The sequence below is a fragment of the Festucalex cinctus genome, chromosome 21 (assembly GCF_051991245.1).
Source record: "Festucalex cinctus isolate MCC-2025b chromosome 21, RoL_Fcin_1.0, whole genome shotgun sequence".
Taxonomy (NCBI): domain Eukaryota; kingdom Metazoa; phylum Chordata; class Actinopteri; order Syngnathiformes; family Syngnathidae; genus Festucalex; species Festucalex cinctus.
Genome location: NC_135431.1, coordinates 7073651 through 8227083, shown reverse-complemented (window position 1 = coordinate 8227083; position 1153433 = coordinate 7073651). Strand labels below are relative to the sequence as shown.

At 38.4% G+C, this 1153433-nt stretch overlaps 18 protein-coding genes and 3 long non-coding RNA genes across 75 annotated transcripts in view; 8 read left to right on the top strand and 13 right to left on the bottom strand.

Moving 5' to 3' along the window:
• The window catches only part of snw1 (SNW domain containing 1), a 23603-nt gene extending 652 nt beyond the window's left edge, over positions 1-22951 (bottom strand). Inside the window, exons 1-14 of one of the 2 annotated variants that reach the window (XM_077511272.1) lie at positions 22748-22951; positions 4665-4775; positions 4190-4343; positions 3886-4047; positions 3635-3730; positions 3336-3442; positions 2969-3073; positions 2818-2887; positions 2637-2702; positions 2428-2544; positions 1676-1817; positions 1457-1565; positions 1258-1375; positions 954-1117 (exon numbers count right to left, since the gene is read on the bottom strand). In XM_077511272.1, coding sequence (XP_077367398.1) covers positions 954-1117; positions 1258-1375; positions 1457-1565; positions 1676-1817; positions 2428-2544; positions 2637-2702; positions 2818-2887; positions 2969-3073; positions 3336-3442; positions 3635-3730; positions 3886-4047; positions 4190-4343; positions 4665-4678 — 1424 coding nt within the window. In that variant the 5' untranslated portion in view covers positions 4679-4775; positions 22748-22951. The remainder of the gene's footprint in view (positions 1-953; positions 1118-1257; positions 1376-1456; positions 1566-1675; positions 1818-2427; positions 2545-2636; positions 2703-2817; positions 2888-2968; positions 3074-3335; positions 3443-3634; positions 3731-3885; positions 4048-4189; positions 4344-4664; positions 4776-22747) is intronic. The other variant, XM_077511273.1, reaches the window with a different exon arrangement.
• Positions 22952-123515: 100564 nt separating this feature from the next.
• On the bottom strand, positions 123516-128156 carry LOC144010459 (serine/threonine-protein kinase Nek2-like). Its single transcript, XM_077510791.1, has 6 exons — positions 127806-128156; positions 127511-127728; positions 126072-126249; positions 125907-125989; positions 125699-125822; positions 123516-124101 (listed from the first exon to the last, which is right to left on the bottom strand). The coding sequence occupies exons 1-6, from the start codon at positions 127977-127979 to the stop codon at positions 123823-123825; spliced, it is 1056 nt and encodes a 351-aa protein (XP_077366917.1). The 5' UTR covers positions 127980-128156; the 3' UTR covers positions 123516-123822.
• Positions 128157-220117: 91961 nt separating this feature from the next.
• Positions 220118-546538, top strand: nrxn3b (neurexin 3b). Of its 31 annotated transcripts, none has more exons than XR_013281102.1 (25): positions 220118-220347; positions 226635-227730; positions 237087-237104; positions 237856-237882; positions 290964-291265; positions 293893-293937; positions 295893-296054; positions 305838-306276; positions 308561-308944; positions 330025-330228; positions 331542-331568; positions 333554-333673; positions 333761-333873; positions 333961-334229; positions 335240-335430; positions 336515-336688; positions 337210-337236; positions 339830-339949; positions 395464-395645; positions 425793-425964; positions 432509-432598; positions 433716-434026; positions 445796-445874; positions 540873-541424; positions 544195-544340. XR_013281102.1 is itself a non-coding variant. In XM_077509915.1 (24 exons), the coding sequence occupies exons 2-24, from the start codon at positions 227034-227036 to the stop codon at positions 545178-545180; spliced, it is 4800 nt and encodes a 1599-aa protein (XP_077366041.1). In that variant the 5' UTR covers positions 220119-220347; positions 226635-227033; the 3' UTR covers positions 545181-546538. The 31 variants fall into 31 exon arrangements, 27 of the variants coding, with proteins under 27 accessions (XP_077366041.1, XP_077366026.1, XP_077366029.1 ...); XR_013281103.1 differs by having other exon boundaries at positions 540873-541444; positions 544195-544327; XM_077509915.1 differs by lacking the exons at positions 540873-541424; positions 544195-544340 and adding an exon at positions 544534-546538 and having other exon boundaries at positions 220119-220347.
• Positions 408652-414451, bottom strand: LOC144009941 (cellular tumor antigen p53-like). Its single transcript, XM_077509924.1, has 11 exons — positions 414291-414451; positions 412874-412957; positions 412746-412794; positions 412481-412660; positions 411198-411375; positions 410022-410134; positions 409739-409848; positions 409524-409648; positions 409353-409444; positions 409219-409289; positions 408652-409000 (listed from the first exon to the last, which is right to left on the bottom strand). Exons 2-11 carry the CDS (start codon positions 412954-412956, stop codon positions 408907-408909), a joined length of 1095 nt encoding a protein of 364 aa, XP_077366050.1. The 5' UTR covers position 412957; positions 414291-414451; the 3' UTR covers positions 408652-408906.
• On the bottom strand, positions 515104-550231 carry LOC144009942 (uncharacterized). Its single transcript, XR_013281106.1, has 5 exons — positions 550158-550231; positions 546745-546881; positions 546424-546514; positions 538271-538422; positions 515104-516024 (listed from the first exon to the last, which is right to left on the bottom strand). It is a non-coding gene; the product is annotated as an uncharacterized LOC144009942 (long non-coding RNA).
• A 5850-nt stretch (positions 550232-556081) lies between these two features.
• LOC144010920 (uncharacterized) lies at positions 556082-569786 on the top strand. Its single transcript, XM_077511442.1, has 10 exons — positions 556082-556107; positions 556301-556336; positions 556407-556446; positions 564109-564209; positions 564264-564455; positions 564601-564875; positions 564917-565103; positions 565280-565313; positions 565422-566557; positions 567258-569786. Exons 1-9 carry the CDS (start codon positions 556082-556084, stop codon positions 566478-566480), a joined length of 1950 nt encoding a protein of 649 aa, XP_077367568.1. The 3' UTR covers positions 566481-566557; positions 567258-569786.
• A 9339-nt stretch (positions 569787-579125) lies between these two features.
• On the bottom strand, positions 579126-606075 carry cep128 (centrosomal protein 128). Of its 6 annotated transcripts, none has more exons than XM_077510158.1 (24): positions 605357-606075; positions 603933-604022; positions 603532-603661; positions 603207-603331; positions 602898-602989; positions 601887-601959; positions 601001-601081; positions 600803-600877; positions 600583-600709; positions 599971-600110; positions 599104-599175; positions 598660-598845; positions 595943-596131; positions 594328-594786; positions 592906-593067; positions 592089-592253; positions 589337-589393; positions 588843-589035; positions 586149-586198; positions 584758-584781; positions 582388-582465; positions 582154-582288; positions 581412-581520; positions 579126-579655 (listed from the first exon to the last, which is right to left on the bottom strand). In XM_077510158.1, the coding sequence occupies exons 1-24, from the start codon at positions 605528-605530 to the stop codon at positions 579579-579581; spliced, it is 3063 nt and encodes a 1020-aa protein (XP_077366284.1). In that variant the 5' UTR covers positions 605531-606075; the 3' UTR covers positions 579126-579578. The 6 variants fall into 6 exon arrangements, 5 of the variants coding, with proteins under 5 accessions (XP_077366284.1, XP_077366286.1, XP_077366285.1 ...); XM_077510160.1 differs by having other exon boundaries at positions 582175-582288; XM_077510159.1 differs by having other exon boundaries at positions 603933-604019.
• On the top strand, positions 602767-622300 carry tshr (thyroid stimulating hormone receptor). Of its 3 annotated transcripts, XM_077510165.1 has the most exons (10): positions 602767-606900; positions 609267-609338; positions 610827-610901; positions 615333-615407; positions 615508-615582; positions 616494-616571; positions 618378-618446; positions 619346-619423; positions 619506-619694; positions 620622-622300. In XM_077510165.1, exons 1-10 carry the CDS (start codon positions 606740-606742, stop codon positions 622036-622038), a joined length of 2289 nt encoding a protein of 762 aa, XP_077366291.1. In that variant the 5' UTR covers positions 602767-606739; the 3' UTR covers positions 622039-622300. The 3 variants fall into 3 exon arrangements, with proteins under 3 accessions (XP_077366291.1, XP_077366289.1, XP_077366290.1); XM_077510163.1 differs by lacking the exon at positions 602767-606900 and having other exon boundaries at positions 608211-609338; XM_077510164.1 differs by lacking the exons at positions 602767-606900; positions 609267-609338; positions 610827-610901; ... (1 more) ...; positions 615508-615582; positions 616494-616571 and adding an exon at positions 617817-617939.
• gtf2a1 (general transcription factor IIA, 1) lies at positions 606231-634049 on the bottom strand. 3 transcript variants are annotated; one of them, XM_077510174.1, is made up of 10 exons: positions 633865-634049; positions 631539-631640; positions 631162-631360; positions 630939-631003; positions 630059-630134; positions 629824-629948; positions 629515-629619; positions 628943-629206; positions 628759-628848; positions 606231-606630 (listed from the first exon to the last, which is right to left on the bottom strand). In XM_077510174.1, exons 1-10 carry the CDS (start codon positions 633892-633894, stop codon positions 606601-606603), a joined length of 1086 nt encoding a protein of 361 aa, XP_077366300.1. In that variant the 5' UTR covers positions 633895-634049; the 3' UTR covers positions 606231-606600. The 3 variants fall into 3 exon arrangements, with proteins under 3 accessions (XP_077366300.1, XP_077366301.1, XP_077366299.1); XM_077510175.1 differs by lacking the exon at positions 606231-606630 and adding an exon at positions 610798-610909; XM_077510173.1 differs by lacking the exon at positions 606231-606630 and adding an exon at positions 625449-627147.
• On the bottom strand, positions 631314-851360 carry LOC144010073 (forkhead box protein N3-like). 9 transcript variants are annotated; one of them, XM_077510170.1, is made up of 9 exons: positions 787575-787657; positions 785507-785636; positions 753741-753781; positions 687196-687337; positions 681568-682167; positions 660251-660402; positions 653418-653476; positions 644007-644115; positions 636281-641370 (listed from the first exon to the last, which is right to left on the bottom strand). In XM_077510170.1, the coding sequence occupies exons 5-9, from the start codon at positions 682147-682149 to the stop codon at positions 640812-640814; spliced, it is 1461 nt and encodes a 486-aa protein (XP_077366296.1). In that variant the 5' UTR covers positions 682150-682167; positions 687196-687337; positions 753741-753781; positions 785507-785636; positions 787575-787657; the 3' UTR covers positions 636281-640811. The 9 variants fall into 9 exon arrangements, 6 of the variants coding, with proteins under 6 accessions (XP_077366296.1, XP_077366294.1, XP_077366297.1 ...); XR_013281138.1 differs by lacking the exons at positions 687196-687337; positions 753741-753781; positions 785507-785636; positions 787575-787657 and adding exons at positions 631314-631360; positions 631539-631640; positions 712027-712439 and having other exon boundaries at positions 637502-641370; XM_077510168.1 differs by lacking the exon at positions 687196-687337.
• Positions 783223-793332, top strand: kcnk13b (potassium channel, subfamily K, member 13b). The gene is made up of 3 exons (XM_077510172.1): positions 783223-783793; positions 789166-789926; positions 792921-793332. Exons 1-3 carry the CDS (start codon positions 783463-783465, stop codon positions 793074-793076), a joined length of 1248 nt encoding a protein of 415 aa, XP_077366298.1. The 5' UTR covers positions 783223-783462; the 3' UTR covers positions 793077-793332.
• On the top strand, positions 794880-798701 carry LOC144010596 (26S proteasome regulatory subunit 4). Its single transcript, XM_077510980.1, has 11 exons — positions 794880-794948; positions 795424-795477; positions 795687-795783; positions 796019-796143; positions 796250-796435; positions 796503-796631; positions 796887-796983; positions 797559-797748; positions 797810-797961; positions 798042-798196; positions 798398-798701. Exons 1-11 carry the CDS (start codon positions 794946-794948, stop codon positions 798530-798532), a joined length of 1323 nt encoding a protein of 440 aa, XP_077367106.1. The 5' UTR covers positions 794880-794945; the 3' UTR covers positions 798533-798701.
• Positions 801327-815805, top strand: LOC144010001 (calmodulin-1). Its single transcript, XM_077510037.1, has 6 exons — positions 801327-801459; positions 807744-807774; positions 809172-809315; positions 813353-813459; positions 813558-813693; positions 814684-815805. Exons 1-6 carry the CDS (start codon positions 801457-801459, stop codon positions 814710-814712), a joined length of 450 nt encoding a protein of 149 aa, XP_077366163.1. The 5' UTR covers positions 801327-801456; the 3' UTR covers positions 814713-815805.
• A 628-nt stretch (positions 851361-851988) lies between the features above and the next one.
• LOC144010357 (breast cancer metastasis-suppressor 1-like protein-A) lies at positions 851989-857483 on the bottom strand. The gene is made up of 10 exons (XM_077510656.1): positions 856628-857483; positions 856379-856469; positions 855795-855922; positions 854989-855068; positions 854760-854856; positions 854591-854680; positions 854443-854507; positions 854333-854372; positions 854116-854236; positions 851989-853034 (listed from the first exon to the last, which is right to left on the bottom strand). Exons 1-10 carry the CDS (start codon positions 856761-856763, stop codon positions 852917-852919), a joined length of 966 nt encoding a protein of 321 aa, XP_077366782.1. The 5' UTR covers positions 856764-857483; the 3' UTR covers positions 851989-852916.
• A 3853-nt stretch (positions 857484-861336) lies between these two features.
• Positions 861337-866106, top strand: LOC144010355 (NF-kappa-B inhibitor alpha-like). Its single transcript, XM_077510655.1, has 7 exons — positions 861337-861426; positions 862981-863351; positions 863794-863899; positions 863973-864180; positions 864266-864354; positions 865360-865620; positions 865705-866106. Exons 1-7 carry the CDS (start codon positions 861352-861354, stop codon positions 865732-865734), a joined length of 1140 nt encoding a protein of 379 aa, XP_077366781.1. The 5' UTR covers positions 861337-861351; the 3' UTR covers positions 865735-866106.
• Positions 866107-869229: 3123 nt separating this feature from the next.
• Positions 869230-883916, bottom strand: LOC144010107 (proteasome subunit alpha type-6). 2 transcript variants are annotated; one of them, XM_077510232.1, is made up of 10 exons: positions 883771-883916; positions 883532-883684; positions 882356-882437; positions 881569-881689; positions 872963-873057; positions 872576-872657; positions 872260-872415; positions 870530-870708; positions 870257-870351; positions 869230-869439 (listed from the first exon to the last, which is right to left on the bottom strand). In XM_077510232.1, the coding sequence occupies exons 6-10, from the start codon at positions 872589-872591 to the stop codon at positions 869382-869384; spliced, it is 504 nt and encodes a 167-aa protein (XP_077366358.1). In that variant the 5' UTR covers positions 872592-872657; positions 872963-873057; positions 881569-881689; positions 882356-882437; positions 883532-883684; positions 883771-883916; the 3' UTR covers positions 869230-869381. The 2 variants fall into 2 exon arrangements, with proteins under 2 accessions (XP_077366358.1, XP_077366357.1); XM_077510231.1 differs by lacking the exons at positions 881569-881689; positions 882356-882437; positions 883532-883684; positions 883771-883916 and adding an exon at positions 873823-874031.
• Positions 883917-887343: 3427 nt separating this feature from the next.
• Positions 887344-1001273, bottom strand: LOC144010106 (uncharacterized). Of its 3 annotated transcripts, none has more exons than XM_077510230.1 (10): positions 1001132-1001273; positions 980754-980841; positions 979392-979567; positions 972184-972267; positions 959247-959316; positions 952582-952736; positions 890077-890286; positions 888910-888976; positions 888253-888350; positions 887344-888208 (listed from the first exon to the last, which is right to left on the bottom strand). In XM_077510230.1, the coding sequence occupies exons 3-10, from the start codon at positions 979464-979466 to the stop codon at positions 888128-888130; spliced, it is 840 nt and encodes a 279-aa protein (XP_077366356.1). In that variant the 5' UTR covers positions 979467-979567; positions 980754-980841; positions 1001132-1001273; the 3' UTR covers positions 887344-888127. The 3 variants fall into 3 exon arrangements, with proteins under 3 accessions (XP_077366356.1, XP_077366355.1, XP_077366354.1); XM_077510229.1 differs by having other exon boundaries at positions 887344-888183; positions 890077-890280; positions 1001132-1001264; XM_077510228.1 differs by having other exon boundaries at positions 887344-888183; positions 1001132-1001263.
• On the top strand, positions 890349-999359 carry LOC144010113 (uncharacterized). Its single transcript, XR_013281144.1, has 2 exons — positions 890349-890591; positions 997469-999359. It is a non-coding gene; the product is annotated as an uncharacterized LOC144010113 (long non-coding RNA).
• LOC144010115 (uncharacterized) lies at positions 900195-914472 on the bottom strand. The gene is made up of 3 exons (XR_013281145.1): positions 914131-914472; positions 901613-901686; positions 900195-900581 (listed from the first exon to the last, which is right to left on the bottom strand). It is a non-coding gene; the product is annotated as an uncharacterized LOC144010115 (long non-coding RNA).
• An 80755-nt stretch (positions 1001274-1082028) lies between the features above and the next one.
• Positions 1082029-1153433, bottom strand: part of LOC144010111 (uncharacterized) — a 292179-nt gene continuing 220774 nt past the window's right edge. For 2 of the 3 annotated variants that reach the window (XM_077510235.1, XM_077510236.1), the window contains 2 exons: positions 1146397-1146571; positions 1082029-1082116 (listed from right to left, as the gene is read on the bottom strand). The gene's annotated coding sequence lies outside the window, so the exon portion shown is untranslated. Of the gene's footprint in view, positions 1082117-1146396; positions 1146572-1153338; positions 1153412-1153433 lie in introns of those variants that run through there. The other variant, XM_077510237.1, reaches the window with a different exon arrangement.
• flrt2 (fibronectin leucine rich transmembrane protein 2) lies at positions 1082806-1141238 on the bottom strand. Of its 2 annotated transcripts, none has more exons than XM_077510226.1 (2): positions 1140929-1141238; positions 1082806-1090355 (listed from the first exon to the last, which is right to left on the bottom strand). In XM_077510226.1, exon 2 carries the CDS (start codon positions 1090031-1090033, stop codon positions 1088051-1088053), a length of 1983 nt encoding a protein of 660 aa, XP_077366352.1. In that variant the 5' UTR covers positions 1090034-1090355; positions 1140929-1141238; the 3' UTR covers positions 1082806-1088050. The 2 variants fall into 2 exon arrangements, with proteins under 2 accessions (XP_077366352.1, XP_077366351.1); XM_077510225.1 differs by lacking the exon at positions 1140929-1141238 and adding an exon at positions 1094457-1094931.

Below are 1153433 nucleotides of genomic sequence, written 5' to 3'. Positions count from 1 at the left end.
GGATGTGTGACTTTTAGGCCGATCACACTTTAATAAAATTCTATTTCTTTATAATGTGCTTTATAATTAGACCTATATTTTAGGGGTGTCAAAATTACTGCATTAAAGTTCATTTAACACCATTATTATTATTATTATTATTATTATTATTTTTTGGGACATTTCCTGTACTGGGAGAATTCCAGTCACAACACAGCCGACACATTTTTATCAAAATTTAGCAGTAATAAATTTTATAATAATGCATATATTTGTTGAGAGTGGTGTCAAGTTGTATTTTATAATTTTAAAAATGTGCGGAATTTCACAAGTTACTTTATGTTAAAGATTAGATAGCTCTTAATATGAAAGGAAAAATGCGCTGAGCTGCCATCTAGTGGCAGAAAAATGAACTCAACACAAATCAACATCACACTCGTTTTTATGGTACAGTACATCTTTTTAATTTTAACGCAATTTTATGAAATTACTGGACCAATGACTAAAAGATGTGGCCATATTTATATTTAACATTTTTTTACACTTATGTTAAGAGGATAAAAACTTGGAAAAAATATTTTATGCATATATTTATTTTTATAATATTTATTTTATATTTTATTTATTTTATTGTACATTTAGAGCAGATGCAAAATGTGTGATTAATCGTGAGTTAACTATTCACGCTAAAAATATTTTATCGCCCGATACCCCTAATACACACACACACACACATATATATATATATATATATATATATATATTTAAAATTGCTATTTCTCGTAGGAAAAAAAAACAAAAACAAAAAAACTTTATTTCTAGTGCTGTAACAGATTAACGACCTTCCAATTCATTTCAAATGGGAATACTGATTTGATAAATAGATTAAGTTACGATATTGGTCATAGAACAAATTAAAGTCATAGTTTGCAATCATTACTGTTGCAAAACTCATTTACATAATTTCCAAATACCTGTTGTTTTGCATGAGTGTGTCAAAGTCATCAGCGTAGGCGTCCTTGTCGCTGGCTTTGCTGGGTCGGTAGATGTTGGAGGCCATGTCTCTGCTGCCGCGGAAAGGCTGGTCGTACACGTTGTACGTCTCGTCCTCACCGCCGGCAAAGCCGCTATCCATTCCCTGGGAGAGACGAGGAAAGATGACTTAAGACGCCTCAGGCTTAAAAAAATAAAAAATAAAAACAGCGTCTTTCAAACTGATTCTAATATGCTGGAAGGCAGAGCAAAAATCAATAATAGGATTTCAGTTTTGACACTCACTTTACTCTGGTTGAAAAGTCGCTGGTCATACTGGGCCTCGCTGGAGGTTCGAGGGTTGGGCACACCCAGAGCGATGAGTTCACTAATGTCTCGGTCCTGGTCCCTCTGCAGTTTGGATCTGGAATAAAAAAAAAAAAAGAATATGAATTTGTGATTGCATGTGAAATCCAAGTTTCTATATCGACGAGTGAAGGTGGACCTTTTATCGGGAGCGGCCCTGGAAATGTTTCTGTCGTGTTGTCTCTCCTTCCTTCTGTCGTGGCGGATCTCGTCACGCTCCCGTGACTCGCCGTCCTCGCCACCTTGACCTCAACATAGAAGAGAAACAGAACATCTTAAAGAAAAAAAAAAAAGGATTTGAACGTTTTAAAAGATCCAGAAATACAACTTGGGTGCTCCTGGTAGGTACACATCCCACCTTTGTCCCCGTGACTTTTAATTCCTGCTCGGCGATCTCGGGCCATTTGGGCCAACTCCCTAAGTTTCTCCTCTTTCTTTTCTTTCTCCTTCTGGGCCATCTTCTTCTCCACCTGGGCTCGCATCTCCACCGCCTCTCGGGCCTATAAACACAACCCAGATTTCATGTAAACATGTCAAAGTCCATATACTGTAATAATATAACATCTGTATCAGTGGAGGTACCGAACCCCAACTAGTTTTCTTTGTCCATGTTTGCCCACCCATTTTTTTTTTTTCACTTTCAAATTCAAGACGTGTAAGGTTTATTTTTCATCAAATCTGGCTATCTTCACCTTGAATTCACTAAGTGTTGTGCTCTTGTATTCCTATGCCGCTTAAGGAAGTGTTGTAGTTTTGCTAGATAGCTCAAGTGTGCTGAACAAAAATTGCTCAAATCTATATTTATAGAGCACTTGAAAACAACCACTGCTGTTTTCTTAAACTGGAACCTAGGAGCAGCAGATACAATGAAAACTAAAAAAATCCCAGAATGGAACTCTGTGGAACACCATATGTTTCGTTTTACATGTGAATTCATGTTGCACATATTAGCCAAACCCCTGAGACTGACAATTTCGAGTAAGATTGTGAACATGAAATATGTGGACATATTCCACGTAAATATTTAAAATAAAAGAAATCTCTGAACCCAAAATACAACCATTACAAGATTGTCAGCGAATGATTTAAAAGGCCCATGCGTAAGATTACTTTTCTATCAGCGATGTAGAGCGCCTCAGCCAGCTTGGCGAAGTTTTCATTGATGTGAACTGTTTGCAGCCCCCTGCCGTCAGCCGCAAGACGCTTGTCTAGAGGGATGGTGTAACCCTGAAACAAAAGACAACAAACAGTGACCAGTCAACAAAGAGGCAGAGGGTGAGACATTTAATAATACAAATATGAATTTGGTGGTACATTACCTTAGCGTTCTTCCAGTTGGAGATGCACGGAGGAATCTTCCACTCCTGCTGTTCCTTCACTGTCATCTAAAAACAAAAAGGAGGAAAGAAACGTTTATTTGACAAACTGAAAACTCAATTCATTTTGTTTCAAATAGAGAGTGACTATGATACCGAGCACTCGCTGAAATTCCAACAGTACCTTTCTGCTTGGCGAATGCATGACAGGTGCTGGCGGCGACGGAGGTCCACGGGGAATCTTCTTGTTGATCCTGTAACACGTTTCTTCTTAATCAAATTTTCCAAGATTAAGAAGATTGTTCAAAAGCAGTTACTGAGATGGCAATGATTACTTAAAACGCGGCGGTTCCATGGGGTCTTTCTGCATTTCCACCATGCGGATGACTCTTTGTTTGGCTCCAGAGTTGAAAGCCACTCCCTGCTGGGACGGGGTGTACCTGATGGACAGACAGAAGTAGGTAACTAATTTAGAGACGAGGAAATGTTCGATTTACATCATTATTATTGCATTCTTGAAACTACATGCTGATGAGCAGTTAAAAATGACATCTATATATTTATGGTGTCTTTTTGTCTTCTGATTGGCCAAACTCTGGACGGGCCTGCCACCTAATTAAGTTTTACAGGAGTGTATATTTTTGATGCATTACACGTTTTACACATTCAAACTTCTTTCCCATATGAGAATCATTTTGATACCTGATGTACTGTGCTGGGGCTTGTTTGTCTGCTGCTCGCACAGGCATGGCAGCGGCGATCTTTTGTGACACCTGCTTGCTGAGGGCAGCACGAGTCTTCTCAGTAAGCTAAAAGAATGACACACAAAATCAAAATGTCAACACGTGTCGTTTCACTACTTTATAAGAATGGACATTATGAATTCATATAATTATGATTTAACTGCTGCATTAGCATTACACTAGCGTGTTCTGATGTACAGTGTCTTCGGTCGGTGTCATAAAAGTAAAAGTATTTTCTTTAACAACTTAATATTTTACCTCTTGAACAGCTTCTTCATCAGGCTTCCTCAATTCTGGGGTCTCGTCATTCATAACCTCTTTTGGAAGTAGATCTGTATATTTACTGAAGATCACCTACAATAACGAAAACGCACAAAAAATGACCATAAATACATTTTGCCATGCATTTTCTTACTGAAAAACAAGTAAGTCAAGCCTAACTCTTTTCATCTCTGGGTTTGTATTTTTTAATTGTGCGTTTGCAAAAAGTTTGCATTTTGTCTAGAGACCTTTTCCTTGCTTTGTCCTTGTCTTGCGATGGCGTCGTATTTGACTTTTCCCTCCGCATCCACCTGCATGGTTAACGCATTGGAGGTTTTCTTTTGCCGACCCATCTCCAGAGGAAACTGAGCCACATGGATCTCTGGAAAAGCTCCCCCATCTCCAAAGTCCTAAAGGGAAAAAAAAAACATTAACACAGAGCAACTGAACTTCCACAAACAGATAATATTGATCTGTGTGGGTCTTTTTAATGGTTTAAATGCACAATTACTTGTTTTTTAATCAACCCATATAGTGAATCTTGATCCTTACCTCAAGAACGCGAGGCACCCATCCATTTCTATGTCCGTAAGGTGGTGGTTCTCTTCGGGAAGCAACCAAGGCAGTTGAGAACGACTTTTGGGCACGAAGTCTGTCCTCTGCTTCAAGCTGGTCTTGTGACAGCTGAGTGGGCGCCGGTAAAAAGCTACACACAAAATAAGATATAATATCGAAGTTACTTGGATCTTGTGCTAAAAAAAAATGTAGCTCATGTAAATGATGAAATATTTACAAATATAACATGCCGCGTCGGTGACTTATATCGTAAACATGACGGCCTGCTATGCTATCGTTAGCCTCGCGATTGAAACAAAACTAACAGCAGTTCGTATGTGGTTACCAATGACGCATCGAATCACTTGAAAATTTCGTACGCGCTGCGTCGATTTGATACAACACACAGAAAATGCATTTTGTTCAAAATGGCATCAACTAAACACACAAAAGGCCTTGCCGCGATGCTTACCTCACCAGAGACATCTTGCTCTCGTCTTCCTGAGCAACCTACTTCCGCTTTCTTCTTCGTTGGTAGTTACTGTGGCAACTAGCATCCATTCAGTTGAAACACTCACACCTGCTGGTGAAAGAGAGCAACTACACTGTTACGCCATTTGGTATTTGGGTTATCACAGTGATATTATGGTGGTATCATACCACCATTCCAAAACTATCCAGTTTTACCTAATTGTTTGAAATTTATTTATTAAAAATATATCTTTGTTTATCTTGCCATATCTGCAACGTATAGTGAGTGACGTATGGTGACAGGAAAAACAATAATATGGTGTCCCATTACATACAGTCGTACATTACAGTACTTTGATTTAATCAGTTTTCACAGGTGGAAAAACAAGTGCAGACGTGCAAAAAAAAAAGAAAAAAGAAAAAAAACACTGGTAAAAGCTCAAAAAGCTCCTTGCACACTTCCCATTTTATTAACGTGCTTTGTGCTTGTATTGATTAGAAGCGCATATTGTAAGAAATAGTGCTAGCTAAGAATGGCAAATGGTGAGATTTAAAAATGGGTCTTCAGTAGGGACTTCAGTGACCTCTTAATAACACCAAAAGAGCCCAGACTGACGCTATGAAAGTGCGGACGAAAGACTGCTGGATATAAATGATTAAAATTTCACCTAAGTTATAAATGGTAGTTCGTGCTTCTGTTAGTGTTTGGAACTTGAAAGCCTTGACTAAACACTACTGCTAGCTTTAGCTTTGCTAACATTGTGAACTGAGTAATAAAACAAACAAACAACAACAACAACAATAAAAGCTAAATTAGCTCTCTTGGATTTGTTTGTTTGTTTGTTTTCCAGATTCGGCAAATGATTTTGGACACCAGAAGCTCATGTTTTGTTTTTTGTTTTTTTTAAAGTTAGCACAACAACAAATTTGCTATATGTGATTATACTGCAGCTCATGAGGACAAGCAGTCTATAAAATAGATGAATCTTATGCACATTATTGATTGAAAATGTGCAGTTCGAACACTTCCACACTTCACTTTCTGCCCACCATGCAGCTAATTTGTCAAATTTTAGAATGACTGTGGCCTTTTCTCTTCAGTAAATATTTAACAGCAAATTTCAATTATTAATGTGGTGGAAACGAAAAGGACATGTCAAGGTATATTATTCATTGTGCTGTGGCAGAGTCTTCACAGGACAATGAATCTAATTGTGGGGAATTACTTCTCATCCATACCCATTTAATAGATGAAACTGTGGTTCTCACCATCATTGTGACCGCTATTGTCTCTGTGCACGTATCGTAGGCGTGCTCGAATCATGAATGAATTAGATCTAGTCTTGGGGATCATCATCACCGGCATCATTTCCATCACCGTCTTCATTAATACATCTCTGCCTAAATGACATTGCCTTCCCCTTGTCTGCACCCACAGTAGCTCCACTTAAGAGGCATTAAGCGGTCTTAATACTATTTAACTTGCATGACTGATGGAGTGTTTTGAGACACCTCGGGAAACGGAGCGCCATTTTCAGACTGGTATGTGTTCTTTGGGATGAATATACATTTTTGAAATGATTATCTTGTTTTTTTTTTAAATGGGAAGTCGTCCCCAAAAAATCCCCAAAGTCTACATATGACATTCTGATTAACATTGTGTTTGTAGAATTTGAATTAAGCAACAAAATGCACCTTTTTTTTTTGTTTTCATTTCATGGGGCGGACATTTTGCCGCTTGCTGTTGACTGAAAAAGACATCACGGACCAATCACAGCTCACCTGTTTTCTAAGTTTGGTCATGTGACAAGCTGAGCCGTGATAGGTCGTCACCTGACCCTTGAGCAAGTGTGATGTTTTCAGCAAGTGGCAAAATGGCTGCCATAACTTTGGTTAATTTGTATGTTTTGTTGGGAAAAATTTATATCCATAAATGTAAATGCCTAAACTTGAAAACTTTATTCTAATGATTTATGATTGAAATTGACAATTATTTTACGTCTCTTAAATTTGTAACGAACTATAAATGTAATTTGATCATTAATGTCTGTGCAGAATTATTATGAATAAATAAATAAATACATAAATAAATAATAAGTAAACATAATTGAGGGTTATTATTTATGTTTTTTTCTGTTTTTAATGTATTTTTTTCCCCTATGGGATTCATGTAAATTGTATTGACTGGTATTTGTATTATTCATCTATGTTTGATAAATGTAAACAATAATAATAAAAAAACAAATAAAATGGCTGCCAGGAGATGGACGAAACAGGTGGATTTTGCTGCTTTATTCATATTCCACAAATGCAATTTTCATCATTATACTGTGTTTTAAATTAACTAATAGATGAGTTTGATGTTCAGTGTAAAATATTCCTTTGTGTCATGAAACATACATACCATAATAGACCGAGTTGATGTATAAGCTAATGTACATTCCAATCTACAAATTTTGGTCTTTCTGCTCATACTCCCAGTAAACACTTGAGTAAACACCCACACGGCTTCATGATAAACTCATCATTTGCGTGAGCTGTGGAAATGAAATGAAACTTCACTTCTTTGCCAATTCGATTGTTTCCAAGATAAGCTCTGTCAAAAATGATTCATGTCAGGATTATTAACAGGTAAGCGCCGAGAAAAGGCGAGAAGAGCGAGCTGGAGCCTTGTAGCCACTCATGGGGATCAAATAGGAAATGAAAACAACTCCAAGTGGGCCAGCAGGCAGTTTCCAGGCTGGTGAAATCACATACACGTTCACATTCATGCATAATAACCATAAACACCTCACATATACGTAGAAACTGAGCTAGTGGAGCGAACGCTTATTACAAGAGGCACGGCATGTTGAAGCAAGTGATGCAATCCCACAGTGACACGTTCCTCATTACGTGTCGCACTGCAGTCTTTCACCTGATGCGATGATCTCATAATGCTTCCTTACCGTACGCGTGCTACGTTTTTCCTTCCTGTCAAACATGGTTATGCGGCGAACGTCAGAAGCTTTGTGCTGCGCAGCTGTTCAGTTTCTACACAAAGACCAAATGGAACGGAAACAAACAGACATGGAGCATTGCAGTAGGCGATATTTGTCTTGTGTTGATATTTTATTGAGAATACATAGATTTGACCCAAAAAACACGAGCACCACCAAACCAAGTCACAAAGTGCGTTTTTTGTCCTTTAAACTCGCCTATAAAAAAGTGGGCAGGGTTTGTACTCTAATCCGGTGCTCCTGGACCAGAGACCCTGCCGGCTTGAATGACTCCCCCTCTGCCAGCACCAGGATGGAGTCCAGAGGAAGCGAGCCAAACAAGGTCACTAAAAGTCAGGGACAATTTTTACGATCAAAATTCTCCGCAAATGGAGCGTTCAATTTATAGGGAGGGTCAAGAACTGTAGGTGCTGAGCAAGATTTGAGTCAAGTAACAACAACAATCTACTTTTCTTGTGTCATCAAACTGCCCTGTCAATCTAAACAGACAGAGGTTTGAGCTAGCAAAACTTTACGACTCTTATCGACATTTAGTGCTGGAAGTCAACTAATCGCGTGTTTTACACGTCTCTGACGAATTTTTTGACACCAGTAAGGCGACACAGGTTTCATACGTCGGCACGGGTCTGAGAGTACTAAAAAATGGGAACAGCAGCTAGCTAGCTCCGCATAGGGAGTTTCAGCTAGACCGATCTCTGCTAGTCTTGAAAGATTTATGACCAGCGGGACTTTGGGAATGGAGGTAAAGAGGAAGGGCAGCGTCGCAATGTGAAGCTCCATTTTCATTGTCAAATGTTATGTGTGGACAACAACTGTGTGCGAACAAAAACATTATGCATAATTGAATTTGTATGATATGACACACACCAACAACATGACACTCGTGTTGCTAAAACTTTACGACATTAACGTCAGTGGACTTAAGGCATGCAAATATGGAAACAGTTTAGAAAAAGTAAGAATAGTATAATAGAAACACAAAAGATTTGCTGAATTTCTTTGAGCCGGTCTATAATGTTGCTCTTAACAACACAAGGTCAGCTCTTACAAGGACAATCTCTATTATTTAGCGCCATCTAGTGGTGAACTTATCGCATGCAACAATTCTGATGTGAGACCAATTATTATTTGAGCGAGCAAGCAAACAGCATGGCGATCAGGAGCTAGTGGGAGCGACAAGAGTAGTTAGCGAGAACTAGCTGGAGTGGCTAATGCTAAGCTAGCAAGAGCAAAGCTGAGGTAAACAAGCATTATTGGAATTAATTGTGGGTTTTTAAAATGAATAAATTATTAGTTCATCATTAGATGGCGCTAAATAATACACACTCTCCCTTTAAAGTGAAATATGCTGAGTTATATTTTGGTTTTTATTCGTTTCTATGATGGTCTGTCAAAATGTCTTTACATGAAAACATGCCGCATCAAGTTTGGGGACTGCTGGACTGCATTGAAAAATAAAAAAAAATAAAAAAAATCAATTATGTTGTCGACTTGACGTTCAGCACAATAGTGTTGACTGAAAAAAAAAATGTTAGTCATTCAACACTAGGCCTATTTGGAGAAGGGCCCAAAGTGCACAGGAGCCTACTTCATTCACAAGACTATGTGCCACAATGACACACCCCCACCACTCCCACATCAACAACTTCACAAAGCAATCAAGTGAGTGCCACTTATCACAAGCTAACCCTGTTTGCTAACGCTAATCTGTTTATTAAAGAAAAAAAAGACTCAATGTAGCTCTGCTCATCAGGGATTTACTGCAATAGCTTCTCAATGATAGTGCCAGAATGTTTGAGACATTGTAATCCGGTGTCCAGACTTTGGCTGTCCTTAACTCATTCACTGTCATTGACGGAAAAAAACGTCAAATGATGCATTTTTTTTTCTTCTGGTCTGGCAATGAATGTGTTAATAAATAACTAAAAAAAATAATCAAAGTGGCCCTTGCAGCTTTCTATTTTTCTGTATGTGGCCCTCAGAGGAAAAAGTTCGGACATCCCTGCTGTACATTATATCAACAATTTATAATTGCTTCATTGATTTTTACCATGTTTAACTCATTCACTGCCATTGACGTAAAAAGACGTCAAATGATGCATTTTTTTGCTGGTCTGGCAATGAATGCGTTAAATGTTGCTCTGGATCTTTGCCCAGCCCAGCTGATCATGTCATGGGCAGAGAAACTATAGGTGGGGGCGGATATGATGTGAATTAATCCGGCTGGAAGTGCAGAAAGACTAACTCAGACAAATTTTCAGAAATAGGCGGACACTCAATGAAAAGTCAATTTGATGTCTCCTTTCATGATGCTCTATAGGTTCTGTTTTGGCCACTAGATGGCAGAAACACATAAATATGGCCTCTCTGATTGACAGGAAATCCCAATCCATTCTGCTTTCACAAGATACCTGCCAGTATTTGCATATACAACACGGAATCTAATTTGCATGAAAAAGACACTGCATCATCTGCATGATGCTGTATCTTTGTATGCATGCGTATGCTTCTTTAGTGTGGGTGCGTTTGAGTGCGAGGCTGTGTGAGAGCAGGAGAAAGCATTAGCAGTCTACGCTTGATAGAGCCAGCGCTGGCCGGTCGGGGCCGCTTTGCATCAGCAAGCGAGCTGTCTGACATATTATTTTCACCTCTGGGTTTTGGACTTTATCCAACCCGAATAGTGCATTCAAGGTGGTTCAACACCATCAACATGAGAGTTCAAATCGCTGGACCAGAAGTGATTAATGAATTAACTTAAAATGGCTTTGTTGTCCTTTGAGAGCTCGATGTGAGGGTAAATACGCAGCCAGGCTTATTCAAAATGCTCATACATGAACTTCACTTTGATGTAATTACTCGGGCCTGCCGCGTGTGCTTACAGTAGATAAAGCCCGTTTCATGCTGTGTTCATGCCTTTCATCGCTACAAACCGCAGCTCTGAATTCTGCTGCGACCTTGAGAGCGGGGAAAAGGACGTCACGGCATCGCCGGAAGGAGAAGCGACGTCGCACACCTCCTAATCTCCGGAGGCCGTTGCTCGATGAGGGATGCTGATAGCGAGCGTCTTCCAGCAGCGCAGATACGAATCGCTCCAAATTTGAGTCCTCGAAGTCAGGCGAAGGATTTGAACACGCGCTACCTCATTTTCTGCCCCGTTTCGCGTTCAATAAACGTAACGTAACTGAGTTGGAGCAGTCGATACGGCACGCGGGGCTCACTCGGTTGAACTACATTTTTGTTGTATCTGTTAATAGATCTGATTGGAAGGGTCGCTCACCTCACATTTGATCTGTGTGAAGAGGACATCTGAAGATAGAAACTGATGGAGTGTTTACTCAAGGCAACTAAGTCAATCACAGGCAAACACAATAGCTATATGCAAAGATTCCTGCCTGTCGCCTTTTGGAAGCTGCCATTCCGACTGCAGCCCCAAGCCACAACACGACTTTGTTTTTTATTTTTTTGGTGGGGTGGGCACAAACCCCTGTGCTTTCATCTCCATGCAAACCTGAGGCGTCCCACCATCAAATCCACACATCTCTATTTAGAGCATGAGAGTCCAAAAAAAATGTTTCTTTTAGGTTTTTGAAAACTTTTGAGGACAACAACATCCGTGTTCACACAAAACCTTGAAAAACAACTGACAATGATGTAATGCCAGGCCTGAAGTTGTCAATGCCACGCTGTAAAGAAACAAAGCTTGCATGCACAACAACTGCGTGTTCTTGGGGTAATTGTGTTATGATGTTGGTGTCTTATGCTTATGAAGTTACTATGTCCCTGATAAGCGATTATAATTATGCAGGTGAGGGGGGTCATTGTGTTATGGATGTATTATGCTTATGCGGTTACTATGTCCCGTATAAGTTATTATGCTTTTGCAGGTCATGGGTCAATTGTGTTATGGATGTATTATGATTATGCAGTTACCATGTCCCTTATAAGCGATTATGATTATGCAGGTCAGGGGGGTCATTGTGTTATGGATGTATTATACTTATGCAGTTGCCAGTTACTATGTCCCTTACAAGTTTCTATGTTTTTGCAGGTCATGGGGTCATTGTGTTATGGATGTATTATACTCATGCAGTTACTATGTCCCGTATAAGTTATTATGCTTTTGCAGGTCATGGGGTCATTGTGTTATGGATGTATTAAACTCATGCAGTTACTATGTCCCGTATAAGTTATTATGCTTTTGCAGGTCATGGGGTCAGTTGTGTTATGGATGTATTATACTCATGCAGTTACTATGTCCCGTATAAGTTATTATGCTTTTTCAGGTCATGGGGTGAATTGTGTTATGGATGTATTATACTTATGCAGTTTCCAGTTACTATGTCCTTTACAAGTTATTATGCTTTTGCAGGTCAGGGGTTCAATTGTGTTATATATGTATTATGCTTATGCAGTTGCTATGTTCCTTTTGATGAGTATGTGATGATGTATTAGCCTCTTGGGTTGCCATGTTTTATGTAGTTACTATGTTCCTAGATAATGTGATAATGTACTCAGTTGCTATGCAGTTGTGGAAATGTAAAGTATAATGATGTGTGGTTCATTGGCAATTATGAATGTTATGGTAATCCATGGTAATGTGAAAATTGAACATTCACAGTGTGAAAACTACAAGAATAAATTCCATTCCACAACGGCAGAGGTAAGTTTCGATGCAAAACAAACATGTTTCTATTTCTACATTTTTTTTTTTTTTTTTGGTTGAGGCAAAGCAACAAGTACACTGTATAGTTCAAAATTTGAATATGAGAAAAAGCGACTGTGGTTGTGTTGTATATTGTTTTGCCAAAATTGTGTACAGCCAGATGGAGAGAGCATACAGCATCTACCATCATAATGTGGGTCCATGTTTTTTAACATCAGACATGTCAGGATTGATTTTTCTTTTGTTTGCTGCCAACTCATTTACAATTCATTCCTAGTCAAACCCCAAATGGAACTGCCGCAACTGTGTCACCCTTGGTTTTTATCTCACTCTCAGTGGGTGAGCAGCACTGTATGAAAGTAAATTGTAATAAGAATATTCCTGCATACAACAACCCAGGCACTACCAATCTGGGTCCAGGTAACAGGGGACTCGGAAAGATCACAGTCCATGCATTCCATCATATGGCTCACCACTGTGAAGTAGTCATGCATGACAGAAAAATACAAGGAATGAAATTAGCTTACTCTTGTGTGATTTGTCTCCATAGACGTCACTGGCTAAATTGTGCAGCATTTCCATTACAAATGAGGTTGCAGATTAGATTTCATATTAGGGGTCAGCGCTGCTGAACTGTGGAAAGTCATATCAAATGTGGTAACACAATCTGAGACTTCATTATTATTATTATTATTATCATACAAATATCTGAATAATGTGAAACACATTTTGAATAAATTAACATAGTGGAGTTGGTAAACTGAACACTTGACTAAATGTAAAATATACGGTTAAAGGTACACTATGTAGACCCAAACAAGTAAATTTTTGAAGACCTGCAAAACAGCATCCAGCTGATTTGAAAATCATTCCACCTCAGAGTTGTTAAGGGCAGGGACCTATAAGATGCAGTTCTTCATTTAGTGCACTTTTGTAGTGAATAATATGCAAGATCCTTTTAGTACTTTTTTTTTATTATTATTTTTTTGAGTAATTTGTTTGTGCGGCATCCATGAATGGCATATTGTACACCAATGTTGGGACACGTGATTATGCCATTTGAATTCTGCTTGGCAACAAAATAGCATGTCAAGTATGGAAATCTGTTTTGCTAATCAATCAAAATCACAAACATGTGATTTCAGTTTTGAAGTTTTAAACCATAACTATTCAAGATGTTGCCATGGAGGCAAAATGTGGACCCAAGCGAAGTGAAGAATGGAGGCATGACAGGGGAGTAGGAGTCAGTTGGAAAAAAAAAAAGAAGAAAAAAAAAAGAGGAAGAAGGAGGGCGGGATTATTTACAAAAAGGGCAACAAAAAAAAAAAGCATGAGGTATACAGTCCAAACTAACAAACATATTTTAAAGTGAATATTTACGTCATTCTTGTTTACATTTTGATGCAGACCAGCGATCAAAACAACAAAAACAACTTCAACTGGCCAGGGCAAGCTGTATAGAAAACTGATGGATTGATGCTTTTTCAAATGCTAATAACTATCAGAACATCCCGAAAAACAAAAAACAAAAAAAACAACCCTCATGTCTTCAGGATCAGGAACCTTTCCAGCATGTTCTCATTGCTTGTGATGTCTGATTCCATTGACTTCCATCAGATGCGAACACAACCACTTTATGTTCCCATGTGACCCATGCTCACCCGTGTCGCGTTCACAAAACTACGTCTGTCTTTTTGGGGGAATAGAAACCACTTGACATTGACTCAACTGAACCCGCTACCCGTGCTGGATTGAAGTGTTTTTGGCAGAGTGAGCGGTGTTTCAAGGTTATGGCCAGAGATGCAGTGGAACGTAAGGCAGCCTGTAATGAGTGTTTTCCTTTGGGATGGACGGTGACTTTGTACATGGCAGGTGATTTTTAGGCCTCGGGCTAGAGAGGAAGGATTATAGACCCTTCTGTCATTTCGGAGTAAAGAATTTAGATTGATGCACCGCACAGCACAAATTTCTCTTATGAATGTCTCCATCCATCTTTCATTCATGTGACAAGTCTTAATCCCCTTTGGGTTGTTCTACTCAGAACTACATCTAGCTTTCTATTTTTTTCTGAGCACAATGCGCAATTAATGCATGTAGTTATTGCTTCTGACTTATAATCATATAACATGCCATGTACACAAAAAAACAACCCCAAAGTTATAAGTCTCAACTTCATTGCCTTCAGCAACACAGATTGTTTGAGGTACAACACTCCTCTAAAAGGTATGCTGCAGATAATGACAGTAAACTAACAGTGTGTACGAGAAGTAATCACACTTTGACGTTCTGGCCTTAATAAGTAATAAAACACTTCATCAGACTCCACATTTGATGCTAAAGCAATAAGTAGCATTGCACGCTCATCCCTGTAATTAACGTCAGACCTGAACGCTGCTAGAGAAAGATAGATCGGAGGAAGAAGAAGAAAGAAGAGGAAATGAGCAGCTACAATGCCTGATTACAAGGTTGGGTGAAGTAGCTTGTTTGGGAGATAGCGAAAATAATACAAGAGTCGGTCTTTCCGGTTGGTTGGGAGGAAATCATTGGTCGCTTCAGTCATCAGTTAATAGTTTACCTGACACGGAAGCAGTAATTCACAAGACTGTAATAACTATATTTGTTGACTAGGGTGACTATACGTCTCGTTTTAACTGAGACAGTCCTGGGTGTTACATATATGGGGTATGGATGTGGTGGATGGACCCAAAAGGCGGAGAAATACGGCAGTGAGACAAACAGGAAGGACAATATAAGGAACTTTATTTGCAGTGACTATATAAAAGACTGGATGGAACGTGAGAAGACTTGCCATGATGACTGGACTGAATGTGGACAGACTTGGCAGGACAGACGACAGGACGTGGACAGACTTGGCAGGACAGACTTGGTAGGACGAAAGAGACACTGGGCTTGGAGGTGAGACAACTTGGCCAGACGTAGAGAAACTTGGCCAGACGTAGAGAAACTTGGCCAGACGTAGAGAAACTTGACCAGACGTAGAGAAACTTGACCAGACGTAGAGAAACTTGACCAGACGTAGAGAAACTTGACCAGACGTAGAGAAACTTGACCAGACGTAGAGAAACTTGACCAGACGTAGAGAAACTTGGCCAGACGTAGAAAAACTTGGCCAGACGTAGAAAAACTTGGCCAGACGTAGAAAAACTTGGCCAGACGTAGAAAAACTTGGCCAGACGTAGAAAAACTTGGCCAGACGTAGAGAAACTTGACCAGACGTAGAGAAACTTGACCAGACGTAGAGAAACTTGACCAGACGTAGAGAAACTTGACCAGACGTAGAGAAACTTGACCAGACGTAGAGAAACTTGACCAGACGTAGAGAAACTTGACCAGACGTAGAGAAACTTGGCCAGACGTAGAAAAACTTGGCCAGACGTAGAAAAACTTGGCCAGACGTAGAAAAACTTGGCCAGACGTAGAAAAACTTGGCCAGACGTAGAAAAACTTGGCCAGACGTAGAAAAACTTGGCCAGACGTAGAAAAACTTGGCCAGACGTAGAAAAACTGGGCCAGACGTAGAAAAACTGGGCCAGACGTAGAAAAACTGGACCAGACGTAGACAAACTGGACCAGACGTAGACAAACTGGACCAGACGTAGACAAACTGGACCAGACGTAGACAAACTTGACCAGACGTAGACAAACTTGACCAGACGTAGACAAACTTGACCAGACGTAGACAAACTGGACCAGACGTAGACAAACTGGACCAGACGTAGAGAAACTGGACCAGACGTAGAGAAACTGGACCAGACGTAGAGAAACTGGACCAGACGTAGTAGCGATCAATCCAGCTTAGCACACCTCAACTGGACAAGACAAGACAAGTCAAGACAATGCTCCCACGACACGTGAACAAACACCACTCATTAAATGCAACACTAACGAGACACTAACAAGACACCTGGGAAACACAGCAGGCAGAGGGCACTAATTATCAACACATACGGGGAGACAGAAACAGAAAAAAACAACAAAAACACCCAAAACTAAACCAAACCCAACCCCCCAAAACCGAAACATGACACTGGCTTTGAGACTTGAGTTACAAATCCCGGTGGATTTCGCCAACCTATTGTTTATGCTCGGTCTTTAGGACCGGGCAAAAAAAAGTTAGAAAATCGTGAGTGTATTAGCTTGTTTAGCACCGTTGAACTGACAACCAAGATAACATTTAGCATTAGCTATAGCAATAACACACACACAAAAAAAAAAAACAGTCAACAGATTGACGACCGATTAAATTTGTTATAAATAGTTCCAGGTGAGAATTTGTTGTATATCTGATTTTTTTTTTTTTCAAATATTTTAAAATTTTCATGTGGTCGTGTTGGTGGCTTAAGATGCGCATTATGGTACATTACAGTTCAGCCCATGGTAAATCATCCGGGCTAAATCCCAGTGTGCAATTTTTCGAAAAAAATAAAATAAAATAAAATAAAAATAAAAATAAATAAATAAATAAATTAATTAATAATAAATAAATAAAAATAACAAATAAACATAAAACATTAACAACAATACAATGACAATAATTCAACATTTTTGTCATTCAACGTAGCCTTAAAAAAAAAAAAAAAAAAAAAAAAAAAGAAAGTGTAAAGTATATTTGATGTTTGTTATTCTGACCACTCTGCGTGATAAGGCCCATGCAGCTGAGATCAATAAGTGGACTAAGGGGGCTGTTTTGATTTTTAACTTTGGACTCTTTCAAATGTTACAAACGCTTCTTCTTTACAAAGGTTGAATCCAGTCAAGTGGACCATTCTCGTTTGTTAAAGATTTTTCACATTTAATCCAAAATGCTTCTTCAGTTCTAAATTATTAAAGTGTGGGGTGTCTCATATGTCCCTGGAGAGTTATTGTTGCCCAGGAATGGCTGGTAAACGACCGTCATGAGGACTGCCAATCCTCAGGAAGCTGTTGACATTGTTATAAGCAGACGATAAGGCGATAACCCAAACCGACTGCCTCTCAAGCTTAACATCGACTTATTTCACACCTCATTGAAAATCAAGCGATCCTCTCCATCCGGAATTTGGACATCTCTGTGGAAGGCCCCTTCATTTTAAGATGCAAATGAGCTGCTGATTCGAAATCCGAAAGAAGCTACTCTGCGATTTTGAGCCATATTGTGCATTAACAGCATTGCTGAATTTATTTGTCAGGATTTTTGTCTGAGGGTGTCTGAGTGGGTTTGAAATTGATTTGTTATGAAAATCCTTCAGAGTTTCTTTAACAAATACGCCACATGATAAGGGCCATTGATGTGGTCTGAGAATTCTTGATAATTGATATTCGTACTCACCAGGCTGAGTGTTTTTTTTTTCCTGTTCCATTATGTTTTGCTCTAATTTCATTTTCTAATGTTTCCCACAGTTACCTGTGGATAAGAGGAAGAGGTTGAGTGGCTTCATTAATTACAGCCCTCTAGGTGATAGGTAGATCGGTGCAGTAAGAAGAGAAGAGACACAGGAAGTGGCTTTTGCTGATGGAGCACATTAGGAAACAAGATCATTTCCTGTATTCACATATTCGCCCTGGAGTTCTAATGATGACTTAAAATTATGACTGTCAAACAAATGAGACTTTCCAGCTACCTTGCTCAACACCAGGAGCAATTCTCCTTTATCTTTTTCTTTAACGTAGCTTGTTCTTACTAGGGTGAGCTGGAGCGGTCGCCAGCCAAAAGCGGGGCCATTGTTGACAACAGTCACATTACCTCATTTTTTTTTACCCCGTATTTAGGCTAAGTCTTGCTAAGGCCCGTTGTGATTGGGTCCCTTACATTTCTTTTTGGTTTCTTTGGGCACATTTGTGACCCCGATAAAGATGAATCAAGCACAGGAAGAACATCTAAAGTCCACAGAGACTAGGGTACGTTCGTCTCTTCCTGTTGTCAATGGATGGCCATATTTTTAGCAAGTGCTATGATGCAAAGCCTCGAGAAAAAAAAAATACATGGACTGAGAAAGACTAGTCTGTCCTGACTAGTGTTAATTTTATCAGTCATTTTTACATTGAACTCATTTGCTCCCAATTACTTATGTTTTTTTTTTTAATGTTTTAAGTGTCCCAAAGACGTATTTAGATGTTTTTTTTTTATGCTAAATAATAATGCATTCAAACTGATCAACAACATTAACTCATGAACAGAATATAAAAAAAACAACAACTTTAACCTGCAAAACAAAAATATAAAATAATTTGTGCTGGTTTTTTTTTTTTTTTTGCTGCGTGCAAAGCGCGCATGCTCAGTGCAAACAAAACCCCTACACCACCGAGCGAATGCTCCCTGTGCACACTCTGCCAATAATGAGAGCTCCACTGCCCCCTAATGTAGTGGAGGCGCAATTGCAATTTATTCTAGGACAGTAAAAAAATAAAAATAAAATAAAATAAATACTAATAAATAAATAAAAAAGCATGTTCCCCGAGGTCAAACGCACCCCCCTTGATGGAGCCTCGCTCCCCCCTGGGGCGCCCCACTATTTGAGAAGCACTGGCATAAAGAAATATACTATCAACAATCCATATTGTTGCATAATGGTAAGAACACAGATACATTTATCAAGTCAGAGCTGGTACTTTTTTTTTTACTTCACTGAACTTAACAAGGAAATGAGATACTTGTCAATGCTTACTGAGGCAATCGCTTAAAAAAATAAAAAATAAAACAAAACAAAACAAAACACCAGTAGCATGGAGCCCCCAAAGCTCAGGTGCATTTCATGTACAAAACAAGTTTTGATCGACGTGATGCCTTTTCTTGCCTCTTCTATTTCTGAAGCTTGAATCTGAAAAATGAACAGGCTTTCCCACACAGTTCTATTACTGCCTGATTTTTTATTTTTTTTTCTGTTTACTGGTACATAAAAATTTCCTTGTTGTTTCTCACGAAGCTCAACACTCTAAAAACTAAAGGGCTGCTGATCAATGGAATCTAAATTCTAGTGAGGATTATAATAGAGACATTAGGGTCTATTGATTAGAGTTGAAAGTGGCTGCTGCAGTACGAACGGAAAGTCGATAGAAAGCTGACAGTCCGCAGACCCCCCAGTACGACACAGAGGGAATTTACTGTAAATGTCAAGAACACACTTCATTACTGGTGAAGTTGAAAATATTATTTGGCTTGACTTCATTTGATTGTAAAGGAATTGCTTTGGATAGCTTGCTCTCTTCTCTGCTTCAAATTCCTCAATGCATCCAGTTCTCCTCCTCTTCATAAGCCCTCAAGCATCGGGACACCCTAGTTCACTGACATCATACATAAATTTAGCACATTCTTACATTACCATTTATTGCGACCTGCTAAAAATGACAAACAGGGGTTTGGATTTCACTGATGCCTTTGGTAGCATTCTTTTTTTTTTTTTACACTTTGTAGCAATGAAGCTCACATATCCGACTAGTAATGGAATTTTCGGCTCTTTTTGGTGAGCCGATTCATTTGGATCGGCTCTCAAACGGCTCTTTTAACTTTTCTTTTAAATATTTACCATACATTTACAAATATACAAATATTTACCATACAACGCACACACGCAAACGCACACAAACACAAAAAAATAAAATATATATATATATATATATATATATATATATATATATATATATATATATATATATATATATATATATATATATATATATATATATATATATATATATATATATCCAATACATTTTGATAAATTACTAGGTGAACTAAATATTGCACTCTACTGACTGCAAAGAGCAACAATTATCAAGCAAAGAAAATGATTTTTTCCCCTCATTTTATTGAACAAATTAATAGGCTCTATACAATAAACAAGAAACAAAATGAAAACCAACAACAATCAAAATAACAAAAAAAAAAAAATAGTGAGTAGTAATTTAACTGCAACAGCAGCAGCCGACCAAAACAAACATTAGGATAAAAGACCTTACTTTATTTTAAATTTGCATTAAAAAAACAAAAAAAACAAAAACAAAAAAACAACAACTTGGATGGGCTGATCTGGCTCCTTCTCTTATCTGACTTTAATCAATTAAAATGTCTCCAAATTTTGGTTCATCTTGTACAAACCGCGTTTGTGTGTCGTCCTTTCCTCTCCTGTTTTCTCCTCCTCCTGTCTCTCTCTGTTTGCGGCTGCGCAGACGAGGCGGAGCATGTGCTCCCGTGCAGTGCCACCTCCCCCACCCCTTCCTCCTCCCCCTCCCTCTCCGAGCACGGCAGACTGAGACACTGTCAAACCTCGCTTCATACGTGAAAAAGAGAGAGCGACATAGGTATTCTTCGTACCAGCTCGTTCGCGACCGACACATCACTATCTCCGACATTATCAGAGTAAAGCTCATGATATTGTAAAATAATGCTAATCTGTGCTAACTCTGCTTGTCTTTTCCCTCTGACATGCTTCAGCAGCCGCTTTAAAGTGCTTATTTCGCTCTGAAACTTTGCTTTTGCTGCCAAGTCATTGGCAGCGAAACTCTATTGTGAAGGTAGTCATTATTTATTATTATTATGTAAATCAGCTCCAGCGCTACATAACAGCGGGGTGGCAATGCAGAAAGGCTTGCTCACAGGCACATTTTCTGAAACACGTAGATAACAAAAAAAATTTTACTTGTGTAATTTCACACTTGATGGGAGGGCAGGCACTGCAGAGACCCGACCTTTGTGTACTAACAACAAAGTTAATTTTCCATAATATGTCCCTCTTTCGGTCCCCACAGTTTAAAGAATTTAATTAATGGGTATTGAAGTTTTTACTACCACTGTATTTGCTTATCTTTCCAGTACACTAATTGAAACTTTTGCAGAAGTGTGTTGTGCAGCATTCAGCCACTCACTCACACAAATGAAACCACTGTCAGTTTATATACTTCAATGTTTCAACAACTATAGCAAATAGCAATTACAGCAAATCTGCATACACAATCTATAATTATTATCTCTTCATTAAGATAACACATCTTTTCAATGTAATGTAGTCTGTCTAATAAGAGATAACAGACAGTAATGCAACAATCAGCAACCGGCAGTCATTAAGCAGACAATGAAGGGAGCAAAAATTGAGCCAACCATCTTTATCGCCGGGCAGCACATTTCTCATCCACATCCTCTGCTGCCAGTCATCCAAACTATAATTAACTGCTCAAAATTGCCCCTCAACAGTTCCCTCAAAGAAAATCTGAGATTTGGTTTCACTTTGGGGGTGGATCATAAAAATAATCTGGATCTACTGTAGGTGTAAGCATCCTAAGGGCAAACAATGAAAGGTAGCCTGAAGACACACAAAAAAACCCTTGACAGGAAAAAGGAATTAAAACTTCACAAATGTTTACATAGTTTGCCGCGGGTTGAAAAGAATGGGCTGGATTCACTGCCGCCTATGAAAGGCAAGCACAAATTGGGATTTTTTTTTTTTTTTACATCTTTACAGTTAAATAGTGTCCAGCGTGGGGATTATGTCAGAATCTGTGGTGCCTAGAACCGGACCAGAAGCCAGTCATACACATTTATCATTTGTGGGCTCATATAACAGCTATCATACATTTTGAGCAACGACAGAATCAATCAAGCTATCACGACAAAACTCTGAATACTGGATGTAGTGTAAGCAGGATAGTGATAGGGCTCTGCAATTAATCGGAATTCTATTACAATTATTACACTCCAGAATTACAAAATATGCATAATCGTAAAAATAATTTATATATTTATATATATACTAATTTTTTAGGTGTTTCAATGTATACATTTAAACCATTTTTTTAATATTAAAATAACAAATTTAATAATTTTTTTCTCATCCAAAAGGAATTTTCATTAGTGTTTCAAAGAATTTTATTTGTCATATATATATATATATATATATATATATATATATATATATATATATATATATATAGTTTTTTTTCTATATGTATATTTTTTTACTTTTAAACATTTTCTTGTTTTGTTACAAAAAATAAATGATCATTCTACTACACAGTGCACTTCAAGTTTTTGCCAACATAAATAAATAATAATAATAATAATAATAATAATAATAATAAATATTATTATAAAAAAAAAAATCTGTTTGGTCCAAAAGGTAAATTCTATTATTTTAATTGGTCTTAATATTTTAAATGTGAAAACATTTTCTTGTTTTGTACCAAAAAAAATAATCTTTTGTATAATCATGATTTCAATTATTGCCAAAATAATCGTGACTATTATTTTTTTCCATAATCGAGCAGCCCTAGATAGTAATACCGCAATCTAGAATCTACAAAATTTATTTACAAATTATTTCCCACTAGAGGGCACGTGAAAGGCTGCTCGTCATTTGTCTTATTGTTCATCATTAGCACAAAGCAATAAATAATGCTTCCTCGCGCATTAGAATAACATCACATACTTACCAGTCTCATGCCTTGGTGAACTGAAGCTCTTGGTTGTGAATATACAGCTGTATTTATGACACCCCCTGCCGTTTATGAACTCTGTCGCGCTTCTTGATGTATGAGTTTACTCCATCGCAGAAGGGACTCAAGTATTTGTAATTTCCTCTTGGGTAGTTTTTGCATAATCCGGCTAACAAGCAAATGCTCACTCTCACATGACTCGTTGAAATGAAAACAAATCTTTCCATTTCGGAATGAGCAAAAATTCTGAATACACAAAAGTATAAACAACATGATACAGTGTAGATAAACACTAGAATAGGTGTAACCAGCACCAACAGGAAACATGGCGTCGAGTAGAACGACGAACCAACAAGGACTGAAAGAAAGCAGAGAAATACACACAAACTGATGAGACAACGAGAAACACCTGGACAAGACACAGGTGGCTGAGGGAGTTGACACAAGAAACCGGTTGACGAGCAAAAGTGGACTCAACCAAACGTAATGAGACAGACAGACAGACAGAAAACGACATAAGTACACGAACATTTCAATTTAGTTAAATTTCGTACACAAACTATGGCAGCGTACTGTATACACCAGGGGTGTCAAACATACGGCCCCGCGGGCCGGATCAGGCCCGTAAAGGGGTTTAATCCGGCCCGCGAGATGATTTTGTAAAGTTAAAACAAAATTGTATATATAATATTTAATATAATATATAAAAATTGTAATTTCACAAGCAGTCCTCAGTTGAGCAATGCAACTTGTATCGTCCTGGATGTCATTATTTTACACGCAAATTAAAGTTACATTTTGTTTAATTATTATTATTATTATTATTATTATTATTATTATTATTATTATTATTATTATTAGGGATGTTCGATACCACTTTTTTTCAGACCGATACCGATACTCAGACTCACCGATACCGATACCAACTGCCGATACCAGTAGTACATTTTGACAAATAAAAAAAAATCACTAAAAGATATTTTTAAACAAATATATTTCCTTTAATTTTAACCAAAAGAAAAAAAAACAGCACAGTCACTATTCAATAGTCTTAACGCTCAAAATAAAACACAAAAATGGTCTTGTAGTTTAAGATTCACAATTTTGAAGTATTTCCAAACCGGTGAAGTTTTGGTGAAAAACTGCTGCAAGCTAGCGCCACTTACAGGCAAGGAGGACTCACTTAACGTCTTCTGCCATCGGTCGCTTGTACTCGTCTGCGTCACGAGTACTCGAGTACTTGAGAAAAGGCTGGTATCGGCCCGATACCGATACCTGGTATCGATACTCGCCCATCCCTAATTATTATTATTATTTTTAATCATAGACCGACATATACGTGTTAAATATGTCACATATTCAATTACTGTCAACAAAAGTAGATATGACAAGTATTAGCGTCCTTATAACGTCATTAACTGCGCCACGCAATGCATTCTGGGAACAATATCAATGCAAAACAGGTCGATTTAACACATCCGGAACGTATAACGGCAAAGTGTTGCAGTGTTCCATTTGCATTTGTGTTATTTTTTTGGAACAACAAGATCTGGTCCACAAATCTGAGTATAAATGACGGTAATTGTTTTTATACGGTTATTTTCCCGATGCGGCAAATACTGTATCTTGTTACTGGAAACTCAAACTGGGAACTAAAAATGCAATGCAGCATCAAAAATTTCCAGGTGACTCCCTACTTAAATTCTCATGGGACTATAGTACAGTCAAACGCTCAGGTTCACTCATTCAATTGATTCCCACAGATGGTTAATGTAAAAGATGCAGACAGAGTAGGTAGGCTGGAGGGAGATGTATATAAAAAGGGAAGAAGAAAAAGGAATTGAGCTTTGGGCATCAGTAGGTGTGTTACATCATGAAACTGTAAAAAAAAAAAAGATTGGGTCAGTAGGGAGTTTATATCCCCCAGGACTGAATTTAAAAGCAGTCTTATAGTCTATAAAAACATCCCACTACATAACTCACAGATTTATTTCATTGCAATCCTCTGATGTTGTCCTCACGTCAAACCCGAAGCGCCGGCTTGCATCGAAAGCACGAGTGGACACTGTCACCGAGTCGTGAGCTTGTGGAACCAACAGCTGAGGACCTCGTGGGAATTTGCTGTGTGAGTTTACGGGTAAGTGGCCGGCCTATAGGGTTTTACATCACGCACACGCATTATGAATGAAAAGGTGCTTTTCAGCATTATGGCATTCATTAGGGCTGGGTATTGCCGCCTACCTCACAATACGATACGTATCGCGATACAGGGGTCACGATACGACACGTATCGCGATACAGGGTCACGATACGATAGGTATCGCGATACAGGGGTCACGATACGATACGTATCGCGATACAGGGGTCAGGATACGATACGTATCAAGATACAGGGGTCACGATACGATTCGTATCGCGATACAGGGGTCAGGATACGATACGTATCGCGATACAGGGTCACGATACGATACGTATCACGATACAGGGGTCACGATACGGTACGTATCGCGATACATATGTATCCCAACAGTTGATTTTCACGTATCCCGATATATTACATTAATTTTCTTGCATTTTATAATAACAGTCATATGTATACCTAAAGGATGTGTTTGTTATGCTGACTGACAAAAATATTTTTGTTAGCAGCTCTTCTGGTTTACCACCAAATCTAAATGTGCACCCATTGCAGAGCAAGAAGCAGCTTTCACAGACACACCGGGAAACTTTTTTGAATAGGCATGGGCCAATTTGAGTAAAAATATCAAAGTATTAAAATTACAGCTCTAAAATTTGCTTATTTGAAATATTTGGGGAAATAAAAACAGCATTTTTTCCCCCCATGTAACACATTGTATTTTGTTTTTAAACTAGAAAAAAAAAATTTCCCGTGGAAATTTTGGATGTGACTGCTGACTCTCGCAAGGCGGAAAGCCGAACGCACTCTGGGTCACTTCCTACATGTTAACTTTGCAGGAGGATTAGCATGCTAAGCTAACATTAGCATTAGCGTGCTAACTTAGCATGATCATTAGCATGCTAAGCTAACATTAGCATTAGCATGCTAACTTAGCATTAGCATGCTAACTTAGCATTAGCATTAACATGCTAACTTAGCATTAGCATGCTAACGTAGCATTAGCATGCTAAACTTAGCATTAGGAAAAAAAAAAAAAAAAATTAAAAAAAAATAAAATAAAAAAAAAAAAAAAAATTTAAAAAAAAAAAAAAAAATTAAAAAAAAAAAATTAAAAAAAAATAAAAAATAAAAAATTAAAAAAAAACTTAGCATTAGCATGCTAACGTAACATTAGCATGCTCAGCTAACATTAGCATGCTAACTTAGCACTAGCATGCTCACTTCCTGGTGAAATCAGGTCACTTCCTGTTGAAGTCGGGTCACTTCCTGTTGATATTAGGTCACTTCCTGTTGAAATCGGGTCACTTCCTGTAGATTTTAGGTCAGTCTGGGTCACTTCCTGTTGAAATTAGGTCACTTCCTGTTCAAATTAAGTCACTTCCTGTTGATATCAGGTCATTTTAGGTCATTTCCTACTGAAATTAAGTCACTTCCTGTTGAATTTAGGTCTGTCTGGGTCACTTCCTGTTGAAATTAGGTCAATCCCTGTCATACCTAATCAATTGGCCAAGATGGCCGCCACTCAGGGGCCGAGAATCCTGGGTGCACCTCAACAATTGGACAAGATGGCCGCCACTCTGTGTGTGTGCAGTGGTGCTGAAGTCCCTGGCCTAGCTAATCAATTGACCAAAATGGGGGCTCTGGGTGGAGGAGTGGAACCGTCACTTACCTTCGGTGCCGGTTGGCGTGGGTTCGCTTCCCCACCTGGGAGACCATGTTTGATTGTGTGCGTGTTTGTGTGAGTGAGTGAAAAAAAAAAAAAAAAAAAAAAAAAAAAAAAAAAAAAAAAAAAAAAAAAAAATGACCAAAATGGCCGCCGCTCCATGTGGGCAGAGGCCGAGAATCCTGGGTGCACCTCAACAATTGGCCAAGATGGCCGCCACTCTGTGTGGGCAGTAGTGTGAGAATCCCTGGCCAAGATGGCCGCCGCTCTGTATGGGCAGTAGTGTGAGAATCCCTGGCCAAGATGGCCGCCGCTCTGTATGGACAGTAGTGTGAGAATCCCTGGCCAAGATGGCCGCCGCTCTGTATTGACAGTAGTGTGAGAATCCCTGTCCAAGATGGCCCCCGCTCTGTATGGGCAGTAGTGTGAGAATCCCTGGCCAAGATGGCCGCCGCTCTGTATGGACAGTAGTGTGAGAATCCCTGGCCAAGATGGCCGCCGCTCTGTATGGACAGTAATGTGAGAATCCCTGGCCAAGATGGCCGCCACTGTGTGTGGGCGGTGGTGGGGAAATTCCAGGCGTGGATGACAACAAGCAGCTCTGATTGGCTGAGGCAGTTGCTGTGCAGAAGTGAGAGAGTGGGCAGAATAGCTCAAAAAGCACCATTTAAATAGCAGTTCATGACATTACATTTCATAAACAAAAATATTATATTGTGCTTTGATTTTTTTTTATTAAGCGAAAATAGGGAATGATCTGAAGAGTTTAAAATTCGAATGGTTTTAATTGATCAAGAAATGTGGAAGTTAAGCCATAATCACTAAACAGAAAATGGGTTACTGTCACTTTAACAAATATGCGCATTCACGCACACACATTTCCTAAGTACCAGGTGGGCGAACATTTTGCTTGCTTCAATTGAGTTCTATGAGAAAGCGCACACCTCGAACAAAAGGCTCTCACGACTCAACGGTTTAAGATACAGATTTCAGAAATGCCCCGTTAGAACGGCAAGGCTTTGGGGAACGCAAGCATGTTCTCGTTTTTTAAATCGGATAAAAAATGACCAAATTAGAGCAGGTTGAAAACGTGTGACTTTTTAAAAAAATGACAAAAAAAGGCGGCGAAAATAACATGGGGCTCAATGGGCGAAAAAGTGCGACTTCCCCTCGCTTCAAGTCAAATAAAAGGTACTAAATGACACCTTAGCCGCACAAAAGTGGGTTTGTCAGAAAGAAGACCCTTGTGACTACAAAATATCCAAATGTGATGTTTACTGAGCAAATATTGTGGCCACGGTCACGAGTTGAAGTGAAATTTTTCGAAAGAATTTTTTTTGTCTCTCCACTCTAGCGCTGATTGCTCCACTCTAGCAAACGCAATACACACTAATGTAAAGAGCCTCTTTTTCTTCATTTCACACCCTGTCTTTGAACCCGCACAGGAGGGAGCGCTTACATTTCTTAAAAAAAATTTCAACACAGAGCTAAAGATGGGAAAAATTGCAACAAAATGAGCTAAAAATCGTCTCGGTCGGTCAATGTATGTGCGCGCAGCGTGGCTTCGAAAAAGGTGTTAAATTTGTGGAGGTTTTTTCCCCTTCTCCATTCATTCCTATGGGACTTTTTGGGGGGTTTTTTGGGGAATTGCGTCGCCATGGTAACTCGAAATTCCGAAAAAAAATGGTACCCCGCCGAGTCAAATCGAGACGCATCTTTTGATACCTCACTTGTGCCGGTACGTTCTACGGTACGACCCGCATTTCGTCTGAAAAAATGTGAAGAATAAGACATAATAATAACTAGAAAAAAAAAATTTCCCGTGGAAATTTTGGATGTGACTGCTGACTCTCGCAAGGCGGAAAGCCGAACGCACTCTGGGGCACTTCCTACACGTTAACTTTGCAGGAGGATTAGCATGCTAAGCTAACATTAGCATTAGCGTGCTAACTTAGCATGATCATTAGCATGCTAAGCTAACATTAGCATTAGCATGCTAACGTAGCATTAGCATTAACATGCTAACTTAGCATTAGCATGCTAACGTAGCATTAGCATGCTAAACTTAGCATTAGGAAAAAAAAATTTAAAAAAAAAAAAATTAAAAAAAAAAAAAATTAAAAAAAGAAAAATTAAAAAAAAAAAATTATAATTAAAAAAAAAATAATAAAAAAAAATAAAAAAATAAAAAATTAAAAAAAAACTTAGCATTAGCATGCTAACGTAACATTAGCATGCTCAGCTAACATTAGCATGCTAACTTAGCACTAGCATGCTCACTTCCTGGTGAAATCAGGTCACTTCCTGTTGAAGTCGGGTCACTTCCTGTTGATATTAGGTCACTTCCTGTAGATTTTAGGTCAGTCTGGGTCACTTCCTGTTGAAATTAGGTCACTTCCTGTTCAAATTAAGTCACTTCCTGTTGATATCAGGTCATTTTAGGTCATTTCCTACTGAAATTAAGTCACTTCCTGTTGAATTTAGGTCTGTCTGGGTCACTTCCTGTTGAAATTAGGTCAATCCCTGTCATACCTAATCAATTGGCCAAGATGGCCGCCACTCAGGGGCCGAGAATCCTGGGTGCACCTCAACAATTGGACAAGATGGCCGCCACTCTGTGTGTGTGCAGTGGTGCTGAAGTCCCTGGCCTAGCTAATCAATTGACCAAAATGGCCGCCGCTCCATGTGGGCAGAGGCCGAGAATCCTGGGTGCACCTCAACAATTGGCCAAGATGGCCGCCACTGTGTGTGGGCGGTGGTGGGGAAATTCCAGGCGTGGATGACAACAAGCAGCTCTGATTGGCTGAGGCAGTTGCTGTGCAGAAGTGAGAGAGTGGGCAGAATAGCTCAAAAAGCACCATTTAAATAGCAGTTCATTACATTACATTTCATAAACAAAAATATTATATTGTGCTTTGATTTTTTTTTATTAAGCGAAAATAGGGAATGATCTGAAGAGTTTAAAATTCGAATGGTTTTAATTGATCAAGAAATGTGGAAGTTAAGCCATAATCACTAAACTGAAAATGGGTTACTGTCACTTTAACAAATATGCGCATTCACGCACACACATTTCCTAAGTACCAGGTGGGCGAACATTTTGCTTGCTTCAATTGAGTTCTATGAGAAAGCGCACACCTCGAACAAAAGGCTCTCACGACTGAACGGTTTAAGATACAGATTTCAGAAATGCCCCGTTAGAACGGCAAGGCTTTGGGGAACGCAAGCATGTTCTCATTTTTTAAATCGGATAAAAAATGACCAAATTAGAGCAGGTTGAAAACGTGTGACTTTTAAAAAAAATGACAAAAAAAGGCGGCGAAAATAACATGGGGCTCAATGGGCGAAAAAGTGCGACTTCCCCTCGCTTCAAGTCAAATAAAAGGTACTAAATGACACCTTAGCCGCACAAAAGTGGGTTTGTCAGAAAGAAGACCCTTGTGACTACAAAATATCCAAATGTGAGGTTTACTGAGCAAATATTGTGGCCACGGTGACGAGTTGAAGTGAAATTTTTCTAAAGAATTTTTTTTGTCTCTCCACTCTAGCGCTGATTGCTCCACTCTAGCAAACGCAATACACACTAATGTAAAGAGCCTCTTTTTCTTCATTTCACACCCTGTCTTTGAACCCGCACAGGAGGGAGCGCTTACAGTTCTTAAAAAGAATTTCAACACAGAGCTAAAGATGGGAAAAATTGCAACAAAATGAGCTAAAAATCGTCTCGGTCGGTCAATGTATGTGCGCGCAGCGTGGCTTCGAAAAAGGTGTTAAATTTCCCCCCTTCTCCATTCATTCCTATGGGACTTTTTGGGGGGGTTTTTGGGGAATTGCGTCGCCATGGTAACTCGAAATTCCGAAAAAAAATGGTACCCCGCCGAGTCAAATCGAGACGCATCTTTTGACACCTCACTTGTGCCGGTAGGTTCTACGGTACGACCCGTATTTCGTCTGAAAAAATGTGAAGAATAAGACGTAATAATAAAAATAATAATAACTAGAAAAAAAAAATTTCCCGTGGAAATTTTGGATGTGACTGCTGACTCTTGCAAGGCGGAAAGCCGAATGCAGTCTGGGTCACTTCCTACACGTTAACTTTGCAGGAGGATTAGCATGCTAAGCTAACATTAGCATTAGCGTGCTAACTTAGCATGAGCATTAGCATGCTAAGCTAACATTAGCATTAGCATGCTAACTTAGCATTAGCATGCTAACTTAGCATTAGCATTAACATGGTAACTTAGCATTAGCATGCTAACGTAGCATTAGCATGCTAAACTTAGCATTAGGAAAAAAAAAAAAAATTAAAAAAAAAATAAAAAAAGAAAAAAATAAATAAATAAAAAAAATAAAATAAAAAAAAAAAAAAAATAAAAAAAAAAAAAAATAAAAAAAAAACTTAGCATTAGCATGCTAACGTAACATTAGCATGCTAACGTAGCATTAGCATTAACATGCTAACTTAGCATTAGCATGCTAATGTAGCATTAGCATGCCAAACTTAGCATTAGGAAAAAAAAAAAAATTAAAAAAAAAAAAAAAAAAAGAAAAAAAAAAAAATTAAAAAAAATAAAAATAAAAAAATAAATAAAAAAAAACTAAATAAAAAAAAAACTTAGCATTAGCATGCTAACGTAACATTAGCATGCTAACGTAGCATTAGCATTAGCATGCTAACGTAACATTAGCATGCTAACGTAGCATTAGCATGCTAACGTAACATTAGCATGCTCAGCTAACATTAGCATGCTAACTTAGCACTAGCATGCTCACTTCCTGGTGAAACAGGTCACTTCCTGTTGAAGTCGGGTCACTTCCTGTTGATATTAGGTCACTTCCTGTTGAAATCGGGTCACTTCCTGTAGATTTTAGGTCAGTCCTGGGTCACTTCCTGTTGAAATTAGGTCACTTCCTGTTCAAATTAAGTCACTTCCTGTTGATATCAGGTCATTTTTAGGTCATTTCCTACTGAAATTAAGTCACTTCCTGTTGAATTTAGGTCTGTCTGGGTCACTTCCTGTTGAAATTAGGTCAATCCCTGTCATACCTACTCAATTGGCCAAGATGGCCGCCACTCAGGGGCCGAGAATCCTGGGTGCACCTCAACAATTGGACAAGATGGCCGCCACTCTGTGTGTGTGCAGTGGTGCTGAAGTCCCTGGCCTAGCTAATCAATTGACCAAAATGGCCGCCGCTCCATGTGGGCAGAGGCCGAGAATCCTGGGTGCACCTCAACAATTGGCCAAGATGGCCGCCACTCTGTGTGGGCAGTAGTGTGAGAATCCCTGTCCAAGATGGCCGCCGCTCTGTATGGGCAGTAGTGTGAGAATCCCTGGCCAAGATGGCCGCCGCTCTGTATGGACAGTAGTGTGAGAATCCCTGGCCAAGATGGCCGCCGCTCTGTATGGACAGTAATGTGAGAATCCCTGGCCAAGATGGCCGCCACTGTGTGTGGGCGGTGGTGGGGAAATTCCAGGCGTGGATGACAACAAGCAGCTCTGATTGGCTGAGGCAGTTGCTGTGCAGAAGTGAGAGAGTGGGCAGAATAGCTCAAAAAGCACCATTTAAATAGCAGTTCATTACATTACATTTCATAAACAAAAATATTATATTGTGCTTTGATTTTTTTTTATTAAGCGAAAATAGGGAATGATCTGAAGAGTTTAAAATTCGAATGGTTTTAATTGATCAAGAAATGTGGAAGTTAAGCCATAATCACTAAACTGAAAATGGGTTACTGTCACTTTAACAAATATGCGCATTCACGCACACACATTTCCTAAGTACCAGGTGGGCGAACATTTTGCTTGCTTCAATTGAGTTCTATGAGAAAGCGCACACCTCGAACAAAAGGCTCTCACGACTGAACGGTTTAAGATACAGATTTCAGAAATGCCCCGTTAGAACGGCAAGGCTTTGGGGAACGCAAGCATGTTCTCATCTTTTAAATCGGATAAAAAATGACCAAATTAGAGCAGGTTGAAAACGTGTGACTTTTAAAAAAAATGACAAAAAAAGGCGGCGAAAATAACATGGGGCTCAATGGGCGAAAAAGTGCGACTTCCCCTCGCTTCAAGTCAAATAAAAGGTACTAAATGACACCTTTGCCGCACAAAAGTGGGTTTGTCAGAAAGAAGACCCTTGTGACTACAAAATATCCAAATTTGATGTTTACTGAGCAAATATTGTGGCCACGGTGACGAGTTGAAGTGAAATTTTTGGAAAGAATTTTTTTTGTCTCTCCACTCTAGCGCTGATTGCTCCACTCTAGCAAACGCAATACACACTAATGGAAAGAGCCTCTTTTTCTTCATTTCACACCCTGTCTTTGAACCCGCACAGGAGGGAGCGCTTACATTTCTTAAAAAAAATTTCAACACAGAGCTAAAGATGGGAAAAATTGCAACAAAATGAGCTAAAAATCGTCTCGGTCGGTCAATGTATGTGCGCGCAGCGTGGCTTCGAAAAAGGTGTTAAATTTGTGGAGGTTTTTTCCCCTTCTCCATTCATTCCTATGGGACTTTTTGGGGGTTTTTTTGGGGAATTGCGTCGCCATGGTAACTCGAAATTCCGAAAAAAAATGGTACCCCGCCGAGTCAAATCGAGACGCATCTTTTGATACCTCACTTGTGCCGGTACGTTCTACGGTACGACCCGCATTTCGTCTGAAAAAATGTGAAGAATAAGACATAATAATAACTAGAAAAAAAAAATTTCCCGTGGAAATTTTGGATGTGACTGCTGACTCTCGCAAGGCGGAAAGCCGAACGCACTCTGGGTCACTTCCTACATGTTAACTTTGCAGGAGGATTAGCATGCTAAGCTAACATTAGCATTAGCGTGCTAACTTAGCATGATCATTAGCATGCTAAGCTAACATTAGCATTAGCATGCTAACTTAGCATTAGCATGCTAACTTAGCATTAGCATTAACATGCTAACTTAGCATTAGCATGCTAACGTAGCATTAGCATGCTAAACTTAGCATTAGGAAAAAAAAAATAAAAAAAAAAAAAAAATTAAAAAAAAATAAAATAAAAAAAAAAAAAAAAAAATTAAAAAAAAAAAAAAAATTAAAAAAAAAAAAATTAAAAAAAAATAAAAAATTAAAAATTAAAAAAAAACTTAGCATTAGCATGCTAACGTAACATTAGCATGCTCAGCTAACATTAGCATGCTAACTTAGCACTAGCATGCTCACTTCCTGGTGAAATCAGGTCACTTCCTGTTGAAGTCGGGTCACTTCCTGTTGATATTAGGTCACTTCCTGTTGAAATCGGGTCACTTCCTGTAGATTTTAGGTCAGTCTGGGTCACTTCCTGTTGAAATTAGGTCACTTCCTGTTCAAATTAAGTCACTTCCTGTTGATATCAGGTCATTTTAGGTCATTTCCTACTGAAATTAAGTCACTTCCTGTTGAATTTAGGTCTGTCTGGGTCACTTCCTGTTGAAATTAGGTCAATCCCTGTCATACCTAATCAATTGGCCAAGATGGCCGCCACTCAGGGGCCGAGAATCCTGGGTGCACCTCAACAATTGGACAAGATGGCCGCCACTCTGTGTGTGTGCAGTGGTGCTGAAGTCCCTGGCCTAGCTAATCAATTGACCAAAATGGCCGCCGCTCCATGTGGGCAGAGGCCGAGAATCCTGGGTGCACCTCAACAATTGGCCAAGATGGCCGCCACTCTGTGTGGGCAGTAGTGTGAGAATCCCTGGCCAAGATGGCCGCCGCTCTGTATGGGCAGTAGTGTGAGAATCCCTGGCCAAGATGGCCGCCGCTCTGTATGGACAGTAGTGTGAGAATCCCTGGCCAAGATGGCCGCCGCTCTGTATTGACAGTAGTGTGAGAATCCCTGTCCAAGATGGCCCCCGCTCTGTATGGGCAGTAGTGTGAGAATCCCTGGCCAAGATGGCCGCCGCTCTGTATGGACAGTAGTGTGAGAATCCCTGGCCAAGATGGCCGCCGCTCTGTATGGACAGTAATGTGAGAATCCCTGGCCAAGATGGCCGCCACTGTGTGTGGGCGGTGGTGGGGAAATTCCAGGCGTGGATGACAACAAGCAGCTCTGATTGGCTGAGGCAGTTGCTGTGCAGAAGTGAGAGAGTGGGCAGAATAGCTCAAAAAGCACCATTTAAATAGCAGTTCATTACATTACATTTCATAAACAAAAATATTATATTGTGCTTTGATTTTTTTTTATTAAGCGAAAATAGGGAATGATCTGAAGAGTTTAAAATTCGAATGGTTTTAATTGATCAAGAAATGTGGAAGTTAAGCCATAATCACTAAACAGAAAATGGGTTACTGTCACTTTAACAAATATGCGCATTCACGCACACACATTTCCTAAGTACCAGGTGGGCGAACATTTTGCTTGCTTCAATTGAGTTCTATGAGAAAGCGCACACCTCGAACAAAAGGCTCTCACGACTCAACGGTTTAAGATACAGATTTCAGAAATGCCCCGTTAGAACGGCAAGGCTTTGGGGAACGCAAGCATGTTCTCATTTTTTAAATCGGATAAAAAATGACCAAATTAGAGCAGGTTGAAAACGTGTGACTTTGAAAAAAAATGACAAAAAAAGGCGGCGAAAATAACATGGGGCTCAATGGGCGAAAAAGTGCGACTTCCCCTCGCTTCAAGTCAAATAAAAGGTACTAAATGACACCTTTGCCGCACAAAAGTGGGTTTGTCAGAAAGAAGACCCTTGTGACTACAAAATATCCAAATTTGATGTTTACTGAGCAAATATTGTGGCCACGGTGACGAGTTGAAGTGAAATTTTTGGAAAGAATTTTTTTTGTCTCTCCACTCTAGCGCTGATTGCTCCACTCTAGCAAACGCAATACACACTAATGGAAAGAGCCTCTTTTTCTTCATTTCACACCCTGTCTTTGAACCCGCACAGGAGGGAGCGCTTACATTTCTTAAAAAAAATTTCAACACAGAGCTAAAGATGGGAAAAATTGCAACAAAATGAGCTAAAAATCGTCTCGGTCGGTCAATGTATGTGCGCGCAGCGTGGCTTCGAAAAAGGTGTTAAATTTGTGGAGGTTTTTTCCCCTTCTCCATTCATTCCTATGGGACTTTTTGGGGGGTTTTTTGGGGAATTGCGTCGCCATGGTAACTCGAAATTCCGAAAAAAAATGGTACCCCGCCGAGTCAAATCGAGACGCATCTTTTGATACCTCACTTGTGCCGGTACGTTCTACGGTACGACCCGCATTTCGTCTGAAAAAATGTGAAGAATAAGACATAATAATAATAATAATAATAATAAACGCTTTTCCTGGATGGATACTAATATGTGACTGCTTCGCAGCAGTCACATAATAATAATAAACGCTTTTCCTGGATGGATACTAATATGTGACTGCTTCGCAGCAGTCACATAATAAACGCTTTTCCTGGATGGATACTAATATGTGACTGCTTTGCAGCAGTCACATAACTAGAAAAAAAAATTTCCCGTGGAAATTTTGGATGTGACTGCTGACTCTTGCAAGGCGGAAAGCCGAACGCACTCTGGGTCACTTCCTACATGTTAACTTTGCAGGAGGATTAGCATGCTAAGCTAACATTAGCATTAGCGTGCTAACTTAGCATGATCATTAGCATGCTAAGCTAACATTAGCATTAGCATGCTAACTTAGCATTAGCATGCTAACTTAGCATTAGCATTAACATGCTAACTTAGCATTAGCATGCTAACGTAGCATTAGCATGCTAAACTTAGCATTAGGAAAAAAAAAAAAAATTAAAAAAAAAAGTAAAATAAAAAAGAAATAAAAAAAAAATAAAAAAAAATAAAAAAATAAAAAAATAAAAAAATAAAAAATAAAAAAAAACCTTAGCATTAGCATGCTAACGTAACATTAGCATGCTAACGTAGCATTAGCATGCTAACTTAGCATTAGCATGCTAACGTAACATTAGCATGCTAACGTAACATTAGCATGCTAACTTAACATTAGCATGCTCAGCTAACATTAGCATGCTAACTTAGCACTAGCATGCTCACTTCCTGGTGAAATCAGGTCACTTCCTGTTGAAGTCGGGTCAATTCCTGTTGATATTAGGTCACTTCCTGTTGAAATCCGGTCACTTCCTGTTGATTTTAGGTCAGTTCTGGGTCACTTCCTGTTGAAATTAGGTCACTTCCTGTTCAAATTAAGTCACTTCCTGTTGATATCAGGTAATTTTTAGGTCATTTCCTACTGAAATTAAGTCACTTCCTGTTGAATTTAGGTCTGTCTGGGTCACTTCCTGTTGAAATTAGGTCAATCCCTGTCATACCTAATCAATTGGCCAAGATGGCCGCCACTCAGGGGCCGAGAATCCTGGGTGCACCTCAACAATTGGACAAGATGGCCGCCACTCTGTGTGGGCAGTAGTGTGAGAATCCCTGGCCAAGATGGCCGCCGCTCTGTATGGGCAGTAGTGTGAGAATCCCTGGCCAAGATGGCCGCCGCTCTGTATTGATAGTAGTGTGAGAATCCCTGTCCAAGATGGCCCCCGCTCTGTATGGGCAGTAGTGTGAGAATCCCTGGCCAAGATGGCCGCCGCTCTGTATGGACAGTAGTGTGAGAATCCCTGGCCAAGATGGCCGCCGCTCTGTATGGACAGTAATGTGAGAATCCCTGGCCAAGATGGCCGCCACTGTGTGTGGGCGGTGGTGGGGAAATTCCAGGCGTGGATGACAACAAGCAGCTCTGATTGGCTGAGGCAGTTGCTGTGCAGAAGTGAGAGAGTGGGCAGAATAGCTCAAAAAGCACCATTTAAATAGCAGTTCATTACATTACATTTCATAAACAAAAATATTATATTGTGCTTTGATTTTTTTTTATTAAGCGAAAATAGGGAATGATCTGAAGAGTTTAAAATTCGAATGGTTTTAATTGATCAAGAAATGTGGAAGTTAAGCCATAATCACTAAACTGAAAATGGGTTACTGTCACTTTAACAAATATGCGCATTCACGCACACACATTTCCTAAGTACCAGGTGGGCGAACATTTAGCTTCAATTGAGTTGTATGAGAAAGCGCACACCTCGAACAAAAGGCTCTCACGACTCAACGGTTTAAGATACAGATTTCAGAAATGCCCCGTTAGAACGGCAAGGCTTTGGGGAACGCAAGCATGTTCTCATTTTTTAAATCGGATAAAAAATGACCAAATTAGAGCAGGTTGAAAACGTGTGACTTTTAAAAAAAATGACAAAAAAAGGCGGCGAAAATAACATGGGGCTCAATGGGCGAAAAAGTGCGACTTCCCCTCGCTTCAAGTCAAATAAAAGGTACTAAATGACACCTTTGCCGCACAAAAGTGGGTTTGTCAGAAAGAAGACCCTTGTGACTACAAAATATCCAAATTTGATGTTTACTGAGCAAATATTGTGGCCACGGTGACGAGTTGAAGTGAAATTTTTGGAAAGAATTTTTTTTGTCTCTCCACTCTAGCGCTGATTGCTCCACTCTAGCAAACGCAATACACACTAATGGAAAGAGCCTCTTTTTCTTCATTTCACACCCTGTCTTTGAACCCGCACAGGAGGGAGCGCTTACATTTCTTAAAAAAAATTTCAACACAGAGCTAAAGATGGGAAAAATTGCAACAAAATGAGCTAAAAATCGTCTCGGTCGGTCAATGTATGTGCGCGCAGCGTGGCTTCGAAAAAGGTGTTAAATTTGTGGAGGTTTTTTCCCCTTCTCCATTCATTCCTATGGGACTTTTTGGGGGGTTTTTTGGGGAATTGCGTCGCCATGGTAACTCGAAATTCCGAAAAAAAATGGTACCCCGCCGAGTCAAATCGAGACGCATCTTTTGATACCTCACTTGTGCCGGTACGTTCTACGGTACGACCCGCATTTCGTCTGAAAAAATGTGAAGAATAAGACATAATAATAATAATAATAATAATAAACGCTTTTCCTGGATGGATACTAATATGTGACTGCTTCGCAGCAGTCACATAACTAGAAAAAAAAATTTCCCGTGGAAATTTTGGATGTGACTGCTGACTCTTGCAAGGCGGAAAGCCGAACGCACTCTGGGTCACTTCCTACATGTTAACTTTGCAGGAGGATTAGCATGCTAAGCTAACATTAGCATTAGCGTGCTAACTTAGCATGATCATTAGCATGCTAAGCTAACATTAGCATTAGCATGCTAACTTAGCATTAGCATGCTAACTTAGCATTAGCATTAACATGCTAACTTAGCATTAGCATTAACATGCTAACTTAGCATTAGCATGCTAACGTAGCATTAGCATGCTAAACTTAGCATTAGAAAAAAAAAAAAAAAAAAAAAATTAAAAAAAAAAAAAAAAATTAAAAAAAAAAAAAATACAAAAAAAATAAAAAAATAAAAAATAAAAAAAAAACTTAGCATTAGCATGCTAACGTAACATTAGCATGCTCAGCTAACATTAGCATGCTAACTTACTACTAGCATGCTCACTTCCTGGTGAAATCAGGTCACTTCCTGTTGAAGTCGGGTCACTTCCTGTTGATATTAGGTCACTTCCTGTTGAAATCGGGTCACTTCCTGTAGATTTTAGGTCAGTTCTGGGTCACTTCCTGTTGAAATTAGGTCACTTCCTGTTCAAATTAAGTCACTTCCTGTTGATATCAGGTCATTTTAGGTCATTTCCTACTGAAATTAAGTCACTTCCTGTTGAATTTAGGTCTGTCTGGGTCACTTCCTGTTGAAATTAGGTCAATCCCTGTCATACCTAATCAATTGGCCAAGATGGCCGCCACTCAGGGGCCGAGAATCCTGGGTGCACCTCAACAATTGGACAAGATGGCCGCCACTCTGTGTGTGTGCAGTGGTGCTGAAGTCCCTGGCCTAGCTAATCAATTGACCAAAATGGCCGCCGCTCCATGTGGGCAGAGGCCGAGAATCCTGGGTGCACCTCAACAATTGGCCAAGATGGCCGCCACTCTGTGTGGGCAGTAGTGTGAGAATCCCTGGCCAAGATGGCCGCCACTCTGTATGGGCAGTAGTGTGAGAATCCCTGGCCAAGATGGCCGCCGCTCTGTATGGACAGTAGTGTGAGAATCCCTGGCCAAGATGGCCGCCGCTCTGTATTGACAGTAGTGTGAGAATCCCTGTCCAAGATGGCCCCCGCTCTGTATGGGCAGTAGTGTGAGAATCCCTGGCCAAGATGGCCGCCGCTCTGTATGGACAGTAGTGTGAGAATCCCTGGCCAAGATGGCCGCCGCTCTGTATGGACAGTAATGTGAGAATCCCTGGCCAAGATGGCCGCCACTGTGTGTGGGCGGTGGTGGGGAAATTCCAGGCGTGGATGACAACAAGCAGCTCTGATTGGCTGAGGCAGTTGCTGTGCAGAAGTGAGAGAGTGGGCAGAATAGCTCAAAAAGCACCATTTAAATAGCAGTTCATTACATTACATTTCATAAACAAAAATATTATATTGTGCTTTGATTTTTTTTTATTAAGCGAAAATAGGGAATGATCTGAAGAGTTTAAAATTCGAATGGTTTTAATTGATCAAGAAATGTGGAAGTTAAGCCATAATCACTAAACTGAAAATGGGTTACTGTCACTTTAACAAATATGCGCATTCACGCACACACATTTCCTAAGTACCAGGTGGGCGAACATTTAGCTTCAATTGAGTTCTATGAGAAAGCGCACACCTCGAACAAAAGGCTCTCACGACTCAACGGTTTAAGATACAGATTTCAGAAATGCCCCGTTAGAACGGCAAGGCTTTGGGGAACGCAAGCATGTTCTCATTTTTTAAATCGGATAAAAAATGACCAAATTAGAGCAGGTTGAAAACGTGTGACTTTTAAAAAAAATGACAAAAAAAGGCGGCGAAAATAACATGGGGCTCAATGGGCGAAAAAGTGCGACTTCCCCTCGCTTCAAGTCAAATAAAAGGTACTAAATGACACCTTTGCCGCACAAAAGTGGGTTTGTCAGAAAGAAGACCCCTGTGACTACAAAATATCCAATTTTGATGTTTACTGAGCAAATATTGTGGCCACGGTGACGAGTTGAAGTGAGATTTTTCGAAAGAATTTTTTTTGTCTCTCCACTCTAGCGCTGATTGCTCCACTCTAGCAAACGCAATACACACTAATGGAAAGAGCCTCTTTTTCTTCATTTCACACCCTGTCTTTGAACCCGCACAGGAGGGAGCGCTTACATTTCTTAAAAAAAATTTCAACACAGAGCTAAAGATGGGAAAAATTGCAACAAAATGAGCTAAAAATCGTCTCGGTCGGTCAATGTATGTGCGCGCAGCGTGGCTTCGAAAAAGGTGTTAAATTTCCCCCCTTCTCCATTCATTCCTATGGGACTTTTTGGGGGGGTTTTTGGGGAATTGCGTCGCCATGGTAACTCGAAATTCCGAAAAAAAATGGTACCCCGCCGAGTGAAATCGAGACGCATCTTTTGACACCTCACTTGTGCCGGTAGGTTCTACGGTACGACCTGTATTTCGTCTGAAAAAATGTGAAGAATAAGACGTAATAATAAAAATAACTAGAAAAAAAAAATTTCCCGTGGAAATTTTGGATGTGACTGCTGACTCTCGCAAGGCGGAAAGCCGAACGCACTCTGGGTCACTTCCTACATGTTAACTTTGCAGGAGGATTAGCATGCTAAGCTAACATTAGCATTAGCGTGCTAACTTAGCATGATCATTAGCATGCTAAGCTAACATTAGCATTAGCATGCTAACTTAGCATTAGCATGCAAACTTAGCATTAGCATTAACATGCTAACTTAGCATTAGCATGCTAACGTAGCATTAGCATGCTAAACTTAGCATTAGGAAAAAAAAAAAAAAAAAAAAAAAAAAAATAAATAAATAAATAAAATAAAAAAAAACAAAAAAAAAACTTAGCATTAGCATGCTAACGTAACATTAGCATGCTAACGTAGCATTAGCATGCTAACGTAGCATTAGCATGCTAACTTAGCAGTAGCATTAGCATGCTAACTTAGCATTAGCATGCGAACTTAGCATTAGCATGCTAACGTAGCATTAGCATGCTAAACCTAGCATTAGGAAAAAAAAAAAAAAAAAAAAAAAAAAAAAAAAAAATTAAAAAAAAAAAAAAATTAAAAAAAAAATAATAATTAAAAAAATAAAAATTAAAAAAAAATAAAAAAATAAAAAATTAAAAAAAAACTTAGCATTAGCATGCTAACGTAACATTAGCATGCTCAGCTAACATTAGCATGCTAACTTAGCACTAGCATGCTCACTTCCTGGTGAAATCAGGTCACTTCCTGTTGAAGTCGGGTCACTTCCTGTTGATATTAGGTCACTTCCTGTTGAAATCGGGTCACTTCCTGTAGATTTTAGGTCAGTCTGGGTCACTTCCTGTTGAAATTAGGTCACTTCCTGTTCAAATTAAGTCACTTCCTGTTGATATCAGGTCATTTTCAGGTCATTTCCTGCTGAAATCAAGTCACTTCCTGTTGAATTTAGGTCTGTCTGGGTCACTTCCTGTTGAAATTAGGTCAATCCCTGGCCAAGCTAATCAATTGGCCAAGATGGCCGCCGCTCTGTATGGACAGTAGTGTGAGAATCCCTGGCCAAGATGGCCGCCGCTCTGTATGGACAGTAATGTGAGAATCCCTGGCCAAGATGGCCGCCACTGTGTGTGGGCGGTGGTGGGGAAATTCCAGGCGTGGATGACAACAAGCAGCTCTGATTGGCTGAGGCAGTTGCTGTGCAGAAGTGAGAGAGTGGGCAGAATAGCTCAAAAAGCACCATTTAAATAGCAGTTCATTACATTACATTTCATAAACAAAAATATTATATTGTGCTTTGATTTTTTTTTATTAAGCGAAAATAGGGAATGATCTGAAGAGTTTAAAATTCGAATGGTTTTAATTGATCAAGAAATCTGGAAGTTAAGCCATAATCACTAAACTGAAAATGGGTTACTGTCACTTTAACAAATATGCGCATTCACGCACACACATTTCCTAAGTACCAGGTGGGCGAACATTTTGCTTGCTTCAATTGAGTTCTATGAGAAAGCGCACACCTCGAACAAAAGGCTCTCACGACTGAACGGTTTAAGATACAGATTTCAGAAATGCCCCGTTAGAACGGCAAGGCTTTGGGGAACGCAAGCATGTTCTCATCTTTTAAATCGGATAAAAAATGACCAAATTAGAGCAGGTTGAAAACGTGTGACTTTGAAAAAAAATGACAAAAAAAGGCGGCGAAAATAACATGGGGCTCAATGGGCGAAAAAGTGCGACTTCCCCTCGCTTCAAGTCAAATAAAAGGTACTAAATGACACCTTTGCCGCACAAAAGTGGGTTTGTCAGAAAGAAGACCCTTGTGACTACAAAATATCCAAATTTGATGTTTACTGAGCAAATATTGTGGCCACGGTGACGAGTTGAAGTGAAATTTTTGGAAAGAATTTTTTTTGTCTCTCCACTCTAGCGCTGATTGCTCCACTCTAGCAAACGCAATACACACTAATGGAAAGAGCCTCTTTTTCTTCATTTCACACCCTGTCTTTGAACCCGCACAGGAGGGAGCGCTTACATTTCTTAAAAAAAATTTCAACACAGAGCTAAAGATGGGAAAAATTGCAACAAAATGAGCTAAAAATCGTCTCGGTCGGTCAATGTATGTGCGCGCAGCGTGGCTTCGAAAAAGGTGTTAAATTTGTGGAGGTTTTTTCCCCTTCTCCATTCATTCCTATGGGACTTTTTGGGGGGTTTTTTGGGGAATTGCGTCGCCATGGTAACTCGAAATTCCGAAAAAAAATGGTACCCCGCCGAGTCAAATCGAGACGCATCTTTTGATACCTCACTTGTGCCGGTACGTTCTACGGTACGACCCGCATTTCGTCTGAAAAAATGTGAAGAATAAGACATAATAATAATAATAATAACTAGAAAAAAAAAATTTCCCGTGGAAATTTTGGATGTGACTGCTGACTCTTGCAAGGCGGAAAGCCGAATGCACTCTGGGTCACTTCCTACACGTTAACTTTGCAGGAGGATTAGCATGCTAAGCTAACATTAGCATTAGCGTGCTAACTTAGCATGAGCATTAGCATGCTAAGCTAACATTAGCATTAGCATGCTAACTTAGCATTAGCATGCTAACTTAGCATTAGCATTAACATGGTAACTTAGCATTAGCATGCTAACGTAGCATTAGCATGCTAAACTTAGCATTAGGAAAAAAAAAAAAAATTAAAAAAAAAAAAAAAAAAAGAAAAAAATAAATAAATAAAAAAAAAAAAATAAAAAAAAAAAAAAATAAAAAAAAAAAAATAAATAAAAAAAAAACTTAGCATTAGCATGCTAACGTAACATTAGCATGCTAACGTAGCATTAGCATTAACATGCTAACTTAGCATTAGCATGCTAATGTAGCATTAGCATGCCAAACTTAGCATTAGGAAAAAAAAAAAAATTAAAAAAAAAAAAAAAAAAGAAAAAAAAAAAAATTAAAAAAAATAAAAATAAAAAAATAAATAAAAAAAAACTAAATAAAAAAAAAACTTAGCATTAGCATGCTAACGTAACATTAGCATGCTAACGTAGCATTAGCATTAGCATGCTAACGTAACATTAGCATGCTAACGTAGCATTAGCATGCTAACGTAACATTAGCATGCTCAGCTAACATTAGCATGCTAACTTAGCACTAGCATGCTCACTTCCTGGTGAAACAGGTCACTTCCTGTTGAAGTCGGGTCACTTCCTGTTGATATTAGGTCACTTCCTGTTGAAATCGGGTCACTTCCTGTAGATTTTAGGTCAGTCCTGGGTCACTTCCTGTTGAAATTAGGTCACTTCCTGTTCAAATTAAGTCACTTCCTGTTGATATCAGGTCATTTTTAGGTCATTTCCTACTGAAATTAAGTCACTTCCTGTTGAATTTAGGTCTGTCTGGGTCACTTCCTGTTGAAATTAGGTCAATCCCTGTCATACCTACTCAATTGGCCAAGATGGCCGCCACTCAGGGGCCGAGAATCCTGGGTGCACCTCAACAATTGGACAAGATGGCCGCCACTCTGTGTGTGTGCAGTGGTGCTGAAGTCCCTGGCCTAGCTAATCAATTGACCAAAATGGCCGCCGCTCCATGTGGGCAGAGGCCGAGAATCCTGGGTGCACCTCAACAATTGGCCAAGATGGCCGCCACTCTGTGTGGGCAGTAGTGTGAGAATCCCTGTCCAAGATGGCCGCCGCTCTGTATGGGCAGTAGTGTGAGAATCCCTGGCCAAGATGGCCGCCGCTCTGTATGGACAGTAGTGTGAGAATCCCTGGCCAAGATGGCCGCCGCTCTGTATGGACAGTAATGTGAGAATCCCTGGCCAAGATGGCCGCCACTGTGTGTGGGCGGTGGTGGGGAAATTCCAGGCGTGGATGACAACAAGCAGCTCTGATTGGCTGAGGCAGTTGCTGTGCAGAAGTGAGAGAGTGGGCAGAATAGCTCAAAAAGCACCATTTAAATAGCAGTTCATTACATTACATTTCATAAACAAAAATATTATATTGTGCTTTGATTTTTTTTTATTAAGCGAAAATAGGGAATGATCTGAAGAGTTTAAAATTCGAATGGTTTTAATTGATCAAGAAATGTGGAAGTTAAGCCATAATCACTAAACTGAAAATGGGTTACTGTCACTTTAACAAATATGCGCATTCACGCACACACATTTCCTAAGTACCAGGTGGGCGAACATTTTGCTTGCTTCAATTGAGTTCTATGAGAAAGCGCACACCTCGAACAAAAGGCTCTCACGACTGAACGGTTTAAGATACAGATTTCAGAAATGCCCCGTTAGAACGGCAAGGCTTTGGGGAACGCAAGCATGTTCTCATTTTTTAAATCGGATAAAAAATGACCAAATTAGAGCAGGTTGAAAACGTGTGACTTTGAAAAAAAATGACAAAAAAAGGCGGCGAAAATAACATGGGGCTCAATGGGCGAAAAAGTGCGACTTCCCCTCGCTTCAAGTCAAATAAAAGGTACTAAATGACACCTTTGCCGCACAAAAGTGGGTTTGTCAGAAAGAAGACCCTTGTGACTACAAAATATCCAAATTTGATGTTTACTGAGCAAATATTGTGGCCACGGTGACGAGTTGAAGTGAAATTTTTGGAAAGAATTTTTTTTGTCTCTCCACTCTAGCGCTGATTGCTCCACTCTAGCAAACGCAATACACACTAATGGAAAGAGCCTCTTTTTCTTCATTTCACACCCTGTCTTTGAACCCGCACAGGAGGGAGCGCTTACATTTCTTAAAAAAAATTTCAACACAGAGCTAAAGATGGGAAAAATTGCAACAAAATGAGCTAAAAATCGTCTCGGTCGGTCAATGTATGTGCGCGCAGCGTGGCTTCGAAAAAGGTGTTAAATTTGTGGAGGTTTTTTCCCCTTCTCCATTCATTCCTATGGGACTTTTTGGGGGGGTTTTTGGGGAATTGCGTCGCCATGGTAACTCGAAATTCCGAAAAAAAATGGTACCCCGCCGAGTCAAATCGAGACGCATCTTTTGATACCTCACTTGTGCCGGTACGTTCTACGGTACGACCCGCATTTCGTCTGAAAAAATGTGAAGAATAAGACATAATAATAATAAACGCTTTTTCTGGATGGATACTAATATGTGACTGCTTTGCAGCAGTCACATAATAATAAACGCTTTTCCTGGATGGATACTAATATGTGACTGCTTCGCAGCAGTCACATAATAATAATAAACGCTTTTCCTGGATGGATACTAATATGTGACTGCTTTGCAGCAGTCACATAACTAGAAAAAAAAAATTTCCCGTGGAAATTTTGGATGTGACTGCTGACTCTTACAAGGCGGAAAGCCGAACGCACTCTGGGTCACTTCCTACATGTTAACTTAGCAGGAGGATTAGCATGCTAAGCTAACATTAGCATTAGCGTGCTAACTTAGCATGATCATTAGCATGCTAAGCTAACATTAGCATTAGCATGCTAACTTAGCATTAGCATGCTAACTTAGCATTAGCATTAACATGCTAACTTAGCATTAGCATTAACATGCTAACTTAGCATTAGCATGCTAACGTAGCATTAGCATGCTAAACTTAGCATTAGAAAAAAAAAATAAAAAATAAAAATAATAAAAAAAAAAAAAAATTAAAAAAAAAAAAAAAAATTAAAAAAAAAAAAAAATTAAAAAAAAAAAAATACAAAAAAAATAAAAAAACAAAAAATAAAAAAAAAACTTAGCATTAGCATGCTAACGTAACATTAGCATGCTCAGCTAACATTAGCATGCTAACTTACTACTAGCATGCTCACTTCCTGGTGAAATCAGGTCACTTCCTGTTGAAGTCGGGTCACTTCCTGTTGATATTAGGTCACTTCCTGTTGAAATCGGGTCACTTCCTGTAGATTTTAGGTCAGTTCTGGGTCACTTCCTGTTGAAATTAGGTCACTTCCTGTTCAAATTAAGTCACTTCCTGTTGATATCAGGTCATTTTAGGTCATTTCCTACTGAAATTAAGTCACTTCCTGTTGAATTTAGGTCTGTCTGGGTCACTTCCTGTTGAAATTAGGTCAATCCCTGTCATACCTAATCAATTGGCCAAGATGGCCGCCACTCAGGGGCCGAGAATCCTGGGTGCACCTCAACAATTGGACAAGATGGCCGCCACTCTGTGTGTGTGCAGTGCTGCTGAAGTCCCTGGCCTAGCTAATCAATTGACCAAAATGGCCGCCGCTCCATGTGGGCAGAGGCCGAGAATCCTGGGTGCACCTCAACAATTGGCCAAGATGGCCGCCACTCTGTGTGGGCAGTAGTGTGAGAATCCCTGGCCAAGATGGCCGCCACTCTGTATGGGCAGTAGTGTGAGAATCCCTGGCCAAGATGGCCGCCGCTCTGTATGGACAGTAGTGTGAGAATCCCTGGCCAAGATGGCCGCCGCTCTGTATTGACAGTAGTGTGAGAATCCCTGTCCAAGATGGCCCCCGCTCTGTATGGGCAGTAGTGTGAGAATCCCTGGCCAAGATGGCCGCCGCTCTGTATGGACAGTAGTGTGAGAATCCCTGGCCAAGATGGCCGCCGCTCTGTATGGACAGTAATGTGAGAATCCCTGGCCAAGATGGCCGCCACTGTGTGTGGGCGGTGGTGGGGAAATTCCAGGCGTGGATGACAACAAGCAGCTCTGATTGGCTGAGGCAGTTGCTGTGCAGAAGTGAGAGAGTGGGCAGAATAGCTCAAAAAGCACCATTTAAATAGCAGTTCATTACATTACATTTCATAAACAAAAATATTATATTGTGCTTTGATTTTTTTTTATTAAGCGAAAATAGGGAATGATCTGAAGAGTTTAAAATTCGAATGGTTTTAATTGATCAAGAAATGTGGAAGTTAAGCCATAATCACTAAACTGAAAATGGGTTACTGTCACTTTAACAAATATGCGCATTCACGCACACACATTTCATAAGTACCAGGTGGGCGAACATTTTGCTTGCTTCAATTGAGTTCTATGAGAAAGCGCACACCTCGAACAAAAGGCTCTCACGACTGAACGGTTTAAGATACAGATTTCAGAAATGCCCCGTTAGAACGGCAAGGCTTTGGGGAACGCAAGCATGTTCTCATTTTTTAAATCGGATAAAAAATGACCAAATTAGAGCAGGTTGAAAACGTGTGACTTTTAAAAAAAAATGACAAAAAAAGGCGGCGAAAATAACATGGGGCTCAATGGGCGAAAAAGTGCGACTTCCCCTCGCTTCAAGTCAAATAAAAGGTACTAAATGACACCTTAGCCGCACAAAAGTGGGTTTGTCAGAAAGAAGACCCTTGTGACTACAAAATATCCAAATGTGATGTTTACTGAGCAAATATTGTGGCCACGGTGACGAGTTGAAGTGAGATTTTTCGAAAGAATTTTTTTTGTCTCTCCACTCTAGCGCTGATTGCTCCACTCTAGCAAACGCAATACACACTAATGGAAAGAGCCTCTTTTTCTTCATTTCACACCCTGTCTTTGAACCCGCACAGGAGGGAGCGCTTACATTTCTTAAAAAAAATTTCAACACAGAGCTAAAGATGGGAAAAATTGCAACAAAATGAGCTAAAAATCGTCTCGGTCGGTCAATGTATGTGCGCGCAGCGTGGCTTCGAAAAAGGTGTTAAATTTGTGGAGGTTTTTTCCCCTTCTCCATTCATTCCTATGGGACTTTTTGGGGGGTTTTTTGGGGAATTGCGTCGCCATGGTAACTCGAAATTCCGAAAAAAAATGGTACCCCGCCGAGTCAAATCGAGACGCATCTTTTGATACCTCACTTGTGCCGGTACGTTCTACGGTACGACCCGCATTTCGTCTGAAAAAATGTGAAGAATAAGACATAATAATAATAATAATAATAATAAACGCTTTTCCTGGATGGATACTAATATGTGACTGCTTCGCAGCAGTCACATAACTAGAAAAAAAAAATTTCCCGTGGAAATTTTGGATGTGACTGCTGACTCTTGCAAGGCGGAAAGCCGAATGCACTCTGGGTCACTTCCTACACGTTAACTTTGCAGGAGGATTAGCATGCTAAGCTAACATTAGCATTAGCGTGCTAACTTAGCATGAGCATTAGCATGCTAAGCTAACATTAGCATTAGCATGCTAACTTAGCATTAGCATGCTAACTTAGCATTAGCATTAACATGGTAACTTAGCATTAGCATGCTAACGTAGCATTAGCATGCTAAACTTAGCATTAGGAAAAAAAAAAAAATTAAAAAAAAAAAAAAAAGAAAAAAATAAATAAATAAAAATAATAAAAAAAAAAAAAATAAAAATAAAAAAAAAAAAATAAATAAAAAAAAAACTTAGCATTAGCATGCTAACGTAACATTAGCATGCTAACGTAGCATTAGCATTAACATGCTAACTTAGCATTAGCATGCTAATGTAGCATTAGCATGCCAAACTTAGCATTAGGAAAAAAAAAAAAATTAAAAAAAAAAAAAAAAAAAGAAAAAAAAAAAAAATAAAAAAAAATAAAAATAAAAAAATAAATAAAAAAAAACTAAATAAAAAAAAAACTTAGCATTAGCATGCTAACGTAACATTAGCATGCTAACGTAGCATTAGCATTAGCATGCTAACGTAACATTAGCATGCTAACGTAGCATTAGCATGCTAACGTAACATTAGCATGCTCAGCTAACATTAGCATGCTAACTTAGCACTAGCATGCTCACTTCCTGGTGAAACAGGTCACTTCCTGTTGAAGTCGGGTCACTTCCTGTTGATATTAGGTCACTTCCTGTTGAAATCGGGTCACTTCCTGTAGATTTTAGGTCAGTCCTGGGTCACTTCCTGTTGAAATTAGGTCACTTCCTGTTCAAATTAAGTCACTTCCTGTTGATATCAGGTCATTTTTAGGTCATTTCCTACTGAAATTAAGTCACTTCCTGTTGAATTTAGGTCTGTCTGGGTCACTTCCTGTTGAAATTAGGTCAATCCCTGTCATACCTACTCAATTGGCCAAGATGGCCGCCACTCAGGGGCCGAGAATCCTGGGTGCACCTCAACAATTGGACAAGATGGCCGCCACTCTGTGTGTGTGCAGTGGTGCTGAAGTCCCTGGCCTAGCTAATCAATTGACCAAAATGGCCGCCGCTCCATGTGGGCAGAGGCCGAGAATCCTGGGTGCACCTCAACAATTGGCCAAGATGGCCGCCACTCTGTGTGGGCAGTAGTGTGAGAATCCCTGTCCAAGATGGCCGCCGCTCTGTATGGGCAGTAGTGTGAGAATCCCTGGCCAAGATGGCCGCCGCTCTGTATGGACAGTAGTGTGAGAATCCCTGGCCAAGATGGCCGCCGCTCTGTATGGACAGTAATGTGAGAATCCCTGGCCAAGATGGCCGCCACTGTGTGTGGGCGGTGGTGGGGAAATTCCAGGCGTGGATGACAACAAGCAGCTCTGATTGGCTGAGGCAGTTGCTGTGCAGAAGTGAGAGAGTGGGCAGAATAGCTCAAAAAGCACCATTTAAATAGCAGTTCATTACATTACATTTCATAAACAAAAATATTATATTGTGCTTTGATTTTTTTTATTAAGCGAAAATAGGGAATGATCTGAAGAGTTTAAAATTCGAATGGTTTTAATTGATCAAGAAATGTGGAAGTTAAGCCATAATCACTAAACTGAAAATGGGTTACTGTCACTTTAACAAATATGCGCATTCACGCACACACATTTCCTAAGTACCAGGTGGGCGAACATTTTGCTTGCTTCAATTGAGTTCTATGAGAAAGCGCACACCTCGAACAAAAGGCTCTCACGACTGAACGGTTTAAGATACAGATTTCAGAAATGCCCCGTTAGAACGGCAAGGCTTTGGGGAACGCAAGCATGTTCTCATCTTTTAAATCGGATAAAAAATGACCAAATTAGAGCAGGTTGAAAACGTGTGACTTTTAAAAAAAATGACAAAAAAAGGCGGCGAAAATAACATGGGGCTCAATGGGCGAAAAAGTGCGACTTCCCCTCGCTTCAAGTCAAATAAAAGGTACTAAATGACACCTTTGCCGCACAAAAGTGGGTTTGTCAGAAAGAAGACCCTTGTGACTACAAAATATCCAAATTTGATGTTTACTGAGCAAATATTGTGGCCACGGTGACGAGTTGAAGTGAAATTTTTGGAAAGAATTTTTTTTGTCTCTCCACTCTAGCGCTGATTGCTCCACTCTAGCAAACGCAATACACACTAATGGAAAGAGCCTCTTTTTCTTCATTTCACACCCTGTCTTTGAACCCGCACAGGAGGGAGCGCTTACATTTCTTAAAAAAAATTTCAACACAGAGCTAAAGATGGGAAAAATTGCAACAAAATGAGCTAAAAATCGTCTCGGTCGGTCAATGTATGTGCGCGCAGCGTGGCTTCGAAAAAGGTGTTAAATTTGTGGAGGTTTTTTCCCCTTCTCCATTCATTCCTATGGGACTTTTTGGGGGTTTTTTTGGGGAATTGCGTCGCCATGGTAACTCGAAATTCCGAAAAAAAATGGTACCCCGCCGAGTCAAATCGAGACGCATCTTTTGATACCTCACTTGTGCCGGTACGTTCTACGGTACGACCCGCATTTCGTCTGAAAAAATGTGAAGAATAAGACATAATAATAATAATAATAAACGCTTTTCCTGGATGGATACTAATATGTGACTGCTTCGCAGCAGTCACATAATAATAATAACTAGAAAAAAAAAATTTCCCGTGGAAATTTTGGATGTGACTGCTGACTCTTGCAAGGCGGAAAGCCGAATGCAGTCTGGGTCACTTCCTACACGTTAACTTTGCAGGAGGATTAGCATGCTAAGCTAACATTAGCATTAGCGTGCTAACTTAGCATGAGCATTAGCATGCTAAGCTAACATTAGCATTAGCATGCTAACTTAGCATTAGCATGCTAACTTAGCATTAGCATTAACATGGTAACTTAGCATTAGCATGCTAACGTAGCATTAGCATGCTAAACTTAGCATTAGGAAAAAAAAAAAAAATTAAAAAAAAAAAGAAAAAAAGAAAAAAATAAATAAATAAAAAAAATAAAATAAAAAAAAAAAAAAAATAAAAAAAAAAAAAAATAAAAAAAAAACTTAGCATTAGCATGCTAACGTAACATTAGCATGCTAACGTAGCATTAGCATTAACATGCTAACTTAGCATTAGCATGCTAATGTAGCATTAGCATGCCAAACTTAGCATTAGGAAAAAAAAAAAAATTAAAAAAAAAAAAAAAAAAAGAAAAAAAAAAAAATTAAAAAAAATAAAAATAAAAAAATAAATAAAAAAAAACTAAATAAAAAAAAAACTTAGCATTAGCATGCTAACGTAACATTAGCATGCTAACGTAGCATTAGCATTAGCATGCTAACGTAACATTAGCATGCTAACGTAGCATTAGCATGCTAACGTAGCATTAGCATGCTAACGTAACATTAGCATGCTCAGCTAACATTAGCATGCTAACTTAGCACTAGCATGCTCACTTCCTGGTGAAACAGGTCACTTCCTGTTGAAGTCGGGTCACTTCCTGTTGATATTAGGTCACTTCCTGTTGAAATCGGGTCACTTCCTGTAGATTTTAGGTCAGTCCTGGGTCACTTCCTGTTGAAATTAGGTCACTTCCTGTTCAAATTAAGTCACTTCCTGTTGATATCAGGTCATTTTTAGGTCATTTCCTACTGAAATTAAGTCACTTCCTGTTGAATTTAGGTCTGTCTGGGTCACTTCCTGTTGAAATTAGGTCAATCCCTGTCATACCTACTCAATTGGCCAAGATGGCCGCCACTCAGGGGCCGAGAATCCTGGGTGCACCTCAACAATTGGACAAGATGGCCGCCACTCTGTGTGTGTGCAGTGGTGCTGAAGTCCCTGGCCTAGCTAATCAATTGACCAAAATGGCCGCCGCTCCATGTGGGCAGAGGCCGAGAATCCTGGGTGCACCTCAACAATTGGCCAAGATGGCCGCCACTCTGTGTGGGCAGTAGTGTGAGAATCCCTGTCCAAGATGGCCGCCGCTCTGTATGGGCAGTAGTGTGAGAATCCCTGGCCAAGATGGCCGCCGCTCTGTATGGACAGTAGTGTGAGAATCCCTGGCCAAGATGGCCGCCGCTCTGTATGGACAGTAATGTGAGAATCCCTGGCCAAGATGGCCGCCACTGTGTGTGGGCGGTGGTGGGGAAATTCCAGGCGTGGATGACAACAAGCAGCTCTGATTGGCTGAGGCAGTTGCTGTGCAGAAGTGAGAGAGTGGGCAGAATAGCTCAAAAAGCACCATTTAAATAGCAGTTCATTACATTACATTTCATAAACAAAAATATTATATTGTGCTTTGATTTTTTTTTATTAAGCGAAAATAGGGAATGATCTGAAGAGTTTAAAATTCGAATGGTTTTAATTGATCAAGAAATGTGGAAGTTAAGCCATAATCACTAAACTGAAAATGGGTTACTGTCACTTTAACAAATATGCGCATTCACGCACACACATTTCCTAAGTACCAGGTGGGCGAACATTTTGCTTGCTTCAATTGAGTTCTATGAGAAAGCGCACACCTCGAACAAAAGGCTCTCACGACTGAACGGTTTAAGATACAGATTTCAGAAATGCCCCGTTAGAACGGCAAGGCTTTGGGGAACGCAAGCATGTTCTCATCTTTTAAATCGGATAAAAAATGACCAAATTAGAGCAGGTTGAAAACGTGTGACTTTGAAAAAAAATGACAAAAAAAGGCGGCGAAAATAACATGGGGCTCAATGGGCGAAAAAGTGCGACTTCCCCTCGCTTCAAGTCAAATAAAAGGTACTAAATGACACCTTTGCCGCACAAAAGTGGGTTTGTCAGAAAGAAGACCCTTGTGACTACAAAATATCCAAATTTGATGTTTACTGAGCAAATATTGTGGCCACGGTGACGAGTTGAAGTGAAATTTTTGGAAAGAATTTTTTTTGTCTCTCCACTCTAGCGCTGATTGCTCCACTCTAGCAAACGCAATACACACTAATGGAAAGAGCCTCTTTTTCTTCATTTCACACCCTGTCTTTGAACCCGCACAGGAGGGAGCGCTTACATTTCTTAAAAAAAATTTCAACACAGAGCTAAAGATGGGAAAAATTGCAACAAAATGAGCTAAAAATCGTCTCGGTCGGTCAATGTATGTGCGCGCAGCGTGGCTTCGAAAAAGGTGTTAAATTTGTGGAGGTTTTTTCCCCTTCTCCATTCATTCCTATGGGACTTTTTGGGGGGGTTTTTGGGGAATTGCGTCGCCATGGTAACTCGAAATTCCGAAAAAAAATGGTACCCCGCCGAGTCAAATCGAGACGCATCTTTTGATACCTCACTTGTGCCGGTACGTTCTACGGTACGACCCGCATTTCGTCTGAAAAAATGTGAAGAATAAGACATAATAATAACTAGAAAAAAAAATTTCCCGTGGAAATTTTGGATGTGACTGCTGACTCTTGCAAGGCGGAAAGCCGAACGCACTCTGGGTCACTTCCTACATGTTAACTTTGCAGGAGGATTAGCATGCTAAGCTAACATTAGCATTAGCGTGCTAACTTAGCATGATCATTAGCATGCTAAGCTAACATTAGCATTAGCATGCTAACTTAGCATTAGCATGCTAACTTAGCATTAGCATTAACATGCTAACTTAGCATTAGCATGCTAACGTAGCATTAGCATGCTAAACTTAGCATTAGGAAAAAAAAAAAAAATTAAAAAAAAAAGTAAAATAAAAAAGAAATAAAAAAAAAATAAAAAAAAATAAAAAAATAAAAAAATAAAAAAATAAAAAATAAAAAAAAACCTTAGCATTAGCATGCTAACGTAACATTAGCATGCTAACGTAGCATTAGCATGCTAACTTAGCATTAGCATGCTAACGTAACATTAGCATGCTAACGTAACATTAGCATGCTAACTTAACATTAGCATGCTCAGCTAACATTAGCATGCTAACTTAGCACTAGCATGCTCACTTCCTGGTGAAATCAGGTCACTTCCTGTTGAAGTCGGGTCAATTCCTGTTGATATTAGGTCACTTCCTGTTGAAATCCGGTCACTTCCTGTTGATTTTAGGTCAGTTCTGGGTCACTTCCTGTTGAAATTAGGTCACTTCCTGTTCAAATTAAGTCACTTCCTGTTGATATCAGGTAATTTTTAGGTCATTTCCTACTGAAATTAAGTCACTTCCTGTTGAATTTAGGTCTGTCTGGGTCACTTCCTGTTGAAATTAGGTCAATCCCTGTCATACCTAATCAATTGGCCAAGATGGCCGCCACTCAGGGGCCGAGAATCCTGGGTGCACCTCAACAATTGGACAAGATGGCCGCCACTCTGTGTGGGCAGTAGTGTGAGAATCCCTGGCCAAGATGGCCGCCGCTCTGTATGGGCAGTAGTGTGAGAATCCCTGGCCAAGATGGCCGCCGCTCTGTATTGATAGTAGTGTGAGAATCCCTGTCCAAGATGGCCCCCGCTCTGTATGGGCAGTAGTGTGAGAATCCCTGGCCAAGATGGCCGCCGCTCTGTATGGACAGTAGTGTGAGAATCCCTGGCCAAGATGGCCGCCGCTCTGTATGGACAGTAATGTGAGAATCCCTGGCCAAGATGGCCGCCACTGTGTGTGGGCGGTGGTGGGGAAATTCCAGGCGTGGATGACAACAAGCAGCTCTGATTGGCTGAGGCAGTTGCTGTGCAGAAGTGAGAGAGTGGGCAGAATAGCTCAAAAAGCACCATTTAAATAGCAGTTCATTACATTACATTTCATAAACAAAAATATTATATTGTGCTTTGATTTTTTTTTATTAAGCGAAAATAGGGAATGATCTGAAGAGTTTAAAATTCGAATGGTTTTAATTGATCAAGAAATGTGGAAGTTAAGCCATAATCACTAAACTGAAAATGGGTTACTGTCACTTTAACAAATATGCGCATTCACGCACACACATTTCCTAAGTACCAGGTGGGCGAACATTTAGCTTCAATTGAGTTGTATGAGAAAGCGCACACCTCGAACAAAAGGCTCTCACGACTCAACGGTTTAAGATACAGATTTCAGAAATGCCCCGTTAGAACGGCAAGGCTTTGGGGAACGCAAGCATGTTCTCATTTTTTAAATCGGATAAAAAATGACCAAATTAGAGCAGGTTGAAAACGTGTGACTTTTAAAAAAAATGACAAAAAAAGGCGGCGAAAATAACATGGGGCTCAATGGGCGAAAAAGTGCGACTTCCCCTCGCTTCAAGTCAAATAAAAGGTACTAAATGACACCTTTGCCGCACAAAAGTGGGTTTGTCAGAAAGAAGACCCTTGTGACTACAAAATATCCAAATTTGATGTTTACTGAGCAAATATTGTGGCCACGGTGACGAGTTGAAGTGAAATTTTTGGAAAGAATTTTTTTTGTCTCTCCACTCTAGCGCTGATTGCTCCACTCTAGCAAACGCAATACACACTAATGGAAAGAGCCTCTTTTTCTTCATTTCACACCCTGTCTTTGAACCCGCACAGGAGGGAGCGCTTACATTTCTTAAAAAAAATTTCAACACAGAGCTAAAGATGGGAAAAATTGCAACAAAATGAGCTAAAAATCGTCTCGGTCGGTCAATGTATGTGCGCGCAGCGTGGCTTCGAAAAAGGTGTTAAATTTGTGGAGGTTTTTTCCCCTTCTCCATTCATTCCTATGGGACTTTTTGGGGGGTTTTTTGGGGAATTGCGTCGCCATGGTAACTCGAAATTCCGAAAAAAAATGGTACCCCGCCGAGTCAAATCGAGACGCATCTTTTGATACCTCACTTGTGCCGGTACGTTCTACGGTACGACCCGCATTTCGTCTGAAAAAATGTGAAGAATAAGACATAATAATAATAATAATAACTAGAAAAAAAAAATTTCCCGTGGAAATTTTGGATGTGACTGCTGACTCTCGCAAGGCGGAAAGCCGAACGCACTCTGGGTCACTTCCTACATGTTAACTTTGCAGGAGGATTAGCATGCTAAGCTAACATTAGCATTAGCGTGCTAACTTAGCATGATCATTAGCATGCTAAGCTAACATTAGCATTAGCATGCTAACTTAGCATTAGCATGCAAACTTAGCATTAGCATTAACATGCTAACTTAGCATTAGCATGCTAACGTAGCATTAGCATGCTAAACTTAGCATTAGGAAAAAAAAAAAAAAAAAAAAAAAAAAAATAAATAAATAAATAAAATAAAAAAAAACAAAAAAAAAACTTAGCATTAGCATGCTAACGTAACATTAGCATGCTAACGTAGCATTAGCATGCTAACGTAGCATTAGCATGCTAACTTAGCAGTAGCATTAGCATGCTAACTTAGCATTAGCATGCGAACTTAGCATTAGCATGCTAACGTAGCATTAGCATGCTAAACCTAGCATTAGGAAAAAAAAAAAAAAAAAAAAAAAAAAAAAAAAAAATTAAAAAAAAAAAAAAATTAAAAAAAAAATAATAATTAAAAAAATAAAAATTAAAAAAAAATAAAAAAATAAAAAATTAAAAAAAAACTTAGCATTAGCATGCTAACGTAACATTAGCATGCTCAGCTAACATTAGCATGCTAACTTAGCACTAGCATGCTCACTTCCTGGTGAAATCAGGTCACTTCCTGTTGAAGTCGGGTCACTTCCTGTTGATATTAGGTCACTTCCTGTTGAAATCGGGTCACTTCCTGTAGATTTTAGGTCAGTCTGGGTCACTTCCTGTTGAAATTAGGTCACTTCCTGTTCAAATTAAGTCACTTCCTGTTGATATCAGGTCATTTTCAGGTCATTTCCTGCTGAAATCAAGTCACTTCCTGTTGAATTTAGGTCTGTCTGGGTCACTTCCTGTTGAAATTAGGTCAATCCCTGGCCAAGCTAATCAATTGGCCAAGATGGCCGCCGCTCTGTATGGACAGTAGTGTGAGAATCCCTGGCCAAGATGGCCGCCGCTCTGTATGGACAGTAATGTGAGAATCCCTGGCCAAGATGGCCGCCACTGTGTGTGGGCGGTGGTGGGGAAATTCCAGGCGTGGATGACAACAAGCAGCTCTGATTGGCTGAGGCAGTTGCTGTGCAGAAGTGAGAGAGTGGGCAGAATAGCTCAAAAAGCACCATTTAAATAGCAGTTCATTACATTACATTTCATAAACAAAAATATTATATTGTGCTTTGATTTTTTTTTATTAAGCGAAAATAGGGAATGATCTGAAGAGTTTAAAATTCGAATGGTTTTAATTGATCAAGAAATCTGGAAGTTAAGCCATAATCACTAAACTGAAAATGGGTTACTGTCACTTTAACAAATATGCGCATTCACGCACACACATTTCCTAAGTACCAGGTGGGCGAACATTTTGCTTGCTTCAATTGAGTTCTATGAGAAAGCGCACACCTCGAACAAAAGGCTCTCACGACTGAACGGTTTAAGATACAGATTTCAGAAATGCCCCGTTAGAACGGCAAGGCTTTGGGGAACGCAAGCATGTTCTCATCTTTTAAATCGGATAAAAAATGACCAAATTAGAGCAGGTTGAAAACGTGTGACTTTGAAAAAAAATGACAAAAAAAGGCGGCGAAAATAACATGGGGCTCAATGGGCGAAAAAGTGCGACTTCCCCTCGCTTCAAGTCAAATAAAAGGTACTAAATGACACCTTTGCCGCACAAAAGTGGGTTTGTCAGAAAGAAGACCCTTGTGACTACAAAATATCCAAATTTGATGTTTACTGAGCAAATATTGTGGCCACGGTGACGAGTTGAAGTGAAATTTTTGGAAAGAATTTTTTTTGTCTCTCCACTCTAGCGCTGATTGCTCCACTCTAGCAAACGCAATACACACTAATGGAAAGAGCCTCTTTTTCTTCATTTCACACCCTGTCTTTGAACCCGCACAGGAGGGAGCGCTTACATTTCTTAAAAAAAATTTCAACACAGAGCTAAAGATGGGAAAAATTGCAACAAAATGAGCTAAAAATCGTCTCGGTCGGTCAATGTATGTGCGCGCAGCGTGGCTTCGAAAAAGGTGTTAAATTTGTGGAGGTTTTTTCCCCTTCTCCATTCATTCCTATGGGACTTTTTGGGGGGTTTTTTGGGGAATTGCGTCGCCATGGTAACTCGAAATTCCGAAAAAAAATGGTACCCCGCCGAGTCAAATCGAGACGCATCTTTTGATACCTCACTTGTGCCGGTACGTTCTACGGTACGACCCGCATTTCGTCTGAAAAAATGTGAAGAATAAGACATAATAATAATAATAATAATAATAAACGCTTTTCCTGGATGGATACTAATATGTGACTGCTTCGCAGCAGTCACATAATAATAAACGCTTTTCCTGGATGGATACTAATATGTGACTGCTTCGCAGCAGTCACATAATAACTAGAAAAAAAAAATTTCCCGTGGAAATTTTGGATGTGACTGCTGACTCTCGCAAGGCGGAAAGCCGAATGCACTCTGGGTCACTTCCTACATGTTAACTTTGCAGGAGGATTAGCATGCTAAGCTAACATTAGCATTAGCGTGCTAACTTAGCATGATCATTAGCATGCTAAGCTAACATTAGCATTAGCATGCTAACTTAGCATTAACATGCTAACTTAGCATTAGCATTAACATGCTAACTTAGCATTAGCATGCTAACGTAGCATTAGCATGCTAAACTTAGCATTAGGAAAAAAAAAAATTTAAAAAAAAAAAAAAAAAAAGAAAAATAAAAAAATAAAAAAATAATAATAAAAATAAAAAATAAAAAAATAAAAATAAAAAAAAAACTTAGCATTAGCATGCTAACGTAACATTAGCATGCTAACTTAGCATTAGCATTAACATGCTAACTTAGCATTAGCATGCTAACGTAGCATTAGCATGCTAAACTTAGCATTAGGAAAAAAAAAAAATTAAAAAAAAAAAAAAAAGAAAAAAAAAATAATTAAAAAAAAAAAAGAAAAAAAAAATAAAAAAATAAAAAAGAAAAAAAAAACTTAGCATTAGCATGCTAACGTAACATTAGCATGCTTGAGGCAGTTGCTGTGCAGAAGTGAGAGAGTGGGCAGAATAGCTCAAAAAGCACCATTTAAATAGCAGTTCATTACATTACATTTCATAAACAAAAATATTATATTGTGCTTTGATTTTTTTTTTATTAAGCGAAAATAGGGAATGATCTGAAGAGTTTAAAATTCGAATGGTTTTAATTGATCAAGAAATGTGGAAGTTAAGCCATAATCACTAAACTGAAAATGGGTTACTGTCACTTTAACAAATATGCGCATTCACGCACACACATTTCCTAAGTACCAGGTGGGCGAACATTTTGCTTGCTTCAATTGAGTTCTATGAGAAAGCGCACACCTCGAACAAAAGGCTCTCACGACTGAACGGTTTAAGATACAGATTTCAGAAATGCCCCGTTAGAACGGCAAGGCTTTGGGGAACGCAAGCATGTTCTCATCTTTTAAATCGGATAAAAAATGACCAAATTAGAGCAGGTTGAAAACGTGTGACTTTGAAAAAAAATGACAAAAAAAGGCGGCGAAAATAACATGGGGCTCAATGGGCGAAAAAGTGCGACTTCCCCTCGCTTCAAGTCAAATAAAAGGTACTAAATGACACCTTTGCCGCACAAAAGTGGGTTTGTCAGAAAGAAGACCCTTGTGACTACAAAATATCCAAATTTGATGTTTACTGAGCAAATATTGTGGCCACGGTGACGAGTTGAAGTGAAATTTTTGGAAAGAATTTTTTTTGTCTCTCCACTCTAGCGCTGATTGCTCCACTCTAGCAAACGCAATACACACTAATGGAAAGAGCCTCTTTTTCTTCATTTCACACCCTGTCTTTGAACCCGCACAGGAGGGAGCGCTTACATTTCTTAAAAAAAATTTCAACACAGAGCTAAAGATGGGAAAAATTGCAACAAAATGAGCTAAAAATCGTCTCGGTCGGTCAATGTATGTGCGCGCAGCGTGGCTTCGAAAAAGGTGTTAAATTTGTGGAGGTTTTTTCCCCTTCTCCATTCATTCCTATGGGACTTTTTGGGGGGTTTTTTGGGGAATTGCGTCGCCATGGTAACTCGAAATTCCGAAAAAAAATGGTACCCCGCCGAGTCAAATCGAGACGCATCTTTTGATACCTCACTTGTGCCGGTACGTTCTACGGTACGACCCGCATTTCGTCTGAAAAAATGTGAAGAATAAGACATAATAATAACTAGAAAAAAAAATTTCCCGTGGAAATTTTGGATGTGACTGCTGACTCTTGCAAGGCGGAAAGCCGAACGCACTCTGGGTCACTTCCTACATGTTAACTTTGCAGGAGGATTAGCATGCTAAGCTAACATTAGCATTAGCGTGCTAACTTAGCATGATCATTAGCATGCTAAGCTAACATTAGCATTAGCATGCTAACTTAGCATTAGCATGCTAACTTAGCATTAGCATTAACATGCTAACTTAGCATTAGCATTAACATGCTAACTTAGCATTAGCATGCTAACGTAGCATTAGCATGCTAAACTTAGCATTAGAAAAAAAAAAAAAAAAAAAAAATTAAAAAAAAAAAAAAAAATTAAAAAAAAAAAAAATACAAAAAAAATAAAAAAATAAAAAATAAAAAAAAAACTTAGCATTAGCATGCTAACGTAACATTAGCATGCTCAGCTAACATTAGCATGCTAACTTACTACTAGCATGCTCACTTCCTGGTGAAATCAGGTCACTTCCTGTTGAAGTCGGGTCACTTCCTGTTGATATTAGGTCACTTCCTGTTGAAATCGGGTCACTTCCTGTAGATTTTAGGTCAGTTCTGGGTCACTTCCTGTTGAAATTAGGTCACTTCCTGTTCAAATTAAGTCACTTCCTGTTGATATCAGGTCATTTTAGGTCATTTCCTACTGAAATTAAGTCACTTCCTGTTGAATTTAGGTCTGTCTGGGTCACTTCCTGTTGAAATTAGGTCAATCCCTGTCATACCTAATCAATTGGCCAAGATGGCCGCCACTCAGGGGCCGAGAATCCTGGGTGCACCTCAACAATTGGACAAGATGGCCGCCACTCTGTGTGTGTGCAGTGGTGCTGAAGTCCCTGGCCTAGCTAATCAATTGACCAAAATGGCCGCCGCTCCATGTGGGCAGAGGCCGAGAATCCTGGGTGCACCTCAACAATTGGCCAAGATGGCCGCCACTCTGTGTGGGCAGTAGTGTGAGAATCCCTGGCCAAGATGGCCGCCACTCTGTATGGGCAGTAGTGTGAGAATCCCTGGCCAAGATGGCCGCCGCTCTGTATGGACAGTAGTGTGAGAATCCCTGGCCAAGATGGCCGCCGCTCTGTATTGACAGTAGTGTGAGAATCCCTGTCCAAGATGGCCCCCGCTCTGTATGGGCAGTAGTGTGAGAATCCCTGGCCAAGATGGCCGCCGCTCTGTATGGACAGTAGTGTGAGAATCCCTGGCCAAGATGGCCGCCGCTCTGTATGGACAGTAATGTGAGAATCCCTGGCCAAGATGGCCGCCACTGTGTGTGGGCGGTGGTGGGGAAATTCCAGGCGTGGATGACAACAAGCAGCTCTGATTGGCTGAGGCAGTTGCTGTGCAGAAGTGAGAGAGTGGGCAGAATAGCTCAAAAAGCACCATTTAAATAGCAGTTCATTACATTACATTTCATAAACAAAAATATTATATTGTGCTTTGATTTTTTTTTATTAAGCGAAAATAGGGAATGATCTGAAGAGTTTAAAATTCGAATGGTTTTAATTGATCAAGAAATGTGGAAGTTAAGCCATAATCACTAAACTGAAAATGGGTTACTGTCACTTTAACAAATATGCGCATTCACGCACACACATTTCCTAAGTACCAGGTGGGCGAACATTTAGCTTCAATTGAGTTCTATGAGAAAGCGCACACCTCGAACAAAAGGCTCTCACGACTCAACGGTTTAAGATACAGATTTCAGAAATGCCCCGTTAGAACGGCAAGGCTTTGGGGAACGCAAGCATGTTCTCATTTTTTAAATCGGATAAAAAATGACCAAATTAGAGCAGGTTGAAAACGTGTGACTTTTAAAAAAAATGACAAAAAAAGGCGGCGAAAATAACATGGGGCTCAATGGGCGAAAAAGTGCGACTTCCCCTCGCTTCAAGTCAAATAAAAGGTACTAAATGACACCTTTGCCGCACAAAAGTGGGTTTGTCAGAAAGAAGACCCCTGTGACTACAAAATATCCAATTTTGATGTTTACTGAGCAAATATTGTGGCCACGGTGACGAGTTGAAGTGAGATTTTTCGAAAGAATTTTTTTTGTCTCTCCACTCTAGCGCTGATTGCTCCACTCTAGCAAACGCAATACACACTAATGGAAAGAGCCTCTTTTTCTTCATTTCACACCCTGTCTTTGAACCCGCACAGGAGGGAGCGCTTACATTTCTTAAAAAAAATTTCAACACAGAGCTAAAGATGGGAAAAATTGCAACAAAATGAGCTAAAAATCGTCTCGGTCGGTCAATGTATGTGCGCGCAGCGTGGCTTCGAAAAAGGTGTTAAATTTCCCCCCTTCTCCATTCATTCCTATGGGACTTTTTGGGGGGGTTTTTGGGGAATTGCGTCGCCATGGTAACTCGAAATTCCGAAAAAAAATGGTACCCCGCCGAGTGAAATCGAGACGCATCTTTTGACACCTCACTTGTGCCGGTAGGTTCTACGGTACGACCTGTATTTCGTCTGAAAAAATGTGAAGAATAAGACGTAATAATAAAAATAATAATAACTAGAAAAAAAAAATTTCCCGTGGAAATTTTGGATGTGACTGCTGACTCTTGCAAGGCGGAAAGCCGAATGCACTCTGGGTCACTTCCTACACGTTAACTTTGCAGGAGGATTAGCATGCTAAGCTAACATTAGCATTAGCGTGCTAACTTAGCATGAGCATTAGCATGCTAAGCTAACATTAGCATTAGCATGCTAACTTAGCATTAGCATGCTAACTTAGCATTAGCATTAACATGGTAACTTAGCATTAGCATGCTAACGTAGCATTAGCATGCTAAACTTAGCATTAGGAAAAAAAAAAAAATTAAAAAAAAAAAAAAAAGAAAAAAATAAATAAATAAAAATAATAAAAAAAAAAAAAATAAAAATAAAAAAAAAAAAATAAATAAAAAAAAAACTTAGCATTAGCATGCTAACGTAACATTAGCATGCTAACGTAGCATTAGCATTAACATGCTAACTTAGCATTAGCATGCTAATGTAGCATTAGCATGCCAAACTTAGCATTAGGAAAAAAAAAAAAATTAAAAAAAAAAAAAAAAAAAAGAAAAAAAAAAAAAATAAAAAAAAATAAAAATAAAAAAATAAATAAAAAAAAACTAAATAAAAAAAAAACTTAGCATTAGCATGCTAACGTAACATTAGCATGCTAACGTAGCATTAGCATTAGCATGCTAACGTAACATTAGCATGCTAACGTAGCATTAGCATGCTAACGTAACATTAGCATGCTCAGCTAACATTAGCATGCTAACTTAGCACTAGCATGCTCACTTCCTGGTGAAACAGGTCACTTCCTGTTGAAGTCGGGTCACTTCCTGTTGATATTAGGTCACTTCCTGTTGAAATCGGGTCACTTCCTGTAGATTTTAGGTCAGTCCTGGGTCACTTCCTGTTGAAATTAGGTCACTTCCTGTTCAAATTAAGTCACTTCCTGTTGATATCAGGTCATTTTTAGGTCATTTCCTACTGAAATTAAGTCACTTCCTGTTGAATTTAGGTCTGTCTGGGTCACTTCCTGTTGAAATTAGGTCAATCCCTGTCATACCTACTCAATTGGCCAAGATGGCCGCCACTCAGGGGCCGAGAATCCTGGGTGCACCTCAACAATTGGACAAGATGGCCGCCACTCTGTGTGTGTGCAGTGGTGCTGAAGTCCCTGGCCTAGCTAATCAATTGACCAAAATGGCCGCCGCTCCATGTGGGCAGAGGCCGAGAATCCTGGGTGCACCTCAACAATTGGCCAAGATGGCCGCCACTCTGTGTGGGCAGTAGTGTGAGAATCCCTGTCCAAGATGGCCGCCGCTCTGTATGGGCAGTAGTGTGAGAATCCCTGGCCAAGATGGCCGCCGCTCTGTATGGACAGTAGTGTGAGAATCCCTGGCCAAGATGGCCGCCGCTCTGTATGGACAGTAATGTGAGAATCCCTGGCCAAGATGGCCGCCACTGTGTGTGGGCGGTGGTGGGGAAATTCCAGGCGTGGATGACAACAAGCAGCTCTGATTGGCTGAGGCAGTTGCTGTGCAGAAGTGAGAGAGTGGGCAGAATAGCTCAAAAAGCACCATTTAAATAGCAGTTCATTACATTACATTTCATAAACAAAAATATTATATTGTGCTTTGATTTTTTTTATTAAGCGAAAATAGGGAATGATCTGAAGAGTTTAAAATTCGAATGGTTTTAATTGATCAAGAAATGTGGAAGTTAAGCCATAATCACTAAACTGAAAATGGGTTACTGTCACTTTAACAAATATGCGCATTCACGCACACACATTTCCTAAGTACCAGGTGGGCGAACATTTTGCTTGCTTCAATTGAGTTCTATGAGAAAGCGCACACCTCGAACAAAAGGCTCTCACGACTGAACGGTTTAAGATACAGATTTCAGAAATGCCCCGTTAGAACGGCAAGGCTTTGGGGAACGCAAGCATGTTCTCATCTTTTAAATCGGATAAAAAATGACCAAATTAGAGCAGGTTGAAAACGTGTGACTTTTAAAAAAAATGACAAAAAAAGGCGGCGAAAATAACATGGGGCTCAATGGGCGAAAAAGTGCGACTTCCCCTCGCTTCAAGTCAAATAAAAGGTACTAAATGACACCTTTGCCGCACAAAAGTGGGTTTGTCAGAAAGAAGACCCTTGTGACTACAAAATATCCAAATTTGATGTTTACTGAGCAAATATTGTGGCCACGGTGACGAGTTGAAGTGAAATTTTTGGAAAGAATTTTTTTTGTCTCTCCACTCTAGCGCTGATTGCTCCACTCTAGCAAACGCAATACACACTAATGGAAAGAGCCTCTTTTTCTTCATTTCACACCCTGTCTTTGAACCCGCACAGGAGGGAGCGCTTACATTTCTTAAAAAAAATTTCAACACAGAGCTAAAGATGGGAAAAATTGCAACAAAATGAGCTAAAAATCGTCTCGGTCGGTCAATGTATGTGCGCGCAGCGTGGCTTCGAAAAAGGTGTTAAATTTGTGGAGGTTTTTTCCCCTTCTCCATTCATTCCTATGGGACTTTTTGGGGGTTTTTTTGGGGAATTGCGTCGCCATGGTAACTCGAAATTCCGAAAAAAAATGGTACCCCGCCGAGTCAAATCGAGACGCATCTTTTGATACCTCACTTGTGCCGGTACGTTCTACGGTACGACCCGCATTTCGTCTGAAAAAATGTGAAGAATAAGACATAATAATAATAATAATAAACGCTTTTCCTGGATGGATACTAATATGTGACTGCTTCGCAGCAGTCACATAATAAACGCTTTTCCTGGATGGATACTAATATGTGACTGCTTTGCAGCAGTCACATAACTAGAAAAAAAAAATTTCCCGTGGAAATTTTGGATGTGACTGCTGACTCTTGCAAGGCGGAAAGCCGAATGCAGTCTGGGTCACTTCCTACACGTTAACTTTGCAGGAGGATTAGCATGCTAAGCTAACATTAGCATTAGCGTGCTAACTTAGCATGAGCATTAGCATGCTAAGCTAACATTAGCATTAGCATGCTAACTTAGCATTAGCATGCTAACTTAGCATTAGCATTAACATGGTAACTTAGCATTAGCATGCTAACGTAGCATTAGCATGCTAAACTTAGCATTAGGAAAAAAAAAAAAAATTAAAAAAAAAAAGAAAAAAAGAAAAAAATAAATAAATAAAAAAAATAAAATAAAAAAAAAAAAAAAATAAAAAAAAAAAAAAATAAAAAAAAAACTTAGCATTAGCATGCTAACGTAACATTAGCATGCTAACGTAGCATTAGCATTAACATGCTAACTTAGCATTAGCATGCTAATGTAGCATTAGCATGCCAAACTTAGCATTAGGAAAAAAAAAAAAATTAAAAAAAAAAAAAAAAAAAGAAAAAAAAAAAAATTAAAAAAAATAAAAATAAAAAAATAAATAAAAAAAAACTAAATAAAAAAAAAACTTAGCATTAGCATGCTAACGTAACATTAGCATGCTAACGTAGCATTAGCATTAGCATGCTAACGTAACATTAGCATGCTAACGTAGCATTAGCATGCTAACGTAGCATTAGCATGCTAACGTAACATTAGCATGCTCAGCTAACATTAGCATGCTAACTTAGCACTAGCATGCTCACTTCCTGGTGAAACAGGTCACTTCCTGTTGAAGTCGGGTCACTTCCTGTTGATATTAGGTCACTTCCTGTTGAAATCGGGTCACTTCCTGTAGATTTTAGGTCAGTCCTGGGTCACTTCCTGTTGAAATTAGGTCACTTCCTGTTCAAATTAAGTCACTTCCTGTTGATATCAGGTCATTTTTAGGTCATTTCCTACTGAAATTAAGTCACTTCCTGTTGAATTTAGGTCTGTCTGGGTCACTTCCTGTTGAAATTAGGTCAATCCCTGTCATACCTACTCAATTGGCCAAGATGGCCGCCACTCAGGGGCCGAGAATCCTGGGTGCACCTCAACAATTGGACAAGATGGCCGCCACTCTGTGTGTGTGCAGTGGTGCTGAAGTCCCTGGCCTAGCTAATCAATTGACCAAAATGGCCGCCGCTCCATGTGGGCAGAGGCCGAGAATCCTGGGTGCACCTCAACAATTGGCCAAGATGGCCGCCACTCTGTGTGGGCAGTAGTGTGAGAATCCCTGTCCAAGATGGCCGCCGCTCTGTATGGGCAGTAGTGTGAGAATCCCTGGCCAAGATGGCCGCCGCTCTGTATGGACAGTAGTGTGAGAATCCCTGGCCAAGATGGCCGCCGCTCTGTATGGACAGTAATGTGAGAATCCCTGGCCAAGATGGCCGCCACTGTGTGTGGGCGGTGGTGGGGAAATTCCAGGCGTGGATGACAACAAGCAGCTCTGATTGGCTGAGGCAGTTGCTGTGCAGAAGTGAGAGAGTGGGCAGAATAGCTCAAAAAGCACCATTTAAATAGCAGTTCATTACATTACATTTCATAAACAAAAATATTATATTGTGCTTTGATTTTTTTTTATTAAGCGAAAATAGGGAATGATCTGAAGAGTTTAAAATTCGAATGGTTTTAATTGATCAAGAAATGTGGAAGTTAAGCCATAATCACTAAACTGAAAATGGGTTACTGTCACTTTAACAAATATGCGCATTCACGCACACACATTTCCTAAGTACCAGGTGGGCGAACATTTTGCTTGCTTCAATTGAGTTCTATGAGAAAGCGCACACCTCGAACAAAAGGCTCTCACGACTGAACGGTTTAAGATACAGATTTCAGAAATGCCCCGTTAGAACGGCAAGGCTTTGGGGAACGCAAGCATGTTCTCATCTTTTAAATCGGATAAAAAATGACCAAATTAGAGCAGGTTGAAAACGTGTGACTTTGAAAAAAAATGACAAAAAAAGGCGGCGAAAATAACATGGGGCTCAATGGGCGAAAAAGTGCGACTTCCCCTCGCTTCAAGTCAAATAAAAGGTACTAAATGACACCTTTGCCGCACAAAAGTGGGTTTGTCAGAAAGAAGACCCTTGTGACTACAAAATATCCAAATTTGATGTTTACTGAGCAAATATTGTGGCCACGGTGACGAGTTGAAGTGAAATTTTTGGAAAGAATTTTTTTTGTCTCTCCACTCTAGCGCTGATTGCTCCACTCTAGCAAACGCAATACACACTAATGGAAAGAGCCTCTTTTTCTTCATTTCACACCCTGTCTTTGAACCCGCACAGGAGGGAGCGCTTACATTTCTTAAAAAAAATTTCAACACAGAGCTAAAGATGGGAAAAATTGCAACAAAATGAGCTAAAAATCGTCTCGGTCGGTCAATGTATGTGCGCGCAGCGTGGCTTCGAAAAAGGTGTTAAATTTGTGGAGGTTTTTTCCCCTTCTCCATTCATTCCTATGGGACTTTTTGGGGGGGTTTTTGGGGAATTGCGTCGCCATGGTAACTCGAAATTCCGAAAAAAAATGGTACCCCGCCGAGTCAAATCGAGACGCATCTTTTGATACCTCACTTGTGCCGGTACGTTCTACGGTACGACCCGCATTTCGTCTGAAAAAATGTGAAGAATAAGACATAATAATAACTAGAAAAAAAAATTTCCCGTGGAAATTTTGGATGTGACTGCTGACTCTTGCAAGGCGGAAAGCCGAACGCACTCTGGGTCACTTCCTACATGTTAACTTTGCAGGAGGATTAGCATGCTAAGCTAACATTAGCATTAGCGTGCTAACTTAGCATGATCATTAGCATGCTAAGCTAACATTAGCATTAGCATGCTAACTTAGCATTAGCATGCTAACTTAGCATTAGCATTAACATGCTAACTTAGCATTAGCATGCTAACGTAGCATTAGCATGCTAAACTTAGCATTAGGAAAAAAAAAAAAAATTAAAAAAAAAAGTAAAATAAAAAAGAAATAAAAAAAAAATAAAAAAAAATAAAAAAATAAAAAAATAAAAAAATAAAAAATAAAAAAAAACCTTAGCATTAGCATGCTAACGTAACATTAGCATGCTAACGTAGCATTAGCATGCTAACTTAGCATTAGCATGCTAACGTAACATTAGCATGCTAACGTAACATTAGCATGCTAACTTAACATTAGCATGCTCAGCTAACATTAGCATGCTAACTTAGCACTAGCATGCTCACTTCCTGGTGAAATCAGGTCACTTCCTGTTGAAGTCGGGTCAATTCCTGTTGATATTAGGTCACTTCCTGTTGAAATCCGGTCACTTCCTGTTGATTTTAGGTCAGTTCTGGGTCACTTCCTGTTGAAATTAGGTCACTTCCTGTTCAAATTAAGTCACTTCCTGTTGATATCAGGTAATTTTTAGGTCATTTCCTACTGAAATTAAGTCACTTCCTGTTGAATTTAGGTCTGTCTGGGTCACTTCCTGTTGAAATTAGGTCAATCCCTGTCATACCTAATCAATTGGCCAAGATGGCCGCCACTCAGGGGCCGAGAATCCTGGGTGCACCTCAACAATTGGACAAGATGGCCGCCACTCTGTGTGGGCAGTAGTGTGAGAATCCCTGGCCAAGATGGCCGCCGCTCTGTATGGGCAGTAGTGTGAGAATCCCTGGCCAAGATGGCCGCCGCTCTGTATTGATAGTAGTGTGAGAATCCCTGTCCAAGATGGCCCCCGCTCTGTATGGGCAGTAGTGTGAGAATCCCTGGCCAAGATGGCCGCCGCTCTGTATGGACAGTAGTGTGAGAATCCCTGGCCAAGATGGCCGCCGCTCTGTATGGACAGTAATGTGAGAATCCCTGGCCAAGATGGCCGCCACTGTGTGTGGGCGGTGGTGGGGAAATTCCAGGCGTGGATGACAACAAGCAGCTCTGATTGGCTGAGGCAGTTGCTGTGCAGAAGTGAGAGAGTGGGCAGAATAGCTCAAAAAGCACCATTTAAATAGCAGTTCATTACATTACATTTCATAAACAAAAATATTATATTGTGCTTTGATTTTTTTTTATTAAGCGAAAATAGGGAATGATCTGAAGAGTTTAAAATTCGAATGGTTTTAATTGATCAAGAAATGTGGAAGTTAAGCCATAATCACTAAACTGAAAATGGGTTACTGTCACTTTAACAAATATGCGCATTCACGCACACACATTTCCTAAGTACCAGGTGGGCGAACATTTAGCTTCAATTGAGTTGTATGAGAAAGCGCACACCTCGAACAAAAGGCTCTCACGACTCAACGGTTTAAGATACAGATTTCAGAAATGCCCCGTTAGAACGGCAAGGCTTTGGGGAACGCAAGCATGTTCTCATTTTTTAAATCGGATAAAAAATGACCAAATTAGAGCAGGTTGAAAACGTGTGACTTTTAAAAAAAATGACAAAAAAAGGCGGCGAAAATAACATGGGGCTCAATGGGCGAAAAAGTGCGACTTCCCCTCGCTTCAAGTCAAATAAAAGGTACTAAATGACACCTTTGCCGCACAAAAGTGGGTTTGTCAGAAAGAAGACCCTTGTGACTACAAAATATCCAAATTTGATGTTTACTGAGCAAATATTGTGGCCACGGTGACGAGTTGAAGTGAAATTTTTGGAAAGAATTTTTTTTGTCTCTCCACTCTAGCGCTGATTGCTCCACTCTAGCAAACGCAATACACACTAATGGAAAGAGCCTCTTTTTCTTCATTTCACACCCTGTCTTTGAACCCGCACAGGAGGGAGCGCTTACATTTCTTAAAAAAAATTTCAACACAGAGCTAAAGATGGGAAAAATTGCAACAAAATGAGCTAAAAATCGTCTCGGTCGGTCAATGTATGTGCGCGCAGCGTGGCTTCGAAAAAGGTGTTAAATTTGTGGAGGTTTTTTCCCCTTCTCCATTCATTCCTATGGGACTTTTTGGGGGGTTTTTTGGGGAATTGCGTCGCCATGGTAACTCGAAATTCCGAAAAAAAATGGTACCCCGCCGAGTCAAATCGAGACGCATCTTTTGATACCTCACTTGTGCCGGTACGTTCTACGGTACGACCCGCATTTCGTCTGAAAAAATGTGAAGAATAAGACATAATAATAATAATAATAATAATAAACGCTTTTCCTGGATGGATACTAATATGTGACTGCTTCGCAGCAGTCACATAATAACTAGAAAAAAAAAATTTCCCGTGGAAATTTTGGATGTGACTGCTGACTCTCGCAAGGCGGAAAGCCGAATGCACTCTGGGTCACTTCCTACATGTTAACTTTGCAGGAGGATTAGCATGCTAAGCTAACATTAGCATTAGCGTGCTAACTTAGCATGATCATTAGCATGCTAAGCTAACATTAGCATTAGCATGCTAACTTAGCATTAACATGCTAACTTAGCATTAGCATTAACATGCTAACTTAGCATTAGCATGCTAACGTAGCATTAGCATGCTAAACTTAGCATTAGGAAAAAAAAAAATTTAAAAAAAAAAAAAAAAAAAGAAAAATAAAAAAATAAAAAAATAATAATAAAAATAAAAAATAAAAAAATAAAAATAAAAAAAAAACTTAGCATTAGCATGCTAACGTAACATTAGCATGCTAACTTAGCATTAGCATTAACATGCTAACTTAGCATTAGCATGCTAACGTAGCATTAGCATGCTAAACTTAGCATTAGGAAAAAAAAAAAATTAAAAAAAAAAAAAAAAGAAAAAAAAAATAATTAAAAAAAAAAAAGAAAAAAAAAATAAAAAAATAAAAAAGAAAAAAAAAACTTAGCATTAGCATGCTAACGTAACATTAGCATGCTTGAGGCAGTTGCTGTGCAGAAGTGAGAGAGTGGGCAGAATAGCTCAAAAAGCACCATTTAAATAGCAGTTCATTACATTACATTTCATAAACAAAAATATTATATTGTGCTTTGATTTTTTTTTTATTAAGCGAAAATAGGGAATGATCTGAAGAGTTTAAAATTCGAATGGTTTTAATTGATCAAGAAATGTGGAAGTTAAGCCATAATCACTAAACTGAAAATGGGTTACTGTCACTTTAACAAATATGCGCATTCACGCACACACATTTCCTAAGTACCAGGTGGGCGAACATTTTGCTTGCTTCAATTGAGTTCTATGAGAAAGCGCACACCTCGAACAAAAGGCTCTCACGACTGAACGGTTTAAGATACAGATTTCAGAAATGCCCCGTTAGAACGGCAAGGCTTTGGGGAACGCAAGCATGTTCTCATCTTTTAAATCGGATAAAAAATGACCAAATTAGAGCAGGTTGAAAACGTGTGACTTTGAAAAAAAATGACAAAAAAAGGCGGCGAAAATAACATGGGGCTCAATGGGCGAAAAAGTGCGACTTCCCCTCGCTTCAAGTCAAATAAAAGGTACTAAATGACACCTTTGCCGCACAAAAGTGGGTTTGTCAGAAAGAAGACCCTTGTGACTACAAAATATCCAAATTTGATGTTTACTGAGCAAATATTGTGGCCACGGTGACGAGTTGAAGTGAAATTTTTGGAAAGAATTTTTTTTGTCTCTCCACTCTAGCGCTGATTGCTCCACTCTAGCAAACGCAATACACACTAATGGAAAGAGCCTCTTTTTCTTCATTTCACACCCTGTCTTTGAACCCGCACAGGAGGGAGCGCTTACATTTCTTAAAAAAAATTTCAACACAGAGCTAAAGATGGGAAAAATTGCAACAAAATGAGCTAAAAATCGTCTCGGTCGGTCAATGTATGTGCGCGCAGCGTGGCTTCGAAAAAGGTGTTAAATTTGTGGAGGTTTTTTCCCCTTCTCCATTCATTCCTATGGGACTTTTTGGGGGGTTTTTTGGGGAATTGCGTCGCCATGGTAACTCGAAATTCCGAAAAAAAATGGTACCCCGCCGAGTCAAATCGAGACGCATCTTTTGATACCTCACTTGTGCCGGTACGTTCTACGGTACGACCCGCATTTCGTCTGAAAAAATGTGAAGAATAAGACATAATAATAACTAGAAAAAAAAATTTCCCGTGGAAATTTTGGATGTGACTGCTGACTCTTGCAAGGCGGAAAGCCGAACGCACTCTGGGTCACTTCCTACATGTTAACTTTGCAGGAGGATTAGCATGCTAAGCTAACATTAGCATTAGCGTGCTAACTTAGCATGATCATTAGCATGCTAAGCTAACATTAGCATTAGCATGCTAACTTAGCATTAGCATGCTAACTTAGCATTAGCATTAACATGCTAACTTAGCATTAGCATTAACATGCTAACTTAGCATTAGCATGCTAACGTAGCATTAGCATGCTAAACTTAGCATTAGAAAAAAAAAAAAAAAAAAAAAATTAAAAAAAAAAAAAAAAATTAAAAAAAAAAAAAATACAAAAAAAATAAAAAAATAAAAAATAAAAAAAAAACTTAGCATTAGCATGCTAACGTAACATTAGCATGCTCAGCTAACATTAGCATGCTAACTTACTACTAGCATGCTCACTTCCTGGTGAAATCAGGTCACTTCCTGTTGAAGTCGGGTCACTTCCTGTTGATATTAGGTCACTTCCTGTTGAAATCGGGTCACTTCCTGTAGATTTTAGGTCAGTTCTGGGTCACTTCCTGTTGAAATTAGGTCACTTCCTGTTCAAATTAAGTCACTTCCTGTTGATATCAGGTCATTTTAGGTCATTTCCTACTGAAATTAAGTCACTTCCTGTTGAATTTAGGTCTGTCTGGGTCACTTCCTGTTGAAATTAGGTCAATCCCTGTCATACCTAATCAATTGGCCAAGATGGCCGCCACTCAGGGGCCGAGAATCCTGGGTGCACCTCAACAATTGGACAAGATGGCCGCCACTCTGTGTGTGTGCAGTGGTGCTGAAGTCCCTGGCCTAGCTAATCAATTGACCAAAATGGCCGCCGCTCCATGTGGGCAGAGGCCGAGAATCCTGGGTGCACCTCAACAATTGGCCAAGATGGCCGCCACTCTGTGTGGGCAGTAGTGTGAGAATCCCTGGCCAAGATGGCCGCCACTCTGTATGGGCAGTAGTGTGAGAATCCCTGGCCAAGATGGCCGCCGCTCTGTATGGACAGTAGTGTGAGAATCCCTGGCCAAGATGGCCGCCGCTCTGTATTGACAGTAGTGTGAGAATCCCTGTCCAAGATGGCCCCCGCTCTGTATGGGCAGTAGTGTGAGAATCCCTGGCCAAGATGGCCGCCGCTCTGTATGGACAGTAGTGTGAGAATCCCTGGCCAAGATGGCCGCCGCTCTGTATGGACAGTAATGTGAGAATCCCTGGCCAAGATGGCCGCCACTGTGTGTGGGCGGTGGTGGGGAAATTCCAGGCGTGGATGACAACAAGCAGCTCTGATTGGCTGAGGCAGTTGCTGTGCAGAAGTGAGAGAGTGGGCAGAATAGCTCAAAAAGCACCATTTAAATAGCAGTTCATTACATTACATTTCATAAACAAAAATATTATATTGTGCTTTGATTTTTTTTTATTAAGCGAAAATAGGGAATGATCTGAAGAGTTTAAAATTCGAATGGTTTTAATTGATCAAGAAATGTGGAAGTTAAGCCATAATCACTAAACTGAAAATGGGTTACTGTCACTTTAACAAATATGCGCATTCACGCACACACATTTCCTAAGTACCAGGTGGGCGAACATTTAGCTTCAATTGAGTTCTATGAGAAAGCGCACACCTCGAACAAAAGGCTCTCACGACTCAACGGTTTAAGATACAGATTTCAGAAATGCCCCGTTAGAACGGCAAGGCTTTGGGGAACGCAAGCATGTTCTCATTTTTTAAATCGGATAAAAAATGACCAAATTAGAGCAGGTTGAAAACGTGTGACTTTTAAAAAAAATGACAAAAAAAGGCGGCGAAAATAACATGGGGCTCAATGGGCGAAAAAGTGCGACTTCCCCTCGCTTCAAGTCAAATAAAAGGTACTAAATGACACCTTTGCCGCACAAAAGTGGGTTTGTCAGAAAGAAGACCCCTGTGACTACAAAATATCCAATTTTGATGTTTACTGAGCAAATATTGTGGCCACGGTGACGAGTTGAAGTGAGATTTTTCGAAAGAATTTTTTTTGTCTCTCCACTCTAGCGCTGATTGCTCCACTCTAGCAAACGCAATACACACTAATGGAAAGAGCCTCTTTTTCTTCATTTCACACCCTGTCTTTGAACCCGCACAGGAGGGAGCGCTTACATTTCTTAAAAAAAATTTCAACACAGAGCTAAAGATGGGAAAAATTGCAACAAAATGAGCTAAAAATCGTCTCGGTCGGTCAATGTATGTGCGCGCAGCGTGGCTTCGAAAAAGGTGTTAAATTTCCCCCCTTCTCCATTCATTCCTATGGGACTTTTTGGGGGGGTTTTTGGGGAATTGCGTCGCCATGGTAACTCGAAATTCCGAAAAAAAATGGTACCCCGCCGAGTGAAATCGAGACGCATCTTTTGACACCTCACTTGTGCCGGTAGGTTCTACGGTACGACCTGTATTTCGTCTGAAAAAATGTGAAGAATAAGACGTAATAATAAAAATAATAATAACTAGAAAAAAAAAATTTCCCGTGGAAATTTTGGATGTGACTGCTGACTCTTGCAAGGCGGAAAGCCGAATGCACTCTGGGTCACTTCCTACACGTTAACTTTGCAGGAGGATTAGCATGCTAAGCTAACATTAGCATTAGCGTGCTAACTTAGCATGAGCATTAGCATGCTAAGCTAACATTAGCATTAGCATGCTAACTTAGCATTAGCATGCTAACTTAGCATTAGCATTAACATGGTAACTTAGCATTAGCATGCTAACGTAGCATTAGCATGCTAAACTTAGCATTAGGAAAAAAAAAAAAATTAAAAAAAAAAAAAAAAGAAAAAAATAAATAAATAAAAATAATAAAAAAAAAAAAAATAAAAATAAAAAAAAAAAAATAAATAAAAAAAAAACTTAGCATTAGCATGCTAACGTAACATTAGCATGCTAACGTAGCATTAGCATTAACATGCTAACTTAGCATTAGCATGCTAATGTAGCATTAGCATGCCAAACTTAGCATTAGGAAAAAAAAAAAAATTAAAAAAAAAAAAAAAAAAAAGAAAAAAAAAAAAAATAAAAAAAAATAAAAATAAAAAAATAAATAAAAAAAAACTAAATAAAAAAAAAACTTAGCATTAGCATGCTAACGTAACATTAGCATGCTAACGTAGCATTAGCATTAGCATGCTAACGTAACATTAGCATGCTAACGTAGCATTAGCATGCTAACGTAACATTAGCATGCTCAGCTAACATTAGCATGCTAACTTAGCACTAGCATGCTCACTTCCTGGTGAAACAGGTCACTTCCTGTTGAAGTCGGGTCACTTCCTGTTGATATTAGGTCACTTCCTGTTGAAATCGGGTCACTTCCTGTAGATTTTAGGTCAGTCCTGGGTCACTTCCTGTTGAAATTAGGTCACTTCCTGTTCAAATTAAGTCACTTCCTGTTGATATCAGGTCATTTTTAGGTCATTTCCTACTGAAATTAAGTCACTTCCTGTTGAATTTAGGTCTGTCTGGGTCACTTCCTGTTGAAATTAGGTCAATCCCTGTCATACCTACTCAATTGGCCAAGATGGCCGCCACTCAGGGGCCGAGAATCCTGGGTGCACCTCAACAATTGGACAAGATGGCCGCCACTCTGTGTGTGTGCAGTGGTGCTGAAGTCCCTGGCCTAGCTAATCAATTGACCAAAATGGCCGCCGCTCCATGTGGGCAGAGGCCGAGAATCCTGGGTGCACCTCAACAATTGGCCAAGATGGCCGCCACTCTGTGTGGGCAGTAGTGTGAGAATCCCTGTCCAAGATGGCCGCCGCTCTGTATGGGCAGTAGTGTGAGAATCCCTGGCCAAGATGGCCGCCGCTCTGTATGGACAGTAGTGTGAGAATCCCTGGCCAAGATGGCCGCCGCTCTGTATGGACAGTAATGTGAGAATCCCTGGCCAAGATGGCCGCCACTGTGTGTGGGCGGTGGTGGGGAAATTCCAGGCGTGGATGACAACAAGCAGCTCTGATTGGCTGAGGCAGTTGCTGTGCAGAAGTGAGAGAGTGGGCAGAATAGCTCAAAAAGCACCATTTAAATAGCAGTTCATTACATTACATTTCATAAACAAAAATATTATATTGTGCTTTGATTTTTTTTATTAAGCGAAAATAGGGAATGATCTGAAGAGTTTAAAATTCGAATGGTTTTAATTGATCAAGAAATGTGGAAGTTAAGCCATAATCACTAAACTGAAAATGGGTTACTGTCACTTTAACAAATATGCGCATTCACGCACACACATTTCCTAAGTACCAGGTGGGCGAACATTTTGCTTGCTTCAATTGAGTTCTATGAGAAAGCGCACACCTCGAACAAAAGGCTCTCACGACTGAACGGTTTAAGATACAGATTTCAGAAATGCCCCGTTAGAACGGCAAGGCTTTGGGGAACGCAAGCATGTTCTCATCTTTTAAATCGGATAAAAAATGACCAAATTAGAGCAGGTTGAAAACGTGTGACTTTTAAAAAAAATGACAAAAAAAGGCGGCGAAAATAACATGGGGCTCAATGGGCGAAAAAGTGCGACTTCCCCTCGCTTCAAGTCAAATAAAAGGTACTAAATGACACCTTTGCCGCACAAAAGTGGGTTTGTCAGAAAGAAGACCCTTGTGACTACAAAATATCCAAATTTGATGTTTACTGAGCAAATATTGTGGCCACGGTGACGAGTTGAAGTGAAATTTTTGGAAAGAATTTTTTTTGTCTCTCCACTCTAGCGCTGATTGCTCCACTCTAGCAAACGCAATACACACTAATGGAAAGAGCCTCTTTTTCTTCATTTCACACCCTGTCTTTGAACCCGCACAGGAGGGAGCGCTTACATTTCTTAAAAAAAATTTCAACACAGAGCTAAAGATGGGAAAAATTGCAACAAAATGAGCTAAAAATCGTCTCGGTCGGTCAATGTATGTGCGCGCAGCGTGGCTTCGAAAAAGGTGTTAAATTTGTGGAGGTTTTTTCCCCTTCTCCATTCATTCCTATGGGACTTTTTGGGGGTTTTTTTGGGGAATTGCGTCGCCATGGTAACTCGAAATTCCGAAAAAAAATGGTACCCCGCCGAGTCAAATCGAGACGCATCTTTTGATACCTCACTTGTGCCGGTACGTTCTACGGTACGACCCGCATTTCGTCTGAAAAAATGTGAAGAATAAGACATAATAATAATAATAATAAACGCTTTTCCTGGATGGATACTAATATGTGACTGCTTCGCAGCAGTCACATAATAAACGCTTTTCCTGGATGGATACTAATATGTGACTGCTTTGCAGCAGTCACATAACTAGAAAAAAAAAATTTCCCGTGGAAATTTTGGATGTGACTGCTGACTCTTGCAAGGCGGAAAGCCGAATGCAGTCTGGGTCACTTCCTACACGTTAACTTTGCAGGAGGATTAGCATGCTAAGCTAACATTAGCATTAGCGTGCTAACTTAGCATGAGCATTAGCATGCTAAGCTAACATTAGCATTAGCATGCTAACTTAGCATTAGCATGCTAACTTAGCATTAGCATTAACATGGTAACTTAGCATTAGCATGCTAACGTAGCATTAGCATGCTAAACTTAGCATTAGGAAAAAAAAAAAAAATTAAAAAAAAAAAGAAAAAAAGAAAAAAATAAATAAATAAAAAAAATAAAATAAAAAAAAAAAAAAAATAAAAAAAAAAAAAAATAAAAAAAAAACTTAGCATTAGCATGCTAACGTAACATTAGCATGCTAACGTAGCATTAGCATTAACATGCTAACTTAGCATTAGCATGCTAATGTAGCATTAGCATGCCAAACTTAGCATTAGGAAAAAAAAAAAAATTAAAAAAAAAAAAAAAAAAAGAAAAAAAAAAAAATTAAAAAAAATAAAAATAAAAAAATAAATAAAAAAAAACTAAATAAAAAAAAAACTTAGCATTAGCATGCTAACGTAACATTAGCATGCTAACGTAGCATTAGCATTAGCATGCTAACGTAACATTAGCATGCTAACGTAGCATTAGCATGCTAACGTAGCATTAGCATGCTAACGTAACATTAGCATGCTCAGCTAACATTAGCATGCTAACTTAGCACTAGCATGCTCACTTCCTGGTGAAACAGGTCACTTCCTGTTGAAGTCGGGTCACTTCCTGTTGATATTAGGTCACTTCCTGTTGAAATCGGGTCACTTCCTGTAGATTTTAGGTCAGTCCTGGGTCACTTCCTGTTGAAATTAGGTCACTTCCTGTTCAAATTAAGTCACTTCCTGTTGATATCAGGTCATTTTTAGGTCATTTCCTACTGAAATTAAGTCACTTCCTGTTGAATTTAGGTCTGTCTGGGTCACTTCCTGTTGAAATTAGGTCAATCCCTGTCATACCTACTCAATTGGCCAAGATGGCCGCCACTCAGGGGCCGAGAATCCTGGGTGCACCTCAACAATTGGACAAGATGGCCGCCACTCTGTGTGTGTGCAGTGGTGCTGAAGTCCCTGGCCTAGCTAATCAATTGACCAAAATGGCCGCCGCTCCATGTGGGCAGAGGCCGAGAATCCTGGGTGCACCTCAACAATTGGCCAAGATGGCCGCCACTCTGTGTGGGCAGTAGTGTGAGAATCCCTGTCCAAGATGGCCGCCGCTCTGTATGGGCAGTAGTGTGAGAATCCCTGGCCAAGATGGCCGCCGCTCTGTATTGACAGTAGTGTGAGAATCCCTGTCCAAGATGGCCCCCGCTCTGTATGGGCAGTAGTGTGAGAATCCCTGGCCAAGATGGCCGCCGCTCTGTATGGACAGTAGTGTGAGAATCCCTGGCCAAGATGGCCGCCGCTCTGTATGGACAGTAATGTGAGAATCCCTGGCCAAGATGGCCGCCACTGTGTGTGGGCGGTGGTGGGGAAATTCCAGGCGTGGATGACAACAAGCAGCTCTGATTGGCTGAGGCAGTTGCTGTGCAGAAGTGAGAGAGTGGGCAGAATAGCTCAAAAAGCACCATTTAAATAGCAGTTCATTACATTACATTTCATAAACAAAAATATTATATTGTGCTTTGATTTTTTTTTTATTAAGCGAAAATAGGGAATGATCTGAAGAGTTTAAAATTCGAATGGTTTTAATTGATCAAGAAATGTGGAAGTTAAGCCATAATCACTAAACTGAAAATGGGTTACTGTCACTTTAACAAATATGCGCATTCACGCACACACATTTCCTAAGTACCAGGTGGGCGAACATTTTGCTTGCTTCAATTGAGTTCTATGAGAAAGCGCACACCTCGAACAAAAGGCTCTCACGACTCAACGGTTTAAGATACAGATTTCAGAAATGCCCCGTTAGAACGGCAAGGCTTTGGGGAACGCAAGCATGTTCTCATTTTTTAAATCGGATAAAAAATGACCAAATTAGAGCAGGTTGAAAACGTGTGACTTTAAAAAAAAATGACAAAAAAAGGCGGCGAAAATAACATGGGGCTCAATGGGCGAAAAAGTGCGACTTCCCCTCGCTTCAAGTCAAATAAAAGGTACTAAATGACACCTTTGCCGCACAAAAGTGGGTTTGTCAGAAAGAAGACCCTTGTGACTACAAAATATCCAAATTTGATGTTTACTGAGCAAATATTGTGGCCACGGTGACGAGTTGAAGTGAAATTTTTGGAAAGAATTTTTTTTGTCTCTCCACTCTAGCGCTGATTGCTCCACTCTAGCAAACGCAATACACACTAATGGAAAGAGCCTCTTTTTCTTCATTTCACACCCTGTCTTTGAACCCGCACAGGAGGGAGCGCTTACATTTCTTAAAAAAAATTTCAACACAGAGCTAAAGATGGGAAAAATTGCAACAAAATGAGCTAAAAATCGTCTCGGTCGGTCAATGTATGTGCGCGCAGCGTGGCTTCGAAAAAGGTGTTAAATTTGTGGAGGTTTTTTCCCCTTCTCCATTCATTCCTATGGGACTTTTTGGGGGGTTTTTTGGGGAATTGCGTCGCCATGGTAACTCGAAATTCCGAAAAAAAATGGTACCCCGCCGAGTCAAATCGAGACGCATCTTTTGATACCTCACTTGTGCCGGTACGTTCTACGGTACGACCCGCATTTCGTCTGAAAAAATGTGAAGAATAAGACATAATAATAATAATAATAATAATAAACGCTTTTCCTGGATGGATACTAATATGTGACTGCTTCGCAGCAGTCACATAACTAGAAAAAAAAAATTTCCCGTGGAAATTTTGGATGTGACTGCTGACTCTCGCAAGGCGGAAAGCCGAATGCACTCTGGGTCACTTCCTACATGTTAACTTTGCAGGAGGATTAGCATGCTAAGCTAACATTAGCATTAGCGTGCTAACTTAGCATGATCATTAGCATGCTAAGCTAACATTAGCATTAGCATGCTAACTTAGCATTAGCATGCTAACTTAGCATTAACATGCTAACTTAGCATTAGCATGCTAACGTAGCATTAGCATGCTAAACTTAGCATTAGGAAAAAAAAAAAATTAAAAAAATAAAAAATAAAAAATAAAAAAAAAATTAAAAAAAAAAAAAATTAAAAAAAAAAAAATAATAAAAAAAAAAAAAAATTAAAAAAAAATAAAAAAATAAAAAATTAAAAAAAAACTTAGCATTAGCATGCTAACGTAACATTAGCATGCTCAGCTAACATTAGCATGCTAACTTAGCACTAGCATGCTCACTTCCTGGTGAAATCAGGTCACTTCCTGTTGAAATTAGGTTAATCCCTGTCATACCTAATCAATTGGCCAAGATGGCCGCCACTCAGGGGCCGAGAATCCTGGGTGCACCTCAACAATTGGACAAGATGGCCGCCACTCTGTGTGTGTGCAGTGGTGCTGAAGTCCCTGGCCTAGCTAATCAATTGACCAAAATGGCCGCCACTCTGTGTGTGTGCAGTGGTGCTGAAGTCCCTGGCCTAGCTAATCAATTGACCAAAATGGCCGCCGCTCCATGTTTTATTTTTTTTAATTTTTTTTTTTGGCCGCCGCTCCATGTGGGCAGAGGCCGAGAATCCTGGGTGCACCTCAACAATTGGCCAAGATGGCCGCCACTCTGTGTGGGCAGTAGTGTGAGAATCCCTGGCCAAGATGGCCGCCGCTCTGTATGGGCAGTAGTGTGAGAATCCCTGGCCAAGATGGCCGCCGCTCTGTATGGACAGTAGTGTGAGAATCCCTGGCCAAGATGGCCGCCGCTCTGTATGGACAGTAGTGTGAGAATCCCTGGCCAAGATGGCCGCCGCTCTGTATTGACAGTAGTGTGAGAATCCCTGTCCAAGATGGCCGCCGCTCTGTATGGGCAGTAGTGTGAGAATCCCTGGCCAAGATGGCCGCCGCTCTGTATGGACAGTAGTGTGAGAATCCCTGGCCAAGATGGCCGCCGCTCTGTATGGACAGTAATGTGAGAATCCCTGGCCAAGATGGCCGCCACTGTGTGTGGGCGGTGGTGGGGAAATTCCAGGCGTGGATGACAACAAGCAGCTCTGATTGGCTGAGGCAGTTGCTGTGCAGAAGTGAGAGAGTGGGCAGAATAGCTCAAAAAGCACCATTTAAATAGCAGTTCATTACATTACATTTCATAAACAAAAATATTATATTGTGCTTTGATTTTTTTTTATTAAGCGAAAATAGGGAATGATCTGAAGAGTTTAAAATTCGAATGGTTTTAATTGATCAAGAAATGTGGAAGTTAAGCCATAATCACTAAACTGAAAATGGGTTACTGTCACTTTAACAAATATGCGCATTCACGCACACACATTTCCTAAGTACCAGGTGGGCGAACATTTTGCTTGCTTCAATTGAGTTCTATGAGAAAGCGCACACCTCGAACAAAAGGCTCTCACGACTCAACGGTTTAAGATACAGATTTCAGAAATGCCCCGTTAGAACGGCAAGGCTTTGGGGAACGCAAGCATGTTCTCATTTTTTAAATCGGATAAAAAATGACCAAATTAGAGCAGGTTGAAAACGTGTGACTTTGAAAAAAAATGACAAAAAAATGCGGCGAAAATAACATGGGGCTCAATGGGCGAAAAAGTGCGACTTCCCCTCGCTTCAAGTCAAATAAAAGGTACTAAATGACACCTTAGCCGCACAAAAGTGGGTTTGTCAGAAAGAAGACCCTTGTGACTACAAAATATCCAAATGTGATGTTTACTGAGCAAATATTGTGGCCACGGTGACGAGTTGAAGTGAAATTTTTGGAAAGAATTTTTTTTGTCTCTCCACTCTAGCGCTGATTGCTCCACTCTAGCAAACGCAATACACACTAATGGAAAGAGCCTCTTTTTCTTCATTTCACACCCTGTCTTTGAACCCGCACAGGAGGGAGCGCTTACATTTCTTAAAAAAAATTTCAACACAGAGCTAAAGATGGGAAAAATTGCAACAAAATGAGCTAAAAATCGTCTCGGTCGGTCAATGTATGTGCGCGCAGCGTGGCTTCGAAAAAGGTGTTAAATTTGTGGAGGTTTTTTCCCCTTCTCCATTCATTCCTATGGGACTTTTTGGGGGGGTTTTTGGGGAATTGCGTCGCCATGGTAACTCGAAATTCCGAAAAAAAATGGTTCCCCGCCGAGTCAGATCGAGACGCATCTTTTGACACCTCACTTGTGCCGGTACGTTCTACGGTACGACCCGCATTTCGTCTGAAAAAATGTGAAGAATAAGACATAATAATAATAATAATAAACGCTTTTCCTGGATGGATACTAATATGTGACTGCTTCGCAGCAGTCACATAACTAGAAAAAAAAAATTTCCCGTGGAAATTTTGGATGTGACTGCTGACTCTCGCAAGGCGGAAAGCCGAACGCACTCTGGGTCACTTCCTACATGTTAACTTTGCAGGAGGATTAGCATGCTAAGCTAACATTAGCATTAGCGTGCTAACTTAGCATGATCATTAGCATGCTAAGCTAACATTAGCATTAGCATGCTAACTTAGCATTAGCATGCAAACTTAGCATTAGCATTAACATGCTAACTTAGCATTAGCATGCTAACGTAGCATTAGCATGCTAAACTTAGCATTAGGAAAAAAAAAAAAAAAAAAAAAAAAAAAATAAATAAATAAATAAAATAAAAAAAAACAAAAAAAAAACTTAGCATTAGCATGCTAACGTAACATTAGCATGCTAACGTAGCATTAGCATGCTAACGTAGCATTAGCATGCTAACTTAGCAGTAGCATTAGCATGCTAACTTAGCATTAGCATGCGAACTTAGCATTAGCATGCTAACGTAGCATTAGCATGCTAAACCTAGCATTAGGAAAAAAAAAAAAAAAAAAAAAAAAAAAAAAAAAAAATTAAAAAAAAAAAAAAATTAAAAAAAAAATAATAATTAAAAAAATAAAAATTAAAAAAAAATAAAAAAATAAAAAATTAAAAAAAAACTTAGCATTAGCATGCTAACGTAACATTAGCATGCTCAGCTAACATTAGCATGCTAACTTAGCACTAGCATGCTCACTTCCTGGTGAAATCAGGTCACTTCCTGTTGAAGTCGGGTCACTTCCTGTTGATATTAGGTCACTTCCTGTTGAAATCGGGTCACTTCCTGTAGATTTTAGGTCAGTCTGGGTCACTTCCTGTTGAAATTAGGTCACTTCCTGTTCAAATTAAGTCACTTCCTGTTGATATCAGGTCATTTTCAGGTCATTTCCTGCTGAAATCAAGTCACTTCCTGTTGAATTTAGGTCTGTCTGGGTCACTTCCTGTTGAAATTAGGTCAATCCCTGGCCAAGCTAATCAATTGGCCAAGATGGCCGCCGCTCTGTATGGACAGTAGTGTGAGAATCCCTGGCCAAGATGGCCGCCGCTCTGTATGGACAGTAATGTGAGAATCCCTGGCCAAGATGGCCGCCACTGTGTGTGGGCGGTGGTGGGGAAATTCCAGGCGTGGATGACAACAAGCAGCTCTGATTGGCTGAGGCAGTTGCTGTGCAGAAGTGAGAGAGTGGGCAGAATAGCTCAAAAAGCACCATTTAAATAGCAGTTCATTACATTACATTTCATAAACAAAAATATTATATTGTGCTTTGATTTTTTTTTATTAAGCGAAAATAGGGAATGATCTGAAGAGTTTAAAATTCGAATGGTTTTAATTGATCAAGAAATCTGGAAGTTAAGCCATAATCACTAAACTGAAAATGGGTTACTGTCACTTTAACAAATATGCGCATTCACGCACACACATTTCCTAAGTACCAGGTGGGCGAACATTTTGCTTGCTTCAATTGAGTTCTATGAGAAAGCGCACACCTCGAACAAAAGGCTCTCACGACTGAACGGTTTAAGATACAGATTTCAGAAATGCCCCGTTAGAACGGCAAGGCTTTGGGGAACGCAAGCATGTTCTCATCTTTTAAATCGGATAAAAAATGACCAAATTAGAGCAGGTTGAAAACGTGTGACTTTGAAAAAAAATGACAAAAAAAGGCGGCGAAAATAACATGGGGCTCAATGGGCGAAAAAGTGCGACTTCCCCTCGCTTCAAGTCAAATAAAAGGTACTAAATGACACCTTTGCCGCACAAAAGTGGGTTTGTCAGAAAGAAGACCCTTGTGACTACAAAATATCCAAATTTGATGTTTACTGAGCAAATATTGTGGCCACGGTGACGAGTTGAAGTGAAATTTTTGGAAAGAATTTTTTTTGTCTCTCCACTCTAGCGCTGATTGCTCCACTCTAGCAAACGCAATACACACTAATGGAAAGAGCCTCTTTTTCTTCATTTCACACCCTGTCTTTGAACCCGCACAGGAGGGAGCGCTTACATTTCTTAAAAAAAATTTCAACACAGAGCTAAAGATGGGAAAAATTGCAACAAAATGAGCTAAAAATCGTCTCGGTCGGTCAATGTATGTGCGCGCAGCGTGGCTTCGAAAAAGGTGTTAAATTTGTGGAGGTTTTTTCCCCTTCTCCATTCATTCCTATGGGACTTTTTGGGGGGTTTTTTGGGGAATTGCGTCGCCATGGTAACTCGAAATTCCGAAAAAAAATGGTACCCCGCCGAGTCAAATCGAGACGCATCTTTTGATACCTCACTTGTGCCGGTACGTTCTACGGTACGACCCGCATTTCGTCTGAAAAAATGTGAAGAATAAGACATAATAATAATAATAATAATAATAAACGCTTTTCCTGGATGGATACTAATATGTGACTGCTTCGCAGCAGTCACATAATAATAAACGCTTTTCCTGGATGGATACTAATATGTGACTGCTTCGCAGCAGTCACATAATAATAATAAACGCTTTTCCTGGATGGATACTAATATGTGACTGCTTCGCAGCAGTCACATAACTAGAAAAAAAAAATTTCCCGTGGAAATTTTGGATGTGACTGCTGACTCTCGCAAGGCGGAAAGCCGAACGCACTCTGGGTCACTTCCTACATGTTAACTTTGCAGGAGGATTAGCATGCTAAGCTAACATTAGCATTAGCGTGCTAACTTAGCATGATCATTAGCATGCTAAGCTAACATTAGCATTAGCATGCTAACTTAGCATTAGCATGCTAACTTAGCATTAGCATTAACATGCTAACTTAGCATTAGCATGCTAACGTAGCATTAGCATGCTAAACTTAGCATTAGGAAAAAAAAAATAAAAAAAAAAAAAAAATTAAAAAAAAATAAAATAAAAAAAAAAAAAAAAAAATTAAAAAAAAAAAAAAAATTAAAAAAAAAAAAATTAAAAAAAAATAAAAAATTAAAAATTAAAAAAAAACTTAGCATTAGCATGCTAACGTAACATTAGCATGCTCAGCTAACATTAGCATGCTAACTTAGCACTAGCATGCTCACTTCCTGGTGAAATCAGGTCACTTCCTGTTGAAGTCGGGTCACTTCCTGTTGATATTAGGTCACTTCCTGTTGAAATCGGGTCACTTCCTGTAGATTTTAGGTCAGTCTGGGTCACTTCCTGTTGAAATTAGGTCACTTCCTGTTCAAATTAAGTCACTTCCTGTTGATATCAGGTCATTTTAGGTCATTTCCTACTGAAATTAAGTCACTTCCTGTTGAATTTAGGTCTGTCTGGGTCACTTCCTGTTGAAATTAGGTCAATCCCTGTCATACCTAATCAATTGGCCAAGATGGCCGCCACTCAGGGGCCGAGAATCCTGGGTGCACCTCAACAATTGGACAAGATGGCCGCCACTCTGTGTGTGTGCAGTGGTGCTGAAGTCCCTGGCCTAGCTAATCAATTGACCAAAATGGCCGCCGCTCCATGTGGGCAGAGGCCGAGAATCCTGGGTGCACCTCAACAATTGGCCAAGATGGCCGCCACTCTGTGTGGGCAGTAGTGTGAGAATCCCTGGCCAAGATGGCCGCCGCTCTGTATGGGCAGTAGTGTGAGAATCCCTGGCCAAGATGGCCGCCGCTCTGTATGGACAGTAGTGTGAGAATCCCTGGCCAAGATGGCCGCCGCTCTGTATTGACAGTAGTGTGAGAATCCCTGTCCAAGATGGCCCCCGCTCTGTATGGGCAGTAGTGTGAGAATCCCTGGCCAAGATGGCCGCCGCTCTGTATGGACAGTAGTGTGAGAATCCCTGGCCAAGATGGCCGCCGCTCTGTATGGACAGTAATGTGAGAATCCCTGGCCAAGATGGCCGCCACTGTGTGTGGGCGGTGGTGGGGAAATTCCAGGCGTGGATGACAACAAGCAGCTCTGATTGGCTGAGGCAGTTGCTGTGCAGAAGTGAGAGAGTGGGCAGAATAGCTCAAAAAGCACCATTTAAATAGCAGTTCATTACATTACATTTCATAAACAAAAATATTATATTGTGCTTTGATTTTTTTTTATTAAGCGAAAATAGGGAATGATCTGAAGAGTTTAAAATTCGAATGGTTTTAATTGATCAAGAAATGTGGAAGTTAAGCCATAATCACTAAACAGAAAATGGGTTACTGTCACTTTAACAAATATGCGCATTCACGCACACACATTTCCTAAGTACCAGGTGGGCGAACATTTTGCTTGCTTCAATTGAGTTCTATGAGAAAGCGCACACCTCGAACAAAAGGCTCTCACGACTCAACGGTTTAAGATACAGATTTCAGAAATGCCCCGTTAGAACGGCAAGGCTTTGGGGAACGCAAGCATGTTCTCGTTTTTTAAATCGGATAAGAAATGACCAAATTAGAGCAGGTTGAAAACGTGTGACTTTTTAAAAAAATGACAAAAAAAGGCGGCGAAAATAACATGGGGCTCAATGGGCGAAAAAGTGCGACTTCCCCTCGCTTCAAGTCAAATAAAAGGTACTAAATGACACCTTAGCCGCACAAAAGTGGGTTTGTCAGAAAGAAGACCCTTGTGACTACAAAATATCCAAATGTGATGTTTACTGAGCAAATATTGTGGCCACGGTGACGAGTTGAAGTGAAATTTTTCGAAAGAATTTTTTTTGTCTCTCCACTCTAGCGCTGATTGCTCCACTCTAGCAAACGCAATACACACTAATGTAAAGAGCCTCTTTTTCTTCATTTCACACCCTGTCTTTGAACCCGCACAGGAGGGAGCGCTTACATTTCTTAAAAAAAATTTCAACACAGAGCTAAAGATGGGAAAAATTGCAACAAAATGAGCTAAAAATCGTCTCGGTCGGTCAATGTATGTGCGCGCAGCGTGGCTTCGAAAAAGGTGTTAAATTTGTGGAGGTTTTTTCCCCTTCTCCATTCATTCCTATGGGACTTTTTGGGGGGTTTTTTGGGGAATTGCGTCGCCATGGTAACTCGAAATTCCGAAAAAAAATGGTACCCCGCCGAGTCAAATCGAGACGCATCTTTTGATACCTCACTTGTGCCGGTACGTTCTACGGTACGACCCGCATTTCGTCTGAAAAAATGTGAAGAATAAGACATAATAATAATAATAATAACTAGAAAAAAAAAATTTCCCGTGGAAATTTTGGATGTGACTGCTGACTCTTGCAAGGCGGAAAGCCGAACGCACTCTGGGTCACTTCCTACATGTTAACTTTGCAGGAGGATTAGCATGCTAAGCTAACATTAGCATTAGCGTGCTAACTTAGCATGATCATTAGCATGCTAAGCTAACATTAGCATTAGCATGCTAACTTAGCATTAGCATGCTAACTTAGCATTAGCATTAACATGCTAACTTAGCATTAGCATGCTAACGTAGCATTAGCATGCTAAACTTAGCATTAGAAAAAAAAAATAAAAAATAAAAATAATAAAAAAAAAAAAAAAATTAAAAAAAAAAAAAAAATTAAAAAAAAAAAAAAAATTAAAAAAAAAAAATAAAAAAAAAATAAAAAAATAAAAAATAAAAAAAAAACTTAGCATTAGCATGCTAACGTAACATTAGCATGCTCAGCTAACATTAGCATGCTAACTTACTACTAGCATGCTCACTTCCTGGTGAAATCAGGTCACTTCCTGTTGAAGTCGGGTCACTTCCTGTTGATATTAGGTCACTTCCTGTTGAAATCGGGTCACTTCCTGTAGATTTTAGGTCAGTTCTGGGTCACTTCCTGTTGAAATTAGGTCACTTCCTGTTCAAATTAAGTCACTTCCTGTTGATATCAGGTCATTTTAGGTCATTTCCTACTGAAATTAAGTCACTTCCTGTTGAATTTAGGTCTGTCTGGGTCACTTCCTGTTGAAATTAGGTCAATCCCTGTCATACCTAATCAATTGGCCAAGATGGCCGCCACTCAGGGGCCGAGAATCCTGGGTGCACCTCAACAATTGGACAAGATGGCCGCCACTCTGTGTGTGTGCAGTGGTGCTGAAGTCCCTGGCCTAGCTAATCAATTGACCAAAATGGCCGCCGCTCCATGTGGGCAGAGGCCGAGAATCCTGGGTGCACCTCAACAATTGGCCAAGATGGCCGCCACTCTGTGTGGGCAGTAGTGTGAGAATCCCTGGCCAAGATGGCCGCCACTCTGTATGGGCAGTAGTGTGAGAATCCCTGGCCAAGATGGCCGCCGCTCTGTATGGACAGTAGTGTGAGAATCCCTGGCCAAGATGGCCGCCGCTCTGTATTGACAGTAGTGTGAGAATCCCTGTCCAAGATGGCCCCCGCTCTGTATGGGCAGTAGTGTGAGAATCCCTGGCCAAGATGGCCGCCGCTCTGTATGGACAGTAGTGTGAGAATCCCTGGCCAAGATGGCCGCCGCTCTGTATGGACAGTAATGTGAGAATCCCTGGCCAAGATGGCCGCCACTGTGTGTGGGCGGTGGTGGGGAAATTCCAGGCGTGGATGACAACAAGCAGCTCTGATTGGCTGAGGCAGTTGCTGTGCAGAAGTGAGAGAGTGGGCAGAATAGCTCAAAAAGCACCATTTAAATAGCAGTTCATTACATTACATTTCATAAACAAAAATATTATATTGTGCTTTGATTTTTTTTTATTAAGCGAAAATAGGGAATGATCTGAAGAGTTTAAAATTCGAATGGTTTTAATTGATCAAGAAATGTGGAAGTTAAGCCATAATCACTAAACTGAAAATGGGTTACTGTCACTTTAACAAATATGCGCATTCACGCACACACATTTCCTAAGTACCAGGTGGGCGAACATTTAGCTTCAATTGAGTTCTATGAGAAAGCGCACACCTCGAACAAAAGGCTCTCACGACTCAACGGTTTAAGATACAGATTTCAGAAATGCCCCGTTAGAACGGCAAGGCTTTGGGGAACGCAAGCATGTTCTCATTTTTTAAATCGGATAAAAAATGACCAAATTAGAGCAGGTTGAAAACGTGTGACTTTTAAAAAAAATGACAAAAAAAGGCGGCGAAAATAACATGGGGCTCAATGGGCGAAAAAGTGCGACTTCCCCTCGCTTCAAGTCAAATAAAAGGTACTAAATGACACCTTTGCCGCACAAAAGTGGGTTTGTCAGAAAGAAGACCCTTGTGACTACAAAATATCCAAATTTGATGTTTACTGAGCAAATATTGTGGCCACGGTGACGAGTTGAAGTGAAATTTTTGGAAAGAATTTTTTTTGTCTCTCCACTCTAGCGCTGATTGCTCCACTCTAGCAAACGCAATACACACTAATGGAAAGAGCCTCTTTTTCTTCATTTCACACCCTGTCTTTGAACCCGCACAGGAGGGAGCGCTTACATTTCTTAAAAAAAATTTCAACACAGAGCTAAAGATGGGAAAAATTGCAACAAAATGAGCTAAAAATCGTCTCGGTCGGTCAATGTATGTGCGCGCAGCGTGGCTTCGAAAAAGGTGTTAAATTTGTGGAGGTTTTTTCCCCTTCTCCATTCATTCCTATGGGACTTTTTGGGGGTTTTTTTGGGGAATTGCGTCGCCATGGTAACTCGAAATTCCGAAAAAAAATGGTACCCCGCCGAGTCAAATCGAGACGCATCTTTTGATACCTCACTTGTGCCGGTACGTTCTACGGTACGACCCGCATTTCGTCTGAAAAAATGTGAAGAATAAGACATAATAATAATAATAATAAACGCTTTTCCTGGATGGATACTAATATGTGACTGCTTCGCAGCAGTCACATAATAATAAACGCTTTTCCTGGATGGATACTAATATGTGACTGCTTCGCAGCAGTCACATAATAAACGCTTTTCCTGGATGGATACTAATATGTGACTGCTTTGCAGCAGTCACATAATAATAATAATAAACGCTTTTCCTGGATGGATACTAATATGTGACTGCTTCGCAGCAGTCACATAACTAGAAAAAAAAAATTTCCCGTGGAAATTTTGGATGTGACTGCTGACTCTTGCAAGGCGGAAAGCCGAATGCAGTCTGGGTCACTTCCTACACGTTAACTTTGCAGGAGGATTAGCATGCTAAGCTAACATTAGCATTAGCGTGCTAACTTAGCATGAGCATTAGCATGCTAAGCTAACATTAGCATTAGCATGCTAACTTAGCATTAGCATGCTAACTTAGCATTAGCATTAACATGGTAACTTAGCATTAGCATGCTAACGTAGCATTAGCATGCTAAACTTAGCATTAGGAAAAAAAAAAAAAATTAAAAAAAAAAAGAAAAAAAGAAAAAAATAAATAAATAAAAAAAATAAAATAAAAAAAAAAAAAAAATAAAAAAAAAAAAAAATAAAAAAAAAACTTAGCATTAGCATGCTAACGTAACATTAGCATGCTAACGTAGCATTAGCATTAACATGCTAACTTAGCATTAGCATGCTAATGTAGCATTAGCATGCCAAACTTAGCATTAGGAAAAAAAAAAAAATTAAAAAAAAAAAAAAAAAAAGAAAAAAAAAAAAATTAAAAAAAATAAAAATAAAAAAATAAATAAAAAAAAACTAAATAAAAAAAAAACTTAGCATTAGCATGCTAACGTAACATTAGCATGCTAACGTAGCATTAGCATTAGCATGCTAACGTAACATTAGCATGCTAACGTAGCATTAGCATGCTAACGTAGCATTAGCATGCTAACGTAACATTAGCATGCTCAGCTAACATTAGCATGCTAACTTAGCACTAGCATGCTCACTTCCTGGTGAAACAGGTCACTTCCTGTTGAAGTCGGGTCACTTCCTGTTGATATTAGGTCACTTCCTGTTGAAATCGGGTCACTTCCTGTAGATTTTAGGTCAGTCCTGGGTCACTTCCTGTTGAAATTAGGTCACTTCCTGTTCAAATTAAGTCACTTCCTGTTGATATCAGGTCATTTTTAGGTCATTTCCTACTGAAATTAAGTCACTTCCTGTTGAATTTAGGTCTGTCTGGGTCACTTCCTGTTGAAATTAGGTCAATCCCTGTCATACCTACTCAATTGGCCAAGATGGCCGCCACTCAGGGGCCGAGAATCCTGGGTGCACCTCAACAATTGGACAAGATGGCCGCCACTCTGTGTGTGTGCAGTGGTGCTGAAGTCCCTGGCCTAGCTAATCAATTGACCAAAATGGCCGCCGCTCCATGTGGGCAGAGGCCGAGAATCCTGGGTGCACCTCAACAATTGGCCAAGATGGCCGCCACTCTGTGTGGGCAGTAGTGTGAGAATCCCTGTCCAAGATGGCCGCCGCTCTGTATGGGCAGTAGTGTGAGAATCCCTGGCCAAGATGGCCGCCGCTCTGTATGGACAGTAGTGTGAGAATCCCTGGCCAAGATGGCCGCCGCTCTGTATGGACAGTAATGTGAGAATCCCTGGCCAAGATGGCCGCCACTGTGTGTGGGCGGTGGTGGGGAAATTCCAGGCGTGGATGACAACAAGCAGCTCTGATTGGCTGAGGCAGTTGCTGTGCAGAAGTGAGAGAGTGGGCAGAATAGCTCAAAAAGCACCATTTAAATAGCAGTTCATTACATTACATTTCATAAACAAAAATATTATATTGTGCTTTGATTTTTTTTTATTAAGCGAAAATAGGGAATGATCTGAAGAGTTTAAAATTCGAATGGTTTTAATTGATCAAGAAATGTGGAAGTTAAGCCATAATCACTAAACTGAAAATGGGTTACTGTCACTTTAACAAATATGCGCATTCACGCACACACATTTCCTAAGTACCAGGTGGGCGAACATTTTGCTTGCTTCAATTGAGTTCTATGAGAAAGCGCACACCTCGAACAAAAGGCTCTCACGACTGAACGGTTTAAGATACAGATTTCAGAAATGCCCCGTTAGAACGGCAAGGCTTTGGGGAACGCAAGCATGTTCTCATCTTTTAAATCGGATAAAAAATGACCAAATTAGAGCAGGTTGAAAACGTGTGACTTTTAAAAAAAATGACAAAAAAAGGCGGCGAAAATAACATGGGGCTCAATGGGCGAAAAAGTGCGACTTCCCCTCGCTTCAAGTCAAATAAAAGGTACTAAATGACACCTTTGCCGCACAAAAGTGGGTTTGTCAGAAAGAAGACCCTTGTGACTACAAAATATCCAAATTTGATGTTTACTGAGCAAATATTGTGGCCACGGTGACGAGTTGAAGTGAAATTTTTGGAAAGAATTTTTTTTGTCTCTCCACTCTAGCGCTGATTGCTCCACTCTAGCAAACGCAATACACACTAATGGAAAGAGCCTCTTTTTCTTCATTTCACACCCTGTCTTTGAACCCGCACAGGAGGGAGCGCTTACATTTCTTAAAAAAAATTTCAACACAGAGCTAAAGATGGGAAAAATTGCAACAAAATGAGCTAAAAATCGTCTCGGTCGGTCAATGTATGTGCGCGCAGCGTGGCTTCGAAAAAGGTGTTAAATTTGTGGAGGTTTTTTCCCCTTCTCCATTCATTCCTATGGGACTTTTTGGGGGGGTTTTTGGGGAATTGCGTCGCCATGGTAACTCGAAATTCCGAAAAAAAATGGTACCCCGCCGAGTCAAATCGAGACGCATCTTTTGATACCTCACTTGTGCCGGTACGTTCTACGGTACGACCCGCATTTCGTCTGAAAAAATGTGAAGAATAAGACATAATAATAATAATAATAATAATAAACGCTTTTCCTGGATGGATACTAATATGTGACTGCTTCGCAGCAGTCACATAACTAGAAAAAAAAATTTCCCGTGGAAATTTTGGATGTGACTGCTGACTCTTGCAAGGCGGAAAGCCGAACGCACTCTGGGTCACTTCCTACATGTTAACTTTGCAGGAGGATTAGCATGCTAAGCTAACATTAGCATTAGCGTGCTAACTTAGCATGATCATTAGCATGCTAAGCTAACATTAGCATTAGCATGCTAACTTAGCATTAGCATGCTAACTTAGCATTAGCATTAACATGCTAACTTAGCATTAGCATGCTAACGTAGCATTAGCATGCTAAACTTAGCATTAGGAAAAAAAAAAAAAATTAAAAAAAAAAGTAAAATAAAAAAGAAATAAAAAAAAAATAAAAAAAAATAAAAAAATAAAAAAATAAAAAAATAAAAAATAAAAAAAAACCTTAGCATTAGCATGCTAACGTAACATTAGCATGCTAACGTAGCATTAGCATGCTAACTTAGCATTAGCATGCTAACGTAACATTAGCATGCTAACGTAACATTAGCATGCTAACTTAACATTAGCATGCTCAGCTAACATTAGCATGCTAACTTAGCACTAGCATGCTCACTTCCTGGTGAAATCAGGTCACTTCCTGTTGAAGTCGGGTCAATTCCTGTTGATATTAGGTCACTTCCTGTTGAAATCCGGTCACTTCCTGTTGATTTTAGGTCAGTTCTGGGTCACTTCCTGTTGAAATTAGGTCACTTCCTGTTCAAATTAAGTCACTTCCTGTTGATATCAGGTAATTTTTAGGTCATTTCCTACTGAAATTAAGTCACTTCCTGTTGAATTTAGGTCTGTCTGGGTCACTTCCTGTTGAAATTAGGTCAATCCCTGTCATACCTAATCAATTGGCCAAGATGGCCGCCACTCAGGGGCCGAGAATCCTGGGTGCACCTCAACAATTGGACAAGATGGCCGCCACTCTGTGTGGGCAGTAGTGTGAGAATCCCTGGCCAAGATGGCCGCCGCTCTGTATGGGCAGTAGTGTGAGAATCCCTGGCCAAGATGGCCGCCGCTCTGTATTGATAGTAGTGTGAGAATCCCTGTCCAAGATGGCCCCCGCTCTGTATGGGCAGTAGTGTGAGAATCCCTGGCCAAGATGGCCGCCGCTCTGTATGGACAGTAGTGTGAGAATCCCTGGCCAAGATGGCCGCCGCTCTGTATGGACAGTAATGTGAGAATCCCTGGCCAAGATGGCCGCCACTGTGTGTGGGCGGTGGTGGGGAAATTCCAGGCGTGGATGACAACAAGCAGCTCTGATTGGCTGAGGCAGTTGCTGTGCAGAAGTGAGAGAGTGGGCAGAATAGCTCAAAAAGCACCATTTAAATAGCAGTTCATTACATTACATTTCATAAACAAAAATATTATATTGTGCTTTGATTTTTTTTTATTAAGCGAAAATAGGGAATGATCTGAAGAGTTTAAAATTCGAATGGTTTTAATTGATCAAGAAATGTGGAAGTTAAGCCATAATCACTAAACTGAAAATGGGTTACTGTCACTTTAACAAATATGCGCATTCACGCACACACATTTCCTAAGTACCAGGTGGGCGAACATTTAGCTTCAATTGAGTTGTATGAGAAAGCGCACACCTCGAACAAAAGGCTCTCACGACTCAACGGTTTAAGATACAGATTTCAGAAATGCCCCGTTAGAACGGCAAGGCTTTGGGGAACGCAAGCATGTTCTCATTTTTTAAATCGGATAAAAAATGACCAAATTAGAGCAGGTTGAAAACGTGTGACTTTTAAAAAAAATGACAAAAAAAGGCGGCGAAAATAACATGGGGCTCAATGGGCGAAAAAGTGCGACTTCCCCTCGCTTCAAGTCAAATAAAAGGTACTAAATGACACCTTTGCCGCACAAAAGTGGGTTTGTCAGAAAGAAGACCCTTGTGACTACAAAATATCCAAATTTGATGTTTACTGAGCAAATATTGTGGCCACGGTGACGAGTTGAAGTGAAATTTTTGGAAAGAATTTTTTTTGTCTCTCCACTCTAGCGCTGATTGCTCCACTCTAGCAAACGCAATACACACTAATGGAAAGAGCCTCTTTTTCTTCATTTCACACCCTGTCTTTGAACCCGCACAGGAGGGAGCGCTTACATTTCTTAAAAAAAATTTCAACACAGAGCTAAAGATGGGAAAAATTGCAACAAAATGAGCTAAAAATCGTCTCGGTCGGTCAATGTATGTGCGCGCAGCGTGGCTTCGAAAAAGGTGTTAAATTTGTGGAGGTTTTTTCCCCTTCTCCATTCATTCCTATGGGACTTTTTGGGGGGTTTTTTGGGGAATTGCGTCGCCATGGTAACTCGAAATTCCGAAAAAAAATGGTACCCCGCCGAGTCAAATCGAGACGCATCTTTTGATACCTCACTTGTGCCGGTACGTTCTACGGTACGACCCGCATTTCGTCTGAAAAAATGTGAAGAATAAGACATAATAATAATAATAATAATAATAAACGCTTTTCCTGGATGGATACTAATATGTGACTGCTTCGCAGCAGTCACATAATAACTAGAAAAAAAAAATTTCCCGTGGAAATTTTGGATGTGACTGCTGACTCTCGCAAGGCGGAAAGCCGAATGCACTCTGGGTCACTTCCTACATGTTAACTTTGCAGGAGGATTAGCATGCTAAGCTAACATTAGCATTAGCGTGCTAACTTAGCATGATCATTAGCATGCTAAGCTAACATTAGCATTAGCATGCTAACTTAGCATTAACATGCTAACTTAGCATTAGCATTAACATGCTAACTTAGCATTAGCATGCTAACGTAGCATTAGCATGCTAAACTTAGCATTAGGAAAAAAAAAAATTTAAAAAAAAAAAAAAAAAAAGAAAAATAAAAAAATAAAAAAATAATAATAAAAATAAAAAATAAAAAAATAAAAATAAAAAAAAAACTTAGCATTAGCATGCTAACGTAACATTAGCATGCTAACTTAGCATTAGCATTAACATGCTAACTTAGCATTAGCATGCTAACGTAGCATTAGCATGCTAAACTTAGCATTAGGAAAAAAAAAAAATTAAAAAAAAAAAAAAAAGAAAAAAAAAATAATTAAAAAAAAAAAAGAAAAAAAAAATAAAAAAATAAAAAAGAAAAAAAAAACTTAGCATTAGCATGCTAACGTAACATTAGCATGCTTGAGGCAGTTGCTGTGCAGAAGTGAGAGAGTGGGCAGAATAGCTCAAAAAGCACCATTTAAATAGCAGTTCATTACATTACATTTCATAAACAAAAATATTATATTGTGCTTTGATTTTTTTTTTATTAAGCGAAAATAGGGAATGATCTGAAGAGTTTAAAATTCGAATGGTTTTAATTGATCAAGAAATGTGGAAGTTAAGCCATAATCACTAAACTGAAAATGGGTTACTGTCACTTTAACAAATATGCGCATTCACGCACACACATTTCCTAAGTACCAGGTGGGCGAACATTTTGCTTGCTTCAATTGAGTTCTATGAGAAAGCGCACACCTCGAACAAAAGGCTCTCACGACTGAACGGTTTAAGATACAGATTTCAGAAATGCCCCGTTAGAACGGCAAGGCTTTGGGGAACGCAAGCATGTTCTCATCTTTTAAATCGGATAAAAAATGACCAAATTAGAGCAGGTTGAAAACGTGTGACTTTGAAAAAAAATGACAAAAAAAGGCGGCGAAAATAACATGGGGCTCAATGGGCGAAAAAGTGCGACTTCCCCTCGCTTCAAGTCAAATAAAAGGTACTAAATGACACCTTTGCCGCACAAAAGTGGGTTTGTCAGAAAGAAGACCCTTGTGACTACAAAATATCCAAATTTGATGTTTACTGAGCAAATATTGTGGCCACGGTGACGAGTTGAAGTGAAATTTTTGGAAAGAATTTTTTTTGTCTCTCCACTCTAGCGCTGATTGCTCCACTCTAGCAAACGCAATACACACTAATGGAAAGAGCCTCTTTTTCTTCATTTCACACCCTGTCTTTGAACCCGCACAGGAGGGAGCGCTTACATTTCTTAAAAAAAATTTCAACACAGAGCTAAAGATGGGAAAAATTGCAACAAAATGAGCTAAAAATCGTCTCGGTCGGTCAATGTATGTGCGCGCAGCGTGGCTTCGAAAAAGGTGTTAAATTTGTGGAGGTTTTTTCCCCTTCTCCATTCATTCCTATGGGACTTTTTGGGGGGTTTTTTGGGGAATTGCGTCGCCATGGTAACTCGAAATTCCGAAAAAAAATGGTACCCCGCCGAGTCAAATCGAGACGCATCTTTTGATACCTCACTTGTGCCGGTACGTTCTACGGTACGACCCGCATTTCGTCTGAAAAAATGTGAAGAATAAGACATAATAATAACTAGAAAAAAAAATTTCCCGTGGAAATTTTGGATGTGACTGCTGACTCTTGCAAGGCGGAAAGCCGAACGCACTCTGGGTCACTTCCTACATGTTAACTTTGCAGGAGGATTAGCATGCTAAGCTAACATTAGCATTAGCGTGCTAACTTAGCATGATCATTAGCATGCTAAGCTAACATTAGCATTAGCATGCTAACTTAGCATTAGCATGCTAACTTAGCATTAGCATTAACATGCTAACTTAGCATTAGCATGCTAACGTAGCATTAGCATGCTAAACTTAGCATTAGGAAAAAAAAAAAAAATTAAAAAAAAAAGTAAAATAAAAAAGAAATAAAAAAAAAATAAAAAAAAATAAAAAAATAAAAAAATAAAAAAATAAAAAATAAAAAAAAACCTTAGCATTAGCATGCTAACGTAACATTAGCATGCTAACGTAGCATTAGCATGCTAACTTAGCATTAGCATGCTAACGTAACATTAGCATGCTAACGTAACATTAGCATGCTAACTTAACATTAGCATGCTCAGCTAACATTAGCATGCTAACTTAGCACTAGCATGCTCACTTCCTGGTGAAATCAGGTCACTTCCTGTTGAAGTCGGGTCAATTCCTGTTGATATTAGGTCACTTCCTGTTGAAATCCGGTCACTTCCTGTTGATTTTAGGTCAGTTCTGGGTCACTTCCTGTTGAAATTAGGTCACTTCCTGTTCAAATTAAGTCACTTCCTGTTGATATCAGGTAATTTTTAGGTCATTTCCTACTGAAATTAAGTCACTTCCTGTTGAATTTAGGTCTGTCTGGGTCACTTCCTGTTGAAATTAGGTCAATCCCTGTCATACCTAATCAATTGGCCAAGATGGCCGCCACTCAGGGGCCGAGAATCCTGGGTGCACCTCAACAATTGGACAAGATGGCCGCCACTCTGTGTGGGCAGTAGTGTGAGAATCCCTGGCCAAGATGGCCGCCGCTCTGTATGGGCAGTAGTGTGAGAATCCCTGGCCAAGATGGCCGCCGCTCTGTATTGATAGTAGTGTGAGAATCCCTGTCCAAGATGGCCCCCGCTCTGTATGGGCAGTAGTGTGAGAATCCCTGGCCAAGATGGCCGCCGCTCTGTATGGACAGTAGTGTGAGAATCCCTGGCCAAGATGGCCGCCGCTCTGTATGGACAGTAATGTGAGAATCCCTGGCCAAGATGGCCGCCACTGTGTGTGGGCGGTGGTGGGGAAATTCCAGGCGTGGATGACAACAAGCAGCTCTGATTGGCTGAGGCAGTTGCTGTGCAGAAGTGAGAGAGTGGGCAGAATAGCTCAAAAAGCACCATTTAAATAGCAGTTCATTACATTACATTTCATAAACAAAAATATTATATTGTGCTTTGATTTTTTTTTATTAAGCGAAAATAGGGAATGATCTGAAGAGTTTAAAATTCGAATGGTTTTAATTGATCAAGAAATGTGGAAGTTAAGCCATAATCACTAAACTGAAAATGGGTTACTGTCACTTTAACAAATATGCGCATTCACGCACACACATTTCCTAAGTACCAGGTGGGCGAACATTTAGCTTCAATTGAGTTGTATGAGAAAGCGCACACCTCGAACAAAAGGCTCTCACGACTCAACGGTTTAAGATACAGATTTCAGAAATGCCCCGTTAGAACGGCAAGGCTTTGGGGAACGCAAGCATGTTCTCATTTTTTAAATCGGATAAAAAATGACCAAATTAGAGCAGGTTGAAAACGTGTGACTTTTAAAAAAAATGACAAAAAAAGGCGGCGAAAATAACATGGGGCTCAATGGGCGAAAAAGTGCGACTTCCCCTCGCTTCAAGTCAAATAAAAGGTACTAAATGACACCTTTGCCGCACAAAAGTGGGTTTGTCAGAAAGAAGACCCTTGTGACTACAAAATATCCAAATTTGATGTTTACTGAGCAAATATTGTGGCCACGGTGACGAGTTGAAGTGAAATTTTTGGAAAGAATTTTTTTTGTCTCTCCACTCTAGCGCTGATTGCTCCACTCTAGCAAACGCAATACACACTAATGGAAAGAGCCTCTTTTTCTTCATTTCACACCCTGTCTTTGAACCCGCACAGGAGGGAGCGCTTACATTTCTTAAAAAAAATTTCAACACAGAGCTAAAGATGGGAAAAATTGCAACAAAATGAGCTAAAAATCGTCTCGGTCGGTCAATGTATGTGCGCGCAGCGTGGCTTCGAAAAAGGTGTTAAATTTGTGGAGGTTTTTTCCCCTTCTCCATTCATTCCTATGGGACTTTTTGGGGGGTTTTTTGGGGAATTGCGTCGCCATGGTAACTCGAAATTCCGAAAAAAAATGGTACCCCGCCGAGTCAAATCGAGACGCATCTTTTGATACCTCACTTGTGCCGGTACGTTCTACGGTACGACCCGCATTTCGTCTGAAAAAATGTGAAGAATAAGACATAATAATAATAATAATAATAATAAACGCTTTTCCTGGATGGATACTAATATGTGACTGCTTCGCAGCAGTCACATAACTAGAAAAAAAAATTTCCCGTGGAAATTTTGGATGTGACTGCTGACTCTTGCAAGGCGGAAAGCCGAACGCACTCTGGGTCACTTCCTACATGTTAACTTTGCAGGAGGATTAGCATGCTAAGCTAACATTAGCATTAGCGTGCTAACTTAGCATGATCATTAGCATGCTAAGCTAACATTAGCATTAGCATGCTAACTTAGCATTAGCATGCTAACTTAGCATTAGCATTAACATGCTAACTTAGCATTAGCATGCTAACGTAGCATTAGCATGCTAAACTTAGCATTAGGAAAAAAAAAAAAAATTAAAAAAAAAAGTAAAATAAAAAAGAAATAAAAAAAAAATAAAAAAAAATAAAAAAATAAAAAAATAAAAAAATAAAAAATAAAAAAAAACCTTAGCATTAGCATGCTAACGTAACATTAGCATGCTAACGTAGCATTAGCATGCTAACTTAGCATTAGCATGCTAACGTAACATTAGCATGCTAACGTAACATTAGCATGCTAACTTAACATTAGCATGCTCAGCTAACATTAGCATGCTAACTTAGCACTAGCATGCTCACTTCCTGGTGAAATCAGGTCACTTCCTGTTGAAGTCGGGTCAATTCCTGTTGATATTAGGTCACTTCCTGTTGAAATCCGGTCACTTCCTGTTGATTTTAGGTCAGTTCTGGGTCACTTCCTGTTGAAATTAGGTCACTTCCTGTTCAAATTAAGTCACTTCCTGTTGATATCAGGTAATTTTTAGGTCATTTCCTACTGAAATTAAGTCACTTCCTGTTGAATTTAGGTCTGTCTGGGTCACTTCCTGTTGAAATTAGGTCAATCCCTGTCATACCTAATCAATTGGCCAAGATGGCCGCCACTCAGGGGCCGAGAATCCTGGGTGCACCTCAACAATTGGACAAGATGGCCGCCACTCTGTGTGGGCAGTAGTGTGAGAATCCCTGGCCAAGATGGCCGCCGCTCTGTATGGGCAGTAGTGTGAGAATCCCTGGCCAAGATGGCCGCCGCTCTGTATTGATAGTAGTGTGAGAATCCCTGTCCAAGATGGCCCCCGCTCTGTATGGGCAGTAGTGTGAGAATCCCTGGCCAAGATGGCCGCCGCTCTGTATGGACAGTAGTGTGAGAATCCCTGGCCAAGATGGCCGCCGCTCTGTATGGACAGTAATGTGAGAATCCCTGGCCAAGATGGCCGCCACTGTGTGTGGGCGGTGGTGGGGAAATTCCAGGCGTGGATGACAACAAGCAGCTCTGATTGGCTGAGGCAGTTGCTGTGCAGAAGTGAGAGAGTGGGCAGAATAGCTCAAAAAGCACCATTTAAATAGCAGTTCATTACATTACATTTCATAAACAAAAATATTATATTGTGCTTTGATTTTTTTTTATTAAGCGAAAATAGGGAATGATCTGAAGAGTTTAAAATTCGAATGGTTTTAATTGATCAAGAAATGTGGAAGTTAAGCCATAATCACTAAACTGAAAATGGGTTACTGTCACTTTAACAAATATGCGCATTCACGCACACACATTTCCTAAGTACCAGGTGGGCGAACATTTAGCTTCAATTGAGTTGTATGAGAAAGCGCACACCTCGAACAAAAGGCTCTCACGACTCAACGGTTTAAGATACAGATTTCAGAAATGCCCCGTTAGAACGGCAAGGCTTTGGGGAACGCAAGCATGTTCTCATTTTTTAAATCGGATAAAAAATGACCAAATTAGAGCAGGTTGAAAACGTGTGACTTTTAAAAAAAATGACAAAAAAAGGCGGCGAAAATAACATGGGGCTCAATGGGCGAAAAAGTGCGACTTCCCCTCGCTTCAAGTCAAATAAAAGGTACTAAATGACACCTTTGCCGCACAAAAGTGGGTTTGTCAGAAAGAAGACCCTTGTGACTACAAAATATCCAAATTTGATGTTTACTGAGCAAATATTGTGGCCACGGTGACGAGTTGAAGTGAAATTTTTGGAAAGAATTTTTTTTGTCTCTCCACTCTAGCGCTGATTGCTCCACTCTAGCAAACGCAATACACACTAATGGAAAGAGCCTCTTTTTCTTCATTTCACACCCTGTCTTTGAACCCGCACAGGAGGGAGCGCTTACATTTCTTAAAAAAAATTTCAACACAGAGCTAAAGATGGGAAAAATTGCAACAAAATGAGCTAAAAATCGTCTCGGTCGGTCAATGTATGTGCGCGCAGCGTGGCTTCGAAAAAGGTGTTAAATTTGTGGAGGTTTTTTCCCCTTCTCCATTCATTCCTATGGGACTTTTTGGGGGGTTTTTTGGGGAATTGCGTCGCCATGGTAACTCGAAATTCCGAAAAAAAATGGTACCCCGCCGAGTCAAATCGAGACGCATCTTTTGATACCTCACTTGTGCCGGTACGTTCTACGGTACGACCCGCATTTCGTCTGAAAAAATGTGAAGAATAAGACATAATAATAACTAGAAAAAAAAAATTTCCCGTGGAAATTTTGGATGTGACTGCTGACTCTTGCAAGGCGGAAAGCCGAATGCAGTCTGGGTCACTTCCTACACGTTAACTTTGCAGGAGGATTAGCATGCTAAGCTAACATTAGCATTAGCGTGCTAACTTAGCATGAGCATTAGCATGCTAAGCTAACATTAGCATTAGCATGCTAACTTAGCATTAGCATGCTAACTTAGCATTAGCATTAACATGGTAACTTAGCATTAGCATGCTAACGTAGCATTAGCATGCTAAACTTAGCATTAGGAAAAAAAAAAAAATTAAAAAAAAAATAAAAAAAGAAAAAAATAAATAAATAAAAAAAATAAAATAAAAAAAAAAAAAAAATAAAAAAAAAAAAAAATAAAAAAAAAACTTAGCATTAGCATGCTAACGTAACATTAGCATGCTAACGTAGCATTAGCATTAACATGCTAACTTAGCATTAGCATGCTAATGTAGCATTAGCATGCCAAACTTAGCATTAGGAAAAAAAAAAAAATTAAAAAAAAAAAAAAAAAAAGAAAAAAAAAAAAATTAAAAAAAATAAAAATAAAAAAATAAATAAAAAAAAACTAAATAAAAAAAAAACTTAGCATTAGCATGCTAACGTAACATTAGCATGCTAACGTAGCATTAGCATTAGCATGCTAACGTAACATTAGCATGCTAACGTAGCATTAGCATGCTAACGTAACATTAGCATGCTCAGCTAACATTAGCATGCTAACTTAGCACTAGCATGCTCACTTCCTGGTGAAACAGGTCACTTCCTGTTGAAGTCGGGTCACTTCCTGTTGATATTAGGTCACTTCCTGTTGAAATCGGGTCACTTCCTGTAGATTTTAGGTCAGTCCTGGGTCACTTCCTGTTGAAATTAGGTCACTTCCTGTTCAAATTAAGTCACTTCCTGTTGATATCAGGTCATTTTTAGGTCATTTCCTACTGAAATTAAGTCACTTCCTGTTGAATTTAGGTCTGTCTGGGTCACTTCCTGTTGAAATTAGGTCAATCCCTGTCATACCTACTCAATTGGCCAAGATGGCCGCCACTCAGGGGCCGAGAATCCTGGGTGCACCTCAACAATTGGACAAGATGGCCGCCACTCTGTGTGTGTGCAGTGGTGCTGAAGTCCCTGGCCTAGCTAATCAATTGACCAAAATGGCCGCCGCTCCATGTGGGCAGAGGCCGAGAATCCTGGGTGCACCTCAACAATTGGCCAAGATGGCCGCCACTCTGTGTGGGCAGTAGTGTGAGAATCCCTGTCCAAGATGGCCGCCGCTCTGTATGGGCAGTAGTGTGAGAATCCCTGGCCAAGATGGCCGCCGCTCTGTATGGACAGTAGTGTGAGAATCCCTGGCCAAGATGGCCGCTGCTCTGTATGGACAGTAATGTGAGAATCCCTGGCCAAGATGGCCGCCACTGTGTGTGGGCGGTGGTGGGGAAATTCCAGGCGTGGATGACAACAAGCAGCTCTGATTGGCTGAGGCAGTTGCTGTGCAGAAGTGAGAGAGTGGGCAGAATAGCTCAAAAAGCACCATTTAAATAGCAGTTCATTACATTACATTTCATAAACAAAAATATTATATTGTGCTTTGATTTTTTTTTATTAAGCGAAAATAGGGAATGATCTGAAGAGTTTAAAATTCGAATGGTTTTAATTGATCAAGAAATGTGGAAGTTAAGCCATAATCACTAAACTGAAAATGGGTTACTGTCACTTTAACAAATATGCGCATTCACGCACACACATTTCCTAAGTACCAGGTGGGCGAACATTTTGCTTGCTTCAATTGAGTTCTATGAGAAAGCGCACACCTCGAACAAAAGGCTCTCACGACTGAACGGTTTAAGATACAGATTTCAGAAATGCCCCGTTAGAACGGCAAGGCTTTGGGGAACGCAAGCATGTTCTCATCTTTTAAATCGGATAAAAAATGACCAAATTAGAGCAGGTTGAAAACGTGTGACTTTGAAAAAAAATGACAAAAAAAGGCGGCGAAAATAACATGGGGCTCAATGGGCGAAAAAGTGCGACTTCCCCTCGCTTCAAGTCAAATAAAAGGTACTAAATGACACCTTTGCCGCACAAAAGTGGGTTTGTCAGAAAGAAGACCCTTGTGACTACAAAATATCCAAATTTGATGTTTACTGAGCAAATATTGTGGCCACGGTGACGAGTTGAAGTGAAATTTTTGGAAAGAATTTTTTTTGTCTCTCCACTCTAGCGCTGATTGCTCCACTCTAGCAAACGCAATACACACTAATGGAAAGAGCCTCTTTTTCTTCATTTCACACCCTGTCTTTGAACCCGCACAGGAGGGAGCGCTTACATTTCTTAAAAAAAATTTCAACACAGAGCTAAAGATGGGAAAAATTGCAACAAAATGAGCTAAAAATCGTCTCGGTCGGTCAATGTATGTGCGCGCAGCGTGGCTTCGAAAAAGGTGTTAAATTTGTGGAGGTTTTTTCCCCTTCTCCATTCATTCCTATGGGACTTTTTGGGGGGTTTTTTGGGGAATTGCGTCGCCATGGTAACTCGAAATTCCGAAAAAAAATGGTACCCCGCCGAGTCAAATCGAGACGCATCTTTTGATACCTCACTTGTGCCGGTACGTTCTACGGTACGACCCGCATTTCGTCTGAAAAAATGTGAAGAATAAGACATAATAATAATAATAATAATAATAAACGCTTTTCCTGGATGGATACTAATATGTGACTGCTTCGCAGCAGTCACATAATAATAATAACTAGAAAAAAAAAATTTCCCGTGGAAATTTTGGATGTGACTGCTGACTCTCGCAAGGCGGAAAGCCGAACGCACTCTGGGTCACTTCCTACATGTTAACTTTGCAGGAGGATTAGCATGCTAAGCTAACATTAGCATTAGCGTGCTAACTTAGCATGATCATTAGCATGCTAAGCTAACATTAGCATTAGCATGCTAACTTAGCATTAGCATGCTAACTTAGCATTAGCATTAACATGCTAACTTAGCATTAGCATGCTAACGTAGCATTAGCATGCTAAACTTAGCATTAGGAAAAAAAAAAAAAAAAATTAAAAAAAAATAAAATAAAAAAAAAAAAAAAATTTAAAAAAAAAAAAAAAAATTAAAAAAAAAAAATTAAAAAAAAATAAAAAATAAAAAATTAAAAAAAAACTTAGCATTAGCATGCTAACGTAACATTAGCATGCTCAGCTAACATTAGCATGCTAACTTAGCACTAGCATGCTCACTTCCTGGTGAAATCAGGTCACTTCCTGTTGAAGTCGGGTCACTTCCTGTTGATATTAGGTCACTTCCTGTTGAAATCGGGTCACTTCCTGTAGATTTTAGGTCAGTCTGGGTCACTTCCTGTTGAAATTAGGTCACTTCCTGTTCAAATTAAGTCACTTCCTGTTGATATCAGGTCATTTTAGGTCATTTCCTACTGAAATTAAGTCACTTCCTGTTGAATTTAGGTCTGTCTGGGTCACTTCCTGTTGAAATTAGGTCAATCCCTGTCATACCTAATCAATTGGCCAAGATGGCCGCCACTCAGGGGCCGAGAATCCTGGGTGCACCTCAACAATTGGACAAGATGGCCGCCACTCTGTGTGTGTGCAGTGGTGCTGAAGTCCCTGGCCTAGCTAATCAATTGACCAAAATGGGGGCTCTGGGTGGAGGAGTGGAACCGTCACTTACCTTCGGTGCCGGTTGGCGTGGGTTCGCTTCCCCACCTGGGAGACCATGTTTGATTGTGTGCGTGTTTGTGTGAGTGAGTGAAAAAAAAAAAAAAAAAAAAAAAAAAAAAAAAAAAAAAAAAAAAAAAAAATGACCAAAATGGCCGCCGCTCCATGTGGGCAGAGGCCGAGAATCCTGGGTGCACCTCAACAATTGGCCAAGATGGCCGCCACTCTGTGTGGGCAGTAGTGTGAGAATCCCTGGCCAAGATGGCCGCCGCTCTGTATGGGCAGTAGTGTGAGAATCCCTGGCCAAGATGGCCGCCGCTCTGTATGGACAGTAGTGTGAGAATCCCTGGCCAAGATGGCCGCCGCTCTGTATTGACAGTAGTGTGAGAATCCCTGTCCAAGATGGCCCCCGCTCTGTATGGGCAGTAGTGTGAGAATCCCTGGCCAAGATGGCCGCCGCTCTGTATGGACAGTAGTGTGAGAATCCCTGGCCAAGATGGCCGCCGCTCTGTATGGACAGTAATGTGAGAATCCCTGGCCAAGATGGCCGCCACTGTGTGTGGGCGGTGGTGGGGAAATTCCAGGCGTGGATGACAACAAGCAGCTCTGATTGGCTGAGGCAGTTGCTGTGCAGAAGTGAGAGAGTGGGCAGAATAGCTCAAAAAGCACCATTTAAATAGCAGTTCATGACATTACATTTCATAAACAAAAATATTATATTGTGCTTTGATTTTTTTTTATTAAGCGAAAATAGGGAATGATCTGAAGAGTTTAAAATTCGAATGGTTTTAATTGATCAAGAAATGTGGAAGTTAAGCCATAATCACTAAACAGAAAATGGGTTACTGTCACTTTAACAAATATGCGCATTCACGCACACACATTTCCTAAGTACCAGGTGGGCGAACATTTTGCTTGCTTCAATTGAGTTCTATGAGAAAGCGCACACCTCGAACAAAAGGCTCTCACGACTCAACGGTTTAAGATACAGATTTCAGAAATGCCCCGTTAGAACGGCAAGGCTTTGGGGAACGCAAGCATGTTCTCGTTTTTTAAATCGGATAAAAAATGACCAAATTAGAGCAGGTTGAAAACGTGTGACTTTTTAAAAAAATGACAAAAAAAGGCGGCGAAAATAACATGGGGCTCAATGGGCGAAAAAGTGCGACTTCCCCTCGCTTCAAGTCAAATAAAAGGTACTAAATGACACCTTAGCCGCACAAAAGTGGGTTTGTCAGAAAGAAGACCCTTGTGACTACAAAATATCCAAATGTGATGTTTACTGAGCAAATATTGTGGCCACGGTCACGAGTTGAAGTGAAATTTTTCGAAAGAATTTTTTTTGTCTCTCCACTCTAGCGCTGATTGCTCCACTCTAGCAAACGCAATACACACTAATGTAAAGAGCCTCTTTTTCTTCATTTCACACCCTGTCTTTGAACCCGCACAGGAGGGAGCGCTTACATTTCTTAAAAAAAATTTCAACACAGAGCTAAAGATGGGAAAAATTGCAACAAAATGAGCTAAAAATCGTCTCGGTCGGTCAATGTATGTGCGCGCAGCGTGGCTTCGAAAAAGGTGTTAAATTTGTGGAGGTTTTTTCCCCTTCTCCATTCATTCCTATGGGACTTTTTGGGGGGTTTTTTGGGGAATTGCGTCGCCATGGTAACTCGAAATTCCGAAAAAAAATGGTACCCCGCCGAGTCAAATCGAGACGCATCTTTTGATACCTCACTTGTGCCGGTACGTTCTACGGTACGACCCGCATTTCGTCTGAAAAAATGTGAAGAATAAGACATAATAATAATAATAATAAACGCTTTTCCTGGATGGATACTAATATGTGACTGCTTCGCAGCAGTCACATAATAATAAACGCTTTTCCTGGATGGATACTAATATGTGACTGCTTCGCAGCAGTCACATAACTAGAAAAAAAAATTTCCCGTGGAAATTTTGGATGTGACTGCTGACTCTTGCAAGGCGGAAAGCCGAACGCACTCTGGGTCACTTCCTACATGTTAACTTTGCAGGAGGATTAGCATGCTAAGCTAACATTAGCATTAGCGTGCTAACTTAGCATGATCATTAGCATGCTAAGCTAACATTAGCATTAGCATGCTAACTTAGCATTAGCATGCTAACTTAGCATTAGCATTAACATGCTAACTTAGCATTAGCATTAACATGCTAACTTAGCATTAGCATGCTAACGTAGCATTAGCATGCTAAACTTAGCATTAGAAAAAAAAAAAAAAAAAAAAAATTAAAAAAAAAAAAAAAAATTAAAAAAAAAAAAAATACAAAAAAAATAAAAAAATAAAAAATAAAAAAAAAACTTAGCATTAGCATGCTAACGTAACATTAGCATGCTCAGCTAACATTAGCATGCTAACTTACTACTAGCATGCTCACTTCCTGGTGAAATCAGGTCACTTCCTGTTGAAGTCGGGTCACTTCCTGTTGATATTAGGTCACTTCCTGTTGAAATCGGGTCACTTCCTGTAGATTTTAGGTCAGTTCTGGGTCACTTCCTGTTGAAATTAGGTCACTTCCTGTTCAAATTAAGTCACTTCCTGTTGATATCAGGTCATTTTAGGTCATTTCCTACTGAAATTAAGTCACTTCCTGTTGAATTTAGGTCTGTCTGGGTCACTTCCTGTTGAAATTAGGTCAATCCCTGTCATACCTAATCAATTGGCCAAGATGGCCGCCACTCAGGGGCCGAGAATCCTGGGTGCACCTCAACAATTGGACAAGATGGCCGCCACTCTGTGTGTGTGCAGTGGTGCTGAAGTCCCTGGCCTAGCTAATCAATTGACCAAAATGGCCGCCGCTCCATGTGGGCAGAGGCCGAGAATCCTGGGTGCACCTCAACAATTGGCCAAGATGGCCGCCACTCTGTGTGGGCAGTAGTGTGAGAATCCCTGGCCAAGATGGCCGCCACTCTGTATGGGCAGTAGTGTGAGAATCCCTGGCCAAGATGGCCGCCGCTCTGTATGGACAGTAGTGTGAGAATCCCTGGCCAAGATGGCCGCCGCTCTGTATTGACAGTAGTGTGAGAATCCCTGTCCAAGATGGCCCCCGCTCTGTATGGGCAGTAGTGTGAGAATCCCTGGCCAAGATGGCCGCCGCTCTGTATGGACAGTAGTGTGAGAATCCCTGGCCAAGATGGCCGCCGCTCTGTATGGACAGTAATGTGAGAATCCCTGGCCAAGATGGCCGCCACTGTGTGTGGGCGGTGGTGGGGAAATTCCAGGCGTGGATGACAACAAGCAGCTCTGATTGGCTGAGGCAGTTGCTGTGCAGAAGTGAGAGAGTGGGCAGAATAGCTCAAAAAGCACCATTTAAATAGCAGTTCATTACATTACATTTCATAAACAAAAATATTATATTGTGCTTTGATTTTTTTTTATTAAGCGAAAATAGGGAATGATCTGAAGAGTTTAAAATTCGAATGGTTTTAATTGATCAAGAAATGTGGAAGTTAAGCCATAATCACTAAACTGAAAATGGGTTACTGTCACTTTAACAAATATGCGCATTCACGCACACACATTTCCTAAGTACCAGGTGGGCGAACATTTAGCTTCAATTGAGTTCTATGAGAAAGCGCACACCTCGAACAAAAGGCTCTCACGACTCAACGGTTTAAGATACAGATTTCAGAAATGCCCCGTTAGAACGGCAAGGCTTTGGGGAACGCAAGCATGTTCTCATTTTTTAAATCGGATAAAAAATGACCAAATTAGAGCAGGTTGAAAACGTGTGACTTTTAAAAAAAATGACAAAAAAAGGCGGCGAAAATAACATGGGGCTCAATGGGCGAAAAAGTGCGACTTCCCCTCGCTTCAAGTCAAATAAAAGGTACTAAATGACACCTTTGCCGCACAAAAGTGGGTTTGTCAGAAAGAAGACCCCTGTGACTACAAAATATCCAATTTTGATGTTTACTGAGCAAATATTGTGGCCACGGTGACGAGTTGAAGTGAGATTTTTCGAAAGAATTTTTTTTGTCTCTCCACTCTAGCGCTGATTGCTCCACTCTAGCAAACGCAATACACACTAATGGAAAGAGCCTCTTTTTCTTCATTTCACACCCTGTCTTTGAACCCGCACAGGAGGGAGCGCTTACATTTCTTAAAAAAAATTTCAACACAGAGCTAAAGATGGGAAAAATTGCAACAAAATGAGCTAAAAATCGTCTCGGTCGGTCAATGTATGTGCGCGCAGCGTGGCTTCGAAAAAGGTGTTAAATTTCCCCCCTTCTCCATTCATTCCTATGGGACTTTTTGGGGGGGTTTTTGGGGAATTGCGTCGCCATGGTAACTCGAAATTCCGAAAAAAAATGGTACCCCGCCGAGTGAAATCGAGACGCATCTTTTGACACCTCACTTGTGCCGGTAGGTTCTACGGTACGACCTGTATTTCGTCTGAAAAAATGTGAAGAATAAGACGTAATAATAAAAACTAGAAAAAAAAAATTTCCCGTGGAAATTTTGGATGTGACTGCTGACTCTTGCAAGGCGGAAAGCCGAATGCAGTCTGGGTCACTTCCTACACGTTAACTTTGCAGGAGGATTAGCATGCTAAGCTAACATTAGCATTAGCGTGCTAACTTAGCATGAGCATTAGCATGCTAAGCTAACATTAGCATTAGCATGCTAACTTAGCATTAGCATGCTAACTTAGCATTAGCATTAACATGGTAACTTAGCATTAGCATGCTAACGTAGCATTAGCATGCTAAACTTAGCATTAGGAAAAAAAAAAAAAATTAAAAAAAAAAAGAAAAAAAGAAAAAAATAAATAAATAAAAAAAATAAAATAAAAAAAAAAAAAAAATAAAAAAAAAAAAAAATAAAAAAAAAACTTAGCATTAGCATGCTAACGTAACATTAGCATGCTAACGTAGCATTAGCATTAACATGCTAACTTAGCATTAGCATGCTAATGTAGCATTAGCATGCCAAACTTAGCATTAGGAAAAAAAAAAAAATTAAAAAAAAAAAAAAAAAAAGAAAAAAAAAAAAATTAAAAAAAATAAAAATAAAAAAATAAATAAAAAAAAACTAAATAAAAAAAAAACTTAGCATTAGCATGCTAACGTAACATTAGCATGCTAACGTAGCATTAGCATTAGCATGCTAACGTAACATTAGCATGCTAACGTAGCATTAGCATGCTAACGTAGCATTAGCATGCTAACGTAACATTAGCATGCTCAGCTAACATTAGCATGCTAACTTAGCACTAGCATGCTCACTTCCTGGTGAAACAGGTCACTTCCTGTTGAAGTCGGGTCACTTCCTGTTGATATTAGGTCACTTCCTGTTGAAATCGGGTCACTTCCTGTAGATTTTAGGTCAGTCCTGGGTCACTTCCTGTTGAAATTAGGTCACTTCCTGTTCAAATTAAGTCACTTCCTGTTGATATCAGGTCATTTTTAGGTCATTTCCTACTGAAATTAAGTCACTTCCTGTTGAATTTAGGTCTGTCTGGGTCACTTCCTGTTGAAATTAGGTCAATCCCTGTCATACCTACTCAATTGGCCAAGATGGCCGCCACTCAGGGGCCGAGAATCCTGGGTGCACCTCAACAATTGGACAAGATGGCCGCCACTCTGTGTGTGTGCAGTGGTGCTGAAGTCCCTGGCCTAGCTAATCAATTGACCAAAATGGCCGCCGCTCCATGTGGGCAGAGGCCCAGAATCCTGGGTGCACCTCAACAATTGGCCAAGATGGCCGCCACTCTGTGTGGGCAGTAGTGTGAGAATCCCTGTCCAAGATGGCCGCCGCTCTGTATGGGCAGTAGTGTGAGAATCCCTGGCCAAGATGGCCGCCGCTCTGTATGGACAGTAGTGTGAGAATCCCTGGCCAAGATGGCCGCCGCTCTGTATGGACAGTAATGTGAGAATCCCTGGCCAAGATGGCCGCCACTGTGTGTGGGCGGTGGTGGGGAAATTCCAGGCGTGGATGACAACAAGCAGCTCTGATTGGCTGAGGCAGTTGCTGTGCAGAAGTGAGAGAGTGGGCAGAATAGCTCAAAAAGCACCATTTAAATAGCAGTTCATTACATTACATTTCATAAACAAAAATATTATATTGTGCTTTGATTTTTTTTTATTAAGCGAAAATAGGGAATGATCTGAAGAGTTTAAAATTCGAATGGTTTTAATTGATCAAGAAATGTGGAAGTTAAGCCATAATCACTAAACTGAAAATGGGTTACTGTCACTTTAACAAATATGCGCATTCACGCACACACATTTCCTAAGTACCAGGTGGGCGAACATTTTGCTTGCTTCAATTGAGTTCTATGAGAAAGCGCACACCTCGAACAAAAGGCTCTCACGACTGAACGGTTTAAGATACAGATTTCAGAAATGCCCCGTTAGAACGGCAAGGCTTTGGGGAACGCAAGCATGTTCTCATCTTTTAAATCGGATAAAAAATGACCAAATTAGAGCAGGTTGAAAACGTGTGACTTTGAAAAAAAATGACAAAAAAAGGCGGCGAAAATAACATGGGGCTCAATGGGCGAAAAAGTGCGACTTCCCCTCGCTTCAAGTCAAATAAAAGGTACTAAATGACACCTTTGCCGCACAAAAGTGGGTTTGTCAGAAAGAAGACCCTTGTGACTACAAAATATCCAAATTTGATGTTTACTGAGCAAATATTGTGGCCACGGTGACGAGTTGAAGTGAAATTTTTGGAAAGAATTTTTTTTGTCTCTCCACTCTAGCGCTGATTGCTCCACTCTAGCAAACGCAATACACACTAATGGAAAGAGCCTCTTTTTCTTCATTTCACACCCTGTCTTTGAACCCGCACAGGAGGGAGCGCTTACATTTCTTAAAAAAAATTTCAACACAGAGCTAAAGATGGGAAAAATTGCAACAAAATGAGCTAAAAATCGTCTCGGTCGGTCAATGTATGTGCGCGCAGCGTGGCTTCGAAAAAGGTGTTAAATTTGTGGAGGTTTTTTCCCCTTCTCCATTCATTCCTATGGGACTTTTTGGGGGGGTTTTTGGGGAATTGCGTCGCCATGGTAACTCGAAATTCCGAAAAAAAATGGTACCCCGCCGAGTCAAATCGAGACGCATCTTTTGATACCTCACTTGTGCCGGTACGTTCTACGGTACGACCCGCATTTCGTCTGAAAAAATGTGAAGAATAAGACATAATAATAATAATAATAATAACTAGAAAAAAAAATTTCCCGTGGAAATTTTGGATGTGACTGCTGACTCTTGCAAGGCGGAAAGCCGAACGCACTCTGGGTCACTTCCTACATGTTAACTTTGCAGGAGGATTAGCATGCTAAGCTAACATTAGCATTAGCGTGCTAACTTAGCATGATCATTAGCATGCTAAGCTAACATTAGCATTAGCATGCTAACTTAGCATTAGCATGCTAACTTAGCATTAGCATTAACATGCTAACTTAGCATTAGCATGCTAACGTAGCATTAGCATGCTAAACTTAGCATTAGGAAAAAAAAAAAAAATTAAAAAAAAAAGTAAAATAAAAAAGAAATAAAAAAAAAATAAAAAAAAATAAAAAAATAAAAAAATAAAAAAATAAAAAATAAAAAAAAACCTTAGCATTAGCATGCTAACGTAACATTAGCATGCTAACGTAGCATTAGCATGCTAACTTAGCATTAGCATGCTAACGTAACATTAGCATGCTAACGTAACATTAGCATGCTAACTTAACATTAGCATGCTCAGCTAACATTAGCATGCTAACTTAGCACTAGCATGCTCACTTCCTGGTGAAATCAGGTCACTTCCTGTTGAAGTCGGGTCAATTCCTGTTGATATTAGGTCACTTCCTGTTGAAATCCGGTCACTTCCTGTTGATTTTAGGTCAGTTCTGGGTCACTTCCTGTTGAAATTAGGTCACTTCCTGTTCAAATTAAGTCACTTCCTGTTGATATCAGGTAATTTTTAGGTCATTTCCTACTGAAATTAAGTCACTTCCTGTTGAATTTAGGTCTGTCTGGGTCACTTCCTGTTGAAATTAGGTCAATCCCTGTCATACCTAATCAATTGGCCAAGATGGCCGCCACTCAGGGGCCGAGAATCCTGGGTGCACCTCAACAATTGGACAAGATGGCCGCCACTCTGTGTGGGCAGTAGTGTGAGAATCCCTGGCCAAGATGGCCGCCGCTCTGTATGGGCAGTAGTGTGAGAATCCCTGGCCAAGATGGCCGCCGCTCTGTATTGATAGTAGTGTGAGAATCCCTGTCCAAGATGGCCCCCGCTCTGTATGGGCAGTAGTGTGAGAATCCCTGGCCAAGATGGCCGCCGCTCTGTATGGACAGTAGTGTGAGAATCCCTGGCCAAGATGGCCGCCGCTCTGTATGGACAGTAATGTGAGAATCCCTGGCCAAGATGGCCGCCACTGTGTGTGGGCGGTGGTGGGGAAATTCCAGGCGTGGATGACAACAAGCAGCTCTGATTGGCTGAGGCAGTTGCTGTGCAGAAGTGAGAGAGTGGGCAGAATAGCTCAAAAAGCACCATTTAAATAGCAGTTCATTACATTACATTTCATAAACAAAAATATTATATTGTGCTTTGATTTTTTTTTATTAAGCGAAAATAGGGAATGATCTGAAGAGTTTAAAATTCGAATGGTTTTAATTGATCAAGAAATGTGGAAGTTAAGCCATAATCACTAAACTGAAAATGGGTTACTGTCACTTTAACAAATATGCGCATTCACGCACACACATTTCCTAAGTACCAGGTGGGCGAACATTTAGCTTCAATTGAGTTGTATGAGAAAGCGCACACCTCGAACAAAAGGCTCTCACGACTCAACGGTTTAAGATACAGATTTCAGAAATGCCCCGTTAGAACGGCAAGGCTTTGGGGAACGCAAGCATGTTCTCATTTTTTAAATCGGATAAAAAATGACCAAATTAGAGCAGGTTGAAAACGTGTGACTTTTAAAAAAAATGACAAAAAAAGGCGGCGAAAATAACATGGGGCTCAATGGGCGAAAAAGTGCGACTTCCCCTCGCTTCAAGTCAAATAAAAGGTACTAAATGACACCTTTGCCGCACAAAAGTGGGTTTGTCAGAAAGAAGACCCTTGTGACTACAAAATATCCAAATTTGATGTTTACTGAGCAAATATTGTGGCCACGGTGACGAGTTGAAGTGAAATTTTTGGAAAGAATTTTTTTTGTCTCTCCACTCTAGCGCTGATTGCTCCACTCTAGCAAACGCAATACACACTAATGGAAAGAGCCTCTTTTTCTTCATTTCACACCCTGTCTTTGAACCCGCACAGGAGGGAGCGCTTACATTTCTTAAAAAAAATTTCAACACAGAGCTAAAGATGGGAAAAATTGCAACAAAATGAGCTAAAAATCGTCTCGGTCGGTCAATGTATGTGCGCGCAGCGTGGCTTCGAAAAAGGTGTTAAATTTGTGGAGGTTTTTTCCCCTTCTCCATTCATTCCTATGGGACTTTTTGGGGGGTTTTTTGGGGAATTGCGTCGCCATGGTAACTCGAAATTCCGAAAAAAAATGGTACCCCGCCGAGTCAAATCGAGACGCATCTTTTGATACCTCACTTGTGCCGGTACGTTCTACGGTACGACCCGCATTTCGTCTGAAAAAATGTGAAGAATAAGACATAATAATAATAATAATAATAATAAACGCTTTTCCTGGATGGATACTAATATGTGACTGCTTCGCAGCAGTCACATAATAAACGCTTTTCCTGGATGGATACTAATATGTGACTGCTTCGCAGCAGTCACATAATAATAATAATAAACGCTTTTCCTGGATGGATACTAATATGTGACTGCTTTGCAGCAGTCACATAATAATAAACGCTTTTCCTGGATGGATACTAATATGTGACTGCTTCGCAGCAGTCACATAATAAACGCTTTTCCTGGATGGATACTAATATGTGACTGCTTCGCAGCAGTCACATAATAATAAACGCTTTTCCTGGATGGATACTAATATGTGACTGCTTCGCAGCAGTCACATAATAAAACGAAAATTGATACATTAAGACACGTGCCATGTTAAGTTTATAAGTAAATAAATGTTGATATTCTTACTCTACATTCTTCCTCTCATTTTCTTAGCAAGACAGTGTCCAATTATTGGTGAGCTATTTTTGCATTAATTGAAAGCAATTAACTTCAAAGACGCTGCTGGTTTTTATTTTTTAGGCACAATGCAAGTTGCAAAGGCAAACCGTTAACTGCCTATTTAAAGTTAATGAGCAATATCGATTCTGACACCTGCGTATCGATACGGGTATTGTAATGAGGCCCGCAACGATATATTGCTGTATCGATTTTTTGAGCACACCCCTAGCATTCATATTGGCGGTCGACGCCGCTCGAGGTCTGGCATTAAAATTTAGCAAATTCTTTATTCATGTTATTGCAGACAAGAAGTTGCTCTCATTCTTTCTCGACTGTATTGTTCGTGTTCAGCACTTTGCTCCCTCTCTCTCTCTTTCCAGCTTCATCCGCTCTTCCTGTCTACGTTTCCTCCTGAGAACTCGTTCTTCCCACTTTATTTCCCGTGAGCCGCCGCTAATTGTGTGATTGCAATCGCTCCGCACTGTTTCCGTGGTGACAGGTCATGCACAGTTTTGCTCTGGATGCAAGTTTTAAAACGTACTGGAGGTCATACACAAAGGAGGGAATTGTCCCCATGTGTTGTTATGTTATGATCACGGTTTGCAGTCACCTGAGAGCTACTATTAATTAATTAATTAATTAATTCTCTTTAACAGTGGCGAATGAGATGCCACGATAAATGGCTGCATGTGTGATCAATAAGAAGTATTAAGTGTACTATTAGGGGTGTTTAAAAAAAAATCGATTTGGCAATATATCGCGATATTACAGTGCGTAATTCTCGAATCGATTCAATAGCCGGCCGAATCAATTTTTGATCTCATCCACTCCCAGCCATTTTCACAGAAGCAGTCCCGTTCGCTCCCGGCTGTTTTACTGGATTTTGACTGATTTTGCAAGGCCCACAGAACATTGTGTTCAATTGCTATAAAAGCATGGAACCTACCAAAAGAAAGATTAAAGTCTCTTCTTTCATCAGGAAAAAAAAAGTATGTTTCTATCTGTTTCCGTTTTGCAGCAATTAGCATTAGAAGAGACCTAAGTTTCATCAGTTTTCACAAATCTATTCAAAATTGTAAGTAATTGAGCTTTTTTTCCTACATGGCCCTGGTTGATCTCCTTTGCTCTGCTGCCACCTGCTGGCCGTTTGTGTAATAACTACCATTTCTGAAACCGTTCTTTGCAGTTGAGAGGCTGCATCAAAGCCTTCTGTATGCTCTCGCATAAAAAACAACAACAACAAAAAAACGTATAAATACGTCTTTGGGACACTTAAAATATTTAAAAAAACATATTTACACGTTATTGGGAGCACATGAGTTAAACATCCATTTTTGATGGAAAAATATTCAACAAAACGTCTTACTTAGGGTTAGCGTTCACACCTTAATCATGGAAGAATGTTATATTAATGGAACGTTAAGCCTTAAATGTTTTATTTTAATGCTGTTCAAACATGAAACAGACTACAACCTGTTTGACTGAAGTTTCGGATAAATACATTTTCATACAAATCTTACAGTGTACAGCAATTCACATGTACTATATTAACTGATTTTTTTTAACTAACTTTTTTTTTTAATTTTTTTTTTACTTTTAACACTAAGCATGAACTTCTGTTGCCTTTTTAATGTGCAACATACAGTAAATAAATTGCCATGGTATGGTATATAACAGGCTTTACCATCGAATTCCTGATATTTTATACGGGCAATTCCTCAATTTCTTGAGGCGCTCTTGTAGGATCTGGAACTTGTTTGAGAAAGTGGTGTTCAATTCTTCCCACCGCTCTGTTTCTTAGCGCCGTTGTGTTGTACCTCTGACAATGATTTGTGTTCCCTGTCCAATTTGGCGTCAGTTTTAATTTGACGAGAACTGGTGGTCTGAAGTAAACATCTGCTCCGTTTCTTACCAACATCTTTAGGAGATTTTCACAATGTGCAAATGGTCTATTTTCACCTAATGTTGTGTCAATGCTGTTTTTTCCGTGGGCGAGAAAGCTTTATTTCTGAAAATTTGATGTTTAAAAAAAGAACATTTGCTGTTACTATTCAAATATGTACAGCTCCCGGAATGAGAATGGCATTGCCCATCTGTTCGTCAACCTCCACGAACCAGGAAGGAGCTTGCTCACCAATGAACAGATGGACAAACAAACAAACAAATGTCACTCCAGCATTTCTTTATTTATTTTCTTGTTCGTAATATGTACTGCATATTAACTTGTCAACACGCGCCATAAAAAGATGGCTATATTTGTCAAATATATATATATATATACACCGTATTTTCCGCATTATAAGGCGCACCTTCAATGAATGACATATTTTAAAATTTTTTCCATATATAAAGCGCACCCCGCATTATAAGGCTTGGTTTTAAAAGTAACTAAATTGCGTTACTGATTACTTGATTTTAAAAGTAACTAAGTTAGATTAAAAGTTACTTTTTTAGTTACCGTATTTTCCGCACTATAAGGCCATATTTTAATTTTTTTTACATATATAAGGTGCTACAGTAGAGGCTGGGGTTACGTTATGCATCCATTAGATGGTGCTGCGCTAAAGGGAATGTCAACAAAACAGTCAGATAGGTCAGTCAAACTTTATTAATAGATTACAAACCAGCTTTCTGACAACTCCATTCACTCCCAAAATGAATAAACAGCTGTTTTATTATTTTCTCTGAGGTAAAGTATTAGTATTAGCTAGCGATCCAAGATGGTGGGATCTTCCGCACATGCGCGTCACCGATCGTGCAGGGTCACCGATAGCGTCTTGACTGCGAGACCTGTTGCGGCTCAATATTGATCCATATATAAGGTGCACTGGATTATAAGGCACATGGTCAGCTTTTGAAAAAATTGAAGGCTCTTAGGTGCGCCTTATAGTGCGGAAAATACGGTACATATATATATATATATATATATATATATATATATATATATATATGTTTTCTGAGACATGAGTGTTGTCTGTCTCTGAGTGTTTTATTGCACCTCTGTGAGTAATAGAAGTTGTCCGTGTTTGTGTTAAATCAGGAAGTCAAAGCAACATGGCGAAATGTTTGTGTTGAATGTCTCTATTTAAAGAAGGTCATTTTGGCAGTATTTTGCATTTTAATCCAATTTAAGCAACTGTTACCTTCTGCTCAATTTTCCCCAAATCAGTTGCGGCAGCTTGAGTGAATTAAGGTGGATGAAAGAAAGAAACACTTGAAAAAAGACAATGTCATGCCGCATAAAAGTAACAGTGGCTAATTACAATTCAGAATGTATTTTCAGACTTTCCCATCAAAAGGTAAATCGAGGTAATGTCACAAACATCTTTACAAAAGTTAGTAGTTGGTGGTGACCCTGCCGTAAACGTCACAACATTCCCACCAACTGAATGAAAAAAGAAAAAGCGAATCGCATCTGCCCTGCTCTCCGTTACAGTCCACAACTTTTAATATTATACACGCGCCATCCTCTGCTTTCCTATTCTTTTCATTTCCTTCCACGTCATTTATCTTTCGCTGCCTGACGAGACTTTGTCACACTTTGTTTGCCTTTTCTCTTTAACAACTTTCCACTTTCATTTCCTCTCAATGGCTCCTTTCTTGTTTGATGTTTATCGCAGAAATATTTACTGTAGCCACATTTGTCCTTCAGTTAAAAGCAAAGGTTAGTTTGCAGAGTTTTATAGTATATGAAGAAGTATTCGTTCACACATTTTATCTTTATTATTGTTCTCAATGAGGCTCCTTGCAGTTTTCTTTTTTTAGCCTGTTATTCAACATTCAAAATAATAATAGCTGACAAGTAGGTTGATTCTGTAAAGATGTAAACTGGTGTGGAGAGTAATCTTGTAATTGCTGTGACCTCACAATACGATTCGTATCACGATACAGGGGTCACAATACGATACGTATCACGATACAGGGGTCACGGTACGATACGTGTCGCGTACAGGGGTCACGATACGATACGTATTGAGATACAGGGGTCACGATACAATATGTATCGCGTTACAGGGGTCACGATACGATACGTATCACGATACAGGGGTCACGATACGATACGTATCGCGATACAGGGGTCACGATACGATACGTATCGCGATACATATGTATCCCAATAGTTGATCTTCACGTATCCCGATATATTACATTAATTTTCTTGCATTTTATAATAACAGTCATATGTATACCTAAAGGATGTGTTTGTTATGCTGACTAACAAAAATATTTTTGTTAGCAGCTCTTCTGGTTTACCACCAAATCTTTCGTTTTTAAATAAAATATATGATAATTGGTACATTAAGACACGTGCCATATTAAGTTTATAAGTAAATAAATGTTGATATTCTTCCTCTAAATTCTTCCTCTCATTTTCTTAGCAAGACACGGTGTCCAATCACTGCTGAGCTATTTTTGCATTAATTGAAGGCAATTAACTTCAAAGAGAAACCGTTAACTGCCTATAATATCGATTCTGACGCCTGCGTATTGTAATGAGGCCCGCAACGATATATTGCTGTATCGATTTTTTGAGCACACCCCTAGATGACATCATGGGTGTATGGCGCACATAAGTGATTTTCACATAGCAGTGACGATATGGCTCTCAAAGTACCAATTTTCCACAAATCTAGGTGAAAGGTACAACTCTGAATGCGCCATTAAAAAAAATCGTAGAGGGCGCTATTGAGCCATTTATTTAAAATTGCAAAAGAAATCTAAAAATTAAAAAAAAAAAGAGAGAGAGAGGGAATTTTCTATGTTGGTTTAGGACACATAACGTAACCCGGGTTGATCGACAATGTGGTCTAATATGAGTTTGACACCCCTGAGCTGTACGGATACCTGAAGGAGAAAAACTTGGCGACCTTGTTGGTAGACAGTACAGTGGAAACAGATCTACGGAATAAAGTAATGAAATCATTCAAGTTTTTTATTTATTTTTTTAATACTGATTTGGATCTTGATGCCTAAAAAAATAATAAGAAGAACAAACCTCAGGTAGTCCATCTGGGCATTGACAACCTCCTTGGACGTTTCATGTTGATAATTGATCCAAATGTGAGGCTTTACTTTGCAACAAAATACAACTTTATAATTGCTGTTATTATTCACGTTCTCCTTTCTAATTGTCCTTATTGCAAGTTGTCCTTGTCTGATTTATTATTTGTTGTCGTGTTGAGACAACATAAGCATGAGAATGGAATTAATTAGAACACGTCATTCTTAGTTTTGAAAGAAAATTGAAACGATCCCTGTTCCATCTATGCAACCTTGACAAAACAATCTAAGTAACTCTATCAAAAGTGAAACTCACACCAACAAACTTTTATATTCAATCAAAAACGGAGGCCACAGACACACCAGTCTTTGTCCACTTGGCTGGCATGCCGGCTGTCTTTCGGGAGTCTCTTTGCGATGCTGTTGAGCATCGCAAGCTGAGGGTGACCAGGCGAGAGGTTTTCCTGATTTGTGCGAGCGCAGCATACCCGCTTTCGCCTCTCAACTTGCTCCAAACGCCTCTGAAGCCACAGCTGACCCTTCCTCGCTTCCTCGTCGACTGCTTCAGTCAACAGGTCGCTCTGGAGGATGGAATCAACCGATGGTCTCAGATGGTCCTGGACAAAGATCAAATGGTTAGCATGAAACTTTTAGAATGTTTTTGTTTTTTTTTCTAAATATTTTTTTATTGACTGCTAAACGTTATCCAAAAAACAACCCCAGCCGATTTCGAGCAATTTCAGTCATCTTTCAAAGCAAACGGAATATTGTGCGGTATGACCACATAAACATGGATTCCATTCTTTCATGAGAAAAAAAAAAAAAGTATGTTTCTACCTTATTCCGTTCTTTAGTAATCACCATTTGAAAATGGGTCATCTGAGTGACATAAGCGATGAGTCATGTTTCATTGTAATTCGATACGCCCATTGAAGAGATACAATGCTGCCAACTGCTGGCCATAGTTAGTGGCTGTTTTTGATTTCACAACCCCAATGACAAAGCAGTGCTGCATAAGACGTTGCACTGCCCATTGAGAACAAAAAAATTTAATAAACGTCAATTCACGTTTATGGCGGCATTCATTAGGGTTTTAGAGTACGTCATTAACTCATTCACTCCCAGCCATTTTCACAGAAGCAATCCCGTTCGCTCTCGACTGTTTTGCTGAATTTTGACTGATTTTGCAAGGCCCACAGAATATTGTGTTCAATAGCTATAAAAGCATGGAACCTATCAAAAGAAAGATTAACTCATCATTAGCTCCCAAAGACGTATAAATATGTTCTATTTTAAATATTACCAGTGTCCCAAAGACGTTTTTATACGTTTTTTAAATGATTTTTTTTTATTTTTTTTATGCTAGAGCATACAGAAGGCTTTGATGCAGCCTCTGAACTGAAGCTAACGGTTGAAGCAATGGTAGTTATTACAAAAACGGCCAGCAGGTGGCAGCAGAGTATAAGAGATCAACCATGGCCATGTTGCAACAAGCCGTTTTCCCCCACAGTTTTAAACAGATTTGTGAATAATGATGAAACCGATCTATATTCTAATGCTAATTGCTGCAAAACGGAAACAAATATAAATATATCCCCCCCGCCACCCCTCACGAATCAAAACAAAATCAGTCAAAATCGAGCTTCAGTGAAAATGACTGGGAGTGAATCAGTTAAATCTTCTTTCATCATGAAAATAAAGTATGTTTCTATCTGTTTCCGTTCTGCAGCAATTAGCATTAGAAGAGAGCTAAGTTTCATCAGTTTTCACAAATCTATTCAAAATTGTAAATAATTGAGCTTTTTTTTCTACATGGCCCTGGTTGATCTCCTTTGCTCTGCTGCCACCTGCTGGCCGTTTGTGTAATAACTACCATTTCTGCAACCGTTCTTTGCAGTTGAGAGGCTGCATCAAAGCCTTCTGTATGCTCTCGCATAAAACACAACAACAAAAAAACGTATAAATACGTCTTTGGGACACTTAAAACATTAAAAATTAAAACGTATTTACACGTTATTGGGAGCAAACGAGTTAAACGTTTTTTTGCGGTCACAGAGATATTAAATACATATACACATGCACACAGGGGAGGCAGTGCCATCCTGTCCGTCCCCTCCCCTATATAGATTGTATGCATTATAACACCAAAATTTGGTATTTCTTTCAATATTACATCTGATATTGTAAAATAATCAAAAAAATAAACTGCCTAACCGTCCAGTTGAGCATGTTGTTGAGCAGCACGCTCAATTCTTCAGAGTACTGTCCAGGTATTCTTATGAAAGTCCTTGCCGGCATCTCTGCAAGCACTTTTTGTTCTGGGGTAGGAAAATAACGTCTGTAAAGGAGAAATCAAGACAACATTAGACAATTTATACTAAACAAAATATCTAGTGGGTAAGCAGAGTTTTGAGAAATTTACCGTAGAGTACAGAGCTCATACAGTAAACAGCCCAGTGACCAGATATCACATTTTTTATTGTAGGAAATCTGGTCCCTCTGTTCCTGAAAAATAAAAGTGATGCAGAAAAACAAGTGAATCTCAAAACAACACGGAGCGACTCACGAAAATGAGAAACGTGCTCACCGTGGGCATGTAAGAGGGCTCGCCAAGCTTTACGTTGCGTTCGTTGTCCAGGAAGACGTTGTCAGGTTTCAAGTTGCGATGAAGGAAGGTGGTGCCTTTACGCTTCCTGCGAAACGTCTTCAGGGCGGATGTGAGCTGGGCAACGACTCGCAGGATGAATCGTTCGTCGAAATGACGTCTGGCATGCATACAAATGTGACAATTATGTTGTACTATACTATATTTTATTTTGGAATCCAATATTCAGCTAATATTTTTTCGAGGCAGTTGCAGGTTATGATATTTGGAAGAAAAAAATTCTGATAACTTAATAATTGGCCAATTATTCTCCAAAATATACAATAAATAAAAACAACTTCTTTTTTAGCCCCTTAACAGAAGAGCAGGCAGAACATTTGATTATTTTATATTACAGTGGTACCTCGGAGTTTGAACATAAATCATTCCTGTGAAGTGTTCGAAGTCCGAATTGTTCAACCACTGAAACATTGTTTCCCATAGGAAATAATGTGAATGCAATTAATCTGTTCCCAAGCTCCAAAAACAGAAAATTTTAATTTCTACATTTACACCACGTACACAACAGTATATTTAAAACAGAGATGATTATTCAAGTACAAAAACATAAAAAAAAAAAAAAAAAAAAAAAAAAACGAACTGATGAATAAAACTTTTAGATTTAGGTCATAAATTTATGCGGTACATAAGCTACATAATGAGGGACGGTACAGTACTAGCAAAACATGATACACAATACCTCTTTTTTTTTAATGTGTATTACTTGTGCATTTATTTTGTTTTATTTTAGTTAGTTTTGCAAACATAAAACGTAGTTTCAGTTAGTTTTCTTTTTTAAAAAAGCTTTGTTTTTATTTTATTTTGTTAACGAATTTGTTTTTTTAATTTGAGCTTTTTTGTTAGTTTTTTAATTAACTAAAATAAACTTTAATAGCACCTGTGTTTTTTGACACCCTCCCTTCTTACTTTGACCATCTCCAAACATTTTTGGTTTTATTTTATGTGAACTAAGTCAAATGCCATTTTTTTAGCATATGTCTCGGGCCACTAAAAAGTGGACGGCGGGCCGCAAATGGCCCCCGGGCCGTAGTTTGGACACCCCTGGATTAGCTTCATCAGAATGTATGATTATATCAGCATTTAATTGGCAAAACTCTGGCCGATTACTATTACCGGTATTTTGACAAGGCCTAATATCAGCCAATATAAATAGCCGGCTGATTAATCAGTTAAGAAATAGTTCCTTATATATAACACTTATATAATAAATCTCAATGTCAAACAGCATTTCGAAGCTCCAAATTTAAACAATCTAACGATAAACACTAAGTGGTAACTTTTTTTTTTACTCAGGATCGTCATAAACCGAAATATTCCCTGTAAATATAGCAAATAGCTCGTCCGAACGAATTGACATTCACCTTTCCCGTGACGTAGAGGCAATGAGGCTGGCCAGGTTGTTAGCCGTGCAGTCTTCCATCACGACGTACAACTTGGAGTTGGCGCTGTCAACGACGCAGTCGTAACATCTCGCAATGTTTGGGTGCTTCAGATTCTTCACCATTTTTACTTTGGACATCAGCGTCTGCGTCTCGCTCTCGGTCAAAGTGTCATAACGTATCTCTTTCCACACCAGAACCTTTATAAAGTACAATTTTATGCTTGCAAAAAGTCACATATTTATTGTTGCTCGAAAACACAAACAAAGTTACTCACTTTTCCATCAGATTTCCGCCGTATCTTCTGGAATTTTCCATGGGAACCCATTCCAGTTGTGTAAAGAACATCGTATCCGCCAAGCGGGGACGTCATATTGATCCTTTTTGCTAATGTCAGTATTTTACTTCCAATGTAGACTATTTCTTTACACTTTTGCAAGCAAATTTTCATTGATGCTTCATTTGTGATGACAATTCAATGCTCCAGTGTAATTCTGAGAACTGCAAGAAAGCGATGTTTTAAATAATGCGCCAAACTCTCGGTTGTGATTGGTGGGATGTTTCCACAACATTGCTCTTGAATGGTCAGAATCAGATGATGGAATTAGAGGGTGGGGTGTCAGTTAAAAAAAAAAAAAAAAAATGATGAAATGGATCGAAATGATCACGTCTTCTTGACCAACATTACATTTTGTGTGTCACCAGATGATGCCATTTTAAAAGAAATCACTGAAACTCACAATACAGCCATGTAAACATTAATACTAATTCGCTTGATCTTATTTGCTACTCGGCTGGTTTTGCTGGTCATCTATTACCAAAACAATGGTATGATTAGATTACACACCATTGAAGTAATTTGAATAAATGGCATGCGCGCCAGCGCGACCTTTTAAAGTTGGGCCCTTTGTTATAAAGTAATTACATTAAGATTTGCTATTATTTCCCAACAATTACTCATCATTTGAGTAGTATTCACAACTTGATTCATAATATATGATACTATTTTGTTAAGCATTATAATTTGAAGTCAAATAGAACCATGCTTGGTCCTAATGAAAGGTTTTGTGCAACATTTGTTTTCGTTCTGTCACTTGGCTACTTCGAGTATTATTTAGAAAAATGAAATCATTAGAAAGTCTTGGAGAATGCTGTTTTGCACCATTCCAAACTGTGAAGAGGTTAAAAGAAAATAATAATAATAAGAATATTAATTGTATACATCTCAAAATGATCGTTACCTTCTGTTAGCCGAAACTATTCAATCTGTTTCGAACTAAAGAGAAAATATTTAGTTGATATTTTGATACTGTGGCGCAGATAATCAGTAAACAAGTGATACTGTTCAATTACACTCATAATCCTTTCATAATAAAACATCCTTTCATCATAACTTTGATACTTGTATTGGGTGTTACAGTTTTTGCCATTTTAACAGGATCGAGGTTGCGTCAGGTTAATACATGCTTTCCAAAAACCGTTATTTGCAAACGCGGTGTCGCTGTTAGCGCTGGCGTTAGTGAATTAGACGCTGCACATCAATGAGTCCCATTTGCATATTTTGCGTCAAATGTATGCAAATGACCTAATTTACATACGCGCAAATAACACCAGCGCACAGTGGAGCATTCTGGTTGGCAGTGCACTTAGTGACAGATTTCCCCATCTGCGCGTGTTTAGTGGATGAGGCGCTCCCGGATTGCTCCATTTTTACGCGGTGCAAAGGCGACGCAAACCTCAGTGTGTTACTGAAATAAAAAATGTATTTTTCTCCATTAAAAAGTGTTTAGTATATATTACTTCTTATACAGTATGTTTCCCCATTTAGACCCTAAAGAATCCCGCGTATCTCCTTTGTGGAGCAAAAAGTGCAAAATCCTCCAAAATAATCCATACAATCCTGGCAAGACAAATGGCTCTTTGTAACATTTAATTACTGGAATTTGCTGAGTAGAAAAGTTTAGTAATAGCAGCCCTTCAGAGAAATACATAAGCATTTATCCCGTAAGGGAAGAAGGCCCGTGGTTGTTTGCTCTGTAATTAAGGACAGCACATCTCCTGCAGCAACGCAGCTCTCTCTCTCCTCTTGTTGGCAGCAGCGCTTGCTCTAATCTGCGGCCTTAATGAACACATGCACATACATGAGTACACGTGCACGCACGCACACACTGCATTTTCTCTGTGAAATCCCTTTAGCTGGAAAGCATGACGTCTTAGTAGCGCAGGCCTTCGCCACGCACTGCGCTGGCTAAATATAGAAGTCATCATAGTTGGCTTTCAGGCCCCCCTCATCTATTTCGTCTTCGTTTTCTTCTCCTTCTTCTATATTAACCGCATCAGTGCTTTTCTTTTCCTAAAGTGCTTTCAACGCCGGACAGCCCGTTGCGCCCTTGAAAAGGTTACGCACACGTTTTTCATTGTTCCCCATTTTGTCTCTCGAGGACGGCGGGGAGAGAAAGTGAACAAGATTGGGTCCCTCCTGATTGAGGATGATTAAAAGCAGCGGGTTGTCACGCCCCGCCGGTGCTGACGGCGCGACGGGATCGCAGCATCAAGACGGGCGGAAGAGGGAGGAAACGGGAGTCCAAAATTGGCTAATCGTTGGCGAGATGGGCCTGAAATCCCCTCGCGTCTTGCAGTCTTGCAGTCGCCTCGTTATGCAGCCAGTGACCTCATTATTTTGACGAGGAACAGGCCTTTCCCTGTATGACCCTCGGCCTGGATATGTAAGCCCCCCCCCCCCCCCCCCCCCCCCCCCCCCCTCAGATCCTATTAAATGATGCTGTGCTTGAAGACTGCTAAGAGACTGACAGTGCACCGCTTGATTCACGGTTGTTAAAGCACCAAATGTTGGAGTGCGCCGACTCCCAGCTGCTTGGAGTGATGTCAAAACTCCTTATGCTGACGGCAACTTTGCCAAAAACGCCTAAAAAAGGCAAGGCAAGGCAAGTTTATTTGTATAGCACATTTCATACACAAGGAAAGACAACACATAAGCATCAAGAAACAGTAGTTAACATTCAGAGGAAGAAAAATAAATGAAACTAGGTTACAAAATTTACTAAAAAGAACATACAATAACAATCTTAACTCATTCACTCCCAACCATTTTCACTGAAGCAAACCCCGCTTCGCTCCCGGCTGTTTTGCTGGATTTTGACTGATTTTGATTTCATTCATCAGGTAAATAAAAGGTATATTTCTATCTATCTGTTTCCGTTTTGCAGCAATTAGCATTAGAATATCGCTCAGTTTCATCATTAATCACAAATCTGTTTAAAACTGTGGGAAAAACGGCTTGTTGCAACATGGCCCTGGTTGATCTCTTATACTCTGCTGCCACCTGCTGGCCGTTTTTGTAATAACTACCATTGCTTCAACCGTTCACTTCAGTTCAGAGGCTGCATCAAAGCCTTCTGTATGCTCTAGCTTAAAAACAAAAAAACAAAAAAACGTACATATACGTCTTTGGGACACTGGTGACATTTAAAATAGAACGTATTTATACGTCATTGGGAGCAAATGAGTTAAAATATTCAACAAACTTTAAAACATTTAACATAAGGAAGTTTAAAATGATAAAAAACAAACAAAAAAAAAAACACTTAATTAAAGCTGTTTAAAAGTCCCTAATCAAAGGTACAAGAAAAAAGCAAAGTTTTTAACCTGGATTTAAAAGCATTTACACTCGGGGCTGACTTCACTTCTGTTGGCAGCCTATTCCATCTGTGTGCAGCAGAATAGCTAAATGCAGCTTCACCGTGTTTACTTCGAACTCTGGGTTCCACTAGTTGGCCCAAGTCTGGAGATCTCAGAGCACCCAAAGTAAATTTGTAGCTCAAACTATCAAAAATTTCTGCCTCAAAACTATCACTAACAATTTTAATACCCTATTTGTGACACCTGGAAACAATGTTTGGCCACTCCTATGTTTCCGTATGGTCACTCTTTAACGGCGACAAACGAAGATGAGTGGGGGTTCGGGTTACTTTGGACTGAAAATGGGCAAAAATATGAGGAACACTGAATATTGTTGTGATTATTGTATTTTAAATGGTTTTACTAGACTCACTAAATATACACGCATGTTTACATAATTGTAAATAAAAACATTAGCTTTAAATAAATAATTTCAGGTGGCTCATCGAAAGTACATGGAAAGGAAGACACAGCTCATTATCCAAAGCAGACCTCATGTGTTAAACATGATGTAGGTGTTATAAAAAAAATATATATATATGGTCATGTTGACAATACGGATATTTGTCTTATTAAAGCCAATGGAAGAAAATGTGACTTTCTGTCAAGGAGATGTCACCTAGTTTAGTTTTAGCCGTTCCATCTGTTGTTTCTTACATATTATTTACTATATTGGACAGAACAGTAAAAAAAAATCAAAAAAAAAATCTACAATTTGCATTTTGGACACACGTGGGCTCACCTCAGGCATGTACAAAGAACCGCCACGGTGACTCTTGCAAATGTGACATCGTACCACAAATAAAAGTCAGCCGCTCAAAGGCTGCATGCTTGGGGTTTGGCGAACACACACACACACGCATGTGTGCGCCCATGGGCCATTTGTTGTTTGAACAGCACGTACACATCAAATCTTACCTTCCTTCCTCCGAGCAGCCTCTGCAAGCGTATATCACAGGGATGACTGACAAAGCAGGGGGATGAGTTGCTCCCTCAACTGTGCAGGTCTGCTCTGATGACTAATGTTGATGTGCCACCGGGTGCCTTAACTTACACACCGCCTCGGAGCGTCTGTTAGCTGAGAAAAAAAAAAGAAAAAGAAAAAGATGAATAGCACAAAAATCAAGTCAGGTATATCAAGTAGGTCAAGTTGATAAATATTATTTTTCCTGTATTAAGCGGAGACTTGCCATTTCCCCACTGTTGGTCAATGAGGGATTTACTTGCATTCTTTTCTGTCATATGAACACCTGATGCCTCGATTGATGACAACGTGGTATTAAACAAGAGATGTTTGTGTTTTCAAACCTTGGCGGACAAGCTAGCTAGCTACATAGTAGGACTATTTGGTGTTTTCTTTTTGTTTTTTTTTTTTTTTTTTTTTTTTTTTTTTTGAAGAGCTCAGAATTGTTCATTCGGTAGTCTTACCGATTCAACGTCTTGTCATCATTGCTCTTTTCCTTTTTTTTTTTTTTTTTTTTTTTTTTTTTTTTTTTTTTTTTTTTTTTTTTTTTTTGTGTGTGTGTATGTGTGCGTGCGTTTGCGTGCGTGCGTTTGCGTGCGTGCGTGCGTTTGCGTGTGTGCGTTTGCGTGCGTTTGCGTGCGTGCGTGTGCGTGCGTGCAAATACGTATAAATTTATACTCATTCATTCACCTAAAACCTTATAAATAACCCATTACCCTTCGCCTTAACCAGGTACTTCAGAATCTTGCCAGAGTCGTGAGATTTAAATGGTCAGGAGACCAGAGAAAAGGTCAGAAAAAAAAGAAATAAAGAGAAAAGAAAGGTAAATCAAAGTGACATCCAGCACCGACCAAACACTTCCTGCCTTCCCCATGATTACAAAATCAAAGTCTTACGCCAACCCCGGAAGCCTCTAAATTCCAGCAAATTTAGCGAGATCTCAAGAGCCCAGAGGAAAAACTAAAGAGAGGAAGGAGGGAAGGATCGATAAGGCAGAGTGAGATCAATAGAAGCCAGTACATCCAATCCATCAAAGTGAAGTCCAGCACCAACAAGACCCCTCCTGCGTGGTTACAAAACCGGAGTCTTATGCCAACCCCAGAAACCTCATACTTCTAATAAATTAAGATCTCAAGTGACCAGAGGAAAAACTAAAGAGAGGAAGGAGGGAAGGATAGATAAAGAAAAGTGAGAACCACAGACACCAGCACCAACTGATTCAAGGGGCTGTGGGAGGGAGAGGGTACTTCTGTTGAGTTTCAGTAGATGCTGGTGCGACGGATCTGGCATGCATAAGGACCACCACCAAAGAGAGAAGCCGTCAACCGCGGTCCAGCAAAGCGAGCACCCCCCCCCCCCCCCCCCCCCCCCCGGAATCCCCAGGCCGCGGCAGCACCAAGGCCACCCCCAAGCCACCCGAGCGGACACCGGTCAGCGAGCCGACCCAGACACCCGGAACACCCCCGCCCCAGCCCCGGCCCACACCCCCGAGCCCAAGGCCGCAGAACGAGGCCCAGCGGGCCCCCACAGCGCCCCACCGGTCCCCAGCCCCCATCCCCCCACGACCCCCCCGCACCCCACCCAAACCCGCCATCCACCACGACCCAGGCCCCACCACCCCCGACCCCCAAACCCCCGAACACACCCCGACCCCCAGCACCCAACCCCCCACCCACCCATACCTCCACCCCCCCCCCAAACAAGCCGCCCCCCCCCCGACGGCCGCCACCCCCCCCCCGCGAACCCGGCCCCCCGCGAGAACCCCCCACCCACCCCCGGAAACCGGCACCGGGCAGCAGCGCAGAGAGGGAAGATGTGCCCACCCCACCTCCAGCCGCGCGAGAGTTGCACCGCGGCGGGAGGGGGGAAGCAGAGGAGGAAGCACCAGGGGAGAAGGCGGGACACCAGAACACCGAGCCCGGTGGGGAGAGGCCCCGGTCGTCACGCCAGAGTACAAGTGACACCTAACCCTGTTACTGAGTCCGCCAGCTCGCCGACTGGCGAGCTCTACCCTTACACCGTGAATGTGGCCCCACCCAGTGTATATACAAGTGTGTGCGTGTGGTGCATTAAAATTGGGAGCAGGTGAGTCGGAGCAGAGGGAAAAAATTTCCCCTACTCCGACACACCCGTATCCCCCCCCAAAAAATGAATATGTATATGTGTGGTGCATTAAAAAAGGGAATGGAGGGACAAAGTGGTGGGGCAGGGACACAAATGGGGGGGACCACAGCGCTGCCAGGCACTGCAGTCCATCCCCTCTGATGGCTCCCCGCCCCAACTCACCCCTCCCCTTGGACGTGAGGTGCATTAAAATTGGAGGGGAGTTGAAGGGTGAAGACGGTGTTTCCACCCTTCCCCACCCCACCAAAAAATGTGTTGTGTGCCCTATGTGTATATTTACAAAGTGTATAGTGCAAGCTAGTGAAGTGAGTAAGAGGAGCGACCAGCGGGGCCTCACCCAACCCGGCGGGTGTAGGTGGCACGCCCGCCCCCCAGCACCCCCACCCCCTGCCGCCCCCCACCTCATCCACCCGGCACCACAATGGGCGGACAGCCAGCGCAGCAGGGCTACCGGACAGCCCACCAGCCACCGGGGCCCGCCCGGGGCACCAGGAGTTATACCGGAGCGGGGCAGGCCCCAAACCCTCGCCCGGCCCCCGGAGCCCGACGCCCGGGCCGTTCCATCTGTTGTTTCTTACATATTATTTACTATATTGGACAGAACAGTAAAAAAAAATCAAAAAAAAAATCTACAATTTGCATTTTGGACACACGTGGGCTCACCTCAGGCATGTACAAAGAACCGCCACGGTGACTCTTGCAAATGTGACATCGTACCACAAATAAAAGTCAGCCGCTCAAAGGCTGCATGCTTGGGGTTTGGCGAACACACACACACACGCATGTGTGCGCCCATGGGCCATTTGTTGTTTGAACAGCACGTACACATCAAATCTTACCTTCCTTCCTCCGAGCAGCCTCTGCAAGCGTATATCACAGGGATGACTGACAAAGCAGGGGGATGAGTTGCTCCCTCAACTGTGCAGGTCTGCTCTGATGACTAATGTTGATGTGCCACCGGGTGCCTTAACTTACACACCGCCTCGGAGCGTCTGTTAGCTGAGAAAAAAAAAAGAAAAAGAAAAAGATGAATAGCACAAAAATCAAGTCAGGTATATCAAGTAGGTCAAGTTGATAAATATTATTTTTCCTGTATTAAGCGGAGACTTGCCATTTCCCCACTGTTGGTCAATGAGGGATTTACTTGCATTCTTTTCTGTCATATGAACACCTGATGCCTCGATTGATGACAACGTGGTATTAAACAAGAGATGTTTGTGTTTTCAAACCTTGGCGGACAAGCTAGCTAGCTACATAGTAGGACTATTTGGTGTTTTCTGTCATTTGTGTAGGTCTGCGTGAATAGGGTTTGTTTTAATATATAGGCTACTGTATAATGTAAAATCCCATGTACAATACACACCCCAAAATTACCCTTAAATATTGATATGAATTAATTGATAATCAATAGGGATGCACGATAATATTGGTGGCCGATAATTATCGGCAATTATCGACCGATTTGATTTCAAACAGATAAACCAGATAATAGAGAAATCCGACGATAATTATCAGTGATTATCGACCAATTTGTCATCATACAGATAAACCAGATAATAAAGAAATTTGCCAAAAATTATCGACCAATTCGATTTCATACAGATAAACCAGATAATAAAGAAATTTGCCGAAAATTACCGGCAATTATCGACCAATTTGACATCATACAGATAAACCAGATAAAGAAATTTACTGATAATTAATCGACAGTCATCGCCCTATTTGATTTCATACAGATAACCAGATAATAGAGAAATCCGCCGATAATTATTGGCAATTATCAACCAATTTGATTTCAATTGTATTCAAATAAATTTTGCAAACAGTTATCGGCTTACTTTTCGGCTAGCGACATCGGCACTTTCTAAAAGATTGCTTTATCGGTATCGGTTGAAAATAGCATTATCGTGCATCCCAAATAATCAACATATTTTTTTAACTTCAGTTTCAACTGTGCTTAACAGCACAGTATTTTCTTCTCTAGAAACATTAATAAATGAGATTTTAGACAAATCTCTCCCCATACATTTTGGTCTGAGACGAAGTGACGTCAGAACTATAGTAGCGATTTTGCCAACTTAGATGGCGCATTTTACTAACACTCGTTTGTTAAAAAGTGATGAGTAAGAACGGCAACTGTGTTGGGCTGTCAGCGTCAAAATGTGTGAATCTATTTATGTCTGTTAAACTGAATTTTAAAAGCTCTCAAACAGCTCTTTGATAACATTTGGTTAGCAATTAGCAGCTAGCTGCTAACGCTGGAGCTGCCATATAAAAATTTCCGTGCAACTCTGTCTTTTTTAGCGTCCTTAACTAGCAATTGAACTTGATTTCAGATTATTTTTCAGAATTCTTGATTGTTAGTTCACAACGGCTTGTTAAACGACACAATAACAGTGACGTAGAAAAACAAAACAAAACAGTCAAGTCAGTACTGTGACACACTACCAGGAACAACTTCAAAATAAAAGCATACCAAATAACTGACAGTGTATTCGCTTTTATTTTGAAGTTGGCCTCATCACATCGGCTGAGTATTCATCAATGATAGCAAGAACAATTGTTTGTTGCTAGCTTGACTAGTTGTGTCCACAGTACACAAGCATTTATTTGATTTTTTTAAATGAGGTACTTTGTATTATATAAATTTGGAACAGACATTAAATATGTTGGAAGGAAAATATGCCAATTTTTTTAGGTACCCATAAAATATTTTTTTATGACCCATGTATAATACAATTTTGGGTCATTTAATATGGAAAAAAAAAAACGTCTTATTGATGGGATTTTACGGTATATATGACGTTTTTTTTTTTTTTTTTTTTTTTTTGCTAGTGGCCAATGTTTATGCGTTGGCATGCATATGTATGCAGAAGATGTTGTTCAGAAGATGGTGTTTTTTCTATGTAAGAGAAGCTGCTATCTATTTTTCCTATTGATGGCTGACAGCCCCAGTTGGATCTGTTTTGCTATTCATAGAATTGAGCCTACTTGCCCCAGTGCCCCTTAGGGGCGTGATTTACATGCACAAACCGTGGCCCTGCTCAGATCTGGTTAATGTGTGGACGTGCGCGCGCATGCCAATGCACCGTGTACTTGACCCTGTGGCTCGGTGTGCAAATAGTTTGGAGCGGTTTCTGCACAAAACCTCAACACTAGTGTCCCTGCTCCCATGAACCTCTAGTCTCTAGCCCAACTGTAGTCACATTCTACCTCAATAGAATGTCTAGGACACAAGCCAAAACATATTTCATGCGAAGATAAAGCATGGAACTAGACAATATAATAATGACAATTGTTAATATTTGGAACCTTTCTAACAAACATCGTTTATTTAATTACCGTATTTTTCGGATTATGACTCGCAGTTCTTTTTCATAGTTTGGCCGGGGGTGCGACTTATGTGTGGAATTAACACATTATTATATCATTTCACGTGTTATTTTCACACTAAACTGCAAGAGGGCGCTCTAGGCCTGTGTTGATAAGTTCAACATTGCCGGTAGAAGAGCATCGTCTATCTCCCGAGTTGGTGGAGTTGTTTAGAAGTGACACCGAGAATGAAAATGTCATTGGATTTAGTGATTTGGAGTGAAACTGATAGTTTGGTGAACTTGTTAGCATGTTCTTTATGCTAGAGTTATATTAATAACTTGTAGTGATGGGAACATAATTCACCCACGGAACGTTGGGACGAAGGGAGAGTTCCGGGTGGAAGGTTTTGTTATGTTGGGAAAGGGGAGTTAGCCTGTTAGCTTCTAGCTGAGTGGGGAGTTGCTGTTAAGACCTCAGAAGCTGATGTTACTATACCGTAAACTTATTCAGCCTGTTGTTCTCTTTTGTATTTTTATTTTAAATTGCCTTTCAAGATGACATGTATGTTTTTGGTGTTGGATTTTACCAAATAAATTTCCCCCAAAAATGCGACTTATACTCCAGTGTGACTTTTATATATTTTTTCCTTCTTAATTATGCATTTTTTGGCTGGTTGGATTTATAATCCGAAGCGACGTATAATCCGAAACATACGGAAAGTGAAAATGTGTGGTTCCCTCCCCTAGTGGTTGAAGTAGCGAATTAGCCACTGAGTGTTAGCCTACATGCTAAGATGAACAAACCACTGTTAGCTAGTGGGGATTCAATGCAAGGCAATGCAACTTTGTTCATATAGTGCATTTAATACACAACATAATTCAATTTGCTTATCATGGTGAAAAGTTCAGCGGAGTGTCTTTTAACTTACCTTCGAATTTTTCCAAAACCGTTTAACTCTGTCATGTTTTGGTTCTGTTTGGGGTGGGTTTTGCTTTGTTTTTGTTGGGGTTCTAGTTTTGAGTTTGTCATGTTTACGTTCTGCTTTCCTTGTCTTCCCTCGTCTTGTTAAGCCTTGTCATGTCCACCTGTGTTTGCCTGCCCTTCCTCATGTGTCAACCAATCAGCACCCCCTACCACTTGTGTCTTGCCCAGATGTGTCTAATCATTCTCAATTAGTGTGTGTGTACTTAGTTATCAGTTTTCGCTTCAGTTCTTGTCGGTTCGTTGTTCTTGTTTCCACACGTCCATGCTGCCATTGTTAAGTCTTGTCTTGTACCGTCGTTTCCCCTTCTGAATTTTGTTATTGTTAGTTACCAAACCCTGTTTGCCACTTTTGTTTTGTTTGATTAAATTTACTCCTTTTTGAGCACCTCAGCCTCCCTTACTTGGGTCCTCCACCACACTTGATAGCCGTGACAAACTCCACATTGGCAGTTCCACATTTCCGTAATATTCCACTTTGCTTAAAAGCTAGATCGAAATTTTATTACAGCGCTAGTTACTTCCTAGCAACTGTCCGCTTCTGACTTAAGCTTTATTGTCACATGTTAAAATAAGTAACTACTACTAATTCAATATTTATTTTTTTTACCCCATATATGTACAAGGAAGCAGTGCATTTCCAGAAACGGAAAAGTCTTTATTAGTTCTTGAAGACATGGAATAGAACTCAATTGCTATCAATCCAATTGAATCAGCATTCTTAACACATTCACTGCCAGCCCAGCAAAAATGCATTTGACGTCTTTTTCCGTCAATGGCAGTCAATGAGTTAAGAATAGATGTAACCAAAATTGATGGATTTTTAAGCAAAATTTGCCTTAAAAGAAGGAAAAAAGGATGCTGCAATATAATCACAAAATATATTGGCACATTTTGTTTAAGACCAACTAATGAAAAGCTGACTTACATGGCACACTGGTGAATACACTCGGTCAATTCAGCCTAGTGACTAACAAGAATCGAGTTCAATTAACTAAATATTGCATTCCTTTCATCACTAACAGGAGAGTAAAAACAAGCACATGCCCTCATTACACCTACTGAGTAATCTTTTTACATTACAATGTGACACAAACGTGCATTTGCTGGTAGCACGTCAGATATCCAATTCTGAAATCAACCACTGAATATGGAATGCTTCCTGTTCAGGGAATGAGACATACATTGTATTGATGTTCAACCCCCGCATGGCCTGACGCGAGACACGATGACAGAGAGGACTGACACACCAGTGGAATTGGATCCGCCACATACCTTTTCCCAAGATTTACCTTGAGTCAGACTCGATAAAGTGTTCATGATACGAAGTTACTCACTTTCCTGAAGTCCCTCGACAAAAACAGGAACGCGTGACGAGAATGTTCCGTCACGGTTCAAAGTGAAAAGTCGTTTTGCGTCCATATGTCTCATCTAGATGCATGTTCGAATTTCTGTGCAGACATGTTAGAGCGGTCTTCTTGTTTAGAGTGTGTAAAAAAAAAAATCACTTTGGAATCATGAAAAAAAAACTAATTCACTGTAGTCCAAAAGGCACAGTCAAAGTAACGAACAAACCATTACACAAATCTCACTTGAACATAAACGAGACAACAAAATAAAAGTAGATCCTGACTAGAAGGAAGCAGGGAACTAATGCTGCATTCGAGAACGTTAGAAAGTCATCATTTTCCGATTTTATACCAGCAAGTGTGCACGGTAATGCCCCTTTGAAATCTGAAATCTGATTTGCAAAGTCAGGAAAAAAAGAAAAAAAAAAAGAAAAATTGTTTAACACATTCACTGCCATAGACGGCTATAGACGTCAAAGATTAATTTTTACTGTGCTGGCAGTGAATGAGTTAAACATGTTTATCTTTTATTTATTCTAACATTAATTTAAGAATTTGAAATAAGCAACTTCACATAACAAAATGTAATTTGGATTGACCAGAACAGTAAACAATTGATCAGAATCAGCCATCTTTTTTGTTTACATTCGCTTGGAATGCTTTGAGGTTGGAACTGAGACAATCCGAGTGGGATAAATCTGATTTACCACCTTACTCGAATGCACCAAAATCCAATTAAAACCAAAATCAACACAGATCATGAACTACTGTTTCTGCTTATCATCTTCAGAAAGTTCAATTAAATTTCTATTTTATTGAGCTTGTCATCATCGTTACTGTTTACAGCCGAAACCTGACAACCATTCCTGGAACATTTGTGACACTGGCAATGATAACTGGACTTCCTATAATCTCAATTTATTAGCATGACATCATATAAAATAAAACAACATTTTAGTAAATAGTGTGCCCACAAGCAATGGCTTTGACTCATGTTTTCATGTTACTTGTCCCCAGTGGAGCACTGTCTTATAAGTGCTCTCAATAAAAGGGCTGCTGTGAAGCCATTTGGGTAGCCTCGAGGCAAAAACCGAAGGGGTAACTTCATATAGCCTACCACAGAGATTAATTTGTCGCCCTGTGTGAATGAAGCTTATACAGAGTGGGCCGCAAATCATCAAATCCTCATTACAATTTAATTTCCATATTAGCTTTGCATAAAATATCTCCCGCTCAAGAGTGCAGTCGGCTTTCAATTACCACCGCAAAGAACTGTTTCAAATGTTCTGACAGCTCGAAGCGGACAACCTGTGATGACAAGAGACCCGCTGTCAATTTTCAAATGCCGTATTCCTTCGGAAGTAGCGCGGCGTTCCGCGACGACGTGCAGCACCCGGGCGTCGCGAGTGAAAGGCTGTTGTTCCTTCCTGTGGAGTGGGTACTTGAAAGCTGTTAGTCAGTACGCCTTGTGAGAACGCGCATCACGGCCTCCTGTCGCAAAACTTCCCGGCGCTGACATTTTCTGGAGCTGTAATCGTTCGCAACATGACGGGGAAATTACCGTCTTTTCACGCCGGAGCAATCAGTCACTTCACCTGTGCTCGCCAAAATTGACAAATACAAAACACCTTTTTGTGCTTTGAGAAGTATTGTAGAAAACTGACGGTGACAATGTAAGACAATGGAGATGTCTTCAATAAGTTGTCTCATTCAGTGTTAATAATATAGCGTCTCTCTGTTTTGTTTTTTCATAGATTTCGGCACACTATGTTGTTAGCATTGTATTTAGCATTATAATTCAAAGTTAACAGTTTTGAGAGCATTGTTATAACAGTAACGATGAGCACGATAGCATTAGCTATTAGCGTTAGCATTGGCTTTTTTTCTTGTAGCATGATTTAAAATTTAAACCCTTCTAAAATTGTACAGTTTATGGAATGTACAACTCATTATTATGGCTTAAAAATAGTCTCCTGTTTGTTATCCTTCACCAGGAAGGGTTAAAACGGGGACAAAATGGCTTCACATATGGATCGGTCCTGACTGCAGGTTCACGTAGAAGTAAGCTAGCTGTAAATGTTAGCCAGGTGGAAAGATGGCATAAAAGACAGAGAATGTCCAAAGTTTGGGATTATTTCACACATAAAAGATGCTAAAATGTCATGTGCCTAATTCAAAATATAATTGTCTTCAGTTACACAAAAGCACATAAACATTGTTAGCATTTAATGTAGGCTATCAGCGCTAGTTTGACCTAGCGCTGATGCATATTAAATGTATTAAATAAATAAATAAATAAATAAATAAATCGGTCCAGGGTGTCCCCCGCCTACTGCCCACAGCCAGCTGAGATAGGCTCCAGCACCCCCCATGACCCTCGTGAGGAATAAGCGGTAAAGAAAATGGATGGATGGATGGAATAATAAATGACATTCTTTTGTTTCAATTCTTAATAATTCACAACAACAACAATAATAATAATAATAATAATAATAATAATAATAATAATAATAATAATAATAATAATAATTCATTTTATCTATAGGCGCTATTCTGGACACTCAAGGTGACCTTGCAACAACAGTTAACAAGTAAAACATACAAATACAATGTGAAGAACAACAATGTGTCCCTATTGTGAGAACAGACCTGTGGGCTACTCATGTTGTTCTTGGGGCTAACTAGTACCTGCTGGCAAAGCAAAAAGACATCTATGTTTGCTGTATCTTGCCTTACCCTCTCCCTCATCCTTGATTTAAAAAAAAAAAAAAAGTTAATTGGAGGAAATTAACTTGGTAGAACGTCTTTGCACACCAATGCACCCCTAGCCAAACAATCATGTTGCATTGTGATGGTCAGACCAAGCAAGCGACCAGGCTCCCCGTTTGCAGCAATATAAGACAGCCTCCTACTGGTCGACTAGTACTATAGGAGTGCATCATGGGCGATTGCGGGTGTAGTTGCCGAGATGGATAGCGATGAAAGTATGGTGGGACGGTGGGAGGAGGGATGTTTTCTGTCATTTCCTTTGTAATGCGACCACAGCCAAGAGACGGCGCGGAGGGCGAGGCGAGACCAGGCGAGCGCTTGTAAAGCGAAAGTGGCATGCTGCTGGGCCCCTGGGATGACCCTGTAAACACTGCTCACTCAAGTGCTTTGATTACAGAGGCAGCCAGCTATACAGAGGGGGAGGAAAGAGGGAGGAGAGGGCTAAATAAAAACAAGACAACATTGAAAGGAATAGAGGGAGGAGGTTGGGGTCATAAGTGAGATAAATCATCACCACAGACGGCAGATTAACTCATTCACTGCCAGTCCAGGACAAAAAAAAATAAAAAAATCTTTGACGTCTAAAACCGTCGATGGCAGTGAATGTGTTAAAGTTGGATGTCCGCATGTTTTGAATATTCTTGGAGACTACACAAAAGTAGATTATTATTTTTTTTTTAACTATGTGTAGTAAACGCTGCAATTTACTGTTGTTGCTTTCATACCAAATTGATGCATAACGAAAAAGCTTTTTTGTACATTGTTTTATTGCGTGTGCAGGAAAAAAAAAGAAAGAATCTTTGACGTCTAAAGCCGTCTATGGCAGTGAATGTGTTAAGGAGTAAATGTGGTGAGAGAACTTAAATAGCGTGAGAGAATCAAAGTGTGGACTGAAATCAAAACACGACAAGCCACGTTTTAGTTTTTGACAGATTTATTTTATTCTCCCCCACACGTTGAAAGTCCTTTACAGAAAATAATCTGTCAAGCTTCACGCAGCAGTCCAGTGGAGGCATGGATTTGTCCTGCAATATGGCATTTCACTTTGTCCCTTTGTATTACTAACTTTTATAACATGATTTTTTTTTTCTTACAGGTAAGTTTTGTTGGACTGGATCATGTTAAAATGTTTTCTTAAAAGAAGCTCCACTATGTATTTGTATGATTATTAGAAATGTCCGATACCAGTACAATACCAATACCACTCGTACATTTGATACATAAAATTTCAGATAATTTGAAAGAAAGCCATATATACTATATAGTTATATATTGAGTGGTTAGCATGTCCGCCTCACAGTACTGAGGACGCTAGATCGAGTCCAGGCTCCGGCCTTCCTGGGTGGAGTTTGCATGTTCTCCCCGTGCCTGCGTGGGTCTTCTCCGGGTACTCCGGTCTCCTCCCACATTCCAAAATTATGATAGGATTTTTTTTTTTTTTTTTGTATATGCAGGTCTTGTATTTCATTACACGAGTAAATTTGTGAGTAAATTGATTGTGACATGTAGGTCCCGCTACATAAAACAACAACAAACAAACCAAAAATAAAAAAATAAAAGTAAATATCATTTGGGTGCCACATTGGCTGCAACAAAATTGATGGATCGAGAATGAAATTTCATTTTTTAGCATCATTCCGAACATGCTCTGTTGGTTATTATACTTTGAAAGCATGTTGATTTGTATGTACAAATGTAAATTACATTTCACAGCAGGGAAGGCGTGGGAGCAAAAACACTCAAATGGTCTTTATTTCTACTTCCAAAAGCGGCATCTGATAGCGTGCCAAGAACACTTAAAGGCATTCTTTGTGCATTTACATTCATCATTGTCATCATATCAACAATGGAATTGAAGTGAATCTCCGGAACAAGCGGCACCAATCTGAAGGCCAAACACATTCACAGCTTGTCAGAATAAAACCAGACAGTGAGATGAATTAATGAGAGTCGTCTTTCTCTCCCTCCATCTTTGCTCTCGTGGGACTCGCTTGTCCTGATAGCCACCTGCGATCACAACTGCAAGCCAGATTACTCTATTATTAAATTACTTTTCAGAATGTCTCACGTCATTCCTCTGGAGTGGCATTGTGCTTGTTTCCTTTATAAAATACAGATCTTGTATGTCTGAACTTTAAACGACCCTCACTTTCTTGTATTGTGCTGAGAAGAATAAGTGTGGATGTCACTATGTTTTTGTATATACAGTGTTGCATATGGAGGTTCAAAACTGCCAAAATTAAAACTAAAAGTAAAAGTGAAAATAAAAACTGATATAAAACATGTCAAAAATTAAATAAAAAAAATATATATAAATGGAAATAAAAACAACAAAAATATGTACAAACATAAATAAATAAATGAATAAAATACAAAAGTAAAAAACGAGATTCAAAAAATAAAATAAATAAATAAAAATAAAAGTGAAAATAAAGTGTGAAGTTGTCGAGCGACTGAAGTCGTAAGTTGTGGTGACAGTGGACACTTTGTTTGCCGACCCGCTCACTCGACCATTGAACGGCAGTTCTCAATGGCGGAATCCAACCCAAGACACGCTTAGGTACGCCCCCTCAATTTAATAACATTTAATGGCGGCTTTCATGCTGACTGCATCTGCAGCATGAATTAAATAAATATTAGCCGAGCCGTTTTATTTATTGATTGACATTTAATTATATTTATATATTTATTTTTCTATTTATTGCCACATTTATTTTTATTTTTTCATTTTTTTTTACTTTTATTTATTTATTTGGTTATTTATGTATATATATTTGTTGTTTTTATATCCATTTATATTTGTTTGTTTAATTTTTGAAGTATATTTTTTATATTATTTATTGATTTATTTTTAATTTTGGCAGTTTTGGTCCTCCGTAGTCGCAGACACTATTCCAAGAGGAAACAACAAACCTTCAAGGATAATACAACATGTAACTTATTAGTGAATGCTTCAGGCAACAGAAGCCCAGTGAAGAGAAGGAGCCAGATGGACAAGCCCCTGCATGGCATGTACCACCGACATAGTGAACAAGTGGCTAACATCGAAAACGCATATTAGTGGACAGAAAGACAGTATAGAGGCAGCACCACAAGATCAACATATAGGCCCGGGTTGACCACATTTGACAGGACAGAAGTTCTTGGTAAATCGGAAGGTTCGAGAGATTGTAGAGCAGATTTTTAGTGAGCCTGGAGGAGATGCATTAGCAAGAAAGTGAGAAATGGCAGTTTCATCAAGTTGTGGTTAGCAGACACTCTGCAATCCTAACACTGTTTGTCACTTCCTGTTTGGACGTAGACAGCAGATATTTTAAATGCATCATACGAAGAAAAAAAAAAAAAAGTCATCATCGTGCTCACTCGGCAACACGCTTCAACCTCAAGCCCACACTGACACGCACACCTTTTCCCATTGCCTTCCTCGGCTCATACACCATGAGCTGATTCTCCCGGACTGACAGTGTGGATGATTGGTCCTGTCAGCTCGCCTTTAAGTGGGCACTGTCACGCTGGAGCTGCTGCTGCTGCCGACGTCCACTCTCCACTGCAGCACTCCTACTGTCAGCACCTGCCCACTTCGCCTTACGCTCTTGCTTTTTAAACTTTCCTCTCCTACTCTCCTCAGCGTCTTCATTAGGCCGTCCTGCAGACTCGCTAATAGCACTGCGGGATTTTGCTTTTCAGATTGTTTTAGTGTTGACAGACACTCAAAACAGTTGCTGTGTCCAAGAAAATACAAAAGACAAGATGCACAGGGGCTAAATGTGCCATGCAATAAGAGACAATAATGGTCAAATCTAAACCAGGAAGTCAGAGAGACAGGGAATGGGACAAACTGGTGCAGCAGGAGACATGTCTCCAATTATAACAGGAAAGACTGCTAGATAGATGCATGCAGGGAAATTGCCCACAGTGAGCACTCTTACTGGAAACGTTTCTAAGTGATTGTGGTTGGCCTTGATCGTCCTTTTAGACGAATAAGTCACATGGCGAGTCATTTTCGTCCATACAAAACGTTCACATTATACCAAGAAAAATTGAGTCTCGTCTGAATCAGTGATTGATTGTTTTATTTTTTTTTTCCCTGGTCAAAAAACTGGCTAGCTGGGGCTTATAAAGCCTTGATAAGCAGGGTGAGCAGAGGAGGGGATCCACAGTTGCTCATCCTGATCATGACCAGTTTTGTCAATTTGTCATTTTATCGATTGGACAGGCCAGGAAAGGCGAATATTGATCCAACTGTCACATTACATAGCAGGTGCTACATAGCTAGGTGGTCCTGGTGCATCTGGCAATTTGGGGACAAAAAGTAGACTAGATTTTAGACTCGTAACAAGCACATCTAAATGGTGGCGCAGGTGGTGTAACTTGGTGCATTTTTTGGATTTGATTGAGGTACAGGCTAACAGATGCGGTGCTCAATTTCGACTTTTAATGTCAATCATGTGTGCGCTTAATAAGAATGAGGGGGGTCGCTTTGATTGACCAGGAGGCGGATGTGTTCCATCCCACAATGGCGCAAAATGGAGCAAACGCCACATTTCTACCTGTGCAAAGTCTTGGAAAGTAACAAAAGAAAGAAAACTCCAGCCATGTGCACTGTTAGCCTGCGCTTTGCGTTCAACTTGCTAGCTAGCTAGCTAGTTGTGCAAATCATGCAGTTAGGACGCTGACTCCCATCAATCAACTCAATTCAATATTTATAGAGCACTTTAAATCAACCACCCCTCTTTTCTTAAGATGGAACCCAGGTGCAGCCAGATACACTGAAAACAGTAGAGGCCGCAGAATTGAACCCTGTGGAACACCATACGTTACATTAAACATGTGAATTCATATTGCACAAATTCATACAATCACGTTCTTGTTTTGAAGGGCTTACAATAATAAAGAAATCACAAGAAAATTAAAAAGTGATCTCCAAATTATTTTTAATGAAAACAAACACAAAAATCAAGATAAATATCTTTTATCGTCAATAAATAATTCCTAATTTTTCTTTCACAGACAAAAATATATTTATCTTTCATGCATAGAGTGCATATTTATTTGGTCTCATCAGCTTATTTAAACTACACGTCTTTATTCATCACAATGGCTTAAAAACATTTCATATTAAGTATATTTAATGAATACATGCTAAATGCTTGTTTTCATTTTGATGTTAGAGTGGTTTATATAATGAATCCAATGACAAAACTCTAGGCAGAGACCTGGAACAAAAAACAGAACATCACCCCCATTTTTTCCCCTTTACAATATAATACTTGTATATATTAATCATTTATACAAGTGTATGTGTTCTGGCGCAAGTGTGTGTGTTTGTGTTGTTGATCGAATTGGTGATACACGGCCCATTCAAATCCTTTTCACGTAACAGTTGTTGACTGCGTGTACTGCACGACTGTGTGTGTGTATTTACAGGCACTCGGCGCAGAGATGACTTACCATGATTAATTATTTAAAGCGGGATTGTTTGCTGCGCGTGATAGACCACCTATCGTTATCATGTCTGAAGCCGCTTCTTCGATTGTTGACGGGGAGGAACACTGTACTCTCAGCGTTTCAGTCATGTTGGCTTCCCTTGGAATGATCTTGTTTGGTGTGTCAACTGTCTCAGCTACTCCGCCAGCTGTCTCCCTTTGTGGCCCCCCACTCTCTACATTTTTCGCTGCTTCTATTGAAGCATCACTTGTAATGTGCGCTGAATAATTCCCCGAGGTTTGGCGTGGTATGACTGAAGATAAAATTCGGGGTTGCACAAAAAGGTATCCATATGCCCGACGGCTGCTGAAAAGTCAACTGTGATATCATTACGTTACCAGAAAGGACTCCAAGGTTTGTTTATAGAATGTAGACACAAATATGTGACATTATGTAAGGAATAATTGTAAATCAGTTATCATACGTTTGCTGCAATGAAGAATTGCTTCTGCTCCACACTCACATTCACATAGCCTAGCTATATGTTATCTTAACAGACGATGACTCAGGAAGCACAAGAACCAGAACATCTAATGCAGCAGAATGGTTAGAGCCAGTCTGCTGAGGCCGCCTGTTTTCTGTTAAGAAATGATTGCAAACTTGACCACAAATGTACTCAGCAATCTTCCACTCACATGCACACACACATAGACAAACAAGTACACTGTGTTCCAACTATGTTTTACATTTGCATTATTAGGGTTGGATCACCTATGTAACTAGGGGCATGGAAACCAAATAAAAATGTCACGCCGCCACCAGAGTGGCGGGTCAAGCTTTTATTTGTCACAGTCAGGTTCCTGTTTTATTTTGAAATTACTAACTCTCATCTCATCCCAGGTCACTTACCCTTCCTGCAGCTCACTGATTACCGGTCCACGCCCATGATCACCACCACCTGTTCCCAATCAACCCGGACATAAAAGCCACCTGCATTCTCCCCTCCGTTGCCGAAGTGTCACATCTCAGTGCATGGAAGCGTCCTCACAGTCCTTGTTTCACAGTCCTTGTTCGATGTCTTGCCTTGCCTTGTCTTGCGCCCTTAGTTTGCCCCTTGTTTTCCTCCCTAGCGGAGCGCCTTTAGTTGTCCCTGTTTTTGAGTGCCCTTGTTTATTCTCCAGTTTGGAGCTCTTTTTGTTCTGCCTTTTTTCCCTCCTTGAGAGGTGTTTTTGGTTCGAATTGATTAAAGCTGCAGCCTTGTTGGCCAACTGTCACTCTGCGTCTGAGTCCTACCTCCTCGCTTCGTGTCAGTACACTTCGGCCAGCATGGACCCAGCGGAGAAGTTGGAGGCTGCACTTCGACGACAGGCCGCCCGCCTGTCGCAGACAGAGGAGCTCCAGCAGGCGATGGTCACCCGGATGGGAGAGCTCGCTGGACAGGTGCAGGAGCTAATGAGCCACCTGCGACACTCCACGCCGGCCATCACGAAACCAGAGACCGCAGAACCACCGAACCCAACTCCAGCCTTGACCGGGGCGGGGTTGAGACTGGCTTCCCCGGAGCGATACTCGGGAGACCAAGGACAATGTCAGGCATTCCTGACCGAATGCGACTTACATTTTGAACTTTCGCCACAGGCTTTCCCCACCGACCGTTCCCGTGTGGCCTTCATGATTTCACATCTGACTGGACGAGCCAGAGACTGGGCCACCACGGAATGGGCACGGCACTCCCCGACTTGCTCAAATGCAGCCGGGTTTAGCAGGGCACTTCGTCTTGTTTTCGATTCCACCAACATGGATCGGGAAAAGACTCGAGAGCTAAGTAATCTCAGACAAGGCCGAGAATCGGTTAATGACTATGCGATCCGATTCCGAACTCTAGCGGCCAAGAGTGGCTGGAATGAGACAGCCCTCTTTGATCATTTTTTGAAGGGGCTCTCCGCCGCTATGCAAGAACTCCTACTACCCGTGGACTTACCTAGCGACTTGGACTCGTTGATCTCGCTGGCCATCCGCATCGATCACCGACGGCGAGATCTCATGCACACCAGCGGTCACCATCGAAGGACCGGCTCCGAATTCTTTCGGCACCCCGCAGCAATGGAGTCACCACAAGGGGCGCCTCTCCAGTCGTCCACCATGGGGAGGTCCAGCGAGATTGGCGAGGAGCCGATGCAGCTGGACCGCGCCCGACTGACTCACCATGAACGCCAGCGACGTCGTCAAGAGGGGCGGTGCTACTATTGTGGAGAAAGAGGACATTTGGTGGTAGCTTGTCCTACCAAGCGAGGCCCTCCGGTGACTTCCGAGACTCCCAAACAGGTCAAGAACCGAAAACTCACGCAAGTCACGATTTCCGGCAATGCCATTTCCACAGACCTACTAGCTCTCATCGACTCTGGAGCGGACGAGAGCCTCATGGATTGGGGTCTGGTGGAAAGATTGCAGGCAGGCACGGAGCCACTTTCCACCCATATGAGGGCCAGGGCGCTCAATGGGAAAGACTTATTTCTCATCACGCATGTCACAGAGCCACTCGAGATTCACATTGGGCAGCACAGAGAACTCCTTCGTTTTCATGTCTTCCGCTCCCCATCACACACACTGGTCCTGGGACACCCCTGGTTGCAGTTGCACAACCCCCGCATCGACTGGCGATCGGGGCAAGTCCTGGACTGGGGAAAGGACTGTGAACACCATGGGTTGGAGCGGCCAGCGGCAGAGGCACCTCCCGCTGCCGTCCGACAGGTGACTCTTGTGAATGACCAGGAATACCCGGACCTGAACACCGTTCCCACCTGCTATCATCCTCTCAGGGAGGTGTTCAGCAAAACCAAGGCCATGTCACTTCCCCCACATCGATCCTATGACTGTGCAATTGAGCTGATTCCTGGGTCTTCCATTCCGAAGGGGAGATTGTACTCGGTTTCGGGCCCCGAACGCAAAGCCTTGAATGAGTACATCGACACGTCTTTGAAAGCAGGACTTATACGGCCATCGTCATCGCCAGCTGGAGCTGGTTTTTTCTTCGTGGGCAAGAAGGATGGTTCGTTACGTCCTTGTATTGACTACAGCCCTTTGAATGAAATCACAGTCAAGAACCGTTATCCTCTGCCTCTGATGTCCTCAGTATTTGACCAGCTCCAGCAAGCCAAGGTGTTCACCAAATTAGATCTTCGAAACGCCTATCATCTCGTCCGTATTCGTGCAGGGGATGAATGGAAGACCGGCTTTAATACTCCCAGAGGCCACTATGAATACTTAGTCATGCCCTTTGGACTCACGAATGCGCCAGCAGTTTTCCAGGCCATGATTAATGACGTGCTCAAGGACTTCATCGACCAGTTCGTATATGTTTATTTGGACGACATTTTGATCTACTCACCGGACTTGAAGACCCACCAGCACCACGTTACCCAAGTCCTGAAACGCCTGCTTGACCATCAACTCTATGTAAAGGCTGAGAAGAGCCTTTTTCACACCGACACCATCTCATTTCTGGGATTCGTGGTATCCCCGGGCAAGGTCGAGATGGAGTCGGAGAAGGTCAGCGCTGTCAGGGACTGGCCCACACCTGAATCCAGGAAGAAGGTGCAACAATTCCTGGGATTCGCCAACTTTTACAGACGCTTTATCCGCAACTTCAGCTCCATCGCAGCTCCACTCCATGCCTTGACCTCTCCACAGCAACGCTTTGCCTGGACCCCGGAAGCCAATACCGCATTCAACCAACTCAAGAAACGTTTCACAGAGACTCCAATACTCAGAGTGCCCGATCCTACCCGCCAGTTCATTGTCGAGGTAGATGCCTCAAATCTGGGCGTCGGAGCCGTCCTATCCCAAAGGAACCAGGAGGATGGAAAAGTGCACCCCTGCGCCTTCTTGTCTCGGAAACTCTCAAAGGCCGAGCGCAACTACAGCGTTGGAGACCGAGAATTGCTGGCTGTAAAGGTCGCCCTAGAAGAGTGGAGGCACTGGCTGGAGGGCGCGGAACACCCTTTCATTATATGGACAGATCACCGCAACCTGGAGTACCTGCGCCAAGCAAAAAGACTAAACCCCCGACAGGCCAGGTGGTCCTTGTTTTTTAACAGATTTTCTTTTTCTCTGACCTACAGACCCGGAAGCAAGAATATCAAAGCCGACGCACTATCACGAATTCATGATCCTGATACCACTGTGACCGAACCTGAACCCATCCTTCCCAAAGACTGCGTAATAGGCACGATGTCCTGGCAAATCGAGGAGGAGGTCAAGGAGGCCCTCAAAGACACGAGCCCTCCCAAGGAGTGTCCACCACGACGGCTCTATGTACCAGAAACCCTGCGAGCTCAGGTGATCCATTGGGCACACACCGCTCGTTTGTCTTGCCACCCAGGAACCCGCAGGACTCTGTTTGCCGTCGCCCGGAGGTTCTGGTGGCCTTCCATGGAGGCCTCGGTGCAGGAGTACGTCAAAGCCTGCCCAGTATGTGCCAGAAACAAAACATCGACACAACCACGGATGGGCCTTCTTCAACCGCTCCCTGTACCTTCAAGACCCTGGGCCGAAATATCATTAGACTTTGTCACTGGACTTCCCGTTTCACACGGTAAAACCACCATTCTCACTGTTGTCGACCGCTTTTCAAAAATGGTCCGTTTCATCCCACTCTCCAAGCTACCCTCAGCCAAACGTACTGCAGAAGTCATGATTGACCAGGTGTTCCGGGTCCATGGATTCCCTCGACACATTGTGTCAGACCGCGGACCTCAATTCGTGTCAAGATTCTGGAGAGAGTTTTGCAAAGCTCTAGGGGCCAAGGCAAACCTGACCTCCGGGTACCACCCGGAGGCCAACGGACAAGCGGAACGCCTCAACCAGCAGCTAGAGACAGGACTCCGGTGCCTGGTTTCCCAAAACCCATCATCATGGAGCGAAAATCTGGTATGGGTCGAACTCGCGCACAATTCTCTCCCCACATCTGCTACAGGTATCACGCCCTTCAAGTGTGTTCACGGCTACGATCCTCCCTACTTCGCGGACCTGGAAGAGGAAGCTTCAGTGCCCTCGGTCCACGCAATGGTCCGCAGGTGTCGCCGAATCTGGTCAGCAGCTCGACTGGCACTACAGCGTCAAGGGGACAGAATGAAAAGAGCTGCTGACCGGAAGAGGAGGCCCGCGCCACAGTACCAGCCAGGTCAAAGAGTCTGGCTGTCCACAAAGAACCTACACCTCAAGGTACCATGTCCAAAGTTGGCCCCTAGATTCGTGGGGCCTTTCCCGATTGCCAAGACCATAGGTCCTGCCGCCGTGCGCCTTCGCCTGCCTCGATCCCTCCGCGCCCACCCCACCTTCCACGTGAGTCAGGTCAAGCCAGTCCAGGACAGTTCCCTGGTCCCGCCCGAGCCTGCGCCGCCCCCTCCGGAGATGGTGGAGGGGGGCCCGGTGTATAAAGTGAGAAAGTTGTTGGACGTCAGAAAGCGGGGCCGGGGACACCAATACCTGGTGGATTGGGAGGGTTACGGGCCAGAAGAGAGGCAGTGGGTGCCCGCCCGGTTCATCGTGGACCCCTCCCTCATCGATGAATTCTATGATGAACACCCCGAGATTCCTGGGCCGTCGAGAGCCGGCCGTTGAGGGGGGGGTACTGTCACGCCGCCACCAGAGTGGCGGGTCAAGCTTTTATTTGTCACAGTCAGGTTCCTGTTTTATTTTGAAATTACTAACTCTCATCTCATCCCAGGTCACTTACCCTTCCTGCAGCTCACTGATTACCGGTCCACGCCCATGATCACCACCACCTGTTCCCAATCAACCCGGACATAAAAGCCACCTGCATTCTCCCCTCCGTTGCCGAAGTGTCACATCTCAGTGCATGGAAGCGTCCTCACAGTCCTTGTTTCACAGTCCTTGTTCGATGTCTTGCCTTGCCTTGTCTTGCGCCCTTAGTTTGCCCCTTGTTTTCCTCCCTAGCGGAGCGCCTTTAGTTGTCCCTGTTTTTGAGTGCCCTTGTTTATTCTCCAGTTTGGAGCTCTTTTTGTTCTGCCTTTTTTCCCTCCTTGAGAGGTGTTTTTGGTTCGAATTGATTAAAGCTGCAGCCTTGTTGGCCAACTGTCACTCTGCGTCTGAGTCCTACCTCCTCGCTTCGTGTCAAAAAAGAGAGGGTGAGAAGGGGATTTTTTTAAAGAGTGGAGTAGTGAATTTTATCAGTCAGTTCCTCTGTGTCGTCTCTCCTTTTTGCTGTGTTTAATAAATGTCAAACAGGTAAACCTGACACATTATAAAGCGGCAAATTTGGGAGAGAAAGAGCTCACAAATTTACGAAAAATAAATTAGCATATTTGTGACAAAGTGGTAAATTTTTGTGGAAAAAAAAATCACAAATTTATAGGAAATAAACTCGCTGATTGTGAGAAAAATACTCAGAAACTTGCGAGAAGTACACGTAGTGTCCAAACTTGCAAGTTTATCAGCTTTTTTTCCTCACAAATCTGCAAGATTATTTCTCGGAAATTCCCGAGTTATTTTCTCGCAAATTTGCCACTGAATAATATCACAAATTTGTGAGCATATTTCTCATAATTTTGTGACTTTTTTTTTCTAACTTGAAAATAGTTTGAAAACAAATCCATTACCTCCCTTGAACAATTTTGTCTGGGAAATGTCATATAACTCTTCCTCATTCCGTGGCAGCCTTGCGGCATTATGTCGCCTCAAGATTGGAAGTCTGTGCCATTTGACTGAACTAATTTTGTAGGAGGAAGCTGGTGTATCTGGAGGAAAGCAATGAAAGCATGTTGAGCTCTGAACCAGGATCCTCTAAAATGGGAGGCCGATAATTATGCAAACCACTGTTCACTGTGCTACTCAAAATAATAAAACTATCATAAAATAAAACTTTCAGCATTACACATTCTGGTTTCTTGGGATTTTTTTCCAAGCGGAAAGAGTTTGTACTCGTCATCAAGTAGTTTTCTGATGTTGTACGACTTCCACAAAATGTCTCCTTGCTCTTTGTGGCCATAAAACAAAATTCCGAAGCCTATTGATGTGCCTTTAGTCCATTTTCAGACTTCATTTTCAATCATCGTCCTACTCCTTTTGTATCCACATCTGCCTTTCACTCTTTAACCTTGGCTAAGTCACTATGGATTTAATGTGATCAACAGCCCACCTATGTGAGAGAAAGTGCGAGACTTATAACAATAACTAGAAATGTGAATGATGTGTGTATTAATGGATACGTATGAATTAAGGACTGTAAAGCTGGATAACAAGTTGCATAGGCTAACAAAACTAGCATTGTAGTTGCCGCAGTTATTACTGACTGAATTATGTTTTAATTTAAGTTACTGTTTGTCTATGTACAATTTTTTAGAGTACTATATTTCTTCTGAAAAACACATTATGAATGGAATGAATTAAACTCACAGGTCATCATTACGTTGAGAATTCTATCTATCTAGTTAGCTAGCTAGCTAGCTAGTTAGCTCGCAATATTTTTATCAGTTACATTTTAATAACACTGTATTCATAACGTTAGGATACACCAAACACCATTTCAGGTCTTCTCATCATATCTCGATACATATTGATGCCACGGTGTGAACCATAAAATCATCTGGAGTGCTGCGTTGTGTGAACTTAGCACGTGGAGTGAGACTATCAGCGCTAAACAAAGAAACAGAAGCGGCAACAATCCAGTGCTGACATTTCGCCGAGGAGTGGTGCCCTTTAAAGAAAGTCGATTTAACATGAAGACACACAGGTCAGTGTGTTTAGGAGAGCTCTCATCACCACCCGTTTGGTTTCGCGCATCTCGCATCGCTGGCTCATATCCGGAGAGGGAAATTCACCAGCAGGAAATGTCAGAATGCCGACATCAGGCAGGCCTATAAAGCAAATAAGTCTGTTTAGCAATTATTTGCTCATAGGTAGAGTACGGCAAGGACCCTCCAGAAATCTACTACATGACACCTGAACCTACTTGTGCCAAGTGCACATTCACAACGAGACAATTTAAAGTCTTCAAGGAAACAAACATGCATGTTTTTAGAATGTGCGAGAAAGTCAGAGTCTTCTGAAGCACCTCCCAAAAGGCCAGAGCTGCAATATGAAGCAGCAACACTTCACAATACTGTAAAACGACACCCAATACAAGAGCTTAATCGTATATGTATTCTAATATGCAGAAAATGTTTGGTTTTAATTGACACAGAGGTATTTGTTTACCAATACATTTATTATTGTGGTTGTCGTTGGCAGTGGTATACTGCATCATAATGAGAGCTGCATATTGTGCAAAATGCTCATACAATATTGTGGCTAGTCTCGTGCAGTGTTTCATAACTTTTATTGGCCCAAGGCAAATATTTTACATTAAAAAAAAATAAATCTCATAGCACACTACCCAACATAAATGTCACAAAAAGTGTCATACCTAAATAATGATGGATGCACAGGTTTCTTCTGCCTGTCACTATAGGTTGTTGACATAGATTGATCAAAGCCACACATTTTTTTTGTAGCAAATACATTGACAATAACAACTCCTTTGCACTTTTTTTACGCTTGAAAAAAAATACGTACTAGGATTTCCAAATACCACCAAGATTGACATAAAAATAAACGGAGTTTAGTAGGCCCTTATAAGTAGTATCCAAAAAAAAAATTGGCAGAGTTTTATTCATAGAAGTCACCGAACTTTAGCAGAAAATAAAAACTGTACGTAATGATTCAATTAAAATGTATTGCACATAAAACAAAAATAAATAAATAAATAAAAAAGACCTACACAAATATAATCTAAAACTGCTAGTTTAGAAACATTAAATGCAAATGTATTGTACTTAAAAAAAATAAATAAATAACCCAACTCAACTCGACTTAACAAATTCACTCTACTGGATAATAATAATAATAATAATAATAATAATAATAATAATAATAATAATAATAATAATAATAATAATAATAATTTTAAGCCACTGTAACATTATGCAGTTTGAACTTTTAATTGCTGTAGTACCACACAAACTCGTTGGTTGATTCGATAAGAAAAGTGAAAAAAGTGAAACCCTCAATTTGCCAAACGTTCTTCCTTATGCAAGCACATTCAAATCAAGACAAAGCTTGTTTTGCATAATGAAATTAATTCTTACCATAGAGATTAGTAGCATTAGCTAGTGAATTAATTCCATGTCTGCAATAGGCTAATGAGCAAACCACTCCTGCCTCAGGTTTACATACTATACATGGAAATAAGTCGTGCCCAATGGAATTCCGAGCCGCACACAAACACTTTGTGTTCTGTGCTCAGTTCTGTCAAAGTGATCAGTCCCCTTTGTATACCTCAAAGGGCTTTTACACTGACTCACTTTACCACCTGTCTTCGCTTCTCTTCTTCTGTTCTGTTTTTTTTTTTTTTGCTCCCCTTCTATTTGTGCTTTTACACCCCCGAGACAGCAGCTTGGCTTTTGACAGTCATTGATAGTGCTTTCAATGCTGCGGCACTTGCAAAGTCATAACGTTAATTTAGGAGTTAAAGAGATCGATGGCATCTTCTGTACAGTAAATGCTTTTATTTCCCCAAACACTGTTCTGTTGATGTATCATTTTTAACATTTTCAATTTCAAATAACATAATCTAACAAAAATAGAGCGGTGTTTCCAAGAGACCCTTTATGAGAGCAACAAAAGTTGAAACGACGTTTCGGTGACACAATGAAACTATTTGTGCAATGGAACCAATAAATAAATAAATAAATAATAATTTAGCCAATCATAGAATGACGTGAATGACGAACATGGAAGCAGCGGTAAATAAAATAAAATATGTCCTACCCGACACCGCTTTTTGTACAAAAGAGGATTCCCCTCATCTTTTTGTGTTGGATATGTCACAGATAAAAATTATTTTCATATTTGGAAAATCTTTGTGTGCACCCAACCAAAGTGGAGAATCATTAGAATAAGGATAATACAACAGAGAAAACTTTTTTTTTTTTTTTGCTTCTTGATGATAAGGGTGATGGATGTGCATTTGACTACCACAAACTAATTATATTTCTTTCATTTTCTTCTTTTCAATAGGATATAAATGGCGCCGTTGTGTGGACGAACTGCCCAAACGGTAAGAAACTTGTGCGGATACATTGAAACGGGCTTTCGTGTGGACGTGGACTAAATCTAAACAAAGTCAACCAAAGCACAGATCAAGACAATTAGTCAATAAATTGCAATATGGTAGCAAACCATAGATTTGTTCATTGGCAGCCTTTGAAGAGACTAGCATAGATGCTACTATAGCATCAGAACAGTACAAGACATCTTTACAAAAGAAATGACCAATAAACACGTCTTTGCTTTCTTGATTAACTCATTCACTCCCAGCCATTTTCACTGAAGAAAAACCCCTTCGGTCCCTGCTGTTTTGCTGTATTTTGACTGATTTTGATTTGATTCATCAGGGGGGGAAAAATGTATATCTCTATCTATCTGTTTCCGTTTTGCAGTAATATTAGCATTAGAATATAGCTAAGTTTCATCATTATTTACAAATCTGTTTAAAATTGTGTGGGCAAAAAAAGCTTGTTGCAGCATGGCCCTAGTTGATCTTTTATACTCTGCTGCCACCTTCTGCCCGTTATTGTAATAACTAAGATTATTTCAACCGTTATCTTCAGTTCAGAGGCTGCATCAAAGCTCTAGCATTAAAAAAACCCAAAACATTAAAAACGTATAAATATGTCTTTGGGACACTGGCAATATTTAAAAGAGAACGTATTTATACGTCTTTGGGAGCTAATGAGTTAATAGGAAGGTTTTATTCTTCTAATGCCTGTTAACAAAAACAAACAAAAAAAACCCTGTAAAACTATATCCCAGGTGAATTTGTAAACAATCGTAGCATATTTTCAACAAACAGCTCACGCCACTGTAGTCTAGCTGATAACAGCTCCATTTTCTATATCCAGTTCATCTTATTTCACTGAGAGGGAAAAAAAATATATACACCGCAAAGTCTTCTGGATCTTTATTAGCTAAGGTCATTTTAAAGCCACTTTCCACTAAGTTGTACCATATCTCTCTGCTTGCGCCTTCATGCAGGATGACAATCTGTCATCTATCTTTCGGAGTAAATGAAAGAAATGCTTGAGCATAATGGGGATTCCGTGCACCTAAATGAGACACGGGCGTGAGTGATGGAGCATTACAATGATAGTCTTTGTCGCGCTGCAGCTCCATATCAATATGCTGCCGAACGCTACATTACTCATCCTTGGAGATCAGTCCCATTTGTGTATGCGAGTCCAGTATGAATGTATGTGCAGACACAGATCAAAATGATTGTCTTCTATGGCTCACAGGTTTTTATTGAGTCATGTTATACTGCAAATGATCTCATCACAACGACCACCTTGGTGATTGATGTTCTCATTATTTCTTTTACCTGTTATGGTGTGTATTCTTAGATAAGGAAAAAAAAGAATAAAAGTGTGATGGCAGGCACTCATTTAGGATTAAAATTGTAACATCAGTGATGACTTGGTTAAAAAAAAAGTTTCATTGGTTTCAGAAAGTATAAAGTTTGCTTTTATTTTTTTATCTTGGCCATAGCAATTTGTAGAACCCCTACTCAGGTTATTACTGATAATTCAGTCACAGCTACAGCACAGTGTGACTCAGTCCGTCAAGATGTCCTTGAAAATGGCAATTAATCCCGAACTGCTTCCGTAAAGTCACTCAGTGGTCACAGTTGGGTTCTAACTGCCACGGTATGCTTTTGCGCTCAAATCCTGCTGTGAGTGGGAATTGTTGAGTTTTTTCATTTTTGTCTAGCGGTTAGGGAATTGGCCTTTGATTAATATAAAAATAAGTGGCAAGGACCAACTGTTCACTCAACAACTGCTCTTGAGTTGACCTTCCCAGCATGGAAACCAGGAAGACCACTGCAATTTGGAAATCCATCATACCATACCATTTTCACTGAAGTAAAAGCTCCCGGCTGTTTTACTGGATTTTGACTAATTTTGCAAGGCCCACAGAATATTGTGTTAAAAATCATGGAACCTACCAAAAGAAAGCAATTTGCAGCAATTCACATTAGAATATAGCTACGTTTCATCATTGTTTACAAACCTGTTTAAAACATTGGGGAAAAAAAAAGAGTTTGCTGTAACATGGCCCTGGCTGATCTCTTATACTCTGCTGCCACCTGCTGGCCGTTTTTGTAATAACTGCCCTTGCCTTAAGCAACCTCTTCAAGTCAGAATCTCCATCAAAGCCTGTATTCTGTATGTTCTAGCATAAAAAAACAAAACAAAAAACAAATAAATTGTTTTTTGGGAGTTTAGGACAAAGTATTAAAACTATATGTATACATTTTTGGGTTTGAATGACTTAATAATGCCATCTCAAAATGTCCCCAACAAATTGTCATTCATTCCACCTGCCTGACAAAGATGTTAAGGTTCGTGGGAGGTTGTGGAACGAAGTGGAGGGAGGGCAAGGCGAGGCGTGGCAGGGGTGCTCTCAAATAAGTTTTAATTTTAACATAAACAAAGTGCAACACAAGTACAAAACAACAGTTGGAGTAAAATTACTAATAGAAAACTAAACAGGCAAGAAAGACAAGCGCAGGAAACGAGTTGTGACCAGAACAACAACAACAAAGACTCGACAAGGACTGAACGAAAGCAGGGAACTAAATACACATACTAACGAGATAAGAGACACCTGGACAGGACACAAGTGGCTTGGGGAGCTGATTGGATAAACACAAGGGAACGGGAAACAAGCACAGGAAGACATGATCAAACTTGACGAAACAGAAAAGGAAACAAGGAAAACATGACCAAAAAAACCAAACCAAAACCCATAACAAAAGAATTGTGACTTCTGTGGAACTATGGGAATTAAATGTGAAAACCACAACACACTTTTCACAACAAAGATGTTTTTTCTCCTTTATTTTTATGTCCATTATCACCAAAAGTTTGAAAATAAACAAACACACATCTCTAGATAGCCCTTAGTCTGACCCCAGAGGTCTTTGCATAAGTTCAGATAAAACTGTTATGGTTGTGGAGGGTAGAGGACCCAGGTGCGGGGAAGCAGGGCATGGAGGCAGAGGTGCAGTCAACAAAAAGATTTAATGAAACAAAAACAGGAATCTGGCTAACAAACAAACAACAACGGGCAGCATGACAGGAGGAAACCACAATGAATCGACGCGGGCAGAAGGGAGACAAGATACTAAATACACACACTAATTAGACACAGCTGGGCAAGACACAAGCGGCAGAGGATGCTGATTGGTTGACACATGAGGAAGGGCAGGCAAACACAGGTGGACATGACGATGCTTGATACGACTATGGAGGCACACAAGGACAACAACGCAAAACACAGATCGTGACCGAACTTAAAGAAACATGAGGACAAAATCTTTCCAGGCTCTCCTGTACTTTCTTGGCAATTCCTGATATCTGACACAATTCTGAAAATGATACTAGTCATAACTTATTTTTGATGTTTTATTCTGAGACATTCTTGGTGGCATAAGAAAAATCGGACTTATTTTCCCCAAGAAGCCAACCCATCAGCTTGAAAGCCTACTTGTCAGGGAAGATGCGACATTTTGACCTTTCGTTTGATTGAAACCTACCATTGTGAGGAACATCATATTTTTTTGATGTCCTCGCCTTAATGGGAACAATCAGCCAAACAATACGTGTCTGCTTTAACGGTTCTCCGAATGCCATTGTCGGCCTCTTATGTCTTTGAAAAGGAAAGTTTACTTCGAGGAAATGAAGCTCTGCCCCACAATCACATCCATCATAATTAGAACCACTCTTACATCTGCCTCTCTTGTAAAGAAGCTTGGAGCTGCCAATGTGGAGTAAACATTTTTTATTTGAAAATACTTTGGAACGTATTTGAAAATAGCGTACCTTTAACCGTATTAAATATTAGTATAAACGTATTTGCAAGTATGTTCAAACGCACTTGCAAATACATTTAAATGCATTTGCAAATATGTTTAAATATACTTTTAGGCTAAATGCTAAAAAAAAAATTTCCCCTCATAATTCATAATTACGTCATCGCGTGGAAGGACAGGGAGCCGTTCAATCAGGAACTCTTCACTAAAAAGAGCCGTTCAAAATACCGGCTCTTTTTTGCTTTTTAGCATTATTTTGAATCATCAATGTTTTACTTAAGAGTTAGTTTAAGACATTAAATATGGCCTTCTAAAAATATTTTATGGTTTAATGATGTGGGTGGAATTCATGTCATAGTAGGTGGTACATTCGGCATGTTGGGAATTGAGCCAAACATTGCTTCATTTTGACATATGAAATAGTCTCGAGCGAGTCGAGTCTGGAACAGCTCTCCAAACGGCTCTCCAAGAGCCGTTTAAAAGACTCGATTCGTACGTGAGCATCACATACTTACGTTCGAACATATTTTAATGCATTTATACATATTTACAAATACGTCGGAATGTATTTGCCAGTCAAAAATGATTATTCCACATCGACAGTTTCATGCATCCGTACGTTCTATGATAAAAATAAATCGTGTACATTCTGTACGGTTGCAACGCAGTTACATTACTTTTGAAATATAAAAAACAAAAACAAGTTGACACCTGATGTAAATTAAACCATTCAAAGGATGATATCGACCATCTGTGCCCCAGTAGACAAAAGATAAGAAGGCAACAGGAAGTGAACAACAGAGAAAGGAAACGTATTCTTCAGTGAACACAGTCAACGACATCAACTGTTTTGCATTTAAAGAGAAACCCATTCAAGTTCCATTTCACATTCATGGAGGTGAATCCTTTTGCAGGGAAGTGAAAATTGTCCAAAAAAAAAAAAAAAAAAAGGAGCATTCAGCATACTGATATTGTCAGTGGAATGGATTTGGTCTTGCAAATTATACATTGTCATTACGGGTGTACTAAAAACTGGTTTGAACCGGAAATCGTTCCATTTTGAAATATGTCCTGATAGATATCGAATCAGTCTTTTATTGGAGAGATATATCTGAGAAGAACGACCAATCATGGCTCACCTGTTTTCTGAAGCCGAGCCGTGATTGGTCGTTACATTAGTCCTGAGCGACCGCGAAATGGTCGCCAACTAAAATGGAGAAAAACAGGTGGATTTTCCTGCTTATCTCATATTCCACCAACACAATATTAATCAGAATGCTGGTTTTAGACTAGTGACAGTTGTTGTTTTTGTTTTTAGCTTTTTATTTATTTATTTATTTATTTATTTATTTATTTATTTATTCTATAGTGTTTAACTGTTTTCTTTTAGTGTTTAAACGTTTTTATTTGGTAGTTATTAAATTTTTAGCTCCAGTGTTTCCTCATGGGTGAGCCCCCACAGTGAGAGGGTTGGCTGGTCTTCATCAATCTCACTGTGGACGAACTCCTCCTGGGTGCCTTTCCTTACAGGGTACTTCTGTGCCCCGCCATGTTTTATTTTTTATTTTTTTTTACACTTTTTATTGTATTATGGATGTCCAGCACTTTGAGTTGCATTTTTTAATGTATGAAAGGTGCTATATAAATACAGTTTGATTGATTGACATTACATCAAAAAAAAAAAAGGTTGACTTCCTTTTCCTCATGTTTTGGTATGTTGTCAACATTTTATTTTTAGAAACACTACAAAAATCACTTTATGTGGCTCATTTGTTTGACAGCAGAATGTTACCACGGACAACTTGCCATCTGGCAATAAGAACAAATATCGTTATTTTCAGTCATCCAAATTTACCAAGAAATACAATTATCAGACTAATGACACAGATGTTGCAAGGAATAATTTAACCAAAGGGAATGACGTCAAGCCTCGTACTGATCCTGTGATCATTCCCCCCCCCTCTAATAGCTGGCACCATTTTGCTCCCTTTAACACCGAGGTGGCAAACATCTGCTTGAAAGCCAAATTGTCACGATGAGCAATGAGAGGTGCCGTGACACTCTTTTTTTTCTCTCACTTTCATTTAGTGACATCTGCGCCTTTGCTGTGCCTCTCAATGGGCTTCATTTGTGCCTTTCCAGGTGAACACGTCGAGAGCGGGTGATTGCAGCAAAACGAGCCAGAAGCGAAAACTCCAGCGAGTGTTCGAACAAGGGAAGGAGATGAAGAGGAGAAATCAGAGGGGTGTGACGTCTTATTTTAACTGTAGTAAAATCGTTCAGCCTCACTAGTCGGTGGTGATAGGCGGGCTCCCCCGTGGAGGAAGGAAGCAGCGCGGCGAGATCAAATGGCTCTTTCCTAACCTCCTGATCACATTACTGCTAATTACTTCCCATCATGTATAATCAAATAAAGAAATAAATAAAAGAAATCAGCGTACATTTTCAGTGAACCGTGATACTGCAGAGTGCGGCGTGGTTGCTTTCCGCCTGCGTTGGACAATCTGTACCATACAAATGAGATTTTTTTTTTTTTAAATTACATTGAAATTCACTTGATGTATTTAATAGGCCCGATCCATACTGCTAATTAACCTCCCCCATGTGAGGCTGAGTATTAAATTGCCCAGATGTTCGCGACATGTTTGCTGAAATAAGTCGTAAGCAAGTCTCTTTTAAAACATTCCTGCCTCTGGGGGCCTTTTCACCATCATGTGATGACTTGCGAAAAAAAAAAAAAAAAAAAAAAAAGCGGATGAAAGCAATCATGAGCTCCAGTTTTGAGTGGAAATTATGCATATGTTGGTGCAGACGTAAGTGGAAATTCAGGAGGCCCAAATTGAAGTGGGCAAATGCATGTCCTTATTATCCTTCTCCGAAAAGTCACTCTTATTTTGCCATTTGCAGCTGCTGCGAAGGCTTTTATGCTATACAGGAGATAGCAAATGCAAAGTTGAGTACTATTAGAAAGCATTTTCGGCACAAAAAAGAAAGTTGTGATAAAATTAATGAGCACATGCAGGCTCTTGTTTTGTTTCAAGGACTTAAAATAAGTCAAAACAAAACAGCTGTATGTGTAACCAAAAACACGAGGTCGGCACTGTTTTTAACTCTTTGACCGCCAAAAACGTTTAATAACGATTAGTAAAAATACAATATATGCCGCCATAAACGGTAAATGACAACTACATTTTTTTTTCTTCTCATCAATGGGCAGTGCAACCTCTACGTGCAGTGCTGCCTGGTCAATGAGTTGTGGAATCAAAAACACTCACTAACTACGGCCAGCAGATGGCAGCATTGTATCTCTTTTCAATGGGCTGCTGGTGTATGAAATTACAATGCAAAATGACGAAATCTGCTGAAATAGAACGTTTTCAAGGATGACGTATGAAAGTTTATTTTTTATTTATTTTTTAATAAAGTGTGGCAGTAAAAGAGGTAATTATTTATTTTTTACATTCAGGGTTATCCAGCCAAGAAAACAAAAACAGTAAATTGTGTGCCTAATGTTGTGGCTTGCTCGTGTATGTCATTTCATAGCCCTTTTCACACTGCACTTAGCAACATGCAGTGCGCCATTGATGAATCTTTCTTTGTGTATGTGCTGCCAAGGCGCTAGCTCAGTATGCCGCAAAATGCTTCAATAGGGCAGTTTGCAATGGGCTCTTTGCACACCTCGACGACTTCCTGAACTGAAGACCACACCTTTGTTTCCTGTCTTTCATGAGTGGACAAACTGATTAATCCAGGTGTGTCTGGCCAATGTCGTTGTACTTACTGAGATCAGGCACACCTGGATTAATCAGCTTGCCCACTCATGAAAGACAGAAAATGAAGGAGTGGTGTTGAGTTCAGGAAGTAGTGGATTTGTGCAAACTACTATTATTAGAACAGCGCGTGGGCGTGGCCAGTTGATTTTCGGACAAGAAACACAGGCAGGTGATTGAGGGAGTGTATTCGTACGAGGCAAAACTTGTTAACTGACTTGCTATTTCACCATAAACATACTTGACAGATGTATTATGGTTACAACACACCTCTGCTGCTTTCGTGTCTCTGTTTGGCAATGACCTGGATCGCATGAAGGGACTTTCCAGAGGACAGTGATTTACGTGAAAAATGTCACCGAAGACATCTTATATGTGCTGTCGACATTTCGTCGGTGGAAATGGGCCAGCAGCTGAAAATCCAGACCCAATATTGAGCGACTGCAGGTATGTTTATCGTCTGCTTTCTTAGCGTTAGCCTTGCTAGCTGCCTGCTACTTGTAAATACACCTAAAATGCCCAGAGTGACAGAAACTCTACAGTTCACTGAACGAACAAAACATTTGCTCTCATTTGCTCAAAATATGTCCTGGACTTTACCTTTTACTGACTCTTTCACTGTGATTCCCACACTGGAACGCTGCTAATGGCAAACAAATGAGTCGTGTTTGTTTTTTTAGACCCAAAATGCCTGAAAGTTTTGTAATCAGTTCTATTTCTGTGACAAAATTATTTTAGTTTTGCAAATAATAGAAACTATATGGCAGTATTGTAACACAATGTGTTCTAATTTGTGTAATTTATTTGATTGCTAGTCACCTCTTAGCTGAGTATAAAGCTAATATGCTACGATCAATTTTTTTAAACCACTGTTGGGTTACACTGTCAAGATGTGAATAAATGCAAAATATAAAAATACATTGCTTTTGGCAATACTATGGTAGTGTGTACTGCTACTATAATGTTTTAAACTTTTTTTTTTAGTAAGCCAAAAAAACTCCTGTATGAAATCTGCTGTGTCAGAGGGAAATAATGCCGAGTAGTAGGAACCGAGGCCAAAAAACATCATTCATTCATTCAGATTCACACAAAATCTATAAATTAAATAGCACAAATACTGTACTTAATTATTAAGTGAATCTGAATTATGAATTGTTCCCCAACTATTACTAATTTAACTTTTTTTCACCTGTGATCTTTTTACTGTTCCAACATGATGTACTGCTGTTCTCTATACTCATGCAGTTCAGTACCAAGTGAAAAAAAACAACAAAATACAAAATAATACACAGTAAGAATTATTCTTCACTTCTAAGGTGATTTTGGTACTTATATTCTGTCAACAAGTTGGCAAACATTATGCATGTATACAGTACAGTAAGTATACTGCGTTTTTTTTTTTTTTTTAGCGCTAATTGTGGAAATGCTGAAGCATGGTTTGTCTAAAAAGTGAGTGACGTAATATTGATCTGTTTGGACCCTAATGGGTGTGACAATCAGAGCATCTTTCCCATAACCTTTCATGTTATCTTGTCTGACCTTTTCTCAACCAGTTTCCGTCAAATCGATTTGTGAAGTAATCCATATGTAAAAGTGCTCCTTTGCAAATTATGTTAATTTTGGTGATAGTATACTTGCAATGTGGTCGAATACACTGCTATATGAGAGCATGGCTTAATTATTTTTTTTTTTTAAATAGCAGTGTCATGTCTGGGGTTACGCCAGGGTTAAGTTTGAGTTTATGACCTGTTAAGATTGGGTTCATGACCGTGAGGTCAAGTGTCTGTTTTGAACTGATGTAACCAGCATCTAGTTTCAACTGATTTTAAGCTATGTGATGTCAAGAATCTTTAATCCTTTACCTGGTCATTTGAACTGAGGTCAAGTGTCTGTTTGGAACTGATGTAACCAGCATCTAGTTTCAACTGGTTTGAAGTTATGTGACCGCTATGTGATGTCAGGATCTTTGTGACGCCAATCTTTAATCCTTTACTTAATCACAACCAATCACATCGATTCACTGTCTGGAGTAGCTGTCTGAGAAGTGTGCGTGTGTTTGTCGGATTATTACCACTGTACCTCTGTGCAACTCTCTTTGTTTCCTGTCTAGTCAAGTTTGTTATTTGCATCAGCGCTTTGGGATCCAACTTCCAGCACATGACAAGCAGTTTTGGAAATCAATTACTTCATTCAAGGAGCAACTTATTAACAATGTGGAGATTTTTTTTTTTTAATTGGGAGGTGGGGGAGGGGGGGGGGTGTAAACCACAAATTAAAAACTTCCGAATAACCCAATGGGAAACTACAGTCCAGAGACCAACTATAATTTACCGAATACTTACATTATTCTTGCGGAGTTCACTGAAGACGGCTACTTGCATTCCGATCATTCGAGCTTCCTCTCCAGCTCCACATGCAGCACCTTCTCAAAAGGATGTGCAATGCCTTGTAATTGTATGGCCTGCAGCCCAATTTTTCACTTGTACATATTTAAAAATCCCTTCGGTTCTCATTTTACTTCAACTGAATATTTCATGACATTTTTCTTCGCTTTAGGATAGAATTCAATCCAATTGAACATTTTATATATATATATATATATATATATATATATATATATATATATATATATATATATATATATATATATATATAGTGTAACTTTAGTTCATAAATTATTTTATTTTCTTCTCAATGCCTTGCAGATCTTAAGTAGATCTTACATAAATATTTTAGTAAGCTTGACTGAAAGATGACATTGTACTCATTTTAAGCACACTTTATGTGCCTCTTTGTCTACTCACGCAAAACCCGTTTGCACAACAAAAGAAACAACTGCATGTGCAACACACTGCATTATGTTTTCAATCCTTGACAAGCAGTCGCTGCCAAGCCAAGGTTGGACGCGAACGGCTCACGCTAGCTTGAGGCAAAGGAAAATGAGGTGACGCGTCACGAGTGATTGATCTGCTGATGTTTGCTTAGCGTGGCCGCTGCAGGGACACGAAGACCGCCATTTGAGTTCATATGTGAGTAAACTGATAAAAATAGAATAGCATAAACAGACAACCAGCGTCGTTTACTTCTAGCTGCACTTTGTTGCCTCCAGCGGTTGTTTTTGCCTCCGGTAACACCGTGACGTCATCGTGACCATAGTGACCGTCGTTTGACCACCAAGAGGGTAAGCGTCGCTAAGCATTCTGGGTAAAGTGACGTCAGCTGGAAGGGTCTACTGGTACTCGTAAACGTATGTGGTCATTTAAGATCAGGAATTAGAAATTAAAAATTTGAAGAATAGAAAATTGCCATCAATTTCATACAATTTGAAGAGAAAAGCTGCTATATTGGGGTGTATAGGTCTTATTATTTATTAGGGGTGTGAATTGCCTAGTACCTGACTATTCGATTCGCATCACGATTAACAGGTCACGATTCGATTCGATACCGATTAATCCCGATACGAATTTATAAGTCGATTGTTGCAATTTTTTTTTTCATTCAAATTTAGAAAATACTAATCAGTAAACTTGTAGAGTGTAAGATTTGTATGAAAATGTATTCCTTATTTATCTGAAATTTCAGTCTTATAGAGGTTGTAATCTGTTTCATGTTTGAACAGCATTAAAATAAAATAATAAGGCTTAATGTTCCGTTCATATCACATTCTTCCATGCTTAAGGTGTGAATCCTAACCCGAAGTAAGATGTTTTGTTGAATATTTTTCCATTAAAAATGGAAGTTTAAAAAACGCCTATTGAATCGATTCGAGAATTGCGCGATGTAGTATCGCGATATATTGCCAAATCGATTTTTTTTTAACACCCCTATTATTTATCATTATTTTTGATGGGAAATTGTATGCATCAAAAGTACTAGTGGTATCAAAGTTGAGGACTCATAGTGATGTCTGTCTGGGGGAAAAAAAAAAGTGGTATCCAATATCCCAAACGAAATTTCTTGAGACTATTTTCACTGAATCATCTTCCATCAGGTGGGAGACCGATTGCGCCATTTAACGAGCATCAGCCGAGACGACGATCTCATCCTGCCGACGACGCTAATGTCGGCATTTCCGCACAAAATGTCGGGGAACAACCTGTTACAGGTGTTCTAATCGGGTGAAAATGTTCTCGTTTGTAGGAGAATTGGGAACGAGCTGAGATGGAGGCTCGGGAATGTATTTGCTCTGAATTTATTGGTGGAAGATTGTGACAGTTTCTTGATGGTGAGTTTTGACAGAAATGTCAAGCTGTCACGAGTGGCAATCAGTGATGAGTGTGCATGTGTTTTTAAAAAAAAAAAAAATATCTCCCTCTTCCACCATACTTCCTTCACAACACTTCCAATTTAAATGTTGAATAATTGGGTGCACTTTGTGGCTTCGTAACTAAATTTGTTTCCGCGAGTTGCGCGCGAGTTCAAGAACTCAATGTTCTACTTGACTGAGGACAATCACGCACTAAATCCAGCGGCATGCAAATAAGTCCAAATAGCTGCAGTAACTCCGTTGAAGGGTCGGCCTCTCAAGCAATCAAGTAAGAAGAGTGTTTCATGGATTTGGATGGAAATGAAATGCGTTGTCGCAAGTGGGAATGAGGACGTCCGATGACAGCAGTTTACTACGATACCAGCTTGTTCTGTCATAGATACTTGGTGTAATCGAGGATAAGGTGGCCAGGGTTATAATAGTTTGGGAATTTTTATTATAGCTGTTTTTTTTGTTTTGTTTTTTTTTAAGTTTGTTTTAATTGCTTTTCAGAGCGGCTTTGTTAGTTTTTGTTTTGTTTTTTAAATTCTTTGTTTTTATGTTTTTTTTTTAAACTTTAGTATTACTTTTTGTTTTTTATAGACTTTTTATTTTTTATTTTTTTTTTAAATAGATTTTTATACACTTTTTCAAACCTATACCACGACTCAACTCTTGAGTAGTTACCGATACCAAGTACTGATACCACTATTACTTTTGATACATAAAATTAGTGTTGTTCTGGTACCGTTTTTTGGCCCCCCGATACCGATACCCAGCTTTGCATTATCGGGCGATGCCGATACCAAACTAATACCTATTTTTTTTTTTTTTTTTAAGTTTGTTTTATTTGCTTTTCAGAGCGGCTTTGTTAGATTGTTTTAGTTTTCTTTTTTTCTTTTTTTTAATTCTTTGTTTTTGTGTAGTTTTTTTTAGCTTTAGTATTATTATTATTTTTTTTTTACAATAGACTGTTTTATAGACTTTTATACACTTTTTTTTTTTTTTCAAACCTATACCGCTGCTCAACTCTTGAGCAGTTATGATACTAAGTACTGATACCACTATTACTTTTGATACATAAAATTAGTGTTGTTCCGATACCGTTTTTTGGCCCCCAATACCGATTCCGATACTTGGCCAATGCCGATACCTTTTTTTTTTTTTTTTTTTTTTTTTTTAATTTCTTTTCTGAGCGGGTTTGTTAGATTTCATTAGTTTTCGTTTTTTAAAATTCTTTATTTTTGTGTAGTTTTTGGTTAGCTTTAGTATTATTTTTTGTTTTTTATAGACTTTTATACACTTTTTTTTTTTTTTCAAACCTATACCACTACTTAACTGAGTAGTTACGATACTAAGTACTGATACCACTATTACTTTTGATACATAAAAGTATAATTCCGACAGCGTTTTTTGGCCCCGATACCGATTCCGATACCCAGCTTTGGAGTATCGGCCGATACCGTACCAACATTGGAACATTAGACTGGCAGCATCTAGATTGTCAAGAATCTGTTTTGCCATCACTTTTGAGTTTCACATATGACAAATATTTATTTAGTCAAGTTTGAGCGTCTTATCAGTCACTTTCCTGTATCAATCTTGATTTCATTAAAACGGTCTCATCTCGATTGATCTCCCCTTGTTTATTTTGTTAATTTCCCCACATTTCGTCATTTTGTCTCTTCTCGCTACAAGCGGCGAGATAAAGAACTTCTTGATGAGCTCATTCTAATTACTTTTCGGCGCGGCGTCCTTTTTTTTTTTTTTTTTTTTTTCTTCTTCCCGTGGCTTATAAAATCCATTGTTCAGATTCCATTTTTGTCCTCTTTCACTGGAGTCTTGAGTAGAGGAGGAATTGGTGTGTCTTATATTCAGACAACATTTTATTGGTAATGCACAGTAATATGAAATATAAATTTGTTGAGTTTTAGGTCAGTAGAAATGTACGTAGTGCACTCTTTTCACATGTTAAACAAGGTCAGGCTTTCTTAAATGTTCTATTTCAATTATGCAATTTACGCTATTCATGAAAAATAGCACACATGATGGTAATGCTTGCAAATGGCTTCAGCGTAAATGGTGAAGGTCAATTCAAGTTGACTGCACATGGCGGATATGTGTGTCAGTAAAAGAGTACACAAATATCTACAGAAAATAAACAAGATTCGAATTAAACATTTTGCTTCATCTTGTGATCAGATTTATTGAAAGGTTTACTAAAATTCACTAATCGGTGATTGATTCAAGGCGGCAAAAATGGGGACAGCAACGACAAGCAGAAAAGTGAACCAGAGAGCATTAGCAAGGATGACGCAACATATTTGGATATTCAGCACTGTATCATTGCCTTTTGTTCACTGTTGGCCACTCAAGATGTTAGCTTAGCGCTAGCTAGCTGGTGCGACATAAAATAGATGGATTAATGGGTCCAATGAAGAAAAAAAAAAAAAAAAAAAATCTGTTCTATTGCTGGAACGAGGGATCCTGAAAACGAAAAAGTCGGGCTGGGCAATTCAGTTAATCGTCATTTTAAAAATCGAATCGGAGAAAATTAGCTAAATCATGAAATTGAGGTGCATCTAAATATGATACATTTATTATAAATTATATATAATTTAAATTATATAATAATAATAATAATAAGTGTTGTTCCGATACTGATATCGGCAGAGGTGCCGATACTGCATTAAAACAGTGTTATCACAATCGGTGAGTACTCACAAGTAGCATGCCGATACCATTAATTCCAACACTAATACAGGATTTTGGATGCAGCATCTTGTGTCTTGCTCGTGCACGACATTCACTGGTATGTGACATGTTCACTGCATTCCTATCTAAGATATCCTATTGGCCCTTGAATGCTCTGAACCAATGGCAGGACAGCTTTTTCATGTTGAGGGAAAAAAGAAACCTTAGGTATCGGTATCGGCCGATACTGGAATGCTGGGTATCGGAATCGGTATCGGGGCCAAAAAAACGGTATCGGAACAATAATAATAATAATAATAATAATAAAAACATATATTATATATATATATATATATATTTTTTAAATTGCACCAGTTATGAATGTTATATTAAAATTTATTTAAAATCGGCATACATTATCGTCTGAACATTTTGCACAGGATTAATTTTTTAACAAATGACACCATTAAATAAATGTTCATCGGGTTATTAGTTCAATTAAAATCTATTAGAATGGTAATTGTCCAGTAGGGCTGTCCAGGTATAATCGAAATGTAATTACAATTTCAATTATTACACTTATTACAAAATAAGCAGAATCGTAAACAAAAATAAAAGATTATTAATACTAATTTTGAGTAGTTTAAATTTATATATTTGCACTTTTTTTATTTTTAAAATGACAAATGTAATAAATCGTGTTTGGTCCAAAAGGAACTTGCATAATTAAAGTGTTTCAAAAAACTTTTTTTTTGTGTTAACATTTTTTTTTTTACATGGTTTAACATTTTCTTGTTTTGTACAAAAAAAAAACAAATGATTGACCTCATCCTGATTTCAATTATTACCAAATTATTTGTGATTAATATTCTCTTCATATTCGAGCAGCCCTACCTGCAGCCTGACTGAAGAAAAAAAAAAACAAGATTTTATTTTATTTTCATTTAGTTTTAAGTTTAATGCTGCTGCATCAACATTGGCTTTGTCAAGCACTTTTGGACACTATACAGTGCAGATAAAGCACATTCCATTTAAAGAACGCATATTTTAGGTAATTCGTATTTATTGCCCTATTCCATACATGTTAGATTTTTACACTACAATTAAGCCATCATATCGAATGTTAGTGTCCACTTTTTGACTGTGCATGTGCATACTTGTGTTTTGTTGGACTTATCAGCATTAATGCAGCTCAACATCCCCCACGCCATCAGCCGCCATGGCAACAGAGCTAAATGCTCCCCCCCCCCCCCCCGTCACGCTATCACAACACACCCTTCCTGTCTGCGCCGCACACGTTCACCTCCTCTCCTCTCTCAGCCAGCAAAAATACCCTAAATTAGCGTTGACCTTCTGCGTTTAAAAAGAGGAAACAGCACAGTGCCTTATTACTACGGCGGGTGCGTAAAATGGCATCTCACCAGCCAGGGGAGGGCTTGCCAGCATTTGTAAGGCCCAGCAGGTGGCCCTTTTTAGATACAACAGACACAAGTGACAATGAAGTTTAGCAGTCTCCTTTCAGATGCTTTTGTGCAGATGCAAATGGAAGAGAAAGAGTGGAACGTGATAAAGCACATATGGGGAGGGGATAAGACTGCAAGACTTCCGTCAACGGCTTCTGTTGTCAAAATGGTTCATTTTTCACCAGCAAACTCTCGTTATGATTTTTGCTCAGGATGATGGAATTGGCATTTATTTTCAATATACCAATCGATTTTGGAACATTCTTAAAATAATATTGGAATGCCCCATTTTCAATATCTTTCCATCTCTTGGTGTAATACATGAGTAATAAATGAGATTCGCAATTATCAAGTATCACAAGTATCAATTCTAATTTCCTCAATCGATTCAATTTCGATTCACAAGAGTTCAGTTTGATTCAATTTCTATTCCCCCCCCGGATTCAGTTCAATTCAATCTGATATTGATTAATTATGGAACATCAATTCTTCTTAAATATCAAGGACATGATAAAAATTCCATAAACATTACATTTCAAATGAAATTTTGCAGAGGCAGTAGCTGGTTAAGTCATTCACTTTAACTCATTCACTGCCAGCCATTTTCATGTTCTATTGCTATAAAAACATGGAACCTACCAATTGAAAGATTAGACTTAGACTTGACTTTATTGATCCCTTTGGGACGGCTCCCTCTGGGAAATTTACATGTCCAGCAGCAATAAGAACAGGTCAGAAACTGCATCAAAGCCTTCTTAATGCTATAGCATACAAAAACCTAAAAAAAAAACAAAAAAACAAAAAAACAAAAAACGTATAAATACGTTTTTGGGAGTGAATGAGTTAATGAAAGTTGTTATAATCACACAAACATTGACATCAGCAAGAATGAGATGAAAATATTTTCATAATTCTAATTCAATAATTAATATAAATTAAAAAGATTATGAATTGTCTTAAAACGCAATAAGTTAGGTATTCAAAAATGTAAGAAAATAATTTTGAAATCATTTTCATCAACAGTAAAATGCCCAAAAAATGGCTTTTAAAATTCTATTTTCTTATGAATTTATGGTGAAAAAAGATTTAAAAAAAATCTTAAAATTAAAACATCATTTGCTATCATTTTTAAAGTGTAAAGACAGAATTTTAATAAATGCTCACATATCATCACCCTCTTAAAATAATTGCCTAAAAGTCTTCTTTTTTTTTTCTTTTGCAAAAAAAAAAAAAACATTTTGCAAAAATCATCTCCTGTTCCGTGTGTTTCCTGAAAAATCTGATTTTTTTTATTTTTTTTTATTTTTTTTATTTTAAGAATTAACTCATCAAAATTATTGGGGAAAAAAAGCCTGTGATGATGACTTGTACAGTACCAATGTAAAGTACACTTTTTTTTTTTTTTTTTTTTCCTAGCATTGATAAATTGAGGTTGTAGGCTCTAAACGAGTCCTTAGGGTAACGCAGCAGGTATAAAGCAGTGATGGGAATCAGATGCAAAGGAAGAGGTGGGGGGGCTGTATAAACACTCGCAGCAGTTAGTTGTGTCAGCATAGATTTCAGGTGAGCAAGAGAGTAGTAAGTTCAGCACACTGCATCTTTCAGCAAAGAGAAGGATTCTTGAAGAGTGCAGCAGCAGATGGAAGTTACTGATTTGCCACGAAGCACCTTTAAAAAGCTGGCTGGTTATTAGGGATGTAACGATAAGCGAGATATCGTGATATTGTGATATTAAAACTGCCACAATATCGTCGTCGTCATGTTCACAATATTTAAATGCAGCACATCTGTTAAAAAAAAAAAGTCAGGTTGATTTCCATGTGTGCAGTTCTAGCACCCTCTGGTGGCTTTTTTTGTGTGTTTTTTTACTGCAATTTAATTTTTATTAGGGATGTTTTGGCCCTTCTATGCCGAAAATTTACACTAATTGTCAGATGAAGGGATAAAGTCAGTATGTGGAGAAACTCAATGTGTGGGTGAATTAACAACATAACATAATAAATAAAAAAATAAAATAATAATAATAATAATAACTGCTGTTATGTACAAAAGTACAATATTTTGCTTTTTTTTTTAGTATGAGCTCACTTTTTTTTACAATATTGTGATCTTTTTTTAAATATCGCTAACCTCCCCACAATATCGTGATAATTTGGATATCCAAATGTCACGATACGATATTATCACGATATGAAAGTCACGATACGATAATTATCACGATATTGTGGGGGGGGGCGATATTTAAAAAGGATCAAAATATTGTTAAAAAAAAAAAGAGCTTATACTTAAAAAAAAGCAAAATATTATGCTTTTTTTAAATAACAGCAATATTGAGGGACTTATTTACTAATGCAAGCACACATTTATCGCTTCACAAGCAAATGAGATTCCCCTTCATCTGACAATTAGTGTATTTTAAACATAGAAGGGCCAAAACATCCCTAATGAAAATTACACTGCACTAAAAAAACTAGCCACCAGAGGGTGCTACAACTGCACAAATGGAAATCAACCTGACTTTTTTTCACAGATGTGTTACTTTTAAATATCGTGAACATGACGACGACGATATTGTGGCGGTTTTAATATCACGATATCGCGATATTGCCGGTATCGTTACATCGCTAGTCTTTAGGGACATTTGCACAAGCGTACTAAAGGTTTCACACATGCTGGTGATTGTATAGTTTGCAGAGAGAAGCAGTGAGGCACCAGTAAGAGCGGAGAAGAATGAGCTACTAAAAATTTATGTAAACAATGCATTATTTAAGGTGATTTAAAAATCTGCCTTGCAAATATTTTATGATCAAGCAAATGCATTCAACATTTTTTATTTTATTTTATTTTTGTTAGACCTCAAGGACATACTCAATATATTTGGGCAAAACAAAACACTTGATTGTTTACTCCATGGGGCAGTTTTAACAGAGACAGAATAATTTAACACGCTAAATGAAACAATCGTGGCTTAAGGCGAACGCTCTTTTCCTGTTTCAAACCGCTTCAGTGGCATCATGTAGTTTATCCGTCTTAGTTATAAAATAGTCTATATTGTAAGCAGACCTGAGATTTATTTATCTGTGTAATTTAATATAATAAATAATAAATTGCCCATAGATGTGAGTTTGAGTGGTTGTTTGTTGTTTATGCAGTATGAGTCTTTCAATTTGATGTTGACCAGTTAAGTCTTAATAAGGGCAAGAGCAATAGATGGATGGATAGATATTAATTTCCATATTTCAAAATTATGGTACATTTTTTAAATTGAAATATTTCACGTTTTAACAATTAATTGAATTTACGAATCAACAAGATATTTTTACAGGTAGTCCTCAACACAATGGATTCCAAGAGTTTGCAAGTTCAGACAAATTAAGTTTTGTTTTAAAATCTAATTTGATTTTTTTTCAATCAAATTATATTACAAAATAAAACATGAAATTAATTAAATAAAATTAATTTCTACAATATATTGTATACTTAAGAGATACAATATACTGTCTGTTCGTAATTTAAATTAAAAAATCAATTGTAATGAATTTTTAATACATACAGTATACCGTAATAAAAAGAAAACATTGCTTATATAACCTGTATACTTTTAGTAGAACATTATTTTTGAAACTTCACTTGTGCTTTGCATTCATTTCTTTCTTATTATTATTATTGGAAAAAAACAGTGAATAAACTACAAAATCGCTGAAATTAAAATGAAAAGTTGCTTTCTATTAATCATTTTTTGTCTTGGTCTATGACTAGCGCACAGTAATTTATCAAACATTTCTGGTGAAACACTTACTGGAAGGCTGGCGGTGACATCCATCTGCCTGTCTGCTTGCTTTAATGTGTTCAGGCAGTGAGCGACAGGCACGGAACGTGACAGCTCTCAGCATGATGCTTCAGCCTCATGCAACAGGAGAGTTTATCAGGCCATTGATTCGGCTCTTTACGTCACTTGTCAGGTTGTTTATGTACAGCACTTTGTATACAGCAATGCCTGTTCTTAAATCGCTTTATAAATAAAGTTGAGTTGAGTTGAAGAAGTAGCTGTAAGGTGAATCTCTTCATTTACCGGCTGATCCACTTCCTCTGCCAGCTCTCTCCCTTAGAGGTAGCGTGAAAAGCTCAGTCATCCAGGAGGAGCTCAAAGTAGAGCCGTTGCACCACTGCATCGAGAGGAACCAGATGAGGTGGCGCTGGCAATGGGCCCAGTTTTCATGGGTTTTCTTTCTTTTGGTATTTTCCAAGACCTAGGGCAGGTAGAAGTGGGTGTCATGACTAGGGTCATGCAAGGGTTATGCTTACTGTCATGACTAGGGTCATGCAAGAGTTATGCTTACTGTCATGACTAGGGTCATGCAAGGGTTATGCTTACTGTCATGACTAGGGTCATGCAAGGGTTATGCTTACTGTCGTGATGAGGGTCATGCAAGGGTTATGCTTACTGTCATGACTAGGGTCATGCAAGGGTTATGCTTACTGTCGTGATGAGGGTCATGCAAGGGTTATGCTTACTGTCATGACTAGGGTCATGCAAGGGTTATGCTGAGGGTCATGCAAGGGTTATGCTTACTGTCGTGACTAGGGTCATGCAAGGGTTATGCTTACTGTCACGACTAGGGTCATGTAAGGGATATGTTTAAACCTAGGTGTCCACCAGGAGGCGTCCTTTGAGGGGGCGGAGGGGGATACTGTCATGACTAGGGTCATGCAAGGGTTATGTTTGGGTCATGACCGTGAGGTCAAGTGTCTGTTTTGAACTGATGTAACCAGCATCTAGTTTCAACTGGTAAGACGCTATGTGATGTCAGAAGCTATGTGATGTCAAGAATCTTTAATCTCTTTATCTGGTCAACAGCCAATCCATGTCAGTCCTGTTACCCACATGTCTAGCCACAACCAATCAGATCGATTCACGGTCTATATAAGCCTGTCTGAGAAGTGTGTGTTTTTGACGCTGTGAGCTTTTAAATGAGCAAGTTCTGTTTACACAAGTGGGCATTTATTGAAAACAGGCACTTTTACAGTACAAAACCATTTTTTTAACATGAGCAGACTGGGATCAGTCTTTATTTCCTTGTCATTCCAGTAGCCAAGATAGTGTACGCCTCATCATTCTTTATTATTATCGGCTTCTTTAGGCTGTTGACATCTGTTGATTTTTGGGTTGTGTGCATTGTGAAGTGCTTTCACAGTGTGTGCCTCCCAGGTCTAATTTACACCTAGAAAGCTCACGCTATTTTGGCACTCAACTGCTTTTTGTGTTCAAAATTGTGACCTGTAAGGTCTGCTGATTTCATCAAGTACAAGAAAATTATGCATAGCAGGCGGGGGAAACAGTAGTAATAGTAAACTTATACTACTAAATGAATCAATCCGTTGTTGTTCACTGCTTTAGTGTTAATTGTATGGAAACAATTGTTTCCTGTACCATCTGTGCTGCATGACACTAAGAAAATAATCAGTTTAATTTCCCCTGTGAGCGCAGGTGCTATTATTTATCTCATCGAGAGAGACTTCTAAAGTAGATAAATTCTCTTCTTAGAATGAGATAAATCTATTTTAAACATATGTGCCACACACTGAGTTGCCTTATGGGACCTGAGAGGAACTTCGCCTGGACACATTTCATATATCAGTATTAGTTGAATATAGCAGTGGGGTGCATTTAGCTGTGGCCATACATACGATGCCTTTGGTATACCTCCCACAATCAAAAGCTTCAGTGTTAATGGGTGCCCACAGCTGCCCACAAATATAGCCAGAGAGGAAAATACATAATTTATACAATCAAGTTATTTTGCCTTTAATGATGCAACTGACAAAGGTTTTACTTTTGAAAAGAGGCAGACAGCATTTTCCAGTGCACTAGTATTTTTGTTATGCAATTCCACGTGGGCTAATTGAAGTTGACGTGTGTTGCAGTAAAATGCATGGTAGTCTCCCCGAGAAGGTGAATAGCGTTGAGCGTTAGCTTCAAGTTCCCACAGTGAGAAGTGCTCTTTATAAAATGGCTGAACTAGACGATTGCTAATGGGTCTCCAAATATATGTGTAGGTCACATCAGTCAAGAGTGTAACTAGTAAAGTCGTCGCTTTGCAATCTCATTTTAAATCGGCCACTGAACCAGGAAGGAGCTATGAGCAAAAAAAAAAACTAAAGGAAATTCACAACTGTTTTAAAACTGGATTATTTCTGGTTTGTTTATCTTTTGTAGTTAATCATACGGTCACAAATGCAAATAGTAGATTCGTGAATGTAGCCTATGTCCTCCTTTATGAACCAGAAACTAGCCTAACCAACACATTGACAAAGCAAAACAAATTCAGTTCATGAATGTCCTGCTTTTGTTAAAGAACCATATGTTGTCCTTTTAATTTAATTAATCCTTTCCCCAACACTCCTTTATACAATACTCCATGCTTGTAGCTGTAATGTAACAACAGCTAGCTCAAGCTTCCAAAGGTTCCACCCAACTGAAGTTGTAGCTTAGCTAGATAGCTGTTAGCGAACAGCTAGCTAGCAAACTAGCTAAGCTACAACTTAACTAGCTAGCAGTAGCTAGCTACATTTCTCTTGTGGGCAGCTTCTCAATGCAAGTTTATTTATAGAGCACTTAAAAAAACAAAAACAAACCATAGATAGGTTAAGCTACATTTGCCTCAATATATCTTGTAGCTTTAGTTCACCACGTTTTCCAATTACACTAGCTTGAGCAACGCTGTCAATGTCATTCCATGTGAATCAAAAAGGCAGCTAGCACAACAAATAAATCGCTTGAACAATATTAAAACTTTTTTTTTTTAATGTATTTATTCATTTCTGTCTTTATTTTGTATTTTTATTTTAAAAAACACAACTATCAGAGCCCCTTTCTCATCGTACAACACCTTTCATTGACTTGGAAGAAGTTAACTAAAACATAGACACACAATTAAAACAAATGAATGCTTCCTTTTTTAAATTTTCACTTTTAAAGTATTCTTCTTCTTTTCATTATTATTATTATTATTATTATTGCTGTTTAAAATGCCAGAATGCAAATAGTAGGCATCTTTTCCATTAAACCAGTAGCATACTGACGAAAAAGTGTACAAACAAATCACACGGGTCTGCGTTCTGCTGAGTGCCATTGAAGTTTCCTGCATGTTTTTTTTTTTTCATTTTTTTTGTAAGCATATTACACACACTCCAACCCCCACCCCATTCCTGTAAATGCACATTCATGAAAACACACGAGTAAATTAACGGTAATTGACATGACCGGAAACAATGTGAAATTAGCACGGGCGCCATGTTTTTTGCTCATCATCCAAGACGGCGGACAGAGGGAGTCCACTGAGAAAATATTAAAATGTGCCACAGCCGCAAAGTGCTCTTGGAGTAATTAAGTTGACAGCAGTTTGGCTCCATCAGCTCCACGTTGAGTGTGTAATGTATTTCAATAATGACAGTGCACGGTGGTAAATTGGCTTGTCATCGCACACACTCTCTCTTGCTCCCTCAGCTAATCGTTTTACTGCTGACCATTCAGATGGGGCAGACGAGAGCTGCTGCCTGACTGTCGCTTTTCCCAGGAAGGAACAAAAACAGGGGAAACTACACAGAAATGTGCTCTGTGTATTCCCATGTGGATGCTCGTGTCCGCCTTGTTGACTGTGACATGATTGTGAGCTAAATGTCGGTTCAGTCTGCACTGAGTATAGTTCCAGCTCCTCCTCGCTGCTTATGGACTTTAGTTTTTTTCAGCATCGACTCGGCTCGGCTCCGGTCACAATGGCTGATCTTGACACAGGCGGAAGGCACTAGTAATCAGCACGCACAGTGCAGGACCGAATGGAAACTTGCCTGCCTGTCTGTGAAGAGTGGCCAGCTGCTCATCTGGATTCTCGCCTTTTTTTTTTTTTTGCCTCAGTGTTTGTTTTGATGGCTTAGTGGACAGAGATGGGCCACTGGTTGTATAATGTCTATAAATTGAGTCCATAAAGGAGTGGAAAAAGACAATAAAACTGTTGATGCTGTGGGATGCTGACCAGTAATAAACGAAGAGGAGATAGGAAGTGCCAGCCTGGTTGTTTTAACAATAGAACTTGAGTCAAAATCTTTGTATTATAAAGTAACGTTAAAAAAAAAAAAAAAACATTATACTTCACTGCTTCCAGCACAAAATATTTATAATAATAATATAAAATCTTGAAGTGGACCATTTGCTGCTAGCTAGCTTTTAAATGTACAGTATAATAATGGTCTTCTCAGTATGGCCACTATTAACTACAATTAACTATATTAAAGCTAATATACTTTTACTATTTTTTTTACTACGTCTGTACTTCTGCTAGCTATACTATTGACTTTTTTTTTTTTTTACTACGTCTGTACTTCTGCTAGATACTATTGACGTGGTGAGTAAGATGGTTGCTAGCTAGCTAGCTAGCTAGCTAGCTGGCTGATATAGCTAGCTAGCTCGCTAGCTGGCTATATCAGCCACATAAATATCAGCAGGCCTCATAAGCCCCTTTGTAAATAACAGTAACCTTGTTAAAATGTCTGTTGGGTTCACAGTCATAACAACTGAAAAATACAATTTACAGGAAAGCTGAGTGGCATTCCAGGCGATGTGTTTTTCCAGGAGCATCTTTCAACACTGGAACACAGCAAATAGTCTTTAATGGGAGGAAATGGGCATTTCCCTGGGGCTTCCTACGTAGAGGCAGACCCAGCACCTCTCTCTTTTATTTGAACTTCCTCTTGGCTCTATTATAGCGCTCACACTCGGCTAGTGAGCATACACCACTTTGCATGTGATAGTTCTTCCTTAATGAGTTGTCCAGGGGCGGATCTATGAAATGGAAAGATAGATAGGCTACTTAGAAGGAGGTGGAAAAACTGGCACTTGCTATTGTATTTTACCAAACACAGATGGAATTGGAGTCCTCCCCCCCGCCTTTCAAAAGACCAAGATGGCCGCATAACTTTAGATGTTTGAAAACAACACAGATATTTTTGCCCTTAGCAAAATACTGTCCCTCTTCATGCAGACAACTGTGAAAAAGCTATTTAGCATAATCCAGTCACATTCAAATGTGGTGGTGAGCTTTAAGGAGATAAATCAGGAGCCTGTTATGTTGCCTCAGGTTGTTGCTTTCACCTGCTGGACCTGCATCGCTACCTTTAAAAACCAAGAGCACATCTTCTGAAGCAAGAGTCTTTCTTGGCTGGAAAATATGAATTAATTAGTTTCACAAAGAATTAGACCTGATGAAGATCAGATTGTACACCTCTTATGTATATTTTTGAGTATTTATTTATAATTAGAAATGGACGTAAACTGACAATGTTCAGTAAACATATTTGACTGCCATATTTAAACGTCCACTTAAATATACGGTCAAACATATATAAATACGTTCGAACGTATTTGCGCGTACGTTTGAACATACGTATTTAAATACATTTGAACGTACTCGCAAATACGTTCAAAAATACTCACAAGTATTTTCAAAGAGACTTGCAAATACGTTTGAACGTAATTGTAGGCTAAAGGCTACAAACATCCCATGCATGCACAAGTCAATACGCTGTTGCATTGTTGGAAAAATGCTGAATTTAAATCATGGAACTATAAACATAAATCATAAAAAAGTTAGGTATACATTTTTTTTTACCTCATTTTCGTATGTATTGGTATAATGTGGGCCAAATGCTTTATAAAAAAAACAAAAATAAACAAACGTGGCATTAGGGATGTAACGATATCTAAACATCACGATATGATAGCACGATATGAAGGTCACAATACGATAATTATCAAGATATTGTGGGGGGTTGGAAATACCTAAAAAAGATCACTATATTGTTAAAAAAAAAAAAAAAAAAAAGAGCTCATATTAAAAAAGCACAATATTGTGCTTTTGTACATAACAGCAATGCATATAAACTAACTATAATCTCTAATAACAATATTGAGGCACTTACTTGGTAATGCAAGCAAACATTGATCACTTCCCAAGCAAATTCGGTTCCCCTTCATCTGACAATTAGCATAGATTTTAAACATAGAAGGCCAAAACATCCCCTAATGAAAATTAAATTGCACTAATAAACTAGCCACTAGAGGGTGCTAGAACTGCACAAATGGAAATCAACCTGACTTTTTTTAACGGATGTGTTCCTTTTAAATATTGTGAACATGACGACGACGATATTGTGGCAGTTTTAATATCACGATATTGCCCTTATCGTTACATCCCGATGTGGCATTATGGGAAAATATGCTGTTTGTAACACTTCGCCTACAAGTATGCTCAAACATACTTGTGAGTACATTCAGAGGTATTTAAATACGTTTGAACGTACTCGCCAGTCAAAAATTTTAACTCCACATTGGCAGTGCTTCCGTAGATATGTTACACGATGTAAAATAATGGTCTGTCTAGTAATGTTTTTAAAATACATAAATGGGTCTCACAACTTGAGGCCACAAAATGGCCGTGATGATCCCTTTGCAATTCCGTCTTATTAGTGTGCTGCTGAAATAATAATGTCGTGAGGTCAGAGGTCATTGATTTCACCGGTCAACTGATTCACTTTGATTTAATTCTATTCATTCTTTCTCATTAGTCATACCTTGAGGAGATGACCTTCCTCGGTAGGTGTCAGCTAACAATAGTTATTGCGAAAAGCAGACAAAATAAAAATAGTCACGCTACATAGATAAAACACACTTGCCCAACAAGCTATTGGTGAAAGTTGGATTGGAGCCTGAGAGCGAAGAACTCCATGATGGGAAATTTCAGTCTGAAAGTGGAGTGTGTAAACATGCAATCACACAAATCCACTCGCAGCAGGAGCTTAGCTAGTCTATTTTTGGTCCCTCGCCTGATTTGGTGATTAATTGCAATTGTTAAAAGGGGACATTTTAATTATTTCAGCACACTCGGACCCTTCGCTCAATAATTTTCTCGGCTCTTGATTGGTAATCGTTACAATTCGGTCACCGCATGCAAGGACGAGGATAACAACTTGGAGGGACCAAAACTGACTGGGACTCGAGAAACTAGTATTTTTAATTTGGGCCATCGACGTGGAAGGGCCAAGTTCGTTTAACTTTTAATTTTTTACACTTCGCGTGAAGAGAACAGCCAACTAGGGGGCAGCACTGACTCACATGCCAACTCGAACCACACGTCCATGGTTCAAGGTTTTCTCCATGGTCTTCAATCTTCAATCATTCAAGCCTTTTCCTACTCTTTATATTGTCATTCCATACCTTCCATCTCACCTCAGGACAAAGTCAATATGCTGTGCTGGGAGATTGTGGGGTGCATGGGGCTTAAGGGGTAGGGTGATGTCTTCCCTTCATCACCCCACTATCATCCATCATTGAAGCAGGATAAGCGCTGCATGGGACATTAGGTCCATTAGCTAATCATTACCAGCTTAACCACAAACTCTCAATTTATATTCTTATCGTGCCAGACAGAAGTAGTGTGAATTTTAATTGTATGCAAGGAACTTTTTTTTTTTTTTTTTTTTTGTTGCTTATCTTTTTAGGAGCGTAAAAATTTTAGGACTCAATTACATGTGGCTTGTATATAACTTTGTCAATGTGCTCTTAGCACTCCTTTTTTCAGCCCAATTTAACAACCCAGATACAATGTAACTCTCTTGGAAATGTGAAGATTACACAATTATATATGAGAGTAACACTATGCACTCATGCTAGGGTCACTATGCCACAGTGCTAATTGGCTGTTAACACAGAGTAGCAGTGAAGTAAATAATGTGTTGCCAAAACAAAAAAAATCGTGAGTAAAATTAAAAATGAATAGGCAGCCAAAGACAAGTACATTATGTATGATATATTATATATTAAATCACAGTTACAAACCTCAATTTAGTCCACTAGTAGTCTCTTCTTGTTAAATCATTTACAGCAGTGAAATATTCCCTTATTAGAGAAGAAGATTAGCTATTGACCTAGCAACGTCACTAATTTAGCTAAACTTCCATCGCCGGACACTGACGAATGGCAGAACCCACTGTGTCATCCATACATCCATTTTCTGAACTGCTAAATCTTTTTGGGCCAATTTTAAATCCGTTTGTGTCTGATAGCTGCTAGCTAGCGCTGAGCTAACATGAGTATGTTAGTCTTTGATGCAATGTTGACTGTGTGGGATTCCAAAACGTCACTAATTTAGCTACACTTCCATCTGACAAATGGCAGAACCCACCGTGTCATCCATAAATCGATTTTCTGAACCGCTAAATCTTTTTGGACCAAATTTAAATCCATCTGCTTGTGTGTGCTAGCTGCTAGCTAGCGCTGAGCTAACATGAGTACGTTACTTTGCTGCATTGTTGACTGTGTGGGATTCCAAAACGTCACTAATTTAGCTACACTTCCATCTGACAAATGGCAGAACCCACCGTGTCATCCATAAATCGATTTTCTGAACCGCTAAATCTTTTTGGACCAAATTTAAATCCATCTGCTTGTGTGTGCTAGCTGCTAGCTAGCGCTGAGCTAACATGAGTACGTTACTTTGCTGCATTGTTGACTGTGTGGGATTCCAAAACGTCACTAATTTAGCTACACTTCCATCTGACGAATGGCAGAACCCACCGTGTCATCCATACATCCATTTTCTGAACCGTTAAATCTATTTGGACCAATTTTAAATCCATCTGCTTGTGTGTGCTAGCTGCTAGCTAGCGCTGAGCTAACATGAGTACGTTAATCTTTGCTGCAGTGTTGACTGTGTGGAATTCCAAAAAGCATCGAAGCGGGTATCCTTGGAAATTAATTTCTTGATCACTGGATCAAACACCTTTTCAGCTCTCTTTTAATTAACAACAAATTGTGCAAAAAAACAAACAAACAAAAAAACTGTTCATTGAATAATTTCGAGAAAGTCAAATTAAGTTCATCTGCCCCCGTGACCCGACCCCAGAGAAGCGCAAGAAAATGGATGGATGTAAAAGTTCTAGTGCATTTTACGTTTATCCTGAATTTTCACACCGAATACCCCGCAATTTTTTGTGAGCGGTGCACGAGTCCCCTGTGTGTCAGTCTGACAGTGTAACTTGGATGTAGTGAGGATTATGTGGTCGTGATCAACAGTGTGAGTGCACGCACAGACAGGACAGAGGGTGGAACTGGTACCCCTCCCCCCTGTAATCTACTCATGCTAAAGAAGCTTACAGAATCATTGTCAACCCCAGGGGGTACCCCAGATGTACAGCACATACCAAATGGAGATCATGCATGGCAAACATAAATAATAGAAATATTATAAATAATCTTTATTTAATTTTCGAACATATTGGTATAAAGTTGTCATGTCCTGAAGGTTGGATCCCAGAGCGCAAACACAAATAAGATTTTTACTATTTATTCACATCGAGAGGCATGAAACAAACTTGGAGACGAGAAACAAAGAGAGTTGCACAGATGAACAGAAGGCAATAATCCGTCAAAAACACACACACACACACACACACACACACACACACACACACACACACACACACACACACACACACACACACACACACTTCTCAGACTACTACTACAGACAGTGAATCGATCTGATTGGTTGTGACTAACTAAAGGATTAAAGATTGACATCACATAGGTCCTGACATCACATAACATCACATAACGTTTTTCCAGTTGAAACCAGATGGATGGTGACATCGGTTCAAAACAGTCACTTGTTATATCAGTACAAAACAGACACTTGACCTCACGGTCATGAACCCAAACTTAACCCAGGCAAACATGAGTCAAGACCTAAACATTACCCCAGCATGACCCAAGTCATGACAAAAGTCGGCCAAATGTTGAGTTTTTAGCATGTAGCCTACTACTAAATTCAAGCTTACTTGCAAATACACTCAAACGTATTTAAATATGTTTACGTTTGAACATATTTGAATATGTTTTAACATTTTAATTAGGGGTGTCAGGCGATAATTAAAAAAAAATGTAATTAATCTCATTACTTCAATAGTTAATCACAAATCTGTTATAAACGTACAATAAAATAACTTGTTAACATAAAAGTGGTCAGAATGTTTAATAGAAATATGGCAGCATCTTTTAGTCACTGATACTGTAATTTCATAATAATTCATAAAATTGAGTTAAATTTAATAAGATGTACTGTAGAAAACGAGTGTGTATTGATTTGTGTTGGTTATTTTTCTGCCACTAGATGGCATAATTACATTGGTGACAACTCAGTGCATTTTTCTTTTCATATTAAGAGCTACCTAATCTTTAACATGAGGTAACTTGTGAAATTCTGCACATTTGTATTAAAATTGTAAAATACAACTTGACCCCAGTCTCCATGAAATAAATGCATTATTATTACTACATTAATTACTGCAAAATTTTGACGTGCGTTGCAACTGGAATTCCCTCAGTACAGACTTTCCAAATAATCACGCTTAAAAAAAAATGAGTGGCATTTAAATAACTTTAAAGTAACTCAAAATTAACACACAAATTTTGAAACCCCTAATTTAAATGTTTTTAAATAAATTTATTTGCAAATAAATCTGGATGCTTCTACGATAGTTTGTTGGCCAGAAAATCAGATAAATAATGAAACGCAAATGACTGAAATATGATGTTTGTACAACATTTTATGTTGGTTTCTCAAGACTTTCGCTGCCTAATTATTTCTTGGCCAGCAACTTTTTTGGGGCCCTGGCGAGTTGTTTTCGTCCAGCTTCCATTTGTGATGAGCTTGCATAGCTAATGATTTCTAGCTCTAAATTATAGTCTCATTCATCTAAATTACAGCTCTTTCAATAAACAAACGTAATGAAAATGTGTAACTTCGCCCTTTTCCGTGCGGTTTTCACATCGTGGAATTTCATGGAGTGGGCTGAGATGTTGCCGTAGCTAGCATATGATAGCATGTGGCGAGAAGAACACGTGGGCGCGTTTTGGCTCGTTTTGTCGAGTCCTCACACTCAGCTCCAGAAAAGAGAAGCAAGGCGGGCAGGGAAGACTCTTACATAAACGAGCGCGACCGCCGCGTGTCGCGTCCAGTCACGCTTGCGGTCGCCACTCGGCGCTCAAGCACCTCTCAATGTGTTTGTGTGAAAGACGGGGAGAGAGAGGGTGGTCTGCTCACTGTGGATTGTTATTGATTGCCTCGCTGCCGCTTTTAATTATGCCTCCATCCAATCAATGCAAAAATACGGCGGGATCTAAAGTGACATTTCTGCACTCGGATCACTCGCGTCTCCTTTGTGGCTCCACTGTCCTTTTCTTTGACTCGGCGCCATGCTGCATCCGTCTGCAGTCATTTGCGCTTGGACCTGTGCCAGCATAAGCGAGCCATTTATTTGGGGTTGTCAAATTGCATAAATGAGAGGGACTCTGAGCCTTTGCAATTATGCTGTGCATGTCGGATGCACGTTTAAAGACTGGAAAGGGACCAAATTTAGTATTGTTAATAATAGGTGACTGTCATGACTGGGTCATGCAAGGGTTATGACCGTGTGGTCGTGTCTGTTTTGAACTGATGTAACAGCATCTAGTTTCAACTTGTAATACGCTATGTGATGTCAGGAATCTTTAATCTCTTTATCTAGTCGACAGCCAATCAGATAATTCCATGTCAGTCCTGTTACCCCACATGTCTAGCCACAACCAATCAGATCGATTCACTGTCAAAATGTGCTGTCTGAGAAGTGTGTTGTTGTCGGATTATTAACTTTGTTCCAGCTGCACCTGCTCCTCGATGCATTCTCGTTGTTTCTCGTCTAGTCAAGTTTGTTCTACGTCTCTCTGTTATGAGAATAAAGTGTTAAACTCGTATTTGTGCCTGCGTTTTTGGGATCCAAACCCAGAACATAACCGTGTCAAAATAAATCAATTGATCGACAAATATTCAATTATCAAATATTCAACGGTTTTTATCACGGTTGGGTATATAAAAATCGAATAATCAATATTGAATCGATTTTCCTCATCAAGTCCAATATTAATTAATTAATAAAACCATGAATCAATTATTTAATTAAATGTCTCATTTTTCCACATAAATTCTCAAGAAAATAGAATTTTATAGGACAAATTTTTTTGTTCTTGAAATTTACTGTTAAAATAAATTTAAAAGGATTTTCTTATATTTATGGAAATCCTGACCCACTGCACTTCAAGGCAATTCAGAATCTTATTGTTTATAAGTATTTATGAAAATATTTTTACCTCATTCTTGCTGCTGTCAATTTGTGTGACACTTAAGTGATTATCACATGTTACTTTCATTAATAAGCTAAATCATTTGATCAGTTGCTGCCTCCACATAATTTCCTCTATTATTAAAATTTCATATTTGTGGATTTTTCATAATGTCCTTGATGTTGATGATCGAATGGAACTGAACTCTTGTGAATCGATTGATACCCAGCCCTAGTTTTTTTTTTATAATTGAGCAATACGATACGGAACCACACCAGTTTCCTATGCACATTCACCTTTATTGAAAAATGAAATATGTTTTTCAAATTCAAGACATAGTTATAGGGAGAGTGGCATTTTCATTTAATCTTTCCCCTTGAATTCAGAAAGCATTTTAGCCATGCCCCGCCCCCAAAATCCAGACAATTGAGAAGGTGACAGAGTTTAACTCATTGACTGCCATTGATGGAAAAAGACGTCAAATAATGCATTTTTGCTGGGCTGGCAGTGAATGTTTTAAACACAATGTGCCAATATATTTTGTGATTATATTGCAGCATCCTTTTTTCCCTTTTTCTTTTTTTAAGGCAAATTTTGCTTAAAAATCCGTCAATTTTGGTTACATCTCATCTTAACTCATTGATTGCCATTGACGGAAAAAGACGTCAAATAATGCATTTTTGCTGGGCTGGCAGTGAATGTGTTAACAATTCAAGCCTAAATTGTTCTAATCTTTAACTTGATATCTTCAAAAGATGACACACACACATTCCCACACACTATGCTGTCGGAACGTTTAATATAAATAGTGATAGTGGGATGAGCGGTCATGTTTACCTGAGCAGGCTGCAACATCACATAATTAAAACGATCTGTGAGTCATCGTCCAAGGTTACTTTTTGTACACTGTTCCTTAATTGCGGTAATTGTCAACAATGAAATGTTTATGGTCACAAGGCAGCTCATGTTTACCGTTTGACAGCAGGTAATGTGGTACTCAGAAGACCCTTCAAACGGTATTTTCTGTTTGTACCGCCTCTTCTGGCACAAATAAAATGATAGACACATTTTTTCTCTTCTTTATAACAGTTTTTAGTGCTTTAGAATATACAGAAAATATTCTGATTAGTCAATTATGGTTTAAAAGAAGTATAAGATATGTGTAGTTTTATCTATTCAATTTGTGTAATGAAAGTTAGTTCGTTTTGGATTCAACTACCATCTAGCAATTTGCTCCTTACATTTTGTTGCTGTTTTTCTTTTTCAATTGCAATATTACATCAGTTTTCCTATTACACTTACACAGCTGTCATAGATTTATTTATTTACAATTTGTACAGAAGCGTATTGCATTCACTTGAAAAAAAAACAAAACAGTTTTTCTGATTATTATTATTTATTTCTTTTTTTGGGGGGGGGACCTTTGTTTTTGTGTTTTTTTCCCCCCCGTTTCTCTGAATATTTTTTTCCTGCCTCACAAAAAAATCTGAAAACAAGAAAAAAAAATATTAAAAATTTTAAAAATATACAGAATATTTTTCTGCCATAAAAAATATTCAAGTTTTTTTTCTTTTATAAAACAAAAATTCTGAAAACCAGAAAAAAAAGTATTCAGAAAAACAGAAAATTTAAAAAATATATATACATACAAAAAAAAACAACAAATGTCAGTAAAACAGTATATTTTTCATTTCTTTTCTATAAAATATGCAATTTAATATTATAACACCCAAAGTCAGCATTGTTATATTCCAAACCCGTCCTGACGCTTAACAGAAGAAAACGGATGAATAAGTGGAAGTCAGTAAGTTGGAAAATGTCACAATCTGAAAATAATTGAATGGATTGTGTTCAAACTCGGAGGTCCCATTGCAGATGATTGTCCTTTGAAGGGCAAAGTAAAATGTTGTCACGCAAGCTAAAACAGATTTAACGAAGCAGAAATCCCCAATGGTGGTTTGCTTTATTATTGTGACTTCAACTTGTATCCTATTAAAAGCGGATGCCACGTTAAATCAAATGTTCCTGCTAATAAACTGCTGGATTAAAAGATGGGAAAACGGACCAGAGCACCACAGTCCAATGAGATGAACGCTATCTTGATCATTCCAGGTTAAGTGAAAATATTGTTTAGTCATCCAAAATCTTCCCCAACCACTTGGAAGTACGTCGCATTTTTGTTTTTACTTTGCTAGCTGAGCTGATAGTTATTAGAGTCACGTCTGTAGAGAGTTTACATGAGGTGTTGTGAAGTAGACCATATCCAGGTAAGACTCTAATCTCAGTCACAACGCAAATTGCTTTGCGGTTCTCATGTAAACAGATGAGGGTCAGTGAGCCGTGCTTGTCTGGGTGGCATCCCAGGAAACAAAAATGGAGAGGCAGCATAACAATGATCCCCAGAGAACTTCAAAGTGCACATGAGGGTGTTGCCATACAATAGAAGGATTGTAGCAGAAATCTTGTGTGCCTTTTCCACACAGATGTGATTTAGCTAATTGCAAATATTCTTTTCTAAATTGGACTTGCCGTAAAATAAAATGAAACTGCTCTGGTTGTCAGCTGCTGCGTTGGGAATTAAAGCGATTCGGTGTTTTTCAAGTCCTGCTGAGGTATTATGGGGCGCACTGACTGAACAGAATGTTGCAATTAATGTTCCTACTTAATCACATGAGTCAATAAGTCGAAGGAAAAACAACAAAGGTTCTCAAGATTTTTAGGTAAGCACAAAAAAAATATACATTTTATACTTTAAATTACTCTGCTGCAAGTTATAAAGAAAATACATACTGTAAAGCCATCTTATTATCGTACACTGCATTTTAATACATTTCTGACAGCCTAATAAGTTTGCAGTTGTACTACAGAACATATAGTAGAACTAATTATTTTTTTTATGTAGAAACAGCCTGTCCTCTTCAGACTTCAAACTTGCTAGATTTTTGTCCAAACAACATAATTGTCGTATTTTTCACACTAGAAGTCGCTCTGTAGAATAATTCGCACCAATCAAAAAATGCATTATAAAGAAGAAAAAAAGCAAAAATCACATTCTTTTGGGAAATCTAATTGACAAAAAAGTGAGACAAAGAACAATAGAGCTCGGACTTTTACCCAAAAATCCCCGTTCGCTAATCATGTTCGGCAGCAAACAAGTCCCTATTGGATTCGAACCTTCACTTTTAACTACGAAGTTTTTGTTTTAGTTTAAAATGGATTATCGTAAGTAGAATCCCACATCACGTATTGTGCATATTGTGCATTTTGCAACCTTGTCGTGGCAGACGCCACATGCTAAACTAGCGAGCTAGTCCGTTAGTTTTCTGCTGCCAAACAAACAAACGACAACACTGACTTTTTCTCGATATATACAAATCACACCAGTCGCAAGACAAACAAAACTGCGAGTGCGACTTGTAGCCCGAAAGATGTGGTAGCATGAAAGCACATTTTCTTTGGTTACTTGTTCATGATTTCAATTTTTGTTCAAATGGAAGTCAACCTTAAACATTTCTTGACCTCACTAGTATAAACATTCTGATTAATATTACATTTGTGGAGTGTGCATTAGGAAGCAAAATCCAGACGTTTTTATCCATCTCAGGGGGCAGCCATTTTGCCACTTGCTTTCGACCAATAACAGTTCACCTGTTTTCTGAAGCTGAGCTGTGATTGGTTATCTGAGACCAAAGCAACTGTGATGTCATTTTCATGCGACAGGAAGTGGCAAAATGGCCGCCTTCTGATGTTGATAAAAACTGCTGGATTTGACTGCTTAACTCATATTCCACTAACACAATATTAACCCGAATACCATATTTAGACTACTGGGGCTGCGCAGAAATTTTTGTCAAGAAATTAAATAATTAGCTTGACACTCTAGTTGAAAATGGCTCGAAGTAATGGAAACATATTTTCAGCAGAGAAAATTCTCAGCTTATCTGCCATGTTGGGGAGTCCTACTAGTTCTTGTGCACAGATCTCACTGTACTTTTTCTTGGAAATACATCATTTTATTTCCATTGCTTATTGATTTCTTATTAAATTTGGATGAGAGCACATTGGCTTATTGTTCGGTACGTCTCAAAACAAGCATGTTGCTTCACTTGAAATCCAAACTAAGAATCAACCCTGTCGTGTTGTGGGTGTTGACGACCCAAATGCAGGAAGTGAGGCATATTTTCACAATGTCAATAGGGGGATTTATTTCTGAATGAAATACCAAAAGGCAAACAAGGAACTAGGAATTTCAAATACCTCATTCACTGCCATTGACGGAAAAAGACGTCAAATGATGCATTTTTTTTTTCCTCTGGTCTGGCATTGAATGTGTTAATAAATAACAAAAAAAAAAAAATCAAAGTGGCCCTGGCAGCTTTCTATTTTTCTGTATGTGTCCCTCAGAGGAAAAAGTTTGGACACCCCTGCTGTACATTATATCAACAATTTATAATTGCTTCATTGATTTTTACCATGTTTAATTCATTCACTGCCATTGACGGAAAAAGACGTCAAATGATGCATTTTTTTTCTGGTCTGGCAATGAATGTGATACCCAACCAACAAAATACAAGGTAACAAACAAAACATACAAGGCTGACTTGGGGAATGACCGGACAACTGAAAAGACTGAGGAACGCAACCAAATGATCCAGCAAAGACTGCAGGGAAGGACTGAACTAAATAGAAGCACACTAACGACACAATTAAAAACACCTGGTCATGAGACAAGTAGTGGACGGCGTTAATAGGAAGACAAAAGGGACCAGCATGATGAGAACAATGACATCGACACATGACAACTAAAACCAAACCAAACAAGATCATGACAAAACTAACCAAATGTAAAATCACAACAAACCCAAGTTGAAATGTGCAGCAATGCTCATGTTCTGAACAGACTTCCTGGTGATCTTTATATTTCCAGGAGATGCCTCATGGCCAATACTAAAACCAACTATTTCTATTTGTGTATTAGTGACCATGAAAAAAGCAATAAAGGCGACCATTTCCAGGTGTTTCAACATGTCTGTGGCATGTTTTCTTCCAAATAACCCGAGGATAAAGAAGTGATTTACTGCTGGGCTAAAGCTGAAACTTTTTTTTTTTTAGTCAAACAACACATAGTGGTTCAATTTGAGTCAATTCAGTGGAAGAACTAGCTTGAAGTTGCCAAAAGTGGAATTATACAAGAGCATGTAGTTTGAGGGTGAATCTTACCAATTTTGGTGTACTTCGGAAAAAAACCCATTTTCAGCTTGAAACATGCTGTGCATCCCTTAATTTTCTATGCCACTTGTTCTCATAAAGCACTTTTCACCCTGTGCTTGCTCTGTGTGAAAAGGTTGCGCGGCGGATTGAAAAGACGACGGCAGCAGCCAGCCAAGCATGCCCATATTTGGACATAGTAACCAGGGGGTAAACACAGACTTTGCCACTGGTTTAGATGCGAAGTTGAGAATGAGTGCATCCTCGTTCGTGAGCTACAGTTCCACCAAGACACATTCGAGGTATATTTCAAAGTAAGGAGCAGTGTCTCCATTGTCCTCATGGAATTACCTGTAAGTCCACCAATATCGCACGACATTATTTTTTTTCTTTTTTTTGCTAATTCGATGTGCGGACTACCTCTCAACGAATACTCTGGGCTTCTCTATGGCGCGTTGAGTGCAGTGTGAAAAGGGTTTCATCCTCACAGGCGAGCTGGAGCCGATATAGACTTTGGGCAAGAGGCAGAGTTTACCCTGAATTGGTTGCCTGCGAAGAGTTTGGAACATCGCACAACAAAATGGGGTATCGACGGAACTGCAACATTCCCATGCAGGATCCAGTCAACAGTCAATCGTCTGAGCTCTCGTGGCACCCTGCCGGGATTTCAGTGGCAAGAGTGCGTCTGTCTCCTGCTTGTTTCATGTTTGGAACCCACTGATGCTTTTTCTTCAGCCCCGACACGCGACAGTGACTTTTGATAGAGCCGCACCGTGTTTATTAGGAGGAAATCTGCTGAGCTTTGTTTCCAGCCATCTTTGGATTGTTCAAGGTCAAAAAACAAGCTTCTTGCTTCTGAAATTAGTGGCGATTAGTCACAGAAGAGGAATTTTCGGTCACAGCCTGGCCATGACTCCTTTTTTTTTTTTTTTTTTTTTCTTGCCTCCGTTTTTCATTTTTCTTGCTCTTTTTGATGTATTTGGGATTCTATAACATACAGATTACTAAGGGCACTTTAATGTTTTAGAATGACTAAAAAGAAAACCATTACACCACTCACTAATATCTAAAAATCATTCTGTATCTATTCACATAGTGTACATGCATTATGTAAACATTCATCTGTCTGTTTGCATGTACACATCAGGGAAACAGTTCTCTTTAAAGGGGCTGTCTGACGGATTCACTCAGGAAAATTCACATTTTAAATACAGGATGTACACACTAACTTTCTCTCAGTCTACACATCTGTGTTTTTGTTAATCTTTTGTGGTGATTTTGTCCTAAACCCCCACCTCCCCAAGCCTGTATTTTGCCATTTTGTGTTTGTTTTGTAAACAGCGGGACGTTTCAGTGGGAAGACAGTATTTACAACCCAGCCAATCGCAGAGCGGGGGGGGGGGGGGGGGGCAGGCGAACGTGTCAGCTGCGTGATGTCACTCTCGCGGCAATTTGAAAGCACGCACGGATTTTTTTTTTTTTTTTTTTACCCACTCACTCACTCACTCACAGAAGCTTACGTGTGTGAGTGAGTGAGTGACTGAAGAAAAAAAAATCAGTGCGTGCTTTCAAATTGCTGCGGGAGTGACGTCACGCAGCTGACACTAGATGATGTTTGCCTTGGACATTTCCGAAGGATTGTTTAAAAAAAAAAAAAAAAAAAAAAACACTTCTGAGAAAGAACATGAACCAGAGGACAAAAAACGATGAGGACAGCAGTTAAAAAGGTAAATGACCATAATTTTTATTCTTTACTCTATTCTTTATTTACATTATGCACAACTCTCATTTATTGTGCAATAATCTAATTGTAACATGTATTTGTTACATGTTTTGATGCATTTTTATGCTTTATAAAACATTTATGTCTGAATTTTGGGAGGCTTGGAACGGATTAGGGCATTTACATGGAAAATGCGTCTCTATTTACAAAATTTTCTACTTAACTCATTCACTCCCACCCATTTTCACTGATGCAAAGTTGCAAACCCCTTTACTGGATTTTGACTGCTTTTGCAAGGCCCACAGAGTATTTGTTTTCTATTGCTATAAAACATGGAATATATCAAAAGAAAGATTAAAGTCTCTTCTTTCATCAGGAAAAAAAAAGTAAATTTCTATTTGTTTCCGTTTTGCAGCAATTGACATTAGAATACAGCTAAGTTTCATCACAATTTTGTTTAAAACAGTGGGGAAAAGTTTTTTGCAACATGGCTCTGTTTGATCTCTTATACTCTGCCACCTGCTGGCTTTTTTTGTAATAACTACCATTGCTTCAAGTGTTTTCTCCAGTTTAGAGGCTGCATCAAAGCCTTCTGTATGCTCTAGCATAAAAAAACATAAAAAAAAACGTATAAATACGTCTTTGGGAGCAAATGAGTTAAGAACTTTCTTCCAGAACCAATTAATTTCGTAAGTAGAGGTACCACTGCATAAGGTAAACATGATCCTAATCCGTCTCTGGCAAAATTATATCCACAATCATATGAACTAATTTCACTACTGAAAGAAATATGCTGTAAAAATACTGTAACGTCTTGAATTCTTGCTCCTTGGTGTATTTTGACAAAAGCCTGAATGAGACATGTTAAGATATCTGAGAACGGTTGTAAATTGATTAATTTATAAGTCCCAGAGCCTTTCTACTGAGGTTACTGTTTTAACCTCGTGCGACTTTCCCATTTTCAAACTGTCACGTCTGTCTGCTTGTGTGGCACTTGGACCTTCTCACTCCCCATCTCCCTTTCATCCAAGCGTTTTCTACTTTTCTCTCCACTGACTCCACGGCTAAGTTTCTCATTAAAAACATTCCCAGACGAGCCGTGTTAGTGTAGAGAAAATACATTAGGGCAGATAATGTGATTTTGGTTGAGCAGATTAGAAATGTCTTTCATGGTCACAGTCTAATATTAGTCTACAGCTAAGCCTCGATAGGCGTTTCTTTTGCATTTAACCTCATAACGTCAAGAGAGCCACGGAGTCACTTCTGCCGTGGATGTTCGTTCTCATTTGTGCAGCGCTGCTCTGCCGAAGTGAGAAGTGAAGAGGTTGTCGGGGTAATGATGTGAAAATGGTCATTCGATGGACCACGACCACCAATCCTACTCTTGTCTTCTCCAGTCGCAAACCGGTCAATAACCTCACCGATGCTCTGTCCAAACGGACTGACAAGAAGAAAATCCTCAAAGTAAACATGAGCAGTGACTGATCCGCATTCATTTCAATGACCTCTATGGCGCCCGCAGTGTTGCACCAAAGGAATTTAAATGCCCCCATCACGCAGCGTTCACTCTCTGCGTCTGTCTCTAAGTCTCAATCTGAGGGGGGGGGGGGGGGGGGGGGGATTAAGCACCCAAATCAATTAGAAGCTGGAGCTAAGAAGGAGACGAAGAAGATCTTGTCCTCCCTCTCAGTCTGTCCTCTCGGAACAAAAGTTGCTTATGCACATAATAGCCACATTTCATGCTTTTCATGTCCTGTAGTTCACTTTTGCCTCTATTTTCACCCAGTTTCCAACTTTGAATCTTTTTTTTTTTTTCCCTCTTCTAAATCTCATTGTGGAGACCCTCACCCTTAACCTCTTTGTACACCGGAGATCTCCGAGTAAAGGAAGCCTATTGAAGTTCAAAGAGAGACATCAGTGTTGCTCGTAAACCCATCTCGCTCCCCAAAGACCAAAAGACTCGCACATCACAACCCTTACAGCCCGGTCTTAGATTGACTTGACTGTATCGGAAGTCTGGAGAATATTCTGATTTACTGACAACCAAGGTTACTTTAACAACTGGAACTGAGCATATTTGCCACTATCACGAGGAATAAGCATTCTATGGGGCTGCGATTGTAATTACATTTCTGGCTCTGACTCACAGCAAGCACGGGAAGCAGTAAAAGAAGTCTGGATGTTAATCATGTACAGTTCACATTAACTCATTCACTCCCAGGACATTTTTTGCTGTTTTACTGGATTTTGACTGATTTTGCAAGGCCCATAGAATATTGTGTCCTATTGTCATAAAAACGTGGAATCTACCAAAAGAAAGATTAGAGCCTCTTCTTTCATCAGGAAAAAAAAAGTATGTTTCTATCTGTTTCCATTTTGCATGAATTATATGGCTAAGTTTCATCATTACACAAATTTGTTTAAAATAGTGGGGAAAAGATAATTTTGATCTCTTATACTCTGATGCCATCTGCTGGCCGTTTTTGTAATAACTACCATTGCTTTAAGCATTCTCTTCAGTTCAGAGGCTGCATCAAAGCCAAAACGTATAAATACGTCTTTGGGATCATGGTTTGGTAATATTTAAAAAAAAAAAAACGTATTTATACGTTTTTGGCAGTAAATGAGTTAACCAAATATAGAATTGTTACGGATATGGGAATGTGGAGGTTGGTATCAATTAGATACAATAAAAGTCGTCATAATGAAATTACACATGCATGTGTATATTTTTCCCTGAAGAGTCCTTCGCGCATGAGTGGGTGATTTTAATCCACAACAAACATCTGCCAGAAAGGCAATGACAATGAGAGTGTGCATCCATTCTTACTCATTCTCCCCACATTATCACGGTTGCTTGTCTCAGATGGTCGCCTACCTGTTTGCATGAGTAATCAATGGCCCAGCCATTAGACAAATGGAAGTGGGAAAACACGCAGTGAAAGTGGGTGGGTGTGGCTTTTCAGCTTCAAATCAGCTGTTGTGAATCACACATAGAGCTGACTCATAGGGCACAGCTTGATTTAGGGCTCGATTGGTGTGATTCAGCAACAAATTGGCTCGGCTAAATTTGACTGCTTGGGCTTTTGACATTTTCATCGTTGCTAAGGGTTGTATTCAGAACTAGCTCTCTCACATTCGGAGAGATAGGCAGATGCTAAGGGTGCTGTGGACTCTAGGGGGCGCCCCAAATCGGCTGAAAATTCCATTCACAATACTAGACTCAGTGCAATTTCTGGAGAAATTGCGTGGGAATGCTGAATGCTAAGATTTGAATGCATGTGGAATGCTTGTGAAGTAAATTGAGAGATAAATTATGAAATTATGACCTGGTTACTGGGCAATGCACTTTGCCAACTGTGCCACCGAGCAGTATCGACACCTGGTAATGATGAAGTTATATGTATGGAAGTGGGCGTGGAAAATGATACTTAGAAAAAGTTCAATGTCTGTCCCATTGAAAATGAATGGGGGGAAAGTTGATATTAAATGTTTAAAATTGTGCAAATATTGGAAGTAAAGTGGAATCAGATGATATATACCCCAGGAGGTGTGAATTTTTGAAGCTAGTTGAAATTTGAACAGTGTAACTTGGAAGTAATTTGTGGGAGTTGTTACGTGACAAAAAAGTGTATGGAATAAAAATCCCAATGATATATGTGGGAATTCTTCAGCATTCCCACAATAACAATTATAATAACTCTTAACTCATTCACTGCCAGTCCAGGACAAAAAAATAAATGAAAATCTTTGACGTCTAAAACCGTCTATGGCAGTGAATGTGTTAAAGTTGGATGTCCGCATGTTTTGAATATTCTTGGAGACTACACAAAAGTAGATTTTTTTTTTTTTTTTAACTATGTGTAGTAAACGCTGCAATTTACTGTTGTTGCTTTCATACCAAATTGATGCATAACGAAAAAGCTTTTTTGCACATTGTTTTATTGCGTGTGCAGGAAAAAAAAAAAAAAAAGAATCTTTGACGTCTAAAGCCGTCTATGGCAGTGAATGTGTTAATTTCAAGTCAAAAGGAAAGCGGAATAAATTTAAATATGAACACATTTGTAAAGAGGAGCAAGGATAATTAATTTGATTTAATAAATCAATCAATAAATAAGGTTATTACACCGGAGATTGAATTAAATAAATGAAAGTACAGTAAAGTATATTATGTTTCCTGAAGTGTCGAATATTATTATGTGAGCCTATCCTTTTGATTATGTCGTCAAATACCTGCGTGGAGTCAGCAAATGCCCACTTGGGTGATGGGGGGGGGGTATCTAAGGGACAAGTGGGGGGTTTGCGTGTGGGTCCTTGTGGATTTCCATGCATCCGTCTCGAGAGCATTGGCGAAGTGTTGCATCCGTAGCAGCTCCGTCTTCAAAGTCAACCGCTTCCATATTTCTGACCTTTTGTATGGATGTCCGATGCCGTTTCAAGCCAAAGACAAACCTTGTGATTAACCCGCTTCCCCGCACATTGAGCCATCCTTCTTCAACCCCGTCACGCTGCAGCTTTACCTCTCCAAGAATGTTACCCTTCTCTCCTATCTGCTTCCCGCGTTTGCAGCCAGGAGTCATCCATCAAGGCAATGAGGAAATAATAGGTACTCCCTCTCACTCGGCTGCTGTTGCTTCCACTGAAACAGACATGAGTGATGGCCTCGGGGATGGAAGGCAGGACATATGAATGGACTCCTCTGGGTGAGGCAGACAGACGGACAGAGGGAGGTTGCAGTGGACTACGCTAAGCAAGCAAGGGGATTTGGTCCTCCCTGATCCGTTAACATTCCAGGGCTTTGGTTCCCTCTTTTTGACTTCAAACAGGATTTATATTTGAAGGACTTTCACCTTCTTCATGAATTGGAGAGGTCCCTTAACTCAATCACTGCCAGCCCAGTAAAAATGGATCTTTGACGTAGGGCTGCTCGATTATGGGAAAATAATAATCAGGATTATTTTGGCAATAGTTGAAATCACGATTAGTCGAACGGTTATTTATGTTTTTGCACAAAACAAGAAAATGTTTAAGCGTTTAAAAATATTGGGACCAAATAAAAAAAAAAATAGGAACACTATAATTAAGTTTTGGACTAAAGAGAATTTATAATAATATATATTTATTTATGTTGGCAAAAAGGTGAAAGTTGGAGTGCAACATATGCACTGTGCAGTAGGGCAATATTTTTTTTTTTATATTTGGTACAAAACAAGAAAATTTTAAACATAAAAAAATATTAAGACAAATCAAATTATTTGAAACACTATTTATGCAAGTTCCTTTTGGATGAAACAAAATTGATCCATTTAGTTATTTTAAAATTAAAAAAAGGTGCAAATGTATAAATTTAAACAACTCACTCATCTTTTTACTTTGCGATTATGCTGATTTTGTAATTGTGGAGTGTAATAATTGAAATTATAATTGAATTTCAATTAATTGCACAGCCCTACTTTGACGTGTATAGCCCTCAATGGCACTGAATGAGTTAAAAACAAACACGGCGTTGGTGGAAAATGCTCACATGATTTATGTGCTTTTGCTGAGCGACGCGGCGTATTGTATTCGCGTGTTGCTTCATAAGCAGACCTTCCCTCTGCAAACAAAAGAAAGGCAGTCACGCTTTTCAAAAGTCTTTTCTCACTTTTTGTTCTGGTGGCAGCTTTTGTTGCACCCACTGAAGAAGTTTCGTAGGGAAGATCTTTCTGCATTCACAATGTGTATGTGCCGGGTTTTTGTCTCTAGTCTGGATTACACGTCACCTTGCTGTCGCCAAAACCTTCAAGGAGGAGGATGGGTGAAACAAGAGTCACAACTGGTGCTGCTAAAGAATTCTGTTTGATATACGCACTGTACAGCTAACACGAACATAAAAGAAAAAAAAAAGCCTTAGGGTGTTGTAAAAGATTAGGCATCAGGTGTACATAAAGCACATGTGTTTTGTTTGCATGTGTTTAAGACTGTTGAGCTGCAATGCATCTGGCCCACATGAATTATTTGTGAGAGGAAACTTTACGCCAAACTCAATGTGGCTCAGACGATTCTGTCGTCTCTCTGTGTGTGTATGTGCGAGGTCGCTCATCACGCAACCGTCTGGCCAGAGTCTCGAAACACTTAACCGTCACACAGTTGGTCCAACCAGGTGGCTAAATATGCGTACGACCAGGTGGCAACCAGGGCTTGCCAAGACCTTTGGCTGTCTGGATCGGCGCCATAAAATTTTACACGGCTAATATTGTCATGTGTATTAAGTGCGGCCTTTTCTTTCTTAAAGATCATCGGAGCTCTCTGGGCTGAGAAAAAAAAAAAGAAGAGGGCCTAGTTCTTGTGATCTATTAATCTGTTTGCATATACGGTGTGGGTTTTGATACATGCTAAGATATTCCTTTATAAGTCCCACTGTGGGGAAATGTGCGTCACAGCAGCAAAAAAGCAAAGAAGGATCACAGAGTTTGCAAGAAAATTCAATTGCTAATAAAGGAGCTTAAAAAAAAAAAAGTCAGGTAGGAAAATTTGAAATGTGTTGTATGTGATTATCTATCATACACATTTTTTTTTTTAGCCCTATAAAGCCTGAACCATAAAATTTATGACAGAAAATTCTGATTCTTTGTCAATAGAGTAATTATTAGTCATTTGAGCAAAAAAAAAAAAAAATCAACTTCCACATACAAGTTTAGATTTGTGTCATATTTGATACATCCGGTCACAAAACTTTAAATTCATACATTTACAACTGTAAATAATAATAATAATAATAATAATAATAAATATATAATGATTAGTATGTATGTAATAAATAATTATTCCTGAGATTAATTCTTTTATTCAAAAAAATTAAAAATTGTAGCACATTGTGGGGTTGGCCAAGTTCTTCCTGTATACCATTCCCACATATGTTCAGGCAGGTAGCTGGCGACCAATCCTCTCGCCCAAAGTAAGCTGGGATCGGCGCCAGCTCACCCGTGACCTAAAGACGAGCAGTATAGAAAATAGCGAGATTCATTTTGAGAAATAGACTATCTTTATTTATTTATTTTAGCCATTCAGAATTTGACATATTTGGATTGTTGTCCTGCTGCAAACCTCAAGTGCGCTTCAGCCTCAGGTCACCACCTGATGGCAGGAATTGGAATGGAAATACTGGTAACGAGCAGAATTCATGTTCTCGTCAATCACAGCACGTTGTCCCGGTCCTGATAGAGCAGAGCAGCCCCAGATTATCAATATTTATTTCCTGACAGTCGGTATTTGTTTGATGTTCTGAAATGCTGTGTTATATTTGTACAAGATACCGAAACACACAACATGCAAAGAGTTTGACTTATGCCTTGCCAGTCTATGGAATATTCTCTGAAAAATTGTGACAATCAAAAGCCTTTATGTTTTTTTGTTGTTGTTGGCAGAGGTGTTTGCCATGTAACAGTCATTTTTTGCCCAGTCTCATTCTTTTTGTTGAGTCATGAACGCTGACCTTAAGTGGGGTGAGGGAGGCCTGCAGCTCTTTGAATGTTGTTCAGAGTTCCTTTTGACCACCTGGATGAGTCATCATTGCGCTCTTGGGATGATTTTTGCAGGTCAGCTGTTTACCACTCTTCCATGTTTTCTCAAGATTTTATTCAAGATTTTTATTTTTTTTTTAATAATGGCAGACAGGTTCCATTAAAGTGATTTCTCGATTGAACTGTTCAGGAGGTACTTTCAAACCTCAAAGTTTCAATTCCCTTAAAATTGCATGGGGATACTGTGGAATGACATTAGAGTTTCAATGCCATCGATCAATTAAGATTGCATTGCTGGTTTATACATCACATCACAGAATATTATTTGTATTCATCCCCAAATACCTTGAAATATTCCACAAGGGGATGTGTGCAGTACAGTATCGAGATAACATCAGAGCGATGCTTATTAAGTACTTTGTGGTAGCCAATCTTTGCTTTTCTGTCCATGACCTGTCCATTGATTTTTTTTTTTTTCTTGGGTGAAAAAAAAATCCATTATTTCATAAACAATCAGTGCTTAGAAAAATTAATATCTCACCTATCCGTAATGAAAGTCACATTTTGAATGAGATGAGATTGGAGCAGCCAAGCAGAAGAATGTTGAGGGAAAAAAAAACTGCACATGAAAGATTAGTGTGAATGCCATGGAAACATAAAATTTAATACTGTGTGTTTTAAATTACTTGTTACAGTCACAATATTTGTTGTGTGCTGAGAGGTTTGGATCCCAAATAAGATTTGTATCTATTTATTCACATCGAGAGGCACAGAAACTCAGAGACGCTGTACACAGGAACAGGTGGACAATAATCCGGCAACCACACAGATTTCTCAGATAGCTTATTAAGACAGTAAATCGATCTCATTGGTTGTGGCTACACGTGGACACCAGTACTGACATGGAATCATCTGATTGGCTGTTGAGTGGTTTCTGACCATATAGAGAGATTATCTAGTTACAAGCCGATTGCATCAGTTCAAATAAAACAAATAGAACCAAACATTAGACATTTGCCTTAAACAAATCCATCAGTTCACATAAAGTCGACTATCAGACATTTGCCGCAAACAAAACACAGTCATGACAGTTTAACCCAGGCGTGACCCCAGACATGAGACAAGACCCAAACATTACTCCTGCATGACTCGAGTCATGACAATATTACTAGTAACAAAAAAAGTACTCACAGAGTACTCAAAAGTAGTGAGTACTAAAAAGTACTCACACTCTAAGTAGAAGTACTGGTAAAAGTACAGATTCAAACCTTTTACTTACTTAACATAATTTGTTTAGGTTTGTTTGATTTGGTCAAAGTAACTCGTAATTGTCATTACAATTCAGATAAAGAGTACTTTTTCCACTCATGCCTACGAGCGCATGCATGTGCGTACTACTGTTTTGTTCAACTTATCAGCATCAGAGCAGCTCCACATCCCCACGCCATCGATTACCACGGCAACAGAGCTAAATACTTACCTCCAGTCATGTTGTCACAACACACCCTTCCTGTCTCCTCGCTCATCTAGCTGGCCTAAATTAGCTTCGACCTTCTCCATTCAAAAAAAAAAAAAGGGAAGCAGCACAGAGCCTTATTCCAGTGGTGAGGTTGTGTGTGTGCAAAATGGCATGCCGTTACTCACCGGCCGGGAGGGCTTGCCAGCATTTGTGAGGCTAGCAGGTGGCCCTTTTTAGATACAACAGACACAAGTGACAGGGAAGTAAACAACCTTTCAGATGCCTTTGTATAGGAACAAAGTCGTTATTTAACGTAAATAGGCTCGTTACGTTTTCCAACCTCTGTTGGATGACAGCAAGACGTAAAAAGGATGTAGGGAGAGGTGAGGTTAACTTTAAGGACTTGTAAGGTGGGAAAACGGAGACGCAAGCCAGGGCATGAACACGTTGACGCAACAGAATCAGAGAAGCACTACAAGTATATTGCCCATCCATGGCCATATTTAAAGGGAAATTAAAAATTCTTGACAATGTGTCCTCACTTGTCTAAACATGACATTCTGATTAATATTACATTTGTGGAATATGAGTTAAGCAGCAAAATCCTGTCGTTTTTATCCATCTCGGAGGGCGGCCATTTTGGAGTGAGTAATTTTGCCACCTTTGATTTTAATGAACAATAGCGAAGAAGAACACACATTCCTGTGCGTTCTTGATGAGAGTCATAAATGTGTCAAATAAGTTCAAACTGACACGAATATTGTCCATTTCATTAACACATTCACTGCCAGACCAGCAAAAAATTGCATCATTTGACGTTTTTTTCCGTCAATGGCTGTGAATGAGTTAAACATGGTAAAAATCAATGAAGCAATTATAAATTGTTGATATAATGTACAGCAGGGGTGTCCAAACTTTTTCCTCTGAGGGCCACATACAGAAAAATAGAAAGCTGCAAGGGCCACTTTGATTTTTTTTTTTTTTTAGTTATTTATTAACACATTCATTGCCAGACCAGAAAAAAATGCATCATTTGACGTCTTTTTCCGTCAATGGCAGTGAATGAGTTAACACATTCACTGCCAGGCCAGCAATAAATTTGACATTGCCGTCTTTTTCCGTCAATGGCAGTGAATGAGTTAAACACTAAAAGTGCACACCTGTCAGCTCCAAGTCATCAAGGGTCGGGTCCGACAGCTTAATACAAGCGTGAATGTATATAATAGCTGTCAGATACAAAATTATTGCGTGTCATTTACACATTATATCGGCTATGTACTCCGGGGACACTTGCAATGTGTCCGATTATACCACAATATCCTGTATTCATCAGTAAATATGCATAATAAAGTGTTTTTCTATAAAAACCCGCGCTAGCGCATATGTTATACGATGTGCTGTTGTGAGACTGATTGCCCCCGTCCAAGAAAAGCAGTTTCTCATGGTGTGTTTAGTGATTGATGCACCGTTATTGCACCAGCCTCCGTGGCAATCGTCTATTCAAGCTCCAAGGTGTACGTGCTTAAAAAAAAAAAAAACATGGTGGTGCCCTGCAGTGCAGTGAGCGTGCGCTCCTTCTCCTTGTCCCGCTCTCAGATGTTTTAGGTGTTAGCGCTACACTCGCTGTGTCAAGATAACCGAACCTGACAGGTGCTTCTCCTCATTATTCAAATAGCCCGTCAGTGCCGTGAGAGGGAGCCGCGGAAGATGTTGCTTTCATCCTATAGCTCATATGCATGCTCTTCGCACCTCGGGCGACATTACCGTGACATTTACGAATGAAATATCACCCTCGTATCATTCGCCATCATATTCCCTCCCGTAAGCTAAATGTATTGATCTATAAATATCACATCCATCCCGCTTAGCAGACTTTACACGCAACAGTTCCCAAACAATGGGAGATAAATGAACGTCCATTAAAGGCTGTTAACTGGCCCGCTTTGAGGAGCCAACCTGGCCAAATTGACTTCTAATAGATACCCTTGATAGTGTAATCACTTTGACCCACACATTTGAGGTAAAATAAGTACAATTAGATTCAATCAGCATCATTATGTGAGAGAGGAGGAGGAAATCAATATAAACCATGTGACCTTCTCTATGTTAACTATGATAGATTATTGATTAAATCATAACAGGTGGTGTCTGCTCACAACAGATTTTTTTTTTTTTTTCCTGCCAAATGTGTTGGTTCACTCATTCAGTGCCATTGACGGCTATACACGTCAAAGTAGGGCTGTGCAATATAATTTCAATTACACTCCACAATTACAAAATCAGCATAATCGCAAAGTAAAAAGATGATTGAGTTGTTTAAATTTATACATTTGCGCCTTTTTTTAATTTTGAAAATAACTAATTTGATCAATTTTGTTTCATCCAAAAGGAACTTGCATTAATATAGTGTTTCAAATAATTTTATTTGTCTTAAAAAAAAATTTTATTAGTTTTTTTATGTTTAAAAATTTTCTTGTTTTGTACCAAAGATAAAAAATATATATTGCCCTACTGCACAGTGCATATGTTGCACTCCAACTTTCACCTTTTTGCCAACATAAATAAATATATATTATTATAAATTCTCTTTGGTCCAAAACTTAATTATAGTGTTTCTATTTTTTTTTTTTATTTGGTCCTAATATTTTTAAACGCTTAAACATTTTCTTGTTTTGTGCAAAAACATAAATAACCATTTGAATAATCGTGATTTCAACTATTGCCAAAATAATCCTGATTATTATTTTTCCCATAATCGAGCAGCCCTACGTCAAAGATCCATTTTTACTGGGCTGGCAGTGAATGAGTTAAGGTTGAGGTTGGATAGCCTCGAGGTTGGAATGTTCTTCAAACACATTATTTAGAGAACACTGCCCAGTTAGCTAGTTTATATTTAGTTTTACTTTCTTCAACTGATAATGTACCGCCATGATTATTAAAAAAAAAAATTGAGAAGAGCCTTGATATTTCCTTTCCTTATTGAGTTATGATTTGGAGATCTGGAGAATTCACAGATGAGTCAGACTTTGACTCCTACATTCTTGGGAAGAGCAAAGACTAAATTGGCACCTGTTTTGCATGTAGACTTACATATGCCAGAAGTAGCATAAAATATTCTCTATGAGAAGGGAGGCACAAAAGATGTTGGGATGAAGCAATTTCGGGAGACTGCTGTACCTTTGACATCAGCTGCACTTGGCCTGAATAAACTCTTTTCCAATCAAAAATGGCTGTGTCAAAGGAAGTTCTTTCATCATCAACCTAGCTTGTACCGCTCGGCGGACCCCCACTTCTCGAAGTTAATCCACAACAGTACTTTTGTTACAATACTGCTTCCTGGTTTTTGGTGGATGATGTAGGGGACGAATCATCTTTAATTCTGGGGCAAGAGAAATGCTTCTGGGATAGCATCCAACATCAAAATGCTAGCTAAGAGAAAACAATAATCACTAATTGCTTAGCTAGCAGACAATGTAGCTCAAATAATGCAAGATGTTAGCAACAGACAAATGGCTTTTTGTTATGGTGTGGAAGGAGATGAGGAAAGTTCCTCTCTTTTTATTTGAATTAAGACAAAATATTTTGGATTCAGCTATCATGAAGCTAGCTGGCTAGCAATAGCTCTCCATCTCACACACTCACACTTTGACTGGGCTAATGTAGCACAGTAACCGACATACAGGTACACTGTCGCTATGTCTTGAGCAGTAATGAAACATCACAATTGTGTGCGACACGCGCCGTATATTCTTTGCATTTGTTGCCTTCTTTTACGATGATGCATTGCACCTTTATGCATATACTCTATGAGCCAAAATGTATACAGATTTTCACAAACTGGCCTGTTAAAAGCAGCCTTCACACACAGGTAATATTAGGCTCAGTGTAAATAACAGTGGGCGCTGGTGGAATTCTCTCTAGGGGGCCTGTGTATATCACAGTGACAAATATTGGAGCATATAAACATCAACCTCCAGACAACCATAAAAGCCATAGGTAGCTGTTGTTGGTGTTTGTATGGCTCTGGAGATGGCAGTAAACCATATCAAGTCTCTCTAACAGCTTCAGAGTAAGCTAGCAGCCAGTGTCAGTTACCAGTTTTAGTATGCACTCTTTTTTTTTTTTCTACTGGATATAAAGCGTATTATTGTCTGTTGCTCCCTAATCTGCCTCAGCAGGACTTCTTTTTATTTATTTATTTTTGAAAAGGGAATGTTTAATGTGAACTTCCAGATGCTCTTTTATTTTGTCTCCCTCAGTCTGATACTATCATCGTTCAAACCAAGGCTATGCTAATCCTTCATACACTGTAATTACTTCATATCTCTTCCATTTTCCAATGTCCTCAATTTCTGAAGTTTGAATTATCTGTCGTGAGCGTTACCATCGGGGAGCCAATCTCAGATCCGCCTGTCGCTGATTGACATTGGCGCTAGTCCTATATTTTGTGTTGAAGAAGAAATACAGTACATTTGAGTAAAGATTTGTGCACCCCAGAACATATGGCACAAAAACAGTAAACATAGATAAATATAACAATTTTACTCATAATTAACTCATTTACTCCCAAAGACGTAATTATACGTTTTTTATGTTTTTTTATGCTAGAGCATACAGAAGGCTTTGATGCAGCCTCTAAACTGAAGAAAACGCTTGAAGCAATTGGTAGTTATTACCAAAAAAAAGCCAGCAGGTGGCAGCAGAGTATAAGAGATCAAACAGAGCCATGTTGCAAAAAACTTTTCCCCACTGTTTTAAACAAAATTGTGATGAAACTTAGCTATATTCTAATGCCAATTGCTGCAAAACTGAAACAGATAGAAATGTACTTTTTTTTTTTCCTGATGAAAGAAGAGATGCAAATTTTTCTTTTGGTAGATTCCATGTTTTATAGCAATAGAAAACAAATACTCTGTGGGCCTTGCAAAAGCAGTCAAAATCCAGTAAAGGGGTTGCTTCAGTGAAAATGGCTGGGAATGAATGAGTTAACCATATGCGATTTATTGATCTAACAACTGACAATTACGGGGATGCGGGCATTTCTGATATTTCCTCAAAGCAACAAAATGCAAATGCTTCCCTTACACGGTAAAAACGGTACATGGTAAAAACAAACGGCATGTTGTATTGCTTTTGCCTGTGACTATACAAACCAGGCAGATTCTTATAGTAGTCAAATGACATTTCATCACATTTTTAAATCAAAAATAATCCTCACAATTAAATTACAAGGATCGAAATCCAATGCTTTTCAATTAGCGGAGCGTATCTTTTCACTGAGTTGACCGCCATTTTGACTTGTGACATAAACTGTTTAGCTGGTAAGATAAAAATGTTGAACTACTCTACATGCAAAAGCAATAATCTCATTCATTCATTCATTCACTGCTTGAACGCGTCTAAAATAGTGTAAATATTGCAGCAAGAAATTTGTTGCCTGATTGCAGAACAAGTAGATGGGTTTTTATTAAAGTAAAGCAGAGCTTGTGTGGAACATAGTTAGAAGCAAAATATCAAAGGGTTATAATTCATTTATCACATCTTTTTGTGAAGAGAAAAGCAGGGCATGCGGAATATTCTACGCCTGGTTGAGATGATTATTGTGTTTGATCTTGGTAATTCATTTGGATGAAAAAAAAAAGTCTTATTTGCCGTTGTGTTTGCATGTATTTTCTGTCAGGGTTGTGAAGGTCGTGCACATGCTGTATGTGCATGTAGTGTGACACTTGTTTTCTCCAGGGATGCTCTTCTTCTTCTATTTTTTTTTTTTTTCATCTGCCTGTCTCACGCTCCCTGCTGCTGATCATTGCTCAGAAAGAGCTGTTGGTCTTTTCATCATTAGCCCCTAAAACATAATTAATATGTCACTGGCTATGCATGAAAATGCCAGCACGCGTTTGGTCAGCATGACAAATTAGAAGCAAACAAAAAAACAACTCAAATTGCTCAACCTATACTGACTAAACCAAACATGATCAACAACATGATTTTTATCTCTTTTGTAAGGCATCTACAGTGAAACCTCTTTACATCAGACATAATCCATTCCGGAACGCTATTGTAAAGGTCTAATGGGCGAAGATTAAACAAAGCTGCTCAAATGTTGATACAGCCACACAGGCCCTTTCAAAGCTGCACCTCATTTTCGTGGCAGATGTTAAAGATAAGCTTGCCTGTGCTATGCGACCATTCCTTTTCTGCTTACAATATTGTGGCTGCATTTTTCCATGTGCGTAAAAGGGAAGAGACTAGTGTTGTTCCGATACGTTTTTTTGGCTCCCGATACCGATACGATACCCAGCTTTGCAGTATCGGCCGATACCGATACCATACCGATACTTAAGATTTTTTTTTCCTCAACATGAAAAAGCTGTCCTGCAATTGATTCAGAGCATTCAAGGGCCAATAGGATATCTTAGATAGATAGATCCAAAATCCTATATTAGCGTTGGAATTAATGGTATCGGCATGTACTTGTGAGTAGTCACCGATACCGATACCACTGTTTCAATGCAGTATCGGCACCTCTGCCGATACCAGTATCGGTATCGAAACAACACTAGAAAAGACACACAATTGGATGTGGTTGTACAGATTCGTCCAGCAACTTAAGCACTTTCCCTCTTACACCTAAAACCACCATTGCCACGAAATTTGTTGTTGTATTTGCTTTAGTATTTTTCTTATTTAGCTTTATTTCCTTTTTTTTTTAAATCACAGTCTCATGCAGTATGCTAATAATGTTGGCATCCACCAATTCATTGACTCGAGGGCGCAGCTCTCCATCCAGGACAATTACACTCATGCATTAGCGGTACTTATTAAAGAAATAAGCCAATTGATTTCAATAATCGAGAGCATGGTCCCCAACCGCCTGCACCGACTGACTGAACCAAAATATTTTATTGTTTTGATGAAAGAGGAGCTGTGAGTGGGTTAAAAACAAACAAACAAACATTTAGACAGGATCAATTTTGGCAGAGGATATCGGCGCTTTTTTATTTTTTGCCTTTATTTTACAATGCTCACCAACAACTGTGAGGAGTAACATCCTTGGTGCTTGCCGCATTAGAAGAAAAGGCTTTGGAGGTTTTTTTGGGGGGAGAAAAAAAGAATTACTTGTGATGTGACTGGTTTGTTGAAGAGAGTCAAGAACTTTGCCACACAAAAATGTGCACACACAAAAACAATATTAAGCCTTCTAAAACAGGTATTTACATTTATTGTTTAAAATGTTACATTTTTTGTCAACCAAGTACTTTATGGTTATAACTAGTTCCTGCATATTGTCATGTGGCGGTTATGTGGATGTGGTGAGATGGACCCAATGGCGGGAATGAGAATAACTATTAACTGAAACCAAGTAGAAAACCGGATAGGACGTGAGCGGACTGAACGTGGACAGACTTGGCTAGACGTGGACGGACTTGAGTTGACGTGGAGAGACTTGAGTTGATGTGGACAGACTTGACTAGACGTGGAGAAACTTGACTAGACGTAGAGAAACGTGACTAGACGTGGAGAAACTTGACTAGATGTGGAGAAACTTGACTAGATGTGGAGAAACTTGACTAGACGTAGAGAAACTTGACTAGACGTAGAGAAACTTGACTAGACGTAGAGAAACTTGACTAGACGTAGAGAAACTTGACTAGACGTAGAGAAACTTGACTAGACGTGGAGAAACTTGACTAGACGTGGAGAAACTTGACTAGACGTAAACACTACCAGCACAGCACACCTCAACAGAACAAGACAAGACAATGCAATGCTACCACGACGCATGAACAAACCCCATGACTGACTAAATACAACACTAACGAGACACTAACAAGACACACCTGGGAAACACAGCAGGCAGAGGGCACTAATTAGGTCACACATACTGGGAAGGGAAGACACACACAGGTGGACAAGGTTAACGATAACGAAAACCGGAGAACTCAGGACAACCACTACAAACACCTAAAACCAAACAAAATCTAACCCCATGGAACCAGAACATGGCACATATCACAAATCCGTGTTTGTGTCTTCATTAACCACCGAATCAATTCCAATGGGTTACTGATGGTGCTTTTACTGAAAAGAAAAAAGAAAAGAAAAATACAGTTTGATCATAACCTCAAATCAACGCGCTAACGTCGCCGCGTCAACTTATGGAAAGGTTTTTCTTTTTAGTTTAAAATAATTTACTTTTTTATTCTGGCATTCCTTGCCATAATCTGGCCAATAGTAGAACCCAAGGTGTTTTTTCACTTTTCGTAGGTTTAAATTCATCCGTGTAATCCATCGATATCATTCCTGTCGTACTAGCTAGCTAGCTAGCACTATGCTTACTAAGGACGGTTCGTTTCTCCATTCCAGTATCCAAGTTTGCAAACTCCCTTCTTGCTATGGCGGCAAACAACGAAGTAATGACAAAGGCAGTGCCCAGGTGGGCTTTATTGACAGATTGCTTAACAGTTGAATATAAAACATTCCCTTACGCACGCCATTTTGTGCCTCAAGCTATTTCTCAAAGCAACTGTGAGAATGTGAACCAGTTCCGACGAAGTGTGTAACTATACATTCCTATTTCATGTACTGTATATACACTTAGTTTCCTTTGTTTTTATTGCTTTATTTCTCTGAATCTTTTGACCTTTTCTCCTGCCCACATGATGTATGTGAAGACACCTCTCATTTCGCTCCAAGTCACAGATCAAGTCAAGACCCTGAGGCAGCCTCAGCGTCTCGGCACACGCATCTTACTGCTGGCTTCCAGCGCTGCGTGAGCTGTTTTTAACGTCTGTCTTCAACTCAGCTGTACAGTTGTCTACTTTAAAGATCAAACTTTCATTGTCTCTTGTCACATTAAACTTTTCATTATTCATTTAAATAGGTTGTTCCTGTTTTTTTTCTTTTCTTTTTGATCTCTCACTTTTCAGCTGACTTGCATAACAACAAGAACAATAATCTGCATCGTCCTCATTATCACGAGCAGCGGGGTGCTGAGGGAGGTGCGGCTTACCTGTGGAAAATGTGCAAAAATATGTTTACACCCCAAAAAGAAAAACTTTTGAGAGAAGACTTGCCATAAAATTAATTTCATCTCTTCACTGGCAGATCTTATCTGTGATGTTCTCTGGATTCATTGCATGATCCGGGGGAGAGGAGAACGGCAGCAAAGCCATATTCTCGAAGAGATGACTCCCACCAAATGCAAAATATCATCAAAGCACTCAGCAGCTCCTTTACTGACAGACTCCTTCATCCAAAATGTGTGAATGAGCAGCACTGGAAGGTTCTTCCTTCCTTCCTGCTACTGTCAATATACTGTTAACTGCTGTTTATTTCATTCACAACTACTTGTTTATCAGGTTACTCGAAAAACAGTTGGGTCAAAAATGGGCTGATCTAACTTTATGAGTTCTTTAACCCAAAAGGTTAAACCCACAAAGCAACCCAATTTTTGTGGGTTGTTTTGCAGACTATTATTGATCCAACTTTTTGAGTTAATGGAATTGGGTCCAATTAAATTAATAGACTATAAAGCAAACCATTTTTGGGGGGTTGTTTGTGTTTGTTTTTTTTACCCACATTTTTTTTAGGTTAATTGCACTACCCAATGGAATTGGGTCAAAATAAATTAATACCCCTCAAAGAAACCCAGTTATTTGGGTTGTTTTGTGGGTTATTCATTTGACCCAAATTATGAGTTATTTGCATTACCCAATTGAATTGGATCCAATTAAATTCATAACCCACAAAGCAATTAATTGAAAAGCACAATTGAATTTGGGAAAAAAAAATACCCGACCCAACTTTTTGAGTTATTACTCTCACCCCTCAATAAAAAAATAAATAAAGAAAGAAAGAAAAATAAAAAAATAAAAACAAAACACCCTTTGAGTTATTTAACCCAAAACTACGGGCCAAAAATAAACGACTAATCCTCAAAGCAACCCAATTTCTGGGATTGTTTTGTGGTTAATTAACACATTCATTGCCAGCTCAGCAAAAAAAAAAAATGCATCATTTGACGTCTTTTTCCGTCAATGGCAGTGAATGAGTTAATTTGACCCAACTTTTTGGGTTGGTTTTTTGATCGAATTTCCAATTTCTTTTGATTTGTTTGTTTGTTTGTTTTTATCCAATTAGATTTCATCCTTTAGTGTATGTGTTGCGTTGTCAAACCTGCCTTGAGCATTCAGAATCAGTAGTGTTGACCTATGTGACAAACTATACAATATTAGCAATGGAGGATTGTTTCTTTTACCAATCACATTTAAAATTTGTCCTACCAAGGCTGACAAGCAGCATTTTTTCCATCCTCTAATTTGTTGGTTTGCTGGTCATAGAATACATAGAATTGCCCCTTGAATGTAACAAAAACATTTTGGAACAGGAAGAACATAAAAGAACCCCACTTTTTTTGTAAAATGTTCCAGTTTATTCTAATAAACAGCCACATGCAAAGAAAAGAACTTCCTGAATTCTCTCCATTGTGTGCCATGTTCCCATATTATTGGTGAGTTTTCTGTCAGCTAGCCCCACAGTGGAATTTAACTGCTTGATGGGAACGCGGTTTAAGGCTCCAGACACAGCATGCAAAATTCATGCTCAGGGAATCTGCCCAGGGTTCAGAACCATGGACAGAACCCTGGGATGTACTGGAGATGGCAGAGAGCTGTCCAAGGTCCCTCACATAGTGTGCATCGCCTTGGATTTCGTAATACTGTACTCCCATTCTCACAGTGTACTTGTACTCTAAACCCAAGGAGCCTGAGGCAACCCCGGGGGCAATTAGCACACTTTCAATGCGCTGACCTTTGCTGGTGGACTACATCGGCACACAAGTCTATAATAAAGAAGATGTATGGACTTTTTGTTCAGGCACACAAGCAATAATGTATTTTTTTTTTTTTAAAGAAATTTGTATTTGGACCACATTTGTGCTATTTATAGGTCCAACAGGTTACCATATTTCTATGTTCTCAAAATATTGATGCTATTTTGGCAAGTCCCAAGATATTGTGTGTGTGTGTGTAGGGGGGGGGAATCAAGCAGGTCAGTTTGAATCATGTTGTGAACTTGGTCCAGGCAAAATAAAAGTCAAATCTTAAAATCTTGCTCAGTCACACGTGTAACACATGCATAAAACTACTACAGAACTGTTTTTTTGTTTCCACAATCTATTAGTGTGTACAAGTGGGTGAATGAGATACATTAATTTAATTGTAGGTTGACACTTGATGAAGTTCAGTGACGTTGACATGCATTAGTTTAGGGGCCATGCTCAGAACCAGAAAAATAGAGAAGTGGAATCTATGTATAAATGTCTATGCTTAAATAAACACATCACTTTTTAAAAAAACTATAGTTTGAATTCACTCTACAGGGTGTTTCACTTTGTCTTCTCGATTAACTCATTAGCTCCCAAAAACGTATAAATACGTCATATTTTAAATGTTTTAAGTGTCCCAAAGACGTATTTATACGTTTTTTGTCGGGGGGGTTTATGCCAGACCATAGAGAAGGCTTTTATGCAGTCTCTCTACTGCAGAAAATGGTTGAGTGAGTGGCAGCAGAGTATAAGAGATCAACCAGGCCATGTTAAAACTCCCACAGTTTTCCCACAGTTCTAAGCAGAATTGTGAAAAACGATGAAACTTAGCCATTTTCTTTTGCTAATTGCTGCACAGTGGAAACGGATAGGAATATACTTTTTTTCCCCCTGATAATATAAGAGACTCTAATCTCTCTTTTGGTATGTTCCATATTTTTATAGCTATAGAACATAATATTTCACAGGCCTTGAAAAATCAGTCAAAATCCAGGAAAACACTTAAGTGAAAATGGTTGGGAGTGAATGAGTTAAATGCATAACAGGTATCAACTTTAGACATGAATTGGCTTTTTGTGAGCTAAACTGTTGAGCTAAGCTAGCTAGCTTAGCGCCACAATTCTTACAGCTAGCTTACATACGTCTGACATGATAGTCACCATTGTTGATGTGTCGCTTATCTTTTAAGTTTCAAACTTTTTTCCAGGTTTCATCAAAACAATCATTCTTGAATCCAAATGTATTCATAATAATGTTCGTTCTAAAACAAAAGGCATACGATATTAAATAGAATTTCAAATGTAAACAGAATGACTTGTCAAGTCATGGAGTCCAAATCAAGTTGAAATCTCATGAATTCCAGGTCAGACAAGTTGAGTCTTTATTTGGTGTTTACCAAGCAAATCGCAACTTAAATCGATTTTCTAAACCGCCTATTGAAGCTGATTTGGGCAAAAGGCAGACTACGCCAATAAATCTCAAAAAACATATAGAGGAAGATAATCGGTCACAATCGCATTCACACAGTTGATGAGTGGGAAACTGAACCCAGCTGCCTGCACCAACGTCAGGGGAGTTTACCATGACAACATTAGTGGCATTACAACAAGACACCATACTGGCGGGGTAGGGGATGGGGTTGGGTGGGGGGTTTTGCATGACATTGTCTCAGACAGTGTAATCCGACCAACTCTTATGTGACTCTGAATCTTGACCCGGTTTTGCTGGTCATGTCATGGGCGGAGAAAATTTGTGTCTGAGCAGTTATGTAAATTAACCCCACTGTTGTTATACAGGGTGGAAGTAGCTAGGCGACCAAATGTTTACAACACACTATTTCTATGCATTTTCTATAAAAATAGATTGTTTTCTCCCCGTTAATACAATAATTCCAAAAAGTTGTATATTTTAAACGGTGATTGAAGGCTAAACTCACATATTAGTCTCACAAGTAATATCCAAGTCAAGTCAAGTCAAGACAAGACAAGTATCCTTGTCTTTAAATTGCAAAAGCGTGCCATAAGAATTATTAATCGATCAAAATTTAGAGAACCAACACATTCACTATTTATTAAACTAAATATAATGAAATGTTATGACTTGGTTGATTTTAAAATAGCACAAATAATGTACAAAGTATATAATAATTTACTCTGCCACAGTATTCAGAAGCTATTTGAAATTAGACACAGTTCCTATGAGATAAGGGGTACAAGTGTCTATAAAAAAAAAAAAAAAAACGAGAACAAATATTAAGCTAAGGTGTGTTTCTGTAAGAGGTGTAAATTTGTGGAACAATTTTGGTAATGAGCTGAAAAGATGCAAGTCACTTGCTGAGTTTAAAAAAAATGTTTAAAAGAAAAGTTCAAGAGCATTATTTAAGTCTGACATAAGCTAGTACAATTGTAATAATGTAATTTATTTATTTATTTATTTCCGATGTACCAGAATGAGTGTAATGAAAATTGTATATGTGAGTATGTGGATGTATTATCGTTTATTTCTATTAATTTTATGTATATACGCTATATGAGCAGGATCGTATATTTTCTTTTATTGAAATATAACCTATTGTATTATAAATGAAATAAGTTAAAAAATATAATGAATAAGGGGTAGGACGAGATAAGTTTTCAACTTCTCCCTTTTGAACATGCAGATTATTATTGACTGATTTGATGTTTCTTTTATGTTAACATTTTCTTTTCTGCTGTCTCTCTGTTTGTGTGTTTATGATGTATGTTCAAAAAAAAAATAATCAATCAATCAATCAATCAATCAAGAGCTGAAATATTTCATTTATTTTAGGATGATGATGTCGGGTTCTGGAGGACCGGTTCTCCTCTTAAGTGCATAAGGCGTGTCAGAGCAGAATGGAAGAGCACGGGAAAGATCCATAGTTCCATCATCCACAAGTAACTGAGTGAGCCGAGCTGGCTGGGAGGAGGCGGAGGAGGAAGAGGAGAGGAGAGGACCGTTGCCTTCATCGCGCTCACTTGGTCGTGATAACCTTCGCACCAACACCCGCATCGGCATCTCTCGAAACAATCCAACATTTCAACCATTTCCGGATGGACTTTTGCCCTGGATTGTTTTAATTTTCCATTTTACGCACGCACCATTTGCACCCGGAGCTGTGAATCATCTCTCTTTAAAAGGTAGGCGCGTTACAACTGCTATTTATTATTTGTGTTATTTTGAAATACGCCGTAATGCAACGTCAACGTCGCCGTGTTGATTCGTTGTGAAGTTTTTCGTTATATCATTTTAATCGTGTGAATTTGATGACCCGAATCCGTGCGAGCGTTTTTTTTTTTTTTTTGCTTCTTTTTGGTCCACGCAATTTGCTAAAACACGCGCGCACGCGCACGAATGTGACTTACTAAAAGTGGCTTTAGGACGAATACATTGTGAGTGTCGAAGTGGAAAGTTTCAGCACGCTGACTGCTCTCATGCTCTTCGTCAACAGCTAGCAGAGGATGACGACATTTACAAATATTTAATAATAATAATCTGCGTGCTTGCCAAATGTCGCTCTTAGATTATCTCCTTTTTTTTAATCGCTGTGCATTCGATGTAAAAACGTCAGTTCAACAATCATGGAATATGTGAAAGTTCAAAGTGAGATCATGCAACTTTAAATGACACCCAATGACTTCCAGTTCCAGTAGATAAAGTCAAGGAGCCATTATGTTTATTTTATGGCAGCATTTTTCATCATACTGAGAGGTCTTGCTAATACTCTGGTGACCTTATTTGGCTGCAATAGAGGGGCACCAATATTGGAAACGTCTCACTATAATGCAGTACTGAGCCCTACCATCAAATTTTAACTCATTCACTGCCATTGACGGAAAAAGACGTCAAATGATGCATATTTTTTTCTGGTCTGGCAGTGAATGTGTTAATGAATTAGGGTTGAATTAAAATTAATAAAAAAAAAAAAATCAAATAAAAATGAAATCATCTTGATTGTGGCAGTGACCTGCCAGGTGCCCACTAAATGTTCTCTCGCGGCCCTTTTGCCGGACCTCATATGTCGAACCAGCAGTAGTAAAAGCAGCCGGTGACTGATGTTGAATTAAATAGGGCCTTCTGGCCAAAGCTTGTGATAGACAGCGGAGGGGAGGGGGCGTTCAGAACTGGATCAAGAGGTCTCCGGTGCATGATTGGGTCTTGGCTGTATTACAGTACACGTCAAAAAATGTGCACCGATGCATCAATGCATCATTTATGGCCGGTTAGTGACAGTATCCCATCTCATATCCTCTAGTTAATAATTCAAACACTATTTATCAGGAAAAACTCACTTACTCTAATTGTATGACTTCAATGTTTACATTTTTTATGCCTTTTATTATATATTACGTACATGGTGTTATCTTTTTATAAAAAACATCCTTTTTATGGTGTGCGTGTGTGTGGTTGCTCAAGCCCAGAATTTGAGCTGATAAGGATGCTGTCAGGCTTATGCTTGGCTGAAGGGCATTTTTTTTTTGAGACCAGGCCTATGGGGACTAAGTGTCAGGGAAATATTCAATGTGAAATTTATGTCACCGTATAAGCCTCATTTAACTTCGCCTGGAGGCCAGTTATACAAAACTGCATTGCATTGGAGAGAAAATGGTCCTTCCGATGTGTCAAATGTCACGTCATTTCGCCAGACCATAACAAGTAGGGCGACCATTTTTTGATTTCCAAAAAAGAGGACACTCTAAATGATGCTCGGGGCTTACTCAAAGTTGCCATACATTATCATTATTTTAACTTATGCCTTCATAGAAAATGACACAAAAAGACGTGACTCTCTTTTGAAGTCTCCGTGCCGGAAGCATGTCTCCGATCTGCAAGCGCAGAGCGCTACTAATGAGCTGCTGACACAGCTTTGCACCTGATTTTCTACACTCAGAAAGGGAGGGACGTAAAAAGTTGATTTGTTCCGCAATAAAACTGGACATTTTCATGAATTTATTACCAATAAATAAATAAACAAACATAAATAAATTAATTTTAAAAAAAACAAACAAAACAAAACAAAAAGGGATCCCGGAAAGGAGGTAGAAAAATGGACATTTCCAGGCAAAAAAGGACATTTTTTTGGGTGACCAAATGTCCACTTTTGGGAGGACAAACCACATTTTTACATCCTCTCTGTTCCGGGGGGGGTTTATAAATTCATGAAATTGTTTGGTTTTCATTGCGCGATTAATAGGAAGTGGAGCGCAGCATGTTAACGCAACACAATCTTTAGGCCAGGCCAAATGTCCTCTTTTTTTGGAAATGAAAATATGTCCGCCCTATGTTTTGTCACCCTATATAACACGGACTATGAGTTAAGCAGCAAAATCCACCGAAAATCGTCCATTTTGTCACTTGTCCCCTGAAAATGACATCACAGTTGCTCAGGGCTGACCTGTTTTCTAAAGCTGAAACATGATTGGTTGTTGCCTGAGCACTGAGCAACTATGATGTCACTTTCAGTCAACAGCATGTGGCAAAATGGCCGCCCCCTGAGATGGATAAAAATTGGTGGATTTTGCTACTTAACTCATCTAGCTCACAAACAGAATATTAACTCATTCACTGCCATTGACGGAAAAAGACGTCAATGAATGTGTTAATCAGAATGCTGTATTTAGACTACAGGGAGTACATATATTATTTTAAAGACATTTTTTGGGGTTGAATTCTCCTTTAAAAGAAGTAACTAAGCAATTTTTAGCACTCAGTTCAACTGCAAGGACAAACTCGCATTGTTAGCCTGCGCTGTCAAATAGGACATCTGGTGGAGCGCAGCGTGTTAACACAACAGGTATCTTGAGGCCGGGCCGAATGTCGTCTTTTTTTAAATGAAAATATGTCCGCCCTATGTTTTGTCACCCTACATAACATGGACTATGAGTTAAGCATCAAAATCCACCGAAATTCTGCCATTTTGTCACTTGTCCCCTGAAAATGACATCACAGTTTCTTAGGCACGATTGGTTGTTGCCTGAGCCCTGAGCAACAATTATGTCATTTTCAGTCAACAGCATGTGGCAAAATGGCCGCCCCCTGAGATGGATAAAAATTGGTGGATTTTGCTACTTAACTCATCTAGCTCACAAACAGAATATTAACTCATTCACTGCCATTGACGGAAAAAGACGTCAATGTCAAATCTTTTTGCTGGCCTGGCAGTGAATGTGTTAATCAGAATCTTGTATTTAGACTACAGTGAGTACATATATTATTTTAAAGACATTTTTTGGGTTGAATTCTCCTTTAAAAGAAGTAACTAAGCAATTTTTAGCACTCAGTTCAACTGCAAGGACAAACTAGCATTGTTAGCCTGCCGCCGTCAAATAGGACATCTGATGCCTCAGCAAGACACACAATAAGTCATGTTAATCGAATCGAGGCCCGAGCCAATTTTCATAGAAGAGCGGCATCTTGGGTTTCATGGGTATATGAATCTTTTCCGATCGAAGGCACACACGGAACATGTTTGCGGTCAGCGGCTTGCATTGACTCAGCTCCGTCCGGGGTTATTGCCACTATACACAAGCTTTTGACTTCCGTGTTGTATCGGCAAACTTCTTTTAAGACAAAGACAAACAAGCTCGCCGTCCGACCTGCTGTTGTCAGGGAGACGCGTGCACGCACAGGGATACACACAGGTGCACAGACAGTGCATTAGCATAGGTGTCAGTTACTCCAATTCAATAGCTTGCAGCAAGATTAACTATTCAGAGCAGGTGGTTAAAGGGTCTATTGTGTTGCACGGTTCTGCGATCACCGCTGGACTCAGCGATTATGTGCCAAACCGACTGCAAAGGCAGAGGGGCTGAAGAAGAAGAACGTATGCATTTTCGGGTTTTGTCATGTAAATCATTTCTAGCTCGACCACTCAAACAGCTGCGAGCGAAGGCAAGGACTGCGTTGATATTCTGCCGCCTTGCAGCGCCATCTGTAATGGAAATAATGAGTGCGTGACAGAGAATTCCACCAAATGTCAATAGTGATGGGATTTGAATGCTGTATATAAATTGCAACGTCCTAAAATCTGCTATGAATGGTTGTTTATGATTGTAATCCTTTAAATGCATGCAAATGAGGGTGGTGGTGGATAATGAAGTCGTATTTATCAGGATTCAAGCAGGCCTTCAGTGTTTGCGGTCGAGGCGAAACTCATGTTCTGTCTTCGCTACAGTTCATGTTAATAATCACGAGCAGAACTGTCAACACGTCTTCTTGTATTTTCAATTCAAGTGCTGTGTTCCCATGTTTACAGTATATTAGGTCTATTCAGTAAAACATCAAATGTCAGTTATTATGTTCCTGGTCCCATTTGTAGCTCCGTTTGCCCAAAACGCTGTTTTTAAAGTTTTTGTGACAGGTTGTCAGGGGGAAGCGGTAGCGTAAACTATGGTTCGGCCCGTGGTTTCCCACAGATGTTCCCGCTTGGCTCGTTATATTTCTCACATTCTGACCTGATTGAATTTAGCAAAACTGCTACAGTACGCTTGCTGTGATAATAGTCGGACAAAACTTGTCCCAAACGTGGGGGAATGTTAAATAAATACATTCTCGTCCCGCTTCCTGCCCCACTACGGACAGACTCCAAGTTTTGTTACACACTACTGCATACTGTCAGGGCTTTTTTTTTTTTTTTTTTTTAACGGTTTAAAAATCTGTGCAGGCGTCCACGGCAATCACAGTCGGTCACGTTTGCCCTATCCCATCCCCTTGCGTTGGTTGCGTCACATACATCCCGCCGCATTTTGTTCATGATTGCCGTGGCCATTGGGGACATTTTGTGTAATGTAATAAATTAATGTCGCTTGTATTCTTTATCATGAGCACAGTACATGATGATGTAATGTTATTTGGGTCCCCACCAACTGTGCAATAGGGTGTTAAACTGACACGGTTTAAGAAACCATTTTGTAGTGGAAACATGGTTGGATTTACAGCCTAAATCAGGGTGTCCAATCTGGCCTGTGAGGACAGATCACAACCTGCAGTTTTTCACTAAAATTAACTGTTTTGTTACTTTTGTCCACTGGAGGGCGCACAATTACCGCATAAATGACATTCTCAAATTTCACAAATACTCAAGGATTTACTGCGATTGTCCCAAAATAGATTGTATTTATTTATTTTATACTGTTTTGCCCTTGTTTGTGCGTGCCGTTATTGGGAGCGTTGTTCATGTTGTACACGATTTGGCCACATAGGGGCAGTGTGGTTCCGCGCGTCAGATGCACTCTTGAGTTGTAGCCACGTTACAGAGTAGAAGAAAATACCAATACAAATTGTTTTGTTTTTTTGTAGCGTTGAAATAGCATATGCCTGTGAGTAATGTTAATATGCTTCTCTGTAAACATTCCTAATGCGTTTTGTTTTTGTATGAATAGCCGGTAATTTGAGCGATAAAAGTGCCGCGAGTAGTGCGCTAATTAGCGTTAGCGAGTCAGTGCAGCTTTCCATTGTGTGTTGCTAGCTTTGAGCTAGCTACGTTCAGGAAACAAGCTAAACAAAGTGTGTTTGTACTGTGTGTAATTTTCTTCGTTCTGTGTGTTTAGATTTACAGTTAACCTCAACTGGAGTGTAATATACGGCTTGATATTGTAACAATACTATTGTTAGTTTGAGTTCAAGTTTCTTGGGGGACTGATTAGAGTGAGCGAACACAATACAGGAAGTAGACCGGATATATATATATATATATATATATATATATATATATATATATATATATATATATATATATATATAGTACTATATATATATATATATATATATATAGTACTATATATATATATATATATATAGTACTATATATATATATATATATATAGTACTATAAAAGGTACAACATTTATAGCTACATAGAGTAGCAGTTATGGTCCACAAACTGTTTTTGTGGAAAAGGGCACTTTCTTTACAACTCCAATGTCAGTAGATCATGACAATTCTTGGCATATCTATAAAATGAAGCAGAAATCATTGTCACGAAAATCATTTTGAGTAGAAAGTCGTTTTCAATCGAAAATCGAATCTGAATTGAATCGAATGGTAAGATGGTCAAAGATTCCCAATCCCAGGAGTTGATGCAAAAATGTTTCGCACATTTTTGTTCAGAAATTTCACATTACTCTTCAATAAGCTAATAATGAATGGCCATATTTTCAGAATGTTTAATTATTTGCACACAAAAAAAACAAACAAACATAACATGAACCATTTTTGACCTGTTATTTATAGCATGGACACTTAAAATCACACTTGGGCTAAACTGGCCCCTAAATTGAAATGAATTTGACACCCAAGACCGAAGTGTTCACAATAATTTTTAGATGAGGAATATCTGCAGTAACATGACTGTATTGATAATTCAGCCTTTGCTGTGCCTTTCACTGACTCAAACTTTGGCCTCACTCCTCTTTTCATTGTGTTTCAGCTTTGTTCAAGGCCTGCCTGTTGCCACAGATCAAACCATGGGGCATGGACCAACAATGAAAGTTATGTGCTTCAATCCAGGAAGCCGCCGCAAGGAAAGCACCCAAGATGCACCTCTGAATCACTGATCCTCAAAGCACTTTCATAGCAAGTTCACTTGATGTGGGCAGACGTTATTTTTGCTTTACAGTTGGCTTGAAGTATAGATCGCATCCATTATCAACATTTGATCTGCATCATAGATCGAAAAAAACAACTGACATTTTATTATTAAGCAATGTGGAATATAAGCTATATCAGATGCATCTCAGAAAGCTGCCCTAATCAAATATTTTTGTCACTTTAAGAGGACCTTTATCAAGTTCAAATCACTTTTCGGTGATTTCTGTTACTCTCTACGATGAATCCAAACAGCCTCCCTGGGAAAGTTCTGCTTCTGCTAAATACTATGCTGGCCCTGAGTGTGGGATTAGAGTTTACTGGCTCCGAAGGTCAGTGGGCTCGATACCTACGCTGGGATGCCAGCTCTCAAAGTGACCTGACCTTCCAGTTCAAGACATCCCAATCCGAAGGCCTCATGCTCTACTTTGACGACGGCGGATATTGCGACTTCTTACTCCTCACGCTGTCCGAAGGCAGGATGCATCTTCGCTTCAGCATCGACTGCGCCGAAACCACCATTACGTCCGACAAGATGGTCAACGACAGCCGCTGGCACTTCGCCGCCATCAACAGGCACAATTTGCGGACCGGCCTGGCCGTGGACGGCCAGACCAAGACGGCGGAGGTGCGGCCCCAGCGGCAGTTCATGAAGATCATAAGCGACCTATTCCTCGGGGGGCTCCCGGGGGACATACGCACGTCTGCCATCACCTTGCCTTCGGTCCGTGAGCTGGCGCCGTTCAAGGGGATCATCACTGACCTGATCTACGGGAGTAAACTGCCCACGCTCATCAACAGTCAGAAAGTACGCTTAGAGATGTTGGGCCTGTGCACAGAGAACCCCTGTGAGAATGGAGGGATCTGCTCACTGGCAGATGGAGAAACCTACTGTGACTGCTCGAGAACTGGATTTGTAGGGCGATACTGCACTGAAGGTAAGAGAACTGCCACCCATCCCTTTTGAGCATGTGACATGTAGCATATTGATTCACATCTTTATTGAAACAGGGGTTAAGAAAAGACACTGACTACGTTTACATGCTGTCAATATTTGGGTTAAGGTCAAATTTCTGGTTGTGTGAATGGACAGAATTACTGCAGTATTCATGGCAATTTGAATAAACAACGAGCACAGACAGCATCATGACACAAGTATACATAATTTCAGCTTCTTACTTTCTACACATTATATTCATTAGGAGTGTGAGTTGCCAAGTACCTCGCAATTCGATCCGTATCACGATTCATGTCACGGTTCGATTAATTCCGATACAAATCCATAAGTCGATTATTGAGATTTTTTTTTTTTTTTTAATAAAATCTAGAAAATACTAATCAATAAACTTGTACACTGTATACAAGGGCTGGGTATAGATTCTAATTTCCTCAAACGATTCGATTTCGATTCACAAGAGTTCTAGTTCGTGTCGATTTCGATTTTTTTTTTTTCGATTAAATTGACTTCACTTCAATCTGATTGATTAAAACTTAAAACATTGATTAAATATATTTTCAGAATTCCAATTTAACAGTTGTAAATGTAAAGTAAAAAGATTCTGAATTGTCTCATCAAAGTACAATAAATCAGGTCTTTTGTGAATGTAAGAAAATACTTTTAAATTTAGATAAAGAGTAAATTTCCAAAAAACAGATTTAAAAAAAAAAAAAAGGCCTTTAAAATTTTTCAAAATTTATGGGAAAAAGAAATATTAAAATAATTCATTCATGGTTTTATGATCAATATCAGGCTCAAAAAGGAAAATCGATTCGATATCAATTACAGTATTTGATTTTTTAAAACCCAGCCCTAATGTAACATTTTTATGAAAATGTGTTTATTTATCTGAAACTTCAGGCTTATAACTGCGAGCCAATGTATTTAACAAATAGGTTGCAATCTGTTTTCATGTTTGAAGAGAATTTAAATAAAAAATTACATCGCCAAAACCCTGGGTTCTTATTTGGAACCACGTTCAGGTTTTTGCGTATGTTACATGGCCTTTCAAGACTCAAATATCGTCAATATTCAGGTTTTGAAAGGGTTTTTGACTGGATGGGTTTTACATAACAAAAATCGTTGCTGTCCAATGAAAAGAATATTTGAAAAAGTAATTCTCTACATTTTTAAGGAAGAAGTCTAAAGTCGGAAATTTTTGGCAGCAAAGCATTAGACCTTGAATGTGCTTTCGCTGACGTGTAATGTTTTAAGTAAGTCTCTAACATTTCTTGTCAATGGCTTAAGGTAACAAAAACATTCACATTCTTTATACATAAGGCTGATTCAACTCCAACGAACAGACTAAATAGTATTAAAGTAAAAAGTAAAAATCAATATTTAATCCCATCCATCCCATCTATACTGTGTATACTTGAACATCTACAGCCAGGTCCATAAATATTGTGAAATCAACACAATTCTGTTGAAATTAAACCAAAACCAGAAGTGTGAGCCATATAAACAAACGGTTGCAATTCCTACACCGAATCGTGTCAATGTCACAGTATTTCTTGACCTGACTGTATAAGCACTAAGCAGGATTACTGGTTGTGTGTAAAGTTAATTTGATGCTCACCCTTGTGTGGTATGTGCTTGGAATTTAATTTTCCACTGTATGTTTTTCATTAGACAGCAACAACTCAATGTACCCAAAATAATTTGACAATGATGTGCTTTCACTTCAGTTATTGATTGCTTCTGCTACAAGTGTTGTGTTTTATTCCAGTTTGTTTGCTCATTATCCGACAAGATCCATGCTAATAATGACAACGTTCGGGCATTCGGTGCTGATCTCAATTTGGATCGATTATCCCTAATGAAGGTCGATGTCACTAAGTCCCATTCTGGTTTTTATATAATGCTTGGTACGACTCAAATTAAAACACTTTCTTATCAAAGTTATCTTTTCTCCGGGAAACTTACTCAGCTCCTGCAAGGACGTGCAGGGACCCGAAGGTACAAAATGTTTGGATGAACTTCATTTCCTCTTTTTCTGTGTCAAGGTAATGTGTTTTTGGGGGAGTGTTAGGAAAGGGAACACACACTTCTTTGATAAAATTTGATATCCACATGTTTATATCCATACTTTTTGGCCTATAAGGTATGCGTGATGTCATACAGAACCCATTTGTTAATGGAGTCTTGTCTCTATTCAGGAAATATATATACTAGGGTTGGGCCGTAATACGGTAATAAGGTATCCCGCGGTGTCTAAAAATAGAAACGGTGTCACACAAACGGTGTCAGACCGCCATTTAAAAAAAATGATATAAATATATTTTTTGAGAGAAAATATAAACGTGCACTTGTTTTCATCTTAATATAACTATGTACTTATAACTATTTAAAAAACTAATAGCAATAATTAATCATGTGACAGTCATGAAGCGGAACACTAAAGACAAGATGGCTAGCAGCTCCTGACGCAACTACATTGGTTGCAAAAAAAAAAAAAAGAGGTGCATAAACTTGACTATACTAGAGGAAGTAAAAGTAACAAGGTTTCTGTAGGTGAACCTGCGGAAGGATCATTACCGGAGAGAGAGGGCAAGTGAGCCCGCCCTGCTGTTTTTTTTTTTTTTTGTCTCCTCATTGTTCGTTCGTTGCCGCGACGGGTTGCTTTCACGCATCCTGTTTCCTGGGCCACACGGCTCAGCCTTTAATAATAATATTGACTGTCACTAATATATATATTTTTGGGGGTTTTGTGTTGTTTGTGTGGTAAAGCTTAGAAAACCTTGGGGTAAATGCCATTGCAACCATGGAGCACCCAAATCACAACAAAATGTAACCCCCAGAAAACTAAAGAGGAAAAATGTGACGATATTACCGTATAGCCCGGTGTAATGAGGAGACGGTGAAACGGTGTCGAAATCTTAATACCGCCCAACCCTAATATATACTGTTCAAGCTGGTTTCAAGAAAACTGTATATTCTGGTATCTTTCACACCACCAGATGCCAAGCTTGATTAATTTGTGTTTTTAAGCTATCTCCTCTGCCATGTCATAAAAAAATGTACACCACTACCACAGGAAATACATCAGTATGATATTTCATGGGGAGCTTTTTTCTTTATGTGTGGGGACTGTAAATTAAAAAAAAAAAAACAGGAACAAAACCATGTTGAATTTCCTCTGCTGACCTGTTCTTGCCAGTCTAAATCAGACTAGCTCAACTCCTGGGGGGATAAAACATCAGGGGAATGCTCACTGAATGCTATTTTGGTGCAATGTCGATACCACTGTGCAAAGGTATTTTTTGCTTAGCAGTAGCACAAATTGGAGGTATTCAAAAAATACGTTCATCATTCTGCTTCTGTTTCCAATATGGCCATCATGTGTCGTCCCAATTGAGCTGTTTGAAGCTTAAATCCCAAGAGCTTGCCTATGGCGTTGTTCAGAATAGCACACGATGTGCTGGTTGCGGAGCAGTCAAGCGGCAGGACCGGACTTATCTTTTTTTGCTTCATCCCATTTCCCCTTTGCTACTGCTAAGCAGTCAGTGCAGGGTCCATTTTAAGTCTAATAAAGCCCCAACGGACCGATGATATCCTTGTTTTAAAATAGCTGTGTTTTTAAGAGGGTAGTTGGCAATCAAGTCAGACAGTTTGGATGAGTAACAGCAACTCACCACATGTTTGTTGCACACCAATTTGTCATATTCTTTGTTTGTTTTTGTCCTCACACATCAGCCCAAGTTCCTCCTACTGAATAGTGTACACAATGACCCCACGACTGCGCCTTCTGCCCGCCATTAACTGATGTGGCTGATTGCTGATTATGCAACGGAGACAGGGAGCCATAATTAGGAGGATAATGACAACAGAGGTGGCAAATTTGTCAGTGGAATGCCTTCACAAACGCCGCCGCCAGACTGTCGACGAATGACAGAATTCCTGTATCAAGTCCCCAAGCGATTGTTTGCGCAACCTCTGAACGAGCAGTTCAAGTCTTCGGACTAACAACTGCTTAGCACACCTGTCTTGCATGGCATACTGTTGATTATCCTGCATCTGTCAAGACTTGTGAATATTTATACTGTATGCCATATTATAAGACTAAAAGGCCCAGACCGTGCGGAAGCATACACACTTGGTGAGCGCCGAGACCCTCGAGCTGTTAGTTAAACCCGGCAGATGGTTGACTGTGTGGAATGGGTCTGGGTCGTGTTTCGTTAGCCATGGCCCTAATTGTAGCCTGCTAGCCCTTAAGGCTTAGAAAGGCAATCCAATGAGTTAGTTTAGCTAAATGAACAAGAAACATGAAGATGAGAATGAAGGGATTCTTAATAGGATGCTTGGCTCTAAAATAGAGATAGACCGATAAGGTTTTTTCGGGCCCGATACCGATACCAATTATTAGTAGTTAAGGATGCCGATAACCGATATTTGGAGTCGATATTCAATTTAAATGTAAAATATTTTAAAGTTTTTTTTTTTTTTTCTTCTTTTTAAATCTTAGTCAATAGACAAGTTCTGGGATCTCCCAGGCGCAGTAGCATGTTTTCAAAAGTTAAATAAAGACAAACAATTATTTTCTACACAAAAAATTTCAAAATATCCAAATTATTAAATTTTTACTTATCTTAGTTTTAATTTCAATTAAAAACAGAAGGTGCAGAGAGTTCCCAGGGTCGACAAAAATGAAAAAACTACCTTTTTTTTTTTTTTTAAATTTACATTTAAATTAGTTCCCTGAAGTTAACACTTGAAAAAAAAAATGGCTCTATTATCGGCCATGTGATTCTTCAAAATGGCCGATGCCGATATTTCTCAAAATGCTGAATATCGGCGCCGATAATCGGCCCAGCCGATAATCGGTCTATCCCTACTCTAAAATATCAAAATAGCTGCTTTTTTAGTTCAAAGCACTAACCTATCCAATCATCCACTTTCATTAATGGTTATCCTGTTCAGGGTGAGTTGGAGTCTGTCTCAGCTGACATTAGACAAAAGGTAGACTACACCCTTCACCAAATGTTACCAAACTCACTCAAACTTACTCAAGTCTTGTGAGTAAACCAATAAATGCAGCATCAGGTCTTTACATACCAAATCACTCAGTGGGTTTAACAAAGCTGATTTTTATTTTAATGAAACTTGGTGTACTTGATGGTAGTGCCCAATAATAAATTTCAAATTTTAGGTCAAATTGGAGCAGGTGTTTCGAGCTACAGCCCGCCAAGTTCTGTCATTTTTGGTAACTTGGAATCTTTGTTGAATTCCCTTTCCAACAATACCTGTTTTGTGAAGATTGACTCAGTTACCCATGAGATAAAATGGTTGAAAAGAAGGCAGTCATGCCCTTTTTTGCCAAAAATGTCCAAATTCAGCTGGCCGTGGCTCTCAAACCTCTTCTCCAATAGATCTAAAATTTGAGATTTAGTGTTGTGCCGTCACCATGAACAAGTACACCAAGTTTCATAAGAATCTAAACTCGCTTGGTTTAAATTTTCATATTTTTTGGGTGATTTGGCATGGAACATCGATGACTTTACCGAAAGATAAAAAGCACGACATTTCAAATTTTCTTCAAAATATAATAATGTTAATGATATTCACACTTGCAGCCAAACATATTCACGACTGGCATCACATCCGGTTGCTGCCATTGGGTTTCTGCGACATACAGGACACCTACCAAAATAAACATTAAACTTTGCAAGCACTTTCGCTTTCAAGTTACAATCGCTCCATCTTTGTGTGTCATGGAGTAAATGAGTCCAGCGCTGTATTAAATCCAATTTGAAGGAGCAGAGTGTCTGGACTAATATGCATTTGTAGAAATCTGATTAGAATCACATTTCAAACCACCTACTCATGTGGTTAATATACATGTTGTTGTATTTCATGTTGTTTTTTTTCAGTTCAGATTCAAAAGATTAAAGATTTTAAGGCATTCAATTTGATTAGTAATCAGTGTTCTATCATAAAATACAGTCCCAGCCATACGAAATGAACTGGTAGGGTAGTTTCCACTTTCCACTGTCCAGAATGATAACAAGGCAAACGTGACGTCTTGTTAACCAAGGGAAGCTTTTTCTTAGAAAGCCATGTTTTTTTTTTTTACCAATGTCTTGGCGAACGATGCGTGACTCCTGCCTCTCACTCATAGTCAGCTGGGAAAGACTCAAGCTCACCCACGATCGGATTGAGGACAAGCGTTATGGAAAATGGATGCATGGATGATTCGTGACTTGAAATGACATAATTAAGGCATATTTAAGCGGTCATTCTTTATGGTTTGGATAATAATTAGCATGTAGGATTGTAGTTCACCCTGTTTTTGTTCATTTTTAGATGGGCTCAGCGCTAGTAAGACACGACATTGGCCTAAGCTGAGGCGTACTTCTCATACAGTCATCAGACAGTCAAGTCAGTCTCTGATGTGCGGTAGGCACTTGCACCACAAACAGTTGGCTATGAAACACATTTAGTGTTTCGTCCCATGTGAATGGGGATATACGAGTGTGACTAACTGTGTCAGGACGATGTGCTGAAATTAGACACCCCTTGCTCTCCACACCCGCCGACTTTCAAATCCACCATCTCCGACATGTGCTCCATTTTGCTGTCATCATTACTCCCAACTACATTACATTCCTGCGATTAGCTTTGGAAATATTCGTACCTTTATGGTAATGATGTGGATATCAGCCCCCATTCTTTTTAATTCAATTAACTAGGGGTGATATGAAGTCTCTTTAAAACCTCGGGTTATTATAATGTGATATTCATAAGGTCAAGGTTATTAAGAGCTACACTCGATTATTTAATGAGTATGTAAAACGATGGCTAATTTAAAAACCCCACATGCTGCATCCGGAATGAAGAGTTTAAGACCCGTTTTGCTTTCAAATATACACTGACGTTTGATAGAAGGCCAGTAATTGATGGAAGGGGCGAACAAACTGTTAAGTAAGTGCTGAAATGGTGCCTTCAGGCTTAGCTTTAGGGATTAATAAACAGACATGGGAAAAAAATGACAGTTACAATAATCTTACTATAAAAAGTAGGTCACGGGGGGGAAAAAAAAGAAAAATGGTGCAGGCACTTGCCTGATTCCAGTGCAGAGGGCATTTGTGCCTAGTGCCCAAGCTGAAAATTATGTTTGGATTTGAGTTGTGAAAATAGAGCAGGGATTACGCTCGGGCCACATGTCCTCAACAGCACATTGGCTTGTTCTGGAGCATGTCGCATCAAGAGAAAGGGCTTTATCTGCATCTGGAACTGGTCGTTTGACACGCAAACACGACCCATGCGTTAACATTTTCACACATACATGCAAAAAAAAAAAAAAAAAAAAGAGAGTGAGAGCGAGAGAGTGATGGTTGTTCGTTCAAGCGTATAACATTCATTTGTGCCGGGCTCGAAAGCCGTAGCGGCGCTACCGTCCTTCAGCTGGCCATCGTCTTCCCTTCCCCCAACGGCCACAATTTGCCCTTCCCTTTCGCTTGCCAATGTCATTCTTCTTACGTGGGAGGAAAAGTAGCAGCCATTTTGAACTCCCTCGCGGAGACAGGAAAACAAATCTCACCTCAGGAGCCGCTTCTATACACGTTTGTCTCGATGTGCTGCCTCTTGAACGGCGACCATTCATTCAGTTCGCCTTTACATGCCTTAATGCTGTCAATTAGAGAGAAATTAATGGATTGAAATATCCAGTCGTTTGGTGGCACAGTGCCTAAGGCAGGGGTGTCAAACTCATTTTTGTCACAGGCCACATTTGTAGTTATGGTTTCGTTAGGAGGGCCATTATGACTGTAAACCCAAATAAATGTATGCTCACTCCATTTTGCAAGTACAAAAACAAATTATTAAATAAAAATTTTTGAAATCAGAGGCAAGTAAAACTCTTCAAATATATTTATTTTAGAGCTGTCAAACGATTACATTTTTTAATCAGATTAATCACATTGTAGAATTTTGATTAATCATGATTAATCACTGACTTAAAAAAAGCTTTTTTCCCCCCAAGATTTTTGCCGCTGCACATGCTCATCCTACTTTTTCTAATCAATTAATTATTTGCATAATTTAAAATGGGAAAAAATGAGCTACGGCATATGTAAACATTTATTAAATGCTTTACTTTAATGCATGTAGTTATGTTTATTGTTCAAACTCCAACAGCTACCTTTAATGTAACCATCCACTGTCGGCTAAAAAGGATCATCTGCGGTCAAAATTAATCGTGTGATTAATCTATGGTAATACAACGATTAATGCGATAATTTTTTGTGATTAATTAATTAGTTAACGCTTTAACTTTGACAGCACTAATTTATTTTAAAATGGAGCTTGGTAACTAACAACAAATGTGGAGATGAATTGAAATTGTGGTATTTAGCAAAAAAACAAAACAAAAAACAAAAATAACAAAAAAAAACATGTCAGTGTACAAAATTTGGTCACTCCCCCCAACTTTTCAGCATTAGGCACTGTGATGTCATTTTCAGTTGACAGCAAGTGGCAAAATGGCCCCTCCCTGAGATGGATAAAAATGAGTAGGCTAGATGTTGCTGCTTAATTCATATTCCACAAACCCCCTGTTATCCGACTCTGTTTTTATATTCCCATATTTATTTTAGGATGTTTTGAAATCCAATATCAACATTTTATGACTGGCATCAGGCACACTCTAATTTCTTTATAAGCACAAGGAAGTCATCCGCAGGTGAGTTCCTACTGAGTAAACTTGCTTGTTGCGACACTTAATAAATTCTCATATGTAGCAAATTTTATGTTCTATGTTGACTTTTGAGCATTCCCCTGAATATCCCACAAGGATGTTGAATTTGTGTCACAAAGAAAATGAAGGGAAAAGGTTCCAATGAGTATTGAGGCTTACTATAATGTTGGAAAAAGGTCTGACGAGAGCATTTTGAGATCCAAAACGGCTTACACCATAAATCCTCATGTGTGGATTTATGTTTTACGTATGTGTGAGGCGCCCTGTGTGACACGGGTGAGGAATATTATGTTATTCTAACAATATTCAATTTTTTTTCTGAGTTCTTTGCCAAATATCTAAAGTCAATCTGGCTCCCTGAGCAGATGGGACAGATTAAACTTTTTCTCTCCGCAGCAGATTTCAACTGAAGTAGTTTTTTTGATCATGCATGTCAAGGGGCAACTCTATGCTCTTTACATGAAAACAAACTCTTGAGTGGTGGGGTCCTTTTTAGCATTTGCATGCTAGGTTCACATGCAAATAAAAAAAAAGCTGAAGTGTGTTGCTAATTCAGAACTTCTTTGCTTTCTCCTTTTTGTCATCTTTTGGAAAATCCACAGCAGTCCATAGAACACCAGGTGAGTCAAAAAACAAACTCCCTTTCATTTCCAAGTCATGAGTCATTAAATGTTAAAGTGTCTGAGACAGCCACAATCACTATTGACCAAATTTTGCAATACTTGTAGGCTACTTCCTAAATCTCAATATTGTGCAAAAGTCCTGGGCTTGTTCTCAAATGAGCATTTTAACAGCAATATTTTGACACAGATAGAAGAGAAATTGGGCAACAAACAATTAGCCTTGCAAACAGCCTTGTCACAAGTAATTAGCTCTCCATGTCGTTTTGGTTTGAGCTATTTTATCAATAGAAACTGACTATTGACTAACTTTTACAATAATTGTAGCCTACTTCCTGCATATTAATGCACAAAAGTCTTCAGCTTTTTAACATTACTTTGACACAGTAGAAAATAAAATAGGTAACAAACAGAGTTCAGTTGAGTTAGCCTAGCAAACAGTTAACTTGTCACTAATTAGCTCTCCATGTAATTTAACATTTCCATATAAACAGACAATAAAATGTTCTTGTAAAGAAGCTGACTGAGATAATTGGTTAAAATGAATATGGCAGCCCAAGGCTTTTGCACATCACTTTTTGCTTGCAAGATGTTTCTCAACTTATAATGAAATAAAAGCTTTCAAATTCACTCTGGGAAGCTTTGACACTCATGGTTTGCCATCCTGCAAAGCATGCATAATGACAATACATATTGTATTGGCGTGCTCTTCTTGATTTTGCCCTGTTTCTGTCTGATGTTTCTATTTAAGGCCTCGCACACCTGAAGGCAGAGCAAGGTACTCTTCTCTTTCTTTGTACATCTCACTTAGTTGTTGTCCTCTCCACCTGACTTGGTTTTGGGGCACAATTTTACGCCATGTGCCTTCACTACCTGTCTGTGTGCATTTGTTGCAATGCTCTGGGTGTGGGGCGGGGGGGCGTTTTTTGCTAGGGGAGGGTGCATGTCAGCATGGTATGAGCTCATCTTACCTTAGTCTTACCCAGTTTTTTTTTTTGTGTTTGTGTGTTACATAACTGTGTGCACTGCTCCGGAGCAAACGAGCAAGTGACTAAAAATGTTCTTAGCTGACCTTTGCTGTGAAACAGCTTCGAAAAAGAGGAAATAAATTTTAGCTGCTTTAAAACTAGGGAAGTTAATTTTACGAGTTGGTTTTCATCGTAACATCATCATCAGTTTTATTTTACCAATGGTGCATTAATCTTTTTTGGAATTTTGCCAGTTGTGCAATTTTTCCAATTCGGAGGTATTTTGTTCCTAGCAGAGCAACGTTTTTTTTTTTTCTTGTATCGGAATGACAAACACCTTAAATTGCAGAATTATTTCATAATTTAGAGCAGGGGTGTCGAAACTACGGCCCGGGGTCCATTTGCGGCCCGCCAATTTTTTAGTGGCCCGCGACATATGCTAAAAATGGCATTTGACTCAGTTCAAATAAAATAAAAACAAAAATGTTTGGAGATGGTCAAAGTAAGAAGAGAAGGTGTTGAAAAACACAGGTGCTATTAAAGTTTATTTTAGTTAACTAAAACTAATGAAAAAACAAAAATTCAAAACATCAATTTTGTTAATGAAATAAAAAAAACGAAGATGCTTTTTTAAAAAACAAAACTAACTGAAACTTCATTTTATATTTACAAAACTAACTAAAATAAAACTAACTATAATTATAGGAAAATGTCCTTCATTTTAGTCTTTGGTAATTAATTTAATATATAAGCCTTTGGGGATAATTTTAAATGCGATCTTTAGTACATTTAATTTGATATAAACCGAAATAATGTTGTGCCAAATGGTGTTTTTTAAATATTGCGCGCAATACACATTAAAACAAACAAACAAAAAAAACAATAACAAAAACAAAGAACTAAAACTAATACTGAAACTAACTAAACTAAAACTAAGCATTTAATTAAAGAACTAAAACTAATAAAAAATAACAGAACCACCCTCAAAACTAACTAACTAACTAAATTTAAAAAAAAACAAACTCAAAACAAAATAAAAACTAAAATGAAAAATTCCAAAACTACAATATCCCTACTGCCATATTAGAAATAAATTGGTTTATATACTGTAGCATTTTTCTAAATATACAAAAGCACAAATAAATTACTTACTTGTACTTACAGTACAATTTTTAGGACTAAACACAATTTCTCTTTATAACATTATGTGGCCCTTGCGTCCTTCTGATTTTCTGTGTGTGGCCCTCAAATGAAAAAGTTTTGGACACCCCTTATTTAGAGTAATATTAAAGTTAGCATCAAAACTAGCACTAACATGAGAGGTTGTGGCTGGCCTACAAATATTCTTGACCACTAAAGTAGGCCACTGGGCTTGCCATGTCAAAGGCAAAGTTGTTGCAGATATTTTTTGGTTGAATTATTGATTACTGTTGTATTGATGTCACTGTTGTGTAAACTATGGTGTATGTGGGGCGTGATTAATTTATTTAATGTTTAGTACAGATATATATATATATATATATATATATATATATATATATATATATATATATATATATATATATATATATATATATATATATGTATATATGTATATATGTATATATGTATATGTATATATGTATATATATATGTATATATATATGTATATATGTATGTATATATGTATATATATATGTATATATATATGTATATATGTATATATATATGTATGTATATATGTATATATATATGTATATATGTATATATATATGTATGTATATATATATATATATATATATATATATATATATATATATATGTATATATATATGTGTATATATATATGTGTATATATATATATATATATATATATATATATATATATATATATATATATATATATATATATATATATATATATATATATATATATATATATATGTATAGTTAGCTTTGTTTTACATTTATTATAAAATGTTTTCAGGCTCCAAAACCCCTCACCACACAGTTTATACACTTTTCTCATTGTGGCATTTATATTTTCTCGCTATTATCTAGTTTAATCATTCTCAATGTACAAACTTTCATAAATTTGATTAAAAAAAATAGGTACATTACTGTAATGAAAATTCATACAAAATTGCACACAAAAAAATCAGCGAAACGAGGATGTGAAAAGTGAACAACGTTATAGCGAGGGAACACTGTACCTCTTTTTCTAAGCAATACCAGTATGAGTATTCACTCTTGATTAAATATGATCAAAGACATTTCTTTCATTCATAGAGAAACTATTTAGTTAGTTTGGGTCGAATGAGTTGGATTACATTCAATGTGATATGGTGCAGCTCAGTTTGAGAGGGTATGATGCAATTACCTTTTTGTTGTAATTTTCCTTCAAATATATTTTAATATTTGATATATTACATATATACATTATAATTTAACATGGTACAATTCAATTCAGTTTAAATAAAAATATGATTATTCACGACAAAATGGTTTTTGTTACACTTCTAGTGGCTGATATAGGCAGCGTTCACAAAGAGAGAATACATATACCGTATTTTCCGCACCGAAGAGCCTTCAATTTTTTCAAAAGCTGACCATGCGCCTTATATATGGATCAATATTGAGCCGCAACAGGTCTCGCTGTCAAGACGCTATCGGTGACCCTGCACGATCGGTGACGCGCATGTGCGGAAGATCCCGCCATCTTGGATCGCTAGCTAATACTAATACTTTACCTCAGAGAAAATAATAAAACAGCTGTTTATTCATTTTGAGAGTGAATGGAGTTGTCAGAAAGCTGGTTTGTAATCTATTAATAAAGTTTGACTGACCTATCTGACTGCATTCCCTATGGCGCAGCACCATCTAATGGATGCATAACGTAACCCCAGCCTCTACTGTAGTGCCTTATATATGGAAAATTTTTAAAATATGTCATTCATTGAAGGTGCGCCATATAATGTGGTGCGCCTTATACTGCGGAAAATACGGTAAATAAGACATTATAATGTGTTTTTTCGCCTCATACCAATACCAGCATCCCTAAACCCATTCAATTTTGCCTGTGGAATGTGCTGCCCATCCATGACCATTTGCATGGCTGTCAACTTTCCTGCATGAAAGTTTAAGATGACGTTGTTGAGGCTTACTCTAAACTAACTACATCTTATTATAACTTTCTTTCTGCCTTGCTGCGGTGTTCTACCCGGGATGACCCCGTGCATTCCTTTCTCTCTCCGGACCCCTTCTCTCTACAATCTATAGGTAGAAGCAAAGGTACAGTAGCTCCTTTTTCTACTGCCTTACTGCGCTTCAAGTGTGCTTGTGTGTTTTCTTTAGTCGGTCCCTTGCCAGTGGTCAATCATTTTTTATGTATGTGTTCATTGAACTTGTTCATATCTTGTCTGTGCCATATGTACGGACCCCGAGACTGTGAAAATCGGAGACCGGATGCTTCCCTACTAATGAGCGAGCGTGTGTGTCTACTGTCGCGTGACAGATGAGTGATTGAGCTGAGACTGGAGTGGCGCTGAAAAGAAATATGATGTCAGCGCCGCATGCTCCAGAGGAAAGACCTTAATTATTGCTGTTTAACAGAAAATGATGAGCGTCAGCTCTAATATGGATCACTCACTGTCCTTGGAAGCATTGAATATTAATGACAGTGAGAAGATGCATTTGTGTGCACCTGAATGATAATCTATGCGAGCACCTAATTGGATGTGACAGCTCTTTTCCAGACGAAAAGAAGTTGATTGGTAAATTAGACCCGACATTTGGCTGCATCTGTGTATTGCAACGATGCAATTCTCATTTGTGATTCACTGCTTGTTTGCGATCATGTGTGTGTCTCCTTGAGCTCCATGTTCGAGAACTGAATCGACCCTTAAACTTCTGCCTCCTTTTCGCTATGCCCGTCAAGCTTTTTCGTGCGTGCCACACCATGTTGTGTGGGTGACATGGTCACGCTAACATAGCACAGTCAGGTGTGCTGCAGCTGGATGTCCAAGCTCGTCACGTTGAATTATCAGGACGAGTTTCTGCTTTTATGGAAAATGACAACCAAGACCGTGTGTAAATGACACGTGTTTTTTTTTGTTTTTTTTCCCCAACCCTACTCTTATGTTCACGGGCCAATATGACCCACTGTATGTTTAACTATCAGAAATAATATCATGCTCATTAAATTACAAAACATTTATGGGAGCAATAGCAAAAAAAAACAAGAGCCAAACAAAACAAGTTGAATTTTAGCTGTTAAATCTTAAAAAGGGTCAATGTGACCCATTGTATCTTTAATCTTAAAAAAATAAAATACAAATTCACTTTTTGTAATTACTTCGAATAAAACTAATAAGCGCAGCCGAACAAGTTGAATCTTTTATTTTTTAATGCGACAATTTGACCCGCAACAGGTTCAATCGATGAACCGTTAAAGGGAAAGGAAAAAAAAAAACAAATACAATTCCATCCTTTCTTTTCCAAAGTCAGGGAATTATTTCAAATCGAAAGTGCACAAACCTATATTAATTATAATTCATTTAGTGGTTTGGTCTGCAATGTGATGAAAATACACAGTAAAATTCTGTTGAGTAAATTTGACTCTATTTAAAAAAAACAAAAAAACGATAATCAATCCACTTTCATGGAAGACTATAGAACTCTGAGATGTCGAGGAGGTGAAATTCTAATTGATTAATTGATTATCAAAAAGTAATTGATGATTAATTTGATAATGAATTAGTTGATCGATTAATCGACTAAACGCTGCATCTCTTAAAATGCATTACATGCTTGATCACTGAAGGAAATAAACCCTTTAGTCAAAATATCCTCATAAGGCTGCTGCACCTCGGTGACCCTTGTGAGGAGTAAACAGTTGAGAAAATTGATTGATGGATGATGTGTAAATGGGTAGAAGCAAAAGTCCAATCTTTCCTCTGCATTACTTTTCTGTAATAGTGAAACAACTAGGGAATGTGCTTGGTGCTGTTGTATAGCAAAATGAGATGGACCCATGTTATCCACTTGGAGTCCACAGAGAGTTCCAGCTCCCCCCTCTTGTCCAAGGACATGCATACCCAGTACATTAGGGATTCTAAATTAATGATGTATCTAAAAGTGCAACTCATGATCACCGTTGCTGTGCAAAACTTGCAGGACTTGATGCATAACTTTCTAGTGCATGCCCAAGAAAAATACTCTGTTGTGACTATTTCAAACTGCGTCATACTATATTATTTTTACTGTATATAAGTGTTTGTCCATAACATAGCACAAGGGACTAAGCAGAGGTACACACTGTGGGGAAAAAAGGACAAATAACAAATAAGAAAAGACCAATTTCTTATCTTCATTTAGAGGCGTGTATTAGAAACTCTGGGGGTTTAAATTTATTGAGTTTTCTTTCTTTTGTTAAGGGGGAACAAGCTACATGAAATTTGCCGCAGAGGAGAATAAAATTCACCACATGGAACTTTATTGCAGTGTGTAATCACCTTAAAACAAGGTAGTATTTGTAGAAATTGAGGATAACACACTAATAAAATATATGTACTGAGTTATTTCATTCTTGTGGCAGACAGAGAGAAAAAAAAACCCAGCTGCCATTGTGACTTTGCCTTGCAATGTAGCCAAGTTGGAGAGTAATGAGAAACTGTTGTTGGGGAGGAAAGCAAGCATCTAATCCCAATGTAACAAAGCTTTGGACGAAGAATGTTCACTACCCGAGCCTAACTGAAAACGAAAGTCACGAAGACCTGCCTTTTTATTTTAGTTGGTTTACATCCTCCTCCTCTTCCTCCTCTTCATTTTGTTCGTTTCTAAGAACTGTGGCGATCACGAGCAGTAGCCATGCTTAACATGAGAGCGTAAAGTGTACTGTTTGATGAGCCTCAGCTAGTGGAGAAATCTTTAAGGAGAAAGAATCCAGCTGCTAAACATGCTCATCTGTATGATCAGAGATGGAGTATAGACCAAGTAGGGTGTTGTGAAAGGGATGTTATTCTGCCAACCCACTTTGCATCCAGCAATCACAGTATCATGTGAGTATTTCTGCACCTAGCAAAACTCAGACGACTACTGAGTGTGAACAGTGTCAGATGTGGAGCCAAACAGGCTGACATAATGCAGTCTCTCAGAGCGACCGTCCACGATCCTGGAGACCAGGCATGAGTCCAAGCTTCTGTTGTTCAGCTCGTTGCTCATCAGGATGGGTTGGATGGTGTTAAAGGTGCTGGAGAAGTAACGACAGCAAAAAAAAAAAAAAAAAAGAGGTCTGAGGATTTGGAAACGTGGTCATTTAAGAGTAAGAGGCCTGGATTCAGTTGGCTGACTGGAACTAGGATAAGACATATCATTACATCATCATTACATCACATGCCACTTATCTGAAATTAACGTTTTGGATCATCGCAAAACAATTAGCTGACGGTCAATCAGTCATGGAAGCTAGCTGCACAACGTTGTACACTATGCAATAATCCAGTCGCATTCTGTCGAGTTGCTTGGTGTGCAACGGGCCTTCGTCTTACGCACACGGTTCTTGACTTGACTTTGTAATGCTAGGTAACGTGCTCTTTATTGTCAATGGTTAGCTTTGTTTTACGGAAGCATGGGACTGCCAATATGGAGTAAATAGTTTGGACTGGGCTATGGTACTGCAAAGTAGTTTGAACGTGTTGATAAAGTTGTTTGAATTTTTTGGTAAAGTTGTTCGAATATCATAGGAAAGTTGTTTGAACAACTGTATAAAATCATTCAAAAGTGTTGGTAAAATCGTTGGAACGTCTTCCTAAAGTCGTTCGAACTTACTGCAAAGTTGCTAGAACGTACTACAAAGTTGTTTGAACGTCTGAGTAAAGTTGTTCAAACGTTTTGGTGAAGCCATTCAAACATCTTGATAAAGTCGTTCAAACGTTTTTGAAAAGTTATTCGAACGTCTTGGTAAAGTTCAAACGTATTGGTAAAATCAGTTTTTTTTCCCCCCATAATGCCACAGGGTAATTCCACAATTGCGCATGCGCAAGTCAATACCCAGTGGCATGATGTAAAAAAAAAAAAAAAAAAAAAGTAACATTTTTAGCAATTAGCTTACATTTTACCAATACATTCAAGCACATTTGCAGTACATTTGAACGACATAGCCCAGTCAGAACTGTTTACTACTCCATATAGGCAGTTCCATGCTTCTGTGTATTGTTTCATAGCCCTGCAGAGAGAATAGGAAAAGAAGTTCCCTGTTTGGAATTACTCATTGTGATTCATCAGCACCAGGTGGCATTTATCGAGTTTGGCATGTGTTGTTTGCACTTTTTGTAAACAGCGATTAATGGCCAGAAGTTAAACCTGAAATTGAGTTCAACTTGTATGTCTCCTCATTACTCGATCAAAAACCAGCCCAGAATTGTTGAGGTGGAATTGGAAGTTGCTGAAATTGAGGCTATTGGTCAAATTGATTTCAGCTAAGGCCAGCTGCTCCTCAAGCGGTCAGCAAATACAAGTACATAAATGAAAAAATTCCCTCTAGACCTGTGGCTTTTCTTCTTGTGTCTAAAAGAATACACATTTAACCTGAGTAAAGCCCTTGACATTGTTACAAGCCACAACCTAAATTGTTCTGGATCTTGCCTGAAAGGCAAAAGTTTACAAGAGTGTAACAGTGTTTTTCTCACATTATGTCTGGTTTCATGCAGCTTTAGTCAGTTCAGCCCTGTAAGATCTAAACCTTTGATAACAAGTGAAGGTTTGCAGCAGCCAGTCATTGGACTTCCCACCTCATTAGCAACTAATGCTAGCAGATAACATTAGCAGTTGACCCCAAGGCCTGGACCATCTCTGCAACCTCACAATTTTCATTAATGACTGTACCATGTAGGACTTTTGGGGATATTCAGTTTTGAAGGTACCACTGTACCTGCTTCTACCTACCTGCTTGCTACTAGCGTCAGTCAAGTTGTGGACATCAGTTGTGTCTAAACTGAGAGCCAAGCACTATTGATTTTCACATATTTGTTCCTGTCAGTGCTTTTTGGCATTCCAGCATTTATTCTCTTTGCTGCCATTCCTTTTAATATCATCTTCATTCACATTCTTGTCCCTTCCTGTGATTCCCCTGAGGCATTAAGTTCAGACAGCCCTGTAAGCTACAATGCACAATTCGTCCCCTCTGTCACAGATTCACCAGTTCCAGTCTGACCATTGGTTGCCCTTGCTCCCCTCCTCCATTCCATCTTTCTATTTTCCTCTCTTCACTCCTCCCCCACAGCTTTCTGCTACTGACCTCCGGGATCAACCGAGCAAGACGGATTCTCACTTTTTCACGGATCATATAGTGCGCCAGCAGTTACGCAATAGCGTGAAAGACCGTGCGAGAAGACAGGAACCACATGAATATGTAACCAACATGTTTTCTCTTTATTTGCAATCATGCTGGCTCTCACCCGAAGAATATTTATGGCACTAAATATAAAATGTGTTTGCCTGAACATTGGTTGTAGTATTAGTACCATTAGTAGCAGTAGTAGTTTCCCATGAGTCAGCAAATTGGCACATGCTGCACTCGTAGTACACAGAAAGAAGACATTTAGTTGAAAACTGGAATGCTGCATATTGTCTGAGAAATGCCTTCGACCTCATGAATAGGAATTATGCAAAGAAGTAGGTTAAGATGTGTCTTGAAGAGCTGCATACGAGTGAGCGAGTGCAGGAAAGGCTTAAGAATACGTGGGGAGCGTATTTGTGTGCAGTGCGTGTTGGGGTGATGTGGAGAATTGATGGCTGCAGCCATGCATAGATGTTCACGCCAGGAAGAAAGTAAACAAACATGGCAGCAGATTCGAGGGACATGCAGTTACCGCTGGTGTAATACTACAGACTCTCATCTCCCTTTTACTCTTTGCTTCGTCCATTGTCTCAATCTACCGTTAGATGGTTTAAAAAAAGCAGCATTCTACTTAAACGTTTGTAATTTAAACATAGGTTGTTTTCCATGGCTTTTCTAGCTCTCTCTCTTTCTGAATAAACCCAAAAATGGACTCCATGGGTCTACAGCAACTGATACCTGTCTATGTCCTTAGCAGGCTAGCATGACATTGAAAGCAGATCCATCAAGTATTCCTTTCACAATGATATTTTTGCCCTGGAAGATATAGTTTTATATTTCATTGTAGTGTTTTGATATTGTGAAGTTGAAATACGTAGGTTTTCCATCCATGAAAAATTAGCCTCGCCTCTTGCTGTTCTTCCCATATTTAGCTATGGTCTAGTAAGGTAAAACATTCTTCCACAAAGCTGATAGGCATCAAACGTCAATTTTAGATCAACATAAATCATCATTTAATGATAGTTAGCCATCTGATTTCAGCAAAAACATACCTCTGTTGTTGTCATTTTTTTCACAATCCAAAGACGTCTACACTTCGTTCACATACAAAGCGTTACATCTGAAAGGAATGTTAGTGTTGTGCTCGAAAGTGGAGGTACGTATTTTGAAGGACAGTTCTGGCGGTGACTTTAGATACTAATTATAGACATGGCATTATAAATTAATTTGTTGTTTTCGTCCTTGCATTAAACAGGACTTGCCTTTTAATACGTTGTTGAATATGTTGTGAATATATATATATATATATATATATATATATATATATATATATATATATATGTATATATTAGGGGTGTGAATTGCCTAGTACCTGACGATTCGATTCGTATCACGATTCACAGGTCACGATTCGATTCGATACCGATTAATCCCGATACGAATTTATAGGTCGATTGTTGCGATTTTTTTTCATTCAAATTTAGAAAATACTAATCAGTAAGCTTGTAGAGTGTAAGATTTATATGAAAATGTATTATTTATTTATCTGAAATTTCAGTCTTATAGAGGTTGTAATCTGTTTCATGTTTGAACAGCATTAAAATAAAATATTAAGGCTTAATGTTCCGTTCATATAACATTCTTCCATGCTCAAGGTGTGAATCCTAAAAAAAAAAAAAAAAAATCGATTCTGCCGATTATTGAATCGATTCGAGAATCGCGCGATGTAGTATCGCGATATATCGCCGAATCGATTTTTTTAACACCCCTAATATATATATATATATATATATATATATATATATATATATATATATATATATATATATATATATATATATATATATATAATGTATAGTAAACTAGATGTGCAATCTCTGGAGAAACTGCTCACATTAGTGGCACCAACCATTAAGACAATTACAATCATTAATTGGACAAATCCTCCTCTTCCCTCATTCATGCAGAAATTGAGAATGTTGCTAACATGAGGACCACTGTTGGCATTGTCACTAGTTGTTGTTGTTAATACAGCATGCGACAAAGGTCAGAAAAGTCTCTAAATTTAACGACAAAGTCGATAAGTTGGCAAGAAGAAGAAGTGTTACTCTTGCCTGCTTGTACCGCCCACACACAAAAATAAAACACTGATTTCAAAATAAAAGCACAGCATTTTTTAATGTTCCGTTTGGACTTCGTACCACGTTGATGGTGGCAACGTTCCCAACAGGGGCAATCCATGTACATTGAAAACACAATTTGCCCGTTTTGTTTATAAGGTCTTATCAGGGCAGTTACTGTACTTGCAATTAGCTCCTTAATTAGTGTCAAAGATGGTTACGCAACCATAGAAACCACAGCATTGTTGCACAGTATTTGTCTGTGCCCTCGGTAAATTGGCTGGTTGAGATGACTCAGGCCCTATTTACTTAGCTTCATTAGACTAAAACTAGAGTGAATCTCCAACCCTAAACCCTTTCTTAAAACAAAACACAAGTCGAAGCCACACACAAGCGGGCGGATGCCCTTGCTTTTACTGAGCCATTATGCAGATGATATGTAAATGAAGTCATCCGATTAGATTCTGCTTAGCGTGCGGTACATTGAGGGTCGATCATCAAGCGTTGATCTGCTCCCCAAGCTGCACTGCGAGCTGTGTGTGTTGGTTTGTATTGTAAATGGCCAAGCGATGTGTGCAGTTTTAGCCCAAATGGATTTGGAAGGAGTGGGTGTTCTTCAGTGAATTGACAATTTTGTGAAAAAATAGAGTTTGATCATTTTAGCTTGTGCTTTAAATTTTGCTCCTGGCTATGTCGTTGCAATATGTATTCAGTTTCCCGAAGGAAAAAAAATAGCCTCTTATTCCCAGTCATAAGACCACATTATCTCAGTTTTTTTTTTTTTTACATTTACTTCCTTTCTCAAGATATATATAATTATTTAATTGAGTTTGCCATTAATGATGGAAAAAGTTTCGAATTTATTTTCCAAGTCTAGAAAAATTGATGCGTTGTTGATGTTCATTGACAACAATTGACAACTAATCAATTATCAAATGAATCGATAACTATTTATTTCCAAATGCTTGTGATTTTATTTCATGTTTTTAGTCGGTTTATCTATTGGCCCCATTAACCCCATTGGCCCATTGCCTGACTCGGTTCCTCTGAGAGGCTTACAAAGCTATTTGATAGCATTTGATCATCTTCCTTTCAGCAGCATGCACAAGTGCATGTGTTTACCTTCCTCTGATGATTGATCTCCACTGCTCTACTGACAAAGTCGGAGGCAAACCTAAGGAAATAATTAGCCTTGTAATCGTCCTATCAGTTGCTCTGGAATCTGCTGAGCCGCCACAATCTGTTGCTTGATAGTGATTCGACCCCATAGTTTTGATCATGACAGGTGTAAGCCTTTAATGTGCACTTCAACTTCATTGATTAAAGCATAGCTGAAGGGAGTGAATTAAAATATCTTCTCAACAAGGTTACAGTACATGTTCGACATGCAGTTGTCGTGTTGAATATTTTTGTAATCCTGATGCTTCACTGCTGAATGTGGTGGTATGTTTCTTAAGGGAATGTATAAATGAAAGTGTGCCTTTACAGATCTTAAATAAGAATATTGTCATCTCAGCAGCCATCAAGTTAAATGAACTGCAACAAGGAACTCATTCCCACTAATGACGTTTGCCCATCTGCATATTCAGCCCAGATTCACAAGATCTGTGAATGTATCTAAGACCAATTTTACTTTAAAATCTATAATCTACACATGTTGGGAGTCAAAGGTCCCCAGCTACTAGTCTAAGGCCACTTTTTTGCTGGGTTACACGGATTTTTTTTTTCTTTTTAATTTGTTCCTTATTTATTGATTTTATTTTTAAGGCAAGCAGTATACAGTACAATGTTAGATAAAGTCAGTCCTCTTTGAAAAGTCCAAATAATGAAAAGAAAAAAAGATTACCGCAACACTAGACCAGCTCGTTAAAGAGAAACAAGTGCAAGCCTCTAATTACAACTACATTCAGTGTAATATATCTTGTATCATTTGTTTTGTTTCCATGGTAGTCCATCAAAATGTCTTTATGTGAAATTAGTCTGTGTTGAAGCAACTCTAAATTAACGCATCTCTTCCATTTTATATTTGTTGGTAATTTATCTGCAATTTGAATAATGGAAACATAAGTCATTAAAAATGCTGCAAAACTAATAGTTGTTAGAACGCAAGAAGAAATTTACTGGGGAACAAATTCTTTGAGATAAATATCAATTTCAGATGCATCAAGGTGCATATATAATCGGTGATCAAACCAAATTCCGTTCTGAAATGCAATGGAGACAAATCAGGATTAGAGATTTCCTGAACCCATTTTTTTTTTCAGGATACCTTCCAGTCCATTTTATTAATGTTAATTTCGGTTGCTCAAATTAGGCAGAAAAACTGTTCAGGTTGGTAAATGTTTGTCATTGTGATATAATGAGAATTTGTGTATTTACCCTCAAAGCTTTTTGATAGGACTTTTAGAACCGGGTCTCTATTCTTAAAGAAGAGAAGCTTAGAATTCTTTAGAATCAGGATGTTTTCTTATAAAATTTACTACATGTGAAGAGTAAATCCTAGTAAAATTAAAGCTATTGCTGAAGAATCCTAGCTCTTAAGAGAATTCTTCAAGTGAGGTCTGATAAGTCTGATGTCGGTGTCATCGGTGTCATTTTTCCTGGCCATGGCAAGAAAGTTTGGCAAAACAAAAGGCTTTGCTTTTACTTTTCTTCTTAAACATCTTTAGAAACAGCTACGGTTTCAAGAGAATGTAATCAAATCTCGAGGAGGATCAACTAATCACAGCTAGACTCATATCTAGAAACGGGTCAACCGCACATACTCACCAAGAGAGGAGTGTCTGTCCATTTTTTGCTTCTGTTCTTAGGAATTTTCTTTTTCGTTTTTAGGAATTTTCTTAGGAATTCTCCGAATTTTTAGGTTAAGTTTGGAGCTGTCTGAGATGATTCTCAGAATCTTTACCAATGCAGGCCGAGAAGTACAGTTGAACCTTCAAACTTGAGTATCCTAGAAGTCGTACAGTTTGGAACTTATTCAAGTTAAACTTGGAATTGATTGGCATCGTTTTACGAGATGTCAGCAAATAATGATAAAACTAGAACAACCAATAAAAACTTCAAGCAGGCACTTGACTCTTGCACATACTGTCTTGTGTTTACAGTATACCGTCGTGATCTTAATGAAGTTGATTGCCTGCTATAATGTGCATTGTATCCTGTCTTGTTAAACTACATGATATCCAGCATACACTTGCATGGTGACTGTTTATGGGTGATAAACTCGAGCCACTAAAAACTCATTCTTGTGCATAATCAATATCTCTTTCGGGCATGACGCCTATTCTTCAGCCAAGCATCAAGTGGGGTAGCGGGGATGGATGATGCGGCCTAAGGCGTATACTTGGTTAAAGAAGAAACAAGTCCCTGTTACACTCCCCGAGCATTACCTGACACGCCCACTGGATGAGAACATTCTTGACCTTCCATTTGCTCTCATGCTGACATCGTGTGCTCAGATGTGTTAATGTCCGAGTTGGATCATCTCTGTCTTTGAACATGAATATGACACTGGTCTGCCCCCTGTGCGAGGGGCCGTAATGAATTATAAAACATATTTGCTTTTTAGTAGATCAGCAGAAGAAGTGATGCCACAGTCAAAGTCACATCCTTCATGCAGAAGTGCTCCGCTTGTCATAGCCAGCGGTCGACCAGATCTGCATCCGATTGCTTCGCCGCTTTCTTCATTTCTCCCCGTGTTCATCGCCCCCTCGAAGACTTGATTCTCAGTGGGCTCATTAGCTCATTCTGCATAGAGGGAATGAGAGAGACAGGGCAAAGCAAGTGCTATAAACATTATACAACACACCAAAAGTGATTTAAAGGTGCATCTCAAATGTTTTTCGTTCAATTTAAGAAGGGAAACGCATGGTATACAGCTTAATTACATATCATGTAACAAAATATCACAATGTTTTTAAATGAATAATTTTCACGATTATAACTTTTAGCTCATGAAAATCTGGCAGAAATGGCATATTTACGGCTCATCTTTTGCTAATTCACCTCCAGTATTTCTGGACTTTTCTGGAAAAAACAAACAAACAAACAAAAAAACTCACCTACTTGTGATTTTCTGTAGCATGACAAAAATGTTTCTTAGAAAAAAAACATCTTTAATTCAGAGAGTGAAAGTTTAATGTTGGGCGTAAACAAACCGAGGCCTGGACTGTCCATCTGGTATACAGGGCAGAAGCCCAGTGGGCCGGCATCCTTTGGGGCCTCATTGGTGCTATTTTATGATTATTTTACTCCATTTTTCCCCAAGAGACCACCCCACAATTTAGAAGGAACAGCCCATTAATTCATTTAAAATATGGACAACTAACTGAACCAATCGACATCAGTGGTAGAGCAATGTGGTAGCCAGGGGTAGCCAGTTCAACCCTGAACAAACCAAACGTACTTAATTGATGACCAATTTTCATAACTCCAGTTTGTTAAAGCTTTGCTATATCATTCAGGTTGGTTCAACCATTGAAATGGAGCCAGAATGTAATATAATATCGATAATTGTTGTTCCCTTCTCACAATGGAAACATTCGTGTTTGGGCTTTATGCACAGATGGTGACGCCAAGGATACAGGCTAATTCAGATTTTTGGGGTATTTGTTCGAGGCTTTGTATTTGTGTTACGGCATGTCCCTATACTGCAAGGCACACATTGAGTGGAGTGAGAGTGTCTCATGGTTAAATGATGGGACCGTTTCGGGCACTCACAGGGCTTTGAAACACTAAGTAATTGGTTTTCCTGGCAGAATGGGGCCATGGTCATAGCTTAAGGCCAGCGGCGCTGTGGCCTGCTTAAAGCCCTTTTGGGGAGACTTGCTAAACCAGACAGAGAACGGACTCCTATTTAGCATACAGCGTTCGACTAGCTCAGAAGGGCACTGAATGCTGTTCCACCCAAGTTGATTGACATTTTCCAGGATTATAAATAGACTACAGAATTGTTTGCCAACAATCATAATTTAAGATCGAGTATCTTTCAAGCTTGCGTGACATCGAACGCAACTTTCCAGTTGGCTGTCACACTTTGTTTCCCTCCGAAGCAATCTTTGCCATCTTTTATTGCACTTTAACAAATATATGCACCAGTATGTATCTTGATCGTTGAGCAGAACAGTGTGTGTGTGTGTGTGTGTGTGTGAGAGAACATAGTATATGTACTTGTGTTTGATGTGTAGCTGCAGTGAGACTGGCTGGCTGCTGCAAAGGCTTGGACAGCCCGAGGCAAAGCAAAAGCTTCCTACTGTATATATAGTGGCCTACATGCCACTGACTCTTCAGGGAGACTATCAGCAGGATATTTCCAAGAATGATGGAGGTTAGAGTTGTGAGGGGAACGCGTCACTGAGAGGGGAATAGCCTCAACATTTTCTCCACTTTTGATACAATCATCTTTATTGTTTTCCTCTCAAAGGCCTCCTCCTCTTCTCTGTGTGCAGTCATTCTTCAGCATAATGAATCCCACATATTTAATTCTCTCATTCCGAACGTGTGAAAATAACTTTTGTTGTAAAGGTTTAAATAGCTCTGCCTTCTACCTCTACTCTAACAAGCCCCTTTAACTGATTTGTTCTGGCTGGCGCCTTGAAAAATATGCTGTCCAATATTTTGTTCAGGAGTGCTTTCAGTTTGCTCGCAGCTGTAGTGCAACACAGGTACACCAAATAAAACGACTTGGTAATTGATGTCATGGACAAGGCACCCTATTAATAGTTTGGTAAGGTAGAACCACGAATGCACTCCATTTTTGGATGCGTTTCATTTGATGGAATTCCAAGAAGATAATTTCAGCTCAATAGCAGACAAGTCATAATATTTCACTTAAAATTAACATTACTTTGAAACAATAAGTAGACAATTATTATGTTATGTGAATGAAGTAGTGGTGACACTATCGAATATTTTTAGAATCAATTAATCTATGGATTATTCGGATTCATTTTAATTTTGCATTAAAGTAAATTACAAAAGCATTTCTCTCCCTGATTACTGTTTAACCAGTGATGGGTGTTTATTTCTTTATTTCGTACTTCGTATTCACGCAAATGATTAAAAAAAATGATGTCTGCAAATGTCTTATTTTGATTAAACATATCAGATAATTTTATGAAGGACTACAAAAATCAACAAACAATTGCGGATATACTGAAATCAGAGGATTGGGACACTCTTAAATTAAAAAACGGCTCCAAATAATTACTCGATTATTAAGATAGTTGTTGATTAATTTGATAATCGATTACGTGTCGATTAATCAAATAATTTTGCCAGCTCTAGAATAAAGTTGATTAACAAGTACATGTTGACAAGAAGGCATGGATGTCTGGCTAAACAAGTCAGTGCACTCACCATTAGCCACCCTTTTTTTGCTCGTTTTTTTGCATTTGAGCTCATCATTTATTTCATATCTATCAAATACTAATTACAGTGCATTATTTTGTCTTAAAAAGCTGACTAAATTTTCAAGAAAAGTCTACATATTAGGCATATTAAGAATCTTGACAAAACAATACGTCCTCGAGGGTGACTTCATGCACCCATGCTATTTTTTTTCTTAAATACACCTCCAGTATCTTTTGACTGTTCATTTCTGTGGTTATAATGTACCTTTTAAAATCTCACTTTCAAGTGCTTGTTCAATAACTAAAGGTTCTTTTCAAATTATCTGACACGTTTTAAGTAACTAAAAGCACTCATTTGATCCAGCACTTTGCAACTGAGACATCAAATGAGTCATTAGTCTGCAGCATTTGCTATAAATACTCGTTACATGCTCTTGTCAAGCTACATTGGTTTGAAGTGGTCATCTAAATTTGCATAAACAATAAGCCGCTGCTTCCGTATATTTATTTGACTGTCAACAGCGAGGCACATTTACATTTCTCACGGGTTGTTTTTTTTCATGGTGTGCAAAGGGATGAGCTTCTAGCTTAGAGCAACCAGTGAGGAAAGTCTAAGCCATGTGCTGCTCGGTTCCAAATGTGGTGCAAATCACTGGCAATGCTAACGGTTGAGCCAACACACCTGTCTGATCTCTGAGGTTGCATATTTAGAGCTTGGACAGGAGGAGGAGGAGCTTATACCCAAAGCATGCTGAGTTCAGTGGCTGTCTTTCTCGCCATGTTGCAAATTGGAATTTCAGGAAGTTTTCTTTGCAATTATTGCAAGTAGCAAATAAGTTCTCTGTTATAAAACGGTTTCCCAGTTTGTACTTAACTACACTAGCACCTATACTTATCTGCAATTGCTATGCCAAACATTTATTTTTTTTTCTGTATTCATCCCAAATGTCAATAAATCCAATTAATACATGCAGTTTGTTAATTGTATTAACTCAAATCTGGAAGAGTCTTGACAGACATACATAAACAATGAAAAACTAAAATTAAACCAACATAAACGATACTTAAAGATAAGAATAAAATGCTGACGAGCTATGAAAAACAAGTAGACTTCATATCCTACTCAGTACATAACAAAAGTATGATTTGTTGAATTTTGTTGCAAATAATTGATCTACATATGCTGTAAACTTCATAGCTCTCATGAATCTTTAATGTCATTCAGTTCATTCCCTTAGTAGCTATTCCACTTCATTTTACTCCAGGTTATGGCGCACACGCAGGTTGTAGATTGAGCTGAATTTATTAAAGTGTTTGCAGTTGAATCCACAATTGAGTCAGTCCAATATTAAGCTTTATACATTTCTCGCAACAGTGCAGCCCCACTTTTATGATGAAATATGAACTCTGTAAAAGGCCTCATCCGTATTTTTTCTTTATCTTTCCTGTGGTCTCTGCGCGAATCCTTTCCGGCCTTGCCCTGTGTGTCTGCTTGTAATTGAGTCATTTTCTCCTCCAGCTCGCAGCTGTTTCAAGGTGACCTCCCGCTATTGTTTGGGCTTGTGTGTTTTTGTCTGGCTGGCTCGCCGGTGTAATCACTGCATTTCACACAATGAAATGGGTCACCTGTGGCAGTGGGACATCATTCCTCACCCAGCATACATTGTTTCACAGTTGGAAATGTCAGCACACAGACAAGAGCGTAATGGATATTCCGCACGAATCATCCCCTTCTTGTGTTTCTCTGTCTTGGACTGATTCTCTGCGTGATTGGGAGCTATTAATACTCGGCCCGAGTATCTCCTCCTCCTTCTCTCCACTTCAACCCGACACAAAAAACCTCAGTTTATTTAAAGCACTAATCTTTATGTCTATTGATTGGAGCATCTGTGCAGTGCACAATTACGGTGCAAAATTAAAATATTAGTAATCATGTACCACTTGACAATAAAAGTTTTGATAAATTTGAAATCAGGTGCTGTGTGAAAGAATCTCATAAGATGAAAGTTGTGAGAAAAAGAACATTTGAAATTACCCTAGATTTGGCCTAATTTTGTCATAAAATATAATTTGATCCTCATTTGGATCACAAGTTCTGATCAACAGGTAAACACAGTCTTCTTTACCACACACACAAAAAAAGTGTTTTCACTTTTTCATCAGACCTGCTCAAAGGTAATGAGGAATTTTGGACCATTGCTCGTTAAAAAAGCTATTTCAGTTCAGCAATATTTGTTGGGTTTCTGGTGTGAAAGTTCATGCCACAGTATCTCCATCAGGATGAGAGCAATAGTTTGACTGTTCTGTTTTAAGAAGAAGTATTTTTTTTTATTTTTTAGCCATTCTGCTGTTGGTTTACTTCAGTGCTTTGGGTTATTGTCCTGCTGCATCTCCCATCTTCTGTTCCAATCCAAGAAATGCTGATTGAGTACAAGCCCAGCAGGGCTCTGAGATCTACAGACTTGGGCCAACTAGTGGAACCCAGAGTTCGAAGCAAACATGGTGAAGCTGCATTTAGCTATTATGCTGCACACAGATGGAATAGGCTACCAACAGAAGTGAAGTCAGCCCCGAGTGTAAATGCTTTCAAATCCAGGTTAAAAACTTTGCTTTTTTCTTATACCTTTGATTAGGGACTTTTAAACAGCTTTAATTAAGTGTTTTTTTAATTATTATTTTTATTTTTATTTTTATTTTTATTTTTATTTTTATTTTTATTTTTATTTTTATTTTTTATTTTTATTTTTATTTTTATCATTATCATTTTAAACTTACCTATGTTAAATTTTTTAAAGTTTGTTGAATAATGTTTTAAGATTGTTAGTTTGTAACCTATTTTCATTTATTTTTCTTCCTCTGAATGTTAACTACTGTTTCTTGATGCTTATGTGTTGTCTTTCCTCGTGTAAAGCACATTGAGTTGCCTTGTGTATGAAATGTGCTATACAAATAAACTTGCCTTGCCTTGCCTTCTGTTAAGCGTCAACTGACAGCAGACAGTCTTGAAAAAATGAAATGTCCTAACTTGAAAATTTATTTTCCCATCGATGATAACTATCCACCCAGAGAGCAAACCCAAACCACGTTTTCCCTTCCAACATACTTCACGGTTGGGATTTTTTACTCATCTAAAAATCTCAACTTTGGTGTCGTCTATGCACACAATAGTTTGCCCGGACTTTTTGAAAACTTTAAACCTGCCGCAATGTGTTACTTTGAAAGCAGTGACTTCCAACGTGGTGTCCTCCAATGGCATCCATATATGTGATATATTATTCATGGTAGATTTGTCAACAGATGTTAGCATGTGTCAGACTTTGAGTCTCTATCTCATTGAAAATTCTGTGCTTTGCTGCTGCAGTCATCTTTTTGGGACAGCTACTCCTAGGGAGAGTAGCGATAGTGCTAAAATGTGTCCATTTGTCAACAATCTTTCTCATGGGCTCACCATCTGTGAGAGGTGCCGTAGGGTTCGGGTGCAGTGTGACATGGACAGCAGCCAAAGACAGGGTAGACCATGTCCATGACCCTAAGGTGGTCGTTGCCTGTCATGGTGGCAATTTCCCAACCAACTGGTGGACTCCAAGGGTAAAAGATGCCATCAAGCTGAAGAAGGAGTCGTACCAGGACTTCTGTGAAAATTGTACTCGAACATCCAAGCATTTAATTCCAGTGTTAAATGTGCTAGCTGTATCAGTCTTAGGTTAGCTTAGCAATTAGCATGACTTGTAGCTCATTCGTGACCACGGAGGTGATGATTACTGACTTAGGAGCAACTCCGCAATTTGTTTAGCTGAACCAGTAGCCAGCCGAAACTCGTTGCTAGCTAGCTTGTGCAGTAGCACCGAGCTTCTCTCGACTGGTTACATAAGTGTGTGTGTGTGTGTGTGTGTGTACGCCCGCGTACTTGTCGATGATGTCATATACCTACACTTCGCTACCTCTCTAGAAATGCATCCCAAGTTTGGGACAGTCTCCACGGTTGATTTCGATGAGACGCAAAATGCAAATTTTGCCTCGTAAACTGTGATGCAAAATCCAGACTATAACATTCAATTTGGGCTATTCCAGCAATTGGAGCTTAACAACACTAATACCTATGCAGCAACGTTTGTGGATATGCAAACAAGTTGTTCTAAAATAGCACACAGCATCACAGAGTTTTGTTTTACTCTCGATACATTCTGTTTGACATCTCCCAGTCAGTCCTTTGTCACTTGAGTCTTTCTTTAATATGATGTATTAAAACTTAAAGATGACATATTATTGAGGAAGTGGAAGTCTTTATCCTGAGAGATCCACATGATAGTGAGTCATACGGGATCTTACAAAGTCTTTAGATCAAGCTGTGAAGACTGACGTGTTTTTAAAAACTAGTTGCAAATCAGACGTGGCTTAACAACCCTTCTGTCATTCATTGCTGTGTTGATCACAGGAATTAGATTTTTGGACATTTTCAATGAAGTAACACTGATTTAATAAAAAGCATATAGATCATGCACATTTTAAAGACCTTTGAACACCATTTTCTTTAGTTAAAAGTTTTCTTCTACAGACAGAGCAGTTACTCAAACTGTGTTTTCTTCCCCAACTGGTCAATAAAATTAAATTACTCGATTGAGATCTTTGTGCTTTCATTCGAAAGCAATGCTAAATGGACTCAAACGCTCCCTAAGTGTTAAATAGTGGGAGAATGCAGCTCTTGTTTAATGCTTTGCTTGTGTGATTAATTGGTCAGTAGGCGTACCAGACGGCACACTGGCTCTGATCAGAAATAAAAAATATTTAGCCACCCAACGCACACTGCTGAAAAACAATGTATTTCACAACAACGCTCAACTCAACCTCCTTTTTAGAGCACTTATAATAAACAAACAAACAAATAAATAAGGAGTTATCAAAATAATACTTCTCTAAAATGAATTACTGCGTATGTGTCTGACAAAAGGGTCACAGTCATTTGGTGCAGACATCATCAGTCGATGTATGATGTATGAATGTAAGACTTTTTAAATGCGCCTTATAGTCTTGAAAATACGGTATGTTAATATAGTTCAATTTGCAGGGTATGTACGACAGGTTGCACCAATGTTGTGAGGTATGACATTACACTATTTCGGCCTATGTACCAAACCCAGTTCCCACCTATAGGTGTAGAGTGTATACGCACTCTACATTCATTTCAAACTCTATGGTCGAGCCAAAGTGTACAGTTGGTTGAAAATGGAGCAAAAGTATAGCAAGCTCACCTCAATTTGGAAAAATACTCCATACAATATGGTGAGAGCAGTCTGAGTCAAAATATATGGTACATTCAATTGGAGCCATGACTAAAAATACAATTTAGAAGCTGCTACACACTCTCGAAATGCAAACCATTACCGAATGTTTATCAACCCACCGTACTGAGGTAGGCTTGGATAGCTTAACTCATTTGCTCCCAATAACGTGTAAATACGTTTTTTAAAAATGTTTTAAGTGTCCCAAAGACGTATTTATACGTTTTTTATTTTTATTTTTTATTTTTTTTTTTTTTTTATGCTAGAGCATACAGAAGGCTTTGATGCAGCCTCTCAACTGCAAAGAGCGGTTGCAGAAATGGTAGTTATTACCAGCAGCAAACTGATGAAACTTAGATCTCTTCTAATGCTAATTTCTGCAAAACGGAAACAGATAGAAACATACTTTCTTTTCCTGATGAAAGAAGAGACTTTAATCTTTCTTTTGATAGGTTCCATGCTTTTATAGCAATAGAACACAATATTCTGTGGGCCTTGCAAAATCAGTCAAAATCCAGTAAAACAGCCGGAAGCGAACGGGATTGCTTCTGTGAAAATGGCTGGGAGTGAATGGGTTAATGACATTTAAAGGCATCTTCATCGCTTGGTCAACATGAGCCAGATGATGAGAAGGTTCCTGATTGTGGCTTCCTCCAGAGAGCAAGAGAGAGGTGTGTGTGAACAGCAGACGGGTGCAAGTGAGCTGCCAGCTGAAAGAGTGTTTGGGACCCTCACGAGCCGAGTGCTGCTGTCAGAGCTGTGTTTTACATGCATTAAGGATGAGAGGCACTTGTCTCGCTCTCACTCGTCCCGCTCACTTCATCGTCCTCCCCTACTCCCTCTTCTTTGGTTTGTGACTGATTTGGCTCATTAAGATCAGGAGAAGGAGAATTAATTACTGTCATTAAGTGAGCCATGCTGCTCGCCTCTCTCAGGCGCTCCAGTGGCAGGGCAGTGGAGTGTGAACAGCTGGGAGGGCGATGAGGATCGAATGTGCGAGACGGAAGGAAGAGATGCAGAAAACGAGTTTGGCGCGAGGAAAGGATAGCTGAGGAAGAGGGAAAAGGGCCCTAAAAGAAACGACCGCGCTATCCCATGTGGATAAAGGAAAGCAAATAAAATGGAGACTGAAGAGAAGAGTCACACAGACAGTAAAATGGAGGCCTGATGCCAAAGGGAGAAACAAGAGGATGAGGGGCAGTCACAGAGAGGAGGGACTTGAGCAGGTTTTTTTTGTTTTGTTTTTTGGCTGGGCTGCATGCTAATGCGCCTGAGCGTATTGTTCAGCTCAGGGAGCTGGAAAAAAAAATTATAATCCAGGTCAGGGGGAGGAGTGAGAGATGAAGGCAGTGTATAAAATAGGAAGAGGTCAGAGACATTAAGAGACAAGAATGCAAGGAGGAGAAAGAAAAAACATTCTAGCTCCGAATAATGACCACCATGGCTTCAGTTTCCACTCCTCTACTTCTCTGTATACATTACAATACATATCAGGTGATAAATGTGTTTGCTGGAAATGTCACCTGCAAAAGAAGGCTGAACCCAACGTCCAGCCTCTTTACGTCCCCATGCTGCCGCTCACACTATTGTGTGTATTGGCGTGCGCGTTTGTGTGTTGTTGTTTTTTTACTCTCGAGGAAGATGCTTGAATCCACAAGGCCCCAGGGCAGAGCCACTTGAGAACATCCCCTGCAATTCAAGTGACCCGCTTTACTGATGCTGGCTCCTTCCATTGCTTCAAGTGGCATTTCGTTTAGCTTCCATCATTTGTCTTTGCTTTTCCAGAAAGGAACTTGTTGTTTGTTATTTTTCCAATTTGTCGTTTGTTGTGCCTCTTTTTCAGCATCATTATCACCATTTTATTTCCCTACCCTTTTCCTGCCGACCATATGTACAAAAAAAATGAGAAATATTGACACACACGGTGTTTGATTGATTACATGTAATGTAAATTGTAATGTAAATTTCTTGTTCCTTAAAGTAACTAAAAATGTAGCCATTAATAATGCAACTCCTGGCAACAAAAACGAGTACACCCCTAAGTGAAACTGTCCAAATTTCTCTCACCAGCGTCATGTGACACGATAGTGTTACAAGTTCTCAGGTGTGAATCTCGAATTCAAGGTGCATTATGGGTAGCGGCGTGGTGCATTGTGGGTTGGTGAAACTACCAAGCGGTCATTGAAAATGAATTGGATCCGATGGAATCGGCTCTGATAGAAACGTTTCAACGGCTGGAAAGTTGCTGTTTTTTATTAACATGCATAGCATGTGGTTTACTGATATCGGGGAAGTTGACTTGCAAGCTTTATAGTGTACAGTTAGGCAAAGATTGTCACCACTCTAATTCAAATTGATAGGGGAGTTGGTAGCCTCGTTTTTTCCCTCGCGCATGCGAAACATAATGCGCACTTCGCTTATAGGGAGCAGCCGTGTTAAATTTGATTTTACAGCTCCCACAGTCTCTCATACTGGTCTCTGAAAGTTCAACATGGCACCTCATGGTAAAGAAATATCGGAAGATCTAAAAAAAAAAAAGGAATTGTTGCTCTACATAAAGATGGCCTAGGCCAGGGATGGGCAAATTTGAAGCTCGTGTGAACTCCATACCCAAAAGAGTTAGGGCAGTGCTGAAAAATATTGATGTCCACACAAAATATTGACTTTGTGGGCATTTTCCCATAGGGGTGTACTCACTTTTTTTTTTTTTACAGGGTTTAGCTATTAATGGCTGCATTTTGAATTATTTTGAGGGAGCAATAAATGTTATGCAAGTTATAGGCTGACTACTTTTCATTGTGTCAAAGTGTCAATTCTTGAGTGTTGTCCCATCAGAATATATACCGGTAATTAAATATTAGCAGAAATGTGAGGTGTAATTTTGTGAGATACTGTTTATGAAGTATATGTGGACCCATGCATTTTGCAGATTCATGTGGGTCACTTGGCAAATATCTGCAGGCCAATAGCCTCGCTGCCCTCCAACTGTTGACGCTTCCAGACCAGCTGATGTTGACAGCCACATGTTCAGACACGGTCTATTTGGGAGAGGCTCTAGATTTGACACAGCTGTGTTTCGTGTTTGTTTTACCACCTGAGCCACACTCAGGTGTTTAACATACCTGAATAGAGAAATAATTAAATGGTGATTGAAATGTATTAGGCAATAATAAATGTTCTCTTACTCTTTGCTGCATTACATTGCATTCATATTCTGCAAAATGTTTGGCTGTGGACTAGTTCGCCTTCACAACTTACCTTTGTTCGGTTCTATTTAGTGGATATAACCTTTGTAGAGGGGCAAGGATGTTTGTACTCTGGTTTGATGGCTGCTATATGGGGTGTTGTTTACATGTCCCTCACCACAAGCTGTACCGAGTGAAACAACTGAAAGGGAACAAAATGTTATAAATATAACTTCTGTTCCCTGAAGGAGAGGAACAAGGTACAACAACTGCCGAGCTGCATTTATGGGGAAGGTGAAAAGCAACAATCGAGCCGAGAGATGACCGTGATGACTGCGGTATATTGTATACTGTGTTTGTGCTGGTGGGGCCTGACATTAGTCTGCATTGATGATCGGCCTAATGATGTGTCTTTAAGTCAGACCTACGAGAGGGTGTATATTCTATACCGTGTGTTGTACCGACTTCTTTCAATCTTTTCATAGGAATCACCCAAGAGATCTCAGAGTACCAAAATAGAAGTTTAAACACAATATTGACAACAGTTGGGAACGTAACAAGAACGTAACAGTATTTTTATTTTTTAATGTATTTTTCGTGCCGGTTTTCCAAGATACGGGGAATGATTGCCTGTACAAATAAAGTACATTTAGCTGTGTTCGAACAGGGAGTAAAAGTAACAAGTCTTCTAAAAAAATGAATACACAAATACAGAAGACAGAAAAATCTACTTAAATTCAGTAATGAAGTATTTGTACTGTTACTTCCCGCTACTGTATCATAGATTCAAGCAATACTACCCTATATCTCATGTTTATTCATCTGAAATAGTTCTGCTGCTCAATCCATTATTCTGCAGTCACTTACCATGAATCATTTAAAATATCAAGCAACACTTTCTTCAAACATTGACTAGGCACTGAATTGCAATGTCAATATTTCTCCCCTTCAACGCCCACGCTTTCCCCTCTGTTCCTTCACGAGTCAGTTTAAAAAAGCTGGCTTAATGTGGCTTTCGCAAACTCATGAGCACACAGTACACACCGCGGATATCACCTCAACCAGATCAGATGTAAAATGAGAAAGAGACAGAAGAGCAAAACTTGAGAAGCAACAAGAGAAAACAAGTGAGAGGAAAGCTCCGCAGAGAAAAGGAAAATGATCCCAGGAAGCTGGAGAGGAGATCTGAGATGCTCATGTTAATGCTCCTACAATACAAAGTGGTGCTCTGAGGTATACAAAGAGGCGAGAGTATTTGAGAAGATGAAACTGGGAAAAACAAAGACGCATCCTGGAGAAAGCGAGGGATCCTGAATGCAAATATTTCCCGTTCTTCTCACTGCTGTCTGAACTCAAAAGATGTTTCAATGTCGTCGTCGTTACTGTCTCTTGTATGAGTCGTGCACGTTATGGATTTGTATGTGTGTTGGTAATACAGTTTAAAACCCGATGTATAATATTTATAGTATATAGTTGGCACGCTTAAACTGACAGGTCTTTATGATTCTCAAAACGGAAGCATGTCAGCATTGTTAAAAAGCAAAGATTAATCATCGAAGAGACCATTACGTCTCTCTGAGATTGTATAAATCATCTTTGACATATATAGATCACATGGATGATGAGCTCAGTGGAGGAGTCAATAGGAAACCAATGGAGCACGTTGACAAATAAAAATGAGAGTGCGATAAGAGGTAGTAGATGAGAGTAGAGGTCTCTGTCATTTATTTCCTTCAGAAAATAAGCATGTTTAGTTGTTTACTACTAGTGTTGCATTTTCCTTCTTTTGTTTCTTGTCATGTCATTTAACAAACAAAAAATACTAACAAAAATACTTGTATTTACCAAAATGTCTTAAAATACGACACTTTATAATGGCAGGAAGATTCTCGGCGCAAACAAAGCCCAGGGACCTTGTTGTTGTTGTGAGGCCAATATTAAATGAATTCTCAGATCGCCATAGTCCTCACATTAACATTATTGATCAATTTTGTACCCAGATATAATTGTCTGGTTTTGCTTCGGGCAATCAATGTTGCGAAATCCAAAATATACTGACAAGCGCAGAGTGTATTGGGACCTCCCATAGCACATAATATAATTTAGTATATATGAGTTTTCAACGCTAAAACCCTGAAAATATCCAATCTTTGCTGATTGAATGTGAGTGTAAATCCTGCAGCCAATGTGATGTTTTCAGCATTCCCTCAAGTTTGTGTAAAAGTTCTGTACGTGTAGCCTGAAAGATAAAATTGCAATGTATTACAACGTTGCTGTTTTGCCCTGATGTCTCTGTTTAGGTATGTCATGCGAGGTGTGAAATTCAGGACCTAAATAGACAAAACGCAGGAGTTGGAAAATAGAGAGTCTTTATATTGAAAAATACTTGACGGAAACTTGCCCACACTGTGCTGAGAAGAACCTCGACGTACTGACAAAGTAATTACAATAATAATTAGGGGTGTGAATTGCCTAGTACCTGACGATTCGATTCATATCACGATTCACAGGTCACGATTGATTTGATACCGATTAATCCCGATACGAATTTATAAGTCGATTGTTGCGATTTTTTTCATTCAAATTTAGAAAATACTAATCAGTAAGCTTGTAGAGTGTAAGATTTATATGAAAATGTATTATTTATTTATCTGAAATTTCAGTCTTATAGAGGTTGTAATCTGTTTCATGTTTGAACAGCATTAAAATAAAATATTAAGGCTTAATGTTCCGTTCATATAACATTCTTCCATGCTCAAGGTGTGAATCCTAACCCGAAGTCAGACGTTTTGTTGAATATTTTTCCATTAAAAATTGAAGTTTAAAAATCGATTCACACACACACAAAAAAAAAAAAAAAAAAAAAAAAGGCAATGATGATAAGACGTTGAATCGGTAAGACTACCGAATGAACAATTCTGAGCTCTTAAAAAAATAGAAATAAAATAATAATAGATTTTTTTTTTTTATCGATTCGAGAATCGCGCGATGTCGTATCGCGATATATCGCCGAATCGATTTTTTTAACACCCCTAATAATAATCAATAACTCTGGCATAACACAAAGACCCTGCATAAGCATAATAACTGCATAAAATAAACAGTACACCAACATCAAAACATAGTGAGCCTATGACCCAACCCAAAACACAACAAGTAACTTCATATAGTAGCCACTGGCTAGCACAACTACCTGGTCCTGATATTGAGATGCTTGAAATATGGAATGCTAAAAGGAAAATTCACATAGATGGACCTTGGGACAAATCAAGTGCATCGCCTGGGTGCTGTGTCAGATCATTATGCTTACATAAAAGTAGATATGAAACCTGAGTTCAAGATTTACATTTCTGTTCCTGACCATTGATTGGGTACGGCCTTGTTTGTGATGGCACGCAGCACACTGAAATCAATCTATGAATGTGTTCACACAGAGTAAATCCCATTAGCACAGTCGCTGTGTCTCTCGTGCCAAGTTCAAGAATGATAGTACTGCTTGCTGGATTTCATTCTCTGATTTTTATTTTAAAGTTGAGCTTCATCATGTGTAATATTGTTTAAAACACCTGAATTTCCTTGTGCCTGACATCTGTATGATAAGAGACCAAGACACCGCCTTCAAGCGCAGATCACTCGCAGTGGTGTTTGTTTTAACAGAGTGAAACCTGCTTTGTTTGATTGAACAGTCAGCCTAAAGCAAATCCTGTCATGATAATCAGCTTCATCATTATCGTTTAATTTGGGGGCCAGCTTTGACCTTGAGGTACAATTATCTCCACCTGCTGTGGTTCTTGTTGGTAATCAAACCCCTGGTAAACTTCACCCAGATGCTATGGGACATCACGGTCACAGTTGCCCTTAATCCCAAACCAATCTTAAACTTCCTCTCCCAAGCTACCTCCTTTCTCCGCTTCACTGTCTCCGCATCTCGTCCCGATTTTCTTTCTAACTTCCATTCCAAGAACTGTCTTTGAAGAATTTTCCCATGAACATCCGTCTCCTCTTGTCAAAGGCGAGACGGGGAGGAGAAGAAATAGCGGAAGCTTTTTTGTGCATCTATCGACAATGTTTACTGTCATGGCTGGTATGAAGGAATGAAAACTGCATCCCCACGTGTATTGTGTTGTATATTTGCAGGGAACGGTAACAAATTAGAGGGAATTTTGTTACGCCTTGTGTCTGTGAAGAACAAAGCCATTTATCTTTTTGCATCTCCCTCATCTCCACCAGCAGCCAAACTCTCAGCGAGCTTCCATTTCCACTCGCCTTGCCTTGTCTCCCCTGCAGCAAAAATAGCTTCGCTCTTAGCTTCTGTGAAGGAGGAGCATCACTGTAAAACCGTTTGTCGACGGTGTTGAAGCACTTAAATACATTCGGCCCTGTTTCATGAGCAGGGGAGGACAAATTCAAACAAATGAGTATGCAGAGCAGACAGACTGTACCCAACTATTAAGTAAAGAAGTTAGTATTAGAAGAATCGTGTAGCACACACGAAGTAAATACTCTTCCTTACCCCCTGTCTATTAATGAACTGCATGAATTATAGAAAGCTAGTGATGGCCAGTTGCTTTCAGTGCATTACCACCTGCTTGTCCTCCATGAGCATCAACCAGCTCTAATCTACTCGGATTTATCAGAAGCAAAGGCTGCATCGTTAAAGCAAACATATTTGCCTCAAGGAATTGTGACTCAGATCTTGCCGAATGAGTCACACTCACGAAAGCCAAAATGGCATTTCCACAGAAAATCGTTGACATATTAATTGCGGCACGCACTGAGGCCCTTCACGTGTCCTTTTTTTCTGCTCTATTGAAGCAATCAGACTTTTCCTGAGGTTTAATGTGTTTGATATGTTTAACGTGTTAAATTTTAATGACCTGATGGAAAGTCTTCAACGTGAATTGACAGAACTTGTTATAGCTTTAACCATTGGTTAAGTAGATTTAACCGACCATTAACTTTAACAGCACTGTTATCTTGTTGTTCAAAACTCTGTTAACTTTAACCGGCTGTTAACTTTCTGTTAAAGTTACCGCACCTAAGGACCGCCGCTAACTTTTCATTTAGATAGTATCCATTGCTTTCGCCCACCCGGAAGTAAACAAAAAGAAGAATTGTGGGATATATCGGTGCTAACCAGTCACGTAAACGACATGGTTAACTTTGACGGTGCCGTTAACAAACGGCGTAACTAACCATGTTTTGAACGACGCATATTTAGCGTCCGGTTAGTTAACGGCGGGTTAAGAATTTAACTGGCGGTTAGGGGTTAAACAGTGGTTGAAATAACCGAGAATTGAATAACCGGGCCCAGAGGTTTTAGCTCACTGGTAGTAATACAGAAACATGGTCTTGGTGTGGGTTCGATCCCCCCACATCACCATCAAAAAGACAAAAATAATAATAATAATAATAAGAAGAATCGGGCTTAGAACATCACGTCATTCGTCATTGAGGCCTTAAAAAAGTTACGCTTTTTTGTTATATTTCCTATCTCGGCAAAACAGTTATAATGTGTGGCATCTTTGTTGGGTTAGAGTTGTATCTCCTTCGTTGTCAGTTGTGTGTGTCATGTAAATCAGTTCTATGTTATTCATGTACATAAATCCTAAATACATTGACCTTAAAACACCTCTACGGATTTAAGTTTGTATGTAGGTTTTTTTGAGAGATCAGTGACTCAGCTCTGGCTTGCACAGATGCTTACTACACAAGAAAAAAAACATCCATCTTTACTTTTCTCCCATGTCGTCAATATGTTTATCTTTCACGGGCAGCTGGTAGGTTGGGCAGTGAGATGGAACAAGTGACTTTGTGATTGTCCAGTTCAGCTCGGGCTGTCTCCTCTTTGGCACGCCTTCAAAGAGATGATTAGACCTTGCCTCCGATACTCACACACAGGCTGCCAAAAAGTCTCAAACGAAAGCACAGGACTGTGTTTTGGCCAAATATATACTGTTACTGTACACATTTTCCCCTCTCTACTCAACTTTTTGTTCTTTTCTTTTTTTAAATAAAGTATCTCAAAAAAGTTTAATGCGCAGTCAGTGTAGATTTACTTCAAATTTATAGTCACTGTTCCTTCACAATAACTCAACATACAGATACAGTATCTCAATTACGGTCAACCAAATGTCAGTATTTTGTGTGGTCACTATTATTTTGGAATGATTAACCCCTTTGGAATTTATGATGTTGGTGTTAGAGAGACTTCCTCCAACTTAACACAGTTTGTATTTTGTACTCTTCACCTGGTTGCTACGGCATACACTTGGCACCATCTGAACCAAATACTGTAGATTTATATTGGTCTCATCAGACCACAGAGCATGTCATAGTCTGCATGTCTTTATAAAACTGTTAATGGGCTTTCTTGTGCATCCTTTTTAAAAGAATCTTCTTGCATCATGTACATAAAAATTGATCTCCGGATTTGCTGTTGTAGCTCAGTTTTAGGGTGTTGGCAATGTTCTTATAGCCTGTGCCATCTTTTAGTAGAGGAAAGCAACAGTTCTCCCCCCGCCCCAGATCCTGAGTGTTTTTTGCAATAAGGTGACATAATGAACTTCCAGTCACAAGTATGAGAAAGTGTGGAAGTGATAACACTAAATTTATTTCACACACCTATTCCCAATTTGCACCTGAGACCTTGTAATAGTGAGGCACATAACACCATGGAGGGGAAAATGGCTAATTGGGCTCAATTTGGATATATATAACCACATACTCAAATGCATCTTTGTGAACCATCTCAAATTTTCCAGAACATTTCAACATAGTGTGTACCTGCATGATAAAATGGAGAAATGTGATCACAACCACATATTGGGAATTGTAAATTACAATACAGCATGTAGCATTGAAGTGGTGGATTTTTATGCAAACCGTTTAGCTATATTTCACCCCACAGACTGTCAGTATGTAGACAAAAATGTCCAAGGACAAGCAAAAAGAGTTGGTTATATACTTATTAGGACACCCCCAAAAGGCTACACAAAGTCTACTTTGGTTTATGAACATATTCCAAGCTAAAGTTAGATTACAATGTTTCTATTCAGAGGCTTAGACTTCCTTTGCTACTCAAATAATGGTAGTAATTTAACAGGCCTACAATATTTTTGAGCGGTGTTGTCTCTGTCCATGGTTCTGAAATCATTTGTAATTAGATCATTATTTTCCGTGTAGTGCTGGACTTCCTTTTTCTGATGTTAAAATTACCCCATGATTGCATAATATTGGAGATGAACACTTAGCACAAGAGTGAATGGTAATTTCTGACTTTTGATTTCTCTATTAACAGGGACTAAACAAATCTATTTGAAATTTTATTGCTTTCATTTGGGTGACTGGTGAGGAATACAGCATCCATCCATCCATCCATCCATCCATCCATCCATCCATCCATCCATCCATCCAATATTTGGCCTCAATTTATTTAAGATGTCATAAATCAAGAATCAATTTTACAGAATTTTCAAACTTACAATTATTATTGCAATCAGTAATACGTGCATTCTTTGCCCTTACAGGTCCCCTTGTAGCTGCTCTTCCCACTCATCCTAAAATTCCAATAAATTGGCATTGGCTGCAGTGCACTTTATTTACACTCTCTCTTCCGTCCATTCCTTCCGAGTAGTAGTTTACTATCTGGACTACGAGGGCCTTAAAATAACCTGTTTCCACAGTGGCTGTGAAGCAGTGTGGGTTGACTGATTTTTTATGAGCGCCATGATGGGTTGACGTGGCGTAATCCTCTTTCGCTGATCTCCCTTCGCCCATCTGTTCCATCGCCATCCCTCCTTTTTCTCCCCTCTTCTTATCGTCGTCAAGCTCCTGACAGTACAGATGCATATGATGAAGTCACAACTTTGAGCGGAAACTATTCTCATTCAAACTGTGTAGCATTTGTCATGGTGGATTGTCGTGGTATTCTGTAGTGCTTTTGCAAAGTGATGAGAGGTCAACAGAGGAGAGTTCTAAGCATTCCTCCATGCTGATGTCTTCACTCCATGGAAGAACATTTGAGAATAGACTTTATCTCTGTGTGGCTGTTTTTGTTGGAAAGATTTTCACTCGTATCTGCACAGGAATTGCACCGCTTTGTCTTCTCTGTATAATCCTGTCTACTTCTGAACACCATCGCAAAGCAGTCTTAGAATAACCACTACAGCGGGAACACGCAATTTCTCTGACAAGCCAAACATGAGCTCGCTTGCCAGGCAGTATATTTTTCACACCTGAAAAGTTCCTTCTTCTAAAAGGATATGAAATGTAACTCGGCATTTACAGAAAATGTCACCTGTGGATTTTAGAGAGAATGTTTTCTTTAAAAGTCAGTTCCTAAAAGTTTGACGACTACTGAGTATCAAGATATACGAACTGTAATTTAATAAACTGGAACATCTGAAATCAAACACCATGCATGCCAGGAAGGTGATTGACTATGTTTTTGGAAATTGAAGCTTTGTATCATCCTCAAACTTTACTAACTGGGCATTCTTACTTGCCAAAAAAAAGCAAAAATAAAGACAATAAAGGGCATATTTGTCGTGTGCTAATCACACACTTGAGCAGGCTTCCCTAGTCCTGGTCCTCGAGGGCCGGCGTTCTGCAGGTTTTAGATGTTTCCGTCCTCTAACACACCTGATTATAAAGATCAGGATTGTTATCAGGCATCTACAGAGATTGCTGATTGTATGAATGCCCTTGAGGACCAGGATTGGTTGAAGCCTGATTGCAGATTGTAGTGATATTTGTGACCAGCTATCTACCATGTGCTGGTTTTAGACATGGTCTGAGCAGGTGTCAGGTTTAGATCGACTTTTACGTGGTTACACTAACGTCTAGTGAATTATGTTGACGTCTGGCATTCTGTGCATGTTTCAAAAAGAAACAAAGAGCCAAGGCGCGTAACGAGTTTATTTTTGTTAGAATGTATTTTTTTTTTATATTTTACATACGGTTGACAGACTTTAATAGGATTTGACATGACGTGCTAGGTATGTGTTGACCAAGGCCTCTGATGGAACGTTTGCATCACAATGTTCGCACACGATATCATCACTGGCTCACCTTTGATGTTTCCTCAGGCAATTTAGTCTCATCTCTGTCTTTCCCCCCCTAATCTTTTCCCGTTCCTCTAGCTTTTATCTTTCCTCTGTCTTCATCTCCCTTTCTCTTAGTCTCCCTTCTAATCATTTTCACGATGCATTCCCCCCCTCCTCTCCTTGCTATAGCAGTGGGTGTACTAAGCAGGGATTAGGCGTGATTGAAGTGCTGACGTGAGGGTTCTTCTGCCGAGGCCTCTTATCCCCTGCAGTCCCCCTGAGAGACTTTTTCAATGCTGGACTTCACCAGCAGTTTTGGGCCCGGTTTCTCCAAGGACTCCCCATGGAAATAGCCTCTCTTCACGCCTCTATGCCTTATCCCCAATAGCTTTTGAGCCTTCGCCTGATAGATGTGTGGCTCGGCCCTGATACAGCTCTCTGCTGGCCAATATGCAGTCCAGCTCTTTAATTTTTTATCCTTTTCTTTAAAGGGACTTTCTTTCCGCTATTTGGTCCCAAAGCCCGAGCCTTCACTGACAGATTCTTTAGTTGCGCTCCCTCCGTTCCCCAGGTGACACTTAACAAAAGGGCGTCACAGGCTATTCCAACTTGGCTTGGTGATTTAGCATGGGCCACATCATTGAAGGCTAATGAGCTAAATTGGCCCACTTAGCTCGCCCTCTAAGGTGTTCGAGTGAAACAGCACAGAGTTTGAAGGGGGGCAGTTCACCGGCGCCGTCACGCTGTGATCTTGCTCGAAAGGTCGCAACGTCTTTCTTTAATGTAGCGTACGCCTACAACACCGTATAGTGGTACAAGCGCATACAAATGAAGAAGCGAGTAGATGTCAAGCGCTCTTGCTTGAGTGGGTTGTGCCAGTCGCTTTGCACGGCCTAATTCTTAATTACATTCGTCTCCCATCCACTGCCGAGCTGATGGGGATTAACACATAAATGAGTGAGAAATGTGCACTGTGGCGTGCACATGGCATATTGTGCGCTTTATTCAAGCCTCCTTCACCTGACTTCTGCAATTGAGTTAGTCTTTGAAGTTAAGTAGAAAAAAAGACAAGAGGGGAGCGGGAAGGGGGAAAAAAAAACTATTATATGCAGAATGTAGCGTTGGCCTCAGGGGCTAAGAGTGAGAATATTCATGACACTGCTTGTTTCAAAGTTTGTTGATTTAGCCACTATTTGATTTTTCCTCTTTGCTTTTCTTTCCCTGCTTGTGTTTTTACACTGCACGTGTTTGCTCAAGAAAAGCTGCGGTTACCTTTTACCCTCAAATAACATATGCGTCTTCTGTACAACCTTTAGAGGAAATTTGCACCATTTCACAATTCTGCTCCCACATTATCTTGAAACACAGAGTACCTAGCAATCCTTGGAAGAAATATCACTTATTGCTCATGAATGACTTTGGCAAGAGATAATGAAGTCTTTTACAAGGGCAATCAAGTTTTGATATGAACCAGGGAAAACTTGAAATAGCTGTTTTCCAAATTATATTCTTTATCCTTCGGAAGACTCAAGCTACATCCTACAGGGTGCTCAACCCAAAATTCTTTATGTTCCTTTCAATAATATGTTCTATGTAGCCCCACTAGTCTAAAAACGCTATTCTGATTAATATTGCATTTTGTGGAATATGAATTAAGTAGCAAAATTCACCTGTTTTATCCATCTCAGGGGATGGGCATTTTGGAAAAAAAAAAAAAAAAGTGTGGATTTTGCTGCTTAACTCATTCACTCCCAGCCATTTTGACAGAAGAAATCCCGTTCGCTCCCGGCTGTTTTACTGAATTTTGACGGATTTTGCAAGGCCCACAGAATATTGTGTTCAATTGCTATAAAAGCATGGAACCTATTCAAAAGAAAGATTAAAGTCTCTTCTTTCATCAGGAAAAAAAAGTATGTTTCTATCTGATTCCGTTTTGCAGCAATTAGCATTAAAAGAGAGCTAAGTTTAATCAGTTTTCACAAATCTATTTACCATTAGTACAAGTAATTTAATTTAAGTAATTACAAGTAATTTTAATTTAATTACAAGTAATTTAGCTTTTTTTTTTCTAGATGGCTCTCGTTGATCTCCTTTGCCCTGCTGCCATCTGCTGGCCGTTTGTGTAATAACTACCATTTCTGCAACCGTTCTTTGCAGTTAAGAGGCTGCATCAAAGCCTTCTGTATGCTCTAGCATAAAAAATACAAAAAAACGTATAAATACGTCTTTTGGACACTTACAACATTAAAAAAAAACGTTATTGGGAGCAAATGAGTTAATTCATATTCCACAAACCCAATAATCAGAATACTGTATTTAGACTAATGCGGCTACATAGAACATATTGTGAATAAAAAATTAGAGGTTGACTTACTCTTTAATACTGAATTTCTATTCAAGATACACCAATTTGGGTTTTTCAGAGCGATATACTGATGCCGATTATTATTAGTTAAGGAAGCCAATAACCAACATTTATTTATATATTATTCTTTATATAAATAATGTAAAGCTTCAAATACGCCTCTGAAGACACATGAAGTTATCCAGATAGCTGATTGACAACATCCGTGAGTCTGTTTTACACACTTCTGGTAGGTGACACCACTTGTGCTCGATATTTGTACTGGATGGAACATGGAGCTTCCTGTGACGGAAACAAGGTCATGAAAGGAATCTATTAGCAACTCTTCTATAAATAAGGAAATCATTTAGCGCCTGCCTCCTGCATGTCACCTTGCACGTCATTTTTACAAAGTGCCTAAACTTTTCCTAACACCTGTTTCAATTGCTTTCAAATGCATTGGCAGAATTTTTATTTATTTTTTTTTTATTTTATTTTTTTTAAACAATCTATCTGGAGTGTCAGGTTAGCATTACAACCGTTTCCTTGCTGTTCATTCTTGGGGCCAACGGGAGCCAAACATTAATGGCCCATAAATTGGAACTGGAAGCCTTGCTCTTACGCACATCGACTTACAAAGGCTATAACACATACACCCACTCAAAGTCAACACGCCCGTTTGCTTATGATGTCGTCCTTTGTGACTCGCCCCTCTTTGCATTTGTGTGTTTCACGGCTTTATCTGTCATGTGAAGCGCAAAACTGGTTGTCAAGCTCTGGAGTTTTACTTAATGGACAACTGCGATCAATGACTTGGTGAGCGATCAATGACTTGGTGAGGTCATCCTCGGTGTGGTTCATGAGAACGTGCATCTGTGGTGATTGTGTGGTTTTGTAAATAATTCTGAAGCGTTAAGTTAGAAGCGCAGACTTCAAAACTCAGTTTGTCCATTATGGACTTTCACTTCAATATACACTTGACAAGTTCATTTGGCCGGCTGATTTTTTAAAGATTATTTATGTACCATGTAGAAATATAAAGTTCAAAAGAAAGCATTGCCAGTCGCTTTGATTATTCTCTCTTTGTTGGCTGCACGTTTCCAGCATTGAGGAAAACTCAAAAGGCAACGAAATTGGAGCGGACATTTTCTGATGTGAGGTTGTACAGCATTTCCATGGCATGCATTCTGAGCTCATGTCGCTATTATTCATAAAAGGCTGCTATTATGTTCAGTAGCTTTGAAGGTGGTCAGATGAATGTTCAAACACACCAGATTAAATAGGTCACAGTGACTACTAACAAATCAGCAATGCATGTTAAATTACATAAAAATATGGTTGACCTGACTACAACACGTCGTTTCATGTTGTAAATATGTTCTAACAAGTATAGTGCTAAACGTATCATTTTCTATTAATTTCATTCTCTTCTTATTCATACATAGGACTATTGTTTGCAAATTTCTTTCCGTTGTTTTTGTGTTTAATTTTGCACAACCCACTTGCTGCTATCCTCCATGTAAATGATCTATTCAGTCTCCATTGTTTTACTGTGTGTAGTTTTTCAATCATCAGTCGCCCACTGCTGTTGCCCTTGTGGCATCCATTAAATAAAGCGGCATAAAATATAGCAAAGGTCATTGGGATCCCATCCTGGAACTGATTTAGGTTAAATTATAAAGCGCCTCTCTCCGTAGAGTGTAACACAATGATTTAAAGTTCGGTCATAATATCATAATATTGTTTTACATTAGCTACTACATCAGAAGACATGAACACTCAGCCAAGTCTGTTAGTGGACCTCACTAGTATATGAAAATGCACGACTACACGGGATGCATTTTCATCATTTTGTGTTGTATACTTGTACACTTACAGTACGCGTGCAAGTATTCGAGTCGACAATTGTTAAGCACTCATCTGTCATATTGGTGTTGCGTTAAATCTCCTAGCAACAGTACAGGTTGTAATTTCAGCACTCTCAGGAAGTTCACACCAAAGCAAATGTTATCACCGCGATTGTTGAAATTAAAGTGGCACTACATTCTATTTTTACGCTCGTCCCACAAGTGCTGAAAGAGCTGCATTCATGTAGTGCCCGTTCCACTTTAGCAGCACTAAAATGTTCTCTGATTCACCCATTCATTCATAGGCAGTGCAGCAAAATGATTGCAGACCATACTAGAGCCGATAAAGTTGTTAAAGTAATATAAATATATACGGTTGAGTGTTAGGGTGGCTGTGGAATGTTGATGCTGTCACAATCGAATATTTTTATAATCGATTAGAATCGATCGGTTTATCTCGGAAATTTGTATTTTGCATTAACGTGTATTCAAAACATTTTCCCCCGGCTTATACTGTTTATTAACCAATAATTCTTGTTTATTTCCTATTATTTGGTGATTAAAAAATGAATAACTACTGAAATCAGTGAATAATAACTGTTGAGAAGCTGAAATCAGCATGTGGACAATTTTAAAATAAACCATGTCTCCGAATGATTATAGTTGTCCATTAAATTGCTAATGATTACTTGTCCTGTTAATCAATTACTTTTGACAAAACTCTACTGTCAGGGTCTCTGTCGCGCGCAACCCTAAGGAAGTCAATTTGGCTGTGCAGCCAGGAGCTGTTAGACATTCCTTGCGAATCACTGAGGCGCATATTAATCATGGACCTAAAGTTATACGCTTAAAAAATTCTGCTGAAAAAGTGGTTCACCCAAGGGAAAAGAGTTGTCATGTAATCGTTGGTTTTGTGCTCTCTTCCCATGTAATCGGTTGTTTTTTGTTTTGTTTTTTGGTTATATACATAGACCACAATTAGTGTAACCACTTTAAAGTGTAGGTTTGGATAAAAGATTCACCAAATGTGCCTTCAGTAATAGTTTATCAATTTGGCATTCAACAACCATTCTAAATTTACCCACAGCTCAATGCAAAGAGGGCACGCTTGTATTCTATCCAGTTCGAAGTTAGCCTCTGGCATGTGTTCTTCTCTCTTGTATTTTGAAGGGACCCATGAGAAAGACTATTCACACAAAGGGGACGTTTTTAGAAGACCAAGCCAACTAAAGCCTGTTTTTTTTGTTTGTTTTTTTTAGCTTCAAATACCAGGAGGAAGCAGAACCGGTTTGGGAGACTTAAACAGGAGACTTATTGCTCCGAGAAGATGCGCATACTAAGAAGTTGTAGTTCCCTGTCAGTACTATTCATCTTATTTGAGGCCCAAGATTATATTGTCTCTTTTCATTTTGTGTGCCTTCTGGTCTCACTCCTCCACACACAATCACCATTTCAGTCTGCTGATGTATCCCTTCATCTCCAGGGTGTCATTGAGGAGACCCATTTGGCTCTCCAGACTAATAACCGTTGCGGAGATTGAGAGGGGATAATGTTATTGACTTCCAAACAAGATGCATACTGTGTGTGCATAATTTCCCATTCACATTGCAACTGCTTCCGTCTACCTGCTAACTTTTCAATTTCAAGTGTTTGGGCACTCAGTGTGTATTTGTTTATCTCACTGAAGGTTCTCCAATTGTTAAGTGTTTTCACCTAGAGGAGGATATTCATTCATTCATTGGCTTTCTTAAAAAGAATTAAGAAGGGCATTGTGACCAGTAAGATTTATCCTGTATACTCCGCTGTAATCAATATCATCCCGTCCACTTGAGACAAACATACCAGCTGCCACTCAGATGTTGTAAACAAGTCGGCTTTATTGACAGAGAACATAAAAAAATTAGAGAGTGCATGATGCTACTTGTGTTGGCTGCAGCAGCAAATGCAGTAGTTTTTAACCCCTGATTACTGTTTATTAACCAGTGATTGGTGTTTATTTCGTACTTCGTATTCATATCGTAATAAAAAAAAGGGGGCGGGGGGGCATTGATGTCGTGTTACCGGTTTGGGCATTGTTTTCCAAACTAAATACAGATGTTTACAAATGTCTTACTTTGATTAAACACAGAAGATAATCAGTCTTGTTTCATGAAGAACTACAGAAATCAGTCAACAATTATTGTTGATATGCTGAAATCAGAGGATTTGGACAACTTGAAATTAAAAACTGGCTCCAAACGATTACTCGATAATTAAAATAGTTATCGAATAATTTAGTAATCGATTACTTGTTGATTAACTGATTAATTTTGACAATTCTACTTTGAATAATAAGAATTGCGATCTCTATCCCCATGCAGCTTGTTGTGCTGGATTGAAATAGCTCAACTTGGAATTGCAAATCATGCAGTTAGGACACTGACTCCCATCACTCAACTCAATTACTGTACAGTACGTTTATAGTATTTATATACGGCAGATACAAGAAAAAAGAAGCACAGGTCCCAGAATTGAACCCTGTGGATCACCATATGTTCCATTATAATGTCAGTTCGCAATACACATATTCGTCCGACCACTTTTTTTGCTCGGCAGTATGAAGGGATTAAAATGATAAAGAAATCACGTATCTTCACAACAGTCACAAGTCAACTTCTGAGCGCACCAAATTCCCTCCAATCAACGATAGCCAAGTGAGTCATGTCATCACGAATCATGTGACTCGGGTGTGGTCCTTGACCTCTGCTGAACCTCTGAGACTGACTCACGAGCCCCTGGGGTTCGATCGAAACCAGGTTAAGAACCCCTGATCCAATGGTTGAATGTAAACAAACAACTGCAATTCCCTAGCAACTGGGAGTTCCCACATTTTTCCTGTAAAGAACAGTTTAAATAAATGCACTCCCTTTTCTTCTTTACTTTGACAAGTCTCTAAAAATGATCGTACTATAAATGGAGGCAACCTTTTTACTGGTGCGGCCGAGTTACCTCTGTGCTCACTACACAATGTTGTGTGCGTCAGTTTCTACGTTAGCAGAGCCTAATATTATTTGCTTTTGATATTTTACTGGTCCACAGGTGAGATGGTATTAGTTTGTGTTTTTCAATAGTGATAGCAATGGTGGCTAAATGTGTTTTCATAAAGAGCAGAGCAAATGGCAATTCGCTGGTTGTTTGGGATTTTCTTCTAATTTTGAGGGAAAGAAATAAATGCTAATGGATAATGACCTTTTTGAAATACTGCACTTTTATATGATGAGTCAACCAACCACACTCACCTTATTTTGTTTATCCCCGCGTGTTTGTGTGGATACTTTCTCTTATCGGTGCTTGTTGAATGTGTTATTAGTCCGTGTTTAAAGACCCGCAGTTTCCTTCTTTGTTTGCAATCAACAGCAGGCAAAGGTTAAAAGGAGAACGCTAAAAAAGAATGAGAATAATCCATCTTTACTCTTATCTCTTGAAGGAGCACATCCATTCAAAGGCCGAGATACACACGCAGTTGCATGAACAGAGCGAAAGATGCATATTGTTTTGGCTACAGGCTACAGCTGGTTCTAACTGGATTTAAAGCTCGAGCGGGATTTTTTTTTTTCTTCTGAATTTCACAAAGAGCTGTGTTAATGTTTCCTTGAGTCATCTACAGTGTTACGCATGACCCCGGTTTCTTGACGTTACATGTGAAGTCATTTTTAAGTATCTTGTAGTGCAATATAATTTGATTTTCATCTGAAAATGGGCAATAATGTGAGCAAATCACTGCTCACCCCCTATTAAATACATCCTCATTGAGACTGGCTACCGAGGCAAGGTCATAGTTCAATGTTGAGGAAGGTGTTCAGTCGTTAACCCCCTTTTGGCACACTGATCTCCCGCACTGTCTGGATTATATTACCGTAAAGGGCTCTTTCACGATGAGTCATGTTTATTTCATTGTCCTTTTTTTTTTTATGGCTCTGCCGTTCCCCTTTTAACCCGTCACTCGCCGAGCAAGCTGCTAAATGTTCTGGCAGTACACAGGAGAGTATAGAGGTAATAAATGTTAGATGGACCCTGCTTTGACCAGCAATGTGTGCTAATCTGTGTCAAGGGCTGGAGAGACTCCCGGAAGCGCTCTCCTCACTTTCACTATCGCCAGCATGATCTCACTGCACTCAATTGGGTGGACAAATTGTTAATGTAAAGTTTAGAATGCTACTTATGAATACTACTTACTCTCACAATACTCTTTCTTGATGCAAGGATATTTTGAACAGTTGAACTCTGTATGTATGTTAATCGTCATTGGGTGCTACAACTGTTTGTTTACTTTCAAACCTAGCTTGTAGCAGACGTGTACACAGTGTTGTCGACTGTTGACTGTTAGCCACCGCTTCCATAATTAAATCTCTGCCAAGTTCCCAATCCAAATATTTCCGGTTGTTTTCGTCTCTTCAGCATTCTGTTAGATTTTTTTCAAACAAAATCCTCTTCAGTCCTACTTTTTGCGCCCACCGAAAGTGCCACATTCTCGCCTGAGTGAGAAGTCAAACCACCGGCGGCCATCTTGCGTTGCCACTCGCTAAGCGCGCCCGACTGGAATACATTGACTTCTCACTGGTGAGTTCACGCTATTTTGTGTCTTCGCGGCGACTACTAGCAGTTATATAGCAGTTTTTATCCATAACATGTTTAAAGTTCATATGACTCGTGACCATTTCCTCACTGTTCTACAGTTCGACTCGAGTTTATTCTGAACAGCAGTCCTAAGTATATCCTATCCTCCAACCTGCGACCCTAATGAGGACAAGTGCTATAGAAAATTGATTGATCTGTAATATTCCATCCATCCATCCATTTTCTTGACCGCTTATTCTTCACAAGGGTCGCGGGGGGTGCTGGCGCCTATCTCAGTTGGCTCTGGGCAGTAGCTGGGGACACCCTGGACTGGTTGCCAGCCAATCGCAGGGCACACAGACACGAACAACCATCCACACTCACAAGCACACCTAGGGACAAGTCGGAGCCCCCAATTAACCTGCCATGCATGTCTTTGGAACGTGGGAGGAGACCGGAGTACCCGGAGAAGACCCACGCGGGCACGGGGAGAACATGCAAACTCCACCTAGGAAGGCCGGAGCCTGGACTCGAACCTGAGTCCTCAGAACTGGGAGACGGACGTGCTAACCAGTGTTCCACCGTGCCGCCCGATCTGTAATATTAATTATTTGAATTAACTCATTTGCTCCCAATAACGTGTAAATCTGTTTTTGTTTGTTTTGAGTGTCCCAAAGACGTATTTATATGTTGTTTTTTTTTTGTTTTTTTGGGGGGGGGTGTTTGTTTGTTTTTTTAAATGCTAGAGCATACAGAAGGCTATGACGCAGCCTCTCAACTGCAAAGGACAGTTGCATAAAATAGATTTATGAAAACTGATGAAACTTAGCTCTATTCTAATGCTAATTGCTGCAAAACGGAAACAGATAGAAGCATACTTTTTTATTCCTGATGAAAGAAGAGACTTTAACCTTTCTTTTGATAGGTTCCATCCTTTTATAGCAATAGAACACAATATTCTGTGGGCCTTGAAAAATCAGTCAAAATCCAGTAAAACAGCTGGGAGCGAAAGGGATTGCTTCTGTGAAAATGGCTGGGAGTGAATGAATTAAATTAAATTCCCAAATTTACTCATTATAGGTGTATTGCAGTTTTTATAAAACACTTCTAAATTCCTGTCAAAACAAATATGCGATGGCCATTTCATAAAAAATCACTTTATGCATGGCTACGATATTTGAAAACACACATATAATACAGTGATATGTATTTTAGATACAAACTTTATTAGTATGCATCATTTGGGACATCAAAATTGGCTTTGGTTTATAAAACACGGTTGCAAGAGCTTCGAAACCGCGAATCTTTGAGTAATGAAAACGCTGGCATGCCGCTTCCTACTCTGTGCCTCCATCCACAGGCAGCATGTGTGCTGACAGAGAAGGATGTGGTGAGGTGGAGGCACAGCCAGGCTTTTGACAGGAGAGATAATAGCCAATAAGGGGCTGCCACTCTGGATGAGTGACGGGCCCCTGGGATGGCCCCACCTGCCAGCAACCCTGTTTCTTTATGAATGCAAACACTATCGCAAACAGGCGTTTGTGTGTTGTGACCGTATGTATACGGGATTACATCAACTAGCCCAATGGCTAACTTTGTATTACTTTTAGAGAGAAAAAAAAAAGGTGAATTCTGAAGTTTATTCGGCATACAAGAGCAGCTTGAAGTTCCTAAGAGATGGTGAAATGCGGATTGGTCGAGAATACAAACACATCACAGCTCGTATGGTCCACTGATGCAATACAGTTTTTGATATCCAGGAGCCCTGCTGTAAAAGATGGTTTGATAGTTGATCAATTTGTCGTCGTTATAAAGTGAAAACTCCTAATTTTATGTGCAAACTAAACTGTGCCTGTGGTATACAATACAATTTGTAAAATGGTTCAGCAGCCTAAAATATGTACTTTCAGTACATATTTATTAGAGGTATGCCTCTCTCCAAAAAATACAATTCGCTACGTTTTTTGATAAATGGGGTGCAAATCGATTCAAGGACAGTACGAGTGGAATTACGATATGATTCGATATGGTATGTTTTTGTTCGAGAGGGTACGGTACCGTAAATGTGTCATTTCCTTTTAACTCATTCACCATTTTAGAAAATGTCAAAAAAATTTAATACCGACACGATATTACCTTCAATAATTATATATAAACCAAATCTACCAAATGACAGAATAGAACAAAATACTTTTTTGCCTCATCCCGTTCTTTTATAATTGACAGTAGAAAAATGTAGTTTTGCCAAAATTCTGCCATTTCTCCCATAGACTCTGAAACTGTGTTTATTTGGTATGAAATGGGGCAATGATGTAATCTTCCGGTGGTTAGGCATCAGTAAAGTTGTTTCCAAGTCCGACATTTACAGTGGAGCATAATCAAATTCTATATTCTAATAAAAAAAAATATAATTGACAAGTATACTTGTCAAAGGCAGTGAATGAGTAATATTAATGCTTCAGCAATGGATGATTCTGTAAAATATCAATATATTTGAAAGAGGAACGATTTGATTCAGTTCAGTTCGATTCATTCTCATTTTGTAAAATCGAAAATGATTGTAAATAGTACTGTAAATACCCTAACTGTTGTAAGATATATCTTTCCAATAAAAGACGATTGATTCAATTACGTACCTCAAAATATTTCAAAGTGTAACGATGTGATTCAGTGTGGTTCAATGCACTCACATCCTCAGGCATTTCTTTGGATCAACACTATTGTTAAAGCCTTACATATGTCATCTTTTTCTTTCTTATATGATGTTTTTCAGTAATAGTTACAGTGAACTAAAATGTGGACCTTATACGATGCTCCAGTTGCTTTAGATGAGATGCTATTTTTGGCTAGCAAATTCTGTAGCTGTAATCAAATCTCATTGATAAAAGAGCATAGAAGCCACCTGTACAGTATTCTCTCCGCACAATTGCCTTAGCTGATGGGATTGAACCTTTTGCACCTGTCCCCGTTTTTCAGACAACCTCCATCCTTCCATGGACGACTTCAGCCATTTACGCCATCCCCCATACTGTCACTCCGAACCTCATCACTCATTCTCATGCGACACCACCATCAGCAGCAAATAAGGACCCTTGGTGACTCGGACACATACACACGGGCATACACACTGTGTTTGCGCGTGCGTGTGTATGTGAAAGAGAAACACGTGACCTTCATATAACAACCCTTGAGCCATAGCTTGGGCCCTGCAAATGCATGAATGCACATTTAAAAAAAAAAGGCCATTCATTTCTTTCAATTAATATTTGTCCTTTTTTCCATGTTTTTTTCTCTCCTTATCATTCCTGCCGAAATCGCCTAAAAACGATGCATCAAAAGTAAATTTGAAGCTGTTCTTCAACCATTTGGACTATCAGCATAGTTTTTGGTCTCTTTTTGAAGATAACACTTAGTATTTTTCTCCCCAAAAGTCAGAATCTGTTTGAGTGCTACTGGTACTGAGTAATGGAAGCTTGAACACACACAAAAAAAAAAGACAAATTTTATGTTCGCCCAATTATTTTTCACAAAATCTGCCTTAAAAATGAATTTCGAATGGGTATAAGGGCTTAGAAACACTACAAGATCATAGCTTGAGGTCTTACCTAACTCTAGTTAAAGTTTGACAATAGTAGAAGAGAAAATGAGCATTTTACACAGGATTTTCCAAAACAGGGGTTTACCCGAACATAAAATATGTCATTTGGGAGACCTTTGAAAGCCCAGGTCAAGTCTGATAAATCATTTTAATTTGTCACTATTTTATTCTAGACATATTTGAGAGACAATATTCACATTTAGACATCATTTTGACATAACATATTTTAGGGAGGACCTCATAGGAAAGACCAGGGAGTGTATGTTAAATTATATACTGTATATTAGGGGTGTGAATTGCCTAGTACCTGACGATTCGATTCGTATCACGATTCACAGGTCACGATTCGATTCGATACCGATTAATCCCGATACGAATGGTCACGATTCGATACCGATTAATCCCGATACGAATTTATAAGTCGATTGTTGCGATTTTTTTCCATTCAAATTTAGAAAATACTATCAGTAAATTTGTACATGTACACTGTAAGATTTGTATGAATATATTTATCTAAAACTTGAGGCTTATAACCGTGAGCCACTGTACACAAACAGTTTGCAATCTGTTTCACATTTGAACAGCATTAAAATAAAAATATTAAGGCTTAATGTGCCGTTCATATAACATTCTTCCATGCTCAAGGTGTGAATCCTAAAAAAAAAAAAAAAAAAAAAAAAAATAAATCGATTCTGCTGATTATTGAATCGATTCGAGAATCGCGCGATGTAGTATCGCGATATATCGCCGAATCGATTTTTTTTAACACCCCTACTGTATATAATCGCCATATTCTCAGTTTGGCCTAATTATCCACATTCACAAATGGCACCTAAAGTCTTGCTGTTCTTGACTCTTGACTTATTCTACCATAAACTACTCAAACAAGTTGCCATGCTTGGGCTTACTCACATCAGGAGTCTATAATAAGAACCACAGGGCACTTCGGACTTGAACTCACAGTGGCAATTATCGATGACTGCACATAACCTGTGGACCATTTTCAATTATACTGTGAGAGTAATGAGTGTTAATCAAGAATTTGAACTTTTGAACGTAAAAGTACTGTATGGCCCAAGACATTCTGTCAGGCATACATTGCAAGGTGAACCAAAGCAAAAAGCAGCAATGGCTCCAGCTCAGCGTCTGTTCACACACTCTAATTTTGTTCCAATCGCTTTTCCAAACTCACACATTTTGTCCCTTTTCCTTGCCGCTTCCATTTCTAGCTTCCTTTTGTCATCTCTTGCTTCCGACACGTCACTTGTGTTTATTTTCATGCGCCTTTGTCTCGCTCGCTCGCTTGTCTCAGTCAGGCGTCAGAGGGGATGTCAGACAGGTCATTTGTCAGGTTTCATGAACGACTTGATCAGAGAAGAAGTGAAAGGGTGACAGTTCACTACCTTTCAGATATGTCTTGTGACATTGTTTTCAAGGTGGGGGTATAGCTTATTCATCATTGAATAGTCCCTAAAGGAAAGTGTGCACGATTTTATTAGGTGATTCCGTGGCTAAATATTACCAATCTTCTTTCAGTATTAGCTTGTCCTAACAGTCCGTCTCGCAGTAGAAGAGAGACATCATCTGCGATGCTCCAAATTCATTTGACATGCCTTGGTTCGTCATCAAGCTTCAAGCTGCCCAGTTGCATGGTTTGCAAGACTCTTGGGTCAGAAAATACACTTTTTGTGTTCACCAGCAACAGGGTAACATGCTAATTACTGTGGAGTGTAGTGATGCTAATTCAATCACTTTTTGTTTGTTTGTTTGTTTTTTGTGCGAACAGAATTGTGACTGATTTCATTGTTTGAGTGTGGGGAAAGTGAACAATTACTTGACTAATTACTTTATTGTCTGAAATGTGATGGGAGAATCTCTTCTAATTTTCTGTTTCCTTGCCAGTTTCTATTTAGAAGATTTTCTCAGCCGGTTGTGTATGTTGATGTAGCTCCATCTCAAAATGGTGACATCATGCTTGGCTCTATTTTGACGTAGTGTGTGTTAGTTAGTTTTATATCAGTTCTGAGGTTGGGGTTCAATTCTTGGCTCAGTTGGGAGAGAATCAATAGGTGGCTTTCCAGCCACCTATTTTTATTCAAATTTTCAAGAATTGCGAAAAATAAACGGAATGAAAACAACCATTGTTGGCCCAAAATTGGCGAAAAAGTTTTTACGCTTGGAAGGGGTGGATTTTGAAGCGTATCAAATAAAAAAAGAAAAAAGAAAAGGAAAATAGACATTTTGGTTATGGAAACAGCTTTTGCGAATAAGGGACTACAAGATCGGATATACGTTGCACGTTTTGACTACGTCACATGCTCATTTGTAGTCACAATAAAGGTATGTTTTGGGAGACAAAGGGACACAATTTTTATAATTAATTAAAAAAAGAAAACATGAATGCATTTTTTAGATCGCTTTATTGACATAAGCTCTCAATGTACATGCGTGAGGGACGCCAACAAGGCAAACTTCCATTCAGTCCGTCAAAACCAACCTTCCCACCTGGAACTCCCTATCATCCCAAAGTTCCGTGGGTGAATTATGCACCCCTCACTGCACTGGGTCGGTTTCATATGTGGTCCTAGATCGGATACGTAACCGATGCAATGCCGTGGTGTGAACGGCCAGGTCGCATATATCTGACCTCTACATCATCAAAAGTCAAATATGCTGACTCCTTCACTGCCAGCCATTTCCAAAGTACAGTTCTCCATATTGGCAGGCATTTTACAGAATTTCGACTAATCTTTCAGGACCCATAGAATAGTTGTGTGCCGTGGGAACATAATCATCGAATTGCAGTGTGAACATAGCCATACAGTACTCTGTCTGTGAGACCATTTTCCAATCTGTACCTATGCGTTGAAACATACTTGACGCATCAGTAAATAAGTCAGTGGCAGTAAACATTCGGATTCCATTTGACAAATATGCAGTTCAAGGCAGTTTTTGGCCGAGTTTGGTTTGCTGTAAGGAGGTTGATGGTTGATTGGAGCTGCGAACCTCCTGCGTTAACCTCACTGTCAGCTGAACGGCAACGGAGAGCCAGTTTGGTCCGGAAGAGAGTGAGAGATGGTAATGAAGGAGCTAATTGCTTCCACTGGATTTTGAAATCGAACCCTAGCCCCAAGTGAATGTGCTATGCCGCTCGCAAATGGAATATTGATGACTGTGGCGAAAATAAGGGAAAATGACCCGCTCTATGATCAATTTAAAAGCCACAGATTTGTGCAGAACGTGTCTCAACAGGCAATACGTTTCCCTTGGTTTGTATGGATCCGTATACACTTACAACTGGTTTAATATTGCTGAGGTACACAAATGTTTTATTATATCCACTTGCCTTGTATTATTCATAGGAAGCATATTATATTAACTCATTCACTGCCATTGACGGAAAAAGACATCAAATGATGCATTTTTTTGCTGGTCTGGCAATGAATGTGTTAATGGCAACTTTGAAATTGTATCATAATGAAGCTGTGGAGAATTAGATATATTATGGATTGAGATTAGTAATGAGCTAAAAGTAGGGGAAATGACAAAAGAATCAAATGACAGCTAATAGTTATACTATGCTGGGTATTTTTTAATGCTACCAAATATTGTGTTTATTCAGTTTATATACTGTATGCAGTTCTGTATAGAACTACTATAAGTGGGTCCCTGTGATTTATTTAATTAGATGGCGGTAATTAGTAAAAATAAAGGTTTTATTCATCCTCTCCAATGCCACTATGATGTGTATCCAACCCTGTGTTTGTAATAATGGGTTTTATTTATTCCCCTGGCAAAGGGGAGAGCGTTTTCATAAGGCCTTTGTTGCCTCTCATATTTCCTCTCTACACTGAAAGGCAGAGAGATGCCAAGGGAATGATTTATAGTAACCGGAATCAACATCTCGTCATCCCAGAACCTTAGTCAACTTTCTTTTGGGCTCTTTCTCTCTCCCCAAATTTTTCACGTCAGATTTTCTCTTCTTCAGTATCACTCTGCCAGCTATACAACAATGTTCCCCCATGTTCACATCTCGTCTGTTCCAAACCAACAAACTGAAGCTTTTCAGCCTGCAGCCCATGTGTTTGCTCCCTCCTTGTCATCTGTCTTTGTGTCTGTTTTTTTTTTTTTTTTTTCCCATTCGCATCATGGCCCTCATGACTTCTCTGTGAGTGTACACAATAAAGAAAAGAACATTCAGGGCACGGAAGAAATGTTGCAACTCAGTGAATTGTTTCCAGGTAATGATGTATATTCTCTATCCTAGTGCTACTTGTTGGCTTTCTGTAAGGATGTAATGAGCAACATGATACTTTTGTAACATCTGTTGGAATCACTAAGGTCCTGATTTACTCAGATCCCAAATAGCAAATGCTAAATTGCATGTTCAGTCACATTAAATGGTAGCAGAACAGCACACGCTGTTGGCAAGAGCTGCATTTAGAATTATTTATGTATTTATTTATTGCAGTTGTGATGGTTTTGGTAAATTTATGAGAGAACCGGAAACACAAAACAAAGTTTGAGGTGATGGAATTGGAAGTGTGAGTGGAGAAGACACGAAACATCACCGAGTTACAGAAAATAAATCCATCCCTCAGATCATAACTTAAGTTATTCAGAAGTTCAAAAATTGTGTATCTGAATAGACTATATTGTGATATGTTCTTAGCTTAAAATAAACATTTACACTAGCTAGAAAGCTCTGATCCCTTGTCATGGATACGGACGACCTTTTAGACAGTAAAATCAGTCATCACAATTCGTGTTAGGTTTGACTAAATTAATCAACAGTATTTGCATATACTCCTCCCAGAAAATGCTAAATGAACGTTAGCGCATTTGACAGGCTCACCCTTGATGTGACCCTTTAGTAGATCAGTAAGTTTGAGTTTGATTATTCAACCTTTAGTAAATGAGTCCCTTTCGGTGTCTCCTTAAATGAGAGCCATCTTTCATCAGGGAAGGTTTCCGCAAGCGTTCTTTTTCTTCCGGACGCCGCATGCGGAATTTCGTGAAGTTGAAGAAATTGCACGAGACAGACAGACAGGAAATCGGGCGTCTCGAATGAAGGTAAATCCAGTAGATTTCAAAATGTCCGGAAAGCATATCGATGTGACAGTTACAACAGGTAAGCGTGGCTATTGTTTACAAATAGGACTCTATATACACGGTTGTTATTGGGTGAACTCAACGGGAGCAGACACGCAACGCACGCGGCGTGAATTGCAGTTCTTGCGGAAGCCGTGCGGAAAACGCAACGCGTCCTTTCCGCAGCCAGTGTGAATTGGGCTTAATTAAACACGTGCATCACCTCAAATAGAAGCCTCCTTATTTCTGTTCAGTTATCCATAGCCACACCTTTTTCACACCCTTTCAATGAAGCCCCCTCCGTAGCTCCATCATTATATCTAATACTCTACCCTCCATGTTCGTCTTTTTTGAACTCACGGCCAGGACACACAGGGTCATTCATGCAGCTGATGTATTCTAGCCAGGTCACGTTCACCATTTCAAACTATATTATGGTGATCTGAACAGAAATATATGAAAATACATTTCATTTAGCCTTCCATCAGCTACTTCACTTCCTATCCTCACTTTATACTCTGTGGTAATCTGAATAAAAAATGGGCTCAGGAAGTCACTTTGAAACATGGAAGCGGTGTAAAACTGTCAAATTAGGCTTGTTTTGAATTCATGTGCGCCATTAGATGGGGATGGTTTTCCATCACGAGTCGTCTCTGTATATGTGAAATCTAAATCCTCCGTTGCGCAAACAGGGCTTTTATGAGCCCAACTGAACAGTGGAATTATCAAAACTGTAATTATGGTGAACACTTGCTGTTTGCTTGATGTGACCTTTTCTACATTGCAAAGCAGTTCTCCTTTTTTTTTTTTTTTTATGAGGCTCTTCAATAATTTATTTGAATGGGAACATGGAAGCTTGTTCTGTTTGTGAGACGATTTGGATTTAGTTGTCATTGTGTTATATGTTCAGTTGTGCATACACATAGGTGTGTATATACATATATCTATATCTTTCCGTACAAAATATGATAATTGCCAATTTTGATGACTTGCATTGCATTTCATCAACATTTACATAGCTTGTCTGGTGGTAAGTGTCATATTTATAGCACACTCTACCTGATAAGACTTAGGTGAAAATCTAACCTTTTCCGTGTTTTGTTTTTGTCATTTTCAGCGAGAGAGGAAAACGTGGCCACCTTCCGGGGCTCCGAGTACTTCTGTTACGACCTGTCGCAGAACCCCATCCAGAGCAGCAGCGATGAGATCACGTTGTCCTTCAAGACGTGGCAGCGCAACGGCCTCTTGCTCCACACGGGCAAATCAGCAGACTATGTCAACCTGGCGCTAAAAGACGGGGCGGTCTCCCTTGTCATCAATCTGGGTTCCGGGGCCTTCGAGGCCATCGTGGAGCCCGTCAATGGGAAATTCAATGACAACGCCTGGCACGATATCAAAGTCACCCGCAACCTGAGACAGGTAATCTGGGGCGGGGGGGAGTGGTGATGGATGGAGTTTGGCAACAGGTGGAATTATTTTGGGTGGGGGTTTTGAGATGAGCTGAGTGAAGTGACAGAGCTGGTTTGGAAAATGTCACCATGTTCTTCTCAGTTGTCATTGCATTGCCACAGTTCAGTGACAAATACCATCAAATTTCTTTACAACATGACCTTTTTCTTTTAATTCATTGTTTGATTTTTGTTCGACTGAGTTGTGTAAAGCAAAGCAGTTCTCTAGCAGAAACCAGATAGCATAGTCCAGGTGTTAATACAGTTATTGTCTCTTGTTATGTCTTCTTAGGATGTAATTATTCACGTCTGCTCAATCTTGCTGTTCCCGTCTCCTTGCTTTCAGTAGCAGTTTGCTTGTGTAGAATACAGACTTTGACTCCAAAGCCTGATGAATCCTTTGAAAAGTCCATTAATGCAGTATTTATAGCACAACTGATCCCGATGCTTTCTCTTCTTGTTTTTTCAAAGAAATCTGCAGTGCATAAGCAGATTTTATTACTCAGTAGTAGTTTAGCGATTCTTGAGGCATTCTCGGGTTTGTTTGCTTTAGATGGAGCAGTAATGTACAGACTTTACAACTTTAACGCCCCAATTTTCATACAAATCTGAAGGCAGAATGTTGGGAAAATTTTAGCAGTTCTGCCAGCAAAAAAAAAAGGACTGAGGTCTAAATTGATTATTCACTAACTAACAGATTGCATGTGCAGTTGGAAACATGTCAAAGTAGTGATGACTGCTGTATTCAAAACAGGGTTTCGCGCTTTAGGTACATTTGATGGCTTTTGCCATGGAAAATTTCGCGCAAAGTGATGGAATTGGAACTTTTTGGAAAAGTCAAACATCACAGTTGTTAAACAAAATCAACAAATCACAGCAGCAACCATATAAAAGCTATGATTTGTTTATTTAATCTCAATGTAATAAACAGATGCGCTTAATTCCTAATAATTTGTTGCAAGTTTTATCTTTAAGAGATATCAATTTTGCTGACTGACTAAAATGGAAGAAGACACTCTTTTTCTTGGAATTTGTATGTGCGCACGTTACTGTCCGTTTTGTCATAGATGGCATGACTCCTTCTTGTGATTGACTCAGTTATCCCATACATAATTCAGAAGCTCCAAAATTGCATTGCTGAACAGATGGCACGTCACAACAGCACCTTTAATTTTAAATCTTAAACGTTGTGTGCAAGTTTGCAGGTGCCTTCCAGACGTGCAACTTAAAAGACACAATTTATCTCATGTTTGACAAATACACATCAAATTAGCACATTTGGGAGCCTGTTTGGAGGTCACCTTCCACATCCACCATTCATGCGCAATCGAGGTTGTTTCCAATTTTGCACATGCAGTCCTTGAGTAAATCGGACCATTAGTGTTTTGCTGAGCCAACATCAACAAAAGATTAATTGCCATACCGTATTCATATTAAATTGAAATTTATTTTTAGACATTTATGACCATTAAAAATGCAAAAATGTTACTTAAAGCTTTCACTGCATTATGGTGAGTTTTACCCTAGATCATTTTTTTACAGTATGTCCTATGTCAGGGGTGCTCAATTCGTCGATTTTGATCAACCAGTCAATCACAAAGGTACTATTGGTAGATTGCATAGTTATTATTATTATTTTTTAAAATCTTAAGCGTTTAAATAAAGTGCTGAGCTGTGTCGGCGGCCCAGAGGTTTTTTTTAATGCTCGATGGTAGCACTCTGCGCTCCCAAACCGGCAGGTGCAGGTTCGATCCCCGTGCTGAAAAAATATTGATTGCGGGAAGTTAGCTGCTTGAGAAGCAGATCTTGGGCAACAATTTATTGGCAAGAATTTTCTATGTGATTTTTCTTTTTCTTTCTCAAAAACAGTAGCCTGCAGAGGATTAATTGTAAAGTTCCACTGTCGTATGAATCAATATTGCTGAAGTGTTGAAATAGTGTTAGCTATGCAACCGGGGTTTGTCAATAGTTGTGTCTGCAAGGCGAGATAGTATAGCAAAGAGTACAAATACAGTAAGTGCTGATTTCCCGACTTGTGCAGTAAACTGTAGCGCCACGGGTTAGTGCGCTATAGCACAGATAAAGTTGTAAATGTTCCCAGTGTAGGGGGTTAGACGCTAAAAGCTGATGGCTGCTTTTTTTTTGCTTCTTGAGGTTCTCTATTCTGCCCTTGCTTTTCACTATCATTTTCTTTCCACTTTGAAAGCCACTGTAAAATCCAGGGTGAAAAAAAACACTACAGGTTCTGTATGGATTTGTGCTATGCTGCACAATTTTTTTATCTTTAAATCCAAGGTTTCCAGCGCTGGTGTCTGTGTTTTCTAGCAGAGAACTGATTATAGGAAATGTGATTAGGACAAGCTGGCCCTTTGCTCCATCAGATAATTTTCTTACAAATCATGTAGTGTTTATTCACCGCAGTACTAACTCATCCATGTTACAAGTCATGTTTTACTAACCAAGATCTAACTAACTAATGTACTAACGAGCATCCTAATTCTTCATCATTGGTTTTATTTTATTTCTGTCCATCCTTATTAACAACATTTTTTGTTCACTATTCTTTTGATTTCCTTTCTTCCCCTTTTTTCTGGAAAGCAATCAGGCATTGGACACGCTATGGTAAACAAACTACATTGTCTGGTAGATATCATTCTTATTGTCTTTTTTTTGGGTTTGCCGTGTGTTCCCTCCCCCTCTCTTCTTTTATTCGTTCTTTTTGAGTTCCATCCTAGACACTCTTATCAAAAAATGAGGAGATGGGTTTGTATTACCAGGCAATTCTTTCTTCACTTCTCAATTTCCTCCCTGACCTGCCAACAACCTTCTTATTTACCTCACAATTCCCCCATCCTGTTTTTTTCACTTTAGCTTTTACTTTTTTGTTGGTTTTTTTTCCCCTTTTTTTTCTCTCACATTTCTGCAGATTTCAAATAAAAACAAAATTGACTACTTTGCCTTTTGCCAGGGCAACTTACTTTTTCCTTTTATTTGTTCACACAAAAAGTCCCCATTTTTTGTGAGGACTGTCGTCCAGAACTGACAGAAGCTTTCCACAATCCCAGCAAAGATGGTGACCTCAACACCGAGCCCTAAAAACAGAAAACTACTTAAAACTGGAAACGCTGAACCTTTATTGCGGGAGCTCTGACAGTTGTTTCCAACTCACTATGGCGCATGGCATGCCCAGACTTCATTCACGTCATAATTCATGCAACCCCAAATAACCACTAACACAATAATTCATTCACACACCCCTCATACATCACTTTCACCCATTTTGCCCTCCCTGTGTGTTTTTGTAGCATGCTGGTGGTGAACATTTGCGTCTTATCTAACCCTTATCGCCTTACCCCTGGGTCCATAGGCACAACATTTTGACGAATATGCATACTGATCCGGGATTATTGGTCTGATCATGTGACAAAGTGGAAGTCAACCTGAAACATTTTTTGACAATAATATGTTGTATATGACCTCACTAGTCTAAACATGACATTCTGATTAATATTATTAATATTGTGGAATATGACTTATGAAGCAAAATCCATTTGTTTTTTTCCATCATAGGGGGCGGCCATTTTGTCACTTGCCGTCGTCGGAAGATGACATCAATGTTGCTCAGGACTCAGGCAACGACCAGTCACAGCTCAACTGTTTTCTGAAGCTGCGCTGTGATTGGATGTTATCTGAGACCTGAGCAACTGCTGTCATCTTCAGTCGACAGCATGTGACAAAATGGCCGCCCCCGAGTTGGATTTTTCTCCTTAACTCATATTCCACTACCACAATATTAAACAGAAAAACATATTTAGACTAGTGGGGCTTCATAGAGCATATTATTGTTAAAAAAATGGGTTGACTTCTCCTTTAAATCATGTCACCTGAGCTAAACCTGATCTGAGATCAGCAGCTGCGATTCTGAGAAAAGATTTGAATATGGGCCTTGGTCTTGAATGTGCATGAGACTCTGCACCTCGTGTGGTCTGCTCAAGCTTCGTATGGCACCATTCAATTACTCCCTTACATGTCCAATTAAATGTGTCTCATTTATTTTCTAACAGTGTTGGCCTGGGTTTGCAAATTGGTGTGGTGTGAAAAAGTCCCCTTTGTTTTGCATGCGTGTGCGTATATATGACAATGTCTGCAAGAGAGAGGAGCGTGCGGGAGAATTTGTGTGTGTGTGTGTTAACTGTATATGTGCGTCTGCAATTACAAGACAAATCCCTAAACCTAAGACAAGTGTCCTCAATTTGTCCTTGGTTTGAACATTGTACTAACCCTCCCCCAACCTAAAGTATCAGAACCAAACCTACGATCCATTTTCTTACCCCCATCAAAGATAAAGAAAATATGCCTGTGCCATATTTTCTTTACCTGTCCTGTGAATCCTATGACTAAAAATCCATTACCCAAATCAAAACGCTGTCTGGTCCAAAACGATCGGGTAACACAAGGATTCTATGAAAAACCAACGTCCAAACGACTCATTTCAAATGCAGACCAAGGAAGGAGATGTGTTTTAAAACTACATTACGCCCTACATCATATCCCAGGTTGTAATGGTTCGGCATTGGCTATGTGTTACCCCTCAACAGGTGACTATATCCGTTGATGGGATCCTCACCACCACTGGCTACACCCAGGAAGACTACACCATGCTGGGCTCTGACGATTTCTTCTATGTGGGTGGTAGCCCCAGCACTGCAGACCTTCCTGGATCTCCAGTTAGCAACAATTTCATGGGCTGCCTCAAAGAGGTAGGAGAACCTTCACCTCGTTTCAAACATTTACAAAATGTCCGTGACTAATTTAGCACTGTGTGGGATGTTGGTTTTGAAACAACAATCGTGCTCAAACATTCAAAGTCCATAAATTGACAATGTAGTATTCCAATCTACGTTCAGAGTCTGACCCTGAGCAGATGTTTTAAATGTGATTTGTTGTTTTCCGACATGAAAGGCACAAAGGGAAGTGAATAAAATTACTTTGTCAATTAAATCTGCTGAGTTCACTCAGGGAGGATCAAACATTCCCCATTTCTGCATTAAAATAATTCGTCACATTTGCTTGCGACAGTATGTATAAATTACTCGTGTCAAATGTAATTTGCAGCATCAGCTTGAGTGTGCTGCAGAAGCATCTCCCAGTGGGCAACAATGTGAAATAAATACAGTCGCTGTTGATGAAAATATCTCAAAAGTGGTTTGGGATATATGCGAGTTATCACGTACTGTATTACAAACACATCAAGAATCATGCACATTAAGGTATTCATCCGGCTGTTTTACTAGATTTTGACTGATTTTTGCAAGGCCCACAGAATATTGTGTTCTATTGCTATAAAAACATGGAACCTACCAAAAGAAAGATTAGAGTCTCTTCTTTCGTCGGGAAAAAAAAAAGTATATTTATATCTATTTCCGTTTCGCAGCAATTAGCATTAGAATATAGCTAAATTTCGTCAATATTCACATTCCTGGTGAAAACACTGGCAAAAAGAGCTTGTTGCAACATGGCTCTGGCTGATCTCCTATACTCTGCTGCCACCTGCTGGCATTTTATTTTATTTTTTAAATAACTACCATTGCTTTAAAACTCCACTTCATGTTAGAAGCTGCATCCAAGTTCTGGTGCAAAAACAAACAAACACGTAAACACGTGTTTGGGAGTGAAGGACAAAGTAGTAAAAAAACAAACAAAAAAAAAGCGAAAAAAAAAAACATTTTTACACGTTTTTGGGTTTGAATGAGTTAATCTTGACAGTAAAGAATGTAACAACGGCGCGGGGGCCATTTGCGGCCCGCCAGCCATTTCTCAGCGGCCTACAGCATATACTAAAAATGGCATTTGACATGGCCTACAAAGTTGGTTATAAAATAAGGGTGGAGGCGGGCAGAGTGAGAAGAAAAAAAATAGGTGCTACTACTACTACTAATTTATATATTGTAAAGTTTTTCTTCATCGGCAAAGACTTAGGTCACTGTTCCTTACAGGGCTGGATCTAGTCTAGTATGATAAAGGGCCGAGGCCACCCCAAAGTCTTGAAAATCCTAAACTATTTGCTTTAAACGAAAGCTGCTATGTATCAGTTCAAAAAAAAAAAAGTTTAATAAATGAAAGCTAAATAATTTAAAAGTGATCCTTGCAGCTTTCAGTTTTTCTGTATGTGGCACACAAATGAAAATGTATATGCTATAGAAACACATTAGCCTAAAGCTGTTCTTTTAACTATACATGAAACTGTATAATCACCATAGCATGTTTGTATTATGTTTGTGCCAGTCAGTCCCACGTTCCCAAGAATTGTCTGGCCTGTATCAAATCACCACTGTGCCTGTCACATTATCATTATTTGTGGTTGCACTGACACAGACGCACACACAGGCATACACACATTGCAGAATTAAGCTGAGAAAGTCACCTTGTCTGCATCGTTTGGTTTTGTGTTTCGACTGAGTGGCTTTGGGTGCTGCTCTTCTCTCAGTCTGTTTGCCTTTCAAACAAATGTGTGAACATTTCCAAATATACCTGCATGTTTAGCGGCTGATTTGAATGTTTTGTCTTTACATAGAAATACAACACTGACAGGAAAAAAAAAAAAGTAATATGCAAAACTATGATGCTTGTTAAAATAAAACCGCAACGCTGTCAATTCAAAATTGAACTTGGGAGCAATATTTGAGGAAATACCTTACTTTGACTAACATTTATCTACCAGCTAATATTGTACATCAAGAGGAAACATTACTATGGTTGTATCCAAAATTAAAAATAATAAAATAAAATCAGTACGACTCTTGCATAGATTTTGGTCTCATTATATTGTGCAGGTGCATGTAATATATCTTGAAGCACGGTGGTTTTTGCTCAAATAATTGCAAGTTTCACTCATTTAAAAAGGAGAACATTTTGAAAAGCTCAGAAGAACAGACTGAACAAGTTTGAAAAATATTCTGTAAAAATGTTATTGAAATGGATCAGTCTTGAAAGTGGAAGAGTGCTTAAATGTTAAAGCCCTTAACTCATTCACTCCCAGCCATTTTCACCGAAGCGACCCCCTTCACTTCCGGCTGTTGTACTGGATTTTGATTGATTTTGCAAGGCCCACAGAATATTGTGTTCTATTGCTATAAAATATGGAACCTACCAAAAGAAAGATTAGAGTCTTTTCTTTCATCAGTGAAAAAGAAAAACGTATATTTCTATGTTTTCATTTTGCAGCAATTAGCATTAGAATATAGCTAAGTTTCTTCGATATTCACATTCCTGGCGAAAACACTGCCAAAAAGAGCTGGCTGATCTCTTATACTATGCTGCCACCTGCTGGACGTTTTTTGTAATAACTGCCATTGCTTTAAGCCACCTCTTTTATGTCAGAAGCTGTATCACAGCCTTCTGTATGCTCTTGCATAAAAAACGTATTTAAACGTTTTTGGGAGTGAAGGACAAAGTATTAAAAAATGTATTTACACGTTTTTGGGTCTGAATTAATTAAGATTTTAGGCTGAATGAAGAAATTGGGTTCAAGGCAGGTTTGGGAAAATTGGTGTATATGAAATGTATAGAAATGATGTTAACACTCCAGCTACAATAATGTAGCATATTTGTGAAAGATGTTGTTCCAGCACTTAACATTTGGATGTGCAGTTATAAATGCAATAAACGGTCTAAGTTTTGGTACAGTATCCTTCATAATTGTCTTGAAAACACATACTTACATACTGTAGTCGTGGTCGGCTAGTATGTAGCATGTAGTGTCAGTATGTACCTTTTTTGATGCTCATTACAAACTTTCGGATCACGTAAACCTGACCAATTAAATATTAAAATTAATTTCAGACCTGTGGTCCATTTTTCCATTTTGTATTTTTTATCTCAGCCAAATAACTTACCTACTGAATACTTAATATTTCATTATAAATTGAAAATGGAAAGAGCGAACGATCCACAGATTCTGAACTTCCAATAAGTGATGCAGTTCTTTAAAGCAAAAACAAGTTGAGAGACCGAATCAACCTGAGCTGGCTGCATCCAGTTAGTGAACTCTATTTTGCCTCGATTGTTTCTTGACACGACTAATCAGACGATTGGCACAATGCTTCATGATTCATTCATAATTAAATGATTAAACTTTGCAGCTTGTGCCAGCATTCCTCATATTTTTTATAAACGATGGCGTAGCTTAAATTGAAGGTAGTATACTGTGGCCTTCACATTTTTGGCTGTTTTTGTGCATAGTTGCATGATGAATACTATGAAACTATTCATACATTTTTCACTCTTCACAGGTATCAAACACTTTTTAGAATGTTGAAGACAGTGAAATCAGATGAGTAAAATTAGGAGATGGTAATATGCTAAAGAAAAATACAAAAACACATATTGGCTTTTACTTTGTTTTATGTAACCAAAAAAAAAAAAGTCCATTGCTTCGCTACTATATATAATTTAAAAGTATTAAATTGATCTACAAAATCAGTATAAAATAGGCACCTGGGTTATGTGCATCATACGGTTACATGTTGTCATTGTCGTTGCTCCGACCATCAATAGGATCATTTGTCTATAAAATGGTTGTAAATACAGGAGAAGGAGCTAATACTCCTTTCACACTGTCTGACAATGAGAGCACCACTGTACAGTAATCGATTATTAAATTAATCAACAACTATTTTCATAATTACGTAATCGCTTGGAGCCATTTTTAAGTTAAAAATTGTCCAAATCCTCTGATTTTAGCATATCAACAGTAATTGTTCACTGATTTATGTAGTCTTCAGGAAAGTAGACTGATTATCTTCTGTGTTTAATAAAAATAAGACATTTACAAACATCTGGTATTTTTATTTATTTTTTGCTTTGGAAAACAATGACCGAACTGGTAACATTGTACAAAATCAATTCCCCGCTTTTTTTAATGATTATACGAGTACTCTACTAAGTGTGAAATAAACATCAATGACTGGTTAATAAACAGTAATCAGGAAAAAAAAAATCTTTTTTTTTAAAACACATTAATGCAAAATTAAAATGAATCAGAATAGTCGATATGAGTCGACTGAATAGATTAATCATTTCTAAAAAATATTTGATAGTGACACCACTACTAAATTAGGCAAGTAATATTAAGTTATTAGAAAAAGAAGAGGATGAGGGCGTGCAGTGGATCAAGAAGTGTTGAAGACGTCATAACATTAAATGTTGAAAGATTTAACACATAATAGGTGCTTTTCAAATTTGGTGGGCAAAAAATGTTGATAGAAAGCCTTTTTAATTAATTGATTAGGCGTGATTAATCACAATTCTAAAATGTGATTAATCTGGTTAAAAGAAAATGTAATCGTTTTACAGCTCTAGTTCATTTTAGATGAATGTTTTTAAGTTTAGAATTTATGGATTAATTTCGATCAGTAGAGGTGGCAACTGGAGCGGTAAGGCATTTAGGAAAGGTGGCAGCTTGCCACCATTTGCCACCCAGTAAAACCGCCTATGACTGACATATTATGCATGAACTTTTACCATCATAGCTCTCAATTCATTTTCATCAGAATTCCATTATTTCTAGTGCAGCAAAAAAAGGCAGATACCCACTTGAAAACCAACCATTTCATGTTGTTGTTGTCGCTGCATGTGCATATGTAGCCGCAACATTTTGAGAGTGAGTGTGACCCAGCGATGCCTTGGCCCTTGAGAGCGTGACACGCTTGGACAGGATCATGGAGGTGATTCACCATTTGGCGTGACAGTGGTAGTACTTTTGTGGCCCTCAACGCTCCCTCATACGTTGCGCCATCGAGCAGGCATGACGCCATCTGCTAACCAGGAGGATGCAAATTATACAGTATAGCGCATACTAGGGGTGTGCCAAAAAAATCGGTTCTCATAAGAATCAGGACTCTCATTTGATTGACATATTTTTATACTGTTGTGTCTTTCTTTGTGTGTGTCTTTATTGGGAGTGCTGTTGTACACAATTTGGCAGTGTAGTTACGCGCGCTCTGATACACTGTTAAGTTGTCGCCACATTAGAGAGTAGAAGGAAAAAGTCCCGATGAAATTTTGCCAATAAAAGTTGCCCGTGAGTAATGGTAAGATGCTTCTCGATAAATCCGTGAAGCGTTTTGTATGAATAGCCGTTCTTTTTGAGGGATAAAAGTGCAGCGAGTTGCGCGTTAATTAGCATTAGCGAGTTAGACTGGAGTAGATCGTGACAATTATTTGCTCATCTATAAATTGAAGCAGAAATCATTGTCATTCAAATTTTGAATCGAAAAGCAGACACAAAAATTGGAATCAAATCATGAAACAAAGAGTCCCACCCCTAATATATACACATTTTTACCACACTACACAGTATTTGTTTTCCATCTTCTCTCTCGCGATTCCATCTCTCCGGATAATGAGGGAACAATTTAGTCCAGTTCCTGCTGTTGAGATCACAGAGGGTCTATTGATCCCTTATCCCCAGCGCAAGAACATAAATTGCATCCCTTTGAAACCTTCCAAAGAAAACATTGATGTTGACATGTTTTGCCGCAGTATGTGGCTACCTTGCTTTGCCAATGTCCGCCAACAAGAGATAATGCGCGGCGCCGTCACAACCCCTCTTGTTCAGAGCCCCTGTAGGCTACCGGGGATGTCATCCATGCACAATACTCACAGAGGCTCCGCCCATCGCTCATGCTCCGCCACGTGAGGCGCAGCCGTGTCACGTGAAAAGCAAGGCCAGTGGGCAGCCGCTCGCCAGTCAGCCTGATGTTTTCCGCGGCGTGCTGTCAGCGCCTTGTGCGAAGCCCTTCCTCCCGCACGCCATCCGGCACATCCTTGGGGTGTCTCGGGGCACCCGTTGATGGTTCCAGAGCTGTGGAGTGGCAACGTGTGTCAGACTACGGGGGTGGCAGAGCATGCGCTGTCATCAGACATCAAGAAGAGGACATGTGAGCGGGAAGGGAATGAATGTGAGGACAGGAGGTATTGAAATTCAAGTGGGGTATAGAATAAAACGTATAGCAGGAGTCTGATGCGGGTGAGTTGTCAGTTTGCAGAAGACAGAGACGAGGACAAGAGCATTTGGTATTTGAAAGGAGCACTGCTTTCATCACGTTTGCGTTAGTCACCACATTTTGCATTTTTTCCCCTCAGATATAAATGCAAATGTAACCCTGTCCTATTTTTTTTTAAGTGTTTTTAATTTCTGGAGGGCCAAACAGAGGGTGATGTGAGTTTCTGACTTCAGCCTAAGTCCTTAGTCCACTTGGCTACAAGTCCGAATTACCTACCGTAACCCATGTTAGGATGTTAACTGTTTGACCGCCAAAAACGTTTAATGACGTCTGCTAAAATCCTAATGAATGCCGCCATAAACGTTAATTGACGTCAACTACGTATTTTTTTTTTTTTTTTTTTTTTTTTTTTTCCATCAATGGGCAGTGCAGCGCTGCCTGGTCAATGAGGTGTGAAACCAAAAACACCCATTAACTATGGCCAACAGATGGCAGCATTGTATCTCTTTTCAATGGGCTCAAGGTGTATGAAATTACAATGAAACATGACAAATCTACCCGCCGGTAGATGACATCATTGCCCCATTTTATACGAAATAAACACAGTTTCATAGTACATGGGAAAGATGGCTGTATTTTGGCAAACCTACATTTTTCTACTGGGGGCAAAAGGTATTCTATTCTGTCATTTGGTAGATTCGGCTTCTATATAATTATTGAACGTAATATCGCGTCGGTATTGAACATTTTGAAATTTTCTAAAATGGCTGATAGTGAAAGAGTTAAATTAATAGGAGTTTAGTCTAGTCTTGTCTAGTTTGCGTCTGATGAAAAATATGTGTTGACAAAAATATTTTTGTTTAATTTTTGTTTGGCGAAATTACCACTGCTTACTGCACTTAATAAATTCTCACTTTGTATTTTAGATCAAAGTGCAATCGTGCTGGGTTAATGCACAGTAAACCCTTGTTATGGAAGTTCCCATGACTACCGACTGTTGTTGGTGTAAGACCCCTGAAAAGTGCATACAATTATTAAGAACAGGCTCATTTTGAAAATGTCCTCTTACATTCCATAGAAGAAGAAGTAAAAGTGGATGGATGTTCATCTGCACTTTCTGATTTTTGTTATGCTTTATTGTTAAAATGGACCCTTTAGCCTGTTCTGTAAGTGCATGTTAGCTAAGAGCCAAAACACAAAGCTAAATAAATTCCCTCTACAAAGTCTTCTGAGCACCTTATTTGTATCTTCACACCACTTAAGTGGAATCCTCCTGTTTCTTCATTAGCATTGGTGCTACATCAGCATCTGACAGCAGCTGTAGTTTGGGGCCTGTGAGGACACGAACACTGAGCTGAAGTAAATTAGGGAGAGACTCTAAACGTGTATATAACAGTGTGCCTGCTTGTGTGTTTGTATGCCCCGCCCTTTCTGCTTTCCCTTGCCGAATCAATATGCCATCCTAGGGCAGAGATGGGGGATCTTGGCTTTATGGAGTCATTACACTCCCCTGCATTATGAATGGGCCCCATAAGATCGCTGATAGGTCAAAGGATGGCGTAGGAAAACTTGGCCGGCCCATAACAAAGGATAAGATGAAGTTCACATGGCTGCAGTACTCACTCCATCTTTTATAATACCAATTCAATCACTTTAATCAAAAGTGCAGCAGAAAAGAAGCATTCAAAATCACTTACACAATCTGGCCGCCTGATTAAAGCTTATTGTTTGAGTTCATTAGTTATTACATTATTACCTACCAAGTTTTTTTTTTCTTTTTAGCTTCTGCAGAATGCAGTGACCATCACAATAGTTTCCGCATTGCAAATGAGCCACATTAAAACTTCTCCACTCCTTTTTTTTTTTTCTTTTCATGCATTATTCAGTTTCTTCTTTTGCCCAAGAGTAGACTTAAAGCTTGCCGAAAGTGGAAGGTTAGGTATTTTGCGTCAGAACTTTAAAAAAAAAAAAAAAAAGTGTTTCAGAGAGAGAGTGTCGTGCAATCTTAATGATGGTTCGATCTGCTCGCATTTTACGCAGTAAGGAAGCTGCTCGCATTTTTAGAGTGTAATTTTATGAAACCACCTTTGAATGGTTGTGTTGTTCAAAGTACTGTTCATTTATGTCATGTCATGGAAATCATGTTTTTTTGTTGTTGTTTTTTTTTGCATGTCAAAATATTTGTACAAAATTAGACAAGAGAATAAATCATGTTTATGTTCTGCCCATATGCAAAATTTGCAATAATCCTGTCATCTTTTCATTAGTATTGTGCGGTAGATTTGGTGCTCCACAAAGTGTGTTGATTACTTGTTGCATGCCATGTTCAGGAGATTAATTGTGTTTCTTAAGTGTACTGACAGCTACATCATTGTTTATGTTGCACAAAAGCATATTTTAAACACAAATGGCATGCAACTGGTTTTAAAGCATTTAATCCTTGAAATCGCACCATTTTATTCTCTCTTTTTTTTTTTTTTTTTGGTCAATCTTTTTCTAAAATTTGATATCTACCGCCTTCATTCTCCGCTTTGCCTGTTTCTCTTCGCTTTGCTTCTCTATCTATTCCTCCTTTGCGTTTGGGTCACCTGTGCCGATTTCATGTCAAATCTTCCAGGATTATCAGTAATCCAGCAGCAGTAAAATCTGTTTGCTGACAGCTGTGACGCTATTGCCGTTTCCGACACACACCCACACACACGCACACTGCCCTATATACCAGGAAAAGCCTGTCTTCCTTCACAAAAAAAGGGGCGAGACAAATTTTCCACCTCAGTGCATTCCAATGATAATCTACTGTGCTGATTTTTTTTTGTGATATTTTGTTGCATTTGAGTGTAATGTAAAGATTCCATACATTTATGGATGAGGGCGTTTGGCAAATTTACTGTGGGCAAATAGTGGTGATATTGAGTGTATCCTCCGCGGGCTCGCTCTTATCAAGTCTTGTTGAGCTGGCCGAGTTTTACTAGCATTACATACAATATTGACAGTTCAATACAATATAATATAGCCAAATGTTTGCGTTCAATCTGCTTTTCATTTAGAGCAGATTGAGCTTCAAATAGTAAATAACTACAATTTCGGTCAAAATGTAAGCAGCTGGTAAAATAGTCAGACTGTGACACTATTAGGGATGTAACGATAAGGGCAATATCGTGATATCGTGATATTAAAACTGCCACAATATCGTCGCCGTCATGTTCACAATATTTAAAGGGAACATATCTGTAAAAAAAAGTCAGGTTGATTTCCATTTGTGCAGTTCGAGCACCCTCTAGTGGCTAGTTTATTAGTGCAATCTAATTTCTATTGGGGATGTTTTGGTCTTCTATGTTAAAAATCTATGCTAATTGTCAGATGAAGGGGAACCTTTTTTTTTTTTATTTTTACAATATTGTGACCTTTTTTAAAATATCGCCACAATATCGTGATAATTATCGTATCGTGACCTTCATATCGTGATATTATTGTATTGATGTTTGGATATCATTTCATCCCTAGACACTATTGCATTTTTTTATTATTTTTTTTTAGGTGGTGTACAAAAACAATGACATCCGCCTGGAACTGTCCCGCCTGGCCCGGATTGTTGACCCAAAGATGAAACTTCAGGGCGATGTGGTTTTCAAATGCGAAAACGTCCCGACCCTCGACCCCATCAACTTCGAGACTCCCGACTCTTACCTGGCCTTGCCGAAATGGAACACCAAACGCGTTGGCTCGATCTCCTTCGACTTCCGAACGTCAGAGCCCAACGGCTTAATACTGTTTACCCACGGCAAACCTCAGGAGAGACGTGACGCCAAGTCGCAGAAGACCAACAAGGTGGACTTCTTTGCTGTCGAGCTTCTGGATGGGGTGCTGTACCTCGTGCTGGACATGGGCTCTGGTACCATTAAGGTGAAAGCGACGCAGGCGAAAGTCAATGAAGGCAGCTGGCATCACGTGGACATCCAAAGAGATGGTCGCTCAGGTAAGGAAGTGTTATAGAAGATACTATACAATACTCATAAAAAGTGATATTCATCTTTCAAGTTCAATTTTAAGATGAACCTAAAATTAAATTTAAACTTAATTTGACCATTTGTAAACATGTTGTGAATGCATTTGTCAAAATCTTCAGTTTCAATACCTTTCGCACAACGTACAGAAACGCCGCATGCCAAAATTGACATATACTGTATATTTATGAGTTACCTGAGCCCTTGTGATGTCATTTTCAGTCGACAGAAAGTTGCTAAATGTGTTTTTAAAGGTACTAATTGTACATGAAAAATAATTAATAATGAATAAATAAATGAAGTATCTCTTTAATGGAAACACAAATCAATAATCAATAACAGGCTTGTATGCACTCGTTACGTCCACCTGTGTCCCGAATACTTTCATCTGCTTGCATCACATCTTCATAACGACAACAAAATCCTCTCAACATTAACTTTGTTGCTGATTTATTGCAATAATAAATCGCACTCCTCTCCAGATAGTTACAGAGGCCATTTCTCCTCACTTGTCTCCATATACAAGTCCTCTGATCTCAGCACATGGTCAAATACACAGAAAATATTCAACAAAGATTGCATTAGAGGAAAGGTGCTACACACTTCTGTTGCCTTAAGCTTCAAAGCCAATGCAATCTCCGCATTAGGCAGGATACTCCGGAGAGCTCGGCCGTGTTAGTCGCCACTGCAGCCTGTGGTATATATCAGGTTAGCGGAGCCAATTTAGCCGTGTGTCAGAGTCAGCTGCTTTGATTAATCACCAGCCGTGCCCCTCGTGAGATAGTGGAGAAGAAAGTGGGATTTTCACTGGGAAATGGAGGAATGAGATGGATCGAGGGATACCAAACTGAGGGATCGGTGAGAACGAGCACATAATCACACTTGTGGCTCGAGCAAAATGTTACTTAGCAGTGAATGAACTTTCGCGGTTGCCGTAGAATTGAAGTATGCGTTTGTTAGAAGGTGTGACCTTGAATCTCCTGTCGATAGTGCACTTTGTGGAGGCATATGCGCGCTGAAAAGACTTTTAAGACATTAATGTGCACTTTGTCTCGGCTTGTAATACATTGCATCAAATTAAAATGATGCATTCGCAATGTTCAGTGCCATTAAAGTCATGTTTACATTCCAAATGAAATTGGCGGAATTTATGTAGTTTAACAACGATTTATATTCCTTAGCGAGGTAAGGCAATTAACAACAGTTTCTCATTTACAATGTCGACCTGTCTTGTATGAGAGAAGTGGAATACCTCATTTTGTGCACATTTTCACAAAAATCAACTCACTTAAAAAGATCTCAATATTATTTAATATTATATTGTGTTCGTCTTGCATGTCATTCGCACACACTTGGGGCAGTAGAGTTCATTCCCAACAGCCATTTGTAAGACTAAGAATTGAATTTATCCATCCATTTTTGGAGGACACAAATATAGTATGCCTCATGCACTTCAAACGAACTATCTACGGCTCTTGTGGCGGAAAAACATGCAGCTGTTTGTGTACTTTGGAGATTGGTGTTGTAGTGGCGACTTAGCTCGTAATCTTTTATGGCTGAAAGCGTTTCGAAAGCAATCTAGGCAGATTTGCGTTGAAATTGGGTGAACGTTTGTTTGATTTTAAAAGCAAATTCATTCCCCCAAACTCCTACTGTGTAGTAGGGATGTAACGATAATATTGTGATATCAAAACTGCCACAATATCGTCGTCGTCATGTTCACAATATTTAAAAGGAACACATCTGTTAAAAAAAGTCAGGTTGATTTCCATTTGTGCAGTTCTAGCACCCTCTAGTGGCAAGTTTATTAGTGTAATCTAATTTCTATTAGGGATGTTTTGGTCTTCTATGTTTAAAATCTATGCTAATTGTCAGATGAAGCGGAACCTAATTTGCTTGTGAAGCGATCAATGTGTGCTTGCATTAGCAAGTAAGTGCCTCAATATTATTAGAGATTGTAGGTGGTTTATGTGCATTGCTGTTATGTACAAAAGCACAATATTGTGCTTTTTTTTTTTTAGTATGAGCTCTTATCTCAATATCAAAATGAATGTGCCTGAATGTCATCAACCCTGAACTGTTTAAGATATTAACTCTCATAGTATCTTTGGGCAAGACACCGAACCCTAAGTTGCTCCCAGGTCGGCATTGAGATTTGCCGATACCTGCAGAAACCTTGACATATGAACTAACTTTGGGACAGTTCATCATTAGACTGTCTGGATAGTCTTTAATGATGGATTTGTCTTCCTCTAGGCATCATCTCTGTAAACAGCCGCCGGACACCTTTCACAGCCAGTGGAGAAAATGAGATCTTAGACCTGGAGGGCGATCTTTACCTTGGTGGTCTTCCTGACAACCGTGCAGGTTTGGTGCTCCCCACTGAGCTCTGGACCGCCATGCTAAACTACGGCTACGTGGGCTGCGTCCGGGACCTTTTCATCGATGGACGTAGCAAAGATATCCGACAGATCGCTGTGGCCCAGAACGCGACTGGTATCAAGTCATCGTGCAGTAAAGTGATGGGCAAACAGTGCGACAGCAATCCTTGCAAGAATAGCGGCGTGTGCAAGGAGGGGTGGAACCGCTTCATATGTGACTGCACAGGAACAGGCTTCTGGGACAGCACTTGTGAAAGAGGTAAGACTCCGTTTTTGAGTTGTATAGCCATTCTCAAAGACATTCCAAAACAGGTATGCCAGATGCTTCTTTGTGCTATAATACATAAAGTATTTGACAAAGCATGTTTTGTGACAACAAAGTTGGAGACCATGCATTATTTCACAGTGACATGTATACAGACAAACCTGGACTTGGGATTCTGTTTTTATGGAAGCTTTGCAGAAAGATTTACTTAGATTTTTTTGACTCTACCAAGTGGCTGTGGAAAGCTTGATTTAGGTTTCGGCCGTGAATTGGTCTGAAGTGAACTTGTTTTCTTGTGAAATGGGCTTTTCTTGTCTCGGTTTTAAGAGCTTAGATGCATTAAGGTTTTATTAGAAAGTGCAGCTTTAGGAGTGTGTTATTTGAGACCGTTGTTGAGAGTTTTTGTCTTTGCTGTTATTTTCCAAAGATTTTAGTGGTTTATGAGTTGTGGTTACAATGTGTATATAACATTTAACATTTTGACCAGTTATGATCCAGAAAATGATCATCGATGGTGTTGTGTTTACGTTCTTAAGAACATAAAATGCATTTTCGAACTTCACTGTCATTGCCAAAAGTAAATTTTGCAGATACGTGATGGCTTCTAACGTTTATGAAGGAATTAAGAAGGATCTTAGAGATTGCAGATGTGTAGTGAAGCTACTAACTTCCATTTGTTACAGTCCGATGATGTTTGGACCTGTCTACACACAAAAGAGGGCAGCAGTCTAGAATTTACACTGCAAAAGCAGGCAGTTCTTCACCTTGTTCTGTAAATATCTATAAATTTCACTGCCATGGAATGAGTAGGAGGGGAGGGGCCAAAGTCATCCTGGTAATTTTCCGCTCCCTGAATGCCACTTTTATCCCAGGAATGCTGCAATGCTGGCATGTAGGTTGCAAAGCCTCATACCTGACCCTAACGCTAACGTTCGTAAACATTCTCTGAAAGTTATCGAAGATGATTTAGTTAAGAGAGTGTGCACGTTTTCCGCAATATTCCACCACTTTGTGCCGTCCTTTGCAAAAAGGCAAAGTCACCTTGATCTTAGGGTGCTCTAAAACAGAAAAAAAAAGTTCTTAAGAACAATAAAAAACCAAGGCAAAGCTTCTCTTTGACCTTCCACCCACAGGAAGAAAACACTGAATCACATGTCCCTCAAGATCACCGTGACAGTTTCCAGTCATCTTAACTGCTTCCCCGCCATCCATTTTCTTCCACCTACACATAGGTTGGTGCACTGAGGTGAACACCCTCGGGTTGTATCACATACTGTAGCGCTGTAGCATCTTGAGCATTTTGATTTTTACTTTGCATTGTTCGATGTACAGTATTATGTTAGATGTACATGACGCTAGTGATCATGCCATAGTTTGCTGAAACTGGGTTAAATCAAGAACCTAAAAAAATATCTCTTAAAATGCCTCTTTTAAGAAATCCAAGTGTGAAACTCCAGGCTAATGATGCTAACGCTGCTTGGTCATGCAAAATGGAGGAGCTGTACATACCATTTTATGCCAGACTAGTATTTCTGCAAAACAGGGGAGTCTGAGTACTCTTATCTTAGGCTATTCATATTGTGATATCCATCACAATATAAATAACCCAAGATCGAGTACATCAAAATGGAAAATGCAGTCAGACAGAACGAGGAACAGATAGAGAGACAAGAAAACAGAGAAAAAAACAGCACAGATAGAACAATAGCAGTATGAACCTGTAGGACAAAGTCATTTCTCATGTTAAATCTTGGATTATTTTTTTTTAATGATATATAATTCAGTCAGCGAGCCTGCATACCACTTGTGGAAACCGTACCCTACCTGACCCTACCTACTGTCATGGTTCATAATGGCATGACTCCTTCTTGTAATTGTTTCCATTTCAGCCTTTTCACCATTCAAAAGCTCCAAAACTGCATTGCTGAATAGATGATATTTCATGATTATATTTTGTTTCTGACATTGCAAGAAACGTTTACATGAGCAGAACGTCCATTTTCACAGCTGCCTCTCGTTTTTCTTCCCCCTTATGGTTATTCATAGCGTTTTTGCACCTGCCTTTCAGACGCGCCATTTGAAGATGCAAATCAGGCATCTCAATTTGTGTCAGGTTTAAGAATGATAATGATACATTGCAGATGCTAAAGTACAATAATGCATATCCTCCTCCCGGAATGGTTAGTAGTTGACCAGTTACTAGATAGGAGATCAGCTTTCATGTCTGTTTGTGTGACAAATCAAGTTTGCATTCATTTTACACCTTTAGTCCTAAGTGTAACTATTTATACACATAACTGATGTTATGAGCTTCTGTTTCTTTTTTTTATTGCACCATTTCTACTTGGTGTTTCAGTACGGTAATTCCTCCAATAGACTTTGGGTCTTCCCGGTAGTTCCTCATTACAAAAGGCATCTCTTTTTATGCTGAATTGTTAAGACTGAGGCCAGTCTCCCTGTGGCATTACCTCACCTCAGCTGCTTGTGTCAGCAACTGTATTTTATCTGTGACTGCCCAAAGTGTGTGAAGAAGTGAAGAAAGAGACTCAACAATAAATTAAGACCTCTGGTTTGCCGCTTCCTCCGATCCACAACAGTTTAGAGTAAGTGGTGTGTCAGTGCCCTGCTGTTATTAAAAATAGAATGAGAAAAAGACATCGCTACATCCTTTCATAGGGGCGGCATGGTTCAGTGGTAGAGTGGTGATCTCACATCTGTGAGGTTGTGAATGTTTGTACAATGTGAGAAATTTTCTTCATTTTAGCGTGTACTTTTGCATCATGCAATACATTGATTTGGGATCATGTTCATTCATTCATTCATTCATTCAAAAATGGTGTTATTCTCAAGAAATTAAGGTAACTAAATCACAGATTAATTTCTAATAATTTACCAATTCAACTTTACAAGAAGTGTCTTCTGTTTAAGAACATTGTTTTTATTGAATGTGCACCATCTTTGAACAGAATGGAATTTTCAAGTTAGACTGTACTGTTTTGCTACCCCTCCATGCTTTTTGAGGCATCCTGAGGTCTCCCCGGGGCCATGCTGAAACAACCACAGAGAGGTCGTCACACATGGTGTAAGAAATTGATCTGTACCATATTATACAGCACCTCTGAGAAATGAACTTGTTATGACAAAACACGGCGAAGGCGGCGTGATAGAAATCAGTGCTCTATCTCAGAAAGCATATCAAACATTTTTCATGACATTTAGCTGTTAACTTCTCTTTGTTTAAAATGGTTTGTTTTGTTCTGATGCTCCCTATTATGTCCAGCCCTATTTTCTTGCATGCTTTTAAGTAACAAGCTTTAGCGAGCTAATTTCTTCTGGACATGAAAAACACACACGAGTTAGTGAATCTTATTAAACGAGAGAACATCTTTATTTTTTAATGATAATTCCTTCCGTTTGGAGGATTTTAAATTGATGACATATTAACTCATTCACTCCCAACCATTTTCACTTAAGTGTTTTCCTGGATTTTGACTGATTTTTCAAGGCCCGCGAAATATTATGTTCTATTGCTCTAAAAATATGGAACATACCAAAAGAGAGGTTAGAGTCTCTTCTTTTATCAAGGAAAAAAAAGTATATTCCTATCTGTTTCCACTGTGCAGCAATTAGCCATAGAACGTAGCTAAGTTTCATCGTTTTTCACAATTCTGCTTAGAACTGTGGGAAAACTGTGGGAGTTTTAACATGGCTGGTTGATCTCTTATACTCTGCTGCCACTCAACCATTTTCTGCAGTAGAGAGACTGCATCAAAGCCTTCTCTATGCTCTGGCATAAAAAAACAGCAACAAAAACGTATAAATGCGTCTTTGGGACACTTAAAACATATGACGTATTTATACGTTTTTGGGAGCTAATAAGTTAATTGTGAAGTGTTGATGAATTTAATTCTCTTCTCTTTTCCATCTCAGTACTACAATACCTGTAGCTCAGGTATATAGGCTGGTTAATCCACATCTTATCCATTCTTGCTAATTTAGTCTGCCTTAAAATACACATAATAAAATCTCTTGGATAAACTGCAGCACTATGCCACCGCCCTAACCAATTCTAAATGGGGCCTTGTAACAATTAGCAGTATACATTTCTTAATGATTCTGTGGGCTTTTAAGACTGCTGCTACACACAATGAACCTCCCTCAAACAGGCATATTTAAACAGCTTCAACTCTGGTATTACCTCAGTTAAAGTAAGATTTAATAGCCTCTTATTGCAATCATTGGTTGCCTTTGCCCTCCGTCACCTAATCAGAGCTCACCTCGAGGTTGAAAACCATTTATATTTACAGCTGGTGATTTTCCCAAAACAAACCGATTCGAAGCCGCTTCAATGCATTCTGCCGCAAGAACATGTTTCACTTTCACATAGCATAAATGGATGGAAATCTCCAGATTGCATTTGACAAAATATGCTGTTCTCTCTAAATTCTTCTTTCATACTGTGAGCTAGAACTCTATCGTTTAAATTGGTATTTTGATTTGTCTTTTCTGTTGCGTAATGTAGCGCCCAAGACAGCATCGTAACAACAGAATTTTCCATTACATCATTCTTATGCCTCTCTCACTAGACATTACTAATCGATTTATCCTTAACACTCATTCACTGCCAGTCATTATAGAAAATTTTTACATTTCCAATACTCACGTGATATTCCATTCAATAATTATATATAATAGGGGTGTCACGATTCGCCAACTCCACGATTCGATTTAAATTTCGATTTTGGGGTCACGATTCGATTTTTTTTTCGATTTTTTTTTTTTTTTTTTTTTTTTTCTCCGCTCCCCCACTTTATAACACAGAGGCATATGCTTCTGTAGGCTAAGGCTAGTCTATGATCATTGGTTCTATTCATTGTACAGTAAATCTTATTTCAAAAGATCGGCTACATATAGGTGATGCAATTTCCATATTATTTTTGTGTAAATTTATGTAATATATGATAATTGACATTAGGCAGGAATGATCAAATTCAAAGAATTTATTTACAATATAAAGTTAACCGTCTTGTTCTTACTGAAGTGTAAAATAAAAAAACAAAAACAAAAAGTCACAGTGGGTGCCTGCCATCTATTGACTGTTTTTGGTTACAACAGTGTGCTGTGCGTTCCTCTTAAAATAATGTGCAATGTGCAACAACAACAAAAAATATATTGTATCCAAAGTCATGGAACAAATACAGCCTGAACAAACTATATCCCAACATTTACAGTTGCTGGGCATACTGTAGCGTGGTTCAAGTACACTAATTAAATGTTTGAATCCAGCGTTTTCCAAGGCTGCAGGTCTGCTGCTATAAATAGACCTATGGATCTGGCGTTTCGCGCGAGCTGAAGTGTGTGGAAGTTTCACTGTAAATGAGGATGAAATAGTTGGTTGGACCGTTGTTTTCCCACTTCTAGTTGAATTTGATAAATCTAAATCTTTGTGATGCCTGCGTAAATGTCCCGTCATGTTTGTCGTGTTTCCCGTTGTTACGGCTGGCGGCTCGGGCCCGCCGCCGGCTCCGCTCCCCTAGTATGTATGTGTGTGTTTGTGTCGGCTGGTGCCCGTATAATGGTACTTCAGTTTGAATGCGCCAGCGCGACACTCTGATTGGAGGACTGTGCCAGCGCGACACTCCGATTGGACGACTGTGCCAGCGCGACACTCCGATTGGACGACTGTGCCAGCGCGACGCTATTGTGTATCCGTGTATTATACCCCTATTGGTCATTGTTGTTTCTCCTCCGTTCTGTCAGTTCTGTCAAATGCGGTTATTATTTGTTCACCTTCCACTTTCACTCCCTTGTCAAACCCCTGCCTGAAATTTCAATTAAAACTACTCAGATGTTAAAGTCGACCCGTGTTTATCTACTCTATATTTTCTGTTATTGTGTTACTTCCCTTCCCCTTGACGAGCCGGGCGTAACACCGTGGCCGAGTACAGTACGCGCACATAGCATATCTTGCAACTGTGGTCTTTTTATCGACAACGTGAACGTTGTCGACATAACTCACCGGGAACGCAAAATGTTTCCAAACTGGTGACGAGAGAAGCGGGAGCGGCTTGAAGCACCATTGCTGTGTCTGTCCGCGCTTGCCATCATGACTGCAGGAGAAGTCAGCTAACAAGTGCCGTTAGCTAGTAGCTGAATGGCTGCGTCTCATTTGCTTTCCTGGGAGGTGGCGGTGGCGGCGGTGGCGGCGGGCGCGGGGTGGGGGGGGCATCGAATCGTGTGTCCTCTCTTCTATTTCGATGCTCGAAATCGTGACGTAATTTCGATCGATTTCGATAAAAAATCGAAATCGTGACACCCTTAATATATAAACCGAATCTACCAAATAACAGAATAGACTCCCTACTTTTTGTCCCGTCCCGTTCTTTTATAATTGACAGCAGAAAAATGTAGGTTTGCCAAAATACAGCCATTTCTCCCATGGACTCTGAAACTGTGTTTATTTCCTATAAAATGGGGCAATGATGTCATCTACCGGTGGTTGGGCATCAGTAAAGTTGTTTCCAAGTTTGATATTTACAGTGGAGCATGCTCAGATTCGCCCCCATTTAGCACCGCTCTAAAAAATACAATTGACAAGTATACTTGTCAAAGGCAGTGAATGAGTTAATGGGGTGCAAGGACGACGTGCTAAGGAGGTGTATGTTATGTTACATCAGTCACTTGTGAACTGATATTTAATACACACACCAAACCAGAACCTTGCTGCCAATCCGGGTCATGGCACCAATTTGATGGTCATCTGGCACGGTCCTGCCACGGGTTCAGACTCAAGTGCGCTAGTAGCAAGCTAAAAGCATGGGCTACTAACCCACAGGCTAGCACTACTCTTTAGGCTTTCAAGGAATCAAAGGTGAACAAAATGTGCCAGATATTTTCAATGTTTTTTTTAAAGGAGATTCTATTTAGCAGACAGCAGATGCTCTTTGCCTCACCTGTCATACTTGCTGCTGACTTTGAATGAATGAATGAATGAATGGTTTATTTTCAGCTCCAGAGCCCTAATTGTTCCCCCCCACACCGGCTTTTTGCATTTGCAAAACTACCGAAATGACGTCACTCTTTCTCTCACTCAGTCACACACAGAGCACACGCACACATCTACCGATGGTTGCCATGTCTTGTTTGCTTGAACCCACCCCATGAGACCAGACAGAAGCAATGATCAGAGGTGTGCTGCGGTGGCACAAGAACAGATGTAGTGTCAGCAGGCGAGCGAGCCATTGCGTTAGCGTAATAGGTATAAACATTGAGTGTGCTGCGGTGATGGGCCTGTTCCTAGAAATTTGTCATCTGAAAAGTGCAAGCAAATAAAGCGTACTATCAGTTTGTGCCTATCCCAATTAACTTTGGGCAAGAGGCAGGGAGCGCAGTGGAGACATATATAGACAAACAACGGTGTACACGCACAATGACACCTATTGACAATTCAGAGTCTTCGCTAAGTCTAACCTGCATGTTTTTTTTTGGCACTTGAGAGGAAGTACCAACACAAGCAAGGGGAGAGCATACAAACGCCGCATAGAAAGGCCAGACTGGAACAACTCCATCTGCTGCCAGTAGTGTCCTTCAACTATGTGCTACCCGCCATCCACTTTGAAGACTTAGAAAATGGTCAAGACAGGAGCCATTCACGGTTACTTTGTCTCTTTTTGTTGGCTAAAAACCACAATGTTTTAAAAAGATCAAAATTGGGTTGTTGAATTCGTCTTCAAATATCCTTTGAGGCTAATTGAGCATGATGGTTATTTCACGGAAGCGTGGAACTGTCAATGTGGAGTACACATTTTTGACTGGCAAATACATTTAAAAGTATTTAAATACTTCAAAATGTATGCAAGTACGTACTTGTAAATGTGTTCAGACCTACTTGTTAATACGTTCATAAATACGTTTGAATGTACTTGTAAATACATTTGAACATAATTGAAAATATGTTTAAACAACAACGTATTTGTAAATGTACTGCTTATAATCAGGTGTGGCTTATGTATGTACAAAATGATTTTTCCTTTAGAAATGTACTGGGTGCGGCTTATAATCAGGTGCGCTCTATAGTCCGGAAATGACGGTACTTGTAAATCATTTGAACGTACTTGCAAACGAGTTTTACATCCTTGCGTACTTGCAAATACATTTAAATGTAATTGAAAACATGTTTATACGTACTTGCAAATGTGTTTGAACATGCAAGTATGCATTTGGCATACCTTATGACAATATGTTCGAAAAAAATAGCTTTTTTTTGTTTTGTTTTTAGCATTTGGCCTACATTATAGCAATGCGTTCAAAAATTAAGTAAAATTATTATTTGTCATGTCTGTGGTGCATGATTGACGTCATATTTTCCGATAATGCCACATGCGCATGTTGAAGTCACCACCCCATTATACGAAGAAAATGCAAAATTTGTATATAAACATATTTGCCAGTCAAAAATGTTCACTCCACACTGGCAGTTACACGCTACTGTACTATCTATCTAATAAGAGGCTTAAGTTGTATTTGTTACTTTTCTGTTTTTAAGAAATGGTCTGAAATCTCTTGCTCCTGAAACTCATACACTACCTTTTTATCATTGGACAACATTGACACAAAGAGATAAGCTTATCCGCGCGTGTTTTTAGCTGCACGACAGTGCCAGTGCCCCATGCAGGTGGGTGATACCAAAGCTGTGGCCCTCACAGACCCTCTCATCTGCGTAGCAACTGAGAGCATCGCCTTGCCAAAACCGCTCGTCCTACGATGTGGATTCAAATCGGGCTGTTTCCTGTCAGCGGCCCCAACAGGCACACATTGAAAACCATAAAAGAAGCTGCTAGCTCAAAATAAAGCAGTATATAACTGCAGCTTCATGGTTTCAGGGCACAATAACACACTTCAATGTGATTGCCTGCAGAACAATGTTGCTCCTGTGGAATTGAAATTGTGTGTGTATTCTTATCACCTTTATGGAAAAAGGGTTAATATTGTAATATCTCCACGGAGTACTCTAATTGGGTTGAATCTGCCCCCTTTTTATCACATTAAAAAGCACTTTTGAAATAGCCAGCAGTGAGAGTCACTTTCGAAAGAGGGGGAAAACAAAGATAATATCCCATGATCATAATGTTTCAAGGTAGTGCTTTGCCCTTTCTCTTGTCTTTGGAAGACTACTGGAGGCTTAACTCATTTTGATTATTACATGAAAAGGTTACCCAAATGTTATTCCCCATCAGGACGTCTTGAGTATAAGAGAATATTCACATTGTGCTTGAGTTTAACTTGCAAGCGGTGACATTAATTCAAAGCTACAGGGAGCTACATTTCATGTCATCCATTGACTTCACCAAGTCAGAGATTGTCATGTCAGACGCTCAGTCTTGATTCAGCAAAGCCAGTCTGTCAGAGTGTGCAAGTTGAGCTTTCTATTTGCAAACTGTGTGAGGGTCCGTTTGAATGCAAGCTTTTGGGACTGTGTTGTGTGGCTGACGGAGTAGCCCAATTAATTAGGTAAACAGGCCTGTAATGAAGTGCGTTTGTCTGTCTGCGTGCCAGCCTCGCACCGAGCTGTCCACCAACCGGCTCCCCTTAAGGTCTTTTTTGCTGCATCTAGCATCTTTGCGCAGTTACACAACCCATACGAAGAAGGCGACGGAACACACGCAGACACACCAAACCGCTGGAGACAGATTGGATCGTGTCTAATGCATATTGCCTTTTTCCCTGACAAGATGCCTCCGCCCACATACAGTAAGTGGCTGTGTTTTCCAACTGTTCATAAGGCTCCGGGCCAGAGCTGATGGCTGGAAGTGGCTTCAATGCAGATCAGCCTTTTTCCTTTTCACCCTTTCACTGCAGGAAATGGACTTTGCGTATACGTTGTAAACACATGGTAATGTTACAGGAAGTTAATTTAGGAGCAGCACTTTAATAGCAGGTTTTAGCCTCACACACACTGGCCTTCAGACGGTGTTTGTTTCTTTTCGCCGGAAATCCAGTGTGAAACCTGCTATTGATGCCTGCCAGCTTACAACGCTTAATCTTGTAACCAGGCAATGACTACACACCTTGAAGGTTGTACTTGAAAGGTGAGAAAAGCAACACTATTCTCAAATAATCTTCCACAGTCTCCACCTCCTAATAGCCTGCGTGTAAACAATCTAATGGCCGAGTCCAGTGGCTGAGGGGTACTGTGAACATCGGAAGAAATGAATGCACCGAGTTATTTGACCAATGTTCCTGTTCAGAGATGTCTGTAGGCTTGTAGATGCAATTTCAAGACATGATGTTGATGTTGGGAATACGTAGGCTAGTTATTTAAAAGTTGGAAGCTTTTGTTGTAGCGTTTTTGTCAGACAAATATATGTATAATTGACAGTATGGTGTGATTGTGCAAGGATATTCTCTTAAGCAACTACTTCACTGTACTCTATTAGCACTGTTCAATGACAGATGCTTGTTACACAATACTACAGAAGTACTACAGAAATAATAATTACTGTTGAGAGGCTGAAGTCAGGGGATTTTAAGTCACACAGTGGCTCTAAACTATTACTCATTTATTAAAATAGTTGTCAATTAATTTGATACCCAATTAGTTGTTGATTAATTTTGATACCTCTAAAACACAGAAACAACCCTGTCGATTCTACTTAACTTGGCAATAAGCAGGTTGATCATTGTGATTCACTAGAGAGAGTTCTCAACAATATCGATCTGGGACTGCGCCACGGTAAATTGCTTGGGAAATTGCTGTACAATACTTCGATCTGATTGGACGATATGGCATCTTGTGCACGTTTGTTTTGACCAATCACGGCAAATGTTGTCTTTGGTCTCGTCTTAGGAAAAAAAAAAAAAGCACGAACATCTTTCATTAGTAGTACTAATACTTAAGATGTAAAGAGTAGATCTTAAGTACTAGAAACATACATGTATCTTATCACAAGCATCTTAGCAAGATAACACAAATATGCACAATCTTGAGTTCTACGTATTTCAAAGTTAAATTAAATTAAGCTGTAAGGTTTTATCGGTACATGTAGGATGAAAATCGCATCGCCCTTTGGCTGCTTTCTCGTGGAGTTGCCATCTTGATATATACACCTGTAACTACAATTAAGGTTATTTTGCATTTGTAATTATAAGCATAAGCAACAATGTTTTTTGACTCCATCTTTCACGCCAGATTTATGGTCACGAGAATAAGATGCAGCCCCTTTCGGTTGCTTGATAATTTATTGGAGATAAAAGAACATCATTTCAAGGTTTATAACCATGCGTCTATCGGAGTATGCCCTTGTACAGCCACTTTCCTTTCATCAGTTTTTCATTTTGTTCAGCTCAGCTGTTGACATTTGAAGGAAGCCATCATCCCTGAGCCAGATAGAGCAAGACGACTGAAAGCGGGTATTTCACAGACTTACGATTAGCCCGATAACCATTCAGCGAGGGGACGGATGTCTTTAGAGGCTGGCGAATAATTAAGCGCTCAGCGCTTATCACTTAAATGGTTTTGTTCGTCTTACAGTATATCGCTTACAAAACAACAAAGAATCCCTGAAAACGATTTTCCGCCACCCCCCCCCCCCCCTCCTTTTTTTTTTTCCTCCTTACACTTCTTTGACCTTTGTTTCCTTGGGTTTCTCCAGCATCTGCAAGTACTTTCTCACCAAAAAAAATAGTGATAAGCAGCTTTGCAGGAACGTTTATCTCAGCAGACAACGAAAATCACGCTTAAAGTCTGCCTTAAACAAAAACCACATACCGTACATATACTTGATTGAACGTAAAGAGATGGATGAGGTCAAGAGAATTGTGGGGTTGCGTGTACAAACAACACTGTGAAGAAAGATGAATGATGACGAATGGACAAAAAAAAAGTAAAGAGCTGAGCAGTCATTCATCTCAATTAACTTCACTTTTTCTCTATTATTAGTGTCACTGTGAATGATGCTAACCCTCGTCATAAATTGGCTTCTCAGGAACAACAATAATCCGGGTCATTTTGAACCACGCTATAATTAATGATGAAAATGCATCCCGATAAACATTATTTTAACAGGTGTCATCATGAAATACTGCTGTTTATAGTTATTTAACTTTAAAATGGGTCAATTTGACCCAGCTATGTTTTATCCCGAAAAACAATAGAAAGCATTTTAATTGAAAATATGTCATTTTAATTGATGAGAAACTTAATAACAAAAACTACTAATGTGGAACTACAACTTTAAAATGGGTCAATTTGACCCGGGCTATATTTAATGTTCCTAAAGCATTCTGTTTAAACATTTGAACTGAAAATATGTGTACTTGAGAAGTTTCATAACCAAAGCTACAATTATTTGTACTTTCTCACCCTTAAAATGGGTCAATTTGACCCGGATCGTTTAATATTGCAAAAAAAATAAAATTATATATATATATATATATATATATATATATATATATATTGTTTATTGCTTTTTAACCCTCTTCATTGCACATATAACAAAATAAACCGTTGAGAGTTCCGTCGATACTTGACCCGGTTATTGACGAATAAACTGATGGATGAAAATCAGTGCGTAGTTCATCTTTTGTTTTTTTTTGTTTTGTTTTTTTAGTTTGTTGTCATAAAGCACTTTGTGACAGTTCAGGCTGTTTGAAAGCGCTATATAAATAAACTTGAGTTGAGTTGAGTTAAAACTAAACAAAAAATACATGTGCTAATTGTTCAGTTAACCATTTTTTCCAACTCTATAATATATGATTCTAGAATCTATTGTCAAAGTCTATATACACACACACAAAGCCTCTGCACAAAAACACCCAAGGTTAGCTGATGGCAAGCTGCTACATTTTTTTTGTGCTTGTCCTGAGGTCTTTGGATGACTCTTTCCTTGAAACGTTCAATTCTGAAGGACTGCATTAAAATGGAAATACAACGCAACACAATTATTTGTAACAGACGCGACTCTCAAAGGTCCTTTTGAAAGTTTCACTTTTTTAAATGACATCCCTTTTGTATTTTTTACTTGCCTTTTTATGTTAGGTTTCGATATTTCAACCTTACTGTAGAGATTAAAATGTCTGTGTTTGGTTGTTTTTCACTTTTGCGGTGCGGTGAAGCATGCTAAACAAACCCTATTTTACTTTAAGCTTGAACATGCCTGAATTGTGTCGGTTACTAGAAAACTCCTGGTCCTGCATTTTTAAGTTTTTCCAATTTCCACCATTGAAATTCTTCTCTGGCCTCCACTCTCTTCTTTCTTCCATTTGTCTTTTAATGCTTATCAGCTTCTCACTGTTGAATAATCGTTGAATTGAGCGGAATAATGACTTTCTTATCTTCCACATTATCGAGCGTGTCGCACATTTTTCGAGGCGCGTTCGGCAATTCACCCAGTAGTACAATGCTACAAGGGGGCTGTGGAAACGCCTTTTTTTCCCCCTTACCTTGAAATCATTTTGTCCTTTTACCATCTCCCCCCATCACCATTTACTGGGATGATGGTTGTAACAGAGAAACGCGTCGATGTGATTGAAGGCTATGTAGATTGAATTCTATCTCTGCGGATGCCAGCTGGAGAAATTTCCCTAAAGAATTTTTAAAGGGGGGAAAAAAAAATCCCTTCTCTTCTCCTTGAAAGGACATTTGAGTTGCCTGCCAATCAAAATGCGCTTCCAGCCTTCAGCACCAGGTGATAGACTGACGGTGAGCCGACATTCTTTTTTTTTGCCATGCTAGCTGCCGACACTTGCTCAGGCAACTCGGCTACGAAAATCTATTGAGTGCATGAAAGCCAAAAGAGACCAAAGTGGGCGCGGATAGATGTTGAAGCAGATGAGGAAGAGCAAATCAACGCCTGAGATGTTGCAAGTAAAACCGAGACACTTGGGCTGAGATTTGTTTGAAAGCTTACCCAGGAGAAAAACGCACTCAACTGCGTTTAAAGATCTGTTCGTTGCCATTTTTTACGCTACTCGCTACATTATGCTTGTTGCTCCCTAATCCCCATTTGTAATTAAATGTGTACTCAGGCGCTAGCTTATGTAAACCCAGACTATCATTGAGGCTCCTAACGCAGCATGTGGAATGAAGGATGAGAATGTGCCACCTCAGTCTTCCCATGCTTTGTGTGCCTTGTCGTCTTTTTTTTTTTTCCACCCCACACACGCTTTTAAACTCTCCCTCCTCCTACTGTGAGGTTTTCCCACTCGCGCTCAGTGTGTGCATACAGTGGAAATAAAAGTGTAATCTGAAAAATTGACAACTCCACAAGTCTCACGGGCATGAGGGTGAGTCTTCACAAGGAATCGAAGCAATTCAAGGAAGATTTTTGTATGCGACGTCATACACCGGAGTTTTTGCTTTTTGGTTACCAGCGGGCCTGCATATCATTTTCACATTTTATTAACTCATTCACTGCCTTTGACGGAAAAAGACGTCAAATGATGCAATGCATTTTGCTGGACTGGCAGTGAATGTATTAACTATATCCCAAATACACAGCTTTTATGTTTTTTGCTATCTCCAAATTGTCCACCCTTCTCATCAGACCAATTTTTCACCTGGCGTTCACAGCAGCCGTCTGTCTTATACTGTGCTGCCCCCTGATGGTGGGCATGGTTCTCTTATTGTGTGGACTTTACAACTTGTCTTATGGCTCCCTGATGATAAACCATCAATGAATATTATCATCATAAAGAGGTTCAGTATGTTATTAAGTGTGGTCATATTCATTCAATGATAATGTAAATGTTGCTTGTCCTCATTAGGGTCTCGGACTATTCACATTAAAATTCACACCTGAGTACAATTTATTTATTTTTCAATACGAGTTTCAATGAACATAACATACACTATTTTAATATTCTTAACCCTAAAATGCACAAGGGGATCAAAAATTACTTGAAAATGTTATTTTCTCACAAAACTTTGTAATAAAAAAAACATGAATTAACATTCAAGATGGTCCTCAACAAACCTGCAGTTTTAATTTTTAAATTTTAAACATTTTAAAACATTTTTGAATTTACCACCCTTCCATAAATGGATCGAAAATGTCTCACATTGATTTCTGATGGATTTCTGATGGAAACTAGAGATGTTCGATACCGATACCAGTACTAGGAGTCGAATATTCAACTCTTGAGTCTTCACCTATACCGAAACCAAGTACCACAAGCATGTTGTACATAAAATTTCCCCCCAAAACAATGTCAGATCATTTTACAGAACTATATTTTAGGGATAGACTGAATTATCGGCGCTCAAATTCAGCATTTTGACGAATATAAGCATCGGCCATTTAAAAAAAAATAATCTGATGGCCTCAGATATTTTCTAATTTTGGAAAACTTTATTCACTGTAGCTATTGTTTAAGTTTACATTAAACATTTTACGACATGCTGATGACCCTGAGAGCTCCCTGAACTTGAAGATGTCTATTGTCTAAGAATTTTAACATTATGCTGAAATACATTTCAACAATAGAAATTGTTTATAGTTGGAGTTTAGTTTTTTTTTGTTTTTTTGTTTTTTGAAGTGAATATTTTCCCTTTTAGTGGAAGCGAATATCAGCTCCAAATATCAGTTATCGGCCTCCTTGACTACTAATAATCTATGTCAGTATATGCCCTGAAGAAAAAAAAAAAAAAAAAAAAAAGCATATCACTCTAATCTCTACTTTATACTACATATACTACAATATAGGACTTTTGCTGAAAACTACATGGTATTAATGGCAATTTTCTGTTCATCTAATTTATGGTTTCTGATTGTAAAACGGCCCCAAAAGGATGACCGATACCTGATATCGGTACTCGCTCTTCTCTAATGGAAACCTTTTATTCTAAGTTTACAAAACAAAACAAAAAAACGTAAGCGTTAACTTACATTTTGACCTCATATTTGTGAAGCAGTTGTTGCTATCAGGTATCAGCAAATTGGTGAATTCCATCCACTAAAATAATGGATGAAGTAAACGCAAAGAAAAAAACTGTGATCAACCACACAAAGGGGGTGCAGACAGCATGGACTTTATGGCTGCCACCTCCACCTGCAAATGGCAGACGCCGAAGTGGCGCATGGTGCTGTGCTTCAACATCCTTGACCTCACCTCCGTGAATTCAAAAGTGGTATCACCATGAGCTCTGAAAGGAGCTCATTACTGCAAATGGCAATCATTTAGGTAATGGGAGCGGTTGGAGTGGAAAAATGCTACAATTTAGCCACAAGAAAGTAGCAGCAGTTGCTCAGAAACCTTTCCACCAAAATTCCCCTCTGGCTAATTGTGGATATGATGATTTACTAAAGTGCAAAGTTTTTCCTCAGCCTTTCTTTGTATGTGACCCCTGTGCACACCAAGCTGAGGTTTTACCAACATTAATCATCACAAAATATCATTAATCATAGAGTCAACACCTTTCAGGTCAAACACGTCCGCTTGGCCTTGAATAATCCATCTGGAGGCGTATTGCGAACCCTTGTGGAATGCCATTGAATGAATTTCTAGCTATTGGGTTAAGAAAATATCATTGTGGGTGTGAGTCAGCCATCTTCTATCTTGTGTCTTGATTCTTGAATTAGAGCAAATGTACATTTATTTACAAAAAAAGAAATAAATAAATGTTAGATTGTGCTTGCGTGTCTTGTTTCCGATGCTGATTATATCTGTCACATGTTGATAAAGCACTGCGGATTTAGCTCATCCCCATGTAAAGCCTATTCAATATGTCTGCTGCACAAAACCGCTTACTGTTTCATATTGACGCCACACCACCACAGCTTGTGAATTTTCAGATTCTCCTCACTCTATCTCCTGCTTATGTGTAACACCGGAAGAATATTTTTAATCCCGCTCATTGTTGACCTTTTACGCAATTGTTTTGGCTTGCAATGTCATCTAAATACAGTTGTTAATAATGACTTCACATTGTTTTGTAATGGAAAGTATTGCATACAATTGTTCTATTGTTATTATTTAAATGCATAATGCTTATTATTGCATACAAAATCTCATCAGAAATGCACAGTTTGACAATGAAACATCCAGTAAAAATCCTCTGAGTGAGCACCAACTGATTTAATCGTTGTGTCAGCAGTCTGACCAGAAGCCATATTAGAACCCTCCGAGATGTTTTGAGTTCATTGTGTGCTTTTTGGTGCATACGGAAATTGGCTCCCACCCTCTCAGGCATACTTGAACAGCAAACTCATTCAGGAAAGTGGAGAAAATGTCATATCAGTGGATTTTGAAATTTCCTCTCACAAGTCGAGCCACTTATGAAGTTGTGTAGATATGTGAGATGTGCATGTGTGTGTGTGTATAACGAAAATAAACACTAAATTGACAGAATTTCTTTCAGGATATGTCATGACAAAAACACTAAAGCAAAATTGAATGTTTGTGAAGGGTTTTATCAGCTGAACTGTTAATTGTGTTAGGTGTAGGGTAACACACGCCATCTTAACTTATTCACTCCCAACCATTTTCACTTGAAGCAACAACCCCTTTACAACCCCGGTTGTTTTACTGGATTTTTTTTGCAAGGCCATATTGTGTCCTATTGCTATAAAAAACATGAAACCTAACAAAAGAAAGAATAGAGCCTCATCTTTCATCAGGAAAAAAAAAAAGTATATTTGTGTCTGTTTCCGTTTTACAGTAATTAGCATTAGAATATAGCTAAGTTTCATCATTATTCAAAATTGGCAAAAAGAGCTTGTTGCAACGTGGCCCTGGCTGATCTCATATACTGTACTCTGTTGCCACCTGCTGGCCGTTTTTGGTAATAACTACCCTTGCTTTAATTAAGCCACCTCTTCATGTCAGAAGCTGCATCAAAACCTTCAGTTTGCTCTTGCAGTTTAAAAAAAATGTAAACAATGAAAAAACATATAAATACGTTTTTGGGAGTGAAGGACAAAGTATTAAAAACAAACAAACGTATTTACACTTTTTTGGGGTTTGAATGAGTTAATTGACATTTAAAATGACATTTCCATTGCTGCTCTCTAGAGAACGTATGTGTTTCGTTGCATAAATATCTTGATGCATACGCTTTAGTTGCACGGAATGCTTGAAACTTACAGAGGCTTCTTATTTGCATTAAAGTGGGTATTATATGACTAAAATAGCTCAAGTTTTGTTTCAGGATTGATTGCCACCCTTTTTTTTTAAGGTAAATCCTGCTCGAGAAACTTTTTATATAAGCACAGGCACTGAAATCAAGCTAATGTTTGAATTGCATCACCGGGAATTTAGAGTATAGGCCATAATGGTTCGCATACAGAAGACACATGTACGGGGCCTCTCCCTTAAGTGTCGTATTGTGCTGAGCAAAATGTTATTCTGAATGTATGTGAGCGCAAATTGTCTCATGAATATTTAACAAAAAATGTACACATTATATTAAATTGTAACCAGACTATTTTCCAGTAGCAGGTACATTATTTCATTTACTTTGCAAGTGTGCTGCACTTGCCGCTATCCCATGAATTTGTATACATTTTAATTAATTTGGAATAATTATGGTACATTAATCTTTTTCCATTTTCATGCTCTGGCGGTGTTGTTTCAGTTCAGGGGTAAAGGCAGGGAAAAATATGTAATATATTAAGACAAGACTTGCATGACACAAGACAAATGATATGCACATGCACAAAACAAGCTACTACTGATATTTTTAGTATGCTCACCAGATTTAATAACTCAATATGTATTTTGTTTCTCCATTTTGAACTCAAAAATCCATCCAATTCCCTTCGAAGCTTCATGATGTGTTTCAACATCTTAGAGATTGTGTTCATGATGTTGGAGTCATTTCTAATTGCTGCTGTTGACAAATCCCCCCAAATATTGCACAATTAGAGCAAAGACCCAAACAGAATGCTGCGGAGGGGTATTGCTGAGGAGGAAGTGGCATGATGATTTAATTTTCTGCACACTGAGCAGCACGTGAGCGCATCACAGCCCCGGGCTGCCAGACATTGGCCTGCCATGTGCCGGATGATGAATACTGCTGCCACCGTGCATGTGGGACATGTATCTGTGTCTCCCAAGGTTACGATGGACTTTGTTTTCCCTTTTATAGTGTGTATGAGTGAATCTTACACTTTCAGAGCAAACAAATTTGTGTGATCGAACACTGCAGTTCCGAGTCTCATCAGTTAACCAATGGGGTTCCACTAGGTTCGATGTTAGGCCCCCTTTTATTATTCAGCCTTTAGTTCAATGATTTGTCTACCATTTGCATGCACGGATGCTCCAACTTTAGAATGTGATCATTTTGTTTTCCCTTTTATAGTTTATGAAGTGCATGTTACGCTTTCATAGCAAACGTGCTTTATTTAATCCGATGCGTCTGCACCAGAAACAAAGCTGCCACAAAAACAAGTGTGATGATAATATCGGCATTCTTGCCTTTGACTGCATCCAAAGGAAACTCTAAGAATGAATATAATCCATTCTGGGACACTAGCCAACCTTGTTGGAATAGGCCCTGTGATTCAAGGTGTACCTTGCCTCTCGCCCACGGTCAGTTGGGAAACATTCCAGCTCAACTGTGACTCTATTGAGGACTAGTGTTGTAAAAAAAAATGGTGATAGGTGTTAGAATAGGAAACAAATAGTATTATAAATAGGCCTAGTGGTTGGCTCACATCTCTGAGGTTCCGAGACTGAATCTGGGCTCTGGCCTTCCACTGTTTAGTTTACATTTTCTCCCCGTGTTTTTGTGGGATGATTTTTGGAAGACAGTCACCCAATTCCCACTTCACAGATTGGTGCACTCACTGGCCAACAAACATCCACCCTTGGTGTTCTGCTTACAGTTCCTTATAAAAATTATGTGTGCACTTCGATCTCCTTCATAGACTCTAGTAAATCAGTCATCAGTATACTCCCCCCATGTAAAGAACTGTGCCTCTTGAGCGCCAATTTTATGTTGAATCAAGTCGCTGTGTTCATGCCCACAATGGCACAAAATCCCATTTCAAACTGTGCCAAGCTGTGTGTGTGTTTGCAAAATACCAAAACAAAGTTAAGCCCACCCCTGCGCATATTTAGATTGTCCCTCGCGGCAGACTAATAAAGCCCTTTGGGTTGACAATCCAGAGGAACTGTGAGTGTGGCAAGAAGGTGCACAGTGGATTTCATAGAGAAAATTTTACTCTGAAAAAGACTATATTCTGTCTCAGAATAAACTTTACACTCGAAAGAGTAAAATATTACATGTTCCCTCAAGGGTTCAGAAACAATCCCACAACCTTCAGCATAGGAGATCTATCACTTGAGCAATGCCACCCATTGATTGACCATCTGAAATTTCTGTGATCCTTCCTCAGCCCTCGAGTTATTCCTTTTTTTTTTTTTTTTTTTTTTTTTTTTTTTTTTTTTTTTTAAATAACATTGTACTCCCCTTCAAGTGTAACGTTTACTCTACTTTAACCTGGGACCGAATATAGTCTTTTTAGAGTAAAAATTTACTCTGTGAAATTTACTGTGTGAAAAAATGGATGCAATCATTTTGGAACTGTTGAAGGAAAGTGTCAGGTGTGTTATATGATAGAAGAGTCTGCTAGGATGAGGGGAAGGTTTATAAGACAGCGGTGAGGCAGGCCATGATGTACAGCTTCGAGACGGTGCCACTGAACAGACAACAAGAAACAGCTGGAGATGCTGGAAATGATGTTTAAAGTTGGATATAATTAGATCAAAGGGTCAGCCAAGGTTAGATGTTTTGGAGAAAAAGTCAATGATGGTGAAGTTGTCAAGTAAGAGAACTAGAGGAAGGCCCAAGAGTAAGTTGGTACATGTATTGAGGGAAGACATGAGGGGATTTGACGTTAGAGAGAGATGCAAATGATATGTTGGTAAAATATGGTGCTGTTGGTGATCCCAAAGGGACAAGCAGAAAGGAATAGAAGGAAAGAAAATATTTGAAATTTGTATGATCAAACACAATCTGTATCAGTTAACAATTGCAGTTCTGACTCTCTTCTGGGGTGCCACAAGGTTCTATGATAGGTCCCCTTTTATTTCTCCTTCATATGATTTCCCTATTTGTGTGTTTTTCTCTCCAGAGGCATCCATCCTGTCCTATGATGGCAGCATGTACATGAAGGTGGTGATCCCAAACGTGGTGCACACAGAAGCGGAGGATGTCTCGCTTCGCTTCATGTCCCAAAGGGCGTTCGGTCTGCTCATGGCAGCCACATCCCGCGAGTCCTCAGACACGCTGCGACTGGAGTTGGACAGCGGAAGGGTCAAACTGACGGTCAACTTAGGTATCGTATACAGCCCCACCTCTAACCCCTGGAGGCTGACCTCGACTGGCTTCAGGGGAAGCCTTTTTGTTTATGCATTTTCTTCCGTTTTGCCTTTTTTTCTTTTTTTTTGTGCAGACGTCAAATCAGACCTAACACATACTAAACCAGTTTTTGTAGTTGCATGTTTTTCTGACTTGCCTGGGCTGTATTTTTTTCTGGCCTTGTTTTTGGAGATTGTCCAATCTAACACTTAACTCTTTTTGTCTGCTGCTGATCATAATACCAAATCAGTTATTTTCTTATTTTTTCATCTAGATTTTGATTTAAAATTTTAGAGAATGATCTCATATTTCGTTGCAACATTTTAGATGATCTATCGCAGGAAACATTTAGTACTGCCACATTTTCTGCATTCTTGATGTGTGGGTCTGTTCCTTTTTTTCTATTTTTTTTCTTTTTTTGAATCCTCATCATAGCAGATTCATCCATGAGTGACTTCTCTTGGTTTAGTTAGCATCTCCCATGCCTTGCTCAAGATGGCACTCACCCCCTTCAAAGGCCCCGAGCCTGCGGCCCGCCTGGCAAACAGCTCGATGCCACGGCACCCAGCGCACCTGCAGACCAGGCATGTCTGACATGTTATATGGATGCGCCACAATTATAGATGATAATCATGTGACACGTCCTAATAACCTCCATTAGCCACTTTTCAAACTCTTAAAGGACAATGTGGTTTTCATCTAAGAGCTCAAAATGTAGACTTTCCATTACAGCAAAAATGTTGTTTGACCGGTGCCCTCTAAATTGGCGTCAACATGCCTTCTGAAAGGTTGTCGGTGCTGCGTGGCTCGAGGGTGTTTGCTGCCACTTTTCTGTTGCGGTTGACGGCACATGACCTGCCTGGTCACATGAATTTCAAACTGGAGGTGCAATACTCTTGACATGTCACATTACACCAGTCAATCAGTTGATTTTCTAATATTACATGGTTGATTATTATGACAATATTTTGCCTCTATTGCTGATTTGTGAGATTGATGTGGCCATGAATTTCCAAGCGGACGTTTTCATATTCAAATTTGACCTATACATTGCCTCAATTAAACTGTATATGGCACAAACAACACTCGGACCTTTCTAGCATAATCAATAAAAGCACAGGACAGAATTGGAGACTATTTTTATATTATGAATATTTTGGCAAATTTAAATGGCCGCTGGCATCATGTGACCGTCCCCAGAAGGTGGCCTTCTCTTGCACTTGGATGTCTGCAGCTGTAACTTTGAAGGATGCAAATTCATCTGTCACTTATTCTCCCCTCCCCATCTAGACTGTGTCAGGATAAACTGTAACACCAGTAAGTCAACATTCTTCTTCTGGAGCCTTCCTTCCTTCGATAAATGTTTGATTAGGAGAGGCTGTGTGCCAGTTGGAAAAGGGCTGAGATGTGTGCATGCGGGGGACTGATAAGAGGATTTCACAGATAAGAGGGGGAGAAGTAATAGCCAGAGATCAAAGTTATGCAAATCTGACTTAATGTTCTCCATATATTTTAAATGGCCCATTTCAGGAATTAATTCAGGGAACTAGTTTTTAATAGTTCCCTGTATGACTGGTATAATAACTATGCATTTGTTTTTGCAATTATATTGTAATAATTACTGTGAATTTTTTGGCACTGTATCTGTTATTCAGTTGCTGTAAATAACATGCTGTTACTCAAGACAAAAACTCTACATTTTTTTAACAATATAAATTTGTTCGGACTTGAGGAATAGGAGTTGAAATCCTGTATGTATATTTTGTAAGGCATATACCCTAAAATCCTGTGAATAGTACACACCCATATACAATGCACCCATCAAAAATCACTCATAAAAGATTTTTTGCTTTAAAATCTCTAACTCTTAACTGCTTTAAATGTTTTACTTTTAAATACAATATGTGAAGCATATAGAATTACGTGTGAGCCATAAATCAGTGATTTTATTTATTGTTTTACAACCTCTATTTCAGGGGTCACCAACCTTTTTTAAGCTGATAGTTGATAATCTTGCCTATTAATTAGTGCAAAGGGCTACCAGTTGGATAAAAAATTCTGAAATAACATTTGCTCAAATTACGGTCAATCGCGTGTTATTATCATCACGTTATTATTTGTGACAGGGGAAAAAAGTCAGCTAAGTCGATCACAAAAATCGGTGACACAAAAATTTCTGTTTTGAAATGGGCAGTTAATAACCCTTTTGAACAAACAAACAAAAAAACAATTTTGAAAATCAACTTCCACATGACTTGATTTGTATCATATTTGATACATCCTGTCACAATGCTTTAAATTCAAGTCAAAAATATAATAATAAACAGACATATCAAACCTATTAGCATTTCCAAAAATCAGAAAGAAAATTTGAGATATTTTTGGACACAATGTAAGTGTCATTGATGTGATTTTACAATACCTGTTCTTAAACTGGTAACATTTTTGGTACCCTTCCATTAAAGAAACAAAACCCCACAGATAATCTGAGACTGACAAGATAACAAAGTTACAAATTAAAAAAGGAAACATACAGAGAAGAACAATAACCTTTCATATCCGCATTTTGGAACAAAATGTGCTTTCCAGTATCAGAAAGCTTGAGCTCAGCTGCTGGTCACGGTTTCACCAACAAGCTATTGACCCAAAAATATCCAAGAATGGGTAAGATGATTGATTGTCCTTAATTAATCATCACTTTTGTCACTTTCACTTTGCATTTATCGGAAGGGTTTCAGCAGACTTGTCTATATTTGTACGTCTCAGGCTAAGTCTAATCCAGCTGTAATTATAATTCTAGTATGCATACCTAAATTCCCACAATGAATAAACTACCTGTGTGTGAAATATTGAGTTCTAAGCACCAGTGAACTCTTGTAGTGATACAAGCGCTCCCTCTAACGTTCAGTGATTCTAATGTCCCTTTTTTGCCTCCCTGACTGCTTTCCTTATTAGCTATTCATGTCATGATAATCTGTCATTTGTAATTTGACTGAAACAAGGATGAGCATTTGGGAATGGAGAGATGCAATTAAACTAGATCAGCGACAGTAATGAGCTAACTGGATGTAAGTGAGGGATAAGGGATCATTTATCTCGATTTTTCTGAGCAGAGTTTTTGTATGAGTAACAGCAAATGGGCCAATGCTTGATGACATTTTTTTTCCCTCTACTGAAAAGTCAAACATTTTGCAAACAAAATAATTCTAATTATGATTAATTGAATTTGCTGTGCAGATGATTTGTTTTTTTATATGTTGCGCTATTGTCTAAGCAACTGACAAACTACCCGTCCTCTTCAGGCAAAGGTCCTGAGGCTCTTTATGCTGGACAAAAGCTCAACGACAATGAATGGCACTCGGTGCGAGTTGTCCGGCGCGGTAAAAACCTCAAACTCATTGTGGATGACGACATGGCTGAAGGTATTTGCATGACACACAGTCCTTGGTAGAGGTACCGTATGCTACATTGTACTTTTCGACTCTTATGCCCTTGCGTTTAAATTTTAGGCCAGATGGCAGGCGATCACACCCGTCTAGAGTTCAACAATGTGGAGACGGGCATCCTGACTGAGAGGCGCTTTGTGTCCTCGGCTCCTTCGTCATTTATAGGACACCTCCAGGTATAAAGTCCAATTCTTTACAACTGTACAAGAAGTCAAATTTCGTCCCGATGAAGCGGAATCACGTATTTTTCGCAACCCCGTCAGAGCCTCAAGTTCAACGGCATGCAATACATCGACATGTGCAAGAACGGGGACATCGACTTCTGCGAGCTCAACGCCCGTTTTGGCATGCGCTTCATCATTGCCGACCCGGTGACTTTCAAGACCAAGGGCAGCTACCTGGGCTTGGCCACTCTGCAGGCTTACACCACGATGCACCTCTTCTTTCAATTCAAAACCACGTCTCCCGATGGCTTCATCCTCTTCAACAGCGGCGACGGGAGTGATTTTATTGCTGTGGAACTAGTCAAAGGGTGAGTAGGATACTGCCCACAGAGAATTATTACATTGATGTAGTTGATTACAAGTAGTTGACCTCTTCAATGTTTAGTTTAGTTTATTCATTTTTTTCCTTTCAGACACATTACAGCTTACATCAATCACATCATATCATTTGCAACATTGACATCCGAAAGAAGGGCTGCCGGGTAGAAGCCGAGGCTTATTCGAGACCCGTCCCCATCGACCCATTACTATAACGCATCAGTCATATACATTATTTAGAATAGTCATTGATTTTTATCGTTATCCATCCAACCCATACTATCCCAGACACTGCTCGCTCAGTTCATCTCGAATGTCCGTGCGTAGACTGTGGCTAGTCCCAGTCATTTTCACCAGTAGCGTTTTCACTGACCTCGGATCAGCTTTCACACATGTTGTGGTTTCCAGAAGAGTACATCGGCTTGCATTCGGCCCATTGCTTTCAAGCAATTTTTGCCTCGATTCTGGTCAGCTCAGCACACCGCTGCTACTTGTAGTTCTTGATGACTCCTGAGCGCTACCCAGCCTAGCTCACCCAGCAGAGCGGCCCACGCAGCCGCATTCCAGGAACCAGACCTCCAACGCCATTTTGCATATTGACAGCATTGTAGCCACAATACAGCTTTATCATGTAGCCTTGACTGTTACAACAAATGTCCAAACGGAATTAGAGCCAGACAATCTTTAGATTCAAACGAGAACAGCAATACATGTTATCAATGCAGGGGTATGAACAAGAGTTAGCATTGGCAATGTCAGCAAATAATCATATACAACTCCAGTTTTGGGTAATTAGTGATGATGTGAGTTACTGTTGTTGTTTCTCAAGCGGCGCCAATTCTTCCGCTCTTTTCACGATTCGTGTTTTTTGTTGACCAGAGTTACTTTATTTTGAATAAAAATTCGGCAGTCTTTTGTCCACGTGCGTACGATAAATCCATTATTCTCATGTGATTTGGTCTGGGAAGGGGTCATTAATCCCGCACTGTTTGCATCACAGGTTCATCCACTATGTGTTTGACCTTGGGAATGGTCCAAGTCTCTTGAAGGGGAACAGTGACAACCTGCTGAATGATAACCAGTGGCACAATGTGGTGATCACACGAGATGCTTCCAACACGCACACACTCAAAGTGGACTCCAAGTCGGTCACCCAGAATGTCAACGGAGCAAAGAACCTTGACTTAAAAGGTAATCTTTACCTGCTATATGACAAGTTTTAAATGGGGTTATTCTGCTTTGTGATTACTTCTATTTGACCTTTTTTCCCCCCTTATTACTTCCTCATGTTTACTTTTTTACGATCTAAGAAACTTGGGACGTTAATTAGTGCACCGCCAGGCTTCCTATTCTGTCTCGCCCTCCCTCTGTTGAGCATTGTTATATTTTATGGTTTTGCTCAGATGGGTTGTGACTGAAGCCAAATTGCAATTTTTTTTTATTGGACCTGGTTTATTAGTGTTGTTGTTACTGTTTATTTAAAAGACTGTTAGAAGATAAACATGTTTATTTAGTCTGTAAGTTATTAGCCACTTACCGGTGATGGGACAATTTGTGATATGGATAATGAATAATGAATGAATGGTACACATTTCTTCTGATCCAAATATTCTATATTTATTTAAGAATAACATAGTTCGTGTTCAATGGGGAAAAAATGTTGTTTTAAGTTTACCCAAATATTTCCAAAAAGGCCATTTAAGAGATTCAATTTTAATACCGTAATACCGCAATATTTCTTTTTCCATCCAAGAAAGTTAGGGCGCTAATTAGCGAACCATCAGGCTTCCATTTCTGTCTCCCTCTGTTGGTCATTATTTATTTTTTTATTGTGTTATTCTGACGGGTTGTGACTGTGAAGACAAATTGCAATTTCTTATTCGACCTGGTTGAACACATCACATGTTTATCAGTGCTGATGTTACTGTTTATTTAAAAGACTGTTAGAACACAAATGTGCTTATTTAGTCTGTAAGTTGTTAGCCGCTTACCAGCAGACGGACTTTTAACACTGTTTTGTAATTACCACGGTGACAAAGACATTTATATTTCACTACATCAGGGGGAGTATTTAACGAAAGGAATAAAAAGGTAAACGAAATGCAGTATAATGTCATTTTAATTATTATTATTGTGCAGAATTGTCATGGGATTGTGAACAATAATAGAGAAGTACTTTTGTTTCCACTCTGGAAAGCCCAGATGACTTGTTTACTGAAACAATGTTCACAGTTAATGATGCTCATTTACCTCCTTCCTCTTTGTCTTGCTTTAGGTGATCTGTTCGTCGGAGGTCTGGGACCCAACATGTATCAGAACCTCCCTAAGCTGGTAGTTTCTCGTGAAGGCTTCCAGGGCTGTTTGGCCTCAGTTGACCTCAACGGCCGCCTGCCGGACCTCATCAGCGATGCCCTTTTCCGCAGTGGGCAGATTGAACGGGGCTGTGAAGGTACAATGAGCTTATTACAAAATGATCTGCCTAATCAGAAGAGATTTCCGTAAGCCTTTAAGCTGTTTCTTTTTAATGCTTCTTACTTTATTTAATTGTCATTCATTGTTGGAGAATATTTCTGCTTCTTTATTTTCACATTTTTTTTCTTGTTTGCTATTAGTAATTATTTACTCAACAAAAAATGTTGCCACAGATGAAAGCAGATATGAGAACAGTAATTCAGTCATACCTTGATAAAATGTAGCTGTTATTCTTGTACTCTACCTTTGTTTGTTGTAGCCAGTAATGTAAACATTTCATGGTCAACTTCTAGCATCCAAATCCACTAGAGGGCGACATACTACCAATGTACAGCCTTAAAACCATAGGGTTGGATATTGAGGCTGGTAAACACTGTATTTTATTCTAGCTTTCTTCAAACTCCTAGTACACTTAGCAATGGTCCTTTACTAACATCTTACCCTTGTTTTTCGCTCTGTTCTTTCTTTTTTAAACAATATTTTCCTGCTCTTACAAAGTTGGTTTCACCAAAGCCGACCTGCAAGGTAGAGGGCCGCTTCTTGGAGGCCTGCTTGCCTGAAAGTCTGCAGTGTGCAATGCATCATGGGTGTCACCATAGCAATCTTGCCCCTCAGTGTTGCAGAGGTGACTTGCTCTCTGAAAAAAAAAAATAAAAAATCAGAAAGGGTCTCTGAGAGAAGTAGTACTGACACCCTGTGTGGTTGCTGAAATATTTAACTAGCCATGCATCTATACATAGTAGTGTATAGGGATGGGATGATTATAGCATTGATTGTTTACTATTGTTTTAAAAAGTGAAGGTTTCAGTAAGCGCTAATATTGGTTGTCACCAGACTTCTAAGCAGGGCCTGATATGATTGCATGCTTGCAGAGTTGCCTATTTCCGAAAAGGTCATTTTTTTTTAGCATAATAGCATAATACCGCTTTATTTTTTTATTTTTTATTTTTATTTTTTTCTCCATCCAAGAAACTTGGGGCACTAATTAGCAAACCACCAGGCTTCACATTCCACTGTTGGCCAATGGGAAAAATATGTTTTAATTACCCTAAAGTTTAAAAACAAATCATTTTAGAGCAGTAATTTTCACAGCGTAATACTGAACCTGAATATTTACCATACCGTCAGAATCTAATAGTAATGGCCCATGTCTAGTGTGCATATCAGATTTGATGTAACTATAGACTGACAGAGGACCTGATTTACGAACCTTAAAAATTGTCAGTGTCGTAAAATGAATAATCAATTAATGTGGATGCAATTAATCTCCTGCCTCTGACATTTGTCTGCAATACTTATGATCAGGCCTCCTCATCAGTGACATCGTTGAGCCTTGACAGAGGGATGTTTCAGAGAGCGAGCAGCCAACTGCTTCATAGTCCAAAATCAATGACTCACATCTTATAAACACTTAGAAGTAAATGCTTGGGGGTGACCTACTATACATTCATTCCACTGTACTGCACTTTCAGATGGCAAACTTGATGTTTTCTACTTTCAATGTGTCTTATATAATGATGACTTGCATTTGTCTTCCATTACTTGGATTTGTTTTATTTCGCTGTCTTTACTGTTTGTCTTACTTTTTTTTGTTTTTTGTTTTTGTTTTTTTGCTTTTGAATGGTTTTTCATCGTGTCTTGTTTTAATTTCGATTAGAGGGGTTTGTTATAGTGTTATTGATCCTGTAGACTCACTCGTGGCTTTCTGCATTCCCACTCTGTAAATGTATTCAAAAGTAAGAGCGACAGTCTGTCTGGTGTTGGAGGATACTAAACACACATTTGGTGTCACTTTGAATACCTGTTCTGGCTAAGGTGCATACTGGTTATGCACTTTGTTCTTTTTTTTTTTATGTTTCTCATGCGTATCATGAAATCTTAAGTCTTTTTTATGTCTAAATGTTTATTGTGTATTCTCAAAGTAAAGATCTTTGAGAAGAGCTAAAGGAGAGGAAAGTCTATTCTCACTGAAATTTAGTCGGATTTTGAAAGAAATATTATTATTATTATTGTTGTTGTTGTTGTTGTTATTATTATTATTAGTATTATTATTGATGATGAATACAATAATTATACATATAAATAGTTGTCTATTAACACCAAGCATTTTGCAATTTTGCATTAAAATAAAGCAATTTTTAACTCTTTGACTGCCAAAAAACGTTTAATAACTAAAATCCCGATGTATGCCACCATAAACGTGAAATTCTTTTTTTCATTTTTTTTTTTTTTTTTTTTAAATCAATGTGAAGTGCTAAGTGCAGCGCTGCCTGGTCAATGGATTGTGGAATCAAAAACACCCACTAACTATGGCCAGCAGATGGCAGCATTGTATCTCTTTTCAATGGGCTCAAGGTGTGTGAAATTACAATGAAACATGACGGAATCTGACGAAATAGAATGTTTTCAAGGATGACATGAATGTCTTTGTTAAATTGTTAAATTTAATCTAATTCACAGAGCGTCACCAAACAAAAAAAAATATTACTGTCAAAAGTCACTGTTGTGGAGAAAATGTATCTTTTCACAAAAAGCTGACGTTTTGTCAAATTACATACAGTATTTCCAAATGGTAATTACTAAAGAACGGAATAAGTTAGAAATTTTCTTTTTTTCCTAATGAAACAATGGAATGCGGTCTTTCATGTGGTACCCACCAATGTTATGTAGTAAAAGTACACAATATTAGTTACAATACTCGAAATCGTCTGGCACTGTCGGGGTTGTTTTTTGGATAACGTGTGGCAGTAAAAGAGTTAATATGTATGCACATGATAGCATTTTTGCTTTTAACAATTTCCCACTAAATCCTTGTGAGAATATGTTGTTGTCTTGGAGTACATTTTACCATTCTATATATCTTTAAAATAGTGAATGTTTCCTTGCTGTTTTGTCTTGCTTGTTCGCCGAGGGAATGCAGCACTTAAAGTTTTACTTGGATAAAACTTTTTTTGAAACACTTCCTTGCATGCATGTCCACTTGCACAGAAACAAGAAACTAGCTGAGATGTTGACAGTGTTCTGCATGGATGCGGATTTGTTACAGTTCAATAGGAGCAATTACAGTTGGCTGAAGATGCTTCCAAGTTCTTTGTCTCTCCGTCTTCCCCATTTGCAGGCCCGAGCACCACCTGCCAGGAGGACTCCTGTGCCAACATGGGTGTGTGCATCCAACAGTGGGAGAACTTCACTTGCGACTGCTCCATGACGTCTTATTCAGGGACTCACTGCAATGACCGTGAGTACTGCTGTCTTGTGCTTTATTTACCTTCACACCGGCAATTTTGCAGCTTTGTGGATTGTATGTGGCAATACGGACGCTTGACGGGCATTTGAGGTTTTTGGCATGCTTGGAAAGAGATGTCTCACACTGCGTGTATGTGGATGTATTATGGGAGTTTGCAAACACAGTATAGTTTGTGATGGTTCGGATGGTTGACACCTCCAAATATTTCCTTAACATTGAGGTGGAAATCCTATAAAAAGTATCGCAAGATACGCTGTTTTAATTTTCAGCATTGTGTCTGCCTTGTTATGGTTGAGTGGTAAGGATTTGGGAATGTTGTGTCTAAAATAGACAAACGGACCTAAATTCTTTGTTTTGTTTCATAGAAATCCTACTCAATGTTATATGTACTTCACATGGCTGTCAGGTATGATTTAGTAGGAGGTTACCCAATGTTTGGACTGGTATGAATACATGTTTGACAGGAACAGCAATAATTTCCCTGGGTCACTTTGACCCAGGGTGTTTTTTGTTATTCAAATGTGTCAGAAATGCGTATAATGCAGAAACTTTATTTGTCTTAATCTGTGCGTTGTTCATTTCTCAGTTACTGAAATAATGTCCCTGGGTCACTTTGACCCGAGGGTGTGTTGAATTATCCAACAATGCAATAAAGTCTTTTTATTTTTTTTGTGTAACCTTGCTCACCAAAAAGCCAATATTTCATTTCAACCTGTGTGTTACATTTGTTTCTCTGGATACTATCTATGGGTCACATTGACCGCGTGTATAAGTATCTTAAAGTATCAGAAACAATCATGTTTTTTTTTAATTTTTAATCCTGCTAACGAACAAAGCCACTAACTTTGCACTCTTTTTTTGTTTTTGTTTTTTTTGTTTGTTTTTTTGTTTTTTTCCTTTATCAAAGCAATCATATCCCTGGGTCTTTTTGACCCAGCAATCGCTTAATTATCCAAAAAGTTTCCAATCAATAGTTCCTCTCACAGTCCATGCTTAATAATAATTAAAAAAAAAAATGCATTTGTAATATGCATACAAATACCATTTATTGAATATGCTAGTTATACATACAGAACAAGTACTTTCATCATTTATTTCATTTTTCAAATGGGTCAGTTTGACCCACAGGAGGGTTAAAAAAAAACTGAGACTGAATTAATCATATGCAGCGCCTTGGAGTATTGGTTAGCACATTTATCTTATTCTTACAAATGCGAGATTATGTTTTGAATCTTACTTTATGGATGTGACTTCCTCCCACTTTAAAAAGGAAACCAAACAAAAATCTCTGGACACAAAGCTCAAAAAGTAAAAGCATGAAATAATTACAATAATCGCCTTGTGTATGCAATATATATTCCATATTCATAAACATATGAGCTCAAGATAGAAGAGGTCCACTTGGAATAATAACCTCATCTGATTCTGTTGACTTTGACGTCACTGGTGATACTTTGAGGGCGTTTGTGCTTTTTGGAGTGTGACCACCAGGGGGCAGTACATTCATATGCACAACCGCACACTGTCCCTCTGCTCTTGGAGAAAATGAGATACAATCCTTGGAGCATGAAATCAGATTTCCTGCTACTTTCCTCCACTGCTTCGCCTCTTGTTCGGGCCTCTTGCTCAAACCGTCCCAAGTGTATCCCCACGGCTCATTCATTCTCCGGGATATATAGCATGGTGATGGTGAAAACCAGATCAAATCAAATTGAATACAACGCCTTTTTTATTTTGAATTTAATTCACTAGCTGCGTAGACATTAAGATGGCGAGAGGCATATTTTGTCTTGCGTGTTTGCTTTCTGGCTTTTTTATTCAGCGAGCACATTGCTTTGAGAGGGTTTCTAATTAGCAGTGTAGGGGTGTAGCTTCACTGTGTTTCTCTCAGCCCCCTCCTCCATAATAGCTGGCAGCAAATGGCAGTAATTGTCTGCTTCCCTGACTCCATCCATCCTATGAACATTTTTGCCAGTAAAGTCTCTTCATAGCAGGCGAGAGCGCTCTAGGTGGTCGAAGAAGTGGAGGGTAAATCTCGGCAGCCAGGAACAAGGAACAACTAAGATCTCCTTTTTTTTTATTTTTGTTTTTTATATTCCTCATGTGTTCCCTCGCTGCCCACTTTTTCTGAATTTAGGGCTTTTTTTTTTTTTTTTCGAGACCATATATGTGACTCTTTACAACCGACAGTCTTTGAGAAACACATTGTGCCCTCAGTTTTCCGAAGGTTGTATAGGGTGGACTGCTTCAGAATTGTATTTAAGCGCATTTAAAAATGTCCCCTGTAGTGGACACATCATAGCTTAAAAATAAAAAGTTTTTTGTTTTTCAAAAATTACTTTTGCAGTATTCCAGTTACTTCTACTTACTGGTAGTCAGGAGGATATAACAATGGGCAGAATCTCAAGGCAGTTCCACATCAGACCGCTATCTCTTGCCGCCTCTACAAGGTGATCTACTTTTGCAGTGTGGCGGATGCATTTCGAAGGCCACCCAAATAGAAGTAATTTGTCAGTGGCGGACAGCATTCCCACTTTGCACTCAATTGCATGAGCAAGCACAAACAATAACCTTCCTTCCTATCTAAAGCACCAATACCATTTTTTTTAAGGGCGTGTGCGCAAAAATGAAGGCGAGTAAGACGTTCCTCACCGTATTTGAGAGACAATATTGGTTATTATTTGAAGCAAAAACGCAAACTTATAGTGGTGATCTGCATAGGCAAGTCAAGTTTATTTGTATAGCACATTTCATACACAAGGCAACTCAATGTGCATTGTCCTCCAACTGAAAGTTGCTACTGTAAAATCCAGTTAATATAACTTTTTTTTTTTTTTTTTTTTTTTTTTTAATGGTCCCAAATCGAGAGGGGTATTACGCAGGGGCCTACAAAAAATTAACTTTTTTAATATTGTCAGACGTTTACCTAGGGAAGTGGCTCTTAAACCTGGCCAGGGGTTCGGTGAGTCGGTCTCAGGGAGAGGACACCCGACTCAAATGATGTCGAGCAAAAAAATAAATAAAAAAATAAAAAAAATAAAAGTGGTCGGATGAATACGTGCAATATGAATTTACGTGTGTAATGGAACGCATGGTGTTCCACAGGGTTCAATTCTGGGGCCTCTGCTGTTTTCATTGTATCTGTTGCCTCTGGGGTCCATCTTAAGAAAACAAAAACAAAAAAAATTGAATCATTGATTTACAGTGCATTTCATACAAAACAAAACTCACGATATTACACATACTGTTATTAAACTCAGAACATTTTAAAGTATTTACAGACTTAAAGCGATTTAAAAGCAAAGTGCAAAAAATAGCTTATTAGCTAAATCCCTGGCAACAAAAGTGAGTACACCCCTAAGTAAAAATGTCCAAATTGAGTACGGTTTGTCCTTGTCCCTCTCTAGTGTCATTTGACTTCCTAAAGTCACATGCAAATACTGAATATCTGTTTTCCCCTCCCATATTCCCTACTGTGAAATATAAGCTATTTCACCTTTCTTTGATTCGATGTAATCTTGTATTTTGAAAACCCTCTATATTTCTTTCAGCAATTGGAAAAAGCAATTTCAAACTTTTGAATGCTAACTAGCCATTATATCATCCTCGCTTTACAACCCTATTTTGTTCCTGGCACTGTTAATGAACCATGCAGCAGGTCTTGGATATTTAATGCCCACAAAGTTCCCACGAGACAACCTGGGTGAGGTGATGTACGAGGGTAACCTCAATTGTACCTTTGCAGCTGAGCACTTCATAAGCAAGCATTTTCTTTTCTTGGCCCAAAACTTTCTCGTTTGGAGCAAATGTACTCTGACAAGACGTTGCATAATTTTCTGTTACTTCTATTGGAGTGTGTTTCCTGTGTTGGGAACTGGAGGGAAAAAAAAATACACAGAAGTGGGGAACAACGCTTGTACGGATTCTGACGTCTGACATAACACTATACGGTGTTAAAGTGACACTGACCAACAGCGTAATCGTCGTCTCCTGCTAAGTATCATCTTCTCACTTCAACCTCTTTCGCTATTTTTCACAGGCCATCTTGTGCGGTTCTCCTACTTTTGCTTCTTTCTAGTTATTCCCAGTGCTTGATGCCTGCGGTCATTGTCAGCAGCAAGATGCTTCATTAAGCAACAACCTACAGATGGTACACATAGAATTGTATTGTACCAAATGGCACCTAAAAGGCAGTTGAGTCGAAGCCTTTGGGCATGTGATGTATTTTGCTGCATCATACAGTATATCATTTATGTGTGACTGTTCGACATTATGCTACAGGGAGAATAAGTCCCAACAAATCCCGTCCTTGAATTGTGTCACCCACTGTCAGTAAGAGTTCTGATGGACAGTAAAGAAGGCATCGTTCAAATCTGGAACACAAAATTAAATGTTGAAGGGAAACTTCACTTATTTAGCCCATTATAGCAATAAAAACTATTTTGTCTATAATAAAAAATAATAAAAAACATGTTGTCTATAATTAATTTGGTACTTTCATTATTTTTCACGTACAAATAGTACCTTTAAAAGCACATTTTGCAGCAAGCTGTCGACTGAAAATGACATCACAAGGGCTCAGGTAACCAATTACAGCTCACCTGTGATTGGTTGCCTGAGCCCTTGTGATGTCATTTTCAGTCGACAAGTTGCAAAATGTTTTTTTATAGGTACTAATTGTACATGAAAAATAATAAAAATATAAAATTTATTATAGGCAAATTTTAATGTTTGACTGCAAAAAATGGCTAAACAAGTAAAGTATCCCTTTAAATTTTCATTGGTTAATTTTCAGTATATACATTTTTTATATTCAATCAGAATCAGATTTTTTTTTTCACTGTTACAACCCATCCGAGACAGACAAAAAATAACAATGACTAACAGAGGCCGACAGAATGGGAAGCCTTATGGTTCGCTAGCCCGCGCCCCTTGTTTCTTAAATGGAAAAAAGGAGATATGAGGAAGGATGGAGGAGAAAAGAAAATCAAGGGCTAATATGGACCTGGGAGGAAGAAAAAAAATCACAGAGCAACATGACATAGATGCAGCAAATTTCGAATGTTCAAATATATCCTTCGTTTACATATGATGATTTACTCTGCACAATTAAATCGTAATCAGCGTACTTTGTACATCGACATTAATCCTACTGGAACCCATTTGGGTTCGGTCACAATTTTGTCCTTTGTCGACAATTTAATTAGCCTTTAACAGGCATGTTATTATTCACCTAACAATACAGGTGAGTAATTTTAGCAGAATTTTAAACAAAGTGAGTCATCCTGAGTCAGAGACAAAATGTGACATCTCTCGAAAGGTCATTGTTTGTATTCATTATGCAAAGGTCTGAATGAATAGTTAATTCTTGATTAGACTCATACACGTTCTCAGGATAGTTTGATCCTTACGTTATTGAATGTTAGGGTGCCATTCACAACAATTGTTGTCATTGTCCCTATATATATTGATAAGTTTTGCTTTCCACATACACTTTTTTTTTTTTTACTTCACTGTTTCTTAGGAACAGTCTTTTTGAGACCTTGGTAATATTTAAAATATAACATATACTTTTGGGAGAAAATTAGTTAACCACTTTCATTGAAATGTTTTCAAGTTAACCACTTTTTTACAAGTTTCATCATGAAATACTACTATTTGTAGTTCTTTAACTTTAAAATGGGTCAATTTGACCCGGCTATGTTTAATGTTCTAAACACATTCCATAACATTAGTAACCATTTCAAATGAAAATATGTCAAAGTAAACCATTATTCAAACCCAAAAACATGTAAACACGTTTTTTAATACTTTGTCCTTCACTCCCAAAAACGGATTTACACGTTTTTCGTTTTTTGTTTTTTTTAATTTTTTAAATGCAAGAGCATACAGAAGGCTTTAATTGAGCTTCTGACACGAAGAGGTGGCTTAAAGCAATTGTACATTAACAACAAACATTAACTGTTTTCATTGCATATATGCCAAAATAAACCATTTCTTACTGTTTGTTGTTGCCAAGTTTCATAGAGTGTTTGTTTTTGTGTAACTTCAAAGTGTGTCATTTTGACTCACAACAAAACAGCATTGACTTACACTATACAATCATCGGCAATAGTTTGAACAAAGCCAAGTCCAGGGTGTCCCTCTCTCTCCCAAACTCAGCTGGGATAGACTCCAGCAGACCCATGACCCAAATATGGATAAGCTAGATTCCGAAAATGGATGGACGGAGGTTGTGAATGTAGGTCAGAACCTCTGATAATATTATCAGAGAAGGCCTTGCATTTAAAATACATGATTTGTCTTTTGTACCTTAACCGACCCCATAAATTGTAACTATTGTTTGATATCAGTTTGATAATATTTTACAAGAGCCCTTTCGTGTTACATCTACTTTTTGGCCCTCGATCCGGACAACCTGCAAAGTAGGACACTGATGCCATTTAGAATAATATCCCATGTGACCAAGGCTGACATGAATTTGCAGGGTGACAAGGGACCCAATTACTGCAGAGGGCCGCTCTTGCACAGACCCTCAGTTTCAAATCGGCCCCCATATGTCAAAGAGGGAATAGTGGAATGTGTAATAGTGAACACGCGTGTGAGTTTTATGTGACTGTAGCAGCTCACGTATGCGGGGGAGGGATGTGATAAACACTCAGGTCAAACGCATCACTGTTACTGTGAAAGTCATTCAAACTGATGGCTGTCGGTCCGGAGATGCCTGATACGTGTCGGACATGACGTCTACACACACGCTCACAAGCATTTGGACTTCAGATAGACCGATATGTTTTTCAGGACCGATGCCGATTATTAGCAGTCAAAGTGTCCGATAACTGATATCTGGAGTCGATACTCACTGTCACTAAAAGGTAGGGAGGTAACGATACCGGCAATATCGTGATATTAAAACTGCCACAATATCGTCGGCGTCATGTTCACAATATTTCAAAGCTACACATCTGTTAAAAAAAAGTCAAGTTGATTTCCATTTGTGCAGTTATAGCACCCTCTGGTGGCTAGTTTTTTAGTGTAGTTTAATTTCCATTAGGTATGTTTTGGCCCTTCTATGTTTAAAATACACTAAATGTCAGATGAACTGGATTGTAAAATGCTTTGAAGCGAGTCAATATGTGGAGGAACTCAATGTGGTCTTGTGTTAGCGCTCAAGTGCCTCGGTCTGACAAAAAGTGATATCAAATATCCCTAGTAGGATCTATCATTACACTTGGCACTAATTAGCCATAAAATTGGGTAAACCAACAAAATCTCATCATATACAAGGATAAAATGTTGATCCAACTCTTATATTTGATGTCATTTGATTTTGCATATGTACCTAATACTTGGCTAGTGCCATATTTAAAATGTCTTGCACACATGATTTGCATATTATCATATGCGTATACTTTGCAGCGTCCAGGTGCGTATGCTCCAAAGGAAACGTGCCGTGCCTGTTTTATCGCAGGCTATTTTCAAAGCTTGTTTACTTCAGCGTGCACTCGCTCTCGTGGCCCACTTCTTGAAATGTCTCCGCAGCAACATGAGCCCCGTGCTCGGCCAGTGCCGTTTGTTTTGCCTGCCTCGACTCTCGCGAATCAAACCTCCTTCTCACTAAAGTGTCCGCCGCGATAAAGGCGTCTTCCGTCGGCGGCGTAATGCTTTTGAAAGGCTTCGCGTGCGTTTTTGAGGCAGGCTCAGGGGGGAGCACACTGGGATGTCATATGTGCCATCGTGGCATGAGAGAAAAATGGCCGAGCGTGCCGAGACATTCTTTTCCATGCAACTTCACCTGAGCTAGTACGAGCAGGGGTTATATATTACTTAAACAATATGTTTTTAAATGGTAGGTATTAAGCGCACTTAGTTTTATTCTGCCCAGTCAGTTGACAGTGACGATGGTTATTTCCATTTCCATTATTCACCATATAGTGTGTGCTGAGTCTGTGTGTCAGTGAGGTTGGCCCCGGGCCCTTTTTGCCAGCCCATTACTCACTCAAGGTTTTGCATGTGTGCGCACAAGCGCTTGTGTGTTGGAGCATGACTGATTTCTTCCTCAGTCATAGTGACCACTCATCCTTTGCCCGCACACTGTCAAAAGCATCTGCTCCCCACCCCTCCGCCTCCTCCTCCTCCTCCTGCTGCCTTGTAACTGCATCCCTAGCGAGAACTCATCATGCATTAGGAAGGATGTCAATTTAGTACGGAGTTGACGCGTGGAAGTCTCGACTTCATCAGATTCAGATATTAGTACAGAGATGGATTTACAAGCAACCAGTAAGCAGCAAAAAAAAAAAAAAAAGCAAGCAGTCCAAGGATGAACGGGGAAGAAGAAGGCATAATGACTGTTAAAATTAGTTCTCCCAGAGAAATACAGCAGTCTGTGTTAATAATAATTTGTTGAGATGTACAAAAATATATATTAATAATACAAAACTGAAAAGGGCACATGAGACTGTGGATCATTACAGACAGGTCAACAATGTTCAATTCAACTCTGTTTTGCTAGTAACAATTCAAAACTTACAAAAGATGTACAACTCTAATATTGCAGATAAGGTGTGACAGGATAGAGAGAGAGAGAGAGAGAGAGAGAGAGAGAGAGAGATGAGAGAGAGAGAGAGAGAGAGAGAGAGAGAGAGAGAGAGAGAGAGAGAGAGAGAGAGAGAGAGAGAGAGAGAGAGAGAGAGAGAGAGAGAGAGAGAGAGAGAGAGAGAGAGAGGGAGGGAGGGAGGGGAGGGAGGGAGGGGAGGGAGAGGGAGACGTGTATATTTTTCTGTCCAATCTCCTGAGACAACTTTCTCCTTTCCCTTTCCATTGTCTCTGTTCAGTGTGGTCCAAAACATGTCACCACATACTAACTAATTATAAATTTGAAGACACCTGTGATGCCAATTAAAGGACACACCTGAGATAAACATGTCCCTCTGGGCAAATTATTTTCAATCTTTTATAGAGGTACTATCATTTTTTTTTTTTTTTGTCCAGGCCTGTTTCATTAGTTTGTTTTTAAAATAATTCTGTTGAACGGCAATTCAAAAGTAATGGCTGATTTGGATAGTTTCTATTGTTACTTTTATATTTTTTGTGAGTTTTTCCTTCATAAACAAAGCAGTACCAACCATTTTGAGTTAAACTCATGTTACATAACACGTTTCCATAAGAGCAGCTGAAGGCTGAAGTCCAATATTATGATGAGCTCTTAAATTGACGACAAGATAATTATTGAATGACCTCAAGGTGAAATCCATCTATTATCATATCATTACCTCCTGTATCTCATAGCACTTTCCCTCATGGTGCTATTTCCCTGTGTAAATTGAAGATGCAAAAATGAAAATGGCTTAGCGCCCCCAAAACATCCTCACGCCCCCACCACAGCCACCCTCACTATTTGCATATTTTAAAACTGTTAAGTTTTTGTCCAAATCCACTGCAGCTGTACAGTCTTAGCCAGACACTTTTGTATCATTTCTTATTAGTATGCATACCTTTGCAGGTACACCTTGACGTTTTTACAGTATGTGTTGATAATTCGTCTAGAGGTCGATGTCGCCCCTCGTCTGCATTCTTATCACTCTGCTAATCGGAACATGATGCATGTTGTTAGCGATGCTGTTTGCCAGGGTAGCATTGATTTGTTTGCGGCGGGATGGAAGTCGGATGAGGAGGATGCTGGCAATTATAACCTCTGACTGTGTTCATTCGATAATATGACAAAAGACAAATGAGTCGTGATGAACTGTTGGGATAATGACATCATTGGTGGCAGCCGCTACATCGGAATTACGTTCATCAAAATATGCATATTAATGCTCTTTTTCTCATCCAATTTGATATATTCCCAGTAGTGTCACAACGTTTAAATTTGTATTGATTTCTGCTTGGTATTGGATTTTTACTAATAGCACTAAGTGGAACACAGACAAAACAGAACAAATTTAAACATGACGAAAAAATAATCACGAATAACAAGTCAAGCCGGCTTTATATCTTGGATTCAGTTGGCGGATGTGGATTATAACATGAAAAGTGGAAATACATTTTGATAATTTATACTCCAATCGATTAATCAGCTGGCCAATTATAGCTCTTCAAACATATAATTAGAGCCCAGCAAAATGGATTGGAGGAAAATTGATTGGAGGAAATTGTTCAGACCGATACCGATACCAACTGCCGATACCAGTAGTACATTTTGACAAATTAAAAAAAATCACTAAAAGATATTTTTAAACAAATATATTTCCTTTGATTTTGACAAAAAAAAAACAGCACAGTCACTCTTCAATTGTCTTAACGCTCAAAATAAAACGGAGGACTCACTTAACGTCTTACATATACATATATTGGATTATTATTTTTTTATTAATCGGCCGATTAATCAGTAATTGGTAGGTCTTTTTCAATTGTACACCAGAATGAAATGGATTTTTGCCTTTCCACAAAATATTTTAATGTTGTGGTTCTATGTACTTTATATTTAATACAGAGCATAATAATATGTATGAATGAACTCCTCATGCTTGAATATAATTAATTGTGCAGCATTCATACGAACAGTAACATTCAGACAAAGGCATCTACCAGTATTTAAAATGTCCACTAAACATAGTTAATCATTTTGATTATTTCTCTGAAACTTTCTCTTTCTGCATTTATCAAGTTGAATGAGCATTGGAACAATTATACAATAGCAATCCATCTACCTGGCAGGTGATTCTATAGAGTTCATTTTGAGTAACCCTGCCACTGAACTGTACTATTTCCTACTAAATTTGTGTGAGACCAAGTTCAAGTTTGCAGTAGTTTCAACTTTTCCAAGAACTAGTTTGTTCGTTTCATGTGAATGCCATCAGCATAACCATCTTGGGTATTTCAGCACTGCAGAATTATAGTAGCCTGACCATAATCATGTAGATTATAATGAAAATGAATACATTGAAAGTATAAATTTCACTGTCAACATGGTGCTGATTGCACTCAAACAGTATGCTGTGTAATGAGGTCTGGTGTACCTGCATGGAGCAGTCAGTCAAGCAATCAGGACAAATCTAAAGTTTTGATATCTTTAGACCTGTAAAGTTTTTTTTTTTTGTGAAGGTCCCTAAGTGGCAGTTTTTAAAGACTACTGTGTTTCCATGAACTGCAAACGGATACAGAACATGTCATTTTGGCCAGCACTTCAATCAGATTCTCAGGCCAGCCACCCCCAGGAGGCATCACTGACTCAAACTTCTTGGAACCACACAACCAATCTGGAGAAGAACAATCAAAATTCCGATATTGTGGCCTTCTTACTCAAATCATTTCTGCAGGAGCAGATAAAATAAGGCCGCACAAAAGTGATATTTCGTGAGCTTGTCGGGTTAATTAAGGGAAAGATGTTCTGCTAATCCACGTTTGTATTGTCCCAAATTCGTGAAGCAGTCACATTTTTCGGGTGCAGCTACTGGGATTGAACCATAGGTCCTAGGGGGAAACTGAACACATCCCCGGAACCGGCTCGACCTTGGCTTTCCAACGGTGTCAGTGCCGGCTCTCCACGACCATCCGTTCCAGAGATATTGGGCCGCGAAATCGGCCACCTGACTCTCGGGAGATGGATTGACCCCCCTCGTACCGGTCGAACCATAAGTCCTATGGGGGAAATGATCACATCCCCGGAACCGGATCGACCTCGGCTTTCCAACGGCGTCGGTGTCGGGCCTCCACGACCCTCCGGGCCGGAGATACGGGGCCGTGAAATCGTGGACCAGCCCATTTGAGAGTGCTGTTTGAGCTAATGTGATACAAACGCCTGTAGGAAAGGGAAACATGGGTTGTTTATTTCACAGCTTTGGTGACTTAGTCAGGCTATGGTAAGACATACAAATGTCAAAAACACCCCCAAAAGTGAACATTTCATATGAGGGGTTTAGGGGTTTGGTTTCATCCAAAAAGAACTTGCTTAGTTATAGTGTTTCAAAGATTTGTATTTGTCTTACTATTTTTTACGTGATTTCAATTATCAAAATAACCGTGATTAATATTTTGTTCATAATCGAGCAGCCGCATCTCCAATTGTTCTTTTTAACCAACTGCATGCCGGAATCCATGACAAAATGTAGACATCTCGACGCACCGTACCCGGTGAGCATGTGTCTGTTAATATGACTTTGGGTGTGTTTTGGTGCATAGCGGTCTCGATATATCCAAGGTTAACTGTTCGCCTTTAGGCCTTGGCACCGGAGTAGAGGCAAGAGCCGTGAAGTGCTCCCAAAAGACAGACTGCGAGCTCAGCTCCAGCTGTCCGACTGGAAGGACGCATACGTACCCCCACGCTCCTGACAACCGGGACATATGTAACCGCTAGTCCGCCCTACTCACCCGACAAAACTGGAGCATGGAGGCAGTTGCCGTGCTTTGTCGCGGCCCATGCGGTGAGAGCGCCCGTTGCACGGCAGTGTGGTTACAGAGATTTAACAGCACCAGAAAGCACGCATACGGACGCCGGGAAACAAAAGGTCATACGCGATCCTCTCTGTCAGCAAAGACGAGCTTGGCAAGGTGAATGCCGCACGCCGGCGTTGGCTTTCAAGTGACAGATGGAGCCCAGGTGCCATTAGGCAGACAAACGACAGCTTCGTTACGACGTGTCGCTGGCGAGTGATGAATTCTGCCCTCTTCAAGCCGTATTTGGGATAAGGCACAAACTGGTAGAGAGGTGGCTGTCCCATGGTATTGTTGTTTTCATTTCAATCCATGCTCCACACATTCACAGGATAGTATGGGTGGTAAGGATCTGTACTCATTGAGGAGAGGCCAAAAGTATCATAAGCTAATGATTGCTAATTTTGCCAAAGTGGAAAGATGTAGTCCGTTTGGGTTTTTGTTTGTTTGAAATGATGCGCGGTTTTCCCACATGGCTCAAAAACACTTGTCCAGGGATCAAGTTCACCACACTTAGATTTTACTCTGAAAAGACTATATTTGGTCCCAGTCAAAACAAAGTAAAATTTTACAATTGGTAGAGAGTAGATTATTCAGAGTAAATGTAAATAAGAAGTGTCAATTTTAGGACTGGGAAAAGTCAAATGTACTCTCCGAATTGACTGTGCACTCAATCAAACAGAGAGAAAAAAAAATTGCATTATATGCAGTCAACAATACATCAATTAAAATTTCTTGAGTAGTCACCAATACAATACCAAGTACCGATACCACTATTACGTTTGATTCAGTTAAAAAAAATAAATAAATAAATAAAATAAAAAAATTACATTAGGGATGGGCGAGTACTGATACCAGGTATCAGTATCAGACAACTACTCTTGCGCGATTTCCTGTTTGGGAGCCTCTCCTAGGGGCGGGAACTTGCCATTCAGCGAATCAGTGCAAAAGCGCGATTAGCTGGTATTATGTCACATGAGAACAGATACCTTCAGGGTTCACAAAAAAAACAAAAAAAAAAAACTTTTAGTTTTGCCGGCAATAATCCGAAATGGGCGAATTATCGTACATTTGCCATTTTTTAGGATTATTGATCGTACAGAGGGTCAAATTATCATACAAATACAATAATTATCATACACCTGGCAACGCTGCTACCAGGCCTTATTTTAAGGTATTGGTACCTGCGATGGTTTACGATTAGGAACTAGAAATAAAAAGACTAAAAGGTTGCTATTAATTTCATGTAATTGTAAGGAAAATGCTATATCGGGATGTCTCGGTCTTTCTGTAAAATTATATATTATTGTTTTTCAGGACATTTTATGTATCAAAAGTACTATTGCTATCGGTGCTTTGTATTAGTATCGGTTACTTCTCATGATTCAGTACTGCAACATTCCTAAATTGCATGAAATTAATGTCAATCTTCTATTCTTTTAATTATTTTTGTTATTATTTTTTCAGTATTAGATAGTAACACAATGTGACAAAAGTCAACAACATCAAGTGACATGACATATAGATGACATTAATCATTTAATTTTATTTAGCAGTCACTCACAATTCTGATTTATTTATTTTTGTCATAAATTTCAACTTAGTTAAGTTAAAATAGTAATGAACTGTATATGTATTTTTTTTTAATGCTATACAAACTCTGGTATTTTTCCCTTTTCAGATTTTTTGATGTATTGGCTATATTCCAAAAATATCCATCTGCTCATCCATTAGCTTCACTTTGAACAAGTAACCGTAAGCCTGCCCACTTTTGCATTCCTATGCAAAGTCCGCGTCGTCACCGTTACACCTCAGCACCTCCGACCTTGCTCATCAAACGCGATGGGACAGGAAACAGAGGCGATGGGGGGGGATTTAAAAGGCGAAAGGCTACCGAAAAGTTAAAGGCGAAGCGAGGACGGAAGGCTTGAGAGAGATCTCCGGAGACAGAAACGTAGGCAGAGACTGAAAGAGCGAGGGAGCGTTGCCACGGGCCACGACGGCTCCCCCCTCCCCAGACACATGCATGTGTCACCTCACCGGCTTGCAAATTAGGCTACGCGTGCTCCATGGAGATGTCAGAACATGTATTTGACAGTTGACTTCAATTTGCATAGGTACACTGTGGTCATTTTTTAACTGTTTTACTGCCACACATTATAACAAAAAACAACAACAAAAAAAAAAAACGACACCCACAGTGGCAGCCGAAAATAAAGAAAGATCACATTCCATTCTATCAATGGAAAAACAAAGTATGTTTCTACCTTATTCCGTTCTTTAGTAATCACCACTTGAAAATAGGTCATTTGAGTGACATTAAGCGAAAATTGAAAAGATGAGAAAAAAGCTTTTTGTAAAAAGATTTTCTCCACAACAGTGAATTTTCTTGTTTAGTGATGCTCTGTGAATTAGCTTTGATGTGACAAAGGATTTGATCGCTCCCGTCATCATTGAAAATGTTCGAGTTCATCAGATTCCATCATGTATCACTGTAATTCCATACACTGGCAGCCCATTGAAAAGAGATACAATGCTGCCATCTGCTGGCCATAGTTAGTGTTTTTGATTCCACAACCCATTGACCAGGCAGCGCTGCACTTAGATGTTGCACTTCCCATTGATTAAAAAAAAAACACAACAAAACAAAACATAGTTGACGTCATTTAACGTTTATGGCAGCATACATCTTGATTTTACTAATCGGTTTTAAACGTTTTTGGCACTCAAAGAGTTAAACATGGCGTCACCTTATAGCCACTGGATTAGGCCTTCAATTGTTTACAAAGATGGATTGGTGGCCAACAGGTGCATATGTAACACACAAACATATATGTAATATGTCAGGCATTAATTAATTTCTTTTGGCTTTTTTCCTCGGAAGCCCCACTGTAATTTGACTTGATTAAATGAAAGGAAGCCACAGAGCTTAGCCTGCCTGGTGATTCACTCCCCTGCTGCTCACATGAAAACCACCAAAGCTTTTGATGTGCTTGAAAGAGGAAGGATTATTTTCACTATTTGTTCTATTGTTGTCTATCTGGTATTAACTCGAGGATGAGCAACAGTCACACTCTGCAAAGAAACCACAATCATGATTGTGCCTTATGCCCGTCTCTTCTGTCACATTCGGAGGTGGATGTTCTGATTTATGGTCAAAAGCGACCTGTATCTGAGTCTGAATGGCTCAATTATTTTATTTTCACATCTGACCTAGGTCACATTCATATGTAGTCATAGATTGGATATGTATCCAAATTTTTGCAATTTGACCTCAGTCCGAGTGGCCAGGTCGCACATATCCGACCTCTACGTCATTAAAAGCCCAATAAGCGCGCCGTGCGAGCGGGACGGACTGAAGTCCCAATTAATATGTAATGTGAACGATTATACTAAAAAATTGTAGTTGACCAAACAATCTGAAATGCAGTTTTTTGGCCATTTCTTGAAAAGTGATGATTTTGGAGGTACAAAGATATCGCTGTGGATGGGCGAGTACCGATACCAGGCATTTTAACGGAACGATACGATTTCAAGGTCTGCCATATTACGATCAAAACTATAAATGATCAGAATGCATAATTGACGTTAATATGACGCTATTTAAGGAAAATGCTATATTGGCATGTGTAGTCATTTCTTGAGAATAATCTGCCATTTTTTGGGGGCAGGGAAATAAAACTATTTGTATTAATACATTGTATCATATCCATGACATTTACTGGTATTGGCGTGAAAATAGTGGAATTGAACTTCTCTGTAGATCTAGTTTAACATTCACCTTTTAGTATTTCTTTGAAACAGACGTGACACAGAAGTTTAATTGATGTGTCTATTCATCATCTAATCCATCGATTCTATTCACGATAGTAGAGCCACAGGGCAACAACTCATAGAGCATATAATCCAGTCCATAATAATTCCATTCCAACCCATTTGGTGGCTACCATAACAACATGCTTCTCTAGCATCCATTTTTTTTTTTCCATCAGTCTAATAGGCCCCTGGAAATAACTGCGACTTCAATATGAGAGCAGTGAAACACATGAATAACAGCAAAGTAGAAGGGGGCTCTATAATATAAAAGGTCTGTTGTATTTTCTATTTTTCTAAATGATTTTTCATCTCGGGCACAATGAGGTGTCAGTTTGTTGCAGTTGGTGAAGCTCATTCTTACAAAGCTATACCTCCATTAAGGTGCCCTAATTTGAACACCTTACAGCCAAAATAAGTTTAAAAGAAGAGTATGAAATGTTAAAAAAAAAAAGGTTCAAGGTTGACTCAGTGTAAGCACTTTATCAGCCAAGTGCAGCGTCTCTCCACCGGGCGGTCTCTGTCTGTTTACATGCACAAGTACGCAGGTCGTATCAGAAGGTTTTAGCTGGAGCTCAGGAGTGCTATGCATTTACACCTTATCAGCACAAAGTTGAAGAGTTCAGCTAGCTAGAAGTTGCGCATCTGATTCTCAAATATGGAGAGTGAGTGTATCATTCCGCTTCATGATTATGTGCTACTTTATCATTGTTAACTCATTCACTCGCCAACCATTTTCACTGAAGTGTTTTCCTGGATTTTGACAGATTTTGCAAGGCCCGCGAAATATTATGTTCTATTGCTATAAAAATATGGAATCTACCAAAAGAGAGATTAGAGTCTCTTCTTTTATCAGGAAAAAAAGTATATTCCTATCTGTTTCTGCTGTGCAGCAATTTGCAATAGAACATAGCTAAGTTTCATCATTATTCACAATTCTGCTTCAAACTGTGGGGAAATCAGCTGGTTTTAACATGGCCTGGTTGATCTCTTATACTCTGCTGCCACTCAACCATTTTCTGCAGTAGAGAGACTGCATGAAAGCCGTCTCTATGCGCTGGCATAAAAAAACAACATAAAAAACGTAGAAATCCGTCTTTGGGACACTTAAAACATTTAAAATATGACGTATTTATACGTTTTTGGGAGCTAATGAGTTAATCATAAAACGTTTCATCCACCCATCCATCCATTTTCTTGACCTCTTATTCCTCACAAGGGTCGCGGGGGGTGCTGGCGCCTTATCTCAGCTGGCTCTGGGCAGTAGGCGAGGAACACCCTGGACTGGTTGCCAGCCAATCGCAGGGCACAAAGAGACAATGATCAATGAAATGGAAGAAAAGAAAAGAAAAGGAAAATTAAGGTCACTGGTAGCTTTGTCTAAGAGCCTCATCTGATCGAGCAGCAAACGCTCTTTTAAAAAAAAAAAAATTCTTGATACTTCTCTAGTCTTAGGGTGATTTCATTAATAACAGAGGACTTGGCCTCATCAATGATTGAACATTGGCTTTGCACAGAAAGACAGGCATGCGAGTCGACAGGCAAGGAGAGGCTGCTTTCCTCCTCAACGCTTCGAATGTGCGGGCAGAGCACACAGGCCATTTTCCGGCTCAAGGAACACGGCTTTTATCGTGACCCGAAAAAGCTGTCTCAAGAATGACGACGGTAAACAGTAAGGGAGCCACGTCTGGCATCTGCTCAAGAATCTCCAACGTATGTGCTCCCGAATAACCGTTGGAACGTTATCTTTATGACCTCATCCCGCTGTATTGGCAGGCCGTTGCGATGAAACATGCCCGCTCTCCAGATTCCGATTGGCCCGGTGTGGCCTTACCATGAGGGATGTATATGTCAATGGCCTAATAACGAGAGACAAGAGAGAATGGATACACTTTTTAGTCTTAATGGATTCTTGCCTTTATTTATGAGACAAGACACAGCGGTTTCCTAAACAAAAACAGGCACCGCTAATGTCTTTACTGTCGCCATTATTCCCTCCCACAATCAGAAGACCATCACTTGTGCTGTCAGGGAGGGGAAGAATGGACTCAAGAAAAATGTAGATCTGTGGTAATGTTCAATGTGGACTGAATGTTAGCCCTTTAAACCCATTTTTCATTTCATGGACAGAAAATCTTTGAATTGTTCACCACATCTTTTCATGGATTGAATGGCGGGCATGTGGGTTGTAAACACAGTGCTCTTAGCACGAAACGTCTTGGGATTTATAACCTCTGGAATTAGCATAAAGGAAAAAGTAGTGTTGGCTATAACCTGAATTGTAAAAATCTCTTGCTCCTTAAAACAGACCAAAGACACTTGTTTTGTCTTGTTTTGTTTACACTCCAGGGCACATGTAAATCGCATTTAACCTCACAAAGGTTTTCACATAAGTCTGGACCGTGTTCCCTCGCTACTTCGCGGTTCAGTTGTTGCGGCTCCACTCTATCACTAGTTTTAATTTGTGACCTTAATATATTGCAGTTGTATTCTTCCATTTGCATTTTAAAAGTTACATTTATAAAGTGTAACAAGCGTGTAGAAGGGTAAAAAATACGTGGGGTCATTAAACGTATCAGCTTCGAAAAGTAAGGGTACACTGTACGTACTTTGAAAAGTGACTCCTTTTGGATTAATTAAGGGTCACAAAAAGCCAAAGAAAATGCAAACAGGTATTGGATAACATCACTTTTGGTGAAACTTCAATCTTTATACTGTTTATAAGCTGTGCAATGATGGGATTGAACTTATTTTTGTAGTCTTCTACGTTGTTTACTCATCTTAGCAGAGCTCTTGTATGCAAACCTATTTAACCTTGTTGATAGTATAAACAATTTGGCATTACCATCCTATTGTTTTGACCACAGTTATTTTTTTAAATGAAGTGCCGCCTTGATCTCAAATCTACTGCTTTAATGGGAGCAAACACTCTTATTTGCAATGCTGCAATTATTTTGGGGTCTCCCATGTCTATCCCTTGAAGTCCTTTGTGATGTGTATATGGGATATTCAACATCCATGGCTATCATGTATAATTCAGGCATGATAACTTCTCTGATGATTGACCTTGAGGCAGACCACCGCTTTTGATTACGCCCCACTTGCCTAATGCTATAGCTGCTGGAAGGTAGGATGTGTTGTTGTTTCTCCGATGTGCATCATGTTATTAGAGAGGCTCTCTTTGTGTTATAAATGACTGCCAGTACATACTACATAAATAAATGCATTCACATGGTGTTTCTCTTTTTGCAATTAAAAGTGATTTGGCAATTTATTAGATGATATGCTGAGTCACGTATCAAAAGTAAAGTTTGTGAGGGGACCGGGATGTAGAGGAAACATTTACAGAACACAGCGGAGCAGGAATTTGGGATGAACTAGATAACTGGTTTTGACAGCACTGTTTTCCCAGTGAGCGTTTCTCAAACCCTGATTTGAAGACATATTAATGCACTAGTCAAGTGTGAGTTGCAAGATGTGTTTGTCTTCTCTTTTGCTCATATTACATTCATAGGACAAATTGACAAAATATGTTGTAAGCATAAGCATCAACCAGAAGTCATTCACTGCCATTGACGGCTATAGACGTCAAATATCAATTTGAACTGTTCTGGCAGTCAATGAGTTAAATCTACTACCACACCAGTGTTATTATGTGCTATCTTCTTTACACTAGCATTCACCCTCCAAACAGTCAACTAGTCATACACTTCCTCGTCCATGTGAGTTTAATAGACACTCGTATCACTCAACAGCAAGCACAGACATCGTCTTTTGTGGTCTGTTTAATGCCATGCGATTAATCCACACGGCAGATTTCAAGTGGTTCGTTACAGCTGCTGCACATGTGCAAACATCTGCACATCATTGCGTAGACTCCATTTATCCTTGCAACATTAAATCCCTTTACTTCTGTGGTGCAATGTGTCTAATTCTGGGGCCAACTAATTAAATGCCATTCTCTCCCTCCATTAGAGCGATAATTAAGTAGCAAACCAGAGCTCATCTCATTGCTCTTGTATGTGGAAATGGATGAGGTAAAATAGATGCTACCTTGAGAATGTTGTTTGACAAGAGAGTCAGCTTCTGGTCAAAACTTTGCATTTTATCATGTTGCCAAAAAGAACTGTAAGCAAATAGGTTCATTATTTTCATTGAATAAGGGCTATTAGAAACAATCTTCTGATTCCATCCAGTGTATACATTTTCATACGCAGTGACAAACATTTGCGACATACATTTGCATAAAAGTAGGTTGCTACTTTGCCCTATAGTGAGTTGTGAAGCAGAATACTATAATACAGCATTCTGTCAAATTATATTTTTTTTTAAAAATGTGGCATGAGATGGCACATATACCATGTGTTAATTTTGACAGCAGTTATTAATTTATCTTTTGAGTTTTTCAGCTTTGTCAAGTTAAATTCTACACAAAAAAATATGTCGACATATCTCATTGTCCCAGGCATATACATATTACACATATAGGAATATAAATTCATTTTTCCTAACTTGTTGAATATATGACACCAAAATAGAAATTATATCCATTATAGCAAATTATAATTTAAAGTTAACATATTGTTTTGCCTTTGTGAAACTTTTTGTTGACAAAATAAATGAAGGAAAAAAATATTCAACAAAATTATCACTGCATACAGTATAGTATGACGGCGTATTAGGGCCACGTATAAATTTATATTTTTTAGAGGGTGGGAGCAATATTCTAAGAAAAAAAAAAAACTTGTTCATTTGCCATATAAAGTCACAAATTAGTGCGAAAAAAAATTCATAAATGTTCAACTTTATAAAGAGGCAAATTTGCGACTATAAAGTTTTTTGCCATGATAATTTGCCACTAAAACACAAAAACAAAACACAAATTGCGACTTTATGTGGCATATTTGCGAGAAAAAAACTCCCCATTAACCACTAACGAATCCTCACATTAGACTTCGCTACGTGGATTTCTCGTAAGTTTGATTTTTTTTTCTCGCAAATCTGCCACTTTATAAAGTCGCAAATTTGCCACTTCATATACCAACAAATTTATGGTGTTTTTTTTTCTTGCACATTTGCCACTTTATAACGTCGCAAATTTGCAACTTATAAAAAAATTGTCACTTTATAACGTCGCAAATTTGCAACTTTTTTTTTTTTCCTCTCGCAATGTTGCCCCCACCCTCTAGCACTACCCCCTAACATTTTTTTATTTATTTATTTTTTACAATTCTTTCCCTGTGGATCTTTTAAATGTGCTGTACAAATAAAGTTGATTGGACATCCAAAAAGCCCAATTATGGTCATCCTACCAAAAACAATCCATGGCAGGACGTGTGACTACTTCCAGTGGGGTGTTTACGGGTGTCGTGTATGCGCTCACTGTTTACATGAAATTGGGCAGCTCTCCTTTCTCCTCTGATGGAGCAAAAGCAGCTAACATGCAAGAATATGAAAGCCCGTGTCTGTTTAAAAGCCTAAAGCTGTCGTCAGCATGCGCAATGTGGAGAGACATTCAAGCAGATGTTCCTGCTCAGGCTTGATTGCCTTCATCAAGGCCCATCAGGGATTGCACTTAGGCTAGCCAGAGCCGGCAAAGAAAAGGAACAACGTCCCGAGTTATTTTAGCCGTGCACGGCGACTCCATTAGCTACAGCTGAAATATTGGCGGAACGGAACTCGCGCTTTCTCACTGCTTTGCGATGGGTATCTTGAATACATAGTCCGAGATAAGATGGATGACATTTCTGTGTAAACCTACACCTCGTCTGATCTACGCCATCATTGGTCATCAGAGTTACTTTTGAGTAACAATTGCTCTCCCCTTTGTGAAGCTTGGACTTCTCTTGTATGTCCTAATTAGGCTGTCGCCTTCACCCCCGTTCTCCTTTCATTTCACCTCCAAATGACTCAAAATCTTTACAGAGCTCTTTCACCCTGTGTGAAATGTCACTTATTTCCCAGCATGCCTGGTGCTGAGCTAAGCCAACTCTAATTGGACCAGCACAGGTAGCCCAAGCAAAGGAGGAGAAAGAAGGCAGCCTGGATCGTGGTCAAAGGAGGCCCGTGGTTGAATTTTATCACCTCTCTGCAGAGCCTCACTGGGGCAGAATGACCAATATTCAGCTACCCTAGGGTAATTAAAAAAAATGTCTTCCGTTTAATTTATACCCATCTGGTGAAGCGTGATATCATTATAGGAGCATGTTACAATTTAAGGTTATTAAAGGTCCGCTGCATTTTAGAACTCTACATTTGTACAATGTGGGGAGCTGATAAAATGCTGAGATGCTACTAATTCTAGCAATCGGCTCTTGCATTACATCATCCTCCGCCGACCCCCTCTGCTGCACATAAATGGTGCACTGAGGGCAAGTGTTGCTTTGGGACACCTGGCGAAGAAGACTGCGTACCTGCTGTAACTGGCATCTGTTTGTTTGTTTTTGTTTGCTAGATGAGGTGTGTCTTGATGCAAAAATGTGCTTATGTGGGTGCGCATCTAGCAGCTGAGCATCGCAGTCCATGCCAGTTTCTCACTCTCGACTAGAAAGTGCAATGGGGGACTGTGGGGTTGTTTCTGTGTGGGCGTTGTTTCGTTGAGTGTTAGAACTCGGCAGCAAGTGAGTATCTGTTGTACTACATATAATGTGGTAGTCAACCTCTCTGTGGCCTTAAAATCGGAAGTGGAAATGTAACTCCCAGTGTTACGTTTAACACTTTCCCTGAGTTTATGAGTTTATAGTTCTCAGCAGTTAAATTTACACTTATAAAAGTGTAAATATTAAACTCTTTGGTAGAGTGAAATTGCAACATCCATAGGGATATATTCACTAAAGGTTTGCGTCGCCTTTGCACGGCGCTAACCGCTAAAAATGGAGCAATCCGGGAGCGCCGAATTCACTAAACACGCACAGATGGAGAAATCAGTCACTAAGTGTGCGGCCAACCAAATTGTGTCACTGTGCACCGGTGTTATTTGCGCCGGTTTATGATTAGAGTTAGTTTAGTAAACACAAAATGTAGTTTCAGTTAGTTTTTTAAAAAGCATTTTTGTTTTTATTTCATTAACGACATTGTTTTTTGAATTTTAGTTTTATTTTTTTTCATAGTTTTAGTTAAATAAAATAACCTTGATTCCCGCACAACTCCAGGTAAATACAAATTGCAGCAAAATGTTCGCCTCGTTTTTAGTTTTACAGAAAAATAATGAACATAAATTACACTACTCATGAAAATCCGGAAACTTTTTCTATTATGTGTCACATGCTTTTTCGACGTTAACTCATCTCAAGTCAACTTTATTTATAAAGCGCTTTAAAAACAGGCATTGCTTTACACAAAGTGCTGTACATGAAACAGAAATCGGTTGTGCGGTAAAGAATAAGGTAACAACCTACAAATAATAAAAAAAAATGCAACCAAAAATTTCTGGTTTATTTTGGTTTGCTCTCATCTAGATGCATCCCATTTTCTGCTTGCAATCCTTGTCTGAGTGCACGTTTGTATTTCTCATGCATATCAAACATGCGAACGTTTTCATATTCCAGCTGTAATGGTTTCTTTTCCCAACACTGTACCATACCATATGCAATCATCTCTTTCTCACCCACTCAGCATCACATGGATCTCACTCACATAAAAAAAACAAAAAAACATGTATAAAAATCAAAATAATGGGTCTCTCTCAATGAGGTATGATCCATATTTCATCAAGTCACTCTGTGGTTGGCATATCGAGTGGGAAGGCTGCTACACGATACAAAAATAGAGTTAAAGTCACATTCTTCGCTTTAGTTAAAAGGTCAAGCTATACGGTAAACATAATACTCCCTTGTGGTGAGTTGACCTTCATTGTGGTTACTGCTCTGACCTCTTATTCATTTGTATTGTTCTCATCTTTTGGTTTTAGCTTCGCTTTCGTCTCCTAATGTTGTCCTCCCTCAGTGTGTTCGGCCGTCTTTTATAATTTACTCATTTTATTTGCGGCATGTTTAATCTTTCAAACAAAATCACCATGTTTCAATTGCAGCATGTCAGTTTTGTTTTCATGATTCATTCATTATTAAGGATGTCAGGGTGCAGTTCACTGCAACGGATTGGATTACGGCACCTTCGTGGCCAGTGGACGAGTCTCGCTTGAATGTGTGCGTGCGTTTGTCGAAGTGAAAGGAGTGGAAAGACATTCGCTTGTTGCAGATGTGGTTCAACACAAAGCAGCAGCCATTAAATTACACCGTTGTAATAAACGATACAATGGATTGAGGGGTTTATACACCGTATTAGCTCCCTCACGTCGTGCTCGGTGTATTTTTCAAGGCACATTTTGAGCGAGAACTGCTGAGTTGCAGATAAAAAAAGCAACACCCCCAATACACTGATGTGTACACACTTACACTGAAGGAAGTCTTAAAAAGCATTATTCCCAGTTTCCAATAGATATTTGATTTTGTTTGTGTTTCTAATATTCTACCCGTCATATATGTAGTATGTAGAGTTCCTCCACATAATGACTTGCTTCACAGGCATATTACGTTCCCCTTTATCTGACAATTAGTGTCGATTTTAAACATAGAAGGGCTAAAACATCCCTAATGAAACTTAAATTGCACTAAAAACAAACTAGCCACGAGAGGGTGCTAGAACTGCACGAATGGAAATCAACCTGCCTTTTTGAACAGATGTGCTGCATTTAAATATCGTGAACATGACGACGACGATATTGTGGCAGTTTTAATATCACAATATCACAATATTGCACTTATCGTTACATCCCTAGTAAATATACACTTAAATTAGTACCTATGTGACTGTTTTAAACAAATTATTTGTGACACACTTTGAATCTTATTATACTGTTTTGGTTTACCTGATGTTTAGGCTGGCATTAGTGTTTTTAGTTTCTCAGATAGAATTTTAGCAAGCAATTTTATCTGAGCAAAGACTATGTCGCAGTTTGTGCATGCAATGCTCTGTAGTTTATTTTTTTCATACTGATGACTCAGAAGTTGTGTATTTAATTGAATTAAGAGTTTTTAATCCATCTTCCACTGTGTGCCCACTCCATGACACTAAGATGTTTTGCACTCGTTCACCACAGTGTGGGACAAGCCAAACAGACTTAAGCTGTCACACAGACACACCACAAAGTGTAAAGCGCTAATTAGCACTGATCCTGACAACGGTCCGTTACCAAGTCAGTGAGAGAATCTCTACACTGTCAAGATTACTTTCCAGTAAAAAAAATAAAATAAAAAAAATAAAAATATTTTTCTGTTTGGTTAAGGATGAAAAAAAATAAAATAAAACAATTGAGTCAATTAATGGATATAAACCTTATGGCGTGGGTAATTGCATTAGTAAATCTGCATCACTTCTGACTATGTGCTTCAGTCAAAAGTTGACAAAATAAAGGCATACAACGCTGTGCAAAAAATATTATAAAAAATATACATACAGTGCAAAATATTTGTGGAGCCTGGTGACTATGTAATTTCAAATGAACACAATGGGGAAGAGTCCACGAGTTGCTTCATGCTCCAATTAATTTGCTTATAATTTGAAAAGAAAAATGGTACTGCTCCTGTCATCGTTCAACATGAAACACTAATGCCACCTAGTGGCAGAAAAATTACCTCAACACAAATCTGACTCAATAACTGTATAGTTCGTATATCTTCTTAACTTCAAATAACTTTATATAAATTACCAGTACTATGAAAGTACTGTATCAATGGACTAAAATATAAACCCATTACAAATTTTAATCAACTCACAGCCATACATATGCATGTTTGTATGTAAATGTGCGTGTGTGTGTGTGTGTGTATATATGCGGTAAGACGTGGAGAGTAATTTTGTTTCAAGTTGCATTAAAAGCGCCAAAAGAGAAACAATTAATTAGATTTACTGATACCTGCAGAAACACCGTTGCCTCATCATGCTAATTTTAGTCGAGTATTTGATGTAAATCCAGTATTCCAGGCAGTTCCGAAATTGATTTATATGGGTTCCACTCAGCATATTAACATAAAATTAGCAATCATAAGCTATAGTGAGTAATACTATGTACAGCTCTTGCTTACCCTTGCAAGTTTAAATTTAAACTGACTTATTATGGATGGATATTTAAAACTACTGGTATCGCATACAGTTATTACGGCAGTAAAATGTAATGCACTGGAACGAAATTTGGTTACTTTTTCTCCTGCTTTTTATTCAAACATCACTGTTTTACAGTTGTAGGCAACACATCATCCTCCATTGCACTGTGGAAAAGTAATACATCACTGGGCAGCAGCTACAGTCACAATGTTTGCAAGTGTGTTGTATGAATTCTCTCAGATGCTGCTGTTCTTTTTTTCTCTCCCTCGCTCTCTTACACGGATCCGTGCATGCCAGAATGTCTTCTTTCCACTGTCGCTCATTTGCCCAGGAAACATTATCCCTGTGTTCTCTGCTCCCAACAAGCACCACAATTACTGTGCCTGTGGGTGTCTCAGATAAGAGTTCTCTCTGAAATAAATACTGGGAAGGAACAGGCTGACAAATGCACAGACACTGTATAGAGCTTGAGATTTGAGGTTTACCTCCTCCAAGCAGACAGTACATTAGTTATGTCTATCATCATATCAGTGGCATGAAAACCACAGTGCATCTTTCTTGTCACTTGTACCCATTTCCCACCGTGCACCAAAGCTACTCGATCATTAGCGTGCGTCAATATCCTGAAGTCCCATTGTATCATTTCAGTCACTTTGAAGTCGAGCTAATACTAAATTTGTAAACCGCAGGGATGAAATACATAACCAAATCATACTCAGCGGAACAGATTCTTTCAGAAAAAGACAAAATAAAAACACGTGCTAACATTGTTGCTGTGCCTTGGCTCTGGCCAAAACACAACCACAGGCTAAAGCTAACCACTAATTGTCATCGAGAATGATAGACATATTTACAGCATATTGGTGACATTGTCTCAAGCAGAAAGAAGACCCTCATCCCGCCCAACTTAACTGCTGGGCCAATGGCGAGCCCACGTTTGGTTAGATAGTCAGTGACCAGTGGGCTGGATGTTGCCAGACGAGTGCACGCACATTGCTGCTGGCGTTTGTTGCCATCTCCTCTTCCACCTCACTCAGCAATAAGTGTCCACAGCGGACAGCTGCTTGCGTCTACTAACAGAAAGCAGACCTCAGAGTGTGAAACAAAAAGCCCAAGATAATGAAAACACTTTTGTAGCGCATGGACGCAACGGCGAATGCAGATTGATAGGATCGTACTCAAATTGGTTCTTCAACTCTGGAACTGTGTCCAGCCTACCAAGTCACGTGTTGAAACTAGGACTACGTTTATATGCCGTAAATATTTGGGTTAAGGTACAAATTTCGGTTTCTTAAATATTTGGGATAACCTGATTCAGAGTTCCTTCTGTATACATGGATATTGGAATATCCCGATTTAAATGGTGACGCACGGACAATGTGCTGACACAAATAGGCCTCATTTCTGCTTCTTTCATTCTGCAATCAATAAAACACATATTCACGTCACCCACCACACTAATAATGCAGTCAGTTTCCTCCTCGCTCCAAAAATGTAGTGCTGTGCTTGATCTGAGTTTTGCTGTGTTTGTCTATCTTTGCTTGCGTATAGCGACATAGCACAAAAAGTGCTTCCTGTACTCCAAAGATTCCTTGTGGATAGAGCATGCGCGGAACACAAACCAATGTTCCGTTCAAAGATGGTAACCCGTTCGTGTTTATATGAGTATTCGGGTCTTATTTGGGACTTTGCAGGTTTACATAGCTTATCAAAACCCCAATATTGGCAATGTTCGGGTTTTGAAAGGATCATTGACTGCATGTAAACGTAGTCCAGGTTCTTGTGAGGGCTGTGGGGGGGTTATAGTTACATCAGTTCTCAGTTAGCACCCGGACCAAAGGCGGACATTTCTTATATCTCAGACTGACTTGGGATGTTTAACAGTAAAATAAAGATCGCTTGTGCCAAATTAATTTCGACAAGTAACATGATTAAACAACAATGTCAGGTTTGGTCTCCACAGAGACGGCGCCTGAAAGTTTAAAGATTGACAGAACAGAGCCTTGAAAACCTTTTTTCTTTTCATGTCACTTTTGTTTAGTGTTCTTTTTTTGGTAGTTTAGTTTCAATCGGACTTTTAGACCCATCGAAATATAGATGATGAAAGGTACTTCGCTTTTCCACCTTGAAAGGCCCTCAAAGCCCTTTACATTCAACTACTCATTCACCTATTGATGACGCAGCATCAGGAGCAACTGGAGGTTCTGTATCTTGCTTTGACGTGGTCGCAATGGCATGGGATTGAACCCACAACCTCTGGGTTGAGAATCGACCACGCTAGCATTGAGCCATGTCGCCCCTAAGGTAGTCACATGCTGTCCTGAGGAGACATCCTGTTCATAGTCCAAGCAGCATTTGAAAGGTGTTTCACGGAACATTATCGGTTCTTTTTATCCCAGCTGTTTTTTCACACTCCACCTCTGAGCTTCTCCTGTGCACCCCCTCCTCTGAGAGTAGCCCACTCTTCTGCAGTGGCTACCCAATGCCTTGATTTGCCTGCATCCTCAAGTAGGATTTGCATAAGTTGGCTCACTTGCCGCCTCCTTCCTTTCTCTGTCCCATCATCTTTGCTTAGTTTCACCTGAGCCCTATCTTATCGTACCCTCACATCTCTCTCTGTCTTCATTGTTTCTCATCTTGGCTTTGCGTTGTCATCTCTTACCAAAAAGTGCGGGTGAAAAAGGAGTCCAGTAATTCAGCAAATATGTAGTCCAAACTTCCCAAGACTGAACTCGGACGAGTTGAACAGCCTTCTGCCGCGGAGACGATATAGATAGAAATCTTGACAGTTTGCCTGTGTCAGAAGAGTGTGGGGCTCCCCATCTCCCTCTCTCTCTCTCTCGCTTTCCTTTCCTCCTTGCATCCCGCCCTCCTCCCAGTCTCGCAGTGTGATATCAGTGGCTTGACAGAGTGGAGCAGCGCAGTGGTGAAGCGAGACTGGCAGAAGGCTCCATCCCCTCCCTTCCTCGTCTGCTCCTCACTTCTGCCTGCAGGTGAAGAAGGGAGCGCAGGGACTCATTCCAGGTACCGCTAGCGGCTCGACTCTCATACAGGCACAGAGGCTGCATGGTGTCTGCCACAGATAGTAAAGATAGATTGGATTTTGATTCAAAGCAGAGTCAAGAAAGCAAAGATACAACATCTTCGGCTTGCCATCAATTGGAGTCTTCATTTTGGGGTGTTTGGAGAGGAGTTTCCACCGTTTCATTTTTCTTTTTTTGAATACCCGTTAAGGGGTGGGGGCGTGAGCCATGCTCCCCAAAGGAAAGGCTGTGGAGGGCCACCTGTTCTGGATGTTGCTTTGGGCAGTGGGATGGACAGTGATCAGCTCAGCTTTTGGGTCTTCATCCTCAGACCTCCATCTCTTGTCCCCTACTCCTGGATCCCCCCAGTCCCCTGCCCTCCCCCAGCCAGAGTACTCACAGGGCCCTCAAGGGTCCAGGTACCATCAGACACCTGTGTCCATGTATCGCTCGCCGGCCTCGCTACGAGTTGGACACGGTGAGTTTTGTCACCATTCGCCTTGCTCACCTTCCATCAACTTGACTGTTTAGCATTTTGAATGATGTCAATGAGCTGAGACCATCCACAAGCACTGTTTCATATTATTTTAATTCGGTCCCCTTTCATTGACTTCCTCTCCCTGTTGCCTCTGAAAGGGTCTGACAAGTAAAACTCTCAGCCAGAGATTTAAGTATCAATGCCAAATGATCCCTCCTGGTTCTCGTTAGTGTCTTCACGCCGCTGTAGCTCAGGATGACCATTTATCAAGTTAGCCTAACATTTAACTACCTTTTACATGCCCGTTATGGATGTGCACATTTCCAAGAGAGGGCTGGTTGCTCATGGACATTGAATTCCATTTCATTATCGACTTTGGTTTTGTTTGTACGTAATGTGAACTGCTTGCAACATAAGCTGCTGCAAGGGCAGTTGGGGGAGTGTTCATTATCCGAGCAATGTATTTGCTTTTCATTGTGTTGAGCAACACCAAGCTATAATTAGGAATCAATGTGTTTTGTTATACCGCTCAATTGATTCAGTGCTATATATATATATATATATATATATATATATATATATATATATATATATATATATATATATATATATATATATATGTATATGTATATATATATATGTATATATATATATATATATATGTATATATATATATATATATGTATATATATATATATATATGTATATATATATATATAATATATGTATGTATATATATATATAATATATATAATAATAATGAGCATTTTTTGGGGCAATATCAACAAAAAATATTGTGATGCACGATTAGTATTTAGTTGTGATCCGATGACCCAGGGCCAGTTTCCCGCTATATCTGGCCACTACCTATATAGGATTTTAGTGCCCCTATGTCTATTATGCAGGTATTCAATGACATTTTACAGACAAATACAAAAATATTAAAGACTAATCTGGCTGAAGCTTTTCAATTGCTATTTGATAATCTGTTCTCACATTTTATATCACACTACATCAATCAATCTTTTATTTGGGTGGTCAGTATGTTGGAACGGTACATTTGAACCGCATATTTCTTGGACTTTTTTTTTTTTTTTTTTTTTTTACACACTTCAAGGGTCTCATTTTCAGACATTTGAACACGATTGGAGCAGATGAGGCTGACAGGCTGAGAAAAGGCTGAGGAGAGGATCTGCATTACTAATGTGCAGTGCCCAATGTCATGATCTTTGATGAAATAGCAGCTTGTCTGAGCAATTTTAACGACTTACTATATCAAGTATAAGGTCTGTTGCTGCTTTTTTGATGAATCACTAGCTAAGATATAAGATTAAGATGGTTTGTGGTTTTAAGTTTGCCTCCATAGAGCACCAAATTAAGGCAGAGAAAATATACGATAGTTTTTTTTATCTACATGTCAGCAGTACTGCTTCGCATCATTATATTGAAACATTCAGAGGCATCTTCTCTTGCACCTCTCACTTTATGCTCATGATTACTTGTTCATCTCTACCTTATATGTGCATTTTCATTGCGGTGGAAGCCAATCCGTGCTGACACAGAGACACACTGTAAAGTCTTCATTAAAGTCAGTGATAAGGAATTATGCACTCTGGTGCTCATATACAGTGTGTGTGAATAATTTCAAGCCGCTTTAGGCAAATGGTAAATATCAAGTAACGGATCATACAAAGTACTCTTCATGTTGACAGCTTCTCATGTTTGTATTTGGGCATGGCTTTGGAATTACGCTTACTTTTGAAAGTTGCAATAATATGATCTCTTTGCCTTTTTAAACAATTATGTGGCTATTGTAATCCATTTCCGACTGAAATATGCTAACTCATACCATCCATGCTCTGTATTTGCCCAGGAGTAGGAAAAGGGCAAGAACAATCATTTATTTTTCCTCACTGTGCAAGTGAAATGACTACAAATTGCAGTACTTTCCCCTCAATGGGCACATGAGTTCATCGAGCTTTCATATTGGGAGTTCACTGCAAGGCTATGTGTTGTCTCAGCAACTATGAACAATGAATTTAAAAGACTTGTAGAATGTATTTGTGTAGGTCCTGTGACCTGCAAATCACATTTCATACTTGTAGGACGTTACATGATTTATTCCACTGAAGCAGGAGTTATGTTTGGCCTTGTGTTGCAATCTACAATAGTAAAGTGCAAGTCCGTCTGTTTATTACACACTTGAGATGGACTCATCTAAAAGCGACACCCGAGGACTTTTTTGATTTTACATGTACAGCATTGCTTTCCTCTGCCTTGTGCACCTCCTGACATGACCTCTTCATGCTCCCTTGACTGCAAAGACAGCAAATCAATAGGAAGAGCTGTTTTGGTGTCTTAATTATGTTGCCGTTTAAGCTTTTTACGTTATTCTCTGACCTCCTTTTACCCTGCTGCCTGAGAGTGTGTGTGTTTTCACGTGTAAATGCAGTACAATTTGTCAAGCTGCCAAAGAGAGTTGGGAGGAGGTGAGTGCATTACCTTAATGCTTAGCTGATTCCCACCCCTATTTTCCTTCCCAGTACAATATATTGAGATACAGTATTTCTCCCTGTAGTAGTATTATCACTGAGCATGCTGCTTCAACAACATTTTATATTCATTAATTTGCACATTACAGCTCACACAGGACAACAGTCTCATTGCAACATAATAGTTTAATCTTATTGACACAAATAAGGAATTATCACGCATCCGAAGCTGTAGTCACACCATTTGAGACAAATAAATTATTGAGACTAGAGAGTATGGAGACAATCAATACTTTCGGAGGTCAAGACTTAGAAAAGAGCTAAACTTTTGGAGTTTGAGACAGAGACAAGACCAAGATTTTTGGAGTTTGAGACAGAGATAAGACCAAGATTTTTGGAGGTCCAGACAGAGACAAGACCAAGATTTTTGGAGTTTGACGCTGAGACAAGACCAAGATTTTTGGAGTTTGAGACAGAGACAAGACCAAGATTTTTGGAGTTTGACGCTGAGACAAGACCAAGATTTTTGGAGTTTGAGACAGAGACAAGACCAAGATTTTTGGAGTTTGACAATGAGACAAGACCAAGATTTTTGGAGTTTGACGCTGAGACAAGACCAAGATTTTTGGAGTTTGACAATGAGACAAGACCAAGATTTTTGGAGTTTGACAATGAGACAAGACCAAGATTTTTGAGGTTGGAGTTGTTAGTGCTGTAGTCAAGACCACACCATTTAAGACCAAGACATTATCGGGACTAGAGAGTATGGAGACAGAGACAGAATCAAGACTTTTTGAGATCAAGACAGACTTTTGGAGTTTGAGACAGAGACAAGACCAAGACTTTTGGAGGTCCAGACAGAGACAAGACCAAGATTTTTGGAGTTTGACACTGAGACAAGACCAAGATTTTTGAGGTTGGAGTTGTTAGTGCTGTAGTCAAGACCACACCATTTAAGACCAAGACATTATCGGGACTAGCGAGTATGGAGACCGAGACAAAATCAAGACTTTTGAAGGTCGAGACAAAGACAAGACCAAGACTTTTGGAGTTTGAGACAGAGACAAGACCAAGATTTTTGGCGTTTGAGAAGGGGACAAGACCAAGACTTTTGGAGGTCCAGACAGAGACAAGACCAAGATTTTTGGAGTTTGACACTGAGACAAGACCAAGATTTTTGAGGTTGGAGTTGTTAGTGCTGTAGTTAAGACCACACCATTTAAGACCAAGACATTATCGGGACTAGAGAGTGTGGAGACAAAGACAAGACCAAGACTTTTGGAGTTTGAGACAGAGACAAGACCAAGATTTTTGGCGTTTGAGAAGGGGACAAGACCAAGACTTTTGGAGGTCCAGATAGAGACAAGACCAAGATTTTTGGAGTTTGACACTGAGACAAGACCAAGATTTTTGAGGTTGGAGTTGTTAGTGCTGTAGTTAAGACCACATCATTTAAGACCAAGACATTATCGGGACTAGAGAGTGTGGAGACAAAGACAAGACCAAGACTTTTGGAGTTTGCGACAGAGACCAGACCAAGATTTTTGGGGGACGTGACTGAGACAAGACTAATACTTTTAAAATAAGGTAAGACCAATATTTTTGGAGGTCGAGACTGAGGCATTCAAAAAATATGATCATTATAATAAAAGAGCTGTAATCCTATAAACTGCTTCTTTGATGAAAATGAATCACCCCAAACTGAGCCAAGAACGGTACGATTCTATTTAAAGTCCTTTCAACATGTATTATTTTATTTTTTAGTCATTTCTGTTTCTTTCATTGTTACGTACACTCTTACTCATCCAACAGAAAATCATTTAAGCGTTGATTCCATGGTCAATTAGTCACAGTTGTTTTTCTTTAGCATTTATAAAGACTGCAACAAAACCGCTTAAGATTAGACAAGAAGGCGTCATGAATCGTGTTTGATGACATCCGCAGTGACATCATGAGTTGGACTAACGGTTGGCCCCTGCGGCCTTCGAGTGACTTCAGTCTGAGCTCATTATTGTCTCCATCACAACAGGTGGCAGGACCTCAGACCTCTCATTTTTGTCATTCAAAGCCATCTGTCGCCATGTGACGGAGTCAATCTGCTTTATTGAAGCCACAGGGACATTATTAGCCACATTTGCTCTGAACAAGCTGACCTTGAGGACGGCAGCTGAATGATTTACAGACAGCAGAGTCCCACCTCCTTCACTCTCCCATCACTTTCCAGAAGCGTGACTGCAGTAATTACCACCTCACTAATTGATTCTTGATTCTGTGTGAAGGGCTATTGACAGCACCTTCATAGACAATAATTTGCCAGTTTTATCTTCCCCAGAGAAAGCCATGAGAGTCATTCCTCAGATGTGAGTGTATCTAAGTAATTTCCCCCATCTTGGCATGCGTGTGACAAATGAAACAATGTGCTCCCTCGGATAGATGTCGAAGGTTTATTGTTATTTCTCCTTTCATTCACAACCAACAGATAATTTATCCCTGAAAAATCTGTTTACAAGCAAGCAAATATTACATTTGCAGTCCCTTCCATCTCTCTCCGCAATAGCCAAATAAATATCTCTGTCATATCTGCCAAGTTTGCGGAATTATGCTGTTATTTATCACAGCAGTGCGAGCGCAATCATGGAAAAGAGTACACGTGTCTTTAAACAAGAAAAAGCTGGATAAATATTTAGAAAGAGATAGCAGAGGGGTAGCAGATAAGGCCAAATAAATATCTGCGAGGTCTAACACTCTCTGCTCCATGCTAAAGGAGCTAATGGGCTTGCCCAGACTCACTGAGTGGATATTGCATTGGGATTTTTGCAAGTCCCTCAGCAAACAGCCAGAACTGGCCGTGAGGCTCCACAGCCAGCTGGAAACGTGATATCGTTTTGCTAGCACCACTATCGCGGACGCGCAAAGGGCACAAGAGACTATCAGGCAATTTTGAATGTGTCTATGAATGGATAACCTTGTGAGGATTCAGAAGAATGGAGCGTTGTAGTCTTGGAAATCCTCATTGCCGCCATTGAATTTATGGTGGTGAGTTGGAAAATGGTCAAACCAATGAGAGAAATAGGTACTTGCTTACGGTGTGGTTTAGGAAATTGCAAGCTTGTAAAGATATTGGTACAAATGGTCAATGTTTCTTAATTAACTCTTTTACTGCCATACATTATTTAAAAACAAAACAAAACAAAAAAAAAACAGTGCCAGACGATTTTGAGCATTTGAACTCGTCTTTCAGGGCAAACAGAACATTGTGTACTTTTACTACAGATACAATGTGGGTACCAAATGAAAGATCGCATTCCATTCTTTCATTAGAAAAAAAACAACGTTTCTACCTTATTCCGTTCGTTAGTAATAACCATTTAAAAAGAGGTCATTTGAGTGACATTGAGCAAAAATTGAAAAGATGAGAAAACAAGCTTTTTGTGAAGATACATTTCCTCCACAACAGTCACTTTGACACAAAATATTTTTGTTTTGTGACGCTCTGCAAATTAGGTTTAATGTGACAAAGGCTTTGATCATTCACGCCATCCTTGAAAACGTTTGATTTCATCCGATTTCATCAGATTCCGCCATGTTTCATTGTAATTCCATACACCGGCAGCCCCTTGAAAAGAGATTCAATGCTGCCATCTACTGGCCATAGTTAGTGTTTTTTATTCCACAATCCATTGACCAGGCAGCGCTCCACTTAGATGTTGCACTTCCCATTGATATATATATATATATATATATATATATATATATATATATATATATATATATATATATATATATATATATATATATATATATATATATATATATATATATATATATATATAAAATGTGGTTGACGTCATTTAACGTTTATGGCGACATACATCGCAATTTTACTTATCGTTATTAAACGTTTTTGGCAGTCAAAGAGTTAAAGATGGAGAGAAGCTTTTTTTTTTCCAGCTAAGCTTAGATGACAAAACCAGATAAAAAAAAAAAAAAAACACATAGAGTTTGTGCTTTAAATAGCAGAGAGAGGTTCCAAAAGCAGTGAGCAAATTATCTTCACTAACAGGATACAAGTGCAACCACCACATCTGCCTAAGATTGATTAGAAGCTCCTTATGTTATGTATATATAACTCATGGGAAGTGTATGTGTGTGTGGTTTGCACGGTGGGTGAGAGTAGGGGTTTCCTTGATTTGATTTAACAAATGCTCAAATCCAGGCCAAAAGATTAATTACAAAACTGATATCTTGCCAAATTATTATCTCCTTTGCTATATCTAAAGATGCTGACTGTGTGTAAGCGTTTTGAACAGAAGGACAGATTAGTGTGGTTTGTATTTCCGGATGATGCGTTTTATGTGTTGTTATCAACACAAGAAGAGGTTTTTTTGTGTATGTGTGTATATTTGTGCCGGTAATCTCCTTGAGAGATTGGTTCTGGAAGAGTGTGACTGAGATGACGCATGTCTTGGTGTCATCGCAGTTGATGCAAACACGCTGTCGGGTGCTTCATCCGTCCCAAAAGCGGCTCACTCCTCGCAACTCGACTGTCCTTCACTCGCATAAAATCACTCAGCGCTAGGTTCAATGCCGTGAACTAGATGATGCCGTCGCATACTCCCTTGCCACGTCCCTCGCAGTCTCCCTCATCCGCCCCCTGAAATTGATTCTCTCTCTCTGTGTCTCTAGCCGCAGCGTTTGTCCTTCTCACATGCGTCTGCATACCCTCATCACTATATGCTTATCACACAAAATAAAAAAAGGCCAACTTTCAATCATAAAATTTTATGTTCAACCCCCCTTATCATTTTAATAGGGCCAACAACCTCACGATATGATACGTATCACGATACGGCGCGTAGGGCTGTTAAAAAAAATATTGTCTATGATATTACCAGTGTATTTTTTTCAGGTGATAGAAATTTGAAATATCGCGAAATTGAGGTGCTGACGTAATGCGTAACATTATACATCTTCGTGGCAATTTGGACGTACACGCGACGTTCGCTGCTGCACAAAAAACAATGGGCTGCAGCCAGTTCTGTTACGTTTTCAGCAAAGTGGGAGTGAGCTTCGTCGTGTGGAGGCTGTTTTGCTACAAGAGGTCAGATATAATGCTTACAAAAAAAACAACAACAACAAAGAAAAATCGTTTTCAAATTGTGCAGGAAAACTGTTGCCGTTGTTAAGAGTATGCGGAGGCTAAAGCCGCTAAAGCAGGTCATGTTGTTGTGGGTGAACAAAAGTTCATGAATTACTGGAGCAACTCTTGATTAGACGCACTCCGAAAAAACAGACTGTGGTTGGTTAATACTGAAGCGGTCGCGTCAATCTGCGGTGTTTATTTTACCGTGACCGGTAATTCGCCATCTAGTTGACGTGAGTTTGTGATGCTAACCAACTGCTAAGCTAACATTCTTCTCAACGACACGGCGTGTGCGTTGCTGTCGCAGTGTTTTTCATACCCGCTAGTAATGTCTACAAGCAATCATTCACGGCAAAATAACGCTCGAGGAGGGTTGCCGCCACTTGCGGCAAAAATAACCACTGCCTAAACAATCGCAGAGGGAAAACATTCACGAGGTTCAACCACACAGGAGAAAATAATGGAGTTTTTTTTTAATAAGTAGGCTACAATGCAAACTAAACACCCAAGGCAAAAGAAGTGCCCCCCCACTCCGCTCATGCTACACGTGGACTAATTGAAGGCAATTAACTTCAAAGAGCTGCTTGTTAAGTACAACGCAAGCTGCAAAGTCTCTTCTGCTCCCCCCCCCGCACCTGCTGCCAAGTGCTGAGGCTGCTGTTCCTGCACAAGCAACCTTGCTTTAGCTGCCTATTTAACATTAATGAGCAATATTGATTCTGACACCTGCGTATCGATACGTGTATTTGTAATGAGGCCCGCAACGATGTATTGCTGTATCGATTTTTTTGAGCAAACCCCTACATTTAACTAAAAAAAAATATGCCAGTGGCTGCTGCTAAGAAATTAAGTAAGGCAAGGCTTCTAAATACAGTAAATGCCATTGACAAATGTTTTACTTAAAGACAAGGCCATGGGGATGTTTTGATGGTTACTTTTTTTCAGGCACGTTGGGGTATTTCAATCAAATTTAAGGCACAAAAGGGAGCCAGTGACGGCAGACTTATGTTTTAATTTAATTTAATCAATTTTGTCATAGTTTACCAAGAAACCAACACTGATTTTGATGGTCTAAACATGAAGGAAAACTCATGAAACTTTGCATACACGTCGGGCCTGGCAAAATCATCCATATTGTCTTAGTTTATTTATAGTTTATTGAGCGATTTAACAAAAAATGACTCAGTAGCACTCCCTACAAATTTTTAACGAAACATCAACTAAAACATACCGTATAAGTAGTCCTCAACAGCAGTTTGAGACAGTGTCAAAAATGAACAATACATTTGGAACGGCTGCTCCAATTGAATAACTAGGAACACTGTGTATTTCCTCTGATTTATCTCGTTTGGAGCCACATGAAAAGAGACTGGCAGAAGAAGGTGAAGATTACAGTTGCGGAAGCCGCATCGGAGATATGGGCTTAGCTCAGATCTATAAGAACGACTACTCGGCCATGTGTCACCTGAATGCAATCAAACAATGATGCCCACGCGTGGTTTGTTACTCTCGTTAATTCCACACCCGCTAAAGCCATTCATCTTTATAAATATCCACCGTTCAGTTGTTTTCGTTCTTTATGCATCTAATGCTCTTGTTTGATCAAACTCTACGGCCAAGCTCCTTTTCCCTTCTGTTTTAGCTTTTTTTTTAAATGGCAAGCTGCATGCTTGAAATGTATCGAGCCCCATTCGTGACAGCACTTGAGGGAATTAGGGCCACCAGGACACAGCAGAGATGATCTCAGCCCCCTGGTCGTGTGTCCGGAGAAGAGCTTATCAGGCTCTTCTCGAGCGACGGACAGAGAAGCAGATATTCACCCCAATGATGTGCCATAGTGTGCATATCAGCGGCGGTCCAGGCGGCACCATCACCCTTTGCAAATGTCACATTTGTGTTTGTTTGTTGGACTGAGTCAAAGCCGCAGTAGCTTAGCTTGATGAAGTAGCCCGAAGGCAAAATGTTTTCTTCAGGTTGCAAAGCAAAGTTCCTGTGTTTTGGAAACATCTCTTTAGGGATGTAACGATAGCCAAACATCACGATACGATATTATCACGATATGAAGGTCATGATACGATAATTATTACGATATTGTGGGGGGGTTGACGATCTTTAAAAAAGATCACAATATTGTAAAAGCATAAATTAGCATAGCATAGATTTTAAACATAGAAGGCCAAAACATCCCTAAGAAAATTAAATTGCACTCATAAACTAGCCACGAGAGGGTGTTAGAACTGCACAAATGGAAATCAACCTGACTTTTTTTTTTTAACAAAGGAACATTGTGAACATGACGACGACGATATTGTGGCAGTTTTAATATCACAATATCACAATGTCGCAATATTATCGTTACATCTCTACATCTCATTTTGTTTGTTTCGATTCTGAAAACAAAAAAATTTGATTAAGTACACATTTTATTACGTTTATTTATTGTATTTTTGTGCATTATTACATTTTCAGGAAATTATTATATTATAGGATGCTACAGCACTTATTCAGTTAAAGAATGCATTTACAGCCAATAATTTTGTATTGATGTTTTTCATAATTCTGATTCTACATTCCCTCTCTCTTAAAAAATAAAAAATAAATAAATCCAATCCGGGCAGTCAGACTTTTAATCTGAAAGTGGCCTTTTAACCACTTTTCTTTTCCATGGACAAGTGGCCACTCAGCGACATGTTTAACCATATGCACCAGAGCAAACCCAGGCTCACATATAGCAGCGTTAATGAACACGATGCAAATCGGTGACATTAGAAGAATCTGCGGGTCCTTCAGTTCGATCGTCATGAGCAGGAGGATGAAGTCGTCACGTGGCCCTTTAATCCTGCAGCTCTCAAATAGAGTAGAGAGACATTCAATTTAAAGTTGAAGGTCTGGTACAGACAGAGCTGTGATATCCATTAGCTTTGTAAAGCATGTGAAGAATTTTGAGGGCTTACAAATATTTAATACATCGAGCATGTCAAAATATTCGAGATGAGATTGATGAGGAGAGGAGTAAAATGGAGAACGTGCATATTGTGTGAATGATCGGAATATTTTAGACCGATCTGCTTGATTTGATACATTTATGCTTTTTAACGACCCTCTGGGTTTTAAATTGGTTTCTGGTTTTAATTATCTGTAATTTGATTGGGTTATGGAGCTCTTCAAAAGCGGCCCATCAGGAAGCACTGGAGCCTGAAACTGCCTGACCACTTCACATTTGCAAATGGACGCCGACACTCACAGCTAAGCAACATTTTCAATGAACACGTGGATTGTGTGGAAAATTAGCGAAAATGGGCATCAACAACAGAATCCCCAAGTAAAACGATTGGAGCATTTTTTTCCCAGTGTTCCTGCTTTACATGATCTGATGTTTAAAACGAAGTCTTTGCATTGTCAATACTGCAATGGATTGTGAGCTAGAAAGTGGTGGCTTGGAGTCTGGTCTGTTGGGAATTGTGTGAAAAAGGTCAGGGACGGGGAAGATGGCTCCTAGCGTAAGGACATAATTGGCAAGGTGGAGTGGTATTGGCCTTTTGGAAAGAACAGGAATTTGTGTCCCTGGAGAGAAAAGTGTGACTTTTGACAAGTATTACTCAGTACTTCATAAGTCACCCTTCTTTCCTCTGCCCCGAGATTCTCTTTGCATTTTTACAGCCTATTCTGTCACTCGTACCTACTATCTATCTTTTTCATTTTCAAATCAAGTTTGGCAGGTCCTCTTTCTGCCATATTTCACTCCCTTCATCAAAACTGCATTCGATGTGGCTCACATTTGTTTGTTTTTCAACCACTTCTTGCATGTGCTGGCCGCGGAAAATAAACAAAAAATTGTTTGTACTGTATGTGTTACAACAGGGGTGTCCAAACTTTTTCCTCTGAGGGCCGCATACAGAAAAATAGAAAGCTGCAAGTGTCACTTTGATTTTTTTTTTTAAGTTATTAACACATTCATTGCCTTACCAGCAAAAAATGCATCATTTGACGTCTTTTTCCGTCAGTGGCAGTGAATGAGTTAAGAAGCAATTATAAATGGTTGATATAATGTACAGTTACTTATTGAAAACTGCTAACAGTCACAAGGCAAATATTGACCCCTGTGTGCCACTATAATAGATACGCCTCTCCACTGAGCAGCAGCTGAATGCCTACTTGACATTCTGAACCACAACAAGAACAATCGGTCGTCAACTGACCACACTTAAGAACCATTAATTTAATGTGATGTTTTCACAAATTGGACCTTGACACTAAGAAACAAGTGGATGAAACTATTTTTATTTCTGGAACTGAATTATTAGCTGCAAATTTGTGTCTTTGCGTAGCTAGAAATGTTTAATCCACCCTCTTTTTTTTTTCTTTTTTTTAAACAGCATTGAAAAATTAATTTTAGTATTTGCCGCGGGCCGCCAAAAAATGTATGGCGGGCCGCAAATGGCCCCCGGGCTGTAGGTTAGACACCGCTGTGTTACAATAATAACGCAGCAAAACCTTAATAAAATCAGTTTATGTCAAGAGTTGCTGTGTTGGCATTGATCACATTTGCAGACGTAAATATGATCTTTTTTTTAACAGCGCTTTTTTAAAAAAGTTGTTTTTGGAGCTATAAAAAGCAAAACGAGTCTCAAGGTGGACCCACTGGCACGAAAGCATAGGACTGAAAGTTAGGTTGTAGTTAATGCAAAGAGGAAAATTTGCTCAGTGGAAATATTTTGAAGAAGGAGCGAGCTTGCCTCAATCACATCATCAACAAGCATCGATCTGTTATTTCTGCAAGGAGAAGACGCAAGGAAATGTTTAACTTTCAGGACCTTGAGGGAGCTCTGTCAAGTTCACACTGCCTAATTTACTTTCAGCACTTTCTGCTGCTTGGGCTGTATCCAAAGGCCTCCTGTTATCGGTCTGAGCAGATTTCTTATTGATGAAAGCAAGACTTTCAGTTTAGGTCAATATTTTTCAGTGAGGTTTTGGACTCATGGTGCTTGTCTGTCGTTTAAGACAACCTTATAATACAATTTGCATAATAATAGTAAACATGGAGGATGTTTGGTGGAATTTCTTGCAGTTGATATTATTGTAAATCATATCAATGGGGCATACATATTAAGTGACAATACAGACAAAGGGAATATCTATACTGCTTATCAAACAAAACAAACAACTATACAGGACTGTCTCCGAAAATTAGAATATTGCGATAAAGTTCATTATTTTCTGTAATGAAAATAAATAAGCAAAAATGCCAGACATTCTGGATTCATTACAAATCAACTGAAATATTGCAAGCCTTTAATTGTTTTAATATTGCTGATTGGTTGTTTTTTTTTTAATTGGTCTGAGGAAATATTCTAATATTTTGAGATAGGATATTTTGAGTTTTCTTAAGGTGTAAACCATAATCAGCAATATTAAAATAATAAAAGGCTTGCAATATTTCAGTTGATTTGTAATAAATCCAGAATGTCTGGCATTTTTGCTTATTTATTTTCATTACAGAAAATAATGGACTTTACCACAATATTGTAATTTTCTGAGACAGTCCTGTATAATACATAAAAAAAGGAGGAACTAAACTACAGTGTTTACAGCTTGAAATGAAGCATTCTGGGATTACACAACGTGACGTCACATAAGTGCCATGTCACGTTTCGACCACATGAACAAATAGCAATGCGGGAAGGAGAGAAAATTTTTCAAAATTAAAATCCATTTATCTATATTGAGTGTGTCCGCTAAATAAAATATTAAGATGCGATCCACACTCTGTGCTGTTGACAAAGTGATATCAAGCTTCAAAGCCAGAAACACAAATCTGTGTGACTATATGAGGTCTCCAAATGTAATAATTATATTTATAAACAATGTACATTACAAATAGTTTAAGTTTTGCCATGACAGTAACAGTTAATTATGTCAGGCCAAAACAGACTTCCTTAACTACACTTTGACTACACTTTGGACCAGTCGTTAGTCAACCACAAAACAAATATAGACAGACTATGAGTCATATTCACATTCATATTATCCCAGAGTGAAATGAACCCTCGATGCCTGCATGGAAATCAGGCTAGTAAAACACGACACCGTCAGCGACTAACACAAAGGGAAGCTTCTGCCTTTATTGTTTTCCCATCACTTTGCTGTCTGCCACCATTCTTACGGCATTCACTTTTTCTTTTTTTTTTAATCCTCAGCCTAATATTTTATTGATTTATTGGTAGTGTGAGAATGATCCATTTATCCCAGTCTCAGGAGAAATATGAGTGTTGTTGTGATGTGTTCTGGCTGAATAATCGTGATTTTGAATGGAAGTCAAGGAGTGTCAAAGCGAGGCTTGTGTGAGGTCTGCAGAAGAAGCCACAACTCTGTCACAAGCGCACGCACAATCTAAAAGCCAACCTGCCATCTTTAATTGGATCAGAATGCTTTGTTAGGATAGTTGGAGGATTAGTGTAATCAACAATAAGGATTAATAGACATTGCTCTGAGGCACCGAGGTTTAAGATCTGATAAATGTTGCATTGTAAGGAGACCAAAATGATTATATGGTCTTCAATTAAAAGAAAAATACTATTTATCTTGTAAAAAAAGGATGTTGTTACTCCCTTTTTTTTTTTTTTTGCGATAATACAAACGGAGCTTCTCAAAGTAGAACACCACACCTTCAATCACACTTGCCATGGGAAATTAGATAGCTTTACACGAGTTACATTACGATTGCAAATGTAACTGATCTAAATGACTAGGATCGTTCTGCCTCATAGTTTTGCGCCATATTTATACCGTACAATGTTTGGCTGTCATTTACCCATAATAGACGCTCATTAGTCTCTTATTTCCCCAAACATAGCATATCATTTGACTCAATGACTGCTTCATTTTGTTGCAATTGAACACTGTAAGGAAGCCAATATCGAAGGAATTAGTGTAGAGAGATGTAAATATCTACCCTAGGGTATGCAATATTTTGGAAAGAGCCACTCTGAATTGAATAAACATTCAAAAGGCTTCCTCTTCTGTAGGTTATAACAAAAAAAATGTGCTATTGTTTTATTTTTGGCAGTAATCTATTCAAGCCTTTCCCTATCTCAACACTTCACAGTAATCAACACTCAATCTGAAGAAAACAGTTACTGGCAAGGTGCTTGTTGTGTACCTGACAGAACAAAATCAAGGTTTCGCTTGATCAAAGTCTCGTCATTTTTGACAGAATCAAATTTCTCTTTTGAAGACATCTTGGATGTTTTCTCTTTATCATTTCTTTGAACTGTTTCTCCGGATGTACACTATCTATTCTGCTTTTGGAAAATAGAAGATGCCCTCCAGTCATTTCTGTCATCGCAGCTCTCTTGCTCATGTAAAATGATCGTTTTTATGTCTTGATTTTCTTGGAAATCATGCTATATGCTCCCATCTGTTGAAAGGAGTGTAACTTGTCCGTTATAATAACTTTATGGGGACCGCAGTTCTTCTCCGAGATTAAATTGAATAATTAACTCGGCCTTCTACTACACTAATGGATGCCTGTGCAAAAACTAAGTCCTCAAATATTTTGTACATATTTTGGAGTACTTTATCATCATTTATGCCAATGTTACTGAAAGTGAAGTGTGACAAAGAAATTGGTTTGATTTTTCTTCTTAACTGCTTGAATTTTTTGTTCTAATATAAGAGTTGTCATTTACCACTCAATCTTGTGCCAAAAGTCAAACAAGGATGTTGGTGTTCCACTAAATTATTTCCACTAACCAATCACAGAAGTAGGATCGCCGGCCAATCAGCAGTGTTGCTGAGCCATTGGCTCTTAGTTGCAAGTTACCCACCACCTAAAGCAGGGGTGTCCAAACTTTTTCCTCTGAGGGCCACATACAGAAAAATAGAGAGTGTAAGGGCCACTTTGATTATTTTTTTTTTTTAAGTTATTTATTAACACATTCATTGCCAGACCAGCAAAAAAATGCATCATTTGACGTCTTTTTCCGTCAATGGCAGTGAATGAGTTCTGAGACATTCTGAACCACAACAAGAACAATCGATAGTAAACTGACCACACTTAAGAACCATTAATTTAATGTGATGTTTTCACAAATTGGACCTTGACACTAAGCAACAAGTGGATGAACCTATTTTTATTTCTGAAACTGAATTATTAGCTGCAAATTTGTGTCTTTGCGTTGCTAGAAATGTTTAATCCACCCTCTTATTTTTTTATTTATTTTTTTTAAACAGCATTGAAAAATTAACCTAAAGCAAGACAACATAAAAAAAATAACCCATAATAGAAGTCCAAACTTATCTTAGAAAGTATGTGTTGATATTTATTGGCCGTATTTGCAGAGTCAAACACATTTTCATCTGTATTCATAATCCAACACTGCAGTAAAATGGGACCCTGTGGTGCTCTGTGTGACTGTGGCACCTGTTGCCCTATTGGCTCTGCCCATGCATTGAAGTCTTCCTTTTGATATAACAAAAACTCCTGTCTAGACTATCAGTGGTTCCCGTGAACTCGCTTTTCTACTGCAGTATATTCAAGGAGTGCAGATCACATAGATTTTTCTCTTCAAACCCTTATGCATCTGCAGTTATGAATTTTGATAAACTAACGTCTGAGGTGCATTGGAAGCTAAATGTCTGTCTGTTCATTAAATTTCGTTCATTTTCATGTGTGTTGTTGTTGAGCTGAAATGTGTGCTATGTGCAGCTGAGGGATTGAAGTAAGCTTCTGCCTAGAGTCCTTGTCCCCGCTGCCCATAGCCCTGCAACAATCCCCCCCCATCTATTTCACTCACACGGAGAGGAAGATTTCTTTTGCCTTTCATGAGCTGTCGAAAGCTGCCATCACTTGCTTTAAATTTCTCGTCAGTGCGGCTAAGTACATCTTCAAAGGGAGCAACCGGAGCTGGCTGGTACGGGTGGAATGGAGATATATATTCAGAAGAAAATTGAGTTAGGAAGAAAGTCCAATAAGGAAAGGTGGAGGAGAAATACGGTATCGATGCACGTGGTCGCTCTGGGTTTACTTATACGCTCCAACTCAAAGATCTAAAACATCTTCCAATATCACCATTTCTCACAAATATTGTTCACAAACCAGTCTAAATCCTTTGCCGACATAATCCATCATACATGGCACAGATTCTGATTCTAATTACTTCTCTAACGTGGACCTGGATACATTTATTGGAGATCTGCTACAGTATTCTCTTTAAACATTTCTCAGGATATGATATGCTAACTCCAACTAGTTTATTCACTTAAAAGTTTCTTTTGGTTGTTTTTTTTTTTTTTTTCCTGAAGCACAATCTAGAATATCGTCGTATAAGCACCGTTTTAACCTCCCCTGAGCATCAGCAAATCTTTCTCGCTTTCACTTGCACACAGTGAGTTTTTGGTTTGGCCCTTAATTAGGCTAAGATATTGAGTGGCCAGCTTGTTCCATCCCAATGCCCTCCCAATTCCACTGAGGCCTCCCAACTTTACCGCAGCAATTTCAGCGAAGCCAGTTCTTGAGATCAACAGAGACATCGCACACCAAACTATGTCAAGCACACCGCATTCAGATGTGCCTTGACTTTATGCATCACTGCCTCATCAGCTATTAGCTCCCACTTTGGGTCCTGTTGAATTTCAAAATGTTTTAATGACCTGTTTGTGATCATGTGAAAAGGTCACCATTTAATACGAGGTTGACTCGTTTTCGATAGAGCCAGAATGAAATTTACTTGGGCACTTTGTGAACCCCATATTCAGGGACCTTTGATCCCAGAGCAAGGTGGGGAAAAAACAAGTGCAGAATCTATGTAGTCTTGATACATACGAGTTCATTGTGCTTTGCTGCTTCCTCATTAGTATCTCCTGTAATTGTCTCCAGTCTCAGTGTCGTGTATGTTTACTCTGGACGTTAACAGCAAGCTGAGTGCCACTCAACTACACAAGCCTGTCCATAAAGTCGCCTGCTGTTTGAGATAATACTACAGGGTTACATTTAAGTTGTCACGGTGGCACACTCCATAAGGAGATGAGAGGTGATTTGTGGTCATTAGTATATGTTTCATCACTTCCATAAAAAGAAACTGGACTCTGTAGACAGCACGTCAATTATTCAAATTCACAGTTTTTAAATAAAGAAGTTTAAGTCTTGTTGCCATCAAGCAGTAGAGTTTAGCTTATTATGTTTTTCATTAAGTTAATTTTATTAGATGGGAGAATTTCGGAGGGTATTCAACAACTTTTTCAGTGCCATTTTAGTATTGAACAAACTACTCAACTCAACTCAACTTTATTTATATATCACTTTAAAACATATGTTGTTGTATACAAAGTGCTGTACATGAAACAGAAATGGGCCATGCAGTAAATACAGCAGACACCACAGAGCACCAAAACAATGCTAAGTCTCATGGTGCGCCAAAAGCCGAAGAATACAGAAGGGTTTTAACACAGGTTTTAAAAGTAGCTAGAGAAGGAGATTGCCTAATATTTTGTGGAAGGTCGTTCCAAAAGGAGGGACCAGCAACTGCGAAGGCTCGATCCCCTCTAAGCCTCCGCTTTGTCCTCAGTACCTCTAAATGGGTTCTGGTCTGCTGACCTGCAAGACCATTTAGATATTTCAAAACAAATAAAAGAATCTTAAAATGGACTCTTAAATTTCACGGGCAGCCAGTGAAGAGAGGCCAGGATAATAAGGGTTATGTGCTCCCTCTTTCGGGCACCAGTTAGTAGGCGAGCAGCAGCATTTTGGACCAGTTGGAGACGACTGTAATGCTACTTGATGAGTTAGCATTGCACTGATGGAGCTCAATTTTCAATAGCTGATACTATGTTCTTCACATTGCAAACTACTTGAGACTGAATTATTTGCAACCCCACCGGTTGCAGTCATGAAGTAGTGCCCTATATTTGACCTCATTTGCTTCAAGATGCAATTTAGCAATACACAGTTACACACAGGTTACAGAACTCTTCAATCAGTTGATTGATTGATTAATTATTATTATTATTTTTATTTTTTATTTTTTATTTTTTTATTTTTTTATTTTTTATTTTTTTTTTTATTTTTTTTTTTATTATTATTTGGGGATGTTGGTGTTTTCCAAGAAGAGATTACAGCTCATTGTTAAAAGATAATGCTAATTATTTCCTTCTCTACTTTCTGATAATAATAATAATAATAATAATAATAATAATAATAATACGTTTGTGTGTAAGAGAATTGAAGTTGAGGTGACAAAGTTCCAGAGGTAATTCATCACTGTTTTGAAATGAACACAAGCTAACTAGCATCCAAAAAATGCCTGCGATGGTTGCTCAGTGTAAATGTGGCAGTCGGTTTGACAAAGAGTCAATCTTTTCTGGCTCATTACATTCTGCACACAGCCAATCTGAGGCAAATGTCAAAATCCATTTGCCACTGCGGTTTGTTGACATGTTCTGAAAAATGACTCCGCAATACTATCTGCCTCAGTAGAAGAGCTCTTTCTTCTTATGTTTTTGATGCATGACCTTCATCTCACAGCAGGATATATTATTGTTTATTCCAGTACGGGGTATAAACTTAATTTAAAGTAAATCAAGTACATATCAAAACATGTGTACAGTCAAATAAAATAATTGATGACATTAGGTCCAACGCCAGGGTTTTGTGATACTTGATTGTCTTTTCTTGCACTAGACATTACTTACTACTACTACTACTTTTTTACAGTGGGCCCAAATACCATCAATCATAAACGAGCAGAACATAATACAGAAACCACATCGGACTGCAAAGATTTAAAACGGTTTGGAATGTAAAGTTTGTTTATATTTCCAAATGAGTAATTATATTGCACTTGAGCTTGGTAGGTCTTCAATTGTTTTCTTGTAATATATTATTAGGTGAGGTCATTTCAGTCAGTGCAAAGACAAACAAGGGAAAGTATAAAGAGGGATTCAAACCGGCCCCAAGATTCGATTTTAAATGATGCTTCCAGTCTGAGCCATCTTTGAATGCCTTATTCTTTTCGGGATCTTCTTGGCCTAATCCTCTGCAGGGTTTTGGGTGATCTGTCTCTCAAGTGATATGCCTCACACACACTTCCTCATGCATTATGAAAGACGGGAATTCAGGGAGAAACTTTTGTCCCAATTTTTGGAAGAAAATCAACAGATTGTATATATTTTGGGGATGGAAAGAATTGTCAGTCAGGTTTAAAGGATTGGTTTGCAGATGGCCAAGCGCTACAAATAGTCTCTTTTAGCCATCTCAAGATGACATTGGCCTGCCTTTGCTGCTTTTCTTTGTCTGTGCTCTTCTTTGACTCGAGCGCGCTCACTCGCTTTTTTTTTATCCCTGTTATCGCTCGCCAAAAATTCTACCGCCGCAGCATTAAAGGCAGCAGACAGGTTTTCTTTGTATCCCAGAATGCTGCGTGGATCTCAGTATCGCCCCTTCTTCCCCTCCCTATGAACACCTTTTTGTCATTCCTTCTACTTTCCAAGCCACTGGAGCTGACTTCATCAGATTGTTAAAACCCTCCGTAACAACTACAACAGTTAAGTTGTCTGCAGTATTGACAAAAGGTTTAATTTCTCATTTTTGACAATTCTGTTTCCAAAGTTGTTGAATGTTCTTCCGAATGTAAAGCACGCTTCAATATCATCATATATTGCTTGCTGTTCCAACCGACTGTCCACGATAAATCAGCGATACAGAAGTTTCTCTGTACTTAGCGCGGCACAAACACTCCTGTCAACAATTTTGAATTGAGTTGGTCACTCGGGATTCTGGTTCTGCTTGGCAACCCAAGCAAGAAGCTGCTTGAGCTTTGCCGCATGTTGCATTTGCTATGAAGAGAGTTATCCTTACAATCCGCTTTGAGCGTGTTCAGCCTGGGAAAAACTAACATAGATTTATTTCTTATAAGTATTTGATCTTTTTACAACGATTGCTTTACTTTGAAATTTCACTCCCTGGAAGGAATCCAAAATACACTTTCTGGACCAACTATGATTGCTAATGATGTTTGTAACAAGCTAATCCGCGTCAAAATTGCTGAAGAATCCAATGAGTTATCTCCTGTGCTCTGCTGCAACCTTCTGGCCCTTTGTGTAATAACTACCATTTCTTATACTGTTCTTTGCAGTTGAGCTTTGCATTAAAGCCTTCTGTATGCTTAGTATAAAAACAAAAAACATAAAACACGTATAAATACGTCTTTGGGACACATAAAACATTTAAAATAGAACGTATTTATACGTTTTTGGGAGCTAAAAATGCAAACATTTTTCCGTTGATTATTTGGTGTATTCCAGGAGGACCTTCGCACTGCCTGGTACTTGGGCCCACTAAGTGATTGCAACGTGACTTCAACCTACAATGGTTGAAATGAAGTTTTGATTGGGTTAGGGGCTAATAATGACCTGAGTGACATAGTTTCTTTAGGAACTATATCTTAAGGATGTAACATTTGCCTTGCACATGTACTGACAACAGAAAAAGATGCATACACAACTCCATACAACATGTCATGTGCCAGTGTGTTTACTGCTGAAATTCTATTAAAGCGTGAAATCATTTGCACACACACACACAGAGCAAAAGCCACTCAGCCATCAACGCCATGCCTCACTCCATCCCTGAGGGGAGAGGCAACAGTTGGAAATATGAATTATGAAATAGGAGGTTGTAAAATGGAGATGATTCCTAGTGATTACACCCCTCACTATCTTGCATTTTGTCTCCTCGGTCAACTGTTCTTCATTGTTTATTGCGAGGACAACAAACATGACAATTGCCCCTGGATGACGTTTGACAGGAGGATCACACTTTTTTACTTTACACTTTTTTTAAAAGCCTAATAAACATGTTCACACGTGTAAGTAAGATGTAATGATTGCGTATGTGAGTGCATTTAAATGGCGTCATCCAGACCAATTACCCCGCCGTTTTCTTGCCTGGTCGGTGAAAAGGGGAAGTGATTTTCTTTATCGATGCGTTTGCATAAACACATTACATGCATACTGTAATATACATCAACACATTCCGCTCTTCTCAGTCCAGACTTTGTCGATGGCTATCAACGCTAGCAGCTGCTTCCAAACAGAAGGCTTTATTACCGTTTGATTGTGAGGGCTGGACTGGAGTAATTAGCCGTTTTTTACAAATATGTACCGTAGCATCTGCTTGCCTCTTTTTGCTGCTGACAGATAAGCATTGCTTCACATATTGGCAGTTTGTTCACATGCGTGTTCATAATTTTAATTCTATCCATTCCAACGGGGATGCATTGAACATAAGACACAGAAATATCTCCTCCAGTTTTGGCTAAAGTGGGATGTTTTTACGCTGTAATTTGAGAAAATGCAGTTTTGCTTTCTATCCACATTGCTTATATAAATATTTGAGAAACTTTAGTTTTTCTATCTTTATAAGAAACTGTTAAGTTTCCATCGTTTATCTCTGTCTACTACTTTATTGTTCCATCTCTCTCTCGATGTAGTTGAATTGTGTCACAAAGGGTCTTAAAGGACAAGACATGGTTCTGTTCCGCAGACAGGTGTCCTGACCTTAAGTCTGGTCTTCCTTGCCTCACGGGTCCACTCGGAAAATAGAGGCCATGACTTTGACTGAAGCTTTCCTCCTATAGTGAGAGTGTCTAAATGGAGGCAAAGCGCAGATGCAATGAATCACGACTCCACACAGACAGGTAGTGGACCAATACCAATTATTTTGGGTGATAGTGGAAAAAAAAAAAAAAAAAACATTCTTGTTGTGTGGTTCAGTTTTCAACACTGTTGCTGAATGTAGCAGAATTTGGTGGCGGTGGGGTTCTCTCTTCCTTATGCGAAAACTAAAATAAATCAAACATCTATATTCAAATAAGCTTCCAATGGGCAAAATTATGAAGATGAAAGTCCCCTCTGACTCGAGCCATCCTCTTATCATTTTTAGGGAACTGGTCATTTTTACATCTCATATACATGTATTTTATTGTGATTGTGATTTTATTGTGATATGTGATTCAAAACATACAAATAAAGTGTAAATGCTTTTAAATTCAAGTCGAAAACCAGAGCTTCCTCAGTCCAGTCCATCAGTATGCCATTCGGTCATCATTATTATAACCTTCATCACCGCTGTTTAGAAACAGCTTGGACCTATTTAGACCCCCCAAAAAATTATAAATTCTTATACAATTTCTGCTGCTCCCACTGCTTCTCCTCCTCATCTTTATTTTTTCAGGTTAGTGACGGTTCAGGTAATGGCCGAAAATTGCTAGCATCACCATCAGCAAAGTTTTGTTTCAAAATTTCCATCAGTTGTCAGTCTGTTAACGGCACAGAAGGCAGACCTTCCGTCGGTACTGACAGACTGCCCACTCCTCTTAAAAACCATGCTCGCATAGCCTTTCCATTTTTTATTTTTTATTTTATTTTTTTTAATCTTGTTCTTGCACCGTACAGCATTTTATAGTAATTTTGGTAAGCTATAATTTTTTAATTTCTATACTGTGCTTTTAAATCATTTGAACTCTGTTTTTAACAGCTCTTAGGTGTTATACTTTTAATTACAGTATGTGAACCATATTGTGTATTAAATGTGAATTTTTTTTTTTTTTTTTTTTTTTTTTTTTTTTTTTTTTTTACTTATTCACTCACAGGCATTTTCACTTTGCTCCCGGCTGTTTTACTGGATTTTGATTGATTTTGCAAGGACCACGGAATATTCTGTTCTATTGCTATAAAAACATGGAACCTACCAAAATAAAGATTAGAGATTAGAGGGGAAAAAAAGCTTTTTTTTTTATGTTTCTCTCTTACAGTAATTAGCCTTACAGTGTAGCTGAGTTTCACCACTATTCACAAATCTTTTTAAAACATAGGGGGAAAGCGATTTTTGCAACATGGCCCTGGTTGATCTCGTATACTCTGCTGCCACCTACTGGTCGTTTTTTGTAATAACTGCAATTACGTCAATCATTTTCTTCAGAGGCTGCATCAAGGCCTTCTGTATGCTCTAGCATAAAAAAAATAAAAAAATAATAATAAAAACGTATAAATAGGTCTTTGGGAGCATGGTAATGATTAAAATAGAATATATACGGATATAACGGATTGATACACATCTGAAAAATAAACAAATTTCTGCAAATTAACTTGGTATACTTTATATATTGCACTGAACAAATTAACCATGCCGCCAATATTAGATATTCTAACCTCGATTTGGGATCTTTTTATTTTCTTGGAAAAAAATGAGTCTTACAGGATTTTACAGTAGTTGCAAATGGCAATAAGAAGACCATTGAATGTGCCACAATAGCAGCTAAGTGTAATGTAGTCAATGGCAGAAAATGATGCAGTTCAGTGGAAGGCAGCTACTGCAGCGTGGGCCCATGCAGCAGAAGGCAAAGTTGCCACATTTCGTAGATCTCGGGCTCGCTGTCTTCTTATTTGCGGACGTAATCAGCCACACTGATTGTATGTGAGAGGGCATCATGTCCTCGCTGGGTGTGCGTGCACACGTGTTTGCACACTTTTCATGCTTGAGCATCACGATGTGCATTTGTGCCGCCATGCGCCGGCCTGCCTCGCCTGCGTGCGTCACTAGTTTGTGTGGCTTCCTGTGTTGCGTTTCAGGCCTTCGTACATTGTCCTCCAGAAACGCTAAGTAAATCTCCTCAATGTGATAATTGGCTCCCTGGGGTGCTTGTATCTTTGCCGCTCGTCATCGTCTTCCCCTCCAGAAAAAAAAAAAAAAAAAAAAGCGCGTGTGCTAGATGTGATTGGGAAGTTTGCCGGCGAAGCGCCTCGCAAGTCTGTGTAAACTCTTTTGGCAAGAAGATTGAGGCGACGAGACAGTGAGGGCCACATCCGTTGCAATGTGCCCGCAGGCTCTTATCTGCTGTCCTTCTGGCGTCCGTCGTGTTTTCGGCACGATGCTTCGCCATTCAGGAAATGTGCTATTTTAAGCAGGTGATACACAAAGTAAACATTTGCTTCAATTTCACAAATGCCAGCGAGTGACTACTACGGTTATATTTACTAAGGAGACGTCTGCTAGCTTTGTGGATTTGTTACTTACACGCAGGCAAACAGATGTTTGAGGCCCGCTGAGGACGTTTTGTTATAACGAAGACGACATGAGCTTGCAATTTGCATTTATGGCTCCCGAGGTTTGCAAAATCCTGACCTGTTTGCGTGTCTGCGGGCAAACAGACACTCATCTGGTGGGTAGAGCCTCACAAGTCCGTCTTACTTGCCCTCCTCCATATGTTTGGGAGGTCTCCGGGGTGTTACGGACCACGGAGCACACTGTCGGCTGCTTCATGCGGGGAAAAGTGAGACAGCTGGGCAGCCATCACAACAAAGCAGATGTTTAGGTGACTTGGAATGGAGTGAAACTGTGAGGGTTACACCGAGGAAGACGAGAAATAAAAGCAGTGATGCAAAGACCTGATTGGTCACTACAACAGTTTTGAATCTCTTTTGTTTGTTTGGGTAAACAGCCGCTTAGTTTTTCAGAGTGGCCAGGGGGTTCTTATTGATCTTTCATATTTTGAGTCTCCTTGCTCAAATGCAAATGTAGACATGGATCAAGTGGCACAAGAAGATTTAGGAAACGATTCCAATCATCAAAGCAAAAATGTGAACGTTTCTCTTTTTATGCAATTATAAAAAGATTGGGGAAAACAAACTAAATATAATGCTTTAGGCCAAGCTTGAACAAACTGAAGGCTTTAGTTTCTTCTCCCCCTACTGGTTCTAATTTGTATTCATTCCCGATCTCATATATGAAACATGAGGATTTGGAGACTTACTTGGTTTTGGCTAAAGTGTCTGCCATTCTCAGGGATGGGGCTATATTCACAATAAGAGCTATATAGGCCATGGATAAATTAAGATAAAGTTGAAATCACCTATGATGGGCTGACTGGAAGAAATTGGATAATATTATGTTTTGTTTTGTTTTTATATATAACTGCATTTCTCCACCACAAAAAGTCCTGATCATGTTTCTTGTGTTTCCACAGCTGGCACCACCTACATCTTCGGCAAAGGTGGGGGTCTGATCACATACACGTGGCCCAATAATGAAAGGCCCAGCACGCGGACAGACCGGCTGGCGGTAGGTTTTAGCACCACCATCAAAGACGGCATCCTCGTTCGCATCGACAGTGCCCCGCGCCTTGGTGACTACATCATGCTCCACATTGTGAGTACCCATTTCAACCTTAACATTGTCTATTTCACGTTTACTTTCACAATGTACGATGTCGCTATCTATCTATCTATCTATCTATCTATCTATCTTGCTGGCTGGCTGGCTGGCTAGCTAGCTAGCTAGCTACCTTCCTACCTGTAGCTACCTACCTATCTAACTAACAAGCTAACACTAGCTAGCTAGCTAGCTAGTAGCTATTAGTTCTGTTGCTGAAAACACCCGCAGTTCGAACTCGTGCATATATTTTTTTTAAATATATTATTACATGTAAAAACAACAGGTGTCGAACAAAGAGCTGTACAAGGAGGGAAAGAATAGTTTCCATAAACGATGAAGAACAAAACCCCTTCCAAAATTAAAATATACAAGGACAGCGTGCATACTGAAATTCAAGGAACAACATTGTGTTTTGATATAACATTTATAAACATTTATAAGTGAAAGGCACCTTGTTTTGACTCGCGTTCTGTCACAATTTCTTCTCTTTAACGTTTGTCGCTAACCAGAGGTGGATATTCCTCAGTAGTGTCAGCAAAACGTAACAGGAAACAGCAAAACGGCATGAAACCGCACAGACGTACCTACTGTGAGTGGTGCAAGCGCATTAAAATGACTGACACCTCGTCAGTCACACCTTCTGTCTCTGATTGGTTGTTTTTTCTCCGGCATGGTGGTTCCTTGAATAGCAAATTAGAGGGCCATCAGTTTATAGGAAATGAGAAAAACATTGTGTTGTGTTGTTTGTTTACAAAAATTGCACGTTTAAGTGGACCAGCTAATCAGATAACTTATTAGACTTTCATAATGTTGAAGCATTACTTAAAACATTACTCGGAGAGTTGCTAAATAAATTATCGTCAACAGTTTGATGTTAGACTGTATTATATTTCCATTGCTTCTATTGTGTTCGCCCTAAGATATTCCACTGTATAGTAATGAAGTATAGTGCTTTAATTTTGATATGTCATACTGAATCCCAATGAGAAAACATTGACTTAAAGGTTATCTAATCTAATGTATAGCAACCCATCACAGCTGAATGGAATCATAGAGCTGATCCATAAAAAGACCGCTAATATAATCAACCCCCTTTCAAAAGTCTCTTCTCTCTCTGCTATTCCATATGATGATATCACACACAGACCGACTCCCATTATGAATAATGAATGTGACTCTCCATAGAAATTGGGGATTAAAACAAAAAAGCCTGTGATATGAGATGGAGTTCTCAGCCATTTGATTGCGTTTTAATAATGTCACGTTATGACCTTGCGTTTGACATGATAATTAGGTGTTACATATGTACATTAGAAGCATCAGAAGCTCCTGAAGACACTGTAAACGTAGCTCTAGTGCAGCACTTGTTAGTTGTGGTCGAGGGCAAAAGTGTTGACAGAAAAAAAAAGAAAAAGATCAGGAGGAGCTGCCGTTTTTACAGCAGATTGAAAGTAATTTTCTCCTTAAAGAACTCCCACTCATCTCTCGAGTGTTGGGCCATGTGGTGCCGGAAAGCAGCCATCTGCTAGTCGGAGATGACAGATAAATATGTGTGCGCGCGTGCATACAGGTAAGAGAGGAAGTGGGACCAGGATGGCAAGAAACTAATTGCAGGAAGCTCCTAATAGAAACATTGGATACTAGTTTCTCTAAATGGGATTATCTCTTATCATTTGGATGCCGTTTAATGCGCAAACTTTGGGCATTTGTAAATCCGAAACTATAGGATCAACAAGAAATGTATTTTTAACTTGTCAACTCATAGGTTCAATGTCAGTTTTTATGTGCGCCAAAAGCTGACGCTGACAAGACTTGTTGGAAATGTCATTCCACGATGGCGTCAGGTCTTGGTTATCAATGTTGTCTTGTAATGACATTGAAGGAAAAGGTTAGGGGCGGGTCCTTTTTTTAATAGAGGTGCTACAAAAGGTCTCATCAGGCCCGGAGTCACTTTGCCATTATCAGGTCAATTGCCAAATCTGTATGATTAAAAACGTATTATCACACTATAAAAAAAAATACGAAGAAAAATGAAATATTACTTCACTTTAATTGAGAAGTACATCTTTTATCATTATTTGTCCCATTTTATGTCTGGAGAATCCAAAATTGAATGCAAGGAAATGAACTTGAAAGGCAAATCACAATCGCCACGCGCGTCCTTGATCTCCTCTTAAAGATTCTTCATAATCTCCTCTTCCTTCGTCACGATATCTTACAGCTTGTTTTGCCGGCGCAAATTAAATGCTTGATTGTAGTGCTAATGTCGGACTTCTAAAAACAGCAGCACACCCATTTGAAGACGTATGAGGTAATTTACAGAGATTAGTGTGACATTTCCATCACTGCTGCGAAATGTTGATTAAAACAAAGCCTAAGAGTTCTTGTTAAGTGTTGTGAAACACACCTGGAATAATTTTAGCAACAATATTAGCACATTTTACCACGTAATAATGTTGACAATACCATTTAGTTTAGAGGTCTCTTAAATTGGCAGAACTTTTCCACACGGAGGAATTACGTGATAATTGTTGCCCTTGACTGCATTTAGTGCAATGACTTCGGGGAAGCAGCTTGTATACATAAAACATATGTAATAACAATGTAATAATACTGTAATAAATAAATTGTTGTTTGTAGTCCTGATACTAATTGCAAACATTAAACAAACAGCAGTATTGAAGTGTTTATGAGCTGCTGTAAGCTTCAGTGGCTTTTAATGTGCTCCGCAGCAGAAGCAGATGAAGCTCGTCTGTTCCAAATACCAGCGCTCCTCACTTGACAGCAGCATATCTCTTTGCCTGTAAGCTCATTATTGATTTATTCCATCACCCCAACTCCCTTTTCCTCGCTCCACAATATTCTCATCTGATCAAACTCTGACATGACAAGTCCCTGACACACAGGATGTTTGGGAAGCTTCTGTTTTTATCGATATTCTTTTTTTTTTTTCCCCGTACGAGAAACGGCACAGCTGGCATTATGTTTCGACATTGTGATTTGCTGACTATTTTTCACCAAAGGCTGAATGGATTCTCAGAATACAGAAAAAGGGACTTCCTTGTGACATGCATTACAATGAATCACCCCTGACAGGAAAACAGGAAAAGCAAAGTAGCAAACGTGCAATCCTGTATTCTTTCCGCTCTGTATAGTGAAGATAACAAAATATTATTCCAGGTCTGAGAAACTGGGTGACCAGAATTGTTCCATATATATAACTGATTAGGATTCAATGTGTGAATCGCTCCAACAAGCAGAACTGATGAAGGCATCTGTATCAATAAAGCCTTAAGTGTCCCGTTCGCCCAAGAGGAATGATTTAATGTTAGTATACAGATAACCAATCGCACGGAATAAGCAAAATCAATAAATAAAGACACACTTCTAAAACTGTATATGATTTCTAATTTGTTGACGGTGACATGGTGATTTCAAACCTGCACTTTTTTAATTGTATTTTTTTTTTAAACTTGCCACTTATTGTTGTTGTTTTCATAATTATTATTATAAATGAAATGTAATGGTAATAATAATAATAATAATAAAATCTCATCGCATAACTGGTTTAGCACTGATGCTAATGCTAACATATAATGTGCAGAAGGTTATCTTAACTCATTTGCTCCCAATAACGTCTAAATACGATTTTTTTTAAATGTTCTAAGTGTCCCAAAGACGTATCTATACGTTTTTTTTGTTTTTGTTTTTATGCTAGAGCAAACAGAAGGCTTTGATGCAGCCTCTCAACTGCAAAGGACGGTTGCAGAAATGGTAGTTATTACACAAACGGCCAGCAGGTGGCAGCAGAGCAAAGGAGATCAACCAGGGCCATGTAGAAAAAAAGCTCAATTACTTACAATTTTGAATAGATTTGTGAAAACTGATGAAACTTAGCTCTCTTCTAATGCTAATTGCTGCAAAACGGAAACAGATAGAAACATACTTTTTTTTTTTTCCTGATGAAAGAAGAGACTTTAATCTTTCTTTTGATAGGTTCCATGCTAGCAATAGAACACAATATTCTGCGGGCCTTGCAAAATCAGTCGAAATCCAGTGAAAGCAAGCAAAATATAACCAGATATTGTGTAACACTATTAAGCATTGAACAAATTTAGCAATTCCTCATGCACTTCAAACGAACTATCAACGGTTGTTGTGACAAAAACAGCCTCTGCCGTTTGCGGACTTTTAAGATCAGCGTTGTAGTGGCTGATGAACATATAATCTGCTTCCTATTCCACCTGAAAGACGGTATTTTCCTGACTTAAATTGGACTGGCTTCTTGCTAGACCAGCTCTCTCTGGTGGAGATGTGCAATCTTTAGGTTGGGGGCGTTCTTAAGTGATGTAATTGGAATTATGACTCGTAATGTTACTGGGTAAAACTGATACTTCATTATGATTGAATTAGTCCGTGTCCTTTGCTAAGGTAAAAGGGCCACCTAGAGTTGAGATGTTCCACGAGTTAAACAAAAGCAGTCCATGAACAACAGATTGTGGTGGTATCAGTTTGATCTTAATTGGATACAATTTCTTGAGAAATGAGGCCCAAAGGCACTAAAATGCTTTTTTTCTCCTGACTGATGTCTGCGTTAGACACTAGAGATTGTGTCAGGCTAATTTTATTTGCTGTCTGTCCTATTTCAAATTACCATCTGTAGTCACATCACTGGTGATAATAGCAAAGTTTTTTCTTCAGTACCTGGTTCTGTTGCCGGCTTTTTTTGTTAAATTTATTAAGTTGTATCATACCTTTTGAAGCTCTTCCAAAAAGACCATCAAAATAAGGCATCTGTGCTTAAAGGCTGATTGAAACGCCACCATATGCCGAGTGCCTCAAGGTGTTGTGTTGTTACTCCGCAAAAATAGATGCTCTTCAGTGCTGCTGTTAGAGCATCGACTGTGATGGAGCTGGAGACTGCTTTGAAATTGCTTTTACTTGTACGTTTCTCACCCACCTCGTTTGCTGCATGCAAAGGAAAAATCGTGAACTTTTGTGAGTTGACAGAATTACGCCCGCGGTCATTAATAATTACAACCCGTGTCAGGTGCTTTTACTTGGACTTGAAGAAAAAGATGCACCAACACACTTAAACGAAAACAGTGAAAACCTTTTTTGCAACTTGTAATTTCTCAACCAGCCCATGCATGGATACACACAAACATATGTCACACGGGCGCCCTTTATTTCTGCCTGTCGGCCTCTCGTACGAACCCACCCATGTGCTGGCTTCCGCAGCCTCCAATAAATTCTCACGCCACGGTACACTGGCACTGACACTCCAAACATGATCCAAAGGCTGTTCAGGGACATCAGCGCTGTCAATCAATGTCAAATACGAGCGCCGAGAGGGGAATCATTTATGTAGCACAAATGTACAAACTAAATCTGCATCACAAACGGACAGTTGATTTGGTCACAATAACAAGTAATAACTTCTCAAGTCGGACAAACCTTCTTAATGCAGTGCGCCCACGCGGTCTTGTAGCCTTAGCCTTTGCCTCGCTCATGTATTTTTCATGGATTCAAATGAATAAAATTCAGTGTGGGGGGAAAAAGGTACACTTCATCGCCTCTTCCTTGCATTGCTCTTTGACAGTCACCCCTCTGAGGGATGCTCATGTTGGTACATAGCTGGACATGAATCCAATTCTCACATGATAAAGAAATAGAACATTTTGATGGAAAAGTGACAGGCAGAGAGAGATTACAGTTACAGAAACGTAGTACACTGTGGGATTTTTTTTTTCTCTCCATATTCAAGTCTTGCCAAATTTACTCTCTGTCTATCACCGTATCTGCCAGCTTTATAACCAGGAACGTACTGTATCGTATGGAAATGGCAATGTGAAGTAAACCGTTTATTCGAACAAACTGCTAAGTCTTTTGAATATATCGCGAAAGTTGTTCAAACTTGTTGTGACTCAATCACGCCCACCCATTTGAAAGTGCGATATAAATAAAGATGACTTGACTTTACTTGATTTTGCAAGGTCCACATAGTATTGTGTTCTATTGCCATAAAAACATGGAACTTACCAAAGATTAAAGTCTCTTCTTTCATCAGGAAAAAAAAAAAAAAAAAGTTTGTATGTTTCCGTTTTGCAGCAATTAGCATTAGAACATAGCTAAGTTTCATCATTATTCACATTCCTGGTTAAACACTGGCCCCTGCTGATCTCTTATACTCTGCTGCCACCTACTGGCCGTCTTTTGTAATAACTACCATTGCTTTAAGCCACCTCTTCATGTCAGAATCTGCATCAAAGTCTTCTGTAGGCTCTTGCATTTAAAAAAAAACAAACAAAAAAAACATTAAAAGAAATGTGTAAATATGTTTTGGGGAGTGGAGGACAAAGTATTAAAAAATACCTTTTTACAAATGTTTTGGGTTTGAATGAGTTAGTGTCTAATGTAGTGGTAAAATTATTTAAACATACTTCAAAGTCATTTGAACGTCCTTCAAAAGTCGATCGAACAAATACTGTTTAAGAAAATTCAACTTTACCAATACGTTCGAACGACTTTACCAATACATCCAAATGACTTTGCAATACGTTTGAATGGCATAGCCCAGTCAAAACTCTCTATCACACGCCAGAATGTGCTATGCGTGCATTGTCTTTGATGGCCTGAATCACGATCGCCATCCGTGATGAGAAACAGCAGAATACTGCATATTTCGACTGGAAAAGATGATTTGAGCGTTTTGAATTACGAGCGTTGTCTGAATTAAAACTCAGATCTCAAAGCACCCCTGGACGTATTCTTACTGTAACAGCTCGGTTAAAAGTGAAACATGGCCTAGGAGATGAACTTGAAAATGCAAGGAGTAAGGGGAGAAGAAAGTAGTTTGGGAGTACAACTCTAGTGTTTTAGAATTCAAAGCAAGATCAGACACAAACGTGGCTCAGCACGCCCAAACACGGACTGTGAATTCCAAATGACGTGTTGCCTTTCTGTCAGTCTCTAACCCCTACATCACCCGCTTTCTCCTTCTAATCTCCAACCCTTTCTTCCACCTCGCTTTCTTCTCGGTGCCACAGTGCCACGACATGATTGTTTTCACACTAAAGAGCCCATTGTGGTTTTCTCAGCAGACCGGCCAATTGGTTTACATTCAGCTGGAGTGTGAGAGAGGATTCATAGAAAAGCTCCTATAGACCAAGATTATATACACACTGTGGTATAGCACTGAACGGTTTGGGAAAAAGTAATCTAATTGTGATTTTTATGTTACTTAATATTACGATTGCGACGTAGTATACCATTATTTTTTTGAAGATCCTAGCAATAAATTAATATGAAAGACAGTTTGCAGTATATATACTTTGATTTGATCGGAGTTTGAAAATGACTAAACACTTTTAAAGGCACGGTCTTCTGTTTTCACTCAGGAAAGTGCACTATGTAAATACAGGATGTATACTCATGAACTCCTTCTCAGTCTACACCTCTGGGCTTTTGTTAATGTGTGGTGGTGATTTTTTTCCTAGACCCCCACCCCCCAGCCTGTATTTTTGCCATTTTGTGGGACGTTTCTGTGGACAAACATTTGTTTACCCCTCCAGTCAATTTCAAAGCGGGGGGCATGTCGCAGACGGGGCCGGTCGAATTTGACGTCACTCCCGCGGCAACTTGACAGGACGCACAGATTTATTTTTTTATTTTATTTTTTTAGTGAGTGAGTTTAAAAAAATAAAAAAATTAAAAAATCCGTGCGTGCTGTCAAGTTGCCGCGGGAGTGATGTCATGCAGCTGACAAATTCGCCCGGCCCCGTCTGCAGCCCCCGCCACCCTCCGCTCTGAGCTTGGCTGGTGGGGGTGGCGGTTTAGGAAAAAATCACCACCACACTTCAACAGAAGCCCAGAGGTGTAGACTGAGAAGGAGTTCATGTGTATACATCCTGTATTTATATAGTGCATTTTCCTGAGTGAAAACGGAAGACCGTACCTTTTAAGTGTGGCGTAAACAATAGGAAGTCTTAAATTAGATTACAACAATAATGCAAACAAATCAGGGTTTATCAAGTCAACTTCAAGTTTTCAGGTTTTTGCGAAACAGTTTGTAAACGTGGACTTTACGTCTTCAACACTGAGCTTATCTTGACATTATATAAATTAGGAGTGTTAAAAAAAATCGTTTCGGCGATATATCGCGATACTACATCGCGCGATTCTCGAATTGATTCAAAAAAAAAAAATCGTTTTTTTTTTGTATTTTTTTTTATTTATTTTTTTAAGAGCTCAGAATTGTTCATTCGGTAGTCTTACCGATTCAACGTCTTATCATCATTGCCTTTTTTTTTTTTTTGTGTGTGTGTGTGAATCGATTTTTAAACTTCCATTTTTAATGGAAAAATATTCAACAAAACGTCTGACTTCGGGTTAGGATTCACACCTTGAGCATGGAAGAATGTTATCTGAACGGAACATTAAGCCTTAATATTTTATTTTAATGCTGTTCAAACATGAAACAGATTACAACCTCTATAAGACTGACATTTCAGATAAATAAATAATACATTTTCATATAAATCTTACACTCTACAAGCTTACTGATTAGTAGTTTCTAAATTTGAATGAAAAAAAATCGCAACAATCGAGTTATAAATTCGTATCGGGATTAATCGGTATCGAATCGAATCGTGACCTGTGAATCGTGCTACGAATCGAATCGTCAGGTACTAGGCAATTCACACCCCTAATATAAATAAATAAAATATACATAAAAAAATAATACAGCCTATTGCCGCCTCTCACAACAACAAAAGGAGGGCCCGCGTGTGCGCAGCTAGCTTGCTAGTTTAGCATGTGACATCCGACACAACAAGGATTTACTATTTACAGCACCAAAATGTGCACTAACTGAAAAGGACTCAACCTTTAGCAACAATGCGACACGAGATTCCAGTTAAGGTAAACTATTTTAAACTAAAAAGAAAGACTTAAGGTAGCTGGAAGCACAAGTTTCTAATACAAATAGAACTCGGAGTAAAAGTTATGAGGAGGATGGTGGGATACACAATTACATAATGTCCTTTTTTAGCCAACCCCAGACGCTTTCCAATATTTGCCTGAGTGATAAACGAGACAGCTGTTGATGAGTACCTCATGAAAGTTAGGTGTGATTGAGCTACTTTACACACAATCAGTCAGTGAATCTCACACAAACCCGCAACAGGGTGCCATCTCATCTCCAAATTGTCTTAAATCCTCTTTCTCAGCATTATAAAACATCTGCAGTCACCTGAGCCTTCACAAGAGAGCAAAAGAGAGAAAAGCAGAGTGCTGGGAGGGGAGAAAAGAGACTCCAATTTTCACAAATTGACTCCCTTTTGGATTCTCAACAACAAGAATGATGAGATGCATTTGGGCCTGCTCAAGTGATGAATGTCAACATTTGGAAATACATCTCGCAGAAAGAGCTGCCTTTCAAACGTCTTACTCCGAAGCACATACACATATGCATTATGCGCATACAGTATGTACACGCTGCAAATGCATTCGCTGAGGATTAAACAGGAAATTCTGGAAGTTGTTTTTCTCTTTCTTGCGGTTAAAAAAAAAAAAGAATACTCTGTGACACTCCATCAGAGATGAAGGCTGAATGTTCAGAGTGCAACTTAGTTGACTTAATCTGCCTATTATTGACTCTCACCGTGACAAAGCTCCATTGTCAAGGAGACAAAATAGGCTTCTACATGGCAGGGATCATCGGAAAAACAATCGATAAAGATAAAAGATACTATATTTCCTACTGGATGTAGATTATAGAGAATTATTAGAAACACAGAGTCACAGATTGTTATAGAATGACTGTCTTGTATTGATCCTCAAACGGTCGGGGAAGATGGCCAAGAACATGACAGCCAAGTCTTCTATCTTACCATCACTTCTCCTGCTACTCTTCTGCCCTTAGCCATTCTCTCTCTCTCTCTCTCTCTGTTAATGTTGAGAATGGAGGGGAAGCAAGTTCCAGTTCTCTTATTTTCAGTTCTCTCACTTCTCTTGCTTATATGCCCGTATATATTTTCTGTCAGGTCAGTGACCATGACGCCACTGCGGTCAAAGCCCTTCAATATAATTCTAACCAAAAAAACCTTGTGACCTTTTCTTTCGAAACATTGTGTATGTCTGCGTGGGTTGTTGGTTATACAATATGTTCGGTGGGCTTCCTTTCATGTTCATATGGTTCAACTGAATTGCTGTGCGCCATCACATGAACAGCAAAAATCGTCTGACGTGGTCATTTTAACATGACAACGAGCGCGTTTGCAACATCTTGAGACGCAGATGATGCAATTAGGCACAATTTCAAGGAAATAAGAAGTTTCTGTTGCTTTAACTTGCGCTGGGCGTTTTCCAGCAGGCTTCTTTCTGCCTGGACAGCAAATAATGCCATTTGGAGCGAAGAAGGACCTCATGACTCATTGCGTTTGCCTTTTGCTCGGAAAAAAAAGCCTGCAAGGGAGCGTTGTTTTGTGCACCAATGCTGCCACTCAAGGGAGAGCAAAATTTTGAACTCCATGATGATAAAATAGTCAATGGATCATGTGTATAATTCCACCTTTAGAACATAGAGAGAAGGGAATGGAACAACACAAAACAATAATTTACAGCATGAAGAAGACATCGTTAATTTGATATTCTTAAACCCGCGCTTTTTGTGAAAACACCTGGCTATAACAAAAAGTGAAGGCTTTAATATGGCAAAATCTTGGCTGTTGGTGATTTGAGGTTAATTTTCATTAAACTGAGTCTGATTGAGGCAATCAGCATGCAATTTGGATGATATGTTAATTAGCAGTTATCCTCTGTTGCTTCAATACAAATTTAGGTTTAAGTAGAATTTAAAAGATTAGCATTGCTACTGTTCAATCTGCCTTAAAGCTGCACTGTGTAACATTTGCTCACACATATCTTTACCATTTGGTTGTGGAATGCAAAACTGATGTTAGTTTTTCTCTATCACATCAAGTTTTTGAATTATAGGTATGGAAGCCGATTTCCCTCAGTAAAAAAAAAAAAAAAAAAGTTGAGTGTGACGTGGTCTTCATAATTGTTTCAAACTTTGCTCACCACTGGAGGGCGCAACGTGCCGCATGGAAGTCTGATAGATCCCCCCCGTTCTCGTTCAAACGTGTAAAAAAAAAATAATATAAAAACATCTACTGGCGGTTACTGATGGTGTAAAAAAAAAAAAAAATACTGGCGGATTCTAGTTCTAACGTAAAAAAAAAAAAAAATAAAAAATAATCCACTGGTGGTTACTGACGGTGTAAAAAAAAAAAAAAAAAAAATCCACTGGCTCTGATGGTGTAAAAAAACAAAAAAAAAAAAAAAATCACTGGCGGATTCTAGTTCGAACGTAAAAAAAAAAAAATAATAATAATCCACTGGCGGTTACTGACGGTGTAAAAAATAAATAAAATAAAATCACTGGCGGATTCTAGTTCTAACGTAAAAAAATAATAATAATAATCCACTGCCGGTTACTGACGGTGTAAAAATAAAAATAAAAAAATCACTGGCGGATTCTAGTTCTAACGTAAAAAAAAATAATAATCCACTGGCGGTTACTGACGGTGTTAGAAAAATAAAATTAAAAAAATCCACTGGCGGTTACCGACGGTGTAAAAAAAAAAAATCTTTTTTTTTTTTTTTTTTTTTTACTGGCAGGAATGGGTTTCCATATATAGGATCCCTGTCTAAAAAAAATGAAATAAAAATGAAATAAATGTGTTTGTATATGTACATTTAAAAAAATATATCTTTTTTTTTTTTTTTTGCAATGTGCTGAGTTTCTCACTTGACAACCAGTATATAACCTGTTCTCAGCTATGGCTCAGTAGAGCACAACTGGGCAGAGAAGGGAGGCAAAGGGAGGACAGTGATGGGTCATATGGAACGTTGTTGGTAGCGAGCGAATGAAAGACGGCGAGAAAATCCGAGATGGGGGCCGAATTGGTGTCGTGTGTCTAATCTCCCTTCAGGGGACGGCGGTTTAAGGATTTCTTCTGACAGATAAACTTGCCTTAGACACACACAATTGTTCCACTGCAGCATCTGGCTGATGGGCATAAGCAGCATCTTGCTTCCTGGCCATTTATTCCAAAATTATATTTGACCCAATATGTTTAAAAAAAAAAAAAAAGCCAAGGACGATGTACAGAATGATCGATACAGCTTCCTTGCATAAACTGATCTTCTGGGATACTTTTGTTCAACGTTGCAAGATCTACCTATTGATTTTCCGGATGACTGAAGTAGCTGCAGCCAGAATTTGAACCCAGCAACATTTTTGTTTGCGTGTGTCTTAGTGAATGCTTCTTTCCCACAATAGTGAGTCTGCTTGAGTAGTAGGAAAGAATACTTGCATGAATCAGTGAGTCACCAACTTAGAATTGATGTTGACTTTTAAACATTTAACCGATACATATCTAAAATGAATGGATTTTCTTCCCGCATGGAGCTCTGATTTGAAGGAGATGCATCACCTTTGCTGGAGTGAGTTAGTGATAGTGCACTATGGGTTGCTGCTGCAGATGGAGTGGCACACAAAACGCCCTCCACCAAGAGTATAAAAGGGGTCAAGACATTAACACCCATCTGTTCCACATGACACTCGAAGATCAAAGAGAGCGTGGCATCCATACAAATTAACTTACCCAGCCATATTCTTTCGCATTACAAAAGAAATTGAACTAAATCACTTTTAACAGTAGCTTATGTGACCATAGACGTGATTTTAACTATAAACACTATTGCAAAAAAAAAAAAAAAAGTTACAGATTGGTTGGGTGCTTACTGTATTTATACTGTAAATATATTTGTACGTATTATACAGTGTTCTAGAAAAAGGGTCACCAACCTTTCTGAAACTAAGCTACTAGTACTTTTTTGCGTACTAATGAAACGTGTTTGATAAAACATTTATCAAAAAGCAAGACACTGATCATGTTCATCATTTTGACAAATTAAATGTCAACAAGCGTTTTTTTCAGTTCAATTCAAGTTTATTTTTTATTTTCATCGTAATAATGGAAAATCCTGAGTACAGTAACAAAGAAAAACAGCTGCTCCAAACGGAGGACTGTGCACTTAATCTGTGTCAAACTACAGTATAAAAAAAAGAAGAAGACAAAATCATTGAAAAAAATGGAATGCTTAACATATAGAAAAATAACAGTACAAACTGAGACTCCCCCAACACAGTTTGCATTTTTTTTTTTTCCAGGGGGCAAACTTTTTATTCTGTGTCATCACTGCGCTCTTCTTTCAACATTCGACGCTTCCCGCTTCCCACGGGCACGTCCTGATCCTGCATCCCGTTGTCCTTTTTTCTGTAGTTAAGATAAAAGGAGAATGAATCAACAAATAATTATTGATAAGACGTGCTTAACTGTGACATTGGTTGCTCTGCCACCATACAGTGCTCGTAAATGTTGCTCTCAAGGTTCACTAAATGCCTCTAGTAGGTTACTCCAAATTTGTGAGCATTCTGACAAAATCGCCAAGTAAAACTAGCCAAAATGAAATTAAAAAAAAAAATTTCACTTACACTTTTTTCTGCTGCCCTTGCAGGGTTTCGTAGAACTGCTTAAACGCATCATAAAGGGCACGTCCTCGAATCTGCAGGAAAAATTGGACGTTTAAAATGATGTAGAAATTTCAGCTTTGCGCATGGTGACTTACTGGCAAATAATAAATGTCGTCATTGTCTGCCTCCACGCTGGAGGTGGGATTGGGCCTCTTGGCGCGAGTGCTGGTCTCTGCTGGGGTGCTCTCTGGACGCAAGGAAAAAAAATTGAACTGATTAGAGCTGCAGGGGGAAAAAAGCCTCAAGAAGCCATTTTGAACACCTACTTCGTTTCTTGGTTTGCTTGGTGCCGTTTTCGTTCTGGCTGTGGTTCTCCTCTTCGGTTTTGCGATCCCGCCCGGGACATGCACAAATGCGCACCTCAAAACATCTTCGGCCCAAAATCACTCCCCTGGGGAAGACAGAGGTTGATATTAATGAGGAGTTGTGAAGGGGGGCAGGGGGGGTTATGGTTCAGCACAATCCAAGCACAAAAACCTACTCAGGGGTCTCCAGAGTTAGAATGGTCTGGATGGCCCGGCGGTTCATACCACCCATGCAGGAGCTGTTGCACATGAAGCTCAGTAGGATGGTTGTCATCTCAGAGCCCAACTAAGAAACGGAACATTTGTGGTGGTTTTTATGCAAATATTATCATGGGATATGGCTGTTTCTTACTATTGGCAGATTTTTCAATGGTGAATTTATTTCCCATACTTGTCGTAAAGTGACTGTTCACTCCGACGAGGGTGACAGTTTAACTTGGGGACTTATTTGTGGCGTACCTGGGGGGTTTCGTAGGGAACAGTCACGCTCTGCCTCTTGGTGTTCAGGTCCTCGAAATACTGCACCCTCTGGCTGCCCTCCATTCGGATCAGGTGGTGGCTGTTCTCTGTAGCTAGATGTCAACATATATACAAAACAATTTCAACTTTTTTTTTTTTTTTTTTTTTTAACACAGTTCAGTGTTGTGTCCCCATGTGGTCTGTTAGTTTTATAAATGATTACATAATTTAAAATAGTTTTACAAAACGATTAAATAATTTAAAATATAGTTTTACAAATAATTAAATACAAAATTTTACAAATAATGAAATTAAAAATTTTTTTTATAAATAAAAGTTTTACAAATGAATATAACAGCTATACAAATGATTAAATATAAAATACATTTACAAATGATTAAATATAAATATTGTTTTACAAATGATTAAATATATTTTACAAATGAATAAATCATAAAATCGTTTTACAAATTAAATCATAAAAATGTTTTAAAAATGATTAAATATAAAATGTTTTACAAACATTAAAATATATAAAATAGTTTTACAAATGATTAAATACTGTTTTACAAATGATTAAATATGAAAGTTTTACAAATTAAATATACCATTAAAAAAAAAAAGATTAAATAATAAAAATATAGTTTTACAAACATTAATAAAATACTAAATGATTAAATAATATAAAATGTAGAACATATTTTGAGAGCAAATCTCTTAACTCAGACACTTCAACTGTCTGAAAAATGTACTGGGGGGAGCCTTGCAGCATTATGTCTCAACAAGATTAATCGTTACAACAAGTAAGAAATCCTGGATAGACGATGGGCCCGTTTTGTTAGAAATTGATATTTTGGTGTAGAATGAATCCTATTAGCCATGTAGGTTAGTTTGCATGCAGATGAATACATTTCCTACAAATAGACAATGGAATAGATTTTTTTTTTTTTTTGTATAGTATTGCATCACCCATGGCTCTTAAACGTTTGAAATGGGTCACAACATGCTCATTTTTAAAACTTGATATATAATTATTTATTAATTTTATTTATTTTTTACAATTTTCACCAAACTAATTTGACAATATGAATGGATAAAAAAAATGTGTTCATTTCGCAAGGATAAAATGTGTCTATTAAATTGCTCCGAGCAGTACGTTGTACCATGTAGACTTACCCACATCCTGGTTCTGGTGATGGGGGCATCGGCGAACCACCTCGGCCACATGCTCCGTTTTCTTGTAGACCGCCATGGCTCTGAGGATGGCCCCCGCCGGCGGCTCTTTGCCGACCAGGACTTCCACCGGGGTTGTCTTGGCCAATTGGCAGTACAGCTTATTCAGAGTCACTGAGAACTGACAGGAAACACAAATTATTATTATTTTTTTGACCTCACCAAAGTCCGTTTTAACCCTTTGCGTGCTGCGTTAAGGCAGTGAGGGAACATGTCCCGTCATGTTCAGCTCTTGCTATCAAGTCACAGGCAGGGAGATGGAAGTGGGAGGTAACTTTGGGGGACAGATCAGCCTAACTTGAAAAAAAGGAACCAACCAGATGGCACTTTGGCTTGCGTCACACGTGATGCCATTGGCTCACATTGGGTGAAAGAGAATGATGTCACTTTATAAGAATGAATGAGAATCAATAGCTCTGTGAGAGAGAAAGAAAAACGCGGTTTGGAATATAAAACGAGGTAAGATTTTTAGTTTTGTAAAGTGTGTTCGGTAATATGTTTCGCATACTTGCCTGTTGAATGTTAGCATTCAAAACTAACTACTGAGAGACGTGTGGATTACGCTCCTCGGCAGCAACCTTTTGTCTCAGGCCGCCGCCACATCGACAGTGGAAACGTCAAAGTTGAATGCCATTCAAATAAAAAGCAGTAAATATATAAAAATATATATATATTTAATACTGTAAACATTTTTAAAAATCTTTTACAAAATTTAGGAGTTTTAAATATAAATTATTTTTGTATTATTTATCGTATAATTTTCCTCAAAGATGATCGAAGCATATGGGGATGGTCAAGTTGAGAATATTCAGAGTCCAAGATAAGGATTTTTTTGTCTCTTTTTAGACTTTTTACTTTTGCTTATTTTACTTCTTTTTTTTTTTTTACTTTTACATTAAAATAAATTTAAAAAATAAATCATTTGTTTTACATATACTTTTTAACTTCTTTTTAGGAAAACTAAATGTAATGAATAGAATTTGTATTAATTCTAGTGATTATATTAGGACAATCAAAACATTTTATAATTATTAATATTTTAGTTTAGTTATTACACAAAGCCGCTAACTTTTCCCGCCCACACATTTAGTCATGGAGCAGATTAAAAACAAAAACAAAAAATCAAAACTGGGCACTCTTGTGTAAAGAAGCAAATACCATGGCTGATAAAATACATATTTATTATACGGTACTTCTAATCTTAGAGTTTTGCGCCTGGAACTTACGGTGGAAATCACGGACTTCGCGGTTCCCGACTTCTGGAAGCGTAGCTTAAAGTCATATTCACCGGGATGGTCTTTGGTGATAGGCACGGTGGGGGCCGGTGGGGGCACGCTTTCGCTGGGGAGCGCCTCCACCGACATGTTGAAGAAATTCACATCAAATTGGGGTGGCGAGCCATTGATCTTTGTGTGAGGGGTTAGAAAGGGAGGGGGGGGAAGAAAGACATGAGTTTTGCAGACAAGGGAAAAGTAGACCGAGCACTGTTACCTGGGTCAAGTCGGGCAGGTCATTATTCTCAGGGACGGATGGAGTCATGCTAGGGGTAGAAAGCAAACTGTAAGTGTTTGTTTTCACATTCTCAAATTGGAGAATTAAAAAAAAAAAAAGGAACTTACAGGGCTTGCCACATTTCACTGAAGGACTCCTGGCTATTGAGGAAGCCCTGGCTCAGAGACAAGTCGTCCAGGCTTGCCTCCATCCTTAATATCAAGAGAATGAGGAAGATGGCAGGGAAACACTAATTTAAAAGATACTGTAAAAGCTCATTTTCAGTATAATTAGACAGGGTATCGATGTTGAGGGGTGAACAGCTAGCGCCAAATTGTATTTGGTGACTGGGGAAGGGAGTGCGCACAGCCAAGATACATGCTGTAATTTAGAACAAGAACAGATTGGCAGGTTAATTGTGTGTAATTACATTAGCAACCACTAGATGGCAGCAGCGTTTGACACTAAAGACAAACATTGAAAAGCCCAGCTTCACCCTTATTTTTGTGGAAGATTACTGAATGACAGTCTGCTTCAATTATGCTTTTTAAACCAAGACAAAGTGATGAACATAGTTTGATTTTATAATTTAAAGCACTGGAGACGGTATAAATGATGTATATTGTGACCAGAGTTGGAGAATCAAGGTTCAGAGGGGAAAAAAAAAATAAAAATAAAAAAATGAGCTCAACCAGCAGGTAAACGCGCTGAGTAGAAGCACCTGTGGCTAAAGTCAAACTATTTCAGTTTATTATGTGTGAGTGGGGTTTACTTTAAACATAGAGGGATGGTGCGCTGTATGGTAAGTGTAATATGTGTTAAATGTGCATTTAAAGACCTTTAAAGTGCTCTAAATGCTATAAAAACCTGTCTATGGTGTTTTTGAATACCCTGTTGATAAATTATAACTATTGTGTATTTTGTGGAAGATGACACAGTTCATGTTTAAAAAAAAATAATAATCTAGCTTTATCACAGTTTTCTTGATATCAGGAGAAATACAGCAAATCCCAGAAGAGAATAATTCCGTTTTCTGTTTTTGTTTGGGTGTGGGGGAGGTTATTTGTTCGTCCAACCAAAACAATACAGCTAAACGATATAGAAATATATCGTATTTGTGTCTGGGGGGAAAAAAAAAAAATGCTCATCGCTTATGTTCGGCTATCAGGTCAGTTCAAGGTGATGTTTATTTGTCTTAACGATAAAATCATTACCATGCTTGCAACGAAAATGGTTAGTGAAGGCCTGGTAGCAGCCAGACATAAATATCCAAATAGTTCGATGGAAAAAAAAACCCTCATTGAATCACTGTATGCGCCGAGCTGCATTGCACCATTTATTCGATCGATTGTTTCAAGCTTTTAAATGAATTTCTATGCATTATATGACCGCATTATCGAGCAGACGAACGAAGGCGGAAAAGCATTAGCATCGCTGGCTAACTAGCACACCCATTCAGGTTATGCTACATGAGCGACACGCTTCCCGCTCCAAACAAGTCGCGGTCGTTCATGTTGAAAGATACATGACGTGTGACACACGTACCTGTTATGGTCAGGCTACCACTGACGAGCTAAATGAGTCACTTTGCCTGTGAGATGCTTCGAATGGAAAAGGAATGCTCAAATGTTTCCAACAGAGCGGACGCCGTCCAAGCAGTTGTTTTGGGGATTCCCACCACAGGCAAGGGGCGGGGCTTACTCCCTCGTGACTTTTATTACGTGACACGATTGGTTGTGAACCATCCATCTTTTCAGGGAATTGTATTTATTTTGATAAATGATTGAATATAAATATTAACATTAAAATTATAATTATCTTATAAGGAAATTTGTAAAAAGACGTTTTAGATACTGTATATAATTGGTTTTATATTTATTATGCATTTACATTTAGTTTTTCCTGATTATCAAATTAAATGTTTTTAAAACAATTTATCCTATACATTTCATTTCAATGTATTCAATCGTTTAATTCACAATTATGATTATATTTATAAAATAAAATCATGAGTTTGTTAGTAAAATTAGCTTCTAATATGTATTGTATATGTCTATGTACTTTATTTATGATTCTTTAAAAAAAAAAAATGCTTATTCATTTACAGCAGGGATCTCCAAGTTCAGTCCTCGAGAGCATGTTTTCCATGTCTCCCTTCTGCAACACAGCTGGATCAAATCATCAGCTCATCAGCAAGCTCTACAGAATCCTGATGACGATCCTCATTATATGATTCAGGTGTGTTGGAGAGAAACGTGGAAAACATGCTGTCGAGGACCAAACTTATATATTTTATTATTGTTTTTTTGTTTTATTTTTTTTTCTATGCATCCATTTTCTATACCGCTTATCCCATCTGATGTCAGGCAAAAAGTAGAATGCACCCATGATTGGTCGGTGTGGGAAACTTGAACCCGAGTGGCCTGCACAAATTTCAGGCAAATGTAGCACTTGACCTCAGGTGTCAAACTCAAGGTCCGGGGGCCAGATCTGGCCCGGCTCATCATTCTATGAGGCCCGCAAAAGCTAATCAACCATGTCAACTTCCATGATGCTTTCTAAAATCTGTACCCAAATTTAAAATTGTCATATGTGATAAATAAAAACACTGAGGTATCGCAAGCGTAGATAGAGAAATGTTAATTTATTATAAACCCAGTAGGGCTCTGAGGTCTGCAGACTCAAGTCAAATAGTGGAGCCCAGAGTTAAAAGCAAAAATGGTGAAGCAGCATTTAGCTGTTAGGCTGCACACAAGTGGAATATGTTGCCAACAGGTGTTGAATTAGCCCCAACTGTAAATTATTTAAAATCTAGATTAAGAACAATGCCCCCCTTCCCATTTTAAACATAAAAAAATTGTACCTGAGATTTAATGTCTGCGTTCTTAAGACATAAATATACATCTCTGCGAATGAATTTGAGCTTTCAAGCGTTTGCGTATAATCATTTATTTGTATAAGTTCTTACTAAATTCTTGTTTGAACATTTTGCACTCCAACCTGCTTGCGCGCCCGCACAATCGCCAACAAACGCGGCGGCGCCACAATCAATCACTTGCAGCGCTTGATTTAGCATTAATAGTATTTGTAATGACATTGGCATCTACTTGCATCGCAATCACATTTCATGCCTCCTCTCTGCAGGCTTCCTTGTTAACTGGGAGCGAGCCAAGCAGCAACGAGCGCTATCTGCTCAGCCTTGTGATACGCACTTATCTTCCCACACTTTCGTTTTATGAACAAGAAAATTGCCTTTAAAAATGCCTGGTGCCTTATTACTTTTGAGCCAATTAATTTCATGACAAGTAATTCCTTTTACGACACGGCGAGGAGAAAAAATAATCTGGAAGAATAACTGACAAGGAAGGACAAGCACACCCCGGAAGAATGTCAAGACTTGAATGCAAGAAAATTATTTCAGAGTGCATAAATAAAAGCTTTTTTTCTCCCTCATAGTTTGAACGGAAATTGAAGTTTAGAGGATAGTTTGATGACAGCCTGCCCTGAAAGTGTCCAACATAATCAAGAAATAGGCCACTTGCATCTATGTTCTTTGAATTAATAGGGACAGAGTGACCTACATTCTCCCCTGTATCTCTTATTAGAGGTGCCGGTTACATACTCAAACACTATTAATGTAAGGATTCTTCTTCTTGTTAGCTGTCAAATTTATAAGCAAGTCTGCTTTTTATATGATGTGTCCTTTCACTTCTGCATTCAAACTTATGCGGAAGTATTTCGAAACAGAAGTGACACATTTAGACAGCTGCTGAGATGTGCCATGCTGTTAAGCAGCGGGGGCTCCGATAGGCCGACCCATCCCACTCTTAAGTGTTACTTTTGTCTTGTCTTCATCCTTAAAAATGCATTAAATCAATCTATTTGAATAGCAGATTGCGTAATATGAAGAGCAAGACACTCTTATTAAACAGTGGCGCTTATTAAAGTCAACAGGCAGTTGACTTGAATGCAGCTCTCGAAGCAAGGGATGCCTTTATGAATATGAGATCATGTAAATAGATGCAAAGCAAAATTTGGCCCTCTGACCAGCGTCATGCTGGCACGGCCGCCAAGCGCACAGCGATGGCGTATGGTGCTCAGCTCGGCGTCTGGGCGCTCGCCACCGGAGATGTGAAAGGCGTTGAACTCTGCTGCTGCTTTACACCCGTTTTGGCCTGCTGCAGTGCAGTGGCAACAAATAATGCATTGATAGTCTTAGCATGGCGTTTGTTTGTCAGAAAATGTAATGTAATTGTACATGCAATTTTAAGTGATATTTTAATATAACCCATACAGGAGTAATGATCTTGCTATAGCAGATTCATCTTTTCACATTTCTCACAGACGATACATTAGTATGAAGTAGTCGACCAGAGAATTGAAAAACTGCAAATTGTGTACTTATTGATTTTGATTACCGATACTAATACCAAGCACCGTTACTAAAATATACAATTCCTCCCCCCAAAATTATATGCATACAAGATAGACCTATAAATCCTAATATAGCATTTTCCTTAAAATTGCTTGTAATTAATGGCAAATTTACTAATCCTCTAACTTCTAGCTCCTGACTGTAAAACGGCCAGTCACAAGTACGATACCGTAAAATAAAATAAGGCTGGTATTGGCATCGATCCCAGACTTTAATTCAAGATATCAATACTCGCGATAGTGGCAAAGAAGCTAGAAATTACAAATTAGGAGAATAGAAAGTCGTCATTAAGCTAATGAAATTTTAAGGGAAAATGCTATGTTGTGATGTGTCTTTCTTTATAATTATCTGCTGCGATTGGCTGGCAACCAGTCCAGGGTGTACCCCGCCTACTGCCCGGAATCGGCTGGGATAGGCTCCAGTGCCCCCGCGACCCTTGTGAGGAATAAGCGGTCAAGGAAATGGATGGATGGATGGATGTTATTACTGTTATTGTTTTGGGGGTAAAAGAGAGAGAGAGGATGAGAGCGAGCAAGTGAGTGTTTGTAAGGGTATGGCCAGACACTTTATTAAAATGGTGCATTTCATACACAAGGTAACTTAATGTACTTTACCGAACTGAAAGTGACTTATAAAAAAAAAAACTAAAAAAAAAAAAAAAACTAAAGACATTTTAAAACAAAGTGCAGACATAAAAGATGGCTCACTAAAATGACTAAAAGAACACACAATGTAATAAAAAATTTGCTTAAAATGATATTTAAAAAATAAATAAATAATAATACCTCCAAGACCGTGCAGCATAACTGCTTAAATGCTGCGTCACCATGTTTGCTTTGAACACTTGGCTCCACTAACTGACCTGACTGCAGACCTCAAAGTCCTACTGGATTTATACTCCATATAAATAAGTTTTATATATAAATATGTGGAAGCTACGACAGCGTATTAGGGCCACGTAGAAATATTTATTTAGTTTTTTACAGGGCGGGGCCATATGACGAGAAAAAAAAAAAAGTGGCACATTTGCCACTTTATAAACTGGCACTTTTTTCTCATCATATTAAAAAAAAGGTTTTTCTCGTTATATTGCCCCGCCCTCGAAAAAAAAAAAATATTTCTACGTGGCCCTAATACGCCGTTGTTCAAGATCATCAAAGTTGGATTTTTTTTTTTCTCACACGTAATTTTTGACATTATTAAGGACTCAAATATGCATGTTTTTTTGTGCATTTTCCATGACTTTATTTCACGTGCTTCACTGACACTCTAGCAGTGGTAATGCATTTCAGCTCTATATGGAATACAATACAATATGCTCCATAGGTGAATTTATTTCTGCGTAAACAATCTGAATGTGAGCAGCGGCAGTGGATGTCTCCATTGCTTCGTGCAAATGGGGAGCCACAAATTGATATTATCACGGTAAACCTTCAAGTAAATGAATTTCAAATCAAAATAAAATGAATCTCATCTTCAGCGGACTATAAAAGACAGATTGAAATGAGGGGGAAAAAATGGTTCAAAGGATTGTAGTGGAGTGTGTAATGCTTCACTTTCTCTGTAGATTTTTACCTCTTGTCACCTCAGAGGACTCCTCCTTCCAATCATAATCTTTCCTAAAGAAACATTACTTTGCCGTTCTTCTTCTCGGTTCTCATTTTTTGCCTTGTACCATCATCTGTGACACGGCAGATGAGATGAAAGATAGTTTCATCGAGACAAGTTACCAGCAAGACTCTGGCACTATTTTACTCCCATTTTACAGCACTATTCAGCATAAATGTAACGTAAACTTATGAAGGCTGATTTTAAGGCGGTCTAGGATGAAACCAACTTGAGGGGAATAAACATGGCTGCAAAGGACAAAAAAAAATTGCTAGATGAAGTAAATTGCACTTGAAATCTTTGGCAGTTACCACAAGCGAAGTTTCTTCAAGGACTTCACTTGCAGCCAAGACACGTACAGTAAAGTAAGTTAATGCGGATTAAGATCGGCGCACGCTCGCTACTGGAACGTTCCAAAAGGCTGAGAGTGATAACGTAGCGCTGGAGAGGACTCTGCGCTAACGCTGATAAATGTTTTCACCAGGCGGTCCGCCATTAGTGTCAGAGCAAGTTACAGCCACAAGAGCAGACAAACAGGAAATGGAGAGAGAATGGCTGTAAATAATTGATAAGGCTGACCCTGTGTGATTCATATTATTCGGTGGCGGAGGATCAAAGTGCGAGCCTGCCACTTTGACATTGAGCCCGGGTGCACGAGTCAAAGCCATTACCTTCGCCGGCAATGCTTCTTCTGTTTGTATTAAAAATGCAGTAATTCTTGCCCCTCAATCTGAGCTAACACTTGCTGGCACTCCGGGGCGCTGACGTTATTGCCGCTAGAAGGTTACCTAACAGTAGCACTAAGTAAAGCCAAGCGGAAGCCATTTTGTTCCCGTCCACTTGATGAAGTTGGAGGCGCTCTCAGGTGTGAAATATAGCTTGTGCCGGATCCCTCGTTTCTTTTTAGGGGCGATCGATATTTTAGAGGCAGCAGAACCTGGGTGCCCGCTGTCCTCGCATCAAATCTCGCAGCTCTGCAGACAATTAGGAGAGTGTGTGAATGAATGCATGGAAACACTCCATTGCTAATGAGAGATGTGCTTACTTTAATACTGCATATGACAGCCTGATGTAAAGCCATGTTTGCTCCCATTAATAACTTTTGCTGGAGCACGTTTGCTTAGTCAGAATGCACCTTAAATCATTATGACACACTGACATTGTTTAAGCTGCCTTTGATACATATGTGGTAAGTCTAGCAAAAAAAAAATAAAAAAAAAAAATAATATATATATATATATATATATATATATATATATTATTTTATTTTTATTTTATATTCACTTTTTTAACCCCATTATTGCAATAAAAAGTTAAAATTTTGTCTATAATTAACTCACTTACTCCCAAAAACGTATAAATACGTTCTATTTTAAATATTACCATGCTCCCAAAGATGTAATTATACGTTTTGGCTTTGATGCAACCTCTGAACTGAATAAAATGCTTGAAGCAATGGTGGTTATTACAAAAACGGACAGCAGATGGCAGCAGTGTATAAGAGATCAAAAAGCTCTTTTCCCCACTATTTTAAACAGATTTGTGAATAATGATGAAACTTAGCCATGTTCTAATGGTAATTGATGCAAAATGGAAACAGCTAGAAATACACTTTTTTTTTTTTCTCCTTGATAAAATAAGAGACTTTAATCTTTCTTTTGGTAGGTTCCATGTTTTTATAGCCATAGGACACAATATGCTATGGGCCTTGCAAAATCAGTCAAAATCCAGTAAAACAGCGAAAATGTCCTGGGAGTGAATGAGTTAATTTGATACTTTGATTATTTTTCACCTACAAATAGTACCTTTTAAAAACACATTTTGCAACTTGCTGTCGACTGAAAATGACATCACAAGGGCTCAGGTAACCAATCACAGCTCACCTGTTTTCTAGGTTTGGTCATGTGACATTCACAAGCTGTGAAGGCACCTCACCTTTTGAGGTGTAAACAGTCAAGAAAATGGATGGATGGATGGATAGATAGTATGTATTTATATTAGGGCTGTAAATCTCTCCACAAAAGTCACTTTGATATGGTTTTCAATATGTAGGGTGCAAAATGATTCAACAACAGTTCAATTTGAAAGTGGAGTGCTTTGTTTCAGAGTGGGATTAAGATTTGATATGATTTAGTTCAGTTCGACAGTGACTTTTGTCATTTTACATATCTCTACAATAAAAAATAATTCGATAACGTATTTCAGTATATTTCAAAGTGGTACGACTCGATTTGGTTCGATTCAATACGCTGGCACCTTTCAGACCAAAACAAAAAATTTTTTCGATTAAAATCAAATTTCGTTTCACCCCTAACATATATAATACCAGTGTATATAGGTAGATGGTAGAGTGCAATTTATGATTGGTAGATGCTAATATTTCCATAACTACCTTGACATTATGACCTTTTTAATGTAAATATTGAATGTTACAGCACAGCAAGTTGTACTAAAGGGTTTTAAAACAATAACAATGATCTGTTCCTGCCAATGTAATGGTTAATTGGTTTTGCATGATTTGCTACCATTCTTTTCAAAAACACCCGATGAAGTCCATTAAGTGGATGCTACAATGAATTGAACATTTGCAACTGAAAATATTTTTATAGCTCAATGCCTCCCCAATGTTTTTATACTAACTTTTTTTTTTTTTGGCTGTGTTTTAAATCTCCTTGAACAAAAACAAACTCTCAGTGTAAATGAGCTTTTCACTTTTGTCACTTTAGTTTTGATAAACTGAAAGGATGTAGTTAATAAATTTGGCAAGCCCACACAGCACACGACCCTTTTGTGCAAATATCTGCCATGCGTGCACATGACCAAATCACTGTACAGTCTCTGAGTTCCCTCTGTCAATTAGTGAAGATGAATAGCTTTCGCACTGTGAAGGCCGGGTCCATCAATCGTCCTGTGCCGCACTTTGTCGGAGCTCGTCCAGTCTATTGATTGCACTTCCACTGCCTGCGTTATCCGGTTATGACGGCCCCTGACCACACAAGCTTACTTGGGAGCTTCTGTCAGATGAAATGTTGGACGTGTAACCCAAACTCCCACCCCGGGGGACGTTTGAATGTTCACATTCTTGATATCCGCTTCTTCCTTCCTGCCAACAGAGACCTCATATAGATCCACTGGAGTCATCCCGCTACAACTCGTACCAGATCAAGCTTTGATTGCAATGCAATACCTTTTTTTTGTGTGGGTGGGAGGAAAAACTCCTGCTTTAATAACAAGCTTTTGACCTTAAAAGTCTATCAATGCATCTTCTCCTTGAGGATATCCGGCTTGTAGTGATCATTCTTCCGTCAGCTTTTCACCTCCACAAAAACAGCTATCAGTTGTGTATCAGCGTGTGCGGCTTTGCAAAAGGACCATTGAGCCAAGCCGGGGATGGAGTCCATTGTGCGCAGCTCATCCCTGTGCAGTGGCTGTCTGCTAAAAGCTGAGATAGCTGTCTGAAGGATCGGCCAGCGCCGCTTTAACTGATCCGCTCGTTCTCACTCCGCCCGCGGCACTCCATGTGTCGGAGGCATTGATCGCCATTGAATTGGATTGCGCCGGGCCTGATTACGGATGACAGTGTGTGTCGGGTCACGTGGGACCACAGAGGCTTCTTGTGCCAACAGGTCAGAGCCAGCTCAAAGCAGTCGGATGGAGGATTTACTCACTGGAATTACATGTGTCAGTGTTTGTTACACGGAATATAACGGGCTCATACAAACACGAGTCGAAATATTAGACACACTTCACATACTGTACAATATAAACAATCAGTCGTTATTATCATTATTCATCAAAGCAAAAAGTTGTAACTTTCGTAACTCGTCTATTTTCTCCTTGCCATACGTTTTGCACGGCTTGAATAGCGGCCATCATTTTTTTTTTTCCACTAAAGGGAAGTAGGGAACAAAAGCCTTTGCTCTGGAGACAATGAAGTGCTGGCCCACCGTGGTAGTGACGGGCCAATAAAAAGCATAATTGGATCTGTCAATCAAACATTGGTGCAGTGTGGGAGGGCAGAAGGTGTGGGAGTGGGCCAGACCACGGAGGAAGAGGGAAGGACAGAAGGAACTCTGCACAACAGCACATATTTCCTTTATGTCCAGAGGGGGAACTTGGCAATGTCTACAATGCTAATTGTACTACACGTCATAGTCCAAAAAAATAATATCATCCTAAGAAATGCAGTGTTGTGTCGCGCTTTATAGACAGCGTATCTTGTCTAAAACGCTTCACCAAGCCTCATATTCACTTTTATTAATCAGTGTGCCAAGACTATATGGTGCCAATGTGCTAACACATACTCGTCAACCTACAGAAAGAGTTTCCTTTTTAGGTAAAAATAACCTACTTTAACCTCCAGGAGATCTGTCTAATGAGAAAACCCTTTTTTTCCCACTTGGGTGAAGTTTTAAAGGAGTTGTCAATTGATGTCACATCTACTGTACTAGCTAGCTAGCGCTAAGCTAACCTGGGTTGGTTTGTCTCTTGTGTTCAGTGTCCAAGTTTGACGGTGTCAGAGGTCAACAACAAGGTCATGACAAAGGCATTGATGTACTGCCTAGTGCCTGGATGTTTTATGTATCTATTTTAAATTTAAAAAAGTGAACTTGTTGGTAACAAAGACGCATCGAGCAGATCTTGTATTAATGGCTTCCCGTTTCAACAATGTTTTGAAGGACAATTTAGACAGGCAATTGAGATACTCGATAAAAACATGGCGTTCATCCACAGAGAGAACAAGGAGAATCCATTATGTTAAGAAGTCAAAATAAAGTGGATAATGTAGTTTGCGTCCACAGCGAAAATGACTACTTTTCACATTGCATTTGCATTTAAGTGTGCAAAAACTGCAATCTCACTTTAAGCACATTGTGCTTCTATTGTGCGCATGTGTCTGTTGCTGTAGTTATAACTGCTGAAATTAAGAACCTATTTGCAATCTCACTGACGGAGACTTTAAGTGCACCCATCACTTTGAGCCTTTCCCTGCCATTTACCATTTGGGTTCTTATTGTTATGTTCTGAGTTGGCTGGCCTGCTCTCAGCTTTTCTCTGTTGCAGTTGCTCTTTTGACCACTGGGGGAGCCGAGGCCAACCACACACACCTGCCTTGTGTTTTGCTGATTAGCCTGCTTATGTTCTGCTTAGAAGACACCAGTTCCACCTGCTTGTCCCCTTTGCCCAACTTGTCTCGACCTCCCGTTTACCTGATCCTCGTCCTTGTATCTCGCCTTGATCTTGTGCCTGTTTGGTTTTTTGTAAGTATTCTAGTTTCGGTAGTTTTGATTCTTGCCTTTTGCAAGCTCTTTTTGTTAGATCCTTTTCCGCGTTCGGTGACGTGCGTTTTCTGTTGATTATTATTCTTGCTATTGTAAGCTCTTTTTGTTTAGTACTTTGGCGAATTGTTAGTGTGCGTTTTTGTTTGTTAGTCCTTGCATTCGCAAGTGTGCTATTGTATTTTTGCAGCTGTGTGTCAGATTAAACTTTGTCAAACTTGATTTTCTTGTCCATGTTTTTGGGATTCTCACACCTGAATATAACACTTATGTCCTTTCTGACATTCTTTTTCCATTATTATCTAATGTAGAGATGGTTGGGGAGGGGAGAAACTCAGTCATCATGCCTTGCATTAGACGTGTGACACCTTCCCCTTCATAGCATTTTTTTAATTATTATTATTATTATTAAAAAAAAAAATTTCTATTTTTTTATTTTTTTAAATCCAAGTCTGCAAGCACTGCAAGTCCGTTGACTACCTTTGCAGTTTGAAGACTTGAAACAAATTGGGGAAAATACAATGATTGCATCCTGTATTTTTTTTTCTAGCTTCTTCATTTAACTGTGTGCTTTAAATAACATCTGTGCCTAAAAATAAACTTTTAAATGGACTCACAGGTCCCTTAAAACACTTTTCAGCCTGTTTGGCCTTCAGGATTTCTGTCTCCAGAAACGGGAGCCTTGTACAAAAATAGACACTTCCAAAACTGTTCTAGTATAGCTGTAAAATTTGAATTTGACTTCATTTATTACTGTGTACAACAGTTCTCTTTTACTAGCAGATGGTTTTACTATCATATTAGACAATGATATAAGAGGAGGTAAAGCCTAATGGACTCTAATGGTTAAATATATTGAAAGTTGGCCTTATTAAATACTCTTGTAATACCATTCAACATTAAATCGGGGTCGGCGGGTTTAAGTGTTCTATCATTTTAAATTGTGACAAGTACCTTTAGTACAGCTTAATATGGTCAGGGTCTGCTTGGCGACTGTTAGCCGCTCTGAAACAGCATCCCCGCGGATCAGTTAAAATTGTGTCTGCCCCTTTTGCAAGCCTTTGTAATGTCTATTTTGTCATGAGAAACGATCCCTCGGCTTCCGACTTCTACAAGGTGGCAATTAAACTAAGATTCCCAGCAGGGGATTAAAACAAATGGCACAGAAAACAGGTTGTTCCCTAGTACATATTTTTCTTGCAACTCCCTCACAAACCTGAATATGCAAGACAGCGCAATAAAAACACACTTGACAGTCCACGGAAAATGAACGAGTTCAAAGTAGTGAGAGGCAGACTGGCAGGTAACGATTTGCTGAAGTATTCAGTTTGTTAGGAACATAGAGCATTACTTATACAGTCATATAATGAAGAAGGTAGTGCTGATTAGTGTCTTTTGTTATTCATCTGATGTATTAGTTTGTACACATATTGTACAAAAAAACACACCAAAGACCAGGTCAGGCGTGATGCACACAAATCTGCGCAGAGGTGTGTTCAACCGGGTATTGGTATTTTCACGTTTAGCCAGTGTAGCAACAGACCACAAATCTTAAATGTGTTGCAGACCTCCACCCCAACTCTCAATCATTATGTCGCTTGATAGTCATAATGATGATGATAATGTGTTGAATGAATTCATTTCTGCAATCATCCAGAGGTTTTTTTTGGCCACTTTTGCCTTATTAATGAATGCTCACTTCCCTTTTTCTGTTTTTTTCTTCAGGAGCAAGGGAAAGTAGGCGTGACCTTCAACATTGGGACGGTGGACATCAGTGTTAAGGAGACGACAACAGCGGTAAACGATGGCAAATACCATTTGGTTCGATTCACCAGGAACGGCGGCAATGCGACCTTACAAGTGGACAACTGGCCGATCAATGAGCACTTTCCTTCAGGTATGCTCTACTTTAATATGTGGTCATTTCTTCATGGCTTTGTGGAGGTTTATCAATTTTAAATTACTGGACACCACCTATTTAAATGGCGGGTATCAATATGCAGATAAAAATGGTTTGTGGCGCAGGACTGCAATTAACAGGTTTTACTCCACAGTATCTTGCTAATAGCCTTGCCAGGGCAACATATAACCCGGTCATTTCAGGAATTGGACTTCAAGATGTGTTTCGATGGAGAGTGAGCAAGAAGATAGCGGTAGATGTTAGAGGTGGCCTTTTGGCCAGATAAAGCTGAAGTCTGCCTCTATTGCAATGGAAGTAGCACGACCACAGAATACAAACAGGGCCATCAAATAGAGCGCACTCAGTCCAAAGGCATTCCTATGATGACGAACTTTGAAGTTCCTCTCAGCCTGCTGGATGAGAGAGAAAGTTGAAATGAGGAAATTTGTATTTGTACAAAACAAATCATCAAATTGAGTTGTGGAAATATTGTTGATGAGCTTGAATCCTTGTTGATTCTGTCCAGTCTTTTTTTTTTTTTGTCTTGACAAACACTTGAGAAATGACAAGGGAGATTGTGTCACAATATTTTGTTCCAAAAAATGGATGCCCGGAAGAAACAAGCAATCAAGTTGTTGTTTTGGTTACTGATTTGCATCCAATTATTAAAGACATGCCCGGACATCTGGGATGATGACACATGCCTCTGATCCAGGCTTTTTGTACTGTATAGTAGATGTGTAATCAAGGATAAAATCATTCTTTCTTCTTTTTACGAGCTATTAGTCATAGCATCCTGCTGGGAAGACACCCAAGCAGCAGTTGAGGCCAGAAGAAGTTGGGATGGAAAAAAGAAATACAATCAGAGACAGACAATGAACATGTAAAACATAAATCCTCTATTTGAACCGGTTTTTTTTTTAACCTTCTCCAAAACATGATCACTACTACTATTACTAACAAACAGTAATCAAAGCACGACCTCCTTTTTTGAGGCCAATATGTACATCTCAAATGAGATGTTGAACAAGCTGCAGCACAATTTAATTAGAGAAAGTGAGTGCTCAGCAATTTAGGTTTACTTTTTTAACTCAGACAAAAAAAATGCTGAAAACATCCCACAGAGAAATGAAAGTTTATCCCTTTGACTTCTCTGGCTGTAATCTCAACATGCCTTCAGCAATTTCCCAGTTGCATGCCATCACCACCAACTGGGCCCCATCCTCCCTTGGCGTGACCTGGCGCACGGATTGTAGTTTGGTTCAGTGCCATGCAGGTGACGTTAATCCCTTCTGTCGCTCGCTTTCTTTTGCCATTGGCTGTCCTTCGTTTTTCTTCCACCATACAAAGATGAAATGGTTTAGTGACTGTTTCTTAGGTACAGTCATGCAGCATGGGATTCCTCTTCCAGGGTGTGTTGCATTCAATAAATAGGGGTTGAAATGATTAGACGACTAGATCACATTTTATTATTATTATTATTATTATTATTATTATTAATTGACTCATCTCTGTTATCCTTGTGCTTCCCCTGTCTCTGGACTAACCTGTTCAGGAGTGGGTCTCACTGGATATGTCATAGATGGCCTCATGGCAAATATTCCCGCTTCTGACACCATTTGTAACAGAACTCAACTCAACTTTAGAGATCACTTCAAAACAAACACTGCTGCATGCAAAGTTACGTACATTGAGCAAAAATTAGTCATACTACAAGATAATTAAAACAATTCATTAGTAACAACAACAGTAAACACCACATTCTAAAAGCAGTTGGGTCAGAAGTAACCCAACTATGGATGAAAAAATGGACCGATCCACGTTATAGGTCAATTTGAACCCAAATTTTAAATGTTTTATATACAATAACCCTTTCTTTCTTTTTTTTTCTTTTTTTTTTTTTAAATCCAAAATTGGGTGGAATTAACCCAATGCCTTGGATCTGACCCAACTTTCTGGGTTGTTTTATGCAAAATTATCCAATATTTGACCCAAAGGTGGGTCATACTGACCCAAGTAGACGATCTGACAAAATGTTGGTTTTTATGTATAATGACCCAAGTTTTGACTCAAAGTTGGGTCAATTTGAACCAAGTAGACGAGGGTCTACCCATTTTTTGACCCAACTGTTTTTAGAGTGCAGATACAATGAAAACAGCAGAGGTCCCAGAATTGAACCCTGTGGAACACCATTCGGCTGGGCGGGACTCAGGGCAACCAAGTTTATCATAAAAACACTCGAGTGTAACATGCTGGGTCCATAGGCTTGACAAACCGGGACATTGGCAGCAAATGTTTTTGTTAGAAACCAGGGTGCCTAAAATAAAACCGTAATAACACCCCCCAGACTCCCAATCCGTTTAGCTGGAGACAGGCCCACGTTCCTCAGTTCTACTTAACAGCCATTAATTTGTCAGTCATTTGACCCCCACCACCTTCTTAATTATCTCAAAGTGCCCTCTGCATCAATGCGCTGTGGTTGTTTTCCAACCCCTTCAATATTTCGTTAAATGCCCACTCAGAGAGGCTGATGAGTGTTTGCCAGTTGGACTTCACAAGGAAAAACACACCGCAATGACTTCTATCGTTTCAGCTTTCAAATCATCCAAGTACTCAAATTGATATTATTCCCGTTTTGTCTCCACCTGAATGCATTGCAATTTATTGTCTTTCTTTGGCACAGGTTCTTACACAGCCAGTGATTGATCCTTTGCTCCCTTTTATCCCGCATCTCAGGAGTAATTACATGTTGTGATGTAGCGTCATTGACTGATTCCTCACACATTCTGTGTTTAAAGCGAAGGCAGCAGGCGCCACAGGGCGGTGGGGCTACTCGATAAACAGTTACCAGATCTGGCCCGCCTGCTCTCCCTGGTTGCGAATAGATGGCAAAATTTGCCAAAATTTGTTTAAAGCGGATTCATCAGAATAGCTTCAAATGCTCAAATAAGACATGCAAAGAAATGAACACATCTGTTGTGACAATGATCGGTGAGAGATGTAAAGAAGTAGGTCAGGTTAAATAATTGACTCGTACACCTTTTGAGATACTAATGCTGTGGAATATATGACGCTTATGAGTGAGGAGTAGTCGTACACGGAGACAGAAAAGGCCCTATTTTCTCATTTTCTTTCACGCTCTACTCTCTCCCTTCATTGGGTTTGAAAGTCTCTGGAGTCAGAGTTTTTGAGGACAATTCCAAAATGACTAAAATAATTGGAGACTGTTGTGTAATACCAAAAAAAAAAAAAAGTTACACTTACCAGGGGCACTAATGGAAATGAGTCATATTTGTTCAGAGTAATTGCGTCGCTGCACAGACATGAGCGGATCAAGTAGATATAGATGGAGTTGATAGTTTTATAAGGAGTTCATGGTATGATATCTCCCATTTAAATAGCATTGGTTTGGATTTGCTACAATCAATTTATTATACTGTATATGAATTCATGCTAAACATTTTAGACATATTTTCGTGACCGGCGCACATCATGCGCGGCATGTGGCCCAACTCTGCTCGGAGGTGGGTTAGACCCAGTGTTGGTACTTTAGCAGTAATGGCGAGAGGTAAACCTGTGCCACTGTGGGAGTGGTCACAGCCGAGTTCATGGCCAATTAAAGCGGTTCTTTTCATTCCATTTAAATGGGGTGCACTCGTCGCGCATTAGATCATATGTTGGGAGCACATCACATCAAAGTGAGCACATGGAGACCGTGCCCCCAACTGATTGTTCTTCTAACCCCACTACCCCACCTCATACTTGTACTGCCCAATGAAATTATATTTTTTAAATGGTTTGATATTTCTGGTGTTAAAATATTTGCATTCCAAGTACAGTTAGGTAAAAAATAAAAAAAAATTGGGATGAAAAAGGTACCTTCTTCATACTTGATTTAATTCCAATTTGTGTACATATTTGGATTACATATATGAATTGCTCCATCTTTCCCTCAGCCCACAAAAGTGTCCACATTATTGCAGGACCTCTTCAGTGAGACAGTTTCAATTCCCTTACATAACACTCGCAATTACTTCACTTGCCTACTTTTAGATCGCATGATCTTTTTGCCTGACTTTTTGGAGAGGGATCTTTGAATCACGGAATTCTTGATAACCCGAAATGAGGCATCTGGGTCATTGTCTCTGATGAGTGACATCCGTTAGTTGCAGTGGCTATAAGAAGCTTATCTTAACAAGGAGGACCATAATAATACACACACACACACACACACACGTGCCTTTTCGAAGCACACTGATCTCCATGCAAACAGCGCGGCACACTGTTTCACGATGCCTTTTGTTTTGGAATAGCAAGTAGCCCATTTTCTAAAATCCATGCTCACATCCACAGGACAAATAAGATTATCCATGTCTGAGACACAATCAGACTCTGATCTCCAAGAATTGTTATCATTTCACAGCTACAGGATAGATGATGTTACTCACTCGCTGGCTTTAGTTTTTTGGAATAAGATGTGTGGCTACAGGGAAATTATAGCACAAGGAGCTGGGTGGCATTGAAAATGCTCTCAAAATTAAAGTAAATGCGCATCGATGTACATCCCGGGGACTGACGTCAATGTGTTAAAACATGGATGATAAAGGAAAAGGGATTGAAGAGTGAATGGAAAGTCGAGAAATTATAGCGCAAAGAAAGTTATTTAGCCGAGATGTGCAAGGGCAGCTGATTGCATTGAAAGCAGAAAGTGAATGGCAGATAAATATGTGATGCACAGCAGGATGGGTGACTGACTGTAGGATTCAGAATTGAATATAAATGTGAAACATTGCCAGAGAAAGTGAAGGTATCGTTAAAATAAGGTATGGTTGGCTGTTGTGATGTGTTTATATAACCAAGGGTGGCAAATATCCAAGTTTGGACAGGACTGCGGTCCATCAAATGTGCTCATCTTCCCAAAATGGACAGAATGCCCGGAGCCTGTCACAGAGGCCATTTTTCACCATTTTGATGCACTCAGTGCTGTGATGGAGCCTCAATGACATTAATGTGGCAAGATAGCAACCAAACACATGGCACTATTCAAGCATCTATGTTGGATAAAATATGTTTACAAAAACATGGCAAACCTTCAATTCAGTTTGTAAAACTTTAAATTGACTAAACTGTTCACATGACATTTAAGGAGAAAAATCTTAAAAACCTGAACATTACAGAAGTTTATTTTATTTTTTTTTATTTAACAATAATGCAGTAATTTTCCTAACTCAAATTTGTTTATAAAGCACTTTATCATTTCTGCATACAAAGTGCTGTACATGGAATAAAAATCAGTCATGCAGTAAAGATGGGTAAAGCAACATAACACAACATAAATGAATAAATATAAGTGGGAAAATAAATAAATTAAAGTAAAGTACACCAAGTGCTGAGTCAAAAAAAACGAAGAATAAAGATGTGTTTTAAGACGAGTTTAAATGACAACAGCAGGAGCCCCAAAATCCAACCCTGTGGAACACCAGATGACAGTGGCAGTCAGTTTTGACCAGCGTCAGTTTCCCCAACAGGCAGTGTTATGGGATGAATCTACTCACATGCCTCACTGTTTTTTTTTTATTTGGGGGACAAGGTCGTCCACTTCTCAAATAACCAAATTGAATATCAAACTGGCAAACGATTATCCTGTGTCATATTCAATCTTAAGTGAAACTGTCGCTTCATTATTCTACCGGAACAATGTGGGGGTGTTATACCTATATTGTTACATTAGAAATGTGGGGTAAGCCTTGACTAATTAGTTCCAATAAGTGTGAAGAGCAACCTGTCGACTTTTAAGTAAAGTATCTTTTTACTGAAAACTAACAATTACCAACAGAGGGAAGCCTGACGGTTTGCTAGTTAGCAAACTGAGTTTCTTCAATGGAGAAAAAAAAAAAAAAAAGGAAATACAGAACAGAGGATCAGGGGAAAACAATTATGTTGCTGTTATCATTGCCAGTAGTAAAGCAATAAATCTTTCTGGTCTGCCTTTCCACTAGGGAAGGAATGATCTCATTTGTATGCGTTGTTCTGCACAAATCTGTGTCACTGCCGGACTTCCTTCCCCTTCGGCCTGAATTACTTCAGACAACTCTCACTACCTCCAAGCCTGCCACGCGCTTCCTTTCCTGCATACAAACCGCTCGAGATTTAAAAGCAGGTGGTGTCCAGTGGGAGTTAGTGCAAGATTACCTCCAATTAGCTTGCGTAGAAGATTAATGGATGTCTACCTATTTAAATAACATCAGTTTGTCTTGTAAAACATTTTTCCTTTAGCTGGTTTTGCAGACTTGTATGTATTTTGTGATTTTCTAAATCATACTTGATTCTTGCAGGTTACCTTTTAGCACTCGTATCAATATGTGATGTGGATTGTTCTAATAAAGAATGTTTAAAAAAAATAATAATCAAAAGATACTTGGTTAAAACAGCATAAATATTTTATAAAAAAATCATAAACAAAGATAAAATTCTTCTAAACCACTGTATAAATGTGTTGTATGTGTTGCCAACTCTTTCAAACTGTTTGTTAAACTTTAAGGCAACAGCGACATTGAGCGCTATCAAATGGCAAATAAGAAAATCCCATTCAAATATACCCGGCCAGTAGAAGATTGGCTTCAGGAGAAAGGTAAACCTCTATCCAATTTCTCCAGTGTACATCTTTGATTTGCTCTCATTCCATCGGCTTGTTCCCTTATGACCTCCGAGAATGGAAAACCATCCCTTAAACCCTTTAAAAACATGTAAAACATTTAATTTCAGTTTTTGCTATTTCCTCCATTTTTCAGTTACCCTTAGCTCTCATTGCGTCTTTTGTCATTGTCATCATTTAAAACTTTGGTTGTATCCTTGGAACCAGTTAAAGGGACTGGGAAGGCAATGGAGAAAAAAAACAAACAAATCAACCCCCCTCACTCGCTCAATCTTTGTTTTAGTTGTATAATCAAGTTCATGACTCAACATAAAAACATTATAAACAACATATAAAGTTAATTGCACAAAACCAATATAACCTGATTATAAAGTCCCTTTAACAAGTGCTAAAACATGTCTAAAAAAAAATACCATTAAGTGCTACTGCCTGCATGATTGCACATGTGCTATTTCATTTTTGCCTTTGTGACACGAGCATCTTGTCCCCCGATCCGACCCCTCCTCCTTTTTGTGTTCCCAATGTATTATGGCGTGCACATAACAAGCTTGCATTATACCAATGAGCTTTCTAATTGCCAGCCCTATCTTGTATGCGTTTTGTGTATTTTCACCTCATAACAAATGCATGATATGTTTTCACAGTATTTGGGCATATCTTAATTACTTTTTGTTTTCTCCATTTGACATGCGGTGAGTGCGTATTGCTTTCTTTATCGTAAACGTGGTTATTTATTCAACTTTGATATGAGTCCACAGTTTTGTGCAGAGAATGTTTATTTTGAGTATGTGTATGTTTTCATGCAATATATTTCATCTTTTATTTTTAGCAATAGGGCTGGTGCACTCACTAGACATTACAATACAAAAAGTATACCTCACTGAGGTATATTTAATGGTGTCCAGTGAGTGTATTTTTAAAATAACAGCTCATGTAGCAGTAGTTTGCTGTTAAAAGGAGATTCATCAGCTTACACAATTAATATTTTTACATTCACATCTAATTATATGAAGTAATTTATATATATTTTTTTCTACTCAATATGTACAACACTTTACACAGTATCTATATAACTCCCCTCCTCCTGTCCCAGGCCGGCAACTCACTATCTTCAACACCCAAGCGACTATTTCCATTGGTGGAAACGACCGCAAGCGGCCCTACCAGGGCCAGCTTTCAGGCCTCTACTACAATGGCCTCAAGGTCCTCAACATGGCCGCCGAAGGCCACATCAATATCAAGGTGAACGGCAGCGTCCGGCTGGTGGGGGACGTGCCGGCCAGTAGGGGCGCAGCGCGCACCACCACCTCAGTACCACCCGAGATGTCCACCACCTTCATCGAGACCACCACCACCCTGTCGACCACCACCACTCGCAAGCAGCGCTCGCCACCCACCATCCAGGTAAGATGTCAAGTCAAGTCTTGGGATGACATTTCATGTTAACGCGATTTGTCCAGTTATTCATTTTAACTCATTGACTGCCATTGATGGAAAAAGATGTCAAATAATGCATTTTTGCTGGGCTGGCAGTGAATGTGTTAAACAAAATGTGCCAATATATTTTGTGATTATATTGCAGCATCCTTTTTTCCTTTTTTCTTTTTTAAGGCAAATTTTGCTTAAAAATCCATCAATTTTGGTTACATCTCATCTTAACTCATTGACTGCCATTGACGGAAAAAGACGTCAAATCATGCATTTTTGCTGGGCTGGCAGTGAATGTGTTAAAGGGGAAGTCATCCCCACTAGCCCCAAGTATGAACGCCATATTTTGGTAAATATTGCGTTAGTGGAATATGAGTTAAGCAGCAAAATGCAGCCGTTTTTATCAATATCAGAAGGCGGCCATTTTATTTTAATTTTTTATTTTTTTTTTACATTTATAGAACATAGATGAATACTACAAATATCAGTCAATCCAATTTACATGTGCAGTATAACATAAAAATATAAAAGAAAAGAAAAATAAAGGCACAGAAGGCGGCCATTTTGCCAGTTTTGTTGAGTGAAAATGACAAATGACATCACAGTTGCTCAGGTCTCAAGTAACAACCAATCACAGCTCAGCTTCAGAACACGGGTCAACTGTGATTGGTTGTTGCCTGGTCAAAATGGCCGCCCCGGAGATTTCTCATCAGGGTTCATTCAAGGTGACAATGTTCGCTGAACGATATCTAAATGTTTGCCAAACTTTTGTCTGTTTTCATATTTTTTGAACAGGTTTATGTTGTTTATGAATATCGACTAAGTCCTAGAATTTGATCGTGTTTAATTTGATAAACGCGAATGGTTTAGTCGTTTTTACATCATTTGAACGGTTTTTCGTATAGCTTAAGATTTCAACAGTATAAAATCTATATAACTTTTAAAAAAAGAGACAGAAAATGTCATTTACAATATGAAAATTTTAGGACCAAGCATAGACCCTTGGGGGACTCCGTGAGTCATTTTAAACTCTTATGATGCTAAATTGTTGAGCTGCACATTACTGATATCTATGGCTCAATATTTTGTTGCGCTTTATATAGCTCTGATTTTGCCCTGACTGTATATATGTACATGGTATATGTTTGAACCAGCTTTATAGTCCGCCATTCATTCCTCTTTAGTGTTTCCACTCAACAGTATGTCTCACCATTGAAACACATCTCTGTGGAAATGACATGGAATGTTCTTATAACAGCCGCCCACACATAGCTAAAATATAAACCTTATTTCTATCCAGGGTTGTATCTTCTATGAGCCTTTTTTGGTGTATTATTGCATGCGCCGTTGCGACAACACAGTCAAAATGAATTTGTCAAGTGTGCAATCTGTCTGTTTGCCTCGGCTCTTTTTTGGTTGCGCGTACGCAGCTGTGAAGGCATCTTTCCGACTGAGTATTGTGGCGTACTACTTGTTTTGCAGTATGACAGTGTCACTGTCAGTAAAGTGTCTTCTTTACTGTTTGTGACTATGGCTGGATTGTAGTTGAGCTGCTCTACTTCTGGGAGTGTAAAATCTTGTTTTAAGGCTAAAACAAACTTGCTCTCGTTTTCTCCATTGCCCTTTTTTTTTTTTCTTCCCCCGTCTCCAGCTGTCTTTTGTCAGTCTGACTCCAAGCCAATGGATGTTGCCGCTGCGCTAAGAAAGTAATCACGCTATGTGGTCATTTGACACCCAGGAGACAAATTGAACAAGCCGTTGCTCATATTAAAGCAATAACTCTCTCAAGGCTGCAGGCAGAGCTGGCAAACGGGTTGGATCCCAGGTAGCACTCACTGCTTGTTAGCCTCTTGACCTCAGCAACAGATGGTTTGTGGTGGTGGCACTTTAGCACGACTAAAGTAGTAAAGCATGCTGTACTTATTCAGTGTAGATGACTCAGTCTAGACAGGTGGTGTCTTTTGTGGGGGGGGGTTCAGTTTATGACTCAGTACCTAAGGCGACGTGACGTATTGGAACTAGGGTGACTAGACGTCGCGGGTTATTCGGGACAGTTCCGCTTTTTGAGCCTTGTCACTTTTGTAACTGTTATTTACGCTATTTACGTTCTTAGTCAGCAAGCCAATTGTTTGGGCCATGTGTACAGAGAGCCATTCATACGACCGTCTGACTACATCTAATCATATTTTCATCATACCAGAGCTAGAACTACATTGCGCTTCCATGTCTAAGAATCATGGGAAATGTAGTCCTCCTAGCCAAATGCTGCAGTCACTGATCAGACCCAAGGAAAGCTGAGATTTTTTTTTGTCTGCAAATTTCCAATGATGCGGGACCGGTGTGAGGTAAATGGCGCAGACAGCTTCCAATAGCTGCCAGGGCCGAGCAAAAAAGGGTGGATAGTTGGGAGTGCGTTGCTTGTTTAGCGCTGTTGAACTGTTTTCCTTTGGCCACATAGATTGCATTTCCGTTTATATCATCACTTTTTCTCTTTTATTTGATGAAATCACGACGATTAAAAAAAAAAAAAAAAAAAGCTGGATAAAATGCAGAAATGAAAGTGCTTTCTCAAGATTTGCAGAAGTCTCGTTTGACACCATCAGTCTTTGAGATGTTTTAGTGCAACGTTGGTGTCATAATTTGACCAGTAGCGCATAGCAGAAAAAAACCCCAATTTGGTTTGTTTGACTTGAACCACATTGTTAAATCCCGCCTATTCTTACTTTCAATAAAGCAAAAAACTTCTATGGTCAATACTACCCAAGATGCGCTATCACTCTTGTTTTTGTAAGTGTGTCTGTGTTTAGCAGACCGAAACATACATTTTGGTCTCCTTGCAAATCTATTTTGAGCCCACTTCACAAACGCTCGCTCGCTCTGTCTCTCAGGTGAGATTTAGCGAATCCCTCAACCCTTTTGGATCGCACAATAAGCACCGGGTGGCAAGAGCCAATCTCACGCTTAATTAATGATCGCTCCGAAGGGACACAGACACAAAAGACGCTTTTTTCTTCCCGTCGCTAGTTCGTGTTGCGCTACGTGGCTTATCTGAGGGTCAGACGTGTTCTCTTGGTCTTCTTGAAATACAAAATCCGGCTTCTTAATCACTTGACATCATATGAGGAAATTTAATTGGGTGGGTGTTTATTAATTTCCGGGGTACAGTCCCATATTTTACATTTACTATTCCCATGTGCGTGATCTTCTTGTGTGATTTTTGCCGCTTAGTGTTAGAGCACCAGCAGCTCCCCGCAGGGTGATTAAACTACAGGGGTGTTCGTAATGGATGTCCCTTACGTCTCTCACAGCTTGTATAGAGCCATAGGATGTGTTTGTGTACATAACCCTGCTGTCTTGTCAGCCGACACTTGCACAACAGGGTGCTTGCTTGGCCAACTAGGGCCAAAACAATCGTACATATGCAGCGCGTTTCCGTGGGTAGCTCAAGCTCTTGTCTAGTGATGGTGTCACCTCATGCTGCGATGACTTCAGAGATTTCTGACTGGTTAAACCTTACACACGTGTCCAATTAAAACGCAAACCTCCAGTGGAAGCAACAAAGTGCCGAGATAAGCCTGAACACATAGACGGTGTTGACTTCCCACTATGCAAATGGATAAAAGCAGCTGAGTGGAACATCACGTCGGTGGCAGAAATTCAAATGTCCCTTAATTATGCTGCATATCTTTTGGAATAATTATGGATTAAGTAACCCCCCACGTGTTATTTGGGGAATTTACATCTCAAATCCAGGTTCTTCTTCTTTAAGAACAGATGACATCGAACCCGCAGCGGGTGCCAGCACACTTACATGGATTAGACAAGTGGAACAGTCACTTATTAAATCCTGTGCTAAGCCTTTTCAAAAAGTTAGGAATTTGCAATGAGAGCCGATATTCTCTTTGGGCTTTAATTGACCTTTTTTTCCACTGTGACATAATCATTTTGCTACTATTCATTTATTTAATTACAGTGGTACTGCATGTGTGGAATTCAAGCTTTTACATCGAAATATGCTGGAAAAAATGAAACAAAACTTGTTTTTGATTCTACTACAACAACAAAAACCGACACAATAAAACTGAAAATTAAAACATAATATGAGCAATCCAGTTCACTCAAATGAATTCTAACACGCCAATTCTGGATTACAGTTGATCATTAGGTTCCCCAACTTTTGTATTCTTCACTTTTATTTGTACTGGTGTGTACTTGGTTGACAGCTGTGTTTATTTTTGTTCCTTCCGATTTGTTATTTTGTTGGTATGAATATATTTCAGTGGTATTCTGCAGATATTTGAATAATACGACATGGTGTATAATTAGCTTGTTAACGCTATGATATGGTCCTCCATGGTTTTGCAATGTTTTTAATCCTATTTCAGCATTTTTTTTTCACCCGCATTTCTCAACCTCAAAAACAGCATGGCAGCTTTTCAGACTAATCTGTTAAGGTTGTGTGTTCATTTTAATGTTTTTCTAATTATGTTTAACACAGCTGATGCGTGGTTTGTAGAGTTTGTTATTAAAGTTGGTACAGTTATTTCTTAGATGAACCTAAATCATCAGTTAATGAGAGAAGAATGTTGGCCCGCTCAGAATCTGAATCATGGCCAAGTATGTAAAAAACACGAGTAACAAGAAACTTAAAAAAATAAAAATAAATAAATAAAGGCCAAAAGAGGGCGACAGAATGGGAAGCCTGGCGGGTCACCAATCAGTGCCCCGAGTTTCTTAGAGGGAAAAAAAAAAGAAACATAAAAAACACATTTTTTGTGTTAAGTATGTACAAATCTCCATATATCTGTTTTTAATATTTTACTTATTCCAGTGAGTGAGTAAAAGGTTATTGTACTTGGTCAATCACTAAGGTCCTGATAAGCTTTTACGCTAATTTCGCTGTTGGTGATTAAATTTCAACTTTCATCTGCTAAAAAGACACTAAATGGAATGCTTAATTTGCTCTGCACTCATTAAGAGCTGAACCCAAATGGGACCCCCGGCTGAGTTGGAGGATGTGAAGCTGCCTACATTGATTTGTTATTAGACCCTTAAAGTCATAATAGCCATGCACTGTGAGAACTTGTGAAAAGGAAGCTCAAAGCTGCTGTTTCATATGTCACACAGTGTGGCAACCAAGCCAAGCGACTCAAGCCAAGTCAATTTTTGTTGTTGTTAGCATTAAAGTAAAGAGCAAATTCAGCTCGGGGTAATTGAAAGGACTTTAGTTGAGTATTGTAAGACTAACATATATTATGGTGCATGGATATAAGGGACAACTAGAGAAAATGAACACACTGTAATGAAAAATTCTCTTGGAATACCATTCCCATTTATTATATATTCCGTGGCAATGGGTTCTCTGGCAGCACCACCTAAAGTATACTTTTTTTGTCGAGCCTCAATACCTCACGTATATGATAAGATTGCATGCTAACATAACATTTCAAACACAACCGAAGTCGTCAGGCTTGTCTGTTTACAGCCGAGTGTGTGAGTAAGTCTGTTTGTGGCAAGGCTTCCCTGATGACCTTGTACACTGCGGCAGGGGGGTGATTAAGCATCAGGGCTGAAGACCATTTCCTTTTCCAGGAGAAGATGAACGACCCTGTTTGAAAGTGGCTGCCTTTGGCCTCGGGGCAATTAGAGTTTTCTGCGTGCCAGCAGCCCTTGCTGTGCTGTGTACGCCGGTTGGTCCTTGAGAAAAAGAGAAATAATCGTCACATAACCAATTTTGCGGAAAACAACACGGTGGAGTTGAACACTCGTTTGTTTGCTTTATTCATTTTCACCCACCCTCTTTTTATTCTCTATAACCCCATAAAATCTCACTGGAAATATCAATATTTGGTTCAGGAGATTGTTAAATGTGAGCGTTTGGCCCTACAAGTTGATCCTGGATCTCATTATGTTTACATTGACCCACTAAATTGAAGAGGAAGTGACTTTGACATCCCACCTTTGTCGCTAATATTCAAATCAAATCATCTTTTCAATAAATAATTATCAAACACGCAAACGATTATAATTTTATGATCCGGATGGTACACTAGTTTGAATTTATTACCAGTATACCTCTCATATTTTATTAGCATCAATGCTAACGGTACTGGGCATTTTTTGTCATTGTTTTTTGCTTCCAACCATATCTTATATGGCTCACAAATGCCAGTTTAACACAAGTTATACTTCATAGTTGTAGGAGGAGCCTGACATTTATTATTTAACCCAGAGGGGAAAGTTTAATCATTTTTTTTCATCTTACATTCTGTGATGCCATTTCAATCATCATTCTTCATCCCATTTTCTTATCTGGCAGCAAATGAAGAACACGGACAGAACAAGTTATGGCAGTGTGACAGATAAGAATAGGGCAGAGTGCCATTGATTCCCCGTGTAATACAAGCGCGCGCCTTGTCGGCCTGCCAAAGCTCAGATTGAACACGATAACAGGCACAACAGACTGTCCTCAACTTCCATAAACCTCCGATAGAAAGTAGAGGGGCACCAAGTAGTGAGATAGTTAGAAAGTAGAGCTTACATATCTGTTTTGCCCAATTGAGCCACTTGGGGGCAGTGTACATCCGAGTGTTGAGATACTATTGTAGCCTGCTAGCCACATTGAGTAGAAGACAAAAGTCACAATCCAGTTATGTATTGTTAAGATGATTTTGTATATACATTCATGCAGCATTTTTGTGTAAATAGCCGTTGTCTTGAGAGATATGAGTGCCGCGAGTAGCGCGCTAATTAGCGTTAGCGAGTTAATGGCGTTTTCATTTCTTTGTTAGCCTTGAGCTAAGCTAAACGAAGTATGTTTTGTATTTGAGTGTGCATTATGTGTAATGTTCTTTCTCAGGGAGGAGTTTTTATATCTTTAGTTGGGCCAGTTTCAATAGGTATTTTATATCAATGTTTTTCTTTCATAGAAGTCTCCCAATGATTTTGGCCATGTCTGTATGAAGCATATAAAAGTTCAAGGTGACGAAGCAGCACCGCGGGGAATATTAAGAAGTTTGCTTTGAATCCTGTCTTTGATTTGCCCTTGCTCTGCGTCGTCACTTTGATCTCTCAACGTGTAACCATATTGCATATCCATGGCAACTGTCTGCTGGGATGAAGTGCTCGAGGAAAATTGATTTGTCTGGGTTCTTCGTTTTTCTCTCATCTGCTCAAAAAAACCCCCGCACACAACAGTTTTTGCCATCAGGCATTCTGCCTTTGTAAATAACCCAAATTGGGTATGATAGAAGAAGTAATGGGGTCCCATAATGTGTTGTTTCTCAAAAGGCTTTGTTTCTCTGTTTCCTTCGCCCTTTAGGGCAGAAAAGCATTTGAAGGTCATTTATTATGACTGTGGTGTGTTCAAGAGCAACTTCTCTGATGATATGACTCAGTGGAATATAGTCTGCTTGTGTTCCTGCTCGCCTCCCCAGACGGCACTATCATACTCATACTTCACGTCATGTTTGGAAGCCTGGAGCCTTTTAGCCTTTATGTTGCTTTTATTGATGAGATTGGGATGAGATTATAGACTATTGGGGCAGCTGAAGCTGTTGCAACTTTTCATGTAATCTTTTTGTAACACCATGACCACTAATATTGCTTCTATTACGACCTAATCCCACACAAACGGGGTCAATTTGATCCATCTCTCGGGTTGGTTCAATGTTTGACCAAAATTGGATAGTTTTTTTTTTTTTTAACCATCTCTTTTATGGGCATCTGGTTTAGATAATCTGATGGCACTTATAAAGCTGCTGAGTCAAAAATAACCCAGTTTATTTTTAAAATATTATCCAATGCCGCAACCACAATTTTTTTTGGTAAAATTTTCAATGCATGAATTAAGGCATTTCCATCCATTTCATACGGGAAATATGACGCTCAAGACAGCACTGTAATATAGAGACGCGTAATACACACGAAAGTTCTGGGTCAAAAATAACCTAATTATTAGGGGTGTGAATTGCCTAGTACCTGACGATTCGATTCGTATCATGATTCACAGGTCACGATTCGATTCGATACCGATTAATCCCGATACGAATTTATAAGTCGATTGTTGCAATTTTTTTTCATTCAAATTTGGAAAATACTAATCAGTAAGCTTGTAGAGTGTAAGATTTATATGAAAATGTATTTATTTATCTGAAATTTCAGTCTTATAGAGGTTGTAATCTGTTTCATGTTTGAACAGCATTAAAATAAAATATTAAGGCTTAATGTTCCGTTCATATAACATTCTTCCATGCTCAAGGTGTGAATCCTAACCCGAAGTCAGACGTTTTGTTGAATATTTTTCCATTAAAAATGGAAGTTTAAAAATCGATTCACACACACACACAAAAAAAAAAGGCAATGATGATAAGACGTTGAATCGGTAAGACTACCGAATGAACAATTCTGAGCTCTTAAAAAAAAATAAAAAAAAATAAAAAAAAATAAAAAAAAAATTCGATTTTTTTATTTTATTGAATCGATCCGAGAATCGCGCGATGTAGTATCGCGATATATCGCCGAATCGATTTTTTTTAACACTCCTACTAATTATGGTAAAAAAAAAAATTAGACCTGCTACTTGGGTCAATTTGACCCAATTTTGTTTTGTTTTTATATCAAAACAATCCTTTTTTTTTTGGGGGGGGGGTCAAATTTGACCCAAATAGTGTGTCAATAAGATTTCAAAAAATATAGAAGATAAGAAATACAAGACACCAATGCTAATGTTAGCATATCCATGCCGTTTTGAATTGTCTGTTAGCATGAAGCTAATGGACGTTATGAAGCCAAATCTGTATGTTGTTAGTTGGTTCATTGTCACTCGAGCTCTCATCAAAAGTTTTTACTTGCAAGTCAAAGAAATCGGCCAAATGACGGCTCGCATCTGGAAAAACCCCTAAGTCATGCACTGTAGTTTAAAAAAAATTGCAATTAAGTGATTTTTCGAAGCAGAGTCTTGAGCCATCGTGTGTGTTGTTGTTGTTGTGGTGTTGCATCTGCTTCTTTCAACTGTGAACATAAAGAGCTTTGGGTTGTGACTGATGTTCCAGAAGGCTGTCTGTCTGTCTATATTGATCCCATGAGAAGTCCTCCTGGTTGATGTGCAGAAGCAGTCAGAAGTAAAAGCTCTTTTAATGAGGACTGGTTATTTATTGATTTTGCTGCTGTGTTTGTTTGTGTTGTTAAGACTCACGACGACGTCGTTGGAATTAATCAGGCGCGATGTTTCAACTGACTGCTCTCTTTCACACACAGGCAGTAGATAGCGGACATATTGTTTTGCTTAACTACGCACCATGTCTTTGGTAATGTGTGTTTTGTTGCCCACTTAAATAATTAAACGCCTCACCTCAAATATCCATCATCAAACAGCAGCAGCAACGTTAGGCTCGCCCAAAATGTTCACATAAATCCCACTACCTGCACTGACATGCCAACCACAGCTTTTGAGGAGAATAATTACACAAAAATAATGCTTTTTTTGTTTGTTTTTTGTTTTTTTGCTACCAGTGTTTCCCACTCTATGTTCTGGAGATTTTGAGAATTGGATTTCCCCAGCTGTGAAATCAGTTTTTGTAGTCCTGTTGGCCAACCACATCATTATGTGCTTCCTTCTCAGCACACGAACAACTCAGTCTACGGCTTTTTGCGCCCCAGCACCTCCTTTTTCCCCTTTTTGTCGGCGGCCTCATGCCGTTGTTATCCCACGGAGCTTTGCGTGTCACTTCATTGGCTCTGTATTAAGCAAACGCACCTTGGGGCCTTCACGAGGAGTGCTTCAATCACAGCCGCGGAGGCAAGGGATGCATCATGCGTTTCATTAAGACGAACGGGGCTCGCGTCTCGCCGGCCTGCAAATGTCAAACGCGGCACTTGAAAGCCATTTTCTCAAAATGCAATCAGCCACTTAGATGACGCTGCGCGGCGATCAGGGGTCATCGACCTTTTTGAAACTGAGGGCTACTTATTGGTTGCTGATTGATGCAAAGGGCCACTAGTGTAGTGCTTCTAAAAATAAATTAGCTTTAATTGTATGTGATTAGTAATAATCATATTCAACTATGTGATGACACTGTGATCTAGTAGGGAGCACATCAATATGAAAAACTTTATTTCTCTGAATCTGTGCAACCAAAAAATACCAAATGCAATTCTACTAGTTCCACATCAGGGTTCCATTTTCAAATCAATTATTCAGTTATTTTTTTTCCTCCACTGGGTAATTTTGTGTAATTGATGCAGCATTCAAATGAGGTTGAATTTATGTTGATTGCCTCCATTATTCACATGCTCCCCAACCTTGTGTGACGTGTTTTTTTTGGCCGTTGGTAAATACTTTTGGTGTATTACTGCCACCTTACAAGGTTTTTTTTTATTTACAGCACCATAAGGGACAATAACCAACCAGGATTTTACCTTTGGCCACAATGCGATGAAAGTTCTAGTTAAGGAAGCCATTTTAAACTAAAAAGAAAAACCTTTGTCGTTAGAAGTGGAAATTGTGTTGCTGTTTTTAGTCTTACTTTATGTAAAATGAATATATGCATCAAATGTGATTCATAGCCCAGTATGTTTTTTTTTATTTTTGTTTTTTTGACTGATGTTACTTACGTTCCGGAGCGAAAAAATATGCTAAATAAATAAATCTCCCTGGTATATAGAATTTAATACGTTGAAATTAAATTAGAATGAAATTAAAATTAAATTTTAATAATTATAGCCTATGTTGTGTAAGTATTTAAGCGTACAGGAAATGCGGCATTGCATCCATCCTGTTGGAAATTACTGCACGCAACTCTGAAGTGGCAATTTCATGTCGATGTGTCCCTGCTGCCCACATCTGTTGTCATCATGATCATAACAAGCAGTAACCCTATTTCAGCAATAACCAACCCATTTAAACCCATAATGTGCCTTCAATAAATAATGTAATGTTTACCAGAGGCCTGTATTTTACATCCATTTTGCTTAAACGCACTTTTTAGCCTACGTACTTAATTAGGTGCAATGTGTACACAAACACATTATTACATGTTAGGAATATTAGATGTTGGCAATGTGAGTAGGGGGGCGGGAAAAAATCCACATCTCTAGTAAAGTGCTTGCTGTGGAGGCGGACCTTTTTAAAGCAGCAGTCTGAGCAGGGTGGGGGAGCCTTTCATTATTCTGTCAAAGCCAATGATATTTACAGCCCGTGCACGCAGCAGCACTGCAAAACTCAATCAGTGTTCTGATTTCATAACCCTGCCCGGTGACAGCACCTGCTTTATTACCCCGCTGATTCATTCTAATAAACAGCGGCTGCTCGGCGCTGCTTGAAATACAACCTACACCCCTAATCTTGTCCTCCTTGGTTTGCCCCAAAAGACAAAGAATGAAAGGGGGGAATGGGGGATCTATCTATCTATCTACCTACCTACCTACGTAGCCTACTAGCTAGCTAGCCTGATAGCTAGTTAGCTAGTAAATTAGCAGGGGGGTAGGAGTGCTACATACCTACCTACATAGCCTCCTAGCTAGCTAGCCTTCTAGCTAGTTAGCTAACAGTTATCTAACTAGCAGAGGGGTTGGGGTAGTAGGTACCTACCTACCTACATAGCCTACATTAGCCTCATTAGCTAACTATCAAATATCTAACTCGTTATTTAATGCCTATATTTCTACGGAAATAAATGTGTACTAAATATTGATGACAAAACTTACTGTGTGTTTATTTTTTATTTGTGTGTCTTTGTTTCTTAGACAACAGATGACATTGTTTCATCGGCCGAGTGCTCCAGTGACGACGAGGATCTGGAAGAATGCGATTCCGGGCACACAGGTGGGATGAGTGTGTCAAGTTGTGCTTGCTCCGAACCCAAGTCAGATTCCCCCCAATTTTTAATTGATTTATTTATTTGCTTCTGAGGAGCCTCTCCTCTTAGCATCATGTCCCGTTAGAGCTTCAAGTGTAACTTTAAAAACACCGTATAAGAAAAAAAAAAACCCAAACAAAACTTTTCACACATGAATTTAGTAGGATTTTGTAAAAATTCAAATACATTATGTAATGCGAAAAAATAACACGCTTGACAGTTACCATTTGATAACTTAAAATTTAACTATACACAACAGTGGATTTCAGATAGTGATCTGTTGTTCCGAGGCAACGTCCGATGCATCTCTATTGCAGTTTTTCTCCGAGGAAATAATGGTAATACAAAATTGTCACTGTCTTTTGAAGTAATATTCATAACATACAAGCATAAAACTGTTAACCCCTAATATGTGATTGTTAATCAAAAACAACCATCTTAGTTCCGTGTCAACATGGTTATTACATTTTTCATCTTTGCCACTTTTTGTGACAGAAAACAAAGCAAAATGTAATCCTTTAATCAGTGATTCTCAACAAACAATTTCTTTTTTAAGACTCTGACAGCTCATATTTTAATATTTTCAAAAGCTGTTTAAAATGAATTTGATGAGCACATCCCTCGCCATGATGTCCGCTAACCAGAGGCTGAGCTGCACTGTATTTGTTTACGGAGTAAATAAGTGGCTAAAGCACAAGGCAGATAGACTTCCTGTTTCGTACGTCTCTGTATCGTAGCAGAAAGATCAAAATAAGAATACATGTCATTTTTGTACTAAGTTAGCGGCTTTTTCATAGAATTTCCTACTAAATTTTTGTGTGTAGTCCTAAATATCCATTTTCAGAACTTTGTGTAGGCAAATTTAGTTTATATATGCATATTGACAATCAAGTAAAGTCAAATTTGTAGATAAACGCTCGCAATTGGGCCTGATTTACTAACATCCCAAATAGTGGGCGCTGAGTATATACCGTTTTTTTTTGTTTTGTTTGTTTTTAGCACAGTACGCCGCAGACCGCTTCCATGTGAAGCCATATTTCGACGGGCCGGTATAGAAGCAGATCAAAACAAATGATTAAAAATACAACTTAATATAAAGCTGACGTAATTATAGACGACAGTCAGATGTAAATTGACAGACTGGAACACGAGGTGCTTGAAACGTGATTAGTGATTGGTTGACACCGAGCTTAATCCCCCTTTGTGGACGTGTTACATGTGATTTACGAAGATTGCAATATTTTTCTAAGATTGGTAGAGAGTAATGGTCCTCAATATTGGATCATTTCGGAGTGCAGCGCAAGCACAAAATGCAGTTTGAAGTGATGGAATTGGAAGGGTGAGTGGAAAACGGAAAAGAATTTTGCTGATAATTTTCAGAAAGCGAACACTGAGTAAAAGTCAGGTTTCGTTTAATTCGTCTCAACTGTGTAACATTGCTCTTGAAACTTGTGACTGCACACCTGGAAAACTAGCATTAATTAGTAACAGTAATGTTCGATCAGCTTCCAAAAGATGTCTATTGCAAGTCTGCGCCCATATGCAAATATTTGGTAAATCAGGCCCTTCAATCAGGACGATTCCAAGGTGAAAGTTACACTTAGCCGTGGGGCCACACTGGTCGCTGACATGACGGCGCGCTGATACTAATTTTGATCTCTCAGCATTGGGTGGAGAGGCAGCTTTACTCGCTAAAGTGCAAAATTAGCATCAAGCCCCCATGCCGCCCGCACTGATGCTTCAAAATGTATCCGTCCTTCTTCCTCCTGAGTTCCTCTTGCTGTGGGTGTGTCTCCTTTTTGACTGAGGATACATTTTGAGTTTGTTTGGAGAACAAAGATGCTTTCAGCATAGACACCGTGGTATGTAGCAGACTAACTGCAACAGAGCCTCTTCCTGCCTTACCTCCTCCTCTCTTGTTTGTACCTCTGTTTCCTTCCGTTGGAGGTCTGCCTTACCTGAAACATTCTAATAGAGAACAGATATCCTCGAATTTCTGTGCGCATTGTCTCTCTTCCCTCTTCCCTGTACACACACACAGGAGAAAAAAAAAGCACATTTATTTATGCAAACACACAAATATGCACATTGTACATGTGATCCGACAAGAGTTGGAAAAAATATGTTAAGTGAAAAGGAGTTCTTATTTTGAGGAAGCTTGGGTTTGACTGCTGGGAGTCACGACACTTGCGAATGTAATTTTTACGTTCTTCGCCTACACAGATATTAACCTTCATTGACACAGTAGTAAAGTCATAATTCTACTAAAGTGCAGTATTTGTATGTTAAGACATAAGGAATGAATTTAAATGTAAAACTTTTGGCTTCAGGGAAATATTTATTTACATTCCTAATTATTATTATTATTTATTTGGTTATTAATTTTGGAAAATTGACTGTAGAAAAATAATAGGGAGTTATTTACTCATTTAAGTTTTCATTTAGAAAAAAAAACATTTTCCATGTGAAGAGTAATTGAATGAACATAGACTGAAAGACATTTTGACAAAGGTAAGAGTTGAATTTTTAACATTTTTGACACCTATATTTTCCGTTTTCGTTAAAGGGAATATTGCTCCAATTTATCTCTAGCTCCTACGAGTAAACTACTTAATTTCATGCCCATCCGAACCTTTTATTAGTCACATAACAAACGAAAACCACCCGTCATTACAATATCACTTTTTTTTTGTTAATAATTTAAAGTGGCTTACTATTTGTTTGGTGTCCTGATAGCTAACTAACATTGAGACAATATTTTCTGGTTTAAAAGTTGCTAAGCGAGCTAGCATTTACAGACAGATTTACTATTTAAAAAATAAATAATAATCTTCCCTAAAGTTCTAATCTTTAACATAAGCGACCCACCATTTTGCGTCAACACTGCGTCACTCACAGTTAGAACCTCAAACCCAAGTTTTGTCAAAAGTGGAGGCTTGTAGTGCTCATATACAGTAGTGGCTGACATACAGTACACACTCCTATGTGTACCCGTAATTGTACATTTCACCATGTTGACACAGAAATTCATATCCTCATTCCTTGACCCACTTCAGTCGTATGCAGTTGCATGACATGATGTTCGTTTTCTGTTCCGTTTTACGTTCGCTTTGGTCTCTTTCCTGTGACGTGAACATCTTTTGTGTTGATTATTGATTATTTTTTGTTTGTTTCATTGTTTTTGCTTTGCTTTGGCGGGGTGGTTTATGTAGCAGCGATGCAAGTGGGGATTTTTTTTTAGTGTGTTTTTTTTTTTTTTTTTTTTTTCCCCCCCGTTGTCTTTCTCATCATCAGTCGTCCATCCTCCAAGCAAGGATAGAGCCACTCCTCCCGTTTTTGCCTCATCTTGTGCCGCATGAACTTTTGGTGGTTGGAAAATTCAAAGTTCTCCTCATCAAGTTTGTGTTGATTTATTATTTTGTGCCATATGGCTTCGAAACAAACATGTCCCCCTCCCCCCATTTTCAATACAACTTAGGGAAATGAAAGGCAACAAAATCTTTTATTGCCATCATGGTTTTGTTTTGCCTCATGCAGGCGACCCCATTCTGTCTGAAGAAAGTTGTGTGTGAAAGAATGACACCCCTCCCACCTCCATCCACACTCAGCCATATTCTTTTGTCCCGCCTCTCTGCATAAACTGTTTGAATGCAGATGGCATAAAAAGACTTTTATTGCTACAAAGTATATCTGTTTTTCTATTCTATCTGTTGCTCCAAGTAGAAGGCATTTGTGGCATGTACCCTGTATTGGACCGTAGTGCAGCTCCAAAATATAACAAGTGACCCCCCCCCGACACCCCCCTGCTTCTGCATGTATGTGATTGGCCTCCATTGTCGGTGCTGCTACTTGTCCGTCACACATGAGCAGAGGGCCAACAGATTTGACACAAACCGCATATCCTTTGTATAAGCAGTGCAGTAATGACAATTGACAGTCTCAAATTCCCTGAGTCAGGTGGGGTTTTTTCTCCTTAAAAAAAAAAAAAAAAAAGTATAGTAAGGTTGATTTTTTTATTTTATTTTATTTTTTGTAAATGGTCATTAAGAGTAGTAAAGCGTTTATTTTATTTTTTTCAATGTATAGTAAGAATATAGAATGTGTTATATATATATATATATATATATATATATATATATAGATAGATATAGATATATATATAGATAGATATAGATATATAGATATAGAGATAGATAGATAGATATAGAGATAGATAGATATATATAGAGATAGATATAGATAGAGATAGATAGATAGAGATGGAGATTGATAGATAGAGATGGATATATATATATATATATATATATATATATATATATATATATATATATATATATATATATATATATATATATATATATATCTCTCTCTATATATATATATATATATATATATATATATATATATATATATATATATATATATATATATAGAGAGAGAGAGAGAGAGATATAGATATGTTTTTTTGAACGACCATGTATAGTAAGGCGGTTTTTTTAAATAAAAAAACGATCATGTGTAGAAAGACATTTATTTTAAATAAAATAAATGAACAAGGCATTTTATTTTAAATAATAAAAAACGACCATGTATAGTAAGGCATTTTTTTAAAATAAAGAAACGACCATGTATAGTAAGCGTTTTTGTTTTTTTTTTTAATAAAAAAACAACCATGTATAGTAAGGCGTTTTTAATGTTTTTTGAACGACCATGTATATATAGTAAGGCATTTTTTTTTTTTAAATAAAAATACGACCATGTATAGTAAGGCATTTTTTATGTTTTTTTTAAATAAAAAAAGGACCATGTATAGTAAGGCGTTTTGGGTTTTTTTTAAATAAAAAAAGAACGACCATGTACAGTAAGGCGTTTTTTATTTGATTAAAAAAAACGACCATGTATAGTCAGGCGTTTTTTATTTTGTTAAAAAAACGACCATGTATAGTAAGGCGTTTTTTTTTTTTTGCCCCTAAAAAAACGACCATGTATAGTAAGGCGTTTTTTATTTGATTAAAAAAATGACCATGTATAGTAAGGCGTTATTTTGTGAAAAAAAATAAGACCATGTATAGTAGGGTGTTTTTTTTTGCCCCTAAAAAAACGCCCATGTATAGTAAGGCGTTTTTTTTACCCCTAAAAAAACGACCATGTATAGTAAGGCGTTTTTTATTTTGTTAAAAAAACGACCATGTATAGTAAGGCGGGTTTTTGCCCCTAAAAAAACGACCATGTATAGTAAGGCGTTTTTTATTTTGTTAAAAAAACGACCATGTATAGTAAGGCGTTTTTTTTTTGCCCCTAAAAAAACGACCATGTATAGTAAGGCATTTTTTATTTTGTTAGAAAAACGACCATGTATAGTAAGGCGTTTTTTATTTTGTTGAAAAAACGACCATGTATAGTAAGCCGTTTTTTTTGCCCCTAAAAAAACGACCATCTATAGTAAGACGTTTTTTATTTTGTTAAAAAAAACGACCATGTATAGTAAGGCGTTTTTTTTGCCCCTAAAAAAACGACCATGTATAGTAAGCCGGTTTTTTTTTTGCCCATAAAAAAACGACCACGTATAGTAAGGCGTTTTTTTGCCCCTAAAAAAAACGACCATGTATAGTAAGGCGTTTTTTATTTTGTTAAAAAAAACGACCATGTATAGTAAGGCGTTTTTTTTGCCTCTAAAAAAACGACCATGTATAGTAAGGCGTTTTTTTGCCCCTAAAAAAAACGACCATGTATAGTAAGGCGTTTTTTATTTTGTTAAAAAAAACGACCATGTATAGTAAGGCGTTTTTTTTGCCTCTAAAAAAACGACCATGTATAGTAAGGCGTTTTTTTTGCCCCTAAAAAAACGACCATGTATAGTAAGGCGTTTTTTATTTTGTTAAAAAAACGACCATGTATAGTAAGGCGGTTTTTTTTGCCCCTAAAAAAACGACCATGTATAGTAAGGCGTTTTTTATTTGATTAAAAAAACGACCATGTATTGTAAGGCGTTTTTTATTTCGTTAAAAAAAACGACCATGTATAGTAAGGCGTTTTTTTTGCCCCTAAAAAAACGACCATGTATAGTAAGGCGGTTTTTTGCCCCTAAAAAAAGACCATGTATAATAAAGCGGTTTTTTTTGCCCCTAAAAAAACTACCATGTATAGTAAGGCGTTTTTTATTTGATTAAAAAAACGACCATGTATAGTAAGGCGTTTTTTATTTTGTTAAAAAAACGACCATGTATAGTAAGGCGTTTTTTTTTTTGCCCCTAAAAAAACGACCATGTATAGTAAGGCATTTTTTATTTTGTTAAAAAAACGACCATGTATAGTAAGGCGTTTTTTATTTTGTTGAAAAAACGACCATGTATAGTAAGCCGTTTTTTTTGCCCCTAAAAAAACGACCATCTATAGTAAGACGTTTTTTATTTTGTTAAAAAAAACGACCATGTATAGTAAGGCGTTTTTTTTGCCCCTAAAAAAACGACCATGTATAGTAAGCCGTTTTTTTTTTTGCCCATAAAAAAACGACCACGTATAGTAAGGCGTTTTTTTTGCCCCTAAAAAAAACGACCATGTATAGTAAGGCGTTTTTTATTTTGTTAAAAAAAACGACCATGTATAGTAAGGCGTTTTTTTTGCCTCTAAAAAAACGACCATGTATAGTAAGGCGTTTTTTTTGCCCCTAAAAAAACGACCATGTATAGTAAGGCGTTTTTTATTTTGTTAAAAAAACGACCATGTATAGTAAGGCGTTTTTTTTTGCCCCTAAAAAAACGACCATGTATAGTAAGGCGTTTTTTATTGTGTTAAAAAAAACAACCATGTATAGTAAGCTGTTTTTTTTTTTTGCCCCTAAAAAAACTACCATGTATAGTAAGGCGTTTTTTATTTGATTAAAAAAACGACCATGTATAGTAAGGCGTTTTTTATTTCGTTAAAAAAAACGACCATGTATAGTAAGGCGTTTTTTTTGCCCCTAAAAAAACGACCATGTATAGTAAGGCGGTTTTTTGCCCCTAAAAAAAGACCATGTATAATAAAGCGGTTTTTTTTGCCCCTAAAAAACGACCATGTATAGTAAGGCGTTTTTTATTTGATTAAAAAAACGACCATGTATAGTAAGCCGTTTTTTATTTTGTTAAAAAAAAACGACCATGTATAGTAAGGCGTTTTTTTTGCCCCTAAAAAAACGACCATGTATAATAGTAAGCCGTTTTTTATTTTGTTAAAAAAACGACCATGTATAGTAAGGCGTTTTTTTTGCCCCTAAAAAAACGACCATGTATAGTAAGCCGTTTTTTTTGCCTCTAAAAAAACGACCATGTATAATAAGGCGTTTTTTATTTTGTTAAAAAAACAACCATGTATAGTAAGGCGTTTTTTATTGTTAAAAAAAACGACCATGTATAGTAAGGTGTTTTTTTTGCCCCTAAAAAAACGACCATGTATAGTAAGGCGTTTTTTTTGCCCCTAAAAAAAGTCCATGTATAGTAAGGCGTTTTTTATTTTGTTAAAAAAAACGGCCATGTATAGTAAGGCGTTTTTTTGCCCCTAAAAAAACAACCATGTATAGTAAGGCGGTTTTTTTGCCCCTAAAAAAACGACCATGTATAGTAAGGCGTTTTTTATTTTGTTAAAAAAACGACCATGTATAGTAAGGCGTTTTTTGTGTTAAAAAAAACAACCATGTATAGTAAGGCGCTTTTTTTTTTTTGTCCCTAAAAAAACGACCATGTATAGTAAGGCGTTTTTTATTTGATTAAAAAAACGACCATGTATAGTAAGGCGTTTTTTATTTTGTTAAAAAAACGACCATGTATAGTAAGGCGGTTTTTTTGCCCCTAAAAAAACGACCATGTATAGTAAGGCGTTTTTTTGCCCCTAAAAAAACGACCCTGTATAGTAAGGCGTTTTTTTTTGCCCCTAACAAAACGACCATGTATAGTAAGGCGTTTTTTATTGTGTTAAAAAAAACAACTATGTATAGTAAGGCGTTTTTTATTGTCTTAAAAAAAACGACCATGTATAGTAAGGCGTTTTTTTTGCCCCTAAAAAAACGACCATGTATAGTAAGCCGTTTTTTTTTGCCCCTGCAAAAAAGACCATGTATAATAGTAAGCCGTTTTTTATTTTGTGAAAAAAACGACCATGTATAGTAAGGCGTTTTTTTTGCCCCTAAAAAAACGACCATGTATAGTAAGCCGTTTTTTTTGCCCCTAAAAAAACGACCATGTATAATAAGGCGTTTTTTATTTGATTAAAAAAACGACCATGTATAGTAAGGCGTTTTTTTATTTTGTTAAAAAAAAACGACCATGTATAGTAAGGCGTTTTTTTTGCCCCTAAAAAAACGACCATGTATAATAAGGCGTTTTTTATTTTGTTAAAAAAACGACCATGTATAGTAAGGCGTTTTTTATTGTTAAAAAAAACGACCATGTATAGTAAGGTGTTTTTTTTGCCCCTAAAAAAACGACCATGTATAGTAAGGCGTTTTTTTTGCCCCTAAAAAAAAGTCCATGTATAGTAAGGCGTTTTTTATTTTGTTAAAAAAAACGGCCATGTATAGTAAGGCGTTTTTTTGCCCCTAAAAAAACAACCATGTATAGTAAGTCGTTTTTTATTTTGTTAAAAAAAACAATGTATAGTAAGGCGTTTTTTTTGCCCCTAAAAAAACGACCATGTATAGTAAGGCGTTTTTTTTTTTTTTGCCCCTAAAAAAACGACCATGTATAGTAAGGCGTTTTTTATTTTGTTAAAAAAACGACCATGTATAGTAAGGCGTTTTTTGTGTTAAAAAAAACAACCATGTATAGTAAGGCGTTTTTTTTTTTTTTTGTCCCTAAAAAAACGACCATGTATAGTAAGGCGTTTTTTATTTGATTAAAAAAACGACCATGTATAGTAAGGCGTTTTTTATTTTGTTAAAAAAACGACCATGTATAGTAAGGCGGTTTTTTTGCCCCTAAAAAAACGACCATGTATAGTAAGGCGTTTTTTTTTTTTTTTGTCCCTAAAAAAACGACCATGTATAGTAAGGCGTTTTTTATTTGATTAAAAAAACGACCATGTATAGTAAGGCGTTTTTTATTTTGTTAAAAAAACGACCATGTATAGTAAGGCGGTTTTTTTGCCCCTAAAAAAACGACCATGTATAGTAAGGCGTTTTTTTGCCCCTAAAAAAACGACCATGTATAGTAAGGCGTTTTTTTTTGCCCCTAAAAAAACGACCATGTATAGTAAGGCGTTTTTTATTGTGTTAAAAAAAACAACCATGTATAGTAAGCCGTTTTTTATTTTGTGAAAAAAACGACCATGTATAGTAAGGCGTTTTTTTTGCCCCTAAAAAAACGACCATGTATAGTAAGCCGTTTTTTTTGCCCCTAAAAAAACGACCATGTATAATAAGGCGTTTTTTATTTGATTAAAAAAACGACCATGTATAGTAAGGCGTTTTTTTATTTTGTTAAAAAAAAACGACCATGTATAGTAAGGCGTTTTTTTTGCCCCTAAAAAAACGACCATGTATAATAAGGCGTTTTTTATTTTGTTAAAAAAACGACCATGTATAGTAAGGCGTTTTTTATTTTGTTAAAAAAAACGACCATGTATAGTAAGGCGTTTTTTTTGCCCCTAAAAAAACGACCATGTATAGTAAGGCGTTTTTTTTGCCCCTAAAAGAACGACCATGTATAGTAAAGCGTTTTTTTTGCCCCTAAAAAAACGACCATGTATAGTAAGGCTTTTTATATTTGATTAAAAAAACGACCATGTATAGTAAGGCGTTTTTTATTTTGTTAAAAAAAAAACGACCATGTATAGTAAGGCGTTTTTTTTGCCCCTAAAAAAACGACCATGTATAATAAGGCGTTTTTTATTTTGTTAAAAAAACGACCATGTATAGTAAGGCGTTTTTTATTTGATTAAAAAAACGACCATGTATAGTAAGGCGTTTTTTATTTTGTTAAAAAAACGACCATGTATAGTAAGGCGGTTTTTTTGCCCCTTTAAAAACGACCATGTATAGTAAGGCGTTTTTTTGCCCCTAAAAAAACGACCATGTATAGTAAGGCGTTTTTTTTTGCCCCTAAAAAAACGACCATGTATAGTAAGGCGTTTTTTATTGTGTTAAAAAAAACAACCATGTATAGTAAGCCGTTTTTTATTTTGTGAAAAAAACGACCATGTATAGTAAGGCGTTTTTTTTGCCCCTAAAAAAACGACCATGTATAGTAAGCCGTTTTTTTTGCCCCTAAAAAAACGACCATGTATAATAAGGCGTTTTTTATTTGATTAAAAAAACGACCATGTATAGTAAGGCGTTTTTTTATTTTGTTAAAAAAAAACGACCATGTATAGTAAGGCGTTTTTTTTGCCCCTAAAAAAACGACCATGTATAATAAGGCGTTTTTTATTTTGTTAAAAAAACGACCATGTATAGTAAGGCGTTTTTTATTTTGTTAAAAAAAACGACCATGTATAGTAAGGCGTTTTTTTTGCCCCTAAAAAAACGACCATGTATAGTAAGGCGTTTTTTTTTGCCCCTAAAAGAACGACCATGTATAGTAAAGCGTTTTTTTTGCCCCTAAAAAAACGACCATGTATAGTAAGGCGTTTTTTATTTGATTAAAAAAACGACCATGTATAGTAAGGCGTTTTTTATTTTGTTAAAAAAAAAACGACCATGTATAGTAAGGCGTTTTTTTTGCCCCTAAAAAAACGACCATGTATAATAAGGCGTTTTTTATTTTGTTAAAAAAACGACCATGTATAGTAAGGCGTTTTTTTTTTGCCCCTAAAAAAACGACCATGTATAGCAAGGCGTTTTTTATTTTGTTAAAAAAACGACCATGTATAGTAAGGCGTTTTTTTTGCCCCTAAAAAAACGACCATGTATAGTAAGGCGGTTTTTTTTGCCCCTAAAAAAACGACCATGTATAGTAAGACGTTTTTTATTGTGTTAAAAAAAAACAACCATGTATAGTAAGCCGTTTTTTTTTTTTTTTGCCCCTAAAAAAACGACCATGTATAGTAAGCCGTTTTTTATTTGATTAAAAAAAACGACCATGTATAGTAAGGCATTTTTTATTTCGTTAAAAAAAACGACCATGTATATAGTAAGGCGTTTTTTTTGCCCCTAAAAAAACGACCATGTATAGTAAGGCGTTTTTTTGCCCCTAAAAAAACGACCATGTATAATAAGGCGTTTTTTATTGTTAAAAAAAACAACCATGTATAGTAAGGCGTTTTTTATTTGATTAAAAAAACGACCATGTATAGTAAGGCGTTTTTTATTTGATTAAAAAAAACGACCATGTATAGTAAGGCGTATTTTTTTTTTGCCCCTAAAAAAACGACCATGTATAGTAAGGCGTTTTTTATTTTGTTAAAAAAAAAAAACGACCATGTATAGTAAGGCGTTTTTTATTTGATTAAAAAAAACGACCATGTATAGTAAGGCGTATTTTTTTTTTGCCCCTAAAAAAACGACCATGTATAGTAAGGCGTTTTTTATTTTGTTAAAAAAAAAAACGACCATGTATAGTAAGGCGTTTTTTTTGCCCCTAAAAAAACGACCATGTATAGTAAGCCGTTTTTTTTGCCCCTAAAAAAACGACCATGTATAGTAAGGCGTTTTTTATTTTGTTAAAAAAAAAAACGACCATGTATAGTAAGGCGGTTTTTTTGCCCCTAAAAAAACAACCATGTATAGTAAGGCGTTTTTTATTTTGTTAAAAAAAAAAACGACCATGTATAGTAAGGCGGTTTTTTTGCCCCTAAAAAAACAACCATGTATAGTAAGGCGTTTATTTTGTTAAAAAAAAAAACGACCATGTATAGTAAGGCGGTTTTTTTCCCCTAAAAAAACAACCATGTATAGTAAGGCGTTTTTTTTTGCCCCTAAAGAAACGACCATGTATAGTAAGGCGTTTTTTTTTTAATTAAAAAAATGACCATGTATAGTAAGGCGTTTTTTTTGCCCCTAAAAAAACGACCATGTATAGTAAGGCGTTTTTTATTGTGTTAAAAAAACAACCATGTAGAGTAAGGCGTTTTTTTTTTTTTTTTGCCCCTAAAAAAACGACAATGTATAGTAAGGCCTTTTTTTTTGCCCCTAAAAAAATGACCATGGATAGTAAGGCGTTTTTTTGCCCCTAAAAAAACGACCATGTATAGTAAGGCGTTTTTTATTTTGTTAAAAAAAACGACCATGTATAGTAAGGCGGTTTTTTTGCCCCTAAAAAAACGACCATGTATAGTAAGCCGTTTTTTTTGCCCCTAAAAAAACGACCATGTATAGTAAGGCGTTTTTTATTTTGTTAAAAAAAAAAACGACCATGTATAGTAAGGCGTTTTTTTTGCCCCTAAAAAAACAACCATGTATAGTAAGGCGGGTTTTTTTTTATTAAAAAAATGACCATGTATAGTAAGGCGTTTTTTTTGCCCCTAAAAAAACGACCATGTATAGTAAGGCGTTTTTTATTGTGTTAAAAAAACAACCATGTAGAGTAAGGCGTTTTTTTTTTTTTTTTGCCCCTAAAAAAATGACCATGGATAGTAAGGCGGTTTTTTTGCCCCTAAAAAAACGACCATGTATAGTAAGGCGTTTTTTTTTTGCCCCTAAAAAAACGACCATGTATCGTAAGGCGTTTTTTTTTTTTTTTTTATTAAAAAAATGACCATGTATAGTAAGGCGTTTTTTTTGCCCCTAAAAAAACGACCATGTATAGTAAGGCGTTTTTTATTGTGTTAAAAAAAACAACCATGTATAGTAAGGCGTTTTTTTTTTTTTTTTGCCCCTAAAAAAACGACCATGTATAGTAAGGCATTTTTTATTTTGTTAAAAAAAAAACGACCATGTATAGTAAGGCGTTTTTTATTGTGTTAAAAAAAAACATGTATAGTAAGGCGTTTTTTTTTTTTTGCCCCTAAAAAAACGACCATGTATAGTAAGGCGTTTTTTTTGCCCCTAAAAAAATGACCATGGATAGTAAGGCGTTTTTTTTGCCCCTAAAAAAATGACCATGGATAGTAAGGCGTTTTTTTTGCCCTTAAAAAAATGACCATGTATAGTAAGGCGTTTTTTATTTTATTAAAAAAAACGACCATGTATAGTAAGCCGTTTTTTTTTGCCCCTAAAAAAACGACCATGTATAGTAAGGCGTTTTTTTTGCCCCTAAAAAAAGTCCATGTATAGTAAGGCGTTTTTTATTTTGTTAAAAAAAACGACCATGTATAGTAAGGCGTTTTTTTGCCCCTAAAAAAACGACCATGTATATTAAGGCGTTTTTTTTGCCCCTAAAAAAACGACCATGTATAATAGTAAGCCGTTTTTTATTTTGTGAAAAAAACGACCATGTATAGTAAGGCGTTTTTTTTTGCCCCTAAAAAAACGACCATGTATAGTAAGCCGTTTTTTATTTTGTTAAAAAAAAAACGACCATGTATAGTAAGCCGTTTTTTTTGCCCCTAAAAAAACGACCATGTATAGTAAGGCGTTTTTTATTTTGTTAAAAAAAAAAACGACCATGTATAGTAAGGCGTTTTTTTTGCCCCTAAAAAAACAACCATGTATAGTAAGGCGGGTTTTTTTTTATTAAAAAAATGACCATGTATAGTAAGGCGTTTTTTTTGCCCCTAAAAAAACGACCATGTATAGTAAGGCGTTTTTTATTGTGTTAAAAAAACAACCATGTAGAGTAAGGCGTTTTTTTTTTTTTTTTGCCCCTAAAAAAATGACCATGGATAGTAAGGCGGTTTTTTTGCCCCTAAAAAAACGACCATGTATAGTAAGGCGTTTTTTTTTTGCCCCTAAAAAAACGACCATGTATCGTAAGGCGTTTTTTTTTTTTTTTTTATTAAAAAAATGACCATGTATAGTAAGGCGTTTTTTTTGCCCCTAAAAAAACGACCATGTATAGTAAGGCGTTTTTTATTGTGTTAAAAAAAACAACCATGTATAGTAAGGCGTTTTTTTTTTTTTTTTGCCCCTAAAAAAACGACCATGTATAGTAAGGCATTTTTTATTTTGTTAAAAAAAAAACGACCATGTATAGTAAGGCGTTTTTTATTGTGTTAAAAAAAAACATGTATAGTAAGGCGTTTTTTTTTTTTTGCCCCTAAAAAAACGACCATGTATAGTAAGGCGTTTTTTTTGCCCCTAAAAAAATGACCATGGATAGTAAGGCGTTTTTTTTGCCCCTAAAAAAATGACCATGGATAGTAAGGCGTTTTTTTTGCCCTTAAAAAAATGACCATGTATAGTAAGGCGTTTTTTATTTTATTAAAAAAAACGACCATGTATAGTAAGCCGTTTTTTTTTGCCCCTAAAAAAACGACCATGTATAGTAAGGCGTTTTTTTTGCCCCTAAAAAAAGTCCATGTATAGTAAGGCGTTTTTTATTTTGTTAAAAAAAACGACCATGTATAGTAAGGCGTTTTTTTGCCCCTAAAAAAACGACCATGTATATTAAGGCGTTTTTTTTGCCCCTAAAAAAACGACCATGTATAATAGTAAGCCGTTTTTTATTTTGTGAAAAAAACGACCATGTATAGTAAGGCGTTTTTTTTTGCCCCTAAAAAAACGACCATGTATAGTAAGCCGTTTTTTTTGCCCCTAAAAAAAACGACCATGTATAATAAGGCGTTTTTTATTTGATTAAAAAAACGACCATGTATAGTAAGGCGTTTTTTATTTCGTTAAAAAAAACGACCATGTATAGTAAGGCGTTTTTTTTGCCCTAAAGAAACGACCATGTATAGTAAGCCGTTTTTTTTGCCCCTAAAAAAACGACCACGTATAGTAAGGCGTTTTTTTTGCCCCTAAAAAAAACGACCATGTATAGTAAGGCCTTTTTTATTTTGTTAAAAAAAACGACCATGTATAGTAAGGCGTTTTTTTTGCCCCTAAAAAAACGACCATGTATAGTAAGGCGTTTTTTTTGCCCCTAAAAGAACGACCATGTATAGTAAAGCGTTTTTTTTACCCCTAAAAAAACGACCATGTATAGTAAGGCGTTTTTTATTTGATTAAAAAAACGACCATGTATAGTAAGGCGTTTTTTTGCCCCTAAAAAAACGACCATGTATAGTAAGGCGTTTTTTTGCCCCTAAAAAAACGACCATGTATAATAGTAAGCCGTTTTTTATTTTGTGAAAAAAACGACCATGTATAGTAAGGCGTTTTTTTTGCCCCTAAAAAAACGACCATGTATAGTAAGGCGTTTTTTATTTTGTTAAAAAAAAAACGACCATGTATAGTAAGCCGTTTTTTATTTTATTTTTTTTCAAAACGACCATGTATATAGTAAGGCGTTTTTTATTTGATTAAAAAAACGACCATGTATAGTAAGGCGTTTTTTATTTGATTAAAAAAAACGACCATGTATAGTAAGGCGTATTTTTTTTTTGCCCCTAAAAAAACGACCATGTATAGTAAGGCGTTTTTTATTTTGTTAAAAAAAAAACGACCATGTATAGTAAGGCGTTTTTTTTGCCCCTAAAAAAACGACCACGTATAGTAAGGCGTTTTTTTTGCCCCTAAAAAAAACGACCATGTATAGTAAGGCGTTTTTTATTTTGTTAAAAAAAACGACCATGTATAGTAAGGCGTTTTTTATTTGATTAAAAAAACGACCATGTATAGTAAGGCGTTTTTTATTTTGTAAAAAAAAAACGACCATGTATAGTAAGGCGTTTTTTTTGCCCCTAAAAAAACGACCATGTATAGTAAGCCGTTTTTTTTGCCCCTAAAAAAACGACCATGTATAATAAGGCGTTTTTTATTTTGTTAAAAAAACGACCATGTATAGTAAGGCGTTTTTTATTGTGTTAAAAAAAATGACCATGTATAGTAAGGCGTTTTTTTTGCCCCTAAAAAAACGACCATGTATAGTAAGGCGTTTTTTTTTTTGCCCCTAAAAAAAAACGACCATGTATAGTAAGGCGTTTTTTATTTTGTTTAAAAAAACGACCATGTATAGTAAGGCGTTTTTTATTTGATTAAAAAAACGACCATGTATAGTAAGGCGTTTTTTATTTTGTTAAAAAAAAAACGACCATGTATAGTAAGGCGTTTTTTTTGCCCCTAAAAAAACGACCATGTATAATAGTAAGCCGTTTTTTATTTTGTGAAAAAAACGGCCATGTATAGTAAGGCGTTTTTTTTGCCCCTAAAAAAACGACCATGTATAGTAAGGCGTTTTTTATTTTATTAAAAAAAACGACCATGTATAGTAAGCCGGGTTTTTTTGCCCCTAAAAAAACGACCATGTATAGTAAGGCGTTTTTTTTCCCCCAAAAAAAACGACCATGTATAATAGTAAGCCGTTTTTTATTTTGTGAAAAAAACGACCATGTATAGTAAGGCGTTTTTTTTGCCCCTAAAAAAACGACCATGTATAGTAAGCCGTTTTTTTTGCCCCTAAAAAAACGACCATGTATAATAAGGCGTTTTTTATTTGATTAAAAAAACGACCATGTATAGTAAGGCGTTTTTTATTTTGTTAAAAAAAACGACCATGTATAGTAAGGCGTTTTTTTTGCCCCTAAAAAAACGACCATGTATAGTAAGGCGTTTTTTATTTTGTTAAAAAAACGACCATGTATAGTAAGGCGTTTTTTGTGTTAAAAAAAACAACCATGTATAGTAAGGCGTTTTTTTTTTTTTGTCCCTAAAAAAACGACCATGTATAGTAAGGCGTTTTTTATTTTTATTAAAAAAACGACCATGTATAGTAAGGTGTCTTTTATTTTGTTAAAAAAACGACCATGTATAGTAAGGCGGTTTTTTTGCCCCTAAAAAAACGACCATGTATAGTAAGGCGTTTTTTTGCCCCTAAAAAAACGACCATGTATAGTAAGGCGTTTTTTTTGCCCCTAAAAAAACGACCATGTATAGTAAGGCGTTTTTTTTTGCCCCTAAAAAAACGACCATGTATAGTAAGGCGTTTTTTATTTTTATTAAAAAAACGACCATGTATAGTAAGGCGTTTTTTATTTTGTTAAAAAAACGACCATGTATAGTAAGGCGGTTTTTTTGCCCCTAAAAAAACGACCATGTATAGTAAGGCGTTTTTTTTGCCCCTAAAAAAACGACCATGTATAGTAAGGCGGTTTTTTGCCCCTAAAAAAACGACCATGTATAGTAAGGCGTTTTTTATTGTTAAAAAAAACAACCATGTATAGTAAGGCGTTTTTTATTTGATTAAAAAAACGACCATGTATAGTAAGGCGTTTTTTATTTGATTAAAAAAAACGACCATGTATAGTAAGGCGTATTTTTTTTTTGCCCCTAAAAAAACGACCATGTATAGTAAGGCGTTTATTTTGTTAAAAAAAAAACGACCATGTATAGTAAGGCGTTTTTTATTTGATTAAAAAAACGACCATGTATAGTAAGGCGTTTTTTTATTTTGTTAAAAAAAAAAACGACCATGTATAGTAAGGCGTTTTTTTTGCCCCTAAAAAAACGACCATGTATAGTAAGGCGTTTTTTATTTTGTTAAAAAAAAAACGACCATGTATAGTAAGGCGTTTTTTTTGCCCCTAAAAAAACGACCATGTATAGTAAGGCGTTTTTTTTTTTTTATTAAAAAAATGACCATGTATAGTAAGGCGTTTTTTTTTGCCCCTAAAAAAACGACCATGTATAGTAAGGCCTTTTTTTTTGCCCCTAAAAAAATGACCATGGATAGTAAGGCGTTTTTTTGCCCCTAAAAAAACGACCATGTATAGTAAGGCATTTTTTATTTTGTTAAAAAAAACGACCATGTATAGTAAGGCGGTTTTTTTGCCCCTAAAAAAACGACCATGTATAGTAAGGCGTTTTTTTTTTTGCCCCTAAAAAAACGACCATGTATCGTAAGGCGTTTTTTTTTTTTTTTATTAAAAAAATGACCATGTATAGTAAGGCGTTTTTTTTGCCCCTAAAAAAACGACCATGTATAGTAAGGCGTTTTTTATTGTGTTAAAAAAAACAACCATGTATAGTAAGGCGTTTTTTTTGCCCCTAAAAAAACGACCATGTATAGTAAGGCGTTTTTTATTGTGTTAAAAAAAACAACCATGTATAGTAAGGCGTTTTTTTTTTTTTTTGCCCCTAAAAAAACGACGATGTATAGTAAGGCATTTTTTATTTTGTTAAAAAAAAAACGACCATGTATAGTAAGGCGTTTTTTATTGTGTTAAAAAAAAACATGTATAGTAAGGCGTTTTTTTTTTTTTGCCCCTAAAAAAACGACCATGTATAGTAAGGCGTTTTTTATTTTGTTAAAAAAAAACGACCATGTATAGTAAGGCGTTTTTTTTGCCCCTAAAAAAACGACCATGTATAGTAAGCCGTTTTTTTTGCCCCTAAAAAAACGACCATGTATAATAAGGCGTTTTTTATTTTGTTAAAAAAACGACCATGTATAGTAAGGCGTTTTTTATTTTGTTAAAAAAACGACCATGTATAGTAAGGCGTTTTTTATTGTGTTAAAAAAAATGACCATGTATAGTAAGGCGTTTTTTTTGCCCCTAAAAAAACGACCATGTATAGTAAGCCGTTTTTTTTTTTGCCCCTAAAAAAACGACCACGTATAGTAAGGCGTTTTTTTTTGCCCCTAAAAAAAAACGACCATGTATAGTAAGGCGTTTTTTATTTTGTTTAAAAAAACGACCATGTATAGTAAGGCGTTTTTTATTTGATTAAAAAAACGACCATGTATAGTACGGCGTTTTTTATTTTGTTAAAAAAAAAACGACCATGTATAGAAAGGCGTTTTTTTTGCCCCTAAAAAAACGACCATGTATAATAGTAAGCCGTTTTTTATTTTGTGAAAAAAACGGCCATGTATAGTAAGGCGTTTTTTTTGCCCCTAAAAAAACGACCATGTATAGTAAGGCGTTTTTTATTTTATTAAAAAAAACGACCATGTATAGTAAGCCGGGTTTTTTTGCCCCTAAAAAAACGACCATGTATAGTAAGGCGTTTTTTTTTGCCCCTAAAAAAAGTCCATGTATAGTAAGGCGTTTTTTATTTTGTTAAAAAAAACGACCATGTATAGTAAGGCGTTTTTTTGCCCCTAAAAAAAACGACCATGTATAGTAAGGCGTTTTTTTTGCCCCTAAAAAAACGACCATGTATAATAGTAAGCCGTTTTTTATTTTGTGAAAAAAACGACCAAGTATAGTAAGGCGTTTTTTTTGCCCCTAAAAAAACGACCATGTATAGTAAGCCGTTTTTTTTGCCCCTAAAAAAACGACCATGTATAATAAGGCGTTTTTTATTTGATTAAAAAAACGACCATGTATAGTAAGGCGTTTTTTATTTTGTTAAAAAAAACGACCATGTATAGTAAGGCGTTTTTTTTGCCCCTAAAAAAACGACCATGTATAGTAAGGCGTTTTTTATTTTGTTAAAAAAACGACCATGTATAGTAAGGCGTTTTTTGTGTTAAAAAAAACAACCATGTATAGTAAGGCGTTTTTTTTTTTTTGTCCCTAAAAAAACGACCATGTATAGTAAGGCGTTTTTTATTTTTATTAAAAAAACGACCATGTATAGTAAGGCGTTTTTTATTTTGTTAAAAAAACGACCATGTATAGTAAGGCGGTTTTTTTGCCCCTAAAAAAACAACCATGTATAGTAAGGCGTTTTTTTTGCCCCTAAAAAAACGACCATGTATAGTAAGGCGTTTTTTTTTGCCCCTAAAAAAACGACCATGTATAGTAAGGCGTTTTTTATTTTTATTAAAAAAACGACCATGTATAGTAAGGCGTTTTTTATTTTGTTAAAAAAACGACCATGTATAGTAAGGCGGTTTTTTTGCCCCTAAAAAAACGACCATGTATAGTAAGGCGTTTTTTTTGCCCCTAAAAAAACGACCATGTATAGTAAGGCGGTTTTTTGCCCCTAAAAAAACGACCATGTATAGTAAGGCGTTTTTTATTGTTAAAAAAAACAACCATGTATAGTAAGGCGTTTTTTATTTGATTAAAAAAACGACCATGTATAGTAAGGCGTTTTTTATTTGATTAAAAAAAACGACCATGTATAGTAAGGCGTTTTTTTTATTTGATTAAAAAAAACGACCATGTATAGTAAGGCGTTTTTTATTTGATTAAAAAAACGACCATGTATAGTAAGGCGTTTTTTATTTGATTAAAAAAAACGACCATGTATAGTAAGGCGTATTTTTTTTTTTGCCCTTAAAAAAACGACCATGTATAGTAAGGCGTTTTTTATTTTGTTAAAAAAAAAACGACCATGTATAGTAAGGCGTTTTTTATTTTGTTAAAAAAAAAACGACCATGTATAGTAAGGCGTTTTTTATTTGATTAAAAAAACGACCATGTATAGTAAGGCGTTTTTTATTTGATTAAAAAAAACGACCATGTATAGTAAGGCGTATTTTTTTTTTGCCCCTAAAAAAACGACCATGTATAGTAAGGTGTTTTTTATTTTGTTAAAAAAACCGACCATGTATAGTAAGGCGTTTTTTTTTGCCCCTAAAAAAACGACCATGTATAGTAAGGCGTTTTTTATTTTGTAAAAAAAACGACCATGTATAGTAAGGCGTTTTTTATTTAATTTAAAAAAACGACCATGTATAGTAAGCCGTTTTTTTTTGCCCCTAAAAAAACGACCATGTATAATAAGGCGTTTTTTATTTGATTAAAAAAACGACCATGTATAGTAAGGCGTTTTTTATTTTGTTAAAAAAAACGACCATGTATAGTAAGCCGTTTTTTTTTGCCCCTAAAAAAACGACCATGTATAGTAAGGCGTTTTTTTTGCCCCTAAAAAAAGTCCATGTATAGTAAGGCGTTTTTTATTTTGTTAAAAAAAACGACCATGTATAGTAAGGCGTTTTTTTGCCCCTAAAAAAACGACCATGTATATTAAGGCGTTTTTTTTGCCCCTAAAAAAACGACCATGTATAATAGTAAGCCGTTTTTTATTTTGTGAAAAAAACGACCATGTATAGTAAGGCGTTTTTTTTTGCCCCTAAAAAAACGACCATGTATAGTAAGCCGTTTTTTTTGCCCCTAAAAAAACGACCATGTATAATAAGGCGTTTTTTATTTGATTAAAAAAACGACCATGTATAGTAAGGCGTTTTTTATTTCGTTAAAAAAAACGACCATGTATAGTAAGGCGTTTTTTTTGCCCTAAAGAAACGACCATGTATAGTAAGCCGTTTTTTTTGCCCCTAAAAAAACGACCACGTATAGTAAGGCGTTTTTTTTGCCCCTAAAAAAAACGACCATGTATAGTAAGGCCTTTTTTATTTTGTTAAAAAAAACGACCATGTATAGTAAGGCGTTTTTTTTGCCCCTAAAAAAACGACCATGTATAGTAAGGCGTTTTTTTTGCCCCTAAAAGAACGACCATGTATAGTAAAGCGTTTTTTTTACCCCTAAAAAAACGACCATGTATAGTAAGGCGTTTTTTATTTGATTAAAAAAACGACCATGTATAGTAAGGCGTTTTTTTGCCCCTAAAAAAACGACCATGTATAGTAAGGCGTTTTTTTGCCCCTAAAAAAACGACCATGTATAATAGTAAGCCGTTTTTTATTTTGTGAAAAAAACGACCATGTATAGTAAGGCGTTTTTTTTGCCCCTAAAAAAACGACCATGTATAGTAAGGCGTTTTTTATTTTGTTAAAAAAAAAACGACCATGTATAGTAAGCCGTTTTTTATTTTATTTTTTTTCAAAACGACCATGTATATAGTAAGGCGTTTTTTATTTGATTAAAAAAACGACCATGTATAGTAAGGCGTTTTTTATTTGATTAAAAAAAACGACCATGTATAGTAAGGCGTATTTTTTTTTTGCCCCTAAAAAAACGACCATGTATAGTAAGGCGTTTTTTATTTTGTTAAAAAAAAAACGACCATGTATAGTAAGGCGTTTTTTTTGCCCCTAAAAAAACGACCACGTATAGTAAGGCGTTTTTTTTGCCCCTAAAAAAAACGACCATGTATAGTAAGGCGTTTTTTATTTTGTTAAAAAAAACGACCATGTATAGTAAGGCGTTTTTTATTTGATTAAAAAAACGACCATGTATAGTAAGGCGTTTTTTATTTTGTAAAAAAAAAACGACCATGTATAGTAAGGCGTTTTTTTTGCCCCTAAAAAAACGACCATGTATAGTAAGCCGTTTTTTTTGCCCCTAAAAAAACGACCATGTATAATAAGGCGTTTTTTATTTTGTTAAAAAAACGACCATGTATAGTAAGGCGTTTTTTATTGTGTTAAAAAAAATGACCATGTATAGTAAGGCGTTTTTTTTGCCCCTAAAAAAACGACCATGTATAGTAAGGCGTTTTTTTTTTTGCCCCTAAAAAAAAACGACCATGTATAGTAAGGCGTTTTTTATTTTGTTTAAAAAAACGACCATGTATAGTAAGGCGTTTTTTATTTGATTAAAAAAACGACCATGTATAGTAAGGCGTTTTTTATTTTGTTAAAAAAAAAACGACCATGTATAGTAAGGCGTTTTTTTTGCCCCTAAAAAAACGACCATGTATAATAGTAAGCCGTTTTTTATTTTGTGAAAAAAACGGCCATGTATAGTAAGGCGTTTTTTTTGCCCCTAAAAAAACGACCATGTATAGTAAGGCGTTTTTTATTTTATTAAAAAAAACGACCATGTATAGTAAGCCGGGTTTTTTTGCCCCTAAAAAAACGACCATGTATAGTAAGGCGTTTTTTTTGCCCCTAAAAAAAGTCCATGTATAGTAAGGCGTTTTTTTATTTTGTTAAAAAAAACGACCATGTATAGTAAGGCGTTTTTTTGCCCCTAAAAAAACGACCATGTATAGTAAGGCGTTTTTTTTGCCCCTAAAAAAACGACCATGTATAATAGTAAGCCGTTTTTTATTTTGTGAAAAAAACGACCATGTATAGTAAGGCGTTTTTTTTGCCCCTAAAAAAACGACCATGTATAGTAAGCCGTTTTTTTTGCCCCTAAAAAAACGACCATGTATAATAAGGCGTTTTTTATTTGATTAAAAAAACGACCATGTATAGTAAGGCGTTTTTTATTTTGTTAAAAAAAACGACCATGTATAGTAAGGCGTTTTTTTTGCCCCTAAAAAAACGACCATGTATAGTAAGGCGTTTTTTATTTTGTTAAAAAAACGACCATGTATAGTAAGGCGTTTTTTGTGTTAAAAAAAACAACCATGTAAAGTAAGGCGTTTTTTTTTTTTTTGTCCCTAAAAAAACGACCATGTATAGTAAGGCGTTTTTTATTTTTATTAAAAAAACGACCATGTATAGTAAGGTGTCTTTTATTTTGTTAAAAAAACGACCATGTATAGTAAGGCGGTTTTTTTGCCCCTAAAAAAACGACCATGTATAGTAAGGCGTTTTTTTGCCCCTAAAAAAACGACCATGTATAGTAAGGCGTTTTTTTTTGCCCCTAAAAAAACGACCATGTATAGTAAGGCGTTTTTTTTTGCCCCTAAAAAAACGACCATGTATAGTAAGGCGTTTTTTATTTTTATTAAAAAAACGACCATGTATAGTAAGGCGTTTTTTATTTTGTTAAAAAAACGACCATGTATAGTAAGGCGGTTTTTTTGCCCCTAAAAAAACGACCATGTATAGTAAGGCGTTTTTTTTGCCCCTAAAAAAACGACCATGTATAGTAAGGCGGTTTTTTGCCCCTAAAAAAACGACCATGTATAGTAAGGCGTTTTTTATTGTTAAAAAAAACAACCATGTATAGTAAGGCGTTTTTTATTTGATTAAAAAAACGACCATGTATAGTAAGGCGTTTTTTATTTGATTAAAAAAAACGACCATGTATAGTAAGGCGTATTTTTTTTTTGCCCCTAAAAAAACGACCATGTATAGTAAGGCGTTTATTTTGTTAAAAAAAAAACGACCATGTATAGTAAGGCGTTTTTTATTTGATTAAAAAAACGACCATGTATAGTAAGGCGTTTTTTATTTTGTTAAAAAAAAAACGACCATGTATAGTAAGGCGTTTTTTTTGCCCCTAAAAAAACGACCATGTATAGTAAGGCGTTTTTTATTTTGTTAAAAAAAAAAACGACCATGTATAGTAAGGCGTTTTTTTTGCCCCTAAAAAAACGACCATGTATAGTAAGGCGTTTTTTTTTTTTTATTAAAAAAATGACCATGTATAGTAAGGCGTTTTTTTTTGCCCCTAAAAAAACGACCATGTATAGTAAGGCCTTTTTTTTTGCCCCTAAAAAAATGACCATGGATAGTAAGGCGTTTTTTTGCCCCTAAAAAAACGACCATGTATAGTAAGGCATTTTTTATTTTGTTAAAAAAAACGACCATGTATAGTAAGGCGGTTTTTTTGCCCCTAAAAAAACGACCATGTATAGTAAGGCGTTTTTTTTTTTTGCCCCTAAAAAAACGACCATGTATCGTAAGGCGTTTTTTTTTTTTTTTATTAAAAAAATGACCATGTATAGTAAGGCGTTTTTTTTGCCCCTAAAAAAACGACCATGTATAGTAAGGCGTTTTTTATTGTGTTAAAAAAAACAACCATGTATAGTAAGGCGTTTTTTTTGCCCCTAAAAAAACGACCATGTATAGTAAGGCGTTTTTTATTGTGTTAAAAAAAACAACCATGTATAGTAAGGCGTTTTTTTTTTTTTTTGCCCCTAAAAAAACGACGATGTATAGTAAGGCGTTTTTTATTTTGTTAAAAAAAAACGACCATGTATAGTAAGGCGTTTTTTTTGCCCCTAAAAAAACGACCATGTATAGTAAGCCGTTTTTTTTGCCCCTAAAAAAACGACCATGTATAATAAGGCGTTTTTTATTTTGTTAAAAAAACGACCATGTATAGTAAGGCGTTTTTTATTTTGTTAAAAAAACGACCATGTATAGTAAGGCGTTTTTTATTGTGTTAAAAAAAATGACCATGTATAGTAAGGCGTTTTTTTTGCCCCTAAAAAAACGACCATGTATAGTAAGCCGTTTTTTTTTTTGCCCCTAAAAAAACGACCACGTATAGTAAGGCGTTTTTTTTTGCCCCTAAAAAAAAACGACCATGTATAGTAAGGCGTTTTTTATTTTGTTTAAAAAAACGACCATGTATAGTAAGGCGTTTTTTATTTGATTAAAAAAACGACCATGTATAGTACGGCGTTTTTTATTTTGTTAAAAAAAAAACGACCATGTATAGTAAGGCGTTTTTTTTGCCCCTAAAAAAACGACCATGTATAATAGTAAGCCGTTTTTTATTTTGTGAAAAAAACGGCCATGTATAGTAAGGCGTTTTTTTTGCCCCTAAAAAAACGACCATGTATAGTAAGGCGTTTTTTATTTTATTAAAAAAAACGACCATGTATAGTAAGCCGGGTTTTTTTGCCCCTAAAAAAACGACCATGTATAGTAAGGCGTTTTTTTTTTGCCCCTAAAAAAAGTCCATGTATAGTAAGGCGTTTTTTATTTTGTTAAAAAAAACGACCATGTATAGTAAGGCGTTTTTTTGCCCCTAAAAAAAACGACCATGTATAGTAAGGCGTTTTTTTTGCCCCTAAAAAAACGACCATGTATAATAGTAAGCCGTTTTTTATTTTGTGAAAAAAACGACCAAGTATAGTAAGGCGTTTTTTTTGCCCCTAAAAAAACGACCATGTATAGTAAGCCGGTTTTTTTGCCCCTAAAAAAACGACCATGTATAATAAGGCGTTTTTTATTTGATTAAAAAAACGACCATGTATAGTAAGGCGTTTTTTATTTTGTTAAAAAAAACGACCATGTATAGTAAGGCGTTTTTTTTGCCCCTAAAAAAACGACCATGTATAGTAAGGCGTTTTTTATTTTGTTAAAAAAACGACCATGTATAGTAAGGCGTTTTTTGTGTTAAAAAAAACAACCATGTATAGTAAGGCGTTTTTTTTTTTTTGTCCCTAAAAAAACGACCATGTATAGTAAGGCGTTTTTTATTTTTATTAAAAAAACGACCATGTATAGTAAGGCGTTTTTTATTTTGTTAAAAAAACGACCATGTATAGTAAGGCGGTTTTTTTGCCCCTAAAAAAACAACCATGTATAGTAAGGCGTTTTTTTTGCCCCTAAAAAAACGACCATGTATAGTAAGGCGTTTTTTTTTGCCCCTAAAAAAACGACCATGTATAGTAAGGCGTTTTTTATTTTTATTAAAAAAACGACCATGTATAGTAAGGCGTTTTTTATTTTGTTAAAAAAACGACCATGTATAGTAAGGCGGTTTTTTTGCCCCTAAAAAAACGACCATGTATAGTAAGGCGTTTTTTTTGCCCCTAAAAAAACGACCATGTATAGTAAGGCGGTTTTTTGCCCCTAAAAAAACGACCATGTATAGTAAGGCGTTTTTTATTGTTAAAAAAAACAACCATGTATAGTAAGGCGTTTTTTATTTGATTAAAAAAACGACCATGTATAGTAAGGCGTTTTTTATTTGATTAAAAAAAACGACCATGTATAGTAAGGCGTTTTTTTATTTGATTAAAAAAAACGACCATGTATAGTAAGGCGTTTTTTATTTGATTAAAAAAACGACCATGTATAGTAAGGCGTTTTTTATTTGATTAAAAAAAACGACCATGTATAGTAAGGCGTATTTTTTTTTTTGCCCTTAAAAAAACGACCATGTATAGTAAGGCGTTTTTTATTTTGTTAAAAAAAAAACGACCATGTATAGTAAGGCGTTTTTTATTTTGTTAAAAAAAAAACGACCATGTATAGTAAGGCGTTTTTTATTTGATTAAAAAAACGACCATGTATAGTAAGGCGTTTTTTATTTGATTAAAAAAAACGACCATGTATAGTAAGGCGTATTTTTTTTTTGCCCCTAAAAAAACGACCATGTATAGTAAGGTGTTTTTTATTTTGTTAAAAAAACCGACCATGTATAGTAAGGCGTTTTTTTTTGCCCCTAAAAAAACGACCATGTATAGTAAGGCGTTTTTTATTTTGTAAAAAAAACGACCATGTATAGTAAGGCGTTTTTTATTTAATTTAAAAAAACGACCATGTATAGTAAGCCGTTTTTTTTTGCCCCTAAAAAAACGACCATGTATAATAAGGCGTTTTTTATTTGATTAAAAAAACGACCATGTATAGTAAGGCGTTTTTTATTTTGTTAAAAAAAACGACCATGTATAGTAAGGCGTTTTTTTTTTTTTGTCCCTAAAAAAACGACCATGTATAGTAAGGCGTTTTTTATTTTTATTAAAAAAACGACCATGTATAGTAAGGCGTTTTTTATTTTGTTAAAAAAACGACCATGTATAGTAAGGCGGTTTTTTTGCCCCTAAAAAAACGACCATGTATAGTAAGGCGTTTTTTTTGCCCCTAAAAAAACGACCATGTATAGTAAGGCGTTTTTTATTTTGTTAAAAAAAACGACCATGTATAGTAAGGCGTTTTTTTTGCCCCTAAAAAAACGACCATGTATAGTAAGGCGTTTTTTATTTTGTTAAAAAAAACGACCATGTATAGTAAGGCGTTTTTTTTGCCCCTAAAAAAACGACCATGTATAGTAAGGCGTTTTTTATTTTGTTAAAAAAACGACCATGTATAGTAAGGCGTTTTTTGTGTTAAAAAAAACAACCATGTATAGTAAGGCGTTTTTTTTTTTTTGTCCCTAAAAAAACGACCATGTATAGTAAGGCGTTTTTTATTTTTATTAAAAAAACGACCATGTATAGTAAGGCGTTTTTTATTTTGTTAAAAAAACGACCATGTATAGTAAGGCGGTTTTTTTGCCCCTAAAAAAACAACCATGTATAGTAAGGCGTTTTTTTTGCCCCTAAAAAAACGACCATGTATAGTAAGGCGTTTTTTTTTGCCCCTAAAAAAACGACCATGTATAGTAAGGCGTTTTTTATTTTTATTAAAAAAACGACCATGTATAGTAAGGCGTTTTTTATTTTGTTAAAAAAACGACCATGTATAGTAAGGCGGTTTTTTTGCCCCTAAAAAAACGACCATGTATAGTAAGGCGTTTTTTTTGCCCCTAAAAAAACGACCATGTATAGTAAGGCGGTTTTTTGCCCCTAAAAAAACGACCATGTATAGTAAGGCGTTTTTTATTGTTAAAAAAAACAACCATGTATAGTAAGGCGTTTTTTATTTGATTAAAAAAACGACCATGTATAGTAAGGCGTTTTTTATTTGATTAAAAAAAACGACCAGTAAGGCGTTTTTTTATTTGATTAAAAAAAACGACCATGTATAGTAAGGCGTTTTTTATTTGATTAAAAAAACGACCATGTATAGTAAGGCGTTTTTTATTTGATTAAAAAAAACGACCATGTATAGTAAGGCGTATTTTTTTTTTGCCCTTAAAAAAAACGACCATGTATAGTAAGGCGTTTTTTATTTTGTTAAAAAAAAAACGACCATGTATAGTAAGGCGTTTTTTATTTTGTTAAAAAAAAAACGACCATGTATAGTAAGGCGTTTTTTATTTGATTAAAAAAACGACCATGTATAGTAAGGCGTTTTTTATTTGATTAAAAAAAACGACCATGTATAGTAAGGCGTATTTTTTTTTTGCCCCTAAAAAAACGACCATGTATAGTAAGGCGTTTTTTATTTTGTTAAAAAAAAAACGACCATGTATAGTAAGCCGTTTTTTTTGCCCCTAAAAAAACGACCATGTATAATAAGGCGTTTTTTATTTGATTAAAAAAACGACCATGTATAGTAAGGCGTTTTTTATTTTGTTAAAAAAAACGACCATGTATAGTAAGGCGTTTTTTTTTTTTTGTCCCTAAAAAAACGACCATGTATAGTAAGGCGTTTTTTATTTTTATTAAAAAAACGACCATGTATAGTAAGGCGTTTTTTATTTTGTTAAAAAAACGACCATGTATAGTAAGGCGGTTTTTTTGCCCCTAAAAAAACGACCATGTATAGTAAGGCGTTTTTTTGCCCCTAAAAAAACGACCATGTATAGTAAGGCGTTTTTTTTGCCCCTAAAAAAACGACCATGTATAGTAAGGCGGTTTTTTTTGCCCCTAAAAAAACGACCATGTATAGTAAGGCGTTTTTTATTTTTATTAAAAAAACGACCATGTATAGTAAGGCGTTTTTTATTTTGTTAAAAAAACGACCATGTATAGTAAGGCGTTTTTTTTGCCCCTAAAAAAACGACCATGTATAGTAAGGCGTTTTTTTTGCCCCTAAAAAAACGACCATGTATAGTAAGGCGTTTTTTTGCCCCTAAAAAAACGACCATGTATAGTAAGGCGTTTTTTATTGTTAAAAAAAACAACCATGTATAGTAAGGCGTTTTTTATTTGATTAAAAAAACGACCATGTATAGTAAGGCGTTTTTTATTTGATTAAAAAAAACGACCATGTATAGTAAGGCGTTTTTTATTTGATTAAAAAAACGACCATGTATAGTAAGGCGTTTTTTATTTGATTAAAAAAAACGACCATGTATAGTAAGGCGTTTTTTATTTGATTAAAAAAAACGACCATGTATAGTAAGGCGTATTTTTTTTTTGCCCCTAAAAAAACGACCATGTATAGTAAGGCGTTTTTTATTTTGTTAAAAAAAAAACGACCATGTATAGTAAGGCGTTTTTTATTTGATTAAAAAAAACGACCATGTATAGTAAGGCGTATTTTTTTTTGCCCCTAAAAAAACGACCATGTATAGTAAGGCGTTTTTTATTTTGTTAAAAAAAAAACGACCATGTATAGTAAGCCGTTTTTTTTGCCCCTAAAAAAACGACCATGTATAGTAAGCCGTTTTTTTTGCCCCTAAAAAAACGACCATGTATAGTAAGGCGTTTTTTATTTTGTTAAAAAAAAAACGACCATGTATAGTAAGCCGTTTTTTTTGCCCCTAAAAAAACGACCATGTATAGTAAGGCGTTTTTTATTTTGTTAAAAAAAAAAAACGACCATGTATAGTAAGGCGTTTTTTTTGCCCCTAAAAAAACAACCATGTATAGTAAGGCGGGTTTTTTTGCCCCTAAAAAAACGACCATGTATAGTAAGGCGTTTTTTTTTTTTATTAAAAAAATGACCATGTATAGTAAGGCGTTTTTTTTGCCCCTAAAAAAACGACCATGTATAGTAAGGCGTTTTTTATTGTGTTAAAAAAACAACCATGTAGAGTAAGGCGTTTTTTTTTTTTTTTTTGCCCCTAAAAAAACGACCATTTATAGTAAGGCCTTTTTTTTTTTTTTTTTTTGCCCCTAAAAAACGACCATGTATAGTAAGGCATTTTTTATTTTGTTAAAAAAAAAACAACCATGTATAGTAAGGCGCTTTTTTTTGCCCCTAAAAAAACGACCATGTATAGTAAGGCGTTTTTTTTTTTTATTAAAAAAATGACCATGTAAAGTAAGGCGTTTTTTTTGCCCCTAAAAAAACGACCATGTATAGTAAGGCGTTTTTTATTGTGTTAAAAAAACAACCATGTAGAGTAAGGCGGTTTTTTTGCCCCTAAAAAAACGACCATGTATAGTAAGGCGTTTTTTTTTTTGCCCCTAAAAAAACGACCATGTATCGTAAGGCGTTTTTTTTTTTTTTATTAAAAAAATGACCATGTATAGTAAGGCGTTTTTTTTGCCCCTAAAAAAACGACCATGTATAGTAAGGCGTTTTTTATTGTGTTAAAAAAAACAACCATGTATAGTAAGGCGTTTTTTTTTTTTTTTTTTGCCCCTAAAAAAACGACCATGTATAGTAAGGCATTTTTTATTTTGTTAAAAAAAAAACGACCATGTATAGTAAGGCGTTTTTTATTGTGTTAAAAAAAAAACATGTATAGTAAGGCGTTTTTTTTTTTTTGCCCCTAAAAAAACGACCATGTATAGTAAGGCGTTTTTTTTGCCCCTAAAAAAATGACCATGGATAATAAGGCGTTTTTTTTGCCCTTAAAAAAATGACCATGTATAGTAAGGCGTTTTTTATTTTGTTAAAAAAAACGACCATGTATAGTAAGCCGGTTTTTTTTGCCCCTAAAAAAACGACCATGTATAGTAAGGCGTTTTTTTTGCCCCTAAAAAAAGTCTATGTATAGTAAGGCGTTTTTTATTTTGTTAAAAAAAAACGACCATGTATAGTAAGGCGTTTTTTTGCCCCTAAAAAAAACGACCATGTATATTAAGGCATTTTTTTTGCCCCTAAAAAAACGACCATGTATAATAGTAAGCCGTTTTTTATTTTGTGAAAAAAACGACCATGTATAGTAAGGCGTTTTTTTTTGCCCCTAAAAAAACGACCATGTATAGTAAGCCGTTTTTTTTGCCCCTAAAAAAACGACCATGTATAATAAGGCGTTTTTTATTTGATTAAAAAAACGACCATGTATAGTAAGGCGTTTTTTATTTGATTAAAAAAAACGACCATGTATAGTAAGGCGTTTTTTATTTTGTTAAAAAAACGACCATGTATAGTAAGGCGTTTTTTTTGCCCCTAAAAAAACGACCATGTATAGTAAGGCGTTTTTTTTGCCCCTAAAAAAACGACCATGTATAGTAAGGCGTTTTTTATTGTGTTAAAAAAAAACAACCATGTATAGTAAGCCGTTTTTTTTTTTTGCCCCTAAAAAAATGACCATGTATAGTAAGCCGTTTTTTATTTGATTAAAAAAACGACCATGTATAGTAAGGCGTTTTTTATTTCGTTAAAAAAAACGACCATGTATAGTAAGGCGTTTTTTTTGCCCCTAAAAAAACGACCATGTATAGTAAGGCGGTTTTTTGCCCCTAAAAAAACGACCATGTATAGTAAGGCGTTTTTTATTGTGTTAAAAAAAACAACCATGTATAGTAAGGCGTTTTTTATTTGATTAAAAAAACGACCATGTATAGTAAGGCGTTTTTTATTTTGTTAAAAAAACGACCATGTATAGTAAGGCGTTTTTTTTGCCCCTAAAAAAACGACCATGTATAGTAAGGCGTTTTTTATTGTGTTAAAAAAAACAACCATGTATAGTAAGCCGTTTTTTTTTTTGCCCCTAAAAAAACGACCATGTATAGTAAGCCGTTTTTTATTTGATTAAAAAAACGACCATGTATAGTAAGGCGTTTTTTATTTCGTTAAAAAAAACGACCATGTATAGTAAGGCGTTTTTTTGCCCCTAAAAAAACGACCATGTATAGTAAGGCGGTTTTTTGCCCCTAAAAAAACGACCATGCATAGTAAGGCGTTTTTTATTGTGTTAAAAAAAACAACCATGTATAGTAAGGCGTTTTTTATTTGATTAAAAAAACGACCATGTATAATAAGGCGTTTTTTATTTGATTAAAAAAACGACCATGTATAGTAAGGCGTTTTTTATTTCGTTAAAAAAAACGACCATGTATAGTAAGGCGTTTTTTTTGCCCCTAAAAAAACGACCATGTATAGTAAGCCGTTTTTTTTGCCCCTAAAAAAACGACCACGTATAGTAAGGCGTTTTTTTTGCCCCTAAAAAAAACGACCATGTATATTAAGGCGTTTTTTATTTTGTTAAAAAAAAACGACCATGTATAGTAAGGCGTTTTTTTTGCCCCTAAAAAAACGACCATGTATAGTAAGGCGTTTTTTTTGCCCCTAAAAGAACGACCATGTATAGTAAAGCGTTTTTTTTGCCCCTAAAAAAACGACCATGTATAGTAAGGCGTTTTTTATTTGATTAAAAAAACGACCATGTATAGTAAGGCGTTTTTTATTTTGTGAAAAAAAAACGACCATGTATAGTAAGGCGTTTTTTTTGCCCCTAAAAAAACGACCATGTATAGTAAGGCGTTTTTTTTGCCCCTAAAAGAACGACCATGTATAGTAAAGCGGTTTTTTTTGCCCCTAAAAGAACGACAATGTATAGTAAGGCGTTTTTTTTGCCCCTAAAAAAACGACCATGTATAGTAAGGCGTTTTTTATTTTGTTAAAAAAAACGACCATGTATAGTAAGGCGTTTTTTATTTTGTTAAAAAAAACGACCATGTATAGTAAGGCGTTTTTTTGCCCCTAAAAAAACGACCATGTATAGTAAGGCGTTTTTTTTTGCCCCTAAAAAAACGACCATGTATAGTAAGCCGTTTTTTTTGCCCCTAAAAAAACGACCATGTATAATAAGGCGTTTTTTATTTGATTAAAAAAACGACCATGTATAGTAAGGCGTTTTTTATTTCGTTAAAAAAAACGACCATGTATAGTAAGGCGTTTTTTTTGCCCCTAAAAAAACGACCATGTATAGTAAGCCGGTTTTTTTTTTGCCCCTAAAAAAACAACCACGTATAGTAAGGCGTTTTTTTTGCCCCTAAAAAAAACGACCATGTATAGTAAGGCGTTTTTTTATTTTGTTAAAAAAAACGACCATGTATAGTAAGGCGTTTTTTTTGCCCCTAAAAAAACGACCATGTATAGTAAGGCATTTTTTTTGCCCCTAAAAGAACGACCATGTATAGTAAAGCGTTTTTTTTGCCCCTAAAAAAACGACCATGTATAGTAAGGCGTTTTTTATTTGATTAAAAAAACGACCATGTATAGTAAGGCGTGTTTTATTTTGTTAAAAAAAAAACGACCATGTATAGAAAGGCGTTTTTTTTGCCCCTAAAAAAACGACCATGTATAGTAAGCCGTTTTTTTTGCCCGTAAAAAAACGACCATGTATTATAAGGCGTTTTTTATTTTGTTAAAAAAACGACCGTATAAGTAAGGCGTTTTTTATTTTGTTAAAAAAACGACCATGTATAGTAAGGCGTTTTTTATTGTGTTAAAAAAAAATGACCATGTATAGTAAGGCGTTTTTTTTGCCCCTAAAAAAACGACCATGTATAGTAAGGCGTTTTTTTTGCCCCTAAAAGAACGACCATGTATAGTAAAGCGTTTTTTTTTGCCCCTAAAACAACGACAATGTATAGTAAGGCGGTTTTTTTGCCCCTAAAAAAACGACCATGTATAGTAAGGCGTTTTTTATTTTGTTAAAAAAAACGACCATGTATAGTAAGGCGTTTTTTATTTTGTTAAAAAAAACGACCATGTATAGTAAGGCGTTTTTTATTTTGTTAAAAAAAACGACCATGTATAGTAAGGCGTTTTTTTTGCCCCTAAAAGAACGACCATGTATAGTAAAGCGTTTTTTTTGCCCCTAAAAAAACGACCATGTATAGTAAGGCGTTTTTTATTTGATTAAAAAAACGACCATGTATAGTAAGGCGTTTTTTATTTTGTTAAAAAAAACGACCATGTATAGTAAGGCGTTTTTTTTGCCCCTAAAAAAACGACCATGTATAGTAAGGCGTTTTTTTTGCCCCTAAAAGAACGACCATGTATAGTAAAGCGTTTTTTTTGCCCCTAAAAAAACGACCATGTATAGTAAGGCGTTTTTTATTTGATTAAAAAAACGACCATGTATAGTAAGGCGTGTTTTATTTTGTTAAAAAAAAACGACCATGTATAGTAAGGGGTTTTTTTGCCCCTAAAAAAACGACCATGTATAGTAAGCCGTTTTTTTTGCCCGTAAAAAAACGACCGTGTATAATAAGGCGTTTTTTATTTTGTTAAAAAAACGACCGTATAGTAAGGCGTTTTTTATTTTGTTAAAAAAACGACCATGTATAGTAAGGCGTTTTTTATTGTGTTAAAAAAAATGACCATGTATAGTAAGGCGTTTTTTTTGCCCCTAAAAAAACGACCATGTATAGTAAGCCGTTTTTTTTTTTGCCCCTAAAAAAACGACCACGTATAGTAAGGCGCTTTTTTTGCCCCTAAAAAAAACGACCATGTATAGTAAGGCGTTTTTTATTTTGTTAAAAAAAACGACCATGTATAGTAAGGCGTTTTTTTGCCCCTAAAAAAACGACCATGTATAGTAAGGCGTTTTTTTTGCCCCAAAAAAAACGACCATGTATAATAGTAAGCCGTTTTTTATTTTGTGAAAAAAAACGACCATGTATAGTAAGGCGTTTTTTTTGCCCCTAAAAAAACGACCATGTATAGTAAGGCGTTTTTTTTGCCCCTAAAAGAACGACCATGTATAGTAAAGCGTTTTTTTTGCCCCTAAAAAAACGACCATGTATAGTAAGCCGTTTTTTATTTTGTTAAAAAAAACGACCATGTATAGTAAGGCGTTTTTTATTTTGTTAAAAAAAACGACCATGTATAGTAAGGCGTTTTTTTTGCCCCTAAAAGAACGACCATGTATAGTAAAGCGTTTTTTTTGCCCCTAAAAAAACGACCATGTATAGTAAGGCGTTTTTTATTTGATTAAAAAAACGACCATGTATAGTAAGGCGTTTTTTATTTTGTTAAAAAAAACGACCATGTATAGTAAGGCGTTTTTTATTTCGTTAAAAAAAACGACCATGTATAGTAAGGCGGTTTTTTTGCCCCTAAAAAAACGACCATGTATAGTAAGCCGGGTTTTTTTTGCCCCTAAAAAAACGACCACGTATAGTAAGGCGTTTTTTTTGCCCCTAAAAAAAACGACTATGTATAGTAAGGCGTTTTTTTTGCCCCTAAAAGAACGACCATGTATAGAAAAGCGTTTTTTTTGCCCCTAAAAAAACGACCATGTATAGTAAGGCGTTTTTTATTTAATTTAAAAAAACGACCATGTATAGTAAGGATTTTTTTTTGCCCCTAAAAAAACATCCATGTATAGTAAGGCGTTTTTTATTTAATTTAAAAAAACGACCATGTATAGTAAGGCGTTTTTTATTTGATTAAAAAAACGACCATGTATAGTAAGGCGTTTTTTATTTTGTTAAAAAAAACGACCATGTATAGTAAGGCGTTTTTTTTGCCCCTAAAAAAAACGACCATGTATAGTAAGGCGTTTTTTATTTGATTAAAAAAACGACCATGTATAGTAAGGCGGTTTTTTTTTTTGCCCCTAAAAAAACGACCATGTATAGTAAGGCGTTTTTTATTTGATTAAAAAAAACTACCATGTATAGTAAGGCGTTTTTTTTGCCCCTAAAAAAACGACCATGTATTGTAAGGCGTTTTTTATTTTGTTAAAAAAACGACCATGGTATAGTAAGGCGTTTTTTTTGCCCCTAAAAAAACGACCATGTATAGTAAGGCGTTTTTTATTTAATTTAAAAAAACGACCATGTATAGTAAGGATTTTTTTTTGCCCCTAAAAAAACATCCATGTATAGTAAGGCGTTTTTTATTTAATTTAAAAAAACGACCATGTATAGTAAGGCGTTTTTTTTGCCCCTAAAAAAACGACCATGTATAGTAAGGCGTTTTTTATTGTGTTAAAAAAAACAACCATGTATAGTAAGGCGTTTTTTTTTTTTTGCCCCTAAAAAAACGACCATGTATAGTAAGGCGTTTTTTTTGCCCCTAAAAAAACGACCATGTATAGTAAGGCGTTTTTTATTGTGTTAAAAAAAACAACCATGTATAGTAAGGCGTTTTTTTTTTTTTGCCCCTAAAAAAACGACCATGTATAGTAAGGCGTTTTTTTTTGCCCCTAAAAAAACGACCATGTCTTGTAAGGCGTTTTTTATTTTTATTAAAAAAACGACCATGTATAGTAAGGCGTTTTTTATTTTGTTAAAAAAACGACCATGTATAGTAAGGCGGTTTTTTTGCCCCTAAAAAAACGACCACGTATAGTAAGGCGCTTTTTTTGCCCCTAAAAAAAACGACCATGTATAGTAAGGCGTTTTTTATTTTGTTAAAAAAAACGACCATGTATAGTAAGGCGTTTTTTTTGCCCCTAAAAAAACGACCATGTATAGTAAGGCGTTTTTTTTGCCCCTAAAAGAACGACCATGTATAGTAAAGCGTTTTTTTTTGCCCCTAAAAAAACGACCATGTATAGTAAGGCGTTTTTTATTTTGTTAAAAAAAACGACCATGTATAGTAAGGCGTTTTTTATTTTGTTAAAAAAAACGACCATGTATAGTAAGGCGTTTTTTTTGCCCCTAAAAGAACGACCATGTATAGTAAAGCGTTTTTTTTGCCCCTAAAAAAACGACCATGTATAGTAAGGCGTTTTTTATTTGATTAAAAAAACGACCATGTATAGTAAGGCGTTTTTTATTTTGTTAAAAAAAACGACCATGTATAGTAAGGCGTTTTTTATTTCGTTAAAAAAAACGACCATGTATAGTAAGGCGTTTTTTTTGCCCCTAAAAAAACGACCATGTATAGTAAGCCGGTTTTTTTTTGCCCCTAAAAAAACGACCACGTATAGTAAGGCGTTTTTTTTGCCCCTAAAAAAAACGACTATGTATAGTAAGGCGTTTTTTTTGCCCCTAAAAGAACGACCATGTATAGAAAAGCGTTTTTTTTGCCCCTAAAAAAACGACCATGTATAGTAAGGCGTTTTTTATTTGATTAAAAAAACGACCATGTATAGTAAGGCGTTTTTTATTTTGTTAAAAAAAACGACCATGTATAGTAAAGCGTTTTTTTTGCCCCTAAAAAAACGACCATGTATAGTAAGGCGTTTTTTATTTGATTAAAAAAACGACCATGTATAGTAAGGCGTTTTTTATTTTGTTAAAAAAAACGACCATGTATAGTAAGGCGTTTTTTATTTCGTTAAAAAAAACGACCATGTATAGTAAGGCGTTTTTTTTGCCCCTAAAAAAACGACCATGTATAGTAAGCCGGTTTTTTTTTGCCCCTAAAAAAACGACCACGTATAGTAAGGCGGTTTTTTTGCCCCTAAAAAAAACGACTATGTATAGTAAGGCGTTTTTTTTGCCCCTAAAAGAACGACCATGTATAGAAAAGCGTTTTTTTTGCCCCTAAAAAAACGACCATGTATAGTAAGGCGTTTTTTATTTGATTAAAAAAACGACCATGTATAGTAAAGCGTTTTTTATTTTGTTAAAAAAAACGACCATGTATAGTAAGGCGTTTTTTTTGCCCCTAAAAAAACGACCATGTATAGTAAGGCGTTTTTTTTGCCCCTAAAAGAACGACCATGTATAGTAAGGCGTTTTTTATTTGATTAAAAAAACGACCATGTATAGTAAGGCGTGTTTTATTTTGTTAAAAAAAAACGACCATGTATAGTAAGGCGTTTTTTTTGCCCCTAAAAAAAACGACCATGTATAGTAAGGCGTTTTTTATTTGATTAAAAAAACGACCATGTATAGTAAGGCGTTTTTTTTTTTTGCCCCTAAAAAAACGACCATGTATAGTAAGGCGTTTTTTATTTGATTAAAAAAAACTACCATGTATAGTAAGGCGTTTTTTTTTGCCCCTAAAAAAACGACCATGTATTGTAAGGCGTTTTTTATTTTGTTAAAAAAACGACCATGTATAGTAAGGCGTTTTTTTTGCCCCTAAAAAAACGACCATGTATAGTAAGGCGTTTTTTATTTAATTTAAAAAAACGACCATGTATAGTAAGGATTTTTTTTTGCCCCTAAAAAAACATCCATGTATAGTAAGGCGTTTTTTATTTAATTTAAAAAAACGACCATGTATAGTAAGGCGTTTTTTTTGCCCCTAAAAAAACGACCATGTATAGTAAGGCGTTTTTTATTGTGTTAAAAAAAACAACCATGTATAGTAAGGCGTTTTTTTTTTTTTGCCCCTAAAAAAACGACCATGTATAGTAAGGCGTTTTTTTTTGCCCCTAAAAAAACGACCATGTATAGTAAGGCGTTTTTTTTTGCCCCTAAAAAAACGACCATGTCTTGTAAGGCGTTTTTTATTTTTATTAAAAAAACGACCATGTATAGTAAGGCGTTTTTTATTTTGTTAAAAAAACGACCATGTATAGTAAGGCGTTTTTTTTGCCCCTAAAAAAACGACCACGTATAGTAAGGCGCTTTTTTTGCCCCTAAAAAAAACGACCATGTATATATAGTAAGGCGTTTTTTATTTTGTTAAAAAAAACGACCATGTATAGTAAGGCGTTTTTTATTTTGTTAAAAAAAACGACCATGTATAGTAAGGCGTTTTTTTTGCCCCTAAAAGAACGACCATGTATAGTAAAGCGTTTTTTTTGCCCCTAAAAAAACGACCATGTATAGTAAGGCGTTTTTTATTTGATTAAAAAAACGACCATGTATAGTAAGGCGTTTTTTATTTTGTTAAAAAAAAACGACCATGTATAGTAAGGCGTTTTTTATTTCGTTAAAAAAAACGACCATGTATAGTAAGGCGTTTTTTTTGCCCCTAAAAAAACGACCATGTATAGTAAGCCGGGTTTTTTTTGCCCCTAAAAAAACGACCACGTATAGTAAGGCGTTTTTTTTGCCCCTAAAAAAAACGACTATGTATAGTAAGGCGTTTTTTTTGCCCCTAAAAGAACGACCATGTATAGAAAAGCGTTTTTTTTGCCCCTAAAAAAACGACCATGTATAGTAAGGCGTTTTTTATTTGATTAAAAAAACGACCATGTATAGTAAGGCGTTTTTTATTTTGTTAAAAAAAACGACCATGTATAGTAAGGCGTTTTTTTTGCCCCTAAAAAAACGACCATGTATAGTAAGGCGTTTTTTTTGCCCCTAAAAGAACGACCATGTATAGTAAGGCGTTTTTTATTTGATTAAAAAAACGACCATGTATAGTAAGGCGTGTTTTATTTTGTTAAAAAAAAACGACCATGTATAGTAAGGCGTTTTTTATTTGATTAAAAAAACGACCATGTATAGTAAGGCGTTTTTTTTTTTTTGCCCCTAAAAAAACGACCATGTATAGTAAGCCGTTTTTTATTTGATTAAAAAAAACTACCATGTATAGTAAGGCGGTTTTTTTTGCCCCTAAAAAAACGACCATGTATTGTAAGGCGTTTTTTATTTTGTTAAAAAAACGACCATGTATAGTAAGGCGTTTTTTTTGCCCCTAAAAAAACGACCATGTATAGTAAGGCGTTTTTTATTTAATTTAAAAAAACGACCATGTATAGTAAGGATTTTTTTTTGCCCCTAAAAAAACATCCATGTATAGTAAGGCGTTTTTTATTTAATTTAAAAAAACGACCATGTATAGTAAGGCGTTTTTTTTGCCCCTAAAAAAACGACCATGTATAGTAAGGCGTTTTTTATTGTGTTAAAAAAAACAACCATGTATAGTAAGGCGTTTTTTTTTTTTTTGCCCCTAAAAAAACGACCATGTATAGTAAGGCGTTTTTTTTTGCCCCTAAAAAAACGACCATGTCTTGTAAGGCGTTTTTTATTTTTATTAAAAAAACGACCATGTATAGTAAGGCGTTTTTTATTTTGTTAAAAAAACGACCATGTATAGTAAGGCGGTTTTTTTGCCCCTAAAAAAACGACCACGTATAGTAAGGCGCTTTTTTTGCCCCTAAAAAAAACGACCATGTATAGTAAGGCGTTTTTTATTTTGTTAAAAAAAACGACCATGTATAGTAAGGCGTTTTTTTTGCCCCAAAAAAAACGACCATGTATAATAGTAAGCCGTTTTTTATTTTGTGAAAAAAAACGACCATGTATAGTAAGGCGTTTTTTTTGCCCCTAAAAAAACGACCATGTATAGTAAGGCGTTTTTTTTGCCCCTAAAAGAACGACCATGTATAGTAAAGCGTTTTTTTTTGCCCCTAAAAAAACGACCATGTATAGTAAGGCGTTTTTTATTTTGTTAAAAAAAACGACCATGTATAGTAAGGCGTTTTTTATTTTGTTAAAAAAAACGACCATGTATAGTAAGGCGTTTTTTTTGCCCCTAAAAGAACGACCATGTATAGTAAAGCGTTTTTTTTGCCCCTAAAAAAACGACCATGTATAGTAAGGCGTTTTTTATTTGATTAAAAAAACGACCATGTATAGTAAGGCGTTTTTTATTTCGTTAAAAAAAACGACCATGTATAGTAAGGCGTTTTTTTTGCCCCTAAAAAAACGACCATGTATAGTAAGGCGTTTTTTTTTGCCCCTAAAAAAACGACCATGTCTTGTAAGGCGTTTTTTATTTTTATTAAAAAAACGACCATGTATAGTAAGGCGTTTTTTTTTTTGCCCCTAAAAAAATGACCATGTATAGTAAGGCGGTTTTTATTTGATTAAAAACACGACCATGTATAGTAAGGCGTTTTTTTTGCCCCTAAAAAAAACGACCATGTATAGTAAGGCGTTTTTTATTTGATTAAAAAAACAACCATGTATAGTAAGGCGTTTTTTTTGCCCCTAAAAAAACGACCATGTATAGTAAGGCGTTTTTTATTTGATTAAAAAAAGACCATGTATAGTAAGGCGTTTTTTATTTGATTAAAAAAATGACCATGTATAGTAAGGCGTTTTTTATTTTGTTAATAAAACGACCATGTATAGTAAGGCGTTTTTTTTTTGCCCCTAAAAAAACGACCATGTATAGTAAGGAGTTTTTTATTTGATTAAAAAAAAACAACCATGTATAGTAAGGCGTTTTTTTGCCCCTAAAAAAACGACCATGTATAGTAAGGCGTTTTTTATTGTGTTAAAAAAAACAACCATGTATAGTAAGGCGTTTTTTATTTTGTTAAAAAAAAAACGACCATGTATAGTAAGGCCTTTTTTTTGCCCCTAAAAAAACGACCATGTATCGTAAGGCGTTTTTTTTTTTTTTTTTATTAAAAAAATGACAATGTATAGTAAGGCGTTTTTTTTGCCCCTAAAAAAACGACCATGTATAGTAAGGCGTTTTTTTTTTTTTTTGCCCCTAAAAAAACGACCATGTATAGTAAGGCGGTTTTTTTTTGCCCCTAAAAAAATTACCATGTATAGTAAGGCGGTTTTTATTTGAGTAAAAACACGACCATGTATAGTAAGGCGTTTTTTTTGCCCCTAAAAAAAACGACCATGTATAGTAAGGCGTTTTTTATTTGATTAAAAAAAACAACCATGTATAGTAAGGCGTTTTTTTGCCCCTAAAAAAACGACCATGTATAGTAAGGCGTTTTTTATTTTGTTAAAAAAACGACCATGTATAGGAAGGCGTTTTTTTTTTTGCCCCTAAAAAAACGACCATGTATAGTAAGGCGTTTTTTATTTAATTTAAAAAAACGACCATGTATAGTAAGGCGTTTTTTATTTGATTAAAAAAACGACCACGTATAGTAAGGCGTTTTTTATTTTGTTAAAAAAAACGACCATGTATAGTAAGGCGTTTTTTATTTGATTAAAAAAATGACCATGTATAGTAAGCCATCTTTTTGCCCCTAAAAAAACGACCATGTATAGTAAGGCGTTTTTTATTTGATTAAAAAAACGACCATGTATAGTAAGGCGTATTTTATTTTGTTAAAAAAACGACCATGTATCGTAAGGCGTTTTTTTTTTTTATTAAAAAAATGACAATGTATAGTAAGGCGTTTTTTTTGCCCCTAAAAAAACGACCATGTATAGTAAGGCGTTTTCTATTGTGTTAAAAAAAACAACCATGTATAGTAAGGCGTTTTTTTTTTTTTTTTGCCCCTAAAAAAACGACCATGTATAGTAAGGCGTTTTTTTTTTGCCCCTAAAAAAATGACCATGTATAGTAAGGCGGTTTTTATTTGATTAAAAACACGACCATGTATAGTAAGGCGTTTTTTTTGCCCCTAAAAAAAACGACCATGTATAGTAAGGCGTTTTTTATTTGATTAAAAAAAACAACCATGTATAGTAAGGCGTTTTTTTGCCCCTAAAAAAACGACCATGTATAGTAAGGCGTTTTTTATTTTGTTAAAAAAACGACCATGTATTGTAAGGCGTTTTTTATTTTGTTAAAAAAACGACCATGTATAGTAAGGCGTTTTTTTTGCCCCTAAAAAAACGACCATGTATAGTAAGGCGTTTTTTATTTGATTAAAAAAAGACCATGTATAGTAAGGCGTTTTTTATTTGATTAAAAAAATGACCATGTATAGTAAGGCGTTTTTTATTTGATTAAAAAAATGACCATGTATAGTAAGGCGTTTTTTATTTTGTTAATAAAACGACCATGTATAGTAAGGCGTTTTTTTTTTGCCCCTAAAAAAACGACCATGTATAGTAAGGCGTTTTTTATTTGATTAAAAAAACGACCATGTATAGTAAGGCGTTTTTTTTTTGCCCCTAAAAAAACGACCATGTATAGTAAGGCGTTTTTTATTTAATTTAAAAAAACGACCATGTATAGTAAGGCGTTTTTTATTTTGTTAAAAAAAACGACCATGTATAGTAAGGCGTTTTTTATTTGATTAAAAAAATGACCATGTATAGTAAGGCGTTTTTTATTTGATTAAAAAAAACAACCATGTATAGTAAGGCGTTTTTTTGCCCCTAAAAAAACGACCGTGTATAGTAAGGCGTTTTTTATTTTGTTAAAAAAACGACCATGTATTGTAAGGCGTTTTTTATTTTGTTAAAAAAACGACCATGTCGCCCCTAAAAAAACGACCATGTATAGTAAGGCGTTTTTTATTTGATTAAAAAAAGACCATGTATAGTAAGGCGTTTTTTATTTGATTAAAAAAAGACCATGTATAGTAAGGCGTTTTTTATTTGATTAAAAAAATTACCATGTATAGTAAGGCGTTTTTTATTTGATTAAAAAAATGACCATGTATAGTAAGGCGTTTTTTATTTTGTTAATAAAACGACCATGTATAGTAAGGCGTTTTTTTTTTGCCCCTAAAAAAACGACCATGTATAGTAAGGCGTTTTTTATTTGATTAAAAAAACGACCATGTATAGTAAGGCGTATTTTATTTTGTTAAAAAAACGACCATGTATAGTAAGGTGTTTTTTTTGCCCCTAAAAAAACGACCATGTATAGTAAGGCGTTTTTTATTTGATTAAAAAAACGACCATGTATAGTAAGGCGTTTTTTTTTGCCCCTAAAAAAACGACCATGTATAGTAAGGCGTTTTTTATTTAATTTAAAAAAACGACCATGTATAGTAAGGCGTTTTTTATTTTGTTAAAAAAAACGACCATGTATAGTAAGGCGTTTTTTATTTGATTAAAAAAATGACCATGTATAGTAAGGCGTTTTTTATTTGATTAAAAAAAACAACCATGTATAGTAAGGCGTTTTTTATTTGATTAAAAAAACGACCATGTATAGTAAGGCGTTTTTTTTTGCCCCTAAAAAAACGACCATGTATAGTAAGGCGTTTTTTATTTAATTTAAAAAAACGACCATGTATAGTAAGGCGTTTTTTATTTTGTTAAAAAAAACGACCATGTATAGTAAGGCGTTTTTTATTTGATTAAAAAAATGACCATGTATAGTAAGGCGTTTTTTATTTGATTAAAAAAAACAACCATGTATAGTAAGGCGTTTTTTTGCCCCTAAAAAAACGACCATGTATAGTAAGGCGTTTTTTATTTTGTTAAAAAAACGACCATGTATTGTAAGGCGTTTTTTATTTTGTTAAAAAAACGACCATGTCGCCCCTAAAAAAACGACCATGTATAGTAAGGCGTTTTTTATTTGATTAAAAAAAGACCATGTATAGTAAGGCGTTTTTTATTTGATTAAAAAAAGACCATGTATAGTAAGGCGTTTTTTATTTGATTAAAAAAATGACCATGTATAGTAAGGCGTTTTTTATTTGATTAAAAAAATGACCATGTATAGTAAGGCGTTTTTTATTTTGTTAATAAAACGACCATGTATAGTAAGGCGTTTTTTTTTTGCCCCTAAAAAAACGACCATGTATAGTAAGGCGTTTTTTATTTGATTAAAAAAACGACCATGTATAGTAAGGCGTATTTTATTTTGTTAAAAAAAAGACCATGTATAGTAAGGCGTTTTTTATTTGATTAAAAAAATGACCATGTATAGTAAGGCGTTTTTTATTTGATTAAAAAAATGACCATGTATAGTAAGGCGTTTTTTATTTTGTTAATAAAACGACCATGTATAGTAAGGCGTTTTTTTTTTGCCCCTAAAAAAACGACCATGTATAGTAAGGCGTTTTTTATTTGATTAAAAAAACGACCATGTATAGTAAGGCGTATTTTATTTTGTTAAAAAAACGACCATGTATAGTAAGGTGTTTTTTTTGCCCCTAAAAAAACGACCATGTATAGTAAGGCGTTTTTTATTTGATTAAAAAATGACCATGTATAGTAAGCCATCTTTTTGCCCCTAAAAAAACGACCATGTATAGTAAGGCGTTTTTTATTTGATTAAAAAAACGACCATGTATAGTAAGGCGTATTTTATTTGATTAAAAAAATGACCATGTATAGTAAGGTGGTTTTTTTTGCCCCTAAAAAAAACGGCCATGTGGAGTAAGGCGTTTTTTATTTTGTTAAAAAAACGACCATGTATAGTAAGGCGTTTTTTTTTTTGCCCCTAAAAAAACGACCATGTATAGTAAGGCGTATTTTATTTTGTTAAAAAAAATGACCATGTATAGTAAGGCGTTTTTTATTGTGTTAAAAAAAACAACCATGTATAGTAAGGAGTTTTTTTTGCCCCTAAAAAAACGACCATGTATAGTAAGGCGTTTTTTATTTGATTAAAAAAAGACCATGTATAGTAAGGCGTTTTTTATTTGATTAAAAAAATGACCATGTATAGTAAGGCGTTTTTTATTTGATTAAAAAAATGACCATGTATAGTAAGGCGTTTTTTATTTTGTTAATAAAACGACCATGTATAGTAAGGCGTTTTTTTTTTGCCCCTAAAAAAACGACCATGTATAGTAAGGCGTTTTTTATTTGATTAAAAAAACGACCATGTATAGTAAGGCGTTTTTTATTTTGTTAAAAAAACGAGCATGTATAGTAAGGCGTTTTTTTTTGCCCCTAAAAAAACGACCATGTATAGTAAGGCGTTTTTTATTTAATTTAAAAAAACGACCATGTATAGTAAGACGTTTTTTATTTTGTTAAAAAAAACGACCATGTATAGTAAGGCGTTTTTTATTTTAAGAAAACGACCATGTATAGTAAGGCGTTTTTTATTTTGTTAAAAAAAACGACCATGTATAGTAAGGCGTTTTTTATTTGATTAAAAAAACGACCATGTATAGTAAGGCGTATTTTATTTTGTTAAAAAAACGACCATGTATAGTAAGGCGGTTTTTTTGCCCCTAAAAAAACGACCATGTAGAGTAAGGCGTTTTTTATTTGATGAAAAAAATGACCATGTATAGTAAGCCATCTTTTTGCCCCTAAAAAAACGACCATGTATAGTAAGGCGTTTTTTATTTGATTAAAAAAACGACCATGTATAGTAAGGTGTATTTTATTTTGTTAAGAAAACGACCATGTATAGTAAGGCGTTTTTTTTGCACCTAAAAAAATGACCATGTATAGTAAGGTGTTTTTTATTTAGTTAAAAAAAACGACCATGTATAGTAAGGTGTTTTTTATTTTGTTAAAAAAAAACGACCATGTATAGTAAGCCGTTTTTTTTGCCCCTAAAAAAACGACCATGTATTGTAAGGCGTTTTTTATTTTGTTAAAAAAACGACCATGTATAGTAAGGCGTTTTTTTTGCCCCTAAAAAAACGACCATGTATAGTAAGGCGTTTTTTATTTAATTTAAAAAAACGACCATGTATAGTAAGGCGTTTTTTTTGCCCCTAAAAAAACGTCCATGTATAGTAAGGCGTTTTTTATTTAATTTAAAAAAACGACCATGTATAGCAAGGCGTTTTTTTTGCCCCTAAAAAAACGACCATGTATAGTAAGGCGTTTTTTATTGTGTTAAAAAAAACAACCATGTATAGTAAGGCGTTTTTTTTTTTTTTGCCCCTAAAAAAACGACCATGTATAGTAAGGCGTTTTTTATTTTGTTTAAAAAAAAACGACCATGTATAGTAAGGCGTTTTTTCTGCCCCTAAAAAAACAACCATGTATCGTAAGGCGTTTTTTTTTTTTTATTAAAAAAATGACCATGTATAGTAAGGCGTTTTTTTTGCCCCTAAAAAAACGACCATGTATAGTAAGGCGTTTTTTATTGTGTTAAAAAAAACAACCATGTATAGTAAGGCGTTTTTGTTTTTTTTTTGCCCCTAAAAAAACGACCATGTATAGTAAGGCATTTTTTATTTTGTTAAAAAAAAAACGACCATGTATAGTAAGGCGTTTTTTTTGCCCCTAAAAAAACGACCATGTATAGTAAGGCGTTTTTTATTTGATGAAAAAAACGACCATGTATAGTAAGGCATATTTTATTTTGTTAAGAAAACGACCATGTATAGTAAGGCGTTTTTTTTTGCACCTAAAAAAACGACCATGTATAGTAAAGTGTTTTTTATTTAGTTAAAAAAAAACGACCATGTATAGTAAGGTGTTTTTTATTTTGTTAAAAAAAACGACCATGTATAGTAAGGCGTTTTTTTTTTGCCCCTAAAAAAATGACCATGTATAGTAAGCCGTTTTTTTTGCCCCTAAAAAAACGACCATGTATAGTAAGGCGTTTTTTTTTGCCCCTAAAAAAATGACCATGTATAGTAAGGCGTTTTTTATTTGATTAAAAACACGACTATGTATAGTAAGGCGTTTTTTTTGCCCCTAAAAAAACGACCATGTATAGTAAGGCGTTTTTTATTTGATTAAAAAAACGACCATGTATTGTAAGGCGTTTTTTATTTTGTTAAAAAAACGACCATGTATAGTAAGGCGTTTTTTTTGCCCCTAAAAAAACGACCATGTATATAGTAAGGCGTTTTTTATTTGATTAAAAAAAGACCATGTATAGTAAGGCGTTTTTTATTTGATTAAAAAAATGACCATGTATAGTAAGGCGTTTTTTATTTGATTAAAAAAATGACCATGTATAGTAAGGCGTTTTTTATTTTGTTAATAAAACGACCATGTATAGTAAGGCGTTTTTTTTTGCCCCTAAAAAAACGACCATGTATAGTAAGGCGTTTTTTATTTGATTAAAAAAACGACCATGTATAGTAAGGCATTTTTTATTTTGTTAAAAAAACGACCATGTATAGTAAGGCGTTTTTTTTTGCCCCTAAAAAAACGACCATGTATAGTAAGGCGTTTTTTATTTAATTTAAAAAAAAACGACCATGTATAGTAAGGCGTTTTTTATTTTGTTAAAAAAAACGACAATGTATAGTAAGGCGTTTTTTATTTGATTAAAAAGACGACCATGTATAGTAAGGCGTATTTTATTTTGTTAAAAAAACGACCATGTATAGTAAGGTGTTTTTTTTTGCCCCTAAAAAAACGACCATGTATAGTAAGGCGTTTTTTTTTGCCCCTAAAAAAACGACCATGTATAGTAAGGCGTTTTTTATTTAATTTAAAAAAAACGACCATGTATAGTAAGGCGTTTTTTATTTTGTTAAAAAAAACGACAATGTATAGTAAGGCGTTTTTTATTTGATTAAAAAAACGACAATGTATAGTAAGGCGTATTTTATTTTGTTAAAAAAACGACCATGTATAGTAAGGTGTTTTTTTTTGCCCCTAAAAAAACGACCATGTATAGTAAGGCGTTTTTTATTTGATTAAAAAATGACCATGTATAGTAAGCCATCTTTGCCCCTAAAAAAACGACCATGTATAGTAAGGCGTTTTTTATTTGATTAAAAAAACGACCATGTATAGTAAGGCGTATTTTATTTTGTTAAGAAAACGACCATGTATAGTAATGCGGTTTTTTTGCACCTAAAAAAACGACCATGTATAGTAAGGTGTTTTTTATTTAGTTTAAAAAAACAACCATGTATAGTAAGGCGTTTTTTATTTTGTTAAAAAAAAAACGACCATGTATAGTAAGGCGTTTTTTCTGCCCCTAAAAAAACAACCATGTATAGTAAGGCGTTTTTTTTTGCCCCTAAAAAAACAACCATGTATCGTAAGGCTTTTTTTTTTTTTTATTAAAAAAATGACCATGTATAGTAAGGCGTTTTTTTTGCCCCTAAAAAAACGACCATGTATAGTAAGGCGTTTTTTATTGTGTTAAAAAAAACAACCATGTATAGTAAGGCGTTTTTTGTTTTTTTTTGCCCCTAAAAAAACGACCATGTATAGTAAGGCGTTTTTTATTTGATTAAAAAAACGACCATGTATAGTAAGGCATATTTTATTTTGTTAAGAAAACGACCATGTATAGTAAGGCGTTTTTTTTGCACCTAAAAAAACGACCATGTATAGTAAGGCGTTTTTTTTGCACCTAAAAAAACGACCATGTATAGTAAAGTGTTTTTTATTTAGTTAAAAAAAAACGACCATGTATAGTAAGGTGTTTTTTATTTTGTTAAAAAAAACGACCATGTATAGTAAGGCGTTTTTTATTGTGTTAAAAAAAACAACCATGTATAGTAAGGCGGGTTTTTTTTGCCCCTAAAAAAATGACCATGTATAGTAAGCCGTTTTTTTTGCCCCTAAAAAAACGACCATGTATAGTAAGGCGTTTTTTTTTGCCCCTAAAAAAATGACCATGTATAGTAAGGCGTTTTTTATTTGATTAAAAACACGACTATGTATAGTAAGGCGTTTTTTATTTTGTTAAAAAAACGACCATGTATAGTAAGGCGTTTTTTTTGCCCCTAAAAAAACGACCATGTATATAGTAAGGCGTTTTTTATTTGATTAAAAAAAGACCATGTATAGTAAGGCGTTTTTTATTTGATTAAAAAAATGACCATGTATAGTAAGGCGTTTTTTATTTGATTAAAAAAATGACCATGTATAGTAAGGCGTTTTTTATTTTGTTAATAAAACGACCATGTATAGTAAGGCGTTTTTTTTTGCCCCTAAAAAAACGACCATGTATAGTAAGGCGTTTTTTATTTGATTAAAAAAACGACCATGTATAGTAAGGCGTATTTTATTTTGTTAAAAAAACGACCATGTATAGTAAGGTGTTTTTTTTGCCCCTAAAAAAACGACCATGTATAGTAAGGCGTTTTTTATTTAATTTAAAAAAAACGACCATGTATAGTAAGGCGTTTTTTATTTTGTTAAAAAAAACGACAATGTATAGTAAGGCGTTTTTTATTTGATTAAAAAAACGACCATGTATAAGAAGGCGTATTTTATTTTGTTAAAAAAACGACCATGTATAGTAAGGTGTTTTTTTTGCCCCTAAAAAAACGACCATGTATAGTAAGGCGTTTTTTATTTGATTAAAAAATGACCATGTATAGTAAGCCATCTTTGCCCCTAAAAAAACGACCATGTATAGTAAGGCGTTTTTTATTTGATTAAAAAAACGACCATGTATAGTAAGGCGTATTTTATTTTGTTAAGAAAACGACCATGTATAGTAAGGCGGTTTTTTTGCACCTAAAAAAACGACCATGTATAGTAAGGTGTTTTTTATTTTGTTAAAAAAAACGACCATGTATAGTAAGGCGTTTTTTATTGTTAAAAAAAACAACCATGTATAGTAAGGCGTTTTCTTTTTTTTGCCCCTAAAAAAATGACATGTATAGTAAGCCGTTTTTTTTGCCCCTAAAAAAACGACCATGTATAGTAAGGCGTTTTTTTTTTGCCCCTAAAAAAATGACCATGTATAGTAAGGCGTTTTTTATTTGATTAAAAACACGACCATGTATAGTAAGGCGTTTTTTTTGCCCCTAAAAAAACGACCATGTATAGTAAGGCGTTTTTTATTTGATTAAAAAAAGACCATGTATAGTAAGGCGTTTTTTTGCCCCTAAAAAAACGACCATGTATAGTAAGGCGTTTTTTATTTGATTAAAAAAAGACCATGTATAGTAAGGCGTTTTTTATTTGATTAAAAAAATGACCATGTATAGTAAGGCGTTTTTTATTTGATTAAAAAAATGACCATGTATAGTAAGGCGTTTTTTATTTTGTTAATAAAACGACCATGTATAGTAAGGCGTTTATTTAATTTAAAAAAACGACCATGTATAGTAAGGTGTTTTTTATTTTGTTAAAAAAACGACCATGTATAGTAAGGCGTTTTTTATTTTGTTAAAAAAACGACCATGTATAGTAAGGCGTTTTTTTTGCCCCTAAAAAAACGACCATGTATAGTAAGGCGTTTTTTATTTGATTAAAAAAATGACCATGTATAGTAAGGCGTTTTTTATTTGATTAAAAAAATGACCATGTATAGTAAGGCGTTTTTTATTTTGTTAATAAAACGACCATGTATAGTAAGGCGTTTTTTATTTTATTAAAAAAACGACCATGTATAGTAAGGCGGTTTTTTTTGCCCCTAAAAAAACGACCATGTATAGTAAGGCGTTTTTTATTTAATTTAAAAAAACGACCATGTATAGTAAGGCGTTTTTTATTTTGTTAAAAAAAACGACCATGTATAGTAAGGCGTTTTTTATTTGATTAAAAAAACGACCATGTATAGTAAGGCATATTTTATTTTGTTAAGAAAACGACCATGTATAGTAAGGCGTTTTTTTTGCACCTAAAAAAACGACCATGTATAGTAAGGCGTTTTTTTTGCACCTAAAAAAACGACCATGTATAGTAAAGTGTTTTTTATTTAGTTAAAAAAAAACGACCATGTATAGTAAGGTGTTTTTTATTTTGTTAAAAAAAACGACCATGTATAGTAAGGCGTTTTTTATTGTGTTAAAAAAAACAACCATGTATAGTAAGGCGGGTTTTTTTTGCCCCTAAAAAAATGACCATGTATAGTAAGCCGTTTTTTTTGCCCCTAAAAAAACGACCATGTATAGTAAGGCGTTTTTTTTTGCCCCTAAAAAAATGACCATGTATAGTAAGGCGTTTTTTATTTGATTAAAAACACGACTATGTATAGTAAGGCGTTTTTTATTTTGTTAAAAAAACGACCATGTATAGTAAGGCGTTTTTTTTGCCCCTAAAAAAACGACCATGTATATAGTAAGGCGTTTTTTATTTGATTAAAAAAAGACCATGTATAGTAAGGCGTTTTTTATTTGATTAAAAAAATGACCATGTATAGTAAGGCGTTTTTTATTTGATTAAAAAAATGACCATGTATAGTAAGGCGTTTTTTATTTTGTTAATAAAACGACCATGTATAGTAAGGCGTTTTTTTTTGCCCCTAAAAAAACGACCATGTATAGTAAGGCGTTTTTTATTTGATTAAAAAAACGACCATGTATAGTAAGGCGTATTTTATTTTGTTAAAAAAACGACCATGTATAGTAAGGTGTTTTTTTTGCCCCTAAAAAAACGACCATGTATAGTAAGGCGTTTTTTATTTAATTTAAAAAAAACGACCATGTATAGTAAGGCGTTTTTTATTTTGTTAAAAAAAACGACAATGTATAGTAAGGCGTTTTTTATTTGATTAAAAAAACGACCATGTATAAGAAGGCGTATTTTATTTTGTTAAAAAAACGACCATGTATAGTAAGGTGTTTTTTTTGCCCCTAAAAAAACGACCATGTATAGTAAGGCGTTTTTTATTTGATTAAAAAATGACCATGTATAGTAAGCCATCTTTGCCCCTAAAAAAACGACCATGTATAGTAAGGCGTTTTTTATTTGATTAAAAAAACGACCATGTATAGTAAGGCGTATTTTATTTTGTTAAGAAAACGACCATGTATAGTAAGGCGGTTTTTTTGCACCTAAAAAAACGACCATGTATAGTAAGGTGTTTTTTATTTTGTTAAAAAAAACGACCATGTATAGTAAGGCGTTTTTTATTGTTAAAAAAAACAACCATGTATAGTAAGGCGTTTTCTTTTTTTTGCCCCTAAAAAAATGACATGTATAGTAAGCCGTTTTTTTTGCCCCTAAAAAAACGACCATGTATAGTAAGGCGTTTTTTTTTTGCCCCTAAAAAAATGACCATGTATAGTAAGGCGTTTTTTATTTGATTAAAAACACGACCATGTATAGTAAGGCGTTTTTTTTGCCCCTAAAAAAACGACCATGTATAGTAAGGCGTTTTTTATTTGATTAAAAAAAGACCATGTATAGTAAGGCGTTTTTTTGCCCCTAAAAAAACGACCATGTATAGTAAGGCGTTTTTTATTTGATTAAAAAAAGACCATGTATAGTAAGGCGTTTTTTATTTGATTAAAAAAATGACCATGTATAGTAAGGCGTTTTTTATTTGATTAAAAAAATGACCATGTATAGTAAGGCGTTTTTTATTTTGTTAATAAAACGACCATGTATAGTAAGGCGTTTATTTAATTTAAAAAAACGACCATGTATAGTAAGGTGTTTTTTATTTTGTTAAAAAAACGACCATGTATAGTAAGGCGTTTTTTATTTTGTTAAAAAAACGACCATGTATAGTAAGGCGGTTTTTTTTGCCCCTAAAAAAACGACCATGTATAGTAAGGCGTTTTTTATTTAATTTAAAAAAACGACCATGTATAGTAAGGCGTTTTTTATTTTGTTAAAAAAAACGACCATGTATAGTAAGGCGTTTTTTTTGCCCCTAAAAAAACGACCATGTATAGTAAGGCGTTTTTTATTTGATTAAAAAAATGACCATGTATAGTAAGCTATCTTTTTGCCCCTAAAAAAACGACCATGTATAGTAAGGCGTTTTTTATTTGATTAAAAAAACGACCATGTATAGTAAGGTGTTTTTTATTTAATTTAAAAAAACGACCATGTATAGTAAGGCGTTTTTTATTTTGTTAAAAAAACGACCATGTATAGTAAGGCGTTTTTTTTGCCCCTAAAAAAACGACCATGTATAGTAAGGCGTTTTTTATTTGATTAAAAAAATGACCATGTATAGTAAGGCGTTTTTTATTTTGTTAATATAACGACCATGTATAGTAAGGCGTTTTTTATTTTGTTAAAAAAACGACCATGTATAGTAAGGCGGTTTTTTTGCCCCTAAAAAAACGACCATGTATAGTAAGGTGTTTTTTATTTAATTTAAAAAAACGACCATGTATAGTAAGGTGTTTTTTATTTTGTTAAAAAAAACGACCATGTATAGTAAGGCGTTTTTTATTGTGTTAAAAAAAACAACCATGTATAGTAAGGCGTTTTTTATTTTGTTAAAAAAAAACGACCATGTATAGTAAGGCCTTTTTTTTGCCCCTAAAAAAACGACCATGTATCGTAAGGTGTTTTTTTTTTTTTATTAAAAAAATGACAATGTATAGTAAGGCGTTTTTTTTGCCCCTAAAAAAACGACCATGTATAGTAAGGCGTTTTTTATTGTGTTAAAAAAAACAACCATGTATAGTAAGGCGTTTTTGTTTTTTTTTGCCCCTAAAAAAACGACCATGTATAGTCAGGCGTTTTTTATTTGATTAAAAAAACGACCATGTATTGTAAGGCGTTTTTTATTTTGTTAAAAAAACGACCATGTATAGTAAGGCGTTTTTTTTGCCCCTAAAAAAACGACCATGTATAGTAAGGCGTTTTTTATTTGATTAAAAAAAGACCATGTATAGTAAGGCGTTTTTTTTTGCCCCTAAAAAAACGACCATGTATAGTAAGGCGTTTTTTATTTGATTAAAAAAAGACCATTATAGTAAGGCGTTTTTTATTTGATTAAAAAAATGACCATGTATAGTAAGGCGTTTTTTATTTGATTAAAAAAATGACCATGTATAGTAAGGCGTTTTTTATTTTGTTAATAAAACGACCATGTATAGTAAGGCGTTTATTTAATTTAAAAAAACGACCATGTATATAGTAAGGCGTTTTTTATTTTGTTAAAAACACGACCATGTATAGTAAGGCGTTTTTTTTGCCCCTAAAAAAAACGACCATGTATAGTAAGGCGTTTTTTATTTGATTAAAAAAAACAACCATGTATAGTAAGGCGTTTTTTTGCCCCTAAAAAAACGACCATGTATAGTAAGGCGTTTTTTATTTTGTTAAAAAAACGACCATGTATAGTAAGGCGTTTTTTATTTGATTAAAAAAACGACCATGTATAGTAAGGCGTTTTTAATTTTGTTAAAAAAAACGACCATGTATAGTAAGGCGTTTTTTATTTGATTAAAAAAATTACCATGTATAGTAAGCCATCTTTTTGCCCCTAAAAAAACGACCATGTATAGTAAGGCGTTTTTTATTTAATTAAAAAAACGACCATGTATAGTAAGGCGTATTTTATTTTGTTAAAAAAACGACCATGTATCGTAAGGCGTTTTTTTTTTTTTTTATTAAAAAAATGACAATGTATAGTAAGGCGTTTTTTTTGCCCCTAAAAAAACGACCATGTATAGTAAGGCGTTTTTTATTGTGTTAAAAAAAACAACCATGTATAGTAAGGCGTTTTTGTTTTTTTTTTGCCCCTAAAAAAACGACCATGTATAGTAAGGCGTTTTTTTTTTGCCCCTAAAAAAATGACCATGTATAGTAAGGCGGTTTTTATTTGATTAAAAACACGACCATGTATAGTAAGGCGTTTTTTTTTTGCCCCTAAAAAAAACGACCATGTATAGTAAGGCGTTTTTTATTTGATTAAAAAAAACAACCATGTATAGTAAGGCGTTTTTTTTGCCCCTAAAAAAACGACCATGTATAGTAAGGCGTTTTTTATTTTGTTAAAAAAACGACCATGTATTGTAAGGCGTTTTTTATTTTGTTAAAAAAACGACCATGTATAGTAAGGCGTTTTTTATTGTTAAAAAAAACAACCATGTATAGTAAGGCGTTTTTTTTTTTTGCCCCTAAAAAAATGACCATGTATAGTAAGCCGTTTTTTTTGCCCCTAAAAAAACGACCATGTATAGTAAGGCGTTTTTTTTTTGCCCCTAAAAAAATGACCATGTATAGTAAGGCGTTTTTTATTTGATTAAAAAAATGACCATGTATAGTAAGGCGTTTTTTATTTGATTAAAAAAATGACCATGTATAGTAAGGCGTTTTTTATTTTGTTAATAAAACGACCATGTATAGTAAGGCGTTTTTTTTTTGCCCCTAAAAAAACGACCATGTATAGTAAGGCGTTTTTTATTGTGTTAAAAAAAACAACCATGTATAGTAAGGCGTTTTTTATTTTGTTAAAAAAAAAACGACCATGTATAGTAAGGCCTTTTTTTTGCCCCTAAAAAAACGACCATGTATCGTAAGGCGTTTTTTTTTTTTTTATTAAAAAAATGACAATGTATAGTAAGGCGTTTTTTTTTTTTTTTGCCCCTAAAAAAACGACCATGTATAGTAAGGCGTTTTTTTTTTTTGCCCCTAAAAAAATGACCATGTATAGTAAGGCGGTTTTTATTTGATTAAAAACACGACCATGTATAGTAAGGCGTTTTTTTTGCCCCTAAAAAAAACGACCATGTATAGTAAGGCGTTTTTTATTTGATTAAAAAAAACAACCATGTATAGTAAGGCGTTTTTTTGCCCCTAAAAAAACGACCATGTATAGTAAGGCGTTTTTTATTTTGTTAAAAAAACGACCATGTATAGTAAGGCGTTTTTTTTTGCCCCTAAAAAAACGACCATGTATAGTAAGGCGTTTTTTATTTAATTTAAAAAAACGACCATGTATAGTAAGGCGTTTTTTATTTGATTAAAAAAACGACCATGTATAGTAAGGCGTTTTTTATTTTGTTAAAAAAAACGACCATGTATAGTAAGGCGTTTTTTATTTGATTAAAAAAATGACCATGTATAGTAAGGCGTATTTTATTTTGTTAAAAAAACGACCATGTATTGTAAGGCGTTTTTTATTTTGTTAAAAAAACGACCATGTATAGTAAGGCGTTTTTTTTTTTTGCCCCTAAAAAAATGACCATGTATAGTAAGGCGGTTTTTATTTGATTAAAAACACGACCATGTATAGTAAGGCGTTTTTTTTGCCCCTAAAAAAAACGACCATGTATAGTAAGGCGTTTTTTATTTGATTAAAAAAAACAACCATGTATAGTAAGGCGTTTTTTTGCCCCTAAAAAAACGACCATGTATAGTAAGGCGTTTTTTATTTTGTTAAAAAAACGACCATGTATAGTAAGGCGTTTTTTTTTGCCCCTAAAAAAACGACCATGTATAGTAAGGCGTTTTTTATTTAATTTAAAAAAACGACCATGTATAGTAAGGCGTTTTTTATTTGATTAAAAAAACGACCATGTATAGTAAGGCGTTTTTTATTTTGTTAAAAAAAACGACCATGTATAGTAAGGCGTTTTTTATTTGATTAAAAAAATGACCATGTATAGTAAGGCGTATTTTATTTTGTTAAAAAAACGACCATGTATTGTAAGGCGTTTTTTATTTTGTTAAAAAAACGACCATGTATAGTAAGGCGTTTTTTTTGCCCCTAAAAAAACGACCATGTATAGTAAGACGTTTTTTATTTGATTAAAAAAAGACCATGTATCGTAAGGCGTTTTTTATTTGATTAAAAAAATGACCATGTATAGTAAGGCGTTTTTTATTTGATTAAAAAAATGACCATGTATAGTAAGGCGTTTTTTATTTTGTTAATAAAACGACCATGTATAGTAAGGCGTTTTTTTTTTGCCCCTAAAAAAACGACCATGTATAGTAAGGCGTTTTTTATTTGATTAAAAAAACGACCATGTATAGTAAGGCGGGTTTTTTTGCCCCTAAAAAAACGACCATGTATAGTAAGGCGTTTTTTATTTAATTTAAAAAAACGACCATGTATAGTAAGGCGTTTTTTATTTTGTTAAAAAAAACGACCATGTATAGTAAGGCGTTTTTTATTTGATTAAAAAAATGACCATGTATAGTAAGCCATCTTTTTGCCCCTAAAAAAACGACCATGTATAGTAAGGCGTTTTTTATTTGATTAAAAAAATGACCATGTATAGTAAGGCGTTTTTTATTTGATTAAAAAAATGACCATGTATAGTAAGGCGTTTTTTATTTTGTTAATAAAACGACCATGTATAGTAAGGCGTTTTTTTTTTGCCCCTAAAAAAACGACCATGTATAGTAAGGCGTTTTTTATTTGATTAAAAAAACGACCATGTATAGTAAGGCGGGTTTTTTTGCCCCTAAAAAAACGACCATGTATAGTAAGGCGTTTTTTATTTAATTTTAAAAAACGACCATGTATAGTAAGGCGTTTTTTATTTTGTTAAAAAAAACGACCATGTATAGTAAGGCGTTTTTTATTTGATTAAAAAAATGACCATGTATAGTAAGCCATCTTTTTGCCCCTAAAAAAACGACCATGTATAGTAAGGCGTTTTTTATTTGATTAAAAAAATGACCATGTATAGTAAGGCGTTTTTTATTTGATTAAAAAAATGACCATGTATAGTAAGGCGTTTTTTATTTTGTTAATAAAACGACCATGTATAGTAAGGCGTTTTTTTTTTGCCCCTAAAAAAACGACCATGTATAGTAAGGCGTTTTTTATTTGATTAAAAAAACGACCATGTATAGTAAGGCGTATTTTATTTTGTTAAAAAAACGACCATGTATAGTAAGGCGTTTTTTTTGCCCCTAAAAAAACGACCATGTATAGTAAGGCGTTTTTTATTTGATGAAAAAAATGACCATGTATAGTAAGCCATCTTTTTGCCCCTAAAAAAACGACCATGTATAGTAAGGTGTATTTTATTTTAAGAAAACGACCATGTATAGTAAGGCGTTTTTTTTGCACCTAAAAAAACGACCATGTATAGTAAAGTGTTTTTTATTTAGTTAAAAAAAACGACCATGTATAGTAAGGTGTTTTTTATTTTGTTAAAAAAAACGACCATGTATAGTAAGGCGTTTTTTTTTTGCCCCTAAAAAAATGACCATGTATAGTAAGCCGTTTTTTTTGCCCCTAAAAAAACGACCATGTATAGTAAGGCGTTTTTTTTTGCCCCTAAAAAAATGACCATGTATAATAAGGCGTTTTTTATTTGATTAAAAACACGACCATGTATAGTAAGGCGTTTTTTTTGCCCCTAAAAAAACGACCATGTATAGTAAGGCGTTTTTTATTTGATTAAAAAAACGACCATGTATTGTAAGGCGTTTTTTATTTTGTTAAAAAAACGACCATGTATAGTAAGGCGTTTTTTTTTGCCCCTAAAAAAATGACCATGTATAGTAAGGCGTTTTTTATTTGATTAAAAACACGACCATGTATAGTAAGGCGGTTTTTTTGCCCCTAAAAAAACGACCATGTATAGTAAGGCGTTTTTTATTTGATTAAAAAAACGACCATGTATTGTAAGGCGTTTTTTATTTTGTTAAAAAAACGACCATGTATAGTAAGGCGTTTTTTATTTGATTAAAAAAAAACAACCATGTATAGTAAGGCGTTTTTTTGCCCCTAAAAAAACGACAATGTATAGTAAGGCGTTTTTTATTGTGTTAAAAAAAACAACCATGTATAGTAAGGCGTTTTTTATTTTGTTAAAAAAAAAAAACGACCATGTATAGTAAGGCCTTTTTTTTTGCCCCTAAAAAAACGACCATGTATCGTAAGGCGTTTTTTTTTTTTTTATTAAAAAAATGACAATGTATAGTAAGGCGTTTTTTTTGCCCCTAAAAAAACGACCATGTATAGTAAGGCGTTTTTTATTGTTAAAAAAAACAACCATGTATAGTAAGGCGTTTTTTTTTTTTTTTGCCCCTAAAAAAACGACCATGTATAGTAAGGCGTTTTTTTTTTGCCCCTAAAAAAATGACCATGTATAGTAAGGCGGTTTTTATTTGATTAAAAACACGACCATGTATCGTAAGGCGTTTTTTTTGCCCCTAAGAAAAACGACCATGTATAGTAAGGCGTTTTTTATTTGATTAAAAAAAACAACCATGTATAGTAAGGCGTTTTTTTTGCCCCTAAAAAAACGACCATGTATAGTAAGGCGTTTTTTATTTGATTAAAAAAAGACCATGTATAGTAAGGCGTTTTTTATTTGATTAAAAAAATGACCATGTATAGTAAGGCGTTTTTTATTTGATTAAAAAAATGACCATGTATAGTAAGGCGTTTTTTTTTTTGCCCCTAAAAAAACGACCATGTATAGTAAGGCGTTTTTTTTTTGCCCCTAAAAAAACGACCATGTATAGTAAGGCGTTTTTTATTTGATTAAAAAAAAACAACCATGTATAGTAAGGCGTTTTTTTGCCCCTAAAAAAACGACCATGTATAGTAAGGCGTTTTTTATTGTGTTAAAAAAAACAACCATGTATAGTAAGGCGTTTTTTATTTTGTTAAAAAAAAACGACCATGTATAGTAAGGCCTTTTTTTTGCCCCTAAAAAAACGACCATGTATCGTAAGGCGTTTTTTTTTTTTTTTTATTAAAAAAATGACAATGTATAGTAAGGCGTTTTTTTTGCCCCTAAAAAAACGACCATGTATAGTAAGGCGTTTTTTATTGTTAAAAAAAACAACCATGTATAGTAAGGCGTTTTTTTTTTTTTTTTGCCCCTAAAAAAACGACCATGTATAGTAAGGCGGTTTTTATTTGATTAAAAACACGACCATGTATAGTAAGGCGTTTTTTATTTGATTAAAAAAAACAACCATGTATAGTAAGGCGTTTTTTTTGCCCCTAAAAAAACGACCATGTATAGTAAGGCGTTTTTTATTTGATTAAAAAAAGACCATGTATAGTAAGGCGTTTTTTATTTGATTAAAAAAATGACCATGTATAGTAAGGCGTTTTTTATTTGATTAAAAAAATGACCATGTATAGTAAGGCGTTTTTTTTTTGCCCCTAAAAAAACGACCATGTATAGTAAGGCGTTTTTTTTTTGCCCCTAAAAAAACGACCATGTATAGTAAGGCGTTTTTTATTTGATTAAAAAAAAACAACCATGTATAGTAAGGCGTTTTTTTGCCCCTAAAAAAACGACCATGTATAGTAAGGCGTTTTTTATTTTGTTAAAAAAAAACGACCATGTATAGTAAGGCCTTTTTTTTGCCCCTAAAAAAACGACCATGTATCGTAAGGCGTTTTTTTTTTTTTTTATTAAAAAAATGACAATGTATAGTAAGGCGTTTTTTTTGCCCCTAAAAAAACGACCATGTATAGTAAGGCGTTTTTTATTGTTAAAAAAAACAACCATGTATAGTAAGGCGTTTTTTTTTTTTTTTTGCCCCTAAAAAAACGACCATGTATAGTAAGGCGTTTTTTTTTTGCCCCTAAAAAAATGACCATGTATAGTAAGGCGGTTTTTATTTGATTAAAAACACGACCATGTATAGTAAGGCGTTTTTTATTTGATTAAAAAAAACAACCATGTATAGTAAGGCGTTTTTTTTGCCCCTAAAAAAACGACCATGTATAGTAAGGCGTTTTTTATTTGATTAAAAAAAGACCATGTATAGTAAGGCGTTTTTTATTTGATTAAAAAAACGACCATGTATAGTAAGGCGTTTTTTATTTGATTAAAAAAAGACCATGTATAGTAAGGCGTTTTTTATTTGATTAAAAAAACGACCATGTATAGTAAGGCGTTTTTTATTTGATTAAAAAAATGACCATGTATAGTAAGCCATCTTTTTGCCCCTAAAAAAACGACCATGTATAGTAAGGCGTTTTTTATTTGATTAAAAAAACGACCATGTATAGTAAGGCGTATTTTATTTTGTTAAAAAAACGACCATGTATCGTAAGGCGTTTTTTTTTTTTTATTAAAAAAATGACAATGTATAGTAAGGCGTTTTTTTTGCCCCTAAAAAAACGACCATGTATAGTAAGGCGTTTTCTATTGTGTTAAAAAAAACAACCATGTATAGTAAGGCGTTTTTTGTTTTTTTTTGCCCCTAAAAAAACGACCATGTATAGTAAGGCGTTTTTTTTTTGCCCCTAAAAAAATGACCATGTATAGTAAGGCGGTTTTTATTTGATTAAAAACACGACCATGTATAGTAAGGCGTTTTTTTTGCCCCTAAAAAAAACGACCATGTATAGTAAGGCGTTTTTTATTTGATTAAAAAAAACAACCATGTATAGTAAGGCGTTTTTTTGCCCCTAAAAAAACGACCATGTATAGTAAGGCGTTTTTTATTTTGTTAAAAAAACGACCATGTATTGTAAGGCGTTTTTTATTTTGTTAAAAAAACGACCATGTATAGTAAGGCGTTTTTTTTGCCCCTAAAAAAACGACCATGTATAGTAAGGCGTTTTTTATTTGATTAAAAAAAGACCATGTATAGTAAGGCGTTTTTTATTTGATTAAAAAAATGACCATGTATAGTAAGGCGTTTTTTATTTTGTTAATAAAACGACCATGTATAGTAAGGCGTTTTTTTTTTGCCCCTAAAAAAACGACCATGTATAGTAAGGCGTTTTTTATTTGATTTAAAAAAACGACCATGTATAGTAAGGCGTTTTTTATTTTGTTAAAAAAAACGACCATGTATAGTAAGGCGTTTTTTATTTGATTAAAAAAATGACCATGTATAGTAAGGCGTTTTTTATTTGATTAAAAAAACAACCATGTATAGTAAGGCGTTTTTTTGCCCCTAAAAAAACGACCATGTATAGTAAGGCGTTTTTTATTTTGTTAAAAAAACGACCATGTATTGTAAGGCGTTTTTTATTTTGTTAAAAAAACGACCATGTCGCCCCTAAAAAAACGACCATGTATAGTAAGGCGTTTTTTATTTGATTAAAAAAAGACCATGTATAGTAAGGCGTTTTTTATTTGATTAAAAAAAGACCATGTATAGTAAGGCGTTTTTTATTTTGTTAATAAAACGACCAAGTATAGTAAGGCGTTTTTTTTTTGCCCCTAAAAAAACGACCATGTATAGTAAGGCGTTTTTTATTTGATTAAAAAAACGACCATGTATAGTAAGGCGTATTTTATTTTGTTAAAAAAACGACCATGTATAGTAAGGTGTTTTTTTTGCCCCTAAAAAAACGACCATGTATAGTAAGGCGTTTTTTATTTGATTAAAAAAACGACCATGTATAGTAAGGCGTATTTTATTTTGTTAAGAAAAAGACCATGTATAGTAAGGTGTTTTTTATTTTGTTAAAAAAAACGACCATGTATAGTAAGGCGTTTTTTATTGTGTTAAAAAAAACAACCATGTATAGTAAGGCATTTTTTATTTTGTTAAAAAAACGACCATGTATAGTAAGGCGTTTTTTTTTGCCCCTAAAAAAATGACCATGTATAGTAAGGCGTTTTTTATTTGATTAAAAACACGACCATGTATAGTAAGGCGTTTTTTTTGCCCCTAAAAAAACGACCATGTATAGTAAGGCGTTTTTTATTTGATTAAAAAAACGACCATGTATTGTAAGGCGTTTTTTATTTTGTTAAAAAAACGACCATGCATAGTAAGGCGTTTTTTATTTGATTAAAAAAAAACAACCATGTAAAGTAAGGCGTTTTTTTGCCCCTAAAAAAACGACCATGTATAGTAAGGCGTTTTTTATTTTGTTAAAAAAAAAAAACGACCATGTATAGTAAGGCCTTTTTTTTGCCCCTAAAAAAACGACCATGTATCGTAAGGCGTTTTTTATTTTGTTAAAAAAAAGCGACCATGTATAGTAAGGCGTTTTTTTTTGCCCCTAAAAAAACGACCATGTATAGTAAGGCGTTTTTTATTTGATTAAAAAAATGACCATGTATAGTAAGCCATCTTTTTGCCCCTAAAAAAACGACCATGTATAGTAAGGCGTTTTTTATTTTGTTAAAAAAACGACCATGTATAGTAAGACGTTTTTTTTGCCCCTAAAAAAACCACCATGTATAGTAAGGTGTTTTTTATTTAATTAAAAAAAACGACCATGTATAGTAAGGCGTTTTTTTTTTTTGCCCCTAAAAAAACGACCATGTATAGTAAGCTGTTTTTTTTGCCCCTAAAAAAACGACCATGTATAGTAAGGCGTTTTTTATTTGATTAAAAAAACGACCATGTATAGTAAGGCGTTTTTTATTTTGTTAAGTAAACGACCATGTATAGTAAGGCGTTTTTTTTGCCCCTAAAAAAACGACCATGTATAGTAAGGCGTTTATTTAATTTAAAAAAACGACCATGTATAGTAAGGCGTTTTTTATTTTGTTAAAAAAAAAACGACCATGTATAGTAAGGCGTTTTTTTTTTGATTAAAAAAACGACCATGTATAGTAAGGCGTTTTTTATTTTGTTAAAAAAAGCGACCATGTATAGTAAGGCGTTTTTTATTTGATTAAAAAAACGACCATGTATAGTAAGGCGTTTTTTATTTGATTAAAAAAACCACTATGTATTGTAAGGCGTTTTTTTTGCCCCTAAAAAAACGACCATGTATAGTAAGGCGTTTTTTATTGTGTTAAAAAAAACGACCATGTATAGTAAGGCGTTTTTTATTGTGTTAAAAAAAACAACCATGTATAGTAAGGCGTTTTTTATTTGATTAAAAAAATGACCATGTATAGTAAGCCATCTTTTTGCCCCTAAAAAAACGACCATGTATAGTAAGGCGTTTTTTATTTGATTTAAAAAAACGACCATGTATAGTAAGGCGTTTTTTATTTTGTTAAAAAAAACGACCATGTATAGTAAGGCGTTTTTTATTTGATTAAAAAAATGACCATGTATAGTAAGGCGTTTTTTATTTGATTAAAAAAAACAACCATGTATAGTAAGGCGTTTTTTTGCCCCTAAAAAAACGACCATGTATAGTAAGGCGTTTTTTATTTTGTTAAAAAAACGACCATGTATTGTAAGGCGTTTTTTATTTTGTTAAAAAAACGACCATGTCGCCCCTAAAAAAACGACCATGTATAGTAAGGCGTTTTTTATTTGATTAAAAAAAGACCATGTATAGTAAGGCGTTTTTTATTTGATTAAAAAAAGACCATGTATAGTAAGGCGTTTTTTATTTGATTAAAAAAATGACCATGTATAGTAAGGCGTTTTTTATTTTGTTAATAAAACGACCAAGTATAGTAAGGCGTTTTTTTTTTGACCCTAAAAAAACGACCATGTATAGTAAGGCGTTTTTTATTTGATTAAAAAAACGACCATGTATAGTAAGGCGTATTTTATTTTGTTAAAAAAACGACCATGTATAGTAAGGTGTTTTTTTTGCCCCTAAAAAAACGACCATGTATAGTAAGGCGTTTTTTATTTGATTAAAAAAACGACCATGTATAGTAAGGCGTATTTTATTTTGTTAAGAAAACGACCATGTATAGTAAGGTGTTTTTTATTTTGTTAAAAAAAACGACCATGTATAGTAAGGCGTTTTTTATTGTGTTAAAAAAAACAACCATGTATAGTAAGGCATTTTTTATTTTGTTAAAAAAACGACCATGTATAGTAAGGCGTTTTTTTTTGCCCCTAAAAAAATGACCATGTATAGTAAGGCGTTTTTTATTTGATTAAAAACACGACCATGTATAGTAAGGCGTTTTTTTTGCCCCTAAAAAAACGACCATGTATAGTAAGGCGTTTTTTATTTGATTAAAAAAACGACCATGTATTGTAAGGCGTTTTTTATTTTGTTAAAAAAACGACCATGCATAGTAAGGCGTTTTTTATTTGATTAAAAAAAAACAACCATGTATAGTAAGGCGTTTTTTTGCCCCTAAAAAAACGACCATGTATAGTAAGGCGTTTTTTATTTTGTTAAAAAAAAAAAACGACCATGTATAGTAAGGCCTTTTTTTTGCCCCTAAAAAAACGACCATGTATCGTAAGGCGTTTTTTATTTTGTTAAAAAAAAGCGACCATGTATAGTAAGGCGTTTTTTTTTGCCCCTAAAAAAACGACCATGTATAGTAAGGCGTTTTTTATTTGATTAAAAAAATGACCATGTATAGTAAGCCATCTTTTTGCCCCTAAAAAAACGACCATGTATAGTAAGGCGTTTTTTATTTGATTTAAAAAAACGACCATGTATAGTAAGGCGTTTTTTATTTTGTTAAAAAAAACGACCATGTATAGTAAGGCGTTTTTTATTTGATTAAAAAAATGACCATGTATAGTAAGGCGTTTTTTATTTGATTAAAAAAAACAACCATGTATAGTAAGGCGTTTTTTTGCCCCTAAAAAAACGACCATGTATAGTAAGGCGTTTTTTATTTTGTTAAAAAAACGACCATGTATTGTAAGGCGTTTTTTATTTTGTTAAAAAAACGACCATGTCGCCCCTAAAAAAACGACCATGTATAGTAAGGCGTTTTTTATTTGATTAAAAAAAGACCATGTATAGTAAGGCGTTTTTTATTTGATTAAAAAAAGACCATGTATAGTAAGGCGTTTTTTATTTGATTAAAAAAATGACCATGTATAGTAAGGCGTTTTTTATTTTGTTAATAAAACGACCAAGTATAGTAAGGCGTTTTTTTTTTGACCCTAAAAAAACGACCATGTATAGTAAGGCGTTTTTTATTTGATTAAAAAAACGACCATGTATAGTAAGGCGTATTTTATTTTGTTAAAAAAACGACCATGTATAGTAAGGTGTTTTTTTTGCCCCTAAAAAAACGACCATGTATAGTAAGGCGTTTTTTATTTGATTAAAAAAACGACCATGTATAGTAAGGCGTATTTTATTTTGTTAAGAAAACGACCATGTATAGTAAGGTGTTTTTTATTTTGTTAAAAAAAACGACCATGTATAGTAAGGCGTTTTTTATTGTGTTAAAAAAAACAACCATGTATAGTAAGGCATTTTTTATTTTGTTAAAAAAACGACCATGTATAGTAAGGCGTTTTTTTTTGCCCCTAAAAAAATGACCATGTATAGTAAGGCGTTTTTTATTTGATTAAAAACACGACCATGTATAGTAAGGCGTTTTTTTTGCCCCTAAAAAAACGACCATGTATAGTAAGGCGTTTTTTATTTGATTAAAAAAACGACCATGTATTGTAAGGCGTTTTTTATTTTGTTAAAAAAACGACCATGCATAGTAAGGCGTTTTTTATTTGATTAAAAAAAAACAACCATGTATAGTAAGGCGTTTTTTTGCCCCTAAAAAAACGACCATGTATAGTAAGGCGTTTTTTATTTTGTTAAAAAAAAAAAACGACCATGTATAGTAAGGCCTTTTTTTTGCCCCTAAAAAAACGACCATGTATCGTAAGGCGTTTTTTATTTTGTTAAAAAAAAGCGACCATGTATAGTAAGGCGTTTTTTTTTGCCCCTAAAAAAACGACCATGTATAGTAAGGCGTTTTTTATTTGATTAAAAAAATGACCATGTATAGTAAGCCATCTTTTTGCCCCTAAAAAAACGACCATGTATAGTAAGGCGTTTTTTATTTTGTTAAAAAAACGACCATGTATAGTAAGACCTTTTTTTGCCCCTAAAAAAACCACCATGTATAGTAAGGTGTTTTTTATTTAATTAAAAAAAACGACCATGTATAGTAAGGCGTTTTTTTTTTTTGCCCCTAAAAAAACGACCATGTATAGTAAGCTGTTTTTTTTGCCCCTAAAAAAACGACCATGTATAGTAAGGCGTTTTTTATTTGATTAAAAAAACGACCATGTATAGTAAGGCGTTTTTTATTTTGTTAAAAAAACGACCATGTATAGTAAGGCGTTTTTTTTGCCCCTAAAAAAACCATGTATAGTAAGGCGTTTTTTTTTGCCCCTAAAAAACGACCATGTATAGTAAGGCGTTTTTTATTGTGTTAAAAAAAACAACCATGTATAGTAAGGCGGGGTTTTTTTTGCCCCTAAAAAAACGACCATGTATAGTAAGGCGTTTATTTAATTTAAAAAAAACGACCATGTATAGTAAGGCGTTTTTTATTTTGTTAAAAAAAAAACGACCATGTATAGTAAGGCGTTTTTTATTTGATTAAAAAAACGACCATGTATAGTAAGGCGTTTTTTATTTTGTTAAAAAAAGCGACCATGTATAGTAAGGCGTTTTTTATTTGATTAAAAAAACGACCATGTATAGTAAGGCGTTTTTTATTTGATTAAAAAAACCACTATGTATTGTAAGGCGTTTTTTTTGCCCCTAAAAAAACGACCATGTATAGTAAGGCGTTTTTTATTGTGTTAAAAAAAACGACCATGTATAGTAAGGCGTTTTTTATTGTGTTAAAAAAAACAACCATGTATAGTAAGGCGTTTTTTATTTGATTAAAAAAATGACCATGTATAGTAAGCCATCTTTTTGCCCCTAAAAAAACGACCATGTATAGTAAGGCGTTTTTTTTATTGTGTTAAAAAAAAAACAACCATGTATAGTAAGGCGTTTTTTTTATTGTGTTAAAAAAAATGACCATGTATAGTGAGCCGTTTTTTATTGTGTTAAAAAAACGACCATGTATAGTAAGGCGGTTTTTTTGCCCCTAAAAAAACCACCATGTATAGTAAGGTGTTTTTTATTTAATTTAAAAAAACGACCATGTATAGTAAGGCGTTTTTTTTTTTGCCCCTAAAAAAACGACCATGTATAGTAAGCTGTTTTTTTTGCCCCTAAAAAAACGACCATGTATAGTTAGGCGTTTTTTGATTAAAAAAACAACCATGTATAGTAAGGCGTTTTTTATTTTGTTAAAAAAACGACCATGTATAGTAAGGCGTTTTTTTTTGCCCCTAAAAAACGACCATGTATAGTAAGGCGTTTTTTATTTGATTAAAAAAACGACCATGTATAGTAAGGCGTTTTTTTTTGCCCCTAAAAAAATGACCATGTATAGTAAGGCGTTTTTTATTTGATTAAAAACACGACCATGTATAGTAAGGCGTTTTTTATTTTGTTAAAAAAACGACCATGTATAGTAAGGTGTTTTTTATTTAGTTTAAAAAAACGACCATGTATAGTAAGGTGTTTTTTATTTTGTTAAAAAAAACGACCATGTATAGTAAGGCGTTTTTTATTGTGTTAAAAAAAACAACCATGTATAGTAAGGCATTTTTTATTTTGTTAAAAAAACGACCATGTATAGTAAGGCGGTTTTTTTTGCCCCTAAAAAAATGACCATGTATAGTAAGGCGTTTTTTATTTGATTAAAAACACGACCATGTATAGTAAGGCGTTTTTTATTGTGTTAAAAAAAACAACCATGTATAGTAAGGCGGGGTTTTTTTTGCCCCTAAAAAAACGACCATGTATAGTAAGGCGTTTATTTAATTTAAAAAAACGACCATGTATAGTAAGGCGTTTTTTTTGCCTCTAAAAAAACGACCATGTATAGTAAGGCGTTTTTTATTTGATTAAAAAAACAACCATGTATAGTAAGGCGTTTTTTATTTTGTTAAAAAAACGACCATGTATAGTAAGGCGTTTTTTTTGCCCCTAAAAAAACGACCATGTATAGTAAGGCGTTTTTTATTGTGTTAAAAAAAAACAACCATGTATAGTAAGGCGTTTTTTATTTGATTAAAAAAATGACCATGTATAGTAAGCCATCTTTTTGCCCCTAAAAAAACGACCATGTATAGTAAGGCGTTTTTTTTATTGTGTTAAAAAAAAACAACCATGTATAGTAAGGCGTTTTTTTTATTGTGTTAAAAAAAAAAAACGACCATGTATAGTGAGCCGTTTTTTATTTTGTTACAAAAAACGACCATGTATAGTTAGGCATTTTTAATGTTTTTTGAACAATAAGGCTGTCAGGTGTGGCATGGTTGTGGAACTAAGTGCAGGAAGCAAAACAGCAAGACAGGGATGCAGTCCAAAAAAAGGTTATTTAATTAAGCAAAAAGGCAAACTTGGTTTCCATCCATGTTTTGAACCACTTGCTCCTCACAAGGGTCGCGGGGGGCGCTGGGGGGGGGTACACCCTGAACTGGTTGCCAGCCCATCGCAAGGCACATAGACAAACAACCATCCACACTCACAAGCACACCAATTCGGACAATTCGGGGGGCCCAGTTAACCTGCTATGCATGTTTTTGGAATGTGGGAGGATACCGGAGAACCCGGAGAAGACCCACGCAGGCACGGGGAGAACATGCAAACTCCACCCAGGAAGGCTCAAACTTGAACCCAAGTCCTCAGTACTGTGAGGCGGATGTGCTAACCACTCATCAACTGTGCCGCCCCAAATTGGTATCCAAAAACAAAATCAACAATGTCCCAAAACATAATTTAAAGCAGCAACTAAATCAAGAACACAATGAGGCAAGAACATGGACAGGACATGGAAAGGGTGTGACGACAATGACCCGACAAGGGCTGAAAGAAAGCAGGGAACTAAATACACATACTAACAAGACGAGACACCTAGACCAGACACATGTGGCTGAGATTGCTGGTTGGAGGACATGAGGGACCAGGATGACAAGCACAGGGGAACACATTAACCTGACAACAGACACAAAGGAAAACTTGACAAAACCCAAACCCCTGGACATGACAAAAACATGAGCCCAGATGTCCCAAAACAGAAGGCCAAAACAGGCCCAGAGGCGAGAAAACTCCTTTCAGGGCTAATCTGGTGGGCATCCTGGATGGCAGAGGCAGACGAGAGGTGCTTGACCGGGGCCGGTCAGGAAGGCATCCAGACTGGACCAGAAGGCGCCCGCAACAGGTGTAGGCCAGGACCAGAAGAAGGGCAGCAGGTCGTGCGTGAGGGCGACACATTAACCTGACAAGAGACACAGGACAAAAGGAAAACATGATAAAACACAAACCAAAAACATGACAAAGGTGTTTTGTTTTGTTTATTTTTTTTTTTTAAACGACCACGTCGAAAAAACATGTATAGTGAGGCATTTTATTTTAAACAACCATAAGTAGGGCGTTTTTTTAAAACGACCATGTATAGTAAGGCATTTTTTATGTTTTTGTTTTTTAAAATATATATTTAAAAAAAAAACGACCATGTATAGTAAGGCGTTTTTTTTGCCCCTAAAAAGACGACCATGTATAGTAAGGCGTTTTTTATTTGATTTAAAAAAACGACCATGTATAGTAAGGCGTTTTTTTTGCCCCTAAAAAAACGACCACGTATAGTAAGGTGTTTTTTATTTTGTTAAAAAAACGACCATGTATAGTAAGGCGTTTTTTATTGTGTTAAAAAAAAAAAACCATGTATAGTAAGGCGTTTTTTATTTGATTAAAAAAAACGACCATGTATAGTAAGGCGTTTTTTATTTGATTAAAAAAACGACCATGTATAGTAAGGCGTTTTTTTTGCCCCTAAAAAAACGACCACGTATAGTAAGGCGTTTTTTATTTGATTAAAAAAACGACCATGTATAGTAAGGTGTTTTTTATTTTGTTAAAAAAAACGACCATGTATAGTAAGGCGTTTTTTATTGTGTTAAAAAAAAAAAACCATGTATAGTAAGGCGTTTTTGTTTTTTTTTGCCCCTAAAAAAACGACCATGTATAGTAAGGCGGTTTTTTTGCCCCTAAAAAAACGACCATGTATAGTAAGGCGTTTTTTATTTGATTAAAAAAATGACCATGTATAGTAAGGTGGGTTTTTTTGCCCCTAAAAAAAACGGCCATGTGGAGTAAGGCGTTTTTTATTTTGTTAAAAAAACGACCATGTATAGTAAGGCGTTTTTTTTTTTGCCCCTAAAAAAACGACCATGTATAGTAAGGCGTTTTTTATTGTGTTAAAAAAAACAACCATGTATAGTAAGGTGTTTTTTATTTGATTAAAAAAACGACCATGTATAGTAAGGCGTTTTTTTGCCCCTAAAAAAACGACCATGTATAGTAAGGTGTTTTTTATTTTGTTAAAAAAACGACCATGTATAGTAAGGCGTTTTTTATTGTGTTAAAAAAAAAAAAACCATGTATAGTAAGGCGTTTTTGTTTTTTTTTGCCCCTAAAAAAACGACCATGTATAGTAAGGCGGTTTTTTTGCCCCTAAAAAAACGACCATGTATAGTAAGGCGTTTTTTATTTGATTAAAAAAATGACCATGTATAGTAAGGTGGTTTTTTTTGCCCCTAAAAAAAACGGCCATGTGGAGTAAGGCGTTTTTTATTTTGTTAAAAAAACGACCATGTATAGTAAGGCGGTTTTTTTTTTGCCCCTAAAAAAACGACCATGTATAGTAAGGCGTTTTTTATTGTGTTAAAAAAAACAACCATGTATAGTAAGGTGTTTTTTATTTGATTAAAAAAACGGCCATGTATAGTAAGGCGTTTTTTTTGCCCCTAAAAAAACGACCATGTATAGTAAGGTGTTTTTTATTTTGTTAAAAAAACGACCATGTATAGTAAGGCGTTTTTTATTGTGTTAAAAAAAAAAAACCATGTATAGTAAGGCGTTTTTGTTTTTTTTTGCCCCTAAAAAAACGACCATGTATAGTAAGGCGTTTTTTTTGCCCCTAAAAAAACGACCATGTATAGTCAGGCGTTTTTTATTTGATTAAAAAAATGACCATGTATAGTAAGGTGTTTTTTTTTGCCCCTAAAAAAAACGGCCATGTGGAGTAAGGCGTTTTTTATTTTGTTAAAAAAACGACCATGTATAGTAAGGCGTTTTTTTTTTTGCCCCTAAAAAAACGACCATGTATAGTAAGGCGTTTTTTATTGTGTTAAAAAAAACAACCATGTATAGTAAGGTGTTTTTTATTTGATTAAAAAAACGACCATGTATAGTAAGGCGTTTTTTATTTGATTAAAAAAACGACCATGTATAGTAAGGCGTTTTTTTTTTTTTGCCCCTAAAAAAACGACCATGTATAGTAAGGCGTTTTTTATTTTGTTAAAAAAAAAACGACCATGTATAGTAAGGCGTTTTTTATTTTGTTAAAAAAAACGACCATGTATAGTAAGGCGTTTTTTTTGCCCCTAAAAAACAACCATGTATAGTAAGGCGTTTTTTTTTTTTTTATTAAAAAAATGACCATGTATAGTAAGGCGTTTTTTATTTGATTAAAAAAATGACCATGTATAGTAAGGCGTTTTTTATTTTGTTAATAAAACGACCATGTATAGTAAGGCGGGTTTTTTTGCCCCTAAAAAAACGACCATGTATAGTAAGGCGTTTTTTATTTGATTAAAAAAAACGACCATGTATAGTAAGGCGTTTTTTATTTTGTAAAAAAAACGACCATGTATAGTAAGGCGTTTTTTATTTAATTTAAAAAAACGACCATGTATAGTAAGGCGTTTTTTATTTTGTTAAAAAAAAACGACCGTGTATAGTAAGGCGTTTTTTTTGCCCCTAAAAAAACGACCATGTATAGTAAGGCGTTTTTTATTGGATTAAAAAAACGACCATGTATAGTAAGGCGTTTTTTATTTTGTTAAAAAAACGACCATGTATAGTAAGGCGTTTTTTATTGTGTTTAAAAAAAACAACCATGTATAGTAAGGCGTTTTTGTTTTTTTTTGCCCCTAAAAAAACGACCATGTATAGTAAGGCGTTTTTTTTTGCCCCTAAAAAAACGACCATGTATAGTAAGGCGTTTTTTATTTGATTAAAAACACGACCATGTATAGTAAGCCGTTTTTTTTTGCCCCTAAAAAAACGACCATGTATAGTAAGGCGTTTTTTATTTGATTAAAAAAACGACCATGTATAGTAAGGCGTTTTTTTTTTTTGCCCCTAAAAAAACGACCATGTATAATAAGGCGTTTTTTATTGTGTTAAAAAAAACAACCATGTATAGTAAGGCGTTTTTTATTTGATTAAAAAAACGACCATGTATAGTAAGGCGTTTTTTATTTTATTAAAAAAACGACCATGTATAGTAAGGCGTTTTTTTTTGCCCCTAAAAAACCGACCATGTACAGTAAGGTGTTTTTTATTTTGTTAAAAAAACCGACCATGTATAGTAAGGCGGTTTTTTTTGCCCCTAAAAAAACGACCATGTATAGTAAGGCGTTTTTTATTTGATTAAAAAAATGACCATGTATAGTAAGGTGTTTTTTTTTGCCCCTAAAAAAAACGGCCATGTGGAGTAAGGCGTTTTTTATTTTGTTAAAAAAACGACCATGTATAGTAAGGCGTTTTTTTTTTGCCCCTAAAAAAACGACCATGTATAGTAAGGCGTTTTTTATTGTGTTAAAAAAAACAACCATGTATAGTAAGGCGTTTTTTATTTGATTAAAAACACGACCATGTATAGTAAGGCGTTTTTTTTGCCCCTAAAAAAACGACCATGTATAGTAAGGCGTTTTTTATTTGATTAAAAAAACGACCATGTATAGTAAGGCGTTTTTTATTTGATTAAAAAAACGACCATGTATAGTAAGGCGTTTTTTTTTTTTGCCCCTAAAAAAACGACCATGTAAGGCGTTTTTTATTTTGTTAAAAAAAAAACGACCATGTATAGTAAGGCGTTTTTTTTGCCCCTAAAAAAACGACCATGTATAGTAAGGCGTTTTTTATTTAATTTAAAAAAACGACCATGTATAGTAAGGCGTTTTTTATTGTGTTAAAAAAAACAACCATGTATAGTAAGGCGTTTTTTGTGTTAAAAAAAATGACCATGTATATAGTAAGGCGTTTTTTTTGCCCCTAAAAAACAACCATGTATAGTAAGGCGTTTTTTTTTTTTTATTAAAAAGATGACCATGTATAGTAAGGTGTTTTTTATTTGATTAAAAAAAATGACCATGTATAGTAAGGCGTTTTTTATTTTGTTAATAAAACGACCATGTATAGTAAGGCGTTTTTTTTGCCCCTAAAAAAACGACCATGTATAGTAAGGCGTTTTTTATTTGATTAAAAAAAACGACCATGTATAGTAAGGCGTTTTTTATTTTGTAAAAAAAACGACCATGTATAGTAAGGCGTTTTTTATTTAATTTAAAAAAACGACCATGTATAGTAAGGCGTTTTTTATTTTGTTAAAAAAAAACGACCATGTATAGTAAGGCGTTTTTTTTGCCCCTAAAAAAACGACCATGTATAGTAAGGCGTTTTTTATTTGATTAAAAAAACGACCATGTATAGTAAGGCGTTTTTTTTTGCCCCTAAAAAAACGACCATGTATAGTAAGGTGTTTTTTATTTTGTTAAAAAAACGACCATGTATAGTAAGGCGTTTTTTATTGTGTTAAAAAAAACAACCATGTATAGTAAGGCGTTTTTGTTTTTTTTTGCCCCTAAAAAAACGACCATGTATAGTAAGGCGTTTTTTATTTGATTAAAAACACGACCATGTATAGTAAGGCGTTTTTTTTGCCCCTAAAAAAACGACCATGTATAGTAAGGCGTTTTTTATTTGATTAAAAAAACGACCATGTATAGTAAGGCGTTTTTTTTTTTTGCCCCTAAAAAAACGACCATGTATAATAAGGCGTTTTTTATTGTGTTAAAAAAAACAACCATGTATAGTAAGGTGTTTTTTATTTGATTAAAAAAACGACCATGTATAGTAAGGCGTTTTTTATTTTATTAAAAAAACGACCATGTATAGTAAGGCGTTTTTTTTGCCCCTAAAAAACCGACCATGTATAGTAAGGTGTTTTTTATTTTGTTAAAAAAAACGACCATGTATAGTAAGGCGGTTTTTTTTGCCCCTAAAAAAACGACCATGTATAGTAAGGCGTTTTTTATTTGATTAAAAAAAACGACCATGTATAGTAAGGCGTTTTTTATTTGATTAAAAAAACGACCATGTATAGTAAGGCGTTTTTTTTTGCCCCTAAAAAAACGACCATGTATAGTAAGGTGTTTTTTATTTTGTTAAAAAAACGACCATGTATAGTAAGGCGTTTTTTATTGTGTTAAAAAAAACAACCATGTATAGTAAGGCGTTTTTTATTTGATTAAAAACACGACCATGTATAGTAAGGCGTTTTTTTTGCCCCTAAAAAAACGACCATGTATAGTAAGGCGTTTTTTATTTGATTAAAAAAACGACCATGTATAGTAAGGCGTTTTTTTTTTTTGCCCCTAAAAAAACGACCATGTATAATAAGGCGTTTTTTATTGTGTTAAAAAAAACAACCATGTATAGTAAGGTGTTTTTTATTTGATTAAAAAAACGACCATGTATAGTAAGGCGTTTTTTATTTTATTAAAAAAACGACCATGTATAGTAAGGCGTTTTTTTTGCCCCTAAAAAAACGACCATGTATAGTAAGGTGTTTTTTATTTTGTTAAAAAAAACGACCATGTATAGTAAGGCGTTTTTTTTTGCCCCTAAAAAAACGACCATGTATAGTAAGGCGTTTTTTATTTGATTAAAAAAAACGACCATGTATAGTAAGGCGTTTTTTATTTTGTAAAAAAAACGACCATGTATAGTAAGGCGTTTTTTATTTAATTTAAAAAAACGACCATGTATAGTAAGGCGTTTTTTAATTTGTTAAAAAAAAACGACCATGTATAGTAAGGCGTTTTTTTTGCCCCTAAAAAAACGACCATGTATAGTAAGGCGTTTTTTATTTGATTAAAAAAACGACCATGTATAGTAAGGCGTTTTTTATTGTGTTAAAAAAAACGACCATGTATAGTAAGGTGTTTTTTATTTTGTAAAAAAAAACGACCATGTATAGTAAGGCGTTTTTTATTTGATTAAAAAAAACGACCATGTATAGTAAGGCGTTTTTTATTGTGTTAAAAAAAACGACCATGTATAGTAAGGTGTTTTTTATTTTGTTAAAAAAACGACCATGTATAGTAAGGCGTTTTTTATTGTGTTAAAAAAAACGACCATGTATAGTAAGGTGTTTTTTATTTTGTTAAAAAAACGACCATGTATAGTAAGGCGTTTTTTATTTTGTAAAAAAAAAACGACCATGTATAGTAAGGCGTTTTTTTTGCCCCTAAAAAAACGACCATGTATAGTAAGGCGTTTTTTATTTGATTAAAAAAACGACCATGTAGAGTAAGGCGGGTTTTTTTGCCCCTAAAAAAACGACCATGTATAGTAAGGTGTTTTTTATTTTGTTAAAAAAACGACCATGTATAGTAAGGCGTTTTTTATTGTGTTAAAAAAAACGACCATGTATAGTAAGGCGTTTTTTATTTGATTAAAAACACGACCATGTATAGTAAGGCGTTTTTTTTGCCCCTAAAAAAACGACCATGTATAATAAGGCGTTTTTTATTGTGTTAAAAAAAACAACCATGTATAGTAAGGTGTTTTTTATTTGATTAAAAAAACGACCATGTATAGTAAGGCGTTTTTTTTGCCCCTAAAAAAACGACCATGTATAGTAAGGCGTTTTTTATTTGATTAAAAAAACGACCATGTATAGTAAGGCGTTTTTTTTTGCCCCTAAAAAAACGACCATGTATAGTAAGGTGTTTTTTATTTTGTTAAAAAAACGACCATGTATAGTAAGGCGTTTTTTATTGTGTTAAAAAAAACGACCATGTATAGTAAGGTGTTTTTTATTTTGTTAAAAAAACGACCATGTATAGTAAGGCGTTTTTTATTTTGTAAAAAAAAACGACCATGTATAGTAAGGCGTTTTTTTTGCCCCTAAAAAAACGACCATGTATAGTAAGGCGTTTTTTATTTGATTAAAAAAAACGACCATGTATAGTTAGGCGTTTTTTATTTTGTAAAAAAAACGACCATGTATAGTAAGGCGTTTTTTATTTTGTAAAAAAAACGACCATGTATAGTAAGGCGTTTTTTTTGCCCCTAAAAAAACGACCATGTATAGTAAGGCGTTTTTTATTTAATTAAAAAAAACGACCATGTATAGTTAGGCGTTTTTTATTTTGTAAAAAAAACGACCATGTATAGTAAGGCGTTTTTTATTTAATTTAAAAAAACGACCATGTATAGTAAGGCGTTTTTTATTTTGTTAAAAAAAAACGACCATGTATAGTAAGGCGTTTTTTTTGCCCCTAAAAAAACGACCATGTATAGTAAGGCGTTTTTTATTTGATTAAAAAAACGACCATGTATAGTAAGGCGGTTTTTTTTGCCCCTAAAAAAACGACCATGTATAGTAAGGTGTTTTTTATTTTGTTAAAAAAACGACCATGTATAGTAAGGCGTTTTTTATTGTGTTAAAAAAAACGACCATGTATAGTAAGGCGTTTTTTATTTGATTAAAAACACGACCATGTATAGTAAGGCGTTTTTTTTGCCCCTAAAAAAACGACCATGTATAGTAAGGCGTTTTTTATTTGATTAAAAAAAACGACCATGTATAGTAAGGCGGTTTTTTTTTTGCCCCTAAAAAAACGACCATGTATAATAAGGCGTTTTTTATTGTGTTAAAAAAAACAACCATGTATAGTAAGGTGTTTTTTATTTGATTAAAAAAACGACCATGTATAGTAAGGCGTTTTTTATTTTATTAAAAAAACGACCATGTATAGTAAGGCGTTTTTTTTGCCCCTAAAAAACCGACCATGTATAGTAAGGTGTTTTTTATTTTGTTAAAAAAACCGACCATGTATAGTAAGGCGTTTTTTTTTGCCCCTAAAAAAACGACCATGTATAGTAAGGCGTTTTTTATTTTGTAAAAAAAACGACCATGTATAGTAAGGCGTTTTTTATTTAATTTAAAAAAACGACCATGTATAGTAAGGTGTTTTTTATTTTGTTAAAAAAACGACCATGTATAGTAAGGCGTTTTTTATTGTGTTAAAAAAAACAACCATGTATAGTAAGGCGTTTTTGTTTTTTTTTGCCCCTAAAAAAACGACCATGTATAGTAAGGCGTTTTTTATTTGATTAAAAACACGACCATGTATAGTAAGGCGTTTTTTTTGCCCCTAAAAAAACGACCATGTATAGTAAGGCGTTTTTTATTTGATTAAAAAAACGACCATGTATAGTAAGGCGTTTTTTATTTTATTAAAAAAACGACCATGTATAGTAAGGCGTTTTTTATTTGATTAAAAAAAACAACCATGTATAGTAAGGCGTTTTTTTGCCCCTAAAAAAACGACCATGTATAGTAAGGCGTTTTTTTTGCCCCTAAAAAAACGACCATATATAGTAAGGCGTTTATTTTATTTAAAAAAACGACCATGTATAGTAAGGCGTTTTTTATTTTGTTAAAAAAACGACCATGTATAATAAGGCGTTTTTTATTGTGTTAAAAAAAACAACCATGTATAGTAAGGTGTTTTTTATTTGATTAAAAAAACGACCATGTATAGTAAGGCGTTTTTTATTTTATTAAAAAAACGACCATGTATAGTAAGGCGTTTTTTTTGCCCCTAAAAAACCGACCATGTATAGTAAGGTGTTTTTTATTTTGTTAAAAAAACCGACCATGTATAGTAAGGCGTTTTTTTTTGCCCCTAAAAAAACGACCATGTATAGTAAGGCGTTTTTTATTTTGTAAAAAAAACGACCATGTATAGTAAGGCGTTTTTTATTTAATTTAAAAAAACGACCATGTATAGTAAGGTGTTTTTTATTTTGTTAAAAAAACGACCATGTATAGTAAGGCGTTTTTTATTGTGTTAAAAAAAACAACCATGTATAGTAAGGCGTTTTTGTTTTTTTTTGCCCCTAAAAAAACGACCATGTATAGTAAGGCGTTTTTTATTTGATTAAAAACACGACCATGTATAGTAAGGCGTTTTTTTTGCCCCTAAAAAAACGACCATGTATAGTAAGGCGTTTTTTATTTGATTAAAAAAACGACCATGTATAGTAAGGCGTTTTTTATTTTATTAAAAAAACGACCATGTATAGTAAGGCGTTTTTTATTTGATTAAAAAAAACAACCATGTATAGTAAGGCGTTTTTTTGCCCCTAAAAAAACGACCATGTATAGTAAGGCGTTTTTTTTGCCCCTAAAAAAACGACCATATATAGTAAGGCGTTTATTTTATTTAAAAAAACGACCATGTATAGTAAGGCGTTTTTTTTGCCCCTAAAAAAACGACCATGTATAATAAGGCGTTTTTTATTTGATTAAAAAAAGACCATGTATAGTAAGGCGTTTTTTATTTGATTAAAAAAATGACCATGTATAGTAAGGCGTTTTTTATTTGATTAAAAAAATGACCATGTATAGTAAGGCGTTTTTTATTTTGTTAATAAAACGACCATGTATAGTAAGGCGTTTTTTATTTTGTTAATAAAACGACCATGTATAGTAAGGCGTTTTTTATATGATTAAAAAAACGACCATGTATAGTAAGGCGTTTTTTATTTTGTTAATAAAACGACCATGTATAGTAAGGCGTTTTTTATTTTGTTAAAAAAACGGCCATGTGGAGTAAGGCGTTTTTTATTTTGTTAAAAAAACGACCATAGTAAGGCGTTTTTTTTTTTGCCCCTAAAAAAAACGACCATGTATAGTAAGGCGTTTTTTATTGTGTTAAAAAAAACAACCATGTATAGTAAGGTGTTTTTTATTTGATTAAAAAAACGACCATGTATAGTAAGGCGTTTTTTATTTGATTAAAAAAACGACCATGTATAGTAAGGCGTTTTTTATTTTGTTAAAAAAAAAACGACCATGTATAGTAAGGCGTTTTTTTTGCCCCTAAAAAAACGACCATGTATAGTAAGGGTTTTTTTATTTAATTTAAAAAAACGACCATGTATAGTAAGGCGTTTTTTATTGTGTTAAAAAAAACAACCATGTATAGTAAGGCGGGGGTTTTTTTGCCCCTAAAAAAACGACCATGTATAGTAAGGCGTTTTTTATTTTGTTAAAAAAAAAAAGACCATGTATAGTAAGGCGTTTTTTTTGCCCCTAAAAAAACGACCATGTATAGTAAGGCGGGTTTTTTTGCCCCTAAAAAAACGACCATGTATAGTAAGGCGTTTTTTATTTAATTTAAAAAAACGACCATGTATAGTAAGGCGTTTTTTATTTTGTTAAAAAAAACGACCATGTATAGTAAGGCGTTTTTTTTGCCCCTAAAAAACAACCATGTATAGTAAGGCGTTTTTTTTTTTTATTAAAAAAATGACCATGTATAGTAAGGTGTTTTTTATTTGATTAAAAAAATGACCATGTATAGTAAGGCGTTTTTTATTTTGTTAATAAAACGACCATGTATAGTAAGGCGTTTTTTATTTGATTAAAAAAACGACCATGTATAGTAAGGCGTTTTTTATTTGATTAAAAAAAACGACCATGTATAGTAAGGCGTTTTTTATTTTGTAAAAAAAACGACCATGTATAGTAAGGCGTTTTTTATTTTGTTAAAAAAAAACGACCATGTATAGTAAGGCGTTTTTTATTTGATTAAAAAAACGACCATGTATAGTAAGGCGTTTTTTATTGTGTTAAAAAAAACAACCATGTATAGTAAGGCATTTTTGTTTTTTTTTGCCCCTAAAAAAACGACCATGTATAGTAAGGCGTTTTTTATTTGATTAAAAACACGACCATGTATAGTAAGGCGTTTTTTTTGCCCCTAAAAAAACGACCATGTATAGTAAGGCGTTTTTTATTTGATTAAAAAAAACGACCATGTATAGTAAGGCGGGTTTTTTTTTGCCCCTAAAAAACGACCATGTATAATAAGGCGTTTTTTATTGTGTTAAAAAAAACAACCATGTATAGTAAGGTGTTTTTTATTTGATTAAAAAAACGACCATGTATAGTAAGGCGTTTTTTATTTTATTAAAAAAACGACCATGTATAGTAAGGCGTTTTTTTTTGCCCCTAAAAAACCGACCATGTATAGTAAGGTGTTTTTTATTTTGTTAAAAAAAACGACCATGTATAGTAAAGCGTTTTTTTTTGCCCCTAAAAAAACGACCATGTATAGTAAGGCGTTTTTTATTTGATTAAAAAAAACGACCATGTATAGTAAGGCGTTTTTTATTTTGTAAAAAAAAACGACCATGTATAGTAAGGCGTTTTTTATTTAATTTAAAAAAACGACCATGTATAGTAAGGCGTTTTTTATTTTGTTAAAAAAAAACGACCATGTATAGTAAGGCGTTTTTTTTGCCCCTAAAAAAACGACCATGTATAGTAAGGCGTTTTTTATTTTATTAAAAAAACGACCATGTATAGTAAGGCGTTTTTTTTTGCCCCTAAAAAACCGACCATGTATAGTAAGGCGTATTTGTTTTTTTTTGCCCCTAAAAAAACGACCATGTATAGTAAGGCGTTTTTTATTTGATTAAAAAAAAACGACCATGTATAGTAAGGCGTTTTTTATTTTGTAAAAAAAACGACCATGTATAGTAAGGCGTTTTTTATTTTGTTAAAAAAAAACGACCATGTATAGTAAGGTGTTTTTTATTTGATTAAAAAAACGACCATGTATAGTAAGGCGTTTTTTTTTGCCCCTAAAAAAACGACCATGTATAGTAAGGTGTTTTTTATTTTGTTAAAAAAACGACCATGTATAGTAAGGCGTTTTTTATTGTGTTAAAAAAAACAACCATGTATAGTAAGGCATTTTTGTTTTTTTTTGCCCCTAAAAAAACGACCATGTATAGTAAGGCGTTTTTTATTTGATTAAAAACACGACCATGTATAGTAAGGCGTTTTTTTTGCCCCTAAAAAAACGACCATGTATAGTAAGGCGTTTTTTATTTGATTAAAAAAAACGACCATGTATAGTAAGGCGGGTTTTTTTTTGCCCCTAAAAAACAACCATGTATAGTAAGGCGTTTTTTTTTTTTATTAAAAAAATGACCATGTATAGTAAGGTGTTTTTTATTTGATTAAAAAAATGACCATGTATAGTAAGGCGTTTTTTATTTTGTTAATAAAACGACCATGTATAGTAAGGCGTTTTTTTTGCCCCTAAAAAAACGACCATGTATAGTAAGGCGTTTTTTATTTGATTAAAAAAAACGACCATGTATAGTAAGGCGTTTTTTATTTTGTAAAAAAAACGACCATGTATAGTAAGGCGTTTTTTATTTTGTTAAAAAAAAACGACCATGTATAGTAAGGTGTTTTTTATTTGATTAAAAAAACGACCATGTATAGTAAGGCGTTTTTTTTTGCCCCTAAAAAAACGACCATGTATAGTAAGGTGTTTTTTATTTTGTTAAAAAAACGACCATGTATAGTAAGGCGTTTTTTATTGTGTTAAAAAAAACAACCATGTATAGTAAGGCATTTTTGTTTTTTTTTGCCCCTAAAAAAACGACCATGTATAGTAAGGCGTTTTTTATTTGATTAAAAACACGACCATGTATAGTAAGGCGTTTTTTTTGCCCCTAAAAAAACGACCATGTATAGTAAGGCGTTTTTTATTTGATTAAAAAAAACGACCATGTATAGTAAGGCGGGTTTTTTTTTGCCCCTAAAAAAACGACCATGTATAATAAGGCGTTTTTTATTGTGTTAAAAAAAACAACCATGTATAGTAAGGTGTTTTTTATTTGATTAAAAAAACGACCATGTATAGTAAGGCGTTTTTTATTTTATTAAAAAAACAACCATGTATAGTAAGGCGTTTTTTTTTGCCCCTAAAAAACCGACCATGTATAGTAAGGTGTTTTTTATTTTGTTAAAAAAAACGACCATGTATAGTAAGGCGTTTTTTTTTGCCCCTAAAAAAACGACCATGTATAGTAAGGCGTTTTTTATTTGATTAAAAAAAACGACCATGTATAGTAAGGCGTTTTTTATTTTGTAAAAAAAACGACCATGTATAGTAAGGCGTTTTTTATTTAATTTAAAAAAACGACCATGTATAGTAAGGCGTTTTTTATTTTGTTAAAAAAAAACGACCATGTATAGTAAGGCGTTTTTTTTGCCCCTAAAAAAACGACCATGTATAGTAAGGCGTTTTTTATTTGATTAAAAAAACGACCATGTATAGTAAGGCGGTTTTTTTTGCCCCTAAAAAAACGACCATGTATAGTAAGGTGTTTTTTATTTTGTTAAAAAAACGACCATGTATAGTAAGGCGTTTTTTATTGTGTTAAAAAAAACAACCATGTATAGTAAGGCGTTTTTGTTTTTTTTTGCCCCTAAAAAAACGACCATGTATAGTAAGGCGTTTTTTATTTGATTAAAAACACGACCATGTATAGTAAGGCGTTTTTTTTGCCCCTAAAAAAACGACCATGTATAGTAAGGCGTTTTTTATTTGATTAAAAAAACGACCATGTATAGTAAGGCGTTTTTTATTTTATTAAAAAAACGACCATGTATAGTAAGGCGTTTTTTATTTGATTAAAAAAAACAACCATGTATAGTAAGGCGTTTTTTTGCCCCTAAAAAAACGACCATGTATAGTAAGGCGTTTTTTTTGCCCCTAAAAAAACGACCATGTATAGTAAGGCGTTTATTTTATTTAAAAAAACGACCATGTATAGTAAGGCGTTTTTTATTTTGTTAAAAAAACGACCATGTATAGTAAGGCGTTTTTTTTGCCCCTAAAAAAACGACCATGTATAATAAGGCGTTTTTTATTTGATTAAAAAAAGACCATGTATAGTAAGGCGTTTTTTATTTGATTAAAAAAATGACCATGTATAGTAAGGCGTTTTTTATTTTGTTAATAAAACGACCATGTATAGTAAGGCGGTTTTTTTTTGCCCCTAAAAAAACGACCATGTATAGTAAGGCGTTTTTTATTTGATTAAAAAAACGACCATGTATAGTAAGGCGTTTTTTTTTGCCCCTAAAAAAACGACCATGTATAGTAAGGCGTTTTTTTATTTAATTTAAAAAAACGACCATGTATAGTAAGGCGTTTTTTATTTTGTTAAAAAAAACGACCATGTATAGTAAGGCGTTTTTTTTGCCCCTAAAAAAAAGACCATGTATAGTAAGGCGTTTTTTATTTGATTAAAAAAACGACCATGTATAGTAAGGCGTTTTTTATTTTGTTAAAAAAACGACCATGTATAGTAAGGCGTTTTTTATTTGATTAAAAAAATGACCATGTATAGTAAGGCGTTTTTTATTTTGTTAATAAAACGACCATGTATAGTAAGGCGTTTTTTTTTGCCCCTAAAAAAACGACCATGTATAGTAAGGCGTTTTTTATTTGATTAAAAAAACGACCATGTATAGTAAGGCATTTTTGATTTTGTTAATAAAACGACCATGTATAGTAAGGCGTTTTTTTTTGCCCCTAAAAAAACGACCATGTATAGTAAGGCGTTTTTTATTTTGTTAAAAAAAAACGACAATGTATAGTAAGGCGGTTTTTTTGCCCCTAAAAAAACGACCATGTATAGTAAGGCGTTTTTTATTTAATTTAAAAAAACGACCATGTATAGTAAGGCGTTTTTTATTTTGTTAAAAAAAAACGACCATGTATAGTAAGGCGTTTTTTTTGCCCCTAAAAAAACGACCATGTATAGTAAGGCGTTTTTTATTTGATTAAAAAAACGACCATGTATAGTAAGCCGGTTTTTTTTGCCCCTAAAAAAACGACCATGTATAGTAAGGTGTTTTTTATTTTGTTAAAAAAACGACCATGTATAGTAAGGCGTTTTTTATTGTGTTAAAAAAAACAACCATGTATAGTAAGGCATTTTTGTTTTTTTTTGCCCCTAAAAAAACGACCATGTATAGTAAGGCGTTTTTTATTTGATTAAAAACACGACCATGTATAGTAAGGCGTTTTTTTTGCCCCTAAAAAAACGACCATGTATAGTAAGGCGTTTTTTATTTGATTAAAAAAAACGACCATGTATAGTAAGGCGGGTTTTTTTTTGCCCCTAAAAAAACGACCATGTATAATAAGGCGTTTTTTATTGTGTTAAAAAAAACAACCATGTATAGTAAGGTGTTTTTTATTTGATTAAAAAAACGACCATGTATAGTAAGGCGTTTTTTATTTTATTAAAAAAACGACCATGTATAGTAAGGCGTTTTTTTTTTGCCCCTAAAAAACCGACCATGTATAGTAAGGTGTTTTTTATTTTGTTAAAAAAAACGACCATGTATAGTAAGGCGTTTTTTTTTGCCCCTAAAAAAACGACCATGTATAGTAAGGCGTTTTTTATTTGATTAAAAAAAACGACCATGTATAGTAAGGCGTTTTTTATTTTGTAAAAAAAACGACCATGTATAGTAAGGCGTTTTTTATTTAATTTAAAAAAACGACCATGTATAGTAAGGCGTTTTTTATTTTGTTAAAAAAAAACGACCATGTATAGTAAGGCGTTTTTTTTGCCCCTAAAAAAACGACCATGTATAGTAAGGCGTTTTTTATTTGATTAAAAAAACGACCATGTATAGTAAGGCGGGTTTTTTTGCCCCTAAAAAAACGACCATGTATAGTAAGGTGTTTTTTATTTTGTTAAAAAAACGACCATGTATAGTAAGGCGTTTTTTATTGTGTTAAAAAAAACAACCATGTATAGTAAGGCGTTTTTGTTTTTTTTTGCCCCTAAAAAAACGACCATGTATAGTAAGGCGTTTTTTATTTGATTAAAAACACGACCATGTATAGTAAGGCGTTTTTTTTGCCCCTAAAAAAACGACCATGTATAGTAAGGCGTTTTTTATTTGATTAAAAAAACGACCATGTATAGTAAGGCGTTTTTTATTTTATTAAAAAAACGACCATGTATAGTAAGGCGTTTTTTATTTGATTAAAAAAAACAACCATGTATAGTAAGGCGTTTTTTTGCCCCTAAAAAAACGACCATGTATAGTAAGGCGTTTTTTTTGCCCCTAAAAAAACGACCATGTATAGTAAGGCGTTTATTTTATTTAAAAAAACGACCATGTATAGTAAGGCGTTTTTTATTTTGTTAAAAAAACGACCATGTATAGTAAGGCGTTTTTTTTGCCCCTAAAAAAACGACCATGTATAATAAGGCGTTTTTTATTTGATTAAAAAAAGACCATGTATAGTAAGGCGTTTTTTATTTGATTAAAAAAATGACCATGTATAGTAAGGCGTTTTTTATTTTGTTAATAAAACGACCATGTATAGTAAGGTGTTTTTTATTTTGTTAAAAAAAACGACCATGTATAGTAAGGCGTTTTTTTTTGCCCCTAAAAAAACGACCATGTATAGTAAGGCGTTTTTTATTGTGTTAAAAAAAACAACCATGTATAGTAAGGCGTTTTTGTTTTTTTTTGCCCCTAAAAAAACGACCATGTATAATAAGGCGTTTTTTATTTGATTAAAAAAAGACCATGTATAGTAAGGCGTTTTTTATTTGATTAAAAAAATGACCATGTATAGTAAGGCGTTTTTTATTTTGTTAATAAAACGACCATGTATAGTAAGGTGTTTTTTATTTTGTTAAAAAAAACGACCATGTATAGTAAGGCGTTTTTTTTTGCCCCTAAAAAAACGACCATGTATAGTAAGGCGTTTTTTATTTTGTAAAAAAAACGACCATGTATAGTAAGGCGTTTTTTATTTAATTTAAAAAAACGACCATGTATAGTAAGGCGTTTTTTATTTTGTTAAAAAAAAACGACCATGTATAGTAAGGCGTTTTTTTTGCCCCTAAAAAAACGACCATGTATAGTAAGGCGTTTTTTATTTGATTAAAAAAACGACCATGTATAGTAAGGCGGGTTTTTTTGCCCCTAAAAAAACGACCATGTATAGTAAGGTGTTTTTTATTTTGTTAAAAAAACGACCATGTATAGTAAGGCGTTTTTTATTGTGTTAAAAAAAACAACCATGTATAGTAAGGCGTTTTTGTTTTTTTTTGCCCCTAAAAAAACGACCATGTATAGTAAGGCGTTTTTTATTTGATTAAAAACACGACCATGTATAGTAAGGCGTTTTTTTTGCCCCTAAAAAAACGACCATGTATAGTAAGGCGTTTTTTATTTGATTAAAAAAACGACCATGTATAGTAAGGCGTTTTTTATTTTATTAAAAAAACGACCATGTATAGTAAGGCGTTTTTTATTTGATTAAAAAAAACAACCATGTATAGTAAGGCGTTTTTTTGCCCCTAAAAAAACGACCATGTATAGTAAGGCGTTTTTTTTGCCCCTAAAAAAACGACCATGTATAGTAAGGCGTTTATTTTATTTAAAAAAACGACCATGTATAGTAAGGCGTTTTTTATTTTGTTAAAAAAACGACCATGTATAGTAAGGCGTTTTTTTTGCCCCTAAAAAAACGACCATGTATAATAAGGCGTTTTTTATTTGATTAAAAAAAGACCATGTATAGTAAGGCGTTTTTTATTTGATTAAAAAAATGACCATGTATAGTAAGGCGTTTTTTATTTTGTTAATAAAACGACCATGTATAGTAAGGCGGTTTTTTTTTGCCCCTAAAAAAACGACCATGTATAGTAAGGCGTTTTTTATTTGATTAAAAAAACGACCATGTATAGTAAGGCGTTTTTTATTTTGTTAAAAAAACGACCATGTATAGTAAGGCGTTTTTTTTTGCCCCTAAAAAAACGACCATGTATAGTAAGGCGTTTTTTTATTTAATTTAAAAAAACGACCATGTATAGTAAGGCGTTTTTTATTTTGTTAAAAAAAACGACCATGTATAGTAAGGCGTTTTTTTTGCCCCTAAAAAAAAGACCATGTATAGTAAGGCGTTTTTTATTTGATTAAAAAAACGACCATGTATAGTAAGGCGTTTTTTATTTTGTTAAAAAAACGACCATGTATAGTAAGGCGTTTTTTATTTGATTAAAAAAATGACCATGTATAGTAAGGCGTTTTTTATTTTGTTAATAAAACGACCATGTATAGTAAGGCGTTTTTTTTTGCCCCTAAAAAAACGACCATGTATAGTAAGGCGTTTTTTATTTAATTTAAAAAAACGACCATGTATAGTAAGGCGTTTTTTATTTGATTAAAAAAATGACCATGTATAGTAAGGCGTTTTTTATTTTGTTAATAAAACGACCATGTATAGTAAGGCGTTTTTTTTTGCCCCTAAAAAAACGACCATGTATAGTAAGGCGTTTTTTATTTGATTAAAAAAACGACCATGTATAGTAAGGCATTTTTGATTTTGTTAATAAAACGACCATGTATAGTAAGGCGTTTTTTTTTGCCCCTAAAAAAACGACCATGTATAGTAAGGCGTTTTTTATTTTGTTAAAAAAAAACGACAATGTATAGTAAGGCGTTTTTTTTGCCCCTAAAAAAACGACCATGTATAGTAAGGCGTTTTTTATTTAATTTAAAAAAACGACCATGTATAGTAAGGCGTTTTTTATTTTGTTAAAAAAAAACGACCATGTATAGTAAGGCGTTTTTTTTGCCCCTAAAAAAACGACCATGTATAGTAAGGCGTTTTTTATTTGATTAAAAAAACGACCATGTATAGTAAGCCGGTTTTTTTTGCCCCTAAAAAAACGACCATGTATAGTAAGGTGTTTTTTATTTTGTTAAAAAAACGACCATGTATAGTAAGGCGTTTTTTATTGTGTTAAAAAAAAAAAACAACCATGTATAGTAAGGCGTTTTTTATTTGATTAAAAAAACGACCATGTATAGTAAGGCGTTTTTTATTTGATTAAAAAAACGACCATGTATAGTAAGGCGTTTTTTTTGCCCCTAAAAAACCGACCATGTATAGTAAGGTGTTTTTTATTTTGTTAAAAAAAACGACCATGTATAGTAAGCCGTTTTTTTTGCCCCTAAAAAAACGACCATGTATAGTAAGGCGTTTTTTATTTTGTTAAAAAAAAAAACGACCATGTATAGTCAGGCGTTTTTTTTGCCCCTAAAAAAACGACCATGTATAGTAAGCCGTTTTTTTTGCCCCTAAAAAAACGACCATGTATAGTAAGGCGTTTTTTATTTTGTTAAAAAAAAACGACAATGTATAGTAAGGCGTTTTTTTTGCCCCTAAAAAAACGACCATGTATAGTAAGGCGTTTTTTATTTAATTTAAAAAAACGACCATGTATAGTAAGGCGTTTTTTATTTTGTTAAAAAAAAACGACCATGTATAGTAAGGCGTTTTTTTTGCCCCTAAAAAAACGACCATGTATAGTAAGGCGTTTTTTATTTTGTTAAAAAAAAACGACAATGTATAGTAAGGCGTTTTTTTTGCCCCTAAAAAAACGACCATGTATAGTAAGGCATTTTTGATTTTGTTAATAAAACGACCATGTATAGTAAGGCGTTTTTTTTTGCCCCTAAAAAAACGACCATGTATAGTAAGGCGTTTTTTATTTTGTTAAAAAAAAACGACAATGTATAGTAAGGCGTTTTTTTTGCCCCTAAAAAAACGACCATGTATAGTAAGGCGTTTTTTATTTAATTTAAAAAAACGACCATGTATAGTAAGGCGTTTTTTATTTTGTTAAAAAAAAACGACCATGTATAGTAAGGCGTTTTTTTTGCCCCTAAAAAAACGACCATGTATAGTAAGGCGTTTTTTATTTGATTAAAAAAACGACCATGTATAGTAAGCCGGTTTTTTTTGCCCCTAAAAAAACGACCATGTATAGTAAGGTGTTTTTTATTTTGTTAAAAAAACGACCATGTATAGTAAGGCGTTTTTTATTGTGTTAAAAAAAAAAAACAACCATGTATAGTAAGGCGTTTTTTATTTGATTAAAAAAACGACCATGTATAGTAAGGCGTTTTTTATTTTATTAAAAAAACGACCATGTATAGTAAGGCGTTTTTTTTGCCCCTAAAAAACCGACCATGTATAGTAAGGTGTTTTTTATTTTGTTAAAAAAAACGACCATGTATAGTAAGCCGTTTTTTTTGCCCCTAAAAAAACGACCATGTATAGTAAGGCGTTTTTTATTTTGTTAAAAAAAAAAACGACCATGTATAGTCAGGCGTTTTTTTTGCCCCTAAAAAAACGACCATGTATAGTAAGCCGTTTTTTTTGCCCCTAAAAAAACGACCATGTATAGTAAGGCGTTTTTTATTTTGTTAAAAAAAAAAAAACACCATGTATAGTCAGGCGTTTTTTTTGCCCCTAAAAAAACGACTATGTATAGTAAGGCGTTTTTTTTTTTTGATTAAAAAAATGACCATGTATAGTAAGGCGTTTTATTTTTTGCCCCTAAAAAAACGACCATGTATAGTAAGGCGTTTTTTTTGCCCCTAAAAAACAACCATGTATAGTAAGGCGTTTTTTTTTATTTGATTAAAAAAATGACCATGTATAGTAAGGCGTTTTTTATTTGATTAAAAAAATGACCATGTATAGTAAGGCGTTTTTTATTTGATTAAAAAAATGACCATGTATAGTAAGGCGTTTTTTATTTTATTAAAAAAACGACCATGTATAGTAAGGCGTTTTTTTTGCCCCTAAAAAACCGACCATGTATAGTAAGGCGTTTTTTATTTTGTTAATAAAACGACCATGTATAGTAAGGCGTTTTTTTTTGCCCCTAAAAAAACGACCATGTATAGTAAGCCGTTTTTTATTTTGTTAAAAAAAAAGCGACCATGTATAGTAAGCCGTTTTTTATTTTGTTAAAAAAAAACGACCATGTATAGTAAGGCGTTTTTTTTTGCCCCTAAAAAAACGACCATGTATAGTAAGGCGTTTTTTATTTGATTAAAAAAACGACCATGTATAGTAAGGCGTTTTTTTTGCCCCTAAAAAAACGACCATGTATAGTAAGGCGTTTTTTATTTGATTAAAAAAATGACCATGTATAGTAAGGCGTTTTTTTTTGCCCCTAAAAAAACGACCATGTATAGTAAGGCGTTTTTTTTGCCCCTAAAAAACCGACCATGTATAGTAAGGTGTTTTTTATTTTGTTAAAAAAAACGACCATGTATAGTTAGCCGTTTTTTTTTTTGCCACTAAAAAAACGACCATGTATATATAGTAAGGCGTTTATTTATTTTTATTTTTTTAAACAGCCATGTATAGTAAGGTGTTTTTTTTTTTTCTTTCTGTTCTTATTTGCTATTTGTTTCTGTTTATATGTTATGTTTCGTTATGTGTTCAATAAACTTCAAACTATAGTAAGGCATTTTTTACAAATAAAAAAACGGGTCAGGTCGTAGTAAGTCAGGAAGTTGTTGTTCTTTAAGACCATAAGGCATTGTTTTTTTAGTTTTTTTTTAACAACCATTTGTAGTAAGACTTTTTTTTAAAAAAAATTAAGTAAATTATAATGTATAAAAAATGACCGTGTATAGTAAAATGTAATATATATATATATATATATGTATGTATATGTATAGAGTAAGTTAAAAGCTTTTATTTAAAATCTTAAAAGGTGTTTATTTTTTTTACTAAAAAAACAAAAACAAAAATAAACAACCATGCGATTAGTAATTTTATGTTCCTGTTTTCTAGCTCACTTAATGGTGATTTATTGAAGAAAGAGATGTGCAATTTTAAAATGACACACTATGTATACTGTGACTGGCCAGTGGGGCACCCAACCCCTTCTTGCTTGGGGCCCCTGGGGAATGTTGCTACGCCACTGCTCATGAGTGTCCGCTAACCCCTTCAAGCAAGCAGGCTTGAGCAGCATGTCTGCGTGTGTTTTCAGGGGGACACGTCTTGCGTTGATGCTTGAACTCGTCTCTGTCCGAGTGATGTCTGTCTGTCCTGTCTTATGCTTGTGTTGTCTTTTATAAAAAAAAACAAAAAAAACTGTTCAACCCTGACCCTTTATCCCATGTGGGTTCCACAAGAGAGCAAACAATATTTGTGCCATTTTTGCATATGAGGGGAGGGAAGTATAACAGCAGTTCTAATTTACAAAGAGACTAACGTTCTTAAGAAGTTGGCGAGTCCACAAGAGCGTACTTTGTGAGAAACGGCTGAAGATAGGTTTAAGCTAGCTGACGAGAACATTATTCATTATTCGGTTCGTTTTATTCGTACTTTAAAAGGGAACAGTATTTGGGGCATGACTGATGACGTTTCATGAGATCACAAGGACGAAAGAAGGGACAAAAACATAAATTGAAAAACGGCTAATTCCTCTTAGCAAAGCTTTTCAAGCATCATATGTAAAAATCTCAGCCAATCGTCAGCAGTCTATCACTTTTTCAAGGTGATTTGAAGGCACCGATATAATCATCAGCCTGTCCCTTTTATGGACATCTGGTAATCAGCCTGCTACATATGGGAGGTGAATGAATGTGCTTCAGCAGGTCTCTGGGCACAATGCACACATCCACAATAGGATTTCAAGTGCTCAAAATGACTCACAATTTTCAGGGTTGAAATCACATGGACTTGGTTAGTGCTGGCGCTTCAGCTTTCATGGCGTGCACACGTGGTAAAATCCCTTACTCGCGATCAGGATTCATCTCCATTTGGCCGCCTCAGCAAATGCAGGATAGACACGGGCAATGGGGTCTCTGGAAGAAAGTGAAGAGAAGTGCCATTCAACACATTTCGGCATCTGCGACCTTTAAACTGCTGAGGCTGTCAGTCAATCAAGATTACAGACTTATTTACTTAATATCTCTTCAGTCGCCTGTAGGTAGTCATATATATATATATCATTTATATATATATATATATATATATATATATTTTTTTTTTTAGATGAGAAAATGCCTGTAACAGTCAGTCGGCGAAATGCTCTCGCTCTGAAAAAATGATCAGTTCTGCTACTCTCAAGGATTATTCTTTTCTGACTGATAAAAGCGGCTAGTGCTGAGATTGTATCCCGATGTGTCTCTCTTTTTTTAAAAAGCAGCTGTGTGTCGAGTGAACTGGAGAATTACAGTATTTCCGTCGAGGCAGAGCTTTCATCCGCCCAATCGCATCCATCTGGACAAGTGCGGAACACAAACAAAATTTGGGTAGGCTAGCAAAGCGCCGTGTTTACCAGGAAGATGCGAAATGCTTGTGGAAGAGCTTAGCCGGGATTAAAGTGTTTACCAAAACATCAAGGTCCTCTGCACCTATTTGAAGCCCTTTTGACTGCAGCAGCTTTCTTTGCAAGCAAACGTTTTGTGGCTAAAAGACAAAGCAAACAACCGAGTGCGAAAACTGCCAAGTAAACAAGAGCTGAAGAGAGAGAGAGATTTTGCCGTGAACAGTCGGTCACTTTTGCTACTTATGCATTGCGCAATACTGGCTCTACTAGTCAACATTTTTTTTTTTTTTTTTTTTATAAAAGCCTAACATTAGCATGCGTGTTCATTATTTTCTAGCCGTGCATCCTCTAAGATTACAAGGGAGTAATTATATATTGGCTCGCTTGGGAACCCCAACTGACCCGCTACCATTAAATACTATTGTCAGGTCGAGCTTAGTATGTTACGTGGTCAGTATTTTTCTTGTCACCCATTTTCAAAGTCAAGATCTACAGCAACAGCAAGCTCAAGCAGCGACAGCAAGCTAATGCACAGAAACACTCAAACTGACTCGGAGTGGTTTGTTTCACTAGCATGATAATGTTGCTGAAGCTAAGCGACAGCAAGCACGAGCCTACTACACATAAACAGTCAAAAAAATAAACTTGTTTGTTTCAGTAGTGTGATTATGTTGCTAAAGTTAACTGTCAGAAAATTTACTTACAGAAACACTCAAATTGACTCGTAGTTGTTTCACTCGCGTAATAATGCTAAAGCTAAGCGACATTCAAATTGAATTGTCACTACACAGCGTGATATTTTTAACTTTGAAAAATATAGCCTTATATAGTTTAGCCTAAAAAAATGTTTTTATACAAGGCATCTTGCAGTGGCTGTAGCCAAAGCTCAACATAAATCTCAAACTGTCCATGTGGTCTGCTCTTGTGGAACTCATCACCTCAACTGTCTATCTGTCAAACGAAGGCTGTCGGTTGCTCATGAATGAATAATTATCCGTCTACTTGTGCCCTTGACTGAGTTATAGGACAAAATGTTGGTTATACATCACATGTGGTGCGCCTTCATCCCTTGTTGAATTGCTTACCAATGCTTCCTTTTTGCCTGAGAAAACATCCTGCAGCCCTTGGTGACAGGCCTCCCCCTCCCCTACGTCACCCCAGCTTGGTGTAGTGTTACTATGTTCTTACTCTCCCTAAATGCAACTTACTTAAGCATGCATTAACCCAACGTCCAATAGTGGAATTTGAAAAATAAATTTCCTTTCTGACGTACATCCAGATTGCACGCCCTGTCCTGTGTTGAAAAATACTAACGAGAAATGAATTTCACCAACTAATAATAATCTGGTTATTATTAGTTAAAGGAAGGTGGATTGTTCCTCCTCTAATTGTCTGCCTCAGTGTGTGCTTTCTGGTTGTTCATCTCTTGTATAGTGTGACGTTAATGCCTTTCTTGCTTGCTAATCTGTTTATTTTTGTTTTTAGGACACATATATGTTGCCAAGCATATATGTGCACATCTGTGTTTCGTTCTGAAAATGTAAAGATTTGAAATATCTGATAATTTGCTAAGAATGACTACTGACAATGTTATTTATTTTTTTTATGATTGTTTACCCAATTAGAATTAAACTTCCTCTTTTCTCTGTGAATCCGCACGAAAAGCTGCAAGTTTAAAATTGTGGGGGGAAAAAAAAAGAAGAATTGGAAACGGACGCACAGAGAAAAAAGCAAAGGCGCCTCCAAAGTTGGAGCCACTATCTGTGCAAAGTGTTTAAATGCTGATCTCGATTATTTTCCTGTCACTTGATGCCTATCTGAGATTGAAATTGGAATGTAATGACTTGGTGGCTTTGGTGCATGGCAAAGAAGTTGCAGCTTAGGGTTTGTAAAACTGTCAGTGTTGAGAGTGCTGTTCTCTTTTGTAGATGGGCATGTACAGTATATGCTCATTGTTTGTATATCCCCATCCCTTCCTTACAGCCAAAAGCTCTAATGCCGCCCGACCGCTTCGTGCCGCCTTTACATGGACATGGCAACTGATGTACACGTTCACCCCCATCTATATCATTTCCTTCCTAGTATGTTCATAGGTCCCACCCCCGTCTCACCCCCCCCCCCACTCATAAATCCTTTAATGTAGAGATTCTAAGATATGTACAGTCATCCTTTTGTTCATAGTGAATGAACAAGGTAGCAAGAGTTATAAAAAAAAAAGACATCTAATCTAATGAGGCTGTACATATTCATGAAAATTAAGTTAAGGAAAGAATTCTAGATCAATGATTTTTTCTACTAAAGATCTTTAAAAATATATCCTGAAGTGAATGTTGACAATTCTTTTTCATGTCATGATGTGTGGATGTGTTGTTGCCTCCCTGTACCATCCTGTCTACAAAGACAATTATATAGAAAATCATCAGAAAGTGTTCAAAAGTAATCTACATATAACTTGTCCAAAGGCATTCTTACACAACTTTCTTTTGTAAACTTTTTTTTTTCTTCCTGCCAAAATCATGCGGGCAATTTGTTGATGTAAGTTGACAAAACTGATGGTATGCTTTCTTCCTTTCAAAACTGTCTTTTGTAGGCTTTTATGATTTCTGATTTTCTTTTTGTCGTTTCTCTTTGCGAGCTGACTTTTGTTTTCTCTACTTAATTCCTACTGATCCCTCTCTGGATAGCTCTATCTGTGGCTTTTACTTTGTGAATGTCTGAATGATGTTTGCTCTAACTCAATTTTTTTTTTTTTTTTTTTTTTTGCAATGCCTCCATTCTTTTATTTTAGTCGTTTTGTTTTTCCTTCATTTCTGTTGCCTTCTCTTTTATTCCACGTTACTGTTTCATAAGGTTTGCATCTCTTTCTAGTGCCCTGTTTGTGAGCCTTTGCAATGTACAAACAAGCCACTTTGGCAAGAGGATGAGTAGCTTCAACGCACATCTGAATGTTTTAGGATTTAACCAAGTCGAATACATTCCGTTATGGCTATGGAAAGCAATTATTGCTCTTGGAAATAATTGAAATAGTAACTATCACTATCATAAATCTTTTAGCTATATCTGGAAATGTTTACGTAACATTTCATCATGCTACTTAAACATGCGTCGTAAGTGTAGTTCAGGTTTGGGACGTCAGCATGACGAAGAAGAAAACATTCAGTTGCCGTTGAACTGCCATATGACTTTGTGCCATTGTGCTAACTGCAGGAGTCAAAAGGCAAGAGAGGCCAGGGCAAGTAGGGGAGCCCAGTCTGAGTTTGTTTATACAGTACGTGCGTTTCTGGTTTTTGAGAGGCTTGTATCATTTGTGTGCAGCCAAACATCCAAGCAACGTTTTATTTGATTATTGTTTTGACAATATTTATATGGAAGCAAGGTTAACTTTTGTTGTTGTTGTTCATACATGCTCTTTTGCAACGTTTATATTTGGGGGAATGAAACAAGCCTCTTAAAAGCTCCTTCAGAAGGATGCCACTATTTTTAGGATGCTTTTTTTTTTAAGATCCATGGCAAACTGTACCAGTCCTCCCACTTGTCAATTTATTGGAAATGTAATTGTGGTAGCTAGCAATGCAAAACCAGATATTTACATTGTTGAGGGACGACAGCAAAAACTACCAACTTCAATACCATGGGAACGGCGCAAACTAAGAGGTAAACGGTGTACAAACCCATCAACACTAAGACCAGAGAACGTAAACTATAGGCGTGACAGTAATTAAAAACTAGACACCTCCGTCTTGTTTCAGGTCTCGTTTGGGCAAACGTGAGGCTATCCCTGTTTTTCTGTCACTGACTCCAGTTCAGCAACAAATCGAAAAGCTTTATGGCTGTCCCACTGTTCCAACACGTAGTATACATTACATCTACAACCAGATTTCTTCTTGACAAGTCAGGAAGCAGAAAATGAAACCACAACCTCCTAGAGCAGGCATTTGCACAAAGCAGGAAAGTCTATGAACTCCAAGTCGGCATCCACAAAAGCTCGTATCACAAGTGCTTTGGAGAGTGATGCAGCTTTAGCCGTATCGACTTCAGGTTGAAGCCTTTGGACATCCTGAAGTTAGTACGATAAAGCGTTGTAACTCTGAAGCAGCAGCCACTGAATCAAGCGTCTGTTGACGCTAGTTTCCAGTGCAGTCCTTCAAATATCCCCAAGTTTTTTGTCAATGTCTGCGCTCAACGTTAGCAACAAACCTGTTTGTCAAGAACTGATTCTGTTTTGAGAAACTTGCCACTGACAGCGTAAATTATATTACGGGTTGGAGCAGTGTGACGGGCATACGGCTTGTCAAATTGGTGCTGAAGGGGACAAAGGAGTTTTTCGCCAGGCTGCAATTTTCTAATGCCATTCCAATTGTCAACTGACAAGCCACGGGCAACGGAAGGAAATGCTTACAAATACTGCAAAGCCTGTCAAATGGTGCTGCCCGAAGGATACCTGACACAAAATAGAAAAGCTTTTGGGACACCCTATCAGCATCTCATTCTCACTGAGTGGCAAAGACTTGCAAGGTAACAGATGATGTTGTCTTGCCAGGTTTCGTTCAAGGCCGCAAAACGTCGCAAGACGTTTAGCAGACATTCGCCCATAATTTTAATGCTTTTTTTTTTTTTTTTTTTTTTTTTGCCAAGAGAATGGCAACAAGACAAACGGTTTGTTCGGATAGGTCTTTGTGACGGTTTGTGGCTGAATGAACCCTGACAAAAAACAAACCCATCCGCTACTCGCGGGCATTGGCCACTCAGTGGGATACGGGCTGCACATTGAACTAAGACCTTCTATTAGAACCTGAAAACATCATTCAAATTGCACCCAGTAAGATTTCAAATTGTCCGAGAGAGACTGTTTCTGCTCCTTGATAGGTATTTCAGTAATCAAAAAGTCTACTAATGAAGGAAAGACATAATTAGTTTGATTGACTAATTGACAAGTGAGTGGAAAAGCTGACAGTGAGGAAAACGGAAGTCCAGTTGCGATGATACTTGGGGCAAGTTCGTGTTTCTTTCTCAGTCTGTTGGGGCTCACCCTTGTGCACCCTTCAAGCCTTTTGATGCAAAACAAACCTTACTAATGGCTGTTCCTTTAACTCTGGCTCTTGTTTGGTTCCAACTTTTCTTCTGTTTGCACTGCAACTGTCTTTTCTGTTTAATTTCTCCATTTTTGGTTCTCAGTTCCTTTCTTCCTTATGTTGAGCTTTGCATTTTGCTTTCTGGTCATCTGTTCTTCTGTTGCTTCTTTGGTTCCGGCCGGAATTCTGTCTGCCACCTCACGGGTGTCTCTTTCTTCTCTGTCACTTTCCAGGAGGGGAGCTAGTCATCCCCATCTTAGTGGAGGATCCCATAGACATCCCTTCTGTATCCACCCGTTCTTCTTTCATCTCCCTTCCCCCAACCCTCCACCCCCTCCTCACCATTATCGAGACCACCAAAGAATCCTTGGCCATGGCCACTGAGGCGGGGGTACCTTGCTTGTCGGACCGAGGCGGCGATGATTGTGATGATGGTGGTGATGATGATGGTGATGATGGTGATGATGATGATGGCATGGTGATTTCGGGGTTTGGCTCTGGCGAAGCGTTCGACTCTAGCCTGCCCCCGACTGACGATGAAGATTTTGACAACACCTTCTCCCTGGTAACAGATAAGATCTTGACCACATCAACCTATGAAGGCGGCTACAAAGCCCTCGCACCCAAGTGGGAGGCCAAGGACTTGAGGCCTAGCAAAGCCTCTGAGGCAGGTAGAACTACACCCACCTTGCCTCTCCCCAACCCCCGGGGCACGCCAGCCGCGGCGGCCCCCTCGGCCGCGCTTCCCAAGCTGCCCGCTGGGAAAATGAACAACCGCGAGGTCAAACCCCCGCAGCCGGACATAGTCCTGCTCCCCCTCCCCACCTCCTTCGACCTGGACGGCACCAAGCCGCGGGGTCCTTACATCACCTCGCCCATGCTGCGCACGGTGCCCGCCGCTTTACCCACGGTGCCCGGAGTGGTGCGGCGAGTCCCGCCGGGGGCCTCGGAGGTAATCCGGGAATCGAGTAGCACCACGGGCATGGTGGTGGGCATCGTCTCAGCCGCCGCCCTCTGCATCCTTATCCTCCTCTACGCCATGTACAAGTACAGAAACAGGGACGAGGGGTCCTACCAGGTGGACGAGACGCGCAACTACATCAGCAACTCGGCGCAAACCAACGGCGCCGTGGTGAAGGATAAAACGCCGAGCGGCGGCGCTAAACCCGGCGCTGCAAACAAGAGACCCAAAGACAAGGACAAGGAATATTATGTATAGAAATCAACTCATTCCCCAACACAAACTTTTTAACAGTACCACATTGGCAACTGTGATCTCTTTTGAACTCGGCACTTTGAGTCGCTTTCCACAAAAAAAAAAAAAAAAAAGCAACAAAAAAAACTTGATGTGAAAGCACACTTGACTTCTGGAGAGACAGTGCGCAACTTCACTGAGGCTCCACATGGATCTTTTGCAGGAGTTCCAGCTTGAGACTATCGGAAGCGCGAAAAAAACATCACAACCCCGAGCAACTGTCCGAGGTTTGCGTACGACGACCCCCGACCTTGTCTGTTGTAACCTTGTAAAATACGATCACTGTCATTCGGGCCATTCGGAGCTTGCATGTGAGCTGTACGTGATTGGTGCTGGCATCTGTGCGGGGGAGGGTACTCAAGGAACTGTTGTCGAGCACTTGAGGTTTGAGGATACGTAGCTTTCATGGACGTGGTTGAAGTACAGGAATGATATCTTTTTATTTTGTTTTGTATTAACGTAGGCGTTTGTTTATTATCGAAAGATGGCAACACAACACTGTGACCACCCAGTAGGATGTGACATCATCTTTCGCTCCTTCCTGTCTCTTTGTTCGCTGACTGGAAACTAAGGAAGGAACCCATTCTGTTATTCCTCATATTTTGAAAGGATTTTGTCATAATGAGCAGAAATTATGTTAATTATATTGTTGATAAATTTGTCAAAAAGGCGATTTTATATTTTATTACTGATGGGGTTTTTTTCCTGGTGAATTTATTTTTTTCATATGTTTTAAATTCCCTACTGTAGCAACAGAGTGAAAATTTTTTGCCAGCACTTGCCTGGAGACAAAATGCTCAACAATTTTTTTTTAGGACAAATATTGGATAAGACAACTTGTCTCACTTTGTTTTTCTCTTAGTAGATTTTTGACTGTGCTGAAACTGTCACTCTGTGGTCTAACTGTTTTGATGATTTTCATGTCATGTATGTCATGTATTTGTCGATTAATTTTTTGCACAAATTGAAAAAGGATAACAAAAAAGAGGAATAAAATAGGGATGATGGTGATTTTATTCAGATGGGTTTGCAGAAGCGTTGCCAGCACCTTACTTGACTTTGTTTTGTTCCTTCCTCAGTTCTTAACTGTGACATCATTCTTTTTGTATTTGATTTCTTTTGTCGTAGCTTAATTTCATGTATTGTTTCTATGATGTTAAGATTTTTTTATTTATTATATAATTCTGTTAATTATTGCTGAACTTACCTGTTCTCGTTCATTTTCAAATCAGTCAACGTTCACTTTGATTTTTTTGTGTTGGTACTTGACTCGTCTTCTGCTTCCTTGACTCCGAACCCTGAAATAAAAGAAAAAAAAAAAAGTTGTTCCTAAACTTTTTGAATTGTGTGTGCGTCTGTGACTGTGTCATTCTAGTGGGGAGATGGAGATGTGCTGATACTGCGCGCGACGATTCGCCAAAACACAATTTCTCATCCACTTTCCAACACTTGAATGATTTCCTTTTAGACCAAACGGCAGTTGCATTTCCATATAAATGAAATGTGTAGCTGAGTAGCTATCATTTACCTATAGATCATCTTCTTCTTTCAGCTTTTCCCTTCAGCGAATCAGTTGCCTCCATCTAACTCTGTCCTCTGCATCCTCTGCTCTCAATATCATTTACCTATAGATGATTATGTATATGTATACACTGTTCATCTATGCTGAAAGAGAGAAAAGAGACGGGTGAGAAAACATTTAGCGGAGGGTCCGCACCAGCAGCATGCAGACGGCCTTTGTGGGCGCATGGCCGTCTTATGAGCTACTGCTTTGCCCGCTGTTTTTTCACAGGATTCATATTTTTATTTTTTTTATTTTTTTATTTTTTGTCCAAATGGGCCTTTGTGGACCTTGGCGTTAACTTGCAATAAGCCCATTGTTGGATATCAGAGCGGCACGTGTGGCTGAAACCAGCTCGCGCTATGACTTCAAATTAGCTCATTCATCCTTCCCCAGGCCATGCGAACACACAGGCCGGCATGGATTTCCTTTGGATCACTCATTCACTTTTCATGAATGAAACAATCACATTTTGGATTTACACGCTGGTCGGCCAGTTCACTGTTTTGGAAATGGTGACTGGAAAGATAAAAGGGAAATTTGATTCATGTTACCACAATAAAAGGTTTACAATAGAATACAGTAGAAGCAATTTTTTAGCTACTTTCATAATCTACAGTTTACAGTTTTGTTTTTTGTTTTTAAAGTAAATTGAAGATTTTTTTATTTACTTTTTTAAGCCTAGCTTTTCCCCCAACATTTTTGGTTTTACTACTATTTATTTATATGTGTTCATTAATTTAACTGCTCTAGCATATTTATTTAAATTAACCTCATATGTGTCCTCTTGTTTTATAAATATATTATCTTTCGCTTTCATTGTCTGAATTTTGAGATGTTTTTATCAAACTTTGCATTTTTTTAAATTCTATTATGGCCTGACTTCAAAGTGCTGATGTAAGATAATGCTTCCTTATTTCACTTCCTTATTTTTCTTAATGTCACTTGAATTTTATTGCTCTGCTTGCTAACGTCCCAAACGCAGAAAGCAGGTGAGCCGTGATATGAGACCTGAGCAACTGTGACGTCATTTCAGTAAACAGCAAGTGGCAAAATGGACACCCCCTGGGATGGATAAAAACAGGTAGATTTTGAGGATTAATTCATATTCCACAAATGCAAATATTAATCAGAATGCTGTGATCAATTAAGAGTTGAGTTATAGTGCAGTTCCTACTACAGCCTGTCTTGGTATTGCACCGAATCTTGAGAAACTCCAGTTAGCACTGCTAAGATTAACACATGCATATGCTCAAGTGGCATGGGGCAAGCCCACGACAGTTGTTCAGAAAGTCAGCGTTTGATTTAACTAATGGTAACAGTGATGGTTCCAGAAAGTACCGTAATACCGTATGGCAGATGAATTTGCCAGCGTTTAAACGCTGACACCAAATAGCTTCAAATAGCGAGTCGCGGCTCGTGCGTTTACTCAAGTACGACCGTGGATCCTGTAGATCCATCAATCGTGTTCATGTTGATTAGATAATTTATAATTAAGCCAATTGCTGGATAAACACTTTGTAACATAATCACTTTTCTAAACAGATGTTTGGGCTTTAGTGCAACCTAAAACACATTTTGGAGGTCCCTTTATGCATTAAAAACCTCCAGCTAATGAACTGCTTTAATCCAGTCCGTCACCTTACATAATTATTAATTTCAGAGGAGTATGTGAAGGTCAATTATTTTATTGCTGGCCTTCAGACTCATCACATCAATCTAGACTTTCGCAACCTGTCTTGTTCGAGAGCAAGTTGGGGGTCATGGAGCAATTGCCCTTGCCTATAATAATTCAGACTGACTCTTTACGCATGTAGCCTACTTCGGTTCAAAAGTAAAAATCAGTCTTTTCCTGACAATCAATCTCTTCTTGTTAACATAGCACAGCAAAAACACGCCATTTATTAACTTAGTGCTCATATTGACAACTTATGTTAGAGTACATGTCGCATGTTATGAAGTGCTGGCTAGCATTAGCACAGCTTTTATGCTATTAGACCAACGTGTTTGCATAGCTTTGCTAATGGAGAGTACCGTAATGAAAATTTAGTTAATGATATCTGGGAAAAAAAATACCTGATGTAATGTAGGAAGTGGAGTAAAAAGTTGTCAGAAAATAAAATAATTAAGTACAGCTATGTGAAAAATATACTGAAATCTTACAAGAGTATTTGTACTATCACCCGATACCCTCCTTAAAAAATGTAGAGTGTTGTCATGACTTTTTCCCAAGGGCGTCGGCCCTGCTTGACAGTGTGAGCCGACTGCAGGACGGGAAGCTAAGTGAGCCACTGGGCTGGTGGAAGGTGAGTGCGGCAAAAGTGGGTGTAAAACTAAAAATACAATACGTGGAATATATATATATATTAAATATAACATTTATTAGAGAAGCAACTAATTGATTTTCTAATAACGCTTATCAGGGTTACAGGTTTTTTTGGAGAAATTCTGCTCTAAGGCCGTTTAACACTGCACTTTTTTTTTCTTTTTTCTTTTTTTGTGGCGTTCACTACGGAGTAGGATGCAGGGCAGCACAGGGACGACAGTAGTGTGGTGCACGCATGCCCATATTTGCTCCTGGTTGCTAAGCTTCTGACCAGGTAGTACCATTGGTAGTTACAACAGAAGCCCTGGCTTTCTTTGCTCATACTGAGGAGGAGGTGGAAATGTGGTTTAAGTAAAGCATTTGTGGCTACGCTCTAGTCTTTTCTTTTTCTTTTTTTTTTTTTTTTTTTTTTTTTTAAGCTAACATTTACAGCTGGGCAATCTGTGAAATTAAATTACAATTTAAATTGTTACACTCCACAATTACAAAATCATAATTGTTAAAAAAAAAGAAAAAAAAAGTTACAAATTAGAAATATTTAATTTATACATTTGTACCATCTTTTAATCTAAAAATAACTAATAAATGTTAATTATAGCGTTTCAAACTTTTTTTTTTTTTTTTTTTACGGTTAAATATTTTCTTGTTTTGCACCAAAAAAAAATGTGCACATGCTGCACTCAAACTTCGCTTTTGACAACATAAATAAATAAAATAACGTTATTACTATAAATTCTGTTTGGTCTAGACATTACATGGTGGCTCCATAGGTGTGCCACAGCATATACACAATGAATGTCCTAAGTGCAGTGTGATTAGGTCTTTAAACAAAAAGGTCAAGCCCGGATTTAAACTGCAGTTCCAAGTGCCGAAATTGCAAATGAATGCCAACATCTGATCATGTCTATGACTCAAATTATGATTTGTCATATTTTCGCATGGTACAACAATCAAACAAGCCACCTATTCTTTTATGAAACAACAACTATCACAAACAAGGAATCATAGTAATTCTAGGGGCCGTGTGTAATTCTAAATAAACCAGGAAACAAACCTCCTCCTGCAGAGCCTCATTCGCAGTACTGGAAGAAGAGAGACTCTCATCCACCACTGGGCTTTGTGTTACCTATAAAAAAAAAAAATAAAAAAAAATACAAAAGCTTGTATAATTTATTCAATAAAAGCAAAATACAACGCTACATTTTTCATAGTTTCACAATCATTTACTCAATGCTAGACTCTGTTCTCTCCCATGCACTTCAATTTAACTGTACAACAATCAAACAAGCCACCTATTCTTGAGGCCAACTCAGGTGGGACTCCCTAAAGGTCCCTCTGCAAAGTGTTAATCCTCATGCACACTTAACGGTCTGGTTGCTATGGAGCAGGTATTTTAAAAAAAGATGACCATGGGGGTCACCAAGTCCTCTTTATTTCTTTTTAAAATGACTAATTTTTGTGAGGGTGGTTTTGGTCATCCATAAGTTTGGATTCACTTTCAGTTTGTCGTGCCACCACCGGGTGGCGCTTGAGTGCAAAGTGCCGTACAACAGGCAGCAGAAGAAGAAGGTTGGCTTTTCAATGTGATTGCTTTCAGGAGCTCGTTTGGAATTGGAAGCAGGTGCACGGAGGATTCGTCGAGCGCAGTGCAGGAAGCTGGAGGACCGTGTGGCGTTTTCTTTTCTAGGTGAGCGCCTGACCTCGTCTTTTTCCACCCAAAAACGTTTTGTTTCTTGCAAGATTTTCACGCCAGGAAGCGTTTGAGCACAAGGTAATAAATGATTGTATGTATGTATAAATGATTGTTTTGTTTCTTTCTAATGCTCACTTGCACTTTTGTGTTTTTCTTTTATTTTGTGTAATTGACGCGCCTGGTAGATTAGTCATTCGACTTTTTGTCTGTCAGAGGTCAAGATGGGTTAGTTGAGGGTACACTAATGAAGTTCCAGGGGGGGGGTATGCTAGAAACTGGTTCGAACCTGAAAATTGTTTATCTGAAAGATGTGTATGCATGGAAATTAAAGTGAGTAATTCCACTTTGAAATGTACTTTCTTTTCTTTTCTTTTTAAATTGGACAAATAACCCTCTAACCCGTTTTATTTTTTTCTCCATGTTTCAGTCACTCCAGCACACCTGAAGCAAATCAGGATTGTTGTCATCGGGATTCTGTAGCAGCTGGCTGCTGAGCTGATCATTTGATTCAGGTGTGTTGGTGGAGAAGAAAAAAAAAAAAAAAAGACCGTAATTTCGGCATACCTATAAAGGACCAAAACTGTCAAAAGTAAAACTAAATGCAAGTGGAAATTAAATACAGGTGTAAAAAAAAAAATAATACAGATGGGAATAAAAAAAGAGATCTCTCCCTAAATAAATACCCCCCCCCCCCCCAAAAAAAAACACCTTATACATGGTCGCTTTGTAAAAAAAAAACAAAAAAACAAAAAACTAAATAAGATAAAATAAATGTCTTACTATACATGGTGGCAAAAAAAAAACGCCTGACTATTTTTTTTTCAAATGCCCTACATGAATGTTTTTTTGTTTGTAAATAAAATAAATGCCTTACTATACATGGCAGTTAAAAAAAAGCCTTGCTATACCTTTTTTTTTTCTCAAATGCCTTACATGAACGTTTTTTTTAATGTTTTTACTATACATCATCATATTAGCAAAATAAAATGCATAAATAAAAAGCCTTACTATATATATATTTTTTTATTTAATAAATGCATGATCGTATTTAAAATAAAATAAATGCCTTATTGCACATGGTTGTTTTTTTTTTTTCAAACAACTTACTATACTTGGCAAATACAATATAATAAATATATATATATATATATATATATATAATAAAAAATATCTATTTCTCCCTAAATAAATACAAGCGTAAGTAGAATTAAATATCAATTAATAAAAATTCTCAGCTTTCACATTTATTTTCTGCTGCAGATGCTCTTTTGGGTACAAGTTTATTTTAGATAACTAATATTAAAATTCAAAAAACAATTTTGCTAATTGAATAAAACAAATGGAAATGCTTTAAAAACAAAGAGAACTAATAAATAAATGATTATAGCAAAAATATGGCCTTTGTTCTAGTCTTTGGTAATTAATTGAATGCATGAGGCCTTGACCATTGCCAATCTAAATGATTTTTAAGCACGCTAGATTTCTTTTTGATATGAACCGGAATAAGGACGTTTGAAAGTGTCACACAGAGGTGACGCCCTCAAAATATATACTGGCCATTTTTGTGTCTTTTGAAATTTCGCGCATGCGTTTTCCATGACTTTTGCTTGCGGGTTGTCGAAAGTGCGTTTGTGGATGGTCGCTCGCGCATGCACGTTTCATTTGGAGACTAACATCACAAGTGCTCACATATTTAAATGTGTTCCTCCAACGTCCACGGGGAGGCAGTGTTGCCGTCTCCATTGAAGGGGAACGAGCCGCTTCTCGTTTCAAATTGAATGTAGAAAGTCTTGATCTGACCTTCCATTTTTTTACACAAGTTGGGAAACAAAATGTGGCCTGAGTTTGTTTCCCTTAAGCTTGTTTTGCCTTCACTTGAAAGTTTCCTCCTAAACATCACTAAGAGAGATATATATAATATCGAAATGAATTTTAGGCAAGCTGTAAAATGTCGGAAGTACTGTTTGTGCTTAAAACATGATAAATGATGCTATAAATCAAATGTTCTCCAATTCTGATATTGTAAATGTATCGGGTCGTACGCTGAGCAGTCTTGCTCTATTGGCTATCCAGTAACATATACAGATCAGAGCTGCTGCTGCCGCTCTAGTGGTGTAGAAGAAGAAAATTTTAACAGCAGAAGAAGAGTGTCGTTGGAGTGAAGGCCAAAACCAGCTCAAGGGAAACAAACTAAGGCTCAATTTTGTCCCCCTGACTTGTGCAAAAATAAACACATCATGAAAGACTCGATTTCTGTTGTTCAGTGTCCGATTTGAAATGTATCGTTCCCATTCAACGGAGACAGCAACACTGCCTCCCCGTGGACGGAGGAGGAGGAATGGACTTTAGGAGTGGGACAACATATCTATATTGTGATGCTTTGTCTCCCGATAGATTATCGATACGTCTACGCAAGTATCGCGATATTTGTATTTAAGATACAGCTACTATAACGAACGGCTCCATTGTTAATGACTTATTGAGCAATTATTTGGCAGGCCATTAGGGGGAGTGCTTCAAAAGAGTGGCGGGGAAATGGGCGCAAGTCTTCAGTTGAAGATGTATGAGCTTACTTTATTTATTATTTCATGATGAGTTTTATCGTAGATGATTGTGGATTTATTACCTGAGCAATGTATCGTATCGTGAGGTAGCCACAGGTTAGCACCTCTGAGACATGCGTGAAAATTTAGAAACGGCGTGATGTTTGCCTAAAAAAAAATTCAAGTCTGCACAAACGCATTTCCGACAAATCGCAAGCAAAAAGTAATGGAAAATGTACACACAAAATTTAAAAAGACATGTTGAAAATCATGGTTGCATTTGTGTATCTCCAGAAACACATTTGCAGATTTGACATGAATGGCCATATTTAGGTAAAAGCAAAAATAACCATGACTTAAACTCTTAACTCATTTTCTCCCAAAGACGTATTTATACGTGTTTTTGTTTTTATGCTAGAGCATACATAATAGTCTTTGATGCAGCCTCTCAACCAAAGGTTGCAGAAATGGTATTTATTACACAAATGGCCAGCAAGTGGCAGCAGAGTATGAGATCAACCAGGGCCATTTTGAAAAAAAAAAACAAAAAAACCTAATTCGGAAAATTGATGAAACTTTAATGGCTGCAAAACGGAAACTGATATATATATTTTTTGGGTAGCTTCCATGTTTTGATAGCAATAGAAGACAATTTTCTGCGGGCCTTGCAATATCAGTCCGAATCCAGTCAAACAGCCGGGAGCGAACGGGATTACGAAATGTGAAAATGGCGGCGAGCGAATGAGTTAAATGAAGTGGCAATGTACATTTTGTTGTTGTAATTTCCTGTTGCCGATTTGCAGGTTGTGGTGTGCCGGAGGTCGATCTGGACAGTCGGAAAGGCAAAGATCTGCGGCGGACCGCTTCCTCAGAGGATTCAGCGTCGACCGACCGCCCAGGTCCAGAACAGTTTCCCCACAAAGGCATGTACCTGCAGCATTTCAACTGCTATTTGAGTCTCGTGCTGTTTTGAACCGATCTTTGAGGGCCGCCATTTTTACTGATTGGCATGTGGTCAAATACTTTTGGGGAAAGGGGAAAAAAAAAATCCAGATTTTATTTTTTTTCATTTTTAGATTGTCTTTCACAGTGGACATGCACCAAAATTAAAAACAAAAACAAAAAAAACCTCTATAGTTTGTAAGTGGATGAACTAGCAAAATGGCCAGGTGATCAAACACATAAGCTGCATTAGAGGATGGTCGGAATTTAGGGCCGTGCAATTAATTGTATTCAATTTCAATTATCACAAATCAGTATAATAGTTAAAAAGAAACCATAACACAAATTTTAAATTTTAATTAAATCCCCATGTGTTGTTTAAATTTATACGTTTGCACCTTTTAGAATAACTAATTTATAGAATATTTTTTTACATATAAAAAAATGTAGAGTGGACAAGCTGCAGTCCAAGTTTTTGCCAACATGAATAAAATATCAATTCTGCTTGGTCCAAAAGGAAATTGCATAATCATAGTGTTTCTATTTTTAATTGCTGGAATATTTTTCTTGTTTGCACCAAGAAAAATAATCATGATTTCAGTTCTTGGCAAAATAATAAATTATTCTTACCCATAATGGAGCAGCCCTAGTGGTGAAAGTTAAACAAACCCAAATGGCGGACAGTGATCAATTTGTTTTCACCTCGAGTAAACTTGGTTACTTGATTCACCCAGTCATTTTCAGCAGAAAAAAGTGAACATTTTGCCCATAATGAATACCTTGAATGATGAGACTTGCTGTCGATTGAAGATGACGTCACCTGTGCGAGCGGCGATGGGTCCTTAACTACTTCCTCAGCACAGGTGCCGTCATCTTCAATGGACAGCAAATGTAATCATTAGTTTTGAAAAGGTATCAATTCTGAGGGAAAAATTATGAACTTGTTCCTGCTGGAAATGGATCAATAAGTCAAGTATCCCTTCCAAGATTCTGTTGTGGAGTGATGTCAGATTGAAGGGAGGGTCCCCCGTCAAAGTTTGTAGAAAGTCCAAATTTCCTCGAATGCAACATGAGATTAGTCGATGTGGCTAAATTTTGTTGACCAAGTTTGTCAAGTGTTTTGGGAGCGGGCTCAAGTCACACCTCCATTCATTCAGAATTTTTGACCACTTAAACGTTTACAATTTTTTCTGGAATTAATGTGGTAATTTTATTAGCATTTTTCATGGACAATTAATATCTGAATAAAATAAAATAAAACCTGCTGTAAATTGTATAGGCAAAGTTTTCAGTAGAATTTTTTTGTAAATTGGCCACAAATGTTGGCTAAATTTGAAAGTATTTTCAGATTTTTTTCTTTTGTGAAACGGCAGCAAGTTGTATATGCAAAGGTTTTCAATAAAAATGCTGACATTTTAAAGAAGTTTTTTTTTGCATTATTTAAAAAATTTCAAAGGAATTTGTTTTGCATGTAAATTTTATTGGCACAGTTTTTTGCGCTTTTTAATAAAACTTTTAAAGAAATGCAAATTTGAACTCAGTTCTTCAGTAAAAATTTATGATTTTGGTTGAATTATTTGTAAATTGGCTGTAAATGTTATTGGCAAAGTTTTTGTGCTAAGCTTTTCAATAAAACTTTTGAAGAAATGTAAATTTGTGCTAAGTTCTTCAGTAGAAATTTGAAAGGAATTTTATATGCACAGTTTTTAAGTTAACTTTTTTTTTGTGCGTGTTTTTGGTGACATCTGTAGAACTAAATGGTGTAATCACCTGTGCTTAGGAGGTAGGTAATATCCAATCATGGCTACTTTTATGACCAAACCCAGGTGAGCCATGATTGGCCTACTCCTCTAAGCACAGGTGATGTCATCAGTTGATATCAAGTAGAAAAAGTGATTTTAAGTTTTAAATTGTACATGGAAAATAATCCCTGCTGAAAAAATGATTGAATGAGTTAAGTGCAAATTATGTCAAAAAATATCAAAAGTGTAAGTTGTGCATTTGTGCTTGCTTTTGCAGTGTGGTGGAGGCGGAGCCCAAGGAAAGGAAAAGCAGGTACCAAAACACATGACACTCAGTTCAAATAAAGAACATCAATGCTAATCATTTTCTTTTTTGTTTGCAGAAGACAGGTGGAGGGATTCCACAACAAGAAGAACCACCAAGTGGCCCAAAAGATAATGATCCATCCACTTGAGAACAGCCCCCCAACTCCCCTTTCCATTGGTGGTGTTCTTGGGCTAACAAACCTAGACTGAAAGTAAAAAAAAAAAAGGGGCCTGAATGTTCAGTATTGCCAGCTGTTATGAGTTTCCAATTACATACACAAGTCAGTAGGAAGTCAAGCTGTTGATTATAGAACATGTAAAAAAAAAAAAAGACACACTCTTATGGGGGGCAAGTGGTGTTTATGTGAAACTTCACTGTTTGGATGGATAATATTTTGATTTTCAAACTGTAGCAAGATGACACAATAAAAATGTTTTCTGTCAAGCTGATCCATGCAGGATCAGCTTGACATTGGTTGTTTTGTTTTTTTGAGGGGGCAGATGGGTACAATCCATGATTCAGGAAAAAGAAATACACCAAAAACTTTTTACTATAACAGCTGCAGACAATTTAACCAAAAATTATTTAAAAATTTTATTATGGAATGTGGCACAATAAAAAAAAAAAAAAAAATCCTTAACAATTTTACAATGAAACATAGTGAAAAAACTTCGCCAATAAAAATTATGGCCAATTTATATATATATAAAAAAAAAAAAAGAAAATCCATTAAAATTTTCTCAAAATACTTAGCACAACTCGAAAATTGCTATAAAAATCCATTCAAAAAACATTGCCAATGCAACTTACGGCCTAGCTGGTTTTTTTCCCCTTTCCCCAATACGGATTTAGCAAAATGCTTAGCACAACTCGAAAATTGCTTTACAAATTTATTGAAATACTTAGCACAGCTCGAAAATTGCTATAAAAATCCATTCAAAAAACATTGCCAATACAACTTACAGCCTAGTTACTTTTTTCCCCTTTCCCCAATACGGATTTAGCAAAATACTTAGCGCAACTTGAAAATTGCTATAAAAATCCATTCAAAAAACATTGCCAATGCAACTTACGGCCTAGTAAATTTTTTCCCCAATACGGATTTACCAAAATACTCAGCACAGCTTGAAAATTGCTTTACAAATTTATTGCGCTACTTAGCACAACTCGAAAATTGCTATAGAAATCCATTCAAAAAACATTGCCAATACAACTTACGGCCTAGTTAATTTCTTTCCCCAATACGGATTTAACAAAATACTTAACACAAGTTGAAAATTGCTTTACAAATTTATTGAAATACTTAACACAAGTTGAAAATTGCTTTACAAATTTATTGAAATACTTAGCACAGCTCGAAAATTGCTATAAAAATCCATTCAAAAAACATTGCCAATAAAACTTACGGCCTAGTTAATTTTTTCCCCCTTTCCCCAATGCGGATTTAGCAAAATACTTAGCACAGCTTGAAAGTTGCTTTACAAATTTATTTGAATACTTAGCGCAACTCGAAAATTGCTATAAAAATCCATTCAAAAAACATTGCCAATACAACTTACGGCCTAGTTAATTTTTTAAACCCCACATTCAAATTTGCCAAAATGCTTAGCACACCTTGAGATTCCTTTACAAATTTATTGCGCTACTTAGCACAACTCGAAAACTGCTTTGCAAATTTATTGAAGTACTTACCGCAACTCGAAAATTGCTATAAAAATCCATTCAAAAAACATTGCCAATACAACTTACGGCCTAGTTGCTTTTTTTCCCTTTCCCCAATGCGGATTTAGCAAAATACTTAGCACATATTGAAAATTTATTGAAATACTTAGCGCAGCTCAAAAATTGCTATAAAAATCCATTCAAAAAACATTGCCAATACAACTTACGGCCTAGTTGGTTTTTCCCCCAATACGGATTTAACAAAATACTTAGCACACCTTGAGATTCCTTTACAAATTTATTTGAATACTTAGCGCAACTCGAAAATTGCTGTAAAAATCCATTCAAAAAACATTGCCAATACAACTTGCGGCCTAGTTACTTTTTTTCCCCCCTTTCCCCAATGCGGATTTAGCAAAATACTTAGCACAGCTTGAAAGTTGCTTGCAAATTTATTGCGCTACTTAGCGCAACTCGAAAATTGCTATAAAAATCCATTGCCAATACAACTTACGGCCTAGTTAATTTTTCCCCCCTTTCCTCAATGCGGATTTAGCAAAATACTTAGCACAGCTTGAAAGTTGCTTGCAAATTTATTGAAGTACTTAGGACAACTTGAAAATTGCTTTGCAAATTTATTGCGCTACTTAGCACAACTCGAAAACTGCTTTGCAAATTTATTGAAGTACTTACCGCAACTCGAAAATTGCTATAAAAATCCATTCAAAAAACATTGCCAATACAACTTACGGCCTAGTTGGTTTTTCCCCCAATACGGATTTAACAAAATACTTAGCACAGCTTGAAAATGGCTTTACAAATTTATTTGAATACTTAGCGCAACTCAAAAATTGCTATGAAAATCCATTCAAAAAACATTGCCAATACAACTTACGGCCTAGTTACTTTTTTTCCCCAATGCGGATTTAGCAAAATACTTACCACATATTGAAAATTGCTTTACAAATTTATTGCGCTACTTAGCGCAACTCGAAAATTGCTATAAAAATCCATTGCCAATACAACTTACGGCCTAGTTAATTTTTCCCCCCTTTCCTCAATGCGGATTTAGCAAAATACTTAGCACAACTTGAAAATTGCTTTACAAATTTATTGCGCTACTTAGCGCAACTCGAAAATTGCTATAAAAATCCATTCAAAAAACATTGCCAATACACCTTACGGCCTAGCTAATTTTTTCCCCCTTTCCCCAATGCGGATTTAGCAAAATACTTAGCACAACTCGAAAATTGCTTTACAAATTTATTGAAATACTTAGCACAACTCAAAAATTGCTATAAAAATCCATTCAAAAAACATTGCCAATACAACTTACGGCCTAGTTAATTTTTCCCCAATGCGGATTTAGCAAAATACTTAGCACAGCTTAAAAATTGCTTTACAAATTTATTGAAATACTTAGCACAACTTGAAAATTGCTTTACAAATTTATTGCGCTACTTAGCACAACTCGAAAACTGCTTTGCAAATTTATTGAAGTACTTACCGCAACTCGAAAATTGCTATAAAAATCCATTCAAAAAACATTGCGAATACAACTTACGTCCTAGCTAATTTTTTTTTCTTTCCCCAATGCGGATTTAGCAAAACACTTAGCACAGATTGAAAATTTATTGAAATACTTAGCGCAACTCAAAAATTGCTATAAAAATCCATTGCCAATACAACTTACGGCCTAGTTAATTTTTTTCCCCCCTTTCCCCAATGCGGATTTAGCAAAATACTTAGCACATATTGAAAATTGCTTTACAAATTTATTGCGCTACTTAGCACAACTCGAAAATTGCTATAAAAATCCATTGCCAATACAACTTACGGCCTAGTTAATTTTTTCCCCCCCTTTCCCCAATGCGGATTTAGCAAAATACTTAGCACATATTGAAAATTGCTTTACAAATTTATTGCGCTACTTAGCACAACTCGAAAATTGCTATAAAAATCCATTGCCAATACAACTTACGGCCTAGTTAATTTTTCCCCCCTTTCCCCAATGCGGATTTAGCAAAATACTTAGCACATATTGAAAATTGCTTTACAAATTTATTGCGCTACTTAGCACAACTCGAAAATTGCTATAAAAATCCATTGCCAATACAACTTACGGCCTAGTTAATTTTTCCCCCCTTTCCCCAATGCGGATTTAGCAAAATACTTAGCACAACTTGAAAATTACTTTACAAATTTATTGCACTACTTAGCGCAACTCAAAAATTGCTATAAAAATCCATTCAAAAAACATTGCCAATACACCTTACGGCCTAGCTAATTTTTTCCCCCTTTCCCCAATGCGGATTTAGCAAAATACTTAGCACAGCTTAAAAATTGCTTACAAAGTTATTGAAATACTTAGCACAACTCGAAAATTGCTTTACAAATTTATTGAAATACTTAGCGCAACTCAAAAATTGCTTTACAAATTTACCAAAATACTTAGCGCAGCTCGAAAATTGCTTTACAAATTTATTGCGCTACTTAGCACAACTCAAAAATTGCTTTACAAATTTATTGAAATACTTAGCACAACTTGAAAATTACTTTACAAATTTATTGCGCTACTTAGCGCAACTCAAAAATTGCTATAAAAATCCATTCAAAAAACATTGCCAATGCACCTTACGGCCTAGCTAATTTTTTCCCCCTTTCCCCAATGCGGATTTAGCAAAATACTTAGCACAGCTTAAAAATTGCTTACAAAGTTATTGAAATACTTAGCACAACTCGAAAATTGCTTTACAAATTTATTGAAATACTTAGCGCAACTCAAAAATTGCTTTACAAATTTACCAAAATACTTAGCGCAGCTCGAAAATTGCTTTACAAATTTATTGCGCTACTTAGCACAACTCAAAAATTGCTTTACAAATTTATTGAAATACTTAGCACAACTTGAAAATTGCTTTACAAATTTATTGAAATACTTAGCACAACTTGAAAATTGCTTTACAAATTTATTGAAATACTTAGCGCAACTCGAAAATTGCTATAAAAGTCCATTCAAAAAACATTGCCAATACAACTTACGGCCTAGTTAATTTTTTCCCCCTTTCCCCAATACGGATTTAGCAAAATACTTAGCGCAACTTGAAAATTGCTTTGCAAATTTATTGAAATGCTTAGCGCAACTCGAAAATTGCTATAAAAATCCATTCAAAAAACATTGCCAATACAACTTGCAGCCTAGTTAATTTTTTAAACCCCCCACATTCAAATTTGCCAAAATACTTAGCACACCTTGAGATTCCTTTAAAAATAATTCCAAAAAACATTGCGAATACAACTTACGTCCTAGTTAATTTTTTAAACCCCACATTCAAATTTGCCAAAATGCTTAGCACACCTTGAGATTCCTTTACAAATTTATTGAAATACTTAGCGCAACTCGAAAATTGCTATAAAAATCCATTCAAAAAACATTGCCAATACAACTTACGGCCTAGTTAATTTTTCCCCAATGCGGATTTAGCAAAATACTTAGCACAGCTTGAAAGTTGCTTACAAATTTGTTGAAATACTTAGCACAACTTGAAAATTGCTTTACAAATTTATTGAAATACTTAGCGCAACTCAAAAATTGCTATAAAAATCCATTCAAAAAACATTGCCAATACAACTTACGGCCTAGTTGGTTTTTTTCCCCTTTCCCCAATACGGATTTAGCAAAATACTTAACGCAACTTGAAAATTGCTATAAAAATCCATTGCCAATGCAACTTACGGCCTAGTTAATTTTTTCCCCAATACAGATTTACCAAAATACTTAGCACAGCTTGAAAATTGCTTTACAAATTTATTGAAATACTTAGCGCAACTCGAAAATTGCTATAAAAATCCATTCAAAAAACATTGCCAATACAACTTACGGCCTAGTTAATTTTTTCCCCCTTTCCCCAATGCGGATTTAGCAAAATACTTAGCACAGCTTGAAAGTTGCTTATAAATTTATTGAAATGCTTAGCACAACTTGAAAATTGCTTTACAAATTTATTGCGCAACTCGAAAATTGCTATTAAAATCCATTCAAAAAACATTGCCAATACACCTTACGGCCTAGTTAATTTTTTTTTTGCTTTCCCCAATACGTATTTATCAAAATACTTAGCACAGCTCGAAAATTGCTATAAAAATCCATTCAAAAAACATTGCCAATACAACTTACGGCCTAGTTAATTTTTTTCCCCTTTCCCCAATGCGGATTTAGCAAAATACTTAGCACAGCTTGAAAATTGCTTACAAATTTATTGCGCTACTTAGCACAACTCGAAAATTGCTATAAAAATCCATTGCCAATACAACTTACGGCCTAGTTAATTTTTCCCCAATGCGGATTTAGCAAAATACTTAGCACAGCTTAAAAATTGCTTTACAAATTTATTGAAATACTTAGCACAACTTGAAAATTGCTTTACAAATTTATTGCGCTACTTAGCACAACTCGAAAACTGCTTTGCAAATTTATTGAAGTACTTACCGCAACTCGAAAATTGCTATAAAAATCCATTCAAAAAACATTGCGAATACAACTTACGTCCTAGCTAATTTTTTTTTCTTTCCCCAATGCGGATTTAGCAAAACACTTAGCACAGATTGAAAATTTATTGAAATACTTAGCGCAACTCAAAAATTGCTATAAAAATCCATTGCCAATACAACTTACGGCCTAGTTAATTTTTTTCCCCCCTTTCCCCAATGCGGATTTAGCAAAATACTTAGCACATATTGAAAATTGCTTTACAAATTTATTGCGCTACTTAGCACAACTCGAAAATTGCTATAAAAATCCATTGCCAATACAACTTACGGCCTAGTTAATTTTTTTCCCCCCTTTCCCCAATGCGGATTTAGCAAAATACTTAGCACATATTGAAAATTGCTTTACAAATTTATTGCGCTACTTAGCACAACTCGAAAATTGCTATAAAAATCCATTGCCAATACAACTTACGGCCTAGTTAATTTTTCCCCCCTTTCCCCAATGCGGATTTAGCAAAATACTTAGCACATATTGAAAATTGCTTTACAAATTTATTGCGCTACTTAGCACAACTCGAAAATTGCTATAAAAATCCATTGCCAATACAACTTACGGCCTAGTTAATTTTTTTTTTGCTTTCCCCAATACGTATTTATCAAAATACTTAGCACAGCTCGAAAATTGCTATAAAAATCCATTCAAAAAACATTGCCAATACAACTTACGGCCTAGTTAATTTTTTTCCCCTTTCCCCAATGCGGATTTAGCAAAATACTTAGCACAGCTTGAAAATTGCTTACAAATTTATTGAAATACTTAGCACAACTTGAAAATTGCTTTACAAATTTATTGAAATACTTAGCACAGCTCGAAAATTGCTATAAAAATCCATTCAAAAAACATTGCCAATACAACTTACGGCCTAGTTATTTTTTTCCCCCCCAATACAGATTTAGCACAACTGGAAAATTGCTTTACAAATTTATTGAAATACTTAGCACAGCTCAGAAATTACTATAAGAATCCATTCTAAAAACATTGCCAATACAACTTACAGCCTAGTTATTTTTTCCCCCTTTTCCCAATACAGATTTAACAAACTACTTAGCGCAACTCAAAAATTGCTTTGCAATACTTACCACAGCTCAAAATTTGCTATAAAAGTCTTTCAAAAAAACTGTACCATTGCAATTTATAGCCTAATTATTAAAAAAAAACGCCGTAGACCAAAAATTGCTGTGCAAATTTCAATTATTAATGCACATCAAATTTATTAGAATACTGAAAGCAAAAACTGTGCTAAGAAAAATCACAAACAATTTGTTAAAAGAAAAACCATTACAACTTCTAAAACCTTAAAGATTTTCCAATACAACTCAATGCAAAAACTTGTACAGTAAAATTTACACATAAATCAAAACTGACTTCCTATTTAACAGACAAAAACAATTCCCAGCTACATTCAGAGGTCTTTGCCTATTACATTTGTGGCCACCTTACCAAAAAATTCCGTTTTGACCAATAACTTTGTACAAAAAAAAAAGCCCAATAGTAACATTTACTATAAAATTTATAACGCTAAGAAATTGATTCAAACACTTGCCACTATTGCTGATTTCCACAGCATGTCCAGGTCACTCACACAGTACTGCACCCAGCTGGCTTCCAGGTCACTACTACAAGAGCTAGCACCCACTACTACATCCAGCTGTCTTCCAATAGCTGGTACCCACAACCTCCAGATCACTAGTACAGCTGGCTTCCAAGTCGCTGCTACAGCAAGCACCTGATTGGCTTCCACATCACTGCTACAGTAGCTAGCACCCACAACTCCAGCTGGTTTCCAGGTCCTGCTACAGTAGCTTGCGCCCAAAACCTCCAGACCACTAGTACAGCCAGCACCCACGACCACCAGGTCACTGCTACAGGAGCTAGCGCCCACAACCACTACTACATCCAGCTGGCTTCCAGGTCACTGCTACAGTAGCTAGCACCCAAAACCTCCAGACCACTAGTACAGCCAGCGCCCACGACCACTGCTACAGCCAGCTCCTGGCTGGCTTCCACATCACTGCTACAGGAGCTAGCGCCCACGACTACAGCCATCCCCCACCAGGTCACTGCTCCATAAGCTAGCGCCCACAACCACCACTACTACAGCGGGCTTCCAGGTCACTGCTACAGTAGCTAGTGCCCACAACTACAGCCAGCACCTGGTTGGCTTCCACGTCACTGCTACAGTAGCTAGCACCCACCAGACCACTACTACATCCAGCTGGCTTCCAGGTCCTGCTACATTAGCTAGCGCCCACGACCACTGCTACAGCCAGCACCTGGCTGGCTTCCACGTCACTGCTACAGTAGCTAGCGCCCACAACCACCAGGCCACTGGTACAACCAGCACCTGACTGGCTTTCAGATCACTGCTACAGTGGCTAGCGCCCACGACTACAGCCAGCAGGCCACTGCTCCAGAAGCTAGCACCCAAAACCTCCAGCCCACGACCACCAGGTCACTGCTACAATGGCTAGCACCCACGACCACTAGTGCCGCCAACTCCCACAACCACCATACCACTCCTACAGCCGGCACCTGGCTGGCTTCCACGTCACTGCTCCAGTAGCTAGCGCCCACAACCACCAGGTCGCTGCTACAGTAGCTAGCGCCCACAACTACAGCCAGCACCACCAGGCCACTGCTCCAGAAGCTAGCGCCCACCAGGTCACTGCTACAGTGGCTAGCACCCACGACCACTAGTGCCGCCAACTCCCACGACCACCATACCACTCCTACAGCCGGCACCTGGCTGGCTTCCACGTCACTGCTCCAGTAGCTAGCGCCCACAACCACCAGGTCGCTGCTACAGTAGCTAGCGCCCACAACTACAGCCAGCACCACCAGGCCACTGCTCCAGAAGCTAGCACCCACGACCACTAGTGCCGCCAACTCCCACGACCACCATACCACTCCTACAGCCGGCACCTGGCTGGCTTCCACGTCACTGCTCCAGTAGCTAGCACCCACAACCACCAGGTCGCTGCTACAGTAGCTAGCGCCCACAACTACAGCCAGCACCACCAGGCCACTGCTCCAGAAGCTAGCACCCACAACCTCCAGATCACTAGTACAGCCAGCGCCCACCAGGTCACTGCTACAGCCAGCTCCTGGCTGGCTTCCACATCACTGCTACAGGAGCTAGCACCCACGACTACAGCCACCAGGTCACTGCTCCAGAAGCTAGCGCCCACAACCACCAGACCACTACTGCATCCAGCTGGCTTCCAGGTCACTGCTACAGTAGCTAGTGCCCACGACTACAGCCGGCACCTGGCTGGCTTCCACGTCACTGCTCCAGTAGCTAGCACCCACAACCACCAGGTCGCTGCTACAGTAGCTAGCGCCCACAACTACAGCCAGCACCACCAGGCCACTGCTCCAGAAGCTAGCACCCACAACCTCCAGATCACTAGTACAGCCAGCGCCCACCAGGTCACTGCTACAGCCAGCTCCTGGCTGGCTTCCACATCACTGCTACAGGAGCTAGCACCCACGACTACAGCCACCAGGTCACTGCTCCAGAAGCTAGCGCCCACAACCACCAGACCACTACTGCATCCAGCTGGCTTCCAGGTCACTGCTACAGTAGCTAGTGCCCACGACTACAGCCGGCACCTGGTTGGCTTCCACGTCACTGCTACAGTAGCTAGCACCCACAACCACCAGACCACTACTACATCCAGCTGGCTTCCAGGTCCTGCTCCAGAAGCTAGCGCCCAAAACCTCCAGCCCACTAGTACAGCCAGCGCCCACGACCACTGCTACAGCCGGCACCTGGCTGGCTTCCACGTCACTGCTCCAGTAGCTAGCGCCCACAACCACCAGGCCACTAGTGCCGCCAACTCCCACGACCACCAGGTCACTGCTACAGGAGCTAGCGCCCACCATACCACTCCTACAGCCGGCACCTGGCTGGCTTCCACGTCACTGCTCCAGTAGCTAGCGCCCACAACCACCAGGCCACTACTACAGCCAGCACCTGGTTGGCTTTCAGGTCACTGCTACAGTAGCTAGCGCCCACAACCACCAGGCCACTGGTACAACCAGCACCTGGCTGGCTTTCAGGTCACTGCTACAGGAGCTAGCGCCCACGACTACAGCCAGCACCTACCAGTTCACTGCTCCAGGAGCTCGAGCCCACGACCACTGCTACAACCAGCTCCTGGCTGGCTTCCACATCACTGCTACAGTAGCTAGCGCCCACAACCACCATACCACTACTACAGCCAGCACCTGGCTGGCTTCCACGTCACTGCTCCAGTAGCTAGCGCCCACAACCACCAGGCCACTACTACAGCCAGCACCTGGCTGGCTTTCAGGTCGCTGCTACAGTAGCTAGCGCCCACAACCACCAGGCCACTGGTACAGCCAGCACCTGGCTGGCTTTCAGGTCACTGCTACAGTGGCTAGCGCCCACGACTACAGGCCACTGCTCCAGAAGCTAGCGCCCAAAACCTCCAGCCCACTAGTACAGCCAGCTCCCACGACCACCATACCACTGCTACAGCCGGCACCTGGTTGGCTTCCACGTCACTGCTACAGTAGCTAGCACCCACAACCACCAGACCACTACTACATCCAGCTGGCTTCCAGGTCCTGCTCCAGAAGCTAGCGCCCAAAACCTCCAGCCCACTAGTACAGCCAGCACCCACGACCACTGCTACAGCCGGCACCTGGCTGGCTTCCACGTCACTGCTCCAGTAGCTAGCGCCCACAACCACCAGGCCACTAGTGCCGCCAACTCCCACGACCACCAGGTCACTGCTACAGGAGCTAGCGCCCACCATACCACTCCTACAGCCGGCACCTGGCTGGCTTCCACGTCACTGCTCCAGTAGCTAGCGCCCACAACCACCAGGCCACTACTACAGCCAGCACCTGGTTGGCTTTCAGGTCACTGCTACAGTAGCTAGCGCCCACAACCACCAGGCCACTGGTACAACCAGCACCTGGCTGGCTTTCAGGTCACTGCTACAGTAGCTAGCGCCCACGACTACAGCCAGCACCGACCAGTTCACTGCTCCAGGAGCTCGAGCCCACGACCACTGCTACAACCAGCTCCTGGCTGGCTTCCACATCACTGCTACAGTAGCTAGCGCCCACAACCACCATGCTACAGCCGGCACCTGGCTGGCTTCCACGTCACTGCTCCAGTAGCTAGCGCCCACAACCACCAGGCCACTACTACAGCCAGCACCTGGCTGGCTTTCAGGTCGCTGCTACAGTAGCTAGCGCCCACAACCACCAGGCCACTGGTACAGCCAGCACCTGGCTGGCTTTCAGGTCACTGCTACAGTGGCGACCACCAGGTCGCTGCTACAGGAGCTAGCGCCCACGACTACAGCCAGCAGGCCACTGCTCCAGAAGCTAGCGCCCAAAACCTCCAGCCCACTAGTACAGCCAACTCCCACAACCACCAGGTCACTGCTACAGGAGCTAGCGCCCACGACCACCATACCACTGCTACAGCCGGCACCTGGCTGGCTTTCAGGTCACTGCTCCAGTAGCTAGCGCCCGCAACCACCAGGCCACTACTACAGCCAGCACCTGGCTGGCTTTCAGGTCACTGCTACAGTAGCTAGCGCCCACAACCACCAGGCCACTGGTACAGCCAGCACCTGGCTGGCTTTCAGGTCACTGCTACAGGAGCTAGCGCCCACGACTACAGCCAGCACCCACCATGTCACTGCTGCAGGAGCTAGCACCCACCACCACCAGGTCACTGCTACAACCAGCTCCTGGCTGGCTTCCACATCACTGCTACAGTAGCTAGCGCCCACAACCACCAGGCCACTACTGCTCCAGTACCAAGTTGCCACAACACTGAAACTGGGCCAAAGAATGAGAGTACACTTACAAAAAAAAGATGAAGCTGAGGAAATGAACCCTTGTGTTCATTCTTCAACTTTAATAAATCTGGTGGACCCGCAGTCGGTTTGGCATATCCAAACAATTCTTTTTAGATATTCAAAAGGTGTTGACTTTCATATGAACAGCACACATTGGTTTTATCCACTGACCTGTTCGATGCATCCATTTTCTACGACTTACGCGGGGGCAAGCAGCTTTAGCATACAAACCCAGACTTCCCTCTCCCCAGCAGGAACCCAAGATGTTTGTTTCTAGGCAAGCCGAAAGTCTATCCAGCGTGTCCGGGACCTCCTGCCAGTAAGACGTGCCCCAAACACCTCTCCAGGGAGGCGCCCTAACCAGATGCCCAAGCTATCTCGGCTGAATTCCTCACCTCATCCAAGGGAGAACCCAGACACCCTACAAAGGATTTTTTTTTTTTTACCACATATCTGGAAACTTCTTTCACTCGCGATCCACGGGTGACGATCCGGATGTAAACAGTGTCAACCTTTCAGCTCCACAGACCCATGAAAGATTTGTTGGAGCTTATTTGTGGAACTCATTTTTATTAAAAACATGCAAAACAAGACAATCAGTACAAATGAAGCAAAAATGTTTTGCAGCTCATTTTTATTCATTTGATTTCTGACATTTCTCTTCCAGGTCAAGTTTACGCAAATTGCCAACATACAGTTCAATTGTTTTCATCAACCTGTATGAAGAACAAGTGTCGGGAGTTTTACTGTGCTCTCTTTTCCTTAAGCTTGTTGTAAATATTTCCTTGTCCAACTTGACTCCACAGACTTTGCAGTGCTTATTACTGCTGGTCACAGCCTAGAAGAAAATAAAAAGTCATGTTACTGACATTTCATTGAAGACAAATTGTCAGACATTTTTGCTACATCGCACTTACTTGGGTCTTGTTGGGTGGGTGAGACGTCAGCATTCGGTTCCAGAGTTGAAACGGAGCCGCAAAGTAGACATGTAAAACCCGTTGCCTTCCTCCAAAGATGAGTGCAATCAGGGCTGACAGCTATAGAGATTCTTAGTAGTACTCCTTTTTTTTTTTTTTTTTTTTTTTTATAAAGTACATGTACTGACAATGTGTTCGATTCGATGTCCACATTTCCCGACATGCAAAGTTCACAAACGGCAACTGATGTCAACACAAAAAATGTGTAGCTTTCTTGGTGTTTTCAATTTGCCTTCAGGATTTTAATCGTTTTAATTGTGGGGGCGTGGCACGTATTTCCAAAGCGTTTATGGTGGGGAAAATAACTTAAAAAAGGATAATTGCCCCATTTTCAGCAGTAAATAGTCACTATTTTGCCCAGAATTATTTTCGATTACTCCATTATTCATGTACAATTAAGACCCCTTGCACCGTTTGCTGTCAGCTGAAGATGACATCACCTGTGCTGGGGAAGTAGGTAACACGGCTCACCTGTTTTCTGGGTTTGGTCAGCAAATTGAGCCATGATTGCCTACTTACACCTCGGCACAGGTGATGTCTTCGGTTGACAGCAAGTGGAAAAAAAAAAAAGTATTCATTGTACAATGAAAAATCAAGTGATCAAATGAATTCTGGGGGCAAAATTTTAGCTTTTTCCCTACTGAAAATGACTATGGGTCAAGTGTCCCTTTAAAAACAGACTGCGGCAGGCAACATTTCATTCAATGTGGTGACTTCATTTCAGCTCAAACAGCATTTGATGGATTGAAGCACCACAGTGGTATTAGTTTTATTGGCTAGTTTTCAATTTTGCCTCGGTTTCAGTCCGCTTTCGATCGCGCTTGTTAGTCTTTAGCATAGTCAAACATTCTGTTTTTATTTACCACATTTATAGTTGCCTATATGTCCAAGAAGATGTTTCCACCTGGTTACAGACAGGGCGAACATTTGTTTTGTCAACTGATCATGTCGGGCATTTTCAGATCTAAAGCTATTTCACATAAAATTATCTTTTGGATGAAAAGCACCTCCACACACAATTAGGGTGGCCATGCTATAAGCTAATAAGTTACCAGTCATATTAGCATTGTTGGGTTTTAGCTATTATTTTCTTCCCCTCCATGTTGCACTCACTAGCTATAGATTTGAAACGGGGCGTGTCAACTGTGTATCACATGACAGTGGTAGATTAGCTTGAGCCGATGTTTTGTCCATATGTTTTAGCCCATTTTTTTTTTTTAAATGAAGTGTCCCATCATTAGTCAACGAAAATGCATAATTTAGCCAGCTATTGTTCATTGGCGAGGATTTTAGTAGGGCTGCACGATATTGGAAAATCATGCGATATATTTGCTGAATATAGCGATACCGATATTGACATTTAACATGTACCTAAAGAAATTTAATTTTTAGTTCATGAAGGATACATTTTCCATGCAGCAAAATAAGCCAACAATATATTATTTAATTACCTCTCGATATTGTTCAGCTATTGGATGGCGGTGAACATTTTAGTTGGCTGACTGGACAAATTCAAATAAAAGCATAAAATTCCATTTGAGGCTTATTGCATGTCTGCGATATGCATGGACCAACATCAATATTTTTCCCGATATATTGTGCAGCCCTAGATTCTAGCCTCATGAAAATTGTGTGTTGACGAAATTAACACAGGTTGACTTTCAGAGTGGTGCTTGTACCTCAGGTGTGGCCGCTGGCAAACAAAGGCAGAAAACTTGAGCCGTGGCCAACCTCGGATCCCTCCATTCTGTCCTCACTTGCTTATTTGATTGAAGCGTCCAGTCTATCTTGACTGGTTCCCCGGCCTGCAAAGCAAAATATTTTACAATTGCTTGTGGTCAGAAAGTGACAATTGAAGGAAAAGCTCATTTATTTCAACAAGTGAAACTTGCAGTTGGCAGCAACAAAGACTCTTTGGGAACGCTGCGTATGAATATGTCATTCAGTAATTGCCTCCGGAGTAACGTTCTGTTCTTCAGCCTGAAACGAAGAAAATTTTTTTCAATATGATGGAATCCTCCGTTTGCTTTCTTTACCTGGCTTTTTTTTTTTTACTTACACATCTCACTCGTCCTCCAATGTGTACAGCTGGGGAAAAAACCCCAAAATATTAGAAATCGGTTGTGAGCAGGTCACTTGGGCTTGTGCTCATTACCTTGACCCAGGTCCTCTTGTGCGGCCTGATTGCTGAGACAGCCCTAAAACAGACAAAAAAAAATAGTGTTTAGGCAAAAAAAAATTTTTTTAATATACTTCTCCCGCGAACCCTTCCTACACTGTGCAATGCAACTTTCAGCTTGCCATCCAACAGCCAGCAAAAAATCAAATAAATCTGCTCTTGACCCACACCTTGCTAACTCTTGGCTGCAACAGCCATCGCTTCCATTTCCACAACTGTGCTCATTGCAACAACAAAACACACAACCGCCATCAAAAAAAGCTTTATTCAACTAAGGCATGCCACAGAGCTCCATATTCTGCCCCCTCCTGGGCACAATTCAGATGATCCCTTCAGTCCCAAAACCAATAAATGTCATGTCAAGTCAAGTCATCTTTGCTGTCGCTTGGTTCCTAAATATGATGAAGAAAGCAAACAGAAATCAGCATTAATTAAACTTCATGTTGTGTTTGTGCATATTACCCTCGTGAGTCTCGTCGCTGCCTCTGCAACACAACAGCAAAACAATAAAACAAGTAAATCTTGTCCAATATTAACGCCCACTCACTGTGGTCTGTGCTGATGGCAACGTCTCAAGGGAGACCGTCCGGCGGACGCTTCTTAGTTGCACGCTTCTTGGAGCGGGGGATGACAACTTCTACCACTTTGCAAATGCTCATCTGGAAAAAGTGGAATATTTTCTGCTTTGGTTTTTTTGATGATCGGTTGAAAGAAATGCCATCTTTTGGGCCACATTGTGTCCTTTATTTTGCAATGACAAATCAAAGAACGTTATGGTAAACGGCACAATTTCAAAAAATTTAAAAAAATAAAAAAAATTCAAGATTTACCAAGCATTGTGCCACTGACACTTTAAGATGACAGAATCCCAAAATACACAGTCAACGCGGTTGAGAAATGTTTCACGGATGTAAATATTTGTGCTTTGCAGTGGCCCAGGCTAGTCCAGACTTGAATTCGGTTGAGGGAACCTAAAGGTCAGGGGTGATGACTCGGGATGGGCCAAATATCGGCATGGGCCTTTGTTACGACTCTGAAGGCCATGAATCTGCTTCCTGTCTGTCCCGTTTGTGTTTGGAGACAAGATACTACAAAGACAATTTTGACTCGCTTTTGTTCATGAACTTAAAATGTCCAGAAGATTTTTGCCCAGTTTTTGTGAAGCAAAGGGCGCTTTGGTCTCGCTTTCATTTTTCGGCAATAAATGCATGCTGATCTAGTCTAGGAGTGTGGCAATAAATCGTGATACTTTGTCTCTCGATAGATTATCGATACGTCTACGCAAGTATCACGATGTTTGTAGTTGATATACAGCCGCTATAATGGCTCCATTGCTGCTGAATTATTGAACAATTACTTGGCGGCCGACAAAGGGGAGAGCCTTATAAGAGTGGCGGGGAAATGGACGCAAGTCTCCAGGTGAAGAAGACTCAGCTTAATTTTTATTATTATATATTTATTTTTATTTTTTATATATATTTATATATTATGTATTTATATTGTTTTTTTATTATAGTTTTTTTTATTTCTTATTTTTATGATATATTATGTATTTATATTTTATTATATGCTTTTTGTTTACCGTTATGCTATATTATTTATTTTTACTTAGTATTTTTATATATGCGTATTTATATATTATAGGTGCTTTTTTATATTATATTTTTATTATATGAATTGTTTATTTTTTTTAATTATTTATTGATATGTATTTCATTATTATTTTATATCTTTTGTCATTTTTATTTTTATGTGTATTTTATATTTATTATAGGTATATGTTTTTATTTTTTATTTTCTTACTGTTTGATACTTATCCCATTATATTTTTGGGAATTATTTATTTGTATTATTTCAGTATTAGTTTCATCAGAGATTATCGTGGATTTCTTACCCGAGCAATATATCGATAATGGCGGTATCGTCATATCGTGAGATGATCGTGATCGCAAGCCTTTTATATGCCATATGGTGAGGTGGCCACAGGTTCCCACCCCTAATTTAGTGCCAGTTATTGCTTATTAATGAGGGTTTTTAGTCCAGTAGAAAATGTGTTGACGGAATTATTTGTTTTTTGTTGGCAAAATTTGCCGCTGCCAATTCTGATTGCCTTTATCGTAGATTGGGTGGAATCAAAAAGTTGAAAGGTGCGGTACGTGGTAGCGGACACCCCCTAATAGTAATTCTGCCTCACTTTATTACAGACGTTTCACTGCCGGAGTGTACACGGGCTGCTCTAACATCCAATACAGGTTTAAAGGGATGCTTGACTCACTTTCAACATTTTCAACAATGACAAGAAAATATTTTGCCTGTGATGAATGTAGTCACTTCATTCCCTCCCCCCATTAACAATTAATGCCTTTAAAAATTATCCCCCCCCCACTTTCTGCCGGCTGAAGATATCACCTGTGCTGGGGGGAAGCAGGTAACGACTAATCATGGCTCAGACCAAACCCAGAAAAAAGCTGAGTCGTGATTGGCTGTTACCTACTGTCACCCCCCCCCACACACACACACTTTCTGCCGACTGATGACATCACCGGTGCCGACAACGCAGGTAAGGACCAACCACGGCTCAGACCAAACCCAGAAAACAGCTGAGCCGTGATTGGCTGTTGCCCACTTCCTCAGCATGAGTGATGGTCATTTGCAGTCAACAGCAAGTGAGGAAAAAAAAAAAGTGTTTTTGAATGTGTTCCATTGTTCATGAAAAATCAAGTTACCACATCAGTTGCAAGCAAAATATCAACTTTTTACTGCTGAAGGTGGCTCAGTGAGTCAAGTGTCCCTTGAAGCCTTTTCGGGTGGGGGGCGGGGGGCTGCGCAATCACACTTTTTCCCCTGCGGACAGTTCTCAAAATGGACGCAGCGGATATGAGTGGCTATTTTTTTTTTTTTTTTTTAAAGACATTTAAGACATAAAATTTAAGTTTCTGAATTTTAAACTTTTTTTTAGGCACCATGTGAAAACAGAATGATCCGATTGTCTTGTCTGGTGTTAAAACTTTTGGGCGTGGCTGACTATAAAAGTTTCTGTTTTAGTTTAAAATTAAGTGAATTTTTTTTTTTAAATCTGTACTGTTGCTATTTTATAGGGGTGGAAACCTGTGGCTACGTCACAATACGATATACGAGGTTCACGATAACGATTATCTCACGATATGACAATAGCGCAATTATCGATACATTGCTCAGGTCATAAATCCCCGATAATCTACGATAAAACTCATCATAAAATAAATAAACAAATATAATATGAATACATAATATATCAATATATAAAAATATAAAGTTCAAAAGATAAAAATAAACATAAAAAACTAAGCTGAGTCTTCTTCACCTCAGGGCTTGCATCCATTTCCCCACCACACTTATGAAGCGCTCCCCCTGGTGGCCCACCAAGTAATAGCTCAACAAGCCTTGCCCAATGGAGCCATTACAGTGACTGGGTATTTAGCTACAAATTATGCGATACTTGTGTAGACGTGTCAATAATCTATCGGGAAACAAAGTATGACAATTTATCACGGTATTGGTATATCGCCGCGCTCCTATTTTATGTGGGCAAAATTGTATTTGCAATCTCTGTTTTATAATATCTGTGCCCATATGGCTTTCGAGATGCAACTTCGAATGGAGGTCCAAAGTTAACAGCTCGCGCGCTGATAGCTGTCCAAACATCCCCAAAGTTTTGCACTGATTAAGGGGCTGAACATACTTCACGTCGCCGATGAAAAAAGGTTGAGAACCACTGTATCAGAATGCCAGAGAATTATTTATTTTTTGGCCCAGACAACAGGCCCTCCAAAATGACAAAAAAAATGACATAAGGGAGAAAAAAAATACCTATACGCCACAAACCTTTCCCTGAACGCTGTTCCTCTGGTGGTAGCATCACCTGCACCAAACACAAACCCACTGTGAAAAATTTTGCCAACCAAACATTCAAATCAAACAAGTGTGTTTGCTTAACTGAGAAAGACGCGGTCGAGTCTGTCGCCACCTTGCTGTGAGCCACGTGACCACTGCGTGACACCTGTGACGCCACTCACATTGGGCACACACCTGTCTTCAATTATCTCGACGCCCGAAAGCCGAAACGTTCGTAAAACGGAGTCCGGACATCCACATTTATTCACAAGTTGCGCACATTAAGTCTCAAAAATAAGCGTGACTCTCACACTCTCTCTGAAATAAAAATTCGTATTAAATGTAATTCGGTCAGCGGGCGGTTGTGCCCCGTCGACAATTAACTTCGAAGCGGCGCCGCAGTCGAACACAAAATTCCATTTTCAATTGTACACTTAAATGATAAACGGTTTATCGGCCGCCTGGACTCTCTGGAAGTTCGGCGTGACGCACGTGCACAGCAAACGCTCACCTGCCTCCTGCGGTGTCGTCGAACATATGCCGCTGGGCCAAACAGAAGCGGTTCCTCATTCCGGTTTAAATAGCGCTTTTTGGCGCGCTTCCGGTGTCACGTGACCATGGACTATACCACTCGAGGAGGTTGGTTTATTATTGGTGAACTGAGTCTTTTCTGCTGTTGCGCTGATGTCTTTGTACTTGAGACTTGTTTATTGATTCTGTTGTGATGTTTGTTGCCAAATTTCACATTCCCCAACAGTTCTATACTTTGGACAGTCCACACGTGGGTCTCATTTTTATGAATTATTGACCAAGCTAAAGTGTTGAAAATGGATTGCTCCAATCCGTGATTCTTTCAGAATCAATGGGGGGGGATACTACCCTGGCTCGCCTAGCCGCTTGGTTACTTTCCTGTTATTATTATTATTGCTTTGTTTTATTTCATTAATAGATCGATCCCAACAATTTACATGTGGTTTGCGGTTGTGGAATTTAGGTTGTGGATGTATCATTATCGAAAACGTTTGCTTTGGATACCCGGATGTTGTGTCCCATACCGACCTACGAGTTTGTTTGTGTGTTTGTTTTATCTTTATTTACTCAATTAATATACTTAATATGGGGGAAAATTTAATACAATCATTGTATACAATATAAGCAATTAGAACATAGAACACGCCAGGGAAGTTAAAACATTTAAAAGCTAAACAAAATAGAATCAATAGTATAATTGGAAGAAAAGAGAATAGGATAATACAAAATCATATAAACAGATGATAAAGTTGGCTATAGTTATGCCTGGAGACGACAGTAAACATTGTCAAGACGCGAACGGTGACCCCTGCACGATCGGTGACCGGCATGCGCAGAAGGTCGGCCATCTTGGATCGCCAACTATGGCAACTACACTAGAACAAATACCTTTGTATGCGTACGCGATAGTGCGCGTTTGTAAAAACATGATACATGGGGGTTAAAAAACAAAAACAAAAAAACGCTTATTTGTGCATTTTAAAGCAACTTTTAATCCCATAAGAAGAACATTTCACTTTTGACCTCATTACATTGTAGTGAGTCTGCATTGTTATAGCCCGTGTTCGGTGATGTGGCCAAAAACAATTTCATTCCAATAAATCACATGAAAAGAAGGAAAACACAAAGTAATATGGCTCCAACATAGTATATATCAAAATGTCTCCCTTCGTACAAAATCATGCTTGGGCACAAAACGGATTTTATTAAAAGATGTATAGAAAAAAAAACAAAAAAAAACATGCGAATGTCCTGTACCATTCGCAGTGTCTGTTTAATTTTGCGTGTGTGAACACGTTTGGACCTCTGCAGTTGCCGTAGTTGGCGATCCAAAATGGCCGATTTTCTGCGCATTTTTCATCCAACACATAGTTTAGTTCACGAATGAAGTAAAATGATTGATATAATACATTGGAGAATGAGCATGTGTTTATTATGCGTTGGCTACGTAACCTAAATGTGGCCCTTGAGCACAAAATATCTGCCCTCACACGACCGTTTTAAGATTCTTTCGGATAAGATTCTTAGTCTCGTTTATGTATGTTGGTTTAAAAAAAACAAAAAAAAAACAAATAAATTAAAGGAACGTCATGCTTGATATGGTTATTTTTTTTGTTTGCTCTTTTGAAATAGAAAGTTTACAGTTCATGGTCATTCACAAAACAGAAAATAAGTAGCCTTACGTGTACGTGGTTGTATTTTTAGTGAACAAAAAAACACACACAAAGAAAAAGGCTTTAGAAAGTTTATTTGAAACGCTATTAATATCATTTATAAAAACATTCAGTAGGAAAAGAATGCCAATGACGTTTTCCATCCTAAATTAACCTTAAGCGGCTGCCGGCGCGTGACAGCTTATGCCAATCTGCCAGTCATCTGGCGAACGATGACGCGACTCCACCTTCCTTTGCTCCAGACACGCCATATCTCGAACCAATCCCCGACTGGAGAAGCTGGGCGAGGCTTCACGAGTCCACAGAAGCTTCCTGGTGCAGCAGGAAGCAGATCAGGCTCGCGGGAAGCGCCGCCGTCCCGCCAGCTGCACGACCCGGATGCGGCGCAGCTGCAGCAGGCACCGCGGCAAAGCTGGCCAAAAAATAATAATTCCTTCACAATATGCCAGTTTTCCCCTCAGAATATATTTATTTTGTGTAGAAAACAATTGTTTTCTTTAACTTTTGAAAACATGCTACTGGGAGATCTCAGAACTGCATATCCAATAAAGCAAAGAATTATGAACAGTTAAAAGTGCCAGTCAGCACAAAACCCTGAGTCGAGAAAGCCAAACAAATGTCATTGAAAGCCAACCAGAACACCTGAACTTATTACTCAGAGGCACTTCAGAATAGATAGTGGCAGGCATGTGCTCGCTCCCATTTAGCATGACTTTAAATGTGATTGGCTACATTAAAGGAACAAAAAAGGTTTGATATGGTTTCTTGGTCTCATCACAAAAACATGGCATATGAAAAGGGGTGTTCATATGCCATACATTCTGATGTTCATATTTTCATTTGTTTGAATAAAGAAATATGTTAATAGTTGGGCACTCCATCCGTATACCTCAATACACAGATATCTGGATTGCACTATTGCATTATAGTTACGGGATTCAAACCACAAGTTGCCTATTTATTTATTTCATTCCTTTAAACTGAAATGGGTCAAGTTGAAGCTTTGCTTAGTGCAAGATGCTAAAATTGAGCTAGTATACTTACAGGTAATGTCGCAGCAGGCAGTGTAAGAGAAAGAATGGTAGATAGCTTCTTGATGAAGGCCGACTGTAAAAGCCTACAAAGTACGAGAAAGGATCCTGACAATACCTAAAATGTCAATACTGAAAACAGATTACATGTACGCTTGCTTCAACACCCATAAGCTCAAATACTGGTTCAGTAGTGACAGAGATATATTGGCTGAGTTAACTCACCTTTGACAATGGACAGGAAAATCCTACAGTCTAAAAGAACAAGCAGCTGCAAAGAGATTCTATAGAGGAATGTTTACACAGCAGCATCCACAAGAAGGTAGTTCTCTCTTGTTTGATTTAGTCAATGAAAGATTTTAAGAAAGCATTAATAAATATCTCTGGGTGGGAAAAGCTGCAGTCTCTTGCTGCAAAGCAAACAAACACTGGAATGAATCAGCACCAGGGGTTCCTTAAAAAAAAGAAGCATTAGGCACCGCCAGGATTTATTTGAAGTGCGTATACTTCCTCACAGTTCCTTAAAAATAGACTTCAGTGGTTCTTTTACAAATATGAGACCAACAAAATACTATCATGATGACACATTGTTGCAAGAAATGCAAAAGGCACTGGTGAGCTCTTCAGTCGTGTTTGCTGTGTTAAACTGAAGCACAAACACATTGGCATATATATATACTCGATGGCACAAATAACTTAGTATATAAATTTACATTCAGATGTGTAAACTGAATCAGCATTCCCTCTCTGTTCCAGGCTCAAAGCACATATTTGGGGGATGGCACCGTCGGTGGTCGTGTGTTTGAGGTAGTCAGGAGGATTCGAGCTGAGACTTCCAGGTGCAGTCAAGTTGCGGTGGAGCACCGGTTCAGTGTGTGCAGAAAGATACCCCAAGAAAACAAAAGTTTACTTGTAGTTGAGCTGTCAAGGATCTGTGAGAAAGTTGCCCATGTTGGTTGCGGAGTCGTCCAAGTCGAACATGGCCAGGCGTTTGTGTGGAGCTGGGAGAAAACAGCAAAAATGCTGGTTAGTCATTCGGAAATGGGGTCCTCGCTTTACGTAAGAATAAGAAACGCCCAATTTACTGTTTTCTCTATAGATTTCTGGCCTGAAAGTGTTCCCGTTCAAATACTGACTCTGATTGAAATTTCACTACTGCAGTATGAGGTTTGTGGTAGATTGACAGCCCATTCTCACTTACATACAAACTCAAGCTACGTCGCTAGTGTTCACTCTACAATAAAGTATTTACACATCCCAGTTGTACTTGTTTATTTTGGGAAAAAAACATTTCTACATCAAGCATGTGTCAGAAACATTTTTACTGGAAGTGTGAGGTTACATGTATTTGTGCTTCCTGTATACTTGTTCTCAACAAGGTGTTGACTGTGACTCTGACAGTTGTGCAAAAACTACTGAAAAATTGAATAAGTGTCTTGAAAGGTTTACAGAAGATCAAACCAAGTTCACTTCTAAAGGTTAGAGGACATTTTATGTTCATCCTGAAATTTCATCTGACAGCTGAATATCTCTAACTTGTAGTGAGATGCATTTAGATATTAAATTTAAAAAAATATATATATATAAATCAAGCCTCATCCCAAATGGGATTTACGTGTAGCAAAAATTCTACACGCGACACCCCATTAATGACGTGATTTTTCTTTTTCTTTTTGATAATTTAGAAATAAAAAACAAAGACATAGTAGTGTTCCTAAGCTTGTACTTATGAGCCCAACAATATTGTTTAAAGAAATGGATTCAAACACTTTCACTATGAGATCTGAGCACTTCACCCTTGAAAATGTTCAACCCCATTTAATAAAAGAGGAAAAACACAAGCTGAGCACAGGAACAGTAATTGTCAGGTTTTATTTCTTTTTTTTTGGCACTACTACTAACAATTGTGCTCATAAGTGTGCATACCCTAGGTGCATGTAAACTTATGGGCTGCAGATTCCAATACTGGTCACAAGAATAGCTGCACATTTTTCAATTTTAGAGCTTTAGAGAATTCTCATTATCGCTTATTTTGATGATCAATTGATCCAGTCATTATTTTATTAACATGATTCAGGAGTTTAATTCATTCCCTGCCAGCCATTTTCACTGAATCTACTTACTTCGCTCCCAGCTGTTTTCCTGGATTTTGACTGATTTTGCAAAGCCCGCAGAATATTGTGTTCTATAGCTATAAAAACATGGAACCTATCAAAAGAAAGAATAGAGTCTCTGGGGAAAAAAAAATATTTCTATCCGTTTCTATTTTGCAGCAATTAGCATTAGAATATGGACGGTTGGATATAGCTAAGTTTCATCATTATTCACAAATCTGCTTAGAACTGCTCCTTTTAACATGGCCCTGGTTGATCTCTTATACTCTGCTGCCACCTGCTGGCCATTTGTGTCATAACTACCATTGCTTCAGCTGTTCTCTGCAGTAGAGAGGCTGCATCAAAGCCTTCTGTATGCTCGAGCATACCAGATAAAAACATTAAAACTTTGTGACACTTAAAACATTCAAAATAGAATTTATTTATAGGTTTTTGGGAGCAAGTGAGTTAAAGAGGAGGGGAGGCTGTACTGCACAAGTGTTGATTTGATCTTTGGCCTTGGCTAGTGAATAAATCTATATTGTTACGCCTTTGATATGCTCTATGAACTTGAATGTTATAATACATTTCCTTCAGTTTCTAAAGTCAATTTATATTTAATTAATACACATTTTTGTTTGTTAATAATCAAAATAATACTCACATAGCGAATCAGATCTCCCAGAGCTGCCGAAGAATGCGTTGGGGCTCTTAATGGAGGAAGCCAGTACAGCTAGCCTCCTACTCCTGGAAGTGGCATCTAACTTCTCCTCCTGGAAGATACGACGACCTCATAAGAGATGAGACTTGAAAAGGAAACACCATCTTGTTCATTATCATCATCAAAGTTATCTGATTTCCATTCTTGGGCTTCCCCTAAACAAACAAAAATATGCCTGACATATCGTACCAATGCAAAAGCATCAAAAGACTCCCATTTGGGATACGATCCGTCAGAATAGCAGAGGCGGTTTTTAAATGTCATCAACACTCAAAAGCCAACAATCATTTGTTCACGGCTCTCCTGGCAATCTTGAATCTTGAAAGCCGATTAAAGTGCCTGATAACATTCACGTTATGTTAAGCGTACAACTGTGCCACATACAAACCTCGAGATAGCATGTGGAATTATAACTATTAATGCAAGCTTTAAATGGCACAATGGCACTCCAGGGCCAAGCTAAACTCAAAAGTGACTTTCAAAGTCAACTTGTTTTGGTCAGATGACTGCTGCTAAAGTGGGATTCACACTTTTTAGCACAGTGATTTTTAATGTAGCCTCCTTCGCTAAAACAAAAAGTCTGGTGCAGTACCAACATTGACCTGTGAGAGTCAGCATTTCGATTATCAGTGACGTATTGCTTAAAACGTTTCTTGCTGTGAGCAGTCTCTGGTAAGACACATACATTCAAGTGTGTGTGCGGTACCCTGCACTCATGAATTTTGCGTTTTGACTCATCAAGCTGGTGCTGCAGGTCCCAGACGATTTCTTTGTGTTTGCTGTAGCACTGCTCGACCACTTCCTTCTGCCGTTGGGACTCCTGATGGCATTAGGTGGAAGCCATTAATAGCCGAATATGATATTAAGCATCGTCTCGCAATAAGTATGCACAAAGCAAATCTAGCTTAACCTACTGTACCTCTAAGTCTTTGAAATTGTCCGTCATATACCGCTTCTCTGGAATTAACTTCATGTAGTCCATTGCTGCTCTTGAGTTCTAATAACAAAAGAAAAATAAACAGCCATTCATCTAACAATAAACAATATAAATTTAAACCGTGTGAGCACAAAAAAGAAAACAAGTAGGAGACATGATTAGAATCAAAGTGACTATATAACGAGCTTCCCTCCCCTAATTGTGCCTCAAATTTCCTTAAATATTGTTTACTGACTTGCTTAGAATAAAGACAAACAGAGGGAAAGTGAAATGAGGCATCGTTTCCAGTCCAAGGCTCATCTGAAGCGATGATTACATGCGACGGCTGCACGCCTGCGTCAGATCTCTGTGGATAATAACAGCTCTGGATCATGTGACGGCGTCTTTGGATTTGTGCAGATGATGGAAGAAGCTGTCCAGTGACAATGGCACACGGTTGCCCGCCATTATTGTTCCTTTCATGGCAAACCAGAATGGGCTCTTTTCCCTGTACATTATTATCTCCTGCAGCCACACGCTCGCTCACTGCAGTGACTTTGGGCTCGCGGTTGAATCTATGCAGATTCTAATGATGCTGGCACTATTCAAATGGAACCTTTTGTATTCAGCTGTTGTAAATGGTTAAGAAAACAGCAAGCTTGAGCGCCAACAGGCATAATGTTATTCCGTGGGCCAATAGAAAAGCTAATTGTAGACGTTTGTCAGCTTGCTGTCGGCGCGTTTTTTTTTTGATGAAGGGACCTCTTAAACAGCGGCACATTGGATTTCTCTTGCCACTGCGTCTTTTAATAGCCTCCTGACCCGAGTCGGATGGAGGCATTTGGCTGAAGAGATGCAGTTGTTACATTGTGCCACGCTGATTGCTACACACTGGACGACACCCGACCAGAGAGGAAAAAGTGGGTCGATGCGTGCTACTGTTGCAGAAATGATTTAACTTGATGGTGGTTCGCAGTCGCTGGCTAACTAACGGGAGACTGGAGGAGGCAAGCCAGCTGCGTAACTCCCGAGTGCTGGACAGCTTCTTTTAAAAAAAACAAGCATAAATGTTCAGTTCATTCTCAGTCAGTTCAGGGCTAAAACTTACAGATGATTAGATGACCTCTTAGATTTAAGATAGTTGTTCTTAACCTGGGTTTGATCGGACCCTAGAGAGTGAGTTTAGTGAGTTAGTTTCAGGGATTTTACCAAGGTCAAAAGTCACAAACGACTCATATGATTAGTGATGATAAACCCCGCTTGGTCATCATTGGCTGCAGGTGATCACATTGTATTGCTCGGCCTATTGGTACTGCACGCAATTTGGTGTGCTCAGTAGTCGACTGTTGTGATGGTACATCGTGTGATTTCTTCATTATGATAATCTCTACATTCTACGTTGAGCAAAAACAAAGTGGTTGGACGAATCTGTGCAATATGAAGTAACATGCATAACGGATCGTATGCTGTTCCACAGGGTTCAATTCTAGAGCCTCTGATGTTTCATTGTATCTGCTGCCCCTGGGTTAAGAAAACAGCAGTGGTGGTGTTCAGTGATGTAAAAAAAAATAATTAAAGGACCGTCAGTAAATTTCACATCCGCCAGTCCATCAATCTGTCAATCCATCGACATTATTATACCACGCTTCTTTCATCGCTAAATTACATTTTGTCACCACTATCACCGCCAGCGAGAGAGAGGAAGGAAAAAAAAAATTTGTCTGCAACGATTAAGACTATTCCCCTTACTAACAGCACACAAAATGTTTCATTACCCATTTCATGCTTGGATATTTTTTTGGGAAAAACAGTTTTATAAATTGCAGAGCTTTGAAAAAAATAAAATACATAAATATATGCAGTTTTTCCTGTTTTTATTCTATATTAAATGTTTGGTTATCAGCAACGGGTGTATGTACAACTTGGGGGGTATACTTTATTATATATCATATATATTTATATGCTTGGATATTATTTTCGGGGATTTTGATATTAGTCAGTGAAGCCATAGCCCTATTTAGCACACACAAAAAATGTTTTAGATTTCATTCTTTCTATATATTAGTCACACCTACATATTTACAGCAGAACTACTCATTTATACATCGCTTAAAAAGACGTTTTCTACCTCTTTCCAAAGTATTTTTCTTTTGAAACTCAAAATCTCCCCACATTAAAAAACCAGAGGCTACCAAGCAATTGCCATACTCCTACACGGTCGGAAAATGCTGTGCAAGCGAACAGTAATCTAAAACAAACATGTAGATTTTTCTACTCTGAAAGGGAAAAATATTGTTTTCTTGAAATAGCAGCATCTTACCAGCTGAGCTACTATTTTGATATTTAGCTTACTTGTATCCACTAAGATCTTACCATCTCTAGATCCAAAACACGATCCTGCAAAGACAAAAGATGGCAGAAGATCACAAAACTGCCACGGGCAAATCAACATGAAGGGACAGAAATCACAGCTGTGTAGCGATACATTAAGGCCAGGTAATTTCCTCCAACAGTAAAAGTGGATTATGTGTGTGGTGACAGGAGAAAAGAGTAGACAATAAATGGGAAACAAGGGATAGAAATGTAAGGGATTTCCAAATTTCCCTGACTGCTCATCAAGCTCCTGACTAATGTCCCCTTGCTAACAAAGCATGTAAGTGATACTATGATTCTTAACTGCCATTCTAACACACACCTGCGTCTCCCCCATCTGTTTGACATGCATTGGCAGTTTCTAACAAGGGTTCCTTTACTTTTTTCCCCCCCACTTGTCTTTCCAATTTGCTTTGCGCATCTCTCCCTTCTCATCCTTCATAATTAATGGCTCGGCTGGGTACGAGACAGCTGAATAATTGCACACGAGTTTTGCCAGGTGCCGTCGAGTAGTAACAGATGGATCCCAGGTATCCAGCTCTTGGCAAGTGAATGTCTGCGTCTGGTGGTGGTGCGCAAAAGGCCAATGAAGGTGCTGGGGGGTCGATCAACCACCCCAGTGAAGGTGATGGTGGATGTTGCGGCACAGTGGGATAGAGACAAGGCCACCGGTGGCTTTCAAACAGCAAGACCTCATGTCTGCTGCAATTAACTACTTGTCCAGGCATGGCTACAAGATGTGTCACGCTCTGGGCTGTGCACTCAAGTGTGCAACAAACGCATCACAAATAACCAACGGTCCCTGCTGTTTTACTTCAGTGGATAAGAATGGTTGTGTTTAATGCAATGTTCAAGAAAAAATACACATACACATGCACATGAAAATCAAATAAAATGTAGTTCTGGTGATGTTAGTTAAAATGGGTAACTTACAGGCGCGAGTACCATTGGCCAATTTATTAAGTACTTGTAATTTTTTGCTAAGATAATCAATAAAAATCACTAAGAAATATTTCCAGGTTCATACTGTCCTCCCCCCTTATTTTTCCCCACCCATTTATGGGTTTTTTTTATTCATTTTTCCCCTTCATCAAAGAAACCTGCCTTACCGTTCTATCTCCCTCTATTGGCTATTGTTGTTTTCGTAATTCTTGTTGATCAATAAAGTCATCTGAATATGAATCAATAAGGTATATGATCAGCAGTATGGAATGAAAATAGTTCAGTTCTAATGGTAAATAAGCCCAGTTTAATGTCAAGAAAGTCATCTTAATATGGCCAGAGATTAATTTCTTTTTACACTATTAGACATTGAAAAGTATGATTCAAAACACAGTCCACATGAATACACAGAAAATATAAGCAAAGTGAAAATAACAATGCATGCCAACCTGAAGGCTTCTCATTTCTTCGTCCTTCTTGCGATTGCCCTCCAGCAGTTCTAAACAAAAAAGCGGAAGAGTTTGGACGTCTGTTAGTGTTACATCGTTTTTTTAATTAATGTCATGGAAGTGGCAAGCTTAATCAGTAAATATGATGTATGCAGCATGTTAGTTAAAAAGTCTAGAATGCATAACAAACAGCACTTTAATTAAAAAAAAAAAAAAAAAAAAAAAAAAAATCTTGTTTTTATCCAAACAAGTCTTGTTTTGTTTCTGCTTGCTGGTAATTGCGGCACCAAATTGTTTTCAGTCGCAATTAGGGATTGTTTGCCTAATTAGGTATTTATTTGCTAACTGATTGTATTTCACACTACCACAATATTTACACATTTTGCTTTGCATGATTATTTGCTAAATTAACCTTGCAAGCTGTGTCAATTAACTGCCAGCAACACAAAGCGTGAATCAAAATGAGAAGAAATGTTCAAATATTTTAAATCAATGTTGTGAAAATGATCTGAAAATTGTTCCAGTGATTACACTTGCTGTGCTATGTTGCTTGATGTTAGTTGTAGAGTTGAATAAAAGCTTGCAGAATTGGAAATGTTTCAAACGCATCTTCACTGAGCCTTAAGTGCCTCCTAATGCGAGAAGTGCTCCCCTGACAAATAAACAGAAAACACTTGATGTCTCCAGCTGCTTTTCTCCAACCATTTGCCCATGGAAATGCTCCGCAAACATTTGCTTGTAGTTGTTAACCGTACAACATGTTTATTTGCTCACCTCAAATTCAAAGTGAAATATGTTGCAACCTGGGGAAGACTACACCTCGATCTCATCAAGCATGGAAACAAATATTTGATAATACCAAATTTTAGATCATGAATAACGCAGCTCTACAACTGATCTTTATTTAGCTCACATTTTAGTTCAGGGGAAAAAAAATGAATAGCTTAGAGATAACCCATGTCAAACAATGTTCCATGGTTGAGAAGATTCAAACCAAATTGAGATAAATAATTAATACATGCAGGGAATAGTTCTGCTGACTGGTGCCATTAACAGCCAGTCACCCGAGGTGAGCAATTAAGTGGCTTTAATAGAAACATCGATCACGTTACAATTTGATGGACAAGTCGACAGCCGTACTCTAGCAAAGGTTATTAGGGTTCAGCTGTGGTAATTGGGACGTCACCTTGCTGACTAGCAGACTACATGTGCAAAATTAATTCACATGTATGGCGTTCCACAGGGTTAAATTCTGGGGCCACTGCTATTTTCATTCTATCTGCTCCCCTTGGGTTCCATCTTTAAAAAACAGTGATGTTGGTTTTGAAGTTGAGTTGAGTGATGAGTTAGCATCCTAACTAGGGGTGTCAAAATCAGTGTGTTAAATTTGAGTTAATTTAAAGTTCATTTAACACTTTTTTTTTTTTTTTTTTTGCATGATTAATGACCGTCCCTTACTTGGAAAGTATTGGTGAAATTCCAGTCGCAACCCAGCAGACACGTCCACGTTAAAATTGAACAGTAATAAATTTAATACTACTATACATATATTTGTGGAGACTGGGGTCAAGTTATATTTTTACAATTTTAAAAATGTACAGAATTTCACAAGTTACTACATGTTAAAGACGAGATATTTCTTAATATGAAACGAAAAAGGCACTGAGCTGTCACCAACGTCTTAAAAATGCAATTATTCCATCTAGTGGCTGAAAAATGACCTCAACACTAATCAATATCACACTTGTTTTTTACAGTACACCATTTTAATTTTAACTCAATTTTATGAGTTATTATTAAATAACTATCAATGACGAAAAGATGCAGCCATATTTCTATTAGTTAAACTTTTTTTCCCCGACTTTTAAGTTAACAAGAGTATAAAAAAAAATTATTGCACATTTAGAAAAGATATAAAATGTGTGATTAATTGTGAGGTAACTATTGAAGTCATGTGATTATGATTAAAAAAAATTAATCACCTGACACCCCTAATTCTAACTGCATGATTTGCAATGCCAAGTTGACCAATTCTAGTCATGGAACCTGGTAAGGTTCATTACCTCCAACAAGGCTAAGAAAGAACCACTTTATGTATATAACATGAGTAATTCCATTTCCTATCAAAGAGATGGAAGCAACTTTTGTATAAAAGGCTGATTGGTTCCAGCCATACTGATGCTGTCAGCCCTGGGCATCTGAGACTATAAAACGAGCTGACCCGCTGATGAAATGAATCTTTAGTCTTGACGATCTAGACATCACATCATTACTGGATGAGAGGTGAGGGAAGAGTATGAAGAGATGAAGTGTGTGATATGCTGAGGAGAACTTCTGCTGAGGAAACGAACAGATAAGATCGGACACGAAGGGAACACAGTCTGAGGCGCTGACGCAATTTAAAAGGATCAGAGTCAAGCAGAAGCTATTAAAAGGGGTCAAATTACAGGGGACAATTTTTATTACGCTGATGCTATTTTAGATTAAATACTGTATTTTTAAATCTGCTAATGTTTATCAGTAATGGATGAAATTTCTTAAATTTGCACTTTGTATATAATATAATACCATAATCTGAATTAATGAAGTCATCTACTAGCTAACTAACAAACAAATACAATACAACTAAAATGCTCCATGACAGTGAATCAGTGACACTTGCACTACATCAATAGCAGTGACGTGATTGTGTACCTTTTTTTTCAGTGCTGATGGAGAGTAGCAGCTTTTCTTGTTCGTCTAGGCGCTGCAAGAGAGCATCTCGGTCAGATCCCCGAGTCTGCCTGAGCGCTTTTAGCTCATCCCTGGTGTGCTTGTGCTGCATCCTTAGGCGCTGTTCTCTTGTGTCATGCTCGTGCACCTCCTCACGCAGCCAGCGGATCTTGGCCTGGTTAATTAGAAGAGAAAAATAAATTTTCATGAAATATCATTTAAGCCATTCAGGCCTCTCTCTAAGACTGACATTGGCATTCTAACAATGACTGCCAATAATAATAAGTCATTGTTCTAGAAAGGTTTAATTTCAGGATGTTTGTGTTAGACGAGCAAACAAATGTTTCATTCATTCATTTCTCTGCTAGAGAGGCACCCCAACAACGATGCACTCTTTATCTTATATTGTATAATTAAATTTGCTAGAAAAATCCCTGGGTTGGTTGACACAATAACATTGCATGCGATAATCGTACCTTTGTCTCTGCCAGCCAAAGGGAGGTGTCTTTTACTGAGCCAGCTTTCGTAGCTGCCTGCTTAAACAAACAAAAGCAATTGTGACCTTTCCTGCATGCAAGCAACACAAAAATGGAAAATAATGCAACCACGTCATGTACCAGTTATGCGTCAGAATTAACAGGAAACTAATGTCTTCCATGATTCATTTATAGCATGACTCATATTAACAGGTAAATGTTTGTATGCTGTCAGCTCAAATGAAACTGAATTCTATTAATTCTAGCATATTTAAGTATTAAGTATCTACTGTATTTGGTTACATTTAGCATTTGTAGATTTTGCTAAATATTAGGGGTGTGAATTGCCTAGTACCTGACGATTCGATTCGTATCACGATTCACAGGTCACGATTCGATTCGATACCGATTAATCCCGATACGAATTTATAAGTCGATTGTTGCGATTTTTTTTCATTCAAATTTAGAAAATACTAATCAGTACGCTTGTAGAGTGTAAGATTTATATGAAAATGTATTATTTATTTATCTGAAATTTCAGTCTTATAGAGGTTGTAATCTGTTTCATGTTTGAACAGCATTAAAATAAAATATTAAGGCTTAATGTTCCGTTCATATAACATTCTTCCATGCTCAAGGTGTGAATCCTAACCCGAAGTCAGACGTTTTGTTGAATATTTTTCCATTAAAAATGGAAGTTTAAAAATCGATTCACACACACAAAAAAAAAAAAAAAAAAGGCAATGATAAGACGTTGAATCGGTAAAACTACCAAATGAACAATTCTGAGCTCATAAAAAAAAAAAAAAAAAAAAAAAAATAAAAAAAAAAAAAATAAAAAAAATAAAATCGATTTTTTTTTAATTGAATCGATTCGAGAATCGCGCGATGTAGTATCGCGATATATCGCCGAATCGATTTTTTTTAACACCCCTACTAAATATTGAGACTAGGGGTGTCAGCCTGTCGGCGAGTAAAATTTTTAATCGGAATTAATCGCATGACTTCAATAGTTAACTCACGAGTAATGGCAACTTTTATATCTGTTCTAAATGTACAATAAAATGTTTACAAACACTTATTCACATAAAAGTGGAAAAGTGTTTAATAGAAATATGGCTGCATCTTTTAGTCATTGATACAGTAATTTCATAATAATTCATAAAATAGAGTTAAAAAGATGTCCTGTACTGTAAAAACAAGTGATATTGATTTATGTTGGTCATTTTTCTGCCACTAGATGGCACAATCACATTTGTGAGACGGTGACAGCTCAGTGCGTTTTTCTTTTCATATTAAGAGCTATCTCATCTTTAAAATGAAGTAACTTGTGAATTCAGCACATTTTTTAAATTACAATACAACTTGACCCCAGGCTTTCCAAGTAAGGGGTGGTTCATTAATTCGTGCATTTAAAAAATGTCGTGTTAAAGGAACTTTAAATTAACTCAGAAGTAACACTAATTTTGACATCCATTTGAAACATTCTAAAATCTGTGCTTGCATGCGACTAGTAGCGTTTTGAGCAGACAAACAGTGCTTTAAGTCTGTGTCCAAACTTTAAACCATTCTCTCCTCTCAATTCCCCATCATATGAACTCATGATAGGGTTTTGCTTAGATATATTTACATTCTGAAATGATTAAGACGAATCCAAATAGTCATTAACTACAGTTAATAATCTTGCACTGTCGGTTGAGGAATTAACCAAAGACCAACAAATTTGATTTCATGCAGTCAGTTGTGAAATAGAATTTTGTGCTTCACAATAGGACTGACCTCTTTTACTCTGATAGTATGTTGGTAAAATAAAAGCACAAAACACATACACAGACAATTTTGCACACCAATACACAATGAACACAATATTAGGTTACGGGTATACTAGGTATAATGAACAAATGAGGCAAGAACACATTCCGTTCGAGACCTTGGCACACATCAACATCTCCGCATGGGCATCAGGAAACTTTTCGAAGCTGTTACTTCAAACCAGCTCGAAGCCAAACAGATATCCCAGGCAAGCGACTGCCACAAAAGTTCAAAGTGCATCTGTGCAGTGTAGCGGTGCAAAGGTCCCCTTCTGAGGGGGTCCATATAAGCACTTGGCACAGAGAGTGCCTGTGAGTGAGGATACAAATATTTTTTTGTGATCAAAGGAAGCTCTGCTGCAGGAGAAAAATATTTTTAAAAAATTGAAGATAAGTCGACTGGGAGTTGAAAGTGTTGTTGGCGGGAATGATGTGCACTTTCCTTATCTAAACGTTTGTTTGTGGTTCACATGTGCCAATACTGTACCTCTGAACATGTACCGTTTTTAACGGCCAATTCACATCTCAAGTCGAGTCACCACTGAATCATGCTCAGCCCTAGTAAGTACTCTTACTCGGTCTTGCACCTTGCGTAGACTCACAAAGTAACGGAAATTTGACAGAGTCCGTAACGGTTAATGACTCATCTCATTCGGCAAATCCCTTTGAGAGTTTGACTCCTTTCAAGATGGCAGATCAGAGATGAGATAGGGCGTTGACTTGCATGTCTGGTTCCATCAGTGCTGGTTCAGAATGAGAACTCTATAAGAGCATCTACAGGATGCCTGCGCTCATTAGCATAGTAGTGGTAGCAGGAAATAAGCCTACTTGGGGGAATAACTGTCTATGGTTTCAGATGGACAATAGAGACATTTTCTGACGCATCTCGAAACACGCTATCAGTCAGCCATTGACGAAGAAGGTAAAACAGCAGAACGTACCTGGAAGTTGTCTTCACCATTCCTTGGCAGGCCTTGGAGCGCTCCATCGAGTTCATCACTGATGGCAGAAAGGATGGCGCCATTTTCTGCTTCCATCTGTGCCATCTTCTCTTCCACTTTAACAAGCTCTGATACTGTTGCATGCCTCCCTTCATCTGACCTGACCTAAGGAGGATTTGAGAATAATGAAAGTTCTTACATATTTTATGGAAGTTGGGAGACAACTGCAAGGATGTAACTTTTTGTAACAAAAAAAAAAAAACATACATTGAAAAACACAGACAACCTTAGGTAATCAAGTGTCATTTGCTTTCCTCCTACACAAACAGACCTGGTTAACCATCTTCCTCCAGTCTGCTCTGTCAATAGTTTCAGGGTCTGTTCCAGGGCATAGTCAATCAATATGTCAGGGACACAGGAACTAACTGAACCGTGTTGCCGGAGGGATGGTGGGTCATCATTCTGTCTCTTCATGATAAATTCCCCACGTTACATGAATAACAATCTCTTTTTTTTTCCCTCTCTATTCAGCCGATTTAGAGTCAATACATGGATGCCCTGAAGAGATTCTCCTACTTATGGAGCCTGTCAGAAAGGAGAGTGAAGACTCCATCTGTTGTTGTAAAACACCGACGATTTTATGGAGCGCCCCTTTGAAATAGTGCTGATATGGCACAAATGCAACCTTTCAAACCTTCTCGGGGATTGCATGATCACATGGCGCTGAATACATGGCTGTGTTACAACTTCCTTCCTTCTTGTCTTCATTACTGTTGGGTTTTTTTTATTATTCAACTTTTAAAGAGACTGCACTTACTTCATCCAGTTCCAGTTTAAGTAGCTGGTACTTTTTGTAGAGGAGTACATGTGCATCCTCTTTTGAGCTCAGCTGTGCAGCCAGCTTATCACACTCATCCTTCATCCTGTCCAACTTGACGCGCAGCGCCTCGCACAACTTCTTCTCCGACACGGCGCCTGCCTAATGGAGCGAGGTGAGTTTATGATCATCATATTGTAGAGATAAAAGAAAGGATTGGACATAATCAAATTTACAAGTGAACCCTGAACCATCATTTAAAAATATTTCCCTGAGTGAGATTTTGTTCCGAGCAAGTTTTGTAGGGGTAGACCTGCTAGTCCATTAGGGGGGGGGAGAGACAGTTTTAGCTGGTAGCTACAAAGTGGCTTAAGTTTGCAACCAAAGATCCTATATGTGCACACATCTAGATCACCTTGTGCTACAGATTTCTATATAAAAAGGACTGCATCATGAAATGCATCGAGTACTAATTAAAGTGGAATTAAGCAACATTGAGAACTTGGGATGAACTGAGTGACACAGTGAGGAAAAACATTTAAAAAAAAAAAAAAAAAGCAGATGAAGGAAACGGAGAAGGAAAATGCAAAATTAAAGCTGGGGGGAGTGACAACTAAGGGAAGGGATTATGAGGGAAAGAGATGATATAGTGGAGGGGAAACCAAGAGAGGACAAGGACAAGGAAAAACAGCTATTTTAAGCTTCTTTTTTTCACCTCGCTAACCCCCCCTCAAAGTTGGCTGCAGCTAAACGGGAATGCTTCTAGCTATGCTCTTTGAATATTGGGTGGGCTTCTTAGGGACATGCAGCACCCATAGGGTAGATCTTAATACATTCTAGAACATTTCTCCTTGTCCTCATTGAACTGAAATAACATCAATGAGGACAGCTAATGTGCGACATTCACCCATATCAGGGAGGACCATGCACCTTAAAAACAATGGATGAATCATCACTGCATATCCTCAAAACATGGGTCAAAAGTTCAGCGCTGAATGCTTCAAGCAAGAGGAATTCCCCATCTACACGGCACTACTTTAACGAGGCTCCAAGGGTCAGGTGACGAGCGTTTCTATGTATACTCATGCCTGGAGCCTTGAAATGATCGTGATGATTTCACACACACCATTCAGGGGCCAGTGTCTAAGCCAATAAGGATTTTTTTATGTGGTACAAGAATCTGAATTATCAGCCATTGATAATTATTGCGGATGGCACTCAATGTTACGTGCATTGGTGAGTGGAAAATATTGTATATCTATGGTTGTACTATGTGCTTCATAATTAGAAATTAGAAACTCGAGTACCACTAGTACTACATTAAAAAAACAAAAAACAAAACATGATTTAATTTAAAAGAAAAACCTATATATATACCAACATAGAATTTTTCCTGAAAAATCGCATGAAAAAAAAACATACCTTAACATCATTCAGATGTGTCTGTATTTCATCACGCTGCTGACAGCAGAGCCGGAGCATGTCATGCATTTCCTTATTCTTTGTCCTGCCTTCTTCAATCGTGGCCTTCAGGTTGTCCAGCTCCTTCTGATGAACGTCTCTTTCGAGCTGCAGCTGTTTCCTCAACGTCTCCGGCTCTTCCTGAACCGCAGCCAGCTTGGCCTGCAAGTCCACCGTGACCTTCTGGAGCTCCTTCTTGGAAGCGTCCGCCTCAGTCAAGCGGTGTGCTAGCTGGGCATGGGCTGAGGTCATTTGATTCACTGTGACCTGGAGCTCAGCCTGCTTATTCTGGTGTCTCTGACTGAGACGGATTTGCGCGTCAGATTGTTCGACAAGCCTCTGATTCTCTTCTCTCAGTCTTGCCAGGTTGTCGGACTGACGCCGAACTTCCATCTGAAGGGCAGCAGAGGACTCTTTCGCCTATGATTAGAAGTCCTCTTTAGATTCAGGGACAAGTTTTATAAATGACTAAACTGAAACTTAGCTCAATTTTAAACACATTGTTGTACGATTCGAACAGGCTGTTCATCCATCCATCCATCCATTTCCTTAATCGCTTTTCTTAGAATATAATGCCAGTGCTGGCTGGCTGCTTTCAAAACTAACAAAAGACAGATAAAAGGTAAGCTTCATCATGGATGCAGAATAACTTGATACCACTTGAGGATTGACTGCTGTCCTGTCGGTAAAAGTGATGGAGATAAACATGCTTGAGTTGACTGTTGGAATATTTTCAGACCTCACATTTTATGAATCATACAAAAAAAAAAAAAAAAAAAAAAAAAAACAGAAGACAGTGTAAAGTCCCTCCAAAGAAATCATAAAAAATTCGAACAAAAGGGCACCTAATAAATAGGGGTGTCAAAATTAGTGCATTAGTTTTGAGTTGATTTACAGTTATTTTAACGCCGCAATTTTTTAAAAATGTGCGATTAATGACCGACCCTTACTTGGAAAGCCTGTACTGCAAGAATTCCAGTTGCAACGCAGCAGACACGTCCACGTCAAAATTTAGCAGTCATAAATGTAATAACGCATATATTTGTGGAGACTGGGGTCAAGTTGTATTTTACAATTTTAAAAATGTGCAGAATTTCACAAGTTACTTCCTGTTAAAGATTAGATAGCTCTTAATATGAAAAGACAAATGCACTTGAGCTGTCACCAACATCTTACAAATACAATTATGCCATCTAGTGGCAGAAAAATTACCTCAACACAAATCAATATCATACTTTTTTTTTTTTTTAAGTATTTTTTTTTTTTTTTACTTTTTCATTTGAATTATTAAATGACTATATCAATGACTAAAAGACACAGCCATATTTCTATTCGTTCAACATTTTTCCCACTATAGTATGAAAACTTAAAAAACATTTTATTGTACATTTAGAACAGATATAAAAGTTGCAATGAATCGCGAGTTAACTATTGAAGTCATGCGATTAATTACAATTAAAAATTTTAATCGCCTGACACCCCTACTAATAATGAATTATAATTGGTGATCATGAAATCCTAAACATATTTGGCTGTTTTGACACAGCATTGAGGGATGTTCAACCCTGCCCCTCACCTCCCGGATTTCCTGCTCTAGAACTAACTGGCGCTGGCAGCTCTCAGAGAGCGCCACGTCCTTGCGGTGCACCTCCTCTTCACGCAGGGCCAAACGTTGTAGGTTTTCAGCCAGCTCTCTGCGGGCAGCCTCAGCCTGCTGGCTCAGCGCCTTCAGCTGGGTGTGGGAGCCTTCCTTTTCTTTAGCTACCTGGAGAGAAGAACAGAAAGAGTGGCGGTAAGATGGGTGAAAGAAGAGGGGGAGGAAAAAAAAAAGAATTACATAAGACGATGGGGAGGGAAATGGAGAACAAAGCAGAGCTCTGACAACATTTGACGAGGGCAGGAGGAAGAGTGACGGGGAAACAGCGGAGGGAAACATATGCGGCAGCAGTTCTTGTGTTGACAGAAGAGCGCTCGCACACGGCAATGCGATAAGGGACAGCTGTCAGGTCTGCGGCAAGGCAGATTGCGTCTAATACTCTGGGGGCTTTGAATGGACTTTTTAAGGACTTTGCTGTAGCTCAGAAACTAATCATTTAATTGAGCACTTGATTATACATCCTTATTCAATAAGGGGTGGAAATGAAATCATAATTAATTCACATCACATCAAGTCCAGGTGGGAGTCTCGCCGTTTTCACACTACTTGACTAGTAAATTGCTGCATTATCTGTGTTATGACTGTGTTTTGGGTTGGCTCATATGCGATTGTGTTTTTGATTGGGTTTGGGGTCATTTTGTTATGGTCCTTTTGTTGTCCCTTATGATTATGTTGATGTCAGTTGCTATGCCCTTTTTATGATAAAGTTGTCAGTTGCTATGCAGTCACTCTGTCCCTTGTGATGAAGGTGTCCGTAGCTATGCAGTTGTCACTTTTGATGATGTTGCCCGTTACTATGCCCCATGTGATGAAGTTGTCTTTTGCTGTGCAGCTGATGTCCCTTGTGATTATGAAGTTTCCAGTTGCTATGCAGTTGTTATGCCTCTTGTGATGAGCTTTGCAGTTGCTATGCCTCTTGTATTAAGTTATCAATTGCTATGCAATTGCTGTCACTTTTGATGCAAAAGTTGTCCGTTACTATGCCCCTTGTGATGATGAAGTTGTCAGTAGCTCATGCTATGCAGTTGCTATGTTCCTGTAATTACCACTCTTGGGTCCTTTGTTTTGGTTTCTGTATTTGTGACATCTGAATGGTGCATTGTTCTAATGAGTTACTGAATGAAACTTTTGGTAGTAGTACGTCAGTTTCTCTCAGCACGTCAAGGATTCCTATTCTACTCTTCCATGCAAGTTGTTCTTCCATGTGATCGAGGTTGCTTCCATGCATCCAGCCTTGCTCTCTCAATTGAGGTTTCAGTTTCAAACACAAATTGTGAAAATTCCCATGCAATTCAGATTCTCTTGCAAATGCCCAAGTTCTAAACACTCTTTTGTTTCATTTGACGAGCAATTTTAATACAAAGCAACACACCATTTTTCATCATCTATTATTGATGATAGTGTATCTGAATAGCTTACAGTGATTCCCCTCTTGTGCTCGTTTCACAGGGAATTTCTAACTGTGAAGAAATTGGACAAAATAAAGCATAAATAATTCAGCTACTATACTTTTATGCAAATGTTGCATAAAAGTGTTGGTTTGAGTGTTGACTTTATTGTTTAAATGAGTGTTTGTTTATTTATGTGCTCTGAAATAGACATTGCTTGTTTTGAGCGTCGAACCACAGAACCAGCTAGGCCAGGTTAAATGTGCTTCCTTTCTAAACTCTTGGAAAGTTGTTCATGAGTGCATGTTCATGAAGTTTGGGAGAGTTCTCATTTTTTTAAATCTTATCTTTTTTTTAACTGAATATGTTGTGCAATTGTATATCGACACTAGGGGTGTAACGGTTTCAGATTCTGGTGTATGATTTATAGTCTGAGGGGAAAAAAAGGGGGGGGGGGGGAAAGGGGTTTTACGGTATAGACAAAAAAAAATAAAAAATCATCACCATTCTCTGAAAATGTATATTTTTAACAACAATAAATAACTAAAAATATACAAGTATATACATTTTCTTTTAAAGTTGCTGCCTTTTAAAACAAATGCAGCAGATTAGACAGACATGGGCACTATGTATAACAAGTGGACGTATGTACCCTCTTTCATTCACCTTAAAAAGAGAAGAGCTGTTGTGAACGGAAATAACCGGTGTTGAACGGCTGCGGTTCAATAATCTTGATGTTTAAAAACCACGGTTAATTGTAAAAATCGGTTAATTATAATTAACTTTTTAACACAAGTGTCGATTCAACACCTCTGTTCAAAATTACGTTTCTCAATTTAATTCACTTGTGCTTAAATGTGATGAGGTTATCAATTCAATTACGCATTCAACAGACAGGTCAAACGCACATTTAACTTGAATGTTCCTTTGTGCAATACCACTTAGGAATCGTTAGGTTGGTTTTTGATCTACCCAACTTCCTTTGACGTGGCAAGTAAGTACTTTGTTGTTGTATAGCAACACTATATCATAGCATCAAAACAGACCGCGTGAATCTGTCTTGACTTTGCATACAGATTCACACACGTTGTTTGGATGTGTGACAAACTTATAATGAATGTAAGTTACTCGAGTCTGGGAACAGCAACCTCAATTTTCACACTGAATCGCACACAGACCCTACAGAATCTATATTGCAGTAAGTACAGTACTTTTCCTGTCATTTAACAAATGCCTGCCTTGCCTGACCTGAGCTGCCTTGTCAGTGTGCAGCTGAACGTGGGCCCGGGCCTCCTCCAGCTCCTTCTGCAGTCGACTGCACTTTGCCCTCCATTGACGCATGGCCTTTTGGGCCTTGGCCCTCAGTTCTTCTCTGCTCCTTGTGCTCTCCTGGAGTAACGCCTCAGTCTCAGTCCTCTCTGCCTGCCCTCGGCTCTGAAAGAAAATGGAAAATGAAAATTGAAAAATATTTCTATTCAGTATGTTCATCCTTGAAGTAAATCAGTGATTTCACCAAGTTAATATTGGCCACTTACGGCTAGAATGGAATATTTAAAGATTGAATCAGTGAACTTCAAAATGGGACGCTCACTGAAAATAATAAGCAGCATTAAAGCACTTTATGATGCTAACCAAACAAACGGACACTAATCAATCTTATTTGCAACATGAACTGATGAAACTGAGAAACACCTGTATATCCCTCAGTTGTTCAAGCATCCGCACTTGTTGTTGCTCCCGCCGTGCCAGGTCTGCAGACAAGCCCTAGTATACAGAAACCAAGGATAAGGGAGAGAGGGGGGGGGGGATAATAAATAAAATAAAATTAAAAAAAAGCAAACACAGGTCAGAGAAAGCTCAGCAGAAGCGACTTAAAATTGGATTACCGTCTAAACGAGTCTGGGAAAATAGCGTACAACTAATTCGCATTGGATTATTTTATATCTCTAAAAACAACCTGGAGTCACTTTGAAGTTCTCATTTTGATGTCTAAATTCTCAAGTTGGAATATTTCTATCAAGTGGTGTCGGCAGACATGCTGATTAGTCACAGAACAAGTTCATTGGGAATTAATCCAGTCACAGCGTTTCCATTCAACTTCAATTTTGCTTTTTTAATTTGACTACAAATATAAAGCATAGTTTGATCTATGTTAAGTGAAACCCGGGATGATACATCCCTCTCACATTTGAACACCTTGCTCACAATTCAGGAAGCATGACGGCTTTTTTTTGTCTTTTGAAACAAAGGTTCATCAAAGCAACGTCAGAGGGGGGAAAAAAAAAGCTAAAATATTAAAAGTTCGGCTTCCTATTAATGTTTTTTTGATAAGACGCCTTTAAACACCTGCCATGTATTTAAAAGGGATTTATGCAGAATTATTTTTCCACTTTTCATGAAATAATTTGTACAAAAATAGATTTTTCTTCAATGTAGCACAGTGTGCATGCAACACTGGAAACTTTTGGATTAATCAAAAACACCATGTGAACATTGCGCTAATCACCAGATACACGATTGTTTTTTTGGTTTTTTTTTAAACAAACACAATGAACACACCTCCAACTGGAGACTCAGCTGGATCCGCTCTCTCTCCTTATGATCCACAGCATTCTTAAGCTCCCCAACCTCATTGTTGGCTGACACCTTGCGCAGTTGGGCTCGTAGTTCCGCTAACTCTTTTTCCATGTCTGAACCATCTACACACATTCAATACAGAAAAAACACACACAGGAAATCATTGTGGTATAATAATATTTATCTAACAACAATGTCAGTTGTCAACAGTACAATTTTTTTTTTTTTTTTTTTGTGGAAACATCTACGGTACTTTATTTTGCCTAGGACATTTCTTTTTCTCTCAAGAAAGATTTTTGTTTTTGTTGACTATTCCGTATATGTTTTCCCCATAACAAAACAAAATAAAATTCACAGAGGTCTAGGTTTACAACTAATGTTCCCACTTTAGTGTACTAAAAGTGAGATTTTCTCTCTTTTACTCAAACTAATCTCCATCATTTTTAACTTCCCTCATGGGATGGATTAAGTATCTACCTACCTGCCTTTCCACTTTTCATTAAAGACGCATGAATTAAATAGTTTTGCAAGAAAATAAGGCAAACTGCCTAATCACACTCCTAACACCTTGATCATTACATCATTATCACCTACCTCGTAGTCTTCCCTCCTCTCTGTCTGTGTAGTTGCCAGGAACGGGCTGACTAGTCTGCATCCAGACCCTCTGAAGCTCTGTCTTCTCCTTCCTGGTTCTCTGCAGCTCACCCAGCAAATTCTCCACCTGTGAATCGTCACCCGCGCATGGCAGAAACGCCGGGATGTTAAACTTTCCTGTGTACATTCAAACTCATTCAATCAAATTAAATATAGAGACCTGTTGAACCAGCGACTCTCTGCTGTCCTCTGACTGGTCTAATCGTCTTTGAACTTTCTCCAGCTCCTGCTCCATCTGAGGAGAGCATGATGATGTTATTAGATGTAAAAAAATAAAAAAAAATAAAAATAACACCTACCAAATCTGATGTGGTTTGAGCAGGAGAAATAAATTAAAATGTGTACTACATTACCATACCTTGGATTTCTCTTTTTCTGCGTTCAATATTCTGGACGTCATCGCGTCCTCTCGCTCACTGACTTTGTGTCTCTCGAGAGTCTACAAAGCAAACACGCAGGTCCGAAATGTGTTCTTACACGAGCACTGCAGCAATAACAATGCAAGATGACAGGTGCTTTAGTATGACATCATCCACACTCCCCGTCTCTTTGGAATGAGCCACTGGCATAATGGGGGATTTGTACGGGGCTTCACATCCCACTCAATCCCGCCCATTAGAAGTGGGCTATGGTGATGAATTGTCGGCTGCGAGCAATAACATCTACCCAAGTGACTCATCATCTATTTGATTCACATCACAGCGGGCCCATCGGTGGGGAATAAATGTGCCCTGTGCTTCCCCCCTCCTCAACTTTTTGTGAGAAAATACATTAGTTTCCTCGTCATTTCCATATATGTTTATTTAGTCTTAGTTTTTTCTTTTTTGTACATTATTTCTCTTCACCCTTGGGCGTGTCACTTTCCCATTAGGACACCATGGTGGCGAGGGACAAATAAATTGAAATGGTAGCTGCTGTGTACGTGGAAATGTGAGCTCATCCCCAGGTGAGCAGGATTATGAAATAACATAATAAAGTGACACAGTGCCCCCTTGTGGTCTGATACAAAACTACATTATGAAAATTGCAGACAACTTGGGTCTTCTAGCAAGTTGGCATAGCACTGCATTAGCACTGCATTACTAATGTGATGAGCTAATTTTGCTGAAGCTGTGTCCTGTGTGTAATTAAGTTGCTGATATTCTAAAGTTGAAGTTGAGAATGCGCGTAAATAATTCATTTGGCAACTGTGTTTGATTCAGGATGCGTTGCGAAAAGTGAAGCCGAAACACACAATTACTTACAGAGTCCTGCCGCTGTGTCGGCGTCACGTAATCAGAGAGGCTCTCTATTGCAAGCCTGGTATCAACATCAACCCTGTCAAGGAAAGACAAATACATATTCGCAAAGTCAAGAAAGGACCACCAAAAACAGTTCTGCAGCTTTCTACTCACAAAATACATTCTCACTTTGACCCAGTCAACAGCATCAGGAGTGAAGTGTGTTTAATAGATTTGTCAAACTTTGTAATTATGTTGAGACAAATTGGCGTTTTGACTTTTTAGTGTGGCTTTCCTATTTTTGCAGTCTTTGGTACCTCATCTCGTTAAATCTGGAAAATTATTGATAAGGTTTCAAAAGCTTTTTCAGAGCAGGTGTAAACTTTCATACTAAAAACATTTCAGAAGGTACACCTGCACAATGCAATATATCCAATGTTCTGGTGTTGATTGATTGGAAAAAAAAAAACCGCAATTAGGTGTGAGTGGATCATTATTTTTGTGCATTTGTGTGACACTCATCATGTGTGACCACTGAAAAAATTCACACTACTAGCAACTAGCGATAGCTAGATGTTGATTCTACAGAACAGTAAAGATTTCCAACAGGATTTATTAGGAAAAATGTATTTCTTGTGAGCTCAGATGCACACTAGAGACACCTGCTGGTCAGAAAGAAATAACCAGTGACAGTCAAAAGTGTCTGTGCTGTGATCTGACCAACATATGTGTGCAAGCTCACAATGTTATTCTTGAGAAAGCATTCTCCCTCTGCTCATTATCATTATGGCATCATCTTTGTGATATCAAACAAAGCAAATGATTTTGGTACACAATATGATTTGATTTACTTTCGCAAAATAAGATGAATCTAGGAAAAGTCAAAGTGACAGATTTACTTATTTAGATTGTTTTCATCAGTAATGTGCTTGATTTTTGAATACTCTATGTATTACTTGACACACATAATCACAACTAAATGGTTGTCCTCCTCAATTAAAAACTTCACATATGATATAGTACGTAAAATATTACCTATTTCTCCTGACGATTTCTCGCTCCAGGTCCACTGACAGTCTCTCTTGGTCACAGCGCAGATCCCTCATTGACTGGTGCAAAGCGTGGATCTGTAATGATCAGAATAAATACTGTACTGTATTATCCGTAAACCGTGAAGACAATTGGCAGCCTTAGTGTTCCAATCATATTTAGATGATGAAAACAAAATAAATGAAAATCCAAGAACTGTAAAATACCAATACAAATCTGTTGCCGATGTAGTTTGCTCACTTTGGGACTGTGAAAGAACATGTATGTAACAAACAGCACTTTTGTGGTCCTTACGTCCTCTCCTGACAAGCTGCTATTCTTGAAGCGAACACTTGCAGAGTGAGATCTCCTCCTCCTCCTGCTCTCTGGCGTTCTTGAGTAGTCTTTTAGTGGGGACGTTGGTTTGAAATGGTTGCCATCTGTAATTCCACATGATTGTATGCTGTAAAACACTAATACAGAGGCTGCACAGGAATTAATCAATGACGAAAGACAAGCGATAAGCCCAGTGGAAAACTCAGCCAAACACAAAGTCATTCTGCTTTATCACTCGGTCTGTTTAATCTCTTTCAAGCAAATTAATATCCACAACAAAATTATAGATGTGGATGATCTGTACCTGATCCAGGGCAACCATCCAGGTCACTGGAATGCAGGCTGGAGGCGGAAGCACTGCTGTGAGCACCGTTGGCCCTGCTCAGTCTCTGTGCCTGCAGCTGACTGATGGACTCCTCCAGGTTATCCCGAAGCTACAAAACAGAAAGCAGATGGTTGAGGCAACAAATGAGATGGTTTGAGAGCACTGAGTCAAGGCTTGCAAGATAATACTTAAAGGGATGACTTCAACCTAATTTTGCATTTGAGTACTCATTTAAGTTCAGGAAGCGCAATATTAGATTTCAACTGAGAGTGCACTAAAATAAAAATGAGATGACCCTGGCCTTGCACAATTTAAAAGCCATCTGTGTAATGTGCAATATAATTTGATTACACTGGGAATGGATTGAACAGGTGTCTCACCAAAGCCATGGCCTCTGCCTGGTCATTGGTATGCTCTCTGTACTGACCCAGCATCTGGTCCACCTTGGTCAAGTTCCGATTGGTATCCTGCTAAAGAGACAAAACAAATCAGTGCGTGACCGCTTAAAGTCAAGCATTCACACATCATGGATGCTACTGTGCATAAATTATTATTATTATTTTTTAAATCCATATTAAAAGGTATTTTGCATCAAAAATGTTATTGTGAACTGCCTGCCTAGAATTATTTGACTACGTAATTTTCAAGTGGTCTAATAACATGGCAGTATCAAAATAATTTGAAGTCAATCAAAGGACAAAATGCAGTCAAATGCTGTTCACTCTTTAGTACCAAAAACATTTTCTAAGGCGAGATCATGCACAAGACGATCAATTCATGTTATGACATCATTAATCACACAGATTCTAGCTCACTGGTTCTTATTAACCTTGTTGGAGGTACGGAACCCCGCCAGTTTCCTAAGCACATTCACCGAAGTTACCGAACCCTTCTTTATTGATTCCCCCCCTTCAAATTGAAGACATAGCCAGAGCTGCCAACCTGCTGAAATTCACATCCAGAACAATTTGTCTTAATTTAAATATATATATATATATATATATATATATATATTTTTTTTTTTTTAACCTTTTGACTCAAGAACATCGTGGGAATAATATGAGTCTGTGTGTCTTGACCTCCACCAAACCCCTGAGACTGACTTGATAAACCCAGGTTAAGAACTGCCATTTTCACACTTCTTAGCTGTCATGTCAGCACAACATATCCTAGATATGGATCAATCTTATGTCAGTTGTATTTGCAGTGCTTCTACAGATCACAATATGATATTTTAAGCCAAAGAAATACTTTCACGCTAATGTAAGTATCTTTTTATTATTATTATTATTATTTTAACCATTGCACCATCCATTTAATAACATGACATAGCAGTATTTGTCAGCAAACTGAAGTGCAATCAGAGCAAAATTACATAATACAAATAGCGGTATAGAAAGTATAGAAAAATATGCATCAAAATGAATCCAATTTCTCATCACCTCACCTTTTATCCCTACATATTAGGCAAGTCCCCCCCCCCAATTCCAAAGTCAATATTGATTTTTCTCATTACACTCCAGCGAATTTCACACAGGTGACGTGTCTGCTTTCCAACCATGTGTAAATACGGCACACCAAACAATTACTGTAATTTAATTACCGACATCTTTCAGAGTTAAGTGTTTCGAGTTATTTTTATGGTAAAGTTGGTCTGATGATCTGAAACAAAGCATGATAAAATAAATACATACAAATACATTGGCAAATTTAACTGAGAAATACAGTAAAAACTGAAGTAGTAGTACAATAATTGAGCGTCACAAAAACAAAAAAACCCAAAGAAAAGTATGAAAACTCGTACCTGCAAAGTGCTGCACAGTGTGCTGATTTTCTCGGAGATGTCAGCTGCTCGGCCGTCACCTGCTCGCCCGCTGGCTCGGCCTCTTTCCCGTGCAGGTTTGCGGTGGGCTTCACGCCCCTGCGGCCTGTGTCCACACAACCTGTCGCACGAATCTGACCCACTGGATGTGTCCATATTTTGTAACTATGCGTCGACGACGCCTGACTGTGCAAATATTTGCATTAGCAACTTGAGTTTAGAAAACGCTCAATAACAAAATAATTGTGCAGCTCATTCGCAACGAAATTGGGAACCTTCTAGTTTGCTACGAAATTACTTACACCCCCTCTAAGACATTATAAGACCAGTAAAATTCAAAATACATTGTTTCCCCTTCCCATTGAACAATCTCATGCCGTCGTTGTAGGAAGATGCTCTGCTTGATTAGCAACAGGTGGCAAACACTAAATGCTAGCTAGCTAACATAAAGCTTGCCAAACTGTTGCTAATATAAAACCATAACGACATTAATACCTGACATGAGTTCGACGACAACATAAAAAAATATATATATTCCACTATCGTGTCGTTTACGTCACACGCGAGTTACGAGTTAAATAAAAACAACTGAGATTCTGCATCCCCGTACTATGGCAACTTGAACTAGCCGCGTCTAAGCAGGAAAAACAACGGATTACAACCGCAGAGAAACGGAACGCCGGGAATTGTAGTCTTTTTTTCCATTGTGAACTGAGGGAATGCGCTATTTCTGAACTACAACATCCACAAGTAGGCTGCTTTTGCGCCTGTGCTGCCGCGCCTAAATAAAAACAAGTCAAATACAGTACAAGCTGTGATATAAAAAAAAAACAACAAAAAACAGTACAGTACTATAGACAGTGTTTTGTATCTATTTTTGTTATTGTCTCCTATTTATAATTTCTGTTGTTGGGAACAATGATTGTAATAATATTAATAGTAGAATTTTTAAAGCTACTATGTGGGGTCAATTTAATGCAGGTTTTTCATTTGCATGTTTATATTATAGGCTACTTATTCCACGTAATCATCTGCATTACACAAGGCTGTCTCTTTTGCCAAAGTAGAAAGTAACATAATAGCCTACTCCAAATAATGAGCAAGGGGTTGGGAGTTATTCTCCAATCTGACACAAGAGTGCCTCCTAAGTCCACCCTCAAGATGAAGACCACCTCCAAAAGCCACAAAAGAGATCCAGCTGCACGTCCTCCAGCATCCCTATACTTTCACAGCCTCACACAGACCCTCCTGAGACCCTGGAGAGAAAAGTGAGCGCTCTTTGCAAGGATTTGGGCAACAATTCATATGCTCTCCTGCACATATTTGTACTAAGATCATCAAGAGGACAAAGACGAGAACTCCAACATGCAATTTATAGTAAGCCTCCTGGTTGTCCTCCACATGAGCACCGCGTCCATGCTTGACTCTTGCCCTGATGCCTGTAAGTGCACAGAGTGGAAGAGTCGCACTATCACATGTATTGGCAGTGATATGATCCCCAATTTCCCAGCGAGCACGGAGAAGCTGTAAGTACATTTTCATCTTTGCAATTTTTTTTTTTTTTTAAATGGCTGTTGAATGTAAAAATGGTCTCTCTACCATGATTTCCCCAGCACACGTTGCTGGGAAAATCATATAATGCATTATTCCCTCAAAAGTGCTCCCACATGGCACTAGAAAAATCTATCAAGTTGTCACATTATCTGCCTATTTGGCTAATAGTGTTGAAAGTCAGTGATGTATATTCTCCATTCAACATTCTACTACATAAATACTTGTTTAAATACACCATGTGATGTACTGTATCAAATTAGAACTGAAAAGGAAAACAAGAAGACCTGATATTCAAACAGCACTAGAACAATGCAAACTACAACCACAATAATAAACATGTTCATCAATGATGTTCTAACAGTGTCAGTCAAAATTTAGCTTTACTGTTTTTTGGAGAAAGCTGCATTCTTGGCACAATTGTTTTGGATTTCATAAAATTGTGCAGGTGTGGCACATGAAGGGGATAGTATAAGCGATGAAACAATCTTGTATTTTATTTCTTGATTTATTTATTTTTTGCATTGTTGTGCATTATGACAGCAAGAGATGCTGCACAAATAAATGTATGTGAAAGGTAGACAGTGTGTACACTTAGCTCTTCGGGTTCTTCGAGTGTAAGAAAAGGTCCCTGCACGTCTCAGTGAGGTGGAAAGGACAGACGTGCTTAAAAAGCCTGCAGAGCATGATGACCCTTGACTTGTCTCAAGGCAATGCGTTCAAATGCAGTCTACTTTTGTCAGCACATATCTCAAATGCAGATAGTTCCTTCTGAGAATTATTTTTAACAAATTTGTGTTACAAGCTAAAATTATAGTAGCAGTGAGGTACATTGTAAAGTAATTTCCAGTTTTCTTTTCACCAAGGATATGCAACGTAATGCTTAAAATGTCTACATCGAATGACTCTTGACTTGCGTTCCAATGCTTCAACGTATAGAATTATGTTTGAGCTGATTGTGAGTGGGGGAAAAAAAAAAAAAAAAAAAAGTCTTCAAGGACAAAATGAGTTCCAAAAGATGATTTTCAAATAAGTCCTTTGACCTACGGTTCCTTCTGCGAAATTCATGAGAGAACATACAGTGGTTTGTGTTCTTAAAGTTTTTTTTTATCCATGTCAAGGGGCGGCCATTTCGCCACTTGCTGTCGACTCAAAATGACATCACGGTTGCTTAGGGCTCAGGTAATGACCAATCATGGCTCACATTATGAACACCACGTGACCAAGCTCAGAAAACAGGTGAGCCGTGATTGGTTGTTACCTGAGCAACTGTGATGACGATTTCAGTCAACAGCAAATGGCAAAATGGCCGCCGCCTCAGATGGATAAAAACAGTGGATTTTGTTGCCTTTATTCCACACACGTAATTATTCATCAGAATGTCATGTTTAGACTAGTAGGGGCACATAGAACATACAAACTATTATTGCAAAGCATTTTGGGGACTCCCACACTGCACCTCATGAATTAATGGAGCAATCAAATCTAAAAATGATTACTCATCCATCAGAGACAAAATCCTCCTTATTACAGGCCAACATGCCATCAAAATTATTTAGGAGCTGTTCATTCAGGGTAAAAGCATTACGTTTTATTACTTTAATTAAACCAGTAACTGCACAAACAGGAGGCCATTTTTTTCCTATACAAGGGAGTTTTTAATGAATCTCAGTGGAAAATATGCAGGTTGAAATATGCCACAGTGTGCATTTTAACCCCTGCTTCCAGTCAGCATAGTCCATTTGACGCATCAAAATGAGACAGTCCATGGTAAACGCAACTATGATGTCAATTCAATGCTGCAAATTGTCTGCCTTCACCTCCACTTTAAAAATCCCAAACCTGTTTGTTTTTTTGGGTTTTGATCCAAAAAGACTAATTGAGGCTGCAATTTTCTACGCACGTCTGTGAGATGGGCTCATCGGTCTTCATCCTGCTTATTTGGTTTCGTGCCAGGTGGCGCTGTGGAGCTTCTGACGGGTGCGGAGAAAGGTGTTAGGTGCCAAGGTCTGCTCTGTGTCCCTGCGTTTGTTTGACTTTGTCAAAGCATTGTGCATTATGTGTCCGCTCAATGATCTCCCTTCAGCCACATGACGAGTCTCTCAATTAGGCCATTGTTTCTCACCGTATACAACAAATGACATCAGTAGAGTTTTTATATTTGAGGGTTTGGATTTCAAAGGAAGTTAAAATGGGTAAACACTCATTTCTGTCAACGAAGTCAGGTTATACAGTTGAAATTTGCAGAAAATCATGCACACTTCTGCAGGGTTCAAAATGTAGCTTTCTTGCCTCCCTCCAGCTTTGTGACTACTAAAACGTCATCTTTCTTTTCAAGCAGATGGTTTTTTGAGACTCGTCTGTCATCTGTGCCATCAGACGCTTTCGCCCACATGGTAAACATCTCGAGAATGTGAGTAGCAACCTTGTTTTGTGTGATTAAGTCTCTTAAAATAAATAAACTTCAACACAGGCCCTTGAGGGGTGCTTTCCTCCACCTGTTCCCTTTTTAACTACTCCTCCTTGCTCTTGACACTTCATTCCTCTCTGTCTCGCACTTAAGGGATTGGCTTGCTCTCTGCTTAGTATCACCTCTGGCTGCACAGCTGGAAGTGTTAATGCATTCCTCGAACACCTATAGCGCTCCTTTGACCCCAGAAAGGTTTTGAATGCTGCTCGTCAAGTCAGTCAAGCTTTAGACTGCGGAGTAAAGTGTGATTGGTGTCTTATGTAAATGTTTTTTTTGTTGTTTTTTTAATTACTTGCCACATTAGGCCTGACATAATCAATATTTTAGAGATTTCTTGTGTGATATTCAATTAATAGCTCAACAGCATCCCCCTGCAAATTTTTAACAAAGCATTGCTTATTCGTGTCCCAAAACATTATTATTATTTTTTTTGCCATATCTTTAACCAAACAAGAAAACCACCATTTTGATTTTACTTTGCAATCTGATTCCCTTTTAGAGAGGACATATTTTAACAAACTCTTCAAGATGTTTAAGATGAAAAGTTATTGAAAGCATTTTATTTCATTGCACACTGTTGCCGTGGCGATGCGCTGTTTGCAAAGAAGAAATATGCTGATTTTGAGGTTACACAGCTAGGCGAATACATATGAAACTTTGTACACACATAAGAATTGGGAAAAACATTTATTTTATTTTTTTTATGGGTTATTGTCCTATGTGCCAGTACCCAAACTTGTACCCCAACGTAGCCAGGGTGGCTAAGACCCTTTAGAGCTACAGCTCTAGTTATTGTTTTCTGTGAAGTTTAATTTCAATGTGATGACTAATTTGCTGTTGACCGGATGGTAGCAATGAAAAATGTGAAACATGCAAACATGCCTCAATTAGCATAGATTCCAGAAAGGGCGCTAAAAACATACAAAATAGCAATGATTTACGTGTCATGATCAGTTGGGGCATTTTTCTAGAGTCAACCGAAAAAAATACTGATTTCTCAATAAGTAAATTTAGGCATGAAAAGTGGCATAAAATCTTTAATCCTTAACCGAAAAAAATAGGTCTTATTTTTGTTTCAAATCTGAATCAATTTTGTAACTTATCTGTTTCTAACAGGATAGCCTACCAAATCAACCGCAGTGGTACACATTTCAGCCCATTGATTAGTGGACAAAGAATTTGTGAAGTGTACATGTCGTAACACTGAGCAATTGCCTGGTTGGACGTTTATTTCAAGAGTACTTGTTTCCAATTACAGACTGGAGCTGCGTGAGTGATGACCTGGCAGTGTGTACATGCGGCACATGCCTGCAAAATTACCAGTGAATTTGGAGACTTAGAAATGCAGTCGGCTAAATTGCTCAGGAAACAGCTGCAGATTTGAACACTAGTGGAAATTCAATCACATATACAACTGTTTATTTCTTTTAGATACATATCAGTGGACGTGACCCTGCATAGGCTTGAGAGGAACTCATTTCACGGCCTGAGGAAAATCACCCACATGTGAGTATCTGAAATGAAGAGCACATGCTTTATTGATCCTTGTTGAGTAAACTGTTCTACTCGATTAGATCTCTGGCGAGATAATTCTCAGTACAGCCTTGAAAATGCCTGCTGAGATAAAAAAAAAAAAAAAAAAAAAAATTTTGCTGAAAAATCAAATATACAATAAGCTCTCACCAGAAATTATTCATAACAAATTTCTTGCAAATCTAGTACCCCTTGGTTGTGTTATTACTTTAGCTAATGCTAAATGCTATCTTGGTTCAACAGCTCTATACAAGACAATGCACTCGCCATTATCCACCCCTTATTTGTGCTGTAATTGGTTTATCGTATTAACGTGGCCTAAACAATTGGCTTACTGACTGGACTGGGAAAAAAAAAAAAAAAAGTAATATAGGACGCTGGAATGAGACCTGTGTAAAAGTGGGACAAAACTGGGGCTGGCGAAATCCATTGGGAATGGGATTGTCAATTAAAACGGGACGTTAGGTCACCCTAAACATATATTCGGTTCATTGGCGTGATAAATTACAAATTCAGCATGGACAAAAACAAATTCCATAGATAAATATACACACGAAAGGGTGTAGGCAGAGGCGAAAGCTTTTCATTTCCTTGCCTACCTCTCTATCACTAAAAAAATACAATAAATAAACAATCCAGTAATTGTACATTTTATAAAGAACCAAATCAAAACAAGAGTTGCCACAAGGCGCTCCACGGCAAGGTCTAACCTTGCACAAACAGTACCCATACAGTATATTTAAAAACAACTCTTAAGTCAAGGCACTCACATCTCAAGGCACTTTTTAATGACTGTCATCATCAGTAAAACAAATAGTGGGGATTATTCAAGAAGGCAGGACTGCGTTGTTATCACATTGGAGGCTGTTAGAGAAAAACATGCATAATAAAGCCGTCTGGGCGGAGAAGATGAACAGCCGTCACTATTCAGCTTCTCTTTCCTTCATGCTCCAGCTCCTACAGAAGCGACTCAGGGGGAAAAGTTGAGCAAGGTGCGCTCTTGTCTCAATTAAGATTTGTGTGTGCAGCCTCCAGGTGGACCACACACCATTCTACATCACACCCAAACTCTCTCTGCACTGCTCCAAGGCCGCCAACACTGAGTCAACACATTCCAACATCACTTTGCGTGTGATTTATTTCCACTCTCCAATTAGTGTATTAAATGTGGCCGTGTCACAGTTTGCAAAATGAAGTGATGACTGTAAGTGCTCCTAAATTGCCGCCCGAGTTCGTGTCGTGACGAACTGGCAGACTAATTCCAGATAACAAAAATACAGACAGAAGCAATCATTCCAACCAGCTGAGGTTGGTATCTGGTATTTTTATACCTCTAGGGCCTATTTGCCTCTGATTGGTGCGGTACAAGAGATAATAGCGTTTCACTCAGGTTTCCTTCAGGGTCAGACACAAATTAATGCCCCTGCTTCCTTTTGGCTGCTTGAGGGGGCCGAGAGCAGCTGTAGATCTGAGGCTGTACTTATAAACAGATGATTGCGGAGGTGGGGGGGCTCTTGTCTCGATAGAAACCACATAGTTTGACTTCTTACTGGGAATTACACTAAAGGATGAAAGTACGAAATTCCTCAATATAGAGTCTTATTACATACAAAAACAGAAATTGGTCATGGCCATCAGTACAAGGTGGTATTTGGGATTTAAGAAGGACAGTTGTGTATTTTTACTTCAAGACTCTGTCAGGCAGAACAAAATGGCAAAGGAGCTGAAATCAACTGAATTTAAACTAATGTCGAGAGGCAGATTACAGCTGCTTTGGAATGCATGTCAAAATAATTCCTTTTTTTTTTGTTCAACATTATTAGTGCCTGGACTTGTACACCTAATCCGCGTTTGCATATTTGTTTGCCATTTAACCTCTGAATTTCAAATCTAATCGAATGGGTTGCTAATTGTACTTTTGCCAAAGAACGTGTCATAGTTTAAAAAAAAAACAAACAAACTCCAATTTGATCATAAATGGAATGCACGTATGTAGTGGACTGCTTTATCTACACCATGTGTTGTCTAAAAAGCGTTTTACCAAGCCTGTTAATCATTTTGTTTTTTTAAACAAGAGTGTACATATGAGGCCGATGCGCAAACGCAGCCACTTCAATTTACGGAAAGGTTTTCCTTCTTAGTTTAAAATAACTTACTTAACCTCCAGGATCCCTCTTGCTGTACACTGGCTTGTGGCAGAGTTTTTTTTTTTTTTAAGCCACCCAAGTTAACCATCCATGTTGTGTTTGTCATACCAGCTAGCTAGTGCTAACTGCTAAGCTAACCTAGAGTTCGTATCTCCAGTACAGCGTCCAAGTATGCTAACTCCCTTCCCATTAGGACAGCATCAGAGGCCATAAGTGAAGTAACAAAAATATATTGATACATTTCTAAAAAGCAACCATTTAATATAATCCTCATTAGCCGGCTAAACATTCCCATACATACGGCAACATTTGCGAAGGTGCGTCACACAACGCTGTGCACGCCCCACATAGGCTAGCGTACATACGTTACAGGCGTTGTCATTCTAACATTCCTGTCACACCAGTACACACGCCATTATGCTATGATTCATTGTCACTCGTATCCAAAAATTTTGACCGGGCATTCGTTTTTAACAGCAATTGACAAAGTTGGAAGTTGATTAAACACAGACACATCGCTCAAAGCAACAGGTTTAGTCCACGCAGAAAGCTAGCACCTTGTACTAAAAACTAGACCTGTAGCGCAGTGACTAGCAAAATGTACAGGCTTAGCATCAAAAAGACACCCGCTAACGCTAGCTAACAAGCAGCTTAAAAAAAACAAAAACAACACAACCAGCAAGTGTTTCACTCCTGCCTTTATCATGCACACACACTGAATGCTCCTATTCCTCATTCCAGTTGCCCTTACCCTCAAACTTAATATAACACCTTCACCTAAACTACATCGCAGTTTAAATTTATACACTAACAACTAGGGGTGTTAAAAAAAAAAAAAAAAATCGATTCGGCGATATATCGCGATACTACATCGCGCGATTCTCGAATCGATTAAAAAAAAATCGATTTTTTTTTTTTAATTATTTTTTTTAAAGAGCTCAAAATTGTTCATTCGGTAGTCTTACCGATTCAACGTCTTATCATCATTGCCTTTTTTTTTTTTTGTGTGTGAATCGATTTTTAAACTTCCATTTTTAATGGAAAAATATTCAACAAAACGTCTGACTTCGGGTTAGGATTCACACCTTGAGCATGGAAGAATGTTATATGAACGGAACATTAAGCCTTAATATTTTATTTTAATGCTGTTCAAACATGAAACAGATTACAACCTCTATAAGACTGAAATTTCAGATAAATAAATAATACATTTTCATACAAATCTTACACTCTACAAGCTTACTGATTAGTATTTTCTAAATTTGAATGAAAAAAAATCGCAACAATCGACTTATAAATTCGTATCGGGATTAATCGGTATCGAATCGAATCGTGACCTGTGAATCGTGATACGAATCGAATCGTCAGGTACGAGGCAATTCACACCCCTACTAACAACAGTCCACATAACACGGTCAGTAGCGGGATCACTAAAGTGCATTATAGGAAAGCTTTCCCACGGCCTGAGTTGGAAATTTACAGTGAGTTGACTTGGAAATAATTTCCACATAGATGTGATTTTGAGTGAATGGTTGTTGACTATACAGTATGTGCCCTGCAAATGTCTGGCTACAGTCCAAGGTTTCCCCCACTTCTTCCCCAAAGTCAGCTAAAATCGTCTCCAGCTCGCCCGCAACCCTAATAAGGACAAGCAGTATAGAAAATAAATGATGTCTGGAAGCCTGCCATATATTGTTGAAGTGTGACTAAGTAAGGCAAGGCAATAAAAGTGCTGAAATCAATGAAATGCATTTCATTTAAGTAATATTTTGAGGAAAATAAATGTAAGCCACTGGTTGAGCACAGAGAAAGATCTTAAGCCAAAATCATTTAACTTGGCCAAATGAGTACATGGTCTGGCAAAGGTTCTTAATTTATCAGCCTATAAAACAGTCTACCCGAATACAGTACATCGCCCTGCTTTTAGCATCAGGAAGTAAGTGAGTCTGCCTGCCTGGAGCCAGGCCCTTAGCCAGGATGAGAATATGGCCAAGACACATTTGGCCTTAGACATAACACAACTGTTCTGTCCAGACGGGGTGAACCAGAATAAACACATTAATGAAACACTTTTTTTCATTCCAACTTCTGGTTTGAGCTGCCGGCACCAAATTTCCCTTTCCTTGCCCACTGACCTGCACCTTGTTCAGTTCTTCCAGCAGGTTTAAGGACATGTTGGAATCCATATATGATCTGCTTTCACTTGGAAACTTTAAGTTTTCCTTGATAACACAATATTGTCTCTTTGTTCAATCAGAGAAATACGGAATGCAAAAAATTTAACCTACATTGACCCGGAAGCCTTTAAGAATCTCCCAAAGCTGAAATACCTGTGAGTACTTGTCATTGAATTTTTATTTTTATCTTGCTGACATATGAAGATATATGGAATTGTATTCAGCTTGTCTAACAGTTTCTTCTTGTCCATTAAGGGGGATTTTTAATACAGGCCTTAACACCTTTCCTGACTTGAGCAGCATCCACTCAAATGACAACAATTTCATTCTGTAAGTTTTTGAACCAATATGAACTTCGGATTTACGTTCAATTTCAGTTCTATGGTCTGTGCTTTAGTTATCAATGAGTTCAATCATTAAAATAGCTCACAGGCGCACACAACAAATGCTGACATTCTCCCTCAAAATATCACATATGATGAAAAACACATACTAAATGTAAAAAATAGAGGTGGAAAGTACACTACATATAGAGAAGAAAATTTACGGAGCTGTTGTCACAGGCGGATGCAACAAGTGGCAATATTCTCTGCCAAAAAATAGCACAACTAAAACACTAAACTGTGCAAATGGTTTAGCATGACACAAAATGAGTACCAAAGAAAAGTACAAATAAAAAATTACTACACTACTACAACAGCAACATTTCTTTGCCATGTTTTTGAATTTTGTGGAGGTCTCATATAGAAAACATGTTGAAGCTGGCAGCATGGCACGGTTCAGAGACCCATCATGGTGGCTCACTTCTTTTCCATCTGACATACTCTCAATGTGACAAGACCATTTGGAACAGACCGGCTGACAAATTAGTGACTTCCTGCTTCCAGCGACTGCTTTGGTCCATTTCCAACCAAAATTCGACCGTGGTCAGACCGCTCAAATGGCATTAATTGAAGTGTACAGAGAAAAACACGACACAAGCACTTATTATGTGGCCGTTTGCACTTGTTATGAGGACGTGTTCTTGAGCTGTTGTGAGTCATCAAGTGTGTGTGGTTTTCTGCCATTGAGTCATCCTTCAACTTCTCTACCCACTTTCATTTTCCAGCTATACTGTAAAAAAGTGAGAAGGCATCAATCTTCCACCCTGGCTGCGCCTTTGCTACTTTCCAGTGAAGAGTATACAGTATATGTTTACAATTTCACTTAATGCGCTCTCTGTTTGGTTGCTCTCGTTGCAGGGAAATTGTAGATCATCCCCACATTACTGTCATCCCGCCCAATTCCTTCCGTGGCATCACCAGTGATTTGCTGACAGTGTGAGCTATTGTCATGACGAATGCACACAAACAATGTAGACTATTTTACTATAAATATGTTTTAATGGGATCTGTCATATGCCTAGAATGGCCTTCTAACGTACTTCAACGAAACTGAAAATTAGATACATTAGTTATGAAAAATAGCCATGCTCTGTCACTATGGTGCCACTTTGTATTGCCATTCATTGGTCTATATTAGAGAAGGCTATTGTAGCAAAAACTATTTCAAATGTGTATTTCATTATACAATTTGTAAAAAGAATTTGTATCCATAATCAAAGTCACAAATGTGTGACAAAAATCTGTGTGACAAATGTGTACACTGATTTATATGAGTAAACACATGGTTGAATGCGTGTATATATATGACCCATAAATATACAAATACGTACCCATTGTTTATCTGTAATTTTATGATTATGTATCCAGTTCTGATTTTTTTTTCCCCCCATGCCGCCACCGGGTATGTACATGTGCACGTCAATACCCCATGGAAAAAAAAAAAAGCTAAGTTATGCATTTAGCTACAAGTACTTTCAAACTAGGGATGTAACGATAACCGCAATATCAAAAGGCATAAGGGGGATATTGCAATGTTAAAACTGCCACAATATATCGTCGTCGTCATGTGTTGATTTCCATTTGTGCAGTTCTAGCACCCTGTGGTGGCTAGTTTTTTTTTGTTTTTGTTTTTTTTACTGTAGTTTAATTTTCACAAGGCAAGTTTTGGCCCTTCTATGTTTAAAATCCACACTAATGGTCAGATGTAATACAGGTATGCTTCTGAATATGTGGAGGAACACAATGTGTGCTTGCATTAGCAAGTAAGTGCCTCAATATTTTTATATATATTATATTTATACATTTTATATGCAATACTTATATTTTTATATTTTTCATTGTAATGTACAAAAGCACAATATTGTGTGTTTTTTTTTTAGTCTGTTTTTTGTTTTTTGTTTTTTTACACAATATTGCGACCTTTTTTTGTATCGCCAACCTCCCCACAATATCATGATATTATCGTATCGTGACCTTCATATCGTGCTGATATATCGGGATGTTTGGATATCGTTACATCCCTAGTTCAAACATTTACAAATATATTCAAATATATTTCCAAGTATATTTGAACATTTTTGCAAGTACATTCAAACATATTTGCAGTTACGTTTGAACGCATTTATTACGTTTGCTTTGAATGTATTTGCCAGTAAAAAAAATGTTTGCTCCACATTGGCAGTTCCATGCTACCACAAGGTTCTACGCATCTTGAATGACTGGAAGCTTGGTCTGCCATTGATCCATTGTTCCAGCTTATCCAGGAAGCATGGGAACCTCAAATCCTAACGTATTCAAAAGGAGGTAGCTAACCAAAAGATTATTAGCTACTACACTAAGAAAAAAGCAAATCCACAAACGATTGCTCCATAAATCATAGGAATCTAATTAAGTCCATATTAAAACCTCGAGCACATTGCCTTTTAATAAGAAAAAAATACTAACCCTCGACTAGCTAGAAGAGTTGCAGACAGGTCAGAATGAGCTCACTTGAATAACATGTTCTGACGGTGATCACTGACACAACAAGCACTCATGGACATGCGGTCAGGAGAAGAGGGGATTGTAAATTGAATACATGTCGCTGCATTTATCGGAAATGTAGGCCTTCAAACCACAAAATTGCGCAGACAGACAAGACGTCACTGTGAAATGTACAATGGGGATGCAGTGTAAGAACAAGAGATAGTGATTCAAACAATGCAACATTGTTCATCGTTTTCGATAAACATTGTTTTTCAGGATGCTGTATGGGAATGGCTTCAGGGAAATCCAACATCATGCATTCAACGGGACCAAGCTGGATCAAGTGTATGTCAAAACTTGTTGAATTAGAGTAAAGAAAGTAAGTGTTTAAAACGATGGAAAACGAGACGTGCGCTCAACTTCTCACCTCCGAGCGACGAAGTACATTTCTTCCAGTTTTTTTCTGACAACTTTGCTCAGCACTTTCAGACCTCACAACACGTAGGATTAAACTATTGCTGACATGTGTGTCATGCGTATTTTTGTGCTGCAAACGGATCCTCTCTTATGCACTCCAAACGGGATTTGGCCAAGCTTTTGATTAGCAAGCTCAAGTTCTCATGGGAAAATTTGCCTCCAAATTGGGATAGCAGGAAGTCTGTATTAAGACTTCTTGCTTTTAGTCAGGGACACTGAATCTTTTGTGGCCGTCTCTAAGATCAATTAACAACATAATCATGGTTGTATCATGCATTGTGAAGCTAACCGTGCACTTTTAGGATATTTCTCCTCTGCTCAGTTCGAATTCCTACAGACACTTGACAAGAGCTTAATGAAGCCATTGGTGAGCAACCAGAGTTTGAACGTGTGATATTTGTGTTGGCATACAATCCGCAGTCAAGTGTTAAAATGATGCCAGCGTAGCCCGACCAAGACAAACACAGTATCCTGATTAGAACGGAGTGATTTGTGGTTGAGGGTACAGTGTGTTTAAGTACTGATCTACTGTGACATTGGTCTAATTTTACAGTGTGAATGAGAAACGTAACGGTTAGTATGGTGTTCTACAGTGTTCAATTCTGGGGCCCTTGCTGTTTTCATTGTATCTTTTGCCCCTGGGTTCCATCTTAAGAAAACAGCAGTCAATTTGGAAATAAAAATCATATTTACTGAGGTCCATGGAATTATCCTCTGGCACTGTCACTTAAATACAAAGGATGACTACGTTGTGTTTCCCTGTGCAGAGATCTTCACAGGAATAAGTATTTGACCAAGATGGACGAAACAGCTTTTGACGGCGCCATCAGTGGGCCAATGCTTCTGTAAGATCCTCACACTTGACATTTATTGAAACAAACTATTTCATATTTTCTCCTCCACTGTTGTCCTCTGTCTGTCCCTCAGAGACATATCCCAGACAGGGATCACCTCCCTGCCCACCAGCGCTATGGAATCCCTCAGAGAGCTAAAGGCCCGCAATGCGTGGGCGCTCAAGAAATTGCCAGCTATCAAAAACTTCAAGCACCTCACCACGGCCAATCTCACCTACCCCAGCCACTGCTGCGGCTTCAAAAATGTCAAAAAGAAACGAGGGTGAGATTCATGATACTCATGATTGTATTTTTAAATGTAACCTGCATGATGTACCGAAGTGTCCACCTGTCACTAAAGCCAAACTGTGGCGGTGGTGGACCTGAAAGCCAGAATCTCTCGACCTTGAGGCACTATGCTTGCTCCAAAATCATCGAGGCCAATTTATTTTTGCTTCAGACTAAAAAACGTGTTGACATCAATTAATGAATATGAGACAAGAGCTCAACAATTCAGCTTGGTCAATTTTCTCACAAATTTTCCACTTTGTAACAAATATGAAAGTCTATTTTGTGAGTTTTTTATTCTTGCAAATTTGCCACTGTCACAAACCTAGCAGTTTAGTTCTTGTAAATTTGTGAGGTTTTTTTTCTCACAAATTTGCCACCTTATGTCGCAAACCTGCTAGTTTATTTCTCGTAAATTTGTGATTTTTTTTTCTCACAAATATGCCACTTTATATCACAAAGTTGCGAGTTTATTTGTAATTTTCTCACAAATTTGCCAATTTACAATCTCTTTCACAAACCTGTGAGATTCTCTCGTAATTTTGAGGTTTTTTTTCTGGTGAATTTACCACTTTTATGTCACAAATATACACGGCTTTTCTTGTTTAAAAAAAATTCTATATATATATATATATATAAACAAACATTTATACATGGCCCTAATACGCCATTGTAGATTTCAAACCCTATAGTGTATTTTTTTTTTTTTTTTTTTTAAGACTGTGATTTAAATGGAAGTCAGTGTTGGAGTTATTTGACAGAGTTAATGGTAAACCAACTCTTCAGAAGGTTAAAGTAATCTTGATTAGAACCGCTCTGCCACAAAGACTTCTGGGAGTGTTAAGTGCTATGGTTAAATGTACCTGTTTTTTTTGTAAAAAAAAAAAAAAATAATAATAATGATAATAATTGTGTTTTTCAGAATTTGGGAATACATAATTTGCAATCTGACGGCGTTCCATGACCAGCATCATAAGCGTTCTGCGGCGCCCATCCACACGGCCTCCCTCCAAGGTGCGGCGGAAGAAATCCCAGAGGAACCAAACGACGGCGGTCAACGCGGCGGCTTCTACGGCAGCTTGCACTACCACGCCTACTTTGGTGGACATCCAGATGAGGATGTGGGCTTTGGAGAGACCCTCATGAACACTCAGGAAGACACCAGCGGAGACTTTGATTATCGCTACGATTACGTGGTGTGCGACGAGGGGGAGGAGGTGATGTGTGCGCCGGTGCCAGATGAGTTCAACCCGTGCGAGGACATCATGGGCTTCACTTTCCTACGGGTGTCCGTGTGGTTCGTGAGCCTGCTGGCTGTTCTGGGGAATGTGGTGGTGCTGCTGGTGCTGCTCACCAGCCACTACAAGCTCTCCGTATCACGCTTCCTCATGTGCCACCTGGCCTTCGCCGACCTCTGCATGGGAATTTACTTGCTGCTCATCGCCTCGGTGGACCTCCACACGCGAACGGAGTACTTCAACCACGCCATCGACTGGCAGACGGGCCCCGGCTGCGCTCTGGCTGGGTTCTTCACCGTGTTCGCCAGCGAGCTGTCCGTCTACACGTTGACCGTGATCACGCTGGAGAGGTGGCACGCCATCACGTTTGCGATGCGGCTGGATCGGAAGCTGCGTCTCCACCACGCGGCTGCGGTGATGCTGGGCGGGTGGATCTTCTGCTTCCTGTTGGCGCTGCTCCCGCTCATCGGGGTTAGCAGCTACCAGAAGGTCAGCATCTGTCTACCGATGGACATCCAAACAACCGAAGCTCTGGTCTATGTCATCTCGGTGCTTGTCCTCAACGTCGCGGCCTTCCTTGTGATCTGCGCTTGCTACGTCAAGATTTACTGCACTGTGCATAATCCTCAATACCGATCCGGATCTAAGGATACCAACATAGCGAAGCGCATGGCGGTACTCATCTTTACGGACTTTCTCTGCATGGCACCCATTTCCTTCTACGCCATGTCGGCAGTGTTGGATCAGCCTCTCATCACAGTCTCCAATTCCAAGATATTGTTGGTGCTTTTCTACCCTCTCAACTCATGTGCCAACCCGTTTCTTTACGCCATCTTCACTAAAGCCTTCCGGGGGGATGTGTTCATCCTTCTCAGTAAAATCGGTCTGTGCCAGCGCCAAGCTCAGCTCTTCAGAGGTCAGACAGTTTCCTCGAAAGGAAGCAGCGGGTCATCCCAAACCCGAAAGGACAAGTTCAGAAAAGGGAAAAGTCCAGGCCAGAAAAACGCAACTATTCACCTAAAGAAGTGCTCGGCGTGTTCATACCATCCGGTGGTCGGCCTGCAGGCAACCCTTGAAGAGAACCAGAACCTGGAGACGTGAGCTAAACGCCAGCCGGAGCTTTCAGAGGAAGAGATGTCGAGACCTTGAAGTGTTTGCCGGCAGATCTGTTTGAATATTTAACAGAACGCTCCAGCAAACTTCCATTCCAACTTCAGCTGTTTTCACAATTTCAGCTGTGAGGATTTTACGGTTGCAGTTGGTGGAGAGTATCAAGTGTCACTGAAATATTGACTTTGACCTCATCGCTTCAACTGTGAGGCCTTATTGTTGAGGTACAATGTGGCTGGCATTCAGCACAAAGAGCAATTTTAACAATGCTTGCATGTTGTACCATATATGCAGTACGTGTGTATGTGTATGGATTAAAGCTATTTTCTCTATTTTAAAAAAGTGAAGATAAAGTATGACTTTTATATTCAAATCTTCTGGGCATTTTTTGTATTTTTTAACAACTATTTTCATAGAAGCGATATGTTTTGCATTGTTTTACAACGTGCTTTGTTCTCATAATATGACTTCATTGTTACAAAATTATGACTTCATCTTGTAAAATACTTTAAAGATTTATTATATATACACTTTACAGTATTTTCCAACATTACAGTCAAATATTTTTTTTTAAAAACTCCTGTAATTATATTAATTTATTTTTCATTATTTATTCTAAGTATCACCTTAATACACCTTCTCGATTCAAGATACCGTATGATTTTAGTCCAATATTGAGCATAGTTTACATCACCATCAGTGATTCAAATTTAAAATAAAAACAAAAATGCATTAAAAACAAAAAACACCATTAGCTACAGTACAACTTACATTAATAAAACTATAGTTTTAGGAAAAAAAAAAAAAGTCCTTTATTTTCATCTTTGTCAATATCATACATAAGCATTTGGGGTTCAATTTAATACATTCATTTCAGTTTTGCTACACATTCGCAAAGCAATTTGCAGAGTCAGGCCTTCATCTCCCAAGAGAATGTGATCCAATTACAAAACTAAACACAAGGCGTATTTTGATTATTAGCCATTTACAAGTAATTGCACACAGGTATGATCATCATAAATATCTTCTGTCCGTGCCTCTCCTTTGGAATGTAATGCTTGTTTTTCCAGTGAGTGCAACGGTGATAATTTTTCCATCCACTTACGGAAACAAGTGTGATAGCGAGTTACTACAGCTATGCCAGACAGTAGCCGCTTCACATCTGGTTCCCATTTCATTTGCAAGGTGACATTTTTTCAGCTTTCCTGGAAAGGTAGACCAATCCAGATATTTATGGAATTTCAGTGATTCACAAAGCTATTTGACCAATGATTCTCATAGTATTAGCAACATTTGCTGGATTAGCAGGCACTTAGTTCACCTTGAAACTACCCTGACACAAGTAGAACGCAAAACTCTGCAAAGACTGAACATCTATCCATCCATTTTCTATAGCTTGTCCTCATTAGGGGTCAGGTGTGAATTGTTCATGACATGCTATATCCCTGTCCTGTCGGTGGCAGTAATACACACTGCAGCAACATCTGCTGGATCCGCACCAAAATGTAATGGCACCATCACCATTATCCACATTTGTACCGCAGTAAAATTCACTAGGTTCTTTTCTGTAATCATGCCAACAAACTAACAAACCACACTGGAATAATAACTGGATTAATTTCCATTTTGACTTCCTCTCGTCTGCCTGTCTGATTTTCAAAGTAAACCCGAGCCTTCCCTTTCAAATGATTGGGTCAGAACTGGACTATGCTGCCCCTCTGACACCAGATTATGTTGCTGCAGAGAAGTTGGAGTGCTTTCAAACTAATCAGCATTGGGGAGATTTACTCCAGCCTTGATGGCTCCAGAAGCGGTTGTGATTTTTAACTAGCCATTCCAAGGGAACATAAAATCCCTGCATTTATGACGTCCTTCCCCGCACTACTCCACGGGCCAGCAGGCATGGACGAGCACTCTTACGAGGTCAAGTTGCCACCTCTTGCATAGAAACCTCTAGAAAGTGGAGGAGCTGCTTGAGTAAACCACAAAGTGGGTATCAGTAAAAGCCTTTGTTGGAACACGGGGAGAAACGCATCGGCTGTTTTACCTGGCATCTTAAAAGTTTATACATCTGGTTCATCAAGAGAGGCCCACCCAGACTAGCCAGGTGAGATCGTGGTGGACCAGGTAAGCAGAAAAAAAAAAACATGAGACCTCATTCTAAGCAGTTCAGACGTACGCAGCCACAAATCATCACAAACATTCTCCAGACGTGAATAAAAAGCCTTTGTGATCCAATTCCGTGATACAGCGGAGAAGTGACAGCCAACCTCAAGCCCTATTCATAAGCAAGGACTGCAGTTCCTGTAATCCCAGACAGCACCACACCTCCAGGCAATGATTACCCACAAGGGATTTTATCAGGGGGTTTGGGTTGGGAATTAGGAGGGAAGGGGAGACCCCCCCATTATGGCATGCAGACAGACAAGCCTCCAGACTTTGGATTAGATGGCCAGAAATGTGGATTTGGACGCAAGTTGGAGGAGAGCTCATCTACGTAGCATACTGATTCCTTGTATTTATAGTTCAGGAGTGATGAGAAATAAATACTGTATATCGTACATAGTGGACAAGGCCGCTGTAGAATGCCAAGTTTTGCGATTTGGAAACAAAAGTCTACAAAATGTTTACAGTGTTCAGGCCTGGTTCATGAGTTTTGATTCTGTTAAACTGCAATTGGAAAGCAATATCTGATTTTCATTGGTTGATTTGCAGTACGTTTTGACTTATTTTTATTTTTTATTTTTTTAATCACTAAGAGATGGCTACCACCAATTTTGTTCACTTGTTGCATGGTCAGAAAGTTACTCAAAACATTAAGTAGGACCATATAGTGTGGTCATGACAGTGTTGACAAATGACAAGGTATGCTTTTTTTTGTAGTAGTAGTAGTAGTAGCATGAATGTATGAAAATGTTGAAATGAAGTAAATTTCCAAGGACTTGATTAGCTTTAGCTAATGTTTTAATAAGGTTTGGTCAAATTGTTGCGTAATGTGTAGGTGTGTTTGGCACTCATAACCTAATCTACTTCCACACTGTTGCTTCTACTTTTGCGACAAACAAGTAGCTGAAGAGAGAGCAAAACATAAGACATATAGACGTATTTGATCGGAGTATTTTGATGAAAGCATGCCACAAACATGTTAATAAGGCAATTGGTGTCTGTTTAGTGTTGCAGAAAAAAAAAAAAAATAACAATCTAAGAAATTTCAATTGAGTTGTGTGTCAACCTACATTTGAACCTTTGGAATATAAATGGATATAGCCCAACAGAAATTTTTCACAAGTACGCCATACTCTACTAAAAAATGGTGACAAAAATATAGACTTAAGATTTGTCTACGTGTGCACCCCAAAACGTTCAAATTTAAAGTACACGTTTCTGTATTTGGTTCCAAATGTAATTTATAAAATGTTTTATTGAACAATAATTTCAACAGCTATTAGAAGTCACGACATCGCAAATATTTCTCAGACAGCCTTCTTTTTGAGAAGTACAAGAAAAGCAGGAGTACAAATCAAAAAGGCACACTCAACATTGAAGTACAGTATGTGGGAACAACCACGACTCTCCTCCATGAGCCACAATTCACACAGCTATTGAATAAAATCAATTACTTTGCAAAAAAAAAAAAAAAAAAAAAAAAAAAGATCAAAGTTGCTCACATGAACACAAAAATAATATTCCTTCTGAAGGTTGATGTGTATTCACAATATAAATGAATTGAGCCCCCTAACCAGTCGACTCAGAATCCCCCCCCCCCCACAAAAAAACACTTAATATCAAATTGCCGCAAAAACTGACTAAAAACATTCTAAAAGAAATCACCCCCTCTTTCTCACCCAATTTCAAATCCTCTCAATAGAAAACATGCCCGCTAAAAAGTCAAGACGAAAACACAAAAGGACATCCAAGATGATTGGGAACAACGTCACACAAGCTTTGATCAGCCAACAGGAAAAACAAAACAAAACAAAAAGAACACTTATTCGATTGTAAGAGCACAATTTGGTGCAGATCAGAAAAAATAAAATAACTTCTACTTTCATGAATAAATAGAAAATAGCGTCACTGTTAAGCTAAAGGTGGCAACAAACTTTTTTTTTTTTTTTTGTGAGGTTTCAGGGGTGCTCAGTGATGCAATTGACAAACGCACACGCAAAGAGGATGAACTCAACTGCTTGAAGCATACACACGCTTATCAATCAACTGAAGGCGGTAGAAAACTCAATTTAACAAACAGGACAGATACAATTACTTCAGCCATGGCTCTGCTTCTATTTTGCTTCGTGGAATGACGCTACCAAAAAATAATAATGATAATCTGACGAGGGGAAAGAAGAAAATATTTGGAATCATTACTCATAAGATTTAAAATAATGCCTTTATAAATTATTTAGTTACTTTACCTTCTGTTATAACCCTTCAATTTAAAACAAACTTTAAAACAATGACAGGTTAAGCTCGAAACTCCGAGCACCTTTTTTCCCCCCAAACAGGACTTGAGACTGAAATTCCGGGAACCAACAAATATGATAAGTGAAGCCAAAATGTTAATTCTGGCAGATGTGAAGGCAACAATCTTACGTTTAGACTTCAGTTGCTGAAGCTGTCTACCAACTAGCAGTGCACTGACACACTTTCAATGTCAGCACACACTGGTCCTCTGACACGTGCATCACGTGAAATGATGTGTGGGAATTCACTCGGGGGAAGTCGAAAAGGCCGAGAAACAAAGAGGAGGGCGAGCGTTCCCTTTCGGTGTCAGTTTCTCAACCCGCAAGGCGCTCGCCCAACAAGTGCGACCGGTGACATCGGGCTTGGAGGAAAGGACCTTGCGGTCCTTTTTTTGGAGTTCATAAAGACTCGACACGCTTCCGGTAATCAAATCCAGTAACAGGATATGGAAGGATATTGATATTGTCCATAAATTGGATCGGAGGAGTAACAGAGTTCCTGCTCCTGTCGCTCGGCTTCGTCTTCCGGCCTTCACCATTCGGCGTCCCCTATGGCTTTGGAGAAGACGTAGTCTCTCCCATTCAGATTCATGATCCCGTCCTTCAGGTTAAATTTCCATTTGTTCTTACTTCTGTGAATCTGCAGAGTAAGCCGGGAGAGGATGATGAGCGGCGACACTGCGAGGGGGGCGGCAGGGTTGACGGGTGGGACTTGAATGGGGGATCGGAGCCGCGTTCCACACACCGCATTTGTAAACTGACAGTCAATTCATAAAAACTATTTGATGCTGTTACAGGGTTTCTACAGGTATCATCAGATCTATTTTAATGGTTTATTATGCTGTTTTTAACCAGAGACTGGTGTATATTTCGTAATTTGTGATCGTATAGTGATTTAAAAAAAATAAAAAAATATATTTTGATATTGAACTATGTTACCAGTTCAGCCATTGTTTTCCAAAGTAAAAGCAGATGTTTGCAAATGTCTTAGTTTGATTAGATGCAGAAGATAATCATTCTTCTTTCATGAAGGACGACAGAAATCAGTCAACAATTATTGTTGATATGCAAAAATCAGGATTTGGACATTTTTTAATTAAAAAAAGGCTCCAAATGATTACTCGATTAAAATAGTTGATTAATTTGCTAATCGGTTACTCTTGAAAGCTCCATGCTACAGCTAGTTCACTTGTTGTCAACCGTAAATTAATCGTAAGTATTTGTTCTAAATGTACAACATTTTTCAAGTGTTCCATACTTTTGGCAATTACCATAAAAGTGAACAAATATGGTTACCAAATACAAATGTGGTTGCATCTTAATTCATTGATACAGTAATTTTATAGTAATTCATACAGTTACAGCTCAAACTTGCGGACTCCAGGCCATTTCGTTCACTGTTAAAGTGAAAGTCAACCTTAATTATTTCTTAACAATATGTGCGATCTCACTAATCGAAGCCTGACATTCTGATTTGTATTACATTTGTGGAATCTGATTTCTGAAGCAAAATTCAGCTGTTTTTTATCCATCTCAGGGGGTGGCCAATTTGCCACTTGCTATTGATTGATGATCACATGACAGTTGCTCAGAGCTCAGGCAACGACCAATCACACCTCACCTGTTTTCTGAAGATGAGCTGTGATTGGATGTCCCTGAGATCTGCACAACTGTGATGTCATTTTCACTCGACAGCAAGTGGCAAAATAGCCTTCTGATATTGATAAAAACTGTTGGATATTACTGCATAACTCATATTCCACTGACGAATATTAACCAGAATCCCGTACTTAAGACTAGTGGGGCTTCCTAGAACATAGTGTGAAGAAATTTTTGGGGGGTTGATTTCCCCTTTAAATGCAACCAGTCCCCACAAATACATTTGTTATTTTTTTTAACGTTTTTATCACATTTATTGTTGCTAATTTGTGTTATTGTGAACCCTTACACAACATTGTATTCAAAATATAGCATGAACAATTATTTTTTAACGCCTCCCAACATCATATTTAATGCTTGTTATTGCCATTTAAGTCTTTAGTTTTATTAAAATCCATGTCATGACTTTAAATGATTGTTAATGATCAGCGGCAACCCTGTATTATTGAGTGTGATTCACTTAAAATAATCAGTTACCAAGATCATATTTGACAGTATTGTGGCAGGCGGTGCAAATTATTGACATTTGCACAATTAAAACAGCCAAACGTTGGCATATGTCGGCTAACATGACCCCCCGATAATGACTCACCTTGTCGTACTGGCATACAACTACATTCTCCGTGTCAAACAGCTCGTGGTCGTCCTCGTCACTAACGTCATCGCCGCTGTTCAGTGGCGCCTAAAAGGTAGAAGAAAAAAAAAAAGACAACATGGTGAATAACGACCAATGGCACAACACAAGCGAGTTAAAAGGCAAGGGGTACTCCGCGCACCTCATCCACTTGCCCATCCTCTCCCCCGTCCTTGTCTTTCTCCTCTTCCATGTCCTCGTCGTACTCCTCTTCATCATCCTCGTCTTCATCCGACGAAGTGTCTCCGGCGCCGTCCACCTGCAGCATTATGGGAGGCTGAGGTTGACCCGGTGCCGCCTGCTGAGCCTGGGTCTGCACCTGGACCTGTGGCACTGCTGCACCCTGGGCCTGCTGCACTTGTGCCGCTTGACCCGGCTGAGTCGCCATTGCGGCAGCCTGCGTCACCTAACAGGATCGGAACACAGGATGAGAAGGATAGCCCGAGAGAGCTCTAGGAACAAGTCATAAATTGCTTTTTTCTTTTTTTTTTTTTAAGATTGAACCCATGGGAAGCTAATACAATGAAAACTGCTAGGGCCCCACAATTGAACCCTGTGGAACACCATACACAACAGCGTACAGTGGAACTCCAGAACCACCGAGGCCAACATAAAAAGGTCTGACTGCTCTTCTAGTTGACTTATGTAAAAATACAAATGCGGTAGACCGAGTTTCAGTCGGGAGGAAAAATGTATACTTTTTAGCATGCTGACCTGTGTGTTGCCTTGCACTTTATTTCCAGGGGCTAAGACGATCTGTGGCTGCTGGATGATGACTCCTGTTTGCTGAGGAAGGCCTCCTTGCAGAGGAGCCAAGACCTGGTTATAGCGCAATGCAACAAGTCAGATCAAACAAAGTCAAATAAAATCAATCAAAGAATTTAGTTGCATACACAGATAAATAGCGTAAGAATTGCGGCACGAAGTCGTCTTGCCGATGATCAAGGTGAAAAAGCCAAGTAGTCAATATTGGTTCATCAAGTGAGGATGAACTGGTCCTCCAATGCCTGCCAAGATATGTACCTGCTGTATGACTGGCGCCTGCACTGAGCCAGGTTGCATCTGCTGCTGCAGGAGGATGGACTGCGGTGGCTGCTGGATGATGTACTGAGCCCCGTTGGGTGCACGCAAAACTTGTACAAACTGACCTAAAAAAACAACAACAACAACAACAAAACCGTTGCATAACTTATGATATTGTCCATATAGGACAGTTGATTTTTATTTAGTTCATGGAAACGTGATGTGTGAGACTCACCTGAACTGGTGATGAGCTGTGGGTACGGTGTGACACCAGTCGGCAAAGCAAGAGCTGCTTGTGTAGCTGCTGCACTCTATAGGATGAATTCATCAAGCAGATAAAGTTAGATGCAAAACACAAATAATATTTTGTTAAATTTCGATGGCACCAACAAGGCGAACCGGATCGATTTTTATTTCCAACTTGCAGGAAGAATACATAACAAAACACAAAATATTGTGCTGTTCTTAATTGTGTGCTTGTGCCAAAAACTGAAAAACAAGTGCATACATGCAAACCATTCTTAATAATGAGTAGACTAACAAGTTTAGCTGTCTCTTTATTTTGCAGAGGCACAGCAAGGAAAAGAGGGCACAGAGTACATTGTAATGTAGGGCCCGACCTATATGCATTTTTTTTTAGACCGATGACGATTTTTAGCAGGAAAAAACAAAACAAAACAATTATTTAATAAAAATATATAATGCATAAAATTACCCTCCAAAGACAAGTCTCTAGTATGACCTTAACTAATTTCATGAAGTATACAAGGCTATTGTATAGATTTATGCGTCAATAATTAAACCATTCTTACTTGTTTACAACTGCTGCAAAGCTTTAACCTTTTCTTTTAAATATTTTTTATCTTGTGTTATTTTCTCAAGTCTTTGGACTTGATGGGCTAACCTGGGACCTTGGGGATTGTATTTCATGCCAAGTCATGTGAAAATGTGTGTTAAGACTTTTTTTTTTTGTTTTTTTTTTTATCCTTGGACATTTGCACATTATGAGAAAATGAAGTCTTTGAATATCTGAAATATCAACTTTAAATATAACTTGAAAACAAAATAAAACTGTACTGTCATCGGTTTTGTTCACTTGCGTGTTTACTACTTGCCATCCCCGTTGTTGTCATATGCTGCAGAATCTTGGAATCTGGTACAATAACTTGCTGCTGGGGAGCTGCAGACAGAATTGTGTACAAAACACATCATCATCCGATCCAACGCGGAATATTTTCACAAGAGTATTTCAAAAAGTTGAAAAGAAGTACAAATAACTTTAGTCTTTTTTTGCCTTGTCATTTAATGAAACAGTCGTGGTAATTGTACTGAACCAACCTTGCTGCTGTTGGGGAGGCAGGATGACTTGCTGGGCCTGTGCTGGCTGTGTCACCTGCTGGCCTTGCTGAACTTGCTGCTGTGATGGCTGCTGCTGCTGCTGCTGCTGCTGTTGCTGCTGCACGGCCTGAAGGGCTGCCTGTTCCTCAGTATGGAAGCCATCCACTGCCTTGGATTGCAACAGTTTGCTCTCCCATAGCTGGAACGTTAAAAAAAATAAAATAAAAATCATTCAGTGAAGACACACAATGTGACTTTTTTTTGTTGCTTCCTGTTGCCAACATTTGTTTTGTTTTGTTTTTCTTCAAACTATTGAATACACTTTTTGGTATTCAACTGTTGTTTGGTAAAAAAAAATGATGCAATAATACTGCTACCGTTTTCAGCTCCAGAAGCACTTGTTCATCCACACCCTCATCCAGGAACAACTCCCGCACCTCATTGATCACATCCTCAATCACAGTCTTGTACAGTTTAGGCTAGAAGGAAGCAAAACAAAAATTACACACTCCATGACAGCCATGAGAAGAATTGTATTTAGTATTCTAAGCAGTAAGCACCCTGACTTTTTAACTGCAACCAGTTTGCACTTATCAGGTTGTATCTTTCCTTCAGCGTGAGGTGTTCGAGATGAACATTCCAAATTTTCTTGGATGTTTGGAGTGGTGGAATGGTGAAGGGTGACGTCATGCTCGTCCCGCTAACATGTAGTGTTGGCAAGTATGCATGATGATTTTCTCACAGTATTCTAATTTTTTTTTAATCCTGTTTTTGTGCGTTTTATGAGCTGGAAGCCTAAATAATGTAAAAATCAACAAATACTTGAAATCACTTAAATTGTGGGCCCTAAATCTATAATCTATTAAAGTTTGACTTCTTGTATGGAATTATGGTATTTATTCAACTTTGAGGATATTCTAATTTTCTGTTGGGCATGTGTATATGAAATAATGAGGCTACTGTTTTACTCAAATTTTGAAGTGTTTCTTTTCCCCACCAGAATTTCTATATCACAAAAACATTCCCCCAACAAGTCCAACTTCCCCCTCACAACAACTCGATTTTCCTGGAATCCATCATCGGATTTTTTATTTTTATTTTTATTCTTGGTGCATTGTACTCAGATTCAAGTGGCCACATATTCCAACCAGACTATGCAATTCATTTTATTTATTTATTTTTTAAATTCTGGTCACATTGTTGACAGCAGTAACTGACTTTTCCGTCACAAATGCTCAGTGTGTCGCCATGCATCGAGTCCATTCCAATGAAACCAAGAAATTATAGGTGGTGAAAAATGGACCAAACACCTTGTGTTAATTTTGCCTTGACCTCCTTGTTTAACAATTTGTGCATAAATTACTGAAACCTTGAATAGTTGAACAATTAAGAGTTAAGAAAACGACTAATAATCCTCAAATATCACGTGAAAGTGCCAAAACGATTCCACATTGTATTAAGTCGGGTTCGACCCCCAGCTGCATCAAATCGCTAGTCATCTGCAAATAACTTTATTCGCTCAACGTATTAACGGCGTCTTCGTTAAATGTTCATTTAACGCATTACACAGTGGGACAAAAGCCTGTAAAACGGTCGCATTCAGCATGCAAAACAGAACATGGCTCAACCCGAGAGGCACACCAAAACAAAGACAACGTCGCGTAGCGTAGTCGCGACGTCTACAGCCCGGACAGTGGAACTCTTCTTTCCCTTCCCCCTCTGCCCGGCCTGCTCCTCCACTATTTAAAGCAGTCTGCTGTTTATAAGCTTAGTCGGTGACGTAACGTCGAGTAGCGCCTTCCCATCCCGGCCAGTCTATATAGAGAGCCAATATGGCGGTATAAAACCAGGCAGCAGAGAGGGAGGAGGGACAGAAGCAGAGACAGAGAAGGGAGACGAGGAAGCCATTTTACGGAGCAGCTCGACAGCCTCGCAAATTTCACGTTTAACAGTGTGCGTTGTCGCTCGATTGTCGTCTAAGTGGGTATTTTTGGACGAGACATGGTAGAATTGTCGATGGAAATAGGAATATTTGAGTTTAAAATGGAGTGGAAGTGTTTTTCGGGGCAGATTTGTTGCCTGCAACTTTGGAATGGTGGACAATAATGATGCAGCACAGGGAACGTTGTTGTCGCGACAGTCGCCTACTTTATTTCATCACAAAGATGCAAAATTGGTTCGCGGTGTTAATACAAGGTGCTTTGCGTACATTTACGGTATTTTAAAATCGAAAAACGTGAACTCGGCCCTTTCCTTTTGGTCCCCGTTTACCCCGTGTTGACGTAAAAAATATCACTCGACTACACTCAACGCCACAAACGAACACAATGTGGGTGGGTTTTTTTCCTATTTAAACCGGTCACCAAGAACATATTAAAAATGCCAACGGATGAGGTTCAACCTGGCAACAGAACAAGAGCCGAACAAGTCACAACTATTCAAATTTTACTCCAGTATTGAATATTTTATTATTTTTTTGTGAACACACATTTTCTAACCTAAGTAAAACCATTTACAAGATTAGGAATAAGACTAGATTCAAACGTCCAATTGATTGAAGCTAGTTTAATTTTCTCGACATGATGCTGGAGTGTGTGTAAATGATAAAATAATGTGGTTAATTTTTTTTAAGTGTCCAACAGTTTGTTTCAGTTAACTTTACCCCCATTTCCCCCGTTGACAATCCTTGAGATTGATCCTTACCACTGGGTTCGAGTTAGCCGAGCTCGCCATTACACGCGCAGTGTAAAAACCACACGGAAATGGGCGAGAAATAAAGAGCCAAAAATGACCAAAAAAAACTGTTAAAACAACTGGGAACGGTATTCTAAAACAGCCGGCATCACTTTTGTAAATAAAACAGTTTTGGCGGTCTTATTTACAATCCCGGGCTGCGAATCCCCAGCCGTCCGCCGTCCGTCGTTGTTCTGCTTTATATACTGAGCGAAGGAGCTGCGAGTGCGCGAGACATAGGGCTGGGTCACGCCGCCAATATCGCGAGATTTCAAGCGGAAACGACAAACCAGTTAAAGGGCATGTTGGGAAAGGTAGTTTAATTAAGCAATCACGCTGCAATCGTGCCAAGGCACCTTATATTTTAATAAACACTAATTTGATGCATTGTTTGAACGTAAGTAATTGTACAATTACATGAAATGGTGTCTCAGACCCAAAAAAAAAAAAGGGAATTAATTTGGAATAATCTACACATTGTATTTATTATTTATTTATTTTCCTCAGGACCTGTGACGGTTGATGCAGAATCCTTATTTAGCCCCCCTTTCGAGCAGGAGAGGACGTGGGAGGAGTGAGAAGCAGCAGTAGAACAGGCCAAAATCCAAAAATAACTTTTAAAAAAAAAAGTTAATGGAATAAAATAAAAACCGGACACTGCATTTTCTGTTTACAAAACAATAAGCGTACTTTTAAATCTGTGGATTGTTATACATTGCCTGTATTTGATTTGTGATTTTTTTTTTTATGTTTTTAAAATAATATATTTTTGGAGTTTTTAATGACATACTTGTGATTTTTATTAATTGTGCTGAAAGAAAAATAAATAAAACCAATTGCTAAAACTAATACAACCTTAAAACTTAAAGCATTTTCAAGAAAAATAAAACTGTTGTAAACTGAGGAGCGGTGTTAGTATTTTGTGTGGTGATACCAGGCTACCACAAGAGGTCGCTCTCACTCCACGTCACCTATTTCCGTGTCAGCACGCGCTCTTTATGAGCGCTCAAAACAATCCCCAATCCAATCACTTTAGTATGCAACTATTTTCCCCACACACGACCAGGGAGGTGTGAGCCCGTGTCCTCCGCATTTAATCAAATATGCACTTGTCCTGATCACCGATGGGATCTCTCTCCCATAACGATAAAGCTTTGCAATAAATGAGAAGTGACGAGAATGCAGCTCTCTGCTTCCGTCTCCATGGAAACTTGCCTCGCTGGTCATTGTGGTGGCTATGGATGATATATGCCACAGACATACAACTGCACCCTCACAATCGAATACACAACTCGTTCATATGACAAATTATATCAAGTTATGCATGTTTAAATAATGTTCAAACGAACCACTGGTGCACTTGAGCATCCACACTAGAATGTGTGTAACTTTCCAAGTTGCACGTTTGAAAATTCCCTCGTGACATACAGTATTTCACTCAAAACCGAAAAGACGATATCGGAATCTCATGCCTGGCCCTTAAAGTGAGATGTGATTAAATAGAACGCCGTTTAATGCAAGCCAATTGAGTCAGTCCCACTCTTAGTAACTGATGATGCCCTCTAAAGATCTTGTGAATGCATCCCCCTCCGTCTTGCTTTAGTTGCATAGCAACAGAGAAACTGCAAGCTCCAGTTGTGTTGATGGTGGGAGCGCGCCGCACACACAGAGGGGCTGGATGGAAATTAAACCCATCTCGGCTTCAATTATGAATGGACTTCCAAACGCCACATGGCTCGGGAATGGCGCCCCCCAGATTGATAAGGCGTTGACCAACACTTTGGTAGCCTTTTATTTCTTTGCCTAAAGGGAGAGCTAACTTTGATCTTTAATCATACGTATTGAACAAACATGATTGGAGGACGCAAATGAATAATTAACTGTCAGCTGATAAGACCCTTGTTGATGGGAATGTTTGAGGTTAATGATTTCAGGTCAGCCTTGAATAAAGAATTAGACACTTTTTTTTTTAATGCGTGATTAATAATACTATACTATACTAGGGGATTTCCAGTCGCATCACACCAGACACGCCAACATCAAAATTTAGCAGGAATGATTTTAATAATAATGCATTATATTTATGGAGACTGGGGTCAAGTCGTAATTTACAATTTTTTAAATGTGCAGAATTTCACAAGTTTTGTGAATAATGATGAAACTTGGCTATGTTCTAATGCTAATTGCTGCAAAACCAAAATCAATACAAAGTTTTTTTCCTGATGAAAGAAGACTCTAATCGTTCCCTGTTTTTATAGCAATGGAACAGAATATTCTTTGGACCATGCGAAATCAGTCAACATCCAGTAAAACGGCTGGGAGCAAAAGGGATTGCTTCAGTGACACTTTGCAGGGGGTGAATGAGTTAAAGAACAGGGCAAACTAATCCTCTGCAACTTGGATTTTTTTTTTATTATTGCAACCAACTGGAAGACAATACATCACATAAACATCATTGCAGTTTCTCAGAAAATGGAAAACAAAATAAAACAACATTTATATATATATTTTTTTTGCCACAGTATTGGACAACGTTGATATTTACATGTAGTGATGAAACAGGTCTGAAACTCATTCTTTGGCAATATGATTGCACAATAAGGAGGAGGAAGAGGAGGGAGTTGAACGTTTACTGAAGAACCAACACACCTGGGTGTACTCTGCGTCACGTCTCGCCGATCAATAACAGTTTTGCATTTTTGACATCACTAACCTATGGCTTTCCAATACTCAGCTTTGACAGTCACCAAATGGCAGTACTGCAGAATATCTTGCTCGCGAGAGCAGAACGACAGAAAAAGAAATCGTCAACTTTAAAAAATAAAATCTATATTTTTTTTAAGCATTTTTCAGTTTGCTTGGCAGCTTTGAAAGAAATACTTTTCAGGCAGTGAAGTATACTACTCGGTCAGGATTTCCTGAATGCAAATGAGCTAGATAGAGGAAGTTTTTTTTTTTTTAAGCCACATAACTTGACATGCCTCTTACCAAACCAACATGACATTTGGCAGCACGTGAGTGGGTTGTTTCTGTAAATACAGCAGAGGGCCTGACCTCACACAGATATCGCACAAGAGACAGGTGGCACAAAACAAGACACCGACTGTTTGTCTCCTTTTTAGCCTTTTTTATATCAGCATGGAAACCATACAAAACGGGGGGGGGGGAACAACAGCCAGTGATGCATGCTACAGTTGGCAAGGGGGTTTCACCAGCGTGGATGGGACATGCATACGTTCAGATACTTGGCTCACTGCTCGAGTTGCGCGTTTGTACTGTAGCTTCCAAGCAAAAAAAAATAAAAATAAAAAAATTAAAAAATATATAAAAAAAAAAAAGCTGGTCGAAGCCAAAGCACAAACGGTGGCACAATATCAAAATCGCCTAAGAATTAAAGAACGTCAGCGCGCACTCCTGCTTTGTGAGTTCCTAATTAAGTGTCGTTTCATGCGCAGCTGGTAGAGATAACCTAAACAACCTTGAAAGTGAGCGGAATTAGCTTACCTTTAGCAACTTGTACAGTAGATTAAAAAAAAATGAGCTGCTTAATAATTAACATTTCAATTAAGGATGGGCATAATCAATTCACTACCAATTCAACACTTACTAGTAGGCGCTATGTCCACTACTCGATGCCTGTGTCCAAATTCACAAGGCTGGGTCCTCCGGAGGACGAATTTGTCGGCTTCTTGACGTCACTTCCGGCGCGACTCGCCAACACGCACAGACTTAATAAAAATGGATCGTCAATGTTGCTTGTCGGTAATGCATGACTGACACTCCATTCATAAGTCTGTGCGTGTTGTCGAGTCATGCCGGAAGTGACGTCATGCAGCCGACAAATTCGGCGTTCAGAGGACCCATAATGGCACAACTGCTACTAGCAACATTATTCAGGCTACTCCAATGGTTCTCAGTGTAGCACTCAGGCTCCCTCCAGTGGTAACCAAAAGAATCACTTGCTTAAATGTTCAAACTCAACAAGACAGCGACTTCCAACTTTTTTTTTTTTACGCAAACATTTCAATAAAATTTGTTTGTAATTTGTGTATTTAAGTAAAAAAGTTATTTGTCAATTTTATGCAGTATTTATTTTCAGTTACTTACAATGTTGCACTTTTAAGGACGTCGACTACCACATTTTAAATGAACACTGACCTAATATGCTACTACATTTTTACTTTGGTCATGTTTGTATTTGGAGATATAAAGTCTGAGGAACACTGGTCGTGTAATATTTATATATTTAAAAAAAACAAAAAACAAAAAACAAAAAACAGCTAATGTCACACTTTGGTTTATTTTACTTTTTATTTATTTTGTAAAATGCCCATCCCTAATTTTAGGAGTATGTACAGTTAAGCCTAAAATAATTAATACTTTAGTAAAATTTTGCAAATTTGTATTGGTTGGGTATATTTTTGTCTTGAATTGACAGGAAAAATTGTATGTTTTTTTTTTTATATCCTTGAATTTATTGGATAATTATTTATTTTATTTTTTTTATTTTATTTGTTTTAATTTTCTCAAGGACCCTGGTGTGAACAATTATAACACCAAAAAAATATATACGGTATTAAGATAAACATTGGGTGTGAATACTTTTGAGCTTAACTGTACATCTTTGTGTGCCATTAAATGCTTTCCTATTCATATCTCTCCAAAAAAAGCCTTAGTATGTGGACATATGAGGTTCGTTTTCGGACACAAATGTCCATCAGTTTGGTACATTTACACTGAGCAACGCTGATGGAAACAATACTCACACTCACACAGGAGGTTAAATAAAAATAACAAAACAATACTGTCATGTTAAACAAAGAAACGTTTGTCAACACATGTCCGAGACATGACAACAGAGGTACAGAGGGCAAGCAGGCACAATGTTTAACAATGTGCGCGCGCACACGCACCACAGATGTGTTGTGGAATAACACGAGGGTAAACACTGATCAGCTAAAGTCCTAAACCACTGCATGAGCCGAAGACGAGAAGCCAACGTTGCAGAGTTACGTCCCCACGTTGCTCCCTGAAGGTGTGTCTTTGAAAGCCCGCTCAAGAACCCAAAAAGGATTCGAATAAACGCAGGAGGAAGAAAAGAAAAAAAAATCCAATAAATTCACGGGTATAAGAATTGGCGCAAAACAATTTTTTTTTCTTTCCTCTAGGATCAAGGTTTATATGAAAATAAGTCATGCTTCATGCTAAATACATTGTTTATCTTACATGTTCTTTGAATAAAAAAAGATTTGCTTTTTATCTTATTTACAAGCACCCATGCAATATAACTGAGAAAGTCCTGCAGGTCAAATTGCTTCAATTAAGAAAGGAAAAAAAAATAAAATATTTTCTAACTTTTTACAGAGTCGCCTGCGCGGGACAAATTGCTTATATCTTGATGAGGGGAGAGTGAGGAGGAAACAGACACAAACGTAACCCTTAACACATTTTGTGTATATAGTTCTTGTTACAGGGAAAGTCAACCCCAAAAAATAAAAAATCTTTATATGTTGAATGTGCTTCACTAGTCGAAACCGACATTCTGATTAATATTGCGTTGGTGGAATATGAGTTAAGCAGCAAAATCTACTTTTTTAATTATTATAATTTTTTTTTTTAATTCACTCACAAAACACGCACACAAACAAACGTGGTCTCCCAGGTGGGGAAGGGAATTCACACCAACCGGCACCAAAGGCAAGTGACGGTTCCACTCCACCCAGAGGAAGCAAAATCTACTTGTTTTTACCCATCTCAGGGGGCGGCCATTTTCACAGTTGCTCAGGGCTCAGATAACCGTGACTGGTTGGTAACGACCAATCACGGTTCACCTGATTCTGAAGCCGTGATTGGTTGTTACCTGAGCAACTATGAAGTCATTTTTAGCTGACAGCAAATGTCAAAATGGCCGCATCGAAATGGATAAAAACTGGTGAATATCGTTGCTTAACTCATATTCCACAAATGTAATATGAATCATAATATCGTGCTTAGACTAATGTGGCTGCAAAGAACATACTCTAAAAAAATTTTTGGAGTTGATTTCCCATAGCCACGGGAAGCTACAATGTCTTTTCCAGGTGTCTCGAGACAGGAAGTACTGGGTAAACCTTTACATGATGCAACAACAACAACAAAATGAAGGAGATATTGCCTCACACCCGGCGCACTATCCATGTCTATGGTGAGAAACATGATTTCTTTTTTTTCCAATATTTTAATATATCTATTCTTAAATACTATGAATGCTCTTGAAGAAATAATAAACCATGTTGCTTTTCTATAAGTGGCATAAAATAATATCAAGTGCATGAGTATATATCACATTGGGTTTTACAATTATTTTGACACTTCTCGTCAAGCTTAACTACCGTCGCTTCGGGTGTTTGTTTGTTTTTTTAATCTTTTTTTTTTTTTTGTGTCAGCTACATGAAGCAACCTGGTCACTTCTCTTTGGCACAGTCTCACATTTGTGCTCGTGGATGTCAGGAGAGTGATGCTAGTGAGGGGCTACCCCTCCCCTCGCCCGAGTCTGATAGGCTCCGCCTCCTTTTGCTGGCATCACTGCAAGATTGCTACAGGTTACAAACAAACACGTATGCAAGACAAACAGCCATCTTCCGTCCGCGATTCGCTTTTGCCCACTTGTCCAAATGAACGCTTTACTATGGCTTTCATCCCCTTTGAAACAAGAAAAAGAAAACAACAAAAGACACATGAGAAGTACCCATTAGTGTTGCTGAACATGTAGGAAAACATAGATTTTTGATATTGCCACAAATAAGTAGGATTCACCTAATGCCCTGCAGATAGATAGAGGGAGATGAGACGTGTCCGTAGAGACTAAAACGTGTTACCTGTTGATCTATTTGTGTCTTGTACAGTGTCGGCGTGCTAACGTGGTCACGTGATGACGTTTAGTTTCTCAGGGCCTCTTTCTGCTCCTTCTGGCCCTTGGCGGTGCGGTTTGTGATGTTGTTGAGGCAGGCTCGGACCCCGGCCAGGTGGAGCAGCGAGCCGGCCGCCTCCTTCATCTCCTCGTCGTCGCTCTCGGGCGGCTTCTCCACCGCGCGCCGCTTTTTCAGCGGCAGCGTGTCGCTAATGCCCCTGGCTCGGTTTTTGGTCCACGTGAAGCTGCTTCCCGCCAGAGTCCCGGGCCCCGCCCCCAAGCTCCGTCTCTGTCCGCGCAGGGGCGGCTGGGAAAGGTAGGCGGCGGCGGCGGCGGCGGCCGTCGTGACGTGGGAATCCAGCGGGATCTCCCGGGGCTCGGGTTTGACGTCGGACTGGATTTCCACGGCGATGATGTCGTCGTCGTTTGTCGGGGACGAGGGGGCGGTGGCCTGGGGGGAGCCCACCCTGCTTGGGGATTTGGCCGTGCTGTAGTTGTGGTCTTCCTGAAGGTCCTCGCCGCAGGGGGGAGGAGAGTAACAGGAAGGGCTGTCCTGGCCTCGTTTCAGGTACTCTCCTATGGATGATCTGTGGGGGGACCAAATATTGTTAGGTCATACCGTGAACACCCGAGTATGACTGGTAATCGCTAGCGATGTAACGATACCGTCAATATCGTGATATCGTGATATTAAAACTGCCACAATATCGTCGTCGTCATGTTCACGATGTCTAAATGCCACACATCTGTTAAAAAAAAAGTCAGGTTAATTTTCATTTGTGCAGGTTGTAGCGCCCTCTGGTGGCTAGTTTTTTAGTGCAGTTTAATTTTCATTCGGGATGTTTTGAGCATTCTATGTGTAAAATACACTAATTTTCAGATGAAGGGTAACGTAATATGCTTGTGAAGTGAGTCAATATGTGGAGGAACTCAATGTGTGCTTGCATTAGTGAGTAAGTCCCTCAATATAAAGTGTTATTAAAGATTGGAGGTAGTTTATATGTATTGCTGTTAGGGGTGTTAAAAAAAATCGATTCGGCAATATATCGCGATACTACATCGCGCGATTCTCGAATCGATTCAATAGGCGGCTGAATCGATTTTTTTTTTTTTTTTTTTTTTTTTTTTTTTTTTTTTTTTAAGAGCTCAGAATTGTTCATTCGGTAGTCTTACCGATTCAACGTCTTATCATCATTGCCTTTTTTTTTTTTTTTTTTGTGTGTGTGTGAATCGATTTTTAAACTTCCATTTTTAATGGAAAAATATTCAACAAAACGTCTGACTTCGGGTTAGGATTCACACCTTGAGCATGGAAGAATGTTATATGAACGGAACATTAAGCCTCAATATTTTATTTTAATGCTGTTCAAACATGAAACAGATTACAACCTCTATAAGACTGAAATTTCAGATAAATAAATAATACATTTTCATATAAATCTTACACTCTACAAGCTTACTGATTAGTATTTTCTAAATTTGAATGAAAAAAAATCGTAACAATCGACTTATAAATTCGTATCGGGATTAATCGGTATCGAATCGAATCGTGATACGAATCGAATCGTCAGGTACGAGGCAATTCACACCCCTAATTGCTGTTATGTACAAAAGCACAATATTGTGCTTTTTTTTCGATTACCTCATTTTATTTTATTTTTGTACAATATTGTGACCTTTTTTAAATATCGCCAACATCCCCACAATATCGTGCTAATTATCGTATCGTGAGCTTCATCGCATGATAATATCGTATCATGATATTTGGATATGGTTACATCCCTAGTAATCGCGAAATCATCAATCAGGGTCCTTAGTTGTTAATGTCGAATCGTACCTGTTGTTTTTGTGCTCAGGCCAAAAAAACAAGTCATATCACGCAATTTATTTTCTATCCTGTATTGTGCATGTCCTTCTTTGGGTTGCAGGAAAGAGTTAGAATATTTATATATTACAGTATATGACAAACATGCACTCCTTCAATGATCAAATCTTCACTGCATACCTTTAGTGTATGTTTAATTCATTATACAGTGCAAGCCATCATCCTCTTTTGCTCTTATGATGGATATTCATGTCCAGGCATGCTCTGAATGTTTTTGACTCCCAACTTTTTTTTTTCCCTCCCTCTCCCACTAATAAATGTGTGTGAATGTGGGGCATTTATATAATCACTTGGGTAGAATGTTGGCAAGTGTTTTGACCACGGTCAGGATGAGTAAACTATTTGTGACGCATGTTGAGTTTGTGTCAGGAGCTCTCCATTCTGCAACCACAACATGAGGTGGAATACTCGATCCACTTTTTTTTTTTTAAATAGAGAACCTCAGGTGAAACCTCTAATGTTGAACACAATTTGTTTTGTAACACAGGCCGACTTTTATTCAACATATTTTCCCATTTAAAAAAAAAACAAAAAAGTGAGATTCTAGGTTTGAATCTTAGCTTTAAACTTAAACCAAAGGCGTTTTCAGAGTGATAGTCACCTGGTGGCATTTTGCTGTTGTGAATAATTGTCTGCCTGTCGGGACTGGTGGCAGCATAAGATCACATTAGCAGTTTTACGCTTTTCCCTTATGGCAATAGTTGTACTGTAAATTCACTGTGGGTTTTGTGATAAATACATATTTTGGCTTTCACACGCTTTTGGAGTCATATTACACAAATAGACAAAGAAAAATCTTGTGGCGTTAATCCTTAATTTCACAAGATTTTCTGACCCGTCACGTGAGATATTTTTTATTCCTCTCACTTTTTTCCACAAGCTTCGATAATAACGGTATCATCATATCGTGAGATCATCGTTATCGTAAGCCTTGTAGCGCATATCGTATCCAGTCCAATTTCAACATATTTATCTCATTATGTCGTTCGGTATCATTTGAAATTATTCCACATGCTTAAATGATCTTTTCTTTAATCCAGCCTTTCAGCCTTCACGTGCAATTTCTCATGAAATTGCAAATGTCTAGTTTTGTGTACAGTATAATTGAAACCCATTTTTCCCAGAAAATTCTGGTTGAACTTCATTCGACTTCGGGGTTCCCCTGATATCTCCACTGCGTTATCTATGTAAAAGTAACATTTTTGATGCAGTGCTTTTATTGGATATGTTCTAACTAAGTGCCAAATTTCCAAGTCAAAATGGAAGCACATTTGCACAAGAAGACCCTGACTGGCACTAAATATATGGTTGACAGCGGCACGAGAAAAACGGACTCACCTTATGGCCGAGGTTCTGCTCCCGACTGGGCTTACAGGAACAGGTCTTATCACAGGGAAGAGTGCCTGGCTCCTGACACGGGCGCCATTTTGAATCACACCACGAGGAACTGGAAGACAAGAGAAGAAGACGCATTCTGAAGACTCTGAATTGTCCTTAATTGAGAATGTTTGTGGTTGTTGTGGAAGGATGGAAAATGGATAGCAGCGGAAAAAGACAGCGGTACGTTCTCAGAAACACGATTAGATGGCGATAAGAGCTCGCAGCAGCTCAATGAGACTCGGCCGACCATCTGAGGAGGCCAACAGGGCCTCTATTGATGAGCAAGGCAAGGTTAAATTGAGCGGGAAAGCGTCATAAATGAGTTAAGGGCGCTGTGAATCATTCAATTACCAACGACCGCTGGGCTGTGCTAAATCGAGCCTGGACCACGCGTACAGGATGTTGGAACTCAAGATGAGCAATTTTTAATTCAGTTAAGTGATGTGTTTATTCTGCTTATGTCGCTTCTGTTATTTGGGTGAAAAAAAAGTGAAGTTTAACAGTAAAAGTTTCTGATGGAAACATTTCTCCACATAGCTTTTTGTTGTGTGCTGAAGGTTGGATACCAGAATGCAGACACAAATAAGATTTTATTTTTTTCTCATCGAGAGGCAGAAACCCAGAGACGAAATTTGATGCCCCTCCCCGTCAGACTTACTCAAAAGCACAGAAGGCTGTTAAAGTCCATAATTACTTTTGGGGTGTATATTTTTTGGGGGGGAAAAATATGAATACGATTTATCATGGTCTGATTTGCAAATACTACTTGTTTATGTCTGGTAATTAGTGAAGGATGGTGCACACTGAAGTGACTGTTAAATGAATATACCGGGAATTAATTCCATTTAGTTTTGATATGTAGAACAAAGTGAGGCTTGTGAAAAGTTCCCACTTAAATGAAAGCCGCTCTGCAAATAGTAATTCAGCTAAGTAATGTTTTCATCAAATAAACGCCAAAGGCATATGACAAAGCCCACCTGGAAAGTTTCATCTGATCAAAGAGTGGGAGAATAGATCACTTGTCAACAAACTACTGTATTGGGACCATCATGGCAGCCAAATATAGAAAGGTTGTGAAAGTGGAAACTTGCTGCAAAAGGGACAAACGTTCAGCTGGCGGCAGCCCGACACCGCGGACCACCTTACAGCCGGGATGATGGAATGGCTTTGGAACAAATCCCCGACTGTCCTCGGGTGACCCACAAATGCTTGGACTCCCAAACCTTTTGGAAATCTGTGTTGAAAGCTCAAGATCCTGCTTGACTGTCACTGCTGATCCAATGTGATGTGTTCTACACAAGATTTATAGCCCTCACCCACTTAACATGGCATAGCACTGTATAAAAGAAAGCGGCACGGCCACAATGTGGACTCGTTTCAAGGTCACCACTTGAGGTCATGTGAAAAGCCAACACATACAACTTGTACGGTCATGCACGGTGTGAATATAACACAAAATAGATTGTTGGAAACACCAAACTGGCGACCGCAACTTGCCCGAAGTCAGCTGGGATAGCCTAAAGCTTACCTGAGATTCTTTTCAGGATACATGATATCAACAATGGATGATTTCTTTGAGCTTTTGTGGCGAGGTAACACGGATGCCAGGGGCGGAGCTACGTGGTGGCCACCCCCACTTCTAAGTGTAAAAGATTTTGATTTCGATTGCATTTTTTTGTTGCTATTTTTCTTACTTCTAAGTCGGACCAGTCAAAAAAAAAATTTAAGTTTCACTTCCTGGTTACAGTCCAGTTGCATTGGGAGCAAGTGAGGGAGTGAGCAGCCATATCCAGCAGGTGGAGCTAAACCAACATGGATCGAGTACAGCAACAGCCTTGTACTCACAATTTTGCAGTTAGTGAATGAATCATTAATAATAAATTATTCCAAACTATGCTTTTTGTCAAGGTTACCGCATGCTCCTAATTCGAAAAGCAAACATGAAGTCAAAACAACGAGAATGTCAAATCAACCTGGATGACTGAGAATTGATTAACAGTCGCATCTCACTTTCCTGAGATTGCTGGTTGTAAATCAATGATGTCCCAGTTGAGATGATCCTGCCAATTTCCAACCTACTGTCGAGAGCCACTTCCGCAAACACACGCATATGTGAAATACTGTCCATGCACATATTTGGTGGAAAAGGAGAAAATCCGAGCCTTCCAGGACTCAAAGCTGGTGGCTCGCCACAACACTTTTCCTTACACAGCTGTCATCTTCTTCTCACTCCGTTCCCATTTCAAAAAAACGACCTGCTGTTTGCGCTGTCTGCTGCCCAGGCTTGTTGAAAGCTGCTACAAACACACTAAGCCACCACATCAATACAGCTTTGTTACCTCCACCAAGGGGGTTAACGGCATGTTTTCATGGGTTTGTTTGTTGGTTTGTGTGCAACTTCCAGTGCACAGTTTTTGATCTATTAGCCTTCTAACAAAAAAAACAAAAAAATGATAGTGGTGTATTATTCTAGCAACATGGTGAGGAAGTGTTAAAAGCATGTATCATGCTAATCACCGTCAAATCTTATCAAATCATGTTGTGAGTTCTTGAGAATGTGTTGGACATGCAGTGGAATATCATATTTTACACACTAGTTCGCTCATGATTTACTTTGGTCACTGAAATTTTGTACCAAATGGTCTGTACTACGGGTACACCGATCGATCGGCCGTAGTGCTGTCACTATTGAATATTTTTAGAATTGATTAATGTATTGATTATTCAATCAATTAATCGACTAATCAGATTCATTTTATTACGCAAACATTTTTAACCCGATTACTGTTTAGTAACCAGTGATTGGTGTTTATTTTGTGCTTCGTATTCGTATAGTGATTAAAAAAAAAAAAAAAAAAAGGGTGTACAATGTTCAGTCATTGTTTTCCAAATTAAAAACAAATGTTTGCAAATGTCTTATTTTGATTAAACACAGAATATAATCAGCCTTCTTTCATGAAGGACCACCAAAATCAGTGAGCAATTACTGTTGATATGCTAGATATGAAATCATAGGATTTGGACCATTTAAAAAATAATAATAAAATGGCTCCAAATAATTACACAATTATTAAAATAGTTGCTGATTAATTTGATAATGTATTACTTGTCGATGAATCAATTAATTTTGACAGCTCTAATCAGCCGAGATTTCCTTAATTTTGGGAGATCTATGATTAGCCGATCCATTCAAATAAAACCAATTTTTTTTCTATAATCTTGTTTAATCAGTGGTTTGAAACAACCTGTTGCTATTGTTTCACAGGTATTTTTCAGTGTTTTACAAGAAAACAAAATGGGCACAGTGAAAGTATGGATTGTTTTCTTGAATTCATCAAAAGCCTTTCGATGTTCTATTGTGCTTATTTATTGACTGTGACAGTTCAATACACCACCATGGGGCCAAAGAAAGTTCCAAGAATGATAAAGAAAACGAGAAAATCCATAACAATTGAGAAAATTCATAGCATAATTTGAAAATGGCGGATTCCTCCTTCTAATGTCTCCTCCACCTTCTCAAATCTACGTCAACTTCATACGCCATCAGGAGTCTTCAGTAAAGGTAAAAGTGATCTTTAATGTGTACTTTGTCCATTTTATTAGTCATTTATATTGATTTCACAATGTTTTCTATATGTAAAATTATTTATTATATTATGTGTGTCTACTTCCCATGGGAAATTGACTTTTTGAACTTATTAATCATGAAAACCACTCTACCTTGATTGAAAAAAATTTGTAATTGAATGAATTAATATTGCCCAGATGAATTTCCTTAAACGAGGACTGCATGAATGCAGTTAAATTTCCTACAGATGATGTCACGTAGACTTCTTTAGACAGCATACCAAAGCAGGATGAAGTCAAGTAGTGCCCTCCATTGAATCAATTCATCAATTCGCATACACATTCTAAGAAACTATATTCATTTTACCTTCTTCAAACTATATCACAGCCATTCACGGATTGATTTTAAGAGAAAAAAATATATATCTACGCTTCATGAGTGCTCCCTTCCCTCTTTTTCAGCCTCATACTGCTCATGATCAGTTTTATGGGGAGAAATTTCATTCAGTCCAGGAACCATGGTCTCATTAAAACACACTCAGCATCCCAAAGTGCCCACCAACAAAATGTCCCCACGACATTTATTTGGGTCCGAATCATATTGCAAATATGACATAAATGCGGAATACGTTTGAGGTATGTCACTGTTAGCTGTTCACTTTCCGTCTTTGCCTGCAGTAATCTTATTGAGTCCAGTTAGTGTGGCTCTGCCCCTGATATCTCCGCTCTGCTCTCCATAACCTTATAAGTAAGTCCCTGCACAGTCTCTTTTTTTAATCTTGATCACTCACTGCATGCTTGTGTATGTGGTCAGTGCATTAGGTCTCCCTGGGTTGACATGAGCCCCCCCCCGACTCCTCTCGCCTCCCGAAGCTCCCCACCTCGAGCTCCAGCCAGGCTTTAGGTCACCATAGCAACGGCTCCCCTTCCACATGCCACAGAGTGGTAGATCATGCATCAGCAGAGAAAGTGACAGAAGAGAAGGAGAACGCCGGCGATGAGAGGGGAAAAAGGGGCTGGATAGGAAATACCAGGCTGTGTTTGACCTGGACTCTCCGAGCTCAGCGGACCACCGCTGTTTGTCCTTGACACGCACACAGACACACGAGCTCGGAGCTCGAGTCCAAGTTGTGTGGAAAATTTTCCGTGTGCGTAACGTTATCTGCAGCTCCTTGCTTTGTCTCTTCATTCCTCTTCATCGATCCGTCTTTCTATGTATGGCGATGACTCATATCTCCAACTGAGCATGTATGCCGGCTCTGCAGCAATCGATCGAGAACGGGATGTATGCTGAGGAGCCATGGTGACAAACTATGCACAAACAAGTATGTAGGTGTCCGTTATGGGAATTACAAGCTAGCGCAAGGGTTGAGGTGAGGTCTTATCGAGAACCGGCTATTGAATATTAACGATTCCACCGTGTCTGCTCCGTAGCATTTTTGGTCACATGGGCCAATCTTATTTCTCGTGACATCATGTGGTTAGCGCAGCCAATTGGGTGCGGATATAACGCGAAAGTGGTTTAGGACAGGTCGGTGGATGATGCCGTCAACATCTGAGCAGTACCAGGATGCTACAGTAGGATCCTGTTTGTGGATTTGAGCTCTCCGTTCTGTCCTCTGAGCTCCTCCAGATCAGCATTTCTGCTGCTGAGTGCCAGTGGACTAACCCAGTGGTTCTTAACCTGGGTTCGATCAAACCCCAGGGTTCAGTGAGTCAGTCTCAGGGGTTTGGCCAACTCAAATGATTTTGTGATGATACGCCATCACTGACTGCAGGTACGTCGTGTGATTTTCTTATCATTGTAATCCCTTCATATGAACTACGTTGAGCAAAAACTAGAAAGCGGTCGGACGAATATGTGCAGAACGTCTGGTGTTCCACACGGCTCAATTCTGGGGCATTTTTATTTTTCAATACAGGTTTTGGTGCATGCGAATAGGAAACTGGTACTTCCGATAAGGTTAAGAACATGGTCAACAACAAATTTCCCTTCTTCGCTGCTCTCATTACTCCATCTAGCAATCCTGATGTAAGAAAAAAAAAAAGTATGCTCATAGTGTTTTCAGTGAAATAAATATTTAAAGTAAGTGTTTACCCATACAACTTGCTACACCCAGTAGTCTGCCAGTATTAGGGGAAATAACAGGAAGTTGTAATTATTAGAAGCAACAAAAGATGGCTGCCCTCACATACATCCGCGGCCCAACATCAAATCCATTCTCAAAAAGGCCCAGCAGAGGGTGTACTTCCTGTGGCTACTGAGGAAGCACGACCTGCCACAGGAGCACACATTTTCAACTTTACATCAAAATTTTATGGGGTTTTCCTAGGACAATGCCTGACCCCTCTACAAAATTATGGTGGAGGTAAAATGTTTTTGTTTTGTTTTCTGTACAGAAAATACTCTACTGTCTTCCTACATCAGGTCAGCTCCTCTGCCTTTCTGTCTGCACATCTTTGCACGTCTCCCGTCTCCCAGTCTGTTTTCCAGGGAAAGTGAAGCCCTGAAACCAGCCGCCCCCTCCTTTGCTTTCATGTGCCGTGTACACACGCAGACTCCTCCAGCCTCCTGTTAAATGAGTTCCACATGGCCCCGCAGGCAGCCGTCTCCACGCAGCCGGCAGAGGAGTGCAGCAGACAGGCAAAAGTACACACAAACACGCGCTCGCCGCGCTCAGTCGCACAGTCAAACGGGTTCAAAGGTCACTCCCGACAGACCTTGACAACACAACTGTTTAAAAGTGGCCCCTCTTCCCTGTCTAGCTGCTGGTTTGGCTGGTGTGTGTGTGTGTTTAAGTGTGTGCAGCATGTGCAGGTCTGAGGGGAGGCTGCATACTTATGTCTGCCTAACTGACTGAATAGCTGGTGGGCTCAAAATGCTGGCAGTTAAACTAAACAGCTAACTGGCTTGTCTACTTGAAAATCCAGCTGAGTGTCTAAGTGGTTGGCTGACTGGCATGTGCTGTGGCTTAGAGGGGGCAAGACAAAGTAAAAGCAACATTCAATCACTGCGACCCAGTAAGTCTCTTGAACACGCCCACATACACGGCTCATATTAAGCTGAAATGCTAATCAACAGAATTGCCTCATGTGGCTGGATAAATCTGCCGACTCAGCATGCCGTGTACCGTTCTAATGTGGTTGGACAGGAGTAATTTAATTTGTAGATTAGTTCCAGGTTTTATCTGGGTTTTACCCTAAAAATGTCAAAAAATTGCACTTAAGGAGGGCACACAAGGGCAGCATGGTGGAGGAGTAGTGCCTATATGTGCCCCGCGTTAGGCTAGCATACAGTCTATCCCTAGATGGATGTCTGCTTTTCAGTTTGTCGTCTCCAATTCAAATTCCTTTCTATTATGTTCCTGTTCTCATTCTCATCTGCATCGAATCCCTGTTTTCATCATACGGGAACGAGAACTACTTCCTGCTTCAGTGTCGAAGAATCATGGGAAATGTAGTCATACGAGCCTAATGCTGAGGTTGCCCGTTAGTCCCAAGGCCAGCTGAATTATTCTGGCGGCATATTTATTAGGGGTGTTAAAAAAAATCGATTCGGCGATATATCGCGATACTACATCGCGCGATTCTCGAATCGATTCAATAATCGGCAGAATCGATTTTTTTTTTTTTTTTTTTAGGATTCACACCTTGAGCATGGAAGAATGTTATATGAACGGAACATTAAGCCATAATATTTTATTTTAATGCTGTTCAAACATGAAACAGATTACAACCTCTATAAGACTGAAATTTCAGATAAATAAATAATACATTTTCATATAAATCTTACACTCTACAAGCTTACTGATTAGTATTTTCTAAATTTGAATGAAAAAAATCGCAACAATCGACTTATAAATTCGTATCGGGATTAATCGGTATCGAATCGAATCGTGACCTGTGAATCGTGATACGAATCGAATCGTCAGGTACTAGGCAATTCACACCCCTAATATTTATGATGTTATAATATGGGACTGGACCTGCGCGAGGTGAACTGAACAACACAGCTAGCTTCCATTTGCTGCCCGGACCGAGCAAAAAGTCTGGATCATGTTGAGCGCATTGCATTGTTTACAGCTGTTAAACTGTAAATCAAGATAGAATTAAGCATTAGCCACTAGTAAGAACTTCTGCACGAAACAAACTCTGTGTTGTTGAATTGAGCAAAAGCATGCAAGACACACAAAGCTAACCGATATAAGCTAGCATAATAGCGCTAAAGCAATCAAATAAACATGCAGTACAATTACAATAAACTATTTAACATACCACGCTTCACAAAAATAATGTACCTCATAACCCGGAACATGTTATGTATTAAAATATTTTAAAATAGATCCGTTGCTTGATATTGCACCTAATAAAAGGGTGAGACCAATGGGCTAAAAAATACAGTACAGTATACCTGGAGGAGAAATCTCAGAGTCAGTAGGATGCACGATAAGGCAGCACCCAAAAACTGTTGCCAGGAAGTCGAATAAGCTGGTAATGAGATATTAGACTTGTAAAACCAGGTCTAACTAGTGGCACAGGTGGTGCAACGTGATTTTGGTTAATTTAATTGACACATAGGCAGACAGATTTGGCGCTCCACGTACGTGTAGTGGATGTCACCATATTTTAGTCAAAAACATGACAAGCGAAAATCTGTGAGTCACTGAATAAATTAATTCATTAAACAAACAATATCATTTTAAAAATATTTCAATAGCAAGGGAGGAACCCAACGAATCAATTTGCTTCCACAATGTCCAGCATGTGTGAGCTTCCACCACTCTGATTTGAAAAGGATTGATGGGATCGCCGCCTTGATTGGCCAAAACAAATGCCGCCTTATCCCACCTCGAACTGTGCAAAATTAAGACTGTACTTTACAGAACAAAAATAGGGCCCTGGTACTTAAACCTGAAGTCCTTACTAAATGAGATACTGTATTGCCACCATTTCAATAAAATGTGATTATTAGTTAACGTTCTAGTGTCTAGATGTGACTAATGATGGACATGAGAGATTAAAATCATAAAGAATCAACATTCATTACAAGGTTAAACGTGTTATAGACCTCAAGCTCCACCTTGTCACATGCAGCCTTCACAATCGTCACCCCTGCCTGAGTCCAGGCTGCTCCGAGACATCCCTCTCAGACCATGCGTCCAGAGGGAGTCCAGGTTTTCAGACGCTCTCCAACCTTGGCTCCTTGACCATTACTACTCCATTATCAGCGGCGAAGGAGGGCACGCCGCAGACGCCGAATGTATCCATTTCCCTCTCCATTTAGGACTCGGCGGCCCGGCGAGCTCCTGGAGTGCTCCCTGATTGGGATTGAATGTCCATTTAAACTGCCTAGCAGACACCAGGGATGGGTGGGAAGGGAGGGAAGACGGGAATAATGGGAAATACAGGGAAAAGGAGGTTCATAACGACAAAAGCGTGGGACGGGGAGAATGTGTGCTGAATGAGGAAAAGGAGACGAGGGGATTGCTCCCTTACCTCTGATAAGATTCTCACTCCACCCCCTCTCAATTGATGTGTCTCTACTGCTTAGTTATTTTATTTTTTTTAAACTTTCAAACAAATACGCCACTGTAGGGAAGCATTCCTTCGCTGGCATTCAGCCAAGTGTCAGAACTCAGTACTTGGTATTCTCAAGGCACACTTTAAAAAAAAAAGAAAAAAAAAAAGATGGCTTTGGAATTGAGATGATTGCACAGTCGGCACCCTTCGGGTACAAGTCGGGTCGTGACGGACGGAAGGCAAGAAAGGAGGATAACAAAAAGACACATGAGATCATCATACCTTGTAGGAGGACTCCGCCGTTCTTCCTGAAGAGGGGACTCCCTGACCACAATGGAGGACTGCGTCCACGGGGAGGGAGGGAGAGAAAAAAAAAAAAAAGTGGTCAACCGTTTGATCACATCAAGCAGCCTAACAGGCTTCATTGTGAGCAAGATAGCAAGGCAGGAATTTGAACCCATAAGCCCGCGCTTCTGATTATAGTGATTAGATTCCCGGGTGTCCCACTGTTGCCATTATTCCCTGTGATTACCTCAGAGAATTACAGCCTCGCCGCCATAAGTCCATGGGAGTAATTTCTCATGACAACCCCCCGCCGCCTGCCACGGGTCCGCACACATCCGACAGAAAAAAAAAAAAAAAAAAGTCATCAACGAATTCGCAGTTAACACGTGCTTGTGTCACAAAGGCATGTTTAAGATAAATATGCCGACGTAATGACACATTTAAACGCGCCTTGGTGATGCACACGCATACACAGGAGGAGCGCACAAAGCCGGAGACTCGGTTTAGGTGATCATTGCACCACTAATGAGGGAGGTAATGATGGCATTTCTCACATAGATGGAGACGTCTTCCCTAACACACGCACACATGCAAGAACACAATACTGGCTGTCCTGTAGGTGGATTGGAAGTGGAGGAAAGGTGGAGGGGATGAAGAAGGAGAGCAAGAAGGTTGAGCATCGGCATGGGCGAATACCGACACATATATCGTATCGGACCGATATCCGGCCTTATTGCAAGGTATCGGTACTCACGACGGCAGCTGTTTCACGATCAGTAAATAGAAACTAGAACTGGATCACCAATGTGTAACCCATGCGTCACCTCTCTATTGGGGCGTTGTGATTTTCTAGGAGTGTTAAAATGCAAACAATGGAAGCGGTTTATAGGAATAAAGTGTTGCATATTGGTATTTATTTTTTTCTTAATTATTGTGAGAAACCATGAAACAGAATTACTGTTTTCACATAAGTTTATTAGTAATAGTAGAGTTGTTACTAACAAATGTTTTTAGAATTGATTACCCTGTCGATTAGACCATCAATTACTCCCCAGGGCAGACATTTTTATGTGGACAAATTTTTTTTTTAGTTGACTTAGCCGAGTTAACGGTTTTCCCCCTTCAGCCATAATAATAACATATAAAAATAACAATAATAATAACAACAATAATTATAACAATAATAATAATAATAATAATAAGGCAATTTAAGCTATTTTTTTAGATTCCAGAAGTTTGTATCAAACTGGTTAACCCTTTGCGCTAATCAATAGCCAAGAAATAGATCTCAGCTTCAAAAAAGTTGGTGACGGATGAATTAGAAATTAGAACAATAGAATAATTGCCATTCATTTCATGCAACTTTAAGCAAACTGCTACAGTGGAATAAACAGGTTTTTCTTTAAAATTATGCCATTTATTTATTTATTTATTTATTTATTTTTTACATATTAAAAAGTACAAATGATATCGGTACTTGGAGTTGAGTGCTCATACTGGTATCGTTCTAAAAAAAAAGTAGAGTTGAACATCCCTAGAGTGGTCTCCGCTCTTTCTTCTCCTCCACTTTTACGCTCTCCGCACATTCAACGCGCCTGATAACATGGACCTTTCTCCGTAAACAAACAAACAAACAAACAAACAAGGCAAACAAACAGGCGGGCTTAGACAAAGAACACCTGGAGATGCTGCGAACTCAGAAAAAGCAGCCCACTCGTTTCCACTCATCACGAGAGTCTCCTTTGTAATGTGAGGCCTGTTTTATGTTGCGCTAAGCTGCTGAATGAGAGGATTTGGACGTCTGCACTTGTGATGTGGCTCTCACCTCGCCAGATGCAGAGGAAAGATGGACCGGAGGCTGGCGCGAGCACGTGTACGCACACACTGCACAAAACGCAAAAGCTGCACATTTCAGCCCTGAGCCACCTGCTGTTGCCATGGAGAGTTGCCACATTGCGTTGCCACGGCGATAACATATTTTTCCTGCGCTAACAGCCTGTCTGTTTTCCCTAGCACCCCACCCCCCGCCAATCTCACCCCTTCTCTCTCTCTCTCCTCTTTTTTTCTATCTCTCTTCCCATCCCTACGTTGTCTCTCACTTGCTCAACAAATGGCCTTGCAGTGCGACAGCACCTGCCTCACATGTGTTGCCATGGTGGCGTTCCCGTTGCCGAGGCGACGCGCTGTGCATTTAATGTAGCGGGCGAGGGGCTAAACTTGTGGCAGACGCTCATTCCTCAACACCCCGCACCCCCGTTTGTTTCCTCCAAGGGAAGGGAGGAGAGAAAGAAAGGAAGGGAGACGGAAAGAGAGCAAGCTCCTCTACATCCCCCTTGAGACATCCATCCTCCGCTCCTCCTCCTCCTCTTCCTCTCATCCAGATGCTGATGGGGTGTGAAGGAATGCACCACGGAGCTGACCTCCTACCCAGCAGACTGCGCCCCCCCCCCCCCCCCCCCGCTCCGTTTTGCAAGCACACAAACACACCCATTTAGTCATGAATACATTCATGCACAAAGAAATTGGTGGACTTATTAGGGCCGGTGAGGTGCGAGCGACGTTAAGACTAGAGAACAAAGCGTCGTCATCCCCACGTCGCAGTCAAACGCTTTTTCCTCATCCTTCTCTTCTGCTCCGAGTTGCGTTGAACTGCTTGAGACAGTCCTTGACCTTACCACAATGGAGCCGCCGTGAAAGCATTCACGATCATTACACTTCATAACATAATGGTCTTGAGAATGAGAGCTCTTGAGAGGGAGATATTGTGTTGTGGTGAGCGGGCCTACTGAGCTCCGTGTGTAAGGAAACCGATTTGAACCGTTTCATTAGCAGTGATGATTTTATTCATTAAACAAAACAACAAACAACAGAGTGTCAAAATTGCTGAAATCGAAATCCTGGAAAAACTCACTAGCGGCTCCTCGCTATCTCAGGATACGAATTAACTCCAGGTACTTTATTGTTTCATGCCGCCAAATGATGTGTTCTGATTGCTATGATTAATATTAATTGCCTTTTCCAGTCAACCCTATTTTCTCCTTGAAGTCACTTGGTGGCTATAATGATAAAACAGATCATATTCCCTTTACGCTATTCATACCGAGTGAAGTGACTAAAAGTATTAAAAGCCCAGGAAGCATTTTAAAGAGTATCAAGAACCTGTGATAAAACTGTTTTATGGATACTTCTTTTTTTTTTTTATCCAATGTGGAATGTGGACTATTTAATGCTCAATATTATGTCTAATGTCTCATGAACTAATTTTTGCTGTCTTTGGAATCTTTGAGGGAACAGGGGCAGAGTTATTGCACATTAACTGTCTAGCAGCACAATTTCAAAACGTAAAATACTCTATTAATTTATTCTGTTTTAATAATGCAACAAAGTGTATATATCATCATATGGGAAATCGCGATCTGAGTTGTTGTTGTTGTTGACTTGTTTAGCGCTGGTGAACTGTCAACCCAGATAGCATTTAGCATTAGCTAAAGGAATATCGCAACTACCAGTTACCAGACTGACTAGTGTTAAATTTGTCATAAATAGTTCCCAGTTTTTAATTTTGAAAATGTGGTAACCCTAAGTGAGGTTAGAAATTCTTCTCAATCAATCAATTGATTTTTATGCCCCTTTCTTTTGATTAATACCTCCCTACTAAGGGTGTGAATTGCCTCGTACCTGACGATTCGATTCGTATCACGATTCACAGGTCACGATTCGATTCGATACCGATTAATCCCGATACGAATTTATAAGTCGATTGTTGCGATTTTTTTTCATTCAAATTTAGAAAATACTAATCAGTAAGCTTGTAGAGTGTAAGATTTATATGAAAATGTATTATTTATTGATCTGAAATTTCAGTCTTATAGAGGTTGTAATCTGTTTCATGTTTGAACAGCATTAAAATAAAATATTAAGGCTTAATGTTCCGTTCATATAACATTCTTCCATGCTCAAGGTGTGAATCCTATAAAAAAAAAAAAAAAAAAAAAAAAAAAAAAAAAAAAAAAAAAAAACGATTTTCCCTGTTATTGAATCGATTCGAGAATCGTGCGATGTAGTATCGCGATATATCGCCGAATCGATTTTTTTTTTAACACCCCTACTCCCTACCAAACCATTCATCATTCATTTTCCTCAGTGTCTACATAATCAATCTGAACAGATCTGCTAAAAATGTTTACTTATTTAAAGGCATCACCAAAAAGCCAACAAGTTTGGGTAAAGCTATTTCAAAATGTTTGTGGGGGGGTTTTTGTACACTGTTGAAGAATATTCTGGTAGTGAGTCAAAAAGTGTTGCTTTTTCCCCGAGCCAGAAACACATAATGAGCAGCAATGGAAGTTAGCAAAAGGCTAACGTAAAGTGGGTCAGCATTGGCATTAAAAGTTTTGTTTAGCTCTTAGGTGTTTGATGGTGGTACTTAAAGGCAACTAATCACTGCTGCACTCTGCCAGCATGTTATCATGTAACTTTGAAGAAGAAAAAAATAATAACAACAACAACCCTACATATCAAAATTGACAGATGTCTGGTTCACAGAAGTCCTTTTTCCTTTCTTGGCATTCACTTTGAGAATGAATGAATGAAAACAAAATATGTATCAATTAACTTATCAAATCAATCATCACGCTTTACACTCAGTAATTTTATAATCAATTATTCATACATCCATTAAATTAGCAATTTGTGCCAATTAACAGTTAAATTAAAATCCAAAGTCATCTGTAACGATTTGTCGCAGCTGTACAACAGAATTTTTTGTAGAAACGCTTTAAATTGCTTGCGCATCAATAATTAAATGAGACTTGAAGCTAATGAAAACATGGTATTGTAACTTAAACCAATATGAGTCCAAAAATTAATCAAGTTGAATCTAATCCAATTTCAAAATCAGAATCTGTCAAAGTGATTTAATTTAAGAGTTGTTGACATTAGATCTTTTGAACTGAAAGTGAAAATACAACAAGGCTTGCTCTTTGTAGTTAAACGCCGAAAAACGCCGCTTCATTCACAGTACTACAGACAAAAATACACAAACACGTGACGTCAGCTTAGCCGCTGCAGTTTCTCTCTAACCTCAAAATGAACTGTCCTCACTTTACCGTCTCACTTCCCACCGTGGGTCACCATGCAAATGACTGCGGCCCCCGAACCCCCAACTCCCCCAACTCCAACATCTCCTTGCTCCCTCAGCTCTCCCCCATGTTCCCAACCTGGCCTCCAATTTGTTCCACTTCCCCATACCTCATTGTTCAAAATGACACTTTTACATTTTATGGCGAACCAATTATTCTGTCTTACACAGTCCGCTAGCTCTGCAAGCCAACCTGCCCGGATCAACTCGGCAGCGGGGTGGCACAGCGGCGGGATTTTATTCCGAGAGGGAAAGTGGACAAAGGGGAAAAAGGCGACTAATAGTGCCGCTCGCTGACATATCCACAGGGATGCGAAGAAGAGCCAGGGACTGAGAAGTTGAAGTGGCTGGAGGGAGGTTGAAGCGGTTGAGGAAATTAAAGTGCTTGAACTAAAACAGGTGGATGTGTGTTCTATGAGAGGAATAGAGCGAAAATGAATGAAGACAAAGGAGAAATTAATTGAATGATAAAGTGAAGGAGGAACGGAGAGAAATAAAAGGACAGCCTGAGTGTATATAATGTATGCCTGGGGAAAAAAGGAAGGGTATGTCGGATATTAAAAGAAGCAGGAAAAGTGTGTTTGGTGGCAAAAGAGGAATGGACAGAGCATGAGGATGAATTAAGAGATCAGGGGGAAAAAAAAAAGTGTTGGAAAGCTTGCTGAAAGGAGAGGGAGGGAAACACGATTGAGCCTAAAGGGAAGGAGATAGTGGGGAGACAGCGAGGGTGGTGGGGGGGGAGGCGGTTGAATCCGCGAATGTGGAAAAAAGGCAAGCGCTGCTTTTACCTGTGATGTGCCTGAGGATGTGGGAGATAGGATGGAGGGGCGGGAGTGTTGTTGCATGAAAACAGCGTGCAAACAGATTTAAGAAGGATGGGGCAGGATTGCTATTCAATGCCTGAGGAAGTACTAGATGAAGAATGAAAAGGACTGAGATGAAGAAAAGGGGATGGCTAATATTCAAGATAAGCAAAGTTGATCGATGGCTGATCTAACAATTTCACTCTATAAATTATATTAATGAGTTTCGTTAATTGATTAGTTAACCATTTAAACGCCGAAGAACTGAGCTGTGGAACTCCAGCGTGAGCAACATAATTTTTAAAAATAAATAGTTATCCTTCAGAAACCCTTGCATTGTGCATGAAGTTATATAAAGAAAATATATGCGATGGATAAAGGCGAGCCAATTTCATCTGCTATTTAAGTCTTAAGCATGTCTTGAAAAGGTGAATGAAAACTTAAACAAGAAATATCATGGCTGCCTACCGTTTTCTACAGTAAATAAATTTTCCCAAAATGTCAAAATTACTCAAATGTTAATCTTTCATATATCTTTGTTTTAATTTCAAAGAAAAACAAAAGGAACAGAGAGATTCCAGGGTCACCAGCATCTCCTATAAAGATAACTGGAAAAATAAATAAATAAAATAAAATAAATAGTTCCTTGAAGTCGTCAGATTTTTAAAAAGCGCTGATACCAAACATTTTTAACCTTAATAACCTTACATTTCTAACTCCAACCCTTCATTCCTTTAGATGCTCACTGAGCCTGAGACTGATGAGAAATTAAGTCTTGTGCGAATTTTTGAGAATTATTTTTAAAATCAAATCTTTGCTTGAATGCCGAGTCACATTTTTGAGCTCCCCCAGCATTTTCAACACGTCACTCTGATCGTTGCCTTTACCTGTGGTGAAATGTCGGAGAGAGAGTAGGCGGCGAAGTGGAAGGGGTGGCCAGGCCTGTTGAGTAGGGATGGTACGGTGTTTTCTTCAGTGCTTGGATCAGGTTGTGTCTATATTCCGGGTCTATTGACCATAGGGATCCTTTTCCTATGCTCTGGAAGAAAAAAAAAAAGAGGGGATAAAGAGAGACATATAAGTGGAAGTAATATCTAGGCACAGAACAAACACAGAAAACTGGCCTGAGCCAACATCTCCAAAGTCCTAAAATGAATTCAATCATCATTACTGACCGAACAAATGAGTTTAGTCAGACATCCATGTCATGACATAATGTTGCGCTGTTGACAGTACAACCTCGCTCAATATTTTCCTACCTACATCTCCTTTTTGAAGTGTTTTCTGATTAAAACATTTTTCCGCTTCAAAGACGGCAACAGCGTGTATTTTTAGATCAAAAGCGCCCTGCCTCTGTCCTAATGAATCTGTCGCTCCCAATCGGAGTGAAACCAGCCTATAGATTATAGGGAGTGGGGATCTCAAACAGGTCGCATGAAAATACTTGGGCTGTCTCGAGCTCTCTCAGCTCCCACCGCGCTTTCATCTGCCTTGTCATCCGAATGTGGCAAAATCTCAGGTTTGTATACGGCAGAGACCGATGATGGCAGCGAGAAGGGGAAGAGAGTGCGGGCGAATAAATTTGAAATGAAAGGCGCCTTGCCTTATGTTCAGCTCACTTTGTAGTGCTCTGTGATATGATATAGATACAGGCTATGGGGTGGGGAGATGTCATTGAATCAGACTTCAATTTATTTATTTATTTTTTTACAACTACTAGAAGGAATCTATTAAGAGGAAAATGTCAGGCATGCTGAGAGCTGTGAGTGCAAACTAATTGGAAAAACATATTCCAAAACGGTGGTGAAGTTTGAACAAAAGTTACTTATTCAGCCCCTTTTAATTCTCTTCTCTAGTGCTATGCAGGCATGTTGATAGTTTCAGCTACATTTCTATAGAGATCTTTTTCCATCCTCTACATTTTACCGAGGGTTAATCTCACAAATGTTTTGATTTCTATTGATTATTCCATCAATTATGTAACGATTATCGGCCGGTTGTAACTTTTTGCAACCTCAGTTCCAAAGGAATTGAGCTCCTGTGGCCTGAACATGCCACTGTGGGGGGTGGGGAGCACAAGAACATCCCCCACAAACAGACAAATGCTCTGATTGACACGCGCACGCGCACACACACACAAATCAGGACAGTAAAAGCCTTCTTAGAAACTTGACTTTCTTATTTTGCAACAGAACAATGAATTATGAAATGTTATGTTTGCCATTTGTGAAATGTTGACTCCATGAAATGTCATGAAAATGTTCCATTGCAGTGGCAGATTCTCCACTAAACTTTCATGTGTATGCACGTTTTAACAGTGTAAGCTAGGTAACATTTCATTTGAGGTATTCAATTGTATGTGTTGCATTGGTTGAATTCTGACCTTAGAATCTTAACACACATGGGATCCAGATTCAATCTGATTAGTCAACCAAAACCTTCTCTAAGCTGGTAACTTTCCACTGTGGTCTCACCGGCCCCCCTGGTGTGGAGGCCGCCGCCTTCCCAATTTAAAAGCACGCTCCCTGCGTGCTGCTCGCTCTCTTCCGCCTCTTCTCCGCTGCTCTTTGGCTCCCGCTTCTTCGCTGCTCCTTGGCTCCTTCCTGGTCTCCATCGGCGCGGCTGCCAGACAAAGGGCTAGCCCAGCTAGCTTAACCTCCAGCACACGGCAACGCACAGAAGCCATCGCGTGTAGCGACAGGCGCAGCGAAACACGCTGCTTTTGGTCCCTGCACAAGGCTCAAACGGATGGTGCCTTTCCAGGCACACTAGGCCTCAAACCAAAAAGGGCCCGTCCCAGCCAGCAGGTTGACCCCGTGACGCTCAGTTGGCCAGCCGGACGACCTGTCTCTCCCTCTCCTGAACTGAACCTTCTTCATCCCTTCTTCAAACGAGCTTGGCGAGTCTCCATCCAGGGTCCTGCTTCTCAGACCAACCCCATCTGTAAGTGCAACTTTGCAGGCCTTTGCCCTAGTACAAATTGGTGCAAACTAGGTTGATTGTGGGTCCCATGTTGGTTTGATTTAAGAAGTCTATCACCTTGGTTAAGACCGTTTCTCTTTTCTTCTTTTCTTCTCCTTTGATTATTTTTTTTATTATTTTAGTTCTCGTTTCATTTCCTATCATAGTAGTTAGTTTTGCTTCTTGAAATTCTAAGTAGATTATCCCACCTAGGTTAGAGAATAAACGTGCACAAAACTCAACCCCTGGTTTACTGTGTGTGTGTTTCATCAATTTATAGTGACCTCTAAGCTGAACAAAGAACTCACAAAATTGTAGTAAGGGCACAACCTTCATTTTAATGACTGATTCAACGAGGTTCTCATCTGTTATCCTGATAAAATTATCAAAAAGAGATGTGGTGCTCCGCAGGCAAGCTCAACTTAATTTAAATATTAAGTTTGAGTCTCCTTCAATTAATGAGCCAATTGATTATTAATTTAATAATTAACAATTATTGATTTAATAATTAATTGGACCGATTTCCCTTACATAATGGTGCCCCTTTGGTGAGGCCAATTTATGTTACATATTTTGTGAAACACACACTTGTAACAATCCAAAAACAGCTTAGTGCAGCGTGTTCTTCTGGGAAAATTTCAGCTCGTTTCTATAGCAACCTAACTAAAACTTTATGCCAGAGCCAATCCGCTGTATAAAAGCAGTGTATTTGAAGCGCTAAATAACAGTCTAACGACTAGTTATTGAGAAGAGAATGAATTTGTCGACTATGTGAATGTTACACACACAAAAGTGGAAGAGTAACGATCACATTTTTTCTATTGCATGCAAAACTTTTTAGGCCTGGGAATGTTTTTTCTAACTCGTCACGAATTCTGATTGGGTTAAAAATATATTCCAAACCTCACGTGGCGCAATCAGCTTAGCTACCTGATTACGTTACAAGCCTTTAGGCTGAGGAAATAGTCTAGTGCACGAAATTCTGCATTCAGACCACCATTTGAGTCACAGCACATTTCTCAAGGTGTTAAGTTGACTCCCTTTTGTCGGGTTTAGCGTAAGGCACATGGTGCTAAAACTGCTAGCCTTTTGTGTAAAACACACGTGTTAAGATCCGCCATCTTTGGAGGCGTATCCTTAACTTAACTGGGATTCAGGTAACCACCCCTTGAAACCAGTCGACCAATAAACTAATTTGAGGGGCGGGCCCAACGGCCAGACTTCCAAGTCGCTCCTCATTTGGCTGTGGCCTCAGGATCACGTCTCACCACGTGACCCCCCACTGAGAGCCCAGTCTCTGCCAAATTGTAGCACTGAACAACTAGTTATACAGTTCGCTTAAATTGTTGAAATTAGATTTCCATCTGATTAACACTAAAGTGTACTGTTTGCTTAATACTCATATTGCTACACGGCCAGCTGCCAAACTACAGCTAGTATAGTTGATTCCTGCTTTCTAGCAACTAACGTGTGAAGAGGGACACATCGCAGCCCCCTCCCCCCCCCCGTGAGCCTACTGTCTGCCTTCTTCAACATCGCATTCAAAGCACTTTATAATTTAAATAATCAAGTTACCGTGATTTGAAACTAATCGAGGGATTTAAATTACTACTGTACCGTCCTAACCTATGATTCTTACTGGATTTAAGACAATTTAACATCACGTGTCTTCACCACTCTTAAACGTTACATTATAATATTTTTCCTACTCCTGTTTCACCAAGTGTTAACATTGAGTTTAGGGTTAATATTTTTGTACGTTTTGCACTTTTTAATCTTCATTAATTCCGTCGTGTTTAATGAATTAACACCGTCTTACAGGAAGTAGTAGTTTTCTCTTTCCCCTCGACGCGAGTCCTTAGTATCGCGATATAAACCCGTGGGAATTAAAACGTTTCCGTGGTTTCCGCTCCTTGATTTATTTAAATTATAATTATTAGTGTCTTCTTGATAATTCGGCGTCAGTGCCGCGCATAATAACACGCGCGATTATCCGTAAGGAGTGAATTTAACGTGTTTGACAGATTGACAGCTGGCGACATACGCACGCGCAACTTCCGGTGACGTGCCATTCATTGACAAAGTTTACGTTAGCTGCGTCTTGCTAACAACTTTGCTTGCCAAGTGCTACGATTTTAAAACTTGTGCAAGGTATTTAAACACTCGTTTTAAGACACATTCTGTGTCACTTACGAGCGACGGAGTTGTTTTGTCTATGCGGTAAAGTCATAAAACTTTATTGATCGAACAAAAGTACGACTCTATACTACACACAGGAGCCTCGTTGCGTTTTAAACGCCGACGGCGTCCTCCTGTGGCTATTCACGGTACCGCAGTCGAGGAACTTTTGCTAACAAAATTAAAACGCTTGATAACTTTAATTATTGACTTACCAAAGAGTTTGCTTAAATAATTAACCACCATTTTCAAGTACTTAATTTTGTTTTAATTAAAAGCAACACTCAACCAGTAGTGTATAGCTTTTCTCGTTGTAGTAAAAGTGTTTACCCAATTTTTAGGCACTTTTGGAAACCTCTATTGAATTAAATGTAATTTTAATTTAATGTGACTGTCCTTAGTAGACTTTTGTTTCCTAAAACCTGTAACCTCAAATGTATGCTGTGGTTAATAGTAATTTAGCAGACTAAATTGCTTAACACAATACTTTGTTGAGGGTCCTCAATTATTTAATGCATTGCCATTTAAAATAATTGGTAACATATTTGGATACCATCCTTTAATCTGTGCCTTAATAATTTTGGTAAAACATTTTGAATCAACTAATTGAGCCTAAAAAGCTAATCTTTAAGCATTTTCAGCATTGTCTAATTGGCTAACAATTAGTCCTTCCAAATTGAGTAAAGTGAGCTTACGCATACCTTTGATATCATAACGCTACTTTTAACAATGGATGCTTTGGAAAATGCCCTTGCGACCGTGACTAACAATCTCATTCCAGGCTATGCCGACGCGACAGCCAGCGCTAGCGCAGAGATTCTTGACACCAACATTGTGCAACTCGTTTGCGACGCTCAACAAGGGTCGTTAACCCACGAAGATATGGCACAAATCCTCAGCCGACTAATGGTGAATTTAGTGGCTAGGTGGAAATTGAGTGACCATGAACTCGAACAAGTGAAAAGCGTTCTGACAGCAGAACAGCAAATTCATGCCCAAGTTAGCAGCAAGCTAACCGAGTTGGAAGCATGGTTGCATGAATCTGACCGCGTGGACTTGGGAAACCAAGTTACAAAATTGACACAGGAACTCAAAGTGAGTACACAAACTGCCCGCACGCATGAACAAAATTGGCATAATGCCACATCTGAAATTCGTGAGCTAAAAGAATGCATTGCAGAACTATCAAATCAGCACACTGAAGCCCATTGGATTGATCTCCAAACTGATCGTGAATTTGATAAGTACTTGCTAGCTCTCGCGAATGATGAAATTGCGGAATTAACTCAAAAGATTAGACTTTTGAAAAATGAACGCACTGAAGGAAAAAGGCAGACGTTTCGCTTGAAATCTCAGTTGATGGCAATGGAAGAAAAACTCCGGCGATTGCAGCATCCATCCTTCAACACTGGCCGGGATGACGAGTCATCCCAGGCTGAATCGAAATTGCAGCAAGTCCCACAAGGTAACACCAGGTGTCCATTGACACCGTCCCAAACCACTGCTTTGGAGGTCCCCGTTCAGGACCTGTCTCAGGTGAACTCTCCTTTGCATTTTGATCCACTTGTGGTGCACGCACCTGTTCCTTTTTCAGACGCTCCATGGCAAGCACGGCTCCAAGGGCTGCTCAACACACACAGGGGCCCCCTCCCTCTGCAGTGTCACTGAGAGGAGCAAGCCCACCTGTCTCTGTGCTTCTACCAAGAAGCACACTTCTTGTTTCGGCACCCCCGCTAGGCGCCACGCCTTCTTGTGTGTCTCCAGTTGCTGCCAACCTTCCTTCTCCTGCTCAACAAGCAGATGCTTCTTCACCTCATCATGTGGCGCAACCAGGCATGTCTACAAAAGAGTTAGACACGATTGCCAAGCACATTCAGAAATTTCAGCCAAAACAAGATTGCTCTGATAACACTTCTGTGTACCTCAAAGACCTTGATTTTCATTTGAGGAGATTCCCACAGGCAACAACGGAAGACAAGATTTACCTCATGAAATTGACGTCCACTCGAGAAGTAAGTGATTGGATCGACCGCCAGCCGATCCACATCTTGAATGATTATCGAGCACTGTGTCACGCATTGTCTCGTGAATTTGATGGCCCAGTATCAGCAATGAGCTTTCTTGCTGCCTGGTCAGTAAAACAAGGCCGAAAGGAATCACCCAGCCTGTATTATAGTCGCCTACGCAAGGCATACTTTGGGCATCGTAACGAACCCAACATGGAAGAACAGGTAGAATTCAAAACACTATTTTTGAACAACCTCCACCCAAACACAAGCCGCCTCTTGGGCGTGACAACTTGTCCTCGCACGCTAAGTAGCCTAGAGCTACGTGAACTTGCATCCAAGGCCTTTGTGTTTTTACGCGAAAACGCTGCTAAATCAGTGGAATCCTCTGTTTACCATATTGCAGGTGGTTCAGACGAGGTCGAACGACAGTCCGAATCACAGCAAAGCGACGATGACATCGCCGCTTCCCCATCAAATCCTGCACAACGGCCTCAAAATGGTTCTCATCAGAAGCACCAGTACGGCCGCAGTGCACCTGCGCGGTTGAGTCATAGCTCCAGCCGTGGTTGTGAACGGGAGAAACCCTTTGCGAAAACAAAACCTCGCAAAAAGAAACCTCCCCGCACAAATAGTCCTCAGGAGCCCCCATCCACGTCAGGTGACTCCTCAATTGACAGCAACATCTGGACAAAAGTTCTTGATGGGCTGCGCAAATTGTCCAACGACAGTCAACCGACAGCCATCAATGAGCCAGAGGTGTCGGACAACACCGTTCTTTCAGTCCAACTGGATCCAGCACCTTCTTTGCCTTCTGCCAGTGCACCTGTTACCGAGTCGAATCAACCATTCAAACAGCTCTTAGGTAACCTCAAGATTAAAGGTGCATCGCGTAAGTTCTATTTGAGGACGACACTTGAACAAACATTAGACTATGACGCTTTGGTTGATCCTGGCGCTGACATTACAGTAATGTCCAACACGCTCTTCAACCAACTTCAAGCCATGCTGAAGAACAGTGGCCGGATGCTCCGCCTCAACCACTGCTCATTGGAGATCGGTGCGTTTGCACTGACTAACACCCATCTGGACTCCATGGCAACGTTACACTGGACGATTGGACCACACAAATTGGTCCACCCTGTGTACGTGTCTGCTGTGGAATCAGTCCCGCTCCTCATTGGTCAAGATCTGCTGGGCCGCTTCAAGCCCCTGATAGATTACGACCGACGCAAAATCTGGTCACAGGTGCGGCAGCCTCTGCCAGCAGCACCGCTGACCAAAACTGCCAATTGTTATGCGGTAAGCCTAACAGAGCCTTCTTGTGAACCTGTTCTGAGTGTACAAAACTCACACCAGGACTCTCACCCAGCTCAAGGGGGGACCATGCCTGTTGTCTCCGAGATGCCCTCAAGAGGTCACCTTCGCAACACCAGCTCTCCCCTCGGCCAAGTTGAACATCCCACTCAGGGTGTACAACTCTGCCACCTTACGGAATGCGACTTGGATTGCACCTCCGAGCTACGCATGACACAAATTGAGGCCGTTGTCCTCACTTTTGAAGCAAACCATTCAGCTTCACCGCGGACTTTGAACTTGAAATCGCACTTGAAATTGTCATCGAACAACCCAAACAACACAGTGGTTGTTCTTTGCAATCTGCTTCTGAGCAATTTGTTACCCACCCTGCCCACCCTTGCAATGCAGATGGTGCGCACCACTGCCCTGCCATTCACTGCCCCCGCTTTCGCGCCTGCAGTACTTCTTTTGGGCCACACGTTGTCAGCCTTTGTGCTCAACAACACTTATCTGATTTCAATGAACTTGCAGTCCATTGTTCTTCTCTTGCTTTTGCTCATTGTGTGGCTCACCGCCGCCGCGTGCCTTCCTCGTTCGCCTGTCGACGGCTCACCTGTTCATGCCAAGACATTCGCTTTTGGGGGTCACCTTTTGCTTCCTGTCATGGGCTTTCTTCTTGCTCCTCCGTGGACCGCACATCTCTGCCGTTCGTGGCTCCACGTAGCCGAAGGGGGGGTCATGACATCATACGCCCATGACATGACACATAGCTGTCAAAGGGAGGTCATCACAACAGGACTGGACCAGCCAATCAGGTCCAACCTCCATGACCTCACTTCCTTGGTTACAATTGAGGGACGAACCTCGCCCACCTTTGTTGACCACCATCAGCAGGTACAAGATACACCTGTGATTCTTCCTGTGGTTCATCCAAGATGACTTGGAGCTTTTAGCTCCCACCCATCAGGCACCTATGGGTGCATTTGCCTTTCCAACTGATGCAGGACCCAAACGGTCCCTTCCCAAACAGTGGTTTCAGACACCCTGGCGCCTAATGGCTAACACATTTTTGCTGCTGTTGTGTATGAATGCGCTAACGACATATTTAAAGTGGCTAGGGCCAAACCTAACCGCCATAACGCCATTGAATAGCCAATTAAATTTGTGCTTCACCCATTCGCACACCTGCACTCATACGTATGACACCATGTGCATAAACAAACTTCCTAGAAAGTGTACAGTGACTCAAATGATCTTCAGCAGACTCCCCAAACGACTAAAGCGATTGGTAAGAAATGTGCTTTTAGCTACTGCTTTTATTAGCTTCTTATTTAAAATAAGAACCTTAACTGTTAACGCTGTTAGTCCAAACACCGTTAACTTTAAAATGGCAAAACACGCGAGTCACGACCGAGATTCCTTTTGCCTAACAACGCGTAGCAAACAAATTACCAATCTACCGTCTCCCGACAAAACAACCAAAAGGACTACGCTGGTCCTCAATCTGCCTAGCATCACGCTAAGCTGAACCAAACTAACCACGAGACAGTTTGTTTCTTCTCGGTGTCCCAACCAGAGCACGCTCACACGCAAGGTGTGACCGCGCTGAGACTTGACATGCTGCACTAATCTGTTTGATACATCAACAGCTCAGTTGTGAGAACGTCTTCTCGGCCTGCATGCTCCCTTAATACAGCTTTCTTTTGCCCTAGGAAGATCCAAAGTCATAGTAAGAACCGAAAGTGCCCCCTTTCAGTCACATTGACATGACATTCCTACACAGGCCTTTAGACAACTATTGGACTTCTATTTTTCACTCTCGTGTTCTTCTCCTGTTGCGTCTGTTACTTTCCCCTTCCACTCTATACACGACACGTTGTGTAGACCTAGAGGGAAAGATAACATCATAGCCAACTGCCGAGTCTAGCTTTAGCAAAGGGAGGGGAGGGGTGGGTTTGCACCAACTTTGTACTCTGGTAACTGCATTGTTGTGCTTCACCTGTCCACCTGCCGATGCCACGTCTAGAAGTGCCGACCGAAACGTTCTGTCGAAGAACGTTTCCATCGCCAAAGGGAGGATCTGTAACGATTATCGGCCGGTTGTAACTTTTTGCAACCTCAGTTCCAAAGGAATTGAGCTCCTGTGGCCTGAACATGCCACTGTGGGGGGTGGGGAGCACAAGAACATCCCCCACAAACAGACAAATGCTCTGATTGACACGCGCACGCGCACACACACACACAAATCAGGACAGTAAAAGCCTTCTTAGAAACTTGACTTTCTTATTTTGCAACAGAACAATGAATTATGAAATGTTATGTTTGCCATTTGTGAAATGTTGACTCCATGAAATGTCATGAAAATGTTCCATTGCAGTGGCAGATTCTCCACTAAACTTTCATGTGTATGCACGTTTTAACAGTGTAAGCTAGGTAACATTTCATTTGAGGTATTCAATTGTATGTGTTGCATTGGTTGAATTCTGACCTTAGAATCTTAACACACATGGGATCCAGATTCAATCTGATTAGTCAACCAAAACCTTCTCTAAGCTGGTAACTTTCCACTGTGGTCTCACCGGCCCCCCTGGTGTGGAGGCCGCCGCCTTCCCAATTTAAAAGCACGCTCCCTGCGTGCTGCTCGCTCTCTTCCGCCTCTTCTCCGCTGCTCTTTGGCTCCCGCTTCTTCGCTGCTCCTTGGCTCCTTCCTGGTCTCCATCGGCGCGGCTGCCAGACAAAGGGCTAGCCCAGCTAGCTTAACCTCCAGCACACGGCAACGCACAGAAGCCATCGCGTGTAGCGACAGGCGCAGCGAAACACGCTGCTTTTGGTCCCTGCACAAGGCTCAAACGGATGGTGCCTTTCCAGGCACACTAGGCCTCAAACCAAAAAGGGCCCGTCCCAGCCAGCAGGTTGACCCCGTGACGCTCAGTTGGCCAGCCGGACGACCTGTCTCTCCCTCTCCTGAACTGAACCTTCTTCATCCCTTCTTCAAACGAGCTTGGCGAGTCTCCATCCAGGGTCCTGCTTCTCAGACCAACCCCATCTGTAAGTGCAACTTTGCAGGCCTTTGCCCTAGTACAAATTGGTGCAAACTAGGTTGATTGTGGGTCCCATGTTGGTTTGATTTAAGAAGTCTATCACCTTGGTTAAGACCGTTTCTCTTTTCTTCTTTTCTTCTCCTTTGATTATTTTTTTTATTATTTTAGTTCTCGTTTCATTTCCTATCATAGTAGTTAGTTTTGCTTCTTGAAATTCTAAGTAGATTATCCCACCTAGGTTAGAGAATAAACGTGCACAAAACTCAACCCCTGGTTTACTGTGTGTGTGTTTCATCAATTTATAGTGACCTCTAAGCTGAACAAAGAACTCACAAAATTGTAGTAAGGGCACAACCTTCATTTTAATGACTGATTCAACGAGGTTCTCATCTGTTATCCTGATAAAATTATCAAAAAGAGATGTGGTGCTCCGCAGGCAAGCTCAACTTAATTTAAATATTAAGTTTGAGTCTCCTTCAATTAATGAGCCAATTGATTATTAATTTAATAATTAACAATTATTGATTTAATAATTAATTGGACCGATTTCCCTTACAATTACTTGACTACCCTTTTCAGTCTATGTCATGACTAGGGTCATGCAAGGGTTATGCTTAAGTGTTATGACTAGGGTCATTGAAGGGTTATGTTTACTGTCACCCAAGGGTTATGTTTGGGTCATGACCGTGAGGTCAAGTGTCTGATTTGAACTGATGTAATCGGCATCTGGTTTCAACTGGTGGTGCGCTATGTTATGTCAGAAGCTATGTGATGTCAGGAATCCTGTTACCCACATGTCTAGCCACAACCAATCAGATAGATTCACTGTCTATATAAGCCGTCTGAGAAGCGTGTGTTTTTGTCGGATGATTACCTCTGTTCCTCTGTGCACCTCCACAGCCCAAGTTAGCTTAGCGTCTCGTGATTCTCGATACATTCTCGTTGTTTCTCGTCTAGTCAAGTTTGTTCTACGCCTCTCGATGTTATGCGAATAAAGAGTTAGAATCTTAAAATTTAAAAAGTTAAAATTTGTGTCTGCGCTTTTGGGGATCCAACCTCAGAACATAACAGTCTAAAGCAACCTTAAACATCTCCATCTCCATTTGTCGCGAGAAATGAGCGTCGTCTGCAGCAGCAAATGTCTATGCAAAAAGACAGAAGTGGCCAAACATTGGTTCTGGGTCCCTCAAATATGGTTTTAAAATGATTAATTATAGTTTCGAGGCAGTAGTTTTTGTGGTTGACTTAACTGAGTTAACAGACTTTTTTTCCCCAGCGCGAGTTAAACCATTGTTAAACCCCATCCACTTTTAATGCATTTTATACAGTTTGTTGACCATGGCCATTTGGTATACAAAATTGCCAAGGGGACCATAGAAATAGGGTAGGTGTTTATAATTGGAGAAATCTATTTATTTATTTATTTATTTATTTCAAAGTCTGCTTTGTTGCTAACAAACATTTACAAGTAGAGTAAATATTAACTCTTCAAGTCGACTTACAATTCGCGCCCCTGAATGTTCGACTTGCACCCATAATATTTCAGGTTGGTAGGCACTGTGCTCCTACTAAATAAAAGTTAGTCTGGAGCCCTGTAGCTATTATACAGTACAGTAAATGCAAAGAAAGAGCGATGCAAGAGCTTAGGCAGGGTCTGAGGTAATTACAATTACTACAATTGAATTGTATGAATCTTTAAAAAAAAAAAAAATTGCAGAAATAGAGGTGAATAACAGAATATACAAATTTGCGAATTTTAGAAAAAATGTGAACGTTAAGACAATTACTGTGAAAAATTGTAATTTTTTTAAGTGTGTGGATTTTTGGAATGTTGGGAATTGAATGGGATGAATGTTTTGAACTTCAAATGCAAACAATGTAAATGTGTAATGTTGAATGTGCCATTGGAAACGAATGGGGAATTTTTGGGTGAAAAATTTTGAATCTTGGGAAAACCACTAATATTTGGAATGAGAAAAATGGAAGCACATCTGGCATACATTTTTGGAATGTGTTGAAATTGGAATGGGGAGCACCGGTCGAAATATGTGGGAAGAGTAACCCTTCAAAAAAAATGTTATGAAAGAACAGCAGAATGATAAAGATGAAGACATAAAATAAGTCCCAGCTATTCATTCATTCATTTTGCAGGTGACAAACTAGCTAGCTGGATTTGAAGTTTCTGGCAGACTAGCACCTGACCTTGTTAGAATGCACAAAGACTGATCATCTGAGTCACTTTACTGTGAATTTCTGCATTGTTAGTCCCCGAATCTCTGCATTATTAGTCGGCATGTCAGTGTTGTGGTACACAGGCCATATGTCCCATGCGTGTTTGTGCGAGTGTGTGCGGCGAGCTCCCTAGGGAGTGTGATATTACCCAGCATGGTCTGCTCTTGGGAGTGCTTCTATTACTGCCAGCAACACCTCTCCTGGAGAGCATGATATTACACACACATACGCTCACTCCCACAGAGGTGACCTCCCGCTGGGCCAAATTTCCCTGTGCACCTCCAGACCGCCAGCCGTTTGTATATATAGAAATATGTGTGCGAGTGCCTACTATCTGCCCGTCTGGCAGCCCATTAAATCAATATTCACTACAGAAGCGCCGTCTGCCTCTGCCAAGCAGCCAACCAATCAAAGCGCCCGATCTCTGGACCCCCATCGGTCGATAGGCCAATCATAGGGCGCGACTCACAGAAAGGGTGTGACACCTAGGTTATTGTGGTCACCTTGGCAACAGGCATCATCTGGAGGCAAGAGAAGGTGAAATGGGATTTTTGTAAAATGAATTCATGAAGTTGAGAGAAAGGCATCATATTTCATAATCAATAATCCTGCGCTTCAGATGAAAGATGATCTGAAACATTTTCTGTGATGTTCAAGTTTGATACACCGAGACAACGGCATGGCAGATTTTAAAAATAGGACCTGACCTCAGAAAGTGTTTGACTTTTCCTCTTGCTTCATTCCTTTGAAGGCATCTTTTTTGGAAAATGTTATGCTGTTTATTTGTGTTTCATCTGTGTCATGGAAAAATCACATCACTTTTATAGTGTTTGCAGCTCAAGACCATGGATTACACAACAAATAATCCGGAACCCAAAATGATAACCCCCTCTCTATCGGCAAAAGAACCAAACCACATTTGATTTTTATTACACTCTGCAAAACAATCTCTCAGTTCCAAAATTTAATTTTACATACATGCGTTATAAAAGAGGTAAGGGAAATCAGATGTGTTAAAAATGTTCTCCCCTCTAATTTGACAAAAATATTAAACTGTTGTCGTGGTTAAGAAAACAAACATAACAAAAGTTGCCTGGATCACTTTATTGTGTGCGAAAGACAAAAAAAAAGGCAAAGAAAGTAGATTCAAGGGCGGGTAGAGGGAGAGATGCTTGTATGTTGCCAACATCTGTTTCCTGTGTTATATAAGCTCTGGGGGCTGGTCCCCCTTGGAAATGGGAGATATTAAAAAGTCCTGCTGCCACTAACCTGGACGGTTACATTTTACTTCCGCTATACTATTATATTTTTCATACATATACTTGTGTAACAGGAATAGTAATCCATTCGTATTCTTCCTGTGCTATCCCACTGTAAGATTTAGAAACTTTAACTGGAGGATAAAATAAAAAAATAAATGAACGTTCACGAGTATTTGCGAAGAAAGTTAATATTGCCATCTTGTCAAGGTTTCGTCAATGTCGCAAACATCCGTTAGTCGTGAACCAAATATTCGCCAGATTTGAGCCAAACATTCGCCAAACATTAGCCAGATGTTAGCCAGACGTTCACCAAAAGGTGGTTTTTAGTTTATCGTGGTTTGTCGCAAAAATGTCGGCAACCATTAAAACTGTTGGCAAAAATCTGGTAAATGTCTTTGCAACCTTGAATAAACCTTGATGAAAAATCAGTATTTGCAACTCTTGTAAACACGTGAAACTGTTCACTGTTCAGTGGGATACGGACATAAGAGGGCCAAACATGCAAAATAAATATGCATATGAAAAACATCGAGGAATTGCTATGGCTGTGTTTATGTCATTAAAACTCATTTACAAGTTTTAAATGTTAATGTTACAAGTTTTAAACTCAATGTTATGCAACTCATGTCATTCTCTTTTCTTTAAACTATAAAAATACTTCCAATTCCATCACATCAAACTTAAAAAAAAAAAAGGTCTCCGCAACTTTTTTTTTTACCTGTGCGAATGAATGGACATGCAACTTAGCACCAGCTATTTGGGATCAAACTAAATCACCCCCCAAACAAGAGTACATTCAAATTCTATAGAGTGCCAAAACTCACAAAAAGGCCTATAAGCAAAAGAGCACTATGATACTAGTCAAAAAGTGGTGTAGCATAGCGAAAACACAATTCAGTTACGAAACAGGTTATCTTTGACTTTTATATCAAATTATGTACGATAGTGCTGGTATCTTGCTTGACATCTATAAAGTGTCTGACATCTATAAAATCCCAGCACCATCCATCCTTAAAACACCCTTCTGCAACCCATAATAATCTCGAGCTGCTCTCCCTCTTGGCAGGCCTTCGTTCAGCTATGTTGTCCAGTACATCTCACGAGCAAAAAAAAAAAGACCAATTCGTTCAACATCCGCAGCATAAAAGGAAAAATGATGGTTGGTTTTAAGCCTGATTAACCCACTGCAATGCGGGGATCTATCGTTACTTACTGTATACATCCTATACAGATAAACAGTGGATTATCCATGTTACATACTTTTGAACTCCGTGTACTGAATACATGTCGATAAATCCATTAACATATTGAGTATATAAAAGCTAGCTTTAAGGACTGTACACAAATATGGTGCACACTGTAAAGTATTATTTGCATGCTTGGAAGAGGTGGACTTTTGAACGGTACAGTTGTTCCTCAAGCAATGACCAATCACAGCTCACCTGTTTTCTGAAGCTGAGCTGTGATTGGTTGTTACCTGAGCAACATTGATGTCATCTTCAGTCGACAGCAAGTGGCAAAACGGCCGCCGCCTGAGATAGATAAAAAGGGCTGGATTTTGCTGCTTAACTCATATTCCACTAATGCAACATTAATCGGAATACCATAATTAGATGAGTAGGGCTGCATAGAACACATTGTTGTCAAAAACACATTTGGGGGTTGACTTCCACTTTAACAGTGCATTTTCAACACTTTCTATTTGGCAATAATTTGTATGCACAATACACTCATGTGTATATATTTTTTTTTTCTTTTTGACTGGTATATCTTTTCTCTGTCTCTTCCACTAAACTTCCAATTCCATTAATTCCTTTTGTGCTTGCAGAGATCTCCCAAAATTTCTATGGTGAAAACCATCAATGACCAACTAATAATAGAAATCCATTACAAAAGGTAAAGCTTTAACTTATATCACAGGAAGCAATATGAATATCTCTGTTAGAGGTGAGTGTTTGTCAAAACCTTTCCCAAAAGAAGTCCTATAAAAATCAACCAGCAATTAATTTGACTGAGTCATTTGGGGTTTAACTCTTCCTTGGCTTGTCTCGTTGACATCTTTTTTTACACACGCGAATGCCCTTAAGCGTGTTACAACTGTTAAAACATGCTTTCCCCCAGTTGCAGTGAGTGGGATGTTGACAAGTTCTCACGCACATGCACACGTTTGAAATGATAAAAAACAACAACATTCTTCTTCAGTTAAGCAGCATTGACTGGTTTTATTGGTTATTGTGTTATACAAATCATAGCATTTGCATACCCCAGATACCCCATAGAGACCATTTTTTTAAGCAGAATATAACATTACCGTTGATTGATTCTAGACATATGTTAGTGATGTTATATTCCTGAGGCTCTACTGTGTTGATCATCACATTTTTTCTTGCAGCTGCTGGCTGGCGAGTAGCAAAAAAAAGCAAAACAATAACACCTATATCATGCAGATGGAACAGGCTAAATGCTTGATGCTACAATTTGAAAACAACAGAAATGGTTGCTGGTACTCCACTGTGGGCCTGTCTCGTATAAAGTTATTAGTTAGTGCACCTAAAAACAGTGCACTCTATTTACCCTAAACCTTAAGTGTTGCCTCAGGGTGTCTTCAGATAGAAAACGGTATTTATTTCAGTTAGCAGAGGAGCCCAAGGAGGGCATAACATGGATGATTTAGCCCACCGTAACAAGCTAACGCATTTATTACATCCACAAAGGAGCTTATGTTTTGGAATTTGGATGTAGGCTTCAGCAAGTGCCAGAGACAATTTCATTTTGGTGTAGATCTGCTGAAGAAGAGATAATTTTGTGTTGGGCAGATTAATGTTCACAGACCTCTACATTGATTGCCATTTATGTGCAGTTTGGACACGTATCCCTACTGAGCTGCCATTTCTAAATGGAAAAATGCCTGGACTGTTCTGGGAAATGTAGAAATCAGTAACAGACTTTTAAGCAAACGAGAATAGCTTATGTCACAAAGGTTCAATTCAGAATGATACAAATGTACAAATTGTACAAATTAAGTACCTTTAAATTGTTTTTGAAAGTGCCTGTACTTTCCCAAACAGCTTCTTTCTGTACTTTCCAAGCTCCATTTGGGAATTAGTGAAACAAGCCATTTCAGGTTAACTAAATAAACATACAGTACACCAGAACCTCAAACGTCAAATAAACCTTCCTGAGATTGCACAACTCAGAATTACTTTAGAACAACATCATGCATAAAGTCACACGCAACTAGCCATAATTTGTGGTCTGACCAACCCCATTGTTTTGTCTAAAAAATGTTAAGCAGGTTCTGTCCCAACGTCCCAGTTTTTTTTTGTTTTTTTTTTAAAGTCCAGTTAGCAAAGAATTGTTTCGGCCATGTGTAAGTCAATCACACAGTTGTCATAGTGATTAATACGATAAACTAATCAAAAAGGAATTGAAATGTTAAATTCCTCCCTATTTACTTTCTCATTCATGTTTGTGTTCTCATTCTCATCTGCATCTAATTACTAACAGACGTGTTTTGGTCATACCGGAACTAGAACGACTTTCTGCTTCTGTGTCTAAGAACCAGTCTGGTCACCGGTCAGACCCAATGCAAGCTGACCTTTTTTGGCAGCATATTTCCAATGTTACAGTGCGGGACCGGCACGAGGTAAATGGCACAGCCAGCTTCCAATAGCAAAGCAAAAAAATGTTGGATAACGGGGAGTGCATTGCATTGTTTAGCATGGTAGAACTTGAATTTGCCAATTGTTATTATTATTATTATTATTATTATTATTATTAATAAATAAAATACAAGATTAAAAATCCAATTTATGTGATCTAAAACATTTCTTTTAAAAAGTAGTGAAAATAGTTACTTTGCCTAGTAACAAGTTACTTTTATTATGAAGTAATTCAATTACTAACTCGGTTACTTTTATAAGCAAGTAACGAGTAACTATAACTAATTACTTTTTTCAAGTAACGTTCCCAACACTGCTCTTGTATGATAAAAATGTCCACTCTTTCATTCAAGTCATGAACTGTACGTAATACTGATGCAGTGATCCAGAAGTCTGAGGACAGCGTTTGTCATTAGGGCATGTTATTGTGCAAAGTGAGGAATCCTGTTGATAAACAAAGCCATGGCAACCTTGGGCCTCTCTTCTAGTTCTCACACAAGCTTGCCCTTCCACACACAATGCTGACACGCAGTCACACACAAAATCGGGCACGTGGAGCAGCAGGCTTATTCTAAGCGAGTCTCCATCTTGTCATCTGCCTGGATATGACCCAGAAATACAGTCACCGGAACAAATAGGCCACTGTCATATTAATCTCCACCTCTACAAATTGATGGAAATATGATTTGGTGTGTCCGCGGTAAGCCATCTTCCTGCTGCTCTTAAAAACTTTCCCCCAAATCAAATTCCATTATTTCTCCTCTACAACAAGCGCTAATCATGACATAATGCAGCATTAAGGGAAATATTTGAACCCCCGCAGTCATATTTGAAAAGGCATAAACAGGTAATTGGAAAAGAATACAAGGGAGGAAATGGTGATATTCTCAGTGAAAAGCTTTGAGTGGCAGAGTCAGACGGAAATTACAGAGATTCTGTAATTGCAGCTTCAAATAAAGCACAGTACTTGGCAGGTAGAGTAGGAGTCTGCAGAGATGTGCCCTCATTTCTACACAGACACGGCGCTCAAGCACGTGCGGGAGTCCTTTTATGCATGCATGCTTGCTCCTGAGTTTGCATTTTGCCTGCGCGCCTGCTTATTTGTGTGTCTGACATGCTATGTGTGCGTGATGTAAAAGGGCGTGCGTGGAGAGCGGAATAGGTTTGAAGGGTTAATTAGTGTGCTGTCTTGAACAGTGTGCAGTGACAAGAAGACAAGGCAGGGTGTCCTTGCCAAAATCTCCTCTACACATGGCGCGCCACATGCGCACTTACAGTATCCGCGCACACATGCAAAGAATATATAACAGCGGATGAGGACATCCACTCAACACCTCTGTGCCCAATTGTAGCCCCCCCACACACACCCCTTCACATATTTTCACACGCAAGCCAAATCGGTTTTCCCGTTGCTACAGCAAAAGTATACTTTTATGTCAACTGCAGCCTTGTTACCATGGATTTATGTATACAAGAGCAACTCTGTGCCCCTGTAGTCAAGGGCCAGATGACTGCGTAGCGTGAGCGGGACCCACGTGCGCACCATCTTCTTCATCCTTCATTCAATTTGCGCTTTAATACACGCGCAGCTTTCTCAAAATAGGACACCAGGTTCATTCAGTGGTCAAGGAAGGAAAGATGCCAGTGTATTATCTCAAACAGATAAACATGTAAAACCAGCATTGATCTTGGCTGTTTGTCCGCCACCCCCAACACCCTCAGGCCTGATGAAATCTTAAGACTGCCGGCGTCCGCGTTATTAAATCCTCCATTAATTTGGCGCTAATTGAGTAAGGGATTCATTCCCCGTTTACCCCGAGTCTTTAATGGAGTAAAATCGGAATGGGAGCGCCAGTATAAAAAGACTATATCGAGACTTAAATCAAACGCGAAACGCTGTTCCCACTGGGGAAACGTTAGAGTGAAAGAGAACGAAGAAAGCGAGATAGAGATCATCAACTATTGATAAGGTCGGATCTGGTACAGCTGTAGACAAAATACGGAATATGTTGAATTTCAAGTTGGATATCCCTGCAAACCACTGATAACTGTCTCTTTGTGATATAAGTTATTATCACATGTGATGGAGTGAATAATGCGCCCAATAGCATATTAAACATGTACATCGCAAGTATTCTGACTATGTCTATCAGACGAGACCACACTAGTTTGTAAATACATGCACATACAGTATAAAATAGCCTAACATTGCGTCGTGAGCCTTTGAGGTTTGAAATTTCGACAACTTTTTCAGGAAAAAATACCTTAATAAAAGTTGATCAAAAGCTGCCGTCATTTGTAACATCAGGTAATAAGCCAGAATGATGTCAGCAGACCTCAATTAAGCCATCAAAGAATTTACGACGCATATTTTTGATGTATTTTTCTTTTTGATGACACTCATTCCAAAAGGACTAACAACTGATACAAAATGTTCTGCAACTACACTCACTTTTGCATGACGCTTATGTTATTAATTTTAAGACTCAGACCTCTGTTTTTGTGTTTTTGCTATTCCACATATTTATTAGGGTTGCAGATCATATTTCAATATTTAAATAACCTTTTCTTACTGAATGCATATAGAGATTAAAGGCTATGCCACATATTTACTGTAAAATTCTGTGAATAACACACACTTTAATTAAATATAATACACCCTGCAACCAAAAAAAATACATTTATCGTAAAATTCTGTGTAACACGCACCTTAGTATAAAACACCTCCACCACCCCTCCCGCCGAAAAACACCCTTAAAGCTACTATAGCGAGGATTTCCCCAAAACATATCTTAACAATAGCCTTTTTATTTGACCATTTATGACTAAAACATTATTCTAATTAGTAGATCAACGTCTGAGCTGTTCACAATAGGTACTCCTACAAGCCTCTGGCCAATATTTTTCAGGAAACATTCGGTCGTTTGAATTTCCCGCCCTCTGTCTGGGGATGTGACGTCAAGCGCGTTCTCCTTCATCGTTTCCTGGAGTCGTGAAGTCGGAGCGAGTAAAGTATTTCGCTGCAATGGAGTCTACTCAGAAGAGACCACCATCTGCATGTAGCGTGCCCCAGACACCGGCAGTTACTCCGCGGAAGGGTAAAAAAATGAAAACAATGTCAAGTGAGTGAATCGCTTTGAGTGGTCTAATCTTGTAAAAAAAAAAGGGTAGGTGGAAAATAAGCGTGAGCTTCAGCCTATGCTTTTTCGATCAATAGGTTTCTTTTTTACGACGGACCTGTTTTTGCTTTTATGACTGCCTGAAATAAATTATATTCATTCATTCATTCATGCGTACCTGGAACTGAATACTTTGAATCTTGGGTGAGCAGACTTTTCTTTCAAAACTAATTTTATAGTAGAGGTGCAGGACTGTTACTTAAAAGTGGTGGGGAACGAGTCGATAGTCAGGATATACTTTATCCTATATGGCAAAAAAAATAACATCCTTTTGGCATTTCATAGTCAAATAACATGGGTAATTAAGAATGGGTAAAAATGTATTCAATTCAATTCATACACCATAAAAAAATGCATAGAAAAAAAAACAGCTGCCGTGGTTACCTGACTGCGGTCTTTATCCACCTTCTTGAAGCATTTGTTTAGTGACAGATTGTGGCGCACCGAGTTCTTCCATCCTGTGGGGGCGCTTGCAAAGTAGGGAAAATGCTCCAAGATCCAGCCGTAGATATCTTTGACCGGCAGTCGCTTGTTTGGCGCATCCTCGATCGCCATAAAGATCAAGCAGCTGAAGGAGTACGGCGGTTTCCTGTTGGCCCCCGCTGCCAAGTCGTACGCCGAGTGTGCATCGCCCAACAGGGGGTCGTCCGGGCATGGCGACGTGGAAGAAGGCGAGCGGGGGTGCTGGCCGTCGGGGTCCAGCAGCGGGGAAACGCTACGCAAGCCCGAGTGGCTGAAGCTGTTGAGGAGGTCGGTGCTCTCGTGGAGCCAGGAAAGACTGGTGAGCTCCTCGTCCTCAGCTTTGGAGAAGGAGGCTGACAAGGACAGGGAGAGGTCTGCCGCCTCCGCCTCGGATGCTGCCGTTGCGGCGTCCCCTTGTCGGTACGGCGGGCTCATGCCCTGTGAAGCGCTGGCTCCACTGCTGGGGCTCTGGGCCTTCTTACTGGGGGGCATGGTGGGTCCCATCCAGCCCAGGGCTCACTCCTACAAAAGGACGAAACAGATAGTTAATGATGGGAGAATAAGAACAGGTTTTAGTAAGGACTGAATTGAGAGATGGGGCAAAAAAATAATAATCAAGGTCATCTTGTGTTATTCATTTGTCTTCTTCATTTTCTAAAAGGCCAAAGGGTAGAGAGACAAACCACACACTTTTTTTAAACCACATTTCCAATTAGAGTGAAAAAGACATGAAGAAGGAAGTGTACATCATCATTTTTCTCAGAGGCTTTTTATCCATTTCTCACTGGGATGGCAAATTTAGTGCTTCACTGGTTGGGGAACTCCGACATGTTCAACTGCCAGCCAATTACGAGTGCACCATGCAAGTATTGACATTACACAAGGTTGCTGTCACAATATAAGTACTCTGTTAAAAGGTCTCACAATTGCTGGATTACACATGCCATGACAAGTCTGTAATATTTGAGAACATGTCATGATGTAGCAAATCTTTGGAATGTACTGTTACTGGATTCTACCTGTTAATGATTTAACTAGAGCTACATAATACTCACACATTCAAACACCAACCTCAGGACTGGAAAGTCAAGGAACTTATTATCACTCAGCCACTCCATCATATCACATTTATGAGGCTTTACGCAATCAGGATTTTTCAACCAAGTTTGATGATAACTCTACAGGTGTTAACCTTTTCAGAAGATCATTTCTGAAACATTTCCTAGGAAATCACAATGCGGAAAATTAACAAGCCTGCGGGCTGCTCATGCGGTCCTTGGAGGCTAATTGGTGCCCGTGGACACCATGTTGGTGACCCCTGGTATCTAGCAGTCAAATCAAGTCCATGGATGGGCATTTTGTTGCGGCAAAACAGCGAGCACCAAATAGGTGAAGATCGTTCCCTACTATAGAAAATGACACACATTGCAAATAGCAGGCGTTTACTGTACAGTAGAACATCTAAAAAGCACCAACAAGATGAAGAAAAAGATGAAGAAGAACCACTTCTTGTAAAGTATTTACAATGCGTTTTCTCCTATGCAAAATTGAAACTGTGACCCCCCTTTGGAGAAAATGTCAACCCATTTCTTTTAGGAAAATTTGTTTTGAAACCTGAACACACGATAATGAATTGTGTTTGCCCCGAGAGGAGGTTCCACTATATTGGATGAAGAGATTATTAGTAACGAGTGGAACTGTCCCTGCTGACTACTAGCTAATATTACAATTAAGACTGAATGCATTTCCATGTATTACAGGTAATGTTACCTCTGCATTTGCCTCTGGAAAGTGCACATCGCTAGCACACACCATTAATGACACATTAAAGGGGTGGGCAGCTTTCCAGAGATTGGGGCTCGGTGCCTTGCTCAAGGGCACCTCTGTTGTGAATTTGTGAGGGGCCAATTTAAGTTTGACAAACTGCACAACCCAAATTTCACGATTTGAATATGTCAGCTCTGACAAAAACATAAAATCTTGAGCACAAAAATCTCAATTCACATCTAGCCACCAGGCAAACACACAATACAAGACGCTCATAAAACCAGTAATGGATACAAATACTGCATGTCGCATGCAAACGCGGACACGCATGCATCTGAAAGGCGCACACACACACACACATACATCAGAGAGCAGCACCATTAGGACACGGGGATTAAGTCCAGATATGTTCTGGCTGGCCCCTGTGTGGTGCGATCACTCTCTAATCCAAGGTGATCATCTGCCGATCTGTCCCCACACTCTGCGTGATTGACGGGCAGCTGTCACCCATGGCAACCGACTGCGCCATGACAACTGTCAGCCCGCTGCAGCTCCATCCGCCACGTCGCCATAGCAACAAAAGGGAAACAACGCAGCCCCGCTCCCGTCTGCGCTTCCTACCTATCTCCGCGTCTCTCGCTTTCAATTTCCTACCCACGCTGACAACTCTGCTTCGCGGTGTCGATAGGCTGTAGTGGAAGGACTACGCTAAATATAGAATTGTCATGTATAGCGCTGTATAGTCACGCCGCCGCTCCGGCTGGCTCTCCCAACCGCGTCGGGGAAACGCCACAGCGAGCCTTTGATCGCACTCTTCCTGACAGCAACACGCTCATTCAACAAGCTGTCTGAGGAGGCGCGTCGTTGCACCGATATTGACATTGAGCGTAATGGATTCAAATGATCTATAAACGTGAAAGCGGAAAACGGTGAGCTTCCAAAGGATGGGCAAGGTGGTGCTTGGTGTCTCTGTTTGACAGGCCTGTCACAGTGTTGTCCAAGCTCCTCCTGGAGAAGAGGCAAGGGCATCTCGGTGACATTGATCATGCTAACAGTCCGCCGGAATGCAAAGACGGATCTGATGCTCTCGTTCTCGCCATCTCCTCTCCTCCTTCCTCCTCCTTGTTATGTTGCCATAGCGGCAAGGGGGCCATGAAACATTACGGCTGACAGTAAAGTCATCTCATTTTACTGTTGCTATGACAACAAACTCCTCGCTCTTGGTTGGGGCCAGCGTGAGCTGCCGCCCAAGCCTCGATCGCGCTCGAGTGTGTACAAGTGGATGCACGCGTGCATATGTGTGCGCTACGGTGTCTCCCGTGGGTTCTAATAAAGCTTAACACACTTGCTCAGCTCTAAACAAACTTTCATGCAACTCCAACAGCGGCCCCCTCAAGACCGACTGCGAAAGGACAAAGGCAGACATCGCTCAGGCTCGCGTGTGTCGGTGTGTGCGCAAAAGCGTCCTCGCATTTGTTTGACAGATGGGACTGTGCCATTCTCTCTGTTTTCTTCGTTCTCCGGATCGCTTTTGTGTTTGCATGCCTTGTTTTGATTTGTGTTTGGCATGTCCACATTTGGCTTTGTGTGTGCGCAAGAGACCCAAAGTACACTCTGATTATCTCTCTAAGTATCGCTCTCCGTTAAGTCCTGTGCATACCAATGTGGTATCGAAGGTATAATCTGTTAGGTCTGTGAGCCCGGCACCACCCCGACTCTGTTTGCACTTTCTAACCTGATAACACGTACCTCTAAAGAGACAATTCAATTAGAATAAATGGCTTTCTCTGTTTGAGACACCATTGCGGAACAGTTGGTGGCTCCGATTATTCCTACGCTGCCATGAATACAGATTCCAAAAGACAGATTACAGACATCATTGATGGAACTAGAATAGCACCCAGTCAGGTGCCTCCCCCAAGGCTTAAAATGGAGAAGGAGAAAAGAGGAAGCTCTGTGTTTCTTTCTTTCTTTCTTTCTCCATCCTGTTTTCCCAGTTAGCAGACTAGGTAAAACATTACCAACGGATGGCTGATGCCATTTTCATTTTGGCATGGCCGATACCACTGACTCACACCATAGTGACTGTGATCCAACTTCACGTAGTTTCACCAAATTTCTTTCTTCCAGAGTACAAAGTTTCATGGAAAGTCAATTTGTTTTTACACCGTCATGCTTACTGTGATCAAAACCCTTTTTGAACACAATTTGCATGTGGCATAGGGAGAAAAAAAAAAGCACCAGCACTAATTCGTGTTTAGCAGAGTTTGTTTTAAAGGCCTCCAATGCCTCCCCACAAAACCACAGCATTGACATACTAAACAAAACAATTAACCATAAAACCATATAATGTTAAGTGTAAAAACAAAGTAGCCAAACAAAGTTAGTTAATTCACATTTCCAATAGCAATGTGTATTTGTTTTGGAAAATCGATTTTTGATTTCAAAGATGTGACCATTCCACTTTGAAATATATGGAGAATGAGATAGAGATATGTTTCTCTTTTATTAAAGAGATACTTCTTACAAGGATATGGCACTTTTAAAGTATTCACAAGTTCACTCAATTGAACGTAATCTTTCTATTGGGGTGACATGACCTCCATCAATGTTTGCTTAGTTTTGACTGAGAATGATATGATTAAGCAAGAATTCACAACTTTTAGGTATGACTAAATAAAACTAACCAAACTTTTCAATGATGATAACAGTTTAGAAGTAAAATAAAAGATTGTGAAAAAAACAAAACAAAAGCACACTGCTAGAATATGTGCAGTACCTTTCAAAAGGTCTTGGAGAATCTACAATGAAATGTTAAAGTTCCCCAGTCGATCAAGGACATTTTGTCAAATGCGCATCAACCATGACCAACATTCTTTTTAAACGCATGGAAAGCAAACTATAACCAAATATACAGTACAGTTATATTAAATATTTAACAAAATATCCATAGACATAACCCAGCTCTTCACAGCTTTCTTTAATTGCCAACTGAGCAGACATTGGCATGACTTTAGATTTTTTTTTTTCATCAGCAGCATTTACAGATGACCAAACAAGTAAACATTAAACATGTTCATTTAGAAGAATAATCTGGGCATTCATGCACCCTGCTGACCTTTCCTGACGGTCCCCATGAAGCCTCTGTGACTGTCAGAGTGTGCAAAAGGCGAGAAGGTTAAAAAAAAATCCTCTGTGGCTAACGACTAATTCCCATTCTCTAATTGACAGTGTAATCATCTTACAATGCCTTCACGCTCTCGCCGATACCAGTCTAAATCACATGTCACATTTACGTAATCCTCGGAAGATCTTCATTCCCTGTTGGCTGCTGCTTCCGACTTTTGGATGTTTTGTATTCCAAAGCCAGACGAAACATTTCAATAATATCCTTCACATCACGAGCTGGAGTCTGCTCCCTGCCGGCTGCTATATTCGCAGAACCGACTTCGAGTGAAATCCCCCGGTTATCAAGTTACGAGCCCCCCCAAAACCACATCAGTGGAGGAATATTAAAATAAAACCAATATAGGCTTATGACATGCTGTCAGCGTTTGCGTTTATTCTCGACACTGGGCCCTTAGTGGACTGAAACGACTATTACAACTTTGTCAGTTTGATCCCCGCTCATGACATATGTTGCATGTCACATCCTCCCGCTCCTCACTTTCCTGTCAGTCTTCACGACACAGTCAAATAAAGACTGTGTTAAAATAACCCCCCCTGGCCCCGCTCTACAATGATGTAGTAATGCTAGTGTAGAAGACTGGTCGGAGTTATTACCTTGCAGAGAGGTTAGCTGAACCTTGTGGCTCACTCTGGTCCCAGTGATAAAGCAGACAGTCAGATGCACCGAGGCAAAACTAATCTGCACTTTTTGATGACAAAAGACGACCTTTATCACTGCTGCACATAGTCAGGTTGGCTGGAATGGGAGAGGGAGACCGATCAGAGGCAGAAAATGGGAGGGGAAAAAAAATCGGAGTATAGAATATAATAACTTCTGCTGCATATGTCAACAAGGAAGGAAGTCTAGTGATGGTCTCCATTTTCAGCCCCTGGACCATCACCCCGCCAATGCATTTCCTGTTTCCACTGGGCTTTAGGCAAGATGAGCAAGACCAATCACATCCTGTAATGTCTTCCTCCATGTCATCCATGGTAGCAAAGAATTATGGAATAGAGGTGAGGTGGCCAGGGTGTCACGGGGGACTGCTGCTGACCCTCCTGTCCCAGCCACTGCTCAGCTGCACGGCAACCACCGCAGCCCGAAATGTTCACACAAACAGAGACACAAAATAAATATATATACATGGTGTAGGCTTGACTTTTTAAAGGGGGGTCTCGTCAAAAGACAAAAGACATTGTCCAAAGCACTTTTTTACCAAGCCTCATAATCACATTTTTTAAAACAGAGTGTAAATATGTGGCCGACACGCTAACGCAGCTGCATTAACCCACGGAATGATTTTCCTTTTTAATTTAAAATAACTTACTTTAAACTCCAGGTTCCCTCGCCGTACACTGGCCAAGGAAAGAACCCTGGGTGGTTTTTTTTGTTTGTTTTTTCTTTTGGTAAAGTTTTAAATCCATCTATGATGCATCGGTCATGGAAGCTAGCTAGCGCTAAGCTAACAAGCGGAAGTTTGTCTCTCCAGTTCAGCATCCAAGTTTGCAAACTCCCTCCATGCTAGCACGGCATCAGAGGAAAACAGACAAGCAACGACAAAGCTTTATTGACTAAAACATTTTCCTCACAGGGTTCTTCTGTGCCCCGCCATGTTGTGGTTTGCGTGTGCGTCTGTGGGTACGATCATGGGGATATGGGGGGATGGATGTTTTAATTGTTCAGCATTGCATTTGAATGTATGAAAGGTGCTATATAAATAAAGTTTGATTGATTGATTGTATGATTTAATAAAATGATCATTAGCCAACAGCAGCCTCTCAAAGACCCCCAGTCTTTTCTTTCTTCTCACCTGTTTCCACTATTTGTACTGTATTCTCCACAGACAGAGAAATATAGCTACGCTGGGTAAGGCAATCCACTTTTTCCTTCACAATCGTATGTTGTTTGTGGCTCAATAAAATAATATAGCTTCAAATCGTTCGCCAGAGGGCTGCATTTTTTTGTTGCAGCAACTTGGTAGGTGTGTGAGGGTCGGTCACCGACAGTAACATTTTTTCGTGTTTCTCCAATTTTTTTCCCCCATCACTCAGTGTGCAGCTGGCTTTAATCAAATGTCCAACAGTGCTCAAAAAAGATTGAAAATGATGTTGACCTACTGCACAGTGCTTAACTGATTTTATGCAAATTGTTGCCAAGCTGGCGCTGGAAAAGTTATTTCAGGAACTGTTCCATTTTTTTTTCTTTTTTTTGTTGTTACTAATTACATTGTTTTGGCTGTTTGACAGCTGTGTTCTAAAAAGTTCATTTTAAAACACTTGAGTTTCCCAGTCACCTAAATTTTACTCTAGTCTCAATTTTAAGGCAACAAAGTCGGGCCTCATGCAATGAAATATGTTTTCTGGTGTATTGGGATTTTTTTTTTTTTAATCTCTGAATATTTTGAACACCTTGAGCAATGACAATATTGTATTGAAGTAGTCGAGACTAAATCGATAAACTTCTGTAATAAATCGTCAATTGTATTTGCATGGCGACAAATCCCATTGTTCAAAATTGAACATTTTGCTTTTTTTTTTAGCTTCTGAAATAAGGTGATTTGCAGCATTTTAGAGATAAGCTTTTTTTTTTTTTTTTTTCCCAGGGCCGATGTCTATTATTAATAGTTAATGAGGCCGATAACCGATATTGTAAGCAGATATGCACTTTCACTAAAAGGGAAAATATTGGCGTAAAAAAAACAAAAAACAAAGAAAAACCCTCAAACTCCAAACTTTGTTGAAATGTTTTTAGGCATATAATTATTGAGCAACTGTTCATATTTGCAAAATGTAGATTTTTTTACAATTATTTTAAAATGTAGATTTTTTTTATTATGTTCTTTGTCTAGACATCTTTGTTTAGTCTTAAAAAAAAAAAAAGTTCAGGGAGATCCCAGGGTCATTGTTATGTCTTAAAAAGTTGAAATCTTAAACACGTAAATAGCTCCCTATTGTTTTCTACAGTAAATAAAAGTTTTCCAGGATCTTAGTTTTAATTTCAAATAAAAACAGAAGGTGCAGAGAGTTCCCGAGGTAAGCTACATCTCTTATAAAAGTTAAATGAAAATGTCATTAAATATATCACTGCAGTGAATGCAGTTTTAAATTGATATATTATCAGATGTCAGATTTCCCCCCCCCCCCCCCCAAAGGCTGATGTCGATATTCATGAAAACACTGAATATCATTGGCAATGGTAATCGGGCTGGCTGATAATCAGTCTATCCCTACAACATTTGCTCTTGTTAGCTGGTTTGGGACGTTAGCTTTAGTCCTCACATACCGACACTATACAGTCAGCTGTGAGGCAGGAATGTGAACCACTACTCGACCATGTTCTCATTTAGAAGAAATGTTATGTATATTTCACTTTTTTTTTTTTAGATTAGTTGGAATTAGTTCAGCCATAATTAAGACGTTTAAAGATGATGAAACTAATCATACACAGCAGCTTCAGCACAAGTGATAGCTACAGCAGCAGAAAATAACCTCACTCGCTGTAAAAAATCTTTAAGCATATTTAATAGGGGTGTGAATTGCCTAGTACCTGACGATTCGATTCGTATCACGATTCACAGGTCACGATTCGATTCGATACCGATTAATCCCGATACGAATTTATAAGTCGATTGTTGCGATTTTTTTTCATTCAAATTTAGAAAATACTAATCAGTAAGCTTGTAGAGTGTAAGATTTATATGAAAATGTATTATTTATTTATCTGAAATTTCAGTCTTATAGAGGTTGTAATCTGTTTCATGTTTGAACAGCATTAAAATAAAATATTAAGGCTTAATGTTCCGTTCATATAACATTCTTCCATGCTCAAGGTGTGAATCCTAACCCGAAGTCAGACGTTTTGTTGAATATTTTTCCATTAAAAATGGAAGTTTAAAAATCGATTCACACACAAAAAAAAAAAAAAAGGCAATGATGATAAGACGTTGAATCGGTAAGACTACCGAATGAACAATTCTGAGCTCTTAAAAAAAAAAAAAAAAAAAAAACGATTTTTAAAAATTGAATCGATTCGAGAATCGCGCGATGTAGTATCGCGATATATCGCCGAATCGATTTTTTTTTAACACCCCTAATATTTAACATCAATCCTCTTTATATACTGCCAAAACAAGTACGCAGCTAATAAGGACATAATATACAGTACAGTATATGCACAGTAATGGAGTCTTAGAACATAACTGAAAAATTCTGACTCAAAACATATCAATTGGGCCACTTAATATGCCACGAGAACACTAACACTCATAATGCTTCCTGGGAAAAAAAAAAAAAAAAAAAAAAAGTGTTTGACTACCTTAGAGGCAAATATCTCAGACACGACATATGTGATGTACAATGGAACCAAATCAAATACTGCCGGTGAATAATTCAAGACGGCACACGCACGCACGCACGCAGAGCCTCTGTGTTCCAAAGTAGGCTAACCAACAAAGCAAACACACATTTGCGTCAGGCAAACAAAGTAAGCTTGCTGTGATTCATCGGCATCCAGCAGTCGTGAAGTCACGCTCACCCTCGCTGCCTTAGGATGGAGGCCAATCAGAGTCAGGCGCACACAAAACTGTGTGTTTTCAATGTGGACACTTGAAGGTGACACTGTGACTGTTCTGGGGTTGTGTTTGTGTGAAGGACACAGCACTTGAGTCAAGCTTAAAAAAGCCCAGGCCAGTCCAGCGCTTGACAGTAGCAATTACACAGCACGTCCCTGTTATAAACACCCGCGCGCTCACGCAGCCTCTAACGTCTGTTTCTCCACCACTTCGCTCTCTTGGTGGCACATTAGAAAAAAAGTATCATGATACTGCTGTATCAACAGTGTCATGTTTTCATCATATCGAATATTTTCTAATGGCAGGTTTTCATATAAATCTTGCACCACAGTAACATTTGTTTTTTCTTACCAAATTTACCTTGGTGTTATAAGCCAAATAAAACAATGGTCTTGAATCTGGTTAATGAGCTGTCAACAACAAAGCACCCTTATTGACTGTACACAGATTTACGCCCATGCTTATTCACTCTGAGCTAATAAATGCCGGGAAAACGACACCAAATGTGTGAAGATGTGTGGCAATGTCATCTGTGTTTTGATCGAGCTGCTCCAAGGTAGTCACATTTACGTTAACACAGGCAATGTTCCTTTGCCATTGAAACCTCTGTCCGTTACACCTTTCTAGTGAGGCTGTGGACAATTCTCTCCCCATATTTTGGTCTATCACACGAAGTGACATCAGAACCACAGTAGCGATTTGAGTAAGTAACAACAAGTATTTGTTAAAAAGTTATCAGTAGGAATGGCAACTATGTCAGTCTGTCATCATCAAAGTGTGCCAAGTCATTTTCATCTATTAAACTCCCTTTGAAAAGTATTCTGATGGCTCTCGCCTCCCTATACGGAGCACCTACCTACCTAGCCGCTGGCGATGCTAGCCGCTAATGCTGGCCACAGGCGCTGTACAATACAATTTCAGCATAGTTTTTTTTTTAGTGCCCATATTTGGCAATTAAACATCATTTCAAGACGACGTGTTGTTGACGTCCGTAGCAACAGTTTAATCTGGGAAAACGAGTCAAGACAGCTGTTATGCCGCAACACACTGCCAGAAACAAATTGAAAATAAAAGCACACTAAGGCATTTATGTCTCTTTATTATTTGGTAAGGTAAGGTTTATTTTGAAATTGGCCAATCTTGCATATTATTTTATGGCGGCAGCGTGTGTGCTAGTGTTTGGCACTTCTGCATCACAGTCAGTAGATCCAGGTTTGAATCTCCATTGGAACATTTCTGCGTGAAAAAAAACTCAATCCGGTGATGTGGCAGTGGAATCACTGCCTATTAACCAACCAGTAGAAGCAGGTAGCTCATAAAAAATAAGGTGTGTGACAGAAAGGCAAGTCAGGACTGCACTTAACCTGCCATGCCAGATGTTTTGTTTCGCAAGAGCTTGTTTTACCAATCTGGGAAGGAGCCTACAGAAACTATTTTGAGAAGGGCGGACAATTACAACACACTGACAAGTCAGGCTGAAGGATTTGAAAGATTGTACTATTTTTTTTTATTAAAGAATTAAAGTAATGTTCTGGTAAAACTGCCCCCTCTGTCTTCTCAACGGCTCCTGATTGGTTCGGCCATTTTTGGATTGGCCACTCTCGTCTCAGTTTGAAGCTTGAAAAGACGGATTATGTTTGTCTGTTCTCATGAATCCTCCTGCCTCACAAGATTAGACTCCAATGAATTGAAATTTGACAACATAATAAATAGATATCTCGACTTCACAATGAAAACGCACACCTGCTGTCACGGACACCTCTTCAAACCCCTCCCTCCTGTGTTCAGCCCTTCCCTCACTCCCTCAAAGGCATTCTCTGCCTGACAGTGAGCAGGTCCCTGTCGGCAGTCTGTGCTCTTTTACAATATTGAGGGAAAGGCGAACAAGACGGAGTGAGACACTAAGAAAGAGTGCTCGAAACACTATAGGATATCAAAGCGTGCAGTCACAGCCAAAAGAGCTTTGATAGCAGCCAAGGAAGGGTGCCGGTCAAAAAAAGTGCCAGGAGAAAGGCTTGGTGGACCGTATAAAGAAAGGACCGAGATCTATCAGGTGCCCCGCACTGAGGATAGCGTTGAGACGAAGCTGTGAGGAAGTAAGCTTTTTTTTTTTCCATCTGGATGTCCTGCAGTCCTCATACCACCACCACAACACCCCCCCAAAAAATCACTATTTTCAAATGAATAAACAGGACTCTGTGTCTGTCTGTGGCCCTCTTTTCTTTTCCCCCTCTGGCTTCTTGACTTATCTTTAACAAACAGCAGCACAGGCTCTCAGCCACTGGTCGACAGTTTGTCACACACCAAAAAAAAAAAAAAAAAAATCATGGCAACAACAACTGGAAGAGACCATCCAGTTCCACAAACCTGCCCTCTATTGATGAATTGTCTTTGATTTTTGTTTTTCCCTTTTGCAGATTTGCAGAGACTGTCGATTGGAATCATCAAAGATATTGTGCATTGTATCTGAGACAATAGATCTGACATTCAGATGGTATCTGGTGGAGAAAATGTGACATATAGAGGTCATGGGAAATGACAAAAGAGTGAAATAGGCCTTGATAGTCCAACATAACCCGCCTTGACTTTAATTACTTTTGCTCATATAACTGTTTATGACCTCCAACTGCTGGACACAATATGCCATGGTGATATTCAGTCTAATTCATAAAAAATAAAAATAAAAAAAAATAACTGTGTGTGTGTGTGTGTGTGTGTGTGTGTGTGTGTGTAAGAGTTGGCCATTAATAACTTTCTGTCCAGGGTAGTAGATGCTGTCATCATTAATCATTGTGTGAATAGTTGAATCAGGTAACATTTAAAATAGTAATAATAATAATAATAATAATAATAATAAATAAAGTTCCTTTAAGGTTGCAATGGAAACATTTTTCATACAGTTAGCCCACTTTCTTCCAAGAAGTAATATCTTAAGAACTTGTAGGGCTGCCCTTATGATTTGGTGCGGATATCAGTCGTGCCAAGATGATTAAGCCTAACGACTTTGAACTAAAGTGGTGTTAAGATAGGTTTGACGTCCCTTTTCTTTCTGTGAAACATCTCTGGCACAGAAGATGAGAATTCTTTTGATAATGTCAATGTACTGGAACCATGTTGAAGAAGTGGTCTTGGTCTTCGCAAAATTGATTGTTGGACAAGCCTCGAAATAAGTGATTGTGCATCGCATTTTTGGGTCAAAATTTGCATTTAGCGATGCAATTTACCGCCCTGAATGGCAAAACTGAAAATCAAACACAGAAGCAACCGTAAAAAGCAAGTAGAAGAACACGGAGGTGAAACCAGAATGGGCCAATCTATCGAGGGTAGTCGGAGGTCGCGGGAAGCTCTGTGCTAGTTCCACAGAAGCAGATCACTAGCAACAGCTTTGGCTGGCTACAAGTGCCTAAATATGTTGTCAATGCTGAGTCACTCCTAAATCAGTAATCATCACCTGTGTGGCAGCGAATAAGCTACATTTATGACTAGTGTCATACTCACGAAAGGGATGAAGAGCAAAGATGGAGTAGCCATGCTAAAGGCTAAGCTAACCTACTAAGATTGACATGGCTAGCGGATTTAACACCGCAATTCAAGTGAATGATTACACTTTTCACCGTCTGACTAGAAGCGTGATAAAGCAGAGAACATCCGACTTTGAACAGTAAAAATTAAATTAAAAGTAAGCGTATAGACTCTGGATCAAACTGAACCGCAACCAGAAATGAATTCACTTCTAACGGTGTACGTCAGCCCATCCTTCCATCCTTTGGAACCAAAGTTTATATGTCAATAAAATGCATAGGATGCATTTGTGGGGAATACAAAAAGAAATGGCACCACTGAAGTTGGTGTCATTATGTTCTGTCATTCTGTGAATATGACCTTATGACATTGTTGATTGACTGAGGAAGGACAAAGCAATGTTGACATAAACAAACCAAACCAAAGCAAAAGAAAATACCAATTTCTGATTTTAATAGTTGCTTTTATTGTAAGGAAACCTATAAAGTGAGCTCCTTTAAAGCGTAGCTTAGTATTTATTTCAAAGAACAGGTCATGTTTTCCTTTAGCTAAGATAGAATGGCTGCTGCCATTTTAATGCTTATTCTTTATTGAGTTTATGTTTATTATTCCCATGGCGCCACTTTTTATCCGAGCCACTGCATCGCTGAACTGTATTACTGTCTCTAAGTTTGTGTTTGTGTCAGTATCACCTTCTTTGTGTCCAACATTAACACACTTTTTTTTCTTACCACTCTAGAAAAAGGAAGTAGAAGGTAAATTACTGTTTACAGTCTTAGAAGTTGTTTTTATTATCTACCCGTAAGATCAGAGCTGAAATAGGCAAGTGCCTTGATGTGCTCGTCTCCATCTTATGGAGCTGGCAGTAAAATTATTTAAAGCTGAAAGCTCTCTTGGTAAGTTTACACGGTTAATGAAGGTGCTTGTGGCAGACTCAATAAGGAGCTGTCTTTCTTTTGTTTAGTCAAGATTTAAATAAGTTTGGCAACAAGCCTGCTGGTTTGAAGCTTAAGTGTTGCCTATTGGAGTGGTTAATGAGCAGTCTATCTTGGATATAGTGTTTTTGTTTGACACATCCATGTTTGTGACAGAACACAAAATATATTTACTGTATAAATTCAGATGCTATTACTGCTCCTCCTGCTTCTGGTCTCCAAGCTGCCCCTTGTCTTTGGTTCTCAGGTTCATGAAGGTTCGGGGGACGGCGGAAAATCGCTTCCGTCTGCGCTTATTTCGTCATTGTTTCAAAGTTACCGTCAGTCATCAAATTCGCCAGCAAAAACAGGAGTCTGTCAGTAACAGACCCACGGACATTCCTTCGGTACTGACAGACTGGTGACAACATGGTGTAAATGCCCTTCTCTGTAAATAAATAGCCATTTTCCTATTCCCAATTACATTTTATTCACAGAGAAATACAAAGTTCTCTATCTTTAACACCACCCTTTTTCTGGACTCTTCTAATCACAAGATACAGCAGAAGAGTGGGAATGACTAAAGCCTGATTTATACTTCTGCGTTTGCCCTTCCGTTAATTACCGGCGTTCATCGTGAAGTATAAACCAGGCTTAAGAAAGGACATGATTACAAGTGCAAATGACATGTCAGGACACGAAAGAAGAAAATAGTGAGTGGGTGTAAAGGAGAGAGGGTCGTTATATCCTAGGGTCATTAGCAACATTTCAAAGTCACCCCGTCTTTCAGCGTATGCTGGCTGACAAGCCCTGCCAACAGAATTAGCGATGAGGGTTGACGATGCCGTGATTAGGCGCCTAACTCAGGGCTAAGACATGGCCTGGCAATGGCTATGGTTCTTGACATGCAGAGGTGCCATCAAAGATTTGGGGCCCCATGATCAAAATCTCACTCTGGCCACTTCAGGCTAATGAAAATACTCTTATAGGGCCCCTGTCAGTCATAGGCCCTTCATCACGTTTTCCTTCAGTATGCCTCTGCTTATACGGACGCTTGTGTTCAAGACCACACCAACCGAGACCAAGACATTATTGAATTTGGGACAGAGAAAAAGCCAAGAGTTTTGGAGGTTGAGTGAGATTGAGACAAGACTAGGTCTGTATACATCAAAGAAAAATAGCACAAAAAAATCCAAACAAAATTATCAGTATCTTTTGCATTTTTTCCAATGAAACCTATTTCAAGTCTAAGCAAATTTGTTCTTTCACTTCTGAATACAGTCATACTAGCCTGGTCTCCACCGGCCTTGATAAAAAATTCCGAGCCCGCCATGTCTCAGACCGAGACAAGGGCAAGTAAAAATGCCTACGAGACAGAGACCCTTAAAAAGTGGCCTTGAGACCAGTCTCGAGACCAAGACCGACCTCAAGAACTACAACACTAATGGACGCCATGGTAAGGAATAGATCATGAAGGGACATGGCTGAGATGTGATAAACCAAGACTAGGAGGTCAGCATTGATGAGACGACTCCTTAACCACTCAGTTGGTTCTCCACCTGATAAATACCACAAGCTCTCCCGGCTCCCCATATAAGTGAACTGAACTCCCAAATTACCAGGCTTTAGATAACATACCTGGATAAATTGGTACTCTTTATAAGTCTTGAATCTCTTTGTAGATATTCATCAAAGGCTATTCACTCCTGATGCAAAGAACACAGGAGATGTGGAACAGGAGAACAACACACAATGTGGTTCATATTAAAGCCTCTGATCTGCTATCTTGAGCCGCTTTTTCTTCTACATTCCTTTAGCCAAGGGTGATATGTCAGAGGGTGAGGGGGGCTGGTATCCCCTCTGCGCCTACTATACGTATGGTGAAACATCCTTTTTAAGTGGAAAACTGGAGGGGGAGAAGCTTTCGCGCTGTAATACAGCACAACATAAGTTTGAGCTAAAAGGTAAGTGCAAAAAAAAAGTTAGTCCTTTTGAACTCTTGCAGTTCCCCCACAGCCTTATCTCCTGTTTTTGCTCGACATGCCAGCACTCAGAAGCAAAGTCCGACATATCCATCTGCCCAGTGCCAAGTGTACGGCGGTGACAGTAGTGTTTGTTGGATAAACTGAGAAAGGTCCATCTGTTGGCACACACACTCCCACTCGAATGTTTACCCTAAATACAGACACAGTGGTACAGTGCCTGTGTTGAGATCCCTGTGGGTGCCCCGACTCCTTCCCAAACACCGAAAACAAACTAGTTGGCTTAAATCTACACTAATTTGCCTGTAGGTTTAAAAAAAAAAAAAAAAAATTGAGAGCCTTTTACAATATTAGTGCATCACTGACTTATCCTGTCCAAAGTGTAGCTGATGTACATAAAATTTATAAAACAAAATATGTTAGTTGTTGTTGCGACTTCCGGCCATATGTAACACCCCATTTATTTCACTGATTAATATTTTTGTTTGTTTTTTACTGATCCAGAAATATTTTATCACCTTTGTGATGGTGCAAGATAGGGCATTTCCATTCCCTGTGATTATTGCAGGAATCGGACAATTCATGAAAACTATATTTTGCCAATCCAAATTAAGATAGTTCAGCCTTGGATGACTGTGATCTACTAAATGCCATTCTAGTTTATAGCATTGCAGAGGGTTATGCTAATGGAAGTTCTGTGGAATCTGCAGTCTTTTGCTCTCAAATGACCAAGCTACATTTGAGTTCTATTGTTACAGTTTGTTGCCCTGCACATTTTGGATGTCCAATCAGTGACTACAGCTGAGGAAGTTTAAGAAAATAGATCAATTTTAATATACCCCTATTTTTCCCATACTACTTATCCTCCGGGGAACAGCAGGGTATGAGAGCCAAGCGCTGTTTACCTCAGGCTGGTCACTAGTCAATCCCAAGGTAATTAATAATTGGTGATTTATCCTAAAGGAGCTGTGAAGTCAGCTATGTGAGGCAATACAAAGACAGTTTTAATGAACAAATTGAGCAGAATTGAAGGAGAGAAACTTGGGAATTTAGAAGTACGAATTTGTAGCCAATATTTAAGCCGTGAGTACAAAGTTTTAGTTAAGAGCAACTTAGATGTCTTGAATAAGATGCCTCCTGTATATACGATATGTCACAAAACCTCCATAGTTCCAGATTTGTGATCTCCCGGTCCAACATCATCCACCTGTGCAGGTCTGCTTGCAGTTCCTTGTAAATTTGTTTTGCGCGCTTTGATCTCCCGCCAGACCCGATTAAATCAGCTCCTTCCACCATGTCAAGGACCACCAGTGCACCTCACGCACGCTGCATTTAAAGGGAATGAGAGGAGGCACGTCGACTGGCGATGAATCAACTCAGCTGTGTTCACGCCCACATCGCCGCTGTTACATTTTTACTACACAATATTTACTATGATGTTTTTTTAAATCTTGCACACAAGAATTTAAAAACAAAAAACTAATACAAAGACTAAAAACTATACAAAAACGAAGAATGTTTTTTAAAAAAAACAACCTAAAACTAATAAGATATCAACAAATCTTAGAACCTGCATTCTGTTTATTTATTGCGACAAATACATCATGATGACAATGCTCAAACAATGTATCACGCAGCTCTAGTTATCACACTCTCTTAACCCAGGGGATGTAGCAACATGGGTTCAAACCAGGACTGCCCCCGATGATCACCATAACACATGCGCACCAAGATAGAGTAGCTTCACGAGTTTTTGTGTGACAAGCTGTCCTATGCTTTAGATGCTACACTCCCATACCTATTTGTGACACCGTCCTGGAACCTTTATGACAGACCAATATTTCTGTTTTAAAATGTTCTTTTTTTTTCAAAGAGCTAAATATGTAGGCGAAAACATGTGTAATAATGTTTCCAGGTGGAATCAGCTTCTATTCATGGTAGAAGATAGAAGCTCTGAAGCAGGGCAAACACAAGTGTTCACAGTCACTGCATTGCATTCTTGCATGAAAACGTATTAAGGTCAACTGGATCTTCCATATTTGTTTGCATTCACAGACACATGTTCCCCTTCTCCTTTGCTCTTTTACTGTGGTTTCCTGTGCTCACCGCCTGCCTCGTGCTACATTCAGTGCATGAACAGTCAGACTCAGCAAGTCTGGACAGAGCTGTTGAATATTCAGCCCCGTGCTCCCCTCTCTTCCTTTCTTCTTCTTCTTTTTCTCACCCACTTTGTCTCCCACCTTAAATTCTTCTCAATACCTCTCTTTTCTCCTTTTTCTCCCTACTCTATAGCTCTCCACAGCTTCACCACTGCCTGTGCTCTCTGAGCTCCACTTTCATTAAGGGGCTCTCCTCTGATAGCCCTTCATATAGCACTTAATCATCATAACAGCAAGAGCGCTCTCTCTGCGACGAATCACCTCGAGGGGCCGGTCCTAAAGACTCTGCGTTAACTGATGTCATTATACGTCGGATTCGTCATTGGTCTGAACGCCGTGTGAGCGCCCGCCCCAGGTGTTTGACGGAAGGCTCACTGGGAGCGTCAGACAGGCCAAGGACGTTCCGCTTATGGAAACGAGTGGTTGAGATGTATAAAAGAGTCTTGCCTATAAGAAACTGAACACGTGGTGTGTTTGGTTTGCAGTCAAGAAAGAGATGAATAAGACAACTGAATAAATGGGAGGGAGGAGGGAGGTTTGAATCACATTTTTTTTCATGAATGGATCGTGAGGGAAACGACTGTTCACTATAGTCGTCTGTTATTGATGCATGCCCTTTCTAAGAGGTGTTACTTTTTTTTTTTTTTTTTTTGGACTGGTTCTGTGCCTCCATCATGCTGTAGATAAGAGTTGCTGGGTTTACCCATAGATGAACTGTGACAACCTTTCATATGGACACAAACACATAAAACCACCATGAAATCACAGCTGCTCAGTTGCTATGCGGCAGTCTCGCCATCGTCCCAGATAGCATTAAGCACATATGGCTGTGGAGACCGGGACAGTAACACCACACTCGCCTGAGGTCGAAAGGTCACAAGGGTATTGTGACAGTGTTGCTTAGCAACTGACACGCCAGAAAGATCATTTCCACTGCAATCAACCTGTGTGCCCCTGACCAGATCAAAATCCAGCAATGATTAATAGCCTATAATATTGGAATTTGCTCCAAATTACAACTGTTCTCTGCATGTTTGAGCTACTGTACATGCTTAATGCACTTTAGACCACAAATCAGGCAAAACTGATAGTTCATGTAAAACAACAACAACAAAATATTATGACTCAGCGTGTTCTTATGAGTCTGAAGCAAATCTCGAGTTGACTCACTTTTACACATTTCAACGGCCGTACAGTGACGAGCCAATTTTGGGCACAGCTTTTATGGAACAGTTAAGCGTTAGACACCCCCAACTATCAAAACGTTAGCATGTGCAGGATCAAAGGGGTTTTAGCCTATCATAAACTTATGGTCAATTTCTTCAGTTCTATCTGACCAATAGCAATAAAAAGATTGACATTAATGAAGACGACTGTAAGAGCTTCACTAACGCAACAAAATCAAATAGGTGAACATGTAACTAATCGCATGAGAAAGAGGTCAAAGGTAACAGATAAGGTTACTTTCCCACAAAAGCCCCCCCCCATCCCTACCATGCATGTTCAACAATGCCTTGTGTTATTTAAATGAGCTGACTCAGGATTAAGCTTGTGGCAAAAACTAGATTGAAATTAGCTTCTACGAATTCTTTCAAGAGTTTATAAAAGGAAAGGCAACTTGTAAATTGGTGTGTAGTTTTCTAATTGGGATGGGTTTCTTGAGGTGCGGCTGAACAGTTCAAATAATCAGGTACTGTCCCAGAGGGAGGAAATCCATTATATTAAAGAGCAAGCAAGGAACTAATTCCAGAAAGCCATATAAGGAGGATGCATGTGGCCAACAGAATTAAAAGTGAACGGGAAGGAAATGGGAGAAAATTGACCAAGTGATGTGGAAAGTGATGAATAATAATAAATGACTACCTGTAAAATACTGCATCATTTCATTACAGTTAATTACCGGTGGGACAAGTATACAAATAAATACGCTTGTCACATCATTGAACCAAATCATCTTTATGGTCAACAATTCTTTATGAAATATCGGATGACATTTGTTTGTGCTGTCCTACAGAATACTGTAAGGAAAAGGTTTGAAGACAGCCACTACTCACAATGTTTACAACTTCATTGAAACATAGTTTGGTTAATCAATATGATCAATATTTATTTACATTTGATATTTTATCAATTACATAAAAACTAGTTATTATACAACTAATTAAAATTAAAATGACAAACGCTAACAGACTGAAATGTAAAGCAATGGCCAATTAATACGGCTAGAAATGATAACTCCATAGCCAAATGAGATACAGTAATAAAATGAAGCATGACTTGTACTGTGTCAGTAATTTAGCCCAGTGCACAATTAAGCTGATAAGTTGCTTCGGAACGATTAGCCTCAGCACGATATGCGAATCAGTAAATAACCACTTTTATATTGCGGTAGCTTGGTGGCATGGAGAGGGTCTTAACTGTTGTAGATTCTACGTCTGTGTCATTCTGTGTCTTCATTGGCCTAATCTACACTTCGATTATTTGTTGTACTATATTTGTAGGTTAGGTTTTCTGCTTTTAACAGTGAATCAAAACCCTATTCCCATTTTCCCTCTATAGAGTTTCAGTTTGAATAGTCTAACACGTTATTTTAAACTTTACATCAATGTTAAAGTACACATTATCATTATTATTATTATTATTATTATTACTACTCAAAAATTGGTTGGCACGTCATGAGTAAAACGTGATAGCTATTTTTTCTTTTGTACGCGTATGCAAACCATCGATGGAGGGGCGCCATATAAAATCTCGCCTAGGGGGCCACATTGAGCTCTGCTGAGGGTGTGAATCAAACTTAGAAAGTGCACTGTACTGTGGATTCATTAGAAAGAAAAAAAAAGCTGCAGTGGAGAGCATCGTAAACTCCATCTCCAAGAATGACCATCACACGCTTCCACAAGCTTACAATTATGCACGCACACACACACGCACGGGCATTTGGGTGCTTACATCATATGGGAAGGTATTTTTCCCCCCTTACATTGCCAGGGAACAGGCCCACGCATGGACACACAGACGCTGACTAAGGCTCTAGGACTCCTGTTGGTGGGGGTGCAGCGCGCGTGTGGGTGGGTGTATATATTTACTTTAGTCGTGTGTGTCGGCTTGGCGTACTTTTGCATAACAAATACATCATTTGGTTCATCATTTCTATCTACTGTCATTAGGGTTGTTTGATACCACTTTTTTTTTTCCCCAGACTGAGACCAATACGAGTACTCAACATTTGAGTAGTCACCGATAAGTATCGATACCACTCGTCCTTCTGATACATAACATTTAAAAAAAAAAAAAAAACAACTGACAGATAGGCCTGTATATATCAAAACAGACGATTTTTCATTAAACTTAAGATTAAATTAATGACAAATTTTGATTCTTCTAATTTCTAATTTGCAGTTTTCTGATTGTAAAAACGCTCAAAAGTGGGAGTACTGATACCTTGAAATTAGGCTGGGTATCAGCCCGATGCCTGGTATCGCTCAACCATCTCTAACTGTAATTATTTCCAATAGAATATTGGATTTTGAACACACTTGTACTGGTATCAACCTTGGATTGTCCTGTATGGATACATGAAATTAATTTACATTTGCGAACTGGTAATAAATTGCTCTGTTCAATGTGTATGGTTTGGTGGTTTGTGGAAATCATTTGTGGTTTAGCCTTTGCGGAAGCATCATAACCGTCATTAATTTGATGGGAGATTCTACTTATAGTTTGTAAAGTGTGTGTAGTGCTTCAGTTTAGTGAGTGTTGTTGTGATGCAAGTGCTCACTTCATAAACTGTTAAACTGTGGAATTTTGCTTTTGGTTTGTGGTTTGAGGTTAGAGCAAGTTAGTGGGACAGGATGATGGAAAGACAAACCATGTTTGTTGTGTGTGCGTGTACATCTGTTAAACGCTCCCATTTAGCCATCCACTTGATGGGTTATGTGCAGAGCTTGGACATTAATGCCCAAAGAACAAACCAATCCATTAAAGACACGACACAAACCGATCCACATTTCCTTTCTACAACACAACTCCAACTGTGAGCTCAAAGAGTTATTTTGGTCGATTGCCATAAAAGGCTAACCGACATATCCCCACTCTCTTTCTCTGTGACGTAGTGTGATGCTTTGCTAAAATAAGAACCGGACGGTAGCATATCTGTCAAGTCAACACCGCATCTTCTCCATCTCCCCTCCGCATTGTTACTTTCACTGAATGAGCATCTAGAAAAGGTCAAACGGCCACAGATGAAGGTCAATAAGGGGATGGAGTTACCAGCTGAGAGACAACAGGGGTATCAATTTCAAACAAGAGCCACTCAAAAGGGGCTGAATGAGTCTGAAACCTGCGTGTGTGCACATGTGTAACAAGGACATCAGTCAACATGCTGCTGGGAACTTTGGACCAAAAAGAAAAACAAGCCACTTTAAACGGAGCCGAAGCAGGGGAGGAACAAACAGATTAAACAAATCAGAAGGTTTCTGAGGTCATTTTCGTCCTCACACGTGATTATTCAAACCAGCACGCAGACACCATCTGTGTATGGCTGCATCCATTTGTGACATCACTGTAGCTAGCCAGAAAGACGAGGCAACTATGAGAGCGCCGTTCTGACGTCACCCCATTCACTCAATGTCAATTACGTAATCTCGGGGTCCAACGCCTGCAGGACACACGCGCCATGTGTCTGTGTATATATGTGTGTGTGCGTGTGTTTTTGTGATTGCTTGCGGGGCAAGAACACATAATTGCAATCTCATGTGTAAGAGGAAACATAAAAACCAGGCATGCTGATGACATCATTAGCACAGAGGCGGGCTGGCGTGAGCGCAGTGGCTGTGTCACGGTGCGAGCGTTTGGGGTTGAAGAGGAGGAGTTCACATCCGACCCGGCCAGAGGAGTTATGCAACACATATCCAAATTCTACAGACTAGAAAGGGCTTTTTTTTTTCAGCCATTTTTCTGCACCACGTCTTTCTAACTTTCTTTTAGTGTCGTGGTTCTTAACCTTGTTGGAGGTAGTGAACAACACCAGTTTCCTATGCGCATTCATTGAATAAATATCGTATTCGGCTAATATAATATATGTATTTTCAAATTTAAAACAAGTGGGTTTGTGGGTTTTTCATTTGACCTTGGGCTGGTTTGTGGGTTGTTCATTTAACCCAACATTTTGGGTTAATTGAACAACCCAACTGCAATTGGCTGGCAACCAGTTCAGGGTGTCCCCTGCCTACTGCCCAAATCCAGCTGAGATGGGCTCCAGCAATCCCGCGATCTTTGTGAGGAGCAAGCGGTTCAGAAAATGGATGGATGGATGAACAACCCAAAACGTTGAGCTGGTTCCTTATTGAATTGAATTTGGGTTAATTTTGATCCAATTGTTTGGGGCCCAGGAGCAGCAGATACAATGAAAACACCAGAGGCTCCGGAACTGAACCCTGTGGAACACCATACGTTCTATTATATATGTGAATTCAGTCATTCATTGTTTTTTTTCCTCTCTCTCTCTTTTTACAGACAATGAGCTTTGTATTTACTTTTACGAATTTCGGTCTCCACTTCCTCAGAAGGCTAGTAAAGGTAAATACAAACCTTATTGTCTTTAAGAAGAAAAAAAAAAGAATGACTTTGTAACTAGAAGAGAACATGGAAGTTTTTAACCATAAATGTGAATTCGTATTGCACATTTTTGTCCAACCACTTTCTTTTTTGCTCAAAATAGTTGATATGAAGGGATTTCAAATTTGCAAAAACAAAGAAATCACACAACGTACCATCACAATAGCCACAAATGGACGACTGAGCGCACCAAATACACCCGCAGCCAATGATAGCCAAGCGGTACATATCATCACGGAACACGCGTGTGTTTGCCAAACCCCTGAGACTGGCTCACCGAACCCTTGGGGTTTGATCGAACTCAGGTTAAGAACCACTAATTTAGTGCTTACACTTGAGGCAAAGAATTCAAACGCAAGCACTCAAGCATAACACTGAAATGCAGACTCAATTTTTCACACGCACGCATGCACACAAACTCTCATAAACAAAGCTTCCTAAGGACAGGAAATCCTTCCGCCCACGTCTCCGCGTTGCTTGGCAACCGCAGCAGCGTCATTCTGTGCATTCCTCTGCCACGGAAAACAATACGCACAAACAACATTTCCGTGAACTCTGCAGCTCCTTTAGAAGCACCTAAAAGTAGGCCAAGGCTGAGGAGGCTGATACCGATGCCCTCCAATTTGTCTGTTATGGATTTATACTAGGGGTGTTAAAAAAAATCGATTCGGCGATATATCGCGATACTACATCGCGCGATTCTCGAATCGATTCAATAATCGGCAGAATCGATTTTTTTTTTTTTTTTTTTTTTTTTTTTTTTAGGATTCACACCTTGAGCATGGAAGAATGTTATATGAACGGCACATTAAGCCTTAATATTTTTATTTTAATGCTGTTCAAATGTGAAACAGATTGCAAACTGTTTGTGTACAGTAGCTCACGGTTATAAGCCTCAAGTTTTAGATGAATATATTCATACAAATCTTACAGTGTACATGTACAAATTTACTGATAGTATTTTCTAAATTTGAATGGAAAAAAATCGCAACAATCGACTTATAAATTCGTATCGGGATTAATCGGTATCGAATCGTGACCATTCGTATCGGGATTAATCGGTATCGAATCGAATCGTGACCTGTGAATCGTGATACGAATCGAATCGTCAGGTACTAGGCAATTCACACCCCTAATTTATACCAAACATGACATCACCTCCTGTAAACATAAAACCCCTTCTCTCTGTTTGTGAGCTCTATTTTTACACTAGCTGACGTCTTTTAATGCTTGTGTGTGTGTGGGTACAGTGTTCATGCATGTGTGTATTTGTGTATCACTATGCGAGGCTGCGGCGTCTAAGTGGAGAGGTGATTTTTCGGCCTGTCACTGTCTGTTTCATATCAACAGAGGGCCTATTGAAGACTATTAGAACCTCGGGGATACAAAGGACCATTATTCTTTAAAACTATCTCGATCACTTGGCCACACTGTTTTTCCACTGCAGCGCTAAAACATTGATTTAACTCAAGGCTTTTTTTTAAAAACAAAACAAAAAAACAAACAAAGATAGAAATTAGACTAGGTAGCATTATTGGGAACAAATCTAAAGAGCTGGACAGCCCCTTTGTTTTGTACCACTATTACGTAGGTCTCGTCCCAGCGTGCCAGTCACCAAGCCTGTTGTTTGGGCAATGTGCACAGTTGTCATATACAATAAGCCAATTCAAAAGGAATTTAACTGTTAAATCGCTCGTAGGCATGTTTTCATAATATCAGAAATATACCAAAACTACTTCCTGCTTCCGTTTCGAAGAATCATGGGAAATGCAGTCCTACTAGCCTAGTCAGACCCAATGCAAGCTAAACTTTTCTGGCAGCATATTTCCAATGTTACAATGTAGGACCAGTGCAAGGTAAACATCTCAGCCAGCTTACAATAGCTACCGGTAGCAAAAATAAATAAATAGTTTGGATGATGGTGAATGCAGCTGTTGAACTGTCACCCAAGATTAATTTGTGAGAAATAGTTCCTGGCGAGAACTTATTGTATATTTGATTTAACAATTTTTTAATTTTGAAAATATGATCACCTTAGATTACTATCATACCATCAGAATCTCATCCGAACTCACACCTTGCTAACAGAAGTACAAGATAACACTGTGCAAGCTAGTTTATCATTTGCCGTTCATCACCTCGTACGTCGGTGCTGTTGTAAACCGAACTATCCTGAAAAAGAGGATGGTTTGGGACAATTATTTTTGGAATTCTTTGGCAATGGAAATTCAACAAAATGCATCCGCCAGCAGATGGCGAATGTTTACTGAGGCGCTAACCACTGCAAGTACAATAGCATGCAAAATTACATTTTACGCTCATCCATGATTTAAGTCAATGACACAATCTAGTCCACTTTATGAGAAAGAAGATTTAAACTTTTCTGAGATATGTGTTATCTATCGGCTCTTCTATTGGAAATACCACAAAGCAATAAAACAGCGTGAATCTTATTATATATGACTAGACAGCACTAAGAAGTCATTGGTGTCTCGTTGGCAGGCTATGCAATTCACTGTAGAGTTTTGTCTGGCACTGAAGATCTCATTACAGACGACCACAAGACGGGACATGTCAGAAAAACCCATTCTGGGCCAATATGGTAATAATATATTACATGGGAAGTTCAAAATTGCTGGAAAACTTGGCTTAGATAACACCCTAGTCAGTTGCTGAATGAATGGATAGATGTTACAGCAGACGGTTGTGGGTTTGTGTGTTTTTTGCTTTCTATGTGGACCCACTGCTCTGCTAGATGATGTTTGAGACTCCACTATCACTCTCTTCTTAGGTTTCCAATCTGTAACATTGCTCCAAGCTCTCCAACCAGCAGTTAACTGTACTCTAGGCTTGCTGTGTAGGAACTAATAGAGTTAAGCTGACCCACTCAGTTGGCAGTTGTCATAGCGACCAAGGTCATGGCATAGACGCAAGGATTTCCACTTGTAAAATATAAGATGAGTGGAACCTCTGGTGAAAAGCACATCTTCATTTTACTGGTGGTGGACAGGTCATCGGTACAGTTTGATATATAAAACATCACCGATGGATGCTGTGGTCTAAGGGGAATATCCTTCATTTGCAAAGCGGTAAATGCGATGTGAGGTATGTTTAGGTGACCTTGGGTAGCACTACACTGTGATAACTTCTATTGCTCTCTTCAAACATCTGAGCCTCAATAATTGCCTCTACTGATGACATCTGGGAATTATGAAAATTATTCCATCAAGAGCAACGCAGCTCATGAGATTTCCATCAAAACGCACAATGCAATGATTTTATTTTATTTTTTTCCTGATGGGTGTGAACCATGTCTTTAATTAGTTTTACTATATTTGGTGCGCTTGAATCCATAGGGAATCAAACCCTTGACAATAGCGCAGGCTGAGTCCTGATCAAGAATTCTGGAGGAAAAGTGCCTTATGTTCCTTTGGATGAACTGTGTCTGTTTTCTTTGCTTTCGCTGTGGAACACTATAGCAGCTGTCAGCATAGCAAATGCAGACTTGACTTGAGTGTGACTCACTTGAGAATTTTCAAATCAAATTTCAAAAACATGGGGGAGCCACAGACAAAACAGCGGAATTTTATTTGTAGCCACAAGATCACATTCATCATACACACAAACACCCACTCTGTGTTTTTACTCTACGTTTTCAGTGGTGATTCCAGGGAAGCTGAAATTCACTAAAACTTGTGATCAAACGTGAGCCGAGGAAAAAAAAAAAAAAAAGAACATGGAGGCGGACTGTCTTTGCCATCTGCTTGGAATAGTTGTCGATGAAGAAAAAAAAAAAAAGTGGGGAAAGTATTCTTCAAGCACGACGGAAACTCCTTCACCCGAGAATGCACATTTGGAGAAATGTCCTGCTTGAGCGTCATCAAATGTATCAAATATTTATTGTTATTGTTTCAGTTTTGGAAATCCTCAAATGAGCAGGTTCCTCCACAATCAAATCTTTCTTGCAAGAAGGGCTTATTTTTTAGAGATGTTTTGTTCAAGTTTGACACCAATTACTACTGAATGCGAGGTTAATCGCCAAAAGAACAGCTGTTAGAAAATGGCACTGGTTTGTTTACATTGAACCATCAACATGAGTGACATCATGCACACTGTGATCGCAATATTACACTTTCAATATCCTGCTGCCCTCATAATGGTTACTGGAGGACAGGAAAACAAAAAGTAAAAATGTGATTAAATAGTGTTTTTAAATGGTAAATAATATTTGAGGATTTTTTTGTTTAATTTGCAAGTAGGCAATCCATGTGTAGTGCATACGGGGGTGCACTAAATGGTTTCCGTCATACCGGGCTGCTGAAAAGCAACGATTAAAATATGGCTCACAGCAAAAATGAGCTTGACCTCCATTCACTTGAGAAACGATCGTGTACTAATATTTTGTCTATAATTAATGTGGTAACTTAATTATTTTTCATGTACAATTAACACCTTTAAAAAGTAAGTTTTCTACTTGCTGTCGACTGATGATGACATCACCTGTGCTGAGGAAGTAGGTAACGACCAATCATGGCTCAGTTTACTGACCAAACCCAGAAAACAGGTGAGCCATGATTGGTCGTTATCTACTTCCTCAGCACAGGTGATGTCATCATCAGTTGACAGCAAGTAGAAAAAATACTTTTTAAAGATATTAATTGTACATGAAAAGTAATGGTTATCAAATTCATTCTGGAGAAAATAACTTTTCACTGCTGAAAATTGTTCAATGAGTCAAGTATCCCTTTAAGTATTGGTGGCTGGTATTGGCAGCCTTCACGAATACCCGATTCCTGACAATAAGGCTGATATCAACTCCGATAGCAATAACTGGTTGGTATGTACAGGTTTTTTTTTTTTGTTTTTTTTTTGTTTTTAAAGATTTCTTGTGTTCAGAGAAAATGTGTTTTGGAGGGGAGTAAAATTGTTATGCATTTATTTTTAGCCTCTTTGTGTACTGTACATCAAGAGTATGTAACCATTAAGAAAAGAACTATATACATTTGATTTATCATAGTTTTATTATTATAATTACGTGCGTGTAAACATGCTGAATACGCTTAAATAATGTATTGGAATGAAATTCATATATATTTTGTATTATTTCACTGCATTTCAGACAAGGGTTCAACGGTTCACAGATCAACAGCAGACCAGACCACAGTAGTGGGGCGTAAACAGTGCAGTTCCAGTCACAAATGATACAATCACCAACATCAAAACAGCCTTTTTTGAGTATTTACTCTGAATAAATCATGCCCTGGCATCCAAGAAGCCGCCTGATGCTTTTTCCAAACACAGACTATTCAATTCATTCACACATGAATTATAGATCCATAATAGGCTGCTTTAGCTGTGTTAGGGGATTCCGACAAACAACACTTGTAGTGAGAGCACTAACCCTCCGAGCCATCCATACCAATTATCTGTGTCTAGGGTGGAGTCTGAATTCAATATTCAATTTACACAACTTAATCTCACATCAAGAGATTCCGGCTGAAAAAGTGCTGCCGTCTAAAGAATCATAAAAACACACTCTGAGATGCAGAGAAAAGAGGCGATGCGGGCTCGGCGCGAGCTGAACGCCGCGCCACAGGGGTGTCCATTGAGAGACACCAAGAGGTGGAGGGGTTGAGAGCTCCATTGAGCGCAGCCATGGGGGGGGTCAATATGTGAATGAACGCTTGCCATGGAGGTGAATTATGAATGAGCGGCACTCTGAGCACTCCTGGAGGGAGCGCGTCAGGCCCCGTCTCCTTCACTCCATCTCCTCCTCCTGTCCTAAAATCTCAAACCCTCCCTTCTTGTTTTCGTCTCTCGCCAGGGGGATTACTCCTCACATCTGCCTTGTTCTTTGGTCATCTGATCGCTTTTTTCTCTCTTTCTTTTCTCCACACCGGGAGACGGCATGTCTGAAGAAACGAGAACATTCTTTCCTTACGCACATCTCACATGGACACACAGAAGCAAATGATAATACAAAAGCAAACAGCCCTGCACGTGCAGAGGCAGGGGGGGGGGGGCATGCATACATGCACACACTCACATTTCTCCCAGCTGTTCTGCTGGCCACAGAGCTTGAGAAAATGTGCGTGTGCGTGTATTCGCGTGTGTGTAATCCAATGTTGCTGCTGCTGCTCAGCCTGTGCCACGCTTGCTCCTCTGTTGCTGTGCGTTTGATCGGATCTGCCTCCCTCAACCTGTTTGCTGTCTGATACACACACACGTAAAAAGAGAGATGGATGCGCCTTCAAGTTCGGAAGCTGCGTTCACTGTCACCCAAGTTTCCGGAGAAAAGAGCATTCTTTCAAGGGTCGTTTAAGCGACATTATAACAGAAACTCAAAACACATGAGTGAGCGTAAGTGTTAGCGGAGTGGTTAAATTAGCTACTTGAGCTTACTTGAGTTCCCAGAAGAGAAGTATGTGTTTAGTTGTGGTAGTACTAGTAAGTATCCGCTCCTTTGGACCCCTTCACTCCAGTTTACAGTGGTCAGCTCTCTTTACACTTTAGCCCCCTCTTTTTTAGTGTGTATAGAAAAACAACCCAAAGACTATACTTCGCACACACTTTAAAGTGACCCCCCCCCCACTCACACACCTCCACAGTTTCCTTTACAGCAGCGCGTGTCAACGCCACACGTTCCCTCACACACAAACCAAAAGAGCCATAAAGTCACCTTAGAATCCTGCTGCGTTCCAGGCGAGCCGCTTTCCACTCTCTTCCTATCCTCCGTCAGACTTTTTCTCGCCACCCTCCGTCCTTCCGTCCTTCCTCCCGTATATCCGTCCGTGCTTCCTCGCTCGTTCCGTCCCCCCCCCCTCTTCGCCTCGGCGCTCGGTCACTTCCCAGCGTTCTTCCCGAGTCCCTCCATGTCCGCCCCGCCAGTCGTCTCTACCGCCGAACGAGCGCGTACGCACCTACACGCGCACGCGCACACACACGCGCACGCAACACGCACGCGCACACGAGCCGCTACGTTCCGATGCTCTCTCTCTCTTTCCCCCCCTCTCTCTCTCTCTCGCTCTCTCTCTCCTGCGCTCTTCCACACTGCCGAGCTCAGTGAGTGTTTGCGCGCGCGTGTATGTGCGCGCGTGGCTGTGTGCGTGTTGGTTTCTCTGCTCTGCCTTGCCCCGCCAACAGCAGCGGACTTCCCACGAAAGTCGGCCCCGGGTCCTAAAGCCAGTGGCGTTTGTGAAAGAATGCGATTGTGAACTCTGAAGCAGGGACGTTTCGAGCTCAAATTTGGGGGGTGCTGAAGTACCCCTAAATTTAATCCCAACACCCCTAAAATTTAAAAGATTATTACTGTATTTTTTTCTGTATGTCCTTTTTTAAACAAGCTATAGAAGTGTGTTAAAAACAGTACTTTGTTGAAACAAAATTACAATGCGTCCCCAAACTCAAGCTTTAGATGCTTGTAAATAATAATAATAATAATAAACAAATGGGGAATACGAAGCAATACATATATTTATGAAAAACAGAAACAGCTAGGTATATTTTTCAGTTATCATTAGGTAATTTGTATATACAAAATGTTAAAATGTGTGTCCAGAAATGTTTTTTTTTTTCTCAGGGTAAGCACTATGCAAGGTAGTAAATGAGCGAAACCTTTTTGTGTGCAGGGAAGTTTTGTCAGTTTTCCAAGTTAACAAAATTTATAAATTTATGACAGTGGAAATCCATTTTTACTTTAGACATACTATACTTTTTTTGTAGCTGTGCCTCCAGCATTCTTTTTGCTTTTGTAAAATATATTTATAAATTATTTTTCTGTCCCACCCTGCTTCCCCCAACCCCGAATATTGAGACTGTGACATTTAATTTTTTAGAAACACATTAGGCATTAGCTTATTTAATATTTGATAGTAGAGTGAGTCATCTTCCCAACTGAGTCAATCTTTGGTGCAGCAAACCTCTTCCTCATTTCTCCTCCCCGCCCTTCTCCTCTCCCTCCCTTCTCCCACAGAGCGTCATCAAGTTGCCATAGTAACGGCCTGCCTATGGGAGACAGAACAGATCATTATGGAGCATGGGACCCAGAAATTGAAGGACATGATTTTTTTTTTTTTTCTCTTTGAGAACACAGGAAGTGGGAAAGCTTGACCACTTTCTGTGTTAAACAGCCAGAGCAGCTCAAGTGAAGGGAAACAGAATTTAGAGAGTAAATAAGAGTCCTTGTGCTCCATTTAAGCCCTTGAAAAATATTATGCATATCCGCTATCCAAGCATGCTGCTAAAAATACACCTGATTTGATTACCGGATCTAAAACAATTGCCTCGGAAACTGTTCTCCCAAACTTAAATTCAATTCATTTGTCGAACTGCAGTGAAGCACTCAAATGTGTTGTGACTGTATTAACGGATGGGAAAGTCCAAAGAGGGGGGAAAAAAAATGCACTGCAGAAAATTAGAGAAAAGAGAAGGAAGCACAAAACACAACATGGGAAGCTGTAATGCTGGGTGAGGATCAAAGAGAATTTGTGCAGGGGGAGAAAAACATTGCTTGAGTTGTCAAACACACTTTCACCTTCCCTTAATATTAGTGGGAGGTCGAGTGCTTTTCATGTGTGTAATGTGAGGTTATATTCTATGTGCAATGGATAAAAATTTCATATTTAAAAAATTTTCTTCGATAGTTGTTTTGGGTTCAAACGGTCTGTCCATGTTGTGGTACGGTTTTTGTACGTTTGACATTTGGGACCCTACGTTTTTGCATGCTTTAGTTAGGAAATGGCACCAAAAAATAAATAAATAAAATAAAATAAAAATAATTACATTGCCTTTGGAAAACAATGACTATTCTAAGGTCACCCGTAATTATATTATTCTACCTTATTGATCCTAGAGAGGCTTGATCATGAATATATCCATTCAGAGACTGGGGACAAGATTCATAACAGCAGTAGCTCCAGGCAAGGTCTAACAAATGAGAATCTGTTCTGTGTGCCTGTGGTACAGTACGTCATTTATCACTTTTTTATTTTTTATTTTTTTTTTTTAGCCCAGCCCAATATTGTGAAGTTGAACCATGGCGGAGCTCAAAAGTCCCTTTTCTGTCAAGCAGTAAAGTTTGCGTCATACAAAGTGATTAACTTTTACCTTGTCAAGTGTAAATTATCACTTGTAATGGCACATTTTTTTTGAAGGGTACCAGCTACAGAACAGTTGCCTAAAATACAAGCTAAACACACAGAGTGAACTGTCACTTCCATTCACCAATACTAAAAATGAAAAAGAAACCATGATTAATAACACAAACTTCAATTTAGTGATCCAAACTCCTTGTGGTGACTTAATCTGAAGGGTACTGTACTTCTTAGAAATTTGGCTAAAAGTAGTGACACTGAATTTTTTGTATGCACATGCACTTAAGAAAACTCAACTTTGTACTCCTGTTTTTTTTGTTTTGTTTTTCTCACCAGACTTAAGTTAATGTAAAGACCTTCATCTAACTACTTTGGATGTAGCCTGATTATTTAATAAGAATCATTTTTCAACATTTTAAAGCATACCGTGTGGATGAATGGAAAATTTGTTTGAAACTGTGACATTATGACATGTATCTATCGGTCTAATAATCTTAACACCGAAACTGCATTTGTTTCAAATTAACTTTTTTTTTGGGGGGGGGGGGGGGGGGGGGTAGGCATTGCACGATCTCTCAGCCAATCATGACCAAGTTTGAAAAAAATTATAACTGATCACTAAGTCGATCAGAAGATGAGGAATATATCTATAAAAAAAAAAATTATTATTATTATTTTTTTAAATTTATTTACTCAATGTATTTACTCTATAATTGATGCGAATTAAAATGCATGGGCTGCGATTGGCTGGCGACCAGTTCAGGGTGTACCCCGCCGACTGCCCGAAGCCAGCTGGGATAGGCTCCAGCACCCCCGTGACCCTTGTCAATGACATTATTGATCGATCGGGAAAATTAAGACATTACAGCCAATTACCAATTTTGCATAAAATGCAAAATATCATCCGATCCCAGTCCAGTTGATCAAATCAGTATGAAATTTACTGGTAATAGTAAGTTTCTATTTTGTTAATCCATGACAATTGAAAAACCGCACTTGTAAGCAAATATCAATCGCACCTCTGTTACTCTAAAATACTAAAATAAAATATGAAATATGAATTTACAGGGAAGAGTAATGGGATTTTTATTTGGTTTTAGGTGAACTAATGAGTACAAATTTACACACACACGCACACACAAAAATAAATTTTTATATTTGAAGCCTGAAAATGAGCAAATTGCAGTCTGTCCGAGCAGATTTAGAGCACAACACAGTTTACACCCTCAACTTTTCACCAGTCAAGCACAGCTCCCATATTGAGACAAAAAACAAAACAAAACAAAAAACATTTACACACACTCATTCATAGCGTCAGTGAGTAGGAACTGAACCCACGCTGCCCGCACAGAGGTCAGGCAAGTGAACCATTACGCCGGTGACTTTCTTAATTGGGAGACAAAATGTTTTTGTAACCCTCTGAGCTGTAACCATCATGTTCGTCAATGAAGATTAATGAGAGCGTCTCAGAAGAAGCCAAGCGATGCCAAGCCACGACCTTAACGCCACTGAGTTTCACAGATGGAAGAGAATTTCCATAACTTTGTTAAAAAGTTAGTTCCTTGTCGTAGCGGTCGAGGAAACTTTCTCAGATAATCTTTCAGGCTTAATCGCAGAAATTTTTTGGGGGGGTAAGTTCCACTTCGGCAAATTCCAGCTTGGCTATCCTATTCTTCGAGTTTAATGAGTGCTTTACATCTTCTGGTGTAACATCTGTGATTTTGCCCATGACGTCCTCTTCAAACAGCAGATTGTGATACCTTCCCTTTTGGCCTCTGGATGTTTTTGCTGTAGTCATTAGCAGATATTTTTTGGGCCTTCTTTACCGGTTTACACCTTACCTGCTGCTATTTTCCTTGTTTTTTCATTTCATATTTCATTTCCATTCAAGTCATCTACTATTACATAGTACACCAGTTATTTTTATTTTCTTCAGTACATTTGTAATGATTGTATTAGCTACGGATAATCTCTGTGAAATATCTGTCACTGATTTTTCATTAGTTTGACAATTGCTTGATTTTTCACTCGCAGTACAGTACTCTGATTTACACCCGTCATTCACGGATCCGATATATTTTCTGACCTAAAAAAAAATGGTTGGGTTCAAACTAAAAGATGCCAAATTTCGCCATTTGCGCAACAACAAAGGCATTGAAAGACATGAATGTGTAAGTGTATATGTTATTCTGGATATGTATGGACTCAGTGTCCTTCACAGCTGCGCCAGGCATATCGTCTCATTGCCATGGAGATCGCCTCGATCCGCTGGCTGTAGGGGAAACACGGAGGAGGGTTGATATAACGTTTTAGAGTCCAGATGTAGTTTTTCATACAGGGGAAAAGTCCAGATAGAAGTTTTGGGAGCAGGTCTGACCTTGAGCCACTTAGCTGACATTCATTATTATGCGCCTGTGCTCAACAAAAACACATTCAGCCTCCTGTTTTTCTTGAACGTGGCTGTTCTTGTCGTCAACCTTTCTCTTCATGGCAAGTTTTGAAAAAGACATGACTGGGACTGGGTGACAGGATATCGTTTCCTTACACTTGGTATCACTTAAGAATTACAATTTATCAAATACTGTTATGAGCCAATTGTGAACAACATTTTGATGTCAAGTAGGGAACTGCAACATATCGTCCTGAGATCTGCAAATGTATCCGATTCGGTTGGTCTCTTTCTTGTGGCCACGGTGGCTCCTTTTCCAATCTCAGCACTTTAGATTATTTCATCAGTATTGGTTTAAGGATTTTGCAGATTGTTTGATACCGGTATTTCTCATAAAAAAGAAAGGGAAGAAAAACTAAATCCATTATAGTTTATGGAGCTCGGTGTAGGCTAAACACCACTCTAGAAAAAAAAAATATAAATAAATAAAAAAGTGCTGTCTGTGCTTGCGGGCCCCGACTCTTGACATTTAAGCACAACTCCAAAAATGACAAACATTAGTGTGTTTCAGCAATGCCAGCTGCACTTTACGTGCTAAAACCAAATAAACTACAGTGTTCATTCTGCAAGGATTAAGATTTAGAGATTAAGGCTAATGGTAACTGGTCAAAATGGACTCAAACGCTGAGTGTGCCACTCGCTTATGCACTTAGTGTAAAAACAACACAAGCACACACACAAAAAAACAAACATCCAGGTCACAAATAAGTTAGAGACCTGGGAGGAGAGTGTGCCTGCCGTCGCTGCCCGTCTACGCAGAATTTTCCACTCTATAATCACGATCTGTCCGTGACAGGAACCAGGCAGGCGTATGGGCTGCCAATCGGGTGGGCGCTTTATTTGATCTTGTTTGTGTGTTTCTCCACTTTTTGCTGTCACTTTGTTTTATTCATATCTTCGAGGCTTCAGGTTTGACAAGGAAAAGATTTTCACTTCAGGGAGGGAAAATAAAGAACTGTAAGAGCCTCGTTTCTCATACATGCGCTATGAATGATTCGTCCCTTTAAATTACATGAACTGTACGTCCGAAACGTTACTTACACTTTTTAAGTAGACATGAAAGCTTTAAGAATACTCTGAAAAGAAGATTGTTTTCCAAATGCAGCTGAGCACCACATGGATCGATAGTAATCCTCAGTGGGAGCCGTTTATTTTGGAATGTGTGCGCGAGCTAGTGAGTGACATTTCCACTCACACATGCATGCAACATTATACATTTTGATGCAGCTGGAGTCGCTCGCACACAACCGCAACTGACTGCACGCACTGGTGCAGACCAACTGACACACAAACTTAAACAAACGGACAAGAACACACTTGAACAACACGCTCAGGGCCTGACAAGCAAAGTCTCCTGTTGGCCCGAGCTCCCTTCTCTCCTTCGCTGAGCACAACTCACAGGGCTCCGGGCTGGAGGGGTGGGGGGGGGGGGGCCGGCCCAGTGTGATTCAACACTGTCCCCTGCCAAGGTCTCTGTTTCTGGGGATGGCAGCTCTCAGCAGCTGCATAGGCTGGAGTCCGCTGTGTGCTGACTTGAAGCTATCAGCTGTCTAGTCTGGCCAATAACAATAATTTTTGTTTCTGCAATTGGATGTTAATTTACATGAATTATTTTTTTGCCTATCTGTTCCCCATATATTTGTGTCTGTATATATTTGGGAAATAGAATATAGCACCAAAAATAATATATGTAATTTTTGATCTGATGATTATAAACCTTTACTCCTTAAATATTTATAACCACATAAGATAAGTACGAAAAACTATATGTACAGTATTTTTTCAAATATTTGCAGGTGTGTTTACAGCTAACAGTGTATTTAACAGTTACAGTACATATTTAAATGTTAATAGAAGCAACCCATTATTATATTAGAAGGTGCATATCATCGTTGCTATGTACTTTTAAAAAAATTTTTTTTTAACATTTTTATATTTTTGGGATGTCTATATTCAGTTTCATCCAAAAACATAAAAATGCTATAAAAAAAAAAAAAGAAAAAAAAGAAGAGGTATTGTGTATTTTAGAAAAATGATTTATACATCTCAGCCCATTGACTTACATTAGTTTGCAAAACAGAAGTGACACATTCAATATGGCTGACACACTTATATATCCCATCAAAGGGCCAACCCGCTCAAGGAGAGGTCAATGTACTGTATATTTGATGTGTACTGTTTAATGTACTTAACAGCATTCTTGCAGTTGACAGATAGAAGGAAGCTAGTGTGACTCGACCTACTGTTGGAATAATTGTAAATAAGTTATCATACATTTGCTGCAATGAAGAATGTTTTGCTCTGTTGCCACTCACATTCACATAGCCTGGCTATTTGAAGATGACTCAAAAGCTGAAGAACCACAACATCTAATGTAACAGAATGGTTAGAGCCAGTCTGCTGAGGCCGCCTTTTTTGTGTTAAGAAATGATTGCAAATTTGACCACTTGTACTCAGCAATCTTCCACTCACATGCACAACACATAGACAAACAAGTACACTGTGTTGCAACTATGCCTTGCATTTTTAGGGTTGGAACACCCATGTAACTAGGGGCGTGGAAAGGGTGTGGAAAACCAAATAAATAGAGAGGGTGAGGAGAGGAATCTTCGGAGAGTGAATTGTGTCAGTCAGTTCCTCTCTTCTCTCCTCGCGAGCCCTGAAATGAGTGTCTTCTCTCCTTTTTGTGTCGTGTTTAATACATGTCAAACAGGTAACCCTGACACCTACAAAAATGTTGGCCAAGTTTATTTTCCATTCTCCAAAGGCACTTCACTAATTAGCATTCATTTGAAAACTCTATGGATTTCAAATGTTCTGATATTATGGGAAGCAATTATCACACCTAAATTGCAAAGTATGGAATGGCACGCTACATAACTGACTGAGGTGGTTGATCTCTCAATGATTCAGACTAACCTTGTCAGCTATGTGGCCTTTATATTAAGCTCTAAGAAACCTGAATACTCATACGGTGCTGGATGGGGTGGATAAAATGGTGCAGTATCGGCATATCCTGCATGTATAGACACATGGGATCTGACCACTTAACTATCTTGGCTCTTTGCAGTCGTCAGCAATTCCAGATAAGCAATGCACCTCAGCAATACCCCCTTATCCTTGGCAACGGAGCCAGTGGTGTCATATAGCAGAATCATCTTTTAACAGCATCCATTTGTTCTATCTGCTTCCTGAAACAAGCTCATATGGGTTTGCAAACTGTGATAGAAAGTGGCAGTCATTTAATGCCGAGGAAGTTTCGAACGGCCCTGATAGCATCAAACGAGCGGCAAAGATGTGCGTCGTTGGGGAAAAGTGTTGTAAATCATACAAGCAATCGGATTAAGTCATTGGAATAAAAGGTCAGTGGGAAAAAAAAAAAAGACTTCTTCTACTTCACTGTCGTGCATCCTCGTTTAGTCTCATCTATCGCACTGCGCTGTCTTCCGCCTCTCTCCCCCTCTCTCGCTGTCCCTGGGTGGGATGAGTCATCCAACAGAAGAACAGAAAGGAGTGGTGTGCGTGTTGTATACATGTCTGTTTGCGCGCACGTGTTGTGTCATTCCTCCTGAGGTGCTGTGCCCTTCACACTCAGCATCTCAGTCAAACCGCAATGCAAACTAATGTGCTCCAAAGGTATGCAGATGTTGCAGCAAAATCAAACACCTCCCCAACAGATCTCTATTTATAGGCACAAAACTGTTATGAACTCTGACCAATGCTGTTTACTCCTCAATATTCTTTTAACAGACCTCTGAGAAGGTCACCAAGCAGGTGCATTTATACTAAGGCAGGTGGACTGTATTTATCATCATCTGTCAATTAAGTCAACACTGGCTCATTCAGAAACCATCAGGGAACTGCTGGAGGCAGTTGGCTGCACTGAGAGAAAAGGGGGTGAATAATATGGATGCCCTAATTTTCACTCCAGCCTTAGCTGTCACAAAGCGCTTCACAGAAACAGAAACACAACAAAACAAACATACCATAAAACATTAACAGCAATACAATACGCCAAAAGTCAGCTGGGATCAGCTGAAGCTCACCTGTGACTCTAGTGAGAATGGATGGATGGATGGATGGATGGATGAAAAGTGGATGTTGGATGGATGGATGGATGAAAAGTGGATGTTGGATGGATGGATGGATGGATGGATGGATGGATGAAAAGTGGATGTTGGATGGATGGATGGATGGATGGATGAAAAGTGGATGTTGGATGGATGGATGGATGGATGGATGGATGGATGGATGAAAAGTGGATGTTGGATGGATGGATGGATGAAAAGTGGATGTTGGATGGATGGATGGATGGATGGATGGATGAAAAGTGGATGTTGGATGGATGGATGGATGGGTGGATGGATGGATGAAAAGTGGATGTTGGATGGATGGATGGATGGATGGATGGATGGATGGGAGACAGGGAGAGAGGGATGGAAGAAGGTGGATGGATGGATGCATGCATGGATGGATAGATGCATTGCATGCATGGATGGATAGATGCATTGCATGCATGGATGGATGGATGGATGAATGGATGGATGGATGGATGAAAAGTGGATGTTGGATGGATGGATGGATGGATGGATGAAAAGTGGATGTTGGATGGATGGATGGATGAAAAGTGGATGTTGGATGGATGGATGGATGGATGGATGAAAAGTGGATGTTGGATGGATGGATGGATGGGAGACAGGGAGAGAGGGATGGAAGAAGGTGGATGGATGGATGCATGCATGGATGGATGGATGGATGGATGGATGAATGGATGCATGCATGCATGGATGCATTGCATGGACGGATGGATGGATGGATGGATGCATAAATGCATGCATGGATGCATTGCATGCATGCATGGACGGATGGATGGATGCATAAATGCATGCATGGATGCATTTCCTGCATGGATGGATGGATGGATGGCGAGAGAATTAAGTTGTTACTGAGAAGACCATGAATCAATAAATTTTGGCTGTTACTATCATCTTGTGTCGGATAGACAAATTCTTAAGTTTTCTCAATTATGAAACTAACATCCATCCATCCATCCATCCATTTTCTTGACCGCTTATTCCTCACAAGGGTCGCGGGGGCTGCTGGCGCCTATCTCAGCTGGCTCTGGGCAGTAGGCGGGGGACACCCTGGACTGGTTGCCAACCAATCGCAGGGCACACAGAGACGAACAACCATCCACACTCACACGCACACCAAGGGACAATTCGGAGCGCCCAATTAACCTGCCATGCATGTCTTTGGAACGTGGGAGGAGACCGGAGTACCCGGAGAAGACCCACGCGGGCGCGGGGAGAACATGCAAACTCCACCCAGGAAGGTCCGAGCCTGGACTCGAACCGGAGACCTCAGAACTGGGAAGCGGACGTGCTAACCACTCGACTACCGTGCCGCCCCCTGAAACTAACATGATTTAGACAATTATCTATAGAAACATGTTTCTTATATGAGCACAGAAGAACTTGAATGAGCATATCAAAGCTGGCTCTCAACAGCAAAACAGTGATTTAGCATTTATAAAGGTATTTAGTTTTGAGAAATATTTTTTATTTCCTAAGTCGCATTTTACATGACTCATAGCCAGTGAATCACATTAACTATCACATCGTACTACTACTACTAGAGTAATATTAAAAATGTTGTGTACAGACACATTTCGCATCGTGTGCAAGTATGAATATAATGTATGATGGCATACATAATAGATTTTAAAGAAATAGATTCTCATGTTGTTCATTGGCTCCAATAAACAACAAATACATTTTGACATCTCAAAATTGAACCCCTCCTAAGCAACTAATCAATAGAACGACATAATCTGCTGTAAATTAAAATAATAAAATAACAATAAGCACAATATTAGGCACAAAATACAATTTTTAAAATGTAGCGCTTGAGGGATAATCCATGCCAGAAATACTCTGAAAGTCAACAGTCCTTTGCTTAACTATATAAACAGTCAATCAATACCTGTCAGATGAGTAAAGTCCATGAAAGTGGCACTGAACCAACAAATGGTGGCGATCCAATTCGACGTGAACACGTTCATTCATTTAACACGTCGCACTTTGTCACCATAAACTGGCGTGACAGTATAATATTTGGCTTTCATCCTATGCAGCTAATCTCTGGTCTTTAGTGCCATTCATCATCCCTGAATAATTAAAAAAAAAAATCTTTTAGACATCACATCACACATGGACATAAATTCATAGAGCGCATGTTTGATCATGTATTCATGGCAGTTGGCCTTGGCATCACGCACAGCAATAATATGCATTCAGACATGTCACACAACGAACCAGTCGTCCTCCTGAGTGCATTACTGTCAATTCCGTAAATACTCTTAAAAGGTGCAGCCAAAACCCGTGGCGGGGTGCGATTGCCTCTCGGCTAAGAGACGCACAAAAAAAAAAGCTTTTCTTCCAAGAGACTGTAGGAGCGGATGACCCACTTAATCGAACAATTTGGAGCGCCAGTATACGTGCGTGCGTGTTCGTGCGCGTGCATAAAGGCCTCCCAGTGCCTGGAGACAGACAATAAACAAAACCAACAAGCTTATGGTATTGCAGAGATGTGCCATGATGCCTGTCGTGCAAGATTTAGAAGTGTGTGTTTTGCATGTTCTCCCACTTTATGAGCCATTATTTTTATTTTATTCTCCATCAACTTGACAGGGAAAAGCAAGTATAAGAGGGGGGAAAAAAAAGCACAATGGTATTTTTGTGATTCTTGTTGCGGTTTTATAGTGTTAGCGTTTCATTCATCTGCAATAAAACCATTTCGCTGGCAAAGTGGTTTCAGGTTCGATACAGTGAGTTTGTGGTGTGCGCTATTTCGACCAATGGAAATGCACTAGGGCTTTATTCGGGACAGTCCCGCTTTGAGCCTTGTGTCTCGAGTCGTGGTCCATTTCGCCAGCAACATTTTGTCATTTTACTTTTTTCTTCTCACGTGTTGTTTGTTTGTTTTTTTTAGTCAACAAGCTAATTGTTTGTGCCATGTGTATGTCAATCGCACAGTTCTCATAGCGATTCATATAATAAACCAATTAAAAAGAAATGTAATCGTGAAATTCTTACTTCACGTTCAACCGTCTACCAAATTAGCATTTAGCAATAGCTAAAGAAATAACAGATTAACTAGCGATTTTGCTGGTGAGAATTTATTATACATTTGATTTTCAGCTAAATTGCATCACTGCAATTTCTTATTTTGAAAATCTGATCACACTGGTTGTGCACGAATTGGTGGCGACACGAATTGACAGCCGGAAGCGCTTGCGCGTGTATGGAGAATGATTAGCAGGCTAATGAGCGTTATATTTAAAGTGTTATGCTATCAGTCAACGTAGCGGATCAAGGAAGTGTATCAATACCTTAACTTTTGTTGTTACTTCGCTCTCGGCCTCTGACGCTGGACTGGAGAGCCAAAACAGCCCAGGTTAGCTTAACGCAAGCTAGCTATAGTGCGAGAGACATGACAAGATGGATTTAAAACTTAAAACAAAAAAAGTGAACATGGATTCTGCTTTTAGCCAGTGTACGGTGAGGGAAAATTGCACCAGTTGATGCGACAATCTCTGTACACTCCATAATGTTTTCAAAAAAAGTGGATATTAGGCCTGGTAAAGCGCTTTGGACAATATGATGTAATTATGATCAAATTAGATTTTTTATTTTTTTGGCAAAAGTACAGTTAGTAACCCATTGAATCCCAAATTGATTTGAGATTCAGTATTTCAATGCTAAATGGGTGTGAGGCAAGCCTTAAAATGCACACTTCAAATTTAAAACCGACTATGGCTATTCAAAATATTTCTCGTCTTTTCAAAAACAAAGTCTTCTCTACTTTCTGCAACATTTGCCACGCAAACGTACGTGACTAAGCTATCGTAATCATCCTGTGATAGAGTTACTTACAATAGCTGCAGAAAGTAACCGTTCATCTCATAACAAATTAATAAAAAGTTGAAGATTCTTTCTCCTTCAGTCTTATTTTCTGTCTCTCTGTGTCCCCATCACTGGCACACTCGCTCTCTCCCCACTGCCATTGAGAAGCACTTTCATCTCCCTTTATAAAGCCATGAAACATCAAGCGGTGTCATAAATCCTGCAATGGATCGCTGTAATGACCATGAGCTGACTGACGGATGGACGGCAACAGAAGCTGGACAAATGTGGGCACTGGCACAACAAATGCAGGGTCAAGGCTGCCGCCGTGTTTGGTATGCGGTGCATACAAAGCTGCGTGAAAATACAGTAGCGGTGCAATTGAGCTCATCTCACCTGAAAGGCTGACATTCGCAGTGTGCAAGGCATATTTCAGATGGTACACAAGCCAAAGACAGGCTGAAACCAGCACTAATGGGGTTCAATTTTCTAAGTCCTGCAAAGCTCTGATAAGTCACACAGCTAGACATAAATATCACTTGCGCGGCAACACACCACAAAGAGGAAGTGCTGTGGATGAAATATAGAAGCACAGACTCTTATGCCTGGATTCTGCACATGGTGGAGGACATTGAGGTTGTTTTTTGTTTTTTTTTGGCTCTCTTCTCGAAATAGGGCTGTTTGTCACACATACACACAAAAAAAATCTTTATTTTAGGAAAAGGGATTCCTATTCCAATCCTACTATTGTATAGAAGTGCAATTTTCAATATTCTACTTTACAATTGGGCGGATGAGTGGTTAGCACGTCCGCCTCAATAAACAGACAGGCTTAGATGACAAAATAAGAGTGACTAGACAAAATAAGAATGGCTAGTACAACATCATCATCATCATCATAACGGACATAGCAACTGCATAGCAACTACAAATATAATCACAAATGACATAGCAACTGCAGAGCACCATCCTAACACAATGACCCAAAACACACCCAATGAGGTTTTTGTCCCGTATTTTTGAATACGGCTACGTCTTATATAAGGATTTAAAGTGAAAATTAAACCTTTTTAGCAGCTGACTTCAAAAAAAAAAAATCCAACTTTATTAAATAAGAGTTTAATGATAAAGTATACAAATATTTTACAATCTTTTTCAGCATTGTTGTCTTGCTAAAGCGCATCACTGCATTAAAGCTAAATGTCATACTTGGACCCCCTATAAAGGTAAGTTCAAGCATGACACGGCATAAGAAGGAAATGGCGTTTAATATCTTCGATACTGGCTTGCGGGTATCAAACTTCCATCTTAGAGTTCTCGTGAATATTATAGTTGGTTGTAGAGTTGCAAATTCGAGATTCAGTGGTTGTTAATCATTTGGTTGATGTTGTGGAACCGTTTGTTGATTAAATATGAAATAAGAAATTGAGGAAATATAGAGTGCAGTTCTTGAATGCAGCCAACAGAGGCGCTGTATAGTTTTGCCATTATGAGCATATTAAAAGTAAGGATTAATCCATTAATGGATTATTAATTTCTTCCATGGTCCATCACGGAAATGTAGTTTCATGTAACTCAGTGAGACAGATGTTTGTAATAGGCAGGCATAAAAATTTGAGCTAATTTACCACATTTTAAAATGTTAATTAATGATCACTTGGTGCGTACAACACACTGTCATCTAGCACAGTTTTTTTTTTTTTTTTTTTTTTTTGAGGCAATGACCTTTTCATTTGAGCAAAGACAAAAATCTCCTTGCCAGAGAGCATTCGTAATAGCAATTTATAAATCAACTGCAGACAGCATTACTGTTATAGGCCTCTAAAAAACTCATCTGCGCATAAAATATTTCAATTACACTGCTTTTTTTTAATGTTTACAACTATTTTTATGAGTTTACCAACTCAAATGAAAGTGACAATTAAAAGTGACACTTTCAGCTGCTTGTTCTAAATCACCATGCGGAAACTGTTGACTGTGTATGTTTAAATTGGTTCTGAGGAAAAAAGAAGCAGAAAAGTACACAAGCACATTTTCTCCAAAATGCTTTTGGGTGCATTCGCGTCAAGTATGGCCCCCATTGAGAAAAGCCGGACCCTATCGGCAGCGCCGCGGGCTGTACATCACTGTGACCTTTCTGAGCACCACTGCAATCCCACGCCTTTTGTTCGGCTAACGGGCTCCACAACAAAGACACTTTTGACCAAGAACAGAAGAAGGAGGACACAAGATGCAGAGATAACGGCAAAGTGGTGGGGAATGAATGGATTAAGGACAGAAGGTCCGCTCTAATGGCCCCTGTGTGTTTTGTAATTAGGAGCAGTGTCAAGAGATGCGGGGATGGAGATCGGGGGGGGTGGTCAGACAGCTGAGAACGAGGCCATGAGAGAAAGGAAGTCGGAGCGAGGACAGATATCCAGACAGATGGAATAAAGACAAAGCAAGAAGGGGCGAAAGGGAATACAGAAAAGGATAGATTACGGGCAGATTAAGAGAGGGTTGACTTGTAAAGAAATCCAAATGATGCGACTCCCTTCCTCTGATCAGTAGTTTATCTTTTGTCAATGAGACTTTTGTTTGACAATGTTAAGTGTGGCTGTGTTGCTGTCTAAGAATGAGTTACAACAGGGGTGTCCAAACTTTTTCATTTGAGGGCCACATACGGAAAATCAGAAGGACTCAAGGGCCACATAATGTTAAGAAGAAAAATTGTGTTTAGTCCTAAAAATTGTAATTTAAAAAGTAATTTACTTGTGCTTTTGCATATTTAGAAAAATGCTACAGTATATAAACCAATTTATTCCAATTTATTTGTAATATGGCAGTAGAGTTATTAAAGTTTTGGAAATTTTCATTTTAGTTTTTATTTTGTTTTTTTTAATTTAGTTAGTTTGAATTAGTTTTCAAGGTGGGTCTGTTAGTTTTTTTGATTAGTTTTAGTTCTTTAATAAATGCTTAGTTTTAGTTTAGTTAGTTTCAGTATTAGTTTTAGATTTTTTTTTAATGTGTATTACTTGTGCGCAATATTTAAAAAAAACACCATGGGTGCAACGTCATTATTCCAGTTTATATCAAAATAAATCTACTAAAAATCACATTTAAAATCATCTCCAAAGGCTCATGCATTAAATTTATTTTTGACATTTTTGCTATAATTATAGTTCTATTATAATTATAGTTTTATTTTAGTTTTGTAAACTTAAAATGTACTTTCAGTTAGTTTTCTTTTTTTTAAAAAAAGCTTCTTCATTTTTATTTTATTTCGTTAACGAAATTGTTTTGAATTTTAGTTTTAGTTAACTAAAATAAACTTTAATAGCACCTGTGTTTTTTGACACCTTCCCTTCTTTGACTATCTCCAAACATTTTTGTTTTTATTTTATTTGAACTGAGTCAAATGCCATTTTTAGCATATGTCACGGGCCACAAAAAAAATGGACGGCGGGCCGCAAATGGCCCCCGGGCCGTAGTTTGCACACCCCTGAGTTACAAAGACATCCAGCCCCAAATCCAATTTTCATATCCAGATTGAGTTTAAAAAGTTGTTTTGATTTGAGAACTGATTCTTAAAAAAAAGAACTACCCACACTGTATATGTAATGTTTTGAAATGTGACTTACAGTAGTGAAGTTATTGCTTGAAAAACAGAAATCAACCAAAGAACTGAGTAGAGTGGTAACTGGGCGTGCCTTCTCGTGCGAAAACTAGTTCATCGTGCTCGTTTGTAACCTCAAAATGTCGTATGGCAGTATTGTTGTGCATATGATGACCCCTCTATTCAATTTCAAGGCGATGGTCATTCAAAATCAGAGCAAGTCGCCATCACTTAATGCTTGACAAGTTAAAGTACAGTAAATGCCGTATCTCCATTTATTCACTGCTCATATTTGCATCTTGGTATTCCATGTTTAGCCCTTTTCACACTGCACTTAGCAGGGTGCAGTGCACCGTTGTGCTAAACCTATTTGGTGACTGATTGATTGACTGATTGATTTTTAATTGGTGATAACAAACAACACATACTTCCAATCACTCAGTCAGGTATCAACGAGGAAAAAAAATAAAAATAAAGCCAGAAGGCTTATTTCCACTGTGGTCCTAGACACATAGTATGACAAAAAATAAAAAAAAGAAAGAAACATAAAAGGACATCATTATTTCATCAACAAAGACTAATGAGATAAAATTTCAAAAGTCAAACATTCATATACAAAAATAAAATAAAAATAAAAAAATTAAATAAAATAAAAATACAAAAAAAAAAAAATGAAAATAAAAAATACAAATAAAAAATAAAGTGGGGTAGAGACCACAAACACCTACACTATCTTTACAAATTAAATTCTAATGCTACAAGAAATGTGTACTAATTTATTTTCAACATTTTATGCTGTGCCTGTCATGCATCTTAAAAACTTTAACCACTTAATTTAAAACTAGTAATGACGTCAGCATTTTTCCATCCTGATTGGTCAGTCAGAGCAAGCCACGTTCGACTAGCAAAGCACGTCTGCAGCGATCTGATCTGTGAATGAGTATGCATTATTCTACCTATCGTATTCATGGTTTCCATAATTTTGACATGATGTGGTTGCTGCTGTGTTGATGGCACATCACCAACTCACATATCTAATGTATGTAAGGCAACAAAAGCAGAACTTCCAAGTGATGATGTCATGACATTGCACTATGGAAGAGGTTAAACACAAGAATTGATATATCATTTTTGTTACGACAAATACAGTAGGCTACGTACACTCCTTTACCACTGCACAGTACCGACTCAGCTTGACACATTTCCTCTCTCTGACTTTGTGGCAAACTGTTTCCTGCTTCCCGAATTGAATGCAGAAAACAACAAAAATGAAGGAGAAGGAGGGTCATGTGCATTTCCCTCTCAGCCACAGCAAGGAGACACATTTATTCGACGGGAGACTTTTGTGCAGTGAGAACAGAAACCGCTGCAAGAAAGTGGAGACTGCGGAGTGTAATACACGTAGCATTCAGAGCTAAGGCAGTTTTTGTCATTTCAAGCTGTGCGTCTTCAAATGTTGTGACCAGCAACAACCTCAGCTGATGGGGGAATAGAAATAATATTGTGGCAGTACAAACGAAAGCGTGCAACCGCCAATGTGGAATCAACATTTTTGACTGGCAAATCCGTTCAGACATATTCAAGACAATTCATATTCATAAAGAGAATCATTTAATTTTTATCTTAAGATTGCTGTTAATGGATCATATACGAGCTCTGTAATTGGAAGTTCCCTGCCAAAGCAGACTTCAGCATCTCCAGCTTTTGGCAAACAAAAAAAATAAAAAATAAAAATAAAAAAAAAATTAAAAAAAGTAAAATCAAAATCAGTGCTCAGAGGCAGATGTGCTGTCTACAAAAATAGAGCATTATTTTTTTAGTTATTCAAAATTTTTATTTTTAGAGTTGTATTTTTGCCATTAATCACAATTTATAATAACTATAGACGAGTGTTACATTACTTTTTTTCTTTTCTTTTTTTTTAACTTCCAATGTCTGTTTTTCTAGAGGAGCCCAGAGTTCAAAGCAAACATGGTGAAGCAGCATTTAGTTGTTATGCTGCGCGCAAATGGTATCAGCTGCCAACAGAAGTGAAAACAGTCACGAGTGTAAAACTTTTTTTTTCCATCTATCCTTTCAGAATACAAAAGTAGTCTGTGAAAGAGTTTTCTATCCTACAAGTAACTATAAACGAGAACACAAAAAATAACGATAATTTGGCAGACAGGGATTGATTATCAAACTGGTCACATGACAAAACTTTTGACTCGAAGTAAAAATGCCGTTTAAGTGAAACTTTTGCTTTTTCAAGTCACAATTTTCAGTTAAACTAATAATAAAAAAAAAAAAGAACATTTCCCTTTTCCAGTGTGCACGCGTGTGGGTACATCCAAGGGGGGGGGGGTTTGGACATGACCAGGGCAACGCTACAAGTGAGTGAGGCAGATCAGTCAGAGACTTTAAGCTCGTCTTCCCAACGGAGGCAGCGGTCAGGCTTTGATGTTGATGTGAACAAATAGAAGGGAGCCAAAATGAGTAGAATGGATGATTATCTGCCGTGGAGAGGCCCTCTCATGGAACTGTGCCCGCCTGTCTGCTTTGCTTCCAATTGGGGAGGGTGACGAGGGATTGAGGAAGATGGAGGCAGAGGAGTGTGGGACCCTCACAAAAAGACTTGAGTTGAAGGAGAGGATGAAGCCTAGTGATTTACCTCTTGTGCTCCATCCAGATACTTCCATCCACGAGTGGGATATTAATTTGTGTTGAGGTCATTTTTCTGCCACTAGATGGCATAAGTGCATTTTTCTTTTTATATTAAGAGCTATCTAATATTTTACATGAAGTAACTTGTGAAATTCTGCAATTTTTAAAATTGGAAAATACAACTTGACCCCAGTCTCCACAAATAAATGGATTATTGTTAAATTTATTACTGCTAAATTTCGACGCGGAGGTATCTGCTGCGTTGCGACTGGAATTCCCCCAGTACAGGCTTTCCAAGTATGGGGAGGTCATTAATCAATAATCCGTGTTTCCCAAAGCTGAAAGTGTCACCAAAAATGTCTAATGTCAAATCAAATCAAAAGTCAAATCAAAGTTAAAGCTTTAATTCTGCAGTTAACTCTGGAGTTAAACTTTAAAGGGATACTTGACTTATTTAGCCATTTTTGGCAGTCAAACGTTAATATTTTTGTCTAACAAACTAAACTAAAACCAAGCATTTTTTAAAGAACTAAACTAATAAAAACTAACAGAACCACGCTGAAAACTAATAAAAACTAACTAAAATGAAAAATCGCAAAACCATAATAACCCTACTGTCATATTACAAATAAATTGGTTTATATACTGTTTCATTTTTGCATAAGCAAAAATAAATTACTTGTACAATTTTTAGGACTAAACACAATTCCTCTTCATAACATTATGTGGCCCTTGCGGCCTTCTGATTTTCTGTATGTGGCCCTCAAATGAAAAAGTTTGGACACCCCTGTATGATATCTGGATTGGCATAGAAACAGAACATGCTAATGCTAGCATCCCGTTTAAAGTATAAGGATGCTATTGGCTGAGTGCTACGTATCAAGCCAACAATTGGGAGGAAAAAATAAATAAATACAGGAAGTGCAATTCACCAAAATAAAAGCAGTAGCATAAACAACTAACATTGAAACAGTATTTTCTGAAAACAATCATCTCCCACTAGTTTGTCAATGAAATTTTCTGGACAGTCTTTTCATCGAACTTTCGATGACTATTTTTGTCTTCCCACTTTGACATAACAACCGATCAAACTTTGAGGACTCCCTACTAGCATGTCAGATATATTAATTCAGAAACAGTTATTAGATTTCCAAGAAATTACTGCTCTTTACAAAGAGATTAGCCAAGAGATACTCAATAATACAATAATATGAAGGAACTTAGGTTGTGTACTGCTAATCTTTCCAGGTGACTTGCCTGTTGCTAAACTTCCACACAATAGAGTCGCCCATGCAGAATAATCCCATCTGAAAATTCTTCTTCTCTCGACGCTAGCGTAGCAGCTAATGAGCGTTGGGGGGTGTTGGCTGCTAAAAGTTGTAATTAGTTTGCAATGCCACATCTGCTGAAGGGCAGTCATCATTAATGAACATCAGCAGCCCTAATGGAGCATAAAATGACACTCGGAATTACAAGATGTCGTGACCAACAAGGGATGGGCACATCAGTCAGCTTGCAACTTTCTTCTGATTTACTTTGGAAAGACAATGCTGAACATCATATCATTACGGAGTGTGACATACTTTTAGCTTTCAAATATCCAAACGGTCTACTTTGGAAGTGAGTGGTTGTGATCAATAATGAAGGCCAGTTATTGTATACTCCTTTTTCCTCTCTTGGCAATTTTTATTTATTTCACTTTTAATGCTTTCCTCAGGCTTTTCAGTTGTTAGTTAACTCAGTCGGTGGAACACCGAGGCTGGTCCAGGCTTTGATTTATTCATAAGGTTCAATGAGGAAGGCCTTTGATGTCCATGAATAATTTAAAGGTAACAGTTTTTGAATAAGCCGTCTCTTTGTGGAATTTTTTTCCCTCCGTGGCTTTACGGGCTGTCTATCAACATTGGAGGCTCGTGATGATGACGGTGATGATGATGATATGCAGGAAAGAAGACACAAGTCAATCAAGTTTTTCATTTTTTTTTTTTTTACAGTTATTTTTAAGGATAGGTTCTCAATAGGGTTGAGGTCAGGGGATGATAAGTTTTTTTCATTTGAGGGCCACATACAGAAAATCAGAAGGACGCAAGGGCCACATAATGTTATGAAGAGAAATTGTGTTTAGTCCTAAAAATTGTACAAATTTATTTTTGCTCATGCTAAAATGCTACAGTATATAAACCAATTTGTTTGTAATATGGCAGTAGGGTTATTATAGTTTGGGAATTTTTCATTTTAGTTATTAGTTTTCAGGGTGGTTCTGTTAGTTTTTATTAGTTTACTTCTTTTAAAAAAATGCTTAGTTTTAGTTTAGTTTCTTAGTCTCAGTATTAGTTTTTTTTTTTTTTTTTAATGTGTAAATGCGCAATATTTAAAAAACACCACGGGCGCAATATCATCTGAAGGTGCTTTTCTATTGGCTGCTGTTAGATGACGTCACTTCTGTGTGACACTTTCAAACGTCATTATTCTGGTTTATATCAAAATAAAATCTACTAAAAATCACATTTATAATAATCCCCAAAGGCTCATGCATTATTTACCAAAGACTAAAACGTAGGACATGTTTGCTATAATTATAGTTAGTTTTGTAAACATAAAATGTAGTTTGTTAGTTTTAGTTTTTTTTTTTTTTTTTTAAAGCATTTTCGTTTTTATTTTATTTTGGTAACAATATTGTTTTTTGAATTTTAGTTTTTTCCTTCATTTTAGTTAACTGAAATAACCTTTCATGGCACCACTTTTTCGATACCCTCTCTTCTTACTTTGACCATCTCCAAACATTTTTGTTTTGCTTATTTTATTTGAACTGAGACAAATGACTTTGTAGCATATGTCGCGAGCCACTGAAAAATGGACGCCGGGCTGTAATTTGGACACCTCTGCTCGAAAGCCATAGAGGCTAAAATGCTTCAGTGGTATTTTTTGCAGTGTCAGATAGTGCATTGCTTTTCATTAGAATTGTTGTATTTTACTGTTATTTTTTTACCATGGCAAGAAATGATCATCTCAGAACTTTGAATTTTTGCTGAGGTCATTTCCAGACAAAATGTCCACTTACCGCTGTGCAGGGATAATATTTCAGACTCAATAATTTGAAGCTCTAAAAACAAAGATGATGTAACACTGATGACATCACACAGATTATATTGTAAAATCTGGTGCCACAGTAAATTAAATAGCCGCTTTGGCAGGCAGTGGTACTCCACATGCCGAGTAAATCGAGTTGATAAAAGGGTAATCGTGTGAATGTTGACAATCGTGCAAATAATACTGTTGTGCATCCAAAAATGTTTTTTTTTTCTTCTCATCCTCTCGGCAAGCGAAATGACGCTGTGCTAAATAAAATAGCATGACAATTGCTCAGTCGCTTATCATTCAATTAAAGAAAAATATGTGTGGTTTGGACAGGAATTTTCTGCCAAATGCTTGACAGGTGAGATTGTGACCAAAACTGCATTATTATACAGTAAAATGAGATGAGGTGGGCCAGTGGTATAGCACATCTGATTCACCTGTCTGAGGTTCAGTGTTCGAATCTGGGCTCCAAGCCTCACTGTGTGGCGTTCTTTTTTGTGCTCATGTTAGTTTTCGCCAGCTACTCTTTTTCCACCCACATTACAAAAACATGGACAGGTATAGCTTAATTTTAATTGAAGACTCTAAATGGTTCCGCCATGACCAGCTAGCAACCATTTAAAATAAATAAATAAATAAATAAATAAATCAGCATTTAGTGGAACATTTCGTTTTCACCAATCCAAAGGGACCACACATAAAAGTAGAGTTAATCGTTCAACAAAGTATCATTACCGTCTACAGCTTGCATATTTAATGTAAAGAGGCTTAACCCGGACCAAAGTTAAGCTACATGATAGTGTTGCTTCCATTTTATGTTAAAACAATTATCCTTCCAACCATTTCCAAAACTGCTTGTCCGCATTAGGGTCACGGTTAAGTGGAGATTATCCCGGCTGACTTTGGTTGAGAGGCAGAGTGTGTGTGTGTGTATATATATATATATATATATATATATATATATATATATAAAATGTAAAGTTCCTTTAACGCCACTTTTTTTCTTTTTTGACGTGCGATTAATGACCGACCCTTAACTTAGAAAGCCTGTACTGGGGCAATTCCAGTCACAACGCAGCGGACAATGTCAAAATTTATCAGTAATACATTTAATAATATGCATATATTTGTGGAGACTGGTGTCAAGTTGTATTTTATAATTTTAAAAATGTGCAGAATTTCACAACTTCATGTTAAAGGCTCGATAGGTCTTAATATGAAAAGAAAAATGCACTTATGCCATCTAGTGGAAGAAAAATGACCTCAAACAAATCAATATTACACTCGTTTTTACAGTATGACGTATCAATGACTAAAAGATGCAGCCCTTTTTCTTCTTTCCCCAGCCATATTTCTATTAGTTTAACATTTTCCCCTTTTATTTTAAGAAGAGGATGAAAACTATTTAAAATAAAAAAATAAAAATATTTTATTGTACATTTTATTCTATGTTAATATGAAAACAAAAATCCACTGAGCTGTCACTCTTACAAATGTAATTATGCCGTCTAGTGGCAGAAAAATGACCAACATATATCAATACACTTTTTTTGACAGTACATTTTTAATTTTAACAAAAATGTATTAATTATGAAATGACTATCAATGACTAAAAGATGCAGCCATATTTCTATTAGTTTAAAAAATTTTTGCTTTGACATTTTATTGTACATTTAGAACAGATCTAAAATTTGCGATTAATCATGAGTTAACTAGTGAAGTCAAGAGATTAATTTCGGTTAAAAATCTTAATTGACAAGCAATTTCTCTAAAAGAAAGAAAAAGAAGAAAAGATGGAATTACTTGATAAAATGTGATTTTTTTTTCTAGTTAAATGAAATATTACATGTTGAATGGAAGTGATTAACGGCATCTAGCAGCCCCTACTGGCACTCGTGTCCGGTATGTTCAGATATTGGCACCATCTCTGTGCAGTGTGGCAGCATTTCGTCTCTTCCTCGCTGCGTCTCGTATTTCATTCCCGTACAAGCGCCAATTCCCTCTTTCTGCCTTTACCCCCGTCTTCGATATCATACGGGAGCATCGCATAATGTGACACGAGGGCAGCAGGGGGGGGGGGGGGGGGGGGGGGGGGGGGGGAGCAGTGACAAGACTGCTCGCTTGGCCACGCTCTTCTGTTTTACCCCATGCGGCGGCGGCGGCACACGACGCAGGCAGGAGTGATATAATTAGAATGGAAATTACAGAAAGTTACAGGCGAGCTCAATCCCCCTTCCCTACCCGCACTCTCCTTTCCACAGAACCCACCCCCCGCCCCTTGCATCGCGTGGCTAAAAATGTCCCGGGCAACGCCAGTGGATGTATCACCATAGCAACAGCCTTCTTCTGCACTCTATTTTCAGACTGAAAAGGGAGAACCATCCAGAGAGAGAGAGAGAGAGAGAGCAGGGGAAAAAAAAGAGAGGGAGGCAGAGAAATGCAAACATTGCCATTTCTGTAGAAATTGATACATTATTCAAGTAAAGGAAAACATCTCAGTGGGAGCCCAGGCAGACAGGAGGTGGGTTTTTTGCAGCGGGCGCCTGCTTGTCAGGGCCAAACCCAACAACTTGTCTTGAGGGCACCAGTTTGACGGTCGCAACAAGGACAATGGGGTGCCGCGGGGCCGACTTCCACGTTTCAGCAGAGGTCAATGCCGAAACGTTCACCGGCCGCCAGAGATGTTAACATCAATGCATCAAACGTGATGACTGTTGCGAGCCATCACAGCGCCGGCTTCTATTTTAATCAATCGCACATGGAATGGTTTGACGATGAAGCGCCTTGAAAAGTGAGTCATCTTATGGAGGAAAGAAAGTAATTTGGACATTAGGATGGGTGTGGGAGGGGCTTCAATGAATCTGGATTGTGTCAAGGGCAAAGTGTGCTTTCATGAGTCAAACCTGCCCGTTTAAAAGTCACCAAAATGCGCTGCAGGAGGTATTCATGACTAAATCGACAGAAAAGCTGCATGACAATATTTTAAAGGTTAAAAACATAAAAATGGAAAAACTAAAAAATCGTCAGCATATTCCTTTCATTCCATATTTGAAATATATATATATATTTTTTAATGTAAATTTGCATTTGAGATCGATTTGAACCGGAAGTCCCTCCTCCACAGGAAACAATATTTAAAGTGAATAACTACCGATCATATTCACATATAAATCGAGAACAGCTGTTAGCCAGGAGAAGTGACCCGGAATTGGGACTGGTTATGATCTTTATTGGCCTAAACCAGGGGTCTGCAACCTGCAGCTCTGGAGCCACATGTGGCTCTTTAGTCCCACTCCTGTGGCCCCCTGTGAATCTATTAAAAAAAAAAAAAAAAAAAATTGTAAAAATGATCCCCCCCCCCCCCCCCCATATTTATTATTTATTTAGATAAATTATTTATTTTAATGAATGAACTAGATGAAAAGGAATAATATATTCAAAAAATGTTTGTCCAAATTTAAGTTGTCAGAAAAATATCCTAAAAATGTCCAGAGTGACCATAAAGTAAAAGTAGAGAATTACCAAAAATGCCAAAAATATCAGAAAATTTTATTTTAAAAAAAAGGCAGAAAAGATAATGTTCAAAAAGTACCATAAAAAAACAAGAAAGGCAGAAAAAAAACAATACAAAAAAAATGTTAAAAAGGAACTAAAACAATAGAATACTGAAAATCATAAAATGTACAGAAAATGGCCCAAAAAAACCCTGAAAATGTATTAAAAAAAAAAAAAAAAAGTTTAAAAATAACTATAAAATGTCTAAAAACGAAAGAAAGGCAGAAAAAATACCATATGATGTCTTTGGAATTGCCAAAAAAAAAAAAGACAGAAAATTTATACAAAAAGGAACATGTTCAAAAAGTAACAAAAACAAAAGAAATAATATCAAAAGTTACCATAAAATGTCCACAAAATTACCAAAAAGTCAGAAAATTTATTAACAAAAGAAAGGCAGAAAAGAAAGTGTTTAAAAAGTAACTATAAAATGTCCAAAATAAAAAAAGGGAGAAAAATTACCATACAATGTCTTTGGAAATGTCCCCAAAAACATTGAAACAAAAAAGAACATGTTCAAAAACTAAAACAAAATAATCGCAAAAGTTACCATAAAATGGCCACAATTAAAAAAAAAAAAAAAAAAAAAAAAAAAAAAAAAAAAAAAAGTCAGAAAATGTATTTTGGAAAAAAAAAAAAAAAAAAAAAAAACAGAAAAGAAAACGGTTAAAAAGTAACTATAAAATGAACAAAAACAAAAAGAAGAAATCAAAATTGCCGAAAAAGTTAGAAAATTGATAGCAGCCATAATATAAAAAAAAAAAAACGAACAAGTAGAAAATTACCATAATATATCCATAAAATTGCCAAAAATGTCAGAAGTTTGACAAAAAAGGCAGAAAAGTCTAAAAATGTATGTAGCTCTAATTAGGAAACAGGAAAAGTTTCTGACCCCTGGCCTAATCTATGCCAAGTGACCTAACTGACACAGACAAGCTAAGCTTTAGCATAGAAGAAAAAGTAATACTGAAAGTGACGTTTTTGGTATTCTTTGAAGCGCACTAATATGGAGTGTAATGAAAAGTCATTACCAGTCATTTCTATTACCTGTTGCATATAAACGAGTATAAATTTACTATTGTGCCAGTTACATTTTTTTTGGCCTGACAGCTGAGAATAAAATGCCAAGTATGTAGACAAAAGCGCCGCATGTTCCTTTTTGGGTCTACAAACTCTCGCTTTCTCTCTCTCACATACGCACAGCCGTGTCCATCTCCTAATGTTCCTTTCAGCCCCCCGGGATTGCGATTGAGCCGGCTGGGAGGCATGGATCTTTCCTTATTGATCTGCCTCCTGAATCACTTATCCTTTTTCCGATGGCCTTCATCACCGCGCTGAGGTTTCAGCACTCGCGGCATGCGCTTATTTTCTCGACTTGTGCCGCCAAAAAGGGCTGCGGTTCGAACAAAGCTGATTCACAAATGAATAAAGTCGAACAATTTGACAGCAAAGGATTTAAGTGTAACACTCCGATTTTGATGGACAGGAAATTACATGAGATCAGAGGAGGAAAAAATGACGAGGATTTAGATGGACCTAATTTACTCTTGCAATCAATACTACTATAAGTAATCAATGGGATTGCAAATGGTAATTAGGTCGTTGGTGTCTATAGTAGAAACAAGTAAAGCTATGATCTGGGCTAATGTACACAAGAGTATTGTTACAATTACCTTAGATGCTGTACATGTAAAGATGAGGTATAACATTCAATACAAACACGGGAGCCCTTCAATTTGTTTGTATTTCAAACCAATTTTACAAATTAACTCATTCAAACCCAAAAACGGATAAATACGTTTTTTAATAATTTGTCCTTCATTACCCAAAACATATTTATACGTTTTTTTGTTTGTTTTTTTGTTTTTTGTTTTTGTTCTGACCTGACCTGAAGAGGTCACTTAAAGCAATGGTAGTTATTACCAAAAAAAAAAAAAAAACGGCCAGCAGGTGGCAGCAGAGTGTAAGAGATCAGCCAGGACCATGTTTTAACAAGCTCTTTATGACAGTGTTCTTAACAGGTTTGTGAATATTGATTAAACTTAGCTATATTCTAATACTATTTACTACAAAACGGAAAGAGATACAAATATACTTCTTTTTTTTTTACTGATGAAAAAAAAGAGACTCTAGTCTTTCTTTTGGTAGGTGCCATGTTTTTATAGCAATAGAACAGAATATTCTATGGGCCTTGCAAAATCAGTCAAAATCCATTTGCTTCAGTGAAAATAGCTGGGAGTGAATGAGTTAATAACATACCCCAATTCCAAATGCTTTACATACAATTGAAAAAGGAAAGTCTCAAAGAAACGAAAGAAAAGTCATATGGTTAGCATGTGGAATCTTTTTTTTTTTTTTTTCTCCCCAATCAGGTTTTCATTTTGCTGGAATGTTTGGCGACACTGGCTTCCAAAAATGGATTCGAAAGATCAACTGGAAGCGATGTAAGATTATAAATAGAGCTCACAACAATTGCAAAATGCCAAAAATCTTTTAATCAAGGGATTAAATAGCAGACCACCGAGTTTAGACGAAATAAACGCTTTTGGCATTAATGCTCGTGAAACCAGAATCCCATCAACTGTATTCACCAGGCTGTGAAATAAGCAGACTTATATTTATGTAGGTTAGCGCAGATCAGCTGATTGCCGCAGTGCCCTATACAAAACCTGTTATTATCATCATCCATCAAGTTGTCTCGCATCATGTTTCTCCTCTGCTGACCGGCCGGCTGAGGAAACAAACGAGGCATCAAAAAAAAGAAAAAAGAAAAAAAAGAATAGAATCGAAAAAGTGTAAACTAATTGTTTTATAAGGATGCTGTGCTAGTTCGCTTAACATATGGTCCTCATGGGTCAAAAAATGAAAATTTAGATATTCATAATTCCTCTTTAAAATAGCAGTGTCAAAAATAGGGCCCGCGGGCCAAAACTGGCCCATCAGGTGGTTCAATCTGGCCCGTAAGAACAACACAAACTGTAGTTTTTCACTAAAATGAACTGTTGTTGCTAATTTTGTCCACTGGAGAGTATACTGACAACCACTTAAATAACATTCTGAAATCTGGCTGTTACTCAGCATTTGATCCCATTTTGGCCATTTTGCCACTTGCTGTCGACTGAAGATGACATCAATGTTGCTCGCAGGTAACAGCCAATCACAGCTCAGCTTCAGAAAACGGGTGAGCTGTGATTGGTCGTTGCCTGAGCCCTGAGCAACTGTGATGTCATCTTCAGTCGACAGCAAGTGGCAGCCCACTGAGGTGGATAAAAATGGCTGGATTTTGCTTCATAACTCATATTCCACAAATGTAATCTTAATCAGAGTGCCGTTTTTAAACTAGTGACGTTACTCAACTCAACTTTATTGATAGAGCGCTTTAAGAACAGGCGTTGCTATGTACAAGTTAGCTAAAAACATGTTGGCTAATGATGCATATTATCCCCGTGTCACTTATTTTCATACACTTCAAATGCAATTTGAACTTTGGGTTGCTGGTAAATGAAAACAGAGACCTTTAAGGAGGGTATCAAAACCCTTTATCAATTTTTATATATTACGCAAAGTTACGGACCTTTTTACCAAAGTGGGTCTCATATAAAAGAAATGGTCAAGCCTTGTGTGTAAGCTAAATTTAACATCTAAATGCTGGTTTATATCGTTGCAAACAAACTTGTGTGGTTTGGGAAAGTTGTGATTGGATTACAGTTAACCAGCTGGCACAGCAGGTCCTACGTTATTTTTTGTTTTCTTGTATTTCTGAAACTGTGCACAAACACATGTTCCTACCCTTGAAAACAAGCGGGATAAGAGGCAGATGCCACAAAGACCAGGTCCCTTGCGGCCATGACGCCTTTTTTGCAAAGTCATCTCGACGCCTGCGGGCTGATACAGATGTTTTTATTCTCCAAGTGGAATCGACTCAATAATGCTGCCAACCTACGTCCAGGGCCAAAAACGCGTCCCAGCATGCGGCCGCACAATGGCTGCCTGACTGTCTGTGTCTTCTCCTCTCTCTCCAGATCGCTTTATCCTGCCGCTTCTCACGGTTTTTGTCCCTCCCTTTTTAACTCTCACTGTCTCTTCCGTGTCCTTTAATCTCATCATTCTTTCTGACACTTGGCTGTCGAGTTATTATCACTCTCACAAAGAAGAGAAAGACATTGGCAAAAAAAAAAAAAGTATTTGGAAAGGAGTTGAAAGTCAGCTAAAAGTCAGAGCTGGACAAAGACTGAGAACAGAGCATTTCGATTATGAGTGATTATTTGACAATACAGTTGGGCCTACTGATTGCATGGAAATGGGAAATTGCAATCACTCGAGGAAAATGTATAATCGTTTTTTCTTTAGGTGGTGGGAGGATTGCGTTTGCCCATGGTGATGAAATGACATTTTTCTATTAATTTTACACACCAGAAATACATAAAGAAACGTCTCTTTTTCAATCTTTTCAATGTTTTTAATATAAAACAAAAAGTGAAAAAGCCGGTGTGAAGTCATTCCACTCAGTTTCCTTCAATTAGGTTTTGTTTGGATTTAGTTTTGTAGTAGAGGGAAAAAAAAAATCACCACCACACATTAACAGAAGCTCAGAGGTGTAGATTGAGAAGGAGTTCATGGGTATAGATCTTGTATTGATAGAGTGCATTTTCCTGAGTGAAAACTCCGGACATGCTGCATTCGAGGAAGGTGGGAAGTCGGACTTTTCCGACTTCATACCAGGAAGTATGCACGGGAACGCCCCTTGGAACTCAGAAATTCAAGTTGCGAAATCGGGGAAAAAAGTGAATGGCAAAACATAATTTACACAAAGCATATTTTTCTATTTATTTAATATGACATTAATTTAGTTATTCAGGAAGAAAAAATAACTTCATTTAACCCAATGTGATTTTTGACTGTATTACCCAGAACAACAAACAATTCAACGGAATCAGCCATCTTTGTTGTTTGAATTCGCTTTGAGTGCTTTGAGGTTGTAAATGGGAGATTACAAGTGGGATATGTACGACTTCCCACCTTCCTCGAATGCAGCATTAGTTCCCTGGTATCTTTCTGTTGTCGTCAAATGTTTGTGCTTCCCTTAGTGGCGAGTGGCTGACGCTTGATCATGATGCTAATCAAGATAAGCAGTATAGAAAACGGACGGATGATTATTATGCACTTGCAATTTGCATGCAAATATAGGAGCAACGGCAAACGTAAATCATGTCGAACAACACGTAACAAGTGACAAACTGCATACTTATCTAATCTTAGCATGTATGGATCGACCTGGTGTCACAGCTGTCAGTCAATTACAGATGTGGGTCAAACGGGCAGATGGTTGGGCTATTCAGAGAAGTCAGCGGACTGTTCTGCTATCTCGAGCTTTTAACAGACAATATGAAGAGATTTGCTGAGGGAAAGTGATATGAAAGATATGAATGAAAGAAATCAAATAAAAACAAGTGGGAACTCGACCTCATGTCGATAGAGCGATTCTGATCAAGATCAAGTGTAGGCTCAGATTTTATTTTTTTAACGTAGTAAAGCCAATCCCAAATTGACTTCAATCTGACAATGGATGGATATCGATACACAATTATGTGATTTTGACACTTTAGTTATGTTTTTTTTTTTTTTTCCACTTGGCTGCTCCTCCTCATGTTTTGATGAAGAGCCACAAGAATGTCAAAACAATACCCAATCGATGTTTGGTTTTAATAAACCCAAATGCTGACAATGTTATTAACTGAATGCTGTGAGCAAGGGAATATTTATGCAATGCTTTAATAACTTAATGGCTTTTATGGAACTTTTCTGAACTGACATCGCGGGATAACGAGTATTGATGACGCAAGTTTCTAGCTTGCAGACTTTACCGCTAAAATATTAGCTTAATAAAAAAAACAAAAAAACTAATTAGCCTTTTAAAAAAAAAAAAAAAAAAAAAAAAAACGTATGATTTTGTCAGTTCCGTCCTCTAAGTTGTACCATACCACAGGGTAGAGTGAGATTCACAGAATCAGTTGACTCGACAGCAAAGAAGGACAGAACAAAAGTTGGTGTCTTTCTACCGAGCGTTCAGCATACTGGCAGGATACACCGTCGCGTTGCTATGTCGTCACACGATTTACATAACTTTCACCATCAAGCCGCAGTCAGCAAGTGGAACCACAAGCCACATCAAGGATGACTGTTACAAAGCATGGTCAAGCTGAACTGAGCTGCACGGTTTGGCAGAAGGCCGGCCTCTGGTCTCCCTCTTCTTGAGGACGTTTAAGTATACGTTTTTGTGTCGCTGAAGGGACTTTTTAAAATATTCACAGTGAGTTCCCAGAACTGGACTGAAACCAGCGTCGAGAGGGGGAAAATAGACGAGGAACGGGTAAAAGCACAAGTTGTTTTTGCCAAGCCGCCACTGGCCTTAGATGAACTTGTTGTTGTTTGCGACATGTTTAGCCAAGGCTACATTGAAACAATAGTTTGTTAGCACTTCTAAACGATTAAATGACAAAATGCTGTAGTCCAATTCTTGTGTCTACTATATCTCTTTTAATGAGAAAATTAATGTTTTTGTGCATGTTCAGACTAGGGATGCAACGATAACGGCAATATCGTGATATTAAAACTGCCACAATATATTGTCATCGCCATGTCACGATATTAAAAGCAGCACATCTGTTAAAAAGTCAGATTGATTTCCATTTGCGCAATCCTACCACCCTCTGGTGGCTAGTTTTTTTTTTGTGTGCAGTTTAATTTTCACAAGGCATGTTTTGGCCCTTGTATGTTTAAAATCCACATTGTCAGATGAAGGGGTATGTAATTGGCTTGTGATATGTGGAGGAACTCAATGTGTGCGTGCATTAGCAAGGAAGTGCCTCAATATTAATAATAATAATGTACTTTATTAAGTGTTATTAGCGACTGTAGCTTTTTTTTTTTTTATATGCATTGCTGTTATGTACAAAAGCACAATATGTTTTTAGTGTGAGCTCTCTTTTTTTTTTTTTTTTACAATATTGTGACCTTTGTATTGCCAACCTCCCCACAATATCATATGATAATTATTGTATTGTGACCTTCATTATCGTGATAACAAATCCGTATCGTGATATTTGGATATGGTTGCATCCCTAGTTCAGACAAGCCTGTTGTATATAACCATGAAAATGCTACATTTTGCTATAATTTTGAAGCAGTTTAATTTTCTAAATAAATATGGACGTTTCATTTCCTAAATACATTTCTACTAAATAGAAAAAAATCACTATGTTTGAAATTCTGTTCTCATTGGAATTGTCTCTAAAGTGACAATAGTTGCTTTAATTAAATGAAAATTGCCCTCCTTGTCAACAAAAAGTGTCATGGAAAACATGTTATAAACACAGCACAGCACCTGATTAAGTTCCGCTCCCTCTTTCGCACACCTGTTGACTCATCATCAGCCTCTCATTAATACACACACGGCGCTAATGTGTAACTTTGTGATTAAGCGAGAGCAGAGCGAGAGCGCCGGCTTCAAGCTAAAGGGGAGGGCGGATGTTGCGGAGGCAGCAGGCGGGAGAGACAAACGAATAAGTCGTCACTTGGAGTGACTGCATATTGACAGTAGAGGTCATGTTGACAGATTGAACACACCTGCAGCTGGGCGAGTTCAGCGACACCAGAGGACCAGTCGACAGACACGACGAGTCCTTCTGCTACAATATCAGCAGCTCTTAATTATGTGACTGCTGCGGAAAACGGCGTTTATTTTTCTTATATTTACTTTATTCTTCCGAATTTTTCAGACTAAATACGGCCCGTACCGTTGAACGTACCGGCACAAAAAAGAAGCGGCTCTGATTCGGCAGGGAACCATTTTGTTTTTGTTTTTTTGTTTTTTTTGGGAATTCCGAGTTACCACGGCGACGTAATTCCCCAAAAACCCAGCCAAAAATGCCCCATACGAATGAATGGAGAAGGGGGGGAAAAGATCCACAAATTTAACACCTTTTGCCAAGTCACGCTGCGCGCACATACATTGACCGACCAAGATGATTTTTAGCTCATTTGGTTTAAATTTTTTTTTACCTTACAAGAGTCGGCAGTCACATCCAAAATTTCCGCGGAAATTTTTCTAGTTAAATATGACATTATGAGCAAACAGTAGCGACCTAGCAAGAACATACAGTACAGTACAGCGCAGAAAGAAAAAAAATAGACACATTATGTGCAGTAATACAAAACAAATTACCGTATTTTCCGCACTATAAGGCGCACCTAAGAGCCTTCAATTTTTTCAAAAGCTGACCATTCGCCTTATATATGGATCAATATTGAGTCGCAACAGGTCTTGCAGTCAAGACGCTAATCGGTGAGCCTGCACGATCGCTAGCTAATGCTAATATTTTACCTCAGAGAAAATAATAAAACAGCTGTTTATTCATTTTGAGAGTGAATGGAGTTGTCAGAAAGCTGGTTTGTAATCTTATTAATAAAGTTTGACTGACCTGACTGTTTTGTTGACGTTCCCTTTAGCGCAGCACCATCTAATGGATGCATAACGTAACCCCAGCCTCTACTGTAGCGCCTTATATATGAAAAAAAAGTTTTAGAATATGTCATTCATTGAAGGTGCGCCTTATAATGCGATGCGCCTTATAGTGCGGAAAATACGTTAAGTGAAATTTAATACAATTTTGGATAATTTGGTAAAAATTGGGGAATTATTGTTCTTATATGCAAATGAGCTCAGATAACTGAGAGACACAACTCTCATACATATCGGCGTGCCGCTATTCATTACGACTTGTGAAGAAAACCAAACACGCCCACAGTGGCAGACATGCACCCACAATTTGCCTGCAGCAGAAGATTTGTGATATGTAAATGTAGCTCCATCCGAGCCCGGGGTAATAAGGACAACAAAGGCATGATAAAGGTGCCATTTTAGTCCATTTAGCTGCAGGATATGATTAGTAACAACCCACAGCAGGTGAGACGTTCACTGCTCGGCTACACCGGTGACGGGAATGGATGGGGCGGGCGCTTAATGGCAGAAGAGTGGGACGAAAGATGTTGAGCAAGAGGGAAATTAGGCAGAGATGATTAAGATGCGATCACACATAGCTTCAACATTAAATCAGCAAATCAAAAGGAGTCTCTCTATACTAAGCACATGATGAAAAGGGGACCAAGAGAGAAAGGAACGCTCTCTGTCAGGCACAGCAGGTTAATTTGCTCTTGTAAGAACGAGGGCTTTCCTTCTACATGTCCTTATCTTTGTTGTCCTCCTGGATGTCGGTGTCAAACCGAGAAACGGCGTGTGAATTCTTCCCCTGCGCTGTCACCTCGCCGGTTGTAGCCCGGGACTGGCTTTGTGCGGTAATCCTCTAATTATGTCAATTAAAGGGCTGAGGAAAGGAGGAGAGTGCAAAGACATTTTGTATGGGCCGGAAAAAAAAAAAAAAAAAAGTTTGTATAATGACATACACGAGTGCTACAGGTTTACAAGAAAGCTTAAAAACTGCATTCTTGGCTGTTTGTGTACATGACAATAAGATTTTAGAGGCTGATAACAGCTGAGGAAATTTAACGGAAATGAGAAGCGCCTCTTTGATTGGTCATGATTGAAGTCTGTATGAGCAGTTTCATGGCGGCGCAGGTTTACCCCTCTCAGATCCACTGGCCTATAAGCTTGTCTGTCAAATTACCAACACCAGGTCTAACCCGCCTCCAGTGTAGTGCACATAACAGGATTTTTGTTCATTCACAAAAATAGAGTACTTGGTGTTCTCAAGAGGGTGTTACTGGTTCATTTATTTATTTGTTTATTATTATGTTACGTGTCTTTATTAATTTACAATAATCAGTTATTAGAACGAAGCAGAACGACTACCAGAAAGATGTAGAAGGTGTGGAGTTTCTTAAGTCATGGACTTCTTCCTACACATTAACGAACATGGAAAACGAGTGTTAAGTAATGCATTTGGCCGTTATCGATTGTTTTGTTTTCATGATCAGAATAAATGATTTAAAAAATGATGATCAATACTATATTTTACAGAAACTGACAATCACGTAGTTCAGCCCGACTTCATTATAGCAGCACTATTACATTTATTTATTTATTTATTTATTTATTTATTTATTTATAATGTATTTATATATTTAGTTATTTTTTATTTATATTTAATTAATAATACATAGAATTATTAAATTGATAGATTTTTAATTTTCGTGCAAGTAATGTAACACATTTAAATAAAACTTATAATAATTTCAAATAAAATCAAACTTTATTTTCGTATTGATGTATATATAAATCCCATATGAAATTACCAATACAGTGTTCCCTCATTTCCCGCTGGGGTTAGGATCCAAAAAATACCCGGAATAAATTAAATCGGCGAAGTAGTTAGATTTATGTTTTTACATTCATTACAAATATTTTAAGGCTCTAAAACACCTCACCACACAGTTTATACAATTTTCTCATTCAAACATTCTCAATGTTCAAACCTACATACATTTGTATAAAATAGGTACATTACTGTTAACAAAAAAAATGCATGCAAAATTGCACTAAAAAAAATATAGATAGAGCGAAAAGTGAACCCGTGTTATAGCAAGCGAACACTGTACTTCATGTATTGTATTTTGGAAGTACTCGAACTTGCCCAATGATGTCTGTCACTTGGTAAAAACTGCGCAGAGACACATTTTGGGTTACAAGTCAACATTTGGGAGACTGTTGTAACCCGTGATTGGCGCCTAGTCCAGGGTGTACTCCGACTTGTTCAAAGTCTGCTCAAATACCCGTTCAGGACCCTGATCAGGACAAGTGGTACACAAAATGGATACAGTAGCTGTATTATTGTCATGATGTCTTTAGTGGAAAAAAGTGCCAGTGGCAATGCATGAAGGTGACAGCACAAAAGGAAGAGAACCGCATAACTGCAAATTCAGGATGAGTGTCAGGCAGGGAGATTTAGGAAGCCTTAAAGTGTTGTACATTACCTCAAATAGGATTTGCAGTAGCTATAACTGTGAGAGATTACACAATAACATACAGTACACAGTCACGTCGTAATCATGTTTTTTTTTTCAAAGCCCTGCAGAGGACGAGACATTTGATCCGTGTTATATGGGACTTACCACACAATTTTCACTTTAATCGCACACGTAATCATCAACTTGAATACAAATCGAATCAAGCCAGCCACTGTGTATATTTGTTCATCTGCCATTGAGGTTAGCGGATTTCACGTAGCACTTCATTTTTCTTACCACTCAAGATACCTGTGAAGTCTGAAGTGAAAAGAATGTGAAATGCGAGGGAAGGCAACGTGTTAAGTGACTCACAAAGCACATTCATGTGCAGGCAAGTCGCATTGTTAGATTCTAATGAAGTGTTCAGCAAATAAATATCAGAACTAAATGAAAATAATGAGAAATGATGAACAGGGGATGTGTGAAACTAAACAGCTAGTTACTAACTAGACAAAATCTGCAGAACACATTTGTTTTGTAAGAAATGCTGGAAATGGCCTCATTTCAAAATGGCTTTTTCACACCAAAATGTGTTTTTTCTAGGCATTGTTTTTTTGAGACTACTTTGGGGATGTTCTCATGGTAAACAGGAATTCCAAATATAATGTTAAGTGTAACTGGCTTGATCTTTAATTTTATTACACTTTATTTTTTGTCAGCTTCAAGTTATTTTAGTGATCATTATTGTTTTTTGCTTATTAACACACAACTTCCAGAAAAATGTTCAATGTGTCTATAAAATTTCATCAAATGAATGCAACCTAGATTAATTTTAGTTCATAGTGGCTAATGTACACTAGCAGAGACGTTTAGAGTAATTATAAACCTTCAAAACACATGGAGCATCAACACGTACTATTCAAACAGTAGACGCAATTAGACTTCAGTGCAATTTCTGCAGAAATTGCGTGGGAATGCTGAAAGCTAAAGGCTAACATTTGAATGTAAGTGCCACAATATTGTTATTAGAGATTGTAGGTGGTTTATATGCATTGCTCTATTGTAGAAAAGGACAATATTGTGATTTTTTTAGTATGATTTTTTTTTTTTTTTACAATATATTTTTGAAACATCCCCCCCCACAATATCGTGATGATTATCATATCGTGACGTTCACATTGTGATATCGTATCGTGATGTTTGGATATCGTTACATCCCTACTCGCTACATATAAAGTAAGCTAATGATAGACAAGATTTGTCACAGTGCCCTCTGGTGTCCCAACGGTGACCATATCCATAAGGGTGATGCAAAAATCATTTATATCTCCCCGGACCGGTCACCTCACTGATTCTGATCCATGTTAGCTATCAGCAACAATCCCCCAGGACGCGTCCCTCGTTGATGACATCGTCTCTCAGCGAGGCCGCCTGATTGATCCCTCGCCATTTTGGCGCTCGCGCTTTTGATGAAGTGGTATGCGGGTAACGAGGGGAGGACGACTGCCAAAAAACACCCGTAGCGCTTTGTCAATGTCAGGAGGACGCGCTCAGGGTCCCCGTGCGGTGCAGACAGAGATTAAGAGCAGGAGGGATTGTGGCAATCGTGTGTGATTTCGGTGTGCGTTTGCATCTCTACACGTGTGCGCGTGTTGCCGCGACGATGCATCATCAGCTCTATTGGGTTATCTTGTAACACTATCATCTATTATATAGTGAAATATCTCCACATGACTAACTACTCAGGGAGCAGACTCACACCTTTAGTTTCATTTCCCGCAAACTTTCCCCGAAGGTAAAAGGTCACAAGAAGTCAAATGAAGTGGTACAAGTGTTGTGCCAAAGTAGTTACACCCAAAAAAAAAAAAAATGGTATCCTGCTGCCGTGGGATTTTATAACTTTTACCACATAAAAATGGCGATTTTTGGAACATATGTTTTTGTTCCTGCCACTAACCATAACCTTAAACGTGTGGAAGAAAACCGAAAAACAACATTCAGTCGTTTGAGCTTTTTCTATGTATGCTGAGATTTCCTACTGCGTTCGTAGTCATTGAAAGCACCTAGAGTCCATTGCAGAATGCGAGCGTGTTCTTGCTTTTCTTTTGTTTCTTTCTATTGGCGTCGTTTGACCTATTTTACGGGGCTCAAGACTACCTAAAACGTTCTAAAGCCCTCCCTGAATGAATTAGTTGTGTATTTTTTTTTTTATAAATATATATACATACAGGACTGTCTCAGAAAATTAGAATATTGTGATAAAGACCTTTATTTTCTGTAATGCAATTAAATAAGCAAAAATGCCATTCATTCTGGATTCATTACAAATCAACTGAAACATTGCTAACCTTTTAATATTGTCGATTATGGCATTTAAAAAAAAAAATTTTTTTTACTTGGTCTGAGGAAATATTCTAATATTTTCAGGTAGGATACTTGAGTTTTCTTAAGCTTTAAGCCATAATCAGCAATATTAAAATAATATAAAAGGCTTGCAATAGTTCAAGCATTAGCAGGGGTGGCGAGATCCGGTCCTCAAGGGCCACAGTCCTGCAGGTTTTGGATAGTTCCCTCTTCAACAAAGCTGATTCATGATCAGCTCATCAGCGAGCTCTGCAGAAGCCTGATAACGAGCCTGTTAATTGGAATCAGCTGCACTTCGAGTAGGGAAATCTATATAGCCTGCAGGACTCCGGCCCTCGAGGACAGCAGTTTGCCACCCCTGCATTACAGAAAATAAAGGACTTTATCACAATATTCTAATTTTCTGTGACAGTCCTGTAAATATATTTTTTACTAAAACGTTCAAAAACCTTAAATATATAGTATACAGAAAGTGAAATTAACTAAATATTCAGGCACATAACTTCATTATTCATGTACATATAATCGTATAAACGTCTTCTTCATGTGTTTCTTGAAAAACATGCCTACCGCGGCAGGTGATACAAATTTTTACTAATTGCCACAACACCGGGAAGTGAGTGCGATAGCGTGCGGCCATATATGGACACGTGAACGCAATATCATACACATCGTATGCGCGTTGTATTTCCGTCAAGGGCGAAGCAAAGCTGTCAGAAAGCGTCACGCCGTGCTGCCGTGGCAACGACATTAGCGCCGGCGAAGGTCACGAGATGCCCCTCCTGCCGCGCGGCTGTCATGAATGACACACGGCTAAAAGCCACAGCAACACACACAAATTCAATCCACCGCCTGAGTGGTGTTCATTACCGACTATTTTTTTCTTTTTTTTCTTTTTTACGGTTGCTGGGAAGCAGGCAGGATCTTGCGTTGCCACGGGAGACGGCTGATGCTGCGGCTCAGACAGAGTTGATTTCATTTGGCATTATATTTAGGGAATAAGAAGCGCTGGCGGCCGGGGATTTAAGCCATAAGAGATGTATCGCGCCAAAAGTGTTCTATTTTTATTGAGTCCGGGAATTTAAAAGCACACGACTGCGTGCTTGTAGGCACACAAACAGATGTGCGCACACGCACTTCTCAGCAGGTTCACAGGCTCATTAGATTTTTCCCATCTGCCTGGAAAGGATCTGTGGGACGTCGCCATCACTTACCTCAACTACACAGGGACCTAACGCCATCTCATCACACACACAAACGCACACGCATGTGGTGAACTTGGTGTTGGGAAGAGATGAATGCTCAGCTCAGCCGTGTGTCCTCGTTTTTGTTAACTCTTTGACCGCCAAAAACGTTTACTAAAGTTAGTAAAATCCTGACGTATGCCGCCATAAACGTTAAAGGACGTCAACTACGTTTTTTTTTTTTTTTAAATCAATGGGAAATGCAACATCTCAGTGCAGCGCTGCCTGGTTAATGGGTTGTGGAATCAAAAACACCCACTAACTATGGCCAGCAGATGTCAGAATTGTATCTCTTTTCAATGGGCTGCCGGTTTATGGAATTACATCCATCCATCTATTTTCTGAACCGCTTGCTCCTCACAAGGGTCGCGGGGGGTGCTGGAGCCTATCCCAGCTGGCTATGGGCAGTAGGCGGGGTACACCCTGAACCGGTTGCTAGCCAATCACAGGGCACACAGAGACGGTCAACCAACCATCTACACAAGCACACCGAGGGACAATTGGGAGCGCCCAATTAACCTGCCATGCATGTCTTTGGAATGTCGGAGGAGACCGGAGTACCCGGAAAAGACCCACGCGGTCATGGGGAGAACCTGCAAAATTCACCCAGGAAGGCCGGAGCCTGGACTCGAACCCGAGTCCTCAGCACTGGGAGGCGGATGTGCTAACCACTCATCCACCCGATGAACTTACAATGCTGCTTATATGTTTATTTCATATTCTTGCTGTCACACGATTACATTTTTTAAACTAATTACTCGTACAACACTTCTATAATTAACCGCAATTAATCAAATTTTTCTACTTTTGCTTCTTTTTTCTTCAAAGCTTGTAACGGATATTTCAATTAAATAAAAAAAAAAATGTTATTTAACTCTTTACTTGAATAAAATCTTGGAACTAGAATAAAGGACAGGACATCGTTGAAACAAAACGATCGCAAAGGACTCAAGCAAACAATTCTCAGAACTCCAGCAGCATTGGTTTGCGAGGCCCCGTGGAGGTAACTTGAGCACGGAATTTTGCTCTGAGATGATACGCCAAAGACTTACGACTAACATGCAATGTGAATTTGGCTCAGCAAAGTGTGCAAATTATTTAGAGTTCTTCAACAAGCATCAAGCTAGTAAATCAGAAAATAAAACGAGCTCTAGTTCATGTTTGTTCATCTTCCTGCCAGTGACCCTACCAAGATTGGCTGCACACAGTTATTTTTTTTTTAAGCTTTCAAATTTTTTAATTAATCTCCGGAGTTAAACCATATTTCATATATCCTACACATGTAAATTTTACATTACACTGCATGTCATCATTTTTCCCCCACCATTGTGCAGTATTCATTTAAATGTAAAAAGACATAAAAAAAAAAAAAATCACCAAAAATCACAGATTTCTGCGACAGACAGACAAAAATATTATGATTTAGCTTAGCTACTGTAGCAACGGAACACTGTACATATTCTCAATGAAGATTTCATAACTTCAACTTGAAAAACTAGCTTACCTTAAATTTTGGCACATCATAGAAGAATGTTGCAAAGAAACCTGCCAAATGAGAATGAAAACAAAAATCACCATGTACAGTATGTAAAATGAGGCTTCAAAATCATGAAGTTCTCTCAGCTCTTATACGTGTGGTCGCTGAATGCATCGAGAACATACCACGCTTAAGTTTCAATTGTAAATCAAATACGTTAGGACGTCAAGCGTCTTCTGCTGATATGTTTGAACAGCAAGAATATATCGAGTGTAAAGCCTTCAATGCCTGGCGTTTTCCATGAGATGCGCTAGCCCCCATCTAGCTAGTAGGCTAACACGCTACTTGTCCAATATGTCACTGCCTAACGTACTGTTGTTTAGTTGAACAATATATCATCACAATTGAGTACTACACAGTATAATAATCAGTGTCAAACTTTTGAATTTACACCGTCTTAATTAAATATTTCTGCTCAGAATTATGTACACAAGATGGGCGCTAGTAGTGTACGAATGGTGTACAATAAGCTAGCATGAATTGAATGAGTCACGTAGCGCACAAACATACACTCCGCTACCGCTTTACTTGCTGGTTTTCATTTTATTGTTTTCTATTTATTATTTCCAAGTCTTGTTCATCCATATATTTATCACTATAGTACTGTAGGGCAAGATTTATGATGGCACATGCAGTATTTACTGTATGTTATGCAGAGAAACATGAGAAAGATGAGACTCCTGTTTTTGTGCAGGAAAGCAGTTGCAGACTACACACTGCAGGAAGTTGTCTTACTGGCCTTAGTGACAGTCCCAACAGAGTGCCCTTCTAGTTGATGTGGTGTCTGCACTTGATCCCCGAGTGTCGCTTTATGGGCCAGGTGTTTATGCATCAAGGTAACAGAGTCCTCATCGAGGTGAGGGGGAGGATAAGCACCAATACCTCACTTCAGTCCTCCTTGACCTGTCAAGTCACTCTCACTGACTTTTCCTCTACACCTCGTCTCCACCAGGTGGAAGGAAGCGTATCGGAATAGTCGGCCCTTATCATAAACTCCATTAGCGAGAGACACCCAACTTGTTCATTAATAACAGAGTAGAGGAATATTATTCACAGCTGCACAATATGTCGAAAAAATAGCGATATTAGCCTATGCAATATGCATATCGCAAAGACATGCACTAAGTTGATATGAAATTTTATGCTTTTATCTGAATTTGACCAGTCAGACTGTGAGGTCTTACCTGTTTGACATTTAATAATTATGGCAAAAAAGGAGAGAAGACACTCAGTTAAAAGCTCGAGAGGCGAGGAACTGACTGATACAATTCACGACTGCGCACTCTGAAAGAATCCCCTCCTCACCCTCTCTTTTTATTTGGTTTCCATGCCCCTAGTTCCATGGGTGTTCCAACCCTAACACAGTGTACTTAACGAAAATGTGCACTGCCATCCAATAGTTGAACATTATCAAGAGGTAGTCACAGTTAAGCATACATTGAGTTTGATTATTTTGCCGCATGAAAAAAAAAAATGTAATTCTTTCATTAGATAATAAAATGTCATTTAGGTACATATTAAATATCGCAATAATATCCATATCGTTATATTCACCAACTATATCACATATCGCATGTTTTTCCAATAACGTGCAGCCCTTGAGAGGGTAGAAAATATGTATTATTTGATCAACCATTTGATAACATATACTGTAAGTTTTCATTTATTAATAATGCAGTTAGTAGTAGAGATGTAACTATATCCAAACATGATACGATATTGTTACGATATGAAGGTCACGATACGATAAATATCACGATATTGTGGGGGCGTTAACGATATTTAAAAAAGATCACAATATTGAAAAAAAAAAAAAAGACCTCATACTAAAAAAAAAAAAAAAAAAAAAGCACAATATTGTGCTTTTTACAGAAATGCATTTCAACCACCTACAATCTCTAATAACAATATTGAGGCACTTAGTGAAGCACACAATCGCTTCACAAGCAAATTAGATTCCCCTTCATCTGACAATTAGCATAGATTTTAAACATAGAAGGCCAAAACATCCCTAATGAAAATTAAATTGCACTCATAAAATAGCCACTAGAGAGTGCTACAACTGCACAAATGGAAATAAACCTGACTTTTTTTTTTTTTAACAGATGTGTTCCTTTTAAATATCGTGAACATGACGATGACGATATTGTGGCAGTTTTAATATCACGATATCGCCCTTATCGTGACATCCCTACTTTGAAGTCAACATGTTAAAAATCCAATATCTGAGTCCAATTTGTCGGAAATGGAACCAAAGTAGGAGATACGGGGGTCACCATGGCAACGACAGCGAGACTATTATCCCCATTAGAAGCCAATGTGCCATCTTAATGATCTAGATGATGTTATTTTGGGGCAAGTTAAAAAAAAATATTATGGGAAATAACTACCAGTATGATCGTTTCTGCTACTGAATAGTGCTCTGCTTCATCCTCATTAATCAAGTCTAACTTTGATCGAATGTTTGTCATAACAATGAACCAACGTTCTACTATGTAACACTTTTTGTTCATTTATAGCTCCTACTGTACACCATTTTTTATTAAGCTTTATTTTCCGAAACACTTATCATCACAGCGAGTCACTTTTGACAGTCGATTGTATCGTAGCGGAAATACAATCGAACGACAAAGGCAAATAGGATGTGTCAACAATTGCATTCGGAGACTTTCTATTAGCGCGCCACTGCCAGTGTTGTCAGCACGCTGCATCTACTCTGCAACGGAATAGTCAGTTATGATCTTTTATCAGCGTGGGTTGCCAGGCGGTGTGTGTGCGTGTGACACACTTTCATCGGGTGTCATTTAAGTGTATTCCCCCTGCATGCAGCAAACAAACTCGCTCCGCCTCAGGGGGTTATAATGTCATAAACGCAAACAACACAGGCTCCCTCTGATCGGCTGCAGATTTCCCACAGTGCCACTTTGCTTTATTCTAAATAGAATTATATTGAATTTAAAAGGTATTCTATGTGAATATGAAATGCATCCAAGTAGGAATTCAATTCGGCATGACGTGCGAATATAGGCCACGCTGGGCGAACACACCCACTGTTCTATTCACTATTCAACTATTCCATTCTAATATGTTGTTTAAGTTCAGCTGCAGGCGGCACGATGTGGCTGCTCACGCTGAATAAATGTTTACATCTACAGGTCCAATAGTCATTATGTTAAATGAAGTGTCAAATATCAGAGCAATGAATACAATATGCAGTCATTGAATAATAGCAGCAAAGTGGGAAATTAGCTTAACCCTTGTTAAGAGGACTGATTCAATGAAATAAATCTTCTAAAGGACAACATGTTTCGTTTTAGTACATTTCAGTGAGATGGCAGCTTTTTTTTTTTTTTTTTTAAATGAAAGTTGGAAATTGTAGTAGTAGGCTATAGTTCGCATTTTAATAATTGATTTTTTCAGGGGTACTTGAACCTGAACTGGGGGAATTCCAGCCGCAATGAAGCAGACACGCCCACGTCAAAATTTAGCAGTCATAAATTTAACAATAATACATATATATTTGTGGAGACTGGGGTCAATTTTTATTTTACAATTTTAAAATGTGCAGAATCATGTTAAAGATTATATTAGATCTCTTCATACGAAAAGAAAAATGCACTGAGCTGTCACCAATGTCTTAGAAATGCAATTATGCCATCTAGTGGCAGAAAATGAGCTCAACCCAAATCAATATCACACTCATTTTTTACAGTTCAGTACATCTTTTTAATTTTAACTCAATTTTATGATGATGAAATTACTGTATCAGTGACTAAAATATGTAGCAATATTTCTATTAGTTTAACATGTTTTCCCCACTTTTACTTTAACAAGAGTATGAAAGCTTGGAAAAATTTTATTGTACATTTAGAACAGATGTAAAATTTGTGATTAATCGTAAGTTAACTATAGAAGTAGGGATGCCACGATCCCGATCACGTCATTTTCAGTTGATCCGTATCGGGAGAAAATGATCAGGGTTTTCATTTTTAGCAATTTTGTTGTTATAATTATTATTATTATTATTATTATTATTATTATTATTTTAGAGGCTACAAAGCAACAAAAACAACCAGCGGTAAACATATTGCCAAACAAAATGTTTTATTTTTAGTTATTATTTTGTGCACTTCTGATGGCACCCCCCAAAATTACTGGGATGGTTTTGTTCAAATTAAAAAATAAATAAATACATTTGGGAGTAACTCTCCCCCCCCCCCCCCCCCCCCAACCCCACCTTTCTTAATAATTTACTGAGGAATCGGATCGGGACTCGGTGTCGGCAGATCCTCAAAATCAGGTAACTCGGGCTTGGACCCGGGTGCAAAAAATAAATAAAAATGTCATCGGGACATCCCTATACAGAATTCAATGCGATTAATTACAATAAAAAATTTTATTTTCATGCTAAAAAAAACAACAACAACAACAAAAAAAACATACTGCATATGCTTACTTTAACTCTTTGATCACCAAAAACGTTTAATAACAATTAGTAAAATCACGACGTATGCCGCCATAAACGTTAAATGACGTCAACTAAGTTTTTTATCTTTTTTTTTTTCCTCAGTCCAACATCTCAGTGCAGCGCTGCCTGGTCAATGGGTTGTGGAATCGAAACCACTATGGCCAGCAGATGGAAGCATTGTATGTCTTTTCGTGAACGATCAAATGTTGTTGTTTTTTTATGTGTGGCAGTAAAAAGAGTTAAGAGCCTTGAATCCAGAGTTATTAAATCACACAGAGAGTGTTAGATTTATGGCAGCATTTGCTTTGTATCATTAATCACAATGGCACTGACGTAAAGCTCATCCAACAAATTTGCACACTGCAAACAGTCGTGCCCAACCCCCCCCCCATCATGGACCTCGTTCTGTTATTTATGTCATATCAGGAGAGGAGCCCGCGCTTTAGGCCGTGGCAGCTGCTGCCACTCCAGCGACGTCAATGTAAATTTGACACTGCTCTGAAGTGATCGCTAGGCAAAACATGACAACACGCCACCGAGGTGATCATTTAGCACCAACAAGTTGCCAAAATAAGAAAAATCACGTCACGCTCGCGCTCGAGACCCCGTTAGGCCAAAGCATGTGACGCGTGCAGCCAGCTGCTGGCTCGAAGAGCCCCCAGGATCAAAGTCTCACAAGCCCCTTCAACTGACAGGAAACTGAGCAAGATTTAAAACAACACTCTTCTTTGTTTTAGGATGAAAACAAACACATGAAGACACAACAAATGCAACGTAAGGTTGCATCATCACCCTTCGTAACCTCAAAGCATCTCTGATTTATTTACATTTCATTTAAACAACTTCAGAAAGAAATATAGTTGTAAGACCGGGAGATGATGAAGACGGGATGTGGAAGTGACACAGGGCGCTTGTGGGGAGAAATGTTAAATCATGTCATTTTTGATGAGATGTTATTTGATTGGTGATTGATATAGGAGCCTCTTTAATTGCTCTGTAAAAGCGGATCACTCCGAGGCACAAGGCTGTCACCACGTCAGACGTATGATGGATGACGTGTACATGCATTTTCATGACCTGCTGGAAGATGATGGCCTGCTCGACAAAATGATGTCATGATGGGATACGGATGTTAAATGACTTCCCACTTAACATAATTTATTTTCCGTAAGAAATGTGCTGTTATTCAAAAAAAGTGTATAGTTGAATGGAATATTTTAATTTAATTTGCACTATAATTTTGAGTTAATTTAATGACACTAATTTTTTTTAATGAGCGATTAATGATCGTGCCATATTTGGAAAACCTGTACTGGGGGAATTCCAGTTGTGATGCAGCGGACCCAGCCACGTCAAAATTTAGCAGTAATAAATTTAATAATAATGCATATATTTGTGGAGACTGGGGTCAAGTTGTATTTTACAATTTTAAAAATGTGCAGAATTTCACAAGTTACTCCATGTTAAAGATTAGATAGCTCTTAATATGAAAAGAAAAATGCACTGAGCTGTCACTAACGTCTTACAAATGCAATTATGCCATCTAGTGGCAGAAAATGACCTCAACTCAAATCAATATCACACATCTTTATCATTTTAACCCAATTTTATGAACTATTGTGAAATTACTGTATCATTGGCAAAAACATGCATCCATATTTCTATTAGTTTAAAAAAAAATCCACTCTGTTAACAAGAGTATGAAAACTGAGTATGAAAAAAACATTTTGTTGTACATTTAAAAAAGATATACAATTGTGATTAAACGATTTAACTATTGAATGATTTTTTTTTATTTTTTTTTATTGCCTGACACCACTAATATATGGAGGACCAAAACTGCCAAAATTCAAAATAAATAAATACATTTAAAAAATGACTAAAAGTGAAAATAAAAATTTATATAAAATTATAATCGAATTACATATATCTTTTAATATAAATAAATAAATAGTCAATTTTCCGAACCACTTACTCCTCACAAGGGGGGTGCTGGAGCCTATCCCAGCTGGCTATGGGCAGTAGGCGAGGTACACCCTGAACCGGTTGCCAGGCAATCGCAGATAAATAAATAAATAAATAAATACATACATACATAAATAACAGTGAAAATAAAAATGATATAAAAAAATGAAAGTGAAAATAAAAATGGATGTAAAAAAAAATATTTTTTTATATCCATTTTTATTTTCACTTTCATTTATTCATTTTGAATTTTGGCAGTTTTGGTCCTCCATACACTATTTATTTCAGCCTAATATATAATGAAATGCTGTATCATCATTTTCAAATCACTGCCACAGATTTTGTATACAGTATCTCAAAAAGTAAATTTATCGGACAAGTGACAAAGAAGGAGCCAAACATCCTTAACGTTAGTTGCGGTGTTGTTTTGTACATTTCTACAACCGCATCGATTGTTGTTGAGTCCAAATCTAATCCCATTCAACATAAATGTCAAGTTCAGTCGCAGGTGAAATGTCAACGCTGCCGCTACGTCGTCCAAGAGTCTCGACAGATGCATCCAGCTTAGCCGCCAAATTTATTGGATTTTCCTCCAGACCAATTACCGCCACGTCAGAAATCTCACTCACAAGTTGCGCGCGGCGGAGTGATTCTCTGACTTTAATCACATATCAATGCTCGACCCTTGGAGCAATCTCTACTGTTTATCCCCGGCTCCAACCCTTTGCCCACTGTGTATTGATTGCTACACAGCTTCAGCACTGTTCTGCGATCTGTCGCAATCTCTGTCCTTTTGCCAGGAAGGCAGAAAAAAAAAAAAAAAAAAAGCCAGCTCGGTCATAGGAAATGGAAAACGGGGAGCGGGAGTGATGATTTCCTTATGAAACTGCTATTGATTTTGTGACATGCTGATGCAATCTCTTTCTGCATCAGGAGCCAGTGAGCGAATTATCGGGTCTTGAGAGAGTCACATTGGGAAGGATTCTGATAAAGTGAGCTCAGGTGCCTGTGTTGAAATCCCAGCCATCTTGCTTAAACGTGGTCATTTACTCACCATCATATTTTTCAGCGAGGGTGTTTATTGGTCGCTTTCTGATGATGTCACTTCCGCTTTGCTATTGGCTGTCCTATAAGCCACTACAAGTCACGAGAAGTCGCTAAATGATTTCAGTGCCTAATTTGCATTAGTGTCAATTTGCATCGAATATAATGGCTGCTGTAGGAAAGAGGAAAAACGTTGTAGGAAAAGCCAAAAAAAAGTGACTACAAAGAACACCAGAAAAGTCACTAGATTTGTCACAAGTCGTCGTACACCAAAAAAAAGAAAAAGTTGCCAAGAGGCTTTGGAAAGTCGCCAAACTTAGCAGAAATGTTGCCAAGTTGTCAATACTGTGTACCATTGGGTGTTATAACAATGCCAAGAGAGAAAAAGATGAACATCTCCAGTATCTAGAGCAGTAACGTTGTGAGCAGTAAGTTTGTTTAGCTTTAAAATATTACCAATTAGCGATATAATAAATCATTTTATAAGGACAACCATAAAAAATGTGGCTAGTAAACAAAACACTGCAAGCCACTTAAGTTTTTGATTCATGAGTGGTACATGCTAGCTAGTGAGCGAGTACAACATTAGCTGAATGCTAACACCACCTGATCGCTGCTATTTATATAAGTGGCGAGAAATAATGGCAATGACACTGTTACCGGAATATTCAGTAGTATATAATCTACAGTTGGTGTGATGTATACACAAGTGGCAGTAACAAACACAAAAAAAAAAAAAAAGTGTGTAAGTGTGCGGCAGGTGCGCTAGCCAACAATAATCGAACGCTTTAGCCCACTGCCACTATTTTTTTACTTTTATACAAATGTCATGTTATTTTGAAAATGTATAACTCAAAATCCAAAGAGTTCACCGTTTTAAATTGTGAGGGGAGGTGAAAAACAAAATATATGTATCCTCTAAGAAAGTGAAAAGCACACTTCCCCTCGATCGCATCCCACTCAACAGCTACATTTTGTCACTGCATTGTTCCCCATAAAAGCAACCATATGCATCCCCCGCCACACCAACCGGATTTTAAAAGCTAAATCCACTTAACTAACTTTTGAATTCCGCTTACTCAAAACTGCATCAACATAAATTAACACGGAATTAGGTCAGCTCCCTGCATTAACTACTTTTACTTTTAAATAAGAAGTCTGTTTTCACTTTAATGTTGGAACGTACTGTATATCACTTGCTCACCCTGGTTGCTATTACCTTCATGTTTGTATGCTGCTGCGCATCCCTGGATTATAGGCTCTTCAAAATCTTTAAAAAAAAAAAAAAAAAAAAAAAGCAGAAGAAATACTGCACCATTGACATTAGCGAGAGCAGCAGACATCTTATGCTCAGCAGTTAAAGGTGTGATTTGTACCTCAGAGAGCAAGCTAGCTCAGATCCTGCTGAAACTACTAATTTGTACCCCGAGAAATAAAAAGTCAGTCTAGCATGAAGAGCAGCAGCTCGGAATTTGCCAGCCTTTCAACCTATTGGAGAAACCTTATGGGAGAAATGCATTAGTGCTTTATTGTTCTTGCGATTCAAATGACGGATTTTTGAGCCCCTTGCAGGGTCTCATTTTGCTGAGTATTATATTTGAGGTAAGGTTCACTAACCAACATTTATAACCTAAATTCTAATATTTCGATCATGTTTATACAGTATGTATGCTAGATTTTCATGTCCAATCAGATTTCACGCAAAATGTGTTGGAAATTTAATTTGCCCAGGGCCTTCAGAATATATAGTGCTGGCTGAAACGATGTGCGCCCTATATTCCTTAACAGGTTATCGGCATAAAAACTCAACATCTTCATTTTCGTGCCATGTTCGGGAATTCGGCAGACCACATTCCGCGAATCAAGCGCATTCTTTATTACATGCTTCCGTCACAACTGACAATTTGGTGACAGAACTCAGATTTGAAATTAGACCAGCAAAAAGGTCTAAGTTGTGGCGCAGGTGGTGAAACGCAATTTTGATGAGTTTGATACTTAGCGAAGGCAGATTCTGAAGATTTCCAGGTTTGTATTTTTTGTATTGTATTTTATTCTAGGACAACAGCCCGGGACAATTCCTCAAATATTATAACATATTAGATTGTATTTTTGTATAGTATTGATGGTTCGTCATGACATGATGTTGATGGAAGAGGTGGATTAAGTTGAGTAAAACCACACTAAAGGTCCAAATTCCAAATGCATAGCATAAAATGCATACAACTTCTCATTTACAGTACAATATATTTTGTGTGCAATATCATACAAAGTGTGCATATAGTTTGATTCTTGCTCTGCCATTACTAAAATGTAGCATGGTCCCACTTGGTGTCCCACCGTTATGCCTGACAATTCAGTGACAGATAGACTAGAATGTAGAAGCAGGTCTAAGTTGTGGTGCAGGCGGTGTAACGTGATTTTGGTGGATTTCATCTAGGCACAGTTACTAAATGGGATAAATTTATTCAGGCTTTTATTATTTAAAAAAAAAAATCATCAGACAACATGGTGAGTCGACTACTTTGAATACAGGTACCTCGTCATTGATATATCTCTGTGTGTGGGTTCTGTGTATTGTTTTTGAAGTGTGTGTGTGCGCGTTTAATTTGGATGAGTCACTGTAGTTCTGGCAAGGTCGATGTGGGCTGGTTTGAGATGGATGGAGTTTGGATGAGGTGGAGGAGTTGACATCGGAACCTTGTCTCCTGTTCTCCCATCTGCTCACCATGGAGGTGTGTGTGTGTGTGTGTGTGTGTGTGTGGGTGTGTGCGTGTGTGTGCGTGCAATTGAGCCACAAAATTACAGGCGAATGAGATATAAGGGAAGGGTAGAGGGCTTGTGCACACACACGCATTCATGCCTGTGAGCCACAGATGGCAGCGAGAAGGGGATGTGGCTTCCCGAGATCAGGTGCTTGAGCATCCTGCAGCAACATCTCTTTCGCCAAATTTCATTGTCCTCCCACCTGACATGACACTAATTCATCACTCAGAGGCAGCGTGTCTCCTTTGCAGCCATTTAAATGCAGATGGTGCATCAGTCTCACCTTGTATGAAGGTTCCCCTCCTGAATGGAGGTTACAGTGCAGCTCTTTTATCAACCTCGCTAACCTCAAATGCTTTTCACCTGTTGCTACTATTGAAAGAATATAGTTGAACCCTTAAAATGTAAAACAGAATCGGGTTGGCGTTATTTATTTTTCTTTCCAAAAAAACAACACAGACAGCTTCCAATAGTTGTTGTGACCAAGCAAAAATATTGGAAATTGGTGAGTGCCTTGTGTTGTTTACAGTTGTTAAACTGTCAACGAAGATAGCATTTAGCAATAGCCAAAGTAACGAGACTAAGAGCAATTTCTGGAGAAATTGTGCGGGAATGCTGAAAGCTGAATGCTAAGATTTGACTGCATGTGGAATGCTTATGAAGTAAATTGAGAGATAAATTGTGAAATTATGACCTCTTGGTTACTGGACAATGCACTTTACCAACTATGCCACCAAGCAGTATCAGACACCTAGTAATGATGATAAGTTATATGGATGGAAGTGGGCGTGGAAAGTGATACTTAAAAAAGTTCACTGTCTGTTCCATTGGAAATGAATGGAGAAAAGTTGATATTTAACATTAAATTGTGCAAATACAGTAAGTAATGTGGAATCAGACGATATATACCCCGGGAGGCGTGAATTTTTGAAGCAAGTTGAAATTTGAACAGTGTAAATCGCTTCAGCATTCCCACAAGAACAACCAATTTTCAAATCCCTTCCTCCGCTAGTAGCAATCTTCCCCGTGTAGTAGTTACACATCGTACAAAAGCAAGCGAGACATGCGATGCTACTCGATATTTCGTGTCATGGTCGGACCTAGCATGATAGCGCTAACGCTATCAAATAAGCATACGTAGCGATTAGAATAAACATACAATGCCTATCGCCCGAAGTCCACACAGTCCAGCTCAAGTTATGACCTTTATGAGGACAAATATGACTGAAAATGGATGGACGGGTTCCTTACACTATGAAGCGTGACGTTAATATATCTCAATTAATGTCTTTGAGTGTACACCGTCTACAGTGGTAGATACAGCATCCAAGATAAACACAATTCTCTCATAATCCCACATCCCCTGAGCGTTTCCTAACAGGTGACATCCTGCGCAGTTCCCTCGTTAGAAATAATCTCACATAACAGATGGGTCATTTTCCTCAAGCCTGCCAGCAAGACCAGCACCGCTCCACGGGTATTTCGTGGCAGAGGAAATACAAGCCACGCCAAGTTATTGGTCCAATTCTCATGGCTGTGGCCGCCATGAGTTCGGCCATCTTTACCAGCATCAGGACAATAACATTTACAAGACGGCCAAGCAACCTATTGGGCAGATCACCACTTCACTCTCAAGATGACAGAAACAGGACTTGTGACAACCAAGTTACAAACCACTCGAGAAATAAAAAGCCACATTTGTAGCTAGCATGTTTAGAAGGTTATATCAGTCAAGCATCGAGACACTCACAAGATCATTCGTCTTCTTTTGAAAATAATGTACTGCACTTTATGTGTAATTTCATAGAGAAATTTAAAACTCATCCTTTGAAATCTTCTACACAGTATTCGTCTTCAAATGAAGGGAACGGATAGCGTCATGTGAAACACGCGCTTTCAGACCCAATACCTGAAAATGTTTGCGCCTGCATGTGAATGTTCCGCCTGCTGATTAGCATGATATTAAATTGCTAGGTACTCAATCAATAAAGCCCATCTAAGGTAGGGTATCAACACCTTTAGCATTACTTCACTGTTGGCCTCTGACTCTGAACGAGTACGAAAGAAGTTTGCAAACTTGGACGCTGGACCACAGAGATGAACCTCTTAGGTTAGCTTGTTACTAGCTAGCTAGCTGTTACAACGGAACACAAATGGATATAAAACTTAACCAAAAAACATAACACCCTGAATTGTGCTGTTGGTGAGAATATGGCGAGCGAATATGGAGGTTAAAGTAAGTTATTTTAAAAGAAAAAAAAAAAGAAAAAAAGAAAAACAGTTCCATAGGTTTGACATGGCGCAAAGTGCACAAAGTCTCGCTATACTCCAATATGTTTTTAAAAAAAAGTGAATTTGAGGCTTGGTATAGCGCTTTGGACAACATACAACCACATATTGCACAGTGGACAGAAACGCCAATCAAAATCCAATCACGCATCTAGTTTGTGTCCAACACAATAGCGGGCTGCATGTTTCGAAGCCCAGTCGAGCATGACACTGAAGAGCAGTAGCCTTGTTAAGAGCTCAAGCAACTCTGTGCCTCCCGCTAATGGATGGATAAATTTAGAAATAGAGTTGAAAGAGAAGAGCCGGGGAAGAAAACCGCTTCAGCCTGCAGAGTCATCTTTTACAGCAAAGCATTGTAAAGAGCTTTCCTTGATACGCTAGAAGGGGTTTTAAAAAGAACAACCTGCTCAAAGTGGTTAAATCTCAAACAAAAAGAATAGACTTTTCTCCAATACTACCGTCTCATGTGTTGTCATAGGAACAATACCTGCTCTGGATTGAAAGACCAACAACCCATCGCAAAATAGAGTGGAAATGTGATCGGATGAAAACGACTAACGATGAAAAGGACCTGTGGGGAATGACATCACTGAAATGGTCCTCATCCTAATGCACCATCTGGTGTAATGGCTTTTGGATGGGGCCATGACCAAGCCTCTGGCCTGGCCTTAATGATTTATTCACTTATTGACAGTAGCTCCCTTTATGGATTTATGGCTAAATAAAAGTTTACTGTTACACCATTCAGAGGTAATTATTTCATGCATGCTAGTTAGCTGACGGGAGTTCATTTGGAGAAGAAACGAAAATTGGATGTTCTGATCCAAGACAGTCAGGATCCTGGATGGTCACTACTATAAAAATTTTACTCAGCTTGGTGAAAAGGCAAATTATACTTCCCATTCTAAAATTTATACCTCATACAGGAAATTGCCTTTGTGTGAATGGTGTTCCACTCAGCTGCTTGCCAGGCCCTCAGAACTTTACCATATATTTACCGTTAATACGATTGCATAAAGTTTGAAGTTTAGTTTATTGTACATGTAAAGTAAAATAAAATAAAATAAAATAAAATAAAATAAAAGACAAGAGTGTAATGGGTTTAATGAGTAGTGGGGATCATTTTTGCACTTGTATACACAGAAGTCGAAGGTCTGTACAAGAAATTTGTGCATCTTACACAATTTTTTTTTTGATCAAGCTGGTTCTGTCTTCCCTCTTATGCACCATTATGCACGTCAATGGGCCACCACCATTTAATTTGTCAAGTATACCTTTACTATGAATGCCTAAAATGGTAAATAATAAATACGTTTTTGAAAATAGGACTAAGTGTGCCTGTTTATATAGCAATTGTTTTTTTTTTTTCTTTACCATTATTGGGCAAATAATATTAAAATGACGAGATATTATTTTGTTATTAAGCTTGCTTATGAGGTATTCTGTAATTCTTTTTCCTTAAGGTAGCACATAGTCAGAAGGGATTTTTTTTTTTTTTTTTTTTTTTTTTTTTTTTAAATATGCCTTCCTTTAAAATCCTGAAGGGATTTTCTTTTTCCTGCACAAACTGAGGACATGCCTGGATAGATAGTTTAACCCCCCAAAACGCTCTATTTCAATTCAAAGCAATTAAAGTTGGGAGTATTAGTTTTTATAATATTCATTAAATTAAAGCCATTTTTAAAACATGACCTTTTCAAGTAACTTAATGACTTAACATATTACTTGTACAAAATCCTACTGACGTCATATATGGAATAGGCATAGAGATGAAACTGGGTGCTGAGTCATCCGAGACAATTTCATGCCTTTTTTGTTACTTCTGCACATTTTCAATCTCTGTAAAAAGTTAAGCTAAATCGCTAGCGGCTACATACAAAACCTGTTTAACGCACCGTCAGTCATCTGCACCGTCTCCCCACAAACGTTAACGACTGTATTCCTTTAAACATCTCAGAGAAGATTTTCTACAATCCTAACTTTGGAGATAAAGTAGATTGTTTGTAGGTTTGGGGAAAAAAAAATTCCTTCCCGGCTTCAACATTCTTGAACATCTGCCTCATACTGCAGAGGAGCTGCAACGCGTCTACGGATGCTTTTGCAGCTCCCGGGTGAGTTTTGTTCTGGAGCTGAATGAGGACAAGCGAGACATTGCAGGGCAAACAGCAGGTGTGTTTTGTTAACCAACCCAGGCTAAGTGCAAATTTGGTACCTCGCAATATTTTCCCCTGAAAAAACAATCCCACCCCTGGTGAGCATCATCCAAATGCCAGAATGTTACAAATGTTAAAAAAATAAAATAAAAATAAAATAAACAAGGCATGATTCAATTCAAACGCAGTGAAGTGTTCCAGCATTATTGTTCTGGTTTCAGCGACAGCCTGGTGTCTGCCATAAGACACTCCGGCACAAAGAGAGCCCGAGCCATGCAAACACGATTTTTACACCCCGAGACAAAATGAGATTATTTTTCTTTATTTATTTCGATTTGCCATTGAGAAGATTCCAGGAAGGCGTTCATGTTGTGTCTCAGCTCTGCTAAAGCTCATATCGCACTTTGGTGTAGCCGTGGAAAAAAAAAAAATTCACAAATAGAAAGATTATATTCGAAGAAGGCAATTGCTTGGTGTCACCTGCAGGGAATACGCGAGCTCGGTTCGGCCTGGCCTCACTCATTATTCACATCATTTATTCTCTCCTCTTTTGTGGTGCATCTCTGTGTGAAATGAATAATCCGCCACACTAAAAATAAACAAACTTCTCGGCCATTTCTAAATGGGAGAAGGCGAATCCTCTTGTACCGTCTCAACAAACTTTTCACTTAACTCTTTGACTGCCAAAAACGTTTAATAACGATCAGTAAAATCACCACGTATATTGCCATAAACGTTAAATAACGTCAACATTTTTTCATTATTTTTTTTTATTTTTTCTCAGTGCAACGTCTAAGTGCAGCGCTGCCTGGTCAATGGGTTGTGGAATCTAAAACACTCTAAACTATGGCCAGGAGATGGAAGCATTGTATCTCTTTTTCATCAATGATCAAAGCCTCTCTTATATCAAAGTTTTTCTTTGATAACGTGTGGCAGTAAAAGAGTTAAAGTGGAAGTCAACCTTAAACGTATCGACAATAATATGTTAGATGTGACCTCACTAGTCTAAACATGACATTCTGATCAACATTACATTTGTGGAATATGACTTATGCAGCAAAATCCAGCCGTTTTAATCAGTCGCACGGGGCGGCCATTTTGCTAATAATTGCTGTCGACTGAAGATGACATCACAGTTGCTCAGGGCTCAGACAACAACCAATCACAGCTCACCTGTTTTCTGAAGCTGAGCTAACGCAACATTAGCTAACGCGATATCGTTTTCACTTCACACCATGTTAGATACTTCAATAAAACACCTTCACTTTACAGTCTATATTAATGACATATTCACAAATGAACTAGATATCATCCAACTGCTACGGAAAATTCCGAGCTAATGTCACAATTGTCCGGTTCCACTCTTTCATTGCTTTTACAGATTTCCTCCGACGTTCAGGGTCAATGGGGAAAAACATGGAATGATAATTAAGTTTCCATCAAGTTATGGTTGGAATATCCAACCGCATAAAAAAATTTTAGACATGATTTTCTGGCAAAAGCAATACAATATGCCGTTTGTTTCACCGTGTAAGGGTTGTGGAAATATCAGAAATGCCCGGAGGTAGACAAGTAAACAACGGGGTCTCTCTCTCAGCGTGGAAATTGTAATCACTCAAAAAAAAAAAAAAATCCTCATTTTTAAATAAATGTACCAATAAACCGATTGTGTTTTTTTCTGTACTGTTGCCACGAGCGACACAAAATGCTACATGAACAATGAAAACAAAATAAATTCAGTGTATCTGTTACGATGGTATGTTCACTTTTGTTTAAATCGCAGAGCTTCCAGTATGAGACCCAGAGTAAGCTACCTAGGACATCACGTTACCCAGCTAACATTATTAATAATGATCAAGCTAAACTTAGCGAGTTATTTATGACGTTTGGGAGCGTGATTTGCTAAAAGTCAATTGATTTGCTAATGGTCAATTGTCCATAGCTAAACGACAGCATGATGCTATTGCAATTAGCAAGTGCTAGCTTAAACCTTACTGTTTATATAAACACCACCAAATAAACATTTTGTTGTACCAACCAAAGTCAAAATGTACATGGATTGTGCTGGATACATTTGATTACTATTACCTTTTTCTTGTTGGCCATCTTGTTACCTTCCTGCTTTCGCTGTTGCAATTTCGATTTGCGTTGACGAATTTTCTGGATTACATCAATTCCTGTTGCGAACTTATCGCGGTTTTACAATGAAATCCATAAAGTTACATTGTATACTAATATTCTTAACTATTTATGGAAATGCTGACGTTATTTTACTGTAATATTTCAACGTTAGACTTGACTTTCGCGAACACCTTTCACTTTTGCCTGCGGCGTAGGAACGTCCATACGGTGATGGCGAATGAGCAGCTGCAGACAGCATCCCATAATGAACTCATTCACTTAATGACCCTCAAGGTGAATATACAGTAACTTTGCTCAGGCCTGATGTAAAACACCAACACTGTAACTACCTTTTTAGTGGTGACTCATGGAGCATATCAATCTCTATTACTTTTAAGTTGTCAGAGTTGCTCTTTGTTGAGTCCTGATCAAAAGCTGAACATGTCACGGCTTTGCTTTAGCGTAGTGCACCCACTGTAGTCGTTAATTTCCCATACTACTCCTGTGAGGCTTCAAATTGCAGCAATTGGATTTTAATCTGTGTACCACTGATTAGTCATTTGGCTCCCCAGCCACAGTGTAATTTGTTCCACAACAGAGAAGCGAAACAGTCACGTGTGCAACACACACACACAAGTGTGCACAGTTCACAGACACACGATTACACACATGCACACACGCCAGTGAGCACGCATGCTGGGAGGGGAAGCAAGCGAAAGGCCGTAGGCAAAGAAAGGCACGTGTACAACAGAGGGAGAAAACAACATATTGAAGTATCTCAGCACCATCTCATGGCAACAAATGGCACGCCATGCACTTGAAATGTCAATTGATTGTGTAAAGAGTAAGAGTCAAGGTCATGAGTCTGCTTTGGACTGACCTTAAAAGTGTGTGAGTGAGGTCCCGTCAGTCATGGGTCAAGAGTGCAGCAAATAAATGCAAAAAAGTCACTTCACCTGACAAGTTAATAAAGTACATACTTGAGTCATACTGACTTGCGAACACAGCTCTTCACAATGGAACATTTTTGCTTACTTACATCAAAACGGACACGGCCACTGCGTTTGTGCATTTTTTGTTTGTTTGTTTTTTGTTATTGCTTGGTTTCACGTGTTCAATGTTCAAGGTTTGTCTGCTATTTTGGTTGTCATCTCCAGCTGCCCATTAGTCCTGTTCGTTGTGTCAACCAATCAGCTCCCGTCAGCCAATTGTGTCTTGTCCAAGGTGTGTCTTGTTTAACTTTTTTTTTTTCCCCCTTTGTCAATTTATTAGATTTCCCCGATGAAATCTTAGTCGCCCCCCCCCCCCCCCCGTTTGTTTCTGCCAACTCCTACTTAACATAAACCTATGTTTAGATTCAGTCGAAATTATAATCATAAAATATGTTTTATCAAGTACCGTATGGTTTCTCGAGCTTGTTATAAAAAGGACATACTGTACATCTCAAACTTTAGGGATGCTTGGCTTTAATTTAACTTCAGCACCTTCCCAAATGGGCTAGACACGCCTATGGTAAATAACTTTGCCAATGGCAATTGGCAAAGTTACTGTAAACTTCTTCTCTAGTGGAGATGAATTGATGATCAAGTTACCAAGAAATGTCTGTCATCTAGTGGTGAACAGTGTTATTATTACAACTTAAAAATAATCAGGTGTGGTAGTCACCATTCCGAGTACTTGGTACTGGGCCACAAAGAGTGACAGGAAAAAATAAAAAAATAAAATAAAAAAAAATGTCCCAAGCAATTATTTTAATATTTTTATAGTGCTCTGGTTTTGAATCTAGGTTTTAGCTCAGCTGTGTGGCGTTTGCGTGACTTCCTCGTCTAAAGTCAGCTAGGATATGTTGAGTCGGGTATGTGTACTGTGTCATTTTAACCACTAGATGGCCACAAAATCTTGTGCACAATATGATGTTCAGTAACTGTTGTCATAGTAACTCTTCCACAACTTGAATAGCATTATATACATTACAAATGTAAAAAGAAGCTATTTTATATCTTTATTTTTCTATTCTGCATTATTATTATTAGCATCATTATTATTATTATTGTTGTACAATTATTATAATAATTATAATCATTTTGCAAATTTTATGTGTTACCATGCACAAAAATATTCACAGAGTGAAAGTAAGAAGCACAAATTCTAGTTTTCACAAAGCACTGAAGAAAAAAAAAAAAAAGTGTTTTGAGGTTCTGGTTTGTAGTTATAGGTGAACACATTTTTGTTTGTTTAGCATTCAATTATATTTAATTTTTATTTAAGGTATTTTTAAACTTCCTGGTGAACATATGTATGATAGTAGCTCTTAAAATTTTCTATTTTTCACTTTTCATTAATTCATTCACTGCCAGCGCAGTTAAAATGGATTTTTGACGTCTATAGCAGTCAATGGCACTGAATGAGTTAATAATAATAATAATAATAATAACAGCTCTGTTTTGTAAATGTGCCCTGTCTGGGCTGTTTGTCGCTCTTTGGTAAACCAGGGGAGACGTTCATACTAGACTTTAAAACCTAAAACCTCTCATTACACAACAAAAACTGGGTAATTACGAGCAATATGTCTGCTGTTTGTATTGTCAGAAAAGACGCCATCATAACAGGCAGCTGTCACAGGGAGAATGAAGGAGCAAATGATTGCTGAGAGTGTCGATCTTTTCACTGACCCCCGCAACAATTGTGAATTGTTCTTATCGCAAAAACAGAAAAGCAACGTGTCTGGTATCATTTCAGGTACTCTTGCAGGAGAAGCTTTATTGCTGGTAGACATAAAAAAACCAAAAAAAAAACAAACAAAAAAACATTAATTAAGCCCCTGCTTCTACGTTTGAGTCAAGGCCATGCTCAAATTTGGACAGTGGGATGCAAGGTATCATATTTGACTTTACAATTGTGACCTTTCTTTGTACAAACATCATAGAGTTAGTTCAAACACTCACACGCACCTTTCAGAGATAGAAAATGTGACCTTTTTTGCTATGGCTAAGTGACATTTAAATACTACAGCGCATCATGACGAAACCAAACACAAACTGGGCAGATATTGTTTCAAATATGCAAAAAGAAGAATAGCAAATTTATCTTTTTTATTTTTTTTAAGCATATTTTCATTCAAAGGTGACACAGGGCAATATTTTGCAGCCTGCTAAGTCTTGTACTCAGTAACCTCTTTGCTTCAAGTTGTTTTAGAGTTGTGCAACTAAAATTAAAACGTCGTCATCACAGTATGAGCACCAGGCTTCAAAAACCCTGGGAACCAGAAAGAACCAGCATGCATCAAAACTGCTTTCAAGAGCAACAAAAGAGCCTCATTGTGACCTGCGAAGACCTTGTCAGACTCTTGTCAGGCTGCAGACAAGCCTGTATGATCACATCATAAAATCTCTCCTGTCTTCCTATTTGGTAGACATTTTAAACCCTATAATATATATATAATATATCGCGATACTACATCGCGCGATTCTCGAATCGATTCAATAGGCGGCTGAATCGATTTTTTTTGTGTTTGTGTGTGTGTGTGTGTGTGTGTGTGTGTGTGTGTGTGTGTGTGTGTGTGTGTGTGTAAATCGATTTTTAAACTTCCATTTTTAATGGAAAAATATTCAACAAAACGTCTGACTTCGGGTTAGGATTCACACCTTGAGCATGGAAGAATGTTATATGAACGGAACATTAAGCCTTAATATTTTATTTTAATGCTGTTCAAACATGAAACAGATTACAACCTCTATAAGACTGAAATTTCAGATAAATAAATAATACATTTTCATATAAATCTTACACTCTACAAGCTTACTGATTAGTATTTTCTAAATTTGAATGAAAAAAAAATCGCAACAATCGACTTATAAATTCGTATCGGGATTAATCGGTATCCAATCGAATCGTGACCTGTGAATCGTGATACAAATCGAATCGTCAGGTTCTAGGCAATTCACACCCCTACTATAAAGCCTAAACCATGAAATATGAGTGGAAAAAAAGATTCTTTGTAAATAGAGTATTTATTGGTCTTTTTGAACAAACAAAAAAATGTGAAAATCAACTTCCACATATGAATTGATTTGTATCAAATTTGATACATTGGGTCACAGTGCTTTAAATTTGTATATTTATAACTGTCAAAAATATAATAAGAAACAGAAATATCAAACATTAATATTTCCAAAAAAATCAGAAAGAACATTTCCTACTATTAATAAGTATAAATGTTTCTCCTTTCTCAATTGGGCCGATCTTGCAAGGTCGCTGGAAAAAGCAATCAGTTGGGCGATACTGCCCTCTAATGGATTATCAGTGCAATGCATGTGTCAGATCATATACGTCAGGGTTTTAATGGGGGGGGGGGGGGGAATATTATACTCGTGAAACAGAGAGCTTAAAATGTTTTGTATTTAATATGATACGGTTAGCTTCAATGGGAAGCCAAGTCAAAAATTTTCTCTACAATTATGTTGTATCAATCAATTAAACAAACTATTTATATAGCACCTTTCATACATTCAAATGCAACTCAAAGTGCTGAACATCCATAATACAATAAAAATAAAAAGCCACCCCTCCCCCCCACATCCCCATGATCGTACCCACAGACACACCCAAAACACAACAGACACACGCAAACCAAAACATGGCAGGGCACAGAAGAACCCTGTAAGGAAAGTCACCCAGGATGAGTTCTAAGGGTTGAGGTAACGGCCAATCACAGCTCAACCGTTTTCTGGGTTTGGTCATCTGACGTTCACAAGCTGAGTCCTTAGGCACTGTGATGTCATTTTCAGTTGACGAGTGACAAAATGGCCGCCCCCTGAGATGTATAAAAAGTGTGCTGCTATTCTATCTGTCCGGGGAAATTTCAGACAGATCTACTTATGTGCAGTGTTGCTCGGCAACATGCATGGTACTTAACTGCTTTTTTTGCTTGCTTTCAATATTGTAAGCATTTCACTCTACATACAATCATTTACCCACAGCCTCTCACTGAAGGAGGAACAAGCCACTCCACAAGCTGTCTTTTCATTCACAAAAGCAAGATGCTCATTTGGCCCGCAATCAGAATGGACCCACTTAAAAATGAGCATTGTGAGTTATATTTGGAATTGTCTGCCATTGAGGCTTTAAGAATACCAAAAATAAACTGCCTTTAAACTGCAATCACGCGCACGCATTTCCATCAGTAATAAGTGCTATTTTACGTCCTTGAGCAGCCTCGCACAGCCGACTCAATTCTCCAGCCCGAGAGTCATTTATGTCTGGGGCTAAAGCTCGTTCCCATCATAATCACTTGTCATCTTGTTTAATCCACTTTTTATTCTTCGTCTCATCTTTTTCATTGCTTTTCAGCTCCCCCGCTCTATTTTATCCTTCATTGTTCTCTACTTGCCATTGCCAAGGTAAGATTACGTGTTAATTAAAGACAATCCACACAATGATTTAGGTGTATAGTTCTCAAAAGCATACAGTTTGTGGGTATGGTCTACTTGTGACCTCGACCTTATCATAAAACCGCTAACGGCTGTATGACAAGATGATTACCATGACAACCTTGAAAAAGCCCAGGGTTTGAATTGAAATGCTTCGACTTGGTCCCATCCCTTTACATGTTGCCCTGGGTTGCCAAGGGAACAGGTCTTCCTTCATAAAGTCATGTGGGGGTGGATGGTCGTCTTGAGATGGAGGCTGTCAGCTTTGTACTGTACATTCGGTTTAGTTTGATATATACTGATAATTAGCAAATTACAGCCAATTTACTGCTATTAAATCAAAAAATGGAAAGTTATGATGTAATGGCACAGCAGTGTTGCAATTAAGTTCCTAGTAAACCCAAGTTTTCCCTCTGTAATATTAATCCAATATAGATCTCAGTGAAGCAATATTACAGTGTGATGATGAGCAGCTGATGATGATGATGGGCCGGAGGCAGCAGAGTCCCACATTTTACAGCTGTTGCAGCGACAACACAGTTATTAGCTTTAGCTAACACAGCTGGCCATTGAAAAACACGTTAATGATGTCGTCAAGCAATATAAAATTTCATCTTCGGTATTCTTTCTGTCATTGTTGCTGTCCCATCTCATGCAAATTAGCCAACACGCTAAGGTGAGTCCGGCTATATGTGACCACCATGTAAACGTGAACCAGAGAAAGAGTGAGATCAAGAGGGGACTCCCTTACAAGTTTACAAGAGTTACAGATACAAGAAGTTACTGAATTTTACAGTTCTGGTTTGTTTACACTCCTTTGTCTGTTTAGTGGTAACATTCCTATGTTTTGTTTTGTTTTTCTGGCTGTGTTTGGTGACCATATTTTGAGATATGTGAATGATACTCAGTTTATTCAAAGATGCCATACATTATAACAATTTTTTAATTTCCATATTGTTTTTTTTTTTTATTTTATTTTATTTTTTTTAAATCTATCCCTCTCACTTTTACATATCTTGCCAACAGTAAAGTTTGGTCTGTTAGTAGCACGGGCGAAAGTAGGACCCAAATGCACCTGCGCCACAAGTTAGACCTGCTTTTTGCGAGTTTAAAAGGCAGAAAGATCAAGGGCCAATGGGATTGCCAACAGATCAATCCACGGAAAAGCGCCGGAGTGTCTTGCATCGGCGAGTATCGAATCATTCTGCCGATGAGTGAGTCATCGACAGAACTTTAAGTGGGTGGGCGTTCCTGACTGGCAGAGATACTGTCTGACTGACTCGGTGTGAGACTCACAGTTAGAGTTCGTGAATTTAGATCTTAGCACAAGATCACAATCTTAGTGAACATGCCCGCGAACAGCGTATGCAATCTCGTTGCCTGAACATATTAATGAGAACTGAAATGGTAATAGATCAGGCACATGGTGCCCATTAAAAAGTTGCAAAAGTAGTGATTTATAAATCAGGTTTGTGCAGATTCTAGAAGCAAAATCCAGAAATCTTTGTAAAGAAGAGATACAATGATGTCAACACGTTGACAATGGATTTGACAGTAGTCCTGAACAAATCGTTATAACTCATACTGTATACAGCTCATTAACGTGTCCCACTTGAGCACGTCAATGCCAAGTGCTTCAAATTCAGATCAGTATTAGGCTGTAAGAAGAGACGCATGGGACAGAAAATACATAAAACTGCACACAAACAACGTCACAAAGCCAGTGATGACGCACAACCAGTACTGGGAAGTCACCTCAATAACAATTAAGTGCCCCTTACGGAGTTAACCTGAGTGTCAATAGAGTGAATGTTGCAGAATTAATGGACACGGGGTGGGGCCGGTTTGTTCCTGGACTAGAGTATTGGATTTTAAATGGCTTTTACATTGGGGTGGGCTGACAGAAAGCAGAAGGGGATTGATATTTTCACACACAGGAAATTATTAAATTATTTATGTAGTGTACTGTACTGACTTCCTGTTTAAAATAAATAAAAAATCACATAACCAAAAAAGGAAAACAATGTGCGTGAATCTGTGGTTTTGTCATTACCGTATTTGTATGAATGCTGAAAGCATATTCCACACACATTTTTGAGGTACTCCCACATAATACATCCGATTTACACCATTTAAATTTTGACATGCTTAAAAACAAATCACGCCTCCCGTGGTTGTATCTTTCTCCTTCCACTTGTATACAGTTTGCCCACAATTTAACGTTAAATATCAAACTTTCCCCCATTCATTTTCAATGGGACAGATATTCAACTTTTTCCACGTCCACTTCCCTACATGCAACTGATCATCATTCCCAGCTGTTTGATACTGCAGTTGGTAAAGTGCATTGTCCCGTAACCAGGAGGTCGTGGGTTCGAATCCCACCTCCGACTGTACGCTGTACTTAACGCTCACCATGGAGAATCTGGTTCTGGAATCTGGCAATTTTGAGTAATAACCTTTGCCAAATTATTTAACTTCCATTATATTTAATGACATTTCTCATTATTTTTCTGTATTATTAACGTTCTATAAAACATTCAAATTCAACACAAGCTTTCAGTATTATATTATTATTATTATTAATGAATACAATTACATACAATGTCACAGATTGATTCATACCCATTATATTCAATGACAATTGTCATTATTGTTATAATAAAGCATTCCACATGCATTCAAATATTAGAAATTCAGCTTTCAGCATTCACACGCAATTCCTACAGAAATTGCACATTGTCTAGTTTTTTTTAGTACTATTGTAATAATATGGATAACTGTGATTATTTTGGTCTATAATAATGACAAATTTTAATGCTCTTTTTCTCCTCTCATAAAATTTAATCAATTCCTTAAAAAGAAAAAAAAAATTGCTGTTTTGTAAGCACTCGCCATTGAATATTGACTGTCCATCACACCACACTCTGGAAGCCTTATTGATGTTTGTAAACAATACTTTCTAACCTAGTTCACGGTTACTATGGTTACCCGGGGCTCAGCAGATTGTCTCACTATGAGAGGGAATGAAGCACCTCAAACGCGTCAAAATGCAAATTAGTTTCGCAATTGTACATACAAGTTGCAATCAATGCACCGCAAGTTGAATTTAATAATCATTGAACTGATGTTTTGAGCGCCGAAAAGAATTGAATATGTTTGCAAGCAGTGTAAGAGGTGTGACAGAAACAAGACGGTGTTCATGACTCAGTAACATTTGGCTGACCGCTTATGTCACAAAATCGTTCCATTGATTTTCGGTTATCTCACTCTGTGCACCAATTTCGGGCATTTATGTAGCACACTGCAGTCTGTGCTCACCTGGAGGTGGCACAAGTATAAAACACAGAATCAAGGACCCAACTGAGGGTCTCGATTTTCTCCAAAGGGGTGAAGAAGATGTAATGTCGCCCCTGGAAGTGGCGCAAACACTTTTGTGCCACTTCCTGTTGCAGGACAAACCGTGACAGCAGTGTAATACACAAAAACTGGAGCAAATTTTTGTCTCTACTTTATGAAGAACAAATCAGCTGCTTGGCAGTAATAATAATATTAAAAGCTTGAAATTTCAAATGAACTATGGATAAAAACAAATACCGCGTGCTCATTCACATGATGCGGAACATCTCATTTTTGCAAAATGCATTGCCATGGAAACAGAACGGTATTGTTATCCATACTGTGTGGTTTTTTTTTTTTTTTTTGCATGCTTTATATAATTCATGACAGGCAGCATGGTGGACGGCGGTTTGCTCTGATTTAAAACTGAGCTAAAGTTTTGGTTCTTCTGCAAAGTATATGTTAACATTTTCAGAAAAAGACTTATGTACCGTTTGTGCCACATAGCTAAATGAGGACGTGCATATAAAACTGTGGACAATGAGCGTGCACTGGAGACACTCTAGGGAGCCCATTTACGCAGACAGGCACCAAGTATTTAAATGGCTTTGGTGCTATGGAGCTCCAGCTGAGACTGTGAGTAATTAGTGCGCTTCAAGGCAGAAGGATCAATAGATAATTATTGAACATTGCTCACTGTGAGGAAAACAACTGCATAAAGTTGATAAATGTAAGGAAGTTTCAACATGGTCATGTCAAATAAGACACCTGAACTGTTTTAATTGTGAAAAAAACTCATTTGAAGAAAGATACAACCAGGGGAAAGATATGAAATGATTTTAGACTGCCAAAGTCTTTCTTCAGACTTAAACCCTATGGAGCATGCATTTTCCATTTTCCAAAAGCAACAACAACCGAAAGGTGCAATTCTTGTGAGTGTATAACTTAGTAAGAAAAAAAATACCCCCAAAATTCTGTTAATTTACACATCAATTGATTGTGAATTTGTCAAACAGCAAAGAATCTTGTCTGTGTTATTTATATCCAATATCCTCCTGACTACCAGCAATTCAAATTTGTCCTCTGTAGTGGACCTTTTTAAACCTGAATATCTCCCACCCAGTGCATACGATTGAATTAACTCCTTTTGTGCTCTATAGAGGATTCAGAGCTTTCCAATGATACCATATGTGTAGGGGGGATGCTTTGCTGCCTTTGATTGCATCATAAAAGAAAATGGCTTCCCTCAGAGCAAGCACTTTTTAGGGAAGAGGAAAAGTAAGTGTATAACACTTTTTATTGAACAAATTTTGGCTTTAAATGTTGTTAGCATGTTTTCTATAAGACTCTTAAGAACACAAAGTATTGTTTAAATTATTTTAAACTTTATTTGAGCTTTGCATTTGAGTTTTGAAAAATGTCCTCTGTAGTGGACACATCATAACTTAAAAATACTTTTTTCTTTTTTTTTTAATTTCTTTTGCAGTATCGCAGTTACTTCACAAAGATTGGGGAATATTAAGATAAACATGATTGGACAATCTATTTTTTTTTTCCTGGTAGTCAGGATATGTATATCTGGTATTTAACAAGCCCATCAGACAGAGCAAATAATGTACTATACGTGGTATGTAGTTTGTTTTTCTTTTTTTGTTCATAACAATATCAGCGTTACACAGATTTTTTTTATTTATTTTTTTATTAGTTTGTAAAGTGGCTCACTTGAATTTAAATGAATGATACTCATGCACCCTCTGCTGTAGGCAGTCACATTGTCGGGCTAAATTATGAGCAAATAACAGCAGAAACATTGTGATAAGACCATGCAATCAGCTTCAGAATTGATATCAACATTATGTCCTTCGTCCATATTTATGCAGATCAACATTAGCCTCAATTGAAGTCTCATCGCAAAGGGTGAAGAGGAGGGTTGTATTTGAGTTACAATCATACAGTAGGTGCCTAATGATGTTCGACAAATTAGAGAAAAAATACTTTCATTGACATCAAATATGATAGAACAAAAGGATGTCAAAAGCATTATTTTTTGGTTTATTTACTGTCATGAAACAGCAAAACAAGTCTGCTCATCTGCACATGGATCTTAAACATCTTCAGCGACATAGTCATCCCTGCTTTTGAACAGAAATAATTTATTATGATCCGTCTTTGGTTTTTTGACATTTGCTCACATCATCCCCTGGTAAAAAAAAAAAAAAAAAAAAAAAGGGCAAGAGCGCAAATCTCCCATCAGAGCTTGAAAATGTCATGATGTCATTTAGCAAATATTTGCTGCATTATTGGTATCCTCAAATTTTGCACCAGAGCTAATATTTACTGTAGAACCTGAGTTGAAACTTGAAACAAAATTCTGTAACATTCCCTATTTTGTGGCCATTAATATTGCGATAAGTCGCCAATATTTAAATGTTACATTTTTTGAAGCGTTATAGGTGGATAATGTGATAAGATGCCATATATATATTTTCAATGTTATTACTTGATACACACTGACTAATTGAATACTAAAAAAATGAATTTTCAGTGGTGTATTGCTTGAAGTTTTTGGCCTTGCAGCACTGCATTGAAAAAGTTTCTTCCAGTTTCTTTTTTTTTGGCCAATTACAATTGTTATTGTATTCCTCGATAGCGAACAGAAGAATAATAAAGAAGGGTGATGCACGAAATAATCTGTCTCATTTCATATTTTGCCCAAAGTGACGTCCTTGGATAAGTATTGCACTTTGAAGACCGGGGAAAAAAAGTGCTAAAGAGAATTGAAAATGATAAGTTTAAAAGCTTAAAGAGATACGTGACTCATTGAGCCATTTTCAGCAGTTAAAAGTTCATATTTTGTCGGTAACGTGTTAACGTCATTATTTTTCAAGTACAATTAATACCTTTAAAAAGTATTTTTTCTACTTGCTGTTGACATCACCTGTGTTGAGGAAGTAGGTAATGACCAATCATGGCTCAGTTTACTGACCAAGCCCAGAAAACAGGTGAGCCATGATTGGCCGTTACCTACTTCCTCAGCACAGGTGATGTCATCATCAGTCAACAGCAAGTAGAAAAAAAAAAATACTTTTTAAAGGTATTTTTGTACATGAAAAATAATGAAGTTATCAAATTCATTATGGACAAAATATTAACTTTTCACTGCTGAAAATTGTACAATGAATCAATTGTCCCTTATATAGCTCACGAAAAATATTTTACTACAATATGTCTATACGCCCCCACTATAGTCTAAATACAGCATTTTGATTAATACTGCATTCCTAGAATGTGAATTAAACAGCAAAATCCACTTTTTTTTTTTTTTTAAGCGTCATTTTTTTAAGCGCCATTTTGTCACTTGCTGTCCACTGAAAATGACATCACAGTTCCTCAGAGCTCATGTAACTACCAATCACACCTCAGCTTGTGTACGTCACGTGACCAAACTCAGAGAACAGGCGAGCCGTGATTGGTCGTTACCGGAGCCCTGAGTAATTCTGATGTCATTTTTAGTCAACAGTAAGTGGCAAAATGGCCGCCCCCACAGGTTGATAAAAACGGTGTAGATTTTTTAAAAAAAAATTTTTTATTTTTTTTAACTTGGCTTCCCCTTTAAAAAAAAAAAAAAAGCTTTTTAAGAGGCATTGTTATCTCACAAGTTACATTATCTCATTCACTGCCATTGACGGAAAAAGACGTCAAATGATGCATTTTTTTTCTGGTCTGGCAATGAATGTGTTAAATTATTAAATCACTGTTCTGCATTTACAATCAAATATATTGGTGTTGTCAGTCACTGCCAGGTCGCCGTGCGTAAAGCGTGCGCTCTGGGAAGGTGGGGATTGGGGGGGGGGGGGGGGGGGGGGGGGGCATTTGTGGAGAGGCAGTCAGGACTCGACAGCACCATGCACATCCACAGGTTATTGCGCGCTTCTCGTCGCCTCTTCTGAGCAACAACAAGCACCAGATGTGGACAGTTCCGCCACCTTTAGAGAACGCATTGATTTATTCCTGTATTTATTTGTTGGCGCACGACTTTTCCTCGCGCGCGTCTTTTTGGAGAGCATCATGACAGAAGCCTCTCAGCCCCGCGGCGGCACGAGGACGACCGCAACATAATGGCATCTAGGTGCGGTTGCTGCTGCGGTCCAATAAACGAAGATAATGCGAGATTCCTGCTGCTGGCTTTGTTCATCGTCATCTATCTGCTGTGCGGAGCGGCCGTCTTCTCCGCGCTGGAGCAGCCCAAAGAGCGGGAGGCCAAAGAGCGATGGGCGCAGAGGTTCGAGCTCTTCAGGCTGACTTATAACCTGAGTAGGAAAGAGCTCAACAGTTTCCTCAGGAACTACGAGGAAGCCAATGTGGCGGGGATTCGAGTGGACAACATCAGACCGAGGTGGGACTTTGCCGGGGCTTTCTACTTCGTGGGAACTGTGATTTCCACCATTGGTGAGTGAGTATCAAATAAGAAAAAAAAAAAAAAAGAAACAAAGGAAAAATTGACATCACAAAGAGTTTTCAAATCACAAAGACTGAATTTGGGGGGGGGGGGGGGGGGAATAAAAGCAAAAGAAAGAAAAGAAACAATTCTCTGGTGCTCTTTGGCTTTTATGTATATTTTATTTAATTATCTATTTATTTAGTTAGTGTCTAGGTTCAGTGCATAAGTCCATAAAATTTACATTACACTTCATGAAACACGAAAAGTTGATAAACCACAGATTTGTTTACATTATTCTTGCAATCTGATTTAGGACTTACTGACTTATTAAGAGTAAGACACTTGTTTGGTATAGATTTTTTTCTAATTTATTGAAAATAAATTGACAACTCTAATTTAGTTAAATAATGTATTTCATATTAATTCATGGTTCTTTTGCCTTTATTCTAACCTATAAGACCAAATTATAATAAACATGATTGTTTTTTGTAATGAAGAATAGTGCATTGCTTGTGTTGCTATAAAAAAATAAAAAATAAATAAATAAAAAAAGATGGGAAGAGGACCTTGAAAAATAATTGTGTTAATAATAATAATAATAATAATACATTATATTTAAAGGCGCCTTTCTTGACACTCAAGGACACTGTACAGTGTATTAGGAGAGGACTTAAATAAATATTGAAAGTTTTTTAAAAATTAAAAAATATATATATATTTTTTAATATTATTGTTGTTTCTTCAAATGTGTTAAGGCAGTTCTTCAAATACTATCCCAGCAGAATAAAGACATTTTAAATAATATGCATGTTCAAAATTTTGTGTTTCAAACAGGAGTCAAAATAATTTTCTATTGCGTTTTGAACAAGTTATGAATTTTAATTAACAATTTAATTAAATTAATTAATTTAATGTAACAATTTAAGTTGGCTTTTAATTAATTGGATTTAATTAATCTGTTTCAGAGTCAAATGGATTAAAAAATAAAAAATAAACACTAACAGGGCTGGACTGTCCATCTGGCATGCAGGGCAGATGCCCGGTGGGCCGGTGTACTTTGGGGCCGATGTGGTGCTATTCAATGCTAATTTTCCTCCATTTGACCAGCCCACAATTTAAAAGGGCAGCTCATTCATCCATGTGCAATATCACATCAAACTGAACCAATAGTAGCCAAGGGCGGCTAGGAATCGGGCTGGGCTAGCGGGCCTAAAAGTAAAAATGCCTGTCCAGTCCTGAACACTAACTGCTCAGGTAATATTTTAAACATTTTAACCATCCTCATTGTGTAAACAGAAGTTAACCAAAATATGTTTCAAGATTACATCTTGACACTAACGCTGATTCCTTCTATTCTTATTGTCACTTGAGCCAAGTTCTACCATGCAGCAATAAGGTCCAATTCTACGGTTGCCATCACACATAATTGCTTTGAAACAATAACGTTTGAGTGAGATGATTCACTGCTGACCCTCCTCATTGACTGTCTCGCAACAACATACTGTGTTATAGTAACACACATTTCACGCCAAACGATGAATCTATTCCCCGCGGAAGAGACTGAAATTGGCATTTGATGTTTTGGCTAGCATAATATTTACAATTTGCTGTCACTGCCCCAGTACAATAGTCCACTTTTTTCACCGCGCATCGCCAGTGCTCAATATAAATGATGTTTGTCCCAAGACATTTTCACGTCGATTGCACGTTTTCATAAATACCATTTTTCCTGTTGTCCAGCATATCGATTTGACGTCCAATATTTCCTCTGTAACGAACAAGTTGGATTCCACTCCAGAGACGGAACGTGTGCAGCCAGCTGTGCAATGTCAGGCGTGTCATTCCTCTCATCTACAACAAGGGAGTCAACAACACACACACACAAAAAAAAAAAAAGTGTTTTTCAATCAATATTTTCAAATCGGCGGCCATCTCACGCAATTTCGGCCACTTGCTTTTTTTTTGTCAAGATGTTTGTTCAACTAAAAGGAAGCAAAAAACAGCACACCCACGCAAGCACACGGAGGACTGGCTGGTCAACTCCACGCAGGGAGCTGCTGCAGCACGAACAGTAAAATGTGTCTTTCTTGTATGTGATGGTAAATGCTGTTTCAACATTGATTATAGCGTTTTGTAATGAATTAAACTTGGCAGGTTGGGTGATTAACTGTCTGGCAGGACAATTTTAATGATGACATTGATGGATAATGAGGGCCATTTCAATTGAAAGGCACATTTTTAATGTACCGCATTTCAATTTTTTTTTTTTTTAAATCATTGATTATTGCCAATGACGGCATCAGTCACACTGAGTGCCGTTGGGCCTCAGAAAAATGGAACGGAATGTTTAATTCTTTGATAGTAGTGCTTTCAAAAGAGCATGTAAAAAGAAAAGTTTAAACTAACATTCGTTCCCAGCCATTTTCACACAAAAAAAACAAAAAAAAAAAAAAACATTCGCTCCTGGCTCTTTTACTGGATTTTGACTGATTTTCCAAGGCCCACAGAATATTGTGTCCTATTGCTATAAAAACATGGAACCTATCAAAAGCAAGATTAAAGTCTCTTCGTTCATCAGGGGGAAAAAAAAAAAAAAAACAGTATGTTTTTATCTGTTTCCGTTTGGCAGCAATTACCATTAGAATATACAGTATATAAATTTAATCAATTTTCACAAATCTGTTTAGAATTGTAATTTAGCTTTTCTTCAACATGGCCCTGGTTGCTCTCCTTTGCTCTGCTGCCACGTGCTGGCCGTTTGTGTAATAACTACCATTTCTGCAACCGTTCTTTGCAGTTGAGAGGCTGCATCAAAGCCTTCTGTATGCTCTAGCATAAAAAATAAACAAATAACGTATAAATATGTCTTTGGGATACTTGTAACATTAAAAATAACATTTGTACATTTTTGGGAGCATAATAACTACAATTTCTGCAACCGTTCTTTGTAGTTGAGAGGCTGCATCAAAGCCTTCTGTATGCGCTAGCATTATTTTTTTATTTTTAAACGTATAAATACGTCTTTGGGACATGTAAAACATTTTTTTTTTTTTTAAGTATTTAAATATTTTTGGGAGCATAATGACAATTTCTGCAACCGTTCTTTGCAGTTGAGAGGCTGCATCAAAGCCTTCTGTATGCTCTAGCATAAAACATAACTAAAACAATTTATGTATACGTCTTTGGGACACTTAAAACCTTTAAAAAATGTATTTATACATTTTTGGGAGCAAATTAGTTAATTAATCATTGTGTTAAGTTCACCATTCATTCACAGCTCTCATAATTTGGAAAACTCTGGATAAATCTTCCAACAAAGGCATAATACACTTAATCAATAATGGAATAATATGTGTTATATGAAGTATGGGTGACAAACATAATCAAGATCTTAATCACTTTTAGGAGGCTTCCAGGTCCAGAGAAAACAAACCCTGAAACAGTTCGACTTTAGCCACAGGTGCTCTTACTCAACAGGCGCTTCTGTGAGCTCGTTTACCTGCCAGTTAAGTAGAAGCACCTGTGGCTCAAACCAACCTGTGGCAATATTTTTGCTTTCTGTACCTGGATTCACCAACCCTGCCTTGTACTTGAAGTGACAAATGTTCTCCAACGTTTCTCAACCAGTCCTACTTTTACAAAAAAAAAAAACAAGTGTTCGATTCATTTAAAGCTTGCTGCTAGTTGTGACTAAGATTCACTAACAATGGGATTAAATTTAATAAAGAAACATGACGTGACAATGAACCGAAAAATACTGAATGAAAGCAGATAACTAAACACACGTACCAACGGCAGACACCTGTACAAGACGCACGTGACTGAGGGAGCTGATTGGATGACAAACGCAAACACAGGTTGACAGCACAGGTGAACATAATCAAACTTGACGAGGCAGTGACAGGCACATTTTGAACACTCGAAGCGTTCCATTCAGCACTTCATGTGCACACAAACCACCCCTGGTGGCCGAAATTAAAACTGTCATTTGGACTACTTTGCCTTTTTTTCTTGCAACAGCCTTGGTTTGTTTTGTGTATTATTAATTTGGGCATTGTTTTCGTTAGTTGTTTTTTTTAACATGATGAATTTGCTGAACTGTACGTTTGTTTAAAAAGAGTAACATATTGGACTTACACACTCATGCCGTTAATCAGTTCTATATTTGAGCAATGTCATGTTATGAAAATTGTGTGACACTCTTTTTCAAACGTCCTGATTCCGGATTTAAAATCATCCCCAAAGGCTCGTGTATTAAATGAATTACCAAAGTCTAAAACGAAGGCCATTTTTGCTGTAATTAAATTTAGTTTTAGTTTAGTTTTGTAAAATGTAATTTGTTTGTTTTCGTTTTTTAAAAAAAGCATTTTCGTTTTTATTTTATTTTGTTAAATTTCCATCCATCCATTTTCTTGACCGCTCACAAGGGTCGCGGGGGGTGCTGGCGCCTATCTCTTGTTTTGTTTTTTTAAATGTGTACAACTTGTGCGCAATATTTAAAACACACCATGGGCGCAACGTCATTATTCTGGTTTATATCAAAATAAATCTACTAAAAATCACATTTAAAATCATCCCCAAAGGCTCATGTATTAAATTAATTACCAAAGAATAAAACGAAGGACATTTTTGCTATAATTATAGTTTTATTTTAGTTAGTTTTGTAAACATAAAATGTAGTTTCAGTTACTTTTCTTTTTTTAAAAAGCATCTTCGTTTTTATTTTATTTTGTTAACAAAATTATTTGAATTTTACTTTTTCGTTAGTTTTAGTTAACTAAAATAACCCTTAATAGCACCTGTGTTTTTCAACACTCTCCCTTCTTACTTTGACGATCTCCAAACATTCTTGTTTTTATTTTATTTGAACTGAGTCAAATGCCATTTTTAGCACATGTCGCAGGCCACTGAAAAATGGACGGCGGGCCGCAAATGGCCCCCGGGCTGTAGTTTGGACACCACTGCGATAGTGGTGACTGTGCTCACTCTTTTAGCAGCAAGTCCCTGGTTCGAAACCAGCTCATGTTTGTTTTTTTTCCCTCTCCTCCTCCACAATTTCTTGCGGCAAGGAGTCGTTTTGTTTCAAGTGTTTATTGAAGAATTAATGGTTCAAACGCAGAGCAGATTGCAGTCGGCTCGCCGGGGGGGCGCGGCAATCACACGGGGAGAGGCGGGGTTTTTACTGAACCGGGCGTTTTTACTTCCGCGTTACAAAAATAACCAGCAAAATATTTCATGAAGAAATTACATCACCATGGTGTCAAAGGTAAGATTTAATCATTATTTGTAACTTTTGGAAGGGCTTAAAATACCGTGGAGTCTCTCTCAAGAGTCTCTCTCTCTCTCTCTGGATTTTGAAGATGTGTTTTGTGTATCCAAGGGTTTGGGATGACCACGCCTGCCACAATCGGCGGGAAGGTCTTCCTGATGTTCTACGGCCTCCTCGGCTGCGCGGCCACCATCCTCTTCTTCAACCTCTTCCTCGAGCGGGTCATCACCGTCATCGCCGTCGTCCTCAAGTCCTGCCACGAGCACCGGCACAAGGGGGAGGTCGGTCCCCAGAACTGTGGCAGGGTCTGCGCGAGGTCAAGCGGCAAGGGGGAGGATCTCGCCGGCTGGAAGCCGTCCGTCTACTGTGTCATGTTCATCCTGGGAGCGGCGGCCATTTTGGTGTCTTGCTTCGCCTCGCTCATGTACTCGGCCGCCGAGGGCTGGGGCTACCTGGACTCGCTCTACTTCTGCTTCGTGGCCTTCAGCACCATCGGCTTCGGCGACATGGTGAGCAGTCAGCGGCTGGTCTACGAGGGCAACGCCACGGCAGCGTACCAGCTGGGGAACTTCCTGTTCATCCTGACGGGCGTCTGCTGCATCTACTCCCTCTTCAACGTCATCTCCATCGTCATCAAGCAGGTCCTCAACTGGCTGCTGAGGAGACTCGAAGGGCCCTGCCGATGCTGTTACTCCAGAACGGCTCACGTGCCGCCCCGGCGCCCCCGTCGGAACGTGGTGGCCCCGGGCCACTTGCGGGCCCGCAGCGAACCGTCCATAGAGACGGACGCCGTCAATGAGAGCGAGACCGACGCCGGACGCAGGATGTCCGGAGAGATGATCTCTATGAGAGACTTTCTCGCGGCAAATAAGGTCTGAGCATCTAATATAATCATTTTTTTTCTAGACAAGTAATCGTTTCACTCCCATCTCAGTCATTTCATTTGACTTAAGCCAAATAAATAACCAAACATATGACTGAAGCCGCAAAATATTTAAAGGTTGTGATGAAGGAAGTCTAACGTACTGAGGGCCCGAGAGCTAATTCGAACTGCACCATAACACAAAAATGTGACAGCAGCAGACAATACATAAACATTCATTTTCTGCTACTTTTCGTCTTGCAGTTTTTGGATTTTTGTTGTTGGAATTTTTGTTTTTTGACATTTCTGACCCTTCTGTCAATGTTTTTGGCAATTTTAATATGGTAATTTTCTGCCTTTCTTCCTTTTTTGGACATTTGATGGCTATTTTTGGATGTTTTTTTTTCTACCTTTTTTGCTTTCAACTTTCCGACTTTTTTTTTTTTTTTTTTTAAGCAAGTTTGTGGGCATTTGTCATTTTTGGGATTTCTTGAAAATGTTTTTTCCTGCCTTTCATTAAATAAATTAGTTACAATTTGAATGTTTTCTTTTCTGTCTATTTTAAAATAAATTTACTGACGTTTTTGGCAATTTTGTGGACATTTTATGATGTAAATTTTAGATTTCTTGTTTTGTTTTTAGATATTTTATAGTTACTTTTTAAACATTTTTCTTTTCTATTTTAAATTACATTTTCTGCCTTTTTGGGCAATTTTTTTGACAATTTATTATCTAAATTTCAGATTTCTTCTTTTATATTAGTCATTTTATAGTTACTTTTAAACATTTTTCTTTTTTTATTTTAGAATAAATGTTCTGACTTTTTGCCAATTTTGTGGACATTTTATGATGTAAATTTTAGATTTCTTGTTTTGTTTTTAGACATTTTATAGTTACTTTTTGGACATTTTCTTTTCTGCCTTTTTTTCAACGAATTATTCTGACTTTTTTTTTTTTTTTTTTTTTGGCAATTCCAAAAACAGTTCATTGTAATTGTCTGCTTTTCGTCTTCCTCTTTGAACCTTTTATGGTCACTTTTTGGACATTTTTAGTTAATTTTTAAAAACTTTTTCATCTACCTTTCATCACTCTTTTTCTGACAACTTAAAAAAAAAATGTCAATTTTTTTAATATATTTAATTAATCTTTTTTTTTTTTAATCTAAATCATTAATTAATTTAAATAATATTTTATCTAAGAAATAAAAATAAATATGTAAACAAATATTAATTCTACCATTTTTTTTTTACAGATCCACAGGCAGCCAAACTCAGTGAGGCCATAGCCATATTTAATATAGTTTTCCAACCTATTTACATAATGTTATGATTTGAACGATGTGACATTTCTCTGAATAACGGTGGCCCCTCCCCTTTGTGATGACCTCTTGAGCCATCTTCCAGGCACTCAGCGGTGCCATCTGCCTTTAAATTTCCATAAGTGAGACTACTTCTCAGACAAGAGGCTCATGTTGTGCACACTGCTGGCTGTCTAATCAGTCTCCTGATTATACTTTCATCATTCATTCCCAATGGCACATGCAACATTGACTTCATTCCAATTTGAAATTCAAAACTTTCAGATCACCTTAAGAAGAATTTTCAACATTCCAAAAATTCACACATACCAACAATTTTGCATTTTTCCACTGTAATATTTCTAAATTTTGACCCAATTTGAACATTTTCTTTTCTGCCTTTTTTAAGATAAGTTTTCTGAATTTATTTGGCAATTTTGTGGACATTTTATGGTATTTTTCAGGATTTCATCTTTTGTTTTTGGACATTTCTGACCTCTGTGTCAATATTTGACATTGACATTTTTGGCAATTTTATGGCTATACTAATGGTAATTTTCTGCCTTTCTTCCTTTTTTGTACATTTGAAATGCTATTTTGGGGATTTTTTTTTCTGCCTTTTTTTTTTGCGATAAATTTTCTGCCCGTTTTTATTTTTTTTACCAAGTTTGTGGACATTTTATGGTAATTTTCAGGATTTCATATTTTGTTTTTGGACATTTTATTAACCATAAAATTGTTATTTCCTGCCTTTTCTTAAAATGTCTCAATTTTCTGACTTTTTGGCCATTTTCTTGACATTTAATTGTACTTTTCAGGATTTTTTCGTTTGTTTTTGGATATTTTCTCGTTACAATTTGAACATTTTCTTTTGCCTTTTTTAAGATAAGTTTTCTGAAATTCTTTAGGCAATTTTGTGGACATTTTATGGTAATTTTTTTTAGATTTCTTATTTTGTTTTTAGACATTTTACAGTTACTTTTTACTTTTTAAACAGTTTTCTTTTCTTTTGTTTAAAGCTTTCGTTTGTTCAAGACGATGTTTGGTGCAAAGATACCATTCTGTTTATATAGCTGGTAGCGTTCCGCCATAACACGGTTCAAAGGTCTGCAAAAAGTGCATTTATTATTTTTGCATTCCGCTTTAGTTTTGCGATTGGAATTAGCTTCTCCATCTTGTCATGTTCCCTCTTCCTACGTGTGTTGTATTTTTAGGATACTCCATCAGCTTTTAGTGATAGCAGCTGGGAGGATGGGTGAATCTTTTCTGACATAAATTGTATACAGTATGTATCGTCCAGTCAGCAATGAGCACAATTCGACATGACAGACAAGATTTTTACCTCACCGAAAGTAAGCTACCAAGATTTAATGCACAGAGTAAAGGCGAGTGCTTTTTGGTAACCTAGCAACAATATGGCCCAATTAGTCCTCTGCGAATGAGGATGTGGGGGCTGCCAGCGCCGTTGGGCTCAAACTATGTGCCAAGCAAACACTCCTGTGATGTCCAAAAAAGAAGAAGAGTTGGTGTGTTTGAGTGGGAGGGAAGCGGAGCGTTGCTTTTTCAACCCGTCCGTCACACTTGCGCTGTGATCTCTGTTCACTTCGATGGAAAAACAGACACGAAAGTGGATTCAGAGAAAAGAACGCATTCCATTAGTGGCTCGTTCTCACTCATCCGATTTCTTTTTTTCGTTGTCTGCTGCAGGTCAACTTGGCAATCATGCAGAAGCAGCTTTCCGAGATGGCGGTAGGACACCCGCGGCAGGCCGGCGCCGCTTCACATCACAACGGCTTCTCGGGAGGGGTGGGCGCCCTCGGCATCATGAACAACCGGCTGGCCGAGACCAGCACGGACAGATAGATAAAGAGAAATCGATGGACGTGGAGAACCGAATACTGTGTATTTCCTATTCAAATGTGTCAACAATAGAAACGATGCATGATTGTGGGATGTTCCTCCAATGGGGAATTCAGTTTCCATGGTGACATACAAGCCCGCTTTGTTCCCTTGTATCGAAGCTTTCAAAAGCTTATTGGCCATAGGTGGCTGCACAGCTGACTTCCACTGCGCTTAAGTACTTTACAGTACATGCATTGCTGTATACACTATGTCAGAAAAACTCAATTTAATAAAGTGGCTTTTTTTTTTTGCTGGGTTCCGTTTTGTTTTTTTGTTTTTTTTTAAACAAATAATTGGGCTCATGATACATCATCATTATCTCGATAGAGAACAGAATGCACCCAGTACGGAAAATAACTAGACTGATGTAGCACCCTCAAGGACATTTTCTCACCGTTATTGAATACTTTGGCCCTTTCTGGTTTACTATTTGACATGTTTTCATCAGTTTTTGAGTAGCCAAAAAAAAATAAAAAATAAAAATAGCTCACCAGTGATGGGACATTGTGATTTTCTAGGAGTTTTAACTTCTTGAAGTGATCAATATAAACACTGGCAGAAATAATAGAAAAAAATAATAAAAAGAAATAAGAGAAAAAATAAAACAATAAAAAAAAACATTTCCGTTGACTAAATGAAATGAAAACAATAACTAACTGAAGCTATATTTTACATTTAGAAAATAAAAAAAGTTGTTCATTCGACAGTCTTACTGATTCAACATATAATTGCTCTCTTTTTTTAAGTCTTGTTTTTGTCTTTGTCACTTCATTTTACACTTTTTCGGATATAAAAATATTAATTCTAAAACTAATTTAAAAAAAAACTAATTTAGAAAAACAACTAAAACGAAGCATTATCAAAAACACAAGTAAAAAATAAATACATCTAAAACTAAATGAATTTAAAAAAAAAAAAAGAAAAGAAAAAAAAAAGAAGAAGAAAAAAAAAGGAAGTCCTTTGGCCAGGAATATTCTCCAAAAGCGCCACAAATTGCCAGGACTAGTTATGCTTGGAAATTCTGAAACATACAGAAGCCTTGAGATACGAGTTTAAGGTGTTTTATGACCGTGCTCGTTACTCAAAACATTCTCAAATCATCCTGCCCCGCAGAAATTAATAGAAATGTCATTAATCCATTACATGTTTATTCCGAAAATAGGAATGACTAATAGTCATTCATTGTGCTGCTCTATTTGGTGTTCCCGCTTTGGCCACCAGAGGGCAGTATAATACAGTCATAAAGACAAATTAAAAGCTTGAAAGTAAACTTCAATTGTGAGTGGCATCTTGAAACTTTTTTGTTTGTTTGTTTGTTTGTTTGTTTTTTTAAATAAAATGGCATAATTATAGATATACTTCCATAACAAAAACTACAAGTCTGATAGGACGCTATATCACACGTTTCATATTTGATCTGCTCGCAGAAGAAAATTCAATATATTTGAAACATGGTAGCATGCCATGATTAGCTTTCATGGACATGTGATCAGCTGAACAAACAGTCGAAATTCGGCATGTTAAGCCCATTACGGTAATGTAATAATTTTCATAATGTTTTTTCTTTCATTTGTTGCTATTATTAACGTACTTATTTTATGAATTTTTTTCTGTTTTTTTTTGTGAATAGTTCAATGTACTATTATACTGCATACATAAGTACAATATAGGTACATTACATAATACTGTACCTGCAAGTAGAACAATAACCACAGCCAAACACAGGGTGGCAGTAGTGCGCCGATACGTGATAGGATGGCCGACTTAAAGCAACGAGTGAAACAGCGGCTCGCTAAATTCCGTGACGTCATTTCAAAGCGACGCGAAACAATGGTAAGTGAGCAAGCAATTTTCATTACGTCTCGAAAGGTTTATCATACAGTAACATTTTAATACTTTATGTCGGACAAACAACACTTTATACATATGTGTTCGGCATATTGTTTTCATTGAATGGCTGTGTGCTGGTTATTTTTTTACAAAAAGCACCACGTTTAATGACAATGGCAGCCTTTAGCCGATGGCTAATAGCGTTAGCTTATACTTTGCTGTCATCGTTGTCAACGATGTCGGTTCTCGAAATGTCATTTAAAGACACCCCGTGTAAAGTATGACTTTTAATCTTTATGCGGGAGTGGACTTCCATGTAAGATTGTTTTCCCGTTTGGTGCGTGTTCAACTAACGGGGCTAATGTGGGTAGTGCGAGTTACTAAACAAGCGAGCTCTGTCATTTAAAATTATTGTAACATATATAACCTTTATAGAATTATGACTGACATATTATTAAACAATATGTGACTTTTTAAGGGTCAAAGCCAGAGCGGCGGTCACGGTCCAGGAGGAGGCAAGAAGGATGACAAGGTCAGATTGGCATTGCACGTTTTTTGCTAATGCTAGCCGGTTTGTTTTTTGTATTTTGACCCAACATGTTAATTTCTTTATTGCATGTTTTGCATTCACAGGTAACAACCTGTCAGAATTTATTTAAAACAAATTGTTGGCCCTATTTACATTTATATGTGCCTCATGGTTATGGCGCTAGATTAAAAATAACGTTTCACTATTTTCAGGATAAGAAAAAGAAGTACGAGCCCCCAATTCCTACCAGAGTTGGCAAGAAAAAGAAGAAGACAAAAGGACCAGACGCTGCCAGTAAACTGCCATTGGGTAAGTCCATAAAACTAGCACACAGTGAAGAACTTTTCAGTCTCAGTAATTTGTGATCAGATTATATGCGGTGCTAAACATAAGTTCTTATTTATCTTATTTCTTAGTGATTTGTATGTGTATGACATTTAGACATTAAATTGAGAGTAAACCACTATCTTGTAGAAGTCAAGCAACAACTATTGCGCATGTATAAAACTGATGAGATTGAAATTATTTGAATTGATGTTTTCAGTCACCCCTCACACTCAATGCCGCCTGAAGCTACTAAAGCAGGAGCGGATTAAGGACTACCTCCTCATGGAGGAGGAGTTCATCAGAAACCAGGAGCAGATGAAACCCCTGGAAGAAAAACAAGAGGCCAGTCTTTCATAAGACCGTATTGGTCAAATTCATGAATGAGAGCAGCTCTGCTTCTGTGATGAAATTTAGTTTGTAGCGTGAAATAGTTGTTTTGACATCACAGGAGGAGAGGTCCAAGGTGGACGACCTGCGAGGGACCCCCATGTCTGTGGGCACCCTGGAAGAGATCATAGATGACAACCATGCTATTGTGTCCACCTCAGTTGGGTCAGAGCATTACGTCAGCATCTTGTCTTTTGTGGATAAAGATCTGCTGGAGCCGGGTTGCTCAGTCCTGCTCAACCATAAGGTAATCATCGTTTGTTGCCGTTACGCATTTTGAAAAAGGTTGGTATTCATTTTTGTTTGTCCTTCAGGTTCATGCTGTGATTGGGGTGTTGATGGATGATACTGATCCTTTGGTGACTGTCATGAAAGTGGAGAAGGCCCCACAGGAAACGTATGCTGACATTGGGGGACTGGACAATCAGATCCAGGAGATCAAGGTAAGTTTAAAAAAATAAATTTAAAAAAAAAAAACAGTTTGAGTTAGAAATTATAACTAGTGGAGCATTTGTACTGGGGAGCCTCGATTCACTAACATCAGTTTAACAAAATATTTGAATAAATGTTTCTATGGTTCACAATGTGGATGTCATTAGTTGGCTTACAGGTTGCTATTAGATGATGAATATGAAAACATATTTACCGATTTCCCCACTATTGAGGCTGATTGTGTGGCTGCGTTGTGATTTTTACAGGAGTCAGTGGAGCTGCCTCTCACACATCCAGAGTATTATGAAGAAATGGGCATAAAGCCCCCCAAAGGCGTCATCCTCTACGGACCACCTGGCACTGGTGAGCATAAATAATATATGCAGTTTTTAGTAGGGATGTAACAATATCCAAACATCACGATCTTGGCAATGCAAGCACACATTGATCGCTTCACAAGCAAATTAGGTTCCCCTTCATCTGACAATTAGCATCGATTTTAAACATAGAAGGCCAAAACATCCCTCATGAAAATTAAATTGCAGTAATAAACTAGCCACGAGAGGGTGCTAGAACTGCACAAATGGAAATCAACCTGACTTTTTTTTAACAAATGTTCCTTTAAAATATTGTGAACATGACGATGACGATATTGTGGTAGTTTTAATATTGTGATATCACGATTTTGCCCTTATCTCGTTACATCCTAGTCAAGACTACACCAACCGAAATCAAGACATCCAGTCTAGAGTGTATCAAGATCGACACTGAGGTTGAGACCGAGACGAGATCAAAACTTATGCTCTGAGGCATCCTAAAAAGCCACTAGATGGTGCCAAACTGTCTAAAATAGATTAATTTAGTGAGAACGCATTCTGGTCAACTTTGACCTATTATTGCTAGTTTAGCGACTATTTCTAATGCTTAATCTCGACTAGGTAAGACACTACTGGCCAAGGCCGTAGCCAATCAGACGTCGGCCACCTTCCTGCGCGTGGTGGGCTCCGAGCTCATCCAGAAGTACCTGGGAGACGGGCCCAAGCTGGTCCGCGAGCTCTTCAGGGTGGCGGAAGAACACGCGCCCTCCATCGTTTTCATCGATGAGATCGACGCTATCGGGACAAAGAGGTGCAAAGCAGCGCACTCGAGGCAGGAAGGCGGCCATCTTGACGAGTTTGTGTCAACACAGGTATGACTCCAACTCTGGTGGCGAGAGGGAGATCCAGAGGACCATGCTGGAGCTACTCAACCAGCTGGACGGCTTCGACTCGCGGGGCGACGTCAAAGTCATCATGGCCACCAATCGGATCGAAACGCTGGATCCGGCCCTCATCAGACCTGGTCAGTATGACTGATTGTCAAGAAATGACTTGTTTTCGCGATTTTAATCGATTTTGTTTGTTTTTTTGTTTCTGCCTCAGGGAGAATCGACCGAAAGATTGAGTTCCCCCTACCTGACGAGAAGACCAAAAGGAGGATCTTCCAGATTCACACAAGTCGCATGACAGTGGCTGACGACGTCACCCTCGATGACCTCATTTTGGCAAAGGACGATCTATCGGGAGCAGACATTAAGGTTAAGACTGAAATCAGAAAACAATTTTCACCAAAACATCTTAGTTTATTTAATAGCTCACACATTCTCAGTCAAAACAAATAACTGGCTTCCAATAACTTTGTCTGCTGCCCTCGTGTGGCATGCTAAGAAATGACATCCGAAGTGTTTGTTTCCACTACTTTTAGTTCGATTTGAACGAAATGCTTTTGTGTACTGCAGGCCATCTGCACAGAGGCAGGCCTGATGGCGCTGCGGGAACGTCGCATGAAAGTCACCAACGAAGACTTCAAGAAGTCCAAGGAAAACGTCTTGTACAAGAAGCAGGAAGGCACGCCGGAGGGGCTGTACCTCTAACCGCCAAACCCGTTCCCTTTCTTCCCACCCCACCTTTATACATCATCACCCTGTGAAAGAGTTGTTGATCTCCTCAGAGAGAATTTTGATATATTTTGTGCATGTCATGTCTGGCTTCTCCCGCTGTCTTTAGGGTCCATGTTTCAGATGAATTAAAAAAAAAAAAAAAAAAAAAAAGAGTATCTAAACCTGTGTGGCGTTATTTTAGCTACTACTCAAAACATCACAGAAGAAAAAAAAAAAGTGATTTTTGTTATTGCTGTCAGCAAATATCCACTACAACTGCAGATTTGAATCAGCTGTCGTATGTTAAACAGCAGTTAAATGATTACAGCACGGATAAGTAAATCCAGCTAAGCTGACGTCCGACGTACAGCGCAACTGATTTAATTCCTCTTGATGTGGAGCCGCACGCATCACTACGCTCAGCAGAAAGAGGTCCCATGCAGCAAGCATCCGAGAAGCAGCCCTCCTTCAAAACACTTATCCTTATTAAATCAATCCGGCGTTTCTACTGCAGCTCACACGTCGCGACACATAAAAACTGGAATAGTAAAAGAACGCGGCTTAGTTGGATGTGGCATGATCCATGTTGAATTTGTTATCGTTATAGTTTGTCAGCTCCCTCAGCCACTTGTGTTGTGTCCAAGTGATCCTCGTTGTCTAGTTAGTTTTCTAGTATTTACTTCCCTGTTTCTGTTCAATACTTTTTGGATTACTCGCGTCTGTTACCAGGTCCTCAGTTGTCATGTCTCGAGAGGTTTAGTGTGTTTGTTTCTATGAATATTTTTTTTTTATTTTTGCCTTTCTTCCATTTCGTTTCTCAGTGATTTCAAAGTGTCTTGTTCTCCTATTGTGGACACTTGCACTTGGGTCCTCAACCCCACGCATAACATAACAGGATATGTGTAACTTTTAATGAGTAGCTACCTGGTCAACTCGGGGAAACTGAGCCGGATTCTGCCACAGTGTCTTGTTTTTTTAATATTAAAATACAGAGGGGATTGTAAGAAAGTAGGCAAGGCTGGCCGTGGTGTTGGCACCATCTGAGATGTCATGCACATTATTGTTACTTGTATTGTGCTACTTTGCTAGTTTTTTTTTTGTGCTTACTAAACAACACAACACTATTGACAATTCCACACATCCGAGTATTGCTGACATTTCCGTAATGCAAAGCAATGCAAATGCTTCCTTTCCACGGTGAAAACAAACGGTGGAGTCATGTGTTGCCGTTGCCTGTGACTAGCATACAAATCAGGCAGATTATTATTAGTAGTCAAATATCATCACATTTTGAAATGACAAAATCCTCACAAATTACAACAATTAATGCTTTTCAATGGACGGAGAGGGTCATTGCACAGAGTGGCCACCATTTTGACTTGTGACGTAAATTCGGAATTATCAATTGTCTTGTACACATTTTCTCCGTTCCAGGTCCATTGGAAAAACATGGAAAAACCACGTTATATGGTTGTAACATCCAACCACACTACAACTTCAAGCATGTTTTTCTGAGAGCTTTGTATGCTCTCCCCCTAAACTTTAATTAAACGGAAAATTTAGTCCACATATACCTAAGCTCTTATAAAAAGGTATAGCACTATAAACTGTATTTCACTTGTTTGTATTGTAGACGTCGTTGTGACTCATTCTGCTTTTTAGCCACTACGTGACGCTTGAGAGTCAAATCCCACTCTCTGACAGACATGACTTCCAACTAGTGTGTTAGGACGTTAGGAACAATATGTCAACACTGTCTTACTACACAAGTGTCACACCACAGGAACTGAGAGGTAAAGTTGTTTAGTCATCTCGCCTGATACGTAGCAACGTAAGTCGAAACCCCGCAATGCCGAAACGAAAGCTGTCAATTTCACTCGGGCCTGACACACTTGTGGCAGCCAATAGTAAATCTGCACTCGGCCCATATCATTTTCCGCGCACCAATGAAAAATAGCTACGTTTTATATCCGCCGTCATAATGTCAAGGGATTAGAAAATAAAGCGTTTGCAGACCGGCGCTGAACGGTACATTACTTTTCAACTTTTCTAAATTTATGTTTATTATATTCCCATCAAACGCCGCTGCCTGGTGCAATGCAGGTCCCGTGTGGCCAATGAGAGGAGCCGACACATGGAGTATAATATTGCGGGTCTGAAGTAGCCAATCAGAAGCGACTTCACAATGCCGGGTACCGCAAATTCTCCAGCATCAACCGTAGCACTTCCTATGCGAGCGGGATCCTTACGCGGAAGAAAACTAGTGCTTTTGCTATGGAACTATAGTTAGTCTTTAATAATTCAAAATACCCCTAAGATAACATATTGTTGACTTTTAAATGTTTAACGATACATTTTTATTACAAATTGTGAGTTTACGCAATTATAGTTAATTTACATGTGCTTCCTTCCACTGTGCATTATTTAGAGTTGTAGGTATGTTTTGTGTACACTAGTATTAGTTCCTTTTAAACAGAAATTATTGACAATATCTTTTGATTTAATTTCTGTGATATTTTATAAAATGATTATTTACAAAATGCATTACAAAACAAGCATACAGATGTTGATGTTGGGACATGAGCCAAGTTTTGTACTGTATTTTAAAAGACGTCCAATTAAAAAAAATATATATATAATAAGACATAAAAATAGCAAATATATACACAACATGATAAAAAGATAATTGTTATTATTGTAGGTGATTTGCATACAGTGGCATTGATTTGGAATCAGGAAGTGAGTGAGTGGTCAGTGCGCGTGTTGGCGGAGGGATACGTAGAGCAACCCCCCCCCCCCCTCCCCCCTTTTTGGCGGCGGCAATATACGCGCCTTCCCCTGCCAGTGGAGCTCCATCTAAGGGACGAGCACATTCCTAGTTTGCCTCCACACACCGACAAGCACACAATCCATCCGACATGGTACGTATCCTCATTCATTCTTTTCATTCGGTTGGGGGAAACCGCATCGGAAGCTTCTGGTGGTCAAATTTTGCTGTAGTTGAAGTGTGGGTGGGTCAAAAACCCGAATGTATTTATTTGAGCGCCATCCGTTACTCGTGAGATGTTCTGTATGCGGGAGGCGGAAAACGCCCGCAAAACGCTTTTTTTTTTTTGTACGCCTCTTTCAAACTCAACGTCTTAAGACGCCTCGTAAAACCCGCATAAGAATGTTTTCTAATGAAGTACAGGTGCACGGATATACATGAATGTATCGAGCGGATGGAATTTGAACCGCATTTCCTCATAACTGCGCCATTCTAATAAGCATAGGTGGAGGCAAGCTTGCTGTTGTTCCCCACCATGTCGGGTCCTCTCAGCAAATTGAAATGCTGTTCAAAATGGACTATCTGAATAACGGCACCGGGTTATTACGTTCATATTCCGCAGCCGTCAAGCACATCGAGTCCCGTTCTCCAATCCCGCCCGAGGAGCGCAGGCGTGTAGGGACGCCTACCTTATACCGCTATTCGAGGCGCACATTATTCTCTTTTAGGACATGCAGGAAGTGTGGGAGATGGCCTTCTTTTTGATTCCGTGGAACGTTGCCCACGGAGTCTTTTACTCCGGGTTCTATTTTTTCCCCCCTCCTCGAGGCCTAGCCGTGCCAGGCCATGATTTTGATATGGCACTCATGTAATTAATGGATGCAATAATATGCATGACAGCGGTGTAACTGCACTGCAGCCTGTTGGGAGTGTTTTATGGGTCTATATTTTTGCGTTCGTGACGCAATGGTACTCTTCTTCTTCTTTTCTTTTTTTTTTGGTGACTTTTTGGCATGGAAAAAAACACCACAAAGAAATGAAAAAGTTGACAGACACAACTAAAGGGAAAGCACCCTTACATGGTAATGACAAAGTGTTCAGCATTAGCCCTTTTAAGGCAAGGCACCGTGTTTGTCAAACTAAAATCAAAATGGACGCTCTACATCATATGTAGGAGGGTTCTCCCAACATATTAGCAAGGACGGATAAAAGTGTATTAGAATGGTGTATTGTTAAAAGTTTTCGAATGTTCCTTAAGATATGCTCCTACATCTGCTGTTGGCTGACGTGTGGATTGTTCAAAAGTTGAAGCCTCTTGTCCGCATCAGTACATCCATTGGAGTGTAAACACCCCCCCCAACACACACTCCCCTCCCACTGCGGTGCAAGTATTGACCACGCTATCTCATTTCTTGCTCCGCTCTCGTTTCCCGATGCTTGTTTTGTAACTTGAAGGACATCCGATCCGCCTGGATGCATAATTTACACGCTTGGCGGCCGACACCTCGCCGGTGTCCCGTGTTGCTTGGCGTGAGTGGCGCGTAGGAGTACCCGGCCACCACGGGCCATATGGTGGGAACAGCCTTGTCCGCGGGGGTGTATGGAAGCCGGTGTTGTTTACACCCTTCCTCGACCGGGCCCCATAAGGCCTCACTGTCTTTTTTTCTTTTTTTTGTCGAGCATGCCGTGGCTTCCTCACAAAGGAGCGCGTGTGTGGGTCACGCTGGCTGTCAGAATGAATGGAGCGTGTGTATGCGTGTCACGCCCATTCTGCCAGCGTGACAGCTGCTTTTGCACCTTTCACTTGGCGGATAACGCATCGACGTCAGTGAGCGTTTGTTAAAAGGTTCCTACAATTTGACCTCACTGCATGAGAGCGCGACCTGAGAGAGTGGCTCCCCTTGGCTCGGCCCAAGTCAACTACCTCGAGCCCTGCTGCAGTCAGTCCTCTTTGGACTGCAATGCTGTGGGGCTGGCTGTGGGTGTGGCTGACCCACTCACTCCAGTCAGCAAAGCAACCCCCCGACCCCCACCCATCCTTCCCAGCCACCACCAAGCGCACACACTGCAATCTGTCGGCGGATTGTGAATCACAGGGAGTTTCCTCCAAGCAGGAAAAGAAAAAACGAGGCGGAAATAACCAAAAGAGAGGGAGGTCATGCTGTGAAAAATGAGGAGAAAAAAAAAAAAAAAAAGGAGGGGATGGGCCGGCGACGGGCCCGGTGGCTGCAGCACTTTTGTAGACCCGACAGCTTGGACCCGATCCAAGGGAGGAGATCATAGCAGTGACTCACCAAAAGCGCACACACCCTGTCCACTCGGCAGCAAAAGCAACGCGGTGCATCATGACAACGGACGTACTTTGGAAAACGCGGTCAGACTTTCGTCGTACGACGTGTCGTGAGACCGAAGTCCACCGCAAAATCGTCAGGGAAATCTTCATCATGACGTGATACTCAACCCATAAGTTGGTATTAAGTCAGCTGTCAAATATTTTGACTAGTGTTGTTCCAATACCGACACCAGTATCAGCAGAGGCGCCGATACTGCATTAAAACAGTGTTATCGGTATCGGTGAGTACTCATAAGTAACAACCATTAATTCCAATGCCAATATCGGATTTTGGATGCAGCATCTTGTGTCTTGCTCGTGCACGACATTCACTGATATGTGACATGTTCACTGCATGCCGATCGAAGATATCCTATTGGCCCTTGAATGCTCTGAACCAATAGCAGGCCAGCTTTTTCATGTTGAAGAAGAAAAAAAACAACAACATAGGTATCGGTATGGTATCAGCCGATACTTCAAACCTGGGTATCAGGATCGGTATCGGGGGCCAAAAAAAACAATATCGGAACAACACTCATTTTTACAATTGATTATTCCATCAAATAATCAAATAAATTTAGATTTTGCAAAACCTCCGCCCCACCGATTACTGTTTAATAACTAGAGGTACGCCGATTAATCAACAACTAATCGACCGATAATCGGCGCCGATATTTGGCGTTTTGACAAATATCGACCTCGGCCTTTTTACAAATCTGAAGGCCGATTCAAGCTGGAATCTCATCGAGCAATGAATGCTTGCGAACGTAGCAAATTTTGTATTTTCATCAGGATAAACAAGATGCTCACAGACACTTTTTTTACTTGTTGCAAAGACATTTCAAACATATTCAGACCATTTTTCACTGCCTGCGAAGATCTTTTGAACCCTGACGAAAACCCCAAATTAGATACATTTCCTTTTGCATACATTTGTCACTGCTGACAGTGGGAAGTCCCAGCACTTTTTAAATTTATTAAAAAAATTATTATAATTTTTTTTTTTTTTTTTAGAAATTATGTTGACATTTTGGAAAAATTTATTTACAGTAGAAAATGTTAGACAACATATTTATTTATTTATTTATTTATGTATTCACTGCAAACACTGGGAGGTCCCAGTCTTTTAATTTATAAAAAAAAATAATAATAATAATTTTGAAATTATGGTGAAATTTTGGAAAACTTTATTTACAATAGAAAACTTTGGCCAACTATTTACTTATTTATTTATTCACTGCAAACACTGGGAAGTCCCAACACCTTTAATTTATAAAATAAAATAAAAATAAATTAAAAAATTTAGAAATTATGTTGAAATTTTGTAAAACGTTATTTACAGTAGAAAACTATAAAAAAAAAAATATTTATTTACTTGCTTAGTTTTGAATTTAGCTTCGCACATGCTGATGACTAGAGGTGCGCCATACAATTTGTTAAAATTTTTAATTAAACAAAGCTGTCTATTCTTTATATGTTCAAAATTAAAAAAAAGGTAATTCTTTTTTATTTTCTCTTTTACTGCAAATGAATATTGGCTTGAAATATTGGTTATCGGCCTACTTGACGGCTAATAATCGGTATCGGCATCAGCCCTGACAAAAACATCTCGATCACTAAACTAATCGATCATCAAATTCCTCCAATTATTTTGTAATCGCTGAATTGTTTAGGTATCTTTTCGATTTAAATTTGCGCGGAATTCCTGCATATTCTCCGATTTCTGTAGTCCTCCATGAAAACGGACCGATTATCTTTGTTTTGAACTAAATACAAACAATTGCTTTAATGTTGGAAAACAATGATCAACATTTCTACATAATTCATTTATGTTTATGCACTGTTTCAAATAATGTCTTTTGGAAAAAATGGAATTTTTTTAAATACCCCAATTAATCCAAAAACTTAATAATCATTCATTGCAGCCCTATTTTGAACCAATTTTTTATTGTGTTTTTTGTATTGTTTCACACAAGAGGGATTGATGTTGTGGTCAGGTCTCCAACAAGTTTTAAAACCGATTCCGTTACCGTTTTGGTCGTTTGTTTTCCCAAAGTCATTGCAGATGTTTCCCGATGTCACATTTTGGTGAAACATAAAAAAATAAGTGCTTTCATGACTTTTATATCATACTAAAATAGTTGATTAAGTTGATCATCAGTAATCTTTCCTCTGCATGTTTCCCACCATGTCATACATAATTCACTGACTTAATTTTTTAGATAAAAAAAAGAAAAAAGTAAACATACTTTTACAGTTGCACGACAGTGAATACATTTTAAAATGAAACTACACTTACAAAGGTTTTATGATGTGAAAGTTTCGCTCTGATGACTTGGAAAAACGAGTTGGGCAATACAAGCAAATTGTACACGGACCCGTGTTTGTGTTCTGCTCCACTGTGATATTAAGTACGCTTTATTAATAATGCAGTGAGAAATTACCACAAGAGGGTGATAAAAGCAAAGACGTGGCAGAAATGTGAAAATGTTAGTCAAGCTGGCTGACATCAGCCAGTGTGTTTTGCCTCTTGACATTTCCTTTTTGTAACACAGAATAGAAGCAGGAAGTTGAGAGGGAAGCAGCGGGTTTTTGTTTTGTTTTGTTTTTCCCCTGCCAGAGAGGTTATTGAATCACGTCCGCTAATCTTATGAGTGCTGCCGAGGTTATTCACAATCCCTGACTGGCTCCATCGATTCATCCGCTGTTTGCTACTCAAATCATAAGGGCAGGCATTTTGTTTTTCGCATAGCCGAGTTAAAAGGTCAACTTGTGGTGTGTCATTCAGAGCGTGTCCAATTTCAACTGAATATCGCCGTTGTGCGATTGCTGGGAGAAATTTTTTTTTAATTTTTTTCCCGCTGTTATGTCACCGCTTGTTTTTTGACATATTTTGACATTGTCATGACTATGGATTCAAACATTGGTTAGCTATTAAGAGTCTCAGGTCAAACACCTCAAACGTTTGAAAATATCGTGTTTATTCTGCTAGAAGGTAAAACATGACATCATGGACAGGAAACGAATAAGAGCATAGATGTCACTATTGTTGGAAGGTTAAGGAACATATAAAATCGACAACCCAATTACATAAATGGCATCTTGAACATACTAGTAGTGATAATTAGGACCCAACCGGTATGGACTTACTTATTTTAGCCCGATGCCAATTTTTGGCAGAAATACGATTACTAACAGGTTGATTGGCTGATTACTTTACAATATAACTACTACCAACTAAATATATTGTTAAAAAAACAAAACAAAACAAACTTGCTTCTCGGTTCCCAGAATGCATTGCGTGGTGCAAATTTCATTATATATATATTTTAAGCATACATGATAATGTTTAGAGACTAATGCGTAACAAATAATCAGACCAGTACTACTTGATTGACTGCTGACAATATCGTCTCGTGATGTTTGGATATCGTTACATCCGGAGCCAATTTGCAGGTACGCACATTAAAGTGCACCAAACCGCAGTGGGAATTGGCTTGGAGGCACAACTGGCAACTGTGACTAATTTGCTGGAGCCACGGGAATGGAAAGTTTTGGTGTCAAGGAAGACTGCGTGCGCGCGCGCGCTCTCGACGGCAGCACGGAATCTGGCCAAATTGCCTCGTTTGCGGTCCTCGTCTCCCCGTCTTTGCAAACCCGAGAACCCGCTCACAGATACTCGACGTCGTGGCTTTCTGCAGCCGCAAATCGCGCCATTGCAATCAAAAATGCGACCAGGAAATGAGACGAGCTCATAAAAAGTCATTTAAGCGCGATAAGGATCAAATCGATTCAGCGCAGCCAGATCACGCGTTGAGGGGGAAGAAAGTCATTTGGACGGGAACAAAATGCAAAAGAACATAAGTTACAGCACCAACGTGTTGATTTGGAGTCTTGTAAATGTTGGCATCCCCCATGAGGGCAAGCTATTGGGGGCCCTGAACACAGTCCCCAGTGTCGAAGCGTGTGGCGGTGGGTGGGGACGGATGATGTGGAATGTGATGACCGCTACATGTGGGATTTTGGAAAATGTGCGTGCTGAGTAACTTGTTTGTTTGCCACCCCCGCTCGCCCCCTCCCCCCTCTTCTCTTCCTCCCGTCCGCAGGCCGACCAACTAACAGAGGAGCAGATTGCAGGTATGAACGACGACGCCAGAGCAATTTAGTCAATGAAGCTTTTCTCTCGCAGCCGTTGCGTAACGGGGGTTCTGTTATCACGGCATACAATAAAAAAATAAAATAAAAAAAAGGAATAATGAAGGACTTTGCACTCCCATGGAAAAAGGGTTAGCTTTGCAGAAATGAATGGGATTTGGGAGAGGAAGTATTAAGGGGAGTGAGAGCCATGAAGCCACAACTATCTTCGATACCGTTTATCTTCACTGGAGTCATGGATCAAATGGAAGGGACTAACATTCACAATTAGTGCTGTCACTTTCGATTGTTTTTAGAATTTCATCAATTGATTAATCAGATTCATTTTAATTGTGCATTAAAGTGTAAGACAAAGGTATTTTTTTTCCCCCCCGTTTACGGTTTAGTAACCAGTGATTGATGTTAATTTCGTACTTCATATTCTTATAGTGATTTAAAAAAAATAAAAAAATAAAATAAGGACTTGATGTTGTACTATGTTCCGGTTTGGTCATTGTTTAAATTAAACACAAGATAATCAGTCTTCTTTTATCAAGGACTACAAAAATCAGTGAGCAATTACTGTCGGCATCCTGAAATCAGAGGATTTGGACAATTTTAAATTAAAAGTGGCTCCAAACGTTTACTCAATTATTTAAAATAGTAGGGATAGACCAATTATCAGCTGGGCCAATTATCGGCGCCGATATTCAGCATTTTGTCAGCCGTTTTGAAGAATCGCATGCCCGATAATAGATCCATTTAAAAATAAAAATAAAACAAAAATGTAATTTTAATTTTTTTCAACTCTGGTCTGCACCTTCTGTTTTTGTTTGACATTAAAACTAAGATAAGTAAAAATTTAATACTTTGACTATTTTGAAATTCTAGAATACTTTATTTCGTGTCGAAAACAATTGTTTTTATTTGACTTTTGAAAACATGCTACTGCCACTGGGAGATCCCGACACTTGTTAAATAAAAAAAAAAAAAAAAAAAAAAGGCTGGGGTTTGTATTTTTCCCAAATTTTGATGCTAATATTTTCCCTTTTTAGTGAAAATGAATATCAGCTCCAAATATCGGTTAACAAATGATGTAGGCTTGAATTCTAAATACCGATGCTGCATCTTTTTTTTTCTTTTTTTCTTTTCCTCCTTCAATCCCACTCTGTAGCTAATTAGCTTTCGCTAAAGCTCCAAGGTTAATCCTCAATACTCTGTGGTTCATAATCACCGAATCGCCAACGATTTAAGAAGACTGTCATTTTAACCTTCATACACTTAAATCTTTTGATTAAAAATAGGCTATTTATGTGCAAAGGTCTCTGATAGTTATTTCTCCCCAAATCCATATAATATTCTTGTGTCTAATGCTATTGTACCCGTCCGTCCTTTGCCAGAGTTCAAGGAGGCCTTCTCCTTATTCGACAAGGACGGCGACGGCACCATCACCACCAAAGAACTTGGCACCGTCATGAGGTCGCTGGGACAGAACCCCACAGAGGCCGAGCTGCAGGACATGATCAATGAGGTGGACGCTGACGGTCAGTACGCCCTTCTGATGCGTTTCATCAAATGATCGACATACGAAAGTGATGAGTCATCACGAGGGTCGTCAAAGCGGTTCGGCGCTGGAAATATGCTCAAGTGGCAGGGATTGGCATTTTCCTGCGGGGGTGTGACGAGCACCCACTTCAGCCTTGAAGAATCATCGTCGTTAGTTTCACTCACAATTAGCAAGTATCATGAACCTCCGATTCATCCGCTTATTCAGCAAGTACAAAACTTCGATGTCACGTCCGTCTGGCTGCAATTTTGTCCCATTGTGCATCATTTGCTGACTGTCAAAAGTCGTTAAGTGGAGCGCATAAAGCACATTTGAAAAAAAAAAAAAAAAGTGACCAAAGTGCACGTTGCAAGAATCATAAACGACAATGACAAAGGGCAGGGTCGAAAGGTTCCTCCTCCGCTGACTTTTCATCCTCCTTTGTTACAAATTGAAAGGTAAGCGAAGACGAGGCCGTCCTTGGCCAATACGCTTGGAAGATGGAAGTTGTCAGTGTTGTGCAGTTCTCAGGAGATTTCACGAATCAATGGACTGCACTTAAAACTCTCAACTGGGCCTGGACGATATGGCCAAAAAATTTAATCGAGATTTTTTATTTTATTTTTTTTTCCCCCAGTCATGCAGGGCTATTACGATTTTAATCTGATAAACCCAACAAACGTTTACTTTATTTAAAAGGTGTCATTTATTCAAAAATAATACCTGTGCAAAATGTTCAGACAACAATAATGTATACTGATTCTAAATCAGTTGTAACAAACTTAACATTCATAATTAGCAAAATGACAACTCACAATAACATCTGGATGTAACAGAACACAGGAACAGCATCTTAATAATAATCCAGAAGACAAAAGTCAATTTCACGATTTAGCAAATTTTCAAAATGACGATTAATCAAATTAATTCAATTCATTGACCAGCACTACTCTCATCTCATTTTTATTTTCATTTAAAAGTCATCCCTCCATTTTTAATGATACGCTCCTGGCAACAGCTGCTGGCAAGAATATGTTTTATTTTGTTGATATGACTGCATCATTTGATACATTGGACCCCGCATTATTCTGTTGGCTCGTTTACAGCACCAGGTGGGCATTCGCGGTCGCGATCTGGAGTGGTTTAGATTCTATTTGGCTGAAAGTACTTTTTGTGTCAGCCTTGGTTCTACAGAAGGCGTTCCACAGGGGTCTATTTTGGGGCCCCTGCTGTTTTCATTGTATGTGCTGCCCCTGGGTTTCTTTCTTTCTTTCTTTCAACAGAAGGTAGCACCGTTTATTACTCACTTAGCTCAAGTTGCTGGAAAACAGAGTAGCGTACGTGCTAACAGTGCTGTACTTTTCGCACCAGTTTCTGACCGATACCTCGTGAGAACACATTGACCCCAGGCGCGCTCAGCCAGCTTATAGGATTTCCTAAACGGGACCACATCGACGAGGGGGGAGGCAAATCAATCGCGCCCCGCAGGTCGGCCGCCCCCAGCTACCACAGCGTCCTCGGCGCCCACCCCCACTCGTTCGCTCGCACCCAAGAGCAGCAAGCAAGCAAGCATTTCCGCGCACACGCGTCCGCACATCATCAGCAACATCCCCTCGTTCTGCCTCTGCCTCCCTTGGCTGATGCAATCTAGGTCAGACAGCAATGAAGCTAGTAATGGAAAATAAAAGTGGTTACATAAGGCCTCTCTTGGCTTTTGCACATCCAGTACCCACGTTGAAAATCACCTTTCTATTTAGCAAACAAGCAGCAGTCAGACGTAACAAACGTTCAAGAGCTGACTTTGAAGAATATTGTCGTTTGATGCAAGAACTCCTCATGACACGTCCTCATAGGACGCGGCGAAAGATTGGCGACGCAGAAGCCAAAACAACGAGCGCACACTGGAGCTCAGCCTGCTCTCGTTTGCGTCAGCGCGCCTCTTATGTGCAATCACACCATCTCCCACTCGCTTCACTCTCCTCGCCGCATCTCCCTCATCCCCCAACGCCCACTCCCTGCCTCCCTCAACGCTCATCTCTCCTTTGCTTTCCCTCCCACCATCATCCGTCGCTCTTCACGTCCGTCCTTCCTCCGATTGTTACCCCGGGCAACGAGATCTGCCCGGTCGCGTTCCCGCCTCCCTTTTCTCGTCCCCCCCCCTCTCCACACACGCGTCTAAATTTCCATCCGTGGCTGTCATTACCTCAAGGCGTTCTCGGTCGTCGTCTAATCTGTACAATCCCCTCGCCCGTCTGTCCCACCCGAGGGCTAATCCCTCCGAGTGCTTTGCCCTGAGTGTCCGCGACCTTTAACTGTAATTCCACCAGACCTTTTTTAATTGACTTTTTAATCATACGAGACCCCTGCATTTAGTTCAAACATGTTTAGGAAAAAAAAAAAAAAAAAAAAAAGCTGTTCAACAGAATTTAACGATCCGACCCCCCCCATAGCTCCTTTTCCCTGTCAAGTTTCTGATCCCCTGCTAAGCTCGTCTCCACTGTAACATCGCGAGTATTGATTGTGCACCACCAGCACAGCACAACACTTTGGTTGGAATAGTTTTGGATTTTTCATCATTGTTAGTTTTTGCTTTGTTTCGACTTTTTTTTTTTTTTTTTTTTTCAATTAATTTATTTATTTAGTTAGTTTTAATCCATGTTTAGAACAAGTTTGCTAGTTTTTATTTTTATTTTTTTAATAAGGCTTCATTTTAGTTTTTTAATAGGGAGTAAATGAGTGCAAGTTAAGCACACAAAAAAAGATCACTAAGTACTATACATTTACACCGTTTTTTTGTTTGTTTGTTTTTTAAATTATTATAATAAGCTATGTTGGGAATTTTGTTTGGTCCAAAAAGACCTACACTAGAATTGTTTTTATTTTTATTTATTTTTTCACATTTAAACATTTTTTGTTTCTTTGTTTTATTGTATTTTTAATACCAGAAAAAATAAATGATTGTTCAAATTAATAATAATAATATTAATAACAATAATGATGATGATGATGATGATGATAATATAGAACAGCCATGCCTGTCAGTTAGTTATTTATCAAGGCTTCACTGGTTAAATAATTTTTTATTTTTTTTTAAAGTAGGTAAGGAGCACACTAACACTTTGTCCCAGCTGATCTTACTCAATAGCCTTCCCTTGGAAGGCCATCATGACAATGAAACAATATAAATGTTTAGTCACCTAACTATTCCATATCGCAGGCTTCAGGCCGAAATCTCCTGTCACAATTGGACACATTTCATATATTTTATTTTACAATTGGTCAGTCCACAGGTGTTGGTGTCATTTTTTATTTTCTTGTTTTAAAAATGGCTTCTGCTCTTTTGTCAATGCAGTTTATTGTTGAACATACTGAAAAGTGATGATTTTGGAGGTTCAAATATTCCGCCTTATGCCAGTGATGGACAGTACACAACAAATTAATGAATTTGAAATAAGAGCTGAAGCATAATAGTTTGTTCAAAGTTACTATTGTTACATAAGACAATTTGAAATATTGGTACAGATTTTTCATGGAAGTTGACGAGCTAGATTTGCTTTTGCGAGCCACATAAAGGGGTGACGTGGGCCAGATCTGGCCCCCGGCCCTTAAGTTTGACACCTGTAAATTTGAGGCCTTGTGTATTTCAACTGTGGTCTTTTTCGTCAGCAGGTTATTTGAAGGCGTTTTTTCACATTAAATGGTGCCCATGCGTTTATTGATATTTGTTTAGCTTGACAATCCATTCATATACTATACTTATGTACTTTTAAATTGATCATGTGACTTTATAAATGATCTTCTTGACCCATTAGTGGGTGGACCTCAGACTGCCGTCATGATATTTGTCATAGGAACAAAAGGTGTGCATGACAATCATTTTGAGGCTTCCTTACCACCACACACGATCGTTCCAAATTAATGCTTTCATTTCGGTGCTTTTCATCAGCTTAATGTTGGGTCATGACATCGACTTAGCGAAGTTTGCTCTTATGTAATTGCCATTTGGATTAAACGGCGAACGATTGATCATTGCAGGTAATGGAACCATTGACTTCCCCGAGTTTTTGACCATGATGGCAAGGAAAATGAAGGACACGGACAGCGAGGAGGAGATCCGCGAGGCTTTCCGGGTATTTGATAAGGTAAATACTGTCCGCGTACGCTCAATGGATGAATAATCGAGAGGACCTGCTCCATAGTTGTGTCGCAAGTCAAACGAGAAATCCAATTCCATTCTCAGGACGGAAACGGCTACATCAGCGCCGCAGAGCTTCGTCACGTCATGACGAACTTGGGCGAGAAGCTAACGGACGAGGAGGTGGACGAGATGATCAGAGAAGCAGACATCGACGGAGACGGGCAGGTCAACTACGAAGGTAAAGCCACATACGAGTCACAATCACGAACCGAAGCCAGTTACTACCGACCGATTGTGGATGTCGTTTTTAGGCTGATTCTGAGACAGAATAAAGTTGTCAAATAAAAATAGATTAGGTCTGGGTATCAATTTTAATTTGCCCTAGAATATATAATGACTAAAATAAATTATTTTTTGGTCCATTTTACTGTGTTGTGTTCTTATCACAAAAAATGGACAAAAAGACCTCAAATCTACAAATCACATGAGAAACAGCCGTTGGTAATCACTAGGGATGTAACGATATCCAAACATCAGGTCACGATACGATAATTATCCCGATATTGTGATATATAACCGCCTACAATCGCTCATAATATTGAGGCGCTTACTTGCTAATGCAAGCACACATTGATCGCTTCACAAGCAAATTAGGTTCCCCTTCATCTGACAATTAGCATAGCTTTTAAACATAGAAGGCCAAAACATCCATAATGAAAATTACATTTCACTAATAAACTAGCCACCAGAGGGTGCTAGAACTGCACAAATGTAAATCAACCTGACTTTTTTTAACAAATGTTCCTTTTAAATATTGTGAACATGACGACGACGATATTGTGTCAGTTTTAATATCCCGATATTGCCCTTATTGTTATATCTAGTAATCACGGAATATAACGCGAGACCTGCACATAATTGAGATTGTCAATGTGGTCCGTTTTTCGAATATGTGGGAGGGCAACGCAAGCTTGGCGCACTTGACAAATATGTCACTCATGATTATTAGATGGGAGGCATAAAAGGAGCTCTCTCTCCCCCTCCACTGTCACTCACGAGACACTGCGCTCATCGTGTTGTTGATTCCATCCATTAAGTGAATTGCCACAATCTCAATGTTGCCTGCTAGCATGTAATATAGATGAGCAGGGACGCTGAACTCGAATGTGTTTTAAACCTAACTTACTTCTTGAAAAGCTGATCTATTTTTTTTTTCTTCTTTCTACAGAGTTTGTACAGATGATGACCGCAAAGTGAAGAAGGTTGCCCAACCCCATTCTGTCCCCTCTTAGAAGAAAAAAAAAGAAAATGGGAAGAAAAAAAAAATCCAAATGTTTTACTTACTCTTGGAGAGAAAAAAAAAGTTCATTTATTCATACTGTTTCTGTATAGAAAATAATTGAATGTTGAAATACAATATCCTTCTGTCCACACAGGGAAAAAAAAATAGACAAAAATATCTGCATGAAAAAGATGGTTAGTGATCCCCCCCCCCCCCCCTCCTCCTCCTCCCCCTGGAAATCAATTTAGCATCAGTACTGAACAAGTAACATCCACCCTGTAACAACTACTTTCAGACTAAAGCAAAGAAGTTGGTGTCCAGTTCCATTTGCTCGTGGTAAATGTCCGGGCTGGTCATTTCCTCTATCTCTCTCTCTCTTTTTTTTTTTTTTTCCTGTTCTTTGTGCATGCAAGCTTGAGACCGGAGCACATACAAACACCGCCCCAATTCCTCCCCACCCCATCCTAACCCTCCTCCGGGCTACCAGAGCGTGCTGATTCCACGATACACTGTCCTCTTGATGGTTTGGTACAGTTTTTTTGTATTTGGAGAGGAACCCTGTAATGTTAAGACGAGAGAATATTCTGACTCATTAAGCATCAAAGTGGAATGGGACTTAATTGTATGCTAGTTTAAATTGAAAAAAAAAAAAAAGTGTAAAAAAAATTACAAAAACATTTTTGGCATGTTTTTTTTGTTTGTTTTTTTTTGTTATATGGATGACCATCTTAGTAGTTATGTGTCCTGCCCTTTTCAAGGAGGAGGGGGGGACTTAAAGAGTCTTACGGTGAGCTTACTTTATTTTATTTTTTCATTCTTTCGCTGAGATGGAGTGTATGTCCTGTTTCTTGCAAGAGAGAATCACTGGCCTTCACTTTTTTTTTTTTTTTTTTTTTTTCTTCTTCTGTTTCTCGACTCGGACGAGCGAGCGGCGCGCTCCTCGACGGCCTGCACGCTGCCGCTCTCATCTGAGTTCAGTTTACATTCATTCCAAGTTGTACATGCTATAGTTTTTGTTTTGTTTTGTTTTTGTTGTTGTTTTTTTTCAAATAAAAACCATAAACTTTATTGTGTCTTTTGTCATTCTTTTTTTCAATCTTTTATTTCTATGCTTGGTTGCAAAAATAAATAATCTGTATTTTTGTCCGCTAATGAGACTGATGTGTCAAATAATAAACGATTGTAAGCATCTGCACGTGCACTGTCGTTGGGGCGGGGCCACTTGCAAGGCAAGCAACACGCGCGCGCACAAACGATTCCTGCAAGAACTGGATGGTTGCTAGGCAACAGCAGCATGCTGTAACTGGGATGCCGGACCGGTGGGAGTTGGAATAAAGCCTTTGTTATACTGACTCCATGTTGGCTCTGCCCGGTAAGACGAAGCTGGCCAACGTCGCGCGGCGAAGGCAGGAGGACGTTTGCTTTGCAACCCCTTAACAACCTTCCGACTTCAATATCGGAGAAATCAGCACTTGCGCTGCTATATTTGAACGCACTTCACCATGTTTGGGAGGCGGCTCTCTTCCCACACACACCAGCCTCATAACCATAATCACTATTTATAGCACAACTTGCTAACCTTGCCAGTGTAGTCCAGTTTCATTTTCACTTCATCTGCGGTTGTGGAGCTAACAGAATTGTGTTATTAGACTTTAAAGTGGAAGTTAAAAAATATATATCTGACCTTATAGTGATTTCATAAAGTTGCATGAAAGGGCAAAGGTCAACAGGGAAACTCCAACAAGTGACGTTTACATCGTCAAACCTCAAGCAAGGGGAGCAGCTAACCAATCCCGCTGGAGGAGGGGGTGTGGCTTAACGGCGGAGAGGAAGAGACACCTGAGCACCCTGGCGGTTAAATTAAGAACATAAATATTTCAAGTGTAAATGAAGCGGCGCACTGCGGAGGCCGTAACGTGAGAAAGGACTCGGCCCAGTCCAGATATCAGGTGTCACGCCCGACCACACCCACCTTTGGAAAGGACCGACACGCCACAAAAATGGATATCGTCATTCCCATCTGTATTCCCTGCGCAGAGACACGGACGGATCGTAATTAGGTTGCATGGATTCCGACATCATGTTATTGCAGCCTCACTGCCCATTATGGGCCGTCGAGGGTCGTTTCCCACCATCTTGTGTTAATGCAACACCCTCAATCACAATGCACCACAGCGCCCATCGTCATCCAAACAAACTTAAGAGAAGATCTAAATCAGCCTTTGGTGTCTTTTTCACATCAATCCTTCTTACTTTGTGGCTGATTCTGTCTTTAGTTTTGCTTCATTGGTAGCCATCTTCATTTTTCATTTTGAGTTTTTCTTTCTTAACTGCCCATTATTGTCACAGTCTTCTACGTCACCAAGAGCAATAGACTCATCCATCTTTGATTGTAAAATATTACAAAAGGTGTCACGACAACTGAGCCTCCCCAAACCTCATGCAATATTCACAGGCGATGATATAAGATTACTGCTAATGAAAAAACAAAAAACAAAACAGCATGCTATACAAGGAACTCTTTTAATAACAACTTGCGCCCTGTTCGGCTTCAGAGGAGCAGTCAGCTGGCGGTAACGAGAGGCCACACAGAGAGCGCGCACATCAACACCGCACCCATGGAGTTACCCGTGCAACAGCCACTGCGGGCAGCAGTCACACTCAGTGGACACTTCAATAGGCACAAAAACACATTAACTCATTCACTGCCATTGACGGAAAAAAAAAAAGACATCAAATTTTTTGCTGGTCTGGTAATGAATGTGTTAACCATAATAGCCTTGTTTACTACCTACCATCGCTCCTTACGTTTTCAAAACAGTTTTGTTCCGGAATCATCACAATACTCGCGCAGCCGAGGACACATTTAAAAAATAAATAAATAAATAAATCAAGCTAATGCTAGCTAGAGCCTAATAAAACAGAATGGCACATGTAATGTGATTTTTGTATGCATTATGTTGCTGTCTTAAATGCACACCCTTCAAAAACTTTTCAAAAGTAATTTTTCATTTCTCAGAGTGCACTTCACTCATTCACTGCCATTGACGGAAAAAGACGTCAAATGATGCATTTTTTTGCTGGTCTGGCAATGAATGTGTTAATAAATAACTTTAAAAAAAAATCAAAGTGGCCCTACTTGAGTACATTTTTTAATGACTACTTTTGACTTTTACTCGAGTAATATTTTGAAGTAACGCTACTCTCACTTGAGTACATTTTTTGGCTACTCTACCCGCCTCTGACGCTGATGATTCGAGTCAAACGACAACTAATAATACATAAGCGCAGCAACACCAGCAAAAATTTAACAGGTGGAATCGTCTTTTGGCCTGCGGGTAGCCACATGTTCTTAATCGAAATGTCTCGTGTAGGTTTTTTTTTTTTTTTTTTTTGTCCCCCTCTCCTGCTGACAGTTGGACCTCCTGTCAGTCACCACAGCTGTGGATTAGCGGGCGCTGACGTTTGGGTCCTTCCTGTCAGTACCTTTCACATTGAATATTATATAATTTCACAGTCTCACCATTGTCTTCCAAGCACCCCTTTTGACAGCAGGTTTCCCCCCCTTTTTATTTTTTTAACCCCCTGCAGCACAAAATGTGGCTTGCCACAGCAGGACACAAAAAGTCCGAGTCGGCTTGTTGCCTCAGCCTTTCTTGACATTCAAAAAATGCAGCGTGAATGCAGGAAGAGTGACATGATATTTTTCCTTTAAACATCAATAAAATTAGTAATTATCTATCAAAACAATTAGTCAACCTTTTTACTGACAAATATTTTTAACCTTCGGCTATTATTTAACAACAACAACCCAAAATGTTTTGTTTTTTTTTGTTTTTGAACTACCTCTACTTCACGGAAATTAAAAACCAAAATGCTTTTAAAGAAAAAAACAAAAAAACAAAAACTGAATAGGTTATGAAAAAAAATACATAAATAATGACAATTCCAATACTATTGTAACCCTGTTATAGGCGACATGGTGGCCAATTGATTACATTTTTATGAAATGCACCAGATTTAAATGTTTAACATGTGCACTATTTCACTCGTAGGCCGCAATAAATAAGAAATAGCGACGCGCAAACCAGACTGCCAAGACGATCTTTGTTTAACTGCGTTTTTCCTGGCAGGCCCGAAGAAGTACAAACACTACTTTTAAGTTTGGCGTTATTCAATTATTAAATGTGGAAAAAGGACACATTAACATTAACGGATGAAACAAGACTACTTTTGTGAGCAAACAAGATGGAAGTCTGTTCGTAAGAATCATTTTGATTCAAACTCATTTTTCGTCTTGAGCATCCCAACGGCCTTGCTGCTGCCCTCCCCGTTTTTGCCGCACGTTTTCAATCACATGACGCATCATGGCTGACGTGCAATTGCTGGCTTACTGTATGTCCATTAAGGTTAGCGGCGCATTGCAAAGCTCATCCGTCATGCTCGGGGAGGAAGTGGGGGGGGGGGGGGGGGGGGGGGGGCTTGCAGAAGCAGCCTTTTGCCTTGTCACATCTGCAATGCCTCAGTCGGCTACCACTGCATTATGTTGCATTTGCATCTGCCTCTGCAAGAGTGCCCCCACCCCCTGTTCCCCCCCTCAGCACCTACCTACCTTTGCCTCTCATACATTTCCTTTTTTCGACAGCCTCGAGTGTCACCTTCAGGACCACTCTGCACACTTTGAGGCCAATCTCGATGTAGACAATTGGTCATTTTTTCAAAGATTGTTTGAAAAAAAAAAATGCAGAGGAAACGCATCACAGAGAGGAAATTCCTTGCTGACAAGTTTTTTCAGCCTTCCTTCTCTTCCCCACCTTTTTATGCACACTAACTTTTTTCCTGTCCCTTTGCATCACCCCCTCCCATTTTTTTTTTTTTATTTTTTTTTTTAAACTTGTGACGGGGGTTACCCCGTTCCAGAAATGCTGATGCAAATCATTGCCACCAAGTCAACCCTCACAATATTTGGTGCGAAAGATATTGGCTGTTGACCAGGTAAAGGGATTTAAGATTCTTGACATCGCACAGCCTAAAACCAGTTGAAACTAGATGCTAGTTACATCAGTACATAACAGACACTTGACCTCAGGGTCATGAACCCCAACTTAACAGGTCATGAACTCAAACTTAACCCTGGCGTGGCCCCAGACATGACAGTAAAGTCATTTCGTCGACGCATATTTTACCAGACTAAAACTGGACTAGACAAGACTAAAACCCTCATTAATAATGTAACGATTATCGGCCGGTTGTAACTTTTTGCAACCTCAGTTCCAAAGGAATTGAGCTCCTGTGGCCTGAACATGCCACTGTGGGGGGTGGGGAGCACAAGAACATCCCCCACAAACAGACAAATGCTCTGATTGACACGCGCACGCGCACACACACACAAATCAGGACTGTAAAAGCCTTCTTAGAAACTTGACTTTCTTATTTTGCAACAGAACAATGAATTATGAAATGTTATGTTTGCCATTTGTGAAATGTTGACTCCATGAAATGTCATGAAAATGTTCCATTGCAGTGGCAGATTCTCCACTAAACTTTCATGTGTATGCACGTTTTAACAGTGTAAGCTAGGTAACATTTCATTTGAGGTATTCAATTGTACGTGTTGCATTGATTGAATTCTGACCTTAGAATTTCAACAAACATGGGATCCAGATTCAATCTGATTAGTCTCTACCAAAACCTTCTCTAAGCTGGTAACTTTCCACTGTGGTCTCACCGGCCCCCCTGGTGTGGAGGCCGCCGCCTTCCCAATTTAAAAGCACACTCCCTGCGTGCTGCTCTCTCTCTTCCGCCTCTTCTCCGCTGCTCTTTGGCTCCCGCTTCTTCGCTGCTCCTTGGCTCCTTCCTGGTCTCCATCGGCGCGGCTGCCAGACAAAGGGCTAGCCCAGCTAGCTTAACCTCCAGCACACGGCAACGCACAGAAGCCATCGCGTGTAGCGACAGGCGCAGCGAAACACGCTGCTTTTGGTCCCTGCACAAGGCTCAAACGGATGGTGCCTTTCCAGGCACACTAGGCCTCAAACCAAAAAGGGCCCGTCCCAGCCAGCAGGTTGACCCCGTGACGCTCAGTTGGCCAGCCGGACGACCTGTCTCTCCCTCTCCTGAACTGAACCTTCTTCATCCCTTCTTCAAACGAGCTTGTCGAGTCTCCATCCAGGGTCCTGCTTCTCAGACCAACCCCATCTGTAAGTGCAACTTTGCAGGCCTTTGCCCTAGTACAAATTGGTGCAAACTAGGTTGATTGTGGGTCCCATGTTGGTTTGATTTAAGAAGTCTATCACCTTGGTTAAGACCGTTTCTCTTTTCTTCTTTTCTTCTCCTTTGATTATTTTTTTTATTATTTTAGTTCTCGTTTCATTTCCTATCATAGTAGTTAGTTTTGCTTCTTGAAATTCTAAGTAGATTATCCCACCTAGGTTAGAGAATAAACGTGCACAAAACTCAACCCCTGGTTTACTGTGTGTGTGTTTCATCAATTTATAGTGACCTCTAAGCTGAACAAAGAACTCACAAAATTGTAGTAAGGGCACAACCTTCATTTTAATGACTGATTCAACGAGGTTCTCATCTGTTATCCTGATAAAATTATCAAAAAGAGATGTGGTGCTCCGCAGGCAAGCTCAACTTAATTTAAATATTAAGTTTGAGTCTCCTTCAATTAATGAGCCAATTGATTATTAATTTAATAATTAACAATTATTGATTTAATAATTAATTGGACCGATTTCCCTTACATAATGGTGCCCCTTTGGTGAGGCCAATTTATGTTACATATTTTGTGAAACACACACATGTAACAATCCAAAAACAGCTTAGTGCAGCGTGTTCTTCTGGGAAAATTTCAGCTCGTTTCTATAGCAACCTAACTAAAACTTTATGCCAGAGCCAATCCGCTGTATAAAAGCAGTGTATTTGAAGCGCTAAATAACAGTCTAACGACTAGTTATTGAGAAGAGAATGAATTTGTCGACTATGTGAATGTTACACACACAAAAGTGGAAGAGTAACGATCACATTTTTTCTATTGCATGAAAAAAACTTTTTAGGCCTGGGAATGTTTTTCTAACTCGTCACGAATTCTGATTGGGTTAAAAATATATTCCAAACCTCACGTGGCGCAGTCAGCTTAGCTACCTGATTACGTTACAAGCCTTTAGGCTGAGGAAATAGTCTAGTGCACGAAATTCTGCATTCAGACCACCATTTGAGTCACAGCACATTTCTCAAGGTGTTAAGTTGACTCCCTTTTGTTGGTTAGCGTAAGGCACATGGTGCTAAAACTGCTAGCCTTTTGTGTAAAACACACGTGTTAAGATCCGCCATCTTTGGAGGCGTATCCTTAACTTAACTGGGATTCAGGTAACCACCCCTTGAAACCAGTCGACCAATAAACTAATTTGAGGGGCGGGCCCAACGGCCAGACTTCCAAGTCGCTCCTCATTTGGCTGTGGCCTCCAAGAGAGGATCACGTCTCACCACGTGACCCCCCACTGAGAGCCCAGTCTCTGCCAAATTGTAGCACTGAATAACTAGTTATACAGTTCGCTTAAATTGTTGAAATTAGATTTCCATCTGATTAACACTAAAGTGTACTGTTTGCTTAATACTCATATTGCTACACGGCCAGCTGCCAAACTACAGCTAGTATAGTTGACTCCTGCTTTCTAGCAACCCACGTGTGAAGAGGGACACATCGCAGCCCCCCTCCCCCCCCCCCGTGAGCCTACTGTCTGCCTTCTTCAACATCGCATTCAAAGCACTTTATAATTTAAATAATCAAGTTACCGTGATTTGAAACTAATCGAGGGATTTAAATTACTACTGTACCGTCCTAACCTATGATTCTTACTGGATTTAAGACAATTTAACATCACGTGTCTTCACCACTCTTAAACGTTACATTATAATATTTTTCTTACTCCTGTTTCACCAAGTGTTAACATTGAGTTTAGGGTTAATATTTTTGTACGTTTTGCACTTTTTAATCTTCATTAATTCCGTCGTGTTTAATGAATTAACACCGTTTTACAGTAAGTAGTAGTTTTTCCCTTTCCCCTCGACGCGAGTCCTTAGAGGATACTAGCATCGCGATATAAACCTATGGGAATTAAAACGTTTCCGTGGTTTCCGCTCCTTGATTTATTTAAATTATAATTATTAGTGTCTTCTTGATAATTCGGCGTCAGTGCCGCGCATAACAACACGCGCGATTATCCGTAAGGAGTGAATTTAACGTGTTTGACAGATTGACAGCTGGTGACATACGCACGCGCAACTTCCGGTGACGTGCCATTCATTGACAAAGTTTACGTTAGCGGCGTCTTGCTAACAACTTTGCTTGCCAAGTGCTACGATTTTAAAACTTGTGCAAGGTATTTAAACACTCGTTTTAAGACACATTCTGTGTCACTTACGAGCGACGGAGTGGTTTTGTCTATGCGGTAAAGTCATAAAACTTTATTGATCGAACAAAAGTACGACTCTATACTACACACAGGAGCCTCGTTGCGTTTTAAACGCCGACGGCGTCCTCCTGTGGCTATTCACGGTACCGCAGCCGAGGAACTTTTGCCAACAAAATTAAAACGCTTGATAACTTTAATTATTGACTAACCAAAGAGTTTGTTTAAATAATTAACCACCGTTTTCAAGTACTTAATTTTGTTTTAATTAAAAGCAACACTCAACCAGTAGTGTATAGCTTTTCTCGTTGTAGTAAAAGTGTTTACCCAATTTTTAGGCACTTTTGGAAACCTCTATTGAATTAAATGTAATTTTAATTTAATGTGACTGTCCTTAGTAGACTTTTGTTTCCTAAAACCTGTAACCTCAAATGTATGCTGTGGTTAATAGTAATTTAGCAGACTAAATTGCTTAACACAATACTTTGTTGAGGGTTCTCAATTGTTTAATGCATTGCCATTTAAAATAATTGGTAACATATTTGGATACCATCCTTTAATCTGTGCCTTAAGAATTTTGGTAAAACAGTTTGAATCAACTAATTGAGCCCAAAAAGCCAATCTTTAAGCATTAAGCATTTCCAGCATTGTCTAATTGGCTAACAATTAGTCCTTCCAAATTGAGTAAAGTGAGCTTACGCATATCTTGGATATCATAACGCTACTTTTAACAATGGATGCTTTGGAAAATGCCCTTGCGACCGTGACTAACAATCTCATTCCAGGCTATGCCGACGCGACAGCCAGCGCTAGCGCAGAGATTCTTGACACTAACATTGCGCAATTCGTTTGCGACGCTCAACAAGGGTCGTTAACCCACGAAGATATGGCACAAATCCTCAGCCGACTAATGGTGAATTTAGTGGCTAGGTGGAAATTGAGTGACCATGAGCTTGAACAAGTGAAAAGCGTTCTGACAGCAGAACAGCAAATTCACGCCCAAGTTAGCAGCAAGCTAACCGAGTTGGAAGCATGGTTGCATGAATCTGACCGCGTGGACTTGGGAAACCAAGTTACAAAATTGACACAGGAACTTAAAGTGAGTACACAAACTGCCCGCACGCATGAACAAAATTGGCATAATGCCACATCTGAAATTCGTGAGCTAAAAGAATGCATTGCAGAACTATCAAATCAGCACACTGAAGCCCATTGGATTGATCTCCAAACTGATCGTGAATTTGATAAGTACTTGCTAGCTCTCGCGAATGATGAAATTGCGGAATTAACTCAAAAGATTAGACTTTTGAAAAATGAACGCACTGAAGGAAAAAGGCAGACGTTTCGCTTGAAATCTCAGTTGATGGCAATGGAAGAAAAACTCCGGCGATTGCAGCATCCATCCTTCAACACTGGCCGGGATGACGAGTCATCCCAGGCTGAATCAAAATTGCAGCAAGTCCCACAAGGTAACACCAGGTGTCCATTGACACCGTCCCAAACCACTGCTTTGGAGGTCCCCGTTCAGGACCTGTCTCAGGTGAACTCTCCTTTGCATTTTGATCCACTTGTGGTGCACGCACCTGTTCCTTTTTCAGACGCTGCCACGTTGTCTGATGTGCTGCAGACTTCCTCTGCAAATCTTGGACCTGCTTCTCAGCCACCTGTGCCACTTCCGGTTCCCACTCGCTCCATGGCAAGCACTTCTCCAATTGCCGCTCAACACACACGGGGGCCCCCTCCCTCTGCAGTGTCACTGAGAGGAGCAAGCTCACCTGTCTCCGTGCTTCCACCAAGAAGCACACTTCTTGTTTCGGCACCCCCGCTAGGCGCCACGCCTTCTTGTGCGTCTCCAGTTGCTGCCAACCTTCCTTCTCCTGCTCAACAAGCAGATGCTTCTTCACCTCATCATGTGGCGCAACCAGGCATGTCTACAAAAGAGTTAGACACGATTGCCAAGCACATTCAGAAATTTCAGCCAAAACAAGATTGCTCTGATAATACTTCTGTGTACCTCAAAGACCTTGATTTTCATTTGAGGAGATTCCCACAGGCAACAACGGAAGACAAGATTTACCTCATGAAATTGACGTCCACTCGAGAAGTAAGTGATTGGATCGACCGCCAGCCGATCCACATCTTGAATGATTATCGAGCACTGTGTCACGCATTGTCTCGTGAATTTGATGGCCCAGTATCAGCAATGAGCTTTCTTGCTGCCTGGTCAGTAAAACAAGGCCGAAAGGAATCACCCAGCCTGTATTATAGTCGCCTGCGCAAGGCATACTTTGGGCATCGTAACGAACCCAACATGGAAGAACAGGTAGAATTCAAAACACTATTTTTGAACAACCTCCACCCAAACACAAGCCGCCTCTTGGGCGTGACAACTTGTCCTCGCACGCTAAGTAGCCTAGAGCTACGTGAACTTGCATCCAAGGCCTTTGTGTTTTTACGCGAAAACGCTGCTAAATCAGTGGAATCCTCTGTTTACCATGTTGCAGGTGGTTCAGACGAGGTCGAACGACAGTCCGAATCACAGCAAAGCGACGATGACATCGCCGCTTCCCCATCAAATCCTGCACAACGGCCTCAAAATGGTTCTCATCAGAAGCACCAGTACGGCCGCAGTGCACCTGCGCGGTTGAGTCATAGCTCCAGCCGTGGTTGTGAACGGGAGAAACCCTTTGCGAAAACAAAACCTCGCAAAAAGAAACCTCCCCGCACAAATAGTCCTCAGGAGCCCCCATCCACGTCAGGTGACTCCTCAATTGACAGCAACATCTGGACAAAAGTTCTTGATGGGCTGCGCAAATTGTCCAACGACAGTCAACCGACAGCCATCAATGAGCCAGAGGTGTCGGACAACACCGTTCTTTCAGTCCAACTGGATCCAGCACCTTCTTTGCCTTCTGCCAGTGCACCTGTTACCGAGTCGAATCAACCATTCAAACAGCTCTTAGGTAACCTCAAGATTAAAGGTGCATCGCGTAAGTTCTATTTGAGGACGACACTTGAACAAACATTAGACTATGACGCTTTGGTTGATCCTGGCGCTGACATTACAGTAATGTCCAACACGCTCTTCAACCAACTTCAAGCCATGCTGAAGAACAGTGGCCGGATGCTCCGCCTCAACCACTGCTCATTGGAGATCGGTGCGTTTGCACTGACTAACACCCATCTGGACTCCATGGCAACGTTACACTGGACGATTGGACCACACAAATTGGTCCACCCTGTGTACGTGTCTGCTGTGGAATCAGTCCCGCTCCTCATTGGTCAAGATCTGCTGGGCCGCTTCAAGCCCCTGATAGATTACGACCGACGCAAAATCTGGTCACAGGTGCGGCAGCCTCTGCCAGCAGCACCGCTGACCAAAACTGCCAATTGTTATGCGGTAAGCCTAACAGAGCCTTCTTGTGAACCTGTTCTGAGTGTACAAAACTCACACCAGGACTCTCACCCAGCTCAAGGGGGGACCATGCCTGTTGTCTCCGAGATGCCCTCAAGAGGTCACCTTCGCAACACCAGCTCTCCCCTCGGCCAAGTTGAACATCCCACTCAGGGTGTACAACTCTGCCACCTTACGGAATGCGACTTGGATTGCACCTCCGAGCTACGCATGACACAAATTGAGGCCGTTGTCCTCACTTTTGAAGCAAACCATTCAGCTTCACCGCGGACTTTGAACTTGAAATCGCACTTGAAATTGTCATCGAACAACCCAAACAACACAGTGGTTGTTCTTTGCAATCTGCTTCTGAGCAATTTGTTACCCACCCTGCCCACCCTTGCAATGCAGATGGTGCGCACCACTGCCCTGCCATTTACTGCCCCCGCTTTCGCGCCTGCAGTACTTCTTTTGGGCCACACGTTGTCAGCCTTTGTGCTCAACAACACTTATCTGATTTCAATGAACTTGCAGTCCATTGTTCTTCTCTTGCTTTTGCTCATTGTGTGGCTCACCGCCGCCGCGTGCCTTCCTCGTTCGCCTGTCGACGGCTCACCTGTTCATGCCAAGACATTCGCTTTTGGGGGTCACCTTTTGCTTCCTGTCATGGGCTTTCTTCTTGCTCCTCCGCGGACCGCACATCTCTGCCGTTCGTGGCTCCACATAGCCGAAGGGGGGGTCATGACATCATACGCCCATGACATGACACATAGCTGTCAAAGGGAGGTCATCACAACAGGACTGGACCAGCCAATCAGGTCCAACCTCCATGACCTCACTTCCTTGGTTACAATTGAGGGACGAACCTCGCCCACCTTTGTTGACCACCATCAGCAGGTACAAGATACACCTGTGATTCTTCCTGTGGTTCATCCAAGATGACTTGGAGCTTTTAGCTCCCACCCATCAGGCACCTATGGGTGCATTTGCCTTTCCAACTGATGCAGGACCCAAACGGTCCCTTCCCAAACAGTGGTTTCAGACACCCTGGCGCCTAATGGCTAACACATTTTTGCTGCTGTTGTGTATGAATGCGCTAACGACATATTTAAAGTGGCTAGGGCCAAACCTAACCGCCATAACGCCATTGAATAGCCAATTAAATTTGTGCTTCACCCATTCGCACACCTGCACTCATACGTATGACACCATGTGCATAAACAAACTTCCTAGAAAGTGTACAGTGACTCAAATGATCTTCAGCAGACTCCCCAAACGACTAAAGCGATTGGTAAGAAATGTGCTTTTAGCTACTGCTTTTATTAGCTTCTTATTTAAAATAAGAACCTTAACTGTTAACGCTGTTAGTCCAAACACCGTTAACTTTAAAATGGCAAAACACGCGAGTCACGACCGAGATTCCTTTTGCCTAACAACGCGTAGCAAACAAATTACCAATCTACCGTCTCCCGACAAAACAACCAAAAGGACTACGCTGGTCCTCAATCTGCCTAGCATCACGCTAAGCTGAACCAAACTAACCACGAGACAGTTTGTTTCTTCTCGGTGTCCCAACCAGAGCACGCTCACACGCAAGGTGTGACCGCGCTGAGACTTGACATGCTGCACTAATCTGTTTGATACATCAACAGCTCAGTTGTGAGAACGTCTTCTCGGCCTGCATGCTCCCTTAATACAGCTTTCTTTTGCCCTAGGAAGATCCAAAGTCATAGTAAGAACCGAAAGTGCCCCCTTTCAGTCACATTGACATGACATTCCTACACAGGCCTTTAGACAACTATTGGACTTCTATTTTTCACTCTCGTGTTCTTCTCCTGTTGCGTCTGTTACTTTCCCCTTCCACTCTATACACGACACGTTGTGTAGACCTAGAGGGAAAGATAACATCATAGCCAACTGCCGAGTCTAGCTTTAGCAAAGGGAGGGGAGGGGTGGGTTTGCACCAACTTTGTACTCTGGTAACTGCATTGTTGCGCTTCACCTGTCCACCTGCCGATGCCACGTCTAGAAGTGCCGACCGAAACGTTCTGTCGAAGAACGTTTCCATCGCCAAAGGGAGGATCTGTAACGATTATCGGCCGGTTGTAACTTTTTGCAACCTCAGTTCCAAAGGAATTGAGCTCCTGTGGCCTGAACATGCCACTGTGGGGGGTGGGGAGCACAAGAACATCCCCCACAAACAGACAAATGCTCTGATTGACACGCGCACGCGCACACACACACAAATCAGGACTGTAAAAGCCTTCTTAGAAACTTGACTTTCTTATTTTGCAACAGAACAATGAATTATGAAATGTTATGTTTGCCATTTGTGAAATGTTGACTCCATGAAATGTCATGAAAATGTTCCATTGCAGTGGCAGATTCTCCACTAAACTTTCATGTGTATGCACGTTTTAACAGTGTAAGCTAGGTAACATTTCATTTGAGGTATTCAATTGTACGTGTTGCATTGATTGAATTCTGACCTTAGAATTTCAACAAACATGGGATCCAGATTCAATCTGATTAGTCTCTACCAAAACCTTCTCTAAGCTGGTAACTTTCCACTGTGGTCTCACCGGCCCCCCTGGTGTGGAGGCCGCCGCCTTCCCAATTTAAAAGCACACTCCCTGCGTGCTGCTCTCTCTCTTCCGCCTCTTCTCCGCTGCTCTTTGGCTCCCGCTTCTTCGCTGCTCCTTGGCTCCTTCCTGGTCTCCATCGGCGCGGCTGCCAGACAAAGGGCTAGCCCAGCTAGCTTAACCTCCAGCACACGGCAACGCACAGAAGCCATCGCGTGTAGCGACAGGCGCAGCGAAACACGCTGCTTTTGGTCCCTGCACAAGGCTCAAACGGATGGTGCCTTTCCAGGCACACTAGGCCTCAAACCAAAAAGGGCCCGTCCCAGCCAGCAGGTTGACCCCGTGACGCTCAGTTGGCCAGCCGGACGACCTGTCTCTCCCTCTCCTGAACTGAACCTTCTTCATCCCTTCTTCAAACGAGCTTGTCGAGTCTCCATCCAGGGTCCTGCTTCTCAGACCAACCCCATCTGTAAGTGCAACTTTGCAGGCCTTTGCCCTAGTACAAATTGGTGCAAACTAGGTTGATTGTGGGTCCCATGTTGGTTTGATTTAAGAAGTCTATCACCTTGGTTAAGACCGTTTCTCTTTTCTTCTTTTCTTCTCCTTTGATTATTTTTTTTATTATTTTAGTTCTCGTTTCATTTCCTATCATAGTAGTTAGTTTTGCTTCTTGAAATTCTAAGTAGATTATCCCACCTAGGTTAGAGAATAAACGTGCACAAAACTCAACCCCTGGTTTACTGTGTGTGTGTTTCATCAATTTATAGTGACCTCTAAGCTGAACAAAGAACTCACGAAATTGTAGTAAGGGCACAACCTTCATTTTAATGACTGATTCAACGAGGTTCTCATCTGTTATCCTGATAAAATTATCAAAAAGAGATGTGGTGCTCCGCAGGCAAGCTCAACTTAATTTAAATATTAAGTTTGAGTCTCCTTCAATTAATGAGCCAATTGATTATTAATTTAATAATTAACAATTATTGATTTAATAATTAATTGGACCGATTTCCCTTACAATAAACAATAACTGGGACTAAATCAGTACGTATTTTCATTGACTAATGAAGACGAGATGAAAATGTACTTCATGAACAAAACAAAAAAATATACATTTTAAAATCTTGTCTCTGCTAATCAAGTCAGTCAAACGTCTCGATAAAATCCTTCGAACATACTGCAAAGTCATCCAGACATCTGAATAAAGTCGCTCAAACGTACAGTATATTGATAAAGTTGCTCAAACATATTGGTAATGTTGTCCGAACGCGTTTATAAAGTCGTTTGATCATATTGGTAACGCGTAAGCTAAATGCTAAAAGCATATTTCGACAGGTGGATTCACCCACATTGAAAGCAACGCTGACATCCGTTTTATCCTTTAAAACTACGAGTCATTCCAATTGACATTTGTAGCTGCTGTGCATACATTGCAGATAAGCTTTTCCTCCGTGCCCCTTTTGAATGCGCACACGAGTTCACACAGGTCTGAGTGGGGCGGACGAACTGCAATTTGCATTCACTTGCTTCGGCTGACCTGCTGGCTTTCTTCCTCAGACCGTTAGATTTTGCAAACACAGACTTGTAGTGGATTTCTTGTAGGCTGAAATGGCGACATTTTAGGCAGACAGACTGCCTGGCTGGCTCTGTTTGATTGGTCAAATGGAGTCAAAGCCGGTCAATAGTCATTATGTTGGATTGGTGAAACCGGGACATGTGACCAAGTCTCTGAGGAAGCCAAATAGACAGCGAGTCATGAAGATACAAATACAAGTAACAGAGTTTCTTCTCCACAAAAACGCACAAAGTACAAATTATCCAAAAAGTTACTTAAATAACTGTAATGGAGGAAATTAGCTAGTTACTATCAGGGTTATTATAATACTTGTGATTTTTCCATCATAGTTCGTTTTTTTTTTATTTTTTTTTTATTTTATTTTTATAGAATTTAGCTTTAGTATGACTAAATAACTAGTTTTATGAACTGTCAATTGTCTTTAGCTTTCATAAAATATCACTTGCTATTTTCTGTTTTTTGAAAGCTCTTGTTATTGTTGTTATTATTATTATTATTATTATTATAAATTTCTATTACTGTACCTACTGTTGCTGCTTACATTTTTAAAACAGGTTTGTTATTTTCATCCTCTGTGGATGACAGCAGGACAGTCACAATGTTAGTGAAGCTATTGAACCGTGCAGTGATAGCATAAAAGTCAAGTTAATGTTAGCTAGCGCCTTATTATTATTATTATGAAAATTTGCTATTACTGTACCTACTATTGCTTCTTACATTTTAAAAACAGGTTTGTTACTATTTTGTGGATGACAACAGGACCGTCACATACGTTAGCGAAGCTATTGAAACGTGCAGTGATCGCATAAAAGTGGAGCTAATGCTAGCTAGCGCTTAAAAACAGCATGCCGCAGGTAATGCGATTTTTGAACTCAATAAATGTTACTTGTGTACTTATGTACACAACTCGATTGACACAAAATGTCTACCCTTAAAAGTAGTGTTATAGTTCACCTTTCAGAATCACTCGTTTTGTAACGGTAGTTATTTTGTTAGTTTTCCTTAAACATGGTAAAAATCAACAAAGCAATTATAAATGGTTGATATAATGTACAGTTACTTATTGAAAACTGCCAACAGTCACAAGGCAAATAGTGACCCCCGTGTGCCACTAACTTGAACCACAAGAACAATCGGTCGTCAACTGACCACACTTAACCATTAATGTGATGTTTTCACTTTTTTTTTATCATTAATAATTAACCATTAATTAATGTGACGTTTTCACAAATTGGACGTTGACACTAAGAAACAAGTGGATGAAACTATTTCTATTTCTATTTCTGGAACTGAATTATTAGCTGCAAATTTGTGTCTTTGCATAGCTAGAAATGTTTAATCCACCAAATAAATGCGAAATGATCTCCTGAGCATGAATCAACTAATGATGCAGCTCGACTCATCCGGCATACATTTAGACGCATTCAAGCTACGGTCGACAGGTCGAATATATTTCATCTCCCCGAGGTCACCAACTCTGAGGAAAAATGTGCACAAATTGCTTGCGGATGAGACGTGGTTGTCCCGGGCTTGTGTCATTTAAGAATGACAGAGGTCACCGTGCCCATGGGAGGAATTTTTTTTTTTTTGCAGCTATGCCACAGTGGATTGACCTCTTAACTCGTTGTTGTTCTTATTTTTTTTCTGTGTTTTTTTTTACTGTGAGAAAGAAAATAGATGGATGGCCTTATTTCGATATGTGCCTCTCTAAAATCGTGTCCGGCCAACTGAACACACGCAGACTTCAATCAAGGTGGACAAACAACTGGAGGATAATCAAAAGAAATGGAAAATGGTCCGAACAATTATGTCCTGCTGTGATAGGATACATTTTTCTTTTCCTTTATGGAGCAAGAAACCATATTTGGTGATTTAACCTTAGCCAATCAGAAGCTAACAATTGGAAAAGAGAAAAGTCCAAACATAAAGTAATACATACGTTTCTGTATGTTGCACATACATAATGTAAAAACGCTGAGGGAAATCATTGTATTCAAGTCAGGTGCAGTTAGCGAATGGCAACACAAGATGGCCGCACTCGGCAATATAGCTAATAAAACAAAACTTGACGGCAAGTGAAGTAACTCTAAATTCAGATTTTGCTGTAAATTGAATGAAGCCATAAAATAAATAAATAAACAAATAAAATTGTTCATTTAAAAAAAAAAATCCTCAATAGGGCAAGGCTGTGAACAAGGGTTATTATTATAGAAAACTAATGAAATAAAAATAAAGAAAAATTTGAAAAAAATTTGTTAAAATAAAATTTGAAAAAATGCTTAAAAAAAAAATATGTGAAACTATAGCTTATGTTAGTACAAGTAAATATAATTCTAACGAAAATGTTAATTAATATCAAACATTTGCTTTCAGAATTCATTTAAAGGTACTTATTTTGGTATTACTATACGCCCGTACAGAAGAACGAAGTTCAGTTATAAGAGAATTGCAGTTTACTTTATTATACAACACTTAGTGACTTTTCTTTTATTAATTGCAGTCGACAACTACTCCATATTTAAAAAACTGGTAAAAGTACCGGGAATTAAATAATAAAAAAATAAAATAAAATAAAAAAAAAAGTCATGGGAGAAAAACAAAAACAAACCTATAAACCTGCTGCAAATTGAATTGAAAAACAAAGTCAAAATAAAATAAAAACTACCGGTAACTAAGATAAAAAAAAATAAAAAATAAAATAGATAAAAAAACTATTACAACCCTGTTGTGAACAATGAACCGCAATATTGCGAGAAAGTATTGTGATAAAATACAGCAAATTGATATATTAACTCATTCAATCCCAAAAATGTGTAAAAATATTTGTTATAATACTTTGTCCTTCTCTCCCAAAACATTTTTACATAAGTTTGTGTTTGTTTTTTTTGTTTTTTTTTGTTTTTTTTTTTAATGCAAGAGCATATAGAAGATATGATAGAAAATGGCTGGGAGTGAATGAGTTAATGTAAATATATGTAGGCCTACTCTATTATCCAAAAAAAAAAAAAAAAAAAAATATCGGTTACCAGCTATTTTTGTCAATTCAAGGGAAAGAGTGCAACTGGACGATCTGTTCATTTGATCCATTAACAGTGTAATTGCTATTTTTACCAGCCTTTTTCAATAACCAAAACTGTGATTGTACCTACACTTTGCTAACAATTTGAAAACAAAAGATTCCCATCATTCCCCATCAACCCAGTTTTATGCGAATAAGAACGCGAATGCCTTTGTAACAGGTACAACGAGCATGAGACGAGGCTGGAAAACGGCACCCAGACTCTCCGCCGCACACGCCCACACACGGGACGAGTCACCAGGTGGGCGGCTGGCGGCGCGCACTCATTGGCCGGTTGAGGCCGCCTGTCTACTGGAAAGCGGCGACAGGATGTGCTTTCTCCCGATCGAGAAAAAAAAAAAAAAAAAAAAAAAAGAGCACCATGACTTCCATCTTCGCATCCTCTGCCCTCAAACCGAGCTTTGCTTCCGTTATGAGCAGAGGCTGAATCACACCGGAGCATCACTTGAACAGAAATAGTCCGCATCGGCGTTCACAACTTTACTGGGCTTTGAAAGGGCCAGGTGGGATTTTGGAGAAAACTTTGCCTGACCTGAGGTCACTCTTACGTCATTTAACTCATTAGCTCCCAAAAACGTATAAATACGTCATATTTTAAATGTCTTAAGTGTCCCAAAGACGTATTTATAAGTTTTTTTTGTTTTTGTTTTTTTTTATGCCAGAGCATAGAGAAGGCTTTTATGCAGTCTCTCTACTGCAGAAAATGGTTGAGTGGCAGCAGAGTATAAGAGATCAACCAGGCCATGTTAAAACTCCCACAGTTTTCCCACAGTTCTAAGCAGAATTGTGAAAAACGATGAAACTTAGCCATGTTCTATTGCTAATTGCTGCACAGTGGAAACAGATAGGAATATACTTTTACCCCTGATAATAGAAGAGACTCTAATCTCTCTATTGGTATGTTCCATATTTTTATAGCTATAGAACATAATATTTCACGGGCCTTGAAAAATCAGTCAAAATCCAGGAAAACACTTAAGTGAAAATGGTTGGGAGTGAATGAGTTAAAAAAGCACGAAAACACACGAAGTGATCATAAAGTGAAGCCAGTGGGGTCAAAGTAATCACACAAGACAGTGTTTGTATTGTTGTTTATATGGCCGGAGAAGCGACTGATTCACCGGACGCTTCCTAACAAGGGACGCTTTTGTACGCGCTTACACAACAGTCACATTCAAAAGAAAAAGACCGACTGGACACAAGCCTTCATATCCAACTTCCATTTCAAAAAGTAGCTAGCAAGCGCTACATAACCAACTTCCTTTGTGAAGGGATGGCAGTAGGGTGGGGTGTTTTGTTTGTTAGCATTGTTAGCATTGCAGCGCCAATCTGTTTTCTTGTTTTGTTTGGACAGTCGGCAACACGTTTAAATGCGCACTAATGTACCAACAACCACAGTACAGGCCACAAATGCGCCGCGTGGGCAGCCAAGTAGGTCTGTGTGGCGCGAGCACTTCAATTAGAAAGCTTTGACTTTCTGTCACAAGTATACGACGACAGTGTGACGACTTGGCGTCCATCTTAAACCGGTTTCATGGTCATGTGGAAAACAACAACAAACTAAAGAGAGGGCTCTATTTTCGTTGTCGTTTCTATTTAGTTCATTTTATTTCCCATGAATGTACGCTCCAGACGTCTCTCGAATTACCACCCAGAAAATGTAATGATGAGCTATTCATTAAACACACAAAAAAAAAAGCTTTGTGGTCCGATTAGCAGACGCAGTGCTACTGTTTTTGGCAGCCATCCATAGCGTTTAATAAAGGCTTTGGATTTATACAAATCACTGGCGTTGGGCCGAAACCTCATGGGTCCCAATTTGGTAAATTTATTTAAAAAAGAAAACAAAAAAATCCACATGTGGATGCTATTTTTTTTTATACAAATTATTGACCAAACAAAAGTGTTGAAAATGATTCACTCTTTGATGATGCAATATTAATGGTTGAACTACGGAAGACGATAAGGGGCCAGTGAAGAGGGGGGAAAAAAAAAAAAAAAGGTTGCCAGGAATCTGACTTTCAAAGTGAGAATTCTGACTTTATTTTCAGAATTCTGACTCCCCCCCCACAATTCATACCTCCACGTCATCAAGTCAGAATTCTGACTTTAAAGTCTGACTGTCAAATTTTTATCTTGTTTAAATTCTTGTGATTTTGTCCAAAAAATAGCTTTTTCTTTGAATTGTGATAACGAAGTCGTTTATGAATATTTTTTTCAATTTCAACCACTCAAAATGTTCAGTGGCACCAGACCTATCTATACATATATAGTTTTTATTTATTTATTCATTTATTTTTAATGCTCCTATGGACAAATAAGAGCAGTATTATTTTTAATAGCAAGACTAACTATGCTGTACATATATAGAAAATAAAATTAATTTGAATATTTCATATGACATAGAGGCTTGAATAAGATTAGAAGTCATGAAAGCAGAATATTTTTTTGCATGCATAGTTTTTACACAATGGCAGTTTTCTGAATAGAACTAAATTCTTGCGATTTCATCCAAAATATGACTTTTCCTTTGAAGTCATAACTAAGTCATTTATGAATATTTATATTAATATATATATATCGCACAAAGAGTCTGCATTTGCTAGAATGTCTTCTTCAGCTATTCTTCAAACTCACAGATGCATAAAAAGCAACAGACAAAAAGGCCTGCAAACATACGAGAGTGCTTAAAGGCATTCTGTGTGGTAAATGGAGCTGCAGCATCTACAGTTACGCCGGTCCAGTCTTAACAGAGGCTCGGCCGATAAGCACTCACAAATGGGCACAGTTTGTTCATCTAAAAATAACCTTTTATGCCCGATTCCTCTGGGATATGGAGAGTTAAATTGTAAGGACACAGCGTACGCGTCTCTCCGGGCCGTCCTGATCCCTCGACTGTTCGCTTGATGACGCCTAGCTGAGCACCTCGCAAGCGCGTCCGTTTGGTATTCGCGCGTGCGCTTCCTCCGCGGTTGCCACGGCGACCTCCAGGGGAACTTGGAGGATAAAAAAAAACAAAAAACAGAGACGACGCCAGCGGCCCACTGAAATTTGCCACCGCCGCGGCCTCTTCGGTTTCCTCCGACGCAGCTGAACTTAGCAAATCGCAATCGCGGCGGGTAATTGGCAGCCAGCGGATGATCGATCGGGGCCAGATCACGGCGGCAGGTGGCGACCCGCTCAAGCCACAAAAACAATATTTGAGGATGCTGAATGGGCTGCTAATGAGACATTGGATCCTAAATGATAACACGGTGTTTATGAGAGGTCACCTGAGCCGGCTGATGAATAATAGACAGGCTACGGCCTGGTGAGGTTGGTGGTTCGCGCTCAGCTCGGGGCCGCTAGCGCTGACATTTAGAGGCTAACGCTAAGCCACGAGAGGGGCAACAGGTGAGAGGCGAACAAAGGCCATCGGGTTTATTTGGCCAAGCAGCGCTGCCATGTTAGATTAACTTGCTAAATGTTTAATTAGCCCCTGTTCTCGATAATTAGATTGTCACAACACGCCATGTTTGAAACTTAAAGCGAATACTGTGGAACATCTAAAGTCTTACGTGAAAACAAACGTGGTTGTATCTTTCAGTTGATGAATTTCAGAGTAATTTGTTCAATTTTGGACATTGGCGACAGCAACACGTCCTGTTTTCTGAGTTTGGTCACGTGACATTCGCAAGCCGAGTCGTGATTGGTTGTTCCAAGTCCTGCGCAACTGTGATGTCATTTTTAGTCGACAGCATGTGGCAATCCGCTGAGGTGGATTTTCTGCTTTATTTATATTGCACAAAAGCGATGTTAAATCGGAATATTGTGTTTTGACCAAAAGAGGCTGCATGGAACATATTGTAAAGAACATTTTTGGATTAACTTCCTCATTAAAGTTTTAAAACACTACAATAAAGATGTGACTTAGCGTTAGCATTAAGCTAGCGGACTGAAAAGTTTTGTTTTCAATACACAAGATTTAATTTTCTAGATTTCATGTTTAGTTTGACAGTAAACTTCAACTGGGAGTGGTAATAAATACCTTGAAGCCTCTTTTTGAAGACTTTTCTGCCCACTGTGTAGACATGACTTGAGTCGAATTCACTGCCACCTTCCAGTGCTCGTTTCTCAAACCTGCACAAAACAAAAATACGACTTTGTATAGTTGGGCTAAAGATAAATAATGTACCCATTGAAATTCAGAGAAGGCTGCGGAGAGTAAAATGTGACTGTTAGAACACCGGCAAAGTTTGATTGAGACAAAATGTGACCGGTGAAACGAGTAACCTCTTGTCCCCTCTCGACGCGCGGGCCCAATCCTACATTCTGTCATCCCATCACTTTGTGCAGATTAGAATAATCTGGGGCCGTCACCTCACTGCACATCCACACTCACACCTATTCGCGTCCGATTCAGTGAATCCGCCGCTCGTCTATTCGCCGTGCAAAGAAACCGGACACCGGAAAGGAAAAACATGCAAATTGTATGCAAGCAAGCGCCATGCAGCGAGCCTTGAAGTAAGGCCAGCCTGTGCTGATTTGCAGGTATTTACCAACTACGACGTTCTAGTGGCACTTATCCATGAAACATTAATGAGAGCTGATGTACTCTTAATAACCCCGATGGAAAATCCAGCACTCAACCTTTAACGGAAGTGTGCACTCCTATTATTATCAAGCCGTAACAAGGCGGCGTTACATCAGACTGTACGCTTGTAATCGCCTCACAAGCGCAGTGAATTTGTTGCCATAAAAAGCCTTTTGGAATTATTTGGACTTGAAAATGATTGGATGATGCTACATTCCATTAGGACCACCTTTTTCCCCCCCCTCACTCCCTCCGCACATATTCATGCTTTTCCTCCCTCGGTTTCTCACTCTGACCCATTAAAGGATGCATCCATTTCGCAATAAAAAGCGACTCCCCCACTCCGCCGCCGCCGCCGCCACCCCGCATTAGTTCACTGACAGATAAAGGGAACAGAACGTTGCCTGATAAAAAGGAGGTGCAGGCGCATCAAGCCTATTCATTTGCGCTTCAAACATGCATGTGGATGGATATGGAGGACCAAAACTGCCAAAATTAAACTAAATAAATAAATAAAAGTGAAAATAAAAACAGTTAAAAATATTAAATACAAAAAATAAATGGAAATAAAATTCTATCCTAAATAAATAAATAAAAGTGAAAATAAAAACAGTTAAAAATATTAAATACAAAAAATAAATGGAAATAGAATTATATCCTAAATAAATAAATAAAAGTAAAAATAAATACAAAAAAAAAAATGAGATTCAAAAAACAAAAATAAGTTGACATAAATAAATATATAAATAAAATTAAGTATCAATAAAAAATAAAAAATATATATATATAAATAAAGGCAGAAATACATATATAAATAGAATTCAGCATCAATCAATAAATAAAAACACTGCTTTCACATTTATTTATTTCATGCTGGAGACGCTCTGTCAGGTCGAAATGTTATTCAAATGAGGGGGTGGTCCTAAGCGTGTCTTGGGTCATTTATTTTTTTTATTGATTGATATTTAATTCTATTTATATATTTTGACATTTATTTTTTTAAATTTTTTATTTTTTTTATTTATTGATATATACGTAGTTTTTATTTCCTTTTATATTTTTTATTTTTTTTAATGCATATGTATATATCTTCTTTTTTTTTTTTTTTTATTGTTAATGTCATTTTTATTTATTTTTTTATTTTTTAATTTTGTCGGTTTTGTTCCTCCATAGATGGATGGGGGGGGGTCAGGCAGCGTTGGAAGGAGGCGGCTGTGGTTTTTGCTGTGAGGGTTCACTCTTGTCTTTATGTATGTTCCACTGCGCAGTTTGCAGGGCTTAACACGCACCCCTGGGCACGAGTGAGGCTCAATGAAGCCAGCACATAAAGACAGCCTGCTCCTCTGCTTGCCCTCCTTCTTACAGTTACATAAGAGCGAGCGGGAGGGGAGATGCGGGCGTACAGGGCGCTGTGGAAGCCCGAGGTGAAAGCCGGCCTATTAAAGCCATCGGGGTAATAGGTGTGTGTATGTGTAAATATGGAGATGTGTGTGTTATGTTATGAAGGAATAAAAAAATAAAAAATAAAAAAATAGATGGCCCCAAGTGGAAGGCAGGGCGGAGGCAAATGGCGCGTCTGCTGGACAGGAAGTTCGAATTACTTATTCATAAACAGAGAACGCTCCAGGCCTTATTATGCACGTGCCGGCACATTTTCAATGTAAAGCCGAGATAATGACACGTGCGCGCCCCATTTTGGATTCATAAACAATAGGGACACATTAAAGCGCCGTTGCTGTGACACTCGGATGACGAAAGGTGCAATGAAACATTGATTTCCCCCCCCCCCCCCCCACAACCGCCACGAAATAACACGAGGCTTTTACCAAAGACAAGAAGACCTCGTGAATATTCATGTCACCACCCCTGCAAGAGACGAATTCGCTGAGATCAGCGCCGAGAAATCCCCATTGTGCGAAAACACACAAGTACACTTGCGGTACCGCTTTTCACTCGTGCCGGTGCTCTCTCCACCATTTTCTCTCTTCTTCCTCTGACATCCCATCCGCCCACGCATGCCCAAATGTTGAAACACACACACAGATCTCCAAAACACCTACACACTTTCTCACGTTTTCACGCGGTCTGTCCGGCGAATATTTGTGATCTATCTCTTCCCTTCAACAATCTGGTCTTCAGAAATCGGATTGGTCCACATCTGGGCAGGTGGATTTTTTTCACATCAACCCTGTGATTTTAACTACGGCGGCGTATTAGGGCCACATATAAATATATATATTTTTTTAGAGGGTGTGGACAAAACTCTGAGGGGGGAAAAAAAAAACAAAAAAAACTCACAAATTTGCCATTTCATAAAGTGGCAAATTTGCGAGAAAAAAAAAAAAAAATCTAATTTACCAGTTTATAAAGTGGCAAATTTGCAAGTTCATAAAGTGACAAATTTGCTACTTTATAAAGTAAAATTTGCCATAAAGTGGCAAATTTGCAAGTTCATAAAGTGGCAAACTTGTCACTTTATGATCTTGCAAATGTGCCACTTCATCAAGTAAAATTTGCAATAAAGTGGCAAATTTGCGAGTTCATAAAGTGACAAATTTGCCACTTTATAAAGTAAAATTTACCATAAAGTGGCAAATTTGAAAGTTCATAAAGTGGCAAACTTGTCACTTTATGATCTTGCAAATGTGCCACTTCATCAAGTAAAATTTGCAATAAAGTGGCAAATTTGCAAGTTCATAAAGTGACAAATTTGCCACTTTATAAAGTAAAATTTACCATAAAGTGGCAAATTTGAAAGTTCATAAAGTGGCAAACTTGTCACTTTATGATCTTGCAAATGTGCCACTTCATCAAGTAAAATTTGCAATAAAGTGGCAAATTTGCAAGTTCATAAAGTGGCAAATTTGCAAGTTCATAAAGTGACAAATTTGCCACTTTATAAAGTAAAATTTACCATAAAGTGGCAAATTTGAAAGTTCATAAAGTGGCAAACTTGTCACTTTATGATCTTGCAAATGTGCCACTTCATCAAGTAAAATTTGCAATAAAGTGGCAAATTTGCAAGTTCATAAAGTGACAAATTTGCCACTTTATAAAGTAAAATTTACCATAAAGTGGCAAATTTGCAAGCTCATAAAGTGGCAAATTTGCAAGGAAAAAAAAAAAAATACCAAATTCGCCACTTTATAAAGTTTTTATAGTGGCACATTTGCGAGTTCCTAAAGTGACAAATTTGCCACTTTATAAAGTAAAATTTACCATAAAGTGGCAAATTTGCAAGCTCATAAAGTGGCAAACTTGCAAGGAAACAAAAAAAAAAAAAAAAAATTCGCCACTTTATAAAGTTTTTATAGTGGCAAATTTGCAAGATCATAAAGTGACAAATTTGCCACTTCATCAAGTAAAATTTGCAATAAAGTGGCAAATTTGCAAGTTCATAAAGTGACAAATTTGCCACTTTATAAAGTAAAATTTACCATAAAGTGGCAAATTTGCAAGGAAAAAAAAAAAAAAATTGCCACCTTATAAAGTTCATAAAGTGCCATTTTATGAAACAGCAAATTTGCGAGGTTTTTTCTCTCAGAAAATTACCCCCATACCTCTGAACAAATATATATGTGGCCCTAATACGCAGTTGACCTCTGAACAACCCCATTTAAAAAAAAAATAAAAATCACGCGTAAAGGCTCGGCAGCATTTTATCATGTTCACAGCGTTCCCTCTCGTGTGCATGAGTCAGTGCTTCTCACCACGTCCTCGGCTGGCTCGCAACCACGTGCTCAGCACCTGCACTTTCAGCTCTCTGCGCCCGGGTTGCCACAGTAACTTTGAGTCTACCGAGACGGGCTCTTGATCGTAAGCGGGAATGACAAGTCGATCCGATGCTAGCTTGAGAGCGCGTCGACGAGGGCCGAGACGCCGACGATCATCTCCCCCCCCCTCGACTGTGCGATCCCCTGGCGGTGTTGCTCAGCTGGCAGCTGGGCCCTTTGACGCCACACAAAAACGGGCACAGATGTAGAAATCGATGAAGCAAAGGAGAAATTGACGTTTGTAAGGGAATCATTGAATGCCGTTTTAGTCCGTCGCGATCAAAATTTGATTGATGGCCTCATTCGCTTTGATGTCCTTTGATGACGTAGGATGAAAGGAACGATAAAAATGATCGATCGGGGGTCAAGAGGTCACGATCAAAGACTTTTTGGATGACGTATGAAAGGAAAACGATAAAAATAAGGGTTAGGATTTCAAAAAGAGATGTAAGAAGCGACGTGGTAGGCCGATATGATTAATCCCAAGAGGGGGGAATTGGGGTGTCGAGGTCAAAAAAGTGAGAAGTCCATGCGTGCCCTTTTGAAAGGTGCTAAGGAGTACACGATATTTTAAAAGGAGATATGGCTTTCCTCTTTTTGACCGTGTCTTTTTCTCATATTGACAGGAAGACGAGGTGCGATTTAAAAGCGATAGAAAAACAAAAAATAGGTGGGGGGTGACGATTGTTTTATGACTTTAGAACAAGAATGTGTGGGCGAAGCGGATGACTTTTTTTTTTTTTTTTTTCCTTCCAGATGTTAAAAAAAAAAAAAAAAAACATACGCGCGCACACACACACATACACAGACCCATATACAGACTTATATTGGAATAAGATGTATGAATAAAAGAATGAAAAGAATGACGAAGGGTCGACTCTTTCTTTTTTTTTTAAAAAAAGAAAAAAAATGTAGGAGGAGCTTTTCGATACAGACATTTTTGTAAGAGTGAAAAAGTCCCTCACATTCATACCTTGAGGTCTTGGGGGAGAGACGCGAGAACATGATTATGGAAACTTTTGTGACATTACAAGTGAGACATTCTTTAAAACCAAGAATTGGACCGCAGCAGCTCTTCTTACGGAGATTTCAACGCCCTACAAATGGAAGTACAAATGATTATTAAACCCGCTGGAGTGAAAGTTGGAGAAAATGGGCCCGAGTGAGGGGTGGGGTGAACTTAGGGTGGGGGGCGTGAATGGGGGGTTTCAAAATGGTAGGAGGAGAGAGGAGGGAACGTGAGATGGTGATGATATAGGAGCGTTAATCGATTTCTATTTCTTTAAATAGGTAGAAAGTAACTTGTTTAAAAAAATAAAAAGTATATTTTTTTCTTGACGATTCGATTTTTTTTGCCGATTCGATTCGAAAATCGAAAAGGCACTTAAGCGCCACTAAATATAGGTCCTCCCTGTGAGCCTTCAACACCTTTTTGTCTCCTCAGCAAAAAAAAAATCCTTAAAGGAAAATCAGACATCTGCTCTGAACTCACCAAATAAGATGATAGACCAGCAGTTTTTTTTTTTTTTTTTTTTTTTTTTTAAATGCAAAGGGATCTCTCGCGTAAAAGTTACCATTCAAGAATGGCACAAAACTGCTGAACAAGAAACCAACATAAAGTGTAATAACTCATTTTGATTTTTTTTTTCCCCTGCAAAACTCCAACATTTTAATATTACTGAAGTACTTATTTTTGTCGTGCATGTCATTCTAAATTTGCAATAAATTAAGCTTACTCATGTTGTAATATAGGCCAGTAAAAAGAGTGAAAGTGCAACGAAGACTTGTCTGCCATCTAGTGTTGATTGTTGATATTACAACTTCAAACCACAGTTGATTTGCAAATTTTTTCAGATTTTGTATTGTTCCATTTTTCCCCTAATTCCCCCTACAAATCCCCCATTTGTCAGGGAAAAAGTATTTATATATTTTTTTTCGCTGTCAGACGGCATTAAATATTGTGGCTGTCATTTATAACTGATTAGATCGTAGTCCGTGATAGTCGAGAAAAATGGCCGCTTTTACCCAATCCTAAAGTGTGAATGGTGAACATCTTTTTGACAGATTTACATGGTATGACGTAACTTCACATCGTGTCTCGAAAGTAAGCAAAAAGTCACTTGAAGGCAAGTACGGCTGTTTTTGCTTATTTGTGAATGAATCGGGATGTGAGAGAAGTGCATCAAGTTATATCGTTTGTGACCCATCCAAGTGTGGTGTCAAGGAAAAGCCACCCTGGGGGAGGATTCTTCTTCTCCATCTTTAGATATGCCTCATTTCCAATATTGCATGCATCCCTTCCCCCACCTCTTACTTGCTCTCCAGACGCCTCTGGCGTCCAGTAAAAGCACAGTGTGCAAGTGGGAGTCAAAACACAGCAGAATTTCCACTCACATTTTACTTCAGCATTTAAAACACATTACCAAAGATGACCGATCCTGCCACTGCCAAATTTCATGCTAGGCACAACAGGTTAAAGGCCCGGTCTGACGTTTTCAATCAGGAAAAGGCGCTTTTTAAATACAGGATTGAAACAAACAAACAAACTACTTCTCAATTTACAGCGACGGGCTTCTCTTAATGTCTGGTGGTGATTTTTTCCGATACCCCAGCAGCCTGTATTTTGCCATTTTGTGTTTGTTTACAATCGCAGAGCGGGGGAGTGGCGTGTCACAAACGGGGCCGGGCGAATTTGTCGGCTGCGTGACGTCACTACCGTGGCAATTTGACAGCACGCACGGATTTTTTTTTTTTTTTTCACTCACTCACAGAAGCTTACATGTGTGAATGAGTGAAAAAAATAATAATCTGTGCGTGCTGTCAACAACAACAACAACAACTACCGTAGCTAAAAAAAAAAATGTTTTTTTTAAATCCTGTTTGCTTCAAGTCAAGTCAAGTCATCTTTATTTATAGCAAAAGCATCACATTTGATTATCTCTAACACTGTCACTGCTTTATGGAATTTTACCATTTCTATTGTATCCATTTGTTTATCATTTTTCATTTTTTAGCCAACTGTTTTAGATTTTTATTCTTATAAAAGTTATTCTTGATATGGGCATTAGCTAACCTTAGACATAAGAAGTGGAAATTCCTCTGAGGATAAATATATAGTTTTGTTTTTGTTTTGTTTTTTTAAAAGGACAAAACCAAGAGCTTTAGAAAACCTGCGCATGTGTGATGTGCTCTGTCAGCATCCTGTCAAAACGAGCCAGCTAATTAGGACTGTAGCCAAATGGCTGGGTGAGCTTTTCGGCCACACTCCACTGACTGTCTGCAGTAAACAAGGCAGACCAAAAAAAAACAAAAAAAAATCCAAGCGCACATACATTCAAGTGAAATCAAATCTATTTCCCAATCCAGTCACATTTGGACATTTGACTACGTTTCCATGTTGATGTTACAAGGGGCTAAAACTGTAAGATATGGTGACAGGTTTGTGTGACCAGTCACATTACAAAATTGCTGCACGCCCAAAACAGAGGTGGGTATTTTATGAGATGAAATATGACTTAAGCCGAAGTAAAAAGCAGTCATTCAGAATGCTTACGTGAACAGGGTTTCCCCCAGTGTTGAATATGCCTGGCGGCTCGCCCTAAATAATCATAAAACTCCTGTTTGAAACAGTTAGGTTCAAATAGTGTGCCGAGAGGCCGACGTCAACAGGGAGGGATTTACAAGGGCCACTGGGACCAAACACCAGCACTTTTGGTTTTCTTCTCATTTCAGAAATTCAAGGCCATCCAAGTTTTAAAGTCTTCAAGGCATAATAAAAGTGACTGTAAGAAGAGAAGGCATCTTTATTCTTAAGTGGCACATACTGTAAATCTGACTATCATCATGAGAGCATCCATCCATCCTCTTCCACTTGACTTAACTCTTCCCAGCCACTTCTTCCAGGAAAAAAAGGAGGGTTAAAAAGAAGGCCCAAAACATCATTTGCGGAGCACGTTCCATGATATTGTGTATTACAAAAACATGGAAAAACTAGAAGAAACTCTTCCGTGGGTGACTCAGGAAACTGTCAAGTACAAATTGCTACGGAAAAAAAAAAAAAAAAAACAAGCATATGATCTTTACAATTATGCAAACTGGTCAGATGAGTCATTGCTCGCTATGCTTACAAGTGGGTGAGTGCATGTGCAACATCAAGAGAAAAAGGCACAAGATGAGTTGTGCTACTTTCAAGTAGCTGTATGCTGGCATGACTTGGTTCACGCTTTGGAGCAAAGTCGAGGAAGACGCGTGCTCTCATCTTTATCATCAGACTTTAAGTTCACTTGTGTAAAAAATAAATAAATGAATAAAACATACGTGTACTCGTGACCTGATTGGACACAAGACTACTTGATTCATGTAAAATTATCCTAATGTAAGATTCAGACAGGAGTAAGATTTAACTTAATTTGTTAAAATATCGATTTACTAATACATTTATGTTTCTAGAATTATTATTTACACATTTTGGTATTTTTTTTAAATCCAAGTAGTTAAATTGACGCGGTGAATCTGTTAGTTTCATTTACTTGCATTTACTTAAGTGAGCTAGCTCCTGATTGGTTAGAGTTGGTCAGCTGACGAGTGTTCAGGAAGTGTGGTGTCCCGTCGTGACATGTGTGACAAGTAAACAGCGTTGTTACAGAAGAAATCCGTCTCCATCCTGCTTTCTCATTTTCTAAAGAGTCGTCCAATTAACCACCAACGAACCCTCACGTTACACTATTATAAACAGTTTTCTGTAGGATGGCAACGCAATGCAAAATGCGTAATCAGTCATTGGAGGCTTTATAGACTTGTTAAGTCACACTATACAGGAAGAACATAACTATCATTTTGGATCCCTGGGACCTATTGTAGTTATGTTGTGTATGTCTCAAGAAAGGTATTGCAAATAGTGAAATATTACTGTCAATATTCTCATAAACCATACTTTGAAAGCAAGGTGAAGAGTGCACTGTTGTGCCACTCTTGTAACTGTATTAAAAGCTTTATATAATCTATGACAAGCGTCTTTATTTTGACTAATGAACACAATTCTTCAGACAGGATAAATGTCATTCGTCTGAGTGGACGATTATTGCACCACTGTAGGGGAAAATAAAAAATAAAAAAATCCTTTAACGGGCATGAGTCACTTTATTGGACTAAGGTTCACCCAACTCAGTTTGAGTTCCTCACAGTATGAATCACTTAAAGTGGTAGTTTGGGTAAAAATAAAACATGCCAATGTTTTCGGAGAATAGCAACAAAGAGTTACGTCACAAACAACAATCCTCAATAGTGAGTTGCCATTTTAATAAGAATGAACCAAAAGCACAATTATTTATATCGTTTTCTTCAGATGGAACCCAACGGCAGCAGATACAACGAAAACAGCAGAGGCCCCAGAATTGAACCCTGCGGAACACCAAATGTGAATTTATATTGCACATGTTCGTCAAACCGCTTACTTTTTTTTGCTCGAGTATAAAAGGGAACAACTGCTTTATGATTACTCAATCTGCCATCAAATAGGAAGTCCAAAAAAAAATCTTGACAATAATATGTTCTATGCAGCCCCACTACCTTAAATATGGTATTCTGGTTAATATTGTGTTTGTGGAATACGAGTTAATCAGCAAAATCCAGCACTTTCTATGAATATCACAAGGCGGCCATTTTGCTACTTGTTGTCGACTGAAAATGACATCACAGTTGCGCGGGTCTCAGTTAACAACCAATCACAGCTCAGCTTCAGAAAACAGGTGCACTTTGATTGGTCATTGCCTGAGCCCTGAACAGCCGTGATGTCATCTTCAGCCCACAGCAAATGGCAAAATGGCCGCCCTGAGATAGATAAAAACGGCTGGATTTTGCTTCATAACTCATATTCCACAAATGTAATATTCATCCGAGTGTCATGTTTAGATGTCTGAGGTCACATATAACATATTATAAATAAATGATTTTGATGCCATTAGTTTAAGTTTATAGTACTATATATTGTTTAATAATAAACACATTAAACCTGTTTAGACAAAAAAAAAAAAAAAAGGTGCCAATGAGGGAACCTTTATTGAGACAAGGAACCCATTTTACATGAAAAAAAATCTCCCGCCACCTCACCGAACAAAAATAACGATCTTGTCTAAATAAACTCACAAACTGACTCACTCGGTGTGAAAGCGGCGCTTGTTTAATTGAAGCTACACTCGCATGACTCATTCCGCTAAGTCTGAACAGCAACAGGTGGACGCGCAAGTTCATTTGTACTTTCTGCCATCTAAAGAGAGAACATTTCATTGTTATTTATCTTTCTGTCACTATTCATAGATCAGATTTATTGGCCAAGTATATAAAAATAAAAAAATAAAATTACCAATAGATGGAGATAGAACGGGATGCCTGGCGGTCCGCTACTTGGCGTCCTCGAGTTTCTTAGATGGTGACCTCTTACAGCACACTGCGTTAACTGGCAACCTGATTTGGAATCACTCGTCTAGAGCTACGAGCTCGCATATGAATATCAATTTTTGTCTTTCATCCTGATGTTAACTTAAGGATGCATGCATTTACCGTCCTCTTACGCAATCAGCATCAACGGCGCACACCCACGCATGCACAAGGCCCGCAGCGCGGCACATTTCATGCATGCACAAAGAGAACCGTACGGAAACTCCCTTGAAAACACGACAACGCGACCATCCATCGCGCTCACAAGGGGCGAGACGAGTAATTCAGCAGCGTGACACTTTCACGGTCAAATTAGCCCCACTGTTGCCGGAACCACGTCCCGACGACCCTCCAGTTCTGGGTACTCATTAACTCATTCACTGCCATTGACGGAAAAAGACGTCAAATGATGCATTTTTTTTTCTGGTCTGGCAATGAATGCGTTAATAAATAACTAAAAAAAAAAAAAATCAAAGTGGCCCTTGCAGCTTTCTATTTTTCTGTATGTGGCCCTCAGAGGAAAAAGTTTGGACATCAACAATTTATAATTGCTTCATTGATTTTTACCACGTTTAACTCATTCACTGCCATTGACGGAAAAAAGACGTCAAATGATGCATTTTTTTTCTGGTCTGGCAATGAATGCGTTAATAAATAACTAAAAAAAAAAAAAAAATCAAAGTGGCCCTTGCAGCTTTCTATTTTTCTGTATGTGGCCCTCAGAGGAAAAAGTTTGGACATCAACAATTTATAATTGCTTCATTGATTTTTACCACGTTTAACTCATTCACCGCCATTGACGGAAAAAAGACGTCAAATGATGCATTTTTTTTGCTGGTCTGGCAATGAATGTGTCAAGAATGGATGGCGCCCATGGACGGGCCTGCCGCAGCCGTCAGGAACTGATTCGTCACGGGACCAAGTCCCCCAGAATCATCAGGAATGTTCCAAACAAATCCAACAAGGAAAGCATTTCTCAATCTGTCCGCCACTGCGGGTGTTTGTTTTCGGGAGGTTTCCTTGTCAGGACCTCACGTTGACAACAAGCAGACTGAAGGAATGCTCGAGAGAGATGCTGCATAGCATGTAAGAGACAGACAGCTCTGTTGCATGCTGCCTTTGATGGCTTGATGGGGATTTTCCTTTCTCTCTCTCTCACTCGCTCGCTCTTTTTCTTGCAGCAGCAGATGCAGACAAGGCTAGCAAGCTGTGATCAAGCTGTGCCTGCGTCCCCTCCCCTCTCCTCTCTCTCATCAGCTGGAAGGCTTCAACAGCAGGGTGCCCCAGATTCAAAAAGCACCTCCCTCCTCCCGTCTTTCGCAAAACACCTGCAGCCTCTCCTATGTGGAGCCTCGCTGACCTCTGGTGGACAGAAATTGCAGTGCAACTGGAGTGCGAGTTGGATTTGGGACGCAAATATTGAGAATTGAGAGCTCTTGAACTCTGAGCTGAAAAAAAAAAACGGGTGTATTTTTATTGTTAATTGGAATATTACATATTTAATTATTTAATACCACTGTGTATGTATAAAATTAATGCGGAAATATTCAGGACTGACGTCATTGTAGCCTGCTCTGTGGTGAGTGAAATGACAATCACATCCTGTGAAATCATTTTTCATTAAATTTGGTTATGATATGGATCTGAACTGCTCCTTCTGTGACTCCCAATCAGAGACTCTTGTGCACCTATTCTGGAAATGTACTTATGCTCGCAAGCTTTGGCAAGACATTTGTAAATTTATTTTGGACAATATCTATGTTTTTTTTTTGGGGGGGGGGTTTCAACTATGACAGTTCGTTTGAAAAAGAACATTATTTGATTAATCTGTTATTTTATCTTGCTAAGTTTTATATTCATAAATGTAAATGTGCAAAATCGAAACCTATTTTTTTTTCTGTTTATGAAAGAGATTGATGCATATTTTCAGTCCATTTCTACTTCCAAAAATAAGAAGGCTGTCAAGACTTTGATTTTATGTTCTCATTTTGGTATTTTTAATATTTCTTTGTTTAAGGCCCCTGGAAAATCTTTTATTTTGTTATCCCCCCCCCCCCCCCCCTCCTTTCTCTTTACTGTTTGTGTGATTATTTTTTTGTGTTGTTTTTGACATGTTTGGCTTTTGATTACAATTTTGTCAATAAAAAAAATAATAAAATTACGACAGTAGCGAGATGCCGTAAAGCGCTGCTAACTGGGTTACTACAGCAACTTCCGCACGCATGCTTAGTGACCTTATTGACGTTACCGCTGTACTGTTTCTGGGCGACAATTAAGCGTTTCCTGTCAACTACAAACATTTGTGGGGACATTACTAGACCACTTTACAAAAGCAGCGGAGCCACAATTTCAACCAACAATCAACAGTTTGCTTACCTGTGGACAGCAAGCGAGCCATTTATGTTTCTCGTACGTCCTGGCTTGAAAGTGACGGATGAAATTCTTCCCTGTTTTCGTTATGACGACTTCAGGAGTAGGACGACCACTTGAAATTATATTCTTTTCCTCAAAACTTCTCCGGGAAAACTGCACTCACTGGGACTCGGCGATGAACTTGAACTGAACACAATTTACGCCACAAGCTAACTATGCGCATGTGCGTTGTCAGATACTAATGATGTGACGCTCACGAACAAATTGGGTCTTTTGGACGGCTTTTTCAACGTTAACGATGGGAACAGTCTTAAAAGAGAGCCGTTCATCTCTCTACCCCCCCAAAAAATCAGTCTGTATATCAAGCTTCCCAGTCCTGGTCCTCGAAGGCCGCACAGTCCTTCAGGTGTTCCATTTTCCTGCCTACCATCACACCTGATTCATACGAGTTCATCAGTGTGCCTGATAATAATCCTTACCTTTAGTATCAGGTGCGTTGGTAGGAGTAAAAATGGAAAATCTGCATGACTCCGGGCGTCGAGGACCGGAATTGGGGAACCCTGCTGTAGAAAAACTGACATATATTCCGAAAGACTTCCTGCTGTTAATTTCAGCAAAAAGTAATTTTGAAAATGATTAACTCAGATGGGTAAACACGTTCTACTTTTTTATTTTTATTTTTTAAATATAATAAATTTCATTCCACTTCATGATTTTGTCCTACTTGTTTCTTCTTAAAAAACAAACTTGTATCTCAACTTGTTTGTAAAGATGTGTCAAGATGTGGCGCTATACTGCACACAGCCACTTGGGGGCATGCTTGTATCCTATCTCGAGATTTTCAAATATTTGTTGCAACGTCTTTGTTCTACATGTTCCAATCGGTTAGGAAATAATTGACTGGCTGATAGTGATTTTCTATGAAACGTGGTGACATATTCATCAGAAGTATGATCCTCTCTTAATTTATCTACTTTGTTATTTTGTGTGTGACGTTACTTTCCACAAATATTTCTCCGTAAAGGATTCAACTGCACACAGATGAGTCAATCTTCAGATGGTAGCAACAAAATATTTAATGAGCTGTACACGCAGTGCTCTATGGCATGTTTTTCTTTTGATGCAGAACAAAGAAAATATGTACAGAAAATGTAGAAACTAAAAAAATAATAAATGATTGTAATATTGACACTTCTACACATCAGTTGTCAGTTGAACTCATTTGTGTGCTCTTGTTGTGAGCAGTCCAATAAGTACAAAACGTGATTTAAAAAAAAAAAAAAAAAAAAATCAACTTGGTGGATTTGTTTTTTTTTTTTTTTTTTTTTTTTTTGGGGGGGGGGGAACTGTTTCAGTTAGTTTAAAAAAGAACCCTGGTCACCATCAGGCACATGAACGGGAGCATCACAGTGACGTAAACACAAAACACAAAGTCTTCTATGTACAACGAACTGCTTGAAACTTGACTTTTTTTTTACCACTTGCTATGCTCAGTGCCATAAATCAGTGCTGCAAAGACACAAAAATAAGGTCAGAACTTTGAGACATTTCCAACAGCGGCTCCCCGAAAACAAAACATCCTGTTGCGTGTTGAAGTTCCTCGCACTGCTTCCAACTTGTGCAATTTCTGTGCACTCGCGCAAACATGCGCAGGACCTCAAACAGACCCGTTTTGACCCTCTTACAGTCCTTTATGAGTGTTGCCACACAGTTAAACACTGCTCAGCTTTACCTACTTTAATAAGCGCTTTGCATTGATCCCTTTTTGTTTTGTTTTTGTGGAAAAGGTGTAGACTTTGTCCTGCATATCAACACAGGCACACATTTACAGAGACCAATTGATTGGCTGAGAGTTGTCTCTCTTTGAGGACAAACAAACGGAGGGAGCGACGGGAGGTGTGAACGTTATTTTAAGGACGTGTGCAGCAGCATAAACGGACGCATGTGGAAATCCTTGGATGATTTTCTGTTGTTGTGTTTTCACGAGTGTTTGATAGTGTATTTGCCTTTCTGCAGCTGGGAGATGTACAGCTTGGACTTGGTGCCGTCCAGTCGTTTGAACCAGACTTCATCGTTGTTGATAGTGGTGATGATGGCACTGTGCGGAAAAGGAAACGACATTAGAGAAAATACCACTTGGCTGGACATGTTTCCAGAGTTTTTTTTTTTTTAACGATTAATGACCGCCCCTTACTTTCAAAGCCTGTACTGGGGGAATTCCAGTCGCAACGCAGCAGACACGTCCAAGCCGAAATTTAGCAGTAATAAATTTAATAATAATGCATATATTTGTGGAGACTGGGGTCAAGTTGTATTTTACAATTTTAAAAATGTGCAGAATTTCACAAGTTACTTCATGTTAAAGATTAGACAGCTCTTAAAGTGATACTTTACTTAATTAGCCATTTTTATCAGTCAAACATTAATATTTCGCCTATAATAAATTTGATGTTTTAGTTATTTTTCATGTACATTTAGTACCTTTAAAAACACATTGTGCAACTTGCTGTCGACTGAAAATGACATCACGTGGGCTCAGGTAACCAAACACAGCTCAGCTTGTGAATGTCACATGACCAAACCTAGAAAACAGGTGAGCTGTGATTTGTTATTTGAGCCCTTGTGATGACCAAAATACATACATACATATATATATATACACATATATATATATATATATATATATATACACACATATATATATATATATATATATATATATATATATATATATATATATATATATATATATATATATATATATATATATTGATCTCATGCTCTACTGCCACCTGCTGGCCGTTTTTGTAATAACTACAATTGCTTCAACCGTTCTCTGCCGTTCAAACTACCACTGCCATTCTCTTCAGTTCAGAGGCTGCATCAAAGCCTTCTATATGCTCTAGCATAAAAAAAAACATTAAAAAACACTATTAAAAAAACGTATAAATATGTCTTTGGGAAACTTAAACCATTTAAAATAGAAAGTATATGTTTTTTTGGGAGCAAATTAGTTAATAGATTTTATTACTCACAATTTTGTTTTTATTCCAGTTTTCCATTATTTTTACCCCCATTTCCCCCTGTTCTTAGTGTAAACCATACATTGAATGTTGTTCAGCATTTTTTTTTAGGGGTGTTTATAAAATAAAATTAGTGAGAAGTGTGGTTGCACAAACCTGGTGGGAAACTCATCTTTCCTGTAGATACAGATGGCCTGCCCCCTGCAGTACCACTGGCTATCATAGAAAAGTCTTCCATCTTCGGACCGTGCAACATGGTGGTGTCGTTCCGTTTTGGCTGGGCGAATTTGAAGGGCGGAAAAGATGAGAGAAAACATGAATCACGTAAGGACTAAATAAAACAGGACAGTAAATGTTCTTGTGCAATCCTAACCATCGGCCTTCCCTCTATGCGGCCCGAGAGACGCCATCGCCTGAGAAGAGACAACACATCACGTTTCGTCAGGCACTTCGAACGCTGTTCGTCACTTTTCAAAATACTACCTTTCTTATTGCAGTCCAGTCTTCCAGAATATCCAGATCCTGCAGCATGTAAACAATATAAGGCCGTGCGATAGCAGTTAAAGAAATGTGAGGCTACGTTGCAACAAAGAAGTGGGGCAGCGAATAGCGAGATGATAGAAAAGGATATCGGAAACAACAACAGGCTTCTTCTTCTTGATGGGGCAGAAAGGGTCTTTCTTTTTATTTTTCCGGGAATGCAATCCATCATTCCACAACTCTGTAAAAACAAAAAACAAAAAAAAACAATAGGATGCATTACTGCAAGTTACCCATGTCAACTTCTTCAGTTTTCGTACCTGAGGTGATGTCAATACTGTGTCTATCTTCCTCCAATCGTCTTATCTTTTCCTCCAGCTCGCTCTGCACGGTGTCGAACAGCAGCAACTTTTCACTCTGGGAAAATACATGAGTTACAACAGAAAAGGAAGTTCTCATTTATTGCCACAGACAATGTGAGAAAAAAATATCTTGCACTACAAAATTACATAAATTGCTTCATTTTATCAGTTCTTTTTTTTTTTTTACCTCCCAATGCTGGCAGGCTGCCTGGATCTCACAATCGTACTTGTTCTTCACCGATTCCAAACAGAGTTCTTTATAGATGCCTGCAAGCATTAAGGTGCAAACAAATACAGTATTTTCAGATCTGTCCAGCTGAGAAAAAGATACACATCCTCAATTTTAAGGACAGGAGGCAATAATTTATAGCATACACAAAAGTGACACAACAACAAGTAAATCCCCCATGCAACTGAACTTTACTTTCTCAGTGATAAAAATCTTGTACAGCAGAAGAAGTTTTATGCATCTGTTTGCTTGTAACATTTTACAAGGTGCTCCTCAAGTCTGTGGGCTTTATAGACTATAGGCCTGTCGACAGTCTCTGATCGTTATAAAGTCAAACTAAAATGTAAAATAAACATGGTGCCCTTCTTTGGATAGCGATGCTTTCATTTTGCAACTGTGTTACCTCATACAAGTACTGTAATGACAAGGTTGTTTGTGTCTAAGTGTATGAGTACACCCATGTTGGCGTTAAAAAAGGCATGAGCAAAGGTAGTGGGTCCAAATATGGCAATTTAGGCCCTCAACATTCATATGTGAAGAATTTGCCTTGATAATGATTTGGGTTCAGTGAATTTTAAATATTACCACTTAAAATTACACAAAAACAATAATGGCAGTTTTCTATTCTTGTTTTTGTAACTTCTAATTTCAAGTTTCTGATCATAAAACGGTCACAAGAAGACGGCAACACTGGTCGCCAGGCGGTATCGGTACTTGCCCATCCCAATAAAAAATTTAATACCCACTCCTGCTCTAAAGACTACCTGCCACTTTGGTTCTGATCTGCATGTTGTCCTGCAGGTTGGCTAAAGGTTCCAGATATTCCTGGGCACATCCTGCCATCACTTCCTGCAGCTTGACATCCACCTGGCTCAGACGTTCCTTGTACAATCTATTTATTTGAAAGAAAAGCAGCAGAACATGGTATGCAACAGATCCAGTTAAACCACAAATGACAGCATTTAAACCAGAAGCTGTGGTCACATTTTTTGAGGGGAAAAAAAAGTGGATATTTTGCAGTGACCAGCGACCCTCTTGCTTGTGCTATATTGCTCTACTTTTTTGTTTAAAGTTAAATTTATTGACAACAGCCTATATGTTCTGAGGGTTATCATCGGACTTGTAATGCTGTTAAGAGACAATATTAGATTACAAAAAAAAAAAAAGAAAAGAAAAGAAAACCTGTTAACCAGTGTGACTCGGTGGGCATTGACCAATCGAAGCTGTTCACTGCAAAATATCCACTGGAATAAAAAAAAAAAAAAAAAAAAAAAAAGTATACTAATATGGCATTAAAGCACATTTGGCAGTGCCTTGCTCTCGTTCCTGGCACTGAGAGGAAACTTACTGCTCTTTTAAGTCTGTGAACTGTTTCTCTAGAGTGGTCATCTCGTCCAGGCACTCCATCCTCCTCCTCTCACAGTCTTCATCATCCATCTCTATTCACATATGAACACATGACAAGTTGGGTGTTTTGTCATTAGCAACTTCTCACAGTGTAGAAGTAGATTTTGAAGTCACTGTATACATGCCACAACTGAGTCTATGAATGACTGACAATTATGTTGTACATTTGATTTTAGGCCTGCTCTCCTACCCGAGCTGTCTCCATCTTCGGACACAGACGTGCTAACCGTGTCCTCCTCGTCAGTGCTGCTACCGTCTTGCTCCGGATAATCCACCTCCATTTCCTCGTGGTTACTTTCTTTCTTCTCCCGGGAGTGAACCGGCATTACGGCTTAAAATTGAAGCAGTGTAACGTCGTGGCAAATCTTCACGTTAGCCGCAACACCGGCGAGAGGCGATGTTGTAGCTCAGCGAGCTAACCGGTTAGCGACACCGCATCGAGACAGCTGGGGAATGCAAACATGGCCCCTGTGGACCAATGACGAGAGGTTTTACTCACATTGTCCAATCAAATGCTGGTATGCGAAACCATTGGCAACGGCGCGTGTACTGGGATTTGTAGTTTTATGTACTGATTCAAGGAAGCGAGAAGTCACCTATGTTTAATGAGTAAAGGGAGCTCCACCAAAAATAAATTTTCTAATTTATTGTCAATATAAGTATTTGCTTGTGTTAAAGTAACACATACGCACGTTCAAGTCTATGAACTGTTTCTCATAAGTAACAATTATGCGTGTTTGCTGGTGTTTCAATTTTCACATTTGAATTCTTGGATCAACTGTATTTCATCTATTCGCAGTTTAAAATCAGTAAACTACTGACGCAAATAAAAACTAAACTGTGCCAACAATGATGACGGAAGGCATGATGACGTGATGTCAGCAGCTAGTAGCCACTGTTGTGCAACCATCTACGCGAACAAACATGGCCTTTGAGCCTGATGACATAAAAAAATAATAATAATAAAAGGGTAGTTTTGATACAACAAAATAATTAAGTCATCCGGTTGTGGTTTGTCATGCAACCACACTATTTACGTGTTGTGTCTGCCAATGTGATCCATTTTCAACTGCAAGTGGGTCAGGAAACTTTGCTGTCTAATATGTGTAGCGATGCAGTGCGCAAGCAGAAATTCTGAGCTTTCACAACCTTGAATTTGTCTCGAACAGGTTACGTTATGAGGACATGCATACCGTAGACATATATGTAGATGCAGACAAAGGAATGAAGAATGTATAAATGAGAAACAGATTAAATTGTGACATTAAATTGACCAAATGTGGGCATATATTCAGATGTTATGGCCCAACGATATGTTATAAGTAAGGGTGTCACGATTTCGATTTTTTATCGAAATCGATCGAAATTACGTCACGATTTCGAGCATCGAAATAGAAGAGAGGACACACGATTCGATGCCCCCGAATATGGAAATTGCATCACCTATATGTAGCCGATCTTTTGAAATAAGATTTACTGTACAATGAATAGAACCAATGATCATAGACTAGCCTTAGCCTACAGAAGCATATGCCTCTGTGTTATAAAGTGGGGGAGCGGAAAAAAAAAAAATAAAAAATAAAAAATCGAAAAAAAAATCGAATCGTGACCCCAAAATCGAAATTTAAATCGAATCGTGGAGTTGGCGAATCGTGACACCCCTAGTTATAAGGTTCCATTTTTGTAGCTCTGGGTGAAATGTGTGCAATGCCACTTAGCCTACTTCACAAAATATTGATTATGCAGGGAAATATTACCTCCACCAAGCAAGTTAGTTAGTTAGTTAGTTAGCTAGCTAGCTAGCTAGCTAGAAGCAGAGACAGTTTGTTAGCTAGGTAGCATGCTAGCTAGCAAGTACTGACTTACATTTACAACCTTTATTCTTGTATCTGTTCTATAAAAAGCTATTAATTTATTCTCAACAATCCACAGTATTTGCATCATTTTGTAGTTTTTCTCTTGTGGATTTATTTGTGTTTTTGAATCATCTTAGATGTTGACCTCTATCAATGTTTTGCTAAAGTATGTCATTCTAATCTACCCTTGGCCTTCAGAATTTTGGAGTGCTGGCTCACATAAATTACCAGCCAGATTTCAAATTCCGTCTCACAGGACCAGAGAGCAATCACGGCCAACCTCTAAGTCAACTGTGCCACAGTCTATAACGCGGAAGTCACAATTGAATTGGACCAGTGACGACCGTGAGAGATGCCGAGTAGCAGTAGGTCAAAAAGATCATATTGCAGACAATAGCTGTGTGCCTAATATGAGTGTGTGTGTAAGTATCACACAGCGTGAATGCCCGAGGAGGGAAATAAAGGTATTACCTCTTCCGTGAAAAACACCCACGCGTCTCCTGCATATTCATCACAAAAGTGGGTCATCAGAGGGGCTGTTGGCAAACCTTTGAAACTTCTCTCTGACACTCTCAGTCATTAATTTCATCAGAATTTGATATTTTAAATGAAAAATGGGCCGCATATTCCAATTTTGCACTTGAATAACACAAAAACTGTTAACTACACTACATGAGTAGATTAGTTGCATCATATAGTATGTCACAGATGTAGTGTGAATATTTTTGGGCAATGTTAGATTACTTGGAATAGATGACTCTTTTTAACTTACACATACTGAAAGGGAGATATGAGTGGTTTTGGAACTGCTGTGTCAGTAAACAAGGGCCTCCTGTACATGAGGGTTGCCGAAATAACTGAGTGACGTCCCAACCGAAAGCTGGAGGGAAATGCGTAATAGTTGATATTTACAGATCTGGGGAGTTGATTCCATTTTCAGTGAGATATGAAGTGGAGATGGTTGCTGTGACCTGTTGACATTAATGACAGATTACAATTCAGTTGACATTCGGTCATTTTCTCACTCCCCATATAGTTGGGAAACACAATTATAAAAGATGACAAGATACAAACTGCACTTGTTGTAAGGAATGAAAGCTACACAATGCTAAATAATGATCGGAATCATATTGCGGATGTGTGCGTCACAATATCAAACTGGCTTTTGACGACTGGGATTTTCTAGTTTTGCTTTTGTATTTCATTGTGTGTGTGTGTCAAATGACAGTAAAATAAAAATTAAAACAGTTTATAACCATGAGGATTTTTTTTTTTTTTTTAAAGACCAAACCAAACATTTGTATACTGGCGATTTGGGAAACTTTTTTGCGAGGCAAGGGCAAACAATACAAGCTTGCTCAATGTTAGCATTGTTTGCTCGGTGACTAACCAGGAAGTAGCCTGGAGCCTTTTCCCGCTCATTTGGATGCAAAGTAGGCCACAGGTTGTGAATATATATTCGTAAATGTTAAACTGAAAACCAGCTCAAGCCTGGTACAAGTGGCTATGTCATTTTGAGATAACATTTTTGTTGTTAGAAAAAGCAAAAAAATAAATAATAAAAATCACATTTCTACCACTTGTACCAACTATTCTATCCTATCTCTATTGCAAGTCTTCACTTGCACACCACGCTTTAAAACTTTTAAACAGTAAGAAAATTTCTATTACAATCAAATTGACCATACCATATTTGGAAGAAACTGCCTCCTATTAATGCATTAATTAAAATAGCCTGAAGAACAACATTAACAGTAACACAACAGTCTGGCTGGGAAACGGGTTTAGCACTCGTAAATGTGAACAATGACAGGGGAAGTGGAGTAGAAAAGAGATGGGGAAAAAGAGAGAACAGTAAGTACTTGACTGCAGGGTTTGGCTGGCCTCTTCCAGTACTGATGATGAGTGCCCGTAAAAGCAAACAAACAAAAGTTGAGCATCATGTGATGCCGCCTACTTTAATTACTCGAGAGAAAAGACTCGTTTATGATGATAAATGACAGTTTGTTCACTGAGCAGCTGTGAGGGATGATTATTTAACAGTTTTTGTTATGTGATACGGTAAAATGCTGTTGTAATCCACCATTAATTTACAACTATTTGTTATAAAGTTCTGTTTAATGTTGTTAAATTAGAATTAAATGTTTATTGTAAACAGCAATTTATTTCAGTGTACTTGTTACATAACTATGCATTAAGGGCCTCCCCATCTGATGGCACTATTTCTCTTTTTTCAGAGCTCAATCAAGACTGAGAGCAAAACGGTCGCACGTGCGACCTAAGAAGTTCATCTGGTCGCATCGGGGTGAGTGCATACTTTATGATGCTCCCACCAACACAGACACTGTGCTAGACATTGTGACTAAAAGTCACCCGGTCTTCTACAGTTTCCGCATTGTGGTTGTATCGACCACTTTGGACTCGCATGCAAACCACAGATGTGCATGTTGTTCCGTTCATAAAACATTTCCGGACATTGGTATTTGTTCTATTCACATGGTTTATGAGTCCCTGTTAATAAACACGCTGCATGCATGTGCATGGTATTGCTGTGCTACCTACCCTACCACAAAAACAAAATAAAATAAAATAAAGGATGCGACCAAATCAAGTGCTGGTGCAACCCAAAAAAATAAAAAATAAAAAATAAAAAAATCGTTTTTTTTAATACAGAGCAGTGCAATTCAGAAAAATACTTGTTCACGAGTGGATGCGAGTAGACTGGTCGCATTTTTCAGTGTGGCCTAGCTAACACCATTTTCCCCACCAAATATAACACTGGATTCAAAGTCTCCCCCTTAATTAAAAATATGCGTAAGATTAGTATGACTTTGTAAGCAAAAGTTTCACGATGTCATCATTAGTTGATGTCATGGGTGAATAGAACTGCGATGCCCGGACATGTAAGGTGTTGCTGACGCACAGAGCATCGCCTAATGTTTTTCACTTGATACTCAGTAGCCATAGCGACCATGTGTAAACACGCAGCAAAATTTTACTTGCTTGCATTGTCTTTGCAACAGCTTTCCAAATATGTGAGTGGAAGTCCCGGCATTTCATGTACAGTGAGAATATCAGACCGCACAATTCTGGCATTACCTTATCCGTGGGGTTAAAAGGAACTCATTTCAAGGTAGTGAACGAAACAGGGACATGATGTCCTTGGCTTCTTTGTTATAACACTTGGCAAAGATTGAAGATCGCTTGGAATGACATGCCAAAGGAGGAGATTGCGTGCATGTTTGTGTGAGTGGCATTTCCCTGTTGTGAGTCAGACACAAAACACCCCACTGGGTGTGTTTGGTTTGTTGTGTAGATCTCCCTCTAAGTACTATATACTGCTGCTATGTTAGCATAAGTAAATCCCCTGGAATGACAAAGCGGTGAGCTGCAGACAGGTAGAGCGACTTCCATATTGTGCAACATATGTATCCATCATATTTCAATTTTAAGAACTGCTTGGTAAATAATTCAAAGAAAAATCCCAGAACAAGTTGTGTAAAACGTGCGAGTTGCACAGAATTCAATGCAAAAAAAAAAAAAAAAAGCTGCAGTGTGTTAACATGTACAAAGTAAGGCAAGTCCCAAACATCCTCTTGTGGTACATGAAATGAATTTCACAAGAGTTGCACTGTACAAAGTTGAGATTTTCCCCCTCCTCTGCAGACAATGTGCAGACACTGGGAGTTTTGAAAGGCTTTTTTTTTTTTTTTAATGGCACAATACTATTGGAAACTAAAAGGCACATTTTTAATTTCATGCCCTCTCTGGTGGAGTACCCCAAGGGTCGATTCTTGTCCCGTTATGTTTTCCATTATTACAGCTCGGGTTCATCTTACAATGTCACTTTGAAACAATCAAACACGCTACTGGAGTGCTTGGAAGATGGGTGGCTTTTATTTATTTATTTGACAAATTATCATCATTATTATTATTGCTATGTGGACAACACTTTGGTAGACTCTTCTTTTTTAAGTGCTTTAAAAAATAAGTTGGAGTTTTAATCCATGCCTAAATTAATTAAATAGTTCATCAATAGTACAACAGGCTCCAAGATTCAAACTTCATCTTCTGCATACCTCATGCAATATCAAAATATTACAGCCATTTCTCTGTATGATGCAATGCAGCTTTTATACCATCACTGCAACCACACTATTGAATATGTTCATTACATTCGTGTGTGCGTGTATTGTGCCAAAAAAAGCACATTTTACAACAAAACGTCTAGTAAATTAAAATACATTTCTAAAATTCAGTGGGCTGACAAACTAAATAGTATAATAGTATAATACAACTGTTGATATTATATAGCACACAGACCATGCTCACAAACTGGTATGTTTTTATGAATTGGATTTTTCCCCCCCCATCTTATAACATTTAAAATATCCACAAATATTCACCCAAATCACTAAAAGGAAAAAATAAAGTACAGTAAAAAAAAAAAAAAAAAAAGCAAAAAAATAAAAGCCCCAATTTCCCCAGGCAAAGGGAATTCTAAAAGAGGTTGTCCCCATCTCATTCATGGCCACCCATTCACAATCAAACATCCCCTTCGATAGATCCTGTAGGTGTCTAATAGGAAACTACAAGTTTTCATTTTGACTTTATGGTTGGAGGTTGAGGAGGGGGGAATTTTTTCTCACAAAAGCACAGCCCTGCCTGTGTGATTTCCCTGTCTTAGATAAGTCAATTGGAAATCCCCACAGAGGCTCCACCCAGCCAGGCTGACAAAAACCCAGTGCGCCAGCCCTCTTCTGAGCCACTCTTGCTTCTGACCCCTTGGACTTGTACGTGTGTACTCGCCTTTGCGACAACCACCATCATGGACGTCCACGGAGTATCTCACAGCGATCGCATGGATTATAACGACCTCGAGCGCATGGAGCCCAAACACGGGAAAATGTTGCCCTGCCAGGACGACCGCTTCGACAGCGGCCTGGAATCGTTGAAGGAGGACGAGCTGGTGAACGACTTGGAGCAGATGCGCGTGAGCGAGGAGCTGGTTCACGAGTACGAGCCTTGGAGGGGTGTCGTGACCGAGGACGGGGACACGTAAGTGGACGTTTTTCTGCACAGTATTGTATTTCCAAGGAGGGGTTTTGCAAACGGGAGTCTCAAAATGACGCACCCGTGCAAAAATATTAGTAATAGTAACTGCATTGTCAGTTGTTGTACAAACACAACAATATGCACGCAAACTTAAAATTGCACGAAAAACGTTAAGAGTAAAATGTTTGCTTGTATGCGTTGACTTTTGGCTGCGTGCGCAGTCTGGGCGGTGCTTAAACTGAGCTCTGTGTGCTCAGGAAAGTCCCTGGCCCGTTGCCAGTAACTGATAAAGCATCAATGTGTCAAGCCACAACTGGTGGAAACAACCCGACAAAAACTCCACTCTTGCGAAACGTTCCTGTTGCACATGCGTTGTTCCTTATAATTTCACTGGAGCTACTTCCTCCGAATAGTCGTTTTACTCAGCTCTCCTTTCTTCTGACAGGCTTCTCCACTTGGCCATCATTCACGAAGCCGCCGATCGGGCGCAACAGATGATCAAACTGTCCCATAATCACCCCTTCCTGAATGCACAGAACTACCAACGACAGGTACAAACCACATCTTCAACCACACAACACTTTTTCATGAAGTCAGTGGAATAACGCACAAATATTCTTCCAGACGGCCTTGCACCTCGCCGTGATCACAGAGCAGCCCCAGCTGGTGGACCAGCTCCTAAAAGCGGGCTGCGACCCACGGCTGGCCGACGACTGCGGCAACACGGCGCTGCACATAGCCTGCAAAAAAGGCTCGCTCGCCTGCTTCGGCGTCATCACGCAGACAAGCCAGCGCCACCTCAACTCCATCATCTCCTTCCCCAACTACAGCGGTATGTTCGGAATTCCGACAGGAAAAATATGCAAGGGTGTTTTTGTGATAAGACGTTTGTTAATTGATCTGTTTTTGCCTCGCAGGACAAAACTGCCTTCACCTAGCGTCGATTCACGGCTACATTTCATTAGTGGAGAATCTAGTTGGGCTGGGCGCGGACATAAACGCACAGGTGGGTGTCACTAAATCATTCACTGCCATTGACGGAGAAACACGTTAAAAATCCAGTTTGTACGGACGAGGATAAGGGCTAGTAAAGAGAGGGGAAAAAATGGCAGGATTCTTACTTTATTCTCAGAATTCCGAGTTTAAAGTAAGAATTCTCACTTTAATCTCAGAATACCTGACTTTATTAGTGCTATTATTCTCACTTTAAAGTGAGAATTCTGAGAATAAAGCCAGAATTCTTACTTTAAAATCGCAATTCTGAGATTAAAGTGAGAATTCTCACATTAAAGTTAGAATTTAAAGTCAAAATTCTGAGAATAAAGTCGGAATTTCGAGAATAAAGTCCGAATTCTGAGATTAAAGTGAGAATTCTCGCATTAAAGTCAAAATTCTGAGAATAACGTCAGAATTCTCACTTTAAAATCAGAATTCTGAGATTAAAGTGAGAATTTTCACATTAAAGTCAGAATTTAAAGTCAGAATTTTGAGAATAAAGTCCGAATTCTGAGATTAAAGTGAGAATTCTCGCATTAAAGTCAAAATTCTGAGAATAAAGTCGGAATTTCGAGAATAAAGTCCGAATTCTGAGATTAAAGTGAGAATTCTCGCATTAAAGTCAAAATTTCAAGTCAGAATTCTCACTTTAAAGTCAGAATTCTCACTTTTAAATCAGAATTCTGAGATTAAAGTGAGAATTTTCACATTAAAGTCAGAATTTAAAGTCAGAATTCTGAGAATAAAGTCAGAATTTTGAGAATAAAGTCAGAATTCTGAGATTAAAGTGAAAATTCTCACGTAGTCCGAATTTAAAGTCAGAATTCTCACTTTTAAAGTCAGAATTCTGAGATTAAAGTGAGAATTCTTACATAAAGTCAGGATTTAAAGTCAAAATTCTGAGTAAAAAGTGAGAATCCTGCCAAACTTTTTTTCTTCTCTCTTCACTGATCCTAATCCGCTTCCATAAATTTGGAGCAACTTTGTAAAGTTAACATTTCATTTTGTTTTCTAGGAGCAATGCAGCGGTAGGACGGCTCTCCATCTAGCTGTGGACGTCCAAAACCCGGCGCTGGTCCGTCGCCTCCTTGACCTCGGCGCCGACGTCAATTGCCTCAACTATGGCGGCTTCACGCCGTACCACCTCACATACGGGAGGCAAAATGACGACATACGCAACCAGCTCTATGAGAAGACGGCACAAGACCTGAGGGCCTTGCCCGACAGCGAATCCGACGAGAGCGATATGGACGATCTGGACTTGACTGAGGATGAGGTCAGTTTCGATCAAATCACAGCTTGCTCACATGACAAAAAGTGAGTCAACGTTGTAAAACAATCTTTTTCTTTTTTTTTGCAGTTGTACGATGACATCAAGTTCGGAAAGTAAACGCCAACATTATCCCACCAACGGTGGTGTCTAAAGAGCTGCTACCGGGTCACCGAACCCCGGCCCAACGAAATGGACAAACACCTGCCCGGGACGTCCACAAAGAGCTAGCCCGGAGATCACAAGAAGGAAGACGGCATCGGCTCTGGTCTAAGTTCGAGCCGGAAAACCGAACACACAGCGAGACCAGAAACGTCCACGTGTTCTCCCTGCAATACTGTATAAGGATAGAATGATGTGAATATGCCAGACTGTAGTCAATTGTAAATACAGAGATGCTATTTTTATACGTGTAAATATGTTGTGGAATGAAACACTATCAATGAAATAGTATGTAAAATAAAAAAAACAAAACAAGCTTATGAAGAATGATCCCTTCTGTGTGAGGCATTTTTACTGGAACACGACCACAGTTAGTCACGACACATGAAGTGACAGGGCTGAGAGTTATGAGCCACGCTTTGAAAGACACATGGACCAAAACGATCCGATTCAACCCCGTGAAGCGGTCCGGGATTTCCTCGTATGGGGCGAGGTCACAGTGTTGTGAGTCACACTGTAAAAAGTCCCATGGCGGCACACTTAGAACGTAATGTTCTGAATATTCCGCCCTACCTGATTTTTTTTTTTTTTTAAACAAAGATAACTTGTTGCTTAGTCACAGCAAGAAGTACACTTTTGTGGAAAGTACAGTACGACCAAACCCTCATCATCTGATATAATTTTATTTTTTTTTTTCAAGAATGACCTCGATTAACCGGTACAACTACGAAGCCCGCCTTTAACTGGCACCTTCCTTTCATAAGATCCCACAACGATTAGGTTTAATAGCAGGCTACACATTACCTAGCCTATAATTGTCAGCCGGGCTGTAAACATATAAACGTACGCGGGACTTCACGGGTTTTTCCCAGCAATTCATCTGCTTCCTTTTAAAAATCACATCTAATTCCTCATGACAGGGGAGCTAAAAAAAAAAAAAAAAAAAAAAAAGATTCCTTGATTTAGGAAAACATGACAGCTGACCCCGGGTTTTCACTGGATGCGGTTGCGGTGCGGTTGCAGTGCGGTCCGGCGACGCAAGCAATTAGATTCCATTCATTCGAATGGTGCAGTCTACACCGCTTGCGGGTGCGTTGCGTGTTGACTGCGGAAGGCTTGCGGCGTGCCGCAAGCCTTCCGCAAGGATAGCCTATTTTCTATTTTTGCCGGACGCCGCAGCGGTAGGCCTCCGGCAAATGGCAAGCTAGCACAAAACACATCGAGCGCGACAGGAAGACCGAGGCAGTTTAAAAATAAATTTCCGGTTACCTTTCAGAATAAAATACTCGCCAGCTCCTATTTCGCAAGTTTTTCAGCAAAACGTGACGTGGGCGTCGCCGGGCCATGTGCTCATTCACGGTTTAGACACCAGCGAACATGGACGAGGAGAGGTTTATATTGGAGGTGGAAAACCACAAAATAATATATGACACGGCACATCCTTTTTATAAGGACTGTAATGTATTGTGAATTTGATGTTCGCGATTGCTTGTTGTGCCCGTCTCGCTTGCCGTACTGAGCGGCAGCCGGACCCGGAAGACAGAAATAAAGAGTGGACCCGCACTGACCCGACTCTCGTTATTAATATACTTTACAAGGACAACCAAAAAAAGGATGCTGCATGGAATCTCATATCTTTCTGCTTCTCTGTTGAGCAGACTTTCTGTATGTTTGTCGTTGTGAAATGCCACATGATCGCGCGCGCGCGGTCCCGCGAGACACGTTGGGAAGTGGGCGGCGACGGAGCTGCCGGACCGCAGCTGTGCGGAGCCGGTGTGGATTGACAAAAAAATTGACCCGTCCGGAGCACGCAGTCAAGACGCACCGCACCGCAACCGCACCGCAACCGCATCCAGTGAAAACCCGGGGTGAGAGGGGATTTATACTTTTGATTTGTGATTCAGAGATAGGTGGGGCAAATGACATATTTGATGAGGAGAGGAAACCGGGACTGACTGACTGATGATGTCATTTCTGATCAGGAGTGAACGAGGACAGATTTGGTCACTGGAAGAAATGCAAAGGTGTCGTTTCCCAAAAATAACACTATTGCCACAATGTATGAGCAAATTACCATAAATTCATCGAACCTACTCGTAGAAGCAAATCTCACAATTATGCAATACAATACAGTAATGAACCGTTTTTAAACCATCTTGGATCTTAGGGATGTGCAATTAATCGAATTTCAATTACAAAATCAGCATAATCGTAAAAAAAAAAAAAAAAAGTAATTTTAGTTGTTTAAATTTATATATTTTCACCTTTTTCAAATTTAAATAATCAATTGTGTTTTATTCTAAAGGAACTTGCATATAGTTTGTATACTTCACTTATTTAGCCCATTATAGCAATAAAAAGTTAATATTTTGTCTATAATTAATTTGATACTTTCATTATTTTTCACGTACAATTAGTACCTTTAAAAACACATTTTGCAACTTGCTGTCGACTGAAAATGACATAAGGGCTCAGGTAACCAATCACAGCTCACCTGTTTTCTAGGTTTGGTCATGTGACATTTCACATGCTGAGCTGTGATTGGTTCCCTGAGGCCGTGTGATGTCATTTTCAGTCGACAGCAAGTTGAAAAATGTGATTTTAAAGGTACTAATTGTACGTGAAACATAATGAAAATATCAAATTTATTATAGGCATAATATTGTTAGATTGCCAAAAATGGCTAAATAAGTAAAGTATCCCTTTAATAATTTTTACGTTTAAACATTTTCTTGGTTTGTACCAAAAATAAATAATTGTCCAAAAAAATAATCGTGATTAAATATTTTCTTCATAATCGGATCTCTTACGAAACCTCACAAAAGTGAGCACACCCCTCACATTTCTGCAGATATTTAATCATATATTTTCATGGGACGACACTGAAGAATTGACAAGCAACTGTGTACATTTATTTGTTCAAAATAGGCCAATTTGATGCAGCGAAGTTGAGTGAGAGAATATGACTTAGGGTTTTTTTTCACTTAGGGGTGTACTCACCTTTGTTGCCAATGATTTAGTTAGCTGCATTTGAAGTTATTTTAAAGGAACAATGCATTTACTTATATTCGCTGTACAGTGGCTACTTTTCATTGACATTTATTCAGTATTGTCCAATGAAAATATATAATTAAACATATGCAGAAACGTGACAAGCGTACTCGCTTGTGCACATGTACAGTGCGCTTCCAAAATAAGGTCAAATCTGCTCATGTGGTAAAAAGAAAGAAAACCATTCTAGAGCGCTTGAGTGAGTCATGTGATTCCGAGGCTTTCAAGTTCTACAAAAGGAAGTGGCGTCGCGAGCTGCTCGCGTTCCCATACGCAGCACTCCGCCGCTTCTAAATTTGGCACATGAAAGCAGGTCTGATAAAACAGGATGTAGTCGCTTTAGAAAACACGCCATTCAAATGGATTTAACTCAACGCAAACAAATTGTGACTACAACAACAGTTATTTTACTCCAAAACGTCTTTTTTTAATTGTTGAATGTGTCAGTGGGGGCAAATGTACAACAAACCAAGTTAACGCCACTCTCCATGCGAGAACTGCATATCCCATCATGCTCTAACTAAATTCAAACAGGGGACACGTTTTCTTCTCGCTCAGTCCCGCTCTGCCAGGGACATCAGGTGAGTATCCACTTCGGCCTCTGTCAGAATCCTGGAAAGAGGAAATAGACTGACGATTGCACCGCCTTTCACACAGTTGCCATTTTTGTTCTGCAGAAATGACAGTTTCTGATAAGCTTATGTAAGCTGAAATCTCCGTAGCTCCTTTTGGATATAAGAAAAACACTCGGGGTGGTATAGCTCAGGTGGTAGAGTGGCAGTCTCCCAAGGTGAAGGTCATGAGTTCATTCCTCAACCCTTGTGTAACCTTTTCTTTCTTTGTTTTTTAAACTTGTAAAATTTAGTCAAAATCTCTCCTTGCAAAATGTACTTAGAAGTTCTGAGTGAAAAATCTTGAACTCATTCAATCCCAAAAATGTGTAAAAACGTTTTTAAATACTTTGTCTTTGCCTCCCAAAAACGTGTTTACACATTTTTTTTAAATTTTGTTTTATTTTTTTCTGCAAGCGCATACAGAAAGCTTGGATGCAGCTTCTGACATGAAGAGCTGGCTAAAAGCAATGTTAATTATAAAACTATATATAAAAAAAAACAACAGCAGGTGGTAGCAGAGTACAAGAGAGTAGCCAGGGCCATGTTCCAACAAAGCTCTTTTTCTCTGTGTTCTTGGAAAATCAGAAAAACAGCCGGAAGCGATGGCTGGGAGTGAATGAGTTAATAGGTTTTTTCATGGGATAGGCAAGTTTACACAAACATACTCAAGTGCAGGTTTTGCCTTAAAGAAGTCATTCTCTTCTCGTTTGTGTTTTCAGACTTTACACACATGCTGACAATTTATCATCAAAATCCTCCCATAACCCCGTTAATGACTTTACTTTTATTTTCGAAACATACTGAGACATAATTACCTGAATTTGTGGTCCTGCGTTGTAACCACGCCCACCTCAAGCTCAGAAGGCTTGAAGTCAATGGAGAGGACGGTTGACAGACAAGAGATAGCCGTCTAAAACAGAGTACGGGGTGGAAAAAGAAAAAAAAAAAGCACGAAGGGGATTTCTTTATTTAATTTACGATAATTTAGACGATAACCCAAGTGGTGGTAAAAAAAAAAAAGATTAGTAGATCGGAATCCCCCAAAAAAGTTGCTTGCCTTTTGTCTGTGTCACTTTTGCATCACATACCTCGACGGTTTGCTCGAAGGTCCAGTCCAACTTCTTTTTCACCTTCTTCTCCAGGAAGCTGGTGGCTTCCGTCTGCTTCACCCCGGCGGCGGTGGCTTTGAAGCCGCAGTAGTAGCCTGCTGGGTCACATTTGTAGACCTGCGGGCCGCATTCCTCGTCTACGCCGATCACTATCATACCTGCGGGTGCAACATGACAACGGCGCTGATGCTCTGGCTTTGGAGGAAAGTATTTAGCGACGATCTCCAGGAAGAAGCCCAAGGGCTTCTGATACAATAAACTGGATCGATTACATGTCCACTCTTTGTCGCACTGCGGCCGGGTTTTGTGCACATCGTCTGCTGACGTCTTTTATTACAATGGATATTAAGTAACATTTTAACATTACATCAACATTAGAAAAAAATAACTTCAACTAGGGCTGCTCTGAGTGATTGAGTTTTATTCGCATATAGACAAAAAGACAACATCAAAACAAGTATGACATTAAAGTGTGCAGGAGAGATCAATTCAACCCATATAGGGTTTATAAATAAGATCTCACCTCATACATCATCTTTATATTCAATAACAGAAGCAAATATAAAACAGTATGTAAAAATACACTTAATAGACCAAGAACATAAACAAAAAAAAGGACTATAAAAATTCCTATAAGAAAATTAACTACAATATATCTATTACCACAACTCTATTAGGCCATCATCCAATTTCCATAATCAAGCTCGATTATGGGACAAATAATAATCATGGTTGTTTTGGCAATAATTAAAATCACAATTATTCAAACTTTTTTTTTTTTTTTTGGTGTAAAACAAGAAAATGTTTAAGCATTTAAATATTAAGACCAATTGAAAAAAAAATAGAAACATAATTATGTAAGTTCCTTTTGGAACAAACAATTTATCATAATATTTATTTATTTATGTTGGCAAAAACGATGTTGGAGTGCATCTTGTGCAGAAGGACAATCATGTACTTTTTGGTACAAAACAAGAAAATGTTAACGCATTTTAAAAATATTAAGACCAATTTAAAAAAAATAAAATAGAAACACTATAATTATGTAGGTTTTGGACCAAAATGTATTTATGTTGGCAAAAACCTGAAGTGGAGTTGGAGTGCAGCATGTATTTTTTGGTACCAAACAAGAAAATGTTTAAACTTAAAATAAATAAATAAATAAATAAAAATAAATAAATATTCAGACATAAAATTCTTTGAAACACTCATTATGCAAGTTAAACAAAATTTATTAAATTTAGTTATTTTAACATTTAAAAAAGGTGCAAATGTATAGATTTAAACAACTCAAAAATAAATAAAAAAATCTTCTTTTTTTGCGATTATGCTGATTTTGTAATTGTGGAGTGTAATAATTGAAATTGCCCAGCCCTAACTTAACCTATTACTTAATTATAGTAATTTGACTTATTTAATTACATCATTTCGCTCTAGCTTTGTGTGCTAATTGAGGAAGTTGCACCGTGGGCGCACGCCCTTAGTTGAGATTTATCTGTGACGAAAAGACACTTGTGTTTACAGATAATGCTCAGTTTTTCTCCTTTGTTTAACTCACTGGCTAATTGCCCTACTTCAGGGTGTAGTCTACCAAAACAACTGCAACGCTTGGTGCTACCTGGTGGTTAAGCGGACGACGCACCCAGCGATAATTAAAGACACCGCGTCTATTAGAGAGGAGGTTCTGTCTGATTCTCATCTATACTTACAGCAGCCCAGTGGTCGCATCTCGGCATTCTGCGTGTAGACTTGAGAGATGTCTGCAATTCTCTTGCACAGCATGTCCACTGGGATCTCATAGCCGTACTTGTACTGCCAGTTGGCGGCCTCATAGCGAGCGCGCTGAACTTGGGACCGGCTGTCAGCTGTCAGTCATTTGGGGGAAAAGTAATTAGTCAAAAAGCATTGATTCTTTTCATATATATTTAGTATTGTGTTTTTTTTTGGGGGGTGCAGTTGCATCAAGGTAAAAAAAATATGCGGCATATGACAGGTGAAAATGTTAAGTGTCTTCTCTTTGTTTACCTGTCATTCCAGACATTACACATCCAATGTTGTCTGTTATTCTGAAAAGGTGGGTCACTGTGGCAGAATCCAGAAGCTTGTCCTGTTAATGAAAACATGGTTGTTATTGATGCTCAAAACACCTTAGTTAACTTAGCACGCAATTGATAACTGACAATGATGGCGGGAGGCTAAAGAAGCCAAACCAAATAAGTAGGGCACGTACAAGCAGAGCTCTGTAGTATCAATGCGAAGTACACAAGTAGTGCAAATGAGGCAACTAGGCTCGTCCACCAATACTGACAATGCCCAATATAATAATGGCTTATGATTTTAACAGCACTATTTTATTATTAAGATTGCAAATAGAAAGGCATAGGACGGCATAATACACCAATATCCGCTCACCGGTACTTTTTTCTGTGTGACGACAACGGCACAATCCTTCCCACGAACGGCGACTGACGTGAGTCCACCTTGATTTATAGCCTTGAAAGCATATTCTGTAAACGGGAAGACAGGATGATGGTAATATTTAGATTTATAGACAGCTGTTTTGTATGAGTATGTCATGTGCATTTGCACAACTTATAACAGCAGGGTAAACAAATCAAGTGTGACCAAAAAAAAAATCTATTTTAATTAGCAACAGGGAGTACAGTACTGTATTCATTTTTTGGATGCCTGAATATACTATGTATATACTATGTAACACACTTCAGCATTAATGAAAAAAATAATTACCCTTAATTTAGCAGCATATGTATTTCTACTTAATATCAATATACTCAATATCATTGCATAATTAAAATCAAACGTATTTATTACTTTCTTTATTCTTACAACGGTAATACTTTCACTTTCAATTTTCTTCAGACTAGTATCGCTTTCTCCATTAACCTCAAAGCTAAACCGAGCAATAATAATGTCGTTAGTTTAATAATGATCGCAACAATGTTTCCTTGTAGCCCTCTGTTATGCCAAAGATACAACAACAATGAATTAGTTAATTACCTGAACGGCAAACTGTTAGCTCGTTGCTAAATTAGTCGTCCACGCTGTTTTGACTTCATTCGGAATATCGAAGTTGTCAAAAACATAAGCTTGTCAAAACAAATGAACTTCATATGTACTAAGATAATAGAATTATTGGTCTGTACTAATGATGTCTTACTGCGAGCTTTTAGGGCAGCTAACCGAACCATGACAGCGCATTTAGCCGGCTAGCTAACATGCCGGCTTTTGTCTAAAATAATACACATACTGACCGACTTGATAGAGCCTTCCTTCAGGAGAGAAGATGGTAATGTGTCGATCAAACCCCGCACTTGAGCCTCGAGACATTTTCTAAGATAAACTTAGCCGAGGAGTTGGTCCGAAAGAATGTGCAAGAGGCTACTACACTATTTCAACCCGGAAGCTAAGCGGCGGAGGCAAAACTACATCCGGTGTGAAAGGTTCCCTGCCTCCATGGTAACGGTGACCGCTTTGAGAAGTACAGATAAGATATTATTATAAAAAGTAAAACTACTAGACCAAAAATAACTTAAAAAAAAAAATAACGTCGTCAAGACAAAAATAATGCTGACTTTTAAAAATAACATAACTTTGTGTTTGTTTGTAAAGATGATATAAACCTGAATTCTGGGGTTCTTGAGATAATAAAAAGCAGTCCAGTAGTACATCCCAAAATCTTTTCATACTATTCCAATTTTCCCACAATTTGTTACGTTACATCATTAGCTGCATAACAAAAGGTGCTAAAAAATTGAAGCACTGTAAATACTTTATGGATTCACTGCATGTAGGCTACATCTAAGAATGATAGCACATGAATTTCTCTTACTACCCGAACTTATTCCAACACCCCCATTATTAATTATTATTATTATTATTATTATTATTATTATTATTATTATTATTATATAAAACTGGTAATTGATAAACAGTATATTTGTTTCAAAGAAAACTGTGAATAAATTGTATTGGGATTGAGTTATTCAATCATGCATATCTGTCAGGTTCAGATTTTCAAGACTGCATTTCATTTTTTTACTCATGAATGGAATTTCATGACCTAAACGGTGAACACCCTCCACCCATGCTTACTGCCTCTATGTTGACTCTTCACTTTCCACACATACAGAAATCTTTTCGGTATCTCTTTGAGTCCGCTCTACTTCTGACCTTACTTCCACGAAAGCATCTCTCATTCATATTTATGCAGTGTTTCCACTTTGTGTGTGAAAGACCCCCCACCCCCGGGGTCGGCTTGAACATGCGTGGGACTCTGTTCCGTTGTTGCAAGTGCCGTCCAGGCACAAAAGTTTCACTGTTACAACATAGTTTGTTCCATTTACTGTATTTCTATGCTATATTTCAGTTAAATGTTATAACTTTGGACGTCCAAAGTAAGAAAAAAAAGTTAGAGAAGTAGCTAGCACATATGCTGACAACAATGCTCTGCTTGCTTCCTTTAACTTTGACACAAATACAGAGTACAACATGCTTTTTTTTTTTTTTAACTGAGCTCGTGGTTTGTCATGTTGCAAGCACACATATGTCTGTAATAATGTCACTTTATGGTGTGTTGCAATGAGTAGTGCGCCATTTGTTTGCCTCCTTACATAAAGAGTGGGCTAGCTTAAAACTGTGCAGGTCACTTTTAGATAAAATAAATACATAAATGAAGGGAAAATGGCGTGACAACAAATTTGCATAACAATGTTAAGCTAACCGGAATGGCACCCTACTTCATGTCAGTGATCATTCCGATATGTTGGCTATTTTTTTACACTACTATTTTTGCAGTGCTTACTGTTTTTCATGTGATTTTACAGAACGTTCCGACATATACATTTGGATTTCAACCTCACTTAGACATAAAAAAAATAATAATAATCAAATCAGCCAATCACATGTGAGCAAATCAATACAATTAGGCATGTAGATATTAGGGATGTAACGATACCGGCAATATCGTGATATTAAAACTGCCACATTATCGTTGTCGTCATATTCACGATATTTAAATGCCACACATCTGTTAAAAAAAAGAAAAGAAAAAAAGTCAGGTTGATTTCCATCTGTGCAGTTGTAGCACCCTCTGGTGGCTAGTTTTTTTTTAGTGCAGTTTAATTTTCATTAGGGATGTTTTGGCCCTTCTATGTTTAAAATACACTAATTGTCAGATGAAGGGGAACGTAATATGCTTGTGAAGTGAGTCAATATGTGGAGGAACTCAATGTGTGCTTGTATTCGAGAGTAAGTCCCTCAATATTAAATGTTATTAGAGATTGGAGGTAGTTTATATGTATTGCTGTTACGCCCCCTTTAATTGCTACAGTGTAGAATGTCTCAATGCAGTATTTCATAACATTTGTGCAAAAATATGACGTGTGTAAAACTCACTCTAAACTATATGACCAAAATACAGAAATTGTATTCTTGAACATCAGTTTCAAAGGGTAACAAATTAAAACCCTCCGCGTTAATCTCAAATTAATAGATCAATCTAATTCATCGGGGAGAAATAATGCATACTGACTCATGGACTTTGGAAACACTTGTGTTATAATCCACGTGACTTTCATTTCAGAAGAGTAGATAGATGCATTGTGCAAAACTTTATACCACATTTCATTCAAATGAATCCCCTTAGTAAAATGGAGCATTTAAAGTTTGGCAGTGTGATTTAAACCGGAAGCCAACGCATGTGCTAGCTAGATACACAAAACATGTCACTAGCAGCAGTCATGATGACGATGAAGTTTGACAGAATGCCACACATGCCTTTAGAACTGTGAGTTGTTAGCTAATTGGAATGTGAAACTGACCTTAGTCGTCTGGTTATTTTGTTACGCAAGAATCAGAAAATGTCTAATGCTACATTATGCTAGCAAAGACTGAGATACTATGTCAACTATACAACTGATAGTAACCAGGGTGATAAAACAACTATTTAAAATGTTTTAACCTAAAGTAACCTGCATAAAATTCCCAAGACAAGGAACACAAAACGTAATTCACAGCTGGTTAATTAAAACACTTGATGCACTTCCTGTCTACGCATGCAAAGCCTTTACAGTTCCTCATTCCTGCGCCTGACCACATGTTTACATTCAAGCTTTCCCATATATCTTATTAATGGTGTGCATTGTCACCCTCAGTCAAGAAGTGGGCATGGAGTTGAATAAATCACCATCCTAAAACTGAGCGTTTTGTAATATAAGCCTTGTATCGGCTATTGTTTCCAATCCACAAACTGCATATTATTAGGCCTAGTCACGTCAAGGCCAAGTCGGTATAAGACCTGGTGCAAGCGCAACCAAGCCATGTCTGCCATCTAATGGTAAATGGTGATATTACACCTTAAAGTGACCAGGCCAGCCTGTGAATAACGAAAATCAGCGTGTAATTGACGGCCATAGAAATGCAATGTGAAAAAAAATAAAATAAAAATTGTAAACCCAAAATATTCCACAAAAACCACTGCTAAACCTCAAATGTATATTTCCCCCCCAAAAACAGGGGTTACTTGCCCCCAAATATTCAAAACAAAGAAATAAAAAAGTATTGAAAATAAATCAGTTAATGATGAAAAGCTACGAGTATTTGATGCTCCACTGTCATAGAGGATACAAAATAAATAAATAAATAAATAAATAAATAAAATCAAACTTCCACTCAGTGTTGTTGCGAACCGCATGCTGCTCACGGACCGCCAGTTGCCCATCACTCTTTCATTTGCTCCCAAAAACATATAAATACATTCTATTTTTAAATACTATTCTCCCAAAGACGTATTTATACGTTTTTATGTTTTGTTTTGATGGTAGAGCATATAGTGGGCTTTTGATGCAGCCTCTGAACGGAAGAGAATACTTGAAGCAATGGTAGTTATTACAAAAACAGCGAGCAAGTGGCAGCAGAGTATAAGAGATCAACCAGGGCCATGTTGAAAAAAGTTGTTTGCTCACTGTTTTAAACAGATTTGTGAATAATAATGAAACTTAGCTATATTGTAATGCTATTTGCTGTGAAACAAACAGAAATATACTCCCCCTAATCTTTCTTTTGATAGGTTCCATGTTTTAATAGCAATAGAACACAATATTCTGTGGGCCTTGCAAAATCCGTCAAAATCCCGTAAAACAACCGGGGTTGCTTCAGCGCAAATGGCTGGGAGTGAATGAGTTAAGATGATCTCCGAAGTCTGTATGTAGCAATACTATGTATCCGTCTCTTGTCTTCTCAAACTTCAAACGTATTGCACTCAGATTTAACTATAGGGTTTAACTGGTGAGCTTAGTAAGCATGACCTCATTCCCTCTTCCCTTCTTTTGCTATCTCATTGTGGTAGACGAGATGACCTAAACACGTGGTAGACTAATGCTGGTCTTTTAATAGCCGTCTGCAAATCACACATGGTCAGCACTGACAGAGTGCAATTTTATTTTGGTGATGCCTTATCATTAAATGGACTTCCTTGCTGTTTAAAATAACATTGTATGGATATCATGGGGGTTTAAACCAGGGGCTTCGAGGTGATCTGTCATCTTGTAAAAGCCCCTTGAGGCTCTATTGTGATTAACAGCTATAAATAAAGTTGACATGATTTAAGTATCTGTCCACAGTTCTCCTATCCAAGGTCTGACCAGCAGCCACTACAGTTCCCCGAAAGGCAACTAGAGGTTTAAAAACTGTATCCAAAATCATAATTAAGGGAGTATGTATTTCCTGGTGAAACCAAATACAAAAATCCGCAATCTGATGGTTTTGGAAGAGAGGCAACATTTTAGCTAGGCCAGGGGTGTCAAACTCATGTTAGCTCAGGGGCCACATAGAAGAAAATATATTACCAAGTGGGCCGCATCGGGAAAATTACGATATATAACTTAAAAACTATGTACGTTACGGATTTGTACGTTACGGATTTGTTAAATCTACCTGCTTTGCATATATATATATATATATATATATATATATATATTGTTCCCAGAATGCACTGCGTGGTGCAGTTAATGACATTATAAGGACGTTAATCCTTGTCATATCTATTTGTGTAATTTGTGTCGTATTTATTTTGTCAAAATTAAAGGAAATATATTTGTTTAAAAATATCTTTGTGATTTTTTTTTTTATTTGTCAAAATGTACTACTGGTATCGGCAGTTGGTATCGGTATCGGTGAGTACTGACGGTCTGAGTATCGGTATCGGTCTGAAAAAAAGTGGTATCAAACATCCATAATAATAATAATAATAATAATCATAATCATAATAATAATAATAAATAATAATGCATTGGTCATCTGAGGACTGCTTGTGAACGTACAAATTTATTATGTTTTGATTGTGTATGGCTGACTTTACAATTTTATTGTATTTTTTTTACTTTACGAAATCATCTCGCGGGCCGGATTAAACCCCTTTGCTGGCCTGATCCGGCCCGCGGGCCGTATGTTTGATACCACTGAGCTAGGCCAATGTGATAGATCAAATGTGTAATAAAATGAAAGTGATGCATCAAACCCGCATGATACATCCCAAAAAGAACAATGATTCCACTGTGTGACTAAATACAAGGCAAGCGTGGATGGTGGCGGCAGCGAGACACGCTTGCGGTGCACGATGGCGACTGAGCGATCCGCTAAACAGCGTGACTCATGTTCGACACGCTGCCGTACGCCTGTAAAAATCCCCCATCTCAAACACTTTTTGCGCTCATTAATTGCACGTTCGGGCTGTCGCTGGACGAAAAAAAAATAAAAAATGTTCTCATGGATCATGTTTGTGATGTTAATGTCAAAAAGATAATAAATAAAGAAGGACATCGAAGCGGTGATGTCATTGCAGGGAATGTTGGGGGAATTTGGAGTGACAAAACTTCCCGAGAATTCAACAGCTGATACACTTTTGGATTTGAAACATTTCTTTTGTGTTTCCTGGCAAGATTACAATTTGATTTAAGGATTTAAAAGCTGTTAATGGGCGGGATTTTACTTGATGTTAACACCTAAATTCCCTCTTGTTATTTCTGCCTGTTCCTTCATGCTTCCCATATTTCTAAAGCGCTGTCAGGAAACTTAATCTGACTTCCAATATCCCCAAGCGGGGGAGATTTATTGCTAGCTTGAGGGTACTCGGGACTTTGAAAAAGTCTCCATAGCAGTATATGTGACTTTCATTTCAGCAGCGGGACGTTCTGAAAAACACAGGAATGTCCTCACGCTGCTCTGGCGGAATTTTTGTTGGGAATTTCCCGCTATTGTGTGTGTGTGCGCACATTTTGTGCGCCTTTGGCCCGTGTGCAGCGCCCGGACGACTGCAAACAAGTCTGACTGACTCGCATTGGGTGTCTTATTTTGGAAAGGTGAGCAACGCAGGTGACAACACCCATGGCAACCTCGTTTTCCCCTAATTACAACATCTGGTGTTTTTTTTTTTTTTTTAAGTTAGAATCTGAATCAGATTTATCGTTTATAATGAATGGAAACACAAAGAATGGGGAAATTCGGACTTGAATGTAAATTCAAACAAATCAATAACATAGTTTTTGTGCATTAATGTATACTTATCTATATACGATAGACTTAGACTTTATTGATCTCTTTGGGATGGCTCCCTCTGGGAAATTTACATGTCCAGCAGCAATAAGAACAGATAATAAAATTAAAAAAAAACAAAACAAAAAAAAACTGTGGTATTGGTGAGTACTAAGAACTAGCATGCCGATACCATTATTTCCGACACTAATATAGGACTTTGGATGCAGCATCATGTTGTGTCTTGCTCGTGCACGACATCCACTGATGTGAAACATGTTTAAAGCAGGCCGATCTAAGAAATCCGTTTTTTTTTTTTTTTTGCTGCCATGGCAGTCATGGCAAATCAGCCTCCACGCATTACACTGTTTACACAAAAGATAAGCAGTTTTGTATTTGGCATTTACCGTATTTTCCGCATTATAAGGCGCACCTAAAAGCTTTCAATTTTTTGCAAAAGCTGACCGTGCGCCTTATAATCCAGTGTGCCTTATATATGGATCAATATTGAGCTGCAACAGGTCTCGCTGTCAAGACGCTATCGGTGACCCTGCACGATCGGTGACGCGCATGCGCGGAAGATCCCGCCATCTTGGATCGCTAGCTAATACTAATACTTTAACAGCTGTTTATTCATTTTGGGAGTGAATGGAGTTGTCAGAAAGCTGGTTTGTAATCTATTAATAAAGTTTGACTGACCTATCTGACTGTTTTGTTGACATTCCCTTTAGCGCAGCACCATCTAATGGATTCATAACGTAACCCCAGCCTCTACTGTAGCGCCTTATATATGGAAAAAAGTTTCAAAATATGTCATTCATTGTAGGTGCGCCTTATAATGCGGTGCGCCTTATTTAAGGAATTTTTTTTTTAATATGTCATACACTGAAGGTGCGCCTTATAGTGCGGAAAATACGGTAATTTTCTTACTGTACCAAAGGTAAGCCGAACCATGGCGAGACATCAAACCATGATTTATTTATTTTTTTTACACCCCTAATGACTATAATAGTACATAAGGTAGGAGGAGGGAATACAACTCACAGAATCTTCAAACCCTGCCGTCAATTTTGCAAAAGTGGTGGACTACCGCTGACCTCCAGTAGCACAGCTACTTGGAAGTTGAGAGTAAAAAAATCCCCCAAACTTTCCCTCAGCACAAATCTCTCCCCCCGCTGCCAAGATAATGGGCTTTTCAGGCTTCCTATGATTCGCACTCCGCTGCGGATCCACTGGAGCTGACTGACTGACGGGCCGCCGCCTGACTGGCCCGTGCGCAGTGGTCGCCATGTGTGATCCGAAATTGCTTTTCCAGGGTAGAACAGAGGGCAGTGTTACATAGACAAGGCATAGCGGAGAGACGGCGATGGAAAGTGGGGGAATAGCTGAGGGGGGTTCCTCGGGATGCTTTCGCCAGATGTGTACAGTAGCGGTTGGCCAGGCGCACATCTGCAAACGTTTGAACTTACTTAGGGGAATTCCTCTCTCACTGTTTCTCTTTGTTCGGCTGGATCCTCAACGCGGGACAATGAGCTGCTTGACTGCCTCCCTCCGCTCGTCCTTTCGAATTTTCCCCTTTTGTGTCACGAGCTGTTTCCCCACACAGACAAACAGGACGATCTAGTTAGCAAATTGAGCGGCGTCAGATTTTTTTGGTTTGAAGAAAATCAAAGGGGAGATAAAAATGTCATCTTGTTCTTAATCATTACTCGGAACTAGATAGACACATAACAAGCACTCAATGATAAATTATTTCTCCAGACGTCGCTCTCCTGTTCTGAATGTCCCACTCTAAAAACTTTAACCACAAGAATGGTGGTGGACAAAATGCTTTGAAAAACAGAAACTCGGTTTAAAAGGCGCTAAATGGGTTAAATTTAGCAAAACGACTAAAAATATCGATTGTTTTGCTTCTCCTTGGAGTGGGCAAAGACGAACAAAAGCGGGGGGTTTCCTCTCTTACAGGATGTTTTGGGAGAGTTCCTCATTGCAGAATTCCAAGATTTGGGACAATGGGCCTCATTTACCGATCTGAGTTTGGGAACGTTTTCTCAAATTTGTCTTCTTTAACTCATTCACTGCCATTGACGGAAATATACGGCAAATGATGCATTTTTGCTGGGCTGGCAGTGAATGTGTTAAATCCTTTAAGTCCAAGTTGGAATTCTTAAATCTTTCCTCAGTGATTGTAAACATCTCGGTAGTAATTAATAGTTATCTTAGTAATTAATAAAAATATATTAATTTGATACATACTTCCATTGTTGGAGCGTGAGAAAGATGAAGTCCCAAAATTCTGAGGGTGTGAGATGGATTACACCGCCACCTACGGAAGACCCTAAAAAACAGTAACAATATTTGGTCAAGAATGGACCGACCCAACTTTTTTTTTTTTTAGTTATTTTTTAAGTTATTTAGCCCCAAAAGTTGGGTCAAGTTAAATAACCAAAAAAATCAAACCAATTTTTGTTTTGTGAGTTATTCATTTGACCCAACTTTCATTGAATAACCCAAAAACAATGAACCAACACAACTATTTGAGGTAGTTAGCCCCACATGTTGGGTAAAATGAAATTAATAACCCACAAATAGAACCAAATTATTCTTTGTTTTGTGGATTATTCATATGATACAACCCAATGTTTTGGGTTAATGCAGGGGTGTCCAAACTACGGCCGGGGGGCCATTTACGGCCCGCCGTCCATTTTTTTTAGTGGCCCGCGACATATGCTAAAAATGTGCATTTGTCTCAGTTCAAATAAAAAAAAAAATGTTTGGAGATGGTCAAAGTAAGAAGGAGGGTATTGAAAAACACAGGTGCTATTAAAGGTTATTTTGGTTAATTAAAACTAACGAAAATACTAAAACTAAAATTCAAATAAATTTTTGTTAACGAAATAAAATAAAAACAAAGATACTTTAAAAAAAAAAAGAAAACTAACTGAAACTACATTTTATGTTTACAAAACTAACTGACATAAAACTATAATTATAGCAAAAATGTCCGTTTTAGTCTTTGGTAATTATTTTAATGCATGAGCCTTTGGAGATGAATTTAAATGTGATTTTTAGTAGATTTATTTTGATATAAACCGGAATAATGACGTCGCACCCATGGTATTTTTTAAATATTGCGCACAAGTAATACACGTTATAATCGAGTGCAATTTTCACAGAAATCTGGCTCTAACTGTGTTAAAGTCAATAGCATACAACAACATTAATAGCAAGCAATTTAGTGTCCACTACGCTTTGATAAGAATAGGAATTGTGATATTTTTGTGACCAACAGACAATACGATTTTTTTTTCCACCCAAGGGTGGGATATGACATATTTCCTGTTTCCTTGTTCGCACCCTGTTGCTTTTCATGTCATTTATTTCTGGAGGAAAGTACCCAAAGTGTCTGGACCTCAATGTGCGTTAGCATACCTGCCCCGCACGCAGGCACATGATTGTTGAAGGGGATGTTTCTCCACCGTTCTCCTGTGACCAGACCGGCAGTTACATAAGTCAGTCTGAAAAAGGAAGCAGGCCTCCACCCTGCGAGTCACAAAATGAGCTGACCAGCCACGCTTGGCAAAACTGAGAATTAGAAAAACAAAACATTTGTCACCTGCAGAATCAGTCGGATTGTATCATTTTTGTTATGAGCACCACAATGGGCTTACATTTGTGGAAGCCTTTCTGCATGTTCTCTCCGGCCTTGCGTGGCGTTTCTGCATGTTAGGTTCATTAAAGGCAGTTGTTCACAGGTGTGAATGTTTATGTGCCCTGTGATTGGCTGGAAAACAGTCAAGGGTGTCCCGCGCTGCTTGCCAAAAGCCAGCTGGAATAGCTTCTAGCTCACCCACGTCCTTAACTCATTCACTGCCATTGACGGAAAAAGAGGTCAAATGATGCATTTTTTTGCTGGTCTGGCAATGAATGTGTTAAAGAGAGAATACTTTACTTATTTAGCCATTTTTGGCAGTCAAACATGAATATTTTGCCTATAATAAATGATTTAAAAAAAAAATTATTTTTCACGTACAATTAGTACCTTTAAAAACACATTTTGCAACTTGCTGTCGACTGCAAATGACATCACAAGGCCACAGGTAACCAATCACAGCTCAGCTTGTGAATGTCACATGACTAAACCTAGAAAACAGGTGAGCTGTGATTGGTTACTTGAGCCCTTGTGATGTCATTTTTAGTCAACAGCAAGCTGCAAAATGTGTTTTTTTAAAGGTACTAATTGTACGTGAAAAATAATTAAAGTATCAAATCAATTATAGACAAAATATTAACTTTTTATTGCTTTAATGGGCTAAATAAGTAAAGTATCCCTTTAAGGGGAATAAATGATACAGACAATTGATATTTGCTCCAGTCGGATGCCCAAAAACTAGCTAGACACACTTATTATAATCCGTTTTTAAATGTAGGTTCCCATTGTCGACATTTTCACCAGCCACCTGCAACATGCAAACTGGCAGCTGAAAGCAATAACTGCTTGGGAAATTCCACAACACAATGCAGGTTGTTGGTTTTTTTTTTGTCTTCACCTTCCAAAAGTGGCGTTTGTGAACTATTTTTATTCTCAAATGAGAAGTAGAACTAGTAGTAGCCCATTTCTAATCATAGTAGAAGCTAAATAAAGCACAACGTGAACATTCCTGAATTTAATTTGCGTGACAGGGTAGTCCTGAGGGATGCAGTTAAAAAAAAACAAAAAAACAAAAATTTTTTTTTTTTTTTTCAAAACACTGCACACTTCTTGTTTATTGCAGAGTGATCTGAAATTGCTTATTTTTTAACCACCAAATTTCAGAATGACATTTAACACATTCATTGCCAGACCAGCAAAAAAAAATGCATCATTTGACGTATTTTTCCGTCAATGGCAGTGAATGAGTTAAGTGCTCGTCAGTCGGCTCCCCAGTGGACAAAATTGACAAGTTTATAGAAAAACGTCAGTTTGGGCTCTCACAGGCTGGATTGGACCCCGGATGAGCCGGTTCTGGCCCGCGGTCTGTATGTTTGACACCACTGTTTTAAACTGCAGCACCCACAAAAGCTGCAAAGACTTAGTGGGGGTGATACAGGAGACCAGGCAGTGTTGGAAATCCCCTTCCCTCAGCAGGTCTGCCACATGTTGGGCCCTGTGGAGGCTCACATCAAAAGGAGCTGCTGCTGTCCGTATATTCCCTTCTAGAGACTTTCTTTATGGCTCACTTTCCTTTTGTCTACCACCCCCCACCCAACCCCTCTTGCTATTTTTATAAAAGTATGTGCCTCATATGCCACAATGGAGGTGTGGTGGATATTTGATTTGTGTTGTGAGCCAGTTTCAAGCTTCAGAAACGCAGCCGCTCGAGTGAATAAAAAGATTATTATTTTTTTTTTTATATACAGATGGTGGTTGGCTCGTGAATTCTGCCTAGCAACTTGGGGCACCCAAAAAAGGTTGACTTGACCAAGAAAAGGGAAGCAAAACATTTTTGTTAATCTACGCGGTTATGAAAAAGGAAGAACAAAAAAAACAAATTCATAAACGGTGTTGTTGCACCGTCCAGATGTTTAAGGAATAACTGCATAGATGTGTTAATATAATTTGAAAGTAAGCAAAAAAAAAAAAAAAAAAAAAAAAAAAAAAAAAGATACAGTCGGCTACTATGTGCACAGACACCTATCTAGCTCGCTAGCTAGCGAGCTAGATAGGGGAGGTCTGATGTATTTTATCTGACATCTCAGTAAATATTTAGATATTCCTGTGGAAGTTCCAAAGGTTAGAACATTTATAAAATATGTAGCATTGAAAAACTACACTAACGATTTATTGTATGCAAATGAGCACTGTATCTAACTATTCTGCAAGGAATTATGTTGTACAAATAGTGAGTGCTGTAATACAGGTCGGCTAATAATAAGCAATGTAAATTCTGCTAAGTTGGATGTCGGGTTGTCAGCATGCACTGTATGACAGCCCTCCCTCTTTGCTACTGGAATGCCACAAAAATTTGAGGTATGCTCTGAAGACTCGAGGACGCGATATGCAAATACTGTAGCCGACATTCCTGGCATTGTTAGTAATGAGGCACGCAGGTAACAATGGAGGTGTTCACTATGAGGATATCGATAATATATGGGTCATTTTTATATACTGTAATTAGATCAATAAGACATACCTCACGGAATTTTGCTTTTGAAAATCAATACTTTTGTGAGTACGTGAATTATTCGAGTTTTTACTCAAAAGGTAACGACTGTTTCTAAGAAAACAAATATAAAGTAGTATTTTCAAACTTTTAATGGCAAAATGTCTATTGTTTGCTACACATCCATCCATATTTCACTACTTTCGAGACCAACTTTGTCTTTTGGACAATTGTGTCCTCTAGCGGACATATTGAGAACTGCAAGTAACAGTGTACTGTACATGACATTAACTGAACAAAAAAATGATGTATATTATTTTACTTAAAATAATTAATATTTACATGGCAGTTAGCGATACTCGCCACATAATTGAGCTTGAGTGCTGTGGTTTGGTTACCAATCTGTCCTCTAATACAAGTTTGAGCAATGGTAGCATGATGACTTATCATCAATGCTGCATGACTTTGTATGCCCAGACTGTCAGTGGGTGGTACCGTCTGATGGCATTCTAGAGATGCCTGCCAAATGCGACCTTGCTGCATTATGGCTCGATTTAACACTCAGACTACAGTGCGGATGAGCTGTCACTTCATGGCACCACCAAAATGACCCGGCGGCAAAAGAAAATTGCTTTCACACAGATGATATTGCAATTACTGAATTATCCATCCATCCACTTTCTTTACAGCTTATCCTGTTCAGGATTGCAGGCAGCTGGAGCCGATCCCAGTTGACATTGGACATCAAGGTATGATGCAATCTGAATCCATAATGCTGCCTAACAAATGGCTGGCAAACATACTGTTGGAGAGGTCGCTGTGGACATATACAAATTGGTGACCTCAGAATGGCGACTGTTTACAATGGGACTTGGAAGAGCATGACACAGGCTCTTTTGTTTTAAGTCACACCCTCATAACCGTTATACAAACACCCATCAGCCATCTGTCACATGTTCCAATACTTTTGCTCACTTGAAAAACGGTGGTCAACCCACCATTTTTGCCACACAAGGTGTTCTGTCCCGAGTTGTTTAACACATCTAGATGTAAATACCATGAAAATGATGAAAATTGGAATTCTCAATAGTAGTGGTCATCTTTTGTTCTAAAAACAAATTTATTTTGTTTTCAAAAAAAGAAAAAAAAAGTCTGGTCCATTAGAGGCACAAGGAAGGAACAGTCAGTCTCAGGGGTTCAGCAGAGGTCAAGACACACACCTGACTCAAACGATTTGTGATGATAACGCCCCATCATTGTCTGCAGGTGGTCACGCTACATCGCTTAGCAGCCCATCTGTGAAGCAGGCACTCAGTAGTCGACTTGTGATGGTACGTCGTGTGATTTTGCTATTATTGTAATCCCTTCATACTAACTATGTTGAGCAAAAAAATAAATAAAAAATGGTTGGAAGAATATGTGCAATATGAATTAACATGTATAACGAACGTATGGTGTTCCACATGGTTCAATTCTAGGGCTTCTGCTGTTTTCATTGTTAATCGTAAAAGCATGTTCGGCTGAAGACTGACATCTCCAGAAAAGGCACAAGAACAATTACAAGTTGAGAAAAGTGAAAAATGTTAGTCCTTTAAGTCACTAAAACTTTACAAACACACATATCAATTAAAAAAATGGGAGAAAACAGCTCACCTTCAGTTATTTAAAAAAAAAGAAAAAAAAAAAAAGACTTGTGTTCCTTTGACCTACATGTTTAGTAATGAAAGTGTCAATAACTGCGCATGATGGTTATGTTGGTGTGACAAGAGCAGGGACTACCACGGCGTCTGAAGGTGGCTGATTTTCATTTTGGATCTTCTGGGTCACATCAGCAGAAATTTCTATCCTGGTGACCGGATCGCCTCCTTCCGGAAAATGCGCCTGTTCAAAGGAACGTTCGGCCTCTTCCGCCAGTCGGTTTTCCTCCTTCTCCTCCTCCTTCTGAGGAGGCGAGAGAACATGAAAGCTATTAAAGTGATTGGACCAAAAGAATTCCCTCGCCCAACTGACCTCTTTCTTCATTTTGTTGTATTCATCAATGGCGTACTGGTATTTGGCTGATGTTATCCCAAAGAGGGAGGCCATCCTCTCCCCCAGGTAATCGCACGCTGGAAGAGAACAGTGATTTAATTTCTACGCTCAATTTTCATTTCCGTATTCGTCAGCTATCCTGATTCTCAAATAAAACCGGCTGCTTATTCCCTATCACAGAATACATACGATAACAGCAGTATTGTGTCTGCGCCTTTTTACAATACAGACAAACACAGATGGCATTACAAAATTTGACAAAATGTTAAATATTACGGAAATTAAATATATTTGTATCTGTTTCCGTTTTGCAGCAATTAGCATTAGGATATAGCAAAGTTTTATCATTATTCACAAATCTGTTTAAAACGGAAGTGCGGAAAAGAGCTTTTTGTGACATTGCCCTGTGTGATCTCTTATACTCTGCTGCCACCTGCTGGCCGTTTTTGTAATTACCATTGCTTCAAGCATTCTCTTCAGTTCAGAGGCTGCATCAAAGCCTTCTGTATGAAACCCACAAAAACGTATAAATATGTCTTTGGAACCATGGTAATAGTTAAAATAGAACATATCAATACGTTTTTGGGAGCAAATGGGTTAAACAACAAAGTCGAACAAGGATCATATCAAACAAACCTGATATGGTTGATGATGCAGCTCTCCACATGTGAAACCAAAAATATGGACCCCAAGTCATCTTTGACTGCAATGCAAATGACATACATTATATAAATGTAAATATAAAAATTCCTTCACAACGTTATGGTCCGCAAATTGGTTCCAAAACATCACAGGGAACTCATTCTTAAAAGGAAATTGACTAAGTGCAATTATTGGAGAAATTGTGTGGGAATGCTAAAAACAAATTGAGAGATAAATTATGAAATTATAACCTCCTGTTTACTGGACAATGTGCTTTACCGACTGTGCCACCGAGCAATATCAGACACCTGGTAATGATGATAAACTATATGTATGGAAGTGGGCATGGAAAGTGATACTTAGAAAAAGTTCAATGACTGTCCCATTGAAAATGAATGGGGAAAAGTTGATATTAAATGTTAAATTGTGCAATTACTGTAAGTAATGTGGAATCAGACGATATATACGAGGTGTGAATTTTTGAAGCTATTTGAAATTTGAATAATGTAAATTGGAAGTATTATGTGGGAGTTGTAAGGCGGCAAAAAAGTGTGGAGAATAAAAATCACAATTACATATGTGGGAATGCTACAGCATTCCCACAATTAGCCAGAAGAAGTTACAAAAAAAATTCCATTAATATTTTTACCAGCAAAATCAATGTCACTGAAAAGATGATCATCGTCGTCATCATTTAGTGGGAAAAATATGGCTTAGTGGATATCATGAAAAAAAAAAAAAAGGCCAACATTTCTCACATTTTTCATACAAAATGTCTCCATGTCTGTTTCTGAGTTTGGTCATGTGACGCTCGCAAGCTGAGCTGTGACTGGTCGTTATCTGAGCAACTGTGATGAATTTTGCTGCTTAATTCACATTCCACAGGCACAATATTAATCACAATACCGTGTTTAGACTAGTGGGGGCGCATTGAACAAACGCTTAAGAACATATTTAACTAGACTTTCTCGTTAAAGTTCATATTAAAGTGGAAAATGTTATGAAATGATCCACCTTTGTCTCAGTTATTTGCATTGGAAAAACATGGAATTTTTAGAAATATTAATTTAAATACGAAGGTACTACTACTACTACTACTACTACTACTACTACTAATAATAATAATGTTATTTTACGTAAAAAGTACTGTACTGTCCTCACCGCATCAACCGAGGGTGACAGCAGGTCTTTCCTCTCGGGCTCCTTTTCTTCATCCTCCTCCTCCTCTTCCTCATCTGTACTGTACTCCTCCATCGTCTCCCCACTGGAGAAATGGATGATCCTTCGAGGGGTCTTCTCCCTGCTGTTCTCTCGCTCTGTGTCGGGCAGCTCCACGTGTTCAAAATCCTTGTTCGACTTTGGGCTCTGTTTCTGAGAAGACAACGTAAACACTTTATGACGCGCACACGCACACACACACAAAAAAAGAAAACGGCGTCACGTGATTGCGAGCGCAGCACGGCAATAACGCGAGAATATTGACAACCACGGAAAATATGGAAGGAAGGACATGTTGACAGACCCGTTCCACGTCCACACTCTGACCCACGGACACGTTGACGTTCATTAAAAACAACGGTACATCGCCCATTTTGGCGGTGTTCTTGGGTGAGGATGCTTGCGACATCTCTCCTACGCTCCGCCGACTGGACCGGAAGTGCCGCACACGACGTAAAGTACGTAACATCCACTTGCACTTGTCTTATGCCTGAATGGGGTACTTGACAATGGGGTTGCACCTGGAGTCCAATCAGCACGTAGTATACAGTATGTACTGGTACACAATAAGATGACTTACAATACTATAATACAACACAACAGCGTCAATATGAATACTTTTTGAAAAGGCTCTCAATTGAAGTATGACGTCACACAACGAATGAAATGAAGTCTATGTCGCTATGATCTTGTGCTCTTAGTTGATTGGCTGCCAGACTTGTCCATCAAACTGCCTCTTCAGAAAAGTGTTTCGTTTAGTTCGGCAAAATATATTTTTTCTGAGTTTAGTGTACACAGAACACACACATTGTAATATTATACTAAATAAATATAAGTAAATATAAGAAAATCAATCAAATAAGAAATTCAAGTTTGACATAAATTAAAGTGTTTCGTATAATTATAATAATAATAACAAATGTCCAAACAACCCTACAAATTATTTGGATTTTTAGTACCGACACCAATAGGTCCCTATTGGTACTCTCTTCTTGAGATCATTTTATGATCAAGAACTAGCAATTAGAATAATAGAAAATTGCTTAATTAATTTTGTGTAAATTTTAAGGAAAATGCAATATTGGGATATATAGGTCTTTTTTTTTTATTCTTAAATTTATTATAGATCAAACACTCATTTTGATATTTCGATTTAATTCATATTTGTTCCATCAAAATTTTCTAATAAAACCTTGCAATCAAAATAAGACAATTTAAAATAATAATAAAAAAACAACAGTAAAGATACAGTATTTGCATCATACAATATGTACCCCAATAGCCTGTAGCAATATAAATATGTTTATTTGGTTGACAGTCATAGAAAGCTATATTACACTTTTTTTTAAATACATAAAACACTTTATTATTATTATTATTATTATTTTATCAATAAAATATTCATAATGCCACCAAAGGTTCAACCATAATTTACATGAAAATCCCTGTTGTGTACATTTTACCACCACAAGATGTCAGTACAGTTCCATCCAATGCTGAATGCACCCCTTCTCATTGTCTGCATGGGCACAAGTGAGTGATCAGGATCTCCATTGTGATGTAAATAAACTGTTCAACAACACAAGTGGAAAGGAAAGCCATACGCATAAGACAGTTTAAAAAACAATCAACCAATTCAATCTGGAGGGGAAAAATACTATCAGGCATGCAGCCTCATTATATAGAATTCATGCATAAAAAGTGTAAGTCAGCTTGGAGCTCTGCCCGAGGTGTACTTTTGATGTTTTTGTCGCATGTTTTTGTGGGAAAATAAATCAAGTGCATGTTGTGCAAGCTTCCAAACGCTCTCCATTGGAGTAGTTGTTAATTGTACTCGTGCAGAATTTATAGCCTCATTTATTCCCCTAGTTTGGCCGAATTTAGTTGAATCCGAAAATGGGTTCTCGTTTGTCAATTGTCCCAAAGTTGTTTTCCATTAACAACTGACAACGGCATTTAAGGAGGCCATTAAGCAAAGCAGTCATAATTGCTTTTGTCAGGTGGTTATTTGACAAAGCTGCAATGATCTTGAATTGTCAAAAATAACATCATTTAAAAATCGAAATGTTTCACGGCTTCTGAATCAGTTGGTAGCAATAAATGTTTTCAGTTTTGTAGCTTGTATTAAATGCCTGTCCACAGACACTATTTGTAAACACAAAGCACTTGTCCCTAAAGAGCACTTTGGAAGAGCAAGGAAATAGAAGTTGTTAGAATTTGGCAGTTATTGATCACTTGCCCGCCCTATAAAAAATATGGTCCCAGAGGTACACGGAGAGGTTTAAGAGAATTACAGCTGCCAAAAGAATGAGTAAGTCAAGTTTATTACAAGCTTTGTAGGTGATCGTATTTTTTATTGGATTCTAACATTAAAATCTGCTTACCAGGTTTTACTTGAATTACTGAGAGAATTACTTCCATCAGGTCAACTTGGGGGAGCTATCAACAACGTTTCAATAATACTACCTAGCTAACTAAAAACAAAAATATTTGTGAAATCAGTTTTTATAATGACTAAAAGGATGAGAGTATTCATGTGTCAACTACAAGAGCGCCAAATTGCAGAAATGACGTGTACATGGGCGATTACATGTTTCCATTATCCTTGCTTCATGCCTTTAAGATCATGTTCCAGGATTTCAATAATGCAGCCACTCTTTGGTATATGTCCCCCTTCCAGCATTCTCCCCCTTTTTCTCCCTGCAGTCAATGTGAATCATTCCTTTTACTGGCCCATTGCTTCCAGATTGTTATAGCTCCACTCATACCTTTCGCTGAGGCGATAGGAGAGTTGTTCACTGCTCTGCAAAACACAAGAACAGAAAAGGGAGGGTGTCTGACGGGCTGAGTCAACAAAAACATCTTAAATACTTGGGCCAATGACATTTATTTACTCAACTTCAGAGTGTACCAGTTGTATTTTCGGGGTAAGATATTTATTAACAGAGAGGCTTTTATTTGTACAAATATGTGGGATATTGCTGTTGGCAACAAACATTCCAGTATTTTCCACAGTAAAAGTTCCAAGTAAACTAAATGACGATAGAAAAAAAAAGTGCATGTATCATGTTTGTGTCATACCAGTTCTGCGGTATATCAAATAAGCACTGGTGTCAGATTTCTGCGCAGTTATCCATAAAGGAGACAGAATACATATAAATGTCACAATTTTTGTTTTGTATTTTATGTGTAAAAGAAGGGGTATATGAATGTAACACATGCATACAACATATATACAATGGTTCCTTGAGATACAACTTGAATTTGTTCCATTACCATGTAACTTTACGTTAGGTTTATACATAAAAACATATTGAAGACACAGAAACAAGGATAAGACAAGACTTGGTTTTTACTCGCAGCGAGGAGAGCAAACTGGCAAAGATGCGCTCACAATTCTCTTGCTTCCTCTCTTTTTATTTGGGATTGTTCCCTATCTGGTTACAAAAAATGGCATTACACTACTAAGGGGTGGGGAAAGTGCAATAGTGCAACGCTGCATTTTCTTAGATTAACATATCTGCTTGGATGCAAGTGTGTTGCAAGTAAGCATGCGATTATCCATTAGCAATTAAAGTTCTCGTTTTTGCTTCTGCCCCAGACGGTGTGACTCATTTAAAACACAGCCATACTGTCTGGTACAGTTCATTTAAAGAAATGGGTGTAAAACAGTTCACTTAAAGTTCATATGAGTGTGAAGCATTTGATCAAATATATAATAACTTAGATACACTTTAAACGTAACACTTTAATAACTTGCACATGAAGTCATCTTACCCCATTGAAATGAATGGAAATCCCATCAATCTGTAAACACAAAGTATTTATAAAAACAGAGTAATGACAAGAATGTATTTTTTTTGGGTCACACTTTGCATCAGTTGAATAATAATCAAATGCCCATTATTATTATTATTATTAATTACTTATTGTGAAGGTCACTGTCATTATAAAGAGTTCATATTTGAAATTTGCTCTCGCAAGGCAAAGCAAAAAAAATAAAATAAAAAAATGGCCGAATGACAGCACGTGTCTTGGAAAACTCACAAGTCAGGCCACTTGTATCTCAAGTCACCACTGTACTGTTCTCAGGTTTTGTTTTTTTTTGTTTTTTAAATTCTCTTCTGTGCTTAGACACAAGACTATTTGTTTTACATCTTTTTGTTAAACCTTCTGACATAATCTGAATGCCTGAGAAAATGCTCAGCGGTTTTTGTCCTCTCCCCTTTCTTTAGTTCAAAGCGTGTTACACTCAATGAGTTTGTGAGTGCTGATCTTACTTGTCAGGGTTTAACTCCTCTTAACCGCTGGAACATTATTCATGACAATTCAAACTCATCAGAGACTGCAATGAGGGTCGCCTTTGAATATTGAAAATGAACGTTGCAGTGACTGTGTCCAGAAATGGAAATTTCGCATTAACTGTGGCAAAGCTGCCATTTGAGATACATATTTTTTTTTCCACTAACACGAAATGTGTTCTCATTTCTTTTGCTTTTTGTGGTCTGCAGAAGGAGCTTTAATTGGCAGATTGCACAAGTTAAAGGTTATCTAGTCATCTAATTATTTTGAAGTTAGCTCAATATGTTGGTCACAAATACTTCCCCGGGGTCACTTTTACATTTTCCGGCTAATTAATTAGAAAAGTGCAAAGTAATCAAAAGCTGCATGTTGTTAAAGATTAAAAGGCTGCACATAAAATTTGCATAGATCACCAAATTGTAGTGTATATAGTCTTTTTGGCATCACACATGAAAAGAATGCAAAACAGCTGCATGCTTTTGTGTGGAATGCCCACGCTATTGCTAACTGCGTCTCAAATGCAGATTATAGAAATAGAGACATGTGACCTTGTGTCATGGATGAATTCAAATTTGCAATACTGTATAGAAATTTCCATGAGTAAAACATGAAATTGTTATACTGTATGAAGAAAAATGGAAAAATGATCAAATTCAGTTTGCTTTATCTCATAATCTAAAAGCAAAAATGCTTCAATGTCAAAGGCCAGCATTAAAGAAGGATGACGGGTAAAATTGGCTCCGAGCCACTGCTGCCACTCCTGCAGGGGGTCACCTCGTTGCCGCTACATATATTCTTGCACACCGACACGTCTCGCACAAGATGCAAACAACCTTCTTCGCGCTCTCATGCCACATGTCCTATTTCTCACCCTGTCATGCCGCTGTCAAGACGTGGATGTATAACATGCTATTTTGGAGCTCGATAACTCTACTCTGGCAGTAATGCTCATTAACAACGGCTGCCGTGCATCTCATAAAAGTTTCCTGGCCGACAGATTTCCTTCCAACATGCCAGCAATAAAGATGTAGTGATGTAAATCTAGCGGGAAACCTTGCAGTAATAAGATTAAATTTGAGTGCACAAGGTTGCGGTGACGGTGAGTGGGTGTCATTGGAGGAGTTAAATCAGGCAATTTGTTTGTCTTTATGTTTTTTAGAGATAGACCAATATGGTTTTCAGGGCCAATACTAATGCCAAATATGAATAGTCAAGGAGGGCGACAACGATATTCGAAGCCGATTTATGTTTTTAAATAAATACTTGATACAGGCTGCTCAATCCCTGTAAAACTGGTGCCAGAGTTTTGGTCCGGATTGCTATCAGTAAGTCCGATTGGTTTCCAATGAGGGCTGCCCTTTGTCACCAGAAATGGGAAAACCAGGTCCAGAAAGTCAAAACCCCACCAGAGTTTGGCTTCAGCCACAGGTGCTTTTTGTAAAGACCTCGGTTACCTGCCGGCTGAGTACAAGCACCTAAAGCTAAAGCCACACTGTGGCAGGGTTTTTAACTTTCTGGACCTGGATTTCCCATCTCTGTTTGTCACCGATTTTAAGCATAACTGTCAAGGGTTGCATCACTCTATTGCGTTTCAGTCATTTTCAGAACTTTCATAGAGAAGGAATCTGGTTTGAGTTAGTAGTACCATAAGATGATTAGTGCTTGTCATCAAGTCACTGGTGGTCAAACCTTGAAACACGGTGGAAGAATGCTCTGGCAGTTGCTGAATCTAAGTGTGGTGGATGCAGAGGACAGCCTTGGACTATAGAAAAGCAGCTGTGCCCAATTTTTAAACCTTTCAGGAGAAAAAAAAAAATCTTTTCACAAAGTAGAATAGAACAGCAGGATAAGAACAATTTAGCTTAAATTGTTGCAATGTAGCACAGAGGGAATAAAGTGGCATCATCTTAGCAGGGGAAAAACAATTTCAAACATGAATTCACAAGATATTTAGGCATCAGCTTTGACAGCTTACTTGGCCTTCCGGGTGATTTTGAAAGAATGCAGTCATGGCAGAATGGGAAACGGAAAATGTCATTGAATTACATACGTAGTCATATATGAAGTACCTATAAGCTATACTTGAGTAAAAATATGTAAACAGAACATTTTACTCTTGGTACATTATGAAGTGAATCTCACAAATGTGAGTAAACCACTCACATTTTTTAAATGCCCAAATTTCAGGAGCCCAAATGTCACCCAAATGTGATCTCAAGTGGGCCGAACCAGTTTGTCCATAAATAATGACAGGTCAAAAAAATCTTTTTTTTGTGTGTGTGTGTGTGTGTGTGTGTGTGTGTGTGTGTGTGTGTGCATATAAATACAAGCACATTTTGGAAAGATTCACATTATTTGATTATTATATTGCCAGTCCAGGAAAAAATGAATCTTTGACGTATAAAGCCGTCTATGGCAGTGAATGTGTTAACAAAAAAACAAAAAAAAAAGTGCAAAATTCTTGCAGCCAATCCTGACTAACAGCCAAATTTCAGAATATCATTTCAGTGGGTGTAAGTGCCCCCTCCAGTGGACAAAACTAGCAACAACAGTTAATTATATGGGGGGAAAAATAGGCCAGATTGGACCCCCATGATGGCCCCCCATGCTGTATGTTTGACATTGCTGCTCTAACACTCTCATTCTGGTCACTGGAAGTTCAATAATGGCAAAAAAAACCTAAGAGAATCTGATCATCCACCTATGACTTTTTGGAAATTTAGAACAGCATTGACTGTTTTCAGCAACGTCTATAAGGTTGTTATATGTTACATTTTGAGTCTATGTAATGAAACGTGCTCCAAAGGTTTGATCTCGCATAAATGTACCACACTGATGAGTTCAAAATACACATATGTGACCCTTCTGTGGCGAATGGCATTAAAGTACATGTTCCAGTCACCTAGATAATGTTACAGTCAACTTGCACAGAACAACACATCTTCTCAAATGAACATACAAAGCTATGTAAATTTCAATTAAACACTTATCCTTGCCCGTTTTTAAACAACAACAACAACAACTTTATGTTGAAAATACTCACCTGCAGCTATGGAAGTGGATAACCAAGTGGATGAAATCAAGAAGCGTCTGCCAACTGTCCGATTAACCTTAAGTCATACTTTGAAATTCTGACGGGTTGTTCTGAATAGTTCCTTTCCTGTAACACTTGTTGGGAAAAAAACAAAGTAATCAAAGAGCAAACATCAGTTACACAGATTTTGGATATACTCAGACAGAATACAAGAGTGGCACACTGATTTCGCACAAAGTAAAGGGAATAAGTCAGTGTAATTAAAGCAAAATGAGACATTTGTAATCAAACTGATGTGAGAGCCAAACATCTGTGGAATGCAGAGCCTGACAAACAAACACATCACTTCAGCAGGGCCTTTTTATGCTGGTTGTGATTGGTGATGTGTCTGACAAATGGAGTGCTGTCAACAGATATATTGAGGTGTTAAAGCTTTTTTTATGATGATTTTTCATGATGAGATTTCACGATGATAGTAGCACAAACATTCCGGAGCTCAAAGTGAGCTTGACATTTACCAAATAAATGCCACAGACATGATCAAGGCAGCAAACATCTGAAGCGAAATCAACACTTGTTTAAAATGCTTTTTTTTTTTTTCATTTCTTTTCTTTGTTTTTATTCTGCATTAGGTTTTTGTGTTGTTCCATTTCTGTCAGTCATAATATTCATCCTGTAATGTTGGAGCAATGGAATAACTCAAAACATTTATAACTTCCATATCTGCTTAAATAAGGGCTCTCCATGACAAAGTGATACTGATGTGTTGTTAACATTTAAAACTAGCTGGATTAGACTCACTCAACTTGGCATTGCAAATCAATCATGCAGTTAGGATGCCGACTCCCATCACTCATCAACTCTATATTTATAGCGCACTTTAAAACAACAACCGCTGTTTTCTAATGATGAAACTCAGGGGCAACAGATACAATGAAAACAGCAGAGGCCCCAGAATTGCACCCTGTGGAACACCATAGTATGAAAGGATTATAATAATAAAGAAATCACACGATGTACCATCACAACAGCATCTGAATTTTACGAATCATTATTAAACGTCTTGAACAGTCAAAGAGTTAATGTGAACATACTATAAATTGAACTAATTAATTCAGCTAGTTTGGAAACAAATATTCAGTTTCCCATTTTAGAGGGAGTCCAATAAGATGTCAGGTTTACGCCCGTATCCCACTGAGGGGTCGAACATTTGTCACGCTATCGAATGTTAATTTCATATCAGAGTTCGTTCAAGGTTGCAGCATTTCCTAAACGTTCTCTTAACTGGTTCTCTAAGCAGTCTGGTTTTTCTTGTCACAAGAAAATGTTGAACATGTGACAAGAGAAAAAAAAACAGACTTTGTTCAAAGTTGAAACATTTCCTAAATGTTCCTAAACATTCTCTAAACATCCTTAATGGTTCTTAAAACAGTTTTAATGTGTTTTTTTCTCTTGTCACATGATCAACATTTCCTTGTGACAAGAAAAAACAATAAGACTGTTTAAAGAACCATTAAGGATGTTTAGAGAATGTTTAGGAACATTTAGGAAATGTTGCAATGTTTTTTTTCTTGTCACAAGGAAATGTTGATCATGTGACAAAAGAAAAAAATAAGACTGTTTAAAGAACCATGAAGGATGTTTAGGAACATTGAGGAAACGTTGCAACCTTGAACGAACCCTGATGTGAAATCAACATTTGCTAGTGTTGCAAACGTTCGCCCCTCAGTGGGATAAGGGCTTTACGTAGACTAAAGCCCGTATCTCAATGAGCCACAACTATTTGCGTATGTAGCGAATGTTTTTTTTCCCCGCGTTCCTAGACAGTTGCAGTTTTTCTTGTTGCAGTTTTCTTATCGTAAATAAATTTTGGATGTGTTGAGAATTTCTTTGTAATAATAAAAGCTGTGTGCCACAAATACAAACTCTGGGAACATCTTTGCAACATTTTGCAACCATCTGCAACCTTTAACGAGCTCTATGAAAAACAGACATTCGCTACATGCGCAAACACTGCTCAGTGAGATATGGCATTTTCTGGAATAACAGAAAATATGTCAAACTAAACTTTCGTTCCCGTTTTAATAGCATGTTATGTAAAGTAAACCCATGGTAGCAGTTGTTCTGTTTTCGTTTCATAACCAATTAGCGGGCAATGTGATTGGAAATTATTTTTACAGTCTTTGTATTGACCGCTAAGGTCTCTAATGTCTCCAACTCCAGCTTTGAAACATCAACATTAGGGGACAAACGTATTAGATAAAGACATACGGTTCACGTCACATATATTTAACAGTACAACATGCATGCAATCAATACACAGACACGCCCTGAAGAGGATAAACGGTTGAAAATATTTAGACGTTAGAACATATTTTGCTGAATATTAATAATAATAAACAAAAAATCGTGACATATACAGAACCTTTCAAGTGACATTTTGGATGCCAATTGGGCTATAGGTATGACTGTTGTATTCATTGATTTAGCAATTTACAGCATATCTTATTAACCTTTCTATGGTAAAGTGAAAAAGCTAAAAGCACAGCTGTACAAAAAACAAAAGAGCAAATGGTGAACTCTGGTACCTTCTAATTCTAAAACAACATCCTCTGGAGCTCTAGTAGACGTTGACATCTCGACTGGACTTAAAACCAAACAACACGGGGTTATGGTCTGGACTCAGGATACAAACAAAGACCACAGAGTTCAGGGGCCACAAATAGAGGTCAAAGAACAATTTCTGCTACTGGCAAACCACAGCCGTGCTGTTGTCATTTTTTTTTATTTTTTTTTATATCCTGTTCCTGTGATTGATGGATAGTGGATATTTATGTTTGTACAGACCTGCTCTCCACATTTACACTAACGCCCGTGTCAGCCTGTGGTTGTCTCTGCGAAGCGAACGTGTTCCAAAACGAATGTGTGGGCACGCTGTGTTACTCTGGAGGCAGGACGCTGTTCCCACATCCTTCTCTGCCTATAATTAGCCATCCTGATAAAACAGCAGTTTGCTGGCGCTGGCAGAATCAAACAGTGATGAGCAGGCAGCTCTCGGCAGACGCCAGGTGGCTGTCCTTGAGATGAGAGCCGGGCTATAAGCAGCACACATCTGGAGGGCATTTAATGAGAAAGGTGATTGCGATACTCTGTGATGCTAATTGTGCTATCAAAAATCACAAGAAGTACACCACCTAATGGTTAGATGTACTGACTTTTTGATGTTCAAGGGGATTTAGATGAGTTATTTTGCTTTTTAAGCATCACACCAGTTGAAGGTACTTTTGCTACGACTTGGTTTTTAATTATGGAGAAAAGAGCTGGCTAATTTATCACACTTTTGGTGTACCTGCCCGATTCGACTGTACTTGCTTTGGTTTGACATGCTCTACAATACCACCTCAGCAGTTGCGGGAAACAGCTCTGACAGAACGAGCCACACTGTATGCTCCTTGTCATGCTAACAAAGAACAATGGTGCTCTCAACCTGGGGATGTTGGTCATGTAAGTAGATAAAAGTGACTTGAGAGGAGACTGGAGCAGCAAAGTCTAGACTGTGGAGTTTAATACTGCAATATACAAGCCGTAATAACTGGGTAAGCTAACGTTAGCATCTACGCGGAAATGACAATTGTTTGACATCAGTTTTGGACAGCCTGATAGTGTCTTCGATTGCTTGTAATACTGTAGAAATTCAGTACAATGTAGCAGTAAGTGAAAACAGACACTGTGATGAAATCACATCTTAGCCTTTTTTTTTGGTATATTTACTTGTTTTTAAGTTCTTACAAAAAAAATACAAACTAATTCTACATTTGAATATGTGCTAAAACCACACCATCATAAAATGTTATGTACTAGAGACATACAGTGTCTACAGGTTTTATTTTACCGTTCTACAAAACGGAATAACAGAATTTATGTTATGTCGGGGACGCACATGGTTTCACAGGGTTTTTTGTTCAAAGATAAGTCTCTTTTCTTTTTTATAGTTGTAAAAAGCATTGATCTAAAGAACCAGTTTTGTGTTCATTACCTTACTGCTCTTATTCCTCTTTTATTCTGTCCGCCCCAATAATTCTGCAGTCCCTCGATGACAGCGTATGACTTCACTATTCGAACTTTCCAGCCTTTAGTTCTCACCTTTCTGCCTGCCACCTACTTCAGAGACTCCGAGGTGAGGACCATTTCGGTAAAAGTGGGTCACCTGTAAGAACCTGCACAGATTGTATCCCTTGATTACATTTTGTACGTGTATATAAATGTCAAGTTACCCATGAGCAAAGCTCCATGACGGGTCACCATGTTCTGGGATATTTTTGCCGACATAGTGATAGTGGAAAATGTAACCTAGAAATATGAAACAAGGGACTTAAAGGAGACACGTACCTTTAAAAATCAAAGTGTTCCCAAGTCTTTTAATAACAATAATGCCAGTGACATGCCTTTATTAAAATATCCTAAGGATCAAGAATTGATGACACATGATGTTTCTTGTCTTGTTGAAATAAGCCTGTTTACGAGGTCCTTCTCAAAACAATAAAAGATCCCAATGTGAATTAATTGTGACGCTGTAATGTTACCAATAAACCGATCTTAAATTCAAAGCTTCAGGAAAAAAAAAAAAAAAAAAGTTCTGTTCATGATTTGCCACAGAGATTTTAAATGAGTTCCGAAATATTTAAACCATCAAAAAAAAAAAAAAATGTATGACTGCAGTGATAACTGCACTCTTACTGCGTACAGAAGCCTTGAGCTGTAATTTGATGTGTTAAATTGACATTTCTGGCTTTGTGCAACGGAAGCTTTTGTGGAAGCGCTCGCTATAAACTGTCATTAAAGAGGCTGAACTTCACTTGGACTTGGAAATCCTGTCAATTTTTTTCAACACGCAGTGGAAAAGAAGTCATAATTGGCCGTCACGCGATTGTAATGGCCATCATGTCAGCTCTTCACATTTCACAATAGGCTGATTCTCTTCCTCTTGTGTTCCGTTGAAGAACCCTCACAAATATATTGTGTGTCTTAACAAAACAACTAATACACAAAAAATACATGAGTGAGAAGCTGAAATGTTGACAGATGAAGAAGGATGAATCAAATAAAAAGTGGAGCCTTCCACCAAATTGTGTAGTTTTGGTCTACGTCAGTACAGTACAGTTTGTACAAATAAACTAATAAAATGAAAGTGAAATGGGGGCGTGGGGGGTGTCATTGCACGTTAAAAAAAACAAACAAACAAAAAAAAAAAACTATATAATTTTTTTTGTAATGGCATTTTGACACTCCTAGTGTATTTTTGTTTTTATTTCCACTTCCATTATGTTTTTGGATTTAATTTTTGGAATTATATTTTTATATCCATTTTTATTTTCACTTTATTTATTTGGGTATTTTTGATCCTCCATAGTATTCACGTTCGACAATGTTGAAAATCACATGAATATGTTCTGTCAGCTAATCAGTGTACCTAACTTAGCAAGCTATTTGTCTGGGAAAGAGCAAAAGACTGCATTGAAGTTCATTAAAAGCTTGATTAGCACCCTCACAAGCCAAAAATCTTTCCTTGACTCATCTCATTACTTGATTCATCAACCTTAATAAGGGGCTAATTTGCAAATTGTTTCAGCTCAGAGTGACAGAAAATCACGAATCACCCAACAGGAGATATTGACAGTCTCGTTTCCTCTGTAATTCTCAAAATGTCCGTGTATCAATGTAAACCTCTTCCCGCTTATATTTTTTATATTTGCCAACCAGGTGTCAAATGAATGTTCCCTTCCATATCACCTTATTCCATCTTTGGAGAATCCAAGCTACCTTAAAAAAAAATTACCACTCTTTAACCTAATTTAGTTTACTTTGATATCATTGACGAGTCTAATCGCTAGGGGTGTCACGATTCGCCAACTCCACGATTCGATTTAAATTTCGATTTTGGGGTCACGATTCGATTTTTTTTTCGATTTTTTTTCCCCGCTCCCCCACTTTATAACACAGAGGCATATGCTTCTGTAGGCTAAGGCTAGTCTATGATCATTGGTTCTATTCATTGTACAGTAAATCTTATTTCAAAAGATCGGCTACATATAGGTGATGCAATTTCCATATTATTTTTGTGTAAATTTATGTAATATATGATAATTGACATTAGGCAGGAATGATCAAATTCAAAGAATTTATTTACAATATAAAGTTAACCGTCTTGTTCTTACTGAAGTGTAAAATAAAAAATAAAAAAACAAAAAGTCACAGTGGGTGCCTGCCATCTATTGACTGTTTTTGGTTACAACAGTGTGCTGTGCGTTCCTCTTAAAATAATGTGCAATGTGCAACAACAACAAAAAATATATTGTATCCAAAGTCATGGAACAAATACAGCCTGAACAAACTATATCCCAACATTTACAGTTGCTGGGCATACTGTAGCGTGGTTCAAGTACACTAATTAAATGTTTGAATCCAGCGTTTTCCAAGGCTGCAGGTCTGCTGCTATAAATAGACCTATGGATCTGGCGTTTCGCGCGAGCTGAAGTGTGTGGAAGTTTCACTGTAAATGAGGATGAAATAGTTGGTTGGACCGTTGTTTTCCCACTTCTAGTTGAATTTGATAAATCTAAATCTTTGTGATGCCTGCGTAAATGTCCCGTCATGTTTGTCGTGTTTCCCGTTGTTACGGCTGGCGGCTCGGGCCCGCCGCCGGCTCCGCTCCCCTAGTATGTATGTGTGTGTTTGTGTCGGCTGGTGCCCGTATAATGGTACTTCAGTTTGAATGCGCCAGCGCGACACTCTGATTGGAGGACTGTGCCAGCGCGACACTCCGATTGGACGACTGTGCCAGCGCGACACTCCGATTGGACGACTGTGCCAGCGCGACGCTATTGTGTATCCGTGTATTATACCCCTATTGGTTATTGTTGTTTCTCCTCCGTTCTGTCAGTTCTGTCAAATGCGGTTATTATTTGTTCACCTTCCACTTTCACTCCCTTGTCAAACCCCTGCCTGAAATTTCAATTAAAACTACTCAGATGTTAAAGTCGACCCGTGTTTATCTACTCTATATTTTCTGTTATTGTGTTACTTCCCTTCCCCTTGACGAGCCGGGCGTAACACCGTGGCCGAGTACAGTACGCGCACATAGCATATCTTGCAACTGTGGTCTTTTTATCGACAACGTGAACGTTGTCGACATAACTCACCGGGAACGCAAAATGTTTCCAAACTGGTGACGAGAGAAGCGGGAGCGGCTTGAAGCACCATTGCTGTGTCTGTCCGCGCTTGCCATCATGACTGCAGGAGAAGTCAGCTAACAAGTGCCGTTAGCTAGTAGCTGAATGGCTGCGTCTCATTTGCTTTCCTGGGAGGTGGCGGTGGCGGCGGTGGCGGGCGCGGGGGGGGGGCATCGAATCGTGTGTCCTCTCTTCTATTTCGATGCTCGAAATCGTGACGTAATTTCGATCGATTTCGATAAAAAATCGAAATCGTGACACCCTTACTAATCGCTAATATTCTTGTTTGAATTGTGTGCAGTTCTTTTCAAAAAACTTGAAAACAACTTCTCACAGAGACTGAATTTGTTTACTTTCTGACCAGGAAAATTTAAATACAATAGTTGGGTGGATGGGTGAAATGGCCACCATTTTGTGCATTCAGGGCCCCCTTAACAACTTAAGAACTTGCAAAAACCTACGGCGCCATTCGGCACATTATTTTTTCTTCTTCTATGTTTTATTATCATGAGGTGCCAAAATCTAAATCATAATTACATTTGATTAATTGCCCAGTGCTACCCTGCAGTTCATTGAATGTGTCTAGATGACGTGACTGGACTTATTTAATTAAAGGTCAGATTCCAATTACAGTATATTACTTTTTTTTTTTTTAAATGAAATTATGACTCTGACCTTCCAGTCAGTTACGCTCTTTATCTGTCAAGTAAAGTCGAGCAATTATCATCTCAGTGGCTTACCATCCATGCAAGATGCTGTCATGCCCCTCGAATGTGTGTTCCATGATGATTTATTACATGGCAAGCTAATAAAATCCCCTTAAATCCTTTGGAGGCTCATTTAGCACCCACCACTTATTTCTGTGAGATGACAATGTGTGCCCAATCACAAATGTGCCGTGATAAAATGTCCCATAATTGGCACATTCATTTTAACCCCTGAATAACACTGTAAGAAGTCACTAGATTTGTGGTTCGTCATTTGCAAAACAATATTTAGAATTAGAAGGGTGAAAAAGCTTAAAGTCTCATTGCTTCTGTGAAAATGCCTGGGAGTGAATGAGTTAAAAGTAATCCCGTTCGCTCCCGGCTGTTTTACTGTATTTTGACTGATTTTGCAAGGCCCACAGAATATTGTGTTCTATTGCTATAGATTAAAGTCTCTTCTTCCATCAGTAAAAAAAAAAAAAAAAAAAGGTATATTTTTATCTGTTTCCGTTTTGCAACAATTAGCATTAGAATATAGCTAAGTTTCATTTTTTGTTTTTTTCCACAAATCTGTCATACACTGTCAAAAACAGCTTGTTGCAACATGGCCCTGGCTGATCTCTTATACTCTGCTGCCACCTGCTGGCCTTTTTTGTAATAACTACCACTGCTTTAAGCGACCTCTTCAGGTCAGAAGCTGCATCAAGACCTTCTGTGTGCTCCAACATTTAAAGAAAGAAAGAAAGAAACAAACAAAATCAGACAATCATTTCACTTCTGTAGTATGTCCTGAATCACAGTTTATTTCCTATTGTTGTCTGTCCATCTCAGTCGGTGATTCATTTATTCTCTCTGTAAACATCTCGTTTGGTGCAAAAAACATGCTGAAATAAAATGGCAGTAAAAACTTACTGTATCATATCCATTTGCTGTGGAATAAAAACCTTATTTCCTCACAGTGTGTGCTTAATTTTAAAGGTCTAAAAATCCATCACATGTGTCAACGTCTCATTCAGTGTTCATGAAAACTGTGATTGAAGTTTCATTAGCCTAGCGAATGAGTCACACTTCTTACCTGTCGATGTAGCGCCACAATTACATGAATAAATTCCATTTCGTTGACAGGCTATTTAGAACAACTCAACATGAAACATTTGCATTGGCAAGAGAACAAATATGTCAGCGAATTACTTTAGGGTAATTTAATAATTAGTTTGACTTCGGCTGAGTGACCATCAAATCTATTTTTAGACATTATGCATCAGTGGGAAGTACAGAATGAAAAATACAGTATTTTCTTATTTATTTATTTATTTTTTAAAGATATTCATCATTTTTGACTAAAATGTTAGCCAACTCAAGATAGCAGCTCGTATGACATAAGTGGATGGATTTCAAATTGACCCTAGCATTAAAGTAAGATATTTTAATTAAACCTGGGGTGTCAAAATTAGTGCGTTAATTTTGAGTTAATTTAATGCCACAAATTTTATTAACGTGTGATACTTGGAAAGCCTGTACGAAAAATGCACTGAGCTGTCGTCAATGTCTTAGACATGCAATTATGCCATCTTGTGGCAGAAAATGGCCTCAACACAAATCAATATCACACTTTTTTTTTTTTTTACAGTACATCTTTTTAATTTAATTTTCTGAATTATGAAATTACTGTATCACTAAGTGACTTTTTTTTTTCTTTTTTTTTTTAAACAGAGCGCGGGTGTCTTTTATGTGAGGTTCCCTAGGGGTGTGACAAACTTGTTGCCCTCTGACCTTCAGTTAGAATGAGGACTTTCCATCTCAGGACAACTTGCCCTTGGAAGCGCTCTACTGTCACTTAAACAGCTAATGACTTCCATTCCCTCGGCGCAGGGAAATTACGGGGCCTAATACAGCAAAGTGGCCCGGCTTTTGGTGTTTTAGGGATAACAGATTGTTTCCAAAGTAGTGCAAGGCTTATTGCGAGGATGCCTCATCAATCATCATTTAATGGCCCGTAAATGGGTGCGCGCCTCCCTCAGGGGGTTGAGATTCAACTGCCAAACATATAAAGGGCAAGACTACTGTATGTTTCTCGCTAGTAGCAGTTTTTTTTAAGCAAGTCTGGGATTGTATTTAAAATCAACCACAGCCATTTCGATGGTGTTGATGATGTGCACACGCTTCAAGAATCTCTTTCATAATCTCTACAGAACACAGTCAGGAATAACAAACGTCCGTACTAGTGCTGTCACTATCGAATATGTTTAGAATCGATTCATCTGTTGATTATTCAATCGATTAACTCATTCACTCCCAGCCATTTTCACTGAAGCAATCCCCTTCGCTCCCGGCTGTTTTACTGGATTTTGACTAATTTTGCAAGGCCCACGGAATATTGTGTTCTATTGCTATAAAAACATGAAACCTACCGAAAGAAAGATTAAAGTCTCTTCCTTCATCAGGAAAAACAAAAACTATATTTTCTACCTGTTTCCGTTTTTCAGCAATTAGCATTAGAAAACAGCTAAGGTTCATCATTATTCACAAATCTACTTAGAATTGTGGGGAAACCGCTTGTTTTCATCATAGCCCTGGATGATCTTTTATACTCTACTGCCACCTGCTGGCCGTGTTTGTAATTAGTACAATTTTTTTCACCCATTCTCTGCAGTTGAGAGGCTGCATCAAAGCCTTCTGCATGCTCTCGCGGTAAACAAAAAAAAACAAAAAAACGTAGAAGTACGTCTTCGGGATACTTAATACATTTAAAATAGAGTATACGTTTTGGGAGCAAATGAGTTAATCGACTAATCGGACTCCTTTTAATTTTGCATTAAAGTGTATTACAAAAACATTTTTCCCTGACTACTGTTTATTTACCAGTGATTGGTGTTTATTTCATACTTCATATTTGTTTAGTTGCCCTGCAATTGGCTGGCAACCAGTTCAGGGTGTACCCCGCCTCCTGCCCGTAGTCAGCTGAGATAGGCTCCAGCACCCCTGCGACCTTTGTGAGGAATAAGCGGTTCAGAAAATGGATGGATGGTTGGATATTTGTATCGTGATTAAAAAAGAAAAAAAAAAAAAAAGGATTGAAGTTGTATTGATTGCAAATGTCTTATTTTGATTAATCACAGAAGATAATCATTCTGCCATGAAGTATGACAGAAATCAGTGAACAACACCGTTTGTTATACTGAAATCAGTGGATTTGGACAATTTTAAATAATAATAATAATAATAATAAAAAATACTTGATTATTAATAAAATAGTCCTGAATATGAAATGACCCTTATTTAATTCTATGAAAGTGGTTAACATTGTTGGAGGTACTGAAAAAACAACAACAAGGCCTCATCTGTGCTACTTTAAAAAGGGGGGCACAGTATGGACCTGGAAAAACAGTGACAACCTGACAAACTATTTCGAATATTAATTAATAGGGCTCTAACTAGCACTATGTCGTTTACACCACTTGACTGGCTCATAATAAATGTGACAGACGGCAAAGTTTGACTTATTATTTTCCAACGCTTGCCCTTTTCCAAACAATTTCTGTCAGCAATTCCCCAGACAGATTTTGAAACAATCCATTTTGTGATACAAACCCTCTGGTGTGTCAGGTTTGCTAAATGCTCCACAGCATTACCAACCTGCGTCTGGCATTGATGACCATGTGAGAGTGAGCCAAAACATTGCGAGATGAAGAAAAATAAAAAATGTTGAAAATTTATATTCATATGTAATGGTTACTGAGTCGCAGCATTTGAAAACACTTCATATCAGGTTATATATGTGTAAAAAAAAAAAAGAAAAAAAAAGAGCTTTTTATTGGACAAAAATCATAATTCTCAATTTGAATGAAAATTATGTTGACCTTGCAATCATTTGGATTCAACCATTGAATGCGAAAAGGCTACTTCAGTAATGACCAATTTGTGTAATGATGACTCTGTAATTACAGTTCCATTTTCTCTTTCACCTTCCAAAAGAGCAATTTTCCGCCATTTATTGTATGTTTGTTTTGTATTTTACACTTCCACAGTTAAATGCTTCGAGCCCATTACCCACTTATCCTCATTTGAAAAGCAAGTTTGGTTATATTCAACCTTTTCGATACAAAGCTGGAACGGGAATAATTTCCAGCAAAAGATTTATTTTTTAAGTGACAGCTTGATGTGTGCCTCTGAATACACAAGGAGCGATTAAAGAAGAAGAAAAAAAAAAGTGCACATTTTTCTCTCACTATTGTCATTCATGTGCTGCGTTTCATCATCCTCCGAAAGGCACCTTCTCCAACTTGTCAACTGAACTTTTTTTTTTTTTTTAAGAAAAAAAAAAAAATCTTTCTCCCCCTCCCCACTTCAATTTGTACTGCCACTGGCAATTTTATAGAGGAATGAGTTCTTTTATGAACCTAAAAAGCAATCATCTTTTCATTTGTTTTGAAATTCTCAGCAACCTCCAAAAGCTGTTCACGTGGGGTTTATTATCATAACGGGCTGTGCTCATGCAGGTATTGTGAGACGTGTGCTGGCACTTTTGGATTGAATTTTTGTTTTGTCAAATGGATAAATGATCTGGCATCAAGCACACAATGTTTATTTCCCGCACGTAATGATGAATGGCACCTTTGACCGTCTCTCAGGTTGGTGCGTTAGGTCATGTTGGCATTGTACACAAAAACAAAATCATGTCAATATGATGTAGTCTTTTGTAAATGATAAAAATTAACAGATTGGCATTGAGCTGGAATTTAATATAAAAAGTCCTTTTATTTATTTTTTTTGATTAAAAAAGTCATAATCCAATTACAGTTTATGTGGATATTCTCTGCAACAGTGTTTTGTCCTTAAATGAAAGCATTTATCCAATTAAACCTCGGAACTATAATATAGTGTCATTACAGGCTATGATTATGTGGTCAATAGTTTTTATGACCTTGTGAGTCGAGTGTGTTGTCATGGTGACATGGTCTCGAGACTAACTACGATTGGTCCTCCCACAATACTGCTTCATATATATATTAGGGGTGTCAAACGATTATTATTTTTTTTAAATTGAAATTAATTGCATGACTTCAATAATTAACTCACGATCAAATTGCTAATCTTATCTGTTCTAAATGTACAATAAAATATTTTCATACTCTTAACATAAGTCGAAAAAAATGTTTAATAGAAATATGGCTACATCTAGTCATTGATGCAGTAATTTCACAATAATTCCTAAAATTCAGTTCAAATTAAAAAGATGAGTGTGATATTGATTTGTGTTTAGGTCGTTTTTTCTGCCACTAGATGGCATAATTGCATTGGTAAGACATTGGTGACAGCTCAGTGCAAATTTCTTTTCATATTAAGAGCCATCTAATCTTTAACATGAAGTAACTTGTGAAATTCTGCACATTTTTAACATTGTAAAATACAACTTCACCCCAGTCTCCAGGCATATATGCATCATTATTAAATTTAACATTTATTACTGCTAAATTTTGTACTGGAATTTCTTCAGTACAGGCTTTCCAAGTCATTAATCGCACATAAAAAACATTTAAATGTATGTATATATAATTATTATTTTTTCATCGCATGACTTCAATATTTAACTCCCGATTAATCGCAAATTTTATATCTGTTCTGAGTGAACAATAAAATTAATAAAATGTACAATCATTTTTTAAGTTTTCATGCTGTTGGAAAAAAATGTTAAACTAATAGAAATATAGCTGCATCCTTTAGCCATTGATACAGTAATTTCCTAATAATTCATAAAATTGAGTTAAAATTGCTGTAAAAAAACGAGTGATATTGATTTGTGTTGGTCATTTTCTGCCACTAGATGGCATAAATGCATATGACAGCTCGGTGCATTTTTCTTCTCATATTATGAACTACCTAATCTTTAATATGAAATAACTTGTGAAATTCTGCACATTTTTAAAATTGTAAAATCCAACTTGACCCTATTCATCACAAATATATGCATTATTATTAAATGTATTACTGCTAAATTTTGACATGGACATGTCTGCTGCGTTGCAACTGGAATTACTCAAGGCTGCATTGGCACCAAAAATCTGTATTTTAACCCGACTCCTAACCATCCCTGGCTACATTATAGCTCTGCCACTGACATTGGTTCAGTTTGTTGTCTATATTTTAAATGGATTAATGGGCTGTTCCTTCTAAATTGTGGGGTGGTCTCTTGTGGAAAAATGGAGGACAATTATAATAAATTAGCATCACTGAGCCCCAAAAGGTGTCGGCCCACCGGGCATTTGCCCTCCATGCCAGATGCCCAGTCCAGGCCTGCCCCCAGTACAGGTTTTAAACAGTCTATCTTGACTGAAAGCTTTTATTTAGTCAAATATTCCCAATTTCTTTATGGGAGATCGAAGGAGGGCAAATGCAGTGATGGATCCTCGTTACGCATCTTAGGAGCCCCTTCAGGTGCCTGTTTAGAGCCCACAAGCTGCAAGTTGCCCATGGAAAACTAAACTACTAGTTTGGGTAATTTAACTGACCACGTTCACGTGTATAGTTTTGTTATAACGTAAACACTTGGGAGTCAGAATTATAGGCTGATCTTTATGCAATGAATTATTTATTTTCCTTCAGCCACCATATGCGTCAGGCTCTGTGCCGTTCCTATTTTGTAATTGAGATCAAAATGGGATGAGAAGCTAATGTGTCGAAGTCATTTGAACCGTCTGAGTTGGTCTCATTGCTGGCAGAAAATTGTCCTCTAATCTCTCCATTGCTTTGACTCCTAAACACTTCTGTTCCTTTATTTTTAACAGCACGAGGAAGGAAAATCGTCGAATGTAAACTGACTAGCTCTCTTATTTTCTTTTCCCTCCGCCTTGACAAATAATAGAATGCGCTGGCAATCTGAGAGACCGACAAGGAGAGGAAAGTGGGCCACTGCCAACCCAAGGCTATGCAAATCCACCCGTAGCCAACTGAGTTTAGGAATCTAATAATCACACCGAGCGCTTTTCCATCCAATCTTTGACTCTCCCTTCCGCTCTTCATTTCTCATCCCGCACTTCCATTTTTCCTCCTAGTGCTGTTACTGGCACCGCCATCTGGTACCGATACCCCAGAGATGGACTCGGCTCCGCTTTGCAATCAGGCGAGGGCTTAGAGTGGAAGCCTGGCACCGTGGCAGCTGATTCCACGATAATATATGCCGCGCTGTTGCGGCTCATTTTGCTTCTGATGGGCACCGTGACCACTCAAGCATGTGCTGGCAATTAAGTGCTGTGTTAAGTAAAAACTGCAATTTGCAAGGCAAGCATGAAGGTGCACTTTAGTAGAACAAAGCAAACCGAGGCGGAGGAGTGATGAAGGCGGAGTCTCGTGGAGAAATCGTTCGGTGACAAAGATTTGAGTCAGTCATTTATTGTGGAACGCGCTTGGGACCGTTCTGAAATTGCAAATGTTCTCATGTCAAGGCAAATTTTGAAAGGGGTTATACCAGGGGTGTCCAAACTTTTTCATTTGAGGGCCACATGCAGAAAATCAGAAGGACTCAAGGGCCACATAATGTGATGAAGAGAAATTGTGTTTAGTCCGAAAAATTGTACATATAATTTATTTGTGCTTTTGCATATTTCGAAAAATGCTACAGTATATAAACCAATTTATTTGTAATATGGCAGTAAGGTTATTATAGTTTTGGAATTTTTCATTTTAGTTAGTTTCTATTAGTTTTCAGCGTGTTTCTGTTAGTTTTCATTAGTTCTTTTGTTAGTTTCAGTATTAGTATTAGTTTAAAAAAAAATGTGTATTGTGCAAAATATTTAAAAAACATCTTGGGAGCAACGTCATCTGAAGGTGCTTTTCTATTGGCTGCTGCTCGATGACGTTACTTCTGCGTGACATACTTTCAAACTAGTGATAGACCGATATGTTTTTTTTCAAGGCCGATACCGATACAGATTATTTGTAGACAATTCGGCCGATAACCGATATTTCAAGCCGATATTCATTCGCAGTAAAATGGGGGGGAATTCTTTCAAACTATATATAATTTCTCACTGAGTAACAAATTCATGTGAATGTAGCTCATTTGGGGTTTTTGTTAGGGTTCGTAAAAACGTTTCAAAAAGATTTTCGCGGTGAAAAATTGTGTGAATATGTTCCAAATGTGTATTCGACAAATAAAAACTGACTGCGAACATCTTACAAATCCTGATGAAAACCCCAAATTCGCTACGTTCGCAAGTATTCCCTGCTCAGTGACCTTTATCGGCCTTCAGATTAAAAAAATGGCCGATGGCGATATTTGTCAAAATGCCAAATATCGGCGCCGATAATCGGCCCGGCCGATTATCGGTCTATCCCTATTTCAAACGTCATTATTCCGGTTTATATTCAAATAAATTACTAAAAATCACATTTAAAAACATCCACAAAGGCTCATGCATTAAATTAATTGCCAAAAACTAAAACGAAGGACATGTTTGCTATAATTATAGTTAGTTTTAGTTAGTTTTTGTTTTTTAAAAAGCATTTTCGTTTTTATTTTATTTTGGTAACACAATTGTTCTTTGAATTGTAGTTTTTTTCATTAGTTTTAGTTAACTAAATTAACCTTCAAATAAATGAACCTACGGCTGGTTCATTTGATTGGCAACATGTAACGTGTTTTGTTTAAAAATTCGTCCCAGCATTTTTTTCCCATAACAATATATAAACTGTAGTAAAAATAACTTTTAAAATGTTATCGTCTTACCTTTACTTATAAATGAAATCTATGCGTCGCTCCTTTTGAATAAAAGCATCGATAACTTGCTTGTAAAAGTCCTCCTTATCTTTCTTCGGCTTTAAAAGTCACTCTCTGTCTCAACGGAGATCCCTGCCAGTGAAGAACGTCGTCCCTGACCAAGTCCTGTTCCAACTGTATGTTTTCAGTCTTTTCAGTGCGGAGAATGGCCGCTAAACCGATGCTGTAGTCGCTGGCACAGTGAGCACGCGCTGGACTAACTTTCAATTTCGAGATGTAATCCTCCATTTTGAAATAAAGGCCAAGCAACGAGAAAAAAAAATACTGGATGGCTACACTTGACGTGCTGTTAGCTTGCTAATACTACTTCTTCTATTGTTTGGCGCCAAAGAGTGCGCCAAAACAGAATCACTGGTCTCACTATCGCCCCCTGACATGAGGCAGGAGAACTGATCATTTGTCTGTCTAACATTTATGTTTAATACAATTGGCAAACTTAAACAAATTAGAAGGACCTCACAGTTTGGTGCCCATACGAAGTGCATATGGAGTGCAAAGAATAACAAATTGCTCGTGATGACTCACGCTGGTGATAAAATCAGGCTTCCAAATGTGAGTGGTGTGGCTTCAAGATCCAAGATTCCAAAGCAAGCGCCTTAGAAAAATATAAAGCATGAGCCAATGTATGCATAAGCATACTGTATATTTAGAGCACTGTAATATTAGTGGTTATGAGACTTGGCAGACAAATGTGTTATCTGTACCCTCGCTCCGCATTGCAGCGCTGCATGATGAAAAGTTCATTACTGGTAAATGTAACTTTGTAAGATAAGTGAAAAATGGTTTGACGTTGATGACTCCTCATCAGCGTCAGTCCTGTGTTGAATGGCGACCTCTGCGACGACCCCGCTTCCAAACAGTGTTTTCATAAGCAATCACTGTCTATCTCGACTAACGCTTGAAAAGGGTGCCTCCACAAGGGGGTGCTAATTCCCCGTGTAAACGCCACTGTTCATTTGGTCATGACTCTGTGCCAGCAGTCTGCAACCTGCAGCTCTGGAGCCACATGTGGCTCTTTTGTCCCTCTCCTGTGGCTCCCTGTGAATCTCTAAAATAAATACATATATAAATAAATAAAGGAATTTATATATTCTTTGCATATTTATTTTGATTTAGATCAAATATTCTTTAAATAAATTCACATTAAATAAAAATGAATAATTAAATATATATATAAAAAAAAATAGAGGCCAAATTTTTAAGTTGTCGGGAAAAAAAAGAAAGAGACAAAATGTAAATGAAAATATTTTTTAAAATTTCCTAAACATATGCAAAAAGTAACGATAAAATGTAAAAGTCCTAAAATTGATTTAAACAAAGGCAGAAAAGAAAATGTTCAAGTAATTAAAGTGTCCAAAAACAACAAGAAATCCCAAATAAGATCATAAAATGCCCACAAAATTACTCAAAATGTCAGAAAATTGGTAGCAAAAAGAAAGCAACATTTTTTTCAAATTGCCATAAAATGTCTGAAAGAGGAAGAAGTGAGGCATAAAATACTGTGTCTATAAAATTGCCAAAAAAAATGTCATAAATTTGACAGAGAGGCAGTCATGTCTAAAAATGTATATATAAAAAAATTACGCATGAAAATTTAAAATAAATAAATAAATAATCCAAAAACAGAAGAAGGAAGGTCGAAGAAAATGATTTGGATGCTGCATATTTTTCTGTTAAGGTTCAAGGTTAGCTCTTGGACCCTCAGTCCATTAGACTAACAGAAACACACTACTTCGTTCATCACAATGTTCAAATGTTTTGCGGCTCCGGCGAGATTTATTTATTTATTTTTTTTTAAAAGTTATTTATTTGGCCTAAAACGGGCCTCTTGACAGTAGCGGTTGCTGACCCCTACTCTATGCCATACAAAACCATTTCAAGTCGCATATTTCCTTTGCAATGTGGCCCTGTGGGGCCGCACACGACACCCACGCCAGAAACTATCATCGCTCATGATGCACAATATTTATGTAATGATAAAGTGGTAGAGTTTTCAAAACCGGCCATTATAAGAATAAACATTTGCAAGTTGGAAAATGATCATTTAATTTACGTTTTTTTATTTTTTATTTCATCATATTAAAGCTACAATCTAACTTTGGATGTGGCATTTATTTTCCTTCCTTCTGTCCCATCTGATGCAATAAAGCTACAGAGTGTGAGAAACTGTGCAGACTGGCTACGGGGCTCATTTTCAGTGGTTCTTTTTACAACGCAGACACAAATGTGTGGACTTTGCGCTTGAAAAGTTTGCAACTTTAGAAGTTTGCTAATGTAATGTTTAATCTTAAGCACCAGCGAGGCACTTTTTGTAGTGTTGCTTTGTTTTCCTTCAGCATGAAGTCTGACATTTGATATCCAACAGACCGTGGCTACAATATGAATAATTAATGAACGTGACACTCAGCGTCAGTATGAAAACTGGTGCCTTCCGGAGGTATAATTTACATTTACCTGAAAATAATTTGGCTTATAATTTAGAATTAAGTCATTTATTATGTAGAATGTAAAGTACATGACACTAACTTGAGAAAATAGTGTTGAGTGAAAAGTGAAATGGCGTTTAAATTAAAGTAAGTAAATCAAATAAAAGAAAAATCACAAGAAGGTGTCATGCATGCTATGTTACCTATGACAAAACTCAGTTCAACTCTAAATCTCAAACACAAACATTTTTGCAACATACTGTCTAGTCAGGAATCAATTTTGGAGCTCCAGAATGATCCAAATGCTGACTCGGAGGAAATCACAAGAAGGTGTCATGCATGCTATGTTACCTATGACAAAACTCAGTTCAACTCTAAATGTCAAACAAACATTTTTGCAACATACTGTTTCTCAGCAATCAATTATGGAGCTCCAGAATGATCCAAAGGCTGACTCAGAAGCAGTCCCAAGAAGGTGTCATGCATGCTATGTTACCTATGACAAATCTCAGTTCAACTCTAAATGTCAAAGACAAACATTTTTGCAACATACCGTCTAGTCAGGAATCAATTTTGGAGCTCCGGAAAGATCCAAAGGCTGATTCGGAGGCAGTCACAAGAAGGTGTCATGCATGCTATGTTACCGATGACAAAACTCAGTACGTGATAAATGGACAGTTTCTGGGAATGCTGTCCTAAGTTTATGTCTGGTATACTATCACTAATTACTACAAGACTGTATATTCTCATTTAGGACCGTTTTAATTATGCTGATGCCGAAGAAGGTCTAATCTATCCAAAATGATTCCCTATTCATATGCTGTCTTAGTCACGTCCACACTGGTTTTAACCGAAATAAGGGTGCAAATAGATAGGAAAAGAAAGTGAAAGGTCACAGCGATAAAACAATTTAGCTCAAGTTCCACGACCTAATTATATGGCCAAAATCTAACAGTGGTCTTTCCACCTGTTGACAAAAAAATCTGTTACAGTGCACACAATTTAGCAGATGCTATTGGGGATCGTAATTAAAGATCACAATCTAGTAAATCAAGCGCAACACATTTTGTTGTTAGCTTCTTTGTACACACAAGCTTCATTTTTATTTTTGGGAAAAAAAAAAATCTTTACTTACAAGGCCTTTTAACGACGAAATATGTCTTGTGGCTCAAGCGCAAATTACATTTCTATTAATACAGCCTTTATCTTGAGAGCGTATGCAAAATGAGTTTGACATCTGCCTCCCCCATATGGATTTAAAAATAAAAAGACAAAATCATTCAATAGACTCGCCACTGACGTCCAATTAGACGTCCGTGTGTGGCACTGAATGATTTCGTGTTTACATTCACAGCCTCTATGTCTTACATGTGGAGCCAATTTTGTGATGTATTCGTCGCATCCAAATAAGGACAAAATGGCCCTCCTCTCTTTACAGACTTTGATGTAGCTAAAATTGCAAGAAGATGGGAGCCAAACAACCTTGACGAGTCCGCCGTTGCTTTTAGTCCCATTACTGGCAATGTGATAAAATGGATTTCCCCAAATAGTCGACATATTTGCGAAAGATGAGGCAAAGTTGAACAATACCCGTGGTTATAGAAATTGGCATGCATACACGCTTTTATACAAGGCAGGACATTCAATGGAAGGATAATTTGATCATAAGTGATTAAATCTTTAACCTTATGCTCCACCATGGATATGTAATTGGATTTTGGGGCTATTTTCTGAGTTGAGCCAGTCAATGAAATGCACAGCGAACGGGCTTTATAATGATGCCAATATCTGATCGCAACCCGCAAGCCAAATCCATATTGTTTGATATGTGACATCCAACGCCAATATTTTGATAATTATTATTTCATCTCCGGGTTCCCCTTAGATGTGCAGGATGGCAGGTTGATTTTGGAGTCTCTGGGGAGAAGAGAGAATGGGAGAGCGTGTCCATGCTGGTAGGACTTTCGTGTGCATGTATCTAAGTTACGAGGACGTAAATTTTCAAAAATGAAAACTGCGACGCTACAATTTCGCTGAAAATCAAATGTACAATAAATTATCTCCGGGAACTTTTTACAACAAATTTAATTGCTAGTCAATCTGGTGAACGTTTTTTTTTATTTTTTTATTTTTTTTTTATGACTTAGGCTAAAGCTAAGTGCTATCTTGGTTGACAGTTAAACACTACACTCGCCACTAGAGTTGTCAAAATTAATCGATTAAAATCGACAAGTAATCGATTATCAGATGAATCGACAACTATTTAATCGAATAATCGTTTGGAGCCATTTTTAAATTATAATTGTCCAAATCATCGAATTTCAGCAAATCAACAGTAATTGTTCAATGATTTCTGTAGTCCTTCATGAAAGATGTAAGACATTTATTATTGTATTTATTTATTTATTTACTTACTAATTATCTATTTTTACTTTGGAAAACAATGACCGAACCGATAACATAGTACATCCCTTTTTATTTTTTTATTTTTTATTTTTTTTAAACACAATATACAAATACGAAGTACAAAATAAACACTAATCACTTGTTAACTTTTTTGCTCTCAATAACTAATATATATATTTTTTATGTTTTAAGTGCCAAAGACGTATTTATACGTTTGTTTTGTTTTTAAGCAAGAGCAAACAGAAGGCTTTGATGCAGCCTCTCAATTGCAAAGAACGGTTGCAGAAATGGTAGTTATTACACAAACGGCCATCAGGTGGCAGCAGAGCAAAGGAGGTCAGGGCCAGGGCCATGTTGAAAAAAAGATCAATTACAAAACAATGCGGCTGGCGAAATTGGCACAAGTCAAGTCAAGAACACAAGTCAAGTCAAGTCATCTTTATTTATATAGTGCTTTCTTAGCCGTCCAGATGTACAGTAGCCTCCCGACCGGTGGCTTGAGGACAACATCACTTGGCATAAAGTTTTCTGCCAGATTTATTTTTATTTTTTTTTCCAAAAGTGGTTCAAATCCCAGAGGCACTAACACTATTGAACATATCCTGTATATATAAGTACAGCTTGTTATCAGGCAGTTTGAAAAATGCATGATGCATTTAATGCCCTCTATTTCCTGGAAGGAACAGTAATAAAGTTTATTCCCTACACTCCGACGTAAAAATAAATGCAACACAAAACTCTGCAGACGTTGTCCTCATCTCCTCCAGTAATGGCGGCAGAAAAGCTAATACAGAATGCTCGAGGGTCTTCCTTTACAGCTCCGCTCTCGTAATGTAAGCAGGACCCGACAACATTGTCACTTCTGCAAGCGGCAAAAGAAACATGCTAAATATGACATCAGTTATTATCTACTGCAGGGGTGACCAAACTTTTTCATTTGAGGGCCACATACAGAAAATCAGAAGGCCGCAAGGGCCACATAATGTTATGAAGAGAAATTGTGTTTAGTCCGAAAAATTTTACAAATAATTTATTTGTGCTTTTGCATATTTAGAAAAATGCTACAGTATATAAACCGATTTATTTGTAATATGGCAGTAGGGTTATTATAGTTTTGGAATTTTTCATTTGTTAGTTTTTGTTAGTCTTGTCGTTTAAAAAATGCTTAGTTTTAGTTTAGTTTGTTAGTTTCAGTATTTGTATTAGTTTTTTGTGACGTCATGCAGCTGACAAACAAATTCAACCGGCCACGTCTGCGACATGACCCCCACCCCCCCGCGCTGCAATTGGCTGGAGGGGTATAAACACTGTCTTTCCCCAGAAACGTCCCGCTGTTTACAAAACAAACACAAAATGGCAAAATACAGGCTGGGGGGTGGGGATTTAGGAAAAAATAAATCACCACCACACATTAACAGAAGCCCAGAGGTTTAGATTAAGAAGGAGTTCATGGGTAAATATCCTGTATTTAGATGAGTGAAAATGGAACACGGTGCCTTTAAAAAAGCATTTTTATTTTATTTCGGTAAAAAATATTGTTTTTTGAATTTTAGTTTTAGTTTTTTCATTAGTTAACTAAAATAACCTTCAATGGCACCTGTTTTTTTCGATACCCTCCCTTCCTACTTTGACCATCTCCAAACATTTTTGTTTTGCTTATTTTATTTGAACTACAGTATGCCAAATGCCATTTTTAGCATATGTTGCGGGCCACTGAAAAATGGATGGCGGGGCCGCAAATGGCCCCCTGGCCATAGTTTGGACACCACTGATCTAGTCTTCAGTTTGTCAGGCCGGTGGTGAGCGCACCACAGACGTTAAAATATAACAATCTTTACAGTCTTCATCTTACCACAGGCTTGATTATCATAAATAAAATATTTTTTCTTGTAATATGGCTTTATTTTTATGAACTCAGGTTGTTTTTTTTTCGTAAAACATGCACCAGCCTCATAAACATGAGAATTGTTTTCTTGCAATTTTACAGTTTTATACTAGCTTTAAAATGTTTACATTACATTTCAGTTGCAAGACTCTCAGATATGACGTGCGGACTGAAAAATAATGAATAGCTTTTATATTCCAACTGTCAAAATATTCCCTTTATGGCCTACTCTATACAGCTTGATGCTATGTTTTATTATTCATGTTGTCTGGTTATCCGACGCGCCATCTCACAATCTTCCATGCGTCATTCTGAATTGGATGCGTTTTCCGTGGATTTATTTGTGAAAAATCAGTAGGGGTGTCACGATTCGCCAACTCCACGATTCGATTTAAATTTCGATTTTGGGGTCACGATTCGATTTTTTTTTCGATTTTTTTTTTTTTTTTTTTTTCGCTCCCCCACTTTATAACACAGAGGCATATGCTTCTGTAGGCTAAGGCTAGTCTATGATCATTGGTTCTATTCATTGTACAGTAAATCTTATTTCAAAAGATCGGCTACATATAGGTGATGCAATTTCCATATTATTTTTGTGTAAATTTATGTAATATATGATAATTGACATTAGGCAGGAATGATCAAATTCAAAGAATTTATTTACAATATAAAGTTAACCGTCTTGTTCTTACTGAAGTGTAAAATAAAAAATAAAAAAACAAAAACAAAAAGTCACAGTGGGTGCCTGCCATCTATTGACTGTTTTTGGTTACAACAGTGTGCTGTGCGTTCCTCTTAAAATAATGTGCAATGTGCAACAACAACAAAAAATATATTGTATCCAAAGTCATGGAACAAATACAGCCTGAACAAACTATATCCCAACATTTACAGTTGCTGGGCATACTGTAGCGTGGTTCAAGTACACTAATTAAATGTTTGAATCCAGCGTTTTCCAAGGCTGCAGGTCTGCTGCTATAAATAGACCTATGGATCTGGCGTTTCGCGCGAGCTGAAGTGTGTGGAAGTTTCACTGTAAATGAGGATGAAATAGTTGGTTGGACCGTTGTTTTCCCACTTCTAGTTGAATTTGATAAATCTAAATCTTTGTGATGCCTGCGTAAATGTCCCGCCGCCGGCTCCGCTCCCCTAGTATGTATGTGTGTGTTTGTGTCGGCTGGTGCCCGTATAATGGTACTTCAGTTTGAATGCGCCAGAGCGACACTCTGATTGGAGGACTGTGCCAGCGCGACACTCCGATTGGACGACTGTGCCAGCGCGACACTCCGATTGGACGACTGTGCCAGCGCGACGCTATTGTGTATCCGTGTATTATACCCCTATTGTTGTTTCTCCTCCGTTCTGTCAGTTCTGTCAAATGCGGTTATTATTTGTTCACCTTCCACTTTCACTCCCTTGTCAAACCCCTAACTGAAATTTCAATTAAAACTACTCAGATGTTAAAGTCGACCCGTGTTTATCTACTCTATATTTTCTGTTATTGTGTTACTTCCCTTCCCCTTGACGAGCCGGGCGTAACACCGTGGCCGAGTACAGTACGCGCACATAGCATATCTTGCAACTGTGGTCTTTTTATCGATAACGTGAACGTTGTCGACATAACTCACCGGGAACGCAAAATGTTTCCAAACTGGTGACGAGAGAAGCGGGAGCGGCTTGAAGCACCATTGCTGTGTCTGTCCGCGCTTGCCATCATGACTGCAGGAGAAGTCAGCTAACAAGTGCCGTTAGCTAGTAGCTGAATGGCTGCGTCTCATTTGCTTTCCTGGGAGGTGGCGGTGGCGGCGGGCGCGGGGGGGGGGGGGGGGGGGGGGGCATCGAATCGTGTGTCCTCTCTTCTATTTCGATGCTCGAAATCGTGACGTAATTTCGATCGATTTCGATAAAAAATCGAAATCGTGACACCCTTAAAAATCAGTATTGCACGGGGGATTTATGGAAGGACGTGTATAGGTGAACCCGTGACGAACAGACGTTTGAGAGGTGAGAAAGATGAAACTTGTTGATCACAATTTCATTTACGTTCGGTTTATGGAGCTGCAAGTTCATTTATATGATAGAGGCACAAAAATGGTATGCTGATGAAAGCACAGGTGAGGGCTTAGTAAACTTTTTATGATCTGCCGTTAAAGTAGAAGAACGCAAATAATTTAGTACATGGTGTCGAGGTAGGTCCTTTGCTCAAAATCATTTGGTATTTATATAGTGGCAAGTAACACTGCTGAGCTCCCACAAACTTTCAGTTATTATGCTTGCACAAAGTCGCTAAAGGTTAGCAAATGCAACGCAAGGCAATTAGCACGTTTGATGATGTTTGTCAACTGTGTCTTATAAGCATTCAGTCTTGTGTAAAATGTCAGGTGTCAGCCCTGCACACCTGGCTGCCTCAATTCTCTGTTCACTCGGGAGTTGATTTGAATACATTACTGTTGTAATCACAGATCCCGTCACCGAAGATGGTTTGTTTCACAAAAGACTTTTCACAAATTGCATAAAGAGAAGTTGGTAGAAGTCGGTATGTATCAATGACTAAAAAATAAAACCATATAAAAATGTACATTTTATTGAAAATGTAGATATAAATTGAGGTATAAGATGCGCGATTAATGTGCGATTAATTATTGAAGTCATGCGATTAATTCCGATTAAAAATTTTAATCGACTGACACCTATAGTTCTAAATAGCCAATAAAATGTACAATAAAAAGTTTTCATACTCTTGTTAACCTAAATACTGAAAAAAAAAACTAATAGAAATATGGCTGCATCTTTTAGTCATACAGTAATTTCATAGTTCATAAAAATGAGTTAAAATTAAAAAGATGTACTGTACTGTAAAAAAAACGACATTGATTTGCGTTGGTAATTTTTCTGCCACTTGGTGGCATAATTGCATTTGTAAGACCTTGGTGACAGCTCAGTGCATTTTTCTTGTCATTAACTCATTTGCTCCCGAAAACATATGTTTTTTCTTACGTTTTAAGTGTCCCAAAGACATATTTATACGTTTGTTTTTAATCAGTCACACTTTTTTTTTTTTACCGTACAGTACATATTTTAAATGTTATTTTTTAAATTAAATTGTTATGTATCAATGACTAAAAAATAAAACCATATTTAAATTAGGGGAAAAAATATGTACATTTTATTAAAAATGTAGATATAAATTGAGGTATAAGATACGATTAATGTGCGATTAATCGTCAGTTAATTATTGAAGTCATGCGATTAATTCCGATTAAAAATTTTAATCGACTGACACCTATAGTTCTAAATATCCAATAAAGTGTACAATAAAAGGTTTTTATACTCTTGTTAACCTAAAACTGGAAAATATGCTAAACTAATAGAAATATGGCTGCATCTTTTAGTCATACAGTAATTTCATAGTTCATAAAAATGAGTTAAAATTAAAAAGATGTACTGTACTGGAAAAAAACGAGTGTGACATTGATTTGCGTTGGTCATTTTTCTGCCACTAGATGGAATAATTGCATTTGTAAGACCTTGGTGACAGCACAGTGCATTTTTCTTGTCATTAACTCATTTACTCCCCAAAAATATATAAATACGTTTTTTTTTTTAAAACATTTTAAGTGTACCAAAGACGTATTTATCCGTTTGTTTGTTTAAATCATTACACTTCTTTTTTACCGTACAGTGCATATCTTAAAAGTTGTAATTTTTTTTATTAAATTGTTATGTATCAATGATTTAAAAAATAAAACCATATTTAAATTAGGGGAAAAAATGCACGTTATTGAAAATGTAGATATAAATTGCGGTATAAGATGTGTGATTAATGTGCGATTAATCATCAGTTCATTATTGAAGTCAAGCGACTCAAACTCAAACTCATTTACTCCCAAAACATAAAAATACGTTTGTTTGTTTTTTAGCGTGCCTCTGAACTCTCTTTCACAATATTGTGTATCATATTGACTCTCTGTAAAGCTCTTGATTTGGATCTCATTGTTCAGTGCTCAGAGAGTTATGCATTCATTTTTTTGCTGTCTTTATTGTTACATTTCTGTCTATTGAATGGAAACTATTTTTAATTGAGCTGATTTTGGAAAAAGTTTGCGCTGGAGTAAATTGCCATCCATTGGCTTTTAAACGGATGGATCCGGGTGGTATGCCTTTCAGTAATGGAGGCAGGGAAGACGTTTATACATAACCATTTACCGCGTATATGTGCATAATCAGGAGCAGCGCTTTCTGAAAGAGTATGTCGAAATGACAAACGAAGCTTTTCCAGAACAAGAAAAAAGCTTGCTCTGTCACCATGTGCGGATTCTAAAGAGCTGGGTGTTCCTTGGGAAGGGGGGGGGGGGGGCAGCCTGCACATCAGAGAGACGCTCATCACTGTCCCATCTCTCCTTGCACCCTTCTGCTCAACACAGTCGAGCTCGCCCATTCTGTGCGGCCATCCGTCTGCACCACTGATCAGACGCTTTCAAACCGCGGCTTTGATAAGCAGGTGTGGTTTCTTTAAAAGGATTTTTTTTTGGTGCGTAATGTGCGAGATGGGGACATGGGGGGGGGTTGAAGGCAGAACATGACGCGTTTGTGTGTGTGCACATCAGGGAATATGGAGGCTACCTTTGACTTTCCCTCGAGTGCTTTGGGTGCAGTCTGTCTACCGGAGCTCAAGCGTGCTAGTAGTCGACCAGCTGTATCTCAGTAAGGTCACGTTTTGAGACTGACTAGAAATGACAGATATTCGGCTTCTCTGAATTGACAATGAGTCTTAAGAGATACTTCAATGAGAATGAGATATAAACGTCTTGAAGCATTTTTACGAATGGGGTGATGAATTCACATCAAGTTGGTGGGCTCAAAGAAAAGGGAACGGTCTATTACGTCCTCTTGTTGCATATTTTTATGGGGATTTCTTCCCTCCTGACACATTCACGTGCATATTTGTATAGAGACATAGACAGAGAGTTTTACAGTTGTCGGGTAACAAGAATACAGTCAAACTAGGGTGGGCGATATGGTAAAAATGTCATATCGCGATTGTTTAAAAATAAATTCACGATCTCTGATTTTATCACGATTTTTTTTAAAACATATTTTTATACTAATCTTCACATTTCTGAACATGATTCTGATCAGGTTTCAAATGAAATAGTGCAATTATAGCAGCTCTGGTCGATATTCTCCCAGACTACAGGAGGCAGTAAAGAGTGCCAACGGTGTATGAACAGCGCTAGTTCACAACACAATAGAAGTTGAACATGTTTTTTCCTCAATAATCTATCGACCAACAAGTGAGGCTTGAACCCACAACCTCACGGATGAGGTGACCACGCTACACCTCACCAGAGCGCAACTTATATTTTAATGTTTTCTGCTTTAGTTACCAGTTTAAGTTCAAGTTTAAGTTAAGTTAAAGAAGTGTCTAAAGAAGTGTCTAGAGTTTTATAAGCTATGGTTAAAAAAATAAAAATAAAAGAATTGACATTAAGAAAAATGAAAGGGAAAATGAGCCACAGCCTAGCCCGTGTAGTGTAAAAAAAAAAAAAAAAAAAAAAAAAAAAAAAAAGCCAATAAATGGTTATTGAAGCTGAAAAACTGAAATTGATAGATCGCTAGAAACATCTCCTGATGTTCTTCAACCAATAACTCCCCTGCTCCTTGCTTCTTACGCCCAGTAAGCAATCTTTTGTCACAGAAATGGTAAAGGCTTGATTTACTGTTGTTAATGACTTTAGTCTTTTTTTTTTTTTTTTTTTTTTTTTTTTTAAAACATCAGTTTTCCCCTGCAGTATAATGGTTCATCATTCATGCCATCACTATCAAAGAAACATAATATTTAGTTACAAGACGAACACTGGATGTTCTCAATTATAAACAACTCTCACTGACATAGGCAATAATTATACACTAGAATATAAATAGTGCTTTCATTCACAAAAAAGATTAGGAAGCCCAGGTTGTAACCTAAAGTATAAACATAAACATAAACATAAACAAACAAAAAGAACCAAGTTTCGTATTGAGTGGGGTTTGGTGATGTGTCAGAAAAGTTCCAGGACTGGTGGCACAAATATTCCGCACCGTTTATTGCGCCACCAGTCCTGGAAGTTTTTTGACACACTTGTTGGGTGGGACGCACTTGTAGGTCTAAAATAAAGAATGTCATAAAAAACTAGTGCATGACTGGAGATTTTTATGGGTATGCAAGCTGTACAATTGCAAATGAAGGATTTTGACAGTAGGATTTTAAATGAAGGCTGTATGTACGAAGCTAAATGAGGCAGCATGAAGTCCGAACATCTTCCCAAATTAACTTTCACCAATGCTTCGTTAATTCTTAAACAGGCAAATGATTAACTTTATTCGTAATCAAGTGACAGAGCACGTTTGAGTCCTTCATCTTTTTAAATGCATTTCCAGAACGCATATAACGCCATGATAGGCGTCTCTTCTCGTCACACTTGCTACCTGATTGAGGGCGGATTCGCAGATGGTCGGAGCTGGTGCCAGCGTCGGCCTGGGTACGAGGTGGCGTACAAGTTGAGAGACAAACCCCACAACAGCTAATCTGGCACATCGTCCAGCCTCTTGGCAACACTCCGAGGGCAACAATTACTGAAGCACGGCGCTCTTGAGAACACAGCACCTCCCCGAGCACACTTAATTCAAACGAGTTTCCGCCGGTCACTGTTGTAACTAATCACGCTCAAATGAGGATAGGTCTGATATTATCTTTCAAACATGAGCTGATTGTCTCTGTTGCTGTGTTTTTCAGAAATTGAATATTGGCAGACCAATCAAGGGTTATAAAAAAATAAAAATCTTGCCAGCTAACAAATGAGGTTCTCTCTGGTCTGTTTTCGCCGGTCGTGTCAAGAATGGAAACAGGAAAAAGGAGTGAATGACGATCAGGTGAATTATTTGGGAGGAGTTATTAAACTATGACCTCTATAAAAGGGCAAAAATGGCGGCAAATGCCAAATTAAATTCAAAATGGTGGACTTCCTGATAGGTTGGGGTTTGACTAGAAAAGACGTTTGTTTGGGTTGTGGCCAGTTACTCACAATTTTCGTTGATAATTAATACATTTAACTCTTTCACCGCCAAAAACGTTCAATGACGTATTCTAAAATCCAAATGAATGCCGCCATAAACGTTATTTGGCGTCAATTATGTTTTTTGGCAGTCAAAGAGTTAATAAGTGTATAGACAAATCAACATAGTAGCAAAAAAAAAAAGAAAGAAAAAAAAAAAAGGCCATGAGCACTTAACTCATTTAGTCCCAATAACGTGTAAATACGTTTTTTGCTTTAAGTGTCCCAAAGACGTATTTATACGTTTTTTTATGCTAAAGCATACAGAAGGCTCTTCTAATGCTAATTGCTGCAAAACGGTAACAGATAAACATACTTTTTTTTTTCCTGATGAAAGAAGAGACTTTAATCTTTCTTTTGATAGGTTCCATGCTTTTATAGCAATAGAACACAATATTCTGTGGGCCTTGCAAAATACAGTAAAACAGCCGGGAGCGAACGGGATTGCTTCTGTGAAAATGGCTGGGAGTGAATGAGTTAAAAGAAGATGCTAGGTGACATGCTGCATACACAGGAACTGAAGATGTTCCCTAAGTTTACAGTCTTTTAAAAGTTGCTTGGGTTTAAACTTGATTCCTTGGATCAGTTCCAGGTCTGACTTCTTTCTCAGCACAAGTATCTTCGTCTGCGTTTGGATCGTCTGATTTAGTTACAGTCCGATTAGCGTTCACACCTGACAAAACAACACTCACCACTGGGGAAAAAAGAAAGTTGTTTGATCCAAACAGACTGAAGGGTGAATACAGAAAGTGCTCTCTTCCAAAGTCTCCCTCAAACCATCATCTGTACTTTTAAGATGAAGAGCTGTCGAAAAGACAGAAGCGTCCGTTGAAAAGCACCAGCTAAAAACGTCCATTTGTCGGACAGGCGAGGCTGACCGTAATGAGGCACAGAGGGGCTCTGTCAGAGCCCAGACAAAAGACCCCACCGGAGTCCTTCAACACTCGCCTGGGGAGAAGTGCCAGTTTCTGTCCTTCCCCCTCCAGGTTGGAAAAGTCTGAGTGGCTCTGTTCTACTCTTAGCTACTGATCAATATGTCCTGTTCTGGTCAGCTTGTCACTGTGCCCCCGAGGGGGGGTACTGTGAAGAAGTGGCAGTGTTCCATAAAGCAGCTGCGGCCCCCGCCGTCAGCTGCCGCCACCAAACGTCTGTGTTTTGGGAGATGTTATTGCCCGTGAGGAGCTGTGACTCAGGACTTACAAATCAATGAGGGAATGGAACACAGAACAGAGTCTGCCTCTGTACTGACAAGAAATCAGTGTCTTCGGAAGGATCCGGCAGGTCGTTCTTAACACTACTGTCCATTACGTCACTGCAGTTTGACAGCAGTGAACATAAAGACAATTACGTAAAAAAAAAAAAAAATGTCAATGAAATTTGATCGCTACGTTGTATACAGTGAAATGCCGCAACTCGACCACAATCTCTTCAGCACTGCTATTATTTAATGCAATTTCCCCCCAAAATAAATACTGTATTTTCCGCACTATAAGGCGCACCTAAAAGCCTTCAATTTTTTCAAAAGCTGACCATGCGCCTTATAATCCAGTGCGCCTTATATATATGGATCAATATTGAGCCACAACAGGTCTCGCTGTCAAGACGCTATCGGTGACCCTGCACGATCGGTGACGCGCATGCGCAGAAGATCCCGCCAGATCGGATCGCTAGCTAATACTAATACTTTACCTCAGAGAAAATAATAAAACAGCTGTTTATTCATTTTGGGAGTGAATTGAGTTGTCAGAAAGCTGGTTTGTCATCTATTAATAAAGTTTGACTGACCTATCTGACTGTTTTGTTGACATTCCCTTTAGCGCAGCACCATCTAATGGATGCATACCGTAACCCCAGCCTCTACTGTAGCGCCTTATACTGTATATGGAAAAAGTTTGAAAATATGTCATACATTGAAGGTGCGCCTTATAGTGCAGAAAATACGGTAATTACGTTTGAAATCATCAAAGATTAATTGAACTGAACTATTTGTAAAAAGAAAGATATAAACCAACTTAAAACAAAGAATAATTTTAAATAAATAAATACATAAATAAATGGGAGCGGCACTGTGCAATTACATTATATTCTTGGATGGAAAAACAAAACAAAACATGTTCACCAGGTCACATGCCCTCCCCGTGGCATCACACCCTGTCCCCCACCCCCAGTGGGGGTCCATAATGTTCCACAGACAGTCAGCAGTTAGACTACTGTCCTTGCATCTTTTTATGTGCATATTGCAAACATTGCATTCCATATGATAAAAGCAAATCTTCTATCAGACCTTTGGGATGCATTTTAATGCAAGGTGTGAAGAGAAAATAATCAAACACCATCTGCATACACAACACCTGTGAAGCAAAACCAGCAAGGCAAAAACGATTGCATTTTTGGTTTGAACATTCTCGGTCAGCTCTTTGCAATGTATCATCACATAAATCTATTCCAGCTACCTGCTGTAATTACTTTACAGTAAGTACAACACAAAGGTGTGATATTTCATTTTCACCTGTTTATCAGACAGTGTGACTTTGACACTGGGGCTCAAAAACAGATGTCAGCATTATACTTCAAATATACTGAGTCTGTTGTGTTGAATGCTAATTAAAGCGGCAAATTACTTATGTGCCATTTATTTCTGCTTTGATATTGGGTCTTCTAAGGGATACTTGACTCACTGAGCCATTTTCAGCTGTAAAAAGTTAATATTTTGTCTATAATTAATGTGGTAGCTTCATTATTTTTCATGTAAAACCTTTAAAAAGTTTTTTTTACATTTTTTTTGTCACTCACTCACACAAACAAACATGGTCTCCCAGGAAGGGAGCGAACCCACGCCAGCTGGCACCGAAGGCAAGTGATGGTGCCACTCCTCCACCCAGAGCTCCTAATACCTTCAAAAAGTATTTTTTCTATTTGCTGTCGACTAAAAATGACATCACCTGTCCTGCGGAAGTAGGTAACGACCAATCATGGCTCAGTTTGCTGACCAACCTCAGGAAACAGGTGAGCCATGATTGGTCGTTATCTACTTCCTCAACACAGGTGATGTCATCATCAGTCGAAAGCAAGAGGAAAAAAATAGTTTAATTGTACAAGAAAAATAATGAAGTTATCAAATTAATTCTGGACAAAATATGAACTTTTCACTGCTGAAAATGGTTCCCTTTAATATTCGTTTACAAGAAAACACATTTTTGAAGGTATCCCTCATTTGCTCCCAAAAATGTAAATACATTTTTTTATGTTTTAAGTGTCCCAAAGACGTATTTATACATTTTTTATTTTTTAAGAATATATACACGTGAATGGAGGCATGAATTTTTTAAAGTTTTGTTGAAATTTGAACAATGTAAATTGGAAGTATTATGTGGGAGCTGTTACGCGGCAAAAAAGTGTAAATTAAAAAAATAAAAATAAAATAAAAAAAATCACAACATATATGTTATTGTGATTCAAGAGAAATTTGTGGGTCAAGACAAAGACTTATAATCTGTCTTTTTCGTTACTACTTTAAACGAATGAAACATTTAATGACATCTATTTTGTATACATCACATCATGGCTTCTTTCGAAAGCACTTCTTTTTCCTTCCAGGAAGATAAATATAATTCTTTGTGCAAAAAAACCCTCAGGGTTATACGCGCCAAGTGTGACACTATAAATTTAACATAGAACAAGCTGTATCCTGTTAAGTTTATTTTTGCAACTTCATTTTCAAATCTGACAGGCAGTTTTGCTGCATTTAAAGCGCTAAACTGTAAACTGAGGTACAAGTCGAGGGAACATAAAAAGGGAATTTGGTAGGATGCGGCGTTATAAATAATCCCGTGCCCTCCCACAGCTGCATTCAGATGGTGAGAAGAACTGCGGGAAGAAGACGGAAGACCTGAAATAGCCTCCTGAAATAGCCCCGAGCATCCTGGGAGAGCAGCCTGCCTCAGCCTGTAGTTAATTCCCACCCCTTGTCCTTAAACGTGTGTGGTCATGTGCGTGAAAAATAGATGTTTGTGTGTTTGTGGGTGTTTACTCTCACTTTCCCCTCCCTTCTCATTTGATTTAAATAAAAGCCACCCAAGTTAAATTGACATGTCAAAGGGAAAATCAGAGTGAAGCAGGAATTTATGAGTAAACATTTCATTTATGCGCCCACTCATGTTTATTCATTTATGACAAGGCTATAGTAATGTAAAGTAATGCTTCCGTATGGTTCGCTTGCACTATTCATTAGCTTGTGTATTGCCTGAGGTGTAGCTGCTTATAATGGTTGAAGAGCTGTTTTGGCAGCAATGTTATTGAAAGAAGCATGGATTTTTATTCCATATTCATGACGGTAACAAGAGAGAAAAAGATCCACGACGCCACGTCTTTGTGTGGCTTTTCGATGAGAGGAATTCTGGGAGAAAAAAAAAAAAAGAGGGAAAGGAGTTTAATGTGTGCGCGCGCATCTCAATTCATTCCCATTTATTTCCGAGGGAAATTGTTTCAGCGACGGCGCCGTTTCCGGATGCGGCCATCGCTCAGGATGGCCAAGGTCTCAGGTGTGAGATGTTGCCATACATCAAGGCATCACTGATCAATATTGATTGATCTGTGCAACCTCGCAGCCATCCCTTCCGCTCATGTGATTCTATTTATGTAATTAATATGGAAGACGTGCTGTCAGCTCCAACTACTTAACCTTGCAGAGAACCCTAATAAATTACAAACAGGGAAGTGGAGATAAATGGAGTTGGTGGTTCATGCAGTTATTCTCCGAGCAAGAGTTTCTTCTCGCGGTAGTTTGTCTCGCACATGTCCAATGTGTGATGTAATATGACACCAGATGGCTGAAGAAGCACCCTGGTATCAATCTGTGGAATTTGATGTGTGAAGGAACGTAATGAAATACCTTTTTGGCTTTTTCTTGAAATCACTTAAGTTTGACTACAAGCTGATCATTAATACTCGCAATACGAAACACAAAGTGTAAATACAAATGACGACTTTTGTGGTATGCAAGGAGGTTAAAAAAAAAAAAAAAAAAAAAAAAAAAAAAAAAAGTATAGTTTGTATGTTTTCATTTGGCCACAATTAGCATTAGAATATAAATTTCATCATTATTCTGATTTCTGGTGAAAACACCGTCAAAAAGAGCTTGTTGCAACTGCCCTGTCTGATCTCTTATACTCTGCTGCCACCTGGTGGCCATTTTTTGAAATTACTTCCATTGCTTTAAGCCACCTCTTCGTGTCAGAAGCTGCAACATAAACAAAAAATCTGCAAACACGTTTTTGGAGGTGAAGGACAAAGTATTAGAAAAACATTTTCACACGTTTTTGGGTTTTAATGAGTTAAGTTTGACTACAAGCTGATCATTAATACTCGCAACAACATGAAACACAAAGTGTAAATACAAATGACGACGTTTGTGGTATACAAGGAGGTATTGAAAACACAGTAAAATACAGAAAAATATATGATTAATGTGTAGCCAAGTGGGTTTTGTTGTAGGCTGTCCTGTTTTTGCTCCTCTTTGATTCTCGCGCCCACACTATCAACATTTGAAAAATGGCGTGTAGGTGTACCACAACTAGAGCTCATGGGGAAAATATGATTTAATGATAGTTGAATCCCTTTCTCTTAAACATAATTATTTGAATTAAGTGTAGATTAAACCTAAACGCAGATGCCGACCAGGTCAACCAGGCAAGCCAAAAACAATATATTTTGTAATTGAGAGATGGATTGACTGGGCTGACAGGTTGTTGTGATTGAAAATACTGGCAGGTGACAGGAATATGAAGTGGTAGACATTCAAAGTAATCAATTCTAGATTTCCCTTGTGCCTCTTATCAAACCGTGCAGTATTAGTGATGGATGACCATGATTGTGCAGATATTTGCTTCTTTATTATATGATGCAAATCCGATTGTTTGTAGCTGGGCAACGCCATCTTAAGACAGATCATTTTGATCAAACACGAAATCACATATGAATGTGGAGGTTATTTTTATTTTTTTATTTTTATGTGGTGTATTACCTAAAAACCAATGCTAATGGATAATTAGAATGTTCCAAGACTACTCAAGAGTTGAGTATACTTGCAAACATTTGGAAAACGTGGTAACGAACACCCCCTAAACAATACTGTTTTTTGTTTTGTTTTGTTTGTTTTGTACAAAACGTAGTTACTTAAGTTTCAGAACAGGGTGAGTGTGATATCATAATTGTTTGAAAATGTTTTTATTTTGCTTCCAATGAGTAGCCAATCTGCGGTATGGCTGCCAAGAGCTGGATGGGCTTCATCAATTCAATTAAAATCTCTGGCTCCATTTCTGCGATCTCTGTCCTGATTGCAGCCAGCTGTCAACGTTGCTAGGTGACAACATGTGGCGCTTAGAGTGGAAACAACAGTTGGAACAATTGATAGTTTTCCTTATCTATGTTTTCAGAGAGTAGGACTTTTTATTTGTTCATACTTTTGTTTTTTTTAACTATGAAATTAACTTTTACTGCCACGTTATCAAAAAAAAAACCTTTAATATGACAAAGGCTTTGATCATTTACGTCATCCTTGAAAACATTCTATTTCATCAGATTTTGTCAAGTTTCATTGCAATTTCATACACATTGAGCCCATTGAAAAGAGATACAATGCTGCCATCTGCTGGCCATAGATAGCGTTTTTGATTCCACAACTCATTGACCAGGCAGTGCGCTCTGCACTTAGACGGTGAACTACCCAATGGTATATTAAAAAAAAAAAAAAAAAAAAAAAAAAAACTTAGTTGACGTCATTTACCGTGTATGGCGGCATACATCGGGATTTTACCATTCGTTATTAAACGTTTTTGGCGGCGAAATAGTTAAATATCAATTATTCTGAATGACAAGCAAACAGTTGTTCGTCCGTGAGATAAAAATAGCTCCGAACATTTTTTTGACAAATCTTTATAAGATGGTGAATTGTGTGTAGTGGCGTGGAGATTCATGCAAAAGCCTTTATTTGATGTAATTCCCCTCTTCTACACATCGATAGATAACATAAGCCAATTATTCTCTTCATGAATGCTAATGTCTCTGTGGAGGGCAACGGATGCATGCATTCTTTTTGTCCCTATGAATCATTTAGAGCAGTGGACCGAACTTGGCTTTGTTGCACTATAAATGTATGCAGTATGCTAGTGCTACATTTAGACCAAATTTTATATATATATATATATATATATATATATATATATATATATATATATATATATATATATATATATATATATATATATAAATGACAGAAAAACATTTGGAAAGCATTTTCCCTCATCACTATTTGTTCTGAATGGATCTGAGCTTTTTACCGGTTACTATATTTATTTGGCAGAGAAGACCGGTCATGGAATTATTTTGTAATGCATACTGATGTAATGGATGCTGGAAATCAGCTGAACAGGTGTTGCTGAAATGAAGTCAGGCAGATTTATATTTAGCGCCATTCCGCCACGGATGCGTCAGACAGCCGATTCTCGTCCTGCCTGCAGGAAAGCAACGACGTTACAACCGTTATCATTATAAAGGATTACAGTTCTAATCAAGACTCTTGTGAGATGATTCATCACAAATAAATGAACTTGACACTGCTGGATGTGTATCATGTAAAGCGATTAATAACTGGTATTATGGAAATTGGTGTAGTGCAACATATGGTTGAGAAATACCTCGTTGGAAATGTGCGCTAATGGTTCCACAGATGCTGACTAATAGACTGAGTTGTTGTTTTGGCAGCTTGTGGTCAACTTCCATCAGTACCATTAATGAAGTAATTGTGGAAATATGTGCTCGCGATGTGGCCATCATCTGTGAAGTTAGCATGTTGTTTATTTAATATTTATTTATTTTTCATGATAGTTACCGGTAGTTTTTCCTTCGTTTAGAGGTTGTTTTATTTTTGTTAGTTTTAATTAGTTTTCAGTGCGGGTTTGTTAGTTTTGGTTAGTTTTAGTTTTTCAGAAAATGCTTTAGTTTTGATTATTTTCAGTAATATTTTTCGTTTCATAAAGTGCAATATTAGCCATTCAGCCTTTTGTTATTCATAGCTGCCACCAAATAACGTCACTTCTAGGTGATACACAGTAAACAACTGTTCAACCGTCCCTCTTCCGGCTAATGTTTTTGCTGTAATACCAAAGCAAACACATTTAAAATCAAGCCCAGAGCCTCATGTATTGAATTAACTGCCAAAAATGAAAATGAAAGATGTTTAGTGTACTTAACTCCTTAAAACCCAAAAACATGTGTACATTTTTTTTTTTTAGTGTTGCAGCTTCTGACATGAAGAGGTGGCTTAAAGCAATGGTAGTAATTTCAAAAAACGGTCACCAGGGGGCAGCAGAGTATAAGATCAGCCAGGGCCATGTTGCAACAAGCTCTTTTTGACGGTGTTTTCACCAGGAATCTGAATATAGATGAAACTTATATTGTAATGCTAATTGTGGCAAAATGAAAACAGATACAACTATACTTTTTTTTTTTTTTACCTCCTTGTATTCCACAAACGTCGTCATTTGCATTTACACTTTGTGTTTCGTGTTGTATAAATGATCAGCTTGTAGTCAAACTTAACTCTTTAAAACCCAAAAATGTGTTTACATGTTTTTTTGTTTTTTATGTTGCAGCTTCTGACATGAAGCGGTGGCTTAAAGCAATGGTAGTAATTTTAAAAAATGATCACCAGGTGGCAGCAGAGTATAAGAGATCAGACAGGGCCATGTTGCAACAAGCTCTTTTTCACTGTTTTCATCAGGAATCTGAATATAGATGAAACTTATATTGTTATGCTAATTTGTGGCAAAATGTAAACAGATACAACTATACTTTTTTTTTTCCTGATGAAAGAAGAGACTAATCCTTCTTTTGGTAGAGTCCTTGTTTTTATATGAAAAGAACAGTCAAAATGGGAGTGAATGAGTTAAGTGAAATGACAAGTCTCAAAAGCAGAATGCTTCAGACGTCTCAATTTTTGTAATATTTCTGAAAAAAAAAATGCCTGCACTCAAACGAAAGGTACCTCATTGCAGGACATTCCAACCAAAGCCAGCGCGGTAATCAGAAATCATCTGGCTTGAAAGGAGGGACGAGCAGGGGCGCAAATGACAGTTGAGGAAGTACCAGAAATTATTCGCCTATCATTTTCGGGCACGCCTCACCGAAGCCGCATTCATACGGGCCGTTGCGACTTTGACAATCACATAATTGGATGCGTGGCCCCGTCGGCGCCGGAGCCCTTGACGGTGACGGCGGCGTTTGTAACACAAAAGGGGCGTGGACGATGCGCCGCAAATTTTAAACATCGCATTATAACTGCAGGAGTGCGCCTCTGATGCGATGCTGGCAAATTTGGGATTCAGGTTCAGCCCCCCCCGTCTCGCAGCAGTACATTACTCACAGGAAATCAACTGGAATCAATGGAAGAAACATGAACAAAACCTGACTCCACAATTCTCTCTGAACTTTTAAGTTAACAGAAACAAACAAACCAGAACTAAGAGATGATATTATAGCAGTCCTAAAGGCTTTACACTGGCTTCCTATAGAAACAATTATAAAAGCACCAAAGCCTTCTGTATGCTCTTACATAAAACAAATAAACGTATAAATACGTTTTTGGGAGTGAATGAGTTAACTTGTAGGTTCAATATATTTGCACGTACAATTTTTATAAAAATAGATTATAAACCCAGAGGAGCCCAGAGTTCAACGCAAACATGGTGAAGCAGCATCTGGCTGTTATGCTGCACACAAATGAAATGAGCTACCAAAAGAAGTGTTGCCAGCCCCAAATATTAATGTTTAAATCCAATACTTATTGTGGGAGCAACAGCGATAAGTAAAATTTGTATTTTTTTTGGTAATTTTTAAAGTTTAAGCTGTAACTCTCTTATTGTGGGCCAAAATAAAAACTGAAATGTCAAAGTCGTACAGCATTAGAATATCGATTTCCGTCCTCCTTCTTGCTGTATGTTAATTCCCGCTTGTTGTGCAGAATAATGGTGGGATTTGCATTAGTAAGAAGACGTGACAATCAAAAAAAAGCCCTAGAATAAGCAAATCAACATCAAGGCATTTGCCACGAATCAATGCAAGCGCCCACTCGGCTCTTCATGAACTGATGAGCTCGTCGAGGTACAATATGAAGTTCCCCGTGTCCTGCAGCCACCGCGGCGCATCCAAAACAACATTTGCATTTATGGATTTTCTCCGAGCGCCGCGTTTTGTGTGTCATGCTCTTGCTTGCGGGGATTGGGATCCCTATTCATAGTCTTTATCCATTTTATCTGCCACAATGCGAGCCTTTGGAATAACAGTGAGAGGCAGGGAGCATGGGGCATCAGTCACCTTAGGGCACTTTTTTTTTTTTTTTACTTTATAAAGAGCAGCTACAGGGGTATGCTTCTCATGTACATTTATGCAGTATAGACAACGTAATTAACATTATCAATCCATAGCTGTAATCGTCATCACTAGTGGTACACGGATACAATCTGACAGGAAGAATAAATAAAATAAAAAATAAAAAAAAAGTGTGTATATATATATATATATATATGGGAAAAAAAACAATTAGATTTGTGTCTGTTTCCGTTTTGTAGCAATTAGCATGAGAATACAGATAGGTTTCCTTGATATTCACATTCCAGGTAAAAACACTGTCAAAAAGAGCCTGTTGCAACATAGACCTGGCTGATCTCACTCTGCCGCCACCCGCTGGCCATTTTTTTGTAGTAACTACCATTGTTGCATAAGCCACCTCTTCATGTCAGAAGCTGCACCAAAGCCTTCTGTATGCTGTTACATTTAAAAAATAATAATTAAAAAAAAAAAAAAAAGACATTAAAAACGTATAAATACGTTTTTGGGAGTATATGACTTAACTTGTAAGTTCAATATATTTGCACGTACAATTTTTATTTAACATTTATGTGCAATAGCTACATTTTAATTTCTCATTTTTGAGAATAGCTTTTTTTTTTTTTTATTTTCACATAATGCAAATGTTCAAACCGCATTATGTCGCAGTTATGTAAAATTAAAATAAATATACTTTGTAGGTATAAAACCGCACTCTCGTTATGATGAACACTGAAGGCCTCTATACTGTGAAAAAATACTCGTCCATACCATCGGTGGTGGTAGTCACTATTCCTCATTGTTATAAAAAGGCACAGATTTTCGCTATTTGCAGGCCAGCCCTAAATAGCGGAGCTCAACTGTAAATAGTGTTCCAAAAAAAATAACACAAAATGCAAATGGAACGCAGCAACACTTTGCTTGTATGAGTTATTATTCATTAGCCTTTAAATTATGATGATTCAAAAAATAAATAAATAATGCATAGACAGAAACCAACAAACTCTTGCAGTAGCTAGTAGTAGTCCATGTAATGCCACCCCGGTTCTTCTGAGGATTTTACTTCGGTATCCTCCCCATCTTCACAATGCAGCGCCACAAAGCAGCCATCCTGGTTGCCCTCTACTGCGCCTCATCATTCACTGCTGGCACTGCTTCCTTTCTCCTCGTCAGTCCTGCCCTCAGGCCGTCCACCTGAGATCCTTCGCTTCACCACCCTCAAAGCCACAGGTATCCCGCTTGGGATATTCCACCTGGCTGTCCCCTCCAACCCCCAGGCTGTCCGCCTGAGGTCTCCTTGCTTTGTCCAGCTCCTGGGAAGCCCATTACGGCTCCCTGATGCCATCCTGATCCCCAGCTATTTGTCCCTATGTGAACCTTTCGCTTTTATTAACATCCAAACAATTGACCTTGACATTAGTAACACGAGCTAATGCATAATATAAATTACAATGTAATTAGGAAATACAACTGAAAGTCAGGGACAGAGCTGGGCCACAAATGGCAAGTCATTTAAAAATGTATCCCAATACGGTTACTAGCCAAGTACCATAATAATGAAGTAATGTAACTTGATTACTTGTAATTACTTTTGGATTTCTCTAATACCAGATTTTTTTTTTTTTATCAAGCAAACAAAAATGCCTATAGATACCACAAGATGGCAGCAAAGCACTACTAAAAGCTCTTCTACACTTGCCACAGGGGTTTAAAAAAAAACAAAAAAAAAAAACTACTTATTATTAGGGATGAAAGTACTCGAGTACTCGTGACGCAGACGAGTACAAGCGACCGATGGCAGAGGAGGAAGACGATAAGTGAGTCCTCCTTGCCTGTAACTGGCGCTAGCTTGCAGCAGTTTTTCACCAAAACTTCACCGGTTTGGAAATACTTCAAAATTGTGAATCTTAAACTAAAAGAGCAATTTTGTGTTTTATTTTGAGCATTAAGACTATTGAAGAGTGATTGTGCTGTTTTTTTTGTCAAAATTAAAGGAAATATATTTGTTTAAAAATATCTTTTAGTGATTTTTTTTTTTTATTTGTCAAAATGTACTACTGGTTACTACTGGCAGTTGGTATCGGTATCGGTCTGAAAAAAAAAGTGGTATCGAACATCCCTAGTTATTATTATAAGTCGGAACTATATCCGTTTTTAAAAATATATATAAAAAAAAAAAAAAAAAAAAAAAGACATGGTGGGGCACAGAGAAACCATGTGATGAAAAGGATCCAAGTTGCGTAATACTCATTGTAATCTCATTCTGGTGCATATAGTTTGTACTGCACACCAGACAGAAACAGATCGCCCCCATGTAGGCATGCAAAAACAGATGTCAATATGAAAGGGCACCTTGACAGTAGCCAGGAACACTTAACATTTCTCACAGCAGGACTCGAACCGTCTCCAAAGCCCAACTACTAAAAAAATGAGCTACTACCGTCACAATTGTACATTCCAGCTGAGTCTCAGAAGGATAAGAAGAGCAAAGCATTCTTTTTCAAATTGATGTCAGGTGCTGATTTCACTTTCTGCTTAGTTTGAAGTTGCAGGTGCGGTGAACGTTATAAATGGTTTAGCAGTCTCGGCACAGTCACAGATCACTGCTACAGGTGCGGTATTATTTCGCTTTGGAGCCAAACGCCGCTCGCATGATTATCACAAAATGTGAGCGTTTGTGCTAAATAGAGGCGACAAGTTGCATCTCAATGCAAATCATTCTCCGCCCGCCATTCAGCCGCAGATGAGGTGATGCTCGGGCATATTGGCAAGTGAGACGGGCGGGTCGATAAGGATTTTAACTGCATTTTAAAACGGGTCATGGTGGCCTTTATGTGTGTCATTGTCACTTACCCAAAAGTCACGGCTCTTAAGCGTCGCCATCCATCACCTGCCTGCCTGCCACATGCCTCCATTTGCCAAACTGAATCGCTTATGTTTGTTTGTTTGTTTGCTCTCAAAGTCACTTTCATTTATGATTGTGCTGGACATTACTTAATTTACCAGCAGTTTTCTTACATTTTTATTAGAAATTTGTTTCTTCATGACAAATTTGTGCTGGGTCATGAGCCCTTGATACAAGAACAGCCCGTATGGGTGTTTATGGCTACGCCAAACTGATTCACTTACATTTGTTTGGTTTGTTCTTAAAGTCACTTTCATTTATGATTGTGCTGGACATTACTTAATTTACAAGCAGCTTTCTTACATATTTCATAGAAATTTGTTTCTTCAAAACAAATTTGTGCTGAGTCATTAGCCCTTGATACAAAAAACAACAACTGTATGGGCGTTTATGGCTATGCCAAAACTGATTCACTCACATTTGTTTGTTTGCTCTTAAAGTCAATTTCATTTATGATTGAGATGGACATTACTTAATTTACAAGCAGTTTTCTTATATTTTTCTTTGAAATATGTTTCTTCAAAACAAATTTGTGCTGAGTCATTAGCCCTTGATACAAAAATAACCCGTATGGGCGTTTATGGCTACGCCAAAACACTTCCCTTGATAAACTATGACACTAAAACTTTAATTAAAAAAAGAAAACCCACGAGAGATAATGTAAAATTTATGAGTGAATCACTGCCCTCTGTTTTGCTTCGGGCAGTTTTCACCATAAGGTTTTAATGATCAGAACGGTAAGTGTGATGGAAGTGTGCTGTTGGGCTTCAATAATTGAAAGAGCGCTGCATTAAGGTCTTCCAATCACAATCACACATGGCCCCCAACACACACACACATAGCTTTTAACTTAACCATGGATCAGGTCCTTATTTATGTAAATAGAATCTCTCACAGAAACATCTCAGTCATTATAATTACCCAAAAGAAAGATAATCAATAATTCATCCATACTACTTTGCAAATAAGGATTGGATGGTAATATGATAAGCAATGACTCAAATGCTAATTAATAGATTAGCATTACAATAGGATACACTAAAAGACTAATTAATAATTAACCATTCGATACATGTCATTTTTTTTTTTTTTTCCTGTCTCCATGGTGTACCCTTTCTTGAGCGGGCCATCCATTTTCTTTTTTTATTCAGGATCACTGTGTCTTACCCATCTGACTTGTCATGTTAATCAAGCCGTCACTAATTCTAGCCGATCCAAACTGTAATCATCAAGCCGTCATCGTTATTCCTTCTGCAATCGATAAATTACAGGACTGTATTTTATATTTTATGACCGTCAGTGAATTTCGTGATGAACTGGTGCGTGATGAAATAGTTTTTTGGTCAAATATATTTTTCAATAAACTAGCGGCCAGTGTGGAGTAAACATAGTCGCAGACGAACATAGTCGCAGACGCGGTCGAACATAGTCGCAGACGCGGTCGAACACAGTCGCAGACGCGGTCGAACATAGTCGCAGACGCGGTCGAACATAGTCGCAGACGCGGTCGAACATAGTCGCAGACGCGGTCGAACATAGTCGCAGACGCGGTCGAACATAGTCGCAAACGCGGTCGAACATAGTCGCAGACGCGGTCGAACATAGTCGCAGACGCGGTCGAACATAGTCGCAGACGCGGTCGAACATAGTCGCAAACGCGGTCGAACATAGTCGCAAATGCGCTCGAACATACATGTAGGCTACATGCTACAAAGTTAGCATACCTTCCTATAATGCCACGAGGTAGTTGCGTATGCGCGAGTGAAAACAAAACCCAATTTTTTTAGGCATGTGGGCCAAATTACCAATTAGAGAATTAAGTAGACAAAACAATTTATTATTTCTGCCGTGCATGATTTGGATTGTTTTTTAATTTTCACTCGCGCATGCGGAAATAATACCCCATGGGATTATGGGAAGGTATGCTACGTTTAAACATATTTGCGAGCATGTTCAAACATATTTTCGACTATGTTCGAACGTATTTGCGAGTCTGTTCGAACATACTCACCAGCCAAAAATGTTTACGCCACATTGGCAGCTCTACCTTTCCGTACACTTCTGCATAAGCCGATAACAAATTGAATATCAATGCTGTCCTCTTGTTAAACTTTCCTTCTTTCTTACGTGTGTTCAAATATAACATGTTGCAGGTGGGCTTCTTTAATTTATGTTCCTTGCTTATATATTTTGAGTATTTGATACCTCTTATTTATTGACTCAAGATGTGAAAAAGTTTCACAGTCTTCTTTCCTTTGTGTGACTGGAGTTTCTGGTAGGTTCCCAAAGACCTGATGCAAGCTGGCACAAACGTTTTACAAAGGCAACGTCTGAAACAGAATTCCATTGTACGCCTGCAGTGTCTGAATATTTTTTTCCAGGGCCAATTATTTTGTTATAAGGAGACATTTTTTTTTTTAATGAGTCTCTGGCAGGCTGGAAGAGACTACCACACATGCTGAGCAGCTGTGCAGCATTACAATCACCCGATGGTTCTGCTAAAAACTATTTTAGCATGTGAATGCTTCATTAAAGTTTACTTCTGAGTGTATCAGTGGGAAAGGAATGAAGCTATTTGATCTTTGTGTCAGCTTTGTGGTGGAGGTGTTTAGTCGCCCCAAGCGATTGTGAGCTGTCGTCCGGAATATCTAACATACCACAATCAGGAAAAAAGTACTTGCTCAGCATAAGTATACAGTCAGGATTTGTTATATTTATACAATTGCTTTTGCCGACCCGGAAGTAAACAAAAAGAGGAATTGTGGGATATATCGGCGCTAACCAGACAATACGGTTAACTTTGACGGTGCCGTTAACAAACGGCATGACTAACCATGGTTTGAAGAACGCATATTTAGCGGCCGGTTAGTTGACGGCGGGTTAAGAATTTAACCGGCGGTTAACAGTGGTTAAAATAACCGAGAATTGAACAACCGGGCTCAGGTCTTTGTCTCTCAGTATCAAACAAGCAAAACCAGAGTGGTATTGGATGTTCACAACTTGATAATTGGGGGCTGAAAAAAAAACAAACAAAAAACATATAGGCACTAAATAAATACTGTATTTTTCGGATTATACGTCGCTCCGGATTATAAGTCGAACCAGCCAAAAAATGCATAATTATGAAGGAAAAAAACATAAATCGCACTGGAGTACAAGTCACATTTTTGGGGGAAATTTATTTGGTAAAATCCAACACCAAAAACATACATGTCATCTTGAAAGGCAATTTAAAATAAAAATAAAAGAGAACAACAGGCTGATTAAGTGTACGGTATACTAACGTTACATGACTGACATGCCTGGTAATGTCAGTAACGACGTAACCTATTAAGAGTTTGTAGCGAGCAGTGACGGGAGTCGGAGGCGGAGTGTTGAAGCACGGAGCCAAAGGCTGGCGTTTTATTGACATCAGCTTCTGAGGTCTTAACAGCAACTCCCCACTCAGCTAGAAGCTAACAGGCTAACTCCCCTAACGTTCCGTGGGTGAATTATGTTCCCATCACTACAAGTTATTAATATAACTCTAGCATAAAGAACATGCTAACAAGTTTACCAAACTTTCAGTTTCACTATAAATCACTAAATCCAATGAAATCTTCATCCTCGGTGTCACTTTTAAACAACTCCCCCAACTCGGGAGGTAGACGTCTTCTTCTACCGGCAATGTTGAACTTATCAACACAGGCCTGGAGCGCCCTCTTGCGGTTTAGTGTGAAAATTACATGTGAAATGATATAATAATGTGTTAATTTCACACATAAGTCGCACCGCCGGCCAAACTATGAAAAAAAACTGCGACTTATAATCCGAAAAATACGGTACTGGGCATTAAGATGCTGGAGCGTAAACGCACCCGTTAATTTATCTCTGGGAAAATAAAGCTCTCTCACTCTCAGCCACCAAGAAACAAGGTCAATGTTCTTCACTTTATTCCAAGTATTGGATTTTTTTTTTTTTGTACTGAGACTCAAAAAGGCTGCTTTAAACAAGCACAGACAAAGAAAAAGCTTTGCACTTCCAAATGACCCATTGCTGGATATTAGCAACGAGGCAAAGAGTGTTTACGCAACTGTTTGGAAAGTCTTTGTTCAGTGGAGATAAAGAACGAGAAAAACAAAAGGCATCACATTTGAATGGCATAGCAACTTTCATCCATCATACTGGAGGAATGGATTGAAAATTGAGTTCTTTGTTGTGATCCGCGCAACACAGCAACGCTCACTTGGACATTGCGTGATTTCGGGCGTGTTATGCCTGCGCGTGAATAACAACTCAAAGAAAGAGGATATCTACAAGCATTTGTGCTGTATACTTATTCCGAGGCGCTCTCATTTCCATATAAAGCACCGAGCCCACAGGTAGTAAGTGGACTTTAACAGTGAGCGCCGCCATTTATTGCTTTTCATGCCGCGGTGGATACTTGAGAGCTGCAACTGCTCAAACGTGGCGGTGAAATCCATATACAAATGACCAACAGCCATCAGTGTTCTTCAAGTAAGAGCACATTCATACTGAGAGAGAGGAAAAAAAAAATGTGAATAATTATCACGGATGCACAACACTTTTCTGTGATGTGCCAAAGTTTGTCCTCTGTTTCTCAAAGTGAAGAGAAAACTTCTACATTCTATTTCGAAAATATTCCACCAAACTATTTAAAGAGCAGCCCCCGCCCTCCTAACAAGTCATGTCAAATTGTTACCCAGTCTACAAATGAAGACAGTTTTGCATTTTCATAGAATGATGATATAATCCGTCAGTGTCAACTTAATATGAATTGCAAATTATTTACAAACCCAGAACGAACCGTTTTTGTCCCACACAGCCGGGAGATTTATAGCGATGTCATTATTCTAAACATAATCTTAGTTCTGCCCGTGTTATTTATCGTCATCCCATTTACTCGTAAAACCATGGTCGGAACTGTCACAAAAGGACAAAGAGCAGTATGCTAACATTCAGGGGACAACTGATATGACACAGGGGTGTCCAAACTACGGCCCGGGGGCCATTTGCGGCCCGCCGTCCATTTTTTAGCGGCCCACGGCATATGCTAAAAATGAAAAATGGCATTTGACTCAGTTCAAATAAAATAAAACAAAAATGTTGGGAGTTGGTCAAAGTAAGAAGGGAGGATGTCGAAAAACACAGGTGCTATCAAAGGTTATTTTAGTTAAAAAATGAAATATCTAAAATTCAAAAAACAATATTGTTAACGAAATAAAATAAAAACAAAAATGCTTTTTAAAGGCACTGGTCTTCCGTTTTCACTCAGCACTATATAAATACAGGATGTATACCTATGAACTCCTTAATATACACCTCTGGGCTTCTGTTAATGTGTGGTGGTGATTTATTTTATTTTTTACAAATAAACTGGTTTATATACTGTAGCATTTTTCTAAATATGCAAAAAGCACAAATAAATTATTTGTACAATTTTTAGGACGAAACACAATTTCTCTTCATAACATGATGTGGCCCTTGTGTCGTTCTGATTTTCTCTATCTGGCCCTCAAATGAAAAAGTTTGGACACCACTGATATAGCAGAAGAAGGTTTGATGTCATTTGAATGTGCAGCTGCAGTTTTGTCAACACTCAGCATAGAAAGATACTGATTGCATGGAAACATTTACATCATTGCAGCAAACCATGAAGAAGCCATTAGCTTAATCACTTCTCGTGACATTTTTTCAAACGTCAATTATTAAGCTATACCACTACTATTGTCATTATTATGATAATCATGACCATGAGGGACTACAGTGGAGTTTCACTGATTGGCATCGTGCTTTGTTTTCCAACTCTTAGAACTGAGTAAGAGGCCCTTAACTCATTCACTCCCAACCATTTTCACTGAAGCAAACCCCGTTTGCTCCCTGCTGTTTTGCTCGATTTTGACTGTTTTTGTTTCTTCCAGTTTCCCTATTGCAGCAATTAGCATTAGAATATAGCTCAGTTTCATCATTATTCACAATTCTGTTTAAAACTGTGTGGGGGAAACAGCTTGTTGCAACATGGCCCTGGTTGATCTCGTATACTCTGCTGCCACCTGCTGGCCCTTTTTGTAATAACTACAATGGCTTCAACCATTATCTTCAGTTCAGAGGCTGCATCAAAGCATGTAAACAAACAATAATAAATACATCTTTGGGACACTGGTAATGGTTAAAACAGAACGTATTTATACGTCTTTGGGAGCAAATGAGTTAAAGGGATACTTGACTTATTGAGCCATTTTCAGCAGTAAAAAGTTCACATTTTGTCCGGAATTAATTTGATAATTTCATTAATTTTCCATGTACAATTAATCCCTTTGAAAACAATGTTTTCCACATGCTAAAAAACTGAAGATGACCTCAAGACCTGAAGATACTAATAGTGTGAAATGTTCATGATTTTTTTGAAATACTAATGTTTGATATGTATTATATTTTTGACAGTTGTAAATGTATGAATTTAAAGAATTATCACCCAATGTATCAAATATGAAAAAAAAATGAAAAAAAAAGTTAGATGTGGAAGTTGATTTTCAAAAACAAAAACAAATGTTCAAAAGGACCAATAAATACTCTATTTACAAAGAAGCAGAATTTTCTCTCCTATATTTGATGGTTCAGGCTAGCGGACATTCCATCTTCATCCTGCGCTGCTGTTGCCACGCTCACATTAAATTCCGAGCACATCCTATAATCAGCAGCTCTGTATTTACTCTTCATTTTGCATACAGTATATATCTTCCTGTTACCTTGATGTTTTCTTCACAGGCTTAAAAACACACCTGACCTTCTGCAAACAATCAAAACTTCTACAAGGCGAGCGCTGGAAACTTTTAAAGGCACTGTAAGCAACCACCCAGACACGTAAACATTTCAAGTTAAAAAATAGAACCAGCAGCTTTTCCAACATCCGAAGACATTGTTGGAACTGTACAACTGCAGATGTGTCACAGTCAGGACTTCTAATCAAAACAGCACAGAAACTGTATTTGCTTAAGACTTGAATGACATGCACGTAAATACAGACTGCAGCAATTTACACTTTCCATCCTAGAATTATCGGATCTAATTGCTGCATTAGACACAAAATACTATGATCCAACTAAATGGGGATTTCTGGTGCCATTAAGAGATTTATTTTTCGACTTGAAGGGCAAAGACTGCTTGATGTCAGCTCCTTAAAAAAAAAAAAAAATCGAACGGTTCCTTTTTTTTTTTTTTACAGTAGCATGTTGACAAATTCTTTTCGTTAGCGCTGCTGCGATTCCAGCCCAAAACACACTTGTGATCTGATTTTGATTATGAAAATTCCACAGATCATCTGGGGCAGGTTAGCTTTCTGTTTAAAAAAAAAAAAAAAAAAAAAAAAAAAAAGGCGTCAAAATGAAACTTCACCTTTTAGTTTTTATGCTCCACATATCTAGAAATAACTACTTGCAAAATTGAGGTTTGCTGCAATGATTTCTTTACTTGTTCCCCTTCCAAGCGCCTTTCACCGAAACAGGTTTGTGACAAATAATTCATATTTATCACTGCACCCTAAACTACACTCTCCTTTAAATGAATTCCATCTTATTTTCTCATTTCTATTTTATGCACCGCTATGAAATGTCTTCTGTTGCTGCCTTTCAAGTTTTTATGTAAAGCGCTTTGCAAATGACGTTGTTGTTGGACGGTGTATAACAGGAAAATGTTGTTTCCTCAGTGGGTGTTTGGTTGCTCATTCATCATGCGTAACCATGTTTGTGAGAAGAATTTAGTAGGTCAATGAATACGTTTTGTTATTCAGTTGGTGATCTTCTGATATGTTTGTTTGGTGTGAGTGGCACGAGCATAACATAAAATATTTGATGCATTTTAAATTGCAACGAGCAAATGAACAGATCATTAAGAACATTAGATCAATCCAAATCATATAACAATTTATTGAATAATATAATATATATGTCGTGACTGAGGTCTAGTTGTAATTTACGAGGAATAAAATGGGAAGGAGTCGAGTTACTTCATGTTGTAATTAATTTGAAACTGTAAAATGTGCTGCTCCTATTACAAACATGAAACCCTAATGCCAACTAGTGGCAGACAAATTACTGTACCTCAACAGAAATTGACCCAATGTATTACACTCATTTCAATATGTCTTTTTACCTTCAAATATCTTTATGAATTACTATAAAATTACTGTACCAGTGAAGTAAAAGATACAACCACCATATCTGTATTTTATTGAACATTTACTCCCAAAATATATATATTTTTTTACGTTTTAAGTGTCCCAAAGACATATTTATGTTTTTTTTTTATGCTAGAGCATACAGAAGGCTTTGATGCAGCCTCTCAATGGCAAAGAACGGTTGCAGAAATGGTAGTTATTACACAAACAGCCAGCAGGTGGCAGCAGAGCAAAGGAGACCAATTAGGGCCATGTTGAAAAAAAAAAAAAAAAAAAAAAGCTCAATTACTCACAATTCTAAATAGATTTGTGACAATTGATTAAACTTAGCTATATTCTAATGCTAATTGCTGCAAAATGGAAACAGATATATTTACTTCTTTTTTTTCCCTGATGAAAGAAGAGACTTTAATCTTTCTTTTGGTAGGTTCCATGTTTTTATAGCAATAGAACACAATATTCTGTGGGCCTTGCAAAATCAGTCGAAATCCAGTAAAACAGCCGGGATTGCTTCTGTGAAAATGACCGGGATCGAACGAGGTAAGAACGGATATGAAAAGTGCGATTAATTTGCAATTAATCCCGAGTTAACTCTGGAACGATTACAATTAATTCCTATTAAAAAAAATCTTAATTGACTAACAGCCCTAATACATATACATATTACCCTTTACGGAGATTGTAATGGTTACAGAAACGTTATTTTATTACAAAAGCAAATTACTGCAGTGAAGTTAGCCTCAGTGTGTTTGTCCACAGCTCTTGGAATGTGTACGATAACATCTATCATCTGTAAAGTCAAAATAATTCATCAGCCGTTATCTTTATAATAGCATCAGTTAAATGAAAATGACCTTGGATCTTGCGGCCATATTGAATCCAGTCTTGAGAGAGGCTGTGCTTTTATTAAAGCTGAGCTTCGGGGAATCATGGTCGCCATTGACGCAGATTACCCTTTAGCCTTGGAAGAACACAGCCCAAACCTTTGACTAGTTATTGCTTCCTGCCGCACACGTCATACGTCTATTCTATTGATTGGCCTTGCCTGTTCCAGAGCCAACCTCAAATTTCACCAGCAGTAATAGGTTACACACAAGAATAAAGATGCATTCACTTGATATCGATCAAAAGGAATCCACACCTCCAGCAAAATTAACAAGACAATGCATATGGATCAATACTGCTTTACTCACACTCCTCCTTTCCGTGCCGCTTGTTTGGAATTCAAATTGATAAGTGAAGGTTTGTATTTACAAAATCTATAAAAAGGTTGTCAAATGCAAAACGGACGCCATTTTTATTTTGGGATATCTGCTGGTCTAGCAGAGGAGAAGAAAAACTGGTTTCATTTGGATCATTTAGTACAGTACTTGTTCAAAACCAAATCATTTTCAAAACTAATTTTCCAAGGATTATTGTTTTGGGATCATAGTTTGTGGTACAAATACAAATGTAGGCAACAAAAGCAGTTGTTGGGGAACGCCAAATTCTCGTAGTATTTTGCTGTCCGCGGTGGACTTACTGTCCTGTCAAAACAATACTCTGAATACTGAATTAGCAATTTGGCATTAACTAACAAATTCAAGGTTATTAGGCTAATTAAAGTACGATATCTCAGATGTTTAATTATGCTAGTTGTAACATTAACTCATTCACTCCCAGCCATTTTCACAGAAGCAATCCCGGTCGATCCCTGTTTTACTGGATTTTGACTGATTTTGCAAGGCCCACAGAATATTGTGTTCAATTGCTATAAAAACATGGAACCTACCAAAAGAAAGATTAAAGTCTCTTCTTTCATCAGGAAAAAAAAAAAAAAAGTATGTTTCTATCTGTTTCCGTTTTGCAGCAATTAGCATTAGAAGACAGCTAAGTTTCATCAGTTTTCACAAATCTATTTAAAATTCAAAGTAATTTAGCTTTTTTTTTTCTAGCTGGCCCTGGTTGATCTCCTTTGCTCTGCTGCCACCTGCTGGCCGTTTGTGTAATAACTACCATTTTTGCAACAGTTCTTTGCAGTTGAGAGGCTGCATCAAAGCCTTCTGTATGCTCTAGCATTAAAAAAAAACAAACAAACAAAAAAAGTATAAATACGTCTTTGGGACACTTACATTAAAAAACAAAAAAGAAACGTATTTACACATTATTGGGAGCAAATGAGTTAACTAACAAATTCAAGGTTATTAGGCTAATTAAAGTACGATATCTCAGATGTCTAATTATGCTAGTTGTAACATTAACAGCATGCCAGCTTTAAATGACCAGTACAAAAAGTAAACAAACAGTAATAACGAGTAAACGAAACAGGCCACATGGATTTTGCAGTCGGCTTCGTCGCGATGATACAAATGTTGTTAGTATCAGTGCTGGATTCCTGTAGCTAACACATCTGAGTCACGGATTAAAACAATACGAATGTGATTGAGTCTAAGGGGATTATTATAAAGTAGATTCTTCGAAGCCACGGGGCAGAAAAGCACTCAAACACTTAATTAGTCACACTCGATGCATTGCCCTCCCATGGCGAGACCCAGTGCAGAGGTTTTGGGGTGTCAAGCATCCCGCTGCCCGTTTTTTTTTTTTTTTTTTCCCTCAGTGAGCTTAGTAACAGAACGGAACCGTTTCATCATTAGCTCCTCTGATGTATCATGCACACCAACCGTCCACACATATAGTCGCCGACCATGTTACTCGCCAGCGCAACCATTTTCATCACCCCCAAGAGTGCCGGGTTCTCTTAATTGAAAGGTTGGGGAAGGTGAACTTTCACAGTTGGTAATTAAGGTTGTTAAGAGTGTAAAATGTTACCCATAAAATGCACTCCTCACTGTGTCAATTTGCTAGTGCACCTGAAGGGAGCACTCTGAATTAAACACAACTGATCAGTTTGATCATTTAGATATCCACGCTAGCACTTTAGCACTTTTACAGATCCATCGTACCGGGGGAAAAAATGTTATGTTACAGTGATGTACCCTTTGTATTAGGGTGTGCTAAAATGATAATCAGTGAAAAACATTTGAAAAACAGCAGATCATGACACCACAATGTTGACCATTGCATTCAAGTCAACTACACCGTAAAATTAATCCATCCATCCATCCATCCATCCAGTACTCAACCAGGGTTGCGTGGGGCTTTCCCAGTGGAACAGGGATATGTAGTCTCTGCCTGGGTCCTCCACACCAGGAAGCCATCCAGAAGCCATCCTGACCAGAAGTTGCCTCTTGGATGACTGAGCTTCTCACCCCCATCTTTAAAGCAGATCCAGCACACCCTGCGGAGAAAACTCATGTCAGCTGCTTGTATCCATAACCATGTTCCTTCAGTCACGACCTGTGATCAAAGGTGATGGTGTGAAAGTCAATTGACCGGTAAATTAAGAACTTCGTCGTTCAGCTTAGCTCCTTGTTCACCATGATAGACCAAAAGGCCAGCCTTGGCGCAAACTACCCCTTGAAACAACTCCGACTTACTGCTGGCAATATGGACCAAATTCTGACACCGGTTGTTCAGGGACCAAAAACCTTGTATCCATTGTTCCGAGGCCAGTACAAACACCACACTACTCATGCTGAAGATTTGACTTCACGAAAGAAACTCCTTTCTAAAATCCCTAAATAGGACTGTTAGACTACCTTAATAATAGATAGCTGACTTGAACTAGGCTGTTGTGTCGCTGTTAGCTGTTGTCCAGGCTTGGCATCTTCCTATCTGGTACACATATTTAGTTGGAACCATTTAAGACTGTCGAGTCACAAATTGTCACATGGCCCTCCTGCGTGGTTGTGACCCAGGGAGTATAAAGAGTAGGAACCATTTTGGATGGATTAAGACTTTTTTTTTTTTTCCTCATCTTGCAGAAGAAGGGCTCCACGGCCATGTCATGATTTTCCTGACATTCATTAAATAGTTCAACTGAGAATGCTTCTCGTAGTTACTATTAGCATAGCAATTATTAAGGAAAAACAAAGAACTGGTTAAAAGGTTCCCTCAAAACATTTCAATTGGTGCCGTGACCCGGGCAAAAGTTCCCTCAAATATTTGCGAGACTGAGGAGGGTGATCTCTACATAGTTGGAACACATCCTTTGGTCACCCATCTTAAGAAGCGGAACCAACATCCTTTTAATCCAGTTGCACAAGTGCACAGTTCCTGATTTCCATGTGAAATAGGAAAGACCACCTCACAGTCCACAGACTCTGCTTGGAAGGTGTATTGGTGGATTTGAGGCCCTTTGAATATTCTCCCACTGACTCACAACATACCAAGTTGAGGTCAGCAGAGCTTCAGCCCCATTAGACGTGTTGATGGTGCACCCTTTTAGACCATCAAACTTTTGAACAGTATTGTATGTAGTCCATAGTTTTTCCAAATATCGTTCTTAATGGAATAGGGAAATCTCTGAATGTTCTGAGAACCATTTTCACCGCCAATGTTGTATTGAGTAGATTAGTTCCAGCAGCGTCTGAGCAGTGTGTTTCTTGGCTCCATGTTTCATCTCTTCTAGTATTTTACTGCCCCCCCGGGCACTTAATGGAAAGATGAAAAATGGTCACCAACAAGGTGGCTTTATAGATGGCGCTGACATTTGCGGTTACACCTATCAGGCACTTGCGAATATCAGTTTTCTATCCACTGTACTCTTCGCCCTCTTCCTCCCTGTCATCATCTCTAACCTTTGGCTTGATTTACTCCATCTTTATTCTTTTGTCTACCATGCTGACTGACAAGAGTAATTCTAAATTCCCCTTCTGGTTGCCATTATTTACTTCTCGCTATGCATGCATTACAAGGTCTATCTGCACAGAGAAGGGCCAGCTCTATTAATTAGGTGCACGGTACTGTTAAAAGGATCCATGGGGAGGAGTGGTGGTACCGTTTCTCTCAACCTGCCTACCGTGTCCTCCCACAGTGCTGGTGATTAACGACGTCGGCCATATCAGGGGGCCCTTATCAGGACACGGACGCTCTCACCAAACAAAGCCCGGGTTAGAAACTCGCTGTTTAACTGATGAAGTGGGACCGATGGCGAGAAGAAGCCGAGAGCAACCGTGCATCCTAATGAGCTCGGGTGTCGATTGTTAAGAGAGCACACGGGAACGTTAACTGTTCATCGCCATAGTTTGAGGCATTTGGGTCCTCATCATCGTCTTGTAAACGATGGCTCAGCAGTTTGATGCCAGGCATGTCTGAACCGATAAGGAATACTCAATCATTACCTCAACAATAGTGTCGTGTAGTTTATACATACAGTACATTCACCGCCAAACCTATCAAATTGTAAGGAGAAAAGAATTTCCTCTATATAAGGTTATTTTTTTAAATTGTTTTTCTGTGGTAACTGCCTGCTTGATGCCAAGCTTCTTTGTGCTTCATGGAGCATGACCTAAAACTCTGCAATTAGACACAAGGAACTCACTGTAGGGTGGGGAGAACATTTATGTTGTGACTCAGTGAAAAGGTAAAAATACATTCTTCTGTCTGCATTTTGAGCACAAATATAAGTGGTCTTGAATCACCCTTCCCTAAACTTTTGGAGAGTTAGTCAAATCAGCAAATAATGATAACAGCATTTCTTAATTAGTGATGGGCATTGCAGTTCTTTTAGGTGAACTGAGTCACTAGAATCAGTTCATTTAAAAGAACCGTTCACCGAATCGTTCAACCCAAATCGTGAATCACTCGTGGCAAGACTACAATCACTCACTCACTGAACTGGTATGGTATGGCAGTACGTTCACTCAATGAATCGTACGCGAACGGGAAATGGAGCTAGCACGTTCACTCACTGACTCGGTCGCGAACCTGAAATGGCAACGGCCGCAACACTCATTCACTGAATCGTTCGTTCCTGAACCGGAAATGGCAACACGTTCACCCACTGACTCGTTCACTTATTGAACCGGAATTGGCAACACAGTCACTCACTGAATCGTTCCTGAACCGGAAATGGCAACACGTTCACCCACTGACTCGTTCACTCACTGATCCGTTCACGTCTTCGCGAACGGGAAGCTTCCTCAGTGACTCGTTCCTGAACACCAAAAGTGAGGCTGTATGTGGAGTAAAACCCCGCCCACGTCTGACGCTAGCTTCTGATTGGTCGTTCGAGAAGACTGCTCTCAAATGAACCGAGAAGAGAACGAATCACTTCAAGAAGTGACCCGTTCACTGAAAAGATTCGTTCTAAAGAACGAATCGGTCGTGACCGACACAACACTACTCTTAATACTAGAAGCAGGTTGGAACACCTGAAAACAATTTCCTCTTAAAACAAGTTATACACCGAGCACCGACTGAAGCAGGTTTTCGTCCGTCGATTCGATCTGAGTCAGTGCAGTCAGTCCGTGTATTTGTGTATTTTTTCGAGGCTTCGCGTGATAAAGCACTCGCCGAAAATTTGGGCTCTCACCGAAAATGTGGGCAGCAGAGACAGAAGTGCCCACCTCTGCTGAATACATTACAATTTGTCACTGCAAAGAGTTTAACTAGCCAGAATAGAATTCTTCTGTTCAAAAAAAAAAAAAAAAAGTGTAAAATGAGAAAAGAAATTGAATCCCAATTACAACTACAACAGCTTAATGGGCCGTGAGTAATATGCTGAGTTTGCCTTTTTTGCCTTCTGCGTCAAGGTTACGTCCCGTAATGGGGCCCTTTAGAATTAGTGGTCTTATCAGATGTGACGGAAGCGCTGAGATCAATAAAACAATCTCTGCGTCTAATCTGCTTGAATCCTCGTCATGAGCTATGCCAGTTATCCCGCTGGTTATGAGATATCGCCGCTGATCCGCTCACTTTCAACTCGGGGCAGCTATGCGCGCCGCATATTCTTGCAAGTGAAGTTGGTGAAGCCTTCCGCGTGCGATACATCAGTTCTATCTGTCCCCAGCTGAGAGAAATGGAGAGCGGAGGAGAAAGATTGGATTTCGCCTCACTGACGATGTGCCACTACAAAGGCGATATCTCTCCTCCGTGCTTAGATTGCTATCTCTTATGGGACAGAGGCGGAATACTGTATGAGACACCTTGTGAAGACGGTCGGCTTTATCATTATTCTGGCTCAAAGTGGGAACTCGGTAATACACATTTGCCAATTAAGAATTTAATTGATTTGAATCCGATTACCACAATCTTGACAGCAGCTTTTATCGTTTTTTTTGATTGGAGGAACAATTGACTGTACTTGTGAGAAGTCAGCTTTAGCATGATTGTAGTTAATAGTTGCCTGACCCACTCCGTGACGTTCCAGAATAATCACCAGACAAGTTGAGATTGTTTCATACTTGTATTACAGCGTTACAAGTGTAAAACAGGTAGCTCGGTAGCTAGCTATCTAGAAAGGTAGCAAGATAGCTACCGAGGTAGGTAAGTATGTACGTAGCTAGCTAGCTAGCTAGCACGGAGGTAGGCAGACAGATCTATCGATCTATTTTAGCTAGCTAGATAGCTATAAAGCTAGCTAGCTAGCTAGCTGGGTAGATAGCTAGATAAAGTAGATAGATATTTATAATCAGCATCTTGCATAATCTGAAGCTGATGCTGATTTATTTATTTGCTACATTTGTAGATAATTGCCTTCTAACTTAATTATAATCTGCAGTTCTGTTTAAGGGGATGGAGGGATGTGATGAAATCCGCAATTCCCATTTTATCATCGCAGCAATGTTGGTTAGCATATTGACGAACAAGAATGCAGAAGTGGCAGTGGTCCCCTGAATTACATGTGCCCCAATTTATGAGTATTTTCAAGTTACAAGTCATTGCCTGGTCAATTTTTAGTTTGTTATTATGAGCATCCTTGATCTATGTTGTTGCTTATTAAAGCAGAACAACAAGGACAAGCTCATCGGCGCATTTTCAGACGTTTATTGAACGGGATAGACAGTGAAGCGCACAAATACAAAATAAAAACACTCGCAAGAATATTTGAAGAGATCCTCACATTGGCCAACCCATCTGACTCAAGGCTCCTGACATCATCTATTAGGCCACACCCTTTGAAGTCGTTTATTGGTTAACATTCTTTTGCTCCCTTTACCTTAATCTTTTATTTTATATTTTACAATTTTGTAACAAAAAAAAATGTTTGTACTGATGAACAGCAAATCAATTCACCTCCAGCCATCCATTTTCTGAACCGCTTAACTCTTTGACTGCCAAAAACGTTTAATAACGATTAGTAAAATCACGATGTATGCTGCCATAAACGTGAAATGACGTCATCTATGTTTTTTTTTCTCCTTTTCTGAAATGGACGGAGCAACGTCTAAGTGCAGCGCTGCCTGGTCAATGGGTTGCGGAATCAAAAACACCTAACTATGGCCAGCAGATGGCAGCATTGTGTCTCTTTTCAATGGGCTGTTGGTGGATGGAATTAAAATGAAATGTGACGGAATCTGATGAATGCTCGTAATCAGCAAAATGGCAAAATGTTTTTTGTTTTGTTTTTTTCCCCTAACGTGTGGTAGTAAAAGAGTTAATCCTCACAACGGTCGCAGGGGGTGCTGGAGCCTATCTCAGCTGGAATTCTTTTGAATGAATGTTGTTGAGAATTGGAATGCAAGCTACAGTAATTATTTTTCACTTATCCATTGACAGACCACATTTAGCAGGTTTAGAGGCTAGAGTGGAAAAGTAAAGCCTTTGCCCATCATTCAGACCTTTCACCATCATAGTAGCCACGCTAGCCTCAAAGGATGCTTTGCTACATTCCAGGTTGCTGCGAAATAGGAAAAATGTCCGACCTTGGCACTTAAACGGCCAACCTCGAAGCTTTCCAGTTGAAAGTAAAGAAAGAAAACGTCACTGAAGACCTTGATACTGTGTTGTCTGAGTTGGTATAGACCGACTTTGGGTGAAGTTAAAATGATTTTCTTTTCTTAGTTTTCTAAACAAACTTTTATATCCTCTCCAATGATGTTGATAAATTCAGTTAGTTTTGGACCTACCAAAAAGTGTGTCCGTTTTTGCTTGGCGAAACACATTACAGTTGTATCCGTGAGATTAATCCAGAGGACGACGCCTGCTTTCCATTTTGATCCCGTGTTGACTTCAAAGTGTGTTTACCAGTCTTGTAGTTGCCAATAGAGAATTCCGTTTGGCAAATCAATGCGCAGCCGATAAAGAACAACAGAGATAAATGAAAGTCCATTATTGCCATAGCATCCATGTCTACAACCTCTGACCACGACTGCGTCAAAACAAGCTCTGATAGTCTTGGCAGCGTATGCAAGCTTCAATTCAACCTGTGTTGGAGTGGTCGGCGAGACTCATTAGCACCCGCCTCTGTGGTTCATACTGCGTTTCCCCCCAAAGGCATTTCCAGCACCATTAACTCAGGCAGCGGTGAGGTTTCAAAATGCCGAGGCAGACTGATGCCTTCCAAACCAAAGTGTGCTCCTTTCTTTAATTAGCATTTTCAAACATATTTCCCTCTGGCCTCACAGGACCAAAAACTCTGCCGAATTAATTATTAACGTCCTTGCTGTCTTCCACTTTCATTTACTCCCTCTTTTGAAAGCTATGATAGTTTCCAAGTTTCTACCTCATTGGATTTGAATGCAGGTAGGATATTTAGTGACAGTTCTTGCCTCAGGTGGGCTTTAAGAGCAAACGTTTTGTGTGCACAATGATTAATTTGGACCCAAATCAAGTAGGCGAGTTGCATTTATGTTCATAAATGCTCGAAAATAGGAGGATTTGAACCCCGAGGACTACTTTAGAAATATTTTTATGTTCTTTTCTTTGTATTCACAGAAAATCTTGTGGTCAAAAGTATAATTACCTGCTGAAAACTGGATGAATTCTTCCCAGAAATCCCCTCGGGTGGGCAGCAGCGTCATATCTCTTTGTATCTGTCATAAAAAAGAAGCTAAAGTGAGGCCACCAACTTGAAAGCGAGTGGATTCGAGGCACAATATGGTTGAAGAGATAAAGTTGAAAGGGGGCGAAATGAACCTTTTCCCTCCTTTGGCCTTGGCTAGCCCCCAGTGACAGAAGTGAGGGAATAACAAAGACTCACTATGACCACCGCTTTCACATCAGTTCGTGTCAAACACTGCACCTCTTGAATCCATTACCATGTACAGTACATGGGTGCAATGTGGTCATCTGTTGCATAGTGCTCTCAAATTTACTGTATTCTGATTTGCGTGAAGTAGTTTAACAAACTTTGCTGCACACAAAAATGATGGCACGGCTATTTGAAGATATATTGGTAAAACAAAAATTGGCCGTTTGAGGTGCAGGTTACGATTATGAATGATTAACGATTACAGCACAGCTTTTAACCCTTTTATTGCCACACGTTATCAAAAAAACAAAAAACTGATATGACAAAGGCTTTGATCATTCACGAAAAGAGATACAATGCTTCCATCTGCTGGCCATAGTTAAGAGTGTTTTTGATTCCACAACCCATTGACCAGGCAGTGCTGCACATAAGACGTTGCACCCCCTTCATTACACTTTAAAAAAAAAAAAAAAAAAAAAAAAAAAAAAAAAAAAAAAAAAAAAAAAAAGCAAAGTTGACGTCATTTAACGTTTATGGCGGTATACGTCGTGATTTTACTGATCGTTATTAAACGCTTTTGGCGGTCAAAGAGCCTACACCAAATACCAAAAATATTTCGACCATAAAAAAAAAAAAAAGAAAAAAAAAAAGCATTTTCTAAGTCATCCTACATGACATGAGAAAATATGAAACAACATTGTATCCACTCCTGGCAAACAAGGTAAATAAGAGCCCGAATGAAATAAGTTTGTTGTTAATGATACCTTTATAAACTGCCAGAAGCAAAAATGCTTTTCATGCAGGCGTAAATATCATCTACAACGCAAACAGCCCTCGAGTTGATAAAATACGAATGGTCTGAGTGCAGGCAACATACAAGGAAATTTAATTTGGTATACTCAAACCACCATGTAGAGATCTAAAATGATGCATCTACAAAAAAAAGTTATTCAAAAAAGGCCTGTTTTGGAGAGTTTGACTTTTCTGCTTTAACTACAGTAGATAGATCAAATCATCCAGCCCTGTCATGTTCATAGACAAAAATGAGAGCTTGGCTGGATGCAGATGGCCTTGAAAAAAGATCTTGATAAATAAAACCACATACCAGTAATAAAAAGTCTCATTCAGCAACTCCAGGTAGGATCCTGCTCAATTCTATATGACAAAATAAAGGCATATATGACAATATCAGAGTGACAAACACAGGACCATAGCAACTACAGAGCAACTGAAAAAAACACAGCCATGTTGTCAGTTGCTATGGTTCTGTATTTGTCACTCTTATTTTGTCATATAGGCCTTTATTCTGCTATATTGATCATAGCCCTAGCTTGAATTGCTGAGTGATACATTTGTCAGTACGTCCTGGTCACGATTACTTCGTCAAGTTCTTCAAGGCAATCTGCATCCAGCCCTGCTCTCTGTTGTTACTTTGTATTTTTGTATTAAAAAAAAACAAAAAAAAAAAACTTCCATCTACTGTCTGCTTGGGTCCAAATTCCACACCTTCCTTGACAATCCTATCATTCAAAAATCGACCAACGCTGTCTGCTTCGACCAATAAAACACTTTCAATTAGATACGTCCATGCTATTGGACAAACCATGTAAACATTCACAGTGCAGGGTGGAAAAAATAAAAAATAAATTGTCAACTCCCAGGCTGTTGACTTCTCCAAAAGCTAATTGGAGTCAGCCAACCTCGAATCCAATTAATCTAACGAGATTGCAGGTGTTGGTTAAAGCCTGACCTAGCTGAAAAAGGGTCACAAAATTATCTGGAAATGTTCATAACCAGTCCACAATACACGTATGACGAATGGACTATAAGTGGAGAGAGCCCTCTCTCTGTTTTCAATGAATCCATAAAAAACATACTGTATATTTGTTTGTGCGGAATTAATTTTGAGGGAAAATTGCTTTTCTATGAAATTTATTTTCAAGGATTCAGTTTGATTCAGTGGCATTATGAATTTGGGTCACTATGGTACATATGACAATTAATCTGTTGAATTAGCTTGACTGTAGGCTACTGTAAATGTGGCATTTTCTTCATAATTTTCTAATAAAAGACGATTAGATACGTAACGACATTTTTTTAATTTTTTTTTTTAAAGTGGAACGATTCACCTGAATCAAAAACAAATATATATATATATATATATATATATATATATATATATATTTTTTTTTTAGTTAACTCATTCACTGCCATTGACGGAAAAAGACGTCAAATTTTTTTTTTTTTTCTGGGCTGGCAGTGAATGTGTTAAAGCTCCAATCTGTCTTCTTCCCCATAAGTTTAAATCGCCGTCTTGTCTCTGATCTCTTTTCATATATTTCAGCTATGTTGTTGTACACAAAGAAAACAGAAGTAATGATTTATTTACTGGACAGACACACTAATAAGCAGCGCCTTAAAAAGGCAAATTATGCAAACTGACCCAACTGCAAGCGAGAAACAAACAATCACACAGAGGGAAATAAAAGGCAGTGTTGAATCATCAAAGATTTTTTATTTTTTTTTAAATCAAATATTTGATTGTCCTTTTCTCATTCTTGGAACATTACCATCAAGTCAGTCAACCTGACACCAATCTAATTTTACGCGTCTGTTAAACCTAACAACATAATTACGCCCGACGCACATGCCGAATTGCTTTAAGTGATCACGTTTAAAACTCTTTGATATGCTAATAATGTTTCTCATTAAAACTCACTTCTGATGTCCTCTGCGCATCCGAAATGGGCGATTTTACATTTGTGTTTAAAGCATCCCCCGTTCCAGATGATCTTTCGGGTGATAATGTTTGAAAGCAATTATTTGTGATATAATACATTATGAGCAGCAAGTTTCACATTTAATTTAAATGTAACAGTTTTGCTATTTCGATAAAATATGACGATAAGCTTCAAATTATATAGTGCTAAAAAGTAAGATGTATTCATTGTGTTAAATTAGATATGAATATTATTTTTAAATCAGCAGACTTATGGTGAGGTATTTGCATATGTATTTCATTTGCAGAGGCCTGAAGTCATTCCAGCGGGGAGTGGACTCTTATTTCTTTTAGCCTTAAAGCTCAGTAAAGCTTCGTCATTCAAATCATCCCCTTGGAGGAAAACTGTTAAATCACAAGAAAGTGGCAGATTAAATGCTCTCCAATTTTGGACTTACCCAAAGTCGACCTTAACCTGAATATTATTTTACAATGCTTGTGTGAATAATGCTCTTCTCAGCTTAAAAAAAAAAAAAAAAAAAAAAAAAAGTTGACGCTTTTGTCTTGCACATATAATCCATGGTTTGGTCTTTTTCCACGGGTGTTCCGGCTGCTATGCGAGCACTTTTGACATTTGCCTTGGATTGTCAAGCCATCTGTGAATTTGATTAGATTATCTCTTGGAATTCACATGCAGCATTCAGGCTAGGGAGATTGTTTACCATCGCGCCTTAGTTGCTTTCTACCCACATTTTTTTTTGTTTTTTTGCTAACTCACTTGCTAGCTTGCCGTCTGTCTATCTAATAGCTAGCAAGCAAGCTAACTCACTTGCTAGCTTGCCGTCTAATAGCTAGCAAGCAAGCTAACTCACTTGCTAGCTTGCCGCCTAATAGCTAGCAAGCAAGCTAACTCACTTGCTAGCTTGCCGCCTAATAGCTAGCAAGCAAGCAAGCAAGCTAACTCACTTGCTAGCTTGCCGCCTAATAGCTAGCAAGCAAGCAAGCTAACTCACTTGCTAGCTTGCCACCTAATAGCTAGCAAGCAAGCAAGCAAGCAAGCAAACTCACTTGCTAGCTTGCCGTCTAATAGCTAGCAAGCAAGCAAGCAAGCAAGCAAACTCACTTGCTAGCTTGCCGTCTAATAGCTACCAAGCAAGCAAGCAAGCTAACTCACTTGCTAGCTTGCCGTCTAATAGCTAGCAAGCAAGCAAGCAAGCAAGCAAGCTAACTCACTTGCTAGCTTGCCGCCTATCTATCCATCTATCTAATTTCATATACAAGTTAACTGACTGCGCTTTACATGATTCAACATTTAAAAGCAGTTTAAAAAGAAAGCGCTAAAGACACTTAAGAACAAAGTACAGAAACGAAAGACATCTTACTACAGTTAGAAGGTAATTAATTAGTTGAGAAGACGAGCTGGACCTCAACACATCTCATTGTACCATTTCAAATGTTTCATAAATAAGACTTGTATTTGATGGTTTGATACAAACGCTCGTAGACAGTAACAAATCTGTTCAAGATAGTCAGACCAGCTTTGACCTTTCCAAAAAACTCAAAATTCAACAGAGACTCTCTCCAACACATGCTGGCCTTTTATTCTGAGTCAAGTTGAGCCAAGAAACTTCATAAAGTAACAATGGACATGCTCCAACATTTACTGGCGATATGATTGATCAAATTGGCATACTGTACTCGTACATTCTGCCCAACACTAAGATGGATAATAGTTCATATTTTGTGGTGCTTTAAAAAAAAAATATATCATTATTTGTTCTCAGTCTTTGGGTCTTATGGTAAAAATAATTTAGAATAAAAAATAAAATAAAAAATTGTGAAAGCACGAAGAACAAATTGTGTTTGTGTTCCAAGGGTTGACAATATAGAATATTTACCATCGCTCACTTTGTTCTGGTGTGCTCACCTCATATTTGCAATCACTTACAATAAAGAAACCTGCCTCAAACAAGCTACAATTTCAACAGTCTTTGCCCTCTATACAACCTTCATTTTTCTGTACAAAAACAACTCCAATGTATTTCGAGACCCAACCCAAAGCACAAAAACAGCATCGACAAAACTCTGGACTGGATTAAATAATCAACAAAGTGTCACCGGCTAAATTGAGTTCACCAATAAACTCAAATATTCGTATCACTAAGTGGTGTTCCACAGGGTTCCGCCCCATGGCCTCTTTTGTTTATCCTCACTTTCTTTGCCTTGGCCATATTGTAAATCAATTCAAAACCAAATTTTATAGCTACCTAGATGATGTCCATCCTATCCGTCCATGAAACCAAATATCACCCTCAACCTGAAACAGTCAAGCAGTTCTTCCGTACCTATTAATAGCTTCTACATTCCCCCAGGTAAAACATCCGGGTGTCTTTTATTATGTTTGTGTTCCTGAGAGCTGGAGGATTGATGTAAAGACGACGGAAAACCAAACTATAACTTCACAAGAAAAAAATACTGTAATTGCAGTGGTCATTAGAAATGTATTTTGTCATTTGTTTATTTTATGTTCGACTGTTTTTGATATGAACACAGGAGGTCCAAGTAAGGTTTTATTTTATTTTTTTATTTAATTTTTTTTAAGAAAAGCAGCATTAGAAAGCTGGCTAGATAGAATTTATGAATCTTAGGCAAAAAAAAAAAAAAAAAAAAAGTCTGAGCGATCCTTTCTATTAGCACCATCATCCATGACATCATCATAAAACTGCTCGGTGTTTCATGTGAGGCGCAATATGCACTCTACTTAATTAAATGAATTGCAAGGCTGACCACTTGGATGCCTGCTTTTCAGCCTTTTTATGACAAGCTTCAGTAAATTAATTGGGTGAATCCCTCATTCCCCTCAGTTGGCTTCAGTGACAGTCAGAGAGATAAAACATAAAAATAAAAAAAAATAAAAAATCGTAGGATCGTATTAAAAAAATCCATGTCTGATGCAGATAGCAAGCTTTTATCAAACATTTTGTTCTTTTAGTTGTTTCATGAAAATAACTAAACTTTTTGTTCTAACAGTCAAACAATTGGGTTTTGTGTTTAAAGGTCAAATCAACCCCTCCAATTTTTTTTTTGTGACAATATGTTCTATGCAGCTGCACTCGTCTAAATATGGTATTCTGGTTAATATTGTATTAGAGGAATATGAGTTAAGCAGCAAAATCCAGCCATTTTGCCACTTGCTGTCGACTGAAGATGACATCACAGTTGCTCAGGTAACAACCAATCACAGTTCAGCTTCAGAAAACAGGTGAGCTGTGATTGGTTGTTGCCTGAGCAAAATACAGCCATTTTTATCCATCTCAGGGGGCGGCCATTTTGCCACTTGCTGTCGACTTAAGATGACATCACAGTTGCTGAGGTCACAACCAATCACAGTTCAGCTTCAGAAAACAGGTGAGCTATGATTGGTCGTTGCCTGAGCAAAATCCAGCCATTTTTATCCATCTCAGGGGGCTGCCATTTTGCTACTTACTGTCGACTGAAGATGACATCACAGTTGCTCAGGTAACAACCAATCACAGTTTAGCTTCATAAACAGGTGAGCTGTGATTGGTCGTTGGTGATTGGTCGAGCAACTGTGATGCCATCTTCAGTCGACAAGTGGCAAAACGGCCGCCCCCTGACATGGATATATATGTTTAGACTAATGAGGTCACAGATAACATATTGTCAAAAAATGTTCAAGGTTAACGTCCGCTTTAAGACACTTTTTTTTTACATCAATTCAGGTCTTTGTGGACTTTCTACAAGACAAAAAGTATGGCAGGAAGTACTTTTGAATCTTTTATTCATGTTAACCCTTTTGGTTTCTGGCAGTCAAAACTATCAAACAAGGGCACCTTGAGAGTGGGGGGTAGAAGTGGGAAAAATAGAAAGCAGCCATCTTCCTGTTTGAGTAATACTTGGTTTGCTTCATAAACAAACGGCAGAGTTCGAGGTGACTTGGCTGGTCGCTGCCCCTCGAAAACGTATTGTACAATCAGTGAAGCTTGGTGTTCAGAGATCAACCTGCAATATTTCAGGCCGGCTTTTCGGGCAGGGACACCATATCAAGCCTCAGATCAGAGGGTTCAATAATAGCTTCACCTCAGCCTCTCCGAGAGAAATGGCAGAGATGGAAAGAAAATCTCGGCCTTTAAACTTGGAGGACACACGTGGCCTTGAAGATTTCTTATTGAAAGAGCGCGGAAATAGCGGGTACGAACTGTCGCTGGCCTGATGCCATTTTGTATCGTTCCTTATTGTCGAATTCACATTTCACTTATTTTGACATTTTAAGATCGGAACATCAAAACACAAGTCTGCTGCATTTGTAACGTCCTTCCTTTTAAATCTCTCCCTAGGCTTGCTTCAAAAGACAAAAAGTGGAAAAGCTGACAAGTAGCGGCGAGATATATATTAATAATGACAAGATACTCCTACTACTACTCTAATCCTCGTACCTCCAGTGTTCTTATCAAACAGCGTAGGTCACCAGAAAATATTTCAAATACGTCTTTTCAAGGATACGTTTAGGCATGACATAACTGTCTGCCTGTATCTCTTGAATTGAATATGATCTATATTTAACGCAGTTTAACGATAGTGCTCAGGCATACATTTGACACCTGAAGTAGCACCAGCAAGTTAACTTCCGACAGACGGTCGTCCTCGGTCCGTGTATTTTTTTTCTCGAGGCTTTGTGGCGTAAAGCACAAGGCAGTTACGGACTGTTGGACAGTAATCTCATCTACTGTACCTATGACTTAACAACCCTGTATTTTGTGAATCACCTTAGTTTGCATAAAGTTTTGACCATATTTCTAGTACTTTTCACAAGCTGTTTTAATACATATCGTATTGCACGTGCTTTTATACTTTAAACTGCAGGCTCAGCCATGTAAATGATTACTACATGTAGTGAATGATTAACTCATTTGCTCCCAAAGACGTATTTATACGTTATTTTTAAAAAAAATGTTTTTTGTTTTGTTTTTTATGCTAGAGCATACAGAAGGCTTTGATGTAGCCTCTGAACTGAAGGAAACGCTTGAAGCAATGATAGTTATTACAAAAACAGCCAACAGGTGGCAGCAGAGAATATAAGAAATTAAACAGGGCAATGTTGCAAAAAACTATTTTCCCCACTGTTTTAAAACATTTGTAATGAAACTTAGCTACATTCTAATGCTAATTACTGCAAAATGGAATCAGATAGAAATATACTTTTTTCTTTCCTGATACTATTTTTTCTTTTGGTAGATTCCATGTTTTAAAGCAATAGAACACAAAGTGGGCCTTGCAAAATTAGTCAAAATCCAGTAAATGGATTGCTTCAGTGAAAATGGATGGGACTGAATAAGTTAATGGTACCCATATAGTCCAGTGTTGAAAGCCGAACTATTTGAACAAATGGACAATATGGTCTGTACTGTACATGGAAACATTTAGCGCCCCACAAAATCAACCACAGCAAAATGTAAGATTCTGTACTAATATGTCAGGTATGTATTACTAACAGGAGTCATAATTAGGACAAAAAGAGCAACCAGAGCTTATGGAAAGATCTTCAGACCTCTCAGCGTTCTGTTGGAATAGATCAAGGACTGGACTGGCTACCACGTAGCTCTACTATTGATGTTTATTGGTTAACTCATTCACTCCCACCCATTTTCACTGAAGCAACCCCTTTACTGGATTTTGACTGCTTTTTCAAGGCCCACAGAGTATTGTGTTCTATTGCTATAAAACATGTAATCTACCAAAAGAAAAATTTGCATCTCTTCTTTCATCAGGGAAAAAAAATTATTTCTGTTTCCGTTTTGCAGCAATTGGCATTAGAATATAGCCAAGTTTCATCACAAATCTGTTTAAAACAGTGCGGAAAAGTTTTTTGCAACATGGCTCTGTTTGATCTCTTATACTCTTCTGCCACCTGCTGTCTGTTTTTGTAATAACGAACATTGTTTCAAGCGTTTTCTTCAGTTCAGAGGCTGCATCAAAGCCTTCTGTATGCTCTAGCATAAAAAACATTTTAAAAAACTCAAACAAAAAAAACGTATAAATACGTCTTTGGGAGCAAACGAGTTAAGTTTGCTCTCAATATTGTAAATGGTTTAATGGGCTGCTCCTTCTAAATTGTGGGCTTGTCTCGTGGGGTAAAATGGAGGAACATAATCATTGAATAGCACCACATTGGCCCCAAAAGACACCGAGCGTCTGCCCTGTATGCCAGATGGCCAGTCCAGCCTTGGACTATATAACAACAACAATAATAATAATAACAATATTTTTATGCAATGGATGCTTGAACCCACTTTAAACTTGTACATGTCAGACATTGAGTAGTTTCAACTCAATTTACCTTTGATTGATTAATGTATTTACACTTATGACTTTTTCAAGTTGAGTAAAAAAATGTCACAAGCCTTAAGAGAAATTCCATCGTTTCATACACATTGCCGAGGAAAGGCGAGCAACAGGCAGCATGTGAGAGATGGAATGTGTTTGATGGTGCAAACAGTTGAAATTCAAGTTATCTGTCTAGACTTATCCAGGCTAGTGGAAAAGAGCCAGGTGACTCAACGTGAGAGATCAAAGTTCTCGTCACGCATGCGCCGAGTGGAACCCTGAGCGGCTCGTTACCGAGACTCAGGATTTGTGTCCATCAACATAAGCCTTCAGCTGCCTTTGTACTTCGCGGTCCGTTTCTGTAAACAGACATTTGCTTGTCCATTAGGTTATGATACACGATTTATTGCTGGATCTATGATGGCAGCCCTGGCCATTAGAGCTAAGAGGGTTGAACTTAAGGACAGCTTGTTTTGTGCAAATATCACTCAAGACAATTCTGCTCAAACTCCAAACTGCAGTTTTGGTCAAACTCCCAATTTGTTCAGCCGGTTCGATGACAATACAATAGTACTTGGCTTTATTTCAGTCCAACCCACTTTGGGTTATTATAGATACAGTACGGTAACGGCTTTAAATGGAAACAGTTTGAAGCTCCTGACTAACTGCCAGCATCACAGCTAGGTTTAACTTTCCCGCTGCCACAACCCCTCATTACGTCTCCCATTGGCTTTTACATACATCTGATTCGAAAGTGTGTGGTCCTACGTGGCCCCGAGAAGCACTGATGAACAATTGCGGAACCCTCCAGTATTTAAGAAAAACTGTTTTAAAAAAAATAAAAAATAAAAAAAATGGTGGATTGTAAACATGCATTCTTGAGCAATCTCAAAATGCATGTAATTGACACCCCACCAAAAAAAAAAAAAAAAAAAAAAAAAAATGGTGGATTGTAAACATGCATTCTTGAGCAATCTCAAAATGCATGTAATTGACACCCCACCAAAAAAAAAAAAAAAAAAGTATACACATGAATTCAACTAAGCTCAGGGAATTTGAGCCCTCTGTGTGAGAAGGAGGAATAGGCTTGAAAGAAAAACGAAGAAAAAAAAAAAGAAAAAAAAAAACTCCCTATAGCCTGCCTGACTAAATGATGGTGTTGGGATTATTGGGGACCACCAGTTCAGTGAAGCAGAAAATGGGAATATGCTTGTGAGGGCACACCCGTTTACTTGAGCAGGCTCCCTGAGAGACAGATGAGGCAACCTCAGCAAAACATTCCTGCTGAATAAAAAAAAAACTACGCCTGAGCTGCAAAGGCACGCAACTGGAGCTAATTACAATTCATCACCGCCATTTATGCATTGCAACACCTTACTGAATCCTGATTTATTACCTTTTTTTTTTTCTCAATATGTTAAAAAGGAATGAATTGACAAGAATGAAAACTAATCACATGTATTATAAGGCAGTAATTATTTTCTTCACTCCGTCTTGGATTTGTGCCTGCTCCCGTCTCTGTTCTCTAACACAACACCAATAATTGTCTTTGGTTGGTACAATAGAAACTATAATTAGCTTCCCTTTAAACCGCCAAACATCTCACAAAGGAAGAATATAATAATTCACTAATTGTATTATTCTATTTTCTCCCCTCGGTTACCGCTCATTTTCTTGAAAGTTTCATTTCAGGTTGGTTTAAAATGATTAGGATGTATTACAGGAACACTAATTTGGTCCTGGTTAGCTAAAATGACAGACTGAAAAAAATAAGCTGTTGTTTGCTTTCATGCACATGGAAGCTGCCCATGTGGAGTAAATATTTTTGATTTGTAAATACATTCAAACATATTGGCAAATATGTTTGAAAGTATTTGCAAAGTACATCCGAATGTAACCCCCATAATACTATGGGGGAAAATACGTATTATTTTTTTTTAGCTTTATTTTACAAGTATGTTCAAGTACATGTACTTCCATATACATTCGGACATACTTGCAAACACGTTTGAACATATTTACATATGTTTCAACGCATCTTAAAATATATTCAATCATATTCAAGTACGTTTGAACGTATTTCCAAATACGTTCAAACGTATATGCCAGTCAAAAATGTCAAAAAAAATAAAATAAAAAAAAAAAAAAAAAAAATAAATAGCATTTGACCTACATTAAACCAATATGTTCAATAATTATGTAAGTAAACATTGTTTATTCATACTTTGTATGATTTTTTTTTTATTTTTTATTTTTATAAATGATGCACTTTTTCTGTTACGCATTTTTTTCCTCATAATGCCAACGGTTATGCACAATTCCCCTGTAGCATTATGGGGAAAAATTTTTCGCTTTATTCGACAAGTACGTTCAAATGTACATGCAAATATATTTGCACATATTTATTTTAGGTGTGTCAGGTGATTCAAACTTAATTTTAACTAATAGCATGACTTCAATTAACTCGCGATTAATCACATTTTATGTCTGTTCTAAATGTACAATAAAATATTTTTTTCATACTCTTAACATAAACGCGGGAAAAAAAAATGTTAAACGGATAGAAATACGGCTACCTCTTTTAGTCATTGATACAGTAATTTCATTCATAAAATTTAATTGAAATTACAAATATGTACTGTACTGGAAAAAACAAATTGATATTGATGTGTGTTAAGGTCATTTTGTGCCACTAGATGGCATAATTGTATTTGTAAGACGGTGACAGAGAGCTATCTAATCGTTAACACAAACCTGTGAAATTATGCACATTTTTTAAAAAACTGTAAAATAAAACTCGACCCCGGTCTCCATAAATATATGCATTCATTTATTACTGCTAAATTTTGACGTTGACGTGTCTGCTGTGTTGCGACTGGAATTATCCCGGTACAAGCTTTCCAAGTATTAGCAAAAATTAGTGCTTTATATGTTTTATGCTTTTCAACATATTTTAACTCATTTGCTCCCAATAACGTGTAAATACGTTTTTATGTTGTAAGTGTCCCAAAGACGTATTTATACGTTTTTTTGGTTTTTTTATGCTAGAGCATACAGAAGGCTTTGACGCAGCCTCTCAACTGCAAAGAACGGTTGCAGAAATGGTAGTTATTACACAAATGGCCAGCAGGTGGCAGCAGAGCAAAGGAGATCAACCAGGGCCATCTAGAAAAAAAAAGCTCAATTACTTAGAATTTTAAATAGATTTGTGGAAACTGATGAAGCCTAGCTCTCTTCTAATGCTAATTGCTGCAAAATGGAAACAGATAGAAACATACTTTCTATTCCTGATGAAAGAAGATTTAATCTTTCTTTTGGTAGATTCCATGCTTTTATAGCAATTGAACACAATATTCTGTGGGCCTTGCAAAATCAGTCAAAATCCAGTAAAACAGCCGGGAGCGACCGGGATTGCTTCTGTGAAAATGGCTGCGAGTGAATGAGTTAAATATGTTCGAACATACTTACAAATACATTCACATGTATTTAAATATGTTAGAACACACTTGCAAATGCATTCAAACACATTAAATACATTCAAACGTATTTGCCAATCAAAAATGTTTACTCATTGGCAGTTCCATGCTTCCGTACATACACAATAATGTGTTGGTTAAAAAACAAATTCTGTCGGCTTATACATACCCAAGCTGGGTAGTTGTCACACAGGTGTCTGTCATTGCTGGCAGAGGAAAATTCCCTCAGGACAAAGCGCACGGGTTCAGATGCCTGCAGCAACAAAACAAAACAAAACCTAAAGCGATTTGTGTTGCATTGTGGGGGTGTCGCAGAGGCCGGCCACGCTTCCCCCAGCTTCATTAGTTTACTGTTCTAATGATAAAAGGTGTTAAGTCCTCATCATCCTCCCTGCTGATGCCTCCGGGCAGTCTGGGCATGACTATTTTATTTCCATCAGCTTCAAAATCCTGCCCGCCTCAACCTTTAAGCTCCCATCTGGGGTATGAAACCTCAAAGAGCAATCTGCAATTATTGATTCTCACATGTTTACATTCATCACTGATTCAGAGCACATGTAGCCTACATCATCTTTTCACTCTAAATGAGTGAGAGTGGCCTCGGGGGAAGGAACATTTTGCAAAAATGTGACAACAAAGCATCAGATATTTTAGCAGCGTTAAGATGAGAGAATATTGCCAGTAATGACAATTGGCAGATTTGTTCTGGCTGTAAAAGAGAATAAAAAAAAAAAAAGAAAAAAAAAAGATGAGTGCACCTTTGAGACGTTCACAGCAACTTAGCACATTTTAGTTCCTATTGTGGAGCAGAAAGACGTCGATTATCACAATTAGTCCTCTCGTTTAAATTGCCATGTAGGTAATTTGTTCCTTAACTCCTGATATAACTCATTAGGGTTTCCCTTAATTTAACACTTAAACTAATGGTAAGAGAAACTAGTGTGTTGTCGAACTCTGTTACGAATCAGTGTAATTTTACTTTCACCTTGCAACATTTGCACCGCATATACACTCAAAATTATTCGATCTCGATAGATAAATAGAGCTCACTCTCTCTTTAGCTAGCAGCTAGCTAGGTAGCAAGGTAGCTAGCAAGATAGATAGATCACCATCTTTCTAGCTAGCTAGCTAAATAGCTTCAGGTAGCAAGATAGCTAGATAGAGATAGTGAGCTCTCTCTCTTTCTAGCTAGCAGCTAGCAAGATAGAGACCTTGCAAGATAGAGGACGAGAGATAGCGAGATAGAGCTCTCTCTCTCTAGCAAGCAGCTAGCTAGCTAGGTAGCAAGGTCGCTAGCAAGATAGCTAGCTAGCTAGATATCTTATATTAGCACGTTTTAGCCAGGTCAACTTATACTATACTACCCCACCAGGAACGTGTTAAACCTGAGCTGTAATTCCTCTATGCACATTCATAGCCTCTGACCCCAGATCAGTTCCACTATGAGGCACTCAATGTGATTCCAAGTGAAAAGTCACAGTCAAGCAGATCCTGGATCAGCGCTTGCGGCAGAATGCCAGCAATGAGCCGCAGAGAGAGGCGAGCAATGACGAATAGTCGGTGCCAATCACCAAGTGCTGCCAGAGGCACTGTCATGCTTGTCTATTGCTTGTGGCAGTGACCTAGAAATCCTTTGTTACTGTTATTATCACATCTATATCTGTGTATGTTCCAATGAGACTCTTTCAATATTGTCTCAAAAGGCATTTCTTTGTATTACGCGCTTAGCAAGAACCTGCTTTTTTTTTTTTTTTTTTTGGCTGCAGTCATTTCCAATTGAAAAAGCCTGAAAACGCTGTCTATAGTATAAATGTGTTTTGGTGTTATTTTCATGCCATTGAATTTTTTTTATCTACTGCATTTCTCCATGCGCAAACAATGACTTCAGTCAGAGCAATTTCAAAAACGTGCATTAGATTCCCCCTAAACACACTTTAAAATAAAAAAAAAATAAAATCTAAAGACCATATCGTTCAACATCCACCTCTTAAAGTTAATGCACAATATTGACTTTAATGGAGTCGGTATTCTTCTGTGGTGCTCATCAGTGCTTGAATGCCAACGATGTGCATTCATTGACTTCAAACAGTCTGGAAGATAAAACCTATAAAAGCTTAAACGTGTCTGTGTGTCCTGAGAAGGAATCCTTGCTCCACATTTCCCTGACCTAATTTTACTCAATAGCTAAAATGACGCACCTGCATCAAACTTTGCACAATATTTTAGTAGAAGATCACTGGAAATGACATATGAAAGTGTTCAACAAGCTAAAGTGAATTTATGCAATGATGACTACATTTCAACAGTCACAACTAGTTAATGTTTGGCCTGCTAAACTTAGTTTAAAATGTGTCAACTGAACTTTAAACTAGTTTGTGTGGAAAATGAACTTTCCCAAGACAAATATCAGTTGAAAAACACAACGCAGCTCTGAAGGTGGCATTTTTTTTAGAAAGTGCAAAATGCCTACGCAAGGGTGTTAAAAATGTTGCTCACTGTGCTTGCGCCATACAGACCAAAAATGGCACATATCAAAACATCACACAGTGGAAAATCTTCCAACAATTCTTCATTTAAGAAAATACCGACTGCCAAAGCGTACAGATTTTATTTATTTTTTTGATGTGGCTGTTTACATGGAAACAAATCTTGCAACGCAAACATTTGAAAATGTCCCACGATGTCATTGGTGTGAGGATGGAGCAAGTTTAAAATTCAACACACTTACCATTCCAGTGGTGACATGCACAGACAAATCAGATCAGATGCGCTTGTTTTGAAACTAGACATACTTCTTTATGCTCATGTTTTTACACCATGTCCTACTCTCTGGCATGTTTGGTGCATGTCTTGTCCCCCCATTCACCAGATTTTGTCATGGTTCTCACGGCTAGTTAGTTTCATCAGTTTTCACAAATCTATTTAAAATTTTAAGTAATTGAGCTTTTTTTCGAGATGGCCCTGGTTGATCTCCTTTGCTCTGCTGCCACCTGCTGGCCGTTTGTGTAATAACTACCATTTCTGCAACCGTTCTTTGCAGTTGAGAGGCTGCATCAAAGCCTTCTGTATGCTCTAGCATAAAAAAAACAAACAAACGTATAAATACGTCTTTGAGACAGAACATTAAAAACACGTATTTATATGTTATTGGGAGCAAATGAGTTAACGAGACACGAGGAGAACACAGGACAAAACAAAATAACACCTAAAAGTAAACAAAACCCAAAACACCAGGAACCTGATAGTTTGTTTTTAGAAAAGCTTTCGTTTTTATTTTGTTAACGGAAATGTTTTAAATTATTATTATTATTATTATTATAACACGACGTTAGATGGCTCTATTTTAAAAAACAAGCACAAAAAAATGGGTGCAATTTTCATGCTATAAAATAGTCACAAAAATAGATGAGATTTTAAGACTCGGTAAAACCAGGTCTAACTAGTCGTGCAGGTGGTGTAACGTGATTTTTGGTGGATTTGATTCAGGCAGGCGTGGTGGATTTCATTCATAAATATGACAAGAGCATGGGACAATCAGTGTAGAAATCAATTAATTGAACCAATTATGATCATCTCCCCATGTGATGACATTGACTATGTGTATAAAGCCAGACCCAGCTGTGGAGCATCATTGGAGGTCTGTACTTAAATTTGTGTTGGACATCTTGATCTTCCCTTTGGGTTGCACAATAAACACCGGAAAACTGCCCAATCAGGACTCAATAAGTACAAACATGGGGATTCACAAGACGTTCACATCTCCGCTCTCCGCCCCCCCCCCCCCCCCTCCTCCTCCTCCTCCTCCTCCTCCGCGTTTGTCTCCAGCTGCACATTTTCCATCCCGGACTATTCGCAAGCATCGTCTAGAGTGGAAAAGGGCCCATGACGTCAAACGGAAGTGATGCATTTAGGATTTAGAGCTACCTGGGGAAACGTTGAAAAATATTACGCTACTGAGGCCAACGCCAGCTTCCTCATGTTTATGCACAAGATGAATTATATCACACTCAAAATAAAATTCACATTTGTCGGAAGATATTTGAAAAAGATTTGGTCGCCTTTCCCAATCCAAACAGCCATAAATTAGTATGATTTTCTTTCTATACACTTTTTTTTACTGTACACTATTTTGTTACGGTTTTTAGTTTAGATGAGATTAATACAAAATCGTATGGAAACGGTTATACAGGAAAAGCAGTAAACTAGAGGTGGGCGGATCGATCCAAATCATATCGATATCGGATCGATACTGGCACTAAAATAATCGATCTAGTAGTTTAGTTTCAGTTTGGCTCTTTTATGCAATGTGTTTGGTTAACTCATTCACTCGCAGCCATTTTCACAGAAGCAGTCCCGTTCGCTCCCGGCTGTTTCACTGGATTTTGACTGATTTTGCAAGGCCCACAGAATATTGTGTTCTATTGCTATAAAAACATGGAACCTATCAAATGAAAGATTAAAGTCTCTTCTTTCACCAGGAAAAAAAAAAAAGAAAGAAAAGAAGTTTCTGTTTCCATTTTGCAGCAATTAGCATTAGAAGAGAGCCAAGTTTCATCAGTTTTCACAAATCTATTTAAAATTGTAAGTAATTGAGCTTTTTTTTTCTTTTCTAGATGGCCCTGGTTGATCTCCTTTGCTCTGCTGCCACCTGCTGGGCGTTTATGTAATAACTACCATTTCTGCAAGCGTTCTTTGCAGTTGAGAGGCTGCATCAAAGCCTTCTGTATGCTCTAGCATAAAAAAAAAAAGAACAAAAACACGTATAAATACGTCTTTGGGACACAAAACATAAAAAAAACGTATTTACACGTTATTGGGAGCAAATGAGTTAAACAGATAACGAGCATGTCACAGTAGTGCATTTTGATCGTGTGCCATCACGTGACTTCGTATCGCATCTTTGTAGTCGATTGCATGAACACACACACAGTATTGAACTTGAAAATTTGTGTTTTTTGGTACGTCGTTTTCTGGTTTATATTTGTTGTGACATGATAATCTTTAACATCTTGTTTATTTAGGTTGAAAAAGTAGTGTTTGAATTTTTGTATTTGTAATTTCTAAAGTATTTGTTTAAGATGTTAAAAATATTTTGTCATGGTTGGAATGTTTCTGGGGGAAACATTGATAGAGATTGACATTGAAGTATTTTGTATTTATCAATTAACTTTGTTTAAATTTGCCCATAAAAAAACAAAAAAAAAAACAAAAAAAAAAAACAAAAAAAAAAAAAACACTTAGAGGTTGAGAATAATCAATTCAAATGATACAACTCCCTTTTTTAATTATATACACTATCATTTTCAAAAAGTATCAATATCGGTATCAACGATACTGGCCCTGTATTTACTTGGTATCGGCGTTATAAAGTACCTGTACATTAAACGTACTACACAAAGACAGTCATGCCCTTGTTCCCTCCCTGACTTTGTCACGAGGTCACGCATTATTTCTGTAATTCTTAAATTCTTGTCTGGCCTCTTCCCGGTGCTGGAACGTCCTGTTCAAACACAGCGCTATAAACATAAATCAAATCCACTGTTACTTTTTCGTGATTTCTTTTAGTGACAGATACAGTAAATCTTGGAGGGGAAAAAAAAAAAAAAAAAACATATGAGATCATTGTTCTATCCAGAACGGCTGCGCCGCACTGGAACCTATACATCATAGTAAATAATTCACGCAAGTAAAAGCTAGCTTCCCCGGGCAAGCGCACGCTTGGGACAATATGTGCTTCATCATCCTCAGCGTGAAGGTCCCCGAAGGTATAACATTGACCTATGGTGGCCATCTTGGGCACACCTCGCAACACGGTGGCCATTACTCCACATGTAGTGTTCTATTGGGTGACAAAAGTGTCAGCAAAAATCAGATTATGTACTTTAGCCATCGCTCTGTTGTAAATTTGTCGGGCGATTGAAAGGTCTACCCAGTGAAACTGCATCATCGACCATTACATTGCACCAGTTCGACTAATTACGATTTGGTTCAATGCAGTAAGATTCATTTTGAGAGGGTAAGATGCAATACTTTTTGTGTTGTCATTTTACATAGATGTAGAAAACCCTCTGGAGAAGTTTAGACCAAACATTGTATTTATTCAACCCTTTTCACACTGCACTCACACCCACAAGCTTTATTGTAATTGCTGGACTATTCAGGCGCACCCGATTATAAGCCGCACCCAGTACATTTCTAAAGGAAAAGGCATTTTGTTCATACATAAGCCGCTTGTGCCCACATTGAAACATGAGATATTTACAAAGAAAGAGTTTTCAAAGGTTTAATAATATACCTTAGCTTTTCTTTCCAAACAGTGCCTGTGATGCGGCAGTAACACAGCAGCAATACGTTAGTAACTAGTATTATTCCAGTACCGATACTGGTATCGGCATAGGAGCCGATACGGCATTAAAACAGTGGTATCAGTGACTACTCACAAGTAACATGCCGATACCATTAATTCCAAAGCTAATGTAGGATTTTGGATGCAGCATCTTGTGTCTTGCTCGTGCACGATATTCACTGATATGTGACATGCTCACTGCATGCCGATCTAAGATATCCGATTTTCCCTTCAATGCTCTGAACCAATGGCAGGACAGCTTTTTCATGTTGAGTGAAAATAACCTGAGGTATCGGCCGATACTGCAAAGCTGGGTATCGGAATCGGGGGGTAAAAAAAAAAAATAATTTTTTTTTTTTTTAAAAATGCTAATTTTATTCATGCACAAAAGCGCCAAGTTACATTAAACTTGCGTCTTCCTCGAAACATATATTCCACCTGTCTCACTCTTACCTTTTCTGCTAGAGCGCCCCTGGTGGCCGTCAGAAAAATTACATATATTAGCCGCATTATTGTCTAAGCCGCAGGGTTGAAAGCGCATGAAAAAAAGGCACGGTTTATAGTCTGGCAATTATGGTATTTATTTACTTTTACGGTATATAGATTTTAGAAATCTGCCCCCACCCTGAGAAAAAAAAAATATAAAAATCCCCCCCCACCGAAATAAATATATAATAAATAAATATACTTTTCCCAGAGACAATTGGAAAAAATATATTCTGGATGCACTGGGACAAATCCAAAATGTGAAAAAATATTGAAAAAAAGAAAAATAAATCCACAAATGAGCAGGTGCTGAATTGTGAGTATGCAGGGGTCGACTACAGGTTTAAGTTGTAATATTACCAATTACCACTAGAAGCCAGATATGTTTTAGATACACTTGCTGTTATGGTTTGGAGATAGAGTGAGATATGTGGGCCCAAAGTGAGAAAACTGAACAGACAGGAAATGAGCACCGTAGTGCGATTGATTAGCAAGTGGGCAGGGAAACCAAAACTTCGACGAGACGTGACGGAGCTGTAGCTTACCTTGACTTTGACTTGACTTGACTTGACTTGACTTGACTTGACTTGACTTTTTGCGACACCCAGCATGACCCACATTACACCAGCAATGCACCCCACCTCGACGAGAGAAACACCACAGACTCAATCCACCAACACTAATGACCTAAAGGGACACACCTGGGGGAAAACACAGGTGGCTGAGGGCGGTGATTGGTCACACAGTGGGGAGGGAAGACACACTCAGGTGGGCGTGGTTAGACATAACGAGACAAGGGAAAGAAATGAAGAATAATTTAGAAAACCACAAACCACAGACAGACACACCCAAAAATAATAATAATAATAATAAAACGAAAACAAAATCCCAACACTACAGAAACAAAACATGACACGATGATTATTTATACCAAAACGTGAATACCTCAAAAATATTAAGTAAGTTCATTAAAAAGAAAAATAAATAAATTCATGCACTAGTTTCTTTTGGGCTGTCCTTGAGTTTTATATGTTTTATTCGAGAGCCCTTTGCACTGGAAAAAAAAATATAAATACAGTTTGTGGTTATTTTGTCATAAATTTGGAAGGGTGTGGTCCTATAATGAAAAAGTTCAAGCTGCCTATCGCTGGTTTAAATAATGACATTACCACTGGCAAAAGGTGAAAAAACACTTTTTTTTTTACCATTTGCTTTCAAACATCAAGACATCTACAGAAAATATATTTTTTGGGATAAAGCAAGAACCCTATAAATTTTTAACATGTATAATTTAACTCATTTGCTCCCAATAATGTGTAAATGCGTTTTTTTTTAAATGTTTTAAGTGTCCCAAAGACGTATTTATATGTTTTTTGTTTTGTTTTTTTTATGCTAGAGCATATAGAAGGCTTTGATGCAGCCTCTCAACTGCAAAGAACGGTTGCAGGAATGGTAGTTATTACACAAACGGCCAGCAGGTGTCAGCAGAGCAAAGTAGATCAACCAGGGCTATGTAGAAAAAAAGCTAAACTACTTACAATTTTAAATAGATTTGTGAAAACTGATGAAACTCTCTTCTAATGCTAATTGCTGCAACACGGAAACAGATAGAAACATACTTTTTTTTTTTCCTGATGAAAGAAGATACTTTAATCTTTCTTTTGGTAGGTTCCATGCTTTTATAACAATAGAACACAATATTCTGAGGGCCTTGCAAAATCAGTCAAAATCCAGTAAAACGGCCGGGAGCGTACGGGATTGCTTCTGTGAAAATGGCTGGGAGTCAATGAGTTAAGATGGCGGTCCAGAAGCTTGAAAGGTTGAAACATCACATTTTTGATTTGAGTGTTCAACCACAAGTTAGACCGTAACAACTTTCATGAATCATTTTTCGCCAGTACACATACCGTATATTCGGCACAGCTTTTACGGGGGGACTCCACATTTTCATTTGGACCCTTCTTCATGTCGTTGTTATTATTATACTGCCAATGCCTAAAGGAACACACACAAAGCTAGAGAAAGTCTGAGGGCCAAAGTTGATTTCATTCGCGTACTCATGAGGAATGATCTCGTCTCAATCGCATTACCGGGAGGAAGCGGACACTGCGAGGGGCTGTCACGGGGGCAGTTTCAATAGTGAAGCATCATTTTTAATTCAGGTACCCTGACTTATTTTATCAGCTCTCGGGCGTGCTGCTGAGTAAACATTTTTAAAATTGAAGTTGAGAAACCCCCTCTGGTTTTTTGGACATAAAAAATGCATCAGCTGTGAGAATGGAACGCCGTATATCATTCCTTTAAAACCCTTTTTAACACTCTGCCCGGCCGAGCAGGTGTAAAGCGGATTCAATCTGTACGTCAAATTTATGATTCACAGCTTTCCTACATAAATAACCGTATTTCTTTTTGTGTTATTTACCTCACCATTTGCAAGGTGAAATAACTTTAGCCCCTTCGATCCTTTTCACAGACATAAACTGCTTGACTTCTATCGATTTCTCCAATAGCAACCTGCGCCGCGGCCTCGCACCAAAAGCCCGCACGCCGCTTGAGCGATGACACCCTCGATACATCAGCACGCCCGAGTCGCCAACCCCCGACGTCAAACGTGGCGGGCCCGCTCAGCCGTAAAATGTCATCTTTTTGTGTTTTAAGTCTAAACATTGCAGGCCGCACGCGCGCGGGTTGACAAAAGGGTGATGCGCTGCGAGCCACTTGTCTCCATTTCATCCAGTTTGGTTGAAGTCAGGACGAGTCAATGTGTTTGGACAGATCGACCCGTCACTATTTGCCCGTTCCGGATCCTGCTCACGTTTCACTGCAAAATAAACCAGAATGTCGTTGTTGCCATCAGATCATGACAAATCATTTATTAGTATTAACACATTCATTGCCAGACCAGCAAAAAAAAATTCATCATTTGACGTCTTTTTCCGTCAATGGCAGTGAATGAGTTAAACATGGTAAAAATCAATGAAGCAATTATAAATTGTTGATATAATGGACAGCAGGGGTGTCCAAACTTTTTCCTCTGAGGGCCACATACAGAAAAATAGAAAGCTGCAAGGGCCACTTTGATTTTTTTTTTAAAGTTATTTATTAACACATTCATTGCCAGACCAGAAAAAAAAATGCATCATTTGACGTCTTTTTCCGTCAATGGCAGTGAATGAGTTAAGTAATTTTAGTAGTTTTGCCATTTGAATTTGATTATTTTCCCAAATCACATTCGACAAAAAAATGAAGAAAAAAATAAAAATAACATTAAGACGTTTACCAGTACCAAGGAGATGTAAAAAAAAAAAAAAATCGAATCATTGATTAATTGCACTTTTCATACACAAAATAACTCAATATCCTTCACATACTGCAATAAAAAACATTTGAAAGTAGTCACAAATTGAGTTGACATTTGCTCCCAATAACGTGAAAATACGTTTTTTTTAATGTTCTAAGTGTCCCAAAGACGTATTTATATGTTATTTTGTTTTTTTATGCTAGAGCATACAGAAGGCTTTGATGCAGCCTCTCAGCTGCAAAGAACGGTTGCAGAAAGGGTAGTTATTACACAAACGGCCAGCAGGTGGCAGCAGAGCAAAGGAGCCAGCTTCTTCTCGCCGGGCTACTCGCTCGCTCACTCCATATTATTCATAAACCAGAATTAGGCCATAGTTTTGTAGAAAACTGATTTAATATATCTTTTTTTTTTTCTTCTCTGAATTTTACAAATACAAACCAACATGGACATTATAGCGCACAGGCACAAGGCAGTGTAATCTCGGCCCACCCAAAAGTGATATTCGAACTTTACAACAGTCATAAAGGTTAAGCTACACTCAGTTTTGCGAGAACATCCACCAAAGCCAAGGACACGCTCTCCTTTTGGAGCTTAGCTTTGAGCCGACTTTCAGCTGACACCAGCGTGCCAGTGATCCATGGCAGTGATAACTTGTGGCTGTTTTGACAGGAGGGGACCAAGATTGTTCCTGCGTGTGAGGGTGTGAGGGCCAGTCGGTCATTGGAGCTGGAAGGATTTATCACTGCACGCTGGCTATTGATTTACAGCCAAGTGCAGGTCTGTCCCCCCCCCCCCCCCCCCCCCCCTCACTCCACTGTGCCTCCTCCCACGAGCTTGTGGCCTCTGTGTGTTTGATTCCTCTGAGTGGTATTGGGATCCATAGGAGCTTCTAATCCCCAAAGCTCATATACTGTAACCCTCCCTTTGTTGTCTTTTATTTGCTTTTCTTTTTGAAGAATAAACAAACACGCAGTTGGTTGGTAGTAAGTCCAGCACAACGTGCAGTCTTAATTGTACATAACTTTTATTTCTTTTATTATTCTTCTAAACTAGCGCAAGAACAAGTTACATTGTGCACCGTTGTGGGAGGGAATGCAGTCGACTCTCGGCCAATCGATACAGCTCCCTTCATTTCATTTAACTCATTCACTCCCAGCCATTTTCACAGAAGCAGTCCCGTTCGCTCCCGGCTGTTTTACTGGATTTTGACAGATTTTTGCAAGGCCCACAGAATATTGTGTTCTATTGCTATAAAAACATGGAACCTATCAAAAGAAAGATTAAAGTCTCTTCTTTCATCAGGAAAAAAAAGGATGTTTCTATCTGTTTCCGTTTTGCAGCAATTAGCATTAGAAAAGAGCTAAGTTTCATCAGTTTTCACAACTCTATTTAAAATTCAAAGTAATTGAGCTTTTTTTTTCCTAGATGGCCCTGGTTGATCTCCTTTGCTCTGCTGCCACCTGCTGACCGTTTGTGTAATAACTACCATTTCTGCAACCGTTCTTTGCAGTTGAAAGGCTGCATCAAAGCCTGCTGTATGCTCTAGCATAAAAAAAAATAAAAAAACGTATAAATACGTCTTTGGGAACATTAAAAAAACTTATTTATACGTTATTGGGAGTAAATGACTTAATGTACGTTTAAAAGGAACCGCAACAAGATCTATTTGCGGATGATGTAAAAAGCTTGCCGCTGTGGATGAGCACTTGGAGACCCGTAAACTTTGATGTGGCCAATCGAAGAGGCAACTTGACTGGAGAAGAAGGTACCGGCCATAAAAAAATAAAATAAAAAATAAAGACACCCGATGTTTATTTGTGGAAAGCGAGTCTTGTTTTGATGACATCAGCATTTTACAACAACTTTCGTAAACAGTCAGGAAATGACGCAATTTATATGGAAATGATTCTTCTTCTTTGATTTACTGATACCACGTGATCACAAGAAGTTTCCGCCTCAGAGTTTCTAGATCGGTGGTGGAGCAATCTTGTTGAAGTTATTGGAGAAACCACTCACAATACAAAACAACTGTTCAATGCCTGTTTCTTTTGTTTTTTGTCGTCACGTTTTTGTTCCCGACATACTTCCTCTTTTTCATTTGACTGTTTTATATACCGGTATATGTAACTGCTTTTCAGACAAAACTTCACTGTCATAATGAATTCACTATTTAGCATTAGCATTAGCATTAGCATTAGCATAAGTTAGTGGTGCACGATGGAGTGTTACTTTCTTGAGGGGAAATAATGGGCATGGAGCTGTACATGATTAATAGTACACAGGTGAGGCCTCTTATACTTCACTGACCTAAATTTGTCAGTTTTTGCCACCAGCAGTTTGGAAGGAGAGCTTGAGGGGGCGGGGAGAAACGAAAAATCCATCCATTACTTTTCATGGCACTTCAATATGGTGCGGCGCTATGAGCAGTGCTCATGGGCCATTTGGCTGTCACTTAATTGGAGACACCTGTCGCTTGATTACTTCCACCTGTTGCGGGCCTAATGAGATGCCAGTATGGATTATTGTTAGTCGGATTATCTTGGGGCGATTTTTTCCCATTCTGCCGCATCATCGTCATATAGTGAATCTTTGCGTTGCTGCCGCTGTGACCCCTGGAGTTGAACTTATCAATATTTATATTTAATCATATATTAGTGGCTGAATGGGTTGATGGCGTCTCATTTGTCCAGCTGCATCGATTTTTCACACCAAGCAGAGACTACATTTAGGACAAAGTCCTTTTTGAAAGATTTTCAAAGAAAACGTCTGATTTCTAAAAAGCAAATAGGTAGGTTTGCGTTTGACGACAGCAGCGTTTCAAGAAATAATACGCTAACATTTTCACTCTGCAATTTCCCGTTCTCATTATCCTGCCAAAACAAATAGCGAGTAGCGATGAAGGGGCTGAACCGCACCCTCCTTTTTTTTCATGGCAAAACCTCAAAAATGAAATGCACAACTTCGCCTCTCAGTCTAGGACAGGAAATTATCCAATTTCACTCATTTACGTTACATAAAAAATTGTTTTCTTCAAATAATGCAGAACAATTAAGAGTTAATTTCAATTCAGTTAGGATATTGAATTAACCCAAAATGTTTGGTCAAATGAATAACCCACAAAATAACCCAAAAATCAGCTTCATTTGTGGGTTATTAATTTAATTTTACCCAACTTTCTGGGTTAAATGATTCAAAAAGTTGTGTCGGTTCATTTTTCACCCAATTCAATTAAATGAGTTATTCAATTGACTCAAAAAGTTTGGGTCAAATAAATAACCCACAAAAAAAAAAAAAAAAAAAAAAAGGTTGCTGTTGCCAAAATGTTGCCAAAAAAATTGTTTGGTCAAATGATTAACCCACAAAAAAAAAAAAAAAAAAAAAAAAAAAAAAAAAAAGTGGAATAATGTGGAATAATTTTTTACATTATTTTACTTGAATAATTATATTCATTGCATTTCTTTAATTGGTTCGGTCCATTTTTTTTTTTTTTGTTTTGTTACCCAATTTGGGTTATTTTTGTCCCAACTGTTTTTAGTGTCTGAGACAGACTTCTGGTTGGGGCTCGTTTGGGTAAATTAAAAAGTCAAGTCAAGTCATCTTTATTTATATAGCACTTTCAAACAAATAGTTCCTGTTCAACTTTGTTAATGGGGCCATGAGCTGTTTTTGTGCACTCACTTATAAGCATTGGTGAAATTGGGATTATTATTATTATCATCATTTGGGCCACATATTTTCACCTGGATACACATGATTGCAAAAATTGGTGAGTTTTCAGGCATGCTGAGACCCCCCGAGTGAGAACAACAACAAACACAACAGTTCCAAGAGGGCCTTCCACACCACCTGGTATGAAGGCCCTAAATATTGATAGGACATGTAACTCGATTCCGAAAACATGGTTGCATGGCCCAACGTCCACTCAGACTTTGGTCTGTTGCCTGTTCCAGACCAAAGCTTTTTGTTCAGTCACCTGTCAGATGAAATTACAGCGACTATCAGTTGCCCAGCGAGGTGACTGCGGGGGACCTGGGCCGCGTAGGCGCCAAGGCCCCATCACACGTAGCCACGACGTCTTGCGGGAACGTCGGGGGGCCAAAGAAACCCGCTGTTAGGTCTTGTCCAGACACTTATACAGGTCCCACGATCACACTCTTATTATGGCCATAATCCAGAATGGCACTTTAAAACGAAGGCATTGGCTCCGTTTGTGGCCTAACAACGTGGTCCTATGGCTTGCTGATGATGATGAGCCCTCATAGGCTTGGCAGTGAGGAAAAGAACTTTAATTAATCAGCGTCTCACAGGTATCACAGTTGCCAGGGATACGCCACTAAAGAAAGCGCACAAAAGGGCTAATGGTGTCCTGTTGCGCTAGTTGGCCTCGTCAATTCATTTTACTTCCAATATTTTGATTTTTGGAGTTGAAAGGGAATTTTAAAAAATGAATTAATAAATACATGCTCTGGAAGGGATACTGTCACATTGAATACAATTATTTTTGCATTTGTTTTGTCATGTGGCTCAATTGGTACACTTGTAAACATAGTAGTTGGAAACTTTTAAACTTTTTTCAAACTAATAAAAACAAATGATAAGCATATTTCAGTTTGGTTGTGTTTGTTTTAAATGTAGAGTAGTTTTTGTAATGGTTTTCAGACTTCACAAAGCAATTTTTCTTATTCTTGCACTATATTTTTAGGCCTAACCATAAAAAGCATTAAAATTGCTTAATTTTCAAATGTATTATTTTAACAATATTCCCAAAATATATTCAGAACATTTCTTAAATTAGCTGTGTAATTGTCAAATATGTGTTTTATGAATAAAAGTTGGAAAATGAAGAATTTGATGCAAAGAATCTCGTCTGTCTGGTTAATTTTTTTTAAGTAACAAAATAGATGCTGTTATGTTGTATTATTATTATTATTATTATTATTATTATTATTATTATTAGATAATACATTTAATTGTCGCCGCCGGATCAATAATATTACATAAATACATATTATTATTATTATTATTATTATTATTATTATTGTCATTGCCGTGTCAATGATAATAATAATAATAATAATAATAATAATAATAATCCATGTCTGATCTTTTTAATTGTAATTTAAAAACATTAATTTTCAGTAAATTCCATGGAAAACAACTTGCAATGTACTTGTTATTATTATTATTATTATTGTTGTTGTTGTTATTATTATTGTCATTGCCGTGTCAATAATAGTAATAACAATAATAATAATAATAATAATAATAATAACAATAATAATTATTATTATTATCCATGTCTGACCTTTTTAATTGTAATTTAAAAGCATTAATTTTCAGTACATTCCATGGAAAACAGGTTTTCAAAAAAACTTGCAATGTACTTGGCATTATTATTATTATTATTATTATTATTATTGTCATTGCCGTGTTAATAATAATAATAATAATCACAATAATAATAATAACAATAACAATAATAATAATAATAATAATTATCCATGTCTGACCTTTTTAATTGTAATTTTAAGCATTAATTTTCAGTAAATCCAATGGAAAACAGGTTTTCAAAAAAACCTTACAATGTACTTGGAATTATTATTATTATTATTATTATTATTAATATTATTATTGTTATTATTATTAATAATAATAATAATATTAATATTGTGTACATCCAGGATGAGTACAAAAAGTAGTCACTTCTCATATTTACAACCTGAATCCTAAATTGCATATATTTCACATATTTTATTATTTTAATAATTTTTATATTTCAAGCACAAGGCTGTGGACGCTCTCACATTTCATTTGGGTGAGAATAACAACTTCACATACTTGCACTGACAAGGCAATAGAGGAATCTTAAACCTCTCTTAAACCCAATTCCACCTTTAAGTGACATTCAAAAAAGCTCACCCAACACTCGATTATTCCTTTATTCAAAGTAACATTTAAATATATTTTTTTTCTTCATGTGGTTGTAATAGATTCCATTTAATCAGCCGATAAAAGCTTGCCGAACCTCAGGTTCTTATCTGAAGATTCGACAAGATAGAATGATCTTTTATTGGATGTTGATGATGTTAGCTGTCCGGGACAGGCCAACGAAGGGTCGACTGCGGGAGGGGAAGTAATGCGGAGTGAAAATGAGAAAGATTTAAATGAGAAAGGGTGAAATGAAGAGCAGCAGAGTATTAAATCAGGAGTCTGTGCGGACAGTCATGTGAAATAGCCTACAGACACAGAGGTGCTTTGTGCTCCGCTGGGGCTCGGGACTCTCAAACGCTCGAGGTCGTCGCTGTTTGGCATGACTCAGCATTTCTTATTGCTGATGACTGTCTTAACTGAGGGGCTTTTACAATTAGGAGGCCAGCTCACTGCCCAGAGTAGCCTGGACAGCAACCATAAGGGCTTTTTTATCCAAAAAACTGCAAACATTTTAGTACAAATCTTTTTCTTTGTATAAAATATTAAAATGCAAAGAAGTGTAAAAAAATAAAAATAAATAAATAAAAATAAAAAATAAAAAATCCGAAAAAAAGTAAGCTGTTAATAATGATCTCATTTACTCCCAATACCATATAAATACGTTTTTTTAATGTTCTAAGTGTCCCAAAGACGTATTTATGCGTTTTTTTTTAAAGTTTTTTTTTTTTATGCTAGAGCATACAGAAGGCTTTGATGCAGCCTCTCAACTGCAAAGAACGGTTGCAGAAATGGTAGTTATTACACAAACGGCCAGCAGGTGGCAGCAGAGCAAAGGAGATCAACCAGGGCCATGTTGAAAAAAAGCTCAATTACTTACAATTTTAAATAGATTTGTGAAAACTGATGAAACTTAGCTCTCTTCTAATGCTAATTGCTGCAAAACGGAAACAGATAGAAACATACTTATCCCTTGAGTTAACTCATTTGCTCCCAATAACGTGTAAATACGTTTTTTTAATGTAAGTGTCCCAAAGACGTATTTCTACGTTTTTTTTTTTTTTAAAATGCTAAAGCATACAGAAGGCTTTGATGCAGCCTCTCAACTGCAAAGAACGGTTGCAGAAATGGTAGTCATTACACAAACGGCCAGCAGGTGGCAGCAGAGCAAAGGAGATCAACCAGGGCCATGTTGAAAAAAAGCTCAATTACTTACAATTTTAAATAGATTTGTGAAAACTGATGAAACTTAGCTCTCTTCTAATGCTAATTGCTGCAAAACGGAAACAGATACATACTTTTTTTTTCCTGATGAAAGAAGAGACTTTAATCTTTCTTTTGGTAGGTTCCATGTTTTTATAGCAATTGAACACAATATTCTGTGGGCCTTGCAAAATCAGTCAAAATCCAGTAAAACAGCCGAGAGCGAACGGGATTGCTTCTGTGAAAATGGCGGCGAGTGAATGAGTTAAGAAAACCGAGTAAAAAGCAAATGTAATCAGAATGATGCATTCAGCAACACGACAGGCCTCTAATTAAGCGTAATAATCATTGAGGCCAGTAAAAACACTAAAATTTGTAAGAGACCACCCAAGACAGCAGAATCTTGTCTGACCATGTTGACAGAATGTGTGCCATCTACACGCTGTGCAGCTTCAAATAAAAAGCAAAGTGCATACAAAGCTGACGTTATGCAAGTCTATGAATGAAGCGGGCAATAATCCATCCATTCAGCCATTTTCTGAAACCGCTTGTCCTCATTATGCGGTAGGCTGGCGTAGTGTTCATTTCGTCAACAAAAACTAAACCCAAATAATTTTGTCAACACACTTTTTTCACCGGACTAGACTAAATCCGTTTGCCTTTTCATGCTAGAACATACAGTAGGCTTTGATTCAGCCTTTCCACTGTACTTGAAGAAATGGTCGTTATTACAAAAATGACGAGCAGGTGGCAGCAGAGTATAAGAGATCAACCAGTGCCATGTTGCAAAAAAAGCTAAATTACTCACAGTTCTAAGTAAATTTGTGAATAATGATGAAACTTAGCTTTATTCTAATGCTAATTGCTGCAAAACAGAAACAAATACAAACATACTTTTTTTTTCTGATGAAAGAAGAGACTTTAGTCTTTCTTTTGGTAGGTTCCATTTTTGACAGCAAATGAACACAATAATCTGTGAGCCTTGCAAAATTAGTCCAAATCCAGTAAAACAGCCGGGAGTGAACGGGATTTTCTGTGAACATGGCTGGGAGTGAATGAGTTAATTAAATGGTACCAATATAATGTATGAAGACAGAGTTCAAGTTTTCTGATTGTGGGGTGCGGAGTGGATTTGAAATGACTGTGCAGCCACAGTTGTGATGAAAAGATGGAGGACATCTCCTGAGTTTCACAATGTCCAATTGGCAGCTGAATGGCAGCGAGCATTTTCAGATGGGACCGGTTGAGTGATTGGTCAAGTGTGTCAGCTTGTGATTGAAGGAAGCAAAATGGGAAGTGGAAAGCGCCGTCAAGAGAAAATTCCATACGATATCCTATGAAACATTTTCTAGTTTCTTTAGACTGTATTTAACTTTATTGTGGGAACGCTGAAAGCATCCCACATATGTTATTCGGATTTTTATTCTGCTCACTTATTTGCCGAGAAACAACTCCCACATAATACTTCAATAATAATACAACTTCAATTAAAACGTGATTTTCACACAATTTATCTTTCAATTTACTTCACTAGCATTCATCTTTCAGCATTCCCACGCAATTTCTCCAGAAATTGCACTTAGTCTAGTTCATTAATGGCATTTAACATTTTTTTTCTACTTTTGTCAAGAGTATGAAAAGAAAATATTTTTTATTGTATATTTTATTGTACATTTACAAACAGTGGTGATTAATCGTAAGTTTACTATTGAAGTCATGTGATTAATTACGATTTAAAAAAAATTGATCGCCTGATTATAAACCGACATCACAATTCTAAATGGCTCATCTTGAAAACCTCATGTGACCAATCCTAGAAAACAGCTCCGTGATGTCATTTTCAGTCGACAGCAAGTGGCAGCACAACACAAAATGGCAGCCATCTTGAGTACTTTTGCCATCTTTGCTTGTTTGCCCAATAACAATCCTTATTGTTTCTGAATTTGGTATCTTCTCTTAATTGCACGTGCATTAACATTTTCTCCACAGCGCATATGCTTAACTCTTCGTCAAACACGCAATCTGGATTTCCAAATACCCTCGGAAATCGCAACAAATGAGATTAATTGCAGCATGAGCTGTGGGACTGGAGTTATTTGGCCAACACGCTTCGGGTTTAAAACGTCAATGTCCAAGCTGTATCTTGAGAGGTGCCAAGTCCACTCCTTTGACCTCATTTGAGAAGCTTAACTCTGTTTGGCGTCGTCGGCGCAGCGGACAGCAGGAGGCCCGCTGCTGGCACAGGAGACCACATGACCAGATGGGCCGCGAGATAATTATAGTTCTGTTCAATGGGACAACTGACAACTTGGAGTTTATTTGAACTCATTGTTCTGAGTTTATTTTAAAGTGTGCGCAGCCATTTCCCACTCCAGTCGAAGAGATATTGAAACAGAAACGGGAAGAAAAAGTCTTTTGTTTGTATTCTATTTAGAAAGAGTTGTATTGATTTCATGACAGCTTACTGTACGCCTGAAACATCCAAACGAGTGTTTCTTGCTTGTCAAAAATCCTAATGATGATTTTCTCATCATTTATTTAGCTATAGCTTGTTGATTTTTTTTTATTTTTTTTTATTTTTTCTGTGGATGACATTTGCAGCAGATGAGTAGTTTGTGTCTCGTGACCTAATTCCATTCAATAATGATGGCTTTTCCTGATCAAATTATAACATAATCAAATTTCAATGAGGACCATTAAGCATAATGAAAGGAGTCTAAAGACATTAAAAAAAAAAAAAAAAGAAGAACCCTTGGCAACATGCACCAAGTCCAATTTAATCTTTGTCTTATGTTGACTAATGGCGCCGGTGTGCTGCTGGCTTCTGTGTGCGCGTATATTTGCAGTTTTGTGCGTATTTGTGCCTCACTTTCCTCCTGACACCAAAAAAAAAGTACATCCTCAACTCCCTCACACAAGAACACATAACAATCTATCTGCAAAGCTCTTTATCTATTTTGTTCCTATCAAATAAATATATTTAACCAGACAGGGTGCATCCACTGTTAAATTGTTTTTCTGATGTTTCCACATCGATAAAAATATTCAAATTTAAATATAACCTTTAAATGTAACAGAATGGAAAAACATAAAAAAAAAAAAATATGCAAGGGTGGAAAGGCGTAATGCTACAACGCCATACTATCATATTAACTACACGACATTTTGCGCATTCTATTTCTTGAGTATTTTTTTTTTTTCATTTGTCAGGGTTACGTGTTTGACATGTATTAAACACAACACAAAACGGAGAGAAGAAACTCAGTTCAGGGCTCGCGAGGAGAGAGGAGAGGAACTGACTGATATGATTCACTCCTGCACTCTCTGAAGATTCCTCTCCTCACCCTCTTTATTTATTTGGTTTTCCACGCCCTTTGTTACACGAGTGTTCCATCCCTAAAAATGCAAATGCAAGGCATAGTTGGAACACAGTGTACTTGTTTGTCTATGTGTTGTGCATGTGAGTGGAAGATTGCAATAATTTCTGAACAGAAAACAGGCGGCCTCACCAGACTGGCTCTAACCATTCTGCTGCGTTAGATATTCTGGTTCTTTAGCTTCTTGAGTCATCTTCTGCTCGGCTATATGAATGTGAGTGCAGAGCAAAGCATTCTTCATTGTAAGCAGAAGTATGATAACTTATTTACTAACTTATTATTGCACAAATAATCCATTAGAGGGCAGTAATCACCCAGAAATGTATAGTACACCTTTGCATGAACAAGAACAGAAACTGTTTTGAGGCTTTCCACAATTCAAAATAAAAATTTGACCCAAAAGTCAGTTAAAAAAAAAAAAAACCTTCACAATACAGCGACACTGTATTTCTTAACTCATTGACTGCCATTGACGGAAAAATACGTCAAATAATGCATTTTTGCTGGGCTGGCAGTGAATGTGTTAAACACAATGTGCCAATATATTTTGTGATTATATTGCAGCCTCCTTTTTTCATTTTTTTTTTTTTAAGGCAAATGTTGCTTAAAAATCCATCAATTTTGGTTACATCTCATCTTAAGTCATTGACTGCCATTGACGGAAAAAGACGTCAAATAATGCATTTTTTTGCTGGGCTGGCAGTGAATGTGTTAAAGATTGAGTTAAAATTAAAACAATGTACTATACTGTAAAAACAAGTGATATTGATTTGGGTTGGTCATTTTTCTGCCACTAGATGGCATAATTGCATTTGTAAGACAGTGACAGCTCTGTGCATTTGTCTTTTCATATTAAGAGCTATCTAATCTTTAACGAAGTAACTTGTGAAATTAACTTAAAATTAACACATTAGTTTTTACACCCCTATTTATAATTACTGTGACATTCAAGGCTGGACTGGCCGTTGGGAATCATGGGCAGATGCCCGGTGGGCTGCATCTTCAGGGGGTAAATTGATTAATTAACTCATTCACTCCCAGCCATTTTCACAGAAGCAATCCCGTTCGCTGCCGGCTGTTTTACTGAATTTTGACTGATTTTGCAAGGCCAACAGAAAATTGTGTTCAATTGCTATAAAAGCATGGAAACTACCAAAAGAAAGATTAGTCTCCTTTTTTATCAGGAGAAAACAAAAGTAAGCTTCTATCTGTTTCCGTTTTGCAGCAATTAGCATTAGAAGAGAGCAAAGTTTCATCAGTTTTCACAAATGTATTAAAAATTGTAAGTAATTTTTTCTAGATGGCCCTGGTTGATCTCCTTTGCTCTGCTGCCACCTGCTGGCCGTTTGTGTAATAACTACCATTTCTGCAACCGTTCTTTGCAGTTGAGAGGCTGCATCAAAGCCTTCTGTATAAAAAAAAAGCATAAAAAAACAAACAAACAAAAAACGTATAAATACGTCTTTGGGACACTTAAAACATTAAAAAAAACATTTACATGTTATTGGGAGCCATTGAGTTAATTAATTCATTAATCAATGAAATTTATCAATCAAAAAAGTAATTAACTCAATTAAGTGATCACTAAATCAAATTTATAAATGTATTAATTAAAATTACATTAAAATTAAAAATACAAAAAACATCTGTTTTGAAGTTGGATACATATACTTGCAGTGTTGGTCATACTAGTGACATCTACATTACTAGTCACTCAACATTGCTTCCATGCTGCATTCCATTTCTATGCAGGTACTCGGACTTCAAGTGTGTGACACAACCCTAAGCGTGTGCACAGTGTTATTGCTGTGTATCCTTCCGACCAATTATTTTGCACACATCAATTTCCACCAGAATAGAACATAGGACACGCATACAGAAACTGCTGAGCCTCACTTTGGGAGTCCTTCCTCACTCTGCATGAAAAGTCAGTGTTGTTTCCCAGTCAGTCATTCACTCCGTGACACTGTTTCAACAAGCAAGCTCTCTGTACAAACATGTTAATCCAGCTACTTCATCCTTATTCCAACCAACAGTCTCTTGCCACAGTTTGCTGCTGCCGCCGCACTGCTTGTTTGTCTCATGAGCACGTGCGGAGCATCAGCTACGATGCACAAGCCGCTTTACGCCGCCTTTTTTTTTTCCCATATTCAAGTGAAGTGAGAATCAGATAGCACTGCTGGGACCTTCCTGGGTGTTTTGGAAAATTTGAAGTTGTTTATAACAGTGGGCATAAAAAGATAATGTAGGATTTTGTCTTTATTCCATGTTTTCTCTTGATAATGATGAGTGAACGTGCAGCGACAAGTATTTCAAGTGGCAGGTGGTGAAGATAAATTCCCCAAGGCCTTTTAGGCTTTTCATTCTATTTCATGTGAGCGATCAATCAGTCCCATGCACACAGTGATATTGATCATAGGGGTAATATGTTATATATGCTGTAAGTTTCAAAGTCTCACTTTTTAGAGATGAATATGGCTGACTTGAAAATACATCAACCATTGACATGAATATGATGGGGAGTCACTGATGACATCATTGATAGTTTTGTTTCAAAAACTTTTGATTTCTGTTTCCTTTTTATTGTTCCCAAATAAAAGTTTTGTTCTACTAGATTGTACTAAGATAAGTTCATATTAAATGTGTTCTTTTCAACCAGTTTCATTTCACATCCAAATTATGTGCCCAGAACACACAAAAAAAGTGTCATTGGCCAAAAGAATGTCATTCAGAGGTTTAGACATTTATTCGGAGACAAAATAAAATAATATTGGCTCAATGATCGACATTTGTGGCACCTATATATATATGCATATATTTTATTTATTTATTTCTTTATTTATTAGGGGTGTTACGATTAAAAATTTTTAATCGCATGACTTCTATAGTTAACTCACGATTAATCGCAAATTTTATATCTGCCCTAAATGTCCAATAAAATATTATTTTTCCAAGTTTTCATACTCTCATTAACATAGGGGTGTGTGTGTGTGAGAGGGGGGGGGGGATGTGAAACTATTAGAAATATGGCTGCATCTTTTAATCATTGATGCAGTAATTTCATAATTCATAAAATTGAGTTAAAATTAAAAAGATGTAGGGTACTGTAAAAACGAGTTTAATATTGATTTGTGTTAGTCATTTTTTTTCTGCCACTAGATGGCATAATTGCATTTGTAAAACATTGGTGACAGCTGACTGCATTTTAGTTTTCATATTAAGAGCTACCTAATCTTTAAAATTTTGACACCACTAATATATATATATATAAAGAATGGGGATATATATATATATATATATATCTATATATATATATATATATATATATATATATATTATATATATATATATATATATATATATATATATTAGAATCAATTATTTTGTTTAATGAAAAATATTTCAAGTAGGTCCACTTGCAAAAAACTCTCTCTTCCCTCAACATATAGTGTTTTGAAAAATATGCCTCAGGCAGGTGTCTCTAACGAGATGACCTGGTGCTTACATATGGAAAATGTGTTTATAAAATTACAACTTTGACGTCAACACCTCATGCATAACATGCGGCTTTGGAGCCAACATTTATATTGTTAGATAATACATATTAAAAATCTGCTTTCCTTCTTTTGGGAACATTTCCTGCTAATGAAAAAGAAAAATCACCCCCCGTATCCATAAACGTACCGAACACCATTCATAAATCATCACATGATTGCTTTTCCATGCCAACTGTTTTTGTCACGTCTTTGGACTGATGCCTCAGGATTGCGCCATTTCTCATGATGTGCACGCATCATTGCATACACATACATGGAGTGTCGTACCGGGAAGAATTTCATAGCAGACGGCACGATGTGTGCTTGTGTTGTGGGTGGTGACGCTTTGATGCTAGATTTCCCACCATTGTGTAGGAGGGGCACAGGCCAGGGCGAAGAGGGAGATACCAGCAGTGTGTGATAGAAATTACAGTGTAACTGTGTGGGTTTCTCTCAGTGTAAAAAACAACAACAACAAAAACAGACCACCTTCGGTCAGACATCGATTGCACCCGCACACCTCCTATAAAAAACGGGGGAAAAAAACAGAAATTGATAACGTGAGGGAAGAGGAAATAGTCAAGGAGTGAAGGCAAGTTTGTCAATAAAGAATAGCGAGGCTCCCGACTGTGTGACCTTGTGGGTATATAATGATTTTTTTTTGCTGTGGTTTGAGTTTCCGCAGCGGCTGCCACCGAAGAGAATCATTAAAATTACACAGTCACAGACGGCTGGCAGCTCCCTCTGACACATTATATACAGGTACATCAAGAACAGCTGCATTATTAACAAAAAAAAAGAAAAAAGGTGACGGCTCCCTTTGCAAAGTCCTCCATTGATACTCTCAGGTGCAATTAAAAAGTAACTGCTAGGGCTGCTTTTCTGACATATTCCAAATGACAACCGCATTTGCGACCGGTGGAATTATGTGGCGTTTCGAAAGGTAGTTGTGTTCTTTAATTATCTGTCAGTGGAGGGTGTTATAATTTATTGTTAGAGGTAGCGGATATTTTGTATCAAGCCGCCCTTGAGGAACATGATTACATTTGCTTATGTGAGCCGCATACAATTAACCTTTCAGCATTGAACATGGCAATGTGCCGCCTGCCTCTTACGCCGTCATCTTTTTCTCATCAGACATGCTGATGTCACGCTGCCACCTTGCCTTGCCTCATTTGCATGTGAATTATTCGAGCTTACAATGATATCTTGAACTATATGCAGTATTTACAAATACACGTGAGGTGTGGGCCTGATCAAATACTCTTTTGTTACAGGAAGTGACCTGATTTCAACAGGAAGTGGCCTACAATCAACAGGAAGTGACCTGATTTTAACAGGAAGTGGCCTACAATCAACAGGAAGTGACCTGATTTTAACAGGAAGTGGCCTACAATCAACAGGAAGTAACATGATTTCAACAGGAAGTGACCTGAAGTGACCTTGAATCAACAGGAAGTGACCAGATTTCAACACGAAGTGGCCAACAATCAACAGGAAGTGACATGTTTCAACAGGAAGTGACCTGGAAGTGGCCTAAAATCAACAGGAAGTGACCTGATTTCAAAAGGAAGTGGCCTACAATCAACAGGAAGTAACATGATTTCAACAGGAAGTGACCTTAAGTGACCTAAAAGCAACAGGAAGTGACCAGATTTCAACACGAAGTGGCCTACAATCAACAGGAAGTGACCTGATTTCAACAGGAAGTGACCTGGAAGTGGCCTACAATCAACAGGAAGTGACATGATTTCAACAGGAAGTGACCTTAAGTGACCTAAAATCAACAGGAAGTGACCAGATTTCAACACGAAGGGGCCTACAATCAACAGGAAGTGACCTGATTTCAACAGGAAGTGGCCTGGAAGTGGCCTACAATCAACAGGAAGTAGCATGATTTCAACAGGAAGTGACCTTAAGTGACCTAAAATCAACAGGAAGTGACCTGATTTCAACAGGAAGTGACCCAGAAGTGGCCTACAATCAACAGGAAGTGACCAGATTTCAACAGGAAGTGACCCGGAAGTGACCTAAAATCAACAGGAAGTGACCAGATTTCAACAGGAAGTGACCCGGAAGTGACCTAAAATCAACAGGAAGTGACCCGATTTCAACAGGAAGTAACCTGATTTCAACAGAGCAACCCTTACTCCATTGCTTACTCGATTCTTCAATCTTTACTCCATTGCTTATTCAATTTGTCACTCCTTACACCATTGCTACTCGATTCTACGCTCCTTACTTCATTATTCACTTGATTCTTCGCACTTTACTCCATTGCTTACTCGATTACTTGCTTCTTCCTGAATTTGTTTACTTGATTTATTTCTTGTTTTCTTGTTTCTTTGTTTCTGATAATGTATTTTTATTTTTGTGCTATTTTCCTTCCTTCAACTGCTTCTATATTTCTGTAAAAATTCAAACCGTTCCACAATTACCATGTTCAGCTCATTCCAGGTCATTGTATAGCATTCCAAGTCATTCAGTATCATTCGACATCAGTCAAGATTATTCCTTATTATTTTTATTTTTATTTTTTTTTACATCTTAAAATGTCATTTAATTATAAATTACCTGGCTCAATAATAATACGTCAGTGGAACAGATGACTAGCAAAACAAAAACAAGGATTCTAAATTGGAACACGTTGGAGGTTAACCATCCTGCAACAGAATTAATTCTGTTAATAAAGAACTACTTGTTTTTTTATTTAATTTTTTAACATTAGAAATAAATCAGATGTGTTTCTGTTTGGAAATGGAGCCATTCATTTGCAGTTAATCACCTGGCAATGTCCTATGCCAAGAATTTCTTTAATCACCTTATTATCAAATCATTACTGTTCATGTACAGCAGCCAGCTAGTGTTGTTTTTCAAATAGCATTACCGCTCTGTGAACCTGGTAAATATGCTGGTTTAACGAGTTTAACGGTTTAATGAGAATATCATGATTGCAGGCAACCTGCCCGAAATGTAAAAGCAGCTCCTCGCAATGTAAGTTTTGAAATAATCTTTGGAACTTTTTTTCTTTACAAGCCTTACAGCATTGTGGATGGCAGATATGGCTTCCCTACAAGAAGAAATGTTGCTTTGCTTTGAAAACAATAACTGATTATACATCTGAATGTACTGAAGTTTCTGAATAAAGTTTGCAGTTCTTTCTTTGTTCATTTTTTTGTTTAATCTTCTGCAAGAAATCCCTCATTCTTTATGTTCCACTGAAGTATGAAAACAACCCAGTTAGTGGTGCGCACTAGTGTGATCAGAACCGGCTCCAATTATCAATGTGTGTGGATTTATGCAACATTTATTACGTTTTTCATCATCAACAACAAATAATTCTATTTTGGAATGTTATAAAAACAAACAAACAAAAAAAACATATCCTAAATGTAACCCCTTGCATCTGTCTGCAATTCCGAGCTTGATTCAGTCGGAAATCTTAGGATGAGTTAAGGTCGACAGCAAATGTTAATAGATGCTGTAGGTGAGTGGGAGGCAGGCAAGTGGTGAGGAGGAGCACCTTTGAATCGTCTTTACGCAGGCATTACAATCAGGAACAAAGCACTTATGAATATTATTTATATTACGGCTCTAAAATGACCTTTTTTGGAAATATTTGGGTGAAGAACAGGCATTCAGTTGAACAGAATAAGTAGTAAATAGTCTAGATACCCACTTTAGCCTGCCTACTGCTAAATGCTAACGTTAGCTAGCATGACATGAAGGAACACCAAGCCTGTCGATCTTTAGCTTGAGGTTCAATAACGAATCCAGGTGTCATCTATTTTTACATCTCCAGACTTTTGAAGGTAAATTAAAAGGTCATAGTAGTAACTGTTCTCGTACTGTAGCAGTGGAATTTTTGTTATGGATGATGGCAAGATGACAAGTTTAAACTTCGTAATATAGAAAAGTCCTCTAAACCATAAGGTATGCTTTACTTATTGCGAGAATAGTTGTGGGAATGCTGAAGTGGCACACTTGGTTAAGTGTGTTGCCCAGTAACCAGGAGGTCCCGGGTTCAAATCCCACCTCTGACTGAACATTGCAAATATATCCATGGCAATTATGCTTCGTGATATAAATGTATATCAACTGACTATCATATCAGGAAATGCATTACAATTTCACTGAAATGGTTAATTGCATGTTGGCTTGCTGTTTCAGATGATCAAAAAATAAATACGCCATGAATCTGAACAAGGCAAGTTATGTCAAGTTAGGGAGGAATTGCCTCCCCGACAGAAGACCTGGATCAAAACCTGCCTGGACCACATTTTAGTACATTCGGTGGTTCGAAACCAACTGACTATTGTTTCAGGAAATGGATTTTATTCTTTACTGCATGACCGATTCCTGTTTCATGTACAGCATTTATACGTAAACAGCAATGCTTGTTTTAAAGTACTTTATAAATAAAGTTGAGTTGAGAGTTGATATTACTAAAACCCACCTTAGACAGATTGCAGTTCAAGTTTTATTTTTATTCATTTTCTTTCAACCTCAATTAAAACTGTCATTTTCACATATTAGCATTCAGCTTTTAGCATTCCCATACAATTTCTTCAGAAATCGCACTTAAGTCTATTTTACAAAGTTCTTCACAATCAAGATTTTATTTCATCCTTCAGGTGGCTACACAACCGTCAAACCTGATCGAAAGTGAATTGTTATCAGACCCATTACTGCATTTTATTTTTCAGATATTACTCCTTTTGCGCCCCTTTTACACGTCAACGCCAGGTATCGGCGCGGCAACCGACCCCAATTCCTGACACAATTACCCCTGCGGACCCCGTCTCGTCTCCGATACTGGCTGTCCTGAATTTTATGAGCCCTTCGGGCCAAACTGCATCAAGTGTCTGACGTGCCTTCGAGAAGCCCATTCCCAGGCAGCAGCGGCAAGATAAAAGACAAATGAAGAATAATTGACTCACAGCTCTCGGCCAAAGGGATTAGTATGACGGAACTCTTGGGATCTCTTCCACTCTCTCTCTCTCAATCTTTTGTCTCCGTCTCCCCATCTGTCTCCCTACAGTATCTCGCTCCCTGTTGGGGCTCTCGGCGCACTGCGAGCATCACACTGTTCATTAAAAGCCAGCAGAATGAAGAACGTTATTAAAGACATCAATAAACGTCATTAGAATCAGAAGGGAAGGCGCTGACCTCATTTGAAAAGGCAACTCGGAGTCGACGGCGGGACTGAGCTGTTCTTCTGTCGCCTTCTTTTTTGTTCTCCTTCTCTTTTTCAACACTGCAGGCGCCTTGCATGCTTCAACGACAGATGCACACAAAGGAAGAATGCAAGTGCAAGAAAAAGGCACATCTGACACAAACAAATACAATTCTAGCTCGTCAACATAGTTACAGGGATAACAGTGAAGACTCTGCTGTCATTCTCGAGATCAGTCTTGGTGTCGAGACCGCTTTTTAAGGGTCTCGACTCGAATTTTCAATCAAGACCAGGCCAGTACTAATGTAACCAGTGAGAGATGCAGAATGCAAATTTTCTGGGTAAAACAACACACATTAAAAAAATAAAATACAAATAAAACTAATACTGAAACGAACTCAACTAAAACTAAGCATTTATTAAAGAACTAAAACTAATAAAAATAAAAAAAAACCTAACAGAACCACCGTGAAAACTAATTAAAACTAACTAAATTTAAAAAAACTAAACTCAAAACTAAAATGAAAAAATCCAAACTATAATAACCCTACTGCCATATTACAAATAAATTGGTTTATATACTGTAGCATTTTTTCTAAATATGCAAAAGCACAAATAAATTATTTGTACCATTTTTAGGACTAAACACAATTTCTCTTCATAACATTATGTGGCCCTTGCGTCCTTCGGATTTTCTGGATGTGGCCCTCAAACGAAAAGGTTTAAGTGCTTAGCATTTATACAATATACTATTTGTTCCGTTTCCAACTCATCTTCTTAAACGTTCAAGTATTTTTGTTTCAGAGGAACATTTACTTTGGAATTATAGCAATCCCAATCGTCTTTAAATGAAAATATTTTCCCGGTGTTCGCAAATTCGAACATTATTGGTTTATCAGTGAAGATGCAATTTTCCTCGCCGCTAATCGGTAATTGTTCCGCAGAGTCGTTTTCCAGCAAAACAGAATGAGGTGATGCGGAGCTAACCAAAACAGCAGACACGCTTCCACACAGTTGACATGAGCAAGTTGACTGAAGGATGGCAGCCTTTCGTGTCTCTGTTCCATGCTGTCAAACCTGCCGATCATTCAGGAAGACGGAGCTTAGGAGAGTCTTTATGAGAAAGAGACTCCTGGGGAGAGAGGGGGGGGGGGGGGGGGGGTGGACACACACAACTTCCATCAATCAACAGTTTTTATTTGTTTGTGAGAGTGTAAAAATAGGCTTTGTTTATTTGCACAACGGAACGTTAGCTTCGATATAATTCAACAAACTGCATGGCACGTTCCTCAAGAATATGGATTCAATTTGGATGCCATGTTCAAACAAAAATCGAAGGTCAACATTCAATCCATGCAAACGCATCAAAAGAAATCTTACCAAGCATACAACTGTCAAAACGTGCACACAAGTGGAGAATCTGCTGCTGACGTCACATAGCCTAAAACTAGTTGAAACTAGTTGGTGGTTATATGATGGTTACATCAGTTCAAAACAGACACTTGACCTCACGGACGTGAACCCAACTTAAGGCAAGGCAAGGCGAGTTTATTTGTATAGCACATTTCATACACAAGGCAACTCGATGAGGTAGATCTCAGAGCCCTGCTGGGTTTGTGCTCAATCAGCATTTCTTGGATATATTCAGGACCCGAACCATTTAGCAATTTATAGACGAGTAGCAGAACTTTAAAATCGATTCTACAGCTGCACCTACAGAGTGAATTGTTCTGATTGGTTGTAGCAAGTAAAGGACTAAAGAACATCACATGCGTCCAGACATCACCTAAAGGATTAAAGATTGCCATCACATAGCCTAAAACTAGTTGAAACTAGATGATGGTTATATGATGGTTACATCAGTTCAAAACAGACACTTGTTGTATTAGTACAAAACAGATACTTGACCTCACGGTCGTGAACCCAACTTAACAGGTCGTGACCTCAGACATGACACAATCAGTCAATACTAGCAATATCTGCTAACAAAGCTAGCATAGTTGACGTTAAGAAGATAGTGCCGTTTTTGTTGTTGTTTTTGTTTTCTCTTAACTCCGATTTTTTTTTCTCTTTCTCCGATGTTTTGTTTTTTTCCCCATGGATTCATAACTCCCAAAGACGTATTTATACGTTTTTTAGGTTTTTGTTTGCTAGAGCTTTTGTATGAAGGCTTTGATGCAGTTTCTTTTTTTTTTTTTTTTTTTTTTTTTTTTTTTTTTTTTTTTTTTTTTTTGAAGAGCTCAGAATTGTTCATTCGGTAGTCTTACCGATTCAACGTCTTGTCATCATTGCTCTTTTCCTTTTTTTTTTTTTTTTTTTTTTTTTTTTTTTTTTTTTTTTTGTGTGTGTGTGTATGTGTGCGTGCGTTTGCGTGCGTGCGTTTGCGTGCGTGCGTGCGTTTGCGTGCGTTTGCGTGCGTGCGTGTGCGTGCGTGCAAATACGTATAAATTTATACTCATTCATTCACCTAAAACCTTATAAATATCCCATTACCCTTCGCCTTAACCAGGTACTTCAGAATCTTGCCAGAGTCGTGAGATTTAAATGGTCAGGAGACCAGAGAAAAGGTCAGAAAAAAAAGAAATAAAGAGAAAAGAAAGGTAAATCAAAGTGACATCCAGCACCGACCAAACACTTCCTGCCTTCCCCATGATTACAAAATCAAAGTCTTACGCCAACCCCGGAAGCCTCTAAATTCCAGCAAATTTAGCGAGATCTCAAGAGCCCAGAGGAAAAACTAAAGAGAGGAAGGAGGGAAGGATCGATAAGGCAGAGTGAGATCAATAGAAGCCAGTACATCCAATCCATCAAAGTGAAGTCCAGCACCAACAAGACCCCTCCTGCGTGGTTACAAAACCGGAGTCTTATGCCAACCCCAGAAACCTCATACTTCTAATAAATTAAGATCTCAAGTGACCAGAGGAAAAACTAAAGAGAGGAAGGAGGGAAGGATAGATAAAGAAAAGTGAGAACCACAGACACCAGCACCAACTGATTCAAGGGGCTGTGGGAGGGAGAGGGTACTTCTGTTGAGTTTCAGTAGATGCTGGTGCGACGGATCTGGCATGCATAAGGACCACCACCAAAGAGAGAAGCCGTCAACCGCGGTCCAGCAAAGCGAGCACCCCCCCCCGGAATCCCCAGGCCGCGGCAGCACCAAGGCCACCCCCAAGCCACCCGAGCGGACACCGGTCAGCGAGCCGACCCAGACACCCGGAACACCCCCGCCCCAGCCCCGGCCCACACCCCCGAGCCCAAGGCCGCAGAACGAGGCCCAGCGGGCCCCCACAGCGCCCCACCGGTCCCCAGCCCCCATCCCCCCACGACCCCCCCGCACCCCACCCAAACCCGCCATCCACCACGACCCAGGCCCCACCACCCCCGACCCCCAAACCCCCGAACACACCCCGACCCCCAGCACCCAACCCCCCACCCACCCATACCTCCACCCCCCCCCCAAACAAGCCGCCCCCCCCCCGACGGCCGCCACCCCCCCCCCGCGAACCCGGCCCCCCGCGAGAACCCCCCACCCCCCCCCCGGAAACCGGCACCGGGCAGCAGCGCAGAGAGGGAAGATGTGCCCACCCCACCTCCAGCCGCGCGAGATTTGCACCGCGGCGGGAGGGGGGAAGCAGAGGAGGAAGCACCAGGGGAGAAGGCGGGACACCAGAACACCGAGCCCGGTGGGGAGAGGCCCCGGTCGTCACGCCAGAGTACAAGTGACACCTAACCCTGTTACTGAGTCCGCCAGCTCGCCGACTGGCGAGCTCTACCCTTACACCGTGAATGTGGCCCCACCCAGTGTATATACAAGTGTGTGCGTGTGGTGCATTAAAATTGGGAGCAGGTGAGTCGGAGCAGAGGGAAAAAATTTCCCCTACTCCGACACACCCGTATCCCCCCCCAAAAAATGAATATGTATATGTGTGGTGCATTAAAAAAGGGAATGGAGGGACAAAGTGGTGGGGCAGGGACACAAATGGGGGGGACCACAGCGCTGCCAGGCACTGCAGTCCATCCCCTCTGATGGCTCCCCGCCCCAACTCACCCCTCCCCTTGGACGTGAGGTGCATTAAAATTGGAGGGGAGTTGAAGGGTGAAGACGGTGTTTCCACCCTTCCCCACCCCACCAAGAAATGTGTTGTGTGCCCTATGTGTATATTTACAAAGTGTATAGTGCAAGCTAGTGAAGTGAGTAAGAGGAGCGACCAGCGGGGCCTCACCCAACCCGGCGGGTGTAGGTGGCACGCCCGCCCCCCAGCACCCCCACCCCCTGCCGCCCCCCACCTCATCCACCCGGCACCACAATGGGCGGGCAGCCAGCGCAGCAGGGCTACCGGACAGCCCACCAGCCACCGGGGCCCGCCCGGGGCACCAGGAGTTATACCGGAGCGGGGCAGGCCCCAAACCCTCGCCCGGCCCCCGGAGCCCGACGCCCGGGCCGGGGAGGGAGCCCCAGGCCCAGGGAGAGGGAGGGGGAGGGGCCGCAGGGCAGACAGGGAAGGGGGGGGGGGGCGGGGGAAGCGGGGAGAAGACGACAAGAAGGCGAAAGGGCGGCTGCAGGGCAGGAGGCGGGGGGGGAGAGGAGGAGGGAGGGCGACAAGGGAAAAGGGACCGGGAGGCAGAGGAGGATGGGCGGGAGGAGGCGAGGAGGGAGAGGCGACGGGGGGGAGGAAGGGGGAGGGGAGAGGGAACCACGGGGCACACCGGAGGCCCACCCACCCCGAACCGCGCCGCCGGGCACGGAGCAGCGGACCGCGCCGGGACGGCACCGCCCCGGGCACCAGGGGAAGCACCCCAACACCGCACCCCACAGGGGGCCCAGGGAGCGGCCAAGACGCAACCGCCACCGAGCAGACAACGGGGGGGGGGGGCAGAACCACCCCCGCCCGACCACAGGGGACGGCGTCAAGAAAATTGACTAATTAGCATGCAGTAACACCAAGTGTTGATGCTTAGTGCCCACTAGAAATAGATCTTAAGGAGTTATTGAGTATAGTGTCGTATAGTGTGGTATGCTCGAGCCCACTAGCAGCAACTAGGTTCCTGACTGTATAAAAATAAAAACAATCAGATACAAAATACCAAATACAGGAGCAGCGAAAACAGAAGTTGTAACGATGTGGTGGCTCTCGTTAACAGGCAGAATCTTGGCAGGATTAAGTTGCCAAATTGAGATTAAAATATTCTATGTACATAGACCATATTTGTTTAAATCTTGATACTTGATTTTTATTTAAGGCAGAGATTTTTTCCATTGAGATATAATTTATTAGTAAGTTTAACCAGTGGTCGATATTTAGAGATTGTTTATTTTTCCAATTGACAAGGATTATTTTTTTAGCAATAGTAAGGGCTATAAATATAGATTGAGATTGTTTACATGGTCGCTCAGTTATTGTTAAGTCACCTAGTAAACACAGTCTTGGAGATAAAGGAAGCCTACAGTTTAATATATCAGCGAGCTTTTCCAAGATTTTAGTCCAGAAATGCAGCACTGGAGTACATGACCATAAAGCATGAAGATAAGTATCGGCAGTGTTTTGTGAGCACTGGAGACAAATGTCGGAGTCAGAGAGTCCCATTTTTTTCATCATATATTGTGTAATATATGTTCTATGAAGTATCTTATATTGGATAAGTTGCAAATTTGTCTGTTTGGTCATTTTAAATACATTTTCACAGATTTGGGTCCAAAAGTCTGGTTCCGGAACTATAGACAAGTCTTTTTCCCATTTTAAAGTCGGTAAATACGTTTTATTTGTGTATAAAAATAACTTATATATTTTTGATATTTTCTTTATTGTTGTTGGAGAAAGCTTTATAATATCTTTAGCTAAGACAGGCAGTTGGAGCGTATCTTGAAGTGTTGGGATTTGTTTCTTAACCATATTTTTAACTTGCAGATAATGTAAGAAATTTCCCTTTTTTATTTCATATTTCTGGACCAAGTTTGTATACGATATAAACTTATTATCTGAGAAAAGATGATGAAGGTGTGTAATTCCTTTCTGCTCCCATAGGCTTAAATGGAACGACTGATTATTAAGTTGAAAGTCGGGGTTATGCCAAATGGGAGAGAGCCCACAGGGCGCCAATTGGGAGTTTGTAATTTCTAATGCCTTCCACCAGGCAGTCAGGGTGGCGGCTATCATTGGGTTTTTAAAACAATTATGTCGTCTTATTGATTTTGTAATAAAGAGTAAATCTGACAGTCTAAGATTATTACAATCCTTCTGCTCCAATTCCAACCAACAGTTAGTATCTCTGTTGGGTTGTGTCCATAGCACAAGATATTGTAGTTGATTAGCTAGATAATAGTACATAAAGTTTGGTGCCTCTAAACCTCCTTTAGATTTACTTTCCTGAAGAGTAGATAGACTAATTTTGGCTTTTTTTTTATTCCAATAGAATTTTATGATAGCAGAGTCCAGCGATTGGAACCAGTTAGACGTAGGTTTAAATGGAATCATTGAAAATAAATAATTAATCTTTGGTAAAACTTTCATTTTTATAGTAGCTATCCGTCCTATTAAAGAGATCGGAAGATTATTCCAGCGTTCCAGGTCACTACGGATACTATCCAATAATGGTGAAAAATTTAAAGAAGTTAATTCAGTTAACTTAGGTGAAATTTTAACACCTAAGTATTTTAAATTACCTGTAGGAAAGGAGTAGTGTGGATCCTGACTTGTAGGATTCCATGAATTTTCTGTAATAGGTAATAATGTTGATTTTGTCCAGTTAATAGAGTAATCTGATAAGTGAGAGAATTTAGTTATTAATTTAAATGCTTCCCCTAGCGAGATAGCAGGTTCTTCTAAATAGAGTAATATATCATCGGCATATAGATTAATTTTATGTTCTATTGTCCCGGAGTGGATTCCTTGGATCCGTCTATCCTGACGTATAGCTAATGCAAGCGGCTCAATAAATATAGCAAATAATAAAGGAGAAATTGGGCACCCTTGTCTTGTTCCCCTTTGTAAAGTAAAACTCTGTGATGTAATCCCATTAGTAGTAACTGTAGCTTTAGGAGAATCATATAATATTGAGACCCATTGAATGAATGACTCCCCGAAGCCGAATTTATTTAAGACAGCAAAGAGGAAGGACCAGTTAACTTTATCGAATGCTTTTTCTGCATCCAGCGAAATAACAACTGCCTTTTTATCATACCGCTGTGACATACTAATCAAGTTAAAGAGTCTCCTAATATTATTAGTAGAATGACGACCTTTAATAAAACCTGTTTGATCACTATGAATAATTGTCGAGATTACCGTCTCTAATCGAGATGCCAAGGCCTTAGCGATAATTTTAATATCGGTATTAATTAGTGATATCGGTCGGTAACTTGACGGGAGGGTAGGGTCTTTTTCTGGCTTTAATAAAAGTTTAATTGCTGCTATATTCATATCTTGACGTATATCACCTTTACTTTTAATTTCAGTTACTACTCTTAGAAATAATGGAGCAAACATTAACCAGAAATGTTTAAAAAATATAGCCGGAAAGCCGTCTGGACCAGGTGCTCTGCCATTAGGCATACTGTCTAAAGCACGATACAACTCATCTATAGTAAGCGGGGTATCGAGAATATCTTTATGTTCAATAGATAACTGAGGTATATTTAAGCTGTTTAGGAATTCCTCAATATATTCAGGGTTAGGTCTATTAATTTCTGTGTATAGATTTCGATAATAGTTATAAAAAATATGGTTAATTTCTTCTGGTGATTGTGTGCATTCACCATTTATATCTTTAATAGCCGTTATAAGAGATTTTTCCCGATTCCGTTGAAGTTGATTTGCCAGGAATTTACCTGATTTATTATTATGTTCAAAATTATTATATCTCAACTGTTGTATTATAAACTCTGTCTTTTTAGATAACATGTTATCTAACTGTATTTTTATATTCTGTAGTTCTATCCATATTTGATTATTTGGGTTTAATACATATTCATCCGTTAGTTGTTTAATTTTATCTTCCAGGTATTTTTCTAATTTTTGATCCTGTTTCTTTTTATAAGTTGAATATGATATAATTTTCCCTCTAATTACCGCTTTCCCTGCTTCCCAGAGAAGAGATGGAGATATATTTGGAGAGTCATTTATTTCCAAAAAATCTGCCCACTCCCTTCTAATAATTTTATCAAACTCTACGTCTTTCAGTAATGAGATGTTAAAACGCCATATCGGGGGAGGTTTAAAGGTAGAGTCAATTTGTAGAGTGAGGGAGACTGGTGCATGATCACTTATAATTATAGAATGTATTTTTATAGCAGTTTTATCAACAATAGAATTATTTGTAAGGAAAAAATCAATTCTTGAGAATGATCGGTGCACAGCAGAGAAGAAAGTAAATTCCTTCTTAGTTGGGTTTTGAAGTCTCCAGCCATCGCTGAGGCCAAAATCCTCCATATATTCATCTATTACTTTAGCGGATCGTAATCGCCTTGTATATATCGTATTATTAGAACGATCTATTAACGGGTTCAAGACCGTGTTAAAATCACCTCCAATAATAATAGTAGAATTTGTTGCTAAATCGAGTAACCGAGAGAAAAATTCATGGAAAAAATCAGGGTCATCATTATTTGGGGCATATAAATTACCAATTGTATATACTTTATTAAATATAGTTACCTGGATAATAATATATCGGCCCTCTAAATCTGTTACTATATTATTTAGAGTAAAGAATAAATTCTTATGTATAAGTATAGAGACACCTCTTTGTCTACTATTATAGGAGGCAGAGTAAACTTGACTAAAATTTTTATCTATAAATAATTTTTCTTCTGATTTTTGTAAGTGGGTTTCTTGTAGGAGACAAATATCTGCCTTAAATTTTGAGAGATGGTCTAAAATTTTTATTCTTTTTGCCTGGGAGCGAGCGCCACACACATTCCAGGAGACCAGAACTAATTTCTGCATACAAGCAATATAGACTCAGTCTTATGTATACATCTATATAAGCTGCTTATTAATATTAACATATTGTAGGATAGCAAAAGAGTAATTAGGCAATTTATATAATTTATATAAAGAGAGAGATAGCAAGTAGATAAGTATAATAGTGAAGAAACGTGGGGGGAAGTGAGTGTGAAGGAAATCTGTGGGGGATTCAACATAACAATACACCAGTAAATGGTGACCTAAGCGAGATTATTATTATTATTATTAATTTATTTTTTTAAGAATATATTTCTATATTATTATTATTATTATTATTATTACTATATAGCCTATGCATAATATAAATTCATATTCTATTTCGTAACCCATTATCCATACATATACATACATATACATATACATATATATACATATATACACATATACATACACATACATATACATATACCTACGTCACATAATCACACAATGCTCGGCTCTACCAATTGTCAGTTAGAACAGCCAAGGGGTCGAGGTTGGGTTTCGGAATAGCTGGCCGTCGATATATAATTTATCAACGACCATCGAAGTCCGTTTACCCTCCTGTCTATTTTGTTTCATGATAGGAAACAGTACTTTTCGCCGCTCGTTTATCTCTCTTGGGAATTGATCATTCATCCCGAAAGATGTCCCTTTGAGCTCCCGTCCTTTACTTTTTACCAATTCTTTATGTTTAAAATGTTCGAACTTAGCAATAATAGGACGGGGCTTATTGCCCTTACGAGCTCCGAGCCGGTGTACACGGTGAAAAGAGATATTATTTACCGTCTCCTGTGGGATCTTTAGCGATGATGTCATGAATTTTTTTATCTCACCCTCTGGATTATCTGGAGAATTTTCGGATATACCTGAGAATATTAGATTTTCCCGCATACTACGGGATTGAACATCTAAGACCGTTTCCTTTAGCATTTTATTTTCCTTTTTAATCGTCTCCAACTCGGCTGTGACAGCGACGAGAGAGGAGCGTAGCTCGGAGTTATCGCATTGGAGATCGCTTACCTGTTGGCTAACGAATTCCAAACTTGCCTTTAATTCTTTGACGTCCTCGCGGATAAGACAGAGGACGTCAAGTTTTTTATTTATGGAATCCAGCATACTCACCGATACGTCGGCGGTTGCTAAATCGTCCGTGTCTGTTGACGAGTCATTTTTCCTTTTTTTTTTCGAAGGATTATCCCGACTGGCCGCCGGCTCATCCATCGCGCAGCTATAAAAATGATCGTCAATAAAACGTTCGAGGTCGTCCACACTGGATAATATTTCCGATCTTTCTTAGAAAAGAAAAAAATCGAATTTATCTAATCATTAAATTCGGGTTTAATTAGAAATATAAAGCTAATTCTATTTTAGCAGCAGAGCGCCGCCATGTTAGATTTTCCCAGTCTCGCTACCGGTCACGCGATAGTCACAGCATCTCGCGATGGGAAATGTAGTCATGTAGTCAGGCTTTGATGCAGTTTCTGACCTGAAGTGGAAGCTTAAAGTGATGGTAGTTGTTAGAAAAAAAATAAAAATGAATGAAACAGATGAAGCACACTTTTTTTTATTTTTTTTTTAATAACTACTATCACTTTAAGTGACCACTTCAGGTCAGAAACTGCATCAAAGCCATCATACAAAAACTCTAGCAAACAAAAACCTAAAAAACGTATAAATACGTCTTTGGGAGTGAAGGAGTTAAACATTTATTTCATTTTTTCAAAGAATGGGGATCTTATAGCTCAGAAACTTGGATTCGGCACCCGAAAATTAGCTTAAAGCAACTGTCAGACCTAATTCAACCAAAACTGTGTTGTATTATCTTGTAACCTTTCTTGCAAAGTGTTACAAGTGGCCTTTCGTTTCCCCCCCTTTCCTCCCTACACTCCCAGCACGAAAGTCCTGGTGCACCCCGTCTTCCTCCTCAGGGGCGAAGACCATCTGCGCGCCAGGCAAAATGGAAAATCAGTGTTGAGAACCTTGCCTGCATGCATGATGTCCAACTTGAAGGGGATCAATGCAAGGGTTGTGGATGAGTGACTAAAATGAGCATTGATTACCAGGAGGCGGCACACCGCCAAAAAGGGGGGGGGTGAAGGATCCACGGCACCCACTGGGCTCCTCTGATCGCCCGCTAGCTGCCCGAGCTGCGAATATGTGCGCGAGATAAACACTTCCATTTGGCTGTTTTTGCTGTTCAATCTGCGTAACGGAAACAAATCCATTGAAATCCAGCGTGCAAAAATGACGATTCAACAAGGGCCGTTAAACATGTCGCACGGGTTCTAACAAGCTCCCGATGTTTTGTTTTTTTCCCCCATGGATTCATAAGAAGCTTGCGATACATTCTATACCCCCCGTGTGCTATTCTAGAGTGGCGAATCTCATTATTTCTCCCCCATGCTGATTTTCAGGACATCACTCGCGCTTAAAAGAGATTTAAGCCCCGGTTAGCACGGGGGTTTACTTGCAAACTGGGAGCAAACGTGACCCAGAGCAGCTATTTGTACAACTGTAGCACCTAATTAGGCTTGAATATAAAATCACGCCGATGATGAATAGATTATTCTATTTGACCTATTACTACCTTCTGTTATTGGGACAATGCAACTAGAAATTCTATACAGTATAAAAAGAAGGAAAAAAAAAACATTTGCTCCCCTTCACTGTACTTATTTATTTTCAGGGCCACTATAAGCGCACCCGCAGTCTGTGCTCACTGGAATGCAATTTGTGTTATGAAAGGATTTTCAGTGACGATTAAGGTTAAGGTAAAAACTTGCTGCATTAACCACAGTGTGCTTGGGCTGTCGTCCTGTACGGAGAGATGGTCGGTTTAACGCCCGGTGTCGCCATCTGCGGCAAGCCGTGACTGTTGATGCATCAGGGGGACAGCGGTGATACTTACACTGAAGGCTCCGGCAGTTTTGAGGAAACTGTAGGCACATAGTTACAGTGCATTTTTGTCTTCATGGCGTATAAAGACAATAAAGTGTGATTGAATGGTTCTTCGCTGCATGGGGGATGCACTAAAGGTGCAATTGATTCTAAAGAAAGCGCGGATGGAATAAAAACAGTCTGATTTTCAAACAAGATACGTTTGAGTGGTTGGGAGGATTATTGTGCATTTTCAAGGTCAAGTTTAAGATACTTTAAAGGTTATTTTTTTTAGGTTTTTACAGCTTTAAGTAAAAAACAATTAACACATTCACTGCCAGCCCAGCAAAAATGCATCATTTGACGTCTTTTTCCGTCAATGGCAGTGAATGAGTTAATACACCCTCCTCAAAAATGACTTTCTTATTACATAAAATTAATGCAATATGCCATAGAGATGTTCTTCAGGCTTACGCAGGTTTTATTTCTCGTCTATTAACTCATTCACTCGCAGCCATTTTCACAGAAGCAATCCCGTTCACTCCCGGCTGTTTTACTGGATTTTGACTGATTTTCCAAGGCCCACAGAATATTGTGTTCTATTGCTATAAAAGCATGGAACCTATCAACCTTTCATCAGGAAAAAAAAAAAAAAAAAAGTATGTTTCTATCTGTTTCCGTTTTGCAGCAATTAGCATTAGAAGAGAGCTAAGTTTCATCAGTTTTCACAAATCTATTCAAAATTGTAAGTAATGGAGCTTTTTTTCTACATGGCCCTGGTTGATCTCCTTTGCTCTGCTGCCACCTGCTGGCCATTTGTGTAATAACTACCATTTCTGCAACCGTTCTTTGCAGTTGAGAGACTGCATCAAAGCCTTCTGTATGCTCTAGTATAAAAAAAAAACAACTAAAAAATAAAAAACGTATAAATACTTCTTTGGGACACTTCGAACATTAAAAAAACGTATTTACACGTTATTGGGAGAAAATGAGTTAAGGGAATTATTCAGTCATTAACATTAAATCAAAATTTAATGTAGTTTACCCTTTTAACTGCTTTAATACCTCTGATGAAAATATTCCCCACTGTCAAAAAAACAAAAACAAAAGAGCATCTCATCCTACTCACAAATATACTTTATGCATGGTAACACATCAACCATTATGGGTCGCAAGGTCAGATGGCGAATCCGTTTTTGGATTGCCATCTGACCTACAGTATGTGTCAAGTTTGGGGTGTGGCTGTGGACTCAAATGCAGAAAAGCAGGGCGGAATAGGCAGAGGTGAAGTTAAAAGGGAAATTTAATTCAACAAAACCGAAGCGAACTCCAAAAGGTAAGCAATGCGAGACGTAAAAAAAAACGGTAGCATGACAGAGGGAAAACAACAATGAATCGACACAGAAAGAGGGGAGACAAGAGACTAAATACACACACACTAATTGACACAACCAAACCAAACCAAAACCATGACAGCATGGGTGGAACACGATAATTTGTAATACAAACAATTTATATGTGAAATATCAAACTTCTGTACCTTTAACTTGTTCTACCCATTTGCTGTTCTAAAAAGGATGGTCAACAAACTACCGTATTAACGACTGATCTGTGTCAAGTGTGAGTTCATATATTACTGAAGTATTAGTTTTTAACTATTGATATATACTGAATGTGAAAAAATGTTTCTGAATCTTGGTGGTCAAAAGGATTCTGTTTCACAGTGCGAACATCAGTCAACAATGTGTGTTGGCTGCTTGGTACCTGGCACCTCCTTACGTCTCTCCCCTCATGCAGTCCTACAGTACGTTCCATCATGTACTCTGCTTTCTTCTTCCTCCACACTGTACCATCAGCCTGCCTATCATCTTTTTGGATCCATCGCTTTCAGCTATGCAGCGCCTACCCTACGGAATTCACTTCCACAATCGCTCCAAGATAAAAACTCTATTTTAAGCCCTCCGAAAAATTCATTTGCATATTCTAACTTAAAAAATATATACATTCCATTTTTTGTGTGTGTGTGTGTTGGATTTCCAGTTGTGTTCACCGAAAGCCACATACATGATAAAACATGAATGTATTATCATTGACTATGATCAATCATCATCAAACAGTTTTAAGAATAAGAAGCTCTGTTACTGTTGCAGTTGTCATTAAACGTCACCTTGTCAAATTTAAAGTCACAGCCACACAAAAACTGTTGCAAGTTCATTCTACTGTGAACAGATTATTAACTCTTTGACTGCCCAACGTTATCCAAAAAAACAACCCCAACGGTACCAGGCGATTTCGAGCATTTTCACTCATCTTTCAAAGCAAACAGAATATTGTGCAGTATGACTTCATAAACATGGTGGATACCATATGAAAAATTGGGATTCCATTCTTTCATGAGAAAAAAAAAAGTTTGTTTCTACCTTATTCCGTTCTTTAGTAATCGCCATTTGAAATTAGGTCATTTGAGTGACATAAGCGAAAATACAAAAATATCAAGAGAAAACAAGCTTTTTGTGAAAAGATTTTTTTTTTTTGCACAACAGTGATTTTGACACTGTTTTTTGTTTAGTGACAAGGCAGCGCTGCACAAGACGTTGCGCTGCCAATTGAGAGAAACCCCCCCCCCCCCCCCCCCGTAATAAACATAAATTAACGTTGATGGCGGCATTCATGAGAATTTTAGAATACGTCATTAAACGTTTTTGGCGGTCAAAGAGTTAAAAACTGCGGGAATCAAGAACAAGTTCCCTTCATGTATTCCCATTTTAGTAACTAAATGATACATAAATAAATAAAAATATTCAAATGGCTTTCAAGTCTATGTAGTCTTGTAAAACAGCTCAAAATGTAAGATGTTTGAGTTTTTTTCTCTCACTTTATGTTGACAGCATTTAAATGTAAATTTAGGTTATTTTGTTTCACAAAGTGATGGAGGCAATTTTTATTTTTTTATTTTTTAAGGTACCCAAGTAGGAGCTCAGACTCACCGCAAAATTCACATATGCCATGTGTTTAAACAGAAAATCCTAAATCAATTCAAATGGATTATTATTTGTACTTTTGCTGAAAAAATGTGTCATATTCCCAAAAAAATGAAAAATCCCTTTTTTTTTTTTTTTTTTTCCTTTTATTATTTTTTGAACATATAAACAGATGAATAGCAGAGATAAAACAAAAAACAACAACAATCAAAATAGAAGAAAATCCCAATAACATAATCATTCAATTAATCATAACTTACATGTTCAAAAGGGAGTAGGAAGAAGTTAAAAACTTATCTAGTCCTACCCCTTTTACTAAATATATTTAAACTTATTTCATTATTAATACAATTTTAATTTACTAATTATTAAAAAATAATAATAAAATAATAAATGATATATATAACCCAAGTTATATATATATATATATACACACACAAGTGCACTTAACATATTCACATTTACCAAAAACATATATACATAAATTTACTAAACATATACCATAATACCTATCCAGATCACTTACACATACTCACATGTACATTTTTCATATAACATGTACAATTTGATCAAAAGAGCTTTATCTACACCATATTTACCAAGCCTCATATTCACTTTTTTTTGGAAAACATACAATCTGATATGTTTTCCAAAAAACTGAGGTGCTAAAGCAGCAGCGTAAACCTATGGACAGGTTTTCATTTTTATTTTAAAGTAACTTACTGAACAATGGCAAAACCTAGAAAGCTTTTTCGTGTTTGGTACATGTATAAATTCAGTTAAATGCATCCATATTTGTATTCGTGGTCGTACATGCTAGGTAGCGCTAAGCTAACCTGGGAGGGTTCATCTCTCCTGTCCAACATCCAAGTGTGTAAACTCCCATAAAATCAGAGGTGGCAAATCCAAGTCCAGAAAGTAAAAACCCTGCCAAAGTTTGGCTTGAGCCCCAGTTGCTAGCTAGCTAGCGAGCTAGCTCCCTAGCTCGTGCTTGTTTACCTGCTACGGAGCTAGCTCGCTAGCTAGCGAGCTAGCTCCCTAACTCGTGCTTGTTTACCTGCTCGGGAGCTAGCTAGCTAGCTAACACTAAAGCCAAACTGTGGCAGGGTTTTTACTTTCTGGACCTGGATTTGCTGGCCCTTGTGGAAGGACGTTGTCAGAGGCCAACAGTGAATTAACGACAAAGCCATTGATCACTGTCTACATGGGCTTTATTGACTGATTCCTGAACAGTTTAATACAATGCTAAATTGTGCTTCCAGACTGAATCAGTATTATCTTCCATTCATCTTAATTTTGGCTTTTATTCCTTCACTCTCACTGTGCGGCAGCGCTGCTGTCGTGAAACGGTCCGAGCACATCAAGCATGCGGCATGAATACTTTATAAAGGCAATAAAACATGTATTTATGGCGGCTGCAATTACGGCAAGTCATTCCCCTATGAAATTCCTCGGTTAAAATGCTGAATATTATCACCATGTCGACTAATTTGTATTTTATTATAAATGAACAGTGACGATCAGCTGTGGTGCTTTTATTGATTTTTTATTTTTTTTTAATACTCTCAAGTGTAATGTCATGTTGGGGAGGTGTCGGTTTTCGGTGTGATTTTTATGGGGAGCGCGCGGATAGTGAAGAATGCAGGAAATCTGCTGCAGCTGTCAGCATCTTTACATGCTCCACAAAAGCTTTTAGCGATGTATGATGACATGTGAGGTTGTTAAACAGAATATAAAGTTTGCTCTGGAATCTTCTAATCTAATTCTATCTCGCAATATATATTTTTTAAGACACTTTTACTGCGGCCTTACAGCTAAATTTGTGTCAACTTTGATAGTTATGTTGATTATCGGCTATAAAAATCTCCAGCCAATCACATTATAATAGCAGAAGTGGGCAATTTGCAAAACTTTGCTGGCCCGTCATTCCGTCATCATCAGTCCATCATGTATTTTTATTTTTTGGATAGATGGATCCATCACTGTAGCCAACAATTTTAGGTTTGAATGTCTAAATCTTCTGGACTGTGAAGAATTCTTGCAGACGGAAGAATGTGAGTGGTTTAAGATATCTTTTTGCAACGTTGCAACAATCAGAGGGGAGAATGAGGTCATGAATGCTGCCAGCGCATAAAGATGCATCTTATGAGGAAATACATATTTAGACAAAAGAGAGTGTCTTTGCGATGATTAAATTCAATTACCGCAAAACTGCACACATCACAATTACATTCTAGTCTCTTTCATCGACTTTTTACTGGACTGTTGATCGGAACAGGCATTGTATATGCTATACAATAGTGAGATTGTGTCAGAACAGCATCTATAATGTTCAATACGAAATTTGAAAGTCGTTTTAAATCCTTTCCTTAATGAATTACTCCCACATGCGTTCAGTGCCATTGACGGCTATAGACGTCAAAACTCCATTTGAACTGGGCTGGCAGTGAATGAGTTAAAGGTACCTTGCCATTGTTTCATTGTCTCTAATTTGTAGTTTGAACATAGCTGAAACATAGCTTATGCAGGTTTTATTTCTCGTCTATTAACTCATTCACTCCCAGCCATTTTCACAGAAGCGATCCCGTTCGCTCCCGGCTGTTTTACTGGATTTGGACTGATTTTGCAAGGCCCACAGAATATTGTGTTCTATTGCTATAAAAGCATGGAACCTACCAAAAGAAAGATTAAAGTTTCTTCTTTCATCGGGGAAAAAAGTATGTTTCTATCTGTTTCCGTTTTGCAGCAATTAGCATTAGAAGAGAGCTATGTTTCATCAGTTTTCACAAATCTAATCAAAATTGTAAGTAATGGAGCTTTTTTTCGACATGGCCCTGGTTGATCTCCTTTGCTCTGCTGCCACCTGCTGGCCGTTTTTGTAATAACTACAATTTCTACAACCGTTCTTTGCAGTTGAGAGGCTGCATCAAAGCCTTCTGTATGCTCTAGCATAAAATAAAAAACAAAACAAAAAAACATATAAATACGTCTTTGGGACACTTAGAGCATTAAAAAACGTATTTATACGTTATTGGGAGTAAATTAGTTAAAAATATGGTTATATAAGAGTAGCTGCTTGTTGGTGCAATTTACATCATCCGGCTAGTCGACGAATCACAAAAACAATCAGTGACGAGTCAATTATCAAAATAAAGTTTTGTGACAGTCATGCATAGAACATTCTTTCAAGCCAAAATATTCCAAGTGAAGACCTTGCATATTGCATTCCCGCGTTCATTACAAACAGGACTGAACAGTCCTGTTGTGTGAGCAAACATTTCCCGATCTCCATTTAACGACGCAAGCAAACTCATTTCCAACCGACTGTGACTGTAAACATAAGCACGTTGTAAGGTCAACTGTTTATTTAATCCCTCGCATGACTCGCCACCATTACAATCCGTAATGGCGCACAATTCAGAAGACAGAAAGATGAATGAAAAAGCACATTTTTTTTTTTTCAGTGAGCAGCATTAAGTATGGAAGAACAGTATTAAAAGTTGGATCTCCAAATGTTTAAATTCTTCATTTCTGTTACTTTTCCAGCCATTCACCATAACCATTATCAGTTATTTATTTATTTATTTATTTCTGATATACTCAGCAATACTTCTCCGTAATGCATACTAATGAGGGCACATTTCTAAGCCTGTCTTGGTGATAGGATGCTTGGAATGAGCGGAGCTTGTTCTCTACTTCAAAGACTGTTTTATATGTACTTGTATACAAAACTTTATCTTGGGGGGCAAAACAAGCCATTCAGAAGGATTCATTAGCCTGGCTGCGTTGTTGCTGCTCTCAGGTTAATGACAAAACATGACTGAGAGAGTGTTGTTATGGACAAATGAACACACCATTACAAATGAATTCATTTAAGGTGAATAATCGCTATGTAGTCCCTTTTCCTGTTGTGTCCTTGTATTATTCCAAATTTGAATGAACAAGACATACACAGTCATGGGAATTGAAAGCGCTGGATATTCAAAAAGTGATGTGAGAGGTACATCAGCAAAGAAAATGGAGACAGGAAGCACCTTCGAAGAAAACGTGTTCAAAGCGTCTGAATGGAAATAACGACTACATGGGTGAGCGGTAAAAGGAAAAGCAGCTGAGAAAAAATATGCAAATGGATTCACCGTCATAGAAAGTGGCCTTGTGCAAACCAAACGCCGCCTAAAAATGGCCGCCATTGGGAGTGATTTGCTGACAATTCTGCTCTACAAAGAACGTGACCTTGCAACTCCACAAGCACGATGACACCGACAAAGAAAAGATAAGTCATAGCAACACATTCGTGAAACACTCTAGTGTAATTAATAGGGATGTAACGATAAGCGCGATATCGTGATATTAAAACGGCCACAATATCGTCGTCGTCCTGTTCACGATATTTAAAAGCAACGCATCTGTTAAAAAAAAAAAAAAAAAAAAAAAAAAAAAAAGTCAGGTTGATTTCCATTTGTGCAGATTTAGCACCCTCTGGTGCTAGAAGAGTAATCAATTACTCAATCAGTTACTTTTTGATCAAGTAGTGAGTAACTATAACTAATTACTTTTATAAAGTAATTTATTTCCCAACACTGCTCTTGGGGCATATGAATAATGGATCTTGAGCTGAGAAACCAACTTTGGGTATTAAGCATGATTTTATGCAAATATTTTTGAAATATTTTCAGATTCATTAAAGTTATGGGAGCGCAAGAACATTGAAAAATGAACCTGTTTTTTTTAATTCATCTAATTAAATTGCGGCAATGAGAGTTTTGTCCTTTAGGAAACCTGTCCTTCAGTTTGGGGATAATTAGCGAGAGACAACAATTGAGGCACATCAATGTCAAAAAAGTAATAAAACCTCCCTAGTAAAAAGAAATAAAAGATTTAATTATGCAGACACATCATTTGCCGAGGTATATTCCCAGTGCCGCACTTTTCCGTGTGGGAGGATTATGAGTGCGATGTACAGCCCATTGCTTTCTAATAACATCCTCTAATCTTTTTTTTCCAGGGGACGTTGAGGCTGTCCACTCAACAAACGGCAACTTTTCACCTTCAATAAAGCACGTCCCCCCCCCCCCCCCCCCCCCCCCGCTCCTGTTTCACCTTCTAACTGGGAGCGGAAGGAGCGCGAACCGCTCGCCATTGGAGAAATTGGACGGGGTCGACCCTATGCTCACTTTGAGATGAGGAAGCCATTTTTATCCATTACGCCGTCAGCTTGAATTAACTGTAAAGCCGCAACCTCCGTATCAAACCTCTGTTCCTGGCTGCCTCACTTGTCAGCATCCAGCTCTAAATTCTCTCAGCCCCTGATCTCTATTCACTAGCATGCGCGCGCTACTTTTTTTTTTTTAGCTCGAATAGCCTTTGAGCGCGTGATAGTGAAATGTCAGAATCGTTTCTCCTTTTGTGTCATGCGTTAGGCCTCCCTTTCATCCCGCTAATGGCTAAAAACTCAACCTATCCCACCCAGCGACATAACATCCACACCCCTTGCGTTTTCAGATCCTGCTTCTCAGGGGTTTTACTTTGTGATTTTCATTCTCGATACTTTCATCCTGTTACACAGAAGTTTCTCTTAAACTCTGCCGTCATTTGTATTCATCACTTCTTTCCATTTCTCCCACACTCTCGCCATGATGCCGCATAATGGCCTGTGAGCTTAGATGTGGTAAGGTTTCTTTTCCAATTAGTATGGAATCATTTCTCCAGCGTTAATCTGAAGCAGCCCCCCCCCTCCGTCATTGATTTAATGCTTGGCGTTCGTCCGGGGGAGTTGAAGGTGCAGCCATATTGGAGAAGGCTGGCACTCCGCAATGTGTTCACCTCCTGATTGCACATTCTCCCAGGTTTAGTGCCGGTTTATGGAGCGTGATATGAAATAAACCCCTTCCTGGTCCCCCAACAAGGATTGGTGGCAAAATGAGCACTCAACTACGGGAGCTCCACATTCATGGATGACAGGTTCGAGAGATGTGTTTAAAGGAAAATGGGCCGGCAGGTAAGTGGGGCCCATGCTATTATATAAAAGCATACATGTTAACTCATTTGCTCCCAATGTGTAAATACGTTTTTTTTGTTTTAAGTGTCCCAAAGACGTATTTATACGTTTTTTATTTTTATTATTTTTTTTTATGCTATAGCATACAGAAGGCTTTGACGCAGCCTCTCAACTGCAAAGAACGGTTGCAGAAATGGTAATTACACAAACGGCCAGCAGGTGGCAGCAGAGCAAAGGAGATCAACCAGAGCCATGTAGAAAAAAAGCTAAATTACTTACAATTTTCAATAGATTTATAGATAACTACCATTTCTGCAACCGTTCTTTGCAGTTGAGAGGCTGCGTCAAAGCCTTCTGTATGTTCTAGCATAAAACAAAAAAACGTATAAATACGTCTTTGGGGCACTTAAAACATTAAAAAAAAACTTATTTACACGTTATTGGGAGCAAATGAGTTAATAAGCTGTTTGGAAAATGAATGAATGACTGAATGAATAGACAAGGGGTATAAAATCTTTTAGTTTCTTTCCAAATAAAGGCTCTCATAGGCAAGATTTCAAAGTGAACCTTGATCATATCAGCTGCCATTACTATCTGCATCCCCACTTTCAACCCCTGTTTTAATGTCAATCTCTTAATTTATAGTTAATAATAAAACCCACTGAGACGAAAAGCATTCAAAATGCAAATTGTTAACTGACCCACCAGCCACCTCCATCTCTCACACACACGCATACCTATACAAATACACACACAGTCGATTTATCAGGGCTGCTGCATTCCTGCATTCCTAGCCTTGATTAGATCGGGATCCAGTAGTGGAAAATCAATTTGGGGTGATTCAAACCACGAAAGCCAAAAGTCAAAATGCTTATCAAACCATTATTTATTAACAACACGTTACAGCAGATATTTGCCATTAAATTCACAGTATACAAAACAATATAATTATACTAATACTGGTGGAGAAGGAAAATTAATAACACATTTCAATGTATTCAAACAAATAGCAAAATTTACACATATATGTATCTACACACACTCATATGTATGCTGTAGTATATATACACATATGTGCATGCACTAATGCTAGTAATGTATAACACCAAAAATATCCGCTAGTTACATTAACTCATTCAAAAAAACGAAACAACAAAAAAACAACGTATAAATACGTCTTTGGGACACCTAGAACATTAAAAAAAAAAAACGGATTTATACGTTATTGGGAGTAAATGAGATAATAGCTAATCTAACGCGTTACTTCTCTCAGTGGAGTAATCTGACGACAGTTACTGTGCAAAGTTACATTTCCTGACAGCTGAGCATTTAATAACATTGTCAAGCAACCCAGACAACTCTCATTGCCAATTATAATTCACAATCAAGTGATAATGCGATTGATATTAAAAAAAAAAAAAATGTACAAAGCACTGAGGCTGAAAGCGAAAGAGCCACACACGTGTGACTGAGGTCCCCAAATGTAATCATTTATAAACAATGTACATTATTAACTCATTTACTCCCAATAACGTATAAATACGTTTTTTTTGTTCTAAGTGTCCCAAACACATATTTATACGTTTTTATTTTATTTATTTTTTTATGCTAGAGCATACAGAAGGCTTTGATGCAGCGGCCAGCAGGTGGCAGCAGAGCAAAGGAGATCAACCAGGGCCATGTAGAAAAAAAGCTAAATTACTTACAATTTTAAATAGATTTGCAAAAACTGATGAAACTTTGGTTTCTTCTCATGCTAATTGCTGCAAAACGGAAACAGATAGAAACATACCTTTTTTTCCCTGATGAAAGAAGAGACTTTAATCTTTCTTTTGGTAGGTTCCATGCTTTTATAGCAATAGAACACAATATTCTGTGGGGCTTGCAAAATCAGTCAAAATCCAGTAAAACAGCCGGGAGCGAACGGGATTGCTTCTGTGAAAATGGCTGGGAGTGAATGAGTTAATATTTTTCAATACTAGATACAATGTGAATGTGTAAAAATATCAGATATCATAGCCCATGCTCAACCACTGAATTATGCTGTACTGCATACACAGGTAACAGGTCTGCATGTTTTTTTTTTTTTTGCATTATAATCCATACTTTGGTGATACAGTCCACTCATAAAACTGTCACCATCCTTTTAGAAAATGGTGTCAAATCAGTGTCAACTTGTATTTTCTGCCTTTGTGATGAGGAGCAGTCACTTAGCAACCTATCATGACCTTGCCGCCCACGTGTTAGCATGCACGAGCAATCGACATCTCCGACTCTCTGATGCGCCTCCATCCCTTGCCGTCATCCATGCTCGAGCAACTTAAAGATTTCCTGCTCGGGTCAATCATACTGAATTGGAAACTGATCGAGTGTGACAAGCGGCTCTTTCGCCGACCGGATTCAAAAACGCCGAGAGAATGTTTGGCCTTAGCCAGGTGCCGTCACCTTGGCCATGAGCAATGAGCTCGGAGGTTAGCCGAGTAATTCCTTCCGCCGCTCCTAAGGAAGTACGTTGAAGTGATCTGCATGTAGATTAAAGCCAGAGGCTTGCATATAGAGCTCTATCCTCAGCCTGTTAGCATTCACAGCCACGACGGCGCTCAGACAGAATTTGGGAGACAGAGACAAAACATAAAACCTTACAGGGCTTCTTCAATACTTAATAAATTGAAGTTTGAGTTAAGAATAACTAATTTTATTTCATTTATTGTTGATGTGCTTTAGTAGCCAATGCTTTGAAACAAGCTATATGTGTTAATAAATAACCTGAGTGATATTGTTCCTCTCAAGCAGTGACACTCCAGATGTGATGAAACCATACAAGACCAAAACCTGCTGACTACGTGAGAGTACATCCGAGGTTATAAATATGATTAAAGTTTGTAAACCTCTCATTGTCATTCTTAAGAGTTGTTAACTCTTTGACCGCCAAAAACGTTTAATGACGTATGCTAAAATCCTAATGAATGCCGCCATAAACGGTAATTGACGTTTACTAAGGTTTATTATTTTATTTTATTTTTTTTCCCCCCATCAATGGGCAGTGCAATGTCTTGTGCAGCACTGCCTGCTCAATGGGTTGTGGAATCAAAAACACTAACTATGGCCAGTAGATGGCAGCATTGTATCTCTTTTAAATGGGCTCACGGTAAATGAAATTACAATGAAACACGACTGATATGATGAAATTGAACGTTTTTAAGGATGACGTGAATGATCAAAGCCTTTGTCACATTAATTCACAGAGTGTCAAACAAAAAAAAAAGTGTCTAAGTCACTGTTGTGCAAAAAATGTATCTTTTCAATATCACTCAAATTACCTATTTTCGAATGGTGATTACTAAAGAACAGAATAAGGTAGAAACATACTTTTTTTTTATGTTTATGTAGTCGGAGCGCACAATATTTTGTTTGCCTTGAAAGATGAGTGAAAATGCTTGAAATCGGCTGGCACTGTTGGGGTTGTTTTTTGGATAATATTTGGCAGTCAGAGTTAACAACATCACCACTCAACCTCCAATAGTGAGTGAGCGGCTGCAACCAACTTATCAACGGGTTTATTTTTAGTGAAATTGTACTGTTTAATTGTTTAATTTTGAAACTCTTGTCACCCAAGTGTTGTTAGCAGCGAGACAAGCTTCTTCTTCTTCGTTCTAGTCCGAATGCCCTGTGGGCTAGATTTTTCAGCGTAAGGACAACAGCTCTACATTACAGTCTTCTATTAGGTCATTGTTGAATTATTAATAAAGTTGCAGTAATTATCCCGTTCACCGTTCATCGCGTATGTGCGGTCAGCAGCGGAAGGCCAGATGTGCTGACAGTTGGACGGACGATCGCACATATCACCGCCGTACTCCAAATCAGCTCTAATCTGCTGCGTCATTGACATTCTGGAGCGCCGCGGGATGAGAAATATAACACTTTTGCAAGGGAATGTAAAATGTCAATACACATTGAAGCCCGATTACAGCCTCTTAGTTACCGTTGCTAGGGTTGTAAAGCGTTCTGTTCTCTCACGATACGTTTGTCCTACTGTGTGAGATAATATCAAACATAAGCACATGGATCACGATATCAACCGTTTTTATTTTCAAACACGCAACACCAGACGTATGACAGAAGCATAGAAAACGACCATCGGTGAGCATGGCCATGTTCTCATTTAAAATATGCAGATGAACTCCATATTAAAACACATTGCCAGATGTTCGCATCCAATCCAAGAGTCTATTAACTTGTAAATGAGCCGCATTATCGCTATTGTCACGGGGAATGCTTGTTGAGTCACGGCAAGGTGTTTCTCCATCCCGAGTTCGTACTGCTTTTGTTTGTGCGTGCGTGTGAGAGCATCAGTGTTGATATGTCAGGTGATATTGCAGACACCAATAGTCTGATTCTTATTGAGTGTGCGGAGCTGATGGACCTTTACGCCAATATTTGAAAATTAGAAGGATATTCCACATGGGGACACCAAGGAAAGGTCAGAAACTTCACAACTTCAAAGGCCACCTGTCTAGTTTTGATGTACCTCAGATGGATGATCCGTCTTATTACTGCAAACATGGGTGCACTTTTCTTTCATAACACATTGGTGAGCAGAACTTGAATGCTGCACAGCTGGTATTTAATCGAGCAATGTCACATTATACAACACAAATAAAAATAATTGTATATAATAAGTTATCATATATTTGCTGCAATGAAGAACTGCTTCTGCTTGCAACGAAGAATGCTTTGCTCTGTCCCCACTCACATTCACATTCATTTGAAGATGACTCAAAAAGCTGAAGAACCACAACATCGAACGCAGCAGAATGGTTAGAGCCAGTCTGCTGAGGCCGCCTGTTTTCTGTTAAGAAATGATTGCAAACTTGACCACACGTGGACTCAGCAATCTTCCACTCACATGCACAACACAGACAAACAAGTACACTGTGTTCCAACTAGGGGTGTGAATTGCCTAGTACCTGACGATTCGTATCACGATTCATAGGTCACGATTCGATTCGATACCGATTAATCCCGATACGAATTTCTAAGTCGATTGTTGCGATGTTTTTTTTTATTTATTTAAATTTAGAAAATCCTAATCAGTACATTTGTAGTGTAAGATTTGTATGAAAATGTATCATTTATTGATCTGAAACTTCAATCTTATAAAGGTTGTAATCTGTTTCATGTTTGAACAGCATTAAAATAAAATATTAAGGCATAATGTTCCATTAATATAACATTCTTCCATGTTTAAGGTGTGAACCCTAAGACGTTTTGGTGAATATTTTCCCATCAAAAATGGATATTTAAAAATCGATTCGGCCGCCTATTGAATCGATTCGAGAATTGTGCGATGTAACATCGCGATATATTGCCGAATCGATTTAAAAAAAAAAAAAAACCTAGTTCCAACTGTACCTTGCATTTGCATTTTTAGGGTTGGAACACCTATGTAACTACGGGCGTGGAAAACCAAATAAATAGAGAGGGTGAGGAGAGGAATCTTCAGCGAGTGCAGGAGTGAATTGTATCAGTCAGTTCCTCTCTTCTCTCCTCGCGAGCCCTCAACTGAGTGTCTTCTCTCCTTTTTGTGTCGTGTTTAATGGATGTCAAACAGATAACCCTGACACAAACTGTCGGTGCGCACAAGCCCAAGAAAAGCAGACTAACGGCATGGATTACTGTCATCATGTCCTGTGGTCTGATGAGACCAAGATGAACTTATTTGGTTGTCTTTTTTTTGTTGCAAAAATAATCTTTGTGCTACAAAATATTCTAAATTGACTTAAAGACATACTCCAAGAACATATTAGTGCTCTTTTAGAGATGACCTAATTGTGATGGAGGGATTTGTGTATCACAATGATCCTGTACTTTTAAATGTTTATTTATCAGTAGCCTATACTAAATTGCCGTTACAATTAACTCATTCACTCCCAGCCATTTTCACAGAAGCAGTTCCGTTCGCTCCCGGCTGTTTGACTGGATTTTGACTGATTTCGCAAGGCCCACAGAATATTGTATTCAATTACTATAAAAGCATGGAACCTACCAAAAGAAAGATTAAAGTCTCTTCTTTCATCAGAAAAAAAGTATGTTTCTATCTGTTTCCGTTTTGCAGCAATTAGCATTAGAAGAGAGCTAAGTTTCATCAGTTTTCGCAAATTATTTAAAATTGTAAGTAATTGAGCTTTTTTTCTACATGGCCCTTGTTGATCTCTTATACTCTGCTGCCACCTGCTGGCCGTTTGTGTAATAACTACCATTTCTGCAACCGCTCTTTGCAGCTGAGAGGCTGCATCAAAGCCTTCTGTATGCTCTAGCATAAAAAAACAAAACAAAGAAACGTATAAATACGTCTTTGGGACACAACATTAAAAAACGTATTTACACGTTATTGGGAGCAAATGAGTTAAACTCAATATACAAGTACACAAAATATGCAAGGTGATTTTCCACCAAAAGCAAGGGAGAGTCATATTTTAGAATTTCCTTAACTGTGATTGGTCATTAAATAAAAAACGATTTCTTCTATAGACAAATGTGCAGCAAACATGAATGCAGAAAAAGTAAAACGGGACCAATTAAATGTATTTCTCATCTGCGGTTGCTCACAACACAAAGCTATCACAGTCTGAGTCGCTTGCTGAGCAAACATAACACTCCATGTTTTATTCATAATATCAGCTGAACTCTGGCCTGGTTAAAGCCGGCTTGGGGTGAAGACGGAACATGTTAGCCATTTATCGTATCATTAGAACAAGACATGGACCATCACACCCAAAGCCCACAACAACACATCGCAACCCTCGCCTTCTGGTGCAAAACCAGCTGACGGGGTCGAAATCCGACACATCCGCCCCATCTCTTTGTCGATAAGGATCCAGATCTTGTTTCATCAACACTAAGCCACACCGGTGTGGCTCTGAAGCTGGCTTGTTTGGAAAATTCTGGCTGGCAACAGAGAGGGGACATTTTTTTTTTTTTTTTTAAATGACCAAGCAGCGGCTTGTAAATGGAAAAACTCAGTTTATTTGATATATAAAAAAAATAAATAAATCTCCTTTTCAGGTAAAAACTCTTCTTACAAAAGGTCAAAACACAAAACTACTAACTCGAAATGTAAGGCTGGAGACTGACTGGACTCCTGCACTGTGGGTTAATATTGAAAGTACCAACGACAACATCATAACCACAACAAGAAGCTCTAAAAGGTCTAAAAGGTGCTAAAAGTTGAGAAAAATTCAATCTCGGGAAAAAAAAAAAAAAAGCGCAGAGTATTTTATTTAGATAATGGCTGACCTTTGACACTCCTTTTACACATTCCTCTGTTCTATAATGTTGAGGCTTTGAGGAGGTGGGTGCCACCTAATGGGAAAATATTACAAGGCTCTCACGTGAGCTTTGTTGCTAAATTCTTAAGGTTTTGTTTGGTAATCAAACAAAATGACAGGGTACCTTTGCCAAATTAAAACTGTCAAACGTAACGTTCCATGTCTTGGCCTCATTACCATCCTCCAGTGATCGCAAGATTGCAGATCTTTGCCAAGCATAAACCGTTAACAATAGTGACCCTAATTCCAGGATCTGCATCTTTGTTTGAGTTAGCACCAACATTGATTGTTCCTTCCCCCCAATCATTACCCCATCTGCAGAGTTTTGTACAAATCGATGAGGGTATTATGTGTAACAAACAACATTTCAGCGTCAATGTCTTTCCTTGCTTTCTCACATTTGTGCCTTAATTTTGTTTTCTTTAATTTGCTATGGTACAACATGTGACTTTATTATTGTAATCCCTTCATACTATGCCAAGCGAAAATTTAACATTCCGAGGAATATGTGCAATATGAATTCTACGACTGTGTATTAGGGCCACGTACAAATATGTATATTTTTTAAAGGGGGCGGGGGCAATATGACGATAAAAAAAGTGGAAAATTTGCCACTTTATAAACTGGCAAATTTGCCACTTTTTAACTCATTTGCTCCCAATAACGTATAAATACGTTTTTTTTATGTTCTAAGTGTCCCAAAAGACGTATTTATACGTTTTTTTTGTTTTTTTAAATGCTAGAGCATACAGAAGGCTTTGATGCAACCTCTCAACTGCAGTTAAAGAAATGGTAGTTATTACACAAACGGCCAGCAGGTGGCAGCAGAGTATAAGAGATCGAAAAAAAAGCTAAATTACTTACAATTTTGAATAGATTTGTGAAAACTGATGAAACTTAGCTCTCTTCTAATGCTAATTGCTGCAAAACGGAAACAGATAGAAACATACTTTTTTTTTTCCTGATGAAAGAAGAGACTTTAATCTTTCTTTTGGTAGGTTCCATGCTTTTATAGCAATAGAACACAATATTCTGTGGGTCTTGCAAAATCAGTCAAAATCCAGTAAAACAGCCGGGAGCGAACGGGATTGCTTCTGTGAAAATGGCTGGGAGTGAATGAGTTAATAAACAATCTGTGCCCCCACCGCCCACACTAAATATTACATTGGCTGAAGTATTGCTTATATAGTCACAAGTCAGAGAGCACGATCTTTCGGCCAGCTTGTTTTAAAATAATGCTAGAATCAATAGGAATTATTAATGGTGTTTTGGTTACATCATCTACAAGCACTGTGAGGTTAATTATTTGTAATTGAGATTTTTGTTGAAGGCATAAATAGAAACAATCATGAATTCAGCCCACTACTTCCCAGTCCCTGGCTTAATAAGCTTGCTTTTAGCTATGTTAGGATACAGCCCGAGGAAATTGAGACAGCAGTCAGTTTTACTTCAGCTTTATGACCAAATTAAAGCTTTATTGAGGACTCAGACTTGATCAAGATGAAACATCAAAACTAATTTTTGAGAATGATTTGTTTTGATATTTGTTTTCAGAAGACAGTTCTGAATTCAAGATTACTTACCCCCCCAAAAATATTCTAAGCCCTAAATTCGACAGGCATGGACAGCTAAATTAATTTCGTGCTTAGACTTGTTGTAGCTAATCAGCACAAAATGGAGCAAGCTAGCGGTATGAATGTGGGTGACGTCCTTGTAAATTTGAAGGGCTTTCTGAATAAAAACAAAGTATAATTAATGACACTATTTTTTGCACTGGAACCGGTCAGAGGCACTTCAGCATGTGTTGAAGAAACGCCTCTTCAGTTGAGCGAGCGATGTAGCTAACAGCTAACGCACAAAAGGTCGCAAACAGAACACGAACCTTGCTCAAAGTGTAAACAATTAAAACACAACAAATAATCATGTGGTAAAACTACAACTACATTAACATAAAGATGTAATTCCTGTCAAATATTTACAAAATGCCGCCTCTAGCTTCAACTCACTACAGGCTATATCGGGGGTGTCCAAACTACGGCCCGGGGGCCATTTGCGGCCCGCCGTCCATTTTTTAGTGGCCCGCGACGTACGTTAAAAATGGCATTTGACTCGGTTCAAATAAAATAAAAACAAAAATGCTTGGAGATGGTCAAAGTAAGAAAGGAAGGTGTCGAAAAACAGGTGCCATTAAAGGTTATTTTAGTTCACTAAAACTAACGAAGAAATAAAAATTTAAAAAACAATTTCGTTAACGAAATAAAATAAAAACTGCTTTTTAAAAAAGAAAACCAACTGAAACTACATTTTATGTTTACAAAAGTAACGAAACTAAAACTAACTATAATTATAGCAAAAATGTCCTTCATTTTAGTCTTTGGTAATTAATTTAATGCACGAGTCTTTGGGGATGATTTTAAATGTGATTTTGAGTAGATTTATTTTTATATAACCTGGAATAATGACGCCTCGCCCATCGTGTTTTTTAAATATTGCAAACAAGTAATACACATTAAAAAAAAACAAAAAACAACTAAAACTAACACTGAAACTAACCCAAAACTAAGCATTTATTAAAGAACTAAAACTAATAAAAAAAACAAACAAACTCAGAACCACCCCGAAAACTAATTAAAACTAACTAAATTTAAAAAAACAAAACTCAAAACTAACTAAAAAAAAAAAAAAAATCAAAACTATAATAACCCTACTGCCATATTACAAATAAATTGGTTTATATACTGTAGCATTGTTCTAAATATGCAAAAGCACAAATAAATTATCTGTACAATTTTTAGGACGAAACACAATTTCTCTTCATAACATTATGTGGCCCTTGCGTCCTTCTGATTTTCTGTACGTGGCCCTCAAATGAAAAATTTTTGACACCCGTGGGCTATATGATATGCATTCCAGCTAATTATGCTTAAAAACTTGACGACAATATATTTTAATTTTAATACATTTAACTGTAGTTCAACGTTGATTAAGCCCACAAAATTATAGCATTTGGTATCAGTCTCTTATTGTCTCTCATTTGGAGATATTTTTCATTTTAGCATCAGTGCACCTTCAGGTTAGCATATTTGCCTTACAGTTCTACAGTTCATTGTCAACAACTCAGCTCTTAGCTTAATGTGGGTTTTCTTTAGGCGACTGTGGCTTCCTCTCATTTCCCCTGAAAAAAAAAAAATAGCAAACAAACATGTACTGTATTTTAGGTGAAATGAAGAGTCTGAATTGCCCATTGGTTTGTTTTGAGATGTGTACCATGTGATTGGCTGGCAACCGGTCCAAGTTGTACCCCGCCTCTCTCAGTTGGAGTAGGTAGAAAATGGCTCCACGGATTCTCTCATTCTGTCAAAAAAAATATCGAAGAATTAAAATGTGATCAAAAGAACAACATGCTGCATAAAACCGGGCATACATGTGCAAATTAATCTCATTTCAAGTCTGATTCCAAGTTGGCTGACTCAAATTTTGAACTGGGGCCAGTTTCAAGTCTCATCGGGCATCATTAGTCATACAGTGTACGGGAGGGGGGTGGGGGGGGGGGGGGAGCAATTGGCAGCAAGGAAAACGGATGGTTTTGACAAATTTGGTCAACCACGACAACCATCTTGCACAGTTGAAGCACTTACGATGAGATTACTATTATTAAAACAGCTGTTTATTCATTTTGGGAGTGAATGGAGTTGTCAGAAAGCTGGTTTGTAATCTATTAATAAAGTTTGACTGACCTATCTGACTGTTTTGTTGACGTTCCCTTTAGCGCAGCACCATCTAATGGATGCATAACGTAACCCCTGCCTCTACTGTAGCGCCTTATATATGGGAAAAATTTGAAAATATGTCATTCATTGAAGGTGCGCCTTATAATGCGGTGCGGAAAATACGGTACAAATACCCTGAGCCCCTTTCCCTTCATTGACCTGTGCGTACAGGGCAGAAGACCATGTACTGTAACTGTATAGAGTATTTGATGAAGGATGAGGATGTGGTTTCTTGTCAACATGCTCCTGCGTCTTTTTCTGAGTTTTCGGCACTTGCTGTAAGCATAAAATGATTAGAGAAGCATCTTGGCTTTGACAGTCTGTAATAGCGTAGTAGTCTGTACTTCTTGGGTGATTTACTTGTGCAATTTGAATTTTAAGACGGCACTAAAAAATGCACTGGTGGGCCATTGTTCTCAGATGCATTATCCGAGAATTTCCGAAGCAGGTCAGAGAAAATGGAAGATTGCAGCCAAGCAAACTGGGTGGAGTAGATCAAATCTTGTAAAGTTGTTTTCCTATTAAAACTGGAACATGCACAGACCTACTCTCGATTCAGAAATGGTATACCGGGAACTTGGTCCTCCACAGTCTGAAAATGTCTGGCCCAACTTTTTTGGTGAATTTGGATAATGGTATCCTTTGTGGATGAGAAGGTTTAATTTAGTGCTGTCAAAGTTAAAGCGTTAACTAATTAACACATTCATTGCCAGACCAGAAAAAAAAAAATGCATCATTTGACGGATTTTTCCGTCAATGGCAGTGAATGAGTTAAACATGGTAAAAATCAAAGAAGCAATTATAAATTGTTGATATAATGTACAGCAGGGGTGTCCAAACTTTTTCCTCTGAGGGCCACATACAGAAAAATAGAAAGCTGCAAGGGCCACTTTGATATATTTTTTTTTAGTTATTTATTAACACATTCGTTGCCAGACCAGCAAATATTGCATTTGACGTCTTTTTCCGTCAATGGCAGTGAATGAGTTAAACATGGTAAAAATCAATGAAGCAATTATAAATTGTTGATATAATGTACAGCAGGGGTGTCCAAACTTTTTCCTCTGAGGGCCACATACAGAAAAATAGAAAGCTGCAAGGGCCACTTTGATTTTTTTTTTTAGTTATTTATTAACACATTTATTGCCAGACCAGAAAAAAATGCATCATTTGACGTCTTTTTCCGTCAATGGCAGTGAATGAGTTAATTAATCACCAAAAACGCGTGAAGTTGGTGGCAATACCCAGCCCTATATACCATACAGTATAAAGTGTGCTGAAAAGTGGATAACTAGCGCCGCTAAATCTGTAGAAAACAGATCCGAACTATACAGTTTGACGGAAACTCCATTACAATTAGTTATTGCTACATATTCATCCACTGTCTTTTCAACCACAGATTCTGGAAAGTAAAGCTTGTTGGCTATTTCTCCTGAGGGAAAGAAAAACATTCCTTGTCAACGAGCTCTGACAAATGTTCCACAACTGTCTTTTCTGCTGGGAGACATGGTGAGAGCAATTTACTCTCGTCTGCGGTCACTTTAATCTTCAAAGAATTGCTGTTATTGCTCTGCTCGCATCACACCGCTGTCAATCCACACGTGGCGACGCTCCTCCGTCACCCGTCCTCTCAGGTAAGGAGTTAGATTATACCCGCCACTCAAGCCAGATTGGTGCTTCCTATTGTTTGCAGTCCTATACTGCAGTTAGCCGTATACTATACTGTGATTTCTACTCAATATCTGTTGAACTTGAAGCCAAACTGATCCAAATGGAGTCACAGCTGCATCCCTGCGGCTTGATAAGGCGATGGATGCGTCTGTAGCCTTACACGGCACGTTCCGTTTCAGCTTTTAAAACTTCAAAGTCAAACTCCAGCCGAGCCAAGTGGTTGGAGCTGCGGCGCATCAAGCTCCCCCCGCTCCCTCCTGTCTAATTGTGAGGCGGTTAACTCATTCACTGCCATTGACGGAAAAAGACGTCAAATGATGCATTTTTTTTCTGGTCTGGCAACGAATGTGTTAATAAATAACTAAAAAAAATATATCAAAGTGGCCCTTGCAGCTTTCTATTTTTCTGTATGTGGCCCTCAGAGGAAAAAGTTTGGACACCCCTGCTGTACATTATATCAACAATTTATAATTGCTTCATTGATTTTTACCATGTTTAACTCATTCACTGCCATTGACGGAAAAAGACGTCAAATGATGCATTTTTTTTTTTCTGGTCTGGCAATGAATGTGTTAAAAGGGGAGTGAAGCTGCCCAGATTAGATTGTGCGGCAGGGAGGAGAAGCGGGAAAGGGAGTCGCCGCAACGCGAGGGAAGGAAAGACAAAGAGAGACTCAAGTGGGATGACAAGATGGGAGGTTGGTAGTGAAAGCTCAACAGAGGGGAGGATACGCTGCGCCAAACCTGCTCCCGACTGCAGCCAGCATTTCATCCTATTGTCTTTTTTTTCTTTTCAATGAGCTTTGCCAGTCACAGTCCATTGCCCAGATGAAGCTTTGGGCCACGAGTTTGGAGATGATAGAACACTATTTCAAAATAGCCAACTGCCAGGTTTGTGATACTGGCTTTGCCAAAATTGTCTGGGTATTTTGTTGTTGTTGTTGTCATGTTTGAGCAAACAAGGGTGATGATTTCCGCTACGTTGATATTAGGGCAAGCAGAGCGTCGACTATAACAACACTGGATCAGCTGACAGAATAAATGAAGCGTATATTTTGGAATTCAGAGTGAGTGATTTTTGCGCTGAACATCTTTCAAAATGGTGGTGGTTTGCTCTAATTGTGGCCAAGTAATATGGACTATTAATGTATAAGTCAACCAAAAAAAAAAAAAAAAAAAAAATAATAATAATAAAAAAAAAAAGTTGTCAAATCCAAACCATATGGCATCATGTTGCATTGTGTTAGATTTTTTGGAGAGTACGGCGAGGTATGTGCAAAAATGTATAGGTCACAACAAAATCAATAAAGATGTGAAAGAAAAGTGCAACTTGTGGTATGAATCAATGACACACGTTAACAGCAAATACCCAAAGTGGCTTGACAGATGTTGCTAGGAAACGAGATGAAAAGTCATGTTCATAAAAGCCATCACACAATTTGCTCGGTGTCTTCTGTCAGTCATCAGCGAAATTCAATAGAGCTAAACGTTCAGCTGCCGGAATGTGGCAACAAGGTCAAAAACTATGGAAATCAACTCTTCCCCCTCGCTAATAGTATATGGCGTGTTTATTCTCTACATAATAAAGAGGTTTTTATAGTCTTAATATCACCTATGTGCGTTTGAAATGTCCCTCAAGGGTCCACAGAATACAAGTTTAATAGAACCAAGACACGTAAAATAAGTGAGAAACAAAATAGGTGATAAGTGAATGGAAATATATTTCGTCCACATACCATCGTTATAAGGCAACGTGATAAAGGAACGTAATGGAATAATGTGCCTAATTTTTAAATCATAGTACCGACTTGCCTCAGTTTTGGGGGGTTGGTTTTTTACTTCTAAATATTTACCATCTTAATTTCACCCCTCAAAAACAATTTTGTGCACCCTTTCCAAAACAGCCCCCACATATCTTAATTTTTTTCTTGGTAGTATTTAACTCATTTGCTCCCAATAACGTGTAAATACGTTTTTTTTAATGTTCTAAGTGTCCCAAAGACGTATTTAAACGTTTTTTTTGTTTTTTGTTTTATACTAGAGCATACATAAGGCTTTGATGCAGCCTCTCAACTGCAAAGAACGGTTCTAGAAATGGTAGTTATTACACAAACGGCCAGCAGGTGGCAGCAGAGCAAAGGAGATCAACCAGGGCCATCTAGAAAAAATTGCTCAATTACTTGCAATTTTAAATAGATTTGTGAAAACTGATGAAACTTAGCTCTCTTCTAATGCTAATTGCTGCAAAACGGAAACAGATAGAAACATACTTTTTTTCCTGATGAAAGTAGAGACTTTAATCTTTCTTTTGATTTTATAACAAAAGAACACAATATTCTGTGGGCCTTGCAAAATCAGTCAAAATTCAGTAAAACAGCCGGGAGCGAACGGGTGTTGCTTATGTGAAAATGGCTGGGAGTGAATGAGTTAACTCAGGGGTGGCGAGATCCGGTCCTCGAGGGCCGCCGTCCTGCAGGTTTTGGATATTTCACTTCTTCAACACAGCTGATTCATGATCAGCTCATCAGCAAGCTCTGCAGAAGCCTGATAACGCCTGTTAATTGGAATCAGCTGCACTACGAGTAGGGAAATCTATAAAACCTGCAGGACTCCGGCCCTCGAGGACCGCAGTTTGCCACCCCTGAGTTAACTCTTTGACCGCCAAAAACGTTTAATAACGTTTAGTAAAATCACGATGCATGCCGCCATGAACGTTAAGTGACGTCAACTACTTTTTTTTTGTTTTTTGTTTTAAATGTATCAGTGGTCAGTGCAACGTCCAAGTGCAGCGCAGCCGGCTCAATGAGTTGTGAAATCAAAAACACCCACTAACTATGGCCAGCATGTCGCAGCATTGTATCTCTTTTCAAAGGGCTGCTGGTGTATGGAATTACTCAACTCAACTCGAGTTTATTAAAAACCACTTAAAATTTGGATGGTCTCTGGCGGGCAAACATTCTTAAAAAAAATATATAAACTATGGCGATACATAAATGGTTCAGGAACAGCTTCAAACTTACTTTGAATGCAACTTTTTTTTTTTTTTAAAGCATTTTCGGCAAAATTACTCGTATGAAAAGGTTAAACATCGCAGCGGTCGTTGCTCGGGCCCTAACTAGAGCTGCGAATTACATTGAAACATGGCACAATCTGAAATAGAACGTTTTCAAGGCTGACGTGAATCATCAAAGCCTTTGTAACATTAAACCTAATTTGACGGAGTGTCACTAAACAAAAAATATTAGTATCAAAGTCATTGTGGAGAAAATATCTTTTCTTTTCAATTTTCGATCAATGTCACTCAACTTACCTATTATCAAATGGTGATTACTAAAGAACGGAATAAAGTAGAAACATACTTTTTTTTTCTAATGAAAAAGGGAATGCGATCTTTCATTTGGTACCCATGTTGTATATGTAGCAAAAGAACACAATATTCTGTTTGCTTCGAAAAATGAGATACAATGCTCGAAATCCGCTGGCATTGAGGGTTGTTTTTGATAAAGTGTGGCAGTAAAAGAGTTAATAGACTCTCATTAGCAAATACGCCAAGTGAGTCTGTAAATTCAAATGTATTACGAGGCAACCATCAGCTAAATGACCACACAAGAAAATGACACTGCTTTACATTACATACTAAAATGAGTCTCATCAAGCTCAAATCCACAACTGCTATTTCCAGAACTGGCCGTTATGATCTCATAAAATACAATCTTGAGAACCAAGCATGAAGAGCACCTAATGGGGGACATACAATGATTACCATATGGAAAATATTACACTGACCCAGGATGCCATTCAAGCGTCACCGGCTATTCTCTTGTCTGTCATCCTTGTGCTAATGGAATCCCGACTGCAGTATTTTGTCCAAGTGGTGAGTCTTTGATAATCAATATGGTACGTTGTTGCACTGCATCTCAATCATACATGAAAAGGGAAACTCAAGTGGGTTGAAATTTAAACAGGGAACAGACATAATTCATGTCTGATGTCCACATAGCAGTCTTTCTTACATTTGTTATTTATTTAGCCCACGGGTGTCTGCACTTTTTCCTTTGAGGATCACTTGTAGAAAAATATCAACATTGTCGGACTTTATCAATTTAGCAAAGTCATTATATTTATTATTGTTATTAAAACCTGGTAAAGGTGATAAGGCAAACTATTTAAGATTTATTTATTTTTTTTCAATTTTTTTATTTTGGGGGGGGGGGGGTGTCACAGCCCTATATTACACTGCAATAGATCCACACCTGCCCTGAGCAGATCTCCACATTCTGAGACAATTTTTAATTTTTTGATACAGACAGCAGAAAGTGGGAGTAAACTTTTGCTTATGAAAATTAAATATCTTATTTTATGAGGCATTATAAAGTAGCGATGTTCAATACCACTTTTTTTTGTTTTTTTTAAGACCAATACCCGCACAAATACCCAACGCTTGAGTAGTCACCTATACCAAGTACCAATACCGATACTACAAGTATTTTTGATACATAAAATTTCCATAAACAAAAACACTGGTAATATCAAAGAAAGATCTGTATATATCCAAATATCGTGGTATTTTTTTCCTTAACTTTGCATGAAATTAATGGCAGTTTTCTAGTCTTCTATATTCTAGTTCCAGATCCTAAAACCGCCACAAGGGAGCAGCTGATACTGGTATCGGCTGTCAGATATCGACCCAATATCAATACGTGGTCCATTGTAGAGATAGACCGATAAGGTTTTTTCGGGCCCGATACCGATACCAATTATTAGTAGTGAAGGATGCCGATAACCGATATTTGGAGCCGATATTCAATTTCACTAAAAAGGGACATAAAAATTTGGAAAAAATACAAACTCCAGCTTTTTTTTATTTATTTTTTATTTTTTTATTTTTATTTTAAAGCATATGTTTATTGAGCAACTTTTAGGGTTAGTAAAATATTTTTCAGTTTTTTTTTTTACTTTTTACAAAATCTTAGTCAATAGACAAGTTATTGGATCTACCAGGTGCAGTAGCATGTTTTCAAAAGTTAAATAAAAACAAACAATTATTTTCTACACAAAATAAAAGTCTTCCAAAATTTCAAAATATCCAAAGTATTAAATTTTTACTTATCTTAGTTTTAATTTCAATCAAAAACAGAAGGTGCAGAGAGTTCCCAGGGTCGACAAAAATGAAAATAAAAACTTTTTTTTTTTTTTTTAATTTACATTTAAATTAGTTCCCTGAAGTTAACGCTTAAAAAAATGCATCTATTATCGGCCATATGATTCTTCTAAATGGCCGATACCGATATTTCTCAAAATGCTGAATATCGGCGCCGATAATCGGTCTATCCCTAGTCCATTGTACAACACCCCCCCCCCCCCCCCCAAAAAAAAAAAAAAACACGTTGTACATATCTTGGAGGTGCACCATAGTGGTTTTACCTAAAGCAACATAAACATTTTAAGCACACACGAAAACCTGAACCATGAACCACATTTTCATTTCCTTCACAAAACCATGTTCTCCCAATTGCATCAGTTCGACATGGAAAAGCAAGATCACGCCTCTCGTTAAAACGGCAGCAAACTCCTTCTTCAAAAGTTGACCATTGGGATATTAACTGCGTGACCCCAGCCAAGTGAAGGACAGAACTCAGAAAGGCCAGCCAGCATTTTCCCAAATGTCACCTCCATGCTGCTGTAAATTTACTGCCACTGACGGGAACAGAATAAGGACCTATTAGCATATACATATCAGCCGTCGTGTCGGCCATGATTTAATTAGCGCAAAGTCCTCAAACCGCACATGCGGAGCCTCTCAGTTCCTCTTTTTCCACATCATCACCACAGACTCATTTATTCATGAAAAATCTATTCTAGACAGAATGATTCATGTCAGTGAGAACATTTGTTGATGAATAGTTTTTTCAGGTGCTGGTCTTGGACATATACCCAATTTGCTTCATTTCACGCAAATATTTATAAATAAACTACCATATTTTCATGACTATAAGGCGCACCTAAGAGCCTTCAATTTTTTCAAAAGATGACCATGTGCCTTATAATCCAGTGCGCCTTATATATGGATCGATATTGAGCCGCAACAGGTCTCGCTGTCAAGAATCGGTCACGCGCATGCGGATAAGATCCCGCCATCTTGGATCGCTAGCTAATACTAATATGTTACCTCAGAGAAAATAATAAAACAGCTGTTTTTTTCATTTTGAGAGTGAATGGAGTTGTCAGAAAGCTGGTTTGTAATCTTATAAATAAACTTTGACTGACCTATCTGACTGTTTTGTTGACATTCACTTTAGCGCAGCACCATCTAATGGATGCATAACGTAACCCCAGCCTCTACTGTAGCACCTTATATATGGAATTTTTTTTAAAATATGTAATTCATAGAAGGTGCGCCTTATAATGCGGTGCGCCTTATAGTACGGAAAATACGGTATATTAACCTTCTTATACAACCTAATGCATTGGCTGGTGATTTAGCAGTACACTTAGCTAAATACAACATATGCATATTTGTTTATATATATTTTTTCTTGTTTTGGAGTTCAGTACACAAGATTTTTTTTTTTTATTATTATTATTATTTATTATTATTATTTTATTTTTATAAGATTTTTTTTGCGAACGGCAATTAGCATTAGAATATAGGTAAGTTGAATCATTATTCACAAATCTGGTTGATTTCTTTTTTTTTGGCCTACACACTCTAAAGATGATGATCATACCAAATGGGGTAGAATTCTCCTCGGAACTAGAAAGGAAGAACTGCCACATATATTATTTCTACTCTTATTAGAGAAAAAGTTGATCATCCGGGTCCGTGTTTGGTGGGAATTACAATTCACAGCCAGCCTTTGACTTTCCCTACATGTCTGTGAATACTGAGTCTGGTGCCTACTTGGCCGGGAGCCACATATGATATGTCCTTGAATGAGCTTTGTAATGTCAGTCATTTTCTCTACCCCCACCACCAAAAAAAAAAAAAAAAAAAAAAAACCTAAATGCATTTATGCCTCCTAGGAAATAAGTTAAGGTGTAACTTGCACATAAAAGACTGCTAATACCAGCTTGGCTTGAAGCCAGGCGGTGCCTTTCATACAAACAAGCCCGCGTGGAGGTAACAGGTGTGCATTAAGCTTATTTGTATGTATGTAGCAGATAAACAGTTTTTGCATTAGGTTGTCTCTGTAATCTTGACAGCATAATGTATGAAGGAAAGAAGCTGAACAAGATGCATATTTTGAAACGACACAACAGTCGTCATCTGTGGGGCCGTGTGTTAGGCAAATGCTTATCAGGTGAAAATTCACCCTCAATATAATTACATTCAAGCATAATCCTTTACAAGGAAGAAAAAAGGGAGGGAAAATTGAGAAAGAGAAGTCAAGTTGTTACTCCTTTTTGGCTTGCCCAATTAGACATTAACTCATTCACTCCCAGCCATTTTCACTGAATCAACAACCCCCTTCGCTCCCGGCTGTTTTACTGGATTTTGACTGATTTTGCAAGGCCCACAGAATATTATGTTATATTGCAATAAAAAAAACATGGGGAAAAAAAGTATATTTCTATCCATTTCCGTTTTGCTGCAATTAGCATTAGAATATAGCTAAGCTTAATCATTATTCACAAATCTGGTTGATCTCTTATACTCTGCTGCCACTTGCTGGCCGTTTTTGTAATTACTACAACTTTTTCACCAGTTCTCAGCAGTTGAGTGGCTGCATCAAAGCCTTCTGTATGCTCTAGCATAAAAAACAAAATAAAAACGTATTAATACGTCTTTGGGACACTTTATACATTTATAATAGAACGTATTTATACGTTTTTGGGAGCAAATGAATTAATAGCAAGTCACTAACATGATTTGTTTGAAAATAACGATACACAGACTGGGGCTTGATATCAGACTTTTTACATCTTTATGTAAATCTTGGAATCAATATGAGCAAAATGTGTATCAGATGAAGGACCAAACTCTGACGTGTTGCCCCACCATCGGGTAAGTTGTCTCGCTGTATGGGGTAAGACGTCACACTAGACTTTGCAACTCCTAAAACAAGAACAAAATTGTTGTTCTCCTAACCTTGCTCTCGCAAGATGAATTCTGGCGGAGAAGATGATTCTAATGTGACAACATACCCGTGTGACAACAAGCCCAGGGCTCGACCTAGATGTGAATACTGTATGTCAGTAAGCAAATGGATACTTGGAGTAAAACCCCAACTTTTAAAGAAAAAAAAATTTGCCCGAACACGGCAATATCAAAGTAGTGAGCTTATATCTATTATAGTTTCCTCCATTGCAAGCTTTTTGCGTTGAAATAAAATGTTTTAATATCTCCCAGTGCTTATCAACATCAGTTGTTTCTATTCAAACGACGTTAGAAGAAGTGCAAAACTCTCCCCAATGACATATAAAGAACTGAACAACGGTATCCTGTAATTACCACTTGTGCCAACAGAGACATGCGCCGCTTAGCAAAATCGTCATTATGCAACTTTAAAAGCCAACAGTGGACCACACATGCATATACTTGATATTATTCCTTGTTTTCTTGCAACCTTCAATGTCAAATTTTTCTTTGCTTCTATTGACTATTTTTCACATTCTGTGCCTCATATTGACAAGCAAAACTGAGAATCACTTGTTTTTTTTTATTATTATTTTTTATAAGTTTATCAAAGAACTGAACCACACAGATGATCTAAAAAACAAAAAGAACTGTTAACTGTTAACATGCTGTAATGCACTTCCGTCACTTACACGCAGAGCTACTTTCGCCACATTAGCTAGCTAGCTAGCTAGCTAGCTAGCAAGGAGCTTCGACTGACTAATAGTGCGGCTAAACATGTGCAGAGTCACTCCAAAGTCAGTAATTATCACCTCCAACTTCTTACAAGTATCGTTCTCATCAGGGGACGACGAATAGTAACTAACGGAAGTTTGAGAAGCCATGCTAATTTCTATGATAACACGAGATTTGTGAAACAGCTTGGGGCAAGTCGCATTGTAAATACAAGTTGATATTTGATACTCTCTGGGTCGAAGCCTTCATGTTTAAATGAAAACATTCCGATGAAAGGGGGAAAACACATGCTGAGCTCAGTGAATATGGCCCATTTTGAGCGGGTGACCTTTCCTTCGATGGATGTTTTAGTTATCAGACTCCGTCAAATAGCCTATTGAGGCAGAGAAGTGAGAGAAAAGAATATCTTTTATTTATGTATTTTTTTTTGGCAGAAGTTGTATTAAATGAAAATGTTATTAAAAACTGTTTTGAATTCTTTTTCCGTTGTTGTGAACATCAGTGTGACTATATGACGACGATAAATGTAGAAGAATGCAGAAAGAATAACATTGTTCAAGTCCGAATCTGGATCCTGATCAGGATCACTATCAGACTTCTGCAAAGCTTGCTGATGAGCTGATCATTGGATTCAGCTGTGTTGGAGAAGGGAGACATGGAAAACAGGCTGGATAAGGGGCTCTCTAGGACCAGACTTGGGCACCTCTGGCGTCATGTATTCATTCTCCGATTGCTCTTCCACGTGTATAATTAACATTTTATGCATACTTGCCTTTGTTTGTTCCACAATAAAATGGTATTTAAAAAAAAATGTCTAGTAGTAAAACATTATTGTGGTACTCGTGTAAAAACTATTCCTTTAATCACATTTAAAATTACTTTAGTTTCGTTCATTCATTTTGCACGACTAATCCTCTCTTAGAGCCTAGCAGAGAACATATTGTATAGAAAACCAATCATTCCGAATCATAATCACACCTGTGAGTAACTTAACATACATTTTTGGATTTATCATATTTTCACGACCATATTGCATAAGGCACGGATTAAAAGGCGCAGTCTCAGTTACGGGTGCTACAGTATTTCCGTATTTAAAACACACATAAGGCAAGATGGATGTCCACATTTTCGGTCAGGGCCTTATAAAATGCTGCGAGGGCCCTTCATGGATGCTCGCAGCTCTAGTTAGGGCCCGAGCAGCAACCGCTGTGAATAACTGTTAATAACTGGATCGATGGACCAAAACCTGCTTCAGTCAGTGCTTATTTTGTGGATTTTTTCAAAGCTTCACGTCGGCACTCACCGAAAATGTGGCCGTCCATCATTGACGGCGCCAACGTAGAGATGGAAGTGACCACCTCTGCTAAAAAGTTTCATATCAGTGTCATTGAGCACAGCGATTTTTGTCCAATATAATTGTTAGTAATAGACAAAGGTAGCATGATTAACTCATTTGCTCCCAATAACATGTGAATACGTTTTTTTTATGTTTAAGTGTCCCAAAGACGTATTTATATGTTTTTTTTTTATTTTTTTTTATGATAAAGTATACAGAAAGCTTTGATGCAGCCTCGCAACTTGAAAGAACGGTTGCAGAAATGGTAGTTATTACACAAACGGCCAGCAGGTGGCAGCAGAGCAAAGGAGATCAACCAGGGCCATGTTGAAAAAAAGCTAAATTACTTACAATTTTAAATAGATTTGTGAAAACTGATGAAACTTAGCTCTCTTCTAATGATAATTGCTGCAAAACGGTAACAGATAGAAACATACTTTTTTTCCCTGATGAAAGAAGAGACTTTAATCTTTCTTTTGATAGGTTCCATGCTTTTATAGCAATTCTGTGGGCCTTGCAAAATCAGTCAAACAGCCGGGAGCGAACGGGATTGCTTCTGTGAAAATGGCTGGGATTGAATGAGTTAAAAGATATTTAAAAGTCAGGGTAACAAAAAAATATATATATATTTCTTTGGAATGTAGTAGTTCTGTGTATAACCCTATGTAAAAATTTTGCTGTTTTATTTTAAATGAGCAACATCTATTTCCGGTCAAAAGCATCAATTGTGGGAATGCTTCAGCATTCCCACATATGTTATTGTGATTTTTATTCTCCACAATTTTTTTTGCCGCGTAACAACTCCCACATAATTCTTCCGATTTACACTATTCAAATTTCAACTTGCTTCAAAAATTCACACCTCCCGGTGTATATATTGTCTGATTCCACATTACTTACATTATTCGCACAATTTAACGTTATATATCAGGTTTTTTTTCCCTGCTCGTTGGCACAGTTGGTAAAGTACATTGTCCAGTAGCCAGGAGGCCATCATTTCATAATTTATCTCTCAATTTACTTCATAAGCATTCCACGTGCATCCAAATCTTAGTATTCAGCTTTCAGCATTCCCACGCAATTTCTCCAGAAATTGCACTTAGTCTAGTGAAAAAAAGGAATGACCCAACAAAGAAAAAAAAAGAATCGTCTGGTTAGGGATCCCTGTAAACGCTAATCTCAAATTAAATGAATTACGTCTTGCCATCGGATTGTGTTTATTTAATATGAAAATTATTTCAGGAGTATTAAAGGACACCACGACCAAACGGATTATCACAAAACAGCATTGTACTCCAGCAATGTGCGACCTCTTCTGTTTTAATCCTATCAATACATAAATTTCATTAATAATCCACTCCAAAAAAACTGTTTAATCCATTACCAAATGTCTTCTATACTTAAAGGATAAATGTGTATATCCCTCATAATACCCATCCTTAATTATAGCACAATTCCATATCTGTCAGTGATTAAGAGAGGGGAAAAACCTGGTTGTAAACATTCGAATCAGCATGACACCTCAAGTGTTCCATTTCCCCCCTTCAAACAAAGCGCTTCTTTGGCAACGGCGCTAATGAACACTTCCTAGCCACAATTTTATTTTTAACCTTGGCTTTTTTTGTCACGTGTTGTGTATTGCACGGAATACTTATTCGGCGCGTGCAAATACACATCCGAAAGGTACGCGGCTGAAACAGGATACTCAAAAGTACTGTATGTTCTAAGATCTTCATGATTAAAACAGGCAAATCTCACAGATGACAACAAAGAAAAACAACCTCTCGCTCAACATCAAGTTTCGCAACTAGGCCGCAATAATAGCAGGAATTATTTTTTTTTTTCCCCATTCTAATGCGTGTCTTTTCACCTTCAGGCTGTCAGCCTTTACCGTTTCTCTGACCTCCAGTTTATTATTCTTGAGTCCCAGAGTGGCTGGAAAAACTCCAGGAGGGAGACACTGAAGGAGACAGCCTTGATGTGCCATATGAGCAAGACAGTATCCCCGAATGAATGTTCAGAAAAAACTTCAACTTGGCAGCTCACGGTTGCTTTCATGCGTTGCAGGCTTACGTTCGTCTTTAAACACACTCGTTTGTTATCTTCATACGCTTTGTCAGGATGACACCGAGTTAACTCATTTGCTCCCAATAACGTGTAAATACGTTTTTTAATGTTGTAAGTGTCCCAAAGACGTATTTATACGTTTTTTTTTTTTTTTAAATGCTAAAGCATACAGAAGGCTTTGATGCAGCCTCTCAACTGCAAAGAACGGTTGCAGAAATGGTAGTTATTACACAAACGGCCAGCAGGTGGCAGCAGAGCAAAGGAGATCAACCAGGGCCATGCAGAAAAAAAGCTCAATTACTTACAATTTTAAATAGATTTGTGAAAACTGATGAAACTCTTCTAATGCTAATTGCTGCAAAACGGAAACAGATAGAAACATACTTTTTTTTCCTGATGAAAGAAGAGACTTTAATCTTTCTTTTGATAGCTTCCATGCTTTTATAGCAATAGAACACAATATTCTGTGGGCCTTGCAAAATCTGTCAAAATCCAGAAAAACAGCCGGGAGCGAACGGGATTTCTTCTGTGAAAATGGCTGGGAGCGAATGAGTTAAATGGAATCTTTAACAGCCGACGAGGGTCATCTGCGACGACGCGCGATAGCATCAACTGCTGCAGCCATGACACCACTGGGACGACTGGGCCGGTTGTCGGGTCTGACTGGGCTAATCTGCCTGCGCGAGCGACGCTATCGGCGAGCACATCTTTGCTGAGAATGAGATCTCTCGATTTCTCTCGACCTTCGCCAGATCGTTATCGCACTTGCACAAAGTACTAAGTGTTGTCAAGAGAGCGAGCCGTGCGCATGTCAGTAAACGGAGGGTGAACAGTGCAGAGTGTAAAGCTTTTATGTGAAGTACTGCAAGAAATACTTTAAATGATAATATATAGGGTAGCCATCGGGTCCTTGTAGTTTACATGTGCTGGAAACAGGCGAATTAAGTGGATTAAATCAACAAATAGGGTGGATTCACTATTATGTTGATAGGCAACTGGTGGCCTGTGGGCTGCATGTGGCCCGCCACCACACTCAGAGTGGACCCTTGATTTATTAAAACAAAACAAAACAAAAAACACGAAAAAAAAAAAATACAACTTCCACATATGACTTTCGACTTGTGTCATATTTGATACATCCGGTCAGAGTGCTTTAAAGTCGTACTGTCAAAAATATAATAAAAAAACAGACATATCAAACAAATTTCCAAAATCAGAAAGAACATTTCCCTCTATTAATAAATATAGGTGTCTTTTTTTCTCAATTGGGGCGATCTTGCAAGGTCGCTCGAAAAGCCATCAGCTGGGTGATGCTGCCCTCTAATGGATTATCCGTGCAATGCATGTGTCAGATCATAAAAAATATTATCCTCATGAAATAGAGGGCTCAAAATGTCTTGTATTTAATATGATACGTTTGGTTTTATGGGGTTAAATTGAGTCTTACACTGCCCTAGGACAAGTTAGTACTGATGAAAAATTGTGCCCCCGCCCCCAAGCATTTAACTTCCACATCCATGTACTACAAATTTATGCATGAAAAAATAGCCATAAAACAGACTTGCGTCTGTAAACTGCGCTATATTACCACGCAATTCATTTTGCCGGAGAAGTCGCTGCATATATAGCACAATATAATTGATCAAACCTGATGCTCTTGCTGTGCTCTCAACTCTCAACTACATGATACGAGCTGCGGCGACGTTTCATGCGCAAGACCGTCGCCACGGCAACGACAAGCCGACGAGGAAGACTTGCTGTCAAGTGGGCTTACAGATCCAAACGGCGCGGCCATTCCAGGAGAACTCGCTGCTTTTGTCTGAAGTGCGATATATACTTGAACTCACCACGAAAAGAGGGGGAAAAAAAAAAAAGGAGAATGATGTGCTGATGTAGTTTGCTGAGAATATTTCTCGTACTAACTCTTGTCACCACATCTACTGTTCAGTTATGCAGTAGTTTTTACACCTGGTGACAACACAAAACGGCCACATTTTGTGATATTAGTTTTTCGGATTTCAGGGACAAAACTAAAATACACTATAAAACTCTATAGAGGAACTTAATTAGTTTTTTTCTTAACTTTGAATATATTATTCAACTGTTCAATGTTTCTCTTTCTTTTTTTTTTTTTTTTTGCCGGTCTCGAAATAGGAGTTGAATGACAAACTGCTCAACTGGTATTTGGTCAATTAAATCGACCGATTCATTTCCAAGGATGCCGTTTCTCTGCCTTTCTGTGACTCTTCCAGTCTTTCTGTATCTGTGTTGCAACCTGATGATGATATTCCTATAAGAAAAATTTTACAACCAAAACAGGAGCTATCTGTCGTAAGCTGACCATTTTTTTTTATTATTATTTTTTTTTTGAAGCAGTTCCTTGCACTCATTTGACATTTTCGCCGTTTGGACCCTCGCCCAGAGTAGAAAGTGCTTGTAAAAAATATCTTTTAGTGTTAGGAAGAAAAATGTCGTTACATGTTTAATTGTAAATAGTTAAATAGCGTATTTAAAAACAATTGTTTTTCGTATATGCCGCGGGCCACTTAAAAATGCATATTGGGCCACAAAAGGCCCGCGGACCACATTTTGGATACCACCGCTCTCAGGCCACTTCACTCTGAGCAAACCCTGTTTATAGCTTCGAAATCACATCTTGGTCTCATGATGTCAAAATGTGACCAGCGTGGCGATGAGTGTTTGAATAACAATCATAATTGAATCGCGACATTTATTGTTGGACTCACCGCAGCACGCCGCAGTTAGCACGCGACATTCAACGATAGGGTCCAGAGACAAATTCAACAGAAAGAGGAAATAAGCTGACGACACTCTGACCCCAAGATCAACATCAAGATAAAAGTAATGAGTCTCTGAATTCGACATTGTGCAGGAGATTTAGCCATTCAACTCGATTGTATTGAAAAGTTAAATACTGTATGTATGTACAATTGGCAAGGAAATTCGTTTTCTGTGCTTAACCCATTCAAGAGGAGTGGGCAGACACCGTGTAGTGGCCAAGGGACAGCCCGATATCTTGAGTCAATGCCTCCATCAATGAAACCATTTTGCATAAAAAAAAAAAAAAATGGGGGAAGCTTTAACACTGTATTCTGAAGAAGGGTAAACAATAACCCAATACAGCAATAAACCAAATGTAATTATTAGAGAACAATAAGATCACAGAGCCAGCTGACAAAAAAAAACAAAAACGAATCCACTCAGTCATACGGGAAGAATTATTGCACATGCAATAACAATATTTAACAGCCAGCCCACCGTTTCATGTCATCTGTGAAAACAACAAAATACATTTTGGTTACGTCCATCAATCAGAGGCAACAGATGCAACGCAATTGTCTGGTGCCACACAAATCATCCATGCAGGATAGGATGGTGGTGATAGTATGATGATTGCTTTTTAGCAATGGAATGAACATCGTTCTAGTTTATGGAAATAAGAATCAGACTTGTGTAAAGGCATAGATAAATAGATAGATAGCAAGATAACAAGATAGCAAGATAGCAAGATAGATAGATAGATAGAAAGTTAGCTTGATTTTGAGCTCAATATCTCTCTTGCTAGCAAGATAGATAGATAGATAGATAGATAGATAGATAGATAGATAGATAGATAGACAGATAGATAGATATAGATAGATATAGATAGAGAGTTAGCTTGCTTTTGAGCTCAATATCTCTCTTGCTAGCAAGATAGATAGATAGATATATAGATAGATAGATAGAAAGCTAGCTTGCTTTTGAGCTCAATATCTCTCTAGCTAGCAAGATAGACAGATAGACAGATAGACAGATAGACAGATAGATAGATTGATAGCTTGCTTTTGAGCTCAATATCTCTCTAGCTCGCAAGATAGATAGATACAGATAGATACAGATAGATAGACAGATAGACAGACAGACAGACAGACAGACAGACAGACAGACAGACAGACAGACAGACAGACAGATAGATAGATAGATAGATAGATAGATAGATAGATAGATAGATAGATAGCTTGCTTTTGAGCTCAATATCTCTCTAGCTCGCAAGATAGATACAGATAGATACAGATAGACAGACAGACAGACAGATAGATAGATAGATAGATAGATAGAGAGTTAGCTTGCTTTTGAGCTCAATATCTCTCTTGCTAGCAAGATAGACAGATAGACAGATAGATAGATAGATAGATAGATAGATAGATAGATAGATAGCTTGCTTTTGAGCTCAATATCTCTCTAGCTAGCAAGATAGATAGATACAGATAGATACAGATAGATAGACAGACAGACAGACAGACAGACAGATAGATAGATAGAAAGTTAGCTTGCTTTAGAGCTCAATATCTCTCTAGCTAGCAAGATAGATAGATACAGAGATAGACAGACAGACAGAAAGACAGACAGACAGATAGATAGATAGCATAATTGCTGTCATCTCACAAAGCACAGTCCTCAGTTTTGCACCTGTAGTCACTGATGAATTGTGCATTGGCATGTCCAAAACAAGCCCGTAGACATAAAACAAATAAATAAAAATACAAATTAACACAGGAAAGGTAGATTTAATTCATGACCGTGACACAAACTAGAAGTGTGTTTGCTACACCATTATAATTTCATTGTACAAATGATTTGCCAATTTTGTTTTGTACGAGCCAAAACTTGTCCTGTTTTCCTGGCAAAAATCAATTTCACAAGTCACCTCCTCTATCAAATGAAAAATTAATGGAAGGAACTTCGGAGCAAAACACGCAAAATGAATTGTGGGGGGGGGGGGATATGTATCAATACCTCACTATGTTCTTGTATTACTGGCTTTTTGTATTAAAATTCATTATCAAAGGGAGAAAAGAGACAGAAGTACTTTTGGTTCCTTGAGCTGATCTATGAGGCTGACTGAACACAAAGGCCAGCATGACCCAGCAATGTGGCCTTTATCACAGTAAGCCGTTACAGAATCCATTATCAACCCCCTTGAAAATCCATTGACGGCAGAATGAGAACCCACAGTAGAACTATCTTGATGGAAAGACTCATTTTCTGTCATATCAGCTTACTGGGACTGCATCTCCCAGGCATTCAACTTCAATAAGACCTGAAGCACAAGGCTGCCTTTTTTCACCCCCCCCCCCCCCCCCCCCCCCCCTCAAACCAAACAAAGCTACTTCCGGTCCTGAACACTGCACGGGGTGCTGTAAAGGATTCCTTCCAACCAAGAGATATTGTGGCGATAATGAAACTAAAAGTCTGTGGCAATCAGCATATCAGATCATTCACAGTGTGTGTCTGGCGTACTGCCTCCTTGCTATCAGATCAAAGGCTTAGCCTGATATTTAACAGCATACCCACTGGAAGCCACAAGGCAGGATGGGAGACAACATATCATCTGAAGAATCTGAATCAGACAAGTGACAAAGAGGTCAGAAACCCATTTGAGGTCAACGATATGAAAGTTTAAAGTGATACAACGCTTATTAATCATTTTCCAGTATTGGATTAGGCATGATCAATTCTGTTAAGAGTAAAGTCCTCAACACGTCCGGTTTCATGTCATTCCATGTGGGGGTGGCCGCTCCTAATGTGGGCTAAAGCATGCTTAGCACACGACATGTAGCTTTTATGATAATTTTGGAGATTTATTCTTTTGTTTTTGGAAATTCAATGGTTACTTTTTTGAGCATTTTTTGTTTCCAACCTTTTCTTTAATCAATTTCCGACATTTTCCGCAATTTTGTGGGCATTTTATGGTAATCTTTACGATTTCTTGTTTTGGTTTTGGACATTTATAGTTATTTTTTTTCCAATGCTTTTCTATCTGCTTGTTTCAAAATACATTTTCTGACTTTTCTTTGGCAATTTTGTGTGCATTTTATGGTAATTTTCAGGAGTTATTTTGTTGTTGGACATTTTATATCTACTTTTTAAAGTTTGCTTAAATTTTTTTTTTTTTTTTTTTTTTACCTTTTTCATTCAATTCTCTGACATTTTTGGTAATTTCATGGACATTTTATGTTCACTTTCTGCTTTTCCTCTTCTTTTTTGACATTTTTAGTTTTTTTTTCATCTAGCCTTTATCTGGCAACTTAAAAATGTGGACTCTGGTAATTTTTAAATATTTAATTTTTTAAAATCTAAATCATTACTTCATTTAAATATTTTATCTAAAAAAAATGAAAATAAATATCTGAATTTTTTTTTAATTTCTACTATTTTTTTTTATTTATTTATTTTTATTTATTTATTTATTTATTTATTAGAGACCCGTAGGGAGTCAGTCAGGTTGCAGACCTGCAGATCTAGTAAATTTACATTAGCAAAATATTGCTTTTTGCTTAGACTTGATCCTGCTTGTATGATGAATTTGTTGAGCAACATTCTGGATATATGGAAATGTCAAAAGCAAAATGTCAGGTAGTCGTGGTAGTCGCTAAATATATACTTGGTCTGTTTGTTACTGTAGCAACTTCACGACGATCTCTTCTTCAATAGCAAGTTGATGTACAAATTCTATTTCTGAGTTGCGATATTGAAAATAGCACACTTTTCAAACATGCCATCGGTTATGTCACTGCAAATAGCCGGAGAACACGCAGACGCATGTAATCAGGCCGTGTAACACACGCGCAGTGACAGACAGCGCTATCACGCCCACAGCGAGAGGTGTGCGTCGTTATCACTTTCGGGAGGATAAACAATGTTAGCGAGAATGCTAATCTGGGTGCACCAGCTCAGAGCATCTCCTCCATTTCCGAGGTATAAATAGCATAATTAGCCACGGGAGGGAATAACACAAATGCCACTTATCGCTCTATCCGCTGCACAGGGTTCCGCATTCCTTGCGTGCATTTCTTTGCCCTCATCCTCTTTTTTTTTTTATGACACACTCAATATCTGAGACCGGAGGAAAATTTAAAGATAGGGAATCGGGAAGGCAAACAGAATATTGCATAAAATAAAACGCCAATTTACACCGAGTTAATATTTTGTTTTATCTGCAGGTTTGGGAGGCCTGAAGGGAGAGGGCGAGCGTGCGTGAGGTCTTTTACGATTCAGCGTGCATAACAAGAAGCACCCATATATGGGATTAGTTGCTATTTTGTGCATCTCTGACTCACACACATACAGAGTGAGTCCTGTTGCAGAGGTCAACAAAGCAGATGTTGTTCACTGATGTCGAGAAGAGGCAGCGGGACAGCTGGCCAGCAACACTCAGCCAGAGGGCATTTTGGGAGCGAGCCGTGATATTTGAAGACAAATATTGTCCCAATTGCATGCAATCAGGGTTCAGAAATAGGACACTTTTTTTGTTTTTTTTAGCCGCGCAAAATATATTGTGACATGTTTTTGCACATTAATCATTTCTGGGTAGTAAATGCTTCGACGTATTACAGTCACGCGTCTATACAGTACATGTGAGTTCTTATTTCACATACTCGTCGAACCACTTTCTTTTTTTTTTTGCTCGACATAAAACGTATGAAGGGATTGCAATAATAATGAAATACGATGTACCATCACAACAGCCACAAGTCGACTACTGAGTGCACCAAATTCCCTGCAGCACACAGCCTGATCACAAACCCAGGTTAACCCATTTGCTTCCAAAAACGTATAAATACGTCCTATTTTAAATATTACCATGCTCCCAAAGACGTACGTATATGTTTTTTTTGTTTTTTTTTTAAGCTAGAGCATAAAGAAGGCTTTGATGCAGCCTCTGAACTGAAGAGAATGCTTGAAGCAAGGGTAGTGATTACAAAAACGGCCAGTAGGTGGCAATCATTCTGATTTTTTTAGGCATTTTATATGAATTTTCTTCATTTTCCCACAAGTATGACAAAACAACCTCTTCACATTAAATTTAAATACACAAAACAAAACTCTTGTATGAATTAACTGTGGCTAATCACATTTTTGGGAAAGTTTTTTCTCTCTCTCTTTTTTTTTTTTTTTTTTTTTTTTTTTTTTTAGAGCTCAGAATTGTTCATTCGGCAGTCTTACCGATTCAACAAATCATCGTTGCTCTTTTTTTTTTTTTTTTTTTTAAATGTGCATATGTGCGCACTTGCGTGTGTGCGTGTGAATTTGTATTCATTAGTTCACCTAAAACCTAATAAAAATTCCATTACCCTTCACCTTAACCGGATACTTTAGAGTCTCGCCGTAGTCGAGAGGTTCAGAAGGTCAGGAGACCAGAGGAAAGATCAAAGGAAAGAAAGATGAAACAAGTGAAATCCAGCACCAACTAACCACCCACATGGTTACAAAGTTGAGTTCATTTTCTTTCACCACATCCAAGCCCGATTACCACTCAATCAAGCAATTACTTAATATATTTTTCGGTATCGGTAGTCGCCCATCCCTAGTTCAATTTAAACACTTCTTCCACAAGTAAATTTCTGCAAGTCGTTAACAACTTAATGAGATGTTTGTGCCATTGTGCCGAGTTGTGGCCCGAGTCTTGCGCAATAAGGATGGCCTCTCTTTCATTTGCCTTTCTCCAAATACGTCCATAAAAACAAGGTAGCGGCTTCGACAGCCACATTTAAATGCTAAATTTCAGTCACTATTCCTTCTGCAGAGCTCAGTTTACGATGATAAATCAGATGACTGTGCGCCGCTGTACAGAAACACCTTGAAATACATTATGCATGAGACCAAACACTCAATGTTTAGTAGTGCTGCTTTTCAAACTGCCACTAAAACCTCAAGTGGCTCTCACAGATGCCATCCAATGAAAATGACGATTTAACCTTGTCAACATGTCAATAGCTAGATACTAGGAATCAACTGACACACAACACCTGGGTAAAATCATGCATATTTGTCCGTTATTTCTGTGGAGGGTTAAGGTCCGTGTCGGTTTTGGTGATTGGATATTACGTTTGGAAGCAGATATTAAAAATAGAAAAATAGAAAACTTAAAATAGAAACACGGCTCGATTTTCTCGTGTGGCTGTCTGGGACGAGTAAGGAAAACTCCAATAACAGTTTGATTTTTAATTTTTTTTCACAAACGAAAATAGGATATTATGGAAGCGTATTGCATTCACTTGGGGGAAAAAAAAAAAAAATCCTGTTTTTCTGACTAATTTTTTTGGGGAGTTTTTTTTTTTTTTTTAGAATTTTTTTCTGTTTTACTGAATATTTTTTGTGTCATAAAAAAAATAATAAAAAAAAAACACGGAAAAAATTAATCAGAAAAACAGGAGAAAAAAATATTCAACAAAAAAAAAAAAAAGGATGATAATGAAGCTTGGCCCTTTTTTTGAATTGTTACTACACAAGTAAATTGCAGTTTTCATAACGCTTTAATTTTATTCGTCAGCTTCTGATTGTACCATTCCCAGTCTTTGAATGTTCACATGGTATTAACTATTAACTCATTTACTCCCAAAAACGTCTAAATACGTTCTATTTTAAATATTACCATGCTCCCAAAGATGTAATTATACGTTTTGGCTTTGATGCAACCTCTGAACTGAAGAGAATGCTTGAAGCAATTGTAGTTATTACAAAAACGGCCAACAGATGGCAGCAGAGTATAAGAGATCAAAAAGCTCTTTTCCCCACTATTTTAAACAGATTTGTGAAGAATGATGAAACCTAGCCATGTTCTAATGCTAATTGATGCAAAATGGAAACTTTTTTTTCCCTGATGAAAGAAGAGACTTTAATCTTTCTTTTGGTAGGTTCCATGTTTTTATAGCAATAGGACACAATATGCTATGGGCCTTGCAAAATCAGTCAAAATCCAGTAAAACAGTGAAAATGTCCTGGGAGTGAATGAGTTAAGTGCAGATGACTGAATGTGATCTTTGGGACCAGCAGCTAAACTACGCATTATATATTAAAACACAGCAGCAGTCACTCGTCCCAAGGTTGCCAGAAGGATTCATGGCTTGCTATTAAAGTTGAGATCAAACCTGATCATCTCCAGCCTTTTTCATAATGAATTACCGTCAATTATCGCTCCATTCCATCTCCCACGTTTCATCTGCATGATGCACGAAAACAAAACGCCGTGGAAAGGCCCGCTACTGAGATTAATTGGGGACCCAAGAACAACGCGAGTGAGCTTGTGCGTGCGCGTTCGCGCTCACGCGAATACCAATGCGTGTGACCCGACACCGCCTGCATGTAAAAAGATGGATTTCTATGGAGATGGATTGCAAGCCAGCAGGGAAAGCGAGTAATTATGATGTGGTTGGGAAGCAAAAGTGAGAGCCGTCTTTAAGGAGTAGCCCTCTGGCCATTAGATACTCAAAGTATGCGTTATTGCATCACATGGCCAATTACATTGTGTGTCATTGAGTGATTTATTGCCAGATCTTTCTTTACAGGCCGTCGGAAATGAGTGGGCGGCTGCGCGTAGATGAGGTTGTTCCTATTTGGCATGCACATGGTGTGTTTTGAAGGGGCAAACATATAATCAGATTACAAGCACAAATATGCACATCATATGATGGGCACTGTCGTCAACCGATATATTTCACCTGATGCTCTTGCTTGTTGGGGTGAATGCTGACGAAATGATTGTCAGGAATGCTCATACACATTTTAAACTAGCATACACGCCGATCAGCCACAACTTTATGATCGCTTCCACAATATAATGATATTCAGTCGTCCCCTATATACTGCAGTTCACCCGCCGCAACCTCGTTACACGGCGGATTTGTGGAATCAAATCTCCTTGTCTGTTACAGAAATCTGCCATTTATAGCCATCATTTTACTGTATTCATTACCTGATAACCCATATGTGGGAAAGAGACACAATTGCCAAATGCGCTTTGCTGAAGGCAAGAGGTAAACATATTTGGACAGTGGCACAAGTTTTGTTATCTTAGCTGTTGATAAAAACGTATCCAGGATACAATCATATAATCCAGCAGGGGTGTCCAAACTATGGCACGGGGGCCATTTGCGGCCCGCCGTCCATTTTTCAGTGGCCCGCGACATATGCTAAAAATGGCATTTGACTCAGGTCAAATAAAATAAACAAAACAAAAACGTTTGGAGATGGTCAAAGTGAAAAGGGAGGGTGCTGCACAGTTCAGGGGAGGGAGGAGTTTAAAGTAAAAGGCTAAGAAAAGTTATTTATGTAGTCATTTTATTTTATGTGGTGAACAATGTTTGGACACCCCTGGTTTAACGTAGTTGTTTTTTTTTAGGTGAATTTTGTGCGGTTTGATTTGTGTGCAGTACTTTTTGCTCCAAAAAATTGGAGCAGATAAATATTAGTATTCATAAATTTGCCTCGTCTTGTATGGCACGGCCTGTGCAAAAATGTACTAACCATATGCTTTCAAACGGCATGCCAATATGTCTGATGAATATTACAAAAAAAATAATAATATTGACGGTGTGCAACCTCGCATAGTACTCCTCATGGGATGGAACGAGCGGAACGTTAATAAATTTTGGATGCAGCTCCGAGAGATGACAGAGTATTTCTGCAGCTTTGTCAAAACTAATTTAACAGGATTCATATTGCAAGACGAGAACAAAGTAATTATTGTTGTTTTGTTTACATGCTTTAAGTGAAAACAGCTTTCTTACATTAACAGGTCAGATTTGGATGCCGATATTTACTGACCAACCTGCTTAATGACTCCCAGCCATTTTCACATTTCGCAATCCCGTTCGCTCCCGGCTGTTTTACTGGAATTTGACTGATTTTGCAAGGCCCACAGAATATTGTGTTCTATTGCTAGCATGGAACCTACCAAAAGAAAGATTAAAGTCTCATCTTTCATCAGGAAAAAAAAAAGTGTTTCCGTTTTGCAGCAATTAGCATTAGAAGAGCGCTAAATTTCATCAGTTTTCACAAATCTATTCAAAATTGTAAGTAATTGAGCTTTTTTTCTACATGGCCCTGGTTGAGCTCCTTTGCTCTGCTTCCACCTGCTGTCCGTTTGTGTAATAACTACCATTTCTGCAACCGTTCTTTGCAGTTGAGAGGCTGCATCAAAGCCTTCTGTATGCTCTAGCATAAAAAAAAACAAAAAACAAAAAAAAACGTATAAATATGTCTTTGGGACACTTAGAATATTAAAAAAAACGTATTTATACGTTATTGGGAGCAAATGAGTTAATAAACCTACATTATCGTGTTTAAATATTTCAGACTTTAGTTCATCTATTAAACAAACGTTCTAATTGTTTTTGTGCCAAAATTAATGAAATAATTTGCTAGTCTTGCAGTTGAATTGAAGAAGTTTGGAACAAAGCCATTCGCCGCAGTCACGAAGTTATCACACAACTTTGGCTCTTTTGTGCTTCCTCCTCTGGGGCTTACTTAGTTGATATTGCGCTCTTGCCAGGGAGACGATAAAACGCACGCAGGCTGGGGTTTACTAAGTCAAGATGAAAAAGGGTGTTGACAGCAGATATTTACCGAGACAGCCATCAGGTGGGCCGCACTGCTGCATGCCGTGGGAAAGATGAAACTACGGCGGCGCGTCAAAAGCTGAACGGCTTGTCGTGCGTCAAACGGTTATCACGTATGACACGTATCACATCTCACTGGACATCATTTCAACCAGTGTCAGAAAAAAAATCAACTGTGGTGTACTGGAGACAAAAAGGGTTTTGAAGTACTGTTGTCCAGCGTTAAAGCGGCTGTCTGCCGGTTTCAATCAGGAAAATGCACTTTTTAAATACAGGATTTAAACAAACTATTTTTCAATTTATAGATATGGGCTTTTCATAACGTGTGGGGGTGATTTTCTTCTAAACCCCCACACTTCCAACCTGTATTTTGCCATTTTGTGTTCGCTCTGCGATTGGCTGGTTGGCTGGTCCACTGGTTGTTGAATCAGTGGAGGTTGGTGTTTGTGGATCAGATTCTGCTTCATCTATCTTTCCTTCCTTTAGTCCTTCCTCTGGTCTCTTGATGTCTCCCTAATGTGTTAGGTGTATCTGAGGTTGGTAAAAGATTCCCGGTTTTGTAACTCTGTGGGTGAAAGGTAGTATTTGGTTGGTGTTGGATTTTACTTTGTTTCCTCTTTCTTTCCTTTGATCTTTCCTCTGGTCTCCCGAGGTCTCCCTGATCTGTTGGAATTTAGATGTATCTGGGGTTGGTGAAAGATTCTGGTTTTGTAACACTGTGGGTGGAAGGTGGTGTCTGGTTGGTGTTGGATTTCACTTTGTTTCCTCTTTCTTTCCTTTGATCCTTCCTTTGGTCTCCTGATAACTTCACAACTCTGGCAGGACTCTGAAGTATTCGGTTAATTTGAAGGGTCTGGGTTTTATTTATTTTGGGTTTCAGGTGAATTAAAGAGCACAAACTCGCACACGTACATACTCAAAAAAATCATGCATCCTAATCATTCATTTCTTAACATGTTGAGCCTCGTCTGTCGGTCTGTGCTTGAATGTGTGTGAATCTGTGACTGCATGTGATGTCTTGATGTTTGACGCCGGGGGTTAAGGTCACCTCAGAAGTGAAGTGTCCGTTGTCTGTGTGCAGTGGACTCAGGAGTCACAATCGTCCTCAGGGCTGACATTGTCTCTACAGTTATTGCTCATCCTTAAAACGAAACCAGAAGAATAAAAACCCTCATCCTCAAACCTTCAATTTATCTGTCAGATAAATTTGTTGGGAGTTGAATGATGATTAAAAGTCAAAGCGACCTTACTTTACTTTCTTGTAGGACAACTATTTGTGATTTATATTCTGAGTCAAGCCACAAGCAAAATCAAGGTCAGCGTTAAGATAACCTTTTTGCTTGTCCTGAATACAATCGCATGTTTTATCTTCAACATACTACCTTATTACGATTTGTTGAGTTATGGTGACTGAGGGTTTAAAGTCAAGGTTAGCCGGAATGTACATGCCGAACACATGTGGAGCAAAAAAATATTAACCAACAGGAGGGTGCTGCATGATGGGCAAGAATCCCGAGAGCATGTTAAGGCAGACCTGGGCGCGAGTGTTTTCTTAATCTACCGCACGACAGGGACTTCAGTTTGACAGAAGCTACGTGCAGATGTTGTCTCTGAGGTCATATTCACATCTGGTTTTAGCTTGTTGAAATATGTATTTGGTGGCTCTTTTAAATAAGCTGAAAACAACATAATTAACTCATTTACTTCCAAAAACGTATAAATACGTTCTATTTTAAATATCACCATGCTCCCAAAGATGTATTTATACGTTTTGGCTTTGATGCAGCCTCTGAACTGAAGAGAATGCTTGAAGTAATGGTAGTTATTCCAAAAACTGCCAGCAGATGGCATCAAAGTATAAGAGATCAAAAAGCTATTTTCCCCACTATTCAGCCACTGTCCTCCCTGTTTTCGATGTCTCCCTCCACCAACACACCTGAGTTAACAAACACGATCATTATTACCCCGGGAATACACCTTATGCGTGTGCGTTGCAGGTCCGGTGCCAATTCGTTTCCATTCTATCAGCTTGTTCAAATTACACCGGCTGCGTATGCGCTGCGGATCGACTGCGGACCAGCTCCGTCGCCCGACGAACAGAACTATTTTCCATTTTTGCCGGACGACGCATCCGTCGGCATCCGTCAAATGGCAAAGTAGCACAGAAAGAAAGATCGACGCAGTTAAAAAATACAAAATTCCAGTTACTTTTCGGAATAAGAATTTGCAATCATGTCCATTTTTTTTTTTAATGAATCCGATTAATCGATTGAATCATTGGATTAATTGATTCAAAAAATATTTGATAGTGAAGCACTATTGTTCAGTCACGTCAACTGATTCTTCTTGATATAAATAAGCAGTAACTCTTTAGCTTTTGAATACGGTTCTCGAGATTTCCCTTATCCCCAAGCAGATTAACATGAACAGTTTAAAAGTTATTCAACGATTGGTAGTGTGACGGTCCACAGAGCTGACTCGCCTGCTGCAACGGCATCAATTTCCAGTGACTAAGTCCGCTGCGATAGGCAAAAGTTAAGTGTACTTTAAAAGCGCATCCCCTGATGTTCATTTTCAAAGTTGCACCGGTGTGACAGAAAGATTTCCTAATGAGCTTCTTATTGATTAAGAGCCGCCATCAGCATTCTGAGCTCCCTCTAAAATCACCGCCACGCCGATTCATGTCTTTCTCTCGCAGGTTTATCTTTGCCTTAATGCCTCTTTGTTCACTACTGTATTGGTGTTTCTGTCACTTCCTGAAAATCTATGGAGCAATATCACTTGCTTGGAACGGGCTCATCCAAGTGTCGGGCCTTGTGGATCTATGGCCCAATATGGCAGAGAATTGAAAGGAGAAAAGGGAGCGGTAAACTCATAAAGCTAACACTTCCATTCTGATTGATGACGCTTAGCATCCCCCGTAAAAAGACAAGCAGCAGCACACATTGTGTTAAAAATAGTCCTTAAAAGCTGTTTGCCAGCTGTGATATTTTGACTTGACCTTAAACATTTCCTCTGACACCTGCGATAATCCATATAGTTTAAGATTGGTTGTGAAAATACCCGCTCAAGGGCTGGATGTGAACGGTGCCTGCAGCGGGTTTTAACTCCCCAAATTATTTCAGCTCCGGCATTCAAAAAGGCACCAGCTGCTAAACCCTGAAAATGTTTTCCGTCAACCTTTAGAGATATCTCCTCGTACTGATTGCAACACGTTTTGTGTGATTATGGCAATCATCTCTCGCTATGTGCTTACACTTCCTCCAGCTGGCCAGCTTGGGCCACGTCCATGTTGCCGCACTGGCGACTAACAAGGTGTCATTATGCCTCCAAATGACCATTTTGCTTTGGTGAATTATCAGAGAAGACTGAGATCCATTAGTGAGCTGTAGTTGCACAACACTAGAATATGTCCGTTTTATTTTTCATTATGTGGAATCAAAGTTTTCTTTTATCATCAAATTGCATATGCATCAAATTTCTGAAACCGAATTTTAAAGTGGTGTGGGATATAGGTTTTAAAAACTACAACTAGGTGCTCTGAATGTATTTGTTGTATTTATTAATTCAAAAATAGTGGAGAAACTGCAGCTGACTCAAATAAGCTATTTCCATTGACATACGCTTGAATGTATCCATACAAATAACACCAGCTTTCACAGCTGGTGGGTTTTCATAATCTTCCAGTGTCAACCGAGCATCCACAGATCCCTTTTTTTCTTCTCCGCAACAGCTCAAATTGCCCCATGGAATGCTTATTTTCAGACCTAAGAGTACAGGCCAGACAATGTGTGTCCTTTTCAAAGGGTATCAGGGATTGGCAGGGCCATGATCTCTTCTTCTCGAAGGTCTTTTGTGATTCCCTGGAGGGGACGAGGCCAGGCAAACTCCCTGGCGCCGTTCTGCTCTTTCACCCAGTCAACCTTCATTAGCCTCCGCGCTAACGTTCCCTTTGCTGTAGAGCCCAACTTTTTTTTGGGGAGAGCAGACGTAGCACACAAACACCAATTTAGTGTAATGTGTATAAAATAATTCAGCAGCTACATATAATTGTACATTTTATATTGGTACAACTCAACTTTATTTATAAAGCACTTTAAAAACGTTATGTGCTGAGGTTGGATCCCAATGCGCAGACACAAATAAGATTTGAACTCTTTCGTCACATCGAGAGGCGTGGAATGAACTCGACTAGATTGGAAACAATGAGAGTTGCACAGAGGAACAGAGGTAATAATCCGACAAAAACACACACTTCTCAGACAGGCTTATATAGACAGCGAATCGATCTGATTGGCTGTGGCTAGACATGTGGGTAACAGGACTGACATGGTATTATCTGATTGGCTGTTGACCAGATAAATAGATTAAAGTTCTTGACATCACATAGCTTCTGACATCACATAGCGTCTTACCAGTTGAAACTAGATGCTGGTTACATCAGTTCAAAACAGACGCTTGACCTCACGGTCATGACCCAAACATAACCCTTGAATGACCCTAGTCATGACAGTAATCATAACCCTTACATTACAGTAAACATAACCCTTACATGACCCTAATCATGACAGTAAACATAACCCTTGCATGACCCTAGTCATCACAGTAAACATAATCCTTGCATGACCCTAGTCATGACAGTAAACATAACCTTGCATGACCCTAGTCATGACAGTAAACATAACCTTACATGACCCTAGTCTTGACAGTAAACATAACCCTTGCATGACCCTAGTCATGACAGTAAACATAACCCTTGCATGACCCTATTCATGACAGTAAACATAACCTTGCATGACCCTAGTCATGACAGTAAACATAACCTTACATGACCCTAGTCTTGACAGTAAGCATAACCCTTGCATGACCCTAGTCATGACAGTAAACATAACCTTGCATGACCCTAGTCATGACAGTAAACATAACCTTACATGACCCTAGTCATGACAGTAAACATAACCCTTGCATGACCCTAGTCATGACAGTAAACATAACCCTTACATGACCCTAGTCATGACAGTAAACATAACCCTTACATGAACCTAGTCATGACAGTAAACATAACCTTTCATGACCCTAGTCATGACAGTAAACATAACCTTTCATGACCCTAGTCATGACAGTAAACATAATCCTTACATGACCCTAGAGATCTATTAGTTATATACGGCACTCATTTCATTCTACTAAATTTGATTCTAATGATTCACCGCCTCTAACAGACCTATTTTTCATTTTAGAAAAAAAAAGCCTTAATAGATTTTTTTTTTTTTTTTTTTTTTGCTTCACATTTGTTTTTATCTTGCATTTACAGTACTGCATCTCTGAAAAGTAGAACAGCAATGATCGGTCTCATTGAGCGTGCAAGCTTCTACAAGGCATTGTATGCCTGAAGTGCAATGTTTTGATCAATATTAGTCAATGCCATGCATCAATAGTTGGTGCTAATTCAGCACGGAAGCAAGCGATCAGTCATACTGATAGATGAGGACCTCGGAACCTTAACATCAACTTGTGGTGCAGTGTGATGTCGGAAGTTGATCCTGGCCATTGCAATGCACAGTCTGAACAACCACCGGGAACAAAAGCGAATAAAATAAATGTGTTAATTTTGAGTTCATAACGCCAGTAATTTTAATGACCGCCCCTTACTTGGAAAATTTTATACTGGGAGAATTCCAGTCGCAAAGCAGCAGACACGTCCACGTCAAAATTTGGCAGCAATACATTTCGTAATCATGCATATATTTGTGGAGACTGGGGCCAAGTTGTATTTCACAATTTTAAAAATGTGCAGACTTTCACAAGTTATTTCACGTTATAGAATAAGATAGCTCTTAACATGAAAACAAAAAATGTGCTGAGTTGTCACCGTATTACAAATGCAATTATGCCATCTAGTGGCAGATATATCACCTCAAAACAAATCAACATCACATTCGTTTTTTTTTTTCCAGTACACTACATTGTTTTAATTTTAAGTCAATTTTATGAATTATTATGAAATTATTGTATCAATGACTAAAATATGGAGCTATCTATTACTTTAAAGGTGCATTGTGCCGTTTAACTCATTCAGTGCCATTGACACACACGTCAAGATCCATTTTTACTGGGCTGGCAGTGAATGAGTTAATGGTTATAAAAAATAATCACTTGACAGCTCTAATTTTTGTAAAAAAAAAATCTAAGTATAAGTACTCTTGCACCCCCTTGTGGCCGTTTTACAGTAAATATAAATTAGAAGCAGAAAATTGCTATTAATTTCATGCAATTTTAAGGTAAAATACTATATTGGGATATATGTCTTCATTTAAAATGATATGTTATTGTTTTATGGAGGAGATTTATTTAAAAAAAATCACATTTTTAAAGTAATTAACTGATTAAAATAAGAGGAGGATGAGCGAGTGTGCAGTGGATCAAAAAAATGTTCAAGATGTGCTTTCTGCAATAAATGTAGAAAGAATTAACACACAACAGGTGTTCGTCAAAAAAAAAATGTTGAAAAAGCCTTTTTGATTAGGTGATTAATCGAAATTCTAAGACGTGATTAAAAACTCATTCAGTGCCATTGACGGCTATACACGTCAAAGATCCATTTTTACTGGGCTGGCAGTGAATGAGTTAAAAAGGTCATGTTAAAGCTTTTTCTACATCATACATGCCCCACCAATGTCCAGATGAGTACAAAGAGCCCTGACTGTTTTACTCTCACTGCATCTATCAGCTTTTATCATCCCTTTATAGTAGAGTGTGCGGACCACCGCACACTCCACAGTTTCTTTGGTAAGGGCAGGGGCGGAGTTTTTCTTACCTCATTTGAAGTCCTGTCTTCATTTGTCAACTCTGGCTGTCATTTTAAGATCGTGCTCGTACTCGCACGAGCCCAATGAATGAGCCTGAATGAACACAGATACTGCAATTACACTTGGGGCCAGAGGTGGCAGTCGTGAGTAAAAAAGTGACAAACATTACAATGATCTTTCAAGATTTTTTCCATTTTTATGTTAACAAGAGTATGTGAAAACTTGGGGGGGAAAAATATTGTACATTTAGAACAGATAAAATTTGCGATTAATCCTGAGTTAACTCTTAAAGTCATGCGATTAATCGTGATTAAAAATTTTAATCGCCTGGCACCCCAAGTTTATTCATGTGCAGAATGATGGTCAGTCAAAACTTGAATGCATAAATGATGATGGTTCAAAAGGTGGAATCTGTCAGCGCTTGGCTATAAGTAAAGGTCAACCTTTGTAAGATGTCATGTAAAATTTAACCAGCCTGAAGTCATACATGCTGACTGGCAAAACCAAAAAAAGTGGAGAAAGTCACATTATCCGCATACTGTATGTTGTTTTAAAGAAAGCTCTGACAAACACTTTTTTTTTTGTTTTTTTTATAAGACAAAACAAAAAAAAACGTGTTTTTTTTTGCAACTTATGAAGTGTAACATGTAACGGTTGTCGAGATTAATTCCTCGTCGGTTATCTTATCTGGCCGTTGCATTTCTACGTGTGAAAGTGCTAAGCTTCGATTTTTATTCGGCTAGTTTGTATTCACAACACATTTGGCTAACGTGCAAGAGGCATGAGCTTCCTGGATCTAAGTAAAAGAACGGCGATCGGAGACACAAAAAGCTGCAAATGCAAGTTGGCCAGTAAGTACTTCTACAAAATAAACATAAACGAACATATGAGCACGTCCCTGAAAGCCGCGGGGGACGTGCAGCTTCCCAACGGTAGTTCTGATGCCAATGAACATTTTGGGTGGTTGAAAGAAAAAAAATATTAAATATTGACTTAGTTATCACACCTCAAAGTAGAATTACTTATTTGGCTAAAATATTCGCGAGGAGATTTTTATGAGTTAAATTGCCATTGTCAAAAAATTTGACATGCATTGAAAAAATTGTTGTTATAACTTATTGCCTTATTCAAAGCTCTAATTATGTCATATGAAGTATTAAATTTTTATTTATTTTTTATACATGTATACAGCACAGTTAGTTTTCTTCATAGTCCATTCTTTGGGCTTGTATTGTCCTAAGAGGGGGGAATACATAAAAAAAAACAAAAAACTTCATATGTATGGATAGTTCTGATGCCAATAAACATTTTGAGTGGTTGAAATATAAAAAAATATTAAATATTGACTTAGTTATCACACCTCAAAGTAGAATTACTTATTTGGCTAAAATAATCGCGAGGCGATTTTTCTGAGTTAAATTGCCATTGTCAAATAATTTGGCATGCATTGACAAAATTGTTGTTGTAACTTATTGCCTTATTCGAAGCTCTAATTATGTCATATGAAGTATTAATTTTTTATTTATTTTTTATACATGTATACAGCACAGTTCGTTTTCTTCATAGTCCATTCTTTGGGCTTGTATTGTCCTAAGAGGGGGGAATACATAAAAAAAATAATAAAACTTCATATGTATGGATAGTTTTGATGCCAATGAACATTTTGAGTGGTTGAAATAAAAAAAAATGTTAAAAATTGACTTAGTTATCACACCTCAAAGTAGAATTACTTATTTGGCTAAAATATACACTTCGAGGGTAACACTGGTTTCAAGGCACGAGGGTTAAGAAAGAATCCATTTCCATATCAGCCCTTTTAGTATACAGTCAGTGATTTTAAAAAAATATGCTTTGTACACTGCAAACCTCTTTCAATAAAATAAAATGATTTTATTTTTTAATAAAGAAGTGTTCAGTGAACGCGCGTAGGAAAACTGGTAAGCCTCTCGCTTCCACATTCATTTTTTTGGCTAGTATTTTCTAGGTCTGAATGAATGCGAGCTCAAATGAGCCAAAATAGACACGAAGCCACTTCTTCACACAAACGGTTCGACTTCACCACGGAAAAAAAAAAAAAAAAAAAGACAAAACGCACCCAATACGAATCAAATGATTCAGTTTAAGTGCATTTTGTTCCTCCCATTCGTCAGCCGGCGCGGTCGAAACGTCTGATACGGCTGCGCCGTGCGCATTAAAGCAGAGGCTAGCATTGACCCAGAGTGGGCGTCATTTCACGCCTGCCCAGTTCGGGGGCTAATGGGCGCAGTTAGCATCTCACAAGTGGGCTAGCTTGATGATCGAACGCCATTAATTCCACCGCGAATCATTTTGTATCCAAATCACTGATCACAGTCAAATTGAGCGTGTTTTAACGACTTGATGGGGGGAAAAGTGCATTTTGATTCAGTGTGCGTTTCTAATTTGTTTGAGTAGGCTTTCTAAAATCACAAAACTGCTCTGCTTGAATATTATTTACTGCAGCTCCCCTGTTAAACTTATCACAATATATTCAGAAACCTATTTAAAATTTCTAGCTCAGTGTTTCTCACCCTGGTTTTTGGGGCATCCACACTCTCCAGCCTGTTTTCCATCGTCTCCCGATTCCAACGCGGATGAGGATCGTTATCAGGCTTTTCCGCAGCTTGCTGACGAGCAGGTCACTGGAATCGCCTGCGTTGGGAATTGGGAGACATGGAAAACAGGCTGAGGACCAGGGTTAAGAAACAACAAAAGTTGCAAAAGTGTGCACACCCCTTTAAAACTGAGGATGCGGCTAGTTTCAGATTCAGGAAGTCAGCCCACATCTGCTGCCAGTTAAAATGCCTCTAATTAAGCCCAAATAAAGTTCAGATGATTTAGGAGGCTTTTTGTGCCAATGCTGACCGGATTGAAAATCTGCTCAATAACCCTCCACTTTGACTAAGGCCCCAGTTACAGCTTTACAGTATGTATGGTGTTGTATTGGTGATAAGCAATCTTGGATTTGCCCCAAAAATACCTTTTGGACTTACGGTCCAAAATATCACAGACACAAGAAGAAGATGAGAGATTGTTGTCACCTACTAAACAGCCAATATTTGCCAGAAATTCCTGGATGGAGAAGATACAGTGAATGAGAATTATTACCTAGGATGGCGACACAAACGCTCCTCGAAGACGTCCAATCTTACGTACTTGGTGTGCGTATACAAAAATCGGATTGCACGAACTCCCGCTCATAGAAGTGGATGATGATATTTACGTGGTCCGTGGACCACCTCGCACCCTGCGGACATGTGGAGGCGGAAAGGTCACATTAATGGCGGAAAAGGTTTGGAAATGATTCATCTAGGTCTCATTTTTATGTCACAAAAAAACTGGCATTTGAACAGTGGTGAGTAGATTTTTATATGCACTGTATACATTACCTCGAAAAAGCACAAACACACGAGTCAAGAGGTTATGTTTTTACGCCGCTGCTCTGATGGTTACCTTATTAGTTTGGATGGTGCGAAACCCACAAGGCAAAACTATTTTTTTTTATTTGGTTTTGAAATACCATTACCCTCTTCCAACACACCTGATTCGAATGATCAGGATCTTGATCAGAGCTGATAGGTCTGGATCATTATTATCATTTTCATACAAATACAGTGTACACGTACAGGTTGACTGATTACTATTTTCTAAATTTGAGTAAAAAAAATCACAACAATTGACTTATAAATTCGTATCGGGATTAATCGGTATCAAATATGGATGGATGTATTATTATTATGTTGTTAATGTACGCACACATTGAGTTCCTCCACATATTGACTCGCTTCACAAGCATATTACGTTCCCCTTCATCTGACAATTAGTGTAGATTGTAAACATAGAAGGGCCAAAACATCCCTAATGAAAATTAAATTGCACTAAAAGACTAGCCAGCAGAGGGTGCTACAACTGCACAAATGGAAATCGACCTGACTTTTTTTTACTTAACAGATGTGTTGCATTTAACTCATTTGCTCCCAATAATGTATAAATACGTTTTTTTTATTGTTCAAATGTCCCAAACACGTATGTATACGTTTTTTTTATTTATTTTTTTTTAATGCTAAAGCATACAGAAGGCTTTGATGCAGCCTCTCAACCGCAAAGAACGGTTGCAAAAATGGTAGTTATTACACAAACGGCCAGCAGGTGGCAGCAGAGCAAAGGAGATCAACCAGGGCCATGTAGGAAAAAAGCTCAATTACTTACAATTTTACTGGTTCTGCTTCTGTGAAAATGGCTGGGAGTGAATGAGTTAAATATTGTGAACGACGATATTGTGGCAGTCTTAACATCACAATATCACGATATTGCGTTTACCTTTACATCCCTAGTATTTGCTCACCTGTACTTCTGCGTAAGAACATATTTTTTGCTCTAAAAAAAAATATCTGTCTATTTATTTCGATATATTTGGACGATGAACGCCGAGTACATCCGAGAAGAACATTTGCGATACTGTATAGTAGGGGTGTGAATTGCCTCGTACCTGACGATTCGTATCACGATTCACAGGTCACGATTCGATACCGATTAATCCCGATACGAATTTATAAGTCGATTGTTGCGATTTTTTTTCATTCAAATTTTGAAAATACTAATCAGTACGCTTGTAGAGTGTAAGATTTATATGAAAATGTATTATTTATTTATCTGAAATTTCAGTCTTATAGAGGTTGTAATCTGTTTCATGTTTGAACAGCATTAAAATAAAATATTAAGGCTTAATGTTCTGTTCATATAAAATTCTTCCATGCTCACGGTGTGAATCCTAACCCGAAGTCAGACGTTTTGTTGAATATTTTTCCATTAAAAATGGAAGTTTAAAAATCGATTCACACACACAAAAAAAAAAAAGGCAATGATGATAAGACGTTGAATCGGTAAGACTACCGAATGAACAATTCTGAGCTCTTTAAAAAAAAAAAAAAAAAAAAAAAAAAAAAAAAAAAAAAATCGATTTGTTTTTTTATCGAATCGATTCGAGAATCGCGCGATGTAGTATCGCGATATATCGCCGAATCGATTTTTTTTTTTTTACACCCCTACTGTATAGGTAATGCTGTCGGCGATCACGCTGTCTCTCTCTCTCTGCTTTGCTCGACGCAGCAAAGACAAAAAACAGGGTCAGTCTAAACTGGAACAAGATCCGAAGAGACTGTGCCGAGGAGAGGAGAGGGGCCCGTGGTGAAAAGGTGGTGACAGTTCATCGGGCAAAACCGGAGGAAGGCAACCCCTTGGACACAAAGCAGAAGCTCTTTTGTCTCACAGCTGGGAAAACTGTGGCCCAAAGCTGTTTAAATGTTATGCAGGAAAGACGATTTCTTACGGGGCCCATGTCCTGAGTGCACATTACATGTTAATGACTTGGAACACAGACAGCCCAGCGGAGTCTCAAACTGCCAATTAAGCATATGCTGCGTACAGCGGCGATGTTCAGACGCAAAGCGTATGATCGTGCTCCGGCTTTGGGGTACTCCAACGGTGAGTCCATCCCAGAGGAACACAAGCAGATGTTGATTTTTTTTGTTTTTTTTGCCCATCTCTGTCATCTGCTTTAGCTTCACGAGATCCCTCATTGGATTTGAGTTTTCATCATTTTGTCAGGAAAATCTTTTTTCACCAATTGTCTTCAGCATTTCTGCATTCGAAATGTTTTTCCAGGACTGCAGCCTCTTTCAGTTCTTGTTTGTTTTGGGGGGTTCGTAAAATGCATGCTCTATTGTGTCAAGGTCTGGTGACTGACTTGGCCACACCTTTGGGTGAAATCTTTTGGGTGATTGTTTTGTTGCATGATGAAGCTTGGATGCATTTTCCCGTAAATTGACAAAATGGTTTTGTAGACTTCACAGTACATGCAGCAAAATGTGTTTCTATTTGTTAAATTGAGGAATTACGTCTTACGAACTAGGGCTGGGCATCGATTCAAATTAGCTCAATCGATCTGATTTTGCAAGAGCTCAGTTTGATTCTATTTTTTCCCCATTCAACTCGATTCACTTCAGTTCAATCCGATATTGATTAATTATGGAACATAAATTCTTCTTAAATAAACTCTACAAACAATAAATTCCAAATTAAGTTTTGCAGAGGCAGTAACTGATTAAATTATGTATTTATTAACTAGACTAAGTGCAATTTCTGGAGAAATTGCGTGGGAATACTGAAAGCACATTGAGAGATAAATTATGAAATTATGACCTCGTGATTACCAGACAATGCGCTTTACCAACTGTGCCACTGAGCAGTATCGGACACCTGGAAAAAAATCACAACAACATATGTGGGAATGCTTCAGCATTTAACATTTAATATCAACTTTTCCCCATTCATTTTCAATGGGACAATCATTGAACTTTTTCTAAGTATTAGTTTCCACGCCCACTTCAATATATATAACTTATTATCATAACTAGGCGTCTGATACTGCTCGGTGGCACAGTTGGTAAAGCGCATTGTCCAGTAAACAGGAGGTTATAATTTCATAATTTATCTCTCAACATGCTTTCAGCATTCCCACGCAATTTCTCCAGAAATTGTACTTCGTCTAGTTGTAAATGTAAATTAAAAAGATTTTGAATTGTCATAATGTGCAATAAGTCAGGACCTTCATACATGTAAGAAAATATTTTTAAATTCACATTTCACGAAAACAGTAGGATACAAAAAAAATTGGCGTTTATAAAAATCTATTTTTTTGTTAACTAATTTATAGGAAAAAAAAAAGATTCAAATAATTGATTCATGGTTTTAAGTATAGGTCTCACGCTTAACACATTCATTGCCAGGCCAGCAAAAAAAATGCATCATTTGACGTCTTTTTCCGTCAATGGCAGTGAATGAGTTAAAAAGGAAAATTGATTCAATATTGATTTTTCTTTTTTTTCTTTTTGTGGGAGGCTATAAACTGATCATCCGTGTCAAGCTTGACAACATTAATTTGCAAGATTGCATACATGCTTTTTAACTAATCCCATGGTACTGAAGCAAAATCAAAACAGCAATACTGGATAATCCCAAAGCTGCCGTTTGGTCATGAATTTGTCAAACTTTTCCATCATTTCTGACTTGAACCAAAGTCTCGAAGCCAGCTGCACAATTTCAAGATTTATGTTAACCTCGGCGGTGCACACTCGTGCGTCTGCATTTTGCTGAACGGATCCAACTCCCTTTTTTTTTCCCCAGAATCTCCCCAGGCCTGCCCGCTCCATGGAATCATCCCAACAACAGCACAGCACGATGTTTCCAGGATGTTTTGTTTTTTCTGGCTCACACCATCCATACCAGTGTTTGATATACTCCGGCAACAATTTCCATCTGGACTCATCAGACCCTAAATTAGTGTCTCCATGTACTCACAATATAACCTTGTTAGTTTTGGCTTTTACGAGTGAGACTTCAAGCAGAATCGGTTTTATGCACTGGGTTCCTATTTAATCAAATATGTCATGTACATTTGCCACGTTCTTCTTAGCATTCCCCTTTTTAAAAAAAAAAATTGTAATTTGAGACGACACAAAAATTCAACTGCTGAAGTAGCACGACATTAAATAACATTCCTTACTTGAACGCTGATTAATCTTTTAGCAGAAACAGATATGTTGAAAAGGGAAAAGAAGTGGTGACAAACAAATCAAGATGTTTGCAGAATGGACATTTTGACCTGTCGTTATTTATCACTAATTTTCTCCCCAAAACGGATGAATACGTTCTATTTGAAATATAACCAGTGTCCCGAAGACGTATTTATACGTTTTTTTGTTTTGTTTTGTTTTTCACACAGAGCACACAGAAGGCTTTGATGCAGCCTCTGAACTGAAGAGAACGGTTGAAGCAATGGTAGTTATTACAAAAATGGCCAGCAGGTAGCAGCAGAGTATAAGAGATCAACCAGGGCCATGTTGCAAGAAGTTGTTTTCCCCACAGTTTGAAACAAGATTTGGTGAAACTTAGCTATATTCTAATGCTAATTGCTGCAAAACAGAAATAGATACAAATATACTTTTTTTTCCCTGATGGAAGAAGAGACTCTAATCTTTCTTTTGTTAAGTTCTATATTTTCATAGCAATAGAGCACAATATTCAATTGGCCTTGCTAAATCGGTCAAAATCCAGTAAAACAGCCGGGGATTGACGGGGGTTGCTTCAGTAAAAAAAAAAAAACGGAGTGAATGAGTTAAGTCATCTTTATGTATATATTTTCCACCAAAACTTCACCGGTTTGGAAATACTTCAAAATTGTGAATCCTAAACTAAAAGAGCATTTTTGTGTTTTATTTTGAACGTTAAGACTATTGAAGAGTGACTGTGCTGTTTTTTTTTTTTTTGACAAAATTAAAGGAAATATATTTGTTTAAAAATATATTTTAGTGATTTTTATTTTTTTATTTGTCAAAATGTACTACTGGTATCGGCAGTTGGTATCGGTATCGGTCTGGAAAAAAAAAGTGGTATCGAACATCCCTAACCGTAACAATTTGCGCGGCGAGATCGTTGCTAAAAGAGAAACGAAAAATAAACAGAGCAATCCCGAGCCATTTGCGGAAAGTTAATTTTCTCGCCGACACGCAAGCGACAAAATTAACAGTGACAATTCAATTTTGCGTGTTCCTCGACCACTCAGCTGCCGCTGAGCCCAAACCGCACGCATCTGCTGATAAACGTGTCGACACGCCGAGGAAAGTTGGTGCCAAAAGCAGTTTGCGCGGCATCTCTTTGACCTTGGCATGATTGCCTGCAAGGCACTTTAATTTAATCAGCTTCCCCCAAGCTTGAAACTGCGTTCATTGTTAAGGAGGGGAGCGCGCCACGCACGCACGCACGCACGCACGCACGGAAGGTGCGCGTGGGCGCGCGACGCTCCGCATGCTAAAGCAAGGTTAGCGACACAGCAAACCTCCAGGGGCCTGAGCCTCGCATCCGCACGGGGGCCCGGCAGACAGAAGAGTTTGCCAGGCTTCTCCATCAAACGGGCCATTTCTAATGATGTCATCAATCAGACGCCAGATGATGGGCAGGTGCTCAATTAGCGGCCATTGGAATGCAGCGCGGGGTGAGACAAGACGGGGCACGGCGCCATCGCGGTCATCGTGGAGGACGTGCGGACACGTCAGTGTGCTCAAGCCCAGGCAAACACATGCTGCCATTGTAGGACAACCAGAAATGTGAAGGCTGGGCAAAAGTTGAATTCATCGAGGAATTTGGAAGTGTGGTTTTTTTTTTTCAAGGTTGTTGCCCCACCAGGAGGGAAGTCTGCTTGCATGCTGGGTATCGGTTTTGACACGAAGATGAGAATCAGCTTGCTTGCTCAGTGGTGTTTGCACAGCATGATGATTTTTCAGAAAAATCGGAAGCAGGGATGGCAACTCTCGTCCTCGAGGGGCACTGGCCTGCATTTTTAAAAATATTTCCCTTCTCCAACACACCCAATTTAATTGATTAGCTCTGATCACGATCCTGATCATTTGGATCAGGTGTTACTTGTAGTGGCATGTTTCAGATGTTTCCCTCCCCCAACACACCTGGTTCAAATGATCAGGATCGTTCTCAGAGATTATCATTTGAATCAGATGTATTGGAGGAGGGAAACATCTGCTACATGCAACTAACACCTAATTCAAATGAGTTAGTTGCATGTTTTCAATGTTTCCCTCCTCCAACACACCTGGTTCAAATGATCAGGATCGTTCTCAGAGGTTATCATTTGAGTCAGATGTATTGGAGGAGGGAAACATCTGCTACATGCAACTAACACCTAATTCAAATGATGAGTTAGTTGCATGTTTTCAATGTTTCCCTCCTCCAACACACCTGGTTCAAATGATCAGGATCGTTCTCAGAGATTATCATTTGAATCAGATGTATTGGAGGAGGGAAACATCTGCTACATGCAACTAACACCTAATTCAAATGAGTTAGTTGCATGTTTTCAATGTTTCCCTCCTCCAACACACCTGGTTCAAATGATCAGGATCGTTCTCAGAGGTTATCATTTGAGTCAGATGTATTGGAGAAGGGAAACATCTGCTACATGCAACTAACACCTAATTCAAATGATGAGTTAGTTGCATGTTTTCAATGTTTCCCTCCTCCAACACACCTGGTTCAAATGATCAGGATCGTTCTCAGAGGTTATCATTTGAGTCAGATGTATTGGAGGAGGGAAACATCTGCTACATGCAACTCACACCTGATTCAAATGATGTCTTAGTTGCATGTTTCCCTGCTCTAACACACATGATTTAAATGGCCCGCTCTGATAACAATCCTGAATCAGGTGTGTTGGAGAAGGGCAACATCTAAGACGTACGATAGTGGCCCTTGTGTGTTTTATACATTCCCTCCTCCAACACACCTGATTCAAATGATGAAGTGGATGACAATCCTGATCATTTGAATCATGAGTGCTGGAGGAGAGAAACATCTACTACGTGCAACTAACACCTGATTCACCTGATTTAAATGATGAGTTACTTGCATGTTTCGATATTTCCCTCCTCCAACACACCTGGTTCAAATGATCAGGATCATTCTCAGAGATTATCATTTGAATCAGATGTATTGGAGGGAAACATCTGATACATGCAACTAACACCTGATTCAAATGATTAGTTAGTTGCATGTTTTCAATGATTCCCTCCTCCAACACGCCTGATTCAAATGATAATCTCTGATAACAATCCTGCTCATTTGAATCAGGTGTGTTGGGGAAGGTAAAAATCTACTACATGCAACTAACACCTGATTCACCTGATGAGTTAGTTGTGTGTTTTCAATGATTCCCTCCTCCAACACACCTGGTTCAAATGATAAACTGGATAATCCTGCTCATTTGAATCAGATAGGCAATTGCTGCTGTAATTTTGTTGCCTTTCGAAGGCAACAGGTGTGCACCAAATCGGACTTTTATAAATGTTCTCTTAGGCACATAAGAAGCCATTTTCAGGTTGTTCCTGGTCACCTGCTTCACCTTCACCATTCATCAGCATCTTCATTCATTAAAGGTCGTACCCAGGCGCCGAATCGTGCTCAAGGTCACAGCTGCTCGGTCCCAACAGGAATTGCGACTCCCTCTGACCCAGCGGCTCAACATATGGCGGCGTGACCAGGCTCTCCGAAGTCCACGGACAGGAAGTTCAACTTTAATCTGGCCAGTTTTCAAGGGGAATTTGCTCCAAGTTTTCCTGACAGGAGGCACGTTAATTAGTGGGAAAATAAGCAGCTCATATTTTGTTTCAATGTAAAAATGCTTCCACACTCTTTTCAAGAATACCTCGCAGCGGCAGCTTTGGATTTATTTCAAAGTTATTTTTGAGCTGCCTTTATCTCCGTGCGCATGCATAAACATTGACCAGATATTTCATCCAACTTGCCTTTCTGCAAGATTAATATTTTAGCATTATGGAAATTCACAAAACTGTTTGTTGAAGCACAAATAATTGGATGCGAGAACACCAAGGCGTGGTGTTTAAGTCCTGAATGATGTCTTTCAATCAAGTAAATTCATGCAGATAAATATAGATAAGATGGGTAAATTATTTTGATGATCATTTTTGTTGCATATTGTTTTGATATCGCATTATAGGCTACTTAATTCATTCACTCCCAGCCATTTTCACAGAAGCAATCCCGGCTGTTTTACTGGATTTTGACTGATTTTGCAAGGCCCGCAGAATATTGTGTTCTATTGCTATAAAAACATGGAACCTATCAAAAGAAAGATTAAAGTCTCTTCTTTCATCAGGAAAAAAAAAAGGATGTTTCTATCCGTTTCCGTTTTGCAGCAATTAACATTAGAAGAGAGTTAAGTTTCATCAGTATTCACAAATCTGTTTAAAATTGTAAGTAATTGAGCTTTTTTTTTCTACATGGCCCTGGTTGATCTCCTTTGCTCTGCTGCCACCTGCTGGCCGTTTGTGTAATAACTACCATTACTGCAACCGTTCTTTGCAGTTGAGAGGCTGCATCAAAGCCTTCTGTATGCTCTAGCATACAAAAACAAAAAAACGTATAAATACGTCTTTGGGACACTTAGAACATTAAAAAAAAGACGTATTTACACGTTATTGGGAGCAAATGAGTTAATATGTGTGTGACCTAAGCAAAAACAAATGTTATCCTTGATCCCGTTTTGTAACAATCAAGCAGTGAGTCCATGTCCAAACAAACGCATCATTTGCTTTTTATTACGTGTACACACCTGTAAATAAATGCCTTGTAGGTCTGAAACACAACAGCTTTCAGTGTAAAACTCTTTTGTCACCAATTAAAACTAAGTACAGCTGGCGAGTCGCATTTTACACATTGTAAAAGGGAAAACAGTGGTTTGGTTTGGAGGCGTGTCGGGCAGGACTCGAAATACAGTACACGTGTTCACGTTGAAGAATATATCAGCGTTTCAAAGATTTGAACTTTGAAGCCTTACTGATTAGAAATAAAATCACACATGTATTTTTATTTGCAAACGTAACTGCTGTCTCAAACCACAAGATTTAGTGAGGTAATCCCTGGGAGAGTTTCAAAAACATGAATGTCAAATCAAGAAAAATAATAATAATAATAATAAATTGGAGTTTGCAAACATTTCACTCAATTGTGGAAAAAGTGAGTGGTAGTCTCTTATAACATAATTATTATAACAATTAATTGAAGCATTCCCACAATTAATTATTATAACAATTAATTGTGGGAATGCTGAAGCATTCCCACAATTAATTATGATTAATACAATATTTTTTTCCTGATGAAAGGAGAGACTAACAGCTAGCTTCTCCCGTGCCAATTCAAATAGAAGACGGTGGTGCTCTTTGACCACCTGAAACATTTTCTAGCTAGAAAAAAAAAGAAAAAGAAAAACTTCAGATAACTCATACCTAACAACATAAAAAGTAAGCTAAAATTAAATTAACTCATTTGCTCCCAATAACGTGTAAATACGTTTTTTTAGTAAGTGTCCCAAAGACGTATTTATACGTTTTTTTTATTTTTTTTATGCTAGACCATACAGAAGGCTTTCATGCAGCCTCTCAACTGCAAAGAACGGTTGCAGAAATGGTAGTTATTACACAAACGGCCAACAGGTGGCAGAAGAGCAAAGGAAATCAACCAGGGCCATGTTGAAAAAAAGCTCCATTACTTACAAACTGATGAAACTTAGCTCTCTTCTTAATGCTAATTGCTGCGAAACGGAAACAGATAGAAACACTTTTTTTTTTCCTGATGAAAGAAGAGACTTTAATCTTTCTTTTGGTAGGTTCCATGTTTTTATAAGAATAGAACACAATATTCTATGGGCCTTGCAAAATCAGTCAAAATCCAGTAAAATACAATGAAAATCAAATGTAATGATAACATATATATACTGTATTTTAAATGTTCAGAAAGAACTCTCCCACTGAACAGAATTTCCCTGCGTGCCAAAGAGAAATTCATTTTTATGTAAATTGAGAGCAAGGTGATACTGACTTGATTGACTTAATGTTCGTGGCATTCGCCGTTGGCGGCAAATGGACAGAGAAATGCGGTGACCCCATCCTGACATCCATTAGCACTGCCGGTGAAAATAGCGGCCGGGGCCTCACCTGCGCTCCCGCTGTAATTAAAGGTTTCTCGGCACATTAAAAGATGTGGAGAACAACCGAGCTAATCTTCAAATGTTTAGTCTGCCAGATGTCCGCGTTTGAGAACGTTGCTCGAAATGGCGCCGTTTGATGACTTTCCCCTCCATATTAAAGATGGAGATAAAAAGATAATCCTGTTCGTGGAGCATTTTCAAAAGCAGAAAATTCACTTTTCATTACTTGCCGCGACGTGGAATATGGCGAACATTGCTTCTCTCGCGTAGATGAAATAGAACAATTCGTTAAGCTGAAGATGCAAAAGTGCGCAGCAGATGTGCAGCTCACGATCAATTCACTCATTTGTGCAGCAAATAACTACACCCAGAAAGATTTAAAACGCAAAATTAAAGCAGAACACGCCCCTTTGAGAGATTACACTTGAAATTTGGGGAGACATGGTTGACAGTTAGATGTAAACAAAATATTTTTGGTTTACGATGGTCTCAACGATCTATGATTGTTGTTTATGGACAGCATATTGTACATTTTTACACAGATTATTTTCCACATTTAAAGAAGAGAAGCCTTTTTGGTAACAGGCATTCAATCAGATAGTTTCACAGTAGCTAACAGCTAGCTTCTCCCGTGCCAATTCAAATAGAAGACAGTGGTGCTCTTTGACCACCTGAAACATTTTCTAGCTAGAACAAAAAATATAAAGAAAAACTTCAGATAACTCATACCGAACAACATAAACAGTAAGCTAAAATTAAATTAACTCATTTGCTCCCAATAACGTGTAAATACGTTTTTTTAATGTTCTAAGTGTCCCAAAGACGTATTTATACGTTTTTTGTTTTTGTTTTTTTATGCTAGAGCATACAGAAGGTTTTGATGCAGCCTCTCAACTGCAAAGTACGGCTGCAGAAATGGTAGTTATTACACAAACGGCCAGCAGGTGACAGCAGAGCAAAGGAGATCAACCAGGGCCATGTAGAAAAAAAGGCTAAATTACTTACAAACTGATGAAACTTAGCTCTCTTCTAATGCTAATTGCTGCTTGCTTACTTTTTTTTTCCTGATGAAAGAAGAGACTTGAATCTTTCTTTTGGTAGGTTCCATGCTTTTATAGCAATAGAACACAATATTCTGTTGTCCTTACAAAAACAGTCAAAATCCAGTAAAACAGCCGGGAGCGAACGGGATTGCTTCTGTGAAAATGGCTGGGAGTGAATGAGTTAAGCAACAATGAGAACTAGTAATGATAATAGTGTTGGTAAGAAAAATTTAACAGTGCCCTCTGGTGGCCCACCAGGAACTGAAAACTGTTTTCCATGTCTCCGTCCTTCAGCACAGCTGAATCTAATGATCAGCTAATCGGCAAGCTTTGCAGAAGCCTGAAAACGATCCCAATCATGAATCAGGTGTGTTAGTGGAGAGAAACATGGAAAACAGGCTGGATAGGGGCTCTCGAGGACCGAACTTGGAGACCCCTGCTCTAAATTATGGGTCTCTTGGGGTAAAATGTAGGCAAATAATAATAATAATAATAATAATAATAATAATAATAATAATAATAATAATAAATAAATAAAAATAAAATACTGCATCAGCCCAAAAGACACCGACCCACCGGGCATCTGCCCTCAATGCCAGATGGCCAGTCCAGCTCTGCATTAAACCCTCATCTTCCGACTTTACTAATTTTAACACATAGTGAGCTTTATTGCAACCATACTAATTGTACTGTATTTATTCTACTGCTATATTACATTTCAAGAAGAATTTTATTTATTTATTTATTTATTTTGACTTCATAACCAAAGTGAGATTGAAAGGTGGAAGTCACAAATGTGAAACTGGCCAGTCATACATGTTAAATGTACAGTGGAACCTCTGAAGTTGAATGTTCCGAACTAAAATATACCTCAAGCTTAGAAATTCCATTGTACAGTAGAATTGTCTTTGCCCCCCCCCCCCCCCCCCACAAATTTACACTATTTATAATGGTCAAAAAATAGCTTAAAAACTTTACCAATATAGTGTTTAACTCTTTTCCTGCCAAGAATGGTAATTACCGCTAACGGAAATCCCAACGACTTCTGCCAATAACGTTAATTGACGTCAACTGTGTTTTTGTTTTGTTTTTTCTCCCAACGTCTTCTGCGCCTCTGGTTTCTGGAATGAGTTGAAAAAGAAGAAAAGGAAAAAAAAAACAATCAAATTACATGAAAACATGGTGGATCTTAAGAAATATGTTTTCAAAGAATGATCAAAACGTTTGTCACATTAAATCTAATCCACAGAGCATCACTAAATAAATATTAGTGTCAAAGTCACTGTTGTGCATAAAAATAAAATAAATAAATAAATATAAAATATTTATATAAATTAAATAAAAAATAAATAAAATAAAATAATTGCCAAACCAACAGTGCTTGCTTCCAACAACAACAACAACAATAACAAAATCATGTGGATATTTTTTGTTTTGGAGATCATACCAATGTCCGATTTGTAAATACACTCTTTGATTTAAGTGTGGTTCAGTGGTTTCTTCTTTTTTTTGTAGTTTATGAAGAATAGAAGCGGCTCACTGTCGGATTTAGTTGCGCCGTAAGAGTACAATGTTGGAGTGGCCTGGATTTCCCCCAGCTTTGTGCTAAGCTGCGGTGGCTACACTAATGTGTCTTGAGCATCCCTTTACCAAAGAATAACACTTGAAACGATGTGCTCCAGCAACATTTCTTTGACCCGAATTATGGCGCTTTGACCCAAAAAATAAGCAGACTTACAACAGCGAAAAAAAACCCCCCCAAAATATTATGTCAACTATGTTGTAGATATCTTGGAAAAAGACGGGTGTATTCAAATCCAATGGCTCTTTTATTTAAAAAAAAAAAAAAAAAAACTTCACTTAAGTATGTACAGTTTGTGCAAAAACATTTAAAGGTTTCAAGGACTTTACATTGTAAGTTCAACCTCAAGGCACATACATGGAACAACATCAACATTTCATTATGAGAACACAAATTCTTAACTTTGGTTCAGAAGAAACATCTCGGTGGGTCTTCTAACATGATCAATGTCGCCATTTTACATGCAGTGTCAATTTTGCAGCTATTTTTATTTTTTTTTAATATATCTTCGATGCTGTGTATCACAATCACTGTGTAGATGATTGCTGTAAAATAAACTTTAAAATTAACTTGAACAAAACGAAAGGTCATGAAGGTACTACATGCAAAGATCAATAAATGCGTTACTTTGCTGATTTATTTGGAAAAATTTGCCAACAGGAAGTGTGGCTTCAAAACTTGTTTACTCAATCTGAGAAAAAAAAAACGAAAAACCGACACTGGCAGTCGGTTTGCATTCCATTTTGTTTAATTCCGTTCGTCTCAGCATTATGTTAAACGCTTTAAAACCGTGTATTAAATGAGGAGTAATGCGTACTGCAAAACAACCACTAAAACGCTTCCCCAGCCCGGTTGAGTCATTAACCACACCGTGTCGGGTCTGGCAGTCGGGATGAAAAGTCTCATTAGCTCGCGCATGTGTCGTGCTTAGCAGTGTTGTTCCGATTGGCACTGTTTTATTGTCGCCGCCAAGGCCAAAGTAAATGTGCTTTCATTCAGGCGCTCTCGTCTCCTTATGCCTCGTGCTGCTCTACGTGCGTCCTCTTCATCATTCAATCCTGCGTAAAAACGTAAGGCAGATAACGCGAAATTGTCGACCCGATTTCGAAACAAAAAAGAAAAACCCAAGGTGGAAATGTTGCGGTTGCTTTCGCGCGGGATGTTGCGGATCAGCGGGTGCAGCATGTAGAGCAAGCCGCACAATGAGCTGTCGGTTCGGTGCTTAGTCAGCTATGCTTTACGATTGTTAAAAGAGGGCAAGGTCAGGAACGCTTCGTCTGGGTGCGCTGATGTGTTGATAGTCGTAGAAAACAAATTCAACATAAAAGTGGAGATGCTCTGACAACCACAGAAGAAACAAACAGAAAATTCAACAGCGGGCAAGTAATTGAAGAAATGTGCTATTTTTTTGTTTTACGCATTTGCTCCCGAAGACGTATAAATACGTTTTATTTTATATGTTTGTGTCAAAAGACGTATTTATACGCTTTTTGGTTTATTTATTTTTTTTATTGTAGAGCATACAGGAGGCTTTGATGCAGCCTCTCAACTGCAAAGAACGGTTACAAAAATGGTAGTTATTTCACAAACGACCAGCAGGTGGCAGCAGAGTATAAGAGATCAACAAGGGCCATGTTGCAAAAAAAGCGCAATTACAGTTCTAAATAGATTTGTGAAAATTGATGAAACTTAGCTATATTCTGATGTTAATTGCTGCAAAACTGAAACAGATGGAAATATACTTTTTTTTTCCTGATGAAAGAAGAGACTTTAATCTTTCTTTTGATAGGTTCCATGTTTTTATAGCAATAGAACACAATATTCTGTGGGGCTTCGCAAAATCAATCCAAACCCAGTAAAACAGCGAACGGGGATTGCTTTTGTAAAAATGGCTGGGAGCGAATGAGTTAAATAGTTACATATCAACTTGAAATAAGTGCAGCTCAAATCACTGTCAATAAATGGGCGGCCATAATGGGAGACACATCTTGATTCAATCTCAAATGATTAGCCATAATTCAAACGATTTCCCTTGATTAAATTCAATCTGATTGAGCACACGGCAAACACAACGAGACATTGCTTTGGTTTGATGAGGAAAAACTCAGCTTTGATTAAAAACAAAAAACAAAAACAAAAAACTAATACTTTGACTTTGTAAGCACAAAAGCATGGAACTGCAAATGTGGAGTAAACATTTTTTGACTGGCAAATACGTTCAAACCTACTTGGAAAGACATAAACGTACATGCAAATAAGTTTAAACCTGCTGTGAGGCTAAATGCTAAAAACATAGCATTAATTCTACAATGTATTGTCTTGCACATGCACAAAAAAAATAATAAAAATAAAGCATTAGGTCTACGTTATATCAATACGTTCATAGATTAAGTACATGACAATTTCTTATTTGTAATTTTTATTAGGTCTGCAGTGCATTTTTTTTCCCCATAATGCCATGTTAGCAATTAGCCTAGAAGAATATTGGAACGTACTTGCAAGCACACTCTAAAAAGAGAATTACAAAGTGAATTGTTGACCATTAAAAAAATAAATAAAAATGCTTCAATTGGTAACACACGATTAAATTAAGTTAAATTATTTCCAAGTAAATCTATAAAATTTGATTTATTATGACACCTGAATTAATCCATCCAACAAATTAATTTAATTATAAATTAATTATTAAAAATTAAACTTAATATATTCACTTTATATAACTTAATTCCAGTGTTTTACCAACTGAAGCAATTGTTTTAAATTGGTCAACAATTCAATTTGTAATCTTAATCCCTTCAGACCTGCATTTTTTTCTGAGGGGCATTTTTTTTTTTTTTTTTTACCAATTTTGAGTCTTTTTCCCACGTAAGAAAAATATGGGGAGGAGGAAAATGGGGGTTATGTTTTTATTTCTTATAGTGGATGCCAGGATAGTTCGGCTGTAACATTTTTTTGTGATTGGTTAGCTAGGATCAAATCATGAACCAGAAGTGTTGACATCTTCCAAATTATATATATTTTTTCATTGTATTTATTTATACACTCAAATATCTCATGTCCACTTCAATCAGTTATGGATTTTAAGGGGTTTTAAGTTGATTCAACAATCCTCTTTTTGCAGTGTACATTTAAACAAATTTTCAAGCATGTTTAAATGCATTTTCAAGTATGTTCAAATGTATTGTACATACATTTGAATGTAAGCTAAATGCTAAAACTTAGCATTTAAAACAAACGTAAACGTGTTAATATGTTGCAACCTATTTGTCACTCAAAAATGTTTAGTCAGTTCCATATTTCTGAACATGAGAGCACTAAATTCTATTTTAAACATGAATAGTGTGTCTGAGAAAATCTTGCTACTCTTTATTCTGTAGACTCTGAGCCCTTTTCCTTCCATGAGTGGGTGAAGGTTTGCGCCTCACAAAGAGTTAACACACTCTTGCTCAGCAGCGCGAGTTGGGTGCAGCCGAGTGAAAGTAAAGTGGACATTTTTTTTTGGGTGGAGGATTATGAGGAGACTGGGCAGGGAGGGGGGAGCGGAGTGTTCAAGGGTGGGAACTCTTTAAGCTTGGCCCCCTCAAAATAAAACGTCAAATCAAATGGAGTCTTCTTAAGAAGTGCATAATGAAGACGTCTCGCTGGCACATGGCATGCAAAAAAAGCGCTTGCCGCCGCAGTCCGCGAGCTGAGGGCCACGGAAACGGCTTTAATTGAGCACATGCTGGGATCGGAGATGCTGGGACGGGAGGGGGCAAGGGAGGCAGAAATTAGAAGTGGAAGATGTGGGAAGAAGTCGTGAGATACGCAGGTGGAAAGCAAACAAACACAAAACGGTGATGGATGAAGCATAATGAGCGCTTTTGCCTTGTGTGATCAAGTTGCACAATTTCAATAAAAATGAGTTGAATGATTGGTTGTCGTCTTTGGAGAAGCTCAGCCGAACGCGGCACAATGGTGAAAATCCGTAAACCTTCGCCACAAAGCACAGAAAACACAATTAGCTTGAAATGATTCCGCATCATTAACTCATTCACTCCCAGACATTTTCATGTTCTATTGCTATAAAAACATGGAACCTACCAAAAGAAAAATGTGTCTCTTCTTTCATCAGGAAAAAAAAACAAAGGACGGTCTATTTTTTTTTTTTTATCTGTTTTTATGTTTTGTAGCAATTAGCATTAGAATTAGCTAAGTTTCTTCATTATTCACAAACCTGTTGAAAATACTGGTAAAAAAAAAGAGCTTGTTGCAACATGGACCTGGTTGATCTCTTATACTTTGCTGCCACCTGCTAGCCATTTTTTATTTTTTTTGTAATAACTACATCGCTTTAAGCAACCACTTCAGGTCAGAAACTGCATAAAAGCCTTCATACAAAAACTCTAGCAAACTAAAACCTAAAAAAAACGTATAAATCCGTTTTTGGGAATGAATGAGTTAAAGACACCCGATGAGCAATAATATAACAATCCTGTTTGAGCAGAGTAATGTCATCTGGGTTATGGAGTTTTGAGGCCCCCTCCGTTCCACACTACGCTGAGACAAACTGCCCCCTTGTGGCCTCACCCGCTCAAACAGGCTGAAGAAAACGAAGCGGGCGCGTACGACGGGCCGCTCTCTCGAGTTCTCAGCACATTCACGCACCGCATCAAGAGCAAACGTTCTTTGTTGCTTTTCATGTTCGTGATAATCAAATTGCTCAAGATGACAAAGCCTGTTTCAGAGTTTTCCAAAAAGTGTCTCTTAACCCGGGGTCTCGTCTCGGCTCGGCTATAAACGAATACAGCACAGACGATTTTAAGAGTTAAAGGCACTTTTGGGATTTCTCTGCGAGGAAATAATCCAATCACACCTCTTTCACAATGCCTCATACGCAACCACGATTGTTTCCATGAATAGGAAAGAGTGCTTCAGCTTTTTTTTTTTTTTTAACAACGTGCTACTCGTACCATTTCCACGTGTACGGCAATTTTGATATATACTCGGGAGCGTCTCAAAAAGGCAATTTGTTTTTGTTTTTTTGCTTCTGTGGTTAGCAAAGGATCCCAGCCCTCAAGGTGCCCAACATTTTTTTCCAAGACTGACAGCATTTGCCAGAAGCTACACCCAGGGTGCCATGATTGTACAAATCTGTATTCGTGTACAGTATTGACCATGAAAACAACGTTCAAAACCCTGCTGTTTATAAAAAAAACAAAACACTTGGATCTCCTTTTTCTACGAATAAAAAAGATAGCAGAGAATCCCACGTTATTATCCACAGTATAAATTACATCATAGACAGAACTTGGAAATATATATATGTATATATATATATATATATATATTGTACAGTTATATGTCACTAGAATTTTTTTCATATTTGCCTGTTATCGTCTACACAAACGGTGTGTGTGTGTGTGTGTATTGTACGTATCGTCAATCGTTTTTTGGAGTTTGTGGGCGTTCCGCGGCGAAATTTGCCACGGCATCACGTGTGGCAAAACTCCGTACTCGGTACGTTGCTGCTCTTGCAGTAGGCTATGCTATTGTTACTGAGGTGACAGTCTCGAAATCCGATCCCCCCGTTGGGCGTGTAGATGGGCTGAATGCGGAAATCTCCTTTGAGCAGCTGCTCGTTGTTCAGCGCCACTATCTGGAAACTGGTCTCAGTCATTTCAAGAATGGAGTTATCCTTCTTGGTTCCCGCCTCGCAGTAGTCGTCTTTTCTGCGCCCTCGGTTGTATTTCCACTTGGTCGAAGATGACCGGCTCTTCCGGTGCATGTGCCAGCAAAACAGGCCGAGTAGCGTTACTAAGACGATAAGCACGGCTCCGCCTATGATGCCGGCCATTAGCAACGTGGAATTAATGCTCTCCTTCGGCGTTTGCCCCGAACCCGGAGACTTAGTCGGCAAGGCTGACTTGGTCCTGGCCTCGGAGCATATTGTATCCTCTCCGGGCCGGTAGGAGTTGTGGGTGTCCAAAACGTGCACGCAGATCCGGTACACAGACCGGGGTTCCAGGTTGGTGAGGCTGATACGCCGTTGGCCCCCGCTCACTGTCCGTTCCCGCATCCCTTCGTTTATTTGGCTTTGGCCCCGTTTGACCCACGTGACTTTATAAGCCGTGACGGTGAAATAGGAAGCCCAGCTCACCTCGATACTCGAGGAGTTGACCACATGGAAGGAAATCTGAAGGGGGTCCTCGTAAGGAGGCATGGGCCCGGGGGGATTGTGATAGACTGGGGGTAAGGGTGGAGAAGGCGAGTCGAAGTAGTCGGGAATGGGTGTGGTTATAAGAGTGGAGATCATGGTGGTGAGAGGGGCGGTCGTGGGCGGAGGAGGGGGCGTCGAGCGGAGCGTGGGCCACGGCGGTTGGTCGGCATCGACTGGACATTCGATAATATCCAACGTGAGCTCGCGGATTGCCATGCCGCGCACCCTGTCGGGACTCTGACACACGAACCCTCGGGCGTTTACGGACGAAGGCAACGACTTGAGCCACACCACCACCCATTTGACTGCGCAGTCGCAGCGCCACGGGTTATTTCGCACAATGAGATGCCGTAAGCTCGACAGGCTGTCAAAGACACCCTGCGTGAGAGTCTGGAGTTGGTTGCTGGAAATATCCAACTTCTCCAGTCGATTTAAGTCCACAAACGCAGCTATTGGGATCTGGTCGATCTGGTTCTCCTGCAGGCTGAGTTTGACCAGCGACTGGCTCGGTAAAAGCGGAGGCGGGAAGGTGAGCGAGTTGCGGGCTAGAGCCAGTTCTCGGAGGCTGGCCAGTTCCTGGAAAGTCCCCGGCGCGATGCCCTCATCCGTCAGCAGGTTCCCGTCCAGCAGGAGGCGCTGCAGACGCGTCACGTTCTGGAAGGCCTCCTCTGCAATGTTAGCGATTCGATTCTCATCCAATCGTAGCTCTTTCAAGTCCTCTGGGAGGCCGATGGGAACACTGCTTAAGTGGTTCTTGGTGAGGAAGAGGAGTTTGAGGCTGAGTGCCTCCCTAAAGGCCCCTTCTTCCACCCCCACGGTGGAGATGGAGTTGTCATCAAGGTGTAACTCCTCTAATCGAGTCAACTGCGCGAGAGCTGGCCTGGAGATTGTTTGGATATTGTTCTCCTGCAGATGCAGTACTCTGGTGTTTTTGGGCAGATTGATGGGAAACTCGTCGAGCTGGTTGCCATAGAGATACACAGTCTCCACAGAGGCCAGATTGTGAAGTTCCAGAGGAAAGCCAGCATTGTTGATCTGGTTGTTATGCAGGTAAAGGACCTTGTAGCCCTCCTTTATCCCCAGAGGCACGGATGTCAGGCTGCGTTCGTTGCAGTACACAAATAATTGGTCACAACGACACTCTTCTGGGCAAGAGGCACCTGGGCTGAATTGCATTTGAAGGCTTAGGATTACAGTCAAGCAAAATTGTAAGAATGAAGTCCAATCCTTATTCCAGGGTCCAGCCAGAAACTCCATCGTTCAAATTAAAAAAAGGAAACTAAAAAAACAAGCAGACGGGAGGAACACAAAGAAAAACTACATATAAATAATGGAATAAGTAATCCTGTAAATGTCCTCGACTGACGAGCAATGGTCTCATTAGTGGCGGCCGGTCCTTTGACTGACTCCATCCATGCCGAGACTCTTCACTGGTTGCGCCACGCCGAGCTCATCCGGGGCCCGTTTGAAGCCACGCGGCAGAGAGCCACCGCAGGCTCCATTCGCCTGTCCGTCACACACTGCCGCTGTTCCCCGACCGGGGCAGAATCCAACGAGGGTGACATTTGGAACCAGAGACCTGTGGGAAAACAAAGAAACTCTAGTATTTTCAGGGTGGCCTGGTCAATCCCCTACCCCGCCACCCACGCACATCCCCATCTTCCTCTCAGTGACGCACACAAGAACACGGACTGTATCCTTCAAACTCACTTTGTTATGTCGACAGAACGACACAAGTGGCAAACACATTCTTCAATTTATGCACCGACTGATTGGAGGAGAAAGTTAAACCGTCTGATAAATATTCAGAACAGCTCTTGCATATCCGGTATCACAGACATAAAGGAGGGTTTTGTCCCTTCGCACTCTGTCAAGAGAGGGAACCGAGATCAACAACACACACATACACACACACACTTGGATTTGCGGCGGTTGGAAGAGAGATTAGTGCTGCTTGGTTTTAAAACACGACGTTGAAGAAGAGTGACTAGACTGTATAACCTATGCATAGACCAAAACATATATACCGTAAAATACCGTTTATAAAACGCAAACGTATATATTACGCCGCCCCCAAAAAAAAATCACGCTTAATGAGCTGTTTTTTCTCTGTACCGGTGTATAATACTGGTTTGCTGGCATCCTTCATTATACTGCCCAGCATTTTTTTTTTTTTCGACTGCCAAGGATATTTTAATGATCCTGGATGCCGAGTATGTCCATCCATTTCTTTGAATTGCCTCTAGTGTTAGAGAGATTGATATTTGTGACAGTTGATTGATAATTGCTTTTAGAGCTGTCAAAATGAAGAGATTAATCGACAAGTAATCGATTATCAAGTACTTTAATAATCGAGTAACCGTTTGGAGCCATTTTTAATTTAAAATTGTCCATATATTTCTAATTTCAGCATATCAACAGTAATTGTTCACTGATTTGTGTAGTCCTTCATCAAAGAGTGATTATCTTCTGTGTCTAATCCAATTTTAAGACATTTGCAAACATCTATTTTTACTTTGGAAAACAACGACCAAACTGCTAACAAAAAAAAAAAAAACGAGACAAATATGACGTACGAAAATAAACACCAACCAGGGGAGAAAATGCTTTTTAATACACTAAGGCAAAATTTAAATGAATCCGATTAGTCGATTAATCGATTGAATGATCAATAGATTAATTGATTCTAAAAAATATTCAATAGTGACAACACTAATTGGTTTGGGCATAGGAAAAAGGCTCGTTTATGCTTTCTGGTAATGGGTAATTTTTAGAATTCTGTTTTTTGTTTTGTTTTTTCCTGAGATTTTAGATAAATCGGCGTGAACAACACATTTAAAAAGTGATCAGTAGGAATGGCGACTGTGCCAGGCTTTCAACATCAATGTGGGCAGTCATTTTCGCAGAGGTGAATTTTGAGCGTGCATCATTTGGCAATCGTCAGCAGTCAGCCGAACCGTCAGTCCGCCATTCATCGGTTTTGCTCAGCAAAATGAGCGTCAATGCTTCCCTTATTTGAAGTGAGCCAATCATCATTCATCAATCCGAAAACAAATTGGACGTCCATCATTGACGGCTTGATTCATTTATTGACGGACGAAAATCATCTTACGCCAATGCTTAGTTCGTCAATTGTTCGAAGTTTTCCGTCAATCGTCAACAAAATGGACGTCCGCCATTGACGGATTGACGGAATGCCCACCTCTGCATTTAAACTGCCTTTGAAAAATAATCCGCTGGTTCTCGCCATCTTGCATGCTCCAGTCTAGCTAGCAACTAGCCGCTAACACTGGAGCTGACGCTGAATACTGGCAACTGTCGCCATATAATACAATCTTCGCTCCCTGGTTCTGATAGAGTAGGACGCAACTTATCGCTCTGCGACTACACTCCTGTGGCGCAGTTGTAATAACAACTCTGACTTTTAACTAGTAGTTTACTTGATTTTTTTTTTTTTTTGCGTCCTCGTATAGTATGGGGGCGGGACTTTATAAGCTTCATGATCCTTCCCGCCAGCCCTTTTTCTTTTCGGTTATTAGGGCCCGAGCAGCAACCACTGAGAGGTCCCTATTGTTTTTCGTTCGTATTATTATTTATTCTCCGCAAACGATCGCATTTTTGAGGACCTAAACATTTATGAAAACTCACCAAACTCTGCACACTCTTCGGGCCCGGCGAAAAATTTTATATTTTAAAGTTGTCAGAACAATGCGACTCTATAGCGCCCCCTAGCGTACTCAAATAAAAACCACAACGTGCAAGTACCCCAACGTGGCCCGGGCTGCGAGGGCCCTTTAGAGCTGCTTGCAGATCTAGTTATTACATGTAATTGTATGATGAAATGTTTGATTGTCACAATACTGTCCCAAAGGAAAAATGAACAAATAAACCAAACCAATCTCAGTGTAATAAAGTAGCTTTTTTTTTTAGCATCTTTAATTAGCGATTAAACTTGATTTCAGGACGATATTTTGTTGTCGTCGGTGTCAAAAGTTTGCAAGACAGCGTAACTAAAGTGACTCAACAAACTGCTCACGGTCACACCGTGGTACGTTGCTGGGAAGGATTTCAAAATAAAAGCATATTACTGCAATTGGAAAGATTTTCTTCTGAAGTTGGCTGCGTGGTCCGGCGTGGATAACATGAACAATTGTTGCTGCTCTTAGCTTGAAGTGAGTTTTTCCGACAGTCTATACACACAACTTTTTTTTTTAAACGAGGTACTTACGTACATAAATTTGTAACATTAGATATTAATTATCAAGTTGGAACGTAAGTGCGCCTGTTCCATAACATCTAGGTATTGGTAAGCATATATTATATATATTTTCTTGATTTATGAATCAGTATACAGTACGATGGGACAATTTTGGATCATTTCATGCATCTTATTCACGGGATTTTATAGTAAACAGTGGGAATGTTTTGCCAGCGGCCTAAGCACATTCTTCTTCTTATTATGCGTAGCCTATAGTACACCTTCATCAAACGAGGATAGCAGGTGAAGAGCAGCACACGCACACATACATGAATCCCACTTCTCCCTCCGTTGACATACACAAGTTGTCAAATGGAATGAGATTACAAAATAATTTAGTCTTTCCACCTGCGATGAATGATCAATACAGGCTATTCTTCACAACCGAGAGGTTTCAAGTCAAGCACAAGGCCACCACATTACCGAGGACCACGGATCCATTATTCTAAGTTTTATGACCCATCAAACGTTCTCTCCCCTCGCCGTGCATGATTGAAAGATTCTGGTTGTCGTCGTTTGCTTTCAGCCTTACGAAAGCTCCACCCTGAGCCGGTGATGGAAAACACGCAATTAAGGCAAATATAGGGTGAATGTTCCATTTATTTACATTTTATTATTATTATTTTTACAATAACAGTTTGCTGAAGGCTGTTTTGCGGGACGGACGTGTAAACAATCCTAAGACATGCATCTGTGATCGACTTTTCTAAATTGAAAGAGCTGCTACGTTTAATCAAATAAGCAGTGGGGAAGAGTAAGCAACCATGGAAGGCGATAAAAATGTGCTACCACAGCAGCACATGCAGCAGCACAAGGCAACTGCAACCATTCAAAAAAAAAAAAAAATAGTCCAAAACATACCAACTATTCTTATATGTAATACTTTGGCTTTCGGTTGACGACAGGAAAAAAAAAAAAAAAAAAAAAAAAAATCAGTGGTCTGTGCCCCCCCCCCCTCTTATTAAATTTCCAGGCTAGTGAGCACATATTCCCACCTCCAGATGAACGCTTCGATACGCGGCCAGGACAATCGGATTAGAAGTGGATTTGCTGGGAGAAAACGCAATTAAAAGTTGAAAACGGTGGAAGGTATTTAAGAGGCGATAAGAAAAGGCGGATCAGGCATACTTCAAAAAGGTTGCCCGGCGAGCGCTGTTCATTCGGATGGAATTTTTTTTTTTTTTCCGGAAAAAAAAAAAAAAAAAAAAAAAGCGGTTGAAAAGGCGTGAGGTGCATGCATAGAGAGTTGAATCTCCGGAGTAAATAAATAAAAGTAAAAAAAAAATATACAATAATATATTTTTTTGAAATGTTTTTTTGTTGTTTTGTTTTTTTGCAGCGATACTAATGTGACCTTATTGCACATTTATAAAAGTCATGCATTGTCAATTATTTCCATTGCAATGACGATGACAACGGTACCTTTGCCCAAGCTCGTTCAACTTTTCTCCCTCCTCACAGTCTCCTTCATGCAGTCCTGCTGGATGATCATGCGTAAAGGTCCGGCTGGTACCGCTTGAGCCAGTAGGTTCCAACCGATCGTCGTCGCAGCATATTTCACGCCTTAGTTTTTTGTTTTGTTTTTGGTTCTGTTTTACCAGCCGCTTTAACTCAACACCACGCAGCGAGGGCGACTGAATGCCAGGACGGCGACGACGATCTCAGCTCCCGGTCCGCTCAAGCAGAGGAGCCGCTCGTGGAAGTGTCCGTCGCCCGCTTTGTCACGGGCCATGACGGCTTGGCTGCGTCCGCCCGATGCTGCCCTTTCAGCGGGGGATCAACTTCCACTTTGGGTGTCTCTCGCGCAAGACTTCCCCGGAGTTGTTTTCGTAGATGGATCCGGTTGATAGTGCGACGTGTGCGCTCCTTGCGCCTTTCTCTCTCTCTCTCTCTCTCTCTCTCCGCCCTCTCTCTCTCTCTCCAGTCCGTCCCTCCCCTCCTCAGAATAAAGAATTCATAACCCCCAGCAGCCCCGTAATAGCTGTGAGCCACCTCCCTTGTTGCCCTCACGCTGCAGAAAATAGTTTGTCTCTCGTCTTATGCCATTTACCCCAGACGATACCTCAACCATCACGTGAGCGCTAACCGATACCGATACTCAGACCCTCAGTACTCGCCGATACCAACTGCCGATACCAGTAGTACATTTTGACAAATGAAAAAAAAATCACGAAAAGATATTTTTAAACAAATATATTTCCTTTAATTTTGACAAAAAAAAACAAAAAACCACCCAGCACAGTCACTCTTCAATAGTCTTAATGCTCAAAATAAAACACAAAAAATGCTCTTTTAGTTTAAGATTCACAATTTTGAAGCAATTCCAAACCGGTGGAAGTTTTGGTGAAAAACTGCTGCGAGCGCTAACTAGGGATGTTCGATACCGATACCGATACTCAGACCCTCAGTACTCACCGATACCGATACCAACTGCCGATACCAGTAGTACATTTTGACAAATAAAAAAAAAAAAAATCACAAAAAAATATTTTTAAACAAATATATTTTCTTTAATTTTTGAAAAAAAAAACAAAAAAAAAACAGCACAGTCACTCTTCAATAGTCTTAATGCTCAAAATAAAACACAAAAAATGCTCTTTTAGTTTAAGATTCACAATTTTGAAGTATTTCCAAACCGGTGGAAGTTTTGGTGAAAAACTGCTGCAAGCGCTAACTAGGGATGTTCGATTTCGATACCGATACCGATACTCAGACCCTCAGTACTCACCGATACCGATACCAACTGCCGATACCAGTAGTACATTTTGACAAATAAAAAAAAAAAAAATCACAAAAAAATATTTTTAAACAAATATATTTTCTTTAATTTTGGCAAAAACAAAACAAAACAGCACAGTCACTCTTCAATAGTCTTAATGCTCAAAATAAAACACAAAAAATGCTCTTTTAGTTTAAGATTCACAATTTTGAAGTATTTCCAAACCGGTGGAAGTTTTGGTGAAAAACTGCTGCAAGCGCTAACTAGGGATGTTCGATTTCGATACCGATACCGATACTCAGACCCTCAGTACTCACCGATACCGATACCAACTGCCGATACCAGTAGTACATTTTGACAAATAAAAAAAAAAAAAATCACAAAAAAATATTTTTAAACAAATATATTTTCTTTAATTTTGGCAAAAACAAAACAAAACAAAACAAAACAGCACAGTCACTCTTCAATAGTCTTAATGCTCAAAATAAAACACAAAAAATGCTCTTTTAGTTTAAGATTCACAATTTTGAAGTATTTCCAAACCGGTGGAAGTTTTGGTGAAAAACTGCTGCAAGCTAGCGGCAGTTACAGGCAAGGAGGACTCACTTAACGTCTTCCTCCTCTGCCATCGGTCGCTTGTACTCGTCTGCGTCACGAGTACTTGAAAAAAAGGCTGGTATCGGCCCGATACAGATACCTGGTGTTGGTTCTCGCCCATCTCTATTCCTAACACAAAACTCCACTACAGGGAATTATTTTTCCCTAATTTTTTATACTCATCAAAGTGAAAAAAAATATGGCTGCATCTTTTAGTCATAAATGCAATATTTTTTTTCATAATAATTCATAAAATTAAGTTAAAGGGATACTTCACTTATTTAGCCCATTATAGCAATAAAAATTCATTCATTATTTTTCACGTACAAATAGTACCTTTAAAAACACATTTTGCCATCTAGTGGCAGAAAATGACCAAAACACAAATAAATATCACATTCATTTTTTACAGTAGATCTTTGTAATTTTAAAGGGATACTTTACTTATTTAGCCATTTCTTACAGTCCAACATGAATATTTTGCCTATAATAAATGTGATATTTTCATTATTTTTCAAGTACAATTAGTACCTTTAACAAAAACACATTTTGCAACTTGCTGTTGACTGAAAATGACATCACAAGGGCTCAGGTAACCAATCACAGATCACCTGTTTTCTAGGTTTGGTCATGTGACATTCACAAGCTGAGCTGTGATTGCTTACCTGAGCCCTTGTGATGTCATTTTCAGTCGACAGCAAGTTGCAAAATGTGATTTTAAAGGTACTAATTGTACATGAAAAACAATGAAAATATCACATTTATTATAGGCAAAAGGTGCGCAATTTCTCATGTGGACGTTTGGCATGAAAATGTTGAACTACAGTAACAATTTCAACTGTATTCTTTCCTCAGTATGTCTATCACCTTACTACATAAAAACATTGCGAAAACATTGATGTTTTTCAAGCAGAATACAAACTAACATGTAACATGTAATCTTTCAGCCAAAAGCGGTAAAGTCAACTCGCGGGCATGTGTGGCTTGCGCCATTCAGCCATTCATCATCTTTGCGCAATATAAAAGAAAGTTCAGGGTAAGTTCAAAACTTCTTTTACGTTACTCTATCACGTCTGTGACGTCAACGATGGTAAACTTTTGTGGTGCCCGTGTTATTACAGCTGGTAAAGATTCAGTGATAGCGACGTTGCTGGTGAACTCTTTATAGTGTTTGCGATGTGACAGATGTTGAAGTTTTTGCAGTCAGTGGTGCTCAACATCTGTAATATGCCACGTGGATTTTATGCGTTTAAGTGTTGAACAGTCCCACACAGTTATCCCAACCAACTGCAAGGTGTTCCAAAATGGTTGACCCCATTTCGTAGGCCGATCATTTGGACAATTTTGGTTGGAATGACCTCAAATTTTCACAGCTTGTGTAGAAACGTTTCAAGTTTTTGCGCGTAACGTTTGGCATTTCTATCTTCCCGGGTTATGAAATGCCGTTCACTTCAATAGAAAAGACGTTTTGCACGTTAGAGTATGTTAATGTAAATTAGGACTTGGCACCAAAAATTTGAAGAAAAGGGCCCTTTTTGGCACGAGCTTGAATACCGACTCGACGTGTGCAGAGTCACATCCGGCGCTCATATTGAACATTTCTGAAAATTTGTCGGGAACTAACAAATATTTGTACTTTTCTTTGTGAATTTAACCAATAAAACGTATGACCTTCAACATAGTGTATTTATTTTCATTAACTCTTTGACTGCCAAAAACGTTTAATAACGATTAGTAAAATCATGACGTATGCTGCCATAAACGTGAAATGACGTCATCTACGTTTTTTTTTGTTTTTTTTCTTAAATGGACGGAGCAACGTCTAAGTGCAGCGCTGCCTGGTCAATGGGTTGTGGAATCAAAAACACCACCTAACTATGGCCAGCAGATGGCAGCATTATCTCTTTTCAATGGGCTGTTGGTGTATGGAAAAAGAGTTAAGATCGATGGAAAGGTTGCCGACCCGTTTCAGATGGTTTTCCTTGTAATCACTTCAGAATTGACAAAAGTACTTATTACTTGCATCGTATCAAAAAACAGAATGTTGATATGGTGACAATTTTGGTCAGTGTCGGTGTTTGCCTATCACGTTTAATTTCAGCTCTCAGTCTAAATCTAATTCCTTCATAAAAAGGAGCATCTGCTCACCGCATGAATTATTGATAGAGTCAATTCAGAGGAAACAGTCTATTTTTATTTTTGTCTTGATGGATGTGTTTGCAGTGGGTCGCTATGATATTTATGGGCGCGTCTTTCTTTGGCATGTGAATAAAACGGACCTTGAACGTCATTCATTCGCGCAAAAGCTATTACAGATTTGTGTGTCGCTAACACGGCCATGTTAATTTATATCGGTGGTGTCCAAACTACGGCCCGGGGGCCATTTGCGGCCCGCCGTCCATTTTTCAGTGGCCCGCGACATATGCTAAAAATGGCATTTGACTCAGTTCAAATAAAATGAAAAACAAAAATGTTTGGAGATTGTCAAAGTAAGAAGGGAAGGTGTCAAAAAACACAGGTGCTATTAAAGGTTATTTTAGTTCATTAAAACTAACGGAAAAACTAAAATACAAAAAACTATTTCGTTAACAAAATAAAATAAAAACAAAGATGCTTTTTAAAAAAGAAAACTAACTGAAACTACATTTTATGTTTACAAAACTAACTAAAATAAAACTAATTATTGCAAAAATGTACTTCGTTTTAGTCTTTGGGAATTAATTTAATGCATGAGCCTTTGGGGATGATTTTAAATGTGATTTTTAGTAGATTTATTTGGATATAAACCGGAATAATGACGTCACACCCACGGTGTTTTTTTAAATATTGCGCACAAGTAATACACATAAAAAACTAAAACTAATACTGAAACTAACTAAACTAAAACTAAGCATTTATTAAAGAACTAAAACTAATACAAAAACTATCAGAACCACCCTGAAAACTAATTAAAACTAACTAAATTTAAAAAACCACTCAAAACTAAATAAAAACTAAAATGAAAAATACCCTACTGCCATATTAGAAATAAATTGGTTTATACACTGTAGCATTTTTCTAAATATGCAAAAGCACAAATAAATTATTTGTACAATTTTTAGGTCTAAACACAATTTCTCTTCATAACATTATGTGGCCCTTGCGTCCGTCTGATTTTCTGGATGTGGCCCTCAAATGAAAAAGTTTGGACACCCCTTATTTATATGCTCCTGACGATGGTTGTATTTAAATCCACAAAATATGTTTTAAGTGTGAGACCCATATGTCACAAACGGTCAATATCCTCTATGTAATTTCAGTGGAAATTCCCTTTCTTTCCTGCGCCTGGAGAGCTTTGGCGTGGCGTATTTACTCTGCACGCTTCTGCACCTCGATAAAACTGCAGATACGCAAAAACCCCTGCGCACTGATGTCCGTCTGCAGTGTTAACGGAGGCCAGAGAAAGAGGGGGGGGAGTCATCTTAGATATGCAGATATGTTTATCCCTTGGTGAAATTCATTACCTTCCCGAGAGACATCATTAGCTTATCACATTCCTCTCCGCATTCATTTACATCTGGACATTGCGGAGCACTTCAAAAGGTGCCAGCCAAATTAGTGTTACAAGGAAAAGTAGAACCCCCTGCAAGAATTGCGCATATCTTTTACTGAGCAAACTGTGGGAAATCATGGCCACGATTGCACACTGCTGAAGATACGGGTATATATAATCGAGGCATTTGTAGAGAATGGATGGAAGTTTAGACTGCCAGTCAATGTGTTTATTAATTTCGAAGGCGATGTAATTATGTTTACCCCTATCGATGATCAATATTCATGCATCTAATGTCACAGCATGTTTCCCCAGAAGACGCCACCGCTTTTTACTCACGGAAGATGCCCAGACTCAGTTTATTGCAACCGCAAAACCAAGACCTCGTATTTTTACACCATTTTTGTAATCGTGGTCATATTTTCTGCAAAAAAAATATGTAAATATATTGCAATCCTTGAATTATATGTTTGTCCCTTCGACTGAACAAATAAAACTCCATATTGGCATTGTGATAGGATGATCGACACCACGTTTTTTCAGTGTAGTCACGATACCATGTTCTAATACCACTAGTACTTTGATACATAAAATTTTCCAGATAATTAAAAAAAAAAAAAAAAAGGACATGTATGTCAATACAATATGTCGTGTACAGTATGTACAATATGTCCTTAAAATGTCATGAAATTAATGGCAATTTTCTATTCTTCTAATTTTTAGTTCCAGATGGTGAAACGGCCGCAAACGGTCACGAGTAAGGTAGCGGTACTCGACCAAACCTTACAAAAATAAAATAAAATAAATAAATAAACAAATTAATTAATTAATTAATTATTAATAATAATAGCTATCACCAGCACCCCCGCGACCCTTGTGAGGAATAAGCGGTTAAGAAAATGGATGGATGGAATAATAGCAATAATAACTAGAGCTGCAAGTAGCTAAAAAAGGGACCTGGCCATATTGGGGTACTTGGCATGCTAAAATATATATATATATATATATATATATATATATATATATATATATATATATATATATATATATATATATATTTATTTATTTATTTATTTTTTAAATCTAGGCCTCATCTAGGTTTAGACCCTCAAAAATCCCATCATTTATCTTTCCAAACAGTGCATCGCCACGGCAACAGCGTGTGACAAAATCAAAAGCTTTCAATAACTGTTCATCTTCAACTTTAGTTTCTGAACGGCCACAAGCCAACACGAGTGCCGATACCTTGAAATAAGGCCGGTTATTGGCCTGATACCGATACCTCATATCGGTACTCGCCTATCCCGACAACGTAGCATCAATAGCTTTATCTGTTTCTTACACAAATTTTGAAGTTTTATGCGCAAACCTTGTCTTCAGTTTACATATGCACACTGATTGAGTTTTTCCTTCAGGTGTCACCACCGCAAGTCACTCGGATGATTTGTCTGGCATCGTTTTTACGCTAGATGCTCTTCTTGATCCTCCCATTTATCCGGGCTTAGGGCCGAGTGGCTGGATATTGGGGCGCTGGCCAGAAATCATAACTGCACCATCTGCATGTAAGGCAACCGCATGCGTCACTACACTACCAGTGCACACTGGACACTGATGCTCATGTTCCAAATATTTTTTAAAAAAAATAGCTTATATAGCTTATGTATACACAAAACTATATTCAACCATTTTATGGGCTTTGTCTGAAGGCTGTATCGGGGTCAAGGCAGCCTGTGAGTTATAATGCTAGATAAAGTCCTGACAGAATTCTGCCTTATGCCGAAGCCAGACTGTAAAAACACTCGACAACAAGCAAGCCCCTGTAGTTCAGTAGCAGGAGGGGAAATGGATGGGAAACACGCAGGGGGAGGTGTTGGTGTGGTAGTTTAGAAGGGAAAAGGCAATGGAGCTGAAATGGCTTAAAAAGAGGACAGGAAGAGCGGATTGTGGATTACTGGCATTTTTTACACGAGGCGCTGAAGTTATCCTTGTCTTCCTAAGATTTAATACCTAAGCTGGCTGCTTAGCAACACATACCGTAATTGTCAGGCAACGTGGATACGTCGGCCATTTGGTGCCGAGTTTTACATCTCCACAAACAAAATAAGCAACATCGCATTGAGTCTCCCTGACTGTATTACACTTGGTGCCTCAGGTGTTACAGCCAGCATATGACTTTGACCTAGTAATGAGTGTTGCGCAACTAATAAGATCGAACACAATCTATTCCAGACGTTGGTTGACCTATGTTCGGATTTTGAACCAATTTCTCAATAGCCATTGATTTTAAGTCCAAATATTGTGTTCTTTTGCTATAAAAATATGGAAAGATGAACTCTTTGACTGCCAAACGTTATCCAAAAAAAAACCCCAACGGTGCCAGCCGATTTGGAGCATTTTCACTCATCTTTCAAAGCAAACAGAATATTGCGCGGTATGATGACATAAATATGGTGGATACCATATGAAAGATTGGATTCCATTCTTTCATGAGAAAAAAAAGTATGTTTCTACCTTATTCCGTTCTTTAGTAATCACCATTTGAAATTAGGTCATTGGCGTGACAAAAGTGAAAATACAAAAATATTTAGAGAAAAACAAGCTTTTTGTTAAAAAAATACATTTTTTTTTGCACAACAGTGATTTTGACACTAATATTTTTTTAGTGACAAGGCAGCGCAGCACAAGACGTTGCGCTGCCCATTCAGAGAAAAAAAAATGTAATAAATGTAAATTAACGTTTTTGGCAGCATTTTTTTTAGGATTTTAGAATACGTCATTAAACGTTTTTGGCGGTCAAAGAGTTAAAGTCTTTCATCAGGAAAAAAAAAAAGTATATTTCCATCTGTTTCCGTTTTGCAGCAATTAGCATTAGAATATAGCTAAGTTTCATCATTAATCACAAATCTGCTTAGAATTTTGAGTAATTGAGCTTATTTAAAAACAAAAAAAAGGTCTTGGTTGATCTTTTATACTCTGCTGCCACCTGTTGGCCGTTTGTGTAATAACTACCATTTGTTCAATTGTTCTTTGCAGTCGAGAGGCTGCATCAAAGCCATCTATATGCTCTAGTCTAGTATAAAAAAAACAACCCCCCCCCCCCCAAAAAAAAAACAAAAAACGTATAAATACGTCTTTGGACATTAAAACATTTAAAACAGAAAATCTTTTTTACAGTTTGGAGAGCAAATAAGTTAAAGGCAGATCGTTCATCAAATTTTTAACAACGTCAAGGGGCAATATATTTCGCTACAGTAATTTTCTGCACTTTATCTTCAAGGGGGGGAAAAAAAATAAGTGCATGAATTGATAACCGTTTTTGAGGTGGTTGGCATTATGGGTGGATCAAATGTCTGGAGTTGCTGTTTGATTCTTGTTCCCAGCCAAGAGCCGGGAAAACTTTTGACAGCCTTCACAGTAGGGGTTCTGTTTACTCGTGCAAGGTTTCTTTTCAGGTTCTTTTCCAGCATCATTTAAGGACAGTGATTCAAACAACCCCCAGGGGCGGGCCTCGACCCACCCCTTGGTCACTTTCTGGCCACCTCCACATTTTGGGGAAGATTTTTCCCACGTAATACTTCCGATTTACACCGTTCAAATGTCAACTTGCTTCAAAAATTCACGCCTTGCGGGGTATATATATCATCTGATTCCACATTACTTTCAGTACTCGCACAATTTAACGTTAAATATCAATTTTCCCCCATTCATTTTCAATGGGACTGACAACCACTTCCATACATACAACTGATCATCATTAAGTGCATTGTCCAGTGACCAAGAGGTCCCGGGTTCGAATCCCAACTCTGACTGTACATTGCAAATATATCCATGGAAATTATGCTTAGGGATATAACTGTATATCAACTAACTATCATATCAGGAAATGTATTACAATTCCACTGAAATGATTGATGAAGTTGGCTTTCATCAGATGGCTATTTTTAAAATATAAATACGCCATTAGCCATGAATTTGAACAAGGCAAGTTAGTTCAGTCGAGCAATTTCTTCCCCATGGAGAACCCCGATTGGACCACATTTTAGTACATTCTTTGGTTTGATACCAACTGACTATCGTTTCAGGAAATTGATTATAATTTCTCTGAAATGATTAAATTCCACCTGAGACAGACTGCAGCTCAAGTTTTCTTCTTATTTATTTATATTTCAACTTCAATTAAAACTTTGTCATTTTCACATAATTTATCTTTCAACTTACTTCATAAGCATTCGGCTATTAGCATTTGGCTTTCAGCATTCCCACACAATTTCAACAGAAATTGCACTTAGTCTAGTTACATTTGGTGTTATTCCCAGAAACATTCAATGTTTTTTTTTGCAGCTCACTGTAACTGAATAATACAGTTCCAGAAAAAAACAAACATTTTATGTTCATAGCAGTTTTTTTTTTTTTTTGTCCATTTAAAATGTGCATAATTCATTTTGAATCACTGCAATCAGTGAGAACTACCACATCACTGAGACTGCGGTGCAGTTGCGTCCATCATTTTAAGCAAGAGAGGGTTGCAATTTTCCTCGTGAAAAAAAAACAAAAAAAACGGGAAGCTCACAATCTGGACACTCAAGATGCAAATATGGAAACGCTCATAATAAAAGTCTGTTTTGACTACCTGGATGAAAAAGTGCTCCATTTCCGTTGCTAAAAAAAGATTTATGGGCCTATTCTGGGTCTGAGTGAAGACACTGTCAGAACAACTGGCGTAAAACATAAGCGGAATTTTCAAACATTGGGCAACACCTGGAAACAAAAAGTCCCTAAAAAGTTGTGTTGTGAAGACTAACATGCAATTTAACTCATTCACTCCCAGCCATTTGCACAGAAGCAATCCCGTTCGCTCCAGGCTGTTTCACTGAATTTTGACTGATTTTGCAAGGCCCACAGAATATTGTGTTCTATTGCTATAAAAACACGGAACCTATCAAAAGAAAGATTAAAGTCTCTTCTTTCATCGGGAAAAAAAAGTTTCATCAGTTTTCACAAATCTATTTAACATTCTAAGTAATGTAGATTTTTTTCTAGATGGCCCTGGTTGATCTCCTTTGCTCTGCTGCCACCTGCTGGCCGTTTGTGTAATAACTACAATTTCTGCAACCGTTCTTTGCAGTTGAGAGGCTGCATCAAAGCCTTCTGTATGCTTTAGCATTAAAAAAAAAAAACATATAAATACGTCTTTGGGACACGAAAAAACATATTGACACGTTATTGGGAGCAAATGAGTTAAGAGTGGAAAAACCTATTTTTCATTCTGTTTCAGATTATACTTAATGGCTCGACATTTTTCAAATGTCCAGTCTTAGCACTAATATGGAATGTTGTCATTTAGCCTATATTTAGCATCTGATCCATACGAAAAGGGTCTTTGTAAGTTGTTCCTTATTTGGTGAAAGTACAGATGATACGCAATGTTACTGAAGAGCAAAGGAAGCACCCGGTAGGCTGTAACTCACAATAGACAATCTAGAAGAGGAGGAGCTAAATAGACAGATGCCAGGAAGGAGCAGGTCTCTGGGTCACGAGAAAGATGGGCCTGATCCCACCTCCTATCCCTGTAGCTTTTCTTTTGTTTGAAGTCACATCTGGGCTCAATTTCCTCTCCTGACTCGAGCAAAGAGGAAGTCTTCTGGGTGGGTGGAAGGGCGACTGCTGCCTTCCAGGCTTTACTGTACAAAAAAAACTGTAATCCGTGAGTCATTTCACTCAGAAGCTGAATAAACGCAACATCCAGATTTTCGACTCGCTCGCATTTATCAAACTGGATTCATGACGCCGTTGAAGAGGGCTCAGATGTTCATGTGGGCAAAGTGAGGATGTGACCGAAAATAAAAGTATGATTCTTTTTATTTGTGTGACAATTAAAAAAAAAAAATAGATGTGTGAGTGGTGCTTACCCATTAGATAAAAAAAAATAAAAATGCATGTGCAGTCATTTATCAGAAATTAGTGTTATGATCATGCAGGGAAAAAAAAAAAGATCAAGTTATGTAAATGTTAGCATTGCTAAAACAATATTGTATGATGTATTGCAAATAAAAATATGAAGAACGCAACCGACTGTGTTTGTAACTAATTCCAGCCTGGAACAAACAGCAACATCTTCAGTCGAAACAAATGTGACCGACAGCAGATTAAGACGTGACACGTGAGAAACGGATGTGAAAACAAACGAGTGGACCGCACATCTGAATTAGATCAAAACGCCCCACTTCCATCACCAAACAACTGTTGGAAGTCTGGCCGGGCGACACAATGCAAGACCACTGTCTGATTTCATCGCGCTTTAAATCTGCAGACAGCTGTTGGAAGGCCCTTGCCTGTTCTATGTTTATCATCAGCTCTCCCCTCCAACTAATTAACTGAGGCCTGAAAGGCATACACTACAACCCCTTGAACCTTTTCTCTTCTGACACCTTCTCCTCCACTGTTGATTTATGATTGCATGTTTTCAAATTAGTTCTGAGTGGAGAACCGCTCACAGCAATTTACACTCACATGACTCGAGAGGCTTATTAATTGCTGTATTTTAATTCGTAAAAAGTGATTAGGTGGGTGCAAATAATGTGATTTCAAACTGGTTGCTTACTTTTAATTCACGAGCCTTGCATATATAAAGTGAGATGTTCGTGCTTGTCGGTTGTGGTTGGATTATCCACTACTGATTGAGTTTCTCTTTATTATATTCAACCTGTCATGTGATGTGTGGAATCACATCAAATCACCCAAACGAAGGTAAGACAGTGGAGCTAGTAAATCTTTATATACAAAAATTAGCAGACAGCAGGGCTGCGTGCATGGAAGCAAGATAGCAATTGACAACCATCATTACCAGGGACATGCAAACTGCATCATCTACCAACATCATCAAAAGTGACATAACAACTGACAACTTCATCATCACAAGGGACGTCAGAGTGACAAATACAGAACCTAAATACAGGAACTGAGAGTGACTATTACCAGAACATAGCAACTGCCATCACAAGGGACATAACTGCATAAAAACTGACAACTTCATCATCACAAGTGGCATACAAGTGCGTAGAAACTGACATCACAATCACATAATTGCATAGCAACTGACAACTTAATCATCACAAAGGACATAGCAACTGAACAGAAACTGCCATCACAAGAGGCATAGCAACTGCATAGAAACTGACAGCACAAGTAACATAGCAACTGCAAAGACTGACAACTTCATCACAAGGGACATAGCAAGTGCATAGAAACCGACATCACAAGGGACATAATTGCATAGCAACAAACAACTTAATCATCACAAGGGACATAGCAACTGCATAGCAACTAACTACGTTATGATCACAAACGGCATAGCAACTCAATAGAAACTGACATCACAAGGGGCATAACTGCATAGCAGCTGACAACTTCATGATCACAAGGGGCATAGCAACTACATAGAAATTGACATCACTGCATAGCAACTGACAACTTCACGATCACAAGGGGGCATAGCAACTGCATAGAAATTGACATCACAAGGGACATAACTGCATAGCAACTGACAACTTCATGATCACAAGGGGCATAGCAACTGCATAGAAATTGACATCACTGCATAGCAACTGACAACTTCACGACCACAAGGGGCATAGCAACTGCATAGAAACTGACAACTTAATCATCACAAGGTACATAACTGCATAGCAACTGACAACATCATAACAACACAATGGCCCCTTGATCCAACTCAAAAAGAGGCACACATGACCCAATGGCCCCAAACACAGTCATAACACAACTTTAGAGTTTCTCAGCAGCATCGTCTTGCGCTGTGCGTACTAGTACGTTGTAGTGCTGTGTTACCTCTTAAGTCCCCACGTTGACGCTCAGATTGAAAAATCCCCTGTTGCAAGATGAGACAGGAAGTCGGATAAATCCAGATTACATCAGCAACCAGGTAAAAGCGCTTCCCAACAGACAGCGACGAATACAATTATTCTTTCAGACACGGCTAAGCTATCGTGTTTAATCCTTTTCTGCGCTGATGGCACTACTTGTCTTTTCTTTTGGGGTGTCATAATTCAAACGTCTGATCTCGGGCTTTGGTTTCTTTCCTGTCGTTTAATTCATCATCATCATCATCATCATCATCATGATTTCTTTTGTTATTTCTTTGAGTCACAATCAGCTCCACGGCATTAACCCTGGCAAGTTTTGCTGTAACTGAATGCTTTGCGGTATTAAAACTTGGCGCGTGTACGTTAGCTCGTTTCGGAATTTGTGCTCACACGTGGAAATTTAACTCCTCGTGAAACGGAATGCCCTGCAGACACACAGATGCGGATGAAGCTGCTGGAATTTCTTCCTTTTCTTTTAACTTCATCTTTTGTATACAGGACCCTGAATAAAAAAAATAAAATAAAATAAAATAAAATAGATTTTTCTAAATGGCACTTTTGACCCATATGGTTTTGCTGAGGCAGTTAGCCTCTTTGCAACAATCTGCGGTTCCATCTGGTCACTGGGGTTACTTTGGGCCCCCCCTCCCACTTTTGTTTTCACTGACGACCACAGCACGTCGCCCCAGTTTGGTAATAGTCTGACAAAACATCCTAAGGGTGTCTCTTTGGTGGACGCCTGCGTGAGAATTAGCGCTCCTCTCAGGGTGCCTCTGATGAATCGAGAGCGCCTTGCTTAGTCTCGACTCGCCTTGTCTCAAACAAAAGAGCGTGGGAGGAAGAGGAGGGGGAGTCAAGGGGACGACTTCGGTGTGAGTGACAATGTAAAAGCAAAATCGATTGAAAAGGCATCTCTTTTCCATGCCCGCCTCCCGGAGGAGCGGAAGACCGCTCTTTCTGTCACGATCGGGTGGCACGAGGCCCAAAAGCAGACGTCTGCAGCCGTGCGCGGTATCATTGAAAGGCACTTTTGTAAACCAATCACATATGGCTATTATCTTCCCCCCGGACTCCAGTGATGACTCTGCATTAGTTGGATTGGACCTGCAGATGGCATTGCTTTTCTTTCTTAGCATAGGTATTTTATATTTAACTCATTCACTCCCAGCCATTTTCACATTTCGCAATCCCGTTCGCTCCCGGCTGTTTTACTGGATTTTGACTGATTTTGCAAGGCCCACAGAATATTGTGTTCTATTGCTATAAAAGCATGGAACCTATCAAAAGAAAGATTAAAGTCTCTTCTTTCATCAGGAAAAAAAAGTATGTTTCTATCTGTTTCCGTTTTGCAGCAATTAGCATTAGAAGATAGCTAAGTTTCATCAGTTTTCACAAATCTATTCAAAATTGTAAGTAATTGAGCTTTTTTTCTACATGGCCCTGGTTGATCTCCTTTGCTCTGCTGCCACCTGCTGGCCGTTTGTGTAATAACTACCATTTCTGCAACCGTTCTTTGCAGCTGAGAGGCTGCATCAAAGCATTCTGTATGCTCTACCATTAAAAAAAAAACAAAAAAAAAACGTATAAATATGTCTTTGGGACACAACATTAAAAAAAACCAAAACATATTTACACGTTATTGGGAGCAAATGAGTTAAAGACTTTATTCTCAAGCACCAATCCGCCACTGCGTGTTTGTCAATGCCTTCCAAAATGGTGAGTAAGCTCCTCATTGTTTATTAAAAAAAAACTATATTAGCAGTTTTCCTTATTTTAAGTAAAGAAGAAGAAAAGAAAACCGCTTAATGCTTGCGAGGATTTGGAAGTCCGGTGCGGTAAAAGGAAAAGGAGGAAACAAGCTTTTTGTGAAAAGATACATTTTCTCCACAACAGCAACTTTGACTTTGATATTTATTGTTTAGTGATGCTCTGTGAATTGGATTTCATGTGACAAAAGGCTTTGATCATTCACCTCATCCTTGAAAACGTTCTACTCAAATCAGATTGGTCATTTTTCATTGTAATTTCGTACACCGGCTGGCATCAGCTGGCCATAATTAGTTGGTGTTTTTGATTCCACAACCCATTGACAAGGCAGCGCTGCACTTAGACGTTGCCTATTGATAACAAAAAAACAAAACAAAAAAAAAACACAAAAACGTAGTTGATGTCATTTAACGTTTATGGCAGCATACGTCGTGATTTTACTAATCGCTATTAAACGTTTTTGGCGGTCAAAGAGTCAATCACCTGATTGAGTGCTTTGCCCCTCAAGTGGTACACGCATTGAGTTTTGCTATAGCAACGCGGTTGCCTGCGGGGACGGATTGATTTGTCAGACCCCGCCTGTTCTTTCTTTGAACTCTCTTTTTTGGATTTGTCACTTTGCATTTCCTCAAGAGGTAAAGTAAAGCTTTTAAAAAGTGGCAATATTGAACTCGGACTTTTGTGGTGGCTGCTTTGATCAACATCAGAGTCATATTGAAATACAAGAAGTCATCATTCTCTTACATGCTCTTTAACTCTTTTACTGCCACACGTTATAAAAAAAAAAAAAAAAAACTTTAATATGACAAAGGCTTTGATCATTTACATTATCCTTGAAAACGTTCTGTTTCATCAAATTTCATACACATTGAGACCATTGAAAAGAGATACAATGTTGCCATCTGCGGGCTATAGATGGTGAGGGTTTTTGATTCCACAATTCGTTGACCAGGCAGCACGTGCTGCACTTAGACGGTGCACTGCCCATTGATTTAAAAAAAAACAAAAAACAAAAACGGTCGACATCATTTAACGTTTATGGTGACATACATCGTGATTTTACTAATCGTTGCCTATTGATAACAAAAAACAAAAACAAAAAAAACACACAAAAACATAGTTGACGTCATTTAACGTTTATGGCAGCATACGTCGTGATTTTACTAATCGTTATTAAACGTTTTTGGCAGTAAAAGAGTTAAATGCTGCTTCTTGAATTACCATATAATGTCTGACGCTAAGGGGGCGGGTTAGTAAATCAGTTGAGTTGGATGTTCCTTTATACCGAGTGATACTTCCCGTCCTGCCGCAACTAACTCAAACCTTGTCAAATATTGCGGTTTTGTTATCCTGAATACCCGTTCCCTGAAAACAGATGTTACATATCCATACATTACCAACCTATTTAAGACGCGGCCGTCCCTGTTTTTTATTAAATGCGATCATGATGTATGTAATTTTCGACGCTAAACTCCATTTGTCACTTGCTCGACGCAACCTTGGGAAAGCGTCAAAGGACGAGAGCAGGGGCCAGTTTCGCCGCCTTAAACTGACATCCTCGCTGACGTGTGACGGTTAAACAAATAGACTGGAGGCAGAACGTTGCGCGCACTGTAACAGACGGGTTTGTATCTCGCCCTCAGAGTAGTAGTTTTTTTTTTTTTTCTCTCCACACACACAGAGAACCTCTTTGTTCTCCCGCCGACCTTCATCCAGACACTTTTATTTGACAGCGAGGTGTGCCCTGCAACAGCCCATTGGAGCTGATGTCCCCACGCAGCCGCCAGGGATGGTGATTACGACCGTCATAAAGAAGCCCCGACTCCATCTCCTTGGTGCATAACAGTCGGAAAACAATCGCGGGCACGAGTGCAAAAAATACGCAACCGGAATGGCGAAATTTCTCCCCAGTCCTGTTTTTCAACTGTTATGGCAACTAAGAGCTATTGAGTATTTCCCATGACTATAAACTGTCCCCTGGGTATTTGATATCTTTGAGGGGCGTCTCGAAATGCCTCGGAGAGGCAGTCGGAATGCACATGGAAGCATTTTAGACGCCTGCAATGGGTCGGCCGCCAGAGAGATGCGAGATGAAACGTTGCTCAACGTCCTCTTCAATGTATCTCTTGGAAGTAGAGTGTTAACACATGTTCCGTTCCCAGACTATCTCGCCATGTGCGTTTTTGGAGACGCAGTATATAGTAAGTGCCATGTCATAGCGATGGGGCTGTGTAGAAATACGCTCCCGAGACTTCAGTTCTGGCGCACGTCCAGCTTTGCTGATACGTTAACAAGGAGAACGTGTTCTTATCAATGGGCAGCTTTAGTTCTGCTGTGTACGCACGATCGCACGCGCGCTTAAAAGTGAAGCATCAACGCGCACAAAGCAGGAACGGTCACACAGATATTCGGGGCAAGTACAAACGAGCATAAGTAGGAAATACATGGAGCCCTCGAGTTATAACGTACACAAACTACGACGTTTCGACTTCCAGCACCTTTTTTTTTTTTTTTTTTTTTTTAACATTTCTCGGGGTGTGAATTGCCTCGTACCTGACGATTCGATCCGTATCACGATTCATAGGTCACGATTCGATTCGATACCGATTAATCCCGATATGAATTTACAAGTCGATTTTTTTTTTTTACTCAATTTTAGAAAATACCATTCAGTAAACTTGTACATGTACACTGTAAGATTCGTATGAAAATGTATTATTTATTGATCTGAAACTTCCATTTTATAACTGTGAGTCAGGTTGTAACCTTTTTTCATGTTAAAACAGCATTGAAATAAAATGTTAAGGCTTAATGTTCCATTAACGTAACATTCTTCCATGCTTAAGGTGTGAAAGTTAGACGTTTTGTGGAATATTTTCTCATCAAAAATGGATTTTAAAAAATCGATTCGGCTGCCTATTGAATCGATTCGAGTATTGCGTGCTTTAGTATCGCGATATATTGCCGAATCGATTTTTTAACACCCCTAATATATATATATATATATATAGTTTTGTTTCAGTCACACTACCCCAACCACCACCAATGCATTTCAATGTGTGTCAATTATACTTGGATTTTCACTGTATTGCTAATATAAAATATGTATGTGCCTTGGCTCAATGATTGCTGGGAGACCTTGGTTTACATTTCCATTTTTTTTTTTTTCCACAGTGTTTGTTTGTTTTGTTTGGGGCTATTTTGATGGAAACTGGCTGAAATTGATGTGTAGATCCTGCTGTCTGCAGTCACGTTGGCAGATATCGGATACATGTTGGACTTTTTCCATATTTGGGCGAGCGATGATTCTGCCCAGAAGATTTCATTCTTTTTTTCTTTTTTTTTTCTCTTTATGCTGTCATCATATCCGCATACATAAACTGTGCCACTTTGGAGGGAAGAAACCTTGAGCATGTGTTTTTGTGCCATGACGTGGCACCTGCTGAGCCTGATGGTACAAAACTCCCCAACTATGATGCGCAGCAATTGACAAAATTCCCATGTTTTCATCTATATCGTCTCTCACAATGAAAAAGTGATCCCTTGGCAACAGCAACATTCAGATATGCACTACATAGATAACACTGTCATGGAAACAACATTTTGCGAATGCCTCAACCTGAATCAAGTCTCATTGAATGTAAGCAAGACTATGATTAAGAGGTTGGTGGTTTCGGATGTTAGTCACGTCATTGTTTTGGACTCATAACAATGTGGCTACCAAAACACAACACGACTAGACTGAAGAGGAAGAACGATGGAAGGAATGTATTACGTCAGGACTTAACACATTCTCTGCCAGCCCAGAAAAAAACTACATCATTTGACGTCTTTTGCCGTCAATGGCAGTGAATGAGTTAAAAGTGGGAGTCACTCCAATCTCAAGATTATGTTCTATAACATGGAACGATGATGAGCTGCTGAAGCTGTTTTGGATTTTTGTAAATTGTAAAACAGTGTTTTCGGTAACGCGTTACTCAAAAAAAATGTGCTTTCCAAAGTAACTAGTAGTCTCACGCGTTACTTTATTCTACAAAGTACAGTGGAACCTCTACTTACGAACGTCTCTTCATACGAAATTTTCGAGTTACGAAACGCCTCAACGGGAAAATATTGCTTCTTGTTAAGAAAGATATTTCTAGATACGAAAGGTAAAAATACATTACCGAACGCTACATACTTTCAGCTATGGCTATTTCCTACCATAGATATCTATGAGCGTATACTAGATTGGCGTTTATACAGCGTCCTCATCATTCATCCCGCGGCCCATGAGGTGTTCCGATAGTTTTTCGTAAATGTATTAACTAACGGCCAGCGAATTTGTGCAAAAATTCAAACAATTGGTGATTGATGAAGGCACAGTAAGTTTTTAATTGTGACGACTTTTTAAAAAAAAAAAAGATGCCTCGCCATACCGGAAGTTTCCATGAAGTTTCAGAATTTGTTTAAAAGAATCTCCCAGAAAAAAAAGTGTTCACCAGTCGGGCGTTTGCTCACTAAGATGATGTTTGCCTTGGACGTTTCCGGAAAAAAAAAAAAAGCAAAAAAGAAAAAAAAAAAAAAAGCAAACACTTCAAACATCAAAGAGGGCAAAAAACAATGACAGCAGTTAAAAAGGTAAATGACCATCATTTTTATTCTTTACTCTATTCTTTGTTTTTTTACATTATGCACAACTCTCATTTATTGTGCAATAATCTAATTGTAACATGTATTTGTTTTTACAAAACATTTATGTCTGAATTTTGGGAGGCTTGGAACGGATTAGGGCATTTACATGGAAAATGCGTCTCTACTTACAAAATTTTCTACTTAAGAACTTTATTCCAGAACCAATTAATTTCCTAAGTAGAGGTACCACTGTAGTCTGATTAAAGTTACTGCGATAACGTATTTGGAACTCCGTTTCGACCGCATTATTTTTATGTTGAGATGGTGTTATCGGCAGCTGCTGAAAGTAACTAAAAAAGTAACTTTTAATCTAACTTAGTTACTTTTAAAATCAAATTATCAGTAAAGTAACTAAGTTACTTTTTTCAAGGTAACTGTGGCAACACTGTTCATAAAATAGCTGCAATATTTTTTTAGGGAGGCTTTTGTGATCCTCCATGATCCTGGTTTTGTGCAAGATCATTGCAGATGATCTTAACCACAAAAGTTATCTTCCCATCAGCACGTTTCTCCCTCCGGCTCTTAAATGTCACCAGTTTACTTTTGTGCTTTTCTGTGTTTGTTTACAATTTGCATGCTTGGGATTACAGAGCCGTTTTTCTTTTTGTTTTTTTTCATCTATTTCCCACACAAGTGATGGGTGGTGTTGGTGACAGCAAATAAAAGGTGCCATTCAATGGGCTGTAAACATTCGGTACAACAGCTCTGCCATGAATTTGACTTTTATGAACCTTATAATTTCCCTTTCTTTTGGTCATTGTTGGCACTCTCAGCAAGGCAATAACTTTATTTATGGTTATCACAAAGCTTGTAGTGGGTACTTTGTTTTATTGGAGTACATTATATGACAAATTCCTTATATATTTTACAGCCGTTGTGTACCTGAAAAGGGAAACGGCCACAAAAACAAAACAGTTTTTTTTTTTTTTTTTTTTTTTTTTTTTTTTTTTTTTTTTTTTGAAGAGCTCAGAATTGTTCATTCGGTAGTCTTACCGATTCAACGTCTTGTCATCATTGCTCTTTTCTTTTTTTTTTTTTTTTTTTTTTTTTTTTTTTTTTTTTGTGTGTGTGTATGTGTGCGTGCGTTTGCGTGCGTGCGTTTGCGTGCGTGCGTGCGTGCGTTTGCGTGTGTGCGTTTGCGTGCGTTTGCGTGCGTGCGTGCAAATACTTATAAATTTATACTCATTCATTCACCTAAAACCTTATAAATATCCCATTACCCTTCGCCTTAACCAGGTACTTCAGAATCTTGCCAGAGTCGTGAGATTTAAATGGTCAGGAGACCAGAGAAATGGTCAGAAAAAAAAAAGAAATAAAGAGAAAAGAAAGGTAAATCAAAGTGACATCCAGCACCGACCAAACACTTCCTGCCTTCCCCATGATTACAAAATCAAAGTCTTACGCCAACCCCGGAAGCCTCTAAATTCCAGCAAATTTAGCGAGATCTCAAGAGCCCAGAGGAAAAACTAAAGAGAGGAAGGAGGGAAGGATCGATAAGGCAGAGTGAGATCAATAGAAGCCAGTACATCCAATCCATCAAAGTGAAGTCCAGCACCAACAAGACCCCTCCTGCGTGGTTACAAAACCGGAGTCTTATGCCAACCCCAGAAACCTCATACTTCTAATAAATTAAGATCTCAAGTGACCAGAGGAAAAACTAAAGAGAGGAAGGAGGGAAGGATAGATAAAGCAAAGTGAGAACCACAGACACCAGCACCAACTGATTCAAGGGGCTGTGGGAGGGAGAGGGTACTTCTGTTGAGTTTCAGTAGATGCTGGTGCGACGGATCTGGCATGCATAAGGACCACCACCAAAGAAAGAAGCCGTCAACCGCGGTCCAGCAAAGCGAGCACCCCCCCCCCCCCCCCCCGGAACCCCCAGGCCGCGGCAGCACCAAGGCCACCCCCAAGCCACCCGAGCGGACACCGGTCGGCGAGCCGACCCAGACACCCGGAACACCCCCGCCCCAGCCCCGGCCCACACCCCCGAGCCCAAGGCCGCAGAACGAGGCCCAGCGGGCCCCCACAGCGCCCCACCGGTCCCCAGCCCCCATCCCCCCACGACCCCCCCGCACCCCACCCAAACCCGCCATCCACCACGACCCAGGCCCCACCACCCCCGACCCCCAAACCCCCGAACACACCCCGACCCCCAGCACCCAACCCCCCACCCACCCATACCTCCACCCCCCCCCAAACAAGCCGCCCCCCCCCGACGGCCGCCACCCCCCCCCCCGCGAACCCGGCCCCCCGCGAGAACCCCCCACCCCCCCCCGGAAACCGGCACCGGGCAGCAGCGCAGAGAGGGAAGATGTGCCCACCCCACCTCCAGCCGCGCGAGAAAAACAAAACAGTTTGATGCAGCCAGTTTATACGTAAAATAGAGAATTTTTTTTTAAAGCTTTTTCATGTTTCTGTAATGCCTGCAAGGTTGTTTGTACTTGGTTGACCTGATTTGAACCACAATACAAAAAAAAAAAAACGACACCAAATCGGGTCAGTGAACGTAACATAAAATATCACGTGCTAAAGCGGGATTGACACAAAATGTCAAAAAGTGTCAAAAGGGAGGAAGTTGGAAAGCTGTTTTGAAAAACTAAATCAAAGAAAAATACGTGTGTATAGTTTGATGAAAAAAAAAAAAAAAAAGACATTCAAATGTCATTACAGCTCGAAATGTGCAGAAGGCGGAAAGGTTGAAAGGATGAAATTAATGTTCTGTGCCTTTGCAGGTATTACAATCAGTTTTTTTTAAGACACTTTTCATCATAATTCAAAAATATATTCTGTATTTTTCCGATGTGTTATTTAGCTGTTCTTTATTTGTGCTTTGAAAGGGTAAGAAAAGGGTTTATGTGCAGCATGCTCATGTAGCAGTTAGCGTGTACGCCTCACAGTCAAGAGGTTCTGGGTTCGAAACTTGGTTCCGGCCCGCTTGTGTTATTAAACTGTCCATGAGCTGCGATTGACTGGTGATCAAGCAATGCAAGCGCTATCGTATCCACCTCTCGCCCAAATTCAGCTGGGCCACAAATATAATGAGGGAAAAGCATAACGGATAGAGAAACAAATGTATAATTCAATATTTTCGGTGCTCAACTGGCCGCCATGTTTAACTCATTTGCTCCCAATAACGTGTAAATACGTTTTTTTTATGTTCTAAGTGTCCCAAAGACGTATTTATATGTTTTTTGTTGTTTTTTTTTAATGCTAGAGCATACAGAAGGCTTTGATGCAGCCTCTCAACTGCAAAGAACGGTTGCAGAAATGGTAGTTATTACACAAACGGCCAGCAGGCGGCAGCAGAGCAAAGGAGATCAACCAGGGCCATCTAGAAAAAAAAGCTAAATTACTTTGAATTTTAAATAGATTTGTGAAAACTGATGAAACTTAGATCTCTTCTAATGCTAATTGCTGCAAAACGGAAACAGATAGAAACATACTTTTTTTTTCCTGATGAAAGAAGAGACTTTAATCTTTCTTTTGATCGGTTCCATGCTTTTATAGCAATAGAACACAATATTCTGTGGGCCTTGCAAAATCAGTCAAAATCCAATAAAACAGCCGGGAGCGAACGGGACTGCTTCTGTGAAAATGGCTGGGAGTGAATGAGTTAACCAAACAGGTAGTTGGGTTCATAGATGTGAGGTCAACAACCAAATCAGCAATGCTTTTTTTTTTTTTTCCAGGTCCATACTGTGCTCCCCTTTTATTTTGTTGCCCTCCCTTCTTCCTCATGTTATCACTTTTTTTCCCATCTAAGAAACTTGGGGCGCTCATTCGCGAACAGCCAGGCTTCCCGTTCTGTTGGTCATTGTTATTTTTCGTGTTTCTCAGGTAGTTTATGACTGAAGACAAATTCCTTGTGCGTTTGTACATACATGACCATTCACTCTTGTTTCCAATTTTCAAGCGACATCGGCACATCATCACAAATAAACGACTACAACTAAGATATTCAATGCATTATTTAATTTAATCCACCTATTGATTGGTGGATCTTTAAGACTACTCGTCTCAGCGTTGCATTAATATGGAGAAGAGGCGCTTACGAAATGTCATCTCAGAATAAAAGCTTCTCATCTGGAGCAAATGCAACATTTTCTGGATGGATGAGAGATTAATTGGGTATGTATATGGGGGTGAATAATAAGAGGGGGGGTGAAACAGAGGCACGGAGTTAAATAATGATCACAATAGATTATATTAGTCACAGCGATGAATAGCGAAGCAATCCTCTTACCCAAGTAAACATTCTGTGTACAGTTTGTAGGAAAACGCAGCTTCACTCTTTAGTAATACAGAGGCCAAATGCTGCATTGGCTCATGGTGTGTGTCATAATTACACAAAGAGTCGGGTCCCTGCGGAGGCAAGGTGTTAATGTTTTTCTTCAAACAGATCATTATTCTTGGAAAAGAGTAAAAGCTTGTAGCATGACTTCGGAAGACTCGGGAGATTTTTGCTGTGTGCTCAGACGCTGCTCTTTGCCTTCAGTTCGAGATGATTTTATATCTGGTCGCAGTTTACACAAAGCGCCAGCATCATGATCATTTTCTCACAAGTCTACTATTCCATTTTTTTCCCAATATATTATGAGAATTGCAACTTTTATGATGAAAGATATCTGATCATTATGCTAAATTTGCCAATTTTGTTGGAATAAAAAGTCCTGTTAAAGAGACGATTGACATGCACCAAAATTTGGCCAACTACAAAACATCTTTTCAGTCCGAGAAAATAGTTATGCAACTAATTTAAATGCTTAGTCACCCAATTGCGCACCATTTTGAAAATTTTAATTAATTCAAAGAACACAAACTTTTAATATAAAAAATATTTGTAGAATCTATTTTGTTTTTTTCTATTATTGCTATTCTGATCTGTTTCTGTGTCAGCTTGGCTGTAACACAATACACAAATGTTGCAGTAATTCAGGAATAAATAATGTGGCGAGCTAAATTGCATTTTTATTAATTTTTTTATTTTTTATGACGAACTACCTGTAAGCTTTTATTTGCCATACTGTGGCCGGTACAGTATGCAAAGCATTTTTATGTTTATAGAGGAACAAATACTCAAATGTTTGATGAAAAACACCAATTCCATCTTTCTTTTACAGTAACATGCTATTCGTGTCGTTTGCGGCTGTGGATGCAGAGACCACACAAATCTATTATTTATACAGCAAAAAAAATTAAAATGTAATTAATAGTTTAACCGTCTCAAAATAATGTTTAAAGCCCATCATGACAGTTTACCAATTAATATACAAATTACATAAAAAAAAAAAAAAAAAAAGTATATAATTGTAAAACAAAATCATCCCAGTCTATCTGTATCTTTAAAAACCTGACAAAAGCTCAATTACTAGAAAATACATATAGCACAAGGACATGCTGTCATGACTGGGTCATGCCAGGGTTAAGTTTGGGTCATGCAAGGGGTATGTTTGGGTCATGACCCTGAGGTCAAGTGTCTGTTTTGAACTGACTCATCATCTTGTTTCAACTGGAAAAACGCTATGTGATGTCAGGAGCTATGTAATGTCAAGAATGAAAACATTTTGACCGCTCGCTGTCATTTACTTTGTGTTGATTATTTGTTGTTGTTGTTGATTAGGGGCAGATAACATAAGTTTGACTTCTTTCTGTAGCCTTTTTCTATTTTTTAAGGAATGAAATAAATTGAATTTAATTGAAAAAAAAACTTAAGCAACTCAGCCCTAAGCTGCAGCTCTTTTTTATATATATATATATATTTTTTTTAATGAGAAGTTGAAGACGTTTGAAAATTGCTGCATAAATGAGTATGGCGTTGAGCAGTGCCATCAACGTCATCATTAGTGTACGACGTCTAACGTCCGTGCTCACGGATTAATGTCCTATAATTGGGCTAAGAGGCTTTAAGACTACTGATATCGCGAAGGTAGAAATATCTTTAGGATCAGTGATGTGACGTCCTTCCATTTAGTTATGAGTGGGATTTCAATGTAATCCTCCACATTTGGTTGGATTGCTCCAAAGTGGACATGGCTTATTGAATACGGCACGATACCGAGCGGAGGAGAGATTATGTAGGAGAGTAATGGAGCTGTTGAGGACTCTTTGCCTCAGCCCACACCCCCCCTCACCTGCATAGTTAAACCAGGAGGAGGGCAAGGGAAGGGTAGGGTAGGACTACATAAAAGCACACTTTTTGGAAAGTGGTAGTACAAATACATACATATATATATATATATATATATATATATATATTAGGGGTGTAAAAAAAAATCGATTCGGCGATATATCGCGATACTACATCGCGCGATTCTCGAATCGATTAAAAAATCGATTTTTTTTATTTTTTTTTATTTTTTATTTTTTTTTAAGAGCTCAGAATTGTTCATTCGGTAGTCTTACCGATTCAACGTCTTATCATCATTGCCTTTTTTTTTTTTGTGTGTGTGTGTGAATCGATTTTTAAACTTCCATTTTTAATGGAAAAATATTCAACAAAACGTCTGACTTCGGGTTAGGATTCACACCTTGAGCATGGAAGAATGTTATATGAACGGAACATTAAGCCTTAATATTTTATTTTAATGCTGTTCAAACATGAAACAGATTACAACCTCTATAAGACTGAAATTTCACATAAATAAATAATACATTTTCATATAAATCTTACACTCTACAAGCGTACTGATTAGTATTTTCTAAATTTGAATGAAAAAAAATCGCAACAATCGACTTATAAATTCGTATCGGGATTAATCGGTATCGAATCGAATCGTGACCTGTGAATCGTGATACGAATCGAATCGTCAGGTACTAGGCAATTCACACCCCTAATATATATATATATATATATATATATATATATATATATATATATATATATATATATATATATATATATATATATATATATATATATATATATATATATATATATATATATATATATATATACACACACACACACAACTAGGCAGACGTGTCTGAAAATGACGAGATTTGATCACAAAATAAATAATAAAGACATATAATTAAAAAAAAAATGCAATGCAGGGCTAATCTCATCACAAACACAATGTGTGCATTCAAATACTTTCATATTGTTCAGTTTACAAGTCGAGCTCTGTCACAATCCAAGATAGAGAATTGCACTAACATCCAAACAACAATAGATTGTGACCGTCGATGGTCATTTAATTATCGGCCCACAGCAGGAATAACAAAAAGAGCAGAGAACCAACATCTGCTTTCGTGTCCAACTTTATAAACGAAACACAATATAGAGCTGGGATGAAGAAAAACGCCACATGGTTCACCTACAGTCACCTAAGTACAAAGAGAAGGTCAATCCAATTCCAAACAACTCAAACCAGTGGGCTGGACATGCCCACGTGCCAACGTTGAGCACGTGCGCACGTGTACCATAGCACAAGGGCACATCAAAACAAATACAAGAATCTCATACAAGAATATTTCAATACACACCGTAAGCAAATAGTCAATGTTTGCTTCTACTTCACTCAAAACGCAAAAATGCGAGCTCATGTGATCTAAATCCAAAATCTAATTTACTACTATGAAAAAAAAAAACAAAAAAAAAAAAAAAACACCCTGGCGGCTTGAATCTAAATTATACTCCATTAACTGCAGGATAAAATCGGGAGTAAAAAATAAATCAATTATCCTTGGTTCTGGTTTTTAAGACATGTTCAGGGACATCGTGCGCGAGGATAACTTATTGCTAAGTGAGGGAAACCAAAAGAGGGAAATAATGACCGTAATGAGGGGTTAAGCACATTTGCAATAGAAATCTTCTCTCCATAGTGTGTTCAAGCTTTTATGAAGGCAAATTGTCACCCCTTTAATGTGTGCGGCGCTTCTGGGAAAAAAAAAAAAAAAAAGTCCTCCAACTCCATTCCCCTCTCTTGAAACAGTTTAAGTGATCTTGTGCGGGCAAGTCAATAAATAGGAGCGCATAACCCCCCCCACCCTTCAACTTCGCTTTGGCAGCGCCCCTCCTCTGTGCACGCTCCAATTTGAGCGCGACAGACACGATCTTTCCTCTGGCTTCCTTTAGATGGAGACCGCTGGGCCGTTTACACTGCAGAGTGCGAATGAGGGATTTCTAATGACTTTGCTCTCTGATCGCCTTCCAGTCGCGGCCGAGGCCTCTCGCCAAGGACCTTCCAAATCGACGCAGCTACTCATCAAGCGGGACCATAATTCCGGGGGGGGGGGGGGGGGGGGGGGGGGGAGAGAGACTCGGAAACCAGGAAGCGCAGATATGCGAAGTGTTAGCAGATGGAGTTTGTGCTGCTTTTTTTTTATTTTATTTTTATTATTATTAAAAACAATTTTTTTTATTATTATAGCATTCATTCCTTTTTCAAACGCACCATCTAGATTGCTGTGTGGAGATGAATATTTATGAATAAATAAAATAAAAAAAAAATATTTGGAGATGGTCAAAGTAAGAAGGGAGGGTGTCAAAAAATACAGGTGCTATTAACACATTCACTGCCAGCCCAGAAAAAACTACATCATTTGACGTCTTTTGCCGTCAATGGCACACTGCCAGCCCAGAAAAAACTACATCATTTGACGTCTTTTGCCGTCAATGGCACACTGCCAGCCCAGAAAAAACTACATCATTTGACGTCTTTTGCCGTCAATGGCAGTGAATGAGTTAAAGGTTATTTTAGTTAACTAAAACTTACTAAAAAACTAAAATTCAAAAAAACAATTTCGTTAACGAAATAAAAACAACGAAGATGCTTTTAAAAAAAAGAAAACTAACTGAAACTACATTTTATGTTTATAAAACTAACTAAAATAAAACTAACTATAATTTTAGCAAAAATGTCCTTTATTTTCGTGTTTGCTAATTAATTTAATGCACGGGATGATTTTAAATGGGATTTTTAGTAGATTTATTTTGATATAAACCGGAATAATGACGTCGTGCCCATGGTGTGTTTTAAATATTGTGCACAAGTAATACAAAAAAAACAAAAAACAAAAAAACAAAATCTAAAACTAATATTGAAACTAACTAAACTAAAACTAAGCATTATTAAAGAACTAAAACTAATAAAAACTCACAGAACCACCCTTAAAACTAATTAAAACTAAATTTAAAAAAACAAAACTCAAAACAAAATAAAAACTAAAATGAAAACTTCCAAAACTATAATAACTCTCCTGCTATATTACAAATAAATTGGTTTATATACTGTAGCAATTTTAAATATACAAAACCACAAATAAATTTGTTCAATTTTTAAGACTAAACACAATTTCTCTTCATAACATTATGTGGCCCTTGCGTCCCTCTGATTTTCTGTATGTGGCCCTCAAATGAAAAAGTTTGGACACCCCTGACGTCGTATATATTAGATTTATTCTGTTTACACAGCAATCAAATTGGCCAACATCAGATTCACATCTGATTTGTATCCACATTTGACTGCCTGATTCAAATGTCCGGACATCTTTTTCCGTTTCGCCTTCTTGTCCCGTTTGCACAGAATTCATATTTATTCAAAAGAAACTGCTGCTACTTTTTGGTCACAGTTCCAAGTGACTGTTCCCATTAAGATAAACGCTCCGCAAGAGTAACAAAAAATTTGTTGTGCACTCACACACGCCACTGTTGTCATACCACGTTTGTTTCATCGGACCTTAGAATAGTACACTTTAAAGCCAAGTTTCTTAAGTAATTATTTGAACGTTAATATAAAGCTACATGCCTCGGAGCGTGCAGTAATGCCAATTGGGGCTACATGTCGGATAGCGGAGCCGAGGCAACGGAGAAATGAGCAAAATTAAAAGAAAGGTCATGGCAGATTTTAATGTCTGAGAAGTAAATTGGGATTTTTACCTCAGTGGGTAGTGGAGCCACAAACCTGCAAAAAAAACAAAACAAAAAAACATTCCTTGTCACAATCTTAAAGCTGTGCTCGGCTCCCCTTCCTTTAACACAGTGGTGTCCAAACTACGGCCCGGGGGCCATTTGCGGCGCCATGTCCATTTTTTTAGTGGCCCGCGACATATGCTAAAAATGGCATTTGACTCGGTTCAAATAAAATAAAAACAAAAAATGTTTGGACATGGTTAAAGTAAGAAGGTAGGGTGTTGAAAAACACAGGTGCTATTAACTCATTCACTCCCAGCCATTTTCACAGAAGCGATCCCGTTCGCTCCCGGCTGTTTTACTGGATTTTGACTGATTTTGCAAGTCCCACAGAATATTGTGTTCAATTGCTATAAAAGCATGGAACCTACCAAAAGAAAGATTAAAGTGTCTTCTTTCATCAGGAAAAAAAAAGTATGTTTCTATCTGTTTCCGTTTTGCAGCAATTAGCATTAGTGGAGAGCTAAGTTTCATCAGTTTTCACAAATCTATTCAAGATTGTAAGTAATTGAGCTTTTTTTTCTAGATAGCCCTAGTCGATCTCCTTTGCTCTGCTGCCACCTGCTGGCCGTTTGTGTAATAACTACCATTTCTGCAACCGTTCTTTGCAGTTGAGAGGCTGTATCAAAGCCTTCTGTATGTTCTAGTATAAAAAACAAACAAACAAAAAAAAACGTATAAATACGTCTTTGGGACACTTAGAACATTTAAAAAAAACGTATTTACACGTTATTGGGAGCAAATGAGTTAAAGTTTATTTTAGTTAACTAAAACTAACATAACTACAACTAAAATTCAAAAAACAATTTTGTTAAAATAAAATAAAATATAATGCTGTAAAAAACTGAAATTACACTTATATTTACAAAACTAACTAAAACTATAATTATAGCAAAAATGTACTTCGTTTTCGTCTTTGGTGTGATTTTTACTAGATTTTGATATCAACCGGAATGACGTTTGAAAGGTTGTCACATAGAAGTGACGTCATCTAGCAACAGCCAATAGAAAAGTACCTTCAGATTACGTCGCTCCCATGGTGTTTTTTAAATATTTAAAAAATTGTTTTTTTATTTTTTATTTTAGTTTTATTGTTAGTTTTAGTGAACTAAAATAACCTTTAATAGCACCTGTGCTTTTCGACACCCTCCCTTCTTACTTTGACCATCTCCAAACATTTTTGTTGGAGTCAAATGCCATTTTTATGTCGCGGGCCACAAAAAAATGGACAGTGGGCCACAAATGGGCCCCGGGCCGTAGTTTGGACACCTCTGCTTTAAGCTATCAGTTTTACTTGATCCCGTGCTTTGTTCCATATTCATGGTTTGTTTGGTCGTTATTTATTTTATTTTATTTTTTTGATTTTTTTTTTGGTCGTTATACTTTCAAAGAACGTGCTTTGGGGGGGCTGCCCAATAAGTACCTGTGCAATCCTCTTTACTTTGGAACGAGACCGAATACTAACATTTTCAAGCCAGCTCTCAGGCCTGTGCAAAGAGACCCACATTACAACAAACCTACCCCACAGAGCCAAAACAAAACCAACCCGCACCTTGGAATCTTCCAATTGGCTGCTAATAAATGGCGGTCGGAAGCAAACGCGTCGCTGATGTGCCCAGAGGGGTGAAATGGAAACCTGTGCCGGAATAGTGGCACACACTCAAAAGAGAGACATTGTTGTAGCCTTGCATTTGATTAGGTAAAGCAATGGAAACAATGTTTTTATTTCTGTATCTCTCCCTCTCACACGTCCTCGGGGCCCTCAGTGAGGACTTGTCAGGCGGCGCACGCACAACCAGATATGGCTCTACTTCAGTGTGTCAAGTTGCTTTCTCATCTCGCATATTTTCTCACGGCTAGCGAAAAATAAATAAAAAAACAAAAACAAGTGTCAACATCCTGCGTACATGCAGATATGGAAGTCCAAGTGGAGTCCTTGCATTGTCTGACTCACACAGTGATCATCAGAGGCCCTCAAACTCAAATTTGGGCTACAATATGTATCCCAAAAGTCACGGAAAAGCTCTTACATGACCACATGTACCTCAGCTCAGCGAGTTTTTCTTTATATTTTTGCGACTCTTTTACAACTCCAAAGGCTAGAAATGCAGCACGTTGTGCTTGATGTTACCCCAGACGTTAACATATTGCGCAACGCCCCAGCAAATCTCCGTTGGCAAGCATCAAAGGATTAACTCTGCTTGAGAGTTTAGCTTTTTGACTTTTTTTTTTTTCTCCTTAGGAGCAACACGAGAATCTAAAATAAAAATTCCATACACTTAGCTTGACTCATTATAGACATCTGCATGACCATGCACTTCTATTGTTGTTTTGAGAACATCTATGCAGACCTCAAAAATTTAAATAAAGTCAGGACTGTATTGTGAAAACAAACATATAGGTTTGGGTCCAGTCACATTCGCTATTGTGTACAATCTTCTCTCCAGATACTCATAAAATTGTCGGTTATTTTGCCTGTTGAAAGCGGGATATGCTAAGCTTGAACACGGTTCCAGGCAGACTTCTGTAAAAATCACCCAAGCACTTAAATTCAGGTGTTTCAGATTTTCACGTCAATTTTAGCTTAGCAATGCGCTGTTGGATGTTAGAAGTGCAGTTTATTTTTTATTCATGGAGGCGATGATTAACTCATTCACTCCCAGCCATTTTCACAGAAGCAGTCCCGTTCGCTCCCGGCTGTTTTACTGGATTTTGACTGGTTTTGCAAGGCCCACAGAATATTGTGTTCTAATGCTATAAAGGCATGGAACCTATCAAAAGAAAGATTTAAGTCTCTTCTTTCATCAGGAAAAAAAAAAAAGTATGTTTCTATCCATTTCCTTTGCTCTGCTGCCACCTGCTGGCCGTTTGTGTAATAACTACCATTACTGCAACCGTTCTTTGCATTGAGAGGCTGCATCAAAGCCTTCTGTATGCTCTAGCTTAAAAAAACAAAAAAACAAAACAAAAAAAAACGTATAAATACGACTTTGGGACACTTAGAAAATTAAAGAAAAACATATTTAGACGTTATTGGGAGCAAATGAGTTAATGACTTAGGAGTGACTCCGTTGCGTAGTTAGCAGCACTGGCGAGCTAGCCTGACTTAATATTATTATTATTATTATTATTATTTTTTTTTAACCATCTTGTTGTATGTTGTATTTTCGCTCCGTGTACAGCACTTTGTATGTAGCGATGGTTGTTTTAAAGTGCTTTATAAATATAGTTGAGTTGAGCCAAAGCATGTCGCGTACATATGTATATATGTTAATGAAAAATTTAAATATTGCTTAACTCTTTTACTGCCACACACGTTATCAAAACGTTATCATTCACGTCATCCTTGAAAACGTTCTATTTCATCAGATTTCATCATCTTTCATTGTAATTTGATACACGGGCAGCCCATTGAAGAGATACAATGCTGCCATCTGGTGGCCATAGTTAGTGAGTGTTTTTGATTCCAAAACCGATTGACCAGGCAGCGCTGCACTTAGATGTTGCACTGCCTATTGATTAAAAAACAAAAACAAAAAAAACATAGTTGACGTCATTTAACGTTTATGGCGGCATACATTGTGATTTTATTAATCGTGATTAAACGTTTTTGGCAGTCAAAGAGTTAAAATATGCCTATACAGTTAAAATAATGGTTTTATGATGCTGGCATTTTCACTCCACAAGAGATTAAATACATTTCCATTACTTCCTCTGGTAAAATTGTTCAAAATCTGAACAAATTGGAGGCCCAGCATCGCTATCACATTATCAATCAGCTTTTTTTTTTTTTGCTTTAGTACCCAGCTGAGTGCGAACAAGCCTTGTTTGTCCAAACTGCAGGTGGCATCAGGGACATTGGTTCCCCTCGGCGCCACAACAGAAGAGCAAATGCGAGCTCTGCGACCAGACATAACTGGATAAAGGCTGCCTAGGTGGGTGGGGATTTTGGGGTGGGGGTGGGGGGGGGTTGCTCAACCGGGCCACAAGTGGAAACACGGGCAGGATCTAATAAGACAACCCACAGCAATGTCGACTGCAACAAAACCAGGCCCGAGCATATAATCACTTTTGCAGGTAATTCGGTCTCCGCTGGGCCAACATTGTTATTACGTTACATTCCCTCACATTCTTAATCCTGCAATTGTCTTGCTTTAGTTCATTACTTTACAAGAAGACATTTACTAACTTTGAAAATGCTCTCACTCTAAGTTGTGGAAGCTCATTTAAAATAATACGCAGACTCCAATCTAGCCTCGTAAGGAAGAAAAAACAAAACAAAACAGACAGAAAAGTAGATCTGAAAGATTTTGTTTTTTCGGGAGTTTTTGGCTATCACATAACAGCGTGCATGTTTTATTGGGTGACGGACAAATAAAGAATAGCAGAGCAACGTGTGGGAAGGCAGACAGTGGTCTAAAAGCCTGCGTCCATCCCTGAGTCATGTTTCACCAAGCGGCGTCAGGTCTTCCCTTAATGTGCACCAGATGAGAAAGAAAAAAAAGAAAAAAAAATCCCTGCCTGCACGTCGAGTGAACAAAAGAACACCAAGACCCGACAAAATAATTGATTTCGGAGTTGTGTACGTATTTTGTTCTGTTTGCCCGTCTTTTATTTCAACGTGGAGCTTTTGATCAAAAACCTGCACAACTCATCAGCTCTCTGCGCGCGCCCGCCTTTTCCCACGGGGTGCGACGACGTACAAGGGGAGATGTATGCATAGACCCCGGCTGACACGTCGTTTCGTCTTCCCATTGTTGCTGGCGATATTAAATTTCCACGTGTCTGTTCCTGACTTCTCAACGCAAACGCGTACCGCCGTGTGACATCCTCGTCTATTTCCCCTTCGCGAAGCAAGTTGTTGTCTGATTTGAGTTCACTCGTCCTACCCAGTTTCTTAACGATGTTTTCATTGAACCCTCGTCAAGAAACTCACCAAAAACATACAGTGAAATATCTAAAAATGTAATTCTCCAACCATGAGTCGAGATAAATAAGGCTTCTGATGTGGAAATTTGGGCATCACGGCAGAACATGTGGCTAGCATGAAAAAAAAAAAAAAAAAAAAAAAAAAAAAAAAAAAAAAAAAGAACCATGGCTGGGCTCTCTGTGTCGAGTTTGCAGTTTTAATCGAGCTCGGGGCAGTTTTCTCCAAAAACATGCATGATTGTAGCATTGGTGAATGCGAGTGCCAATGTGAGCGTCTATCTTGTAGAATAGATTTTCAAATTCTGCTCCAGGTCTATAAATAACTGAATGGTTTGGGTCTTGAATACAATAATCAAGTCGAGTCAAGTCAAGTCAAGTCAAGTCATCTTTTTTCATATAAGGAAACACTGAAATCTTGAGTCAATTAGTGGAGCCCGGGTTTCCAAAGCAAACATGGTGAAGCGGCTTCTAGCTGTTATGCTGCCAAGAGAATTGAAGTCCAGAATTGAAGTCCACTCCTTCCTCTCTTTAGTTTTTCCTCTGCTCTCTTGAGATCTCTTTAATTTGTTGGAATTTAGAGGCTTCTGGGGTTGGCGTAAGACTTTGATTTTGTAACCACGGGGAAGGCAGGAAGTGTTTGGTTGGTGCTGGATTTTACTTTGATTTATCTTTCCTTTCTTTTTATCTGACCTTTTCTCTGGTCTCCTAACCGTTTGAACCTCACGACTCTGGCAAGACTCTGAAGTGTCTGGTTAAGGTGAAGGGCAATGGGATTTTTATTAGGTTTTAGGTGAATTAATGAGTATAAATTTACACGTATTTGCACGCACGCGCACACACCCCCACACTAACCCACACATACACGTAAAAAAAAAAGAAAAAAAGAATTGAAGTCCAGGTTAAAAACAATGCTTTTTCCCATAGACCTTTTAAGCATTAAAAAAATAAAATAAATACATTTCACTTTACGATCTGCTAGTTTAGTCCTTTCCTTAGCTTTTAAATGTCTTTATATCTTTTGTTTTTAGATGTGTTTAAATGTGGTTGATGTGTATTCTTTTATTAATTTTAACAAGTTTTTGTTCTGTTTGCTTTGCCATTCTTTTTGTAAATGCTTTTAGGTGTTGAGTTGGGTGCACATTGAGTTGCCTTGTGTTTGAAATGCACTATAGAAATAAATTTGCCTTTCAAATATTTGCCTAGTGATTGCTTGGATGTACCACTTTTTTTTTCTTTTTTTTTTCAGACCAATAGCAGTACAAGTACTCAACTTTTGAGTAGTTACTGATTCTGATACAAAATACTGGGACCATTAGTGATTTTTTTCATACATGCAATTTTCACCTCAAAAAACAGTGACACGTAATTTAAAGAAAGCAATTTCTATTCTTAAATCTAATTTCTAGATCAGTATTGGATCAGAAATGGGCATTAAAATGAATTGGAATAAACCTAAACCTCAAAACACTCCTAAACATACATATGATTATTTTGAAGAATAATGCTTATTTGGACAGTGTGTCTCATATCTCATATTTGGCATCATTTAACTAATTGGAATTTAACTGACATGCTCCATGTGCAATCAATTAATGTAAAAGGAAAGGGCACAGTGACAAGTTTTACCGCACCCTTGTCAACAATGTACAAGAAACTTTCCCCATTACATATTCCATTTCCCAACGTTGCAACGAGAATATAATTATTACTTAGTGTCAACATAATGGATACAAACGTAATAAATGTGCATGTATTAGTCCAGCTTTAAGTGATTAATTGGTATTTGCCAGAGTTTGGGCATGACCTGATTAATTCCTGTCATTAACCCCGACCAAACACAAGACATGCTCACGCACGAACCATATTCATCTTATGAGAGAAAGCACATTGCCTGACGCTATGATAAATTTCAAAGTCCCGCGTTGACTGGATACCATTCAGTTCTTGAAAATACACCCGTAAATGTACATACCGTATTTTTCAGATTATAAATCGTTTTTTTTCATAGTTTGGCCGGGGTGTGACTTATACGTGAAATTAACACATTATTATATAATTTCACATGTTATTTTCACACTAAACCGCAAGAGGGCGCTCTAGGCCTGTGTTGATAAGTTCAATATTGCCGGTAGAAGAGGACGTCTACCTCCCGAGTTGGGGGAGTTGTTTAAAAGTAACCCCGAGGATGAAGATTTCATTGGATTTAGCGATTTGGAGTGAAACCGATAGTTTGGTAAACTTGTTAGCATGTTCTTTATGCTAGAGTTATATGAATAACTTGTAGTGATGGGAACATAATTCACCCACGGAACGTTAGGGGAGTTAGCCTGTTCGCTTCTCACTGAGTGGGAAGTTGCTGTTAAGACCTCAGAAGCTGATGTCAATAAAACGCCAGCCTTTGGCTCCGTGCTTCAACACTCCGCCTCCGACTCCCGTCACTGCTTGCTACAAACTCTTAACTCATTCACTCCCAGCCATTTTCACAGAAGCAATCCCATTCGCTCCCGGCTGTTTTACTAGATTTGGACTGATTTTGCTTTTTTTCTGCAAGGCCCTGGTTGATCTCCTTTGCTCTGCTGCCACCTGCTGGCTGTTTGTGTAATAACCACCATTTCTGCAACCGTTCTTTGCAGTTGAGAGGCTGCATCAAAGCCTTATGTATGCTGTAGCATAATAAAAAACAAAACAACGTATAAATACGTCTTTGGGACACTTAAAACATAAAAAAAAACATATTTACACGTTATTGGTAGCAAATGAGTTCATATGTTACGCCGTTACTGACATTACCAGGCATGTCAGTCATGTAACGTTAGTATACCGTACACTTATTCAGCCGGTTGTTCTCTCTTTTGTTTTTATTTTAAATTGCCTTTCAAGGAGACGTATCTTTTTTTTGTTTTGTTTTGGGGTTTTTTACCAAAAATGCGACTTATACTCCAGTGCGACTTATATATGTTTTTTCCTTCTTAATTATGCATTTTTTGGCCGGTTCGATTTATAATCCGGATCGACGTATATAATCCGAAAAATACGGTACAATGAAATTGACAAGCCAATACCTTTCCTGGTAGGATAGAGTTGAGCTTGTAAACGGCGAGGAGAAGAAGAAGAAGAAGAAGAAGAAGAAGAAGAAGAAGAAGAAGAAGAAGAAGAAGAGGAAAACAATAGGTCTTAAATTATCTAGGCCAGTCAAATGGGGGAAGTAGGTGTGGCCAAAAAAATGAACGGCGCAGCTCTCGCTCCGGGCCAGGTCTGCTCGAAGGTCATGTGAAAGTGGAATGTGGTTCAGCTGGATACTTGCCTGTGGCTATGTTCAGTCAAGAAAGCTTATTTTTCCTAAAACAAAGAGAAAACTGTATACCACCTGGGAGAGATTATTCGTCTCTGCATAAATATAGCCGTGATTATTTTTGAATAATTTAGTCTTGAAACATGTGTCGATGTCTTGCCACCGGGCAGAATATTTTTTTTCATTTGAACTTGTATTGTTTCAGCCAAGTTCAGTAGGTACAAAAAGAGAGTGGGTGGGCGGAGAGGGCGGACAAGCAATTACTGTATAATTACCGTGAATCTTTCGAGACAGAAGGAATGCATCATTCAGCGTGCACCTGATAGCAAGCAAATAAGCGAGTGACATGTAATAAAATAAGGGTGTACTGTAACATGCCGGAGTCCACACACACAATTGTAAGAAAAAAAAAAAGCGGCAGTATGACGGACAGTTTTATCAGATATAAATAAACTTTATACTAAAGTGTTACATAATAAATAAAATGAAGTTTCACCCCATATGAGAACTATTTCATTTTTTGATATCATCCTACGGGTAAGGTTTATTAAAGAGAGCAAAAACAGGAAGTCCGGGGAGTTGCATAATGCCTTTGTGGTGTTTAGTGCAGAAGAGAAGTTGCTCTGTCGCTTTGTTTGGATATTGCAACAATAACTAAAAAAAAAAAGATGATGTCACACTGTCTGGTTGAGGGGAAAATCGTGTCAAATAAAGGCTAAACACAGCCAGACAGAGTGGATTAGCAGGCAAAAAAACGACTAATATGCCTTATGTTTACATTGACAAAATGGATTTTGGCTGATCAAGATTGGAATCGGAGCCTTTTTTTTTAATCAAGTGCGATGGCAAGAAATAACTGCCAGTTATGCTGGAGGTGGTGTGAAATCTGATTCAAATCAAATTTCCGAGTTGGCCTACATATCTAAATCTGATTTCTAAAACTGTCCTTTGCGTCACTCGCAGGATATAACCCGGAACACATGACGGTGAAATCATAGCTAGCTGCTGAACAATGAAGAAAAGCTCTCCAGATCAGATGGTAAAAATATTTTGGGGTCTTGGTGCGCAATGTAACAGAAACTAAGAAGTTTATATATTTACTGAAATGTCAACAGTGTTCGTGGTGTCTGTTAGGTCTTTGTCTACCTTTCAGAACTATTCATACCTCAAACATTCCGAGTCATATGACACTGGGGAATTTTGGGAGCTTCCCGAACGGCCAGTCCATTTTCGAGCCGGTCGACCCCCACCATCCGGTCACTAAATATTAAACGGTGCATGTTGCCGGTTGCTACGCGCACTCCCTTGCCCCAGCGACGAACGACCAATTAATCGACATAGGACAATCTTATAAGTAGGGATGGGCGAGTACCGATACCAGGTATTGGTATCGGTACTGCAGCCTCGCAAGAACGGTTGCAGAAATGGTAGTTATTACACAAATGGCCAGCAGGTGGCAGCAGAGCAAAGGAGATCAACCAGGGCCATCTAGAAAAAAAGCTAAATTACTTTTGTGATTTGTGAAAACTGATGAAACTTAGTGGTCTTCTAATGCTAATTGCTGCAAAACGGAAACAGAGGGAAACATACGTTTTCTTCCTGATGGAAGAAGAGACTTTAATCTTTCTTTTGGTAGGTTCCATGTTTTTATAGCAATAGAACACAATATTCTGTGGGCCTTGCAAAATCAGTCAAAACCCAGTAAAACAGCCGGGAGCGAATGGGATTGCTTCTGTGAAAATGGCTGGGAGTGAATGAGTTAAGAGTTTGTAGCGAGCAGTGACGGGAGTCGGAGGCGGAGTGTTGAAGCACGGAGCCAAAGGCTGGCGTTTTATTGACATCAGCTTCTGAGGTCTTAACAGCAACTCCCCACTCAGCTAGAAGCGAACAGGATAACTCCCCTAACGTTCCATGGGTGAATTATGTTCCCATCACTACAAGTTATTCATATAACTCCAGCATAAAGAACATGCTAACACGTGTACCAAACTATCACTTTCACTCCAAATCACGAAATCTTCATCCTCGGTGTTACTTTTAAACAACTCCCCCAACTCGGGAGGTAGACGATGCGCTCTTCTACCGGCAATGTTGAACTTATAAACACAGGCCTGTGAAAATGGCTGGGAGTGAATGAGTTAATTCGGATCATCCGGTGTTGGTGTACGTCTGAGCTTTATTTAGTTTCCGTTTTAGTCGAGTCCGTGATGGGATTATAAAGAGAGGAGAAACAAACGTGCACAGTTTGAATCCGACGTATAAAATGAGACTGCTTAAGTTTACCTGACTTCTCTCTCGGCTAACTGTCTACTGCCAGCAAAATCTTGACAAGTAAAACTGTGAAGAACTTGAACGTAAACAGTTTGCGCTGCTCCTGCCACATGAAACATGTCTGTACATATTAATCCTCCTCGTCTCTGAGGCGTCTTCCGCTTTGATGTGAGCGTGTGAGAGGATGCATCTTCCAATCTTCTTCTAATCCAATCAATGTCTTCCGTTAGTTCTGCTCTGGAAACATGTAACACGAGTCACCGAACGCATTCGCGCCGCAGGAGTAACGCCGATCGGCTTCGTACTTTGCTTGTAAATGACAATATGAAAAAAAGGCCTTACTGCGAAAGATTAGATTCGAGAGACAAATTGTGTTTTTATGAGGTGTGAAGGAGAGCGGCAAGATGAGGACGGAATCGAAAATGCGTCGGCTAAAAGTTCAGTGCGGTTGCAAGCAGAAAAATCAAGGCTCCGAGTGAGTGCGCTGCACTCCTGCTGGCAGCTGGTCTGGATAGAGTTCAGGAGGGCTTTTTGGGGCCTCTTTCAGAAAAAAGCTCCAAAGCAAACACGAACGGCCCATAAAATGTGCATGTCAAACCGACGTCGGCAGACGAAGCGCAGCACTTCACAAAATAGTTTAGAGGTTGCCTAAAAATGTACTGCAATCATTTTTCAGTGATTTGTGGAATAACAACTTACGCCTCTATTCAATTTGTCTCACGTGATAGTCTAGTTTATTGTGATATACTCCCATATCACAATTCCAATTTTTTTTTTTTTTTAAACGAACACCTGCTAACTCATTCTTAACTATACGCTTACGGTCTGATAAATAACTTATCTGAATCTAAGCTTACTCGTCATCCGTCTCCGGCCAGTCTTAAGAGCTTGCACGGTATGCAGGGCGTGGCTTGCCAAGAATAGCAGCGGGATCCATAATAAGACCTCTTTCATAGTCCAGATGTGATGGCAAATGACCAGACTGTTCAAAACTCAGAGCCGACCGCTAGTCCTTGCCGTTCATACAATACCCCATAATTTCCACTGCGCTGTCGGGCCTCACCGACATGGATACACGAGGGATAACTGACTTGAGTGCTCACCTATGGGTTAATCATGTCAGGGAAGTCTCTTGCATCTAGACTGAAATGACCCTCAGGCCAAACAATTTAAGTTCAACTTCAATCTAATTGCACCACTTCAAGTCGAACATCTGAGTCGACGTCAAAGTATTATGACATACTGTTGCACAGTTAAACGACCCAATGAAACAGATTCACTCGTTCACTCCCAGCCATTTTCACATTTCGCAATCCCGTTCGCACCCGGCTGTTTTACTGGATTTTGACTGATTTTTGCAAGGCCCACAGAATATTGTTTTCCATTGCTATAAAAACATAGAATCTATCAAAAGAAAGATCAAAGTCTCTTCTTTCATCAGGAAAAAAAAGTATGTTTCTATCTGTTTCCGTTTTGCAGCAATTAGCATTAGAAGAGAGTTTTCACAAATCTATTTAAAATTGTAAGTAATTGAGCTTTTTTTCGACATGGCCCTGGTTGATCTCCTTTGCTCTGCTGCCACCTGCTGGCCGTTTGTGTAATAACTACCATGCTCTAGCATAAAAAAACAACAACAAAAAAACGTATAAATACGTCTTTGGGACACTTAGAGCATTAAAAAAAACTGATTTACACGTTATTGGGAGCAAATGAGTTAATTTAGTTAAGATGATTATTGTTGACAGTAGCTCTTTCCTTCACTCATTTCATGTGCTTTTTTGGAATATGTACATTTTGTTTCTATGTTCCTAGGTTATGGAAAAAAAAAAAAACAAAAAAAACTATTAACTTTTGCAGCCAAGTCACTGTTCGCTCTCCATAGCCGTGTGAATCATTTTTTTGCTTATTTCATACCGCCATAGAAACCTAGCAAATCACTCTTCATTTCTTCCAATAGCAACGCCTTCCCTCGTGTTTTGAATCTAAGGGTCTGTTTAAAAAAAAAAAAAAAACACACACAAACCGTAGCAATCAAAGTAACACATTACACCGTTTCATTACGGGGTATTGACGAGTTGTCAAGCTGAGCACGGGTTCCGCCTCCTCATCATTGAGCCACCTCCAAACCCTCGCCGCCTTATTCCGAGTTTGAAAACTGCATAGAATACCTCGATTAAGTCCGCGTGAATAGCCGAGGAAGTCATTTGCTAAGGTTTGTCGTCGTTTCATTAGATCAGAAAGCGGCCACCCGGGTGTTTGATTACCGGCGTATCTCAGGACACACATAGGGAAACATTTTATTTGAATTTACTGTCATGTTCTCTACATTTATTTTTTTTTCCTCATCTCAAGTTAAAGTTGCCTCTAATCTAATGATTGGACCTCTAATAGCCAAGTATTATCTTCCAAAAAAAAAAAAAATACATTTAAAGCATTCTTTTAGAACTACTAAAAACAGCAGTATGTCAGAACGGAGGTTTGCCCTACATATCATAAAAAATTAACTACACCCCCCCCCCTTAGCTTCAATTAACCAAAAATCTTCTATTTGCCCATGATTACATTTTTTGCTGGTATTTCAGAATTATCATTTCTTTCTAGGTCCTTGTGGTCCAAGTGTAGAAAAAAAAACTAGACAAGCTTCTCCTTGTGCTAGATCCCCCCCCCAGTTGGCCTGGGACCAGTCGCTACTCTACCCAGTGCACTCCCCCCCGCAAATACTCCTCTGCTTGTTCACCGCTCTCCTGTTCCCTCTCTACATATCTGAGCTCAGACGTCGGGTCATGTCCAGCGCCAGACAATGTCTGATTCATGCATCCAGACCTCAGCAAAGTCCAAATCACTTCAGCTTTTTTTTTTTTTTTTTTTTTTGAAATTCTTTATCAATTTTTGTTGTATTTTTCTTTGAATGTTGAAATTATCAACATTATTCTACTGCCATTAAAAAAAAAAAGGGGACCTCGAGAAAGAGTAGCTACTGTCAAGGTGCCCTTGAGCAAGCTGAAGTAGTGCCGCACTGTTTGGACGGTCTTTCAGTCTCAGTGCCTACCTGAGTGTTTTTGTTCTGGTTCTCTGTCTGGTATGCAACATATAGCCGAGGTCAGGGGTGTCCGAACTTTTTCATTTGAGGGCCACATATAGAGAAAATCAGAAGGAGGCAAGGGCCACCATAATGTTATGAAGAGAAATTGTGTTTTGTCCTAAAAATTGTACAAATAATTTATTTGCAATATGATAGTAGGGTTATTGTAGTTTGGGAAATTTTCATTTTAGTTTTTATTTTGTTTTGAGTTTTTTTTTTTTTTTTTCGTTTTAATTAGTTTTCAGGGTGGTTCTGTTAGTTTTTTTATTAGTTTTAGTTCTTTAATAAATGCTTACTTTTATTTTAGTTAGTTTCAATATTAGTTTTAGTTTTTTGCTTTTTTTTAAATGTGTATTAAAAAAGCTCAATTCCTTGCAATTTTAAATAGATTTGTGAAAACTGATGAAACTTTGCTCTCTTCTAATGCTAATTGCTGCAAAACGGAAACAGATAGCAACATACTTTTTTTTCCCTGATGAAAGAAGATACTTTAATCTTTCTTTTGATAGGTTCCATGCTTTTATAGCAATAGAACACAATATTCTGTGGGCCTTGCAAAATCAGTCAAAATCCAGTAAAACAGCCGGGAGCGAAAATGGCTGGGACTTAATGAGTTAATAGGCTAATTAATGACAAATAATAACTACATAAATGGACAGTTGGACAGCGGCTACCACCACAATTGGTTGCATTCCAGTTTATAAATTTCAATAAAGCAACCGAAACACTGGAATATAATGTGAAAAAGAGTGAATCCTCCCAGCTTGCTTTTTGGTTAATATATTTTTGTAATATAATGTTTCCCAATTAGTTTCCTTGTTTTTTGTGAAGCTCCAGTAAGTATTAACCTGCAAAAAGCCAAACACGTGTGAGAATAAAGCCACTCAGTGACCTCAACGCATTCATTAAGGTGTTGGGGTGATGTGTTGATGATGACAACGTTATGTGTTGCTATTCCCTATATACTGTAATGTTTACTCATTAATCATGCTCATTGGCTGGCTGCTAGCGTGTTAAGTGAATACTGTGAATAGGCTTTGTAAATGGGGGTTATTGGGGCACCTCTCCCTGGCAAAGAACAAAAAACAACTTTTCATCACGGGCGTGTTGTTATTTCCCAAGAAGAATTGTGTGTTTACCTGCAAGAGCAATGGCGCACTTCACACCCATTTAAATAACGAGACCATTGCGAGATAATTGCCGCCGTTTCACCTCGGACATTTTTTAAAAGTTATAACACGGAAATGCTCGCAATTACGTTAAACGGTTTTTCACATCGAGAGGAAACGTCGGTGACAGATTTATGAATTTAAACTTCAAATCCTCTCCGGATTGTTAATATTTGTATTTTTTTTTGTTTGTATCCACCATGAAAAGATGTGAAATTTATCTTGTGTCTTTGTAATAGCGGGTGTGCCTCAACCTTTTATATTTCGGGCCACTTATTAAAATCATCAGTAAGTGTTTTAAAGCGAGCTTCAGAGAGACGTCAAGCGGAAGGTTGACAAGACAAGTGCAGCGGGTCACTAAACAACAGGCATGGAGCAGGAAGAAACAAGCCGATCGTGAATAATGCATGAAATAAAATAAAAAAAGAAGGTCCCAGCTTTGAAGCATTCGCTGGCGCTTTCAGCCTCTCTCTCTCTTTCAACTTTGCTCACTTTCTTCAGACATCCTCGAAACTCAGCAGGAGAGTGAGACTGAGTGGTTTAATTATGTGTGCTGTGATTAACTGGGAGCACTCATCAATATAGATCCTGAGATGGAGCACAATGAGGAATTGAAAGATTCTCTATCAGCTAGCGGAAAGTTTCATTTACACGCAAGTTGTGCACTTACTGCCATTTGCAGAGTCTAATGAAATCCTATTCAAGGGTGATCAATAATGCAAAAATTCAGAATTTTGATTGATACAGTCAGAGAAATGTGATTGCTGAAAGCATTCACACGTTTATATTTTTGTTTTCCGCCATTTTCTTTTCATCCCTTACTACATTTCCATTTCTTGACCAATTTAAACCATTCCAACGTCAACATGTTCCAAAAATTCACGCTTCACGGGCTATCATTTTTCTCATTCATAGCATTAAAAGTTTTGCTACAGTTCAACATTTTTCCACACCAAAAATACCCATTTCAGCATTCCCACGTTTATAGTTTTGTATTCCACAATTTACCGTTCAACTATTTCTACATTTACATTTGTTGACCAATTTAAACCATTCCAACGTCAATATGTTCCAAAAATTCACGCTCATCATTTTTCTCATTCATAACATTAACAGTTTTGCTACAGTTCAACATTTTTCACACCAAAAATCCCCATTTCAGCATTCCCACATTTATAGTTTTGTATCGCACAATTTTTTGCTGTTCAACTATTTCTACGTTTACATTTGTTGACCAATTCAAACCATTCCAACGTCAACATGTTCCAAAGATTCACGCTTCACGGGCTATCATTTTTCTCATTCATAACATTAACAGTTTTGCCACAATTCAAAATTTTTCACCCCCCAAAAACAACATTCATTTCCAATGACACATTCAACAATTTACTCCCAATGCTCAATCTTCTCATTCATTTCACCTCAGGATAGTTGTCAACATTCTCTCAACATCTACAGAGCAAAATCAATCCACCTTTTTCATTAAATACTTTTTGACCAACTCATTTACTCATTTTGAGGGAATGGGTTCGGGTTAGCGCTCGTATCGTTCAAAATTCCTTCAATATAATTCCACCTAATCCCATACAATCAAATTCATTCAAATCTTCATCAAACAATTCCACATTTTTCACTCACATGTTGCACCAAATTCCAATATAATTAAATATCATTCAACATCACTTTAAACATTACCATTCAATATAATTCCAAATCATTTAATGCCATTCGACATAATTCTATCTTTGAACTTTACACCTCATTTAAATGGATTCCACATGTCATATTTTTTTGTCATTCATTTGTAGTGTCAATCATTCATCTCTAGAAATTGCTTAATCAGGTTTCATTTTAAATTTTTGTGGATGTACTTGAATTATATCGTGAGGTACAGCATGTCTGTCTAATGTCTTGATTCAATTATTTTACCAAAATATTCGTTAATTGGCAGCGTCAATCACAAATTTTCATTGTCGTGTACATTTTTGGATCCGGCGGTTGCATTTCATCTCAACCATGTTTTGTTTAATACACACTGTTAAGATATTTTTTTAAAAAGGGACACTTACCGCTTTTGGACAACTTGTGGTCATGGCGGAGAAGACGAGTGGCAAACGCAAGCTGGCGAGGTCACCCTCACAGCCCAGGACAGCTCCCACATATGAGGTCGTTAAATTTTAAGCACATATGGGAAAGGGCGGCCGGCTTGCTAGCGCGTGTCAGGAGGAAAATGAAGGTAGCAGTCAGTCAGGCCCTGGAAGGAAAAGGAGACAGACAAACAAGCAAAGACGGCTTCTTCCCCTTCCTCCTCGCTGTCTCTCATGTAACTTTAACCCCTGAGGTGCCTTCGGTGAGTCCACACAACCAGTTCCAGACCTGATGCCTCTCCCCTTTTTTTTTTTTCCCCCCTCTTCTTGTTTTTTCTTTTCCTCTACATTTTTTTTTTTTTTGGTATCATTTAACTCCTGAAAATGTGCCGGGCCAGCGATGAGCTCACCGCCGGCTCAGGTTTCAGAGCTGGGGGACTGGAATGCGAGGGCAGCCACACAGAGAGGCAGAGGTGCTGCCGAGGTCAAAGGTTACGGGGCTAGCGTGGAGGGGAACGCAGTCAAGAGGGGTCCGTCTCAGCCTTGTAGGGCGGTTTTGTGTCTTAGTTGGGGGCTGCAGCGCCGAGAACAAAACAGGAGTTAAAGGGGTCACAGACAGCGGACGTCGTGGGGCCAAACAACATTTGACAGCACTCGGAGCTGCCGACTTGAGCAGCAGTTCGACACCTCAAATTCCCCTAAGTGCGAGATTTATTGCTCACTCAGCGTTTCGGGCGTTTGCCTCAAGGAATTGTCTTTTGTCAAGAGAGTATTCGTCATATAATATACTTGATTCTGTATATACAAACTAACGTGTGCCCTGGAACCTCTCAAGTTGAATGCTCCTTATTGTCACATTGAATTCATACGAGATTCTTCCAGCGGGGAAAAAAAAAAAAAAAAAAAGTTGAACAACACCTTATGTCTGAGAATATGAAATGACCCCTTTTTCTTTTTTAGTTGAATTTTTTTGCAACATGAACAATTCCAAAAGATTAGCCGCTGACTTTGCCATATATTGTAGCAGACCTCAGCATACTTCTGTTCAGTGAGCATTTAAGGATTAACTCTGAACGTCTGTTTTGCCTTTTTGGTGTTTTTTTTTTTTTTTTTTTTTTTTTTTTTTTTTTTTGCTACAGTTGTTCCAAAAGAAGGTCCAGTCTCAACAAGAGATGTTATGAGAAGAACATGAGAAGGGGAGAATAAGCCCCCACTAGTCATGGCAGATCGGGACCGAGTCCTGACGAGAATCGCATGAATGAACTTCAAGTAATTGACACCCACCCCTCCAATGTTTTGATTTGCCTATGTCAATAGTTTAAACCAAAACTACATGTTTATGGACTTACATTTAACTTCAAACTCATCTCACATCGTTATCTTTAACAATCAATGGCTTACAGATAAGATTTTGGAAAAACACAAAATGCATGCCGATGTAGTCGCCGATGTATGTGGCCTTTTACAAGCATAGAATTAACATTTGTCAAGCAACAATTAGCAGGATTATAATAGTTTATTTTTTTTTATTCATTATAGTTTCTTATTTCATATATCATTTTGTGTATTTCTAAAAGAAAAAAAAATCATTTATTAAATTAATTGCCAAAGATAAAATTTATTTCTAATATATATATATAATTATAGAATTTAGACCTATCTGGCAGAGAACCAATAATTCATTCAGAAAAAAAAAAAAAACAAACAAACAAAAAAAAAAAACTCCATTTCAATTATATGCAGAAAAATATGTTCCATCACAATGTACATATCTCTTCTATACAGTAATCTGTCTAAAGTAATCACTAATTTATTACATTAGTAAGCCGCACCTTACAGGAGGCCATGTTTCGGCGTCATTTTCCTGTGATGGATGTTACAATTTTTTATTTTTTTTATTTTTTATTTTTTTTAAATTCTGACACTGAAAAAAAAATCCCACTGTACTTTAAACTGACTCGGCAATTTGGCTCTTTTTGCAGGGTTGTATTATCGAATCAGGCAAAGCAATTTTACACTTGCGCACAACAAACCCGCTCTCTCTCTTCACTCGTGGTTTGAATCCAGCACAAGAAGGATCTCTTTTCCAAACATGGGCAGACTTTTGCTATTTGGTGAAACTCAGCTAAGTGTCAAATCACAATGTTGAAAAAGGACGGAGATGGTATCGGTTAAAATAAGTGTGCACTGGTCTGGCAAAGCCATTATTTTTTTTGTTGCATTGGTTTACAGTAATAACATGAGATCAAGTGAAACAAAACTCTTTGCAATGACATTAAATTTATCAGGAAAAAATATCTATAATATAATCAAACTTAAAGAAAAATATCTGACGGATACGTTTAATACATTTTAAAAAGGTAGTATTTTATTAGTACTTAAAAATGTATGAATTTTTAAAGACAAAGAATTTGCATGATGGGGAAATCTATCAAAAAGGTGTATTATATTTCTGTGCTGAAATTTTAATAACAATAGATAATGTCATATTATTCTGATACTTCTACAATCATGCCTTGAAACAAAATGTAAATTTGTAAGTCAAAACTTGGATTTATGATTTTTTTATTGTATAAGTTTTCCTTTAATTACTTCCAGTCAAAACCTGTCCAAGAAACATCAAGATAATAAAAACCAACAAAGGGAGACAGAACGGGAAGCCTGGTGGGTCACCTTACAGCGCCCCATGTTTCTTAACTCATTCACTCCCAGCCATTTTCACAGAAGCAATCCCGTTCGCTCCCGGCTGTTTTACTGGATTTTGACTGATTTTGCAAGGCCCACAGAATATTGTGTTCTATTGTTATAAAAACATGGAACCTATCAAAAGAAAGATTAAAGTCTCTTCTTTCATCAGGAATAAAAAAGTATGTTTCTATCTGTTTCCGTTTTGCAGCAATTAGCATTAGAAGAGAGCTAAGTTTCATCAGTTTTCACAAATCTATTTAAAATTATAAGTAATTGAGCTTGTTTTCTACACGGCTCTGGTTGATCTCCTTTGCTCTGCTGCCACCTGCTGGCCGTTTGTGTAATAACTACCATTTCTGCAACCGTTCTTTGCAGTTGAGAGGCTGCATCAAGTCTTCTGTATGCTCTAGCATTTAAAAAAAAACAAAAAAAAACGTATAAATACGTCTTTGGGACACTTAAAACATTAAAAAAAACATATTTCCACGTTATTGGGAGCAAATGAGTTAAATGAAAAAAACAAACAAAAAAAACATAGGAAAGGGGGAGGGGGGCACAGTATAATCCTGGGAAAAACAACCAAATGATTACAGACATTACAACAGTATATTAACAGTTGTGTATATTGCTGACATCTTATTTAATGTTTTATATACACTCCCATTAAAATAGTAAATTATTTTTATGTGGGAATGCAAAGGAACAATGTGACGGGTATTGATTCACACTTCAGTAGCTTGCATCAGCATCAAATCGTACACGCAAACATTTTGTTACTATGATTACACAAATTCCTTTGCTTTCTCGTTCTGGATGTCGCCTACTTTTGTAGTCCCTAATTTTAGTGAATTTATTTCTTGGGCGTATGCCACTTCCTTACACAGGTTCAATAAGAGTAACAAACAAAAAAAACAACTTGGCAAGGAGAAGTAAAGAGCGATTGCCATTGTTAAACTGACATTCCCTCTTGTACACTGCAATAAAACAAAAAAAAAAAAAAAAAAAAAAAGAGGGTCTTATTAAAGACAAGTCAAATGTGTTTACTTTTATGCCGGTCTGCTTTCCTCCCTCTAGCCGACCACCCTTCTTTTAAACCGCACCTCTTCTTCGCCGATGCCGCCGGGCACGTGTGGTCTTTATTAGGACAGGAAACGCGTGAATGAGCGTGCGAGCCAAATCTCAGGAATCCCGATCCTTTTCTCCCCTTGTGGCAGTTTTCACAATTGGTGCCAACTAATCGCTTGCAACTGATAACAGGGTTCCATATGAGGCCTCGGTTCCCAAAGAAGAAGAAGAAAAAAAAGCATGTTTGGTGTTTGTGCGATGAGTACAGGCAGGTACAAACCCTCTGAAGGCTCGTTCCCATGGGAACAGCAGCAAGAGCGAACAGCTTGTTTTTGTGTTTGTTGTTTTTTTTTTGGTTTTTTTTTTTGGCGACGTTGCCAATGCTGGAACCGTGACAGGCATGGGCTGGTCTGATATGCTAAACCGGAGCCAGGTAGGCCTCAGGAAGAAGTCAGATTTTCTCACTTTCTTCCTCTAGTTCAGGGGTGTCCAAACGTTTTCATTCGAGGGCCACGTACAGAAAATCGGAAGGACGCAAGGGCCACATAATGTCATGAAGAGAAATTGTGTTTAGTCCTAAAACTTGTACAAATAATTTATTTGTGCTTTTGCATATTTAGAAAAATGCTACAGTATATAAACCAATTTATTTGTAATATGGCAGTAGGGTTATTATAGTTTTGGAATTTTTCATTTTAGTTAGTTTTTATTCGTGTTGTTCCGATACCGTTTTTTGGCACCCGATACCGATACCGATACCGTACCGATACTTTAAAGTTTGTCACATACCAGTGAACATCGTGCACGAGCAAGACACAAGATGCTGCATCTAAAATCCTATATTAGTGTTGGAATTAATGGTATCGGCATGTTACTGGTGAGTAGTCACCGATACCGATACCACTGTTTTAATGCAGTATCGGCACATCTGCCGATACCGGTATCAGTATTGGAACAACACTAGTTTTTATTAGTTTTCTGGGTGGTCCCGTTAGTTTTTATTAGTTTAGTTTTTAAAAAAATGATTATTTTTAGTTTAGTTTGTTAGTTTCAGTATTAGTATTTTTTTTTTTTAAATGTGTATTATTTGTGCGCAATATTTAAAAAACACCATCGGCGCAACGTCATCTGAAGGTGCTTTTCTATTGGCTGCTACTAGATGTCGTCACTTCTGTGCGACATACTTTCAAGCGTCATTATTCCGGTTTATATCAAAATAAATCTACTAAAAATCACATTTAAAATGATCCCCAAGAGCTCATGCATTAAATTAATTACCAAAGACTTAAACGAAAGACATGTTTTCTGTAATTATAGTTAGTTTTAGTTTTGGAAACATAAAATGTAGTTTCAGTTGGTTTTCATTTTTATTTTATTTTGGTAACAATATTGCTTTGTTTTTTTTGTTTTTTTTTAAGCTTTAGTTTTTTCCATTAGTTTTAGTTAACTAAAATAACCTTTAATGGCACCTGTTTTTCGACACCCTCCCTTTTTACTTTGACCATCTCCAAACATTTTTGTTTGATTTTATTTGAACTGAATCAAATGCCATTATTAGCATATGTCGCGGGCCACTGAAAAATGGACAGCGGGCCGCAAATGGCCCCCCGGGCCGCAGTTTGGACACCACTGCTCTAGTTATTTGTTCACATGACTTCTGTGGAATCTTTCGTTCAGATAGAGTTCTTGTTACGTACCATAAACTGACAGGCTGAACTTGTTCTTGAGGTTTCCAAAACTCTCAGGCGGATCATGAGATCCGCTTTGGTCGAGCGACCGCAGGTTACTGTTACACGTCTCCGCACGCTTGGCCGACCAACACTTGCCATTGGTTTTTGACCTTTGGGGGTCTCATGGGGAAGTGAACACCACCTAAAACGGAGGAATTTTGCACAAAATACTGAATGATAGGATCTTTCTGCAGGTTAGTTAACATCATTACCATATTTGTAATTGTATCCAGTCTGAAAATACAGTAAATCACTTGTGAAGGTGCCATTGGGAATGTATTAACACTGCTGGAAATGGTGGCTTTGCAGAAGCCTGATAACGATCCCGATCATGAATCAGGTGTGTTAGTGGAGAGAAACATGGGAAACAAGCTGGATAGGGGCTCTCGAGGACCGAACTTGGGGACCCCTGATCTAGACGTTTCTGGGGTTGTTGTAAGATTCTGGTTTTGTAACCATGTGGGTGGCAGGTGGTGTTTAGTTGGTGCTGGATTTCGCTTTGATTCATCTTTCTTTCCTTTGACCTTTCCTCTGGTCTCCTGACCTTCACGGCTCTGGCGAGACTCCGGGGTCAAGGGTAATGGGATTTTTATTTGGTTTTAGGTGAACTAATGAGTACAAATCACACACATGCACACATTAAAACAATAAAAAATAAATAAAAAAAGAGAGCAATGATGATATGTTGCATCGGTAAACCGAAAAAAAATAAAATAAAAAATAAGACTACATTTCCCATGATTGTGAGACACAAAAGCACGAACTTGTTCTGGTAAGAAGAAAACTTCCCTACTAGCGATTTAAAAAAAAACTTTTTTTAAATTGGTTTATGCGCACATAGCCCAAGAAACTGGCTTGCTGACTGGATAAAAAAAAAAAAAAAAAAAAAAAAAACGGTCCACCAGGATGGGACCTGTAGGCTATAATGGGACAAAACAAGGGGGCTGGCGAAACTGATTTTCATTTTAAAAGGCGCAAGAGAACTCTGCTTAAATTTAAAACCGGATTAACTCATTTTATACCTACCGACATGTTTGCAAGTCAAACCTCAAACTATGATGAAACCAAAAAGGAAGCAAAAATAGCCCGGAACAGCCGTCATATGACATTTTATTTTTTATGTTTTGTTGTCGATGCTAAAGCAGGGGAGGCACAAAATAAAATTAAAGTGCACCTTTATTGGGTGAGTGAACATGTCGCTTTACAGTGTTTTCATTCTTAAGTGAAAACACATTTCAGCAAAGCCTTCACCCGACTTCTTGCTGAGAGCAAACGTCTGTACTCTCTCGCCTGCCCTCTCGCCAGGTACAGCAGGGTAATTACATCATTTGGAGCTGGAATGAAAGCACTTTACAAGGGAAAGGACGTGAAATGCTTTATTGCACGCGGAATTGCCAATTAAAGACAACACCTGGAATGCACGGGCTTGCTTAATGCAACCCTCCCAAGTGGCCAGGCCAGAAAACCAGTTGGTCCCCTGCTCCTGAGAGGCCCCTTGAGATGGTTTTTCTTTTCATTTTTCCGACAGCTTTATTTGCAAAAAAAAAAAAAAGCCTGTCAACAATGCACCTTCACATTGGTTTACATAGACCAGGGGTGTCCAAACTTTTTCATTTGAGGGCCACATACAGAAAATCAGAAGGACGCAAGGGCCACATAATGTTATGAAAAGAAATTGTGTTTAGTTTTAAAAATTGTAAAAATCATTTATTTGTCCTTTTGCATAATTATAAAAATGCTACAGTATATAAACCAATTTATTTCTAATATGGCAATAGGGTTATTATAGTTATCATAATTTATTATATTATTTATTATTTTATTTATTTTATTTATTATTTATATTATAATTTATTATTATAATTTATTTTGAATCGAAAATCATTTGAATCAAGAATCGAAAATTGATTCTGAATCGAATCGTAGCCCCAAAAATCAGAATCGAATCATGTCAAAGATTCCCAGCCCTAATATATATATATATATATATATATATATATATATATATATATATATATATATATATATATATATATATATTTTTTTTTTTATTTTTTTTTCCCACTTTAAAAACCACTGAACTCGACAGAATCTTTCTGAATAAGACATTTTTACGCATTTCCTTTTTTTTATTTTTTTTTATTTTTTTTTTTTAATTACAACTACTTACAGTGTATATCGAGTGGGATCACGCTCATATCACAAGACCGTTTGTTTGTTGTCAGACAGAGACCACCTCTCAAGGTCTCGGACCATTCATTCTGATCTGCACCCGAGCGTGATCACAGTGTTCACACCTGCCCAAACAAACTGGTTGAATTCCGCTCAACCAAATAAGACGTGTGAAAAGCAAGGTTGTTCTTTTGCACAACCATGGTGCACAAGATAATAGTGTGCTAAATGTAGCATTCACGGCACGAGGGAATGAATGTGTCACATCTGTGGCACTGCCTTTAGTGCCTGTTGAGTGATTTCACTCTAAACAGCAAAACAATGTCAAGGAAAGTTTGGAGATTTGTCAAACTTAGCAATCGTCGCTCTATCAAGCTCATAAATCGTAAACTTAGGTGAGGTACAATGTTAGCTGTACAATGTGAACCAACAGTTACACACATGAGGCCCGCAACGATATATTGCCGTATCGATTTTTTTTTTTTAGCACACCCCTAGTAATGACCACACTACATTATCTTTCCTGCTGCTGACTTAATTCCACCTAAAACCCTGCTCCTGGTTTTCCATCCATTTCCATCACCACAAACTCTTTAACCACAACCATGACGAAGCCAGTGATGATTCTCAAAGGGGCACTGCGGCCGCGCACATTTGTGGAGTCCTTATTTACTGTGCAAACGTCTTTACCGGCAAGTGCCAGCCTATTACACAGGAGCCTGACTGGCACACTGGATGGAATATCACTTTTACTGTATGCTACTCATTCAAAGCCTGAGGAAAGTGGATGGAGATCAAAGGAGATGGATACTACTTGATATAACATGTTTTGATATGAATGGGAGTGAAGTAAATGAGGGGAAACTTGCCCCCCTTTGTAGTTGTGTTTGGAAACGGGAAGCAAGTGAGGATAATGGCGCCTCTTAAATCTAAATTTAGGTGTTTGACTTGCGCATCCTTTAAAATTAGCCGCATCGTTAAGAAGTTTTGTGCGATCATGAAAATGTTTCCAATTCATTATGCAACAGCTCCTGGAAACACACATACTGTGCACACATTAGCTTTCATTGAGACTCGACGAGATCAAGCTGCGATTTATGTCCAAACATTAGCACAAGGGTGTCCAAACTACGGCCCGGGGGCCATTTGCGGCCCGCCGTCCACTTTTTAGTGGCCCGAGACGTATGCTAAAAATGGCATTTGACATAAAAAAAAAAAATGTTTGGAGATGGTCAAAGTAAGACTGGAGAGTGTCGAAAAACACAGGTGCTATTAAAGTTTATTTAATTAACAAAAACTAACAAAAAAAACTAAAATTAAAGAAAAAAATTGTTAAAATAAAAACGAAGATGCTTTTAAAAAAAAAAAAAAAAAAAAAAACTAACTCAAACTACATTTTATGTTTACAAAACTAACTAAAATAAAACAAACAAAATAAAAAAATATTGCGCAATTGTCCATCCACGTACTGGGGCTGCGGGCAAGAGCATGAAAACAAAGAGTGTTAATGATTCGGTGAACAAATCTTTTGAACGCTTCTTTTAACTCATTCACCCCCAGGACATTTTCGCTATTTTACTGGATTTTGACTGATTTTGCAAGACCCACAGAATATTGTGTCCTATTGCTATAAAAACATGGAATCTACCAAAAGAAAGTTTAGAGCCTCTTCTTTCATCAGGAAAAAAATAAATAAAAAATTCTGTTTCCATTTTGCATCAATTAGCATCAAAATATGGTTAAGTTTCATCATTATTTCAAAATCTGTTTAAAACTACGGGGGAAAAAAAAAAAGAGCTTTTTGATCTCTTATACTCTGCTGCCATCTGCTGGCCGTTTTTGTAATAACTACCATTGCTTCAAGCATTCTCTTCAGTTCAGCGGCTGCATCAAAGCCAAAACGTATAAATACATCTTTGGGAGCATGGTAATATTTAAAATAGAACGTATTTATACGTTTTTGGGAGTAAATGAGTTAAATGAACTGATTCTAGTGATTCAGTTCACCTAAAAGAACTGTAATGCCCATCACTACACCTTACTGGAACGAGAACGACTTCCTGCTTAAGAATCATGGGAAATGAAGTCATACTAGCTTCATGCTGCAGTAACCGGTCAACAAATTGACTAGTGATTAAATTTGTTGTAAATATTTCCTGGTGAAAATTTATCCCAATTGAATTGATAAAGGCTTTTATGTGGAACCAAGAAAATCTGGGTAAACCAACACATATAAACAAGGACACAACACGGTCGGTGCAAGCGCCACAATCTGTTCTGAGGCTAATCGCCACAAAATATGCGTTTTGTTGTTTATTGTTTACAACACAAATCTGTCCATCATCTGATAGCATTTACAGAATGTGTTTTGACAGGTACGTTAACAAACGCGATGTAGTAATTCTACACCGCATCCTCGATAAACGACATTCTTTTTTGTTCTTGTGTCGAAGTCATGCTCGACTGTAATTATCGCGTTTTCCTGACCTCAACTCCCTTGATTGTCTGATTGCTATTTTCTCTTGGCTGCTTGTTGCGCTCATGTTACTTGCATTAAGCAATTACTTTGACCAAAAAAAAACACGAAAATAGGATACGGAAAAGTTCAATGGGGAGCATTTTGTATATCAAAGCCAGCAAAAATAATTGCCTTCCGGCTCCGTAGCTTGTGTTTGACTTTATCAGTTTCCATGTCATAGTTTGGGTTTTGCCGCCCGCAGTTCCATTGCCTTATTGCTTTAAAACTTATGTCATCTATCACACATTTGACAATGTGGAGCATTTAGTTTCAAAATAGCCTCTTATTTCCCTCAGGAGATGGCAGAGAGAGGAAATATTGGACTTGCTTTAATCAGGTGTCCAAACAAAAACTAAATAAATAACAAGAGATGTCAGCTCAAAGCCTCTTCAGCATCTCTTTCCTGAGGAGCTTAAAGATTTTAGATCACGTGATTTGTTTGAATACAAAGACGAGAAATGACATCACTTCATTACGAGGGTTTACCGAAAGGTTAGAGAAGAAACGAAACAGAGATGTATGGGGGGGGGGGGGGGACCATATCAAAAGCCGACAGTCTGATGCATCACAGTGTGGCTTGGATGCTTTCCATCCACCTGGCGCGTCCTGTTCAAATGTTGATGTCTTTCTTCATTTATTCAGCTGTATTGTCATCTCGACAGACTCTCCTTAAAAAAAAAACACACACACACCGAAAGGCAGCAAACAGTGTCGAGCGCACACAATTTGTTAGAACGGAAAGTATCCCCGGACGCACGCAGCAGGTTGTGGGATTGAGCAAAACAGAAAAAGGGAGTTGGGGGGAGAGACGACATTCTTTTTCAAACAGGGAGGATGACTGACACGAGGAAAAACAAATTTGCAACCAAAAAATTCCACTTCATCAATGTACATGTGAAGCATCTGAATTTGCACAAGTTATTTTATGAGCTGCTGTGAGGATTAAAATGTTATCCACTGAGTGTATATCGGTCTCTCAAATACTCCTGCATTCCTTTTAAAACCGAGGGGAAAAAAAAAGCCCCTCAAGTGGTACATTTGGAAATTCCCCATTCACGAGTTCACCTAAAGCGTTTGGGTGGGGCGCATATTTTCACTATCATCCTCAACACGTGGTTAATGAGAAGTGGAAAGGAGAAGAGAAGATGTTTGGCAGTTAACTCATTTACTCCCAATAACGTATAAATATGTTTTTTTTAATGCTCTAAGTGTCCCAAAGACGTATTCATACATTTTTTTTTTTTTAATGCTAATCATATAGAAGGCTTTGATGCAGCCTCTCAGCTGCAAAGAACACTTGCAGAAATGGTAGTTATTACACAAACGGCCAGCAGGTGGCAGCAGAGCAAAGGAGATCAACCAGGGCCATGTAGAAAAAAAGCTCAATTACTTATTTATAGATACTTAATTATATACTTAATTATAGATTTGCAAAAACTGATGAAACTTAGCTCTCTTCTAATGCTAATTGCTGCAAAACGGAAACAGACAGAAACTTTTTTTTTTCCTGATGAAAGAAGAGACTTTAATCTTTCTTTTGATAGGTTCCATGCTTTTATAGCAAAAGAACACAATATTCTGTGGGCCTTGCAAAATCAGTCAAAATCCAGTAAAACAGCCGGGAGCGAACGGGACTGCTTCTGTGACAATGGCTGGGAGTGAATGAGTTAAAAAGTAAAAAGTGTGGAGGAGGTATGAAGTGTCGAAAAACTGTACTTTAGTTTTGATTATTGGACACTTTGTAGCAGCCACATGGATAAAGACATTTGTGGAAGTTTTCACAAGGTAACTCTGTTTGCTAATGCTAATCTATGCCAACACTGTAACACGGTGAACCTTAGCCCAGACATAATATTGCTTCTGTAAAGTTCGAACGACCAGATTCCAGGCAACCCTTGAAAATGATAAGTCGACTTTAGCTGTCAGTAATGGGGGAATAGAATCAACTTGGGGGCAGTTTCACAACTTTCGCTTATTCACTTTTTTGGGGGAATGAGGTTCCTAAATGCACAAGATAATTCCAGACACCTGAGATCGATTTGTACACATTAACTCATTCAATGCCAAAAACGTGTAAAAACGTTGTTAAATATTTTGTCCTTCCCTCCCAAAAACGTGTTTTGATTTTTTTTTTTTGATTTTTTTTTTTTTTATCATTTTCCACACTGCAGTGAACACGTAGTCATGTCTGAAAAATGCACAAGTGGTTTATTGCCTCACCTCGCACATGCATACCTGGCCCAGAGGGGGAACTTCTCTGTAAACTAGAGCCAGCTTTTTCTTCTCTGCCTTCTAAAAAAAAAAAAAAAAAAAA

Coding starts and splice junctions, on each gene's coding strand:
- LOC144010459 (XM_077510791.1), bottom strand. CDS start 127,979: ATGAAAATTTGCTTGCAAAAGTGTAAAGAAATAGTCTACATTGGAAGT. Junction 125,823..125,906: donor TATGAGCTCTGTACTCTACG/GTAAATTTCTCA, acceptor TCTCCTTTACAG/ACGTTATTTTCCTACCCCAG. Junction 124,102..125,698: donor ACAACATGCTCAACTGGACG/GTTAGGCAGTTT, acceptor ATCTTTGTCCAG/GACCATCTGAGACCATCGGT.
- nrxn3b (XM_077509897.1), top strand. CDS start 227,034: ATGAATCCAAACAGCCTCCCTGGGAAAGTTCTGCTTCTGCTAAATACT. Junction 335,431..336,514: donor AAAGAACCTTGACTTAAAAG/GTAATCTTTACC, acceptor GTCTTGCTTTAG/GTGATCTGTTCGTCGGAGGT. Junction 339,950..395,463: donor AGGGACTCACTGCAATGACC/GTGAGTACTGCT, acceptor GTGTTTCCACAG/CTGGCACCACCTACATCTTC.
- LOC144009941 (XM_077509924.1), bottom strand. CDS start 412,956: ATGGAGGCAAGCCTGGACGACTTGTCTCTGAGCCAGGGCTTCCTCAAT. Junction 409,849..410,021: donor TTCCCTACGAAACCCCCCAG/GTACGCCACAAA, acceptor TCCGTTTCTTAG/TTGGGCTCTGAGATGACAAC. Junction 409,445..409,523: donor CAAGCAAACCAAGAAACGAA/GTAGGTGTTCAA, acceptor CCTTGCGTCCAG/AGAGCACCCCAGCAGAGACC.
- LOC144010920 (XM_077511442.1), top strand. CDS start 556,082: ATGGCTACTTTTATGACCAAACCCAG. Junction 565,104..565,279: donor GCTTCCACGTCACTGCTCCA/GTAGCTAGCGCC, acceptor CCACTCCTACAG/CCGGCACCTGGCTGGCTTCC. Junction 565,314..565,421: donor GCTTCCACGTCACTGCTCCA/GTAGCTAGCGCC, acceptor CACGACCACTAG/TGCCGCCAACTCCCACGACC.
- cep128 (XM_077510158.1), bottom strand. CDS start 605,530: ATGGACACATCCAGTGGGTCAGATTCGTGCGACAGGTTGTGTGGACAC. Junction 603,332..603,531: donor GGATGGTTGCCCTGGATCAG/GTACAGATCATC, acceptor GTGGAATTACAG/ATGGCAACCATTTCAAACCA. Junction 593,068..594,327: donor CACATCTGAATGATGTTAAG/GTATGTTTTTTT, acceptor TCGCTCCATTAG/GCAGGCGCCGTGTCGGAGAA.
- tshr (XM_077510165.1), top strand. CDS start 606,740: ATGCAATTTATAGTAAGCCTCCTGGTTGTCCTCCACATGAGCACCGCG. Junction 606,901..609,266: donor CCAGCGAGCACGGAGAAGCT/GTAAGTACATTT, acceptor CTTTTCAAGCAG/ATGGTTTTTTGAGACTCGTC. Junction 610,902..615,332: donor CTGAGGAAAATCACCCACAT/GTGAGTATCTGA, acceptor TTGTTCAATCAG/AGAAATACGGAATGCAAAAA.
- gtf2a1 (XM_077510173.1), bottom strand. CDS start 633,894: ATGGCGAGCTCGGCTAACTCGAACCCAGTG. Junction 631,004..631,161: donor GCCTCCCCAACAGCAGCAAG/GTTGGTTCAGTA, acceptor TTCTGTCTGCAG/CTCCCCAGCAGCAAGTTATT. Junction 630,135..630,938: donor ATATGACAACAACGGGGATG/GCAAGTAGTAAA, acceptor TTCATCCTATAG/AGTGCAGCAGCTACACAAGC.
- LOC144010073 (XM_077510171.1), bottom strand. CDS start 682,149: ATGGGACCCACCATGCCCCCCAGTAAGAAGGCCCAGAGCCCCAGCAGT. Junction 653,477..660,250: donor TCTCCGACATTTCACCACAG/GTAAAGGCAACG, acceptor CCGTGGACGCAG/TCCTCCATTGTGGTCAGGGA. Junction 641,371..644,006: donor AGCAGAACCTCGGCCATAAG/GTGAGTCCGTTT, acceptor GTCCCCCCACAG/ATCATCCATAGGAGAGTACC.
- kcnk13b (XM_077510172.1), top strand. CDS start 783,463: ATGGCATCTAGGTGCGGTTGCTGCTGCGGTCCAATAAACGAAGATAAT. Junction 783,794..789,165: donor AACTGTGATTTCCACCATTG/GTGAGTGAGTAT, acceptor TGTGTATCCAAG/GGTTTGGGATGACCACGCCT. Junction 789,927..792,920: donor ACTTTCTCGCGGCAAATAAG/GTCTGAGCATCT, acceptor TGTCTGCTGCAG/GTCAACTTGGCAATCATGCA.
- LOC144010596 (XM_077510980.1), top strand. Junction 796,144..796,249: donor CCCTGGAAGAAAAACAAGAG/GCCAGTCTTTCA, acceptor TTGACATCACAG/GAGGAGAGGTCCAAGGTGGA. Junction 798,197..798,397: donor TATCGGGAGCAGACATTAAG/GTTAAGACTGAA, acceptor TGTGTACTGCAG/GCCATCTGCACAGAGGCAGG.
- LOC144010001 (XM_077510037.1), top strand. Junction 809,316..813,352: donor CAATGAGGTGGACGCTGACG/GTCAGTACGCCC, acceptor TGATCATTGCAG/GTAATGGAACCATTGACTTC. Junction 813,460..813,557: donor CTTTCCGGGTATTTGATAAG/GTAAATACTGTC, acceptor TTCCATTCTCAG/GACGGAAACGGCTACATCAG.
- LOC144010357 (XM_077510656.1), bottom strand. CDS start 856,763: ATGCCGGTTCACTCCCGGGAGAAGAAAGAAAGTAACCACGAGGAAATG. Junction 854,681..854,759: donor CAGTATTGACATCACCTCAG/GTACGAAAACTG, acceptor TTGTTTTTACAG/AGTTGTGGAATGATGGATTG. Junction 854,237..854,332: donor GCATAGAGGGAAGGCCGATG/GTTAGGATTGCA, acceptor AAATTCGCCCAG/CCAAAACGGAACGACACCAC.
- LOC144010355 (XM_077510655.1), top strand. CDS start 861,352: ATGTACAGTGAGAATATCAGACCGCACAATTCTGGCATTACCTTATCC. Junction 864,355..865,359: donor GCGCGGACATAAACGCACAG/GTGGGTGTCACT, acceptor TTTGTTTTCTAG/GAGCAATGCAGCGGTAGGAC. Junction 865,621..865,704: donor TGGACTTGACTGAGGATGAG/GTCAGTTTCGAT, acceptor TTTTTTTTGCAG/TTGTACGATGACATCAAGTT.
- LOC144010107 (XM_077510231.1), bottom strand. CDS start 873,898: ATGTCTCGAGGCTCAAGTGCGGGGTTTGATCGACACATTACCATCTTC. Junction 873,058..873,822: donor AGGAAGGCTCTATCAAGTCG/GTCAGTATGTGT, acceptor TCCCGTTTACAG/AATATGCTTTCAAGGCTATA. Junction 872,658..872,962: donor TCACACAGAAAAAAGTACCG/GTGAGCGGATAT, acceptor TTTCATTAACAG/GACAAGCTTCTGGATTCTGC.
- LOC144010106 (XM_077510228.1), bottom strand. CDS start 979,466: ATGTGGGTCATGCTGGGTGTCGCAAAAAGTCAAGTCAAGTCAAGTCAA. Junction 888,351..888,909: donor TGCATCATCAACCATATCAG/GTTTGTTTGATA, acceptor GTTCTCTTCCAG/CGTGCGATTACCTGGGGGAG. Junction 888,184..888,252: donor ACAACAAAATGAAGAAAGAG/GTCAGTTGGGCG, acceptor TCGCCTCCTCAG/AAGGAGGAGGAGAAGGAGGA.
- flrt2 (XM_077510226.1), bottom strand. CDS start 1,090,033: ATGGAGTTTCTGGCTGGACCCTGGAATAAGGATTGGACTTCATTCTTA.